Here is a 1,153,433-nt window from a genome sequence, read left to right as displayed (position 1 = left end):
GTATGCATAAGTCAATGACTGAATCGTATAAGTGGGTGCATGAGTCACTGAGCGGGACTTTACATGGGTGCATGACTCTCCAACTGAGTATGTAAGTAGTTGCACAGGTACCTGAATGAGTATGTGAGAGAGTATATCAGCATCTGAATGGGTATGTGACTTGATGTGCAAGTGTGTGAATGGTTATGTGAATAGGTGTGTAAGTGTCTGAGTGAGTTTGTGTGTGAGTGTATACATGAGTGTGTGACAGTGACTGGCGAGTGTGTACAAATATAGATGTGTTTTGCTATGTTTTCACCAATATTGGTGATGTCACTGGTGTTGGGGCATCTTCACAAATTTCGCACACGATGAAAAAAATACATTCAGACACATAACTTGTGTCACTAACACACCCATTTCTTAAACATGGAGTCAGAGTATCTCCATCTTGATCCCATAGGTAGCTTTCACTCAAAATATCAGCCCCAGGAACCATTCTCAGAAGATAAAATGGTGGCCGCAAATTTCTGTTCAGGTTGTGTCCAGTCAATCAGAGCATTCCTGTTGGCATACGGATATGTGATTAATTGTGAAACTACCGCAAAATATCCACGGCCAGAGAAATATCTACAATTTTTGGCTTACATTTCTCGAAAACATCTGGAAGGATTTGCACCAAATAACAAAAACCACAATCTGCGTAACAACATCTACCTTTCTGCCAAATTTGGTGTAATTCCATTTGGCGGTTCGGGCTGTAGGTTCAACAACTCGTTCCTATTGAAATAAACATTACAAACTAACCCTTTTTTGCACCCCTATTTCTCAGTCTCCACTGCACGGATGACCCCCAAACTTTCCATGACAACCAGATGTTACTTCGACAGTTTTTGGGGACAATTTTATGTAGACAGGTCATATGACGCCAAAGTTATAGCCAAGTCAAAAAATACTTTTCCTATGGAAACCAGGTCCTAACAATAACTACCTATTGGCGACCGCAAATAGGTAGTATATAGAATATATATATGCTGACTAGTACAGTGGTGCTTACCACAAATAGGAATCACTACACAAATTGGAGGGATGTAAAAGAATGAATACAAAAATACCACAATTTGAAATAACAATGTCATTGAAATAACATATTTTAAGTCACAAAAAAGAGCAATCATGACAGCTACGTAGGAGCAGTACACTGAACTTGCTGGTAGCAGTCTAATTGTGTTTAATCACAATCGAGAAAGGACTATTTTAAGGTGGTGGTCTACTGATTTCTATGATCCAGTGGAAGGCAGCTTATGCGGGAAAATTTTTCCCACTTTCTAAGTGTGATGAACTACAAGACACAGCATGAAAATAGTAAAGCAGTAAACTGATTTGTGCTATACCGCTCCTTCTTTCCAGTCGGGAGAAAGATTGTGAGATATATATAAATATAGATATATATAGAGCTGCCAGGCCTTATAAAAGGTGGCTTGCTTCTTTAACTTGCTCTTTCGCACACTTTGCTTTATAGTTTGTATTTTACCCCTCTCAAATGGCCATACATCAGGCCTGCATGGCCACACAAGTATCACAATACTAACATTGCTTCACGACACAAGCATGAATTGCAATGCATACCTGTGCAGTGGCTTCTATCTTCTTTCTTTAAAAGCAAGATCTACAGCCATGTGAGTGCATACTTCATGACACATGAGTATGCATGAGGTTGGCAAACAAAAAAGCATTGCAAAATACAGACACTCAGGCTTTTATAGCTGCAACCTATTGACTTTGTCATTGCTTTTTTCCTATGATGATATTGTTGTATTTCTAAATAAATACATATAGAGTCTAATTTCTTAATGGCACTTTCAATTCAACTTGCTCAACAAGTGTTGGCACATTTGGATCCTTCCAGTCAGGGTACATCAGGCAACACAGTAGTCCCATCTGTCGGCATGTGTCTTCCACACCCTCCGAGCACCCTGTGCTTCAGATGCCACTTCCGTAAAATGGGAGGTACTCTAAGGAACAGAAATCAGCAAGATATTTGGTCTCCAAATGAGACTCTTGCCTTATGTAAATGGAGGTAGCTCGCTGGAGTAGTATTAGCTCATTAGGATTTTTTTCTAGTGATCAAGGGCAGTGTGTCCTCATAAGATCAAATAATCAGGTGCTGAAGACCTATAACACTAGCAATGGTGGCTCATTCCTTGGAATTTTGGGCAGAAATCCATCTGACCCCCTCTTATAGTCACATACTTAGTAAACACCAGCAATGTTACCACTGGCCCTTAAAGTCAAGTATTTCCATCTTCTCTAGGTCTTCATTGTCATCTGTTGATATTCCAGAATGTGATACAGCACTTGGGAGTCCCTATGCTGAACATATTTGCTTCCAGATACAATGTTCTACTACCTCTACAATGGACCAGGTACCAATGAGTTATAGCATGGGCAGTGATTGCACTACCATTCCAGAGGCCGTCAGGTCCCCTTGTTGTGTTGTTTTCCAACAATAGGGAGAAAAATTATTAGGGTAGGGCGATTACTACTCAGAAGGAGTAGATGGTCCAGCTACAGCATATGCCCTGAGATGTATGTGATACAAAAATGGTTGAGCTGTTCCTCAGAAGAAAAGGAATGTACTAGTCATGCCGGTGTGTGAGGATGTTGTAGAATCTCAATGGAACCTACAGTTGGGCATCCATAGTGTTGGATGTAATGCCCTCACACACCCTTGCAGGTGTCATGCTTCATCATCTGGGCAGCTCCTCGTTGGGTCGGCGGTGCAATACCCAACGGGTGACACCTCAAAGAGGGGCACTTTGGCGGAGATCTTTTATCCAACTGCCGAATGATGAAGTGGAGGTGTGGGGCCAGAATAACGTAGACTTGGTCTGTGAGTTTAAAATAGGGCTAGGAGTACCAGGATCAGGCTTATTCTGGGGTTCCTCTGCTCCAATTAAAAACTAGTAACTAACCGGTACTTGTTGGAATATTATGTTTCCTGTCTGAAGTCTAGGTTTAGTATGTGCTCTGGTTGGTCGACATGTTTCTCGCCAATGTCTAGTGACTGGCGATTCTGCAGGACCCAGAATATCAAGAAAAATATTTTCTTGGAATTACTGTCTAAGTTAATGAGATCTGTTCTAGGATCTATTGTTCCGTGACTATATAAACAATTAAAGTAAGTGTTGTACAATGTCTATACCTGTGTTGCGCGTCATATTCCTAATGGTTAGAGAATCTAGGCAACAACAGTACCTGGCGATCTTTACATCGGATATAGACTTCCAGTCTCTTGAAGTTAGTCGTCCATGTAACAAGCCTTCAGCACCTACCCCACGCCGCCAGGTCCAGTAGAGGTCCTGAAGAATCGCCAGTCACTAGACATTGGCGAGAAACACGTCGACCAACCAGAGCACATACTAAACCTAGACTCGAGACAGGAAACATAATATTCCAACGAGTACCGGTTAGTTATTCGTTTTTATTTAGAGCAGGGGACCCCCAGAATAAATCTGATCCTGGTACCCCCTTGTTGTGTTCCCTCCCATTCCCCTTCTCCCTTTGATGATCTAGAAGATTTAGAGGGAGATGGCTCAAAGGATACACTTCTGTCCTCAGAGACTCAGATTTCTGATTTTGGGAAGAATGCCTGTGTCCCACATTCCCAGTGTCAGTATGTGGCTCGGGACACAGCCGTCATCATTTTGTAGCCCCAGACATGACCCAGGTTCGGGCTTGGCTTACGAACATCTGCTGGAACTGAAATGCATCAATATTCCAGTATCCAGTATACCAGCTTGTATGATACAATGGTGCATATTTATTAGAAAATGTAGGAGTGTGGATCTGCGTCAAATTCGGCAGCCCTGCGGTCTGCCATTTTGAAAAAGCAGGGATGCATCGTATTTACAAGAATATGGCGCACCCCTATGTTTTCTCTAGTGCTGACGCTAAATTTTGCTGACTGGAGGCAAAGGCTGGCACCCTTACACAATAGTGCACGGTGGCCTGCGTTGCAGGGAAGGATTTTTTTATGTGCCGGAAGGGACACTCTCCCACACATAAACAATCATTGAGGCATTTTGCTCTTTCTATGTGTGTTGCACACATAGAAAAAGCAAAAACAAGGAGAAATAAAACTTCTTGTTTCACCATTCGAACACCTGCTCATGCATGTGATTTTTAGCACTGCCTCAGATTTATACCTCCTTGTAAATCTAGGGAAGCCCAAGGCAATGGGTGTTGTGGTGGAACACCCAGAGCAACACCCATTGCACGCCCCTTTCACTTTAAATGCATCACTTACGCATCACGTAAGCAATGCGTTTAAAGGTGCCTTACTTACAAGGCAACGTTAAGCCACAAAAAGTGGCTTAATGCCGCTTTGTACATATTGAGACAGGTGAAACGCCACCAGAACGCCGCTAAAAGTGACATTCTGGTGGTTCTATCCCCTTGTTAATATACCCCATGGGTCTTACACCAGTAGGTACATGGTCTAGCAGATAATGTAGCAAGATGGTGACTGGTGAGGAGCTCAAGGAGTGAGCTCCGCTGGCTAGTGATTGAAACTCATCAAAATATCCCTGTTAGCCCGTGCTAGCCCAACCGCTTCAATGCACCGTAACCAAATAAGGAACCCAGTAAAAACTGAAATAAAGAAACATTGCTCCAGCAGAAGCAACATCATCGACCATTGGCCAAGCGCTCCCACATCACAAGATGCTGATCGAGGGTCCCCGGGAGAACACCGTGACAGGAGGCAGATCGCAGGAGTGCTTCACCTCAACACCCGGACCATAGGAGGACGACCCCCCCACCTCCAGCCACGATTGCTCCCTGTCACCAGAGACATCGCTGAAGTGACCTGGACTCCATAGGTCACCGCCCTGCCCTCAAGCTCTTCACATCCCCGGAGGTGGGCTGAGGGTCCTGAGGTGAGCACTGCTGCAGCCGCGAGCAGCGGAATTGCAGCACTGGCAGTGATTTGAGCTCCAGGAAGTGATGCACCCAAGCTCAGGATCATTCCCCTTCACCAGAGGCATCACTGCAGAGACCGAGATTCCTGGGGTAAACTGCCGGAGGTGGGCTGAGGGTCCTGAGGAGAGCCCCACTACAACAAGTGAGGCATGGAAATGCATCGATGAAAGGGATCGCAACTCTGAGAACAATGACCCGTCCTCCACCCAGAATCCTCCACAGTGCCGGAGGCAGTTCTTGAGACCCCCGGGAAATCACTACGATATGGACTCTGGCTATGCAGGTATTGACCCTCCCTCCGTCTTCCTGGCCGCGAGCACCCAGGGCAGGAGGTTCACGGCGGGACACTCCTGTGGTTAGATCGGCCCCATGATCCCTTTGCGAAAGGGCTCCATGCTATGTTGTTTTTCCGTAGGGCTGTTTCCTTGTTGGCTCCTGCGCTCTCACAGTGATGGGCACTGAGGATAGCTCGCTGAAGGGCCAATATGAGGGAGTATCCAACTTTTGAAAAACAAACTTTGCACGCGGCTCACATGTAGATAAACATGGGAGCGCTGTTTGTGGTCAGGGGAACCAGACCCTCAAGCTTTTGCCTAGTTCAACTGTGACTTGAATGGCCCCCTCATATTTTATTACACCTCGATGGCCCAATGAGCAGCGCAAGGCCCACCATTTTGTGCTCAAATTGAAAAACTCCAGCAGTTTCCTCCCTTCAAAATTGCAGGCTTAATTTCTTAAATGGAGGAAGGACCACTTACTCCACATCATCACACGGAAGAAGACATAGGACTAAGATACACAACACTTTACCAAACAGAAAGAAAAGACCAACCACTGCTATCTGCCTCCATAGAAATGGGTAGAGGACTATACCCAGGGAGGTTTGATACAAGGAAAGAGCAATAGGACTACTCCCCAAATCTTTACCATCACTGGATAAGCAAGCAGCCATCTTGGAATGACTGCTACATCAGCATACACCACAGCATGCTCCTTGATTCCATCCCAAGACACCCTAAACCACAAATTCACCAGTGTTATTTTTTTACAAATAATAGCAACCGCTATGATCTAAGACTAAAGGTGTCACAGCAACCGAACTCCCTAGGATCAGGGCGCTGCTCAAAGGGGTTCACCTCCTGACTTCCCCACACTCTGATTAATATATGCATAGAGTATAAAGGCGATCAAGCGAGGGATAGGGATAGGGTAGGTGCAGCACTGGAAAAGGGAACCCTGAAACAAGGCAAGCATACAATTAATATGATACATAAGTCTAACTACTCTCTTTAAATTCTCACTAGTGTCATAACCATACCTTAATAGGATTGTCTCTGAGGTGAACCCTTCCTCTCTCCGTCTAGCAAGATACCTCTTACTGTAGGGAAGGCCTAACACCTAGGATTCAAACACATTCCATTAGAATCAAAACAGCATTACCATACATGTATGCAGTTGTACATAATCCACATACATACCTACTGCCACACACCCTTTAGCCAAAATGAAAAGAAAAGAAAAGACCAACTCCAGAACCATGTAAGTATCTTGATGCTAGAGTACAAAAATATAGTTCTGCCAGAAAAATCATGGCAATGTTTGGAAACTCCTTCCATTGAATATATTCCAAGTAATGGCTTCAAAATATTAGGACCCCAAAGGATAACCAGCAGGGCAAGCAATCACTTAGTAATTTTCCCAAAGGTAGAATGGTCTCAGAACAAAGATCAATGAATGTCTCATTACCGGTTCTCCAACTTCATTAGCACAGGAAGAACCACCGCTGACAAGGAGCATCCAGCTGTAACAATAACTCGCCCCACACCAACCTTGCAAAATACCTGATTCTTTACTGCAGCTGCGGGTAAAGAAACTAGATGGGGAGCAAGTCCAGGGTGGTGAAACAGGCACAGGCACAAAAGCTTCCCGCCGCAGCAGCAAGTAGGGAAATGCCAAGCCCGTAGCGTTCACGCTCAGCCGAGCAGAACGAACCTTCGGGCTCCGAGTGAGCTCGAACAAACAACAAGGGAAGCACTCTCAGTGTCTCCACGGAGAGCGCGGAACCCAGGGCACAGCCAGTGAGAAACAGAGCAGCCGCTCTGCATCCAGGAAATTCAACATAAAATCAGAATCACGCACAACACTCCTCGCGTAGTACCTGAATAAATACGTTAAGCCCCTCCCAGAAGGTTGGCCTTCTGGGAGATGTAGTTCCCCTGAAAATGCATCCAGCAAAACACGGTATGCGCATCGGAATCAATTCCTGACAGTATGCCCTCCTCCCAAGCACCTCCTAGCTCCAGGTTTCCCAGGAATCCGAGAGTGGAAGAGGCACACTGCCCGAGGGGCATGGACACCAGAGCTCAGCTCCCAGGAACCCTCCTCAGATTGATAACCCTTCCATGAAACAAGATACCACAGGCGAGCCTTGCAGAATCTGGAATCCAGGATACGCCATACTTCATATTCCAACTGCCCATCTCTCATCACCGGCGGCGCAGCCGTTCATCGAGTGCTTTTAGCAGTTTTCAGTAAACCGCAATGGAATACTGGATGTATCCTCAGTGATGCAGGTAGCTTCAGTTTGTAGGCCACTGGGTTAATTCTGCGAAGAATAGTATACGGCCTAATGAACCGGGGATGAAATATGCTGCGATATTGGAAGCCGATATTCTTTGTCGAGAGCCAGACCCTATTGCCCACCTGATATGTTGGCCCCTCTTGGCGATGGTGATCAGCCCACTTCTTGTAGGTTTTGTACATCCTTCGGAATAGCCAAAGGCAAGGTGTTGGCATGAAATCTGGTGTTAGCCCATAATGGTGTTTCTCTGATGAAACTATGCCAAGCATTATTGTAGGATAGTTTAGCCAACCACAACAAGGCCTCCCAGGATTCTGCTGCATCCTTAGTGTAGCATTGCAAGTATTTCTTTAAGGTCTGATTCAATCGTTCTGTTTGGCCTTCCGTCTGAGGATGGAAGCTGGTGACAGAGCGTCCTCCACGTGAAGAGCCTTACACCACATATGCCAAAACCTAGCAATGAACTGGGGTTCTCTATCTGAAACAATGACCCTGGTAAGTCCGTGCAAATGAACCACGTGTTAACAGCAATTGTGCTGTCTGACTTGCCGTGGGAAGGTTCTTACACGGAATAAAATGACCCATTTTCGTCAGATTGTCGATGACAACCAAGATAGCTTTGTAACCCTGATCCATTGGTAGGCCAAGTATAAAATCCAAACTGATTGTTTGCCACGGTTGTGACGGTGTGGGTACTGGCATTAGCTTCCCTTTGCTCTTGTTCTGTTCCCCTTTAGTGCAGGCACATGTTTCACATTGTATCACCCATTGTTCCACGTCTTATGGCCATACCTTCCCACCAATACTGACGCTGAATCAGTGTAACATTTTCTTCTGACCCGGATGACCTGCTAGTGTTGCGTCATGACACCAGTTGAAATCCTTCAGACGAAGAGCGTGGGTAGGCAAGTACAGTCTGTTATCATGCATAGAATGCCATGTTTGAGAGTTCGATGACTGTTTTGTTCCGCCCATAACTGCCACTGAGCTGGAGACTGATTGGTGGTGACTTGGTTGAGGAATTGATTCACGGCAACTACACACACAATTTACTCAGGATTTACAATTGCTTTGCTGCTTCCTGTCGAGGTGGCATATTCTCACCTTGTCTGGACAAAGAGTCCACATTTTTGTTGTATGATCCTGAACGAAAGGTGATCAAAAAATCATATTCAGCAAAAAACAGCATCCACTGCATCTATTGTTGCGATAGATGCCGGGCTGTCTTCATGAACTGGAGATTCTGTGGTCCGAGTAGACTGTAATAGAATGTTGAGCCCCCCAAAGATAGTGTCTCCACTCCTGTAATGCTTTTTTAATGGCCAAGAGTTCTTTTTCGGCCCCTCTTGAATTGGTCTCTTCTGAGTTCAGTTTTTTGGAAAGAAAAGCCACTGGATGCAATTGTCCTGTGTGTTTATCTCTCTGGGATAACACCGCTCAAATTGCCACATCCGAGGCATCGGCTTCTATTACAAACGGTATGTCTGTTTGGGGATTTCGTAAGATGGGTGTGGTACAGAATGCCTTTTTAAGTTGAACAAAAGCTTCAGTGCCTTCGGAAGTCCAGAGGAAAGGTGCTCCTTTCCTCAACAACCTAGTCACTGGAGAGGCCAACTGAGAAAAGTGTGAGATGAATCGCCAATAGTCGTTGGAGAAACCCAGAAAGCACTGCACATCTCTCACACTCTTGGGAACAGGCCAATCCTGAACCGCCTCCACTTTCCTCTCAGCCATCTTAAACCCTTGTGGACTCAAAATGACACCCAAAAATTCGACCTCAGTAACGCAAAACTCGCATTTACTTAGTTTGCAATACAAACTATTGTCTTGCAGTCTTTTGAGGATTAGGATTACATGGCTCACATGTTGTGCAAGAGATACTGAATAGACCAGGATGTAATTGATGTATACGATTACAAACTGGTCTATATAGTCCTTAAACACATCGTTAAGAAAATACTGGAAAGCTGCCGGGGTGTTACAAAACCCGAACGGCATGACCAAGTATTCAAACAACCCATACTTAGTTTAGAACGCAGTCTTCCTCTCATCCCCATCGCAAATCCTCACCAGATGCTCCGCCCCCTTAGATCAAGCCGGGTGTAGATGTTGGCCTCCCTCACCTGATCCAGCAATACCGGGATGAGTGGAAGTGGGTATCGATTTCTCACTGTATTTTTGTTCAATAGGCCATAATCGATACACATCCTTAACTTGCCATTGGCTTTCACCGTAAAGAAAAGAGGAGAAGCGGCTTGGGAACGAGAAGGATGAATGAAGCCAATGGAACTAAAATGTTCCAGATATTCCCGCAGATGCTTGCTTTTGGGTTCAGATAACGCATAGACTCTGCAGGATGGAATGTCGGCTCCATCCACCAGATCTATACGAGAATCATAGTCACGATGCAGGGGTAAGATCTCAGCCTTGACTTCACTGAAAACCTTCCGATACAACTTGTATTCGGAGGGTAGTTCCGTTTCTTTCTCTGCAGCTGTTGCAACATGTTAAACATGAGCTTGGGCCATTGTGTGTGAGTCATTGCTTTTCATGCAGTTAGAAAGGCATTCGGTTGAGTGGAAGCTAATGGATTTTAGTCCCCAGTCCATGGTAGGGTCATGTTGCCATAAGCAAGGCATGCCCAAGATAACCTCGTATTGGGGTGCCTCGATATTATTCAGGGTAATATCTTCCACATGAACCTGAGGATTTCCCTTCAGAATCAGTTCTACCACCTCGGCCAGATTTCAAAGGTGTGCCATCTACTGCTAACACTTTTTTAGGCTTAATGCTAGGCACCCTCACCAGCCCCAGACGATGTACCAAACCACAATCAATAAAATTTCCTGTAGCCCCTGAATCGATCATGGTCCATACCTGATGTTGTTGTTATCCCGTCCTAAGGTTCATGGACAGCACCATGTGTGATTCAGGGCTCTTTATCTCAGTGACCACTAAAGATGGTAGTTTCCACTCCTTCTCTGATGAGTCCTCCCTAGTGAACTCTGTTGTATTAGAGTCTCCTTTACCGGAAATCTCTACTGACTTGGTGGCTATTTGTTTCACTGATTAGAATGTTTTCCTTTTCTTGGGTTTCAAGGTAAAGTCCTTCACGTAGTGCCCCTTCTTCCCGCAATACATGCAGAGACCCTGAGCGCGGTGACTCTCTCTCTCTTCCTTGGATAAAGGTGGCCTAATAGCTCCCAAGTCCATTTGGCGGCATCCCCTGTTAAATACGATATGGCAAAGGCCACTCTTGATAAATTAGTGGGAAATGAAGCAGGTCTACAGGAAAAATGAAGAGTAATCTGAGTAAGATAGTTTTGGAGTCTGTGAGGATCACCTGAGTGCCTTTCCGGACTAGCCAACGGAATGGGTGGTGAAACAGTCACCTGTATCTGAGGGGTTCCTGCCGAAGCATCAAAAGGGTTCCTGAACTGTCTATCCACCTTCTCTCTCAGTGCCGTTGTTTCCGCACGGGAGGTAGCTAATTCCTGCTGCACTAGAACCAATGCCTGTAATACATCATCTAAAGATGCCATCTCTGAGAATGTCCGGACCAGGAGGAGAAGCTATTCGTCGGTACATGATTCTGTCACGGCAACCGAACTCCTCAGGGTCCACCTCCTGACTTTCCCACACTCTGAATAATATATGCGCAGAGTATAAAGGCGATCAAGCTTGGGATAGGGATTTGGTAGGTGCAGTGTTGGAAAAGGGAAACCTGAAACAAGACAAGCATACAAGTAATATGATACATAAGTGTAACTACTCTCATTAAAGTCTCACAAGTGTCATAACCATACCTTAATAGGATCGTCTCTGATGTGAACCCTTCCTCTTGCAGTCTTGCAAGATACCTCTCTTACTGTAGGGAAGGCCTAACACCTAGGATTCAATCACATTCCATTAGAATCAAAACAGCGTTACCATACATGTATGTAGTTGTACATAATCCACATACATACCCACTGCCACACACCCTTTCATCCAAAAGGAAAAGAAAAGAAAAGACCAACTCCAGAACCATGTAAGTATCTTGATGCTAGAGTACAAAAATATAGCTCTGCCAGAAAAAACACGGCAATGTTTGGAAACTCCTGCCATTGAATATTCCAAGTAATGGCTTCAAAATATTGGGAACTCCAAAGGATAACCAGCAGGATAAGCAATTGCTTAGTATTTTCCCCAAAGTTAGAATAGTCTCAGAACAAAGAAAAATGAATGTCTCATTACCAGTTCTCCAACTTCATTAGCACAGGAAGAACCACCGCTGACAAGGATCATCCAGCGGTAACAATAACTCGCCCCACACCAACCTTGCAAAATACCTGAATCCTTACTGCAGCCGTGGGTAAAGAAACCAGATGGGGAGCAAGTCCGGGCTGTAGAAACAGGCACAGTCATGAAAGCTCCCCGGCGCAGCCGCAAGCAGGGAAATGCCAAGTCAGTAGCGTTCAGGCTCAGCTGAGCGGAAAGAACCTTCCGGCTCCGAGAGAGCTCGAAAAAACAACAAGGGAAGCACTCTCAGCATCTCCACAGAGAGCACGGAACCCAAGGCATAGCCAGCGAGAAACAAAGCAGCCGCTCTGCATCCAGGAAATCTAACACAAAATCAGAATCATGTACAACGCTTCTTGCGTAGTACGTGATTAAATATGTTAAGCCCCTCCCAGAAGGTTGGCCTTCTGGGAGATGTAGTTCTCCTACAAATGTGTCCTGCAAGACACGATAGCCGCATCGGAATCAATTCCTGACAAAAGGTTTCCAGGACACTATCTAGAATGAGACATAGGAAGCCAGCTTAATTTCACTCAAATAAAATAGAAAGGACCTCCCACCAAATGGGAAATAAAAGAGGACTACACCACTAGAGGACCCACCAATGGTAATGGTGAGAGGACTTACTCCAAGGATCTATCATCTGTAACAGACAGGGAGGCCTACTATCTCTCACATTCTCTAACCCTACACCCCCTTTCAAAAAATGTCAATGTCACTAGGCATACTTCCTCTCTCACTTTCGGACAATTTCTTCCCCTCCATAAAAACCGACACCTACACTATGAAGCCCATTGGTCAGCACACCTACTCAGTCTATTAAAATCTCACTCAGAAACCCCAATCTCTGTCCCTTACTTCTCAAACAACAAAGGGCATATAACGAATGATATAATCTTCTATACCAAAAGAAAAGCCTTTCTCGCCATATTCTCAATTGCATCCACTAAGAAAACAGCACATGGTCTTACATTATCCATCATTCCCTCCCATTCTAGAAAGCGGCAGTCACAATTACCATCTATCATAATGGGATCATCCTCATGCAGGCATCAAAACATAACCTAAATCTACTGGATAACATCTTCCCGCTAATCAAAGAGAAGGCTGCAAGACCCTATCCCACCTCCCCAACAAATCACTCTCCCAGCGCTCTGCCCGACTCCCTACCTGTCTCTCCATCTAGACATGTTCCTCTCAGTATTCCATGGTGAATATACACCCACCATAAGCTTAATCGACACCCCATTAAATGGCATACATCTCCTGATCACTGCTTCCCCCAGTACCACCAGAAATTCTACTATGCATATCTCGCCTCACACTCGTATCTCCTCGCCTCCAGCCTTCCCACACACCCCCCTCGCCCACACCATTACTCCCCGTCTTCACTACTACTCCTTCACTCACCCTTTAAATAACACATCCCTACCCACTTCCCTCTCCATCTTCATCAACTCCATTGCAGATTCTGCTCCAATCTCCCCTATACACCAACAACCGATCAGCTCGCTGTCCCACCTCCTCACTCACCCCTCACTATGAATCTCACTGTCCCTCCTCCTACAGCTCACATCAATACCCCCTCACATCCCATCTCCACTCCCCCCTCCAGTGATTACCACTCTGAAATACTGCCATACAATGAACCAGATCCCCCTACAGCACACATCAATACCCCTTCACGTCCTTTCTCTACTTCAACTTCAACCTGCTTGATCAATTCCAATCAGGTTTTCGTTCAGGGCACAGTACCAAATCAGACATGACCCACATTATAGATGACGCATTACAGATACCCGATCAAAACAAAGCCTGTTTTGCTAATTCTGCTTGACTTACCCTCAGCCTTCGACACAGTCAAACACAACAACTTACTAGACCTCATGAAACATAGACTGGGACTATCTGTAATGGTTCTAAACTGGTTCACTTCCTTCCTCCAAAACAGAACACAAAGATTCAAGAGCAATCAAGCTTTATCCAAGCCCACCCCAGTCACTTTGGAAGTACCCCAAGGATCTTCCCTCTCCCTGACACTCTTCAGTTTGTTCATGGAACCACTCACTGAGCTTCTCAACACCTCAAATATCCATTATCACATGTACAGAGATGACACACAACTCTACATTAAGGTCCACTCACTTGAAGACATCAAGTCCCTTAATTCAACGCTCCAAAAAACATAGATCTGGCTCGCAAAAAAACACTTAAAACTAAACACCCTCAAAATAGAATTCCTCTAAATCGCCCCCCCCGAACCCCCCCAGCCAAACAACCACCATCTGTGAGTGGCTGAAGCACCTAACAGCACTCGACGGGCAACCTCTCACTATTGATTCTGCAAAATCGCTAGAACTAACTCTGGATAATCAGCTAAATATACAGAATCACATAAGCGCTGCAACTAAAGGAGCAAATTTTCAAATGAACACCTTGAGAAAACTGAAACACTTCATACCCGCAAACGACTTTAAACAGGCAGTTCAGACTCTAGTCAGTCTTAGAGTAGACTATGGGAGTGCCACTCTCTGCGGCCTTCCCGGATCAACGACCGCCCCTCGCAGAGCCTCCATCACTGCAGCTGCTAGACTCATCACAGGCTCCAAAAGAAAATGTCACATCTCCCCTTCGTGCCCTCAACTGGCTACCTTTTGAAGCCAGAATCCATTTGAAAATTGCTTGTATGACACAAAAGGCATTGCATCATATAACCCAGAGATACCTAGCAGAGAAACTAGTACTATCGGGTGGTAACAGAACTACTAGGAATTCCGATAATCTTCTACTGAAACCACAACGATTTTCCAAGAAGAAAACTTACAACTGTACCTTCCCAGGAATGGCTCCCAGGATTTGGAACGCCTTGCCCCCAGAAACGAGACTGAACCCATCTGCGGCATTTTTAAAAAAAGAAGTGAAATCGATTCTCTTATCCAAATTTTATACAATCTTGTGGATATTTGTCAGTCTGTAATAGCCACTTTATTCACATAAGTCATTGTATTTTTATATATATGTCTATCACCTATATTTGCCCTGTAAAGCGCTCTGAAACCCGCAAGGTGCTATACAAAACCTTCAAATAAAATACTCATAATGCATATGAAGCTGCAAGGGTGGGTGGCAGTGAATTGACAAAAAAAACTTTCATTCCAGTGTACTGCAGAGGGAGGCCTAACCTTCATCACACTAGAGCAGGAAGGACGGCAGACCTCTGCCTACTGATATGGCAATGGATGCCTTTTGTTTCAGTTCATCTTGAAGTAAATGCGGGGACCCAGGAAGAGCCAGGCGCGAGCTGGTCTTTCCCTGGGTGCGTTCGCGTGAGCAATCTAGAAGAGCAGGTGGGGTTGATTAGGGGAATCAATAAAGGGGCTGGTAGGCAGGCGGTTGGGAAGTGCGTAGCGGGAGGCAAGGGAAGGGAGGTTCTTTTTGCTTTGCTCGCTTACTTGTTTGCCTGTTCAGTGGGACATGGAGGAGGCGTCTGAGGTTAGACGGGCTGTCCAGACGCTTTGCGCCGCTGGGCGCGAGGACCTTCTGCGGCCCGGCGTGACCGCGGAGGCATGGGTGGGGTTGGCCTGCCCCCCTCGCAAGGCTGCCGAGGGCGTGTCGCGGGCGGTGACTGCCTGCTTGTCACCCGGCCCGGAAGAGGAGGAGGACGGAGAGGCTGCCATGCCGGCTGTTTTGCCGCGGCCGGCTCAGGTTCCCGCGGCCTTGGGGCCCCCACCGGTTGACCCGGGCGCCCACCAGCAGGTATGTTTGTTACCGATGGGGAATGCTGGCTTGCGTGGGGCGCCCGGGGGGAGGCGGAGGCGCCCTGTGGGTCGGCAGGCCCAGCGCTTGGGCGGGCCCCCTCCTGGCAAGGTAAAGAAGCCTTCGGTGTGTCCTGGGGCTAAGCGGGGGAGGAGCCTCGATACTCAGAGCCTCCTCCGGGCCCATTTTACTGCCCCTGTGCCCGGGGGTCACCCCCCCGAGACTGTGCTGCCTGATGGGGCTTCGCCCTATTTGTGGGTTAATGGGCAGTGTTACCTGCTGACTCCTGCCACCCCTGTGGTGGGACAAGCCCACCCCCCCTTGCCCAGTGTTGTGGTCCAGGGCTGCCCAGAGTTTGGGGCCCCCCCTTCTGAGTTGCCTGTTTTTTTTCCTCACAGGGGCCCCCTCGGCCACTGAATTTGTCCATTTAGGTGATGTGTCCTCCTCTACACCTCCCCTGGCCCCCGGGTCCACGGCTCCTGGTTATGTTGGCCTTCCTTCTGTTTCACAGCAGTCACAGGCTTCTGAGGGGTTGGGCTTGGACCTTAGGGGGGCACCCTCTGCCTCCAGCCAGGTGCTGTTCCCGGCTTCTCGTGAGATGCCCGGTGTTTCTCAGGGTGGTTTGGCGGACGGGTCAGGTGGTGGCTCTGGGTTTGCGCCTGTTGCTGGGTCTTCGGTGGGTGTTTGCCTTGGCTCTGTGGGGGGTGGCATTCTTGCTGGTTCTTCACAGTCTGGCTTGAGCGGCCGCAGTTTTCATGTTGCAACTCCAGCTGGGCGGCTGTTGGCTGGTTCTACGGGCTTGGGAACTGTCCCTACGGCTGTTTCCAGTGGTGGGATCACGGGAGAGTTATCTGGAGCGGATCTCTCTTCTGCAGCTTTGCGCGCGCGGCGCTTTAATGACATTGATTGGCAGTTTTATGATGGGGGAATTGGCGATGGGGCTCTGCCAAGTGGCAGTGCACAAGTTTCATTTTCTGGAGATGTTTTACAGTTGGATATACAAGATGATGATTTGGAAGAAGGGGAATTAAGGGATAAGGATGTTGGGCTTTTGGCAGCACGGGCCCAACGGGGTGGGGTGGGGCAACTCCCTGTTTCTCGTATCTAGCAGGAGTCATGTGCGGACCACGCAGCGGTACGTGAGGCAGCGAGGAGTAGACCGTCTCAAGGGGATCATGTTGCTTTTCATCAGAAGTCGGCCCAGTTGCCAAGAGGTAAGGATGGATGGTTGGCTGTTTGGAAACCAGGGGAGAGTCTCCCGGCTAAGCGTACCAGATCAATTGGTACGGGTGATGGGGTTATTGGTGAGCGAGTCACTCTGGCACCGCGGCTTGAGCAGCTGGCGAGTTTGAATGTTTCAAATGTGCAAACTACAGGGGAAGTTTCTGCCATTGGGGCTGTGGTGGCTGCTACAAAGCCTGTGACGGAGGATAGTATCCTGCCCAAGAGATTGCCTTATTCTGGGGTGGGGATGCCTTTGGGGTCTCATTTGTCTGAGGAAACTAAAACTCGCATCTGGAGTGGTGAATTTATGGATGTGTTTCAGCTTCTCCTTAGAGATGTCCAAACTAAGGAAGGGTCGAAGGAGGAGGAATTGGAGTTGGCTCGGAGGCCTCGGGTCCCGAAGTCTATTGAGAACTGGACATCGGCCTTCTTAATTTATGCTAGTGTTTATTGCCAGCGTCATCCGAGTAAGGCGGTCGACATGTTTAAATATGCTGATGTCATCCGTAAAGCTCATAGTTATTTTGGAGGCTTTGCCTGGCTGTCGTACAACGAGGAGTTCCGGGCCCGTATGAGTGTTTTCCCTGAGCGTTCCTGGGGTGAGGTGGATGCGGAGTTGTGGCTCCAGTGGATGGCGTCTGCTCACCCGCCTGCTACAACCCACACGGCTAGAGGCCAGCCGGTGCATTATCGGCCCTTTCCATTTCGTCCCGCTCTTTCCGGGGCGGGGGTTTGGGGCAGAGGGCAGTCCTCCACATCTGGGGCGTGCTGGCATTTTAACAGGGGTTCGTGTAACCGGCCAGCATGCAGATATAAGCATGAGTGTGCGCAGTGCGGGGGGCGCCATGCTCACACCCAGTGTTTTCCTGGACAGCGTTTTGGAGACCAAGGGAGGGGTACCGGGGGCAGGGGACAACCTTCGCACTTTGTATCTAAGGGCTCCTACTCCTATTAAACTGGACGTACTTGATTTGTGGTTGGTGGACTATCCTGATTTTGAGGCTGCTAAGACTTTGTCCTGGGGTTTCAGAGTTGGTTTCAGGATTGGGTACCAGGGCCCACGGTTGGGTAGGTGGTCTGATAATCTAAAGTCTGCGAAGGAGTGCCCCCAGGTTCTGCAGAAGAAGTTGGATGCTGAGCTTGCGGCAGGCAGGATTGCTGGTCCTTTTCTTAGCTGTCCTATCCCTGATTCGATAGTCTTTCCGCTGGGTGTGGTCCCCAAAAAGGCAGCTGGGGAGTTTCGCCTCATTCATCATCTGTCTTGGCCTGAGGGTGCCTCCATCAACGACTTCATTGACCCGGCTGATTCTACAGTGACATATGCTTCCGTGGATGAAGCCTTGCGGCTCGTTCGCACAGCGGGTACTGGTGCCTTGCTGGCAAAGAGTGACATTCAATCGGCTTTTCGGCTTCTGCCCATTCATCCTTGGGATTTTGGTCTCTTGGGTATGCACTTTGGGGGCTGTTTCTATGTGGATAATGTATTGCCAATGGGCTGCTCGGTGTCCTGTGCCCTGTTCGAAACCTTCAGTACGTTTCTGCAGTGGCGCTTCACTTTCGTCAGCGGCCACGCCCTGGTCTGTCATTACCTTGATGACTTTCTTTTCATTGGTGAGGGTCAGTCTGGGCAGTGTCAGTTGGCTTTGGAAATCTTGCAGGCTATGTCCACGGAGCTGGGTGTCCCTTTGGCGCCGGATAAGACGGAGGGTCCGTGCACATCTCTGACTTTTCTGGGGATTGAAATCGATACCCTGGCTATGATGGCACGCTTGCCTGCTGATAACGTGCGGGAGATGTCTGACTTCATCAGGTTGGTGTTGGGCGAACGCAAATTGGAACTTCGGAAGGTTCAGAAGCTTTTGGGGTATCTGAATTTTGCGTGTCGGGTTGTTCGGGCGGGTAGGACGTTTTGTAAGCGTCTGGGCCTCTCGATGTCCGGCGCCAGCCTTCCTCATCATCGGGTGCGCATTACAACAGCTGTCCGTGCAGATTTGGGTGTCTAGTTGCGTTTCCTGCAAGATTTCAACGGCGTGTCCTTGTTTTTTGCAGATGAGGACATTGTCTGGCAGGTGCAGCTTTTCACGGATGCATCTGGAGCTAATGGCTTCGGCATCTTTTGGGAAGGACGTTGGTGCGCGGCTGGCTGGCCAGTGCATTGGCGGGAACAGGGTCGCAGCATTGCGTTTTTGGAGCTCTTCCCGTTGTTGGTCGCTCTGTACATCTGGGGGGAGGAGTTTCAGAATCGTTCTGTATTGTTCCACGTGGACAATATGGCAGTGGTTGACCTCGTTAACAAGCAGAGGGCCCGAGATTTGCGTGTATTGAAGCTCTTGCGCGCTTTCATGTTGCGGTGTTTACATCTGAATATTGTCTTTAAAGCTAGGCATGTTCCAGGAGCCACTAATTGCATCGCTGATTCTTTATCTCACTTTCAGTGGTCAGAATTCCTCAGATTGGCTCCCGGGGCGGACCTAGAACCGACGGCGATCCCACAGTACGTATGGGCATTGGGGGATTGAGGGTCCAACAGTTGGTAGAGAATTCAGTGGCTGCCTCCACCCGTCGGAGTTATTTGAAGGCCTGGCATGAGTTTTTGCAGTTTGGTGAGGAGATGGCGGGTCCGGTACGGGCTGTGTTATCTGATGAACAATTCTTGTTGCAGTTTGTTTTGCATTTGGCGGACAAAGGCCTCTCTCACACGACCATTTCGGGCAAGTTGGCTGGGGTATCTTTTTACGGTCAGCTTTGGTGGGGGAGGGATGGGGTGCGGGTTTGGAAAGTTTTAAAAGGTTTGGGTAGGCTGCAGGCTGGTGCCCAGAAGCTACGGCAGCCGGTGACCTTTGATTTGCTTCAGCTGCTTTTATCACAATTGGAGGTGTGCTGTTATGATGCATTTGAGTGCCAGAAATTTTGTTTGTGTTTTGTGTGGTTATTCTTTGGGGCGTTTCGGGCCTCTGAACTACTGGGTTTGAGGGATAGGGTGAGTATGACCAGCAGTGAGGTGGTGGTGGAGCGTGACAGGGTGCGTATGTGGTTGCGTATGTCCAAGACTGATCAGATGGGGAGGGGTAAGTGGGTGTTTTTGGGGAGGAGCGGTGTGTCTTCTTGCTGCCCTGTAGAGGAATGGGAGGTTTTTGTGTCATCCCCTCACTTTGCTCCGGGGGAAATTTTTTGTCATGCTGATGGCAGCCCCATCATTGTTTCTCAGTTGTTGGCTGTCCTTCGTAAGGTTTTGTTGGGTCTGGGGCGGGATCCTTCTCAATTCGGTACCCATTCATTCCGGATTGGGGCGGCGAGAGAGGCCGCCAGGTTGGGGTGGGATTGGTCACAAATTCGTCGCATTGGGCGTTGGCGCTCGGGATGTTGTGCGAAGTATGTGCGAAAGTAGATCGCCTTTGCTTTGCCTAACATTTCTTTTTCTCCTAGGTCCTTGGCACTCAGTCGCTGGAGCAAAAAGGAGGGTGTGGATTCTTAGTCACTCTTTTGTTAAAAGGGCTGCTGTAGCCGCTGCACGTCAGCTTTGTGGTAGATCTCTTGGTTTAAGCAGTCTGACACATGAAGTTTCCTGGCATGGTACAGGGGGCATGCATTGGGGCGGCCTCTTTCCCGCCTTGGCTGCTCTGGTTTCAGGGTGTTGGGGGGGCCTACCGGATCTACTGGTGTTGCACCTTGGGGAAAACAACTTAGTTTCTTTATCAGGTTTGACTTTGCTCAAGTTAATGAAACAGGATCTCGACGTCATCAAGACCACCTGGGTGAGCACCATAGTGATCTGGACTGAGTTTGTGCCTCGACTGAAATGGAATGGGGCGAGGAATTATTCAGCCATGGAGAAAGCCAGACGCAAAGTGAATCGAGCTATGAGACTTTTTTGTGAGCATTTATGTATATACAGTTTGGCTCATCATCATCTGAAAATTTCGGAGACGCATGTATTATGTGAGGACGGTGTCCACCTGTTCCAATTGGGCCTTTCATTTGACCTTTTAGAGCTACGGGACTTGATAGCTAAAGTACTTCAGGTGCAGTTGTAGTGTGCTCCTTCCCTTCCTCCTTGTCTTTGAGCTGGGCAGGAAAACGCGAAAGGTTTTCCTGGGTGGCGGTTTTTCTAGTGGGGTGGGCAGCCTGGAGCGGGTTGGCCATCCTGAAGGGTAGCTCATTGGGTAATCCAGGGGGTATTCGTCAAGAGTTAGTTTCGGGTTCAGTTAGGTAGGGATATTTAGGCATGCTGTGAAGATTTGAATTTTATGAAATAAATGATTAATGTGTTCAAGATATGTATTATGCACCTGTCTTAAAATAAAGTGGCCTTTCTTGCTCCTAGAAGAAGTGTGGACAGTGATTTCTTGCGCGATTCTGCTGTGCTCTTCCTTGGTGCTTGACAAGGTGAAGTGAAGGTATTCCTTTGAGTGACATTCAAGAGAAAGAATAATCGGGCGCCTCACTCCTTCTTCTGACTTTGAACTCTGTGGTGCAGTCAGCAGTGACGATTTAGCCTTCAGACAGCTCAGTCATGAATGGGAAATCCCTAGGACGCCAGAGCGTGGGCACTGTCGTGAAAGCATCATTTCCCCTCAACATGCTGCATTTGATTTTCACGTTTTCCTTTGGCCAGGTTTAACTGCCTTTAGAGTTGCCTTAATGAGCGGTTTTATAAGGAGGGCTCGAAAGTGCACACGTAATGCCTTTCTCTATGCAGACTTCGCAAGAGAAAGTAATTACTGCACAGTGGAGGTCGCTGTCAGGGCCGCCTCCGTGCGTGCAGCCTGCAGGCTTGAGAGACGTATCTGCAACCAACAATAGTGCAGGTGTGACAGAAGGCATCTGCCAATAACAATGGCGCAGGTGTGAGAGAAGGCAACTGTAAATAACAATAGTGCAGGTGTGACAGAAGGCAATTGCAAATAACATACATAGTCATAGTCAGTCAACGATCCTAGCCTACCCACCCATGGCAACCAATAAATTCTATATATTCCAGTAGATCAATTGTCTGTGCTGTGACTTATAATAAGCAGCGCACATTTAAGTCTTGATTAGTTCATAAAAGGGATTCTTAGGGCTTGCAAGAGACAGCTTGAGTTAGTGTGCCAGAGCTCATGTTATAGCAATAAAAAGAGATAGTACACAGAGAGCGGGTTTCGAATGTTGACTATCCTCTTTACGGGAACTATGGGCCTGATTATGATGGAAGGCCCGCCACCGACAGGCTGTCGGTGGCGGGCCCTCCGCCATCGTACTGTGGTTTTCCTACTCCATTCTTACCAGTTCCCGTCTCCACCCCCTAATTCTGCATACATGGATAACTCACAGCAATTGTCCTTAATCCAATCCATCCATTCCAATGCCTCTAGAGTTACAAGACACATTCCCAGAGGTATTGTTGAAACCAACCTCAAGAGAGTACCCATCGTATACAACCCCAACACTACTCCTGCTAAGGCCCGGCTAACATGTATCCTTCTAAACTGTAGATCATCAGCACATCATGCCGCTGATATAGCTGAACTCATACCAAACAATGAAACCAACCCTATAATTTTAACGGAAACTTGTCTAAACTATTCATCCACGTCCATCATAGACATACTAGTTCCCCCAAACTATTACATTACAAGACTAGGTAGACTTGATAGGCCAGGTGGTGGTATTGCCTGCATAGACAGGAACAACCTCTCAATGAACCGCTCCAACTCCTCAGAGGGCCCGCCACCGACAGGCTGTCGGTGGCGGGCCCTCCGCCATCGTACTGCATTTTTCCGCCTGCCAGATTACTATGGCGGGTGGAAACGTGGCAGTCGGAAAGACCGATGGCAACAGTTCCGACAGACGGTCACTTTCCGACCGCCTGTCGGAGCAACCATATAGCCCAGCATGGCGGTGGTGCCTGACGGGATTATGATATCCCTTTTCCGCCTGTCATTTCGCGGCGTTCAACCCACCATGAAACGTCAGGCGGAAACAGATTTAGGGGCCCATGACGGCCCTTCTTGATCCCTGGCCAGGGGAAAGAGCACTGGGCATTTCCCTGCACCATGTGGCAGGCACTGCATGGTGCCTGCCATGTAGTGCAGGGAAATGTTAATGGTGCATTTTTAACATTGCGGCTACTGCAGCCTGCGCACCCGCTGCAATGTTAAATATGGCAGATGCGACCCCCATCATGGTGGCGGTCGCATCGTAACTGCATATTTGGGACCGCCGTCTTATAGGCGGGCAGTCCCCATCCCCGGGATGATCCGTCCGCAATCGCAATCAGGCCCTCTGTGATTAATCATTAATTGTATGAGTTCACCTGGGAAGCGAGGCACTTTTTTTAGTTCAACCTTCAGAGGTTGGGCTGGCAACCTACACCCTTGACCTCCCAGTAAATTTGTGGACATGGTGGTGGACTGATCCAAATACACAACTTTGCTGGATTGAGGAGGTAAATGAAGAACGAAGAAAAAAAGGATGAAAAGTATGGACGAGTAAATCAAACGGCATAGAACTGAAGGAAGGGGTGGATGATTAAGTGACTGAAGTAGGGGTGAATGGAGGAAAAGTAAAACAATAGGGGAATGGAAGAAGGAGTGAATTCATCAGGGTAAATGGGAGAAGTAAAGCAAGGAATCAAAGGAAGTAAGGAATAGTTGAAATGGGTAGTAGGGATGTACTGAAGCAAACAGAAATGTTGTATCACTAACTCCGTTTACACTTCACCGAATGTTATTGTATTTTGGGGCTATGCTTGTGCCTGTTCGATATAATTATTATTTCAGGGAAAGAAAGCAGCCGTAGATGCGCTCAGTGAAGGCAACTGAACTGTCTGTTGACCCAACCATTGTAATTCAATCCCACGAGTAATTTATTTTCGCAAACACCTGGGTGGAAAGTGACAAACTGCTTCCGTAATGCAGAATGTGATTATAGTTGCAGTTGTCTGCGAGCACGGGGATTACAAGACGCCTTTGTGACTGCTTTTTAATCTAAATTTAAATGCCGAGCGCTTGAGTGATGTTGATGGTGGCGCACTCTATGATTAAGTGTCACACCTCTCACCGTGCTGCTTAGCTGCTCATACTTATAGAGATGGGAGATAATTGTATGGGATGACACGTCTTCCGCAGGAACACGTTGTAAGAACATGTTCTGCATAAAGGTGATGCTACCTATTGAAATGATAAGCAGCAGTATGATTTATTTGGTTTCTGCTTTAACAACAGTCTGTTTTTGGCAGGTTTCTTCTTACTCAGTAGTAATTTGCTTTTCCCTGTGCAGAGTGGGCAGAATATGTGACATTGTGACATTGGGCTATCCTGGTTGCCAGGGTATTGGCCTCGTTGGTTTTTCTTTTCCAGCCACCCACACTCCTCCAGTTCTCGAATTGCCTTCTGCAGGAACAGGATTTTACAGCTGTAAAAAAATGGCTTTAAAAAACATCAGGTACCAGACACTCAGGTCTCCACTCTGAGGCCTCTCTCCCTAGATTCTCTGATAAATTTAATTCAATTTCTTGCACGGTTTATTTTGGACTGTTTTATTAATAACTAGTCTATTTTGCCGCCCCAGTACCTCCGCTAAGGTGGAAACGTTCTCCCATGTGGCCTCGAGGTCTAAAGTGCTAAAGTTTCTTCAACGTCAGATATTTCCTCTGTGCATAATTATACTGCGTCATAAGGAGCCGGGTTGCAATTGCAGCTTTTCACAGGGCCCTGTGCGCACTTTACTGTTCTTCATTTGTAAGTGTCCTCCAGGGCTGTCTCCTGTGACTGTCTAAGAGCGAGCAGGGAAAGAGTCAGAAGTATTAATCTCTAGTGTGCAATTCAGCACACCTATCTTGTGTCTCTCTATTTCTCCCACCAGTAATGTTACCTATGTAGGGTTGAATTCCAGGACTTCATTCCTTTATGTGGATGATAAGGGCACAGAAAAATTGCAAATACCTGAAGAATTGTGTGTAAGTTTATAAATTTAGATTGCAGACTTGGAAGGAGCAAAGAGTGGAATGGGGCAAGGCATCTCATTTAGATATCCCAATGTTATCCCAGCATTTAAAGCCCTGTGGACCATGTCTTTCTCCCAGCATGGTATTTCTTCATTATGGGGTTCCCCCTTGAGTATACCCTGCCGCCCTAGTCCGTTTAAGACATCGCACCATAATTTCTGCACTGTAGTTGTAGGGTGCGGTGGGGGGGATGTCTGTAGGGACACACCTGCCATATAGAAAATGCATTATATTTTCCATCTCTCAACTGTGAATGTGGGTTTACTCCCACTCATATACAACAATTAGGTGACAAGCGCAGCATTACAATAGAATGTCAGCAGCATCTAGGCCACCAATATATGGCAATTTAAAACATTTGCCCTTTCTAATTCTAGGGATGCCTCATTCCAGAAATTCTCATAGAAAGGAGTTGAAGCAGGCAAAGAAGTCACAGAAGATGTTGTAGAGATAATTCTGACGCCGTTGAAGGAGTTTCGGGGAAAGGTCTGTCTTAACAATAGCAGTCTGATCCATCAACAACAAAAGAAGTAGGGAGCAGAACTACAAATCAGTATCAATACATACAATACAGATATACTTGGCCTTCTGCCTAAGTGGACAACAGAAGGTCTGAGAGGGTAAATAATGCAACATCTGGTTCATCCCGCGGAGCGGCGCAACACATTATTGTTAGTATATGATACTCATTTATGACAGCCCAAATGTTACTACCATAACATGTTATTAGAGAAAACCATAAGGAATCTGCTGTAATTTGAAGTCAGAAATACTTTGGACGTACTGGTTTGTAGCTAACCAATGTTGCCACGGGAGCCTAAAGTAGATCCTAACATTGACACAAGGAAGTCTAATGAGGTCTTCTTTCTCATGCGCCTAGTTAACATGCCCCCTTCTCCATGAGCTTGATCCATTAACTGGTAGATCTGCAAATCAAATGCGTACTCTTCAAACTGATGAACAAGCGTTCTCACAGAGTTTGTATGCTCACTTAGGATCCCCCCTCTTTCTTTAAATACAGGGTGATATGTAGTCTTGACAAAATCTCTGGCAGAAACCCAGACATGCTATGCTCTAGTAAACGTTGGGCTACAACATTTCACTTACCTTATATATCTAAATAGCATGCTCTCCTGTCCTGTGCCATTTTGGCTAGTAAGGAAGTTGCTGTTGTTTCCACATTTGAGCTCAACCTGAGAATGGTACTCTGAAGTCTAGTTAGGCACTGAAAGAAATTGAGAGGATGGCTACTGCCCTACTTAACCAAGTTTTGTAGGACTGGCATTGGTGGTAGACTCATTTTCATTCAAGGGACAGAGGTCTACACAGCTACAAAGATTTTAGCATCTAAAACCCTAGTCCGTAAAACCTTTAATGAGTCCCTCAGCCATCCAGTGCTTAATTTGTAAAAGAAATAAGGGCCAGGGCTCTCATCTAGAGGCCACTTCAGCTTGCAGCACACATTGCCCCTGCCATTGGGCCAGTGATAGTAATAACACAACTACTAACCATTACACTCCTACAAGTGTGACAATCGGGTTTATCTCCCTGATCCTAAAGGTCACCAAAGACATGGGAGAAATGCAACAGCAATCTGATTTCTGGTTTGGAAGAGTTCTAGATTTTTGGTTTGTATCCATTTTAGGTGAAGTATTTAGTTCTGTCTGTATTAAATTGCTGTTGTTTTTACAAAGTAAAGTTCTGACTGCATTAGCATGAATCTATTCAATTGAAACTTACTTGTTATGATGTGGTCTAATGTGTTTTTGTGCCTTAGACTAAACGAGGCCTCAGATGGGTCTCAACACCATCCTTAAAATATTCCTGCCATTTTGTAATGTTCATCGTGTGTTTTTATTTTTCATTGACACCAAACTCAGTAAGATGTGTACTGTTCATTTTGTATAGCCAGTTGTTCTCAAAGAACCCTCTGGAGGAAGCCTATGATCCAGCGCTCAGGGACTAAGACATTTTCTAAAGACAAGGCCCAATTTCCATTACCAAATAAGCCCCTTCATGTTGGGTTAGTTGTATTCCTTGTGATTATACCAACTTACCAATATCCATTATTATATTTCCCTATTTTACCAAATATAGCAATGCAATCTTTATTAAGTTGATCAGGGTGGACAAATGAATACTCATGAATAAAAATATTCTAATAAAGACAGACTCATTTGTAAATTTATAATATTTATCTAAATAATGGGACTGAATGCTCATATAACATCAAATACAGCACCAATCATAGATCGTCACAAAGCAAACAACATCAGAAGAGAAAAATGACAAATTCACAATTAATGACAATACTTTGAGGAGTGGATAGGAGAAGAGACAAATGTAGAGAAAATACATTTGCAAATAATTATGCAAATTAGATATCAGGTTAATACTAACCCAATAAGGAAATACTATGTCAGCATGGGCCCCCAAAGTAGATTTGAAGAGGCAAAGACTAAGTTCAGTATACATGAGAAAAGGACAGCAAACCGACGACAAGCGACAATCTCATCCCAACAGTCAGCGAAAATGTCTGCCTAACTTAACTCCCCCCTCCTGGCACCTCAATTATATCCTAAAACCCAAAAGACCATCCCACAGAAGTATCTAACTCAGGTTTGGCTCTACTTTTGATTGGCTAGGAGAGGGTGTGTATGGTCACTCCACTCTCTCCACACACAGGAGCTTCTAAGAGTTTATTGTTCTTGTAACAGCAATGACATCATATCTGTCTCCCAGGAAATATTCTCCATTCCACTATCACTTGTTTGCTCCACTCCGGCAGCAAAGAATACTTTGTATAACAATCTTCCGCTGAATGCCTCTCTGCAGAGGAAGGAAGTTTCTCTCCTCTTTCATAGTAATTTCCTTTTTGTTCAAAATCTGTCAGCCTTGCAGATTTTTGAAGGACAAATTCAAGCTCCTTCTTCTCTTCTGCTTACACTTCATCACTTTTAAATATTTTTTTCAGTTTTAGTGTTAACTCTTAAGTTTGTCATGCAGAACGAAACCCATACTTGCTTTCTACAGAGAATGAAACACAAACATTTATTACTTTTATGAAAATGTTTTCTCTACGCTCCATACCAAATGTTAGTAATTTATTTTATTTCAGCCAACATTAGTTATGTGTACTTGAAGCAGCATTAGTCCTTTTATTTACTTAGCAAAACAAGCATGCGGCCTACTTCAGCAGTTTAGTTTTGTGCTTGCGCAGAAGCAGTTTCCCTCTTGTTAGGCCTTTTCATTTGATTTTCACTGCACTGTCACCCCTCGATTTTGGGTGTGAGCCGAACGACTTTTGGGTAAGCATGGGCGAATTTTGCGAATCTCGCGTTCGCGAATTTTGCGGATTTGCGAACTCGCAATCCGCAAAATCCGCGAATTCTCGCGAATTTGCGGATTTTTTTTTTGTGTTTGCGCGGGTTTCTGCCAGTTCGCGAGGGTTTTGTACAATGTCGCAAATTGCGAACTTACCTGTCGGGTTGCAAGTTTCGCGAACTTGTTGTTTCTACGTGTCCAGCCTGTTTGGGACACTCTTCTTCATCACTGCCACTCTCTGTCACCACTGCCACTCTCTGACTACTCATGCCACCCTCTGGCCCACCCATGCCACCCTCTGTTTCATCACAGCACCCTCTGGTTGTCCAGTCAGTGTACATTATTGTGGCAACGCAAGCACACCTTCCCTGCCTCAAGTGACCTGAATTAATTTGGGGCTGATTAATGTGTCACAGAATATTTTTTTAGCTGGCACCTGCTTCCTTAGTGCTTTCTGATTAGTGATCTTTTGCACTTGCTAAGTGCTTTCATTGTTGCAAAATTAGTTACAACACCTGCCCTGCCCCAACTGACAATAATGAATTAGGGGCTGATTAATAGATTTGAACTTCCAGCCTGGCTCCTGCTTGTCTCCCTTAGCTGTAATTCAGGACCTTTGTGGCATATGTGTAACTATTCTGAGGTTCAGAGCAGGGTCACATAATAGTTGCAACTGGCAACTGAACTCTGGAGGGGCCCCTCAGGAAGCACTACAGGAAATGGCTACTAATGATGAGCCTGAACTTTTGAACCTGGTAAGTAGTTTCAGTTTTGCTAAGATCGTATTTCTGCAATTTTGCACTTATTCGCGGGGCGCGAAGTTGTACTGGGAAGCCGCGAACTCACGCGAACAGTGCGAGCAAAATCCGCTGCTCACGGATTTGCGGATTTTGCGGGAGATTCGCAAATCTCGCGGATTGCGAATTTACCGAAAATCCACAAAATCCGCGAGCGAAACGGATTTTCCGCCCATGCTTACTTTTGGGTTTCTACTTTAGATTCTGTCTGATTCTCTATTGATTTGCTGCACATTTGAGACCTCATCTGTTTTTTGATTTTGTTTACTAGTCTATTATTCCTGTAATGGATAATCTCCATTGCAATTGATTTCTATGCCATGTGATCTATTCAATAAGCTTGCTGGTGCCTTTGCACTTTTCATCTTTATGTATTGCACCTACATTTTAACAGTGACAGCTCCAACACTAAGGTGGAGGAGTGTCGCCCCACTGCTCAAAAGGAAAAATAAAATGATAATAACGTTAATTAATAGTATCTTAACCCCCCATTCTTACCAAATGGGCACTTGACAGTGTACATATCGTAAATCATGTGAAAAAAGAAATTGGAGTGACAGACCAATGACCAGTTCGTCAGAATAAAGGAAGGGCCAACACATTAAAAGATGGCCGCCAAAGGATAACCATGTTCTGTTCTACATGAAAGTAACCACAGGTGTTGATGATTTCGGGGAGCTTTAAAATTCAGCTCTTGAGTCGCGGCATTAGTATTTGAAACATGACTTGGGACGCACAACGCTGTTTGCCAGGGTATAGACTTTCCAGGTAATAATGGGGACTCCTTTTGGAGTTAAGTTACTATTAATTCCTGATAAGGATTGTTAGTTAGCAGAGGAGAGCATTTGCTAAATAAAAAAATAAAAAGGCACAATGTAAAATGCACTACAAGGGTGCCCTGTCGAATGGAGATACAATTTCAATGATAGCAGCCACATAAAAGTGGTTTCGCATTTCTACTTAATGAAAGGTCTGTATGGACTGCGACAGAGTAGACATATATCCCACAGGCAACAATGCACTATATGCATAGGTGTGGGCTCCAGTAGGATGCTTCCCCCAACTAAGAGTGGCTCAAGCGCTTTAACACTTTATTTTATTGTAAAAAATAGTGTTAATAATAGCAGCCATACAACAGCGGTTTCGCTCTAATTTTCAAAAAAATATCTAAATGGACTGCAATATAATAAATATGCATCTCACAGGCAATAACGAGCTGAGTACATAGATATAGGTTCCATTAAGGCGCTTCCCCCGACAGCGACTAGACGCATGCGTTTTAACACTTTAACTTGTCGTTAAACCGGCTGGAAGACGTTTTCTCATTCCCTTTAGATTGAAATATATTGTGTGTGTAGATGAGGGTCCACTAAAACGTTGTGAATAATACTTATGGGTTTATTGATTTATAGGAATGAATGATTTATGGCTATTTAATATCAAACCAACTTGGCTAGGATAATGCCACCCATATCGTAAAAACTAATTTCAGTTGTGTGACATTGATTGTGTCATTCTGGTATTTGGATTATAATGCAATATCAGTTCACAAGGGGAAGAAAGGAATGTAATTATGATGTTAGTTTCGGTACTTAATAGGTATTTTCCCCTTTTTCGTGACGTTTTTATTAGGCTTGGATGCCAACATGGACACAGATATTGGTTGTCAATGATATGTCTGGAGATGGCACAATGGAATAACAATATACAAGTCATAAGGTATTCATATGCCATTATTACACTTCTTTAACACCTTACTGGCCTTTTTTAAATCATTGGATAAGTGGGTCTCATAATGTAAATAATTTTTCTTCATAGATATTGCCATATCATTGGGATTAGCAACAAACGGTACGCGAAAAGATTATATGCTGAACAAGGTCAAAGAGGGGAAGGGTTTTTCCTCTGGCGGACATGTGGGCCAATTAAATGCAATAAGGTATACATTCCTTGCTTATGTGCACAATGGATAATATAATGATTATGATACATGATACTGTAAAAACCATGTCACAAACCATTGAGAGGAGGTTTTCAGAATTACATGTAGAACAAATGCAGATATGACAATTGAAAGGAGAATTTGTGAAGGACGCGAGTAGAATAAATGTTGAAGTGAATGTAAGTCTCTAATTATTAATTAATGGATATGAGGATGTAAGCCTCAGAATAATCTGACCTATTCCCATTGTCAGTACATTATTTTGACTCTGTGATGAATTGCCATAATAATATTGATATAACGATGTCATGAATTACTGTAACAACATTGGTATAAGGAAGATGTACATGTTTAGACACACTGTGAATGTTCATAGAAGGAAAGAGAAAAGTCAATTGGACTTGAGTGCCTCTTGTGTTGGAAATGATGTGCTCGGGAATATATGATAATCGAAACCAAGGGAAGATGAGAGATTATCCAAATGCAAAAATATCTTATGTGCAGTGAATGTAAATATGTCTTAGGTTACAAGGCACTGTTTAATCAATAAGGGTTATAAGCTTTGGGGGTACACAAATTATGTTTTTTTTTCGTGAATATGCGAGAAATTTGTACAAAGGATTTTAGTTGTGTTTTTATTGTCTGTATTTTGTAGCCCTGAAGAAGTCTCTGTTAAGAGACAAAACACGTTGGCTACTGGGAAGAAAATATATTTATTTTAAAAGCAAGAAGATATGAATAAAAAGGATTTGTGATAAATAATTTGGATGGAGTCTGTGCACTATGTAACTTGTCTATTGTGATACCTACCTAGTCACTTGAATGGTGTGTGCTGATCACCTTGTGTATTTTGTTTAGTGGAACGTTATTCCAGTGTGGAGGATTAGGAAGCTGATCATTCAGATCCATAACCCACCTGAGTGCTAACCAAAAATCAAATCAAACGTGATAAGTGAGATTCAATTACCTCAGCCTCAATTTTTTAAATCAAGTCTTTGTAACCTAGCTCACTCCCTCGCTGTGCCTATAATACAGTATGCAAGACGTGTAAATTCTGGAAGATGTGCCCTAGGCTCTGAGATCATGATCCCTCTTCCTCCTAGACAGAGTCATTCTAATGGAATTGACCTGGGTGAATTGAGGTCAACAGTTTTAGGTGGTTGGGTGTATACAAGGATTACAAGAGGGATTTCTGACAACAGAAATTGATTTGGAATAAATTGTAGAAAATAATTGGTGTCTCCTCTTTGAATAAATTTGCACTGAATGACATTAAAGGGAAACAGCTTACTTACTGTGGTGCACCAATAGAGCTGGCCCAGCTCACTGTCCCCATTCGTGAGTGAGTATGTATCTATGTATGCATTTATTTATGTATGTATGTAAGAGTTCTATCCAAGAGGTAGATGTAAAGTAAAAAAAACTATAGGCTGATATCCCAACTGCCTTTTCTGTCCAAGGTTTTGGAGCAACATGTGCTGAAGTCCCTCTCCTTATTCCTGGAGTCACACCATCTACTCCAGGAGCGTCAGGCGGGGTTTCGTGCACACCACAGCACTGAGTTGGTGATGCTCTCGGTGCTGGATGAGCTTAGAGGTATGGCTGGCAATAAGAAACCGAGCGCCCTGATACTTTTAGATCTGTCGGCGGCGTTCGACACTGTCAGCCATTCCCTGCTATTGGACAGACTGGCCACCTTTGGGATAAGGGGTTTGGCCCACCAATGGCTTCAATCCTTTTTGACGGGCAGGTCGCAGAGGATCCAAATGGGGGATTGTTTCTCCGATGTGGGTATCCTGGAGTGCAGAGTCCCTCAGGGCTCCGCATTATCCCCACTATTATTCAATCTCTATTTGCAACCGTTGATTGCCTCTTTAGCGAACATGGGTTGTAGTGTGTTTAATTACGCCAATGACTCCCAGTTGCTACTGAGTATTGATAATACAGCTCTGGCGCAGACCAATGCCCAGAACATTTTGAGACATACGGTTGGTTGGATGACTGTAAACCTGTTGAAAATAAACCCTGAAAAAAATGAGGTTTTGGTAGGTTCGTCTGTAGCCTCACCCTGGAATGACCTATATTGGCCCCAGGAATTAGGCCCCTCTCCGATACCGTGTGACAAAGTAAAAAGTCTTGGTATCAAGATTGACAATGAGTTGTCAATGGCCAGTCAGATTTCCTCAGTAGTAGGGATGTGCACTGGTCTGATTAGACAGTTGCGTAAGCTAGCCCCCCTTCTTTCTCTTTCTGTGCTCCGTATGGTTGTCTCTGCCACCATCATCTCGAGGCTGGATTATGGGAATGCCCTCTATTTAGGTGTGCCTAAAACCTTGACCAATAGATTGCAGGTGGTCCTGAATGATGCGGCTCGATTAATCTTCAGGTTACCTAGAAGAACCCATGCCTCTCCCCTACTGCTTAAGTTACACTGGTTCCCTGTTGAGAAGAGGGCGGAGTTTAAGAGCTTATGCACGGCCCATAAGGCTATTTATGGGCAGGCCCCTGCCTATATCAAGGAGCGCTTGGAGATCTATAACCCCAAACGTATTCTGAGGTCTTCTGATTCCCAGTTATTGGTCTGCCCTCGAAACAAGTTAGCAACCAAAGGAGGGAGATCCTTTTCTGTTTTGGTTCCACAGATATGGAACAAACTACCAGAACCGCTTCGGAGAGAAGCAAATCTCCTGCGTTTTAGGAAGCTGTTAAAAACGCTTCTATTTAGGGAGGCATTTGGCCCATCTAAATAGCTGTAATGTTGGCCTTTCTCTGCCTTCTTCACTTTCTCAATCATTGCTGTTTGTCATCGGTATAGAGTGCCTAGAGACCTGTAGGTGAGTTGGCGCTATATAAACCGAAGTTAACAATAACAAAGTGAGGATGAAGTATGACTTAATTTCCGCAATAACCATGAGTAGGAGAATGCTGATGTCAGTTCTTCACCACACTGTGTCACAACTCTGTGTTCAGCTTCCAAGTGCATAGAAGCAGCAGCCAACTGCATAATCAAGCTTTCGTACCTATAACAACTGTTCAACTTCGTCCTCAAAGGCTTCAGTGAGCATATCGTCATCTGGGCTTTTGTGGCCAGAGGAACTGCATTCATTGATATTTATGAGAACTTGAGGCCAGCATAGTTTAAATAACATGCTCTTTGCTCCGCTCCTAAACAACAAAAACTGCCAGAGCAAGCGGTATATAGAATAATAAATAAATAAGAGTATCATTGCTAACATTACTGTGACTTCATGGATGTCATTTGGGGGTCACCAGGACTTGCTGCTGTGACCCCTGGCTTGCCTACTCTGACCCTCACCCCTGTCATTGTGACCACCTGGCATCTGATGACATTAGCTAACTTGGAAAAGAATCAAGTGGAGTGGATCATCTCAGTGCCTCCCTGCTGCCTCTGAGCTTGTGGAGAGAGTAAGAAAAAAATACAGCGGAGAGAAGGAGAGAGAAAATGAGAGAGGAGGTAAAGGTAAAAGGTTTGAGATGAAATAAGGATAAAGAACAGAAGAAGACACTACAGAGAGAAGGATCGAGATCAAGAGACAAACACAGAAGGATGTACGTTTGAGAGAGACAAAGAGGGATGAAAGAGACACCAATAATTCTGTGACACAGACAATGAAAATCGACAGATAAGGGAGAAAGGTGAAATAGAGTGGGAAAAGAGACAGAACAGATGAGAAAGGAGATCAGGGAGAGAGGGGAAAATGTATTATAAGGAAATCAGTAAGAAAGACACAGTTAAGATAGGAGGGGTGAACAGGAGTCAACGACAGATGTGAAAGACATGACAGATAATGACTTGTTGCTGTGTGTTCAAGGGCAGGTAGTAGAAAAGATTAACTTTATTTGTCATGGCAGGCATGTCTTCTTCTAATATTGGAGTAATTTTTACACTTTGATGGGGTAATTTGGTGACCTGTCTGCAATGTGCTCGCATGCGGGTACCATGTGCACGCTGCAGGCGTAAATGATATGTGAGACACAAATGATTAGTTCAACAGTGCAGTCTCAACTATCGCCGCTGGGCCCCGCCTCTTTATTTATACATGCAAAAACCACAGTTGATGGACAGAATGCAGAACAATGTCATACATTCACCCCAGTACAGAGATCTGGGCCTAAATCCATCGTTTTCTGCACTCCACACCACCCCAGTTCAGACATGGCCATATGCAAATCAGTTGGACCCTGTGCCTCATGGGAACAGTCCAGCCCGAACTGCCAAGCCATGCCTTCCCTGGACCGGAAACAAGCTTCCGAGGACCGGTTTCTGGCATTCCAGTCGTCTTCAGCCCGGTTTGCTTGAATCCAGTGGCGTGGAGAGCATGGGACTCACGTCTGAGCATACCCATCCCACTAGGGGTGACAAATGCAAAAACCACAGTTGATGGACAGAATTCAGAACAATGTCATACATTCACCCTAGTACAGAGATCTGGGCCTAAATCCATCGTTTTTTTGCACTCCACACCACCCCAGTTCAGACATGGCCATATGCAAATCAATCTGACTCTCTGCCTCATGGGAACAGTCCAGCCCGAACTGCCAAGCCATGTCTTTCCTGGATTTTTGAGCAAACCCATCCCACTCGGGTTGTATTGACAATGTTAGATCCCTCATCATTATAAGCAGGCAAAAATGTCTTAACTGGCTATGATTATATATTTATTTTTAAGATTTCTTTAGCACACATCAGGCGTTCAAGAGATTTAGATTGCTTGGTCAAGGAGCAAAGTGGAAATGTTTTTTTGCAAGATCATGGAGTGTATTTGAGAAAGGAGGAATATATTGGGCCTGAATACGATTTTGGTGGTTGCGGTGCCACATCTGCCCTTCCACCACACCGCCAAACCCGTGGTCAGAGTATTTCTCATGTCTGGCGGGCTTTGGCAGTTCGGGCTGGACTGTTCCCATGAGGCAGAGGGTCAGACTGATTTGCATATGGCCATGTCTGAACTGGGGTGGTGTGGAGTGCAAAAATACGATGGATTTAGGCCCAGATCTCTGTACTGGGGTGAATGTATGACATTGTTCTGCATTCTGTCCATTAACTGTGGTTGATGTGGTGGTGGTGGAGGTGGAGGTGGTTGTAGAGGTAGTGATTGTGGATGTGGTGGTGGTGGATGTGGTGGACATGGTGGTGGATGTGGTGGACATGGTGGTGGATGTGGTGGTGGTGGTGGATGTTGTGATGGCGGTGGTGGGTGTGGCAGTGGTGGACATGCTGGTGGTGGACGTAGTGGTGGTGGATGTGGTGGTGGATGTGGTGGTGGACGTGGCAGTGTTGGTGGTGGGTGTGGTGGGTGCGGACGTGGTGGTGGTGGACATGGTGGGGGTGGTGGTGGTGGAAGTGGTGGTGGACATGGTGGTTGTGGACATTGTGGTTGTGGACATGGTGGTGATGGACGTGGTGGTTATGGACGTGGTGGTGGTGGACGTGGTGCACATGGTGGTGGATGTGGTGGACATGGTGGTGGTGGACGTGATGGTGGTGGTGCCGGGTGTGGTGGTGGTGGTGGACGTGGTGGTGGTGGATGTAGTGGTGGTGGACATGGTGGTGGTGGTGCTTGGTGTGGTGGTGGTGGTGGATGTGGTGGTGGTGGAGGTGGATGTGGTGGTGGTGGTGAACATGTTGGTATGGACATGGTGGTGGTGGATGTGGTGGTGGTGGACGTAGTGGTGGTGGATGTAGTGGTGGTGGATGTGGTGGAGGTGGATGTGGTGGTGGTGGATGTGGTGGTGGTGGACGTGGTGGTGGAGGTGGTGTTGGATGTTGTGGTGGTGGTGGGTGTGGTGGTGGTGGACGTGGTGGTGGTGGACGTAGTGGTAGTGGATGTGGTGGTGGACATGGCATTGTTGGTGGTGGGTGTGGTGGGTGCGGACGTGGTGGTGGTGGACATGGTGGTGGTGGATGTGGTGGTGGATGTAGTGGACATGGTGGTGGACGTGGTTGTCATGGATGTGGTGGTGGTGGATGTGAAGGTGGATGTGGTGGTGGGGGTGGTGGGGGTGGTGGATGTGGTGGTGGATGTGGTGGACATGGTGGTGGTGGACGTGGTGGTTGTGGAGGTGGTGGATGTGGTGGTGGTGGTAGTGGTGGTGGTGGTGGACATGGTGGTAGTGCTAGCCGTGGTGGTGGTGGACATGGTGGATGTAGTGGTGGTGGACATAGTGGTGGTGGACATAGTGGTGGTGGATATTGTGGTGGTGGACATGGTTGTGGTGGATGTAGTGGTGGTGGATGTGGTGGTGGTGGATGTGGTGGTGGACGTGGCAGTGTTGGTGGTTAGTGTGGTGGGTGCGGACGTGGTGGTGGTGGACATGGTGGTAGTGGTGGTGGTGGAAGTGGTGGTGGACATGGTGGTTGTGGACATGGTGGTGATGGACGTGGTGGTTATGGACGTGGTGGTGGTGGACGTGGTTCACATGGTGGTGGATGTGGTGGACATGGCGGTGGTGGACGTGATGGTGGTGGTGCCGGGTGTGGTGGTGGTGGTGGACGTGGTGGTGGTGGATGTAGTGGTGGTGGACATGGTGGTGGTGGTGCTGGGTGTGGTGGTGGTGGTGGTGGATGTGGTGGTGGTGGTGGTGGATGTGGTGGTGGTGGAGGTGGATGTGGTGCTGGTGGTGAACATGTTGGTATGGACATGGTGGTGGTGGATGTGGTGGTGGTGGACGTAGTGGTGGTGGATGTAGTGGTGGTGGATGTGGTGGAGGTGGTGGTGGATGTGGTGGTGGTGGATGTGGTGGTTGTGGACGTGGTGGTGGATGTGGTGTTGGATGTTGTGGTGGTGGGTGTGGTGGACGTGGTGGTGGTGGACGTGGTGGTGGTGGACATGGTGGTGGTGGACGTAGTGGTAGTGGATGTGGTGGTGGTGGATGTGGTGGTGGATGTGGCAGTGTTGGTGGTGGGTGTGGTGGGTGCGGACGTGGTGGTGGTGGACATGGTGGTGGTGGACGTGGTGGTGGATGTAGTGGACATGGTGGTGGAGGTGGTTGTCATGGATGTGGTGGTGGTGGATGTGAAGGTGGATGTGGTGGTGGGGGTGGTGGGGGTGGTGGATGTGGTAGATGTGGTGGTGGATGTGGTGGATGTGGTGGTGGATGTGGTGGACATGGTGGTGGTGGACGTGGTGGTTGTGGATGTGGTGGATGTGGTGGTGGTGGTAGTGGTGGTGTTGGTGGACATGGTGGTAGTGCTGGCCGTGGTGGTGGTGGACATGGTGGATGTAGTGGTGGTGGACATAGTGGTGGTGGACGTAGTGGTGGTGGATATGGTGGTGGTGGACATGGTGGTGGTGTTCTTGGATGTGGTGGTGGTGGATGTGGTGGTGGTGGATGTGGTGGTAGATTTGGTGTTGGTGGATGTGGTGGTGGTGGTGGTTGAGGTGGATGTGGTGGTGGTGGTGGTGGTAGTGGTGGTGGACATGGTGGTGGTGGTAGTGGGTGGTGGATGTAGTGGTGGCAGTGGATGTGGATGTGGTGGTGGTGCTTGCGGTGGTGGTGGACGTGGTGGTGTATGTGGTGGTGGTAGATTTGGTGGTGGTGGATGTGGTGATGGATTTGGGGGTGGAGGTTGGTGTGGTGATGGACGCAGTGGTCGTGGACGTGGTGGTGGTGGACATAGTGGTGGTGAAAGTAGTGGTGGTGGAGGTGGTATTTGAGGTGGTGATTGTGGACATGGTGGTGGTGGATGTGGTGTTGGTGGATGTGGTGGTAGACATGGTGGTGGTGAATGTGGTGGTGGACATGGTGGTGGTGGACGTGGTGGTGGTGGATGTGGTGGTGGTGGACGTGGTGGTGGTGGACGTGGTGATGGATGTGGTGGACATGGTGATGGTGGATGTAGTGGTGGTGGATGTGGTGGTGGTGGTGGTAGTGGTGGTGGTGGTGCTGGGTGTGGTGGTGGTGGTGGACATTGTGGTGGTGGTTGTGGATGTGGTGGATGTGGTAGTTTATGTGGTGGTGTTGGTGGTAATGGTGGTGGACATGGTGGTGGACATGGTGGTGATGTGGATGTGGTGGTGGTAGTTGTGGTGGTGGTGGACATGGTGGTGAATGTGGTGGTGGAGGTGGGTGTGGTGGTGGACGTAGTGGTGGTGGACGTGGTGGTGGACATAGTGATGGTGGATGTGGTGGAGGTGGTGGTTGAGGTGGTGATTGTAGATGTAGTGTTGGTGGACATGGTGGTGGTGGATGTGGTGGTGGTGGTAGTGGCGGTGGACATGGCGGTGGTGGTGATTGTGGACATGGTGGTGGTGGTGTTGGATGTGGTGGTGGTAGTAGTGGTGGTGGAGGTGGTGGTGGATGTGGTGTTGGTGGACATGGTGGTGGTGGACGTGGTGGTGGTGGACGTGGTGATGGTAGATGTGGTGGTGGTGGACGTGGTGATGTATGTGGAGGACATGGTGGTGGTGGATGTGGTGTGGTGGGTGTGCTTGTGGTGGTGGTAATGGACGTGGTGGTGCTGGGTGTGGTGGTGGTGGATGTGGTGGCGGTGGACATGTTGGTGGTGGATGTGGTGGTGGATGTGGTGGTGGTGCTGGCCATGGTGTTGGTGGACGTGATGGTGGTGGACATGGTGGTGGTGGACATAGTAGTGGTGGATGTGGTGGTGGTGGTAGTGGTGGTGGACATGGTGGTGGAGGTGGAGGTGGTGGTGGATGTGGTGGTGGGTGTGGTGGTGGAGGTAGGTGTGGTGGTGGTGGACGTGGTCGTGGATGTGGTGGTGGTGGTAGTGGTGGTGGACATGGTGGTGGTGGAGGTAGTAGTGGTGATTGTGGACGTGGTGGTGGATGTGGTGGTGGTGGTAGTGGTGGTGGACATGATGGTGGTGGAGGTGGTGGTGGATGTGGTGGTGGAGGTGGGTGTGATGGTGGTGGACGTGGTGGTGGTGGATGTGGTGGTAGTGGTGGTGGACATGGTGGTGGTGGGTGGCGGACGTGTTGGGGTGGAGGTGGGTGTGGTGGTAATCCTGCAGAAGTCTGCCAGCGGGCTGTGCAAAATTCAGCAGCTCTTCTAGGCGTGTGTTGCAATGCAGGTCTTCACACAGAATTTGGCATCACGGTATAGTACAAAATAAAACATTTCTTAGCATGGTAGACGTGGTGGTTGTGGATGTGGTGGTGGTGGTAGTGGTGGTGGTGGTAGTGGTGGTGGATGTGGTGGTGGTGCTGGCTGTGGTGGTGGTAGACATGGTGGTGGTGGATGTAGTGGTGGTGGATTTAGTGGTGGTGGACATAGTGGTGGTGAATGTGGTGGTGATGGATGTGGTCGTGGTGGTGGTGGTGATGGTAATGGTGGTGGACATGGTGGTGGTGGTCGTAGTGGTGGCGGATGTGGTGGTTGTGGATGTGGTGGTGGTTGTTGTGGTGGTGGTGGATGTGGTGGTGGATGTGGTGGTGGACATGGTGGTGGACATGGTGGTGAATGTGGTGGTGGAGGTGGGTGTGGTGGTGGACGTAGTGGTGGTGGACGTGGTGGTGGACATAGTGGTGGTGGATGTGGTGGAGGTGGTGGTTGAGGTGGTGATTGTAGATGTAGTGGTGGTGGACATGGTGGTGGTGGATGTGGTGGTGGTGGCAGTGGCAGTGGACATGGTTGTGGTGGTGATTGTGGACATGGTGGTGGTGGTGGATGTGGTGGTGGTAGTGGTGGTGGTGGAGGTGGTGGTGGATGTGGTGGTGGTGTTGGTGGACATGGTGGTGGTGGACATGGTGGTGGTGGACGTGGTGATGGTAGATGTGGTGGTGGTGGACGTGGTGATGGATGTGGTGGACATGGTGGTGGTGGATGTGGTGTGGTGGATGTGCTTGTGGTGGTGGTAATGGACATGGTGGTGCTGGGTGTGGTGGTGGACGTGGTGGTGGTGGACATGTTGGTGGTGGATGTGGTAGTGGTGGATGTGGTGGTGGTGGTAGTGGTGGTGGATGTGGTGGTGGTGCTGGCCATGGTGGTGGTGGACGTGATGGTGGTGGACGTGATGGTGGTGGACATGGTGGTGGTGGACATAGTAGTGGTGGATGCGGTGGTGGATGTGGTGGTGGTGGTCGTGGACCTGGTGGTGGTGGATGTGGTGGTGTTGGATGTGGAGGTGGTGGATGTGGTGGTGGGTGTGGTGGTGGATATGGTGGTGGATGTGGTGGTGGTAGATGTTGTGGTGGTGTATGTGGTGGTGGAAGTGATGGTGGATGTGGTGGTGGTGGTACTGGTAGTGAACATGGTGGTGGGTGGTGGACGTAGTGGTGGTGGATGTGCTGGTGGTGTACTTCGTGATGGTGGTCATGGACGTGGTGGTGTGGATGTGGTGGTGGTTGATGTGGTGGAGGTGAGTGCGGTGGTGGTGGACATGGTGGTGGTGGACATGGTGGTGGTGGACATAGTGGTAGGGTATGTAGTGCTTGTGAATGTGGTGGATGTGGTGGTGGTGGAGGTGGTGGTGGAGGTGGTGATTGTGGACGTGGTGGTGATGGACATAGTAGTGGTGGATGTGGTGTGGTGATTGTGGACATGGTGGTGGTGGATGTGGTGGTGGATGTGGTGGTGTTAGTGGTGGTGGACATGGTGGTGGTGGAGGTGGTGGTGGATATGGTGGTGGAGTTGGGTGTGGTGGTGGAGGTGGGTGTGGTGGTAGTGGATGTGGTGGTGGTGGATGTGGTGGTGGTGGATGTGGTGGTGGTGGTAGTGGACATGGTGGTGGTGGTGGTGGGTGGTGGACGTGGTGGACGTGGTGGGGGTGGAGGTGGGTGTGGTGTTAATCCTGCAGGAGTCTGCCAGAAGGCTGTGCAAAATTCAGCAGCGCCTCTAGGCATGTGTTGCAATGCACGGACTTCACACAGAATTTGGCATCACGGTATAGTACACATTAAAACATTTCTTAGCACAAAATTAAATAGGAAGCTCAAACGAGCTCTTTCGGATTTCTGGCAAGTGTGAATGAACAGCACCATAAACTCTAAGAAACGAGACCGGAACGGGTAGGAATACGTACAGTGTCGTTTCTGCAAGACTTTCTGAAAGTGACCCTAAACAGGACATAACTAAACCTTTCCTGTCTATTTTAGAACATCCTGATAGCAAAAGACTGGGATCCAAAGATGAAAGTGGAGGTGACACCAAAGTAGCAGGAAGCAACAATATAATTTATGGGTGCATTACCTCGAGTATTTAATCAGGTGTGACCTTCAACGAGCAAAGCCAGAAACGGTGGGGGGCGGGGAGTGAATTCCTATAAAGTCTGATGCCGGCTGCAAGCAAACCAGCATGAGTGAGGAGAGAGGCAAATGGTGTGCGATGTGCACGTGCCAGCACACATGCACTGTAGGCAATCCGCCTTTGGGTGTATTTTTGAGAGCCCTTACTTAAGTCTCGCTGAGAACGCAAGAGCTTTTGCTCAGCGAGACCTAAAAATGTATCCTGACTTGAATGAAACAAAGAGTACAATTCAGAACGACACTACCTGATTTAACTATGAATCAAAGTCCAATATATAGGATTCCTATGGGAGCAGAATCAGCAACTGAAACTCCAGAGAGAAGGGTAGTTAGAAAAGATTTGACTAACACTCAGGTAGGACCAACAGCAGAAGAATTAAATGATTGGGTGTAAACTTTACAAAAGATAGATTCAGAACCTAAACTTTTAGATGTGGTTAGATTAAAAATAGACAGGGAGGAACTGATTATCGGAACCATTGAGACAGAAAGGCTAAAAACATATCAAAATTACGAGCTGATGTTCATGTGTAAAAGTATAACTTGGAGAGCTACGAATCTACATGATAAACTAGAAGAAACAGCAAACGAATTAGGGATAGAATTTGCAAAAATAAAATTATTACAGAAACCTTACAGAGTGGATTTCACTGAAAAAGATATAGATAATTTGAACACAGCAGGAAGATTTACCAGGATAAAAGAACTGATTGTTATACTGAGAAAATGGGAAGAAGTAGGCAGCTAGAGAAGTAGGTGGATAAAGAAAAAGGAAGAGGCAAATGATAAAACATCCTTAGCTTTCCCTGTTAAAGAGAAGGAACCAGTAGTAACAGAATATCCCCTGAGCGAAATACCAGGAGGAGGTTATGGACATGTACCATGGACTAGACAAGATATATTATCATTTACAAAAATGATTTTCCAAGATTACGAGAGAAACCTGTAGAATGGTATAGACAAGTAGATAGGTTTGTGAAAGTTTCAAAGGTGCTCTGGGAAGACGTAGATGGATTAATTGACATAGTTGTACCTGCAGATTTATGGACAGAATGTAAAATTACAATTGATTGGCCAAAAGAGGAATACCCAAGAGATGCAAAAACAGGTGTTTCAAGTCCGGAGGTACTTAGGAAATATGACACAGTCATAACATTTTTGAAAAATAAAATTCCTCCAAAGGAAACAGATTGGGTAAACATTGCTAGAACTACTCAAAAACCTAAATAATCTGTACATGCTTAATATGAAAGATTTCTTCTAGTTTTTAAACAATATAGTGGATATGAAAATTTGAGTGAGAAGATATCAGTCATTTTGTATATCGGTTTGTGTTTGGTTTGAGACCTGATACAGGTGACATGATAAAACATCACATGATGTGTTGGCAATCCAATTCAGTTGATGAAATCTTGAGATATGCAAAATATTGTAGTTATGCTATAGAAACTAGGCAGTGTAAGCTTAAGGAAAAGGCTATGTGGGGATAAGTAAAAGTTGCAGAACAATAAGGAGAACAATTGACTAATCAAACTAATGAGGTGGGTCAAGCAAAAATGAAAGGTAATGTTAGTAAAGGAAAAGGGCAAATGAGTATAGATGAGGCTAAAAAGAAATGGCCATGTCATAATTGTGTAAAGATAGGGCATTGGAAGAACGAGTGTAAGTTACCCCCAAAAGTTAATCCTGAAAATAAATAATTGAATCCACAGGTATTGAATGAGGTAAATCTACAATCATCACCATAGCAACAGGTAGTTACCCAACAGAGTCAGGTGCCACTACTACCTCTTCCACAGAGTGTTAATCTTCAGAAATGCAGTGCAGAGACAGGATTCTACAGAGGAGAGCAGGTAAAAAGATTGTCGCGTGCAGCTGCTGTTCCGCAGTATTGGTTGAGTGGTTGAGACCAGATGAAATGAGTCCGATAAGAGTTATTGAAGGTGCCTAGGAGAGGAAGTGGAGTGCGTGCTTGCTGCAAATCTGGAGGTAGATCAGTCTGGTCCTTTTGTGAATGGAAAAGTGAGTGGTGTAAATGTTACTTTCCTAGTGGACACAGGTACTACCCGTTCTACAGTTAGATGAGTAGATGAGTAGAAATTCAAAACCTTCCTCTCTCAGGAGAACATATCCAAGTTGTCGGTGTAACAAACAGGCAAATTAAAACCCCCGTCACACAACCCGTAGAAGTGGAAATTGGCTCTTTTAATGAAATGCATCACTTTGTAGTATGTGATAGCAGTCCTATAAATTTGCCTTGACACGACATACTCTGTAAAAGGAATTGTGCCATTTACTGTTCACCAGATGGCATTGCTTTCCAAACAGCAGATGATGATGTTCTGTATAAAATGACAATGTCGATAATAGATTCAGAAAGGAGTGAAATGTTCCCTGTGTTTGACAAAGAGAAAATTCCAATTGAATTAAAAGAAACAGTTAAAGATGAGGTGCAGGATTTTACAGGAGAAGAGATAGGTCTAATGAAAAGAGTGAGTCCTGTAAAAATTACTGTAAAAGAAGATGCCATATACCCAAATATCCCACAGTATAAACTAACACTAGAAATAATTGGAAGGAGTAGCTCCAGTAATTAACAAAATGATTGAGCAAGGAATCCTGAAAGAAATAATGAGCTGTCCATGTAATTTACCGATAATGGGACTGAAAAAGCCAAACGGAGCTTTTAGGATAGTGCAAGATTTATTGAAGGTAAATAAAATTGTTGTCCCATGTTGTCCAATAGTACCAAATCCGGCTGTGATACTATATCAAATTCCACATGATGCCGAATGGTACACAGTCACTGATTTGTGTAATGCGTTCTTTACAGTTCAATTGCACCCTGATAGCCAGCCAATATTTGCCTTTAGGTTTGGCAAGCGTATTTTGGCATGGTGCCAAATTCCTCAAGGGTATACTGAAAGTCCTTCTATTTTTAATCAGATACTGAAGAAATCACTGAAAGTCTAAAAATGCCTGAAAAAACTGTTTAGGTTCAATATATTGATGACCTATTAGTGGCATCAAGGACCAAAGAAGCTTGCATTTCTGATACTATTGTATTGTTGAACCATTTGGCAGAAGGAGGACATAAAGTGTCTCCATCAAAATTACAGTTTTGTCAACAAGAAGTACAGTATTTAGGTCATAAGATTGGAAAAGGGATGAGAAAAGTGATCTCAGAAAGAATCAAGATTATCAGAGGAATGAGTACACCAAAGACACAGAAACAAGTGAGAATGTTTCTGGGAATAGATGGTTACTGTTGACAGTGGATCAGTGGATTCTCATTATTGCAAAGCCTTTACAGAGATTAACAAATGGAGATGTGAAATACCCTATAGTGCTGAATGAAAAGGAAATTGAAGCATTTGAACAATTGAAAAATAGTTTGTGTGAGGCACCAGCGTTAGGTATGGCTGATTATGAAAAATAATTTGAATTGTATTACAGTGAAAGAGATGGGTGTGCATTATCAGTTCTGATTCAAAGGCATGGAAGAATGAGAAGACCAATTGCATATTTCTCAGCTGTTTTGGATCCTGTAGCCAGAGCATTGCCTAGATGTCCAAAAGCTGTAGCTGCTACGAGTGTGAGTTTGGAACAGAGTGAAGGCATTGTGATGGGGTATCAGGTAAACGTCTATGTGCCACATTCAGTTGAAATACTTCTCACTAGAACCAAGACGTAGTACATGACAAATAGTCGTTTGTTTCGTTTCATTGCCTGATACATTGGATGCGGATGTCAAGAATGACATTGATCATAAATGTTTGGATTTGCTTGAGTATTGTACAAATCCAAGACCTGACATTACGGATGAACCCTTAGAAGAATCAGAATGTGTTGTTCGTGGATGATTCATGCTTGAGAACAGATGAAGGATCTTTGAGTGCTGCATATGCTGTATGTACAGCGGCAGATGTCATTGAAGCATCTTGTTTGAAAGGAATACCTTCCGCCCAAGTGGCTGAGCTGATTGCTTTGATTCGAGCATGCAAATTGGGAAAAGATGTCCGAATCACTGTAGTGACTGACTGTCAATATGGATTCGGAATTGTTCATGACTATGGACAACTGTGGTCCTAAAGAGGATATATGACTTCTGCGGGATCTCGCATCAGAAATGGTGATTTTGTGAGAATGTTGCTTGAGGCGATACAGCTGCCAAAAAGGATTACAGTTGTAAAATGTACTGCTCACAAAAATTGAGAAGTTTATGTCACTGAAGGTAATAGGTTTGCAGTTGCTATAGCCCAATATTGTGCTAGAAACCTATCATCTATAAATCGGGACAGAGAAAAAAAACATGTTTCAAGTCCTTTAATGCTTACTAACATAGTTGAGACTTGGCAGGAAGTGAGGCTATTGCAAGAAGAGGCAAGTGACGAGGTAAAATATAAATGGATAAAAACAGGTTGCAGACCAAGAGAGGAAGATGAAATTTAGGTATACAGAGATGAAAGAACAGTCATGCCTGATAGCATGTTCTCTAACATGGCCAGAATGTACCATTGACAGGCACACATTGGTATGGATGCAATGAATAGACTTTTCAGACAGACTTAGTATAACCCCAAGTTTTGTATGATAGCTGAGAGCTTATGTCAGAGATGTCTAATATGTCAACAATTGAATCCAGTAAGAAACACTGTTGTAAGTCTGGGAACCATAGGACGAGAGGGAGGTCCTTTTACCAGGATGCAGTCAGATTTAATTGAAAAGTCACTTCCAAAATGAGATCATACAATTGATATGTGAAGCATTGGACAGTCAACAGAGATTTTGTTGTGCTTACAGACCAGAGGCTTCTGGGGTAGTCGAACAAGTAAATGGAACAATCAAAAACAGACTGGTAAAAATGTGTTTGGCCACAGGACTTAAATGACCTGATGCTTTTCCACTTGTTCTAATGACCTTAATAAGCATACCAGACAGAAAAACAGGTTTGAGTCCTCATGAAATACTGATGGGACGAGTAATGAGACAAGCATGTGTACCTGTCAACAAACTGCTGACTATAAATGATGATATCATACTGGATTATTGCAAGGGATTTTCTGACATGGTGACTTATGTGTTTCACCAGGTTGGAACTGATGCGAGTACTCAGGAAAAACATCCAACTCATGATCTGAGCCCAGGAGACTGGGTTTGAATAAAGGTACACGGGACAAGAAACTGCCTAGTTCCACGCTGGGACAAACCACGGCAAGTGATCCTGGTCAGCACCACAGCAGTGAATTGCACAGGTGTGAAAAGGTGGGTTCACGCCAGCCACACAAGCCGAGTTCCAGAACCTGAAGATCGACATGTGAGTCGACATCTGGAAGAGGCAAATACTGGTTCAGACTCTGACACAGAAAGTGTATCAGACAGACCTCCAGATCCGGAAACTCAACCTGTGAGGTGACATCTGGATATATCAGATACAAGTTCAGCATCAGAAGCAGAGATTGAAATAGTTAAAAATCCAGATCTTGAAGATCGACCTGTCAGTCGACATCTGGAAGTATCAAATACCATTATGGACATTGAAAAGGAACAAAGTAAAACTGGTGAAAACAAGAACTCTGCTAATCAAACAGAGAATTCTGAGAACAGGATTGTTAATCTTGAAACTGGTGAAAAGGAAATGACTCACAATGAAAATGAAATGAAATGAAAACAGATTTATATAGCGCTACTAAGCCCAGTGGGCGTCAAGGCGCCTAACCAAAAAAGAAGCTAGGTGGAGCAAATATACTCTCTTACTGGTAGGCCTTGATAAAGCACCAAGTTTTGAGCACTTTTTTGAAGAGGGACAAGGATGGTTGGGCCTCGATCTCCAGTGGGAGTGAATTCCACAACCAAGGGGCAACGATGTAAAATGCTCTGCTGCCCCAACGGACCTTCCTAGCGCGGGGAACTACAAGCAGATTCATCTCCGACGATCTAAGGGGCCTACTGGGCACATGGCGAGTTAGAAGGGAACCCAGGGGGTCCAAAGGACCAGCTGCGATAGCTCTACAGGCCAGGCACAAGATCTTAAATGAGATCCTATGTTGTATAGGAAGCCAATGCAGGCTCTTTCTGGCCATTGTAGCAGAGGATGCATTGAGTAGAGCCAGGACACATCTCGCAGCCGCGTTCTGGACGACCTGAAGGCGCTGGAAGAGGCCCTTGTTGGAGTCTGCATAAAGTGCATTACAGTAATCCAACCTGGAACCCACTAATGCAACCACAGTCTGCTTGCGTGCTTGGGGAGAGAGATAGTGCAGGATTCTTTTAAGAATCTTAATGACCCCCCATCAAGTGGCCACTGTTCTATTGACCTGTAGAGTCATGGACAGTGATGTGTCAAATATAACGCCGAGATTTCTGGCCGATTGGGAGGGAGATGGACAAGTTCCCAAAGATGGAGGCCACCACTCGCTAGACCAGATGTCCTGGTCTTTGCCAAAGACCAGGATCTCTGTTTTGTTGCCGTTCAACTTTAGGGAGTTTTGAATCATCCACTCCGAGACTGTCTGCATACAGGTCCTAAAGTTCACGGCGGAAGTGGTAACAGAGTGAGCCAGGGACACCATGATTTGGGTGTCATCGGCGTATGACACAACCTCCATCCCCTGGGATTTTACTAACCTGGCGAGGGGAGCCACATAAATGTTGAATAGGGTCGGTCTCAAGGCCGACCCCTGTGGCACCCCATACTGCAAGGATTTAGCAGGGGAGAGGAACTCTCCGAGCATGACTCTCTGCTCTCTTAGATGTAAGAAAGAGTGCAGAAGGCTCAGGGCCGGACCCGCAATCCCTGCCTCCCTCAAACGCGATGTTAAAGTAGAGGGAGACAGGGTATCAAATGCTGCTGTGAGGTCAAGTAAGACCAACACAGTGGTTTGGCCCAAATCCACCTTCAGGCGGATGTTATTAACAACCATAGTAAGTGCCGATTCAGTACTATGGGCTTTTCTGAATCCATGCTGGGAGCTATCCAAGAACCCAGAGGAATCCAGAAAGGTAGATAGATGTAAATTCAGGTGTGATTTGAGCATTTTTGCAGGGGCAGGTAGCAAGGATATGGGTCTGAAATTCTTAAGCTGTTCGGGGTCCAGGGTGGGTTTCTTCAGAAGGGGCTTCACTATCGCCCTTTTCCAAACCGAAGGGAAGGTACCCTGAACCATGGCACCATTCATCACTTTGAGAAGGGGCGGAAGAAGCGTGTGCCTACATTCCTTCAAAACCTTCAAAGGACATGGGTCCAAAGGTGAGGCCAACTTTGTCCGGTCCAACAGGAGATCAAGCCCGTCAAGGGAGAGCGGCGGGAAATGAGTGAGGGTCTTGGTGGAGTCTCTCGACCAGGACTCTAGATTAGCTAGAGTTTGAGAGGAAAAGTCCCCCAAAGTGTTCCTCTGAGTTTCCAAAGCAAGATATATATCCTCAATTTTTTTATGGAAGAACTTTGAGATATTGTTGCACAGCTCCTGTGAGCCCACAACTGAATCAGGCACTTGGAGGGAACAAAGAGAATCCACGATCTTAAAAAGTTCCCTAGACGAGGTGTGAGGATGAGACTCCAAGCAGCAGTCATGGAAAATAACTGAATTAACAAAAGAAAAACAAGATTCAGTTGTGGAACTCAAAATCATAAAGTTCAAAATAAGAGGAAGTGAAATAAGGTCTGAAACAGAGTCTGATGAAAGTGAAGCAGAAACTGCTCAAATAAAAAGTCCCAGAAAAAGAGCTTGGAAAATTGAACGTGGGATAATAGAGTCTGAAATGAAAAAGCCAAGAAAAGGAGATAATAGGCCTAAAGAAATTAAGGGACTGAAGTTCAAATTGATCAATGTGAATAGAAATCAAGAGGAACAAAGTAAATGAGATAACCAGTCAAAAGGATCAAATAAAAAGAAATAAACAAATTTTGCAAAGGCCAAAAAGAGTGAGGAGACCAAACCTGAAATATAAATACCCTGAATGGACTTATGTTGCACTGCCTATTACAGAGGAAGTTTAAAGCAGTCAAGAGATCCAAGTAACTTTAGTGAGCAAAAAGGGTGATTAGAAATAAACTGTGTTTGTACTGGAAACCAAAGGATGACAAATTAAAGAAAGGTCAACAAAATAGAACGTTTTTGAAACATTACAAAAGAAAAGTATTTCAAAGGACACATATTTTTTCATGTGCAAAGAAGTGAAAGAGACATTATAAAAGAGGAGGATTTAGAGGACACATATTTTGTTGTGGAAAAGACTTTGATTATTGTCTGAAAAAAAATGTCGGAAAATGGTAATAGAAGATGTAAATGTGCTATTTTTCGTAAATGGCATAGAATGTGGTTGATTTGCACAGGTTTATTAATGCTTATATGGCTCATTTTAGCAATATTCATTCCATTTAGACAGAGTTCTAAGCATTCACATGGAGAACAAAATAACAACAAGAGTGAAAAGATACATGACTTAAAGAGTGATGTGAAATTTGTAGATAACACTGAGCTTCAGAAAGACAGATCAATTTATGATTTTTAAAGAATGTTTGTACTAGATTATTGTACGAGTATGTTGAAACCATGGACATTTGTGACTGCTACGTCTGCATACAGTTACCGGCATCTATATCAGAGGTAGTAACATCTCATCACCTTCCTTTGACTTATGGAATAACTTGTAGTGTATTAGCTAGTTTATTTTACAAAACTGGAAAATTAGAATATTATTATTCAGATTTAGATGAGATTTTTGCCACACTTACAATAACACATGGATTGAACAAAATGAAAGCTGGTAACATTTTTGGTGAATATTTTCTGGAAACAAAAGAGATGACTTTAGATTATGCTTTTAACTATAACTTAACATGCAAAATGCATAAAGAAGAAAAGGTATTTTTAGATATGGTTGAGGAAAGGAGAATTAGATATCAAAGAAAAGCAACTGAGAGTAAACCGAAAACACCAATGTGGAATTTTGAAGATGAAAACCTTGAGAAAATTATTATTAATGTAGCAACAGGTTTAGATTCACCAAAACCAGGGAAATTGTGTATTCGTAGAGATAATACTATGTATGATAATTATTTTGTAGGTGCAAGTGAATGTAAAGATACGTACATAATCCAAGGGGGTTGGGGATTTAAAGGTGGAAATGATCCTGTTTTTCCTGGAATTTACTTTATATGTAGAAACAAAGCTTATTATAGGTTTCCTGGTCACTGGTGTGGGACATGGTATGTAGGTCTGGTCTTTCCCAAAATATTCCATGTAGATAGAGGAAGTAAAGGAGTTCATGAGATAGGTAAACCATTAACACATAGAAGAAGGGGAAGTTTTATAGAAATAATAGGTTACATTTTTGGAGCATTGATACCATCAGTGGGTATATCATTTAATGCAAATAAAGGTCAGAAATTATCAACAATAGTAGATCGTTTATCAACAAGTACTGCCGGGGGATTTTTTTATGGTAAATATCGAAATGTTGCCATGAGAGCTCTGGTGATGCAAAATCGACTTGCTCTTGACATTCTGTTAGCAAAAGAAGGAGGAGTTTGTGGAGTATTGAAAGTGCAATATTGTTGTACATATATTCCTGACAAAAGTCAGAACATTCAAAGATATATTAAGAATATTAATGAATTACATAAAGAAATTACTCCACTGGAGGTTGATGGTGTTCTAGAGAAACTTGGTAAGAGTTTTTCTGCTGTAAAGAAATGGCTTGCAGAAATAGATAGTTTATTGGTAGAGAAACTACTAATATCAGTAACAATAGTAATATTGATAGCATTAATATTTAGATTAGGGTGTATATGTATTAGAAAAAGAAAAACTGAAAAACAGATAAGAGTGAATAACAAGAAGAATAAGCAGAGAGAACGTGAAATGGGAGAAATAGAGTTGGAAGAATATAAAAAGAAAATGTATAATAACTCAAAAAGACACTCTAGGAAGGAAGATGGCGGACTAGAGCTGCCGTGTCTCGCAGCCTCGCAGGGTTCCCATCTGATCATGCTGACATGGTGATGTGACGGACTGGCTTACCTACATGAAATTCAGGTAGTAATTCTGCAGCTCTGCAACGATTATTCAGATTCTGCTGCTGACATCGCAGATGCTTGTACCCAGATGTAGTCTTTGGTGGCACTGGCGGACTTGGAGGCAAGTCTGCTTGAGAGTTAGCTGGTCAATTAACTCCCGTTGCTCCTTTGAATCGGGAGTCTACTGGCTACGTCTTACCTCAAGCGAGACAGATGTGAGGGGGGATATGGCGCCGCCGAGGAATGCAGCAAAAACAACTCGTGCTGCCCATTTAGTGGGACTACAACCCCTTCCCCGCAGGTAGCAGAGGCAGGTAAGGTGGCGGAGTTGATATCAGAAGGTGAGCTCCGTGCTGCAACTGTGGATGCCATTGTGCTTGCATCCGTAGTTTGTAGCCCGAACCCCAAAGAAAATGAGGCTGATTCTGCCGAGAGTAAGTCATTGCCGAGCGTCACGGAGAGGTTGGAAGAGGAACCTGAAGCTGGGGGGGAGTTGCCTGTAAATCTGGACCTGGGGGGAGCATGGACTTGCAAGGTTTGGGGGAGTCCTTGACTAGGGAAATAGACAATAGCCGAGAGATATCGACCACGAGGAGCTGTAGCACTGAGGGAGGCCAGCCGAGTAGCAACAGTGAAAGCAATGGAGAAAGCCCTGGTAATATGAGTCAAAACTGTGAAGTTTTTAGCCCTGAAAACGACGGGTCTAATGATGATATGCAAATGAGTCAAAATGGTCAAATTAATCAAAGTAATGTATTTGATCAATCTCAGGTGGCGGTTAACCCAAAGAATATAAGCTTAAAAAAGCCCGGTGGGGCGGAGGCGGCCATAACTTCAAGGAGTCATCAAGAGGATCCACATAAGCCTCACAATACTCCAATACTCCAGCGAAGAGTCAAAGGAAAAAAGACAACAGGGGAAAAGGCCTTAAAATCACTAAACTCCATTGGGAATTCAATGACCCTAAAGGGGGCAACCTGTATAATAGCTCTGATGCACGCAGAGGTTTAGAGAACAGTCCACTTAGGAAATGGGTACAGGCAAAGGGAGAGGTTGAGGCGTTGATCTCTCGCCTGTCTGGCTCTGGCTTAGTTAAGAGCCAAGGCACGGAAAGTACAGCCAGCAACGAAAATAGCGAGGCTGGAGCAGAGCAAGAGATATCCCTGACCTATCCTCTGATTACTTCGGCAGGATGCACAATTCAGAGTAGTCCAGACAGTCTTCCCAGACCCAGTATGGAGTTGGCTAACAAAGCACAGACAGCTTCATTGGCAGCAGAGGGCGAGACGGGAGGAAAGCCGCTCATGGTGAGGAAGCCTTCACTTGCAGCAATATTACAGGCTCTGCAAGAACAACGATGTGAGGCTCAGGGCTATCATGTACAGGTTAGGGCGGACTACCTTAGTATTAAGATGTCACTGGATGAAGTAACGAGTACAGTGGTTAACATCACGAACGATGTGACTGAGCTACAAAGCAGGGTAGCAGAAGCAGAGGAGTCAGTCACTTCAATTGTACAGACCGTCCAGTTACATGATCAACCGCTCCAGGCTTGTCAAGCTATGATTGAGGACCTGGAAAACAGGCATAGATGAAATAATCTAAGATTATTTTGGGTGGCGGAGGGCAAGGAGGATGCAGACCCCTGTGCCTTTGTGGTCCGACTCCTTCAAAAGGCTTTTCCCAACTTATCGGATTTGGACTGGGACTGTCAAATTCAAAGTGCACATAGGCTCCCCTTAACCATACAGAGGTCTAATGCCTGGTATCCGCGTCCCATCTTGATTTTTGGAGGGAATTTTTTGCTGAGACAAGCACTATCTTTTAAGACTCGTTCCAATTCTCCTGTAGTTGTGGACTCTTTATCAATGTTCTTCAGATCTGATTTAAGCCGCGCAACCATGGAATAAAGGTGGAAGATGAGACAACTTATTGACCCACTCAAGGCGACATTGGCTCAAGTGTTTCTGCAATAACCTGCAAGGTTGAAAGTCATTAAAAATGGAAAGCCATTATTCTTTGGCTCTGACATGGAGGCTAAACTGGCACTAACAAAATGGCAGACTGCTTGATAATCTGGCAGGAACACCGGGTAGACCGCCTCGGTTATGCTGATCTTTATCAATTTCGTGTTCCTCCTCTTTTTTTCTTTGTTTTTTTTGTTCCTAGGATGTAGGATGTAGGGGTTGGATAAAAGTCGAGTAGAATTGTATGATAACTAGGTATTGATGGCGTCGGGGACAGCAAGGGGGATAGTAAGGGTGTAAGCCGCCTCATATCCCTTTTTTTTTCTTTCTCAGTTTATGAAGGGCCATCTGGGGTAGGGGGCTTTGTGGGGCGCTGACACGTAAGCTGCCATATTCAGCGGCAGCTGTTGGGGGGGGGGAGGGGGGGTGATTCCTTCTTTAGGAAACGGGGAGGGGGGTAGGATGGCTTCATGGAGGTGGCAGAGTATTCGAGAGAGGGAGTGGGGTATAAAAAGGGAAAAAGTCAAAAAGAAGGTTTACAGTTTTATCTTATGTGGTGGTATCATAGTGGTTACTATTATTTTTGCTTTGAGGTTTGACATTTTTTATTAAACAGGTATTGCATTATCCAGGTGCTTATCTTGGAATGTATCTGGACTAAATAGGGGGCCTAAAAGACAGTTAGTGCAGAAGAGCTTAGGGCATATAAACCTCACTTAATACTTTTAACAGAAACGCACTTAGCATATAAAGCCCGGGGTCTTCTTGAACAGCTGGGTTTTCAGAATGTTGTATGTACCTTTCAGAATGTGTCAATTAGGGGGGCTGCTACCCTAGTGTCTAAAACATTAGACTGCCAAGTCACAAAGTTTTATCTGATCAAAGAGGAAGATGGGCCATTGCTCAAATTGAAATCTATGCTGTGAGATATGTTTTTTGTGTTCTATATGGCCCTAATGTCGATGACCAGTCTATATTTCATGATATTTGTTTATAATTAGTGGGATGGCAGGGGGTGATGTTACTGATGGGAGATTTCAATTGTGTTTTTAATTATGGTATAGACTCCACCAGTAAGCCACTTGCCCCAAGAATGAGGAAGGTGAGAGCTTCTATTTTAGAACTGGGGCGACTATACTCTTTTCAGGATGCATGGCGTGTTCTGTATCCAAATAAGCCGGGCTATACATATTACTCAGTGCCACATCGGCAGTACTCAAGGATTGATATGGCGTGGGCTTCAGATGCCATTTTTACTGGGGCTGACATGGAGATATGCCCTAGGATTACATCCGACCACAACCCCATAGTTTTTTCTTTTTTAGGCTAATCCCATTACTAAAGCTGTTCGCTTATTTACCTTTCCACGGTATCTGGTTACAGATTCCTAGTTTCTGGCTTTTATTTATTTTTTATTTGGATTATCTTACAGATAATATAGGGTCTACCCCTCTCTGGATCATTTGAAATGCTATGAAAGCATTTATTAGGGAGTCACTCAGCAGTTCGTCCGTCAACAGAATAATGAATGGGAGAGACAAACCAAAGATTCTTATCAAAAGCTCATTAGTTGTGAACTTCTGCATGCTGAGGCAATTTATCTCTAAAGAGCCGACCAAGATCTCAGTACATTTCACTCTTGGAGCAGAAGGCTGTGATAAATAGGGCCTTAAAAGAAAAAGTGGTAGTTTGTTTTACCAAACATAAGACACCACAGTACGAAAATGGTGATAGGATAGGGAAACATTTATCCCATCAATTTATGGATAATCATCTTAAAACTAAGATCAAGGCTATAAAAGGGGAGGGTGGAGTTCTTTATAGATGCCCCCAAGATGTAGCTAATCAGTTTTCTATTTTCTATCAGCAATTGTATTCTCCAGATCCAGGACATGATTTAACTGATATGCAGAGCTATTTACAGGGGAGTAATTTGCCGACTCTGACAGAAGAAGATTCTCTGCTATTAGAACAGGAGATTACAGTGGTGGAGGTTCTGGATGCAATAAGGGGGCTATCATCAGGAAAGGCGGCGGGGGATGATGCCCTCCCATCGGAGCTTTATAAGTGCTGCAAAAGCCTTCTCGCCCCGTTGCTGCGGGATGTAATTTCTCAAGTAGGGTTCACAGGACGAGTCCTGACTCATGGAATATGAGCAATATAATCTTCTTTTTAAAGACAGATAAAGCTCCGGAGGAACGGGCCTTGTACCTCCCAATCTCTTTAATTAATGCAAGTAAGATACTGGCCTCCCGGTTAGCTCCAAAGATGGCCAGCCTGGTTTCTCCCCAGAAGCATGGTTTATTCATTGGAGAGATACCACCGCCCATGTTAACATGGCAATAGCAGCGGTTGATGTGGCTGGGAAGCTAAAAACTGAACTGGGCATGGTCTTATTGGATGCGGAAAAGGCATTCCACCGGGTGGCCTGGGATTATCTCTGGGCAACACTCATGGCATTTGGGGTGAAGGCAACTTTTCAGAAACTGGTAGCGGCTATGTATCACAACCCGATGGTTAAGCTACTGTACTCGAATGTTCAAATTTCCCTTTTCCTATCCGGTGCAGTACGAGGCAGGACTGCCCCTTTTCCCTTTTTTTATTTGCTCTTTATATAGAGCCATTTCTTCGGGCACTTTTGGCTAACAATTTGAATTGCCCATTGAATATTGAACAGCGCCCTCTTAAGCTCATGGCATATGCCGATGATATAGCCATCTTTACGGAAAAACCAAAGGAGGCAATAGAAAACATAGATAGAGAGGCAAAACTGTTCAGACGCTTTTCCGGATATAAGCTGAACAGAAATAAAACTCAAGTTCTGCTTAATTTTCAGACGGAAGTCCCGATTGAAGGGGCATGTCCGAGGGTTATATATTTTGGGGTACAAATGTCTTCTAAAATCGAGCTTTAACATTCTCTAAACTATGTCTCTTTATTAACTACAGTTACCAAACAATTGCAGGTGTGGAACAAACTTCCACTTAGCCTCTTGGGCAGATGCAATATGATAAAAATAAAGATACTTCCCAAGTTTCTTTATCTTTTTAGGTCCATCCCGCTGAGGATTACAAATGTTTTTTTTTGGAAACTTGATGGAGTTCTGAGCAGTTTCATTTGGGGATATAAGAAGGCAAGACATGCTATAGGATTGATGAACCTCCCATATAACCAAGGCAGCTTAGTTCTTCCTGATTTTAAACTTTATTTTATGACTGCTTTTGTTGGCCACTTACGGAGCCTTTTGAACCCTGAGCAAACGGATTTCTGGCATTGGTTGGTTCTTGGGGGAGAAAGCCAGATGTTTTTGTAACAAATTAATGATCCCAACTATTTTAAACGTGTATGGTTTAAGACTATCAGGGATTGTGTATATATATGGCAGGGCATTAAAACTAGACTTTCTCTATCTCACTATACATAGTAGACTCCCTCTATGGGGGAACCCAATTGTGCCAGGAATTTTTCAGTATGGTAAGGCCCATCAGTGGGCCAAGTATGGGGTGTACTCCCTGGGACAATTATACCATTGTAATGGTTTTAAGACATTGGAGAATCGTCGTGCGACATTTGATATCCCCCAATGCCTGTTTTGTTTAAATATCTACAGGTTATGGACTATTTAGTTAGAAGTTTAGAAGTCTGGAGGGTTAAAGGATCCGATATATGGGAGTATATGTATACTCAGAACCAGCAGGCCATTATTAGTAAAGCGTATCAAATTCTTTGTCAAAGCAGAGCAGAGGGGAGTGAGAAATTGGCACTCAAGTGGAGTGAGATTCTGGGGGAAAACATTACCATTGAGAACATGAGGATAGCTCTAGACACTATTTTCTGATCTGTACACTCTGTGAATCTACGGCTGCAGCAATTTTGGACACTTTGCCTGCTATATTACACACAAGAAAGGATTGCCAGATGGTCTCACAGTGGGGCTGAAAGGGGGGAGGACTTATGGAGGTACACGGCAGAACTGCCCCAAATGCGGGCTACATGTGGCTGGCATTGTTCATATGTTTGTTATGTGTCCTGCCTTGAAGGTCTTCTAGGACAAGATATTAGCAGCAATTAGAAATAGACTAGGTAGGGAGCTCACGCTCTCAGTAACTGAAAGGATGTTAGGGTATAAGCATGACTGTGAGCAGAATAGGCCTATGCTGACAATTATGCTGGTTGCTCCCCGACTGGCAATAGCTAGAGCCTGGATCTCCTAAAAAAAAACCTACGGAGGTGGAATGGTGGCTAAGCCTTAAAGAAACTGGGGAAAGGGAAAGGGCGCTGGCCAAAGCTAGGGGAATTCAAGCTCTGCAAAAGTATAGGTCCATCTGGGGCAGGTTAGAAGAGCTATAAAACATTTGCTCAAAGTTTGTCGATTAGTTTGAGGGCTATATGGACATATTGATTTGAAATGCCTCAGGAGAAATCCCAAAGTTTTTAGTTTTTTGGCTTATGGTTTCTGTTTTTTTTAGGTTTTTTTTGTTCTTTGCTTGTTTTGCGCTTTTTTATCATACAGTGTTCAACAGACATAGTATGAAAGATACCAAAGTTTAAGCTATAACAAAAAAAAGAACCTGAAACATGTTTTAGAAATTTAGTTGGGATGATTTTTGGTGATAAAATCACCAAAGGGGGAGTTGATGAAGCAGGGGAGAGACAAAAATGGTGTGTACCCCTTGTAAAGTCCTTCTCTCATAACTGTAATAATATTAATTTTGTGAAGCATGGAACCTAATCAACCAAGTGCACATTAAGTAGACACAACACATGGAAAAACTAGTTGCTGTTTTGCTAAATATTAATTTGCTAATAAAAACAATGAGTCATACTAATGCAGAGCTGTGATATTGTAGATATAATTAGATAAACATCTTTATTTTGTGCTTATGCTAGACGTTTTGTGGCAAAAAAGAATGCAGATGGTGAGTAAATGACACTTATTTGTGTGCTTTTGCTAGGCAAAAATTAACAGGGAAAATTTGGAATGGTGGGAGGTAAACAGAAGGGCTAAAATTCTATATCTAATTTCTGTTGTGTTTGTTTTCATATTAGTTCCCATTGAGGCCTGTGCAGCCTAGTCTGAAAGTGGCTGTTTAAACGAGACAATGAAATTCAATTCCGAAAGATGCCCCCCACTCATGCGCAGAGTAAATGAGAAGTATGAGTGACCGGCCTATGCTCGGAGCAAAAGATGTCAAGGCCAGCTTGGTCTATGAACGGAAGATGTGCCAAAGGATGCTTGCATTTAAAAGCCTGGGAAAGGAAGGAGCTGAAACTCTATTATGTGTAAAAGATACAAGAAGTGCGACAAGTACAAATGTGAACATTAAGTCATGAGAAAAAGCCTTGGGAATGACAGGGCAAAATCACGAACTTGTTTGAACAAGTAGGACATGAGGTGATCATCACTACCCCTCTAATGGACCAATGAGAAATGAGTGCAGACCCTAAAAGTTTCATTTTTGGGTTAGATAGTTAGTGAAAAGGGTATAAAAGAGCTTGCGTGATTGAGGAAAAAAAGGTTGGTTCCGTGGACTTTATTGCCCACCACAGCATGCTGTCGGTTTGAATGGTGCAAAAGACTTTGAAATATTTTGGACTTTAAACTTTTGATGGGGCAAAGAAAAGAGATTGGTTGCGGGGACTTTATGTTGGGAGGGAGACATCTGGGAGGCTAGAAAGACAGTAAGCTTGGGAACCTGTTTCATGCAGTTCGGTCATCTTCCTATGACAGATTGGTAATATGCTTTCTAATTTTTCATTTCCTAAATGTATTAAAAAAAGGCTTAAATTGTGCTTGTCTAAATGAATGAATGAACGAATACTCATTTCTATAGCGCGTGGTTACCCGGAGGCATCCCAGCGCTGCAGTGAACCAATTCATCACCCGATAGATTACAGAAATAGGAAAGTTTTTAGCATTTTTCTAAACCTAAAGAATATGCTATTTTCCTTTCCTAATGAATCTAGATAAAATTTTGTAAAATATAAACTTGAGTCTGTTTTTTAGTAGAATAAAAGTCATGACAAATTAAATGCTAGAAAGTTATGGGAATATTGAGATTGAGCTGGACTTCACCATCAACAGATTCCTACTAGTTGGTCCATCGACCAAATAGTGGAGTACCTTGATGTTTTATTCCTCATGACTGTATTTTTTAAATGTACATAATGTTTAAAATATAGACTTTAGGTTAATGAGGTACACCGCTTATCCAGCAGCTCACCTTCTTTTCACTGATTAAGGGGCAGTGTGAATTGGTGTGTGTATGTGTGTCTCGCGGTGCTATGGGCCCCACCGACGAGTAAAATAAGCTGCACCTGGGTTAGTGGGATGAGTTTGAGGGTTGGTTAGAGGACGTGCTGCGTCAGTAGCTACAATTTCCAAAAATCAAGGCACTGCGCGGCTCAGGGACTATGGGATTTATGCATAATGACTATTTGGACTTCTAATGAGATATTTCCGCAAATAATACTTGAATGCAATCGCTGTGTTTAGAGACGCCCAGTGTGATGCGGGAGATCAGAGTGAGGTCCCAATCTGAATATGAAGCTGCTAGTGAAAATTAGTGATTCTGTCTGTATTGGGTAAAAAAGAATGGCTATCACATTCTTTGACCTTTGTCTGTTGATTCTTCACTATCCACTGTGAAATCTTTGGGCCTGATTCACAAAAGTAAAGGTACACGTTTGTGGAAATATACTATTCACAAAGCATATGCGGAGTTTTACGACTCAACACTTCCTATACTAATGTATGCACCCACACCTCAAATTGTAGAGAACTTCGCACACATAAGTATAGGAATTGCAGCGTCATAAAACTCTGCACCTAGTTTGTGAATACCTAAAAGTAGTAAACTTAAAAAAAAAATGTAAGTTCACCTTTGTGAATCAGGCTTTGGGGATCATTGTAAGCATCTTTATCAGCCAGACCATTTTATGCAAATGTTTTCTTGTGCTCAGTTTAATAGGCACTGGGGTAGAGAAGCCTAGAAAACATGAATGCTGTGCAAAATCCAAGGGACTTGCCACTAGATTTTAGGGATTTCATGTAATTTTGTATAATTTGATGTGCTGAGCAGAGCTGTGTTTGCCTCATGACAGCGGGGTATATTCTCAAACTACACTTTGTAGTACGTGATTAAGTGCTACAGTAGTACTATTCGGCTACTGTAAAATGCTATTCACAAAGCTACAAGAGGAGGCCAACTCCGGAAAGTATGTGAGTAGTATTTTAAATCAGGAGAGTAGTGCTACTGAAGTACTGCAGCAACGGTTGTGATATCAAGCATTTTACGAACCAAACGATTACTTTTTTGGCAACAGTTATATCTGCTGCTTTTGCTTTTCCCTCCTCTGTCCTCTTTTCATTCGTCACACATCCCTCCCTTGCTGCGGCTTACCTGATAGCTACATTCAGCCTGATTTACGCACATTAGCTGGTATTGTGAACATTTGGGCATGTTTTGTGAAATGTAATTGCTGGCCTGCTGCTATGTTCCTTTTGGCAATTCTGTAAAGCTGAATGCATTTTGAAATATTCTGGAGAAGAAACTGCCTTTGTGAGGAAAAGTTAACTCTGTGTGTGCGCGAGGACTTTTCCCTCTGCGTGGCACATTGTTTCTAGGCAACGGATAAACTGGAGGATTTTGCTTTGCAAGTGTGTTCTGATGAGTGCCTAAAAAGCTTTGAGTAAATTCCGAGTCACAAATTGGCAATAAGCTGTGATTTCCTTTCCAGTCACAAATGTCCCATCCCACAGTATAATTTATTTCCAGTTATTTTCTAAGATGCTGTTTGCCAGTCTCCTCCAAAGACCGGAAATAAGAAAGGAATACTCAAATTGAAAACCACACCCACCACAGGTGGGTACCATATAGGGCTATAGCATGCACAGCTTCTTCCTGTTTCTTGTCTTTCTGGATAGAGACAATGGCATGCTGAGGTCATTGCCAGGCTTTGACCTCCACCAAAATGTTCCAGACCCTCCTCCGTTGCCTGGCTTGTCAATCAATCAATCAATCAATCAATCAATAAAACAGCATTTGTAGAGCTCAGCACTGTCACCCCTAGGGGTATCCGTGTACTGTGTCTCAGTTGAAGTGCCAGGTCTGAGTCTCTTTCTAAAGGCTGTACGGAGCTAGAGGAGAAGGGTGTTCCAGGTCTTGGCAGGGATGTAGAGAAGGCGCGGCCACCACTAGTACTGTGAAGGATGCGGGGGTGCAAGGGCAAGTGAAGAGTAGCGCAGTTGTGAGGTGGGTGGGTGAAAGTTTAGTAGATGGTTGAGGTAGCAGGTCCTAGGTCACGGAGGACTTTGTAGGCATGTATGGCGAGCTTGAACTGCATCTCTCATGGATTGGGAGCCAGTGGAAGTCTCTCAGATGGGGGCAATGTGGGTTCATTTTGGGAGGTCCAGAATGAGTCTGGCTGCAGTATTTTGTATGAGCTGGAGTCTTCTGAGGAGCAGGGTGGACATGTCAGCATAGTTGGTGTTATAATCCTGTGGGGAGTGCCTGGTTAACGCTCCACTCCCAGACGCACTGCGTCTTGGAGTGGAGCGTTAACCAGGCGCTCCCCACAGGATTGTACTTTGAAATAGTGCATTCAGGGCATGGCACTGCCCAGTTCTGCACGCAAACTGATTAAGATGAATAAAGACTTATGGATTAATTAAAAAATGATTAAACAGAATAAACGCGGTGTGCATACTACCACTTTCATGTTTCAGCATAGTTGGTGTTGCCATAGTCAAGGCTGCTGTGACGGGGGCCTGAGTGACAGTCTTTCTGGTGTTGGTTGAGATCCATCTGAAGAGTCTGCAGAGCATGGGAAGAGTGTGGAAGGAGGAGGAGCCAACTGCATTGATTTGTCATTTCATGGCAATTGGTTGTCGAGGATGATGCAGAGGTTGTGTGTGTGGTCAGTCGGTGTTGGTCTGAGTTCTGCAAGCTACGAACTGTGGTCCCATGCGGAGGTGACCTTCCCGTACTTCAGTTTTGGCAGAGTTGAGTTTGAGGTAGTTGTCTCTCATCCATTTGGCTATGTTGGTCATGATGTCACCGAAGTTGGTTTTGGCATTGGAGGGGTCCTCAGTGAGAGAGAGGATCAGTTGAGTGTCATGTGCGGAGGAGATGATAATGAGTCCTTGCGATCTGACAATGTCAGTGATGGCCGTGGTATCTGACAACATCAGCAATGGGGGTCATGTAGATGTTGAACAAGAAGTCCTGAAGGAGCTGTATAGCCTCGTGTGGGAGAGTTCTGGTATAACACCCTGCAAAGAAAAGTATTCTTTTTTAATAACACTTTTATTAGGTTTTGCATGTGATGACAACATAAAGACAGAACAATGGAAATGCTGCACCACCAATTCCACGCTTTTCCGCTCTCCGCCCACACCACCTCGACTATTCCCTGCGGATCGTTACAACATCTCCTGACTGAAGCTCCAGTCCCATGTATGTCCAAATGTCGTTGTCAAGAAACTTGCTATTGGAATACCTGCTTATAAGCCACCCACTCTTCCAATATTCTTCCAGGTTTCTGAGGGCACCCCCTGTCCTTGTAAACTGGCTGTTCCCTGGCCATGACCAGTTCATGCACCTCTTCCACTCTTCCACCGACGGGGGTCTCTGCTTCTACTGAAGTGCAATATCCCTATTAGCTATCATGAGACCCACCCAAATGAGTGCCGGTTCCTACAGATTCATCTTAATGCTATAAAGTCTTTGTTATCACATATGTCAAGTCAAGTCATAAAATTTGTATAGCGCACTACATACCCAGAGGGTTTCAAGGCGCTTAGGAAGGGGAGGAGGATTATTTGTCAAATATCCACGTTTTAAGCTGCTTTCTGAACGCTAGGTGATTCTGGGTGAGACGAAGGTAAGCGGGGAGTGAGTTCCATGTTTTGGCAGCCAGGTATGAAAAGGATCTGCCTCCCATGGTGGTCTTGTTGATGCGAGGTACAGTGGCGAAGGCTTGGCTGGAAGAGCGAAGTTGGCGGGAGGGGGTGTAGAAGGACAGTCGAGAGTTGAGGCAATCTGGTCCGATGTCGTAGAGTGATTTGTGTGCGTGGGTAAGCAGTCGGAAAGTGATCCTCTTATTGATGGGTAGCCAGTGGAGGTCTTTAAGGTGACCAGAGATGTGTTCGTTGCGTGGGATGTCTAATATGAGCCTGGCTGAGGCGTTTTGGATTCGTTGTAGTTTCTTCTGGAGTTTAGCGGTGGTACCTGAGTAGAGGGTGTTTCCGTAGTCCAGTCGGCTCGTGACTAGAGCGTGGGTGACTGTTTTCCTTGTTTCGGAGGGGATCCAGCGAAATGTTTTTCTGAGCATGCGAAGAATGTTAAAGCAGGAAGAGGATACGGCGCTGACTTGTCTGTTCATTGAGAGTGAAGAATCCAGGATGACGCCAAGGTTCCGTGCGTGGTCTGTCGGGATGGGTGCTTTTCCGAGGGCTTCCGGCCACCAGGAGTCGTCCCATGCAGAGGGGGATTTACCTAAGATGAGGACTTCTGTTTTGTCTGAGTTCAGTTTCAGACGGCTTTGTTTCATCCATTCGGCAACTTCTTTCATTCCTTCGTGTAGGTTAGTTTTGGCGGTGCTGGGGTCCTTGGTGAGAGAAAGGATCAGTTGAGTGTCATCCGCGTAAGAGATGATGTTGAGGTTGTGTTGGCGGGCGATGGCCGCGAGGGGGCTCATGTATACGTTGAAGAGGGTGGGGCTGAGTGAGGATCCTTGTGGTACGCCGCAGATGATTTCAGAGGCCTCGGACTTGAATGGTGGGAGGCGGACTCTCTGGGTTCTTCCGGTGAGGAACGAGGTGATCCATTCCAGTGCTTTTCCTTGGATTCCGATGTTTCTGAGGCGTTGTAAAAGGGTGCTGTGGCAGACTGTGTCGAAGGCTGCAGAGAGGTCGAGGAGGATGAGGGCGACTGTGTCTCCATTGTCCAGTAGAGTTCGAATGTCGTCTGTTGCTGCGATGAGGGCGGTCTCAGTGCTGTGTTTGGCTCGGAAGCCAGATTGTGAGGGGTCGAGTGATTTGTTGGCTTCGAGGAAGGCGGCGAGCTGGTTGTTGACAGCTTTCTCGATGACTTTGGCCGGGAATGGAAGAAGCGAGATGGGGCGGTAGTTTTTGAGTTCGGTGGGGTCTGCTGTTGGTTTTTTCAGAAGGGCGGTAAGTTCAGCGTGTTTCCAGTCTTCTGGGAAGGTAGCGGAGTTGAAGGAGCAGTTGATGACGTCTCGGAGGTGCGGAGCTATGACGGAGTCTGCTTTGTTGAAGATGTGGTGAGGGCATGGGTCTGTGGGGGATCCAGAGTGGATGGAATTCATCAGGCGGATGGTGTCCTCAGTGGAGATTGGGTTCCAGGCGTTAAGGGTGTTTACGGGGGGAAGATGGTCAGCAGATGGTAGGGAGGGTTGGCTTCCGGGTTGGTTGTCAAAGCTGTTGTGGATTCATATAATTGGAGCTCGGGATTTGCGTGGTAGAACTTCTTTTATGTTCGATTTAATAAATTATAATGTTGCTCCATCCATAATAAGAATCTAGGCCACGTTTAGAATTTACATGACTACTGACGTGCCTCATAGTTCACTAATAGCATTGTCATTGGGGGGCGAGCAATGAATGTTTCTAAAAACACTTTAAAAAATGTCTGTTTATGCAGTGATATAATCTGATCTACTAAGGTGAAACTCTTCTGCATGTTAAAGAATATATATATTTGTTACATTTTAAAGAGATTGCATAATGTTTACATTGTGTTTGTTGCACGATATACACATTTTCATTGCTTGGCATGTGTACAGACTCCTAGACCCAAATCCGACCCATGGCTCAACTCAGCTAGCCCTAACAATTTGCCTGCATGCCCTCTTCTAATTGTGACTTGGGCTTAGAACATGGGGCTGTCAGTCAATTGACAAAATGATTTGTAAAAGGCAAGCACTAGAAACATGAAGTCCTGCCCACATGCATGGATTTGACAACTCTATCATCAAGGCTTCTTGTAGCAGAGATGAAGTAGAATACTCAGGGAAAATACATTTAAAGTAAGTGATCTCAGGGCAGCGACTCCAGGCTGTTGTGTTGCACATGACCATAGTCATGAGTTCCCAGGAAGAACTAACAGGACTAAGTGGGATCGGCAGGGGTGTAGCTTCAGTGGCAGTGTTTGGGGTGTGACACTACTCAAATGCATTCTTGGTTTGGTACCTTGCTCTTGATCTGGGGGCCCTGAGTCAGTTGTGCTATATCTGTGTCTGTTTTTCTCATCATCCTCATTTCCCTAAGAGGTTGTAACTTGTTTGGATCAGGATCTCATATATATATATATGGTGACCAGTTTACCATAAAAGTAGTACATCTGTACCCATCAAAGTATACATTGAATGGGTACAAATTCCCAAGTTTTTTTAATTCAAGTTTCCAGGCATACTGCTGGCAATCAAACAACATAAAGATGATGAGATTAATACTTGCAAATAGTCTAACCAGTAGGAATCGCTTGGAGTGACATTCCAACCCATCCCTTTTCACTCAATGTGCAACTCCAGACAGAGGCTCACCTAAAGCAAACCAGTACTGCCTGTTCCTCATGGCAATAGCCCACCCCTAACCCCAGTTATCTCACTCTTCCAACATGCATCCTACGGCTTGTTTCATTTGGAAATTTGAGATTCACCCCCTACAAATCTCATTGACCTCATCTACGCCCCTGTCCTGGAGCCATCGTTGGAGCAGCAAGCTGAGGAAGTAAGGAAATTATTTCAACTCCAAGAGAAAAGGCTGATATGAAACATTGGTATAGGTTCATCTCACTATTAGACAAAGATACAATTTGTATCATGGCTTATTTTGAAAAGCATGATATTTATCCCCTTTTGAGCAGTCTTGTCAGGGGATACATACAAAAAAGGTTTTCAGTTTAGAAATGTAGTACATTATTGGAACACTTACTGGCTCTCGGGCGATGTGATTGTGTTTTAGTCAGCTTTTATTACCATGGCACGTTAGTTTCCCTGCGAGGGAAAGAGCATCATGGCATTTGCTATGTATTATCCATCGCGCTATGGAGGGAAACCATATGTGGTCTTGCGAGATTGAAAATGCAGTTTATCACAAGTTGTGGTTGTGTGACCTTACAGTGTATTAACTCACAAAGTTCTTTGGTCCAGTCAGGCTTGCTTGTATAACCTTAACTCAATCCTGAGTAGCTGTTGCTTCAAGCAGTCAGGCTTTAACAAAGGAACAAGTGCAAAGCGGAAGCAAGATGGCGACCACCTAGAGGTCGGCTGCAACACTGGCGAGCTGGGTCAGGTCGTGAACAGAGGAACCCCCTACAGGACGGCCGAAAGTAGCAAATCAATGATGTATCAAACTATTTAAAAGTATCACAGAAGGAAAATACCCCACACCTCTATGCTGGGGCAGCAGAGGATCCATTTCAGGCTCTGGGCGGCTCTCACAAAGATCGGGCTGCGGCTATTCGACTGCTATGTCTGGAAATATCTGCCTCACCTGGTGATCCGACGGAGTGGGGGAAGAATGGCTCCAACGCTGGATCTAAAGCGACTGCGGCAGCTCCAAAGTTGTGAGGAGAGACTGTCGTGAGCTCGGCCATGACGGAGTCGAGTACAGTGGAGCAGACGCCGGGCGGCACGCAGCGGATGCCAACACCGGACCCGCCGAGCAGAGGGAGAGTCGGAGTCATGGGCAAGAACCGTCCAGCCGGGCCCTCGATAACAGAGATGCTGACGCGCGGTAAGGAGCCGCTGATAGAGGCCGCAGGGGCGGCAGCGGTAGCGATAGTTGTGGAGCCTGGTGTTCTGAAGGATGTAAGAGGGAAGCAAATCAACGAGGTGAGCCCAGGCAAAATCCTGGTCGCCTGTCAAGGCAGTAAGCTTAAATTAGCCACACCGGGCACTGCTTCAGTAACAGACCCCCCAACCCACAATGACATAGATTAAGAGGAGAATGTTCGGGTAGGCAACACTGGGGCGACTGTCATAACCAATACCACAATAGAGGAAACTGCCCCCACAAGACTGAACCATAATGGCGAAAATAGCGGTGAAATCACACATATCGCAGAAAAAGTGTCTGTACCTGGAGAGGCAGAAGACGAAATAGGGCCTCACCATCCTATTCCTGTGGTGGAGGTCGTGAGGTGATGGGGGCATCTGAACCCTTAACAGGCGACAAAGATAGACTGGAACTGGATAAGGATAAGGAACCTAGTGTCTACTTCTTCTCCGTCTCTGAAGGGGCCGAATGGCCCGAAGGTGACCGGAGCTCATCACCAGGGGATAACAATCTTGATTCAGATCCTGAGGACAGCGATCTAGATCACCCCACAACCACTAAGAAACCCAACTCTCAGTCAGAGACACAAGGTTGAGGCAGAAAAGATCTGAAATGGGATTACTCATCTGCTACTCCACTCTCTGGTATACCCACATCGGAATCTGCAGCAACCCACCCCCATGTTGGAGATAATACATCAGGCTTTTCTCTCTTACAGGGAAGAAACGTGCCAGGACAGCTGCAAGTCTCAGGCATCAATGAGAAAGATGCAAGGGGTCGTAAGGAAGCTCTCCAAAGCTTGTATAAATGTAGGAGACAGGGTGAAGAACCTCAAGGAGAGAATAGTAGCGACTGAAGCAGAAGCGGCCAACGCCTCCACGCAAGTAGTGGCTCAAAATGCGCAAACCAAGGATATCCAGTGGAAGCTGGAAGAGTTTGAAAACAGACAGAGGAGAAACAATCTCAGGGTATTGGGGGCTCCAGAGGGGGTGGAAGGGTCAGACACTAGGGCCTATATAATTGATCTGTTTAAGGCTGCCTTTCCGGAGTTGATCGAGTGGAACTGGTCAGCCAAAATTCAAAGGGCACACCGTACTCCGTTTAAGACACAAGCTTCATCAAGAGAGGGGGACAAACCATGGGCGATCTTGGTATTCTTAGGGAACTTCCTCCTGCGGTAGGCAATTTCAGAAAAGGCCTGACCTGAAACAAGGGGATCAAGCGGGGGGGGTTCGTTTTTGTCCGCCCCGACTTCTGCCACACAATAGTAGAATGGCGCTGGAGGCTGAGGCAGTTAATTAAGCCATTTCAAGAGAAAAATATCCAGGTTTATCTTATTAATCAGCACAAATGGTGATTCATGATGGACAGATCCGGTATTTTGCATCTGAAATAAAAGCTAAAGAATATTTGGATGCTGTGGGTAATCATAGAGAATAATTTTTATTGTTGGACTTGGAGAAATGTATGATCTACGGCTTGGTGGGGTGATGAGGCTGATCAACAACTCTCCTGTAGATGCCATCCATATTAAAACGTGAATTGTTGTTGTAAATGGACCCCATCCTATAATCTCTGAGATAAGCAGAAACAGCTTTAATGACATGTTTCCTAGCTTTCTCAATTTGTGGATAAAATTGATTGGACCAGTTCCATTTCTGTCTTTGGCAAATGTTAGAGTAGACAAAGGCAGTTTGGGGGAAAAGTAACATAATTTCTGCAAAGGTGTCCTTCATTAGCATTTCTAGACCTACCCAGGTCAAAGTGCCTAGGTCATTGCCACCACAGTGCACAATTATGAGGTCAGGATGTTGGAGATGCAAAAAGGCTTTAACCAATGGCATCAATTGGTGCCTCTTTAATCCTCTCTGTCTAATCCATTTAATGTCAACATTTTGCAAATCTAGGTCTTTGTCAATACCTCTGCTTTCAGCATACCTTTTGCACCAGAAAATATAGCTGTGTCCCACAATCCACGCTCTAAGCATCTTGAAGGGAAGTCGGATGCATTCAGAAGATGTCTGTAGGGGAAGTAGGCAGTTTGTAAAATAAGATGTTTTTAAAATGGTGGACAAGATGCAGTTTTAAAAAAAGAAGAGAAATGATTGGCTGATTGAAAACATTATACACTGTAAAATAGGGTGCATGTTTCTGTGTTTAAAAAGCATGTTTTTTATTGGTTAGTAAAAACTGTTAAAAAGGTGCATTCAATAAGATAAGCTTGTACTTTGGAAAGTCAAGCACACTTGCTGTTTGAATTTGCAACACTGTGTGCTGAACTTATGACCTGTGTCTTCAGCTGAGTGTTCCATGAACTGTTACTATGATAACAGGCATTAACTAGAATGGGGGTAGAGTTGGAAGTAATATGTGGCATTAAAATGTGTATTTCTTATTAATATTACAGTAATATGTAATTGCAGTGACATTTCCCAAGTCACTGGTATAGTTAAAAGTAGTGTGTTATGAAAAAAAAAACTATTTGTCAGCTACTTTTGAGGTCTCGCCTGGATCCGCGGTTCCGTCACTTACGGTGCACGGACCAGGCGTGACTCCAGAAAATTCCAAAAGTATTTTTCGTTCAGTTAGAGGTCAGTTGGCAAGGGTAACCAATAGAAATGTGTGTTAGAAATTGAATTTATCTGATAAGCAATGTGATTTGATATTAACATGTATATGTGTGCAGAATGAGAGGTAACGTTTGCCATTTTATGGTTTTGCTAGGAGCAGTGCACTACATTCATTGTGTGCATAAGAAAATCTGGCATGTGATCCAGATACTTCATAATTTACAAATCAATTTGAAAGGTGAGTTATTATTTTGTGAGGTGTCTATGTGGTGCCTTTGTTTTTAATCATAAAATAAAATTCTTAAAATTTGGAGTTAGTGATATATTTTCTAATGAAGAAATATTTATTACAGGTTTTTGTAATGTGTTTAAATTTTGTTTAATATATAGTTTTTATATTATTATGTGTCTTTTGCAATAGTTATTGCTGATTATGACTGATTGTTTTAATGTGTACAGATGCACATTGGTATCATAGTGCATAATTTTGATGTTTATTTGAAATTGGGAAATTTATATGTTGAGTTAAGACAATAGTGATGAGAGTGTCTACAGAGGTGTAGTTTAAATATGTGACACAATTTTCCAGGGAATAGTCTTGCCTGTCTGGAATTACACTGTGAGTCTGTGTCCACTGCTACAATCATCCTGACAGAAGCATGTGCTTATTTAATCTCTTTGCTGACACATAAGTGTATATAAACGTATCCAGATGTCAACTACTAGCAGTATGAGAACCCAGTCACTGTTTATTCACTTAGAGAATGAGTTAGGCATTCAGACACGCAGTGGTACAGTCAAATGTGTAGTAAGCAAACTGTCACCTAACCCTTTCTCAACTGCTGAAACTCTTCTGCTAAAGTCCAGGAAAAAGTCTTGCCTGTCTGGTATCACAATGTGAGCCTGTGTCCACTCCTACAATCATCCTGACAGAAGCATGTGCTTATTTAATCTCTCTGCCGACACATAAGTGCTTATAAACTTATCCTGACGTGAACTACTAGCACTATGAGAACCCAGTCACTGTTTATGAACTTGGAGAGTGAGTCAGGTATTCAGACAAGCAGTGGTATAGTAAAATGTGTAGATGGTATGCAGTTCCATAACCCCTTCCAGACTACTGAGTCTATCCTGCTAAAGACCAGGGAATAGGCTAGCCTGTCTGGATTCACACTGGGAGTCTGTGTCCACTCCTACAATCATCCTGACAGAAGCATGGGCCTTTTTAATCTCTCTGATGACACATAAGTGCTTATAAAGTTATCCTGATGTCAATTACTAGCAGTATGAGAACCCAGTCACTGTTTTTGCACTTGGGGAATGAGTTAGGCATTCATACAAGCAGTGGTACAGTCAAATGTGTAGTATGCATGTGGTCACCTAACGCTTTCCAGACTGCTAAGTCTCTCCTTCTAAAGTCCAAGGAATAGTCTAGCCTGTCTGGAATCACACTGTGAGTCTGTGCCCACTCCTATAATCATCCTGACAGAAGTGTTTGCTTATATAATCTCGCTGCTGACACATAAGTGCTTCTAAACTTATCCTGATGTCAACTACTAGCAGTATGAGAACCCATTCACTGTTTTTGCACTTGCAGAATGACTTAGGCATTTATACAAGCAGTGGTACAGTCAAATGTGTAGTATGCATACAGTCACCTAACCCTTTCCAGACAACTGAGTCTCTTCTGCTAAAGTCCAGGAAATAGTCTTGCCTGCCTGGAATCACACTGTGAGTCCGTGTCCACTCCTACAATCATTCCTGACAGAAGCTTGTGCTTATTTAATCTCTCTGATGACACATAGGTGCTTATAAAGTTATCCTGATGTCCATTACTAGCAATATGAGAACCCAGTCACTGTTTATGCTCTTGGAGAATGAGTCAGGCATTCAGAGAAGCAGTGGTACTGTCAAATGTGTAGAATGTATGCAGTCACCTAACCATTTCCAGACTACTGAGTCTCTCCTGCTAAAGTCCAAGAAATAGTTTAGCCTGTCTGGAATCACACTGTGAGTCTGTGTCCAATCCTACAATCATCCTGACAAAAGCATGTGCATATTTAATCTCTCTGGTGACACATAAGTGATTATAAACATATCCCTATGTCAACAACTAGCAGTATGATAACTCAGTCACTGTTTATGTACTTGGAGAATGAGTCAGGCATTCACATGAGCAGTGGTATAGTCAAATGTGTAGAATGTATGTGGTCCATTAACCCCTTTCCTGACTATTGAGTCTCTCCTAATAAAGTTCGGGGAATGGTCTTGGCTGTCTGGAATCACACTGTGAGTCTGTGTCCACTCCTACAATCATCCTGACAGAAGAATGTACTCATTTAATCTCTCTGCAGTCACATAAGTGCTTATAAACATATCCTGCTGTCAACTACTAATAGTATGAGAACTCAGTCACTGTTTATGCACTTGGAGAATGAGTCAGGCATTCAGACAAGCAGTGGTATAGTCAAATGTGTAGAATGTATGCAGTTCCTTAACCCCTTCCAGCCTACTGAGTCTCTTCTGCTAAAGTCCAGGGAATAGTTTAGCCTGTCTGGTATCACACTGTTAGTCTGTGTCCACACCTACAATCATCCTGACAGAAGCGTGTTCTTATTTAATCTCTCTGCTGACACATACATGGTTATAAACTTATCTTTCTGTCAACTACTAGCAGTCTGAAAACCCTTTCATTGTGTAGGTATTAGGTGAATGAGTTAGGCTTTCAGACAAGCAGTGTTATAGTCAAATGTGTAGAATGTATGCAGTTCTCTAACCCCCCCAGACTACTGAGTCTATCCTGCTGAAGTCCAGGGAATAGTCTACCCTGTCTGGAATTACACTGTGAGTCTGTGTCCACTCCTACAATCATCCTGACAGAAGCATGTGCTCATTTAATCTTTCTGCTGACACATAAGTGCTCATGAACTTATCCTGCTGTTAACTACTAGCAGTATGAGAACCCAGTCTCTGTTTGTGCACTTGGAGAATAAGTCAGGCATTCAGGCAAGCAACTTATCCTGATATCAACTGCTTTCTTTTTTTGTGAAGAGTTTTATATATTGCGAACTTGACCTGAATCGGGTATCAACTACTAGCAGCCTGGGAACCCAGTCACTGTCTATGCACTTGGAGAATGAGTCAGGCATTCACACAAGGAATGGCACACCTTGCTGTGAACTACTAGTACTCTAGGTACTCATTTACTGTGTATGCATGTGTAAAAAACGAATTCATTCTAATAATTATTCAATTAGTACCTGTGTACTTCAGTAAATTAATTGTGATCACAAAATTAAGTATTTAAATGGTTTCTATGTACAATGTGTTTGGTTAGTAATAGAATAGTATATTTTATAGATGTATTAATATAATTTTATATATATATTTATTTTTTACCAATATTGTTTATCATCAGTAAAATAAACTTATCACGTCTAAAAAAAACAGAAAAGAGAAAACAACAGAAAAAGGACTGTTACTTGAAGAAAACTCAACAACAAGTATCGAATGACCAACAACATGTGGGGAAAAATAATAAGTCTTGCGGTAAGAGAACAAAAGAATTTATTTGAAAACTTTAAAGCCTAGAAACAGTGTGAAGATTGTGGAAAGTATAAAGAATGCCTGAACCAGAAAAAAAGAATACGAAGAATAAACATTTTAAAAATTGGAAATTACATTCAAAAGACACAATGTATGGTAAAAGAAGCCAGAAGATGTTTTACAATACAGTTGTTTTTAATCTGTTGAAAGATGTGAAGAAATACAAAAGAAGAGCACTATTTTATAAAAAGAAGAAAAAAATTGAAATTATTGTTGAGAAGGCTTTTGAATTAAAAAGGAAATTATTCATTTTAGTTTTAAACAGAATTCGATCACTAGATAAACCAATCCATTTTATGAAGGTCAAAAGTAAGAAGAAAAGAGTAATTAACAGAACTAATTTATGTGTTTTTGTTGGGTGAATGGAAAAAGGTTAAAGATCAGAGTCTTTCTTTAATGAAGAGAGTTATTTTCAGACCAATACTTTATAGCTTGCAGTTGATACCAGTGGTCAAGCTTATGAGGTTAGAAATTGCTGTCCTATTGAGAAAGAGAAAATGGTTTCTAGAAATGTAGAAGAACTAATAGCTGATTAAGTTCTAGGGAGACGTCCTAATGCCCCAGTGTATACTTGGGATTGCAGTAGTATTTGTAGTATACGACAGGAATCTATTGATATTTTACGCAAATTCTTACGACAGTAGAGTAAAAAAAGTGTTAACTAAAGATTAAGATAGTGCAAGGATTAGATCCTTGCAGAGTAAGAAAAAAACTGGCTTGCAAGGTCATTCTCTGGCTTATCTTTCTAGGAAAGTATGTCAAAGTGTTTTTCATCATTTCAGAATGTTAGCAGTACATCATTCTAAAATGCGGAAGTTAGTCAGAAGATTGTATTATGCAAAAAGTCCAGCAATAATGTTAAATGAGTTGAACAGTGCTCTTTAGCGTGGGTTAGTATCGGATGTAAAGAAGGTTTGTGGTGAAATTGAGTTTTGATACTTTGGTACTGAATAACAGAGCACAGAAACTGACACATTAATAGAAGATGTTGCAGAGAATGTGTAACATACTACTACAAAATTTTTTGAAGAACAAATTACAAAGTTTAAGGTGAATTCATGTGAAAGGCCAAATTATTCTTGTATTTGTTGCCGACGAACTCACTCTAAAAATCAGACTAGGACTGTTGATCTATATTTAAAAAGTGAAAGAGAAAATAATGATAAGTGGAAGGAATTTTCAACTTATTTGCTTTGATTTGGGTTCTGATCAGCGTATTTGCAAATATTGTTATAACAAATTAGACGAGAATAAAATGCCTGTTAGAGCTGTGCATAATAATCTATTCTGATTCAATGTGTGCACCCATTTCAGGCTATTGTTCGTATGGAGCCTAAAACTGGTAAATTGCCTCCTACAGATTTACAGAGAGGATTAAAAGGAAGAGTTGTATATATACCTCTAGATTTAAAAAAACTATTGAAACTATTGGTGTGTAGAATGTAGAAATTGAACCAATAGTTATTCTAGTTAATGGTGTTCCTACTAAGAGTAAAAAATCTGGCAAGAATTAGTGGATGTTAGGAAAGTGCAAAAGGCAACGTTATACCTTATAAAAAAAATATTACTACAAAAATGTGTATGTGGAAGAAGAAGAAATACTTTTAGGAGATGATAGTGAAATGTCAAGTGGCCAAATGAAAAAGTGGACATATCCAAAATTGAAGAAATCTATGAACATTATAGTGGACATCCACTTCATTCAATAGAAGTGATGGGGGATACTATTGAATTATTCCAAATGAAGAAAGCAAAGAGGACTCCCATGAGTGAATGGGAAAAAAGTTTGAAAGCTTGTTGTTTTCCGCTGCTGTTCCCAACTGGAAAAGGTGGACGATATGACGAACGATCAGTGCAGATTCTTGCATCAGAATATCGGACAAGATTGTATGCAGAAGATCCAAGATTTCTACAATGCATACCATATATATTTCATCTTTTGTCTGAGAGTGACTTGTCTGGACTTTCTTTAAAAACAGGAGTAAATCTTCAAAATGTTTCTGCAAAGGAATTTATGGATAAAGTACATCAGAGAAACAATCATTTAGAATCTCAGCTGATTAATTTGATGGTATGTCAGCGTGGTACTAATGAGTATTTTATTTTTTATTTTATAAAGTTTTATACATTGCAAACTTGACCCGAATCGGGTATCACAGAGCTTTACATAGCACCAGTTGTATTACATGAGGACACATTCATTTTTGTTAGGCACAGGGAGATTAAGTGATTTGCCTAGAATCACAGGATGGTCAGCGTCATTGCCGAGAGTCGAACCCAGTTCCCCAGATTTAAGGTCGGACGCCCTAGTCATTAGACCAACTCCTCTCCCCATTTAGTATTGGTGCCGTCATCATGGAGAACTTAAATGTATGCTAAGGAACTTAGGAACTCATACATGGTTTGTCATCCTAAGCAGTGCTGAATATGCTTGGGATGATTTACTTGAATTTCGCGTGAAGCAAATTTGAATGTAAAAATTGTTGAATACAAGACACCTAGAGCATTGTGCTCTTTGGATCCTATTAATGCATGCAGATATTTCAATCATAGATTCGAAGCTATGATGTCTTTTATCTGCAATAAAAAGAATCCTCCTCTTGGAGAAGTTGTGGATTTCTTTTGGAGAAAGGAGCATCAAGCTAGAGGTGCTCCTCATATACATATGTTGTTATGGATCAAGGATGTATCCAAATTCGGAACTGATTCGGATGACACTGTTTTGTCTTTTATTGAAGAATATGTCACATGTGCTATACCAAAAAGAACAGAAGATAACACCTTAAGGCAACAAGTCTTACGATTCCAAAGTCATCGATGTGGCAAATACTCTAGACAAAAGTACAAGTCTAAGGAAATGTTTCATACCAAATGTCGCTTTGGATTTCCACGTCCAGTAATATCCAAAGGAAGAGTAAACAGTTTCATGTCTGCTGTGAGACATACCATTACTAGAAAATCGCCTAAAAATACAATTTGAGAAGAAGCGAAGAATCAAAGTACATCAATTATTATAATCCTGTTATTCTCTCAATGTGGAATGCTAATATGGATATACACTATGTTGCGGATAATTCCATAGCTGCTGCCTGGTATGTGACATCTTACATAACAAAATCAGAGAAGACGGGATGAAAGAAATGTGGGAAGAAATTTCTCACAAGAAGGGTCTTAGTAAGAAATTGTACAGTTTCAGTTTGAAGATGTTATCCCATCGAGAAATTGGAGCGTATGAATGCTTAGATCGGTTATCCTCTGCAAGTTTATCCTCAAAATCTAGAAGAATCATTTGGGTGAGTCTAGGTCTTGCTGGAACGCGAAATTGAGTATTAAATATGTACAAGAAATCAAATATTTAGCAGAAAAAGAACCGGAAAGTACAGATATTGTCAAAACAAACATGTTGGACACGTATTATCCAAATAGAAGTCATCATCTTGAGAACATGTGTCTTTATGAAGTGCTGCAATATTACACTTTTAAAAGTAATACTACAGAAAACATAAATGAAGGAAAATATGCAGTGATTGGTTTCGAAGGATGTTTGGTGAAACAAAGGAAAGGACATTTGATTAATCACAGAAAACTGAGTTGTGATACTCCTGATAAAAGGGAATTTTACTATTTAGCACTTTTGCAACTCTTCAAACCGTGGCGTACAGAATTGGAATTACTTGGAGATTTTCAGAGCTCTGAAGATTCCTTCAATGCTTGTAAAGATACCATAGAATGTACAGTTTTTGCAAATTATCTGAAAATGTTGAATGATGAAATTGATCAAGAAGCTACTATTGCAGCTGAGATTGCTAGAGACAGTTCTCAAGACAGCCAAAGTTCTGCTCCACTGAGTCAAGATCCACTAGGACAACCAATTCTTGAAAATGAAGTGGCAATCACCATGAATGAAGTGGAAACAGCAATGCATCAAGCTTAAGAAGATATTATGGACTTAGGAAACTTGGAAGAACAACTAAATGTTGAACAGAAAGAAATATATCAGCAAGTGAGACAACTGATTGACCATGGATTTCTTCATGAAAAGAAAGAATGCACATGCACATCATTTAAACCTATCTGAATGTATGTCAGTGGTCATGCTGGAACAGGAAAAAGTTTCTTAATTAAAGTATTGACCAGTTATCTGCAGAAACAACTAACTCACATTTGTCTTGTGTTGTAACTGCTCCAACTGGGTTGGCAGCACACAACATTAAAGGAATTACATTACATTGTTTACTTATGCTACCTGTAGTGCTTGAAAATAAATCGGAATATAACAAACTATCTGGAGAAGCTTGCTATGAAGTTTCAAGAGTGCTAAAGAAACTGAAACTTCTGATTATTGATGAGGTAAGCATGGTCTCAAACTTAATGCTTGCTTTTGTGCATTTAAGAATGCGCACACTCTTAAAACAGAGTGCAATGTCTTATTTGGAGGAAAACATGTGATAGTTTTTGGAGATCTGTTGCAACTCCTGTCTGGATGTGGCTCAGTTCGGCTTCAGACCAGCCCATGGTACGGAATCTGCGCTAGTGGCCGTTCTGGACGATCTTCGTTCGCGGGTCGACAATGGTCAAGCAGCTTTTTTAGTGCTGCTCGACATGTCGGCCGCGTTCGATACGGTCAGCCATGCCACTCTTATCAGAAGACTGGAAGAGGAAGAGGTTGAGGTAGCTGGGCTGGCGCGGGAGTGGCTAGTCTCCTACCTTCACAACAGACACCAGGTGGTGGCTTTGCCGCCTTTTAGAGCGGGCATCAGAAGAGTAGGGCAAGGTGTGCCTCGGGGTCGGCAATCAGTCCCATCTTATTTAACTTGTACCTCCGTCCTCTGATCAGTCTGATTAAATATTTCGGTATATCAGTTATTAATTATGCCGACGATACGCAGCTTATCTTTTCCTTTGAAGGCAAAGATGCTGTGTCGAAAGAGCTTCTGCGGACTGGTAACAAAACAACTCCCTTCAGTTCAATGGGTCTAAGACGGAGGTGCTGCACTGTTCAATAGACCGTACCCCTCGCCCCTTGCCAACAGACTTCTGGCCTACATCTTCTTTGGCACGGTGGCGTCGGCAGACTCTGCTCATAACCTGGGGGTCATGTTTGGCTCCAATTTACAACTAGATGTTTTTGTCAACAAAACAATAGCCACCTGTATGATGTTGCTTTACAATCTACGCAAGATTCTTCCTATGCTCCCGGCACAGGCCAGACCAGAGGTAGTGCATGGTATTATTCTTAGTAGGCTTGATTACTGCAACGCATTGCTTCTGGGCGCACCCAGCACTCTGATCAGTAAGTTGCAGCGTATACAAAATATGGCAGCCAAGCTTGCCCTTTCTCGGCTGCGTTCAGCCTCCTCCTCCTTGGCGCTAAAAGATCTTCATTGGCTGCCTGTCCAGCAGCGCATCTGTTTTAAAGCATCCTGTTTGGTCTTTAGGGCCCTTCATGATCAGGGGCCGGTCCCGTTGCGAAGGCTCTTCTCCTGGTACTCCACAGTTAGACCGCTACGTTCATCTTCGGCCTGTCTGGTGGTAGTCCCCAGAATTCAGAGGTTTCGGATGGGTGGCCGTTCCTTTGGTTATACGGACGCCAAACTTTGGAATTCTCTCCCTCTGTCTCTGAGGGGCCTGGGGGCTCTCTCACCTTTTAAAAAAGGATTGAAGACTTATCTCTTCCCCATGGCAGTGTAATTTGGTGTTGTGTATCGGCTAGGTAGAGTCAAAGCGCCAGGATACCCTCTGGAGGACAGTTGCGCTATATAAGTATGCGATACATACATACATACATACTTACTCCCGTAAAAGGACAACTAGTATTTAAAACACTTGTACATGAAGACACCAAAAAGTCTTTGGGTAGTGTTAACATTTGATCATATTTTTAATCTAAATAACTCATTACAAATATGCGACAGGCAAATGATGTTGATTATGAAACTATTCTTCAAGATATAAGAACTGGAGTATTGACAGAACATGGCAAATAAGTTTTGCACAGTCGACTACTTACAAACTTGTCTCCAAATGAAAATATAGCTCCTGAAAAAATATATCAAAAAATTGCAGAAAATTCTCCTTAACCTATAAAACCCTCACTAATAATATGCTAGGGGATTTGGCGAAACTCAGAGGTGCATGGGAGGCAGAGGTGGGAGACATGGAAGACCTAGACTGGGAGATAGTGTTGATGCATCCCCGGGAGGTGGCAATAAAATCAAGACTGTGTCTCATCCAATTCAAGGTGCTCCATAGAACCTACTATGATAGAGTACGCCTTTGTAAAATGGGAAAAATAGAAGACACACGGTATCTTAGATGCCACCAATGTGAAGGGGACTTCTATCATACTATATGGGCATGCAATACAATACAAACATACTGGACATAGGTATTCAAGGATCTTGAGGAGGTCTTGGGGGTTCCGATCCAACAGGAGCCCAAGCTGGCATTGCTAGGCATGACCAATGAGGTAGACCTGGCGCGCCCACTCTTACATTCCTAGTTCTCGCATTGGTTGTGGCAAAAAGGGACATCACAAAATACTGGGGGGCGCCGAAACTCCCAGGATTGGAAGAAAGGAGGAGGGGGCTGGATCTCTATATTGCAGCTGAGAGAGTTACTTATAAAGCAAGGGGGTGTCCCAAAATATTCCAGAGAGTTTGGTCCAAATGGCGCCACTATCACGGATTAGATGGGGGGCTGTGAGGGGTATATATGTTAAATATAGGCCAACACACAAAGACTAATTTCCACTGCTAACAAGGATGAGAGGGGACGAGATGGACTCAAGGGGTGTCATGAGGCACCGGACATTTAATGCCTCGAATTGTGAGAGAATCTACTGGCTGTGAGGGGGGTGGGAGGGGGGAAATTGGAAGTGTAACTGCTGCTATGTTCGTGACTGTATTGTTCAAGTTACTTTCTTTCGCGCATTGTTTGGTTGGTCTATTGGGGGAGGGAGGGTGTAAACAAGAAAAGGCAGATACTCGAAACGTTCATTAGATGCTCACACTTGTTTATGCGCTTGAATTTCCAGCGCCCTAACGATATTCGTCGCCAGACCTTTGGGGTGTGGGCTAAGTGGCCGTGTGTTGCTCTACTGACTGTGCGGTGCACTACTACCGGTGACTAGCTGGAATACTGATTGTTCACTGATATCTTTCTGGATGTCTGCAAAAAAAAAAAAAAAAAATTCATATTCTGCTTAATGACAACACTTGTGTTCTATATTCAATGAAGAACTTGTGAAGCTAGAAAATGAACAAATCCATTGATAAAATAGAGCATGAAGGAATCTCTATTATTTTGATGGAGAAATAGAAAACAAAATTGGATTCTCTACAAAAATCAATATCTAAAGCAGGTTTAGAAAAGAATTTATATATATGTGTAAACTGTCGGGTAATTTTACGGCGTAATTTGGATGTGAAAAAAGGTTTAGTAAATGGAGCAATGGGTGAAGTTGTTGATTTTGTTAATTATCAAAATAAAGATGGAATTGAAATTTTGAAAATCAAATTTGATCAGATTGAAGAAGTAAAACAAATTGGTTGTTGTTCAGTTTGTTTTTTGCTTGTTAAAGATTTATATGTTTGTAGAAAATAGTTTCCTCTTTCTCTGGCATATGCAGTGACTATTCATAAATCTCAAGGTTTAAGTGTAGATAATGCTTTGGTAAATATTGAAAATACCAATTTTAAAGAGGGTATGGCATATGTTGCTTGGTCCGGAGTCAGAACTTTATCTGGATTGTATTTGATTGATTTTGATGAGGGCAAGATTAGTGCAGATTGAAAATGTGTACAAGAGTATAATCGGTTAAGAAGAATGTATGCTCCCAATTTAGGTGAACATCCTGTATATGAAAAGCGTGTAGTAGGTCAAAAAAGAAGATATGAAAATATCTGTAGAGAAGCTATAAAGAAGGAAAAAAAGAAGTTGTTGAGATTGAGATTGCAAGCAAAAAGAACAAGCATTGGCATAGCCAATAGGTCTCGCCTTTGGGACCTTATAAGTGTTTAGTTATCCAGCACAATATCCTTGGTGCAACAACATCAAGTGTTGCATGCCTAAACACTTATAAGGTCCCAAAGGCGAGACCTATTGGCTATGCCAATGCTTCTTTTGCTTGCCAAGCACTCTTGGTACCCATGTTAAGACACTGCCTGGCACCTTGTTCCAAGAACATTCTCCCATTTGCCCGCTACCCAGCCCATCCTAAGGAACAGTAACACTTCCACAAATCTGCAAATCCTGCGCAATGAGTAACCTACATATTTTGGGTTAAAGTGACTTAACCGTCAAATGGTGACTGGCTGAGAACTTTCGTCTGGTCTCACACAAGAAAAACGTTCAGAGAAATGAATGACGCTAATCAGCAGTTGGATTCAATCCCTGTAATTAGACACACATCAACATTCCCAAGAATCAGTTTCATGGCTCAAGGCAACATGTGCCTGACATCAAACTGCAGCAACACAAGACTGCCTCACAGGGGAATCTCACTGGTTGTCCATACAAGACAGAATTTGCTTCAAAACTGGGTGAGGACCAGCCTCTCTGGGGTAGTAAATCACACCTACCACCCCAAACTGTGAACTCTTACTTGCACCCCTCGCGTCCATTCATTTAAGTATTTTTGTCAAATAATAAAAAAAGAGCCCAAGACAAAGCATAGTGCACTGCCGACATAAATGGAGGAAGGGGGAGGGCTGGGACAGAATGATGTACGGGTGGCTCTTGAGTTCATCTGCGCATCATGGCTCTGTGTACTGCATACAGGGCTCCCGGTCCCTCTCCAGAGGACTTTCAGCGGGTCTCGAAACCCCTTGTAGATGTGAGTTTCCAGCACGCATGTTTGTCTGTAGCGTGTCACTGCTCCCGATGTGGCTTCCTGCCCCTGCCCCAGCCCTCCAGGCCTCTCCCAGACGAGCCTGATGCTGTCCTAGGTTCACCAACTTAGTTGAGATAACTCTATTAGGCACGAGCTGTACAAAGTTATCAGGTGAGCCCAGTGTCGTTGACTGTACCACAGCCCTACCGGCCTCCCTGAGATGACGTGGCTTGGCATGCTCTGCCTACGTCCCGATGACCCTTCCTCCCAGGGGAGTTGTTGCTTCCTGAATGAAATTCACCAGGACAGCATGATGCAAGGCGGTCGCTTCCACCCCATTTTCTTACAGATATTAATCTACAGGCTGGCCCTTATTTAATAATGCAGGAGGAACCGTTGTCAGGCCGGGGGTGTTGGGCCTAAAGTCTTTGTCTCTTGTGAATGCCCGAGCGGTGCTTTTATCTCTGGAAGTGCCACAGCCATCTGCCCCAATTTAAATGGGATGCGGAGCACTCGCCTGATTCAGATTTCACTCGCACTTTCCCTACAGATTGCCAGGCTGTTCACAGACCTGTGTTTTTTTTCTTTCTTTTTCTCTCAAGGGAAGGCTTTTGTGCTTTCTTCCCTTGCCTGTTCTTTACCCAGCAGCGGCGTTGGTGCATTTCATCTGGTAGTATCGACTCTCTCTTTCCATAGGCAAAGGGGGCGCCATGGGCTTCAGGAAACAACATGGCGGAGCTCTTTTGTGGGGTGTGCTTAGAATAAAGCCACGAACGTGACTAGAAAAGACAGCGCAAGATTAAAGTACGAGTCTTGTACCTCTGGAAAGCAAGCGTGCGCCTCGCGCGGCAGCAGGTAAAGGGGGCCTGCGCGATTCCCTTGCAGAAGCGTGCAGCAAGGTGCGACGATTGCGACCATATGGCGCCACGCGCTCCACCAAGGGAATCGCCAGACGTGCATGCGTTGCCATTGCAAGCAATGCAACGCGTGCAGGTTTTTGCCCCCAAAGCTGTGCCGATGGCTAAAGGTCTCTCTCCTATGCAGCGCATGCGCACTGCGTCAACGAGACCGAAAAAGGACATCATTGAAGAAATTGTCGGGTATCAGTTAGAAAATAGTTCAGGTATCAACTGCTATGCTAATGTAGTGGTCAATGTGTTTTTTTTCCTCGAAAGTTTGCAACAGAAATTATGGAGAACCGTGAAAAAAGATTTTGTTCCATGTTGCATTGCATTTATGAAAAACTGAAAACTGATAAAAGGAAAATACAAAGTGTTTCTGATATTCGTAATCTTTTGGATACATGTTCTGGTTCTACACAATTTACACAGAATATTCAACAAGATACTCAGGAATTTCTAATTTACATGCTTACAGTATTGGCAAATGAAGGAATAGAAATTATAAATCTTTTTGGCCTTCGTTATAAATGAGAACATGAATGTGAAAATTGTATGTTTACATCTAGCACTAACATAGACACTGAAAGATTTATATATTTAACATTACCAGACTGTAAAACAGTGTTTTTCAACAAACTAGCTAGAGCGGTAAATCAAAACATGGAGTGTAGCCAATGCAAATCAGAAATGTTATCAACATTATTTATACAAAGATTTGGACAATATATAATTTTAATGATGAAACGTGGTACAAATGATGGAAGAAAATTGGAAACTTTAATTAACATTTTGTAGCAAGTCAACTATCAATATCAGGAAGAACTTTTGTAGCAGTAGCAATTATTTTTCACGATGGTCCTTCTACAACATCTGGACATTACACTGTCTATTTAAAATGCAATAAAGGATGGACATATTGTAATGATGCACATTTGGTTTTTTAAAGATCGTTTACCTTATGAATTACCACATTCCTGCCTAATATTTTTAAAGCCAAAGTTTTAAGAACATAATTCGGCATATTAGGAATATGTTAAAATGTATTAATACGATTACTATTGGACAATTTCAGTATAAAGGATTTCAGGAATACCATTTGGCCTAGAGAAAAGGTATTAATTACAATTAAGGACTTTTTCTTGGACATTCTCACAGTATATATTTTTAAAGAACATCATTTAGAGTATATGGGAATTATAAAGAATTGTTCATTGAATTATTATTTCTGTTTTTTTCATATTGAAGTAAGAAAATTCTCTTAGAAAGAAACATTTTATATATGTGTGATTTGTATTATATGGTATGTTACACAGATTTGCTTTTTTTTTTAAACAATCCTATTGATGGTTTTTTTTTTGCCCGCTGTATGTGATGAGTAACATTGAAATCACTGTTTGTAGTGAAATTCACTATATTTTGAGAACAGCAAAAAAGTCAAACAAAGTAATTCATATAATGTTCAAATTATGTTGTGTTGTAAAAAATATATTATATATTATAACTGTATTTTTTCTTCTCAATCACAGGTCCTAATTCTAAAGTACAAAATTTTAAGAAATTTAAATTGTAAAAAACTAAAAAAATTGTTAAGCATTTTTTGATATGTACTACTGTCAAGGTAAGATTAAGTAATGCAAACACTGTCAATGCACTACTACATTCAGCTGTGCACTATATATATAAACTTCTAACCAACTACTAAGTAAAGTAGTACCTATGCAATGTAGGAATCCTCCTGTCTGTATCATGCACTTCTATAATTACCCATCTAGCACTATCTACATATTCTATCATTTCACCAAAACCTAAGCATTTATCATTGCAGCATACACTCTCTTTGCAGCACCTAAATTACTCCAGTTACAAGTCATATACTTAAGAAATGGCCTAGCCACTAACAGAAGTGCAGATACAATAGTTTGTACAGTTAAATGTAAAGTCTAAACTGTTACATACTATTGATACACTCTTCTAAATACCCAATAATACTTATGCAATGTAGAAGTCCTTCTATCAGTTCTATGTATTTCTCCAATTGCCCATTCAGCACTTTCTAGGTACAGTATAACTCTGCAATACCTAATAACTTATAGGCTCAACATGTACTTTATTTGCAGCACTGAAATTATTCTTGTTACTAGTTATGTAGGTAAGAAATGGCCTACCAGTAAAACTAGTACAGCTATAATATTTTGAACACTATGCATGCAGATTTTTAAGTAGCTACATATTATTGATACACTCTTCTAAATACTCAGTTAGTACCTGCACAGTGTAGGAATCCTCCTATCAGTCCCATGCATTTCTTTAATCCAGCACTATCTACTTATCCTATCACTCCACCAATATGTAACAACTTATAAATTAAGTGTTCACTCTGTTTGCAGTAGGTACAGTCGTAATGGTCAGAGTCTATAGATTCAATAACACAACCAATGTGATATATACATACAATTATTTAGGAAGCAAAAGATTGCTCAGTCCAAAGTGTGCTTCACTTTTTATTCATTATTTAAGCACATAGTTGCTTAAGTACTCAATTCAAGTCATTGAGTACCCGGATTGTATTGAGTGTCTCTTAATTCAAACATCAAAAATACAGTATTCAATTGCTTCATTGAATCACACAATAGCCTTAAAGCATAATTCACATTCGATGTCGAATTTATCAAAAGAGAGCAGCACAGTGAATTTCAAATCATCATATTTCAACGCGCTCAAAGTGATGGAAAAGGGAAAGTTAGATGGGATAGGTGTGATGGGAAAGAGGTGAGGACTAGCTAAAGGTGGTTGTGACCTTAAAACAATCACAGTGCTATAAAATACATCCTTTACAGTCTAAATTAAGATCTGCAGTTCCAATAAACTCTTAAGCATAGGATCCGTTTTGCTCTGTTAGTTATTCCTATGCGTAGAGAACATGTAAAGTTTGGTCTACGTTTCGACCCCCTGATTGGCGGGAAAGTTAAATCCTCAGGCTGGGGTCTTCTTCAGGACAAGGAGAAACAGGAGCGCTTATTTGTAAGGCCCTTGGGTGGCCATTGTCATTGGACCGTCAAAGGTTCCTTCCTGGTGCTGGGGGTCGCGTAACTAGTTAGCATGGAGGAGTCTCGTTCGTTATCGGAATTAACCAGACAAATCGCTCCACCAACTAAGAACGGCCATGCACCACCACCCACAGAATCGAGAAAGAGCTATCAATCTGTCAATCCTTTCCGTGTCCGGGCCGGGTGAGGTTTCCCGTGTTGGACACGGAAAGGATTGACAGATTGATAGCTCTTTCTCGATTCTGTGGGTGGTGGTGCATGGCCGTTCTTAGTTGGTGGAGCGATTTGTCTGGTTAATTCCGATAACGAACGAGACTCCTCCATGCTAACTAGTTACGCGACCCCCAGCACCAGGAAGGAACCTTTGACGGTCCAATGACAATGGCCACCCAAGGGCCTTACAAATAAGCGCTCCTGTTTCTCCTTGTCCTGAAGAAGACCCCAGCCTGAGGATTTAACTTTCCCGCCAATCAGGGGGTCGAAACGTAGACCAAACTTTACATGTTCTCTACGCATAGGAATAACTAACAGAGCAAAACGGATCCTATGCTTAAGAGTTTATTGGAACTGCAGATCTTAATTTAGACTGTAAAGGATGTATTTTATAGCACTGTGATTGTTTTAAGGTCACAACCACCTTTACCTAGTCCTCACCTCTTTCCCATCACACCTATCCCATCTAACTTTCCCTTTTCCATCACTTTGAGCGCGTTGAAATATGATGATTTGAAATTCACTGTGCTGCTCTCTTTTGATAAATTCGACATCGAATGTGAATTATGCTTTAAGGCTATTGTGTGATTCAATGAAGCAATTGAATACTGTATTTTTGATGTTTGAATTAAGAGACACTCAATACAATCCGGGTACTCAATGACTTGAATTGAGTACTTAAGCAACTATGTGCTTAAATAATGAATAAAAAGTGAAGCACACTTTGGACTGAGCAATCTTTTGCTTCCTAAATAATTGTATGTATATATCACATTGGTTGTGTTATTGAATCTATAGACTCTGACCATTACGACTGTACCTACTTTAACTGACCCAGGTCAGAGAGTTCTTAGGGTATACCCCATTGTAACTCAATACTTCACTCTGTTTGCAGCACTGCCATCATTCCAGTTACTAATGATATTCTTATAAAATGGCCTAGGCACCAACACAAGTACACATACAGTATTCTGTGCATAATCCCTACAAATTTCTACCCAGATACATATTGTTGGTCCACTCCATTAAAAATTGAAGTACTGCCCATGCAGTGTAGGACAACTCCTGTCACTCTCATGCAATCCTTCAATCACCAATCCAGCACTATGTTCTTATTTTATCGGTCTGCCAATACCTAAGCACTTATGGAGCAGATTTACAAGCACTCTGAACCCCCTGTATGTCACTTTTTGTAATGCAGTGATGGCGCCAGACACTCCTTCATATTTACAAGGAGAGGAAAAGCCACCCTGCATAGTTTTTCTTCTCCTTACAAATACGACCCCTTTATACACAGCACTTTGCATTGAAAGGGCATTCCATAGGTGTTGCTGTGGGTGTTCCCACGCAACACTCATAGAACAAGACACATCTCCAGATTTATGAGAAATCGTAAATCTGGAGATGTGTGCGAATGCTGCACCATCCTAGAGTTGGTGTAGCAAGGCACAACGAGGAGAACTGTTTTCATTTCTCCTCATTTTTTCCTCTTTCAATGCATGCTGCATTCCACAGCATACATTAAAAGAGGAAAATGCCTTTACTGATTGTTTTTGTGCAGGAAGGTGTCCCTTACTGTACAAATACAATCTCCCCATGACACAGACATCCTTGCACCATGGTACAAGGGTACCTGTGTCACCGCATGTCTGCAGTTTGTGCAGCAGTGCAGAGGGAAGCATAGAGTTGCAACATGTTTATGTACATATATCACATCTCTGTGCTTCGGAAGTGCCCCCGCGCAATGCAGCTAAAGAGCTTGCACGGTAACGCTGCAGTAAATCTTCACCTATAAATTCACCATACACTACTAATACATTCTTTCAGTCACTCATGCTCTACACATATATTTAACCAAACTTTCACACATTACCATACAATTATAGTTCTTTCTCTAACCAGATAAGGTAGTTCTGATAACACCTTTTTTTCTTTTATATTTTTTTCTCTGAACAATTTTGTATTTTTTTCGGTGTTTTAAAAAAAAAAGAACGAAAAAACAGGAAACTTCAGGAATTATTTTCCATTCCATAAAACAAAGCAAAAAAAAATTAGCAACGATAGTTCCGTTGCACAGCACAAACTGCTTCCACAGACTGCTCTCCAAGACATATCAGTTTTCTGCACTTATCACAGTGCTGTTCTAAGAAGGCAAACTGTAGCCTAATGTCTGGTGCAGGTGTGCCAGATGATGTCCCGGAAGTGCTTGCAACTGTAGTATGAGGGTTCATTGCAGCTTGTCTACATTCCTCCCAAGCCAGATTGAGAGGATGTATTGTCTTTAGATGTTTGAACATCGAGGCAGTTCCACAACAATATTTCTTCTCACTACCTCTTGACAACACTCTTTGACAAATGCGGCAGGTCACCTTTGTAGCATTCACCTTTTTCTGCCCGGGTGGAAAGGTGAAGAACTTCCACACAATGGATTCAGGCCTTTGAGGACGTGGAAACTCCTGCAAAAAATGTTCTTCTGAAGATCCTTCTTCCTCCTGCTGCTGTTGTCCAGAAGCCATGATTTAGATTTTTTCTATAAACACCAAAAAAATTCAAAAAAAGGGTTTTTGAAAGAACAGAGATGTCGACCCAAAGATGCTCCAACAAGAATGATTGGGTGGGGTCCTTCAATAGTTACAATGGGAAATGTTATGAACTAATCAAATCTTTTTTTTTCAGGTCAATGGGATCTGTGCACCCTGCACGCACCCAACGCGACTTTGGGAAAGTACATTTAAAAGTAATATAAGTTTATTTTAAGTACAAATATATTATTTTTATATGTACCTTAGATAATGTCTTGCCCTAATATGTATATTAAAGATACACATATATTATTTTAGACATAAAAATTATTTGCAGGAGTCGGACACCCAGCGCTCACAAGCACGTATATAACGTCACGCGGGACCAGGAGTCGCGGTTTGGTCGCATACCAATCGGGCAGATCATGTAATGTTTAATGTAAATGACGTTACTGAAAAAACACGAAGCCGTTGCTTAACGTACGCGGATACTTCACAATTTTTCTAAAATGTCGGCTAGAATCTGCGCACCCATCGTGATGGGTACGCTTTGGGTGCACGACTCCAAAAATAACTTGAAAAAAACAATTAAAATATATTAAATAAAAAAAAGAAAAGTAAAAAAGTAAACAATATTTCAGTTTGCAGTTAAAAAAAAATGTATGCAATTTTAATAAAAATTATATAGGGTTATTTAATGAATACAATATTTAAAAAGTAAACAATTAAGAAACCGAAGAAAATCAGTACCAATAAATAAATATAACTATTATTACACTTAAAAATGATCATTTAAAAAAAGTTGAAATTCACTGAATTTTTTTTTTCCTTTCAGACACTTTATAGTTAGAATTTAGCATTTAAAAAACCTTTGAAATTCACTGAAAAAAACATAGGTTTCAGAAACGTTATAATTCGGAATTAGCATTTTAAAAACCTCAGAAATTTACTGAAAAAACCATAGGTTTCAGGACTGTTATAGTTAGCTGGACTTGTAAAAACCCATAGAAATTCCTCTGTTATAGTTAGTTCTACTAACTATAACTCGTGTGCCCGCAATGCACTGCTGATGATGTCACATATTACATTATTCATGACATGGTCAGTGACATCACTGATGACATCAATGATGAATCACAAAAGTCATCACTGATGAAATCACTGATGACATTGTCCACGTGTCAATCGGATACACCTCATCACATACAAGTATAACTTTTGATCACTCACTGTAAAATACGGAGTACCATTTTTGAAACCATTGACACACCAATAACAGTTTCTACATACCAACTCACTTATTTCTAGGTCTACACACACATCTACTCACTCATCCATAGAATCACTCATACATGCTGTCACTGGTCAATAGAACACTATCAAATGCACTCAAACATCTATATTGACATTGACACACCCGCACTCATCCTAGTCGGTTATGGAGTCATCCTACTCACTCATGCAAACAATCAATCACACTTACATTTACTCACCTACACACTTATACAAACACCACATCATTTATTCATACAGATAGTAACTCATACTTAGTGTCTTACAAAATCACTATTACAAGTATACACTCATCCATACAGTCACTCACACAATCACTGACTCTTATGTATAGTTATTTATATACAACTGTCACATACACTGCCTTTTATTTTTCTACTTCGTTGTAGCTGTACAACTGAGAGATATATTCGCTCATCAACACACCCATAAACACAGTCACTGACCCAAACAACTGTTTCCACATGCTCTCTTAAACTCATACACCTAGACAATCAACCACTAACACATCTTTGCACAGTCACACACCCCCCACCCAACCACACACACATTCAGTCTGCCATAGGAATACTCAGCCAACTAATCAAAAACTAAAATAGACACTCATATAGCTAGTGACCAACTGCAGGTTACACAAAAACAAACAGACTGATACAGATATTCACACAGTTTAGTCACTAACTCATGTATTTCGTGACACACTTTTAATTACTCACTCAAACAGTCATTCATACAGCTAATAAATCCTCCACCCAGACACTTATATATCCACTCATTCTTCAATGAAAATTGCTATTTATATAATACATATTTAAAAAGCAAACAAAACAACATTCAATAGATTATGTCATTTGAGATGTCATCAGTCATGTCTTCAGTGATGTCACTGACCATGTCATGAATGATGTAATATGTGACATCATCAGCAGTGCATTGTGGGCGCGCGAGTTAGCAGAACTAACTATAACAGAGGAATTTCTATGGTTTTGTACTAGTGAAATGTCCAGCTACCTATAACAGTCCTGAAACCTATGTTTTTTTCAGTGAATATATATATATATATATATATATATATATCCGTCAAACAACATATTTCGCACAACATATTTCGCATTTAAATCCCTTCGTTGACAGCTGCGGGACAGGAGCTTTTTGAAGGAGACTTTAAGGTGTCAGCACAGATTCTTTGGGAGAATCACAGCAACCCACTAGGGTAATAATTTCCTGGATTTTCAAGTACACAACAGCTCACTGGAGAAATACAGACTTCAGATACCATAAGGCTTTGCGAGCGGCCACGCCCATCACAAGGGCAGGTTGTCAACAAAGGGATTTAAATGCGAAATATGTTGTGCACTCGTAATGGAACTTTGCCTATGATAAAAGGGCACTCGCCCGAAATGCGTCGGCATGATGTGATGTGCCGTGATGTGATCCCATCTCCATGCTGCAGCCTACATTAAAAGAATATAAGCAATACCGACCTGATGTGGCTCTTCCGAAGGGGTAACCTTGTTTGACGGATTTATTACGGCTGGCTCGGCCGTGGAAGAAGCCCGCTGCAAGTGCAGACCTGCGGTGACGCCAACCGGCGAACACCAGCTAAGGGACAGGAGGTTTTTGAAGGAGACTTTAAGGTGTCAGCACAGATTCTTTGGGAGAATCACAGCAACCCACTAGGGTAATAATTTCCTGGATTTTCGAGTACACAACAGTTCACTGGAGAAATACAGACTTCAGACACCATAAGGCTGTGCGAGCGGCCACGCCCATCACAAGGGCGGGTTGTCAACGAAGGGATTTAAATGCGAAATATGTTGTGCACTCGTAATGGAACTTTGCCTATGACAAAGGGCAGTGGCCCAAAACGCGTCGGCATGATGTGATGTGCCGTGATGTGATCCCATCTCCATGCTGCAGCCTCCATCAAAAGAATATAAGCAATACCGACCTGATGTGGCTCTTCCGAAGGGGTAACCTTGTTTGATGTATATATATATATATATATATATATATATATATATATATATATATATATATATATATAAAACAAACCAAAAATCAATTCACGTATGCTCTCAGGAAAAAAGGCAGCCAGCAATCTTGATCTTCAGTTTTAATTCACACAACGCGTTTCGACAAAAGTCTTGATCACGTGTAAAAATGCAGGAAACCAAGACACTGATAAAGTTTCACAGAAAAAGTAAACATAAACAGTGGACAAAGTATACAGGCAACGACCCTTGCAATTGGCAGCCATCTTAGAAAGGTAATTCTAAGTATCAGAACATTAGTCAAATGCACATTTGCCGTTGGTTATCGACTAAACATGAATTGACATAGTAGATGATATGCTCATGTAAACACGCTGTAAGAGTATTAGATGCCCATGACCAAGTGGACCTACGAGCAAACAAGAATCAGGTACACTCGAGTAAGCCGACGCCAGCACTCTCAATCAGCCACTTCAGGGCCACAAGTGTAATAGTCCGTACTGCCAGATGCCGAAGTGCCGGCATCACCGTGAGATAATGGGCAAGTGCCCCTATATCTCCAAGGAGCGTTTTCTTCGATTTCCCACTGCGCCCTTTCCTTTGCCGGTATTGCCACCATTGTTTAAGCCTCTTTTTTCGGTTTTGGCGGTTGTTTGGCCTCTGCCCGACCACTAGCCCGTCCTCTTTCTCTTGTTGGTGGATTGTCTCTCGTCGTTTGTCGATCCTTCCACATTACCCGAAACTCGTCTAAAAAATGAATCTGTCTTGTAACCCGTTCTTCACTGGATACATTCCCCTCTGATAGATACATCAGATTCTGTGTCACTGATGGTTGAGATCTCAGTTACTGCATTGCCAGGACTACCCATAGATTGCGGGGTATTTTGAGCTTTATACAGATGGTCGTACTTTTTGTTAAAGGTCAGTGTTAGAACTGGGATTTCTGGTTGGCTAAGGATTTCGCCAAAGCCAGGCAGAAACCACCACTCAAGTCAGGGCAAGGAAGTTACACGCCAAAGATAACCCCTGCTCACTCCCTTGGTAGCTTGGCACGAGCAGACAGGCTTATCCCGGAGGCAATGTGTAAAGCATTTGCGCACGCACACAGCAACAACATCCCAGGCACACTACAAAAGGAACTCCACACAGGGTTATATCAAAATACTGGCACGTTCAATATTCACAAGGGATTATTTACACAGGACAGGGCCACGTGGGCCACTGTCAGTATCAACACTTAGCAGAAATATCACTTCTAGAACATAGAATAAGTGTAGCACAAAATAACAATTGTAGAACACGAGTAACCACTGGTAGAAGGTAGGTACACACTACGCAATACTAATAACCATAGGCATGGATCACGCAGGGACACATAAATTCACTAGTTTAAACTATACTCAGCAAAACAACCTCCTAAGCATGAAAACACATCTAGAGGTATCACAGGCATAATGGCTATACCCATTACGCCTAAATCACATTAGGCCTAACCAGTATAAATAAAGTAGGCAATCTCCTCACTAGTCTAAACACATTAGACCCTACCCCCTAAGCATAACTCACATTTAGGGGCGTAAATCACAGTGAAGCACAATCTCACTAACACAAACCTCTATAGGTAAAACCATCTCTAGAGGTATCAACACAGGGTGCGTAGAACATACTAGATGCATTACATTTCCTAGCACCACATTTAAAGCACATCAGTCACATTTAGGGCCTTGCGCCCTATCCATAAACCAGCCCCCTGGCCAACTGACCATCTCAAGAAGGGGCCTAAACGCTGCAGCTGGCACTACGTGCTGCGCAGCTGTGGAAGGCCTGGCACCTCTGTGCCACTTCTGTCCCTCTCAGGGACTTTCACTCAAATTGGCCTAAACGGTGCAGCTGCCCACTCCTTGCTGGGCAGCTGTAGAAGCAAAACTGCAACATGGGCCCTCATTGGCCCGCTGAACAACTGCGCCAATCTGCTGGAGCCCTCTGGCTCTCAAGACAAATAGTGTACCCATTGGGAGCCCTCCTAGGCTGTAGAACTACTGGGGCCCTCAGGGGCACTTCATGGGCCCCTCTGGACCCCACCGGGGCCCTTTCAATAACTCTGGCCATCGTTGGAGCCCTCAGGCTCGGAACAACTCATGGGGGCGGGGGAGCTACCTCGGCTCCTCGAACAAACATGCCCCCAAACGTAGGAGCGGTCCACTGCCAGCCACATCGGCCTGGGACCTCGACTGGCCTCAGGCAACAGGGAGCCCACACTCACCGGGGCTCCGCAACTAAGGGGACAGCGTTGGGGAAGGCCTCTGCCAAGCGGGGCTGCCCTGAAGAGAGGCACTGGCGTGGTGCTTCCCTGCAACCCCCTCCCAGCCGGCTCCACTTACCGGCTCAGAGGGGAGTCTCTCTCTGTTACACGGCGGGCAGGCACCGGCATTGTGCCTTGAGCCCTGCCGCAACTCTGCTCTCTCTCTCTGTGGCGCCGGTGGGGCTCTCACTCCTCGGGAGAGCCCTGCCTTCGCAGCGCCACTCTTCATCCGGTCCCCCATCATGGGACCGGGACTTGAATCTCAGGCAGTGAGCGGGACTTCCTGGAAGCAAGCGGAATCCCGCCCCGCTCCAGGCGCCCGGCCGCCTGACTTCCGTTCTCAGGGCGAGGGGCACGGCGGAGGATATACCTCGAAAAATGAGGGGTGGGCACCCTCAGTAGACAAACAAAACATAGAAGCGGGGTGGGCACCCGCTAAGGCTCCTAAAAACGGTGTAATAAAAAAATAATTAAATAAGCGGGGTGGGCACCTGCAGTGGGACCATTTCGGGGGGAAATCCCCATGCCCGAGATTCCCCCCAGACCACAGGGCAGCACGGGCTTCCAATAAGAACTTGCTGCAATGAGGGGTAGGCTCCCTCAGTCACAGGGAATTTTAAAATAAAGCGCTCCCCAGGCGCTAGGGCAAGTAAACGGTCCCTAAAGATAAAGAAGTGATCCTGGGGCAAGGCAAAAATCCCCCAGTCATTCCAGACAAGGTAGAGAGGTCCCCAAGAAGTCTTCCAAGCCATCCAGGGGCAGGGCAGGGCTGGGCTGGGCAGGGCCCAGGGAGGCACACCTTCCCCTGGTGCCCAGCAGCAGCATGCCACTGGTAGATTCAAGTCAGGAAACAAGAACCTTTTCATGGGGTCAGAGCCCCCTTTTATACACCAAAATCCTTTGTCTAGCAGGGTGCAGGCAATAGGAGAACCAGCTACAACTGGTTATGGGGAACTCCTGAGCACTTTGTTTTGCTCTGCCCCTCTTCCCCTTTCACTGGCCAGGCTAGGGACATCATACGCACCACAGGGGGTGGAGCCAGCATTGTGGAGGGAAGGCCCAGCCCTATTCAGGTCCTTGGTGCACTGATGGAAATATTAATCAAGTATGCTTGGCAAGATCGGGAGGAGATTCTTAGACTCATAAAAGAGATCATGACCGAACTTGCACAATCTATGGACAGTGAAACATTACAAAAATTACTTGATCCTATGAAAGCACGCCTCGCCAAACATGAGGAAGAGATCAAAGCAAGGAAAAAAATAAAATGAACCAGGACTATACAGACTATGAGAGTGGTAGAATACTGCCCTTTAACAAAAAATACGATCATCTGTATAAAACTCAAAATACCCCGCAATCCATGGGTAGTACTGAAAATGCAGTAACCGAGATCTCAACCATCAGTGACACAGAATCTGATGTATCAGAGGGGAATGTATCCGGTGAAGAACGGGTTACAAGACAGATTAATTTTTTAAACGAGTTTCGGGTAATGCAGAAGGATCGACAAACATCTAGAGACAATCCACCAACAAGAGCAAGAGGACGGGGTCGTGGTTGGGGCAGAGGCCAAACAAACGCCAAAACCGAAAAAAAGAGACTTAACCCCTTCACTGCGGCGGCTATTCCGCCGCAGTGCTAAAGGGGCGGGGCGGAAGAGCGGCGGGCGCATGCTGGTGACGGAACCGCTCCGTCACCAGCGTCGGTTGCGCTGTGCTGATGACGGAGCGGTTCCGTCATGGCCCCGCCCGCTCAATAGAACGCTCAGCACAGGCGCAGAATTCGCGCCGCGCAGGAGCGTCGGGCGGGCCATGACGGGGGGCGTGGGGCCTCGGGAGGGAGGCCTCTCACCACCCTACCATTTGAATAAAACAAAAAAAAAGAAAATGGCTCAGGCCCAGGGGAATGGGGACCCGGGGCCCAATAGGTTTAAGGGAATGGGGCCACACTGTTAAAATCTAGTTTGCGACATCAACATTATCGGCGCCATCTTGTCCCATTTCAGGCTCATATGTGCACCAAAGTAGCAGCCATTTTGAATGTCATGGCCTCTCTGCCCACTGCCGATAGCCAGCGCGTCTTTCTCTCTCTCCCTCAAACCTTGCAAGCATCCCCCACACGCTGGCAGCCCCCCCTCTCACATGCTTGGGCCATAAACCTCCCTCTCAGCGCGACCCTGCCTCGGAGTCACAACCCCGTACCCAGCCAACACCTCCCTCCATCCCTTTCATGATCATACATCCTTTGATGAACCCCCCCTTTCCTCTGTGCTCGATTGTCCTGCTCGTTCCCAGGCCGCCACCTGGCCCTGCGGATACAGTTTATTGCCCCCATACAGTAGGAAGCCTCTCTCTTCAAAGGATCTACAACTGATCAAAGCCCCCACCCCATGAGATCCGATCAACCACACACATTCCGGGAATCGGCGGAATGTCCAGCTGCGCGACAGTCATCAGCTACTGTGACCGGGGTGGTGACTTCTACTGTAAATATGTGTGGGAACATGCTTGAAGCAGGGATTCCGAGGATGTCTTTCCGTACTTCAAAGTATTTATAAGAATGTGCCACACGTAATAAACTGTAATAAAGATCATAAACCTGTGTATAAGAGGCCAGGCCTCAGAGATGCGTTTAGAGCACCTCGAGAAGATACCCTGTTGTCTGATTTGACGTGTTCTGCTCCGTCAGAATAAACTCCTGTTTCCTGCCTTCCAGTCTCCAGCCCCTGCCTCTTTGTTTGATAATCTTGAATGGTATGAGAGGCGGCTAACGCCGGGAAATTCTTAAAGGTTTTTCGGTCGACATCGGCCCTACCTTTCTACAACACAGCCCCCTTCCTAAAATAAAAAAAATTAAAGAAACGGGCAACTTACTGAAGGCCACGCCCCCTCCCTGCAGCACTCTGCAAACAAGCCTCCTGCCATGTTCTGGGTTGGGGAATTAAGTCTCCTTGAATCTTAAGGGTCCGTAGGGGTCAACTGGCCTGCCAGCAACCTCCAGTAAACCCCACACAGTGGAATTGCTGAGAGGTGGTCCGAGGTCATGCCACTTTTTACACCACTCTGCAAATGCACCTCCTTGCCCACTGCTGGTGGGACGATGAGTTCCCTTTGTGTCCTGAGGACTTCAGGACTAAAGTGGACTTCACCCCCAAAGCAGCAGTGCTCCAGGAGGTGGGTGTGCAGAGTGGTATAAAAGGGGGGCGTGGTCTCTGACCACTCTCAGCAATCCAGCTGTGTGGGGCTTACTGGAGGTAACAAGAGGGCTAGTTGGTCACCAGGGACCCTGAGGAGGCAAGGAGACTTCATCCCCCCACCAAGAGTACATCAGGAAGCGTGTTTGCAGAGTGGTGGGGAAAGGGAGCATGGCCTGTGTCCACCTCTCAGCAATCCCACTGTGTGGGGCTTACTGGAGGTAACAGGTAGAATAGTTGGCCCCTAAGGACCCCCAGAAGGGAAGGGGACTTCAATCCCCATCCAAAAGTTTGTCAAGGAGCGTGTTTACAGAGTGGTGGGCAAAAGGGGTGTGGCCTGCTATAAGAACGTAGCAATCCTGCTATGTGGGACTTACTGGAGGAAATAGGAGGGGTAGTTGGCCTCCAAGTATCTCCTTGGGAGGCAACTACCCTTCCTGTTATCTCCAGTAAGTCCCATACAGTGGGATTGCTAAGAGGTCTTCGGAGGCCATGCCCCCACCCTTAGTCCACCACTCTGCAAGCATGCCTCCTGGCACACTACTGATTGGGGGATGAAGTCCACTTTACTCCTGGAGGACTTTGGGGGCCAAGAAGCCCGACTGGTACCTCCTATAAGTGGTAAGCAGAGGAATTCCTGAGCCCTGTTCCGAGGTGTTGCCCCCATTCTCCACCACTCTGCAGATGCGACTACTAGTTAAAGAATCATTTGCAATGTAATAGGTCTTGCATTTGCAAGAGTTAGAGCTATTGGCTATGGAAATGTAGGAATGTTTTACTAATGAGAAGTGGATGTACGTTGTGTGTAGTGGAATTATGTGGTATGTTGTGCAGTGAAATAACATGGATAGAAAGTTTGTGGTATTTACTGTATAGTAATTATGTAGAGCGGCATTATGTGTTATGGAGAATAATTATGTGTTATGGTAGTCAGTGTTGTGGAGTGGTAACCTCAGGTGTCGTCTTCCCCGTTTCCATAGAAGCTATACTATAAACTCAATGAGACAAAAAAAGAAGGAACCACTGAGGAGCACTTCTGGACCTAGTTAGAGGTATGAGCAGGGCCACTGGAATTATGCGACTGTTTGGCTGCACTGATTTTTGCATTATTATACATTATCCCCATCTGCCACATAATTCATCATCTGCTGCATAATCTGCAGATTTCAACAAAAAAACCTTGGGGCAGATTTACAAGCCCCCTGCACTGCCAGGACGTCACTTTTTGTGACGCACTGGCAGCGCATTTCTCTGCCCCATATTTACAAGGAGAGGAAAAGCCACCCTGCATGGCTTTTCCTGTCCTTGTAAAATGGCCCTGTTACACGCAGCGCTTTGCTTGACAGGGGCATTCCATGGGTGTTGCTGCGGGTGTTCCTTCCCAACAACCATGGAATCAGACACATTTCCAGATTTACAAGGAACCGTAAACCTGGAAATGAGTCAGTATGGTACGCCACGTAGCAAGGCGCAACAAGGAGAAATGTTTTAATTTTTCCTCATTTATTCCTCTTTAAATGTCTGCTGCATTCTACAGCACGCATTGAAGAGGAAAATGTCTGCAGTGATTGTTTTCGTGCAGGAAGGTGCCCCTTCCTGCACAAACACAATCTCCCCATGACACAGGCTTTCCCCTGTGCTGGAGCACAAACAGCTGCCATGTGCAAGCTGTTTGTGCTCCAGCACAGGGGAAAGCACAGGAATGTGACATATCATTGTAAATATGCTACATACCTGTGCTCTGAAAGTGCCGCAGCGTGGCCCAGTCAAAAGGCAAAAGGCTTGCAGTGCCGCACTGGCGCACTTTCTTGTAGATCTGCCCCTTGTTTCTAGCTCAAACAGCTCAAACGTTACTAAAAATGCAGCAACAAGTGTTACAGCGTCGTAGAAGGACCTTTGCAAACCTGGAATGGCCACCTGTTACTTATTGCTAAATGTGGGTGTTAAATTGGTAATAATGGTACACAAACCACAGTTGCTTCTTTCTGCACCTCTCTTGCCTCTTTCTGCATTTTTCTTGCTTGTTTCTGCACCTTTCTTCCTTTTTCTGCACTTCTCTTGCCTCTTTCTGCACAGCTCTTCTGCTTTCTGCATCTCCATTCTTTCTGTACCTCTCTTGCTTCTTTCTGCACCTCTCTTGCCTCTTTCTGCACCTCTGTTGCTTTTTTCTGTACTTCTCTCGCCTCTTTCTGTACCCTCTTTCCTCTTTCTGCACCTCTCTTGCCTCTTTCTGCACCTTGATTTCTTCTTTCTGCACTTCCCTTGCTTCTTTCTACAATTCTCTTGCTTCTTTCTGCATCTCTTTTGCTTCTTTCTGCACCCCTCTTTCCTCTTTCTGTACCTCTTTTGCGTCTTTCTGCATTTCTGTTGCTTCTTTCTGCACTTTCCTTGCCTCTTTCTGCATCCCTCTTGCTTCATTTTGCACCTCTGTTGCTTCTTTCTGCAATTCTCTTGCTTCTTTCTGCAGTTCTCGTGCCTCTTTCTTCAGGCTAACTGTTGTTTCTTTCTATACTTCTCTTGCTTTTTCCCCCAGCTCTCTTGCTTGTTTCTGCACCCCTCTTGCCTCTTTCTGTACCCTTCTTTCCTCTTTCTGTATCTATTTTGCCTGTTTCTGTACCTCTCTTGCCTGTTTCTGCAACTCTCTTGCCTCTTTCTGTAGTTCTCTTGCCTCCTTCTGTACCTCTGCTACTTCTTTCTGCACCTCTCTTGCCTCATTCTGTACTCCTATTGCCTGTTGCTGCACCTCACTTGCCTCTTTCTGCATGTATCTTGCCACTTTATGCACCTCTCTTGCGCCTTTCTGCACCTTACTTGACTCTTTCTGTACTTCACTTGCTTCTTTCTACACCTCTGTTGTCTTACTTTCCTCTTTCTTCAACTCACTCTTTTCTTTTAGTACCTCTTCTGCCTCCTTCTTCACTTCTCTTGGCTCTTTGTGTACCTCACTTTCTTCTTTGTGCACCTCTCTTGTTTCTTTCTATACTTCTCTTGCCACTTTCTTCACTTTATTCACTTCTCTTGGTTCTTTCTGTACTTTTCTTGCCTCTTTCTGCACTTCTCTTCCCTCTTTCAGCACTTTTCCTGCTTCTTTCTGAACTTCTCTTGCATCTTTCTTCACTTCCCTTGTTTCTCTCTGTACTTCTCTTGCCTCTTTCTGTGCTTGTCTTGCTTCTTTCTGCGCTTCTTTTGCTTTTTTCTGTACTTCACTTCCTTTTTCTACGCATCTCTTGCGAAGAATCACTTACTTCATACAGTTAAGAGAAAGGATCCTTTTTTGGTGAAGAAGTACCTCTTTGTAGTCTTTTCTTCTCTATAGGAGGATTCATGTTATGACATATTTCTGTATAAGGATACAACAGTAACAATCATCTTGCCAAAACGCACACAAGGTCACTGGTGACATTTCCTTGTGCTCCATTGCGCAGTTGTAGTGTAGAATACTGGACATTTACCTAAGGAGGAAGCACTTAGTAATTAACCCTTAGAAAGAACTCCACTTAGGTAGACATTTTGTGCAAAACCTTGGGTTCTTGTTGGATAAAAGGGCAGTACGGTTCTTTAGCTATTGACACGCCCACACAGATACTTAAATACCCACTCAGAGACTCACACACCCACTGACAGACGCACTCAGAAACTCACACACCCAATCACAGATGCATTCAGATACTCATGCACCCACTCAACGACCTTCTCACTCATGCACTCATTCCCATACCCATATGTCTACTTCCACAGCAACTCACAGACCACCCAGTGACTCACACACCTACTCACACACCCACTCAGAGACTACCACACCCACTCACAGACTCACTCATATACTTACTCACAGACTGACTCACACACACTCATGGAGGCACTATCAAACCTACTCAGACACTCTCAAACCTACTCACAGAACTACTGATACACACACTCAGTCACTCATGCACCCACTCATGCACCCACTCACACACCCACTGAGACACTCATGAACTCCCTCACATACTCATATACCCACTGAGACACTCATGCACTCACTCACTCACACACTTATTCTGAAAGGTTACCAGTTAGGAACTAAAATTTAGAAAACCTTACAAATTCACAAGAAAAAAAGGTTTACCGGAATGTTATAGTTAGGAAACAACATTAAATAAACCTTAGAAATTCACTGAAAAAATTAAAGGTTACAGGGACGTTATAGTTAGGAAATTGAAATAAAAAAATATAGAAATTCACCGAAAAAACAAAGGTTACAGGGACGTTATAGTTAGGCTCAGATTTCACTCGTACAATACCAATGCAATGCAACAGTTATATTTATCTGAGTTAGCTGGTTTTTAAAGCAGCAGTGGTGCAAATCTACATTCTTGCCCACTCGGATTGAAGAATAACCCAGCAGTTGTGGTGAGGCCTGTTCAACCTAATGAGAGCATGGCCTCTCCCTTTATGAACTGAACCTGGGGCAGATGGCATTTGTGGCTCGCCTGGGGCAGGACTGAAGGTCGCCTGCCCGCTTTTGCTGCCTTGTGGTGCCTGCCTGTTAATACCCTGGAGATTACATTAACAGCGGGGGCTGGATGTGGGCCTAAACCCTGGACTGCAGTTACTCCGCAGTGTACTGATGGTGAAGGCGACGCCCATTTGAGGTGCGCTGTGGCCCCAGCTTGAGGCATGGAGGCCTCGCATCATCCTTCCCTCTTCCCTCCCTGGGTAATGGTCTGGCCACGGAAGTGCCCTGGCTGCTCCTGGGGACAGCACTAAGCAAGGGCAGGGGTCGTCTTGCATCCCGTCCGAACCGGTGGCCGTGGTGAAGGGCCCAAATGCAACAGGAACGACCCTTACCTCGCCGGTGGTGATCACACCAGGGGCCTGGTGTGAGGTCGATCCAGAGGAGGGGAGCGGGTCATGCCAATGGGGGAGCACGGCCAATAGTACTGTTGGCGGGATTCCGTGCTCAGACAGAACTGTGCATAAAGGCTTGGAACCTCAGTGAATTAGGATGTCACAAAACTCACCTTAGTACCCAGAAATCCACTACCAGACTAGCAATCAGTGTCTCATTGGTCATCATAAACTCCCAATGCTTAGACAAACCAGAACATGAACTTAGTACACCTCAGGTAAGGTGGAACACATGAACACTCTTTCGTTATACAATCATTTCAATCCAGAACAAGGAGTAAAAGAGGACACGTTCATATTTGAAATGTTTATTCACTAATGCAGTGCTCTCAAGCGCAGTATCTTAGCTAATACAAGCAAACATATTATAAGAAACAAAGTAATCAGTATAGTCACTAGTCCATGGAACACAAACGGTGCAAGCATAGTATTATCCTAAAATGAATAGGGTAGTTAACACAACCTAATTCTCACCCTCCCTAGCTAGTATATTATATTATATCTAAGAAGGTCTCTTTTGGGTTTTAGCAGAGCGGCCCCATACCTCAAGATCCTAGCAGTAAGGGATCACATCATCAGCAACCAGCTCTCTGCATGCGAAGCACCATCAAGTGTTTTAGTATGCTCTTGTGCAAAGCAATATAAAACGCGCCTAAAGCCAGAACTTGGCTGCAGCTGCATGTATGTTGTGTCTATGGATGTGCGAAGATCAGTGCTCATAACAACTACTGTGTTGAGATATCCTTGAAGGTTTCAGCACTCACTGTACAGACACAGCTCGCCAAGCAAGGCTGATATCAGTGTAACAACATATTATTCTTGTATGAACCGAAAACATTTTACTAGGCTCAAAGCTAAAGCAGCAGAAATGTGTTGTGTGCAAAACACAGCAGAAAGGAAGAAATGGCGTTTAAACTCATAAAATGCTCATGCTAACTTAACACAGCAATCAGGCTACATCTATCCATATGTCACCCTCCCTTGAGCCGAGCACGTATCAGATAAGATAAGATAAGATAAGAAAAGGGACTCAATTGTTGAAAGCAGAGTTCAATAAAACGCACAGTTCGAAATCGAGTAGGTGAGGAAAAAAATGTTGTCCGCCTAAAAAGCCAAAATCTCACCAGCATGACATTGTAATGTCCACTGTTAGTAAAGCCAATAGGTCTGCTTGAAAAATGTCCATAAAAATTCGGAAACATTTTGAGAGAAGAAAAAAATCATGACATCAGTGCCCTCAATAGGAGTCAGCCTAAAACTGAATAGGCGAAATAAGCAGCAACCGCTTCCAAAAGCAAGTCTTTGTTATCATCCCAAAACAACTCAGCCATTCAATAGAGAGAAAGGACATACATGATCTTCCATTACCGGAGCCTCTAGTACCATCAGAGGACAACTCGGTGGGTTCTCAATGAAGCTGTGTGCTAGGAAATCTTGCGCCGCTGTGAATATATTCCAACGACCCAGAACTCCATGCATCGCTGCAAAGGCCATAATCCCTCCGTCAGAACAAAGCAATTCATGAGCAACTAAGGGACTTATGAGATGATCATAATCCACTTCAGGAGACACCAAATTGCAGAGACACAAATCCAGGGTCCACATGAAATCACAGCTCAGGCAATGAAATACAGGCTGGACACAGGTGAAATAGGAAAATTGAAATGATAATCCATATGATGCACTCAAAGTGGCAAGTGGCAACACACCATAGTATTCAAGCATCCTGTTGCCAAACAGTGCCAACTGCTCCCGCTCGTTTGCGAAGACAGGACGGGCATCCATTTTGAAATGAACAAAATAGTAACAAAAAACCAGCAGCCAGTGCCAACAAAACAGGAAGTCCACTAAATAGGCTGGAGAATATCGAGTGTATGATAGCTGGAATGACTCCAAATATTTCCTATAAAGAAGTCACTAAACCACCGCTCACTACTTTAAAAAAATGAGCCAGCCCCGAAGTGGAGGACGAGTTAAAGATTGTATGAATCAGCTCACCAAAATGTAAAGGAAGGTCAGTATTTAATAAGGCATGCACTTCTGTGCGGGTGTTAGCTATGTGAAGGACAAATGTTTCGCAAGCAGATGTCAGGGCAACTTCTTTTTGTGACAATAAGGCTCTTATTCTGCTCATCTTATTGAACTCTGACTTCAAGGCCGGAATTCTCGGCCAGATGGAAACATCCGGATTCCCGTGCGGGGGTGGATAAAGCACATTCTTACAGCAAACGACACGCTCACTGACTGTTACAACGTAAGCAATGCCTTTCAATAACCCACAACAATCCTCATTGTTTAAAAGTAAATACCTCCCGTTAACTAATAGGGTAAAAGTCAGAACTATAGCAGGCACCGGTGTACCTTTCAAAACACATGCTAAATTAGGGCGGTCCTGGTTACAGGAACCATGTAATTGGATGTGCCTACACATCAACGAGTGATCTGGTGTTTCTGTACACTCATCTCCCTTCAGATATACCTCTTTCCCGTCCCTCAGGCATCTATAAGTAAAAGGGAGCGACCAGGCTTCATGCAAGTAGGAGGTACCGAGCCGCTCATATCTGCCAATGGCAAAATACTTCATGCAGTTTGTAAACTGGAAAAGCGCGAAAGGTAAAGTTATCAATCCGTGGATTAGCCACGTTGCAGCCGTGGCCTCTGCCACTGAAAAGGGCAAAGACTCCAAGCGTTCAATGTGTAACATTGAAAAAGAAGCATCCCTCATGGAAAGCAAACGTTGTTTTTCAGTCAAATTAAAAGGTGCAAACTGAGACGTGACATTAACATAGGTCCAAGGCGTTTTTCCATTTTTCAGTGTCTGCAAGGTCCACGCAAACTGCATAACAGAACGCAATTGATTTTGACCATGGTACAAAACAGACACCTCATCATGTACAATTTCAACAACAGATGAAACAATATTATCCAATGTGTAAATTCGGGAAGAAAGGGTATTAATGCTGTTGTCCACAACTGCAAGCACTTTTTCTAAATTAGCCTGGTCTATATCTCTAAGGCGTGTAGCCGCTTCAATCTGTGATGTTATCCAGAGTTCATATAAATGGCATAGGTCCATCTTTTAGATCTACCGTTAGCCGGGCCCCTTATGAAATCATTTAAGTCAACCTCGTCCGTCAGTCTAGATAAATGCAATTTAACTGATGCCAATGTAGAGTGCTTGAGCCAATTCTGACATAATTTACCTACAGAATAAGTGGTAACAGAATGGTCACTCTCAAAATGGGGATCTACTCTAACTTGTGTAAAACCCTCAGTTAGGCCCAAAAAACTATGCTGGCACGAGTCAGCACTTCTGTGCCACATTAACCAACCTTTGGGATTCAAACCGGAAATGTTAAAGGTTGAATTTAGCAAATGGGTTTGCAATTCTCTAATTGAAAATGTAGTTGAGTTTTCCCAACCCGAATATTCTTCTAAATCTGGGAAGGAAGGAGAATGTAATTGTTTAGAAGTAGCCAATCCAAAGCATGTTGTCTGTGAGATAGTAGAATTCAAAAACAACATATGATTTGGGATGAGACATGCACGGTACAAAGCCTCAGTGCCTTGTACCTGCAACTTTTAGAACCCCAAACTGATTTAACGTCAATAGTTTCCTTCCACAACTCGTAGCCACCAACAGCTAGTTGGTCTAGAAAGGACTTCGAATACAGTAACTTAGTATCGGTAAGTCTAACTTTGAAATTGGATTTGTCTGTCATTTTAAAATAAAAAGAAGCAGGATTGGACTGATTAAAATCAGTAAAATATGTATACTTTTTCGAAAACGTGTCTGAGCTGCCTATTAAAGGAGCTGGGCAAGGTTCCCACTGGGTACAATTCACAGTACTCCTCCTAGAATTAGTTTTGTGCAAGTAGTGATTGCCAAAATGTTGGTAACAAAACAAATCACCATAATTAGCAGACTCTAAATATAAATCTTCAGCATCAAAGGCAGCATAATATTTAAAATCAACAAACAAAGCCTCTACGGCCCGAACTTCCCAATCATCAGAACGTATATTTTGTTGAACCACATCCCCGATATTAACTCTAAGCACAATAAGAACATTAACAACTTCAGTCGGGCCATGGATCTGAAATTTAACTGCATCCCAGACTATTCCATCCAGGACAGGACACGCAGTGATGTTAACAAAGGCCAAGTCTCTCTTCAATCTGTGTGCCGAATGTGATGAGGAGTTGGGAGCCAAAGTTCCATTCAGATGTCTTATGCATGTTCTCTCCTCTACATAATGTCCATTAACAAATCGGAAAAAATAAAAAACAAAAACCAATTGACATAAACAGATAGAGAGCAAAAAGCCCCAGCCAAATGTAAGTCCAAGGGGGAATTAAAAAATGTTTTTTAAACAAAGTCGCATAGGATCTCATCCTTGTGGGCTTCCGTGATGTACGTGAAACAGTGTCAAAGGAAAATCTGGATTCTGTGGCTATACGAGTTTGCAAATCAGGCATCCATAAGTAAGTTGGGTAGGTATAATCTGTATCATCAAGGTGAGTACCAGGCAAAGCAATCAAGAAAGGACTGGAAACTGCAGGCATCTCGAGGGCCACCTCTGGTACACAATCTGAAGATGTGGCCAAAACAGAATTTCTCACCATCGAAGGACATGAGACTGCCGGTGTCTTGCTAAGAAGAATCGGCCACTCTGTGTATTTTGACATTGTCAATGGAGATATACCTGTTCTCTTTACGACCTGGAAGTGGTGGTACAATGACTGTTCTTGTGCCCTTCACTCCAAGCACGGGAACCGGAGCACGGTATGAGGGACCAAATTCCTTTTTGTTATCGATCTTCTCCCGAACCAGTTCTCCAACTTGGGGTAGCCAGCCAACTACCGGGATCTGCAACGCATCATCCGAGGTGGAGGGCAAATGTTCCTTTGCAAGACTGTCTCAGGTCTCTTGTAGAGTCTGTAAAACTCTGCAAGCATGCCTCCTGGCACACTACTGATTGGGGGATGAAGTCCACTTTACTCCTGGAGGACTTTGGGGGCCAAGAAGCCCGACTGGTACCTCCTGTAAGTGGTAAGCAGAGGAATTCCTGAGCCCTGTTCCGAGGTGTTTCCCCCATTCTCCACCACTCTGCAGATGCGACTACTAGTTAAAGAATCATTTGCAATGTAATAGGTCTTGCATTTGCAAGAGTTAGAGCTATTGGCTATGGAAATGTAGGAATGTTTTACTAATGAGAAGTGGATGTACGTTGTGTGTAGTGGAATTATGTGGTATGTTGTGCTGTGAAATAACATGGATAGAAAGTTTGCGGTATTTACTGTATAGTAATTATGTAGAGCGGCATTATGTGTTATGGAGAATAATTATGTGTTATGGTAGTCAGTGTTGTGGAGTGGTAACCTCAGGTGTAGTCTTCCCCGTTTCCATAGAAGCTATACTATAAACTCAATGAGACAAAAAAAGAAGGAACCACTGAGGAGCACTTCTGGACCTAGTTAGAGGTATGAGCAGGGCCACTGGAATTATGCGACTGTTTGGCTGCACTGATTTTTGCATTATTATACATTATCCCCATCTGCCACATAATTCATCATCTGCTGCATAATCTGCAGATTTCAACAAAAAAACCTTGGGGCAGATTTACAAGCCCCCTGCACTGCCAGGACGTCACTTTTTGTGACGCACTGGCAGCGCATTTCTCTGCCCCATATTTACAAGGAGAGGAAAAGCCACCCTGCATGGCTTTTCCTGTCCTTGTAAAATGGCCCTGTTACACGCAGCGCTTTGCTTGACAGGGGCATTCCATGGGTGTTGCTGCGGGTGTTCCTTCCCAACAACCATGGAATAAGACACATTTCCAGATTTACGAGGAACCGTAAACCTGGAAATGAGTCAGTATGGTACGCCACGTAGCAAGGCGCAACAAGGAGAAATGTTTTAATTTTTCCTCATTTATTCCTCTTTAAATGTGTGCTGCATTCTACAGCACGCATTGAAGAGGAAAATGTCTGTAGTGATTGTTTTCGTGCAGGAAGGTGCCCCTTCCTGCACAAACACAATCTCCCCATGACACAGGCTTTCCCCTGTGCTGGAGCACAAACAGCTGCCATGTGCAAGCTGTGTGTGCTCCAGCACAGGGGAAAGCACAGGAATGTGACATATCATTGTAAATATGCTACATACCTGTGCTCTGAAAGTGCCGCAGCGTGGCCCAGTCAAAAGGCAAAAGGCTTGCAGTGCCGCACTGGCGCACTTTCTTGTAGATCTGCCCCTTGTTTCTAGCTCAAACAGCTCAAACGTTACTAAAAATGCAGCAACAAGTGTTACAGCATCGTAGAAGGACCTTTGCAAACCTGGAATGGCCACCTGTTACTTATTGCTAAATGTGGGTATTAAATTGGTAATAATGGTACACAAACCACAGTTGCTTCTTTCTGCACCTCTCTTGCCTCTTTCTGCATTTTTCTTGCTTGTTTCTGCACCTTTCTTCCTTTTTCTGCACTTCTCTTGCCTCTTTCTGCACAGCTCTTCTGCTTTCTGCATCTCCATTCTTTCTGTACCTCTCTTGCTTCTTTCTGCACCTCTCTTGCCTCTTTCTGCACCTCTGTTGCTTTTTTCTGTACTTCTCTCGCCTCTTTCTGTACCCTCTTTCCTCTTTCTGCACCTCTCTTGCCTCTTTCTGCACCTTGATTTCTTCTTTCTGCACTTCCCTTGCTTCTTTCTACAATTCTCTTGCTTCTTTCTGCATCTCTTTTGCTTCTTTCTGCACCCCTCTTTCCTCTTTCTGTACCTCTTTTGCGTCTTTCTGCATTTCTGTTGCTTCTTTCTGCACTTTCCTTGCCTCTTTCTGCATCCCTCTTGCTTCATTTTGCACCTCTGTTGCTTCTTTCTGCAATTCTCTTGCTTCTTTCTGCAGTTCTCGTGCCTCTTTCTTCAAGCTAACTGTTGTTTCTTTCTATACTTCTCTTGCTTTTTCCCCAGCTCTCTTGCTTGTTTCTGCACCCCTCTTGCCTCTTTCTGTACCCCTCTTTCCTCTTTCTGTATCTATTTTGCCTGTTTCTGTACCTCTCTTGCCTGTTTCTGCAACTCTCTTGCCTCTTTCTGTAGTTCTCTTGCCTCCTTCTGTACCTCTGCTACTTCTTTCTGCACCTCTCTTGCCTCATTCTGTACTCCTATTGCCTGTTGCTGCACCTCACTTGCCTCTTTCTGCATGTATCTTGCCACTTTATGCACCTCTCTTGCGCCTTTCTGCACCTTACTTGACTCTTTCTGCACTTCACTTGCTTCTTTCTACACCTCTGTTCTCTTACTTTCCTCTTTCTTCAACTCACTCTTTTCTTTTAGTACCTCTCCTGCCTCCTTCTTCACTTCTCTTGGCTCTTTGTGTACCTCACTTTCTTCTTTGTGCACCTCTCTTGTTTCTTTCTATACTTCTCTTGCCACTTTCTTCACTTTATTCACTTCTCTTGGTTCTTTCTGTACTTTTCTTGCCTCTGTCTGCACTTCTCTTGCCTCTTTCTGCACTTTGCTTGCTTCTTTCTGTACTTCTGTTGCCTCTTTCTGCACTTCTCTTCCCTCTTTCAGCACTTTTCCTGCTTCTTTCTGAACTTCTCTTGCATCTTTCTTCACTTCCCTTGTTTCTCTCTGTACTTCTCTTGCCTCTTTCTGTGCTTGTCTTGCTTCTTTCTGCGCTTCTTTTGCTTTTTTCTGTACTTCACTTCCTTTTTCTACGCATCTCTTGCGAAGAATCACTTACTTCATACAGTTAAGAGAAAGGATCCTTTTTTGGTGAAGAAGTACCTCTTTGTAGTCTTTTCTTCTCTATAGGAGGATTCATGTTATGACATATTTCTGTATAAGGATACAACAGTAACAATCATCTTGCCAAAACGCACACAAGGTCACTGGTGACATTTCCTTGTGCTCCATTGCGCAGTTGTAGTGTAGAATACTGGACATTTACCTAAGGAGGAAGCACTTAGTAATTAACCCTTAGAAAGAACTCCACTTAGGTAGACATTTTGTGCAAAACCTTGGGTTCTTGTTGGATAAAAGGGCAGTACGGTTCTTTAGCTATTGACACGCCCACACAGATACTTAAATACCCACTCAGAGACTCACACACCCACTGACAGACGCACTCAGAAATTCACACACCCAATCACAGATGCATTCAGATACTCATGCACCCACTCACCGACCTTCTCACTCATGCACTCATTCCCATACCCATATGTCTACTTCCACAGCAACTCACAGACCACCCAGTGACTCACACACCTACTCACACACCCACTCAGAGACTACCACACCCACTCACAGACTCACTCATATACTTACTCACAGACTGACTCACACACACTCATGGAGGCACTATCAAACCTACTCAGACACTCTCAAACCTACTCACAGAACTACTGATACACACACTCAGTCACTCATGCACCCACTCATGCACCCACTCACACACCCACTGAGACACTCATGAACTCCCTCACATACTCATATACCCACTGAGACACTCATGCACTCACTCACTCACACACTTATTCTGAAAGGTTACCGGTTAGTGTTAGGAACTAAAATTTAGAAAACCTTACAAATTCACAAGAAAAAAAGGTTTACCGGAATGTTATAGTTAGGAAACAACATTAAATAAACCTTAGAAATTCACTGAAAAAATTAAAGGTTACCGGGACGTTATAGTTAGGAAATTGAAATAAAAAAATATAGAAATTCACCGAAAAAACAAAGGTTACAGGGACGTTATAGTTAGGCTCAGATTTCACTCGTACAATACCAATGCAATGCAACAGTTATATTTATCTGAGTTAGCTGGTTTTTAAAGCAGCAGTGGTGCAAATCTACATTCTTGCCCACTCGGATTGAAGAATAACCCAGCAGTTGTGGTGAGGCCTGTTCAACCTAATGAGAGCATGGCCTCTCCCTTTATGAACTGAACCTGGGGCAGATGGCATTTGTGGCTCGCCTGGGGCAGGACTGAAGGTCGCCTGCCCGCTTTTGCTGCCTTGTGGTGCCTGCCTGTTAATACCCTGGAGATTACATTAACAGCGGGGGCTGGATGTGGGCCTAAACCCTGGACTGCAGTTACTCCGCAGTGTACTGATGGTGAAGGCGACGCCCATTTGAGGTGCGCTGTGGCCCCAGCTTGAGGCATGGAGGCCTCGCATCATCCTTCCCTCTTCCCTCCCTGGGTAATGGTCTGGCCACGGAAGTGCCCTGGCTGCTCCTGGGGACAGCACTAAGCAAGGGCAGGGGTCATCTTGCATCCCGTCCGAACCGGTGGCCGTGGTGAAGGGCCCAAATGCAACAGGAACGACCCTTACCTCGCCGGTGGTGATCACACCAGGGGCCTGGTGTGAGGTCGATCCAGAGGAGGGGAGCGGGTCATGCCAATGGGGGAGCACGGCCAATAGTACTGTTGGCGGGATTCCGTGCTCAGACAGAACTGTGCATAAAGGCTTGGAACCTCAGTGAATTAGGATGTCACAAAACTCACCTTAGTACCCATAAATCCACTACCAGACTAGCAATCAGTGTCTCATTGGTCATCATAAACTCCCAATGCTTAGACAAACCAGAACATGAACTTAGTACACCTCAGGTAAGGTGGAACACATGAACACTCTTTCGTTATACAATCATTTCAATCCAGAACAAGGAGTAAAAGAGGACACGTTCATATTTGAAATGTTTATTCACTAATGCAGTGCTCTCAAGCGCAGTATCTTAGCTAATACAAGCAAACATATTATAAGAAACAAAGTAATCAGTATAGTCACTAGTCCATGGAACACAAACGGTGCAAGCATAGTATTATCCTAAAATGAATAGGGTAGTTAACACAACCTAATTCTCACCCTCCCTAGCTAGTATATTATATTATATCTAAGAAGGTCTCTTTTGGGTTTTAGCAGAGCGGCCCCATACCTCAAGATCCTAGCAGTAAGGGATCACATCATCAGCAACCAGCTCTCTGCATGCGAAGCACCATCAAGTGTTTTAGTATGCTCTTGTACAAAGCAATATAAAACGCGCCTAAAGCCAGAACTTGGCTGCAGCTGCATGTATGTTGTGTCTAGGGATGTGCGAAGATCAGTGCTCATAACAACTACTGTGTTGAGATATCCTTGAAGGTTTCAGCACTCACTGTACAGACACAGCTCGCCAAGCAAGGCTGATATCAGTGTAACAACATATTATTCTTGTATGAACCGAAAACATTTTACTAGGCTCAAAGCTAAAGCAGCAGAAATGTGTTGTGTGCAAAACACAGCAGAAAGGAAGAAATGGCGTTTAAACTCATAAAATGCTCATGCTAACTTAACACAGCAATCAGGCTACATCTATCCATATATCACCCTCCCTTGAGCCGAGCACGTATCAGATAAGATAAGATAAGATAAGATAAGAAAAGGGACTCAATTGTTGAAAGCAGAGTTCAATAAAACGCTCAGTTCGAAATCGAGTAGGTAAGGAAAAAAGATTTTGTCCGCCTAAAAAGCCAAAATCTCACTAGCATGACATTGTAATGTCCACTGTTAGTAAAGCCAATAGGTCTGCTTGAAAAATGTCCATAAAAATTCGGAAACATTTTGAGAGAAGAAAAAAATCATGACATCAGTGCCCTCAATAGGAGTCAGCCTAAAACTGAATAGGCGAAATAAGCAGCAACCGCTTCCAAAAGCAAGTCTTTGTTATCATCCCAAAACAACTCAGCCATTCAATAGAGAGAAAGGACATACATGATCTTCCATTACCGGAGCCTCTAGTACCATCAGAGGACAACTCGGTGGGTTCTCAATGAAGCTGTGTGCTAGGAAATCTTGCGCCGCTGTGAATATATTCCAACGACCCAGAACTCCATGCATCGCTGCAAAGGCCATAATCCCTCCGTCAGAACAAAGCAATTCATGAGCAACTAAGGGACTCATGAGATGATCATAATCCACTTCAGGAGACACCAAATTGCAGAGACACAAATCCAGGGTCCACATGAAATCACAGCTCAGGCAATGAAATACAGGCTGGACACAGGTGAAATAGGAAAATTGAAATGATAATCCATATGATGCACTCAAAGTGGCAAGTGGCAACACACCATAGTATTCAAGCATCCTGTTGCCAAACAGTGCCAACTGCTCCCGCTCGTTTGCGAAGACAGGACGGGCATCCATTTTGAAATGAACAAAATAGTAACAAAAAACCAGCAGCCAGTGCCAACAAAACAGGAAGTCCACTAAATAGGCTGGAGAATATCGAGTGTAGGATTGCAGGTTTTATATAGCGCTAGGATCGACTCCCGGAGGAGTATCTCCGCGCTTCGACCGCTGCGAAACCCATCCTGGCTTCCCTGAGAGATGGTCCCTTAGTGGGTATCTCCAGGGTGAGACCAGGCATCCCCGGCGGTCTGGTGGGGCCGTTAGTGAAGATGAGGCAAGCTAATGCCGAGAGTTGCCGAGTGTGATCGCTGATCAGAGTGGGCACCGAGGCGAGAGAATTATCGAGTCCGCTGACCCTGGTCCAGAAACCTGCCGCGTCGGGAATCGAACCCTGGTCCCGGGCCGTCCTCTGCTCTCGAGTCTGCCGCCTCTAACCAGTGAGCCACACTACTTCACTTAGCTTAGGATAGCTGGAATGACTCCAAATATTTCCTATAAAGAAGTCACTAAACCACCGCTCACTACTTTAAAAAAATGAGCCAGCCCCGAAGTGGAGGACGAGTTAAAGATTGTATGAATCAGCTCACCAAAATGTAAAGGAAGGTCAGTATTTAATAAGGCATGTACTTCTGTGCGGGTGTTAGCTATGTGAAGGACAAATGTTTCGCAAGCAGATGTCAGGGCAACTTCTTTTTGTGACAATAAGGCTCTTATTCTGCTCATCTTATTGAACTCTGACTTCAAGGCCGGAATTCTCGGCCAGATGGAAACATCCGGATTCCCATGCGGGGGTGGATAAAGCACATTCTTACAGCAAACGACACGCTCACTGACTGTTACAACGTAAGCAATGCCTTTCAATAACCCACAACAATCCTCATTGTTTAAAAGTAAATACCTCCCGTTAACTAATAGGGTAAAAGTCAGAACTATAGCAGGCACCGGTGTACCTTTCAAAACACATGCTAAATTAGGGCGGTCCTGGTTACAGGAACCATGTAATTGGATGTGCCTACACATCAACGAGTGATCTGGTGTTTCTGTACACTCATCTCCCTTCAGATATACCTCTTTCCCGTCCCTCAGGCATCTATAAGTAAAAGGGAGCGACCAGGCTTCATGCAAGTAGGAGGTACCGAGCCGCTCATATCTGCCAATGGCAAAATACTTCATGCAGTTTGTAAACTGGAAAAGCACGAAAGGTAAAGTTATCAATCCGTGGATTAGCCACGTTGCAGCCGTGGCCTCTGCCACTGAAAAGGGCAAAGACTCCAAGCGTTCAATGTGTAACATTGAAAAAGAAGCATCCCTCATGGAAAGCAAACGTTGTTTTTCAGTCAAATTAAAAGGTGCAAACTGAGACGTGACATTAACATAGGTCCAAGGCATTTTTCCATTTTTCAGTGTCTGCAAGGTCCACGCAAACTGCATAACAGAACGCAATTGATTTTGACCATGGTACAAAACAGACACCTCATCATGTACAATTTCAACAACAGATGAAACAATATTATCCAATGTGTAAATTCGGGAAGAAAGGGTATTAATGCTGTTGTCCACAACTGCAAGCACTTTTTCTAAATTAGCCTGGTCTATATCTCTAAGGCGTGTAGCCGCTTCAATCTGTGATGTTATCCAGAGTTCATATAAATGGCATAGGTCCATCTTTTAGATCTACCGTTAGCCGGGCCCCTTATGAAATCATTTAAGTCAACCTCGTCCGTCAGTCTAGATAAATGCAATTTAACTGATGCCAATGTAGAGTGCTTGAGCCAATTCTGACATAATTTACCTACAGAATAAGTGGTAACAGAATGGTCACTCTCAAAATGGGGATCTACTCTAACTTGTGTAAAACCCTCAGTTAGGCCCAAAAAACTATGCTGGCACGAGTCAGCACTTCTGTGCCACATTAACCAACCTTTGGGATTCAAACCGGAAATGTTAAAGGTTGAATTTAGCAAATGGGTTTGCAATTCTCTAATTGAAAATGTAGTTGAGTTTTCCCAACCCGAATATTCTTCTAAATCTGGGAAGGAAGGAGAATGTAATTGTTTAGAAGTAGCCAATCCAAAGCATGTTGTCTGTGAGATAGTAGAATTCAAAAACAACATATGATTTGGGATGAGACATGCACGGTACAAAGCCTCAGTGCCTTGTACCTGCAACTTTTAGAACCCCAAACTGATTTAACGTCAATAGTTTCCTTCCACAACTCGTAGCCACCAACAGCTAGTTGGTCTAGAAAGGACTTCGAATACAGTAACTTAGTATCGGTAAGTCTAACTTTGAAATTGGATTTGTCTGTCATTTTAAAATAAAAAGAAGCAGGATTGGACTGATTAAAATCAGTAAAATATGTATACTTTTTCGAAAACGTGTCTGAGCTGCCTATTAAAGGAGCTGGGCAAGGTTCCCACTGGGTACAATTCACAGTACTCCTCCTAGAATTAGTTTTGTGCAAGTAGTGACTGCCAAAATGTTGGTAACAAAACAAATCACCATAATTAGCAGACTCTAAATATAAATCTTCAGCATCAAAGGCAGCATAATATTTAAAATCAACAAACAAAGCCTCTACGGCCCGAACTTCCCAATCATCAGAACGTATATTTTGTTGAACCACATCCCCGATATTAACTCTAAGCACAATAAGAACATTAACAACTTCAGTCGGGCCATGGATCTGAAATTTAACTGTATCCCAGACTATTCCATCCAGGACAGGACACGCAGTGATGTTAACAAAGGCCAAGTCTCTCTTCAATCTGTGTGCCGAATGTGATGAGGAGTTGGGAGCCAAAGTTCCATTCAGATGTCTTATGCATGTTCTCTCCTCTACATAATGTCCATTAACAAATCGGAAAAAATAAAAAACAAAACCAATTGACATAAACAGATAGAGAGCAAAAAGCCCCAGCCAAATGTAAGTCCAAGGGGGAATTAAAAATTTTTTTTTAAACAAAGTCGCATAGGATCTCATCCTTGTGGGCTTCCCTGATGTACGTGAAACAGTGTCAAAGGAAAATCTGGATTCTGTGGCTATACGAGTTTGCAAATCAGGCATCCATAAGTAAGTTGGGTAGGTATAATCTGTATCATCAAGGTGAGTACCAGGCAAAGCAATCAAGAAAGGACTGGAAACTGCAGGCATCTCGAGGGCCACCTCTGGTACACAATCTGAAGATGTGGCCAAAACAGAATTTCTCACCATCGAAGGACATGAGACTGCCGGTGTCTTGCTAAGAAGAATCGGCCACTCTGTGTATTTTGACATTGTCAATGGAGATATACCTGTTCTCTTTACGACCTGGAAGTGGTGGTAAAATGACTGTTCTTGTGCCCTTCACTCCAAGCACGGGAACCGGAGCACGGTATGAGGGACCAAATTTCTTTTTGTTATCGATCTTCTCCCGAACCAGTTCTCCAACTTGGGGTAGCCAGCCAACTACCGGGATCTGCAACGCATCATCCGAGGTGGAGGGCAAATGTTCCTTTGCAAGACTGTCTCTGGACTCTTGTAGAGTCTGTAAAACTCTGCAAGCATGCCTCCTGGCACACTACTGATTGGGGGATGAAGTCCACTTTACTCCTGGAGGACTTTGGGGGCCAAGAAGCCCGACTGGTACCTCCTGTAAGTGGTAAGCAGAGGAATTCCTGAGCCCTGTTCCGAGGTGTTGCCCCCATTCTCCACCACTCTGCAGATGCGACTACTAGTTAAAGAATCATTTGCAATGTAATAGGTCTTGCATTTGCAAGAGTTAGAGCTATTGGCTATGGAAATGTAGGAATGTTTTACTAATGAGAAGTGGATGTACGTTGTGTGTAGTGGAATTATGTGGTATGTTGTGCAGTGAAATAACATGGATAGAAAGTTTGTGGTATTTACTGTATAGTAATTATGTAGAGCGGCATTATGTGTTATGGAGAATAATTATGTGTTATGGTAGTCAGTGTTGTGGAGTGGTAACCTCAGGTGTAGTCTTCCCCGTTTCCATAGAAGCTATACTATAAACTCAATGAGACAAAAAAAGAAGGAACAACTGAGGAGCACTTCTGGACCTAGTTAGAGGTATGAGCAGGGCCACTGGAATTATTCGACTGTTTGGCTGCACTGATTTTTGCATTATTATACATTATCCCCATCTGCCACATAATTCATCATCTGCTGCATAATCTGCAGATTTCAACAAAAAAACCTTGGGGCAGATTTACAAGCCCCCTGCACTGCCAGGACGTCACTTTTTGTGATGCACTGGCAGCGCATTTCTCTGCCCCATATTTACAAGGAGAGGAAAAGCCACCCTGCATGGCTTTTCCTGTCCTTGTAAAATGGCCCTGTTACACGCAGCGCTTTGCTTGACAGGGGCATTCCATGGGTGTTGCTGCGGGTGTTCCTTCCCAACAACCATGAAATCAGACACATTTCCAGATTTACGAGGAACCGTAAACCTGGAAATGAGTCAGTATGGTACGCCACGTAGCAAGGCGCAACAAGGAGAAATGTTTTAATTTTTCCTCATTTATTCCTCTTTAAATGTGTGCTGCATTCTACAGCACGCATTGAAGAGGAAAATGTCTGTAGTGATTGTATTCGTGCAGGAAGGTGCCCCTTCCTGCACAAACACAATCTCCCCATGACACAGGCTTTCCCCTGTGCTGGAGCACAAACAGCTGCCATGTGCAAGCTGTTTGTGCTCCAGCACAGGGGAAAGCACAGGAATGTGACATATCATTGTAAATATGCTACATACCTGTGCTCTGAAAGTGCCGCAGCGTGGCCCAGCCAAAAGGCAAAAGGCTTGCAGTGCCGCACTGGCGCACTTTCTTGTAGATCTGCCCCTTGTTTCTAGCTCAAACAGCTCAAACATTACTAAAAATGCAGCAACAAGTGTTACAGCGTCGTAGAAGGACATTTGCAAACCTGGAATGGCCACCTGTTACTTATTGCTAAATGTGGGTGTTAAATTGGTAATAATGGTACACAAACCCCAGTTGCTTCTTTCTGCACCTCTCTTGCCTCTTTCTGCATTTTTCTTGCTTGTTTCTGCACCTTTCTTCCTTTTTCTGCACTTCTCTTGCCTCTTTCTGCACAGCTCTTCTGCTTTCTGCATCTCCATTCTTTCGGTACCTCTCTTACTTCTTTCTGCACCTCTCTTGCCTCTTTCTGCACATCTGTTGCTTTTTTCTGTACTTCTCTCGCCTCTTTCTGTACCCTCTTTCGTCTTTCTGCACCTCTCTTGCCTCTTTCTGCACCTTGATTTCTTCTTTCTGCACTTCCCTTGCTTCTTTCTACAATTCTCTTGCTTCTTTCTGCATCTCTTTTGCTTCTTTCTGCACCCCTTTTTCCTCTTTCTGTACCTCTTTTGCGTCTTTCTGCATTTCTGTTGCTTCTTTCTGCACTTTCCTTGCCTCTTTCTGCATCCCTCTTGCTTCATTTTGCACCTCTGTTGCTTCTTTCTGCAATTCTCTTGCTTCTTTCTGCAGTTCTCGTGCCTCTTTCTGCAAGCTAACTGTTGTTTCTTTCTATACTTCTCTTGCTTTTTTCCCCAGCTCTCTTGCTTGTTTCTGCACCCCTCTTGCCTCTTTCTGTACCCCTCTTTCCTCTTTCTGTATCTATTTTGCCTGTTTCTGTACCTCTCTTGCCTGTTTCTGCAACTCTCTTGCCTCTTTCTGTAGTTCTCTTGCCTCCTTCTGTACCTCTGCTACTTCTTTCTGCACCTCTCTTGCCTCATTCTGTTGCTGCACCTCACTTGCCTCTTTCTGCATGTATCTTGCCACTTTATCCACCTCTCTTGCGCCTTTCTGCACCTTACTTGACTCTTTCTGCACTTCACTTGCTTCTTTCTACACTTCTGTTGTCTTACTTTCCTCTTTCTTCAACTCACTCTTTTCTTTTAGTACCTCTTCTGCCTCCTTCTTCACTTCTCTTGGCTCTTTGTGTACCTCACTTTCTTCTTTGTGCACCTCTCTTGTTTCTTTCTATACTTCTCTTGCCACTTTCTTCACTTTATTCACTTCTCTTGGTTCTTTCTGTACTTTTCTTGCCTCTGTCTGCACTTCTCTTGCCTCTTTCTGCACTTTGCTTGCTTCTTTCTGTACTTCTGTTGCCTCTTTCTGCACTTCTCTTCCCTCTTTCAGCACTTTTCCTGCTTCTTTCTGAACTTCTCTTGCATCTTTCTTCACTTCCCTTGTTTCTCTCTGTACTTCTCTTGCCTCTTTCTGTGCTTGTCTTGCTTCTTTCTGCGCTTCTTTTGCTTTTTTCTGTACTTCACTTCCTTTTTCTACGCATCTCTTGCGAAGAATCACTTACTTCATACAGTTAAGAGAAAGGATCCTTTTTTGGTGAAGAAGTACCTCTTTGTAGTCTTTTCTTCTCTATAGGAGGATTCATGTTATGACATATTTCTGTATAAGGATACAACAGTAACAATCATCTTGCCAAAACGCACACAAGGTCACTGGTGACATTTCCTTGTGCTCCATTGCGCAGTTGTAGTGTAGAATACTGGACATTTACCTAAGGAGGAAGCACTTAGTAATTAACCAGTAGAAAGAACTCCACTTAGGTAGACATTTTGTGCAAAACCTTGGGTTCTTGTTGGATAAAAGGTCAGTACGGTTCTTTAGCTATTGACACGCCCACACAGATACTTAAATACCCACTCAGAGAGTCACACACCCACTGACAGACGCACTCAGAAACTCACACACCCAATCACAGATGCATTCAGATACTCATGCACCCACTCACCGACCTTCTCACTCATGCACTCATGCACTCATTCCCATACCCATATGTCTACTTCCACAGCAACTCACAGACCACCCAGTGACTCACACACCTACTCACACACCCACTCAGAGACTACCACACCCACTCACAGACTCACTCATATACTTACTCACAGACTGACTCACACACACTCATGGAGGCACTATCAAACCTACTCAGACACTCTCAAACCTACTCACAGAACTACTGACACACACACTCAGTCACTCATGCACCCACTCATGCACCCACTCACACACCCACTGAGACACTCATGAACTCCCTCACATACTCATATACCCACTGAGACACTCATGCACTCACTCACTCACACACTTATTCTGAAAGGTTACCGGTTAGTGTCAGGAACTAAAATTTCGAAAACCTTACAAATTCACAAGAAAAAAAGGTTTACCGGAATTTTATAGTTAGGAAACAACATTAAATAAACCTTAGAAATTCACTGAAAAAATTAAAGGTTACAGGGACGTTATAGTTAGGAAATTGAAATTGAAATAAAAAAATATAGAAATTCACCGAAAAAACGAAGGTTACAGGGACGTTATAGTTAGGCTCAGATTTCACTCGTACAATACCAATGCAATGCAACAGTTATATTTATCTGAGTTAGCTGGTTTTTAAAGCAGCAGTGGTGCAAATCTACATTCTTGCCCACTCGGATTGAAGAATAACCCAGCAGTTGTGGTGAGGCCTGTTCAACCTAATGAGAGCATGGCCTCTCCCTTTATGAACTGAACCTGGGGCAGATGGCATTTGTGGCTCGCCTGGGGCAGGACTGAAGGTCGCCTGCCCGCTTTTGCTGCCTTGTGGTGCCTGCCTGTTAATACCCTGGAGATTACATTTACAGCGGGGGCTGGATGTGGGCCTAAACCCTGGACTGCAGTTACTCCGCAGTGTACTGATGGTGAAGGCGACGCCCATTTGAGGTGCGCTGTGGCCCCAGCTTGAGGCATGGAGGCCTCGCATCATCCTTCCCTCTTCCCTCCCTGGGTAATGGTCTGGCCACAGAAGTGCCCTGGCTGCTCCTGGGAACAGCACTAAGCAAGGGCAGGGGTCGTCTTGCATCCCGTCCGAACCGGTGGCCGTGGTGAAGGGCCCAAATGCAACAGGAGCGACCCTTACCTCGCCGGTGGTGATCACACCAGGGGCCTGGTGTGAGGTCGATCCAGAGGAGGGGAGCGGGTCATGCCAATGGGGGAGCACGGCCAATAGTACTGTTGGCGGGATTCCGAGCTCAGACAGAACTGTGCATAAAGGCTTGGAACCTCAGTGAATTAGGATGTCACAAAACTCACCTTAGTACCCAAAAATCCACTACCAGACTAGCAATCAGTGTCTCATTGGTCATCATAAACTCCCAATGCTTAGACAAACCAGAACATGAACTTAGTACACCTCAGGTAAGGTGGAACACATGAACACTCTTTCGTTATACAATCATTTCAATCCAGAACAAGGAGTAAAAGAGGACACATTCATATTTGAAATGTTTATTCACTAATGCAGTGCTCTCAAGCGCAGTATCTTAGCTAATACAAGCAAACATATTATAAGAAACAAAGTAATCAGTATAGTCACTAGTCCATGGAACACAAACGGTGCAAGCATAGTATTATCCTAAAATGAATAGGGTAGTTAACACAACCTAATTCTCACCCTCCCTAGCTAGTATATTATATTATATCTAAGAAGGTCTCTTTTGGGTTTTAGCAGAGCGGCCCCATACCTCAAGATCCTAGCAGTAAGGGATCACATCATCAGCAACCAGCTCTCTGCATGCGAAGCACCATTAAGTGTTTTAGTATGCTCTTGTGCAAAGCAATATAAAACGCGCCTAAAGCCAGAACTTGGCTGCAGCTGCATGTATGTTGTGTCTATGGATGTGCGAAGATCAGTGCTCATAACAACTACTGTGTTGAGATATCCTTGAAGGTTTCAGCACTCACTGTACAGACACAGCTCGCCAAGCAAGGCTGATATCAGTGTAACAACATATTATTCTTGTATGAACCGAAAACATTTTACTAGGCTCAAAGCTAAAGCAGCAGAAATGTGTTGTGTGCAAAACACAGCAGAAACGATGACGCTGTTTCAGAGCTTTGTCTTGCGGTAGAGGGAGTTAGAGTCTCACCTAGACCAAATGACTCGCAACAACCACATGACGCAGAATCGGTAGAGTCTGGGGGTCAATTCTTCTCTATGTCTGATCTATCTGTTGCTTCGGAAGGCGATATGGCGGAGGAGGAACTCCTCAGCGAAGAACATTCTCAGTTCAAAGATTGGGCGGAGGAGTGTAATTTAGTCACAGAGGAAGATATCTTAGGCCCTGACTTTCTAACTAACGAAGGAGCTTCAAACACAGTTCGCAAGGTCTTTGAGGGAAAAACTAAGGAGAATACAACAACAGTTATGGACCAACCTCAATGGGACGGGGCCGGTGCTAATAACAACGAAGCTGATGATGAAAACTTTGAGACTCATGAGCTACTAGAAGAGTCTGAGGAGGTTACCTTAAAATCTATATACAAGCTACAGGCCTCGATGTATCGCATGATATTAACTCATAGAGAAGAAACCAAGGCGGAAGGTCTTCGGACTCAGGGAGCAGTTCGAAAACTTCAAAATGTAGTACGGCGTCTGGCCAAGTCTAGCACGGATACCAATGCAAGAGTGCAAGAGACGGAGACGCGTATCTCAGCAGTAGAAGATGAGCTAACGCTACATAAGAATTCAATCAAAGATTTGGACAGCACCAGGCAAGACGTGGATTGGAAGTTAACTGACTTAGAGAATCGCGCTCGACGCAATAACCTGCGTGTCCTGGGAATTGGAGAAAAATCTGAAGGGAAAGACATTCGACGCTTTGTAATAGACTTGTTTGCGGACGCCTTTCAGGATCTCACTGGATGGGACTGGGATAAGGAGATTATAAGAGCTCATCGGTTCCCATTCAACCAAAAGACTGATCAGGAAGGCAGGAACAAATATCCAAGAGCTATCCTCATCTGTGTGCAGAATTATCTTCTCCGTGAGATTCTGTATGACTTGGCAAGACCTTCGAAACCCAGAAAAGGCTTGGGGCATGAATTTTTTGTGAGACCAGATTTTTGTGCTGCAACTGTCCAACAACGTTGGAGATTAAAACAGTTGATGGCGCCAATGCAAGCTAAGGGGGGTCAAACCTTTTTACTTAACCCTGCTAAACTCAAAGTTGTGCATAAAGGAAGAACTATATTTTTTGTATCAGAGATGAAAGCTCAACAATACCTAGAGACTATGTAGTAGTAAAATTCTATAGGAACAAGCTATGTTCAATTGGTTATGATCTAACTACTCCGAATAGGTAGATCCTCTTAGCAGTGTTGGGCTTAGTTGTTTTTTTCTCGTTTTTTTCTCTCCTTATTGCACTTTCTTTGGCTATTTTTTTTTTCTAGGAGGGTCAGATCCGGGGGGGGCTCACAGCTGATACTCACATTCCATCAATGAGGGCACTAGCCCTTACGCTTCTGGTGGGGGGGTGGTGTGGGAAGGGAGGGGTGGGGGGGAACAACGGGGTGGGAGGGTGGGAAGATTTTTTGTTTTTGGGGTGCAAGGTTATACAGTTGGAATGTTTAGGTGACTTTTGTGCATGGCTTAGTTTTGGCAGATATCGAATTTTGGCAGGGGATGCTTATTTGTGTATGTTCAGCTTAGTTTACTCAAATACACTTTATAATGGCTAAATTATCAATATGTTCTATTAACATATGTGGTTTAAATGATAAAAGAAAAAGAGGGATATTCGCCCAGATGCTATCAACTATGCGGGTAGATGTAGCTTGCATTCAAGAGACCCATATCGCGTGGCCCAATAGAGGGACCCTAAAAGATCTTGGGTTGGAAGTGGTAGGATGCACTCGCCAAGGCTCCAATACACGTGGGGTTGCAATACTTAAGAGACGTGAAATAGGCGAAGTTATAAGAGTTAAAGAGGATCCAACTGGACGGTGGGTAATTGCAGAACTTAAAGTTGGAGGTTTGTTAGTTACTATATGCTCCTTGTATGGAGCTATATTGGACGATGCAGGTGCATTGGACTTTTTAAATATAGAGCTGGCACAATGGTCACCCAATATTATTTTTTGTGGAGACTTTAATCTGCATTTGGAAGAAAATTTTGACATTAATAGTAGGGCTTCGTACAAGGGGAGGAAGAAGAAGGTATTTTTAGCACTTAAAGGGATCACCGAAGAGTATAGGCTAATTGATGTAGGGCATGAGAAGCGAGGAAACATATTTGGGTATACTTTTTTTTCTGCACCACATCAAAGATTTTTTAGATTAGACTACTTTTTTGTTTATAAGGGACTATACGACGATCCAGCACAAATTGAATTTGAGGTTCTCCCAAAAGTCATCTCAGACCATAATCCTCTAATAATTAAGCTTGCCCTAAATATGGTTAATACTATACGCGCATGGTCCTTTGACCGCAAATTACTTTATGACCCTGGCTATGTTGAGCGTATGAACGTTTGGATCCCAGAATTTTTTCATAATAATAAAGATACTACATCATCAGAAATAGTTTGGGATACTTTTAAATGTGGGGTTCGGGGTGAAACACTCAGTTACTCTTTGAGTAAACAAAAAGAGACACGAAACCAGGTAACCTCTGAACTTAAAAATCTTAGAGTTTTAGAAATTGAACTTATGCAACTATGTAAGCAAGGGTTACCTACGGAAAATACTACAAAGAAATTAGTAACTCTAAAAAATACGATTTACCAACGACATGCTACGAAACTTGCTCAACAGATCTCTGCATATAGGACAGAACTATATGAAGTGGGTGAAAATTCAGGCAAAATCTTGGCAAAGAGGGCAAGGCAGAAGGCAGCTTATGCTTGTATCAATAAAATAGATAATCATTTAGGAACAACAGTTAGCAGCGCTGAAGACATTCTGGGAGTTTTTAGAGATTTTTATTCTCAGTTGTATACGGATGAAGCTCGTCCTGAGTGCTCAGACCAGATTAATCAATTTGTTAATCCAGTATTGAATACTACTCTTTCTATTGAAGAGAAGGAGAAACTTGATTCGCCATTTACTTGGGAGGAGATAGAACTCTCTTTAATGTCCCTAGCCACAGGAAAAGCTGCAGGACCCGACGCCATTCCCCTAGAATTTTACAAACACTTCAGGAATGTATTAAAAACAGAATTATTAGAGTTATGTTTAAATGCACAGCAAGGTAACTGCCCACAATCGTGGCATGATTCTATTATTACAGTGTTCCTTAAAAAAGGCAAACCTCCTTTATTGCCTTCTTCTTTTCGCCCCATTTCACTTATAAACTCTGACAGTAAAATCTTTTCTAAAATCCTAGCGGGTAGACTTTCCAATATTATTTCCCCTTTAGTCTCTAAATACCAACATGGGTTTATCCCAGCTAGAGACACCGCTGATCATATTCGCCGGGTGATTTCTTTTTTGGATTGGTCCCAAGCAACTCGGTCTAATATTGGATTAGTTTTTTTAGATGCTGAAAAAGCTTTTGACCGGGTTGCTTGGGACTATCTTTGGGATATTTTGTTTAGGAAGGGACTAGGGCAGGGGATTGTTAAAGCCTTGCAAACTTTATATATTACCCCTAAAGCATATATTCGCATTAATGGACAATTATCTTCTCCCTTATTAATTTCTAGAGGTACTCGTCAAGGATGTCCCTGTTCTCCTTTACTTTTTGCTTTTTATATTGATCCTTTAATTAATCGTTTTTTTTCGGAAATGAATATTAAACCCATACATTTAGCCAACACTAATTACCGAGTCCTTGCTTACGCCGATGACATCGTGATTTCTACTACAGATGTTCAAACAGCTATACCCATTATTGATCAAATTGCCAAACAATTTGGATACTTTTCGGGCTACAAACTCAATTTAGATAAGACCCAAGTTTTGTGCGCTGGAGAAAACCTACCTGCTAACATTCCCACTTCTTCTGAAGTCACTTACTTAGGTATTAAAATCTCGCTACCTATAGAAAAAATTCCAGAGCGTAACTTAAACCCTATTATTGCTCAAATTAACACCCTATTACAGCGCCTTGACCATCTGCGATTGTCCCTCTTCGGCCGTTCTAACATTTTAAAAATGCTGGTCCTACCGAAGGTTCTATACTTATTTCGAACAATTCCTTTGGATTTTTCATTACATTCTCTTAAAACTTTAGAAAGAACCACATTTCGTTTCCTTTGGGGCTATAAACGCCATAGAAAAGCAGCTAAAAAAATGATTCTTAGTAAGGAATGTGGCGGTTGGAATGTACCGTATTTTCTGTTTTATTACTTTTCTGCTGTTTTACAATACATTGATCCTCTCATTTTGGGTGATAGAATTGAACTTGCGGATTGCCAGACTCCATCAATTTATCAATTGCTTTTGGGTGAGAAAGTTAAGGGCAGCTTCTTGAGAATAGTAGAACCTAGCTACTATAAAAAAACTAAATATAAGACTTTGAAATCTGCTTTTGGAATCTGGCAGAAAATTCGAAAACATATTAAACTAACGAAATTAAATTTCTATACTCCTCTTATATCAACTGAGTTATTCCCAGAAGTTTTCTTTGATTTAACTATGCACAGGTGGCAGCAGAAAGGAATAAAGTACGTGGGGGACTTATTTTGTAATGGGCAAATGATCTCGTTTCAGGAATTAATAACCAACTTTTCTGTGGGTAGAAATGATTTCTTTAAATACTTACAACTTCGTAGTTTTTTACAGGGCCATCCCCTTATGCCACCGATAAAAAATTCTTTATTAGAACTTTTACAAAAGAAACCTCGAATTGGCCCTATATATTTAAGTTTAATGCAGGAATTTGGTGATGATCTAGGCCAATGCCAGACTAAATGGTCCAAGAGTTTAGGTATAGCAAATGTCGATGTTTTATTGTCAATTAAAATGGCTGCAGAATGTCTCATAACCGGGATGATGAAATCCCAACACTTTATGTGTATCCACAACCTTTATTATACTCCCAAAAAAGTAGTTAAATGGAGTACGATGGCAGGTACGAAATGTAGCCGATGCGGACTGTATGCAGCTGATGAATTACATATGTTTTTCTCTTGTCCTAAGTTATCATTATTGTTTCAAGAAATTGAAATTTTTTTATTTACTATTTTGAAATGTAACATAAAGATAACTAATGAATTAGTACTGCTAGGTATAGATCATACTGTAACTTGGCCTAGACCAATCTCTTATTTTCTTTTTCTGTGTATGGCTGCAATTAGATCTTGTATCACCAAAGAGTGGATTAGCCAGGATCCCCCTACGTTTTTTATGTGGAAGGAAAAATTATTATTTATGTTTAATATGGAATCGGCTATTTACAAGCTCAAGGGGGTTAAAAAAAGAACTATGGGAGAAAAAATATGGGCACCAATTGCTGATTGGATTTAATTTAAATTTATGTATTCTACAGTTGCTATTCTAATTTTGTTTTCTGCCAAAATGTTGCCATATAATTTGCTTTTTTTTTTTTTTTTTTTTACATGTTCTTTTTCTGTCTATGTTGCTTAGTATAACGTCCTGCTGTATTTCCTTGCAATAAAACAATAAAACTTTAAAAAAAAAAAAAAAAAAAAAAAAGAAAGGAAGAAATGGCGTTTAAACTCATAAAATGCTCATGCTAACTTAACACAGCAATCAGGCTACATCTATCCATATATCACCCTCCCTTGAGCCGAGCACGTATCAGATAAGATAAGATAAGATAAGAAAAGGGACTCAATTGTTGAAAGCAGAGTTCAATAAAACGCTCAGTTCGAAATCGAGTAGGTGAGGAAAAAAATGTTGTCCGCCTAAAAAGCCAAAATCTCACCAGCATGACATTGTAATGTCCACTGTTAGTAAAGCCAATAGGTCTACTTGAAAAATGTCCATAAAAATTCGGAAACATTTTGAGAGAAGAAAAAAATCATGACATCAGTGCCCTCAATGGGAGTCAGCCTAAAACTGAATAGGCGAAATAAGCAGCAACCGCTTCCAAAAGCAAGTCTTTGTTATCATCCCAAAACAACTCAGCCATTCAATAGAGAGAAAGGACATACATGATCTTCCATTACCGGAGCCTCTAGTACCATCAGAGGACAACTCGGTGGGTTCTCAATGAAGCTGTGTGCTAGGAAATCTTGCGCCGCTGTGAATATATTCCAACGACCCAGAACTCCATGCATCGCTGCAAAGGCCATAATCCCTCCGTCAGAACAAAGCAATTCATGAGCAACTAAGGGACTCATGAGATGATCATAATCCACTTCAGGAGACACCAAATTCCAGAGACACAAATCCAGGGTCCACATGAAATCACAGCTCAGGCAATGAAATACAGGCTGGACACAGGTGAAATAGGAAAATTGAAATGATAATCCATATGATGCACTCAAAGTGGCAAGTGGCAACACACCATAGTATTCAAGCATCCTGTTGCCAAACAGTGCCAACTGCTCCCGCTCGTTTGCGAAGACAGGACGGGCATCCATTTTGAAATGAACAAAATAGTAACAAAAAACCAGCAGCCAGTGCCAACAAAACAGGAAGTCCACTAAATAGGCTGGAGAATATCGAGTGTAGGATAGCTGGAATGACTCCAAATATTTCCTATAAAGAAGTCACTAAACCACCGCTCACTACTTTAAAAAAATGAGCCAGCCCCGAAGTGGAGGACGAGTTAAAGATTGTATGAATCAGCTCACCAAAATGTAAAGGAAGGTCAGTATTTAATAAGGCATGCACTTCTGTGCGGGTGTTAGCTATGTGAAGGACAAATGTTTCGCAAGCAGATGTCAGGGCAACTTCTTTTTGTGACAATAAGGCTCTTATTCTGCTCATCTTATTGAACTCTGACTTCAAGGCCGGAATTCTCGGCCAGATGGAAACATCCGGATTCCCAGGCGGGGGTGGATAAAGCACATTCTTACAGCAAACGACACGCTCACTGACTGTTACAACGTAAGCAATGCCTTTCAATAACCCACAACAATCCTCATTGTTTAAAAGTAAATACCTCCCGTTAACTAATAGGGTAAAAGTCAGAACTATAGCAGGCACCGGTGTACCTTTCAAAACACATGCTAAATTAGGGCGGTCCTGGTTACAGGAACCATGTAATTGGATGTGCCTACACATCAACGAGTGATCTGGTGTTTCTGTACACTCATCTCCCTTCAGATATACCTCTTTCCCGTCCCTCAGGCATCTATAAGTAAAAGGGAGCGACCAGGCTTCATGCAAGTAGGAGGTACCGAGCCGCTCATATCTGCCAATGGCAAAATACTTCATGCAGTTTGTAAACTGGAAAAGCGCGAAAGGTAAAGTTATCAATCCGTGGATTAGCCACGTTGCAGCCGTGGCCTCTGCCACTGAAAAGGGCAAAGACTCCAAGCGTTCAATGTGTAACATTGAAAAAGAAGCATCCCTCATGGAAAGCAAACGTTGTTTTTCAGTCAAATTAAAAGGTGCAAACTGAGACGTGACATTAACATAGGTCCAAGGCATTTTTCCATTTTTCAGTGTCTGCAAGGTCCACGCAAACTGCATAACAGAACGCAATTGATTTTGACCATGGTACAAAACAGACACCTCATCATGTACAATTTCAACAACAGATGAAACAATATTATCCAATGTGTAAATTCGGGAAGAAAGGGTATTAATGCTGTTGTCCACAACTGCAAGCACTTTTTCTAAATTAGCCTGGTCTATATCTCTAAGGCGTGTAGCCGCTTCAATCTGTGATGTTATCCAGAGTTCATATAAATGGCATAGGTCCATCTTTTAGATCTACTGTTAGCCGGGCCCCTTATGAAATCATTTAAGTCAACCTCGTCCGTCAGTCTAGATAAATGCAATTTAACTGATGCCAATGTAGAGTGCTTGAGCCAATTCTGACATAATTTACCTACAGAATAAGTGGTAACAGAATGGTCACTCTCAAAATGGGGATCTACTCTAACTTGTGTAAAACCCTCAGTTAGGCCCAAAAAACTATGCTGGCACGAGTCAGCACTTCTGTGCCACATTAACCAACCTTTGGGATTCAAACCGGAAATGTTAAAGGTTGAATTTAGCAAATGGGTTTGCAATTCTCTAATTGAAAATGTAGTTGAGTTTTCCCAACCCGAATATTCTTCTAAATCTGGGAAGGAAGGAGAATGTAATTGTTTAGAAGTAGCCAATCCAAAGCATGTTGTCTGTGAGATAGTAGAATTCAAAAACAACATATGATTTGGGATGAGACATGCACGGTGCAAAGCCTCAGTGCCTTGTACCTGCAACTTTTAGAACCCCAAACTGATTTAACGTCAATAGTTTTCTTCCACAACTCGTAGCCACCAACAGCTAGTTGGTCTAGAAAGGACTTCGAATACAGTAACTTAGTATCGGTAAGTCTAACTTTGAAATTGGATTTGTCTGTCATTTTAAAATAAAAAGAGGCAGGATTGGACTGATTAAAATCAGTAAAATATGTATACTTTTTCGAAAACGTGTCTGAGCTGCCTATTAAAGGAGCTGGGCAAGGTTCCCACTGGGTATAATTCACAGTACTCCTCCTAGAATTAGTTTTGTGCAAGTAGTGATTGCCAAAATGTTGGTAACAAAACAAATCACCATAATTAGCAGACTCTAAATATAAATCTTCAGCATCAAAGGCAGCATAATATTTAAAATCAACAAACAAAGCCTCTACGGCCCGAACTTCCCAATCATCAGAACGTATATTTTGTTGAACCACATCCCCGATATTAACTCTAAGCACAATAAGAACATTAACAACTTCAGTCGGGCCATGGATCTCTGAAATGTAACTGCATCCCAGACTATTCCATCCAGGACAGGACACGCAGTGATGTTAACAAAGGCCAAGTCTCTCTTCAATCTGTGTGCCGAATGTGATGAGGAGTTGGGAGCCAAAGTTCCATTCAGATGTCTTATGCATGTTATCTCCTCTACATAATGTCCATTAACAAATCGGAAAAAATAAAAAACAAAACCAATTGACATAAACAGATAGAGAGCAAAAAGCCCCAGCCAAATGTAAGTCCAAGGGGGAATTAAAAAATGTTTTTTAAACAAAGTCGCATAGGATCTCATCCTTGTGGGCTTCCCTGATGTACGTGAAACAGTGTCAAAGGAAAATCTGGATTCTGTGGCTATACGAGTTTGCAAATCAGGCATCCATAAGTAAGTTGGGTAGGTATAATCTGTATCATCAAGGTGAGTACCAGGCAAAGCAATCAAGAAAGGACTGGAAACTGCAGGCATCTCGAGGGCCACCTCTGGTACACAATCTGAAGATGTGGCCAAAACAGAATTTCTCACCATCGAAGGACATGAGACTGCCGGTGTCTTGCTAAGAAGAATCGGCCACTCTGTGTATTTTGACATTGTCAATGGAGATATACCTGTTCTCTTTACGACCTGGAAGTGGCGGTAAAATGACTGTTCTTGTGCCCTTCACTCCAAGCACGGGAACCGGAGCACGGTATGAGGGACCAAATTCCTTTTTGTTATCGATCTTCTCCCGAACCAGTTCTCCAACTTGGGGTAGCCAGCCAACTACCGGGATCTGCAACGCATCATCCGAGGTGGAGGGGAAATGTTCCTTTGCAAGACTGTCTCTGGTCTCTTGTAGAGCCTGTAAAACATTGCAATGTTCATCTACGTCAAAGGAGGCACCCGAACCGACCGCGTCTAGATGGTGAAGGTCCGGGACATACATCTTGATACCAAAGAGCATTTCGTATGGGGTCCGCCCACCCAGAGACCTTCTAGGGAGATTATTAAGAGCACGCTGCATGCCATTGAGATGGGTCAGCCAGTTTCTGCCAGTGCCTATAACTCGAGCTGTCAGTGATTGCTTTAAGTCACGGTTCATTCATTCCACAACACTATTACCCTCAGGTCGGTATGGAGACGAAAACTTGACTTGGACCCCCATCGAACTTATGGCATCCCTATACGCCTTAGAGGCGAAAGCAGGACCCCGATCCGAATGGAATGTACCACAGGCAAAAATCCCTACAAAGACACGCAAATCCCTGATGACAGTCCGTGAATCAGCGCTGCGTTGAGGCCAGACCCAAACAAAGCATGTGCATGAATCAACTGCTACTAAGATGTACTTATACGCAGTATCAGAAGAAAAAGGACCACAGTGATCTAAATAAACACAACCAAACGGTTTATTAGAAATGAACAACTGTGTTTGGGGTGGATGCGTAGCAGTTGAAGGCTTAATCTGCTGGCAAATGTCACATTGAAGGACATAGTCACGCGTCTGTTTATACCGTCCCCGCCACCAAAAACGTTGTTGCAACTGAGACACAGTAGCTGAAACGCCAGCATGCGCAGATGCAATCCCTTCATGGGCCGCTGTGATCAGTGTATGTCTGCGATCTGAGTTGGGAATCAATCTCTACCCAACTTCAGGTATTGTCACATAAGGAACCTTATCGGGACTTAAGTGGTATGTGTACTTCGTAGGATATTTATCTCCCTTCTCAGTGGCAGCAACAGCCGCCAAGATATCATGATCAATCTTACTTTTGGACCGTGTGACTGCAGCAACCAAATATGTCGATACCGCTGATTTCACTGCTTCATCAGCAAGCGAGTTGCAAACAGCGTGAACTCCCACGCGCTGGTGCCAGAGAGTATGAATTACAAACACGAGAGGCAACTGCTCTTTAAGCTCAGCCACTCGGACCCAGATCATTTTATGTTTTTTCGTGCTACCCTTGGAATCACGAAAGTCATTCTGAATCCAAAAGAACAAGTTCTCATTGTAAGACTGGACACAGTGGTAAGAATCACTTACGATAAGTGTTGTCACACTAGGATCAGCGTACTCCAATGCAAGCATCAGAGCACGGAGCTCTGCCAATTGTGCAGTGCAGTCCCCAAGAGTCTGCGTGTGCACGACCCTGGACTTGAACTCATCGTTCACCATGGCACCGATCATAATGGCGCATGCAGAAACGTAGGCATGTTTAGAACAATGCGCAACCTGCGCCGAACCATCAGTGTATATGATGCAATGGAAATCCTCCGAAGGCTGCATAGCCAAAGGTGCAGGATGAACAAATTCATATTGCAAAAACTCCTGTGACCGTAAGGAGGCATCAAAAATGAACGTGACATCCGGAGACGTCAATGAAGCAGCCCATTGCATCCACCGAGGGTGCAAAGCTTTAGAATTCGGTACACTGGCTTTCGTAACTGCTTCCAATGCAGGACACGGGGTAGCAACCAACATTTGTTTTCCCTGTGACAGAGCGCGTTCCTTAAGAATCGCCATCTGCACAGCCGTCAAAACTTTCTCCACAGTGGAAAATCGCATTTCAGCCGAAGTGTACAAGTGTGACTTGTAAGCAATAGGTACTGTATCTCCGTCGTTAAAAGTAAGGTATGTGAAACCCACCGTCCCAGGGATGATTCTTATCACCAGGTTGGTGTGATTATCACGAGTCAATAAGTATTTAGAAGCAAGCAGATCAGCCTGCAAAGATTGCAGTATAGCCGAGTGCTCAGGCAGCCAGTTTGATTTTGTAAAATTTGGTTGTATCAAAGCATACAAAGACTTGATACGCTGGGCATATTCAGGAATGTATGTCCTCCCGAAATTCAAAAATCCCAGCAAAGACTGTAATTTTTTCAGAGTTGTCGGAGCGCGCAATTGTGCGCATTTCTCCAAGAAGTGAGGAGCCAATCCTCGACCTTCATTGTTGAGCTCGTAGCCCAGGAAGAACACTGTGTACTTTGCAATGTGTGATTTTGCAAAGTTGAATTTTTAACCGAAGTCCGCAAAGCTACAAATTAAGCAGTCAAATCGACACAGATGCTCCCACAGTTCATCATCCGTGAGATAAATGTCATCCACATATGAACAAGCATCTGGGTCAATTCTCTCTAAGAGAGAGACTATCCGGGCAGCAAACACTCCAGGACTATTTGTAGCCCATTGGCAAACGTTTGAAATGTTTTTTGACACCGCCGCAAGTAAAGGAGGTCCATTGGGAACTAAGACCATCCAAATGGTGGGCATAAAAACCGTTGGAAATGTCAAGTGTGGTTTTAAACCGCTTACGCACGAGACTATCCACTAAAGCAGAGCCGTGAGTATTCTGTACTTCACAGGTACGGCAATGCGAGTTTAAATGCCGGTAATCCAATACCAAATGATATGAACCGTCAGGCTTGGTTACAGTAAAAAGAGGGTTATTCATTGGCGACACGCAAGTTTCAATAACACCCTGATATTCCAATTGTTCAAGGATTTCCGCAACGGAAGCCTTCGCTTCCCGCTTCAAGGGATATTGAGGTTGAAGCTGAGGCATAGACCGTAAGGGAATCTCGTGGTGAGGGGAAAATTTATCCCATCCACAGTGAGTACGGTACAGAGCTGGCGCAAGGGCCTTAGCCCACTCTTCTGCAAAATTCAGCGCATGCTCCTTCGAGACTGTGTGCGCGAAACTAGGGAGGATTACCTCCTCCCCTCTCGGAGCTGCGAGCACAAAAGGAGGGGGCCAGTCAGCCTCCACTAAGAAAATGTCATTTGTAGTCGTAAGATTCTCGCAAAATACCCCTTCGTGCGTTGAATGTCACCCTCAATGAATAAGACAATTTCATAGATCCTGTCAGGGGGAGCTACTCTAGTGTCAGCTGTCTCAACAACAACATAACGGTCAGTCACTGTCACGTTCAGTAGTGGATGCAGGGCCTCTCGCACTATGGTAATCTCCGCTGCGCTGTCCAGCGAGGTCAGAGCCCATGTCTGATTCCGAAGCTGGGTTCTCACTATCTGTGGCTTATCTGTGTGCTGTTAAAACAGCGACTTTCTTTTTCTGAAACTGGGGTCTCTTCTGTGTAGAATCATCCTGCTTGCCTTTGCGGTCTTATGGGCGGGGCTGGTCACGTCCTTGTTGGCCACCCCGACCCCTGCCGCCTCTTCCACCACCGGTCGAAAGGGCCGATGTATCCTGAAAAGAACGAGGAGAACGTTGGTCAGAACCCTGAAAACGATCAGGTGATTTTATCATCGCGCGATCGCGCAAGTCATAAACACGTTCTGTGGGCACAGGTAATGGAGACACAGGACGAGACTCCTGTTTCTGCTGTTGCTTTCCCTGTTTCTGTTTTTTAGGCCAATTTTGTTTTTTGGACTTGGGCTGTACGTCGCGTTCCGACTTCTGCCCTTGGGGTTGTTTTTTCTCTTTAGTAGAAAAAGGCTTGAGGCCACGGTTTTATAAGCCGCCACAATAATTTTGGCCAACTGTCGGGGTTTATCGGCATCGGGAACCGCCTGCAAAGCATTGGCAACCTGAAAGTTCCCCGCATCCCCCTTGACATTAGCAACTATGAGATTGGAAACCACATCAAAGGAGCCACAGAGGCGCATGCCCAATTCAACCGCAGCCTCCGGTCCGTGGTCATCCTGAACACGTTTAAGGACCGTCGGCAGGACAGTCATAGACGGAGTGCCGTAACACCTTGCGTAGACCACCGCAAATGTTTTACCCCAGGTCTCACAGTCACCGATTTCGGGGGTCAAGTCCTTTGGTAAGCTAATTGTCAGAATCCTGTGTTTTTCACCAGGAGACGTGTTAGAAAATACAGCTTCCAACTGATCAAACTTCTCAGCAAGCCAGAAAGGAAAGTCATCCTGTGCTTGGGGACGCTTGCCCATCACAGCATTGACCATAAGGGGACTGAGCTTCATTCCGCCCTGTCCAGCAGGAAGCGCCGCACCACCCGGGGCCCCGCCCGGGAGATTGCGGGTGATGTATTGCACTAACGACCTAATCACGCTAATTGCGACTACATATAGTCGTCTGATCTCAGCCACGGGACATGCACTGTGACTGTGCTGAGGATGAGGCGTAAATCCAGCCAAGACAGGCCAAGTTGCGCCTGGAATGGACAAAGGACCTAACCTCAGAGCTGATAATAAATGGGGTAGGGCGCCATTAAACCAAACGCGGTGCTGCCAAGTATTAATAGGAATTTCTTGTGCCCTATATGGAGTATACTCATTCGGCACAGCAGTGGGAGTGTATGTATGGAACACACCTGAAGTTCCGTCCACAGCCGGGAAGGTCACCCAAGAATAAAATATTTCGTAAGGGTAAGCCACCTCTGCACTCACCACCATAATTACTGCCATGCCATCCACAGGAACATTATAATTTAGCAAATGATTACGCACCGCAATGCGACTGTGCTGCGGAATGTCCACCGCGGCCATAGTGACACAGAAAGGAAAAAATAAAGGTACAACTTTGTAGCACAACTGGGTAGCAATTCAAGGAAACCGTTTAGAAAGATTCAAGCTTGAAAAGACCTATACTAAAATAGGTAGGTTTGTCCGACAGCACCGTTAACCGGAAACAATAGTGAAGGTGTTAAGGACTGAATGATGTACTACTCACGTATCACACTATAAGACCACTAACGATTGGGCGCCATGTCGCAGGGATTCCATGCTCAGACAGAACTGTGTATAGAGGCTTGGAACCTCAGTGAATTAGGATGTCCCAAAACTCACCTTAGTACCCAAAAATCCCCTACCAGACTAGCAATCAGTGTCTCATTGGTCATCATAAACTCCCAATGCTTAGACAAACCAGAACATGAACTTAGTACACCTCAGGTAACGTGGAACACATGAACACTCTTTCGTTATACAATCATTTCAATCCAGAACAAGGAGTAAAAGAGGATACGTGCATATTTGAAATGTTTATTCACTAATGCAGTGCTCTCAAGCGCAGTATCTTAGCTAATACAAGCAAACATATTATTAACCCTGGGCAAAGCACTACACTACGCTCGCGTAGTTTGCGAAGTTTTCGCAACTTCGTACTATGCGAGCTGCACGTAGCACAGTACGAACACGCGTAGTGTAGTGCAGCGGTCATTTTTTGCTTGTTCGCGGTCCTCAACGTCATGTTCGGGACCGCGTGCAAGCAAAATGACATCCTGGCGAGATTCTCAACGCGGGAAGGTCAGGTTTCTCATTGCGAGTGGTTGCGCATGCTCGCGACCGCTAACAACGAGAAACTACCAGTTCGCGTTGGGAAAGCTGCCGCTTGAGTACAAATCTACTCGAGCAGCAGGAAACTACAGCTCGCACTGTGCAAGATGCCGTTTTCAATGATTGCACAGTGCCGGATGCTTGTCCGCACTGTGCAATCATTGAAAACGCATTTTGCACAGTGCGAACATGCTACTACGCAGCTCGCGTAGTGCTACGTGAAGTTCGCGTAGTGCGAAGTGCACTTCGCGTAGCTTCGCGTAGCGCTACTTCGCGAACTACGCCCACCCTTACATATTATAAGAAACAAAGTAATCAGCATAGTCACTAGTCCATAGAACACAAACGGTGCAAGCATAGTATTATGCTAAAATGAATACGGTTTAACAAAACCTAATTCTCAACCTCCCTAGCTAGTATATTATATTATATCTAAGAAGGTCTCTTTTGGGTTTTGGCAGAGCAGCCCCATACCTCAAGATCCTAGCGGTAAGGGATCACATCATCATCAACCAGCTCTCTGCATGCGAAGCACCATCAAGTGTTTTAGTATGCTCTTGTGCAAAGCAATATAAAACGCGCCTAAAGCCAGAACTTGGCTGCAGCTGCATTTATGTTATGTCTAGGGACGTGCGAAGATCAGTGCTCATAACAACTACTGTGTTGAGATATCCTTGAAGGTTTCAGCACTCAATGTACAGACACAGCTCGCCAAGCAAGGCTGATATCAGTGTAACAACATATTATTCTTGTATGAACCGAAAACATTTTACTAGGCTCAAAGCTAAAGCAGCAGAAATGTGTTGTGTGCAAAAAGCAGCAGAAAGGAAAAAATGGCGTTTAAACTCATAAAATGCTCATGCTAACTTAAAACAGCAATCAGGCTACATCTATCCATATATCATTACGCACCAAATCTTCATCTGCAAGCTTAGATGGCAGGACAGGCCGGACAATTGTCAGGGGCCTGCTGATTCTTCTGGCCATCCTGGTTTCGGACACCTATTGATCCCGCTACATTAGGGAGATCAAGTTTCCTGACGTAGTGCTTGAGATTGCTACTGGTGGCTGCAGGGGACATTGCGCCTGACTGCAGGTGGGTGCCGTGGTGGAAGCGGTGCATACCCCAGGCCAGTGACAGGGAGGCTCTTGCAGTCTTTAGGGCTTCTTCTTGCTTGGGACCTATGTTTTGAGGGTGATGCTCTGAATTGGATTCCCCCCTTTGGTCTTTACAGGGCTGCTCTTGCCCCCTCTTAGTCCAAGTACTCCAGCAGGGAGTGGGGAGACTACCTGCTAATACATAGGAGTGATCCTTTTTTGAAGAGTCCCATTAGCCTGAATAGCCACCAGATGGAGGGAAGGGGCACGCACCTCTTTGTGTCCTGGGCTGGTGCGGAGGATGCCCTATTTTATTAATGGGGTAGAGTGATGTTCCAGGAATAGAATTTTCTATTTTGATTGCAGCTCGGGGGCCTGGCCTCATTAGATTAGATGTTTTCTTGCTTGTCCCTGTGTGATGCAGTGGCAGCTTTTTGTTAGAGGGGGCTGAGCAGCTTGTTTGGGGCTGAGTCTCCTAACAAACCTGGAGGTGACTTTCATTGGAAGGACTACTACAGCACTGCAGGCATTTGATTGAGGTCAGTGCTCTCTTACTTGGCACTGGGGAATTGTGGTGCCCCCAACCTCTGGTCCCTGCGCTGTGGGGTCTCGGCTGTAATATTTGGCTGGACTGTAAGCTCGTTGAAATGGCTGGTGCAATAGTGGTGTAGAACTCTGACTCACAGCCAAGCAGGGAGGCCCTCTTTTGTTCCTGTTAGCTCTGGCAGATATGGGTACACATAAGCCTCACCCAGTGCATGGCTCCAACACTATTACACAATATCCTACTCCGCGGCAGCCTCCTCAACAGATAGCAAGGCAGTCTGGTGTGGCGGAGAGTGAGGGTTCCCTGACTTTGAGCAAGAGCCCAGCAGGACGGAACTGTTGGCGGCTATACAAGGGTGTGGCACCACCCTGGAACACAGGATAGAGACTGTCTCCATTGATGTCAATCTATTATGGTGGAAGTTCACAAGGGAACAGATAAAGTCACTAATGATGAAACGAACATCAAGACCTTGAGGAGAGAGATTGCAACTCTTACACATAAAATGGCTACCATGATGACAACAAAAGCAGAGCTTGGTAGACTGGTGTAGGATGCCAAAGGCTGATCATGGCGCCACAACATCAGAGTCCTGGGGTTCACCAAAAAGGCAGAGGGGTCATCTGTGAAAGTTTACGGGAAGATTTGGTGCACATTGTCCAAAAAACTCAAGGTTTTTCTGCTTTTTTGTGTGGAGAGCGCATAGAGCCTTGGTATCCCCCACTGAGGCTTGAGTCTCCCCCAGGGCCATCATTGCTAAGATCCTCAATTATCAGGACAGGGACTGTATCCTATGAGCAGCCAGGGAGCAGGAGGCTCCCCACTTCGATAATAGCAGGAAAAAGCAAATCCTATACGGCTGTCAAACTGAAGTTGCAATTGCATCAGTTGCGGTACATGCTCTTATGTTTATGTTTATGTTTATTAATTTATATAGCGCTGAATCACCCATGAGGGTATCTCGGCGCTTAGAATAAACATGGTAACCGGCCCCTAATATACTTAAAAGAGATATGTTTTAAGCATTTTCCTAAAATGGGTCAGATTTGTGCAGGCTCTTAAATGTAGCGGTAGGGAGTTCCAAAACATTGGTGCCTGAAACGAAAAAGCCTTAGCTCCACTGCACACTTTTTGGATCCTAGGAGTTGTGATCAACAGATCAGAACTAGATCTGAGTAAGCGCGTGGGACTGTAGGGGGTCAATTTACGGGTCAGGTACATAGGTCCTTGCCCTCTAAGGGCTTTGTGTATAATACACCCAATTTTAAACGTAATCTTTTTAATAATAGGAAGCCAATGTAATTGATTTAAAATAGGAGCAGAGGGTGATCTCGCCAGAACGTCAACCGTAAGACGGGCGGCGATATTCTGGACAACCTGTAATTTCTTAATGGCTGCCGTATTGGCTGAAAACAAAAGGGCATTGCAATAGTCTATCCTGCTAAGTACTAATGCCTGCATCAGTGTTTTCTTAGTTGAAGTAGGCAGGAGGGGAAATATCCTGCGCAGGATGTTGGCGTGTGTCTCCAAAGTCAGTTTATGATCTATTCTGACTCCCAAATTTTTAACCACCTCCTTCGGAGTGGGAGCAACGCCCAATTCCTCCGGCCACCAAGAGGGAGTCCAGCAGATGTCAGCTCCTCCGAACAACATTATCTCTGACTTACCTGCATTAAGTTGCAGTAAGTTGGACTGCATCCAAGCGGCGATCACTTTCATGCCTTCTGAGAATGTCTGTTGGATGTGCAGATTGTTTATGTCAAAGGTCAGGAGGAGCTGAGTATCGTCAGCATACGAGATCGGGGTAAAACCGAGTTCTCTCATCAGTCTGGCTAGGGGAGCAACATAAATATTAAAAAGGGTCGGGCTAAGGCAGGAGCCCTGAGGGACCCCCTTACTAACCTTAGTCGTGATTGACTTATATCTGGCATTCTTGCATGTCATCTTCCAGGATAAATCCCACTTCTTTGACCGACAGGAGGAGTTCTGGCAATGGCTAGAACTCAGCGATGTCTTTGTGGTACCCAAGTCCAGGGGCTGTCGACAAAAGTCTTGGGGACGTTGATCATGTGTTGAGCGTTCTCCCCCTCGGCACGGCCTGGCAATAACTCAAACCTAACTCCTTTAGGGGAGCACAGAGTATGATTGGAAAAGATGGTGCAAGGCATCTGTCCACAACTGAGGCCCCGGTGGCAGAGGATGGAGCACGGTCACAGCAGAGTATGGAGCAATGTCCTCAGATGATGGGGGCAATGACTCACAGACCACAGAAACTGATGTGATACCTGCTACTATTTCCACTTCTGGGGTGGGGGTTGGTGGGGACATATAGAGGGGTCCTTGCTGAATCTCAGCATGGTGATTTGCTTATTCAGTAGACTTGGTTGAGGTCAGCATGGAAATGGGTGTTGATAAGCCTGGGATTGCATGAACTTCTCTTCGGACTCGTAAGTCAAATTCGGGTGGATGGGGTAGATGGCATTTGGAGTGAGGTTATTTGAGTGGAGAGCTTGTAATGAGCATTGTTCACTGATTCTAGGATTTTCACATGATGGGGTTGTTACAGTGTGTGAGTATGCAGCTGGCTGGTTGGGCAGTGTTGTTGTTAGGTCCTCGTTAGACCTTGGTTACCCTTGGAGGGGTGGAGTGTTCATCCTGGCATGCACTATAGGTGGGCTCTAACAGTGGCTATGTTGAGCTGTTTTTGCACGGGGGTTCCTGGGTTTGTTTTCTTTGTTTAGGAAGGAGAATGTGATGTAGGGTGATGTTACAAGTGGAACCGCCCACACACTATATGACACAGAGTGAGTTCAGGAATCTCTCCTGGAATCTGCACCAACTGGGCATGAATGTAGAGAGGAATAGGGTGTACTCTATCTTAAAATCTGAATAAAATAGATATTGCATGTTTGTAAGGGAAACATTTGGACTACTCTGGAAAAGCCTGTGTGGCTAAGAAATGGAGAGGGCAGGTATTCCATTCGTCCTTCTCAACTTTCCCAAGAGGCACATTGGTTTGGGTGGCTCCGGGTGTCCCGCTTGCACATACATACTTGGAGGCCGACATTGGGGGTAGATATGTCTTATTATAGGGCACCTTAGATGGTGAAGATCTGCCCATACTAAATTAATATCCCCTAACACAGATGATCCAAGCTTCTTTACTCAATGCAGGCTCTTCTTGCCCAGGTCCATGACATACCGATACTATGGTTGCAGGATTTTAATTGCGTGTTGGATCGGGGACTGGATAGGGACCCCCCCAAGAGCTGGAACAAAGCCTCATATGATGAGGGATTTACAGACTGTAATGCAGACCCTGGGGTCTTAAGATGTTCCTCAATGCGGCACGACAACTGCAGTCGATTGGACAGAGTGCTGGTCAGTGCACTGATGATGATGGCAGGTGTTTCAGTTTCACATTTGGTCCATTACTTGTCCAATCATATGCCTGTCTCTTGCCAGATACTTTGGGGGAGATCCCATTGGGGAGCTAGATAGTGGAGGTTCCCGGCAGATATATTGGCTGACAAACTAGGGAGAGAGACACTGTCACAGGCTCTGATAGATTATATAGACATTAATTAAGGCACTACGACGCCTAGAGCCATGGAGTGGGAGGCTCTGAAATTGGTACAGGGGTGTGTGTATAGGACTTACATGTGGGGTGAATGGTTAACTCAGAGCAGTGTTTCAGTAATCTGAGGCTGACCTGGCAAGGCTGCAAATCAATTCATCAGCTGGTGCCGATGTTTCTGTTAGGGAACTCACACTCAGATAATGGGTGGCTGAAATCTGGGATCATCTGGACAAATACACTCTGCATCAGTATAGATAGTGCCTGAACAGGGAGGGAGACAAGGTAGTAAAGTTGTTGGCTTGGATATTGCACAGGGAACAAGCACTTCCACTATTAACACACTTAAGGACACCAAAGGGAAGAGCGGTAACATCTAGGGCTGACATTTTGCACACCTTTCAGATTCACCTCCAGAGGATATACACTGTGTACCCTGGCGTAGATCAACAATGTTATACTCCCTATCTGAATGAATTGCATCTCTCTTGTTTAGTTTCAGAAATGTTGGAGGCTTTTGATCCTCCATTGGAGTTGAAAGAGATTAGATCTGAGATGTGTGCTCTTCCTCGAAGGCCCATGGGGCGATAGCTTCCCCCCAGAGCTTTACCAGGCTTTCCCACCATAGTGGCTAATTGGTTTTAGGAGGTTTATTTGGAAGCCTGGGATATTGGTACATTACCACCCACAATGTGGGAAGGGGAGGTTTGTTTAATGCTTAAAATGGGGGTGAGGGATCTGATCCGGCTGCTTACAGGCGCCTGATAATGATAAATACAGATATGAAGATCCTCTGTAAAGTGCTTGCCACACGCTTGGCACCCATTCTGACACATGTACTGCATGAAGACCAGTGTGGATTTATTCCTGGTTGTAGTACTAAGATGAACCTGCTGAGGATGGCTCATGTCCTTCATGAAGTTTGAAATAGAGATGAAGAATTGGCAATGATGGCTATCGATTTAGAAAATGCTTTGACACAGTGGGCTGCAGCACCTCCCGCCGCAATGTAAAAAATGTGGGATGTGCCTGACAGTGTGGCAGATCCATCCTAATTTGAATTGCGGGACCGCCGCACCTCTGGCGGTCTGTCCCGTGCTATGATGCGGTGGTGGGCGGACAAAGTCTATCTGCCATCGTGATAGGCCCCCAAGTAGGAGGGATGAAAAGGCAGAGGAGGATATCAATGAATGGGGTGGCAGTCTATGTGCTACATTTTTAAGATCCCAGTGGTTACAGAGCTTGAGGGTATAGAAATTGTTAGTGACTCAGATGATGGGTGATTAGTTGGGTGTAAAATGTGGACAGTGCATGATCAATGTTTCTTGCTAAGAGGGGATTATCTGGGGATGGTCGGTACGCCTCACAAGAGGCTGTAGAGGAATGTAATGTTTCGATTGATGTTTTACGTTCTTATATTGAGCCACTTGAGAAATAATATGATGGTAAGGTTTTCTCTTCCTCTTCTAAATATGCTGCACTATTGAATGTTTTGAAAACGTAAACAAAATTAGAATATATATATATATATATATATATATATATATATATATATATATATATATATATATATATATATATATATATATATATATATATATATATATATATATATATATATATTCACTGAAAAAACCATAGGTTTTAGGCCATATATAGTTAGGGATTAGCATTTACAAAACCTTAATTTACTCGCACAAAACCATAGAAATTCGCATATATAGTTAGATGCAATAACTATATATCGCGCACCCGCAATCCACTGCTGATGATGTCACATATTACATCATTCATGACATGGTCAGTGACATCACTGATGACATCACTGATGACAACTCAAATGACATCACTGATGACAACTCAAATGACATCACTGACAACATCACTGATGACATCATCCAGTGACTGTATGTTTCTGTAAAGTTAAAATATGTCTTACATATTGAAGAATGAGTGGATGTATAAGTGTCTGGATGAAGGATTTAGTAGGTGCATGACTGACTGTATGAGAGAGTGATTAAATGTGTCTCACTGAGTGCATGGGTTAGTGACTAAACTGTCTTAATTTGTGCATCATTATATCTGTTGTTCTATGAACTGCTGCATGTGTTGAACAGTAGCTATATGAGTAACTATATAGGTTATTGATTGGTTGCCCAAGTATTTGTATGGGAGAGTGAGTGTGTGTGTGGGGGTGGCTGGGAGGTGTGTGACTCTGTGCATACATGTGTGAACAGTTGATTCACTAGATCTATGGGTTCAAAACTGCATGTGGAAACAGCTGTATGGGTGGTTGACTGTGCATAAGTGTATTGGTGAGTGAATGGATATCTCAGTGCTACATGTCAAAGTAAGTACATATGTAAAACACAGTACATGTGAGAGTTCACATATATAAATTACTGTGTATAAGAGCCAGTGAATGTTTGAGTGGCTGAATGGATCATTGAAAACTTGTATCAGGAATTGTATAAGAGAGTAAATATGTGTTAGTATATGTTTGAATAAGTAAGGTGTGTATAACTGTATAGTTGATGAAATGGAGGTGTGATTGATTCAGTGCATGACTGACTAGGTGTGTGAGTAACTCCATGGATGAGTGACAGTCTGTGAGTGTCTGTTTACTCTGAGTGTATCTAAGGTTATATTAGAATCTGAAGAGGTTGATCGTATTATCACATGATTGATATCATCAGTGATGTTGTCAGTGATGTCATTTGAGTTGTCATCAGTGATGTCATTTGAGTTGAGTTGTCATCAGTGATGTCATCAGTGATGTCACTGACCATGTCATGAATGATGTAATATGTGACATCATCAGCAGTGGATTGCGGGTGCGCGATATATAGTTATTGCATCTAACTATATATGCGAATTTCTATGGATTTGTGCGAGTAAATTAAGGTTTTGTAAATGCTAATCCCTAACTATATATGGCCTAAAACCTATGGTTTTTTCAGTGAATTTCAATGGTTTTTTAATAGCAAATATCTATAGCAGTAACATATATTCTTATTCTAATTCACAAATATATTTTATATATTTTTTTTTAAGTAAAGGACCCAGATGCATTTACAGTTTATCACTAACAATGTTCCAGGCTAATGTATTCTCACGGGAAATTAACAACTGTCCTGCAAGTAAAATATTCCTATTTCGTGAAAAAGGGCGTTTATTCGTCCCATGAGGGAGTCGTTGAGCAAAAGAGACTCGGCCTGCTGTCTTAGTCGCTGATAGGCCTGATTGTCGGATTTTTATCGATCACTTTATGTTGCAACAGTGGAAAACAAAACAGCCCTTGCCCATTTATTTTTACAGCATTCCTGCGTATTATACCCTACCCCCAAACAGTATTTTGCCTGTTACCATAGTAGTAGTTTATGGAACACTTACGTCAGCACATAGGTTAAAATTTCACCACAATATGTTACTAATGAGTGAGCTTCAGCATTATAGTAATTATAAATATCATTTCTATTGATGACTGCTACCCCCACAAAAAAACAGACGTATGTACTTTTTTAATTAACTTTTATTAAAACAATAACTGGAACTATAACTAAAAGATAACACTACAATAAATAACTAGAACTATAAGTAACAAAACAATATAATAAACAACATATAATATGGAGTCCAAAATAAGTATTGTAGTTAATCTGCAAAACAAAAAGAAAAATTAGTGGTTAAAATTAGATTGAAGTGACTAAATGAGATCAAACATCACAAGTCAAAGTATGCCATCCTAATATCTAATTATCCATAGTTATACAGAGATCCGCCCTGTATCAGACTCATATGTACAAGTGTATATTGTAGACTATCTGCCACCGAAAGCCTCTCATGTACCTATATCCGTTACTTTTTAACTTCGTTGAGTAGTCATATTGTGAGTATTTACCTTAAAGTTGTAAATTTTTTATTGATTATTGCTATTTGAGATATTCCCTGTCTACAAACAGAGAAGAATAGGAATATTCTGTCTCCCTTTGCAGATAGTGAAGGATAGGTAATGCGGACTTTTGTCCCCAGTTGTAATCCGTCATGCCTGTTTTTTCCCCCACTGATTGATTGATTGGCTGGACATTTATTGTTCAAGAAATAGTTCTAACGAGGTATTCTCTGTTTGCAAATAACGTGGAATAGAAATATAATGTCTAGTCTTTGCAAGTAGTGAAGGGTGGGTAATGCGGACCTTTGTCCCCCGTTGTAATCTGTCATGCCCATCTACTCCCCACTGATTGAGAAACTAGTTCCACCCGGACCATTTATTAGAGGTACATCATCTGGCTCAACCGGAGAGTACCCCTAATAAAGAAGACATATGTAAAATACGAAGTAAAAACTATATCCTGTTAAACAGAAACTTTACAATGAAACACACTTGAAAAAGAAGGGAAAGAAATCAAACAAAATCAGTAGGCCACTGATGAGTTTTTGACTTCGCTAGAAATAAGAAACATGGAAGTGGTGAGAGAAGCCAAGCTTGACGTTACGGCAGCCACGAGGTAGCTAACCTCCGCCACCCCCCCACTGCTCCAAGCATGTCTGTCCCACCGCCCGCCACACCCAATAACGGTAACATGAAATAGATACAAATCAGCAGATACCTACCCCCATTCCGGAAACTCCCGAAGTGCAACAGGTCCACGGTTACGCCCATCCGGAAGATGAGGCCTCGACACGTGCAGGGCGGGGCCTGACTAGCCGCCATCAGCTGGAGAAGTCGTGGGATGGTCGGCCCGGAATGTGCTGGTCTTCCCATTCTCTTCTAGCGCCCTGCAGGCCACGGGGGGATGTCTTGCCTCTGCCTCCGACCTCCCCCCCTCTTATCGCCTGGTCCGGACATCACGAAAATCAACGCCAGGTGTCGGCGTGGGGTGCGCTGGGAGGGAGAGGCGGCGCGAACGAGCCTCTCCCACCCCTCCAGGTGGGGGCCCCTCAGCTGCACCCCCAATGATCCACTCACCCAACAAAAGGGTCGTCACGTAAGGTGCACCAGGAGAGGAGCCGAGGCCGACGGGAACTCTAGCTGCGACAACACTGGAGAGGAATGTCTTGCAAATGCCACCGACCCTCCCCTCGTATCTCCTGGTCTGGCCCCGGCTTGGTATGAGCTCCCCGTTCGGTCCTGAAGCGGCGCCCTGCAGGCCACGGGGGGGGATGTCTTGCCTCTGCCTCCGACCCCCCCCCTCTTATCGCCTAGTCCGGACATCACGGATATCAACGCCAGGTGTCGGCGTGGGGTGCGCTGGGAGGGAGAGGCGGCGCGAACGAGCCTCTCCCACCCCCCCAGGTGGGGGCCCCTCAGCTGCACCCCCAATGCTCCACTCACCCAACAAAAGGGTTCCTCCACTCTTGCGATGCAGCGGCGCTGCACTCACCCGACAGTCTCGGTTACTTTTGCGGTACAACAACGCTTTTCAGTTCAGCCTGAAAATGAGTCCTGCGTCCAGAAAGGTTCTCCTCAACTTTGAAGATTCTATAAGAGCCACGGGGGCCCCCGACCCCCGATGAGAAATGACTGCCATGATCACCCACGGAACGACCACGACGTAGCCGAGGGACGTCGGTGCGCTCATGCCGGCGCCGGCCTCAGTCTTGAAATGATCAAAATCCTGCAAGACTACCAACTTGATCAGTTCCGGTGGGACACCAGTATGACCCGGTAGGAGAGATTGTTTCCTTCCACCCCACATTCACTGATGGTTCATGTCACCAGTCCCCTCTGCTACCCTTCAACAAAAACTTTTGGACTACCGAAAGAGGTCCCGGTCCAACCACAAGTTGGTGGAGACATTTTGACTATACTTGGACCTTCCTGACCTCACCCAAAATGGCGCTGGTACAAATGAAACTCTCAACTCCTTGTTGTGCCCCGATTGCTCAGCCTTGATATCATGAGATATGTATGCAGTTTTTACCACATGAATTGATATGGGATAAGACTGATTACACGTTCGAACAATGAATTGATATTAAGCACTAATGCATCATTGATTACTGTATTTATTATTGAAGGTTGGAATTGTCGACACTAATGGTACTTGCTCACAATGAATTATCGATATGATTTTGTTGCACTTGTCGCACTTTTTACTATGAAATCAACGACCACTGACTCTGTTATGTTTTCCACAAATAAATACCCCCCCCATTTACAGTTCCAGCCTGCTCCGTGGCCGGCCCACGGGGTAGTAGGCCCGTATTTGGGCACCAACATTTTTATTAAAGGTTTTTGAAAAAGCAAACGTAGTTGTAACGCGTACATTGGTAAGTTTCGAAGAAATGGCCACTGTTTCCGATTTTTTTTTATTTTTAAAAAGCAGGTGAAATGAAGCAGCTCAATTAGTTAAGGGTTAAAAAGTATAGTACGCAGAAACATTGAAAATATGAATGGTCCAGGTTTGTTGTATGTGTTTTTCATTTTTGTACAGCATAAAGCAATCGATAAAGATCCTGGTATTTAGCCCTACTTTATATGCTACCTGTATCAGGGAAGTTGTTTTAAATGCCCCTAAGCCACCCCGAAGGAATGTCACCTGGCCCCCCTAGTACGAACGAAAACGACCCCGTACCAATGTAGGTTATCTCTCTTCCTCAAAAATGACAAAAATTACTTTCTAGGACGTTTTGGACATTGATGATTTTCATATGATCTATTTATTAAAGTAATACTCATCTCTCCGCATGAAATTAATTTTCCACATGCTACACAAGTCAAACTCATCTGCCCAAAGTTCTTTTGCAGATTTGGGACCTTTTCCCTTGCCTCTGACTCACTTATTGCTAAGTCATTGATGGATGTTTTTGCCGGTCGGGGGTTATCCACCAAATCTCGAAGTTGTGCTTTAGAATAATTAGATGAAGCAGGTAACGAACCTGGCATTAACTTTCTTTTCATGAGAAGGAAAAGAAAAAAAATTGCCAGATAAAATTCACTTTCACATGGGACGTTCTTGGCATTTCTTTCAGAAACTTTTACATCACTGTGTCATTTCTTTGTCTATCCTGGTTAAAGCAATGTCATATAAATAGTTGTTTAAAAAGTTTTTTTAACGTGTTTACTTTGTTGGAGCGTTGTATATATTTATAAGTTATTAAAGTGTTATAATCCTACAACTTTGTTGGAGTGCTATATATTTTTAATGTGACACATAATTGTGAAGACTTTGATGTACAAAAAGGCATCCCTGGAATCTTCCGCTTCAGGCTCGGTCCCACACACCCTTACAGTGAGAATCCCCTCCCCAATCACAATACAGGATCGTTATCAGATAGTAGGAACGCGTGTGGTGTAACGGATCTCATGAGGTGGTGACCTTGATCTACTGTAACTCCTTTAAACAGGGGTGATTCTTTACAGTTGGGGCCATAAACTACATCCGCAGGGCTAGGTGATAGCCTGGGACCGGCCTGGACAATCAGAAACAGAGGAAGAGGACTGTCAGAGGGTGTGGTAGTGAATAGGGTGAAAGGGAGGTGTCGGGCGGGCACAGGGTGTGATACTCAGGGAAGAGCAGCGCAGATGGGGGGAAGTTTATGGCCCATGCATCAGAGAGAGAGCAGGGGTGACCAGTGCGTGGGGGAGATGCTTGCGAGGGTGGGGAGCCATGCTGAGGATCGGCGGCGTGCAGAGAGTGGGTCTGGTCAAGGCATCTAAAATGGCTGCCGTGCACGACAAAAGTGTGGCATTGGAAAAAAAGCAAGATGGCGCAGACAATGTTTATCAATACGGATTAATTTATAACAATTATTTTTAACAATATATTTACTCGCAGTGTCAAAATGGCGATCAACACTTCCTAATTTCCTTCGAATCGAACGTTAACTGAAGTCAAGCGGCAAAAAAAAAAAAAAAAAAACGCTCACGCGCAACCGCTGGAAGAAAAGTATCAACATATATGAGCCTCCTCAACCACCCTCAGAAAACATAGGGGGTCAGGATACGTCTCCCGTACCCCCTTATACCCAATACTCGCATAGTTTTTCCTCCATCTAGTAATTTAATTAAATCGAAACACAAAATGGCGAATTCCCGTTTCGCTACCAGTTTGCGACCCGGTTCGCGAACCAGGAAGCGCTTCTACCCCGAAAAATTAAATTTTTTTTATTTTCCCCACGGGACCCTTTAATAACACCAACATCATTCCTAGGGGGTCAAGAGGGGTCTACCTTGCCCCCTTTCGTTAAATTCCCCCTTCGTTTTTCTCCTCCTCTTGTCTCTCGATCCTACCGAGAGACAAGATGGCGGCCGCACCAGACTGTTTAGAATGTTGACAGACACCGGAGAGCCAATCAGCTTCGCTTCGCAAAGCTCCATTACGCGAAAAGTACGCGATCTGGAGCGCTATCCGGGACGCTGTCACAGATATATCTGTTTTTTTAAACGTTAATTTGTCAAAATCCACTGGAGCACATATATTGAGACCCAGCAAAGGCACATCGGGCTAACAGTCCCTACAATTTTGCCAAGTTTCGTGCAAATCCATTCAGCCGTTCGAGCTAAAAGTGAGGCCAAAGGCCCTATGGAAAAATGAATGGGAAAAACGCATTTTGGGACCCCCCTTTTTTCTGGGCCCCCCTTGACGAAACCCCCCCAAATTTTCAGGGGCTGCTCAGAAACAAAATGTGCCATTTTCCTGAAAATTTCAGCTGATTCCGTCCACAAACGCCAAAGTTATTAGACATAGAATTTTCAAAAGTTCCATAGAGAAAAAATCCTAACTATATATACCTACTGGCTATCGCCAGTAGGTAATATATATATATATATACCTATATATATATATATATATATATATATATATATATTACCTACTGGCGGTCGCAAGTAGGTAGTTATAGTTAGGACCTATTTTCCATAGGAAATCCGCAACATTCTATTTGGAATAACTTTGGCGCTGGTTGACGAATCTTCGCAACATTTTCAAAACTGGTGGGGCGCTCCGGTCCGCTCCTATCCTAAAAGTCTTGGGGCGATTTGTGTAAAGGGAGCTGAGAAAAAAGGGGGGTCCCAAAACATGTTTTCCCCATGCAGTTTTCCATAGGTACCGTTTATCGCGGCCTCAGCCCGAACGGCTGAACGGAATTACGCCATATTTGGCAAAGTTGTAGTGATTGGCTCAGACTCGTACCTTTTGCTTATATGGTGTAAATCTGTTCAGTAGTTCCTGAGAAAATGACAATTAAATGTACACATATATCTATGGTCTCGGTGGATCCGCGCATCTTGCGCGGATTATAAGCACACCTTCCCATCACGCACAGAATGCTGATTGGCTGTGAAGTGGTTGTCAACATTCGAACCAAGTGTTTGCAGCCATTTTTCACCTCATTAGAAGCGAGGATCTAGAAAATAGTGGAACAAGTGTTTAAAACATATAAAGGGGGTAGGTAAGAAATATTTTGACCCTCTAGACCTGCTTAGGGGGTCCCACAAGGACCCCTAGGGCCCCAAAAAGATTATTTTTTTTTTAAATGGTGAAATGTGCGCTGGATGCATGGACGCGCTGGAAAAAAAATAAAAACAAAGTGCAGGCTCCTGTGCTTGTTTGAAAATAAGCTGCGTGCGAAGGAGAAATCCTGGGGTCTTAAATATTGCATTTAGAGCGGGGCCGAGAAAAAAGGGGGGGCCCAAAACGTGTTTTCCCCATGCAATTTTCCATAGGAACTGTTCATCACGGCTACACTCCGAACGGCTAAACGGAATTACACCAAATTTGGCAAAGTGGTAGTCCTTGGTTCAGACTCATGCATTTTGCTTAAATGGTGTAAATCCATTCAGTAGTTCCTGAGAAAATTACAATCAAAATTACATGTATATCTATGTCCTCAGTGGATCCATGCATCTTGCGCACACTGTAAGCGCACCGTCCCGACCACACGCTGAATGCTAATTGGCTGTCAAGTGTTTGTCAACATTGGAAACCAGGAAGTGTTGGCAGCCATTTTGTGCCTCGGTAGAAGCGAGGATCTAGAAAATAGTGGGACAAGTGTTCAACACGTATAAAGGGGGCATGTAAGAAATATTTTGTTCATCTAGACCTGCTTAGGGGGGTCCCACAAGGACCCCTAGTGTCCCAAATTTGTTGAAAAAATTTTGGGGGGAAAAAACAGAGAAATAAAAACTAAGCGGGGCTCCTGTGCTTGTTTAAAAATTAGCTACCTGGGAGGGCCAAATCCCAGAATCTAAAATATTACATTTGGTGAGGGTTCAGAGGGCCCTGTAGCCCGGGGACCGCCATTCCTCAGTGCTACCAAATAAATGGGTGAGGGAGCTCAAAGGTTTGTCTAAGGCCGGAGGATTACCAACCTCTGGGGCTTTTTATATTTTGAGAGGGGGGCTGCGTGGCCTCCATTCTGGAGAAGTCTAAAGCATTGGGGAACACCAGGCCCCAGGAGCGGCTCCTGCAGTGTCTCGGGGTGTCTACCCCCGGGACTCTGCTGTTTGGTATGACAGGACGGGAGTCGAGGTTCCGGTTGTGTCATAGCAAACTTGAGGGCATATTAATATTTGCCATTTCGCCTCAATTTTTTAAAAAAAAGCCAAAAATGTGGTAAAAATTATATCGCCCTATTTACTAGGTGGCGCTAAGATGCATTAATGCATGTTAGTAGCCATTTTGCTAAGGGCTCGCCTCTTATCTCCAATGAGTTGCAATGTAGGTGTTCTCAGTGGCAAGGTAGGTGTTTCTATGAGAATATAAAAAGGAAGAGGGAGGTATGACAACAGCGTTGTATTCACAAGGCGGCCCTGGATTTGAGGACAGTTAGGAAAACTCTTCCTAATTGCGGTTTATGTTGGATCCTAACATCTGTTCTTAAGTCGACTTAAGCATGTTTAATATGCAAGGTGGATTGATATGTTTAGTCTTATATTAGTAAACTTTTCACTTGCGAACATAAAGTATCGCTGTATTTCTCACGATATTGGGGGCATATTTACAAGGACAGCGTTAAAATTATCGCTGCTTTAGCGTTAGGAAAGTGTTAAAGCGGCCATAATGGCTTAATAATAGGCTTTTGAGAATTTGTGATAATTCCTGTAGAAGCCTAGGTTTACACCAGAACAATATATAACTAGAAACATAACTTTAAGATAACAATATAATAAATAACTAGAAACATAACTTTAAAATAACAATATAATAAACAAAATGTGAAATGGACTCCAATGGAAGGAGCGTAGGAAACCTGCAAACAAAAAGGAAAATAAGTGTTTAAAATTAGATCGATGTGACTGAATGAGGTCAAAGATCACAAATTAAGGTAACACCTGGCAATATTTGGTTATTTGCACATCTGCAGTGTGCCTGATACATTCCACCTCTCTTATAGGCCCACGTTGAAGAGGTGTCTGTACGGAAGTGCTTACTGCGTCAGATTTACAGTATGGACCAACAGGTCTTTAAAATGATTCAGAGATGAGACAGAATTATGTAAGAGATCACGTCATCATGCAGGACAATATTGTTTATTTGCAATGCGTTTAATTGGAGGCATTGTGTATATAGGCCGCTCTGCTTACCTTTTGTAAACACTGTGTTCAACAGAGCTCACAACTTGAGTTCTGCTTTGTTTCTACACTGTAGACTATATTAAATTCAGCCTTGATTTATTTATCTGCAGAGTAGACAGCAGCGTCCATAACTTGAAAAGAGAAAGAGAAACAATGTGAGAGAGAGGGAGAGAGAGAGAGAGAAAGAGAGAAAAAACAACATTGAAGGTGTGAGATAGAGAAAGTAATAGATCAAGCAGGAGAGGTAGTGTTAATACTGGAGAAAATCTTCGTAGCTCACCCTTTTGCCTCGGTTTTGTGTCCAAGCACAGTCCGGTTCATTGTGCACCCTCAAGTTTAGTGATCTGGAAAATAGTACAGAGTTAGTAATAGCAGAGTACATACAACTGCACAAGTATATTTCTGCTTTATGCCTTTGGACACTCAGGATACTGTATTACATCAACTTCCACTGCAAGATGGTGTCTGTGTGCTCTTTTTCTCCCAGAGTACTATACCCCATTCAATCCCACTGCATAGCAGTGAGTTGTCATTTGTGCGTACCCAGACTGTTGCACCCCTTTGACTCCAAGAGTCCGGAGGTGAGTGCCTTTTCTTGCACACCCAGACTGTTCCAACCTATCCAATCTCAGTACCCGGGGGTAATTGTACATTCCTACGCAGTCAAGCTGGTGCACACTAACCACTCTCTCTGCCCACAGGAGACTTGTTGTTGCTTCGGAAACAAGCTTCTTTGCTCACCTTGTGTTATTGGCATGATTCATGGAGGGTGCACCACGTGTCAAAGCAGCCTTCTCAGATGTTGTTACGATGGCCACGTATCATTGCAGAATCCTCGAACGTTGAGCTTTTGGAGGTCTTGGGGGGACGCCAATTTGTGAAACACAACCTGTAAGATAAAAAGGAAGTTAACATTGTGCGTCATTTCTTTATCAAAGGGGAAGTGAAAGAGTGACTAAAAAGAATATTTGCAGCTCACCTTTCTTTCACCGGTGTGTTTTTCACCACGTGCCGGGACATAATGCACCCTGTAGCTCCACATCTAAAAGATAGTAAAAGAAAGATGTTTTGATTGGTAATTGTTGCTATCTTAATGTCGAATAGAATTACATCGCCCTTTCACACACCTTCCCTCCCGTATTTATAAACAACTATTTGTACAGTTCTAACTTGTTTAATAGGATTCTATTTTGGAAAAATTAGTATAGTAGTAATGTTTTCTATCCGGTTGTGAAAGCAAGTGGTGCGCAGTGATACACATGGTTTCGATCATCACAAGCGACGGACATTTGACCGATTATAAAAACTTTCCTGCTATTGGAAAAAAAAATACAAATGCAATAAGATACGGTATATAGGACTGCGTACGCCTATATTGCTGTGTCGCCTTTTTGTATCCTGTCTGTTGCACCCCATCTTCTCCCTCCACTGTGCACCCAGGCCTCACTGCTCACCTTTTCTTGGACAGGGCACCCTCTACATCATGCAGTCCCACTCTGCCACTAAGAAGTCTCACATATGGTGCTGAGTCTTGATATCGCTATGGCTAAGGACATACTCGTGCTCCCATCATCATCGCAGGTTGCTCACCCGCTCAGTCTTTTTGGTACCACTAACTCAGTGACCAAAGAGGCCCCCCTGCTCGGTGTTTCGGGCCTACATAAGACATCCAAACCGCTAGGACGGGCCATCACAGCACTTGCGATGGGAGCAACTCTAAAACGGCATAGAGCACGTGCGCCTGTCTTTTCAATTGGTAGGGTCACATGTGTAGGATGTATGTGCTGGATGGGTGTGGTGTGGGTGTTTTTCAGCCATAAGGGAGTGCGTGTGTGCCGTTCTGACAACTAGACCTGGAAGTCAGAAATCCCTACAATGGAATTCTGGGCCATGTACGTACCGTTGTGTTTTCCTGAAAGCGTAAGCGGAGTGGGCTGGATTGACGTATGCCAGTGCTGCACGAGGCTGTGAACGATGACTCCGGAGCTATGGGCGTGGTTCCGTCGTGAGCTATATGAAACATCAACTGATTCGGGTGTCCGTGTTGTAGTGCTGTGTTCACCCTGGTCTTAAAAGCAAATGTGTCATTATGTCTGTAAAGTCCCACAACATGGCCAACATAGAAGGTACGGGGTATCACTGACCTTATATTCATCCATAGTTGCACACATAAAAGATGGTGGACATGACGCATTTCTGCGAATAAGAATGTTTGTTGTACATTCAGTGGAGTGTTGTAGCTGTAGTAATACAGGGCTATGAAATCTTTAGGTTGCAGTTTTTGGCACATGAAGGGCAGTTAATATATATATACGTATGTGGTCATTCAGGTATACTGTCGAACTTGGTGCTGGAAATCAGTGTTCGAGGCGCGTCCACCTCCTGTTATTTTAGAGAAATGAAGTAATCAACGCATGTCTGACAATGTACTATGCTCATGTAAATTGCTAATATAGTTTTGGGTCGACTTTGCACTATATAAATATGCTTAAAAAAAAAACAAGAAAGAGCACTCACTATTGACTATACACTTTCTTTGCAGTATTGTAATGATCCACTTTGTACATTCGTATTTGTAGAATGAGTGAGAGAAAGTTATTTAATTGAAGTTTTTTTACTGGCAGAGGGAAGATGGTTGCATACGCTGTTTACAGCACAATATAATGTGGTAGGGCGCAGGAGCAGCATTTTACAAACATTAGTAAACAGACACAGATGGATAGTTGAAGTGGGCACGGGCACGTGTGCTCGACTCCATTTTATTACGTTGCTGTTGGTAACAAGTAGAATAGTAATCATGATATCATACACAGATATTCAATCACAAACGGTTTATGACTTCTGCTGTACAAAGGTAGGAGCACTATATGTGCAATAATACACAGAAGATTATATCGTAAAGGGTTCATGAGTTGTGGTGCACTAAGGTAGGCTCGGTTTGTGTGGAGCCTGCGATGATGCGTGGTTCTGGCAGAGCGCACTGGTAAGAATGTCTTTTGGTGATTGAATTTTGCCTTAACAAGGCCACGTGGCGATTATTTATGGTGCACTGAGTTAGTGGAACGTCTGGTGCTCAGAGTGTGCTCACCCTGCGATGATGCGTGGATCGAGCGGTCTGTAGTCAAAGGATTGACTTGCATACTGGACTGCATGAACTTTGAGGGGGAAAAAAAACTACCATTGATGGTTATCAATTGCTCTGCAAACTATGGCTACTGATTGCTCTCCATAAAAAATTAAACAATTGCATTTCAAGCAGTGCTTTCTAACTTTCTCAAAATGGGGACATATGTCTGGTGGCGATGTTAAAGATGATGTCCCAGAGGTACTTGGTATTGCCGGTGGTGGAGGTACATTTTGGCGCAGTGTTCTACTTTGTTTGTGGTCTTCCGAAAAGAGACACGGAGGCAGATGGCGTGAACAAACGAAGTGCTACATTAATTGAGCTACGCAGGCGCTAAACTCCGCACGCCTTCCCTTATCCAAACGTTGGATTATGGAACACGCCATACTACAAAATTCACTCCCCATGAGCTATAGGCTGTTTGAAAGCGACGTATAGCCCAAACTCAAATAAATCGAGCACCTTCGAGCTACGTGGTCCTGACGAGATTTCCCTTAAACTAAGGGTTATCGAAACGCGTAGACCTTTCTCATACAGCATTAGGAGTGTTGTGCATAAACAAAAAATTGCTTAAAAATCGAAAAGTATTTCCTATGCTGGTTTATGTGTAATTAGAGTTGTAAATTATTTTTGTATTAACTGATTTAAAGTTTATTTATGTCCTGTATAGATTGTATGGTTGAGTGTGTGATTGTTTTGAATGTAAGAATTGTTGTTGTAAGTAAATGTGGAGTGAAGTAAGCAATGTTTTTAATTATGTGAATTTTTTCTAAATATGTTCTGATAAAATTTGAGATTAAAATTAATTGATTTGTTCTGGACTGAAAAATGTGTCCCGAGATTTACTGTTTAATTTAGTAGGTCGAGTGGTCATTTCAGACCCTTGTAGAAATTAGGTGGCAATATTGGTGCTCGTTTTGGTTATTTGGTTTTTTCTACATTGTTTGTGAGCATAGTTCACAGGATGCAGGGATTAAAGGTACTTCCCCATACTAGCAGTGGCACAGGAGTATTTTTTGTCTCTGCCTTAAATAAATCTAGGCTGAATTCCCTACAGTCTGTAGTGTAGATGCAAAGCTGAATTCAAGTTGTAAGCCCTGGTGTTCGCAGTGTAGATGCATTATCTGTAATCACGATTGAAATAAAAGATGAAATAAGTATGGAATACATTGTCGAAATGTGTATGTTTTAGGGACAGTATAGTTCAAATTGTGGTCTGTGCTGCTCTGCAGTGTAGACTGCCATTGAGTATGCCTTTGCACTTGCAGCGTGAATTTTGCTTTTCAACTAAACCTAGAACTGATATAAAAGAAGTTTTTGAAGGAAGACTACTAAAGGATATTGTGTAGGTTTGAGGTACGTTATGCTTTGTTTGGTACTGCAGTCTGCAAATAATGAAGGAAGAGTCAGTTGAATTCTGCGTGAATACGGCCTCGTTGTGATGAATTATGGTGCCCTGAGTTAATAGTACCTTTGGGACTGAGCGTGTACGTAATCTGTAATGATGCGTGGTCCGGACAGGCCACATTGGAGTAATGTTTTTTGACTAATACATTTTGCCTTATTAAAGCCATGTTGTGATTATTTATGGTGTACTGAGTTAGTGGTACGTCTGGTGTTTAGCGTGTGCTCACCCTGCGATGATGCGTGGTCTGAACCGGCTATACTCATAGCATTGACTGTTGCATACTGGATTGCATGTACTTTGAGGGGGAGGGGAACTACCATTGATGGTTATCAATTGTTCTGCAAACTAGGTCTACTCATTGTTCCCCTTAACAAATTGAATGATTGCACTTCACGCAGTGCATTTCAACTTTCTCAAAATGGGTACGTATGTCTGGTGACGATGTTGCAGATTGGGAGCATTTGGTTATTTTAACCGATTATAGTCTCTTACACAATTTGCATCGGTACTAATCTTGAATTGTGAGTCCTACTGTCCGCAGTGTAAACCGGAGGCAGTCATCAGGAAGGGCCCACAGCCATATGGCATTGACTTGAGCTGTATAGAGTTAGTGGTAGGTGTGGCTCTCAAGCTGTATAGAGTTAGTGGTAGGTGTGGCTCTTAGCGTCTACGCAGCCAGCGATGATGCAAGGTGTGGGCCAGCCGCACTGGGAGCAATGTTTTTTGCCTAGTGAATTTTGTCTTAATACGGCCACAGGGAGATGACTTGTGGTGCAGTGAGTTAGTGATACCTGTAGAACTAAGCGTGTGCCCACCCTGCGATGATTTGTGGTTTGGGTTCGGGCGGATCGTACTGGTACAATGTCTCTTGCCTACTGGAATGCGTCATGTGCAATCGCCATTCCACCTGAATCGTGAACCCTCATAAGGTACATATTTGGCAGTAGTCAGTAGAGACATTGACAAATGTTTTTTGTCACATCCTTTAACAAAATCTGAGGACATAGAGTACAATTGTCCCTGCCTTAAATAAATCGAGACTGAATTCAATGTTGTCTGTAGTGCTGATGCGCTCCTGGTATCAAGTGGTGAACTCTGTTGATCACAGTGTACATTTGATTGCAGTACTCCGTACAGACATTGAGGAATGTTTTTTGTCACATCCTTTAACAAAATTGTCTCTGCCTTACATAAATCAAGGCTAACTTCAATGCTGTCCATAGTGTAGATGCAAAGCTGAATTCAAGTTGTGAACCCTGCTGTCCTCAGTGTAAATCGAAAGCAGTAGACAGCACAGATATGGACGAATGTTGTTTCTCACTTATTTTATCAAAATCTGAACACATACAGTACAATTGTCTCTGCATTAAATAAATCAAGGCTGAATTTCCTACTGTGCGTAGCGTAGACGGAAATCTGAATTCAAGTTGAGAACCCTGCTGTCCGCAGTGTAGATCAAATGTAGTACTCGACACAAACATTGAGGAATGCTTTGTGTCACATATTTTCACAAAATCTGATGACACAGCACAGTTGTCTCTGCCTTAAGTAAATTGAGACTGAATTCAATGTTGTCTGTAGTACTGATGCGCTCCTGAAATAAAGTGGTGAACTCTGTTGATCGCAGTGTACATTTGAAGGCAGTACTCCATACAGACATTGAAGAATGTTTTTTTGTTGCATCCTTTAACAAAATTGTGTCTGCCCTACATAAATCAAGGCTAATTTTAATGCTGTCCGTAGTGTAGATGCAAAGCTGAATTCAAATTGTGAACCCTGCTGTCCGCAGTGTAGATCGAAGGCAGTAGTCAATACAGACATAACTCTGCGGTGCTGTGGCAATGAGTTCACAAAAGGCCTGTATTGAGGAGGCACGTGGTCATGGCGGTAGCAGCATGGCAGGGTGAGGACCTTCGCTGTGGCAGAGTCTCTTCTCTTTGCAGAAGTGAACCACGCCCAAGATGTAGCCTAATTATTTATAGTCTTATGCTGGAGTTGCGTACGTTGGACCAGCCTACTATGCTTCTGCTTCAAGGGGAGGAAAACACAGCTACATGACCAAGATATTCCCCAGTGTCTGAGGTAATATGGTTGTGTCCACTGTGCTGTACACTACACATATCAATAGTATATCTACACACGGAAAAGTTTTTGGTTTGTATAGTGAGTTGTGTATAGCATATCATCGGTAGTGTTAGCATTGTGTACATTATTGTTGATATGCGAGTTCCTTCTCTTATACATAGTTGATTGCCACATCTCTGAACATTGAGCTAGTGTGCTGCTGAGGAGATATATTACTTTGAGAAGATCCGTTGTCCTGTTTTGCGCTGCCTCTGAGGTAGTAGCGGGGGAGTGGTCAGGAGGGGTGGTTGTAGTGGTGGTGGCGCTAGATGTTGCGATTTTGTTGGCTTTTGGGGGTGCATGATTAGTAGCTCTATTACATATTTGTCTTAATATATGGGTGTGAGATAGATGTCATTCATGTAGTACATAGTCCACGTCCTTACACTAGTTAAATGTTGATATTAATTTGTTAGTGGTATGTGAAACTATCACCTGTTTTTTTAGGTAGCATTGCAGATTTGGCTTGTTGTTGAAAATATGGGGAAGTGGTGTTTTTTTGTTTTTTTTACAAAGGGAACACCTAGTTTGTATATCATTAATGTTAGTTGTGGTTCTGGTTTGTGGCAATTTTCTTGGAGGAAGGAATAAATTGAAGAATGTAATATTTGACATTTTTACGACGTTGAGAACGGGATGATAATTTAAAAAGATAGATAAAAACAGATATGCTTATTGAACATTATAATTAGGAATTAGCATTTGAAAAACCTTTCAAAATTAACAGAAAAAACCATAGGTTTCAAGCAGGTTATAGTTAGGAATTATCATTGAAAAAACCATAGGTTTCAGGCCGGTTATAGTTAGGAAATATCATTTGAGAAACCTTAGAAATTCACTGAAAAAACCATAGGTTTCAGGGGTGTTATAGTTAGCTGGACATTTCACTCATACAAAACCATTGAAATTCCTCCGTTATAGTTAGTTGTACTCACTATAACTTGCGCACCCGCAATCCACTGCTGATGATGTCACATATTACATCATTCATGACATGGTCAGTGACATCACTGATGACATCACTGATAACATATCAAATGACATTACTGATGACATAACTGATGACATCATCCACGTGACAATCTGATACATCTCATCATACACTAGTATAACCTTTCAACACTCATTATAAAATATGGAGTACCATATTTGAAACCATTGTCACTAATACAAGTTTCTAAAAACCCACTCAGTGATTATTACATCTACACACACATCTAAACACGTGCGTATAGATTCACTGATACATGCTAACAAAGATCAATAGAACACTTTTAAATATACTTGTACACCTACATCGACATTACACACCAGCACACATACTATTCACTTATGCAGTAATCGTACTCACGTATGCAAACAATTAATTATGCTTACATTTACTAAGATACACACTCATACAAACACCACTTTATATAGATACTAACTCATACTTAGTGTGTTATAAAATCGATATTACAAGTATACAGTTTTTCATACAGTCACTCAGACAATCACTGAGTCTTATGTATACATATTTATATACAACAACTGTCACATACACTGCCTTTTATATTTCTAGATTGTTGGACAAGTATCATTGAGAAATATATTTACTCATCACCACACCCATAAAGAGATTCACTCACCCAAACAACTGTTTCCATATACAGTCTTAACCTCATAAACCTACTAAATCAACTATTTACACATCTTTGGACTGTCACACACCTCCCACCCAACCACACCCACATTCACTATTCCATAAAAATACTCACTTAACTAATTAATAACTAATACAGACTTTCACAAAGCTAGTAATCAACTTGCGTAGTAGTTTACCCAACAAGAGATAGAGTCATACAGGGATTCACACAGTTTAATCACTATCACATATATTTAGTGAGACACTTTAAAATAGTCACTTAGACAGTCAATCATAGTGCTACTAAATCCTCCATCCATACACTTATAGATCCAACCATTCTTCAATGCAGATTGCTATTTATATAATACTTATTTAAATATCGAACCAAACCACATTTACTGGATGATGTCAACAGTGATGTCATCAGTGATGTCATTTGAGATGTCGTCAGTGATATCATCAGTGATGTCACTGACCATGTCATAAATGATGTAATATGTGACATCATCAGCAGTGGATTGCGGGCGCGCGAGTTATAGTGAGAACAACTAACTATAACGGAGGAATTTCAATGGTTTTGTATGAGTGAAATGTTTAGCTAACTATAACATGTTTTTTTCAGTGAATATATATAGATATATATAGATATAGATGTAGATATCCAACAAACACAGTTGCCTGGAGTGAGGAGCCCACGCAGGTAATTTTCTTTTAGCCAACTTCTTTAATGGCGAATTACAATGCAGGCAGTGAAGAAGAACTTCGCAAAGCATAAAGTCTTGCCCGACGCATTTCGTGCAAATCACTTCATCAAGGGCTGTAGGCTTTTGAAGGAGTTCAGTCACAGTCAATATCGCAGCACCGCTGAAATACTCAGCCCCCGCCCTGATGGGCGTATCCACTCGCATGGCTTACTGTACTATGTAGTGCTGTTGTCTTCCCTAGTGGGTCGGTGCTGACTGGATCCAAATTAATCACGATTTCCACAGTGGGTAGCGTTGCATAATCTCCCCCGCTAGCAATGTTTTTCAAAATCCACCATTGGGCTTTACCTGCTCCCAACGCCGTCACGCCGTGTGGCGCCACAGCAGGACTGTACCTGCGTGGGCTCCTCACTCCAAGCAACTGTGTTTGATAGATGTAGATATATATATCTATACACAGAGAAAATCCAGCGCACAGATCCAGATGCGCTGAAAAGAAGGCTACAGACCCAAAACTTCATGCAAAGTCTTTATTCGATTATAAACCCAGCACTTCCGCCATGACCCATTTTGGCCTCAAAGAGACTTTGATCACATGACGCCATGAGGAGTGATCTTGTTTTTTAAGTGACGGTGACTGGAACATGTGACTATCAAAGCTAAGTGCAATAGCCATAGAGTAAACATGCATACCTTTATCGGTAGCCTTCTAGCAGCAACAATTATGTATTATGTGCAAAAATTGGCGAAAGATACATAAAAAATGTACATTAATTCATCAACACTTTTTAAAACATTGCTTTCAGCTAAAACCAATATCATATGTGAGCACAGGTAGCATTGAACTGAATCTTCCTGTTAACATTGATTGTGTGTCGGAAAAATAATACCCTAGTGGGTATACAAGCCAGCTAATTCCTATGCATCACTGAACAACCAGTTAAAAAATCATTTTTGAAATTTGATAAAATGTACATAAAATACATAAACATTTAAAAAATAATCTAATTAGTTATATGTAGCCCATTGCCAAGCTTCCAAACCGACCCATACCGCATATACTTTACAATATAACTCAAGTGAATACCATTAGTATAGAGCACCATGCCTCGATATTGGGTCAGCCTGGTGTCTGAATGCAATTAAATATTTAAAACATTTATTTTCTCCATAAAGAGTAAAAAATTGTCAATTGTGCAAATAGGCAAATCATGCAAGGGATGCAATGGATTGTTTATCGGCTACAAGATAATGACAGCCATCGGACGTTAGAGGCTACCCTGGGTAGATGTAGCTATCTACCCAAACGAAAGGTTCTGTAAGCATAGGTGCTGAATGTGATACCATCTCTAACTTTAGCTGCCTTCAACAATATATAAAGAAACAATCCCAAATGCGCTAGAGCAGCAACTCCATGTTTAACCCAAAAGAAAAGTGCATGTAAACGTGCTTACAATGAATAAAAAAGAGTGATAAAGTTAATATGTTTAAACACAAGTATTAAAAATATTGTCATGAGGGGATTAGTGCGAGATGTTACAAGGGCATCATAATAGTTGTTACAGTTGATTGGAAGTATTTATAAACAAGTGTATAGGTCATCACTAGAGTTGAGCCCATTGGGCGCTTTAGTATCCAGCGCCAGGATGTACCTGGTTTCCAATCTCCTAAGGAGAGCCTCACGATTGCCACTGCGCGAATCATATCCACCACAAAGTAGCTTAGGTGATCCAGGCAGTTTCCATGGACCTTCTTGAAGTGTCTGGCAACTGGGTATGATGCGTCATTATCATTGATTGCCCTTATGTGCTGGAGTATCCTCTTGTGGACCTGCAACTTGGTGTATATACACAACTTATGGCCCCGCAATGCACTGCTGATGAACTCACATGTTATATGATTCATGACATCGTCAGCGAAATCACTGATGACATTATCCACAGAACCACTCACACACCCTCTCACACCCCTATACAACCTCTCATACACCCACTTACACACCCACACAATCACTCACATACGCATTCACGGACCCATACAAGTACTCACACAACCACTCACTCATCCAGAGCCACTCACACATCAACTCACTCACCCATAAGATAACATTTGCATTTGTAAAGCGCACGTTCACCCAAGGGTGTCTTGTCACTGAATAACAGATATATATTTTTACCCAAGTCAATTGTACTACTCTTATCAACCTTCGAAGGATGAAAGGCTGAGTGGGCACACTGTGGTTTGAACCTGTGACCATGAGGTCGAACACAGATCCCTTCCATGGGCATATTAGTCCACTAAGTGACCTGGCCCAGCTTGATACAGACTCTAAACAGAGCTACTCCCACACCCACACAACCACTTACATACACGTTCACACATCCATACAAGTAGTCACATGAATATTCACTGACCTATGCAGCGTCTAATACAGATACTGACTGAGTAATACAGCTACTCACACCCTCTTACTTACCCACTCACCCTCTCAAACAGCCACTCACTTATACACCCTCTTACACACCCAGTCACTCACCCTTAGAGCCACTCACACAGCCACTCACCCACACAGCTACTCACACACCTACTTATACAATCAATCAATCAATCAAAGACATTTATAGAGCGCGCTACCTACCCGTAGGGTCTCGAGGTGCTTGGGGGGGGGGGGGCCGCTACTGCTCGAACAGCCAGGTCTTGAGCTTCTTCCTGAAGGAGAGGTGGTCTTGGGTCAGGCGCAGGTCGGCCGGGAGGGAGTTCCAGGTCTTGGCGGCCAGGTAGGAGAAGGACCTTCCTCCTGAAGTGGCTCTGCGGATGCGTGGGACGGCGGCGAGGGCGTGGCTGGCGGAACGGAGGTGGCGTTTGGGAGCGTAGAAGTTGATTCGGTTGTTGAGGTAGCTCGGGCCTTGGTCGTGGAGAGCTTTGTGTGCGTGGGTAAGGAGGCGGAAGTTGATTCTCTTGTTGACCGGGAGCCAGTGCAGGTCTCTTAGGTGTCCGGAGATGTGGCTGTGTCGTGGGATGTCGAGGATGAGTCTGGCTGAGGCGTTCTGGATGCGCTGGAGCCTCTTCTGGATCTTGGCGGTGGTTCCGGCGTAGAGTGCGTTGCCGTAGTCCAGTCGGCTGGTGACGAGGGCCTGGGTAACGGTCTTCCTGGTCTCTGTGGGGATCCACCAGAAGATCTTCCGCAGCATGCGCAGGATGTTGAAGCATGACGAGGAGACGGCGTTGACTTGCCTGGTCATGGAGAGGGAGGAGTCCAAGATGAAACCCAGGTTGCGTGCGTGGTCCGTCGGTTTGGGTGCGGTGCCCAGGGTGGGGGGCCACCAGGAGTCGTCCCAGGCGGAGGGCGAGGAGCCCAGGATGAGGACCTCCGTCGTATCTGTGTTCAGCTTCAGGTGGCTCGTCGTCATCCACTCGGCTACCTCTCTCATCCCTTCGTGCAGGTTGGCTCTGGCGGTGGCGGGGTCGTTGGTCAGGGAGAGGATCAGCTGGGTGTCGTCGGCGTAGGAGATTATGTTGAGGTTGTGTTGGCGTGCGATGGCCGCGAGGGGGCTCATGTAGACGTTGAAGAGAGTCGGGCTCAGTGAGGATCCTTGAGGGACACCGCAGATGACTTTGGTGGCCTCTGACTTGTACGGTGGTAGGCGGACTCTTTGTGTTCTTCCATCGAGAAAGGAGACGATCCATTCCAGCGCCTTCTCCTGGATTCCGACGTTGCTGAGGCGCTGCACTAGGGTGCGGTGGCAGACCGTGTCGAAAGCCGCGGAGAGGTCTAGGAGGATGAGGGCCGCTGTTTCCCCGTTGTCCATCAGGGCTCGGATGTCGTCGGTGGCGGCGATGAGGGCGGTCTCGGTGCTGTGGTTGGCGCGGAAACCGGACTGCGATGGGTCGAGGGATCCATTCGTCTCGAGGAAGGCGGCCAGCTGTTTGTTGACGGTCTTCTCGATGACTTTGGCTGGAAACGGGAGGAGCGAGATGGGGCGGTAATTCTTGAGTTCGGTGGGGTCTGCTGTAGGTTTCTTCAGTAGAGCGCTGAGTTCGGCGTGCTTCCAGCTCTCGGGGAAGGTGGCGGTGTCGAATGAGGTGTTGATGATGTCCCGCAGGTGGGGTGCGATGACAACGTCGGCTTTGTTGAAGACGTGGTGAGGGCAGGGGTCGGTTGGAGATCCGGAGTGGACCGAGTTCATCGTGTGGACGGTGTCTTCGGTGTTGACCGGGGTCCAGGCACGGAGGGTGATGGTGGGTGGAGGTCCTGTGGTCGTGGCGTGAGTCGGTTGAGTGCTGAAGCTGTCGTGTATGTCCGCTATCTTGTTGTGGAAGTAGGAAGCGAGGGAGTTGCAGAGGTCTTGCGAAGGGGTGATGTCGTTGTTTCCGGCGTTGGGGTTGGAGAGCTCTTTCACGATGTTGAAGAGTTCCTTGCAGTTGTGTGCGTTGTTGTCTAGTCGGTTTTTGAAAGCCGTTTTCTTGGCGATGCGGATCAGTTGGTGGTGTTTCCGGGTGGCGAGCTTGAGGGTGGTCCTGTTGTCCGGCGTGGGTTCCCTTCTCCAGGCTTTCTCGGGGGTTCGGCAGTTCTTCTTGGAGCTCTTGAGTTCGTCGGTGAACCATGGGGCTCTCTTACTGCCGGGTCTGCTGGGCGGGGTCCTCAGTGGGGCGAGTTCGTCTGCGCAGTTGCTAATCCACTTCGTGAGGTTGTCGGCGGCCTGGCTGGGGTTCGCTGAGCTGGCCGGAGGGTGCTGGCTCAGGGAGGCGGCGAGCTGGTCGGCTGTGATCTTGTTCCAGCTTCTTCGGGCAACCTGTTGCTGTTGGTGGTGGGTCGTCGTTCTTCTGAAGGTGAAGTGGATGCATCTGTGATCTGTCCAGTGGAGTTCTGTGGCGTGGCTGAAGGCGATGTCTCTGCTGGATGTGAAGATGGCGCCGAGTGTGTGTCCGGCGAGGTGGGTGGGGGTGGACACCAGCTGCTTGAGTCCAAGGTTGGCGAGGTTGTCGAGCAGGGTGCTGGTGTTGCAGTCGTTGTTGTTCTCCAGGTGGAAGTTGAAGTCCCCCAGGAGGATGTAGTCAGCGGAGGGGAGGGCGTGCGGGCTGACGAAGTCGGCAATGTCCTCGCTGAATTGAGTGCGTGGTCCCGGAGGTCGGTAGATCAGGGTGCCTCTGAGGGTGGTCTTCGGGTCGGTGTGGATCTGGAAGTGCAGGTGTTCGGCAGAGGGTGGGGTGTTGTCGGTGCTGGTCGTGATGCGGATGGTGTTCTTGTGGATGATGGCGATGCCTCCTCCCACCTGGTTGGTGTTGCGGTCCTTCCGGGTGATCTTGTAGCCTTCTGGGATGGCGATGGCGATGTCGGGCGCTGAGGAGGCGTTCATCCAGGTCTCCGTGATGAAGGCAACGTCAGGGACTGTGGTGTCGAGGAGGTTCCAGAGTTCGATGGCGGGTCTGTGGACGGAGCGGGTGTTGAGCAGGATGCACTTGAGGTGTTTGCTGCTGGTGTTCGGCTTGGCGGGTGCTGGTGTCGGGCAGGTCGTGATGCCGGTGAACTTGCAGGTGTTGCAGCTGAAGGGTCCGTGGATGCGTCGTGGGGTGGCTCGGCAGCATCCCGGGACTCGGCCGGTGTTGAGTGCGGTGAGGGTGGCAGCGGTGTACGTCAGGCGGGTGGGCTGGGGTCCTCGAGGGCCAGGGGTCCTGGCACTGGGCGCGGTCCAGGCGCGGACGGGCGTAGACGGGCTTACCTTTGGCGCGCCTTCGGCGCGCCCGCTGCGCGTTCGCATGGTCGCCATTTAAGGCGAAGTGCGCGGGTGAGCGGAGCAGCTGGGAGGCGGGAGCGGGGAGGGAACAGAAGGAAAAAAGGGGCGGGGTCAGCGGTGGTGGCGGGGAGCGGGGAGGGAAGGTGGAGGGCGTCGAGGTAGGCGGGCAAACAGGAAGGAAAACACTAACACGGGCAAAAAAGATTAAAACCAGGCACAGAAGGAGAACACAACGCTTAACACGGGCAGAAAATATAATAGGAAAAAAACAGGCACAAATGGCGAACAAAACAAGGCAAAAACCAAAACAAACAACAGCCGAGACAACCGGCAGCGAGGCAGGCAGCGAGGCAGAGGGCAAGGCGATGGGGCACACGCAGCAGCTGGTGGCCGTGCGGCGCGGGGGTGTCCCACAAGTGGGTCACACTCACCTGCGTCGCACGGTCGCCATTTAAGGCCAAGTACTTATACACCCATACAGCCATTTAAGGCCAAGTACTTATACACCCATACAGCCATTCACACACCCATACAGACACTTAGACACCCACTCACACACAGATATACAGTTACACAGCCACTCATATATGTTAGAAATAGTATCACTCATTAGCAGTACAAAGTAAATAGTATTTTAACTTTCGTAGTACCTTGGTATATATGTTTAACACTCATAATATTTTAGAAAACACTCACACTCACTAGATGATATCATCAGTGATGCTATCAGTGATGTAATTTGAGATGTCATCAATGATGTCACTGACCATGTCATGAGTGATGTAATATGACATCATAAGCATAGCATTGTGAGGGCGTAAGTTATAGCTAGCTCAGCGAAATGTAACTGCTGAATTTCACTGGGTTTGTATGAGTAAAATCTGAGACTCATTATAACGTTTCTGTAACTTTTGTTTTTGTTTTATAAAATGTTTTTTTTGGCCCTGCTGGGTCCCTGTGGAAACCCCTCCCCCAAGAGGCCTAGGGGGTAAGGGTATTTCCAACCTGCCCCCTTTTCTTTTTCTTTATCTTTTTCCTCTGACTTGGCTCAAGCCAAGTCCCAAGATGGCTGCCAACACTTTCTTGTTTGATATGATGGCAGCCAATCAGAGCTCAGCATAAGATCTGGAGGGGCCACAATCCATCACGTCTCCGATATACAAATTTGGATTTTGGTTCAAAGCTCTAAAATTACTGAATTGATTTACACCAAATAACAAGAAGGCACTTCCCTATACCAACATCTACCTATCTGCCAAATTTGGTGTAATTCTGTTCAGCAGTTCGGCTGTAGCCATGTCTAAAGCTCCTAAGGGAAATAACCTTTCTCCCGCCCCACTTGACGGATCACTCCTAAACTTTCAAGCCAGCAGCTGAAGTGAGTGTTGTGTTAGTTTTGCAAATTTCGTTAGGATTCATCAAATGGTTCCAAAGTTATTGGCAAATAAAAAAACGTTCTTCCAATGGAAACTAGTGTAGTGTGGCTTATGGGCCTTTTCCTGCGTGCATGTTAAGTTAGCATGGCTTATTAGAAGTTAAAACACCATTTTTCTTTTTTTTCTGCTTTTTGCTCTCAACACTGCTTAGCTGTTTTTGCTGAGTTAGCTTTCACGAAGGTCTATACAAGAGAAAAGGGTTGTTTTTCGACATCTGTAGACATTCATCGTGTCCCCAGTCTGTACAGTGAGTGCTGAGCCACCAAGGTTATCATAACGTGTGAGCCTGTTTTTCAGCGTGTCCGTGTAAGACATTCTAGAAACAACAATTTAGCAGCTGCAAGACGAGTAGGGTTCTGGTGCCTTTATCATAGCACACTTGCCAGAATTGAACACACTTGGAAGATTCCAGGCATGCAGAGAGACTAACCGATCCTGATGTAATTTACACTTACTGAGCGGACAGGTAAATGGGGTCCCCCTAAGAAAACTCCAGAGACCTTCTATAGTTTTATAATACATAGTTCCTAGATAGGGAGGGTGCCTTAAATAGGCGCTTTTATCACCTGTTTGCACTACCATTGTAAGATGATTCCTCCTTTTGTATTTTATGGAATTGTAACCATGCTGTCGGTATTATTAATATCCATATGTATGCTGATGTTGATTAAAATACTGCGCTTGAGATCACGTTGTTAACATAAACATTTTAACCTTACCGTGTCTCTATTTTACTCTTGTTGTGAACTGCTGTGAACGTATAACAAAAGAGTGTTCTCACTTCCCACCATTCCTGAGATGGGCCTAAGTCGCATGTTAGAGGTTGTCTAATCATTGGTTTCTTTGCTATAGGATGAAGAGCTAATGTGACACTGATTGCTAGTCTGGTAGGGGATTTCGGGTACTAAGGTGAGTTTGGCACTGTAGTGTAGTTCCTAGTTTCCCACTAGGCCCTGCGCATTGGAATAACATAAACAGTAGTATCGACATGGAACTGCGGATATTCCAGGCCTCCACTGACTATGCTAAACTTAATTGGGTTGTGTTACCAACTAGCTCAGAGGTCACTGGAAACTTTCTTCTCTGCATAGGAAGTGATCAGCTTCCTTGGCACAGACAAGAAGGGATTCAGTTTTCCAACAACCGTGCAACATGACAACTTTGCTCCTCAGATCAAGAGTCGATCTCTAGGGTCGTGTGAAACAATAGACATAGATTTCACTCAGTCAGTCTGGTGCAGTTTACTTTCACAATATGTAGAGAATAGAGAGACGGGCGTGTATCAATAAAGGTTAACATTTATTGAACAGTCTTTCTTCTCATACAAGAGAAATGTATTGCCACAATTGCAATAACTGTTATTATGAAAAGTACGTACAGTAAGATAAGAATTGCGAAATAGAACTGTAAAAGCATTGATATGGTTTCTTAGCCATACAATGGTTTAAAAGTAATAAAACATATATACAGTCATATATACATTAGGCTAACATACTCAACTGGTGCTTCTAACTAAGCCTACCCCGGTGTGCCTGACCTAGGCCTAACACGTGAGAAGGGGGAGTAAGTAAGTAGCTTAAGTTAAGTTGGTTTTGCCAAGGTTTGTTTCAAGAATTCTCTTCTAAGGGTTTAGTCAACACCATACCTCTGAATAGAATGATGGAGGATTGGTATCTCCTTCAGGGGTCTCTCTCGATATCCCAGTCACCCGCGAGGGTAAACCGGAAGCGCCGGGACTGGATTTCTCTGCACGAGAAAGGCAGCGGCTTCTCTCAGCGCGTCGGGAGGAAGGAGGGGTGACAGCGTCCGCGGGCAGCTGGGCTGGATGTCTTCGCAGAGGACGGCTGCACGGCTCCTCAAGCGTACTGAACCACAGTTCGCGCTGTAGCGGCGATAATGGTAATCAGTAGCTTCACCACCACAGGATAGCAGGCTGCAGCGACAGAGTGCTAGATTTACCAACACGGGGTCATGCAGGCAGCTGGCATCAGCAACAGTAGCTCGCTCATTGCTTACAGCTCACATTGCTTAAGGCAACGTTGGTAATATTTATACCTGACAGGTGCCGGGTTTGACGCAAGTTTGCTGGACATAAGACGTCAATAAAAGATGTCACTAGGAAGTGGCAGCTATCAGTTGCTCATTAGAGTTCCATTACTAATCAAAACATAGCAAGCGGGGATTTCCAGGTTTGCTAAGTTTTTATCTTGTTGAAGAACTCGGAGTGTTATCTAGGAATATCAGATAGTGACTGCTGCTCTGTCATTGCACTAATTGGTCGCAAAGGAAGTAGCAGAGAGTCATGCTGGAATGTGGCTCTGTGGCTCTGCTCGTGTGAGGCCAGAGATGACTTTTCAGAAAATCGCACTTGAACGGTTATGCCAATATAGGGAATAAATGGATTTACAGCCGAATAGGGGCATAAGGTCACAGTATCGATCAGGAACCTAGATAAGCACATGACACCCACTCCACGAATTCATGTCCATCAAAATTACTAAACTAAGCAATTAGATGCATGTGTAACATTGTGTAACATAGCCCACCCCAAAATACATAAATGCATTCGAAATAGGCGTACTTGTAATACATGGAATTTAGGTACTGTACGTAGTTTTAAAAGCATAGTAATCATTCAAAAAATTTTTGCATATAAAATCAATGAACGATTATGCAAAAAGAATTACACATGAAGTATCTCTGACAGAAGAAATGCGAGATAAATCATCACATAAAAATGCATTGTAATAACATGTGTGCTAGAGGCTGGTGTAATGTTGTTATGTCTCTAGATGTGTTTAGAAATAGAAGTGTGAAGCTTCTGTTCTCTAAGAATAGTTTTTACGTTAAGCAAAGAATTGTTCGTGCCAAAAAGAAAAAAGGTCAATATTTTAAAAATTGTCCAATTCAAAGAAAAAATCAGTTTACCAAAGCTCCTGGCAGTTTTTTGTTGATCAAAACTGAAGGCCGAATTCAGAGTTCATGGGAACGCTGTGTGTCGGAAAGCTTTTCAAAAGTTATTGTTTCTCTATGGGTGAGAACATCGTATCAGACAGGCTCGCAAAGAATTGGTCTACAAAATCAGGTGATAGTTCAACCAAATTAGATAGCGCTGAAACTTGGCAGGTGTGAGAATGATTGCTGTCATCGAAGACAGTACCAGTCCCGCTCACAGAACGTTGTACCTGGATGATGTTGCCTTTGTCACTCGCTCCACTGTTACCACTTGGCTGTAGTACAGGAGTCTCCACGAATGCCGTCATCAGGATTGGTAGCCGCTGGGGACAACACAATGCGTGAGCCGTTATTGGACTTAGCAAAGTATCGACGTCCATTGGTACTGCTGATGGAAGTGAAAGACAGATGTCCAACACGCATTCCTCGCCGCAAAGCATACACCGTAGCACAGGTAAAATGCAATTTTGCCATATCGGTCTGAATGAAAGGAACCAGGTCATGTTTAGATCTCTCAGCCTGGCCAATCCGAGGACGTTAGTTATCCTGTCCCTGTAGCGCATTGCTAGGATTGTCTCTTCCATTCCCATGGGAGCTATGTCTGAGCCGAGGCTTGCCATAACGAAGCAGGAGGGTCAAAAATAGAATCCCTGCGATGAGTCCAAAAAATAGTGGAATACCACCAAAAATGGAGTGCACAAAATTAGGAAATATTCCCAAAATTGCCTGGAAGGGTGTTAGCAGTCCCGTAAAGACTGTCTTAAATATGCCTGGGATGCTCGTGGCACTAGACATGTTAAGGAGTCGCTCGAGCATTTGTACGAAATGCACGGGGCAATTTGTTGATAAAAGGTCATGGACCTCAGTAGCCGTCCTTGCGACTAGAAGATCATACGTCTCTTTAGATGACGTTATAGGCACTGTTGTCTGTAAAAGCACAGATTTCATTTTGCTTAATGTATCAATTCGTATAGAATAGAGATTCAGACGAGGCCAGATGGGAGTCACTATGTCTGGAGGCCCGCTCGGGAACAATGCTTGCATACAGCATTTGACCATGGACGTTACTTCTACTAGATAACTTAGTCCGGGCGCGAGGCCACAGCACCTGTGATCCGTTCTTAGAATGTAACTCCCGTTTGCGAGTTGCATAAAGAAGGGCTCTATCTGAGTTGCAGGTGTGACTAGCTGGTGGCATGAAAGGTTGTTTGAATTTCCATCACATGCTCCGTGTAAATTAATACCCTGACACAAAAGTATACCGCTTAGTGAATGTTTACAGTTCTCACCACTAAGAAATACATTTTTGTCGCTGTCACTATAGCAAGAATGAGTGTATGGTAACTTCCATTCGGATTTTAAGTATCCTTTACCCAATTGTTCATATTGGCCAGCAGGTATGTACTCAAGGCACTTATGAAATCGGAAAGTTGTTATCGGAATTGTGATAATTCCGTGTATTATCCATTCAATGACAGGACTCTCTGACATTGTCAATGGTAATCTCTCGAGTTTCTCGATGCTCAAAATTGTATAGTCTGCTCCTTTCTGTGCCAAACTGATCTGTTTATCAGTAAGGTTAAAAATGGAAAACAATGACGTTGTGTTAATTAAACGCCAAGGCACATAGCCTGAACGAAGATTTTGCAGCGTCCAGCCTAGTTCTATAATAGAGCGTAATTGAGACTGGCCATGTTGTAACATTAGCAAATCTCTGTCTATCACATCAAAGGCAGATGATACAATATTGTCCAAAGAATATATTCTGGAAGACAGAGTCATTAACCCATTGTCTACCACAGAAAGTGATTTCTCCAAATTAATACGATCAATTTCTCGTATCTTTTCAGCAGTTTCAATTTGCTTTACTTTCCAAGCCTCGTTGTAAGAAGCATAGATGCTGGTCGCTATGAAACGCTTTTGACGCTGTTTGCGTGGTCCAAGAATGAAATCGCGCAAATCAGCACCATCTTTTAATAAAGACAAGTGTTGCTTAATTTCAGCCAGTGTGGATGTAGCTAGCCATTCTAGGCAGAGTTTACCTACACTGTATGTTGTTATAACCCCTGGATGTTGTCTCTGGGAGTATCTTGGGTCTAATCTGGTCATTTTTAAACCCTGTGTTTTATTCAGGAACCTATCTTGACAGTTATTTGTGTCTGTAGGCCAGATTAACCACTTTTTCCAATCAGGATGTGTTCTGTTGAAATGTAAAATGTGTGACACGTCTAACTCATTATCTGCAGTTGCATTTTCAGCTATTGGCTTTGGTATAGACGGTGTTTTCATTTCTTTGTTCTTAGCTAGGCCAAGACAGGATGTTTGGTGTACAGTGTCATTTAAAAATAACATTTGTTCTGGTATCATGCAGGTTCTAAACAGTGCTTCTAAGCCTTGCACCTGCCAATCTTTTGTACCCCAAATTGTTTTCGTTTCAATATTATTTTTCCAATAATCAAAACCAAATGTCATCATTTTGTCATAAAATGCTTCTGAATATATCAATTTAGAATTTGTCAGCATCGTTTTCATTCCTGTTTTATCTAACAGTTTATAATAAAACGTTTCTGCATCACTGGTGTTAAACCCTGAAAAATATTTGAATTTCTCAAAAAATGCTTTAGAACTGCTTTTAGGTGGTGTAGAACAATGTTCCCATTGATTATACATAAAAACATTTCTAGGCTGTGCAGATTTATGCAAGTAATGATCCCCATAGTGGGTGTAACAGAATAACTGCTCATAACTAGATGAACCTTGTAAATAATCATGATCTGTGAATCTAGCTGACATTACTAAATCAGACATCATGTCATTAATACTGTTAAAGTCCCAATCATCAGAGAATGTACTAGGTGTAACAAAGTCACTTAAGGAAACCTTTAGTTGATGAGGATACTTCAGGATTTCGACCGGACCATAGATCTCATAGTCTGTTTTCTCCCATACTACCCCACCAGGTATTGGAATTGCTGTGACATTTACTGTTGACAGTTCTCTTTTCTTCACGTGGGATGATCTGTGTGGTTTCAGGACTAGGTTGATGTTCTGACTTGCTGTGTCCATTCAATTGTAATGAACTTCCCTAAAATTAAAACTAAAATTAGGCATAGTAGGAGTATGAATACCCCTGAGATGATCCAATGCTCAATCAACGGTGAATCCAGATATAGTTCTTTGATTTGTTGAAGGAATCCTGTTGTATTTTCTGTAGAATACTTTTTTGTTTCTGGCATCACTTCGGGGTCGTTTAAATCTTCAGAGAAGTTGTCGAAGTTGATGAAATAACCAGAGGCAGTTCTGTCAATTGAGGGGATTGTTTTTTCAATCTGTCTTTCGGTAGCACTTTCTGATGCCACATTAGTGTAGACTGGTGTTTCTTGACGAACTGTTTCAATTTGTGTTTCAAGAGGCACGAGTTCCATGGCTGTATTGCATAGTCCTTCATTGTGCACTGCAGGCTGATCGAATGTGATTAGTCTTTCAGTTTGAACCTCTTGGATTGTTGCAAGTTTGGGTATTCTGTTGTTTCTTGGGAGTCCACTGGGCCTACTGTTGATTATAGGCCACATGCTTGTGGTTTTACCAGATCGATGGACACGATTCTGTTCTCCTTTTTACCAGCAAGGGGCGGTAGCACAACTGATATTGTTCCGGTGACTGCCAAGACAGGTACTGCTTTTCTGTAAGAAGGCCCAAATTCCTTCTTAACCGCGATCTTTTCTCTGACTAGATCCCCAATCTTTGGAATCCAGACAGGCCTTGCTGGGGCTGTTGCGGGTGGTGCCTCGTCAGTGGTATTTGGCTGTTGCTTTAACTTTATGTTGCTTAATGATTTTCTTGTTTCATTCAGTTCCTGTAAAACAGCCAAACGGTCTTTTACTTCAAACTGCTTTGTTTCTTTTTGTACCACTGACATCTGACTATCGAGGTCCTGAACGTTCATTCTAATTCCGAACAATAGTTCGTATGGGCTGAAACCTTTCAGAGAATTTCTTGGCATGTTGTTAAGACTAGTCTGGACACTTATTAAATGTTTGACCCACCCAGCGCCTGAACCTAATACCTTCGCTGTTATAGATTGCTTTATGCCCCGGTTTTTTCTTTCTATCACACTAATGTATGAATGACAAGAAAACCACAACCCAATTCCCATGCTAGCCATGGCTTCCTTATAGGCTCGAGAGCCAAAAGCAGGACCCTGGTCAGAATGGAACGTGGTAATTGCGTATATGCCGATATGGACTCGCTAATCTTTTATAACAGTTCTAGGCGTCAGCCGAGTGCTGGAGGCCTCATTATTTAAGTGTATTTCGTCTTAAACGTTGTACACTGGGACGCGCTTCTCTTCTTTGATTGCGCAGATAGACCGCCTTATGCTGTCTAGAAGGGATCCTGAAACTACACTGGCCTGTTCATTACTGCGATCTCTGTTGCAGTCTTCACAATTTTGAGCAAAACATTGGATATCTATACTCATTCCTGGCCACCAGTACTCTGATTGCAATTCTTTCAGAGAGGCTTTGATTGTTTGGTGTTTCAGACCCAACCCCATGTGTGCTTCCAGTAGGAGGAAGCCCCTCCTGCTCCTGTTTGGAATTACTCTATCCCCCACTCCAGGGATTCGAGCAAAAGGAACGGAGTTTGCATCGATTATGTATGCATAATTGAGTGGATAGTTTACGGGTAGTGCTGCACAGTCGCCTTTTACGGTCGTTCTTACTGCCAGCATGGTTTCCCCGTCTATATACTTATCTGTACGCTTTTTTGTGGCTACGGAAGCCGGGTTAGTTGCTTCCGCGGTGGCTGTATTAGCCAATGAATTCCCTGCAACGTGAACGCCATCACGCTGAAGACTCTGTGCGTGAATCACGTGAGTCTTTTGTAGTTCTTTGTGTAAAAGAGCTACCTCGTTCCAGAGCTTTTTATGCTTTATTGTGGCACCTGTGTCATCTTTGTAGTCGTTTTCGATCCAACTCTGCAGTTTGTTGTTGAAAGAATTGACGCAAAAATGAGAATCGCACACGATAAGTGTGGGGAATTCGCGTTCTGCATTTTCGAGCGCCATCTTTAAAGATCTGATTTCAGTTCTTTGAGCCGAACAGTACTTAACTGATTCAGTTTTTGTTATTTTCGGTTTGATTTTACCGCACAGCCAACGACATTTAATGATCGCACATGCTGCATCGTAGGATTTTCTCTCTACATTAAAATGCTGTACAAAGCTATCTGTATAGATTATACAGGCGTATTGTGGGAGAGGCAGGATTTCGATTGGCAGAGGATATTCTTCTTCATATTCTAAATCATTCAGTTCTGTGTATTGCGGGGCGAAATAGTATTTCACATCTTCCGCTCCTAGAGAATCTATGCACTGTATCCATTTTGGATTCAGTGACACTGTAGGCAGGTTTACTGGGCTGAATAGCGCTTCGAAGGCGGATTCCGCTGTAAGGATATTAATCCGTTTGCCATGTGCTAGTTCTCTTTCATTTACTAATGCGATTTGCACTGCGTTCACAGTTCTTTCTGTGCGACTGAATGTTTTTTCTGCTTGTGTGTACAAGTGAGATTTAATTGAAATTGGTACCTTTTCTCCTTCATTAGAGGTTAGGTACGTGAATCCGCATCTTCCTGGGATGACTCGGATTACCAGATCGCGTGTGTTGTCACGTGTATCCAATTTTGTTTTTGCTAACATGTCTGTTTGCAGTGATCTCAAAATTTCTGTGTGTTTTTGAGTCCAATTGATTTGTTTTAAATCAGGTTTTATTAGTTCGTAGAGAGGTTTAACCCTCTCCGCGTAATTTAGGATGTAAGTTCTTCCGAAATTCAGAAAACCTAGTATTGATTGTAAATTCTTCAGCGTTTTTGGAGCTTGGAGTACAGCGCACTTCTCTAAGAAGTTGTCCGCTAGGCTTTTCCCTTCACTTGATAATTCGTACCCTAAAAATAGTACTGTCAGATGGGCAATTCGGGACTTTTTAAAGTTGAATTTGTAACCCTCTGCTGCGAACCCAAGTATGATGGTGTTCACTCTTTTCAAGTGAGTATCCAAGTCGTCATCTGTGAGATAAATATCATCTACGTAAGATAATGCTTCATCATCATAGATTTGTAGTAACTCTGTTACCCTAGCTGAGAATAGTCCTGGGCTGTTCTTGAACCCCTGTGGGAGTCGACAGAATTTTTTCTGCGACCCAAATGCGGAGAAAGCGGTCAAGTATCTGCTTTCTGGTGCAATGTTTTGACAAAAGAAACCATTAGAAATGTCTAATGTTGTTTTGTATTTTTTCCTAACTATATTATTCATTAGGGCTGCACTATGCGAGTTTTGTACTGCAAAAGTTCTGCAACATGTATTAAGATGTCTGTAGTCCAAAACTAGACGATATGAATTGTCTGGCTTGGAGACAGGAAACAAAGGATTGTTCATTTGAGAGGTGCATGTTTCAATCACCCCCTGGTACTCAAGTTGATCTAAGATCTCCCTGACCTGTTTTTTAGCTTCTTGCTTTATGGGATACTGCCGTTGGGCAGTTGGTTCACTTTTTAGTTGGATTTTGTGAGGCGGAGAATCCTCATCCCATCCTACATGATTTTTATACAATGCAGGTGCCTGGGCTACTGCCCATTTCCTTGCATATGTGTATTTTTTATGAATCGGAATGTGATTCGAGAAGGCAGGCATAATCACTTCTTCGCCACGAGGGCACTCCCTGACAAACTCCGGGGGCCAATCTTTTTCAGCTAACAGAATATCATAGCCTTTTGAGAGTTTATCCCAAAATAGACCCTTAATTTTCCTAGTCTTATCACCCTCCATACGCAATGTTATTTCGTATATTTTATGGGGCTCGCTAAGTCTGGCGTCGGCAGTTTCAACCTGAATGTATTCATTCGTGTCCACTGTCTCCAGATGACTCATCAAGTTCTTGCGCGCTATACTGATCTCTGCTGCACTGTCCAACATTGTCAATGCCCACTCCCCGTTTTTCAACTGTGTCCTCAGTATTCTCGGCATGGTTGATTACTCTAATACTGGCTACCTTCTTTTTAGGAAATTGAGATTTCTTATTTTGAGCAGGTTCCTTGTCTTTGGACTTGGTGTGCTCTCCTGGGTCTGACCGTCCTCTTCTTTCCGAATTCTGTGGAAAAGATCGAGAGGGACGTGTATCAATACTTTGATATCTATCAGGTTTTTTTATATTATCCCTATTTCTAAGGTTATATCTTTTCTCAGAGGGCTCCCGTTGGGGAGACTGGCGTTCTCGAGTCGGAGTTCTTTCCCTCCGTCGAGGAGACCTTCCTCTGGACTGGAAAACTTTTTCCTTGGGAGTGGATTGTTTATTTCCATCCCAGCTCTTTTTAGGAGTGTTTAAATTATTTTTAATAAATAATTTTTCTGGATTTTCGAGCAGTTGGGGTTTAACTGGTTTTCCACCCAAGCTGTCTCTACCTAATTCTTCATAGCATTTTTCTATGATTTTTGCAAGCTCAACAGGATCTTTTATATCTGTTTCCCTCAACTTCTGGCGAATCGCCACAGATGCTGCTTCTCCCTTTACATTGGCTAATAATATAGCCGTGACCTGCTTGAAGTCTTTCAGTAATTTCATACCTAGATTTAAAGCGGGCTCTGGACCGAATTCATTTTGAATCTGTTTTAGCACGTCTGGTATTACCGCCATAGACGGAACACCGTGTGTTTTTGTGTAAATGGAAGCAAAGACTGTACCCCAAGTGTCGCAGTCCTCCACGTGTGGTGCGATTCCCATAGGAAGGCAGATGGTCAAGATTCTGTGTTTCTCAATAGGGGTAGTATCAGGAAATACTGCCTCTATTTGAGTGATTTTCTGGGCTAACCAGAAAGGAATTTGTTCCCGTTTTACGGGTGTTTTACCAAGACATGACTGTATGTTCTGTGGTGTAATTTTATTTGTGTTCCCCTGATGAGGGGTCAGCTGGTGTGAATTAACAGCTGGCTGGACTGTTGCAGTCCGTATTACATATTGGACTAATTGCCTATGTATTTTTATTAATGTGTTTAGCTGTGCTAACAGCTCTTCTCTAGACATTTTTGCAATGTCAGGATGTGGTGTGTAGCTGGCTAGAACCGGCCACGTGGCTCCTGGTCTACCTAGTGGACCGAGCCTGGTAATGTGATCATTGTGTTTTAGGGCGCCATTAAACCAGAGCAGGTGCTCTTGAAATTTAAGTGGAATTTCAACCTCCTCGAAAGGGGCGTACTCATCCGGAGGTTCCTCTATTTTGTAATAGTGAAACTCTTGTGTTATAGCGTTTACAGCTGGAAAGTTTATCCATGAATAGAATACCTCTGTCTGCCGATACTCGTGAGCCTCTATCACGAAAATTACTGTACCACCTTGAGGTGGCAGTCCGTTTTCTATAAGTTTTAAAGTTATAGATCTTCTTAACTGGACCGGGATGATGATAGCATCCGGGTCTGCTTGTTCCGGACCTTGCTGAGTCGCATCTACTGCGGCCCCAGAGGTTCCGTTGTTCTCTACTGACATTTCAAAAAATGCAGGCTTTTGCAGAGTAGGTCTCCAAGGAGACAAAGATTAGATGCACAATATTTTGGAACACTGTATCCTTCAACGTTGAATAAACCGGAGCTTTACATAGGAATCTCTTCCTACTAAGGTCGGGCGGATTTTAACCTTTCACCCACTCCAGACGTCTATTGGAGTATTTACGGGTGAAAGGGGTGTGAAATATGCACGACTGAGTTACTCTACAAGTCTTACGTTAGTTTATCGCCTTACCAAACGTTAGGGCGCCATGTAGTGTAGTTCCTAGTTTCCCACTAGGCCCTGCGCATTGGAATAACATAAACAGTAGTATCGACATGGAACTGCGGATATTCCAGGCCTCCACTGACTATGCTAAACTTAATTGGGTTGTGTTACCAACTAGCTCAGAGGTCACTGGAAACTTTCTTCTCTGCATAGGAAGTGATCAGCTTCCTTGGCACAGACAAGAAGGGATTCAGTTTTCCAACAACCGTGCAACATGACAACTTTGCTCCTCAGATCAAGAGTCGATCTCTAGGGTCGTGTGAAACAATAGACATAGATTTCACTCAGTCAGTCTGGTGCAGTTTACTTTCACAATATGTAGAGAATAGAGAGACGGGCGTGTATCAATAAAGGTTAACATTTATTGAACAGTCTTTCTTCTCATACAAGAGAAATGTATTGCCACAATTGCAATAACTGTTATTATGAAAAGTACGTACAGTAAGATAAGAATTGCGAAATAGAACTGTAAAAGCATTGATATGGTTTCTTAGCCATACAATGGTTTAAAAGTAATAAAACATATATACAGTCATATATACATTAGGCTAACATACTCAACTGGTGCTTCTAACTAAGCCTACCCCGGTGTGCCTGACCTAGGCCTAACACGTGAGAAGGGGGAGTAAGTAAGTAGCTTAAGTTAAGTTGGTTTTGCCAAGGTTTGTTTCAAGAATTCTCTTCTAAGGGTTTAGTCAACACCATACCTCTGAATAGAATGATGGAGGATTGGTATCTCCTTCAGGGGTCTCTCTCGATATCCCAGTCACCCGCGAGGGTAAACCGGAAGCGCCGGGACTGGATTTCTCTGCACGAGAAAGGCAGCGGCTTCTCTCAGCGCGTCGGGAGGAAGGAGGGGTGACAGCGTCCGCGGGCAGCTGGGCTGGATGTCTTCGCAGAGGACGGCTGCACGGCTCCTCAAGCGTACTGAACCACAGTTCGCGCTGTAGCGGCGATAATGGTAATCAGTAGCTTCACCACCACAGGATAGCAGGCTGCAGCGACAGAGTGCTAGATTTACCAACACGGGGTCATGCAGGCAGCTGGCATCAGCAACAGTAGCTCGCTCATTGCTTACAGCTCACATTGCTTAAGGCAACGTTGGTAATATTTATACCTGACAGGTGCCGGGTTTGACGCAAGTTTGCTGGACATAAGACGTCAATAAAAGATGTCACTAGGAAGTGGCAGCTATCAGTTGCTCATTAGAGTTCTATTACTAATCAAAACATAGCAAGCGGGGATTTCCAGGTTTGCTAAGTTTTTATCTTGTTGAAGAACTCGGAGTGTTATCTAGGAATATCAGATAGTGACTGCTGCTCTGTCATTGCACTAATTGGTCGCAAAGGAAGTAGCAGAGAGTCATGCTGGAATGTGGCTCTGTGGCTCTGCTCGTGTGAGGCCAGAGATGACTTTTCAGAAAATCGCACTTGAACGGTTATGCCAATATAGGGAATAAATGGATTTACAGCCGAATAGGGGCATAAGGTCACAGTATCGATCAGGAACCTAGATAAGCACATGACAGCACACCCTAATTCACTGAGGTCCTAAGTCTCTGTGCACAGTTCTGTGTTTGCGTAGAATCCCTGTTACATGGCGCCGCCAACGAGCGTGGTCTTATTGTGAAACACTTGAGTAGTGCTTATATTAGTCTACAAAACCTTCACTATGGTTTCCCATTAACGGTAGTGACGGATAAAAAACCGACCTATGTTTGCATAGGTTGTTTCAAGCTTGAACATTCTCAAAGGTTTCCTCTTTGAATTACTACCCAGTTGTGCGTTATAGTATTGTACTTCTCTGTTACTGTTTCAATATGGCTGCGGTTGATATCCTGGCACACAGTCGTGTAGCTGTGCATAATCATTTGCAGGAATACCTAATTTCTCCGGAGGGACAGGCGGTGGTTTTTGTGGTCTCTGCTGACGTGGCATACCCATTTGAGTTGTATTACTCATGGGTCACGTTCCCAGCTGTGGATGCTAATTCTGGTGTTTTTCATTCTTATGCCCCCGCTGATGCTCCTGCAGTGTACGCTCCATATCGGACAGTAGAAATTCCGATTTCTGTTTGGCTGCATGCCGTTTGGTTTAATGGCGCCCTCTCACATGTTGTTACAGCGGTCAGACAAGGACTGTTGTCCATTCCAGGCGCTACATTGCCTGTGTTGGCTGCTTATACCCCAAATCCTCAGGCGGGTGCTTTGACCGCCCAGCAACTGAGACCCCTTTATGCCTCTTTGGTTGCAGTTATTAGGGGTCTGGTTCACTACATTACTCGCAACCTCCCGGGTGGGGCCCCGTGCGGTGCAGCACATCCAGTTGGCGGTGGCGGACTCAAACTTGGTCCTGTCATGGTTAATGCGGTCATGGGCAAGCGTCCCCAAGACAAGGAAGAAATGCCTTTTTGGCTTGCCGAGAAATTTGACCAACTGGAGGCAGTGTTCCCTAATACTAATCCTGTTGAGAAACACAGGGTTCTCAGTGTGAGTGTGTCGAAAGACTTAGTGCCTGAAGTAACTGAGTGTACAACTTGGGGGGTGATTTTTGCGGCAGTCTATACTAGGTGCTTTGGCACCCCGTTAATGACTGTTTTGCCCATTGCGATCAAGCGTGTTCAGGATGAGCACGGGCCAGAGGCAGCAGTGGAGTTAGGAATGCGCCTCGTGGGAGCGTTTGATATGGTACATGATCTTGTCCTTGCTAATTTCAAGGGGGATGCTGTAAGTTTCCAGGTAGCTAATGCTCTTCGCAAGGTCACAGACGCCGATAAACCCCGTCAGTTGCCGAAAGTTATTACGGAGGCTTATAAGACCGTAGGCCATAATAGTTTAGGTGTTAAGCATTTTACGAAAAAAGAAAAGCAGCAGCAAACTCTGCAAGGGTCGTCCGATAAAGATGACCGCTCGAAAGTTCAGAAACAAAATTGGAGTAAGAACAAAAAACAGGGGAAGCAGCAGCAGCAGAAACAGGGTTCCCGTCCCGCTTTGCCTACACCTGCCCCTGTTGAACGTAAATATGATTTGCGCGATCGCAGTACTATTAAGTTGCCTGATAGGTTTCAGGTTCCTGAACAACGTTCTCCTCGCTCTTTGCAGGAAACATCGGTAACAACCACCGGTGGAGGAGGCGGCGGCAGAGGTCAAGGTGCCCAACAGAGCCATGAGCAGCCTCGAAAGGCTGACAGAAAAGGCAAGCAGGATCAGTCGCCACGTCAAAGACCCCAGTTTCAAAAGAAGAAAGTTGCTGCTGTAACAGCCAGATATGCCACAGATAGAGAGAACGCAGCTTTGGAATATGACATGGGCCTTGACCCTGCTGGACAGCACTGCAGAGATTACCATCATTCGAGAGGCGCTGCGTCCACTACTGAAGGTGACAGTGACTGACACCTTCTTTGTAGTTGAAACAACAGACACTAGAGTAGCTCTCCCTGAAAGACTATGAAATAGTCCTTGTAATTGAAGGTGACATAGAACGTACTATAGAAGTTTTTTTTGGGAGAATCTTACGACTACTTATGATATTTTGTTGGCGGAGGTCGACTGGCCCCCACCGTTTGTCTTGGCTGCTCCACAAGGGGAGGAGGTGATCCTCCCCGCTTTCGCGCACTCTGTGCCGAAGGAGCAGGCACTGCAATTTGCAGAAGATTGGACTAAGGCGCTTGCGCCGGCATTGTACCGTGCTCACTGTGGATGGGACAAATTTTCCCGGCTGGAATGCCAGAAACCGGTCCTCGGAAGCTTGTTTCCAATCCAGGAAAGGCATGGCTTGGCAGTTCGGGCAGAGGGTCAGACTGATTTGTATATGGCCATGTCTGAACTGGGGTGGTGTGGAGTGCCAAAAAACGATGGATTTAGGCCCAGATCTCTTACTGGGTGAATGTATGACATTGTTCTGCATTCTGTCCATCAACTGTAGTTTTTACAAATTTTGCCCTCGACATGAGATCCCTTTGAGGTCGATGCCACAGCCACAACCCCAATACCCCATACGGCATGAGGGGAAAGCCTCTGTGGCTGAAATCCTTGAACAATTGGAATATTAAGGTGTAATTGAAACGTCTGTGTCTCCGATGAATAACCCACTTTTTACTGTGACCAAGCCAGATGGCACTTACCGTTTGGCATTGGATTACCGCCACTTCAACTCACATTGTCGTATGTGTGCGGTGCAGAATACTGACAGCTCTGCTCTAGTGGATAGTCTTGTGCGTAAAAGGTTCAAAACCACGCTTGACATTTCCAATGGCTTCTTTGCCCATAACTTGTCCCCAATTAGTAGTCAGTGAACAAGTTTTAATTGTGGCGGCAAACAACGCCAATTTCTTTGTTTGGCCATGGGCTACAAGAACAGGCCAGGTGTTTTTGCTGCCCAAATAGTCTCTCTGCTTGGAAAGCTCGATGTAGGTGCATGTTCGAATGTGGATGACATCTATCTCACAGACGACAAATTATTTCCGCATCTGTGCCGTGTTGACCGCATAATTCGCCATTTTGTGGACTTTGGCTATAAATTCAATTTTGCTAAATCACACATTGCAGAATACACAGTGTTGTTCCTGGGCTACGAGCTCAACAATGAAGGTAGAGGCTTGGCTCCTCACTTCTTGGAGAAATGTGCACTTTTGCGCTCTCCCACAATGTTGAAAAAGCTACAAGTCCTACTAGGCTTTCTAAATTTTGGACGTACATACATTCCGGAATATGCCCAGCCGCTTTATGCATTGATAGAACCAACTTTTTTTAAAACGTGCTGGCTGCCAGCCCATTCAGCCATCTTGCAAGCTCTGCAGGATGACCTACTTGAATATAAGTTCTTGTCGACACTTGATAACCACATAAACATGGTGATAAGAATGGTACCAGGAGCGGTTGGTTTCACGTACCTCACTTTTAATGAGGGAGACACAGTTCCTATTGCTTACAAGTCATACCTGTACACTTCGGCCGAGTTGCAGTTTTCCACTGTGGAAAAAGTTTTGACAGCAGTGCAAATGGCGATTCTTAAGGAACGTGCACTGGCGCAGGGAAAACGCATTGAGGTTGTTACTCCGTATCCTGCCTTGGAGGCAGTGACGAAGGCCAGTGTACCAAATTCCAAGGCTTTGCAACCTCGGTGGATACAACGGGCTACATCTTTGACATCCCCGGATGTAATGTTCATTTTCGAATCCTCTTTGCAGACTCGAGAGTTTTTGCAGTATGAGTTTGTTCATCCTGCTCCTCTGACTACGCGCCCACTTGAGGATATTCGTTGTATCATTTACACTGATTGTAGTGCGCAAGCGGCTACGGTTCTAGACACGCGTATTCCGTGGCCTGTGCAATTGTGGTTGGTACGATGGTGGATGGTGAATCCAAGTCCGATGTCATGCATACACAGATATTAGGTGACTGTACCGCCCAATTAGCAGAACTACATGCTCTGATGCCTGCATTGGAGTACGCAGACTCCAGTGTGACTACTCTTATTGTAAGTGATTCTCACTACTGTGTACAGTCTTTCAATGACAATCTACCCTTTTGGACTCAAAAGGATTATCGTGACTCCAAAGGTCGCACAATAAAACATAAAATGATCTCGGTTCGAGTGGCGGAGCTTAAAGAACATCTCCCGCTCATTTTTGTAATTCATACTCTGGGTCATCCGCGCGTGGGAGTTCAGGCTGTTGGCAACTGTCTCGCGTACAAGGCTGCGAAGACAGCAGTAGCAACATTTGCAGTGGCAGCGGTTACACGTTCCAAAACTAAGATTGATGATGACATCTTGGCAGCTATTGCCTTGACTGAGAAGGGAGGTAATTATCCTATGGGTTTCCCTTCGAATTACACTTATCGCTTAAGTCCCGATAAAGTTCCTTATGTGAGAATTAACGACGTTGGTGACAGACTGATTCCCAACGCGGACCGCAGACAGACTTTGATTACAGCAGCCCATGCCGGGATGGCTTTGGCGCATGCCGGCGTGTCAGCTACTGTATCTCTCCTTCGACAACGATACTGGTGGCGGGGTTTGTATAAACAGACACGTGATTTTGTCCTCCAATGTGGCATTTGTAAGATAATTAGTCCTTCTTTTGCTGCATGCCCACCCCAAACTCAGTTGTACATATCTAATAAGCCACCTGCATGTGTTTATTTAGATCACTGCGGTCCTTTCTCCTCTGATACTGGATATAAGTACATCTTAGTAGCAGTTGACTCTTGCACGCGCTTTGTGTAGGTGTGGCCTCAAAGGAGCACTGATGCCAGAACTGTCATAAGAGATTTGCCTGTCTTTGTGGGAATTTTTGCATGTGGCACCTTCCATTCGGACCAGGGTCCAGCGTTCGCCTCTAAGGCGTACAAGGATGCCATGGGTTCATTGGTGGTCCAAGTCAAACTTTCGTCTCCATACAGGCCTGAGGGCCATAGTGTTGTGGAGTGGATGAACTGTGATTTGAAGCAATCATTAACAGCAATGGTGCTAGGTGCTGGCAGAGAATGGCTCACCCACTTGAATAGGGTACAACGTGCACTTAATAATCTCCCTAGAAGGCCTCTGGGTGGGCGGACCCCATACGAAATGCTCTTTGGCATCAAGATGTTTGTTACGGACCTTGACGGTCTAGACATGGCGGCGGGAGCAGCATCCTTTGACGTAGATGAATATTCTAATGTTTTGCAGAACCTACAAAAGACCAGAGACAGTCTTGCAAAGGAACACTTGCCCTCCACGTCTGAAGCAGCATTGCAGATTCCGGTAGTCGGCTGGCTACCCCAGGTTGTGGAACTGGTCCGAGAGGAGATCGACAACAAAAAAGAATTTGGTCCTTCCTATCGAACACCAGTTGCCGTGCTTGGTGTACAGGGTACAAGAACAGTCATTTTACCTCCTCTTCCTTGGCGAAAGGGGAACAGTTACATTTCAATTGACCATGTCAAACCACACAGGGTGGCCGATACTGTATAGTATGACACCAGCGGTTTCGTGTCCAGCAATGGTGCGACACTCTGTTTTGGCCCCAGATCGTGCCATCGGGCCTGATGTTGCTATTGAAATTAGTCCACTTACGAAACCTATATGGAATCTACCTGCTGGTGATCCTCTTAATGACACTGAATATACATACCCAACTGATTGGTCTATGCCTGATTTGGTGACCCGTGAGGCTAAACAGTCTTGTTTTTAATTTGACACTGGCTCATCCACTTCAAAGGCCCCTTCAAAAGTTTCAATTTTTGTTACCTGGTTTAAAAAACATTTTTTGATCCCAACTTGGATTTACATTTGGCTGGTGCTGATTGCAATTTTTTTGTTCATGTCCACAGGATTTGTGGTATATTTTTTTCGTTTTATTACTGGACACTATGCTGAAGAAAGAACGTCGATTCAAGTGATTGATGGAACTTTGGCTCCCCACTCCTCTTCGCACATCATGAAGAGGGACCATACATTTGTTAATAGAACTGCTTGGCCCGTTTCAGATGGGATTGCATGGGATGCTGTAAAGTTCCAGATTCATGGTCCCACAGAGGTTATTAATGTTCCCAATCTACTCCTTGTTTCTATGGGGGACGTGGTTAAACAAAATATTTACTGATTTGAAATATTATGCTGCTTTCGATGCTGAAGATTTATACTTAGAGTCTGCAAATTATGGTGATTTGTACTGTTACCAACAATTTGGCAATCACTTTCTGCATAAGACTAGCTCATTCAGAAGCATGGTTAATTTCACACAGTGGGAACATTGTCTCGCACCAGTGGATGGCAGATCCAAAACATTTCTGAAAACGTTTTCCTATTTTACTGATTTTGATCAGTCCAACCCTAATGCATTTTATTTCAAGTTGACTAGAGAGTCATTTTTCAAGGTTAGACTTACCTACACCAAATTACTTTATTCGAAGTTCTTTATTGACCAGTTGGCTGTTGGGGGCTATGAACTGTGGATAGATACTACTGATCTTAAATGTGTTTGCGGTTCTAAAAGTTGTCAAGTGCAAGGCACTGAGGCTTTGCATCGTTCATGTCTCATCCCAAAGCATATATTGTTTCTGAATGATACTATTTCACAAACCACATGCTTTGGATTGGCTACTTCTAAAAAATTAGATGCTTCTTCATTTCCTGATTTGGGTGAATTCCCCAATTGGAATAATTTTACCAGTACACATCTGAGTGAAATACAGGCACTGTTTAGTAATTCCTCTTTTAATGTTTCAAGCATTAATCCCAAAGGCTGGTTGCTATGGCAAAAAAGTGCAGATTCCTGCCAGCACCGCTTTCTGGGTCTAACCCCTGACTATACGGCGGTTAGAGTTGATCCCCGTTTCAGACTCACCATTCAGTCACCACCTATTCTGTAGGCAAGTTGTGCCTGAGTTGGTTCGTCCTTTACATTGCAAATACTCGTACAGAAGTAAATGCCTATTAAACTGGACCTGCCCTTGCACTTTGGTGCTTTGAGCCACACAATCTTGAATGCTTCGTCGACTATTGGCTTGGCTCATTTTTTTAAAGTTGTATGCTCTGGTTTTGTTACCTCATTTCAGACTATATTCGGTGTGATCCCAACATTTTTTCATTCGATTTTTTCGAGTATCTTTGTAGGTTTCCCATTGCTCCTGGCTTTGGGCATTGGCATTCTGCTTTTATTTTGTTTCTTGCAAATTAGATGCACAATATGTGACCATCGACATACAGTCCCGGCTGCTCCACCTGCGTGACCGGATGCTAGAATATTATGGTGCGCTGCCTTTGGCGACTCTAAGTGTGGCGTATGGTTTATCCTTCCGGTTCTCTTTCTTCACTTGCGTGCAGTCTGTTTTCCATTGCATGGATTGTGGATTCAAATGGGCCCTGGATTTGTATCTCTGCAACACGGTGTCTCCTGATCTGGATTTTGATCTACTAATGAGTCCCTTAGTTGCTCATGAAATAGACTGTTCTAGTTCCGGGATTATGACCTGTGCAGCGGCACATGGGGTTCTAGGCAATTGTAACATTTGGACTGCGGCCAATGACTTTCTGGATCACAGTTATCTTGAAGTAAGCCTGAGTTGTCCTCTGATGATGCTAGAGGCTCCAGCAATTCAGGAACATGTATGTTCTTTCCCTTTGATTAATTGGATGGATGAAATGTTCATGGATGACAACAACGACTTCTTGTTGGAAGCAGTAGCAACATTTGGTGCTCATAACATGTTGCGCTGAAGTATTAATTAATTTTTTTTGCTTCATAGACACGTGCTGGACTTGTGAATATTTTTTAATTTTTGTCCTGCTTTTTCATTACATATCTGAGGTATTTTGACACACCATAGCCATGTGTGTTTGTATTCACTGATTGGAGATCTTTTTGAATTTCAATACTAAATTTCAAGTTTGGCACACTTTCTGAACTTGGTTCTGTCTCCCTCGAACTTGAACTCTGCATTCTATAATGTTTGCCCTGAGTGGTGTGTGTTCCCCGAACATGGGGTGGTGTAGGTGTGTTTTATGGTAGGGGTGGGCGGAAGTCGCAGAAGGGACTATCGCGGAGAGGTACGGAGATTGAACAAATCTCCGTGCCTCTCCGCGATATTTCCGTTTTGCGAACAACCCTCCCGCCTCCCACCCACCTCCCGCTTCCCGCCTGCCTTTCGCCCGCCTCCCGCCCGCCTCCCGCCCGTCTTATTAAAGTAGATTTACAGGCTACAAATAAAGTTAAATAAAACTTACCTTATTGACCTGCAAGCTTCCCCATCGCTGCTTCTTCTTTGAAACTGCGCAAGCGTGGGAGCCTGCACATGCGCATTCCTGGTGAGGAATGCGCGTGCGCAGGCTCCTGCAGGCTCCTTACTGCTCCTGCGCAGTAACCATGCTGTCCATATTATTATTATCCATATGTATGCTGATGTTGATTAAAAGACTGCGCTTGAGATCACGTCGTTAAAATAAACATTACTGTGTCTCTATTTTACTCCTGTTGTGGACTGGTATGAACGTATAACAAAAGAGTGTTGTCACTTCCAACCATTCCTGAGATGGTCCTAAGTCACATGTTCTAGGTTGTCTAATCATTGGTTTCTTTGATATAGGACGAAGAGCTAATGTGAGACTGATTGCTAGTCTGGTATGGGATTTAGGGTACTTTGGCACACCCTAATTCACTGAGGTCCTAAGTCTCTGTGCACTGTTCTGTTCCCTTTTACACTAGGTCGTAAATATTACCTACTGGTAACCTCCTGTAGGTCATATATATATTTCTTTTGCATCAAACAGCGTGTGCATGTAAATTAGCAAAAATGTCGGGATCTTACCATCAGTGAGCAAGGTTGAGTGTCAGCAGAAACGTCTTTTATTTGGTCGGTATACTTGAACTTTTAAAAAGTCTCACCCGCTGTGTGGTCGCCGTCATTGAAGGCAATGTGATTAATACTTACCTATACTATTTTAACCATGCACATTCCTTATGTGACAAACCTGTTATACTTATATAAATATGTATAATAAAAATGGGTTTATACTTACCTGCCAAATACTTAGGACCCAATTCACAAAATTAAAGTCTAACTCTACGGCTTTTGGTATTCGCAAACAGCATTTACTACTTGTAAATTCCCTTTGTGTAAACCAAAAGTTGATCTTTACTGCTTTCGGTATTCACAAAGGGCATTTACGAGTAGTAAATGCCCTTTGTGAATACCGAAAGCAGTAAAGTTAGACTTTCGTCTCATTTTACCTTTGTGAATCGGCCCTTTCTATTTTTGTGGTAAAGGAATATCCATGGTAAAAACTTTCTTTGTAAAGGCAGGCATTGTTAAGACTTTATTGTTGTAAGCCTTTGTTGTAAAAACTTTTGTTGTTTACCCTATAGTAGTTCCAACATACAACCCTTTGGAGCATCAGGATGTTCCTGAGATTTTGCACTCAGAATGAACATTGGCAGTTATAAGTTCCCCACTTCTGACTGAAATCTGTGCCTAGAGCATTCACAAGGGAGGTTGCTCCTCTTGTTGCCTATTTATATCCATTAGGCATCCCAATATTTTAATACCTCAACGATTAGGTGATTCATTCAGTTTTAGAGGGGGGTTTACTTCAGTTGCTGGAGATCACAAATTTGAGCCAAGGTAGGTTTATCTTGAAATCTTCCAAAATGTCAATACCATCATGTAGAAAATTGAGTTACTATTTGGGGGTGTGAAACCATACTCAAGTAGAAACCACAATTCTTGTCAGAGTGAAACACAGACAAACCCCAAATTAACCTTTGCTTAACCCTCTGGTATCTTGGCACAAAAGCAGTCAGGCTTAACTTGTGTGTATAATGTATTTAGGCATATAGAAAAGACAATGTCCCAATAGGTAGCAAATTGATAGGCAATTTAGTTATGTATGCAAGAAACATTACATAGGAAGGAAACAAGGAGTCTCAATGTGTCAGTACTTAGCTTGTAATTCACAAATTAGTTGAAAAGTTGAAATAATTACACATTATATACTTCAAACCCAGTCCCAGTGTGGTCTATGGGTCCTACTCCTGTTTCCTATTGCTAATGTATTTAGGCAGCACTTCAAACAGTGATATAGTAAAAACTCAAAAAAAGAAAAATATCATACCAATTTAGAAAAATAGTGTAAAATGTACTAAATTAAGTGATACCAATCAGTAGATCCGGAAATTTGAGATTAGAAAATGATGGCCAAATAGAGCCTAGAAGCACAAAGCCGCAACTGTGGTTTTCTGGTCACACAAGACCAAGAAAAACTCACACATTAGGCCAACTGGACAAAGTACCTTTAAATCCTGGTTGCGGACTGTTCTAAGATCCTGTGTCAAGGATGCATCATCTCCATTGGTATCATTTTGTTCGCCTTAAGTTGGCAGGGTATGCCCAGACTTGGGTCCCTTGCTCACTTTGCCACTGTATTCAAGATAGCCTGGCTGATTAGGGTTATGAACCCAAAACCTGTCCCAGGATGCTTGTTTCCAGTTCAGGGAAGACATTGCTTGGCAGTTCTGGCTGGACTGTTCCCATGAGGCACAGGGTCAGACTGATTTACATATGGCCATGTCTGAACTGTGGTGGTGGAGTGAGCTAAAGAATGATGATGGATTAAACCCAGATCGGTTGACTGGGGTTAGTGTTTGATTTGCTCAAACGCTCCGTTCATCATCCCCTTTGGTATCGCGATGCATCATGCATCAACAATCCTGAGGAGCTCTGGAGTGCAATGTGGAGTCCCGCATTGAGGATGGATCATGCAGCAGCAGTTCCAAGGAGCTGCACGGCTTCAATGCGAAGTTCTGCATCAAATACACATTGCACAGCAGCGGTTCTGAAGAGCTGTGGGGTTATGGTGCGAGGTCCTGTGTTGAGGATATCTATGTACAACAGTGGTTCAAAGGAGCAGTGAGGAGCTGCACTGGGGATGTGTCATGCAGTTCCAATGTGAGGGTGCGAGGCAATGCATCACACTGCATCAATTCTGCTTGGAACACACCTGGGCAGGCAGAACATCTTCAGGCCCACTTCCAAGAATCCAATCCTGGAGGGGCCACCACATGGGGGGTACCACTCACAGCAGATAGAGTCCAGGTACTGAATTCAAGGTCATCTAAATATTTCTGCCCCTGAGGGGGAAAGTCAACTACTGCTTGGAGTCACTAAGGTGATTCTAAGTTCAAGATACAGGTCCAGCCCTTCTCACTCACTCACTCAGGCAGCAGGTTAGCAGGACAGCAGCACAGCAGTCCTTCTGATTCATCCATATCTCCAGAGGTGTACTGAAGAATTGGGTCTGAGGGTCCACTATTTATCCTTGGTGCCAATGTTGAACTAGGAGAGGTTTCTAGATGGTTCCACCCACAGAGGTGTTTGGAATTTTCTTGCTCTATGCCCTGGAACCAGTGTAGTAGGTGATAGCTCTGCCCCAAATCAAGTCAGAGATGGGTCATCCTGCCAACAGCTATTGCCCCTTTGTCTTACAGTCTGGTAGAAATACACAAAGATGAACTGCTAGCTATATCTAGTCATGTGACCCGGGATACAGGCTGCAGGCACCAAATGGTTACAACAAGAAAATGGCACCTTAATAAAAGTAGCACTTTCCAAATTGCGACTTACTTTTCGACCATTCAAAAGGGGGTTACATTTCAATTCTTTAGACGCCAATCTCGATATTCTTCCTTCTCTCAATTGAAAGTCATCACTTATTAACTACAATAAGGTAACCTACTGCTATTCCGTGGGAGAGGCAGGCCTTACAGTAGTGAAAAACTGATTACAGGTTTTTCACTACAAGGACATGTTAAAGTTAAAAGTATATGTCCAGCTATGGATTGCCAGGGCCTGTCCTGTGGTGAAATATATGTATTAAAAAGGAAGGTTTGGGCCTGACAAAAGGTTTATTTTGCCAGGTCAAAATAACTGTTAAAACTGCACACACAGGCTGCAATGGCACACCTGAGACAAGTGTAGAGGGCTACTTAAGTGGGTGACACAATAAGCCCTGCAGGCCTACTAGCAGCATTTAATTTACAGGCCATGGGTACATATGGAACCCTTTTACCAGGAACTTATAAGTAAATTTAATGTGCCAACTGGATGTAAGCACCATGTTTAAAAGAGAAAGCACTAGCACTTTTGTATTTGTAAGCAGTGGTAAAGTGTGCAGTCCTAAGGGCAACAAAAATAAATTCAGCAAAATCAGGAGGAGTAAGGCAGCATGTTTGGGAGAAGACCACCCTAGGCTGACAGGTCTAACATGTCCCCCACCCAGCTGAAAGTGGATATAACTACCCAGCCACTGGGAGGTCCCTTTCCAAAGGTAGAAGAACATGGAGAGTCCATCAGCATTGGCCTTGGTCTGAGCCCAGGCGGTGTTCCACAATAAAGACCATTCCATTTAGGGCCATGGACCACCTCAACAGCTTGGGACTTTAACACCATGAGCAGTCTGAGAAGCCTTTGTCCCTCTAAAACTGGAAGTGAATTCCAAACAGGTATGGTCTTAGCTTCTTCAGAGCCCAGACCACAACAAATGCCTCCCTCTCTGTAGCACTCCATCTCTATTCTAGGGGAAGTAACCTTTAGAGGTATACTTTTATACTGGCCTCCAAAAGCCAAATTATCACTACAGGATATATTAAGCCCTTTTCTCGAAGCTAGCATACATTTCCCCAATTATACCATATTAGGAGACTTCAATTTACACTTAGAAAATATAGACGACAAAAGTATCAAAGACTTTACCGACATTATGTCAAGCTTCTCTCTCAATCAGCTAATTGATCAAGAAACGCATAAAGGAGGCCACACATTGGACGGAATATTGACCTCCAGTCCAAGGATAGCCATCTCAGAGGTACTGCCCGTTCCGTGGTCAGATCACAAAGCTATACTTTTTAGCCTTCAGGACTATGAACACGCAATAATACAAAATAATATCAAGACTACTAACACCTATCAGGCCTGGTCAAAGGTAGATACAGATGACATCCAGACAATACTTTTAGATACTAAACCAGATTTGCAACCAGACGTCAATGCTATGGTTTCAAAATTAGACAGCTGGATTAGGGACGCAGTCCACATAGCTGGACCAAAAAAAAGAAACTCCCTACCTAAAAGGAGGAGACTCATAAAACCTTGGTACTCAGAACTACTCAGAGAACAAAAGAAAACATGCAGAAGGGCAGAAAGGAAATGGAGATCAAGCTACGATGAATCCATGAAATCCGAATATGCCCACACTCTAGCTATTTATAAAGGGCTGATTCTTCAGGAAAAAAGTAAATATTTTACTAATAAGATTCTCGAGGCAGGAAACTCAAGTAGAGAGCTATTTAAAACAGTAAAACATTTAGCCACCCTTCCCGGAAACCCAAACAAATCGCTAGATCCAGATATTTGTAATATACTCGGAAAATTCTTCATCGACAAAGTCGATTCAGTCTTTCAAACTTTCTTAAACATTCCCAATAATCCCTCGGATCAACACAAGTCAGGGTGAATTTCAGCTTCTCCCCACCGACGGTGGAAGAAATTAAGCAGGAAATTAAGAATACCAAATAAGGAGCCCCTGCCGAACCATGCCCCCCAAAAGTATTCCATCTTATTATAGATCTAATATTGGAACAACTCAGTTTACTGTACTCCGAGATAATAGAATCAGGACTCTTTCCTAAATCTTGGAAGACTGCATCAGTACGGCCTTTGATGAAAAAAACAAATCTGGATCCAACAGAACCTGGCAACTATCGGCCGATCTCCAGATTGCCCTTCCTCTCTGAAGTACTGGACAGAATACTTAACAAACCAATCTCTAAGTATATCCTACAGAACAATTTCCTCGATCATTCGCAGTATGGCTTTATAGAGGGACATGGAACTGAAACTGGACTAATTACAGTCACAGAAGAACTTAGAAAATCCATAGATGCTGGAAAGAAGGCTGCCTTGATATTATTAGATCTATCGGCGGCCTTCGATACCATAAGCCACAAAATCTTAGCAGACCGACTAAAGAATCTAGGATTCCATGACACCTCTATCCGCCTTATGCAGTCATACCTGAGCAATAGGACATTTGTAGTTAAACTGGAAGGATCCACCTCCAAATCTTTTGACCTGCCATGTGGGGTACCTCAGTGCTCCTCCCTGAGTCCCACACTTTTTAACGTCTATGTGACCCCACTGGCAGAGATCATCAGACAAGGAGGTTTCTCGGCCACATCATACGCCGATGTCACACAAATAGTGGTCTCAGTCTCAGATAACATCGATGAAACTGCAAACCGCTTCAATGCCTGCATGATGAACATCAATAGGTGGATGCAAAAAACTGCTTAAAACTGAACGGGCAAAAAACGGAAGGCCAAAGACCCCTCTTTGGTCCCCCAGATAGTGGCCCAGTGAAATGGGAGAGTGTCCTGAACCAGTAAAAAAAGCTAAGAATTTAGGGGTAATTTTTGCTGAGATTAACCTTTGAGCACCAAATTAATAAACTCACATCAACCTTTTGGGGCATCCTTAAAATGATTTTAAAAAAATCAGTGTTTTATTCCACCCGATTCCGTGAAAACAGTTGTCACAGCTTTGGCCCTTTCATGGCTCGATTACGGCAATGCCTTATATGTCGGCATACAATCCCAGCTGCTGACTAAGCTTCAAAGGATGCAGAACACAGCCTTTATATTGATCCTCAATATACCAAAACATCAATCAGTATCACATCGGCTGAAGGAACTCCACTGGCTCTCTGTGGACAAGAGGATAGCGTTCAAGTCCCAGTGTCTAGCACTCAAAGCAGGATAGGTATTGGGTCCCCTCTATTTAAGAACCCAACTAAAAAAATACACCCCTGCCAGAAACTTGAGATCCTCACAGGCACTTTTACTAAGCACTCCCAGACACAGGCAGGTCCTTTGGGTAGGCAGGATTTTCATATTAGGAGCAACGAGAATCTGGAACTCCCTGCCGCTACAACAAAAAAACTGCAAATCACTACTCAAATTTAGGAAACACCTAAAAACATGGCTATTCAATAAATAGAAGAAATCATACATTAACAAAGCAATCGTGGTTTTCTTTTCATCAGCTGGACATTAGCGCCAAGACACCTTCGGGTAATCGAGCGCTTAACAAGTCTCAAATCCAATCCAATCCTACTGATAAAGGCTACAGGTTGGTCGAGGCCCTCCCCTTTTAACTGTGCTAAGACAGCCCCTATGCCATGCTCTGAAGCATCCATCTGCACAATAAATTCCTAGGAAAAATCAGGCGCCCTGAGCATAGGTGCTGTACACAGGGCCTACTTGAGGTAATTGAAGGCTTTCTGGCAGGCCTCTGTCCAGATGACCTTTTTGGACTGCTGGTTGGAAGTCATCTCATTGAAGGGGGCAACTATGGTGCTATATACCTTAACAAACCAACTGTAATATCCAGTGAGATGCAGGAAGGCACTAACCTTAGATTGAGTTTTGGTGCGTTGCCAGGCCAGGATGGTCTCAATCTTGGCCTGGAGTGGCTGCAACTTGTCCTGCCCTCCAATTAGCCCAGGTACACCAATGTACCCTGCCAAATCTGGCACGTACTGGCCTCGATAGTCAGACCAGCCTAATGCAGGGCCTAAAGCACCTACTGCAGGTGATATCGTTTTTCCACCCAGGTGGTATTGGAGACAGCTATGTCATTTAGGTAGGCAGCACAAAATGCCTCCTTCCCCAGTAGGGGAAGGTGGCAATGACATTTTTTAAGCCAAAGGGCATCAACTGAAACTGGTAGTGGCCCTCTGGAATGGAGAATGCTGACCTCTCAATCAGAGCAATCTGCCAGTACCCTGATGTAAGATTAAAGGTACTGAGGAACTTAGTAGCACCCAACCTGTGGATGTGCTCATCAGCTCAGGGAATGGTGACAGAATATATTCCTCACAGAACCTAAGCTCTAGGACTGTGCCAGATGGGGCACCTTCGGCACCAACACAACGGAGCCGAACCAGGGAGTTCTACTAGTGCTACCATCTTGGAGAATGCGTCCTTGATAGTATCCCGCACCTTGTTCGTCAACCTGTAAATTGTGCTTTTAACAGGTGTACTGTCTCCAGTATCTATGTCATGGGTACACAAGTGTGCAAACCCAAGACAGAGAGAGAACAGTGAGGCAAACTGAACCAATCATTGGTGACATTTCAAGTGCAGTCCTTGAGCAACAGTATGGGATAAGTTGATACCCTCTATTGACTCATCATGCTTCTTATAAGACAAGAGTCAGGGAGAGTTTCACTCTTCACTTCCACCACATCATATAAAATAAACGCATTCAAATGCAAGCCACATGTATAAATAAAACAGAACTTCAAGTAAAAAATTCACATTAAGGCAAAGACATGTTAAGTACACATTGCCAAACAACATTCTCATCCAATTTTTTTTTTAAAGTTTGTTTGTACAATTCAGTAGCAGAAGTCCTTTATCCGCAGTAGAATTTTTAAGATAAAAATACGTATCCACTAAAAATCAAAAGATCCCCAAAAATACCAAACTATTAGTAAAAATATAAAAATTCATCAAACCAGACTATATGAAATTCATCAGCACTCTGCAAAAGGGAAAACATTTTGCAAAATAAAATAACCACTCCAGGAGACATGCACAAAATTGTGAAAAACAAAATGAATAGTTGGTAAACAAAAAATCCCAACTCATCATACTTGTTAATCAACATAAAATACAGAGCAAGCTCTATCTAAAAATAATGTTTCCATGATGATACGAAACATCTGAAACAAGACAGCACAAAAACCTACTTTCACAACAAACAAAAATACACAAGTCATAATATAGCACTAATAACTCTTAGAATATAACATAAAAACCTAAACTAGATATACATAACAAACAGTTTGCTCTACCGCAGGTGCAATACAAAACTGCAACAAGTAAATAAAACCATACTAACGTACAATACCTAACTTAAACTACCTTAACTAAAAATTGCCATAAAAGTAAAAAATTCCACATTTGATAAGAGACACCATTTTCAAGGGAATAATCAGTCCTGAGAATTTCAACGTGAACGAAAATTAAGTACGGTATTGGGCCTGCCTGATGATATAGAATCCTACTGCATTCACTGTCGCTTCCTTCCTCACAAACTAGTCCTTTGGCGGCAGCAGGCAGATGGATAACAGGGGGCAAAATCTCTAGACCAGGCAAAAGCAGTCAGATCTTAATGAAAACTCAAGTTGAGTAGTTACCACATTCTTGAATAAAGTACCAATTAGATGCGGAGTGGGTTCTGTGCAGCTGACTACTTCAAGCCCAACCAAACCTGCCACATGATGGACCAACAAACAGGCTTATAGAAAAAAGCCAGCAGCCTGTCCCCATAAGGGATGAGATAACACAGGCTTCGCACTTCCCAGGTCACAGCCTGCAACAGTGGGATGGATGAGGGCTACATCTTTCTTGTGCGTTGGTGACGTATCTATGAAGGGAGGAGCTCTTCTGTGAAGAGATCTGACTTCCTCCAGTTCTGTTGTCAGCTAACAATTAGATGCATGGGTTTGAAACTAGGCAGCAGTGTGGTCCCTTGGAACAGAGCTCGCCACATGGGTTGCAACAATGAATCTTCATATGTGCTCAGTCAGCATGCTTTAGATTGTGGCAGGCTTTGTCAAGTCAAGTCAAGTCAAGTCAAAACCACTTTATTCGATTAGTTAAATTCATAAAAGTGCACATTCAAATCACACAATTCATAAAATACATACAGGGCCCGATGTAGGTAGGCCTTTACCGATCGGTAACGGCCGAAAATACCGATTTTCGGCCCTTACCGATCGGTAACCAGCCATCGAGATGTATGGCGATGAAATTTGTCCGAATCGGTATATATATACCGAATCGGTTTACTTACCGAATCAGAAATAATCCGATTTGGAAATACACCGATTCGTTAAAAGAACGAATCGGTAACATACCGATTCGATAAAAATACCGAATCGGTCCATGTACCAATTCGGTAGTGACACCGAATTGGTAAAAATACCGAATCGGTCCATGTACCGAATCGGTAGAGACACCGAATAGGTAATTATTCCGATTCGGATTATTTACCGAATCGGTAGAGTTACTGAATCGGTAACTTACCGATTCGGACAGGGCAAAACTCTGATTGAGATGTAGGGAAGAACAGGAATACCGATTTTGCCTCAAATTCGGTATTTCAAATTCGGTATTTACCATGGATTACAATCAGGTAGTAACCAACTGCAACCTATAAAAACAGACCCAAAATGCATTGCAATTTGCAGGATGGCGGCATTTTATGTCATTGCAAGGCGGCTACGGCTACAGCAGGAAGGAGAGAGGGAATGGCAAAGAGAGGAACAGGTCTACAGACAGAGGATCACCCTGTTCATGCTCACAGAGGCAGAGATCCTACAGAGGTACAGGCTGGACTCAGACACCATTCTTGAGCTCATCAGGGACCTCAAACCACTGTTAGACCACCCCACCCCAAGGGCACACGCCATCCCAGCGCACGTGCAGGTGCTATGCAGCCTACACCTGCTTGCGTCTGGCAGCTATCAAAGTGGAGTAGCTGCGGCAGGAGGGGTGGATGGACCAATACATATCTTTCCCTGCAACCCATGCGGAACTGGTACAAACAAAAGCAGACTTTTACCAGATGGCACAATTCCCCCAAATCATCGGCTGCATAGATGGCACGCACATTCGGATTTGCCCCCCTGCTGACATAGAATACATACACCGCAATAGGAAGTCTACGCACACCATCAATGTGCAGGTGATCTGCAATGCGAAGTGCACCATCACAGACCTGGTAGCAAAATTCCCAGGGAGTACCCACGACTCCTACATTTTACAACACAGCGGCATCTATGCACGGCTGACGGCTGGGGAATTTGGTGAAGGATACCTGCTAGGTGAGACACATCATCAGACCCCCATAACACAAAGTAGCAATGTAAAATACATGTATGCATGTGAGTAATGTTACCCCTTTTCCTTCTAGGCGACAGTGCATATGCCCTCCGCACATTCATACTCACCCTCTACCTCAACCCCTCTACACCCAGCCAAAGGAGGTATAACCGGGCCCACAAAAGCACAAGGAATGTAGTAGAACGGACCTTTGGCATCTGGAAAAGCAGATTCAGATGCTTGCACAAGAGTGGAGGTGCAAGGCAGTATACCCCTATCACCTGCTGCAAGATCATAGCTGTCTGTGCAATGTTGCACAACCTTGCGGTGAAGAAGGGCACTGAGGTGGAGTTGTCAGACTACGAGGACCATGACGACGACGTTGCTGTGCCACAAACACAACCTGCTGGGGTGTCTACGCCAAGTGATGGCAGATACAGATGTGAGGAGGTTACAGACAACTATTTCTGAGTGAGTACAGATGCACTGACAAGTCAATGGATGTTTGAAAACAAAAAGATTTAATAATGTTGCTACAACGTTACTGCACTGATGTGCAACAAATGAAAAGGTAAACAAACAGTGGGAAATGTTAATTGTCCGGGTTGCCTCACCCGCCCTGGCAGTCTTACTTTTTGCTGCGCTTAGCAGACCCACTAGGATGTGGCTCACCCCCTTCTGTGTGTCCAGCAGCCTCAGCGGAGCGCCTGCTGCTCCGGCGCGGCTCAGACACTGCGCTGGCCGGGCTGCTGTGGCTGCTGCTGTCCCCAGCCTCGCCCAGGTCCAGGGCAGGATTTGACGCTGTGTTCGATATTATCAGTGCCTCCATGGCAGTGGTAATGCGGGCCATGCCCCTAGTCACCTCTGCCGTGTTCTGGATGAGGCAGTCCTCCATGTTCGCCCCATGGCGGCATAGCTGGGCGGTTGCAGCAGCAAGGCGGTTGATAGCCCTATTCTGCACGCGGGCATCCCTGCGCCTACAGTGCTCGTGTTCCTCCATTTTATTGCACAGCTGGGTGATGTCAGTGGTCATTCGCCCAAGACCTGTTGCTATGTCCTTGTTGCTATCAACAAATGTCTTGAATCCCTGTGTCATCTCCCCCATCTGCAGGTTGTGCACCCGCAATTGGCGCTGGCAAGCCAAGATTGATTTTGCCTGCATCCTCTGGATCCTGACCATACTCCCCTCCAGCCCTTGGAACACGCTGCCCTCCCGTGCTGGAAGAGCACTGATGGATGTGCGTGGCCTCCGCGGATTGCTGCTGCCCTGCTGTGTGGGCTTGGGTGCCACAGGTATTACAGGGTTGGTTGCTGGAGCCTGACCCGCTGCTCCCTTCATGATGTTTAATGGAGCAAAAATTATCCTCCTGGCAGGAGATGTGGCAGGTGCAGGGTGGCTCTGTGGTGGTGAGTTCTCCGGGGAGAACTGCAATGGGGGCGTTAGAGACAGTCGGGGGGAGTTGGGAAATGTGAGGGTATGTCCAGTGTCTTCCTCATTGCCCAGGGCACTGCTGTTCTCCTCCTCCTCCTCCTGTGCTGGTACACTGGTGCTTGGCCCTGCCACCGCACTGGCTGATGGTGCTGGAGCTGGAGCTGGTGTAGCTGCTGCTCCCCCGCCTGATGGTGCCCCTAGGTATAAAGAAGCATTTGTGAACTGAGTGCTAATGTATTACAGTCACTACAATTAAAGCATTGCACATCTCATTTCAAATACTTTGATTCAGTTTTACAGTTCCTTTTATTATGCTTCTGCACTGGCAATTTTTACTACTTTTGCTGACTACATTTACCATGATGCATTGCTCATGTCTGTTGCTAGCAGTACTGGGCTCGGGTTTGGCTGTGCATTGGGGCTAAAGGGGAGGTGTCTGGTAGGGTGTGTCAAGATGCGCATGCTTCTTACCTTTAGCTGTAGCTCTGGATGAGCTGTCAAGGTCCCCAACTCCCACCACACTCTCTCTCTCAATGGTGGTCGACACAAGCTCCTCCAGGTCTGTGAGGGGTGGCGCCGGGTTCCTGCCTCCACCAGTAACTCCTGCCTGCTTGTGCAGCTCGGCCAGTTTCCTCTTGGTGAGGCTGCGAATGTCGTAAAACCTCTTCTTGAGGTCGTCCAGGCTCCTGGGGGTGACACCAACTGCGTTCACTCTCTCCCCTATTTCACTCCACAGCTTCCTTTTGGTGCTCCCTGGGACAGTGAGGGACAGCCTCCCAAAAAGCTGCCTGTGTACCCTCACCACCTCCTCCACCAAAACTTGCAGCTCAATGCTGCTGAACTTGGCCTTCCGCTTGTGCTCAGCCTTCTGGCTCTCAGAGCTGCTTGCCATGTTTCACAGAGATCTGGATAGTGCTGCCACTGCTGCTCACTCTGAATGCTCAGCTCAGGCTGCCTCTCCAGAAAGTTCTAATTAGTTGCACCTGCCTGGGTAGCCACTCCCTGCTAGGGTGGGGGAGGGTGGTTCCACCTCATTGGCTGATGTCATTAGTTTCAGTTTTACTTGCTCGCCGAATCGGCATTTACCGATTCGGTATTTACCGATTCAGCTAATACCGATTCGGCTACTACCGATTCGGTAAATACTTACAATGCGTTCCTATGGGCCTTTTGGCCCATGGGGGTGTATTGCTATTACTGATTCGGTATTTGCCGAATCGGTATTCGCCGATTCGGTAATTACCGATTCGGTAAATGCCGATTCGGTACGTATCGAATCACAATACCGATTGCTACCGAATCAGTATTTTTCCGATTTTTTTTTCCTACATATCATTTTCCGATTTCAAAATACCGAATCGGTATACATCGGTATTTTAAAATCGGTAAATGCATTTTACCTACATCTGGCCCACAGAGTGTTAGAAGATATTAAAAATTGCAGAAATAATAGAAATGTATAAGTTTTTTTAAAAATACGGTTTAGAAAAAGCAAAGTTCATCCTTCAGACATATTTGAACATCTTAATTTTTTCAACCGGACAGCTGCTACAAAATAGCTTGCAATATTAAAGATGTTCCAGGGGTTGTCCAACAGTTGTAAATAAAATAAAGCAGGCTTAGCCTGTAAAAGCCCCTTCCCTTTTAATAGCGGAGTTATAAATGACCGCAGAATGTAAAATGCATGGTATTTTGGATTGAGCTGCTGTCGCAATTACAAAGTGCTGTATCCTCAGGCTTACTCCACCCTTGAAAAGATTACAACAAAAAATGAATCTGGTTAAGACGGAATCTAGTTAGCAACCAGCGATGGTATGGCCTTGTTACTAGCTTTCGGTAGGGCTCAATGGATGGTGATGTAACTATTAGAAAATGAGCTCTAACAAGTGTTTTTTTTAGTTCCTCACCCTCCCGTTCCTGGGACCTTAGGGACAGGAATTGCTCTTTAACCCAACTGATGTCCCCTTTAACGATACCCTCCGGTTTTTCAAAAATATCCGGGCGCCCAAGTTTCACAAACATTGTTTTGATATAAAAGAGCCACTGTATTTCATTCCCCTTTTCTAGCCTAACACAGTCTTTTAAAATCCGTCGGTTTAATATTAATTCTGGGTTAAGCCAGGTTTTTAGCCAGCAGATAAGGAGGGCCAAGCTAATCTGGTCACAAAGATACCCCAACCCCAGCTCCTGGTGGGTAGCAAATGTAGGTGTAGATTGGGGAATAGATAAGAGAGAGCGAAAAAAAAATATTTTCCACCTTCTGGACCTCTTCCACTTGTTTATACCCCCATACAGCTGCGCCTTAAAGCGCTATTGCCAAGCATTTTTCTTTATAGATAGAGAGAATCGCCTCACAGGGCTTTCCCACTAACCGTTGTGCAAAACGTAGTACTGCTGATGTTGATCTTCCAAAGGCAGCTTTTTTTGCTAAAAACTGGGGAGCCCAGGAGCAGCAGTCATCAAACATGACCCCCAGGTAGGTAAAAACCCTCACCCTTGTAACCTCCGCCCCCTTGCAAAAAAAAGTCCTTACTTTGTTGTTGCGTAACCCCATGGACATTGTATGGGATTTTGCGATGTTAACTACCAGATCCAGAGAGTCCATGAACTCCCCGAAGGAGTTCAATAGTCTCTGTAGACCTATCGGGGTGCGAGCTAATAGGACGGCATCATCCGCGTATAGTAGAACTGGGATGGTGCGGTCCCCTATACACGGGACGTTCAAAGTAGCAGTGTCCAGGGATTTATCTATGGCGTTATTATACAAAGTAAAAAGTAGAGGAGCCAGGATGCACCCTTGTCTGACCCCTCTACCAGATTTAAAGTGTCTTGTGCAGGTACCCTCATGAGACATCCTAACGGATGCTAGTAGATCCCGATGTAGATCTGCTAGGAAAAAGACCAGGCAGGGATCAATCCCCATGTCTTTTAAGAGCGTCCACAGCTTTGATCTGTTTACCAGATCAAACGCTGCGGATAAATCCATGAAACCTAGATAAATAGACCCCTTGGATGCTACAGTGTATTTATTGATTAATAAATACAAATTAAGGCACTGATCTACAGTACTTCTGCTGGATTTAAATCCATATTGGAGGTCAGACAGGATTCTATTGTCTGTTACCCACTCTGACACCTTGGACAAAATAACTTTACCCAAAATTTTGACGGAGAAATCTATTAGAGAAATGGGCCTGTAACATCTCGGATCCCCTCTCTGCCCTTTTTTAAATACAGGAATAATAATAGAGTGGGACCAAGAAGCAGGGAACTCATAAGAAACAAAAGAATAAAAAACATTTGTTAAAATTTTAGCCCACAATTTGGGGTTACTTTTATAAAGTTCGGCAGGAACGCCATCTGGGCCTGGAGCCTTATTACTTGTAGAATCATTTATTGCTCGCTCCACATCCTCAACATTGAACACTAGTCTAGGAGAAGAGGAGCTGCGGGTAGGAGCTACAAATGGATCAAATATCTCGTTACTCGCATATATACTTTCAAAGTGAGTCAACCACTCTTCTTCTGGGATATTTATTTCCAATAAGCCATTCTCTTCCCCTGAAAGCAGTGGGCTATTAACAATTGACCAACACTTTGAACTGTCCTTTAAAACTTCTTTAGTCATCAAACTTTCCCAAGCCTCTGTTTTAATTTAATTTTTACGGTTTTGTAAAATTTGTTTATATTCTTTTCCTAGGCTGACTATCAGGGCTTTATCCCTGGGTTTAATTTTCAGCGATTTTTGGGATTTTGATGAGCCCTCGAACATTTAGAGTCAAACCATCTTTTTACTTGATTAAGTTTAGGCCTGGAGGGGACGGTTAATTCTAGAGCAACCTGTTTACAGATTGATTCAAAGGCTACAACAGTTTCCCCTTCCATAGTAGAGCAATCGATACATTTTAGAATTTCGTCGTTGACCCTTGAACTCAGGCTATCAAAAAAATGCTTCAGGACAATTTTGGCCCATTTTAGCCTCCTCCCTTGATCTTGGGTTCTGATGTTACTAGGACCTTTATTTGCTGTGGTATCTATGAGGTCAAAACCATTGTCCAGTATTAATATCACCGGGTTGTGATCACTGAACGGGGAGTATATAGCGTTATAATAAAATACATGCCCTAATAAAGCAGGAGATAAGAATATAAAATCAATAATCGTCTCACTTTCTCTACCCTTGAATGTTGCGACCCTCTCCTTAATATCAAAGAAGCTTGGTTCATAGAGGGCAGCATATGTCTAAAGCTCTTCAAGAGCCTCCCCCTTTTGTGTGTGTTCAAAATTTGGTGGCGATGCATGGGTGGGACCATGATTTTCCTTAATTCGGCAATTAAAATTACATAAATGAATATTAAAATCACCCATAAGAATAAAATAAACAAAAGTGGTTTGCTGTGCTTAATATATTTCTAAAAACCATGTCAAATTGCAGAGATGTTCATTAGAATGCTCACTATCCTCAGAATTATAAAAGTTAATTATCAAAGTTTTAAGACTATTCGAGGTAGTGAGCTCCGCTATTAGACAATTTGGGGAGGCAGAATCTAGAATTGTTAATACACCCTTCAATCCCACTGAAATGAGGAGCATCAACCCCCCCTTAGCTCTCTATGACGCAATCCCCTTTAATTACCTTTTGGGTACTCCCTAACCAACCACCCCGACTTGCCATTATGATGTTTGAGGAGATTTCAGTGCCGCCAGAGCAATTTTGATTACACCATTTTTTAGTAGTCGCTAAGAGGGCATCTGTAGATTCAATTTCTCCCTCCACTAACGGAGGAATTCTTATTAGAACTACCACCAATGGGGCTGCTTCAGGGGGTAGATTAGTACTTGGTTGAATAACAATTTTATTCCTGGGCTGTTGATCCGGGTCTAACCCCTGACACCTAGATGGAGCTGGCTTGCTTTGCAGCTCCGATATTCTAGTTTGGTTACTCTGTGGTTCCTCATCCCCATTTTGATCAACATGTCCCCCAGTCAAGCTGTGTCCCTGCCTGGGCTTTTCGACCAACAAGGGACGTCTTACCCTGTGCCCTTCAGCTTGAGCCCCCATTTTCTCTGGGGCTGGGTTGGGAGGACATGAAGGGGGCCCAGATATATGAGCCGACCCTGAAACACAATTATGCAAATTTAAAACTGTGTTAATCCGCTCACATTTTTCTAAAAGAGTAGCAACACAAGTGTTCAGGGTATCAAAAATGTCCTTGGCTATACTGGTTAGAGAAAACTCGAACCGGGAGGTAAAAAATTCCTCCATCATGTCCCGTACAGTGGACTCTATAGTGCTTGCTGTGGCTGGCCCACGAATCTGTGTGGGATGTTTTGGCTCTTTTTCCCGCTTGTTGGATCTTTTCGGAGCTTTCTTTGGGACGGTACTATGTTTCTTAATTTGGCCTTTATGGTTTAATATCTGAGTAAGTGAATTGCTGGGATCATTATTTGCAGGGGATTGTGCTCTAATCAGGGCACCAACAAGATCTGTTTTCTGTACACCAGTTAGATTGTTAATGATTACCTGGGGTTCCAAGGGGACAGGGATTTCCAGGGTAGTATCCAGGGGGAGGGTACCTGTTACTAGAGCGGTGATCGGCTCCAGCCCAAGTTCCCTCTCTGCGGATTCAATTTCTGATGTTAACACTCCTAGGGGCTTTAGCCTTTACTCCCCCCTGGTCCTGAGAAGTATGTAATTTCTGCTTACCCATGCTTGAGTTTCACAATGAAGAGGGGGGACCCGGCCTGGCCTCTTCTGGCCCATGATGGCCACAGATGGCCTGCCCTTTGCCCTGGCTTAACCCGGCGCTGTCCGCGCGTGTACCGTGGCACGGGAGGCGTTCCGTTGTTTAATAGCGCCTCCGGGCGCAGGCGGTGACATCCCGGGTGCGCCGATAGTCTCCGGCGCACCTGGATACGGAGTCTTTGGCAGGCAGTACGAGGAAAGCTGCGGTGTTGTTCCGGCCGTTGTCCTCACGGCGCTGGACAGGTAAGCTGCAGTGTAAAAGCATTGGCCCTCACGGCAGGAGTGTCAAGAACTGCAGGCTAGCGTGATTTGCCCCCTCACAGAGCGCTCAGCGCTCCGCTGTTGAATAGCGCCTCCGGGCGCAGGCGGTGACGTCCCGGGTGCGCCGATGGACCCCGGGGCACCTGTGATATGGAGTCTTTGGCCGGCAGTATGAGGAAAGCTGCAGTGTTGTTCCGGCCGTTGCCCTCACGGTGCTGGACAGGTAAGCTGCAGTGTAAAAGCTGTTGCCCTCACGGCGGGAGTGTCAAGAACTGCAGGCTAGCGTGATTTGCCCCCTCGGGCTGTGGATTAGCTAGCTCTCATTATAATTTTGGCTCTGGTTGCCTTCATTTACCCCTCAATAGTACCCCATATACTGTAATCTCTGTATGTGACCCTCCATTGCCGGTAGGGGCAATTGAGGACAGCAAAGTCTCAACAACAAAGCAGCCCAATGGTGCACAATCTTTGATGACATTTCTTATTGAGGAGGGCAACTGCGTTGTTTTAAATTTCAGAGATCCAGAATTTGTAGGGTTAAATTTGATGTGTGCGAATAATATGGTTTTTAATTCAGGTAAAATAAAGGCATGTTGTCTGGATTGTTTTTTACCCTCCACAACTTGATTTTAGGTCCCAATTCCATTCACAGAAATCCTTTTAGAGCAAAACAGCACCCAAAGGCCCATTTCAACCCAGCTTTTTTGTTGGCCCTTTTACTTATGTAAATAGATTTGAAGTTCTATCAGGCTTAGCAGACCCGGATTGACGACCACAGCCAGACGTTTTCACAGTTCTAGGAAATGAGTTTAGAGGAGTGAAAGCCTTATCAGGGGTTGTACAAATAGGGAAGCAATCAGTGCCTAATGGCAAAGTGCCAATTCTTCCTCAAAGTATCGAAGTGCCCAGTCTGGCTCAAAATGATGACCCCCGCTTTGCAGCTTTATCTTGCAATATTGCAGGGTTAACTTGAAAATGAGTAATGTTGATTGGATGAATTTTGTCTCAGGTTTTGACCACAGGAGACATGGTCAACATTGGATTTTCATATAAATGGGTTTTGTTATTTTTGTAACCCAGCTATTCATACCACCCTTGGTACAGTGAAGGTTGGATTGGGAATGCTTTTGGCTGTGAAACATGCTTTGGTAAAAAACAAAAGTAATTTGTTCTTCCCCATGGTACCATATAGTATTACTATCTAATTTAAATTCGTTATATTTGTTAATTGTAAATTATTATATTAACATTTTTGATAATCGAAATTCTCAGATAGCTGATGATCTGCAAGAAGAAATTAGAAAAATGTCATCTATGAGGTCGCCATTAGGTATATTATGGTTTGGTGATTTTAATTATACTCTTTGTAAACTTATTTGGACTCGTGTTTGTAGGCAGGATGATAAGGATGGTCAACCACTATAGCATTCTAACCATTCTGTTTCTAGCAAAGCTCTAAAAAAAAAATGTGACATCCAATACATTTTTTTAGATGATTGTGTAAAAAATCTGACAGGGATTGCCCGACCTTTGTAGGGTGTGGGCACGCACGGGTAATAGATTTTATTTTAATGTCTAGAAATGTTATTGACATAGTTGAGGATTATGAAGTCATTCCCCATTGTTATAGTGACCATAATCCCGTAACAGCGACTTTTATAGTGCAAACAAGGAAAACCCAATTGCAAAACGTCCAAATAGGTTCTAACGCCAATCAAGGTGTTAGGCTTATAATCATTGAAACATTTGAGCTTGTTAATAGCTGTTTGTGCTATGAGAACCTACCAGCTGCTTCTATTGTCCGGGGGTTAGAAAACCTGTGCGCAGTCATTTCTTCTAAATCTAGGGTGAAACCTCATTGTCATAAAGAGAAGCCTTCAATACTGTGGTTTAATAGAGCTAGTAAGAAAGCCCACAAACATTTAAAAGGTGCTGTCTTGGCCATCCCACGTGATATAGATTTAGTCAGGACCCTGAGAAAGCATTATAAAGTTATGATTAACCAAAGAAAAGAAGAGATAAGGTTAGAGGCCTGGTCAGATTTGGAGGGATTGGGGCCTCAAAGATAAGAAAAGGTTTTGAGACATCGTTAAGCGCACGTTTTTTACAGAGGTCTCCTCTAACAAAATTGACTCATTAATTCTTGAGGAATCATGGGTGGCACATTTTATGAAAATATTTAACCCTGCAAATAAGGTGGGTGCTCTGGTTGATCATGAATTTGAAGAGTCCCTCTACATGGAACAAACAATTCTATTCAGTAACTCTATTACTAGTAGTAGAGGTGGAAAATGCAATTGCTCAATGCATTTGCTTAAAGATATCGGGCCCTTTTTAAAGAAAACCGAACCTTGTGGGCACCAATGTTGACAAACATCTTTAGAGTCGTTATATTGGGACCCATGCCAGCCTCATGGAGAGAGGCTAAAGTAGTCCCTGTGTTTAAAAAGGGCGATACAAATTATTTGGCTGCTAAAGATCAATCTCATTGATTGATTCTACAGTAAATAGGATCCTCTTGGCTCGACTAGAAGACTGAGCTGCTGTAAATAACATACTATCAAAAACACAGTACGGTTTCAGACGAGGAATGGGTACTGTAGAAGAGTGCCTTAATCTATCACTGGTTATCAGTAAATACACCAAGTCCATGAAGAGCCCTTTACATCTTCGCTCCATGGATTTGCGGTGCGCTTTTGATATGGTCAACTGTGATAGATTGTGGGCATTTTTGTGCAAAATAGGGGTCGAGAAACCATTAGTTGCCCTGTTACGTAGCTTGCACCATGGTACCTCAGTTAGAGCCTGGATGGGGAGAAATCGAGATCCATATTGTCACCTGAAGGGGTTCGTCAGGGTTGGATTCTGGCCCCATTTCTATATCTTATATACACTAATGGAGTAGAGGCCCAGCTGTTGGGGGAAAACATTGGTTATCCTAAAATTAGCCCTAATTTATCCCAACGCTCCTATATGCTTGATGACGCAGTCCATATTGCAAGGACACCAAATAGCCTACAGAAATCCCTCGATGCCTTTGTTAGTTTTATTAAATCTCTTGACCTGAAGGTTTATTATAAAAAATCGAATGTCATGATCTGTGGCCCTGAACAAAGTCCAGAACCTTCATGGTTCAGGGGAATAGAATTACTAAGGTAAATAGATTTTCTTATTTAGGACTAGTTTTTAAAAAACAGCTATAATGGGACAACCTACTCAGGGTTAGATCTTACAATAATTGCTGACACACAATAAAGCAAAATGTTTAACGATTGCTTCATATGGAGTGGGTGTTTGGGGCTATAGCAACTTTTCAAAGCTCCAGTTTGTGGAAAATAATTTTATCAGAAGACTTTTAATGGTCCCGAAAGGAACATCAACTATTTTTTGCCATTCTGAACTGGGTTTGGAAATAATGGAGGACAGGACAGACTTGCGCTTGCGCCTTTGTTGTTATGGGCAAAGGTTTGAATACTCCTGAATTAGAGTTCACAGGAGCAATTATCCTAGACTGTCTCTCCATGTCTAATTCTAATAGTATTCCATGGATCAGGTGCTTGAAACTAACCTTTCAAGAGTTAGGATTAATTGATCTTTTTAATAATCCAGCTTCAATGCCGGACAAGTAAAACCAATGATTAAAACCGCTTATGCAGTAAGGGCTAATGCATTTCATACGCAAGTTTTGAGTCAGCAGTGTTTTGTGGATCATGTGGTTTACTAACTAACCAACCTCTACTTTGTGCGAACAGAGAGAATTGGTCCTGTTGTCAGGACTCAACAATTAGAAACAAATTAGAAACAAAGTTCATAAGGATAAAATGAAGATTTATACGTCAATCTGCATCAGTACATATGATAATAGCCAGGCTGGCTATTAACATATGTACTGAACCAGATTGACTTATAAATCTTCTTTACAAGGGAAAACCTGGTGTTTGACCTTCATTTCATCCTTATGAACTTTGTTTCTAAGTGTTGAGTCCTGACAATAGGACCAATTACTGTACAGTATAAGCGTGTGCACAGGACTTGTTTCTCTTCCAACCTCTATTTTACCTGCCTTTTACTAGGACTCAGCAACATAGATTTTGTTTAACTAGATTTCTTCTCTCTTTGGTGCACTTTCTGGTAGCTTTTCCACAGCAATATAGCTGGTCTGATAACCTTGTCACGTGGCCATGTAATAATATGACAAGAAAAAGAGCACTTTGCACTGTTATTTTTTACCCTTTGTATAAGAATGTAAGAGCTACATTTTTGAGACCACTCCGTCCATGTGCTTATATAGATGGTTTTAATTATTTGCTCTCTTTGTAATCTTCGGTTGATTACTCAGTGATTTTAAGCTTTATTAGAGGAGCTATGTCTATTACGAAGCGGTACGGCTTTCAGTGGGTAGGAATTATATGTAGCCACTAGTTGTATTTTCTGATTATCTTTCTGCATATATATGTCATATTTCATGCTCTACAGGATAGTGGTTGTTAAACTGTTTTAGATGCTTTTATTGCTCTGTGAATTGATAGTGTTTTAATGATGTAATTTATTGATTCGCTTTTATGATTTATTTTTATATCGAATAAAGCTTGTTTTGACTGTGAATTAGCTGGTGGGCAGAGCTGCTTGCACTTGAAAACAGAAGCTATTGAGACAGTGAATCAGTACTTTGCAATAATTTAAAGTCACATCTTACTACAGGTACATATGTAACAAGGCTGGCAACACTGGAGGAGTACATGGTGCTAACATAGATATCCACATAATAATTTTGTGAAGGCTCAGCTTAGTCTTTTGATTAGAAATGGCTCTGTTTGCCATAGAGGTTAAGGGTAAGGTGTCAGACCATTCAGCTCACTCTTTTCAGATACCTTCGATATCTTATTTTTCAAAAGTCCAGTTAAACAAGTTCTATCATTCCTGAGGATGTTGCTGGATTCCTAAGGCCTTGCATAGTTCCTAGACCCTTGGCAACATTGTCTCTTTCGGCCTCTGTTGCAGTGTCATCTTGGGCACACAGGAAGGCTTCAATCCACCCTGAGAATATGCAGATCATGAACAAAATGTAGGCATATTAGCAACAATGAGTCATTTGAAAAATACATTCTGTACATGCACAAATGGATTGCAAGGTGCAGGATGGGCAGCACAGGTAGACTTTACACTCTTGCCAATGATGTAGGATTGACACACAGCACAGCACAGCGGTGGCAGTACTACTGCGCAATAGGGCGAAAATAAGTTCCAAACCAATGGTTGTCTGTAGCAGGGGTTATATCATCACTACTGACGTGAGCAGTACCATGATACAATCATGCACGATTGGCCAATTACATTCTAGGAGTGGCAATTTAACCATAAATATCTTGCATAAATCATCTGAATGTTTAAGATACCCATACGTTCTCCAAAGTGCCTTTTCACACTCGAGCTTGGTCCATTATGAAGGTCAGCACCTTGTGCTGGGTATAATGTTACATCAGAGTTGAAAATCAAAGGGGCGTTTTCAGAAGCATTGCCAGCAAATACATTTCAACAGGAAATATATTGTCCTGGGTAGACTGGTCAGAAATGAACTTGAAGAGCACCAAACAAACCTTCCACCCATTCTTTACATGGGTTTTGGCAGATGTGAGAAAACCACTCTGTAACCACAATAGCCTACGGTCTGAAGCAATACCAAATGCATATTTTGAATCATTAGAAACCTTAATATTTTTCTTTGAAGGTAGAATGTAAACTTGGGAATGGGACAAAGTTCAGCAACCTTAGCAGAATGTATTTGGGGTAAACATCACCTTTCTGCTAGTGCATGCAAGGTGAGCATAGCATATCCTGACACTAGTTTCCCTTCATTATTTTGGAGGCATCAACAGAACCATCAACAGAAAACACAATATCACAGTTAGGCAATAGTGTATCACTGGAATCAATGCAAGACTCTGCGAGGTGGGCACTAGAAAAAATACAGTCATGAAGTTTCTCACCACAAGATTTAAATATTTCCATGGCTAGGTTGAACACAGGGCATCTTAGATGGTTTTATGAAAAGCGGAGGGCAAAAATATTTCATATCTTGACAACCTGGCCTTTGAGAGGTGGATCCGGGCTGTCCTTCACCCAAGGCTCCCTAAGAAGGATTCTCTGTATTACCTTAGGTGCAGCTGGTCATTGAGTGGAGGATCTGGCAAGCTCCAGCCATTGCTGAGGAACAAGTGAATCTGGTTCTTGACCAGTCAATAAATCAATAAATCAATTCATCAATCATTTGTAAAGCGCACTACATACCCGCAAGGATGTCAAGGCGCTAGGGGGGGAGGAATGCTACTATTCGAACAGCCAGGTCTTGAGTATCCTCCTGAAGGTCAGCAGGTCTTGGGTCTGTCGTTGGCTCAGTGGGAGGGTGTTCCATGTCTTGGCGGCGAGGTGGGAGAAGGACCTCCCACCGGTGGTTGTTCTTCGGATGCGCGGGCGGTGGCGAGTGAGAGGTCGGTGGAGTGTAGCTGGTGGTTGGGGATGTAGAAGGAGAGCCATCTGTTGAGGTAGGCTGGGCCAGTCTTGTGGAGTGCCTTGTGTGCATGTGTGAGGAGCTTGAAGGATATCCTCTTGCTGATGGGGAGCCAGTGCAGGTTTCTCAGGTGGGGGGTGATGTGGCTGTGGCATGGTACATCGAGGATCAGTCGTGCCAAGGCGTTTTGGATGCGTTGCAGTCGTTTGATGAGCTTGGTCAGGGCTCCCGCGCAGAGTGCGTTTCCGTACTTGAGACTGCTGCTGACGAGGGCCTGGGTGACTATCTGTCTTGTATCTGTCGGGATCCATCTGTAGATCTTGCGGAGCATGTGGAGGGTGTTGAAGCAGGAGGAGACGAGGTTGACTTGCTTGGTCATTGAGAGCGTTGACTCGAGGATGATTCCCAGGTTGCGTGCGTGGTCGGTGGGTATCGGGCTGCCCCCAGTGCCGTTGGCCTCCAGGAGTCCTCCCAGGCTTAATGGTTGGAGCCGAGGATGAGGACCTCCATCTTGTCCGAGCTCAGCTTCAGACGACTGGTCTTCATCCAGTCGGCGACGGCCTTCATTCTTTCGTGGAGGTTGGCTTTGGCGGTGATGGGGTCCTTGGTGAGGGAGAGGATCAGCTGAGTGTCGTCGGCGTAGGAGATTATGGTGAGGGTTGTGCTGTCGGGCTACGTGTGCGAGTGGGGCCATGTAAATGTCGAACAGCGTCGGGCTGAGTGTGGATCCCTGGGGTACGCCGCAGATGATCTCGGAGGCTTTGTAACGAAATGGGGGGAGGCAGACGCTCTGGGTTCTGCCGGAGAGGAAGAAGGTGGTCCAATTGAGAGCCATGCCTCGGATCCCTGCCGGCTGATGTAGACGTACGGGCTTGAGGAGAAGACGGGGTCGAGTGTGTGGCCGGCGGAGTGGGTGGGCGTTGTAACGAGTAGCTTCAGTCCGAAGGTTGACGAGGTTATCAATCAGGGTTGTGGAGTTGTTGTCGGGTTGTTCTCAAGGGGAAAGGTCAGGTCTCCTAGGAGGATGTAGTCGATGGACGTCAGGGCGTGCGTGCTGATCAAGTCGGCGATAGAGTCGCTGAACTGGGGGCGGGGTCCGGGGGGGCGATAGACGAGGGTGCCTCTGAGGGTGGAATTAGGGTCTGGGTGGATCTGAAAATGCATGTGTTCGGCGGTGCTGAGCGCATCGCCGGTGCTACTTGAGACCCTGATGCTGTTCTTGTGGACGTTGGCATTCCGACTCCGTTGGTGCGGTTTCTGCGGTGACCAGTACAGTAAGATTGTTGAAGAAAACTTTTTATTAATCTGAAAAGATAGTCATTGTAAAATAAGATCCTGTGAGGGATGGAGCAAAACAACAAGGGGATCCTCTGACTCATGCAATGGAGCGAAGCTCTGTAGGATACACATGTATATCTATCACAGAAGTTTCTTGTATGTATCACATGACTAAGAGCCTGATTTAGAGTTTGAGCCTGATTTAGAGTTTGGTGGACAGGTTACTCCATCATAAACATAATGGATTTCTTGTCCACTGTATCACAAGTACATTATATTTAATGGCACTGGCGCATTGGTTATCCATCACGTCTGTGACGTAGCAACCCATCTGCCGATGTCTAAACCAGACAGCCTTCAAAAATATTAACATTGTAAAAAGTTTTGGCTGAGCAAAGCGAAATTGAAAATGTTTTGGCACAGGTGCCAAGGTGCTTCAAGTTCAACCTCATTTGTCACCATAATTTAAAATTGCATCCTAAATTATTGCCTGCAAACGGGATAAATGTAACGTAGGTCATCGAGCTGGATTTCTGCCCTCTCTAAGCATTCTCCAAGCGGCAGCTTCTTGCCCCCCAGACTCACAGGAAAAACAGAGTGGATAGTCCAAATGTATATAGCACAGGAGGGGACTGGAAAAAACTTCTGAAAGCAACATAAATTCAACATGGGACCTGAAGAATACCCTACAGAAATCACCTAAAAAAAATCTGGGAGCACCTATTTCTCACACATTCTAAGCACTGTGATCCAAGACCAAAAAAAGCACCAATTTGGTCACTGGTCACTCGCACTGTACACCAAAACCCTTTCTACAGAGGCTCAGTGCAAGTATCATTCTTTCTTACGGGTTATTTGATTACCCATCCCATAATACACTTTGGTGACCTGCAACGCGCCATAAATGCAAGCACAAAATAATACAGTAATATAATGCAATACTTCCTTTAGTAGCCTATATGGATGCAGAAGTGTTGCCAAAACATAGTTCTTTTATTTAATGTATATTTATTTTAGTTTTTCCAGTAATAACAACAACATTTACCAGAGAAGGCATACGTGGGTACCACAAGTCCCTGACTAGTGCATGCCTTTGAATAGCAGATGCGGAAAGCCTGCATCAGTACATCTCATTTTCCGGGTTAATATCTCCAGTATAACGCAATAATATACATAGGCCGTCATCATGCCAGTACCACCTGGCATTTGCCATAACAACAGTAGCCTTAACCCTCCCCTCATGCAGGGCATCATGAAAGAGTATCAGCATTGGTAAAAATAATATTTTAGGGAGCAGGCTCGATTGGAAAGGCAGGCATTTGGACATGGCATGGGCCAATGGGTCTGAGACTGAGGCCTGTTGGAAGTTCCGTTCTGGTGGTTGACTAAGCAGTCCACTCAGCCAGGGCCGTCCCCATCCCCACTGCAACGCACAGGCTTGGTAAGTAACTTTAAGTGCCAAGTCTAAGTGGCAGTAAACTGTGCATGCTGGCCCAGCAGTGGCAGGCCTGAGACAGGTTTGAAAGGCTTCTTCTGTGGGTGGCGCAAGCAGCGCTGCAAGCACAATAGTAGCATTTCATTTACAGGCCCTGGGTATGTGGATACCACTGTACAAGGAACATACAGGTAAATTAAATATGCCAAACAGGTGCAAGCCAATCATACCACATTTAAAGGAGAAAGCACAAGCACTTTAGCACTGAAAAGCAGTAGTGAAGTGCCCAGAGTCCTATACCCAACAAAAACAGATCAGAAAAAATACGGGAGGAAGGCAATAGGTTTGGGGCTAACCCTGCAAAACGGGCCAGGTACAACACTTTAGTAACTACTTTGTAATCACTATGGTTAGCTACACCCATTCCCTTGGTCGAAGTGGCCGGATCTGAGGGGCATGGCGTGCCCATATGTTTCTAATTTTAGAAAATCAGTTCCCCTACTTTTTGTGAACAGACAACCTTCCCAGGATGGCTAATTCCGTGAGATGAACCGCTTCAGCTGAAATGTAAGCAAGTGAGTCTCCTTTGCTGTGAAACAGAGGGAGGAGCAGACAACTGAACAAGCTTTCTTGCTGGGGTGCCTGGCGCATGAAGGAAATGTAAATGTGCACAACTGGTTAATCTGCAAATCTAAAGGTTTCTTGGAGCCCAGTATTGGCTTTAATTGATGGAATCACTTAAAGCTTTCTAAAGACTCCCATTTATTATTTTTAAGAGGTATTGTAGAGTGAGTTACTAGCTAAGCTGTGAAGTGCGTGCTTTTAAAAGACAGTTTTTGTAAAAAAAATGCACCACACACAGTCTGCAAATAATCTATATGTTAGAAACGTTTTTTTATCTTCAACCTTTTTGTGCATTTTGAAGCAGCCTATCTTATACTGCCTGTAATACAATTGCGATTCTCCTATTAACGTGACTAGAGAATCTGGATTTCATTAAAGACACGGAGGCTAACATTATGCATATAACTTTAAATGCAGACCCAAGCAGCCGCATATGTCACAAAGCAATAGTTCCATATAGAACATTCTTAACAAAACAATTCCAGTAAGCACTAGGCAATCAGCCTCTTTTAAATGAGGAGTAAAGGAGAATTGAAATGTCCCAATAAAAACTTCAACGAAGGGTCAACGAATCTTCACAAAATCAAGAGAGACGAAGGATGAACAAAACCACCAAGATCCATAGAGAAAGAATCAGGAACATGAGTTCGCGAGAGGTTATCTGAAAAGAAAAAAGGTGTAAATTAATCCAGAAATATAAACAAAGATCAATCCTGACATATTAAGAATATCATCCAACTTACCTCCTGACCAAAAGGACTTACTGGCCATAGCACCCCTGATAGAGTGCGGTTTTAAGATACTTAGATCAACACCAGCAATGTTCATAAACATTTTGACCCATCTTGCAATAGAGGCAGAGGAAATACCCTTATGAGGTTTAACGAAGGATATAAGTAACTGATCAACACCACAAGGGCGAAGAGCATGCATTCTCAAATCATATTGTTTCATACAATCCACAACACATACTTTTTTTACAAATATCAAAACGTGGATAGAAAATAGAATCAGACATAGTCTTGGTCCTTCTGCGGAGTTCAAATTTGACACCAAACATATCATAAGACATATAGGAAATATCTAGAGCTCTAACATCAGAAACTCTATGATAGGAAATTAAGCAAAGAAGGGTAGCTAATTTGATAGAAAGCTTCTTTCTGTTCAAAAGCGAGTTATCTGGCCAACTACAGAAAAGATCAAGAATTCATTTAACATCCCACAAAGATTAATATCTAGGTTTTGGAGGTCTTCTAAGTCTGATACTTTTAAGGATTCTACAAATAATAGGATTTTTACCTACCATCTTACGATTGACCAAGGAATGACCAGAAGAGATAGCCGATCTACAGCAATTGATAGATCTATAACTTAGACCCCTGTCAAATTGTTCTCCGAGAAAATTGACTATATCAACGATAGGTGCTTCCACGGGATCCAAGTCCCTTTCCAAGCACCAATGTAATCAAACTTTCAAAATGTTGTTATACCGGTAATGTGTTCCTGGGGCCCAAGGTTTTCAAAGTAGAGTTGAAGCTGTTGACGAAAGCCTTGTGAGATCTTTGGATCTCCTGACACTCTCCAGGCAAGAAGGTTCAAATTCCCTGTTTGGACAAGGGTGAATTTGACCGTCTATGTCGGTGAGAAGGTTGCTGAGAGAAGGAATCAGGAAAGGAAGATCGTAAGACATCTCTAGAGTAGTTGGGAACCAGGCTTGGGAAGGCCAAAAGGGAGTTACCAGGACAATGGAGGCATGTTGATGTCTCACTTTCTGAAGGACCCTCTGTATCATGGTAAAGGGAGGGAAAGCATAAGCGTTGACTCCTACCCATGATTGGAGAAAAGCGTTGACCGCTAGAGCACCCGGGTCGGGCATCCAGCTGTAATAATGTTCCAGTTGAAAAGTCAACCTGCTCCCAAAAAGATCTATTTGGAAGGGACCCCAGAAGTTGTTGAGGGATCTGAACACAAAGGTGTTGGGGTTCAATCGGAATGATCCAAAAGGAATCTCGAATTCCAATCCGCAGAAAGGTTCGATTCCCCTGGAAGGTATTCTGCTCTTAGATAGATCTTGTGTTCCAGGCAGAAGATCCAAAGTTTTTTGGCTAAATTTGACAAGTCTTCAGACTTTGTTCCTCCCAGGCGGTTTATGTAGGCAACGGCGGACATGTTGTCCATTTTTAGAATAACTAATCTGCCTTGAAGAGGGTGTTTGAAGCTCATTAGAGCATAAAGGCCTGCAGCCAGTTCTAGGTAGTTTATATGGTGTGAAGACTCATCTTGAGACCAAACTCCCCCAGTGTTTTGATCTAGGAGACAGGCACCCCAGCCATGAAGGCTCGCATCGGATTCCAAAATAAAATCTGGTTTTGAACCAAAAATTGCTCTGCCGTTCCAAGAATCCAAATTGTCTAACCACCAGGTTAGTTCTGAAATGGATTCTTGGTTCAGGGAAACACGGTCTCCGTACCAGAGACCCGATCTCAAAGCTTTTCCTTTTATCCTTTGAAGGGCTTGATAATTTAGAGGGCCTGGAAAGATAGCATGAATGGAGGATGAGAGAAGACCCAGGAGTCTGGCTAGTTCCCTTAAGGAAAGATTTTGATGTTTGAGGACATGTCTTATCTCCTTTCTGATTTTGGAAATCTTCTTCGGAGGAAGAAGGAGAAGGCAATTGGTGGTGTCTACAATGAAACCTAGGAATTCCATGGACTTTGAGGGGGACAGAATTGACTTTTCTTTGTTTACAATAAATCCAAGGTTTTCTAAAAGATCCATTACAGTCTTGAGATCTTGAAGAATTTGAGTAGAATCTTGAGACATGATAAGGATATCGTCTAGATATATATAATCATACGAATACCCTTCTCTTTTAGAGATGAGGTGACTGCTTTCATTATTTTGGTAAAACACCAAGGGGCTGATGACAGGCCGAAGGGGAGAGCTTGGAATTGATAAAGCCGGTTCTTCCAAATAAATTGTAGGAAGGGTTGATCTTCCTTCGCCATAGGGATGGTAAAATAGGCGTCTTTGAGATCTAGTTTGACCAACCAGTCTCCTTCTAACAAGAGATCTCTCAGAAGATGGATACCTTCCATCTTGAAATGTCTGTAAACAAGGTACGTGTTGAGTTCCCTGAGATTTATGACGGGTCTCCAACCTTTGTCCTTTTTTTCTACAAGAAAAATTGTGCTTAGAAACCTCAGAAATTCCATAGAGACTTCTACGATTGCGCCCTTCTGGAGCATTGAAGAGGTCTCCTATTCTATAATCTTCTCTTGATCCGGAGAGAGCGACATTTCTCTTGGGAAAGAAACCTGAATCGGAGTATCTATGAAATCTATTGTAAAACCAGTAACAGTGTTCAGAACCCAAGGATCCTGAGTAATTCGTTTCCAGTTCTGGAGAAAGAATTTTAGTCTGCCTCCTACTTTCGTGGAAGGGGAAAAGGGAATCAAAGCACTTACTTTGTGGGTTTGCGTCGTTAGATCCCCCTCTTGCTCTCGAACCTCTTGAACGGAATCCTCTTTCCCTTGGAGGGTAAACTTGGGGTTGGTAGGAGGATTGGTAGCCACCTCTTGCGTTATAACCTCTGGATCTACCGTAGGGCCATCGATTAAATCGGCCGAAAGATTGGCCCCTTCTTCCGGCCCTGCTAAAAAGGTTATTGCTGTTGATGTTGAAGACCTTTTTCATGTTCTGATGTGCTTTATCCAGGGCTGTAAAGGTGGACACGTATTTGCCTAATGTTTTGATTAGGTCTTCGCCAAAAACTAGGCCTTTAGGATTAAGTGAGGGAACTTTATCGGCTAAGTCGCTCAATTTTGGGCTAATCTTAGTGAGAACGACTCTTCTTCTTTCAGAGTTGAGACTGGCATTTGCGTTTCATAAAAGTACTAGTGCCCTTTGACTCCAACCATGGATAAGATCAGTGTTCAAGGTGGAGCCGTTGATATGACTATTTTCAGCGGCATCAATAATTTTAGTGAGGGGACCTAAAATATCAAGAAGTCGGTCTTGACAAATTTTAAGGGATCTCTCCATACCCTTCCTGGGGTCCCTACCGAGCTTGAAAAGATATTTTATCAGCTCGGGATCAGGATTAGGTGTTTGGCAGACTTTACCTTCGATAGAAGGTCTTGAGCAATCTGCTCGTAAGAGATTACGAGTGTCTCTCTCTAGAGGATTCCTGATCCATTTGGTAATAAATTTACTAACGTGGTCCAGAGAAACCCACTAAGAGCTACTAGGATGTCTGATGTTAAGAGGTGAAAACACCTCCTCGCCTAGAGGGTCTAGAATGCTATCCTTTGAAGAGGAAGGTAAATTATCGTCAAAGGATTCAAAATCCTGGTTATCATCCACGTCAAGGATGTATTCGTCAGGGAATTCTGAGGCAATATCATCATGATCATAGTTATTAAAATCATCATTGCGGATGAATTTATTACTCTGAGCACTTGGATAGGTTGTGCCGCGGAGGACACCTTTATAACTTGTGCCGCGGGGGACACCCTTAAATGTTGTGCTGCTAGGGACACCCAAATCGTCTGAGGTAAGATGACCTCCAGTAAAATTTGAGGTACTAGGACCTGAAATAGTGCTCTTAGGGGTACAATCAATATTTTTAGTTTTTTTACTCTTCTTACCCCTTATTTCAGTGAGGTCATCATCATTTTCAAATTCATACTGAAATTCATCATCCTCTACAGGAGAAAAGGATCTCTTAGATGCCATGCCTTTAGAAAGTGTAGAAAACATACAAGACCTATTTCTTTATGTATTAGAGATTTAAATGCCTCATTTTCAATGTTGGGGAGAGAACCATTATCTTGATCTGAATCTGAGTCAGACATAATAAGGACGGGGAATAGAGAGGTATAAGAATAAATAAATAAGTAAAGACCTCTCTTTTTTTTGTTTGATATAAATATATATATAAAAACCAATTCAAATAAATGTAATTCCCCTTTTTTTTGGGGTGGGATTGTGAATCGTTTTGAGATTGCAATGAAATATAATCTAAATTGGATTTAAATCCTAAGAAAGTGGTAGGAGACGATAAATGTGTCCAAATCAGCTGATCGCGTCGGAAAACTGACAGTTTCCCCGAGCGCGATCAGCCGGTTGCCCAGAGATACACCTTGTGAGCAGGGAGACTGAGGAAAGCAACTAAGCAACGATAGCACGCAGCGCGTGTGTTGCTAACGGTCTTTCCTCAGTTTTGGCAAAACACAGTCACGGGCAGCAGTGAGGGGAGAAATTCGATGAAGGTATCAAACGAGGCAAGGTATGTCGAAGCACAAGGCGCTTCAGTCAAAAACAATAAATATAAATCTATAGCGCGGAGTGAGAGCGATTTATCAAGTAGTGTGAGCAAACAGAGGAAATGAAAGGCGCAATTACCGAGTAAAATAATGAAAACGAGCCGACCTCGATAAATTAGAGGACCGGCGGTCGAGTCAGGGAAGGGTGAGGGAACAAAATGTCCCACGGGAAACAAGAGCAAGAAAATTTGAACAAAAGCATCACACTCATCAGGTAATAGTGGCAGAAATGTAACAGAATAGGTTACTAATAAGTATAAGTTATAGATTGCAGTAAAACAAACAATAATTAAAATGACTAGCAATGTCAAAGGAGAGTAAGAGAAAAACAGGACTTATCTGCTTGGAGCCGCATTTAAAAGAGGCTGATTGCCTGGTGCTTACTGGAATTGTGTTGTTAAGAATGTTCTATATGGAACTATTGCTTTGTGACATATGCGGCTGCTTGGGTCTGCATTAAAAGATATATGCATAATGGTAGCCTCCGGTCTTGTAATGAAATTTTAAAATAATGACTTACATGTGCACAGTGCATTCTGGCACAGACTGGGACCGTGTAGCCCTAAAGGCACACAAGTCACTATTCTCCACTGCACCAACCAGGATTCAGTTCTGTGACTCTCTGGTGCAGTGCATCATAATTTATGATAGTGCATTTTCCACTGATTGACATAACTTGAATCTAATTTTCATGTAAGCTGTGCGTTATTTTATACTTGGTTACCTGGTGAAAGACCGAAAAAAGTGACAGAATTGTTATTTAGCCACACCTATGCTCACGCTTCCATGCTCACAAATTCTGCTCCTTCCCACCCCCCCCCCCCCCCCCCCCAATGCTGTGTTACATCAAACATTCTCCCTCAGTCAAAAGATCTGGGTAAAATCCATCATCACAGTTCCCATGCTTTTTTTAATGCACTCTGACCACTGACCGATTTACTGCATATTATCACCAAAATATTACGGATCCATTGCTTAGCTAGTACTTTAATATTCTACAATCTCTGTTCCCCCCTTACCTGACCACTTTTCTTCCTCAATGTGCTTTTAAAGCCTGCCAATGATGTCAAATTCCTCTCTCCAATCAACAGGCTCCATATTTCAATTAGCTTTTTGTCAAGCAAAGAAATCGTCCTGTTTGTGTCCATCACTACCTTTCCCTCAAAATTTTAATTCTGAAACATAAATGTGGTGTCTTCGAATGCTGAGCGTAATACCATTAATAACAGCAGAAACATGTTGACCGTTTATTTCTATTAAGGACACAGGTTTCCTAACATAGAACCTAGTTTGTGCATACACACTGCTTTTATTCAATACGGGTTGACCCTGATTAAAACATTTTTGGGTATCAACTTTGTATTTTTTAACCAGCACTCACATATAAATACACTTTTTTGTTTGAGCACTGTTACACTCAACACCAACCCGCTGCGCTGTAACTCAGGCGTTGTAGCACGCTGGGGGGGCATTCGGCCACCCCAGCGGGGAGCCGATGATGAAGCATGTCACCAACTAGTGGTGAGTGAGGGTCCTTCTTTATAAGGAAAGAATCCCCCCTTTCCCTTATCGGCTTAACTGGGTTTATTTTGTTCCCAGTAGCTGACATTTCCCCCCAAAACATTTTGGGGGTTTCACTTGTTTGGGTTAATGGGACTTTAGTAATAACCACTTATGTTAGGTGGTTTTTTGCTATTTCATTTCTCTTTTTCACACTTAGTCACTCCTTAGTTGTTTATAAAAAAAATAATTGGGGTACAGGAGTGCCTACTCTAGTCCTCTCTCTCCTGTTGATCTTTTGTCTTCATCACCCACTCAGTGCTCTTGTTACTCCCTTATCACCTAATCACTCTAGGTTTTTTTGATCACTGCTCTCCATTCATCCGAGTGTAACAAAGGGTGTGCTTCCAATGATCAGTTAGGACCTTTTGGGTAATCACTTCTTCCTGTTGCAGAATGACTGTACTGTCGTTAGCAGTGGTCCTCCTACCATCATTTCTTTCATTTCATTAATTTTATGTTGCATCACTGAGTATGTAGAAGAACGGAGGAGGGCGTCCCCTGGGAGCTACAAGGAAAATGTTAATTTGACAGGGAGGGAGTGGGATGCTGGAGAGAGAGTAATTTAACACAAAGAAGGAAGGGTGGTAGCTTATTTGATGGAATTGAAAGAAAGAATAGCACCCGGGGAGGTTTGAAGGCAGAAACTTCCAACGGCATCCACTGACTGCCCACTGAGTGTACTATATAACATCACTCACAGTCCTGTCCATAAGAAGCAAGCCTGAGAGAGATGATAGCAAAAACAGGTGTTGTGATAGGAGACCAGTGGAAACCATGTTTTTATTCATTCAAACATACCCCATCCTGCATGAGAACCCCCCTGAAAGGACCCTCCACTACCCTGGGGACACTCTGAAATTATAGTAGGATGAGGTCTGTGGGTTCCACATCTCCCAGGTGAGTAGAAGCTTCACCGTGGCTCTAACACGTATGAGATTGAGCTTTTCCCATGAGAGTGTGGCTCCTCTGAGAATCATCTGCATGATCCCACCTCTCCGGACCTCCATTGCTCTGTGCGGATGTAAGCGTGATATTGGTACTTTGATCCCAGTGTACTGAACTGCTAAACTGGAATACAGATGAAAGGCCACTGTTGGGAGATATCTGCAAGAGACATAGCATGTCAATAGTCTCTGTAAACATGAGCCACATATTGGAAATTTCAATGCAATCAAGAGAGGTGCTCTGCTTCAGTACCCCCACACAAGGCTCGTTGAAAGCCTGCTCTAAATTAATGAGTTTCTTTTACTGCTTTCAAACATCTACACACTATTTCCCTCACACACAATCAAGGGCTCCATTGATTCCCTTTTTACCATATGGTTTCTCCGCATCTGTTTCTCACTGATTTTTATTTCGACTTCATCTACAAAACCCTGGTCTTTTGTCACCCGGTAAATGTGCTTCTGTTGCCCAGTCCTTGTAACAAGCCACTGATTAGTTATCAATCAATGCTTCCTTTTCATTCATTCAGTCCTCCCTACCACCTAGTTGGGGCCCATTAGGGGTCTAAATTCTGATAATCTGTGGTTTCAATGACTGCTTTCTGATCACTCAGTCGCTTCTTGCCTAATAGTCGTTCAGACTACTTTTCATCCCCCTTATCGCTGCGGAGATATATCTATGTGTTACAAAGTTGTGCACTGACTCTTTGCTATTAAGCGAGTAACGTTCAGTCAGGTCGATCACAAGATGCTTAAAGTGTTACAAATGGCAAACCCACAGCGCCACTGCCTATATGAAATGAAATCCATTAACCAGTGATCATTGTCCTTTTGCTACGCTGATACCACTGTTTTCCAGTTTGTAAAAGTGCGTCCCCTGACAGCCCAACCAAAGCTTCAATATCCAAGACACATACAGGCCTGTGCATGTGGTTAGATGAAAACCTATGTGTGGAATCTCCTGCAGTCTAGCTTTGGAGCTGAAGCGTTCACTCGACTTGTTACAATAGAGCAACCTCATCGATAAATTGCCCAACAACCCCCACCCGGAGACCCTGCCCGGCCCATAATAGCTCGCCTATAAACTTTCAGGACAGCTGGAGAAAAGGGAACCATTCTTCATAAGGGAAACTCCATACAATTCTTCCCTGACTTCTCACTTGCAGTGCAAGAAGCACGGCACAAACTTCTACAAGTGAAAAAACTACTTCAACAAGCCGGAATAGAGTAGGCTATGCTATACTTTGTTATAGTACAAGGTACACTACATGGTGCCCACGCAACTTTAGTCAAGACTTATGGCCCGAACACTGACAATCCGGTTTCCTACACATCACTCTGGAACACACCACTTACAATGACGACCTAAACCATATTATAGGCTTGCGACTTCAATACTTACCTTACCCTTTTCTAGAAAGATCAGCATCCACAGATTGGCATGGTAAGCAGACCGCCTAGGACATCTTAGCTGGCATGGACGAACACGGAATAATAGATATGTGGAGAATAAAACACCCTACCAGACGTAAAGGCACAATCACATCTTATGTACATAGCTCCTGGTCCTGTCTTGACTATTGGTTAGTGACTCTGGATGTAAGCAACTGAATGCATATCACATCACACACTTTCGCAAGAATCTATCGGACCACCTACCAGTACAACTTTAGATAGCAATCCCCACACACATACTAACCCTGTTCATAAGGAGGTTCCGGGCTACAGCTCTGACAAATGCAGTATTTCGAGATGTGTTGAGATCTAGCATAACAGCATACTTTGAGGATAATGTGGGCACTGTGGACAGTGTAAGCACTCTCTGGAGGCTTTTAAGGCTACCGATAGAGGACATTTCATTAGCACGCAAGCAGATATTTTCGAAGCACTAAGTACACAATGACAAAACATTGAGCATCAGATACAAGAACTAGAGCACCAATATGAAACTTGCCCAGATCCCAAAGTTCTAGCTGCCATTAGAGAACAGGTGACACATTACAATGACATAGCTGACCAGGAGATAAAACACATGTACAAGCATAAGCGAAGGCTTATGGAGGGGTGGGAGAACAGGGAGGAACATAGCCAATAGGCTAAAGACACCATGGGCACACACGAATATGATTAAAACTAAATCCCCTAAATGGCACAGAATATTATGACACTAAGACCATATTTGCAACATTTACCAATTTCTATGCTGATCTATACAGCACGCAAGTTACTACTTCCAACAGGGGGATAAGAGATTACCTAGACAAGATCGTGTTAGCCTGGCTGCCGGATAGCCAATGAGAACTCCTAGAACAGTTCATATCAATGAACGAGATCATAGAAACTATAGCCAGCCTCCCGACGGGTAAAGTTCCTGGCTTAGACAGCCTGGTAAGCACATTTTTATAAAGAACTGACACCACACCTGTATGAGCTATATGAGGAAGAATACAACAGACAAATATTGCTTCGCTTGCAGTGTCAGTGTTGGTGAAGACACGTAACCGGCAGCAGGCAGCTTGGGGGAATACGAACGGGGAGAGCCACGCTCCCCTAACAGCCAGTGGAGAGACGCCCTACCACCACGCCCCCAGCTTGTGGGACATAATTATCTCTCGCGTTTCCCGCTCTGCAGGAAACGCTCGCAGTGTCAGTGTTGGTGAAGACACGTAAGCTGCAGCAGCAGCAGGCAGCTTGGTGGAATACGAACGGGGAGAGCCATGCTCCCCTAACAGCCAGTGGAGAGATGCCCTACCACCACGCCCCCAGCTTGTGGGACATAATTACCTCTCGCGTTTCCCGCTCCGCTTACTATGCCATTATCGGTAATACAAACAGTCGCCGATATTGCACCTGCTAGACCGGTGGGAGAGGGCAAAAAGCAGATAGAAGTAGCAGTCATGGTGCATAGCCCTCCAGCTAATATGGACGTAATAGTTTCAGATCCAGCAACGCCCCCTCCAAGCCCAGGAACCACTAGATCTGGTCTGTCAATTCGGTTGGCTTTGGATACTAATTCAGGGGTCATGAGCAAATTCCCGGACCAAGCAGCCAAAAGAAAGCGTGGGGGAGCTGCACTACTAAATAAGAAATCGAAAAAGCAACAACATGCAATTATGGACAATGAATCTCCCGTGGTTGTGCTTGATGGTCAGCAGTTTGGAGTGGACAAGTCGCCGCCTATAGAAACCAATGAAGACATATCGCCGCCAGAGAGAGGAGGGGATTTCTGGGCCAAAATGGAACGGATATTTATAGAGTCCTGTCTCCCGATCCATGAAAGACTGAACTCTTGAGAAAACACTGTCTTGTCTTGAATCACTGTGTCTATCAAAATTGGGAGGGAAGGGCAGAGGGGTCTTGGAACCTGCCCGTAATGGTACAGGAGCGACAGGCTCCAGTCAAACAGGCACGCAGAGTACAACTTTGGTGGATATAAATGCAGCATGGGTTCCACCTGTCCAAATTGGTATGACAGACACCCACCCAATCATCCAGCCAGTGAAAGTTGCACTGAGTGCCCCGGCTAACATAAGGAATGTGGTGGGTAGGGGGGATACGGGAGATAATAGCTCTGGCCAGGGCCCAATACAAGTAACAAACTTGGGTCAAGGGACGAGATCGCTGGGTCCCAGCAGGCCCCTGTTGTCTCGCCTAGCCTTGCCCCCGGAGTTAGTACCCTATGTGGTGGTTCTTGCAGGGGTTCCTTCCCTGAGCCCGGTTAAGGTCGTGGACTACAGAGAACTCAAAAACAAATGCATTCACTGGTTGAATTGTAACAGACCCCTTTCAAATGAGGGAACCAGCGAAATTCTATTTGCTAGACGAGTAGACTGGGTGGGGCCCAGACGGAAAAATATAAAAGGGGATTGTATTGTGATCAACTTTAGGAATAGCTGGACAGCTAAGTATATTTGCAATTTGGAGTCAGGTAGCCCAGATACGCTTATAAAATCCATGCCACTAACTTATTTTTATTCGGGCACTCATAGCAAGGCCCGCTTTGCACACAATTAGGAGGGGATAAACTGGGCGGTGATAAAACCCAGGGAGGCAACCCCATTTATGGAAATGTTAGCTGGAATGGGCCATTAAATAGCCCCATGTCGTTTGACATGTTCCATCACCACAACAGGTATAGCAACTTGGAACCTGTTGCTTGACTCTTGAAAATAAAGAAGCCCACTTCGTCTGCAGTAGAAAGTAAGAACTTGCTGGAAGTAAAAGTTAACTTCTGTGAGATGAAGCACCTCCTTACTGTGGTAGGATACGTGGGAAAGGAAGGTATATTAGGGGACAGAAAAGGTCATAACAGAGGTGACATAAGCAGCTGGATAGGAGGTAATATGGAAAAGGGAGGTGCTGGGGTAGGAGAGTCAGGGAGCGGGGATACAGTTGTGATAGCGAGAGGAAGGAAACTAGGGAGACGGGTGACTCTGTGTTTAGATCAATTAACTGTGGTGAAAGTATAAGTTCAACACACAGTGAGGTAAACGGGAGTATCAACATACTTTCCTGGAATGTGGCAGGACTGAAAAAGAAATTAACATCTGATGACTGGGGTTTGTTCATGGACAAACACGATATCTGCCTTATGCAGGAGACATGGGCCCTGGACAACTACCAGCGGTCTGGGTTTGCCACATTCAATCTTCCTGCAATAAAAGGAGGTAGAGGATGACCATCAGGAGGACTAAGTACTTGGGTAGCTACTCATCTGGGAGCCACGGCTAAGCAGGTGACAGTTAATTCCCCAGATATCCAATGTGTCCAGCTAACCCTCCCGGGGAATAAGCACTTAGCCATAATTAACATCTATTCAAGGCCAACCCAGAGCGGCCAGGAGTCTATGGTTATCGAAAAAACTGAGGGGATTTGTGAAGACTCTGGACCCCGAGGTTGGTATAATTATTGGGGGGGACTTCTAACTGTCAGTTTGAACCCCTCAGCAATTCAAGCTTGGAGGACCCTGACGAAGAAAATCAGTACTGGAACATACCGGAAACCTTAATTCCTCCAGTTAAAGCGTGGACCCCGTTGGTTCTACAAATTACCTCCCTTATTCTGTCTCTATCCGTAAGGCCTTGCAATAGTCGGCTAAAATCAGACAGACCTGGAAACATGAACTTTAATAGAGCAGGTCAATCATCGATCATTGACTATATTCTGATTGATTCTAGATCATGGGACAAGGTACAGGATTTTAAGATCCACCAATGGACGGATAGCGACCACAACGCCCTCGTTATGTCTCTAAAGCCAGGGAGTTGGGAATTGACTAATAATATGATAGAGCCGAATTCTGTCCCACAGCCCCTTCTCCTTCACAATAATAGACGGAGAATAAAATGGCCCCATATAATGGGCTCTCCAAACAGGCAGTCGCAAATATATCTTCAGGTCCTGCCCCATCTCAGTGACATGGCACAGGTAGGGTCTACGGGGCCTGTAGACGGGAGGGACAACAGGCCCGTTGAAATTCATAACCAGCTAGCCTCAATAATGTTAGAGGTTTTTTTCCCACTTCAGATCTATAGGGAAAACTTTGTCAAGACCCACCCCTGGTACACTGCTGATAGCCGCAAATTGAAAGGGGATCTGATTAAAGCAATCAAGGCTAAAGATAAACCCCGGATTAAGTCGATTAGGGTGCTGTATAAGCAAGTTAGAGAGGGAAAGAAAGTCCTGGGAGGCAGATAAGTGGGAAGAGTTGAGGTCGGCGCTACAGTGCAGAGACCCCAAAACATTCTGAGCAATTGTTAGTAACAAGGGTCGGGTGGGAAGAACGCAGTTAGCCCCAACATAGTCCCAGCAGCATGGGAAGAACACTTTGGCAGCCTGTACGCCCGACCGTGCAATGGCGATTCCGAGTTGGTGTCTCTGAACCTCCTCCACGAGTATCGACGGGGGGGTGGTACAGGAGATATCGACCGTGGAAGTGGAATCTGCCATTGCAAAGTTACTACCTAACAAAGCCCCGGGTCTTGATAGAATCCCCGGGGACTTGTTTCGGTCTGAACCCAAAATATGGGCTCCTTATCTCTGCGTTCTGTTTAACGCAATTTTAATGGGGACAGACCCGCCAGAGACGTGGCGGGGGCAGCGATAGTTCCTATTTTTAAAAAAGGCTGCCCTCTGCAACCCTCGAACTACAGGCCCATTAGCCTGATAGATATCCCGCAGAAGGTATTTGGAGCGGATACTTCTGGACAGAATTCAGGTATGGGAAGGGGAAAACGAGATCCTGAGTATTTTACAAGTGGGCTTTAGAACAGGTACATCGACCCTCGATCAGATCTTTCAGCTACAGGTCCTTTTTTGGAAAACAGCGAGTGTCGAGGGTGGCAGCCTCTACTTCATCTTTGTGGACCTGCGGGCCGCGTTTGATCTGGTCCCTAGGGACAAACTGTGGAGAGTCCTCCACGATCTCGGTATGCCACACTACCTTCTGGGAGTACTGATCAGACTACACTCAGGAAATTTTGCGCAGGTTAGATGTGGAAAAGCGGGAGAATTGTCAGCACGTTTTCCAGTGCAAAGGGGGGTACGCCAGGGATGTGTGCTGGCTCCCACTCTCTTCTGCCTCTATATTAACGGGCTTGTTAAACATCTTTTAGGCATAAAGGATGCGGATGCCCCGAGACTAGCCACAGGAAGAGTGCCTGCACTAATGTTTGCAGACGACACTCTACTGTTGTCTCGAACAGCTACTGGTGTCCAACGCATCCTTGATGGTTTTGCAGATTTTTGTCCCCTAAGTGGGCTGGAGATCATCTTGGCAAAAACAAAGTTCATGATTTTTAACCCTCCGAGGCAGACGCGACTTGAACGGTACACCCCTTGAGAGAGTAAAGACCTTTGAATATCTTGGTATTACTCTTGAGGAACATCTGGGGTGGGATGCACAGTTAGCCAAGTCTGCATTGAAACTGACACAGACTGTGGGTGGGTTACCCAAAATGTATAGAACATCTGCCTTTAAGCCGGCTGCCCCTATTGTAGAAATATACAAGGTACAAGCCAGAGCAGCCGCATTATATGGGGCGGAACTTTGGGGACATTACCGGCTAAAAAGTTTTGCAAGGGTCGAACATTCATTCATGAGAGATTTGTTTGCCTTAGCTGTCAGCACCCCCCTGGTCCCATTAAGGTTTGACCTTGGGCTACTCCCCATGGAAGAGAGGCCACTAACTTACTGGAGAAGACTCTGGTCGGTCCCAGAGCTTGCCCCGTACAGTGAAGAGTTTCAGGAGGTATGGGTTGCATCTAGGTCAAAGAAAATTCCATGGTTATCCCATATTAAGGATCTGTGTGTACGGATTGGTGTTCTTGAGCTATGGGAATCTCCAGAGTCAGCCTGCCCGGCCTATGCTAGAGCTGACCTGGTAAAAAGGTATAGGTCCCACAATTTGTTGACTCTCCATGCCAGCACGATAGCTGGGAGATTGACAACTCAATTCCTCAATATAAAAGTTGAGTATAAGAAGGAGGAATTTCTCGACATGATTTACCCTCCCCAAGCGAGAAAGTTGTATTTGCAACTAAGAATGGGCAGTTTGCCATTAAGGTCATTGACCAGTAAATGGGATGCAAACAAAAGTACTGAGTGCCCGGCGTGTGAACACCCACTGGAAAATGAAACTTGTGTATTTTTCTTCTACCCTGCATACGGGTTGTCTGGTAATCAGTGGGTTAAACCTATCTGCAGAAATTTGGGATTTTGCAATTGCGAAAATGCGCTCAGAGTACTAAAGCACGACACCCACCCACCTGTTGTATTTGCCGTTTCCCGTTTTTTACATGGTATGTGGATCAAAGTTAGAACCTTTATAATGATCCGAACTTAGATAAAGGCTTCCACAGATTTCATGAATCGCATTGATAACTACTTAGATGGTTTAATTCTATTTTTAGTCATGAGTGTTTTGTCGTAAATATGTGTATATATATGAATTGTGTTCTTAGCCTAAATTATGTATCATTCATAAATGTACTTTTATGGCCCACTGTGGTCGAAATAAAGTTATCAATGAATGAATATTGCTTCCATTACTTAGAGAGGAACTCATAATCACCCTCCTCAATCTTCACAAAACACTAGATAATTGCGAGTCAGATAGGCCTCTATCTCTTGGAAACAGATGTTAAGATCTTAGCTAAAACAATAACAGACTGATGCCTCTTTAACCTAATCTGTTGCTACTTGACCAGTCTGTATTTGTCCTGGCACGTTCTACATCACATACTCTGTGTACTATATTTGTACTCCTCCACCAACTTAACCCCACCCTGGATGTGACAGCAGTGTTACTAGATGCTGCCAAGGCGTTTGACTCCAACTAATGGGAATACATGTTTGCAGTTTTGTACAGAATAGGTATGCCTGCAGGGTTTATACAATGGATCAGGGTACTGTATACCTGATCGACGCCTGAATAAGAGGTCAATTGACATACATTTGAGCACATCACTATATGCAGGGGAACACAGCAGGGTTGCTCCCTCTCCACATTGCTTTTCTCATTCGCAAAAGAACTGCTGGCCTGCACCATATGTTAGCACCAAGCCATCTCTGATTTGTTCTTTACCCAGAGATAGTTGGCCATGTCTATGGATGCAGATGATATGGTCCTATATGTCAAAATCCCACCAATCACCTTACACAGATAATACAGGAATATATCAAATTTAGGAAGTACTTGAGCCTGAGCATTAATTTGGACAAATCCCTAATCTTCCTGCTGAGAAACGCTATTAAACTTTGCAATCTGGAGTTCCCATTGAAATGGAGTAAAGAAGATACTGTAAACTATCTAGGGATTTAAATACATAAAGAAACAAAATTAACAAATGACTAGGCAGGTTGCTGTGTAAATCAACCATTCACCACAGTCACAGATCTGGGTTTAATCCATGTTTTTTTTGCTCACAATGCCACCCCAGTTTGGACCCAGCCATATGAAAATCAGTCTTGACCCTGTCCATGGGAACAGTCCAGCCCGAACTGCCAGGCTAGGACCTCCGTGGACTGGAAACAAGCATCCTGGGTTCAGTTTTGGGGTATCACTCCTCACCAGCCAGGCTAGCTTGAATCCAATCATTACCAACCACAGGGGCAGTCCAACAGACCTGAACCAGGGACAGTCAGTATATACACCTAACAAATGGTTCAAGAGAAAAATTGCTTCAAGCATACAATTCAGCACACCAATATCCAAATTACAAACAGTAATGAATCAAAAAATAAGGGAGAAAAAACACTCAAGACAAAATGCTGGTATACAAACAACACATATCACGGACCAGACAAGTGGCAAACAAAGAAGTACACGTTACAATAAAGGAACAACATGAACAAAAATACTGTGTCCTTCTATAATTTTGGCCACATAAGCGTCAACGGTGTTTCAACCACTGTATAATTACATGGTCATCATCAGGACTCTGATTTCCCTTGAGCGTCACAAGCAATTCTGTACAGTAAAGGAATACATATGGGGTACAATTACTAATTGCAGACTTCTCCGAAAGAAAAGGCTTTGTCGTGTTCTATCTAGGACCCGATCAATATTGTGACCTTATGCCCCTATACGACTATAATCAATCCATAAACCTATAATGGCCATATTTCAGAAACTCGCCTCTGCAGCTCATTACAGTAGATGACACAGCAGAAGCCACTATCTTAGATTCCTAGATTACACACTGAGTTCTTTCAACAGATAAACCCCCAGCAACCTGGGAAAGCCCCGCTTGCTATGTTTTGATTAGTAATAGAACTTTAATGAGCACTGTAAGAACGACCGGTTCTTAATGACATCTTTATTGACGTCTTATGTCCAAAAACTTACGTCAAACAAGGCACCTTCCAGGTATAAATAATACCAACGTTGCCTTAAGCAAACACAGCGGTGGTGATAGAGATTACAGGAGCAGAACAGCTGTACCTTGCAGAGCCCAGCAGATGCGAGAAGCCCACGGACGCTGCCCCTCCTCCTCCTTGACGCGCTGAGAAAGACGCTGTCTTATCTCCTGCTGAGAAAATCCAGCTCCGGCGTTTCCAGCCTACCCTTGCGGGTAACTGGGATATCGAGTCCTGAGGGGAGATACTAGACCTCCAACATTCTATTCCAGAGGTACAGTGTTGACTAAACCCTTAGAGAGAATCTTGAAGCAAACCCTTGGCAAAACCAACTTAACTTAAACTGCTACTTACTTACTCCCTTCCATGTATTAGGCTTAGGTCAGGTAGACTGGGGAAGGCGTAGTTAGAAGCACCAGTTGAGGACGTTAGCTAAATGTATATATAAATGTATATAATGTATTCCTTTTAACCATTGTATGGCTAAGAAACCATATCAATGCTTTTACAGTATTATTTCGCAATCCTCCTTTTACTGTACGCACTTTTTATAATAACAAGTCTTGCAATTGTGGCAATTCATTTCTCTTGCATGAGAAGAAATACTGTTCAATAAATAATACCTTTTTATTGAAAACGCCCGTCTCTCTATTCTCTGCATCTTGGTGAAAGTAATTCTTGCACAACTGACTGAGTGCAATAGCTGTCTATTGTTTCACACGACTCTAGAGATTGACTCTTATTCTAAAGGAGCAAAGTTGTCATGTTTATGCGGTTGTTGGAAAACTGAATCCCTTCTTGTCTGAGCCAGGGGAGCTGATCACTTCCTATTCAGTCAAGAAAGTTTCCAGTGACCTCTGAGCTAGTTGGTACAAACCCAATTAAGTCTAACATAGTCAGTAGAGACCTGGAAGACCGCACTTCTACGTCTACACTGCTGTTTATGTTATTCCAATGCGCAGGGCCTATAGGGAAAATAGGAACTACACTACATGGCGCCCAATGTTTGGTAAGGCGATAAAACTAACGCAAGACGTTAGAGTAACTCAGTCGTGCTTTTTCACACAGACCCTTTCTACCGTAAATACTCCAATAGACGTCTGGAGTGGGTGAAAGGTTAAAATCCGCCCAAACTTAGTAGGAAGAGAATCCTATGTAAAGCTTCTGGTTTATTCAACGTTGAAGGATACAGTGTTCCAAAATATTGTGCACCTAATCTTTGTCTCCTTGGAGACCTGCTCTGAAAAACTTTCATTTATACAATGTCAGTACTGGACAACGGGACCGCTGAAGCCGCAGTAGATGCGAATCAACGGGACGCCGGTGTTAATGAACCGGGTGCAATAATCATCCCGGTCAACATAAGAAAAACTATAACGTTAAAACTTATAGAAAATGGACTGACCACACAAGGTGGCACAGTCGTCTTCGTGATAGAGGCACACGAATATCGGCAGACAGAGGTATTCTATTCTTGGATAAAATTTCCAGCGGCAAACGCTGCAACACACAAGTTCCACTATTACAAAATAGAGGATCCACCGGATGAATACGCTCCTTTCGAGGAGATTGAAATCCCATTAAAATACCAAGAGCATCTGCTCTGGTTTAAAGTCGCCCTAAAACACAATGATCATATTACCAGGCTCGGTCCACTAGGTAGACCAGGAGCAACGTGGCCGGTTCTAGCCAGCTACACACCACATCCAGACATTGAAAAAATGTCAAAAGAAGAGCTGTTAGGACAGCTAAAAACATTAATTAAAATACATAGACAATTAGTCCAATATGTACTGCGGACTGCAACAGTCCAAACAACTGTTAATGTCCCACAGCTGACCCCTCATCAGGGGAACACAAATAAAATTACACCACAGAACATACAATCATGTCTTGGTAAAACACCCATAAAACGGGAACAAATTCCTTTCAGGTTAGAGCAGAAAATTACTCAAATAGAGGCAGTATTTCCGAATACTACCCCTGTTGAGAAACACAGAATTCTGACCATCGGCCTTCCAATGGGGGTCGCACCACACTTGTAGCACTGTGACACTTGGGGTACAGTCTTTGCTTCCATTTACACAAAAACACATGGTGTTCCGTCAATGGCGGTAATACCAGATGTGCTAAAACAGATTCAGAATGAATACGGTCCAGAACCTGCTTTAACTCTTGGTATGAAATTACTGAAAGACTTCAAGCAGGTTTCGGCTGTATTACTAGCCAACATAAAAGGAGAAGCAGCATCTGTGGCGATCCGCCAGAAATTGAAGGAAACAGATATAACAGATCAACGAATTGAGCTTGCCAGAATTATAGAAAAATGTTATGAAGTATTAGGTAGAGATAGTTTGGGTGGGAAACCAGTAAAACCCCAACTACTCGAAAATCCTGAAAAATTATTTATTAAAAATAATTCAAACACTCCTAAAAAGAACTGGGATGGAAATAAACAATCCACTCCCAAGGAAAAAGTTTTCCAGTCCAGAGGAAGGTCTCCTCGACGGAGGGAAAGAACTCGGACTCGAGAACACCAATCTCTCCAGAGGGAGCCCTCTGAGAAAAGATATAACCTTAGAAATAGGGATAACTTGAAGAAGCCTGATAGATATCAAAGTATTGATACACGTCCCTCTCGATCTTTTTCGCAGAAATCAGAAAGAAGAGGACGGTCAGACCCAGGAGAGCACACCAAGTCCAAAGGCAAGGAACCTGCTCAAAGTAAAAAATCACAATTTCCAAGAAAGAAGGTGGCCAGTATTAGAGTAATCGAACATGCCGAGAATACTGAGGACACAGCTGAAAAACGGGGAGTGGGCACAGACAATGCTAGACAGTGCAGCAGAAATCACCATAGCTCGCAAGATCCTGATGAGTCATCTGGAGACAGTGGACACAAATGAATACATTCAAGTAGAAACTGCCGACACCAGAGTTAGCGAACCTCATAAGATATACGAAATAACACTGCGTATAGAGGGAGATAAGACTAGGAAAATAAGGGGTCTCTTCTGGGATAAACTCTCAAAAGGCTATGACATCCTGTTAGCTGAAAAAGATTGGCCCCCGGAGTTTGTCAGGGAGTGCCCTCGTGGCGAAGAAATGATTATGCCTGCCTTCTCGAATCACATTCCGATTCACACTAAATATATATATGCGAGGAAATGGGCAGTGGCCCAGGCACCAGCATTATATAAAAATCATGTAGGATGGGATGAGGACTCTCCTCCTCACAAAATCCAGTTAAAAAGTCAACCGACTGCACAAAGGCAGAATCCAATTAAGCAAGAAGCTAAAAAACAGGTCAGGGAGATTTTAGATCAACTTGAATACCAGGGGGTGATTGAAACATGCACCTCTCAAATGAACAATCCTTTGTTTCCTGTCTCCAAACCGGACGATTCATATCGTCTAGTTTTGGACTACAGACACCTAAACTTATGTTGCAAAACATTTGCAGTACAAAATTCGCATAGTGCTGCACTAATGAATAATATATTTCGCAAAAAATATAAAATGATATTAGACATATCTAATGGGTTTTTTTGTCAAAATATTGCACCAGAAAGCAGGTACTTGACCGCTTTCTCAGTAATGGGGTCACAGAAAAATTTCTTAGGCTCCCACAGGGATTCAAGAACAGCCCAGGACTATTCTCAGCCAGAGTAACAGAATTACTACAAATATATGATGATGAGGCAGCATCTTACGTCGATGACATCTATCTCACAGACGACGACTTGGAGACTCACTTGAAAAGGGTGAACACCATATTACTTGGGTTCGCTGCAGAGGGTTACAAATTCAACTTTAAAAAGTCTCGAATTGCCCATCTGACAGTCTTATTTTTAGGATACGAATTATCAAGTGAAGGAAAAAGCCTAGCGGACAACTTCTTAGAGAAGTGCGCTGTACTCCAAGCACCAAAAACGCTGAAGAACTTACAATCAATTCTAGGCTTCCTGAATTTCGGAAGAACTTACATTCTAAATTATGTGGAGAGGGTTAAACCTCTCTACAAACTAATTAAACCTGATTTTAAACAAATCAACTGGACTCAAAAACACACAGAAATTTTGAGATCATTGCAAACAGACATGTTAGCAAAAACAAAATTAGACACACGTGACAATACACAAATTCTTGTAATCCGAGTCATCCCAGGAAGAAGCGGATTCATGTACCTGACCTCTAATGAGGGAGAAAAGGTACCAATTGCTTACAAATCTCACTTGTACACGCAAGCAGAAAAAACATTCAGTCACACAGAAAATACTGTGAAAGCAGTACAAACTGCTATAGCAAAAGAACGAGAACTAGCACATGGCAAAAGGATCAATGTCCTCACAGCGGAATCCGTCTTCGAGGCGCTATTCAGCCCAGTAAACCTGCCTACAGTGTCACTGGATCCGAAATGGATACAATAGGTAAATTCTCTTGCTGCGGATGACGTGAAATTCTATTTCGCCCCGCACGTGAGAAAACTGAATGATTTAACTTCTGAAAAAGAATATCCTCTGCCAATTGAAATTCTTCCTCTACAACAATACTCCTGTATAATCTACACAGACACATTTGTACAGCACTACAAGGTAGAAAATAAATCCTACGATGCAGCCTGTGCGATTGTTAAAGGTCTCTGGTTGTGCGGTAAATTCAGACCGAAAATAACAAAAACTGAATCACTGAGAAATTGTTTGGCTCAGCGAGCTGAAATCAGATCCTTAAAGATGGCGCTTGAAAATGCAGAACGTGAATTCCCGACACTAATCGTGTGCGATTCGCATTTTTGCGTCAAGTCTTACAATAATACGTTACAGAGCTGGATTCAAAATGATTACAAAGATGACACAGGTGCCACAATCAAGCATAAAATGCTTTGGAAACAAGTAGTTCTTTTACAGAAAGAACTACAAAAGACTCACGTGATACACACTCTGAGTCATGATGGCGTTCACGTTGCAGGGAATTCATTGTCTATTACAGCCACAGCGGAAGCAACTAAACCGGCTTCCGTAGCCACAAAAAAGCGTTCAGAAAAATACATAGACGGGGAAACCATGCTGGCAGTAAAAACTTCCTTAAAAAGCGACTGTGCAGCACTACCCGTGAACTATCCACTCAATTATGCATACGTAATTAATGCAAACTCCGTTCCTTTTGCTCGAATCCCTGGAGTGGGGGATAGGGTAATTCCAAACATGAACCGGAGAAAGTTATTAATAGCAGACGCACACATGGGTAATGGTCCAAGGCACAAACAGATGAAGGAATCTCTGACTGAACTACAATCAGAGTACTGGTGGCCAGGGATGAGCCTGCACCACTATAAATATGTAAAGAACTGTCCGGACTGCGACAGAGATCACAGCAATGAGTCAAGCGCAGTAATGCCATGGCCTGGTATGTAGGAAGCGTAATGCTGTCTATATGCAATCCAGCGTCCTATTAATTATTTGAGACTACATTCACTTAAAAAATGTGGCCCCAGCGCTCGGCTGACGCCAAAACTGTTATAAAAGATCTGCGAGTCTTTATCGGCACATACGCAATTGCCATGTTCCATTCTGACCAGGGTCCTGCTTTCAGCTCTAGAGCTTATAAGGAGGCCATGGCCAGTATGGGCGTTGGGTTGCGATACTCTTGTCCATCACACCCTGAGGGGAACAGTGTAGTGGAAAGAAAAAACCGAGACATAAAGCAATCTATAACAGCGAAGGTATTAGGTTCGAGTGATGGGTGGGTCAAACATTTAATAAGTGTCCAACTTAGTCTAAATAATTTGCCAAGAAATTCTCTAAAAGGTTTCAGCCCGTACGAACTATTGTTCGGAACTAGAATGCATGTTCAGGACCTCGATAGTCAGGCTTCATTGGTAAAAGATAAGAATAAAGACTTTGACATCGAAGTAAACATGGGCGAATTTTGCGAATCTCGCGTTCGCGAATTTTGCGGATTTGCGAACTCGCAATCCGCAAAATCCGCAAATTCTTGCGAATTTGCGGATTTTTTTTTTTTTGTGTTCGCAAGGATTTCTGCCAGTTCGCGAGGGTTTCGTACCAGTTCGCAATTGCGAACTTACATTTCGTCGCGCAGCGGTCGCGAATTATGCTGTTTCTACGTCTGGTTCATCATCACAGGTTCCCAGCACCCTCTGTTTCACCACTGCAACCCTCTGTTACATCAATGCCACCCTCTGGTTCATCATTACTGTAGATTATGGGGGGGAAAAGCAAGCACACCAGCCCTGCTTCAACTGAGATGAATTAATTTGGGGTTAGTTTATTAATGTGTCACTGTTTTAAAAGTCCAGTCTGGCACCTGCTTCCTTATCTGTAATTTTGCTTTCTGTTGCAGTGCATTTTTTTTCCCCAGGACCTTCTTTGTGGCCTACTTGTAGCTATTGTATGAGCCTGCTGTGAGGGTCAAAGCAGGGTCATACAATTGTTGCAACTAGCAACTGAATTCTGGAGGGGCCCCAGTCAGGAAGCACTACCGGGAATTGTTACTAATGATGAGTTTGAACTCTTGCCCCTGCCGAGTGCTTTCAGTTTTGAAAAACTCGTTTTTCTGCAATTTCGCGGGGTTCGCGGGGTGCGAACACGCGCGAGATCGGATTCGGAAGCCGCAAATTCGTGCAAATATGCAATTTGGTTTTTTTGCGGCGTGTTAGTTGGCAAGGTTTTGTGCGTTTTTGCGAGCCGCTCGTAGCGCAAGACGCGAAGTTACCCTCGCGGTCGTTCAAGGGCGCAGCCATCTTGTTTGCCTGACGTATTTCCGTTTCCGGGCGCGAAGTGTAATCTCGCAAAGTCCGCGGCTTGCCAGTACAGTCTCGCGCGTGTTCGCAAGGAAAATCTCGCGCGAACTTACCCGCGCGGTCGTGAACGGGCGCGGCCATCTTGTTTCTCATTCATTGCTATGGTTCTGGGCATGGTCTTTGTATCCTCTGTCAATCTCTGCCATCCTTTGCTTGTTTGAAGTTTTTTTTTATCTATTTTACTTATTATCTATCCCTCTATTTTTCTAGCCCTATATTTTTGTGTTTACTGCTACTTTTGGTTAATTTTAAACTACTTTTGTAAACTCTTTTCTTTTCTTCTCTTCCCTATTCTATTTTCTTTATTCCTTTCCGCCCAGACCATGGTGAAGGGAGCCGGGAAGCATCCCGAGAAGGGGAAGGGTCCCGCACCCCGTGTCCGGCTCCCGTGCGGGCGTTTGAGGGGGGAGCTAGTGATGCCACGGGAGATCTTTACCCCGGAGGAGGTGGCCCAACTCATTTTTTATGTTCAGCGCCGCCTCCCCAGGACCATCATGGGAGGCGGCAAGATCAGTGCCGGGTACGGGGCCCGGGAGCGCCGGAAGCGGTGGGAGAAGGTGTGCCAGGCCATTTACCACCACTCTCGGGTCTGGCGCACCTACAACCAGGCCACCCACCGCTGGACGGATGTCCTGACCCGTGAGCGAGATCTGCTCGACCTCCTTGGCCTTGAGATCCCCGGGCTTGGTGAGTAGTAGTAGCTATGTCTTTACCACTATGTTTTCTCCTGCTGTGTTATTATATTGCAAATTTTTGTTTTTTACCAAGAGCAATAATGCTGCTCATTACATTGTAGGTAAATTTTATTTCAAAATCTTCTGTGCATTTCAGGTACACTGCTCTCCTTCTTCTCAGTAGTGTTGCTACTATGCTTATTTGTTTTAGATTTTGTGTTCATTTCATTGGCCTGTGAAATTATGTATGAGTGTAGTTGAAAGAACTGCGTAATGCTACACACTAAGGTTCAAATTTTTAATTACCGGCGCATCCCTGCAAAGTTGCAGGGATGCGCCAGTAATTGTGCGTCACGCCACCATCACCCATGGTGCGCCGTATTTACAATGCGGCGCGCCATGGGCCCAAAACGTCACCAAAGCGTTACGCATCTGTGCCGTAAAGGAGGCGCATTGCTGGAGTTGCGTCGCAACGATGGTGCAGCTCCATCAATTCTCTGGGGTGCCCTATCTCCCCAATGCTGCGTCAAGCCGTACGTCTGCTTCAAGCAGGCGCAGGGTTTGAGTCACGCATCATTGTCCCCAAAGTGAATGATTGAAATCTTGTAGATTTCCCTCAGCCACTTTTAGGATGCGTTCCTGCGCAGGAACGCCCTCCCTTGCGCCGGAACACCCCTATTGGCGCAGGGCTTTACAACGTGATGCATCTCCCAGATGCGTCACGTTGTTAATATACGCCGCACCATTGCGCCTCTTTTGTGCTGTCGCTGCGTCACAAAAGTCACGCAACAATGGAGCAAAAGAGCCGCAAGGGCCTTCTAAATCAGCCCCTACAGACTCAAGTCCAGTCCTTCCTTTGTACACATGGCGATAAGAAGAAATAGTGGTGGTGGATTAATAGTTTGAGTATTTTAATGACTGGTGAATGTAGTAGGAAACTTTAGTGTTGTCGCTGATCTTCAATCACGATGGACTTTGGCTGTCACTTTGCGTGCTGCGGACTGCTGCCTGCCAATCCTAGGCAAACCTTTTTAGTACTTTGTTTAGTGAGTTACATAGGGTAGTTTCCAATTCGACGGTCCGCAAATCAAGCAATACTAAAGTAATGACGTAGTCGACCACATGAGATTGGTCAATAATATATCCCGTGGAGTCGTTCCCTATTTGCTATTTCGCAAAAATATTTTGTTACTTTGTTAGTTCTTTTTTAAATGTTTGATTTGGTTGAGAAATATCATCCATGTTTTCTGTTTTTCTTTCTTTCATGTTGTACATCAGCTTCCCCCAGGGGCAAGAGGAGGACACAGGAGGAGGAGGAGGAGGGTGCTGTTGTCGATGCAGGCCAGGACCGGGCAGTCGAGGGCTCCTTTGCTGGCCCCAGTAAGTTTTAATTTTAATATAGAGTACTTATTTTTTCCTAGCGTTCCTCATTCGATTTTTTCTAAATCGTCTTTGATCTTCTTGTAGACAGGATCTAAATTCTTATCCTGCCTCGACTATGACTCCGTGTGGTATTACTAGATTATTCTTATTAGTCTGTCTGTGTAGCTAACTAAGATTGCACATTTGGCATTTCCATTGGACTCCCATTCTAGTCAGCAATAGCTCTATGCACTGAGTGTAGTCCTCTGGGATTGTCCATAATGTCTTTTCAAGTATTCTAAATGTTTATGCTTTGACCATTGCCAACAATAAAAAGGTGAATGACCACCACCAAGAAATAATAAGATACTACTTTACTTTTGGTTTGGATAGGAGGACAATCCATTCTACTACTGTTGCAGGGACAAATCTGCACAAACAGAACTATGGACACTAAATAATGCATCGCTTAGCTTATCAATTATAATAGGTGCTGTAACTGTTAGACTTTCCACATACCTCAGTGATAACAGACTTTGTAGTTGAACCCCCAATCTCCTTACTGACTAGATAGTGTGGCATAGTCATTTAGCTCCCAAAGTCACCGATGGCAGAGGCACGGACTCATGCTTGCAAAAATTCGAAAACCTTTAGCTCATCCACTCTAGTCTGGAGGACCAAAAACCACAGAGTCTATTTAAGTTTAAAAGCTTTATTAAAAGTAAACACATTTATTAAATTCAAGTTTGTCATAAAAGTGAACGTGTAACTGAAAATGGAAAAGTGCTTAGTGCTGACGATTAATTGGACACATTTCTTGTGGTCGAGCCGAGCTCTCACCTGGTTTGAACTTGATCCTGCTCGTGTTCTTAGAAGTCAAGGTTCTGTCTGTTAGGAGAAAAAGTGGTGCGTGTTAAAAAGTAAAAAGCAAAAATTCATCAGTTGTGCCAAAAAGTGCAGCAAGACAACAGCCTTCCCTGGAAAAAGGGACATTTTTACTCTAGAGTACACAGTCAAAAATTATTAAATTGTACACTTTTTTTCACATTTCTTTCTTCCTCCTAGACCAAATATTATATAGTAGTGAGTGGTGTATTCTAACATTATTAAATGTACTTTGTAGGTGGAACATCTGGAGACGGGGCCAGCGCGGAGGTGGTGGTGGCATTGGACGAGGAGGACAACTCTGGGGAGGAGGCGGTGCAAGTGCCGGAAAAGGACATGCCTGTGAGGGTTCACACGGTGGTGGCGGGCAGAGGTAAGCTATACATTCCTTAGTCATTGAGATTGAAGACTGCAGAGTGTGCTTTCTGCACGGGTGTATTATAAAAAAAGCAGGTAGTAGCCTCCTCTAAATGTACTTCGACTTAGCTGTGAAGTTTTTGGCGAGAAGAATCCCAATCAGATCTGAGGTGAACTTGATGGATGGGATGAACGAAAAGCGAAAGAAGGGTGTAAGTAAGTGTGGAAGCACGAGAAATGTAATGATGACTGGCAAAGAAGAATGATATGTGTTTGCTTGGTCCCCGAGGTGGCTGGGAAGGTAAGAAAATGGTATGGTGCATGGCTGGGTGAATGATGAAGCAAGGATGGGTGGAAGGAGAACAGCCTGGGTGGGTGAGACAGAAACTGTATGTGCGCAATATACTTTGAATGGATGGATGCCTGGATCATTCATGGTACTATCTGACTCTTAGATAGCATATGTGAATCTAGAGAGAGTAGACGGTCACTGGATGAACTAAGTGTTACTTTGAAGAGCATGTAACACCGCACCCGCACGTCCGTTCCAGTGTAGGAAAGGCAAGGAAAAGAAGTTGTAACGTTGTCCAAAGACTACCATGAATAGTAGCAGTAGTTTGTATTGCAACTGCAAGCACAGCATATATCCAGTTATTACGGTGGACACTCCCTACCTCCCTTAATAACTTTAGTTTAGTAGTAGTACGTCATTCATGTGTGGGGGTATCACTGTTCACTCAATAATAAGCAAAGCACCTGTCATCAAATACATCCCATGTGAAGTGATAGATAATCAGATAATTTAGCTTCTTCATTTTCCTTTTCTAATACTCATTTGCACTGTAGGGTGAAAGCTAAATTAATTAAGCAGTAGCCCTTTTAACAGAGTATTCTCAGTGCCACCCGTAATAGAAAAGTAAGAGCTTCACCACCTGCATGTACTGGACCGGTACAGTAACGCAAGTCTGTCTCACTCACCATGGTGTGCGTCTGTTTTTCTCGGGTGCAAGTTCACTGCGCTGGCATTATGCCGGCTTGCATAAGATAACGTACCAATTTTCCTAAACAAGAGAGAAGAAGAAGAATAAGAGTGGTGTACTGTCATAGTCGACTGTAATAGAAGTCCATAGTGCTCGTAGAATTTGTTCCTTAAACTCCCACTAATGTTAGAGCAAGGATGAAGAAGTCGGAGGTTACATAGATACTGTCCTCATTAGTTATGCACTGTGCTTTCAATTTGCTACTTGTACTGTGACAACTTTCTGCTCAATCATTTTGTGTTAATCTTAAGGAGCATTGGTTACAGACTATGTCTTTCTTTTTTCATGTAGTTGCTCCTTCCAAATCCAAGACACCATCAAGGAGGAAGGAGCTGGCTCGAATGGCCCGGCAACGGAGGCTGGATGCCACTGTTGCTGAATATCGGCGGCTGGTGGCCCTGGAGGAGGAGGAGACGCAGTCTGGTACAACAACAACGTCCACTGGGACAGCTGCATCCTCCTCCGTGCGGGCTGCCAGCCAGCGCAGTGCTCCAGCGGTACGGAGCCGGGCTACCAAAGCCAAACGCCACCGCCCAGCAGCAAAGAAAGCAGCTGCCCCTCACAGGATTTGCAAGGCACACCGGCGCCGCTTATCCCTCAGACTGTCCTACCTGGAGCAGGAGGTCCATAATTATAAGAACGTGGTGGAGGGTCTCCGCTTCGAACTTGCCACCCTCCGCAAGGAGCATGATGCCCTGGCTGCTAATTCCAACAGCACCCTGCCATAGTGTCCCTTGCCCCTTTTTTAGAGACTTTTGGGGGGTGGGAATTGGGAGTTGTGATTTTTGGGGACTTTTGAAGGACAATCGTTGGGGTTAGAGAGGGTCTTGCGGGAGATTCTTTTGTTAGGGCTATAAAAATATACTTTTTGAAACTTTATCTGACCATACCTGTTTTTTACTGCTTTTGAGTCTGGTGGGTGGGGGTTTAACATAACAGTAAGTTTGTTTTCCTGAATAGTCCTAGGACTTTAGTAGTACTACCGTCAATCAAATCTCTCGTCTCTCCTAATACTCCATTATACTACCTCCAACCAAATGCCTATCTTACCTGTAATTTCTGTTTGCAAGTAGGGCTAGGCCCAGGGCTGGCTCCACGGGAAACAGCAAATAAGGTTTGCAATCCTGGGCGGATAAAATTTCCTCATAGCGGTGGTACTAGTGGTGTGACACAGTGGCAGTTGCTTGCCTATGAAAAAAAAGAAAATGAAATCTGGTTTGTCCTCCTGAGCAATACAAAGGTACAATACAGAATATAGCAGGTGACAGAAGTACACTAGAACAGTGCCACGTTGTAGCCTAACAAATGTTAAAGTATAACTAATTCGGTTGAAGTTCTTTGACATTAGCCATGGGTCTTTGTCAAGCAGAGTAAGAATATATCCTCGGATTTCTTCACCAGCCTGTTGCTATCACCTTATCCTCCCCAGCAAGTGTGTGGATTTATTGCTGTAATTTAGTCACACATCAATCAAAACCACACAGCCCGGGGGAAGAGGGTTAGGGTTTGAAAAATGGATGGGTACGGGGGTTTTTGGGAAAGGTTTTGGGAGACAAGAAAAAGTAGCACAGCATGGACGAACAATTGTGAACATAAACAAATCTTTGGGTACAAACCTATCCATCAATCTTTGAAAGTGCATACACTACTGCATGCATGTCAGTTAAAAGTAAGTAGTACTTTCGACAACTGTGGAAGAAAGAATGCGACAGTACAGGGCGTGGGTGGAAATATTGATAACTATATTCAACATAAGGTCTCTGTAGCCAGATACCTGAGAGCCTTGCTGGTCACTATAAATCCATTCACAACAACACTCAATGGGGTTGGTCTGGAAGGTATAGTAGATAGAAAAGGAGAAATTGCTTTTTTTCTAGGTGTCCCCTCACTCACCAGGGTTGCCCCTTGGTGACATGCTTCATCATTGGGGCCATCCCAGTCCTCTACGGCCTGGGGCGTGCTGCGACTTGCGAATTACGTAGGAGCACTTACAAATGACTATGTGTGGTGCAGATGTGATAGTGGAGTGGACTAAGTGATGTGTTAAGGGATCAATTTAGAAGCAGAGAGAGATCCAAGAAATGCAGTCACAGTCAGAGAAAAAGGCAAGAGATACTGTATCTATGTGGTTGTAGTGGTCCTGTTGGAAGTGGTAAGTCAGTTGCCTGCAGAAAAAAAATCCTCCTATTAGCGGCACTCCTCCATTGCAGCCGACGCTTCGTCCATCGATGTTGGTCACCAGAAGACACCCTGTAAAAAAAAGCACAGCATAGACAAACAATTGAACATAAACAAATCTTTGGGTACAAACCTATCCATCAATCTTTGAAAGTGCATGCACTACTGCATGCATGTCAGTGAAAAGTAAGTAGTACATTCGACAACTGTGGAAGAAAGAATGCGACAGTACAGGGCCTGTGTGGAATTATTGATAACGATATTCAACATAAGGTCTCTGTAGCCAGATACCGGAGAGCCTTGCTGGTCACTATAAATTCATTCACAACAACACTCAGTGGGGTTGGTCTGGAAGGTATAGTAGATAGAAAAGGAGAAATTGCTTTTTTTCTAGGTGTCCCCTCACTCACCAGGGTTGCCCCTTGGTGACATGCTTCATCATTGGGGCCATCCCAGTCCTCTACGGCCTGGGGCGTGCTGCGACTTGCAAATTACGTAGGAGCACTTACAAATGACTATGTGTGGTGCAGATGTGATAGTGGAGTGGACTAAGTGATGTGTTAAGGGATCAATTTAGAAGCAGAGAGAGATCCAAGAAATGCAGTCACAGTCAGAGAAAAAGGCAAGGGATACTGTATCTATGTGTTTGTAGTTGTCCTGTTGGAAGTGGTAAGTAAGTTGCCTGCAGAAAATAAATCCTCTTATTAGCGGCACTCCTCCATTGCAGCCGACGCTTCGTCCATCGATGTTGGTCACCAGAAGACACCCTGTCCACTGCCTGCCTGATGCTGAATTGTGGCTCGCTACTGTGAAGCCTGACTCCATCCTTTTTTCCTCATTACAGAGACTGAAACCCGGCCTGTAATTATTCAACGAAAAACAGGAAGTGATATAATATTACAACACCACTGATAAATAAATATAAGGTATGTAGGCTGTGGAGTGCAAAAAGTCACAATTTGATTTTCCTAGTAGACAGTACAATATTTTTGAAAGTGCGTACTCTGAGTCACCTTTTGAAGGATAAATAAGTATGGGCAAATTAATGTAGCGGATCTTGCCCCTCAAGCTAGGTGTACTGTAAACTGTGTTTTAGAACAAAATTAGATCTTCCTAGCAGTGCTCCCACCCAGACCCTTACTAAAGCCAGTCGCAAAAATGTAGAAGACCCCCAATCAAATCTCAAAAAACGAGGCCTAGCAGAAAACTGGTGACAAAACTTACTTTGAAAGTAAAAGTAGGCCGAAGTACCCCCTTCCTAATTACCCATTACCCACCGTGGATTGCATTGAAACCACTTGCAAGCAACCAAGCAAAAGTAGCCATAGCCAGCATCGCTCCAAGACTCGAAATCCCCCCCACTCAAACACATGCAATAGAAATACTGCTAACCCTAACGAACCCTAAGTTAAGAATAGTGGCAAAGGCTTTCTTTAACTATGCCAAATCCCCCCTTTCCCACCTTGGATTTTCTTCAAATGACTTGCAACCAAAATTACACATTCTCACGAGTGCTCTAAGACCCCAGAACTCAGTTGGAATAATCTAGAACACCCCGAAACACATGCAATCCTGCTGCTAGGGCTAACCCTAACGAACCCTAAGTTACAAAAAGTGCCAAAAGGCTTTTCCGCGAGGATTTTGTCCCAACCACTTCTACCCGGTATTAGACCTTCCCAGGAATGCCCCAAGACCCGCCAACCCACCCGCCAAGAAGCATAACACCCCCAAACAGGCCAAAAGCAAAATCTCATACTTGCAATATTTCTGGGCCTTCGGTCCAAACGCGCTGCGTAGCTAGGCCATAAGTCGGGGTTGGCACAACGGATTTCCTGAAAAGCAAATGCAATCAAGATTAGAGTGTCCCAGCAATGCTACCAGACCACGAAACTCACCCACAAACAGACGTAACCCCCCTAAGAGCACCTCAAAGGCAAGCAAGTCATCAAAAACACACAAAAAATTCCGCCTGGGATTTGGTCCAAAACACTTTTATCCGGTATTAGAGCTTCCCAGCAATGGCCCCAGAGCCGTCAACCCAGGAGAAAACGAGTAGAAGACCCCCAAACAGCCAAAGAGCAAAAGTACAAAAATGGGGACAGTCAATTTTTCACAAATTTCCCAAATCACTCCGCGCGCTCTGCAGCTAGGCCCTAACTCCCCTCTGCCACCATGGATTTGCTTCAAACCTCTTGCAAAGTAAAGTATATATAGCCAGCAGTGCTCCCAGACCAAGAAACTCACCCACAAACACCAGGAAGCCCCCCAAACAGGCCCCCGAAAACGCTACATAGAGCAAAATGTCAGAAATAGCCAAAAAAAAAATCGGCCTGGATTTTGTCCCAACCACTTCTACCCGGTATTAGACCTTCCCAGGAATGCCCCAAGACCCGCCAACCCACCCGCCAAGAAGCATAACACCCCCAAACAGGTCAAAAGCAAAATCTCATACTTGCAATATTTCTGGGCCTTCGGTCCAAACGCACTGCGTAGCTAGGCCATAAGTCGGGGTTGCCATGACGGATTTCCTGAAAAGCAAATGCAATCAAGATTAGAGTGTCCCAGCAGTGCTCCCAGACCACGAAACTCACCCACAAACACCAGGAAGCCCCCCAAACAGGCCCCCGAAAACGCTACATAGAGCAAAATGTCAGAAATAGCCAAAAAAAAAATCGGCCTGGATTTTGTCCCAACCACTTCTACCCGGTATTAGACCTTCCCAGGAATGCCCCAAGACCCGCCAACCCACCCGCCAGGAAGCATAACACCCCCAAACAGGCCAAAAGCAAAATCTCATACTTGCAATCTTTCTGGGCCTTCGGTCCAAACGCGCTGCGTAGCTAGGCCATAAGTCGGGGTTGGCACAACGGATTTCCTGAAAAGCAAATGCAATCAAGATTAGAGTGTCCCAGCAATGCTCCCAGACCACGAAACTCACCCACAAACAGACGGAACCCCCCCCTAAGAGCACCTCAAAGGCAAGCAAGTCATCAAAAACACAAAAAATTTTCCGCCTCGGATTTGGTCCAAACCACTTTTAGTGCTTCCCAGAAATGGCCCCAGAGACCCGTCAACTCACCTGCAAAGAGGTAGAACAACACCCCCACAAGTGCTGAGTCTTTCTTCATTGGGCGTAAACCAGCCCTCTGCTTTGATGGAAATAGGAGTCTGGAGGAGGAGGATAGAGGAGCATGTTCTTCAGAACTTCTGAACCTGAGGAATGCAGACTGCGGCACCTTCAAATCAATTCGCAAACAAGTGAAGACAGTTCTGCTGATGGGCTTGTTTTTGTGATTATCTGATTAAAGTTTGAATTATATTAACTGTGCACAACAAAGAAAGACAGACACACAGGAATAAAAGTGAATAAGGATGAAAAAGAAAGTTATTGATTCGTTGTCTCATTTTCAGGGCTCGGTATCACGGTCCAGGAATAAGAATAAGGCTTCGTCATCATACTCTGCGAATTCAGGCAGGGTGAGCTCAGTGTCACCTGACAGAGTAGAAATTCCCTCATCTATGTTGCTGGCCACCTCCTCTTCATCCGGCACGCTCTCTCGTACTCTGAAATCTGGTGGTATGAGGTGCTGATTCATCTTGATCATTGTTAACCTCTCCACATTTTTGGGCGAGAGGCGGCTCCGTTTGGGAGTTACAATCCCACCAGCCGCACTAAAAACCCGTTCAGAAGACACGCTTGCGAGTGGGCAAGACAAGTAGTTTAAAGCCAGGTTGGTGAGCTGTGGCCACAATTCTTTTTTCCCATGCCAATACGCCAATGGGTCAGAATTAACATAGACCTCTGTTGAGTCATTCAGATAGTCCTTCACCATCGACTCAAGGTCCTCATCCAAGGTTCCTCCACTTTGCTTAGCTCTTGCTGTGCCTCTGACCTTTTGAGAACCAAACCCACGCAGAGCTAGCCAATCCTCTTCAGCCTCCAATGTTTCTGTTGTCTTTCGTGCAGATGATCCGGTTGCCGGTGTCTTTAACGGCTGAGAGGTCACTTGTGCCACAGCCACAGGTGCAGAAGTGGATTGTTTTGACTGGGGATGGCCTGCTGATGTACTGCCATTTCCTTCAATTTCCAGCCGTTCTGTTTCAAACTTCTTGGCTGACAAGGCTAGCCAACGTTTGTACTTTGGAACATGTTCATCATCAAAAGGAAAGAATGCTTGGCCTGCCAGCGCCTTTTTGTAGCGTGGATCCAGAATAGTAGCACAAATGTAATGCTGTTCTGAGTGGATCTTTTTAAGACGTTCATCACCTTGTAGGAGCTCTAATAATTGCTCAGCCAGAAGCAAAGAGTCTTGGTTTTTATCTTTTCCAAACACAGAACACACCTCCTTCAGTTGGTCCTCCAGCATGTACAACAATGGGATAGCTTTTCCCAAATTAGACTCCTCCTTGCTGACTGCACGCGTGAAGAACTCAAAAGGACGAAGCATGCGTGTCAGGCTTTCAACTATGTTCCATTGCGGCCCACCCATCCTCAGCTCCTCTGTACCCTCTTTAAGGAAATATTGATCGAGTTCCGTATACTGCTCATACAGACACTCAAGCATGTAGAAGGTTGAGTTCCAACGTGTTACCACCTCCTGGATGAGTGCTTTCACTGGCATTTGACGTTGATATAGCAGGCTCCTCAGCTGCTTCCGGGCCTTAAAAGAATGCCTGAAATGCTTGCACATTTTTCGGCAGGTCTCCAATACACTGTACGCTGCACTGCCTTTATTACCCAAGAATTTTTGGACAACCAGGTTTATACAGTGCGCCAAACACGGCACTCTGAAATAGTAACCGTCCCTCATGGCCTTAACTATATTGGCGCCATTGTCCGTGGAAACATAACCAACCTTGCGTTTTAGTGGGGACAGCCAGTTAAGGACCTTTATGTTAAAGACATCCAAAATGTTTTCTGCTGTGTGACGTTTCTCCAAACCAAACATGGCTAGTGTTGCATGTTTCCGAGCACCTTTAAAAACAATGTTCGTGTCAACACCTGCGTTTAGCTTTGATTTAGCCCCTGAAAAAGAGACCCAGTGTGCAGTGATGCACATGTAATCAGCGCCTGCGCCACTGGTCCACATGTCTGTTGTCAGATGTATAGTGTGAACAGCACTCTTCTGCAAAGCTGCCCCAATCACCTTCAGAACATCTTCATGTAGTGCTGGAACCGCAACTCGGGCAAAATAGAACCGGCTAGGAACCTTCCATTTAGGGCAGAGCGCTGTCACTAATTCTAGAAAACCAACCCCTTCTACAAAAGAAAAAGGGAGAAGGTCCAGAGCTAGCATTTTAGCCAGCTTAGTGTTATACAGACGGGTCATTGGGTGGTTGCGTTCATATTGCGCTTCTGTAAACAACATCTTTTTAATGTTGCCCTGGACCAAGGATTTACGGGATGATGATGATCTCTTCGACCCAGTTACGCTCGCTGATGAACTTTTCCGCATTGATGTCTCACTCTCTCCCACACTCTTAGTGTGGCTCCCATGGGGTGTGCTGCTGACAGGGGAACTGGGTGTAAGTGAAGTGTTTGAATCGTCTTCTTCCCCCTCGTCATCATCAGATGAAAAAACAACGTTTTCATTGCGTGCAATTCCGGCTTCCTTGATCGCGTGTAGGTGCGCAAACCATTGGACATCGTGCGTTCTCCTAAGATGACCTCTCTGGCCTCCGGTACCATAGTTGGAACCCAACTTACCACGACTAACTCGAAGCTTACAAATGCTACAAATGGCTCCGTTTTCCGTTTTTGGGCAAACACTAAAGAAGTCCCAAACTGGAGACTTGAAATGTCTTCGGGGGCCGGAGGAGGCGGCGATACTGGTGGTGGTGGTGGTCCTGCTGCTAATGTCAGATGAAGTGGAGGATGTGGATTGCCGAACTTCAGTACGTTTTGCACTTTCACCACCACGAATTGAGGTCGAGGACGAGGTGGGTACCTTCTTGCGAGGAAGAAATATGGAAGCGGTAGGTTTTGGTGTACTACTTAACTCCAAATCTAATGATTCCATTTCCATTGCCTCCTCGCCGACATCATCATCACGCTCAGCAGCTTCTCGGGATAGGGTCAAAATGTCTCTTTGCTGCATGCCCGGTGGGGCTGCAGTGACCTTTGTGATGACTGGCTCGTCGTCATCGTGAGAGGCTTCATCACCAGCAGTATCTGTCACTTCTTGTTGAGCCTCATCACACTCCATAGGTTTGAGTTTTTGGACGACCTTCCTTTTACGCTTAGGTACCGGTGTCAGATCATGGTGTGCCTCACTGTCAGACCGCAGTTGTGGTTCCCAAGACAGATCACTTGCAACAGAACGAGGTGGGCTTGAAGAAGATGTAGACACCCCCCTTGATCTTTTCCTTGCTAGGGATGTGGAAGACAATGAATGATCATCAGGAGGAGTGGCTTCCAATGATACCTCGGGTTCATTGTCGATTTCCTGTTGTGCCCCTACTTCGGGAGGAACAACTATTGTGGGCACTTGTGAACCTCCATGCACCTTTGCTTGCGCATCTCCTTTTGCTGCCTCTCCTTCCACATGTACTTGGGCGTGTACTTGCACATGGTGTTGTTGTTGCGGCTGTGGTTGTTCAACACTTGTCAGATGAGTTACAACAACCTGTGTTGATTCAGGGACATTGCTGCTACTTTCTTGCGATGAGCCAACATCACTGGTCGATGGTGATTGGAGAAGTACACTGACTGCCTCTGAAGCACTCAAGGGCTTTGACTTAAGTTGGCGTGGTGGTGGAGGCACTGAACCCAATGGAGCAGGGGTGCTGCTCCCAGCTTGGTCCCCAGCAGATCCTGCTGCTGCAGGCGTACTTTTTTTTTTTCTCCCAAAAAACGTGGCGGGTGGCACACCAGCCTCCTTGGTAACTTGCTTCTTCTGCTCCTTACTAGCAACTTTCTTGCTAGAGGAGCTACGGAGAACTTTCTTTGGGGCCATCTTCTTCAGAGCAGGTCAGACAGCAGGCCGCAGTTGCACGAATTGTAGAGTTGTCTGAGGCCAGACGTGACGTCGCGTGACGTTATGCTGCACACACACACCGCTGCAGGACTTCTTCCTGGCACTGGTGGTTCTCTTGAGTCTTGTGCACCTAAAAAAAATGGAAGACAGAGGAACATCAGTTCAGTTATAGAGCACAAAAAAATCGAAAAACACTGCAAAATCAGCACAATCCCATTCCATCCATGGCCTCCATGATGTTTAAATTCAAGACAACCCACAGAAAGACTAGGCCCATGCAAGACTCACTACCCCTGGGCATAAATAAAGGTTGAAAAGTAGGCAAAATGGTTGGAGGCCTAACAACAAAGCCTGCATTCAAAATGGCCACTTGCCTCCTAGCACATGGCCAGGGCCTGCCTGTACCAGCACTCAAAATGGCCCCCACCCACATGGCCTGTCCCCATGAACACCCCCAAAAATCGAAAAACACTGCAAAATCAGCACAATCCCATTCCATCCATGCCCTCCATGATGTTTAAATTCAAGACACCCCACAGAAAGACTAGGCCCATGCACCACTCACTACCCCTGGTCAAGGCCCCAACAACAGGTCAAAAATCGAAAAACACAGAAAAATCAGCACAATCCCATTCCATCCATGCCCTCCATGATGTTTAAGTTCAAGACAGCCCACAGAAAGACTAGGCCCATGCCAGACTCAAATACCCCTGGTGAAAAGGCCACAAGTACAGGCCCAAAAAACGAAAATCACTGAAAAATCTGCACAATCCCATTCCATCCATGGCCTCCATGATGTTTAAATTCAAGACAACCCACAGAAAGACTAGGCCCATGCAAGACTCACTACCCCTGGGCATAAATAAAGGTTGAAAAGTAGGCAAAATGGTTGGAGGCCTAACAACAAAGCCTGCATTCAAAATGGCCACTTGCCTGCCAGCACATGGCCAGTGCCTGTAGCTGCACTCAAAATGGCCACCAGCCACATGGCATGTCCCTCCCCATGAACACCCCCAAAAATCGAAAAACACTGCAAAATCAGCACAATCCCATTCCATCCATGGCCTCCATGATGTTTAAATTCAAGACAACCCACAGAAAGACTAGGCCCATGCAAGACTCACTACCCCTGGGCATAAATAAAGGTTGAAAAGTAGGCAAAATGGTTGGAGGCCTAACAACAAAGCCTGCATTCAAAATGGCCACTTGCCTCCTAGCACATGGCCAGGGCCTGCCTGTACCAGCACTCAAAATGGCCCCCACCCACATGGCCTGTCCCCATGAACACCCCCAAAAATCGAAAAACACTGCAAAATCAGCACAATCCCATTCCATCCATGCCCTCCATGATGTTTAAATTCAAGACACCCCACAGAAAGACTAGGCCCATGCACCACTCACTACCCCTGGTCAAGGCCCCAACAACAGGTCAAAAATCGAAAAACACAGAAAAATCAGCACAATCCCATTCCATCCATGCCCTCCATGATGTTTAAGTTCAAGACAGCCCACAGAAAGACTAGGCCCATGCCAGACTCAAATACCCCTGGTGAAAAGGCCACAAGTACAGGCCCAAAAAACGAAAATCACTGAAAAATCTGCACAATCCCATTCCATCCATGGCCTCCATTATGTTTAAATTCAAGACAACCCACAGAAAGACTAGGCCCATGCAAGACTCACTACCCCTGGGCATAAATAAAGGTTGAAAAGTAGGCAAAATGGTTGGAGGCCTAACAACAAAGCCTGCATTCAAAATGGCCACTTGCCTGCCAGCACATGGCCAGTGCCTGTAGCTGCACTCAAAATGGCCACCAGCCACATGGCATGTCCCTCCCCATGAACACCCCCAAAAATCGAAAAACACTGCAAAATCAGCACAATCCCATTCCATCCATGGCCTCCATGATGTTTAAATTCAAGACAACCCACAGAACGACTAGGCCCATGCAAGACTCACTACCCCTGGGCATAAATAAAGGTTGAAAAGTAGGCAAAATGGTTGGAGCCCTAACAACAAAGCCTGCATTCAAAATGGCCACTTGCCTGCCAGCACATGGCCAGTGCCTGTAGCTGCACTCAAAATGGCCACCAGCCACATGGCATGTCCCTCCCCATGAACACCCCCAAAAATCGAAAAACACTGCAAAATCAGCACAATCCCATTCCATCCATGGCCTCCATGATGTTTAAATTCAAGACAACCCACAGAAAGACTAGGCCCATGCAAGACTCACTACCCCTGGGCATAAATAAAGGTTGAAAAGTAGGCAAAATGGTTGGAGGCCTAACAACAAAGCCTGCATTCAAAATGGCCACTTGCCTCCTAGCACATGGCCAGGGCCTGCCTGTACCAGCACTCAAAATGGCCCCCACCCACATGGCCTGTCCCCATGAACACCCCCAAAAATCGAAAAACACTGCAAAATCAGCACAATCCCATTCCATCCATGCCCTCCATGATGTTTAAATTCAAGACACCCCACAGAAAGACTAGGCCCATGCACCACTCACTACCCCTGGTCAAGGCCCCAACAACAGGTCAAAAATCGAAAAACACAGAAAAATCAGCACAATCCCATTCCATCCATGCCCTCCATGATGTTTAAGTTCAAGACAGCCCACAGAAAGACTAGGCCCATGCACCACTCACTACCCCTGGTCAAGGCCCCAACAACAGGTCAAAAATCGAAAAACACAGAAAAATCAGCACAATCCCAATTCATCCATGGCCTCCATGATGTTTAAGTTCAAGACAACCCACAGAAAGACTCAGTCCACCCACCACTGAGTACCCCTGGGCAAAAGGCCCCAAAACAGCCCAAAAATCGAAAATTCCAAAATTTTAATTGCAGCAACTGTAATGCCCCAAACAAACTTACTTGTAAAATTTCTAATCCAACAGTGATCCAAAGAAAGTCAAAAAGGCCTCAAATCCAAATATCCAGCAGCATCCACAAAAAGTAATCCTTCCAGCTCCAGATCCAAATGAAAAGTGACCAGGAGATGGACAAAGCACTGGGAGGAGCCTGCTGGACAGGAACAGGAAGTTGAATACTGTGGGGCACTTCCTTCCTCCCACCCCCTCCCCCCTCCCCAAAATGGACTCCTCGCTAAAAAAGTGCAGACAAATGTCAACCTAAGGAGTTATTCAGATAAAAATCATAATTTCAAGAAGGTTTATGCTGCTTGCTGGTGGATTTCTTGTGCAGAATTGCAAATTTTATATTTTTGCTTGTGCGAGATTGTTGCTGCTCGCCGCATCTCAAATCTCGCAATTGCGAAGTACCGCGAGACGTGATCTCGCCGTACTCGCGTTGACAAACTCTCGCTGTGCAAGTTGGCAAGCCGCGATGACGTAATCGCGCTCGCCAAATTCCCGCGGGATCACACAGCAAGATCCAAAATGGCGCAGCACTCGCAAAATATCGAGAAAAACAACTCGGCAAACGATGATAAACGCCGCGCGCCGCAAAAATTGTATCACCAACGCCGCGCGCCGCAAAAAAAATCCGCTGCGTGCGAATTTGCGGATTTTGCGGGAAATTCGCAAATCTCGCGGATTGCGAATTTACCGAAAATCCGCAAAATCCGCGAGCGTAACGGATTTTCCGCCCATACTTACATCGAAGATCGTTTGGCTGTTTTACAGGACTTGAATGAAACAAGAAAATCTTTAAGCAACATAAAGTTAAAGCAACAGCCATCTACCACTGAAGACACACCACCTGTCCCAGCAAGACCTGTCTGGATTCCAAAGATTGGGGATCTAGTCAGAGAGAAAATAGCGGTGAAGAAGGAATTTGGGCCTTCTTACAGAAAAGCAGTACCTGTCTTGGCAATCAATGGAACAAGATCAGTAGTACTACCGCCTCTTGCTGGTAAAAAGGAGAACAGAGTTGCATCAATCGACCTGGTAAAACCACATAATGTGGCCTATAATCAACAGTAGGCCAAGTGGACTCCCAAGAAATAACAGAATACCCAAATTTGCAACAATCCAAGAGGTTCAAACTGAAAAACTAATCACATTTGATAAACCTGCAGTGCACAGAGAGGGACTATGCAATAATGCCATGGAACTCGTGCCTCTTGAAACACAGATTGAAACAGTTCGTCATGAAACACCAGTCTACAATGATGTGGCATCAGAATGTGCTACCGAAAGACAAATTGAGAAAACAATTCCAACAATTGACAGAACTGCCTCTGGCTACTTCATCAACTTCGATACCTTTTCTGAAGATCAAAACGACCCTGAAGTGAGATCAGAAACAAAGACTTTTAAAGAAAAAGCAACAGAACTCTTTCATCAAATCAAAGAAGTATACCTGGATGCACCATTGATTGAGCATTGGATTATATCAGGGGTACTTATACTCCTACTAGGCCTAATATTGGTTTTAATTTTAGGAACATTTATCACAATTCAATGGACACAGCAAGTCAGAACATCAACTTAGTTCTAAAACCACACAAATCATCCCACGTGAAGAAAAGAGGACTATCATCAGTAAATGTCACAGCCATTCCAATACCAGGCGTATGGGACAAGACTGACTATGAAGTATATGGCCCGGTGGAAATCTTGAAATATCCTCACCAGTTCAAAGTTTCATTAAGTGACTTTGTAAAACCGAGTACATTCTCTGATGATTGGGATTTTGAAAGTATAAAAAATATGATGTCAGATTTAGTGTTGTCAGCAAGATTTACAGAACATGATTATTTACAAGGTTCGTCTAATTATGAACAGATGTACTGCTTCTCACACTACGGAGACCATTACTTACATAAATCTGCACAACCTAGAACTGTTTTTAAATATAACCAATGGGAACATTGTGCTACTCCACCTAAAAGCAGTTCGAAAACATTCTATGAGAAATTCCAGTACTTCTCAGGGTTTAACACAAGCGATGCAGAAACGTTTTATTATAAACTGTTGGATAAAACAGGGTTGAAAACAATGCTGACAAATACTAAATTGATATATTGAGAAGCATTTTATGAAAAAATGATGACATTTGGTTTTGATTTTTGGAAAAATAACATTGAAACAAAAACAATCTGGGGAACGAAAGATTGGCAGGTACAAGGCCTAGAAGCATTATTTCGAGCCTGCATGATCCCAGAACAAATAATGTTCTTAAATGACACAATTCACCAAACAACCTGTCTTGGCCTAGCTAAGATTAAAGACCTTAACAAACCGTCTATTCCAAAGCCAATACCTGATAATTCAACAACAGAAGTTGAAATAGACGTATCAAAAATTTTACATCTAAACAGAACACATCCTGATTGGAAAAAGTGGTTAATCTGGCCTACTGACACGAATAACTGTCAAGATAGATTCCTGAACAAAACACAGGGGTTAAAAATGACCAGACCAGACCCTAGATACTCCCAGAGACAACATCTAGGGATAGTAACAACATACAGTGTAGGGAAACTGTGCCTTGAATGGCTAGAATCATCCACACTGGCAGAAATGAACCCTTTCGATGCTCATGACGAGCTCAGCACCATCAGCAGTACCAATGGATATCGATACTTTGCTAAGTCCTGTAACGGCTCACGCATCGTTTTGTCCCCAGCGGCTACCAATCCTGATGACGGCATTCGTTGAGACTCCTGTGCTACGACTAGGTGGCGGCAGTGAAGCAATACATGAAAGCAACATCACCCAGGTACGGCCTTCTGTGAGCATTGCTGATCCAAACATCGATGATAGCAATCATTCTCACACCTGCCAAGTTACAGCATTATCGAACTTGGTCGAACTGTCACCTGAATATGTAGACCTATTCTTTAAGAGTCTGTCTGATATGATGTTCTCCCCTGAACAACAACAATGATTTTTTGGAAAAGCTTTCCGGCGCACAGCGTTCCCATGAACTCTGAATTTGACCTTCAGTTTTGATCAACAAAAACTACTAAAAAGCGTTTGGAACTCTATTCCCCTGTTCACCATGAATTTTTATTTTTTTTTTTAATTGAACACTTTTTCAAAATATTTACCTTTTTTTGGCACAAAAACCTTTGCTTAAAGTAGAACTATTCATAAAGAACGGAACTTCTATTTTTAGTAAATCTAGAGACATAATAGCTTTACCTCAGCCTCTAGCACATGTTACAGCGATTGCATTTATATGTGATGAAATAATCTCGCCCTTCTTTTCTGTATAAAGAGATATTTCATGTGTAATTTTTTCACAAAATTGTTCAACTGATTACATATACTATAATTTTTGAATGATTTCTATGCTTAAAGACGTACAGTACCTATATTTTCATGTATTTCAAATACGCCATTTCAAATGCAATATGTATTTTGGGGTGGGAAGTATTACACATGCATCTTATTGCTTTCGTTTTTAGTAATTTGATGGACATAAATTCGTGGAGTGGGTGTCGTGTTCTATCTAGGACCCCGATCAATATTGTGACCTTATGCCCCTATACGGCTATAATCAATCCATACCCCTATAATGGCATAAACGATCAGAGTCATATTTCAGAAACTTGCCTCTGCAGCTCATTACAGTAGATGACACAGCAGAAGCCACTATCTTAGATTCCTAGATTACACACCGAGTTCTTTCAACAGATAAAACCCCCAACAACCTGGGAAAGCCCCGCTTGCTATGTTTTGATTAGTAATAGAACTCTAATGAGCACTGTAAGAACGACCGGTTCTTAGTGAAATCTTTATTGACGTCTTATGTCCAAAAACTTACGTCAAACAAGGCACCTTCCAGGTATAAATAATACCAACGTTGCCTTAAGCAAACACAGCGGTGGTGATAGAGAATACAGGAGCAGAACAGCTGTCCCTTGCAGAGCCCAGCAGATGCGAGAAGCACACGGACGCTGCCCCTCCTCCTCCTTGACGCGCTGAGAAAGACGCTGTCTTTTCTCCTGCCGAGAAAATCCAGCTCCGGCGTTTCCAGCCTACTCTTGCGGGTAACTGGGATATCGAGTCCTGAGGGGAGATACCAGACCTCCAACATTCTATTTCAGAGGTACAGTGTTGACTAGACCCTTAGAGAGAATCTTGAAGCAAACCCTTGGCAAAACCAACTCAACTTACACTGCTACTTACTTACTCCCTTTCATGTATTAGGCTTAGGTCAGGTAGACTGGGGAAGGCGTAGTTAGAAGCATCAGTTGAGGATGTTAGCTAAATGTATATATGAATGTATATATTTTATTCATTTTAACCATTGTATGGCTAAGAAACCATATCAATGCTTTTACAGTATTATTTCGCAATCCTCCTTTTACTGTACGCACTTTTTATAATAACAAGTCTTGCAATTGTGGCAATTCATTTCTCTTGCATGAGAAGAAAGACTGTTCAATAAATAATACCTTTTTATTGAAAACGCCCGTCTCTCTATTCTCTGCATCTTGGTGAAAGTAATTCTTGCACAACTGACTGAGTGAAATAGCTGTCTATTGTTTCACACAACTCTAGAGATTGACTCTTATTCTAAAGGAGCAAAGTTGTCATGTTTATGCGGTTGTTGGAAAACTGAATCCCTTCTTGTCTGAGCCTGGGGAGCTGATCACTTCCTATTCAGTCAAGAAAGTTTCCAGTGACCTCTGAGCTAGTTGGTACAAACCCAATTAAGTCTAACATAGTCAGTAGAGACCTGGAAGACCGTACTTCTACGTCTACACTGCTGTTTATGTTATTCCAATGTGCAGGGCCTATAGGGAAAATAGGAACTACACTACAGCTTCATCAAACGGAAAAGAAATGAAGAAGGAACACCTTGTGACAGGACAACAACCAAAGAACCCCAAATTAGAGACTCACTCATATACTCATTCTCAGCACCCAGTGAAATTAAAAATAATATACATACCACCACCAAACTGTGGGGGCACACAAGAAAAAACACACATCACCTGTTTAAAAACAATCCAACTGACTTTCATTGAAGGTGATCCACGAGAATTTTAAAGATTACTAAAGCCAATGGCACAGTAAGCAGAGGACACAAGTCTGAGCATACCCTCGCCACTTGGGTTCACAAAAGCAAAAAGAACAAATGAAGGACAGAGTGCTGAACAAATCAAACATTCACCCCAGTCACAGTTCTGGGTTTAATCCATCGTTTTTCTGCTCCCCACCCCACCCCCAGTTTGGACCCAGCGATATGCACATCAGTCTTATCCCTGCTACCCATATGAACTGTCCAGCTCGAACTTCCAGGCCAGGACTACCCTGGTCTGAAAACAAGCATCCTGGGAACGGTTTCAGGGCATGTTGACTTCCAGCTGTAATATGCGTATTATGCACTCTAAATAACTACATCAATTTTACCATCCCCCTGCAAAACTGCATTGATATGGGCTAAAAGAGGATACACGATATGTTCAATGCGGGGGATAGTGGCTAATTTTATATATTTGGCATGTATAGTATGTCAATACTGGAGAATGATAACAGAAACCTTATCTGACATGCTTCTGGAAAAAATTGAACAACCCCCGAGTATATGCCTTTTAGGCTTTCTTAAGGACATGCGACCTGCAAACCACAAGTTAGCGACACTGGCATTACTGCAGGCTAAATGAAGAGTGGTAATCATAAGCAGGGGAAGCCCAATAACCACCTGGAACCAGGGACATATGAATAATAACAGGAACAAGGGTTCCAGAGTAGTACTGTGAAAAAGAATAACAAATATCAAGAGAGAAATGAATGATTAAAAAAAAGGCAACAAAGCCTGGTCACTATATAAAGTTTATATTCAATTGATATAAAGCTACAGCATCCATATATAAGTGTTGAGTGCTTTTGTGCTCAAGCGACCACACTGTGAAAAGCCACAGGCCCGGTTATACTGCCTATAATACTAAGCGACAATGGAACAAAGTACATTTAACAGAGTTAATGAGTTTGCTCAAAGAATAGGTCCCTAACAATCATGCACCACTGTAACTTGCTGAAGTTATTATAGCCTAAAGTGTTGATGCCATTTCGACTGAGGGGTCATCATCAGGACAGAAGTAAAGAAGAAGCGGAAATTGAAAGGCCCCGGGCGAACAATTATACTCTGAAACAAGACGGATACCAAAAAACATAGGCATAAATTGTCCATAATGAAGGGGCCAAACTAATCAGGAATTCAAGATTACAAGTCCATCAGCATCTGACAGCCGCATAGGTCGATGTCCAGACATTTAACAGCGATGGGCTGCATGCCAAAAGAAGGGAGGCAATATGGGCCAAATGTACGTAGCATTTTACCGTTCTAAAACTGCCCATTGCGTCATTTGCGACTGGTAAAATACATTTATCAAAATATTTTGCATGTGCAAACAGTGTGTTGACCGTTTGCTAATGCAAAATAGTCTTTTAATATGTATGAAAGGCTTTGCCAGTGCATTTTAGCGAGTACCTAAAATTGCAACTTCAAATATGGAATTGCAATTTTTTCTAAGCATATGTACCAAGCATTTTCTAAATGCAAACGGTCAATTTAGGAAATGCTATTACCATCAAACCAAGTCGATGGTAAATCATGTGCAATTTTTACAAATGCGCAAAAAATGCATTTTTCAAAGTGTCATGTAGCGCACCCATGCCCCAAGGGCATGTATGCGCTATACATGTGCAACATTTTTGGGGGGCTTCAGGGCGGCTTAGGCCCCCAGGCACCCTGGGTCTTGTGTTAACTAATTTGCGATTACCATTCACACCTTGAGGTCCATAGGAACGAATGGGGTAGTATTACCTAATAGCGATTACCTAATTGCAAAATTCGACCATGTAGGAAGCACTATTAGGTAATCGCTATTTTCTTACATTCCATATTGCATTCCTTAAATAGCGATTACCTAAAATTCGCTATTTAGGGATTGCACAATGGATGTTTGATACATATGGCCCAAAATGCGACTTGGTTACTTGTCACTGAATCGTATTTTGCTTCTGCAATTCAGTATTAGAAATGGAGGTGTTTAGGGTGCCCCTCCTAATACTAAATAGCACTGGTATGCATGAATGTTTTTTGACCACAATACTGTCGCAAAACATTCATAATTTACCAACTCCGTAGAGGAGGAGGTAACCCATTCGCAATCCCTCGGACCACTGGCTATTCTTAAAAAAAGAAAAGAAAACTTTTCATTTGTATTTTTGTAATGCAGCCCAGTTGCACGCCAGCAATGGATTTCAGATCTTGGGCCAGATCTATCATTATTAGGAATAGCAACTGCCTAATTGCTATTTTCTGCAAATCGCAATTAGGAATCTTATTCCTAATGTATGAAACTTATAGAGTTTCATTTAGCGTTTCCTAGTGACTTACCTCATAAATATTGGTAGGTAATTTGCACGCATTAGGAATCGCAATAAAAAATTATTACTTTATTTAGAAGCAATCACAGACATGATGGTCTGCTAGCCCCAGCAGGCCGCCATCCCTGTGATTGCTTCTAAACAAAAGTAATAATTTTTGTTTAATGCAGCCTGTTTTCCTTAAAGGAAAACAGAATGCCTTTAAAAAAAGAAAAAGGAAATGTTTCTTTTTCAGTTTTTAAGAGCAGGCAATGGTCCATGGGACCACTGCCTGCTCACAAAAACTTTTTTGCAACCATTCACAAAGGGGAAGGGGGTCATTGGGTTCCCTCCTCACATTGGGACCGCAAGGTCCCAGGTGTGGGCTACAACTCCCCACCCAAAAAGTGCAGGTGGAGAGGAGCTGAGGTGTTTTAGGTAGGGGATCCAAGTGAGCAAAATGGTGAAAGAGGGCAGAGCAACCAAACCTACAAATAGTGAATGTTTAAAACTATCTCAGGGTACCCTTGGATAGGATTAAAAAACAAGAGGACTTGGGGTTCAAAACAAATCTACCCGCTTCATGGTCAACATGTTTCTGCCTCCATTTAGACTCAAACCGAGTACTGTAGGCATTCATCAGGACCAGATCATCATTCAAGTCACTGCAAAAATCAAGAATCAACAAACAGATGGATATATTGGCTGTGTTCTATTGTTGTCATGGAAAGGATGTCTAATGAATACACCATCTCCACCTGAAAAAGAAAAATTAGACACAATGAAACAGAAAATAAAATATGGTCATAAGATGAAGTTGAGATAGTTTTAAACACTCGCTATTTTGGGATTTGTGTACTCACCCTCTCATTCACGTTTTTGCTCACGTTTTTCCCTACCTAAAACACCTGTGGTATGTTAATGTATCTTCATGAAGTATGGTAATGTATCTTTATGAACATTTACATTTTCTCTTTTTCCCTCTATTCAACCATGTGTGGTATAGAATGTTAATTTTGGTATTGTCCTTATACTATGTTCTGGAATGTTGGGCATTCTATCCAGAGTCAGTTGAAGCTGTATCTCTGGTTAGTCCTGCATTCATATTCTTCAAGAAGAATAAATATATTTGAACAATCCTACCGTGGTGATTATTCGTCTTCACAACACCTCAGCTCCTCTCCACCTGCACTTTTTCGGTGGGGAGTTGTAGGCCACATCTGAGACCTTGCGGTCCCAATGTGCGGAGGGAACCCAATGATGAAGCATGTCACCTTTGGGTGAGTGGGGATTCGGGTTACAAAGGGGACGTACCTTTTGTGAGTTCCACATTTGTATATTGCCTTCTCGCAAAACACTGCTTTGGTGAAATTTGATTTAAAAAAAAGGGGGGGGTTAAAAAAAATGCAGAATGCAGTTTAGTTCTCACTGGTGAAGCACACCTGAAAACAAGTGAGGCCACTTTTGCTCAGACCCCCTGCCCTCGCTCAATATGCATATATTAATGGGCCGGCCCAGCGAGAGAAAGGGAGTGACATCTCTGCCCATCTACCTCCAGAAAGGCCACTCAGGCATCAACTGGGCTGCTGGCGGCATCCAAACAACGCATAAACCACCAAATTCGGCCCCCCACGCTGCTCAAAAAAGCAGCCCACAGCTGGAATTCGGATACCCACCACTCGGGCATTACCCAGTGCCCGCTTTACAAATCTGACCCTGCCCGATGAGTAACAGCACTATACACGAAGAGAGGTAATGCATGATTATACTTGCCTGGGCTACCGAATGGAAAAACACTTGCTTCAGATCTGCCAACCAGTTAGCTTTTATTATAAGTAGGCTTCTCTTGCTGGCTGCCTTTCAATCGCATCAGCCTGAGCTGACCAGCAACGGTAATCACAGCCCAAAAACATTTCCCACACAAAAACGTAACATTAGCTGCGAGGAGATTAAGTAGTTAATGCGCCAGCTGATCTCCGTAGAAAGGAGCCAGCACCTTTGAATGTCCAGGGCAGGTACGCCTCTGCATGCTGAAGTGCTAACAATCAGCACTTCAAAGGAGCATTAGCTGAGCTCTGCATTTGATCCCATGGGAGGAGGACTGCTTCCGCTCTGACGTCCTCTGCGCGCGCTAACAACGTGGCTCTTTACCGCAGCGGCGCCACGACGGTTGAGCCGGTGACACAAAGACAAGGCGGGGGGAGCGCCCTGTACAGTAAGCTCTGCTCCTTGGCATTAGGACTTTGAATGCTTTTATTTAAATTGTTTGTTTATCCTCACGTGTTCCTGGCGGGGGGATACGTCTCTTGCTTCAGAAGCCTTTTGATATAATAAGTGTGATCTCTAAATGCAATTCTTGCCGCGCTCTCCTGTGTGCGGCCTAAGCCTGGCTCCTGTCAGACACTGACGCAGATCAGAAAGAAAGGAGCGCCGTTCTTCTCGGCGAAGGGATTGGTGGATTAGCAGCTCCACGCAATGTACGCTCCATCAGCAGTACCATAGGAATGCGGATATCAATCATCTGCTGATAAAAATGTGGGGAATCCATATTTAAATGCAAAGAATTGCTTCTCTGCATACAGCTTCCTTCAGATTCCTCCAGATTGGCAGTCGGCAGGAGGCTCCACGCTAAATAGACCTTTGTATTGTATTGTAACATTTATATAGCGTTTTATGCCCCTATGTGAGGCCCTGAAACGCTTGCTTATATGTGTAATACACTACACAGTGTAGAGTGAATGGTTAGAAGTACGTTGTATTTGTTTTGATCCTATATACCGCAAGTGTTTCCATGTCATTCGTGTTGACCACCGAGGTGCGGTTATCCTGTTATGAGACACAGAGTTTAGCAATGTGAGGCATACAGTTTATGGTTTCCAGGTATCTGGCAGTTTAGTAAACGAGAAAGAAACATGGAGTGCGGGATTTGAAGGTAAGAGGGAGGACACTGTGAAATCTGACAAATTCGATGTACATAGACAGCATTCATTTCACTTCTTCTCCCACTCCTCTCCCTGTGGGCACCATGGATACTGTAAATTATTGACCGTATCACCCTGCCAGTAAGAACCCGTACCCCTATGCATATGTACAGCCATTCTAGGCACCATGGCCTTTTTACCCATTAGACTCCCCAGCTTCCCTCCTGCGCGTAACTTGCACCCCCTCTCTCATGTATAGGCCATGAAACCCGCTCCCTTTGCGCGACCCTGATGTGAAAGGTAACCCTCCTGCTTGACCCAGGCCTTCTCCATTCCCCTCTCGAAGAAGCATCCTTCGCCTCAGCTGACACGGCCCCCCCCAATTGTATCTGACTGCCCCTGTTCTCTCATGTACAGGTCATAAGATCTCTCTCTCTCTCTCTCTCTGCGCGACTCTAGCCCTGCACGCACCCTGATCCCCCCCCCCTCCTTCACCTCACATGAGCAAGCCATAAACCCTCTTCTTTCGCAAAGCCTTGTCCTTGAGAGTCACGGCCGCGCCTGACCAGCACCTCCTTCCCTTCCATGAATGCCCCTCTATTGACGAGCCCTCCCTCCGCGCTCGATTGTCCACGCAGGCATGAATACCACTCCTTTGATGACCCCTTCCCCCGAGTCCGGCTGACCACGCATGTCCGAGGCCATCGCCTAAGCCAGGAGATACCATTTACTGCCCTTATTGTATGCCTAGCCACCCCACCCCCTGGGCCATGATCAGGCGCACACATCCTACGACACACTCAGCTGCATGATTGCCCTCCCCTCTTATCAGCAGGTCAAGGGTCCCCATTGTGAATGTATGTGGAATAGGATCATCACGAGGATTATAGGAATGTTTCCCTTTTGCGACACATTGACCCGATTGTATCATCAAACGTTCTGCAAATGTATAAAAGCCGGAGTCTCATGCTCACTTGTTAGAGCACCTCCCGAAAGACACTGTGTTTCGTGTCCGAAATGACATGCTCTCCTCATGAGTAATAAACTCTGTTCTTGATTCCTGCTCCCAGCGCCCGTCTCTTTATTTTGGTAACTATTCAGAATGGGAACTGAGAGGCGGTTTGCGCCAGCAGCCTGGGCATCGATAGGATTATGGGCTCACTTTCCACAATTGGCGTCCCAACGCGGGGTCCATCAGTGACATAGGGTTCGGTAAGAGAGATCCAGACGAAAAAGTGAACGTCTAAAATGATCGGGGTATGCCTGCCTTGAGAGGGCCCTAGCCCGGCTGCCGATCGACAGAACTTCACCAATTCTGAACGGACCTCTCTTGAGTGACCTATTGTCCTGACTGGAAACCCACAGGAATGCTACATGGAGTAAGAGAACGATCGGGCGCTGGAGGAAGGAGTCGAAGAACTGTCCGTATGGTCCGGTCCGGGTAAGATTAAGTAGGGTGTTTTTACACCTGATTGGTAGGGTGGCCCTGTCCACCTGATTGATTGATTGTTTGTATTGAAATCGGTATTTGTATACTGATATTGTATTGGTTGGTATTGGTTCATTTAGCTTTGAGGGCTACTTGACATATTGGTTCTCTTGTGAGAACGAGACATTCTCTGTTTACAAACAGCGGCGAATAGGAACGTCGTCCCTCTTTGCAGATAGAGAAGGGTAGGTAATGCAGACTTTTGTCCCCGTTGTAATCCGTCATGCCTACTTTTCTCCCCACTGAATTGTTTGAAGTCGATTAATAATCGATTGTTGCTCTTTGAGATCTTCCCTGTCCACAAACAGAGATGAATAGGAATATTCTGTTCCCTTTATGGATAGCGAAGGGCAGGTAATGCAGACATTTGTCCCCGTTGTAATCCGTCATGCCTGTTTTTCTCCCCACTGATTGGTTGGTTGCCTGGACATTGTTGTTCCAGGAATTGTTTCGTTTGAGGTATTTTCTATTTGCAAACAACGTAAAATAGAAACACTCTGTCTAGTCTTTGCAAGTAGAAAAGGGTAGGTTATGCCCCTTTGTGAATTCGTCAGTCCTACCCACTCCCCACTGGTTGGTTATTGTGGGGTAGCTCGCATGGTCCGCCCAGGAGACTACTCTTATGGAGGACATATGCTCTCTACTCATGGGCCATTTAGTAGAAATAGACCGACTGGTCCGTCCAGGAGGCTACCCTAGTAAGTGGAAGTACATCGCTCGGTCTGTCCAGGATGATACCCTAATGAAGGAATATATGTTCCCCTTTTGATCGATAATCTCGTTCCACCCCGGACCATTTATTGGAGGGGACTCGTCTAGGTCCGTCCAGATGTACCCCCCCTAGTGAAAAGGACACATAAAAATATGAAGTGATCACCGTTCCCTACTAACAGAAAGCTTTAGCTCGAAACACGCTAAGGAAGAGAAAGAAAAATAAAAAGAAATCAGGCTAAGTCAGTAACCCCCTGATGAGCTTTTTGACTTCACCAAAAATAAGAAACATTAGAAGTAGTTCGTGATAAGAAATGTAAAATGGCGAAACGATTCGATATCAGAACATAGCCACGAGGTAGCTAGGCTTCTCTGCCTGTTCCTGTTCCCAACATGTCTGCCTCATTGCCCGCCCCGCCCAAATAACGGTCACATGAAATAGAAACAACTCAATAGGTACCTACCCCCATTCCGGAAGCTCCCGAAGTGCAACAGGCCCGCGGTTACGCCCATCCGGAAGGCGAGGCCTGGAGGCACGAGGGACTCGCCTGCCCACGGTCAGAAGGAGACGATGTTGGGCAGGCGGTCCAAAAAGGATGACAAGGACCTCTCCGTCTTCTCCCTTCTGCCGCCCTGCAGGCCGCGGGGAGAGAGGGGGCTGTCTTGCCTCGGCCGCCGACCACCCCTCTCTCTCACCCGATCCGGCTCCTGTTGAGGGCCGGAGCCAAGGCAAAACGACAGCGAATCAAGTAGTCCCGCCACATTTCAAATTCGCCGCATGCCATCATCTGCTGGTCCAGAGCCGAAGCCAAGGCAAGAACGGCGGCAGATCAGATAGTCCCGCCACATGCCAAATTCGCCGCCGCTTGCATAGGGACAGGCAGTCCCGCCACATTTCGGGCTCCCTGGAGAATCAGGTAGTCCCGCCACATGTCAAAAAGGGAGGGGGGGGGCTGTCTTGCCTCAGCCGCCGACCACCCCCCCCCCATCATCAATGGCTGGCATGGCCGGTGTCGAAAACTATGGAGCCGAGGAACGGCGCAGGGTCGCTGGAAGGGGGAGATGCCGCGAACGGCCCTCCCCCACCTCCCTCCAGGTGGAGGCTTCCAGCGACACCCCAACGCTCTTTGCTTAAGGGTCAACATCAAAAAGAGGTCCTCTGCCCAGGACGGGCACACGCTCCATATCGCCTCTCCTCGACCTTGAAGATTCTATAAGAGCCGGGGGGCCCCCGACCCCCTGCATGGGTGCCCCCGTCCCCTTCGCCGGGAACCACGACAGCGGTGCTGCTCCTGCCGGCACCAGACTTGGATCGGAAATGGCTAAGATACCGCCACGACACAGGCTTGTTCAGTTCCGGAGGAACACCAGAATGACCCGGTAGGAAAATTGTTGCCGCCCTTCCCACTCTTTGACTCATGGTCCATATTGTTAGACTGTTAACCATATTGCACGAGACTTTCTGAACTGCCAATGGAAAGTTCTGGGCCAACCTTGCGAGACTAGAGACACTCTGACTATGCTAGAACTCGCCTGACCCCACCCAAAATGGCGCCGACGCAAAATGTGACGTTTTTTAATGAACTTTGTTGCACCCTGATCGCGCAACCTTTTTGCACCGAGATATATATAACGTTTGGATAATGAAAGTAAAAATGAAGGATATTGAGTATGTGCTTGAACAATGAATTGACTTAGGGGTGGGTACTGTTTATGAGTTGGGAGATGAATTGGTATAAATGAATGATCATTGGACGATGTATTTATGAACGTATTTAAGAATGAATTACTGACATGCATCATGCTTGCTCTGTAGGAAAGTTTAATATGATTTTATTGCACTGCCGCACTTTATACAATGAACTGCCACTAGCTTCGTTCTTCCCATGCACCGTTCCAATCTGCTCCGTGGCTAGCCCACCGGGTTGTAGGCCTGTATTTATGTGTCAACCCTCTTTTATTAAAGGTATTTTGAAAACGAAAGCATCATTGTAGCGGATTGCGTTAATGAGTTTTGAATGAATTACTACTATGAGCAACGAGAAAGTATGATGAAGGTTAAAGGTTAAAAAGGACCCGATATTTAGCAGCCACACTATGTGTGACAGGCAGCCGGAAAGGTGCTTTAGAAGCCCTGAAACGACACCACAGAAATGCCACCTGGCCGCCACCCTTGTACCCGATCAAAAGAGGGTTACGACCGAGTAACTCATGTAGATAGGCAGTTCGCCAATGATTATCTGTCTGACCTCTCTGGTCAAATCTGGGCTTAAAACGCCGAGATGGTAAAAGAAAGGCGGTACGTGAAGATGGGTCGAGTATGTGGTAAGTAAAAACATTTTCGGGCTACTACATGCTGATGTACTTTGAATGCTGCCACCCCCACCCCTTCTTTTCCCTCCCTTCTGCAGGTCACGTCGGAACGTCGGCTGAAGTGTGGAAGAGCGACGGTCAGACCACCGACGAAAAAGGAAAAGAGGGAATATGTGTGAAGTCGTTATAACGATAGGTTCTTAAAAGAAAAGACGTAGACTTAACATGACTGTTCTTCCTTAGGACATAGCGACTGAGAGAATGGACTGACATAGAGACTGGACAGGTACTGAGTGACAAAAATAAAATTGACTAAGAAAAGACGCGTTAGATGAAATGACTGGACGTTTTGACTAGGTAGGGAAAGGACAAAAAGAAAATTGTACGTATAAGGGTTGCCACGGCGCCACCCGTCTAGGAAGTTAGAAATGTCGCCGATGTTCAAAATGCACTACTCCCTTTCTCACACTCTTGCAGATATAGCCAAGCTGTCCGACTGTTTTCCCGATCAATACTTGCCGTTGCCTCAGCCTGGAGAACTTCCCACCACAGGAGGGAACAGAAAAATGGTTTAAGATCCAACCATGGGTAACTAGCATGACCAGGTTAATTTCCGATCAGCCAACGGAGGTGTGAGTATTGGTAATTGGGAACGCTCACAAGCGTGACAAACGAGAAGAAAAAGGGGGGAAAGGCAGAAAGAGCTAAGCACGTAGATAAATAGGATAGTAAAGATATGTAGAATATATATATATAAAAAGCAGATGTTGTGGGCTAACAATTGTTTCCCGTCTTGTTGTGAATGTCTTGTCTATGTGTAATACATGTGCCGTCTTCCCTGTCTGAGTCTGTGTGTATGTAACGTACGAATTTGTGTCTCCCCTCTGTCTGTATCTATAGGTCACCTGACCTTTGCCGTTCTGTGTTGTGAGCGCACTAAATGACCTATTTTCGTACACGTCTCTCTCTCCGCTCCTTTTTGTCTCTTTCTCTATCTCTCTCTGTCTCTCCTTACATGTCATACGTGTACCGAATGGCTCGTTTAGATTGCGGACGACTCTCACTCTCTATGAGAGCCTCCCTATTTTCTGTCCATCTTTTTGGTAAAATTGTGCCCCGCCGGCACCACTCCGATTTGATACGTATTTGAACACGAAGGTGTTCAGCGAAATTGACCAAAACTAAAATGACTGTATCTTGCCATGTTACTGCCTCTCCTTTCTGCAAAAATGAATGAACTTGAATTGGCTAAGAAGGAAAGGACAGGTAAGACGACTAAAGTCCCCCAAATCAGGCCATTTCTAGGGGAACTGTATGTCAATGGCATCCTATGTCTGTTCTTCAGAGACGAACGCCAACGTCTAGATTGACACCCAATACCCAGATTGCCCCACCCCTTTGCACCCAAGCGCAAGCGCCTGAAGCATCCCCGCCCCACTTTTTGATAGAACCGCTTCCGTTGTCCCAGGTGTAAACATAATGACCATGGGTAGCTGCTGACCCTTGAGGAAATGTTGTTTTGCCCGATTCTCGACGATAGCATCCCCGCCCTGTCTGAAAATGTTAGCCAAGTCCTGAAGGGAAATGCTCTGTAATATTGAATACAATGTAACGCACAGTTGATGGAAATATCATTTATCCTCGCATAAGTTATAAATAGGACAATGAATATACCTGCCATAAACCCAGTAGGAATGCTGACACATGCACTGCTTGGTAATAGACCTCTGACTGTGACCAATGACCATAAGAACTCAAATGCGAAAAATTGAGGGAGGAATTCACATGCGTAGATATCTTCTTCTGCCATTTTTCTAAAACACTGTCTTGTACTCATTCAAAGATGCACGATCACCGAAGGAGATGGGTCGGATGTGACGTACAGCCTGGCTACAGATCTTGGGACACGTGTGACCTCGACCGAAGGTGGAGCTGCAGAGCAACAAGATACGGACGAGACAGCACTTTCGACGTGGAAAATGAAAATGACGGGCTGCCCTGAAGCCCTCCGTCTGCTAACCCACGTGTGCCTGGAGTCTCCGTCCCCCTTCTTTGGGCCCGATTGATGGGCCTGCCTGCTTGTTATCCTTTGCTCCCTTGGTCCCTTTTGTGTGTCCCAGGAACTCTGACCCAACTCCGCTTACTCTTTCTCCCATTGACTGTTTGAACGACATCCACCCACCTTCCCACGTGACTTTTTGCCAAAGGAAAGAACTGCAATTTTATGGGAATAGGGTGTTGCCATAGAACTATAGGTGCCGAGCATAAGGCGCCACCAAACGGACTGTTTAGGGAACAGGACTGTGGTCTAACAGCAGAGGACTGACCGCACCCTGCAACGCGTGAGGATGGAACCGAGCTGGACCCGTAGCTCCATCGCCGGTGCTCAACAGCGCCACCGAAAGTACCCGGATTAGAGCCTACCAGTGATGGCTCGCTGATAAAAAGACACTGTGACGAAGAAATACTGTGCATTGGACTGAATTCCGCTCTCAACTGCCTGGTCAAAACTGTTCATTGGTCACATTTTTTAAGTCAGAAAGCCTTGTGCTATGTAATGCGTTTAACTGTTAGGAACACACCGAAAATGTAATTTCATATGTACTGCATTCTTCCCTTCACCTTAACTGTCTATGATTGTACGCCACATGTTAGTATCGACAAAGTGCTAATTCGTCATCGATGCTTGCCTGCCCGTAATGTCATCAGCTGTAAAAATGATTGCTGCTATGTAAAAAGGGGCGACTGTGAAATCTGACAAATTCGATGTACATAGACAGCATTCATTTCACTTCTTCTCCCACTCCTCTCCCTGTGGGCACCATGGATACTGTAAATTATTGACCGTATCACCCTGCCAGTAAGAACCCGTACCCCTATGCATATGTACAGCCATTCTAGGCACCATGGCCTTTTTACCCATTAGACTCCCCAGCTTCCCTCCTGCGCGTAACTTGCACCCCCTCTCTCATGTATAGGCCATGAAACCCGCTCCCTTTGCGCGACCCTGATGTGAAAGGTAACCCTCCTGCTTGACCCAGGCCTTCTCCATTCCCCTCTCGAAGAAGCATCCTTCGCCTCAGCTGACACGGCCCCCCCCAATTGTATCTGACTGCCCCTGTTCTCTCATGTACAGGTCATAAGATCTCTCTCTCTCTCTCTCTCTGCGCGACTCTAGCCCTGCACGCACCCTGATCCCCCCCCCCTCCTTCACCTCACATGAGCAAGCCATAAACCCTCTTCTTTCGCAAAGCCTTGTCCTTGAGAGTCACGGCCGCGCCTGACCAGCACCTCCTTCCCTTCCATGAATGCCCCTCTATTGACGAGCCCTCCCTCCGCGCTCGATTGTCCACGCAGGCATGAATACCACTCCTTTGATGACCCCTTCCCCCGAGTCCGGCTGACCACGCATGTCCGAGGCCATCGCCTAAGCCAGGAGATACCATTTACTGCCCTTATTGTATGCCTAGCCACCCCACCCCCTGGGCCATGATCAGGCGCACACATCCTACGACACACTCAGCTGCATGATTGCCCTCCCCTCTTATCAGCAGGTCAAGGGTCCCCATTGTGAATGTATGTGGAATAGGATCATCACGAGGATTATAGGAATGTTTCCCTTTTGCGACACATTGACCCGATTGTATCATCAAACGTTCTGCAAATGTATAAAAGCCGGAGTCTCATGCTCACTTGTTAGAGCACCTCCCGAAAGACACTGTGTTTCGTGTCCGAAATGACATGCTCTCCTCATGAGTAATAAACTCTGTTCTTGATTCCTGCTCCCAGCGCCCGTCTCTTTATTTTGGTAACTATTCAGAATGGGAACTGAGAGGCGGTTTGCGCCAGCAGCCTGGGCATCGATAGGATTATGGGCTCACTTTCCACAACACAGAAGAGAGAGAGAGCTGGAAAAAACATGCAGTACTCAACAAAAAGGAAAAAAAATCCCAAAAAATGAACAGTGGAAGGATATGTCATTCAATCAGAGAGATGGTAAATAAACTATATTCTACAGGGGCGGGGACAAACACAAGATGGACAAGCTGAGACAAGAATAGCCAATGAATAAGAAGCAAACAAATGAGAGTGACAATAAAGCCAACCAATGGTATGCAGTGAGCAGGCTGGTGCTGGAAACCAGGGTTCAAGCCTCAAGGTCACGTCCACATCCTGTGATTCTGGGCAAATCATTTAATCTCCCCGTGCCTGAATGTGTAATGTAAATACGGTGCTCATGTAAAGCGTTCCAATACTTTCGGGTCGAGTTTGCGCCATATAAAATCTGCAAAAATAAAATAAAAATGGCAAGTCCACAATAGGACTTTTGCAACCAGACAGACCTAAAAATGATAAACAGAAAATGTGGTGTATAGCAAGTTGCCTGGGAAAGTTTGTTACTGGTGTTTGGTAGCATAGCACAGACAATGGGTGAAGTGGCGTTGTGAAACTTGAGGGATCCCCCTGCAAAGTTCTTGGAGGGGGCCCATGTTCCAGACACAGAAAGAGCTCTCAGGCCAGGGACCCGTACACAGGCCTGGTGAAGCTGGTCAGCTGGGTTCTTTGTGGAGATGATGCTCATGGAGCTCTTTTAACCTGTTGCCTTCAGGGAGTCCACTGCTCAAACCTTTAGAGAAAGGCAAAGTCCTTCTTTTGGTGAAGCCCAATGTGTGCAGCAGGGGCAGTACCTAAGAGTGCAGTCCTCTTGGTGAAGACCAAGGGTTCAGCAGATTCCTGTTCTCACTGTCTTTCTTCCGTTGAAGCCTTATGCTCGGCAGCTGCAGATCTCTTACTACCAGATGTCTCGTTGCTTCCTTTCATGCCACTTCACACCTCATCAGAGTAGTTGGGCTCAGCCTGGTAAAGGCTGGCCAATCAGGAGAGGCTGCTCCAGAATTTAATCCAGGCACATCAGAAAAGCAAGTTCTATAACTTATTTTCTGCCATAGTTATGATAAATCCAACCTTGGCAAGTTGTTGGAAATATTTTAACAATTATTTTAACACTTTTAATTATTTTAGCTAACTCCTGTCAAAAGTTAAACTTTTTAATTCCAAAGGAGAATTGGTATTGGCTTTTAAAGTGATAGCAAGCAGCACAGTGGTGCACATTTAAGTGCCACATGCCCTATCATATACTAGAGCCTTACAGAAGGTTGTCAAACCAATTGTAATGACACCCAGTGGCGGCTGGCACTTACGGGTAGAGGGGGGATGGGCGTACGCGCAAATACAATTAAAAAATAAAACACATTTGCCACACATCCTCTGCTCCAGAACTCAGACCACTTCTTTCTCCACTGCAGTGCAGGCTCCAGCTAACTTCCTTTCCCAATTCTGGCGCTGCTCACATTCTCTTAACCAGCATAAAAGCAGCACCCTGATTGGAGGGAGGGCCATTGCAGCATGTGTGTGCAGTTTTAAACTGCCATTTTGACCTGCCTAACCCTTCTGTTTTTTAGAAGTCACCATAAGGGTAGGCCCTAAACAGCCCATAGGGCAGGGTCCAGTGTATTTAAAAAGTTGGATATGTACTTTTAAGTTGTACATGTTATAGTAGTGAAAAACCCTTACATTTATTTTTCACTTCAGCAAGGCCTCCTTCTACCATAAGATAGCATTGGATTACCTTTTTACATTTAAAAGAGATAACTTTAAATTGGGAGCAGGTAGGAATGTCAAGTCTTGTCTCTTAAGAATTGTAATTGAAAACCCTCTTTAAAGGTTAAGTTGGATTTTAAGTCACAATTCTGAAAATGCCACTTTTAGAAAGTGGAATTTCAAGGAGAACATGGCTTCGCAGTTCGGCCTGGACTATTCTCATTGGAGCAGGGTCAAGACTGATTTGCATATAGCTGGGTCCAAACTGAGGTGGCATGGTGTGCAAAATAACAATGGCCTGGGATGTCGCCCTTAGTGGGATGGGTATGCCCAGATGTGGGTCCTGTGCACATTATGTTGATGGAACCAAGCAATACCTGGCTGATAAGCCTATAACTAGGCCTGGGGGAGCTGCGGATTTACACTCGGCAGATTCCGTAGAGTTACTGGAAAACTCTGCAAGATTCTGTGGAGTTCTGCAAGCAGGCGGAGTAATCGTTGAAGATGCAGCATTCCATGTAATGTAGATCCTGTGTGAAATGCTAAACTCTGTTTATAATACCAAACAGCAGAGAAGGTGTATAAACAACTGTGTGAGAAGGACAAGCATGAGAAAGTCAAGTCACTGTCTTCATGGGCTCACATGGAGTGCAAACTGCCGTCCCCCAAATGTCTCATCGTGGGTAGTAGACCTGAACATGCGCTCATATCAAAAGTCAGGAGTACACAGACCCACTCCTCCCCAGTGCACATGGAGCAGTCTGCAGAGAGAGTGGGTACACCACAGAGGGATCCCGTGACCTCATCCAGGACAGATCCAGCTGAACCAGCCGGGAAGAGTCATGCAGAGTCAGACCATGCAACTGAGCCTGCAGACACACAGCCTGTCAGCATATCACTGTTGCAAAGTGGTACACTGTCCCAATGTGTGCGAACAGATGTGAACAACCTTCTGAATGTCACCAAGAGTTTAGCTCAGAAATAAATACACAGTCCCGCATAGCGCATAATATCTAGCCATTCATGTAGGCACACAATGCACATGTTCAGCAAAACCACCAACAGCACTGAATGCATAGCTTGTGCCCATGTTCAAAGTTTAGAATAGGTAAATTATATACAGCTTGTGTGCAGAAACATTAAATGTTTATGTGCAAATATTATACTGCCTTACCTACATTCCCAAGGAACCCATCCAGCTGGAAATGATACGGACCCTGCTCCAGTTGGCAGCCTCCACAACTCCACCCCCACAGACAGAGATGTGCACTGCAGAATGAATGAGCTCCCTGCAGCTGCTCCTACACTGTTAGAGAGTACGACCCACCTTCCTTTCTGCGGTTCAGTGTCGCAGGGTCTGGCACCTCCCCAGAGGCTGAGAGCCCGGAATGTGTGTGGTCAGAGCCGCCAGGATTGCATGGGTTCCTGAAGCTCACTTTTTCTCCTTCAGGCAGATGGGCTGCCTAGAGCTCCTACAGCAGGCCACTCCTTTTCCAACCTGACACAGGTCTGTGGGCGGATGAAAGAGGGAGCCTGTACTGCTCTGAAAAGAGAGTGTGAGAGCTGCACCATTCCCCAGAAGATAGGAGGAACACATGCAGCAATCACACACAAACAGCAAGTAATATATTGGGCTCCATTAAACTCAGGTATGCGGCGGTGGGCAGTTTTTGCAAACTTCGTGCCCCAAGCAGAGCGTAGAGTAGGGAAAACTCTGTGACCTCTTACTGCAAAGCGGAGTTTACCGCCCAGAGTTACCCATAACAAGGGCAAAACTAGTCAGGGGTTGTCTGTGTTCTAGTTCAGGCTTGGCCATTGGGGTAGTATCAAGACAGATTTGTAAATAGCTGGGTCCAAACTGAGGTGGCATGGTGTGCAAAATAACTGTAGACTGGGATGCGGCCCCAAGTAATTACCAGTGGCTGAGATTAAATACATTTTCCATCCATCACCTTTTGTATACTTTAGTATGTTATCCTAAGTGGGATGGTTATACCCAGATGTGTGTCCCGTGCACACTGTGTCACTAGGACCAAGCTGTACCTGGCTGATGAGCCCATAACAAGGGCGAAACCAGTCCTGGGTTGCTTGTGTTCTGGTTTAGAGAGGACCTTCCTTGGCAGTTCGGGCTTAACTGCTCCCATTGGATCAGGGTCAAGACTGATTTCCATGCAGCTGGGTCCAAACTGAGATGGCATGGTGTGCAAAATAACAACGGACTGGGATGTAGCCTCAAATAATTACAAGTAGCTGAGATTAATTGAAGCATTCCTTCCATCACTTTTTGCATACTTTTAGGAAGTTGGCATTTTCTTGTCCCAACCATTTAGTGCCTGCAGCCTGTATCATGGGTCACGTGACTATGTGTAGGTGACGGTTGGTCTTTGTGTATTGCTCCTAGACAGTGAGACAAAGGGGTAATAGATGTTTGTAGGATGAACCATCTCTGAATTAATGAGAGGAGAAGCTGTCACCTACCATACGTGCACATCACAAAGACTCTGCCTCAGCACCAGCGGCATCTGGCGCAGGTAAGCGTGGTGGGGCAGTCGGGGCTCAGCAGGGGGGAAGTCGACAGATGACGGAATGGGTATTATTTATTATTTAATAATACCTATTACATCGTCTGTCAATTTCCCCCCTCCCACCCTGCCATACAACGCTTACCTGTGCCAGACTCCGCTGCTCAGCACACTCATTAAGGGCATATTAGCAAGGGCCTGCGATAAATATGGCTCAGTGTTTTTAGCACGAGGATAATTAGCGCAGGCTAATGCTGGATTCTATGGTGTAGATAGCGTGCTGTCAGCAACGCTTATCTCCCAAGCGATAGAAATCCATGCGATAGCTGGAAAACAGTGTGATTATTGCTGGAAATCCAGCGATAATCACACTGCGACCAGCAATACCTTGCTGATAGGGCAGGGTGGTCTTAGCCATGAAATCCACCTCTCATTGGATTACAAGGCTAAATCAGATTACAAGCAGGCGTAAGGAAAGTAGCGATAACTGTGGTTAGCGTTACTTTTCTTATCGCTCTGCTTGTTTGCGTGCAGCTTGATAATTGGAGAAATGTCAGTGAGCAACATTTCTCCAGTTATTTTGGCACGGAACGCCCACTTTGCATGTCTTTAGAGAGGCCAAGCTGGGGGTTGTTGTAAGGGGGCGCTAAATCAGCAAAACACAGGATAGCGTGTCTATGCTGATAAGGCAATGAAATTATCGCTGCTTTGCGCCCAAAAACGGACGCAAAAGCAGCGATAATTTCAAAGCGCCGCCTTGCTAATATGCCCCTAAGGATTTCACACTAGTCTTTTGCTTCCCCAGATGAGTTGGGACCAGCGACGGGAGGAAGGAAATTCTAGACACCTCTTTTGGTTGAAGACTCTAGAAGCTTCTCGTACTTCATATTGGGCACCAGGTTTAAACAGTGGACCCTCAGACCCAACTCTTCAAATCGTCTCTGGAACAGTGCACTCTGCCAGGAAGAAGGACTGCCCAGCTTGAAGTCTCTACTGACTTACTTGTTGCACAAGGCATGCTGTTGCTGCACCAGGGCTTTCTCTGCTGCTGTAAGCTACCTTGCTGAATCCAGCCTGCCTGTGTGGACACAGAACTCCAAGGAATCTCCAAAGGGTTATTCGGTTGCCCCTCTGTTCAAGCCACTGGGAAATAACCGGCTCTTTTACATCGACGCAACTCCATGTATTTTGATGCAGTGTAGTTTACAACTGATTCAGGCCCAACGAAGTGCAGCTCATCCTTGATGCCGATGCATCTCAGTGCAAGTTCTCGCAAACCCTGACCTCATGTCTCATCTCTTCGTAGACTCATCTCCTCATCGATGGCTGATCGACCCGCCATTGGTTTCAGAGGTAACATTGGGTTAGCCCTGTCAAGAAAACCTTCACATCATTGTTTGAATAATGATGGTTGATGTGTTAACCCTAGAAAGGTCAAAAGGGCTTTTCTAGAGTTAACAGTAGTCACAGTGAGTCCTTCCTGTACCACAGACAGAACAAACAATAACACATCAGATAGTTGGGCTTGAAAAGTTTGGCTGTGCCGAAAAGTACTCCAGGCAACAAACTTTTCCCAGAATTGATAGTTTTGATGAATGGACACATAGCCACCAAAATGACATCTACTACCTTGGGAGGGAGATCAAAAGCACTTAACTGTCACCACTCAGTCTGCATGCATGGAGGTGTAGGTTGCACAGACCTAGATGCAGGAGTCTGGCCTGTTGCTGCGATAGAAGTTCTTCCTGAAGCGGCAGCCAGATTAGAGGATATATGCTCATGACCAGAAGGTCTGGGTACTACACTCTCTTGGCAAAGTCTGAGGCCACTCAGAAGACTTGGGCCTGGTCATTTGTGGTCTACTTCAGAATTGTAGATTTACTTAATCAATTATAATATCCAACGTTTTTAGTATAGAACAACAACAACAGGTCTGCTCTATTATATTCACTTTTCTTAGTACAGAGTGATAAATCTACACCACGGTTAAAGAAATGCTTTTAGTTCATTAGTTCAATTTTGGCAGTTCATTTTTATACGCAGTATATTATTTCAAAATAGATAAAAACAAAGTGGTTGCCCAAGAGGAGCGTGCAAAGAAAAGGGTGATTGGAGTGTGAAATAAGTGAGCAGAAAGGAAAGTCACAATGGTAGACAGAAAAAATTCACATTATTTAACAAGCAATATCGGACATATGATTTGCCGTATTGAGTCCCTGGCCAAACCTTTTTTGAATTATTGTAATCAAAACATTATTACATCCAGACATATATGTCCAAAATGTTTTGCACTATATGAAAAATAGAGTAGTTGGTCCAAGGAAAATGAAGGTAGTGTCGACGTTTCGACTCGTCTTATGCCCAATCAGTGATTTGAACCTGGGGAGTGCGAGTCTTCATCAGGACTGGAGAAACAGATGGGGGCAACCAAGAGATAATAATAACCTCTTCAATGGAGAACAATGGGAAGGAGTCCTTAGTTACAACTTCCAATCAAGTCTCCTTAGTGTAAGATTCTCTCCTCACTTAAATTGGGAGGGCACAATACTTCATATCTGTATCAAGACGAAGTGGTACCTTGGTCTAATTTCCGTTATTCGAATTCTTATTTGGGGAGCTCCTGCTGATAATGCCAGGTAGCTTCTTGACGCCGGCGGCGTACTTGCACATACTGAGGCTTGGCTATGCACACGGGCTGATAATTCGGCAATAAGCTACCTGATTTCACTAGTAGGAGCTTACCCCGAACGTCGTACAAGCAATACACTAAGGCTTGGTTATCTATACGTCTTGGAACTCCTTCAAGAAGCTACCTGACATTATCAGCAGGAGCTCCCCAAATAAGAATTTGAATAACGGAAATTAGACCAAGGTACCACTTCGTCTTGATAGAGATATGAAGTATTGTGCCCTCCCAATTTAAGTGAGGAGAGAATCTTACACTAAGGAGACTTGATTGGAAGTTGTAACTAAGGACTCCTTCCCATTGTTCTCCATTGAAGGGGTTATTATTATCCCTTGGTTGCCCCCATCTGTTTCTCCAGTCCTGATAAAGACTCGCACTCCCCAGGTTCAAATCACCGATTGGGCATAAGACGAGTCGAAACGTCGACGCTACCTTCATTTTCCTTGGACCAACTACTCTATTTTTCATATAGTGCAAAAAGTTTTGGACATATATGTCTGGATGTAATAATGTTTTGATTACAATAATTCAAAAAAGGTTTGGCCAGGGACTCAATACAGCAAATCATATGTCCGATATTGCTTGTTAAATAATGTGAATTTTTTCTGTCTACCATTGTGAATTTCCTTTCTGCTCACTTATTTCACACTCCAATCACCCTTTTCTTTTCACGCTCCTCTTGGGCAACCACTTTGTTTTTATCTATTTTGAAATAATATACTGCGTATAAAAATGAACTGCCAAAATTGAACTAATGAATTAAAAGCATTTCTTTAACCGTGGTGTAGATTTATCACTCTGTACTAACAAAATTGAAAATAATAGAGCAGACCTGTTGTTGTTCTATACTAAAAACGTTGGATATTATAATTGATTAAGTGAATCATTATAATCAATAGGTTCAGGACCATAGTTTTCCTATATCACAATATACCCAGGTCCATACCTTACGGGTTACCCCATTTTTCTTAATGGTTACTTCAGAATTGTAGGCATGAGAGGTAGAGGTGGGAAGGCGCACAGTAGTTCCAAGCACCATTTCAGAACAGTCAGAAACAGAAACCCTGCCTTTGGATTTTGGAAAAGTCCCATAGAGGGATCCTAAAAAGTCAATGGAGCCACATCCACCATTCAGAGCCAAATATCGGAACAGTTCATCATATCATTTTCTTATACAGGTTTATTATTCATTTTAATTATTTCAAAGTTTCATATATTGATACTACAAAAGTGTGAATAAATAGGAGTTCATCTCTGTCAATTTAATAAAAACACATATAATTCAAGATCACATATACAGTCTCACACATCCCACAATAACTCTCATGTTCACACTTCCGCATACTCAAAAAACTTTCATCCAACCATTCTTTCAAATATCAAACAGACACACTCCCATTAATACATGGTCGCCATCATGTGAATTGCTAAAGCTGCAGTATAGTTCATTAAACACAGTGATGTTGGGCAATACGCAGCAAGGGGTGTAGATGTAGAGTTCAACTATCCTGTTGTCCGTAGGAACCATGCAGACGCGCGTTTCGGTGTACCGACCCGTCCAGGTCACACCTTCGTCAGGGCGACGATGAACCACAAGGAGGGGGACTGAATATCTAAAAATATAAAATATACATGTAGGTTTATTCGTGCATCAACATTCATTTTGTTAACAACAACTAGGTTTGGTTTATTATATAAAGTGTTTTTTTTTTAAATATTTTTTTTTATTCTAGTTCCCATTGAGCTCTTGATGGGGTGATGGCTCCATAACACATAAGTACAATAAAGCACTTGACATTCGGAAGAGAAGCTCCTCATAAGTCTGGAAAAACAGTTTTTCTAACACATACCAAGCCTTTCTTACATCCACATCCTTCTAATCATCCTTAGTAAATCTGGTATATTTACTGTACTCAAACACCAATGTCTATGTGGGCTTCTTATATATACAGAGTGGTCATAGACAAAGAGAGCTTTTAGTTTCCTTTCAGAGGGCCAAGGATTGTTTGTTTTGTATGTATGACTGAGGAGTCGGCGTGAGACAAACAACCTGTTATTCTACAAGTCCTAGATCTTTCAGATTACATTTGTAGCTGTCAACAAATTTAGATACAGACCAAGATTAGACATGATTGCGATCCATAAGGGGGTCTCAATTCCTGGTAGTATCCCTGGTAAGACACTTAGGTCAAATGGAACCAGGGGTGTTATCTATACTGTTTGCAGCTCCTAGGACTCTGCGCATCTCAGTTTACTCAGTGGTGTCAGGATCGCAAGCGGTTTTCGCACTTACCTTTCTAGAATAATAAAGGGGCTGTCCTTTCTACAATGGGATTCTGCAGACTCTCTCCCATGGGGGTCTTCTACGTAAAAGCCGCGGGACAATCTCCAAGCACCATTTCAGTCAAAAGGCGCCTCAGCAGGGATAGTCGCCTTGGGAACTCCATGCACATTCTGGGTGTTGGTGAAAGAGAGCCAGGGTTCTCCGCATTGCTGGAAGATGCCCTGTGGTACCTCTGAATGTGATCACAATTTGTGATCCGCTAGACAATGCTAACTGAGTTTGTCCCATCTGGCATTTAAAGATCTTGTCAGGTGGCGTAGGACCAGGGAATGCCCTACCAATGCCGTGGGGCAGTCTGAGCCCTATCAAAGGACTCAGTCATTTCCAGAGGAATAATGTCTTCTGACATAGGGTCCATGACCCTACACCAACCTGCTTGTTGCAGTATTATGTCAGTAGTGTCTGTGAGGACCTGCACCCATTCCCCCTTGATAGACAGGAGGAAGGTTTTTAGTGCCAAGTGAATTGCCTACAACTCCAGCAGACTGATATGGATCTGAATCTCTGCCGGATATCAGAGTCCCCTGATCTCCACCTCTCCCAGGTGACCTCCTTAACCCACCAACAATGCTTCTGTCATGACTATCAACTTTGGGTGGGGTAAAAAGTGGGGTGTGCTACTAGTCCAATTGTGGTCTAGGAACCACCACTGCATATCTGTTGCAGTGTCTAACACCTGGATGGAATCTGAGAGGTTCCTATGATGCTGACCCCACTGAGACTTAAGATCCCACTGAAGACCCTGCATGTACCAAATAGTTTGGTCCGTTACCAGGATGCAGGAGGCAAAAAGCCCAAGATTCTCAGAGCCAATATCACTGATACCCAAGTCAAAGGTTAGAACCTCAGGATTATAGCCAGAATGTTCAGTACTCTGTGACGTGGATGGAAGGCTCAAAACTGCACTGTAAGCAGAATGGCTTTGATGAAGGGGAGCCTCTGTGAAGGAGCCAGGTGTGAGTCTGCACATTGATTGAAAACCCCAAAGATGTCAGTATGTTTGCTATGGTCTAGAGGTGGTCCACAACTGACAGAGGCAAGCCCTCCTTCAACAGCCAGTCACCAGGGTATGTGATGATTTGTATTCCCAACCACTGAAGATATGCATTGATCACTACTATGGGTCACTGATGAGGCCAAAGGGGAGCATGGAAAACTGAAATTGCAATTGCCCCAATTGAAACTACGGGTAATATCTATGGGAAAGCTGGGCGGGATGTGGAAATAGGCATACAAAAATCCAATGCACCTATCCAGTTGCATGGATCCAGGATCAACAGAACGTGGGTCAGGGTGAGCATCTTGAAGTTGTCCTTTTTGAGGAAAGATTTCAGATGGCAAAGATCTAAGATAGCATGAAATTCTCTGTCTTTCTTTGGCACTAGAAAATAACAGGAGTAGCATCCACTCCCTATCTCAGATGCCAAAACCGTCTTAATAATAATAATAATAAATAATAAAGACATGTATAGAGCACATGGAAAAAAAAAGTACGCCATCTCGGCGTGTCCCCGCGCTAAGAGAGAGGAGAAACTCATTTAGGGGAGAGGACAGTGCGAGGCATAGGGCATTAAGTAAGCTATAAGGAGAACAGATGAGTTTTAAGTTGCCGTCGGAAAATAGTTTCTGAAGGCTCCAGGCGGAGATTGATGGGAAGTTTGTTCCATGCTATGGCAGCCGCCACTCTGAAGGACCGACCTCCCATTTTTTCTGTCCTGTAGCGGTGGGTCACAAGCGTGCCCATGCCGCCCGATCTAAGCGATCTGCGTGGTTCATACCTGGTAACCAGACCTGTCAGATAGCCTGGAGCTTTATGCCAGAGGATCCGATGACATATTAGGAGGGCTTTGTACTTTATTCTTTTTTTCACTGGGAGCCAGTGGAGGGCCTCCAGGGTGGTTTTAGAGTTGGCTCTTCGTGGGAGTCTAAGCACTAGGCGGGCTGCAGCATTTTGCAATATCTGGAGTCGTTCTATGCTTTTACTAGAAGCTCCCAGGAAAAGGACATTCCCATAGTCGTGGCGTGACGTAATCAGAGCCTGGGTCATAGTAAGCCGAGCCTCCAAAGGAAGGAGATCTAGGGTTTTGTTGAGAGTCTTTAGGACTCCAAAGCACTTGCCTACTAAACGGTTGATGTGTGTCTCATAAGAGAGTGTGGGATCCATCCATATCCCTAAGTTTTTAGCTTCAGTACATGGTGTAGGCATATCGCCTAAACAGCTTGGCCACCAGTCACATGTCCAAAGCCGTTGATCACCACCAACCACCAAGACTTCTGTCTTGGATCCGTTCATTTTGAGGCAGTGCGTATCCATCCAAGTGGCCAGTGCTTGCATACAGGCTCTGAAGTTATTGGCTTCAGCAGCCGGCGTTTGGGTGAGGGTGAGTAGGAGCTGTGTATCGGCTCCTTTATCCAACAGACCCTGAACCTTCCTCTGCAGAATGGACAAGTGGATCACTGGAAGCCGGTGTGTTGTAGGTGTCATATGAGTAGGTGTGGACACAAGACTCTGTGGAGTAGGGTGCTCGAGGAGGAAAGATAAGCCCCCCGGGGCAGGTCTGTGCCTTCAGTCAATTTGCCTATTTACAAGCAGGCAAGATCCAGGTTTGGCCCAGGGGCCCAATCAGGTTTCCATTAGTAGGGGTGGATGAATAATTGCACTACGCCTCAGATTTCACAGAGTTTCGCCCACTTTGCGTTCTGATTGGAATGCGGAGTTCCTGCAAACTCTGTCAACCGCTGTGTGGTGGAGTTTTAACTTGTGAGCGGCTACCAGCGTTAAGTTGGCAAGCGAGAATTTGCCTATCCTAGCATGATTTTCACACACTAGAATGACTCCTGGTAAGATTTCTCAACGCAGGTGGTTGCGGCAGGTCACAATGAGAAAGCTGCCCCTACAGTAAGAAATCTACTCAAGTGGCAGAAAGAAGCAGCACCCTCTGGAAAGCTGCTTGGTAATGTTCGGATTTGATAGTGCAGAACAAGCTCTCTCCTCTAAAAATCAGCATGAGCAACGTGAGCAAAGTCACATGCCGAACTCCACCCACTCACGGAACTCACAGGATCTCGCAGAGTTTTTATGTAAATCCACTGATTTCTGCAGAGTAATGCGCCATGAGTTCCGCCCACTCCTGTCCATGAGGGCCTCGTTAAATGAAAAGAGTGTCTGAAGAAGCCTGCCACTGCTGCACAACTTTCATGAGAATGCTAGTTGTCACCTCTTCTTATGGCAGTTGGAGGACGTATGCAGCTCTCCTGATGATCATAGCAAAGGAGATTGGTTCCTCAGTGGAAGGGCCAGGAGGGGGAATCAGGGCAATGTTCTCTGGCCTGTTAGAGATCCAAAGATAAATTCTCTTCCTCTTAAAATTGGGAATCAACATCCCTGTCATTACCATTTTGAAGTTCTGAATATGAAAAATGTGTCGGTAGTGGCAATGTATCATCTAAGTCCAAATGGGGCTGCATAAGCGGTGTGTGTGTTGTCAAAGTGGATCTGACTTTGGTTGCTGTGGTTTTGCTTCCAAGTCTGAAAGGACAATGGTTCTTCAACCAGCGTTGGTGCCAACTCATGAGAAACCGGCAAGGATCTTGGTGCTGGTTGATATGTTAGATCAGGCATCAGCCCTGAAGTTGTGGCTGGCCCACCAGTGGGTTCAAGAGGCACAGTCAGCATCAGGGATGTATCGGTCAGTGGCAGCAGAATCGTACACCTCCTCGGATCCTTGTGGCTAATAGGCACACCAGAGGGAGCTGGTAGGGTGCGAAGAGAGAAGACATGTCCTTTTGCAGAATAGGGCCTTTGTCAATAATTACATTGAAAGTGAGAATGTGTCCCTTTCCTTGACTTTGAGGGAGATCGGCCCTTATGCACTCTCCAATGGTGTTGAGTGAAGTAGAGCTAAGTTGCAGTCTAAGATGGACTTCAATGTTAACCTATACAACGATACATGAATATTCAAAAATGATATCAAGTCACTGTTGTTGAAATCTCCAGAGATGACCTCTCCATCAACCCTGAGTAAGAAATACATAGTCAGACAGGCCCTGCGTCCTAGGCTTGAGGCTATTGATTGACAGATCACAGGTGGGGTGGCACGTAACCATCCGGACAAACACGCGAACAGTAAAAACACAGATTAGTCCCACAGATAGGTAGCAACACCAAAATGGTCCCAGGAGATTGGACCCAAAAATGCACATATGGCCGCAGGGATGCCGCCATCCCAAAACACCATAAATTTAGATACCATATGCAATTAGGAACCCTCAGCCAACCAAAGCACAACACACACATTACATTCAGCGACCACAAGCTCCCCATACTGGACATCTGGACACTTCACCTCCCGGTCCTCATTCTGTTCATGCAAGGTCAAGACCTACCTGCATTCACTCTTAGGTGACCTGATTTACAACCCCATGACTAGGCCTGCATTCCTTTCCCTAAAATAAGATCTAAACTGTTTTACAATGATCCAAAGACTGTGTATAAATGCCCTCAGAATGAATGTATGTTGAGACAGTCCTCAGGCCTGTTTCAAGGAACGTTTCCTAGTCAAAGTGTTAAATTAAAGCAACTGTTCTTGTTTTGCAAATGCCTCTTTGCATTTGTTTTCTCAAGGTAAATATATATTCCAACAACATTTTGGCGAGCCAGTTAGGAGAGATTGATTCTTTGAGCCCAACTGCAGCTAAAGGAAAAGGACCCCACCAGAACGGATGCAAATCTGCGCAACAAGGAAGGTGAGCAGATGCCGCAATTGATTGAAAGTTTTGAATCTGCAGGGTGGAGGTACTTCCTGAGCCGCCATCATTGGTTAGGACACTATGTCTGATCCTTAGTCCCAGCAATTGCCATATGGCAAACTAGGAAAAAGTGCAAATATTTAACCTGACCGCCCGCCACTAACAGAAATCTGACACATTGCACACTTTGTGTGTGTGAACTGAGTAGTCGCAAGGAGGCCTTAGAGACGATCCCTCAGAGGCCACCTTTCTATGATAGCCAACAAGCTAGGAAAGGTGAAGGTTGTTTGTCACTTAGACCGCTGGATGTGACACAGTTGCTATGCTTGTCCCCTGGGTGTGATACAGGGGTGAGGCCTCACCGCTTGGATCTCTGGGCGTAACACAGAAAGTACACATAGGTCTTAGATGTGATATAGGGCCAACATCTCCGTCTTATTTTTTAGTCTAAAGGGTTTTCTCAATGCTGTTGGTTTCTTAACCCTTATAGTATCTGTAAGAAGTGAGAGGTGTTATTTGCTTGGACCGCTGGGCGTGACACAGTAGGCATGCATGGCCCCTGATTGTGACATAGGGTGTAATCCGGACATTAGGGAAAGTTTGCATCTTGGAGATGAGGCATAGAGTCTTTTTACCAAGGAGGGCCTGTGGTTGTTGAGTTGTTCCTTCTCTGCGTAAATTGTTGCTATCTTTGACCCAGAGCCAATATTGACAGACTATCGGGCTCACTCAGTCCTGTGTACCTCGTAAAGTATCCCCTCATCATCGGGCAGCATGCACTAGTAGCAGGCTTTGGTTTCTATTTTTGACAAAGTCACAATTTTTTTCTGGCTGTTTTTTATTGCTGTCTCTCTCTATCTCTCTTTTTCGTCATTTCAGTATTCACATGTTACATTCATGATGTTTTGGATATTCTTGATGTGGTGTTGCTGGTAAATTATTGCAACTGTGTGGAATGTTGAACGTTGTGTCTTATTAGTGACTTAATGTATGTATGAAAAAGTTGCCATTCCCACAAACTGTTGTTCCATATCTGCTATTCTGCTGCTTAAAAATCATAGTGTTTTGAATTTAACCATTTCACTTTCTTTCAGGTTGTGACCCTTCATATGCAGTGCGGTTTTGTTTTTGTTAAAAGTCTGTTTCCAATGCATCTTTGTCTAAAGCTGAGCTCATAGTAAGTAGCTATTGCCAGCATAATCTTGTGTACATATTTCCCTATGATCCGAGTAGAAATGTAGGATTATTAGGACCCGACAAGTTAAAGTATACCATTCCCTTAAAAAGTTCCCCCAACTAAATCATGGAGTCGCCTCTAATCCACATGCAAACTAGGTTCCTCACGCAGGCTAAAAAACTAGATACGTTTTGCCGTGAATGGCACGCACACACTAAGGCATACGTGTTCCCCTAACTAGAGGGGAGAGATCATTTGAAACCAACATAATAGAACGCAAAGGACACATTTGGACTAAATATGCAGGACAAAAGAACACTAGAGGAGATGCACTGCTAGAACTGTGGGCCATCTTTAAGGTGGCCCAGACTGACAGTCTTGTCTCAGAACACATAAGTAAGGCATCCACACCTCCCCCACCGTATACAGGAGCGGAGGTGCTTTCTCTAATGCTTCCCATCCCAACCACTCCTGCAATAGAATAGGCCGACCTGCTGGCTGTGGGAGCCAGAGTGCCCTTCAATGGGCAGCAAACCACTAGATCTACTACTGGGAGGCTTTCAGACTGGCAAGCCCAGGCGATTCAAGCCTCACCCCAGCTTGGTGCTTTGTTTCCAGAAGTTCGACCCTCCATCCATCGCATTCAACACATCAAAACCCAGCAGCATGGGGACTCTGCACTCAACCCATACAAAAGAACGCTGTCAGGTGACCAGGAGGTTTTCAGCAATTCTGGACAGTGACACCACTAGTGGGGGTGAGGAAGTCGGTCCCAGTCCTCCGGTATATTATATTGAGGGGGGAGCCACAGGGTATACTTCCCAGGGTATGGCCAGTGAGCGGGAGAGATGGCAGAAAGTGAGTATGATGGGAAATTCATAACAAGAAGAACCTCGCACAGCACCAAACGAAGGAGGGAGCCCAAGCAGGAGTTAGAGGAGAGGGGCCAGTTAAGGATGGGAAGAGAGAGAGCTTTCGCTGTGGGTGTGCCATGAGAGAACAGAGCAGCACTCCCTCCACCGAGGGAGAGTGGGGCCAGGCCCAGGGTTCCACATGGAGAGGAGTCCGAAGTAAGACCAGAGGGGTAGTGCCCATTGAGAACCCAAGCCGTACCAGATTGTCAGCGTAGGAGAGGGGCCGACCAGGAAATAAGTGATCAAGGTAGCCTAGTTTAAATCCACCTGAGGTTTAGGAGAGGTAACATGACCCCTTTAAGCACAGTTGAGGATAGCAGCAACAAATACGTCCACCGCTCCCCCTGCATGCCCTGGTCAGACAAACTGACCCTCAGAGAGACAGTGCCTAGAGAGGAAAGTGAGGTATTTGCATCACCATTTTGCCACCTGTTAGCCTGTTGAACCAAAAGGAAGGTTCAATATGATAGACCCTGGCCGGAGGAGGAATCCTTCAAGGCAGAGGACATTGCTGTTGCAGAAGATTGCATCCAGCACGGAGGGGGAGATCCTAAATGGAACTTGAACTATCTGCAGGATTTCCTGAGAAGATGGGAGTACTACATTAGGGAGAAACCAGCTGAGCCGCTCCAAGCCAAAATATGCCCATTATTGCAGAAGGGAACGACAGGGACCATCTATGTGCCATGGGATCAGATGGATAAAGAAAGGTTCAGCGCTGAACTGCCCCTGATGGACAGGGCAGGGAAATGGATCTTGTGTTTTGAGAAAAACACAGCAAGAGGCCTTAGACGATATCAAAAGTCTGCTCAGCAGCCTCATCAGGGAACAGACCAACACATGGTTCATCTGAGCCCACATCCCAGGAGGCACCAGATATGGACGGCGCTGAGGGAAATGTTCCCTCACTGCCCAGATCTTAGAGGATTGATGGCAGAAAGCATGAAACCTGGAAAGACTATAACTGACTTTTTGGACAGAATGAGGGAAAAGTGGGGACAGGGGACAGGACAGCCATGGACCTTCACAGGCCCCCAGGTCGCATTCTTCTATAACATCCTCATTGGCTCCCCCTCCCAAATTCAGAGTAGACTAGACAGGGTAGTAGGATTAGACACCAAACCCTGTTGAAAAATACAGGCACACATATTGCACTACTGCAGAAAAAACAGGGAAAAACAGAAGCAAGCCCAACTTGACACTGCTAAGCTGGTCCAACATAAATTGACAAAGACTGCCATCGATGGGCTGAGTTGGCTGCAAGAATGCAAATGGCACCAGTCTCGAAGGGACATCTGCCCCAGAACCCCAGAGGATTTCTACCCAGTCCTAACAGCAGAGGTCAGGGAAGCTGGCAGCAGCCAGACTCCAGAAAGTGTTTCTTTTGCCACCGAATGAGCCACATGGCCAACCGATGCCAGTTAAAGGTGCATCATGAGCAATGATCAATAAGCCTAGGCCAGTCCCCACAAAATCCCCATTCACAAAAACAAGCCCAGACCAACCCTACTACACCTTACATTCAGCCACAGCAACATCAGTTAGCAACCACATTGACGCAACATAGACCAGGTGGTTGACTAAATATGTTTTCATAGCAGCAGATACGGAACCTAGCCCAACAGGGACAGGGTCCACAGCCACAGCAGGGAGAGGTAACTTTTCTGGGTAGGCAATCCCTTCGCACCAACACAAACTTCAAATATGCAGTAGATTCCAACCCTCAGTGCAGAACATACACTTCATGTACACCTCAATACACATTTCAGAATACAGACTAGTAAGACTACATTAGGAATTTTAAGTCTTTACTTGCATACAGGAAACTGGCCTGCCATATGTAGCGCTGATCAGGAATCCGCATTATAGTCTGCTATAAGGCCCCAATCTGCTGCCGATCTCTTGGGTGGGGTTTGCTGGCCACGCCCTGGGGGAGGACAGTCTGAAGTGGGGGCAGGATGGCTCCAACGACCAGAGCATAAAAACAGGTCTCCAGGTCCCATCACCCAAGTCACTAGATGGCCACAGGTAGAAAGGACATCATCCTTCAACTGCCTCCAGCCCAATGGAGGCCCCCTTTTGATACCAAAACAAGGCGATGTTCAAGTGTCGGAGCCAGGTTTCCCACACACATGGGATAATGTTGTAAGGCACATAGTCCTACAGATTGCAAGGCACCGCATGGTGCCGAGTCAGTAGATGGGGGTTCACCAAAAGCAGCAGCCCTCTCAGTTCATTACCCATATGATGACTTTCGCCAAAGTTCTGGACTTGCACTGGACCCTCACCTCCATGAAATGTTGCCTCTTCCTCTCCTCAAAGTTTTCCAAACGACCAAAGACTGCCTGCCGGATTCTGTGCTTTCAGATAACAGGGTAGAAGTCCCCGGCAAAAAATTGTACGAAAACGTACACTGTATTCCTCGTGTTTCAGAGGCAAAGGAACAATTCAACTTGGCACAAATGAGAACTGCGTAGCAATGCTGCACATACTGGACATGCAATTGGGCACCTCCTTGTTGATGGATCTGTACTGGCAGTGAGAAAAAATTGCATACACTCAGCTTGTCCCCAGATGACCTGGCCTTTTCTCCCTTGTCACCATACACACCCCTACCCTAGTCTTCCCTGGAGAAGATCTGTGAGAGTTGTACAACACCCGCCACAGAAAAAACAACTGTATTGCATCAGGCTCAAGCAAAAAGAACTGCTGCTTATTTTTGTTGTGCTCAGTACAAGGGCAATCTAGAAGAATCCAGACTGTTCACTGACACACAAGTAAGTGCGGACGAAATAAACACCCCCTTTTTACAAATAACCAGGTGGGAGCTACTGAAAATAATGAACAGTATGAGGTTCGGCCTTAACACATTCAAGGAAGAAATAAGAGCCATCCACTCCAGGGTGATGCAACACCGATATGTATTGGACTTGGTGATCGCAGTGGAGGGAGGGGTGGGCCAAGATTGATGCATCCTGCTGTACTCACATCCCAGACACTCTTGCTATCCAGATACTGCATCGATTGCATATGGACATGCATACGGAGGGATGTGCCTCAAAATAGGAATGGTATGAAGGCTGGCTTGCCTGGCTTCTCCGGTGGTTTGCGGGACTGTGTTCATCATTCCTGCCAGTTCTCAAACTTGTACTGTTTTTGTGTCGTTTCCTACAATTTGGGGTTTCCTGCTTTAAAAACACAGTCCTCAAATTGGGTAGAATGCAAATAAATAGAGAAGTAGTAGTAATCCAAACTGAAAACACAACAAACCCCCAACAATGTGACTTTCATGATAAATTTAGGGAAATGATGTGGTTGAAGATTCAACTGGAGGGAGGAATGTTAATATTGATGCCAATCTATGCAGCAATACATGCATATTAAGAAAACAAGATCATGTCACTGTTGTCGAAATCTCCTGAGATTACCTCTCCATCGACCCTGAGTAAGAAATACCTGGTCAGGTTACCCCACAACCTAGGCCTGAGGCTACTGATTGACAGATCACAAGTGAATGGCACATAACCAGTCGGACAAACACCTGAAAAGGAAAAACCCAGATCAGTCCCACAGATAGACAGCAACACCCCAATGGTCCCAAGCGATTGGCTCCAATAAAGTACTTATGGCCAGAGGGGTGCTGTGTTCCCAAAACACCATAAAGTTAGATGCCACATGAAGCTAGGAACACTCAGCCGACCAGAGCAGAGCACACACAAAGATCATGCCATACTGAACATTCAGACACTTCACCCACTGGCCCTCTTTGTGTCCATGCAAGGTTCAGACCCATCTGCATTCACTCTCAGGTGGCCTGATTTACATCCCATGACTAGGCCTGCGTTCTTTTTTCTAAAATAAGATCTAAATCATTGTACGATGCTCTTAAGACTCTATATAGATGCACTCAAACTAATGTATGTTGAGACAGTCCTCAAACCCGTTTCTGTGGATGTTTCCTGGCCGCAGTGTTTAATTAAGCCATCTGCCCTGTTTTGCCAAACGTCTCTTCTCTTTTGTTTTTTCAAGGTAAATTCATATTCCAGCAACGGAGTAAAGTGAGGAGCTGTTAGAAATGGTGTCTCTAGTTGGCAGATGTTTGCACCCTGTCCAAGTAGTGACCACTACTCTAGTTAGGGTAAGTCAGATACACACCCTAAATTAACCTGTGCTCGCCCTCTGGTAGCTTGGCACAGAGCACTCAAGCTTAACTTAAGAGGCAATGGCTAAAGTATTTATGCTACACTTATACCACAAAAGTCTCTAGACAGAAAAATTGTGAATATTTTTCTAAGTAAAACACGATCAAAATTACAAAAATCCCTATAAGTAGACATTGAGATAGGAATATTTAAAGATTACATTTGAAAATAGTGCTTAGAAGTCCCTAGCGGCCAAAAGTTACCCAAGGTCGCAAGAGACCAGTGCAAATTCAAAGTTCAGGCCAACCACAATGGAGGAACGGCCCGCTATAGGACCCAGGCAGGTCCAGCTGAAGAATTATATTGGATGGAGCTTTTGTTGAAGTCAAGAGTCTACTGTGTCATCATCGAGGTGCGCAAAGGGGTTCCCGTGTCGCCATTGAGCTCCACTGAAGTGAATGTAATGCTGTGTCGAGCAGCACAGGCGGTGGTTCCCTCATTGTCGAGCAGCCTCTGCATCTGCATTGAAGGGTGAGCCAGGGGAAATTCTCACGCAGTCGAAGCAATACATCAGTTGTTGCAGAAATCAACTGCAGAACCCACTTCTGAGGCCCAGGCCTGGAGGGGGCACCTCAGGTAAGGGTAGGATTCACAGATGGCAAGAGTCCTACAGCACCATCAGGACTGATGGACATTTTTTGTGTTCCAGAGACTTCAGAAAACAGGAAGCAAGCCCTTGGAGTCACTCGCGGTTCAAGTGAGATGGGTCCAGTCCTTGTCCTTAGCACGGCACAGATCAGCAGGCAGGCAAATTGGTAATCCTTACAGCACAGCAGCCTTTACTCCAGAAGAGTTCTCCCCAGGTCCAGTAGTGTACTGATTTGGTAGGGTTAGAGCCCTGGAACTTTTAACCAAAAATGCCTTTGATGTAGGAAGGAATTCTTAGAAGTACACAAGGATCTCTTTCAAACCAGTCCTGTCTGCCAGGCTATCTTTGGGGGGTAAGCAGCCCTTTGTGTGGGGACAGGTCATAGCCTATTCAGATGTAAGTGTGAACCACATCTCCTTCATTCCAAGGAAGGCTACCAGACTGCAAATGAATCTTCGGTCACAATTATCACATGGAGTGAGAGGATTCAGGATTCAATTGGGTATGCTTCCCTTAAATCCCCTTAAGGTAAAATGGTATGGAACTTCTGCTGAATATAACCTTTGTCAGAACTTGTTCCAAGATTTTAATCACATTCCCTTTCTCTGTTCAGCACTCCAACTACATCAGCAAGATTGACTGAGGCCGATTTGCCAACAGTTGTCCATACAAACCACCCTGGAAATGCAGCTAGCAATTTGTATTCCTCCCAATGAAATATTTTGTACAGAATGTTGAATTTTGTAGGTGCTTTTTAAATCTGTATTGATTTCAAATATTTTAAGACTAAGTAATTATTGTTATACATTGCATTTTTAGGTATTTGAATGTATTTAAAAATGTGTTCTGAGTCTGTTTAAATATAAGATTAATTGTATGTTTTATGTTTTATGTGGACCTCTTCGGAGTTCTGTAACCTAAATAAACATACATAAATAAACTTGAAACTCTGTCATGCCCAGCCCTATCTGTGTTTGTGGCTGTCTAGAGTAAATGCAGCAAAGTGTTGCTGTTGCCTAGATGTGTATTGAAGACAGACTGCAAGCACACAGAGCACACTTATGAGCAGAGAAAGGTCCACTTTCGCAAAGTGGCATTTCTACAATGGTAATGTCAAATCCAAATGAACCACTAAATTGGATTTATCACCACCGTCCCAACAATATGAAACATGATGTAGCTACACCATTTGGATCAGGAATTACAGCTTAAAAAGTGTTTTAAGGAATCTTCAATGCTAGCCTATGAGAGGAGTAGACCTCACAGCAGTGAAAAATTAATTTAGCTGTTTGTCACTATCAGAACATGTACAACTTAAAAGCACATGTCCTGGTTTTTAGTTATTCAGCTCTGTGCCCTTAGGATCACTTAGGGCCTACCTTAGGGGTGACCTATTTGTAATAAAAGGAGAGTTTAAGGTTTGGTATGTAGTTTTACATGTCAAGTAGAGGCAGCAGTAAACATCACATACCTGCAATGACAGACTGAGACAGGTTTGAAATGCTACTTCTGTGGGTGGCACAGTCAGTGCTGCAAGCCCACTAGTTGCATTTAGATCTCAGCCCCTGGATGTATGGTATACGACTTTACAAGGGCCTTACAGGTAAACATAATATGACAATCAGGTGTACACCAATGTTACCATATTTAGGGGAGAAGTACATGCACTTTAGCACTAGTCAGCAGTGGTAAAGTGCTCAGAGTCCTAAGGCCAACCAAAAGATACAGCAAAAAGAGGGAAGCAGGCACAAAGTCTAACAGCAACACAGAAGCCAAAGCCTTACATGGTGTAGGTCCATCACTGACATATGCTTATGGCAGTCCTTGCAGGGTTTGAAGTCTGTAGTTTTTCGAGGGAGACATGTTCCTTGCACACTGTGAATATTTTCGCAAAAGAAATTCTGTCAAAGCATATAAAAATGAGAGAGTGAGCTCCTGCTCCATGTTGGAAGGATGATAAACCAAGAGCGGTACCAATATTGCCACGTTATTTGTATACTGGATCTCGGGTGATCACTCGAATGACTGAATTAAGCAGTAATTCTCAATGAACCATGTTTCAGACTAAATCAGTTTTGTTTTATTTTTTGACTTAAGTGCATGTATCTATTCAATATGCAATTTTTTGTTTTTTAGAATCAGGGAACATTTCTTTAGTTCCACAACATAAATTACACTGAACACAGATTTGAAACAGATAACAATAAGCAAAAACAATAATTTAACAGACAAATCACAACTTGCACTCGTCATTCATACCACACAAGACAATCAAGATATATTACAATTATTTACAATCTATATAATATCACAATTGAAAGATAGACAAAGCATTGGAAAACAACAAATAAACAATGTTATTATTTTCTGAAATGATCAAGGGTTCCTAATGCTGAATAGAAGAGGTCTACGCGTTTCGATAACCCCTGGTTGTGGGGAAATCTCATCAGGACCGTGTGCCTGTGAATGGAGAACGAGATTGGGTCAGAAGGGGGGACAAAACCAACTACCTCACAACGCTACAGTGGGGAAAGAGAAAACTAATCATACCTCTCAGTGGCGGGCTTTGCTTTTGTGGTTGTCACTGTTGGCAAAAAATGAGGTGGATTTAAGCCTCTAAAGTGAAAGCGCCAAAGGGGCAATTATTCAAACTTAACAAGAACATTCACTCGTGTCTACTTACATCGTGTTACGCCTACTGCGGCTGTTTGTGGAACTGAAAAGCAGGTCGGGTTGAAGCGGGTAGCTGGGGGGTAGAGGAAATGGTTTTAAAATTTTGGGGGGAGCATCTTGATTCCTTTGTTATCGTTTAGAACAAGGCAACTTACTGTTATTTACTTAGCGCAGGGAGTTCACGTGTATCTCAGTCTGAGTTGAGCGAATCAATAACGTGCTCCGGTATCCTGTAAGTGAAATGGAGCAGGTATCAGGTATCCGGGTTAATTGAAAAGATCGCCTTGCTTGCGGTGGTTCCCTAGCTTATGTCAGCGTTTTACCTGAAAGCGTCGTGTCCGCTGTCTGACTCGGGGGGTCCGCGCTCTTCGATCTCTGTTCAATTAGTCCAGTGACCGGCACCATGTTGGAAGGGGCAGAAAGAAAGGAACTGATGTCAGAATGCTGGGGTGGCAGATACATGTGGCTCCATCCTGGGACAGGATGGATGGAGTCGACCAGGAGCTGCACAATGCCACCAGCGAGCAAGGTTTCTAGTTCCTGGTGATATTCGTAAGGTGAGCAATCTACTGTTAGAAGTATCAATTAGACAAATATATATATATATATATATATATATATATATATATATATATATATATATATATATATATATATATATATATATATATATATATATATATATATATATATATATATATATATATGTATTCCCAACTCGTTTCTTCACCAGCCGTTGCTCCTCTTTGCAACGGGTTCTTTCTCGGCGCGTGGTGCAACGCGCAATCGTATACACAACTCCGGTCTTGTATTTCCACAAAACACTATTCAAGAGCACGCAAAAAAGCAATCCAGAGGGGTTAAGTTATATTTTATTTAATAAACGCTTCAGCAAGCAAGTTGACAAACGCGTTTCAGCGATCCCGCCTTCATCAGTGTCAACAAAAACTTTACGCATTCGTGTTTAAATCATAAACGGAGCAGTCCAATTGTAATAACTTTGGCACAGTTTGACTAATCTCTTTTTGACTAGTTTGCACATGGAAAGTTTCAGGGTGAATCATCAAGCTGGGGCCAAGGAAAAAGGTAGGTCCCAAAAGGCATTTTCCCCATTAATTTTTCCATAGGAACTTTAAACATAGTTACAGCCTGAACTGCTGAACTCAATTACACCAAATTTCCCAGAAACCTAGTGTTAGGGGTGGTCGGATTTGACCCCATTCATAAGTGTTCAATATAGATTCCACAGGGCGTAGAATGCTCAGTTCTATAAACCTTCTTGTGTCCCTGTGAGACTTTTGTACCTTTCCCTAAAACCTCTTACTGAGTAAGTCATGGTATTTTGAGACGCTTCCTAGGTAGTTGAAAAGGGAAGCTCACCCACAAATCATTGCTTGGCTTACTGTTTGGTTAGTGACCACGCCACCTCTACTCAGCGTTCTGCTCCGTGAGGTTCCCGTAGTGTTCTGAGATTCTGCTTTGCCCTATTGATCCCGTTTGTGCTCTTTTCCAGCTCCTGAGATTTCCACCTTTGGGTCACGGTATTTTCTGTTCCTGGTCTGTGTCCTGCCTGTTGTTTTTCCTCCCGCCCTGCTCCGTTACCTTTCCACTTCTCGGCACGCCCTTCCCCGGTGCCTAGCGTCCCCTTCCGCCTGGATTCCCCGCCTGCCCTTCTCTCCTCTTTGGTGTCAGTTCCTTGCTGGCAATTCATCTCAGTGTTTTGGCTCCGCGGTCACTCTTGTGATCGGAGGGGTTTTGTGTATGTTTGTTGTTTGCGCTCCACTCCGTCTTATGTTTACGAGTGGAGCATGTCTGGTCTATCGCGTCTTGTTGTAGTTACGCCCACTCCGTTCTGCTCTTCAGTTACTAGTCAGACGGGGTGTGTCTATTGTCCGTGTTTCATGTTGTTTGTTCCCTTCCTCCGCTTTGTCTTAAGCTTATGAGCCGGAAGAGGGGATTGTCTGTGTTATATGTTTGTTACTCGCTCCACGCTGTCTTAAGTTTATGCGCTGGAAGTGGGAATTTCAGTATCACTTTGTCTTTAGCTTTATAAGTGATACTAGTGTCATCAGCTGCACTTGTGGCCCCCAGTCCTGCTCTGTCTTCAGTTTATGAGTAGGACTGGAATTGGGTGCATTCTACTTTGGAGATATCCTTGCTAGTTGTCCCCCAGGTTCTCTGCTGTATCTCCTGGTTCTTGCCTGGACTTCTAGCTTAAAGCCCTGACACTCACCTGTGAGGTAAGTGGAATGTTATGTTGAACACTTGTGTATCAGCCCTGTAAAGTACTGGTGAGGTTAGTATTGTTGTACATTTATTTTCCAGTCTCCTGCCATCAAGACTGCAGCTATGTCACCTTGCTGTGGGAGAGTGGTATACTCCCTGGGAAAATTCCCCCCACACTTTTTGGTAGCAGCTGCCTTGTAGCGAAGTTATACCTTCTCGCTTTGGTAGTTGTTGTCTGGAAGTGTGTGGGACATTCATCTTTGCTCCTGTGGACGAACAGCATCCTCTCCCGAGGGGGATCCTTGACAGAAAGCCAAGCCCACGTATATCTAGTTCACCCGAGCAAAGATGAATGTAGACCCGAGTGTGGGTTCTACAGAACATACTCCTTCAATGGAAGACATTAATGCCGTAGTTACCAGTTTACAACAGGAAGTGGCAATGTTAAGAACAGAGAACCTGAAGTTACAGGCAGAGGTAGCCCATTTACAAGCTCAAGATACAGGGGCTGTGGGTGGGACTAATGCAGGAGCGGTACCCAAGAGAAATTATATTCAACCCGCCAGGTTTTCTGTACAATCACCCACTGTTAGTCCACCTGTTGAAGCGGCAAACGTAGGCCCTCCTGTACAAGTTACAGTACACACACCTAGCCCTGTTCCTTTAGCCATGCCAGAGAGATTCACAGGAGATAGTGCCAAGTTTAACAGTTTTATGACTCAGTGTCATCTTCAATTTAAGTGTAAGCCGGCAGCCTTTCCAGATGATGCATCAAAAGTGGCGTTTATTCTTTCCTACTTGGGAGGAAATGCTTCAGAATGGGCTGTCCCTTTAGTAGAAACAGATGATCCCTTGTTGTATAATTACAACGACTTTCAGCTCAAGTTTAGAAGTCTGTTTGCAAAGCACGCTTATATGCAAGCCAGTGACAATGCCCTGCTTAATCTTAAACAGGGGTCCAAAGATCTTCTCACATATATAACTCAGTTTAACCGGCTACTGGCCGAAACATATTGGCCTGAAGACAAGAGAACATCTTTATTCTATAGAGGGTTGTCAGATGAGTTAAAGGACATACTATCTCAAATAGTTAACCCGCCTGAAGATTGTCCCTCATTCATTGAACTCACTGTCAAACTCAATCATAGACTACAAGAGAGACGAGGAGAAAAGAATCGTATTGGATTCCCCAGGTTGGTCCTACAGAAAAATGATAAAAAGGAAATAAAGGATATCCCTGAACCTATGCAAATCGGGGGAGTGAGGGGACCTATATCAGACGAGGAAAAAGCTAGAAGAAGGAAGAATAATTTATGTCTATACTGTGGCAAGAGTGGCCATTATGCCTAAGACTGTCCCAACCGTCCTTCTACTAATTCCAAGAAAATTGCTGGTGTTCAGGAAAACTAACGAGCTTGATGAATGAGGAGATCGATTCTTCAAGTACTAGCCTTTGTCAGATCTCTCAAAATCAAAAGACATTGATGAGACCGGTGAAACATTTTCTATTAAATATCACATTAGTGGTCAGCAATCAAGATAGACATCATATGACTCTTCTTTTAGATTCTGGAGCAACTGGTAATTTCCTTGACATACAGCTAGCCCATAAGATGAATATACCTTTTGTGGCAAAAGAGAAACCTGAACCTGTCAAGTCGGTAGATGGCTCTGACCTTTCATCAGGATTGATCAGTCATCAAACACCTCCCCTGCTCCTGGTCTGTGGTAATGGGCATTCTGAACATATCATCTTTGATTTGATAGATACACCTAATTTTGGTGCAATATTAGGAGTTCCCTGGCTCCAAACCCATAATCCAAAGATTGATTGGGTAGACAGAACTGTGACGCTTAAGTCACCCTATTGCATGATTCATTGTTACCAAGAAGCAAGTGACAGTTTGCACCCATTATGTTGCTCAGTCCAGTCAGCAGTCGTGGCTTCCGAGATACCAGACATCTATGCTAAATTCCAGTCAGTATTTAATGAGCAAGAAGCCACTAAATTGCCCCCACATCGATCCTACGACTGCCGCATTGATTTATTACCTGGGGCTGAACTCCCTAACAGTAGGATATATGCACTGACTGCAGCTGAAACCGAATATTTAAAGAACTATCTAGATGACATGTTACAAAAAGGGTTCATCAGACATTCAACATCCCCAGTATCCTCGCCCCTTTTTTTTATACCAAAAAGGGAAGGGGGCTTGAGAGCATGCCTGGACTATAGGGCATTAAATAAGATTACGATAAAGAACAAATATCCATTGCCGCTCATCCCTGTGTTGTTGGATCAAGTAAGAGGTGCAAAGATTTTTACAAAGATTGACTTAAGAGGAGCCTATCATCTAATCCGGATTAAAGACGGCGACGAATGGAAGACGGCGTTTCACACAAAATTCGGGTTATATGAATACTGCGTGATGCCCTTCGGGTTATGCAACGCGCTTGCAGCCTTTCAATACTTTATCAATGAAGTGCTTCGAGAATACCTTGATGTTTTTGTCATCGTATACATAGATGACATTTTAATATTTTCTCAAACAGAAGAAGAACATGTGGTACATGTTAAAAGAGTGTTGCAGAAATTACAAGAAAATGACTTGTTTGCCAAACTGGATAAAACCACCTTTCACACGGATACCATTGATTTTTTGGGATATGTGATTTCTCCTAAAGGGATACTTATGGATCCTAAGAAGACAAAGGCATTGATGTATTGGCCTAGCCCGACCACTGTCAAGGAAGTACAGTCCTTTCTGGGATTTTCTAACTTCTATAGGAGATTCATAGACCATTTTTCAGAAACCATTCTTCCTATAACCAAGTTACTCAAGAAAGGAATCAAGTTCGTTTGGAACGAAGAAGCAGAACAGGCATTTTGCAATCTCAAAAAGAAATTTATGTCTGCCCCCATTATTCGGCATGCGGATAACACCTTGCCATTTTTTTTGGAAGCCGACGCTTCACAAGCAGCTGTTGGTGCGGTTTTGTCGCAGAGAGATTCAGGAACAGGACAACTTCATCCAGTGGCCTACTTTTCTAAGAAGTTACTCCCTGCCGAACAAAATTACACCATAGGAGAAAGAGAACTCCTTGCCATTAAACTATCCTTTCAGGAATGGAGACATTATTTATTGGGCTCTCCACATGTTATCACAATATTTTCGGACCATTGGAATTTACAGTTCTTTAAATCTGCAAAAGCTCTGACCCCAAGACAAATGCGTTGGGTATCCTTCTTTAGTGAATATGATTTTATCATCACATATAGACCTGCTGCCCAACATGGCAAAGCTGATGCTCTCTCTAGAATTAACAACTCTAGCATGGAACACACGAACAGCACACCTCCTATCATCCCAGAACATAAAATCATTGGTGCTGAAGAACATCATGCTCAATCCTTTTTGGATATTTTAAGAGAACAATATGCTCTAATCGACAAACAAGAGTGGATAAAGAATCCATTGCATACAGTCAAAGAAGGTTTATTGTTTCATGACAACCGCTTGTACATACCTTGTCCCCCTTTACATACTCAGGTATTAGACTGGTGTCACAATAGTGTACTTGCCGGACATCCAGGAGTAGCCAAGACAGTTAGTCTATGTCAGAGATGGTTTTGGTGGGATGCTATCATCAAAGACACAACGACTTTTGTGAAAGCTTGTTCAGTATGTGCTAGGCAAAAGTCTTCGCATTGCGCCCCCACAGGGTTATTGAAGATCATACCAGCTCCTCCCAAACCATGGCATACCATTAGTATGGATTTTATCACCGAACTGCCAAGTAGTAAAGGGTACAATACCATATTGGTAGTGGTGGACATGCTGTCCAAAATGGCTCATTTTGTTCCACTTAAAAAGATACCAACATCACAAGAATTAGTACACATTTTCCTAGAGCAGGTAATACGTCTACATTGTACTCCAGCAGTAATATTTTCAGATACAGGTCCTCAATTTGTTTCCAAATTCTGAAGAGGAGTCTGTTCAGTGTTACAAATGGATCATAGATTGTCCACTGCCTACCATCCTCAAACAGATGGTCAAACGGAAAGGACTAATCAAACACTAGAACAGTATTTACGTTGTCTATTGACCAATTTATCATCCACTTGGTTGGAAGCATTACCTTTGGCAGAATTTGCTAATAACAATTCAACACATTCAGCCATAGGAGTATCCCCTTTTTATTTCAATCATGGTCAACATCCTGGGTTCCTTCCTATTCCCTTCCCTACCGAGCTTGACAAAATACCTGCATTGAAGGAGCATCATCAACACATAAAGGTTGTATGGGAAAAGGCCATTCAAGAACTGAACAAAGCCAAAGAAAATATGAAGTATCAAGCAGGTACACATCGCAGAGAGGAACCTCAGTATAATGTAGGGGGAAAAGTATGGTTATCCACCAAGAATCTCAGACTCCCCGGGTCCAAGAAATTACAGCCTCGCTTCATAGGTCCCTATCCCATTCTTAAAGTCATAACCCCAGTGACTCTCAAATTGCAGTTACCACCACACATCAAAATTCACCCTGTGTTTCATTGTTCCCTTCTTAAGAAATACATTCCCCCTTTGACCCCTGAACCACCACCTCCTCCTGTAGTGATCGAAGGCGAAGAAGAGTTTGAGGTACAACAGATCCTAGACTCTAGAAGGTATAGAGGCAAACTCCAATACCTTATAGATTGGGTGGGATATCCCCCAGAAGACAGAACCTGGGAACCTGCTGAGGATGTACATGCTCCTAGACTGATCAGGAGGTTCCATAGATTACATCAGAGGAAACCTGGCCCCGGCCCCGGGAGGGGGGTTTTGAGGGGGAGAACTGTTAGGGGTGGTCGGATTTGACCCCATTCATAAGTGTTCAATATAGATTCCACAGGGCGTAGAATGCTCAGTTCTATAAACCTTCTTGTGTCCCTGTGAGACTTTTGTACCTTTCCCTAAAACCTCTTACTGGGTAAGTCATGGTATTTTGAGACGCTCCCTAGGTAGCTGAAAAGGGAAGCTTACCCGTGAATCATTGCTTGGCTTACTGTTTGGTTAGTGACCACGCCCCCTCTACTCAGCGTTCTGCTCCGTGAGGTTCCCGTAGTGTTCTGAGATCCTGCTTTGCCCTATTGATCCCGTTTGTGCTCTTTTCCAGCTCCTGAGATTTCCGCCTTTGGGTCACGGTATTTTCTGTTCCTGGTCTGTGTCCTGCCTGTTGTTTTTCCTCCCGCCCTGCTCCGTTACCTTTCCTCTTCTTGGCACGCCCTTCCCCGGTGCCAAGCGTCCCCTTCCGCCTGGATTCCCCGCCTGCCCTTCTCTCCTCTTTGGTGTCAGTTCCTTGCTGGCAATTCATCTCAGTGTTTTGGCTCCGCGGTCACTCTTGTGATCGGAGGGTATTTTGTGTATGTTTGTTGTTTGCGCTCCACTCCGTCTTAAGTTTACGAGTGGAGCGTGTCTGGTCTATCGAGTCTTGTTGTAGTTACGCCCACTCCGTTCTGCTCTTCAGTTACTAGTCAGACGGGGTGTGTCTATTGTCCGTGTTTCATGTTGTTTGTTCCCTTCCTCCGCTTTGTCTTAAGCTTATGAGCCGGAAGAGGGGATTGTCTGTGTTATATGTTTGTTACTCGCTCCACGCTGTCTTAAGTTTATGCGCTGGAAGTGGGAATTTCAGTATCACTTTGTCTTTAGCTTTATAAGTGATACTAGTGTCATCAGCTGCACTTGTGGCCCCCAGTCCTGCTCTGTCTTCAGTTTATGAGTAGGACTGGAATTGGGTGCATTCTACTTTGGAGATATCCTTGCTAGTTGTCCCCCAGGTTCTCTGCTGAATCTCCTGGTTCTTGCCTGGACTTCTAGCTTAAAGCCCTGACACTCACCTGTGAGGTAAGTGGAATGTTATGTTGAACACTTGTGTATCAGCCCTGTAAAGTACTGGTGAGGTTAGTATTGTTGTACATTTATTTTCCAGTCTCCTGCCATCAAGACTGCAGCTACGTCACCTTGCTAGGGGAGAGTGGTATACTCCCTGGGAAAATTCCCCCCACACTTTTTGGTAGCAGCTGCCTTGTAGCGAAGTTATACCTTCTCGCTTTGGTAGTTGTTGTCTGGAAGTGTGTGGGACATTCATCTTTGCTCCTGTGGACAAACAGCCTCCTCTCCCGAGGGGGATCCTTGACACCGAGTTCTTGGTCTAGGTGTAAATCCTTTCAGTAGGTTTTGAGCAAATAATGCTCAAATACTTTGTACATCTAGGGACGTGGAGCCTACGCAAATCCGACAGATCTCCAGCTGGGATCGTACTGCCTGCTATCACCTCAACCAGCAACTGGTAGCAGCCAACTAAAGGCGTGGACTCAGTCCCAAGTGCTAACAAAGTTAAAAAGAAACACATAAGGGGCAGGGCAACGATACCTGACCCCCTTCGCCTAGTAGTGGGGTCCCAGAGGGACACCATCTGAGGCCAAAAACTTTTTTTGTTTAAATGTTGCCATGAATTGGCCCCAGATCCAGGAATATGTGGCACAATTCCAAAAGAGAAACAAGCGTGGGCTCCTGGGCTTGTTTTTTTAATTCCCCGGTGTTGGCCAAGGCCAGGCAGGATGAGGTGTTTATTTTAGGGGGAAGGGGGCACATGGGCCCCCTTCCCAAGCCAATTTTGGCACCAGGGACTCCATCCCCAAGGCCTGACATATTTCTCAGGGGGAAGGGAGGCACACAATTCCCCCTCCCCAAGTTATTTTCTGGACCAGGGCTCCATCACCCAGGGCCAACAAAATTTTTAAGAGGAAGAGGGCCTTGGGCCCCTAAAGGCCCTGGGGACCGCATCCCCTGCAACCTCTAAACTCTTGAATCAGGAAGGGGACCGCATGGCCCCTCTCACTGAGCCATTAATGGCTCCGGGGATCACATTCCCTGGGGCCGACTCACTACCTATGCCCCGGGGACCCCACCCCAGGACATAGCGGTGTGCAAGACCACACTGGTGCAAGCAGTGTGTTTGCTCCTACTTGGTGGGTGCATTTTCAAAACTTCTGCCAAGCGGGAGCAAACAGGGGCCTAAAAAATGGCTTGGCAAGGGAGACCGCACAGCCCCTTCCCTTATATTTTAAGTGGTAGCCTTGGAGGATGGGCTTCAAAGGGCCTAATAAGGCTCAGTGAGTGGGGCCACATGGCCCAACTGCACTTTAATTAAAAAAAACAGCTCTTGGGGATGGTGTCCCCAGGGGAGCACGACCCCCTCCCCATTATTTTAAGTAGTAACCCTGAGGATGGGTTTCCCAGGACCTAATATGGCTCAGGGAGGGGGTAATGTGCCCCCCTCTCCACTTTAATTAAAAAAAATAGCCCTGGGGAATGGGGTCCTTCGTGCCTAAAAAAATGTTTTGGGGAGCCCTGGGGGATGGGGGTCCCCAGGGCCTAAAAACTGCTTGGGAGGGGGGCCAAGCAGCCTATCTCCCCTATATATTAAGTAGCGGCCCTTGGGGATGTAGTCACTGGGGTCTAATAAGGCTTTGGGAACTGGGAGCTACATGCCCACCCTCCTCTTTAGTTAAAATAAAATGAACCTGGGGATGGAATCCCCGAGTTCTAATATGGCTCGGGCGGTGGACCGCAGGACCCTTTAAAATAGCATGACCCTTAAAAATAGATAAGGCCCTGGGGGGTAGGGACCCCAGGGTCTAATGAGGCTCAGGGAGGTGAGCCTCGTAGCCCCCTCCCTTTTAAAATGTATATGGCCCTGGGGATAGGGTCTTCAGGGCAATAATAGGTATGGTGAAGGGCCCCTCCCCTTAAAAAAAAAAAGGACCTGGGAGAAGGGCTCCCCAGGGCCAGGTGCTGTGGCCATCCCCTTAATGCACACAGCCAAAGGCTGTGTACAGCGTGAGGGTTGCCTGCATGCAGGGGTTTGGATTTACATATGGTAAATAAATATTACTTTGTGAAAAAAAGAACGCTACAAATTCACAATAAAAAGCAAAGTTTAAAGTAACATTATAGTTAGGTGAAATGTTCAGTAACAATGCAACCTTTTAAACTCTATAAACCACTGAAATTCGACAGTTATAGTTATCTCAAGTAACTTTAACTCATGCCCTTGTCATGCACTGTTACTTACCCCACATATTACATGAATCATGACATTTGTAGGACATCATAGATAATATCTGTGCAACATTTGCAGTGATATTTTTGATAAGAAAACTGTGCATGGCAGAGGAATGAGTGTTAGTTACCTTAGGGCACGAGCTATAATTACTTGAGTTAACTATAACTGGTGAATTTCAGTCGTTTTTAGAGTTTAAAATGTTACCTGATTACTGAACATTTCACTAGGGGTGGGCGGTGAACTTTGCTCCGTTGGTGGAATTCCTGAAGTTTTGCCCACTCCACTCTCTGCCTGGATCGTGGAGTTTTCGTTCTCACGTGTCTATGCCTTGTCACTCAAGACACCCCCAATATGCAAATATATTACCCTCAAACAGAAACTGGGAGTCCTCCTGTTCAGAATCAATGACACGGCCACAGGAGGTGCAAATAAACTTGAACAGCTACAACACGGAGCTATGTCGGCCCTACAAGGAGAGCCCGGCCTGCAAGACTTGTAAGTGTAGCGACAAGTGCCAGTTCGTGCACAGCATGACGGTCCACCCCAAGTACAAAACGGAGCTGTGCTGCACCTTCCACCCTGTGGGGTTCTGCCCCTAAAAGCCTCGCTGCCACTTCATCCACAGTGCTGAGGATTCACATCAGGCCATACCCGCCTCTCCCTCCTACAGGGACCTCAACAGCACAGCACCCAGCAGAGGGGCCAAGCAAGCAGCTGCACCTACGGCACAGCCTCACCTTCTCCGGCTTCCCAGTGCTGTGCAGGCTGGGTCCAAGCCGGTCGATCCCCACACGCCACCGCCCCAGCTATTATAGCTCTAAGCAAGGGAGCTATAGCTGCTCTCTGCCAATAATGCTGTTGGCTTCTCTGTGGACCACCACGAGCTGTCCAACCTGCTCTCCCTGCTGGCCATCCATTCAAGACACAAAACCTGCACGAGCATCAACGCCAATAACAGCAGCTCCCTGGGGGCAGCCTTCTGCCCCAGGATAAACAGTAAGTGCACCACAGATAAAATCACAAGCTTAGTGCTCGAGTATTCATTTATTTGCTGGTAACTCCTGGACGCGGGGATACCCCAGAAAGAAAGTGCTCCCGTTGAAAGACAGCTTAATTACAGGGTGGCCTTCCATGTTTAGGACTGTGGCAAATCGGCCATAAGAATAATAATTAGAGGCGACGGAACTATACAGAATCTTGCTGAGTTTTTATGTAGCTACACCCAATTCTGCAGAATAAAACTCCCTGAGTTCTGCCCACCTCTACATTCCACCTATCTATAAAATTACTTTAACCATTGTTTTTTTAGTGAATAGATAGATAGATAGATATTTTCAATGAAAAACAAAGGTTAAAGGTAAGTTATAGTTATTTATTTCCATACAAACCATATTTAAATTACACAAACATTAGAAATTCAAAGGTTTTTCAGCTGGAATTATGTGGTGCCTGTATCTGGCCCGCGTTCCATCGCAGTTGGCCTGAACATGTGACTTTCACCCGGTCTTGCATGCCCAGAAAACCGTGAGTAGCGCTTTAACTTTGTAAGCTCTATACTTACCTCAGATCTTTGTAATTGCATTCCTCTGGTTCTACAGATTGGATTTTTGACATTTTATGTAAAATAATGTATTACATTTACTCTGTTTTTCTAAATTGGTATGGGATTTTTTGTGTTGTATTTTCACTTTATTTCTATTAGTGTGTTGCATAAGTACTTTGCACATTTCCTCTAAGTAAAGCTTATATTTGTTTGTGCCAAGCTAACAGTGAGTTAAGCACAGGTTATTTTAGGGACTTATTGTGGTTCACCCTGACAAGGATTGTGGCTGTTGCTTATAACTTAAATTTAGAATTTACACACCACCTTCTAATTATTATAAGTTGCTTCTCTCCGTACACAGTGTTCTCTTCTCACTCACCATACTACATTAAGGGGCAGATTTACAAGCCCTTTACGCCGCTTTTGCGTCACTTTTAACATGGGAAAAGTGATGCAAAAGTGGCGCAAGGGGCTTGTAGATCTGCCCCTAAGTATCTTAGCTAATCCTATACTTAAAGACCTTTCTGTATAAATGGCAAAAACCGTCCCTTTCTAGCTCGGCATGGAAGGCACTTTGCTACTTCTATATTTAAACCTTTGCTAGTAAAGCAAACATTAGAGTTGAGCAAATTTAGAATGTTGCTGGTGTTGTGGGTAAGCTCTGTATTGGAGCTGCTCTCCACCTAAACTTGGGAATCCAGAGTTCTCTGCTTCTTTTTTGTATATTGTCACTCTAAGCCTGAAAGGGTATTGGTTTGACTTATACCGGGTGCTCCCTTGAGTCTGGACAAAGTTAAACCTCTCCGAAGAGCTGTAATGACAATGAAATCCGTGTCAGGGATGGCTTTTATTAATTCCAGGTTAGCTTGGATGGTATTTTACCAATATAACGTTGTAATACTGTACCTGGAGTGGTAAAAGGCTTTTGTCATTGTACAACTCGGCATGAATGGTACTGTCCTAATCCTATCCTTAAAAACTTTGCTAGAAAAACAGATATTTGAAGGGAGCAAATTTAGAGTGTTGCTGGTGTTGTAGGGTGCTCTATATAGGTGCTGTGAGTCACTTTAAGACTGAAAGGGTATTGTTTCGAAATATATATAGATATAAATGTAAATATACATATATGTAGATATAGATATAAATGTATATATTACCTACTGGCAGTCGCCAGTAGGTATTTATAGTTAGGACCTATTATCCATAGGAAAACCGCAACATTCTGTTGGCAATAACTTTGGCTTCGATTGATGAATCTTCTTGAATTTTTCCAAACTTTTGGCCAGCTCAGTTCCGCTCCTGCCCTGAAAGTTTGGGGGTGATTGATCAAGCGGGGGCCGAGAAAAAAGGGGAGTCCCAAAACATGTTTTTCCCATGCAATTTCCCAGAGGACCTTTAGCCACGGCTACAGCTGGAACGGCTGAACAGAATTACACCAAATTTGGCAGAGAGGTAGTCCTCAGTTCCGACTTGTGCCTTTTGCTTATATGGTTTCAATCTGTTCAGTCGTTCCTGAGAAAATTATGGTTAAAATCATTTATATATCTATGGGAACGGTGGATCCGTGGATTGTGCCAGGATTGGCATCGTAGCATAAGCGCACCGTCCTGATCACGCGCTCAATGTTAATTGGCTGCCAAGCGGTTGTAAACATTCGAAACTAGGAACTGTTGGCAGCCATTTTATTCCTCGGTCAGTAGCGGCTGGTGACATATGAAAGCAGTGAGGTGTACATTTTTGTGCCGTACTGCACTATGGCAAGGGAAGGTTTTTAGATACTAAGCCAGAGCTGAAAGTGTACATGCCAGTAGCATCATTTTACCATGGGCTTTAGGATAGTGAGTTCTGACCTATTTTTATCAAAATATTATATCCAGTGTTGGGCAGACCACACTTCTGTTTTTTCAAGCAGTGTCAATAAGAGGCGTTAGGGTCTCTCCGTGAAAGCCGCCCAATCCATGAACCTCAGAAGAGCCGAAGCCCTAGCCATACCTTGATGGGATGTGAAAGAGTGCCTCGGTGATCACAACAGCGGTCTGTGGCTTCCATTTAACCTCTTAAATCTCTAGCCAGATTTAAAGGCGAGCATCCACATATTGTTTGAGCATGAGTAAGATGGAGTATGTGTGAGTACGGCTAACATGCAGAACACAAAGCATGAGTACAATAAGCACATGGAGGGTCAAAGAGTGAAAAACGTGGGCATGCTCAGGGAAAGGTCAAAGAAGCGGACAAGAAAATACATGGCAGATACAGTTCTCATCCACAAAGGAACTACCTGTGTTTGCCCTGTAAGAATGAGTCCAGTTTTCACAGGATATGTGCGTTTGATTGATTTAACTATATGCAGGGGTGGGGAAATCATATCGCCCGACGCCCGAACCATGTTGATTTTTAACAAGGGCAAGAAGATGCAATGTTTATTTTGCCCGTCGGACATGCAGACTATAAATCGCGTACATTATACAGGCTGTGGACACTTTGGGGCTCACAGCCAATCAGAAAGGCTGGCGGGGAGCTGCAGACGCTTTTGAGGCCTCTGATTGGCTAGCAGCCCATGACGGGGCTCTAGCCAGTGATTGGCTGGGGAACTGAAACTTCAGTCTCAATTAGCGGAAGTCGTAGCTATCGGGTGTCGTGCTTCCTCAAGATCAATGGGGTGGACGTGCAGAACCTGTCTCCATTTTAACCGAAGAGGATTGCACAAATATCTCGCTGATGGTGGTGTGACCTGGAACTGGGGTGAGGAGGCAGGGGGGCATTAATGTTGCCAGGCTAATGCCAAGTGAGCTTGCGGCATCAGGGGTTTAGGAATACAGTTAACTTTATCCTTGTTGCTCGCGAAGGGAAGAGGCAATGCAAACATCCTGCTGAGAGCTCGGTGCATTGCAGTCAAAATAACAGCATGACGGGAGTGCCCAGTTAAGATTCCACAAGCGAAAACAGAGCGCTAACTTGGGGTTTGGAGCGGACTGATTTTTAAGTGGAGCTCACCAATGCAGCAACGCATATTATACTACATGTGGCGTTAAAGAATTGTACTGGGGCGTAATTACATTTAAAATTCCCGCGCTCAGTATAACCAAAGGATAGCATTAGAGCAAACGAGCAAAATGTTTGTTTTACGCTGCATTGCCTTTGAAAGCTGGTGGATTTTAAAAGTGTTGGGCGGATATATGATTTGTTTTAATTTTCTTTATAAGAGTGCGACAGAAGCTGCTATCCGTTACCTGCAAAGTGCCTGATCCAAGTCGTCTACTTTTTGCCGGTGAACCGTGAGCTGCTGTGTGCTGTTACATAATATGTAAAGACAAAGAGATGTTGAAATTTCAGTGTCCCGAATCCATCATTACTGCAGACACTCATTCATTGGTGGTCTAGAGTTTGCGCCTCACATTGCACACAATGTGACATGAGTTAACAGTATAAGTCTGTCTCATTCTCTCTCCTTAGCCTTATTTTTCTTTCATGCGCCCATGTTTCACGCTCTCTTTCCTGCTATTTTTCAGGAGCGTGTGCCCGTGTAACAACATTGTTAAATAACTGCTTGGTTTGTGAGTGCTTCATGCAGCCACATGCTGCAAGCGCCTCGGCCCGGTCTCTTTCTCCCCAAAGCCCCTCCTAAGATGTTTCTCGCACCTCATTACTTGCACTTTAACTGTATGGGTCAAACCACAACAGTTCAATCAGAGGACGCCTGGCACCCTCCCTCTTTGGCACATGACATGTTGCGAGTTGTCTGCTTTCTTCCAGGAGGCCACCAAGAAAAGCATTTCCCGCTAGTGCTCTAACGTTAGATGTAACTATTGTGTGTATTTACAAGCTACGACGTAACTGGTGGAATTTATAGAATTGAAAATCGGCCAATTACCCCTAAAACTCACCTGGCACAGAATTTCCTGCATGTTGGCTGCACAGGAGGCATGCAGAGTTTTGAAGAGACACCCCAGCACTCTGTAGTAGCGTGTCCATGAGCTCCTAGTCACGAATCTTATCGCAGCAGCCGAATTCCGGTACTTTATCATGTTGAAATTTACTCCTTTCACTCTTGTAACCTGCGCACCTTAGTTCTATTCTGCTCTAAAACGACCCCTCTCTCACTCCCTACTGCTCAGACTGTTTGTCATAAACTAACTGAAAAATATCAACACGAACTGCACATCCAGTAATGCCCGACTAACTACTAGTCCTTGCAACCTCTTCACAGACTCCACGCACACAATTCGGTTTTTGCTAAAGTACCTCAAGTTAGGGTGTTCCTGCTGTTATAAAAATGTTCTCTGTAATCCTTCCTGTTGCTCCAGGGAGTTAAGTTAGACTATATCAACTACTGAACATGCAATAAAGATACCAACAACTCCACACTTCCTTGCACTAATACACGCTCACGTGTAGTAAGTCTCTCTGTGTCTCACTCTCTTTCTCTCTCTATCTGTGTCTCTCCACATCAAACCTTCAAACTAGCATACTGGCTGTGGAGCCTGAGGCAGGCATTTTGCAAACAGATCACTGAAGAAAAACTCAGCCTGCTGATCTAACCCACTGGGATCGAAGCAGAGGTGATGCAGGTGTCTCTTTACCTTGTATGTGGTAGCAGGTTCAAAAGCCAACCAAACTACCATACTCGTATCTATCTATGGCACGTAGGTTACAAACATATCACTGCAGCAGACTTTTGACCTCCTTAACAGTTCTTCTATCGGTAATGGAGGCTGTATTCAGAAATTGTCACAGTTTGTCTGTGATATGATCAGATTTTCTCAAGCTCTATTTAGGCTAAGAGCCCTCAAGTCTTGGTTCCGTTAGAGGTACATGAAGAATGTGTAGACTGTTCTACCCCCTATTAACGTCTCTGACCACATGCACGGGCCAAAATCCCTCTCGATGTCTGAACTTGTTCTCCACATTCTTTTTTATTCGGACTACAGAAATTTTGGGGGTTTCTCAGGGTCAAAACCCAGATTGATACTGGTTCAGTGTCACTACTAGGTGGCATTAAAATCCTACAAGACAGGCCCCACGGATACAGAGCTGTTTCATTGAATGTGAGCAGAACCTGCCCCTTCCACCTCCGGTGACCAGAACCTCTTTCAGCAGAGACCCAGTGTGCAGGCATCTCACAGCCTCCACCTCTACCCCAGGTAGTCAAGGGCTGACCCAGCTCTTTGACAGTTTGAGTTCAGTGGCCTACAAGACGGCTGCCTGTGGCTAGCATCAGAAGTCTGCAGCAAAACTTGCACTGCCACCAGTGCATAGGGATGCATGTGTAGTCTGCACATGTGGGTGCCTGTGTCTAGGATGGTCTGTCAGATTCTTGCATGCTGTACTAAATGTTTATGGTCAGGTCGGTGCATGAACTAATTGAGGTTTCGTAATGTCCCATACTGCATTTCTCACTGATCAACATAGTTTTCATTTCAATTAAAGCTATCCAGTATTATACACGTAGTTACCTGGAGGTGAAAGACCACAAAAGGTTAGAAAATATTTAGTTTTTTTAGCCACTGCTTTGACCCTGCCCCCAGACCCACTCCAGCCTTGCACACTGTGCCTGCTACCACCACTGCACTCACACTGCCCTCAGAATACAGTATTCAGGACTTGCTGCATGGGTGTGACCTGAAATGTTGAGTGATTGCAGTTGCTCACTAGTCCCTGTCACAGTGATGCTCAGCTCTCCACTTCTAGATTTACTGTCTTTTCTTAACACCCCTTCCCTGTGAAACTAATGCTTGCTTTTCAGCTGCGTGACTGCTACATGTCCTATACATCTGAAGGAGACAAACTCGAACATCCATTGCTGACCTGCAGCTCTTCAGGTTAGGGAAGCTTACTCTAATGAAGCCATTACTAATTGCAATAGACAACCCTGTACAGCTACTGCCAGTGCTGCATATGGTCTTTGTGTGGGAGAAGAATGTGGAGATGTAGCAGTGAGTGCACAATAATATAATCACATCACACCTGCCTCTTGTGTATTGGATACTGCCTCAGTGAACCAGAGCGCATCTGCTACGTGATTTTGCTGCCCCATGAACTATTCGTAGCCTCTGCCAAGAAGTGCAGTTTTTCCCATCCACATTGTTTATCAGCTCATCACATCTGAGGATTTTTGAAGTTGGACAGCTATGAGATAGCTCTATAATGGAGAAAACCTTTCTGTCCTACAGGTTCAAATTTCGACAGTCTGGACTGTACCAAAAACACTTCAAGAAATGCAGTCTGCCCTTTGCCTTTAGGTACTATTTCTCTACATATGAAAATGTGTTACATGCAAAATAGTTGATAATTGGGTGCAGCGCACACGGACATATCTGTACACATGCTGTACAGTCAGCCAGAACAACAGTTGCATTTAAGAGTGCATGACCATGCACTGCATAATTGGACTTTCCCTTGAAATATATATTGCACAGTATGTTGCACGGGTTGCAGTGCGGGGTCTCTCTGTGCAGACCTACCATAGTGATTTATGGAGTAGGTGGGACAAGCAGCTACCTTCCCAGGACAAGTAGATCTTTGTAACATTTTGTCCCCTAGCCAAGTAGATTTTTGAAAAATTTCCACACCCCTGATATGAAATGATGCATTCAAACACTTAACTTCACAATTGTCCTAAACTTTAATATGCTTTAAGGGCATATTTAGCACATGCCACACGACACGTCATCGATACATTTAAATACACCAATCAAGGCACACTTGTGCTTATTAACTAAAAGGGAAGGCTTGTGAAAAACGAATCCGTAGTAAATTACACACGTGTAAGTGTAACACATACAAAGCTATTGCCTCAGCTAATCTGCTGCGTGTCAGCTTTCCCCACCTGCCCTTCATGCACCGATTGAGCATTTGAGGTCGTCTTTTTCAGGGCACTCAGTCAAGACTACTTTCTGAGACGCCAGTAGGATACAAAATACCATTGAATATATTTTCTATAACGTTGCAATGATGTGCACACTTAACTTACCTTCCTTCCCGCCTTCAAGTTCAACTTCCGACTCCCCGATTCCCGCCGTCTTGTTCTTGAATTGATTCCCATGGTGCTCGTCCTCGTCACTCTCACGCAGGAAGGCTGCAGGCAGCCTCCCTCCCTTCCCACAGCAAAGTGCTGTGATTGGTTCGGCCGGCTGACCCAACACCACGTCATTTCTCTGTATGCTGCAGCATACAGAGAACAGGGAGAGTGGGAGGGGTTACTCAAGGGCAGGGGGGAGCGGCTTGCCCGCTGTCATTAATACAGTTAATACTGTCTGTTTGGACAGCCTCTCAGGCTGCCCAAACAGACAGTATTAACAACAGTGGGAAAGCCACTCCCCCCTGCCCTCGAGTAACGCCGCCCACTCTCTTAACCAGGAACTTCTGCTTTCTCGCCGTGCGAGAAGGCAGAAACAAATGGTAGGTATTCTACTATTTGCTTCTGCCTTCTCGCACGGCGAGAAAGCAGTGGGCGGCGCCCAAACCCCCCATGGAGGATCTGCCACTGTCCACGGTATAAGCGAGACTGAAGAAGTCTGTGAAATATATGTGCAAAACGTGAAAAGGGGACAGGGTAGACACACCCTGACCCCCTAGGCCTGCTCAAGGGGTCCCACAAGGACCTCTAGGGCAAAAAGAGAGATTTTTTTTTTTTTAAATCGTGGGATGCGCGTAGGATCCGCGCAATTCACCGCCGAAAAAAAAAAACCAAAGCGTAGGCTCCTGCTGTTTAAAGGTTATTTGCCCCGGGGGGGCCAAATCCCGGGGGCTTTTTCAAAAAATAGTGCGGGGGAGGTTTTCAATCCCCCCACACTGCCCCGGGGACCGCCACCACAGGGCTCTAAGTTAATATATGTGGGGGGGCTCACGGGGCCCCCCTCGAAGCCCCAGGATCGCCACTCTCCAGAGCTTGGGGATCGCCACTCCCCAGGGCTTGTTAAAAAGGATGGCCCTAGTCCCGGGATCGTCACACCCTGGGGCTTCAAAACATTAATTATGGGGGGCTCTGAGGCCCCCAGCCCCGGGGACCACTACCCCCAGGGCTTTTTACTGTGTGGGAGGGGGGGCTGCATGGCCCACCTCCTGGAACCCAAGATGGCCCTGGGGACCGCCACCCCCCAGGTTCGGCTCCTGCAGTGTCCCGTGGTGCCCACCTCCATGACACTGACGTTTGCAATGGCAGGGCGGGAGCCTCGTGGCTATTTGGAAGAGAGAATGAAGAAGGGTGGGGTAACACATGTCACCCCTAAACCAGTCGCACAGCTTAACCATCTCGCCATCTGGCCATATTCCTTGTTTTTCCATTTTCTGATATTTAATTCTTTCAACCATTTTATTCCACGTTTTTCCGCATTTTCTGTAATTTTCTGTCATTAAACTTCACATCCGGGTTGTAATCTGCCATTTCCCAAGTTTCTAATGTTTGAACCGTGCCCTCCGGACCTCAATTTCAAACACGAACAAAGCAGTGGTTCGTCCAAAGCAGTATTTATTTTAAAAGTCCAATGCATTTCGGGCACCTCACTGCCCTTCGTCAGGGAACACTACAAACAACAATTAATAGCAAAAGATTATCATCATATATTCTCATGAATCAATAATTACATATTCATCTAACACATCATCAAGTTTTGAATAAATAAACGCTTACTCGTGAAAACTAATTATGCAACTTTTCGTGTGTAACCTGTCGCCTCAATATACACAAAACACTACCTTTATACACGATGCCTTAACAACAGCGTTTTTATCATTCGTGCCCAATGGTTCTCTACATAGAGACTGCTGACTCTTATTCTTCTTCCCCTTAGAATGGCATTTTCTCATCACCCCGTTTCCAATGTTGACCAAAGCATCCATACTATAATGTTCGAGTCTTCTACCCATAAATCACATGCTATCTCCCTACTACATTTTCGCTCCGTACACATACCTGCTGTGAACGCTAAAACCCATTCTGTCATGTTTTCATTTCGGTAAGAATCACCCTCCTGTTGTATCCCCTTCGTTTAAATCTCATTCTCTATACTACCTTCCCCCTGATTGGCCCGTACCTCACGCTGTCTCTCACTTTTGTGTCCACGTGGTGGTGCACGCTATTTGTTCATGAGACTACGTTACCCATACTGCTAAGCTCACCTTCCCACAGTGCTAAAGCATTATTAAATGATTACACTCGGTTTCACGATTGCGTTTGTCAATGACATCTATAAATAAATATATAAATCCATCTTTGCGTGAACCACATATGCTACAATTAATGTCATAAATTCAACCTGAAAAAATATCGCTTTTTTTCAAAAAGAACGAACCAGATCTTGCTCCGTGAATGTAAAGTCTATTGTGAAAATGAGACTGCCTTTAAAGTTCGCTTCTCTTGTGGGTGCAATCCCAGCATTGTGGGGAAATTTATAAACATTCAAACTGGGGGTGGGATGCACACCAATTACTCATTTTTTAAGTCAATATTTAATCATTTTCTGTTTGTCCAAAGTTCATCATTTGTAGCGTGCTTACTGGTTGTCGTGCCTCCCCCAGTGACACCTTTAGAAACAATGAAGAAGGGTGGGGTAACACATGTCACCCCTAAACCAGTCGCACAGCTTAACCATCTCGCCATCTGGCCATATTCCTTGTTTTTCCATTTTCTGATATTTAATTCTTTCAACCATTTTATTCCACGTTTTTCCGCATTTTCTGTAATTTTCTGTCATTAAACTTCACATCCGGGTTGTAATCTGCCATTTCCCAAGTTTCTAATGTTTGAACCGTGCCCTCCGGACCTCAATTTCAAACACGAACAAAGCAGTGGTTCGTCCAAAGCAGTATTTATTTTAAAAGTCCAATGCATTTCGGGCACCTCACTGCCCTTCGTCAGGGAACACTACAAACAACAATTAATAGCAAAAGATTATCATCATATATTCTCATGAATCAATAATTACATATTCATCTAACACATCATCAAGTTTTGAATAAATAAACGCTTACTCGTGAAAACTAATTATGCAACTTTTCGTGTGTAACCTGTCGCCTCAATATACACAAAACACTACCTTTATACACGATGCCTTAACAACAGCGTTTTTATCATTCGTGCCCAATGGTTCTCTACATAGAGACTGCTGACTCTTATTCTTCTTCCCCTTAGAATGGCATTTTCTCATCACCCCGTTTCCAATGTTGACCAAAGCATCCATACTATAATGTTCGAGTCTTCTACCCATAAATCACATGCTATCTCCCTACTACATTTTCGCTCCGTACACATACCTGCTGTGAACGCTAAAACCCATTCTGTCATGTTTTCATTTCGGTAAGAATCACCCTCCTGTTGTATCCCCTTCGTTTAAATCTCATTCTCTATACTACCTTCCCCCTGATTGGCCCGTACCTCACGCTGTCTCTCACTTTTGTGTCCACGTGGTGGTGCACGCTATTTGTTCATGAGACTACGTTACCCATACTGCTAAGCTCACCTTCCCACAGTGCTAAAGCATTATTAAATGATTACACTCGGTTTCACGATTGCGTTTGTCAATGACATCTATAAATAAATATATAAATCCATCTTTGCGTGAACCACATATGCTACAATTAATGTCATAAATTCAACCTGAAAAAATATCGCTTTTTTTCAAAAAGAACGAACCAGATCTTGCTCCGTGAATGTAAAGTCTATTGTGAAAATGAGACTGCCTTTAAAGTTCGCTTCTCTTGACAAACGCAATCGTGAAACCGAGTGTAATCATTTAATAATGCTTTAGCACTGTGGGAAGGTGAGCTTAGCAGTATGGGTAACGTAGTCTCATGAACAAATAGCGTGCACCACCACGTGGACACAAAAGTGAGAGACAGCGTGAGGTACGGGCCAATCAGGGGGAAGGTAGTATAGAGAATGAGATTTAAACGAAGGGGATACAACAGGAGGGTGATTCTTACCGAAATGAAAACATGACAGAATGGGTTTTAGCGTTCACAGCAGGTATGTGTACGGAGCGAAAATGTAGTAGGGAGATAGCATGTGATTTATGGGTAGAAGACTCGAACATTATAGTATGGATGCTTTGGTCAACATTGGAAACGGGGTGATGAGAAAATGCCATTCTAAGGGGAAGAAGAATAAGAGTCAGCAGTCTCTATGTAGAGAACCATTGGGCACGAATGATAAAAACGCTGTTGTTAAGGCATCGTGTATAAAGGTAGTGTTTTGTGTATATTGAGGCGACAGGTTACACACGAAAAGTTGCATAATTAGTTTTCACGAGTAAGCGTTTATTTATTCAAAACTTGATGATGTGTTAGATGAATATGTAATTATTGATTCATGAGAATATATGATGATAATCTTTTGCTATTAATTGTTGTTTGTAGTGTTCCCTGACGAAGGGCAGTGAGGTGCCCGAAATGCATTGGACTTTTAAAATAAATACTGCTTTGGACGAACCACTGCTTTGTTCGTGTTTGAAATTGAGGTCCGGAGGGCACGGTTCAAACATTAGAAACTTGGGAAATGGCAGATTACAACCCGGATGTGAAGTTTAATGACAGAAAATTACAGAAAATGCGGAAAAACGTGGAATAAAATGGTTGAAAGAATTAAATATCAGAAAATGGAAAAACAAGGAATATGGCCAGATGGCGAGATGGTTAAGCTGTGCGACTGGTTTAGGGGTGACATGTGTTACCCCACCCTTCTTCATTGTTTCTAAAGGTGTCACTGGGGGAGGCACGACAACCAGTAAGCACGCTACAAATGATGAACTTTGGACAAACAGAAAATGATTAAATATTGACTTAAAAAATGAGTAATTGGTGTGCATCCCACCCCCAGTTTGAATGTTTATAAATTTCCCCACAATGCTGGGATTGCACCCACAAGAGAAGCGAACTTTAAAGGCAGTCTCATTTTCACAATAGACTTTACATTCACGGAGCAAGATCTGGTTCGTTCTTTTTGAAAAAAAGCGATATTTTTTCAGGTTGAATTTATGACATTAATTGTAGCATATGTGGTTCACGCAAAGATGGATTTATATATTTATTTATAGATGTCATTGACAAACGCAATCGTGAAACCGAGTGTAATCATTTAATAATGCTTTAGCACTGTGGGAAGGTGAGCTTAGCAGTATGGGTAACGTAGTCTCATGAACAAATAGCGTGCACCACCACGTGGACACAAAAGTGAGAGACAGCGTGAGGTACGGGCCAATCAGGGGGAAGGTAGTATAGAGAATGAGATTTAAACGAAGGGGATACAACAGGAGGGTGATTCTTACCGAAATGAAAACATAACAGAATGGGTTTTAGCGTTCACAGCAGGTATGTGTACGGAGCGAAAATGTAGTAGGGAGATAGCATGTGATTTATGGGTAGAAGACTCGAACATTATAGTATGGATGCTTTGGTCAACATTGGAAACGGGGTGATGAGAAAATGCCATTCTAAGGGGAAGAAGAATAAGAGTCAGCAGTCTCTATGTAGAGAACCATTGGGCACGAATGATAAAAACGCTGTTGTTAAGGCATCGTGTATAAAGGTAGTGTTTTGTGTATATTGAGGCGACAGGTTACACACGAAAAGTTGCATAATTAGTTTTCACGAGTAAGCGTTTATTTATTCAAAACTTGATGATGTGTTAGATGAATATGTAATTATTGATTCATGAGAATATATGATGATAATCTTTTGCTATTAATTGTTGTTTGTAGTGTTCCCTGACGAAGGGCAGTGAGGTGCCCGAAATGCATTGGACTTTTAAAATAAATACTGCTTTGGACGAACCACTGCTTTGTTCGTGTTTGAAATTGAGGTCCGGAGGGCACGGTTCAAACATTAGAAACTTGGGAAATGGCAGATTACAACCCGGATGTGAAGTTTAATGACAGAAAATTACAGAAAATGCGGAAAAACGTGGAATAAAATGGTTGAAAGAATTAAATATCAGAAAATGGAAAAACAAGGAATATGGCCAGATGGCGAGATGGTTAAGCTGTGCGACTGGTTTAGGGGTGACATGTGTTACCCCACCCTTCTTCATTGTTTCTAAAGGTGTCACTGGGGGAGGCACGACAACCAGTAAGCACGCTACAAATGATGAACTTTGGACAAACAGAAAATGATTAAATATTGACTTAAAAAATGAGTAATTGGTGTGCATCCCACCCCCAGTTTGAATATTTGGAAGAGAGAGCATGAAACCTACTCTCTCTTCCAAATAGGAAAGCAGATTGCTTTTCCTCAGGGGGAGCGTCATGTTAGCTGCTCTCCATGAGGAAAAGCAATGCCGGCTTCTGAAGGACTCCGGGATCCGGCTGGGACCGTGGGGGCATTGGGGCTTCCCCACGGTCTCCAACGTATTATATAAGCCCCGGGGGATGGGTTCACAGGGGATAATAAAAATTACTGATAGGGCTAATTTTTTTATATCGTAAAATTAGAAGTCGCACACCCAGCGCGGTGCTCAGTGCGGCCTCTGGTGTGCATGCGTTGGGTGCAGGACTCTAAGCCAAAAACAAATAATATTTTTCAGGTATACTTCAAGCTTATGCGTTTAGTTGTTATAACAAGCAGGAATGAACACTGGTACTGCGAGGCAAGTGAACATAAGCCACACGGGAATGCAACAGTGTGTGGGAGGGACAGGACAAGTACATAAAATGTCTTCCAGGTGACAGAGCATGACGTTCCTCAAGATGAGACCTAAAAAGGGTCGGAGAGTCGTACAGATAAATCTGCACTAAAATCCAAGAGCAAAAACAGAATTCAAAGAGGGTGGTCATAGTACCATCATGGCAACTGTTCCCCCCTCCCCTTATCATGCACCCCTCAAATAATTACACACCACACAAGTTTTAGACTTGGGAAAAACTGCTGCAGGTTTATTACATACAACGTTATGTAATCTGGTGGGTTAGCTTATGGACGATCCAAGGGCAGGCAGCCTTCTCGCCACATGCAGCACCGTGGCGAACCACCTTTGTACTGCACCTTCTGGTGTTTCCCTCCCAGGATCACCTGACCATTGGTCCCTTATACTCACGCCCCTGTCAGGGCGGAGCGTAGCTGGGCAAGCCCCCGGTTGCTCAGGCCCACAACCGCCCGAAGGACTAATGGGGTGCCGACACAGATTCCCGGAACCTCGCATGAGGCTCCTGGGGTTAGGCTCTGGCACCCCTATGTGCCACGCAGAGGTACCCTTCTGTACCCATTTGCTTCCAGATCGCCCTGTAACTCCGCCTGCAACGAAAAAATTGAAAATTACAAAGTTCTTGCCATTTCTCCCTATGCCAATACACTGGGTAAGCGGTAGGGTGACAGACAGCGTGTCCAGATCCTGAGGCATCCGCGGCGTGTCCGGAGCAGCAAAGAGGCTGAAAAAATGGAGAGGGGCTCATATGTACCCCTCACCCTGCCTGGCGCCCCGGACATGACGTGGACGCCCGCGGCCTCGGTGGGGACTCCCCCCCCAGATCCTGCCCCCTTAGGGGAGAAGCCCGATGACACTACAGGGCCGCCCTCCTGAGTGGCCCCCTGCGGTAGCCTCGGGCAGCCGCATAGTACCATCATGGCAACTGTACCCCTTATCATGCATCCCGCAAATAATTACACACCACACAAGTTTTAGACTTGAGAAAAACTGCTGCAGATTTATCACATACAACATTATGTAATCTGGTGGGTTAGCTTATGGACGATCCAAGGACAGGCAGCCTTCTCACCACCTGCCCACCTGACGAGCCAAGCAGCACCGTGGCAAACCACCTTTGTACTGCACCTTCTGGTGATCCCCTCCCAGGATCACCTGACCATTGGTCCCTTATACTCACGCCCCTTTCAGGGTGGAGCGTAGCTAGGCAAGCCCCCGGTTGCTCAGGCCCAAAACCGCCCGAAGGACTAACGGGGCGCCGACACAGATTCCCGGAACCTCGCATGAGGCTCCTGGGGTTAGGCTCTGGCCCCCCTATGTGCCGCACAGAGGTACCCTACTGTACCCATTTGCTTCCAGATCACCCTGTAACTCCGCCACAGCTCTGGAGGTGGCCACCGTTGCCGCCAGAGCCCCCCACCAAAACAGCTATAGTCATACCCGCACCTCTCCTGTCTAGAGCCTCCTGCAATTCTAGATGACAGTGAACAATCCCTACTGGTTATTGAAGACCCATTCTATATGGCAATAGCCCTTGATGTTAGCCTGGTTCAGCTAGTGCCTGATGCAACAAAAGGCCCTTTAGGTCTGTGAAGTTGTGCTGAGAACTAATCACCCTCTTCGGGAAAGTCACTTGCGTCAGATGACTCAGCCCAGCGCCCCTCTGAGCAGGATGGTTTCAGACACCCTGGCTCCCACTGCCTCATCTATTTGCTGCTCTTACCCAGCTGCTGTCCTTCTAGCACTGAGTGTGCCTGAACACCTGTATCGAACACCCCTGGAGTACTGCAGCCCACAGCTGGGTGACCACTCCCATATCCTGCCTGCCTACCATGACTATTAGGGCGGGAAGGGTTGTCCTTAACATGTGAACAGTCCCGAAGCTTAGAAATCATGACGCACAGGATGTTCAAAACTAGCAGTATGTGCAATGAGCAAGGCTGCCCTCCAGCTCTTACCCTGCAACCCTTGTTCCTTATGGAATTTCGCCTGCTCGGCTCCCCTTGCGGTGAAACCCCCTAGGAATCACCGCTTGGAGAATCTGTCTGATTTGAACAACGCGCGTTTTCTGCAATAGTAGCACATTTTGCTTGACATCCTATTACCCCATTTGTTAAGACGGCAGCACACTATGTTGGCTGACAGCATCCCCACCAAGCATGGCTAATCTAGGTGCTATGCGGGGTTTGTGAGCTAACCGCTGCTAGGTCATCTCCCCTTGGTTCTATGGTGCACTTACTTCCCCCCGTTTGACCAGATAATTGCACAGACCCCATTGGGTGCTACCCTGGTGAACACCTTAATGTTGTGAAATCAAGTTTGACCCTGTATGTACTATGCCCGCTATTGGCCACACCTCACCCTTTCATGCAGTGAAAACTTCTGCAGAGCACCTCGCTTAACTGCCGTTGGATCACAGATGCCAATACACGCTAACCATCTCTGACCCTGGACGCTTAAACTCGTAAAAGTGCGGAATCACAGATTTTCAGTCTCATATCAGCTACTGGACACTTCAGTGGATCAGCTGGGTGACACTTTGAAATGGTTGATATACCCTAGTACGATCAACCTCACTCTGCACCTTTTTAATAATACCAGCCGAGGACATAATAAATAATTTTTTTCCTACGCGCCAGGTATTTTTTAACTCACTTTTTCACCTCACCTCACTCACACTCTTCCCTAAAACACACACCCTCACATAGCTCACTACTAAGTGCTCCTACGCAGCCGTTAGTCGTAGCATGCCGCATCCCATAGAGGGATGCGAAGGCCCCAATGATGAAGCATGACACCAAGGGGCCTGTTGGTGTGTGAGGGGCATTTAAACAACACTGTGTGCTCCCCATCACTTTAACTTGTAAACTTGGGGATTTGTAGAGCGCAATTGTTGCCCGTGGGCGTCCAAGCGCTAGGGAAATCGTAAACCTACAGTGCACAGGGAAGGGAGAAAAAGATAACGGATTTAGCAAACAGATGTGAAGAGATGGGTCTTCAATTGCTTGCGGAATATATTAAGGTTCTGGGTGGCTCTAAGATGAAGTGGTAGTGAATATGATTTTATCATCACATATAGACCTGCTGCCCAACATGGCAAAGCTGATGCTCTCTCTAGAATTAACAACTCTAGCATGGAACACACGAACAGCACACCTCCTATCATCCCAGAACATAAAATCATTGGTGCTGAAGAACATCATGCTCAATCCTTTTTGGATATTTTAAGAGAACAATATGCTCTAATCGACAAACAAGAGTGGATAAAGAATCCATTGCATACAGTCAAAGAAGGTTTATTGTTTCATGACAACCGCTTGTACATACCTTGTCCCCCTTTACATACTCAGGTATTAGACTGGTGTCACAATAGTGTACTTGCCGGACATCCAGGAGTAGCCAAGACAGTTAGTCTATGTCAGAGATGGTTTTGGTGGGATGCTATCATCAAAGACACAACGACTTTTGTGAAAGCTTGTTCAGTATGTGCTAGGCAAAAGTCTTCGCATTGCGCCCCCACAGGGTTATTGAAGATCATACCAGCTCCTCCCAAACCATGGCATACCATTAGTATGGATTTTATCACCGAACTGCCAAGTAGTAAAGGGTACAATACCATATTGGTAGTGGTGGACATGCTGTCCAAAATGGCTCATTTTGTTCCACTTAAAAAGATACCAACATCACAAGAATTAGTACACATTTTCCTAGAGCAGGTAATACGTCTACATTGTACTCCAGCAGTAATATTTTCAGATACAGGTCCTCAATTTGTTTCCAAATTCTGAAGAGGAGTCTGTTCAGTGTTACAAATGGATCATAGATTGTCCACTGCCTACCATCCTCAAACAGATGGTCAAACGGAAAGGACTAATCAAACACTAGAACAGTATTTACGTTGTCTATTGACCAATTTATCATCCACTTGGTTGGAAGCATTACCTTTGGCAGAATTTGCTAATAACAATTCAACACATTCAGCCATAGGAGTGTCCCCTTTTTATTTCAATCATGGTCAACATCCTGGGTTCCTTCCTATTCCCTTCCCTACCGAGCTTGACAAAATACCTGCATTGAAGGAGCATCATCAACACATAAAGGTTGTATGGGAAAAGGCCATTCAAGAACTGAACAAAGCCAAAGAAAATATGAAGTATCAAGCAGGTACACATCGCAGAGAGGAACCTCAGTATAATGTAGGGGGAAAAGTATGGTTATCCACCAAGAATCTCAGACTCCCCGGGTCCAAGAAATTACAGCCTCGCTTCATAGGTCCCTATCCCATTCTTAAAGTCATAACCCCAGTGACTCTCAAATTGCAGTTACCACCACACATCAAAATTCACCCTGTGTTTCATTGTTCCCTTCTTAAGAAATACATTCCCCCTTTGACCCCTGAACCACCACCTCCTCCTGTAGTGATCGAAGGCGAAGAAGAGTTTGAGGTACAACAGATCCTAGACTCTAGAAGGTATAGAGGCAAACTCCAATACCTTATAGATTGGGTGGGATATCCCCCAGAAGACAGAACCTGGGAACCTGCTGAGGATGTACATGCTCCTAGACTGATCAGGAGGTTCCATAGATTACATCAGAGGAAACCTGGCCCCGGCCCCGGGAGGGGGGTTTTGAGGGGGAGAACTGTTAGGGGTGGTCGGATTTGACCCCATTCATAAGTGTTCAATATAGATTCCACAGGGCGTAGAATGCTCAGTTCTATAAACCTTCTTGTGTCCCTGTGAGACTTTTGTACCTTTCCCTAAAACCTCTTACTGGGTAAGTCATGGTATTTTGAGACGCTCCCTAGGTAGCTGAAAAGGGAAGCTTACCCGTGAATCATTGCTTGGCTTACTGTTTGGTTAGTGACCACGCCCCCTCTACTCAGCGTTCTGCTCCGTGAGGTTCCCGTAGTGTTCTGAGATCCTGCTTTGCCCTATTGATCCCGTTTGTGCTCTTTTCCAGCTCCTGAGATTTCCGCCTTTGGGTCACGGTATTTTCTGTTCCTGGTCTGTGTCCTGCCTGTTGTTTTTCCTCCCGCCCTGCTCCGTTACCTTTCCTCTTCTTGGCACGCCCTTCCCCGGTGCCAAGCGTCCCCTTCCGCCTGGATTCCCCGCCTGCCCTTCTCTCCTCTTTGGTGTCAGTTCCTTGCTGGCAATTCATCTCAGTGTTTTGGCTCCGCGGTCACTCTTGTGATCGGAGGGTATTTTGTGTATGTTTGTTGTTTGCGCTCCACTCCGTCTTAAGTTTACGAGTGGAGCGTGTCTGGTCTATCGAGTCTTGTTGTAGTTACGCCCACTCCGTTCTGCTCTTCAGTTACTAGTCAGACGGGGTGTGTCTATTGTCCGTGTTTCATGTTGTATGTTCCCTTCCTCCGCTTTGTCTTAAGCTTATGAGCCGGAAGAGGGGATTGTCTGTGTTATATGTTTGTTACTCGCTCCACGCTGTCTTAAGTTTATGCGCTGGAAGTGGGAATTTCAGTATCACTTTGTCTTTAGCTTTATAAGTGATACTAGTGTCATCAGCTGCACTTGTGGCCCCCAGTCCTGCTCTGTCTTCAGTTTATGAGTAGGACTGGAATTGGGTGCATTCTACTTTGGAGATATCCTTGCTAGTTGTCCCCCAGGTTCTCTGCTGAATCTCCTGGTTCTTGCCTGGACTTCTAGCTTAAAGCCCTGACACTCACCTGTGAGGTAAGTGGAATGTTATGTTGAACACTTGTGTATCAGCCCTGTAAAGTACTGGTGAGGTTAGTATTGTTGTACATTTATTTTCCAGTCTCCTGCCATCAAGACTGCAGCTACGTCACCTTGCTAGGGGAGAGTGGTATACTCCCTGGGAAAATTCCCCCCACACTTTTTGGTAGCAGCTGCCTTGTAGCGAAGTTATACCTTCTCGCTTTGGTAGTTGTTGTCTGGAAGTGTGTGGGACATTCATCTTTGCTCCTGTGGACAAACAGCCTCCTCTCCCGAGGGGGATCCTTGACACCGAGTTCTTGGTCTAGGTGTAAATCCTTTCAGTAGGTTTTGAGCAAATAATGCTCAAATACTTTGTACATCTAGGGACGTGGAGCCTACGCAAATCCGACAGATCTCCAGCTGGGATCGTACTGCCTGCTATCACCTCAACCAGCAACTGGTAGCAGCCAACTAAAGGCGTGGACTCAGTCCCAAGTGCTAACAAAGTTAAAAAGAAACACATAAGGGGCAGGGCAACGATACCTGACCCCCTTCGCCTAGTAGTGGGGTCCCAGAGGGACACCATCTGAGGCCAAAAACTTTTTTTGTTTAAATGTTGCCATGAATTGGCCCCAGATCCAGGAATATGTGGCACAATTCCAAAAGAGAAACAAGCGTGGGCTCCTGGGCTTGTTTTTTTAATTCCCCGGTGTTGGCCAAGGCCAGGCAGGATGAGGTGTTTATTTTAGGGGGAAGGGGGCACATGGGCCCCCTTCCCAAGCCAATTTTGGCACCAGGGACTCCATCCCCAAGGCCTGACATATTTCTCAGGGGGAAGGGAGGCACACAATTCCCCCTCCCCAAGTTATTTTCTGGACCAGGGCTCCATCACCCAGGGCCAACAAAATTTTTAAGAGGAAGAGGGCCTTGGGCCCCTAAAGGCCCTGGGGACCGCATCCCCTGCAACCACTAAACTCTTGAATCAGGAAGGGGACCGCATGGCCCCTCTCACTGAGCCATTAATGGCTCCGGGGATCACATTCCCTGGGGCCGACTCACTACCTATGCCCCGGGGACCCCACCCCAGGACATAGCGGTGTGCAAGACCACACTGGTGCAAGCAGTGTGTTTGCTCCTACTTGGTGGGTGCATTTTCAAAACTTCTGCCAAGCGGGAGCAAACAGGGGCCTAAAAAATGGCTTGGCAAGGGAGACCGCACAGCCCCTTCCCTTATATTTTAAGTGGTAGCCTTGGAGGATGGGCTTCAAAGGGCCTAATAAGGCTCAGTGAGGGGGGCCACATGGCCCAACTGCACTTTAATTAAAAAAAACAACTCTTGGGGATGGTGTCCCCAGGGGCGCACGACCCCCTCCCCATTATTTTAAGTAGTAACCCTGAGGATGGGTTTCCCAGGACCTAATATGGCTCAGGGAGGGGGTAATGTGCCCCCCTCTCCACTTTAATTAAAAAAAATAGCCCTGGGGAATGGGGTCCTTCGTGCCTAAAAAAATGTTTTGGGGAGCCCTGGGGGATGGGGGTCCCCAGGGCCTAAAAACTGCTTGGGAGGGGGGCCAAGCAGCCTATCTCCCCTATATATTAAGTAGCGGCCCTTGGGGATGTAGTCACTGAGGTCTAATAAGGCTTTGGGAACTGGGAGCTACATGCCCACCCTCCTCTTTAGTTAAAATAAAATGAACCTGGGGATGGAATCCCCGAGTTCTAATATGGCTCGGGCGGTGGACCGCAGGACCCTTTAAAATAGCATGACCCTTAAAAATAGATAAGGCCCTGGGGGGTAGGGACCCCAGGGTCTAATGAGGCTCAGGGAGGTGAGCCTCGTAGCCCCCTCCCTTTTAAAATGTATATGGCCCTGGGGATAGGGTCTTCAGGGCAATAATAGGTATGGTGAAGGGCCCCTCCCCTTAAAAAAAAAAAGGACCTGGGAGAAGGGCTCCCCAGGGCCAGGTGCTGTGGCCATCCCCTTAATGCACACAGCCAAAGGCTGTGTACAGCGTGAGGGTTGCCTGCATGCAGGGGTTTGGATTTACATATGGTAAATAAATATTACTTTGTGAAAAAAAGAACGCTACAAATTCACAATAAAAAGCAAAGTTTAAAGTAACATTATAGTTAGGTGAAATGTTCAGTAACAATGCAACCTTTTAAACTCTATAAACCACTGAAATTCGACAGTTATAGTTATCTCAAGTAACTTTAACTCATGCCCTTGTCATGCACTGTTACTTACCCCACATATTACATGAATCATGACATTTGTAGGACATCATAGATAATATCTGTGCAACATTTGCAGTGATATTTTTGATAAGAAAACTGTGCATGGCAGAGGAATGAGTGTTAGTTACCTTAGGGCACGAGCTATAATTACTTGAGTTAACTATAACTGGTGAATTTCAGTCGTTTTTAGAGTTTAAAATGTTACCTGATTACTGAACATTTCACTAGGGGTGGGCGGTGAACTTTGCTCCGTTGGTGGAATTCCTGAAGTTTTGCCCACTCCACTCTCTGCCTGGATCGTGGAGTTTTCGTTCTCACGTGTCTATGCCTTGTCACTCAAGACACCCCCAATATGCAAATATATTACCCTCAAACAGAAACTGGGAGTCCTCCTGTTCAGAATCGATGACACGGCCACAGGAGGTGCAAATAAACTTGAACAGCTACAACACGGAGCTATGTCGGCCCTACAAGGAGAGCCCGGCCTGCAAGACTTGTAAGTGTAGCGACAAGTGCCAGTTCGTGCACAGCATGACGGTCCACCCCAAGTACAAAACGGAGCTGTGCTGCACCTTCCACCCTGTGGGGTTCTGCCCCTAAAAGCCTCGCTGCCACTTCATCCACAGTGCTGAGGATTCACATCAGGCCATACCCGCCTCTCCCTCCTACAGGGACCTCAACAGCACAGCACCCAGCAGAGGGGCCAAGCAAGCAGCTGCACCTACGGCACAGCCTCACCTTCTCCGGCTTCCCAGTGCTGTGCAGGCTGGGTCCAAGCCGGTCGATCCCCACACGCCACCTCCCCAGCTATTATAGCTCTAAGCAAGGGAGCTATAGCTGCTCTCTGCCAATAATGCTGTTGGCTTCTCTGTGGACCACCACGAGCTGTCCAACCTGCTCTCCCTGCTGGCCGTCCATTCAAGACACAAAACCTGCACGAGCATCAACGCCAATAACAGCAGCTCCCTGGGGGCAGCCTTCTGCCCCAGGATAAACAGTAAGTGCACCACAGATAAAATCACAAGCTTAGTGCTCGAGTATTCATTTATTTGCTGGTAACTCCTGGACGCGGGGATACCCCAGAAAGAAAGTGCTCCCGTTGAAAGACAGCTTAATTACAGGGTGGCCTTCCATGTTTAGGACTGTGGCAAATCGGCCATAAGAATAATAATTAGAGGCGACGGAACTATACAGAATCTTGCTGAGTTTTTATGTAGCTACACCCAATTCTGCAGAATAAAACTCCCTGAGTTCTGCCCACCTCTACATTCCACCTATCTATAAAATTACTTTAACCATTGTTTTTTTAGTGAATAGATAGATAGATAGATAGATATTTTCAATGAAAAACAAAGGTTAAAGGTAAGTTATAGTTATTTATTTCCATACAAACCATATTTAAATTACACAAACATTAGAAATTCAAAGGTTTTTCAGCTGGAATTATGTGGTGCCTGTATCTGGCCCGCGTTCCATCGCAGTTGGCCTGAACATGTGACTTTCACCCGGTCTTGCATGCCCAGAAAACCGTGAGTAGCGCTTTAACTTTGTAAGCTCTATACTTACCTCAGATCTTTGTAATTGCATTCCTCTGGTTCTACAGATTGGATTTTTGACATTTTATGTAAAATAATGTATTACATTTACTCTGTTTTTCTAAATTGGTATGGGATTTTTTGTGTTGTATTTTCACTTTATTTCTATTAGTGTGTTGCATAAGTACTTTGCACATTTCCTCTAAGTAAAGCTTATATTTGTTTGTGCCAAGCTAACAGTGAGTTAAGCACAGGTTATTTTAGGGACTTATTGTGGTTCACCCTGACAAGGATTGTGGCTGTTGCTTATAACTTAAATTTAGAATTTACACACCACCTTCTAATTATTATAAGTTGCTTCTCTCCGTACACAGTGTTCTCTTCTCACTCACCATACTACATTAAGGGGCAGATTTACAAGCCCTTTACGCCGCTTTTGCGTCACTTTTAACATGGGAAAAGTGATGCAAAAGTGGAGCAAAGGGGCTTGTAGATCTGCCCCTAAGTATCTTAGCTAATCCTATACTTAAAGACCTTTCTGTATAAATGGCAAAAACCGTCCCTTTCTAGCTCGGCATGGAAGGCACTTTGCTACTTCTATATTTAAACCTTTGCTAGTAAAGCAAACATTAGAGTTGAGCAAATTTAGAATGTTGCTGGTGTTGTGGGTAAGCTCTGTATTGGAGCTGCTCTCCACCTAAACTTGGGAATCCAGAGTTCTCTGCTTCTTTTTTGTATAATGTCACTCTAAGCCTGAAAGGGTGTTGGTTTGACTTATACCGGGTGCTCCCTTGAGTCTGGACAAAGTTAAACCTCTCCGAAGAGCTGTTATGACAATGAAATCCGTGTCAGGGATGGCTTTTATTAATTCCAGGTTAGCTTGGATGGTATTTTACCAATATAACGTTGTAATACTGTACCTGGAGTGGTAAAAGGCTTTTGTCATTGTACAACTCTGCATGAATGGTACTGTCCTAATCCTATCCTTAAAAACTTTGCTAGAAAAACAGATATTTGAAGGGAGCAAATTTAGAGTGTTGCTGGTGTTGTAGGGTGCTCTATATAGGTGCTGTGAGTCACTTTAAGACTGAAAGGGTATTGTTTCGAAATATATATAGATATAAATGTAAATATACATATATGTAGATATAGATATAAATGTATATATTACCTACTGGCAGTCGCCAGTAGGTATTTATAGTTAGGACCTATTATCCATAGGAAAACCGCAACATTCTGTTGGCAATAACTTTGGCTTCGATTGATGAATCTTCTTGAATTTTTCCAAACTTTTGGCCAGCTCAGTTCCGCTCCTGCCCTGAAAGTTTGGGGGTGATTGATCAAGCGGGGGCCGAGAAAAAAGGGGAGTCCCAAAACATGTTTTTCCCATGCAATTTCCCAGAGGACCTTTAGCCACGGCTACAGCTGGAACGGCTGAACAGAATTACACCAAATTTGGCAGAGAGGTAGTCCTCAGTTCCGACTTGTGCCTTTTGCTTATATGGTTTCAATCTGTTCAGTCGTTCCTGAGAAAATTATGGTTAAAATCATTTATATATCTATGGGAACGGTGGATCCGTGGATTGTGCCAGGATTGGCATCGTAGCATAAGCGCACCGTCCTGATCACGCGCTCAATGTTAATTGGCTGCCAAGCGGTTGTAAACATTCGAAACTAGGAACTGTTGGCAGCCATTTTATTCCTCGGTCAGTAGCGGCTGGTGACATATGAAAGCAGTGAGGTGTACATTTTTGTGCCGTACTGCACTATGGCAAGGGAAGGTTTTTAGATACTAAGCCAGAGCTGAAAGTGTACATGCCAGTAGCATCATTTTACCATGGGCTTTAGGATAGTGAGTTCTGACCTATTTTTATCAAAATATTATATCCAGTGTTGGGCAGACCACACTTCTGTTTTTTCAAGCAGTGTCAATAAGAGGCGTTAGGGTCTCTCCGTTGAAAGCCGCCCAATCCATGAACCTCAGAAGAGCCGAAGCCCTAGCCATACCTTGATGGGATGTGAAAGAGTGCCTCGGTGATCACAACAGCGGTCTGTGGCTTCCATTTAACCTCTTAAATCTCTAGCCAGATTTAAAGGCGAGCATCCACATATTGTTTGAGCATGAGTAAGATGGAGTATGTGTGAGTACGGCTAACATGCAGAACACAAAGCATGAGTACAATAAGCACATGGAGGGTCAAAGAGTGAAAAACGTGGGCATGCTCAGGGAAAGGTCAAAGAAGCGGACAAGAAAATACATGGCAGATACAGTTCTCATCCACAAAGGAACTACCTGTGTTTGCCCTGTAAGAATGAGTCCAGTTTTCACAGGATATGTGCGTTTGATTGATTTAACTATATGAAATGATGCATTCAAACACTTAACTTCACAATTGTCCTAAACTTTAATATGCTTTAAGGGCATATTTAGCACATGCCACACGACACGTCATCGATACATTTAAATACACCAATCAAGGCACACTTGTGCTTATTAACTAAAAGGGAAGGCTTGTGAAAAACGAATCCGTAGTAAATTACACACGTGTAAGTGTAACACATACAAAGCTATTGCCTCAGCTAATCTGCTGCGTGTCAGCTTTCCCCACCTGCCCTTCATGCACCGATTGAGCATTTGAGGTCGTCTTTTTCAGGGCACTCAGTCAAGACTACTTTCTGAGACGCCAGTAGGATACAAAATACCATTGAATATATTTTCTATAACGTTGCAATGATGTGCACACTTAACTTACCTTCCTTCCCGCCTTCAAGTTCAACTTCCGACTCCCCGATTCCCGCCGTCTTGTTCTTGAATTGATTCCCATGGTGCTCGTCCTCGTCACTCTCACGCAGGAAGGCTGCAGGCAGCCTCCCTCCCCTCCCACAGCACAGTGCTGTGATTGGTTCGGCCGGCTGACCCAACACCACGTCATTTCTCTGTATGCTGCAGCATACAGAGAACAGGGAGAGTGGGAGGGGTTACTCAAGGGCAGGGGGGAGCGGCTTGCCCGCTGTCATTAATACAGTTAATACTGTCTGTTTGGACAGCCTCTCAGGCTGCCCAAACAGACAGTATTAACAACAGTGGGAAAGCCACTCCCCCCTGCCCTCGAGTAACGCCGCCCACTCTCTTAACCAGGAACTTCTGCTTTCTCGCCGTGCGAGAAGGCAGAAACAAATGGTAGGTATTCTACTATTTGCTTCTGCCTTCTCGCACGGCGAGAAAGCAGTGGGCGGCGCCCAAACCCCCCATGGAGGATCTGCCACTGTCCACGGTATAAGCAAGACTGAAGAAGTCTGTGAAATATATGTGCAAAACGTGAAAAGGGGACAGGGTAGACACACCCTGACCCCCTAGGCCTGCTCAAGGGGTCCCACAAGGACCTCTAGTGCAAAAAGAGAGATTTTTTTTTTTTAAATCGTGGGATGCGCGTAGGATCCGCGCATTTCACCGCCGAAAAAAAAAAAACCAAAGCGTAGGCTCCTGCTGTTTAAAGGTTATTTGCCCCGGGGGGGCCAAATCCCGGGGGCTTTTTCAAAAAATAGTGCGGGGGAGGTTTTCAATCCCCCCACACTGCCCCGGGGACCGCCACCACAGGGCTCTAAGTTAATATATGTGGGGGGGCTCACGGGGCCCCCCCTCGAAGCCCCAGGATCGCCACTCTCCAGAGCTTGGGGATCGCCACTCCCCAGGGCTTGTTAAAAAGGATGGCCCTAGTCCCGGGATCGTCACACCCTGGGGCTTCAAAACATTAATTATGGGGGGCTCTGAGGCCCCCAGCCCCGGGGACCACTACCCCAGGGCTTCTTTACTGTGTGGGAGGGGGGGCTGCATGGCCCACCTCCTGGAACCCAAGATGGCCCTGGGGACCGCCACCCCCCAGGTTCGGCTCCTGCAGTGTCCCGTGGTGCCCACCTCCACGACACTGACGTTTGCAATGGCAGGGCGGGAGCCTCGTGGCTATTTGGAAGAGAGAGCATGAAACCTACTCTCTCTTCCAAATAGGAAAGCAGATTGCTTTTCCTCAGGGGGAGCGTCATGTTAGCTGCTCTCCATGAGGAAAAGCAATGCCGGCTTCTGAAGGACTCCGGGATCCGGCTGGGACCGTGGGGGCATTGGGGCTTCCCCACGGTCTCCAATGTATTATATAAGCCCCGGGGGATGGGTTCACAGGGGATAATAAAAATTACTGATAGGGCTAATTTTTTTATATCGTAAAATTAGAAGTCGCACACCCAGCGCGGTGCTCAGTGCGGCCTCTGGTGTGCATGCGTTGGGTGCAGGACTCTAAGCCAAAAACAAATAATATTTTTCAGGTATACTTCAAGCTTATGCGTTTAGTTGTTATAACAAGCAGGAATGAACACTGGTACTGCGAGGCAAGTGAACATAAGCCACACGGGAATGCAACAGTGTGTGGGAGGGACAGGACAAGTACATAAAATGTCTTCCAGGTGACAGAGCATGACGTTCCTCAAGATGAGACCTAAAAAGGGTCGGAGAGTCGTACAGATAAATCTGCACTAAAATCCAAGAGCAAAAACAGAATTCAAAGAGGGTGGTCATAGTACCATCATGGCAACTGTTCCCCCCCTCCCCTTATCATGCACCCCTCAAATAATTACACACCACACAAGTTTTAGACTTGGGAAAAACTGCTGCAGGTTTATTACATACAACGTTATGTAATCTGGTGGGTTAGCTTATGGACGATCCAAGGGCAGGCAGCCTTCTCGCCACATGCAGCACCGTGGCGAACCACCTTTGTACTGCACCTTCTGGTGTTTCCCTCCCAGGATCACCTGACCATTGGTCCCTTATACTCACGCCCCTGTCGGGGCGGAGCGTAGCTGGGCAAGCCCCCGGTTGCTCAGGCCCACAACCGCCCGAAGGACTAATGGGGTGCCGACACAGATTCCCGGAACCTCACATGAGGCTCCTGGGGTTAGGCTCTGGCACCCCTATGTGCCACGCAGAGGTACCCTTCTGTACCCATTTGCTTCCAGATCGCCCTGTAACTCCGCCTGCAACGAAAAAATTGAAAATTACAAAGTTCTTGCCATTTCTCCCTATGCCAATACACTGGGTAAGCGGTAGGGTGACAGACAGCGTGTCCAGATCCTGAGGCATCCGCGGCGTGTCCGGAGCAGCAAAGAGGCTGAAAAAATGGAGAGGGGCTCATATGTACCCCTCACCCTGCCTGGCGCCCCGGACATGACGTGGACGCCCGCGGCCTCGGTGGGGACTCCCCCCCAGATCCTGCCCCCTTAGGGGAGAAGCCCGATGACACTACAGGGCCGCCCTCCTGAGTGGCCCCCTGCGGTAGCCTCGGGCAGCCGCATAGTACCATCATGACAACTGTACCCCTTATCATGCATCCCGCAAATAATTACACACCACACAAGTTTTAGACTTGAGAAAAACTGCTGCAGATTTATCACATACAACATTATGTAATCTGGTGGGTTAGCTTATGGACGATCCAAGGACAGGCAGCCTTCTCACCACCTGCCCACCTGACGAGCCAAGCAGCACCGTGGCAAACCTACTTTATACTGCACCTTCTGGTGATCCCCTCCCAGGATCACCTGACCATTGGTCCCTTATACTCACGCCCCTTTCAGGGTGGAGCGTAGCTAGGCAAGCCCCCGGTTGCTCAGGCCCAAAACCGCCCGAAGGACTAACGGGGCGCCGACACAGATTCCCGGAACCTCGCATGAGGCTCCTGGGGTTAGGCTCTGGCCCCCCTATGTGCCGCACAGAGGTACCCTACTGTACCCATTTGCTTCCAGATCACCCTGTAACTCCGCCACAGCTCTGGAGGTGGCCACCGTTGCCGCCAGAGCCCCCCACCAAAACAGCTATAGTCATACCCGCACCTCTCCTGTCTAGAGCCTCCTGCAATTCTAGATGACAGTGAACAATCCCTACTGGTTATTGAAGACCCATTCTATATGGCAATAGCCCTTGATGTTAGCCTGGTTCAGCTAGTGCCTGATGCAACAAAAGGCCCTTTAGGTCTGTGAAGTTGTGCTGAGAACTAATCACCCTCTTCGGGAAAGTCACTTGCGTCAGATGACTCAGCCCAGCGCCCCTCTGAGCAGGATGGTTTCAGACACCCTGGCTCCCACTGCCTCATCTATTTGCTGCTCTTACCCAGCTGCTGTCCTTCTAGCACTGAGTGTGCCTGAACACCTGTATCGAACACCCCTGGAGTACTGCAGCCCACAGCTGGGTGACCACTCCCATATCCTGCCTGCCTACCATGACTATTAGGGCGGGAAGGGTTGTCCTTAACATGTGAACAGTCCCGAAGCTTAGAAATCATGACGCACAGGATGTTCAAAACTAGCAGTATGTGCAATGAGCAAGGCTGCCCTCCAGCTCTTACCCTGCAACCCTTGTTCCTTATGGAATTTCGCCTGCTCGGCTCCCCTTGCGGTGAAACCCCCTAGGAATCACCGCTTGGAGAATCTGTCTGATTTGAACAACGCGCGTTTTCTGCAATAGTAGCACATTTTGCTCGACATCCTATTACCCCATTTGTTAAGACGGCAGCACACTATGTTGGCTGACAGCATCCCCACCAAGCATGGCTAATCTAGGTGCTATGCGGGGTTTGTGAGCTAACCGCTGCTAGGTCATCTCCCCTTGGTTCTATGGTGCACTTACTTCCCCCCGTTTGACCAGATAATTGCACAGACCCCATTGGGTGCTACCCTGGTGAACACCTTAATGTTGTGAAATCAAGTTTGACCCTGTATGTACTATGCCCGCTATTGGCCACACCTCACCCTTTCATGCAGTGAAAACTTCTGCAGAGCACCTCGCTTAACTGCCGTTGGATCACAGATGCCAATACACGCTAACCATCTCTGACCCTGGACGCTTAAACTCGTAAAAGTGCGGAATCCCAGATTTTCAGTCTCATATCAGCTACTGGACACTTCAGTGGATCAGCTGGGTGACACTTTGAAATGGTTGATATACCCTAGTACGATCAACCTCACTCTGCACCTTTTTAATAATACCAGCCGAGGACATAATAAATAATTTTTTTCCTACGCGCCAGGTATTTTTTAACTCACTTTTTCACCTCACCTCACTCACACTCTTCCCTAAAACACACACCCTCACATAGCTCACTACTAAGTGCTCCTACGCAGCCGTTAGTCGTAGCATGCCGCATCCCATAGAGGGATGCGAAGGCCCCAATGATGAAGCATGACACCAAGGGGCCTGTTGGTGTGTGAGGGGCATTTAAACAACACTGTGTGCTCCCCATCACTTTAACTTGTAAACTTGGGGATTTGTAGAGCGCAATTGTTGCCCGTGGGCGTCCAAGCGCTAGGGAAATCGTAAACCTACAGTGCACAGGGAAGGGAGAAAAAGATAACGGATTTAGCAAACAGATGTGAAGAGATGGGTCTTCAATTGCTTGCGGAATATATTAAGGTTCTGGGTGGCTCTAAGATGAAGTGGTAGAGCATTCCAGGCCTTCGCTGCGTTGTACATGAACGTTCTTCCGCCGGTTCTGGATCTCTTTATTCTTGGGACAACTGCCAAGAGGGTCTGGCTAGAACGGAGATTCCGCTTCGGGATGTACTGACTGATCAGGTTACGGGTGAAGATAGGACCCATGTTCCAGAAGGCTTGGTGGGCTATACATAGTGCCTTGAACAGAACCCTCTGCCGGACCGGTAACCAGTGGAGGCTTATTAGGCCGGTCCTGACTGAGTGTCTGTGAGGGATTTTAAGTAAAAGGCGAGCAGCGCTGTTCTGAACAGTTTGCAGCCTACGAAGGGTATATTCAGGTGCACTAGAGTGCGTTGTTAAAATCGAGCCGGGAGTGGATGAGTCCTTGGATGGCTGCTTGTTTGGCTTCCAGGGGGAGGATGGGGAAGATTTTGTTTAGTACCCTCAGAATGGAAAAACATGTAGCTGAAAGTTTAGTGGTTTGGGTATTGAAGGAGAGTGAGCTGTCCAGCCAAATACCAAGGCTTTTGATTGCGTTTTTTGGGGTTGGCGGCGGCCCTAGGCTGGGGGGCCAAAGGGAGGGGGGAAGTGCTGGTTCTGAGGGTCCTAGGAGCATTAGCTCAGGTTTGTCTCCGTTCAGTTTCAGGGCTGATGACGTCATCCAGCTCCTCACTTCCTCTAGGCATTCTCTGAGCCCACCTGGCGCTGTTCGGGATGACTCCTGCGCCAGTGAGACCACCAGCTGTGTGTCGTCCGCATATGAGATGATTTTAACTCCAAAAGGGCGGACGACACTGGCCAGTGGCCTCATGTATAGATTGAACAAGGCAGGGCTCAGAGAGGAGCCCTGAGGAACTCCACAATTTAGAGGTCTACTGGAGGAAGCTGAGTCGCCGTCAAAAACCCTGAAAGACCTGTTCCTTAGAAAGGATTCAAACCAGGCCCAGGCTCCATCCCTAATCCCCACACTAGACAGGCGGCTTAGTAAGGTGTCATGACACACTGTGTCGAAAGCCGCGCTTAGATCAAGGAGGATCACTGCCACTGATCCTCCTTGATCCAAGATTTTTCTCGCTTCCTCTACGACCATGAGGAGGGCGGTCTCTGTCCCGTGCTTGGGTCTGAAGCCCGTCCGAGTGGAATCCAGTATATGGTGGTCCTCTAGATAGGACACCAGCTGTTGGTTCACATATTTCTCCAAAACCTTGCTCAGCCAAGGGAGAAGAGAAATAGGGCGATAGTTCGCCAGATCAAACGGGTCCAGATTGGGTTTTTTGATCAGAGACCTGACCATGGCCTGTTTCCACTCGGGTGGGACAGTGCCAGAGGAGATGGAAGAGTTTAAAACCTCTCTGATGACGGGCAAGGTAGTGTGGGATGCTGCTATTAGGATGTCAGGAGGGGCAGGGTCGGACGGGGAACCTGATTTAACACTGAGGGCCAGTGATTCTAAAGTGGAGAGGTCTAGTGGGGGGAAGTGAGTTAACTTGTAAGGGGTAGGGGGAGGCGGCAGGCTGGAGGGGTTGTTAGGTTGAGTGGGCGGGTCGGTGTTTGGAGGAGAAAAAGCTGAATAGATTTTGTTTATTTTCTGGTAGAAAAACTCGGCGATGTCATCACACTGGGTGACCGATTTCTCGGCATGCACTGCTGGGGATGGGTTGGTTAGCTTTTTAATGATTTGAAAGTGCGGAATCCCAGATTTTCAGTCTCATATCAGCTACTGGACACTTCAGTGGATCAGCTGGGCGATACCGACTGTTCAGTGACATTGTACCCCGGGAAAAGGGGGTGGTGATGAACAGAGTGTCCGAATTAAGCAGACCACTCTTACCCAGTCCAAAGATCAGGGCTTGATCCATCACCGTTATTTATCTCACTGCACCATCCCAGCTCAGAACCTGGCTATATGCAAATCAGTCTGTCCCTGGCCCAGTGCATCATGGGAACAGGGCAGACTAAACTACCAAGCCAATTCTTCACCAGATAGGAGACAAGCTACCGGGGACCGGTTCTGGCATTTCAGCCGTCTTCGGCCCGGCTTGCTTGAATCCTGATGGTGCAGTGAGAAAGGGACTCATGTCTGAGTATACCCTGCCACACCTAGAGTGGCCAAAAACGATTCAGAAAAGGGGGTGGTAATGAACAGAGTGTCTGAATTAAGCAGACCACTCTTACCCAGTCCAAAGATCAGGGCTTGATCCATCACCGTTATTTATCTCACTGCACCATCCCAGCTCAGAACCTGGCTATATGCAAATCAGTCTGTCCCTGGCCCAGTGCATCATGGGAACAGGGCAGACTAAACTACCAAGCCAATTCTTCACCAGAAAGGAGACAAGCTACCGGGGACCGGTTTCTGGCATTTCAGCCGTCTTCGGCCCGGCTTGCTTGAATCCTGATGGTGCAGTGAGAAAGGGACTCATGTCTGAGTATACCCTGCCATAACTCTATAGTGGCCAAAAACGATTCAGAAAAGGGGGTGGTGATGAACAGAGTGTCTGAATTAAGCAGACCACTCTTACCCAGTCCAAAGATCAGGGCTTGATCCATCACCGTTATTTATCTCACTGCACCATCCCAGCTCAGAACCTGGCTATATGCAAATCAGTCTGTCCCTGGCCCAGTGCATCATGGGAACAGGGCAGACTAAACTACCAAGCCAATTCTTCACCAGAGAGGAGACAAGCTACCGGGGACCGGTTTCTGGCATTTCAGTCGTCTTCGGCCCGGCTTGCTTGAATCCTGATGGTGCAGTGAGAAAGGGACTCATGTCTGAGTATACCCTGCCACACCTATAGTGGCCAAAAACGATTCAGAAAAGGGGGTGGTGATGAACAGATGATGGATCAAGCCCTGATCTCTGGACTGGGTAAGAGTGGTCTGCTTAATTCAGACACTCTGTTCATCACCACCCCCTTTTCTGAATCATTGTAACCCGGGGGCACGCGCGCTTCACAATCATAGAGCTGCAACCAGCAGGGTGCCAAGTGGCAAAACCACTAAACTGGTTTAATATGTGTCTCTGGCCTTACAGTTGTGTGAAGCCAGTATGATTTAGAAGATGCCCAGGTGAAAATTGGGTGCTACTTAATGTTCTCGTGACCAACTGTTTGCGCTGTTATGCTAGGGGAGGCTGGCGCATTACCGGGCCCTTGCTGCCCATATCTTGAGTGATGACCCAAAGTCCCAGGGCTAAATAGCACCCCCTGGACCAGGAAAGAGTGGTCAAATTTTGAGCTTCCGTACACCCAAGTATGCAGCCGCTAAATCAAAACAGCCTCGCAACATTCACTTCCATATAAAGGTCGATGCCCAACTTGACTTGCGAAGAAAACCCCGGATAACTTGGTATGATTCTTGCACTCATATTAAGCAGATGGAAGTATTAAAACATTGAACCTACTTGACCTCGTCATAATACCATGTAGCGGCTGGTGCCTACAGCGGTGTAAACTGACCGCCCCGCCCAAAACAGCAGTCCGCGGTCCAAAACACGCGCACAAAAAACGCTAGCTACAACACCAAATAGGCTTAATACATTCTTGACCATAAAACGCTGTTAATTAGCTTCCGTTTGCGACGCCCAATGCAAGTGGTAGTAAACTCAGCCCCTTGCTGGCCTACGTGTTTATTCCAAACAAAACTTATCAGGCCTGCGTATAACAGACATTCTCAAGCATACACTTCAAAATTCGTCTATCCTCACGCTCAGCCACTTCTAAATGATCTAGTCTCCGAGGTCCAAAGTGTTAACTGCTTCTGGCGTAGACACCTAAACCTATCATCGTTGGGACACCCTTTGTCTAAGACACATCTTTTAACTCCTACTGACATGAACTTCCAGCCGGAGGCAGGTGTAATAGCCTTAAACTACTACTGCCCATGGTAGGGATAATTAGCCAAGACCCATTGTGCCATTGTGGGTAGGCGTCAAGGTAAATGGGTCTGTGTCACAGTACAACATTCAAACCATACCAAATATTTCCCTGGCTTTTGATAGACAAAACATTCGCGCAACCGCTTCAACGTCTCTATCATGTGAGACGACTTAAGGGATCCGAACTAGCAATGCATGACTCTTTCATTGTCAGATCACAGAATCACTGGCATATTTTATATTATACCCTCGATTATACATATATAATTGCCTGTTTAATAGCTCAGCCCTCTCCAGTTCAGCAAACACCAACAACCACCCTTGCACAGGCCTCTACGTGGTTTTCATAGAATAGCACTTTAAGCGCCTCTACCACATTGTGTTTTAGCCCACACTCAAACATCTTCATGCCCTTGTGCACAATGTGCTAATCTACAAATGTAAAGTATTGTCGGAAGGCAGCATTGGTTTTTTGAGAGGTGTTGCAAGAGAGTTACGAGCTCAGTGGTGAAGTGTGTGCTTATAAAGGACAGTCATAAAATGTAATAATAATTTCCACGACATTGTGTCTGGGTGTTAATAAAATCTATCGTTTAGAAGCTCTTTTTTATCTTAAAGATTTTCCACTTCTTTTAGCAACCTATCTTATGCTGTGGGTAATGCAAGTTTAAAATAATGTCTAACATGCTCACTGTGCTTTCTGTCACAGACTGGGTGCCTCATAGCACTAAACATACAGAAGTCACCATTTTCCAGGGCACCAGCCCGAATTCAACTCTGGCTCTCTGATTACAGACACAGACCTCTGCAGTGCGTTAAATTATAGGCGTTTCATAATGTAAGGTGGTTAATTTCCCACTGATTAACTCAACTTGCCTTTCTTTTTTCATTTAAGCTGTGTTATTTTATATGTAGTTAAAGAAAATGTTTTTTAATCATGCCTAGACCCCAACCCCATGCTCACTCACTCCACCTCCATTATGCGCAGAATCACAGTTCTCATACTTTTTTCTGCACTTTGACCGCTGGTTGCATGCCGTGTTGCACTTTACAATGAAAGATCTCCCCCATGGTGTTATAGAGACTGAGTGTGAACTTTCAAGTTCCCATTAATGCTTGCTGGCAGCTACAATTTCCTACAATGCTGAGTGGGATTATGTTACTGAATACCACATGCCATGTTTTGCGGAGAGTCCCGGTTGTCACATCTGGCCTACTAACATTACCCCCTCATGGGTCCTCCCCGTCCCAGTCCTTACCACGTGAGGCAGTCCTGCCTCCATTCAGCCAATCAAAACGCCAGAAATCCAAAGGTCGAAGGTGACATAAGCCCCTCCCACCCACCGCCATGCCTGTTTTTTTTCTGCTCCGACGGCTGTCGGAACGCTGGTGCTCCCGGTTACTGCCTCTGTTCCTGTTTGCTTCTGGGTGGTTTGGCGATGCCGTGAGTGTTTCTTTTGCATTTTTAAATGCTTCTGTTTATGCTCTTTTCATGTTTTTACCGGTGCGGCCGCTCCGGTCCTCCGGCCGGCCACGCTCCTGTTCTGGGGTCAGGATGCTCCCCGTTCATGTGCTGGGCTGGGGCGGGGAGCCCTCCTGGTGTTCTGGCCCCAAGTCGTTCCGGCGCTGGTGCTTTAGTGCAGTGGCCGGCCCCTGCGGCCATGTTCTTCATATGTGGCTGTGGGTGGAGACTGCAGGGCTGCCCTTTTTTGTTTATTTTCTGTTCTCACATATGTGATTACTGTTTGGGGCAGTGTTTCCTGGAGGTTGCTGGGCACTTCCTTTATTGGTGTGTTGAGTGTTTTCCTGGTGCTCGCTTCGGCAGCACATATACTAAGCTTGGAACGATACTGAGTAGATTAGCATGGCCCCTGCACAAGGATGACATGCATATTCGTGAAGCGTTCCGTATATGGGGTTTACTCCTTTACTCGCCATGTTTGAGGGGACTTACTCTCCGGTGCATCCACGGAGCTGTTGCTCATTGGTATGTCATATGCCTCTGGTGTCACAGGCTATCATGTGCTGAGGGTTCAAGTCCTGCCTATGCTGTCATTGTGACTTGGGATGTTCATTTTCATGCTGTGCTTTGGAAATTTGCATTCTCTTTGTCCACATAGCATCTTTTGCAGTTTTTCTTGGATGCATGCGGCTATGCCATCATCTCTTGTTGGTGGGATCGTGGACGTTTTTTCCCTGTTGGGGTATACATTCGGGGATGGTCCATGAGATTTCTGGCGTTTTGTTGCTGGGTCTTTCTCCCTGATTCATTTGCTCCGGCTGGGTTTATTCCCATTTTTTACCGGCCATTTCGTGCTGTCCTGTTGGCTGTACTGGCTGCGGTGTGGCTTGGCATTGCCATGCGGGGTGTTCCTCTCTTTCTGGGGACACGATTTCGCCTGGCGGTCTTTGTCACCTGGTATCCTCCATTTTTCTTCTTTTTTGCACCTTCTCCCTCCGTCTTCGGAGGCTTCTTCCCTGGAGGTCCGGGTTGGGCGGTTGGTGGATTCCGCTCTCAAGAGTTCGTATGCTGCTTCTCCTTTTTGGGGTGTGTGCTTGCTCTTTTTCGGTCTGTGCTTTCTTAGGGGTCCCTCCTTCCGGTCCCAGATGGTTGGGCCTTGTCCTCGGCTACCGGGGCGGCGGGGGCTTGTGAGATTTCTCTCTGGCCTGCGTTTTGGTGCTTTGCCATTCCCCTGGTGCCTTGGTCCTATGCCTGCATTTTTTGCACTACGTTTGGTTCCCTGCCTCTGCGGCGCCTGCTGCTGCCCCTGAATGTCAGTCGGATATGTTGTGCCCGGGAAGAGTGTCTGTGGCCTGGTGGTTGCATCTCTTCCTCTTCTGGTTATGTGTTCCACTCCTGGTGTTGACCTGCTTGTGGGTCTCCTATCTCCTTTGGTGTAGTTGGTCCGGTCTGCTTTGAGAATGGTGATTCCTGTTGGTCGTCATTCTTGGTTGCCGGTTTCCATTCCGGGCCGTCCCCCTTTTTAGGCCATTCTTCTTTGGCGTCGGCCAATTTTTTGTCGCTACGCTCTGTGGTGCTGGTTTCGGTGATGGAGTGGGGCCGGGGGTCCTCTTTCTCTCTGTTCCAGGTCCTGGCTCCCGTTGGTCTTTCTGTTCGGTTCTGCCTCCCGGGGCTTTGGTCGGGTTGGTGCGGCTGTGTCCCTTTCGGTTGTGCCCCTTGCAGCCCGGTTTTCCCCTCTTCTTGGTGGGTAATTTTGGCTTCCCTAGGTGTGGGAGTCGCCTGTTTTTCTCGTTCCCCTCCATCCGGCTGCTCAGAGGTTTGCGGTGGTTGAGTTCCGTTTCCTGTTTTCAGGTGTTTCCTTTCGGTCTCTCTCATGCTCCTCTGGTTTTTTTTCCACGGTGCTGGCTCCTGCTGTGGGGGTTTGCTGGCCTGGTTCCGGTTTCTGGGGTCGTTTTGGGTCTGGCCGTTCCTCGTCTGGTTCCTGTTCGGGGGCTTCAGTTCCTCAGGACCGGTTTGACGCTTTGCTGGGGGCTGTTTCTCAGTGCTCGCTTCTGCGGCTCGTATGCTTTCTGTTGAGCGTTGCTGGAGGGGGTTGACATGGTCCCTGCGCTAGGATGACACGCATTTCATGAGGCGTTCCATATATCCGGATCTGTTCTCTGTCCTGTTGGATCTTCTGTGGGTCCTACTGGGTCTCCCTCCTGCCCCGGCTCGGGGTTGGTTTTGTGTCCGGCAGATGGTGGTTGCCTCCTCGGCTGTGGTTCCTTGGGCTCTTGTGCACCTCGTGTCCTTGGTGTTTCTTCTGATGCCTTGTTGGGTCCTTTGTCTTGCTGGTTACGAGGCTCTGGTTCCTCTCTCCCCTGGTCTGGTGGCTTTGCCCTCCTGACCTGGTGTGGGGGGTGCATTTCTGCTTTCCTCTCTCCTCTTGTTGTCCATGGATGCCTATCCTTGGGTTGGGGGCCCCGTTGGGGTCCTTGGTGGCCGGCTTGTCTGTTGTTCGGGCTGGCGCTCTGGGGGCTCGTTGTTGTTTGGGCCTTCTTGGGGGGTCCCGGTACGTGTCTCTGTTCCTGCGGGCTTACCTGTCTTGTGTCTGGGCAGCGACTTCTCTGTTGTCTTTCAGAGGGTCTTGAGAGGCATCCCTGTTACGGCGGTTGGTTTCTTTACTGGAATGGTACTCTGGTTGTGCCTTCTTTTGGTGGCTTAGGCCGCTTCCTGCCGTCCTCTGTTTGGTGCTGTCTGGTGCTTGTTTCGACGGGACATGTCCTTTTGTTGGGACATTGCGTGGGTGCTTGGGACTGTGCGCTGGTGCTTGGAATGGCCCTGCGCTGGGTTGTCTTGCTGCTTCGTGTAGCATTCCCTCTGTCTGTTCCTCTGTTCCAGGTCCTTTTGTCTTTGGTTTGGGACTCTTGGTTGGTCATTTTTGCTTCCCCTCCTGTTGCTCTTCTCCCCCGGTTTTTGTTCCGGGGTGGTCTGTCCTCGGGGGTTGCTCTCTCGTTTCCTTGGCCTTCGGGTTTTCTGTATACCTTCCCTCCCGTTTTTCTCCTCCCGGGCGCTCTGCTGAGGTTTGGGGGGTGTCGGTGTTGTTGGGTTGGCCTTGCTGTTTTTGGTTTCCGCTCCTGCTGTTGGGAGTCGGATTTGGCCAGCCTCCCTTGCCTCCGGCTCTGCTTCTGGGTCCGCAGCTGTCTTTGCCCTGTCTTTGGCGCTTGCTTCTGACTGCCTGTCTCTTGGGCGGCTGTCTTTAGTGTCTTTGGGCTGTTCTTCTGTGGTGGCCTGTGGCATGTGGCGCGTTGGCCTTCCGCTCTTTGGAGCTGTGATGCACTTTGGGGCTCTTTTGTTTCCTGGTGCTCTTCTCTTGGTCGGAATCCATGGTGGGGTTCCTGTTTCTGTGCTGGTTTCTCCAGCTTGGGTTTGTTGTTGGGATTTTTCCCCTTCCGCTTTGTCTGCTCGTTGACGGCGGTTTGTGCTTGTCGGGGCCTTGGGACTTCCTCGGTGGTTGTTGCCCTTTGGTGGGTCGGCTTCTTCGGAGCTTTTGCTTCGTTGTCCGGGCTCCCCTGTTCTCATTTCTTCTTTGGGCCTTGCCTGCTGTTTTGCATGGTCTGCGGTTGCCCCTTTCATGTCCTTGTTAGTGGTGGACGTGTTGTGGCTGTCCACTGCGGTGTTATTTTTTGCTGGCCTTCTCTTCCGCTTGTCGGTTGGGTGCCTTGCTCGTTTTGTTTCCTTCTTTGCAGTTTTTGCAGGTTTGAGTTGTTTTGCGGCTTAGATCGGGCTTTTCTCCCTGTTTCTTCGTGTTTCCTTTTGCAGCTGGAGGTGTTGCTTCCTGTTTTGCCTGCTGTGGGGGTTTCTCCTGTTCCCCTTCTTTGGGTGTTCGCGGGGCTCTTCTGTTTTGCCTCCGATGTTCACTGCAGTCTCGGGTTTATCCTACCCTGTTTGTCTCCTGTGGGTTCTGTGTCTGCTTCCTGTGCTGATGGGGCGGGGTCTCTATCCTGGTGCTTTGTGGGGCGGCCTTTTGGCGGTCCCGTCACACTTTTGTGCAACATTCTCGGCTTGATGTTTTTCTTGCCTCTTCTGACGATTTCTGTTGGCGTCTTGTACGCTGCTGTTCGTCGATGCTTTATTGTTTAAAGTTTTGTACTTTTGCGTGGATCCCTGGTGTCCTGCATTTTTTCTTCTTGGTTCTCTGCTTGTGAGTTCCTCACGTGGTAAGGACTGGGACGGGGAGGACCCATGAGGGGGTAATGTCTTATTACTTACCGGTAATCTTCATTACCCCGATTAGGGTCCTCCCCGTCCCAGTCCTCTTCCCTCCCTCCCTCCCGCTGTGTTTGTGTCTGAGTCTTGTTGATAACAGGCATGGCGGTGGGTGGGAGGGGCTTATGTCACCTTCGACCTTTGGATTTCTGGCGTTTTGATTGGCTGGGTGGAGGCAGGACTGCCTCACGTGGTAAGGACTGGGACGGGGAGGACCCTAATCGGGGTAATGAAGATTACCGGTAAGTAATAAGACATTACGCCAGGCTTTTAAATTTAATAAGCAAACGAGAGGAGACCGCGTATGAAATTTGTTATATACACAATATGCACATAAGGACTTCTGCGCCTGTCTGAGTTGCCTTGCGGCAACACTGTAATAATAATTAAACTGTGCACTAGAGTTTCTACCATACGTCTCCCATATACAAGTTTGCATTTTGTATTTCAGGTGATTTTACAGATCACACCAAGTCTGATGGCCTGCCAGGGGCTCAAATAGGGGGTCAACCGGCGCGTGCCATCACGCGCTCGTATGCTCACTTGATTATTGTGCAAGATTAAACATCCAGGCTTTGCATGCCCTGCTAAGTGCCATTGGCCTTCCATGCGCGGGGAGACGGCGGCCGCTCAGCAGACTGGAGCGTTTGAGATCTATTGCTTCCAGCGTGATCCCGAGTTACCTCGGAATAGCGTATGACATCAGCATGGAAGTAAAGTGCTGAAAAAGGGCACTTAAAGGGGGTGAGAAAGTACGCAAGAAGGTTACTGTACACACGATTGAATAATGAGCAGTTTAGCAAACTGCTGCGAGGTGAACATGTAACTGACAAGCAGGGCGACTCAAATAATGCGATTCTGCGCCAACTGAGTTTTCCGCATTATTATGGATTTGCTACAATCTTAATGAGATGGAACCTTTGTCCAGACAGTGTTAACGTGTAAGAAAGTACAACATAATGCGGTAATACTGTCGCAAACTGTACCAAATTATGGTACATCATTTGTCTTTCTTGCCACATAATTTAATTAACCCTGCTATGTAATTTAATCCTCCCCTGCTACACGTTTCAAGGGGCCTTGCTGATAAGGTCTTCCTCGACAGGTACGCCACCAGACAGGTCTGCTAATCGGTCCAAACCACAAGCCTGCAGGCGACTCCAGGGCGGGAATGCCCGTGATAGTGTGCCCCGGTCCGCTCTGAGCCAACCTGGCGAGCATGAAGCCCGCCGGGCCTCTAGCCCCCCCCCCCCGCTCGCCGAAATCACGGGGAAGGGTCACCACTCGGGTACCCAAGACCAGAAAAGTGCACGGAACGGATGGCATTGTGAGGCCGTCCCTGGGAGGGTGTGGTGGGGCCCGCTACGCTGCCGCGCTCCTCCTGAGCCTACCAAACAGCGTGCTGAGGACGCCCGGGACATCGACGGGATGCAAGGCCTCTCAGACCCCGTGCGCAAGGCCACCCAGACCCCCAGGCAAATTACACTGCCGCTTTGCCAAAAACTCCCAAAGGCTGCGGTGTCCCTGATGCCGTGCCCTAAGCTGCTACGGTCAGAACGAACCAAGCCAGCTTTCTCGCTCAACCCGCCTTGATAGGGGGGGGGGAGGGGGAACGGTGCAAGGGGGAAATACTATGCCGCTCGGGGCAGTACCCCGCTAACAAGCCGCGACCTCCATCTTTGCCGGACATCCCCTCCCGCCCTGCCCCCAACTCAGCCCCTGGTACCAGGCACCCCCAGTCGACTAGTGACTTCGCGAGGTTTGACCCGGGTCTCGCGGGGGCACAGGGTCCCTCCGGGGCATGGCCCAACCTTGATTCCATTAATCAATTGGCACGTCCAATGGCTTCGCGGTAGTGAGCAAGACAGCGTGTCCAGCTCCTGAGGCGTCCGCGGCATGTCCGGCGCAGCAAAGAGGCTGAAAACATGGCGAGGGGCACATATGTACCCCTCACCCTGCCTGGCGCCCCGGACATGACACGGATGCCCGCGACCTCGGAGGGGACTCCTCCCCAGATCCTGCCCCCTTTGGGGGGAGGGAGCTGACGTAGGGGGGAGAAGCCCGATGACATTACAGGGCCGCCCTCCTGAGTGGCCCCCTGCGGTAGCCTCGGGGAGCCACAGGATAATCAGGCAAAAACTAAACCGACACAGAGAAGGAAAGCTGAAGTCAAACGGTATCCAAAGAGCGAGGTCAGAATAAACAGGCAAGGAGATCAAGGGAATCGAAGAACCATAAAGGGAGAAAATAACAAAGGTTCAGGATGATAAAGGTGGATTCACTAGCAACAGTGAAAAGCCAAAACAGTGCGAAGTTGGCAGGCAGCGTCCTAGTACTACTTTTCTGAAGGTTAAATACTGCTGCTGCCTGTTGTGACCCAGATGCCCTAACCTTGACTAGCTATCTATTCACTGAAGTATACAACAAATTGATGGATGGAATGCTTGAATTAATCTCAGCTACTGGTTATTACTCAAGGCTGCATCACAGTCCATCATTATTTTGCACATCATGCCACCTCAGTTTTGACCCAGCGACGTGCAAATCCGTCTTGACCCTATTCCAAGAGGAACAATCTAGCCCAAATGGCCAGACTAGTTTTGGGAAGGACGAGGCTTGGTGGATCAGTTTGGACCCTGTTTCGACTGTACAGGGACATGACTGATTTGTATGGAACTATGTTCAAAAGGCTAGATGCACCAAAAGCTGCATTCACCGCATTTTACCAAATATCGACCCAAGGACTTTAACCAGGCATGTCTACAAAGGACCAGAAAGGATCTCACAGATCTGACCTGTCACTACAGAATCCATTATTTCAAAACGATCAGCGAAGGAGGATCTCCAGTGATCACGTAAAAGAAGAACTATCAACCTTGCCATCTACGAGATTTTTGGAGTAACGCATCAGCAGCATGGTGGTTCTACAAGAAAGATGAACCCTTCTTGGGTTAAGTCATTTCTTTTCAATCCAAAAAAGTTCCCTGTCTGCTGAGGAAGAAAGGAAATAATCTGTGACAACACCTGCAAAATTAAGAGCCTGTTGTTACCAGACTCTCTGTAGACAGGTGGGACACGGGAAAAATTGGGTCACCAGGGGCCAGTCAATTACGATGAACAGCCTCAATAGAGGTGGCATAAGCACAAGCTGGTCTACTATGGACGGCCCTGACCAAGTCCAACAATATTTTATTAGAAGGTAATAGGGGTTCTGACAATAGCGTGCACAATCTGCAGAACTTCGGCTAAAATGTCGGCTTTAATGTGAAACAAAGTTAGAGGCAAATTAGGACCTCAGACACCTTGCTCAATTTATCCTTGAAAGGTATATAATACTTGGAAGGAAATTTCAGGAGGCAATCAGGAGTATTTTCACCAAAATCATGTAGGTGTTGGGACCAGAAGAACGAAACCTCCTCTGCGTCTGTACAAGATCAGAGTGAACCCACCTGAGTGTCCACCTTTGTAATAACAGAACATGCTCAACTGAATCTTGAGGGAGAGCCGAGGAGTCTCAAATGAAGAGCCCCCCAAAAATCCCGAAAACGAAGGTGGAGACTGCACAACAGACAAGTGGGTTTTGAAGCCGAAGCAAGCAGTAAGGCATTCAGGAGCAAAAGGCCAGCTTTCAATGCTGACGCGGCCTAAGGCCCATAACATGAATTGACTAGTGTGATGGAAGGTGCACTACCAGATGCATGACGGTCGAAGAAACTAAATTCATCTTGGGGCCCAAAAGCGTAAGAGATGGAGTAGGACATGGCAATGTCAACAGAGCCTGTAGGACAGCCGCCACTTCAGCAGGGTCAACACTAGAAGTTGGAAAAGCCAAAGGTGAATCCGGCAGCACCAAACCTAGGCTCATGTTCATCAGTGTAGGATGCTGCTCCTAAGCCTTCAAGGCCACAGAATAAACCTGTTGACCTATCCCATGAATTGGATCAACATCCTTCCGAAGATGAGTCTTTGCAGACTAAGTCGTATACTTGGAACAAGACGTTTTCGTTAAGAGCTGGTAATACCTGCAAGTTTCAGTTTTGTGTACTTTGGAGACTACACTCATGTCTTCCTCAGTAAGTTATTGTAAATGTCTTTGAGGCAGCATTCCCTTGGGTGTTCCCCCGTACAATGCGGCTAAGCACCAGGTTCCAAATTGCGCTGGTGCCTGCGCTCTTCAAGAATGAAAAAAATTACCATTTGGCTTCAACCATGTGATCAATGTATTTATTATTAATTCTAAACCTAAATGAGTTATGCTTGAAATTAACAGGACAGCTTTAAGGCTATGTTTTCACTCTAAGTGCCAGTACAGGTCGAGGCCAATAATGTGAAAATCAGTCTTGGTCACGATCTTGGAGGGACACTGTAGCCCACAGCTTTCCAAACTTTTTATGGGGGGGACTTTTTGGGGATGCATCATTTTGGGACACAGTAAGGCAGTGTAGTGAGTGAACGTAGCGTAGCGAGCCCAAACTACCTAAGGATGGTTCTGGGGGGGGGGTTCTCACTCTGTCTGTCTCCCTCTCTCTTTTCCTCTCACTCTCTGTAACTGTCTCCCTCCTTCTCTCTCCCTCTGTCTCCCTCCGTCTCTCTCTCCCTATGCCTCCCTCCCTCTCTCTTCCTCTGTCTCCCTCCCCCTCTCACTCCGTCTCTCTCTGCCTGTCTGTCTCTACCTCTGTCTGTCTGTCTGTCTGTCTCCCTCTGTCTGTCTCGCTTTCTCTGTCTCCATCCCTCTGTCTCCCTCCCTCTGTCTCCTTTCCTGTCTCCCACTCTCTGTCTCCCTCCATCTCCCTCTGTCTCCCTCCCTATGTCTCCCTCCCTCCCCCTCCCTCCCTCTGTCTCCCTCCCTCTGTCTGTCTCCCTCTGTCTGTCTACCCCCCTCCCTCTGTCTGTCTTGCTTCCTCTGTCTCCCTCCCTCTGTCTGTATGTCGCTCTCTGTCTCCCTCCGTCTCCCACCCTCTGTCTCCCCCTGTCTGTGTCCCACCCTCTATCTCTCACCCTCTGTCTCCCCCTGTCTGTCTCCCACCCTCTGTCTGTCTCCCTCTCCTTCCCTCTACCTCCCCCTGCCTCCCCCTGTATGTCTCCCTCTCCTTCCCTCTGCCCCCCCTGACTGTCTCCCTCTCCTTCCCTCTGCCTCTCCCTGACTGTCTCCTTCCCTCTGCCTCCCTCTCCTTCCCTCTGCCTTCCCCTGACTGTCTCCCTCTCCTTCCCTCTGCTTCCCTCTCCTTCCCTCTGCCTCCCCCTGACGGTCTCCCTCTGCCTCCCCCTGACTGCCTCCCTCTCCTTCCCTCTGCCTCCCCCTGACTGCCTCCCTCTCCTTCCCTCTGCCTCCCCCTGACTGTCTCCCTCTCTTTCCCTCTGCCCCCTCCCTCTGTCTGTCTCCCTCTCCTTCCCTCTGTCTTTTATTTTTTATTTAAGAAGTTTTATATAGCGCTAGCCAGACCGGAAGGTATCGAAGCGCTTTACAACAAGTATAGAGCAGTGCAAAAGACAGCAAATAAAGTACAATTAGCGAGGCGTTCAGGATATGAGTCAGAGTAGAGATGGCCATCCGCATCGAGAAGAGAGTAAAGTCACTTTGAACACTCCTAGCGGTTCCTATCTGTTCGATAGGGAGCGGTCGTGGAAAAGGGTTTTGAGTTGGCTTTTGAATTTCGGGAAGTAAGGAATAGTTCTGATGTGAGGGGGATAGAGTTCCATATTTTGGGAGCATTTCCGGCAAAGGATCTGGCCAATGTTTTTTGTTTTCGTGCTTTGAGCGGGATAAGAAGTAGGGTGTTAGAGCTTCTGAGAGTCCTGTTCTGACCTGCTTTTCTGAGTTTGGCTGCCAGATATTCTGGTTTGCCTCTGTGAAGGGCTTTATGGGTGAGGCAGGCTGTTCTAAAGTTCGCCCGCATTTCTATAGGTAGCCACTTAAGGTCTTTTAGTGCCGGGGAAATGTGATCAAATTTCTTTATTCCAGTGACCATTCTGGCAGCCGCGTTTAGGGTTGTTTTCAGAGGAGCAAGGTGAGTTTTGGGTATTCCCGAGAGGATTGCATTTCCATAGTCCAGTCGTGACAAAACCAATGCTTGGGTGGCTTGTTTGAGATCTTTGGATGGAATGAAAGGTTTGATTTTGTTTAGAGGTTTCAGGTTGAGGAAGGCACTCTTGGCCGAAATCTTGATGTGTTTGGTCAAATCAAGTTTAGAGTCTAGCGTGATGCCTAATGATTTAACGGAGTCAGCCAAGGAGATGTTTCCATTGAGCGCATCAATTTCTTTTAGCCATTCGTTCATTTGTGGGTTCTCTTCTTTGTTCGAGATAAGAAGTAGCTCAGTTTTGTCTGGGTTGAGTTTTAAGTGGTTACTTGACAGCCACCGTTGGACCTCCTTTAGTGTTTCATTAAGTCTATGGATATCTTTAGAAGAGGAAATTTCTAGATAGAGTTGTGTATCGTCAGCGTAGAGGTGGAAGGGCATGTTGGCTTTCCAGAGTAGGGAGGCGAGGGGTTCCATGTAGATGCTAACAGCTTGGCTGCTAAGGGGTTTTCCCGTCCTGCGCTGGATTTGCAGGATCCCCATTGTAAATGACAAGGTCAACTCGTCATAAGCACAGGGCAGGTAAAACCCATGACAAGTTGACCTTGTCATGAGCACTGAAGAGGTTAAAGAGTTGGGGGGAGAGCACTGAGCCTTGGGGTACTCCCCTTATGACTGGGTGGAGGTCAGATTCGGAGCTTCTGATTTTGATTCTTTGTGAGTGATTCTTTAGGAATGAGGAGAACCAGTTAAGGACCGCGTTGTCGAGTCCAGCCCTTTATTCTAGAGCTTTGAGGAGAAGAATGTGATCGACCGTGTCAAACGCCGCCGATAGGTCTAGGAGAATGAGGAGGGAACAGTGGTCTGAGTTCAGAGAATTGAGTAGGTCAATTACTTTGAGGATTGCAGTTTCTGTGCTGCACCCTTTCCTGAATCCCAATTGATGAGAATCTAGGAGACTGGTATTGTCCAAGTGCCGAGTTAGTTGGCTGAGAACGCATTTTTCTAGGATTTTGGAGAGGAGAGGAAGGTTAGAGACAGGTCTAAAGTTGTTTAAGTCATTTTTGTCCATGCCTGTTTTTTTTTGTTTTGGGGTGACTTGTCCCACTTTCAAACAGTCTGGGACTACTCCACTTTTTAGGGAGCTGTTTATAATCCTGCACCACAGTGGGGCAAGGGAGAGTTTCTTTTTTTTAGTGAGTTGAGCAGGGAGGGGGTCAAGGGTGTGAGAAGATGGTTTGGAGGTGGCGATAAGTTTGACTATCTCTTCTTCAAGAATGGGCTGAAAGAGTGACTAGGGTTTAGTAGAGGGAGGGGGGGCGTTGTTATGCACCCCATCTTGTTTGCTGTGGGGAAGGAGGGAGTGGTTGGTGGCCAGGGAGTGATCGATCTTGGAGATCTTATCATCAAAGAAGTTGGCAAAGTTGTTGCATCGCTCTTTGGAGGCCAGCTCCAGGGAAGTATCTGGTTTGGATGTTTGCTGTCGAATGAGATTGAAAAGTTCCTTAGTCTGTTTGTTGCGGTCTCGAGAGCGGAGCAGAAGAACATAGATTTTTTTGTTCTTGATGTGGTTATTATATTTCTTCCGGATGGTTCTCAGTTTGTCACGGTGGTACGTGGAGGGCAGGTTCTTCCAGCGTCTTTCTGCGGCTCTAAGTTGTCTCCTTTCTTCATTGGTGTCTGAGTCGAACCAGGATCTGGATGGGATGGTTCCTTTTTTTTAAGTTTCAGGGGTGCTAGTTGGTCAAGAAGGGTTTCTAAATTTGCGTTATAGAGCGAGGTGAGGTCGTTAGTGCAGAGACCTTTGTCATTGGGTAGGAGAAACTTCAGTCTCTCTTCCATAACGTCCAAGGGGATCTGGTTTAGATTTCTTGCCCATTTGGGGGGGATCTTGAGCAGGGGGCAGGGATAGGAGTCTTAAGTTGATGTGGAATAGAATCATGTGATGGTCCGACCAGTCCACTGGGAGGATGTTGTCGACCGTGATTACATCTTGGTGGGCAATGATGGCATCCAGGGTCGCTCCTTTGTTGTGGGTTTCTTCAGAGCAGTGTTGGGAAAGGTTATTATCACAAAGGAGATTGTTGAGAGATTGAATTAATGTGTTGTTGGGTTCGTTCCAGCGTAAATTGAGATCACCCAAGATTATGAAGTTACAGTCTTTGAGAGCGCAATGGGCAATCAGGTCAGATAGGTGTTCGCCAAAAGTGGGGGAATTGCCAGGAGGGTGATAGAGAAGGTGAACAATCAACGGGCGATTTTCCTTAGTCTTCCCTCTGCCTCCCTCTCCCTGACTGTCTCTCCCCCTCTTTCCCTCTGCCTCGCCCTGTCTGTCTCCCTCTCCTTCCCTCTGCCTCCCCCTGACTGTCTCCCTCTGCCTCCCTCCCTCTGTCTGTCTCCCTCTCCTTCCCTCTGCCTTCCCCTGACTGTCTCCCTCTGCCTCCCTCCCTCTGTCTGTCTCCTTCTCCTTCCCTCTGCCTCCCCCTGACTGTCTCCCTCTGCCTCCCTCCCTCTGTCTCCCACTCTCAGTCTCCTCTTTCTGTCTCCCTCCCTCTGTCACCCTCTGTATCGCTGTCTCCCTATCTCTCACTCCCTCTGCCTCCCTCTCCCTCTTTGTCTCAGTCTCTGCCACTGTCTGTCCCTGTCTCTGCCTCTATCTGTCTTTCTGTCCCTGTCTCCCTCCCTCTGTCTCGCTCTCCATCTCTGTCTGTCTCTGCCTCTGTCTGACTGCCCCTGTCTCTGCCCCAATTTGTCTCTGTCTGTCCCTGTCTGCATCTCGGTCTGTCTGTGTCTCCCTCCCTCTCTCTTTCTCCCTCCGTCTCTCGCAGTCTCCCTCCCTCTCGATCTCTCTCCCTTTCTCTACCTCTCTCTCCCTCCCTCTGTCTCACTCACTCGGTCTGTCTCCCTCCCTCTCTCTCCTTCTGTCTCCCTACCTCCGAATGTCTCTTGTCTATCTCCCTCCCTCTGTCTGTCTCCCTCCCTCTGTCTATCTCCCTGTCTCCCTCCCTTTGTCTGTCTTCTTCTCTGTATCCTTCTCCCTGTATCCTTCCCTCTGTCTCAATCCCTCTGTATCCGTCCCTCTGTCTCCCTCCCTGTCTCTGTCTCCCTCTCTCTGTTACTCTCTCTCACACCCTGTCTCCCTCCCTCCCTCCCTCTGCCTGTCACCCTCTGGCACCTCACCCCAGCTTCCAGGGCACACACAGCTGCACCCAGAGTACTACGCAAGTCTTTAAAGGACCATTTACTTGTTCCCAGAGCAGTGTGTCTCGGAATCTGGGCTGCTGTGGCCGACTCCGAGACACTCTTTCAAAGGAATGCCTCCTAATTAGCAGTTATGTGCTAAGTGCCTCATCCTGCGACACACCCACCACTTGCAGGCAACACAGTACTGTGTCGGGACACACAGTTTGGAAAGCTCTGCCTAGCCTGTACTGCTCGGCCACATCCCTAATGCAAGAGAACACAAGAAACCAAAGAAATGTTTCAGTGTTTTTGGGCTGGGATCCCGTCAGTAAGCTGCTTTATGAGTCAACATTTAGCTTTTGTTAGTGAGGAAAACAATAAATGGATGGATTCAACAATACCCATCACACTTAGCTTGTGTTAATGAGGAAAACAAAAAATGGATCGATTAAATACTTGAATTAATTTAAGACGCTGGCCATTATTATGGGCCACAATTCAGTGTATCACTTTTTGCTCACCTTACCACTACACAGAAATCAATTAAATGCAAACTGGTCTTAGCCAAGAAGTTCAGTATTGCCCAGATTTGCATTTGTCTCTGCCTGAAATTAAACAGCCAAGGTAAAATTGAATAGCATAGAATGCAGACAAGAATAATTGAAAATGGCTGAAAAAAAAGTCACGCATTCCATCCATCACCTTTTCTGTTTTTAGGTCTCGCCTATGCAGTGCGCATGCGCTGCAAAGAAGATCTTTAGTGATCAATTCTGTTTTGGCCCCAAAAACGTGCCCACGTTGCATTGCTTTCAATGCCAACGCGTGCACGTTTGGCGATTCCTTTGCGGGAGAGGGCCTTGAAACCTTATGGCCCCTGCTCGCTCCCGCAAGGGAAACTGGTGCAGGCCCCCTCCTTTCTCCCCTAACCCTGCTGCGAGCACAAGGCGCGCACGCTTGTCTTTTTTGGATCCATTTCACAGGGAAGAAACTAAAAAAAAGAAGGAAAGTCACGGTTTTCAGTAAGTGAGGAGCAAGACAGAAATAGAGGGAATGATTGGAAGAGAGAGGGGGTGGGTGCAGCTGCCAGCACAGAAAAGAAGAGGACGTTGTCCGTGTCTGCGCTGGGCAGTAAGGAAGAGACAGAGTCTTTTTCCTTCTCTGCCCGTCCCAAACGTCCACGAAATCAAGCAGAGCCTTTTCAGAATGCCTTTGCTATTTCTGCCCTCTTGGGACACAGTTTTGAAAAGAAAAAGTAGGCGCAGGACCCCATCTCTCCCCTGCTGCCAGCGCGAGGCATGCGCGCTTGTTTTTCCTGCTGGTGACGATGTTGGTAATGGTTGACATTTGAACACCATATGTTCTATGCTTTTCCACAAGAGGCTTCAGGGTCCGAGGGTACCAAAAAGGCAAAAGCGACGAACGAGGCAAAACAATTTGCATTATTTCTGAAGAAAGCAACATTGCAGTCCTCTTCTGCTGCTCTTAATTCTGCCCTCAAGCTTTCTAAGGATTCCTCTGGGGTTATATCCCCTTCAGCTTCAAATTCGTCGGCACTAATACTGTCCCTCTCTAGTCTGGAAAATCTGAAGTCCGGTTTTATTGTGACTGCCGAGACATCCCTGGGTCTGACATCTAACCTAATCAGGACGTGACAACATCCTTAATATTGCTAACCACCCAGAAAGTAAGACAAGGGGAACATTCAGCAACCTCGGGATCCCCAGAAATTCCGGAGGTCTTGGGACAGGTTGTCATCACTCCTGGTACTCCCACCGCAATTTTAATTTCTCAAAATAAGCTATCAGTTCAGCCTCAGCCTCCGGTTCGGTCTCAGGTGCAGGTGTTAATGTTTAATAGTGCTTATAAAGCGCAACATTCATCCCAAAAGTATATCACGGTGCTGAGATTGAAAGGTGTACAGTGAGGTAGCACAAATGACTGGGAAATGTAGTCTGCTTTGGGGAATAGTAAAGTTTTGAGTTTTTCCCTAAAAGTAAGGTAGCAGTCTGTGAGTCGTATATCTGTTGGCAGATCATTCTACATATTTGCAGCACGATGTGAAAAGGCACAACCACCCATCCTAACTCTGCGTAGTGGCGGCTATTGCAATAGATTGGGAGCAAAGGTTTCGGTTCGGTACGTAGAAATTGATCCTGTTTTTTAGGGTGCTCGGGCCAGTATTATGCAGCACTCTGTGGGTGATGCATAGCATTTTGAAGGAAGCTCTTTGCCTCATTGGGAGCCAATGCAAGGCTCTCAGACAGCTTTTAGCAGAGTCATACTTTTTTTTGTTGCAGACAGCTTTTGCTGCTGCATTCTGAACAAGCTGTACCTTTGAGAATAAATAGTCCGCCATGCCAACAAATAGGGAATTCCCATAGTCGAGTCTACTCATTAGTAGTGACTGGACTAATATCTTTCTACATTCCACGGGAATCCATGGGAAGACCCGTCTTAACATTTTTAATAACGCAAAGCTTTTAGGGCAAATTGTTGTTACATGATTTGTCATCGACAGTTCGTTGTCAATTTGGACTCCCAGGTTTCTAGCAATCTGGGTCGGTTTAGGAGATTATTGGGCCACCAGGTGTTATTCCAGATCTTTTGGGATCCACCAAACAGGAGGATCTCCGATTTATCGGCATTTAATTTCAGGCAGTGGCTGTACATCCAATTAGATAGCTCAGTAAGGCAACTGAGCAGTCTGTTTTTGGAGGCCTCTTCACCGTTGAGGGCAATCATTAGTTGCGTATCATCTGCGTATGAGCAGATGCTAATTCCCCACTTTTTCCTGATGTTTGCTAAGGATGATACATAGACATTAAATATTGTCAGACTTAATGACGTCCCTTGTGGTACTCCATATTTGATCTTTCAAGGGGTGGAAGTAAAATTGCCCAGTTGGACCGATTGTAATCTTTCAGACAGGAAGGATTCCAGCCAAGACAGGGCTTTTCCCTGTATGCCTTTTGCGGCTAGCATTCTTAGTAGAAGGTTGTGGGATACGGTATCAAATGCCGCTGATACGTCTAAAAGTATCAGGGCAACGGTTTTACCCTCATCAACCTGTGTTCTTATGTCATCCAGCACTGCCAGGAGTGTTGTTTCGGTGCTGTTGTTGGCCCTAAAACCCGTTTGTGAAGCATCCAGCAGGTTATTAGTTTCCAAAAAGTCAGATAGCTGTTTATTTACCAGTTTCTCCAGCACTTTTGAAAGATATGGTAGCTGTGAGCTGGGTAGATAGTTGGTGGGATTATTTATATCGGCACCAGCTTTTTTTAGTAGGGGAGTGACTACTGTCACTATTGGACTAATTAAAGGTGTTAGTTGCGAAAAAACATGATGTGGACATGGGTCCAATGAGGATCCTGATTTAGTTTCCAACGTAATTTTTCTTACTTCCTCCTCTGCAAAAGGGCCAAAAATTGAACAGCTGACTGATGCAGTGGATTTCAAGTCTAAGTGATGCTCAGCCTTAATTATTATTGGAAAAAGACATGTAGATGTTATCTATTTTTTCGCAGAAGAAATTTCTTAATTTATTACACCCCTCTTGTGTGGGAGTTAGGCTAGATGTAAGACTGGGGGGTTACAGAGTTCTCTAACGATTTTAAAGAGCTCTTTGGAAGAATGTCTGTTTGCAGATATCTGCTGGGAAAAATAGTCTTTTTTTGCCTTTCTTATGGCTGCATTATAATTTTTTAGCTCTCTTTTGTAGACTAGTCTAGCGTCCATGGTTTTGCTTAGCCTACATTTGTGTTCCAGTGTGGTACATTTTCTTTTTAGAGTCTAAGTCTGGGCCATACCATTTCTCTGACAGTGTTCGTCTGGAGTTGTGGCTGGTACCATTTGTTGAGCAATGTTCAAGTGCATTCCCGATGCATTCCCGATGCTTTTTTGCAGGTGGAGTATTTCCTGCTCAGTGGAGGATCCCGGATCAATATTGTAGTGGAAATACTGCTGGAATTTCTCTACCGAGAATCATTTCCAATTTCTAGCTGTGGCTAAGGTCTGTATAGTTGGTCTCGTATTTTTAATGGGTAGAGTAATAGTGAAGTCAATCCTGTAATGGTCAGTCCATGTCAAGGGCATTATATTATTGATGGTGGTTTTTTCTATGTTCGTGAAAATCAGATCCAACCTGTGTCCCGCACTGTGTGTGGATTTATGAACTTTTTGTGTTAATTGCAGAATTTCCATATTGTCTGCTAGATGTTTAGCAAGTGTATTGGTACATGATTCATAGTGGATATTAAAATCACCTAATACTAAAACGTTTTTGTGTTTTAGACAGGCTGGAAGAATTTGGGCGAGGAGCTGAGTGCTAAAATCTACTGTGCTCCCCGGAGGGTTATAGCGCCAAGACGCCCTCTGGCATATGTTCGCTCTCTACAAATTTTATAAAATAAATAAATTATTGCACCTCCCAACAGTATGTGGGTATCTAAGGAGACTGAAAAAATCATAACTTCGTGTTTGCTTTCTTGTGTCTGTATTTCTTGAATACAGGTGAAAGTTTCTTTAAATAGTAAAGCCACCCCACCTCCCTTCTTGTTTAATCAGTTAAGATTTAAGATTTTATACCCAATGGGAAGTGCTGCTGCAATATCCGGGGTACTATGGGTGTCAAGCCAGGTCTCTGTGAGGAATAGTAAATCAGGTTTGATTTGATATAGAGTGTCCCAGAGTTCAATAGAATGCTTGGGAAGAGATCTTGCATTGAGGTATATGCAGGAAATATCAAGGTTAGGGGAGTGTCTGTGTGCTGAGCGATCTATGGGATTGCTATCCCACCTGCAAATCTGACAGGCGAAGGGGCCCATGGTGTTAGCGGGTTTCGCTTTGGCACATCGCATGTGACCGTGTGGGACTTTAGTGTTAAGGGTCATAAGGTTACCTCTAGAGTAAGTCAGTCTGGGTATACCTGACTGGTCGCTGGTTAATGAGGCAGGGGTTGTGGCCCCTGGTCCCGGCCGGGCGCAGATGGGCTCGCCTTTGGCGCGCCCGCTGCGCTTGTCCGCTGCGCTTCCTAGATCGGGGTCCATTTTATGCTATCGAGGGCGGGAGGGGCCGAGCACTAGTCTGCTCGCCCTAATCCTCACCCAAGATGGCGGATCGTATTCCGGACCCCAGGCAGTACCTAGCCGTCTGCGGAGGGGCAGTCCGGTGAAACAAAGGGTGGAGAAAATGATGCGCTATTGCGGGTCAGCGCCCAAAAAAGCCAAGGTATTGTGCAATTAAAATTTCAGGTCTGACTACTTATTTAAAAAATTATGTGAGTGACACCATAAATCGGCGATAAGTGCAGGTTAAAAGTAGCAGAGATGACTTGCCACACGCACACACCAGGTCCCGGCTTCCTCCTCAAGACCACACTCATACACAATGTCAATCGAGTGCTACAGGCGCATTCTGGGCTTTTATGCTATCGAGGGCGGGATGGGCCGAGCACAGGTGCAGGCCCCTGTTAATAATTGTGCTCCACTAACTGGCTTGATGTCTCCTGCGGGGACTCTGGAAATGAACTCTACTTCGGCGGCGGATCCTCCCTATGTCATCGCCAGCCCAATATAGAACCAGCGGGCGAATTTCAGATGAGTGTTAAAGATATGCTAAATCTAATTTTGGACAAAGTCCGGGAGCTAAAAAGAATGCAGAAAGCTGAACTTACGTTTCTTCATCAACGCTTAATGAAAATTGAAGTCGCAATGTCAACCCTTCCCGTTAAATTGCAGGAGGCTGAAGCCAGGATTTCAGCCTTAGAGGATCAGATGACGATCATAATGGGTGAGGCTAAAGCAGCAGCTTTGAGCAAACACGCCCTGGAGAACAAACTGGAGAAGTTGGAAAATCACTCTCAGAGGGCCAACCTCCAGATAGTGGAAGTTCCGGAAGGAATCGAGGGATCCCAAACCCTGCAGTGGGTCGACTCATTTATTAAACAAAAGGTTATTCCTGACTTTGAAGGCGATATCACCATTACCAGGGCCCATCGGGTTCCTGCCCGCCCGTTTACAAATTCCACCATACCACGGACAATACTGCTAAATTTTGCCGACTATCGCATAAAAGAGAGGGTACTGTGTAAGACCTTATAGCAGAGACAATTTGCAGTAAATGAGACTGTTAAATGTCACATTTTTTCCAACATGACAGCTGTGGCGGCGCGCAGGAGGAAAGAATTTGTGAAGATCCTCCATTTATTCAAAGCGAATGGAGCACAAGCATCGATTGTTCAGCAATCTAAACTGAGGGTCTTGGTTAAAGGCAAATTTTTTATTTTTTATGATCTTGAGGAAGCTCAGGAATTATTAAAAGAGATCTCACAGGGGTCGGGGCTTAGAGGGAGGTGCTCCTCACTGGTATCATCCCTTTAAGAAGGAAATTGTGGGGCTAGGTTGACTAAGCAATGATTTTTAGCTGCTTCCTTCATTTGAAGTCCCAGTTAAGCTCAGGCTGTATGCTTAGTAGTTTTATTGGGGGGCTCAATTACAGCAGGCGATGAGTTTGTAGCACATATATTCATTTGCCTGTTCTGATTATAGTAGATGCTGTATTTTTTATGCCGGCATTTCTCTATATTCAGTTGGTTGTTTTCCTCCCTGTTTTTTCTTTTTCTTTCTTGTTCTTCTTTTTTTTACACTTTTTCTGGGGGGTGGGGGGGTCGGGAGGGGGGTAGGGATAAGATCATTGGGTGTAATTACATGACACCCATGCTAGAAGGGGAGGTGAAATGTGGTTAGTGTGGTTGGGGTGGTGGGGGGGAGGAGTTCCACATTTCTGGGGGGTGGGTCACCAGGGGTGAGCGGGGTATATAAGAAGCGAAAAAATGAAGTCATATTCTTGTTTTTTGAGTCCATTTAGGTCCTATACTCTAGTCTTGTAAGCTTGACTCTTGCTGGTTCACTTAAGGGGCTTAAGACTGGTTTAGATTTCAACCATGGCTAATAAAGAACTGCTGAAAGTGGTATCTTTTAATGTTAACGTCTTAGCAACAAAAAGAAAATGCGAGCAATCGAATTGTGGATTTTCTTAGTCCTCAGCCTCCCATAGAGGGAAAGCAATTTTTGTAAGCAAAAAACTTCAAGCAGAGGTTGTTAACTTTGATAAAGATTCACAGGGGCGCTAGTGTTGGGTCACTTGTTCCTTTAGACAAAGTAAAATACTGTTAACGTTTGTCAGTATTTATGCCCCGGTTGAGGATAATCATAAGCCCTATGAGGATGTTTTTCAATTCTTAATTCAGGTTTCTGGGGAACTGGTTGTGGGGGGCGATTTTAAAATCTTAATGAACCCCAAAATAGATTCATCACTGAAGGGTAAAAAGCAGCTGAAACCTAAATCTTTGAGAACCCTGCAACATTATGGGGCAACCTTGGATCTTCATGATCTTTGGCTTTTCCTACTAAAACTGCATATACTTGCTGGTCAGGCAGAGTTCTCATATTGATTTTTTCTTGGCTTCACGTATCTTGAGTTTTAGTCAGCAAAGATTTCTATATAACAGATTCTCTGATCACGCCTTGCTGGTTCTTGAGTTATCTTTGGGTAATTGTCTAGGTCTCCTAAACGGTGGTTGTTGAATAGACAATATTGAAAGGATGAGGATTGGGTCAACTTTACGGGGATTGAGATAAAAGAGTTTGTATCACAAAATATTGCGTCTGCACCACTCCTTGTGGTATGGGACACACTTAAAGCCTTCGTTCGGGGGTTAATTATTGGCAAAGATGCTGAAACGATAAAAAAAGTTAAGGATGGTAAGAGAATCTTGGAGCAAAAGATTCAGATGTCATACTCTGCTTTTTTGAGTAACCCCTTAGCACTTTGTATGAAGAACAGGATCAAGGAGGCTTAGCCCTTCCGAACCTCAGGGATTATTATTATGCTTATTTTGCTCAGTACTTGTCTAGGTTCAAATCTCAACCTTAGTCACTTCTGTTTATTAGTTACTTTATGGACTTAATGTGTAAGGAAAGCCAAATTCATTCACCACTGTTTATTTTTCGATCTCCGAAGCAGGTTCGCTGTAAGTGCCTTCATTGGTTTTTCAAAAAACATTAGGCACTATATAAAAGATATTCTATTCCGGTAATCAATTCAACCACTTTATTAGTTGATATTTTACCATTAGCAGGGATTACACAATCCTTAGAATTTACTTTAAAATGGGCATGAGTAGGATTTTGTAAGGTTTTAGATTTTCTGAGGAATGGAAAATGGCTGACTACGCCCAAAATGACACAGCTAATAGCCAATGACTTTATTCTTTTAGGGTCATATAATATTCTCGTTAAATTCTTCACTGAGTTAGATGTTTCTCAGATTAGCAAACAACATCAGCTAATTAAAGAACTTTTAGAAGATCCATTCATGAGAAAACCAGGGGCATGAAAAAAGCGTTTAGCCTCAGTTAGGGCCCTAGATCCTGGGCAGAAGGCTATTAAAAATGGAAGGTTTATGAAGACTTAAAAATCTCAGCGAATTTGTGGTTATTCATCAACACTCGTAATTTTAACACGCTTAGAGGCGCCAACTGGCGTAGGATGCTTTTTCTTTAGTAAAGGGCAACTGTATCGAACCCCTGTATCTTTGTCAAAAATGTATCATAATCATTCATCACATTGCTTTCGTTGTGTTCATTTTCCTTAAGCTAACTGGTCACATATAATGTTACAATGTCCTATGATCAAGACGTTCTGGAAGGATATCTTCTGTTATTTGAAATTCGAATGTGGCACTCAAATAGCAGTGAGCGATTTGTTAATTGTAATTGGTTACGATCCTGACCTTTGTCTGTCCCATTATATGGTCAAATTTGTATACATTGCAATGGCAGTTGACAGATCACTTATACTGCAAAGGTGGCTTACCGCTGTCATCCCTTCTGTCCTGGAATGGAGTAACAAAATGAAAGCAGTCAGGAAAAGTGAATGTTCCTATGCCCTACGTGTGGGGGGGACTTAAAAAAATTGTGAAAATATGGGCTTCCTACTGCTATTCCGCCCGAGTATAATATCTTCCGGCAGGATAGGCCAAAGGGGCGTGGAGGTGGGGTTGCACTAATAGTGAACAAAATGGCCACCTATACCATCATCCCCTCGGACGCCATTAAGGATTGCGAATCCCTTGCCTTTGCCATTATCCTTTCTCCACACCAGTCGCTGAAGGGTCTTCTAGTTTATCGGCCGCCAGGGCCCACGGGCTCTTTCTTTGAAGAGTTTCAGTCGGTGACCTCTTCCTTGCTACTTACGTCAGAGCATTGTATTGTTGCCGGGGACTTTAATGTCCATATGGACGTGGAAACGGATGCTGACGCGATTAAAATGCTGGATGTCACAGCCCCTCTGGGCCTGGTTCCCTATCATGTTGGACCGACCCATGAGAAGGGACATACCCTAGATTTGACCTTTTCTACGACTCCCATAGAGATGCTGGCTCCTATTCAGGTGCTTTGGTCTGATCATAGGCTGGTGAAATTTTATTTCCCGGAAGTTAGGAAGCCTTCCGCTGCCCCCCGGCAGACTCCCGTGGGATTCAGGGCACTTCACCGGGTTACTCCGGAACTGCTGGCTCAGTCTTGCGTGGACCATCCCTGTGCGCTAACGGGGGTCTTAGAGGAGGATGTGGAGCGAGTGCAGGCCTGGCTTTCAGAGAGACTTAATGACCTTGCGCCTCTGAGACCCCTCCGCAAACCTGAAAAAGGTGCATCTGCCCCTTGGTTTACGGCAGCATTGGCGGCCTCACGTCGGCAATGCAAGGTAGCGGAGAGAGCATGGCGCGTGAAATACGACGCAGCGGCGAAACTCGCCTACAGGTCTTTGGCGAAAGCCTATCATCGGAACATCCTCTCGGAGAAGAAGGCTTATTTCGCGAGAAAAATTGAAGCTGCCTCCAATTCCTGTAAGGAGCTTTTCGCCATTGTGCGGGAGTTTACAACCTCACGCGAGGCACCAACTCAGGCCCCCCCTCCTGCACCGTGGGTCAGGGCGATTGCGGACTTTTTCACATCTAAGATCCAACGGATCCAGGACTCCTTCCCTGTGCTGGAGCCTGAGATGCCCGATCGGGTGAGCAATACCGCTGTTACCCTGCCTAACGCAGGTGTGGCCCTGGCAGCCTTTCCGCCTCTCTCGATGGCCGCGTCATTTGACCTGATGGCTGGGCTTAAATCCGGTTCCCCTCGGGATGCCTGCCCCGCTAAATTTCTGGCTAAAATGGCAGCTGTCATTAATCCACTTGTGAACCCCCTGCTGAACTGTTCTCTGGCACAGGGCGTGGTTCCCCAGGCCTGGAAGCAGGCAATGATTATTCCCCTGCTTAAAAAGCCTGGTCTGGATGCGGAGGTGTTGGCGTATTATAGACCTATCTCGCTCCTGCCGGCCTTCGCGAAGGTCATTGAAAAGCATGTGCATAAAGTGCTTGCCGATTACTTGGAGTCCCACGACCTACTGCACCCCTCCCAGTCAGGTTTCCGTGCCAATCTTAGCACCAAAACAGCTCTCCTGGAAGTCTCGGAGGCGATAAAGGAGGTGCTGGATTCGGGGGGGAGAGCGATGCTGGTGATGTTAGATCTGTCGGCGGCCTTTGACACCGTCCCCCATGAGGGTCTTCTTGAAAGACTCTCAGAGATCGGTCTCCGGGGGACAGCGCTCCAGTGGTTTCGATCTTTTCTGGCTGGCCGTCGACAAACGGTCTGGGCTTCTGCTTGCTCCGCCGAGATGTCGCCATTGGGTGTCGGAGTTCCTCAGGGCTCAGTACTGAGTCCAACTCTTTTTAACATCTTCATGACCCCTCTGGCGGCACTGGCGGGTCTTTCGGGGCTCAGATCGTTTCCTATGCCGATGACACCCAGCTCCTCTTCACCTGTGAGAAGGGTGCGGACTTCGATGGAGGTAGGATCCAGGGTTGCCTTGAGGCTGTGTTTCAGTGGTTCCAACATAACAGCCTCAAGTGCAACTCGGATAAATCAGAGGTCCTCTTTTTTGGGTGCAGTTCGGACCCGGACTGGAAAGTGTGGTGGCCTGAGAACATGTTTCCACCAGCAAGTTCGTCCCAGGTGGCAAAAAACCTTGGGATCAAGATCGACAATGGCCTCACACTACGCTCACAGGTAATCGGTCTCACTGGCACCTGCTTTGGACTGCTCCGGATGCTACGCAAGTTTCTTCCCCTGTTATCGGAGGAACACAGGAAGATCACGGTTCAGGCGCTTATAGGTTCGAGAATTGACTATTCCAACGTCCTCTATCTCGGCCTGCCAGAATACCTGCTCCAACGGTTACAGGTTGTCCAGAACTCGGCAGCACGTGCCATTTATGGACTTTCTCGCCGTGCTAGAGCCTCGGGTCTCCTGGAGGCTCTTCACTGGCTTCCTGTCCGGAAGCGGATAATTTTTAAGACTCTTACTCTGGTATACAAAGCCTTGCATTCCTCCGGAGCAAAATACCTTCAGAAAAGGCTAACATTTTACCACCCTGCTAGGCTGCTCAGGTCAGGAGCCTTGTTTCTTGCTACGGTTCCTCGTGTCAAGAGAGCCCGCATCGGAGGTCGCTCTTTTAAATTACTAGCGCCTCAGTTGTGGAATAAACTGCCTGTGTCCCTGCGCAGCTCCCCCAACCTGTTGGCATTTAGGAAGGGGCTTAAAACTTGGCTTTTCACCTCTTAGTTCCTGGCCCTATTAGGTTTCCTTCTCTCTGTTTCATTTTCTCTCCTTGTTGTGTTATGAGATTGTGTGCTATTCAAAGCGTCGGGACACTCTTCTGAGTAGCCGTACGCTATATAAAACCCCGGGATAACATAACATAACATAACATAACTGAGATTGTGACGGGGATTACCTTATTCTATTCATTTTTCTTGTTAAAGAAAAGGGAGGGGAGGGAGAGAAAAGAGAAAAAAAGTGTTTATTTTTTTTCTTCTTCCTGGTTTTCTGTGCATTAATTCCTGACTTCATATTGCTTTCTGCATTATTTATGAGATTGCGGAAATGTTATGTTTGCCTAAAGGTATTCTTTTTGGTTTATGGTATTGGCTGTAATTGATTAATTGTATTATTTTTTTCTGTCTGGACTGCAATGCAATAAAAAAAATAAAAAATAAAAAATCTACGTATGTATCAATTTTTCCGTCTGGTCTAGGGACAGCATTGCATTTTTTTGCTCAACTCACGAAATAAAATCACAAATAAATATACATACATATGCAATAGGTATAGGTGCTTTAGTTCATCCCTTTTCATTGGCCTGTTTAGTTGTCATTCACAATTTGCTTCTTTCCACCACAGCACGGGCGGTTCACAACCATTATATCTCTGGCACATCCGCAGAAAAGAATGTGCATATCGCATAAAAGTGCTCTTCAGTCCTTGTAGGCCAATACTTTATTTTTCCAGTGCTTTTTTTCTTTTCATTCTTCATCCATGTTATTTTTTGGAGGCTGGTGGGCCAGTTTTTTGCCATTGTGTATTTAGACTGTCTTCAGATTGCAGTAATTCAAACGAAATGTATATTTTATTTGCAACAATAACAATCATGTTTTCCTGTGATGTACATTATAATTTAAATTGTTTTAAGTTTGCCTGCCTGCTAGGAAGCACACATACTGTTTAATTAGAACTATTTGGGATAGCACATTTTTTAGGTCTCGCCTAGACGAAAGCAAAAGCGAAGCTTTTGCTGTCTATGCGAGACAACTTATGTTGCCACTTTTCTGGGAATATTGTGGACATCAGACTGTTACGAGCTTTTTCTGCTGTAGTCAGGCTGTCACGAGCTTCTCCTTTGGAGATTTGACCTCGTGAGCGCGCCTTGACTGCATCTAATGGGCCGTGCGCTTCCTTTAGTCAGTTTCACTTTGTTTCATTTCAAAGTGCAGGCGTCAATGTGTCTGGTAGTTGTTCATGTGGAGTGCCTTCTGAGTTCGTGAGCGCGCCTTGACTGCATCTAATGTGTGTTGCTTTTTTTTTCAACGTGGCCCGGGCGCTTGCTTCAGTCAGTTTCGCTTTTAAGGTGCAGGCGTCAATGGGTCTGGTACTTGTTTTATTTCCATTTAATGCTCTTTGGAACAACAATTTTATATTACTTGTGTGTATTACCACTGGCCAGAATTTCAAAGACTTATATTCACGCAGGTGAAATAATACTATTGTGATTAGGGACGATTTTTGGAGTCTGACCGTTCAGAGTGCAGAGTGGAGCTTCAGAGTGGAGCTTCAGAGTGGAGCTTCAGAGTGGAGCTTCAGAGTGGAGCTTCAGAGTGGAGCTTCAGAGTGCAGATTCAGAGTGCAGATTCAGAGTGCAGAGTGGAGCTTCAGAGTGGAGCTTCAGAGTGCAGAGTGGAGCTTCAGAGTGGAGCTTCAGAGTGCAGAGTGGAGCTTCAGAGTGGAGCTTCAGAGTGCAGAGTGGAGCTTCAGAGTGGAGCTTCAGAGTGGAGCTTCAGAGTGGAGCTTCAGAGTGGAGCTTCAGAGTGCAGAGTGGAGCTTCAGAGTGGAGCTTCAGAGTGGAGCTGCAGAGTGCAGAGTGGAGCTTCAGAGTGCAGAGTGCAGAGTGGAGCTTCAGAGTGCAGAGTGCAGAGTGGAGCTTCAGAGTGCAGAGTGGAGCTTCAGAGTGGAGCTTCAGAGTGCAGAGTGGAGCTTCAGAGTGGAGCTTCAGAGTGCAGAGTGGAGCTTCAGAGTGCAGAGTGGAGCTTCAGAGTGCAGAGTGGAGCTTCAGAGTGCAGAGTGGAGCTTCAGAGTGCAGAGTGGAGCTTCAGAGTGGAGCTTCAGAGTGGAGCTTCAGAGTGGAGCTTCAGAGCGGAGCTTCAGAGCGGAGCTTCAGAGTGGAGCTTCAGAGTGGAGCTTCAGAGCGGAGCTTCAGAGCGGAGCTTCAGAGCGGAGCTTCAGAGCGGAGCTTCAGAGCGGAGCTTCAGAGCGCAGATTCAGAGTGGAGCTGCAGAGTTCAGATTCAGAGTGGAGCTTCAGAGTGCAGATTCAGAGTGGAGCTTCAGAGTGCAGATTCAGAGTGGAGCTTCAGAGTGGAGCTTCAGAGTGGAGCTTCAGAGTGGAGCTTCAGAGTGGAGCTTCAGAGTGCAGAGTGGAGCTTCAGAGTGTCAAGAGCAATGCCAATAGCTCTAACTTTAACAAAGGCAAAACAATTGCATTGTAAATGCTTGTTATTTTACCGAATCACATGCTCATGCTGCTGCCTGGTTTGTCTACATGCACACAGGCAGAATCACTCGGTACAAAATGGCTCCTGTTCACTCGTCAGTACGGTCTTGCGCCGCCCCACCTTCCCCCTGCCAAATACATTCATTCCAAATACTGCTTATTTTCATATCAGACTGACTTCTCACATCTGGGATAGCAGGGGCACCTTCCACAGTGATTAGTGCTTCACAAAAAATAATTCTCGGCTACCGCTCAGAAGCCTTGAAGCTTTGATTGAATGACACTGCAGTTTGATGCCCCGCTCGTTTTTTGATGCTATGCGTTCCAGACACTGATTTTATTAAGACTCACTTGGAGCTCTAAACTGTCACTTGATCTTTCTTTGGGTCATTTCGTTTGCCCGGAAGGACTAACATATCTGTGAAACCCTCTTCTTTTATAGTTTGAGCATCGTCTTCGTTTAGCAGGATAACATTATACATTTGAAAATACAAATATCCGGGAAGAGCAGAGAGCAAATCTCCGCGATGTTGGGCATTCTCCTATCATAAAGGAAGCGTGTTGGTGGGACCTGTGGCATCTAACGCATCATTTAACCCTATATGCGTGGGCACCTACCACAATAATGTATAGGATGAGTTTGTTCCGTTCCCGTTTTTAATTTGATGTAAAACTCAAATCACTGCACACTCTCTACTACACACTCTCTACTACACACTCTCTACTACAGTCACTACTCTCTACTACACACTCCCTACTACAGTCACTACTCTCTACTACACATTCTGCTACACACTCTCTACTACAGTCACTACTCTCTGCTACGCACTCTACTCTCTACTACACTCTACTACACACTCTCTACTACACACTCTACTACACACTCTCTACTACAGTCACTACTCTCTGCTACGCACTCTACTCTCTACTACACACTCTACTACACACTCTCTACTACACACTCTCTACTACAGTCGCTACTCTCTACTACACACTGTACTACACACTCTACTACAGTCACTACTCTCTACTACACACTACTACACACTGTCTACTACAGTCACTACTCTCTACTACACACTCACTACTACAGCCACTACTCTCTTCGACACACTCTATACTAGACACTCTCTACTACACACTATCTACTACAGTCACTACTCTCTACTACACACTGTACTACACACTCTACTACAGTCACTACTCTCTACTACACACTACTACACACTCTCTACTACAGTCACTACTCTCTACTACACACTCTACTACACACTCACTACACACTCACTACTACAGCCACTACTCTCTTCGACACACTCTATACTAGACACTCTCTACTACACACTATCTACTACAGTCACTACTTACTACACTCTCTACTACACACTCTACTACACACTCTACTACACACTCTACTACACACTCTACTACACACTCTACATTACACACTCTACACTACACACTCTACATTACACACTCTACACTACACACTCTACACTACACACTCTACACTACACACTCTACTACACTCTACTACACACTCTGCTACACACACGCTCTACTACACACTCTCTACTACACACTCTCTACTACACACTCTCTACTACACACTCACTACTCTCTACTACACACTCACTACTCTCTACTACACACTCACTACTCTCTACTACACACTCTACTACTCACTTACTACTCTCTACTCACTCTCTACTCACTCTCTACTACTCACTACTACTTTCTCTACTACTCTCTCTACTACTCACTCTCTACTACTCACTCTCTACTACTCACTCTCTACTGCTCATGACAATGCCATTTATTTATCTGTTTCCAAAACCAACACATAAATAAAACATTTGTCATTTACTATGCCAAAAGCGCTAACTTTTGCAAAGGCGAGACCGTTGCATTGTAAATGCTTGTTGTTACTTTGAAACTTTTATTGCGCTCACGTGGCTGCAACGTTTAGACATGGACTTTTCTTTATGGGGCATACATTTGCAATAAAAGATACGAAAAATACTGTTGGTCCAGTTTGCTAAACAGACTAGTTGGTTTTGCATGTGACTGTAATTTCTTTTTATAATCTTGTGAGTATTTACCCATATTTAATTTCTTTTGTTGAATAAATATGTTGTATATATTTAACTACGCCTGCCCACATATTGATCGTTGCTGGGTAGCGCTATATAATACAAAACACTCAAAACTTTAAGATTTACAGTATAAACGTGCACACTGCAGTTATTTATCGAAACCTCAACCCTTTTCAGCAGTGCTCCTCCGATATTACCCTGACAAAAATAACAGACCACATCGTACATTAGTCAAATGAAAACCTATTTTTCTGTTTAGAAATGTGTGCACGTGAAGAAAAATGTTGGTTTCACTTGTGTGTGTAAAACCAGCGTAAAAGGAAAAGGAGTGAGCCGTATTTATAATTGAGTGGCACACAATTCAGTTGGGATAGTAATATTAAATGCCACATTTATAGGCGATTGGTAAAACGTTACAGTTATCCATAGAATAAGCATTAGCTAAGCCAAAAGATTGTGACGTTGACTCGAGCAATGCCAAAAGCAATCAAATATGCCATGTGCAGCGCCAAGCAAAAAAAGAAAAAAAGAAAAGGATTACTTTTGTATGTGCAATGCTTGAACGGCTACAGAATCAGAAGGGTCGTGGTAATGTACTTTTCAGATATAAAACAGTCCTCCATGCTTTCCAGTAGAGGTAGAAGGATACACCCTAACAACACGTAGAAGGAAGGAAAACTGATCTAAGATGTGGTTGACAATGTCTTCAGTCAATAGCTGAAGGTTCCTGCGCTAAATTTAACAATGGTGAAGTCTGAAACAGAGTCTCTTAGATTATGCCTATAATGAGGTATGTTTGTCATGTATGGCCCAAGTGCTGATCCAAGTCAAACCTAAAAATTGTATCATTTCTTTACAAGGATAAAGGATTTATAATCGGATGATATTATACAACTTGAGGTTCGTAGACTGTATCGGCACCCATGTTATCCGAAGATGAGTAATGTTTTCTTTTCGACTACGACTGTGGCCTTGGGACCACTTATTTCTCCATGAGTAAATGAAGCAAGTGCTCTAATGTTACCAGAACTTGACCTTGTTGCGTTTTGGGGTTTAGCCTACTAGACAGCTGTCTTAATAATGGACATTGAGCCCGCCCATTCATTACCATTGGTTGGCTTCATTGTCCCTCTCGTTTACTTTTTTGTTATTCACTAGTGCATGTAGACTTTCCCTCCTCTTCTTGCGTTTGTCCCTCGGATGCATTTCTGTGTATGTACACTGCATCAGACATAACTTTTTTCTTTTGGTTATCTTCCTAGTGTGCTTCCATCCCTGCACATTGCTTTCTTAAACATATGCTTCTCACCCCTCCCTGCTTTCCCTCTCTCTCCTCTTTGCTTTTTCCTCCACCTCTGTGCTCCATATTGCTTTCCCTTTCATCCGTTTGCTCACAATTGCCCTCAGCTTTGCACAGCACCCTCCATGTTGTTTCAGGCCCCCCGTATTGCTTTGGCCTACGTTTTCATTCCGCAATCCCCTGCCCTAGTTGCTCCCCACTTTTCCTCTCCCCCAACACCCTCCGCCCCAAACAACTTTTGTGTAGTTTTTTTTTTTGCCTTTTTATTTGCTACTTCGAATTGGATCTGCAAATGAAAAGAAAAAAAAGTGGCTGTCATTTTGTAGGCGTGACCTTGTGTTGTGCATGTGCCTGCAATTGTATTTTTCTTTTAGGCATACCACATTGCATCGGGGATGTGGCACAGTATTGGCAAAGCCAGTAGGTCTCATAGGGGAGACTGATTAACTTTGCCAATGCTTGTCACCTTTCGTGAGTACGTGCAGCACATCTAAACTTGACACCACATATGAGCTATATAGAACTGTGTATATATTGGCACCCAGCAGGATACAGAGTGACATCGATGCCTGTAAGATACGTTTTTTCCCCTGTACTTTTAGGTTCCAACCAGCTGAAAAAGGGAAACCATTTTACCACAAAACCCGCGCGCAGGAGCATAGATTTCCCAGGTGAGATCACATCTGTAGAAGGAATGCCCCTCTTGATGTGGAACATTTTTGTGGCCTATGTACAGGCTGCTACATAAGGTCAATAATCCTATGCCTGTGGTGGATGGAAAGGGAACTTTTAGGGGATGATGGAGCCTCTAAGTCCCCAAAGCCAGTGAACATTCCAAATTAAGTAAGCCCTATGTTAGTCTGAAAGTATTTCCTATCTGGAGGTTATTGCATGGCATTTCAGGACTGTGTATGTCTCTGGAGAAGCATGGAAACTTGAATTTATAAAAATATGAATTCATGTGTCCACCTCTAACAATATATGGGGCATGAGGGACACAGGGAACTAGTGTATTGGGGCACACTTGTGGACCATAACTAATGTCAAATTTTAGAGTTTTAGTTAACTTTTGCAACCCTATTATCCATTACATTCACTGCACAGCGTTTTGTCATAAAACGTGTCCCTTTTAATAAACATAGGTGATCACGCCAAGTCTTTAAGGTTTTTGAAGGACGGTAAAACTCTGCAGCACACATTGATACGCTTCAGCCATTGGCCCTGTTGCCTCCCATTGTCCAGTGCTTTTTGTGGATTACAGAATCGCAGCAACTTTTAACATAGCATGCTCATCTACAGTATAGATTTCAAAACATTAAATTGTTTTGACCCGACTACTGCATTTTTAGGTCTGGCCCAGATGTAGCTTAATGTTTTTTTTACCAGACTCATGTAATCAAAACAAACAGAGGTAAAACTATATATGTACGAAATAGAATGGCTTTGGTCAACCTTCTTCATCCATTGATTTGTTCACCTGTCATTTTACATTTTTCTTCATCCATCACTGTACACAGCATGGGCCAACAGAAGTGCCCCCTTAACCTATTTTATTTTTTGCACTATGAAGGATTAATTTTGCCTGATCTCATGTGCACATTTGTCTAAAAAGAAGTGCTTTTCATTCCCAGGGATGTTGGGCCATTACATTACAAGGTTTTTTATCTTCTTTCCGCTTTTTAGCCTTTATTGTTTGGCCATCTTTGTGTGTTTAAACTTTGTTTAAAGTGATTTAAAGCCAATGGTACTTTTTTGTGCACCAGTAAGAATCTCTATTTTCCAGTGATGGTCATTAAAACTAAAGACTGTCTATATCTGTTATACGTACATATGCCTTTTTAAACGTTCATAGTTTTCTGCTAAAATTGTATGTTTTTTTTCTTGAAAATGTTTACATTTTAAACACAGAAGCTTATGGCCACCACATTTATGAGACCTGTTTTTCTTTTATTATTGTTCTTTTTCTTTTTGTGACTTCTGCTTGCAGTAAGTAAAACACAGCTTTATCACAAAGGGATAGTTAGATGTCCCATATCATCAAAAGCCCTCAAACACTATAACATAAGACCACAGAAAGATGTAATGGCGCTACACATTATCCTGTTGTCATGCAGCTCCTGTTCAGCTAAAAAATACAGTATAGACTGGACGAGGAAGCCTCTTCCACACTTTTGTGACATGTTTTATCATAGGCAATCTAATCCCACCCTGATAAGAGGATGCTATCAGGGTGGACTCTTCCTTAGCTTCCCTTCCCAAAACTGGATAACCTTACTACCCCTGGATGCAACTCATCTCTGAACCTTAAAAACATCTTACTAACCCTTAAGGCTACCATTCTCTGAATGCTATAATCTCCTTTCTACTTTGGTTCTCTCACTTCCTGGCTAGGGAGGTGAATATTTCAGGGGACTCTCACCCACTACTGTGTTCGTTTGGAGCTTCAGTCCCCCTACATGTCTACTATTTCTTCATTCCCCTCCTTTACTCTGTTAAAAACAGATTATATGCCGTGCTCTCCTATGGCTTTCTAATGCAATTGGCTTGCTGTCTTGATAAATTGTGTGGTATTATGAGGATACCCCTGGAAAAGTAGAATAAAAACATTATGAAAAAAAAGGTGAAGCCTCTTCAGTTCAATCACAACCTCTCCTGCCCACCAATAAATGTTGCTAACTAGCTCCTCTCTGCCATGGGTCTCCTGGGACATCTCTTCCACACCCTCTCTCCTACCTCTACCCCCATGCTGCGTGCTGCACCAGAATTATCTGTAATGTTGTCTGGCACAATTTATACAGGGTTACTCTTTTTAATGTTTAATATATTATGCATATTCATATTTGTTGATAATTCTAGTTTTTTTATCCACACCACTATGCATTTCATGTCACTCGTTTACTGTAGAGCACTTTTCTTTAAGCATCGTGTAACTCATCACTTGTGCAGCCAATGAGCATTGCTTATGTAGGCTCAAACTGACATATGCTGACTTCTCCAGCCCATGCTGATTGTTATTTCTTTAATATTTGTTTCTGTGCTGAGTGGATTGAGGTGGGGGGGGGGGGATAGTTGGATGCACTGATTGACAATCACATCCTAAGGTGGCAATAGATTGTACCCCTGGTAGGGCAAAATATAAACTATACCCTATCGCTTCCCAAACCAGCCTTTTAAAAGTTCAAATGGAATGACTGCAGTAGAGAACAAGCATTGGCATAGCCAAAAGGTCTCACCTTTGGGACCTTATAAGTATTTATTTATGCAGCACAATATCCTTGATGCAACAACATCAACTGTTGCATTGCTAAACACTTCTGATTGAGATCAGATAATGTCCTACATGGGGTAAAGGCCACTGGTTAACACCAAATTTAATTTGTGAATCTTAAGACCATATCACTTGACTCCTTTTCAGGATTCATTTAACCATGGTACACAGCATCATAATTTGTTTTGGTTACTTTGGACTCACAGTTATGTCAAATGACATCAGATAGTGAAATTCTCTTTCATGACACTATACGAAAGATCTCACAGCCTGTGAGTGACTAAACGTACCCTGTGATAAGACTTCTTTGATACACTGGGCATCCTCCATCACTGTGTGATACATGTGTCTATCAGTTAGAGGAAAATTGATAAACCATATCAAACAATCATGATGACATGACAAAGCTTCAATAAACAAGTTCATATCAGTGGTGTTCCTTGGGCAGGACCTTGAGAATAAAATCTTTTAAAACTTCCCACTACACACTGCCCTTTAACCCCCCTCCCAGGCAGAACCATGGAGAAGTCAGTTGAATCATTGGTGTGTAAAGGTTAAAAGTAGAAACCACATTAGAAATGAGAATATGGCAAGGAGTAATAGAGGGAAGGGAGGGGCAACAGAACATCCAATGCAAGATTGGAAAGGGGGCAACACAGGTTCCAGAAGGTCTTTTCAGTCTCTGATTCTGCGATAAAACTTATTTGGGTTAACAGTTCTTGCTTTGTCCATCTGCTGAAAAGTAATTTCCTTACGCAGTACAAGATAAGTTAATCATGTTGTATTGCCAATGGGCTGATGCTGTCTCCACCTCCCTTGTATTGTCAGCTCCTTTCCAAACAATATTTTGGCGACTTAAAATAATCACAGTATTTTAGACAACCACTTTCTCAATGTCATTATCCATGACTTGCAGTTCTTCTGCCTGTACTGTGACCATTGATGACTGCCCACAGATCTGCTGATGATCCTTCCAGTCCTGCAGAAAGAAGACAAAGAGTAGTAGAGTAACATTAAAAAAGAAAAGACAACCATGTAAAAAGTGTACTATGGACCTCATTTACAATAGTACATTTACACATGTTGTTTTACTCATGTAAATTTACTACTACCCCTAGGAGTAACTTTACTAATTTAGGTATTCACCCTTTCTGAATGTAAACTTACATGCTTCTGCTCCCTAGTGAAGCCTCCTACACCAGAATTTATGAGTGTACAGTTACTACCTGAAAATTTTCACACATTGGCAGAGGTCTCTGCCACTGGGGTAGAGATCCCCCCCATGGTAAATTTTGGAAATGGCCCTTTCTTTCCCTCAACTTTCTGCCTTTCCCCTTCCCGGTTTTCTGCTGATATAGGTGCTAGCCTTAGGACTTTGAGAGCATTTGACACTGCCAAAGTGATGTGCTTATCATATACATACTGGTGATTGGAAAATACATGATTGGCTGATTCAAGTTCACTCCAAGTCCCATATCTAAGGGTAAGACATATACCAAGGGCATGTACCTCGAATGCTCCTCCATGGGCCTGAAGCACTGGTTGTGCCCTCAACAGAGGTAGCTCATCGATTGACCCACAAGTTTGCCCTGGTGGGGCCTCTATGCACAGGTTACTGTTACTCGACTTTGCATTTAAAAAGCTATGTGCCAAGGTTCTGCATGTCTCTTGCTACTTTGGAGTTGTCCCTGGGGACAGGATGTGGTGTTGAGAAGAACTAGGGCATGTGCTTGTGTGTGTTACATGCAAGGGTTGTGAATGGCACCGGATAGTGTGTTTGGTACAAAGAAGCATGCTTCTCACATTGAATTAGCTTGTGGAATGGTAAGGAAGGGCTATTGAGCAGTATTTCCAACGTGCAGAATTGTAGCAGTATAGAGTTTGGTATTGATCCGTCCGTAATGGTTAATCCTTTCCGATAGTGCAAGTGGATTTGACATCACTAAGGTGGAAATGTCACTTTGGGAAAGTGGGCATTTCGATGCTTGTGGCTCTGTGTGCTGGTTGGCCTGTCTCCAGTTCACATCTTGGTGCTGGGGCGGACAGCTACATCTCTGCATTCCTGAGAGAAGGCCATATACTAGGGGCTCAAGGGAACTGCAGCCTTTCTGGGATGGTTACATGGGGGTGGGGGTGGGATTGAGACCAGCAGTCCAGAAAGCAGGGTCTTATCCCCACTAAAGATAGTGATTAAACCTCCTGGGCAGACAGAACAAAATTTAGAGCAGGCCGGTGCATTTCAAAGGTGGCCTTTTAAACTGATCGCCTCTTCAAAGGCTATTGTGGGTATAACTACTGAGGCTCCGGCCTCGGACGTTCGAGAAGCTTTTAAAAAAAATATTTTAAATAGAGCAGGATTCCTGGCAGATGAGAATTGCGGATATCAAATAGCTAGCAACAAAAATATGTTACATGACATTGTATAGAAAAATCAGGGTTAACATCGACATACCTGATAAAAATTTGAGAAGATTAAAAAAATGGCAAGGTGAATACAGAATGTATTCCACAGTAGCATATATTTATTAGTAACTGTTACTACATAGTTGTCAAACTAAAATCTAAACAATGGCTACATAAGGCTAGCGAAACAAAATCAAGAACTATTTAAAACAGTTACTTTAGTAAAAATGCAGGCATTTACTAAAATCCATACAAATGGCTGCATCAGTACAAATATAAAAAACTCTTTAAAGTGCTTTCGCAGCCAGCAGCGGATATTTTATTAAAGTGCAGAGATTAAATCCCAACAACAGAGGGCTCTTGAAATCTACTTTACTCAGATATACGAGTAGAAACTTTTTGCCAGATAGCTCTAATTCTTACAGTAGCTCCTACACCTTTTGCAAAGGCCTCCTCGAATCTCTAAGTCCTGCACATTTTATTAACCCAATGGTCAATTCTAAGTTTTTTATTAGTCTTCCAATTTTGCAGGACAAGTGACTTAGCAACCGCTATAGAAATTATTATAAAATACTGTTGATATTTCGTTAAACATTGTACTTCCCCCGATAAACCAAATAAAACGAGCATACATGATGGGGCAATAGTTAAAGCTATAAATTGAGAAATCATGATAAAAACATCCTTCTTTAAATTGCTGTAAGTTGCTACACTAATAAAATAAGTGTACCCAGCCCTCATCATCCTGTTCATTGCATCTGAAACATTGGTTTGGATTTGTTGGAAACATCTTACGCAATCTCAGAGGGATGTAGTATGCTAGCCATCTGGATAAAAAAATCATTCTCTTAAAAATTGCGCCTCGCAATGCTTTATTCGATAACTTACTAGGCTGCTGCCACTCTTTCACATTAAACTTGCAGCCTGTCTGAATGAATTTTCTGGAGCTCTTTCATAATAATCTCTTCACTATGAGCCTGCTGACGTAATAGCTGATACCAAAATCCCACATCCACAATTTTATTCAACATCTGCCTAGTAATTTGACGTGCGGCCTCATTCAGCATGGTATTATTGTTTTTAAGAAAGTTCACAAGCTGAAGAAAACGCATTAAGAAAGCGGTATTTAAATTGCAAGATTGCAATCGTACCGTTTCCCAAGTAATTAACGTCTCATGGTTAGAAAAATCCCCAAGCTGACCAAAACCTAATTTTTGCTACACTTGGTAAAGCCCTCTAGGCAACGTTAGACCTCCTACTGCACAATCTTGAATAGGGGTTTAAGCATGGTATGCTGGATTATTTTGTGATCTATACTACTATAATAAAGGAAGAACTTTGCACCTTTGAGGCGGTTAAACTCAGGAACCACAGTGCCAATCCACACACCCGATACATCATTGTAATCGTCAGGGTGTGCAGATGGACATAGGCTATATAAATAAAAAAAATATACGTTATTTAAAAAATTGACGATAAAAAAAAGCAGTCCCTTGCAAGTAGCGCCGGCCACGACCTGCGTGGTGACATCAGGAGCACGGGGAGGAGCGGCGTGCAAGAGCGGAAGAGGAGCGGCGGACATGCTGCGGGGGAGGGGAGGATCAGTGACGAAGGGCGGAATGGCGGTGAGGACCGGCGGACAGGCGGGAGGAGCAGTAAGCGGCAAGGAGCGGCGGAACGGTGAAATGAGGAGCGTGGGGGAGGAGCACGGCTGAGGTAAGGCTCCAGGCAGGTGGGGGTCGGGGCAGGCGGGGGACGGGGCGGGCAGGGGCCTGAGCTGCTTGACAATGTCAGGGCGGGCGGGGGGCCGGGCTGCTGCACAATGTCGGGTGGGCGGGGGTCTGGGAAGCCTGATTGCTCGCGGGGGACGGGCGGGCAGGGGCCCGAGCTGCTTGACAATGTCAGGGCGGGCGGGGGGCCGGGCTGCTGCACAATGTCGGGGCGGGCGGGGGTCTAGGAAGCCTGATTGCTCCCGGACAAGGTCGGGACGGGCTGCTAGTTAGTAATAAAGCTGAAACCTTGCTACTAATGCCAGTATGAATTTGTATCTGATCTTTTTAGGAAGTTTCGCTAATCGTAAAAAAGTGGGGAGTTTTAATGCACTTTTCTTCCATATATGTATTAGAAAAACTTAATTTTGCTCTCCTAGTTGTGTTAACAGATTGAGCAAAGAGGCCTGGTAGTAGGTTGGAAGATGTGGGAGCGCTAATCCCCCAATTCTACAAACAGTTGTAGTGTGGCTAGCTTAACCCAGCGGTGCTTCTTATTTCACACAAACTTTCGGATTATTTCGTCCAATTCTTTAAAATAGGAGCCTGGGATTTTCAAGGGAAGATTACTAAAAGAAACAAAAACAACTAAAGCACCGACATTTTGACCATAGAAATCCGACCTATCAATAATTTTTTCTTTTTCGCAAGCGTACTGGTATAATTCAAAGGAAATAATTGGCGATAATAGTTTGTGACAAAAACACGTATGTATCTGACTGGATGTGGCAATCGTAGTTGTAGGGAAGCAGGGATATCAGAAGGCACCAAATTAAATGTAAGATTTCTGTTTTAGCTTGGCTCACTTTATATCCCCCTACCTGCGTGAATTTCTGAATTTCCTCCAATGCATTCTGTATATTAGATCCCCATCTTTGAGATATAAGATTATATCATCTGCATATAACTTAATTTTTGCCATCCCTTCCATTGGGGGCAAAATCAGGAGACTATTACGAGCTTTGACAGCAAGGGGTTCAATAAACAGAGAAAACAAAAGAGGGGGTAACGGACAGTCCTGTTGAGTGCCACGTTTAATATTCACCCTCCCGGTCTCTATTCCATTGATGATCATTTTGGCTTCCGCCTGACTATATAATTCTTTTAACATATGTATCAACTGTAATGGGAAACCAAACTTTTCCAAAATAAAAAAGAAGGCACGCCAATCTACCAAATCAAAAGCTTTTTCGGCATCCATCATCAGAATGGGCGCTTTTATCTTGTTAGCCGAAAAAAAATTAATTGCTTGTATTAAGAAATATGTGTTGGTGGCCATTAGACATCCTGGAAGGAAGCCATTTTGATCTGTATGAACCACCTGTTGGGCGCATGGAGCAATCTTTCTATCCCAAACCTTCATGAACAGTTTGTAGTCTGTATGTAACAAACTGATGGGACGATAGGAATTAGGATTGCGAGGATCTTTGTAGTTTTTAAGGAAGACTACCAGTACCGACTCCTTGAAGCTTTTGGGGGTATCTATTCTGTCCTTTATTTGAATAAACAGATTTTTTAAGAAAGGAAGTAGTTCTTGGAATATTTTATATACTTCCACCGGGATCCCCTCTGCCCCACTCCCCTTGCGTTGGACATACTTTTTAGTACTGACAACATTTCTGAGGTTCCTATCGGGCCATTGAGCATCTCAATACGTTGCTGAGATATCTGCGGTAGCTCCAGTAATTCGAAATAGGACCGCCTGTGTTTCTGTATAAATTTGTTTAAAATGAGAGAGAAAAACCTCCAATTTTACCAGTTTATCTTCTTCTAGCAGGCTATTGGAAGGATTTCTAAAAGGACTAATTATTTGAATCTGCTTTCTGACTTTTCGTAGTCAAGGCCAGGAATCTGCTAATATGCTGGCTTTCCTCAGACCTTTTGTTGATCCCCCTTGCTTCCTGAGATCTCTAACAAAAAGAAATCCTTCAATTGGTCTTTAGCTTTTAATAATACCTGCTGTTGTGCTTTAATAATATGCTCTGCTGTTGCTCTTAAATCTTATCTAGCTTTCTCCACAGGGGTCTGTAACTCCAGAATCGTTTGCTTGCGTTGTTTACTCATCCTATGCTTATAGGATATTGTTTGTCCTCTAAAAGTAGCTTTAAATTAGAGAAGCTATTGGAAATGGAACTACACTGGTTTGACGCTGGGACATCGATACAAGGAATCATTGGGGCAGGACGGACTGCAACTGGATTATCCGCAGACTTGTGGCAGCCTGGAGCTTGTCATGCTCCAAGAAGGGGACTATCACTTGGTTTATTTTGCCTGGACATTGCTGGCCTGCAAAAAAAATGCCATCTGTCATGCCTTTGGTCCCTAAGTACTCTCCAAAGGCCTATTAGTTGGCCTCCTGTCAACAAGATCCCAATGACACAAAGGATCTCTCAGTTTCCACAAGATCATAAGAACGGCTTAGGGTGCGGTGGAAAAGGGTGGAAGTAATTGTCGTTTGGGACACGGACCGTCCTGGCGTACACAGTAGTCATACTGTGCAGAGGAATGTACTCGTAAAGATCAGCAGCGCACCTGAGGTACTGGGACGTGAGGAGTTCGAGGAGTGTGGGAGAAACTGTTCTTCCAACCATTGGACATGTGATAGCTTGCGCTCTGGAGCGTGTGGTGTTTGAGGGCGGGGGGGATCGTTGACCTGAGCTGGGAGCTGAGATTGTTGTTGACCTCCAAATCAGAAGGACGACAGTGCATGACATCGTGGCCTTCGTCCAGGGCGCTGGCTTCCTCTCCCTGGACCCACGCCACAAGGTACTTTGTTGTGGAAAACATTGTGATGGGGCCCGAAGGGTTTCGTTTTGCCTTGTGGGCACCTACGGCTGGCTGTCAGGAGCTATGGCAGCTTGCACCTCCATTTGAGGGGAAACATTTCTCCAAACTGGGAAGCGCTCCAGCTTCCTGGCGTACAACCTTTTGTCTATATGTATCTGGTAGCCTGAGAATAACACCTGATCTAAGTTATCATATAGACCATGTCTGGGGGTGAACCTCCTCTGACACGGTCTCAGGACCATGTGTGAAGCTTTTTAAATAGTTTTTCCGTTATGAAATGGGAGACAAGGAGACTTACAATGTTTAGATATTAGGCGATCTTGCCACTTTAAGGTGATTTTGGAAAATATCAGCTTATAGCACAGATAGCTGCAGGTTTCCATAAATGGCTGTCTGCACTCTCCACCCAAGGGTGGAATTTCTCTTTCTATTCTCAGAAAAAGTAAATAATGAATTTGGCCATTTTAACCATAAGGTACTGATTATAGTTGCCATACACTGGCAGAGCAACAGGCACGTGCCCTTTACGATTTCTTGCCAGAGCAGTCCAAGTCCTTCACTCTGTTTGGATGAACTTTGGACAAAGAATCAGAAACAATTACGAAAAGAGTGCAGACAAAAGCCATATACTGAGCTGTTATGTTCCCAGTTTAAGCCCATGTAGCGAAGCTGCTCATTTCCTACATTTTCCTCTGTTTCACAATAACATTTCTGCAGTGAATTTTTGAACATATTTGCATGCACGACAATGTTGGAATAGTTTCTCTGAAACTACTTTGTTTACACATCTAGCTTCGCATAACATTATCATGATGCCTCAAATATCAGGTTAAAGGCTTCTTTATGCACTATGTACAAATGTCGTTCTGTCTTCATCCACAGGTGACAGAGCTATCTACAAATCCATAACATTGCAAATCGACAATGTGCAAGGCTGCTTTCTATTATAAATAATGAGCCTCCCAATAGATTAGCAGAGGAGGCACTTCAGCTGACACAAAGGATACCTGCATGCTGGGACTTCACCACGCAGCAGTTTGACATCTTTGGAGGGGCGTCCAGTTCATGATCAAGACGGGGCCCTTTATTCTCTCTCCCTTTATGCCTGATTACACACACCAAAAGCGTATAAACAAGGCAGTAATCACTTTCATCTGCTTCTTTCTACTGATTATGCAGCACATGTATTCTATACAAGAATAAACGTTGGTTCAACAAAAAATCTAAAATGTCCCACTGTGTATTCTGTATATTTCTTGGAGTACAAATAAGCACAAGTGACTGATGGAAAGGTTCTGATCTGTTTCCACGATCAGTGAGGAGTCTGGTTTGTCATGAACACAAAGGTGTGATAGAAAATGGCACCTCTTCCATGAATAACCCCTTGTTGCCTGTAATGACAATGTATACTGCCTAGTCTTAGACTACAGACATTTGAACACTTCCACACCCACATTTGCAGTACAAAATGCACATAGTGCCACACTGATGAATAACATTGTACCGAAGAAATACAAAATTAGATCTCAATTAGATTTTTCTACCAGAATATAGCGCCTGGGAGCAGATATTTGACCACATTAACAGCACTAGGTTCACAGCGTCAATTTTGTAGTTAACTTCAAGCGTATAAGAACAGCCTGGGGCTGTTCTCAGCCAGGGTAACAGAGTTACTTCAAAATTCTGATGAGGAGGCATTATTCTATGTAGATCACATCTAACGGACAAGGAATTAATGGAACACTTGGCCAGAGTAAAGCACATAATTCTGGGATTTACCCCCCTGGGTTACAAATTTAATTTTTAAAAAAAATCAAAAATTGCCCAACTCAATGTCCTGTTTCTAGGATATAAGTTGTCAAGTGAAGGCAAAAGCCTTGCAGCACACTATTTTAGAAAAATGTACACTGCTCCAACCTCCAACGTCTCTAAAAAGACTACAATCCATTCTAGGATTTTTTAATTTTGGCAGCACATACATTTTGGATAATGCAGAACGAGTAAAACCGTTCTACGATTTTATTGGACTTGACTTTTCAATCAACCATTGGACACAGGAACACACAAACCTTTTACGTTCCCTACAAGCTGATATGATAGCTTCTAATCATTTGCACACACAAGTAAACACCACTAACCAGGTGATCCGCATAGTCGCTGGACCAACCGAATACACCTATTTCACTTTTAATGAAGGTGATACTGTACATATTGCATAGAAATCACATTTGTACACAAACGCTGAAATGTGTTTTGCACCCACTGTGAAAATTCGCTTAGCGGTACAGATTGCTATACTGAGAGAGCAGTAGCTCTGGGTAAGAGCATAATTGTCATTACCCCAGTACCGATCTTACAGGCTGTTAGTAAAACAAGAGATCCAAATGCCAAAGCCTTACATCCACGTTGGATCCTATGGGCTAACTCTTTCACTGCAACAGATGTAGATTACAGATTCAATTCTACATTACAAACGCAAGCATTCCTGCAGTATGAACAGGGATATCCTCTGCTGAATAAAATAATGCCTCTAGATCGACATGAATACATAATTTATATTGATGAATCTGATCAACCTGTTGTATGGACACAACACCAATATTCTGCGGCATGCACAATCGTAAAGGGGCACATGCATGATGTAAAATTCTGTCCTGAAAAAACACACACACACAGGCCTTAGGAGACTGTACAGCACAGCTGCAGAGCTTAAAGCCCAGATAATGGCACTACCAAGTATGGATGAAACATTCCCCACACTAATAGTGTGTGATTCATACTACTGTGTCCAGGCCTATAATGAATATCTTCACTATTGGAGCCAAAATGCATTTCGAGATTCCAACGGTTGCACGATCTTGTACAAGATGCTTTGGGAACAGGTGGTGAAGATGAAAGAATGCTTGCCACAGGCTCATGTCATCCACACATTGAGTCATCAGCGTGTTGGCATTCACGTTGAAGAGAATTCCATGGCAGATGAGGCCACTAAGGCAACAGTCTGCACTGCTGCCGTTGCTGCAAACACTCGTTCAAGTACGAGAATAAACGATCCAGAGAGAAATTCGGTAGTTGAGAGAAAAAAACTTGACAAAGCAGTCTTTAACAGCAAGGTTATTAGGCTTGGGTGTCAGCTGGGTCAATCACCTATGTGGGGTGCAAAGAGCACTCAATAACATGCTGAGAAAATCCATGGGGGGGTCGTACTACTTACTGTTTAGTGTGAGAATGTGGGGACCAGACCTCACCAGTGTCAGCACAATGGTGGCAGAAACACCATTTAACATCAATGAATGTTTGGCTGTTTTACAGGAACTCAAGGGATTCCGGTGTGCATAAAGCAATGTCTAAGTAAAACACACCGTTAACTCCAGTGTATTCTATTGCTGATGAATGCATTCTTCGAGCCACCCTGGGATGCTTTGGCTTCTAGTGAAAAGGACACCAGCTCAACCATACACTTACAGGATGCAGTCCCTCCCTCAGTGGCTGCTCTCGGAACTGGATGGAATCACTTTTGCTCCATAAAACCTGCTTCGAGGCGCGCCTCTTGGACCATCGTCTGCAGTTGTGGGCAACACAATTGTTGCCTCTACCACTCATAACACAAACAATTGGATTTTTCCATGTGGGAAAATGTGGCCTGTTTTTTCAACAACATGAATCAGACAACTTTTTGCTTTTTCTAGGCACCATGTCTTTTTGAGTGCTTGGAATTTCAAATAGTATAATGACTTTGAGGATTTTATGTGAATATTTAAAAGGGAAGCTTGCTGTTAGATGCTTTTAAGAGTTGTTTTTTTTAATTTTGGTTTCATTATAGCCTGTTGGCTTTTTAAATAGCTTTTATATATAGACCCTTAGTATGAGGAGTGGGTGTTATATTCCCTGGTTAGGCCCAAGTAGCGAAGCTGCTCATTATTTACATTGTCCTCTTTTTCACAATAACATTTCTGCTGTGAACTTATGCACACATTTGCCTGCATGACAATGTTTGATTCATTTCTCTGAAACTACTTTGTTTACACATCTAGCTTCGCACAAGATAATCACAATGCCTCTAACATCAAGTACAAGGCCTCTTTACACACAATGTACAAATGTTGTTCTATTGTCATCCACTGGGCGACAGTGTTATCTACATATCACAACATTACTTATCTACAACTTACATTGCAAGTTGGCTTTCTATTGTAATTAATAAGAATCCTAATAGATTAGAAGAGGAGGCACTTCAGTTGACATAGAGGTTAATTGCATGCTGAGACTTCACCACTCAGCGGTCTGACATCTCCATGAGGGGTGTCCAGTTTGTGACCAAGACGGGGTCCTTCATTCTCTCCAAGTTGGATCGTCCCTTGGGGAGGTTCTTGGCTCTACACCTACACACACTCTAGGTATACTTAGAGTAGGTTTCTCATAATAGGCGTAGGCCCGATTACTGCCTTGTTTATATGCCTGCATATATACACTGTTTTAGCACTATGGTAGAACTATATCTACTATTTACGCTTTTGATGCTTGTAATCAGTTTAATCTGTTTCTATCTACTGATTATTGCAGCACATGTATTCTAGTTAAGAATAAAGTTGAATCAATAAATATATTGAAAACGTACCACTGTGTATTGTGTATACTTCTACGAGTACAAAAAAGCATGAGTGACTGAGCCAAAGGTTCTGATCTATTTCTACGATCCCTGAGGTGTCAGGATTCTCATGTTAGTGGTTGTCAGAAACCATTTGCTCCCGTGTAATGTTAGGGGGGCTTGTGGTGTCACTGTGAATTAGCAGGTCCATAGGCCAACGTATCCTGCGGGGGTGTCCGAAATCAGTCTAGGCACCTCACCCAAGGTTTATGTTGTCCAACAAACGAGCAGGTCCTATGGATTAGTGAGAACTAGACGACAGTGCAGTGGATTTGGATGTTGTGTTCTCATTTTTGGGCAAGTGGGGTGAAATTATTTTTTTCCGGCCCTTTTGCATCAATTCAAGAAAGCTAGTGTGTTCCACTTGGCCAGCAAAAGAGTCAATGTGATTATTAGCTGGTCAAAGATTCGGGCACATTAGACTAAGGACTAACTGCTTTAACAAACAAAGGCTAGAAGACTGTTTTATGCCACACATGCTGCTGCACAACCTGAGAAGGATCGGAGAAAAAGGTGGAGATTGAAGATCAGGCACAGGTATGACTAAGAAAACCTTGAAGATGCTAATATTGGTAAAGGTTGTAAAGCAAATAAGAATGAAAGGGCAAAGCAGTTGTCAGGCCAAGTCTGTAGATTAACACAAACACAAATTTCTTCATAGATCGGTTGAAAAAAATCAAAAAACATGCATAGCTAAGCCGTTCAGCTCAAATACTGAGTAACACCAAACTCTCAATAGGTTGGTTAAACCAGTAAAAAATCAAAAAAACACGCAAAGCTAAACTGACCAGCTCAAATGTAGAGTATTTCCAGATCTTGGAGTGACAGGAAGAAAGAGAAATTAAAAACCTTGTAGATTTCCACCACCTTCCACCCATACAATTACGCCACAGAAATTGAAGAAAGTGATGCAGGCACTTCTGCCAGGACGGGATCACCATCAGGAGGAAATTATATGCACCAATGTTAAATAATTTGTGGTGCAGATGGAGTAACCTGCTGGACCAGCGGACACTAATGCCTACAGATACAATGCTCATATCACAAAAACACTGGCAAAAAAGGAACATGCTTCTCGATCAAGGGTGTAGAACAGGGCCTGCAGGTAGCTAGTGAGTCTATGTAGAACAGATTCTTACATACACCCTTTAAAGATGCTTCAGTCGTTGAGAAATGGGGCTTAAATAACAACGTTGATAATGGTCTGCACAACAGTTGAGATCTTTCGGAACTACAGGTAGGTGACTTAAGCGGCAGCAGGGTACAATCGTCTTCATTATGGGAGTGAATACAACCACATCCTTATGATATGCCAAATACTAGCACTAAATCTCATTTGTGTGTTAGATTCTGGTGAGAAAATGTACAGCTATTTTTCCACTACCATTTCGTACAATATTGTATGAGCGAACATTCAGCTAAAGCATGGTTCATTAATTGCCAAGACACGTAGCAATGAAAAAACGTCTGGTCAATATGGACCTCTGATTGTATAAACATGTAAGACTGCCAATCAAAGAGTGAAACTCAAGGAAAATGTATTGGGAACGAAAACAGAAATCACTGTATGGTTTTAATAAAGGGCCCTTTCCCGTACCTTCCGCTGGCAGAACGTGGAGCAGTAGTTGACCTTGTGGCATCCTGTACACTCGTTCATTGCTTCTCGACCACAATTTACACAGGACTGCTGCAGAAATGTAGAAAAAAAAGGCAAAGGTATCATGTGGAGAATGCCTTTTGTATGGGCAAATTCAAGGAAGAAAAATACAAACCGAAAAGTGCTATACACATACAATACTGAAACCACAAAGTATGACTGCAAAAACAAAAGAGATTGTGTAACTAAAACTTATAAAAACACAAAAAAAATTCAGTCAGACGCATGCCTCGAAAATACATTTTAGTGGTGAGCGTAGTTTATACTTCGCCCACGTAGCAGACACACGTAGCAGTTTAAATCCCAACAACCTCCGGTGATGATTTCATGATCCCGGGGCATCTTGATACAGGAAGTCATGGCTGCACGGAGCTCTACCCAGAATCACCAGGAAAGGGCCTCTCACAGGGTGGCGGGAAAAGGTGTGGGAGCAGGGGGCGGGATCGGACTGCTGAGCGATGTGGAGGGGTGCTACGGGGTGGAAACGGACCTACACACGGCAGGACTCAAGACTTGGAGGAGTGGGGTCGGGTTGGGAGGATTTTGCATAGTGAGGCCTTACAGCGGGGCGATTACCAAGCATTGCTAGTCAACCCATTGAATGGCACCTGCCCCTTTAGGCTTTACCTAGAAAGCGCTGTCTTCTACCTCTGCCCAGAAGAGAAACATTTTTATTTCAAACTGATTTGCCCAATGCTGCTTATTCACTTTATTTTAAAGGTTTTATATAGCGCTGGCTAGACCCGGAGGTATGCAAACACACTAAGCGTATATGTTCCTAAAAAGCAGGGCGTAAATAAATGAAATACATTTTAAGTTGTTCATTAAGGATAAAAGCATATTTAGGAATTCATTTGTAAGGGTGCCAGTATATCTGACGCAGTAACATGGAATTTTTTACTTTGACTATAAAGCATCATAGTTTCCACCTTTTACAGTGGCAGTGAGTTGCACGTCAAGCAGTGTTTGCCATTTCACCAACACTGCTCCATCCCTTCAAGTCTTTCCAACATACAGTCCCACTCCACATAATTCCAGTACACTCAAAACAACATAATTACTATCATCATAATTCCACTGCACACCAGGACACATAATTCCACTACACACAGCCACTCCACATCACACATTTCCGTGTTACGCAAATCCACAACCAACAATTCCAATCCAACCCACATAATTCCACTCCACTCTACACCATATACATTCACTCCACTCCATAACACATGGGGGAAATACATTGTCATTTACAACGCCAATAGCTCTAACTCTCGCAAATATGAGACTTACTAGCATTGCACAAAATAAACTCAACTTTGCAATATGGCAAATAATCCCACACCATATAATACTACCTACACTATGCCACATAATTCCTCTCCAAACCATCCCAACTTAATTCCACACACCACAGAATTCAATGCCACACAATTCTACAACACAAAATATAATTACACTCCACATAGTACCACTCATCATCACATTACATTCCACATAATTACTCTACTCAATACAACATAAATACAACCCTAAAAAATGCACTCTATGCCACACACCAGCAATTCACACCATAACACGTAATTCCAATACGCATAATTTCAGTCAACGCTGCACAGTTTTAGGCCACACAATTCAACTCCACACGTTTCCAATACACACCACATAATTTCACACCAAACATATTTTAAATACACAGCACAATTCCACAACATGCCACATACCGCCAATCCACACCACATATTTCCACATCATGCCACAAAATTTAACATAACACATAATTCAAATCCACAACATGTCACTCCACAACACACAATATCACTCCACATAATAAACTCCACAACACACGTCACTCTACATACTTCCAATACACTTAGTACCATTTAATTATCAACATTTAATTACTATCACAGAATTCCACGGCACACCATGCTATATATTTCCACCACACAATACCACGACTATTACAATACAACCCACACAATACCACTACCTAACACATACATACACTCCATAACACATAGGGGAAACAAACTGCCATTTACAATGCCAAATAGCTCTAACTCAAAATGCGAACTGTTGCATTTCCAATGCTTGTTTAACAACGTTTTAAAAAATGTGGCATGTTAACCACACTCCCCTCCACCTCTTGCCGCACGCATCAGTGGATTGAATGCTGTATTTCTATCATTGTTGACCTCTGTGTTTTGATTTAGTAGTGAGCTTTTTAATAACTCGACAAATAATGCTGTTAAAAATAACTTTCAATCTAATTCCATGCTTTTCAGCATGCAGTGTTGAGATGCCGGTACTGCTTACGTGTGTTGGAGAGGCGGTGGTACCTCAGGAGATAGGTACAAATAACTGACCTATATCGTCACTCTGCCAGCATTAACACGTCTCGTGTGACTATGAGCAGCGAATGCTTTGTCAAAATTCAGGACACCCACACACGCCAGAGATGAGGCCAGCTCTGCGGGTAAAGTGAAGGGGCTTTGCTTACACGGATTTATTTTAGCCGAGCATCATCTCAAACTCTTGACCACACACTCATGCCCCATCGTCCAGGGGAGCCTGTCAGCGGATGATGAATGCAAAGCTCTACATCAGGTAGCTTGCTCTACCTCGAGACGAGGTCCTCGGGTGAGTGACCCCTGCGAGCTGATGGATGAGCTCTGGTTCTGCATCTACTTCGCTATCTGCTGGATCACCAGGCGGGAGAGAAGTGATGCTCTGTTTGCGCCCAGAAGTACATCAGACCTCTAGGAGATGAGCCCAAGACAAGACCATCTCATGCGGAACTCGGTCTCCTGCAGGTGAGATTCAGCACTGTGCAGTTAAAGCTAAAGATAGCGGCCGGCGGTGCATGAAAGGTCACACCGCGTCGCTTCTTTCTCCAGTGCAGTCTGGAAGGGAGGGCTGAGCTGTTTCAATCGCATAAACCACTGGAACTCTAGAGGTCGAGATGATCTTTAGTTATCCCGGCCTGTAAGGGAACAGCTATCGGACTCCATGTGTGTTTCTATCAAAGGTTTTACATCAGCACAACAGGTAGAGGAGAAGAGGTCATTCAATCAAGATTTATGGGAGTAAATGGGTACAACATACAATTTTCTGCACTCTGTTTCAGAGCGACGACCAACATTTCGATTTTATTTTTGTGTTGGGGCTCGTCTTTACCGTTTATCCCCCAGTACCTGAATGAGGTTATGCTTGATCATGGGCAGGGCATATCCTTTCGCCACTGTCCTTTGGCAGTACTGATGGAAACCTTAGTGTAGGCCGTCCACTAGGTTAGATATTTGATCAATCCCGGTCACATGTTTTAAAAATTTGGCCATGTCATTGAAACAAAGAGTTTAGAATAAAAATCTAACTCGCTCAATTACCAAGTTCCTAACTCTGAGGAAGTGAACATGTGGGATTTCAATAGGATGCCTTAATGCAAAAGACGGTGGCAACTGAAGGTAACAAGTTAAATTATGTGCGGACATGTATCAGTCACAGAGCCGATGTGTCATCAGAGTTCAGGAACACACAAAACGTATCTAGAGGCAACCGGTACCGCTAGATATAGATGGCCTGGCAATAAAACGGTATTGATAGTTGTAACTGTATTAGGGTATAGGCAAACATTGAGGTACTTTGTATACGTAGGCATGGTAGAGGTATTAGAGTGTAGGCAGGGTTAGCGGTGCTAAGGTATAGGTAGATACATAAGGAATAAGAAGGGGTAGAGGTAGTTTTAACAGGTGTAGGAGTACTATGATATTGTGGGGTAGAGAAATAGGGGCATGGGTAGGGCAAAGGCTCCAGGGTACAGAAAGTAGTAAAGGTACTAGGTGATGAGTAAAAGTACCAGGGAAAAGATAGTTGTACGGGTATCTGGGTGCAAGCAGAAGTAGGGAACAGGGATAAAGAAAACAAACATAGTTAAGGTGAAAGGAGCAATTGGAATACAGTAACAGTGAGGAAGAGGGTAAGGAAGATATAGAGCAGATCTGGAGAGCAAGAAAAAAAGCTAGGCAGAGAGGGGGGGGGGGGGAGGGGGGTAAGTGACCACAAGGGATTTCCACATACAAAAGAAGAGAAGAATGTATGTGGTCTTGGAAAAGAATGGTTATAATGGACGTTCACCAGGATATAGTCATTTCGAAGGGGATAAACATGAGACAATAGGTTTCAGCAGAACAGCTTTCATTAAGCGTTTTTTCCCTCCGGCAGCCGCCGCCTGTAGTGGGAGTACCGGCCGGGCGGTGACGTAGCGAGGGGGAGGGGCTGGGTAGTAATGTATGGATTACGGAGTTTAACAGGTAAGTAAACATAAAAATAAATAAAACAAATTTTGTTGCATGCACTGCATCACCAAATGCGATGCAGTGCGGGCAATGAAATTAGTTTTATTTATTTATATGTTTACTTACCTGTTAAACTCCTTAATCCATACATGACTACCCCCCACCCTGCCCCTCCCTCTCCCCACGTCACTGCCCAGCCGGTACTCCCACTACCGGCCGCGGCTGCCCTTCTGAATGACATGCAGTCATTCTCATCTCATAAAAAAATCAAGCACTTACACGGCGAACAGTTTAAATATCGAGTTTTTCATTTCAACCTACAATAATATCGAGTTGGATATATCGTAGGGACACTATATCGAAATCAAGAATATCGACAACTAGAATATTGACCTGAAGGTAAGAAATATCGTTTTTGTTAATATCAAAGTTAGTAATATCGACAGCAAAAATATTGATGTTACTAATATCGATATTTTTTATTAGTGTTATGTATTTTATTATGTATTTTATATATTTGTGTTTATATTTTTTGGTAATTATTGTACTAGTTTTAGAATATATGTATAACATTTTTAGAACTAAGTAATTTTGTTGTTGTTGTAAATTATGCATTTTAGTACCGTAGCGGGTCGTGGGTTTATAGGGGAATAGGGTGGGAAGTAATTTAATTATAGGAAATGAATTTAAAAATGTTAAAATTAGTAATTATTTTTAAGTACATTTTGCGTTTTAGTTCTATAGCGGGTTTGTGGGTTTATAGGGGAATAGGGTGGGAAGTAATTTAATTTTAATTAAGTAATTATTAATTTTTATTTATTGGTATTGATAATACATTTTACGTTAAATTATTATTTAGTAATTAATTTTTATTAGTTGGTAATTAATTTTTAATTGATTCATTGGTAAATATATTAAGTGTATTTATTTATTATTGAAGTGTGTTGTGAGTTTATAGGGCAACAGGGTGGGAAATAATTTAATTGTAATTAATTATTTATTTTTATTGTTGAGTATTGATAGTTAATTTATTGTTAAATAATTATTAATTGGTAATAACATTGTAATAATTAATCTTTTTTGGTTTGGAAATAAATGTATTGTTCATTAAATAATAATTGGTAATTAATTTTGATTAGTTATTATTTATTGGTATGTATCAATGTATTGTTAATTGCTAAATATTTTTTCATAATTATAGTTTTTTGGTTTTGGAAATTAATGATTTGTTATGCAAATATTATTTGGTAATTACTTTTTAATAATTACTATTTAATTGTTTGTATCATAAATTTAATTGTTAATTATTCTTTGGTAATTATTTTCAAGTAATTATTTATTGGTATTGTTATTTAATTTGTTATTTAATAATTAAAAAAAAATTTTTTTGAATGTTTTAATTATTAGGAAGTTATTTTTTCCCCTACACTATCCAACACTTTCCCTGCTGTTGCACTCTCTGGAGTGGGAATAGTAATTTTTACCCCTACGCTATCCAACACTCCCTACTGTTGCACTCTCTGGAGTTGGAATAGTAATGTTAACCTCTACGCTATCGAACACTTTCCCTACTGTTGCACTCTGGAGTTGGAATAGTAATTTGTACCCCTACGCTATCCAACACTTTCCCTAATGTTGCACTCTCTGGAGTTGGAATAGTAATTTTTACCCCTACGCTATCCAACACTTTCCCTACTGTTGCACTCTCTAGAGTGGGAATAGTAATTTGTACCCCTACGCTGTCCCAACACTTTAACCACTGTTGCACTCTCTGGAGTTGGAATGGTAATTTTTACCCCATACGCTATGCAACACTTTCCCTACTGTTGCAATCTCTGGAGTTGGAATAGTATTTTTTACCCCTACGCTATCCAACACTTTCCCTAATGTTGCACTCTCTGGAGTTGGAATAGTAATTTTTACCCCTATGCTATCCAACACTTTCCCTACTGTTGCACTCTCTAGAGTGGGAATAGTAATTTTTACCCCTACGCCAGTGGTTCCCAATCTGTGGGCCGTGGCACCCCAGTGCACCGTGAAAAGTAGCCAGGGGCTCCGTGCACCAAGCACACAGATTGGCAACAGGAATCCTTCAGTGTACAGCAGTGCATTCTTGACCTGTATTTTTGTGAGCTGAGAATTCTATGAAGTTTCGGCAATTAAATAACACGAGCATAAACCATTAAAAACGCCTATGCTTTTTGCTTTTTCCTGCTTTTGTATTCGGATGTCACACACTCCTATGTATGCGCTTGCATGCATTCCTCAGTAGATAAACAGATGTTTAGTTGGGCCCATGCTTCCACACAGCATGCTGAATGTTCCAGAAACCTATTTTATGGACACCAACCTTTCCATAGTGAGGCACAGCTGCAAAGACCAGTGTTTGCCCCATGTGAAAATGTAATCTGTTCAAATATCTTTTGCAGTCTTCTAAATAAATTCGGCCAAAATCTGGGCCGTACCTTAACGGGCTTCTCTGAAAAATCAACATGCATTTGAGGTGCAAGGATTCATTTTTGTGGGAGATGTTAACATAAGATGGAGATTTTGGAAGTCTGTTTTGTATTGTTAAATGCTAAATATTTTTTCATAATTATTGTTTTTTGGTTTTGGAAATTAATGATTTGTTATGCAAATATTATTTGGTAATTACTTTTTAATAATTACTATTTAATTGTTTGTATCATCAATTTAATTGTTAATTATTCTTTGGTAATTATTTTCAAGTAATTATTTATTGGTATTGTTATTTAATTTGTTATTTAATAATTAAATTATTATTTATTTTTTTTGAATGTTTTAATTATTAGGAAGTTATTTTTTCCCCTACGCTATCCAACACTTTCCCTGCTGTTGCACTCTCTGGAGTGGGAATAGTAATTTTTACCCCTACGCTATCCAACACTCCCTACTGTTGCACTCTCTGGAGTTGGAATAGTAATGTTAACCTCTACGCTATCGAACACTTTCCCTACTGTTGCACTCTGGAGTTGGAATAGTAATTTGTACCCCTACGCTATCCAACACTTTCCCTAATGTTGCACTCTCTGGAGTTGGAATAGTAATTTTTACCCCTACGCTATCCAACACTTTCCCTACTGTTGCACTCTCTAGAGTGGGAATAGTAATTTGTACCCCTACGCTGTCCCAACACTTTAACCACTGTTGCACTCTCTGGAGTTGGAATGGTAATTTTTACCCCATACGCTATGCAACACTTTCCCTACTGTTGCAATCTCTGGAGTTGGAATAGTATTTTTTACCCCTACGCTATCCAACACTTTCCCTAATGTTGCACTCTCTGGAGTTGGAATAATAATTTTTACCCCTATGCTATCCAACACTTTCCCTACTGTTGCACTCTCTAGAGTGGGAATAGTAATTTTTACCCCTACGCGTGTGGTTCCCAATCTGTGGGCCGTGGCACCCCAGTGCACCGTGAAAAGTAGCCAGGGGCTCCGTGCACCAAGCACACAGATTGGCAACAGGAACCCTTCAGTGTACAGCAGTGCACTCTTGACCTGTATTTTTGTGAGCTGAGAATTCTATGAAGTTTCGGCAATTAAATAACACGAGCATAAACCATTAAAAACGCCTATGCTTTTTGCTTTTTCCTGCTTTTGTATTCGGATGTCACATACTCCTATGTATGCGCTTGCATGCATTCCTCAGTAGATAAACAGATGTTTAGTTGGGCCCATGCTTCCACACAACATGCTGAATGTTCCAGAAACCTATTTTATGGACACCAACCTTTCCATAGTGAGGCACAGCTGCAAAGACCAGTGTTTGCCCCATGTGAAAATGTAATCTGTTCAAATATCTTTTGCAGTCTTCTAAATAAATTTGGCCAAAATCTGGGCCGTACCTTAACTGGCTTCTCTGAAAAATCAACATGCATTTGAGGTGCAAGGATTCATTTTTGTGGGAGATGTTAACATAAGATGGAGATTTTGGAAGTCTGTTTTGTATTCTGCTTTTGTAAAGTTTGTTTCTGTGGTCTGTTTCCATGTGCTACTCCTACAGTCTGTTTTCACATGCTACTCTGGAAAGCAGCAGAAGTGACTTCTTTAATTGTGGCTAGCTTATCTAATGGCCTCAAAGTGTGAGAAGAGGGTTGTGGATAGTTTTTAGACAATATTGTCGTTCCTAGCTGTGGTTCTAGTATCAGTGCTCATGCTGGCAGTATTTCTAGTACCCAAGAAGCCACACTAGTAAGGTCTGGACTTTCATATTTATCTGTAGGATTTGAATGGCACCTCCAATTGGATCCCTTTTGTGATTACCACCACTACATTCCATTCTTCCAGAATTTCACATGCCTCATCATACAACCTGCACCAGTACACTATTCAGCTGGGATGCTACATTGTCCCCATATTTGCAAACAATGCAGTTTGTTGCATTATTCAACATATGTTAGTGGCAGGCACCAAACACGCATGCACACATACATGCAAAGTCTGGTGTGAAAACAATAGTTCTTCAACTTCAAAACTAATTGTGAGTCAAATGACTACATGCAAGTACTACCTAAAAGGTCTTACCGCGACCTGTCACGCATATCATAGCCTACCACTGACACACTCTCACAGACTCCATGGTTTTAATACCTTCATCCAAATTATTTTCAGGGAGAAAAATGAAAGTACCCCTGAGGCTGTGCTTACATCCCCCGACTTGCCTCCCAAAAAAGTAACATAATAGGGAGCCATGGCCAACGGCCAATAGCTCAAGGGAGCCAGGAGTTGAAAAAGTTTGGGAACCACTGCCCTATGCTATCGAACACTTTCCCTACTGTTGCACTCTCTGGAGTTGGAATAGTAATTTTTACCCCTACGCTATCCAACACTTTCCCTACTGTTGCTCTCTCTGGAGTTGGAATAGTAATTTTTACCCCTATGCTATCCAACACTTTCCCTACTGTTGCTCTCTCTGGAGTTGGAATAGTTATTTTTACCCCTACGCTGTCCAACACTTTCCCTGCTGTTGTACTTTCTGGAGTTGGAATAGTAATTTTTATCCCTACGCTATTCAACACTTTCTCTACTGTTGCACTCTCTGGAGTTGGAATAGTGATTTTTACCCCTACGCTATCCAACACTTTCCCTACTTTTGTAGTCTCTGGAGTGGGAATAGTAATTTTTACCCCTACGCTATCCAATATTTACTGTTTTAGTTAATGTAGTGTCTAATTTATTTAAACTTTTCTTTTAATCTGTTATATATATATTTATATTTTTATTTATATTGTTGTATGTGTGTGTATGTATGTATTTATAATTCATAAAATGTTTAATTTATAAGTTATACCAATAATTGCAAATATTATTAAAAATATATATATTATATGTATATGTTTAATTTCTTTTTACATTATATGTATTACTTATAACTTTAAACATATTTTTAACTGTTTATTTTAAATGTGTATTTACTTTATTATACATTATTTTTAAACATTTAAAAAACCAATATTTTTACAGCTACATTTTTGACAACAATATTTTTTTCCGATATTTTTGTACTTACCATAATGTAGATAGGACCTTCGATGTTCTTGATCTCGAGATTTCGGCTCCGATATTTTTGACTTCGATATTCAGTCAGTAATTTCACTTACACACCCTTCACTGTGCAGCTATCTTTAGACTGTTGGCTATTCTTGTTAGGTGTTTCCTACTTAAGACTGATACAATGAGCTCTAATTCTACAGGGGTTTTACTTCATTATGAACCTTGGCCTAGTCAATCAATCATGAATTGTAAAGTGTGGCTAATCACCTGTGAGAGTATTACAGTATTCAGTCACTGAGCATCTTGCTGTGGAGGCTCAATCGAACAGTCAGGTCTTGAGTACCTTCCTGAATTCAAGTAGTGAGGGTGAGGTCCAGAGGAGTAGAGGGATGTCGTTCCAGGACTTGGCTGCAAGGCAGGAGAACGAACGACCTCTGCTGCCACTTCGAAGGGTGCACGGGGTGTCAGCAAGGTGGAGGGAGGTAGAGCTAAGTCGTCTGGAGGGTTGGTGGAAGTTCAAGCAATGGTTAATGAATGCTGGTCTTTAGTTGTGATAGGCTCTGCATGTGTGAATCAGTATCTTGAAGTGGCATCTCTTCGAATGGGGAGCCAGTGGATCTTCCTGAGGTGGGGTGTGGGTGATGTGAGTCAGCTTGGGGAGGTCAAGGATGATTCTAGCCACATAATTCTGTTTAGTCTGTAATTTCTTAAGGAAGAGAGAGTTGATTCCTGCATAGAGTGCATTGCCATAGTCCAGTCGGCTGGTTACTAGGGATTGGGTGACGATTCGTCTGGAGTTGACCAGGAGCCATTTGAAGATCTTGTGGAGCATACGAAGAGTGCGGAAGCAGGCGGAGGAGACTGCGTTGATCTGGTTTTTCAGGACGAGTTTGCTGTACACAATGATGTCGAGGTTGGGGCATGGTCTGTTGGCGTGGGTGAGGGACCCAGTTCGGAAGGCCACCAGGAGCCGTTCCACGGCGAGGGGTTTTCCCAAAGATCAGTACTTCTGTTTTCTCTATGTTGACTTTCAGGCAGTTATCTTTCATCCAATCTGCAATGTTCGTCATGCACCTGAGGAAGCTGGCCCTTGTGGTAGAGGGCTTTTCTGACAGCGTGAGGATGAGCTGGGTGTCGTTGGTGTAGGATTTGCTTAGTCCACGAGTTCTAACGATGTCGGCTTAGGGGGTCCTGTAGGTTTTGAACAGGGTGGGGCAGAGGGATGAGCCTTGAGGGACACCACATATTATGCTTTTGTGTTAAGAGTTGTAGGGAGGCAGGTGGATTTTCTGTGGCTTTTGATGAGGAGACAATCCATCTGAGGTGGCTCCTTGGATTCCGATGTGTTGGAGTCTATTGATATGGGTGTGGTTGGATACAGTGTTGAATGCTGCTGAGAGGTCGAGGAGGATCAGGGCTCCTGTTTCTCCTCGGTCATGGAGGGCTCTGATGTCGTCAGTGGCAGTGATGGGGTTGGTACTGGGAGAAGTCTAGAAGCTTGTTGTTCTCTAGGTGTTCTGTGAGTCGGTAGTTGATCGCTTTCTCTGGGAGCTTGGAGGGGAAAGGGAGATGAGAGATTGGACAGAAGTTCTTGAGTTTACTGGGGTTGGCGGATCGTTTCTTTAGGGGAGGTTTGACTCCAGTGTGTTTCCATTCATCGTAGCAGGTGGCTGTGGCGATGGAGGAGTTGAGGATGGTGGGGAGTTTGTTGCTGATCATCTTGCTCCCGAGGTTGAATATGTGGTGGTGGCAGGGGTCCGCTCGTGCTCCTAAGTGGATAGAGTTCAGGGTGGCAGTGGTGTTTTGAGTGGTGAGCTGGTCCCAGGTGGTTAGCAAGTAGTCGGGGTTTGCCTCTGTGGGAGCAATGAAGCTGAGGATGTTGGTGGTGGTAGGTTGGGTCTTCATGTCTTTGTAGATGACAGAGATTTTGTCGAATAGTTAGTCTGCTAGAGAGTCACAGAGTTCCTGGGAGGGGATTATGATATATTTGGAGGCGATCGGGAGTGCCTAGACTTGGGGCCTAGAGGTTCTCCCAAGTCGCTACTTTCTGTTTTGTCACCTGATATGTTTGGTTCCATAACTTTCCTCCCTCCTTCTAGTCACAAAAAGGTGACAGACGCAATAACCTCCTCCTGAACAGTGCGTTAGTGCCTGGCCTTTCTAAACATCTGCTCTGCTGTCTCCAGGTTATGCAGCATGTGTCTGTTTGCCTCATATTTGGCCTCAACCACTATACACAAGTTTCTGACTCGTCAACATACGATTTAAGTGGTCAAATGTATTACCTTTAAATCTTTATGCATGACATTTTGAGCCATACATGGCAAAAGGTTTAGTTTGCTTCAGTGCTCAATCCACTTGACCCTTCTGGTTTTCTTCAGTCATTGTTCATGGCACTCTTTTTTCTCGCCATAAATCTGGTGAGCACAGCTTGGTGCAAGGTCAGCTTCATTGCTTGTTGCTAAATTGGGAAGTGCCACCTTTAAATCTTCGGATTGACAATCACTTCCAGTTCCATGAACAATATAAAATGTAGTTGTTTACTCTGATTAATTTGTTACCCCCTTTTCTGCTGTTGATTTCAAGAGTCTCATCTCAACTAGTTTCCTCAACAGCGGAAAGAGGGGGGCTGGGTGCTAGATTTGAAGGTCCAGAGACAGTTATCCAATGGATAGATAAGAGTCTCAACAATGGGGCTTCTGTTGCTGTGTAAGGAAGAAAAAGGTCTCTAAACAGGTTGTGTGTGATAGACCGAGGTCTTGGGAACCGTCAACAAGACTGTCTCATGTTGCACTCACACATCCCCAAGGGGATGTCATGCTTCATCATAGGGCGGTGCTCCTCGTAGGGCCGGTTCCCCGAAGGGTCACTTTGGCGGAGATATTTTTAGAGAGAATTCTGTATAATGAATGCAAGTGAGGTGATCAGTGCAGTGGAGTAGTGATACTTGATTTAGGGATAGGTCCCGTATTTGATGAGGTGAGCGCCCTAATTGCTCAACCTTGCCCCATCGACTACCATCTCAAACTTCAGGCACTCCACGCTGCCCTAGTGAGCACCTCGGCTGAAGTGTTGAACCCCCTGGCACCTAGACGGACCAAGAGGCCTTAGCCGTACTCCTGGTACAACGCATCTTGTAGAAAGTCCAAATCCAAGCTATACAGGCATTTAAACAATAACAAACCCCAAATAAAAGAAAGGAGAGCAGAATATAGACAACTGCCTGAGCACGCCAAGACTGAGTGGGACCATGATAAATGGACAAATTTGACAGCTGTCCTTGCGATCAGAAACTACCGGGAATTTTGGTCCATTGTCAACACTGGTTCTGGGGAGCCGGTGTCAGCAATTGAAGCTAAGATAGCAGCGGAGGTCTGGGTGGAGCACTTTCGCATTCTGTATAGCTCAGTTGAGGGCTCTAAAATTGGGGGGAATGACTGGACCTCGTCTACATCTACCACGTCCGTGGAGGTCCTAGAATTCTCGCTTGAAGAGGTCTATGAAGCAATTGGCAAAGTTAAACCAGGCAAAGCCCCGGGATTGGATAAACTCCCGGGAGACCTCTATAGACACAAACATAGGATATTGGCCCCATATTTATCCATCCTGTATAATGCCGTCCTGAGAGGCATGGAGGTGCCCTGTACTTGGCTGGGCACAGAGATAGTCCCTATATTTAAGAAGGGCTCTCCTCTGCTCCAAGCCAACTACAGGCCCATCAGCCTCATAGATGTCCCGCAAAAGATCTTTACGAGGTTAATCCTAAATCATCTGCAGTACTGGATTGATGACCACTCGGTGATGAGTCCCTATCAGGAGGGGTTTAGGAAAAACACGTCCACCATGGATCAAATCTTCAGTTTATCTCTTCTGTTCTGGAAGACGGTCACCTTAGAGGGTGGCAACCTCTACATGGTGTTCGTGGACCTACGCGCCGCCTTCGATCTGGTCCCACGTCAGAAATTGTGGTCTGTGCTCTATGAGCTGGGTATACCGCATCATCTTTTAAAACATCTTGATGAGGCTCCATGAAGCAAATTTTGCCCGGGTCAGGTGCAGGAAGAATGGAGCTCTAACAACACGATTTCCCGTTGACAGGGGGGTAAGACAGGGGTGCGTTTTGGCACCGACCCTGTTCTGCCTCTACGTCAACGGAGTGATCACTCATCTGAATGCGGTTCGAAACACTGATGCCCCAAAGTGGCGGGAAACCGGGTGCCTGCAATTATGTTTGCAGACGACACCTTCCTGCTCTCAAAATCCCCCATGGGGATTCAACGTATATTGGATGGATTCAAGTCCTTCTGTATTGAGCGGGGACTGGAGATAAATGCACTAAAAACAAAATTTATGATTTTCAATCCACCGGCCACTACACGCCCCAACCCAAATATAGGCACTACCAGACTGGAGAGGGTCCAGACATTTGACTATCTAGGGGTAACTATTAACGAGAGCATGACGTGGCCCCCTCAGCAAACCAAGTCCCAATTGAAATTGGCACAATTGGCAGGGGGCATCCTAAAGCTTGCCAACAAGTCAACCATAAAGCCAATAGGACCTCCACTAGAGATTTATAAAACACAAGCCAGGGGCGCGGTGATGCATGGGGGTGAATTATGGGGCCATGCTTGCAAGTCTGACATTAGTATGACCGAAAACAAATTTCTTAGACAACTATTGGCCCTACCACCCAGTACTCCACTCCTCCCATTGAGGTTAGACTTGGGCGTAAGACCGATTGCCCACGAGCTTGGCGTCAAACCTTTAAGGTTTTGGCGTAGGCTCTGGGCAACACCTGGGTTATCAAATTACAGGTTGGAATTGGCAGAAATATTAAGCATGCCCAAGATAAGGAAAATACTCTGGCCTATGTATGTCAAGAATGAATGTGGTAGGTTGGGTATACCAGCTTTATGGGATGACCCTTTGAATAGCTGTAATGTGATCTCTCGCAAACACCTTTCGAGGTTGTATTATGACAGTAAGACGGACTCCGTCCTCCAAAACCAAGAGGTGGGCACCCTAACATGAACTTCACGTTTTATTTTTTTGTCCGGCTTACTGTAAGCCTAGGAGGTATTGGCTCGTACCTTTGTGTAAAAATCTGGGGTTCGTTCATTGCATGTATGCATTTCGAATACTCAAATCAGACGTGACAAGATCTACTGTATTCGCCGTATTAAAATTCCTGGCTGCCATGTGGCTTAAGCGACGAACATTATTGAAAACTGTATGAATTGCCAAGTAGGATGTACAGTTTTTTTTAAAACTTAGCTTTTGAATTGCATAAATAGTCTTTGCTATACTTTTAACTGTTTTTAACATTTTAACTAGTTTCGTGGTTTACTTTTTTAATTGCACTGTGTAACGCCACTAAAACTATGGCTGTAAAAAAATGAATTTATGTCATCTAGGTTTGTTTTAAATATGCATGCTCCTCTTTTATGGCTACTACGACTAAATAAAGATTTACAACCTGAAACTGATACTTGAGAGTGGATTAAAATAGTGGATTAAAACTGGGCCGCTCTGTCAGACATAAGAAACATATAACAGGCAAATGCTACTATATAGGTTAAAAAGGAACCCTGGTTGTCAGTGTGCTACGTTTGGGAAGGAGAGTATCCTATAGTTGTGAGTAAGAGGCCTCACTCAGGTCACTCTCTCAGTGGTTGGTCAACATGTTTCGTGCCTTTTTTTTTTTTTTATTAAATTTTTGAAAACCTTTATTGCGCATGATGCAGAAAGACAAATACGGGCCTACAACCATCCGGCCGGCCACAAAACGTTTGAGCGCAGGTGCCAACAATACAGTCCCCCCTTGGTGTCAGGCGATATAGCAACAATTACTAACGTACATAACGAGGAATCACATCGCCGGGAGGAAGGAGAAGTACAGGTTAATTTTCCAATTTTTACGAAAGAACAGAAAGCAATGAAGGATAGGTGCAAAGGAGATCCGAGTCCGTACATTAACCTCCACATGAGTAGGCAGCAATAATAATGTCAACAATTGCGCGAAGCACCCCTTCAGAGTAGCAATATAATATAACAACAAAGCAAACGACGGGAATCAAGCACAAGCCACTCCCAGCGCCACCCACTCCCAACCATCCTCTACCACAGACCCAGAAAGGAAAACAGTTTAAGAAAGCGCAGAAAAGTGAGAAAAAGGCCCATAGAAACTAAATAAGAGAAATAAAATCTACCCCCCCACCCTACACCAATGCGGAGGCTACGGCCTACCCCCCCCGACAATGTGCCTGTCGCCCCATAAAGAACCCGAAATGTAGTAAAAGGAAAGCAAGAGAAGAAGAGAAGAAGAAAGGAAAATAATAAAAATATTACTCTGAGATATAGAGAGTGAGACTAGACCTTTCCAATCTACGACTCCCAAAAACTATCAGGGAAGCGGGAGGAGGAGCCCATCCAAAACAGTCCCAGCCCCTCGGTCAAGAACACTATCCCCACTCAATTCGCGACATTAAGAATCAAACATTAATACAAAAGCAGTCAGGGGAAAGTCAGTATAGCGTGTGCGACTTAAACAGATATGTACCAGTCCCAATCCCGGTCCAACCAGCCCAGCAACCGACCGTATATACAGAATCTAGCCCTGACCCGATCTAATGCAGATCCCAGATCGAAGCACACAAAGAAGGCCCGCCCCCACCCAGACAAAGGACCAACATGGCCGCATACTGAAGGAGAATAAAGCAATCCCACAAAATGGCCATCGAGCATCACCAGTACTTCCTTCGTCCTGAGCCATCAAGTTCCATAGTCCATCAGGAGAATATGGGGTCTTCGAAGCGCAGGCTGTAGGCAACAGAAGAGAAACCACCGAAGGGGCCAGCTGGTGCGAGTCCCGGGCATGAGGCAGCAACATTGTTTCAGCCGGCTGAGTATCGAGCCCCGGAGACAAAGGAAACAAAGTATCACAGTCACACACTCTGGTCGGCCGGTGGCAGACATCCACAATGACAGGGAAAGTCACAGCTTCTCCTTCTGTAGAAAGCGACACTGTACCCCTCATAGGTTCAAGTGGAGGCAGTCCCAGGGTCGATCGGTCCACCGCAATATGTTCTCCCCGTAGATCAGCCGCCATGATGTCCAGGCAGTCACCCAATGCTCTAAAACTCGCCCTCATTTCCAGCCTAAAGTCGGTCAGGGCGGTCAGGATAGATTTGTATGAGAGCGGTGGTTGGGGCTTCCCGCCGTCACGTTCCGGGAGAGGAACAAGCAAACCGGCCCCCAGGCTTCTGCGAGCAGCATCGCCAGCATACAGGGACGGGCGTCCACCCCCATTCTCCGGGGCGGCGGACCCCATCCGGGTGGTCGAGGAACAGCGCCAATTGCGGCGTGGGTGTAGCGCGGTCCAGCAGTATCGCAGGGCTCCAAACACGGAAGATCAGGGGAAATCGAGCCGGCAGCGAGGGGGAATGCGGAGTTACCGGCCGCTCTCCAGATCGAGGGGGCAGGCAGCAAGCAGCATCCCAAAATGGCCGTGTGCTCCTTCTCTCTCCACACCAGCCTCAGGAAAAGACGCCCCGTTCAAGTTGCATCCTGAGGGGTAACAGAGCGCCGAGCACAGCGTTCCGCAGTAGGCTGCACAGCAAGGGGTCCGAGCCGAGAGGAAAGTGTCGCCCTCCCAGCAGCAGCGGATCCCAGGCAGATCGACCGCCGCGCAGCCTCTCAGACTCGGGGACGTGCGGCGGCGTAGTCCCGGGGCCAGGGCTCAGTATCGTCACTCAGATTTCTCCGGTTGCCGGGCGAGCTGGGAGGCCCGGAAAAGTCGAAACAAGTCGGCACAACGTGGTGCACAGTCCGCCACCAAAAGTGAAGGATAAGATGCAGGATAATCAGCGCGGAAGAAAGGTGATCGCCGGAGCCGGGAGCCTACACGTCTTCACTAGTCGCCATCTTGGCTCCTCCTCCTGTTTCGTGCCTTTTAAGTGGTCTTAAGGATCCATGGCGCTTCGTCAGGACAAAAACATATGATGATTAACTACCCCACACAAATGGGGTGCCCCTAAAGTGCTATCTACTGTGTGTATGGTTCAGGGTCTAACCTGGATACTAGAGTGCTACTAGCTGCAACAGGTGTTGTGGAGGTGCCGCTCTCAAGCATGCTTAAAGTTTCTTGAGTGCGGACCATTGTGTCTGTGCAAAGATGTTTAGGAAAGTAAAGCACATTTTTAGGGGCCATCTGTATTATCCACAGAGCAATGCGAAGAAACAATTTCGAAAAAAAGGTGCATTTTAAGATATATCAATGACTGAGACCATTTAGCTAGTGGAGGCCCTTGTGACCGTGTGTGTGCATGTGACTGTCACACTGATGAACCCTGCTTGCATACACACAGACTTCGCGGACATGGGAGGGTCACATCAGTGTACCCTGCTTGCCTACACACAGATTCTGCTAGCATGTGGGCGTCATATCAGTGAGCCATGCTTGCTTTCACACAGACTTTGCTGGCATGTGAACATCACACCAGTGTACCTTGCTGTCATACACACAGACTTTGCTGGCATGGGAGAGTCACTACATTGTGTCCCTTGCTTGCCTACGCACAGACTTCGCTGGCACAGGAGTGTCACACCAGCATACCCTACTTGCATACATACAGACTTCACTGACATGGGAAGGTCACATCATTCTGTCTCCTGCTTGCCTACAAACTGACTTCGCTGGCATAAGAGTGTCACACCAGTATATCCTACTTGCACACACATAGACTTCACTGGCATGTGAGTGTCACACCAGTGTACCCAAACTACTTGTATACACAGACTTCGCTGGCATGTGAGTGTCATGCCAGTCAACCCTCCTTGCATACACATAAACTTTGGTGCCATTTGAGTGTCATGCCAGTGAACCCAGCTTGCATACACAGAGACATCGCTGGCATGAGAGTGTCACCTCAGTGCATTTTGCTTGAATATACAAAGACTTATTTGGCAAACAGACTTTGCTGGCATGTGAGTGTCAAGCCACTGTACCATGCTTGCCTACACACAGGCTTCGCTGGCTTGTGTCACACAAGTGTACCCTACATTCATACACACAGACTTCACTGACATGTGTGTGTTATGCCAGCGTACCCATCCTACTTGCTTATACACAGACTTAGATGGCATGTGAGTCTCATGCTAGGGAATCCTGATTGCATACAAACAGACTTTGTTGTGAGTATCACGCCACTGTTACCTGCCTGCCTACACACAGACTTCGCTGGCTTGTGTTACACCAGTGTACCCTAATTTCATACACACAGACTTTGCCGGCATGTGTGTGTTATGCCAGTGTACCCACCCTACTTGCATACACACAGACTTTGCTGGCATGCAAGTCTTATGCTAGGGAATCCTGATTGCATTAAAATAGACTTTGATGTGAGTATCACGTCACTGTACCCTACTTGCATACACACAGACTTTGGTGCCATGTCAGTGTCATGCCACTGAACCCTACTTGCAAACACAGACATCGCTGGCATGTGAGTGTCAGACCAGTGTGTACCCTGCTTGCATACAGACGGGCCTCTCTGGCACGTGGGTGTCAAGCCACTGTCCCCTGCTTTCCTACAAATAGACTTTGATGGCATGTTTCACGCCAGTATACCCTGCTTGCGTACACACAGACTTCACTGGCATGAATGCAAGCATGCACACAGACTTTGTAGGCATGTGAGTGTCACGCCAGTGTACCCTAATTGCGTACACTAAGACTTTGCTATGAGTGTTACGCCAGTGTACTCTGATTACATACACATCAACTTTACTGGGATGTATCACACCAGTGTGCCCTGCTTGCATACACAGCCTTTGCTGTTAATAACACACCAGTGTATCCTGCTTGCATTCAAAGTGTTTGCTGTTAATATCACGCCAGTTACCCTGCTTTCATTCAAAGTGTTTGCGGTGTTTGCGGTTAATAACACACCAGTGTATCCTGCTTGCATTCAAAGTGTTAGCGGTTAATAACACACCAGTGTATCCTGCTTGCAAACACACAGACTTTGCCGTCATTGTAACCTCAACTCATCTGCTTCAACTTTTAGAGTTGTATGCATTCAACACTAAACAATTGGCACGAAAAACCAGCCCACAGTGGCTCTTTGTGCAGCACAACTGCCATTGCCTTAGTGCCAAAACGCATATCGAACCTGTCTCAGGACACACACAGGCTGGAGTGGAAAGGGACAGGACAAAGCATAAAAACGCAAAGGAGGAGAGAAAATGAAAAGGAAAGACGCGACTTCCATATCTTAAAGGAAGAGAGGGCTTGGCATTTCTAGGAAGGCTGTTGTTCTGAAAGTCGCATACAAAGTACTACCAATTTCGAGGACAACGCAGATATCTTTTCCATACCACCCTGCTGTCTCGCGCCTATAAATAGCGGATTTGACACTAATTAGTGAATTTGTAGAACTCGCTAACAAAGCTGGAAGGGAAGCTATGCTTGACTGTGAATAATCTGCACACTGCGGCATCAACACTGACTTCTCCTTGTAAAGCTAGCAGCGCCGGTTCATTTACACCTGCGCGCAGCTCGCGCCACGGAGCCGCGCGCGTTCACACTCCAGTAACAGCATGCCATTCACATGCCTCGCGGGTTAATGAGCAGCGTGTTCAGCCCTTCGTTTTTCGCAGCGGTGGAGGGGAAGCGCACAGAAGGACACTCGGACTCCGTAGTTTCAACTCTCCCCTGTGTCTAGCTAGACAGCCACTAGCTTCAATAACTATGAAAGACGGCGACTGAAATTCATTTAAGGAGGCAGGCATTTTTTTTTTTCAAGCATATAGGTATATTTTATTCGGACTGTAAATGATAGTTGTGTATACAAATGATGGAGCATCGCGTTTGGTGCACTCTTACAGGTACGCAGCGTACGCGGAGTTCAGGGAAGCCTCATAAGCACAAAGAGGAACAAGGTTCACCGCCTCACGATGTTACAGCGTCTTTGTATCTCGGAATTTAGAAGTCCCAAATTATTATGTGTCCTCTGTCCTGAGAATTCCGAGCCAGTGGACCCTAAGATACTGTGGGCTCTGTGGCAGCAGAGGGCGTGGCATATTTTGCCATTTCAGGCGAATTTGTGACAATGTGACATGAAGCAAATGAGTCACCAGTGAATAACTAGTTGGTGTAGGCAGGGTCGGATTGGGACAAAAATAGGGCCGCACAACACAAAAAATGTGGTCCATATTCCACGACCTCTTACAAACAAGCATTTGCAATGCAATAGGTCTCGCATTAGGAAAGTTTGAGCTATTGGTCTTGTAAATTACATTTTTTTTATTTTTATTTCTGTGTTGTTTTTGAAAATAGCTAAATTAATAGCTTTGTCATTTACAATGCCAATAGTTATAACTTTCGCAAATGTGACACCTATAGCATTTGTAATGCAACATGTTTTGTATTCACGTGACTTAGATGTATTGATATTACAAATAACAATGACTTTAAATTTTTTTAAAAATAATTAATACTTAAATAAAAGTGATTGTAATTTATAATGGCAATAGCTTAAACTTTTGTAAAGAACTTTTGTGAAGATTATGTTCAGTGTATTTTATTGTGACGAAATCCAAGAACAGAAGTGAAATATTAACATCTTTTTGTGACATTTGTAATAAAGCTTGAAACATTGAGAGAACATATTTGAACCAGTGATGCTGTGGTGGTGCTGAGTGATGCTGTGGTTGCGCTGAGTGATGCTGTGGTTGTGCTGAGTGATGCTGTGGTTGCGCTGAGTGGTGCTGTGGTTGCACTTAGTGGTGCTGCTGAGTGGTGCTGTGGTGGTGCTAAGTGATGCTGTGGTGTTGCTGAGTGATGCTGTGGTGGTGCTGAGTGGTGCTGTGGTGGTGCTGAGTGATAATGTGGTGGCGCTGAGTGATAATGTGGTGGTGCTGAGTGGTGCTGTGGTGGTGCTGAGTGATGCTGTGGTTGTGCTGAGTGATGCTGTGGTTGCGCTGAGTGGTGATGTGGTGCTGAGTGGTGCTGGGTTGTGCTGTGGTGGTGCTGTGGTGGTGCTGTGGTGGTGCTGAGTGATGCTGAGTGGTGCTGTGGTAGTGCTTCACAGTTTGGATGGGTGAGGGAGGTGGGGGGTAGCATGGCTCGGGAGGAGGCAGAAAGGGGATGGGTACAGGAGGGGCACTGGCGTCCTTGGATGCGGGGTTTCAATGGAGGTGGAGGAATGGGGGGGGCAGTCGGCGGTGCGCGGGAGGAGGGGGATGCTTGCAGGAGAGACATTACATTAAGGCGGTGGTCGCAGCAGGGGCCTTTGATCCTTCTTAGGCTGTTTGGGTTGGGGTGCAGTTCGGCGGGTGATGGGAGGACAGGGCGGGGGTCGGGCACGGTCTGTTCCAGAGTGGGACCACCAAAAAAAAAAAGTCAGGAGGTATTTTGGAATGTTTACCCTGGAAGCAAATAATACACGTAAACATCGATTTGAAATAGTGTGGAGCAGTGGAGTAGAAAGTGATTTATTTGGTCTGTTTTTTGATTGTGGAGTTCTGAGTCTTTGCCTACACACAACCACCTCTCTAAAAGGTCTGTGACTTGTGGCACATGTCATCCTGAGAGTCGTTTGCGGACCGAGTGATCTTGGCTCAGTTTATAGGTCCATTCTAGGATGGACCCCTAGACACCAGAGGAAGACAACACCAACCACCAAGGTTGTGGCCCAGCAGCTCCTGCATATGCTGTGTCCCACCCAAACGGGGTCTGCCAAATAGTAAGGAAGCAAAGGTAAAGAGGCCAAATGTGCTGGAACAACAAGCAAACACAAAACCAGGAGAATAGAAAGGAAGCAAACATAAGCTTGCGCCACTAGAGCAAGAACATTGTCAAGATTAAGATGCATAGTCAGCCTACATCAAGCATTTACAAAACGAACAGGGCTCATGTATGGGGGCACAGAATGAAAATAATATGCATTGTCTCTGGTGTTTCCACATAACCAAACCGATTATCCGAGTACAAAGAGGTCCCAACTGCAGCTGATAGTGAACCAGCTCAGACCCAGAGCTTCGAGTGAGGGACGTCTATTCCTAGGCAGAGCAGGACATCATGTATTGGCAAAGTCAATAGGACTCACCTTTGATACCTATTGCCTCTGCAAATGCCTTTAGTTCATTCTGTACAGCATACCTGAATAATAACTTTAAAAAAGACGTAATTTGCGCACATGCATTTGTATGAAGAGTGTGGCCTTTTATTATTCACGTTCCGAAATGGACTGGTAACATAGCGCAAAAGCATTTTTTTTGGTTTAGTAGTAAATAAAAACAAGCTTTCACTTTGAACATTTTTTTTTAAAGTGCTTACCCAGTAATTTAAGAAGACCGTCTATTGCCGCAAGTAAACAAACGAGTCCAGATGGGCCGTCGGAGGAGGAGACAGGGTGAAGCACGGCCTCGCGTCCGCAAAAAGTTATTATTTACGATGGGGAATTACATAAGCAAATTATTAATATGGGCGGAGAGTGTGTAGAGCTTAAAGATTAACTGTTGTATAGTATAGTTTGTTGAGTGAGGAGCGCATGCGTGTTGCCTGTAGCCAGTCCTTAAAATACTGTTTTGTGGAAGAACAGCTATTTTTCTGCTTAATTTGTGTAAATGTGTTTGTGCTGTGATTGTGTTAAAAAAGTGTATGTCGAATACCGGACTGGCCTGAAGCTTGAGTGCACTCAAGCATGCACGCGCGCCGCCATCTGTCTGTCTTTGATCGCGCCACCATCTGTCTTTGTCTTAGATCACAATCACTTTCATGGCCGTGCGGCGTTACTTTTACTGCTGGGTGGCCAATGCTTGTTTTCCAAGGGTGTCTGTTTTCCATGTTGATGGGCCATTCGGTCTTTCCCTCTACATCCTTTGGTCTTGCTGAAGAAAATGCTAAAGGCAGCTGCCGAGTTCTATTTAGGAAGCCATCTGCTTCCTCTGTAATTGAGACATTCGTGTATTGCCTTGGCACAAGTTTTTGTTGAGGTGAAACCAAGCAAGCTTTCTCTTCCAAGCAGAATCTGGACTTATGCCGCATGAGCACCTAATATTACTAAATCTAGCCTCTTGCCAATCGTAGCTATTTTTTGGCGCTCAGTGTGTGCTGTTTTTAGTGGCTCATGTTCCAACACCAACTTTCACTGTGCAGTTTAAAAGTGTATGGAGCATGTCTGCAATCTAGGGGGAACGGAACATATGTACAGTTAGGCATTTAAATTGTATCATGCACCGTGGCAAGTGATCTGGGTGGAGGGTGATAGAATAACAAAGATTGTTGTTAAATGCGGGGGCGGGCGCAGAGCAACAAAATACTAAGAGGGATGCAGCTAACCAGGGGGAAAGGAAACACAAGAGGAGCAGAAATAGCTAAGAAAAGAAGCAGCATGGGAAATGGCCACGGTGAATCCAATCTTTGTAGATTTTAGAAGCAAGGAAGAAAACGGGAATGACCACGTGTTATGGACGCTAATAAAAATTCAAGTGATCAGAAATAAAATGTTTAATGCAAAGAGATGTGGGATACACAGCGGTACCGCCCTAGGTAGGTCGATCAACGTCACCCAGTGGAGTACAACCATTTGCAAGAGAAATTACTGACACCAGAAAGCCGGCTTCAGAGAAAATAAAAAGGGTGAATCAGCAGATATTGAAATGTAAGTGCAATGCGCATAATGTTACCTACGGACAGCATGGCTTGTAAAGAGGTCGGCCGGAGTGTGAACAATGTGAAATATACAGTAAATTGGAAAAAAGGTGAAAGTGCGTGGGGTAATTCGGAGGTGGCTGGATAGCACACAGGCATTAAGGCATAGTTGATGAAAATAAGGGGGACCTGAGAGAAGGGGAATCACTAAAGTGATAAATAGTTCTGAGACCTAAAAACAAGTATTGGGCAGGCTGGTGGCCCGAAAAGCGTCCGTGAAGCAGGGGGCGGGGAGCCGAACCCTTTGATGTAGCTCACGGCCTGGCGGCCGTGAAAAAAAGCAATTAGCGCACGCTGGGGAAGCCGGTGGGAGGGAGGCTGATGGCTTTCATTTGGACGCAAGGCAGGGGAATAGAAGCGCGTTCACGAGCATGTGCACTTCTACAAATCCGCATCGTGAACTCGGCAAAATCCGCCTGGTTTAGCTTTCTGGTTTGACCCCAAAAGGTCTCTCTGCGAGACCTAAAAACAGCAGTGCTGGGGCTGGTTTTGTTAGGCAGCAGTACTTCATGTTAATCCCCCAGCCCGGTTGTGGGGGCAAGCCGACAAAATTGCCATGGTTGCTTTGGGTTCCCAGTCTGGCCCTGCTTGTGCTGTATAGTGACCTGCAGTCGGCCTATGAAAAGTGGACCGAGGAAAGGTGGGTACAGTTTTGGAATACAAGGGGTTAATCATGGGTTTCACAAAGTGACTCATTCATCCCACCAAGATCAGTTTATGATGAGAGATCTGAAAATTAACCACTTAAATTAGAGGCCATGATCAGAAATCAGCAACAATTGTGATCAGCACTCCTCGTATTTAGGACTGGGGTATGCCATCTGTATGGGTGTATAGGTGTGACATCTTCAACTTTGACTATCTAGGCATACATACGTCAAATAACATTAGTTTATTTATCCAGGTCCGCAAGTGAGAAATGCCTCTTAGGAGGTGGTGCAGATCAATCCACACTATAATAAAATATTTGGGTAAACATGGTGGTTGGTACCCTTGAGATCCATAGAACCCGGCATGCCCATGTGCCGTTTAAAGAGCGGGACAGGAGTTATAGAATTTCTCAACAATCAAGCCCTGGCAACGGTATAAAATAACTTCAACAACATAATGTTCACTTTCCACCCATTTAGACCGGGCAGAAATGAAATAACCCACACCTTCGACTGAAATCCTCTGCGGTCTGGGGAAGAGCCTCAACAGGAGCCTCAGCCCAAATCTAGTAGAGATGATGTGAGTTTATCTGCTTGTGTTCCCATCCCATGCCTTTACCATGTAAGACATACACTTCAAATGAATGGCCTTTTTTCCAATGAACAATATGCAGACCTGCTACCATCAGACAAACTCCAGGAAGCCCGGTGAAACCAGGTCTTGAAATGCAAAGTGAAGGACTCAGAAGAGCAAATCTTGATGGCCCAGAAATCTAAAGTTTGTCAAGTTCATGAGTGAGCAGCCCATCTAGTCCAGATGTTTTCTTTTGTATTGTGGGCTATCGAGTCTTGTTGCCAGCACTATGAAATCAAGGCTACTAGGGCCCAGAATGCAAATAAAAACCTTGAACTGGGAAAGCTACTCAGACATGGACTTTGGGAAATTGAGAGTTCTGAGTACATGGTTGAAAAATCAAAGGATGGGGCAGTCGAAGACTAGTCGGATATCATTGGACCTTTGTGCTAAAAGACCCTGCACAACAAGTTGAGGTTAGGTACTTTTCTGGGAGCTAGGAGGAGCTAGATCAGAAAGTTTCCCTACTTGTACTCTGTGCAATGAGGCAATGGTCCTTCTTTCCATTGGACCTTCATATGAGGATGGGTTCTTACTGGATGAAACAACAGCAACGTAACAATAAGATTTTAGCTGTTGCGAGCATCCTGCGAATTTGCAAACTGGCAACTGAACTAAGTGTTTTGATTGCTGTATCAATTTTTTTAGAAGCTGAATGGGGAAGAGAATTAGGTTTATGAAACTGGCAGAATGCTGCGTTAAAATCGGTGTTAGAGTGTCACTTTTTTAAATATTATTTTTTAGTAGTCAGTGTTTTTCAGGGAAAAACATATTAATATGCTTCCGAAAATGGGACAGTGTGATCACATGTGTGATTTTGTGTGTTTTTATGGATCGTACATCCGAAAAAAATATAATGTAAAGCCTTCCGAGGCAACATTATGTAAGGTCTGTTTTACACGTGCTTGCTTAGTTATAGAGCAGAAACATTATATAAGGTATTTTCAAGCTGTGCCTGAGACGCAGGGACAACATTATATAAGACTCGTACAATCTGCTTACGAAGGTCAGGCTCTATTCTGTAGGGCACTGCCTATCTCTGCGTGAAGCAAGGTCCTTCCTATCAGCGCTCACGACACAGCTGCAGGATTGTGAAAAGGTGCTTTGTGTCTTTGCCTACAATGGTTGTTGTTCGTTCTCAGACATCGAGGTGTCTGTGCCCCACCTCACCAAACACACGTGAGAAAAGCTTCAGGGTTTGGATGGACGGCTTTGATAATTACTTTTGGTCCTGAATGCCTACATCTTCCTTTATGTGTTTATTTATTATTTTTGGGTTTAGCAATGGAATAAAGCACATGCAAAAATCTAAAACTGTCAAAACACAGAGATCTGGTGTTGGCTACTGGCCTTTTGCCTTTGCCAGTGGTTTTGTTGTCCGTGAATAGTTTTTCCGTGAAAATACAAATTGTACTTAAACAAACGTTTTCTAAAAGTCTATAAATACATGTCTTTTATTCCTTTGCTATCCCAGGTCCCGAATTTTATGAGGACATTGAAGAAACTGAAAGCAAGCAGGGGTGTAATAATCTGGTTTACTTTCTGTAGTTTCTACTCTTAGCCCCTCGGACAGACCTTCATAAACAAACAGAAGGCGAGAGAGAGGCTAATGCAACAAGCAATGTCCTTAGCAAATGGTGGGGGCCTGAAGCAGTGGAGTGGGAGAGGTGAGGGGGAAGTCACGGGGAGATTAAGGGACAGAAGGGGCACGGCCTGGCGGCCGTGAAGTGCAGGCGGGGGGCTGGGAGCAGAGCCTTTGAAGAGCCAGAGTGACGGCCTGCGGCCGTGAATAAGTGAAGGGAATAATTAGGGGAGGAGAACTGGCAGGCTGATAGGCAGAAGGCTCAGGCAAGCTCGTGCCTGAGGCGTGCACTTCCCAAAATCCGCTTTTGGGGAGAGCCCTTGGCCTTAAGTAGTGGTTTAGCTGCATTAGGGCTCTTTTTCCTATTCCTTCGGAATAGGAAAGGGGCGAGCCCTAAAAATTGCTTGGTTAGTATCAAGTGTCTAATTTTGGGAGAAATGTGGGGTACATTAAGCATTCTAAAGCTTGTATGGTCAGGAGGATTGGTCAAGACTGGAAATGCTGCGGATGTAAAAACCGAACACTTATATCAGTGTTCATACCTTGTACAACATAGTGCGATGCCCTCTTCCAATCAACTGTGTCTTTGACCCAGATGATAAAAAAAAATTACAAATGAAACCCAAAGCCAAGGGGGCAAGTGTCTAGGTCAGAATTTCTGGGAAAAGAACCTACAATTACAAAAAAAAAAAAAAAACCCAGCTCTGAAATTCCTCCTTTTGATGATTTACTTCAGAGGAGTTTCAAAGAATAAGAACTATTTCAGTGGCAGCTCTGCCTAGTTTCTTCCCACCTTTTAGATCTTACCTCTGAGATAATTTCCTAACTTTCAGTGGGCTTAGAGCCCATCAATTACTTACCATTGGTTGGCTTCACTGTCATTCTCATCTCATTTGCTTGCTTCTCTTTGGTCAACACTTACTCTTTGTGTTTGTCCCTTCCCTGAAGCATGACCAAGTACTTGTGCACTTCCACTGCTCACGCTTTCAGGGCTACTTTTTGATTATTGTTAAAGAATTTCATAAGATTGCATGTCTTTAACGGCCTTCACCTCCTCGGCTGCTCTCTGTCCCAGTGTAGATCTCTTTTACCTGTTTGCTTTTGTTCCCCTTGCTGTTGTTGCATGCAACCTTTTGCTGCCCATGTTGTTGCTAGCCCCCATTCGCGGTTTGTCTTTGTTTGCCTATCCCCCTGTCTGTGTTGTTACTTTCCGCATTTCTCCCCCTTATGTTGTTGCTTGCACCCATGTTGTTGCTTGCTCACTGCTGCCCTCCAGATTATTGCTTGCTTTCCCTCCTGCCCTCCACATAGTTACTTGCCCCCTCCCCACTGGTGGTGTTGCTTGCCACCACCTGCTATCCCTCTTGTTGCCTACCCCTACTGTCCTCCTTCCATTGTCCATGTTGCCTTCACACCCACCCGCCATACCATGCAAGCATTTCCAATGCAATAGATCTCACGTTTAAGCGAGTTTGAGCTATTGGCATTGTAATTGACAATTATATTTTTCTATGTTTTGGTTTTTAAAACATAAATAAAAGGCATTGTCGTTCACAATGCCAATAGCTTAAACTCTGGCAAATGTGAGAACTATTGCATTAAAAATGCTTGTTTGAAAAAGCGCACCATGCCGCGCTTTCACTTTAATGACGGCCATGCCCCTTTCTTTAGACGACCAGCGTCTAAACACAGGTGCGAGGCTGCCAATAAAGTGAAAGCGCTGTATGGGCCACTATTACCCCCCAAAAAAAACATTTGTTGATAAATGTTTTTTCCGTAAAAGTGCTCAATGCTGCGCTTTTACTTTAATGTCGGCCACGCCCCTTTCTTTAACATGCGACTTGTGTAAAGAAAGGTGTGTCCCCATTAAAGTAAAAGTGCAGAATGGGGCGCTTTAAAAATGAAAAGCATTTGATAAGCAGCATAGCACGTGCAGCAGTGCCACGCTGAGCAGGAAGCATTTTTGAAAGATAAAGCGCAGCATCCATGATCGGGCAACGCGCTTTCATGAAAACAGGGTGGGTTAGGGAGAGCCGCTTGCAAAAGCAGCTAGATTAAAGATATTCAAAAAATAGAGCTCACTAACTGTAGTTAAAACAGACAGTGTGACAACACAAATAAAATGTCCAGTCCTCAAGGGAGGTTACAAATGCAGACAAGGAGTAGCAGGAGGCAACTGAAAAGCTGATGGAGTATCACGTCCATACCTGAATACAGCATGTCTCACAGAGCAGCGCATGTGCTGCCCAGGCTCGACCTAAAAAAGGGCTGGGACACAGCCAGCATAGAGCTTTGTTTTAAAAAATGTCATCAATCCTCCTTCCAACCAGCCTGTTGTCCTTGCCTTCCACCAAACCCGCTGTCACTGCTTACCCCCGCTGTCACTGCTTGACCCCACTCGCCTGCCACAACAAAAAAACAACATGATGAGGGCACTGCCAGCTTGTCATAGTGCTTTTTTATCACTTTGAGCTATGCAGCATAACAGCCGCTTTGCTGTGCAAAATGACTAAAACATTGAAAAAGCCCACAGCTCATAGAGAAGAGACCTATTGGCTTTGCCAATGCTTCTTTTTAATACTACCAGTAGTGTAACAGATTGGTCGCTGCTACTAAGACCCTATATGAAATCAGCCTAGGCAGGTAGACGTGGAGGGTGTTGGGATGCCACTCCAAGAAACCGGCCTACACCTAGCCAATCCAGCCCTCGATGGAGGCAAAAAAAATGCCCCCTGATGCCCCCAGACCAAAAGGAACCACTGTATTAGCAGGAGCAACCTAGAGAGCGAGGGGCTTGATGCTGAATCAGACTGGAAGAAGTCTAGAATATTAAGAATGTTGTTAAACACAAAACAATTCTTTACAAAGCCAATAGGCCTGGCCTTGGCATGCTGTTACAATAGTTAGGTTAAAAAAAAAGTTCCTATTGCAAGTTTGTGTCACAAAAAATGAAAATATGCTGCCACCTATATGTGGTCACCTTATATTTGCTTGCAATACAAATGTTACATTTAGAAACATTCAGTAATGTGTATTTTTTAATACAGATTTATTTAAATAAAAAGTAAAGCGTTTCAAATGTGCAGTGCATTTTCCTATTATTTTTGTGCAGATGAAAAGAAGAAATCAGCATCTAACCAAACATTTCAGTTGCAGGCAGCAATTGTAATAAAAGTCACTTAAACACTTCATAACAGCAACTTTAAAAAGGATACATGAAATAAATCATAACCTAGATAGGCACCCACAGTTTAGGAAAAATATATAGCAATTTTCAAAGATAATCTATATAAATACAATTTAAAAAGCAAAGAAAGCACCACACATAGAAAGAGGAAAAAACAAAGAGAAATAAAGATATTTTTCCTCGTTAAGCCTCACCTGGGAAGGCAAAGCATTTTGGCGCATTACCAGGTCTACCACTAATTATAAATCTGGGAATGCGCCAAAATCCATGGGTGGATGTGTGGGAACACCCACGCTCCACCTACCGAACACGTACCTGGGGGTAGAGTAACACAAGACAGCGATTTGCGCTGCCTCACTTTACTCCAGATTTATCAAGCCATACGGGGCCAAGCAAGGTGGCCTTGAGCGGCCTGATAAGTCTTAATTGGGTTTTGCATGACTGAAGAGCGACGCAAAACCTTGGTAAATCTGGGCCTATGTCTTTAGTAGAGAGCAGTCACCACAGTATTCATGTCTAGTGTAAAATAAATCACAGTTTAATCTTCATTTACAATGTAACAGCAAAGCAGTAAGAGGCAGGTAGTTACCTTGGTCGAATAAGAGGAGCGCACGGCTCATTGGCTATTGAATGAGCAGCTGCACTGCTGAGTAAATGAACACATGGGCGGCCATTAGGATGGCGAGCGATTTCCGTCTGCCCTCCACTCTAGCGGTGCTGGGACCGACCGCCAGTGGTGCACACAGCACCCCCCGCCACAATGCTGGGAATGCACTGCATGCATTGTCGTGCACAAGGTGACAGGCACCGCAAGGTGCTTGCCACCATGTCTATGACAATGCATTGGGGTACCATAGGTACCCCCATCTGCACCCCTCACCCCACCAATACCCTGGGGGCCCGCAATGGACTCCCGAAAGCAGAATCTGCATGCCTTTTGCCACCGCCATGCGGGCGGTGGCGATCCGCCCTACATCCTAATGACCCCCATGGTGTCTAAGAAACATGCTGATGCTTAACACATGGACTCGATAACACCTTGCTTTTATAGTGCACTGCTTACTGCAGTTTTGCTGTTTCTAGCCACTTTCAAGTCAGTGTTGGCATCACACAATTTGAAAGGTAAAAAAGGAATTGACCTAGAACGCAGACAGATTGAGTTGCATCTGTCAATATTTGAGCTTGCGATCTACTACTGATCACACCCGATGTAACAGCTGGCACTTAGGTCACTGAGCCAATGGCTGGCTTGTGAAGGAAATAGCACAAATTTGAAGGTATGAAGTGAAAAATGTTGCATCTCCCTGGAGAGAACATTTGCTGCAGCTTTGCACAAGTTTTTGTGTAACCCATGCTTGATTTATTTTATCCCCATGTCTAACGCTTTAAGTTTAGCTGAGAGTCCGCCAGTATGACACCTGTGGTACTGAGCAGGAATGGCTTACATACCCTTAGCAGTATCTATTCTGAGTTATTTATTTGGCACACACTACCAAATAAGATCTTTCTAGGCGCCTAGCTTTGCTTAAAACAATCATATTTACACATTACCTAAGTGTCAAAAGGAGGTAGAGGCTTATTATCGGTCTGTTTATTCTGCCATAACACAAAGTCTCTTCATCCTCACTGAGGGATCGTAAAGATCCGCACAAGAACCAGCAAAGGTATGTTGTAGTTCTCTCTTCCCCATCAGCCAGTTAAATTGTCATTCATACCAAATTATTCATAATTGGTGTGGTGGGGGGGAAGCAGAAAGAGTTGCCCAATTCACCAATTGCCCAGTTGTGTTCCAGACCGACCCTTCATCCTCATGGCCCAGGGGTTTCTGTACTAAAAGTGATACCAGTAAGAGACGCGCTGTAGAACTTCCCCGTATGGAGGCTGAAGGTGAAACTTCTTTGTCATTGGACTTGATGTTCAGCTTTGTACCACAGGGAAGCTCCTGCAATGGACACACTGGTTCTTTGTTGAGTATTTGTATTAAGATGCATCCTTTGAGACCTCACCTGAGGAGAAAGTCATTTTGTGTCTGATTTGGGTAATACCCTGTCAATCTGAAGAGCAAAAGGAACCAAACTGGCTATTGGGAGTAAACTAAAAGGATTGTTTGAAAGAACAATCAGTCTTCCAGCCCTTCATTACAGGAGTTCTTTAAAAAAATGTTATGTTTGCCTGAAGCATGCGGGGCTTTGGTGGCCAATGTATCATAAACCCTCACGCCCTGAACCATTGTTATGTCTTGGTACTAGAAGCCTCAGAAAAATAACTGGATTTTTGAAAGTCAATGGGCTGGCATAGGTTCTCACACCACCTTGGGTCTCAGTTTCACCACATAATCACAAGGTCTAAGAGTGATGCAGAATATAGCCATGGACATGATGGAATTGACACCATTTCCATCATTTTCCTCTGCAAGAGACACCTTCCTAGGGATGAGGCACTGATAAAGATACTGAAAGAAACAATGCTCCAGTGGATGCCTTTATTAGATGTCAAGTTCCCCAATTGAGGCAGGAGTGGACTGTGCCTGCAATGAGGTCTATGCAGCCTGAGTTTGGCCTGCAAGGAAGATATCAGGTGGCACACCCACATTCCTGCAGATAGAGATTGATAAGTAGCGACCCAGCAATCACCAGAGGAGAAAAGAGGCCTGTGAGCAGCGGCCGTTTACTGCAAGTTTGATCCTGCGTGGTACTGGTGCTGCACCCTGTGGCAGTAACTGAGGATGGTGCCAGTGGAATAGGGAGGCAGCAATGTCTGATAGGAGCAGAGGGAGAGGTGCAGAGGAGCCCATTAATTGGGGCGGAGGATGGAGATGCGTAACCAGCATTGGCGGCACAGCTGGGTAACATCACAGGACTGAGAACACTGAGGGAGAGGGATTAGTGAGGCCAGCGATGCAGGTGGGTAGTGGGACACAAAAACCTTTATCTCTGTTGTCTGACTTGGTGAGGATAGGCGGAGATGGTACAGCTAGATTTGGCAGTAAGAGCGTGGAGCTGTTGGTTGGGTCACGAATCAGCCCAATGAAGTCTGTGCTTCCTATGATTGAATATATATGCTTGATCAGGGCCTGAAAGTATGAATGAAACTTGTGAGTGTGGCTGCTTTCTAGGAACTAGACTCGCTTTTCTGATACTGGAGTGGGCCTACTTGCAGGGGTAAACATCCTTGAATCACCTGCAGACATAATTACCAAACACACAGAAGGTGGCAGATTCTGCACTAGACCCTACAACCTAGCCTGAGACTGGGCTGGACGTGTGAGGCCTAATAGTGGTACTGCTTCTTGCTGCCAGTGATGGGGAAAGGAGATCCAAAAACACCTAAACTTACCTTCGATCCCAGAAAAACAACAAGATTGATTGACCGAGACATGAAGCAGCAAACGTCTGCTCCGCTTAAGGATGACTCAGCGGATGGTGACAATGACGTTAAGCTTTTGCTTCTGGATATGCGGAAGAGCCCATGAACCATCAACTGTAAAATAGAGACACTAACCATACATATAGACCAATTCAAGGAGAGGTTGCACAAACAAGTGAGCAACATTGACATGGTCGAGAGGCACATCTTTGAAATCGAGGATGGAGCCAATAGTAGGGGGGAGAAACTTCTTAATGTGGAGTGAGTCCTTGAACTTATCCAGGCCAAAAACAAAGGCCTGGAGGTCAGATTGTGCAGTAAGGATCTGTGCATTACAGAAATACTGGTATCTTCCAACACGGTGAAAAATTAGACATTCATTGAGGACTTGCTCACAAAGTTGTTTAAAAAGGATTGTTCGCAGTGGAAAGGGTTCACTGATCACTGAGCACACTGACTGCTATTCACATTTAGGGATAGCAGATGATCTGAGCAGGGAGATTCCATCATCTCTGAACTTCAACTTACCACTAGCGATGTACAATTTTCTAGTCCTCCAAAATGGTCAACCACTGGTACATCTATTTGCTTCCACCAAAATGTCAAAGGGCCAACATTTTGCTCAAGGGGGACGCATTAACATGCTTGGGAAATAGATACTCTACCCTGCTACTGGCTGAAGCGCCTCTTATATGCACCCCCTTCTTTTCCATTAATAAGGTCCTCTGCTGTTGAAGGTAAGGATACTTCCATCTTGGCCCAGGCAAACGGGTTTCCCCTCTTGACATCCATGAAGATCTCAAAAGTATGGCATCTCCCAGTGATTCCGTCTCCTCTTGACTTTCTAATTCTGAGATGGGAGTCACTAGCAAAGCTAAAGGTGACGGCTGGGTGGTGAAAAGGGGGGGGTTGAGGTACCAAGTGATTCTGGAAAATCTGGCTGTAACTCTGCAGGCTTCCAGAATGGTTTGGTAGACACTGGCAATGTTTTTCTTACTGATGTGAGGATAGTGATTTAGATCCCATCACTGTGAGCTTGGTTCTAGTTTTAGAATTGTTGCAAGATGCCTATATGTGACAACCTTAAGGGTCCAATGGGCAGAGATTAGAGACTTTCGCAGTTCATGGAAGAATTTTAGAGATTAAGATGGTTTATGCTTAATTAAGGGCTGAGAAAACAGTTCTCCTAGAATACTGAAAACTTGTCCAACCTGGCCTCTCCCTCTAAATTTAGATGCATTAGCAAGATCTCCATTTGAACCCACTGAGAAAGTGAATATTAAACTTCTTACCCATAAAACCTATTTTTTGGTTGTAATAACCTCAGAACGGAGTTTGGGGAACTGGGAATTCTGTCAAGGAAACATCTCTTTGATAAGTTTTCAGGATAGAGTGGTATTGACTCTTGCTTCTCCTTCATAACTAAAGTGAATTATTCCTTCCACTGGCATCAGAAGATCATTCTTCCTGGGATCTTTCTATCCCCTATCTTGACAGAGGAAATAAGATTGCATACCTTGGATGTAAGAAGAGCTCTCTTGAACTTTTTAGACAGGGTACAACCCTTTAGAAAGGCTGAGTCACCGTTTGTTAATTTAGGTCTAGCCAACAACTACATCTTTAAGTATTTGAAGTAGGTATCCGATTTGAATGGCCTATGGGCTGATGGGTCATGTTGCAACTCTGGGAATTAAGGGAAAATCCACTCATAGCATGGCTTCTATGACAGTGGAATGACAGGGAGACATGAATGTGGAAATAAGTACAGTGGCTACGTGGTCATTCTCTTTAACCTTCATTAGGCATTACAAAGTTTCGGAAGTGAATTACCTCGACGATGTATTGGGTTGCAAAGTCCTCTTCTCTATGATGTAATAGAGAAGGAGGAGAATTATGTCAATATAGCCTGATTGTGCAAACACACAACTCCAGTTGTTCAGTGTTTATTGCTTTCTAGCGCTCATTTATAATGAATTCAAAGGAGGGAGGAATGTAGGGGTACAGTCATAAGTGCATTACTCTAAATTGTACTCCCTCGCTTTAATTCATAGTCCCTCCTGCCCTCCCTGTACGGAAGAAGTGAGTTGTTGAATACTGAGCTTTTGCATTAACAGAACAAGTAGCTGGGGAGGGGTTTTATTGATTGTAATCACGTGTTAAGGTGTCCAACTAGGCAAGGTAGCCTCAATTGTAATTAATTAAAGCAAAGGAGGAAACTTGGAGGAATGCATTTACCTGTAAATAATTATGGCATTTCTTCAAGAGATGCATCTGGCTCTGGGGTTGAAGTGGGGTTGGAGGAGTACATAGGATCCACTCGATGTACAACATATTTTGAAGAGGGTATGTTAACCGATTTAAAAAGGTCAATTGTTTTATCATTTGCACACTATTGTGGACATAGAAAGGGCAATATTTTATTGTGTGAACTATGCTACGTAACAAGCCCAGCACTTTTATTAGCAGTTATGGCTTGAATGTGTAGACTGCTCTTAAATCTATGGAAATGTGAAATCTATATGTATGAATACAGAACAGCACTCCATAAAATGAAGACGCAATTCTAACAATAACCTACAGCCCCACGCTGGACGGACAAATCCAGTGATACATTCAGTTCCCTGCGGGCCGCTTTGTGGGCCATACCATGCATTAACAGACATCACAGCCGAATAGCCATCTCCATCATGGTAAATGAAGCAGAGACCAAAGGCTGGATTACACCTAAGGAGGCCGACTACTTGTTGACGAAAGAGCCCGTCACTCCCTACTTTTACTCCCTGCCGAAAACGCATAAGAACAGAACACCACCACCTGGCCGTCCGATAGTTTCGGGCATCGGATCGATACTTGAACCTCTCTCAAAGTTTGCGGATGAATATCTCAAACCACTTGTTCAACAAACACCGGCATACTTAAAGGACACGCGTGACCTTCTAGTACAAATTGAAAAAATGCCCTTCAACCCAAACACGATGCTCCTTGTGGGCCTAGATGTGGAAGCTCTATTCACAAGAGTCCCCCAAGATGACACCATTCAAGTCCTGGAGGATGTACTATTTATGAGAGAGTGGCAATATAAAACACCGAGACATTTCATCCTCGAGTGCTGTAAACTAGCATTAAAAGAGAACTTTTTTGCTTATGAAGACGACCTGTACCTCCAAATACATGGAACCTCCATGGGGAGCGCCTTCGCTCCTTCGGTGGCAGGGCTCTATGTTAGCCACTTCGAGGAACAACACATAACTAGTGAAACCAACATGTTCTCTTCCAGTATATTGTACTGGAAGAGATACATTGATGACATCATAATGATTTGGGATACAAAGCTGGACCTACAGACTTTTATGAACTGGCTCAACAATCTTGATCCCTGGTTAAAATTCACACATACGGCCACAAGTAACAACCTTGACTTTTTGGACATCACAATATTTGCAAAAGACAATGTGCTCCATACAAAGACCTTCAGAAAACCTACGGCTAAAAACAGTATTCTATCATACAAAAGCTTCCACCCAAAACCATTGAGGGATAACCTTCCCTACAGCCAGTTTCTGCGCCTAAAGAGAAATTGCAGTAACAACGCAGACTACCGAATACAAGCTAATGAATTAAGCGACAGACTCAGGCAGAGAGACTACACGGAGAAAACAATTAGAACCTGCAAAAAAAGAGCAAGTAACCAACCGAGAGAGTGTCTCTTAAAAACATTCCCAAAAGCACCAACACCGGATTTGACTACTTGCGTAACAACATTCTGTCAGGCGTCCTATGAAGTAAAGAAACTGATCAATAAAAACTGGCATATTCTTCACACAGGATCTTTCAAATGGCCTAGACCAAGGTTTGCAAATCGAAGATCAAAGAATATCAAGGATGTCTTAGTACATACTCGTCCTACAAGAAAAGCAAAAGTGGCCATAACCAGAGACATAACCATGGCACCTGTAACTGGGCATTATCCCTGTGGCTCATGCGTAGCATGTAAAACAACAACAGCATCTAAAACACTACAACTTTCTGACACACTCCTTTGGCAACAGTGTCAACATACCAATTGTAACTCGACACATGTCATTTACATGGTGAGCTGCCCTTGCGATAAACATTATATCGGAATGACATGTCGCAAAGTGAAAACTAGAATTGGTGAACATCGGAGCAATATCAGATTAAAAAAAGAGTACCACCAAATTATGTTCCCACTTCGTGGAAGCAGGACATTCCTGCGATGACATCCGTTGGACAGTTATAGAAATGCTGAATGACAAAGCCCAAAGATGTGAGAGAATATTATTTGAGAAGGAACAGAGGTGGGTGGAACGTCTTAAAACCCACGAACACGGACTTAATGATACAATTCCGTGGCACCAGTTTGCCAAATGATGCTGTTTCTAATACCCACAAGTTCATAAAATTCCATATGAAACATTATCGATACATCGACGATTGGACACAAGAGGACATAAGCATTAATGTCCATGACTCCACGAACAAATAAAGCTTGCCCAAAAACTCCACTCGATACACACAAAAAAACGCCGCTCTGAACGCCTGCCCCTTTAAAATGACTGCTCTGCACGAGTCTTTCATTTCCGGGGGCAGAGTCAGCACCAGACGAGATTGCAAACACACGCGGGTAATGGCGGAGTGAGGCTGACAATACTACAGAACCCCGGTAAGATGCCTGCGTGACATACAAACTAATGCGATATATTTTAAATACAGCTCTGGGTCCAGTACCTTCCCCGATGTAAGCGAGTGCCTTCTCGGTATAAGGTAGGACTACGCGCAGCGTTTTATGATCTCTTTCACTGCCAGCCCTCCTCGCTCGTGAACTAGGGAACTTAATTCCTTAAGTTAGAGAGTCTCTTGCGCTAATTCGAACCAGCGCGAACCCTCCACACGCCAGCGCGTAAAGTAAGTGAATTGAATTTCCAGTCTGAAAATGATTGCCAATACGATTCTTCAACTCGCGCGTCTACTCATATGCCAGTGCGTAAAATAAACTGAATCTCCAGTTTGACAAATAAGCCACCTTTGTGAAAAACTCAACCCCGATACCCCTCCCCATTGAGTAAAGTCTCTAGATTTAATGAATAAAAATTTTATTCAACTGAATACGCAAACCTGAATTAGGATGTTTATAAAAGTGTGTATTTCTCTATGTATTATCCCCATTCTATTTCAGAAAACAGGTTACTACTTAAAACAACACAAATGGTGTGAGTAAAAATCCATTGTCTGTTTATGTGTGAGTCCTGACGAAAGCTCTATAGACCCCTAGGGCCGAGAGAGCTGAAACATGTCGACGTTGTGTATATTTATAACTACTTTGATCCAGTAACCCGATCAATTCAGTAGTACCGAAATCATTTTAATTCAACCTGGAAATCACACCATTAATAAAAATCTCTCAGGGTGACTTTCCAGATTTTTAAATCTTTTTTCCTTTTTTCGAGAATTTATTTTGACACACTTTTTTTCACTTCTCTGGACACTGCACAAAAGACCAGAGGTGCCTCGGGTTGAGGCAGGCAATATCACCACTTTAGAGTAACCAATGATAACTGCCAATAACCCATATGCGGGGCGGATGAACCAGATATACCGCACAACGACATCAGCATAGGGTTTTTTGAGGTTACTCTAACAACTTTCCATACCAATGGTCTGAAGTGTAACAAGTGTCTGTTTCTCTATTCTGATTAACTCTCTACTTACCCTGGGGAATGAAACAGATATTCCAATCCCTAATCCCTCCTTTTGATTAATTATCACAGGCGAATAGGCATATGGCGATGTTGCTTGACTGGGACTTCCTTAGAAAACAGAAGATAAAAGGTGTTTTGCAAAACAGGGGCAGTTTGTAACTCCTTCCATGCTCATGACGAGCTCAGCTCGTCATGAGGTAGCCTGGAGCTGTGCTCATGACGAGCTGAGCTCGTCATGACACCAGCAAAATGGCGATTCCCAGCACAGGAGGGGAATTGCCTTAGCAGCCATAGTGTTAAGTAAACAGTTCAGCCGGGAAATTAGTTACAGGCATTAGGTCTAAGGACCGTCTCAATTTATATCGAGTTTGAAGCTTCTTTAAATACATTATTACAACAGCCATAAAAGATTTCTGGCGTACCATATATGGTGAGGAATGTTGGTTGCTGGCTTTAGAGTATTTGTATTTGTATTTATTTATTTGTAAAGCGCTAACATTCATCCTAAAAGGACATCACGGCGCTGAGGAGAGGTGGCAATTGATTCGATGGCAGCTCTGGTTGAGAATTATTGATCTGACCTGGGGAAGAGGACTGTCTTTAGTTGTTTCCTAAATGAGAGGTAGCAGTCAGTTGTTCTAAGGTTAGGAGGTAACTCATTCCATTTTGTTGCGGCAATGTGAGAGAAGGCCCGTTCTCCCATCCTGACAGTCCGTGCTCGGGTGATGGATGCTCTTCCTGACGTTATGGAGCGTAGGTTTCTTGAGGGTTTATGGAATCTAATCTTGTCATGTAGGATGTTGGGGCCTGTATCGTGAAGTACTTTATGTGAAATACATAGTAGTTTAAAAGTGGCTTGTTGTCGCATTGGGAGCCAGTGAAGCTCACGCATGCAGTTTTTAGCTGAGTCGTATTTTCTTTTATTACAGATGGCTTTGGCCGCGGCATTCTGAACCATCTGTAATTTGGAGAAGAGGTAATCTGCCATTCCCACAAACAGGGAGTTACCATAGTCCAGCCTACTCATCAATAGTGACTGGACTAGTGTTTTCCTGCACTCTGTCGGAACCCAGGGGAAGACTCGTCTAAGCATCTTCAATAGGCCGAAGCCTCTGCCGCAAACTATGGAGACATAGGATTTCATGGATAAGTCCCTAACCAGTGTTATGCCTAGATTTTTGGCTTTTGCAGTAGGGTTGGGAGGCAAGCCCAGGTCACTCGGCCACCAGCTGTTATCCCAAGCCTGTGTGCCTCTGCCGAACAGTAGGATTTCTGATTTGTCGGCATTTAGTCTAAGACAATGGTCCTGCATCCAAATTGCCAGCTCAGTCAGGCAGTTTGTCAGTCTAGATTTTGAATCATCTTTTTCATCAATGGTGACCATCAACTGGGTGTCATCCGCATAGGAACACATTTCGACACCCCACTTTTTGCCAATGGTTGCCAATGAGGAGACGAACACATTGAACAGGGTTGGGCTCAACGAAGCCCCCTGGGGAACCCCGTATTTTATAGGTCGCGGAGGGGATGTGTAGTCACCCAAGCGAACTGATTGGGTTCGATCCGCTAGGAACGATTGTAGCCATCCTAATGCTTTATCTTGAATTCCTTTCTCTGCCAGGGTGTTCAATAATTGATCGTGAGGTACGGTATCAAAAGCCGCTGATAAATCGAGGAGTATCAGAGCGACTGTTTAGAGTCATAAATGAATGGTCAATGGTTACTAAAGGTGGGTCTTGACCAGTGTGGACACAGTGTGGGCAGTTGTGAATATATCTAGATGGCCAGTATGGGGAGCACATGTTCACTATATGTGCTAAGTCCTGTTTGGCTAAGGGGCTTATTACGAGTCTTGCGGTCTCCCGGGGAAGCAGCGGTAGTGGTCTTCTGACCGACCTTATCAGTTGACATACTACACCAGCTATATGACATTTCCATTTTACCCCCGGCTGTTTAATGCTCTCATCGGAAATACACACTGTACACCTAATTAATTACCTCAGAAAAGTGATTTTGGACAATTGAGGACTTAATTAAATAAAAGATGGTCTTCCTAAACTTGTAAAAATATTGTGTATGTAAGATAGGTGGAGACATGAATAGGAGTTCTCTGTTTATGAGTAGCACTGCAGATTTGAGTTAAGGATTTCCAAAAAGCTACAAATTCTTATCTCTAGTACACTGTTTGTGCTAAGGTTAAAATAAATATGTATGGTACTGACTGCAAAGCACTTGCATTTCTACTAGTATTTTGCCTTGCTAATCCGATCTTAGTTTATAATTTCTATACTTGTCATCATACTTAATTAACAAAAACTGTGTAATGTAGCAGACGAGTAAGAAAAAACCTAAGATGACATTAGTTTCGGATCTAAACAGAACTTGCTTAAATAAAGACCCTTTAATGTGAGAAAAAAAGTATGATAACGAATCAATGACTTGAAAACTCAAGGATCTCCAAATTGACTGAATGTGAGTATTGAAAAGATGTATAAACCGCACTGATTCATAAGGCATGGGGGTAAAGACATAAGAGGCATGTGGTCACAAATAAGAGACAAACTGTGTTTCTGCTGTGGGATATCATTTAAGTGTTTGAAAATTCAGACACCTAGGAAGAGTCTAATCTGCATATATTGGCCCTGATTACAAGTAGAATAGGTAGGGTTGCTGAAATTACCACGTCTAGAATCACTGATTACATGCTGTAATTGCATCTTTGCATTGTGCAATTACAAGTTTCTGCGCCCAGAATGAGTTATAGTTATTCAGATCAGGAATTATTGGGTTCAAATTCATGTGCTAAATATGATACTTGGGGCAATTCTGTTCCCATTCACCACCTGCTTTATTCAGGTAGTAAATGAGGGAAAAGGGGCGGTGGGGGGAAGGTGTCTAGAGGCAGGACACATTGTAGACCAGGAGTCTCCAACCGGTCGATCGCGAGCTACCGGTAGCTCGCCGACCTCCTGGGAGTAGCTCGCACCAGTATGTAATAAGGCTTCATTCTGCATTCATTTATTATCACGTTGGTGTGTTTTGCCCGCCCTCACCCAAACCGGCTGCTCAGAATGGCTGAACTGAGCTTAGATGGGGCGGGGCGGGGCGGGCCGAGCCGAGCCGAAGAACGTGACGTTCTTCTTGCACTCTGCACGTCAGGCGCCTTTTCCAGGCCGGCACAGGGCTTGATATCTGCCGCTGATCCTCACCGAGTAGCTGCACAGGTAGGCAAGCCATTGTTCTACTACCCGCATATTCAGTATAAGAGGCTCAGTGCAGGCAAAGCCCTTAATCATAGCGTCGGCTGCCACGCGCTTTAAATCTACCTTCAATAACAAAACGCGGTGACAGTCAACGTTTAAAATCCAAGGTCCTTTCCTTCACTGGGCCACTACAGCCTTTTACTTTGCCTTCCACAATTAAGTGCGGTGGCAGACCACGTTGAAATTCAAGGTCCTTGCCTGCGCTGAGCCGCTTTCAGTGACTACACCGTGCTTTCGATTTGCATGCACGTAGTAATCAGTAAAAGCGGCCCAGTGCATGCAAGGCCCTTTGTTTTCAACGTCGGCTGCCATCGTGCTTTACATCTATGTTCAAAAGTAAATCGCGGAGGTCAAAAACAAAGGGCCTTGCATGCTCTGAACTTCTACCGTGCTGTACAACGCCTTCATTAATAAAGCAGGGGGCAGCAATGTTAAAATCCAAGCCAGGTCCTTGCATGCACGGGGCCTCTTTTACTGACCACTACACCATGCTTTTTATTTCCATTCGCATAATAATCACTAAAAGCGGCTCAGTCCATACAAGGCCTTTTTATTTTAACATCGGCTGCACTGCGCTTTTCATCTACCTTCAGTAGTAAACCGAGGCGGCAGCCGATATTAAAATAAAAGGTCCTTGCCACTTCATTTGTCGCGCTTCAACTTTCTTCATGGACGACGCACTCTCTTGTTTCATTTTGACCGAGCCTAAGGAGGCAAAGGAGTCTCCCTTTCAGTGAGATTCCTTTATGTAATTTGTTATTTTGCGCCGTTGTTTTCATAGTGGCCATTTCGGTTTAGAATGTTTCTCCCTGCTTGCCAAAACCCACATGGTGAAACCGATCCGGAGGAGGACATGACCCTAATGGAGGCTCGGGGTATAAAGATCAACTAATCAGACTATCAGAAATACCCTTCTCTCGCAGTTTAAATAACCTCTGGTCTCTGTTGAGCAGCGCTGCAAGAATAATCCAAAAGAATGCATCATTATAACCATGGGTCCCAATTCTTCCCTTTACACAGGACTGTACTCTGCGCAGAAGGCTCTGCTTGTGATGTCAGCATTAATGATATAATGTTGCATCTCCTTTCTGCCTACTCACATCACTCATCATCCTGAGCTGCAAGTTTACCCACTCCAGCATGGCAGGCACCCAGAACAGCTTTGTAGTCCTTCTCTGTCGCTGTGTTGGTGTCTGTCTCCCTCTGTGCGGTCAGGATGAACCTCCGGTCTGCAGGGAGTTTGTGCTGGTACTTAGTCTCCACCAGTGGTTCTGACTGTTTGATTTTAATGTCGGCTGCCATCGTGCTTTACTACTGCCTCCCATAGTAAATAGTGGTGGCACCCGAGGTTAAAATCAAAGGGCCTTGAATACACTGAGTTACTTTCCCTGATTGCCAAACGAAGGCAGATATAAAGCACGATGTTGGTGAACAGACAATAACGGTGTATTTTCTGAGAATGGCCTTTACCAAGTCGAGCCATGTGTTCTAGCACTTAGTGAAGTGCTTTTTCAGAGAGAATTGAGCATTGGCGTGGTGGAAAAGGGACAGTTTTTTTATAAAGGTTTGCAAAAAAAACGCAACTGGGTGGGCATGTGCAGAGAGTTGATGACCTTTCTCGGAGCTTTGAAGGGTGGGTAGGAGCTACATTACTCCTAATGCAAAGGAGATATTTACCATGAAAGAAAATTATTCCTATGTGGATGCCTTATCCAGAATAGTCGAGGACCCGAGGGAAACACCTGGCCAATTAGGTAAAAAACGTAACAGCATTTGCATCTTCTAACAAGTCCTAAGAGTCAATACGTTTTATAGTCATACTGTAGAAAACTACACAAAACCACTGATACTGTCAACATTTAAAAGTAATGCTTTAGAGCGCCCTGTGTTTAAATGTGGTTTTATAATAATATTTAAGAAGTAATGGAAGATCCAGACTCACAGGCAAAACTGGTACAATGAAACAATACAAGTATTGGGGGCTAGGCTGCACAGAGTGGTGCCTCTGCTTACTATCTAACAACAGTATGGGCTCCAAAGAAATTCGGCTTAAAATAACTGAAGCTGGGTGTGAGGCGCTCTCGCTTGGAAAAATGTGCGCGTTGCGTGGCCTTTAGTAGCTCACAACCATTTTCACTGATCAGAAATAGCTCTCACTGCAGACAAGGTTGGAGACCCCTGTTGTAGACCATAGGACAATGTTGAGTAGGCTGGTCTGTCCTTACGCCTGTAGCCTTAACCGCAGCTTTATTTTATCAGTTGACTGGTAGATCCGGCATTTGGCCTGCAAGTAACAAGATAGCGATTTATGAGAGATAATGAATGAAATACAGAACAAGCGATAGAGCGTTAATATGAAGTTTGCTTGATTTCATGAACTCTATAATGAAATTATTTTGAGAATACAAAAACAGAGAATACTCAGGCACAATAATTAGAGCACAAAAAAATCCACCTCAGAGAGGTTCAAGTATGTCTAAATATATAAGGCATACACAGTATTTGTTAAAATACCCCTCACACACCAAAAGGACCTTTGGTGTCATGCTTCATCATCGGGGTCTTCCCGCCCGCTGCGGGACGGGCGTGCTACGACTGGCGACTACGCTGGAGCACTTAGGTTGTGTAAGTGCTATGTGAGGTGTATTGAAGTGAGTGAAGTAGGGTCAGGGGTGAATGAGAAAGTGATGTTAAAAAATACCTGGCCTTATGGAAAAACAGATTTATTTGGTCATAGGCTGGTACCGTTAAAAAATTGGGTCGGAGAAACCACACAGTCAATGTGCTGATTTTCCTAGTGGTGTCAACATGTTTCGAAGCTATGAAAGCTTCTTCGTCAGGACGGAGTAAGATCCCTCTGTCACTCACTATGTTGCTATCAATATGTGATGAAAATAAATATATACAAGTTATTTAAAATACAATAGCTATGTTAGCTATGTTTATCTAACAGCAGTGCTATAGCCACAAACTTCCTATGAGACGCCTTAATCTTGGCTACTGCGCCCAATAGGCAGATCTGCAGGGTACATGCTATGGGCACCTCTGCCATCAGGTGCAGAGTATGTGTGACTGATCTCCAATATGTGTGCACCTTTGGGAACTCCCAAGCTAAGTGATAATAATTGGCACCAGGGGCACCGCCACGTATACAATTGTCAGCATCTCGCAACCCATACCTATAGAGCTGAGCTGGAGTGTAGTACAGTTGATGCAAATATTTAAAGTGCATCAATCGTAGATTACTATTCGCTGTCAACTGTTCCGTCAAGCAGCAACATTCAAACCACTCACCCTCAGAAAGTGATTCGGGGAACACATCATTCCATTTAGCCAATGCAGTCATACCAATTGCAACCACAATCCTCTGTGATGCGTGATATAGTCTCGTAACCAGCCGGGCTCTAGAAGTGGTGGTGTATATTAGTTGCAATGCTTCAAGTGCCGGTGGTTCCACAGGAAATTGTGAATAAAGCACTCGCATGGCAGAACGCAGCCTAGTATAGACAACAGCTGCATGGCAGTAGCATTTCCCTCTGTAACTATGTTTGCTGACGTTATAAATTGACCCCCAGAAAATGCATCCTCCATCGTTATCAGCACCATGTCATGAAGGGTCCTTAGTGTACCAGTTTCTCCTGTAACAGCTAGTTCAGAGTGGTGTAATAATGGCATACTGGATGCACACAAGGGTAATTTCTGAGCCCGTTTCCCCAACTCTTGCCAGGCCCTGGACGTAGCCTGCACAGTGTTGAATTCTCCTTTCTCAAATACCGTATGCTTGTTGACTATCATGGCTTTAAGTGGTATAGGGTGTACATGGGGAATATAAGCTGGGTCCTGCTGCCAGTAATAGGCGTAATGGGCCTGCGCACAGAGGTAATAGAGCTGAAAGTCTGGTGCAGTGAACCCCCCTGCTCATAAGGAAGTGTAAGTGTTTTCTATTTGAGTCTAGGTTTTTTACCTCCCCACGCCAACGTGATCAAGAGGGAACGGAGCCTGTCGAAAAAATGTTGTCTTAAATGTACCGGGATATTTAAAAATAAATACAGAAAGCGTGGAAGGATTACCATCTTCATTAGTGCTACATACAGTCTGCGAAGGACAAGGGCAACTTGATCCAACGTCTGACCTGTCCCTCAAGACGCGTGATAGCTGTGCCATAGTTAGATTGTACGACAGTCTGCGGATCCCTGTGGAGCCGTATTCCTAAGTATTTCACAGTGTCAGTGCACCATGTTAAAGGATAATCCGGGTCGAATTGGTGTGTGTTGTACGTGAGGGGCAGAATGACCGACTTAGACCAATTGATTCCCAGTCCAGGGAACCATTCGAACTGGATATATTTCCAAAGGAGTTGAGCAAGGTGCAGAGCAGGGTCCCGAATATACAACACCATGTCGTCCGAATACATGGAGACGGCCAAAGGGCATTGCAAAAAACGCAATGCCGCCTGTGCATAGCGTTGCCTCAGAATACAAGCCAGTGGTTCGAGTACGAGTGCAAAGAGCAAGGGAGATAATGGAAACCCTTGCTGTTTGCTGCGTTATACACAAAAAGTTGACCATTAACTCTTACGCGAGAAACTGGGTTGGTATAAAGCAGCTTGATCCAGTTGGTGAAAATAAATGGCACACCCATGCGGTGCAGAATGGCAAACATATATGACCAGGAAATAGAATCAAACGCTTTTGCAGCATCTAAATAAATAAAATAAATAAATATAAAAGCACTGCAATGGCCGGCAGGGTGGGTTCAAGCATGTGCATTACAGCAAAGAGCGTTTGTAAATTATAAGATGTAGAGCTGGTTGGAACGAACCCGGATTGATCAGGGAGAGCCATAACGGGGAGGAGTAACTTGAATCTATTCGCCAATACCTTCGCAAAAATTTTTACATCCGTGTTTATTAAGGATAAAGGCTGATAAGAATCACACCTATCGGGCGGTTTCTCAGGTTTTAATAATGTGATCACAAGCGTCTCACACATGGTGGGCGGCAAGCCCAGAGTCTCGTATGCTTCCTCATATAACTGGAGGAGGCAAGGGGCTAGCAGATCTAGGTACTCTTTATAAAATTCTGCTGGCAACCCATCGGTATCAGCTGATTTCCTATTAGGTAGCGTGACAACAGCGTCCCGTATTTCGTCTAGGGTAATAGAATGCATTAAGAACTCTTGCTGTCTGCACGAGAGCCACACCAGCGCGACATCGTCAAGATATTGCGCGAGTTCTGCTTCGGCTGCAGCTTGACGATGTGTATACATCCCCGTGTAGTACGTTGCAAAGGTTTGGAGTATATGGGTTGTATCATAATGTGTGGTGTTGTCTGCAATGACTGCTTTGATTAGACAGGTGGGGTTCAATTATGCAGCTGGCCAGTGCCCTGCCCAGCCTGCCACCTTCACCATAGAATCGAGCTTTGCTCCGGCGCGACATTTGTCTGATTTCCTTATCAGTCACATAATTATATTCTGTGATTTTTGCTTTGATAAGCGCCAATGTAACAGGATCTGCTGTTGCATCTTATCTGAGCTGAAGGTTGCTCAAGTCTCGCTCAAGTGCAGTCATAGTGCTGCGCAATGATTTCAGTATTCCAGCCTGAAGAACTATACAGACCCCCCCCAAATGGTCACTTTAAAAGCTTCCCAGAGTGTCTCCATAGTTTGAACAGACCCAGTGTTGTGTGAGAAATAGTCGAAGATGGCTTCACGAATGCCTTCACAAAAGACCTGCTCTAGGAGAGAGGACGACTGTAGTCGCCATTGAAATTGGGAGGAGATGTAAGATGGCAGTGCCATACTGAGAAATACTGTGGAATGGTCTGATAACGTTCGAGGTAGTTGTTTAATCCGTCTAGTCCGTGTACAAATGTCTTGCGTACACAGCCAGTAGTGTATGCAGGATCAAGCTTGATGCGCGTAAGAGTGGCATGTACCTTACCCGGAGCTTGGGCGTCGCAGTCGCCAAATAGCTATAAGCCCCAGAGTCACCAGACCGTCGTCCACGGATACAGCGGCCTTCTTGGTGGGAGGGTCGACCGTAGATACTCTATCCAATACAGGGTCTAAAACTACATTAAAATCATCCCCACAAATAAGGGCTGAAGAGGGTACTTTGTAGAGCTTGTCCCAAAGCGTATCATAAAATGCAGGGTCATCAACATTAGGACCATACAAGTTGACGATAATCAACTTTGTACCATATAGTGTTCCCTGCACTATTATGTATCAGCCCCACTTGTCTTCCTCTACGTGTATGGTTACAAAAGGAATGCCCTTATTTATGAGAATGAGAACTCCCCGAGCATGGAAGGAGTAGGATGCTGCCAGCCGCATGCCCACCCACCTGGTAGCTATGGTTGAAACTGCCCGCTTAGTGAGACGGGTCTCCTGCAAAAGGGCGATCTGGATACGGTGACGATCCAGGTACGAGAGCACCCGCTGCACTTTTTTAGGATTATTAAGCCCAACTCAACCACAATATCGTATTAATTTTGGGCACAGCCATGTCTATTGTGGTTGGTGATTATACCTGTGTTGTTTCCTAGAAGTGAATGTAGTGCAGGGCAAATCGTGCCAATATGATGTAGCCAATGCTAATTCAATGAAGTAGAGTTCCCCAACAAGCTCCCCCATTCACTTCAGCATTGGAACCATGCTGCGAATCCCCCCCGCCCCTCCTCTCGGAACAAGACAGCAAGTAAACATTTGCATCCTGACGTCTTTGAACGTAAAATAAGAAAATACATAAATCAATATTACAAAGGCACCCAAGGGCACCCGAACAGTAAAAAACATTGCAGGGAATTCCCATACTGTGGGTCGCTAGTAGCCATCAGCCTCCAGATGGACAGGGTGGATCGAGACAAAAAGAAGGAGGCTAACCAACCATTAGTACAATAACATTTGACAATTCCTGGCGCATAGCGCCAACAGCAAACCAGCATTTTAGAGTGGGTAACATACAATATCAGGAGTCTAAGCATCTTACATCTTACATAGAACAATCAGAGCGTATTAGGCAGTGCAATGACGATCAGACATAAACCAATACCCACATAATATATCAAATATAGCCAGATCAAACCCATGAGAAATCACAGTAAATCATTAGCAACAAGTCAACGGAGTACAGCAAACAGGATAATCCTCACGTGTTCAGCCATCAGAGTCTGAGACCGCAACCCTCTCTCTCATTGACTCATGCCGCTCGATCCGCTGGATATATTGAAGTGTGTCTTTGGGTGTTTTGAAAATGCGTGCCTTCCCTGCAGGCTGGATTCGCAGGCGGGCAGGGTATAGCATCGCATATTGGATATGTAGAGCTCGCAATTTCTATTAAACAGCTTGAAATTCTCTGAGCGCCTGCTGCACAGCTACGGTAATATCAGGAAATAGTTCCACTTTAATTCCCTGATAATTCAGACTGCCCTTCTTTATAGCCAAATGGAGCGCCGTATCCCGGTCACGATAATTCAACAGTATGGCTATAATGGGACAAGGTGGCGCCCCCGGCACAGGGCGAGCAGCCAAGGAACGGTGAGCCCTTTCCACTATAAGCACTTTGGAGAAATGGTCTGCTCCCAGAAGAGTCACTAGCAACGTTTCAACATAGGATTCCATGGGCCCGGTGTTGGGTGATTCCGAAATGCCTGTTATGCGAAGATTGTTCCTGCAGTAATGGGCCTCGATGTCTTCATTCTTCACTCGGATCACCTCCAGTAGCTTCTCCATACTGGTACAGGATGTTCTGACAACATCCATGCGATCCTCTGTAGTCGAGATGCACTGCTCAGCCCCCGCAATCTGTGTGCGATGTTTATCTATCTTTGCCACCATAGTATTCATGCGCAAATTAAGGTGATCAATCTTCGCGTCGATGGACTGCAAGCTCTGTTGCATGCTCAACATCAGTCGCTCAAGTTTTGTATTCGATCCCGCTTCAAGATCAGGGTCAGTATCTGAAGCGCTTTGAGTTTGGGCTTTTGTGTGCTTTTTGGCCTCGAATTGTAATTTACTCTGTTGCTTGTCTGTTCTCCCCATTTTTGCTGTGGTCTTAAGCAGTTATTCACAGTTGGATGGAGAGATTCCTGTACAGAAACCGAAGACCAGGAGACCAGGGCCCCGCGGAGGATATAGCACTAGATGGCAACCCACCTCCTGCAGTGCACCACAGAGAGAGTTTATGAGGACATATGTAGGCCTTCGTCAAAGGTATTCCCACAGGCAAAGATTCGGTCTCAAGCCGCCAGGTCCGGCAAAATCCTTAGAGTCGTGCAGCCAAATGTTCATCCATGTGTAGCACTGTATAAGAGACGCAGCAGGCGCACACAGAAACGTGATCACTTTTCAACTCGGCAGGTTGAGGAAAGTGGTAGCCTTGCAGCAACCCCAGAAAGCACAGATGCAATAATCACTCCAATGAGGTGGGCAGCGCGTAGTAAAGCAGATCCAGTAGTTATATAGTGGACACAGCGAATAGTCTCCGCACATCAACACCCAAGTGGTCACAATGGTGTGGTTCCCAAGCCGCGACAGGCACAGTACAAGGTGGAGCCCTGAGGTGTGATGGCACAGTAGGATCCAGTAGATGAGGCAGACCGCTAGGCAATCCCAGGGCTAACAGAGTTGTTGGCCGAAAAACAGGAGGAGGTATTACTGGCAAGCGACCAAACTAGCAGCTGATCCCCCAGTCTAAAACCTAGGCCACAGTAATGAAGCGTGTAAAGTCTGAGAGGCCGCAATGCAGATATAGGGGATGGTTGCGCACAGCTTGCTAGCTGAATGTAGAGATCATAAAGCGGCACCTACATGAGTTGTTCTCCCTCCATTCCAGTCAGCGCTGCATGCATTCCCCCCCCCCCCCCAGATCCCCCCCCCCCTCCGACGCCGATCCGGAGGCTCCTTGGTGGGGTATCAAGCAACAATGTCCTTCAGGCCAGGCAGGCAGCGCCGAGAACCACAAATGCGGCGTGTCACACGATCAAAGGCCGCGATGCAAGATAGGCTCCAAATGCAGGGGAGTTCCAGGCTGCACAGGGGCAGCAAAATAGCAGCAAGGAGCAAGCGGCGGGCGCGATGTCTATCAGGCCGCTTTACACAGGCCTCCCAGCGAGTCCCACTTCCCCCACGGTCGCCGGAGAAGGCAGGGGCACAGCGTAGTCACCTCACCTCGGCCCAGCGGCTCCTGAAATGGCGGCTGACCGTCCCGCCGAGGGTACGAGCGGGCTCCAGATCCTGTCACTCCACAGCGCTCTTCTGATCAATCAGCTGGCATATACGCCTAGAGCTCCAGATAGACGTCTAGGGTTCAAGCCGCAGCACCAGGGCAGGAGAGAGTCACGGCATGACATTTCAGTGGCCCGTACCCTCCGGGGCAACCTTTTTACACCAGGCAAGGTCTTGTTTCAAAACTGCATTTAAGGGCACAGAATAGCGATGCCAGAAGCCTCAAGGTGATTGTCTGCCACTCGAGAGTCAGGAAACTAAGTACAGATGTGGATGGCACCAGTAACGCAGGATATTAGGCGGATTATGGTCACGATTAGCAGAGCAGCACTAAAGTGCGGTCATCTTGCTCTGGGCTCCCTAGCGTGATAACTTCAGCTGATATGGCTTTTTATCTAACTGCACTTTACGGCTGGGGATTTTGAGCCCATGCTTATAATGTTAACAACAAAATTTTAAGTCCCAGAATAAAATGCGATGTCTGTTAAAAGGTAATGACTGACATAGCAGTTGATATTTGCCATGGGTACACTTGGCAGCTTTGTATGGCCACACAACAGTAGCCCCACCGGTGTGAGTGACAGTTCAATGCACAGATTTTCTAAGCTTAAAACAGTCTAATAAGTTCATAGGACACACTGCCAATGGGAAGACACTATATGCCCTGCATTACTTCTGCTTTAAATTGAAAAAGTGCTTCATAACAATCAATGAAAAAACATGTTATGTAAACACTGGAAAAGTCAGTTTTTGTCTATTTTCAGGGTAGACAGCTGAATAAACACAGATAAGCACTGGTTTCAAAAGGTTTAGAAAGCAGTGATAAAATACAACTGAAATACACAAGAAAAAGCTGACATCCTCAACCAAGTCCTTACATTGTGAGGCTTTCCCTTTTACACTGACAGGATATTTAGGACTGCAGTGAAGAAGAAAGACAGAGTAATAAGGATTACTAATAAGTAATCACGGCATAAATAAACAGGAAAAATCCGAAAAACTAAAATAAAAATAAAATATTACCTCCCGTGTTGAAATGTTAAGTATCAGTAAGGAAATAACTAGCAAAAATCAGCATCATCCACTACATGGAGGTTTATTCTTTTGTAGATATAGATCAAGTTTATCCAAAAGAGGTCAATCATCGCTATGTAAATGGTTAGGTTTGAATGGTGCATTTCTGGCAAGAAGCAGAGCCAAGTTCACTATAAGCATCCTGTGGTGCCTGTAGGGGTTATACGGTGTCCTATGTATGCCATTTCATAGACAACAGTCTAGTATTGTTCTAATCTAAAAACGACCCTGACTCCCGAGCCCAGTCCTCCCCATCACTTCCCAAAGCTCCTAAATTGCCATTTGTTTTATTTAACATAGGGGGTTTCTTCAGCTCAGAAAATGATATACAGAGGATCCAGATTTTGGTACATGGCTGTAGTAGGCAGGATCTCTGGAATTATGTGATTGTACAGCTGTGGCACTTTCCGCATAGTTATGAATGTACCACATTTGCCACATAATTATTATCTGCTGCAAGATCTGCAGATTTTTAAAACAAAAGAATTGTTTCTAGCTCAAATAGATCAAAAGTTACTGAAATCATGTATTGCTGTGCAGTGGAAGGTCCGGTTCAAAGGTTGCCTGTTCAGCTTTCATTTGCTTAATAATGTATTTGGTGGTTTGTTAAACTGGTACTAATAATGTGCAACGAATGCCTAGACAGTGTTAACATGTGAAACAAATTACACAATTATGAATTAATGCTATCACAGAATGTGCTGCATTAGGTCGCAAAATTTGCCTATTCTTATTGCATAAATTAGTCAACCCTGCCACACAAATTCGTTCTCCTATACTGATAATTCCAATGACCTCAGTAGTAGGGGTATATATAGGTGTGCAGAAACAGATCAGGGAGGTGCCATCACTTACCTTGATGATGATTTCAGTTTTTCCGTCAAGGTCTTCTGTGTGCTGGAACAGCTGATTCTGAAACTGAAATAGAGATTGAGGCTTATCAGCTCAAAAATGATGCAGTACAACATTGTTCCAAATGTAGAAACACTAGAAATACATTGTTTAAGAAATACCTGGGCAGTTACTGCGAGAAATTGGATAGGTTACTTATATATATACCATCACTACTGGTAATTATATAGGGACTCTTACGCACCAATGATTTTTTATATGGAGAAACTGTACATTGTTTAATAACAATGACTAAAGAGTTGTTACTTATTTACAAAGATTATAAAAATATACTTATGATTTGAGAATTCACTTAACTCCAGAGTTTGGTAGGTGTGTATTATTTCAAAACTCTATACAATAAGTATAAGCGGATGAACAAGGTACTTACCTTTGGTAACGATGTATCTGGTAGAGACATAGTCTAGCTGCAGATTTCTTAACCTAGAATATCCCCAGGCGCCAGACTGGATCCGGAAAACTTTGCGCAGCAGCACCTCTACAGGGCGGGGGACGACACAATACGGCTCCGCCCTGACGTCGTCCACGGACGTGACATCAGCAGAGCCATATATGCCCTGCCCTGCCCTGGCACGCCGACATCAGTTTTCGTCAGAAGACTTTTCCGCGTCAGAACGCAAAGCCACCACCAAAAACTGTGAAAATATGGGAACAGTGGGCAGAAAAATAAAAAACAAGGTATGGTGAAAAACACCGCCATAGAAAGACAGTGCCAGGCACCGTATATTGTATACTGAGGGAGGGGAAAAAAACAGAGCAGCACTCTGGGAGGGACCCCCGCAATTGTTAAGTCCAAAACCTCCCCCGGAGGCAGAAGAAGATGCAGAGCATAGGCAGGATTCGAACCCTGGCCTGTGTGAGCCTGTGCCACCAGAGGTACAAGACTTACCATTGAGACATAGCTCCTTGGTGAACAATCACAGCAGCCAGCAGAAAGGCTGCAACCACAATATATGACAGTGAAGGACAACCAGTCCAGAACCCAGGAGGAAGGACAAACTACCATAGGGCGTCCCCCAAAGGGAGACGTCAGATCCGAATAAAGGACCTACTGAACGCAGCATTGTCAGAGACTGCAAACGCTAGAGTGCAGAGGAGGCAAGAGACTTCAAGCGGTAGAAGAAGATAGAAGGGAAGGATGGGGAGGTGGGAGGTGGGTGGGGGTTAGAAGAATTAGACTCACATAGGACAACCCAGGGTAAGGGTTGTAAAGGACACATGGCATATGAGCATACCATCCAATCACAAGAATGGGTAGAGCAGAGCCACGAAATACAATGTAGCCTCGTGAGTCAGAGGAAAGAAAAGACGTCACGCCGCAGAGGAATAAAGCCACCCAAAGGGGGGGGGGGAAGGGGGGGCCAAGGCAAGAATTCCAACCTGAAAAGGTTGTCGCAGGACGGGCGGGCGTTAAGAAATCTGCGGCTAGACTATGTCTCTACCAGATACATCGTTACCGAAGGTAAGTAACTTGTTCATCTGACAGAGACGTCTAGCCACAGATTCCTTAACTTAGAATAGATACCAAAGCCATATCCCTCGAGGAGGCGGACTGCGACTGAACCCCACTAAGGTCCAGAGAGAACCTAGCCGTCAATAACATGACCAAAAGAGTGTTGTCAACCAAAGGGCGAAACACAGGGGGGACAGAAATGACAACGCAGCAAACCACCAGACCCTTATGCTCTGAAGAGAGCGGGAATCAAGAGGAGGCTAGGGCACCACTGCCAATCCAGAATAACACGAAAACCCCTATATGTAGAGGGGATGAGAGAAGGAAAACACCAAGCCAGAACGCTTGTGCCTGAGCCAAAAATGCAAAACTTTGAAAGAAGACGAGCAAAGGGGCATGATGAACAAGGTACTTACCTTCGGTAACGATGTATCTGGTAGAGACATAGTCTAGCTGCAGATTTCTAGCCCAACTAAACAACTCTAACAGCGTAAAACACTGTTGAACCTGCTCCTGTAAAGATACAAAGGCAGCAGGATACTGACCCCTGCCCAGTAAAGGCTGACATGGAACAAAAACCCACCTAGTAAAGAAACTGGCATGAAAAGGGCGTTCAGCACAGTGCATGAAGTAGAACTGAACCTAAGGACCCAAAAGACTGGTAAGTGGTATGGTGGAGAGAACGCATACCGTCCCGGCATGTACCACAGAGGACGAGTACTGCTGAGACCCTCACCAGACATGTGTTAGAGCATTGAAAGGATGCCCATACACAACCAGAAGGACGCTCTTACGCGGGCGAGAGGGTGTCTGTAGTACCATAACAGAAAAGAACCAGGAAGAAAGATAGCAGGCACGTCTGAGATGCGCACAATAGCAAGAAGACAACGGGCCACAAACACCAGAGAAGATCTGGTGAGGTAAGAACACAGGGCCAATACCAAGGCAGGAAAGCCCGCACAAGCCATTAGGAAGAGCATGCCGCAGAAACAGCCTAAGGAGGATGCTGAAACCAGGCCAAACCCAGGGACAAGGGTATGCTCAAAAATACCCGCAGTTATACAGAAAGTGGAACTAGTCCAGGCTATGAGCAGCGTCTGCCTCCGGTCCGGAAGAGAGAACAGCCCCCTCGAAGGACAATTAGAAGAAAAGACGAGCCTAACAATGGAGAATTCAGGACCAACCCACTGGTCCTAGATGCCAGGAAGAGTGGAGTCCAAGGAGAACCAGCTCCACGAGTTCGCCACATTAAGAATACCAGCAAAACATAGAAATCCCAGCACGGAAGAAGCAGGGATGTGGAGAAAACTGCTGGGGAATAAGCCGAAAGGCCATTACAACGCACAACAGAGGCCCACGGCAACTCCTTACTGGCGAGAACAACCCAGAAGGGGATGGTGCCAAAAGACGGACCATGTGACAAAAAGCAGGATGCCAGGCCATGCGAGGTAGAAACTACACAGCATAGACCTAGACCAGGAATCGAAGCACTACAGACAATAGAGCGATGGGACCCTGAGGGATGCAGTAAAGGGGTACATGAGTCCCAGAGGGAAACTCACAAGGAAAAACTCCACAGGAGGGTACAAAGGCAAAGGCAGACACCTGCCACCAGCCAATAACCCACATAGGGCAAGGGTCAACCCGTGGCAAGAGGGGGGTCCTCTTGGCAAAATAGACAGTCAGAGGACTGAAAACAAAAACAACCCAGCCATACGGCTATACAGACAATACGGAGACACTAACCTGCCTCTGACACAAATTGGGACGTAAAGAACGACCCGCAAGAAAGAAAAGTCAGTCAGTGGCACAGCAGGATTATGGTAGCCCTGACAGAAGCCTGGAGATCCTGGAGTCCGCGTGAGACCCAAAAAGGTCTATTCCGTTAAATGGAATGTCTTGGAGGCTCTCCCGGATATTATCAGGGAAGCGACTGTCGCGCATCCAGGCGTGGCGGCGCAAAGCCACCGACCGTGCGAGAGCACAGCCCACAGAGTCTGTGGAGCACATTGAAAAATGTGCCATCTCCTTGCCCTGAAGGAGAAGACGGAGTAACTCCGGGCGCAATTTCTTCGGAAGACAAGGAAGAAGGTTAGCCACAGAGTCCCAGAGTGCGGAGGACGCACGTGCTAACAGGCATGTAGTGTTTAAAGCGCGGATGGCCGCGCCAGAAGAAGAAGAAGGATTCCAGGGTGGAAGGAAACAAGGGCAACGTGGAGGAGACTTGTAACCCAAAAGCTGCCTGAATTACCAGGCCCTGAACTGTAGGGTGGAGGGACAGGCAAAGTGGAACCCCCTGGGCAGGACGGTGTCTACTAGCAATGGCCCTATCAACCGGGGCTCCGGAAAAGGGCCATACAAGGACTTCTAATAAAGCACGCCCAAGGGGTAGCAAGGGCTCCACTGTAATGGGCTCGAGATGAAGTAGATCCATTAAGGGATCGGGAATGAGAGGTACCACAGGAGGCTGAAAGCCGACGATAGCAGCTGCCCTGTTGATAGTCCGCGCATAGGCGGCCCCTAGCTCAGTAGTCACCCTTGGAGGGGACAAGAGGCCGTCTGTAGGAGGCGGTTGGAGGCTAATCCCCCAGTTGCCATAAAGAGCGGGGAAGGGGAACGACCCGAAGGCCATGCCACAGTAGGGACCTGCACCAGGGGCCCCTGACCTGGGGAAGCAGCAGCTTCTGCAAGGGCAGCAGCGGACAACGGTGTCACCTGACACCGCTGAGGATTCAGAAGCGAGGAATCCGGAGGGAGGTTAACCTCAGGCATGGACGCAGTTGTTGATGAACTCAATGCACACCGGCGGCAATCGATGCGTCGACAGCGGCATTGGTGGGTGCCGTGTCGGAGTTGACTGGAGATCGAAGGCCTCCACTGGGGGCGCTACCTCTGCGTCGACCGGCGTCGGACTATGCGTTGCCCCAGACGTGGGATCAGGCTTAGAACCAGGTGTGGGTTTGGACGTCGAGCCTGGCTTCAGGTCCGACGTGGAGCCCGGCTGCGAGTCCAGTATCGCCGACGCCGCTTCTGCCGTCCGCGCAGGAAGCCGCACAGGGCTACGTGTTGACTGGCGGAGTGAGCCTGGCGTCGAGCCCTTCTGCTGTCCGCGCAGGAAGCCGCACAGGGCTATGCGATGACTGGCGGTGTGTGCTAGAGCGATCAGGTCTGGGCCACGGCCCAACGCGGTTGCCAAGGCTCTGGAATCGGTGCACACAGCCCTGGTCGGGGACAGATCCGCCGCCGAGGACCCGGCTTCAGTACCCTCCACCTCTGTGGGGCCCGAAGGCGCACCAGGGAGAGAGGAGGACTCTAAGAAGGCCTGAAGAGCCCGGGTGTAGGCCTCCATGTGGGCGCGCGTCGCTCCAACTTAGCTGACCCTTCACGAGAGGAGTGGGTGCCAGCAGCACGCCTACGGGAGGTGGACCTCAGTGGGCGCTTGTGGCTCTGCTTACCTTTTTTAAGGTGCCCGGTCGTGGGAGCGGCCTCGGGAACGGGCCCCCTCTGGAGGGAGAGTGGCGACGAGAAGAGGCTGGGCTGGACAGCCATGCGGGCAACAACATCATACGACGTTCCCATAGGGACTTTGGCTTCATCTGTTGACAGTCGCCGCATTCTCTGGAGTCGTGGTGCCCACCAAGGCACCACATGCAAATAAGGTGCGGGCCAGTGCCAGACATCTGACGTGCACAGGTCTCACAGGCTTTGAACCAGGAGGGCATTGCACACTGTTCCGGTACGACACCTGCGGTGCCGAGAAGGGCCAAAACTAGGCCAGGAACTGCTGGTTTCCAGGATCCGTGTTGTGACGCGGAAAAGAAGAAAACTGATGACGGCGCGCCGGGGAGGAGCATATATGGCTCCGCTGACGTCACACCCATGGAAGACGAAAGGGCGGAGCCGTACGGCGACGGCCCCCGGCGCACAGAGTTGCTGCTGCGCAAAATTTTCCGGACCCAGTCTCGCGCCTGGGAATATTCTAAGTGAAGAAATCTGCGGCTAGACGTCTCTATCAGATATATGTTTTAGATCAGCACGGACAAGAGACGACAAAGAGACTAAAACCAGTATTAGAATAGTTGAACTAATGTATACGAAAGAGAGATTAGTCGAATGCTTAAATTAATCTCAGTCACTGGTAATTACTCAGGGCTGCATTCCAGTCCTTTGTTATTTTGCACACCATGCGACCTTAGTTTGGACCCAGCCATATGCAATTAGTAAAAAACTGAGATGGCATGATGTGCAAAATAACGATGAGCTGGGATGCGGGCCCGAGGAATTACCAGTGGCTAAAATTAATTCAAGCTTTTTTAATCCATCACACATGTACCTTAGATTATTTGAAAGCAGGCATGAATCAATTAGGCAATATGTTTGCACATATCAAACACTGTGTCCAACTATATCTTACAACCATTAAGGGGCGTTTTAAGCCCTCGGCTACTAGACCTTTTCCTATAGAATGCTAAACCATTTTTTGGCTACGTGGGCTAGTTTGCACTTACTCTTACTTTTTTCCACATAAAGTATTCACGCCAAAATTGTGTCTTTGTTTCCAAAATTCTGGGGAGCTGAAAGGTAAATAGGGTTTGTGGATTGCCTAGAGTGGGCCAAGAAAATAGGCAAAATGTAATTACATTTTGGGTTTTTGGTAAAAATGAGAAAAAAAGTGCTCTGCAAAAATGTGTCCGGTGTGTTAATCCAAAACACGATTCTTTTTTTTAGTTTCAATCGTTTTATTACGGTTTTATGCCTATACAACAGAAGGTGGGCATACCAGCCTGGAAGAACCATAAGTATAACGTAACATGTTACTATACAAATTCTCATCCCCCTACCAACAATCTACCCCCGCCCCACCCAAACCCACCAAGCCACATGAGAACACGTCATGTCCCATAAAGTCAAATGAGGTTGGGAGTTCCAACCGAGAGTCACTGAAAGGTCGCCGCCTAAAACGGCTCTGCTTGGTATAAGGGGCCTATGGTCCGTAGCCTATTAGAGCATGTCAGGTCTTTATTGTCATTGTTTAGCAATGTCAGGATAGGGTACCACATTGATGTGAATCTGTCAGATTCATTCTGTAACTTGTATGCTATTTTCTTGTATGCTAGAAGTATCCAGATCCTTTGCAGCCACATATTAGTGTTCGGAGTGATCTCATTACCCCGCAGGCTCAATATGGTCTGTTTTGCTGCCACGGTGAGGTGTGTTTTTTTTACCCCTTGAGGGAATGTAAGGGATAGGCGTCCTCCTGGGATATCCACAGTACAATCAATACTAGATCATGTGCCAGACTGTACCTATTTCACCACAGCATCTCCCATCTCCAACAATCTTTTTTTTTCTATGAAGTGGTCTTGCTGGTGTCTAATGCCGTCTGTACAAAATCTTGTAAGGTGTTTCCCTCCCTTGTGGGTGTCTTGCGAAGTTGGTCATGAGGGGGACACTTCTGCCCCATTGCTTATCACCAAATGATACTCCCAAGCACTGTTTCCATTCTCTGTGGTATAAGGGGGCTGTTATGTAGTATTAAGATTGAAAGTAGAGTGGATCTTAGGGCTCAAGGGCCTAATTACGAAGTCGGGCAGGCCGACACTGTCTCGGTTCTAGGAATGACTGACCTCAGGTCAGCAGTCCCTAATTAGGATGCGACCGTACACTGTTCGATCACATTCCTACATTTCCCTATGGGAGAATGCATTACAGCTGTAACACAGCTGTAATACATGCTCCCATAGGGAAATGGGAGGTGCTGTTCATCCCTGCACCCCGTGCAGGTGCCCCCTCACCCTCAACCGGATGCCGCACATACAAGAGGGCCCTGCTATGGGCTCCCAAAAACACTTTATGACATGGTTTCCATGTCGGACAGGCCGGCATGGAAACCATGCTGGACACCGTGCATTGTAATCCCAAGGGCCGAAAGGCCCGCTCTTTGGGATTACGAGCATGTTCTAACTGGCTGACGGGCTCCTTGAGTCTGTCGAAAGCCAGCAGGAATGACGGCCTGGTTTAAATTTTGACCGGCTGATACATAATCGGCCGGTCGGTATTGAAACTGATGATGGGGGTCAGAGGCTTTTCGACCTCCATCGTCATCGGGTCCTAAGTGTTTAAACGTAGTAGGGCCTTGGAGGAATTGCTCAAAAAACGCAAGGGGACTTGTGGCTAATGCTTTCATTTGCGAGTGGATGACCTAATGTCTGATCTGTATATGGTGGAATCTCTCCCTCTTGGTGATATGGTATGTAATCTTAATGTCCTCGAAGGAGTGGATTGCCACATTGAGATAGAAATCTTTAAGGCGATACCACATGTTTGTAATCAATACCTGAAATCTGGATCTCTACAGGCTGGGGGAGCAGTCTATATTGCCATGTGTCAGGGTCAAAGAAGAGGGGTAAAAGGTTATCCTCTTATAGAGGGAAAGGTAGTCATAAGCCTCAAGGGTACCCTTGTGACTGGCAACAGAGAGATTACAGCATCTTTGTTTGTAGGGAGCCACAAGACCTCTGCCAAAGGGCTGGCAGGACAGATTTTGGTCAATGAAACAACAGAGTTTGCCAGTTTCCTCTTGGAGCCACTCTGCCACATATCGTATGTGGGATGCAAGGTACTAAAAGTGTATATTGGAGATGACTGGTCTGCCAGAGCAAATAAGGAGAGCAGGATATCATCAGCAAAGGCGGATACCATGAAGGTATCTTGATGAAAGGGCACAACCAAATCCCTGCATGGTCTTGTATCATCTGGAGTAAGGGTTCCAGAAACAGAGCTAGGGATATGGGGTATCCCTGCCTTGTGCCTCGTTGGGTCAATATCCTTGGTGACGTACCTCCATTCAGGTTAATTCAGGCCCATGGTGAAGCATAGATCACATTGATCCATTCTTGAAAGTGGATTCTAAAGCCTGCCCTGACGAGGGTTGCCTTGATCATAACCTGGTCAAAGATCTTCTCAATTTGCAGGTACAGCAGAACCGCTTCTTTGTGGCATTTTCATGCTAAATCGATGACATGAAGAGCTCTTTTAGTGATGTCCCTTGTGGATCTGGACAGAACAAAACGAGTCTGATCATCATGTATTAAACGTTGGAGAGAAGATTACAACCTATTAACATGGATTTTGGCCATTAATTTTGCCTGAACCATTGCATATGTAAATCTGCACGACTGGTTCATGTTATTGTACACTTCGGCCAATAGAGGTGCCAGTAATGAAGTGATGAACCTATAAAAGGCAGCATTGAAGCGATTTGTGCCAGGGGCTTTGCCTAGTTTCAAGCGTTTGATGGCTGTGAGAACTTTCGCTACAGACGTGGGCTCATCTAGTTCCTCCCCATTAAACCTGTAGATGGCACGAGAGTAGATCGGCCACCTGCGCTACATCAGGAGTAGTCACTCTATATGGCAGGCTATAGCAGTCCTGGAAAGCCTGTGTCTTCCTTTCCTCAGAAGTATGCAAGACTCCAGCAGCGCCTTTGACCTCCGTAATGAATCCTAAGATGGGCCGGGTCCGCAATTTATTGATGAAGTGGGACCCCTTAAAAGAAGCAAGCATTCATTCTGGCTAGGATATAATTAGCTTTGTTTTACCCCAGGGATCCCGTTTAGCTACAAATTGCAGTAAATCGTCTCCAGAGTTTTGTGGAGGGGTGCAACTTATAGTTTTGTTCCACCTGGATGAGTTGGTCCTGGAGTCGGAGCAGTTTGAACTCTCTCTTATACGCTGAAGCCGGCTGGCCTGTTCGATAAGGACCCCTCTTATGACCGCTTTCAGTGCGTCACAGACCACTTTGGGTCCCAACTCCCCAGAATGTTTGAATTTGAGGGATTCCTGTATTGCTAACATTGCCTTATGCTGGACACTGTGCCTGCTAACAGGGAGTTCTTCAATCTCTAGGTGTTCCGTTTATCAGCAGGGAATTGCCCAGGCCATTGTAGCGCAAGGAGAACCGGGCCAAGGCCTGATAGTCCAGAGGCCCTGTGTAACAACCAGGATTAGTGGCAGCAGTCTCTGTTCTAATAGGAGATAGTCTACCTTGACATAGATCAGTGGTGGGTGTCAGAATCGATTAGTCCTATATCGTCCAGTACTGCTTTGCGAGCCGCAAAGAGGCTTCCTATCCTCTGATAGAATGTATCTAATGTGAGATGCATGACACTGTTAAAGTGTCCCAATAATTAGAGGGTTGTCCGTGGAGCTAGCCAACATTTGTATAGTGGGGATTAACAACAATTCCTGTCCTACGTTCGGGAAGCATATGTTCCCAATGGCTATGGGTGTGCCTTTCCAATCTCCCACCAATAAGGGTCATATAACGTGTTTTTTTTACCAAATCGTCCCTCTCACTGAATTTTGCATTGTCCATAATCAGGACTGTGATCCCCCACATCGTCTTTGGGGGAGCCAATGCATGCTACTAAACAGGGAAAAACAGAGTAAAACCTTGAGTAAATATGTCTCCAGTACAAGACAGATATCGGCCTTTGATCTCCTCAACCCACAATGCTAAGGTGCTTTGTCGGGTTATTAAGGCCTCGAACCTTATATGTAAGTATCTGTAGTGCTGTCAATTTAGTCAGTATGTGCATCCAGTAGGGCATATCTAAGTGCCTAATACGGATCCTCCTGGGTAGTCCAACACCCCACGAGTACCAATACTAAGTGGTATTAATTCCCCCTCTGCCTCACAAAGAACCCGTCAACAAAAGGAACAAAACAACATAGCCATCCAATCTGTAACAAACAGGTGAGACGCACCCTAAATGTATAGAGAAGGTCAGTGTGGTCCCACTTCAGTGGTCCATTCCTGGACAACACAACAATTAGCTACACATGGGTGTATTGGCTCTAGTAGTCTGCTCAGAGGATCCACCTCAGGCCCTCTGCTGAAGGAAATACAGAAAGGAGGTTGGGTATTATGAATCAAGCAATGTATAACAATGGGGCCCAAAGTCATTCAGAGGTTTACTGTCTAGGTCCTGGGTCCGCTGCAGGAATCCAGGTATCTGGATCATCTCCGGTTACCTGTTGTAGGTGTGAGATGATTCATTCCTTGCTGGCTACTATTTCTTTACTGTGTGGTTTCTGGGAGCAGCAATTAGGATTGACAGCCGTCCACTGCACTCTCCACATTCATTCCCCTGATGGTGTCAGGAAAAATGGTAGCTCCCAGGGTAAGGTGAGACCCAGCAGCTTGTAGGTGGCCTCCAATGAGGTAAGCTATTGGGTTTTGACTTCCCAATACAAAAGCATCCAGAATGGATGACCACACATATATTTGCCCCCTTTGGACCTTAGAAAATCTGTTATCAGTTTAAAGGATCTGCGCTTGAATAGGGTAATGGGCAAAAGGTCCTGGAACAATAGTAGAAAGGCTTCTTCTGCCCCCACCCCTTCACAGGATTTTCAGATAATCGCCTCTTTGCCCTTGTACAAATGTACCCTTGTAATGTAAGGACCCCCTGAATGAGCGCCTTTGAGCCAATCTGTGGGTTCTATCTAGCCTGACGCGTGAGGACTCAAGGTCTTCCAAGATAGCATAAAAAATCCTGGACTTACTTAGAGAGGTTCGCTGTTGGGGATCTGAAGGTATCCCTTTAATTTGAACGTTATTCCCACGCGATCTATTTTCAAGATCTTCACACTTGTCTTGGAGCTGCATATATTGTTGTTCTAGGGTTAGCCCCCGTTTTTAAGTTTACCACAGTGGTCCAATTGCTCATAGAGCCCTTTCTCTACCTTCTCCAATCTGATGCCCAGCTTGGAGCATAGGTCCGATTTAAGGGTTGAGATCTCATCTTCAAGGTCTTGGAAGGCTGCAAAGAGAAAGTCTTTAAATAATCCTGAGGCGGTTTGATTGGGCATCTTCCATTAGAGACCCAGGTTGTTTTCCTGTGTCCACAGTGAACCGCTTGATGAGAATTATTGCAGTAAATTCTTTAACGTTTGGTCTTTTTTGGCCTTGAACCCTGCCATGGTCGTTCAAGGGTGGGGAATATTTAGCCACTGCGTGATATCTTGGGTTCGGTGTACCTGGGTAAACTGTATGGGGAAATAGGCTTGGTCCACCAGGTTCCTGGGTACACTCAAGCACCAGGGGACGTCAGTTCAAGGGGTCCTTTGGTGCTCCGGAGGGGGGGGGGGCAATCATCTAGTGTGGGACCAGCATGGGGCTTGATCCTCAGCGTGGTGCCCTTATGCGAGGCTCCAGACCCTAAGCAACAGCTAAGGGGGTGCAGGGTAGGCCAGTGGCATCAGAGTGGAATCTCCTCTAGCATCTCAAGTTCTAGCAGTCCATTTAGTAGAGAGGGATGTGGGAGATCCTCCCTTTAGAGTCGCACAACCACGCCCAGCAGTAGGGGCTATATGACGACTTTCTGGACGCCAAGATAGCTGTGTCGTGATGGCAGGTAAGACAGTGAAAGCCCGAAGCTTTTCTGTTTGAGCATAACAGTTTTTTTGACTACCTGGGGCAGTCTGTGGGTAAACCAGACCTTGAAAAATAATTAAAATGTTACTAGACTGAAGGTCTAGTGATTGAATAATCTATTTGACCTAACTCTAATGCTCTTGACCCACAAACAGGTCTCAAACTGTGTCATCCTGGGCAAATATGTTAGTTCACTAAGCTTTTTTCTTTATTAGCACATATGAGAGCACCTTCAAATAAGCAAGTTCAGCCTGTCTGCTTTACAAAAAACTATTTTGTTTACTTTAACAGACTAAACTTGTGTTCCATGTATAATACAAATTCAGCCCACGCGTATGGTATGCATGATCCCGGACTTTCCCCCTAATTTGCTAACAGCATTTTCATCAGGGCAGGGGCAGGAATATTTCTCAGTTCATGGTTAAAAACCCTATTTTTAAATAATATATCACTAAAGCATTATGTTGTAGCACACTGCCATTTAGTCAGCACATTTTCAATTGAAATGGCCACAATTTCCCACTGGCATGCAGTTTTACTGATGAAACTAAATAGTGTATAATGTTTGGTAATTGAATTTCTGCAAATAATTCTCATTTGCTCATCATCAAGAAAATTGTTCTGTCTTGATCCTATTAAATCTGTGTTTCCATCATTTCTGAATTACAAAAAAATGGGCTTTCCTAATTGCTGATATATTTTGGAATTTTACACTGTTCATTTACAAGCCAATTAAATGTTGTGTGTTAGGAAACAAAAAAAATGGCACCCTAAAGCCTTTCATTTTACAACGATTGTGGCATAGATCAATTTACAAAATCCTCTAACTTTGCAGTCAGAGAAAGAAAGGTAAACACCAATCTCGGCCCAATTACTGGGTAGGTCGCCCCGCCCCAAAACCCATTAAAAAAAAAATATCCCAGGTGTCTAGTGGGTTGTCTGTCCCACCACCAGGGGCATATTGGAGGTATAGATTTCCTATCTGTTCCGGGGGGTTGAGGACTTTGGAGTGCCACTTCTTCCAGAGAATATTTGGCAAGTGGGATCTACAGGGCAGAGGAACGGTGACGGTGCCTGGTGGTATCTATGTGGGAAGGTGGCAAGACAGATCCCCCGGAGGAGCCTGCGAGATAGGGGTCTTGTGGTGGGCTCACTTCCTAGGAGGGGTGTTTTGGAGTTTCTGAACAATAATGTGGAAATGGAATAGGGTCTGAGGCAGCTGGAGGAGGTAGATGTGGCTGTAAGTGATTACAGGGACCTGGAAAGGCTACCTGGTCAGTGGTGGTAAGGATCCCGGAGCTGTCAATGCCTAACGAGGGGTGATCTAAAATTGGACCACAAGATGCTTTAGCAACTGATGGGTACGTGTCTGGTGTGGACGACAGTGACAACCGGGGGATAGATCCTCCTCTTCAGTGGCAAAAGGGTCTGACACTGGCCTAGGACAGCTCAGGAGAGCACTGGCCAGAGTCCACAAGAGGAACAGGCGGAGGTGAGTCTTCTGACAGTGGGGAGGGTAGCCCGGGCATGAGTGTTGAACATCAGGGCAAGAGACACATGGGAATGGTGTGGCCCGGATAGGCATCAGGATGGTGGCAAGTGGGAAGACAGCTGGCACCCCCCATGAAGAGGTGCCAGAAAGGGGGATATTAATAACTGGGTGGACTCATGGGGGAAGCTCGCCCATTAGAAGGAAAGGTTCAGTCAGGTGTAATGACTGGGCCAGGTGTTTCGGTGGCAGAAAGTATGGTGGGAATCATGGGATGGTTTCTGGCAGCACAGTGGAAAGATGAAGTTGGAAACCAAGGCTCAGGTGTGGGGAGCATCAGTGATGCTTTGAAGGGTCAGGTCTCAACAGCGGGGTTGAATTGGTTTAACAGGGAGGAAGGCTGTGCCACAAAACAGGTGGAGTAGAAGGGGAATAACACGGCAGAGGAAATCTCAGTGGGCGGACTGTGTGGGGGCTGCCACAACACCGAAGGAGATTGATGTGGCATTGCTGTATATGGGCATAGGTGACAACCTGAGGGATCTTCTGATGCAGGTGCCCAAGGATAAGATTTGGGTAAGTAAGTATATCAATTTGTTTAAATTGCTGCATAGGAAGATGGTGAGCAAAGAGGGCTATCGGGCCGCCCAAAACAGCATGCAGGTTGGTGTGATCATTTACTCCCAACGTACATCAACATAACAACGAAATAAAATGGCAAAAACAATCAAACATGCTTTTGGTAAACTAAAAGAGCACGTGATCTTCACACACCACATGTGGAAATGAAAACTTAGATGCCTTTTAGTTTAGTGTTCCTTTTCATTTATGAAATGGAATAATATAAACGTGGGTCTCAATTTAGAGCCCCACCAGCAACGTTTGAGCTGTCAGAGTCCATAATGGCGGCTTCTCCCGCTTGTGCTTTTCATTTACTCTGCTCTCTGAGGTGCTACATTGGCTACAGATCAACATCTGTGCACCTGGCCAGCAGCCTCACCAGAGCTTCTAAAACACCGCTTTGCCAGCAGTTTCGACAGTGAGTGCTTGACCGAAAAGGGTCTGTTTTACAGTATCACATACGTTCATATGGCAGCACTCAATGAGCAGTCTCACCCGACAGCATGTGAGCGACTCTGGCCAGCAGTTTCACCAGAGCTCAGGTGACAGCACTTGATCACCGGTCTCACCAGAGCGTGTTTGTGCGCCATTGGTTCGCAGTGCCACCAGAGGTGATATGGCAGCACTCAGCCAGCAGTCACGTGAGAGCTCCTATTGCACTCATCCAGGAGTCTCACAAGAGCTCCTATGCAAGCAACCAGCAGTCTCAAACAGATCTCCTGTGGCAGCTCGCGGCCAGCAGCCCAAAAAGAGGTCATGTGGAAGCCAAAGGTCAGCAGTCTCGGTAGAGCCTCTTTGCAGCAGATATAAAGGGCCATATGTATGAACACATTTTCCCATAGACACAGAATGGGTAAAACCCTTTGATACATCTGGCCGAAAGTGACTAGGATGAAGGGATGGCCCAAGTCATAGGTGTGATACAAGTTCAAGGCGATGGGCCTAAATACTGAGGAGCTGGCATTTTTGGAACAGTACCTCTTCTTTCAAGTGCACTATGAATATTTCACGTGTTGCAAGGATGAATAGTTCAAATAGTTTCTCCTTTACCTCATATTAAATTAAATGTAATTGCATTGTGGGGAAAAACATTATTTTTAATGGCAATGAATCTTAAGATGCTAAGAGCAGAGTTGTTTACCCAGGTCCGATGCGCAAAAACCACAAACCTGATCTAGCTGCCCTTCCTTTCAGAGACCCAGTCAGTGTGGCTCACTGCTCTAGACAGCATTCTGTGTTATAAAGTGGATGGAAGCCTGGAAAGAGCAGGCTGAGATCTATCTCTGTGTGCTCCACGTTACAAACGCTAGATTATGAAGAGAAGTTAAAGATAAAGCAGCCTTTGATACTGGACTGGAAACAAACAGCAGTCCCACCAAACACACCCATCCCCACCTGACCAGGAAATCAGACAGGGAGCACATAGGCCCTGATGATTCAGAAAAAACAATGTACACTTGTGAGTAATTTACATGTTCGGTTACTACTTTTTGCTCATTCGCCACATCTGAGTGTAAGTGACTGCTAAAAATAAAAGCATTAGCAAAGCCAATAGCTCTCGCAAAGCTTTCACGATCTCTTTTAGCCATGTTGTACAGCAGCGTGGCTGTGCAGCATAACTAAAAATTTGCAAAAAAGCTAGTAAAAAAAGTTTAAAAAAAATATTTTTTAGCCTTGCTGCATAGCTACACCACTGTCCAACATGGCTAAAAGACATTGCCAAAGGCAATAGTTTTTGACTGTACAAGATCTTAAGACGTTACCAACGCTTGATGTCTAGTTGTACTGTTAACGGACCCTGCGGTGGAAAGGGAGAAAATACACATGTTTTATTAAACCATCGCGGCCGGCATGCAGGGCAGGGAGCACGGCTCTTTTCAGAAGCGTTCTCCCTGTTTGTGGACTAGAGCAGTTATTGCACCAGTTGTGGATGTGACTGGCCTTCTATCATTAAAAGGGTAGTACTGGCTGGGGCGGTGTCAGCTATCTGTCCGCCAGTCTGCCGAGCTGGAATTTTCAACTTGGATCATCTGTTTCTGGCTTCTCACCACCACTGTAATTTCCAGATGATTAGTCATACCAGGTTTCCGGAGGACCCATTAACGGTTATATTTATATTAAAGCGATACTTGACTTTGCAATTGACCTCGCAAGGCAGGCAGATTGAGGTGGCCCCACTGGAATTCGTACGTGTAGACGTCAGAATAACCACATGCAGGATGTAGGCACATGAACCCACTTTTGCACAGTTTTAAGAAAATGCCTGCTGAGGTAGTTGAGGGAGGGATTTTGTATACCCTGCTTTGTGAAATTATAGGCGGATTTGGCTCGGACTTGTCTTTGTGAAGTAGGCGCAGATGTGATCAAGAACAACTAGTGTGTAAAATAGCCACGTTGTTTAAGCGCCTGCAGCAGCGCTCTTTGTATAATCTGCTCCAGCTCTCAGCCTCAAATATTAGTCGAGCAGATGCGCATCCTTGAGAGGTAGATAAGCCACTTTCAGTTGTGTAAATAACACTATATCCTAAGTGACAACCTCTCGGTTCTTGGTTTGTACTGTACACATGGACAGCTTTCTGCTGCAGTTGAACCCTTGTGTTATGTTCCTGAAGGTCTGCCCCCGAGGTCCGGAGGGACGGACAAGTTGGTCATGTGACCGCCCTATAATAAAAAGAGGTCGAGCACGTGCGAGGGCGTTCAGATAGAGACGCGCCGACCGAGCAAGCAACTTTATTCCCAGTGTCTGGCTGAGTTTATTCTAGGGCCACGTGTTAGGCCTAGTCAGGATTAGATGCCCCTTGAGTGTAGGTCCCAGAGACATCTCCCTAGGGCCATCCTGGTCCCCCATCACCCGACACAACAATTGGCGACGAGGGTGGTTTGTCGATCCCCCGCTCGGAGTGCGTGTGTGTGTCCCTCTTGGGGTGAGGCGGCTGCGGGCACTCCCACGTGTCCGCGGTGCTCGTGCCTTGCCACCACACACCCCCCACTCTCTCTTCAGGTGAGCGGCGCTGGCTTGCATCTTCCTGCGGCGCACAGGAGTCTGATTGGTCGCGCGAGGTGCTCCCTCCGTGGACCCTCCACGCCTAGTGCCACACCGCGCTGGGCTGCACGGGTGTGAACCACACAGAGGTACGCCTGGCCAGGCGCTCCGGTTGCTGCCGGATCGTCTCCCGGCTGCCCAAGGACATCCTCCCAAGCGTCTAAGGCGATGGCTAACATTCCGCCCATTGAGCCGTTCGTGGTGGAGGGTGCGCCCTCCACTCTCGCACCGAAGTGGAAAGAATGGGTGGACAGGCTCTTCATATTCTTCGAGGCCACCAAGGTCCATAAGGAGCAGAAGCGTGCCATGATTCTCCATCTTGGTGGCAAGGACATTCATTCCATTGCCCGCACCCTTACGGAAGCAACTCCCAAAACCCACCACACACTAATAAACGCACTCAATGCGCATTTCGAACCAATGGCCAACCAAGACTATGAACGATTCATTTTCAGACAAGCGCGGCAACTGCCAGATGAATCGCTGGACGCTTACCACTCCCGACTAAAGAAACTGGCATTAACGTGTGGATTTCGGGATGTCACGGAGGAAATCAGAGGCCAGATAATTCAGGGTTGCGCCTCTGCTAAACTACGCGAGAGAATACTGGAGGAGTCAGGGAAACCCCTCCCAGACATTCTCACGCTGGGCCGCACAAAGGAGCTGTCCAAGGCCAGGGCAGCCCACATGGAAGCAGCTCTACAGGCCAATGTGAAAGTGGAACCGGTTAACAAACTACAAGTCCGCCCACAGCCCAAATGGGTGAAGCGAACAACAACTCCGCAGGGCGGAGCTTCGGCGCAGTCATGTGGGTACTGTGGAGGCCCGAGACACACGGCGCCAGAATGCCCAGCACGGGGCAAGATATGCTCCGGGTGCGGAAAAATGAACCACTTTGAAAAGGTGTGCCGGTCCAAAAGGTTCAGCAAGCCCCGACAGACAGTACATACGGTGGCGGAGCCCGAAGGCGCGGAAGGATGGCCCAGCAACAGTGATATGGACGACGAGGAGGAGCGGTCCGTACATAAGGTGCATATGATCGGCACGGCCACCCGACGCACCAGGACACTACCACAGTGTGCGATACAAGTGGCTGATCAGGACATCATGGCAACTGTGGACACGGGCGCCTCGATAAATCTCATGAGTGCGTCCCTCTACGGAGACATGGCTACCCCTCCCAGCCTCCGCTCCACTCCGATCACCGTTTTTGCCTACGGTCAGGACGTTCCCCTCCGCATTCGGGGAAAGTTTAAAGCAGCAGTCCGGCACGGAGACAAGATCACGCGTGCCAACATCTTCGTGTCGGAAGAAGGTCAAGGCATGCTCCTGAGCTGTCGGACGGCAGAAGACTTGGGAGTGGTCTCTTTTGCGTTTGGGGTGCATGAGGAATCGGTGCAACAACTGATTGCAGACTTTTCTGACCTGTTTGAAGGGATTGGCTGTTTCAAGGGTCGGGAAATACACCTGCATGTGGACCCCACCGTTCAACCGGTGGCCCTGCGGCACCGGCGGGTCGCGTTTCATTTGAGGCCACTGGTCGAGGAAGAACTACAGAAGCTGGAAGCAGCGGGCATCATTGAGAAGGTGTCCGGACCCACCCCCTGGGTATCGCCCATTGTGGTCACAAGGAAACCAAAACAGCCTGGAGCGGTCCGGATATGCGTGGACATGCGCCTCCCCAATGCGGCCATCAAAAGGGAACGACACATCACCCCTACGATCGACGACCTGATCGGAGAGATGGCCGGGGCCCGGTGGTTCTCCAAGTTGGATCTCCGGGCGGGGTACCATCAGCTCGTGCTGGATAAAGAATCCCGGAACATTACGACGTTCTCCACCCACATCGGACTGCGCAGGTACACCAGGTTGAGCTTTGGGATATCTAGCGCTGCCGAGGTGTTCCAGAATGTTATCCAGGAGCTCATCACTGGCATACCGGGGGTGATCAATGTCAGTGATGACATCATGGTGCATGCAAGAACAATCCCCGAACACAACCAACGATTGGCGCAGGTGTTCCGCAGGCTCCGCAGCGCTGGACTCACTCTGCACCGAGACAAATGCGAATTTCTTCAGACCAAACTAGGGTTCTTTGGATACGCGTTCTCCGCCGATGGCGTCAACCCTGATCCCGACAAGGTCAAGGATATCAAGGATGCACCTCCGCCCACCACTGTCACGGAAGTCCGAAGTTTCCTCGGGATGGTAAATTACTGTGGTCGCTTCATAAGAGACTTAGCCAACCTGACCCTCCCTCTGCGTGAACTAACCAAAGACTCCACTCCATGGAACTGGGGACCTGAGCAGGAAAGAGCATTTCAAAACATTAAGAGTGCGCTGTCCAGCAACACCACATTGGCATTCTTTGACCCAAGACATTCCACTCTCATTGCGGTAGATGCCGGACCGGCAGGCTTGGGGGCCGTTCTAATGCAGAGAGCCCGTGATGAGATAGACTGGGCCCCTGTTGCTTTTGCCAGCCGGTCCCTCACGGACACAGAACAAAGGTATTCCCAAATCGAAAAGGAGGCCATTGCGATACATTGGGGGTGCCGGCACTTCCACTTGTATGTATATGGCAAGCCCTTCACAGTAGTAACGGACCACAAGCCGCTGTTGTCGCTGTTTTCAGGTACCTCCTCCAAGCCACCTCCTAGAATTGAAAAGTGGATATTGCAGTTGCAAGAATATAACTGTACAATCGAGTACCAGCCAGGGGCCAAGAATCCTGCGGACTACCTGTCACGACACCCCCGACACAACACCTTGCAGTACCAACTGTTATTCATAATAAATCGGATCACATTATTGGAGTCAGTCAGAATAACATTCAGCCAACTCTTGGTCTCTTACCTGAGACTACCAAAACACACATACCCGTTTCTGGTAGTTGTGATTATTTGGAGGAAGCATAAACCAGGAATTAAATAATGGTGCAAGTAAACATTGTGCAGCATGGGGGGAGCAGAAAACCTGGACAATGGGTGAGAGGGTGGGAAGGAAGAAGCAGCACGGGCAAGGGATGAGTGAGAGGGGAAGCAACAGAGGTAAGGGAAGGGTAAAAAAAGAGCTACAAAGCGGGATGCACTGGCTGTGTGACAAGGCTTTTTTATGTATTTTTTTTCTTATGGTGTTGGGGGCAACACAAGCAACAGGGGAGGGGAGGAGGTGGGAGTGAAGAAGCAACACAGACAACAGGAGGGTGGGAGGGAAGAAACAACATGGGAAGAAGAAAGAATCAAAACAGGAGAAAGGAAAGAAAAAAATCATAGCTCAAGCACGAGCAGCAAAAGGACATTAATCCAAATGAATCAATCTGCGCTTGGTCCATGCTCCAAATGAAAAAAGAGTAAGTGAAATCTGCACGGGCTGGTCAATAACAAGTCTTTAAATAAGAGTGGCAATAATCCCAATGAATGGTAAGCAATTGGGTGGGCCCCAAGCCCCTTTTAGTTAAAAAAAAGTCTTGAAATCGAGAGCATGTGCAAGCGCATGTGCTTTCTCAGGCCAGACCAAAAAACAATGGTACATCCAGCACCCCACATGGCGACCCACTGGTACTGCAACATCCATAAAACAAGCATTTGTATTACAATGCAATAGATCTCACATTCACGCGAGTTTGAGCTATTGGCATTGTAAATGACAATGCCTTCTATTTCTTGCCCTCTCTGTGATTTGAATGTGTAGTGTGGCATTGCGTAATGTCATTGCTATCTTTGGCCTATTAAAAAAACACTCCAGCTGTAGTAGGGCCCTGGCTTTACCTCCTGGTGCAGGGCGGGCTGTGCTTTCTGGCAGGCATGGAGGGAGAAAGGGATGGTCTAGGGTGCAGCTCCGGCCTTGTACAGTGACCATGCTACTACTAGTGAGGGAGAGGCGCTGAGGTGGTGGTATTGGTGGCGGTGGTGGTATTAGCGGTGGTATTGGTGGTGGTAGTGGTGTAGGTGGTGGTATTAGTGGTGGTATTGGAGGTGGTATTGGATATGGTGGTGGTATTGGTGGTGGTGCTAATGGTGGTGTTGACAGGCTTTTTAAAACAACCCGTCAGGTGGCTTTAGTACAGATGACATGTAACACAGATGTGCTGTTGTCAGCTTTAGCCCAATAGCAAAGGATTATGTGCTACCTGGAATTCACATGACTTAATTCGCTAATCATTTCTAAATCCATTTTACTTGGTGGGGGAGGGGGATTGAAACAGACATGTGATAATGCTGGGTTAAAGTGACTGAAAGTGGGAGCTCGTGTGATGAGGTGGCTGAGCTGCTTAAAAAAAACACAAGCTGTTTCACCTGCAGCAGCACATGTCTGGCCTGCAGTAAGAGAAATTCAGTAAAGTAAATAGTGCTTACAGCCTAAATAACAGGTACCGAGTAACAATCGACGTATAGGAGGCAGTCGCCATGGGCGGGTACAAATTAAGACAAGGCTTTGCTCAGGAGGGACTAACAAGCCTATTTATGAATCCGAAGGCAGCATTCACGAAAGACAGTGACAATCTTTTATTTTTTTATTTCTTTAACGGTCTTTGCCTGTGGTTGTTACAGTTTAAAATTGTAGTTTTAACCTGCCCGTGACTGCATCATTTATCACCTGTTTTGTGTTTAAAAGTGTGGTTTTTCCTGCCCGTGAGTACTTCCATTTAACCTGTTGAATTGTGGGATTTTCAGTCCAAAGTCTGTAGTTTTTCCCTCTCATTCCCTGTGACTACCAGTTTTTCCCTCCAAATTTCTCCTTTGCTCCGTGCGAACACCTGTATGTTAAGTAGTGCACCCCCAGCCACCTTTTTGTGTTAACAAGTCAGTAAAACCAGCCTCCCTTCCCCTCGCCCTAGCAACAGGGATATTCTACATTAGAGGGTGCTCTGAGACATCAGTAATATGCTGTGTGCTTTTAAGCTGTATTTAATAGGGACTGTGCACTTTGTTTTTTGGCCAGGGGAGGGAGTAAAGGTTTATTCAAACAGTATTGTTAGAGGACTAGTTTGTTAGGCCCTTACCTGCAGAAGTTCAAAGTGTGGATTGAGCCGGTCTGTCTCCTAGGAGATTTCTGAATAGAGCAGCAGCTTCCAACTCCCTGCTCAGAAAACCTTGTCTGAGGTAGCTGGGATATTATATAGTCTGCTTTTGTATGTGCATGTGTACACAGATTAGTGGTTGTATCTGGTGTTTCTATTGCATTAGTGTTAGTGTCCTTATTGCTTGGGTATTTGAGGGTTCTGATTGGTTTCTGGGTCTGGAATTCAATCAATGTAGGGTTTGGACTAGGACTAGGGTTAGGATTTCTATTGTAAGTAGGGACTAAGGCTTCCTGTGCCACTGGTTGCCTGGACTTGGGTTGGGACTACTGGTAGGGCTAGGGCCTCTATTGGACGTAGAGATCAGGGTTTTAAATCTGATTGGTAGCTTGGACTAGGGCTGAGATTTGCTGTAAGGTCCTGGCCTCCTACTGGTTCCAGATTTTAGGGGTAGTGTTGTGATTGGATCGTGTTAGGGCTAGGGTTCCCATTGGCTGAAGGGGTCACCTAGTTACTAGGGCTCCAAAGGGCCAGGGTTAGGGCGTCTCAGCCCGGGCATCGAGGCTAAAGGTGACAGGACAAGGGCAGTTGCCTGTTTGAGCCTGTTTGAGACTAGGGTCAGAAATGCTGCCAATGTTCCTATTCAGTAATACCCACCCCACACCATCCACATCCACAAACATAGTAACACACTCACCCCAAATGTACACCACACACAACCCTATATATAAACCAATGTACCAGCATATACTACAAAACCAACCAAACCACATCTATACACCCTTCTATCCCAACCACACATACCCACCATCACCTACACACAGTACACAACTCTATCCTATACCACTAACCAATCCACTCATCACGAACACAACGCAATTCAACACCATACATAACTACATTCCATCCAGACACACACTCCCTGCCCTAATTACTCCTAACAGACCACACTTTATCACTATCAAACATATAATCAGCGTTCCATCATTTGTCCAACCAACACCCTCCTCTTCCTTCTACCATAATGACACTAACACACAACACATACACAGCACACCACCACACTTTTTAACTCTTGCAACAAACCAGTCTAAGCCAACTTTCTTATCTCTATTTCATTGCCTCCTACACACAACATACACTCTACTCAAACACATCACCACCCCCTCTCCCTTTCAACCTCCTCTCACAAACAATACTATATAACCAAATCCAATGCATGAAACAAAGACACCAGAACCCCTTTTCACTACTCCTCAAAAAAGAAACATATCACGCACATTAGCACAAAAAGATTCTCAAAGCGCAACACCTCATAATACTTACAATCACAAAATACAAACAAACACACCTTTCAAACCACACAAAGGAAAAAAACTCCATTGCCAAGCTTTCTCTCTTCCACCACACCTAACAGAGATACAGCAACAAAGCAACTCTCTTCTAACCGCCTCTCATCCATTGGAAAATTTAGAACCTTACTACATGACCCACATGCTGCACCACCACTCTTGACTCATACACCTTCTGCCCTTAACACACACCAGCAATATAAGCAACATGCCACACCTCACAACTTAGCTTTCCTATGTCTACTGCATAACAATGTTACACCACGAAAACAACACAGCACACCAACTCACTCTCTAACACCATTGCCACCACATACACACACACAGACCCATCAAAATGCCTTCTTAGCATGCTGGAGGAGGAACTTGATACAGACAGCTAAACAATTGCTATCCTAATACAGCTAATGCCAGCACTAAAAACACACCTGCTACAAACCCACACAATACTTATCACTCTTCTACAAAACAAAGTCTCACTATCACCATAGGCCATTCTATAACCCGTCTACTAATAAACGTTCGATCCCTCTCTAAAAACAAAAATCACTTCTACAACCTTCTCACAGATGCAAAACCAGACATATTATTCATAACTGAATCATGGTTGGGAGATGATATGGCTCCAGTCCTGCATGAAACCATTCCTCTAGGTTATCAAACAATCACCCAAAATCGTATAGGCAAAATGGAGGTGGTCTAGCTGTTGTGTTTAGGCAAACATTACATATCACTAAAGTTGACAACATCTCCATAAAGAATGGTGTTGCTCCTCTAACAAGATGCAATCCTTCACCGTCTTCCTCCTTTAACTTTCTGCTCCTTTACAGACCTCCACCTTGCAAGGCAACATTCCCAGTCGCACTTCTAGACACAGTTTTAAACTTGATAACAATACACTCCAACCTATGCGTTCTGGGTGACCTCAACATTTGGTTTGACTAACCCAATATGACCCATCCAAAAACAGTAATCACTGGCCTAGACGCACTGAACCTGTATCAGATTGTCCACAAACCCACACATATCTCTGGAAATATCCTAGATGTAATTTGTGCTAATACTGAACTAGTTACCTTTCAAACTATAACTCCAGTCACATGGTCAGACTACCACTTACTTGCTTTCCAACATAAAACACTAAGTGACTCACCTAAATCTACCCTGCATCCATCCACCTCTCGGCCATGGAACAAACTCAATTTGGAACACTTAGAAACACAACTAACACCCAGTACAAATCTGGAAACAATAAATTATGTTCAAATTCTATATAAGTGGCTACATGAAGCTTTTGATATCCTGATAACTCTCAAAACCACACAAGAGAACAAAAGCAAAAAAGCGCCTTGAAGAAACATAGAAATAAAAGACATAAAACAAATTAGAAAGATGCAAAATACCTGGCTCAAAACAAACGCCAAACAAGACAGACTTCACCTATTGAAAATTAACAGATTATACAAGTAAGCTATCAAAAAGCTAAGAAAGGTACTATTCAGACAGAATTAAGAATGCTAAACGTGCAAATAAAGAATTCTATAAAATACTCAATGAATTTCACAAACCGAATTGCCTAGAAGGAACTCATCCTGTTACTCATGATTTCACAGACAAACTGGCAAATCATTACACGGACAAAGCAGACACATTTGACTCGTACTTAAAACAGAAACAAAGCACTAGCATTAAACCTTGTACAAAACAACAATCCAAGAATACTCTAACCCAGCCTCTCCGTTCCTTCCAACACATCTCACACATTGAATATAAGAATTTATGGACCTGGTCAAAGCAAGCAGGCCTGCCGACAGCCTTTCTGACCCCTGTCCACCGCAAACGTTCAAGACAATTCGTTTAACAACCTCTGCTGCCACTCCAGTAAGAAGAACCATCAACAATTCCTTAACTACCGGAATATTTCCAGCAGAACTCAAAAAGTCACACATATGCCCTTTACTGAAGGAAACCAACTTGGACCCGCTGAACCCTGACAACTACAGACCCATTACAAATGGACCTTTCCTGGGCAAACTGATACAAAGAGCAGCGTTCGCCCAGATGTCACAATTCAATGAAGAGAATGACATACTTTCAGACTTCCAAACAGGATTTCATCCGGGAGAGGCACTGAATCTGCCCATCCTTGCAATCTGGGATGACTTGAAGAATACAGTAGACCACAATGGGGTTGCTGTGCTACTCCTCTTGGACCTCTCGGCTGCCTTTGACAGGGTTGACCAGGACACTCTGATACAAAGACTCTTTAAAGCCGGCATAGAGGGAACTGCTCTAGACTGGATTATGTCCTACCTTCGAAACAGAACTAATGTCATCCATTCCCCACCTTTCTCGTCCAAACCATACTCCAGAAAAGCAGGGGTCCCTCAAGGCTCTATCATCTCGCCCATGCATTTCAACATCTACATGAAGTGATTACCGGAACTGATCAATCAATTTCACCTTACGTGCTATAACTATGCAGATGACACGCAAATACTCCTTCAACTGGAATGCCCCAAAGACATTCGAAAATCCCCAATTTTCAGTTGTCTCAGAGCCGTGGATCGGTGATGACTTGGTGCCATCTCAAATTGCATGCTTCCAAAACGGAAATACTCATGTGTGGCGATTGGAATCATTATGACCCGCTTGCCGCCTGGCCTGATGAACTGGGATCACCGCCTAAAATATCGGAGAAAGTAAGAAACCTCGGAATGACCATGGACTCCAAGCTGTCAATGAATGCCCAAGTGGACAAACTAGCAAGATCAAGGTTTGTCACTATAAAAACGCTGCAACAAATTTTCCCTCATTTGGGATTTCCACACAAAGTCCAAGCTACCATCGCCCTTGTTCTGTTCAAACTCGATTACGCCAATAGCCTCTACCACAGATCACCTTTAATGACCATGAAAAGACTACAACGGATTCAGAACTCTGCTGCCAGACTACTCTTGAATATTAAACCGCGAGACCACATCTCACCTGCCTCGAAAGCCCTGGAATTGGTTATTAATTACCAGAAGATCCACGTTCAAGCTACTTTGTATCACCCACAAAGCAATACATGGAATTGGACCGCTCTTCATCAGGAATAAAATCACCAAACACATTCAACAAAGGAACCTCCGCTCTAAAGGGGCCTCTCCCCTCAAAATCCCAAGATACAAGAAAAAAAACATGGGTGGCACATCCTTCTCTGTTCAAGCAGCCAAACTGTGGAACTCTTAATCCCCCCAACATAAGATCCACCAACAACCACCTTATCTTCAGAAAACTACTCAAGAATTGGCTCTTCCCCACATAAGCACCATACGCAAACAGAAACTTACAGCATATCCCTCTGTATATAAGTATTTATTATAGATATATACCTATCTTTGTGTATTGCTTTGAATAAATATGTAGAACAATTATGTTGTTAAATTTTTTTTAATAAAAATCCTCTTTGGTCTACATGTACTTGCTTCCATTGTGCATCTATGTACCTCCATGTACTTGGATCTGTTTGTCTTTTACTTTTCTCCTGAAAAAACATATCCAATGCACTACCCTATTTCTCGTCCTGTACCTCTATCAATATCTTTAATCTACATATACTTACCTCCTTTATGCATCTATATACTTTCAATGTACTTATGGATCTATATATTTATCCCTTTCTTCTAATTTGGCATTTCTAATGCACTACCCTATTTCTCAGCCTATACTTCTCTCAATATATCTTCTAGTCCAGCTTTTTGACTCATCTCAAACTACTTTCTACTACTATTTCCAATGCGCAACCCTATCTCTCACCCTATACATCTATAAATATATCCTCTACATCCACTCTCTCATTGATCCCAACCCCCACCCCACTACTATGATCCCCAAAATAACTCTTTCTAGACTCTCTTCTACTTTACCCCTCCTTGCATCATCTGACACCTCTTTTACTATTCCGATCCCCTAAAACAAACCTCTCAAAATCCTCCCCTGTGACTCTTCCTCTCCAAAAACCCTTTTTACTCATCCAAAAGCCTCCTCCTCCAGCTATGGCCTAAAAATATTTTTAAATGTTTCACTCTATCCCTCCACTATCCTTTTCAATCAAAATAACAGACTAACATGTTCACTTCTCAAATTCCATATTCCACTATACTGACCGACCACTAATCCTTTATGCGTTCCAGAGTAGTGTGCTACTCGCCAATAAAGCATTTCAATACCCCATCAGAGTTACAAGCGCTATATAAATGCAAACCTTTTTTTCCCTGGTCTACCCCTCCCCAACCCTTCTCAATCAAAATAACTGACTAACATAGCCAAAACTCAAATTAATTTCAGGTTTCACCATACTAATTCAACACTATTCCACTATGGGTCCCGGAGTAGTGTGCTACTCACCGAAAAAAAGTGCTTTGACGCCTCGTCAGGGGTAGTAAGTACTATACAAATGCAATTACAATGCAATACAATACAAGCCAATGAAAAATATGGGAGGAAAGTGGGCGCAGCTTCTCTCCCATACTCTTCTACAGCAGTCTCGCAGAGCGAGCAGCTGGACCCCAAAAATGGAAGTGGAGAATAAAATAGGAACTAATGTTAAATTAAAATTATTGAAAATAGTTAGAAATATAAATAAATACACCTTAATATTAAAACATATATAAAATAGCCAATATTGATTATTTAACTACTAAACATTTTATACTGTTTTGAATCTAAAAATTAATGTAAGAATATGTTTATACTAAAATACAATGCAATGTAAATGTAATGTATTTATATAGTGATTAGGGCTCCAGAAAAGACATTGAAGCACTTTTCAGTGAGTAGCATGCTACTCCAGAACCCATGATTAGTAGTTAGCAGGATAGTACAATTTGTTTTTCTTGTGCATTATTTGTGTTAGGTTTGTCCTCTTGATTTCATGTGTGTTTAGTAGAGTTTGGAGAAGAGATAACATTTTAGGAATGTATTTCAAAAAGGGGAGTTTGGAGAAGGGATAGAATGATACAAATGGATTAAAAAAGAGGAAGGTTTGTGCTCTTGATTTCATGTGTTATTTTGATTGCATGGCTAAAAGGAGGATGTTTGGGAGTTCATAGTAGTCATAAAGGTTTGTGATAAGACAGAGGGAGGAAGGATGGGAATGACAAAAGGTATATTCTTTTATAGCAAAATGTAAATAATCTATACATACATATGATGCCTGGTGAAATTATGTTTGCCTGTTTGAACCTTTCTATATAAATACACTTTATGCACATTGAAGCAGCAATATTTACATGGTCTGCATTTATCTTGTGATAATTTGTTATAGGTTCAAATAACTGTAAAAAAAAAATATGTATATATATATATATATATTTGAAATGGCTGCTATACACGTGTATCTTGCAGTGTAATAGTTATTCTCCCCTCATACAAATGAATCTGCTTATAATAGGAGGCATAGTACAAAGAACAATGGCTCATACTTGTATAACAGCAACTATTTTCAATACTTTGAGAAATAAATAACTCAATTAATTTTAATTAATTACATAACTCCCTTCTAATAATTATTACAGCTTTTATGTAGGTGTAGATTGGTTTTTATTTAAATGCATAAAATAATTTAAATGTAATATATTTCCATTAGAGATGTTTAAAAAATGTTTGTTAATAGTGCTGTAGCTTTGAAATAATTGTAATCAGTATTTAAATTAAATATAAAAAATGAATATACATTAATATTTAACATAAGCATATATTTAATATTTATGTTCTACTTAAATAAAGTTTTGTTTCTCGTCCCTATACTTTACCGTGTGGAGATCACGTCCCCGACTGTGATTTTACATTAATTGTTTAATGCAAAATTATGTATTAAAATATTTGATAATTAAATAAGAAGTATGTACTATTTTTATCTTTATCATAAAATTATATTTCTTCATTTTTTAACTACTTTAAATAATTTAATTTCACCTTATTTTCTATGGAGTTTTATTTTAATTCCCTACCTCCATAGTTTTCCATGAGTGTTGCGGTAATCGTGGTTGGACATGTATGGTGCTCGACTTAATACTGTTTTCATTATTTTTTAGTTGTAACTTACACTCCACTCGGATTTTGTGAATGACCAAAATGTAGGAAACTTACTGTGAAGTGTAAGTTACCTGTGTGAATCATGCCGATAGTGCTTAAATGCTCCAGAAGAAAGGTGAGACTCCAAAGGAGAAAAATGGTGCAAAAAATAAATAAATCAGACTGCGCTTCTTACTTTTCTAAAATTCGAAGTGTGCCCTTCCTTTATTGGGCCCCAGAGCCACTGCACCTGCTGCACTAATGATTCGTGCAGTAGCTCATTAAATCAAAATTAAATGTCAATGATTCTCGCTCACAGCTGAAAATGCATGCAGAACTATTAGCATTGCCCAAGCTCGTTTTAATAGTCAATCGGTGTGGAAGAAGAGATCCAGACATAAGTGTTTTAAATAGTCTTTCCCCATAACATGTATGTCTCATGCCAGAAGTCACTAGAATGCTATCATTTTCAGACTGGTTTGGGTCCACCCCCCTCAAAGTACTTTTTTAACACTACAGGGAAGTAGGACAGTTTTCCTTCAAGTCGGATCCTCAGGAAGGGGCAGAAGTTTTGGGGTACCTCGGTCATATGTCCAATGAGATTTCACTGGACTCATTCTCTCCAGCCCACTTGCCTTTTAGAGGTACACACTTGGCACAGCTTATGATTTGCTCTGAGAGGCGCTGGTCTGCCAGAAAACTCCCTATTTAATGATAAATCACTTGCTTTAGATTCCAAAGGTTTCACCAGTAAAGCGTGCTAGCGGTCGAAGTGTATTAAAAAGGATGGAAACTGTGATGCAGCATGTAAATTGGGGCGGGGTACAAGGGGTGGCAAAAAAACAAAACCATTATTACACTTTTTTTAGTCTTTCCTAGTCCGGTTACTACCGGGAATTCTGTGGTGTGTCGTGGATTTTTGCAGTTGAATTATGTGGCGTGTTGAGCAATGGAATTATGTGGATATTAATTATATGGTATTGAGTCCGCTGGAATTATTGGATTGTGTGCTATGGGGTGTAATTATGTGGAATGGTATTTTGTCTTGTGGAGTGGTATATAGAGGAGTTTAATTATGTGGTGTACTGTTGAATTATGTGGCATTGTAAATGAAAATGTATTTTACCCATGTGTTATGAAGTGTATGTATGTGGTGTGTAGTTGAATTAGGTGTGTTGTGCTTGAATTGGTAGTTGTGGAATTTGGTGGCGTGGAAGTGGGTGGTGTTGAGTGGATCTGTGATGCGGCATTGTGTGCAGTGGAATTATTTGGATAGTAATTATGTGGTATCGAGTGCACTGGAATTAAGTGGAGTGGGATTGGAGCTATGGAGTGTAACCTTGTGGAATGGTATTTTGTGTTGTGGTGTGGTATGCAGTGGAGTTTGATTTTGTGGTGTGCTGTTGAATTTTGTGCCATGGTGTGTAATGTTGGATGTATCTGGCGTCTTGTGTAGTTGTGCTGTTGAGTTGAATTATGTGGTTTGGTGTTCAATTTTATGCTGTTGGTTGAAAATGTGTGGAGTTGAATTGTGTGGCATGAAACTGTGGATAATCAACACTAACTTGTTAAAAACAGCATACCATAGTAGCAACCACGTTCAACAATCTCACAAGATGACCTTCGCCAAACAGCAAGTGTCGAAGAACACACACACATGAAAGCATACATATAACAAATACAACTCCACTGCCATAATAAACCTAGCACAGTGATCCTCACTTTATTGGTGTGTGCATACTAGAACCATGCAACAACCCTTTGTCCAGGCAGCACAGAGCACTGCTGCAAAACATATTACAGGCAGTTGAGAGCCATGCCACATACACAGCTGAAAAACAAAAAGCACAAAAGGACCAGTAACATAACATAATCCAATGCACTTCATTCTCACTATTCCCAGTACTAGAATTGGAAATATATAAGTGTAGGAACTCACTATTTAGGGAACCTATATGCTCCTGAGAAGTGCTAGTACTCTTCCATTAAATGTATAGCAGCAGTACTAATAATGGCCAGTACTATTCCTTTCAGTGCAGGTACCAGACAGTACAGGCACAGTTAAAACACCATTTATTTTATTTTATTTATTTATACATTTTTATATAGAAGGATATCAGAACGCTTTACAATAGGATGGAAGGGAGGACATAAATGCAATAACGAACATCGAGTGGGAAAAGGAAAGTAATACAATAAACAGGTGTAAGCGGGCAACGAAGGAGGGGTATTATAATAAGCAGTAAAGAGGAGCCATATCAAATGGAGGTCCCATGGTAGCAGCAACAATGACACAGAGCAAAGTGGGCCTAGCCCTCTTAAGGTAAGGATTTGCCCCTTAGGAATCTTTTAGCTTCCAATTTGAACGCCGACATCGAGGAATGCCTGCATACTTCCGGCAGAAGAGAGTTCCATATCCTTCGGGCAGCACCGGAGAAGGCTCGGTGATAAGTTCTCTTTTTGCTAAGGATGAGTGGTTTCAAGAGGAAAGTAGTGGCGCTTCTTGATGCTCTCTCCCCATAAGATAGTTCAAGTTTTTGCGCCAGGTACCTGGGAGTATTGAAGTGAAGGGCTTTGTGCGCCAGAACGGCAATCTTTGGTTGAATTTGTGCATCGTAGGATAGCTATTTGAGATATTTTAGGACTGGGGATATGTGCTCATTTCGTTTGGTTCCTGTAACCAGTCTAGCCACAGTGTTCAGTGAAGCCCTTAGTGGAGCCAGGGTGTATTTGGGAAGGCCACAGAGGGTAGCACTGCCATAGTCTAGCCTCGGCAAGACAAGCACTTGGGCCACCTGCTTGAAATCACTTTGTGGCAGGAAATGTTTGATATTTCAAAGAGTTCTCATCAAGTGGTTTGCTCCCTTAAATACATTGCTGATATGATTATTCAAATTCAGGTGCTCGTCCATGGTGACTCTGAGAGATTTGGCTGAGTCTATGATGATCGGATTGCAATTGAAAGTAGTGAGGTGAGTCAGCCAGAGGTCTAACTTGGGGATGTGGTTCGGAGGGGAGATGAGCAGGAATTCAGTTTCGGAGCTGTTGAGCAGGAGATGGTTCTCCGTTAACCAATTTTGAGTATACGTTAGGATAGTGTTGAGTGAGATGATGTTTTCCGGGGATGAGATTTTCAAACAGAGTTGTGTGACGTCAGCATACATGTGGAAGAGAATGTTTGTGGAGTTTAGTGAGTTAGCAAGAGTTAGCAACGGGGTCAAATGCTGAGGAAAGGTCAAGGAGGATCAGGAGGCAGGATTCGTTTTGGTCAAGCATTTTTAAAATATCATCCATAATGTGAATGAGGGCAGATTCGGTGCTGTGCCCCTTCTGAAAACCGGATTGATGCTGGTCTAGGAGTTGGTAATTCTCTATGTGAGCACAAAGTTGGGATTGAACACATTTTTCTAGGAGTTTCGCTAGGGTGGGGATGTTGGTGATGGGGCGGTAGTTATTGAGATCAGATTAGTCAGCATTGTTTTTTTTTTTTGTATATGTGATACCTGAGCTGCTTTTAGGCAGTCTGGGATCATTTGAGAGGGCTTTCAGGTCATGTAGCTCTGAAGTGAGAAGGTACAACTTCAGAGATATATCAACTAGGCACGCCGTCAAGTCTGAGTGTTGGGCGAGGGGTGGAGGGTGTGAAGGAGAAGCTAGCAGCGATGGGGACTCGGTGTAAGCCTGTGGGATCCGTGGTTTTTGGTGGGTAATTCCTGGGTAGGGAGTTGGTCATTTGGAACTAGAGGACTTTTTAATGGTGCGGTTTGAGCCTTAACCAGGGGGGTGAGTTAGTTGAGCTGATGGTTGGGTACATTCAAAACTGTACTACGTGTGATTGATCGTTCACGCTCGGAGGAGGCCAGTTTTTCATTTGGTACTAGCGAACCATTCGATAATGAGGTTAGAGCATTAGCAAGTGGGGTGAGGTCCTTGAGCTGAAGGTTGGGTGCATTCAAGTCCAGAGCGATGGTTGGGTGGGTGTGGGTGTCCTTAGGTGTCGAGGAAACCACGTTTTTGTGTAGAGGGAAGATGGTGGATATCAGATCAGGGGCCAAGGAGGATCATTGCCCAGAGTCTAGCCTAGCAGGGGTAACGTTATTGGGATGGGGGAAGGGGCATTGTTGGTTAATTGACAAGACTGTAGGGCCTGAATGGCACGAGAGTCAACCTGTATTGGACTGACACTCGGTGAGGGAACTGAGCCCAAATATCCATCAACCAGCTGAGTGGGTGTTCTAGAGGGTTGACCTAGACCGACCAGGGACAAGGCAGCCCTGAGATCACCTGTGGGAGTGGGGTTTATGGAGAGTGGGGAGCTCAACTTTTAAGGGTGGAGTACTGGTTAAATCCAGCAAAGATGTGGAGGTTGAGTAGGGTTCAATGGAGTTGCCGTATACCGCTTTTCTGAGAGTGGGGTAAATATTGGCCATCTTAGCTAGGTTTTTATTAGAGGCTTGTATTGGGATAATGCCATTATTGTAGAGGGTGATAGTGGTGGAGGTTTTAAGGGAGGGAGAGAGAGAAGTTGTTAGTTTAGGACCATGTGGGGTTTTCTTAAATCACGCTATCGGCAGCAAGGAGTAGAGTACAGGTCGCCACCAAGCCAGTTTTCTGGTATAGAAGATGAGGTCATTAACCAGAGTACTTTTGTTTGTGCAGAAGGAGGGGTCTGAGATTAGAGTTTCTGGTCCAGCCTTGAGTATGCGATGTTTATGTTTTTGTGCCGCATTTTTGGAGAGGTTAGTTGTGTAATTGATGATGCAGGATAAACACTACCTGATTCTGACCCACAAAGATCCTCTTTGCAGTTTTAAATGTTAGGATGGGTGTTTATGTATAGGAGAGGAAAGAGTGAGAGAAAAGTAGTCACAGAGCACGACAAAAAGTATATCAAGGAGTGAGAGAGTAAGAGTTAGATAAACTTGTTACAGGAAGTTAAAGAGAGAGTAAAAGAGACATACCAGATGGAGGAAGGAAGAAGATGCAGGAGGCTGGGGACCTCGAACAGTGTTAGAGCTGGGTCTGCAAGGCATAGTTGGAGGAATTAGCACAGGTAGGTGGGACAGGCAGGCCCAGGTGGTGTCTGCTCAATGGCTGGTTAGCGCTGCAGCTCTGCGAGCTGAAATCATGTAGGAGGGGGAAGGAGTTCTGAGGGCAGTAGGCAGGGCTGGAGTGGGCAGTAGGAAAAGCAGCAGGTGGTAGTGCAGCGCTAGTAAAAAATTGGGAATGTTGCAGAACAGGGAGCAGAGAGCAGAAAAAGCAAAAAAGTCTGAAGCAGAGGTTAATGTTTTGCTCATGACATGGAAGATATTTTTTTAATCCAAAACAAATGTTACGAACGATTTGAGTCATAAAGTCATAAAACCAAGGAACACCACCTACCTTCATGTGCCCTTATGTGACGAGTCAACATTTCTGACTTTGTTGGTGATTTGAAAAATGTAATATTAAATTATAGCATAGCTTAATATAATCCTTTACATCACCGGGACCAGCTCCAGGATATGGGATCTGGGAGGGCCATGAACAAAGCTTGGGTGGGGCTGGGCATGCTGGATGGCCTTGTACGGATGTGAGCTGCATACCATACCTACTGCCAGGTTTGGTCTAATAGATTAACACAGTATTTCCAGAGGTTTGAACATATCTGCTTGATATCTTCTCCTCGCTCCACCTCACCCTCTTTTCTCTCCTTATTTCACCCTGCTGTCCCACCTACCTCACTCACTACATCCTACTAACACACTCTCTTCATCTCATGCTAGCCTCTTTCTAACTTATCCACTGGTTTCCCTACTGTGCCCTACTCTTCCTCCAATTCACCTCATGTTTTTCTCATCGCAATCACCTCTTTTTCCACCTTACCCTAGTATCACTTGCTCCTGACCTCACTCTCCTCTCACTATGCGTCAACTTACTCTCACTCCACTTCTCCCTTCCATTTCCACCTCAAAAGTCTCTCATTTTCACCCTTCTCTCTCCACATCAACCTTTTCTCACTTATCCTCGTAGTTTTCTCTTCCTAGCCCTTTTCTCTCTTCTTTACCCTTCTCTCTCCTTCACCCTCCTCTCACACTTGCCAAACTTCTCTGTCTTTGACTCACCTTTTTCTCTCTCACACATCCTCTTTTTTTCTCCCTATCCCCCTCTGCCTCAGCCTCCACCCTATTACCCTCCTCTCTCTGCTTCACCCTCCCCTCTCGTTACCTCACCCTTCTCTCTGTCTTCACCTCACCCTGTACTCTCTGCCGCATCCGCTTCGGTCAACCTCATCTTCACTGCTGCTGCCTATGGGATAATGATTGTGTGTACATGAAGGATGGGGAGAGAGTATGTGTTTGTGTGGGTGCATGAGTGGGCATAATCAAGTATGGCAGTTCTCTGTCTCTGGATCTGTTCTACACTTTGTACTCTTCAAATTCTAAACTAAGGCCTGGATTATAAAGTGCATACATGAGATCAAAAAAACCTGGGGTTATGCATATTTTAACTAAATAAGCGAGGTAAGAATTGGAAGAGTAATCAAAGGTGGCAATGTGAGCAACAGAACCAAACCAGACATCAAATGTAGGCCTGTTTTTACCACTGTCTGCCAACTGTGCCAGGAGTACATCTTCCGAGGTTGACGACTGGACTTTCTCTCCAAATGATAACTGGAATGCTTCCTCTTCTTTTCCATTCTCCTGTATCTCACAAGTCTCTCCTGTTCCCATCACCATTTATTTGCCCAGCCGCCTCCCTGACCATCAATCTCATCTCTTCCGTGTTCTACCACTATCCTTCAGTCTCTTCGCACTTCTTCCCTGTTCCCAGTTCTTATCATTTCTTTTCATTTGTTCATGACCCTCCGATGTGACCACCTTCCTTTCTCATCATCCCGATCCTTCATAAAGCATCATCCTCTGCCTTCACCCTTCGCTATTTCTTTCCTTCTGCTGACCTCTTATTGGCCTGATTCAGTACATGCATACCCACCCCCCTACTCACATCACTCGTTTTGCTCATGAATACACTGCTCCATCTATCCTACGTCCTCAGACGCCTTTTTCATCCTCCTCATCCACCACTCAGACCACCTTCTCAAATGTATAAGCCACCTACTCCTCACTAATCAATCGTCTCTCTCATATTTCTTCTCCTCCCCTTAAAAATAACTTCTTAATCGTTTCATCTACCTATGTCCTTACCATTCTTTTGTCTTATCTTTTTTTACTCATCTTTTATATCCTCATGCTCTCCTCTATTCAGCCTCCACCTCTTGGAAGAAAAAGGCTCTCCATGCAGGTGACGCTCAGAAAAGTTTCAGCAAAAAATCTTCAAAAGCTTCAAAGTCCCACCTCAGAGTGGGAGTTTTTGTTTTTTCGGGGGTGGAGAGATCTCTGCAGGGGATAATGCTGAAATTCTATCTGAATCCGTGAAAGTTGGGGTCCCGCTGATGCTCTGGAGTACTCGAAGAAAAGTTTCCAAACTGTTCTGGTGCCCAAACAACCACAAGGGTACACTTCTGAGGCCACATGGATCGCACCTAGAGACTATCAGGGTGTCAGACAGACGTACGAGTTACTTACCTTCGGTAATGATGTATCTGGTAGAGACAATTCTAGCCGCAGATTACTTAACATAGAATTATCCCCTAGGCGAGGGACTGGAACCGGAAAACTTTTTGCCACAGCATCCCTGAGCGCCAGGGGGATGGCACCAAGTGACTCCGCCCTGACATCGTCCGTGTCCGAGACGTCAGCGAGGATACATAAGTCCCACTTCGGAGCGCCTACGTCGGTTTTCTTCGGAGAACTTTTCCGCCACAACGCGGAGCCATCACTAACAAAACTGAGAATACTTGAACAGTGTGCGAAAAAACCCGCTAAACAGAAGGGAAAGAAACGAATGGTGAGGAACAGCACCATCCAGAATAGAGCCAGGTACTGAGACACCAAGGTCTGGAATGAAAGAACAGGGCACCGCTACTGGAAGGCAATCCTGCAAACAAATACAACAGCCTCCCCAGGACAGAAGCATGTGAAAAATACACAGCAGACCAAGAAGTCTGCAGCCACCACGCGGAACAGAAAGGGACACCAAGGTCAGAACGGAGAGTAAAGACCATTCAACCTCAGACAATACCAGCAGGGAGAAAGTCTCCCGAAAGCCAAGGTCGAGACCAGCCAAGGCACCTCAACCCCAAGGACTGCCAAAGGCAGGAGCGCAAACAACAAGGGGAAGAAGAGCATGAGCGAATCCCACACTGGAGACCAGGCTGCAGGGGCGCAGAAGTGCCTATAAAAGTCAAGAATGGAGCAACAACAAGGCGAGCATCCCCCGAAGGAGGAAGTAAGAAAAGGCACTCGGAAAAGACAACCAGGATAGGAGAGTCTGCGAGAGGATCTCCCCAGCTCAGGCGAACTCAAGACCCCGACAGGGGACAAATTGCCGGGACAGGGAAATAACCCAGTTCTCCCCAACAGGGGATGAGCCACAGGGGCAGAGGAAAGAGCCCAGCCCCCCCACCCCCTCCTCCCCAAGCAGACTAGAACCTCAGTGTCATGGAGAACACCGCCCCTCAGGGGATGTGTCACAACGATAAGTGGCAGCCTCACCCTCACCAAGCAGGGGAAGGAAGGGCATTAGGAAAAGAGGCCATCAGCCAATGTACCAGGGGCCTCCACCTGAAGCCCCAGGTACAGGCAATATGAAATGAGACTGGCAGCCAATGTACCAGGGACCTTCAATGGAAGCCCCAGGTGCAGGCAATAGGAAAGGAGGTCAGAAGCCAATGTACCAGGACCTCTACTGGAAGCCCCACGTATAGGCATTGGGAAAGGAGGCCAGCAGCCAATGCACCAGGGACCTTCACCGAAAGCCCCAGGTACAGGCAACGCAGGGGAGTACCGAGGAAGAAGAGCAACCCAGAGACTCCAAGGAGAAGAGCAGAAACAAGGGCAAGAGCCCTCCACCAGGAACACACACCGTGAAGTGGGCGGCCGAACTCATCACAGCTGGACGTCAACAGGCCAGACAGAACAGCGTCTCAGTAATGAGGGAGGTGGAAGAGAAAAACATAGTCCTAAGGCTACCGAAAAATCAGAAGCAGGGGCACCAGGCCTCACTCCAAGGGCCCCCGGCCGTGGACCAGAAGAACCGGCGGGCGCAGCTGGACGCCGACAAGCGCCACCTACCTAAACGTCCAGACCACAACGTCCAAGTGGACACAGCTGGGTACCAACAAGCAATCAAGCGGGAAAAAGGCGGAGAAACAAGTAGGACGAACCAAGTCGTCAACACTGGAAAATAACCCTTCTGAACACCAGACAGAGGACCAGGCCAACGACAGACAAAAGGCAAAAACAACGCCGCAGCGGCCCAAGACACCAGCAACACCAGGAAGGGCAAGGGACCCGCAAGGGGGAGTACACAACTTCCCAGTGTAAGACATGGCTATCCAATAGATACAATACCCCACGTAGGGTAGGACACGGCCCAAGAAGTATGGACCCACTCTTAGGGAAGAAAATCCTGCATCAGAGACAAATTAGAAAACCTGCAGCAGAAACCACTAAGCATCCAAAAAGAACACTCTTTGCTAAAAGGGGCTGAACCAGCAGCCAACTGAAGAGGTAGGTCAACCCAGGACCCCGAGGGCACAGTATCCCTCACAGAAAGTGTAATGTTCACCCCAACACCAGATTCCAGGAGCAGTGGGATAACACCTCAACCTAAGACCCGGAGGATCAACAAAACCACCTGAGGAGGAAGATGAGGAGGAGGAGGAGGAGGAGGAGGAGGACGGAGCCCCGCAAGAAGAACCTGAATGGCGGTGTCCGCATGAGTGTTAAATAGAAGGACCCCGTCAAAGTGTAGATCAACCAAACATTCCCTGATATTTTCAGGAAAAACAGCATCACGTAGCCAGGCTTGGCAAAGGAGAGCCACAGAAGTAGCCATAGCACGGCCTAGAGCATCGGCAACATCCAAGGCCGCACGAAGAATAAATGCGGCCAACTCCCTACCATCCAATACATGGCTCCGTAGAGAGAGACATGAGAAAGAAGGGACTTCACAGAGTCCCACAGACTGGAAGTAGCCTTGGTCAATACACACAGTGTTAAGCGCCCGTAAGGCAGCGTTAGAAGAAGCGAAGACATAACGTCCCCTTGAATCCAACCACCGGGCCTCCCGAGACGGAGGAAACAACACCATAGGCAAACACAGAAAGGCATTCCGCAGAAGAGAGCCTTGAGTAGAAGGATGGAAAGAAAGACAAACAGGGTCTTGCCGAGCAGGGTGGTGATGAAGCAGAAGTTCCTGAGGCACCGGATCACCGGTGGCAGGGCGCCCCCAAGCCCCCATAAGAGAATCGCGGAGTGGCGCTTAAAAGGGAAGGAACAACTCCCGTCCACCAGAGCCCTGGTGGAGAACCTCCAAAAGGTTGTCCGTAGGAAACGGAGTGACAAGTTCACCCATCTGCAAAATACCAACGGCTGTGGAAATGGCCCAAACTAAGGCAACACTAGCCTCCATAGGGCGCCGCGGAGGAGAAAGTAGTTCCTCCGTGAGCGACGGCTGCAGGCTGAGCCGCCCTTCCCCATGTCCAGGAGGAAGTGGCCAGCCCCGGAATAGTGGGGGGTCCACAGATAAATGGGGAACCTTAGGAGCCCCAGGAGGTGGAGAGGCCGGGGGAAAAACCACCTGCGAGCCACGGAAAGAAGGGTTAGAGGATTTAGGCCGTGGGGACGGCGAGGAGCCCTCCCTGGAAGATGCAGGTGAAAAGACAACAATTCAGCGCCCGTCTCCGGGGAGGAACACACCAACAGAAGGCTGACCTCTGGAGAAGAAGGGACCTCAGGGGACAAATCCAGAACCAGACGCCGGCGCAGCTCAGTGGAGTCCGCCACCGGTGACTAATCGACGTCAATCGGCACTGAAGTGGGCACTCGTGGCACCAGGCCGACTCCTGCCACCACGTGCTCTCCATGACGGTGGGGCGGGGTAGACCCCAGCACGGCAAGGGAGCGGCGCCGGCTCGGCCTCAGACAGAGCAGCCGCCCGTGCCTTGGACCGAGTGGGACTCAGGAAAGCACCCCCGGTCCCTGCCTCCACCCTTGACTCCACCGGAGCCGGGGAGGAAGGCTCCTAGCCCCGAAATGGCACCGGCTCGACATTTGGTGAGGAAGCTGCCTGCTCAGAGGACCGAGGGGGACTCGCAGCGAGGCAGGGATGCCAGGTGCCAGAGTGGAGCCCCGAAGTACCGCACCTCGACGACACCACCCTCCCACGACCTGGAGCCAAAAATTCTGACGCCGGAGCAACCCACGACTCCACGGAATGCAAGGGATCCGTGGACGTCTCAGGAGGTGGAGGAAGGGCCAAAGAAGCCTGCAGCGCTGCTGTGTAGGATGCCATTTGGGTCCTAGTTGCCTCTGCGCCGAGAAAAGGCTGGTAGGAAAGGGGAGCAGGCGCCCACCACGAAAGGAGAACAAGGCCTCGGAGATAAACTGAAGGACCTACCAGCTGTCGAGCCACGCCCTTGGGGCTGCGGTGAAAAATGTCGCAGACAAAACCCGCGGTTCTCTGCTTCCGAGGTAGGGGATGGATGCTGGGATGACACCGACCTGGACAAGCGCGCTGACAGCAACTTCATCTGGCGCTTCTGCTGTGACTTAGGCTTAAGGTGCTCGCAGGTTTTGCAGCTCTCCGAGTCATGGTGCTCACCCAGGTACCACATGCAAATTGGCTGAGGGTCCGTCGCTGACATGGGACGCGCACAGGAGGTACACGTCTTGAAGCCCGAAGGCATTCGCACACTGTTCCCCTTAACGCCAAAGCGTGTAAAAGAATAGAAGGCCAGGACATAATCCGGATCCACGTTGCACGCAGAAGAGAGCAAAAACTGACGTGGCGCGCCGGGGTGGGACTTATGTATCCTCGCTGACGTTACGGACACGGACGACGTTGAGGCGGAGTCACCTGGTGCCGTGCCCCCGGCGCGCAGGGATGCTGTGGCAAAAAGTTTTCCGGATCCAGTCTCACGCCTGGGGGATAATTCTACGTTAAGGAATCTGCGGCTAGTGGTCTCTATCAGATACCAACTGCCAAGTTCAGTCCAAGTCCAGTAGCCACTGGTCAGCTGGGTATTTCGATAGAAACGCCTCTTGCACCTTGTTGTGTCCCTGAAGCTATATAGTAGGTCAGCCAACAGACCCTTGGAGTGCACTTCTTTGTCCTGGATACAAGAGGGATCTGCCCTGATCATACATGGCTCCTCTAATGTCACAGACAGCAGGTCAAGTCCTCCTCTGATCTTCTACCAGTCTAGACAGTGTTCTGAGGAAGGTACCTTGGGGTGCCAAATTTCTGACTGGCTTTAGCTAGTGGGTGGGGGCTACTCCTGGGTGAGGTAAATGTTGCCAGGTGCTGGCCTATTTACTTTTTTAAGTCTTTCCTGTTTTCTCTACTGCAAACACACCCAGAATTTTGCCAGGGCAATTTGAAGATGGTCAAAGTCTACAGTACATTAAGCTTGGGCACGGATAGCTAAAGGTGTGTTGTGGAGTGTGTTATGGAAACGACTACTGTCCTCCCACATATAACACTAAAATCCAGTTTGAAACAGTCCCTGGACGCACAACAAAAAATTGAACAAAAGCCTGGTAAGACAAAGAATGATCCTTCAGCAATCATTCGGCCACACCAGATATATGATCTGATCCGGTTTGATCCCTTACTAGGGCGCAACATGTTTACATGTGCTTCGGATAGGCCTTCTTTTAAGACAGGATCTATCTCTGTATGCCAACAGTAGGAGCAGTAGCCATCACACTGAATGTCCAGCTGAGCTCAGGGGAGTCATAACTGCTCATTCAAGTGGACCAGTCTATCAAAGTGGTCTAATGTGAGGCTCGGTGAAGGAATTTCAGACCTCATTAAAAGAGGAGTACTGTGTAGGCAGCTGCTGAAGAGCGAATGCAAATGAGCTTCCAGGAGCTTCAGACAGGTATATGTAGCTTCTAAAAGTTACCGTTCCTTAATACTTAATAAAAATCTAGCTTTACAGTTAAATTGGATTTTTAATCATTATTAAAATAGTGGTTTAATTAATTTCCTTGCTGATCCCAAAATAGCAGTGTTAATGTTTTAATCTGGTCTGTGTTTATCTATATAGGACAGCAGGGCTTGCCACAATGAAAATAGCTTTTGGGGCCTTGTCACTGTAGGAACATGGCAACAATAATTTTCTATGTGTCCCACTTTCAAAATATGATACACTCTACCTTATGGACTACAAGGCCTACATAGAGGAGACTTTTTCACATTTAAAAGGAGACCTTTGCCTGTCAAAAATTGGTATTTTAACAGGTTGCATTTCAGGTGTTACACTGCAGCAGTCAGGCTGCAATGGTAACCCAAAGCCATGTTTTGCAAGGCCACTCTGTGGATTGCACAAAAGGTGCTGCAGTCCACAAGTGAAATGTAACTGATACTTAAATTCCAGGGCCAAAGTGGATTTTCTAGACCATATTCTAGGGACTTATATGCAATTTAAATGGGTAAGTTAGGAATAAGACAATTTAGCAATGTTTAAAAGGAGATCAGAGGCACTTTACTCCTGCTTAGCGGGGATAAGGTGCACAGAGTTTAAAAACCAGCAAAATAGTTTCCTGAAAAGGCGCAAAAATTTGAAGTGACTATGCAGAAAAGGCAAATTTTCAACACTGTCCCATTCTTTTTTTTATCCAGAAATGGAAGGCTGGGTAGCAAGGTTTGACCTTGTGAAGCCATAGATTGTAGGAAGATCCCCACAGCAAGTGCATTAGCCCAGTATATTATCTGTTTAGGACCTGAGAGGTAACAGCTGCCCTATAATCAAGGCCAATGGAATTATGCAAAGGGGTAGGACAAAATTATGCATCAGCGTTGACCAAATTATGCAGCGCAATGTGCGGTAGTATTTCTTTTATTATTTTGTCATTTTCTACACGTTAACACTGTCCGAAGCAAAGTTTAATCTCATTAAGGCCCAGTTTAAAACACAACTTCAGCAATAGGAAACTGAAAGATTACAAGTAAGTAAACCTTTGTGAAGTGGCTTCCACTTTGCAGCAACTTGTCATTGTGTTTTAGTAGCTTTTGATCTTCTTATGATGGCGTTTTATTAAAATTTAAAAATTATGCAGCAGATGACGGATTGTGTGGCAAATGTGATAAATCCATAGTTAGGCATAAAATGCTGTATCTGCAGAATCTATAATTATATCATCCATTTTGGTCTATTCATGTGGAAAAATGAGAGAATTTGTCGTGAGAGAACAAATGCACAGTCACCAGTGCATCAAACTGTGGTGTTTCTTCTTTAAGTTTCTTCTAACTATATTAGCAAGCTCCGCCTTCTGCAAGCACCTCAGGAGATTGAGTTTCCAGGACTGGGGCTGCCCATGTTGTCAGTGCTGCAATGGAATTGTTGCCATGGTTTTTCTTTGTGTTATAGGCACTTGCTCTGCTTCTTTCCATTCTGTAGCTGTGGGACATTGGTGAAGCATGACAAATCTTTTCACTTAAGAAGAGTCAAAACGTTGTCACTGTCAGTGTTTTTTGCTTAACAGTGCCATAAGCAGGGCCACTGGAATTATGTGATTCTGCAGCTGCTGTTTATTTCACATAATTATAGATTTACCACATTTGTCACATGATCCCTCATACGCTGCATAATTTGCAGATTTCAACAAAACAAAATGTTGCTTCTGAAAAGTTACAAAAAATGCAGCAACATGTGCGTTGCGGAAGGCCCTTTATAAAGGTTCATGATTACCTTTCTGTTGCCTATTGCTGTACTTTGATATTAAAGTGGTAATAGGGAGGTGTAAACTCTTCCAAGGCAGTGTTAACACGAAAAAATAAATGAAGTAATACTATCACAAAGTGTGCTATATTACGCCAAGTCATTTGGTTTTCTTCGCCACATAATTTAGTCAGCCCTGCCACAGAGTTTGGTTCCCCCAAGTGGCATCATTCCAGTGACCCTGGCCATATGTTAGAATAACGTCACAGCAGAAAGAAAATATAACAAACCACTACCAAGAAATATATCCTGATGATATACTCAATTTCACTTACTTCCCTTCCAATGACAATATTCTTCATACTGTTTCTGCCATAAAACTGCTTCCATCTTTTAATTACTGGGAGCTTGTGGTCTCGAAATAGTGGGGGTGTCTCAGGTACCCCTTTCGTTTATACGTGCACATTAATAGCAGCCGCCCTCCTGTTAACTCACCCCTCTCTCAAGGCAGTTACAGCAGCCCTAGACATTAGCATTATAGATGAAAGCTGCTCAAATACACTTTGATTGCAAGTCTGCAGGTCCGTGTGATATATTTAATTACCAAGAGAACAGATGTTTTTTCTGTTGGTGCATCGGCCTTGGGTGGGCCATAGTGCTATTTTGGGTGAGCCACCCTCTAGAACCGGGCCTGTACATCACCCCAGTGTGCAGCGTAACATGGAGGTCTGCCTCTTACCTCGTAACCTCAGGAGAAGATTAACTGATGTGGGAGTGAAGGTTGTAAGAAGGGAGGCAAGCTCAAACCTTTGACTCGTGATATACTTCTAAGGCACGTAGAGTTAAGGTGCTGTTTCAGAACCGCTTGTGGCAGCCTTTTCCTCTGAAGAGGTGATGTCGGCAACCTCCAAAGAAGAAGAGGCCTAAACTAGAAACTTGTTAAAAACCCTTGGCATTGTATGTTAAATGTTTATTTAATTTAGGATCTCTGCAGGGACCCACTCTGCTTTGGCAAGCCCCCACTTGCAGCAGTCAAAGGGTCAAACCCTCAAAGCACTGGATCTCTGCTATTGTTCAACACAGCACATAATCTCTGTGAAATTGATCTCATTCGAATGACAACAGACGTGTTCATGAATTAAATATGGGAAACCCATCAGTCTGAGCAAACAAATATATATTCTGTGTATACCTTTTTAAATGATTTCTCTGGTTATGATGTTAAGGGCCGCACGAACGTTCTCACAGCTGTAAAACACAGGCCCGCATACAGCACAGCGCATACTGTAATGGCGGCCCCTCTCAAAATGTCTGCCCAGCGCCATGTTAGAGGATGTCAAACAACTGTGGAACCAAATGTGCAGAGTGCAGGTGCCTGCACTCAGAAGCCACCCACCACGCTGTAGTGGATGAATTGCATTTTGTGAGAAAACCTGTGATCAACTTGTGTGATTCTAGGCAAATATTTTACAGAGCCTGCTTTCTCTTCATAAGCACACATTAGAGCACCTTCAAATAAGTAAGTTCAGGGTGTGCATAAATAATCTGATGCTTTAAGGTGAAACGCTTCAGCAAGTTTAAGAAAAACTTTACTTATTTTAAAGAGATTATATTTTTACATGACGTTTGAGGCATGATGTAGATGAAAACTATTTTCAGCGCTCAGTGTTAGGTTGTGATGGGTCGTCCCATTATGTATACTCCCAGAGGGGGTTTTGGGAAACGGACCCGCCATTGTTGGGCTTAACGGTTACTGCAGTGACGTCACCAGCAGGTAAATAAAGAAAGCTGAGGTAGTATGCCTTGTGGAGAGTGAAGTAACCACCATTCAGTGTCTGTCTTGTGTTTTGGTAATTACTGCGGGGCTTATTGCTGATGAGACATGGCAGACCCAACACACTCAGCTCATGCATGGGCAGCCAGACCCTTAGCTCGGCTCTCTGTGTTAATTAGTTGGCTTACACACCTCTATTGAATCCACAGCAAATGTGACAGATACATTTTTTGGGCTTATTTGCTGGTCATTCATCTTCTGAACTCCTCCTGCAGAGGCATAGTTAGAGATCTGAAAAACGAATAATCTCCCATTCTTGAAAAGATGCCTTGTTTTCGAATGTGTTTAAAATGTAACAGCGACAGATTTTAAATGTTTTCCAATAAGCATCCCATCGGGGGTAATAAACTGTACTTAATCATAATTATTTAAAACACAATACCTCTGAACTAAGTAAACCGACATGCAGGCGGCAGACCATGGCCTCGTCCATGCCCCCTTCATAAGCTGAGGCATGCAGCCATGACATCACTGTAGGGCGCGGGCGCCAGTTGTCCCTGGCTCCGCTGGAATGACGGGGGTGGTGGTGGGGGGAGTACGAGACATAATATGGCAGTGGCATTGACGGTTCTCAGGGTAGCTGGGAGTGCCCTTCGGGGATCAGTGAGAAGGGGAATAAGAGGGAGGGAACGGAGAAAGAAGGAAGTAACCTATAGAACTCAACAGTTGCTGAGGAGTTTGTAATCCATCTCAATGTGGTACACTGCCACCCACGGAGTGTGCATGTCAAGGACAATCAAGTAATTGAGACTGCTTTATTTAGAGGGTGACACTTTTCCAATCAGATTGAGTTAGGCCTCTGTCATTTGCTTCAATATTAGCTGGTATGTGCCTCACCACTTAGTCTGCTACCAAGCAAGATATCATACCCGTGGCTAAGGCAATTTATTCTCTTTGCGCACACCTGCCTTTTAGCTACGAGGTAGCTGTCTTCAAATATCAAAATGTCCGTCCAACGCCATATTGGAGGACGTGAAACGATGGCAATGAATTTGTGCAGGATTGGGTGGGAGCATTTCAAACAAACAAGTGGCACGGATTACCCCCTCCCATGCCTGCTGTCGGCTGCCTAGGCAGCCGCAACCGTATCAAATGAAATGTGTTGGAAAAATATAGCGTGGCCATGTTAAAGCTGTGTTCACCGGACCAATTCACTGAAAAAAATGAGTGTGCCAACCCTAGTCAAAAAGGAAGATCATCCTGGAGTGATTCTGAAGTCATTGGATGACGTCAGCCAGCCATTCCTGGGGACGTCATCCCAGGCCACCCTGAAGTCTGCCCACAGGGCTGATTATTTAAATGGGATGACTCTTACTGTAATCACAAAAACTACGCTAGGATGGTGTTCTGATGACTATTACTGTAATCACAAAAACTATGCTAGGATGGTGTTCTGATGACTCTTACTGTAATCACAAAAACTACGCTAGGATGGTGTTCTGATGACTCTTACTGTAATCACAAAAACTACGCTAGGATGGTGTTCTGATGACTTCCACTGACAGGGAGTGATTACCTTTTACAACTCCACGAATACTAACTGACAACATCAGGATGAGTGAGAATGACTCCTGGATGGGCTCTAGACAATTTAAGGATGACTGATGATTATCCCTGGATGATTCTATAACCGCTTCAGGATGGAAGTCAATTACTCTGGGATGATCCCATGACATTTTCAGTATGAGTGTAGATTACTCTCGGATGATTTAATGACAACTTATACTCAGGATTATTTATGGACAACTAAAGAATGTGTGGATTACTAAATGATGACTACATAAGGATAATGTAATTAATATAGTATGCCTGTGGATCACTAATAAATCATTACAGGTTGGATTACACCTTGACAATTCCATGAAAAACTGAAAAAAACACACCCAAAGGCGGGACAAAGACCAATTTTCTCCAATAAAAATAAAGGATTACAGAAAAGCACACAAAGGAATAAATGGAAAGTGGTGGGCATGATCTAAACAGCCCGAGTAGAAACAGCATGCCTCGCAGCGCATGCGCACTGCTGTAGGCTCATATTAAAATGGATGCTCTTTTTGCAGTGCCTTGCATTGCATGCTCAGTTCTCTTTTTGAGAGCCATGTAAATCTATATCATTAAAAAAATTTCATCAGTTAACAAAAAATTAACACAACCAAACTGAAAGGACTACATACCATTAATAACGTAATACAATAAAGAATAAAGAAACTAAGGTCAAATTAAACAAGATAACCCTAACATTAAGGCAGACTACCATTTTTAAAAGCGAAGAGGGCATTTCTGAAATATCAGGCATGAAAGTGGCAGAAAAAACAAAGGAAGTGCAGGAGACAGAGATTAACTCCTGTTTAGATCAAAGGTCAGTGGCAGGAAAGATGACTTAACAAAAGCTGCATCGTTTCTGAGGGCCCATCTTGACTTGATCAAGTCCTCGTGGGTGGTATCATCTCCAAATGCACTTAACCTTTACTCCCCTTCATTTCTGTCAGTGTGTGCTCTCTTCACAGATTACAACATTTGTGCTCAACTGGAATAATAAATCGGTCTACTGTGGGAACAAAACCAGAGGTGGTAGCTTCTACTAAGATTCATGTAATCTTCTGTGTGCTGATAGTTGTGAGCCGTGAATGGGCCTCCCTAGTCAGTTCCCAAAAACTTTTCTGTGCTTTCTATGCACTTGAAATCCCAATTAAGTTGAAGACTTGGCTCTTCAAAATGCATTTCTTCCCATTACTGGCTACTTTTGTTTCTTTAACCTTTGCATGCTTCAGACAATTTAATTCTTCGTGCTATCTTCTCTGGTGTTTCAGTGTTCTGAAGCTGCCAGATCCGCTCGCACATCAGCGCAACACAAACCAATGCATAGACAACTACCTCTTTCCTCTCAGCGTCAGCCTGGATCTTGGCCTGTGTGACAGCGGCCTCCCGGTGAGTGCTGCTAGCCTGCTTGGCTTGGTCAATCAGTGTCTTCAGCTGCTGGGCCGTGGTGATCAAGGAGTTCACCATCTCCTCCAGGTAGAGCCAGCTGCGCTGCTCCGCCACCTCCAGGCCGCTCATCGTTGTCGGGGAGACAGCTTTTGTAGGAGTGATGGGAGTCAAAGCCAGGGCAGGAAGCGATGCCAGCACTGTAACCGAGACAAACAAACATGAAGTCTTGTAAGTAAAGATTCTCTTGCAATCACTCTATACATGGTAGATAGCTTGGTACTTAATAATTCATAGTGAGTGTATGTGTTCTTAGGGATGATGCATATGAAGCCTTATTTCTCTTGTATGAGAAAAGAGACCTGGCTGTGAAATTTACTGTGACTACCAGACCCTAATTGCAGGATTCAAAGGCACATTTTCAAGACTGCATACAAATTCTTTCCATTGTGACTTTGTAACCTTTTGTCCACTGCAGTCCCATGTCTTATTCCCTTACACCAGTCGTGGCTCATCCGTTAAGGCAGAGGAGCGTCGCCCCACTGAAAAAAATAAATAAATGATAACTATTGTTATCATTTTTTTTTCCTGTATATGTCAGTGGCTCTCGAGAGGGGCAGGGCGAGGCTGGCAGAGTAGGGAGAGGAGTGGTTTTCACTCCTGAAGTGTGAAGGGCTGCTTGGCCGGGCCTCTCTGGCCGCCCCAAACAGTCCTGCGCACTTTGCATGTCCCCACCAGGCTGCATTACACAACCTGGTGAGGAACATGCAACCCTCCCAGTACCCATCTGAGCGCCAATCCATGGCGCTCAGACCAATCACAATGCTGAATTGCGGTTGTGATTGGCTAGGGGGAGGCTGGGACCCGGGTGCTTCCTGCTACCTGCCCTGGAAGCTTGCAGAAGAGGACAGAGGAGGCGGCAGTGGCAGAGGCAGACAGGTAAGGGTAATTTTATTTTTATTTTCACTTCCCTTCCCTCCGCGACCCAACCCCCCACCGTCTTTAAATACCAGCCGCCGCTGCCTGTGGTTCACCCCTAAACATCCATTTTACAATTGTAGCTTGTGCTGCGGACCTTTTCCACCCACCACACAAGCTACAATTGTAAAATGTTTTTTTCCGACCTCCCAGAGGGTGGTCGTATCCAAATTCTGCAGTCGGAACAGCCGACCTATGTTCGGGCGGTTCCGGTCCGCAGCGGTTTCAGTCAGACCCAAGTCCAACCGATATCGCAAAAAGGCTCTAGGTCTGATCATCACCCTCAGGGTCAGTTAGCGATGGCTAACTGCTTTTTAATGTAAAGCCGAATTGACCATAAAAACGAGGCTATAGAATTAAAACGAGTTCATCAACTGTCCTAAAACACAACGGTAGTACAGACCTATTTGATCTAATTGCAAACAATTTGAACAAGGGTAGAAGCCATCTTTTGCGTGCATGTACATATTTTGTGCAAAAAAGCAGTACATATAATATATTAACCTCCCCCCAAGACAGACAGTCACAAAGTTCACTTCCTTTGTCAAGCCTTGCACGCATGACAAGCTATTCTCTAGTGGGCAGGATTCCGAGTCTGAACTTGATGTACAACATGTGTTTTTGTTGAGAATGGAGCAAATCCAAATATGACTTGCTACCTGAACACAGTCTACCATCAAACTCATCTCCCAGTAACCTGCCTGGTTTTATTTGGGAGAGTTTTGTCTCCCCGTTAGGGCATAATAGCTCTCCTTTACGAGCTCAATCGCATCCCGTCCAACTGCACGTGGTTCAGCCCATAGGTTCCCCATTTGCATCCCTTCTAATGTACTTTTCACATTGGATAACCAATTCTCCGATGACTCCGACTGGCACGGTGCGTCCATTGGGGCATGGGGGCGTAGCCCCAACAGCCGCCCGCAGCTCCCTCGGCGTTTCTGAACTTAAGTAAACTGAATAAGTTCAGTTTACTTAAGTTCAAAGACGCCAAAGTGGGAGAACTGACATTCCAATCATGTCAGTCAGCATGACATCACATCGCCCACCCCCTTCAGAGTCTGTTGACTGACATGATGATGTCACCAGGGCAAGCAACACAAGTGCGCATGAGTGGGGACGGAGGGTGAATTTTTTACCCGTGCCCACTCATAGGGCACTTACGTTTGCCCTTTTTTGCGCATGCCCATTAGGCATGCTGCGGGCGAAGAGAAACCTGTGCCCCAAGCCAATCCTGGTGCTGCAGCAGCTTGGGGCAACACGCACTTCTTAATAGAGGCCTTAGATTTTTTTGAAGCACGAGGGGTACCTGCCTTAGTTCTGCTGTTTGATGCTGAAAAAGCTTTTGATTTGGTGGTTTGGGAGACACTTTTTATTATTTTAGAGCACTTTGGGATCCCTGTGGCAATTATAAACTTAATCCAGAACCTTTATTCAGGAGCCCAAGCTAATATTATTATTAATGCAAAGTCTGTGGGCTCAGTCCTCGTTAAACGTGGTACCAGGCAAGGGTGTCCGCTTTCTCCCGTTTTATTCGCTTTCTTTATTGAACCCCTAGCGACTGCAATTAGGAAGTCATCCAACATTCTCCCCCCTATTATTTCGATGCCTAAAATAAAACTTTATGCAGACGATATTATGTTGCTAATTAAGCCTGAAATACAATGTCAAATTCACGTTTTGCAAACATTTGAAGAATTCGAGGCTCTCGGCGGCTATTGGATCAACAAAAAGAAAACCGAAATATTGGTTTGTGGCGGTATTGATCCTGTGTTGCACTCTGATTTAAGCTCCTGTATTAACAATAGACCAACAAGATATCTGGGGGCTCTCTTCTCTTCTTCTGTTGCAGAGCTTTATAGTTTAAATTTTCTACCACTTCTTCAGAAAATACGTCTAATGCTGGAAAGATGGAACCCTTTGCCTTTATCTATTCTAGGCCGGGTTGCATTAATTAAAATGCCGGTTCTCCCTCTCTTTATTTTTTTGTTTTCTACTCTTTCTTGTTTTATACCTGGATCTTTCTTTGCCAAAGCCGAGTCCTTGTTTTCATCTTTTATTTGGGCCAGAAAGACACCTCGCATAGCTTTAAATATTTTATACGAGGATAAGGAGCAAGGAGGCCTTGCTCTATACAAATCTCAAAGACTACTACAATGCTTATTTAGTTCAATTCCTAAATAGATTTAAAGACTCTAATCAGAAACTATTTATACATTATTTCTTCGAATTAATCAGTCACGAGACCCAGACTCCCTCTCCGCTTCAAATATTGAAATCGCCCAAATTGGTTCGTTATAAGGTCTTAAATTGTTTTTTTAAGAGGGGTTCTGCGATGCTCAAAAGATATTCCCTCCCCTTTCTTAATCTTGCTTCCTCCTTATTCAGCGTATTTTTTTTTTTAGGAGTTTCCATTAGTTTTGAGCTATTAGAAAACTGTTATAGGTTAGGGTTCACTAGGCTACAAGATTATATTAAAGACGGGGTTTGGATTACTTTGTCAGATTTGGCTCTTCATGTTCGAGGAAACTTCCTACTGCTTGGTTCATATAATCTGATTTATGGCGTTCTGCGTGAATTAGATCCTATATTCCTTTTGCCCGCCACTCAGCTATTTAAGGAAGTTTTTGTTGCACCCACAGGAGAAGAAACCCGGGGAGTGGAAACGTTGTCTTACGTTAAACAGGGCCCCAGACTTAAGCTTTAAAGTAATTAATAAATGGCAAGGGCAGGAAAAAGTAGCACTATCTCCCACTATTTGGCTGAATATCAATAGGTTGAACTTTTCTGTACTAAGAGGTGCTAATTGGCGCAGAATGCTTTTCCTAAGTAAATGGCTTTTGTATTTCACTCCGGCAATGGTAGCTAAAATGTATCCTAATGGCTCATCTTCTTGTTTTAGGTGCTTGCATTATAATCCAGCTAACTGGTCCCACATTATTGCTCATTGCTCTAAAATAACCTCTTATTGGGAGGATATCTTTGCGTTTTTACAGAACCGATATAAAATTATGATTTCTGTAAATGTTAAGTTAAATCCGCTTGGTTTTGACTCAGAGCTTATGTTACCCGAGCAGCTAGTTAAATTGTTGTACATAGTAATGGCGTTGCTAGATCGTTGTTGCTTCAGAATTGGCGCTCACAATACTGCCCCAATGTACAAGAATGGTTTCATAAAATGGAAAGAGCCGAAAATGCGAACAAATTTATGCTCAACGAATCGGGGCGGTTAGGAAATTCGAAAAAATATGGGGTTCGTACTTTGATTAAATGCATTGCAGGTGTCTTTAGAATGTATTATTATTATGCTGTATTGTTTTCCTTTTCACCGTATCTCTTTTTGTATTTGCTATTACATTTACTTTCCATGCATTGGTCCACCCAAGACTTCAATAAAAAAAAGTTAACAAAAAAAAAAACACGGGTTTTAAGGCTGCCTGGTCAGTAGTTGGTGTCAACCCTAGTTCTGAATGACATGCTTGTAGGGGGGCACCAGGCTCGAAGCTTAGCAAAGCCCCCTTTTTTCTTTTTAAATACCTTTATTGACATTTTTGGTACATGTGAATGATTCAAAATCAAAGGAGTCTTAAGGTAAGCCATCATGAGCCAACTGTCACCATAAAGAAGAAACACATATGTAATAAAGAGAACAATCAACCCTGAATCTTAGCAAAGCCCTTATGAAGTTATTTTTCACTACTTGCAAAGGACATAAGCTCCAATTCCCCTAGAGCTCTGCTCCAAAAATTACAGCCCCTAATGACTTCTGTTAATACATTTGAAGGATACTGTTGATGCTTTGTGGACTTGCCTTGAGCCTAAATCCTAAAACCGCCTCTGATTGTCTGCGTTGAAAACAAACAAGCCTTCAGTATCTGATCCCTCCGCCTTAGTTGTTTTGTGACTGTACCCCAAGTAATCGTATCAATTTACTCATTGTTTATCATAAGCCGTCTCTTTAGGCTGGAAGACTTTTTACCACCATACACTTCACCTTGCTAGAATTGATCATTGGGACCTTTCTAGAACAATAGTCAGAAAATCTTTCTAACAGCCTATGTAGTGCATTTTCTGTTTGAGCCAGTAAAACTCGGATGTCGGCGGAGGCGGCTTGTTTTGGGGACTAGAATCTTTGGACTATATAAAATGCATTCATATTATTGAAGCACATCGTTCCAGGAGGATCAGGTGTCATTTAAAGGAGGAAAAAAAGCATTTTAAAATGTGGCGTCCCCTCCACAACCCTTCTGAAGAATAAATCAAGCTTAGAGATACTGATAAGCCGCCTCCTGTTGTATTCGGCTCCTTTGTACTTGCTACAGCATTCAGCTGTTCTATTCAACACCATAAAAGACATACAAATCTGGCCTCGTGGACCTTTACAAATCTTAAGATCTACACCCCAGGTTCAGAGATCCTATGTCGTATTGTCTCTGTGCGGTCCTGATGAAGGTGGTCCCAAATGCGATATTTCCACCGAAACGCGTCGACCTTTCTTCTTCCTTTAAAATCTAAATGACTTTGGTCATTAATTGGACTACAGTTTCAACACTATAGGAAATCCTTTTCTTTTGTTATTTTTGTGATGGAATGGATGTTTAGGAGTATGTATGTGTTGTATGTGTGGCTCTTTACCTGGTGTACATATTTAATTGATCTTGTGTTTGATATGAATTTGAAGGATTAAGGACATATATTTGCAAACTTTAAATGTACTGTAAATTTTTGTAAACACTGTGTAAAATGTGCATATTTTTATAATTGATGAATCTGACAAACATGATATAAAAAAATAAAAAAAGATTTTTTAACTGCAAAAATGAAATAAAATTAGAAAAACTTTACATTTTGTGTAGATATTGTTGGTTTATGCCCTATGTTTAAGAGGTAATCCCTATGGTATAAGTAATTATAGGTCAAGAGGGAGTTCTCTCTTTGTTGTTCTAGATTCTGTTTTCCCCTCTACTCCCTGACCTGAAAGTATCTCCAGAGGGGGTCCCCTTTCTTCACTATTTGTGCCAGTAAAACTGCCTCATCAGCAAAAAGCAAAATCTGGACCTTACGTTCAGCAATGATTGGGGAATCACTTGGTTCAAGCAAATAAGCTACAACATCATTTAAAAAGAGGCTAAAATGTAGAGGGGCCAACATACAGACCTGTCAAACTCCTATTTCAACAGGCAATGTGTTGCTACATTTACTGCTCAGGCCATACCGGACTCTGGCTGTGTAATTAGTGTGGAGTGCCGTTAGTGCTCAAAAAGTACCAATCTCCACTCCTTGATCTACTCGTGACCTCCAAAAACAGAGTTCGGTCCATCCGATGAAATGCTGATTTTAAATCAACAAAAACTAGATATGACATACCATGCATTTCCCCTACATGCTGCATTGTGTAGCGTCACCCCAATGCTTTCGAGTAGTGCAACGTAAAGGAAACATAAAACGATAATAAATGTAAGTTATTATAATTTCATGTTTCTGTGCTGCTTAGTCTGCGAGCAGGCGGGTGGGCAGAGCTGCTCTGCTCTTGAAGCAGGGCAGGGGAGGAGTGGTTTGCCCCTCCTAAGTGCGCAATGACTGTTTAGTTGGCCCTCTCAGGTTGCCAAAACCAGTCGCGCACTTTCCCCGTTCTCCATGCAGGCTGCATTACAACCTGCAAGGAGAACATGCCCAGGCCCCCATTCCCTGGTTGAGCACCGAACCAGGTCGCTGCACTGCAGCATTGTGATTGGTTAGGGGAGCCTGGGTGCTGGCCAATCACAATGTTGCGTTGCAGCATTGTGATTGGTCAGGGAGCCTGGCTGTGCTTCCTGTGCCTCAGTACGATGAGGAAAAAGGAGCAGAGCAGTGGGACCTGATGCGTAGGTGTTTATTTATTTATTTATTTTCACATGTGCCACTATTTCCCCCTTGTTGCACGCCCGCACCCACCCCGCCACCCGTGAACCATCCCGACCACCACTGGCATTGTGAATAGAAATCTTCAATAAGTCCAGAGCCCACTCAATGGCTCCTTTGGAAAATAAAACACTCACCTTTAGCAGCAGAATGGACAGGTTGGCATCTAAGACTTGCTTTGAAATGGGGAAAAGGGTTGGTGAAATAGAAAGAAAGAGATGGGCATAGCCATGTTGAATGATTTGAGGGATCCGTTTGTCAGACGTGATGGATCACCACCAATGGAGAAAATACTGGATTCTGCCTCCTATAGAGTGGCTATGCGCAGCTAAAGGCAATCTAAAGCAACTTGGTGGCTGTTGTCACAAGGGAAGGCAACAGGGAGGACTGGTGTCCTTGGAGGTCTTTAAGATGCCTGACCGATCTACACCCCGGCCTCTAAAGGATTGGGGTGATTGTAGCAGTTGAGGAGAGACTGATACAGTCGATATGCCAGCATCAGAGTACCCATGGAATATCCTAAACTGGTGAGGAAAAAATGTGGCAGATGTCAAATAACCCAGGAAGTGTGGTGTGGCTCTAGTTGCTTTGAAACATTCCAAAGTAGAATCTCCTTTTTGCAGAACAGGTGTGAGCCATTCAAAGGTATATACAGGAGATAGGCCTGTAAGTTTCCAGGAAATCCTGTGAAGCACATCCACGCATGGCAGTGGAGCACCACACTCATGCCAACCACCTTTCCCAGACAATCAGTATCAAAGTCAGCACAAATCATGTATTTAGCAATATGTTGACAATCCTGAATGGTTTGAGCCAGTGAGGCCCTAAGGTCTTCTGGGACTGCAGGCAAGATCTCACTGACCATGTCCCAAATGGAATGCGTATATCGGGCCAACAAGACTGCAGTGACCAATCTCAATGATAGGCTGGCTGAAGAGAACATTTACTTTCCCAACTGCTTAATCCTTTTAAAGCTTCATATGGAGGAGTTGTGGGGGAATAAACTGGGATGCACCTGCTGGTTGAAGCCTAAATAAAAACAGCCTCTCTGAAGAAGGATATTTAGTGAGAAAATCAGGGTCACTAGGCACAGGTTTGAGAAATCTGGCCACCTGCTTATTCGCCACTGGGTAAAAACAGGGCTTGTGCCAGGTCCCCACTGAGGAGTCCTTGAAGACATTATTGAAAGCGAGCAAAGGCTCAGATGTGTCTGGTGCAGGCTGCAGGATTTCCATAGGGACGTAGAGGGTAGTTGTAGCTCCAAGACCTCAGCTGCTTGTCGAATTACCACTGCACATGATGCACTCTCTTCTGTTGGTGGTCCAAATTGAAAGTTCAACCTGCATCAGGGAAAGTATCAGACACTGGTCTCTTGTTAGTTCATGTAAACAAAAATTAATTATAATGATGGCTACATCCTCCCCACCATCATCATCTCTTTGTGCTAGCAAGAGTTGATGAGAATCAAAGGCAAAGAGATAATGGAGCCTCTGACGGCGTGTTAGCCCTAGCAGAGGCAAAGAATCAGTCAGGATGTATGGTGACTGGGGGGTTAGCTTTAGTAATTTCATAGCAGGACATAGGTCGAGATTGAGGCAAATTTGGTTCGGGCAAGCATCAGAGCCTCCTCTACCAACGTTAATGAGGGAGAGATTGATTTAGCTCATGAGGCCAAGGGGGGAGCCTGCATTGGCTATTAAAGGGTGCAAGAGGGCCAGAAGGTACTGAGAAAGGATCTGCTGTTGGGAATGACTGAAGGACCCTGCAGATTTTTGAGGCCCAAAGGCATGCGGATAAAAGTAAAATATCTACAGTATAACTTTCTTAATGGTGTCATTTTGCAGCAGTTTCGCCTATGGGCTGGGAAATCTGAGACACATTGGGAACCAAATGTGGAATCGACTCTGGAACCGAAGATCTTGTGGGGGACAGATTCATATTGCAATACCCTTGTGCCTTCTTTTTGGGTAGAGAGTGGCGGGATGGGGTCTTTTACATTTTAACTACGATTTTGACTTATTGGAGGACTTCGATCACACAGGTGACCTCTTGCTGTTTTGACCTCAGGAGTGGGAGTGAGCCAACAGCCTCAGCTAGCAGTGGAAGAGGAATGTGCAACAAGTCTGCAACTTCTACTTGTGTTCATTATTACACAGCTTTGCTTCTAATCCTTCAGGTGCACTAGGGCACACTTGTTACAAGACTTCAAGTTGTGTCCCAGGCTCAAACACAAAAGACAATGTCTTGTGGATCCATGGCTGACATCCAAGGTTTGACACCTGTGACCTTAGGAGGAGACATTGTTCTTCAGTACACTGGATTTCTATTGTACAAGTCCTCGGAAGACTGACAAAATTGGGACTGGAGCATCTGGATCCAAGTCAGAAGGCACAGCAAGAAATTAACTGACGCCATTGTGAAGGGTTGGGGATTATATGCAGCTTTGCTTCATCACTTCTGGGGAAGTGTTGAGTCAATTGGAACAGCACAGCTCTACCAAGAGACGATTTAATGCAAAAGGGTTCTCCAGGTAAAGAAGGAACCTCCTGAGGCTTGAGCAGGGAGTAGAGCGGAAACGCTACTTTTAATTTGTAAATTGTTGTGGTTTTTAAAGCATCTCGCTGCACTCACCGCTCTGAGCACCCAGCACTGCACAAACCCCCGGAGGTCAGCTGAACAATACGCTGCCACCGGAGAGTGTTTGTTTACCTCGCCGCCATTACGAAGACATAGGCCACGCCCACCGGATAGGCCACGCCCCCCTCACTCGCTACCTGATACAAAAGCGCGCTGAATCCTAGCGCTGCCCATTTGTAAAGAAGGAACCTCCTGAGGCTTGAGCCGGGAGTAGAGCGGAAACGCTACTTTTAATTTGTAAATTGTTGTGGTTTTTAAAGCATCTCGCTGCACTCACCGCTCTGAGCACCCAGCACTGCACAAACCCCCGGAGGTCAGCTGAACAATACGCGGCCACCGGAGAGTGTTTGTTTACCTCGCCGCCATTACGAGGACATAGGCCACGCGCACCGGATAGGCCACGCCCCCTCACTCGCTACCTGATACAAAAGCGCGCTGAATCCTAGCGCTGCCCATTTGTAAAGAAGGAACCTCCTGAGGCTTGAGCCGGGAGTAGAGCGGAAACGCTACTTTTAATTTGTAAATTGTTGTGGTTTTTAAAGCATCTCGCTGCACTCACCGCTCTGAGCACCCAGCATTGCACAAACTCCCGGAGGTCAGCTGAACAATACGCTGCCACCGAAGAGTGTTTGTTCACCTCGCCGCCATTACGAGGACATAGGCCACGCCCACCGGATAGGCCACGCCCCCCCCCTCATTCAATCTGCCTCCTATAAATATGTGTTCATTTAGGAAGCGCAGCGGACGAGCGCAGCGGGCGCGACGAATGCGCGCCGAAGGCGCGCATAAGGCAAGCTCGTCTGCGCTCGTCCGCGCCGAGTCCGGGCCAGGGGCCACACCCCTTACAACCCAGGCTAAACAGACCATAGCCTACAGCCCAGACGCTCTCCACGGCTTGAGGCCTGTGGGACATGATTGTTTGAGGTACGGTCTTGATACTACGTCCCTTCCAGCCACTTGTCCAAAATGTAACGCCCCCCTCTCCATATGGCAGAGCAAACCCTCGAAGCATGAATACTGCATGCTCCTTTTAAACTGTAGATCCCTTCCCAAACATAAGGTGGAAATATCCCTCCTACTGGAGGAACGCAAGCCGGACGCATTGTTTCTTACGGAAACATGGTTAACGTCTGACTCTGACCCTGATGTGGTAGCATCCCTCCCCTCTGGTTATCAAATCACTCGTCAAGACCGCCCAGACGGCAGAGGGGGAGGACTAGCAATCATATTCAAAGATCAATATTGCTGCAGACTCACCGCGGAAAACATTCCAGACTGTGAAAGTTTACCCTTCTCGCTGTAGCTTTCCCCCAACCACTGCTTCTCGGGCACTTTGATATACCGCCCACCCGGCCCCCCTAAACAATTTCATAACTGTTTACCAGCAATAGTGGCGCCACGCATCTGCACTGCCGCCAACTTCACTGTGTTAGGCGACCTTAATTTACACTTTGATTCACCATCAGACTCAACGGCTACTACTCTGGCCGACGACCTGGCCGCACTACAACTCACTCAACGAGTAAACACCTCAACCCATGTGAAAGGACACCTCTTAGATCCAGTCTTTAGCAACTGTGCGGAGTTTTTAACTGAGGCCCCACTCCCCCTCAACTGGACTGACCATTTTTTGGTGCCCTTCACCTGGTCCACCCAGAAATCCATTCCGCCAACACCCTCGACTAGATATGCTAGATCGTGGGCACGGATACAAGTGGAAGAATGGACAAACAAACTATTGGGAAAACCTCCCTCCAATAACGAAGATCCTTGTCTGGCAAACCAGGAGTACGAAAATTGGATGTTGCACTCCCTCGAAACCATCCTCCCTCTTAAGAAATCCACGGTAAAACGCTCCCACAAAACAGCACCATGGTATTCGGAAGCCCTCAGGAACAAAAAGCGCCAATGCCGAAAAGCAGAAAGGAAATGGCGCTCAAACTATTCTACGGAGGAAAAAACCCGATATCGGGAAGAAATAAAAGCATATAAAGAGGAGATAAAAACTGCCCAAACAGCATACTTCTCTAACAAGATCCTAGCCTCAAAATCTAAATCCAGGGAAATCTTCCAAACCTTGCAAAAACTGACTAAACCACCCCCCACTAATGTGTATGAGGAGAAATCGGTCTCCCAATGCAACGACTTGGCGGAATTCTTCTCGGCCAAAGTAAATAAAATATACACTTCCTTCCCTCTCTGCACTACCTCTCCGACAGTTCAGGATAACAACAGGGGGTCAGACCTTGGGCTAGCCTCCTCACCCGCACTTGACCACTTTCCCTGCATGGATCTGGAAGTGGTAGAATCTATGGCTCGGAAAGTGAAATCTGGCTCTCCAACCGACCCGGCTCCTCCAGAGGCCATGTTACTCGCATCTCAGACGGTCCTACCCATCATCAAGAATCTCTTGAATGCCTCCATTGACTCTGGCATTGTCCCTCCTGCCTGGAAACGGGCAATGGTCCGAGCACTGATAAAAAGCCAAACCTAGATCCATCGGACTTCGCCAACTATCGTCCGATCTCACTACTCCCCTGGGTGAGCAAAATCGCGGAGAAGTATATCAATCTCCAACTGGTTAGCTTTCTGGAAAACAACCAGCTGTTGGACCCTACCCAGACAGGGTTCAGGCCTAAGCACGGAACAGAGTCCGCCCTCCTTATGGTCATCGAGGAGTCCAGGAAAATCCTTGATCAAGGAGGATCAGTGGCAGTGGTCCTCCTTGATCTCAGTGCGGCGTTTGACACGGTCAGTCATAACACCTTACTGAACCGCATATCAAACGTCGGCATCGTGGATAAGGCCTGGATTTGGTTAAAATCTTTCCTAAGCAACAGGTCGTTCCAGGTGTTTGACGGACAGACAGTCTCCTCCAGCATACCCCTGAAGTGTGGAGTCCCCCAGGGCTCCTCTCTAAGCCCTGCGCTTTTTAATATCTACATGAGGCCACTGGCTGAGGTAGTTCGTCCGTATGGAGTCAAGATCATATCCTATGCAGACGACACACAGCTGGTGGTCTCCCTAGCGCAGGAAGCTCAACACCCACTTTCAGGAGGACTAACAAAATGCTTGGAGGAGGTGAAGTCCTGGATGACCCTGTCATCACTAAAGCTCAACGGTGACAAAACGGAGCTTATGCTCCTGGGCCCGGCTGACCCGACCTTCTTCAAGTCATTATGGCCCACCTGTCTAGGCCCCCCCCCGGCTCCGAAAGAAAACATCAAAAGCCTAGGGGTATGGCTGGACAGGAATCTCTCTCTTAACACTCAGGCCACAAAGCTTTCCGCCACCTGCTTTGGACTTCTCAGGACATTGATGCTTATTTGTTTTTGTTTTGAATGTGCAGCACTTTGTTGCCTGTTTGTCCCCCGTATGGCATCAGCTCGTCACATTAATATATTGTGTTGTGCTTTTGATTGTTTTTTAATATTTTGCAACTTATCATAGAATTATTTAATGCAAATATACAGGCCAACGTGTTCCTGGGCGGAAGAGCAAAGATAATTCCATTACGTAGACACCGAATGTGAAAATTGTGTTTGCGGGCTTCCGTCTTGGTATTTGGGCTTCGTAGTGCTCATTTCATTTTCTATTCCTGCATCTGTTTGACTTTCGCTGAAAGGCTTAAAAGGGGAAGGGGTTTCAAAGACATAGTGACCTGTGTTGGCCTGTTTGTGGGAACCTCTTTCCAGCTAACAAAGCAGCTGGAGTTACAGCTTCAGTTCCCTAAACAGAACAGATCAAGTATGGCTGTCAGGCCGTGATTTTATTTTCCTTTTCGTCAATCAACCCATTCTTCGAGCAAGATAGAGAAAAGATGAGTTTCATTGTGTTATTTTTAATACACAATAATTTCTCAGCTCTCCCGCTGTACCGACAGAGTTTGCTGGCAGTGCTGAGCACTTGAAAAGGGTCATTTTTTTAATGCTGGATTCCGATGGCATAATTACAGATGCCTTAACCGGGAGCAGTCAGTGAATTCTTTTTGCCTCACGTAATCTCATTCAATTGACTTTGGCGGGAACCGAAGACTGACCAGGCCATAGGACTTGGCTGAGAAACACACTGTCACACTGTAAATCAGACATTTCACACCGCCACCAGAGCTGGCATCGGAGTAATTAAAACACAAGAAATCCCCTTCTCCTAGCCTCGACTTTATTCATCGTTTTCTATAAAGGACTGAAAATTAGATGGCAGCTGAAAGGAACCTCAGGAATCAAAAACGTAATCTAAACAGAAATTCACATTGATGTGTTCATTACATGATAATTATGGGAAACATCACTTACAACGCATTTATTACAACGCACTACCATTACAACGCAACCATTACAACGCAAACCATTACAACGCATTGCGCTGGGGGGCGCCCTAGGATAGGGAATATATTTAATTTACTATCCAACACCTTCCCTACTATCCACGGGGACTGGAGTTGGAATAGTAAATTAAATAAATCACTATCCAGCGCTTAAAAGCACTATGCGTTGTAGTGGTATGCGATGTAAAAACCGCGTTGTAACAGCAGGCGTTGTAATAGCCTGCGTTGTAACGACACCAATCCGATAATTATGAATGTAAAAACGGTAGTGTGGCGAAAAGATTTGCGAACTGGGCAGCATAGCCCGAGCAGTATATGTATTCAAATCTCAGCATCATTGCTGGAACGGGTGTGATTATTTAATTTTTTTTTCTTTAACCACAGTAAGTCTTTCTTTGAACAACCAAAATTGGAGATTATAAAAAGTTATCATAGAGAGGTCTTGCTATGAAATGAACTGGGAGTAGTAGACCCTAGAAAAAGACCAGTGTGACGATATTGCAAAACTGCTTCAGTAGGAGACGTTGTTGGCAGTGGATGCTGGTGACATTTGAAACTTTCACACATCCACCTGGCCACAGGCATCCGACTCCCACATAGACACTCAGCTCCACCCCGGCTTGTGCCACCTACCACACACCCACTCGGCCCCAGCCAGACTTTATCCAACTCCCACACAGACACTCAGCTACACCTCGGCTTGTCCTGCCCACCACACACCCACACAGCTTACACTAACATTTATCCAACAACACCCACACAGGTACTCCGCTACACCATAAACTATCCCACCCACCACACCCTACCTACCACGGCCCACCTTCGTCCAATTCGCACACAGATACACGGCTCCACCCCAACCTGTCCCACCCACCACACCCACATCAAGCCGCAGGAAGTCCTTATTCCAGCCCTCACCCATATTTCAGGCAGTCTGCAGGCCCCTATCCAACCTACAACACGACCCGGTTCTCATGCCCACCCACGCAGCCTCCCTGCTGAGGTGTGTGGTTTTTATTCACCTTCTGGGAACTCCTCGGGTGAAAGCTGGAGACGCTGCCCGGCGCAGGCACAGAGAGGGGAGTGTGCACTGTCCCTACTGTGGCAAATTTGTGGCGCATACTTTCCACATGCCAATGAGACTCGGACATTCATCTGTATTAAAGATACCTGCGCTCTCGGGTTCAGTCATTCAATAGTGCATTCGTCCACCCACTCCCATCTATCCATCCGACCACTATTACCGTGTTCATTTGCCTAATTCTTTATTCATGCAGTCACCAGCACTTTCATTCATTCATTCATGCATTCTGTTCATTTGTGTATTTGTCAGTGATTGAATGAATTCATTCATCCAATCATTCATTCACCCATTCCTTCGCTGCCACCAATATCCACGTGGGCTGGCACAGGAGCATCAATTTGGTCTGAATGTAGCCACACAAGCTCTGCAGTGTTTTGTCGATACTGTCCAAACGTTTAACATAAAGGTATCCAGACAGAGTGAGATAGAGTGACTTGCCCAGGAAAACACAAGTTGGCAAAGGGGTAAAGCTGTGGTCCGGGTTCAGATTTCTTCTATCCAAACCCCAAACTTTGCCAATCGACCAGCTCTCCCTTTGTTTGTCTGCACCCCTGTATATGACGTGGACCCTGTCTCTCCTGCCCTTTCTTATGTGAGCACCCCCTGGGGCTCACCAAAATCACCCTTAGACCGGCATGACGTGCAAGAAGTTCCACATCTCTCACTTCTAGTGCTTCATTTCAAGTGTCTTCTTTAACCACTTGGGCGCAGCCACGATCCTGCGCCTGTGCAGCACATTCCGATCGCGGATGCGGTCATGACGGCCGTGAGCTGTCATCAGTACACGAGCACTGTGTGCCATGACGGCTCTGGGCCGTCATCAGCATAAAAGGGGTTAAGCTTCGATGCGCCCCGCCCCAAGCTTTGCAAAGCGGCGCTTAGAAGCACAGCCACAAAGCAGGCAGGCGCATGAGTGCGGGGAAGAGCAGTCACGTGACATGCTGGGCTGCTAATAATGCACCCGTAGTGAAGCTCAAAGGACACTTCGCACTCTGCACTATGCATATGGGCCTGCTAAATCCACAGCTTTCCTCCTTTTCCTGCATTAGTTCCTCCTTCCCTATTGTTCTCCTCGAGGTCCCACCTTCTTTCTTCCCCACCTCAATTTCTTCTGCAGTACTGCTTGTTCGTGCTGTTTTTTCCCAATGTTTTCTTCTCTTCCTGTTGCCCCCTTCTCTGTACCCTCTTTTATTCTGCTCCTTCCCACCCTCCTTCTCATCTCCTCTGCACATTGTCTTCTCTTCTTTCCGCTCCTCCTCGGCCTCCTATTCATTCTCTGAAGTATTCTTCTTCGCCTTCTCATTCCCCCCCCCTCTTCCCTTTCCATCTTTTATATATTTTCCTCCTCTGTTTTCAACAGCCAATCCCCAAACATCCCTAATCTCTTTCTCCTTTTTGTTCTTCTTGTTCCTTTACTTCTATTCATTATATTACCTTCTCGTCTCCTCTTCTTTTATTTTTTGTTCCCCTCTTCCCTGCTGTTGATTGCTCCATCCACAGATTTCCCACCCCCTTCCCTGAACCCCCCAATGCTCTGCTTTTCCCATTTGGTGCATGCTCCCCATAACTAACCCCCATCTGTTTCTTCTCCCTACTACCCACCCACTCCTATCCGTTTCTTCTCCAACGGAACCCCCCAGCCCCCACCACCCACACCCATTCTCAGAGTCATGCAATTGTGAGTGTAGCGGGCGTACTGTGTGCTCTTGTACAATCTGGCATCTTAAAGTTAAACAAGCACTGGCATAGCCAATTGGTCTCACCTTTGGGACTTTATAAGTATTTAATTATGCAGCACAATATCATTGGTGCAACTTCAACTGTTGCATGGCTAAACACTTATAAAATCCCAAAGGCAAGACCTATTGGCTATGCCAATGCTTGTTTGGGTCTTGGCATGATGCATAATTCAGGTGTACAGGGTATTGTAACGGCCACATTTACTTAAACAACACTGACCAAGCCTAACAAGCAGTTGCACAAATTCTTACTCTCTGCGGGTCACTTCATTTTATGTTCACCGCTATTCCGTCAAAGAGCACGGGCTGCACCTTACTATTTCCATTTAGGCAACGCTCCCACAAACACTCTCTAAATCATGCATCCAGAAACAAAGTGCCAATCGAAACTCTCTCTATGACGAGGTCAGGGCTATGAGGCGCTATACAAATGAAACTCTGGAAGAAGCGACGTCTTCGATTATCCAGAGAAGAGCTTTGAACCTCGCCACCAGCTGAAGGCTACGCACTCTCTAAGTGGAAATACAATTCAATAATGGTAGCATTCCTCTCTTTTGGGGGCCTTTCAAAAGGGTCTCATTTCAAGAGTGAATATTCTTTCCTCTCCACACGAACGCCGCACATTAAACAAAGCACATTTCCCAACTCCTGTGCCACCCCCTTCCAAGGCCGCTTTCAACTTGCAAAAGTGTTACTCAGTGAGAGAGGAGAAACAAAGCGCCAAGAGGTCAGTGAATTTAGATGAAGTGGCTGTGGCACATCTAAAAAAACAAAACGCACTGAACCTTAACAGTGCACGTTTCCGCTCTGTTCATGCAGAGGTGCTAATTGCTAATCTGAATGCAATCAACACCTCATCTGCAAAGTCTGGCAAGTGTTTCTAGCGGGGGGGCACGGGGGCACTTCCAGCAGGAGTCCCCTGCAGGCGCCTGAAGGACCTCTATGTTGCGAGTCTGGTCAGGACCGCGATCGCCGCTGATGTCCACGTGACACGGTGAATCGTTCTTTGACCAGTTCACCATTCTTTCTTACACCAGATTCTAGGACTCTGTGTTCCAAATCATCAACGTAGCGATGTTGGCGTTAGTTTAATATTTACCTCAAGTGGTTTGCAAGGGCCGAGCAAACTATATAGTATCACAAGAACAACAAACATTTGCAATGCAATAGGTCTCGCATTGGCCAGCGTTTGAGCTATTGGCAATGTAAATACCAGTGCCTTTTGTACTTAAAAGTCGTTGCTTACGAGAAGTAATGGCAGTAACTTCCCCTCCTTTTTACTGCCAGCTTGCTTCTCGTAAGCAAGGACCATAAGTACAAAGTGTGTGTTTACACACCACTTGCAGCTTTTCTAACTAAACACATACATAAAAGGCATTGTCATTTAAAATGCCAATAGCTCAAACGCTCGCAAATACGTGACCTATCGCATTGCAAACGCTTGTTTCTAATATCGTTAGTGGCTGTTGTTATATTATGCTTGGTTATTGATGGCCTTGAAAGTAAGACAATCTCTTATTGGCCTGCTGAAAGGCTACTCTGCTTTCATATTTAATCCCCTGTGGAGCACCCATCATCTACCAAGTAAACAAACACTGTCATTAGCTGAGGGACTTTGTTCAGAAGCGTACAATGGAGCAACCAGCCGGCCTGTGCAGGGACCTGGCTGCCCTGCCTCTTTACTTTACTAGTTAGATTTAGAATTATCTAACTGCACTCGGAGCAGGGTTCTTGTTTCAGCCCCACAAAGAGAATGGAAAAAAGCAGTATTTTTGTTCCCAGTCCCACGTGAAAACTAGGAAAACAGTGATTGTTTTTTTTTACCTGCAGTATTTGTGAGGGTTCAATATTTTGTTTTTGTGCACAACGTTGCCTTGACCTTTAATAACCCCACTGGCCAACTCATAGGTGAAGAAAACGAAGTCTATAAATAATATATCATCTTTGGGACTAAACGGCATGTGTCCTATTATCATCAGATTTACTCGGGGGAAGGCCGAGGGCTGCAGACAAAGGGTAAGGTTTGAAAGGAACCTGCATGCACGTGTTAGGTACACAAGTGCTCCTAGCCCAGGTCCGGTGTACCCTATGTTATTTATTTATTTTTTTATTTATTTATTTATTTATAGTGTTTTGTATAGCGCGGACAAGACCCGTGGGTATCAGAGCGCTTAACAAGGAAGGAATTACATATAAAGATAATAAAAGCAATACTAACAACAAGAGAATAGTGAGGTAGAAGGCAATATACTGTATGGACGAGATTAAATATATATATTCATAATGGCTGTGCAATTAGCATTATATGGCGAGCAAGGCTTGGCTTGTGTCATGGTAACAAACCATGCTCGTTGAGGTAGGGTTAAAAGGCGATCCAGTGCATATCAAGGATAATAAGTATAAATAAATCAAGTGCGGTAGAAGTTATATATAATGAATGTGACATATAGTTAAGGTTCCACATATAGGGATAAATAAATCAGGTGAGATAGAAGTTATAAAGTATGACTGTGCGATATAGTTAAAGTTCACACATATATGAGGTAGCAGTGATGTGTCAAGCCTCGGCTTGCGCACGGCATCAGTTCATTGTTCGATGATGATCTTCCAATTTTCCATGAAGAGGGCGGCCCTCAGTTAGCGTAATTGATCATCCCAGTGATCCTTGGGTTTCTCTAAGTAGGGTATTTACTCATCAAATGGCTCTTCAGTTCTCGTTTGAATGTTACTGTATTTTGAATCTTCCTGATGTTCGGAGGGAGTGAGTTCCAGATTCTGGGGGCAGCTCCAGAGAATGCTCGGTTGTAGGTCTTTTTCTTGTGGAAAAAGGCTGGTCGTAATAGCAAATCTTTTGCGCTTCTAGTTGTTCTGTTACTTCCTGAGATCTTAAGTTTCTTGGCTAGGTATCTAGGTGTGTTGTAGTGAACCGCTTTGTGCGTAATACAGGCCATCTTCATTTGAATTCTGGCCTCGTATGGTAGCCAGTTTAGTGCTTTCAGGTGAGGAGATATGTGATCGAATTTCTTCGTTCCCGTAATGAGTCTCGCCGCTGCGTTGAGGCAGGCTTTTAGTGGTGCTGTGGAAGTTTTTGGCAGGCCCGCTAATGTGGTGCAGCCGTATTCGATCCTCGATATGACTAGTGATTGGATAGCCAGTTTTAGATCTGTCTCAGTGATAAAGGGTTTCAGTTTTCTTAAATAGTTCAGGTGGAAGCGGGCGCTCTTGGCCATTGAGTTAATATGGTTTTTCATGTCGAGATTCTTGTCTAGTGTAATTCCTAGTGATTTGGCTGAGTTAACTAGGGCCGGGGTGCAGTTTAGCGCTGTCACCAATTTAGTCCACTCTATAACTTCAGATTGGCTCCTTGTCGTTGAGATTAGCAGGAATTCAGTTTTCTGGGCGTTTAGTTTCAGATGGTTCATTGTTAACCATCGCAAAGCACTCTTTAGTGTCTTGTTCATTAGGTCAATGTCCTCAAGGGAGGCGATCTTTATGTATAATTGCGTGTCGTCCGCATACATATGATAGGATACCTGTGATTTTTGAAGGATCTCCGTGAGAGGTTCTACATATAAGTTGAATAGATCTGGGGATAGCGTAGAGCCTTGTGGGACCCCTATTGCGTTGGGGCTCGGGGAAGAGATTGCTTGGTTAACCAGGAATCGCTGAGTCCTGTTCTGTAGGAAAGAATTGAACCATTTCAGCACGTTTCGAGACAAACCCATCCTGTCTTGTAGTCTGGTCATAAGCACTTCGTGCTTTACCGTATCAAATGCTGATGATAGGTCTAGGAGGATCAGTAGGCAAGATTGATTTCGGTCTAGTGCTTGTAGGGCGTCATCGACAATGTGCAGGATCGCAGTTTCGGTACTGTGCCCTGTTCTGAAACCTGATTGGCAATCATCCAGTAGCGAAAATTTAGCGATGTGTTGACTTAGTTGGCCCTGCACGCATTTCTCAATGAGTTTAGCCAGTAGAGGGATGTTGGTCACTGATGTTGGTCAGGATGTTACAGCCTGGCTTTCTCTACACCGCATTTGACTACTCAGTGGCGGATGTTCATCAATCAATCAATCAATCAAAGTACTTGTAAAGCGGGCTACTCACCCGTGAGGGTCTCAAGGCGCTGAGGGGGCGGGGGGGTGCCGCTACTGCTTGAAGAGCCAGGACTTGAGGAGTCTTCTGAAGGCGAGAAGGTCCTGGGTGTGCCTTAGGTGGGTAGGGAGGGTGTTCCAGGTCTTGGCGGCGAGGTAGGAGAAGGATCTGCCACCGGAGGTTGTTCGTTGGATGCGGGGGACAGCGGCGAGGCTGGCGGAGCAGAGCTGGCGAGTGGGGGTGCAGAATTTGAGTCTGCTGTTAAAATAGGCTGGTCCGGCGTTGTGGAGTGCTTTGTGTGCGTGGGTGAGGAGCTTGAAGATGATCCTCTTGTCAACGGGGAGCCAGTGTAGGTCTCTCAGGTGGGGGGTGATGTGGCTGCGGCGGGGGACGTTGACGATCAGTCAGGTGGACGAGTTTTGGATGCGTTGTAGTCGTCATAGGTGTTTGGCTGGGATTCCTGCGTAGAGTGCGTTGCCGTAGTCCAGTCTGCTGCTGACGAGGGCCTGTGTCACCGTTATTCTTGTTTCGGTCGGGATCCACTTGTAGATCTTGCGGAGCATGCAGAGGGTGTTGTAGCAGGAGGAGGAGACGGCACTGACGTGCTTAGACATGGAGAGGGAGGAATCGAGGATGAATCCCAGGTTGCGTGCATGGTCGGTGGGTGTCGGTGCTGTTCCCAGTGTGGTCAACCACCAGGAGTCGTCACAGGCTGAGGGGGTGGGTTCGAGGATGAGTACCTACGTCTTGTCCGAGTTCCGCTTCAGATGGCTGTTCCTCATCCAGTCGGCGACGGCCTTCATTCCCTCGTGGAGGTTGGTTTTGGCGGTGTGCGGGTCCTTGGTGAGGGAGAGGATGTGCTGGGTATCGTCGGCGTAGGAGATGATGTCGAGGTCGTGCTGGCAGGCCACTTGTGCGAGGGGGGCCATGTAGACGTTGAACAGCTTTGGGCTGAGGGATGAGCCCTGGAGGACACCGCAGATGATGTCGATGGCCTCGGATCAGAAGGGCCGGAGGCGGGCGCTATGGGTTCTGCCGGAGAGGAATGACGTGGTTCAGTCAAGGGCCTTCTCTTGGATTCCGGCTTCTAGGAGGCGTGTCTTTAGAGTGCGATGGCAGACCGTGTCGAAGGCGGCTGACAGGTCCAGAAGGATGAGGGCTGATGTTTTGCCGTTGTCTAGTTGGCGCCTGATGTCGTCTGTGGCGGTGATGAGGGCTGTCTCGGTGCTGTGGTTGCGTCTGATTCCGGACTGGGACGGGTCTAAGATATAGTTGTCTTCCAGGTGGCGGGCCAGTTGCATGTTGACTATTTTCTCGATGACCTTCCCTGGGAACGGGAGCAGGGAGATGGGCCGGAATTTCTTGAGGTCCTTGGGGTCTGCCTTGGGCTTCTTCAGGAGGGCGTTGATTTCGGCGTGTTTACAGATTTCCGGGAATGTCGCAGTTTCAAAGGAGATGTTGATGACCTTCTGTAGTTGGGGTCTGATGGCAGCGTCTGCTTTGTTGAATACGTGGTGTGGGCACGGGTCTGACGGAGATCCTGAGTGGATGGAGTTCATGACCTTGCCTGTCTCGTCGTTGTTGACGTTGGACCAGGAGGTCAGGCAGTTGGTGCTGGTGGTGTTCACAGGAGAGGTGGGGTCATGGTGTTGAAGATGCCATGGATGTCAGCGATCTTGCGGTGGAAGAAGATTGCTAGTGAGTCGCACAGTTCTTGTGAGGGCGGTATGGTGTTGGCGCTGGGGTTGGAGAGTTCCTTTATGATGCTTAAGAGCTCTTTGCTGTCGTGTGCGTTGTTGTCCAGGCGGTCTTTGAAGGAGGATCTCTTGGCTAATCTGATGAGGTGGTGATGTCTGCGAGTGGCGTCCTTGTGGGCTACGTGGTTGTCCGGAGTGCGTTTGTGGAGCCATATCTTCTCCAGTTTCCGGCATGCGTGTTTGGAGGCCTGCAGCTCGTCAGTGAACCAGGTGGCTTTCTTGCTGGCGTGGTTGTTGGAGGGTTTCTTGAGTGGGGCGAGGGTGTTGGCGCAGTCGCCGATCCACTGTCTGAGGTTGCGGGCTGTGATGTCTGGGTTGGTAGGGTCGGTAGGTGGGTTTTGTGCGAGGGTGGTGATCAACTGGTCTTCGATGACTTTGCTCCAGCAGCGGCGAGGTAAATTTTGGGTGCAGTGGTGCGTGGTTGGTTTGTTAAAGGTCAAATAGATGCAGTTGTGGTCGGTCCAGTGAAGTTCAGTGGTATGGTTGAAGGCGACGTGGGTGCCTGTGGAGAAGATGGGGTACAGCATGTGGCCGGCGGCGTGGGTGGGTGCAGTGACGAGTTGTCTGAGGCCAAGGTTGGCGAGGTTGTTGATTAGGGTGGTGGAGTAGGCGTTGTCGTTGTTCTCGAGGTGGAAATTCAGGTCTCCGAGGAGGATGTAGTCCGTGGATGCGATTGTGTGGGTGCTGGCGAGGTCGGCGATGGAGTCGCTGAATTGGGCTGGGGTTCCAGGTGGTCTGTAGATGAGTGTTCCTCTGAGGGTGGTGTTGGGGTAGGTGTGGATCCGGAAGTGCACGTGTTTGGCATTGTTGAGGGTGTCATCTGCGTGGGTGGCGACCTTGAGGGTGGACTTGTGGACAATGGCTATTCCTCCTCCGATTCCGTTGGCGCGATCCCTGCGGGTGATCTTGTAGCAGTATGGCTATGGCGATGTCGGGCGACGAAGAGTCGTTCCACCAGGTCTTGGTCAGGAAGGACACGTCTGGGGCAGAGGTGTCGAGCAGATCCCAGAGCTCGACGGCGTGTTTGCGTGCGGAGCGGGTGTTGACGAGTATGCAGCAGAGGTGGTTGGGTCCAGTCCATGGGGGTTTGGTGGTTCTGTCACAGGTGAAGCTGCAGGTGTGGCAGGAGAAAGGTCAGTGAGTCAGTTTCGGGGCGGCTTGGAAGCAGGTGTGGTTTGGGCCGGCTTTGAGTGCGTGGTGGGGGCTGGCGTCGTAGCAGAGTCTGGTGTTGCGGGGTTCGTGGGGTCCAGGGGTTCTGGCGCTGGGCGCGGTCCAGGCGCGGACGGGCGCAGACGGGCTTGCCTTTGGCGCGCAGCCGTTGCACACCACCTCCATAAGAGGGGGATAGGGAGGGAGGAGCAGCTGGGAGCGGGGTGGCCATTGGGGAGCAGGGGGGCAGGGCCGCAGGGATGCAGCGGCGGGAAAGTATGGGAAACGGCAGGAACCAGCGGGCGGCAGGATGCAGGACACGAGGCAGCAGGCGGCCGTGTGGTGGTGTGGGGAGTGACCTGCTAGGGCTACACACCATAGCAAAAAGACAGCCCCTACTACCACTTACATGAAAAAGTTTATGTGCACGATACCGATGCATACACTTTGCACTGAGATGCCCCAAAACTAAAGTTAGCTTAAAACAATCTAATGTACATGTTTTATGCAACAGAGTAGTCACCATAGCACCCTGGATTGGCAATTTTTTCTGTTCCATTAACGCCAGTCTTCACTGCAGTGCCAAATTGTGACATTCTGAAGTTTACCGATGCATGCATACTCTACCGGTACACGTGAAAAAGCAGTTAGAACTTTACCATAATAACATATTTTACCGAGGACGGTTATTGCGTGTGTTAATTAAGTTTACGCTGATAATGGAGCGACGATAGTTAGAGGGACTCTTTGGCAGGCATGAACAGGTTGCTGCAATGCTAGTTTCTGGGGCTAAACATCTAACCGTTACTGTTCACTGGTTTAGATAACGTGCGAGGTGTTGTGTTTAATTGAATGATTCTTTTTAACCAGCAGAGCTCTTTATTTTAACGACTTTTGCCTAACTCAATTTAGTAAATAAGTTTGCATTCGAAGCTTGAAAGAAAGTTTTCACGTTGGGGTTACAGACACGAGCAAGCCAAGGTGCACTGTCGTTTGGGCGGATTTCCCAGCCCATCTCAAACTCTGTGGTTGTCACCAACGATGCGGCAGGTGCAGTGGCACTGGAGCCCACGGAGTTCTCACAGAGTATTGCTGTATACGTAGCAAAATGATGTAATCAAGGGTGCATTTTCGATTGCTCTAAGGATCGATACACGCTCACTGTGCCACTAATTGTCGCAGGCAATTCCACGGGAGAGAAAGGAGGCCAAATAGGTCTGTGGGAGTCCCCGTAGCAGCTGCGGACAAAAGATGGCACAGAGCCTTGCAGAACAATAATACAAGGTCTGGCAGCTTACAGTAGTTACCTGAGAACACAGTTTAGCTCGTGAAGAAAGTTACAAAACAAAAATAAGCTAAAGGGTTAATTTACAGCGGCAACCAGGAGGGCCATCCCAAGGTTGTTGAATGCAGGTGTGCGTGAGAGTAATAAGATTCATAAAGCGCAGCTCCAATGCCGGACTCTGGCCATTACAGTTTTCGGGTATCCTGCTTCCCTTCTCCCAGCATCCAACAGATGGTTTGGAAGGGCTGAGCTCTGTGCAGTAAGCCCATCTGCTGTTAGAGTGAGCACTTTGTAAGAAAGAAAAAAAACGAGTATTAAATAAAAAGAAAATTATAATGTACTGAGCGCGGTGTCCCTGAAGCGGACGCCACACTCCGTATTAAAGTTTGAAATAAAAATTTTTAAAAAACAGAAAGCGAAATGCAATTTAGGTTAGTTAGGAAGCAGCCGTCATTACAGAAGCTGGCACCCTGTGCGTGCTGTGTCCCTTAATCAAGTAAATAGTTCTCGGAACTGGTAATGAAAGCTCCAGAGTTAGGACACAGTAAAAGATCGAGTCCTCTTGGGCGGTACCAAATGGAGACAGGGCGGTAACAAGGAGGGAATAACAAGCCTCATAATGAATCGGAAGCCAGCATTCACCAAGGACAATGACAACAGCCAATGAAAAGTACGGGCAGAGCGTGGGCAAGGCTTACAAAGCATACTCAAATACAGCATGCCTCGCAGAGCTAGCAGTGCATGCGCGCTGCCGCTAGGCTTGACCTAAAATGAAACCGACAAGTATTACAGACAAGACAGTTACAGTCAAGACGGTTATACACAGTTTTTTGTGTGTGTTTTTTAAAAAGCACAAGTCTGTCCAAAAAGCATTAGCGAGATATAAAATACAACATGACCACATTACACAGTTCTAGATCCCATTGCACACATCTAATGGGATATATATTGCATCTTCCGGCAGTGGCATAGGAAGGGGGTGCGGGCCGCCCTGGGTGTTATCATGGAGGTGGGTGACACAATAGCAAAAATATGTGTTTTAAACACATTTTTGCCATTTTGTCAAGCTGGGGATTGACAAGAAATTTTCCGCACCGGGTACCACCTTACCTTGCTACGCCACTGCTTTCTGGCGCCAACGCATTGACAAAGTCAGAGCACACACAATGGTAAGATAGCCTCTCTACAGCACTTCCAAGCACTTTTAAACAGTGCTCAAGCACTGTGTGCTCTCACAACCATGCCCAGACTTGGGAATATTGTCCCTTAAATGCCTGGAAGGAGGAAGCCCTTTGAGCTGTTGTTGTAAACTCTTCCTCAGTACATCCTGCAATAAATCACTTTGTGTGCACACGTTTAATAAATATACACAAGAGAGGAAGGGTGGGAGTAAAAAAGCAACGGGACAATAAAAAGTGGTATGACATGACCAATGCTGGCCACCTCATAGCTCTGTTTTCATATGAGGGTGGGTAATATGGACAATAGGAGGGGCAAGAAGCAGCATGGCGGGAGGAGTGGTGGGAGAAGAAAAACAGACAATGTGTGTTGGGTCGGAGGGGAAGAGGAAAAATTAAAATGAAGTTAAATCTTAGTGAATGCATCTACAACAGAGATGCTCCTCATTTCATCAACATAGGATTGGTAAAACTCTGAGTCTTATGGTAAGGCCCTTGGGCATATGGGCTTGTAAAAATATGCATATTGTGGAGTTGGTACACGTACTCCGACAGCTTGGGGACACAGACTGCAGGGCTTGTTTTGGGCAAACTGATTATGTGAAGAGCTTTGGTCACGTATCCCGCAAGAAGCATCACTGGCAATGACACAAAGAGAGAAAACAATAGTACCTGCAGGAGCCTGCAGTGGAAGGATACTGGCAACCAGAAGCAGTTCTTGGTCCAGGCTCCACTGCATGCCGAGGGAGGAGAGGAAAAGGCGCTGACCAGCAAGGAAACAAGAGTGGCGTGGGAGCCACGTGGCAGCCAGCCAGTGGTGAGTAAAATGATATGTGAGCCGGCCAATGGTAAGTAACGTGACGTGGTAGTCCTGTTGGAGCTAGCTAATGGTAAGTACAGGTAAGTAATGAGCGGGCTCTAAGTCCCTTTTAAAAATGTTTTTTCCAGTACAAAATATTTCCGAAGCACAGCACAAGCACTGTGCAGGCAAAACCGAACAATGCGAAGAAAATAAGTTGCCACAATCTGCATACGCAGCCACTCTTTATGTACTTATTAACCATACCACACTTTGGGCCCAATTATGTAAGTGGGACCGCCACCGATAGGCCGTCATAACAGTCTTAACAACATCCAGCATAGCGGTCTGACTGCCGAATTAGGATGTGATCCATCGGACGACAGCAGCGGTGGGACAGTCCGATGCCTCCAACAGGCTCTAAGAGCCTGTTGAAGTGTCGGTCCGACCAGAATCCCTACAATGGGGACAGTGACTGCAGAGGCACCACCATTGGGATTGCAATGGCTTTTTCTGACTGCCTTTTCATGGTGGTCCATCTGCCATGGAAAGGCAGCCGGAAAGGACTTTGTGGGCTTCTAGCAGGGCCCCCGTCCCCTGTGGGCCTCCGTTATTGACCCAGGGGAGTACAAGTGGTGCCCCCCAAACATTCATGCACCGTATGCCAGACACCCCATGGTGCCTGGCACACAGTGCATGGATGCTTGCAAAATGCTTTTTACCACTGTGGCTTGTACTGCTGCAGCAGAATATGTCCCAATAGTAAAAGGCATTTTTAGGACCACCTACACGGGGGTCGCATTGTAATCGAGCCAGTGGTACCACAGATATAAGGTTAGTCGGACGCCTTCCCGAAATAATGGCTGTCGGACGAGAGTCCAACCGCTATTGTAATCAGGCCCTATTTGTTGTTTTAGATAGCAATCAACCTACGATGTCCCTATTTCACAAACACCTGATTGGCATTTCTAATGTCCTTTGTTTTCTCTAAGTGGTACTGTAGTGAATTAATCTGCAGCCACAGTGTCAAAGCAGAGATATTTATTAAAGAATACAATCCAGTGGTGGTACACTGCAGGCCAGCCAACTTCCCAATTGACACCACAGAACCTCTACAAGGAGAATAAAGAAAGAGGGGCCCATTAAAATCATAACACATCGGATAATCAATTGTACACCTCACAGGACACTGTTCAATTCTCAATGAATACTGTATAACAAAAGTGCGGTATATTTGGATGGTGAAGTGGTGATGGATATTGGATTGCTAAGTATCCAAATGCTTGAATAATCTTTTCCAGAACAAATGTGAATAAACAGCATATCCCAAGTTAAATACTAAATGTCCCTTTGGATCAGCAAGCTTCACAATCCATTTTTTGAAAAACTGATCAAAGGTTCTTTCTCCATGTGTTTCTTTTGATTTATAAAGTTTATTCTACTGGTAAATGTCCATACAAAAAAACCTTAAAAATACTTTTTGGCAACATTTCTTTCATTCCCGTAACGGCTTTCCTTAGAACTTAATCAGTTCCTTAACATAGTGAATTTAACAGAGTTGACAATTCGGCAAACTTGCCCTAATTCTTTTTGTCTATATTCCATCAGCTGTGCAATCAAAGTATCTCGTGCTATAATCAGATAATTCCACCACTTTAAAAATTAAAATGGGTGGCTTATTTCTGTATCCAGCCAAAACCCATTTTGAATGGATGAATTTGATTATGGAACAAGATACTTTACGATCACACAATAATCATAGAAGATGGAATATAGACAAAAAGGAATACTCCAAGTTTAAACTTGGTGAAGCTCTAGATTACAACAATAAGGCCATGATGACGTTCTGTACAACCTAAGGAACCTGGTGTTGTACGTCAGACCGCCTTTGCCCTGACTGGCTGGCTGGCTGGGACATCAAGCTAAACCTTTAGTTATGGTATGCTTTGTTAAAAAGATTTATTCAGGGCAAACATTTACCCGGATGTGTCAAGGTGCTATGATGCACAGGGAGAGCTCAGGGAGTGATGGAAACTATGGGAACAGCCATGTTGTAAGGTTCTTCCTAAACTGAAGAAGATCTGGGATAATTCTAATGAAATGGGGGAGTGCATTCCATTCCTTGACTGTGGATATGAAAAAACTCCGTCCTCCCCGGTGTCTTTTCCTGAATCTGTTTATTACATGTTTTTCAGATCCAGAAGAGCGTAGTCATCTATCCAGAACATACCACTTCAAGGAGTGCTTAAGGAAATCCGGGCCAACTCCATGCAAGGCTTTGTGGGCAAGGCAGAGAGCCTTAAACTTTACTCGCTGCCTGACAGGTAACCAATGCAAGTATTTGATGGCCGGAACTGCCGAGTTTGTCAAAGTGTTAGGATTTACAGTCTCCCTGACAGCGAGAACATATTCCTTCCAGGGCTTGGCCTACATCTATGTTCCCCATGTTCTCAGAGCATGGGAGTACCAGACAGGGGGGTGCTCACAGACAAACTGAGGGTAGCGTATTTAGGAAATTTGGAAAGCATGTGAAATGACAGCTTAGGGTATCAGTCATCTGGCCGTAGGTATCCAGCATAAGCTGTTAGAAACATACCACACCACATATTTTCAATATTTGCACATCCCAATGTTGTCCTGACCTGCTTATCCTGGGCAGAAGAACACGCTGAACATGAAGTTTGTCTGATTGTTAGCATTTGTTTACAAAACATGCTTATACCATCCAGTCTCCCTCATGCATGAACGTATCACAGTCAAAGATTGGCCCACATATGTGTTCCCCTCGGTTTCCTGACTAGTAAATGGTCTGCTAACAGGTGAAGTTGACAGCACTAAGAATAATGACAAATCTTCTAAGCTATTTTGGATATCTAAATGTAGTGTGTACCACCCTACTACAGTACATTAAAGTGTAGTCAGGCTGTCTGCTCAAACCAGTATGGTTTCTACCAGGAGCTGTCCCAAAAATGTTTTGAGGGCTAGAAATACTTCTGTAATTTCTAACAAATTGATGTGGCATTTGAGTACGTGGGAATCCACCTCTCCCAAACCACCAGGCCTGACAAATGTCCCCCCAGTCTGTCATAGTGGCAAACATCATGAGTTTTCGCTGCAGATGAGTCTCTCCAAACTGTGCCCACACAAAGAGATTTTTCCTGTTCCACCATAACTATGTATGAGTTACCTTGTGCAAAAATAACACTACTTTCCGCCAATAGCTTGAGTCTAGGGGCTCACTAATACCCCAATAAAGGATACAGCTGGAGTTGTACATTGGGTACAAAGCAATGCACGATGACAGCATTATGAAAAGTTTCATTAAATTCCTGTCAGTCAGAGTCTGAGGCTTAGGGTGAATATGAATCACTTTCTGATATGCCTTCACTCTCTCTTTTGTGGGATAGGCGTTCACTGCAATGAAATTAAGAATTGAGTCCAAAAAAGTCGGTATCATCTGGAGATCTGACTATCACATTACCAACTACTCTTCTAGGTAAAGGTATACATGAACTTTTGATGACACAGATGAGCAGTTACAATTACTAGGCATTAGGCAAAAACCATTGTCATACTGTCGTTATCCTAAAAAGTGGCTGTTGGATAATGGCCCTCTCGAAAGGGTCACCCCATATTTGTTCCCTTACTCCTCCTCTTTTTTTGATCTAGTTTTTGTTGGCTTAAGGACTCTGAGCACTTTACCACCGCTAACCAATGCTAAGGTGCTTGTGCTCTCTCCTTTAAACATGGAAAAATGGGCTCATACCCAATTGGTCTATTTAATTTATCAGTTAGTCCTTAGTAGAGTGCACTACCTGTGCCCAGGGTCTGCAAATTAAATGCTACTGTGTCTGCAGCACTGATTGTGCCATCCACACAAGTAACCTCATGTCTCAAGCCTGCCACTGTAGAGCCTGTGTGTGCAGGTTTTGCAGCCATGTCAATTTGTCATTTAAAATCCTTTCCAAGTGTGAAACTGACATTTTATTGCATAAAAGTCACCCTAAGATATGCCCTATGTAGCCCATAGGGCAGTGTGCTGTAGACATGTAGAACATGCACTTTTATGTTTTGCAAGTCCTGTTAGTGAAAAACACTTAAACTCGTTTTTCACTACTGTGAGACCTACCCCTCTCATAGGTTAACATTGGGAATTCCTTATTACAGTTTTAAGCTGTAATTCTTGATTGAGAAGGAGAAGCTCTGTAGTGTTAATATCATTGTAATGGTAATGATAAATCCTCTTTGCTGGCAAAGTTGGATTTAACATTACTATTTTAGAAATGCCACTTTTAGAACGATGGCATTTTTTCCTCGTACAGCTCTGTGTGCCTGCAGTCTGTCTTAAATACATGTCTAGGGTGGGTGACAGCTGGCCTTTAGGCATTCACTCTAGACCGCCACACACAAAGGAAGGTAGGTGTGAGTGCCCATCTGCATCCTGATGGCTCATCCTGGGCACGATAAGAGGGAGGAGCTGACACGTACAGCCAAATGGTCAGTGTCCTGTCCCCGCACAAAGGGTTGTTTACCCCCTTGTAGTGAGTCTGGAGCCAGGGCTGGAAAGGGGCACCTCTGTGCACTTTAAAGGCACAACTGGATATAAGTACTGGGCCCCCGACCCCACCAAATCAGACACTTCTGGACCTGTAAAGAAAATCTGCAAGGAAGGAGGACTGCACCAAGAACTGATACTTTACTGGATGGCTGCTTTGGAAGAACTGGGCTTCTGTTGTGCTGCCCTGCTCTCTGCTAAACTCTGCCTCTGCTGAAGAAGAACAATTGTTACTTACCTGTAAACAGGTGGTTTTCCAGTATTGGTGTCTTTCATAGATTCACATACTTGAATATTCCCCGTCGTCGAAGTGGGAGTCCCACGGCAAATAAAATAGCAATAATGCTAAATATACATATAGAAATATATATATACACATAATACCAGAAAAGAAAGGAAATACACTGAAATCCTCTAAAAACGAATCCTACATAGGAATGCAAGGCAAACAGAAAAAAACATTTGTAACACCTTAGTGTCATTATGTTAGTCCAAACTGCAGCCAATCAGGCGCCAGCACCCTCTAGAACCTTCTCCTCAGAAGCTCAAGCCCTCAGATTTTCGTAGCACCAAGTAAACAAGAGTGTATGAGGAGAAGAAAGCCTCTAAGGGGAGGAGGGTGGGTCGCATGTGAATCTATGAAAGACACCAATACTGGAGAACGACCTGTTTACAGGTAAGTAACAATTGTTCTTCTCCAGTATTAGGGGTGTCTTTCATAGATTCACATGCTTGAATAGAATAGAAAGCAGTAACCTCCTAGAACTGAGATTGCTAGGCATATGAACAAGAAATCAAGACAGTACTAGAATAATAATACAGTCATAACACATCATAGCAATCACAGGAAACACTAAGGAGGAGGGAAACAGAGGCTCACCTTACTGAAAAAGATGGCGAAGCACTGCCTGTCCCACTGCGGTATCCGCTTCATTGATGGCCTCCAAACAGTAATGTTTGGTGAAGGTGTGCCTGCTGGACCATGTCGCTGCACGGCAGATCTGATGAAGTGGCACACCAGCAAACAAGGCGGTGGATAAAGACATCGCCCTCTTAGAATGAGCCCTCACTGAAGACTGCAATGGTTTGCCCGCTTGTTGGTGGCAGAAAGCAATGGCTGAGGAAAGCCACCGGGCAATAGTCGGTTTAGAAACTAGATGTCCCTTGCGCAGTCGTCCGTAGGCAATGAATAGTTGGTCGGACTTGCGGAAGGGGGCAGTTCTGGCAATGTAAAATTTAAGACATCGTTTGATGTCCAAAGAATGTAAGCGCTGCTCTGCCGGAGATTTTGGATCCGGAAAGAAAGTTTTGAGGAATACAGGCTCATTCAAATGAAAATCCGTAGGTACTTTAGGCAGGAAAGAGGGGTTGGTACGAAGTGCCACCCCGTCAGGTTTGAACTGTAGATAAGGCGGCTTGACAGTAAAAGCGTGAAGGTCGCTCACGCGACGAGAGGAGGTCAAAGCCAGCAGAAGTGCAACTTTCCAAGTGATGAACTTGATATCCGCCCTGTGGATAGGCTCAAATGGTGATTTCATAAGTTGAGATAGTACAACATTGAGGTGCCAAGCTGGAGGAGGGCGACGCACAGGTGGGAACTTGCGGAAAAGCCCTTCGAAGAATTGACGTATAATTCGTGATGAACAGAGGGATGAAGAGCCATCATGTCGGAAACGAGATATTGCAGCTAAGAAAACTCTCAGTGTAGCATGAGAGAGTCCTGACTGAGCGAGGCTCAAAAAGAATGGAAGGAGCTGCTCAGGAATGGAATGGATGGGATGGATATTGGCCGTAGTGCACCAATGACAGAATCGCTTCCATTTAAGTTTGTAAGTCTTGATGGTAGACGGAGCTCTGGCATGAGCTAGGATGTCTCTGCACTCCTGGGATATGTTCAAACCAGCCAACTCAAGGTGCTCAGGTTCCATGCCCACAATTGTAGCGTTGAGGGATCTGGATGACACACTAAGCCCCTGCCCATAGTTAGAAGGTCCGGACGAGGACGTAGAGGAATGGGCTCGCACAGGGACAATAGGAGTAGTTCCGAAAACCATACCTGCCTGGGCCAACGAGGTGCAATCAGCAGGATGTGGCAGGGCTGCCTCCGCATCTTCCACAGTACCCGCGGTATCAATGGGAGCAGCGGAAAAGCGTAAGCGAATAGATCGCACCAGTTGATCAAAAGGGCATTCCCGCAGGACTTTGGGTGGGGATGCCAACTTGCATAAGACGGGCATTTCCGATTCTCCGGTGTCGCAAAGAGATCGAGATCTGGGTGACCCCATTTGCGGAACACACGATCCAGAGTCGGTTGGTGCAGTTCCCATTCGTGTGTTGAGGAAGTGGACCTGCTTAGAGAGTCGGCCAGGAGGTTGGAGACGCCCGGAAGGTGGACAGCCGTCAAGGTGATGTGATGGCGAAGAGCCCAATCCCAGATTGACTGGGCCAAGCGGGACAGAAGTGGAGACCTGGTCCCTCCCTGCTTGTTCACGTAGTGCATACTGGTGTTATTGTCTGTTTGGATTAGCACTGACTCCCCGTGAACAACTGGGAGGAAGGACTTGAGCGCCAGAAAAATCGCCATCAATTATAGCCTGTTGATATGCCACGTGCGCTGCGTCGGCGACCACTTGCCCTTGATGGAGAGGCCCTGGAGATGAGCGCCCCACCCCTCTAAGGAGGCATCCGTTGTCAAAGTAAGGTCTGGAGCATGATCGAGGAAGGACACACCCATTCCCAGATTTGCGGGCTGCGCCCACCAAACTAAGCTCTTTTTCATGCGAGCTGTGACGGCAACAAGGTCGTTGAAGGACCCGGAGACCTGACGCCACTGTAAGTCCAGTTCTTCCTGAATGGGACGGGCGCGCAACCTGCAATTTGGGATCAGTGCGATACAAGATGAAGCCATTCCCAAGAATAATTTTAACGTCCGAACAGAAACGGACTGTTTTCGTCGAATGAGGGAGACCAGACGAAGGATCTTTAGACATCGTTCGTCCGAGACAAACGCTTTTGAGAGCTGCGTGTCTAGGATTGCTCCCAGGAATGATCTGATCTGCATAGGTGCAAACTGTGACTTTTCGTTGTTGATGGTCAACCCCAGAGACTGAAACACCTGCTGGCAAAGGTGCGTGTCCCGATCCAGCTGATGGTGGCATTGAGACTTGAGAAGGCAATCGTCTAAATAGGGAAAGATCTGAACTCCTTGTAGACGCAAGTGAGCCACCACCGGGGCCAGTACCTTCGTGAACACACGAGGAGCTGAACGCAGTCCGAAGGGTAGAACTTTGAACTGAAAGTGCATTGGCCCCACTTTGAAACGCAGGTACTGGCGATGTTGTTGGATTATCGGAACATGAAAGTATGCGTCTTGAAGATCTATGGTGGTCATAAAATCCTCGCTGGATAGAAGACGCAGGACTTCCAGTAGTGTCAGCATACGGAATGATTGAGACTTCAGGAACTGGTTGAGAGCCCTCAAATCCAGAATGGGTCGCCAATCTCCGTTCTTCTTGAGTATGAGGAAGAATCGAGAGTAAAAACCCCTCCCTCTTTGATGTATTGGGACCACTTCGACTGCACCCTTTAACACAAGAAGACGGACCTGATGGAAGAGCTCCTCGAGATGTGGAGGAGGTGGGCCACGAGGTGGAGTGCAAGGAGGAATCTCTGTAAACTCCAGGGTGTGACCCCGTTTGACAATATCCAATACCCAGTGGTCCGAGGTGATCGAGGACCACTGGGAATAAAACAGAGAGATTCGCCCTCCAACACTTTGAGAATGGCAAAAGTCATTGGCGTTTCTGAGTGGTGCCACAATAGGACGACTTTCCTCTGTAAGGTCTGGAGGGTTGCTAACGAGACTGCTGATTGGACGTGTATAGTTGGCCGCTCTGAGTGTAGGAGCGGTATTGTTGCCCACCTCGAAAGTTCGAAGAAGTGCCACGTCCGCGCGCACCTCGAAAGGACTGTTTCCGAAATTGTAGCGTGCCCAAAGACTTTGCCGTATCGGTGTACTTCTTGATGGACTCAAAGGCATCATCGATATGGGATCCGAATAGTGATTCCCCATCATAAGGCATATCCAATATTTTGGCTTGGACTTCCTGCCGGAAGGAGGTGGACTTCAGCCAACCTTGTCTTCGGAGTGCAGCCGCACTTGCCAGGAGGCAGAAACCTGTATTAGCAATATCGACTGCACAGTCGATGATTTCTTCCGCTGCCCTTAACCATCGCGGAGAATCTGTTGTGCATCAGCCTTGGATGCATCAGGTATGAGTGCCATGAAATCTGCAATGTCTGACCACATCTGCCGGTCATAACGTCCCAAGATGGCTAAGGCATTGGCTGCCCGGACAGATGTTGAAGCCATTGTTGAGAACTTGCGGCCAATAGCATCCAGGCGTCGACCCTCTCTATCCGGAGGGGCTGTGATTTGGGACGCTGGATTCCGAGCTCTACGCTGTGCAGCCTGAGTCACGACAGAATCCGGCTTGGGATGAGAAATCAGGCAAGCTGGAGAACCAGTGGGGGCCTTGTACTTCTTCTCAAGGCGTGGAATCTGAGCAGGTAAGGAGTTTGGAGCTTTCATCAGTTTAATGCCCTCTTTCCACACGAAATCAATAATAGGAATTGTGTGTACCTGCTTATATGGTTTATCTTTAAAGTCATAAAGAAAGCAATCATCCTCGCGTTGTGATCGTGGAAGTTTAAAACGCTCAGCCGCTTTATCCATTAGAAGATGGAAACTGGCGATATCTACTGGTGGTGATTCACTTGAAGTACCAGGTTGAGGAGAAGGCATTTGCTCCCTATAATCATCCCATTCGGCCATATCCTGGTCGCCTGCCTCATCATCCGTGTCGTCTGGAACTTCACCATCCTCCCGTTCTGCGTTCGCTTCATCATCCGCATCCTGCGGGTATACAGTGGTATGGATGCTAATAGATCTAAATCCGAGACGACATTGTAGTTGGTACGACAGGCGGCAATGAAGGTGGAGGTAGCACCACAGGAGCGGGAGATTGTGTAGGTGTAGTCTGCGGACTAGCCGGGAAACGGCGGTTGTAATCGTCCAGCATATGCTGGAGATTAGATATTAAAGTCAAAGGAATGGTGGTCACAGGAGCTTGAATGAACTGCTCCTCTTGTTGAAATTCTGGGTCACCGCCATCATCAGAGTCTGTGTCCTGACATTTAATTATTAAATCAGAGGGACTATGTGCTGCCCCAAACGTGTCCTCTTCATGCTCCGAGTCTGATGTAGTTGCGAATATCGGAGAAGGTGGTTGAGGCTCTAGTTCTGAGATCTGTTGGCAGGGTACTGTAGTGCGAGAATGTGAAGATTTAGAGGTCTTCAATGGCACTAACGGTACAGATGCAAATGAAATCGGTGCCGTCGTCGGCAGAGCCGTTACCGACGACGAGGCTGATTTAGCTGTTGCCAGCGGTAATTTTGAAGAAATCTGCGTCGACGGAGTGGTCGTCGTCGACGGGTTCACCGTCGATGCTGGTACTGGCTCCGTAGACGGAGCCCTCGTCGACGGGCCTGTCTTTGTTGACGAGATCTTCTTCGTCAACGAGATCTTGGTCGACGGTGTCTTCGTCGATGAGGCTTCCGTCGACGGCGTCGTCGACGACGACGTCTTCAGGTCTTTCGTCGACGAGGATTCTCTCTTCTTCGTCGACGAGATGAGAATCGTCGACGGGACAGGCGTAGACGGCAACGAAACCCTCGTCGACGTGGAGGCCGTCGACGAAATCATCGTCGATGATGAGAAAGCCGAAGTGGTAGTCAGCGTCGTCATCGAAGATGCAGGAAAAGCCGTTCTCGTCGTCGGAGCGCTCGTAGACGCTCTCGTCGACGGCGGGACTGTAAGAGGTGTGAAAACACCTCGAGAGGTAGCCAAAGACGCCCGAGAGCCAGGTCTCGTGGGCGTAGAGGTGGTAGGAGTGGCAGCAGACACCACAGGAGCCACAGACCAGGCTAATTTTGGCTTCTTGAGGAAAGGAGAAGGAACCTCCTGAACACTACCCCGCTTTGAGACTGCTGAGGAGAAACCAGACTGTAAACTCTCTGCGTCGGAAACTAAAGAGTCCTTGTCCTTAAGACGCTGCAGCCAAAGAAGAAGACGGCCTTCCTTGTCCTTAAGAGTTTTGGTAGAAAAGGTTCTACAAAACTTGCAGCTGCCAGCCTCATGATCCGGGTATAAACAATAAAAACACTTCTGGTGGGGGTCCTTCTCAAAAAGGCGTAGCTTCCCACAAGAAGAGCAGGGTCTGAATAAAGACTTCTTACTTGACATTGTAGATATATCTGGAAACTAGAAGATAGAGCTGAAAAAACTGAGCAGAGCTCAGGGAGACTCCCTTCACACGACGTGCGGTAGAACATCTGAGGGCTTGAGCTTCTGAGGAGAAGGTTCTAGAGGGTGCTGGCGCCTGATTGGCTGCAGTTTGGACTAACATAATGACACTAAGGTGTTACAAATGGTTTTTTCTCTTTGCCTTGCATTCCTATGTAGGATTCGTTTTTAGAGGATTTCAGTGTATTTCCTTTCTTTTTTGGTATTATGTATATATATATTTCTATATGTATATTTAGCATTATTGCTATTTTATTTACCGTGGACTCCCACTTCGACGACGGGGAATATTCAAGCATGTGAATCTATGAAAGACACCCCTAATACTGGAGAAGAACTAGGCTCTTGCTTGAACCCAGAGTGATCTCCAAGGGAATGCTCGCTTGCCTTCTGTTTTGAGACTTTGGGATTTCAAAGTCTCACCTCCTGCTCCTGTGCCTGGTCCTTTGGCAGCAGATCCAGGTGCTTGCTTCAGTGGAACCAACACATACTCTTCTGTATGAAGCAGAATTGACACATCACCCCTTTTGCAGAACCAGAACAGCGCATTGCACTCAGAACCAGCGCTTCGCCTTAAGAACCGACGCATCGGAACTGCCACTGCAGTGTCAGAAGATCAACAAATTATTTCGTCTGCATGGAGAAACCAGGCGCTTCGGCTACGGAACCAATTTATCTCGGCTTCGGCATTTCATCTTCGAAACTGGTGCACAATCATCATTGCATGGAGAGAATCAACGCATCACCTTGACTGCAGGGATCGACACAGACACATCACTCGGCTGATCCCTGCTCTGCTGCAGTTGTGACCAGTATCAAGGTACTTTGTTCGGCAGGCTTTGCATGGCTCCTGTATCCGGCGTGCGATCTATCGCTGTTGACCTGAATTCTAGACTTTGCCCCGGTCCAGCGCGACCAGATCAGCCCCATAGGGGCTTATTGCTTTTAAGTGCTACTTTTACATTTAATCTTTAAAAAATCATATCTCTATTTCTACTTATTGGATTTTTGTCATTTTAGTCTTGTTGTATTGAAGAAATCAATCTATTTTTTAAAATGGTGTGGGGTCTTATTTGTGGTATTTTCACTGTTTTAATTTTTGAAGTGTTACACAAATACTTTACGTATTGCCTTTTAAGATAAGCTTGCCTGCTTTGTGCCAAGCTACCAGAGGGTGAGTACAGGTTAATTTACGGTGTGTATCTAACTTACCCTGACTAGGATTGTGGTTCCTGCTGGGCCAGGGAGCATACCTCTGCCAACCAGAAGCCCAGTTTCTAACAGTGGCACTTAAAATCGTTAATGTTTTCCACCTACAAGAAATCTGAGGCACTGGCAATGATTTGAGTGAACAGAGATGTGAAAATAATTTGGATCAAATATTGCTATAAAACTCCCTTACTGTAGAAGCGGGGTGAGCTCCTGAATTAATTAATTAATTGTGGGTTTATAACGCGCTAGAATCGACTCCCGAAGGAGTATCTCTGCGCAGTAGACCGCTGGGGAACAAGTCCTGGCTTTCCCTGTGAGATGATCCCTACTGGGTATCTCCAAGGTGAAACCAGGCATCCCCGGCGTATGTGGGGGGCCGTTGGGGAGATGAGGCAAGCTAATGCCCAGAGTTGCCGAGTGTGATCCCTGGTTAGAGTAGGCACCGAGGTGAGAATTATCGAGTCCGCTGACCCCGGTCCACGACCCTGCCGCGTCAGGAATTGAACCCTGGTCCCGGGCCGTCCTCTGCTCCTGGGTCTGCCGCCTCTAACCAGTGAGCCACACCACTCCACTCCATAGTTGTCATAATAAAGCGAATTCCCTTGAAATATGTGTTCAGAACATGTACGTCAAACATGGATCTCAACAACCTGTCTTTCTTGGGAACCAAGAAGGAGATAGAATATACTCATATGCCTTTTTAGATTACAGGAATTGTTTTAAAGCGCCTTTCAAGAAAATGGGCCAAACAATTGCATATCATCAATTAGCATATTTAGGAATCACTGTGGCAATTCTGGTCTGAACTCCATCCCATCTAGCTAAGTACATTGTCACAGGAGAATGCTCGTGTTTACGCGTCTGCATGCAGTGCCTGCAGAATGGCGTACATAATGAATGTTAACATTAGAAATAGGTTTAGATTCTGCAACTATTTCCTGTGCCCTATTGTTTTGGGCCTCTGGTTAATGATGTAATTGCGCTTCCATTTCCTTCCATCGAAATCTGCCATAATGACTACATGATTCTAGCAAGTCAGCAATCAACCAGGTCAAGGCAAGTACCAAAGCAACCTTTTTCCTAGTTGCATCAGTTCTTTTACTTTCCTTGTCAGGTGTTGGGCCACCCTTTGGAACCTGGCTGTAGCTCTCTTACATGTTGTGTGCATGGCCAGAGTAGGGAAGCACCTTCATTTAGACAGAATCTTGCGGACCTAACCAGCTATATCTTCCCAATTATGTCAGTGACAGATCTTGATTCAACTAGGGTTTGGCATTTCGGCATCACATTTGAAATCCTTATATGCCTTTGGACTATCCTGCTTGAACCTCTCCTTTCCAAAGTGGCGCAGAATATTTTATGTCTTAAATTGTTCATACAGTGAGCAAAGGAGGAAGGCACAAATTACATACCCAAAAGGGATTCAAATTTGCGAACTTCATATTGCAGGAAGGGCAAAAACGAGTAGTAGTGTTTTGCATAAACCACCTCGTCTCTGAGCCGCCTGGAATCCTTCTCCTACGAGGAGGATATCTATTGTGGCGTTGAAAACACCCCTTCTTTCCAAGTCAGTGCTCCAACTCTTCATAAAGGGGGTTAACTCTATTTGTAACTTCCGGTTTATGATGCAGCTCTGCTCAAGGAGCACAAAACCTCAGCTCCTACATTTATGGGGGGAAAAAACAAAATCATCGGTGGCGTCTGTGTCCTGAGGACCAGTGAATTTTGGGGAGAATCATCACGAGTCGTTCTATGCACACTCAGAAGCTAAACATTGACTGCGAAGAAAAACCCAATCCCAAAATTAGGCAGCAGGAGACTGCACCGCATGTGCTCTACAACAAAAGCTGCAAAAACAATGTTACAGATATTGAACCAAACTGCAACAGAGGTGGAAGGGCATACACAGGGACGTGCATTTTGGACAAAAGCTGTTAAAAGCTGTAATTAATACAAATGAACACACTGTGTCACAGACAAATGGCAAACGTGTAATCTCCTTTCTAGCTTGGTTTCCTTTGGCCTGCTGACGCCAAGTCAGAAGAGGAAGCATTGTATAGCTATACTTTTTGCTGTAAACATACCGGTGGCTCCGCTGAAGACATCTCCCTGAGCGCTGCTGTCTGACATGATGGCTGCTGCGTCGGGAGTGGTAGCATGGTCAAACGTCAGGGCTTCTGTGGCAGTAATCTCTCCCGATGGGGTCACCGTGACTGAAAAGAGAGGCATTTGTCCACAATTAGACGAAGTCCAGTACATCCAGTGCATTATTCATGAATCTGGTCCAAACCTCACAACACTTGCACTTATGTACACTTAAAACCTATAGATCCATCTTATTTGTGTATTGTGCAAATGAGGATGGGAAGGAGGTACAATTCAAACATCCTTTTTCGTAATAATAATAATAAATATTTAAGTAATAACAATTGATTCAGTCTTGCCGCTTCAATGCACTATACATATCAGTTTCTTATTACAATTCCAATCCAATAATCCTGCCTGGATATCTGGACCAACTATATTTAATCACCTGGAGCTTCTGCTTCGTTCGTCCTCATTCAATCACCTCCTTTCCGTAACCCTGAATCCTTCCAAACGCTGTTGCTATGAAAACAAAAATGTGGGCACTCCTCGCAAATGACATAAACGGAAATACAATGGGCAGCTAGAAAACTAGAAATAAGCACGGTATGAGTTCCAGGCCCGGACTGGCGCTTCCGGGCACCGGGCAATCCCCTGGTCGGCTGGAGGGTTTTGGGGGCCGGTTTTTCCGAAAAGGGGGCCGGTTTTGTGTCTGGGGGCCGGTTTTGCCCCCGCGGCGGCACAGCGTGTGGTCACTCAGTCTCACACAGGCTTTGTTGAAATCAGGGCAGGGCCGGCCGGCAGCCCGTCACGCACTCGCTTATAATTTGCATGCAGGCAGCAGGCCTGCACGAACGGACCCCGTCCGTAACCGTTTTACTGTTAGCCGCCTAGTAACATAAACAAATAGAGAATAGAGGAGGAGGGGGTAGGTGCCTGTGCGCAGCGCGCAGAATTATGCCTGCCCCCTCCCTCCTTTGCCGCGTCTGCGCGCCTCACTAGGGTGCGGCTGGTGTCATTTCTCCTCCTCCCGCATGCGCATTGGCAATTTAGTGCGCGTGACTGACGAGAGGAGCGAGCAGCCTGCAGCCAGTCGGTGCGCACGTCCCGCCAGGCCCATAAATGAATTTTATTCTAGTGGACTGCCTGGCTACTAGCCCGGCGCCGCCTAGGCCTAGCCCGACCCCCCTGTGTCGCCCACCGTCCGACCGTGACTGACACTGACCGTCCGACCCCAGCAGCAGTGGCACAGCAGACACTGGACAGCAGGGCCGCCGGCGCCGCCTGAGTGAGGTGAGTGACGATGATCATGACGCAGTTTTAATTTCTGCCCGCCCAGCCCCCCGAGAAAGTAAAGAAGCAAGCAGGTAGCATTTTTCTGCTGCGTCCAGATGAAAAATCAAAGCCAATGCATAAAGGAAGGATTATAAATATACTCCACCCAAACCCCCCCCCCCCCCCCCCCTCAAGAAGTTCCATTGTTGTAGTGAGGAGGCAACTTCTTTTTGTTGGCGAATTGCTTTACGCTGCCAGTGGGGATAAGGTCCGCCAAGCAAGGTGTGTTTTTTGTTGTTGTTTAAAACAGATTCGGCTACACTATTTGTCAAAATCTGTCACTTCCAGCACGGGACTTCAAATAAGAGATATATAGCAGAGCTGCAGGGTAATTACCACCACAGAACGAAAATACAATACTTGGGCATTTTTATTAAAAGTTGGAACAGCAGCGTCAGGCCTCATAGTGGCGGCTTTGGGGACATATGGTGGTGGCAGAGGTCCCCCGCCCGCAGCAGCACAGGGGCCGGGCCTGAACCGTGTGACAGGTGACGGTGACAGGTGACGGTGACAGGTGAAGGGGTCGAGATGCCAGCTGCCGGCCCATATAAGGTCAGGAGAATGTGTTGATTGTAATCAGGGTGATATTGTAAAAAGAAACAACATCCATCGGTTTAATTTAAAAAGGGTAAAACAGAAACTGAGTGTTCTCTGAATATCATCAAAGCGCCACGCTGCCTTTACCTACTGTAATCAGAAGCACTCCAGTAACAAAGTTTTATATGATTTACCTGGAAATGTACTTATGCATGTCTGTGCCATATAGATATACAAACAACAGAGTAGCAAAAAATGTTACCGATTCAGTGAGAGACAGGAATCACGCAATTTTGTGCTCAGTCTTAAACTGATTTTTAAAAATGGGAGGTGAAGTGTGTCGATTAAGGGAATAAACCCAGAGACAGCAGCAGAAGTTAAAATCCCTATCTGTCCTTTACAAACTGTGTGAGCTTGGGAAAGTTACTCCCCTCTCTCTTTTTCACTGTTATCTTAACTGCGAAATGGCATCTGTTAGGAGAGGGATTTCCTTGAGAAGGGCCATGTAATCAATATTGTAAACCGAGGTCTGTTTCAGACTTGACACCCCATCCTGGGCTAAGAGACAGGGTACGTTGGAATTCGTCCAATCAATGTTCAGTTGTTACAATTTGAACTTGGAGACACTCACTACAGCAACAGGAAGATTTACCTCTGCTGCTGGCTAGGCAAGAGTCTGCACACCATCACCAGCCATGACACTAGGCATCTTTTTAGACAGGTTAGCAAAGGAGAGGTCAGTTTTGCCCACGTGTGGATCTTGTACACTCCCATGTTGATATCAATCTATTCATCTTTAGTCTGTAAATTGGAGCAAGAGACTTTTTCCACCAGCATTGGTTAAATTCTCACACAGTCCGCTGGCTGTCCCAGAAACTCTTCTTTCAGAAAACCATATCATATCTGAGATGCACTTGACCCAGACAGGACAACCCTGGCCCCATCCATGGGTCTTTGGACAGTTCTGACTATGGTGGTGATAAGTAAATGAATCCTTGTGTAAGCAGATCTTTCTAAACTCCCAGATCTCTGCTGCCTCCATGCCCTGTGTCTACCATCTGAGGCAATAGTGATCTAGCCGCCCAACTGGTTTATTCCTCAGGTTATGTTTATTAGCTGTGTTTTATCTTCATGACCGAACTACAGACACTCTCCAGTACTCAACCCAATGTCTGTAGTCCATGCATATCACAGCAGCCATGGCCATTTTGGGCCTTCCAATGTCACAGCACCACAAATGAAGGGCACTGTGGGACCCAACTGTACCAAACAGGATGTGAGAGACCATACTGCCTGCTAATGAGCCTCACAGCCCCCCAAAACAGGATGGGGCTCTCATGGGTGGACTTAACTTAAACAGAATCAAGCGCCTCATCCTCCCTCCGTATGAACTGAACAAACTGTGCTGAGAAGACCCAGAACGAACTAGCAGCGACAGCTTATCCCCCTCCTGTACCTTGTGACCCTCAAAGCCACCTTCTGACACAACTGTCACCTCATAGCTTAAGGCTTTAAAAAGAATGCCTATGGATACATATGACTGGGTGGGTAACCTGATGTTCTTTAAGGTCATCATCTACTGTTTACTGTGCTTTGAAAGTTGATACAATTTGAATATGTAATGAAAAATGTGCCGTAAAATTCACCATTTTGGTCTGTCGTTTTTGAAAAATTCCGTGTGGGGAGAACCCCCCTAGTGGGCGTCGGGCTGGCTCGCTGCGCTGGACGGGGGCTGGCTCGCTACGCACCGGACAGGGGCTGGTCTGGCAAAATTTGCCAGGGCTGCTTTCAGTTCCCAGTCCGGCCCTGATGAGTGCAATACTGCTCAGAAAATTGCATTATCTTACTTCTTTCAAGATCTGAAAATCTCTTTATGCTATAACCCTAACAACGTTTTTCGCCCAATCGACAAACTTCTCACACTTCACTCCCCCATTGCCCCTCTCAGCTCCTGGCTGGCTCTTAGTTTTCTTCTAAGTTACCTATTATTGCAATCATCCTTGACGCACTCTTATCTACAGCAACTTCCTCCTCATACTGCACTTATTTGACGCCCTCCAGTCCCATAAAATAATGCATCCGCACACCAACACCCCCGGCAGAGGTCATCCTCATACTCAAAACAAGCATTAGAAATGCAATCGGGCTCGGATTTATTTGAGTTTGAGCTGATGGCATTGTAAATGCCAATGCCTTTTCTCCATGTGTTATGGAGTGTGTGCATGTGGTGTGTAGTGGAATTATGTGGGTTGGATTGTAATTTTACCAATGGTGGCATGCTGTGTTTTATATGAATATGTTTAAAAGTAAAGTGTACCATACTGCGATTGCTTGGTGGAAAAGTGCACTGCCGGCTGGAGGTGTGTGTGCCTGGTGGAAGGGTGCACTGACGGCTGGTGGGTGTGTGCGTGTGCCTTATGTGTGTGTGGTGTGTGGTGTGTGTGTGGTGTATGGGTCTATGGTGTGTGTGTGTGTGTGCTATGTGTGTGTGTGTGCTATGTGTGTGTGGTGTATGTGTGTGTGGTGTTTTCTGCACAATCACACACTGCCCCTACACATTCACACACTGCTCACCCGCACACTCCCAATGTCACCCTGCATAGTCACACACTGTTTATTCTGCACCTGCACTCGCCGCCACTCTGCACTCGCCGCCACTCTGCACTCACCGCCACTCATCGCTACTCTGCACTCATCCCCACTCTGCACTCATCCCCACTCTGCACTCACCTCCACTCTGCACTCATCCCCACTCTGCACTCATCCCCACTCTGCACTCATCCCCACTCTGCACTCATCCCCACTCTGCACTCACCCCCACTCTGCACTCACCCCCACTCTGCACTCACCCCCACTCTGCACTCACCCCCACTCTGCACTCATCCCCACTCTGCACTCATCCCCACTCTGCACTCATCCCCACTCTGCACTCATCCCCACTCTGCACTCATCCCCACTCTGCACTCACCGCCACTCTGCACTCACCGCCACTCTGCACTCACCGCCACTCTGAACTCACCGCCACTCTGCACTCATCCACACTCTGCACTCATCCACACTCTGCACTCATCCACACTCTGCACTCATCCACACTCTGCACTCATCCACACTCTGCACTCATCCACACTCTGCACTCATCCACACTCTGCACTCATCCACACTCTGCACTCATCCACACTCTGCACTCATCCACACTCTGCACTCATCCACACTCTGCACTCACCGCCACTCTGCACTCACCGCCACTCTGCACTTACCGCCACTCTGCACTCATCCACACTCTGCACTCATCCACACTCTGCACTCATCCACACTCTGCACTCATCCACACTCTGCACTCATCCACACTCTGCACTCATCCACACTCTGCACTCATCCACACTCTGCACTCATCCACACTCTGCACTCACCGCCACTCTGCACTCACCGCCACTCTGCACTCACCGCCACTCTGCACTCACCGCCACTCTGCAGTCACCGCCACTCTGCAGTCACCGCCACTCTGCACTCACCGCCACTCTGCACTCACCGCCACTCTGCACTCACCTCCACTCTGCACTCACCGCCACTCTGCACTCACCTCCACTCTGCACTCACCTCCACTCTGCACTCACCGCTACTCTGCACTCACCGCCAATCTGCACGCCTCATGTCCCACGAGCAACAAAGACAGACGTAAACACACTCACAGCAGACGACTTCCGCATTCTTAATGAGGTAACAAGCAATGGAAAGGATGTATGAATGCAGCCTTGTGCTGATGAGCCTGGAGGCATAGCCTGGAAAAACCAAAAAGTTTACTAATATTCTATATTGATTTTACAGGTGACAAAACGTAATTAATAGTACAATTTTTAAAGCAGACACATGCAAACACACAAATTGTATTGCCGTTTTCCAATTCAAACTCAAAAGAAGAATGGAAAGTTAAGTGATAGACCTCTGCTACCAGCGCCTAACCCACTGAGCTAGCCTCACAGATGTCAGCTTCACGGTGATGAACTGAGCTAAAAGTTCATGCTTTGCAGATTGCATCACTGTGAGTTTTTAATGTAATGTACTTTGTTTTTATGAAGTGCTGTATCCAAGGCTGTGGCTTTACAGCACGTAGGCAGATGACGCGATGTGCAGTGAGGCAAGAAGGGCCGAATAACTCGGACTAGTTCTGGAAGAGTCGAGTCAGTCTTTACCAGTTTTCGTGAGCTGCCGCAGTGGAAGTGCTGATGTAAGATGAGGGCTGGTCAGACGAGCTGAACTAAAAACAACTGCCAATGTTGAGATAAAGTGACTCTAGTCTCTTCCGTGCGCTTGCGGCTTGCACAATAAATAAAAGCAGCACTGAGTGTCTGGCAGCAGAGCAGAGGTGAGGCTGAGGCTGCAATGCATGGCGAGCCAGCGCGCGGAGCGCTGCTGAATGGTGAACGCGCCCCGGCCATCTGCATTCACTTAACAAGGCACCCTGACAGCTCCCAATTGATATTTATGGACGGCCGTGCACGAAACCGCAGAGAAAATGCCCACAATGGCGGACGCAAATCACATATAGCCTATCGCGTCAAGGCTACTACAAAGACAGCACAGCGAAGACGAATCACTATGCAGATGCCATAAAACAACCACGCGCACTAAGGAATCTTTGGAATGTTTCTGGCCCGAGCCCTAAAGAAACCTTTTTTTTTTTTTTTTATAACAATAGAGCTCGAAGCTCCGCTCCACTTCGTGGTGACGTAGGCCGAGCCCTAAAAACAATTCCCTCCTGCGCACCCTCAGGCTCATTCAGTCCTCAAATCATCAAACCACTTCATCTCTCATGAAGAGCTCTATATTTCCTGAATTCACTCAGCTGGACCTCAAGTCTTTTACCACACTACTACCTCAGCCACGCCCTCCTCTCTCCCCTCCTTCACTCTTGCTCTCTAGAATCCCCTCCTGAAACTAAGGAGTTTCTGTAACCAATATCCCATCTTGAGGCTTTCAACTGTTTCTTTTCCCTAACCGCCTTGATGTTCATGTGTACATTTCCTAAATTACTTGTAAGTCTGTATTTTGGCCCTCAACCATCACACAACTGTATTACACTTACCATTTTCATCATGTTTACCACAACATTGTAAATTATGTACAGGTTTTTTGTAATAAGTCTTGCTGAAGCAGTGTTTGTTGCTCAAAGTAAATAAATACATTGTACTCACTTTATAGAACTGTGTAGGATGAAGATCAGGAATTGCAGTTGCAATATATCTCAGCAGAAGGTGGTAACTCACCAAGCTATGTTAAAATTCACCGATTATCCGATTAAGCAGAAGTACTGTTTATATGCTTATTTACTGCATCTGTTAGGTGTATCTTGTGTAAGTGATCAAACACTACCCTCTATTCAAGCACTAGTCAACCAACAACAGCTTTACATAGTGATGTCACTGTTGGCTGATGTCTAGCAAGATGCAGAATGCTGCGAGAGGGCCTTCTAGCTGGAGACAGACACAAAATCACTTCTGTCCTTCACAGCGCACTCTGACTGTTCTGGCCGAGTCCCGTCTCACGGACTCGTGAGACGGGACTCGGACAGATCACGCCACAAATGGAAGGCGCGCTGCGAACTGTGAACAGTACCGAACAGATCCCCATGAACAGCGTCCGAGAACAAAAAACCGAATAAAAAAGAAAAAGGCAACATCTTTGAGTGGTCCCACTCCGCGGACGGTGGTGAATTTAGGAAGCACATCCCATCTGACATTTAGAGAGTCTATGGTCCTGACGAGAACTCTACACTCAAAGAGTTCGAAACGCGTAGACCTTCTCATATAACGTTGTTACGTTGAAACCATAAGAAAACTGAACAATAATTTGACTACAGGGATTCATAACTTCAAATGAGATTCTATGGTTTCTTATTCAAAAATTGTATATAAATTGTACAAAAAAACAATTGTGTGTTGTTTTAGACTGTTAGTTGAATGAATGTTTTGAGTATGTATGAAAAGTTTTCTAGTATGAATGAGGTTTAAAGAGAGAAGTATTATCATGTTTGTTTTTGTAATGTGCTTCAAAAAAGCTTGTTGAAATACAGAAATGTTCAAAAAATAAATGAAATAAGAAAAGTGTAAATAAAATGCAAATTTGAAAAGATTGATTCTATGATTAGAATTCCTCTTGCATAGTGTTTTGCTCATATGTAAAGAATGAAATAAGATTCTAAAACTAATTGGCAGTATTGGCATTTGTTTTGTGATACAATTTAAGGCAGGGTTTGGCCTTACTGCTTGGGAGCCCATACCCAGTGGTGATCAGTCAAAGGTAGGAGGCAGCAAATAAACAAACTAAAGAAAAAAAAAAGTTATTTGCATTCAGTAAGAATTTTCTGGTGCATACTTAATGTTCTCACAGATTCTTCACCTTAAAAATATCCCCCAGGCACCACACTAAAACCAGAAGCACTCTCTCCAGCAATAGCTCTCCAGGAAGGCCAGGTGGCGCCAAACAGCTTCAGCTGCAACTCCTTCCTCACTGGATGAATTGAAATCAGAGTATATAAATCACTAAATGGCTTCAGTTCCTGGTACTTTTCCATGCCCCATCGAGGTGTGCTGAGACAACCCGGAAAGAGAATGAATGATAACACAGGATCTATGTTTGCATGCAGTTGAATCTAATGAAAGACATCACTAATTCACCACAGAGGAGGGAGGGTAGTGAGAAATCTATGAAAAGATTATGAATCAAACAGAACTACTCTTACCATCGGTAAGTAACCTTTTCTTCTGATGCACACATCTTCCTGCAGATTACTCACTTTATGAATAAGTCCCAAAGCAATTCCTTTCATAAAGCAGGATTGAGTTAACCAAGGAAATCATGCAGGACAGTTCTGAGCAGAGTACCCATCACTGCATGCGTGGATTTGAGGCTGTAATGTTTAACAAAAGTTTGACCACATGGCTGTTAGGCAGGTGTCAACTACCAGCAAGAGCCATGAAAGAAGTCATGACTCTACCCTATGATTACTCGTTGAAGAGTCTTTCTTGACCAAAATGTAGCAGATCTTGACACAGAAGAGAGCACAAGGCAAAATGGTGTATTTGGTCGTCACTTTGCCATTCTATGCTGTGGTGAAGACCACAAAGAACTGATCATCCACTCTTTTTTTTGTCAAGTGGTGCACACATGGCGGTTCATCTATACAGCCACTCCTCCTCTTCCTCTGTGGGATGAGGCGGAGGTGTGAAAGATGGAATATTGTTTGACTGGCCGATGTGCAAGGAAGATTCCATTTTTGGCAGAAAGAGCAGACCAGTGCAAATCACCACACTGTCCACTTGGAATACCACAAACAATGTGCAATGTGGGTAGGCCCGAGGTTCTCTGACAATAAGGCCTGCATTTATTCCAACCAACAAGCAGTCTTCAGATTAAGTCGTCGAACTGGGCAACTGTGCAATGGCTGGAATGAAGACGTCTTAAGGGAAGTCAACATAAAACTCAAATCACAGTGAGGAAAAATGAGAGGAAAGAAATACAGGAAACATTTAGAAAATGAGCTATGTGTGATTACTTACACAGAGAATGCTGGCCAAAGAGAGGCATGAAGGTAGATAGGGCTGCCATATAGCTTAACAGTAGCCACTGCTAAGCCTTGGTAGGCAAGACATGGTGCAAATCGGAGCACATCAGAAAGGCATTACTGAAATTAGGTCAAGCATTTTGGCTCGCACCACTGAATGAACTTGTTCAAGCCACGCATTTTAAGGTATTTTGAGGCAGATTTCCTGGCAGCCAATATGATATCGATATTTTCCAACAGTAAGCAAGCAATGCTCATCTCCAAGCCAGCAGCCGCAGTGTTTGGGGACTGTAATGAATGTGACTTCTCAACAATAAGCCACACCCAACCCCTGCATTACCACTCTGGAGGCAAATAACACCCCTGCACTTCTAAATAATACATGTTTGCAAAGCACTCCCACTCTGGAGGCAAAAGGACCTATTCAGGCGCATTTTAATATATACAAGAGAAAAAGGTATTAGGAATACCTCACCGATTGAATCTGCATCATCCTTGCCCGCTCAAGCTGTAGGAAGTCCGTCAAACAGCCCAGGTAGGAGTTTCAATCAGGATCCAAGTTCCGTCATCTCCACAGCAATACATTTATTCTGTGGTGAACTTCCCACCTGGCCCCCGTCGGCTCACAGCCTAAATATCATTACTAAACGTAGGACAAAGCTTCTAGAAAACCCTGCCCCTTTCTCATTGGAAGAAAACTGAGCTGGCTGGTACCAGTCTGCGTCAAGGCAAAGACAGTGGCTGGCCAAGCCTCTACATTTTGACTTCGAAGCAGATTTGCACATTCTACAAATAATATCCAGTTCACTCTGGTCAGCGAGGTGCGAAAAACAAGTGAGGAGCAGAAAGACCTTGAATATAAATAGAAAGCACTGCTGTGTAGGCAGGAGCAAGGCAAAGTCAATAGTAAGCATTTATAATATAAATGTACTGTTCCACTCTGTTTGGCTCTCACTAAAAGACAACAAGATTGCAAGACAGAAGAGAAGCAGGCATATGCAGGACCGTCTCATATATCCATTCTAAGGTAAAATAACACACTAAAGTCAGTTAAAATGGTGGTGGTTGAGGGTCATCCTAGGGTGCCAAATCACAAGAGCGCCTCTTAGGGACTGAAGTTGAAGACCTGATTATTTGCCTTGCAAGTGCAAGAGCACCCTGGGTTGGGAACATGACCATTTGTCCTGAAAGAGCGGATGCACCTTGCTTGGGATATGTAGAAGGGGCTGAATGCTGAGTTCAAACAAATCAGTGTAACACATCCTCCTCAGCCAGACTAAGGAGATCAGAGCCCGCTGTGATTGATCTTACTTTATTTCTGCAGTGAGACTGAAACAACTGACAGACGTTTCATGAAAACGCATGATGCATTTGGTAAACCAAACATTAGGAGAGTGAAGTGATAGCGTTGGGACCCCACAGTGCATCTCCCATAACATCTTGGGCAGATTGGAAGATAAAAGTAGGCATCCTGGAGGTCTAGAGTTGCCAACCAATCTGCATAAATGAGGGCCAGCAGAATGTGTCTGAAGCAGGACATCTTCAACCAGTACTAACAAATGAACACATTAAAGAAATGAAGGTCAAGGATGGGTTACAGCCAACTATCTTTCTTTGAATCAAAGAAGTAAAGGGAGTAGAATTCTATGCCCCTTTCCCCCAGAGGCACAGCCTCTATGGTTTCTTTGTTCAGCAGAGCAAGAACATCCATCTTCAAAATCAAGGCGTGTGCTGGAGAGTACATTCAAGTGGAAGAAAGGCAGACCAGAGGTAAGAACAGGAAGGGTAGGATGCAGCCATTACAGATTTGCTGGATGACCAATCGATCCATCAAGAAGGTCTACCAATTTGAGGAAAAACTGGACACCCTCCCCATCTGGAGGCTCAAGGGTGAGGAGTTGGAGAAGGTTTGAGGCAGTAAAGCCAGCAGAAGATAGGAAAGACTGGATCTGCTTCTGTTGGTGGTGATGGCGTCCCCTAGATCCATCCCTGCTCAGAAAAGAGCAGTACAATTGAAGGGGGCATCTGGAATGATTGCGAAGGTTGATTTTGCTGGAGCAGTGGCGGAATGGAGTAGCTTCAAGATTTCCATTACTGTTGGTGTTACTGCCTCGTTGGTCAGGTTAGGACAAGCAAGCGTGTTGCAACTCTGTAATTTTTTAAGTGTTCCAAAAAGGAGTTGGGCTTTTCCACAACTTGCTGTTTACTGCTGAAAAGCATGTCTAAGAATGTGGCTTGGAAATCTATTGAGAAGCCTGTGTAATTAATTCAGCCATGGTGACATAAGGTCACAGCCTTATTCATGTATTGAGACATGGAGTCTGGAGACTCTAACCTACACTTCAGGTTTTGTTGTGAAGCATTCAATTATGTGGAAGGCTTCACCATTTGGTCAGAGAGGCTGATGGTGGTCAGTTTTGTCACTTTTCAATTGGCATGGACATAAGGATTTAGAAGGCTTGTATTTTTTGGAGGGAGTTTTATACAGTGCTGGCTAGACCCGGAGGATCAGAGTGCTTTACATAGATGGAAGTGAGGAAGTTTCACAAAAAACAGATACAATGTCAATAAATAAGGAGCAGCAACAGAGCAATGGGCATACACTAAATAAAAAGATACATAGAGTAGTGGTGGTAGGAGATTGGGCAGACAGTTGGTTAGATAAAAATACAATTCCCGCAAACCGGCACCAACTAGTGTAAAACCAGGGCCAGTCCATCACCCCCGGGCCAGAACAAAGGCAAGGTCCGATTCCAGAAAAGGAGTTAAGTCCACAGCCGGATTAATATCACTGCACCGCAGCGTAACAGGATTGTCTTCACTCAAAGAGCGGAGATTAGTAAACAGCCGAGAGAACTGAGTATGCGTGAAAAGATGGCCGACACAATACTGCCATCATCATCGAACAGGCTGTCGACAGGAGGAGATGGGGAATGGGAGAGAAACTCAGCAGTCCACCGAAAATGCACCAAACCAGCTTGCTAATACCATGATCCAGACAGGACAAGTTGCAGACGATGATCCCGCCAAGAACCACCCACAGCATGGGATCGAGGACTCCATTCGTATGAACCTCAGCCAATTCGGATTGTGAAGTGGAGACCCCGAGCACCTCTGTGGAAGAGGGATGTGCACCGCCTTGTATTAAATCTGTTTTTACTGTGCAGACATGGGAATCACTCCCCTCCTGGAGTGTATGTAGTAGAACAAACTGGTTGCGCACCTATGAACCCATAGGTGTGTCTCCCATGGCACCAGTATTAATGCTGTGTAATCCAGCTGGAGTTTTATTCACAAATGAAATTCCAAACAAAGGTAGTTTTGTTCAACATAAATTGTATTTCCAATTGGTTCAAAATGTCATCACATTGATGGTTAATGGCAAGTAGCAACAATGTTGTTTAGTTCCTATGCATTTCGGTGAAATGAGTCACCTTCTTCAGGGAACATCTATAAACAAACGAAATATGTACATTGTAACCTTATGTGATTGAACCAAATTTAAGTCACTAATAAACACTACTTGTGCTCTCTCAAAAGTACGTGATAAACATGCTTAACTTAGTATACTCAAGCGCCTGTCCTTAAAACATTGCTATCCTGCTGTTTAGAGGCTTCGGTTATAACATAGCTGGTTACGTGTGTTCATGCGCGCGTCTTTAAACTTTAACGCTGATTAGGGGCATATGCAATGAAGTTAACTGGCGGTTAACAAAGGGGTCGCGCTGCCGCTTACGCTTTGGCTCTGTGGGTCTAGTTTTAGCTCACCGTTAGTTGCTAGCGATCTCTCTCGGGTACTCTCCGGTTCAATGGAGAGTCTGCATATCGGGGTTAGGAAACGCCGCGGAGTTAGCGCATGCGTTCTATGTCGCTATATGGGAGTGGTTTCATTAAAGGTGCAGGCTGTCCTTGCTGGGTCGTTTTTTTTAGACTAGCGTGAAATTGACAAAATAAAGCTTTAGTGACAATAAAAGTGCAGGTTTTTCTGCCGATGCGTGTTAGCAAAGTGAAACTATTAGTAAACAAACACATATTCGGTGTTACAAGGTGTGTTTTAAACATGTGGAGAAAATCAATCGGCCCCCTATATGAATTACTGGACGATATGTTTAACAGGTCGTATGTTATAATAGGTACTTGTCTCTAAGTTACAAGTAACACAAAAGTTCTGTCCGATCATTGAGTCCATGTGGCTTAAGGCAGTTCAGGTAATATATCCAGTGGTTTTCTCTTTTGAGCAGGTTTTTTTTGTTCAATGTTCCTTCTTTTTTTGGTACCACCTCTAGGATGCAAGCTCTCAGTTGATTTAGATTATGGCGTTTTTCTGTGAAGTGGGTAGCTACCGTTGATTTGGTCGAGTGTGTGCGGATGTTACTCTTATGTTCGGTTAACCTCACTTTTAGTTTTCTTTCCGTGTGACCCACGTATACACTTCCACATGGGCATTTTAAAAGGTATACCACATTGGTGGTGTCGCAACTGGCGTTTACTTTAAGTGGTATTTTGTGTCCTTTCATGGGGTGATTTATCGTTGACCCCTTCATGATGTTGTGACAGTTTGCACAGTTCAAACATGGTACTGTTCCTCTGAAAATTTGATGCGGAAAGGTCTGTTTAGGTTGTTTCAATAGCTCTCCTAAGTTTTTGCCACGGGTATGAGCAAAGAGGGGTTGTTGATCAAATATGCCGTTGAAATCACTTTCCATTTGCACAATTTGCCAATTCTTGTAAATGATTTTCTTGAACTGGGAGCTGACATTTGAGTATTTACTTACACATGTTATTCTCTGTGGCTTAATGGTGGTTTTATATGTCAATAGTTCTTGTCTTGTTTTGGTAAGCGCTCTTTTTTGAGATTCCTGGATAGTTTCTTTTGGATATCCTCGAGAGGAAAATCTTTCTGCCATGATTTCAAGTTGTTCTAGGCACTTCTGGTCCTCAGATACCACTTTCTTCACCCTAAGAAATTGAGTGAACGGTAGGTGTTTTTTCAGCGTTGTGGGATGGTGGCTGGTGTAATGTAATAAGTTATTTCTGTCTGTGGGTTTCCGGTATAGGTTTGTGGTGATGTTGCCGTTATTCAATGTTATTTCCACATCCAAGTATTGAATGGTGGTTTTGTCGATCTTCCATGTGAATTTTATTCTCTCGTTTTTCTCATCTAGAATCATCAGTTGTTGTGTCAGTGCTTCCTGTGTTCCTTTCCATATAATGAACATGTCGTCTATGAATCTCATGTACGCTAATAGGTGTGTTGCCCATTCTTGGTTGTTATAGATATGTTCTTCTTCGTAAGCTCCCATGAACAGATTAGCGTACGCCGGTGCGGCGCAATTGCCCATGGCTGTGCCATTTAGTTGGATGTACCAGTGTTTGTCATAAATAAAGTAGCTGTTCATCAAGGTAAATTCCATCAATTGTAACAAAAAGATTTGTAGATCTTGTGGGTAGGTGCTGCGTAGTAAGGCTTTCTCGATGGCCTCCAGGCCTTCTCTGTGTGGTATGGACGTATATAATGTTTTTACGTCTACGGTGGCCATAATGCAGTCAGGTTCCATTTTTACTGCTTGTAATTTTACCAAAAAGTCTGTGGTATCCTTTATATAGGAGATGTTTTTTGTGACAAGAGGTTGTAGGTACCTATCGATGAATTTGCCCACTGGTTCATGTATGCTCAATTTGGTGGATACGATAGGCCGGCATGGTGGTTTGTTGGGGTCTTTATGCACCTTTGGTACGAGATATATGGTGGGACTTTTCGGGTTCTCTTGTGTTAGATACTGCTTGGTTTTTTCATTGATAATTCCCTTATCTGTGGCTTGTTTCAACAAGATCTGTAGGGTTCTACGTATGTCCGTGGTTGGATCATGGTTTATTTCCATGTAAGTATCTGTGTCGCTTAAGTGTGCTTGCATGGATTCTTCATAAAAACTCTTATTCATTACCACCGTAGCTCCTCCTTTATCTGCTTTTTGACAGATTAATTTTTTGTTGTTTGCTATACTTTCTATGGCTCCAAATTCTTTTTTGGACATGTTCAATGTTTTAGACCTTTTGTTGGTGTTGATTTTGTTGATTTCTTGTTTGCACAAGTTCTCAAAGAGGTCAATCATTTTGTGTGATGTTGGTGGCATGTAGTTGCTGGAGGTTTTTAAACCTTTAAGCTCATCATCTTTCGTGGGTAGTTTTTCCGTTATGACGTTCTCAAAAAAATGTCTCAACCTCATCTTTCGTGTGAGTTTAAAAAGACTTACTTCGAGTTCTAGTTTGTTGGTATGGGTTGTGGGCACGAACGATAGTCCTCGTTGTAAGGTGTTTATTTGCAAGGCACTGAGGTTTTGGTCTGAGATGTTCAATACCAAGTTATCTGGGCTCGTCAGTGTTTCTTCCTGTCTTTCCTGGTCGTGGTGGTCTTCGTTTGTGGTGGATTTATTTCTTTTGTTTTTGTTGCGTCCCCTCCTGGGTCTTCTATTTCTGTTGGGCCTACTTCTAAAAAAGGCTCCGAGGTGGTTGGTTTATCGGGTGTTGTACTTCTGATCGTTGGTTTTTTTTGCTGGGTTCTATCACTGTCCGTGGATGATGTGTCTGTTTGGGATGTATATTGTCTCGTCTGTCTCCTCTTAGCATATATTTCAGCCCATGTATAGACTTCTTGTAACTTGTAGTCTAATGTGTCCCTTCTGTATTTCCTCAGTTTTCGTTCATTCACCTCCTGTGTATGGTTGGCTAATTGTGTGTTTATATCATCAAGGATCTTTTGTAACTCTTCTCCAGTAACGCCCTTTTTTAATTCTTCGGTGACTGTCTCTATTTCTGCTTTCAATTCCTCCAATATTTTTGCCAATTCTTCAGTGATTAATAAAATCAAGTCTAAGCTGCATTTGTTTAGTATAGCGAACCACCGTTCTGTGAACGGTTTGGAGTTTTTGCAGAGAGATGGTCTTAGGGATATTCTGAGGCCTCTGGGGATTCGTTGTGCCTTGTGGTATTTTATCATGGTGTTTGCGTGGAGTCGTTGATTGATTTCTCTACGTGTTAAATACATTAATTGTTTGATTTGTTGTTCCTTGTTTCGCGTTACTCTTGGTTCTGAGGTCTCCGCTTGTATCAGAGAATAAATTTTTTCACTGGCATCAGTTCCGTAGGCAAAAGTCTCTGCTCTTTGATCTGTCGAATGGGTTATTTCGTCGTATTGCATTTTAACTTTCTGGTGGGCGTGCTGACTTCCCTGGTGGGGGGAATTGCTGCAAGCTTTGTGGAAGAGGGATGTGCACCGCCTTGTATTAAATCTGTTTTTACTGTGCAGACATGGGAATCACTCCCCTCCTGGAGTGTATGTAGTAGAACAAACTGGTTGCGCACCTATGAACCCATAGGTGTGTCTCCCATGGCACCAGTATTAATGCTGTGTAATCCAGCTGGAGTTTTATTCACAAATGAAATTCCAAACAAAGGTAGTTTTGTTCAACATAAATTGTATTTCCAATTGGTTCAAAATGTCATCACATTGATGGTTAATGGCAAGTAGCAACAATGTTGTTTAGTTCCTATGCATTTCGGTGAAATGAGTCACCTTCTTCAGGGAACATCTATAAACAAACGAAATATGTACATTGTAACCTTATGTGATTGAACCAAATTTAAGTCACTAATAAACACTACTTGTGCTCTCTCAAAAGTACGTGATAAACATGCTTAACTTAGTATACTCAAGCGCCTGTCCTTAAAACATTGCTATCCTGCTGTTTAGAGGCTTCGGTTATAACATAGCTGGTTACGTGTGTTCATGCGCGCGTCTTTAAACTTTAACGCTGATTAGGGGCATATGCAATGAAGTTAACTGGCGGTTAACAAAGGGGTCGCGCTGCCGCTTACGCTTTGGCTCTGTGGGTCTAGTTTTAGCTCACCGTTAGTTGCTAGCGATCTCTCTCGGGTACTCTCCGGTTCAATGGAGAGTCTGCATATCGGGGTTAGGAAACGCCGCGGAGTTAGCGCATGCGTTCTATGTCGCTATATGGGAGTGGTTTCATTAAAGGTGCAGGCTGTCCTTGCTGGGTCGTTTTTTTTAGACTAGCGTGAAATTGACAAAATAAAGCTTTAGTGACAATAAAAGTGCAGGTTTTTCTGCCGATGCGTGTTAGCAAAGTGAAACTATTAGTAAACAAACACATATTCGGTGTTACAAGGTGTGTTTTAAACATGTGGAGAAAATCAATCGGCCCCCTATATGAATTACTGGACGATATGTTTAACTGGTCGTATGTTATAATAGGTACTTGTCTCTAAGTTACAAGTAACACAAAAGTTCTGTCCGATCATTGAGTCCATGTGGCTTAAGGCAGTTCAGGTAATATATCCAGTGGTTTTCTCTTTTGAGCAGGTTTTTTTTGTTCAATGTTCCTTCTTTTTTTGGTACCACCTCTAGGATGCAAGCTCTCAGTTGATTTAGATTATGGCGTTTTTCTGTGAAGTGGGTAGCTACCGTTGATTTGGTCGAGTGTGTGCGGATGTTACTCTTATGTTCGGTTAACCTCACTTTTAGTTTTCTTTCCGTGTGACCCACGTATACACTTCCACATGGGCATTTTAAAAGGTATACCACATTGGTGGTGTCGCAACTGGCGTTTACTTTAAGTGGTATTTTGTGTCCTTTCATGGGGTGATTTATCGTTGACCCCTTCATGATGTTGTGACAGTTTGCACAGTTCAAACATGGTACTGTTCCTCTGAAAATTTGATGCGGAAAGGTCTGTTTAGGTTGTTTCAATAGCTCTCCTAAGTTTTTGCCACGGGTATGAGCAAAGAGGGGTTGTTGATCAAATATGCCGTTGAAATCACTTTCCATTTGCACAATTTGCCAATTCTTGTAAATGATTTTCTTGAACTGGGAGCTGACATTTGAGTATTTACTTACACATGTTATTCTCTGTGGCTTAATGGTGGTTTTATATGTCAATAGTTCTTGTCTTGTTTTGGTAAGCGCTCTTTTTTGAGATTCCTGGATAGTTTCTTTTGGATATCCTCGAGAGGAAAATCTTTCTGCCATGATTTCAAGTTGTTCTAGGCACTTCTGGTCCTCAGATACCACTTTCTTCACCCTAAGAAATTGAGTGAACGGTAGGTGTTTTTTCAGCGTTGTGGGATGGTGGCTGGTGTAATGTAATAAGTTATTTCTGTCTGTGGGTTTCCGGTATAGGTTTGTGGTGATGTTGCCGTTATTCAATGTTATTTCCACATCCAAGTATTGAATGGTGGTTTTGTCGATCTTCCATGTGAATTTTATTCTCTCGTTTTTCTCATCTAGAATCATCAGTTGTTGTGTCAGTGCTTCCTGTGTTCCTTTCCATATAATGAACATGTCGTCTATGAATCTCATGTACGCTAATAGGTGTGTTGCCCATTCTTGGTTGTTATAGATATGTTCTTCTTCGTAAGCTCCCATGAACAGATTAGCGTACGCCGGTGCGGCGCAATTGCCCATGGCTGTGCCATTTAGTTGGATGTACCAGTGTTTGTCATAAATAAAGTAGCTGTTCATCAAGGTAAATTCCATCAATTGTAACAAAAAGATTTGTAGATCTTGTGGGTAGGTGCTGCGTAGTAAGGCTTTCTCGATGGCCTCCAGGCCTTCTCTGTGTGGTATGGACGTATATAATGTTTTTACGTCTACGGTGGCCATAATGCAGTCAGGTTCCATTTTTACTGCTTGTAATTTTACCAAAAAGTCTGTGGTATCCTTTATATAGGAGATGTTTTTTGTGACAAGAGGTTGTAGGTACCTATCGATGAATTTGCCCACTGGTTCATGTATGCTCAATTTGGTGGATACGATAGGCCGGCATGGTGGTTTGTTGGGGTCTTTATGCACCTTTGGTACGAGATATATGGTGGGACTTTTCGGGTTCTCTTGTGTTAGATACTGCTTGGTTTTTTCATTGATAATTCCCTTATCTGTGGCTTGTTTCAACAAGATCTGTAGGGTTCTACGTATGTCCGTGGTTGGATCATGGTTTATTTCCATGTAAGTATCTGTGTCGCTTAAGTGTGCTTGCATGGATTCTTCATAAAAACTCTTATTCATTACCACCGTAGCTCCTCCTTTATCTGCTTTTTGACAGATTAATTTTTTGTTGTTTGCTATACTTTCTATGGCTCCAAATTCTTTTTTGGACATGTTCAATGTTTTAGACCTTTTGTTGGTGTTGATTTTGTTGATTTCTTGTTTGCACAAGTTCTCAAAGAGGTCAATCATTTTGTGTGATGTTGGTGGCATGTAGTTGCTGGAGGTTTTTAAACCTTTAAGCTCATCATCTTTCGTGGGTAGTTTTTCCGTTATGACGTTCTCAAAAAAATGTCTCAACCTCATCTTTCGTGTGAGTTTAAAAAGACTTACTTCGAGTTCTAGTTTGTTGGTATGGGTTGTGGGCACGAACGATAGTCCTCGTTGTAAGGTGTTTATTTGCAAGGCACTGAGGTTTTGGTCTGAGATGTTCAATACCAAGTTATCTGGGCTCGTCAGTGTTTCTTCCTGTCTTTCCTGGTCGTGGTGGTCTTCGTTTGTGGTGGATTTATTTCTTTTGTTTTTGTTGCGTCCCCTCCTGGGTCTTCTATTTCTGTTGGGCCTACTTCTAAAAAAGGCTCCGAGGTGGTTGGTTTATCGGGTGTTGTACTTCTGATCGTTGGTTTTTTTTGCTGGGTTCTATCACTGTCCGTGGATGATGTGTCTGTTTGGGATGTATATTGTCTCGTCTGTCTCCTCTTAGCATATATTTCAGCCCATGTATAGACTTCTTGTAACTTGTAGTCTAATGTGTCCCTTCTGTATTTCCTCAGTTTTCGTTCATTCACCTCCTGTGTATGGTTGGCTAATTGTGTGTTTATATCATCAAGGATCTTTTGTAACTCTTCTCCAGTAACGCCCTTTTTTAATTCTTCGGTGACTGTCTCTATTTCTGCTTTCAATTCCTCCAATATTTTTGCCAATTCTTCAATGATTAATAAAATCAAGTCTAAGCTGCATTTGTTTAGTATAGCGAACCACCGTTCTGTGAACGGTTTGGAGTTTTTGCAGAGAGATGGTCTTAGGGATATTCTGAGGCCTCTGGGGATTCGTTGTGCCTTGTGGTATTTTATCATGGTGTTTGCGTGGAGTCGTTGATTGATTTCTCTACGTGTTAAATACATTAATTGTTTGATTTGTTGTTCCTTGTTTCGCGTTACTCTTGGTTCTGAGGTCTCCGCTTGTATCAGAGAATAAATTTTTTCACTGGCATCAGTTCCGTAGGCAAAAGTCTCTGCTCTTTGATCTGTCGAATGGGTTATTTCGTCGTATTGCATTTTAACTTTCTGGTGGGCGTGCTGACTTCCCTGGTGGGGGGAATTGCTGCAAGCTTTGTGGAAAAACAGATTTAATACAAGGCGGTGCACATCCCTCTTCCACAAAGCTTGCAGCAATTCCCCCCACCAGGGAAGTCAGCACGCCCACCAGAAAGTTAAAATGCAATACGACGAAATAACCCATTCGACAGATCAAAGAGCAGAGACTTTTGCCTACGGAACTGATGCCAGTGAAAAAATTTATTCTCTGATACAAGCGGAGACCTCAGAACCAAGAGTAACGCGAAACAAGGAACAACAAATCAAACAATTAATGTATTTAACACGTAGAGAAATCAATCAACGACTCCACGCAAACACCATGATAAAATACCACAAGGCACAACGAATCCCCAGAGGCCTCAGAATATCCCTAAGACCATCTCTCTGCAAAAACTCCAAACCGTTCACAGAACGGTGGTTCGCTATACTAAACAAATGCAGCTTAGACTTGATTTTATTAATCATTGAAGAATTGGCAAAAATATTGGAGGAATTGAAAGCAGAAATAGAGACAGTCACCGAAGAATTAAAAAAGGGCGTTACTGGAGAAGAGTTACAAAAGATCCTTGATGATATAAACACACAATTAGCCAACCATACACAGGAGGTGAATGAACGAAAACTGAGGAAATACAGAAGGGACACATTAGACTACAAGTTACAAGAAGTCTATACATGGGCTGAAATATATGCTAAGAGGAGACAGACGAGACAATATACATCCCAAACAGACACATCATCCACGGACAGTGATAGAACCCAGCAAAAAAAACCAACGATCAGAAGTACAACACCCGATAAACCAACCACCTCGGAGCCTTTTTTAGAAGTAGGCCCAACAGAAATAGAAGACCCAGGAGGGGACGCAACAAAAACAAAAGAAATAAATCCACCACAAACGAAGACCACCACGACCAGGAAAGACAGGAAGAAACACTGACGAGCCCAGATAACTTGGTATTGAACATCTCAGACCAAAACCTCAGTGCCTTGCAAATAAACACCTTACAACGAGGACTATCGTTCGTGCCCACAACCCATACCAACAAACTAGAACTCGAAGTAAGTCTTTTTAAACTCACACGAAAGATGAGGTTGAGACATTTTTTTGAGAACGTCATAACGGAAAAACTACCCACGAAAGATGATGAGCTTAAAGGTTTAAAAACCTCCAGCAACTACATGCCACCAACATCACACAAAATGATTGACCTCTTTGAGAACTTGTGCAAACAAGAAATCAACAAAATCAACACCAACAAAAGGTCTAAAACATTGAACATGTCCAAAAAAGAATTTGGAGCCATAGAAAGTATAGCAAACAACAAAAAATTAATCTGTCAAAAAGCAGATAAAGGAGGAGCTACGGTGGTAATGAATAAGAGTTTTTATGAAGAATCCATGCAAGCACACTTAAGCGACACAGATACTTACATGGAAATAAACCATGATCCAACCACGGACATACGTAGAACCCTACAGATCTTGTTGAAACAAGCCACAGATAAGGGAATTATCAATGAAAAAACCAAGCAGTATCTAACACAAGAGAACCCGAAAAGTCCCACCATATATCTCGTACCAAAGGTGCATAAAGACCCCAACAAACCACCATGCCGGCCTATCGTATCCACCAAATTGAGCATACATGAACCAGTGGGCAAATTCATCGATAGGTACCTACAACCTCTTGTCACAAAAAACATCTCCTATATAAAGGATACCACAGACTTTTTGGTAAAATTACAAGCAGTAAAAATGGAACCTGACTGCATTATGGCCACCGTAGACGTAAAAACATTATATACGTCCATACCACACAGAGAAGGCCTGGAGGCCATCGAGAAAGCCTTACTACGCAGCACCTACCCACAAGATCTACAAATCTTTTTGTTACAATTGATGGAATTTACCTTGATGAACAGCTACTTTATTTATGACAAACACTGGTACATCCAACTAAATGGCACAGCCATGGGCAATTGCGCCGCACCGGCGTACGCTAATCTGTTCATGGGAGCTTACGAAGAAGAACATATCTATAACAACCAAGAATGGGCAACACACCTATTAGCGTACATGAGATTCATAGACGACATGTTCATTATATGGAAAGGAACACAGGAAGCACTGACACAACAACTGATGATTCTAGATGAGAAAAACGAGAGAATAAAATTCACATGGAAGATCGACAAAACCACCATTCAATACTTGGATGTGGAAATAACATTGAATAACGGCAACATCACCACAAACCTATACCGGAAACCCACAGACAGAAATAACTTATTACATTACACCAGCCACCATCCCACAACGCTGAAAAAACACCTACCGTTCACTCAATTTCTTAGGGTGAAGAAAGTGGTATCTGAGGACCAGAAGTGCCTAGAACAACTTGAAATCATGGCAGAAAGATTTTCCTCTCGAGGATATCCAAAAGAAACTATCCAGGAATCTCAAAAAAGAGCGCTTACCAAAACAAGACAAGAACTATTGACATATAAAACCACCATTAAGCCACAGAGAATAACATGTGTAAGTAAATACTCAAATGTCAGCTCCCAGTTCAAGAAAATCATTTACAAGAATTGGCAAATTGTGCAAATGGAAAGTGATTTCAACGGCATATTTGATCAACAACCCCTCTTTGCTCATACCCGTGGCAAAAACTTAGGAGAGCTATTGAAACAACCTAAACAGACCTTTCCGCATCAAATTTTCAGAGGAACAGTACCATGTTTGAACTGTGCAAACTGTCACAACATCATGAAGGGGTCAACGATAAATCACCCCATGAAAGGACACAAAATACCACTTAAAGTAAACGCCAGTTGCGACACCACCAATGTGGTATACCTTTTAAAATGCCCATGTGGAAGTGTATACGTGGGTCACACGGAAAGAAAACTAAAAGTGAGGTTAACCGAACATAAGAGTAACATCCGCACACACTCGACCAAATCAACGGTAGCTACCCACTTCACAGAAAAACGCCATAATCTAAATCAACTGAGAGCTTGCATCCTAGAGGTGGTACCAAAAAAAGAAGGAACATTGAACAAAAAAAACCTGCTCAAAAGAGAAAACCACTGGATATATTACCTGAACTGCCTTAAGCCACATGGACTCAATGATCGGACAGAACTTTTGTGTTACTTGTAACTTAGAGACAAGTACCTATTATAACATACGACCTGTTAAACATATCGTCCAGTAATTCATATAGGGGGCCGATTGATTTTCTCCACATGTTTAAAACACACCTTGTAACACCGAATATGTGTTTGTTTACTAATAGTTTCACTTTGCTAACACGCATCGGCAGAAAAACCTGCACTTTTATTGTCACTAAAGCTTTATTTTGTCAATTTCACGCTAGTCTAAAAAAAACGACCCAGCAAGGACAGCCTGCACCTTTAATGAAACCACTCCCATATAGCGACATAGAACGCATGCGCTAACTCCGCGGCGTTTCCTAACCCCGATATGCAGACTCTCCATTGAACCGGAGAGTACCCGAGAGAGATCGCTAGCAACTAACGGTGAGCTAAAACTAGACCCACAGAGCCAAAGCGTAAGCGGCAGCGCGACCCCTTTGTTAACCGCCAGTTAACTTCATTGCATATGCCCCTAATCAGCGTTAAAGTTTAAAGACGCGCGCATGAACACACGTAACCAGCTATGTTATAACCGAAGCCTCTAAACAGCAGGATAGCAATGTTTTAAGGACAGGCGCTTGAGTATACTAAGTTAAGCATGTTTATCACGTACTTTTGAGAGAGCACAAGTAGTGTTTATTAGTGACTTAAATTTGGTTCAATCACATAAGGTTACAATGTACATATTTCGTTTGTTTATAGATGTTCCCTGAAGAAGGTGACTCATTTCACCGAAATGCATAGGAACTAAACAACATTGTTGCTACTTGCCATTAACCATCAATGTGATGACATTTTGAACCAATTGGAAATACAATTTATGTTGAACAAAACTACCTTTGTTTGGAATTTCATTTGTGAATAAAACTCCAGCTGGATTACACAGCATTAATACTGGTGCCATGGGAGACACACCTATGGGTTCATAGGTGCGCAACCAGTTTGTTCTACTACATACACTCCAGGAGGGGAGTGATTCCCATGTCTGCACAGTAAAAACAGATTTAATACAAGGCGGTGCACATCCCTCTTCCACAAAGCTTGCAGCAATTCCCCCCACCAGGGAAGTCAGCACGCCCACCAGAAAGTTAAAATGCAATACGACGAAATAACCCATTCGACAGATCAAAGAGCAGAGACTTTTGCCTACGGAACTGATGCCAGTGAAAAAATTTATTCTCTGATACAAGCGGAGACCTCAGAACCAAGAGTAACGCGAAACAAGGAACAACAAATCAAACAATTAATGTATTTAACACGTAGAGAAATCAATCAACGACTCCACGCAAACACCATGATAAAATACCACAAGGCACAACGAATCCCCAGAGGCCTCAGAATATCCCTAAGACCATCTCTCTGCAAAAACTCCAAACCGTTCACAGAACGGTGGTTCGCTATACTAAACAAATGCAGCTTAGACTTGATTTTATTAATCATTGAAGAATTGGCAAAAATATTGGAGGAATTGAAAGCAGAAATAGAGACAGTCACCGAAGAATTAAAAAAGGGCGTTACTGGAGAAGAGTTACAAAAGATCCTTGATGATATAAACACACAATTAGCCAACCATACACAGGAGGTGAATGAACGAAAACTGAGGAAATACAGAAGGGACACATTAGACTACAAGTTACAAGAAGTCTATACATGGGCTGAAATATATGCTAAGAGGAGACAGACGAGACAATATACATCCCAAACAGACACATCATCCACGGACAGTGATAGAACCCAGCAAAAAAAACCAACGATCAGAAGTACAACACCCGATAAACCAACCACCTCGGAGCCTTTTTTAGAAGTAGGCCCAACAGAAATAGAAGACCCAGGAGGGGACGCAACAAAAACAAAAGAAATAAATCCACCACAAACGAAGACCACCACGACCAGGAAAGACAGGAAGAAACACTGACGAGCCCAGATAACTTGGTATTGAACATCTCAGACCAAAACCTCAGTGCCTTGCAAATAAACACCTTACAACGAGGACTATCGTTCGTGCCCACAACCCATACCAACAAACTAGAACTCGAAGTAAGTCTTTTTAAACTCACACGAAAGATGAGGTTGAGACATTTTTTTGAGAACGTCATAACGGAAAAACTACCCACGAAAGATGATGAGCTTAAAGGTTTAAAAACCTCCAGCAACTACATGCCACCAACATCACACAAAATGATTGACCTCTTTGAGAACTTGTGCAAACAAGAAATCAACAAAATCAACACCAACAAAAGGTCTAAAACATTGAACATGTCCAAAAAAGAATTTGGAGCCATAGAAAGTATAGCAAACAACAAAAAATTAATCTGTCAAAAAGCAGATAAAGGAGGAGCTACGGTGGTAATGAATAAGAGTTTTTATGAAGAATCCATGCAAGCACACTTAAGCGACACAGATACTTACATGGAAATAAACCATGATCCAACCACGGACATACGTAGAACCCTACAGATCTTGTTGAAACAAGCCACAGATAAGGGAATTATCAATGAAAAAACCAAGCAGTATCTAACACAAGAGAACCCGAAAAGTCCCACCATATATCTCGTACCAAAGGTGCATAAAGACCCCAACAAACCACCATGCCGGCCTATCGTATCCACCAAATTGAGCATACATGAACCAGTGGGCAAATTCATCGATAGGTACCTACAACCTCTTGTCACAAAAAACATCTCCTATATAAAGGATACCACAGACTTTTTGGTAAAATTACAAGCAGTAAAAATGGAACCTGACTGCATTATGGCCACCGTAGACGTAAAAACATTATATACGTCCATACCACACAGAGAAGGCCTGGAGGCCATCGAGAAAGCCTTACTACGCAGCACCTACCCACAAGATCTACAAATCTTTTTGTTACAATTGATGGAATTTACCTTGATGAACAGCTACTTTATTTATGACAAACACTGGTACATCCAACTAAATGGCACAGCCATGGGCAATTGCGCCGCACCGGCGTACGCTAATCTGTTCATGGGAGCTTACGAAGAAGAACATATCTATAACAACCAAGAATGGGCAACACACCTATTAGCGTACATGAGATTCATAGACGACATGTTCATTATATGGAAAGGAACACAGGAAGCACTGACACAACAACTGATGATTCTAGATGAGAAAAACGAGAGAATAAAATTCACATGGAAGATCGACAAAACCACCATTCAATACTTGGATGTGGAAATAACATTGAATAACGGCAACATCACCACAAACCTATACCGGAAACCCACAGACAGAAATAACTTATTACATTACACCAGCCACCATCCCACAACGCTGAAAAAACACCTACCGTTCACTCAATTTCTTAGGGTGAAGAAAGTGGTATCTGAGGACCAGAAGTGCCTAGAACAACTTGAAATCATGGCAGAAAGATTTTCCTCTCGAGGATATCCAAAAGAAACTATCCAGGAATCTCAAAAAAGAGCGCTTACCAAAACAAGACAAGAACTATTGACATATAAAACCACCATTAAGCCACAGAGAATAACATGTGTAAGTAAATACTCAAATGTCAGCTCCCAGTTCAAGAAAATCATTTACAAGAATTGGCAAATTGTGCAAATGGAAAGTGATTTCAACGGCATATTTGATCAACAACCCCTCTTTGCTCATACCCGTGGCAAAAACTTAGGAGAGCTATTGAAACAACCTAAACAGACCTTTCCGCATCAAATTTTCAGAGGAACAGTACCATGTTTGAACTGTGCAAACTGTCACAACATCATGAAGGGGTCAACGATAAATCACCCCATGAAAGGACACAAAATACCACTTAAAGTAAACGCCAGTTGCGACACCACCAATGTGGTATACCTTTTAAAATGCCCATGTGGAAGTGTATACGTGGGTCACACGGAAAGAAAACTAAAAGTGAGGTTAACCGAACATAAGAGTAACATCCGCACACACTCGACCAAATCAACGGTAGCTACCCACTTCACAGAAAAACGCCATAATCTAAATCAACTGAGAGCTTGCATCCTAGAGGTGGTACCAAAAAAAGAAGGAACATTGAACAAAAAAAACCTGCTCAAAAGAGAAAACCACTGGATATATTACCTGAACTGCCTTAAGCCACATGGACTCAATGATCGGACAGAACTTTTGTGTTACTTGTAACTTAGAGACAAGTACCTATTATAACATACGACCTGTTAAACATATCGTCCAGTAATTCATATAGGGGGCCGATTGATTTTCTCCACATGTTTAAAACACACCTTGTAACACCGAATATGTGTTTGTTTACTAATAGTTTCACTTTGCTAACACGCATCGGCAGAAAAACCTGCACTTTTATTGTCACTAAAGCTTTATTTTGTCAATTTCACGCTAGTCTAAAAAAAACGACCCAGCAAGGACAGCCTGCACCTTTAATGAAACCACTCCCATATAGCGACATAGAACGCATGCGCTAACTCCGCGGCGTTTCCTAACCCCGATATGCAGACTCTCCATTGAACCGGAGAGTACCCGAGAGAGATCGCTAGCAACTAACGGTGAGCTAAAACTAGACCCACAGAGCCAAAGCGTAAGCGGCAGCGCGACCCCTTTGTTAACCGCCAGTTAACTTCATTGCATATGCCCCTAATCAGCGTTAAAGTTTAAAGACGCGCGCATGAACACACGTAACCAGCTATGTTATAACCGAAGCCTCTAAACAGCAGGATAGCAATGTTTTAAGGACAGGCGCTTGAGTATACTAAGTTAAGCATGTTTATCACGTACTTTTGAGAGAGCACAAGTAGTGTTTATTAGTGACTTAAATTTGGTTCAATCACATAAGGTTACAATGTACATATTTCGTTTGTTTATAGATGTTCCCTGAAGAAGGTGACTCATTTCACCGAAATGCATAGGAACTAAACAACATTGTTGCTACTTGCCATTAACCATCAATGTGATGACATTTTGAACCAATTGGAAATACAATTTATGTTGAACAAAACTACCTTTGTTTGGAATTTCATTTGTGAATAAAACTCCAGCTGGATTACACAGCATTAATACTGGTGCCATGGGAGACACACCTATGGGTTCATAGGTGCGCAACCAGTTTGGACCCCGAGCACCTCCCCAGTGGAATAAGGCAGTCTCTACTCCTGGATTGCAAGAGAGGCAGTCCCTGAGAGAGAGGGGGCCGCAGACCGAGAGTCCGTGCTCTCCTTCCGCTCCGACCGGGAAAAACATCTCATGTATCATTAGCTGCGCAGAGGGCAAGTTCATCAGAGGCCAAGAATTTACAGCCCATGAAGTCCAGCTTCTTAGAATTTCAGTTTGTATGGGAAATGGGAAAGACATTTCGATTTAACTTTGCAGAGGAGGCTTGAACCACTAGTCTTCTGGTGTAACAACAAGAACTTCAGCTCACACATGACTGGTCTCTGTTGTCTATAGTTGTCTGCGGACTACCCGGCCTGAGAAGTATTTTTCTTTAGCAGCCCAGGACAGAGTGATCAATGCCCATAATGTCATGTCTGTGTTACCATTCATGAGGTCATTATGTTCTGTGTTGGATTGCTAAGAGTCACTTGACTGAGCAATGGCAGTTGCCTGTAAGCAGTTGCCAGTACAAGATTCCCCTCCAGAGCGGTCTCTACCTTACTGATTAAATCTTCATTATTGTATCCTGACTTGAGCAATTACTACAATTTGTTTGGCGACGAGGATGGGATTAAATATCACACCTCACACATCTCTAGGTGTTCTACAAGGTTGTTGCAATATGATATTGGTGTCTGAAATTGTAGAGGAAGAGGCTAATGTAGTGATCAATGCCCATGATGTTCTGGGTTACCATTCATCTGGTCATTTTGTTCCATATTGGAATGTTAGGAGTCACTTGATTGAGCAACAGCAGTTGCCAGTACAACAAACTCCTCCTTAGCATACTCTAAATTCTTCATTATAGGTAACCTGACTCGAGTAATTACTACATACAGGTTACAAAAGTGCCTCATTATAAGGTAGCAAAGGATCTCAAATTAAAGAGGAGGACTTCAAGATAGATTTTTCTTATGCAGAGGGAAAATTCAACTCCAATGCTTTATATACCACCAACGTGAACAAAGACTTCCTCTGAAGAAAAGCTAGAGGTGTGAGAGAAGATGGGTACCAGCCTTCGAGTCATCATCTTCTGTACAGACATTACCTTTATACCTAATCAGTGCGAAGCCCTAGGTGTCCAAATGGGAGTGCAGTGATCACTGTGCTACTGGAACTAAGCTGCACTCGACAGAGGAATACCAATCAGGGATAAAACCGGTCTTGGGTTGCTTGTGTTGCAGTTAAGGGTGGAGATGGCTTAGCAGTTCGGGTTGGATTGTTCTTATTTGAGCAGGGTCACGGCTGATTTTCATATGGCTGGGTCCAAACTAATGTATCAGGGAGTGCAAAAGAACAATGGACTGGGATGCAGCCCTCACTAATTATCAGTGACTGACATTAATTCAAGCAGCATTCCACCCCCTCTTTCTTTGTATACTAGAATACTTATCAGGCATGACCAGAGCATCGGTGATGGAAGCAAACATTCTTTCATTGAGACACATTTCTGCACCACGGAAAAGAGCTGTTCCAAGACATCAAAACAGGACTTAACTTTCTCTTTTGTCAAATTAGATTAATTAAGACAAATTGGAGGGCTTATAAAGGAGCGCCAAAAGTGGCTCACAGGGGTTACAGAGGGGTGGAGCATGGCTATGACGAGGACTCACGAAGTCATGTCCTCACGGAGATTCTGAGGCAGGTGATCTCCCTGAACAGTTACATTAATGATTTCCAGCAAAAATAGCCTAGGTTGGGAACTATTTTAAGTAATTATCTGGCTTAACTGGTTGGTTTTACTCCTTGGTTTATCTGTCGTTTAAAGTTGATTCAGTTTGCAAAGACCCTGAGTGGTGCTGTTATGACTTCTGTTATGCTTCATATCTGGTACATTGTCAATGTGCAATGTCAAGTCATTGCCTTCTGAAGTTTGCCACTCTGTTTACATCAAATGCAATACGTTCACCAGTGTATGCTGTTTGAAAATTAACTAGTTTTCTGCTTCACTTTGTATATTTCTAGATCAATGATAAAAACAAAGGTTAAACCTTTGCCACAGTTAGTAAATCTTTTTTTATTCTTTCTATACAAACCAAACTTAAAATACACAAACATTAGAAATTCTTCAGTTATAGTTATACATTAAATTGATGATTTACATACAACCTTTAAAAATTTAAATTTATAAACTTATACCTTCAATTTATAATTTAGGTAACACCTTCAAATTATTATAACTCGCACACCTCCATACACAGTGTATACCACTTGATAGGTACACTACATTAACTATAATTTGTGTCTTCTTCATGTATTGCTTATACCCTTTTATATTATCTAACGTATACCACGTAAAATAATAGTATTGACAAGAATAGTTGTGACACTGCAAATTAAATCTTTTGTAACATCACAGCGTATGGCGAGTTATAGTAAATGTAGTGTGGCTACTGGGGTGAAAACACTGGGCCTGATTCACAAAGGTATACTTACACTTTTGTGTAAGTTTACGATTGTTTGCTATTCACAAAGGGATTTACGAGTAGTATCTTTACGAGTGTGGAGTCTCCACACATAAAAAGAGCTATCTTTTTACGTGCGGAGACTTCGCACTCAAAGATCCTACTGGAAAATCCCTTTGTGAATAGCAAACAATCGTAAACTTAAACAAAAGTACATGTTTACCTTTGTTAATCAGGCCCCCGTGTAAGGAAGTGCACTAGTTATAATATTTTGAACGTGTTGCTTAAATTATTAATTAAAGATATACATTTTTATTTTTGTGTACTTTAACTTTTGTTTGTACCTAAAGAATAAAGTTATATAAACTTAAAGGCGGTGCATGAATTACAAATGTAATGTATAACTATACTGAAGAAATTCTATGTTTGTTTATTTTAAGTTTGGTATGTATAGCAAGAATGAATAACGTTTTATCTTACTATAACAAAGGTTTAACCTTTGTTTTTGTCACTGAAAGTCAATGTTTTTTAAAATGTATTTGTAATAAACACCTTTTTGAAATCGTAGAACGTACTGTCATTAAGTAGAGTGTTATTAAGTGAGCGTGGTACAGTACGATGGAGGAGTGTCGTAAAGTGTACTGTTGAAGGGTATATTGTTTTGGAGTGGAGTAAAGTGGAATGTGGTACAGTGGAGTGTGTGCATTGGAATAGCATAGAGAGGAGTGGTCTATAGTGGAGTGACATAGAGTGGACTGCTGTACAGTGCAGTACAGAGGAAAGGTATGGCGTAGACAGGAATAGCACAGAGTGTAAGTATTGTAGAGTGGAGAGGCATAAAGTGGGGTGGTCTACAGTAGGATACCGTGCAGTGGAGTGGCATGTAGTGGTGTAGGGTGTAACAGCATATAGTGGAGTAGCGTAGAGTGCAGTGGCATAGAGTGGATGGTGTGCAGTGGAGTGAAATACAGTACAATAGCGTAGAGTGGAGATTCGTAGAGTGGAATAATGTTTAGTTGATTGTCGTACAGTGGAGTGGCATAGAGTGGAATAGCGTATAGTGGAGTGGCGTAGAGTAGAGAGTTGAAGAGTGAAATACCATAGAGGATAGTGTTGTAGAGTGGAGCGTGGTTTAGAGTGTGGTAGGGTAGACTGCAGAGGTGTACAGTGTAATAGCATACTGTGGAGTGGCGTAGAGCAGAGTGTTCTAGAGTGGAGTAGTTTACAGTGGAATAGCATAGAGTGTAGTGGTGTAGGGTAAAGTGGCGTAGAGTGGAGTGGCATAATGGAGAGTAGTGTGCAGTTGAGTAGTGCAGAGTGGAATAACATTGAGTGTTACTGGCGTACAGCGTAGTGACGTAGAGTCGAGTGGCATATAGCGGAATAATGTCCAGTACAGCAGAGTAGAATGGAGTGTCATACGGTGGAATAGGGTAGAGTGTTTTAGGGTACAATGGATTGGCATACAGTGGAGTAGTGTACAGTGGAGTGGCATAGAATGGAATGTTATACAGTGTAATAGCATACAGTGGAGTGGGGTAGAGTGCAGTGGCACAGAGTGGAGTGGCATAGAATGGAGTGAGGTAGAGTACAGTGGTGTGGAGTGGTGCACAGTGGAGTGGCATTCAGTGAAGTGGCATTGTGGAATAGCATTGAGTGGAGTGTCATACAGTGGAGTTGAGTACGGTGGAATTGTGTAGAGTGCATTAGTGTGCAGTGGAGTGGCATAGACTGGAGTGTCGTACAGTTGAGCAGCTTACTGTGGAACAGGGAACAACAGAGTGGTGTACATTGGAGTGGCATACACTGGAATGTGTTAGAGTTGACTGGTGTATAGCGGACCAGTGGAAAGTAGAGTGGCATACAGTAGGGTGGTATAGAGTGGAGTGGCATACAGAGTAGTGTTGCAGAGTGCAGTGGTGTAGAGTGGCATACAGTGGAACAGCGTAAACTGAAGTGGTAATAGAGTGAAGTGGATTACACCGTAATAGCTTATAGAGTGGAGGAACATATATTTGGTGTAGCGTTGAGTAGAGTGGCATAGAGTGGAGTGAGGTACAGTGAAATGGAGTGTAGTAGAACAGCATAAATGGAGTGGCATACATTGTAGTGGTGTAGAGTGGAGTGCTGTAGATTGGAGCAAGGTACGGTGTAGTGGGGTAGATTGTAGTTTCATACAGTGAAGTTCCGTACAGTGGAGTGGTGTAGAGTGGAATATGTTGATTGTTACTAGCATACGGTGCAGAGACGTATAGTGGAGTGGCATATAGTGGAATAGTGTACAGTAGAGTAGATTAGAATGGAGTGTCATGCAGTGGAATAGGGTAGAGTGTAGTAGGGTAGAGTGGATTGGCATAGAGTGGAACGGTGTACAGTGGAGTGGCATATAATGGAACTGAAGTACAGGGTAATAGTGTACAGTGCATTCTCATTGAGTGGGGTGACGTAAAGTGCAGTGGCACAGACTGGAGTGGCACAGAGTGGAGTAGATTGGAGTGGGATAAAGTGGAGTGGGATAGAGTGGGGGGTAGAGTGGAGTGGCGAGAGTGGAATAGCATATATTAGAGTGACGCAGAGTGGAGTGGAACTGCACAGAGTAGAGATTTGTACAGTGGAATAGTGTAAAGTGTATTGGCATATAGGGTAGTAGCGTGCAGTGGAGTGGCATGGACTAGAGTGCCGTACAGTTGAACAGCATACACTGGAATTCCGTACAGTGGAGTGGTGCAAATTGCAGTGGCATAAAAAGGATTGTTAGAGTGGAGTGCAGCATAGTGGAGTAGCATAGAGTAGAGTGGCGTACAGTGGAGTGGAGTACAAGAGTGTTGTAGACTGGAGTGAGGTGCAGTGTAGTGGCGTATATGGGAATAGCATACAGTGGAGTAGCGTAGCATGGAATGGCATACACTAGAGTGGCATACAGTGGAAATGCGTACACTGGAGGGGGGGACAGTGGTGTAGAGTGGAGAAGTGTAATGTCGTACAGTGGAGTACAGTGGCGTAGAGTGTAGTGAAGTAGAGTTAGTGGCATACAGTGGAATAGAATACAGTGGAGTGGCGTACAGTCTGGTGGTGTAGAGTGGAGTGTTGTAGAGTGGAATATTGTAGGGTGGAGTGTTGTAGAGTGGAGCTGAGTACAGTGTAGTAGGGTAGAGTGAAGTGGCGTACAGTGTGATAGCGTACTGTGGAGAGGGGTAGAGAGGAGTTTTGTAGAGTGGAATAGGATAAAGTGGAGTGGTGTAGAGTGGAGTAGCGTACAGTATTGTGGTGCAGAGTTACTGGCGAACAGTGTAGTGACATATCATGGAATGGTGTGGAGAGCACAGTGTAGTACAGTAAAGTGGACTGGCGTAGAGATTAGTGGAGATTAATGTAGTGATGTACAACGTAATAGAGTACAATGGATTGCCATGAAGCGGAGTGGTGTATATTGGAGTTGTGCAAAATGCAGTGGCGTACTGAAGAATAGCGTACAGTGCAGGGGTGTACACTGAAATGGCATTCAGTGAAGTGGCATGAAGTGGAACAGAGTAGAGTGTAGTTGTGTACAGTGCAATAGCATTGAGTGGAAGGATGTAGTGTATTTGCGTACACTGGAGTGTCAAAAAATGTTGTGCCACAAAGTGTAATAGAATACAGTGGAGTGGAGTAGCGGGGAGTGGAGTGGCGTAGAGTGGAGTGGCATACAGTGGATTATAATTGAGTGGTGTAAGTAGGAATGGTGTAGAGTGGAGTGGCGCAGAGTAGAGTCGTATGGAGCATAAATTGTAGTGGAGTACAGTGGTATGTGGTAATTGAAACAGACCTAGTTTTAAAGTGTATTAATGGATTTAGATGTAATGTGGCAGGAAAATATATTATTTGATGTAACTGGTAATTTTTGGTAGTAGGTCTGATTTGTGCAAGTAGTTTAAAGTTATAGTTTTTAAAATACCTAGTTATATATTGTGCCGCGGGATACCGCAGAAATGTCACAGTATACAGCGGTTAATTTTAAAGTATACCGTGATACACCGCAGTAAGTTTGCAGTATACCGCGATACATGTGCATGTAATTGGGTAATGTCTGCGTTTACCAGAGGTAAAAGGCAGCAATGTCGTTTTCAGCACATTTTGTCCGCGTTCTACTGCATTCTGGTTAGGGTCTTAGATATAGGTAAGTAGTATGTTTTAATATTGTCCTCTACCTATTACAAATTTATGAAAGTGTTAATAGGAAGAGAATGTATTTATATAATTGTCTATATATTTTTACAGCAGTATAGGAGAACTGTGCATATTTAAAAAATAGATTTTTAAGTAGCACAGTAATTTGTAGGTATTATCACAGAACTTCGTAGACTTTTTATTAAAGATTTCAATATATTAAAAATGCAAAAAGCACTGTAAAACCCTCTATTTATAAAATATAGGGTACTACAGTGTATTCTGAATTTTCTAAGATATTTTTTTTTTGGGTATAGGGGTACTCCTAAGGCAGTGCTGCAGTACAATGTACATGTTTTGTAAATGTATAGAAACTTATTCATATTTTCCCCTACCTATTACCGCTTTAATAAAGTGGCAATAGTTAGGGGAAAAATATCATACCTAATACTTACCTACATCTAAGTGGAAAGACAGAACACAGGCAAAGTGGACCTAAAAACAAAATAGCTGCCTTTAACTTTTGTAAAGGCAGTCGTTAGCCAATGACATAATGACTTGTCATCGCTATGTATCGCAGAAATACAGGGACATTTTGTAAAGATACAGTGGCCACAGACATCATTAAGTTAAAATGCCTTATAACTAGAAAAATACTTACCTGTAGTACCCAAAAGTATTATCTGTGCACCATAATGGCTAATCCTTCCAAATTTCATATACATCTGTTCAATCGTTTTCATGCTACGAGAGATACAAATGTCTGTGCAAAATGCATTTGTGATAAAAAGTTTTATGGGACCCTCCTTTTATCTTTTCACCTCTTTGAAAAATCAACGCAAAACTTTGAAACATCTGCCAAAGCACAAGGAAAAACAAATCTGAAAGTTTTGTGGAGATTTTTCAAACGGGTGCAAAGTTATTAGCAACCAAAATTAAAAAGGCCTGGGAATCCTAACTATGTCTCAGAGTGGCTACTGCCACTCTGTAATATCAGTTATGCTACATAGCAATTACTTCAGCAGTGTGAGGGGGTAGGGATAAAGGAACCACTGTCCACAGTTTGTAAATCAAGCATGGTGACTGGTTGCAGACTTGTGAGGTTGTTTGCTGTGATACAGTCCTTTTACTTATAACAAGTAAATTCAGGAATTTAAAGCTAACTCTTTCCGATTAAGGGAATATAAGGATAAATATAATGAGTAGCAATGTATCGATTATCTAGCATTTGACACCACATGACTCAAATAATCACCCTATTCAGTACACCTGGTCTCGTTGGCCTATCACGAAGATATTTAAGGCTTATTGGAACAACCTGAACATAGCTTACCATCTTCTCATTGTGACCATCTGTCAATGAGTCATATTTTCACATGATGATAAACATTGGTAGCTTCAATCACTGTACGAAGCTACACGTCCATGAATAACAAAGAGACAAAGACCAGAATGTATGTGGCTGCTGTAAACATACATGTAGTTGCTGCAGTACCAGGCAGTAGGGTGATGCTCTTTGGGGAATCCTTCTTTGCTGGAGTTGATGAGACCTCATTCTCCTTTCTTCGCCTCTTGTAAGGAACAAAGAGTCGTACTGGCCCACTCTAGCAAAAATAGAAAACACAATGTCATCACGCAAGCAGGTGCCATAACAGTACCTACACAATCTTTACATTTATGCCTCTAGCATATCTGGTTGGCTCACTGAGTTGAAGTTTTTTAATTGTTCAGCGTAATTACTATATTAATTGTTTCTAATTTTCGACGCAAACTAGGAGGCACCAAACCCCTAGTTAAAATGAGACAGAAGGTTTATTTAATCTCAGTGTCCTAACTGCTTAACTGACAAAAACCCTGTTTGAGAAAAATACAGGTGACATGTTGGATAGCCAATTGGCCAGACAGGAAAAATGTTCTCCAAATTACTAAAATGCTAATTTAACAGGTGGTACAAAAACACACCTCCCAAGAGGAAAATATTAGATTTTCTCCTTAAAGAGACCCAGTAGGAAGTGACGGGGGCACATGTATTTTTCAAGGTGGATTATGAAATTCCTGGAAAATCCATGAAAACCACACAATATCACAGGAAAATAAACTATTCTTAGTTTAATCCCATCCGAACCTAAAATAGAGATTTGAGACGGGAATTGCTTAGTTCTATTAGACTTTGTTATAAGATTTCAAAATTGCTCCTTTAGTGCAGCTTGGAGTAAATCAAAGCAATTTTAGTCTGCTGTTTTTCTTTCAAAGTCAGAACAAATAGGTCTCCTTTTCCCATAAAATTAGGATTTCTTTTCCCCTAGGATTCAATGAATAAATGTTGCAATCATTTGTTAATCTTGAGGGAAAGTTCTCCATCCCTGGGATCTTTTTGTGTTTCAGCCTTCTTCTTTAGTCGTTTACTAAGTCTCTGAATCGTATGAACAGCTGCATACATTCTATCCTCAAAGCCATGGATGAGATTTGCTGTACCTGCTATGCTGCTCCCGAAGAAAGGTGGTGATAATGTTCTTGCTAGAGATAATGCTAGAGTTCTAGAAAATTCTATCTTGGTTTTAATCAACTGTTGCAGTGTAATTACCGGAATTTAGTGACCAGTTTGGATTTTGCTGAATCTGTAAATCAAGCATTGAGTGAATGATTGCATGCATGGTCACTGCCTTGATTAGTTATTGAGAAACCAGAAACACTTCTTGTAAAAGATGTCAGGGTGTTCCTTTCAATTCTCCCATTTAGGATCACCCCATTGATGCTCGAAAGTAAGTCGAGATGGAATCTTCCATGTTTAGCTGCCTTGTTTTTAGAAGGGAAGATCAGGAATGTTTAGAGTATAGATATGTGATATCTATGATTGGTAAGCAAGAAGAAGTAATACTAAGCGGAGAATCTACCTTCAGTGGCTTACAGCTGAAGTTAGTATCAGAAGCAGCACGAATAGTAGAAGTTCCCTCGAGCATTATGTGTGCACTGCTGAATTCGGGTGCATGTGGAATTTGCTCAACATGCGTCTCTTTTTGGATAGTGGAATGGGGTTCATTGACACCTCAGCTCCCTGTTCTAGTTTTAGTTGAAGGGAGTCTTTGCATACTTTATTAACATTGTTTTCTGGTGTGTCATGTCTTTCAAATTGTGGATCAAGTTATGCGATGGGATCTTTTTGTAGTAATTTTGCATGTGTTACTTTTTTGCTCGTCATGAACAATGGGAATAAATCAGGGCCAGCACAGGAGGGGAATACCATCAGCATTGATGGTGTTAATGCATTGCTGGCATTCTATGCTCAAACTTCCAAATAGTATCTTTTTTCCTCCCTCCCTCCCTCTTGAGTTGCTTCTGCGTGTTGCCCTCTTTTCTCAGGAGATTAACGACTTGTCTGTCCCTACAGTGGGATCTTTTGATTGCATACGTCATGTGTCCCTATGTCGATGGGGAGGGGGGGGGGGTAGGTGGGGGCTTCCCCGGGAGGACCTGTCTCCTCTCTTTCTGTCCTGCTCTGCCTCTGCCGCCCGGTTTCGCGGAGCAGAGCCATCAGGAGTTGGCTGCTCCTGTTCCTGCTCAGATGCCGTCATTTCCTCTACTAATTGTCCCCATGCTCTAGCTCTATCAGTGGTCCCTATGCCCAGTTCTGCCTCTGCCAACAGAATCCTCCCTTCTGCACTTGCCCATTTTCCGAGCTTATGCTTCCAAGTTCTAGCCTTTGACGCCCCTACCAATTTCCAATTCCTAAATAACCGAGCCTGAAAACCCAGATCAACAAAACTGCTGGATGCTGTTTTGCTCTCATCAGGGTGCTCCGAAAGAATCTCCCGATGCGACCATCACAGGCCAGAGCACTGGTAATCAGAAGCGTTAACTTGAGTAGACTAGACTACTGTAACTCGCTGCTGCTAGAGTCTCCAAAGTACCTAATTGAGAGACTGCAGAGGGTCCAGTCAATGGCGGCCAAGCTGGCTTTATCAAGACCAAGATACTCATCCGCCTCGCACGCGCTGGCAGAGCTACACTTGCTCTCAGTGTCAGAAAGGATAACGTTTAAATCCCTCTGCCTTGCGTTCAAAGCTCTGCATGGTGCTGGACCTAAACACATGCAGTATAAATTTGAATGATATGTCCCCACCCGGAGTCTACGCTCATCCTCGGCCAATCTGGTTAAGGTGCCCAAATTCACAAAGATTAAATCAGGCGGGAGAGCTTTCAGCATTGCGGCTGCAAAGCTTTGGAAGAAACTCCCTACCAATATTAGACAGTCAGAAGAGCTGATGCAGTTTATGAAAGGAGTCAAAACCTGGTTCTTTTCCGGGGAATGAACCATCTCCTAATCAGTCTGCCTCGATCAATCTGCTCACGGCCGTTTATCCATCCACGGCTAATTTGAGCACATGTTTGATAGCGCCAGGATACCCTTTGGGCGACAGTGCGCTTTACAAGTGCTTAATACATACATACATACATACATACATACATCTCCCGCTTGGCTAATACCCATGCCAGATCCTGGAATTTCGCTGTCGTTTTGGTCTTGGCTTCATGTGGGAACCAGCCCAGTATGAGGTGCTCCGGGGTGCGCAGGATTTCTTTATCTACAAATGCTCCTAAGATGTGAAGGCTCTTCCGAGAACGGAATCAATTTGGGGCAGTTCCAGAACATGCGTAGTATGTGTGCCTCCCTAAACCCACACCTAGGGCATGCCACCGCCTCAACATGGAAGTGCTTTCTGATGCGTGCAGGAGTGAGGTAGGCCCTTTGTAAGATGTAATAGTTAATAAGTTTAAACCTCGCATTTCTGGTTGCTTTTAATGTTCTCTCGACTATACTCTCACAGGCCTCCTCCAGGAGCAGAATCCCTAGATCTTCCTCCCACTGCAATCGCTCCATCGGTTTCTGAATGTCTGGGCTCATGGCTCTATATAGGAAAGAGACTGTTTTTATTCTACCCGCCGACGTGGCGATATATCGGCAGCCGTTTAGTGCCTGGGGCTTCACGGTTCCTGTCCATAATCTTTTCTCATACTCATGGTGATTGCCCTATATAGTAGGAAGTGACCCTGAGGTAGATCATATTCAGCCCGAAAGTCCTCGAAGGGGAGCATTCTGAGTCATGGTGTAAGTCCCCCGTTCTCTGTACTCCAGCCTCCTCCCAGTCACCTATACCCGCCCAGCTGCCCCTATGCGGGAGGCCACAAAGTAGCTGCAGTGGCAGCTCAGGCGAGTATGGGATTCTATGATTCGCACATTGGAGGTACCTGGGCCAGCACTTAATGATCATCTTAGTTTCCATAGTGTCTTGTGTCGTCTGCCTTCGTACTCGCAGTACCAGTTTAGCCTGCTCTGCGTCTGTTGGCGCGAATGGATACTGGGTCCGTTCCGGGTTCCGCCATGCTGCCAGCCACTGGATCAGCCAGTTGAGCTGCGCCGCCGGGTAATATAGCTCTAGATCTGACACCACCAGTACACCTGTTGCCGGAAATCGTTTCAGCGTGGTTAGGCCACTCGCCTGCCGCCTGTTCCCCAAGGGAACAATGTGACCATGGAATCCAGGTCCTTAAACAATGCCCTTGGGATCCATACTGGGAAGGCCCCAAAAAAGTACAACAGTCTGTGCATGGCCACCATCTTCAGTAGGGCGACCCTGCCAGCCATAGACAATGGCAGGGTTCCGCAGAAGCCCATAAACGTACTCAGAGAGCTTACTGCTCTGCCCACGTTGCCCTCTAGCAGGTCCGCTGTTTCATGGTAGATTCTTACTCCCAGATATGACACGCTTGGGTGCTCCCATTGGAGGTTGTCCAATACCAGGGGCGGTGGTGTGTTTGGCACCAGGGGGAATAGTTTTTACTTCTGGCAATTACCTTTGAGTCCCAACAGGTTGCCAAACTCCTCCAGCATGATCTGCACACACTGCAGGTCCCTCCCCAGGTCTCAAAGGAAGATCAGTAGATAGTCCGCATATAGTGCTATGTGGTGTTACACGGCTCTCATCAGAAGGCCTCTGAAGGCCTGTCCCGGTCTCGCTCGGGAGGCCAACGGCTCCATAGCTAGGGTGAACTGCAGTGGGGAGAGGGGGCAGCCCTAACGCGTTCCCTGCTGCACCACCTGCGTTCCAGATATCACTTTACCAGTGCGCACCCTTGCCATAGGGTTGGTGTACAACAATCTCACCCATGCACAAAACCACCTCCCAAACCCAATGGCATCCAGCACCACATATAGGAAGGACCACTCAGGGCTATCAAAGGCCTCCTCAATGTCCACTGCGAACACTGCTTCCTCAGGTATGTTGTGATCCCATGAGTCCATGATGGCTAGTATGTTTATCGCTGTGTTTCGCCCCGGGATAAACCCGGCCTGATCCAGGTGCACTAACTTTGTCATATGAGGTAATAGTCGGTTTGCTAGGATTTTACTTAGTATTTTGTAGTCCATGTTTAACATGGACAGGGGTCGATATGCTGTACGGTCGTGTGTCGGCTTCCCTGGCTTTAATATTGGTACAATGAGTACTTCACTGAAGCTCTCTAGCAGTACTCTGGCCTCACGGGCTGCACTGTACAGTGCAGTTAGTCTAGGAGCCAATTCTTCAGTATATGTCCCATAAAACTCCCCTGGCAACCCATCGGTGCTGGGGGTTTTGTTACGTGCCATGTGTTTTATGGCTTCACGTACCTCCTGTTTTGCGATGTCCTCCCCTAGTTCATCCGTCTCTTCTAGTTCTAGTCTAGGTAATTGTGCCCCCTCTAGATATTCCTGTGCTGTGGATCTGTCTCGCCCTGCGGGACTGCAAAATAGTCCTGCATAATATTGCGCAAAGATGGTATTGATTGCCTCTTGGGTAAAGCATCTAGTGCCTGCTTGGTCCTCTAATTCCACTATCGGGGAGTTTCTGTTATTGAGGTTAGCTAGCCATGATAACAGAGATCCAGAATTGTCTCTCTCCACGTGCGCCCTGCTCAGGTATTGTTTATAATCGAAACTTCTCAGGCGCTTTGTTTTCTTTGCTACCTCTTCCCTAGCATCCTTCACTTGTGTCTTCATCTCTGGTTTCCCTGGGCGCTCCTTCTCTAGGTCTCTGAAGGTCTGCTCCGCCCCTTCTATCTCCAAGAGGACCGTTCGTCTGATCCCCTTGCATTCTTCTATGCAGTGACCTCACACAACTGCCTTAAAGGCGCCCCACTCCGTCATTGGGGAGGAAGCTGTCCCTGCGTTGTCCTCGAAGTATTGTGTGATTTTCGTTCAGATCCTTTCCCTGAAAACCTGGTCATCTAGCGCCTCCGGGCGGAACTGCCATGTTGGGATTACAGGTCGGGTCTGAGTCCTAGCAAGACTGGGTTATGGTCTGAGATCATTCGGGCCAGATACTCAGTCATGGACACCGTACTCTGCACATCCACTGTGCACAAAAAGATATTGAGTCGGACATGGAGTTCGTCCATGGGCGAGAAGTAAGAATAGTCCCTATCGTGAGGGTGCAGTCTCCGTCCCCGTTACCTTCCCCCTGATCTGCAATTGCATCCTGCCTCTCAGCGTACTTCATTTCCTGCCCTTCTCGATATGTTCTTAGATTATATCATCTGCCGATGGTGGGGTTATGTGTGGGAGTTCAAAACTCGGAACTTCCAATACTGTGGATGATCTTTCAGAGTCCAGTTCTTGCAGCTGGCCTCAGCTCCTCTGGGACAGTAGTTCCCCTCCTCGGCCACTGATCAGCACCACCTCCTTCACCACATTCTGAAACTCAATTTGTACTTCTTCTCGCCTGGGCATGGGCAGGTGTCCATTGTTCTGTCTGCGCTGGGATCTGCCACTGCGTGTCCGTTGCCCTCTTGGTTCTGGAGGGAGTATTTCTCCTCGGTTGCACTCAGGCCAGTCCTAAGACTCTCGCGAGGTCTGAAAGAATTCCACTGAGTTTTTTTACTCCGGCGGACAGAGCTTTTGCTTCACGCTGGGCTACACTCCTCTTTGCTTCTGGACGTCTGTAGAAAAATGCGCACTACTGTGTTGTCATCTGAAAATCTCCATGGCGTCTGGCTCTTGTCAGGATATGGTCCCTGTCGCGATAGTGAAAGAGCCTTGACATCACCGCTCTTGAAGGTGCTCTTTCAAATGCATAGAACGCAGATAGTCCCTCAGGCGTAACATCCTTACTTATCCATTGTTCAATAGCCCACCATGTTGGCCTCTTCCACTTTCTCAGGGAGGCCCACTATTCTTATATTATTCCTCCATGATTTGTTTTCTTGGTCTTCAGCCCTGAGTTCTAATGTTCACACCTTGCTTTCCAATGCAGCCATCTGCTTTTCCAAGGCTAAGATGCCCAAGGACACCTCTAACAGCTGCCGCTCGTTCGCTGTTACTCGCTTTGCTAGGCGTTTATGGTCGTCTATTAAAATGCTCAGGTTCACTCCTTTCGAGTCTTATTTTGCCTCTAGGCGCTCACTGGAGCTTGTTATTGCTTGAAGAATTTCTTACAGAGTTGCAGCCGAAGTGCAGTTCATCTGGGTTTGAGGGTTCTCTCCTCCCTCCATCGCTATCTCCAGCGGGGTGCCTTCAGTGCCCTTCTTCTTCGTGATTTTCCCCATTTCTCACTCACCGTCTGCGTCAGGCCTGTGAGTGTGCTTTTCTTAGGGCCTATGCTGCTGTAGCCCGTTCCCCCGGGGGGAGGGGGGGTGGGAGGGAGCACTTCCCTTGTCCCAACTGGGGAACTTCTAGTGTCTGCTTGCCTGTGAACCTTTACTGTGCACGAGTATGGTCTTCCCCCACTATTTGGCGCCCCTGGGGGTTGTTCTCCCCCGGGTGTTACTGCTCTCCGCTGTGTGCCCCTCTTCAGGGAGGGCTGGTTCCTCGGTTTGTTGCGAGGACTCTCACCGCGTTGCACCATTGTCTTGACCCCCGTTCCATGCTTCTGGGGGGGCTCAGCAGTGCGTGTCAATTATCTCTGAGCTCCGGGGGCTTTTTGTTACTCTCCCTGATTCTCAGCCGGCCAGGCCTGGGTCCGTGTTCTCGCCCCTGGCTTCATCTTCCACCCGTCGTCTCCTGCCTGCGCACTTTGGGAGGGGGGACACAGATGCCCTTTTCTGCTGCTCACGAACTCCGGCCCTCTCCTCCTCTTATTTTCTGGGGGGGCGCAGGTGCTCCCTATCAGCTCCCTCCGCCTTCGGGTCCCTACGTTCTGCTCGCTGCTGAGAAAAGGGAGGGGGTAGTGGTGATCCTTACTGGCGTGCCCCCAGGTCTCTCTCATCGTCTCTCGATCTACTCCAGCCCTCACCTCAGTCCTTGGCGCCCGCTCCGCCGCATCTCACTGGGGTTCCGCCATCTTGGGTGAGGCAGCCGCCTCCTCCGTTCTCTTGGCGTCATTGGTGTTCTCCCTCCTGGGTCCCCCTGCAGCCACTGCTTACAGCACCAAAGAGGGGACTCACACTGCTGGGCCCTCTTCTTCACTCGCTACTCTCCACTCCTCTCACTCCGCAGGGTGTCTTCCTCCGCAGCCGATTCAGCCGCGGTCTACCTTACCTTCACAGCTCGCTGATTCTCTGCGCGCCTGCTACTCGCTGCTGCTCACCGGGGTCAAGAGCAGCCTGCCGCAGTAGTATGTGGCAGGCTCCCTACCTTTCCAGCGCCGCCTGCTTCCGGGGGCAGTCTCCGGTGTTGGGGGTTCTCTTCTTCAATTGCCGTTGGACGCTGCTATTTTGAGGAGACGCGTTGCCTCTCTCAGTCGAGCTCTCTCAGGCGCGCAGTCTTGGGCGCTCATTTCGTTGCCACACTGCCACTTCTTGTCGCCACAGTGTGCTCCCTCACTTCAGAGGTGGTCCGGATTGTTTCCTGGGTCAGGTTTGGCCCTAGTTGGGGGTCATGATGGATCGTGATGGCGGTTGTTTGGACAGAGCTTCGCTGCTTACTCCATCTATGCAAGGCCACGCCCCCTCAATTTGATAGTTCTTGTCACTTTTGATGGAATAATTGAAATTCCTGCAATACAGGTCTGTACTTTCAGATACCAAGAATGAGACAGTAGACTAATGCACCAGGTGGGGAGGGGCATATGCCCGGAATCCCCCCAAGCTCTACAAATGCAACAACAAACAGCCGCAGCAAGATCAGCCGGTGCAGCGGACCAAAAAAAAGAGGGCAGCGGAGTGGAGAAGCTGAGGAGGAAAATAACGATACTGACTTCATACGGGAGCTCGAGATACACTTGATGGTCTCTAGATACACAGACCTACTCTGCCTATCGTTTTCTCAGCAAGGTTGATAGATTCTTGAAGACACTAGTGAGGAATAAAAATATTACGATTCCACCCTATGGTGGTTTGCGCTATAGAATTTCCTGTTACTCAGCCGTTCTCACATCAGCAAGTGATATCATTCTTTTGCCCTGAGGAAGTCATTGGGTGATGCCCCTTGACGAAACACGTGTTGGCGTTTGGCTGTTGCAATTGATATCAGGACTGTACTGCTGTACCCACAAGTCTTCGTGAGCAGTTGGAAGAGAAATAAAATAAGGACTTTTTTTCAAAACTTGGATACATGGATATGGACTATTATTGTTCAAATTGATATCATCTGTTAATCTAACAGATACACTCATATACTTTTGTGCTCAGGGAACTCTGTAAAATTTCCAAGATAATGAACTGTAACAGGCATGATCAGGTTTCCTCTCTAGCTGAGACCCACAAAGTTTCTGAGTACTCGCTGGGCACTTCTCTGCAGTAGCCTGACTCTCAGTCAGCATACTGCCCACCACTTGGTGATGTCTGATACAGGATGAGTTTGTCTGAAAGTTCAGGAGCTGAGCGGCTTATGGAGGTAGGCATGTTGGTTGGCGTTCGCCTATGTACTCCATTTTTCCCCCGGTAAACTTTATCAAGGAAGAGATTGTTATTGCTAAGTAATACTTGTCCATTTCCTTCTCCATTTACACTTTTGGAAAGTCAAGCTAGAAGCATGCATTTTGATAGTGTTTACTTTTATTGGTCTTGGACTAGGCATATTTCATCTTAAGAGCAACTATAACAAAAGAGTACAGCAACCTTCAGGATAGAGCAGACATAAAATCTATTGAACCAAGGCTAAACCAGTAACAGAGTACAGTATGATGGCTCAAAGACCACTAAAACTTTAGATACTGATGGGTGGAATGGGAGAACAAGGCAACTCAATTTCACATTAGAAAATAATGGTGAAGAAACTTTCAAGAACTGTAGGGAAGCTTGAGGACAGATGCCAGAGAATGAGTCAGTAATTTGGGAAGGGTGTACCATTACCAACTTAATAAGCACACCCGGGTTAGGTCTCAACATAGTTCTAAGAGAAACTCTGCTAAATCCCTGATAACTGAGGCACAAGCAACAGGCAAATTCCCTGTTTTGTAGACACAACAATATTAAATACAAGAAAACAACAAAATACATTTCCTCAAAAGCACATTAGAAAATAAAGAAAAATGTAATGAGCAAAAAGAAACCAAAACAATTAAAATCGGATAAGCGGAACTAAAGTTGTGCATTTTTAAAGTACTGAGGCAAAACAAGCTTTGAAAATAGATAAAGAGGCAATCAAAAGTATCAGTTTAAGTTTGACCAGAACCTAAGTGAGATTTCAGGTCGTCTGTAATACAGCAGGGGTCAGCTACACCAAGTGGGTTCCACCGATTTAAGTTTTGACCTTTAGACTTATTATTCTTTTTAGAGTGCAAAGTGTCACATCCCCCTTTTGCACCCCCTGTGTGGTGAGTCTGGCATGCAGGGCTCGTATGCTACCCCTGGGACGACTTATGGCATGCTATGATTCATAGCCTGAGTTTCCCCAATCACCCCGATTCCAGTATATCTGAGCTTGCAAGCATTCCCTGAACAGGTGAACCAATGGCTTGTCCAGCTGTTACTAGGGTCTTGGAGTGTTTTACCTTGTTCATATTTAGATAACACAATATATTTGTTTCCTGTTAACTGCTTTCATTCGCCAATAAGCACCTGGTCCTCCTTTTTGGTAAAAGCCAGTGCACTAACAAGTTTCCTTCAAGAGTCTTGGAGAACCTTCCAGATTGTCACATGCACCACATATCAGGGGATTCCGTTGTATCCATTGGACCCTAAACATATTACATTAACCATGCCCAAACCCGAGCCCATTGCTTGGCCTTTGCTCCTTGAGGAACAAGCTTCCTGCCTAACCACTCACCTGAAGAATTGATCAGACCTGGTTAGCGCACTTCTCAGCTGCAGTTCAAGCTCTTCAGTTGATTTCCTTGGCTCCAGCTCCCTCGACGTCTCCGCCTCCTGCTCAGCTACTCCAGCTCCTCTGCAACTTCCCGAGTCAAGACATTCTTTCTACTTCGGACATGTTAAAATACTAGGCTAAGTACTTGATATCATGATAGTGTACACTATCCTTTAATATAAGAAAGCAGGCTTGAGTATCGGTGTCTTCATGGCTATAGAATTGTCTTCAAGATTCCTTCCCCTGACTTTCCTCTAGTTCACCTTGATTGTTCTTGTTCCAGATCCTTCCTATACCCTTGGCTTTTGAACTGTGTTTATACAAGGACTAGAGATTTTGCTCTGTGTTTCTCTGATGAACAGTAGTGCCTGGAGAACTCTCCTCATAGCGCTTGATTTATGTATGAACCCTGTACCGAGATCTATATTTTGAACTTATCCTTGAAAGTGTCATTAATCAAATCTATGTTTTGAGTGTTACACTTGGAGTGCCAGTAACCCCAATCTGTATTTCAAGTTATTCCTTGGGAAAGTATAGCTCCAATCTGTGGTTTTGGCTATTCTGTTTCCTTGCTGTATTTCTGATAGGGACTGTAAGTGTATGTTACTGAATGAAGTTCATTGTAAATCCATTGTTTGAGAGGCCTGTAGTGTGTTGATGGTAATTGTCTATTGTTGTTATTTCCAGTGCATTGCGTCTTCGCAGGATCATGGTCCTGTGCACATCTACCTAGCAGACTCAGAGGGTCTCCAGTTAATGCTATGCTACACAGTTGCTGACCAGAACCTCATGTCTCTCTTTTCTTATTGTGTCCCATCCCTGATTCACCCCCAAGTGCCTTCCCCTTGTTTAGGGAGAAGCTATTCCTTCAATGGGCAAGGCCCTGCAGAAATAGGAAGTCCAGCATCAGTTCCAGTATAGTCTCCACAGTTGGAAAATGAGTGCATGACACAAAGGCCACCACCAGCAGGGCAAATTGATGTCAGCAAGGAGTTGGGTATGTCATTGTTCAGCTCCTGCTGAAGCCATAGGTGTTTGCGACAGAAGGTCCAAGCATGACAAAGCTGGATTCTATGGCCACAGAGTTGCTTTGCTGCTGGGATACATTTGCTGCCTCACCCTGTCCAAAGTTTTATCTTTGGCTGCCAGAATCCACCAGTAGGTCAAGGATTGAAACTTTAGTCAGATGGCGCTTCATGAGATCAGATACCTATATGGTGAGAGAGTTTTCAGCACAGCATAAAGAACTAAGCAAGATTAATTCTAGTTTTTTTTGCACACGAAGAGTGTGTTGCTCTGGGGAACGCTCAGCACCTTGTCCTGGTCATTTAGAGGAGAAAATAAATAAATGTTATTCAAAGTTCTGGAAAAGTTCCTCTTATTCAGTCTTGAAGCTCTAGATCCTCAGGTTAGACTTCTGGGCAAACACTCCCTCTCCATCCAGGGCTCCCATAGAGTCTAGTCCTCAGTGGTCAGTGGGGACTTCTTCAAATCAGGAGGTCTTCTGCTTATTGTGCCCTTGTAATAGGTAAGAGAAGGTCATCCACTTGCTCCTTGAAGAACAGTTCCAGTTCCTTGTCCCTTGAATGACTGTCTTCTTTCTTCCAGATCTCAGACAGAGTCTTTTTCATTTTAAGAGATTCCCTTCCTATGCCCAGGAGTATTCTGTGGAATCAGTAGTGGGGTGCTAGCCTTTTCAACTGCACTAGCCAGGGATAGGAGAATTCCTTACACTCAGTCCTGAATATTTTCTCGCAGAATCCCCACCTTCCTTATCAGCACCTCCTCTCTTGGCTTTATGCAAATTCACCAAGAGTCCCACAACCAAGATGGTTCCTCCATCTGCAGCAGCTCTGGCTAGTATGAAATGCGTTACTTACCTGTAACAGCAGTTATCCAGTATTGGTATCTTTCATAGATTCTCATGCCTGAGCCAATCAGCTACTATCACCCTCCTCACCTTCCTGGAAGGAGCCCTAGTCCCTCAGATTTTCGTAAGCACAGTGCTAAGTAGTGCCTACTGAGAGGGTAAAGGTGAGCCCTTCCAGGGGAGGCGGGTGGGTTGCATGTGAATCTATGAAAGATACCAATACTGGATAACTGCTGTTACAGGTAAGTAACGCATTTCTTATCCAGTATTATGGGTATCTTTCATAGATTCACATGCCTGAATCAGAATAGCAAGCAATAATGAGCACATTTCGCAAAATACATCCGTAAAGACATAATAATCTTATCATAAGTTGTTACACAGTTTACATGACAATCACAACCTGATAAGAAATGTGCGATAAATTACCTGGAAGGTGGGATGTTAGGAAGAAGGCTCACCACTAATGAAATAGATGACGTAGGACCGCTTGTCCCACTGCTGCATCCTTCATAAGTTCAGAGTCCAAGCAGTAGTGCTTGGTGAACGTATGTGGTGTCTTCCATGTTGCCGCTCTGCAGATGTCGACAATGGGTACCCCAGCAAAGAGCGCCATGGAGGTGGATACCGCTCTAGTGGAGTGTGCTCGAACCTTTGAAGGCAGAGGATGGCCCGCCTGTTGGTGACAGAAGGCGATGGCCCCTGAAATCCATCTGGAAATGCTCTGTTTTGTCAATGCTAGGCCTTTTCTGGGCCTGCTAAATGCAACAAACAATTGGTTGGACTTCCTAAATTGCTCCGTCCTGTGTATGTAGAATTTGAGACGTCGTTTGAGGTCCAATGAGTGTAGAGATCTTTCAGCCGCAGATGATGGATTCGGGAAGAAAGATCTTAGGACAATAGGTTCGTTGAGATGGAAAGAGGACGGAACCTTCGGTATAAACTTAGGGTTAGTCCATAGAATGACCCTGTCGTTCTTGAACTGGATGAAGGGGTCTTGCACAGAAAAAGCCTGCAGTTCGCTCACTCTCCTTGCTGATGTGAGCGCCAGTAATAGAGCTGTTTTCCATGACAAATATTTTAGATCTGTTCTGTGGATTGGCTCAAACGGGTGTTTCATTAGTTGAGCTAGTACCACATTTAGTTGCCATGTAGGTGGAGACGCTCTAACTGGAGGGAAAGTTCTGAATAATCCCTTCAGAAACTGTTTGATTAGTCTGTTGGTCCATAGTGAAGCTCCACACGAAGATCGTCTGAACCTGGATATGGCCGCTAGGTGGACTTTTATTGAAGCGTGTGCCAGCCCTGAATTGGCTAGGTGGAGCAAATAGGGCAGAATTTGTGCTGGAGTAGAAGTGAACGGATGTAATTTCTGAGCTCTACACCACAAACAGAACCTCTTCCACTTGAGGGAATAAGTCTTATTAGTACTTTCAGCCCGGGCCCGGGCTAAGACGACCCTGCATTCCTGTGGAATATCTAAATCCTGGAACTCTCTGAACTCAGGAGCCAAGCCGATAATTTGAGAGATGTTGGATCCGGATGCTGGACTTGTCCCTGGTTCATTGTGAGATGTGGGCATGTCCTGAATAGAATTGGAGGTTCCAGCGATAGAAGGTGTAGTTCTGTATACCAGTGCTGGCGCGGCCACGCTGGGGCTATCAGGATCATGGTACAAGTCTCTGCTTTCAGTTTCCGGAGAACCCTGGGGATCAGGGGAAACGGTGGAAAAGCGTAAGCAAAGACGTTGCACCATGTCATCGAAAAGGCATTCCCTAGGGACCTTTTCTGGGGACGCCAGCTTGCGTAATGTTGGCATTTCGTGTTCACTTCTGTCGCAAAGAGATCCAGGTGAGGCTTGCCCCAACGGGAGAACACTGAGAAGAGCGTCTTCTGGTCGAGCTCCCACTCGTGGCAAATGGAGCGCTGCCTGCTTAGCGAGTCTGCCAGGGTGTTGTCTACTCCTGGGACATACTCTGCCCGCAGAGAAATGTTGTGTTGTAGCAGCCAGATCCAAATTTGCTGAGATTCTCGAGACAACGTCCTGGATCGAGTACCCCCCTGTTTGTTCAGGTAGTGCATTGTGGTGGTGTTGTCCGTCCTCACAAGCACTGGGGAGTTCCTGATTCGGGGTAGAAATGCTCGAAGTGCCAAGCACACTGCTCGTAACTCTAGCAGATTGATGTGGAGTTGTTTTTCTGCCACTGACCACTGACCGTGCACTTGCAGTTCTTGAAGGAACGCCCCCCATCCTTCCAGTGAAGCGTCTGTGGTTATCATATGAGGAGAGACTGGGAGTAGAAAAGGGAGACCCTTGTTTAAGTTGTCGCCCAGAAGCCACCATCTCAGAGCTTTCTTCATGACCTGAGTGATCTTGATCCAGTCGTCGAAAGATCCTGTACTTTGTATCCACTGATTTGTTAAGGCTTCCTGTAGAGGCCGCACGTGGAGGCGACAGTGAGGAATGAGAAAGATGTTGGAAGACATCATTCCTAGCAACAACTTGAATAGTCGAACCTTGACTCTCTTTTTGGTCTGAATGTGGACGGCCAGGGTCTTCAGCTTGACCTGCCGTTCTCTGGAAGGGAAGGCTTTCTCCTGTTGTGTATCCAACGTTGCTCCCAGGAAATTGAGACGCTGTGACGGTTGGAGAGTTGACTTTTCCAGTTTGAGTGTTAGGCCCAGATTCTCGAAGAGATGAAGGCAGGCCGAAGAGGACCTGGCTACGCCTGTCCGAGTAGGAGCTTTGACGAGCCAGTCGTCTAGGTAGGGAAAGACTTGGTGATGATGCTGGCGAAGGAGACAGACACTTTGTGAAGATGCGTGGAGCTGACTTCAGGCCTAATGGTAAAACTCTGAACTGGTAGTGTCTGCCTGCCACTGCAAACCTCAGGAATTGCCGATGACTCTTGTGAATGAGGATATGAAAATAGGCATCCTGGAGGTCTAAGGATACCATAAAGTCTTTTGAATTGAGTAGGTGTAATACCTCCTGGAGGGTAACCATACGGAAGGACTGCTTCTTGAGGTATTTGTTTAGGTTTCTCAGATCCAGTATTGGTCTCCACTGCTTCTTCTCCTTTTTTCTGATCAGGAAGAATCGGGAATAGAATCCTCTCCCCTTCTGACCTCGAGGAACTCTTTCCACTGCTCTTTTCTGGAGCATTAGAGAGAGCTCCTGTTGAAATAGGTTTAGATTCTTGTGCTGCATAGGACATGGTGGGTTCGGAGGAGGATGCTCCACAAACTCCAAAGTGTGTCCGAAGCGAACTAACTGCAACACCCAACGATCTGTTGTAATTTGCTTCCAATTGTGAAGGAAGTTGGTAATTTATCCTCCAACTACGAATTGTGGAAAAGAGGTGGAGGCCTGCTGGAGAAAGCAGTCATTGGCGTCTGTAATTATCTTTCTTTCCTCCTTTCCCTCGAAAGGACGACTTGTTGTATGAGGATCGTCCTTGTTGCTGCCTCTGCTGATATTGAGGCTTGTACTACTGGGAAGAGTTATAAGTGGACTTGTAACCTTGATAGTTGCCACGATTCTGTTGCCCTCTACCTCTGGATCCTCGAAAGGAATTAGTTTTGTATTGCAGGGTGCCTAGGGCTTTCGCCGTGTCGGTATCCTTCTTAATACCTTGCAGCATGTCATCGATATGTTCACCGGAGAGCAGTTCTCCATCAAATGGCATGTCTAGAACTTTGGCTTGCACTTCAGGCCGGAATGCTGTGGCTTTAAGCCAGCCCTGGCGTCTCAAAACCGCTGCTCCTGCCAATTGACGAAAACCTGTGGAAGCGATATCCAAGGCCACATCGATCATCTCTGAGGCAGAGCGTTCGCCCTCCAGCAAAATCTTCTTAACCTCTTCTTTCTGGTCTTCTGGGATCGCTCCTAGATATGGGGCTATATCTGCCCATATCTGTCGATTGTAGCGACCTAGTAATGCCAGAGAATTTGCAGCCCTGACTGATAGGGCGGACATGGAGGAAAATCTTTTGCCAATGGCATCAAGTTTTCTCCCCTCTTTATCAGGAGGCGCTGTTATTGCCGCTGACGGGTTGCTGGACTTCTGTTGAGCGGCCTGTGATATAACCGAGTCAGGTTTAGTTTGGCCAGTTAAACATGCGGGTGCAGTGTCTGGGGCTTTGTACTTCCTTTCAAGTCTAGCCGGCACTGGAATAAGAGAGGAAGGATTTTTCATTATTTTAAGTCCTTGCTCCCATATATAATCGATTACTGGAATGGAGCGAGCAGATCTCTTGAAGGGTTCCTTAAAATCATGAAGGAAACAGTCCTGTGTTTCCGATGCTATTTGGATGTTGAACCTTGCAGCCGCTCTCCCTATGATATTATGGAATCCCCCTAAATCTTCAGGGGGTGAATCATCCTGTACTTGGTCTAGTGATGCTGAATCTGCGTTGGCGTTATCCTCAGAATCATCGTCATCATCATGTATTTCACCTTCCTCCTCTTGGGCTTCGACACCTCATTTCTTCTTCATATTCATCCTCGTCCGAAGAAATTTGAGGAGGTAATTTCTCTTGTTCCTGACGCACAACCAGCGGAGGTGGCCGCTGTCGATGTTGAGGAGTTGGCGCTTCCTGTTGCGCCTGTACTCCTGATGCAGGAGAAGGTGATGGGAATCTTTGTTTATAGTCCGCAATTAGAAACTGGAGGTCAGAGACAATTGACGCTGGAAGGCACACCATAGGCTGGACAGTGGTATGCTGTTGAACTTCCTCTTGAATTGTAACCTCCTCTAAATCTTCACAGTCCGAACTCTCATGAACTTTTATGTTAAGATGAGATGGACTGGACGCTATGGGAAACATGGTCTCCATCTCAGGATCTTCTGTTTCTAGAAACTGCGTTGGCAGCAGCTGTTGGACCTTGCTAGGTGAGGTCATCTCTGGTGTCACCCGGCATGATGACATTTTAAAATGTGTATATGTATACTTTAATGAAGGAGAGCCCTTAGATTGTAGATCCATTGACGCTGTGTCCGTCGACGGTCTCGTCGTCGACGGGCCCGTCGACGATGGTGTCGACGGTGTCCTCGTCGACGTTGTCCTCGTCGACGATGTAGTCTTCGTCGACGAGGTACACTCGCTCTCACCTGAGGAGACTAGCTGCTCTTTGTCCTTCAGTCTCTGGAGCCACAGAAGCAGTCGCCCTTCCCTGTCCTTCAATGTCTTGACCGGGAGAGTGCGACAAATTTTACATTCCTTGGCAGAATGCTGAGGATAGAGGCAAAACAGGCAGTCTTTATGCTTGTCCTCTATATGTAACCTCATTTTGCTACAAGAGGCACAGGGTCTAAAAAGCCCTTTTTTAGGAGTTGTAGACATAATAAATACCAATACTCCTTTCAAAGTTGAAATTTGACGGTGGAGCGTCTACTAATTTGTAAGATTTATCAGGCATTTTCATCGTCGACTGTATCGTCGTCATTGATGTTCTCGTCCCAGCTACTGTCCACCAGAAGTGCAATTGATAACAGGGTTCTAAATCTATTTATTTTCGAGCAGCCCAAAGTACACTTTCTTAAAGTTACATTTCTATTAAAGTTATCAAAAAACTACGTTCGCCATTTAATTAAATTTAAGAAACGAAGTAAAAAAATATTTTTTTCAATCAGTTTTTTGGACGATTCCCAAACGCAGATACGAAATGGGAATTTTCTTCATAACTTGACCTGTTCCTGGAAATTGGAGCTTTACCTGCAAGGTGAAAATATCATTTGAGTAATTGATCACAGTGAGGGCATGTTATTGCCATTGGTAGTATGCCCAATTCAATGTATTAAGTATCTAACCTTGATGTCGCTCATGGCCCACTTTAAGAGGGATGCAGCAAATATATAAAATGGGTCTTTCTCTAAGGCAAAGGCACTTTTCCCTGCCATATATCACTGCAGCCTGAGCGCCATGGTACTCTCTGAATCCACATAGTTCTCTAACATATACGGGTGGTGTAAATACACACAATGACATTTAACTTTCAAGCGACTACCCTTATTGTGCCATTCACCATTTCGTACAGGAAAGTTAGGTGACACCAGTGTACAGCACATGTTTTCGGGGGGAAAAACACAAAAGTTGCCACTGTTTGGATGTGGTATACGACAAGACAAGAAAAAGTGGGAATGCAATGACGAAAACAACAGGTGAGAGAGGGACAGCTGAAAGTCGGGGTTGAAGTGCTAAAGGAGTATAACAAAAATCTGCATTGTTTCCTAAAAAAATGTTTGAAGGAAAGTGTGCGTTTGCTTGTTCTTAATTGAACTCAGAAGTGGCTCTCGAGCAACAGTGCAGATGGCCATCTGGGAATGATAAGCAGAGATGTAATGTGAGGTGTGGTGGTAATCAAAGCATGGCACAGACTCACAAGAACTGCTGGATTAAATGCCAAACCGCGTCCTTTGGACTTGGCAACCCTGCCTCTGTCAAAGTAATATGCACTAGTCATTTTCATTTCATGAAGCTTTATTCACTACATTAAAACAATGACCATAAAAGCACACAGGCAAAATGCATTACAGTAAGAAGATACAGGTTAAAAAAGCGAATGGTTTAAATTATCATGCTTTTCCTAGACTGGATAGATTTACATATAAAAGTAGCAGTATAAAAACATTTGTCCACAGAGTTCATATTATAAATCAGCTTCATTGCATCTGCCACATTAAAAATGCCGTACTTAACAAACAAAGGTTTTAAGTAAACAACACTAAAGTTCAAAAATAACGTGCAAATCAGCATAAAGTGCAGGGTGCTTTGTTTTGAATGCCCGTCGCAAGGGCAAGGGCCAACAGGATGCTTCTTTAGATGGGGGAAGGCCACCAGGACATGGGCCGTTCCAAATCTAAGTCTCGTTAGGACAAATCTATGGGCTGGTCTAGTTACCAGGCTCAGGTACTGTTGGAAGCCTTCACTTTCAATGTATTTATTATAAAGTTGAACTGTAGTAAGGCAACCATTGGCTACTAGGCGTTTTTGAACTCTGAACAGCATAAAGATATTTTTCATTTCCTGTTTAGGGATATTTCCAGCGGAACATGGGTCTGTCAATATGTTAAGTCCATAGATGATCTGAAAACTGTCAACAACATACTTAAGCCAAGGTATCTTGGTCCAATTATCCAGATCTAGGCAGTCCTTAATGGCAAGTTGATTAAAAACTTTCTCTTCCTTGCACCATATAGCTCGCCATAGCATCAGGGGCCTTAATGAAATGAGGTCACCTAAATACGCAACCCAAACTTCCTTGTGAATCAGGTCGGTTGGGGCTGAGGTGGGTAAACAAAGACGTTTTTTAAGGAAGAAATTTGTTTCCCTTTGCAGAGAATCTACGGTGGAGTAGCCCCACAGTCCTGCCCCATATTATGCAATAGAGACACTCCTTGCCTTATAGATCAGCATCATATCCCTGATGCGCCTATCACCAATCTTGGAGGCGAACTTTAATATGCCATATGCGCTTTTTACCATCTTAGACCTAACAGTTACTAAATCCTGGTGCCAACTACCATCATGTGAAAAAATAACACCCAAATAACAAAATGTTTCCACCTGCTGGACTTTCACTCCTTTTATAAAAAAGGCATGATTTTTACTAGTTCTAGCCCCACAGATCATAATATGGGTTTTACTCTTATTGTCAGTAGCTTCCTCTCCCTAATGAAATCAGAGAACCGGTCCATCAGGTGCTGTAAACCTAAGGGGGTTTGTGAGAGGAGCACAGCGTCATCTGCATAAAGCAGAACTGGCACACTGGACCCGTCAACCTGGGGGGCGTCGGCCTTAACTGTCTTCAGGCCGGAATCTACGCCGTTAATAAAAAGGGAGAACAACAACGGGGCAAGCACGCAGCCCTAGTCAATCATACCATGCAATAAGCCAAAATGAAGACAACATGGATCATCCCTGTTACCTGCCTGCTCGCTTTATATAATCAGATAGCATAGTGTCCTAGCCAACAGAGTTTACAGGCAAAAAGGGTAACCATGGAACCATGTTCCTTTCATACACAAGACCATTCTGACCCCAAATGTAAGCTTGGTATGGTAACTCCAGAAAGACAGTACAGGAAGTGGAGAACATGATTTATTAATCTATTAGGAGGTTGTATGAAGTGTTGTGTGTCATCTTTCAGCTATGTCCTAACATTCATATATACCATAATGTGCTTTGATAGTAGAAAAACTGGGTAACAAATAAACTACAGGAGAATGGTTCCGACCATAGCTGGTGACTAAAAAGAGACAACTTACCACAGAGAGGTCATCACAGCAGGCGGCACAGGTGCAGGAAGCTGCATGAGGGTTCAGGAGCTCATCCTACAGCAAGAAAGACAAGATAAAGTAATGTATACAGAACTTGAGCAGGCCTGTCTTGTATAGCAGTTGCCAACACTTACACCTGAAATGGCGCTCAAACTCTGTTCTCACCACTCTCCTGCTGATCAGATTTGAAATCAATGATAGATTTTCATTTGAAATTTGATCAGGCTGCATTTACCACATGGATCAGGCTACAATTATCACATGGACTAAGATACATTCTTTGATTGACATTACTGTGTTTAAGGTGACACTTCATCTACATTGGCACATGATTCTGAGATTGGCTTAAACTCATTGAGGTTAAAAAGTGCATCTCTCCTTTAAGAAATGACTTGCACACAACTTGCATCAAGAATGAGGCTTGCAAAAAATCCTCTGCAAAGGGCCATCCAGGGCATATATTCATTTGTGGTTAACCCCTTCGGTTTCATTTCTTTATAATCAAGACTGTAGATAGCTGACAATGTTATTATTTAAAATTATACCTCAACAATCTTATAAAGTTATGAGATTTTATTTGGAACAATTGAATATAAAAAGAGGGCCACCTTTGACAGCTGGCGTGTACGAGGAACAGGAGGCACCACACGCTTCTTTGGGCACAGAAATGTGCAGGAAGGCCAATGGGATTGAGGCCTGATGGAAGAGGACTTCCTTAATGAAAGATACCTTTTCTGAAATTGCCTGAGTAGGGGAAGAACAGGAAACGCAAATGAAATTGGTTGCGCTGTTGGCAGGCTTAACAGACATTGAACTAACGGAGGAGTTACATGAGGTTGTAACAGCTGACAAAGAGTATCAAATAGAAGGCAACGGGTGAAAGATAGAACCACTCATAATAGGGAGTGTCGCCCTGAAGAAGTCCCACATGAATAGTCCCACTCGACATCACGCGCTCCCCCCAAATACATGCGGACCCTGGCTCTGTTCATCATGCAGATCCTCTGCTTAGTTTGCACCAGCTTTCATCCGGATTATAGAAAATTGTGGGGATCCTCTGAATTTGTACATCAATGACTCATCCCCCTCTGCCTGACCTCAAGATGGTCGCCTCAGTCACTGACTCTGAACTCTCCATCGACAGCTGAGGCCCAGCCATTTTGACTGATGCCCGGTGGTGCTACCACGCGAGCTAAAGGGGAGATGGGCTATGGATTCCCTCCTTGGCCATCACCTACTCAGCCAGTCCTTGGGCAAACTCTCCTGTGTCTCTCCTGACCTTATCTCCCTACTCCCCCTTCACCCTACCCCCTACCGCTCTACTCTTCTCGTCTTTCCAGCTATTGACCTCTGCCCTCACCCGTCCTTGCTCCTAGTTTATCCACTGGACTTTCTTATGTGGACTTTCCCTCGTCAGTTGAGACCTATTTGACTGCTGCCTGATGTAGCTACCCTGTTTAGCTAAAGGGGAGATGAGCTGTGGATTCCCTCCTCGGTCGTCTCCTACCCAGTCGGTCTTTGGGCAGACTTCCATTCGTATCTCCTGCCGTCTTTTCCCTCATCCTCCCCCTTCACACTTCCCCCTTCCCCCCTCCTCCCTACTTATCTCACCTTTATTTCCTCTTTTAATGTGTTGTTTATTTTTGACATAATGTGTAATTATTATTATTTTCTGTAACATTGTGTAACCGAATGTAAAGCGCTCTGATACCTACGGGTCTAGCCAGAGCTATATAAAACTCATTAAATAAATAAAAAAAATCTCCACATTTTCTACCACTGCCCTGATTCTGGGGTGTAAATGATTAGAAAACATGGTGGCTATGTTAAATATAGGTAATCAGTAACAGTGTCCTTTTCTATTGCTCATTACAGTTTTTTCTCATTTTTAGGCTTAGCTGTCTGTTGTTGAAAACATATTGCTCAAAATGCCAATTCGTAGACTTCTTATTCGATGACTTTCCTTGCTCTTCTTGTGTTTGGCTCACACTTCCGAAGCATATGTTCCTTGCAATCCTTTTGTTTGGATAACTTGTATTTTTTCCATGGTCCCCCATCAGGGACCTACCTTTTTTTGTTTCTGAACTCTATAGGTGTGCATGGATTTTCTTGCTTTCTGTGTGTGGCTTCCTACTCAAATCCGAGCTCCTGGTCAACTTTTCTTTTTGTAGGTTTTTTTTCCTCAACCCCCCTCACACCGCCCAACATCTTTGTTTTTCTCCTACCACTCTGGTCTCCTTGGCTCCCGCTGCTCAGTGGAGTTTACTTGTTCACACGCTCCTTAATTGCTGCCATGCCCTCACCCCTTGAGTTTTTAAAAAGTGTTTTTCTTTTTCTTTTCCTGATCACTCCTTTTAAATATTGCACTTGCGAGCACCTTTTATAGTTTTGTAATTTACCTGATAGGCTAACGCGATCTTGGAACGTTAAATAAATTAAAAAGTAAAAAACATGGCCTCCTCAGGGGCTTGACATATGTACATGCAGAGTGATGCATGCACATGAATATATCATCATCCTCAGGTTGCCATGGCATCATCACACATAGGCTTACATTGCGCAATAACACATGCAAGCGTCATTGCTTTGTTTTTTTTTTTTTGCTGATGCTGTTCAGCATCTGTAATATGCACCTTTTTCCCAACAGTGCATAACATTGGTAAAAAACATAGGTAAAGTCAAAAGAATAGAGCTATTGACAGTGTCAATGCTTGTTGAACTTACTATATCATTCTGGTAGTTCGTTATTAACTAAAATAAATGGTGTTCAACAGAGGAATCCAGCATACATCCGGACCTATGGCAGATATTTAGGGTACTCATCTATGACAACATTTTATAAGACAAAACTACATGGAGCTCTTTTATACCCTCAGTTGTTATCCTGAAATTATGAAATAGATTCTGCCGTTCTGGACTTACATTTAACACCATGGTGAAACATTATTATTACTTTGATTCCCCAATAGAAAGGTGAAGCATTTTGAAGGTGGCAGAAAAGTAACCTTTGAAAACATAAATGAGTTTGATGAAAGGTTCCCGCTTAAGGAATCTGATGCCCGTTTCCTGTCATAGGTTAAGACTCCAGAGTTTTTATTAAATCCCTAAAAACCCTTACTCATTTGGTGGAAGCGACTAAAGCCACTTCATCCTTGAAGGCCGAACAGGCACTTACAGCCTTATTTACCTCACACGTTTACCAATAATAGCCAAGTCAATCCCACCGACAGGCTGGGTCGTTAAAACACTTTCTGCACAAGGAGAGCAGGCATTACAGCAGAGTCAGAATGGCCGTGTTAAAAAGGAACACAGAAGTGCAAATCCTGGCGCATTCCAGAATCTAAAAACAAGAAGAAATGGCCGCTATTTTTCTCTCAGAAAGGTTGCGACCCTACTCATACTACTTCATCTGAGTCTGGAAAACAAATTCTACAGATGTCTATAGATGCGTCATATTGGAAATTGGCCCTCTCTGGAGGGTTACCCCAAACTTTGTGGCTTCCTCCTCCTCTTTTTTGACCTTCTTTTTGTTGGATTTAGGAGTCTGAGCACTATACCACCGTTGACCAGTGCTAAAGTGCATGTGCTTCTTGCCAAATATGGTGACATTGGTGTATACCAAATTGGCGTATTTAGTTTACTTATAAGTCCCTTGCAAAGTGGTATACAATGTACCTAGGGCCTGTAATCTAAATGCTACTAGTGGATCTACAGCACTGGTTGTGCCACCAACAGAAGTAGCCTTTCAAACCTGACTCAGGCCTGCTATTGCAAAACTTGAGTTGGCAGTTTACTGCCACTCAGACATGACATTTTAAACAGCTTGAAAAGCCTTAAACTCACTTTATTGTTACACATAAGTCACCCCTTAGTTAAGCCCTAAGGGCAGGGTGCTGTGTAAATTAAAGGAAGGACACATACTTTTAGTGGCAAACAGCTAAATTCGTATTTTCACTACTGTGAGGCCTACTCCTCTCATAGGCAATCATCAGGAATTCCTTAAAACATTTTTAAGCTGTTCTTCATATTCAGAAAGGAGTAGCTGTATCATGTGTTATATCTTTGGAATGGCAATGATAAATCTCCTTTAATGCAAAAGTTGGATTTAACATTACGGTTTTAAAAATGGCACTTTTAGAAAGTTGACATTTCTCTGTACTTACTGCTCTGTGTGCGTGCAGCCTGTCTCCAATATACATCTGGGGGGTGACAGCTACAACCTGTGCATTCCCCTGTATTCTGATAGCTCTTCCTGGGCAGGAAGAGAGAGGGAATCTGACATACCTGAATAGGCAGTGTCGTGTTTCCCACATTAAGGGCTGATTACCTCCTACTGATAGTCTGGAGCCCGGTCTTGGAAGAAAGGGGGACCTGTGCACTTTAAGGGCCTGCTTTGAAGCCACCCCCAATTCAAAGGCACAACTGGGTATAAGTATTGGGCCTCTGACCCTGCCAAGACAATACATTATTGGATCTGTGAAGAACTCTGACAGAGTAAAGACTTCTGCCATGGCTCGATGACGATGCAGTGCCTGCATAATAAAAGGGTTAATCGACAAAGCCTTCATCGCCTGCTTGGAGCGGAACTGACGCATAAAATCTTCGACGTCTGCTCCATCCTAGGTACTTTTTCAGCTAGACCAGCGTGAGTCCTGAATTTTTTATTCACACCAGTCTAGAGTGCAATGAAGTGAACACCCCCCCCCCCCCCCCCAAAGCGCTATTTAACTCTAAGCACTAGATTTTGATTTGATCTTTCAAAATTCATAACTTTGGTTCTACTCAGTGGAATTTTGTCATCTTGGTCATGATTTACTCATAAAATTATTATCGACTGAAGAGGAGGAAGAGGAACAGAAAGAAGAATAAGAGTAGGAAGAGTATGTGTTTTTTTTCACAAATACTTCACACATTGCCCCTTTAGATAAGCCTTACTGCTCTGTGCCAAGCTACTGGAGGGTGAGCACAGGTTATCTTTCAATGTTCATGTAGCTTACCCTGACTAGAGTGGTGGTTCCTGTTTGTACTGAGTACATACTCTGACAACCAGAAACCCAATTTCTAACACCTGCACACTAAAGCCTCAACCTTTCAAACTGACTCTTTAATTCTACATGCTGCCATATGTCGTTGGCAGCAGTTTTCCTCTGAAGAATCGCACAGGCCGCAAATTACTGACTTCAAGAAAAGAATTTAAATAAAATAATATGTGACCGACATGCAATGGTTGCTCCGCTCAACACTATCTGTCTCCCCGGTGATGGGCATACTGCTGGAATTAAAACTGTAATATCATGTAAAATGCCAATGCACAAGAAAAGATCAGACAAACTCTGGTGGATTGCAGAGAAATACATTTTGATCGACACATGGCGATGGGTATAAATATTAGATCAAATATAATGTAAAAAAAATAGTCTTGTTATACAGATGGACAGGAGCAGACAAGAGGTCAAGGCTTACGCATCTCAGTACTTTGGCAGCTCTTTCCAGGACGGCCTGTGATGTTGTATCAACCTCTTCCCGAGGGCTGAAATCAATGATGCCACAGTCTGCCCTTCGACCAATCTTTTCAAGATTACTATTAACATTTTAGACCAGTAGGTATCACGTTGGCAAGCTGGTGCGACTGTTAATTTTATTTGAGACTTTATTGCAAGTATATTGCTTTTTTTTAGGCGGATGTAAAAGAGAAAAATGTTTCATGACTCAGAGTGCAAGAGAGCCAGTGGCTAAATTAGGGTGGAAGCTGAATGTGAAAGGCACAATGACAGACCAATGAAAGAAGACAGCTGGCTTAAAGTCCCTCTGTGTTATCTATCTATATATATTTCTTCACAATGACCGCTCCTTTTCAATGGTCCAGCCACACTCACTCCATGAAGCAGTCATGGATACCGCCAGATCCGCGTACTTAATTCGTCAAATTCTTTTATTGCATGACTAATATGTCGCAACACAGGACGCCTACGCGTTTCGACTTACATCTTGAACCGAGATATAAATAAATATATTAATGGTTTTTGGTTTTTTTACAGTACAAGAGGTTGGAAAGGCATCCAAAACTGTCTCTATGCCAAACCTAATCAGACCTAATGAGACCTACTGAATTAGAAAACTGGCTATTGCCCTGACTGATTTGCAGGAGCGAGATGATAAGTGTGTGCCATCCAAAATGGGGGGAAAAATACTGTACTCACAAGGTGTGATTGTATAGGTGTGAATGCGCGGCACACTTAGTTGGGAAGCAAGGGTACACTATACATCAACTGGAAGTAGGAAGATAATTTGAACACACTGGATTTATTATATATTTAAAATTCGAGACATGGGGCCATTCAGTAATTTCCCTGAAATTGATTTTTTGATCTAGTGTTGGAGTTAGAATTGTAACTCGGGGTTGCAAAGTCAAAAAATAACCAAAAGGCCCCATCTCATCATTTAACCTCTTCTGAGGGGGATATCATTGATTCCTTGTCTGAAAAGCACCTATTAGATGTTCAGCACTCGGATGTCATGTGTAATTAAAAAAAGAATCCAAGTACATCATTGACTGGTAATGTCTCATTGGTGACCTCGTTCTTCCACAACACCTTTGACACTGAATGTTATCTTACAAACAGTCATCCTCTTTTTCTTTTAAAATAGCAGGGAAGTGCAAAATTCTGAAATCTCTCAATTTTGTTTTTGGGGCTGCTGAGATCATTGGCACATCTGCAGCAGTGATCTGGTCTACAGGGGATATTAAAAGGTTTAAAGTGAACTGGTGTGGCTGGATGACTTGTAGGACAAGCTTGAATGACTGAATACCAGCCCTTCTAGCTTTTTTGAAATATAAACTTTTTATTGATTTTACCATAGAAACGAAGTGAACAATTGTAATGTATCAGTACAGTAACCCTATTCCAACCCTGTGGGGTACAATGTGCAACTTATCAGTATTACCAACCAGAGAATGCCAACACAGGTAGACAACATCTAGCCAAAGCGACAGACATGAACACTATTACATACCATTTCTTCAAGCATAGTCCCACCATTTGTCCCACACCTTTACTTGTTTTTGGGGGCATCCACACAGGCCTACTCAATCATTTCTTTCCTGACTGCACAGACGTCCAATCCCTCAAAAATACCTAATATTAGCATTTTTAGATCCATGGGGACTGCCAAACCCGCTATATTGTCAAAGGCCTGGGCACTTGCCTATAGTAGGTGACAACCTTAAGACATCCCCAAATGATATGGTAAAAGGAAGCCTTTTTGCTTTGTTGCAATAGTACAGTGAGGGTGTGCAAGTTTACCCATCTTCCAGAGACATTCAGAATTGTAGTAAAACCTGTGAAAGTATTTAAATTGCACCAAGCATAGGCGGGAGGAAATTACCAACGTATGATCCACCATCTTTGCTTCCACCCAGTCCTAATCTTCCAACTTACCTACATCCCTCTCCCATTTGTAGGTCGAAGTCTATCAGACAGCTGAGCTATCTGGTTTGCTAAAGACATCTTGGGGACATTTGGAATGCTTCCCTGGGAATGCATTATGTCCTTTGCTTACCATTGGCTTTGTAGTTGGTAACTCACATTTGCTTGCTTTCTATTTGCTGGTTTTATTTGTTTTAGGATGTCTAGCTGCAGCTTGTCACTTCCCTTGCCCAAACCCTATTTACTGTATTCTTCCACTAGCACTGAATTTCTGTAAACAGGCCTTTATATCTTGTTCTTATCTTGTCACATTTGCAGTGCATTCAAAGACTGAGGTCAGAAGAAAGGCGGTGTCTTCCAGGACGCCTTGTATTTACTTTTCTTTCTCTGACTTCAAAGTGAGAGGATTTATGTGACAATCCTGCTAGGTACGCATGCGAGACATAAAGGATGCAGGATGTTATTTTTTTTTAGCTGTCTACTCAGGGTGTGCTGTGTGATGCTATTTTTCTTTCTAGCACAAAACAACATTTAAATATCTGTTAATGAACTATGCAAATATTTCAGAATATAGAAAGCACAAATGAAAGCAATTTTTGGGGTAATTCTGTAGTGTAATGGAAACAAATAATTTAATACGACCAAAAAAAATCAACATGTTATGTTATGTTATGTTATGTTAACCTCCATTTAAAACGTGCACGGCTACTCGGAAGTGTCCCGGCGCGGAAGCCAAAGGATGGAGATAAAAAGGGAGCTGACCCGGCTGAAAGATTACTTGAATAACAGAGTTTTTAAATGTTTTTTAAACAGCCTGAGGTCACCGATGCTGCGAAATTCAAAGAGCAATGCATTCCAGGCCATGGCCACCTCTAACAGAAAGGGTGCTGCTGCCCATTCTAGCCAAATGGTACCTAGGTACGACAGCAAGGCATTGGCCTGAGGAGCGCAAATGTCTGGGTGGCACATAAAAAGTAAAGCGTCTCCTAAGATACCGCGGCCCTGCCTTGTAGAGGGCACCATGGGCCAGTGTAAGAGCCTTAAACAGAATCCGTTGGTCAACCGGAAGCCAGTGCAGATCCCATAGCGACTGTTTTACACTACACCCCAGAGATCCCCAGTAAAGATCTCGCTGTCGCGTTCTGGACAATCTGCAGCTTTTTTAGCTGATATGCCGGGAGACCAATGTTCAAAGCATTGGTATAGTCCAGCCGTGACAGGATGAGCGCGCGGGTCACCATTTCCTTGGCCTCTTTGGGCAATATGAGCAGGAACTTCTTTAATCGTTTAAGTGTGACGGCGCACAACGGCTAATTTATTAATCTGAGGCAGAAATCTTAATACCTCACTGAACCAGACCCCCAGATTTTTCGCTGGGCTCCCCATAGAATTAGGCAAGGGGTAACCCACAGGCCAGATGTCCTCTCTGAAATGCGGAGAGAAGGATCCATAAAGGAGCATCTCCGATTTCTCCTTGTTGCACATAAGTTGGGACTGCGCTAACCATTTAAAGACTTCTGCAAGACAGTTTTTAGCAATTGTCGGAGAAAAATCCGTTTTCTTCCACGAGAAGAGGAGCTAGGTATCATCAGCATAAGCTATGATCTTAGAACCCAGCTCCTCTGCCAGGTAGATAAGGGGCGTCTATAAACATTAAACAGAAGTGGGCTCAATGTAGAACCATGAGGAACCCTTGTGGTCAGACTCCGCGGAGTTGAGGAGCAAGGAGGCAGCCATACTTGCTGTGTTCTATTGGCAAGAAAAGATTAAATCCAATCCCACACCTGACTGGTGATGCTGATGTGAGAGAACTGCGCCAACAGTTGGCGGTGCGGCACGGTGTCAAATGCAGCAGAGAGATCTAATAAAACTAGAGCTGCTCTGCTGTCGGCATCCAGGCACTCCCTAATCGCCTCCGCCACCTCGACCAGAGCTCTCTCAGTGCTATGAGAGGCCCTGAAACCCGACTGGGCGGGGTGGAGGGCGCCAGAAGTCTCCACAAACTATGAGAGCTGCTTGTGAGCGGCCTTCTCACACACCTTAGCCACAGCCTGGAGGAGGGAAATAGAGCGGTAACTAGCCAGGGTAGCAGGATTTAATGTAGGTTTTTTCAACAAAGGGAAGAGTTTTGCTTGTTTCCACTCAGGCGGGACCATTGCGGGACCATTGCCGTCAAGAGGGACAGATTGACTATTTTGTTGACTTCCGGATTAAGCGATTTAAGTATTGCCAAAGTGTCTGCCAGGTGGATAGTGGTAAATGTAGTCAAACATGGGTGGACTGGATCAGAGTTAACGGCTGTCTGATGTGAATGAATCACCTGCAGTTGAATGGCAGTCCCGAAACTATCCTGTATGGCTTGAATGTTATCAATAAAAAATCCCGAGAGCTGCTCACACCAATCGTTCTGCGCATGGATTCAGGAAGCTTTGAACTTTTGCAAATATTTCTTTTGAATTATTTTTAGATTGGACAATGCGCTCTGCAAAGAAGTGGCCTTTGGCCAACTTAACCATGGAATAATAATTGTTCTGAGCCTTCCTGAGCGCTATTTTAGCTAGGACACAATATGCCTGTCTCCAACAGCGCTCAAGCTTTTTACAGGATGTTTTTAGTTCTTTTAATTTCTTTAAAAACCAGGGTTGGGACTGAGATTTTCTCGCTCTTTTGTGACCCAGAGGAGCAGAGAATTGCTTCACTGCTCTGGCCACCCAAGTATTAAATCTGTCCACCGCTTCCAACAGGGTCCCAAAGGTACCCAGGCTGGTATCTGCCAAAATTCTGCCAAAGGCATCAGGCTCAATACGGGGAGGGGATCTAGCCTCGAAAGTCTTAGTGGAAGAATGGGATAGCTCAATGGTCCAAGAAAATGTAATTAAGAAATGATCAGACCAAGAGACAGGGAGGGGATCTTGAACTACTAAAGGGAAGTTGGAACAGACCCCATCAATGGTTTGTCCCCCAATATGAGAAGGAGAATTGACCCATTGAGTCAAATGGGCCAGATCCAGGGACTCATAAAGAGCGCGTGTGTCGGAAGCCTCTCTACAATCAAAGTGAAGATTAAAATCGCTGCGCAATAGATAGTTAGAATAGTGTAGGGCTCTAGGCACGATTGCTTCTTCAAACGTTTTTAGAAAAGATTTCGGTAGTCCCAGGGGACAATATAACAACGTGGCTCCCAATAAGAAATGCGGAGAAATAGTAAGGGAGAAATCCAACCCTTCCCCCTCCCTAAAATCCTGTGCATGTCCCAGAGTAAGGGTCAAATTTTCCCTATAGTTTACCGCAACCCCTCCTTCTATGCCTGTTTTGCGGTCGACCCTGGCAATTTTATACCCAGCCAGGACAGCCAAGGCGATGACTGGAGCTAAACACCCATTAAGCCAGGTCTCTGTTATAAATAACAGATCTTACTGGCTATCTACCAACAACTCGAAGATGTCATGAGCATGTTTGGTCATGGACCGCGCATTAATCAGAGCCGCTTGAATACCTTGAACAGACAAAAGGGCAGGAGGTGTGTAACTGGGTATGGGCATCGGGCTCACAGTATGGTTAAAGTGGTAATTACAAGTCGGACAGATGCTATCCATATTATCCAGCACCACCCAAACATGACCACACTTACTCCTAGATGCACCAATCAACCCCAATTTCTCTCTGCTCCAGAACCTGCGTGCAGAAGGCACGTTCGGTGGAAAACAGGCAGCATGGCTGGCGCTGGCTGCTTCCGGGATGCTGACGGGCGCAGCCGAGTTTGCCTTAGGCGCGCCAGCGGCGCATCCGAGCAGTGCCCAAGATGGCGGCCTAGGTTGTGCTTCCAGGATTCCAGTGTTTGAGTAGTGCCAAATGCAGGTAAGTGGTCAATTAAAAAAAACAAGTGATGTCAACTTCATAAAAGCAATAGCAGCAGTAAATTAAAATAGACTAACAACATGATCACATCAATTTAAAACTAGCAGCACAGAGACAGCAAGAGCGGGTGGCGGCAAAGTCGCTATTCACCCAACACCAACACTCCAGCCCTGGGGAAACAAGAGCTGACTCCCCTCTCACCTAAGGCCTATACACTATATGATGAAATTTCCACACATTACCGTTTGTGTGCTGTACGCTTTTATCAGTAAAACTGTATGTGTTTGCAAATGTAATGCCTTTTCAATCGAAGATGCGTTGTCTGTAATGACAGTGAACTACCACACCATGCATATTCCACTTTACCCCTCTAAACTCAACACTACTCTGCAACACTTCAAGACACTGCGCTTTACTCTGCACCACTCCACACTATGCCACTCCATACTGCGTCACTGCACTCTAATTTACTTTCATTCGATGAGACTCCACTCTACCCTATGCCAATGCACTCTACCCCACATTACTCTGCTATGCACCTCTGCTCTATACCCCACACTACCGTACTATGTACAGCTGCACTCTTCGCCACTGCACTCTACGCTAATCCAATATTAGCCCTGCTAATCATATACCCTGCACTGCTGCACTCTGATACTTAAATCTATGCCACTTAACTCTACTCTGAAACAATCTACTCGCCAGTCTATTCCAATCAGTGCCATTTCACTCTATGCCACTCCACTCTACTCCATTGCACTCTACCCCCTGCACCAATCCACTCTAGCCCGCTGCACTCTGTGCCACCCCACTCCGCTGCACTCCACGCCAATGCACCCTACACCACTTTACACAAAACCAATATACTTTATGCCACTGCACTCTACACCACCTATTCGGCACAACTACCCAGTACGCCAATACACCCTACAACACTCCACTCTAGACCACTGGACTCTATCACTTTACTCTGCACCACTCTATGTCTCTTTACTCTGCACCACTCTACGCCACTGCACTCTACACAATGCATTCTACACCATTGCACTCTGGGACACTCTACTCTGCAACACTGCACTCTCTGACACTGAACTCTACGCCACTGAACTCTACACCATTCTACTCTAAGCCACGCTAATATACTGTGCACCACTCCACTGTGGCACTGCAATCTATGCCTCTCTACTCTACTCTACTCGCTACCACTCTACCCCACTCTACGTACCACTGCACTCTTTGCCACTGCACCACTGAACTCTGCACCACTCTACTCCAATGTACTCTACGTCACTGCACTCTGAGACACTCTCCTCTGCAAGACTGCATACTACGCCACTCTACTCTATGCCACTGTACTCTACCCTGCACCAATCAATTATATGTCATTCTACTGTATGCTATGCCAATTCACTCTACGCTACTATACTCTAAACCAATCTACTGGGCATCACTCATGGTCCTCTATTCTGCAACACGGCACTCTACGCCACTGCACTCTACACCACTTTACTCTATGCAACTCTACTCCACACCTCTGCATTCTACCCTGCACCACTCCACTCTAAGCACCCTCTGTCTACTCTAAAACAATCTACTTCTCACCACTGCACTCTACACCACTGCACTCCACTCTGCACCACTGTACTCAATTTCACTGCACTCTACGCCAATGGACTCTACACCACTTTACTCAGAGCCAATGCACTCTACTCCAATCTACTCTGCAACACTGTACCTTACGTCACCTCATTATAGTCCACTCTATGACACTCCACTACACCTCATGATACTCCATTCTATGATGCTGCACTCCATTAAACTGTATTCCACACTACTCCACTCTACGCCACTCCACTCTATGCCACTCACTCTGACACTCTATGCAATGCCGCTCTATGCTACTTGACTGTACAACACTATACTCCATTCTAACTCCACTCTACAACAATCTACTCTGCTCTACGCCACTCCACTCTACTTAACACCCTCTACGCCACTCCCTTCTACACCACTCCATGAGACTCTATGCCACTCCACTATACAACATTCTACTCCACTCGGACACCAATCCACTCTTCCCCTTTACTCCCTCTACACTCCATAACACTCTACAACATTCTACTCTATGCTACTCAATGACACTCCACTTCACGCCACTCAACTTTGCACTACACCCCTCTACACACTCCATGACTCTCTATGCCACTTCACAACACTCCACTCTACTCAACTTTACAACTCCACTCTCTTTTACCCCACTAACGTTTAGTCATGTCAATGTAAAACATGGCTAAACATATTTGCAAAGGCAATAGCTCTTGCATAAGCGAGACGTATTGGCTTTGCTAATGGTGTTGTCTCCCGATTGTTAGTGGATCTGGGGAATTAACCAAAGGTGAACACTACCTGTGACACTCCCTTAGGGTCCAATTCTTATACAACCAATTTTCTCTGCAGTTGGCTGTATTCCGGTGAATCCTGTACCTGTCCTCCGTAGTGTTCCAGAGCATGCCGTACCTGCAAGTAGCTAAAAACTTGCGATTTATGCAGTTGGAACGTTTCCAACAATTCTGGATAGGGCTTCATATGTCGATGGGAAAACACAACTCCCAAGGTCGTCATGCCAATTAAGTCCCACCCACGAAACCCTCCTGATTTTGTTATGTGCTCCAACAATATACCTCTCCATAAGAGGGTATATTTTGTCAGCCTGACATGCCATTTTATGTGTTTTAAGGCTTTGTGCCAGCTCAAACGCGGTGGTTTTGTGATGGCTGGTAGTCTATAGGGGAATCCTGCATAGCCATTAAATCGTAGTTAGTTTCCTATATTATCTAGTTTTAGCATGTAAGTGGGGTTTTGCGGAGACCCATAGAGCCAATTCTTAATAACAATAAGTTGAGAGGCACATTAATTTAATGCATGTCAGCCTAGCTTAAAACTGCATTTTACATCCCTTAGCTGCATTTAGCAATTGCAACTCTGTGGACCTTCTTATCCCAGAGGAACTCACTTATCCGAGACTGGAGTTTTCTTAAAAATGTAGGCGGGAGTATACATAGGTAATTCTGAAGGACGTATAAAAATCAGGTAAGTGCGATCATTTTAAATAGAGCTCCTCTCCCTATGATGGCCACGAGGTCCATCTTTAATGTTCATCGTCAGATTCTTAAGTACAGGAAGTATGTTTAGTTCCCATCTCTATCCGAGACTGTGCGATTTCCATTCCCATATATTGGAAGTGGTCTCCTGCCCGTTTCATACTCGCCAACTCTTGGCTTCTAGGGTGTTCCCTAGCTACGTGTAGATTAATGTTTTTCCTAGTTAACCCTAATACCCGATGTCTCTCCATATAGCACCCTGATATTCATGATACAAGGGTTGGACTGAAAGAAGCATACCGTCCGCGTATAAGGATACTCTGTTCTTGGCCCTTTTAGCTTTATATAAGCTATAGTTTGTCGGAAACCCTCCCCCATTTGTCAGCAGACAAGTCTGCATCGGTACATCTGAATGCTATGTGCAATAGCAGTATCTGTACATTCCATAGTTACTAGAAGTTGCATCTGCATACTCATTTTGTAACAGGTTGGAAAATTCTGAAATATAAACTGCAAAGTTTCAAGAATATTCTAAGTCATTAAGAAAATGGAGAGTTTGTTAAAAGGATTTAAGAAATCTGTAAGACTGCCTTTTTAAAACATATAGATCTATTCGTATTAAAGTGCTTTTGAATATTTATTCAAATGATAGAGAAATGCTGCACAAGTTTTGAAATGATAATTTAGTGAATCCCTACAGGAAAGACTATTTCCTGATTGCAAGCACTTTAGCAGTCGCACTGAGAGCTTAAGTAAACTCATAACCTCTCGGAAATAACATTTACATACAAATGCCGTTTTCATCTCAAGAATCAAACATTGCACGTATGTAGCTGGCTAGCTGGGCGGGTTTGTCGGGAGGGTGGTAGTCTATCTGATTACCTGAGACAGAGGACTGTTGATCTGAAGCTGACATAGTTACATTAGCCTTGCTATGTCACATAAAAGTTTTAGACTAAGTAAATTATTATTATTATTATTATTATTATATGAAACTTATAGCGCGCTCAGCTTACCCAGGGGCATCCCGGCGCGAAACAGACCAAAAGGAGAGGCTCAATCTAATCACTACTGTGGGAACAAATAGGTCTTGAGAAGTTTCCTAAACAGTAGGATCTTGGGCTCTGAGCGAATCTTAAGGGGCAACGAGTAAATAGAGTGTCTTATGTCACATACAAGTTCTAGTGTTGTGTATGATGTATGATGTTGTGTATGATGTAACTCTGTTCTCGGCACGGACCTTTGATTCTGACCATATTCTAGAGTCCTGGGTCCGCTCGTGCCTCGTTTGAACAGTTAGAAGTTTGTTCCTGAAGGTGTTGGATGCTTTCCAGTGGTGCTGCATTTTGTACCAATAAACTACATTTTCGTTCAGTTCCTGACTACTGGATTCACTTAACAATCTTGGCGACGATCTGGGACACAGCACCACCACCATACGAATCTACATGTGCATTTAAAAGATGCCACAAGCGAAAATTATTTTAAAAATAAAAAATTAAGAGTATCAGATAATCATACAGGTTTTTTGCGTAAACGTTTTGCATCAGAAAAATGAGGGACAGGAAGTTTACTTTGTACGCGGACATTGTTAGAATCATCAAGAAGAATGTTATCAGGTAAATGAACCACTTCTGTTCAACTAGTACTCTGTAAACTATTATCTTTGTTGCTAACATCAATGACACTATCATTGACCATATCTTCAAAGTCAAAATCATACTTGGGTGCAGACCGTTCCTTTTTATATAATTTTTCTTCACCTTTGAGCACAGCAATTCTACTTATGTTCCACACTTTACTATTAGAAAGTCTCACAGAATTTTTTTAAGACATCTTTAACAACAAAAGGCCCCATAAACTGACTCTCTCCTTTACGTACCTTTCAAGGTTTTTTCACCTTCGTAAGCATTCCAACTTGAATAAAGGGATCGGGACCCATTCCTTAACTCGTTCGACGCTCATGACGAGCTCAGCTTATTATGAGGCACAGTGGAGCTATGCTCATGACGAGCTCAGCTCGTCATAAACGCCGCGGAACGGCCATACAGGGATAATCCTCCTCTTGTGGGGGCGTTCCATTGAGTGGGCAGAGTCGTGACGAGCTGATCTCGTCAGGAGCACAGTTCCACCGTGCAGCGTGACGAGCTGAGATCGTCACGAGCACTGCGGTGCCGCGCGCGGCCCCTTTCCCCCCGCACCGCACCGGTTAAATCCAATTTACGCTTATTAACAATGTGGGATCTTGCCATTCTTTTTTTGACCATGTTTAAATCAACATGGCTCTTGGAAGACGTTAGCAACCAAGACGGATTACTTTAACCTCAGTAAATAGAGTGTTGTGATATCCTTGACGCACAAGAGGGGCAGCGACATGTACCTGGATGAGGCACTGCAATGGCCTTCCCGCGTAGCGTATGCTTCTTTTCCAGTCCTTGCTGCTGGCTCTTCCTGCCATGGCTTCAAACTCTGAGGGGGTGTACCAGTTTTCACCATGTCTCACACAGCGGCCCCGGCCCCCTAAAGACAAACACAAGGAACCCCATCCATTAGGAACATTTCAATCAGGCATATACAGCACATAGGCTTACCACAAACTTATAAACCCCCCCAACCTCGCAAAGTTTCTTGACATGCGCCATTTCTTCCTGTGGGCTAGCCAGAACATAGATAGATCACAGCTCTCTTGTGCAAGTCTATGAACAGGGTGGTAGGGCAGCTGTGAACTGACACAACCTTACTTCACCCCAGAAAAGCTATAGTGAAGGTGGGCCGGGGTCGCTGAGTGGACAGCAGTCTGGCCCCCTGCTGGCAAATTGGAAACATGGGAGTGGGACAGCCGTGAGCAGACCCAGCCCTCATCCATTCTCAATTCTACGGCGGTGCCAGAGGCCATGACAGCCCACAGCCCTCCGGCTGCCTCTGCAGAAAATGCGCACATCTCCACAGAGCAGCCTGGATTCAGACACCTCACTTAAATTCAGGCAGGAAATATTCGGGGACTCTCATGGCGCTGCATGGTATTGAGGAAGGCGCTACTACCAATAAATGTGTAATTTTGATTAAAACTGAGGTTTCTGCACAGGTCTTTCTCAAAGTGGGAGTTTGGTGGTCAGAAGGGCAAGTAGTATAACATTTTGCTATTTTCTTCAATCCTCAATTATCACAATTATACGGGAAATTATGAAATAATGGAGAGGGCCCTCTCCCACTCCATAACCGCTGTCAGTGGGGACATTGGCACCCTTAAGTCTCACGCCATGCCTATATCATGGGCATGCAATAGTAAAGAAGACTCCCCACCTTTCCCAAGGGTGATAGGTGTAGCATTGAACTCCCACCCCCCAACCTCTAGCTTGCCCAAGTGGGAGGCAGACTAAATTCAGAGCCCCTGAGCGGGGCAACTAACAGCTTCTCCACTGCCTTGTGTGCATGTGCAAAATAGGGCAGCGGGACAGATACAACCTGTTGTGGTACTACTTTGCCATTATAAAAATAAGAGGAAATAAGGGGCGGTCACTAGTGATGTTGTTTCTGATGTAATGCGTGACAAGAGGTCATGAGCAGTTCACTGGGGGCGAGTAATGGTGGAGCAGCCACCCATAACTTGCGAATCTAATCACTTTTCCATCAAAACCGTAACTTAATTTTAACTGTGTTTTTTTTCCCGGGGCATTCTTAAGACTTTCTAAAACCACACTCCCTGCCACAAAATGCATGCGTCCATGATGCTGGATTTCTGTATGGACAGTGTTGGACTTGGCCCTTTCTGCAGGGTCATCCCCAAACTTTTTGCCTTCACCCTCCTATTTTCTGAAACCATTTTTGTGGCTTTGACCACTTTGCGCTTTTTACCACTCTGCGCTCTTTGCCACTGTTAACCACTGCTGTGCTCTCTCCTTATAACACAGTAAAATTGGCTTACACCCAATTGGCACATTTAGTTTACTTATAGGTCCATAGGAAAATGGTACTACCTGTACCGAGGCTTGTAAATTAAATGCTACTAGTATGTCTACAGCAATCATTGTGCCACCCACTGAAGTATCCCTTTAAACGTGTCTCAGGACTGCTATTGTAGCCAGTATCTGCAGTTAAAATGCTATTTAGTCCTGGCAAAATAAGCCTTTTGCCAGGCCTTAACCTTCCTTTTAAATACATATAAGTCACCCCTAGGGTATTTTATCTTTTATTTATGAAGTTTTATACAGCACAAATATGAGCAAAATTTTAGTGTCAGAGAGCTGTACACCTCCAGTGCCGGAACAGAAGGTGACTGATTACCACACGTGTATTGAAGGAGATAGAGCGGGGAACGAGGTAGAAGCCCCAGAGTGGGTATTAAGAAAGGAATTTGCGTCCCAGCAACTTCTGAATCGAAAGCAAGTAGTGAAGCGATATACCTTGGATATTGACATATGATTTAAACTAGGTTCTGCCCGCAAGGCATCTGGACTTTATTCATCAAGTTTGTTTCCTCACCCTTGTCCTGAGGAGGCCAAGATATATATATGAAGGCTGAAACGCGTCAACGTCGACAGGTTTTGACAAGAGGAGTCCGACTATAATTGATCCATCTCTTGACCATTGAATGCACATTTTTAATGGAGAGGAAAAAACTTCTTTTACTCCTTTTAACTGTTTTTAATTTTTTTATTAGGAAATTATGGTTTTGAATCGAGATACTTTATGCACAATCCTCTCCAGGCTTATTTATTGTACTGACTCTAGCAAATCTGCTGTGCACTGGTTGATCTTCTTAATTAAGTGATTTGCTTGCTTGCATCTTTTGTTTGTGCGCCTTTTTTGTGTCACTATTGCACTTGCACTTTTTCCGAATCAAATGGCGCACTGGCCTGTGTAGTCAAATTTTCCCTGTTACCACAGATGTTGTATGTTAACTTCTATATCCTTGTTTGGCGTGTTTTAACTTTACAATGTTATGGTTTTGATTGTAATGTATACATACTTTTATAGTCTTACTGATCGAAATAAAGGTCTTTGAACTGTAATTAACCCTTTCGATGCTGATGACGAGCTCAGCTCGTCATCACCCACGGGTGTCGTGTGCTGATGACGGGCTGAGCTCGTCATGACAGCAGCAAAATGGCAATTTGCAGCACAGCGCAAAAATCCCCGCAGCAGCCATGTGGTTAAGGTCTTTAGAGGGGTAACAACCTTGTGTGGATGTAAGACGACCTCTAAGTGTATTTCCTTTATTTAATAGGCAAACACTGTTTTTTCAATCAAGTGGGTAGAAGGAACCTATTTTTCGTGTTGTTTTGTGATCTGTATATATTTGTTGTTTATATATATGTTTGTATGTTCGAAAAGATAATTTCAAAATAACGATGATCAAAAAACAAATACAACAATAACTAAAATTACGTAAAAAATTTGTCTGTGGTATGTGATATGTTGTTTAGAATAAGGAACATGAACTAACGCTAGGACTATGTACCGGTAATAAGGTAATATGAAGTTCCCTATGTAAGTAGATATAAATATATCTTTCACTCCTTGTCATTTTTCTTCTTGTACTACCTTTGTGTAGTACTTTTGCCCAGGTATAGGAGGGTAATTTGGGTAAACCCCTTATATTTTTTCAACATATCTACACCTAATAAATAGCATCAAATTTACAAAGAACAAAATATAGAATATACAGCATGAAAAGATAATACCAAGAGACATAGTGAAAAAAACAGCATAGAAATCAAATTGGCATGGATAGTCGCCTCAGATAGGAAGGAGATTATTCAGTAGTCTCATTTTTTCTTCGGTTTTGAAAAGAGTGAATGAAGGGATGGTCCTGATCTCTGGGGGAAGAAGTTCCAAATTCTTGTGGCAATTCCAGAGAAATATCTCTTATATGGTTTCTTTTTGTGAATTTTTTGGGGTTTCAGTAGTAGGGAGCATGTACTACAACGAGAAGCTCTATTCCTTCTTGATAGAACCAGTTTTTGAGCCAGGTAGCGAGGAGTGTTGTGGTGGATGGCTTTGTACGTCATGCATGCTATTTTTAGGTGGATCCTAGATTCATAAGGTAGCCAGTACAGTGTGTGGAGGGCTGGAGTAATGTGATAAATTTCTTTACGCCTGTGATGAGCCATGCAGCCGCATTGAGGGTAGACCTCAGGGGTGCTAGTTTTATTTTTGGTGTGCCAACGAGGACAGCGTTCCCATAGTCAAGTTTGGAGATCACGAGAGCCTGAACCGCTATCTTAAGATCTGCATTGGGCACGAAAGGCTTTAGTTTTCTTAATGGAGATGGAAATTGGCCCCTCTGGTTGTGGAGCTGATGTGGTTCAGCATGGAGACATTGTGTTCTAATGTTATTCCTAGGGATTTGGGTGAATCAACGATATGTGGGGTACAGTTCAAGGCGGTGAGTAGTGGGAGCCAGTCTTTGATTTTAGAGGTGGGGTTGGGAGGTGAGATTAATAGGAATTCTGTTTTGCGGGAGTTAAGTTTGAGGTGGTTAAGTGTTAACCAGTGTTGAGTTTTGTTCAAGATGTTATTGAGAATGCTGGTGTTGTTAGGGGAGGTAATCCTCATGCACAATTGTGTATCATCAGCATACATATGATAGGAGATGACCCTATATAAGCCACAGGCCAGGGTGCAGTGGATTAAAAAAGTTGGGCATGTACTTTTAAGTTTTACATGCCCTGGTAGAGAAAAATACTTACATTCATTTTACACTACTGCAAGGGCTGCTCCTCCAGAAGGATAACATTGGAGTTGCCTTATTATATTCAATAAGTAATAACTTTTCAATGGCAAGCAGGTAGAAATGTCAAGTTGTAATTTAATACCCTCTTTAATAGTAAAGTTTTTAAGTCACAATTCTGATAATCCCACTTTTAGAAACCTGGCATTTTCTTGTCCCAAACATTTGGTGCCTGCAGCCTGTACCCTGAGTCACATGACCAGGTGTAACTGGCAGTTGGGCTTTTTGTACTGCTCCCAGACATAGAGACAAAGGGGGAATAGGTGTTAGCAGGATGGGCCATTGTTGACTTGATGCGGGGAAGACCTGTCATCTATGAGACTTTCACATCACAAAGGCTCTGCCTGAGCACACTGACAAAGGGTTTGACACCAGTCTTTTGGCAGGAAGGCGGGAAATTCCAGACACCCTTAGGGGTGGAAACCTCCAGAACCTTCTCCTACTTCAAAAGTGGGCACCAGATATAAACAAAGGACCCTTAGGCCCAACTCTTCAGTACCCTTCTGTACCTGTGAAAGACTCAGAAAGACTGCTGTGCTACCCTGCAAGATTAACTTCTGATCTGCTGCCCTTCTTCCTGAGTAGGAAGAACTGAACCTGCATCTTAAATCCAGGACCACCAGTGCGACTCCAAAGGCTAGTTGGATGCCTGCTGATCAAAGCCTCAAGGGCAGAAAAGACTAGAACCACCTTGAACCTACATCTGGATTCTCCCTACTGCGAGTCCTGCCCCCCAAGTGGTGCCACACCAGTCCTTGATCCTTGGAAGTGGGCTTAATAGTGCTCTGCCAGCCCAACTGTGGTCTCTTCAGCAGAACCGACCAAGTACGACTCATCGCAGCACAACCTCGATACAGAACCACCACTGGACGACGCATCCTCAACGCAGGACCTCTCACTGCAACCCCACAGGTCCTCAGAAACGTCACTGTGTGAGGCATCCCCGACACAGGACCTCGCAGCTGCTACTGCATGGCACATCCGTGGCTCAATGGTTAGAGCGGCAGACCCTGATTCAGAGGTCTGGCCCGAACCAGGGTTCAATTCCCGCCTCGTCGGGTCTTGGGCTCAATTTCCCCGGACCTGATAACTCTCGCCTCGGTGCCTATTCTGATCATGGGTCCCACTCTGCAACTCTGGGCAATAGCTTGCTTAATCTCCACAATGGCCCCAACAGCGCTAGGATGCCTGGCTTCACCTTGGGGGTGCCCAGGAGTGGGCACTTCAAAGGGAAAGGCCAGGAAGGGTTCCACAGAGGTATGTGCACAGCGCCTTGAGACCCTTTTGGGGGTGATTCGTGCGCTATATAAAAAATATAAAAAAAGCACTACCAAGGTTCTCTCAATGCTCCACAGTCCAGATTTAAGGTACTTTGTTCAGCGGCCTGTAACTAGCCTGTGCTTCATCGCGGTCAACCGGAACTTTTGGCTTTGTACTCGTTTGGCGCAACCAGATAACCACAGTTGGAGCTTGATGCGTCTAAGCACTGGCTTCACTTAAATCTTAAATCTTTTAAAATTACATATCACTGGCCAAAATCCATGGTTACGGGCAACAGTCTGAGCTTATAGCTAATATCCCCACCCTACATAGTGACCTCTTCACAAATCTCAAATCAATATTTGTTAAGAGTATTACACCTAGTACTAGAAGTAAAAAGCTGAGAACCCACTCTTGGTTTGACAGTACATGTAGACAGGCCCAAAAAGTGTTGCATACAGCCATAAAATCCAGAGTGCAGGAAACAATACGTAGCTGTAGGGCCACATATAAAGCTGCCCAGATCTCGGCTAAGAGGAATTGGGATGAGGCACGTTGGAGGGAACTGCTGGAGGCATGTCAGGGCAATAACATGATCAAATTCTGGCACCATCTTAAATGGGGCAATCGCCCTCAAGATGTTGTCCCCTCTAATTTTGTGGAGCCAAAGGAATGGGTCATGTATTATGGCAATCAATTTGAAGTGAACTGTAACATCACTGTCACTGTGCCACCTATTATCTGTGAGGATGCCCTGTTTTTTACCCCAATAGAAGTAAGGACAGTCTTAAAGGCTATCCCGGGTGGCAAGGCATCGGGTCCCGACAGCATTCCGGCAGACCTGTTCAAACAGGATCAAGACCTCTGGGTCCCCTACATTACTTTGTTAGCCAACGCTTTGGCGAAAGGAGCAAGTGTACCGGAATCGTGGTTGGGGGCAGAGATCCTTCCTATCTATGAGAAGGGCGATCGCTCTGTTCCGGCTAATTATCGACCCATCAGTCTTATCGATGCGGTTCAAAAGATTGTGGCTCGTCTTCTTCTAGGTAGAATCCAGTGCTGGATATCAGACTATGATATTTTAACGCCCTCACAGGCAGGTTTTCGTCCACACATAATTACCCTAGAACAGGTATTTAGATTTATGTTATTATATTGGAAGGTGGTACTTTTAGGGGGGGGGTCTCTTGTTTGCGGCCTTTGTTGATCTTAGGTCCGATTTGGATTTAGTGCCGAGGACCAAGCTGTGGGAAGTCCTATTGGGGCTGGGTATGCCAAAAGAGCAGGTGGCTTTACTTATTAACATGCACGCGAATACATACGCTAAAGTCAGATGGGGTAAGCCAGGTGAGGTTACTGATAGATTTGAGGTCACCAAGGGGGTTAGACAGGGGTGCGTCTTGGCTCCCACCCTGTTTTCACTGTTTATTAATGGGGTGACCAATTATTTCTCTAACTTTCCGACGGACGCGCCCTCTCTTGCTGGGAGGAAAATTCCCCTCCTCATGTTCGCTGACGATACACTCATTATTTCCAAAACGAGGCAGGGCTTACAGTCAGCACTGTCTCGTTTTGAGCTTTTCTGCAGCGAGCATGAGTTGGAGGTGAATGCTAGAAAGACCAAATGTATGGTTCTACGGGGCTCTAGAGCTGTTAAGGCAAAGGTAACAATGAGTGGTGTTATTTTGGACCAAACAGAGGTCTTTACATACTTGGGCGTTACGTTGAGTGAGAACCTAAGTTGGAAGCCTCAGATGGACCTCTTGTCCCTTAAACACGCCCAGCTTGGGGGTGCTATATTGAAGGAGCACTCCAATTCTCTAACTAAATCCCTGGCACCCCTGGCCAAAATCTATGGTTCAAAACTAATTCCTTCTATTCTATATGGTGCAGAACTGTGGGGTTACAGTGATCTATCAATATTGGAGGTAGCTCAGAACAAGTTTCTCAGAATAGTCACTGGCCTCCCTCAATCCACGCCTTGCCTCCCCCTACAGTATGACTGGGAATTAATCCTATAGAGGATGTAGGTCGGTATAGACCACTGGCGTTTTGGCGGCGCCTGTGGACTACACCTGAACTATCCATGTATGCTGAGGCTATTCTTGAGGTAAGGGGCATGGAGGGGGCCTATAGGGTTCCATGGTTCTCATTCCTTAGAGTGCTACTGAAGGATCTAGGATTGGAGGACCTTTGGGTAGACCCAGCTAGTGCCACCTTCCCATCCAAAAAATCCTTAAAGAAATGTACTGGCGCAGGATCATGGAGAAGAGACCATCTTTAGTGTTGGGTTCTACAATGACTTCGGTTTTTCTAGTTATTAAGGATGTCCCGAGATATGAAGATTACTGGGACATAATAACCAAGTCAAACGACCGGAAACTGAATCATCAACTGAGAGTGGGCTCGCTATCTGTGAGTGGGCTAACACACTCTTGGAATCCAGAAAGTAGTGACAAATGTCCTTTTTGTGTAACGGAAGTAGAAAATATTGAACATCTACTATTCTGCTGTCCAAAGTATTCACTACCCAGAAGAGTCTGGTTAAGACCAGTATGTTGTTGGTTGGGCACTAGATCTGCTATTGCTGCCAGTAGGATTTTGAAAACGGACTCTACTGCCTTTATTGTCATCGGTGTGGCAAAGTTCATTAGCTGATTCAGAAAAGGGGGTGGTGATGAACAGAGTGTCTGAATTAAGCAGACCACTCTTACCCAGTCCAAAGATCAGGGCTTGATCCATCACCGTTTTTTAGCTCACTGCACCATCCCAGCTCAGAACTTGGCTATATGCAAATTAGTCTGACCCTGGCCCAGTGCATCATGGGAACAGGGCAGACCAAACTACCAAGGGCCAGGGACGGACTGATTTGCATATAGCCAGGTTCTGAGCTGGGATGGTGCAGTGAGCTAAATAACGGTGATGGATCAAGCCCTGATCCTTGGACTGGGTAAGAGTGGTCTGCTTAATTCAGACACTCTGTTCATCACCACCCCCTTTTCTGAATCGTTTTTGGCCACTATAGGTGTGGCAGGGTATACTCAGACATGAGTCCCTTGCTCACTGCACCATCAGGATTCAAGCAAGCCGGGCCGACGACGGCTGAAATGCCAGAAACCGGTCCCCGGAAGCTTGTCTCCTTTCTGGTGAAGAATTGGCTTGGTAGTTTAGTCTGCCCTGTTCCCATGATGCACTGGGCCAGGGACGGACTGATTTGCATATAGCCAGGTTCTGAGCTGGGATGGTGCAGTGAGCTAAATAACGGTGGTGGATCAAGCCCTGATCCTTGGACTGGGTAAGAGTGGTCTGCTTAATTCAGACACTCTGTTCATCACCACCCCCTTTTCTGAATCGTTTTTGGCCACTATAGGTGTGGCAGGGTATACTCAGACATGAGTCCCTTGCTCACTGCACCATCAGGATTCAAGCAAGCCGGGCCGACGACGGCTGAAATGCCAGAAACCGGTCCCCGGAAGCTTGTCTCCTTTCTGGTGAAGAATTGGCTTGGCAGTTTAGTCTGCCCTGTTCCCATGATGCACTGGGCCAGGGACGGACTGATTTGCATATAGCCAGGTTCTGAGCTGGGATGGTGCAGTGAGCTAAATAACGGTGATGGATCAAGCCCTGATCCTTGGACTGGGTAAGAGTGGTATGCTTAATTCAGACACTCTGTTCATCACCACCCCCTTTTCTGAATCGTTTTTGGCCACTATAGGTGTGGCAGGGTATACTCAGCCATGAGTCCCTTGCTCACTGCACCATCAGGATTCAAGCAAGCCGGGCCGACGACGGCTGAAATGCCAGAAACCGGTCCCCGGAAGCTTGTCTCCTTTCTGGTGAAGAATTGGCATGGTAGTTTAGTCTGCCCTGTTCCCATGATGCACTGGGCCAGGGACGGACTGATTTGCATATAGCCAGGTTCTGAGCTGGGATGGTGCAGTGAGCTAAATAACGGTGATGGATCAAGCCCTGATCCTTGGACTGGGTAAGAGTGGTCTGCTTAATTCAGACACTCTGTTCATCACCACCCCCTTTTCTGAAAAGTTCATTAGCTGGGCCTGGTCTATACGTTCCCGCAACCTTAGTCACTGAGTCTTAGCTTTTACGTAATCTGTTTTGTAATTGTGTATTGTCGTATAGTCATGGTCTTTTTCTGTCCAATTTAATGCTGTTTTACCCAGGTTTTAACGTGTATTGTATTTATTGTCTTAACCTTTTTATGAAATGTATTTTATGCTGGTTGTATATTGTCTTTTATGATATATATATCGAAATAAAGACCTTTTTGACTGACTGACATATCTCCGGCTCTAGTGATTGGATTTTTGTTGTGTTGTTATCAAAAATTTATTTGATTTTGCACTATTTTGGTGTGGGTGTTTTCTTGTGTTGTATTTTCACTTTATCACTTTTTGAAGTGCTGCATAAATACTTTACACATTGCATTTAAGTCAAGTCTGACTACTTTGTGCCATGCTACCAGAGGGTTGAGCACAGGTTAATTTGGGGTTTGCTTGTGTTCTACACTGACAAGAATTGAGTTGCTACTTGAGTAGGATTTCACCCTCCTCAGCCAGTAACCAAATTTCCTACAGACAGGAGTGCTACATATACAAACCAGGCCCCATGCTATAGTGCTGAACCTCAGCAGTCCAGAACTCCATCTTGGAATGCGCCTTCTGCCTTCAGCAAAGATGTGTCACTCAAAAAGAGCTCAATACTTTGGAAAGTAGAGATTACCAGGTGCATTCAAAGTCATTAGATTCTTGTAACATTAGTCACAGGTTACTTTATCGGGTAAGAATGGCCCATGGGGGATAGGGGCATGAGTGAAAATAATGATAGGTTTGATTGAGAGAGAGCACCATTTTGAGCACTTCATGCCCTCAAATATATGCATGAATAATGAATCTAAAAGGGGGCATATCTGAGGCTGTGTGGCTGGAGAGGACAAAAATCGAATAAGGTGGATACCTTACATAGTTAAATAAATTGGTGACAAACGCAGCCTAATAAACACTTATAAAGGCATGTAATTAGGAAGATTCCCTTCGTAATCTAAGATCTATTGCAAGTCGGCGTGTCAATGAAATGATCAACATCCCAAAGTCTTTGTAATCTTCCAGGAAGATTGAACAAACATTAGCAAAGCCAATAGGACTGGTATGGCACGCTGGTGCTCTAGTTACGAATATGCTACTTACCAGTATGCATCTGTTCTTGGCATGTAGGGCTGCTGACATTCATATCTGTGCATAGATCGCCGCCTAGTGTTGGGTCCGGATGATCGCACATTGTTGTCCTGGAAGAGTCTTCGAAGTATCACGAGATAGGTGGCTCCTCCCCTGGACTACAGTGCGCATGGGCATCGACTCCATCCTCAGATTGTTTTAGCCATTGTGGCAAAGATGGAGTGAAACTCTGTGAATGATGACCATGCTAGAAGTATGTGTGAATGCTGCAGCCGCTACAGGTGCCGGGGAGGAGGGCGGGCGATATGAATGTCAGCAGCCCTACATGCCAAGAACAGATGCATACTGGTAAGTAGCATATTCGGTTCGAGGCATGTGGGCTGCTGAATTCATATCTGTGTATAGAATACATAGCAGTCCCTCCATTAACGGCGGCCGCCTGTGCCAGCTGCAGCAGTTTGGAAAAGTGTTTTTAGAACAGCCTGCCCTACAGCTGCCTGCTGTTTGGAGTGCACATCAACACAGTAGTGTTTTGTAAATGTGTGTGTGGTAGACCATGTGGCTGCTCTACATATGTCTTCCAAAGGAATATTTCCAAGGAAAGCCATGGAGGCCCCCAACTTCTGGGTGGAGTGGGCCCGCGGTGGAATGGTGAGAGTGCGCTTGGCTTTCTGATAGCAGATCTGAATACACTTAACGATCCACCTGGCTATACCAGTCTTGGAAATGGGGTTGCCTTTGTGTTGTGGCGAAAAGGCAACAAACAGTTGTTTAGTTTTCCTAAAATCTTTTCTCCTATCAATGTAGTACATTAAGGCCCTCTTGACGTCAAGTGTGTGGAGCATCCTCTCCGCAACCGACTCTGGATTTTGGAAGAACACAGGGAGTTCTATAGTCTGGTTGATATGGAACTGAGAAACTACCTTAGGAAGGAGCTTAGGGTTGGTGCGAAGCACCACCCTGTTGGAATGAATTTGAATAAATGGCTCTTGGATAGTTAGTGCCTGGAGTTCACTAACTCGTCGTAGCGACGTAATCGCTATCAGGAAAGCCACTTTCCATCTCAAGAACTGAATCTCGCATGAATGCAGTGGTTCGAAAGGGGGACCCATCAGCCTGGTGAGGACCACATTCAGGTTCCACTCGGGAGCTGGTGGTGTCCGCGGATGAATGACTCGTTTGAGTCCTTCCAAAAAGGCTTTAATGACAGGCACTCTGAAAAGGGAGAGGTGCTGTCTGTTTTGGAGATAAGCAGCCATTGCGGACAGATGTATACGAATGGAAGCATAGGCCAGATTACATCTGTACAGATGTAAGAGATAACAAATGATGTTCTGAATAGAGGCATCCAGCGGGTTAATGTTGTGGTCTGCACAATAAATGACAAACCGCTTCCATTTCGCCGCATAGCATGCTCTGGTGTTGGGCTTCCTTGCCTCCCTGATTATGTCCATACAGTCAGGAGGTAAGTTGAGGTAGCCAAACTCTAAGACCTCAGGAGCCAGATCGCCAGGTTGAGCGGTTGCGGATCTGGATGCTGAATGTCGCCATGGCTCTGCGTCAAAAGCTTGGGTGTGAGGCGCAGCCTTTGATGCGGTACCACGGACAGTTCCAGAAACGTGGTGTACCATGGTTGGCGAGCCCACGTTGGAGCAACCAGGATGAGAGTCATCGAGTGCTGCTTCAGCTTGCGTGCCACCAGCAGTATTAGAGGTGCTGGGGGAAAAGCGTACGCAAATTTGCCTGACCAGTTCATCCATATCGCATTGCCCTGCGACTGTGGTTGTGGAAACCTGGCAGCAAAGCTTCAGCATTTGGCGTTTTCCTTTGTGGCAAACAGGTCTATCTCTGGATGACCCCACCTTAGGAAGTACGGGTGGAGTACTGATGGATGCATCTCCCACTCGTGCATTTGGTGGCTGTACCTGCTGAGCAGGTCCGCCATCTGATTGTCCTTGCCAGATGAGACAACTGTGGAGAGTGTGTACCTCCCTGCTTCTGGATGTAGTACATGGCCGTCATGTTGTCCGTCCGGATCAACACGACTTTGTTGCATAGATGTACCTTGAATGCTTTCATTGCCATAAAGATAGCCGTCAGTTCTAGAACATTGATGTGCATCTTCCTTTGCTGTGGTGTCCATAGTCCCTGCACAGTGTAGTGGGGTACATGAGCTCCCCAACCCTGGAGAGAAGCGTCCGTCGTCAGAATGATCTGTGGCACAGGCTCCTGGAACGGTCGTCCCTTGCAAAGGTTTTGTGGATTCCACCAATGCAGAGAGTTGTATGCACGGCCAGTCACCAACACTAGGTCTTTCAACTGTCCGTGAGCCTGAGTCCACTGACGTGCTAAGCACTCCTGAAGCGGACGCATATGTAGTCTGCATGAACACTCGTGCAGGAAGCGAGTGTTGAGGTCTGAATTTCTGTATCAGCGATTGAATGCTGCTGACCCTCACTGAATTTGGCTGTGCTGTGGCTGCCAGAGTGTTTATCGTCGCACCCAGATACTGCCGTATGTGGGCGGGTTGCAGGTGGGACTTTGGGTAATTCAGTGAGAATCCCAGATCGTGAAGAAGGTGAATGGTGTGGGACATGTGGGCGGCACACTGCTGGGCTGACTTTGCCTGGATGAGCCAGTCGTCCAGATAAGGGTAGACGTGAATGTTTTGTCTCCGTAGGTGTGCCCCCACCGTCGCCAGGCACTTTGTAAACACCCTGGGTGCCGTGGTGACTCCGAAAGGTAGAACCTTGAACTGGTAATGTTGGTTTTGGATGGTGAACCGGAGGTATTTTTTGTGTGACCGGTGCAGCGGAATATGCAAATACGCATCTTTTAGATCTAAAGTTGCGAGAAAATCCCCCTGACTGAGCAACGGTAGGACTTGCTGCAGTGTTAGCATGTGAAAGTGCTCCGACAGAATGTACTGATTGAGGGGTCTGAGGTCCAGTATGGGTCTGAGGGACTCGTCCTTTTTTGGTATCAAGAAGTACAGTGAGCCTTCTTGGATGAGCATCTCAGCTGCCTCTTTGTATTCATCTGGCAGGTGCTTTAACAGGGTCTCAAGTGTGTCATAGTGTGCCCTGTCATACCTGGCTAGAAGTGCCTGAGTGTTTGAAATGCGCCAGATATTGGCCGCTTGAGCTGCCACCCTTTTCCCTGATGCCTCAAACACCTTAGATTCTTTATCTGGGGGAGGAGCATCACCCGTTGTTTGTGAATTAGCCCTCTTCCGGGCATTAGAAACAACAAGAGAGTCCAATGGCAACTGTCCCTTAATGTAAGTAGGGTCTCCAGGCGCCGGTTTGTACTTCTTTTCAATTCTGGGGTTTATCACCCTGGCTCTTGTAGGCTCCTTAAAGATTTCCCCAGCATGCTTCAAGACACCCTTTAACATAGGCAGAATCTTGACAGTCCTCTCTGAGACGGAAAAGGTGTCAAAAAGAAAGTCTACTTCAATGGGGTCAGCATGGAGCTGGACGTCATGATTCTTAGCTGCCCTTTCAATGAGGGCATTAAATGCTGCCGAATCCTCAGTAGGCGAGGTTTTCACAGCATACCCTTGAGTGTCTGGGGTAGAGTGAGGATCACCTGGGTCAGCAGCAGCTGCCCAGGGTTCATTGGTATCATCTGGATCAGTGTATACAGGATAACTGTATTCATCATTATCACCTACCCCAGTGTCCACATCTGAATAAGTGGGTGAGACATCATGGCCACGTCGCGATACCGGTTCTACAAGAGCAGGTGTCGAAGTAGAATCCTTTTTCTTCATCAGTGGAATTTTATAGGACTCCATTGGCTGTTCCGGGGCGATTTTCCGCTTATAAAGAGAAAGTCTGCCTGTCTCTGCATCGATAAACTGTTCCTGTTGCTCTTCCAACGAGGATTGTCGATGCTTTATGGCCGGGACCACAGTTGTTGACTTCGGCACCGAGGACACCTTCTCGGGCACGTCGGTGGCCATTTTAGGGGCGAAAGCCTTCGGCACCACTTTCGGCGGCAGCGTGAAGTGGATGGGCGTTGACTTCTTCTGAGGTTTATCAGCAGGCTTCGAAGGTGGAGGATCTTTAGGCCCGACACTTGAGGCCTTGTCCTTGATGCGCTTTAGGGAGTCTGCCACCTGCTTCGAGAATGAGGCGGACGGCTGCGTCGACTCAACGGAATCCTTCGAGGCACCACCAGGCGTGGACTCGTGGGTCGTTCCGCTCTTGGCCTTGTCTTGTCGACGCGGAGGCTCAAGAACCTTCGGATCAGCGAGTCCTTTGTCGGTGTCGACTGTCTTCGGCGCCGATTTGTTCGGGTCGACTGCCCTGACCTTTGCCTTCAGCGCGCTAGACTTCGTCTCGACGCCTTTGAGCTGTTTTTTCAGGTCGATAACGCTCTTCTGCTTCGTCGGTGCCGACAGGTCCGAGGACTTCGAGTCGACCAAAGCAATACGCACTTTCGGTTTCGATGTAGGCAGCAGTGCTTTCACTTGCGTTGAGACCGGAGCTTTTACTTTCGATTTTGATTTCGCAGGTTGCGTCTCCTTAGTAATGTCCGAAGCCGAGCCCGAAGGCGGGGCCGTAGAACTTATTGGAAGATCTTGGGTAAGGCCTAGTGGCGATCCCTCGACCTCAGCCTTATGAAGCGTTTCGGCCCCAATGTCAGTTTGCGTGCTTAGCTCCTCGCTCGAGCTATCTTCCATGGCCCCAAAGGCCCCGTCGTCGTCTCCTACCTCGTCGATGACTTCTTCCGCTTCGAGTATTTCAACATCCGCGTGGTAGTTGGAGTCGACCTCCGACGCGGGATTCAACAGGTTCTCACGAACCTCCAGGTCTGCTCCTTCATCATCCCCGGCATCGAAGATGTCCACAGGCTCCGGCGCAGTCTGCTGGGATTCCTTGCGCGCATCGCGTCGATGCAGAAGTGTCTTCTTGGATCGAAAACGGGAACAAGCCATGCAGGTGGCTTCATCATGATCCGGCGACAGACACTTGTTGCACACCGGGTGGACGTCGATGTGGGGATACTTGGAGTTGCACACGGGACATCTCTTGAACGGGCTCCGTTCCATGATGGTTCGTCGATAAGGCCTCTGGCGTCGACCGGGCCTTCAGCGTCGAAAAGCACGTGGCTCTCCTGGAAATCCGGCTCAGAACTGAGCTGGAAAGAACAGGGCACCGAACGCAAGACTATACCGACGAAAAACTAAAGGCCTTTTGGCCTTAAGAAAAATTTTATATCGATTCCGACTAGAGTGAACCAATATACATCCGAACACAATGGAGGAAAAAAACAATCTGAGGATGGAGTCAATGCCCATGCGCACTGTAGTCCAGGGGAGGAGCCACCTATCTCGTGATACTTCGAAGACTCTTCCAGGACAACAATGTGCGATCGTCCGGACCCAACACTAGGCGGCGATCTATGCACAGGTATGAATTCAGCAGCCCACATGCCTCGAACATTTTTATATCGCAAGCATGTGCCACAAAAGTTTTCAAAAAAGCAGTGCCACCTACTGGTAGCTATATGCGTGTTTTAAACATGTTAAATAAATAAAAATATCCATCACATAATATTTTAAAGAAACAGTGCAGATGCTTCCCTGCAGGCAGGTGTACTTAGAACAAGTAAACATTCTTTTTGGTTTAAAGAAAAGGCGCTACTGCATAACTGTAACATGACATAGTTTAAGGATTTCTAAAACAAATAAAAAAGGAAGGATAAAAGAAAAAATGGAAGATTAAAATATTATTTTACCATCCTTTACACTTCTATTTAGGCCAATGTGCCTGTGTGATTAGGGAAAATGCTGTCAACTCACCGAACAAGACAGCCAATGACTGATGGAGCTCACCTATTGCCCCATAACGTGCTGGACAGAAGCAAAACGTAAAAGATAGCTGGAGAGACCAATGGGTGAAGATGTCTAATCCAAAGCCCATTTATGTACTTAATATCTGTGCATATATACACACTTTATGTGTGTGTGTATATATATATATATATATATATATATATATATATATATATATATATATATATATATATATATATTAAAAATCGGTAAGGTTATAAATTAAAACCTCAAAACTACTCAATACACTAGCTATGGATAACTTAGCATGGTATAACTCTCAAAGCTGGCATGCAAACCATGACATCAAAACAAATGCTCTTGGCTTCACCCTCGAAGTAACAGATGCAATTACAGCAGTCATAAGTAACGCCACCAGTCATATTATAGCTCACATTACCATTAACAATACTAATGAGATGATTATGAATATTGTTAGACCGGTCAGCCTTAGGGTGGTCTTCCCACAAATGTTTTGCTTACTCCCCTCCTGCGTTGCTGAATTTATTTTTGTTGGCTTTAAGACTGTGCATTTTACCACTGCTAACCAGCGCTAAAGTGCTTGTTCTCACTTCCTAAAAACCATGCTAAAATTGGCTTACACCTTATTGGCACAATTAATGTACTTATAAGTCCCTAGTAAAGTGGTTTACCATATACCCAGATTCAGTAAATTAAATTCTACCAGTGGGCCTGCAGCGCTTATTAAGCCACCCACATAAGTAGCCCCTAAAATGTTCCATGTTCCATTGCAGCCTGTATGCAGCGTCAGTCTGCTAATTAGACTTGGCAAAATAAACCCCTCGCCAGGCTTAAAACTACATTTTTTTATTACATGGAAGTCACCCGTAATGTAAGCTCTAAACAGCCCAAAGGGCAGGGTGCACTGTATTAAAAAAATTTGGCATGTAAGTTTTACATTTCCTGGTAGTCAAAAATACACAAATTATTTTCTACTACTGTGAGGCATACCTCTCCCATAGGTGAACATTGGGTGCCCTTCTTAGTTATTACGGGTTAACGTTTGTATAGAAGCATGAAGACATGTAATGTTTGGTCGTATGAATTGTAATTTAAAACTCTCTTTAATGGTAAAGTTGGATTTTAAGTCACAGTTCTGAAAATGGCATTTGATGCCTGCAGCCTGTTCCTGGGTCACGTGTCTGGGCATAGCTGGCAGTGGGTCTTGTGTATTAGACAGTATGACAAAGGGAAGATAGCTGTTGGCAGAATAGGCCACTTTGAGTTAACAAGGGGAGGAGCTGTCCCCTACCACACTTGCATATCAGAAAGGCTTTGACTAAGCACTCTCACAAAGGGTCTTTTGTGACCCGAGACAAGTCGGGCCAGGACAGGGAGTAAGGGGATGCTCAATACCTAAAGGGAGGGGGTACCTCTAGAAGTTTCCTCTACTTCACAGTGGACACCAAGTATAAATATGGACCCTTAGACCCAACCCTTCAGTACAATTCTGGACCTGTGGAGTCTGCCCCACTTGCACTTCGAAGACTCTACCCCACCTCAGGCACAAGGAAATTTACACTAGCCCATTGTGACTGCAGGCAGACTGGGAGCAGGGCAGGGAGGCAGGGAATTCCAGACACTTCTGTGGAGGGGGAAACTCCAGAAGTTTCTTCTAGTTCAAAGATGGTAACAGGTGAAAAAGACACAACCCTCAGACCCACTCTTCAGTTCATTAGTGTACTCGCAGAAGGACTCTCAGGGGACTTCCCTGCTGCCTGCTTTCCTGCTTGAACCCAAGACTTCCAGATTGACTCCAAGGGCTAGTTGGCTGGCATACTGATCAGAGCCTCAGGATAGAAAAGGCTCCAAGCACCTTGAACCCTCACCTGGACCCAGCCTGAGTGAGTCCTTACCCTCCGCCTCTCCACTCCTGGATGCTTGGAAGTGGTGCTAAGGGTGACAAGATAGCCCCGATCCAAATCTTGGGACTTAGAACAATTTCTGTCAAAATGTGAACCAAGGCGATCGGGACCTACCCACTCGGCGATCCACCCAAGAAGCATCGCAGGTCAGCTAAACTTCCTGGCAGTCATGATTATTATTTTATTTGCAACAAAACTCTGTGTACTTACCTCGATTTGTAAGAAGCCCTAACATTCAGAAGGAATGATGACTGATGAGACTTCATCTTGCAATTTATGTTCAGATGATTGTGATTTTGCTAGATGCAGAATCCAAACTGATGTATGATTCAGCCAAACCATCATAACCAGTTAATTCCAAACAAAGGTAATGCTCTAAGCATAATATTATTTAATCCACATTTTTGGTACCCTGAATCTTTTTACATAGGACACAATTGAGCATACTAAAATAATATTCTGAATTGGAATTGGTTGATGTTCAAGGTATGGGCTCTACTGGTACAAATACTTTGCCAGGAGTTGGTTTTAAATAAAGTTTGCGTGGTGCCTGTCTAGGCTGTGTGTCTAGTTGTGCTTCTCCATCCTTCTATACAAGCCCAGCTGAACACCAATGTTCGACAGAAATTCAGTATTTTCTACACGGTCACAGTCTGAAAGTTATGGGAGTTATGTGAAGAGACCTATCTATGAGCCAAAGTATGCTAACATATTCTTCTGCATCACCCATCTCTAAAAATGTACCCAGTGGGCACTTTGTAGCTCTTCTAAATTGTCTCTCAATTGGAAATTATATGCCTAAAAGTGCTTTTGTTCTGTTCGCATACTATGGCAGAAATTACATTTTTATTCCTGATTCTGTGTGGTTTGGGATGTTTGGGATATTTGTGATTGTTTAAAATCATTATCATTCTTTGTCACAATGCCCTGTTTAATGCTTAAGATAGCTTCTTTCTTTAAATCCCTGTGGTTTAACATTTAAGAACACCGCATGTAGGAGTGCCACCGTTCCATTCAGCTCGGTAAGCACATGGAAAATCGAAAGCCTCTCACAGTTGGTGTTGCGTACTTGATTGGCTCCAATGCTGTGTCCATCTGGAGAAGACATTATTCAAGCAGATCCTGCAGAGTTCCATCCCATAGCACCCAGCTGCTGCACAGTTATTGCTATATAGTTTTACAGTGCAAAAACAAATCATCTCTGTGCTTCACATTTTCTGTCGCTTGAGTCCAGAGGCAAACTTCAGCAAATGGGTTTTTGTCTGTATGTGAAATACAAAGCTCCATTTGTTTGTGTGATTGGGTTTGTAAGTGGCTTTTAAGGTGACCATGCTCAGTATGAATGAGATGACCTGTCGAATGCAGCAAAAAAGAAGATACTGTGCTAACTAGTCTAACTAGTCATTCTCCCTTCCTAGGCTGTACCTAAGAGCTCCCATAGACATTTCACACTTGTCCAGTTTTGGGCACTAATATAATGTTGCCCAGAGTCCTGATGGACTGACCTCAACTGATCTAATTGTCTAGGTGGGTCTGCCAAGATACCTTATTCCAGCTTGTAACATCTGACTTATGTGGTGCCCACCCTCCATGCTGATGCCACCTGTGGCTTCTCACTTTTGTGCTCTTGGAGACCCACTCAGAGAGTGTGCTCCGTCCCATTAGAATACACATTCCCATGACGAGTTGGGATATGCCCATACCATTTTTAGGTCTCGCTGAGCCAGCGCATGCGCTGCTCAGCGAGAAATTTAGTAAACAGGCTTTTAAAAGTGCCACTATAGGCTTTTCCTGGCCTCAAGCTTGCATGCACATGCGCATGCACGGGCACAATCGCCATCTGGCTTTCCTCTCTGCCTTTAGCCGTCGCTCTCCCTCAGAGCCTCCTCTCCGTCCCAATCCCTGCTGCTCTTTCACACCAGTCACTTCACGCCCGCACCATCTTTTCTTTATTTTTTTCTTGGCTCGTAAATTCTCAGTGAGTGGGGGGGGGCAGTGATTGAAGGACCGCACTGCTGCCGACCTTGTGCCCTGCAGCAGTGGGAGTGCAACTGATCTTTTTGCCAGTCACAGAGCTGGACAGTGATGTATCCTGACACGATAACCTGATCAAGGCGTGCACATGAAAAGTGAAGAACGCGCTTTGTTTTTCACAAGAAGGAAAAAGCTTCTTATTTTGACATTTTCAAAGATCGGTGAAATACTTCTTTTAGGGTACGGTATTTGCGCTAGTGGCGTCAAGCAAACAACTTTGTACAGTTTCAAACCAGGGGTCTTTAACCTTCCTAAAATGCTACAGTTGTTCAGATACTAAACCTGAAGGAAGTAAGCACGAGCAAAATAAGACATTTGAAGTATTATCTATTTAATCAGCACGTAACAAATCGTTTTATACCTCCATTGGATTTATCACCCTGATTGCAGTTTTTCAGTCCTTGCTTTGTACATCTAGTAAGCAATTGGAGGAAGTAATTTTTTATTTTACCCTAAGTAATCATGATCATCCAAACTTAAAATAACAAAATGATCTAATCAGTGGTTTTGACTCTTCATTTGTGGCCTCACCCAAACGTGTAGAATACTTTGATGTTGTTATCATGGAGTCTTTCATGCTGAACGAGCAGTCAGTCACCAGCCACTGTTTTACTCCGCTGATGTTACTTAATAGTTAACCAAGAGGAGCAGAGTTTGTTTTTTGCTGTATTTTTGTTGCTTGTTTTCGAGGTACATACTTTATTATAATCTTGGTAATCTTTTCCACTGTCTGGAGGTTCCCAGTGGCCACTGCGGGTAAGGAATCATGGCAAAGCCGTCAACCATTCAAGTGAGAAAATGGGTATCTGTTGACATTTGTGAATTCCACCATCTTAGGTTTTGAACTGGGCGCTAATTGTCTTGTCTGTTTCACTCTTGTTTAGATGTGTAACACCTGTCCAGTGAATGCTAATGTTGTTCCCTTTGTTCACTGCCACTGTTTGGAATGGCATAGGAGCCTACCTCAAGCTACATAAGAAGCAAGCATTGGCATAGCCAATAGGTCTCGCCTTAGGGACCTTATAAGTGTTTAGCCCTGCAACATTTGATGTTGTTGCACCAAGGATATTGTGCTGCATAACTAAATACTTAGAAGGTCCCAAAAAGCGAGACCTATTGGCTATGCCAATGCTTGTTTTTATAAGAGCCTGGAAAGAACGAGAAGGAAGATGTTCTCTACTTGGATTGGCTTGAGTTGTAATTTTTCAACCCGGCAGGAGAATGTCTTGCTCCAGGCCTCCTACAAACACTCCTACATTTCAGTAATTAATGCCCCCTCAACCAAATGGTTATATTGGGCAGCAGATCTTAAGAAGCTTGCCTCACCAGCACAGAGCTATGTCTCACCAGGCATAGGACTATGAAAATGTTGGGATTCCTCATGGCTCTAAGCAAGCCTATGACTCTGGAGCAAATCCTGATGGTCAAAACCTGCCCTAGAAAAAGAGGAAGCAGTCCTGTCATGGATGGCGGGTAGCTGGCCTCCAAACATGAAGACAAGAAACAGGGACTAAAAGACTGAAGACTGCTTGGAGGTTTATCAAAGTAGGCTCGGTAGAGACAAAAGTTTAGCTCTGGCCGGCATCTTCCTTGTAACATATTTATCACAAGGGGAGTCAAGAACGTGAATGAAAAATTCCAGGATTGTGATGAGTCTCCACTGCTTTGACCAGCTCCATAATATTTCGTACTTTGTGGGTGCCCACAACAATCCTTTTCCTGATGGAGAGGGATTTTCTCCTTGTACACTATCCTTTACGATAGAATCCCTCTGGATGGGACTGAACTATCTCTTCATCTCATCAGGTTCCCAATTACAGTTTTTAAAGGTGGAACTTGACCATAAATCCCATTTCTCTAGTTGCAACTGGAAACCAGTTGGTGCCCCTGGTTCAGTAGGTGCCCCTACCACTTAAACATTTCTACTCCTTCATGTGATTTAGGCCCTCAAGTTTGATTCCCCAAGGAACCTCGTATGGCTGCAAGCCCATTCTCAGAACAAGTAGTCACACTGGTTTGCTTCAAACTTAGGACACCAGTTGAAGGGGTAGCCAGTCTACCCTGGCACTGTATCTGGTGTCCAGAGTCTGTAATAGAAAAACATTGTCTAGAAGTGGCCATGTTATTTAAAATGTTGTGACTTACTAAATGATATACATAACTGTTGGGGCGCTATATTATGCATGTAAAGTGTGATAACCTTCTGGTTTATTTATTATTTCAACTGTCCTACTCCTCCTGTGGGCAAATAACCTATTTTAATATATATGTCTCCAACTAGACATATCATTTCTTGTTGCGGATTATTTTGTCACACTTCATCCAGGCTCCATCCCGCTACGGCATCCGGGAGTAAGCTTTGAATCCTCGACCACACTACATTTAGCATCAGATGTACAAAGGACTTATCCTTTTATCCAACTGGGGTGCAACAGAACAAGAGGTCTTCGTATTATCACAGATACCACCCGAGGCCCAATGAAAAGCTTCCACGTAGGTATGCCAACTAATGTGGGATTGCTGCAACTGTAGACACCTGTTTGTTCGGTTGTTGGGGTTATTACAGCAATATATTCTGGTGGATGCCATTCGCTATGGATAACTAGAGCTGGTGTTGGGGCATCTGAAAGAGAAGTACAAAGTAGTGTTTGTGTTGAATTAATGAGATACAAGGGAGTGGTGTTTGGTAAGATTTGGTATGACTGACCTAGTTTAACACATCCCATAGTGGATTACTAGAAGGGAGGACAAGGGCACAGTGGACCTAGGGGCTGATTAAGAGTTTGGCAGAGAAGGTACTCTGTACCAACGGTGACAGAGCAACCTCTATAGAAAAGAATGAAGGCCCACACACCTGATTTAAAGGCAGGGTGACCTCAAGCATTTCAGCGATGGAGGCTACTCTGTTTCAGTGCTTCATTTGTAAAATATAAAGTGCAGGTGCTCAAATGTTTGTCGGAGGCCACACCTACTTTTCTCCGGCTCCACCCACTTGGTCCATTGGCTCCACCCACATCCTCAACTGGCACTGCTAAAACTCAGATGCAATACCCGATCTGAATTTCAGGATAGGAGGTTCCCCTGCCCTGTGAACATTTTTTAAAAGATTAAATCAAAAGTGCATTTAAAGCACAATTTTGGAATAAATTAGCTAAAATCACTAACGCATTGAAAAGGAACAAATCCAGTGCTCTATGTGCCAATCTGGGAAAAGGACAATATTAGGTACCATAAGTAGGACAAATACCTCATCAGGCAGGTGCAGTAACAACAGGCCTTGTTGCCAATGCATTATAAAAAGTGGAAGAGCTACTTTAGTCAGCTGGTCCATTTTTTTCTCTCACTAAAGTACTGCCTCCATACCAGGTGTGAAGTCATGGCTGCCCAGGGAGAGGCTCAGTGCTTTATCTGTGCACTGACCAAGTCTGCATCTGGCACACCCACTTAAAGAGGGCAGGCTTGTTCACTGGAATATTGGGCTGCAGTTTAAGTCCCATCTGTGTCTAAGTTCATCAGATGCTGATACTCTTATATCACTCCTTTCTGGTCTGATGCTCTTGCCAAGTAGAAAACCTGCTCTCAGTCTCACTGGCTATGCTGAAGCCCCACATTCCCTCTTTGAGACACAATTGTGCATTTTCTGGTTCAACAGATGCTAAATGACTGCTTGCAGAGGTAACCCCTGTAGTGCTAGTGCTCTTACCCTTTAGTCTAACTATAGTTTGTGTTTGGCTACCGTTTTCTCACACAGATGACAGGAATGAAACAATGTAATATACATGGAGCTTTATCTTCGCCTGAAATGTTAGCACAGGTCCCGTTTTTACCAGCTCAAAACAAGCTCCCAACAACTGAGAAACAGTATAATGAGCAACAAGTGTTTGAATTATAAAAAGTGCAAGCAGAGATCATGAATTTGGAATTAAATGTGTGATCAGCAATTTAAACACACGGTGTGTGAAACTATCATGTATACTGCTTTTTCAAAACGGAATTCTGTTCCTATTCAATTTATGAATTTGAAGGTAATTCAAAGACTTTTATCTGGAATATTACAGCAATACATGGTTTAAGTTTGCTCGAGTTAGGAAAACTTGTCGGTAATGTAGAAAGCCACTGGACCTTTCCTTAATATACTTTCAGAGCCGCAGTGGGAAAAGGTTTCCTTGCAGATCACTCATCACAGCAGACCTTTGATGGATCCCCCAGAAATGTGCTCTTCACTGTGCAAACACTGCTTGACTGAAAAAGTATTTTTGGGGGATTCGTCAAGGATCCCAGCCAGCATTCCTTCCCCATGATAGCTAAATCACGTGACAAAACTAAATGAAAGGCAAACTGCGCAGCACCTTTTGCGCCCGGTCTCATAGTTTAACGAGGCAATGCAATTCCCATACTTTTAGGTCATGGTGATGCCCCAAGTACCGCAGAGGCTGTAGAGGTCTCCATCGTGCCCCTGTAGCACAGATCACACTGCAATAAAGCAGCACACTGTAGAACAAAAAAAACAGAAGACTGACATCACCAGCACAACAAATGTGTGACACATCCAGGTCCACGTCCAGAATCTTGTTTCCATAAGAAGGTGGTCATTTGATAAAAGATAGGTGCACCAAATGCAGCCTCAGTAATCATCCAGTAAAAGAACTAGTGCCAGCAAATAATGTTTGTGCACCAGGCCGGCGCAAGAAAATCTTAATTTAAACCTTCTCTGTTGCAGTGCCCCAACAAGAAGCTCGTTTGGGGGCCCAAGCTACGCCACAGGCTGGGGGCAGATGTATGACTGCCTCGCTTCCTTTCTGTTAGCAAAAAAAATGTCTTGCTGTTCCATCTACCAGAATACAGGACTGTCCTTTGTACTTTGTATTGAGTAATACGAGTGTTATCACTGTCCTTTCTGCCAGATACCAAGGCTGTCTAGTGTTCCCTCAGACAGTAAGGGCCTCTCTGTGTGTCACATTTCAACATGTGCCTGACTCTTCTGTCACAGAGTAAATCCTGTAGCGTGGACAATACGTCACAGACCCTAGCGCAAGCAAGGAAAGAAGCCTCTTGGCTGCTGATTGAATTATAAAACAGGGCAATGATGAAGATTCAGTGGTCCCCTTCGGCCCGGTGCCACTGCACCATGGTGCTCAAATGAAAACTATGCCCCTGGGCAGACTTATTTTCCTGTCCTATCCACAATCCTCTGTCAAACTCCAGGGTGCTCACACTATCCGCCCTTCCTGCTGAACAGTGGGACTCGCACACTGTCCTACCAGGCAGAGAGATGAACTGAACTATCCCACTTCCCTCTATTCTCACAGTACAGCTCTGTCCGATCTCTTAATCTTACAATGGCAATGTCTCAAGTCATTTCTCTCAAGCACCAGGGCTGCCTTAGAGTGTTTTCTGTCACAGAGTTGAATTATCTCAGAGTTTTCCCTCTCTTGCAAAAAGTATAATTGTGCTTAATTCGCAGCAGGGGTTTCTAATTTGACATCGGTTATACCATAGGGCCTCATTGTCCTCTCTTTCGGATCTCCAGGACTGTGACAGCCGTTGTAGCACCGAGGCCCCCTCCCCTCTCTCTCGACAGGAGTTGTCTGCTGAGTTGTGTGTTTGGCGAGGAGGAAAGGAGGGCAGAGGTGGGTTGCAGGAGGAGGTCAGCCGATACAGGACACATCCCCACAAGAAGGCAGACTAGATGCCAAGGGGGCTGGTAATGAGTGAAGTGATGCAGGAGTCCCGGCTCTACTTCTGCTCTCTATCGCCTTTCACAACATTTGTGAAGAGACGGGGTCACGAGTGGGGGAGACTCGACTCCTGCCCTGCCGTGTAACATAACTGGGTTGGGAGGGGTGAAGGAGAGTATCACAACCGTTCAGCAGAAGCCAACCCTGAAGCCAGCAGCATCTAGTGTGTGAACCTCAAGCGAAGAGGGGGCCGAGCCGAAGGTGGGCATATGAAGAAGGGATGCTGAGGTAATGGCAAGGGTGTACCTTGGGCGTGGGGACATTTCTCTGTATGTCATGCATGTTTGTTTGCTTCAGCATTACAAACGTGTGAGGCTTAGTGTGTGGCTTTGTGTGTATACTTTGTGTCTGTGTTGCAGAGAATCTTTATATCTAACGTGATTTAGTTTGTCCCCTTGTGTGCCCTAGAGTAAATGCTATGGTGTCGGCGAACTATAACAACGCGTTTGTTTGTTACTCCTTAGCACACGTTTTGGTATTAAATGATATTGTTAAATACACGTGTTTCCACAATACAGTTCATCCATCAGAAAATAAAATGTCTTAATCCTTTTGTTCAGGGTTTGTCGCTGTTTATTGAAGGAGACGTCACAGCCAACACGTGTTTCGTCGTACTGGGGAATGTAACCCCCGACTTTTTCAAGGCTGTTTATAGAAAATGGTAATGTTGTAGCACATTACTATAGATCATAACACTTGATCAGTTTTTATACATAGCATTTAGGTGGTTTTTAAAATTAGGTGGTAGTGCAATATTCCATTTGCATTCATAATAAGCATGCTCGTATTGTGACATTATCCGTTCCCACTTTTGGTACAATCTTACTGGTATTAATAAAGATTCATTTACAGTGATTGTTCTTAACATCCTAGAAATTATGAGCCCATTGTAAGGTATGGAGAGACCGGTGATGGTGTCATTATCATTATCCTGGGGGTGACATGCAAGGTTCTTCTAATTGTGATTATTTTTGTGAGGTATAACGTGGGTTCATGCTTAACTAGGAACCATGCATTTTTGTACCTATTCTCCGTTGCTGTTTCACGTTCTGTGTGAGGAAATATGGAAGCATGATGTAAATCCTGTTTGGAACATCTAGTACCACACAAGTGCTATTTATTAAAGGATTTTGAACTTTTACTCACGTTAGTTGAGGTGATACTTCCAACCCTCAAGGGGTTCTGGTGTGGATATCGTGGGTGCTATTCAAGCTTTGGTAATATGATGACCAAAATAATGGTTCTCTATCTGTAAGTTATAATTCATATATCAGATTTTATGCCATTCTGACTTCAAATAACTTATTTTTAAACTCGCGCTGTCTTTTAGCAACATTACCATCTCGCCCTCTATGCATTAAGTTGGCCAACTGGTTAACAAAGGTGTTCCCAGGTTGTTTTTAAGTCTACCGCGTATATAAGCTATATATGCCGCGTGATGCTCCCCGTTAAGAGGTATTTTGTTGAAAGTGCCATGCTATTTTAAGAGTGCGAGGTGCTTTGCCAATCCTGGAGGTGCTCCCCGTCTCGTACCCCGATCTGTTTATCGCTGCATACCTTTCGTATTATCCATTTTCCCATGGTGCTCCCCACGTATCCTTCCCCGTGTCCCTAACTTAATCCCAATGTTTGTATAATAGTGTCTGCTTCCTTTTAGTATTATTGTAGTTCTGACATGCCCCCGTGTTTCACCCGGGTCTCACACACTAGCGTGTGGACCCGCTCCTCGGGTGGTTAGTTCAAACCTCCGCGCTCTCCACTCTTACCTTTTCGTTGTCTTCTACAGGGAGTAAATCCGTCCCGCCTGCCTCGCGTAAGATGCAGCGTCTGTTTTGAAAGACTGGCGCCGCATATTTAGCACGGAAGCGCTGCCCCATTACTGGCAGGCGTCACTTCCTGGTTGCTTCACTCGGAAGCCTGTTACCGGTATTGCCATTCTTGGCTGCAACTGCGGCAGCCATTTTAGAATGCCTTTTGCGTTATTGGAGTCAGTCCATGTCGTGGTTTTCCCACGGTCTCCCTCTATTGAGGTACTTAAAATATATATTAGATATAGTCACGTTTTTTTCCCAAGACATGGGATATATTAATTAAATAATTCCCGCTCTGTATATATGTCGCAATCTTTTAGTCAATTTTATTCTTTAACGCTGCCCTTATTTTAATTATACTAGAGAGATATCTCCCTTCAAACAGATAATAGTTTACATGCTTTAAATGTTACCGGTAATAATTTCACTTTCCATTGAGCCCCCTTCCACTAAATCCTGTGTTTCACACGTGAGGGCATCAAATCGGTGGTGACTAAAGCCCACCCTCCCGTGATTCCAATTGTGCTTTAGTGTTGTGTCATTTTTACTGTTCTCTATAGGTTTTGTATTGGGCCAGTCTCTAATAATATCGAATTCTCCATCCAAAATGGGCTCAGAACAGTTATATGTGCCATTAAGTGGCCTTATTCTCGTTGAGTGGTACAGGCATAACATACATTTATTTTCTTTACATAAAATAAATTATAGCACAGAGTTACATTACATAATATACAGTGTTGCATTGCAGACATTCGTCACTCTATGCATGTTGTTTCCTAGGTTCTTCCTATCTTTACTGTAGTCTATCTTATGTATGGTTGTGTTGCGCTTATGTGCCTAGAAAGTAATGTAGCTCCTGGTCAATGTTGAGGCCCAGTTCTACACTTTTCAGAGTCATAATCCAGATAGCCTCTCTCTTTCGTAGGGCTAGTTCCCTGTTACCCCCTCTGGGGTGGGTAGGTACATGTTCCATCCCAAAGTACTGGAATGAGTGGTTTGATGTTTGTGCAGGGCAGACTGACATGTGAGCTGACACTGGGTAGCGCATGTCACCTTGTTTGACTGCTCTGATATGTTCGTTGATTCTGTCCCTTAGCATTCTTTTAGTGCTCCCTACATATCGTTTACCGCATTTGCAGTCTAGGGCATAGACGACAAATTTACTACAACAATTGATAGTCGTCTGAATTCGGTATTCCTCGTTATGTGGTCCTTTGAAACCTTTCATCTTTTTGTAGGCCCACTTACATGCTGCGCACATCCCACAGCCGTAAAAGCCTGGGTCTGTTAGCCAACAGCTTTTAGTTGTTCTTTGCGGGTAACTCGGGCTCAATATATTTCTCAATGTTGTCCCTTTTCTGTATGTTAGTGTTGGCTTTTCTGTTAAGTGTTTCTTCAGTATGGTGTCTTTGCTGAGTAGGTGCCAGTGTTTGTTTAGACTCCTACGTAAAACAGGGGCCCAATTATTGTAACATGTCACCATTCTGATGGTTTCTTTATTGTTTACATGTTTGGGCTTTTCTGTTAGTGTGTCTATTCTGGCTAGTTTGTTCACTCTACTTTCGGCTTTCTGTAATACCTTCTGTTTGTAGCCTCTGTTCTTGAATCTTTTAATTGTACCTTGTTTTTGTGTTTCAAATTCCGAGTCCAAGCTGCAATTGCGGCGTGTTCTGACTAATTCCCCATAAGGGATTGCATTCTTTTGATGTTCTGGGTGAGAGCTAGTCACATGTAGCAGGGAATTGCAAGCTGTGCTTTTCCTATATAGTCTGCTTTGTATCGTCTTATTCTCAATGAAGAATTCTACATCTAAGAAAGGTAATTTTACATTGCTGTATTCCATAGTGAATCTGATATTTTGATCATTGTCATTTAGGTATGTGTGGAATCCTAGTAATTTCTCTGGTGTACCTGTCCAAATCATAAAACAATCATCAATATATCTTCCCCAATACAATATATCTTGGTTCCATTCTGAAGCTGATGTGCCCCAGATTCTCGTTTCCTCAAACCTCCCCATTACTAGGTTGGCATATGAGGGCGAAAATCTGGAGCCCATCGCCACTCCTTGCTTTTGTCTGTACCACTGATCCTTAAAGAGAAATATGTTGTTATCCAAAATTGTTTCAATCATTTCTAAAATCATCTCAGTATGTGACCAAGCACTGGCTGGTCTTTTGTTAAGCATGTGTTTTACAGCTGTCAGTCCCGTGTCTCTTTTGATGCACGTATATAAAGAGACAACGTCTAATGTGACCATTGTCATGTTTTCATCCCACGGCAGGTCTGCCATGGTCCCCAGGATGTGTTTCGTGTCCCTTATGTACGATGGGAGGTTTTGTACTAGTGGTTTCAGGAATACGTCCACATACTCTGAGAGTCTCTCAGTAGGCCCCCCGATACCTGATATAATTGGTCTGCCCGGAGGGAACGTGTGAGGTTTGTGTACCTTTGGTACTGTGTAAATGCAAGGATATCTTGGTCTATCTATCCTCAAATATGTATATTCATTTTCATCAATAAGACTTTTCCCATGCCATTGTTTTAATAGCGTGTTAATGTATTCTGTCAGTCTCCACATTGGGTTGGTTCCTAATTGTTCATAGCATTCAGCATTATTTAGCTGGGTAAGTATTTCATGGTCATAATCCCTACTTTGCATTATTACCATGTTTCCCCCTTTGTCCGCTTCTCTGATTGTTATTTCTTTATTTGTGCTTAGTTCTTTGAGTGCTTTCCTCTCTTCCTTTGTTAGATTGTCTGTGTGTGTGTGTGTTCAACTGTTTTTTTCATGTTGTGTTTGTCTAAATCTGCTATTACTGCTTTGTTGAACTGATCAATATTGTTGCCTGCAGTTAGTGAAGGTGTCCATTTCGATTTGTCTTTCAACCCACTTGTTATGTTGTAATCAAGGTTTATGTCAAAATCCCTCATGACCCTTTCTGTGAGTATAGCCTCATCTTCACATTCCGTGATTGACAATAGTAGTCTGGTGTCTAAAATGTCCTGAATACAATAATTGCCATTAGCCATCATACCCAAATTTTGTTGCACTTCTTTATTTGTCGGGTTGGTCATTTCAAAGTGTTTTTTCAATTTCAAGCGTCTAGTAAACTTAAACAAATCAATTTTTGTATTACATACATCACCAACATTGTTCGGGCAAAAACTCATACCTTTTTCAAGAACAGATATCATGTTATTCGTGAGTTCCAATTCACTCAGGTTCATAACAGTAACATTGTTTATTTCCTCGGATTCACATTCTGGTTCCAGGACCTGGTTCTCATTCCTGCTCTGCCCTGCCCTGGCGCCTGCTCTTTTGCCTCTCCTTGTTTTCCTTGTGGGCCTGGTTTCTTGCTTTCTCTCTATAACAACGCGTTTATGGTTACTACTGTTTACTATACAGATATTTAGTACTTACTTATGGTTACGTGGTGGGCTGGGCCCGGGCACACTCCCTTAGTGCTTTTATTAACAGACTAGCAGCCCATCCCGACCTTGTCCGGGAGCATTAAGGCTTCCCCTACCCCTGCCTCCCCCGACATTGCCCAACAGCACGTGCCCCCGCCCGCCCCGTCCCCCGCCCGCCCCGTCCCCCGCCTGCCCCGTTCCCCCAGCCTGGCCCGACACCCGCCTGCCCCGACATTGTCCCCGGAGCCTTACCTCAGCCGCCGCTCCTCAGTTCACCGCTCCTCGCCGCTCTGCTCCTCACCGCCTGTCCGCTGCCGCACCTCCCCCGCGCCATGTCCGCTTTGCCGCTGCTCGCACCGCCGCTGGCCTGTCCGCTGCTCCTCATGTCACCGCTCCTCCCCGCGCCATGTCCGCCGCTCCTCGGACGACGCTCCTCCCCGTGCTCCTGATGTGAGCACGCATGTCGCAGCGGCGCTACTTTGGAGGGACTACTTTTTTTTTTAATATAAAGTTTGTAAATAACGTTTATTTTTTATATTTATATAGCCTATAACTATCTACACACCCTGACGATTTCAACGGTGTCTCGGGTGTGTAGATTGGCGCCGTGGTTCTCGAGTTTACCCGCCTCAAAGCCTGAAAGTTCTTACTTTATTATAGTAGTATAGATGTAAATGGGGCCTGGTGCTGCTACCGGCCCTCAACGTCGTTGCGTCAGGCTTCCTTGAATACTGACTCGTGGGGTGCGGGTGTGTCGGGGCGTGGCAATCTGAATAAAATCTGCGCATGCTGCCGCACAGCCCCTACCCCGAAAAACGAAATCCAGCCCAATCAATGTCCCGCCCACCGCCAGGAACCCGGAACTAAGGGCCGCCAATGCAATCATATCGGAGTCTTCTTGGCTAAATGGCAGGCTCTCACAGCGGCAGCACTCTTCTTCACCGGGACTCTGGAGACGTAGAGAACAACTCTCTGCACCGAGTCATTGAGGGAATCAATTATATCAATATCAAGGGAATAATGTGACGTTCAGCAGACGACGCATAGACCCAGCCCTGATAGGTAAGTGCCGGTGCTAAGAACCGGAAAGCACCGGCAAAAATTAAGCACTGCTCTGTTTTAGTCGATGACAAATTCCTTTGACGGCCCGACAGAGCAAGTGTCGTCAGAGGTTTGGCCATTTCACTGCCTGTCCAATTTAGAGTGGGTAGTTTTTATTCTCTGTTACCAGCACAAAAAAGGTGGTGGCAAGAGGCCATAAAAATGTTTGAATAAACCCCACACCATAGGAGATGATGGGTGATGGGATTCCTAAAGTCACTGAGGTTTTATGATGTAATTCCATTGTCACTTTGGCATGAGTTGTTGTTCTTTCACTCTATCTTGACATGAGATCCGGGCCTTATAGGCTTCAAGTTATTCTTTTCCAAGACAACTATCACCTTCACTACATTTGTACTGCATGGTAAGTATCTAGCTAAGCAAACATCCAGCTAATCAAAATAACCACGTCTATCTAAAAAAATAAACAGGTCTCCCAGAAAATCATTGCAAATAAAGGTGTGCTGCAGAAAATGTCTGCAGCAATCCTTCCTGCTCCAATATGTTCTTCATCAAACACATTTACAGGGACTGGCATACCTATCTTTAGCCAATCATGGTTGGTGCCTTCCCATAATTCCTACAAGTCCCCACTTCATTCCCATCCATATAAATTATACCAGTGTGTTGGCTATTGAGTGAAATTCTGCCTTTCCTACCTTTCTTGAAGTATTCCTCCAGCGAAATATATTGGAGTACTGTAGCATCTTCCATATCTAGTACTTCATCTCCCTGTTAATGTTCTCCCATTTATTCTTTTCAACCGACTATACAACTTTGTTTCATAGCTTAGCGAATTACTTCTATTCTGAGCTTCTTTCCTTTCTTGCAGGGGGTTTGAATAGCTCTCAACATTGCGTTGCACTACAGACTGGGCAAGTGTTTTCCACTAGATAAGACATATCACTATTTCCTTAACCGTCCTCTTGACTTGTATGATCAGCCAACAAAATAATCCTTCTCTTAGGTCTGCATGTGTAAATATATCCAAACCATTTGGAAAAATTCCATGGCAGGTGCTAAATTTGTAGAGTAGTTTGAGCCTTGTGATGTGGTGGGTGTGCTGTAATATAAGCATACGTTGGGAGATGTGATTTTGAGGTGTAGTGGGCAGCGTCTGCTCCTCCGTAAGGCGGAGGAGCATCACCACACTGTTCAGCGACAGCAAATGAAAGATAAAATGATAATAAAACAATGTTATTATCATTTAATTTTTCATTCCCTGACTGAGTGAGCCGATGCCGCAAGTGTAGGGTGGGGCAGGTTGGGCCATCCACCATGGACAGCAGGGAGTAGGAGTGGTGGGCACTGTAAGTGCGCATGTCGGTTTGGCCAATCTCCTTAGGACGGCCAAACCGGTATAAACACCTAGATTTTTCCAACCCAGCTTTGTTGTACAGCCAGGTGGAGAAACTGCACAGACTCCCTGTGCCTGAGCGAGCATTAAACCAGTTCCCTCAGGCCAATCCAGGAGCTGCACTCATGCTTGAAAACAGCATGAGAGCAGTGTCTGGATAAGGTGTAGAGTCTGGGAGACTGTGCTGTGTGGCTGCCAGGAACAGAGTAGTACTGAGGATGCCGGCAGTGGGAGCAGCAGATAAGTGTTTAATAGGTCGAGCTTGTGTAGCAGCGCAGCTGCATCCAGCGAAGCATCTTTTGTTTTTCACTTCCGGGGAATGTGAGACAGGGGATGGGCACACGCAGGGGATTCTCCCATGTGAGCGAGCACGTTCACCCGCACGCCATGCACATCTCCTGTTCTACATTGCCAGGAAGTGGATAACACATACACACAGACAAACATGCGTGCACACACACAGACACACGCACACACACACACACACACACACACACACACACACACACACACACACACACACACACACACACAGACAGACACGCACACACACAGACACACAGACACACAGACAGACACGCACACAACCCACCCCACCCCACCCCAGCATACTCAATGGGCTCTTTCCGCGTGTCTCTCTCTCCCTCGGCAGTCAGCGGGTTAGTCTCGGCATGGGAGCCCCTGCTATCCACTGCTCTTCCTCTGGGCCCCCTCCTGGGACCCCGGACTTTAGCTGCCGCACTCCCCTTTGGCGCCGGGCTCGCTGCTCATGTCAAAAGTTAGGAATGGCGCGCATGCACGGGCAGCCCCCGCCCTCTCAGTCACAGCCCGGACTTAGTCACGTGTTTGTGCAGGACATAAGGACTTTTGTTTGAAGGGATCTCCAACTTCCCCTTTAAAAGTCAAAAAGTTAGTTTTCTTTCTTTTCACCGGTTCTACTGTCACGTGTCCTTTACAGCGCACCGTTTGATCTTGTATAATAAAAAAAGGAGAGGGAGCGAGGCAGCCGGACCTGCCAGTGACACCGAGATTTGCTTCGTAGATATGTGGTCATTTTAGTCAGTCGTCACTCTGGAAGTTCACCCCGTGATCTTTTTTTTTTGTTTTCAAAAGTTTTTATTCGGAGCATATAAGATATACAGCTGAACAAAATATATTAACCCGTTCCGTGCTTCGAACGTCCAACGGTCGTCGCGTGCACTACCTCCCTAGTGCTGCGCACGACCGTTGGACGTCCGAATCCCGTTAGCGCAATCGAACGTCCGCACTGGGGCGGAATGTTTGCGCGCGCTTAACGGGTTAACAGAATAAAGGATACACACATATAGGGTAAACAAAACAATAATAAAAGCTGGTATATGGAAAATACACGAGTCGTGTCCGTATTTTTACAGTAAATTAAGTAAATCATAACTTATACATTACATTGAACATACAGGTATGCATAGGGAGAGTTGCATCTATTGTTACATGACGGTAGGCATACATAGTCATAGAGTGATAAGATTACCACTTCAGCATGTTAATTAGGAAGGTGGAAGTACAGGATGGTCTCGAGACGGACATGTATCAAGGAGGCTTGTGTAGATCAAAGTATTCATCTAGCGAGGCCCAAAGTTTTCTGAGTGGCGGGTGCCATGGGGTTGAGGCGAGGGCTATGTTGTCAGCCCCTCTTAAGTGGGAGACCCAGTTAAGCCAATGGGGGAAAGAAGCTTTGTTTGTGCTTTTCCAATTATTGAGTATGATTTTAACCGCAGCCGTCAGCAGTAGGTCGAGTAGGGCTTTGTCATTATCATTGAGTGTGGCGGCTTTGGCGAATCCGAAGACGAGCGTTGAGAATTCCCTTGGGAGGGTGATATTAGGGCTTTTGATATGAGATCAAAGATTCTGTCCCAATAGGAGGTGACGCATGGGCACCTGAAAATTAAGTGTTCAAGGTCCCCGCCCTCACCATTGCAGTTCCAGCATGTGTCCTCGTCCCTGATTTTGTGCAGAAAGAGCCTCCTAGGTGTCCAGAAGGCCTTATGAAGTAGCCAGAACTTGGTTTGTGAGAGTGTAGGGCTTATTTTGTGGCGAGTGGTGGACTCCCAGGTTCTGGCCCATTCTGCCTCTGAGGTAGATGTGGTTGAGAACGAGTCCCAATAAAGCTGGAGTGGTTTGGTTAGGGTGGACGTTCGTGGGCGAATAAGTTTATATATTCTAGAGACTTGGTGGCCAAGTTTGTTAAGGGAAGTGAGGAATCCAGGGAGGGAGGGGGTGACGTCCTTCAGGTCCGCTTTCGCTAGCGCTACTTTGATATGTAAAAAGTTATAGAATTCTATATGGTGTAGGAGGAATCTGTTCTGCAGGTCACTGAAGGTGAGTGGTAGTGAGTTTTCGGCGAGTTGGTGGGGGAAGATTATACCTCTTTCTATCCAGGAAGAGTAGTTTAGGGGTTTCCCTTTGTATGTTAAGGCGGCATTGTGCCAGAGCGACTCCCAATTTGAATGCCGGAATTGATGTGGTAAGTGTTTGCTAACTTGGAGAAGTGCCATTTTGGTGTTTTTGAAGATAGGGCCCGAGCCTAAGTTGGGACGGATTTTAATGGTGAGCAAGGCGCAGGGGTTGAGACCTTGTAATATGGACCTTTCTACAGAGAGCCACATTGGGGTATACTCCGTCTGTGAGGTTAGCCAGTACGATCCTTGTTTTGCCAGAAAGGCAATTTGATATAGTTTGAAGTCCGCCAGGTTGACTCCCCCCAAACTTTTATCTAATCGTAATTTCTTTAAGCTAATTCTGGCTTTCTTGCCCTGCCATAGAAAGGAAGAACCATTATAGAAATGGGGTGACCCAAAAGGTACTGGACCTGGGTAACGTATTAATATAAACAAACAGCGGTCCGAGACCTATATATTTCCAAATATGCAAGAAATCAAAATTTAATCAATTAGAAGGCGTATGTTATTTAGACAGCCCTGATCAATCAATGATGAACATGTAGAAAATAGGCAACAGCAACAAACTCAAAATATATATGCAATATTTTAATCTATTGTCAAATTGTAGTAACGAAAGCACAATTCACAGTATTATGTACTTTTCTTTATATACATTGCCCCGTATTTAGAATGTGCAGTAAAGCAAAAGAGGTGTCAAAAGAGCGTGAACGTGGTAAGGTGAAAGGAAAAGAAATCACACAGATTTGAAAAAAATATTCCAAATAATTCAAAAGAACACCAGCCAATGAAGGCCGGAACAATATATATCCTGGCCACTTCAATTAGTCAGCACAATTTCCCTAGTTTTATTCCTAGGCATAAGATGTAAAAAATGTCTGCACTATATCATGGAGGGCGATATAGTTAGTGGTCCAGGTTTATTAATAAATGTCGACGTTTCGACTCGTCTTGCGGCCTTGCGGTTGATTATACCTGGGCCATGCGAGTCTTCTTCAGGACAGGTGGGACGGGACAATATAGGGATTTCATTGATGACCCCTTCTAGGGATATAATGGTCGTGATTCCCACTCCAAATTGACTCAGTCCTTATGTTTCCAGGAAACGGCGGCGAGAATTTTTAAGGACCTCTGGCCTTAATTCTCGCCGCCTGAGTTTGCCTGCAACGATAAAGTGACCAACTTTAAGCAAGATAATTAATCTACTCAGGCTGCTTAATTCGCGAGGAGTTGCCTGAATTAAATTATATTGAAATTGTCCAATACCTACGATTGGTACCAGTTTTCTAAGACATGTAGTGGCACAAGTACATCCACCGTGGATAGGAAACCAAACAATATTGCAGAGAATACTTGGATAACTTTCCTGGAAACATAAGGACTGAGTCAATTTGGAGTGGGAATCACGACCATTATATCCCTAGAAGGGGTCATCAATGAGATCCCTATATTGTCCCGTCCCACCTGTCCTGAAGAAGACTCGCATGGCCCAGGTATAATCAACCGCAAGGCCGCAAGACGAGTCGAAACGTCAACATTTATTAATAAACCTGGACCACTAACTATATCGCCCTCCATGATATAGTGCAGACATTTTTTACATCTTATGCCTAGGAATAAAATTAGGGAAATTGTGCTGACTAATTGAAGTGGCCAGGATATATATTGTTCCGGCCTTCATTGGCTGGTGTTCTTTTGAATTATTTGGAATATTTTTTTCAAATCTGTGTGATTTCTTTTCCTTTCACCTTACCACGTTCACGCTCACGCTCTTTTGACACCTCTTTTGCTTTACTGCACGTTCTAAATACGGGGCAATGTATATAAAGAAAAGTACATAATACTGTGAATTGTGCTTTCGTTACTACAATTTGACAATAGATTAAAATATTGCATATATATTTTGAGTTTGTTGCTGTTGCCTATTTTCATCAGGGCTGTCTAAATAACATACGCCTTCTAATTGATTACATTTTGATTTCTTGCATATTTGGAAATATATAGAAAGGAAGAAATCAGTTTGTCTAATTTACTGTGGAATTCTTTGGAAAGCATAAGTGGAAGCATTGTGATAAGGTAGTTGACCAAGGGGGATATCATAATTTTTATGGTTTCTATACGACCCCACCAAGTGATGAACCGGGGGGACCAACCGTCAAGCAGTCGTTTGATTTTGGCCAGGGTCGTGGTCTCATTATGTTTAAGGGTACTGAGAAGGTCATCGGTAAATTCTATCCCCAAGTGTTTAATCACGCTAGTTTGCCAAGTCAGTCCAGAGTCGCCTAACACTTCCCTAGAGGTGTGGACATTTAGAGGTTTTACCTCGGATTTATCTCTATTTAATTTGTAGCCGGATAGGGAGGAGTATTTATCAATCGAGGACATAAGCCCATCGTTGGAGTTAGTAGGGTCTTCCGTTGTAATTAGGATGTCATCTGCATACGCTGCTAACTTAACTTGTGTGTCCCCGAAGGAAACACCCTCAATGACTTTATTATTTTTGATATCTGTAAGGAGGTGTTCAAGGGCTAGGAGGAAAAGAGCTGGGGAGAGAGGGCAGCCTTGTCTGGTTCCCTGGTGGAGTCGGAACGGGTCGGATAGGGTGCCGTTTATAGCTATCCTGGCAGATGGGGCAGAGTATAGGGCCATCACCATTTTGGCAAAGGAGTCGCCGAGGTTGAATGAGTGCATGCAATGCCGGAGGAAGGACCATGAGACCTTGTAAAAGGCCTTTTCCGCGTCCAAGATTATCGCTACAGTTGGGGCGGAAGAGGCCTTTGCTTTCTCCAGAAGGTGGCACAGCAGTCTAGTGTTGTCGTTTGACATCCGGTTTTTTAGGAAGCCAACCTGCGAGGGGCTAATTAGTTTGTGGAGGACGGAATTTAATCTGGTCGCTAATATTTTTGCATATAATTTACAATCAAGGTTTATCAGAGAGATGGGACGGTAATTTTTAGTGAGGAGGGGGTCTTTCCCTTCTTTGGGTATTACTATGATCGTCGCTTCACTCATTGATGGGGAAACACTGCCGCTGGATGCTGTGGAGTTAAAAAGGTTAAGGAGCGGAGGGCTAAGTTGATCTGTGAAGGCCTTATAGAATGACGCCGTGAAGCCGTCCGGTCCGGGGCCTTATTATTCTTTAGTGTGGTAATTGCTGCCCTGATCTCTGCGCTAGTGACTGGGGAACCTAGGTGAGACCTATCTGTTTCTGAGAGTTTGGGGAGGTGAAGCGATTCAAGGTAGTCAGTGCAGGCTGATTCATCTAGTGGTTTGTCATTTTTGTATAAGTCTTCGTAAAATGATTTGAACGTGTCGAGGATACTAGATTGTTTGGTATGAGTGTTGTTTCTAGTGTCTTTAATGGACGTTATGGTGGACAATTTCTGTTTATGTTTGAGATAGGAGGCTAGCAGTTTCCCTGCTTTGTTGCCCTCGCAGAGTTTTAGGGCCTTGAAGCGGTTGAACCATACCCCCGCTCGTTTGCTGGTGATAGTGTTGTATTCGTACTTTTTTTTGGTTAGTGTTTCTAGTGTTTTAGTGTCCAAAGGGTTGGACTTATGTTGGGATTCTAGTGCTCCAATCTGTTGTTCTAAGGATTCTAGCTCTTTATTTAGCGTCTTGTTCGTCTTGGCTCTGATGTTGATGATGACCCCTCGGATTGTGGCTTTCAGAGCATCCCACAAGGTGTTAGGTGTAGTGTCGTGGGTGTCATTTAAGGTTAGGTATTCATCAATGGCATTAGCTATAATTAATTTGTTTGCGGAATCTGATAGGGTTTCATCATTGAAGCGCCATCTCTTGGGTGGAAGAATCGATTTAGAGCCAGCCAGCTTGGTGCGAATACAGGCGTGGTCAGAGACCAATTTAGGGGCTATTTCAGTTTCCTCTATCAGGTGTGTGAAGGGGCTTGAGATCAGAATTAAGTCGATGCATGAATATGATTTGTGTGGGGCGGAGTAAAAAGTATAGTCCCTACCGTCTGGATTTTGGAGGCGCCAGGAATCTTTCAGACAATATCTATCAAAGAGGCGAAGGAGGGCGTCGTGCGAGCGGGATGGGTGGAAGGAACATTTGGAGTGTCTGTCTAGAATCGGGTCAAAGGGGAGATTGAAGTCGCCTCCCACTATCATCAAGTCGTCTGGAGGTATGGGTTCTAATGAGCGGGAAACCGAGTCCCAGAATTCCGGGTCGTCAGCATTTGGGCCGTAGATATTTATTACATGAATGGGTTCATCCTCCCTTAGTAAGTGTGTAACGGAAAGTCTACCATCTTCGTCATGAGAGTGCAAGACTAGTGTTAGATTCGCTTTTTTCGCTAGTAGGGTGATTACCCCTCCTTTTTTATGAGTCGCTGGTGAGTTCAATATGTGTGACGCCCAATGGATGTTCAGGAACCGAAGGTCATCTTCAGATAAGTTGGTTTCCTGGAGTAATATAATGTCCCCCTTCGATTTGGAGAGATATTCAAAGACTTTCCTCCTCTTTACCGGATGGTTGAGGCCCTTAACATTAAGAGAGATTATCGTGAGATCATCGACTAATGATTTAGTATTAGACATTGGAGTGAGGTATCATTGCTGAGAGGCTGCGTGGTAGACGAAAGATACCTGTGTGTAGTGCCGTGTGCTGGACACAGTGTGGGTCAGTGTGTGGAGATACAACTCTAAGGACAGGGCATAAGATACAGCAATGAAATAGGGTTAGGGAATGCAGTGAGAGACGTGTGTCATACCTGTAACAATTTCACATAAGCAAGAGACAGTACAATACAGAAAGAAAAACTGAAATTCTTTGAACTCTTTTAGCTCCATTTTCTCCCCCCCTGTCAGAATTCCCCTCCAACCCCCCCACCCCTCCCTCCCTCCCCTCCCCCCAAATACGTACATAGGGAGTAAGACGGCAGTACCGTGCTAGGTGGAAGCAGGAGTACTAAGCTGGCAGCTTGTAAATTCCCTAAACATCGAAAATAGCATATTATCAATCAACCTGAAACTTGTCTTACCCGTCAAGCTGATTTTGCGGCTGAAAAAAGTACCATTAAATATAGCAGTAAACATTGGTAGTGGCGTGAGAGCATAAACAGTTCACGCTAAGGCAATACTGAGTTAACGGATAGCATTAGTGACTAAAGGTATTGAATAACATTGGTGAATAACAATAGTGTGACATTGTGTTGAAGCACAAGGCCTACATGTAGAAAAGTGGTATAGACCTGCAATCGCAGAGTTGCAAACTGTATAGGAAACAAAAGACACAACTATAAGAACAGTAACTCACAATACAGGAGAGTGAACATGTGAGATGAAGGACTGCAGTGTTGAGACGGATGTTATCCGTATACAGAGCATGGGGCTAGCACCATAACAAACCTATTAAGGACCAGGCAGGGCTTGTTGGCATAGAGTAACAGCAAACAATTTGGTGACTTATGAGGTGGATGAGTTCATGTTTCCCTTTTGTTTGAGAGGCCGGACGATAGATCCATTTCTTGTTCGCGGCGACCTTCTAGTAGGTCTGCAAGGGCTCTGGGGTCCGTGAAGAATCTTGGGTGTCCATTCACTACAATTCTGAATTTCGCCGGGCCGGCAAAGGAGAATGCAATGTTTTTGGATCTAAGTTTGTCTCTGAGTTCCAGGAAACCTTTACGGGTCGCCACCGTATCTTTTGAGAAGTCCTGCGTAAAGATGATTCTATGACCTTCCCATGTGACGGAATGATTTTTCCTTGCGAATTGGAGGATCATCTCTACATGTTGAAATCCGAGTGGTTTGCATATCAACGGTCTGGGGCCTTTGGAGTTCCTGGTAGCGAAGGTAGGGATCCTGTGTGCCCTATCTAGTTCAAGGCCGTGTGGGAATTCTATGTTGGTGATCATAGGAATCCACGATTCGAGGAAGGCCACGCAGGAATCCGCGTCTTTTTCGGAGTTCTCCGAAACGCCAAAAATTCTGATGTTACCTCTCCTGTTCCTATCTTCCAACTCCACGTTGTGGCGTTTGAGTTCGTCCGTGGTATTTTCGAGGTGTTGGATTTTGGAAGCTGATTGTCGAGCCAGGTCCTCCATGTCGCTTATACGTTGTTCGGCTGCCCCCAAACCTGTGTTTATTGTATTCATATCGACTCTGATCGCTGTGAGTTCTAGCTGCATAGAGTCGGTATTAGATTTGGTGGATTTAGAAAGTTCGTGGAGGTCAGCCAGTTTCCTGAGGATCATTTCCATTGTGGCAGCCATGTCTGATTTGCTCTTAATGTGGGAATCCGAGATAAGTGGGTCTGGCTTCACCTTTTTGATGGTGTTCTGTCCTCTCTGTTAGCCATTGCAGTTTATAGTAGTTTAACTGCTGTAGGAAGCAGGGTGTGCTCCTGTAAAGTCGGTAAGAAGACCCTGTGTAGTGCTGATGCTGGTCACCTACGCCAGTAGGGCAGGGTTGCTGACCGTCTGCTGAGTTTGGCTTCGAGAGTGGTCCGTACAGCCTGCGAAAGTTACATCGAAGGGCAGACTCCATGATACATTAGACTGTGGTCTGTGTGTCATCGACCATGTGGAGACACTCAGTGGTGAGGTGGAAACAAGGAAGGCCACGTGGTAGGCAACACTGGACAAGAGCAGTTGTTTCCTTGCATGCCAGGGCAAGGTGGAGTCGTCGTTCACCCCGTGATCTTAACAGCCCTTCAGTAGAGGCTCCAGCGCACATCAACCCCTCTTTCACACCGTCACCATAGGATATAATACATATAATTATCTCAAAAAGAGATCGTTTACATGGTGGAAAAGGCAGTGTTCAGTGCCCTCGGGTTCTCTTTAGTAGACATTCATCTTCTTTGTCGTGGTCGGACTTATTTTGGGGGTTTCCAGAGTTCAGATTCTTCTAACATGATTTTCCGACCCGCCCTTCCCTGCTTGGCAGGATAAAGGGCTGGTAACAGAATCTGCGCCTCTGCCTTCCGCTCTCGCAGCATCCACCGGGGGGCTCTGTCCAACCCCCCCACACCGACCCTCATAGGAGCTCTGCAAACTGCTCCCTCACAGCACCCCTCATAGCAGCTCTGCAGACTCTCCCCCCGCCCCCCTCCCTGCAGCCCGGAGAGGGGCTCCGCCGGGTGACAGAGCTCGTCCTCCATCCCCCAGTGAGGACCCGCAGGGGGGAGCGGCGCCTCATCAGCTCCAGATACCCAGAGGCTGAGCATAGGCTGCAGGACGGAGAACTACAGGCACGTGCTGCAGCTCGGAGGGTTCAGGTGCCTGCTGCAGGGGCGGTGCAGAGGTCGAGATACCTGCTGCAATGGAGGAGGGGCTGGGCAAAACTACAGGGCAGAAAGGACTGGCGGAGTAGGCATCTACCGCTAGACGCCTGTTTCAGGACAGTAGGGCTGAGCAGAGGTATAGACCCCTGCTGCAGCGGGGGAGGGGCTGGGGAGAACTACAGGGCAGAAAGTACTGGGTGAGTATGCACGTACCGCTAGGCAAGTGTTCTGGCTGCAGGGTGCAGGGGTTGGCACCTGCTTCAGGACAGTCGGGCTGGGCAGAGGTAAAGGGCATCTGCTTCAGGACAGTAGGGTCGGGCACAGGTATAATCAAGCACCTGCTTATGGGCAGGAGGGGCTGGGAACATATGCCAGATTCAGGACAGGAAGGCTGGACAGAGGCACCCTCGGTGGTGTCAGGACAGGAGGGGCTTAGTACAGATACAGGCTCCTGCTACAGGACAGGATCGGCTGGGCAGAGGTATAGGCACCTGCTGCAACACGGGGGGGCTGGGTGCAGGTACAGGCCAGGAGTTGTGTCAGGACAGGGTGGGCTGGTCAATGGTATATAGGGTAAAATCTCCTTTATGGAAGGGGAGTTCAGTGACTCCCATCTTCCACGCTGCTCCTTCTGGCTGTCTTCTTAACTGCACTGTTTTTCCTTGTTTCTTATCTTTCTCGCCTGCCTTGTTTTTTGTTTGCATTGGCAGCGTTCTGCGCTACAAACATGGAGTTATACTGCTCCCACTTCACTTAATCTCCCCGTGCGGAGCCGTCCCCACAGCACCACCTCCTACCCGTCGCTTTTGTTTGCTTGTTTACGTAGCTCTTATTCAGGACTGGATCGCTATTACTCAACGAGTTTGAATCATCGAACATGCCCGTCTTGCATCTTGACATCTTTCTATTATTTGCGTCACTCTCCGTAGCAATGATTAGGACTTACTTTTATTAAGTTTAATTATTGTGAACATAATTTTAGAATATTTCAATGACTTCAAACATAGCGAGGATGATGGTTGGTTTGCATATGTACTTAGCACATAAAAGAGAGTGGTTTTTACTCTTTCAAAATGGCTGGCACTTTTGACCTAATAGGGAACGTGCAGTTTGATATAATGTTGGTTTGCTTTCCGTTCCACTTCTGTGAAACTTGAGGTTGTGTGATGTGAATTCCTCATCATAGGTGGCACAATGCAATGTTATGAGGTGAAACAAGAGGCGGCCCAGAATAGCAGGGTTTTTGTGCTGAAAATGGGTTGGTAAAAATTTGCGAACTTGATTTCTGTTTAAAGGTTTGTATACACTTGAACGTTTGGTTTTTCACTTGTGTACCTCAACACATTTTAACTCGTGAGCCACAGCTGCCAAGTTCTGAGCTTGCTTATATGAAACATTTCCATGTTTTATGGGGCTTAGGTGTGATGTTTACATTCCTGTTCAGTACTCTAGTGTACATAAGCGTTTCTTGAAGCAAGCATGGACTCCTGGATCCAACTGCATGACCAGACCTTCACAGCAGCCACTTTATTTTTATTTGCATCAGCAGCTTGTTCATTATTGTGGTGTAAAGAAGAGTTAGTTTGTATCCGTTCGTAGAAGAGGCATCCGCATCTTATTTTTTACTGGACTTACTGTGTGCTTTCACCGGATTGATATTCTCAACCCCCACCACCACTACCACCACGTCCTCCACCACGTCCATCACCACCATGTCCATCACCACCACGTCCACCACCACCACGTCCTCCACCACCATGTCCACCACCACCATGTCCACCACCACCACGTCCACCACCACCACGGCCACCACCACCACCACGGCCACCACTGCCACCACCACCACGTCCACAACTACCACCACGTCCACAACCACGTCCACAACTACCACCACGTCCACAACCACGTCCACAACTACCACGTCCACAACTACCACGTCCACCACCACCACGTCCACCACCATGTCCACCTCCACCACCACCACATCCACCACCACGTCCACCACCACGTCTACCACGTCCACCACCACCACGTCCACCACCACCACCACGTCCACCACCACCACCACGTCCACCACCACCACGCCCACCACCACGTCCACCACCACCACGTCCACCACCACCACGTCCACCACCACCACGTCCACCACCACCACGTCCACCACCACCACGTCCACCACCACCACGTCCACCACCACCACATCCACCACCACCACCACCACCACGTCCACCACCACCACGTCCACCACCACCACGTCCACCACCACCACGTCCACCACCACCACGTCCACCACCACCACCACCACCACCACGTCCACCACCACCACGTCCACCACCACCACGTCCACCACCACCACGTCCACCACCACCACGTCCATCACCACCACGTCCATCACCACCACGTCCATCCCCACCACGTCCATCACCACCTCGTCCACCACCACCATGTCCACCACTACCTCGACCACCACCACCACGTCCACCACCACCACGTCCACCACCACCATGTCCACCACCACCACGTCCACCACCACCACGTCCACCACCACCACGTCCACCACCACCACCACCATGTCCACCACCACCACGTCCACCACCACCACCACGTCCAACACCACCACGTCCACCACCACCACGTCCAACACCACCACAGCCACCACCACCACCATGTCCACAACCACGTCCACAACTACCACCACGTCCACAACCACGTCCACAACTACCACGTCCACAACCACCACATCCACCACCATGTCCACCTCCACCACTACCACATCCACCACCACGTCCACCACATCCACCACCACCACGTCCACCACCACCACGGTCACTACCACCACGTCACCACCACCACCACGTCCACCACCACCTTGTCCATCACCACCTCGTCCACCACCACCATGTCCACCACCACCTCGTCCACCACCACCATCTCGTCCACCACCACCATGCCCACCACCACGCCCACCACCACCACGTCCACCACCACCACCACGTCCACCACCACCACGTCCACCACGTCCTCCATCACTACATTCACCACCACTACGTCCACCACCCCCATGTCCACCACCACCACATCCACCACCACGTCCACCACCACGACCACCACCACCACCACGTCCGCCACCACCACGTCCATCACCACCTCGTCCACCACCACCATGTCCACCACCACCTCGTCCACCACCACCATCTCGTCCACCACCACCATGCCCACCACCACGCCCACCACCACCACCACCACGTCCACCACCACCACCACCACGTCCTCCATCACTACATTCACCACCACTACGTCCACCACCACCATGTCCACCACCTAGTCCACCACCACCACATCCACCACCACGTCCACCACCACCATCACCACCACGTCCACCACCACGTCCGCCGCCACCACGTCCACAACCACCACCACAACCACCACCACCACCACATCCACCACCACCACCACAACCACCACCACCACATCCACCACCACCACATCCACCACCACCACATCCACCACCACCACGTCCACCACCACCACGTCCACCACCACCACGTCCACCACCACCACGTCCACCACCACCACGTCCATCACCACCACGTCCATCACCACCATGTCCATCACCACCATGTCCTCCATCACTACGTTCACCACCACTACGTCCACCATGTTCACCAACTAGTCCACCACCACCACCACATCCACCACCACGTCCACCACCACCACCACCACGTCCACCACCACGTCCGCCACCACCACGTCCACAACCACCACCACCACAACCACCACCACCATATCCACCACCACCATATCCACCACCACCACATCCACCACCATATCCACCACCACGTCCACCACCACGTCCTCCACCACCACGTCCTCCACCACCACGTCCTCCACCACCACGTCCACCACCACCACGTCCACCGCCACCACGTCCACCGCCACCACGTCCACCACCACCACCACCACCACGTCCACCACCACCACGTCCACCACCACCACGTCCACCACCACCACGTCCACCACCACCACGTCCACCACCACCACGTCCACCACCACCACCACCACGTCCACCACCACCACCACCACCACCACGTCCACCACCACCACCACCACGTCCACCACCACCACGTCCACCACCACCACGTCCACCACCACCACGTCCACCACCACCACGTCCACATCCACAACCACCACTGCCACCACAACCACCACCACATCCACCACCACCACATCCACCACCACCATGTCCACCACTACCATGTCCACCACCACCACGTCCACCACCACCACGTCCACCACCACCATGAACACCACATCCATCACCACATCCACCACCACCATGTCTACCTCCACCACCACCATGTCCACTACCACCACCACCACGTCCACTACCACCACCACCCCACCACCTCCACCAAGTCCACCACCAAGTCCACCACCACATCCACCAATACATCCACCACCACCGCGTCCACCACCACCGCGTCCACCACCACCGCCACCGCATCCACCACCACCGCGTCCACCACCACCATGTCCACCATCACCGCGTCCACCACCACCGTGTCCACCACCACCGCGTCCACCACCACCGCGTCCACCAACACCGCGTCCACCAACACCGCGTCCACCACCACCGCGTCCACCACCACCACCACATCCACCACGTCCACCACCACCACCACGTCCATCACCACCACCACCACGTCCATCACCACCACCACGTCCATCACCACCATCACCACCACGTCCATCACCACCATCACCACCACATCCACCACCACCGCGTCCACCACCACATCCACCACGTCCACCAGCACCACATTGAACACCAGTACGTCAACCACCAGTGTGTCCACCACCACTACGCCCACCAACACCATGTCCACCACCATCACACCCACCTCCACCATCACACCCACCTCCACCACCACGCCCCCCTTCACCACCACCACAATGTCCACCACATCCACCACCATGAATGCTATAGGTGTCACATTTGCGAAAGTTATAACTATTGGCATTGTAAATGACAAAGCTATTACTTTCGCTATTTTCAAAACCAACACATAAATAAAAAAAATGTCATTTACAATACCAATAGCTCAAACTTTCCTAATGCGAGACCTATTGCATTGCAAATGCTTGTTTTATATTATTATTTCCCCATGTGCTGCCTCACAACTTTCTGTTGTCAGCAGCCGCCATTGATAGTGGGTGGTGTGGTACGTAAGGGGTAGTGATTTAGGTATGTTTTCAGATGTGTTGTATGGAGCTGTATGAGATGGTTTAGGGAGGTGTGCCGTGATATGATGGTGTGTTGAAGGAGTGCTACAGAGACTTGTATGTCACGCAGTTCTGTGCAGTGCTTTTAATCTTGTGATGTGGTGGTTGGAGTCTTAAGTTTGAGTGGACACAGTGAGATGTGATGTAGTTGGTGGTGTGGTGCTCAAAATGGCGTTGTGGTCATAGGAATGTTTTGGTTGGAGTTGTTTAGAGCAGTGTAAGAAGGTGTAAAGAAATCTCTGGTGTCATGCTCTGCTAGCGTTTTGTGAATTAGAGGGGTGTTGGAAGTATTTTCGAGGATTGTGGAGAAGAACGGAATGAGTGAAAAATAGGTTTGATGCAGTATGATGTGATAACAGTGTCTATAGGGTAGAGTTTGCCCGTCGCCAGTAGAGCCTTTGAAATGTTCCTTCTTTCTACTATTGTTTCAAGATGGGAGCAGTCATACCTTAAAAGATAAAAGCTACCTTATAAGGAGCACAGAGGAATACTGCATTGGCCAGCAAAGTTTACATGAGCTCCACTTAGATTCAAGTTATAATCAGCTTATAAAAATTGCTTTGTGGGGTCTCTCCAGAAGTAATTAACTAGGAAAATGTAGGATCCTTCAGCTCCTATGAAAGTATTTGTGAATTCCATCAAAAAGTGAGATATTAGCAAAATGGGAAATTGCATGGTACCATATAAAGTCTTCTTAGGACCCACCCACAAATGATTATCAGAAATTTGGAAAGCTATATGATACATAGTAAAGGTGTTTATGGGGCTCAATAGTGCCTATTTTGATGTATAGAAAGAGGAGATTCAAACCATAAGAAATTAGAGTATTAATTAAGGTTAGCGATAATCAACCTCAAATAACAATCACAATTCTTGTTAGTGTAAACCACAAAAGTCACTCAGATATCGAAGTGCATTAAGAAAAGTATGGGAACTGTGGTCCTGAGCCCAATGTGGGCACGGTCAGCGAGTGTGGGGGAGTGGTCAGAGAGAGGAAGCTAAAAATAAAACATTTTTCTAGCTATTTTGTTGGCCTTTCACCTACCGGTGATTGCTTATAAAATATAATGCACACACCTTAAATGAAAAATAAACGCGACTTAAATTTATTTATACAAAATGCATTTTACTGGTAGGACAGTTCAGTTGGGAAATGAGATCACTTCAGATGTCGGTGGCTGTAACCGGAGTTTCACTGATTTGAATCCCAGTCTGGGCCATTGGAAAATAGTGAGATTTATTTATAGTTCTAAGAAGTCCAAGCCTGTAACAGAAGGTGCTGTAAATAAGTAAATCATTAGTTAAAAAATGCATCACACACAGGATAAAGTTGCACACAATGCAAATATGTTGTGGCAAATTTTGCAAAACGATTTTTTATAGGTTTACAGTGCGTTTAAAAGTTATGTTTTTAGTAACACTGATTGTACCTAGTGCATAACTTTTCACAGGTTTGAATTTAGAAAGGGCAAATTTCAGATTCTGTCAATTAAAGCCTGTATCGACTAACCAGCAGCCTTTACATTTGCTGATTAACCAATCGGACACATTTAATTTTCTTTCATGTTGCAGGCACCCTGTAGTTGTTTTCCTGCCTCTTGCTTCTCACACTTCACGGTAGAGGACTCCTTTCTTTCCACCTGGTCCCATTTACAAAATCTATTTTGCGAGTCGCTAATCAATTAGCGACTCGCAAAATAGGGCTTACGACTCGCTATTAGGAAGGGGCGTTCCTTTCCTAATAGCGACTCATGAGGCATGTATGAATGTTTTGCAAACACAATTGCGGTCGAAAAACACTCGCTAATTACCATCCCCATCAAGTACGTGGTAATCCAATCGCAAATGAACCCCTTACCCTTTGCAAATGCATGCAAAAATATTTTTGAAGGGCAGGCAGTGGTTCAGGGGACCACTGCCTGCCCTTAGAAAATTAAACAAAAACGTTTAATGTTTCTTTTTTAAATGCATCTCGTTTTCCTTTAAGGAAAACAGGTTGCATTTAAAAAAAAAAACTGCTTTATTTAAAAGTAGTCCCAGACATTGTGTTCTGCTGAGCCAAGCAGGCCACCATCCCTGGGAGAGCCAGCCATTCCTTATGGGGTTTCAAAATGAGAGTGCCTCATCTCTGACACTGTAGTACATAGTAAATTGCGACTCGCAATCAAGCGTAAATTGCGACTCGCAAACTAATATGGTTGCACATCTGGCTCCATGCCTATTATTTATATGTTTTGAAAACCAACACATAAATAAAAGGCATTGTTATTTACAATGCCAATAGCTCCGTTTTTCGCAAATGCGAGACCTATCGCATTACATTGCGGCCATGATTTAATGTTAAAAAACAAAACCGAGTTGGGCAAGCTGCACACGACAAGACTAGTAGCAGCCATGATTTAATGTAAAAAACAAAAAAACAACGAGTTGGGCGAGCTAGGCGGCCCTGTGCGCACAGTGTGCTACACATACAAAAACAAAGTGCCTACCAGTGCTGTTGAGATTAATTAAGCAAACAGTTCTCCTGAAGGTCTAATGCAAGCTATACAGTAAGACTACACGTAAAAGAGCCTGATAGGAGCGTACAACAGAAGACAGGGAGGTACTAAGGAGGGACTAATAGGCTTATTAACAAATCAAACCACAACAAATGCAAAGGACAGTCACAGCAGCCAATTGAACAGATGGACAGAGAGTGGGCGGAGGTTCAAGTCCTTACCTGAATACAGCATGCCTCACAGAGCAGCGCATGTGCTGCCCAGGCTCGACCTAATAAAAAGTATGTGAAAAGTTTTGAACAAATTACTAAAGCTAGGGAATGTTGTTCACCCGTTATGCTGCCTTCTTCGACATTTGGTCCTGTGTCTCCAAAAGTGTCAGTGATTCTGGGGACAGAAAGGGCAAGGCAGGGAAATCAGGGGAAATATCTCTGAAAATCACTGCAGTACTGCATTAGGGAGTGCGCACAAAAAACTGATGTAGGAAATGTACTCCTTCCTACCGACCTTTATCCACCCTCGGGCACAGCTGGAAAGCATTCAGAATTTTTTTGTGAGACATTTTAGTGTGTTTATGTGTGACACTTGATGGCCTTATGCGTGGCACAGGAGCTGCAGTGCATTGGTTGAAATTCACAAGGCTACTTTAGAATCAAGTTTATCCATAGACATGTGCAATACACCTTTTCCACTTCAAGGAGTTGAAATGGTTAGCTGCTTCCCGTGCACAAACATTATGTCGTGAGATGTGATGTATGTGGCGAACTCCTGTCCTAAAGAGCTACCAGTAGCTCCTCTATGTTATCATATGTTAGATATCCATTCAATACTTGTGTTCTTGCCAACCAAACACTTGAATTCTGGGACATGTTTCACTATTTATATAACGTGCTGGCTAAAAAAGCATAATAATTTGAAAGTGTGTCAAGAGCTTTTGAAATGTTCCTTCTTTCTACTATTGTTTCAAGATGGGAGCAGTCATACCTTAAAAGATAAAAGCTACCTTATAAGGAGCACAGAGGAATACTGCATTGGCCAGCAAAGTTTACATGAGCTCCACTTAGATTCAAGTTATAATCAGCTTATAAAAATTGCTTTGTGGGGCCTCTCCAGAAGTAATTAACTAGGAAAATGTGGGATCCTTCAGCTCCTATGAAAGTATTTGTGAATTCCATCAAAAAGTGAGATATTAGCAAAATGGGAAATTGCATGGTACCATATAAAGTCTTCTTAGGACCCACCCACAAATGATTATCAGAAATTTGGAAAGCTATATGATACATAGTAAAGGTGTTTATGGGGCTCAATAGTGCCTATTTTGATGTATAGAAAAAAGGAGATTCGAACCATGTTATGTTATGTTATGTTAAAAAATTTGTACCGCGCACGTACACCGAGACGGTTTCTTGGCGCTCACCATAGAAATTAGAGTATTAATTAAGGTTAGCGATAATCAACCTCAAATAACAATAACAATTCTTGTTAGTGTAGACCACAAAAGTCACTCAGATATCGAAGTTGTTAGAACTGGGGGTCTCTAGTTGGCAGGGGTAGGTACCACTGTCCAAATAGGGACCCTTACTTCTAGTCAGGGCAAGGAGATAACCCTCTTAGATAACCCCTGCTCGCCCTCTAGGTAGCTTGGCCTGAGCAGTCTAGGCTAACCAGAGGCAATGCGTAAAGTATTTGTACCAGCACTCACAGTAACACAGTGCAAACACCACAAACTGATTCCACAACAGTTTAGGAAAATAAAGATATTTATTCTAAACTACACAAGACCAAAACGACAAAAATCCAACATACACAGTTCAAGAATATGGTTTCAAGAGAGTTCTTAAGGTTGTAATCAAAGTTCTTTAAGTTGCGTTAAAATAATCCACAGATGCGTGAAAAGTTCACAGTTGCGTCACGTTTACTCACAGTACCTTTTAGATGCAACAAAGTTCCACAAGCAGGAAGCTGGTGCGGTGGAAAACAAGCGATGCGTTACTCCTGAGACTCTGGGGAGGCGATGCGACAGCCCCGCTGCAGCAGCGGGCGTGTTGCGACGAATCCGGTCTGTATGGGGAGGAAGGCCGCTTGCGTGGATTCCGGTGCGTAGGTTCCGTAGGACGTCTGTTCTCGCAAAGGCACGATGCGATGATCTCGTAGGGGCTGCGACGATCTCCGGGGCGACGATGCGCGGTCCAGCGGTGATCCTCTCTCTCGCAGCTCCTCGATGCGATGGTTCTGCGACGATGCTCGCAGCGACGTGATGCGGTCCGCAAGCAAGCGGTGCGGTGATCTCACCCAGCGACGACAGGCTCTGCGACGACACTCGCAGCGATGTTCGATTCTCCCGCACCGGTCTGGTGCGTCCCGCAAACGAAGGATGCGACGGCTCTGGCAGCGGCGTCAGGCGCTGCGCCGATCTCGATCTTCGTAGCGGCGGGAAACTTCTCGCACTGTCGGGGATGCGCTCCGCAAGCGAGCGATGCAACACTTTTCAGTTTCAAAAGTCTCTCAAGCTTAGTTTCAAGCTTCCCAGCTCAGGTTCAACTTCCAGAGGCCCCACAACTGGATCAAGCACTCTAGGAAGGACAGAATTCTCTCAGCAGAGTTCAGGGAAACTGGGGGTGAAGTCCTTTTGTTCCTGGGACTTCAAAAACAGGGAGCCAGCTCTTCTCAGGCCCTTGGAGATTCCTTCAAGACAGGGGACACAGCTCACAGCAAAGTCCTTCCCCTCTCCTTGGTAGCAAAGCAACAGCAGGTCAGTCCAGCAGAGCAACAGCAGGACAGTCTTCCTTCTTCAGAGTCAGCTTTCTCCTTGGCAAAGGTTCTTTCTTGATTCCAGGATGATCTAATTTTCTGTTGTCAGGGGTCCTGTACTTATACCCCTAAAGTCTTTGTTCTCTCTGTGCATGTGGGCCCTGAGCCCGGTCTGAACCAGTTCTGGGTGGATCCTGAGCACTTTGTTTTGCGGGCTGCATCTTTCCTTTCAGAGTGAGGGGCAGGGTCCTCAGCCGCCCAGCAGGAGGTAGAGCCAGCATTGTGGCAGGCAGGCACAGCCCTATTCAGCCCAGGTGCTAACTCCTCCCACCACTCAGGTTGCAATTGCATTCATTCAGCCTAGTGCTGACTCATCCAGCCTCTGGGGGAATTCCCCAGCCCCTGTCACTCAAACACCAGACAGTCAATACACAAACAGGCCCAGGCACACAGAAGGGTCAGACAAGAGAAAAGCAACTTTCTAAAAGTGCTGTTCTCAAACACAGGATTTAAAAACCACCTTTCCTAAAAGATGTGTTATTAAATTCTGAGTTCAGGGATACTAGATACTTATGTCCTATCTTGTTCCTATGGGAAGAAATGCTGTTAACCACTGTAGCCAGCATCCCCCATGTTAACCTATGGAGCAAGATAGCCTTACAATAGTGAAAAACGAAAATGGCTGTAATTCACTACCAGAGCATGTCACCTGCACTAGTACATGCTCTACCTTTCACATACACTGCACCCTGCCCAGGGGGGTACCTTGGGCCTTCCATAGGGGTGACTGATGTGCACGAAAAGGGAAGGGTTAGGCCTGGTCAGTGGGGACACTGACCAGGAGAACATGGCAGTTCTAAACTGCCCATAGGCGCTGCAGTGGCAGGCCTGAGAGACCATTTTTAGGGCTACTCCTGTGGGTGGCACAATCAGCGCTGCAGGCCCACTAGTAGCATTTGTCATCACCAGCCCTGGCACACCCAGTGCACTTTACTAGGGACTTCATGGTGATACAAATATGCCAAACATGTATATCCAATCAGAATAACAATTTACATAGGGAGCACTTACACTCTGGCACTGATCAGCAGTGGCCGAGTGCCCAAAGCATCTAAACCAGCAAAAGCGAATCCAGCACAGCATCAGAAAATACAGGAGGCAGAGGCAAAAAGATAGGGGTAATCACGCCAAAGATGCCAGGTCTAAAACGTGTCCCCTCCAGCTGAAAGTGGGGAGAACTACCCACCCTCTTGGGAGTTCTCTTCACTAAGGCGGAAAAACCTGGACAGACCATCAGCGTTGGCGTGTTCTGTACCAGGGCGGTGTTCCACCGTAAAGTCCATTCCCTGTAGGGAGATGGACCACCTCAACAGTTTTCGATTCTTGCCCCTCATGTGCATTAACCATCTGAGGGGCCTGTGGTCGGTCTGAACACGGAAGTGAGTCGAAACAAGTAGGGCCTCAACTTTTTCAGAGCCCAGACCACAGCAAAAGCCTCCCTTTCAATCGCACTCCACTTCTGTTCCCTGGGGAGTAGCCTCCTACTGATGAAAGCTACTGGCTGGTCTCCATTCTTCTCAGTGGCTTGTGAGAGTACTGCTCCCACACCATGCTCTGAAGCGTCCGTCTGAACTATGAACTCACTGGAAAAGTCAGGTGCCTTGAGCACCGGTGCTGTGCACATCGCAGTTTTCAGGGCATCAAAAGCAGTTTGGCAGGCGTCAGTCCAGTCAACTCTTTTGGGCAACTTTTTGGAAGTGAGTTCTGTCAAGGGGGCAACAATGGTGCCATATCCCTTGACAAACCGTCTGTAATACCCGGTGAGTCCTAAAAAGGCTCTCACCTCTGTCTGGGTCTTGGGGGGCTCCCAAGCCAGAATGGTATCCATCTTTGCCTGTAGGGGCGCCACCTGGCCGCTCCCCACCTGGTGTCCCAAATACACCACCGATCCCTGCCCTGTCTGGCACTTGCTGGCCTTGATAGTGAGGCCTGCCTTTTGCAGAGCCTTCAACAATTCGCAGAGGTGTTGCAAGTGTTCCTCCCACGTGGAGCTGAACACAGCAATGTCATCCAGGTATGCGGCGCTGAATTCCTCCAGCCCGGACAGTACCTGGTTAACCAGTCTCTGGAATGTGGCAGGGGCATTCTTCAACCCAAAGGGCATGACACGGAACTAGAAGTGCCCCTCTGGCGTTGAAAATGCTGACCTCTCTTTGGCCCCATCAGTTAAGGCAATCTGCCAGGACCCCGAAGTCAAATCAAATGTACTGAGGTACTGGGCAGCTCCCAGCCGATCCACAAGCTCATCAGCTCTGGGGATAGGGTGTGCGTCAGTCTTCGTGACTGCATTGAGCCCACGGTAGTCCACGCAAAACCGGAGTTCTGGAGGGCTACCGGGGGTAGCAGCTTTCTTGGGAACCAAGACCACTGGGCTAGCCCAGGGGCTGCTGGAGGGCTCAATCACCCCTAGCGCCAACATCTTGGAAACCTCTTCCTTGATGCTGGCCCTGACCTTGTCAGCTACCCTGTAAAATGTTTGCTTCACAGGCAGACTGTCTCCAGTGTCCACATCATGGATGCACCAGTTGGTGACTCCTGGGGTCAGGGAGAACAGAGAGGAGAACTGACCCAACACTTGGCGACAGTCATTCTGCTGTTCTGGGGTCAGGGTGGGCGAGAGGACCACACCATCCACTGACCCATCTTGCTCTTTGACTGCCAGGAGGTCAGGGAGAGGATCACTATCCTCTTCCATTCCTGCATCTGTAGCCATGAGCATCGTTACTTCAGACCTCTCAAAGTGTGGTTTGAGGCGGTTCACATGCAAGACTCTCAGGGGCTGCCTGGGAGTCTTCAGGTTAACCAGGTAGGTTACCTCGCTCTTCCTTTCCACCACCTCATATGGCCCAGACCACTTGTCTTGGAGCGCGCAAGGCTCCACTGGCGCCATCACCTACACTTTCTGCCCAGGTTGAAATTCGACCAGAGCGGTATTCTGGTCGTACCATCTTTTCATTTCTTCCTGGCTTGCTTCCAGGTTCGCCTGAGCGAGTTTCCTGAAGCGTTGTGTCTGGTTTCGGATGGCCAGCACATAGCTGAACACATCCTGGGGGGTTTTCCCACGGGACTTTTCCCAACCCTCCTTCACCAGTGAGAGAGGTCCTCTAACACGGTGGCCATACAGGAGTTCAAAGGGACTGAACCCTAAGGACTTCTGAGGCACCTCCCTGTAGGCAAACAACAGGCATGGTAACAAGACATCCCACTTCCGTCTCATGGGCTCCGCTAGGCCCATAATCATACCTTTCAGGGTCCGGTTGAACCTTTCAACCAGCCCATGTCCTTGAGGGTGGTAAGGAGTGGTGAACTTATAAGTTACCCCACACTCCTCCCACAGAGACTTCATGTACTTAGAGATGAAGTTGGTACCCCGGTCGGAGACCACCTCTCTGGGGAACCCCACACGGGAAAAGATCCCCATCAATGCATTGCCCACCACGGGTGCTGTGATTGTCCTGAGAGGGACTGCTTCCGGGTACCGGGTGGCATGGTCCACCAAGACCAGGATGAACCTGTTGCCTAAGGCCGTCTTGGGGTCCAGGGGCCCTACGATATCTATGCCCACCCGCTCGAAAGGGGTGCTCACCACTGGGAAGGGTTGAAGGGGTGCCTTCAACTTCATTCCAGTCTTGCCACTAGCTTGACAGGTTTGGCAAGATCTGCAAAAGGAACCAACGTGCTTTCTCATCTGGGGCCAGTGGAAGTGGGTGACAAGCCTGTTTAGGGTCTTGTCTTGCCCCAGATGTCCTGCAAGAGGCACGTCATAAGCCAGACCCATTAGGAAGTTTCTGAAGCGCTCGGGTACCACCAGCACACGGGCTGCACCGGGCTCAGCAAACTTAGGCTCGCTATAAAGTAGGTCACCTTCCCAGTAGACATAGTGATCTCTGACTGCTCCACCTGCTGCCTGATCTACAGCCTGTTGCCGCAGACCAATGAGAGAAGGGCATTCCTTCTGCGCTTGGCAGAACTCCTCCCTGGAGTGACCACCTTCTTGCTGCCAATGGGTCAGCTCAGGTAGGTCTCCCAGTTCGGCCACCTGTTCCCCTGTAGGTTCCAGGGCATCCCCCTCAGGTTCTGCTTCCTCCTGGACCGTGGGAACGGCTGGGGCTGGTTTCCCGCACCCTCTGCCTCTTCCTCTCCTGGCAGGTCTCTGGGCCACGGTTGCAGGCTCCAGTTCTGCTGATTCACCCTTACTGGCTGCCATAGCACGCGTGGTCACGCAGATCCACGCAGGCAGACCCAACATCTCCAAGTGAGTTCTGTGTTCTATGACTTTCCATGGAGAACTCTCCAGGTCGTTGCCTAATAGACAGTCCACAGGCAAGGCATCACTGACAACTACTTCCAAAAGACCAGAGACTCCTCCCAGTTCAAAGGAAACCTTCGCCAGCTTGCAGAGGCGCACTGAGCTGTCAGCTGCCACTACAGGGCGGAGTACACCAGGGATGATTTGCTCTTCAGACACCCACTGACACCTCACTGATGTCACGCTGGCTCCGGTGTCTCTCAGAGCCTCAACCTCCCTCCCACTGATGGTCACCTTCTGCCCATATTTCTTAGTGTTAGAGGGCAGTAAGGTTTCCTGGACCATCACTTGGTCTCCTAGAGAGACAAGGGTCATGACTGCTAGCTCCCCCCAGTCACTAGAAATCAAATCCCCACCCAAAGCTACACTAGCTAACGCTGGGGCGGGAGCACCAGTGGGTGCAGGCTTCTTCTTGGGACATTTTGGAGCAATGTGGCCCACCTCATTGCAGTGATAGCAGGTAGGGGGACCCTGGTTATTTCTCCTGTCTCTATTGTCCCGCCTGCCCTTAGAGGGCCATGGCTGTTTAGATTTGGGGAGTTGGGAATCCTTTTCCTGGGAACTATTTTGGGGCCCTTGTGAGAACTCCTTTTGGTTACCCTTGTCCCCCCCACTCTTCTGCTGGGGACCCTGCCCACCTTTGGCTGTGGTACCCACAATTCCTCTGTGGACCCTGGTACTGGTCCAGCGGTCCGCCTCCTTAGCAAGCTCAATGGGGTCTGTCAGCTTGCTATCTAAAAGATGCTGGCGCAGCTCTGGAACACAAAGACTACTCAAGTGCTCCCAACTGATTAAATGCAACAACCCCTTAAAATCAGTTACTTTACTGCCCTTCATCCAACCTTCCAGTGCACGCGAGTACCCATTCACACACTCCATCCAAGTCTCAGACTCTTTCTTCTTGGAGTTTCTAAACTGCAGTCTGTACTGCTCTGGAGTAAGGCCATACCTGAGACATAAGGCCTCCTTCATATTGGGGTAGGTCATGGCGCCTGCCATCTCTAAGGGCTCTAGAGCACTCCTCCCAGAAGCCTCAAAATGTTTCCACATGCACGCCCCCCAATGCTCATCAGGCACACCATTCATCTTCAATGCAATCTCATACGAAGTGAACCAGGCATAAATATCTTCACTCCTATGGTAATTCTGTACCAGGTCTTTGGGAATGTATACTTTACCCCCATGCACTGGCTGCGCGCTGCCACCATTTGAACTGGCATCCACCTCCTTGGCTTTAAGATCCAGTTCTTTCATGCTCAACTCATGAGCCAAAAGCAATTTATTTTCCTCTAGGGCACGGGCCTCTCTCTTGTCTTCCGCTGCCCTTTCTTTCTCCATTTCCAATTGCCTCAGTTTTATTTTCATGACTTCCAAGTCATATTCTCTCATTCTCTGATTTTCTTGAAACTCTTCTGGGGTGAGGCCCCTTCTGGAGTGATTGCTGCCAGCTCCTGAGCCTACTCTGCCCACTGGCAGATCTTTGCCTTGAAAAGCACTTTCTACATCCACAACATTATTTCCCTCTTGTGCCTCCCAATGGACCTTCAAGATTCTCTGCAGCTCCTCCTTTCTGTAGGCGCTCTTTATGGGGCACTCAAACTTCTGGCAGAAGTACCTAAGATGCTTTACCGGGTAGGAGTACAAATCTCCAATCGAGAATTCCAAATCTATATCTGCCTCCTCACTGGGTGCCTTCCCATTCAGAGACATGATGCTTTAGAAGAGTTACTCAAAAATAGAATTAAAAAAACTCAAAAACCAATAGTATGCGGTGGCGTAGTGGTCTGCACTCACTAGTGATGTACACCAATTACTGTGGGTCAAGTACAAGTACAAGTTCAAATCCCACCGCCTGACCACCAATGTTAGAACTGGGGGTCTCTAGTTGGCAGGGGTAGGTACCACTGTCCAAATAGGGACCCTTGCTTCTAGTCAGGGCAAGGAGATAACCCTCTTAGATAACCCCTGCTCGCCCTCTAGGTAGCTTGGCCTGAGCAGTCTAGGCTAACCAGAGGCAATGCGTAAAGTATTTGTACCAACACTCACAGTAACACAGTGAAAACACCACAAACTGATTCCACAACAGTTTAGGAAAATAAAGATATTTATTCTAAACTACACAAGACCAAAACGACAAAAATCCAACATACACAGTTCAAGAATATGGTTTCAAGAGAGTTCTTAAGGTTGTAATCAAAGTTCTTTAAGTTGCGTTAAAATAATCCACAGATGCGTGAAAAGTTCACAGTTGCGTCACGTTTACTCACAGTACCTTTTAGATGCAACAAAGTTCCACAAGCAGGAAGCTGGTGCGGTGGAAAACAAGCAATGCGTTACTCCTGAGACCCTGGGGAGGCGATTCGACAGCCCCGCTGCAGCAGCGGGCGTGTTGCGACGAATCCGGTCTGTATGGGGAGGAAGGCCGCTTGCGTGGATTCCGGTGCGTAGGTTCCGTAGGACGTCTGTTCTCGCAAAGGCACGATGCGATGATCTCGTAGGGGCTGCGACGATCTCCGGGGCGACGATGCGCTGTCCAGCGGTGATCCTCTCTCTCGCAGCTCCTCGATGCGATGGTTCTGCGACGATGCTCGCAGCGACGTGATGCGGTCCGCAAGCAAGCGGTGCGGTGATCTCACCCAGCGACGACAGGCTCTGCGACGACACTCGCAGCGATGTTCGATTCTCCCGCACCGGTCTGGTGCGTCCCGCAAACGAAGGATGCGACGGCTCTGGCAGCGGCGTCAGGCGCTGCGCCGATCTCGATCTTCGTAGCGGCGGGAAACTTCTCGCACTGTCGGGGATGCGCTCCGCAAGCGAGCGATGCGACACTTTTCAGTTTCAAAAGTCTCTCAAGCTTAGTTTCAAGCTTCCCAGCTCAGGTTCAACTTCCAGAGGCCCCACAACTGGATCAAGCACTCTAGGAAGGACAGAACTCTCTCAGCAGAGTTCTGGGAAACTGGGGGTGAAGTCCTTTTGTTCCTGGGACTTCAAAAACAGGGAGCCAGCTCTTCTCAGGCCCTTGGAGATTCCTTCAAGACAGGGGACACAGCTCACAGCAAAGTCCTTCCCCTCTCCTTGGTAGCAAAGCAACAGCAGGTCAGTCCAGCAGAGCAACAGCAGGACAGTCTTCCTTCTTCAGAGTCAGCTTTTTCCTTGGCAGAGGTTCTTTCTTGATTCCAGGATGATCTAATTTTCTGTTGTCAGGGGTCCTGTACTTATACCCCTAAAGTCTTTGTTCTCTCTGTGCATGTGGGCCCTGAGCCCGGTCTGAACCAGTTCTGGGTAGATCCTGAGCACTTTGTTTTGCTGGCTGCATCTTTCCTTTCAGAGTGAGGGGCAGGGTCCTCAGCCGCCCAGCAGGAGGTGGAGCCAGCATTGTGGCAGGCAGGCACAGCCCTATTCAGCCCAGGTGCTAACTCCTCCCACCACTCAGGTTGCAATTGCATTCATTCAGCCTAGTGCGGACTCATCCAGCCTCTGGGGAAATTTCCCAGCCCCTGTCACTCAAAAACCAGACAGTCAATACACAAACAGGCCCAGGCACACAGAAGGGTCAGACAAGAGAACAGCAACTTTCTAAAAGTGCTGTTCTCAAACACAGGATTTAAAAACCACCTTTCCTAAAAGATGTGTTATTAAATTCTGAGTTCAGGGATACTAGATACTTATGTCCTATCTTGTTCCTATGGGAAGAAATGCTGTTAACCACTGTAGCCAGCATCCCCCATGTTAACCTATGGAGCAAGATAGCCTTACAATAGTGAAAAACGAAAATGGCTGTAATTCACTACCAGAGCATGTCACCTGCACTAGTACATGCTCTACCTTTCACATACACTGCAACCTGCCCAGGGGGGGACCTTGGGCCTTCCATAGGGGTGACTGATGTGCACGAAAAGGGAAGGGTTAGGCCTGGTCAGTGGGGACACTGACCAGGAGGACATGGCAGTTCTAAACTGCCCATAGGCGCTGCAGTGGGAGGCCTGAGACGCCATTTTTAGGGCTAGTCCTGTGGGTGGCACAATCAGTGCTGCAGGCCCACTAGTAGCATTTGTCATCACCAGCCCTGGCACACCCAGTGCACTTTACTAGGGACTTCATGGTGATACAAATATGCCAAACATGTATATCCAATCAGAATAACAATTTACATAGGGAGCACTTACACTCTGGCACTGATCTGCAGTGGCAGAGTGCCCAAAGCATCTAAACCAGCAAAAACGAATCCAGCACAGCATCAGAAAATACAGGAGGCAGAGGCAAAAAGATAGGGGTTATCACGCCAAAGATGCCAGGTCTAACAGAAGTGCATAAAGAAAAGTATGGGACTGTGGTCCTGAGCCCAATGTGGGTACGGTCAGCGAGTATGGGGGAGTGGTCAGAGAGAGGAAGCTAAAAATAACAAAACATTTTTCTAACTATTTTGTTGGCCTTTCACCTACAGGTGATTGCTTATAAAACATAATGCATACACCTTAAATGAAAAATAAACGCGACTTAAATCTATCTATACAAAATGCATTTTACTGATACGACAGTTCAGTTGGGTAATGAGATCACTTCAGATGTCGGTGGCTGTAACCGGAGTTTCACTGATTTGAATCCCAGTCTGGGCCATTGGAAAATAGTGACATTTATTTATAGTTCTAAGAAGTCCAAGCCTGTAACAGAGGGTGCAGTAAATAAGTAAATCATTAGTTAAACAATGCATCACACACAGGATAAAGTTGCACACAATGCAAATATGCTGTTGCAAAATCTGCAAAACGATTTTTTATAGGTTTACAGTGCGTTTAAAAGTTATGTTTTTAGTAACACTGATTGTACCTAGTGCATACCTTTTCACACGTTTGTATTTAAAAAGTGAAAATTTCAGATTCTGTCAATTAATGCCTGTATCGACTAACAAGCATCCTTTACATTTGCTGATTAACCAATCGCACACATTTCATTTTCTTTCATGTAGCAGGCACCCTGTAGTTGTTTCCCTGCCTCTTGCTTCTCACACTTCAAGGTAGAGGACTCCTTTCTTTCCACCTGGCAACTCAATATTCAGGACTGGTTGTTTTTCTAAACAAGCATTTGCAATGCAATAGGTCTCACATTTGCGAGAGTTTAAGCTATTGTCTTTGTAAATGACAAAGGGCTAGATGTATAACGGTTTTTAGCGTGTGAAAACGGTTTTAGACCCGTTTGCGCATGCTAAAAACCCTGGGCCCATGTACAAAATCTATTTTGCGAGTCGCTAATCAATTAGCGACTCGCAAAATAGGGCTTGCGACTCGCTATTAGGAAGGGGCGTTCCTTTCCTAATAGGGACTCATGAGGCATGTATAAATGATTTGCAACCGCAATTGCGGTCGAAAAACACTCGCTAATTACCACCTCCTTCAAGTAGGTGGTAATGCAATCGCAAATGGACCCCTTACCCTTTGCAAATGCATGCAAAAATATTTTTGAAGGGCAGGCAGTGGTTCAGGGGACCACTGCCTGCCCATAGAAAATTAAACAAAAACGTTTAATTTTTCTTTTTTAAATGCATCCTGTTTTCCTTTAAGGAAAACGGGCTGCATTTAAAAAAAAAACTGCTTTATTCAAAAGTAGTCCCAGACATGGTGTTCTGCTGAGCCCAGCAGGCCATCATCCCTGGGAGAGCCAGCCATTCTTTATGGGGTTTCAAAATGCGAGTGCCTCATCTCTGGCACTGTAGTATATAGTAAATTGCTACTCGCAATCAAGCGTAAATTGCGACTCGCAATCTAATATGGTTGCACATCTGGCCCCATGCCTATTATTTATATGTTTTGAAAACCAACACATACATAAAAGGCATTGTTATTTACATTGCCAATAGCTCCGTTTTTCGCAAATGCGAGACCTATCGCATTACATTGCGGCCATGATTTAATGTTAAAAAACAAAACCGAGTTGGGCAAGCTGCGCACGACAAGACAAGTGGCAGCCATGATTTAATGTAAAAAACTAAAAAACAACGAGTTGGGCGAGCTAGGCGGCCCTTTGCGCAAGTGGTGCGTGTTGCTCCACTGTGAAAGTGTGCACAGTGTGCTACACATACAAAAACAAAGTGCCTACCAGTGCTGTTGAGATTAATTAAGCAAACAGTTCTCCTGAAGGTCTAATGCAAGCTGTACAGTAAGAATACACGTAAAAGAGCCTGATAGGAGGTTACAACAGAAGACAGGGAGGTACTAAGGAGGGCCTAATAGGCTTATTAACAAATCAAACCACAACAAATACAAAGGACAGTCACAGCAGCCAATTGAAAAGATGGACAGAGAGTGGGCGGAGGTTCAAGTGCTTACCTGAATACAGCGTGCCTCACAGAGCAGCGCATGCGCTGCCCAGGCTCGACCTAATAAAAAGTATGTGAAAAGTTTTGAACAAATTACTAAAGCTAGGGAATGTTGTTCACCCGTTATGCTGCCTTCTCCGACATTTGGTCCTGTGTCTCCAAAAGTGTCAGTGATTCTGGGGACAGAAGGGGCAAGGCAGGGAAATCAGGGGAAATATCTCTGAAAATCACTGCAGTACTGCATTAGGGAGTGCGCACGAAAAACTGATGAAGGAAATGTACTCCTTCCTACCGACTTTATCCACCCTCGGGCACAGCTGGAAAGCTTTCAGATTTCTTTTGTGAGACATTTTAGTGTGTTTATGTGTGACACTTGATGGCCTTATGCGTGGCACAGGAGCTGCAGTGCATTAGTTGAAATTCACAAGGCTACTTTAGAATCAAGTTTATCTTTAGACATGTGCAATACACCTTTTCCACTTCAAGGAGTTGAAATGGTTAGCTGCTTCCCGTGCAGAAACATTATGTCGTGAGATGTGATGTATGTAGCGAACTCCTGTCCTGAAGAGCTACCAGTAGCTCCTCTATGTTATCATATGTGAGATATCCATTCAATACTTGTGTTCTTGACAACCAAACACTTGAATTCTGGGACATGTCTCACTATTTATATAAAGTGCTGGCTAAAAAAGCATAATAATTTGAAAGTGTGTCACAATTGTTTCTCTTATGCAGCGCTGGACTTATTAAGTCTTTCAAGTACTTTTTGGCAACAATGTACACATACAGTTACATTTTTACTTACCCGAATTTTAATCCGGAAAACCGAAGCAAATAGGCATGGATACCAGTCATCACATGCAATATCTCAGGGGCTATATTCACAGGGGACACCAGTTCTGGTGGCAACCAACAGAATCATTAAGTCACATTGTCTGCCACCCTCACACAACAAAGGGTCATTATTAAGGGTGGGCGTAGTTCGCGAAGTAGCGTTACGCGAAGCTACGCGAAGTGCACTTCGCACTACGCGAACTTCAAGTAGCACTACGCGAGCTGCGAAGTAGCATGTTCGCACTGTGCAAGATGCGTTTTCAATGATTGCACAGTGCGGACAAGCATCCGGCACTGTGCAATCATTGAAAATGGCATCTTGCACAGTGCGAGCTGTAGTTTTCTGCTGCTCGAGTAGATTTTTACTCGAGCGGCAGCTTTCTCAACGCGAACTGGTAGTTTCTCATTGCGAGCGGTCGCGAGCATGCGCAACCACTCGCAATGATAAACCTGACCTCCCCGCATTGAGAATCTCGCCGAGATGTAATTTTGCTTGCTCGCGGTCGCAAACATGACGTTGAGGACCTCGAACAAGCAAAAATGACCACTGCACTACACTACGCTGCACTATGCGTGTTCGCACTGTGCTACGTGCAGCTCACGTAGTGCTAAGTTGCGAAAACTTCGCAAACTACGCGAGCGCAGCGTAGTGCTTAGCCCAGGGTTAGTCATTATGCCGCACCATCTACTTGGGACCCAGTAGTGAATACTTTTACCAGTAGTTGCAATATAGTTGAGGAACACACAAACGGGTGGTCTGGCAAGAGAACTGCTTTCCAGCTTCTTATCTTTTGGCTGTTTTGACCAAAGGAGCCTGAAAGCTTTTTGCTGCATTCACAGTTCAGCTTTGTCATCAGGCATTGAAATGACTCAAGCAGGTGTAGTTCTTCAAAAATAGACGTCAGCCTGACCAATCAGTCTGTGCTCAGACACTGTGTTAAAAAGAAAACTCCTCATCTCTGCGCACACAATGAGCCAGGCTGCACTAAAGCCCTTGGAGTTTGGCGGAAAAACGCAACACATGCGTGCCTACTTTGGAACCAATCAGTATCCAGCACAGGCATTGGGCCACGTACTACCATAGTCCAATCACAGGGCCCTCTATGGCTTGCCACTGCGAGCAATGTGTCATGTATTGGCAGCTAGGGTAAACAGGTAAGCAAGCTGCCACAATGCAAGAAAAATTAGATAACATTCTCAGCCTTGTCTTCAGCTGATTTGTGTGACAATTACCAATCATGCAGTGATGTGGGAACTTTTTGTTAAATCCGTAAGCCTAACACGAGATGCGTGGTTTAAATGAAAAGCGGTTCTGTTGGGTCGGACCAATCACTTTTGGAAACATTCATTAATGAGAACAAAAAACTCTCTGATACAAGTTCAACAATTTGAGAATTAAATGCTCAAAAGCTTTAAGTCATGTATTCAATCATTTGTTTTAAAGGTTTTCAAACATTTGGTATCTGAATTGTAATCATTCTTAGATAACATTCAATGCTTGTAGTGACTGTCTAATAAAAAAGTGACTTTCAGTGAAAGGTGCTCAGTGAATGGCGAAATATACAGTGCAATCTATGTACAAGTATGTACAGATTTCTTCATTGGCCAGATAATGCTTTTGAACCAAGGATTCCTAAAGTTCCTATCCGGATCCTGGTCTTTCTGGGCCTATGATGTTCGTTGACGTTTTGACCCTAGTGCGGCCCGATTGGTGGTCGCGGCGGGTCTTTATCAAGACAGAAGGACAGTTTAGGGGCCAGACCGGATAACTTCAGCCTGAAACCGATGTGGCAATAATGCCAGTCAACTCTTGTAGAGAAATTTCTTGCAAGACAAGAGGAGGTGCTTTGTTCCTCTCGTGTAGGCGCTGAGTCACGAACACGAGATGCGTGGCACTTGTCAAGGTTGGCCAGGCCTGTGTGGCCTTTCTGTAGCTGTGAAGTGGGCACATAGATTTTTTTCTTCCCCAAAGCAGCATGTACCCAACCATGACCAATAACAGGCTTTGTTGACTTAGGCCAGGAGACGCCTGGTCAGGAGAAGTGATAGGCCGCCTGGAGGCAGGAACCAACAATCCCTGTCCCTGACCTACATCCACAAACTCAATACTGATTCGAAATTAATAAATCAGCAAAGGAAACCCCATTGATTCACTTCTCAGCTAAGTTTATTGAGAGTTGACCGTGGCTTTTTAATTCTCTTGTGAGCATGCAGCTGCGTCACAGTTACAGGTAAAACAGGCGTAGGTGGCGCAGAGTAGCAGGGTAAGGATCGTCACTAGAGGTCCTGGTGGGAATTGTTACTGTTTTGTAGAAATTAAGAAGTAGGAGACCTTACAATTGGCTACTTTGTTTCTACCCCTTAAGTGGGAGCAAGTCCTTCATGAAGGAACTATATGAAGGAAATAAATCACTGTCAAAGCAAGCACTGGCTCTGCCAATACGCTTTGTTTTTACTGCACAGCATCAGCTGTACAGCATTAACAAAAGTAAGAAAAAAGGAGCAATGATGCTGCTGTGTCATTGTGTAGGTGCTTTCACAGGCACATTGGCATTTGTGCTCAAGCAGAGCGCTATTTTTGTATCTGCTGATTCAAAGAGGGTCAAAAAGAAAACAATTATTTAAAAAAAGAAAGTAGTACAAAAGCTCTTTAATTTACAAATCTCAAGTGCCGGCAGAAATTTGAAAAAAGCAAAGAAAAAATAAATAGCCTTGAGCTTGGTTTGAAGGCAGTGGAGGGGCGGGAAGGAGAAAGGAGAACACGAGAAGTGCAACACAGGGGATGGGAAGAAAAGAGCAACAGGGGGCAGAGAGGGAAGCACACAGAGGAAGGGGGACAATACGGAGCATGGAAGAGCTTCCCCAGCTCCCGAGGCCCCTCCCCCCTTTCTGTGAAATGACAATCAGCGCGCACGTCACGCTGACGTCATTTCAGAGACCGAAACCTTTAGGCTCATTTCAGTTTCACATCCTACGTGCTCAGGGCGCTATCTCAGCCTCCTGAGCACGTAGAAAGACGGGAGAGGTATCATCGGAAAGGGGAGAATCTCCCCTTCCCAGTGGATCCCTGCTTGGGGATCGCCCTCCACTGGGATCCACCCGTGAGACACCAGGGAGGGGAGACCGGGCCCTTGGGAAAGGACCTTTGCTCCCCCCAAACCAATTTGGCCAAATTAAACCTCTAAACGCTAGGGATTTTTTGGGGGTCATTTGTTTTTAGGGTGGGGGCTGCCCAAAACAGGCATTCCGATGCCCCCACCCCCGCCATAACAGCCTTTCTGTCCCACCCCCCTCATCCCCCGAAGGGGCAGAAAGCCCACTAGATTCCAGGGATTTTTTTGGGGAAATTTTAATTAGGGTGGGGGCAGCCCAAAACGGTCATGCCAATGCCCCAAGCCCTGCCAAAATTACAGCCTTTCTGCCCCCCCCCCCCGAGCAGATGGGGGCAGTAGCCCCCAATCTGCCCCACCGGGGGGCAAAAAGCCCACTAGATGCCAGGGATTTTTTTTTGCCATTTTGATTCAGAGGTGGGTCCCGCCCAAAACTGGCATACCAATGCCCCCACCCCTGCCCGCAATAATTCTAAGTCTTTCTGCCCCCCTGGGGGGCATATGGGGGTAGTAGCCCACTATAAACCAGGGATTTTTTTTTATTCGTGCAGGGGTGGGGGAAGCCCAAAATGGGCATGACAATACCCCCACACCCCACCACCCCAGAGAGACCTTTCAGAAAGCCCACCTGGCACCAACTTTTTTTTAGCAATGTGCCTATCTGTCGATTTTGGCCCCTAGCGCAGCTGGCACACAGGGAAGCCTAGCAAACCTGTACAGTTTTAGAAAACTAGACACCAAGGGGAATCCAGGAAGGGGTGGCTTGTCTGGCTCTCACCAGGTTCTGTTACCCAGAATCCATTGCAAAACTTTAAACTTTGTAAAAAAAAAAAACATATTTTCCTCACATTTATGTGGTGGAATGTTATAGAATATACATGGATCCACAAAATTCCACACCTCCATGATCCATAAAGTCTTCAGAGAAAAATGGTATCCCACTTGTGTGGGTAGGCTTTTTGCCCGCAACAGGAAACAGCCCAAAACGCAAAGTGGACACACCACATTTTCACAGTGAAAACAGACCCTTTTTTGCAAAGTGCCTAGCTGTAGATTTTGAACCCTAGCTCTACTGGCACCTACAGAAACCCAGCAAACCTATACATTTTTGAAAACTAGACACCCAGGGGAATTCAGGATGGTGTGACTTGTCTGGCTCGCCCCAGGTACTGTTACCCAGAATCCCTTGCAAACCTCAAAACGTGTCCCAAAAAACTAATTTTCCTCACATTTCTTTTTGGAATGTTCTGGAATCTGCGTGAATCTACAAAATTCCACGCACCCTGTGTTCCCAAAAATCTTCCGAGAAAAACTGTACCTCACTTGTGTGGGTAGTCCTAGTGCATGTGACAGGAACCGCCCAAAACACAACGTGGACACGCCACATTTTCACAGTGAAAACTGACCCTGTTTTGCAAAGTGCCTAGCTGTAGCTTTTGAACCCTAGCTCTCCCGGCACCCAGGGAAACCGAGTAAACCTATACATTTTTGAAAACTAGACACCCAGGGGAATCCAGGATGTGGTGACTTTCCAAGAGCAGGGACATTGAATGCATTTCGTCCAGCACCAAGCTGATCAACTAGAAGAAAAACATGAAACTGTCCGATTTGCTACTGTGGGTGGACGGATGGGGCATTTTTTTTATAACTCTTTATTGATGACAGGTATCAACTTTACACATATCAGAATTGTTTACCAGGAATACATTGTTATTTACAATTGCAATGGATGGGTTTTTCTAGTTGCACATACGGTAAGTTGGTTTTTCATTACGGTTTACTCCGGTCTATCTGGGAGGGGGCGAGGGGGGGGGGGGGGGAGAGGCATGGCACAGATATCTCCTCTGTATGCATTCTACTTTTCCCCGATTTTTCAGGCATCCCCTAGAAACATACACAGTTTTTTCTCTAAACATACACCAGTCCATGTCCTTTTTCTATGCACTCGCAGTTGGAACCTCTTGTGCCCCCCCAAAGCCTGGCTATGTTTTGTTTAGCAACCATTTGTCCCAATGTTGCCCATTTTCTCTCTTTGCTGTTTAAATCAGATGACTCCCAAATATTCAACAGACATCTTTCAGATTATAGGGCCAGGCTCAGTCGCAAGGTTTCTTCCATACAATGTAATACTTCTTCCCAACACTTGTTAATGTGGGTGCATGCCCAAAGTATGTTTAGGAATGTGCCTTCTTGTCTGCATTGTCGTCTACATTTGGTGTCCACCCCTACCCCATTTTCACCAATATTGGTCCCGATAAATATATTCTGTGTAGTATTTTTAATTGCATTAATTTTAATCTGGACGAGACTGCGACTTCTTTAGGTGAAGCCAATTCCTCTAACCAGTCCTCCTCTTCAAATTCTGTCAAATCGTTTGGTCATTTCCTGCAAAGTTGCGTGAGTGGGTCAGGGGTATGATTAACCAGCTTACGGTTTGTTAGTGGTACTTTTTTGGGCATGTATTCATCAAGGAGTCGATCCGCCAATGGCGATGCCTTGGGAGTGTTTCTCCCACAGGAATATTTGCTTGGAGATATCTAAATCGTTCTTTATTTGCCAGTTTATATTCTCGCTGTAGTTGTGAAAAAGCCATCACCTCCCCTACCTTCCATAGCTCCCCTAACCGAGACAAACCTATGATGTCCCATTTGTCAAATCCCTTAGTCTTCCTCAGGGTGCCCAATTGTTCTGAATCCCATACAGGGGTGGCTAGTGTGATTTTCTAGGCCCATCTCAAGCTCTTGTGGACAGTGTACCATATCTGGACCGAGTGTGCTGTGGGTCCAGTTAGTTGCAATTTTGTAGGTTTAGAAAAGAGTGTCCTAGCGTAGGATCCTCCCAGCAGTAGCCACCTGACATTGATTGATGGCTACGAGCTGAGCTGCCCAGTAATATTTCTTGATATCTGGGAGTCCTATTCTGCCGTCGTACCACCCCCTCCAGAACTTTGCAAATGATATTCTGGGTTGTCTTGTTACCCATAACAGTGCCCGATGTTCTGCCACCACTGCCACAAACTATTTTGATGGGACTGGGTTTGGTGAATTATGCAGGACATATAGGAAGTGGGGCAGGGACATCGTTTTAATAGTGCTGCTATTCCTAATAGGGATAGCGGAAGAGCCTTCCAATGTTCTACATCATTCTTTAGTCGCTGCAGCGAAGCAAGGAGATTATGAGAGTAGAATAATTTAGGATCCTTGGTGATGTAAATTCCAAGGTATCTAACGCCATCCGTTGCTTCTGTCAGTGTGCACCCTCTAGGTAGGGGCGGAAACCTCCCCCTTAGCATGAAGACTAGCGATTTGGTCCAATTGATTGTGTGCCCCGAGTATTTACCAAAATTGGTGAATATGTTAAGGACCCCGTGTATTGAGGTCCAGGGCAACGCCAAGAATATTAATAAATCATCAGCATAGAGGGAGAGGCGATCTTCCCACTCCGCGACAGATGGGACATAGATGATCGAAGCAGGCTAGAGATTTACAAACATGCAGTGAGACTGAGCGCTGTGCTGGGCCGACAGCACAAACGAAGACATATTCATAATCTTAAAGGTAACCTTATAAAAACAGTAAAGTTACCAGAAAAATGGGACTGTAAAAAAAAAAATGTTTTGTTGCAGCTTGTGCTTTCTTCTCTTACGGCGGGTATATGGGGGCAACATAAACAACAAGTGGGTGGTGGCAGGGGAATAAACAACGCGGATGGGAAGACTAAAGAAAACAGTACCTGGACCACAGAGGGAAAAAACATCATTTGTTTCTGTTTTTAGACAAGCATTAACAAAGTCAATAGGTCTGGCTGCAGTATAAATATTTACACTAAATCGACTTTTTTCTGTACACAATGCATGTATGCGATAATAAAAATGTAATATACGACTTTGGGGATGTACAATAGTCTCAAATGCATTGTAAAGCAAGAACTTCGTAGAGATACAAGGAACAGCCAATAGCAGGAGATGAAACCAGAGGTCACTATGTTTATTTGAAAGATTGGGGAACAAATAGGAGCAGACAGCAGCGCTGTCAAGCCAGACCTAAAATGTTATTGGCTGTGCCTTGGTTCACAACAACCCGGAAACGGTCTGTACAACAACAACCTGTACTTGTAAGAATAATGAAATCATACTGTTGCTTGTCATGAATGTGATAAAAAGAAATAAGAATGGCTTAACAAAATAGCCATGTTTCACAAATTACACACTACTCAAACATTTAGCGATCCATAAAGGTTGTCTTTCGGTGCCCTCTAGTGTTCATCACAGTGTATTTCTGTTAGACCCAATAACGAAGAATTATTCAATTGCAGATAAATAAATCCTCACAGCATGCTTCTCCGGATTAGGCTTCCTTAGTGAAACGGTTAAGGGCTGAACACAAAAGTTGCTACTTTGAAGAAGCTTAAAAGAAGCGCATTTTTGCACCAATGCCTTGGTCACGATTTACACCATGAAGAGATTAGGAGGGGGCAGTATCCAAAGCGATGCAAACTAATAAATAATACAATAAAATAATAAATAATAATACAAATTAATAATAATAAAGGCAAAATAATGGGCCCTCCAGAAAACTGATGAGGGGCAGCTGAGTCTCCCATATCTCACAGATATTTATTGGCTCTGGATTGAATGCCCCTCATTTTTCTGTAGCTCATAATCCACACTAAATGTGGGACTTATAAAATTGCAAATATATCAAACAAAAACAGAAATTGACCAAAAAAGACCATGCCCCAAAATTGGGGTGCTGTGAACCCGGGTCCCAATGCACCTGCTGCACTAATGGTAGCAGCGGCACTGAGAAGCAAGCCGTCTCCTCAGCCTCTTTCACCCTTCCCTCACGCCTATCCATCACTCCAATGTTAAAATGTTTAAACAGACAATGTCTCTGAAAAAGAATGTCCTCCCAGGTATTGCCCCCTCTGTGCAGCAAAGGTGCCCTCTGCCGTAACACCCTTGAGGAATATAACCCTTCACGTTTGTAACAGCATACAGTCATAATTGCGAAGCAGTGGGCCCCTCAGAGTTCTGGGCCCCAGTGCCACTGCTCCTGCTTCCCTAATGATAACTATTGCCTTGAGAAACAGTCAATTTCCTATGCCCTTTGCTAAAAACATGGGCCCCCTTACCTTCATGCCCCGCCCTCTTCCCTTCATGCCCCAGCCCCTTTCTGTCATCTCTCCGACACCCAACAAAGATATCCCCTCTGCTTCAATTTTCCCCTCTGTTGGGCCGTTGGTCCAAGGCCCAAAGCAACCGTGGCATGGCAAATGTGTAATGGGCCCTAATGCAAGCCATCATGGTACAACAGCCATAACTGGATTTGGTGCCACTACACCTGCAGCACAGATACCTCCAGCCCTGTAAAGAAGGTAGTGTCCTCTGCCGGCTACACTGGGCCATCACTCCTAGGCATGAGGCCTGATGCAGGCTGGCTGCCCCTTTCTATAAACAATGAGGAGAAAAGGCCCATCTTTTGTGGCGTGTTGCTTTGGCCCTTTTCCATTTGCATAAGGGAGGTTAAGGGTGACCTTACACCTAATGTTAGCAAGGAAAATGGCTCCCAACCCCTTATTGCTACTATGACAGCCAAAATTAGGGTGTAGTGGCCTCTCACAACCAAAGACATTAAGGCATCAGCAAAGTGGGCTCTTGCTCAGGGCCACAGCCTTTCACCCCCCCTTCCCCCCCCCCCACCCCCTCACCCCTGATAGGGCCAGCTCTGTTCTGCAGCATCTTGCCCTGATGTCCTTGAATAATCCTTAAACAGGTTGTTCTGAATATAATTTTCATTTAATCTGTTTTAATGTGGGTGATGTGTGAGTCTATTACAAACAGTTTGCAGAAAAAACTTTGTGTTTATGTTTCCTGCAACATCTATAAAAAAAGTTAATTTTAGATCAAAACAGGACCTCACATATGATCTCACATTTATCAAAGAGATTATTTGCAGTAATATTAGTGAGCTGCTGCTGTATTACAATATTGAAAACATGTCACTATCCCTGAATATTATACATAAATACATTTATGTAAGTGACCTGGCCAAAGAGTTCATTAAAGAGCGGACATTGGTTCATAAATTCCAAGCTATTTCGAATAGGGCCCCCCAAAATACGTTTGGGCCAGGGCCCCCTAAATCCTTAAGATGTCACTGCTCACAACCCTGACCCAGTGCCACTGAACCTGCAGAACTAATGGCCCTTAAAATAAACTAAAGAGCTCCTAATAATCCCCTGCTTCCTCAAGGCCTCTCTCTGAGGAATCTGTCTAGGTCATTTATAGACTAAAAAAATACCTCTCTTATAGCGTCCTTTCCTCTGAAACATCTCTTTGACGTTATACAGGGATCTCACTATTTACCTCGTTCTCCTGGGCCATTACTCTGAGAGGCAAGGGTTCTGGACGATCAAAGCTTTGCGTCTGAACGTGGCCCTGCTGACCTACTCCCTGTCACCCCTTTGACCTACCTTGAAGGACATCAGCATGTAGACAGAGGCTGGCGTGGACTGGATCTATAGAGACTGCCCAGACCAGGTTATTCTAATTTTACAAAAACAGTTCCCATACTTTTCGTTAAAAAACAACCTTCGCTGAACAGTTAATGTTGCCTCTGAGTGGAAGTGAAGGGAGGACAGGTTGGGGGGGGGGGGGGGGGGGGCTTTCATGTGCTGATTATCCTGGGGGAACTAAGGAATAAACATGCCTCTAACAAAAGTGTTTGCTACCTGGAAGAAATGTAAATGTGTGCAATCAGTTAATCACCAAATGTAAAGGCTGCTTGAATACTAGAATAGGCTTTAATTGATGGAGTCACTTGAAGCTTCATGGGGACAACAAGATATTATTTTTGATCCATAATGTCAGTGTGGTATAAGGTGAGTACTATAAGTGTTCTTTTAATAGACACTGATACAATGGTCGCCCACCAGGCAATAAGGACAGGTATGGGTAGGGCGAAAGGGGGGTTAGTGATTTTTACATAAGTTAAACTCCCAGTATGTTTGATTTCCTACCTCCCTGTGGGACACCACTCCCAAATTCTAATACTTGAACATACTATTCTCTCGTGTTGAGCCTGGATCTTATGATCCACTCCCCGGCCCTAGATGCGGATGGCAAGTCCGTTCCAACTTTTGTAGGACCCAACTCGTCTTCTGCCATTGATCATCTATTGGTTTCTACGCATCTTACTCCACATTGTACGGTTCCCGTTGTCACTGATCTTGGAGGTAGCGATCACCATGCGATCACTATGCTTATTTCTGCATGGGGGTCTTTTGCCAAGAATGATTATCTGGTAATAGAAGATGTTACCCCGTGTAGACAGAATGGATTCCGTATAAAGTGGAATTTGGATAACTCCGAAAAGTTGCAAGCCAAAATTATAAAAGAGGGGATTGCTGAAATTTATAGTTGTCTACATCCCGAGGCCCTCAATGGATGCATCATAACTAACTTTGTGGCACTCGGTGTTGCTGTAAAAAGGTGCCTTACCATTACTAAAGCCCGAATTAGGAACCAAAACGTGGGTTGGTTTGATAGCCTATGTACCCAATCCCTGCGGGAACTTAAGCTGGCTTTAACAAAACTCCAGAGAGACAGGGAGGCCGTCAAACTACTCAGGCTTACCTACAAAAACAATCTTGTACGTAGGAAGCAGGAACTTAGGGAACTTGCCTGGGATGCCCTGAACCAAGCATCGGTGTTACGGGATAGCAGACTTTTTTGGTCCACGGTTAACAGCCCCTTCCGCGTCAATGAAGAGTTTCCTAAACTGTCAGCGCAGGTCAGCGAAGCCAATTGGGTTTCCCATTTCTCGGGTATTTTTAATCCACCCGGGGGAGATTCTGTCGGTCCTACTATCCCGACGTCTGAAACAAGGCTACCTTTGGATATTACCCTATCAGAGGTGACTGTTTCCCTAAGCAAGAGCAAAGGAGGAAAGGCACCGGGACCCGATGGGGTCCCGGTTGATCTGTATAAATCTAACCCCACTCTCTGGTGCCCACTCCTGACCCAGGTGTTTAATGCTTCAGTCCTGGAGAATACCCCCCCCTACTTGGAGTGAATCCCTAATCCTACCCATTTATAAAAAGAGAGATAGAGGCGAGGCAAAGAACTACCGCCCTATCTCCCTTCTTGATTCCTCCCTGAAGATTATGAGTAGGGTTCTCCTGATAAGGTTGGAGGAGTGGGTAGAGGAAAACAATATTATGGCTGAATCCCAATTTGGTTTTCGCAAAGGTCTGGGGACCACGGAGCAGTGCCTCAATCTTGACCTCCTTATAGGGAAATACACGAGAGCGAAACAAGGTTCCCTATTTCTCTGTTTCGCCGACCTCTCGAGCGCCTTTGACCTTGTGGACCATAAACTTTTATGGCGCACTCTACTGGCCATGGGCGCCCCCCCCGGCAATCATTCACTTTCTGGCTCGTCTTTATAATAAGTTGTCGGCCCAGATACGCTTTGGCCCGTCTGGTGAATGTACTGAGAAAATCAAGGTTAAGTCAGGCATAAGGCAGGGCTGTGTATTGGCCCCCCTGCTATTTTCCCTCTTTATCAATTATATTGAATCGGAACTTAAGAAGGTCCAGGCTGACTCCCCACAGGTTGGTGGACTCCCCGTACCAGTTCTGCTTTATGCCGATGATACGGTGCTTCTCTCGCGTACTCCTAATGGGCTACAGAAACTTATGAACACTTTTTATAATTTTATTAATGAGAGGAAACTGAAAATAAATAACACCAAGACTTTTATTATGGCCTGTGGAAAACGGAAGAAGTCTGTTATGCCGTTCCATTTTAACAATCATAATATTGAAGTAGTGGATAGGTTCTGCTACGTCGGAGTTACCTTTAACAATAAGGGGACTTGGTCCCAGGAGATCTCAAATGTTAATGGTAGAATGGCCAAAAGCTCATCTGGTATTTTTCGTTTTGCTGCAAAGCTAGGGAGCCGCCGTATACCTGATATGGTAGACATTTACAGGCATAGATGTGCGTCTATTGCTCTGTACGGCTCTGGTATTTGGGGTTATAGTCAGCACAGGGTACTGCAAAATACTGAGAATGTGTTTCTTAGAAGATTGCTTTGCTTACCTCCTTCAGCACCTACTGTATTGTGCCATAGTGAGGTCTGTTTGAATTATTTGGCAGATCTGACGGGATTAAGACCCCTCACGGTATGGAGGTCAATTTGGGCAAAAGAAGAGACTACTTTTTCTAGGAAGATTATTACCGATTGTTTGAAGCTGGACAAAGCCCTTAAGATTCCCTGGCTAAGTTATGTCTCTTCCTCCTATGACGATGTATTTAATTTTGGCATCATCAAGGATCCTTATTGTGCCGTTACTTTATCGAAAAAGGAACTTAAAGATATTTATATACAAACTAAGTCTGGTATGCGTAGGTTGAAGAGTATTACCATGTCTACCTATGTATTCTATCATACTACTAATCTGGAAGAAAAGGGCATGCCTATGTACCTAAAATCTATAACCAAGCAGTCCCATCAGTTTGTTCTGACACGATTTAGACTTGGTATTGTACATAACTTAGTTGCCTTCCCAGAGATGAAACATCATAGCCATTCTCCCTGTCCCTGTGATGGTCAGACTAGGCAAAGTACTCTGCATTTCATGCATATTTGCCCACTTTATATGCATCTTCGCCGTCTCTACCTCAGACCTATGTTTTTAAGATTCTCAGTGTATACTATTACCCAAGCCATGGAATTGTTATTTGCACTTGACTCTGCAGACATCTGTTTTTTTACTGCTACTTTTTTACTCAAAGCCATTTCTCACAGGAAAAGTCTGGTGTTTTAGCTTTCTGAAATTCTTCATGCTTTTGTTTTTATTGTAATGTTTGTATTGTGATTTATTGTACGCTTTTGTGATTGTTTTTAATAGTCGAATAAAGCTTGAAAAATGAAATGAAAATGGTCGCCCTAGGTACAATTCACAAAACTACTTTGCAATCATTTGCTTTGTCTTAAAACAGTAAAACATTTTGCAACAGCCTACATTATACTATGTATAGTACAATTTTAAAATAATTACTTGCATATTCACATTGTTTAATGTCCCGGCTGAGACCTCATAGCAATATGAATGCACAATTTACTATTCCGCTGATCTGCAGTGATTATCTTAACCAAATGTAATGTAATGTAATGCATTTCCAACCCATTAGCTTAACTTGCGTTCATTAGTTTATATGCGGTTACCTGAAAGTTAAAAACAAGACACTTGAAGAATATTATGTTTTTAGCCACATCTTTGACCCTGCCCCCACCTGAGTGTGGTAGTAGCAGGGTCAGAACGTGACTAAAAACAAAAAAAATATGCTGTGTCTTGTTTTTCACTTTCAATTAACTGCGTATAAAATAATGCAGAAACCTTAAACCACATAAATCCAAGTCAATTGGTTGGACACTCCTTTATGTTATTACATTTCCCGTTTAGATTTTCTCAACTGTTTAAGGGCTGCATGTAAATGAAGACAGACTAGAAATGCCAAGTCGCACTTCTAGACCATCTTCATTTACAAGCACTAGTCGGCTTTTGCACCCCCTGGAAATGCAGCCATGGATCCCAAGGGGGTGCGCCCCACCGTTTGAAGACTTCTGGTGTAAAGAAATGATACGGGGCCCATTACAAGAGACAACACATAAAACAAAATAACAAATAAACACAAGTTACAGTACGAGACGTGTAGCACAAAAAAATCAAACAAATGGCAACTTCAGCAGACTACCGGGATCGAGGCGAGAGAGTTTGCCAAAGGTATACCAAATATTAGCATAGGTCATTGTGTTGCAGAAAGTATAGTTTCAGTTTATTTTGTAATGTTTTGAAGGTTGAATTGTGGCTCCACCCTGAGGCTTTCTGGATACTGTTCAGCATTTTGTCCCTGCAGTCTTCAAAGATAGCCCACGAAATCTAGTTAGTCACAATTTTGGAATTGGTTAGTCTGTTCTTGGTTAGAGCAGATAATATAGGTTTCTGGATTAGGGAGCAAGGCATATACTGCCCCAGAAGTGCACTAAGGAGTGGTCTACGTACAGCAACCTTCTTTAGAATGATTGATGGGGGACGAAAGAGTCAGTCATCGTGGAAAATAATAAAGTATTTGGAACAGTTGCATTTCACAATGACAAGTTCATGACAGACTAGTGTAGTCAAGTTGTTTGACACTAGTTGGAAAAAGACTGTGGTAGAATGATGGTTGAGATCTACCTAAACTTCAGAGACACCTTCAGCACCATTTCACACAGAAGTCTTGCAAACAATTCAAGCAGAGAAGAACTCACTAATCAAGTACTCCCCAAGAGTGCCAATACAAAGAGCTCACTTACTGGAAATAAAAGTGACAATCGGCTTGACCTTGCAGCAATATTTCAATACGGGCATGGGGTTAATCTTACTAAATGCCAAAAAGGCATTCAACAGGGCAATATCTTTGGTCTATTTGGACCTGACTGCCTTAACCACCTTAAAATACATGAATAAAATGTAACATCACACGTGATATGTATAGGGGAATGCTTTCAACCCATTAATATAACATGTAGTACAAGGCAAGGTTTCACCACTTTTATTTTTTCTTTATTTGGAGTCTTATTTTCGGCATCTTGAAAGAGGCAAGGGCTTCCCGCAGTAATAATGCAAAGGGCAAACAGAGTATTGAAGCCAATGTTGCTGTCTTCACTTCTAGCCTGACTGTTGCTGTACCGGAAACTGAAAGAGAGACTAACATTTTTGGACAAATATCTGGCTATTTACTAAACAAAGACAAAACACAAATTCTGTGTCAGGACCGGAGGCTCAGATTTTGCATGCAAATCTTTCTTCTCTTAATTTTCTCAGCAGACAAATTCTTTTTAACAAAATAACGGCTACATTTCCCATGAGTCCTGAGTAAACACTATAGCACAGTCCACCAATCAGGACACTATCCTTCCCCATGAAATAGTCTCCAAGGTAAGGTCCTTCCAGATAAGAACCTTTCCTTGTAGACTGTTTATGAGTGTGGATACTTAGCGTGTCAGACGTTAACTTTTCGCAACAACTGCAGTGCAAATGAGGGGCGCTGTTCACTAGGTTACAGCCTTGTATTTCTGTGATCCATAATATCGTTATTATGTGGTAGTAGTGCACCTTACAGTTTTACCGGGATCAGTGTCATCTCAATCCTCTGCCGCAGGTGCAGCCTGGTTGAATTATGTGGTAGAAGCTCTAATTACTTCCTCCGCGGCCTGCGAGCTGCGTCCCTCGCAGACACGCTCCACTGTGGTGAGACACAGAGGTCACTAGTTGGCGTATGCAACACAGACAGCTTTCTCCATATGTATTGCTGGTCTTCTGCTGTTGGATCAATCCAGTCCAAGCGCACGGTTGTTGGCAAAGCAGCCAGGCGCCTGGTTTAAAGTGCACCAAATCCATTTTGAGCTAGCTTAGTGTGACCATATGCAGGAGGCCTTTAGTGAGAGGGTAAGCAGGTTTATGTGACTGAGTAGCCTGTCCTTCATATCAATGGGTGTGGGTTGCAGTTCAGATTTCACAGAAAGAGTTTCGGCATGACAGTGTATGTAAATCTTCAAGGATTGCTGAAGGATAACCCCTGCGCCAGGTGCCTTGATTTTTCTTTGTTTTCATAAGACCTGATCACCAAGACAGGGCAAGAGGGGAGGTCTTTGAGGAGCAGCTGCAGGGGGAACAACCCCTGCTTCCTCTGGATGAGGAGTTTGTGGACGGATTGATGCGTCACAACAGAGGGCAGTTTTGATTGCCCTGGATACCTTGGGCAGGCAAATTCTGTGTATAGCCACAAGACACGGATTGAATCCCTGTCGGTGAAGGAGTTGGGTCTTCTAGACCCTTTGACCACTTAGACATTTCAAAATATAGTGAAACACTCCCCACCCCCAGACGCCTTTGAGAGTTTGAGGCAAACTTTTTAAAAAGGAAGGCCTCAATCCCAGGAGTTTTTCCAGAAGAAAGTGAGGTTTCTCCACATGGGTATAATGTTGATGACGGGGATGCATCAGGGGACCCCGATAAGGATGATGAAATAGGTGATGAATCCAGCCCAAGTAGACTCTGGTTGGGATGGGAATATTGGTCTTAACATCCAAAGTTAACTGCTGGCCATAATGGGGTTGAGGGAACCCCCAAGTCCATGACTGGTATGTTGCACCCAGATGACATCTATCATTTGCGTTTAGCAGATTAGGCCCCAGCACCAAAGGTGGCAGAATATGTGAGTAGCAGTATCAGGAAGCCTGTAGATAAAGAGGTCACGGGCAGACAAAGTGGAATGCCTACAACCTCTCAGAGGAGAAGATGTCACTCATCCCTGAATTAGATGGAAATATAGCTACCTTTGTGGTGAAGTTTATCAAGGACCCAAAGAAGGGCATTGATCTCTCATGACGAGCATGTCAGAACAAACTCCTTGATGTTCCGGGGCTGTTACCAAATGTCCTCGATATGGTGGAACAAGCAAGGGAAAGTGGCAACTTCATTGCTCCTGGTGTATTGTCAGGCTGGGCACAATGTGCAATATGTTCCCTAGGCAACACCAATTGTGCCCTATCACCGGAGTTACCCCACTCTTTCCTCATTAAGATAGACCCCAAATTAGAGGAGCCAGATAACACAGAGGAAGGGGCAGTTGCAGATGTTTTTTTTAGGAGACCCATTTATTAAAGAACTCAGAAGATTTGTGACCACATCACCACTAGACAAGGCGCAACTATCAATAAAAATATATTTGGGAAAAAAGATTTTTGTGGGGGCCAATAGAGGCAGGGGCACTCGGGCCAGCCATTACTATTCCACAGGCTCCTAAAGGTTAGAAGGTCGCATGCAATACAAATGCCAAGATGGCAAAAAGTTCTAAAACATCGTTCTCACCAGAGGAACCGGAAGAGGCCATGGAGGAAGGGGAGGATTCCGTGGTGTATTCGATACCCTGGACGAGCCTCGGGTCAGGAGTTCGCCTTCGTTCTTACCAAAGGCAGGAACAGGTAGGTACACTTCCTACCCAAATAGAGGGAGGTGACTGGGGATGTATGGGTGGTCCAGACAATACAGGGGTTACAATTCGGCATTAACTGGAACCCAGTCCAGGGGTAAAAGACAACTTAACTCTCCATCTCGACGCCTTCCTTAAAGATCAGGAGGTACAAGCAAAGGTAGACAAAAGAATGATTACTGCAACTTTCTTACACCCCAGAGGATTTCTCAGCAATCTCGTTCTGGCCCAGAAGAAAGTCAAAGATTTAGGCAAGTAGTAAATCTACAGGAGTTAAACAAATAGTTTGTTTATCATCATATCAAGATGGAGAGAATGAACCTTCTATGCAACATTCTTCTGCCAAATGACTGAACGGCACAACTAGATTTAAAAGACGTGTACTTCACCATTCCAAAATACACCCCTCACAGAAGATTCTTGCAATTTCAGTGGCAGCAACAGGTATATGAGTTCGTAGCTCTGCTATTCAAACTCTCTTCCTCTCCCTGGTGCTTCATTATGATGCTTTGACCGGTAGTGGAACTACTCTGCTCCAGAGGGGTCAGGTTGAACATCTATATCAAACTTCTCCAATGAGGAGCTCGTGAGCTACTGGTAGCTCACCAGCTACTTATAAGTAGCTCTCACTTGTGCAGCCTGACCTACTAAATTAGATGATTCTGCTTGGTTGAATTAATATATGTATATCAAAATTTAAAGTGTGTATTTTCAGAATTCGCAAGCTGATCTTTGGAGAAAAATAATTGAATTTCCCAAAAATATTTCAAGCTGATATTTGAGCAATAAATCATGAAGTATTTTGCGACACTTATTACCAATATTATTACCTTGGTGGCATGGGCATTGGAGCCATCCATAGCTGTTAGTTACTTCCCATATAGAGACCGTTTTTATATTACTGCTGACCACCCGGCACCAAGGTGATAACTGCTGGCAATCTTACATGTCGTAGCCACTAAAATAATCATGTCTCATGCGGTAGCTATTAAGTTATTAATAATATTAGTAGCTCAGGATGGTTTTCATTTAACATGAGTAGCTCTTATTGCAGAAAAGGTTGGCTACTCCGGGTCTATCTCGAAGACATTCTTCTTATGGCAAAGGATGTGGACCGACTATGCACAATCTGCCCTTGGCTCAGTTGCTTTTGCAGGAGTTGGGGTTTATGATCAATGTGCAGAAGTCAGTGAGTAACCCCACATAAACTATTGTTTTTATGGGATTTATCATAGATTCCATGCGTAAGACACTACGTGTCCCACAGAAAAATTATGGTTCTCGTTCACAAGGAATGTAAAACTTGTTGAACCAAGACTAGATCTCCTTGAGATACCTGGCAAAGATAGTGGGTCTCTTGGCAGCTTTGAATCAGGCAATATTTCCGACCCTCTCCACTATAAAGCCTTGCAATGGTTCTAAGCAGCTCACACAGAGGGCTGAACTTTGCTGCAGAGATCATTGTATCTCGGGGTGGGGGAGGAACATGGCGGCGTTAGGCTGACAGCTGCCGCGGAGCTCCTGTACTCCGAAGCACCTAAGGCAGTATTCAGACGGTCTTTTCCCGAAAATTAGAGAGGACTGATTTTAATTTTGCGGTGAGAATGGGCGAGCACCTCTTACTTGTTAGTACTTAACAAAATGTAAGAGAATTTTCCCTTTGTTGTTTTCTTCGGAGGTCCGGTGGTTGGCGGAAACGAACGAGCGTATAGGGCGCTAGGACCCAGCGGAATGCTAGTGAGATACTACGCTACCGACGAACAGACCGGCCAGCTGCATCGGATTCAGGGTCGGAGACTGAGGGAGGCTGCGGCAAAACGGACCGCCGAGTGCAACAGCTACGAACGGGAGCTCTGTGCAAGCCTCAGGAGCCTCTGGCTTTGCTCCAGGGAGGTGCTCTGTCGAGGAAAAGGTCTGGTAGGCAGAGAAGTCTATGTCATCTTAAACAGCGGTAAGGTGGATATTGGTGGGGAAGATTGCATGGAGGCAACTATTATTAAACCAAGCTGCCAAAACGAGAGGGATAAATCAGTAAAGTTCACCAAAACTGATAGTATAGAGGAGGGTGCAGAGGGGGTGTCTGTTTTCAACTATCCTAAACCTGAGTGTGTAATTAAAGGAAGGGTGGGGGAAGTAAGAAACCAATACCAGTTAAGATCAAAACAGGAGTTAAAGAAACAGGGAGTTTGGGACTGGAACTCTGTTGAAACTACTGAAAGAGGGGGGCCAACACCTATTACCCCTCGCAAACAAAAAGAGGGGGTGAGAAAAGGCGGAACAGTAAAGGTTACGAAGCAATTACAGCTACAGACACCAAAAAATACCCCCTCACTCAAAAGCTACTTCAAAATAATGGAACAAGCAGTAAACTATAAGGAGAGCTTAAAAAATAACGAAGGAACTAATTTAAGTTCTAATGTAGTAGACAAAGTCCCACAGAAAGAGCTACTTTCTCTTCCATTGACTCAGACACTACCCCTCTGCAATAAATACGCTGTATTGGAGTCAGCTACCGGTGATGGAGATGGAGAACTGGGGGCGGCATCACAGACCACTCTTACTCCCGAGCATGAGGGTGGGCCAGGCTTAAGATTAGATGTAGGTTCCGTTGGGGATATAGACCATCTAGTCACCGCGACAAGTGAAGCTCCTGCCATACATACTGACCCAACAGTGAAATTATTTAGTCCTGTTGTGATCCCCCCTCCCCCCTCCTGCCCTTATTGTCCATGCTGAGTCTTCCCTTCAGCCACAGCCACAGTCACAACCAACATTTGACACATGCAGTAGGACCTTTCAACCTGACGGAGCTAATGGATTAGATGGAACTGGATTTGGAACTGAGACCGAGACTCAGATTGATAGGCTTGGTTCTTTGTTTAAACCGCTTAGAGAGGACCTGTGGAGTAAATTTGAGATCTCCGAGAGAAATCAAAAGGGACTACATGACAGATTTGACATTCTAGAGACTAAGCTAGAGGAGATCGTAGCTAGGACTACTACATTGGAGGGCAAAGTTACTACACTCTCATAGGCCACAAGAGGTAACTCTAAAGATATAGATGCCATCAAAGCTCAAAACCGAACACTCGCGATGGATCTGGACACGACGCAATAACCTTAGAATTCTTAAAATTCCAGAAGGAGCAGAGGTGGAAGATATTAAGGGGTTTGTTTGCAGGTTACTCCGGGAGGACATATTGAAGGATCGGCCAGATATCGACCTTGAAGCCGAAATTCAGCGAGTACATAGAGACCCTTATAGACTTCACCCTGATCGTAAGGCACCGAGGAAGAGTTTGGTCTACTTTCAAACTTACAGTGTAAAAGAACTAATTCTTGGGAGGTGTTTGGCACGTACCTCTCTTTACTATCATGCAAATCCTTATCGAGTTAGGTCTGATATTGGGGGTAAGACTGCTCAGAGACAATGGGAGTTGGGCTCAAGGATGCCAGAATTACGCTCACTAGGGGCCCAGGTTCAAATGAAATTTCCCGCATTATTGAAAATAATGTGGAATAATAAGATTTTCACCTGCCATTTCCCAGAAGAAGTTGATGACATACTAGTAAAAATGAGAAGTAGTTAATTCTTCCTTAGTAGAGGAGGAGCCCACCGAATCTCCTTTAATCATTTTTTCTGTTGTCCTGAAAAATCATTATTTCAATTTTTATTTTAATAATAACTGAAAATAATAACTGAAAATTAAAAAAATATATATTTTGGCTTAAAAAAAAAAAGGGAAAAAAAACCATTTTGCGTGTTTAAAATAGTTTTGGGAAAAGCACTGTTGTTTAAATTACACATAGAAGGTGTCTAGGGGTATGGAGGCTCCCAATGGCGTGACTACGCCAAACAGAAGGGTTGGGTTCCTCGGGGGGCAGGTAGGGAGGGGTACCAGGTGGGAAGGGGGAAAACAAGTAAAAATGTCCTCAACTGCCATAAGTTCATATATTTCCACATTTGAACTCGACCACAGGCCACTACTGCTATTAGGTGTAGAACTACAGTTACATAATTTTAAATATGGCACTAAATAGTAAAATTCTTTCCTGGAACCTGAATGGTATCGGGAGCCGAAAGAAACAGCAAAGAGTCTGTGATTTTTTTTTAAAATTCTGAAGCATGTATATATCTTCTACAAGAAACACATCTGGAAGCGGAAGAGTGTAAGAAAGTATTCATGAAACTTAATTGGGTACAGGAAATCCTTTGCTCTAAGCAAACTGGTTCCACTAGAGGGGTAGCCTTAATACTACAAGCTAACAAAGGGATCAGGATCCATGACTGGGGAACAGATCAGACTGGTCGATGGTTAGCAGCAGTTCTTTCAATTGGTAGTCTAAATTTTTTGTGTGCAGTTTATTACGGTCCCAATGAGGACAATGCATGTTTTCTCCAAAAACTGGAGCAATACCTGACACAACACACGGTACCGGTTATACTGGGAGGTGATTTTAACCTTATATTGGGCCTGCAATTAGACCGCACCTCCAAAGCTAAATATAACACTCCAAACAAATCCCTCTCAGCTTTAAAGAATATTATGAAAGACTTTTCATTACAAGATGCCTGGAGAGTTAAGTATGGTAATTTCAGAGAGTATTCTTTTTATAGTAAAAAGTATAGTCAATTTTCTAGAATAGATTTTTTTTTGTTAGATCAATCTCTTTTCTCTAATATAGACTCAATTTCACATATTCCAGTTGTACTGTCAGACCATTCAGTGATCGAACTAAAATTAACTCTTAAAACTAATCATTTAGAATATAGGTGGACTTTGGATAGGACTATCCTATTAGATAATGAGACTAAAAATAATATCAAGGCTAGTGTGTTGGAATTTCTCTTGTTTAACGAGGGAACGACCTCAGATCAAATACTATGGGACACACTTAAGTCATATTTAAGGGGGATCTTTAGTTCCCAAATGGCTTTAAATAGGAAACTTAGGAAAGAAAGAGATACTCAGGAGTTAAACTTAATAAAAACAAAGGAACTCCTATTGCTGCAGGCTGTGTTAAACTATAGGAATAGCATACAGGGTCTTGAGAAGGAAATATTAGATCTACAGGCAAGATACAAAGCTCGAGCGGATAAGATAATCAGAGACAGATGGGAAGTGAGTAAGCTCCGCAATTTTGAGTACGGAGAGAAGTGCGGTTCAATGCTAGCTTGGAGGGCAAGGTCAGAACGTAGCAGAAATAACATACGTTTTTTAACACAGCGGAACACGGGCTGCCTTTAACAGAAGATACAGAGATAAAGGAAGAGGCGAGAGCCTTTATGGAGGAACTTTATCAGGAAAAGAACATACAAGGGCTGGAAGAGTTCGAAACCTGGTGGGCTTTGAGAGACCTTTCTCAGTTGAGTCATTCGGATAGAAATTTTTTAGCCACTCAGATCACTGAGGGAGAAGTAAGATCTCAGTTGAAAAAAATGGCCAGAAATAAGGCCCCCAGCCCTGATGGACTGCCATCAGAAGTTTATAAAGACAACCTAGAAGAAATGGTTGCTACACTACTGAGACTCTTCAATAAAATATTCTTACAGGGGGAATGTATTCCAGCCTCATGGTCTGAGGCCACAATTTCCCTTATAGCTAAACCAAACAAAGACCCAAAAAAATAGAATCTTACCGACCCATCTCCCTTTTAAATTCTGACTCAAAAATTTATTCCGGCATACTAGCATCCAGGCTGGCCAAAATCATCAAGTCCATTATCCACCCAGGCCAAAGGGGGTTTATTCCTGGCCGTCAGTTGAATGAACTGACATTCCAAGTAATTGGCGCAATTGATATAGCAATTGAAAAGAAGATGCCCCTTACTATAGTGGCCATCGACGCTGCAAAGGCATTTTACCAAGTTAACTGGCAATTCTTATGGAAGACTATGACAACATTCGGATTCCCAGACATATTTATTAAAGGGATTGAAACCTTATATAGGAGCCCCCGGACTAAAGTTTTAGTTAATGGCCACCTGTCTGAATGGCTTAACATCTCTAGGGGAACAAGACAGGGTTGTCCCCTGTCCCCTCTTCTTTTTGATATCTATATCGAGCCCTTTGTCTGCTCCCTGAGGCAGGATCCAATGATTAAACCATTTGTAATGGGAGATATGACTCTTAAGACTGCCCTCTATGCAGATGACCTCCTCCTGTATACATCCAATCCCATTGAGGCTATCCCCAGGCTATTTGAATTAGCAATACATTTCGGGTCAGTATCGGGATATAGCATAAATAAAGATAAAACAGATATAATGAGTTGGAACAATCCAGTCCATAACCCAGAAGCAAAATTAAAAATTAGATATTTAGGGATTTATCTTACAAACAAGTTGGAAGAAATCCCAAAAACTAGTTGGTCAATGGTTATTAAGGAAATAAGGATGCTTTTGACTAGATGGAACACTTTGCCTCTTAACATCTATGGTAGAGTTAACCTAATCAAAATGATTATATTGCCAAAGGTCTCCTTCCTTTTTAACTCTATACCCTTAAAATTTGACAAAAAAGACATTTCTAACCTGCAAGGGAGGATTGGCTCGTTTATATGGGCCACAAAATCGCCAAGAATTACTTGGAAAAAATTGAGGAGGGGTTGAAACTGGGGGGGTTGGCTCTTCCAGGTCTACTTTTTTATTGTTATGCTTTTCAGTTTAAAAATTTCAGACTCTTAGCTAATAAATTGGACTCTTCATCGCACGGTAAACTCTTTCGGGCAATTGAGGTTCCGTGACAATTGTAAGTGGTGTTTTCGACTCGCCCGAATATGGTCGAGTCTGGTATCTATGAACCGCAAATGACGAGTTTAGTGTGTGTACGCGTTTTCACTGTGCTAGCCTAAACCGTTCGTTTGTTTCGTGGGTTTCTTCATCTGAACCCACAGGTTCCATTTTAGATACAGCATCCATTTTGTTTCTTGCCCTCAAGTAGCCAGCGAACGGACGCTGTCCGCTTCGTGACCCTGGGATTCCCAAACTCTTGCGGAAGACACGTGTTCCTTTGAGGGTGTCTTTATGATGAGGGGGATGACACTGTAAGGCAGATGGCCCCGCTCGAGGCTCATCTTGCCGTGCCGGTCTATTGTCTCAGTTGTGCATTCATTAGGCATGTCTCCTTTGATCCCTGCAAATCGTGTTTCCTTATACCACCCCTTTTACACCCTCTTTGATCTGTTCGCTATCCTCGTCTTCCTCTGCACCTGTTTCTGTCTCTTCCCTGATTCGTTTACAGCCGAACGGAATGTACTAATGGTGGGAAGATGTACTTTTACAGTTGGGAACTGCCAAATGCTACTGTAATTATGTTCCGGGCCCTGAATACATGAAAGCGACCCCCTATGACATTTACTGTGGGAACCGGGTTGTAATCTTTTGTCCATCATGTTATCCTATGACTAAAAACTGCATAAAAAGAGCGATCCACAGATACAATTCGAAACAGTCTCCTCGAACCTACACGTGTTGTACTTCTTGTGACTTCTGTGTTCCCTGCAGTAATAAACCTCGAATCTTTGACGCCGAAGGAAGTGTCCCGTGTCTCTGTCATTTGTACGCCGGAACAGGTTACCCACGAAGGTTTTAGGTGTTATCCCTGGCACCGCTGGGTCTTAGAAAAACCCAGTCCTTCAGTTGGCGCCCAACGTAGGGCTGCATCAGCGGTACCGGTCCAAAGCCCGACGATCGTGAGGAACTTCGTGTGAAATCTCTGAGGGAAGGTGCACCCCGCTTCATCGATCCTGTTGTCGACACAAGTGGCCCGACGACTTTTCCCGCGAAGATCCCCGCCTCCTGACGGCTGCGACGGACTGCTGCCCTGACTGTAGACCTGTTTTGGCGCCTGGCGTAGACCTTGGTACAGCGAGACGATTGACGGGCCTTCCTGGTGACGCCACTGATCTTTGAGTTAAGTATTTGTGGGTCGCTCCCAGAGTCCTTTGTTGTTGTGGGTGCTTAGTCGTTGCATGGTTCCATTGCATTTGTGGTTCTTGGTATTTTGTTCTTTGTTGTGCTATTTGACATCTGAAGTCGCCAAAAACCGAGGGTTTTTGCTCTTTTGCAGGGACATTGTAATCCTATAACCCTTGACGATTGTGAAACTCGGTTAGTGTGCACGATGCCTGGCCGTAGTACTTTGTTCAGTTGCTTTAGAGGTTGTGGTGCGGATTCCCAGCTGGAGGACTCATGTCCGATACCTCCGGTTGGAACTCCAACTTACGAATTACATAGTCGACATGGTTTGGGTCCAATCGCATTCAATGAGTGTTGGGTTCGCTACACCAAAAAAGACGGTGTCCTTAGTTGGCCTCCTCGTGGTAGTTTTGAGGCCCCGATTTTAGATAATCTTGAAGCTAAATTGTTCCAAAGAAAAGCAAGGCCGGCCATGTTTGATTCCTTTCGGTTGTGGCGTAAAGAAGCCAAGCAGAAAGAAATCAAGCAGCTTAAACGTAATAAGAGAGAAGGTATCTTTACAACGATGAAAAATGCAGAGCAATTTCAGCAAGACAAGGAGGAGAAGGAAAAGGAAGTTTTTGATAGATTGCAGCGCATGACAGTCGATAAGTGTTACCCCGCTTTACCGACGGGTACGGATAAGAAGGGAGAGGAAGTAGTAGAGGACCCTTTGTTGTCCTATCTATTGAAGTCACCACCTCCGTATGCACAGGATACCGCAGTTCCTGTGGTTCCTCCTGTTCCTCAGCCTGTTCCTGTTCCTCAACCTGCTCCTTTTCCTCAACCTGCTCCTGTTCCTCTACCTGCTCCTGTTCCTACTGCTCCTCCGTCTATATCTTCTTATACTCCTGTTCCCGCTACTTCTACTGTTGTGGTTACTCCTGCTGTCCCTTCTGTTACTGACACTTCTCTTGTTACCCCGTTGCTTTACTCTTCTACCCCGTCTCCTCGACGTCGTGTCCCTTCTGTTGCTGCTAACTTCTTCACTTCTCTTGGACCGATTCTTGGGTCCGCTGGTTCTGATGCTCCCCAAAGACGGAGTCAGCTTCCTGGTGGTAGGGAACGTGACACGCTATATAATATGGCGACAAATTGGATTAGATATCCCCTTAGGAATCCTCCACGTGTGGTTGTCGATACGTTTTCTCAATTCAATGAGCCGACACAAAGATTCGTGTTTGAAGACATGTGCAAGCTCTTACGTGATCAGATATCAGTTGATGCGGCTGATGATGTATTGGCTGCTCTAACTGACCTTCAGCTTCAGTTTGCGAGCGGAATAATGGTGGGTAGCAATGTTCGACGTGCTGTCGAGCAGTTGCTATCTTTTCGTCCTGCTATAATGCCTCGAGCATTGTTTAAAGATGAAACTGAGGAACTGACAGCAGCGCCTGGTCAGTATCCCATGCGCGAGGTTCCACCAGTGTGGATGCCAGGTAATCCTGGTGGTAATCCTGCGGTCCTGCCACACTTCCAGAGAGTGTGGATACATCTTCCGTGGAAACGATCGGAAGTCTTGCAGGTGAAGCAATCTTTACCTGACCCTCGCAAAAATCCTGCAGGGTACTATAAAGAATTGTCACAGCTAGTGGATGCTACGATAATGAATCTTGCCGACATCGATATGCTGTTCGGCAATGTCGTACCGCAACCGGTATGGGAAAAGATTCGTCAGCAGGATCATGCAGCAGAATTAGGTGGTGACTGGGCTGCACTTAGAGCCGCAGATGACTTGCAAGTCGGTGGGGCTAAGCCTGACCAGCTCATTACCGACCTTCCTCAGAGAATAATCACTCTTATGAAAACGCTTATGCCAGCTATGAAGGTTAATTGGGACAAATTGTCCGCTTGTAAGCAAAAGAAGGATGAGAGTGTCTCTGATTTCTTTACAAGATTTGAGGAGGCATTCATTGATCATAGTGGTCAAGATATGGGTACTGAGGGAGGTCAGAGATTGTTTGTGGACAAATTTGTGTCGAATTTGTTGCCGGACCTAAGCAACAAATTAAAGAATTCAGAGAGTGCGTGGGCTGTTTCCACCTCTGCTCAGATATTGGCTACGGCCCAATATTATGAGAATAGAGAGAAAGAGGAAAGTGATCGTGCGGACAAAAAGACGAAAGAGCTTAAAACGAAATTGTTGTTGCAACAAGCGTATCCTCCGCGTTCGAATCAGAATGATTCGCAGCAGCGGAATCGATCGCAGTCTCAGTCAAATAGGTCACAATCACGGAATGACTCCTCTTCGCAGAGATCTATGCTGGGGTACAATCAGTGTGCCTATTGTAGGGGTGAGGGTCATTTGAAATTCGATTGTCCAGTTTTGCGTGATCGTAATAGTGGTAATTCATCTAGAGGAGGCCGTAGTGGTCCTCAACAGGCCTCGCGAGGTAGAGGTTGCGGTGTTCAAAATGATCGTTCTAACAATTCTTCTGATTCTAATAATTGTTTCGATCAGCGTGGATCATCGCAAGGCAGATCCGCACAGTACAATGTGGACGATTATTACGTCGATCAGGGTACTGACGACGGTAATTACTAGGACAGCCATAGACAAGGAGAGGGAGTAGTATCAGTTCCGGTTGATCAGAGAGGGCCTTACGTCGCAGTTGCCACCTCGGGCGTAGTGGAGCCTTTTCTGTTGGACACTGGTGCAGCGAAAAGTTCCATCATGCATTCGAAACTCCCTGGCGCACCTTTGTCTGGCTTAACAAATGTTTCCGTTGGATTCTCTGGCGCCCCTGTTAGCAATCCGGTTTCACGCCCTTTGCCCCTTACAATTGGGCCTCGTGAGCTGCAAGCTCCTTTGATTTTGACTACTGGTTGTGGTGAAAATCTTTTGGGTCTGGATTTGCTGAAACGTCTGTATGCGACTCTGTATTGTTCTCCAGCGGGAGTAAAACTTACATTGGGTAAGAAAGTTATCTCTCCCATGTATTTGTCCATCGATAAGCTTCCACCGGAATTGAGTTCTCTTCCTGCATCTTTGTGGGCAACAGGTCCCAATGACGTGGGCCTGCTTGACATCTCCCCTTATGTTGTTCACTTGAAATCTAATGTGCGTTTACCACGTATTCCCCAGTATCGTATCTCCCTTGATGGTGAGCGAGCGCTGTTAGCGATCATCTACGATTTGATCGAAAAAGATGTTATCGAGGAGACTCTGGGAAACGTGTGTAATAGCCCTGTGCTGCCCATTCTGAAACGCACTGATCCATCTAAGCCTCCTGTTTATCGTTTTGTCATCGACTTACGGGAGGTGAATAAAATTGTGATTCCTCAGTTCCCTGTGGTGCGCGACATTACGGCTTTACTGACTCTGATTCCAGCATCTGCGTCCTGGTTCTCGTGATCGATCTGAAGAATGCTTTATTTAGCATTCCGATTGCTGAGGGAGTAGGGACCTTTTCGGTTTCTCTCTAGGTGGCCGCAGCTTTAGGTTTAAACGCGCTCCTCAAGGCTACTGTGAGAGTCCATCTATATACAGCCAAGCCTTGAAGAGCCAACTTGACGCATTTGTGTTGCCGGCCGGTGCGGCCTTGATCCAATATGTCGACGACTTATTGGTGGCTGCGGACACTCAGGACATTTGTAAAATTGCTACGGTGTCGTTGTTGCAGCATCTCTGTGACTTACATCACAAGGTGTCACCTTCTAAACTGCAATATTGTTGTCAAGAAGTAACCTATCTAGGTCACTTATTGTCAAAGGAGGGAAGAAGGTTGACCCCAGAGAGAATTGCAGCGATTGCTCGAATGACTGTGCCAACAACTCAGAGAGATGTGCGTGCCTTTTTAGGTATCACGTCATACTGCAGGCAATGGATTCCAAATTTTTCATTGCTAGCGAAACCATTGGTGGCTCTTACGTGCAAGGATGTTCCAACTCCTTTACCATGGACGGAAGAATGTCAGAAAAGTTTTTCTGAACTGCGTGATGCGTTGTGTTTGGCCCCTGTGTTAGGTACTCCTGACTACAGTAAGCCGTTTACACTATACGTTCACGAGAGGGAAGGTTGTGCGTTGAGTGTCTTGACGCAACAATTCGGTGGTAAGCAGCGTCCATGTGCATATTTTTCCTCGACCTTGGACCCGGTAGCTAGAGCATTGCCAAGTTGTTTGAGAGCAACAGCGGCAGCTGCGGTGTCCATCCGACAATCTGCAGGATTGGTCATGGATAATATGCTTACGGTGATGGTTCCGCATGCAGTTGACACTCTCTTGAATCGTATGAAAACTCAACACTTGACGAGTGCAAGGTTGTCTGGTTATGAGTTGACGCTTCTGGCAAGTCACATTCAAATAAAACGCTGTAATGTCCTAAACCCGATGACTTTGTTGCCAATCAATATGGAATCAGATGAGGTAGCACCCCATGACTGTTACCTACGAACTGAGGAGGAAACAAAAGGTTGTGTTGACCTGAAAAACACTCCATTGGAAGACCCCGATGGTACCTTGTATGTGGATGGTTCGTGTTTTAAGTTGCCGAATGGTGATGTGACGACTGCGTATGCTGTGGTGACGTAGAGTACGGTTGTGGAGACTGCGAGATTAAATCAGAATTCTGCACAGGCGGCAGAGTTGATTGCCTTGACTAGAGCGTGTGTTTTGTCGAAAGGGAAACGGGTGAATGTGTTTACAGACAGCCAGTATGCGTTTGGTGTTGCGCACAGTTTTGGACGTTTGTGGAGAGAGAGAGGTTTTATGACATCGCATGGTACAAAGATTCAGCATGGACAGCTTGTGAATGATCTTTTGGATGCACTTACATTGCCCAAGCAGGTGGCGATTATTAAATGTAGTGCACACCGTAAGGTGACGGATGATGTTGGTCGTGGCAATGAGTTCGCTGATGAGATTGCTAAGGAGACTGGCAGGAATCTTACAACCAGAATGTATGTGACGAGTTCGGTAAGGTGGCCTGCAGAAACTGGTATGTGTGACACTATCGAGAGTGTGAAAGCGATTCAGAATGAGGCCACCGAGACTGAAAAGACCAAGTGGAAAGAGAGTACGGGAAAGTTGGATGCGAATGGCTGTTGGATTGATTTGTCGGAGAATAAGAGGTGGATGTTGCCGGATGCGTATGTGCTAGCTTTTGTGACGATGGCACACGGCTTGTCGCATATTAGTGCGAAAGATATTTGTAAGTTGTTGTCCCCTGTATGGAAGAATGATGGTATCGCTAAATGTGCTGAGAGATTGGTCAAGAATTGTATGATATGTATGATGTACAACCCTGGTAAGGGAACTCCTACACCCCCTGGCCATTTTGCTCCTCCTTCATGTCCCTTTGAGGTGATCCAGTTAGACTTCATCCATATGGAGCGATGCAATAACCTAAAATACGTTTTAGTTGTGGTTTGCGCATTCTCCCGATGGATTGAAGCCTACCCTCTTAAAGACAATACTGCTCTGTCCACTGCAAAAGTCCTACTGAAGGAATACTTTCCTCGGTATGGAATGCCACGGATTGTATGGTCTGATAACGGAAGTGAGTTTGTGGGGAGTGTGATGAAGAGTGTGTGTAAGGGCCTTGGAATTACACAAAAATTCCACAGCGCCAATCATCCCCAGTCAGCAGGTTTGGTTGAGGAGTACAATGGCACTCTCAAATTAAAACTCATGAAGATTCAGGCTACGACTGGTCTCTCGTGGCCTGACGCTTTGCCCTTAGCTCTTCTGTCAACCAGGGCGACTGTACACTCTCGAGTAGGGCTCAGCCCATATGAGATTGTGTTCGGCCGTCCTGCCAATGTTTGGGGGGTCCCTAGACCCAGTGTGTTTTCTGATCTTGAGTATCCAATGTTGATCGATTATCTTCATGATCTGACTGCTAAACTGAGGTTAATTCACCAACAGGTCTTTGAAGCACTACAGACGCAGACGGAGGGTCCAGGCCACCAGCTCCAGCCCGGAGACTGGGTGGTGACGAGGAATTTTGGCCGAAAACGAAATCTTGAGCCAAGATTCACCGGACCCTATCAGGTGCTCCTTGCCACGAGGACTGCTGTTCGTTTGGAGGGGCGCAAGCACTGGGTGCATGCCACCCACACCAAGAAGGTACCTATACTTTTGCCAGCGGACTCGTGGGTGAGGAAGGGCATCGCCTCGTCTGAAGCTGAGGTTGTACCGAACTTTGTCCCATTCAGCGACGCTCAGCCTGTCGGAGATACCTCAGTGCAGGCGGACGATATTGTTGAACATTTGTCATCAAGGAACTCAAGATCTGAACAATTGTCTGGTCGACAGGATTCTGTTTTATCATCGGACCAACTGTTTGAAGATCAGACACGTCCTGGGAGAAGCAGATATTTTCTTCGTTCCAACACCAGAGACAAATAAAAAATATTTTGGCTTTCTCCCCTGACATTCACGTTACCCCATTACCACTTCGAACATTTTTGAATAACTGTGATTTTGTAAATTTTGAGTCTTTTTCTGCATATGTGTATTTGTTTCCACAGCTAGGAGATTTTGTATATATGGTCTGATTAAAGTACCTTACATCCGGGTAGACCGTAGGGCCGCGCGGGTACTTCCTTCTGGTTAGTAGGTCCTGACACTAGGTCGGAGACCGTCGATTCCTAGGAACTCCTGGGGATTGACTATTGCTACACAGAACGAAGTGCGTCAAGAACGTTGCGGACGGTTTTAGAGGATGGCTTTCTCGAAGCTGTCGGAATTGGAAAAGGCTCAAGCTCAAAGATTCGAACTGCGTAGAATTGCACGTACTAAATGCTTCATGTTTCAGGTGTTCCTTCTATTCCTAACTGTTTCTTCGTTATTGGTGGGTGGGGTGTATTACATGATACAGTCATTGTTGCCTTCTGCCTCACCTACCCCTTCTTCTGAACCTAAACCTACCTCCACTGTCTCTCCTCATTCCTTCCACATCCTACCCCAACACAAGCAGGTTAGACGTGCGGAATTCATGAACAATTCCTTCGTTCAGCTCCTTCATCAGCATCAGTTGGTGATGAACACTACCAATTGTTGGGTGTGTGGGTTAATGCCACATACCACCGATAAGGGAATTCCGTACTTGGTCCTTCCTTACAGTTCCCAGGGTTCAGCTCGAGCATTCCAAACAATGTTTTGAAGCGCACTAGATTCTTACCCCAATCGAGAGCCACGTTCTCCACACTTTGGTCCCGGTCCATACCATAAGTCTTTGGAAATAGCGATTGCTGATTTAGATAGGGATATCTATGACTCATCGCTCATCCCAGAGGAAGAGGTGCGAGCCTATAGGGATCTGAGTGAGGCTGAGTATAGTGTGCTCGTGGGCGATAGACAGCTCAAAAGTTCATCTCCAATATGGATCGTACCCCACCTTAGTAATTTCTGTTTGAAAGGCCGTGGCCGAAGCCCGAGAGCTCACCTTGGGGAGAGTGCTTGCACTGAAACGTATGTTTTACCAATGCTCTCTTCCCCTGTTCTCCTGACTGCCAAGGGTACGTACTTTGTCTGTTACGACCGTGCATATACATGATTGCCCCTTGACTTCTCGGGCACCTGTTATATTGCAAATTTGTTGCCACCGACTTTTACGGTTGCCTCAGATTATCACAAGACCAGAGTTGTGAGAGGCGTGATTAGCAAAGAGGACACTGCCGGTCAAGAAGCAGGAGACTTTTTCAGGGGTTTCTTGCCGTTTTGGGGACCTATGATCAATAGTAGGAACCTGAGACAGTTGACTCGAGTCGTGGAATCGACCGCTAATATCACTGCAAGTGCCCTTGGCAACATCACAGCAGAGCTTCAGGCGGACAGGCTTATGACGTTACAAAATCGTATGGTTTTAGACGTCGTCTTAGCAGATCGAGGTGGAGTATGTAAGGTGATCCATTCGAGCTGTTGTATTTTCATTCCTGACAACGCTCCGACTGTCTATCAAGCCATCTCGAAGTTGCATAAGATCTCAGAGTCCATACACGTGGACGTAGGGGATTGGACGCTACTAGGGTGGTTTTGGGGCCTAATGTCGACTTGGGGTTGGAAGATTCTGATGATCATTGGGGTTGTTGTAGCATTCCTGTTCACGTGTTGTCTTTGTGTGCAGTGTGGTCCTGCCTTATGTGGCCTCTGTGCTACGACGTGTATAAGGGGGCCGCCTGTTACCAAAGGAACGCTGATGGATAGAATTATGTTGCAACAGCATCTGGATGGTCTGATGAATATCGAGATCGATTCTGATTCCGACTAGTGCTTGCCTACATGAGGGCAAAAGGAGCGTCTGAGGTTCCGTGACATTTGTAAGTGGTGTTTTCGACTCGCCCGAATATGGTCGAGTCTGGTATCTATGAACCGCAAATGACGAGTTTAGTGGGTGTACTCGCTTTCACTGTGCTAGCCTAAACCGTTCGTTTGTTTCGTGGGTTTCTTCATCTGAACCCACGGGTTCCATTTTAGATACAGCATCCATTTTGTTTCTTGCCCTCAAGTAGCCAGCGAACGGACGCTGTCCGCTTCGTGACCCTGGGATTCCCAAACTCTTGCGGAAGACACGTGTTCCTTTGAGGGTGTCTTTATGATGAGGGGGATGACACTGTAAGGCAGATGGCCCCGCTCGAGGCTCATCTTGCCGTGCCGGTCTATTGTCTCAGTTGTGCATTCATTAGGCACGTCTCCTTTGATCCCTGCAAATCGTGTTTCCTGATACCACCCCTTTTACACCCTCTTCGATCTTTTCGCTATCCTCGTCTTCCTCTGCACCTGTTTCTGTCTCTTCCCTGATTCGTTTACAGCCGAACGGAATGTACTAATGGTGGGAAGATGTACTTTTACAGTTGGGAACTGCCAAATGCTACTGTAATTATGTTCCGGGCCCTGAATACATGAAAGCGACCCCCTATGACATTTACTGTGGGAACCGGGTTGTAATCTTTTGTCCATCATGTTATCCTATGACTAAAAACTGCATAAAAAGAGCGATCCACAGATACAATTCGAAACAGTCTCCTCGAACCTACACGTGTTGTACTTCTTGTGACTTCTGTGTTCCCTGCAGTAATAAACCTCGAATCTTTGACGCCGAAGGAAGTGTCCCGTGTCTCTGTCATTTGTACGCCGGAACAGGTTACCCACGAAGGTTTTAGGTGTTATCCCTGGCACCGCTGGGTCTTAGAAAAACCCAGTCCTTCACAATGACATCAGACCTAATATGCAGCCCAGACTTCTTTCTCTGTAAATTTGGAGATCAGAAGTTTTTAAAGAAAGTTCGTTTGAAGCTTTTACGGGCAGCCTTAGACAACTGGCAATCGATACGCAGAATTTAGGTATCCCATATTATCATTCTCACGCCCCAATAGGGGATTCTCCTGGCACCCCGGAATGCTTACAGGATCAACTTGCCCTTCCGTTGAAAACAGCTGGTTTTACTAATTGGGGAGAATTGAGTATCAATTCCTCTTTACTGAGTTGGGAATCCCTATCAAATCTAACAGGAGGAACTATGACCAGATTTAAATTCTATCAGTTATCTGCCTGGTGGGGAAATCAGAACTGGTCTAGTGAGGAGGAGAGCTCTATTTTCGGACCAATTAGTAGAGAGAAGGGATGGAAAGGCGAGGTTGCACTATGGTATAGGACTCTAGTGGGAACCAGGGATAACCAAGAAGCCGAAATCATTAAGCTATGGGACAATTCCACTGTACAGATCGAAGGAGATTTGTTAAAAGTCTGGACAGATTCCTTTACCCGGTCTCAAAAAATCATAAAACCTTCAAATTTGCGAAGAAACCATCTTTTTACGTCATATAGGGCGTACTGGACACCTGCGAAACTTTCTAAAATTGCAACGGAAGAATATTTATGCCCAAGATGCAAATCGCCAGCAGCGGATGATGGTCATATGTTTGTGGAATTTTCAGAAATAGCTACGTATTGGAGGCAGGTGTGTGGGTTTCTTGAAGAAGTGTTATCAATACCAATAATTTATAGCCCTAGATTAGTTTTATTTGGTCTCTCACATGACTATAACACAAAAAGCTGTATTACACAGTTTATGTCGTGTTGCCCCTTTAAGCTATGTTTAGAATTGTTTTGCTGTGACATTCCTTTATGTCACAGGATTCTCTTCTAGCCTCTGTGTGGACAGTTGCCGGGGAAGAAGTCCTGTGTAGGTTGTACCCTACCTTGCTCCTGTGCTTTCCTTCCAATAAACTCATTTTTTCTACTAAAGATTGAGTGGACTCAATACTACAATTTTGACGACGAGGTCCAGGAAGCACTAGGAACCCATGAACCCTGATGATTTAAATTTTAAGAATTTTTCATATTTTTACCTATTTACAAGGAAGAAATATTTTTCTGAAAAATTAATTCTACACTTATTTCTTCGATGTTTTAAAGACTCTTCGATGTTTTAAAGACTCTTCACTCCAAGAAACATCTTTATCCTGCTTCTACTCTGACTGCCTCTACTTCGTTTGACTGCTTCGTTTAACTGCCTTCTCCACAGTACCCATGTGAGAAAGGATCTTGGTTATTATTGACCCTGAACTTCCGCTGTATGCGCATTCATTTTAGAGATCTTTAACAATCTCCATTGTGTTGGCGCAGGGTCTGTACTTAACTTAAAAACCTTGTGGGTGAAGTGTGCATCTTTTGAAATCGCAGTAAAGCAGTTAGAGAAGCTGTTACCCTAACTTGTATTGAACGCTTTCATTCTGCCTCGCTCTTCGATTCTCCGACTTGCAGCAACGTTCGCTCTGATGCTCATCATACCATTACGCTTTACGCACGTTGCGTGATGACGTAGGACGCCGGCGGCCATTTTGTGGTTTCCATAACAACGTTACCAGCGTTTCACCGTTCTTCGTACTCTTTAAGCATCTTTCAGCAGCGTTTCTTCATTTCAAGGCAGTTTTCAACAGCGTTTCTTTTCATCTGCTAATCCATTATACTTCCACATTGTTATTTCTATTTTAACACGAATTTTCGTATTTCCAGTTTTCCACCAGTTTCATCAAGTAAGAATTTTTTTTCTTTATATTGTGACTTCTTGTTTTCCTCATGGCTACTCAAAACTTTACCATATAATCACCTCAAGCCTTTTGGCCGTCTGGATCAGAACCTTGCATGAAGTGGCTTTAATGGAAGGCATATTTTCTAAATTTTATTGATACCATCGACGAAGAGGGAAAAATGAAACCGGAAAGGAAAAAGAAGTTGTTTTTACATTCTCTTGGTGCTGGAGGTTTGAAAGTGTATGAGGAAATGTCAAAATGTACTGGTGGTGGAGAATCTAATGTTTTTAATGATATCATTTTTCTCCCAAAGTATGTATAGGTATTACCAGGTATACATTTTTTCGCAGGAAACAACAACCTGGAGAAACTATAGATGTTTATGTATCTGAATTGAAAAAGATAGCAGATGATTGTAAGTTTGATCACCTTCAAGAACAGTTTATAAGGGATCAAGTTGTAATGCATGCATCTGATCCATCAATCCAAGATAGACTTTGGATTAATGGTGATTCTGACCTTAAGGATGTTTTAGCTGCTGTCATGAAAGCTGAACTTTCTGGCCGCAGCGCTAAAGCCATTAAGGTTAATGATATTGTTTCTTCTGATTCTAGTGCTGTTTCAGAACATACTGTTTCTAAAGTTCAAAGTAAGTCTAATTATAAACAGAAGTTTCAAAATAAACCTAAGTCTGGTGAGGTTAAAAATCCTGATAAGCTCAAATGCTTCAGGTGTGGTAGTAGTTCACATTTGGCCAATTTTAAATTGTGTCCAGCCATTAAGGAAACATGTTCCAATTGTGGGTTAATTGGCCATTATTCTAGAGCTTGTCACAGATCTAAGAGTAAGAAAGTGAAGGTGATTTGTGATTCCTCTTCTAGTGATGAGGAAGATATTATTAAAAAAGTGTTACATTGTTCTGTTGAAGATGAATGCATTAAAAAATTTACACATTGCTCTATGGAAGATGAGTGTGTTCAGAAACCACTTGAGAGGTTTATATTTTCAACATTAATGACTCCTTCAAGGGGAACGTTCTTAAAAAAACAATTTGTAACATGTTAATTGGTGGGGTTCCCATTAATATTTATGCGGATTCCGGCTCTCCCTACACAATAGTTAATGAGAGAGTGTGGAATTCTGATTTTGCACAATATTTGGGAAATGATTTTTATGCTTCAGATATTTCTCCAGAAGGGTTTTTGGGGGAAAAGATTGACATTATTGGTTTCAAGCCTTTAAAGTTCAGATTTAAAGACAGGGATTCCCTGGGGAAACTTTATGTGGCTAAACATGGTCCTTCTGTCCTTGGATGGAGAGATCAGAGAGATTTAGATATTATCTTGAATCCCTATAGTCCTGAACCAGTTTTAGTAATTAATGATGGTGAAAAAAATGGTGAGTCCATGTTTAAAAGATTTCCCAAAGTTTTTAGTGGCAAAATTTGTAATCTTCATGGATTTTCTCATCGTATTGTCCTGAAGAGTGATGCAAAACCTAAAATTTTCAAAGCTAGGAATATTCCTATTTTGGTTCGTAGTGCTGTTGAAAAGGAGTTGGAGAAGTTGGTGGGAGAGGATATAATTGAAGCAATAGAATCCTCCGAATGGATTTCTCCAGTTGTATTCGCCAGACGTTCAAATGGCAAAATTCGGCTATGTGTAGATCTTCGCCATTTGAACGAGAACATTGTAATTGATAAGTTTCCATTACCCAAAATTTCTGAAATGTTGTCTTCCGTTAAAGGTGCCTCTATTTTATCTACTCTGGACCTTTCTGCCGCTTACCATAAGATCTCTTTAGATTATGACAGCAGGCATCTTACAGCATTTATTACTCCTATGGGGTGTTTTCAATTTAAGAGGATGCCATTTGGATTGGCCTCCGCTGCTGCCATTTTCCAACGTATTATGTACCAGTTGTATGGCAAACATCCTAAAATTAGATTTTTCCTAGACGATATTTTAATTTATGGAAAAGATGAGGTTGAGCACAATTCCATCCTTGAGGAGGTTCTTAGTATTCTGGAGAAAAAAGGTTTAACCATTGAGTTTTCCAAATGTCATTTTGGGGTTAAGTCTGTGACTTATCTAGGTCATGTATTGTGTTCAGATGGTGTTTCAACTAAACCCAAGCTAGTTGATGCCATTAAGGAAGCACCCTCCCCAACTAGTAAGGATGATGTTCGGTCATTCCTTGGAATGGTAGAATTTTATTCTAAATTTGTTAAAGGTTTCTCTAGTAAAGTTTTTAATATTAGACAACTTTTGAAAAGTAAAGTCCAATTCGAGTGGTCTGCTCTTTGTGAAAATGAATTCAATGGTATTAAATCCGACATCATCAATGCCCCAGTGTTATCCCCTTTTGACTTAGACCTTGACTCTGTTATTATGGTTGATGCCAGTAACAAGGGTTTGGGAAGCGCTCTTTCGCAAATTGACAGTTCTGGTAAAGAACACATTGTCGCTTTTGCGTCCAGGGCTCTTTCAGTTCCTGAAGGTAAATTTTCTGTTATTGAAAAGGAAACTCTTGCTGTTGTTTGGTCTTTAGAACATTCCCGGAGTTTTGTATGGGGCAAAAGATGTGTAGTTAGAACTGATCATAAACCCCTTACCAAACTGCTTTCCACTGATGACCTTTACAATGCCACTGCTAGAATTGCTAGGATGACTATGCGTTTACAAGACTTTATAATCAAAATTATATATTTTCCAGGCAAAAGCAACGTAATTGCTGATTTCCTTTCCATGCCCTCAGACTTGCAAGAGTGTGCAGTTAATGAGTGGGATTCTTTTCAAGTTGCTCTTATTCATGATGAGAACCCTTTTTGCATTGAGAAGAAAATTTGGGCTGAGGAGTATGTAAAGGACAATGTTTTGACCTCTGTTGTTTCTTCTATTCGCGAAGGATGGCTGGAGAAAAGTAAATTGTCACCTGATCTTAAACCGTTTTGGGAGGTCAGGAATGAGCTCACTGTTTTGGATAATACGATTTTTCGAGGTGATAAAGCTGTTCCTCCTGTAACTTTGAGGTACTCCATTTTAGGGTTATGCCACAAGGATCATTGTGGAATTGTCAAGACCAAGCAGAATATTAAACAGTGGTACTGGTGGCCTCGTATTGATGTCATGTCTGAAAGAATGGTATGTGAGTGTGTGGTTTGTTCAAACTCAGATAAAGTACTCAATACTTTGAGACCTGATATGTGTGTACCTGTAGTTCCTGATGGTCCTTGGCATACTGTTGCTATGGATATTATGGGACCTATTGGGGACAGTCAAAAATTCGTGATTTCTATCATTGACATTTTTTCTAGATGGCCCTGCATTACCATTGTAGATAGAGTTGATTCAGCTACTGTTTTGGAATTTATTGATAACGTTTTTATGGAGGAAGGTCTTCCTACTCAAATTATTAGTGACAATGGTGTCCAGTTCTTATCAAAACTGGCTAAATCTTATTTTGACAGAACAGGTATAACTCATAAAACTACTTCATTATACAATCCGAATGGTAATGGATTATGCAAGAGATTTAATAGAGTCTTGAAGAGTGCCATTCAACTTGCTAAATTGAAAGGAGAAGATTGGGAAGTTGGTGTTTACAAAGCTGTTTGGTCCTACAGAACCAATATTCATGATGCATTAAAGCTGTCACCATTCGAAATTATGAGAGGTCGTGTCGCTAGGACTAAGTACAATCCTAATTGGTTGCATAAGAAAGATTGTTTGGATATCTGTATGAACGAAATTAAAGGCAATATTGTTGAAAAACATCTCCAATATAAGAAGAATTTTGACAATAAATTTGCTTCTGGTTCTGCGAAGGTTGAAACTGGGATGCTGGTTAAAGTTAAAAAACCCTGGAAGGTTCGCAAAGGTGAATCTCAGTTTTTAAAACCTTTAATGATTAAGAAAGTATTACGTAATGCTGTCCTTTTGAGTGATGGTAAGGTTTGGAATTTAAAGAGAATTGCTATTTACAAAGGGAAGAAGGATTTTTGTGCTGATAATTCTGCAAATTTTTCTAATATTTCTCCGGATCCTCAAATTGTTCAAAAAGAGGATCATGGTGGTTTGCTCTTTTCTGAAAATATTTCTGCTCCTTCTGAAAATACTTCTGTTCTGTTAGTACCTCTAATGATGTTATTCCTGGAGGTATTAACAATGAAGCTGTTCCAGAAGTTATTAATAAGGAAGGGTTGGTTTCCACTGGAAATGTTAATGATATTCTCATTGCAGATGAATGTTGTTCTTCTAATCAAAACATCAACAACACCACTGTTAAAGATTTCAATTGTACTAAGGATACTGTTATTGGTAAGAAACGTGTTTGTTCCAAACCCATATGGTTACAAGATTTTGTTTGTTAATTATTTGGTTTTTTTTCTGTTTGTTTCATAGGGAAGAAGATGCGTCATGTTGCCCCGTTAAGCTATGTTTAGAATTGTGTTGCTTTGACATTCCTTTATGTCACAGGATTCTCTTCTAGCCTCTGTGTGGACAGTTGCTGGGGAAGAAGTCCTGTGTAGGTTGTACCCTACCTTGCTCCTGTGCTTTTCTTCCAATAAACTCATTTTTTCTACTAAATATTGAGTGGACTCAATACTACAGTTTATTTTTTACGTAGTTGTTATTGCTAGGAGGGAGATCTGTAGGGAGTTGAAATCTGAAAGTCCTCCAAAATTTGCACACTGTTTAAGACATATTATGGCAATAAGCCACTTGGATTTGTTGTGTGGTGGGGCAAATTCAACAAAATTGTGGTCAGTATTAAATACATGGTGTGAGAAATGATATCCATAAGTCCAATGATTATGCCAGAGGTTAATTGGTCCAATCCTCCCAAAGTGGCAAGTAACATCGGAATTGGGAGTTGGATTGGAATTGACCTACCTCTGGGCAATCTCGAACGGCTCTCCACAACACAAGGGCGGAAAAGGGCGGTAGTGTTGGTGGCCTAGAGTAAGCTCATCTAGAGTTAACATCTATTGGTGGCATGTATGAGGACAAAAAAAAAAAAAAGAGATCATTGTATCTCATGGTTGCTAACGTAGAGTTTTTTTGATGGCTAGACAATATAAAAATATGAAACAGCAGGGCCATTTCTGGTTTGGTGGCGGATGTGACAATTGAGCTGGATGCGAGCAAATTGTGTTAGGGAGCCCGGTGCGGAGACATCACCACGGGGGGCCTGTGGTCGCTGTTGAAAAGTCAGTTACACATCACCTGTCTGGAGCTTCTTGCATGCTCCTTGCGTCTCAGGGTGTTATGTGCCATTCTGCTAAAGATAGACAATATATCAGTGGTCCAGTAGAGAAATCGCCTAGGGGGTGCACGAGGTTCAGAGCTCTGGAGTACCTAACCAGGCTTTTTTACGATTTTGCCTGGACAACAACATCTTAATCCTAGTGGAATATCTTCTAGGAAGGATGAATTGCATAGTGTATTTAAATTCCAGATACCTGAGGAACTCTAATGCCTGAAAATTGGACCCATTGGTGTTCGACAAACTAATGTTATGGTGGGGCTCATTCAAATTGGATCTATTTGCACCACATCTGGATGCTCAACTTCTGCGGTTCTTCTGTTGGAGGAAGGATCCGATGGCAGAAGCGACCATTGCTTTTCTTTACCATTGCGGTGAGATTGCAGGCTATGTGTTTACCCCATCCTCCATAATAACCAGACTGACGGCTCAGATAGAAAGACAGAACGTGACGGTGGCCCTAGTGACACGGTTTTGGAGGTCTCAAGCATAGTTTCCACCTTTTCTTGAACTTTCTTGGGTAATGTCAATCCTACTTCCCCAGAATAAGTACATTCTGCAAGATGAACATGGCAGGTTGCACCCTCTGGGTCTTGAGGGGATGGTACACTAAATGGTATGGTGAATTACAGGAGTCACTGGGAAGTCAGAGAACTTTAGGAACACGCTTCCTAATTTAGTTTCATCCCGGCGCAGCTGAGCCCGTTGATGCGTGGGATGGAGTCTGGATCTCATATTAACAGACGTTCATGTCCTCAATTTCCTATAAGAATTGGCAGCAGAGGGCATGGCATTCCACACAATCAAAACTTTCCTGTTTGCAATCTGAGCTGATCACATACCAAATAATTAAGCTCGGATAGGAGAGTACCGCTTAGTATGTAGATTGTTAAGAGGAGTATGCTGATCAGTTCCTCCTGAACGGAGATACTCATGTCCATGGGATGGTAACGTTGTCTTGAATTTTTTTAAGGAAGTGGCCAGATAACATATTTGCATCTACGAAAAAGTTATCAGTTAAGTTTGCCATGCTTTTATATCGGATTTTATGTAAGAGGGTTTCAGATGTTAAGGGCCTTAGATGTGCCGGCAATAATGTTTTTCCATAAAGGAGTCATCTTACCATAACTAGGAATACCAAATTGCATACCATGTTGGTCCCTCACCTGGCATTCTCGGATAACCCAAAATTGTGCATTGTATGGTGTATCGGAAGATGTGAATCGGTGACGGATGAGTTAAGGCCTCCTGGTAATAAATAGCTACTGGTAACAATCAAAAAAAACTTTAAGTCAGTTTCCTTTCTGACGATTGCAAGATAGGTGAAGTGGATTATGTATGAAGTTGGCATAGGTACTTCAATGCTTGGAGCACACCCTGCAAGAGTGGGGGGGAAGGTCTCTAAACCTTTTGCTTTTGGAAGTGGTTTGGAGGACATCCTGAATGCGACCCATTGGTTGTCTGATTCTACTACTAAGACATTTTATTTCAAACCGGTGACAAGTGTTACATCATTGGACATGAGTAAGTTTAAACTTGCATAATCTGAGGCTCCAGTCCTGACATAGAAAACAAAATGTCCTCACTATGAGAAGGAAAGTTTCAATTCTATTAAGTCAAAGTGAGTGTGGCCAATGGATCATTGGAAACATCCCTGAGGCACTCAATATGATATCGTTCAAAGCAATTAACTAGGCAGTCTTGATTCTTTATCCATATAGTTCATTTTATTCCATCATTGGTATTAATTTCATATCCATATGACGTGATATTTCCCAAATGAGTCTTTCACTTTCACAAATGAAACATTTTATAATCCGCTCCAATGCATTTCGGGCCACCATCCGCACTCACAATCTCAAATCATCAGTTGCAGCTCATTTCTTGGATATGAACCATAATATTTCTCAACTGAGATTTATGGCATTGGAAATCATCCAGAAAAAAGAAGGCAGAGACAACAACAGAATGTTGCTACAACGAGAAAATTACTGGATTTACAAATTGAATGCGACCAAGCCTGCGGGCTTAAATGAACGCGTGGAATTTGCATGTTACTTATAAACTATAACTAAGGCAATCCCATGCCTCTTGTCCTGTTCTGAACCCAGCTCGTGTATGCTCTTTTCACCTTATTCTGAATTGTACACATTTCATTGTATCTTTTTTAACCCGGTTTACTTTACATGATGTTTTATTTTAATTCCATATTTCTCATACTTTTAAATAACCACCACCGCATTGCATGCATTACCAAACAGCGTAGTCTGTCACCTAGGTCTATGAGGGACGCATAGTCCTTCCTTCATGTTTACCGCTAGCGATCACATGATGCTTACAAAACACTGGCGCATTTACCCACACACTGATAACAGCCGTCCCCGGCGCCCGGAAGATTTTGAATCACAACTCATTGTAAGTAACCAGGGTCAGCCTCCGTTTGGGATCGTTTAATCAGTAACCTTGATATCTCTTTGGATAGATACACCGCGTTTAAACTATTTTACCGCTGCCTGACTAGCATGCCTTTACCACCTTCTTAACGTACCTACGTTTTTTTCGTTTTAAACAACACACTTTTCTCCACAAACCAGAGACAGAGTTATTCCCATCACACAAAGCACATGTCGGTGAAAGTTAAACATGGGTACTTTATTTAACCGGTTCACCAGTACGTATTGTTATGCTTTTCAATGCTTTTTTATTGTTTGTTGGAATAAGGATTACACCTATACACCGTTTTGTTGTAGATGCTCCCCGATGAAGGGCGGTGGCCCGAAATGCATTGGAGCGGATTATAAAATGTTTCATTTGTGAAAGTGAAAGACTCATTTGGGAAATATCACGTCATATGGATATGAAATTAATACCAATGATGGAATAAAATGAACTATATGGATAAAGAATCAAGACTGCCTAGTTAATTGCTTTGAACGATATCATATTGAGTGCCTCAGGGATGTTTCCAATGATCCATTGGCCACACTCACTTTGATTTATTCACACTCGCCCTGAGTGATGGGCGACACCTGAGAGCACCTACAAATCTTCTACCTTTCCACAGAAATTTACAAACAGCAGTGCCTGGCTCTCTCCACTTTCAGATTATATCAATTCTATTAAGGACAGGAGAGGACTGTCCCACCCAATATGGTATGCAACAATTTTGGTGGTGACCCGCCCCTATTTGGAATCAGAGGTCTAAGTATGATACACGTATACACTTTGAGATGATAAAGTGTAATCGTATTCTGTATTGCTGGTATCATGCAGTAGTGCTGGATAGTTGTTGACAAGATTTCTTTTTTCTAGGAACGGACCAAAAACAGGAATATTGATGGAATTCTTGTCTTCGGAGTGAAGAAAGAGGATGGATCTTTCCTTGGAGACTGTTTTATGAGTTTTTATGGCCCCTTGGGTGGTGGACAGTTCTACGGTGTTTACTGTTTACCCAGGACTCATGAGAAATGTCATGGTATTTAGTTATAATGTACATGTCTGCTGATAAAATTAAAGGAAGAAAGACTTGCATGCATAATCCTATCCTCCATGTCTTTAGTAGAATTGAAACTTTCCTTCATGATAGCTAGGTAAAGTTATATTCCAGTCAATCCATATATTATATACAGGAATAAAGATGGGTGTTTTCATCTCTCAGGAGAAAGATCAGGTTTTCAAACTGAACTACCAGACTCTGTACTTGTGTTCTTTGACTCAAATGCAGAAGTGCATCTGACTACTTATAGGCTTAATGGGTAGATTTAATTTCATCTAAATTATCTGTCTCTCAAAGGTCTTGCACTTGTTTCTTTCTGTACTTTTAGTTTTCGCTGCAGAGATCTTTCAGAAGTAGAATCCACTTGGTCTAGCTTGATATGGGGATGTAAAAAAAGAGGCCCTGTAGTGCACTATGTTATTTTTTGACAGTGTGTAATAGAACTTTATTGCATGATTAAAAGAAAACCGTTGCAAATACAAACTTTAAAATATCAAGAATGCGTGCACTATGTTATTTAAAATGGCCATTAGTTCGGGAGTATGGGTTCTGGCCGAACTCAGGGCTTACTACTGGGCTGTTGGGTACCTATAAAGAAGAAGGTCCCCTCAGAGATCTTTACCTAGGTAGTGTAGAAGTCAGACCCGCATTTTAAAGTTTTGAACCCTCATACTTTAAACATGTTTAATTTAGGACACTTTGGTTATATTGGTTATATTAGTCTCACTATCAACAATGCCTAAAGCTTTTTAAGATTGCCAAGTATACTCAATACATGAGAATCTTAAGTGACAGAACTCTCACTGCGATCTCCATGGATTCATAAACGAACGTCTGGCTTCAAACTGGCCCATGTAAACTGGGCTCGTTATTCTGTAACAATTCACCACACTCTTTCAGCACTTCTGAATAGTTTTTTCTAGATCTCGCTTAGGCTTTTACCAATTCTCCAAATATGGCATTTTCTAAACCAAATAAGCTCAAGCAATGTAGATTTCAAACCTATACCTCAACTCAATTTTTTAATTAATACAAGCAAGAAAGACTCAATTAAAAGCTATTTATGATATTCACAAAGTGATAAGAAAGCAACATGAGATACCTATCTGGATTACAAATGGCCCTACAGGCGATGGTAAGCGCAGATGATGTGGGCAATGGCATGTTTTGTGGACAGATCTGTGTCACACCTCAATCTCAAAATGTAACTTTTCATGTTGAAACAGTTTAAGAATGTATTACACACCCAAAAAGCTCGCTGTGGCCACAAAGGAGCTGCCCTCATCTATTTGTTCATCACTTGTCATACTGATTTTTTAAGCAAAATGCCAGTGTGATAGGCTTCTAGTTTACAAAGACAGCTGGTTTAATTATGCTTGGGACTATGACGGAAATCCAGAGAACATTTGAAGGAGTCGTTTTTATTGCAAGATTTGTTTCTTGACCATGCATAGCAAAATGATGGTTGGAATCTGAACCTTCTAGCTTTCGATTTTGGAGAGATTTTTTATGGATTATTGTAGGCTTGAGAGGTCTATTTTGGCAGCCAGAGCAATTCGGAATTAGTTGAACCAAATATGGGGTTCTGTTAAAAAAATTGATTGTTTCAAGGATTGAATAGTATCTTGTCACCTTGCAACGCTAACATGTCTTGGCACGTTAAAATCTGCATGGTTAGAATAAGAGAGTTCCACATTGGTTAATTGGCATCTGGTTGCTGCCCGAGATGGTGGTGCTGCATATGTGAGAATAAAGAGCTTTGTTTTACCGCAATACATGTCACTGCGGTCAATTTAACAAATAGCATGATCAGTTAGGCAAGGTGAACTGAATGAATTCTATTATTTTCAAAGGACATATTAATGATTTCTTCTTGATTTAGGAATATATAATGATTACTATCTAGATATATACATAATACCAGGTTATAGTAATTTACCTATTTTTATTGTACCATGTTTTCTAATAAAAAAAAATACAAAAAGAGTCGAACCTTAAGACAGGATAAAAGAAATTTTACCGAATCACAGAACATTTGACAACAGACAAAAGGCCTTTCCTGAAATGTTCGCCCTTATTTCACAGATGGATTGGAAAGGAAATGGGAAAGAAATCCAGGAAAAGTCACACAAACGACGGAAACATGGAAATAGAGTCAGAGGATCGGAGAGACTAAAAATTCTATACAAGCCAAACACTGCAGGGATGAAAGAATAAATACGATATGATAGTGAAGAGAACAAACTCGGGGATGGTCTTATTTCAGTTGATGTGTGGCTAGCTGTCAACGAGAGTTTGTTCGGGTCAAGATTAGGAGAGGTATTGCAGGTCCCTCTCAGCCCCGTCAGGTACGAGTGCCGCCGGCTCTTTTAGGGAATGCAGGCAGCATATCCAGGCCCTGTGGGTCTTTTGCTGCAAATACTTTCTGAAGCCCAACTACGATTACAACTATCAATGGTGGAGCAATATTTGTTTTAAAATTACACTACTTTCACTTATACTTCCTGTGGAGATGTTGTGCTGAAGAACGGAGTTTAACTGCATAAGGAGAAATAGTGCCATAAATTGCAAATCTGTTGGTAAAGTTTGGTGGAAAAAAGGAAGGGACAACTACTTTCTAAAGAGAAGACAAATGGCTGCCCCAGGTCTGTTAACCTCGCAGTCTAAGAACTATACCCATGAGGGTGTTATTTCTGGATATTGAACATGTCGGCTGATAGAATGTGCATAAGTAAATCTACAGATCTCCGTGAGATGAACCCCTCCAAGACTCTTATAGCAGGCACGTGTCAGAACAGTAGACCAGGATGTCAGACTCTTCTGCTTTGATCAGAGGCCAGGAAAGCATACTTTGCTTCTTTGTACCTGCTATGCCATCACTGGGATGACACTGGAACGTGTAAAAGATACATGGCGTTACTCACCAAGCTCTTGCTCCTTACCTGAGCCCAGCCTGTTCTTGTAGAGAAGGGCGCTCACGTTCCGGCAGCGCACGGGCAGCTCGTTGTCATACACAGACGGATCCCAGTTGTACTTTGAGCCATCTTTCTCTTCTCCAGATGTCAGTGGAGTTGTAGGGGACTGTGGGTCTTTGGGGAACATAAAGTAGAGGAAAGGAACGAGAGACAAAGCAGAGAATTCAGAATAAAAACCAACCTGTCACGTCACTTCCATCAATGAAATTTATGGTATTATGGGATACAGGTGCTTAAAGTATTGCCTTTATTGCAATGAGAATCTAAATTTTATTCTAATCCCCTCTATGCAATATCTTAATTGAGAGGGAGGTCGGGAAAATAGCCTGGAGGGGTTCCTGACATGGGAGTAGGTGAACACTGCTGGTACCCACTGCCACTTGGGAGCACACATTTCAGTCTCAAATATAATATCCTCTTTCCGTAACCTAGCTTCCTCCTAGGAAAGAGCTATAAACTTAAAATATCCTCCTAAAACACGCATTCACCATAAACCATCCTTTCCATCACAAAACAGCAAAAATCAAACACATGACTAAAAATGACCGTAGACTGAGTGGACTTATTAGTATTACCATCACCAGCACCTAATGGTAGCTACAGTGGCATCGGTGTCGGCTCAGGACTTTATGCAGACGAGCCTCCAAAGCTGGCCGGCGAATGAGCAGCACAACCGGTTATCTACTGGGAATCTACCCTTTGCTACAATAAAACTTGGGGATTGAAGGCTTTAAACTTCCCTCCTAAAATCTCGATGAGGAAATGAAAAGTGAATTTCAAGTTTGCTTTCTTTAGATAATAAAAAGAACATGTCTAATTGTGAAATCCTCAGTAAGAACAGTCCAAAAGGTGTCAAGAGATTTCCATTTTATGCAAACAGTGAAGACAAGGCAGTGGAAATTAAAGTTATCAAAAATATTGCATTACAGGTGTCAAATCAATGCTTACTTTTTATCTACAATAAAGTCCATATCTAAGGATGCTAAGTACCAGCATGTGTGATTATGTCTGTTTTTACACGCTTACACATGAGCGCAGCAACATATTGCCACACCATGTGTGTTTCTCATCTTCAGCACTGATGCACCACACCCAAAATGTCCCATGTAGGCCTAACCACAAACACCCATTCAAGCATGCACTCGAAATGGAGCACTGTGAATGCAAATCACAGCACTACACAGCCTAGCAGGGGAACGAAGCGCTATAGAATTGATACAATGAATTGCTCCTCACTGTACCACTCAGTAAGCACTTTGGCCGTCGCAGGGATTAAAAAGCTCTTTTGTAACGTCAAAAAAATGCAATACAGTTCCATAATAAACCCTGCTGATGGGCCTCTTCTTTTAGCCTGAACAAAGTTACGAAAGTTGAAAGTCTTCAAAGTGTACAATGAAGATAATAAGACAGAGAAACTGAAGCACTCAGGCACAATATCGATTCCCATCAGCACATGTAGGCAAGACCCACTAACCTTGTGACCTTAAAACCCTAAATTAACCATTCACCCAATTGAACTAGAGGGCCAGGTTCAGTTTATAGTGGTAGTTGGAGGATTCCTTTTCTACGTAGGACAGATTAAAACCTTTCAGTTGTCTCTGGTCTTCAGACTGGTATGCGTAAGAAGAATACTGGCTCTCAAAAGAATTTTCCTCTGGGTAAGCTACACACAGCATTCGGCATTCATGAGGGTGACACTATTGAGGCGAAGTTCACTAAATGGAATCAACTTGCTGTAAAGCCTTGCATCTTCTGAGCAGAACTATAAGGATCTCGAGATTGTACCTGGGGTTAGAGAAGCCGCTGGCACCTTGATCCCTCTGGTTTCCACAATACTTCCATCGGTATGAACCACAATCAAGGTGGTTTTCTCCGAGCTCAGGCCATCTCCGATATGTAAGGCCGCTCTATCAGTCTGGAAATAAAAGAGAACATCCGTCAAGATGCTTCCATCTTCTTCATCCCTTCTTGACATGTTCAATCAACATTAAGGACCCAATAGACTTCAGTTACAATGAATGATTCAGGCATTGAGAAAATGTATCCTACCTACTTAGTATGTGTACAAAGATACAAATGATTATTGTGGTGGACTCATCTAATGCCAATGTTTTCAGCATATTTGATCCATCCCTGCGCATCAGAATTACTTTTCAATGTATTTCCGTATTATACGGTACTGCTTGTCCTGACATAGATTGGGATGGACCCTGAAAACCAGCCTCAGACTCAGATTTCAAGCTTAGGTTTGGAGCTAATGAGAACTGCTGATGCATGTGAATATGAGTTTCATACAGTGCTACAATTGATCGGGACTCTTACTCGAGAGTGGTTACCACTTACAAGCGTTATGTTTTAGTTAAGAATAAATATAATGCAAGGTGTCCAACATGCAAGGGAACTCAACCAATTGTGCATTGAAAAATGGGGAAAGAACTTCTAAGGACAAACTGTTGAAAACAGCCATGCGAAACTCCCAAAGACTAGTTTAGAGCACAATGCAGATGTGTGGATGCAGGATTGGTACATTTTGCAGCATATGGTGCAAAAGTGCCTGTACTGTCCGTGGGTCTACCCGTGGCAGCAGGCTCTGTGTGATCCAACAGAAGGCAGATATCATATACACATGGAGACAGATTTGGCTCAGGCAGTTGGTTGGTGGTTTGTTGGGCTGTGACCCAGCTTCTCTCCATGGCAGCTGCAGAGTAGGATCTGCCTCTATCTGTGGTACTAGATCCAGTGACTGTTTTTAGTCCTGCACATGAGGCACAAAGGCCAGGAGCTGAAGAGGTTGTTTCAAATCGATGCAGGAATTCGGGCCTGAAGGGCGGGTTATCAAGAGGTGGACACATATTTAGCGGATAGAAGCTTTACTGATCTAACGAGGATATTATTGAACTGAGGGGCAGCATTCAGGGGCTGCGTTGAGAACTCAAACAAATACTGTCATTTTACTTGACAAAAAACACTTTTTGAAGTCAATTCTTCTAATGTAGAAATTTTAATTCGAAAGATGACAGACGCCATGGTCCACTCTTTCTGCCATATCTGTACTCTGCCCCTATTTTCACTGGGCCCTAAAAATGTAGCGTTGAATTGGGGCCTATGTGATGGCGATAGAAAAGCTAATTCATCCCTTACTCTGAAGATGCATTGAGAACTTGAGCATAAAATATTTTCCAACAAGCACTGGCATTGGCAATAGGTTTGGCTTATAACTTGAAAAAGACCTGCTCCTTAAACAATGTGAAAAAGCTTAACAAAAGCTGCAGACCTGAGTTTGTTGTGGTGATGAGCCAATTATAAAAAGTTATAGGAAATTTATGTCACGTGCAATAAGACCAACTTGTGTAATAAAAAAAATTACAGCAGAAAAAATCATGTCATGTTAAAACTAATAGCCCTTTAAATGTGAATTGATATTAAACTGCATTAATGCTTGTAGACGGGCATTTTGTTACTTACTTTGATGAAGTCTAGCGCTAGCGCTAGAAGATTTGCACTGTGATAATCCTTGCTAGACCATGTAATGAGGGCCTGCTGGTGTAATGGTCTGCCAGGCTCTTGTAATAAAATAAAAAAAATTAAAAAACTCTACATACAAAGACAATCAAAGGAGTTATTGGGGTTAGCTCTCATTTTTCGAGTTGAGTGTTATTCACATTGTGCTTTTCCTCTTGACAACATACTGCATGGGGCAGTGGGGGTTTGTTGTTTTGCTATTGGCTGATTTCCTGTAAGTAAATCCATTTTGCCTGATGGCATGTGCAAACCCACCTGAAAATATGTGTATTTTAATATTTGGGTTGATGGCCAGTCCAGTAGGTTTTCACTTTTCCTTCTAAAGACTTCCCTTCATCCTTCTATTTTTCTTTCAGAGCATTCTGTAGCTATCTTGACATTTCTATTGGGCCACTTGCTTGCCCTTCATTTCACCTGCAATGTGCTGCATCCTATTTGTGAAGTATTTCTAAATTGGGCAGCCTTATTGGATGGGTATTGTCCATAGTGTATCTTTGGTTTAGACTCGTTTCAAGATGGCTATTATGTTTAGAAGAATTGTTTTTCCCACTTTAGATCAGTACAACATTGATTCACTAAACACTATCATTTAAAGACACTGCCAATTGTGATGTTTATTAAGCGGCCATCTTGAAATGTTATTATGCATGGTCATATAATTATTTATACTACTATAAGATGCCCAGCAAGTTGCTTCTTAACCTGACAGTTATGTTGTAACTTTAAGACAACAATACCCAATCTACAATACCATTAAAAAACAGCCAGCTACTGCTATGCATAATGTTATTTTTGCATTGAAGGTATATGCTTGTACCATGTTTTTTTTGTTTTGTTTTTATTCTGTTAATTTATCTTTCATGTGCCTGTTGAGTTTAGTTTGTGTGTTTGTTTCATTGTGGATGTGTAAGTGTGTGAATGCAAGTGTCAGTGTGCATGTATAAATTACTTGAATGCCTAAACCCACCACTGACTGAAAAGATCCGCCAACAACTAGCCACCCAGGATCTATACATGGGGACTGTTTCAAAGGCCAATTTGAGATCCTTATGCACCTTGGAGCACTTACTGTCCAACCTACTCGGATTATCCGAGGAGGTAGTAGCTCCTGGAGCGGTTAACGGTCTTGCAACTGACTAAGCGATAACAATAAATGGTCTAACGATTTCTTCTGCTGAAGATGCCATATCCAGACACTTCGTTATCTCCCGTTGCCGCAACTTAAAAAGGGAGAGATTGAAAACATTGATATCCACCAATGACCATTGTAGGCGCCTCCCCTGAACTGTGGCTGCTAGTGTACTCATGTTCCTGCCATCTGGCATTACCAGAATACCCTGCGTCATAATTCAGATTCAAGGGGTTATGATCCCTAAAAGGTCCACATACAATTTTTGAAAAAGATATGTAGTCTGGGATTCCCTCACACAGTGATATTTTGAGCAACGGTCTCTAGTTGGGAAAAGGGACAAACGCCACCAACCACTGATAAAATGTGTTCATCGACTGGCTTATCTACCACCATTCAAGATGGAGGTTATCCATCTACTCAGGAAGATTCTCAGATCTGGCAACTGGATGGTTTGACTCAAATTGAAAGACGCTTATGTGACGATGCCCATATTCGCACCTCACTGGATATTTCTGCAGTGCACCTAACGGGAGCAAATATTTCAATGCACAGTTCTGTCTTTCTGACTATCATCAGTACCATAGTGATTCAGGAAGCCCAGGTCACTAGTGGTAAAACCGACAGTCTCCTTAGACAATATCTTACTGTGGGACAACAACCTGGCTGGTTAAATTTGCACATGGTAATAATGTTGGACCTGCTCAAGGAGTTGGAGTTCATCATGAAAGCAATAGATCACCGTAAGTTCCTCAACAAAAGATGGCATTTTCAGGCTTTGCCGTCGAATCGGTGGAATCCATGCTAAGTTTGCCACAGAGGAAAGTGCAGAATATCTGTAATGAGTTGAGGAACACCTTCACCAGGAACAAGGTGTCACTGCAAGAATTGTGGGTCTACTTTGTTTATTAGTACAAGCGATTTTTCCCCAACTACTTCAAATTATTGCCTTTTGGGGACTCAAAACATTTACTTGGAGGAGAGATCTTACGTACGCAGAGAGTAAAATGCTCTCAGTGGATTCAGGGCCATAGATTCAATGGTAGTTGGACCGCATTGTTGCATGAAAAGGGAGAGTGATCTTCAGGATAGTGCTGGACTGGGTAAGAGTCAGATGCCAGCCACAAAGGCTAGGGGGCTTGTTGTGGAGACATCTCTGCAGGACGAAGAGATTAGGAGAGGAACTCAATCTCCAAATCAGCTATCTGAAGCCCCTTGTCAGCTCCTATGCAGTCAGATTCTGGACCAAGAACAATTTTGTGTGCGGTGTAGTGTTGAAGATTAACAAAGTGTCTGTGGTATGCTACATCAATCCTCTGGGAGAAACACGAGTGAAGGCTTAAGTGGAGTTGGCCACAGATCATAATTTGTGTCTGGTCAACCGAATTTCTGTGAGTGCAGAGCATCTTTTGCCACCCAGAACTTGTTGACTGATTGGCCATCCCGGCATCTGTAACATGTAAGCGATTGGAAGCTGGATGCAGAACTGTTTCAGGCTGTGCTGTAAGGACCTGTTAGCATCTCAACTGATATTTCAGATTTTGAGGTATTTCAGTTAGATGCAGACCCAGAAATAGGACAGCCAATGCTTTCCTCCAAGACTAAGTGCATGAGAACGACTGCACCTTTTCTCCATTTGTCATCATCACTATAGTGAAGGCCCACACAAGCAGTTAGACTGTGAATCTGGTCTTTCTCTGTTGGTGAGAGCAGAAATAGGAGTGAAGAGTTAACCAAAGGAAATCTATGTGGAACCTCCTTCATGTGAAGAAAGAGGAAGAGGAAAACAGGAAAGGAGCCTGGTTCCTTAGCGGCTGCGGCTTACGTCTGGGCTCTGAATGGTTGTTGGTGTTGATGATGTACACCATCCTTTCTTGGATATGGCAACGTTTTTTCTATAAATTTTGATGTTGACCTTTAGGAGGACAGCTGAGCCAAATACGTAAGAAAATGCATAATCTTTGCTTCTGTGTACTGAACAGAAGTGAAACTACTTCCTCCATCTTGTTCAATAGCAAAAATGGCAGACCATATCAGGAAGCAGTACAACAGCACATATAAATATGGCAATGGCAGTTTTCGATATGGTAGCCCAAAAGGGGGGTTATGGCTAAGATCATCCTGTTGGACTCCGAGAAGGCATCCAATAATATCTCCTGACAATTATTGTTTAGTTAATATTCACTGTTTGCAGCCTCTGTACAAACTTCATAACCAGAGTGTAAGCCCTTTAGCAGGGACTTTCTACCCAGATTGTGTACATAGGGGATATGTCTGATAAAGTTAGATCACAAGGGGGACAAGTAAGGACTGTCGATTCCCCAACTATTTGCTCTGTATCAGGAGTCCTTTTTAGGTCGAGCCTAGGCAGCCCACATGCACTGTCTCTTGACATGCTGTATCTCTTTCTGGGCGCTTTCACCAAACCCATCACACGCCCATAACTTTAATTCGTTACTTGGTCTGCCTTTCAAAATACCTTTGGTTTGTTTCATAAATTCTTTACTTTGTCAAGCCTTTTGGCTGTTTTGTTCCCACCCTGCAGACTGACCCTGTTACATGGATTATATCACGATCAGCCATATATAGTGCCGGCGCACTACTTTTTCTTTTGCCTGAGCTTCTTTTCTCGGTTTCCTGATTGTGTTCCGAGCTCTGCTCCCTGTGTTGACAGGGTTTTTGGCCCTAGTGGGCAGTAGTATAGACTTTAATCTTGCTCACATCTAGGATATGTATTCCTAGCTTATGTTGGCCCTTTTAAGCCTTTTTTCCAGACCTAGAAGAGGATAGCTGCTTAATATGATGATAGATCCCTTATTTTTGACTCTAATCTGTCTATTGCCTATTGGCTTTGACATTCTTGCTTATAGTAGAGGTTGGATCCTGTGGTCCTGACTTTATATTACACATTGGTATGGTTTATGTAGGTACTCTGACAGAGCTAAAGGTTATTTCATCCTTCTTAGGCCTATAGGCCCAGAACTAGACAGACTCCATGTTGATGAAGCTGAGAGGCTTTCAGGGTAAAGGTAAAGTTTATAGTTAAAGCTGTTGTTCACTTGGAGAGAACCGGTCTGGGCCAGCCCTTATCGGTAGGCTGTATTATTCTCTGTGTGGAAGACACAACAAAAGGCCGGCCGGCTGGGTGTGTGTCCTTGGCGCGGAGTGGTGCAGGGATCTGATGGGCGGCAGGCTGATGGCTGGAACTTTCCATGAGGAAACAGCATTCTATATCAGTGAAGTGCAGAGGCGGAGTCAGGGAATCGAGCTGGAGTGGTAGAAGAGTGAGGAGCTGTTGGAGTAGGAGAGAGAGAGTTCAAGCTAGAGAGAGCTGAGTTGAATTGGAGAAGCAGAGAGTGTTGGTAGAGTTGGAGGAGTGGAACTGCAGGAGGAGAAGAGACAGAAAATGCTTGGAACAGAGAGAAGACAAACAGACAGTCAGTGAGCTGGAACTGAAGGAAGCAGTCAGAAGCAGTTACTTATCAGGAGGAGTTGTGAATAGCTGGAGTCTGAAGTAATGCCTTTTAGAAGAGACTGAAGTAGAGGTTGGATTAACCTGTGGGAGCAGCTGGAGTTAATTGGACATTGGCACAGAAACCTTGAAACAGAGTGAACAAGCTAGTGGAATGAACAGTATCAGAACGGCCGAAACTATTAGATTGAAGTTGGAATGTGGAGAGAGAGTCCGTGGGGGAGAGAAATCCAGTGCAAAGTGATCAGCGCAGAGGTGTATCCAAGAGTGCAGGAGAGAGAGAGAGCCTGAGATGAGCCAAGACACAGACGAGAGAGGAGCCCAGATGACAGCTAGAACAAGACTCCACACTAATCAGGTGATATCAACTCTGTCATATTAGTTTACTTTACACTTACATCTTAATCTTGTCTTTATTCCCTAGGCTTTTGTATTGCTAATCCTTTTCCTTGCAGCGGTGTGTTCTATCTATAGTCTTTGTCAGTTACATGTGGATGTGTCCATTATAATATAGATTTGTGTATGTGCATTTTATCATTGTTAAAATAAACACAGAGAGCCCTATTCTTAGTGAACTGACATGTGCCTTGTATTCTTGTTCGATAATAGTAATCTAGTTCTCCTAGTCAGGCGTTGTTTGCATGAACGGATGTGAATCCCGGTCAGGTAAGGAGTGACTGAATAAGTAGGGAGGCAGGGAACAGTTGATGTCAAGAACAGAAGGCACATATTATAATTCGAACACTATACTAATTTCCATTGCCGTAGTTTTACCCTGAATAGATAACTACAGATTTCATCCCTGAGGATTCATAGGAAAGTGATCGTCGTTGGTACACGGCGTTAATGATAGCACCTAAGGATAGGTGTGTAGGTCTGCCGGATTGTAGACCGTGTGTAAATGAGAGCACCGGAGGGATACGGTGCGGAGGCCTGCCAGATTGTAGGCCGTGTGTAAGTGAGAGCACCCAAGATTGAGGGGTGTGTAGGTCTGCTGGATTGCAGACCGGGTATAAATGAGAGCACTGGGACTGCAGACCCATGTGTGTAATGAGAACACCAGGTAGGATACTGGTGTGTAATGGTAGATAATCAGAACTGCCCCAGGGTAGATTAGTCTGGACCCATGTGGTCGCGAGACTATAAGGTATGAGTGTGGTGTAGGGCATGGATGTCCTTAGTAATCAGTAAGTATTCTTAGTATCCCTATAGATTTAGTGGTGTTTCTGATAATATGAGCTTGTATATTGCGAGTTCCCCATCCTCAGGTAGGTACCCAGGTGCCTGGATAGATGGTCCTGAGGAGGGATGTGGTTAAGTTTTGGCTGGGTTAGAGGGGCCCCTAGGGGCGGATCCCATCTAAGCAGAAAATCTGGCCATTACACTCCTCTCTCAAATCGCCGCCCTTGTTGCCTTTGCTCCCGCCCCCTTCCGTTGTCTGTGTTGACCACCTCCCTCGTCCCTCCTCCTCTCCCTCTACTGGGCGTGTTTTTTTTTTACCAAATGTAACTTTTTTTAATTTGAGAAAAAGGGGCCTCTCGCCGCCCCACCTTCCCCCTATCAAACACATGTACAGTCTGCTGCCAGTGCTTCCTGAGCTCATGGGAAGGGTTAACCTTCCCAGCCCTCTACACCCTTTTCTTCAATGCCTCCTTGGCGGTAGTGTAGCTTTCCAGGAAACCCCTGTGTGGCGGACATACTTTATTCACCATGTCCGGGAGACCAGGCTGACGTCAGCAACATGGAGAAGGCGGAACACTCTTGAAGCCCAGAGATTAAGTTCAGTGACTTTGTCAAGCTGCATGCACCAGGTGCTGCGTGCCATGGTGATCCCCTCACTCTTCTGGGAGGGCCAGCACCACAAGCGAGTGAACGACGTGGGTCGGAGTCACTTGTTTTAAGGTGGCAATACCTTTTGCACTCTAGCATCCACCCCTTCCCATCAGACTAACCCTCGAACACTGATTTTTCATCTCCTTTGTTCACAGATTTTCTCCCCTGCCCCCTTCACACACTCTAGTTACTTTGATCTACTTTCAACTTCCTTTCACTCCAACATCACTTATGTTCTGTATACTATCGCTCTGAAGTCTCCCTTTTCATTCTCCCCCTATTTACCTTCACCCCCTCACTCCTGATCTTTCACCAGCTTCACCTCTTTTACTCCACCTATCCCCTTATCCGTTCTTTCCCACCATGTCCCTGCCAGCACCAACTCGCTGAAATCCCTCCGCCTTTTACGTCCTTCCTTTTCTCACCACCACTACATTTTTTTTTGCCTTCACAGCTCTCAACTTTCCGGCCTTGTCCATCTTGCTAAAAACACCTACTCCCCTCTTCCTCTCTCACTGCAGTCTCCGGCTCACTCAGGCTTCACCCCCGTACCTTCCCTGTCCGCTCACCCCACCCGCACCCCTCTGCATTCCACTTGCCTCCCCACCTGTCCTCATCGCAGGGCTCTGTATAGCATAATTTCTTCATCTTCTCCCTCTGCCCACACTAAATACTGTGCAGCTGTAAATACTTTTCCATGTCATCCACCCTCTGTGGTAATGCTGTCCCTTCCGGCAGGTGTGGCATGCGTGGGTTATTCTTCACTCGTGGCCAGGGATCATACTGTACAGATAGACGCTTTTCAGGGTCGGGCGTTGATTAAATGGCCCCAGAGCTCTGCAATGTCAGTCATCCTTGATTTGTTGTGTGTACACAATTGTGCACGGGGCATACATCCACAACTCTCGCATAACAAGAGTTTAAAACACTGCATCTGCTGTCAGTGGCACAATTGGACACACATTTTAGTGGGGGACTAACAATTTGAACGTGGGCGTGTGTTCAGAACCCATGGACAGTTACCTGCGGGGTCCTTTCACTCTTGTGGCACACTGCGTAATAAGGGACGTTCTTTCTGAGCTAATATTTAGTCAATAATGTACCACAGGCCACTAATATTGGTGTCAGCTACATATTGTTAACAGGAGCTTAGGGTTTTCCAAAAGGAGTTGTAACCGAATGGATGAAAAACACTTCATTTTAAACACACTGGGCCGGCGGACAAAGCAACATTTCGAAATTCATGTTCTTTTGTCAGGGACAATCAATGGCGCATTCTTACGGTCTAAAAGACTCTAGGGGTTGTACAGCAATATTTTTACCTCTATGTGATCGTAGGTGCTCAGACGTTATTTGTGTAAAACAGCCATATTACTGGTATTTGTTGCTGAAATAAACCGCAACTACGTGCTGGCCACAGGTATTGCATTTCAACATTTTATCCCTTTGGTATCTCAATATATACTCCAGGCAGACAGTTCAAGGGCCAGAGTGTCAGGCTTTGGGCAAGAGGCACATAAAGCCCATGTTAACAGTCTTTGAATTGCCTCTGTGATGTTAGTTCTCCCCTGCATGTGTGATTCCTCAGCCAGCATTTATTCATTTATAGAATTTTATATAGCGCGGACTCGACCAGATGAGGGTATCACAGGGCTTTACACAAGTTACATCATAAGAAAAGTTGCACGCTAGTCACATATAAATGAGTATCTAAGAAGAGATTGTATATATTGTTAGTCCTTGTTGAAGGTCATGATTGTGTTAGTCATTCTCTATTAGAGATCAACACGGCTCTTGGTTGATGAGTAGCTTCTGGTTGATATGAACTTGCATCAGGGCTCGGATCAGGAGAGAGTTTTATTCATCAGAAGTAGTTTGACTTCATTTTTGAATGAGGTGGTGGAGGGGTTCATTCTGATTGCTTGGGGCAGGGCGTTCCACATCCTGGGTACTAGGCCCGAGAAGTTGCTTGTGTAGGTGTTCTTTTTCCGAACTTTTTGTGGTTTCAATAGCAGGAAGTTGGTACTTCTAGGAGTTCTGCTATTACATGCTAATTCTAGTTTATTGGTGTAGAAAGCACAACCTTTTCGTTCCACGGATTGTGATCAGGCGAACAAGGATTTTAATCTACTTGTAACTGCCACCTTGGATGAGCTAGCTCCCATGTGCAAGGGTAAAGCCAGAGAGGGCAGACAACGTACTGCACCTTGGTTTACTACCGAACTCCAGCAAATAAAATCTAACTGCAAAAAGCTTGAAAGGAGCTGGAGAAGGAACCCGAGTGAACAAGCAAAAAACAGTTATAGCTCAGCACACCGGAGCTATCAGTATGCGGTGCGTAAAGCAAAAACCAAATACTTTCAGAATCGTATTGAGGATGCCGAGTGCTCCTCGCGAGAATTGTTTAAAATTTAGAAAGAAATATCTCTAGTCTCTAGCTCCAATACCCCTACTAAGACCTCCTTGGAGGGATGCAATAAAGTCGCTGACTTTTTCTCCAGTAAAGTCAAAAAGATTTACGCTTCCTTCTCTCAACATCCAGATAAGGGTACAGATTTTATAGCAGATAGCTCACTGACAGCCCCTGATGCCTCATTAATAACTTTCGATGTCCCCGCAGCTGACAAGCTAATAAAGATCTGTCGAAGTGTGAAGTCTGGATCCCCTAATGATCCGGCTCTTGCCTGGGTCATCTCAGAGGGCCTGACAGCCCTGGAACCTCACATCAGACACGTCCTACAAACCTCCTTTTCCTCTCAACAGGTCCCGATGGAGTGGAAGAAGGCCATAGTACTGCCAATAAGGAAAAAACCGAATGTAAGCTTGGAGGTGCTAGAAAACCTTAGACCTATTTCCTTATTGCCGTACGTGGCGAAGGTGGCTGAGAAGGTGGTTAACGCTCAGCTCACAGAGCACCTGGAAAAATGGAATTTACTCCATCCCTCACAATCAGGATTTAGGGCGGGCTACTCCACGGAGACGGCCCTCCTACGAGCCACTGAGACTTTAAGAGCAGGGGCAGATGCAGGGCATACTATGGCCTTGATTATGCTCGACCTAAGTGCGGCTTTTGACACCGTAGCACATTCCATCCTGCTACGGTGTCTGAACGAAGCCGGGGTCGTTGGTCCTGCGCTATGCTGGTTGCAATCGTTTCTGACGGAAAGATGTTTCCAGGTACAGCAAGGGACATGCCGCTCAGTGGAGATGTCACTAGACCAGGGAGTGCCTCAGGGCTCAGCTCTGAGCCCCACTCTTTTTAACCTATACATGGCCTCCCTGGCGAAAGTTGTACATTCCTTTGGGGTGGAATCGGTGTCGTACGCTGACGACACCCAGCTGCTAATCTCCCTATCGCAGAACACCTCCAACACCCCTAACAACTTTAAATCCTGTATGCAGGCACTAGCAGAATGGATGGATGCCCATTGTTTAAAACTCAATGGCTCTAAAACAGAGGTACTGGTGGTAGGGGGTAAAAGCGAAAACTGGTCGGCTGAGTGGTGGCCTTCATGTCTGGGCCCCACCCCCATACCATGTCAGGAGGCTAAGAATTTAGGAATCTGGATGAATCCCGCTCTCTCATATGATGGCCACATATGGCGTCTTGTGGGCAAATGTTTTGGAGTACTAAAGACCCTAAACAAAACTTTAGACCTCCTCCCTCTATCGGCCAGAAGGACACTAACGCAGGCACTGGTGACCTCGCGGTTAGATTATGGCAACATCCTGTTCCTTGGGGCAACCGAGGGCAGCATAGGTCGCCTACAAGTCATACAGAACTCCGCCGCCAGACTGGTGTTAAGAAGACCCAGGAGAGCCAGCTCGAAAATGGCGCTGGATGCGCTTCATTGGCTGCCTGTGAAGAAGCGTGTGCTGTTTAAGTGCCTCCTCTTCTGTCACCGTATCGTCTGGGACAGGTCACCGACTTACCTAAAGGATCTAGTCAGCCGATATGAACCAACTAGGACCCTCCGTTCGGAGGGTACCGGACTGCTGACAGTCCCCAGGACTAGGAAGGCTAGAATGGGCGGACGCTCCTTTGCGCTCCAAGCAGCTCAACAATGGAACAAACTTCCCCCTGCTCTGAGACTGGAGAGCAGTGAAACGCGGTTTAGGGCCTTGCTTAAAACACACTTATACACTGCATAGATCCTGGGTTTTTTGCCTGCTGTTTCCTATGACAGCTTCAGCGCGGGGACACGCCGTGATGGCGTTACTGAGCGCTCTATAAGCTCTATATTATTATTATTATTATTATTATTGAGGTGCAGGGCTTTGTGCGTCATGGATGCAATCTTGCAGTTGTATTTTCTTTTTCTGGACCAGTTATTGCTGCAAGTTCACATAGTGCATGAAAGCACTTCAACATATGTGCATTCAGACTACCAGTTATACAAAAATAAAACTTTATACAAGTACTTCTTAATGCAGTTCTATGATATGCCTAGTAGTATCAAAGCTTCCACATTAAAGAGCAGTAGATGTTGTATCACCAAGGATAATGTGCTACATGGATAAACATGTACAAGGTTCCAAAGGCGAGACCTATTGGCTATACCAATGTTTGTTAAGGCGTAACACTGCTTTTCTCAATTCCAGCCCTCCCCCAATCATGTACACAGAGGAATGACAACAGCTTCTTCAGATGATATTTATGGTAGCACCTGATATTTAAATGGAAGCCATCAAGTTTGAGAAAGGATCGGGTATCCTCTAAATCAGCAGAAAACACAAATTCTATCCAATGGCAATAATATAGACATTGTCCCAAGCTATGTGTCAGAGGCTAGTTATTTATAAATAAAAAATTACAAAATAATAATAAGATACGTTCTTTCTCAATAAGTATATTTTACATTCCCACTGATTTAGCATGGGTTGGTGTCAGTAGTTCATGTTTTACTGCATAGCTGGCATTATTTATGAGATTGTTGTTACTTCATGGTGTATCCACACTGTATGACCACAAACCCTCTTAAACTCAATACATGAATGAAACAGACAAACCTCAAAGAGGAAACCGACCACCTCCTTGGTGGGGCTGACCATCCCTCTCTGGTCTGTGGAACTAAGGAGACACTCTCCTCAAAAGGCACAGTAAATTTACAAAAAAACAGGAATCCTCTTTTTTTGCAGAGCTGATTTTGGAACCCCAACAGACATGGTAGCAACATTTTACATCAACATATATTAGAATTCTAAAACCTACTTTGCCTTACAGGACTTTTCACAGCCAACTCAATCCCTGCTCCCTTTAAATTCGCTCACCCTACACGACATGACCCGGTTTTAATGATTAGCACCTGAATTCCTCCATTAAAGTAATAGGAGGTCCAGATTTGAGAGGACAGACTTCTTCTGCATTCTGAACGCTGTGATTATATAATGTCAATGCTCATGACACTCCACTGGCTACCAGTATCACATTGGATTATCTTTAAGACACTATGCTCTGCATTATGCACAGAACACTCAAAGGAGCACTCCAACAAGAAATACAGTATCACCTACTTTGAAGCATCCTCTGCTCTTATATTTTGCTACAAACGTGCTATGTTTCAACTGTTGTTCTTTCCACATACAGAAAATGCAAAGCTAGCTTGCTTTCCAGACACCATAACAACTTGGCCCTTCAAGGATTAGTCCTCTGAGTGAGCCTCAATTCTCCAAAGAGAAACGTCAATTAGTTCCTCACACACCAATACCCCCCTATCCCATGTTAGGCACACCAAACAACCATATCCTAATAGTAATCATGATGATTGTTAGGCTACTTAACCCCTAAGACTCATAAGTTGTCCGACTCTCCACAACCAAAAACTTGATTGAAACAACTGGTAGCATCTTCAATCAAGGCACACTGAGCAGGTGTTTTATTGAGCATGTTTTACCATATGTCACAGGTCTGTAACACATACTGGCATTGGCACAACTAGACTAAGGGGACGATTTCGATTTGGGTCGGAAGGGCTCCGAACCATGTTCGGAGCCCTACCGACCGAATCGGTCAGTGCCGGCCGGATTCCATTCCAACCGAGCCATTCCGATGGGCTCGGTCGGAATGGAATCAGACTCGGATTTCCGGATGGCCTACGACGGGATCGGAGAGCCCGTACGCCATCCGGAAATCCTTCAGTACTCCCCCGGTCGCCTCTTTATGACCGAGGGAGTACGATGGCAGTTTTTCACTGCCTTTTCGTGCCGATCTGTCCGGCACGAAAAGGTAATCAGAAACTGTCTTTGGGGGCCCCCAGCATGGCCCCCATGGGTGCAAGGCTGCTGAATGGCAACCTGGGGGCACCTTTGGTGCCCCTCTGTGGATCGCTGCACCCGGTGGCAGGCACCTTGGAGTGCCAGGCACAGGGTGCAGGGATAAACTGCTCCCCAGCTTTTCTCAATGCAGGCATGCATTCCGCTCGGAATGGATGCCTGCACTGTGAAGTATACGAATGCGACCGAACCCTGTTCAGTCGCATCGTATTAGCAGGGCCATAACCCACAACAGCAGGTCGGTGGGTTGCTGCTCCTGACTGATGTCGGACGGACCTGAGTCTCAGGGATCACGAGCAACTCTTCTAATATAGGACATTTTACCACCATGCACAAGTCCACCTGTAAACGATTCAGACAATAGTTTTCTGGAAGCTTAGATGGCTACAGCAATGGAAATTAAGGATATATATTTATGCCGTTCATAGGTCTCAGGCTATTCTGCTTTTTGGTAGATTGTAGAAATAAATGGCCCGTTGCTTCCTTTTGCAGTAGACAGCTTGGACATTTTGCTACTGCAATGTTTTTTTTAAAGGGATGGGGAGAACTAACATACATAATAGACCTCTAAATATCGGATGAAATCGATTCCGACACACTGACATATATATAATAGTGTGTGTTATGCAGCACTACAGACAAATTGCAATAGCCTGAGGAGAATGGGAAAATGCACATGAACTATGACAAAACTGGATGCACAGGGAATTCCAAAAGAACGGGAACAGAGCTAATTGAGAAAATGTGGACAGAGGCAAGAAACAGATATGAATTTTCAGTGCAAGAAAGTTATGAGAATGCCGTGCAACTGGAAGGTTTCAATTAACACAGATTCTAGAGGCTTTGACATTTGTAAACGGTTCATAAATAAGTATGAAAGTATGGACATCCACTTTAAGAACTATTTGATGTATAAATATTTACATTAAATTTTTTGCATAAATTAGGCTTGTGAACAATGGAAGTATCATATGATTTTTTAGGTAAATTGGTGATTTTGATATGTCAGAGTGGAGCTAGTGCTCTAGTAAACACTGTGGGCTGTTTAAGTGTTGATAAAAACGACCTGCATGTAGTTGGTATTACAAGTGTGCATTGAAGTTACATCAACAGAGGCATTTGGATCAGTCTTGATCTTTTAATCCAGTAGAGTTGCAGTAATAATAACGAACTGGAAGTATACATACGATATGGGAAAGTTTTACCCCAAGACAAGAATGAGCAATATAAAATAGGTATGTCTAACTGCCAGAGGGCTTCTAGAGAAAGATGCTACTGTACAGTAGTATCCACATGCTAGCCATTCAAACCTACCAGAACATGTCCAGCCAGAGAGGCAGCGTTTGCTACTGATGTGGTGAAGACGTTGTCCGCTGAGGTTCCCACACTGGCCACAGTCACTGTTGTCACTTCTGTAACACAATCAAATTTTGCTCATAATATTATTAGGTAAAACAAGCATTTGCAAAATGCAATAAGTCTCACATTTGTTAAAGGTGGAGCTGTAGGTGTTGAAAATAAAAAAAGATTTTTGCTTTTGTTTTTTTCTTTGCAGTGGAGTTTTTGCATAGGACTATTGCCAAGGATATAAAAAATCTAAAGTAAAAAACTTGTCATTTTCAACGCCAACAGCTCTAACTTTAACGATTGCAAGACCTATTGCATTGGAAATGCAATCGGTCCTGCATTTGTTGGAGCTGGAGATATTGGCGTTATAAATGCCAATGTTTTTTACCTAGCCATGTTGCAGAGTGCAGTACTACACATGGCCAAACAGGTCCCATGGGACCTCTTTTGGCCACATAGGGTACTGCACCCTGCAAAGTTGGAGTTATTGGCATTAAAAACATTAATGGCAATGTTTTTTACCTGGCTATGTTGCAGGGTGCAGTACTATACGTGGTCAAAAGAGGGACCGCAGGACCTCTTTTGATCACATATGGTACTGCAACCTGCAGAAAATATGGTGAATCCACCTTACCCATAATGCATTGCATGCAAGACAGTACCAGAAGTACATTCAAATAGCTATGTCCAATTAGTAGCTTTGAAATGTGACAAAAGAATTATTATATTAATTTCGGATTAGGTTGTACTCTGTGTGGAGCTGATGAAGGGAAATTTATAGAAGGACTCATAGAAATATGATATGTGCTGGTGATTAAAGTACCCGAGGCTGTAACTGAAACCTAGAGTACAACACATATAACAGGGAGTGTCCTCATGGGAGGTTACAAGAAGAGACAAGGCGGTACTAAGGAGGGACTACTAAGCATATTGGGCAACGAAAAGACACCATTTACAAGGGACAGGAGCCAATTAAAAAGATGGGCGGAAATTGGGCCAAGCTTTATGCCCATATCCTGAATACAGCATGTCTCGAAGAGACAGCGCAAGTGTTGACTAGGCGAGATCTGCACGATTTCCTACTGATTTGCTGCAGAGTTGAAACTTAGTCTATTTAGCTGATTTTCCTTATTACTGCATTAATCCTGTTATTGAGAGCCTTCACGGCAAATGACCCCTAAATACTTTAATGAAATTACTCCTGCATTTGTATTTTTTTTCAAATTTCTGTATTGCACTTTAAAATTGTAATAAACATTTGTGGTTTTCTCTAAATTTGTAATTTCGAACTCCCTCTTTGAGTCAGTCCTTCCTTAATTACTGTACTTTTGAAATGCTGTTTGAATCTTATCTTCCTCAATGGCTTTGAGGTTAACCAGGCCTCGACCCCCGCAAACCAGGTCATGCAGATTATCTAGTAAAGAGAAAAAGTGCCCACACATTCCACTCACTGAAACACACAGTATCCAAGAACACTGCAAAAATGCAGTGCCTCATGCCCATGTACATTAGATCTAAACAAACATGGCTGACAGCTTCACTACACACAGCCATTTTTATTGCACACTCCTAAAACCTCTTCAAAACACATCTCTACTATATTCCCTCTAGCACCTGATTGGTATGCACAATACTGGTTGTGGCTCGGTCTTATTAACAAAAACAGGCCATACACCAGAATGAAAGCACCACAATAATAGTATGGTGCCTTCACCAAGTAGATTAGAAGTATCCCTTTTGCTCCACCAATCCCTAGTGGTACACTCAGGCAAGAAACATATTGACTGTATTTTTAACCTAAATAACATTATTTCCAGCTTGTTCAATAATTTGAATTTAATCTTAACAAGGACATCTAGAGACATTAAAATTAGTTTTCAGATCCTTAGGTAATTTTAATTAGCTATCACTTATTCCTCCAATTTACACTCAATCATGCCTAAAGAACTTCAGAGAGCACGTGTTTATTGTCTGATGGTTTCCAGATTCTCAAACAGCATGACAAAGTTTTCCAGCAAAGAGCGCCCTTTTAGAGGCCCTTTGGACATTGCAGCACCTGCTCCCTATCAAGTAGCATGGCCCAATGATGAACCAAGCCACATTAATGGCTGAAGGCTTGTGCATCCTGAAAGAGGTGCTCTGTTACCAGTGAAAAGCACCTTGAGCCTCAGCATGGCGGGAGAAAGGTCCCATGTTTATTGGAACTGTACAGACACTTGACTCACATTATATTACCAGGGAAGAATGTGTGCTGGACTAGGAATTCTTCTCATTACCCCCTGTATTTCAGAGAAACAGCCTTTCAATCAACACTCTACACGGTGTAGCATGCAAATCATTTGGGCAAGTACATCACTGCCGCATGTATGGGTAGTAAGCGCTATATATATATGCTACAATAAAAAACAACACAATACAATAAACAACATTAATCCTCCAAGACCAGTGCCCAGAAATAACAGGCACAGCATCTTCCAGTGGGAAGAATGTGGGATCATCTTTCATGGGCTTTGCAAGGGTGGTGGGGAAGAGACGCAATTATACAAGCCAGAGGGCAGAATAACACAATTGACCACCATAGCCTAATAAACTTGAGGGCAGTGTTTCTACACCTCTATTACTTCACTTTCTGCCAATTTGTTATAACTTTTTACCTTGTGTTCAATTATTTAGATTTTGTAAACTCTTCAAAAACAGTTCATTCCTGCGCCTAAACTGATGCAGCTCCATGGAAACGGAGTGCACATGGACCCTTACAGATGCAGTTCCATAGAAATGTAGTGCACGTGGACCCTTAGAGATAGGGTTCCAACCTAACAAGTATTTTACTGGAGTTGCAAGAATTTTCATGCCAACGCAGGTAGTAATGAAGAAAATGTTTTCCCCTTTGAAATATAAACTTAATGGAACACACAAGAAAACACATCACAAGAATGTTAATGCTGCCTATAATATTCCTAAATGATATAAAACCAACCACAGGCAGTTTTTTTACAAACTAGTTTTTGAGTATCAGCTACTAAACCATCCAAAACCCTAAAACACACAAATGGTTGGTATTTTTCACTAAGCTAGTAACCCTACTTCCGAACCAAATGTCTATGCTACAAATACTGTTGAATTATATTTAATGCCTTCGCTGACGGCATCTCAAAACAATTTATGTTGCAATCAAAAGCCAACCAAATAAAAAGGAATGCAAATTACCTATACTTTAATCTAAATGAAAATAATAGCAAATGGACCTACACTGATCAGGCTCGCTCTGAATGGAATTGCTAGGCTGACATAAGAGCTTTTCTGAGAAGAAACAGACCGAGTGTCCGAGAAGCTTGGCCACGAAGAGCTTATAAAATGATTAAATATCACTTCATACTTAGGGACACCACTGGCTGCTCCACCACGAACACCACCGCTAGCTACATGGAACACCTCACGTTCAAGCTAAACATCACTGCCAGGTTCATCCTACGAGCAACCCTAATCTACAGACCTCCGGGATCCCGCATCAACTTCATCACCAACATCACAGACTTCATCGCACCCTTCATCATCAAGGCCAGCTCGATCATCCTCCTTGGAGATCTCAATTTCCCCTAGAAGACAGCACTGACCCACACTCCACAGCCCTACTAGAAAACCTCAGAAGCCTAGGTCTCACCCAGCATGTTGAGCAATCCACCCACGCTGCCAGGCACCTAATGGACCCGATCTTTACCTCACTTAGCAACATCAATGTGAGAAGTTGGCCTGGTATATGATGTTCACTATTCTAGTGAGCACCTTGCTCCAGTCCAATCAACCCTTATGGTGATGGTTGTAAAGTCAACCTTATAGACCAGCTATCCTGGAGGTAGCATGGACAAAGCAGTCTTAGGCTAAACTCAAGAGGGCATGTGAAGCCAGCTGTTTTACCATATGCAATCCCTTTAATACCAAATGAAAGGACACCACACAGGATATATATTCAAAATATATATGTATTTATTTCTAAAGAAATCCCCTGAACTCTTTATGAGCACAGAAGCACAAGCGCATAACAAGTAACTTAATGTAATATACAAAAGCTGCACAAATATGGATAGGCCCGGGTGGCCCGCTAAACCATATACTAAAAAAGTGGTATAAGTACCACGTCACGAACAATGGTAAGGCCTAGGGCCTTGGGAATCGCTGGGGCTACACTGGGCTAACAATGGTTAGGGAGCAGGAGGCCCACGCGATGCGTGTGCAGTGTCTAAAGGCACACGTGTGCAAACATAGAAGTCAATGGGTGCGTAAAAATAGAAAGTTAAAAGTTTGGGAGTCTTCTGACTGGACTAGAACTTAACCACTTGAAACTAGGACACTAGGAGAGTTACTCTTTACAGGAGCACCGCAGTACTCGCATTACCTAACCCACAGGAAGCGGGTGCATAGGTCCCAAAGTGTGTCGGGTTTCTTCGTGGAGTTCTATGGAGCCTTGGAGAAAAGATGCTGCAGGGGGCCAGGAGAGAAGAGTCCGGTGGATCCAAGGGTGAATCGAAGATGTAGAGGGCCTGAAAGCAGAGGGGACAGAGTCTGGGTCACTAGCCAGTGACCAGGATGGAACCAGGAAGGAACCAGGCGATGTCGCGAAGCAATCAGGTGCTGATGGGAAGCTTGTCTCTGCAGCCACGCGGACCAGGAGGCGTCGACAATGTCCAGGAGGCAGGCACGGACTGTCCCACGAAGGCTCTCGCTGTCAGCGGTGCCGGCTTCAGGATTGGAGTCAACAAGCCTTGGCAAAGGCAACCCACGCAGGATACCATGTAGGCTTCTTACTCGGACCAGCAAGGTTTGAGGGGCTGCTTCTTTTGAGGGAAGCAAGGGCCAGTCTGGAGAAACCAGACCAGCGGTGTAGTTTCAAAAGATCGTCGCCAAGATGGCCACTAGCCAACGGGCAAGTGACCGGCCAGACGCGTCGAGCAGGAAAATGCAAAAGGGCCTGTTAGAAACGGGATCCTGGCTGGCCAAGACTCGCGTCGAGGTCAGTCAGGGATCACCATTCCTAAGGTCAGGGCAAGGGAGTTACACGCCAAGATAACCCCTACTCGCCCTCTAGGTAACGTGGCGCGAGCAGCAAGGCTAAACTTGGAGGCGATATGAGTTAAGTATTTGCGCACGCACCCCAGCAACAACACCCAAGGCCCACCACAAAGGAAACTCCACACAAGGTTATATATAAAAATAGCCTTTGTATTCCAATAAACATACATTAGGTAAAACACACACTTTACATTGTGCCAGAGGCACGGGCAGAATTTACAAGGGATATGTACAAGACAGGGCCACCTTGACCACTGTCAGGAATCAGCACTTTTAGAACTTAGAATACAATACTTGTAGGCCTAGAACTTAAACATAGAGCCTAACGGACAGTACCTCCCGACCTGGTTGCAAGGATAATGCGAGTGACCTTCTTAGTAAACTTGAGCGGGCGGCCCAGCGAAGCGGCACGACTCAGGGGAGAGTGGTGCGGCTCGAGGCTTGAGCGGGCCACCGGCAAGGTACAAGCGTTTCTCTGGGGCGACCAATGTGTGCGGCTCAGAAGAGGAGGGGAAGGCAGGATGCAGGCGACCCAGCGAAGCGGCGCGGCTCAGTGTAGAGCGGCGCGGCTCGAGGCTTGGACGGGCTGCCGTGCACGAGCTGCCAAGGGGAATGAGCGAGGCACATTTTAGCGAGGCCCCAGGGGCCCAAGAGAGATCAGACAAGTCCCAGCAATTTGTCAGGGCAGGCACAATAGAGTCCACTGGTCCTGGGACTCTGGTCAGGGGGCGAGCTCAGTACCACGCCCTTGGAATAGCACTTAGAATATAACAGAAAATCACTGTAGCTCAATACAAGTAACTACTGGTAATCAGGTAAGTACCACCTACGCAATCCTAACCACCCTAGGAACAGGTCACGCAGGGAACCAGGACCTTACTAGCACCACCTGCACTAGCAAGAACAACCAACTAAATATCAACATACATTTAGGGGTATAGACCTGGGGACAAAACACATGATGCATAAATATACATTCAGCGGTGCAGGGAAGGAAAACACATGATGTATCAACAACACATTCAGCGGTGTAAGGAACACATGACGCATCAACATACGTTCAGCGGTGTAAGGAACAAGGCACATGATGCATCAACAACACATTCAGAGGTGCAGAACACAGGGTGCGCAAAACATACTACACATTGTACATTTCCTAGCACCCAAAAGCAATAGGACATAGATCATAACAGCATCTAAACCTCAGCGCATAAATCACCTTTAGCGCAGAACTCACAAAGTCCAGGTTGCGCCACTTGCGCCAGAACCTAAACGTAGCAATAGCAAAATCCACATTAGTCACCAACTGTGACTTTCCCTAGGCCAACTGGCCTTGTTGGGGCTAGGACGCCCTGTGTCTCAGAGTCAGGGCAGGCTGTAATAAGCCAAATGTACACCAGCCTAAACGTGGCAGTTGCCCACAAAGTGCTGGGCAACTGGTGAGAATGGTGGGGACACGATGTGGTAGCCTCACTGGGCTCTGAGTAAATAAATGGCCCCTGAGCCTCTCTGGGCTCCCAAACACAATGTGGGCACTCACGAAATCAAAATGCCCCCTTGAGCCTCTCTGGGCTCGTGAAACACAGGTGCAGCCTCACTGGGCTGTAGGGGTCCCTCACGGGGGACCCGGAACACTGGGAGTGCCTCAAGCCTCTCTTAGGCTGGGGCACAAATGCGGGCATGTTGGAGTCCCCCTCCTGGGGACTCAAGAGAAGCCACTGTCCGGTGCGTTGGAGTCCCTCCTCGGGGGACTCTGGAACCAAGAAATGCCCGGAGCCTCTCTCGGGAGGCTAGAAACAACAATTGCCCTAAACGTGGGAGTCCCGCTCGAGGGACTCAGAAGCAGGTGAGGCCCCCCCCGGGCCTCTCAGCATCACCAGAGCTTCCCCCAGCCCGCGTTACTCACCGGGCGTGTACTTCGGGGACTTTGCTCTGCTCTCCCGGCTCCTCTGCAAGGCGGAGGCGGGGCTGCCTCTTCTGCGGGGCTCGTTGCTCGGTGCGGGGCTCTCCCTCGTCCACCGGGGCTCCCTCCTGGTCCTGGGAGCCCCTCGACATCCGGCGGCTGCTTCCAGGAGGGCCCGGGGCTCTCCCCGGCTCACGGGAGTCCCGGGCGGCCATCACTCGACTTCCTTCTTCTGCCGGTGGCGGCAGGCGGGACTTCCGGCCGGCCGCGCTGCCATTGGCTGGCCGGCCAAAGCACTTCCGGGTCGTCAAAGGCAGAGCGGCGGCCCGGCGGTAGACCGTAGCAAATGCCGGGTGGGCACCGGCTTTACCTTTAAACCACTGGCACGAGGTGGTACTCCAGCAGGGCAACGCCGGGTGGGCACCGGCTTCCAAGAATAAAGCGCTCGGAGCGCTATCAGTAACATAAAGCGCCATGGAGCGCTACGGGCCAAAAGCACAGCGCTCTCCGGCGCCAAGGGTCCAAACAAAGCGCTCTCAGCGCTTAGCGGGAAAGATAAAGCGCTAGACAGCAAACACAGCGCCTCCAGGCACCATAAGCCCTATTAAAGTCCAGCAACAGTTCTTCCAGGGGTCCAGGGGCTGGGCAGAGCCCAGGGGAGGCAAGCCTTCCCCTGGGCCCAAGCAGCAGCACGCCCCTGGCAGATTCAAGCAGCAAACAAGAACATCTTCATGGGGTCACAGCCCCTCTTTTATACACCTTTTCCCTTTGTCTTTAGGTGCAGGGTGGGGGGAGAACCAGTCGCAGCTGGTTTTGGAGTACCCTTGATGGCCCAACCACCCCTTTCATTCAGCAGGCAGGCTAGGGTCATCAGTCGCACCACAGGGGGCGGAGCCAGCATTGTGTGGGGGAAACCCAGCCTCATTCAGGACACAGACGCAGCCCCTCCCTCACATCAGCATGCTAATCTCTCCATTCACCACTGGGGCAGACCCACACAGACTTCCTGGAGCCTGGCATCCCAGCCAGCTCCAGCCAATCACACGCCAGCACCTTCACAGCACATACACAGTCATGTCTAGAAGTGGCGCTTCCGCACAAGACACAACCATGTCACATACATCGTTGCGAAGCATTCACTCTCCCGAGTTCGCACATACCAAGCTTGACCATGCACGCCTCACGCATCAGGAACTACCAGGGACACAGACATTCCCCATGCATTCCTATGGGAGAGCAGGCCAATCTCACACACACACTCAGGGAGAGGACGCACTTTACACTGCGCCACAGTGTCAAAGTGCGCAAAGACCAGAAATCACTAGGCAAAAAGTTCAGGGGTGAACCTGCCAGAAGGGCCAAGTCCAACACAACCCCCTTCCAGCCAAAACGCAGGGGAGAACAATCACCACCGTGATGGACTTCCCTGCTTGGGGCGATAGAACACGGACGCGGGCCCGCACTGCAGGGACACCCTCCGGTTCTACGCCACGTTGATCCATGAGACAAGCACATACTAAAAAAAAACAGGCCCAACTAGGCTACCCCACTGGTACTCCTTAGTTGTCCACGGCTAGGACCAGGCCCTAGGCCACCCAGATACCACTGGTCCTTGCCAATCCACAGAGTGGGGGGTAGTAACCCCTGGCCTACATAGCCATTCTCCACTCCCTTTCTCAGTGTAGTTCCAAACTACCACTGATCTTCAACCTAGGGTCCACACCCTCAGGCTGACCAGAGGTCACGGGCAAGAATGCCCCACCCTACCTCTACTTCTGAAGCACCCTCCAGAACAACTCTCCCACCAGTTCGGGACCTTTACTCCCTCAGCAGCAGTGACCACGGTCAGACCAGCACAAGATCGGTGTGGTGAGGCGTTGCACTTTGCGGGTTGCCAGATGCGGCACAGGCGGCGGCTCGCGGACCGCGTCGAGACGGGGACGGCGAGCGGCATAGGCTGCGCGGCCAAAGGCAGACGCGGCTCAGTGCGGTGCCTACAGGACACCAGGCTGGTCATGACAGAGTCACAGCTCCCCTAACTGGTCTACCACCTGGGATTCGAATTCACTCCTCCTTCAGCAGCAAGGCAACCACTGCAGGTCAATCCCCCATAGAGCTTACCCGGTTCCTTCTCTTCAGGCAGGAGTTCCTTCAGGACACTACATACAGTTGCCCTTACGTCCAGATCCGGACACACCGGCTACTGGCTTCCCAACCGAGGGACGTACCATTTTGGTCAGATGCCTGGCGCACCAGGACTTCCTTGAGGGTGACACCTAACTAATGTGTCGTGTACAAGTCTTCCTGACACTCAGGACAGAAGTGGCAGCACCATGGTCACTCCCTGGTTACTCCACTGGGGAACCTATCCCCCTCGCACCCCTACATCTGGACTTCTGCACCCTCCCAACTGGAGCGGTACTGCCAGATAACAGAACTACTAGAGCCCTGCTTACAGGCGCTCCACGTTCTCTCCACGCTGGGAGATCTCCCTACAAGGACGCTCCATACGGACATGCTAGGCTCCCTCACCTGGTGTTCCTAAGCAAAAAAACACCCAGACTACGAAGACCAGGCTTGTGCTCCTCTGAGCCACTTCCACCACACTGGGCTGGAAGACCAGAACCTTTCCTTAGGGTCACTCCCCCACAATTAAAACAATGGCACAGGGCACTGGAAACTCCCATGAGCTTCAGGCCCACCCATGAAATCCTCTTCACTGATGTTCTACATTCTTCAAACACTCTGGGAGATCTTCCTCAAATGACCTATTGGTACAGCCTAGGCCCCCGACCTGACGTTCCCTGCAGAAACATTCCAGGTCCTGACACTGGGTTTCGGGCACCTGGAGACATGCAGTCCCACCCACTCCTTCTCCTCTGAGACAGGACGTGAGCCCCTACACCGAGACCTAGCTGGGCTACACTTAACCTCTTCCACCACACTGGGCTGGAAGACACCTCAGCCCTCCTTTTGGAATCACTCCATCCCTTATGCCTCTCTCCTCCCAGAACATTACCAACTCCAAACATCTGTCTCTAAATAGACCACAGAAATCAAAAGCAGGCTCCACTGTCTGCAGACGTTCTTGGGAAAAGTTTAACACGTGGAACTTTGGTATCTGAGCAAAACAAGAGTACACAAGCATTCAGCAAGCTCCCCATCCAGAGAACTCACACACTTGCTCAGTGCAACACACCATTCATCCACACACACCCCTCCCCAGACTGGTAAGGCAGTTTCTACCACCCCTGATTTCTCAACCTGACCACACGTGACACAGGTACCATAACTCCAGGGCAGGGACGGGGGACACATGCACTGAACACACTTATGCTGCCACCACTGGATCCCACCCTCATGGTGAATCCAGAAAACACACTGCACTTAAGGGGATGATCTACCCTCCCGAGCTAGGGACACCTAACTCAAAGTGCACAAGAAACACATTTCCACTGAAATGACATTTTTAGCAAAAGCACCATACAATAATCCCCAAAATGTGATTTATCTAAAATGCAGAGCTTTGTAGTGGCCAGTTGCCACTGTGGTACAACGCAAACACAAATTCTCATCCTCACCGCTGCGTCCAATGTTAGAAACGGGATCCTGGCTGGCCAAGACTCGCGTCGAGGTCAGTCAGGGATCACCATTCCTAAGGTCAGGGCAAGGGAGTTACACGCCAAGATAACCCCTACTCGCCCTCTAGGTAACGTGGCGCGAGCAGCAAGGCTAAACTTGGAGGCGATATGAGTTAAGTATTTGCGCACGCACCCCAGCAACAACACCCAAGGCCCACCACAAAGGAAACTCCACACAAGGTTATATATAAAAATAGCCTTTGTATTCCAATAAACATACATTAGGTAAAACACACACTTTACATTGTGCCAGAGGCACGGGCAGAATTTACAAGGGATATGTACAAGACAGGGCCACCTTGACCACTGTCAGGAATCAGCACTTTTAGAACTTAGAATACAATACTTGTAGGCCTAGAACTTAAACATAGAGCCTAACGGACAGTACCTCCCGACCTGGTTGCAAGGATAATGCGAGTGACCTTCTTAGTAAACTTGAGCGGGCGGCCCAGCGAAGCGGCACGACTCAGGGGAGAGTGGTGCGGCTCGAGGCTTGAGCGGGCCACCGGCAAGGTACAAGCGTTTCTCTGGGGCGACCAATGTGTGCGGCTCAGAAGAGGAGGGGAAGGCAGGATGCAGGCGACCCAGCGAAGCGGCGCGGCTCAGTGTAGAGCGGCGCGGCTCGAGGCTTGGACGGGCTGCCGTGCACGAGCTGCCAAGGGGAATGAGCGAGGCACATTTTAGCGAGGCCCCAGGGGCCCAAGAGAGATCAGACAAGTCCCAGCAATTTGTCAGGGCAGGCACAATAGAGTCCACTGGTCCTGGGACTCTGGTCAGGGGGCGAGCTCAGTACCACGCCCTTGGAATAGCACTTAGAATATAACAGAAAATCACTGTAGCTCAATACAAGTAACTACTGGTAATCAGGTAAGTACCACCTACGCAATCCTAACCACCCTAGGAACAGGTCACGCAGGGAACCAGGACCTTACTAGCACCACCTGCACTAGCAAGAACAACCAACTAAATATCAACATACATTTAGGGGTATAGACCTGGGGACAAAACACATGATGCATAAATATACATTCAGCGGTGCAGGGAAGGAAAACACATGATGTATCAACAACACATTCAGCGGTGTAAGGAACACATGACGCATCAACATACGTTCAGCGGTGTAAGGAACAAGGCACATGATGCATCAACAACACATTCAGAGGTGCAGAACACAGGGTGCGCAAAACATACTACACATTGTACATTTCCTAGCACCCAAAAGCAATAGGACATAGATCATAACAGCATCTAAACCTCAGCGCATAAATCACCTTTAGCGCAGAACTCACAAAGTCCAGGTTGCGCCACTTGCGCCAGAACCTAAACGTAGCAATAGCAAAATCCACATTAGTCACCAACTGTGACTTTCCCTAGGCCAACTGGCCTTGTTGGGGCTAGGACGCCCTGTGTCTCAGAGTCAGGGCAGGCTGTAATAAGCCAAATGTACACCAGCCTAAACGTGGCAGTTGCCCACAAAGTGCTGGGCAACTGGTGAGAATGGTGGGGACACGATGTGGTAGCCTCACTGGGCTCTGAGTAAATAAATGGCCCCTGAGCCTCTCTGGGCTCCCAAACACAATGTGGGCACTCACGAAATCAAAATGCCCCCTTGAGCCTCTCTGGGCTCGTGAAACACAGGTGCAGCCTCACTGGGCTGTAGGGGTCCCTCACGGGGGACCCGGAACACTGGGAGTGCCTCAAGCCTCTCTTAGGCTGGGGCACAAATGCGGGCATGTTGGAGTCCCCCTCCTGGGGACTCAAGAGAAGCCACTGTCCGGTGCGTTGGAGTCCCTCCTCGGGGGACTCTGGAACCAAGAAATGCCCGGAGCCTCTCTCGGGAGGCTAGAAACAACAATTGCCCTAAACGTGGGAGTCCCGCTCGAGGGACTCAGAAGCAGGTGAGGCTCCCCCCGGGCCTCTCAGCATCACCAGAGCTTCCCCCAGCCCGCGTTACTCACCGGGCGTGTACTTCGGGGACTTTGCTCTGCTCTCCCGGCTCCTCTGCAAGGCGGAGGCGGGGCTGCCTCTTCTGCGGGGCTCGTTGCTCGGTGCGGGGCTCTCCCTCGTCCACCGGGGCTCCCTCCTGGTCCTGGGAGCCCCTCGACATCCGGCGGCTGCTTCCAGGCGGGACCGGGGCTCTCCCCGGCTCACGGGAGTCCCGGGCGGCCATCACTCGACTTCCTTCTTCTGCCGGTGGCGGCAGGCGGGACTTCCGGCCGGCCGCGCTGCCATTGGCTGGCCGGCCAAAGCACTTCCGGGTCGTCAAAGGCAGAGCGGCGGCCCGGCGGTAGACCGTAGCAAATGCCGGGTGGGCACCGGCTTTACCTTTAAACCACTGGCACGAGGTGGTACTCCAGCAGGGCAACGCCGGGTGGGCACCGGCTTCCAAGAATAAAGCGCTCGGAGCGCTATCAGTAACATAAAGCGCCATGGAGCGCTACGGGCCAAAAGCACAGCGCTCTCCGGCGCCAAGGGTCCAAACAAAGCGCTCTCAGCGCTTAGCGGGAAAGATAAAGCGCTAGACAGCAAACACAGCGCCTCCAGGCACCATAAGCCCTATTAAAGTCCAGCAACAGTTCTTCCAGGGGTCCAGGGGCTGGGCAGAGCCCAGGGGAGGCAAGCCTTCCCCTGGGCCCAAGCAGCAGCACGCCCCTGGCAGATTCAAGCAGCAAACAAGAACATCTTCATGGGGTCACAGCCCCTCTTTTATACACCTTTTCCCTTTGTCTTTAGGTGCAGGGTGGGGGGAGAACCAGTCGCAGCTGGTTTTGGAGTACCCTTGATGGCCCAACCACCCCTTTCATTCATCAGGCAGGCTAGGGTCATCAGTCGCACCACAGGGGGCGGAGCCAGCATTGTGTGGGGGAAACCCAGCCTCATTCAGGACACAGACGCAGCCCCTCCCTCACATCAGCATGCTAATCTCTCCATTCACCACTGGGGCAGACCCACACAGACTTCCTGGAGCCTGGCATCCCAGCCAGCTCCAGCCAATCACACGCCAGCACCTTCACAGCACATACACAGTCATGTCTAGAAGTGGCGCTTCCGCACAAGACACAACCATGTCACATACATCGTTGCGAAGCATTCACTCTCCCGAGTTCGCACATACCAAGCTTGACCATGCACGCCTCACGCATCAGGAACTACCAGGGACACAGACATTCCCCATGCATTCCTATGGGAGAGCAGGCCAATCTCACACACACACTCAGGGAGAGGACGCACTTTACACTGCGCCACAGTGTCAAAGTGCGCAAAGACCAGAAATCACTAGGCAAAAAGTTCAGGGGTGAACCTGCCAGAAGGGCCAAGTCCAACAGGGCCCCACGCAGAACTCGTGGAGGGTGCAGGGCTGATCTTTGGTGCAGATGCTGCTCGGGGCTGGGGCTTCTCAATCCCTAATGCACAGCTTCGAGGAGGCCTCGGGGGCTGCACAGTTAGTAGGTCGCTGACTTTTCAAGATGACCGGTCCCACGTCTCTCGTCGCCTCCACGGGTCTCAGCTTTGCAGGGACTGTGGATCTGGCTGTTGGATATCTGGGAATCCGGTTCTTGTCAGGCTCTGGGCTCGGGCGGGAGGCGGCGGTAAAAGCAAGTCGTCGATCGCTGGATGGTGCCCGCTTGTGCAGGGTGGTCACTCCTTGGCCACAAGGGAGATTCTTCAGTCGTCTTCTTCCAAAGTAGATGATGAAGGTCCAGAGTTTTGTTATAAAGTTTCAGTCAAGATAATCTAAAGTCCTGTGACTCAGCTCCTACCTATATACCAATCTTAGGGGCTGGATTACCTGCTAGGTCCCTCCTATGGCTGGGACCAGGGAAGGGGTGGTTACACCCCTTTCCCTTTGTCCAGTTTCACACCAGATCTGGGGCTGGAGTGCCCAAGCACCGGTTTGAACTGGCCTATGCATGGGACACCTTGTGTGTCCCAGGCAGTGTCTCAATCCTTTCAGCCCTCCCTGTCCCAATACACAAAGTCCTGTCTGGTGTGGTGCTAGCACCTCCCAAGGCAGGAAACCTATTGTCCAAGCCTCCCTCGCTGGAAGGGCTCCCATCAGCAGGAGGTCAGACTTGTGTCTGTGGCAGCAGCATCCATTTTGTGATGCTAAGGCTCTGGTTAACTTTAACCGAGAATAGTAGGAACAACATGTCTTCTCCCTCTAGAAGGGTGGAATGCTACCCCCGTCGCCAGGACTGGCGAGGGGGTAGTATTCCAAATCGTATGACACCTTGTAAATGTTAAACAGGCACAGCGCTAAAACGCAACCTTGTTTTAACCCATTTTATGTTGGAATCTTACTGGTTTCGCTGGACTCGTCTCCTTTCTTGATTTGAACCCACGTGTGGGAATACAGATTGATAATGGCGTCCAGGACCCTGGAAGGGACCCTCCCAGGCTTGCATTTTTGCCCATAGAGAAGCTCTTGGAACTTTATCGAAAGCCACTTTCAGGTCTACAAAGCAGGCATACAAAGGCCTTGATTTTGCAAAGGCTTGATTGGCTAAAAGAGTAACCGCAAGGGTGCCCATTCGAGCCCGAAATCCAGTTTGCATGGGAGGTATTAGGTTTGTTTGACTGGCCCAAGCGTCTAGCTCTACAAGAAGATTAGATGCGTACATTTGTGCCTCCACATCTATCAGCGCAATCAGCCTGTAGTGGGAGGGGTCTGAACGGGAACCTGATTTATAGATTGTTTTAGGGATGCTTCCTCTCCAGGACTCAGGGATCAGACTATTAGCTGTGACTTTGGAGGAAAGAGGATCCAGGAGTTGAGACCAGAATGGATAGTCATGCCGAAACAGAGCGTTTGGTAGTCCGTTCGGACCTGGAGCTCCCTCGTTTTTTAGATTTTTTAAAAGATCAACGATTTAAAAAAAAATCACTATTTCAAAGTTGGCATCACAGGTAAAACGTCTAGCTATTTAAAACCACAACAGTCCAAGAGAACAGTGTATTCTGTACACTGCCAATCCGAATGAAGCCCAATAGAATTTGTCTCTGCAATAAGGGCATTTCAAACAGCCAATGGATTTGCAGATACAGGGAGGCATTTATCTGTAATTTTAAGTCAGCTTTCTTTTATGGGCTGCCTGCACAATACCAACCAAAGGCACCTGATAAGCGACTTTTAAGATAGAAAATAATTGATAATGCTTTTTGACCAAGCACATCACAGTATTAACTGCGGAGCCAGAAGAACACAAGCTTAGAAGACAACATCCAGTCCAAAAACAATAAAAACACAGCAGCTATGAAAGTGGCAAAAGCAGAGATAACTCCTGAACTCCGATTGTAGTCAAGGGAGCCTAAACGTTATACACAGTTATTGCAGCCTAGCAGAAGCCTCAATGAGCGAAAACCTGACAAACCAAAGCATGACCCAATATGAAGGACCATTCCATAGCACACACCTTTCTGGGAGCAATTATATTCCTCCCTAATAAAAGCATAAGTATTGATTCCCAGAGTACAGATAGGCTCGCCCAAAACAAAGACAGACCAGTTGTGCAAAAGTCAAGTAGTGCTCCTCTTTCTTCTGTATCGGTTTACCCTAAATGTATTCCCGCTCCCCCCCTCTCACTTTCCCTACCCAGAAACGGGGGTAAATATAAGGGATATCAAAATCAGAAATTGGGACAGCGCAGAAATATGCCAACAAACCAATATCCATTTAAAATGCACCAAAGAGCGGGTACCACCGGACAAGGGGTGGTGGGTGGCAGTGGGGGTTGGGGGGAAGAGGGGGAGGAGAAGGGGTGGTATTCTAGGGAATGAAAAAAATGGACTTACCTGGAAGGGCCGGCCGCCACCTCACCTCCATCTTCCTTATTCCTCTCTCTGCGGCAGCAAGAAGCACCCAGGCACATAAGTTCCCCGTAGCCAATCACAACGTTGCGATTGGTCTGAGCGCTTAGACCCATACAAAGAGCCTGTGCACGCTACTCACCAGGCTGTGTAATGCAGCCTGGTGGGGTACATGCAAAGTGTGCATCACTGCTTGGCTGGGCCAAGTGGGCAGGCCAAACAGTCGGGGGTGGGATGTGCGTACACCCGGGCTCTGCCTCTCACGAGCAGAAGGCACCTGCCCGCAATCTCGCAGCACATCTACAAAAATGCCAGAGATGCCCAACAAGGCCGAGGTGAGGCCTCCCGTCCTGGCTCCTTGAACCACGGCAGCCCACAAACATGCGGTGCACCTGCTCAGCTGTGAAAATGTCGAAAGCGGACAACAGGGCAAGGAGCGAAGCCTCCGTTGGCCCACCCACAACCAGGCTTTCTCGGCCTGACTTCCGCTCACATCCAGAGGCACCGCCCACAACCAGGCTTCCTCTGCCTGTCTTCCGGAGAACTCTCCTGGCCATGGATTAAGAAGCAAAGTCTCTGTCGCATTCCCAATCTTCGGTCCTCCCAGCCGGCGCGCACACCCTCTGCGCCCACCGTATGTGGAGGGTTGGGCCTGCTGCTGGGGCTAAGGAATGCAAAGTTGGAAGCACCCACCATGCGCTTCTCAGTGGGGCTCTTCAGCGCTGGCACTGGCAATCAGTCCTCACCACGCTGGATGAGGAATCAAAAGCAATCAACAAGCGCAGGAGTGAAAAGTCCCACAGGGCAGAGCTGGACATAGGCAGATCAGCACACAGGGTCTTTCAGAAGAGAGGGAGTCCTTCCAGCCCCCTCAGAAGGCAGTAGGTCAGTCCCCAGTGGTGGTTCCTCCTGGCACACTGCAGTCCATGCAGTGTCTTAGTCCCAACAAGCTCAATTCAACTGGGGTCACAGCCCCAGTACTTATAGAGCATATGTCTTTATTCTCCTATTGCCCAGGGCCCTGAGTCCAGTCCAAACTAGTTCTGGAGGCAATTGGCAAGTGCCCAACACTCCCCATTGTAAGTGTAGCCCTGGCCCCAGACACACCACAGGGGGGCAAAGCCATCATTGTGAAAGGCAGGTACAGCCCTATTCAGGCGCAACTCCTCACAGCACCCCAAATGCAGGCCAGGTCTATTCAGTCTAGCACAGACTCTCCAGACTCTCTGGAGCCACTGCATCTCCCCAGCCCCTGTCACTCCAAGGCCTGACAGTCAATACACAACAGGCAGGTACAAAGACACACAGCATCCAGAAATGCCGATTTCTAAAATAGTGATAATAAATCTGCAAACTCCAGTACGCAGCATTTATCACCACTATTCCAAACATACCAAACTTGACCTTGATCACGCTACCCACCTCTCATGTCAGGAATTACCACTGTAACACAGGGAATCCCCAATGCATCTCTATGAGAGGGCAGTCTCACAGCAGTGAGAAACCAAATAGGCTGTTTGTCACTACCAGGACATGCCACATAGTTAAGGCTGTTGTCCTACCTTTTACCTACACCGCACACTGCCCATAAGGCTAGCTAGGGCCTACCTTATGGGGGACTGATATGTAGTAAAAGGGGAGTCACAAACGTGGCAACCACTTTATTATGTGCACCGTCACAGCAGCATTAAACTGCGCATGCAGGCTCTGAAGTGGCAGAGGCCAGAGACAGGTTTGAAAGGCTACTTTGGTGGGTAGCGCAAGTAGCGCTGTAAGCCCACCAGTAGCATTTAATTTACTGGCCCTGGATACCTGAGATACCACTGTACAAGGGACTGATAGGCAAATTAAATATGCCAAACAGGTATAGACCAATCTTACCAAGTTTACAATAGAGAGCACATGCACTTTAGACTGATCAGCAGTGATAAAGTGCCCAGAGTCCTAAAACCTCCAACAACAGGTCAGACAAAATACAGGAGGAAGGCAAAAAGTTCTGGGTTGACCCAGCAAAAAGGGCCAAGTCCAACAAGCTTGTCAAACGTTATCTCACCGATAACTTCAGCAAACACTAGGTTCTCAATGCCCCGTAATTTGGTTTTTATATGGAAACGGCACTCATCACTGCCACAGATGACAACCGCATGATCCTGGACAGAGTGGTATCAGAAGCCCTCATCCTCCTGGACCTTTCTGCAGCTTTCAGCCCTATCACTAACCCCATCCTCATCAGGGGCCTGCATGAGATCGGCATTCAAGGACCTACCCTCCACTGGATCTGATCCTTCCTAACTGATAGAACACAAGCTATCAGCACCTTACAACTCAGAAGCCCACAAACTGATCTGTGGAGTGCTTCAAGGTTCTTCCCCGAGACCCACTCTTTTCAACACATATATGATATCTCTGGCCAACATTGTCACGCACACAACATCAACATCCTCTCTTACACCAATGACATGCAACTGATACTCTCAGAAAAGACCACTGTAGTGACTTAATTCTCCCTAGTGCATCCTCTTCTTAGTTGCTAAGCCAGAATGAATGTGTTGTCTGTGAGGAATGTTGGAATGCCTGATGACAGTGTGGTTAGAATGTGAGTGTGCTTGTTGGTATGTGAGGAATGACAGTTGAAGAGTGTAGGCTGAGTTACTTATAACAACCACCAACACAAGCAACAAGCTCACAGCCTAGATGACGGAAATCGGCGAATAGATGAAGCCTATCTATCTTAAGATCAACACCGTCAAGACAGAAGTGGCGACCTTCAGCAAATGTACCTCACCACGGAATTCAAACTGGTGACCATCCGAACTAGGGCCAATACCCTCACCCAGCTCCCATGCCAGCAACCTTGGGATGATCCAACTTGACAGCAAACTGAACATGAACACTCAAGTCAACACCATCACAACATCCTGAAGATGTTCATAAATAGTTTCAAGTGGCTCCCAGATCACACCAGAAAAACCACCAACCATGCCCTCGTCACCAGCAAACCAGGCTACGGGAATACCCTCTATGCCAGAATCTCAAAACAACTAGGCAGGAGACAGCAAACCGTCCATAATTCAGCAGCAAGACTGAGAAGCTAGAGAAGAGTAGCTAGACTTCTGAACTCTCTCCATCATCCCTGCACACTGACATTGTCATTTATTCATGGGGGTGATTTAACCATTGCTCCAGACATTTCTATGATCTACCAGACCAAAGGTACCCATCACCCAAAGAAAGTCCTTCAAGGCCTTATTGCAAACTTGTGTCAAACACTCACCTGTAGGTCATAACAAGTTTCACAGATGAATATTTTCTTTCTACTCTTTACATTATTTGCCACAAACGTTTTCCTATAATGAGTAAGTAGCTTTACCATTCTATTAGAATTACACACCGCAGTTGAATGCTGTAAACACTGCCCTTGCACCTGCATTAATGACGAGATTGGTTGCGTTATTGGTCTATCTATCCGCCCTCTCTCGCGACCTGGCGATCTGTTGGGCGTAAAACCGGAGGGGACGGAGAAACTAAGTTTCCTAGGATTTGGGAGAAAATCTTCTGGGTGCCCTGCATCGACTTCCAGGAGGACACACTCCCATTGGCGGAAATTTGGAGCATGGCAATATCCTGCCGAACTGCGCGCAAGGCCACACATGTTATTCTGAGGAGTACAGCATTCAGTCTGTCGTGAGCATGTCTGTAGTGGTGCGGTAAGTGGTAATGCTTTCTATTCGGGCATCGTGTGAGAAATCATGCGATGAAGTGTTGCGGCTAATCATCAAGAAAGTCGGTTCTTGAAAAATCGTGGGGTTCCTTTCGAGGAAGACTGATATTTTCCTGATGATACAGGACATTTGGGTGCGGAGAGTGTTACAATATATTTGGAGGTTGATACTAGGCTGTGTTTCCTGCTCTGTGAGTTGAGCTTAATTTCACAGACTGTCTAGTAATTCACGAGCAGTTTGGGATTCATGGATACTTGTTGCAAACTGCTTCGAGGCAGGATGGGTTCCAATTGCCTCTTCAAAGGAGTTCGGTATCTAGTGACATTGTCTCCATTTTGTTGGAACATTTCCTTGACAAGCTATATGGATATAGCTTTTTTAGTTGATACATACATATATTTTCAGTTGCTGTAAGAGGTCATAGGTGGTCTCTTCTGTATGACAATCTCAACCAGATAAGCCTTCAAGGAGTATCCTATGAGTGGTAGCACACGTTTTTATTATGTTCTTTTCTTCTCTTATCTACATAGCAATTAACAGAGGAACTCGCAATTTTTGGGAGATGTGATGTATTGACTCGTGAATGGTATGTGTTGGAAGTAAGCAGTGGAACAGAATTCATGTTCTTCCTTACCAGGAATCCTAATGGATAGAAACATTCCTTTTTTTAGGTCTCGTAGCGAAAACAGCGCATAAGCGCTGTGTCTCGCGAGAGATCTTTTGTTACTGACTGTGCTTCCCAGGAGACAGTACCCGGCCGCGTGCATTTCCCTGTTGAAGGAGGCGATTTCAGATGGCCAAGCGCACAAGACCGCGCACTTCAGCAAGCATTCCAGATTTGATACATTCAACTGTGTGCGTCGTAAAGTGGTTTTTTTCACTTCCAGTTCTTTCTGCGAGGCTTTCACGTGTGCCTCATTAATCATAGAACAAGAGACATTAAACTGTGAGCGTTAAACAGTTTATTCTTTTTTTACTTTCAGTTTAAATGCTGTACGTTTACGTGCTTTGAATAATATCTTTTTATTTATTTTCTGCCTTGCTTTTTGTCTTTTGTTTATGTAGTGAATAATAAAGATTTTTTTGGTGCTGGTTGGGATGGCTGGTCTTTATAATGTCAGGCAGCCAAAGGCCAAAAGTAGAGGTCGCCAATAGCTGTAAATTAAGTACTAGTCTCAGGAAACTGTGAAGTGTTAACTGCCGACTGCCGGCTGTGAGAAGTGAAGCTTCGTTACTATGGCGCCGCGTGTCTACATTTTTTGTTTGTGGTTGAGCCAGCGTGTTAGGCGATTGCAAAGAAATGCAAATCTGAAGTAGGAGTGAGCAGCGTGGATAAATAATAATTATAATGGCATGTACATGCTTTTGTTTTTATAACTCGATCTTTAATTTGTTGTTTTCGTTCCTTCATAGTGAAAGCGCACATATTATTTGTAAAAAGGAAACTGTTTAAAATGAACTCTCTACTTTTTGGGGAGAACAAAACTTGTGACATTTACGGCTTAGCTCTATACTGTTGCTTTTTTGGGGATACCGTGGCCGACAACTTAAAAATACACAGACAGACGTAGTTGTGGGCACCGTGCCAGTAGTAGCGGGCACCGTGCCAAAACGCACACAAATAACTAAAATAGTCAATTGAATCAGCATTTAAATGCTGTATGTTTATGTTCTTTACGTTTTTCGTAATAACATTGTAATTTTAGCTCTCGCTTTTTCGCATCGTTTTTATTTTCTTTTTAGTCTTGCTCTTTTGGGTGCAAAAACTTGTGATATTTACGGCTTAGCTCTTTACTGTAGCGTTTTATGGGATACAGTGTCTGACAAATTTAAAGTACACAGACAGAGGTAGTTGTGGGCAACGTACCAGTAGTACTGGGCACCTACCCAAGACGCATAAATAACTTAAATAGTCAATTCAATCATTAAACGCTGTATGCGTACGTTCTTTTAAAAACATTGTGATTCTCGCCTTCGCTCTTTTGCATTGTTTTTATTTCCTTTTTAGCGTAGCTTTTTTTGGTGTAGCGTGTTAAGCTATTGCAAATAGAGGTAGAATACTGAACTAGGAGTGGCTAGCGTCGCGAAAGCATAATTGTTGTGAATGGCATGTACATGCGTTTAATATTACATGCTTTATTTTTACAATGTCGCTTTTATTTTGTTTGACATGGCAAGCTGAAAGTTGTACGTCTCTAAATGTATAAACGTAGTAGCCTTTACTATGTACAACGTTGCCTACTTTAGCACTGCACAGTGTCAACGAAGATGTTTTTTTTCATGGGGATGCGCGTTTATACGTTTTGTTTAATGGTTGGTGTTTATGTTAGGCATCTAAAGGCACAAGTGGAGGATGCTTACGTTATTTTTTGATGGCTGGTGTCAATGCGAGGCAGCCAGAAGCACAAGTAGAGGACGCTAGTAAATGTTAATGTAGTCCAAGTCTCAGGAAGCTGTGAACTAAGAACCCACTGTTGGAAGTGAAGCTTTTGATCGCATGGCGCCCTAAGTCTACATTTTTTTTTAGTTGGTTGTTGGACCACCGTGTTAGGTGATAGCATAATACAAGAAATTTACGCAAGTGCAGGTATAGACGTTTAAAAATCTTCAGCTATATGCACAGATAGTTGGTAGTAGAGATGTTCACTTCCTCTAGCTAATTCGACGGGAAGTGTATGAAAATGCGCAACTTTCGTGCACTCTACTTTTATACAGTAGTAACTTCGGCAAAAAAGCCTTTTATTATTAATGCACAGAGAGTTTTTAGTAAAGACGTTCACTTTCTAGATAATTCGACGTGAAATTTGTCAAAATACGCGACTTTTGTGCAGCCTTTTTGCATGACTTTTGTGCAAACTTTTTGCACAGTATTAGCTTGGAGAAAATGTCTAATTATTAAACGCAATGTAAGCCTATTTTCCTAACATCTTCTCTATTAGTAGCTTCGCATTTTTTGGGCAGCGTGTTAGGCCACTGAAAATAAAGGCAACATAATTAAATATAACGAGTTAAATATCTGCCGAACTTCCAATGACTGGGAAAAAGAGATAAACATAGATAGGGGAAGACCGACAGATCAAAACAAAGATTCATGCGAGCGCTTCTTATTAAGACGATTTAGATGTGTATTTGGGGCATCACGGTTTTAACTGCAAAAAAATGTTAGTCTCCGCACAAGTTGTCCTCTGTCCATGATATCAAACGTAGTAGGCCTTTACTATGTAGAACGTTGCCTACTTTATAAGTACACAGTCTCAACAAAGATGTTTTTTTTCATGGCGCCGCGTGTTTATACGTTTTGTTTGATGGTTGTTGTTTATGTTTGGCAGCTAAAGGCACAAGTGGAGGATGCTTACGTTAATTTTTCATGGCTGGTGTCAATGCGAGGCAGCCAGAGGCACAAGTTGAGAACCCTAGTAAACGTTAATTAAGTCTAAGTCTCAGGAAGCTGTGAACTAACAACGCACTGTGAGAAGTGAAGCTTTTGATCGCATGGCGCCCTAAGTCTACATTTTTTTTTCCGTTTGTTGTTGGATTACCGTGCTAGGTGATAGCAAAATACAAGCAATTTACTTAAGTGCAAGTATAGACGTTTTCTTTCTTCAGCTAAATGCACGGAAAATTGGTTGTAGAGATGTTCACTTTCTCCAGCTAATTCGACGGGAAGTGTATCAAAATGCGCAACTTAAGTGCACTCTATTTTTATACAGTATTAACTTCGGCACACAGCCTTTCACTATTAAAGCACAGAGAGTTTTTAGTAAAAACGTTCACTTTGTAGATAATTTGACTTGAATTGTGTCAAAATGCGCTACTTTCGTGTAGCCTTTTTGCACAACTTTTGTGTAGACTTTTTGCACAGTATTAGCTTGGGGAGAAAGTCTTTAATTATTAAACGCAATCTAAGCCTATTTTTTTAACATCTTCTCTATTATTAGCTTTGCATTTTTGGTGCAGCGTGTTAGGCCACTGCAAATAGAGACGAAATAATTAAATAAAACTAGTTAAATACCTGCCGAACTTCCAATGATTGGAAAGAGAGATAAACATAGATAAGGGGAGACCAACAGATCAAAACAAAGATTCATCCGAGCGCTTCTCATTGCCACGATTTAAATGTCTATTTGTGTCATTACGGTTATAACTGTATAATGGTAGTCTCCGCACAAGTTGTCCTCTGTCCATGATATCACCTTTCTGCTGTAACCAGCTAAAATAATGAGAATCTGAGATGCTTTGTGAGGAGAGGAACTGTTCCTGGCTGCTTGGAAGGCCTGCTCACGGAGGACACTGGACTACCCAAGAGTACATGGCAGGGATCCGGGGATCACTGTGACTCACATGGATTAGGAAGCAAATCAAAAAAAAAAAATCACTAAAGACAAATGGCGGTGACGTTTCCCCAACTGGCTACCACGGTGAAACTGCATCGTCCTCAACCTCCCCATACAATTACAGTGACATATCTCACTCTTCCAATCCCAGACATAGAGATCAGCTTCACACTCCTGGTCTAAAGCTTGGCTTTGTTAACTGGAGATAGACGTCCTTCATACATTGTAGTACCTCACCTCAAAAAAATGGGACCATGAATAGATATGTATTTTCAGATACTTAAATTTGGTACCCAGGGTAGAAGTCACAGTGGGTGTTAGGCCACGACTGCATGTGCTACAATATGATAGGAGCAGCCAAACTCTTAACGACAGATAGCATTAATATTTTAAGTTTAGCTCCTGCAGAACATAACGTACCACGAGGTTTATATGAAGATAAAGATTCAGAATACTTAGCATTCCCGACAATATTTGCCGGACAACGTAGACCAGCAAATGAAGATAGACATGTACCAGTACATTACAGTACAATTTGTAAATGTGAACTAAGAAATTGTGACAAGAGAGTAGCTCAATCAGTAACAAATATGTTTTTTAAACTTAAAAAATTGCAAGTTAAACAAATACAAGACAACATTTTTATATCACTAAAAAAGCATTTTAACAATGGGCAAGTTATAACAGTAAAACACATAAAAGAAAATTTAAAAGCAATACTACAATATAATGAAGGCTACAAAATTTTAAAAACAATACGCAGTTCACCTCCATATTGGGAAAATTGTAAAAAGGAAATATTTGCAATGCTGAGACAATTAGGAGTACCAACTTTTTTTCTAACATTATCAGCAGCAGAAACAAAATGGTTTCAATTAATTAACATATTATTACGAATAAATTGTAACAAAGAATGCACTCATGAAGAATTTGCAAATATGTCTTGGGAAAGCAAATGTACACTAATACAACAAAACCTCATTATATGTGCTCGCCATTTCGACTACCAAGTAAGAAAATTATTCAATAGCATATTATTACATAAAAGTAATCCTATTGGTAAAATTGTAGATTACTTTTACAGAGTAGAATTCCAACAACGCGGGTCACCATATATACATGCATTACTTTGGATACATAATGCACCTAAGTATAATGAATCTAAAAATGAAGTAGTAACACAATTCATTGACCAACATATAACATGTAGTAAAACTGAAAACTCAAATATACAACATTTAATACCCTTGCAAAAACATGGACATACTAAAAACTGTCGCATAAAACATCAAAAGACATGTAAGTACCAATATCCTAGATACCCTATGCGGCATAATATTATATTAGAACCATTGCAATTAGAAACAACCAATGATCTCATAAACGAACACATACAATTAATTCATACAACAATGCATACACAAGAATTTGCTACTTATACATTTGATGATTTTTTGCAACAAATAAAATTAACCGAAGAACAATATATAACATGCATACAATATCTAATACAAAAAACAACTATAGCTCTCAAAAGAACTCCAGCTGAGTGTTTTATAAATAACTATAACAACATAATATTACAAGCATGGCAAGCTAACATAGATTTACAATACGTTTTAGATGCATATGCATGTGCTGTATATATTGTTTCCTATATTAGGAAATCTCAAAGAGGATTACGTAAAATAATTGCACAAGCTACAAAAGAAGTACAACACAATCCAAATATTAAAGAACAATTAAAATACATAGGAAATACATTCTTAAACTGTACTGAAATTAATGCACAAGAGGCAGCTTATCTAATACTACAAATACCATTACGAAAAGCTTCACGATCATTTGTATTTATAAATACAAATAGACCAAATAAACACACATATTTAATGAAAGATATAAATACAATAAACTCATTACCAGACACATCAACTGATATACAATTTGACAATATACTTGTAAAATACAGCACACGTCCAATAACATTGGAAAAAACCACGCTAGCCGACTATGCATCTAATTACAATACAAAAAAACAAACAGCAAAAAAATATTACAAACACACATGATAACTTGCTTTTAGAACTCAACTTTTATAGCTCAGATGATGAAGAAATAGAAATTAATAACAGTTAATAAACAAGGCAATACTATATTTACTGAACGCACAAAACAAAAAATTATACGATACTGCAGATTCAGCAAATTGAATGATTCAGAAAATTATTACAGAGAGTTATTATTGCTATTTTATCCCTGGCGAATAGAGAATAATATAATTGTTACAAAAGACACATACTATGAAAGATATCTAGAACTACAAACAATAATTGATGCAAACCATTATATATATAATAAACAACATGAAATACTTCACAGAAGTAATATATCAACAGAAAATGATGCAATACTTACACCACCATTATCACCTGTAATAAATATACCCGATGATTTAAATAATGACAATGAACTATATGATCAAGAATTACAATATGACATATCTTTAGATTTAGGAATTAGAAGTACTACAGAAGAAGAAGCCTTAATAAATAATATGTTACCACAAGACAAATACAATGACCTAATGCAAAATTTAACATTAGAACAAATAAACTTTATTTATCACCATCTAAATGCAATTAAAACACAAAAACTACCTTCTTATACTTTTTGTACTGGAGGTGCAGGCGTAGGAAAAAGCTTCCTTATAACAGCACTCCATCAAACATTATTACGCTACTACAATACTAAAGCCGGAGAGAATCCAGAAAATGTTCATATATTACTAAGAGCACCAACAGGTAAAGCAGCACATAATATACAAGGACAAACACTAAACAGTACTTTCAAAATACCAGTATCACAAACATTAACATATAAACAACTAACTCATGAAAACAGGAGCATACTTCAAAGTAAGCTTATGCATTTAAAAGTATTGATAATAGATGAAATATCAATGGTAGGTGCAAATATGTTTAATTTCATACACAATAGATTACAAGAAATAAAAGCTTCTAACCAACCATTTGGAGGGATATCAATATTAGCAATTGGAGATTTCTATCAATTAAAACCTGTATTTGACACATACATATTTGACAATTCAAAACATTTGTATGGCCCATTAAGTACTAACTTGTGGCAAACACATTTTTAATTATATGAACTTACAAAAATAATGAGGCAACTAAATGACATGCCATTTGCAGAAATGCTCAACAGGTTAAGAATAGGCAAACCCACAAAAACGATATCACAAACATCAAATTACGACAAATAGAACCTCCACAAAGTATTAAAAATGGTATACCATATATAATGGGTACTAACAAAGAAGTAAATGAAATAAATAAAGTATTATTACAGCATATGCAATATCATGCAGTTTATACCACATTAGCAATAGACACAGTTGCTTCAGACCTAAGTCAAGAAGTGAAAGAAAAAATATTAAAGCAATTACCAGCAGACTCTACAAAAACAATGGGATTAGCCAGCATACTACATATTGCAATTAAACTTCCATATGATTTAACTGCTAATCTTGCTGTCAATGATGGATTAACAAATGGAGCAACAGGAATAGTAGAATATGTTGATTGTACAAATAACATACCTATTATAGTATGGATACATTTTGATAATTGTAATATTGGTAAAAGTACTAGACAACAAAACAAACATTTATACCAAGCTAATATATCACATGAATGGACACCAATATTGCCTATAGCAAGAAACTTTCAATACACTAAAAAATGTTTAACTATAATTCGAAAGCAATTTCCATTACGGCAATCATCAGCACGAACAATTCATAGAACACAAGGTGAAACAATTGAACCACTTTATATACACTTTAATAATACCAAAACACATCACCTACACTATGTAGCTATTAGTAGAGCAAAATCATTACAAAATATATATATATATATATATATATATATATATATATAAAAACTTTGATGAAACAAAAATTGCAATACACCCAAAGGTCCATGAAGAAATGTTCCGCTTAAAAACATATATGTCACTACAAATATCTATAACTCAAATATCACAATTTACAAACTACTTTACTGTTATTGTACAAAATATACGCTCACTACAAAAAAAATGTAATTCATATTGGCTGACAGTAACTTATTAAATGCTGATATTTTATGTTTTAAAGAAATAAATACAACACATAAAGCAAATACAGATGCATTTATAATTCCAAATTACAGTATGCTAATATTTGATAAATACCATAAAAAACAAACAAACCATGGTATTATAATATATTATAAAACAAACCACTATATTACAACCAGTATTCACAACAGAACAACAATTTGACATCTTGCAATTTACAAAACAAATACAAAACAATGACTACCTATTTGTAATAATATACAAGCCACCAAAAGTAAGCATTCAAATACTATTACAAATATTAACAACAATATTAAACAAATATCCAAATTCATAAATATATTATAATGGGTGATTTCAATATTGATTTGCAAACAACAACACACAATAAAACTGTATTATTAAATTACATGTTGACAAACTTTAACTGTGTTCAAAAAATAAACACGCTTACAACAGACTACAATTCTACATTAGATCATATATTTACAAATGCAAACATAGAACATTATGGAACATTAGAGTCATATTACAGTGATCATAAACCAATATGGACAGCTATTTAATTTATATGCATTATAATGTACAGTTATAATATGTAACAAGTTTACAATTGTGATTACATATTAAAATATTTGCATTTTTTTTACAGATGATTTCTATTCAAAATTTGAAGGACAGCAAACAAGATGAAAGTAAGCCATACCAAAAGGCAATTCGTGTAAATATCATTCACTGTACAGGAAAAACGTACTATCGCAATGCTAAGCAAGAGAATAAAGTAATGTACCATATGGCATTAGCAGATCAAACCTCATCTTTAAAAGCTACTTGCTATAATGAAGACTACCATGCTCAAACCAAAGAAGGATATGGCATGCTAATTCGCAATTACCTTATGAAAAATGATACTATGATTATGACAAAACAAACTAAAATTTCAAGAATGCCAACAATTGAAATACCTGCAGAAATAATTCAAGAAGCTATTAATATTTTGCAACCACCACCTCCACCAGTGTCTCCGACAGTCTCCGACAGTGAGAGAAGTGAGTGTAAAAACCCTCCTAAGCGTCTCCGGAACAATAACTGAGGTAAGCTATTTTTTTATACTTTGCATTTCTACTACTGCATTATCTGACGTACCAAAAAAGGTACAAAAGTTAAAAAATGTTAAAAATTGCATGTTACTAAAATGCATCTATATGCAAATAAAAAAAAAGTATTACAATACTAGAATGTTTTACAGCACAAAAATTCAGTAATTGCCTTAAAAAAAATTCAACATATGCTGTTTCTTATGATTAATGTCTGTGTTAAAATTATGTCACATTAATATTGCTACATCCCGAAAAATAATAACAAGTAATTTACAACTTATAATTATACACAAACTGCACAACATGTGCAAACACATATAAATTGAATTTATCTATAGGTACTAAAGAAAAAGCAATGCAACTATTGTGAATTGAAACTATCATACAACAAATGTATGCACCATTTAATAACAGGTAAGTAATGTAAATACTATACTACACTTACTTCCAAAGTATACGCATTAAGTCATCATAAATACAAAGAACAAAATGATACTATGCATATTATATGAATACAAGCATACAGCTTACAGCTATACAAGGTAAGGTGAACGCGCAGCGGGAGCGCGCAGCGGAGCCGAAGAGTAGCCAAAGAGTGGCCCGTCTGTGCCCGTCCGTGCCAGGACGGGGCCTGGGGCCTGTTACTCTGCCCTTTCGTCATGGAATCTTTGCGAGACATACGACTCAGGTACACCTCTCAAGCTTTATTAAATCTGCAGCCTCAGGGGGTGGAGAGATGTATTAATGCCTGCTGGCCAAGTCCTGAAGGACCTTTCTCATGTGCTATATGTAGGTTTCAGGCTACACATACATCAATTATCAGGGGCCATGTTAGGGAGAATGCGTCCATGCTGACAGGCTGGAAAAGCTTCCTACTAAATGTTCGGTCCCTACCACAACATCACTTACAAATATGGGATCTTATCCACACCCTTAAACCTGAAATCAGCTTCCTCACTGAAACGTGGCTAAAACCGCATACTACTCCTGTCATCACATTGAGGATTCCCACTGGATATAAAATTTTAAGACAGGATCGCCTTGAGAAAATTGGTGGTGGCATTGCCATCATACATAAAGAACATCTCAAAGTCATTGTCATAGAACAGATTAGTCAGCCTGCGATGGAAGTTATGATTTTTAAAATTGTGATAGGACCTAAGGAGCACTGGAAAGGTGCCTTAGTTTATCGTCCCCCTGGACCCAATGCTGGCAAAGACCTTAATATCTGACCTGGCTTTATTGGGTCTTGAGTTGCAGAATAGTGGGCCCACTCATAGAGGCGGCCACACACTGGACCTAATATTTACCAATTGTACATCAATATACTGTCATCATCCAAAAACAGTTAATTGGTCAGACCACAGTATGCTTGAATTCACCTTTAAAAATCTGAATAAACCAAACAAACCCCCTACTGTACCGACCATCAAACGAAGGCCCTGGCAGAAGATCACTTTAGAAACAGTGAAACAGTGAAAGAAACATGGAGTGAGCCTGTAATATCGGATTCTGATGACATTGGGTCAGCTTTGTCTAAATTTGATGCCACTCTACTTGACATTCTGAATCACTTGGCCCCACAAAAAACAATTAAACAACCTTCTGCGGCCAAGAGAGAGGTATGGTACACAGAATCTTTAAAATTAGAAAAGCAAGGGTGTAGGAAGCTGGAAAAACTCTGGAGGAAAACTCATACCAGTGAAAATAAGATCAACTACCAAAAAGCCATGTCTGCCTATTATAAAAACATTAAGCAGGCAAGAAAGAACAGCATTATTGCACAGTTAGCTGAAGCTGGCAATTCCTCCAGAGAGCTCTATAAAATCCTGGATACCTTCACTAAACCAACTGCATGTGAAAGTCCAGACGAATTTACACAAACTTTGTGTAATAACATCTCTCAATTTTTTGAGGATAAAATTGAGATTCTTTATTAAAAAAATCATCACTGCTCAATGCCCCGGGGATCTGGAGCATTCCAGCATGACTCACCCCGATACATCTAGAGGCACCCTACTTACCTTCCCTGACATTAGCTATAGTGATACCCAGACACTAATAAATAATATGAAAACAGGATCCCCTCTTGATTTGATACCGGCTAAGCTAATTGTCACTTTGAATAATATACTTTGTACTACAATCCAAAAGATTCTAAACCGCTCCTTTAAAGAAGGTCAGCTCCCTCAGCAGTGGAAGGAGGCAGTTGTGAACCCAATGCGGAAGAACACGGCCTTACCATGGACAGAACTCTCCAACCTCCGCCCCATCTCTCTCTTGCCCTTCTTAAGTAAATTAGCCAAGAAGCATGTAAACATCCATGTTTCCAGGTTCATAAAGGCGACAGGGGGCCTGGACCCATCACAATCTGTGTTCAGGCCCAACTACAGCACAGAGTCGGCACTCCTCTCCGTGACCGATAACATCAAAATGTCACAGGATAGAGGAGGATCGATGATTCTGGTGCTGTTAGACCTGTTGGCCGCTTTTGATACTGTGTCTCATGAGATTCTTCTCGGCCGATTACAGAGAGTGGGTATTGGAGGATTGGCACTGTCCTGGTTGGAGAGCTTTCTCTCCGGCCGCTCACAATCTGTCAGTGTGGGACCCTATCGTTCCATCTCGAGGGTACTCACTAAGGGGGTGCCAGAGGGCTCATGCCTAAGCCCCACATTATTTAATGTGTATGTGGCCCCCCTTGCAGAGATTGTGAGAAGGTTTGGGTTCACTCCAGTGTCATACGCTGATGACACCCAGCTGCTTTTTCCTTTCAACTCACTTACGCCTGAAGTGAAGAACAATTTTGCCGAGGGCATGAGAGCAGTATCCAACTGGATGTCTACTAATTGCCTCCAGTGTAATGTCGGGAAGACCGAAGTAATGCTTTTTGGGAAAGCCAGCATGCTCTGGTCCCCCGACTGGTGGCCTTTAGAACTAGGCCCTGTCCCATGCCCAAAGCTAGAACTTGGGGGTGAAACTTGATCAGAATTTGAGTTTAAAGGAGCATGCTAACTTCGTCACAGGAGCTTGTTTTAGAACAATTGGCCAGTTAAGGCAAGTCTTCCCTCTGCTGCCTGACATCCACAGGAAGACTCTTGTGCAAACCCTGGTGATGAGTCGCTTGGACTACTGCAACGGCCTCCTCATATCAGCAAATGAGGAGGCGCTTAATCGTTTGCAGGTAGTCCAAAATACGGCAGCCAGATTGATTCTAAATGCTCCTGCAAGAACCCTGTCCAAGCCCCTGCTAAGACATCTCCATTGGTTGCCAATACGACAACGTGTTAAATTTAAAATCTGCTGCTTAGTGCACAAATGCCTTTATGGGCAAGGCCCCAGATATCTGGCACAAAAACTTCACATATACAAACCTGAACGCCTTTTACGTTCCAGCAACCAATGTCTACTGGAAATCCCCACCATAAAAAAAGTCAGACAAGGTGGACGTGCTCTATCCTTTATAGGCCCTACCATCTGGAACAAGCTTCCATCCAACCTGAGACACAATGATAATCATCTGTGTTTCAGGAAAACATTAAAAATCCTTCTGTTTCAGGAAGCATAACCCACCGTGTGGTACCACACGGAGTCAACATTTCCTCAGTACTGATGCGAGCAAAGCGCGGAGATACCTCATGGGTCGATTCTAGCGCGATATAAGCAACTAAATAAATAAATAAATAAAAATTACATTATTAGTACAGTTCTTTTTTCCAAAAAACTAGTATTAACTTTTCAAAGTTTAATGATTAAACACATGACCATGGTGTCCTATACTAAAAACATGCAGCTGGCACGCAAAAAGTACAACCATTATGAAATAGAAACTGTCACAACAAAAGTGTGCAACATGTAATGACAGGTAAGTAATGTGAAACTATACTACACTATCTACCAAAGTATATATACTAAGGCATCATAAATACAAGGAACAAAATCATAATATAAGTAATATATAAATATAAGCATACAACTTTACAAGGTAAGTAAACTAATAATTACATTATTAGCACAATATCCCCTTCATGGCCATGGCATTCTATGGTGACAACATGCAGCTAGCAAATGCAATGACTATAGCTTGTAACTTTGAACAACTCAGGTTACAAGAAGAAACCAACTCAATAGCAAGGTAAATAACAAATAATTACCAACAATTGAATGCCCCAAAAATAATTAGATTGTTTGCAGGCACTGTCCTCTCTACACTAATCATTATTAACTATTTAAGCTCAGACCAGCACTATCCCTGTTACTAAGTTAAAAAATATAAGGGTCTCTTTGGATTATAAACTTGGTTGTGTCTCTCACACTAAGAAAACTGCTCCCATTTATGTTGGAACTCTTCATGTTACTTACAGTAACAGATTTGGCTAACACAATTTTCTGCAAAATATTAATTTTGTATATCAACTACAAAGTGCATATTATACTACTACATATAACAAACACATGTTATTTTACAGGAAGAACAATCCAAAAATATATTCGTTGGAGGACAGGAAACAAAATTGAAAAGTATCACCGTTAAAGATACTGAGGTAAATGAAATTTTATATGGCCTATGTGTCCCCTATCGTCCCCTATCATGTACCACAACGTTTAATGTATGTGCATGACATCCATGCATTTTCCCTCTATGGCCGAAATGATGACGCCTCTGTGTTTACATTTGCGTCCAACGTTAACATGTCAGTTACCAGGCCCTCCATGAAAGAAAGGATAATTCTGCTTTTAAGTCTATGTTGCCAATGTCTTTACATGGTGCATGTTTAAAATATCGAGAAGCACCCATTTTGAGGCTCTACAGGGCCAGGACACAAATCCAGGCCTCAAGCCTCCTGAAACACTCTGAAAGCTGCAGCCCCGCCTGCATCCCTGACCTTTCCCTTATTTCCTGCTCAGCCGAGAGGTGCCCGGCGCAGCCTGGCCTGGCCTGCGAAGACAGTGTTATGCCTACAGTTATCTGTTCTGCTCCACAGAAACACATTCCTGCCTAATGAAAAGGATAAACATATCCTGCCTGCAGAAGATAGAGTCCAGTCTTTCTGTCTCCATGCAAGTGATTTACTGAACCAGTTTCCATAGAAGATCCATAGCCCCACGCAATACATAAAGAAATATATGCATACACCAGCCTTTAGTGATGAGCTGCCTTTGCCCTGATGGCCTTTAAATCAAGCAACATGTACTCCAAACATAAGATACCAGATAATGCCAAAGGTACAGGTCGCTCTGACATCCCAGACTCTCCTCCTAGTGCTAGAAGTCAGCGCCCCCCAGCTCTCCCCAGTCACACGTCATGACCAGTTTTGCACGCACAAGTAGGTTAAAGGTTCCAGCTGCCCATGCAACCCCCTCCATGTATCCACCCACTTATGACACCTCCACGACATCTCAAGTGTACGCCCTCATGCACGCCCACATGCTCTTATCTCTTTCTCTTTCTCTGCCTGGAGCGCTCCTCCTTCTCTATGTACGAGATTCAATGTATAAATATTGTATCTGTGAATAAAGTTCAGAAGACCCTTCCTGAACCTTAGTGGTGATGGAACAGATTCTCCGCTAACCCGGGTTATTGTAAATAAAGCCCCTTTGAATCAGGACACCACGGACTCTGCCTCTCATTTAATGCATGAACTTTCCTTTAAGTATAGAAATTATGAAAGGGTAATATTTATTTACCACAATACAACTGACTCTGTGAAAATTACTCTATGCAGAGAGGCAGCTGACTTTCCAATACAAATTGGACAATATGTACAATTATCGCACCTAACAGTGCATGAATTTAATAAAGAAAAGAAATACAAGTAAGTAAAATGTTATATTAAAATTAATAGTTAGGTAATATTACTAATTAAATAAATACTAAAACAGTATCTTTGCAGGTAGTAAAACCACCACAAGAAAACCTTGGCATAACAATTTATGGATTAGACAACATACTACAAGAAACAAGCATTGTAACGGTACAAGTAAATGGAACAGAACATTTCCAATCCATGGAAATTCATAATCTCTCATTAATGGACTTTTTACATATAAGAGACGATGTAGAAGACTTAGCTGATGCATTGATGAAATATCTACCATTATCTGTAAAGATAACGTTTTGTAATGGATATATAACAAGCATCATTGACAATATATAATGTCATACAATTATACAAACTTTGACAAAAATTTTGCCTACTGAAAATACAATTAATGTTTACAATGTTACTTTGCACAAGTTTGAATAAGATAACATATATATATATATATATATTTTTTTTTTTTTTTTTGTTTGGTAATGTTTGATAACAAAAATTATATTACAAAATTGCTTTCAATTGCTAATCACTGTTTGAGATGCTTTTATTAGAATTACTGTGTGGAGTTACTGTACAAATCTTAAGTATTCTTTGTATACACTTTATAGTATTTGATTTGCTTCCATTTACTAAGTGTAACATATACAACTGTAAAGTTCACTACTAAGTTTCAAGGAACTTGCATGTTTTTAGTAAATTTACATGTTCTCCATTTACAATTAATAAAAAAACTTAACAAAAAAATAAAGTTTATATCAAATATGTTCATATCAATATTTACAATTATAAATGTATTTTCTAAACAAGTAGTGATTCAGACTACAATTGACTACTTACACTACTATATAGCTTATCACTAACAAGCTGCATAGTGACTCAATTCAAACAGTAAACATGTTAACACAGGTCAGATCTAACCACTTTCATAAGTGTGCACCTTATATGACTAGATACTGCATACAATGCTCCTTTCTGCATTTGTTATTGTACCCCACAATCTTCTGTAACATACACTAGATCTATTACTGCAGTATAGAACATTATTTTTAGACGATCCCTAACTAGCAGAAAGGGAGTTTCACCCACAACACCTAGCTTGCTTACCGATTTAGTTAGTAACCATGCCCCCTCTACTCAGCATCCTAATGCATAATGTTTATAGCATTCTAAAATACTATTTTGCCTTCGCATTCCCATTGTGCTCCTTTCCTAATCCTGTGCTATTTGCAATTTGAGTCCCAGTATTTCTTTTACTAGCCCCTGTCATGGCCATTGTTATACTTCCAGCTCTTTTCGGTAATCTTGCTCCATTCCCAGCACCTCCTTCCCCAGTGCCTTTCTGTGCCTCACGCCTTCTTGCCCTGGCAATACTTCACTCCCAATTGCTGTTAATGTATCAACATTGTATTTCTCAAATAGTACAGATTCTGTATGTATTTGTTTATATGCTACCTCCATCTTAAGTTTACAAGTAGAATGCTACTACATATCTCTCTTGTATTGTACTATTATATAAACACCTGCTAGACTCCCTCAAAAATTTACAAGTTAATCGAAGTATGTGTATTGAAGGTATTGTTTTAGTTGGTTGTTATTTGCTTCTCACTACACTCTGTCTTCACTTTATGAGCTGGAAATAGAAGTTACCATGTAACTTTGTGTTTAGCTCTATAATTGATACTAACTTGTCAATAGCTGCTCTTGTACCTCACTCTTGCTCTGTCAACAGTTTAATAGCAGGACTGCAATTGTGTACCTGCTGCCTCGGAGATATCCTTAATAATTTGACCCAAGTTCCCTTCTCTACATAATAGTTCTCAATTTGACTGCTAGCTTAAAGTTGTAACTCACACCTGGTGAGGTAAGTGGAATGCTATGTTGAAAACTTATGTATCAGTCCTGTAAATTACTAAAAGGTTAGTATTGTTGTACATTTATTCCCATGCACCTCCTGCCATCAAAGAGCAACTACATCATCCTTTGCTGGGGGAGAGTGGTATACTCCCTGGAAAAATTCCCCCCACACTTTTTAATAACAGCTAACTTTCAGCAAGTTATCTCTTCTTGCTTGGGTTATTGTTGTATGGAAGTGTGTGGGGCCTTCATCTTTACTACTGTGGATAAACATCCTCCTCTACAAAAGGAATCATTGACAAAATACTAGATCTCTTACTGCAGTATACAACATTAAGTTTAGACGATCCCTAACTAGCAGAAAAGGGACTTTCACCCACAACACCTAGCTTGCTTAACTGTTTAGTTAGTAACCATGCCCCGTCTACTCAGCATCCTAATGCACAATGTTTATAGCATTCTAGAATACTATTTTGCCTTCGCATTCCATTTTGCTCCTTACCTAATCCTGTGCTATTTCCAATTTCAGTCCCAGTATTTCTTTTCCTAGCCCCTGTCATGGCCATCGTTATAAATCCAGCTCTTTTCAGTAATCTTGCTCCATTCCCAGCACCTCCTTCCCCAGTGCCTTTCTGTGCCTCACCCCTTCTTGCCCTGGCAATACATCACTCCCAATTGCTGTTAATGTATCAACATTGTATTTCTCAAATAGTACAGATTCTATATGTATTTGTTAATATGCTACCTCCATCTAAAGTTTACAAGTAGAATGCTACTACATATCTCTCTTGTATTGTACTATTATACAAACACCTGCTAGACTCCATCCAAAGTTTACAAGTTAAACAAAGTATGTGTATTGAAGGTATTGTTTTAGTTGTGTGTTATTTGTTTCTCGCTACACTCTTTCTTCACTTTATCAGCTGGAAATGGAAGTTACCATGTCACTTTGTGTTTAGCTCTATAACTGATAGTAGCTTGTCATTACCTGCTCTTGTACCTCAGTCTTGCTCTGTCAACAGTTTAATACAAGAACTGAAATTGTGTACCTGCTGCCTCGGAGATATCCTTAATAGTTTGACCCAAGTTCCCTTCTCTACCCAATAATTCTCAACTTGACTGCTAGCTTAAAGCCGTAACTCACACCTAGTGAGGTAGGTGGAATGCCGTGTTGAAAACGTATGTATCAGTCCTGTAAATTACTAAAAGTTAGTAGTTGTACATTTATTCCCAACCACCTCCTGCCATCAAAATGCAACTACATCATCCTTGCTGGGGGAGAGTGGTATACTCCCTGGAAAAATTCCCCCCACACTTTTTAATAACAGTTAACTTTGAGCAAGTTCTCTTCTTGCTTGGGTTATTGTTGTATGGAAGTGTGTGGAACATTCATCTTTACTACTGTGGATGAACATCCTCCTCTACAAAAGGAATCATTGACAAAATATAGTATACTAAAACAATGCCAGGCAATACCAAAAACTCTAACTTAGATACTACGAGACCTATTGCATTGCAAATGCTTGTTGTTACAGGTATTGTGTTCATAAAAGTTTCTCAGTAATCAAAGCCTTGGTAATAAGTAAGAGAATAAGGGATTGTGTATTCATGGTGTTATGTCTTGTCCTTAGGTCTACCTCTCCGCTGTTCCCTTCCTTTCCTTCCCTCCCTTGATCTGATCAATATTCTGTGCTTTATTAGCAATTCTGAATTGAGACGACCAAGAGGTGGACTTGTTTAGCATCGCTTCAATCCAGAGGTACATCTGTTACAATTAGCTTCTATGATCAAGCAATCAATGTCTATAAAATGTAGATCACTAATCCACAGGTCTTAAAAACACACAGTGGCACCAGAACTCTGGCTGGTTACAAACCCTGAATTGGAGTTGTACAAAGCTATAGATGGTTTCTTCATCTAAGTGATTCGGACACTACCTCAAAAATCAGTTGCTGGGATTCCCTTAAGAGAGATATCAAAGAGATGATTAATAAACAATAAAAAAGTGAATTTTGAGCATAAAATGTTTAAAGTATTTGAAGAAATAAGTATTAACTTTGGAACCAATTCACATAGCTTCAAAGGCTGCTTCTGGCTGTCAAACTTCAGGAATCAAAATATAAATGTAGCAAAACTCTACATGTTTGAGCTACATGTACCACAGAAGAGAAACAATTGAATTTTTGTTACAAATAAAGGAGAGTGAAGTGTTGCCAACTACTTCATTAAACAGAGCAATATTCGGTCTCTAGTTTTTAAATTATTCAATGGGACAACTGAAGGAATTACAATAGTATGTTCATTGAGTAGGAGGTTTTCCAAAGATCTCTCAGATGTGCCCACATTTATCATTAAAGATTATCTGTTAAAGTGGCAACTGAAATGGTTACTAAAAACCGACTCTCTGAACGAGCCATTAAGAGAAGAAGAAACCAACATAGCTATCACTCATTCAAGAAAACGAAAAACAGATGGGAAGAAGGCCTCCTTTTAAATTATATATGAAATCTGCTGCCGAACTCATTTCAGAAACAGAAATTCTGGATCAGCCTAGGATCCTTCCCAGTTTCTTTTATGAGTACAGCAGGGGTGGGGAATTCATATCGCCCGACGCCCAGGACATATTGTTTGCTGACAGGGACAACAAGTAATTATGTTTTTATTGTCCGTCGGACAAGTAGGCTCCACTTCCTGCAGCAGAAACCTTTCCCAGAAAAGAACTTGCGAAATCCTTCTAACCTGCTTCCAAATGCGTGCTGCGTTTATTGGTATACCTTTCTACGATTTAATAATCCTTTGATTCAGATTCACTGACAATACCCAGAAGTGCTTCCCTCCTTTCTGCGCACAGCGCAAGACACGCACTGACATCTCTTTGAACGTTGCGGGGTAGGCCTGCCATACGCTTTTGGAAAAGGAAAAAAAAAACCTCTCTGCTTACACGGTTTCATTCAGAGTGCAGGCTGTAACTCACAACTGCACGCTGAAAGCATTTAGGCCAGTCACCGTTGCTTGTAAGCAGAATGCACAAGTACTTAATTTCCCAATAATCCTGTGTTTCCAAGTCTGTGCACTCCCCAAAACCTGCCTCGTGGCCCCATCATTCAGAGGTCATTGCCCTTGTGCCTTTGGTGTAAAGCACACGGCCTATCACCACCAGCTGCCGAGATCACGGCTGCTCCCCAACACTGTGGCTATTAATGTGATCGGAGCTATTATCAGATCATTCTCAGCCCACAAGGTAAGAGGCCGCAAAAGCGTAGTAACATATAAATGATAAAGTTGCATTTGTAAAAGTTGAATTTTCTGTAAACTATGACGGGCAACAAAATATTGTGCCCAGCCCCACATCAAAACAGTGTTGTCAAAATCCACTTTTTGATGTAGGGCCTTGCACAATATTCTAACATTAAGTTTATGGAAAATTCATCTTTACAAATGCAACTTAAGCATTTATATTTTTAACACGCTGTTGCTGCCTCTCTTACCTAGTGGACTGAACTCTGATAAAATACCACTCTAACCCTATTTGTGCGTGTGTTTGTGACCAAGGGTGCATTATTTTATAGGATTTTGACAACACTTTTTAATGTTTTATTGAAGTGAAAGCTCGTGCGGTTCTAAAGCTAGAATCTACTGATTAAGGCCCACCCCTCCGATAAAACCTGGGGCATAGTGAACCCCTCCCTATAGCAGCTACAGCAGAGGTGAGTTTTTTATGGGCCTCTCATCTACAACTTGGCAGATAAGAGATGATTAACTAAAAGAAAATAGAAGATGGGTTGCTAGAAAAGGGAGAGAAGGTTGGAAGAGGGGCAAAGGATAGATGAGTGGGTGAATGTATGGGTGGATGAAAGGATGGATGGACGAGTGGATAAAAGGATGAATGGATGGTTGGGTGAAAGGATGAATGAGTGGGTGAAAGGGTGGATGGGTGTGTGAAACGATGGATGGATGGATCGATCAGTGGATAAAATGATGGCAGAGTAAATAAAAATTGGAATGGATAAAAGGATTTCTAGTAATATAAAATCTGAAAGGATGGGTGTATAGAAAAGTAAATGAAAATCTGAGAGGATGAATGTATGGCAAAGTAAATTAAAATCTGAGAGGATGGATGAATAAATGAATGGCAAAAGGAACAATTGATGGTGAAAGGCGTTATTGTTTGAAGGGTAAGTCAAATGATGGATGCATGGGTGGATGGATGCGTGCATAGATAGTGGCTGGGTGCGTGCATAGATAGTGGATGGGTGAACAGATGGGTAGATGTATGGAATGGCTGATGGATTGAATGGGAAGAAAGAATGAATGATAGAATGAATGACTGAATGTAAAGGTGAAATGGTGGACATGAGCAGACAGATGCTTGGATGGAAGTGACAAAGGAGTTTTAAGGAGGTATGATCTCACTTACATCGCTTACTTGGTGCTGTCAGATCATTGGTCAAAGTGGGGGGTATTTTAACTTTCTGGCTACTCCCTTGAATAAAACCATCAAAGGGCTGTTCCTTTTACTTAGTAGCAGAGTATGACTAAATCACACACCATAATCTCCTTTTTTTAATAAGAACCCCATCTTCGCATCTCTCAGCACGTAGAGGATACTACCTGTCAAAATGGAATAAGCTGTGCAAGCATGGGCTGTGCATACCTTGATTTGTGCACTATACTGAAGATGCTAGGAACAATGGTAATGCAAGGCTCAATTATGTCTTACATGTGATCCACATGGTACCTGAGCTACACTGCATATTATCTTTACAGTGACCTGTGCAGGACATGAGCTGTAAAATAGGTATGAACAGTGCTGTGCATCATTCATGTAAGGGTAAGGGATAGTGCATGAGGGAATTGTTAAATAGAAGGTGTAAAGTGTATGAGCTGCACTACAGAGGATACAAGTTGTTCTAGAGATGAGTTGTGTCATGCCCGTGGGTTGTGCAGGAGCTCTGCAGAACATTAGCTGTGTGGAGTTTGAGCTTTACTTTGCATGAAGTCTGCATGGTATGACTTGGAGAGGCAACTAAGTAAATTGCTGTGGAAGGCATGACCTTTCTTCTTAACATCTTCAATGACAAGTCAGTGCCTGCTGTAACCATGGTACCTTAATATTTTTTCAATGGCCTGTCTTCGGGGTTTTCTAACGGATGCATTTTTCTTGCTGGCTTCCTCAAATCCCCCCATCGACTCTGAAACAAATTGGTAGTTTCTCAGGGAAATAATATAGTGACTAATTTGCATTTGCTTGCTAGATGTATGGTCGCCCACAGTTTATTCGGCTTGTCGGGATGCTAATGTTTAAAACAAAGTTGTGTAACATGTTCATGGGTCAATTGCATTAAAGTTAGGTCGAGCAGAGAATTCAAGTCAGATATATTCAAACACAGTCAGCAGGAATCTCAGCTTGCATTACTGACAGGGGATCCAATAAAAGCAAGTGTGCATTGTCTGCAACATTTACAAGTTGTGGCTATGTGTATAGCTTCCAGAAGACTCCTTTATAATGTGCAAGTGTATAAAGAAGAATGGAAGCAATATTGGAGATTTTATTTTGAAAACGGACAATGTACCCCAAACAATGTGCTCCTTGAAAAAGGGATTAAGAGAGCAAAATATTTGCAACTTAAAAATGGTTGTAGTGTGCAGAAAGCTACAATGTAGAGTTTGAAAACATTAACTACCATTGCACTAAGGAATCATTTAATACATCAGCTTTGGTGCATGTCAATATTTTAAAAACAAAATAAAGGCAAATCAACGTAAAACTACTTTAAAAAAAAATGAGGGGGCTACTTCCAAGGTACTACTTTGTCAAACAACATACTTTGCCCTTCTAAAGTATAAGTTTTGCTGGTATATACCCTATGTCCATCTGCCTACCCTGACATTTCCAATGCTGTATTGGGTGTTTTGATTGGCACTGTGGTTCCTGAGATTACCCGCCTCAAAGGTTTGGGTTCTCTCTCTTCATTATATTAGTATGGAAGTAAATACATGAAAAAAAGTTCCATTGGGACAATAGAACACCAAACGCTGATTGCAGTTTTGTGGATATGTTCTTATATTTCCCATGTTAGGGATCGTTGTCTCTAATAATATAGTAAAATGAGCCCTGGCATAATCAGAAAGGCTGCTATCCAAGCTCTTACACGAGAATGCGGTTATACATTGAAACTTCATTGTTTGGTACCAAATGGGACAAGTTGATTTTTTTACAGGACAAGAAGATTTCTTAAACATTTTGTCCTTTGGACAAGAAGATATTTTATAAAATTCCACACCCCTGAGTACAGGGATACCAAATAAGGTAAAGATGACAGAGAGCTGGAAACTACCATCTAGTTTCCCCAATTCATTTGGATGCATGCTAAATGCATAGATGAAACACCCATAAATCTACAGCACTAAACATGTGGTAAAATGATCGCTTATTTGTTTTCTGCCGCAAGTAGATTTTTTCTGAAATGTTACCCCCATTTTATATATATCTTCTATACTACTATTATAAAGAGAAGAGCTGAAACCTTTGAGGCAGGTAAACTCAAGAAGTACAGCACCAATCACAACACCCAATACAGCATTGTAAAGGGGAGTTGCAGCAGATGGACATAGGCTATCCAGGTGGCCACCATTTACATTAGAAACGTCAAAGAACCTTAGGGGTAAAGTAGTCCCTTGTGGGCGTGGGCGTGTCGGGGGCATGGTCGTGGGCGTGTCAAACTACACACATTACTTTGTGGTCGTAACCGTTGTCAGAGGGGCGTGGGCGTATCAAACTACACATTCAGAGGGCCGTGGGTGTGACTGGGGAGTGGTCATGGGCGTGTCAAAGTACACACATTATACTTTATGGGCGTAAACGTTCTCAGAGGGGCGTGGGCATGTCAAAGTACACACTCAGAGGGGCGTACCACAACAGCGTTCTCAGAGGGGCGTGCCACAAATTTAATAACAAAAAAATGGCTGCGTCATTCAGTAGCGCGCATTTCCATTCACGAGTTGTAATCACTTCTCACACGTCCGTATAGAAGCCACAAGGTGCGCCGCATTCACCCACATTGCCATTCAGGCGGCGTTAATAATATATGTTGAGAACCAACCTTTGTGGGCATAAGCCTTATCGATGTCAACCGGGGATAAAACACAATTACAATAAAAAGGGGTGTGGCTGACGCAAGCAATGTGCGCGCACATTCACGATCCACCTTGCCTTCTCATGATGACACATTACTCATATATAGTGCGCCAATAACTTTGTGCGCCGTTAACTTTGTGGGCGTCAGCTTACTCACAGGGGGATGCGCTACAATTACGAGAAAAAAAAGGCGCGTCTTTCACCGATGCGGTTCGGATCACTTCTCACATGTACCTCTACAAAGAAGCTGCGCCGCATTGACCGATCCTTCACATACAAACGCCAATTTTTGAATAACTAAATTCACATTCACTCATTTACTTACGTTACATTTCTGACAAGTGGCTGCATGAAGAAAAAAAAATAAAGGGGCGCAGAAGCGCGACATTCACTGACCGCGAGTTTCACACTACAAACGGCTCTAGCGAGAACTAAAGGCAGCCTGACATACAGACCATCAAACACACTTCACAATTTACTTTTACACCGGGGCTCACACGGGGCCTCAAAACAGCCCTCGCAAACACAGGATAACGCTGTGCACTCTCAAATTACACACCTTAACGTAAAAGACAACGCGCGCGCTGGGACTCAAAACAGCCCTCACAAGCACAGAATCACGCCGGAAAACACTTAAACCTGCGAACGCACACACAATCAAAGAGATGCAAATACGGCCCAGCTAACAAGCCACATATGTCAAACACAACGCGTGCGCTGGGACTCAAAGCAGCGCTCACAAGCACACAATCACGCCGGCCAATACTTAAACCTGAGGACGCACACACAGCCAAAGAGCTGCAAATACGGCCCAGATACCAAGCCGCATATCAAAAATGATGATAAAAACACTGCATGCTCAACATGGCAAAAATAAACGTAACAAAAGTTCAAACATACAAAGTCATAGGCGTAGACTTAAGAGAAAACTGCTTCACTCATGGACAGTTATATGTAGCACTCTCCAGGTCCGGCAATGTGCAAAATCAATTTATTCTAAGCCCACATTCAAATGAGACAAAAAATGCTGTATCCCGTGAAATTTTACAATAATTTAGAATTTACCATTACAAACATTACACACATAACATTTCATCCCCGGACAACGTCGGGACGGGCTACTAGTACAACATATAATGAAATGTTCTAATATATATTTTTGCAATCAGACTGCCTTGATGAACAATGAGATATAGGAATTGTGAGCGACAGAACAGTCTACGGTGAACTATTAGTGCTTCTAATATGTGATTTACTTAAGAGTCCCTCAGACCTTAAAACGGGTAATATTTAGCTAAATTATTAGGAGCTACGAATGAGTAGAAAGAACTGGTAGGGCCTCTGTGTCACGCTTTTATTTTGTTATGTTATGTTATGTTAGGCTCTTTTATATAGCGCTCGAATCACCCACAATGATTGATGTGGACTGAACTATTATCCCATGCAGTTCACTGACATGGATGGAAGCAGAGTGTAAATGACACTCAGACAGACAAATGGCCGAACAGAGTGGACCCCTAGGCCCTCTCTGTACATATAAATGATATCTTTTTTTATCAGAAGCATCTAACTAAATTAGCGGGGAACATGGTGGCCGTGAGCTAGGCGATCACGGCTGCGGACCCCGTCAGGGAAAAGTAAGGAGAGCTGTCAAGGGAGCTACGCGAGGTAACGTACCCTACTGTACTGCATGAAGATGGCAGAGACACGGGCCCCCTCAGGTGGGTCTTCTGGGGGCCAAGAAGTCGATTGCAGATCCCCGGGGACGCAATCGAAGCAGCGGCAGAGCTCCGGCGTTCCTGGGATCCGGCGTTAGGACTGGGGCAGAGGCAGAACAAGTTGTGCCTACTAGCAGCTCCCTGTGGAAACTGAGGTGACGGCTCGAGGTCGAAACAACGCACTAGGAGCATGGAGGAGGGGAGAGTTCAGTAAGAGAGTGAGGCATCTCTCGCATATGGAGACAGCTACTGCCGCGGAAGGTGAGTCTGGAGACAAACCCTCCAGGTATACTTTAAGTACCAGGAATACTGGAGGAGGTAAGACAAATTGTATTTATATCTCATCAGAACCGCCTCTAGCGCCAGCACAAGGAGCCAAAATTACTGTAAAGGGAAGGCGGGGTCAGCAAGGTGGAGTGAGTCTTTAGAGAAGGGGAGCTGTTAAACCACCAGGAGAAGATAGTGGGAATAAAAATAAAAAGATAACAAATTAGTACACTAAAATTATAATCACTCCCTCATTAAAATCATTTTTTTCGCATACTACCAAGTATGCAGAAAGACAGAGGTACAGGCACAAACTTGGGAGCATATAACCTTAGCAGTTGTGAGAATGGTAAGGGAATTCAAACAACTATAAATAAAGGCACCAATTATGGTGGCGGATCCCCGAAACTGAACCAGAATCTGTTTTGCTGTACTTTCATGCACCTCAAGAAGAAGCTCTTGTAACTCCTGTCAACAATAGGTTTGCTGTGTTGGCACTAATAGATGATCCAGGAGCCTCCGAACAAGCTGAGCAAATTGAACTAACTGGGACTGGATATAGTCAGAGCAGTATGGCTATGGTAAATTCTGACATGCCCCAGGCATTTTACTGGGCTTAAAAAGCGAAATCAAGCAAAGCTTCGAAGTTTCAGAAGCAAACCAAATAGGCATTAAAGCCTCTTGCTTGGAGTTAACGTAAAAACTAGACGAAGTTACCCTTCATACAAAGAAGTTAGAGGAAGAGGTGGTTATGGTTAAGCATGGTGTGACAAAGAACACATCTGATCTCTGTAAGTTAACTAGACAAAGATCAATCCTTAAAAGAAGATCTTGAGAGATTGGAAAACAACTCTCGAAGGAATAATCTGAGAATTTTAACATTCCAGAGGCTGAGGAGGGGTCGGATATGAAGGCTTTCATCATCAAGCTGCTACAGAACACGGTCTTAAAAGACAAGAAAGGGATAAATCTTGACTATGAAATCCAAAGAGCTCATAGACAGCCCTTTAGTCGCAACCCGCAAAGGGTCAAACCCAGGAAGATTGTTGTAAATTTCCTCCCCTATACCATCAAAGAGGAGATTCTCAGTAGTGCCCTGAAAAACTGGCCATACTTAGTGGATGACTACTCATTGCTAGTCAGGTCTGATCTATGTACATCTACAGAACAGAGGCAATGGGAGCTAGGAAATAAGATGCAGGAGTTAAGGGAGTTGGGAGCCAAGGTTTAATTAAAATTCCCTGCAATGCTGCGCATCATGTGGGACAACTGAAGGTATAATTATTGTGCTGTTAAAGATGTTGAGCCATTAATCGATACGATAAAAAAGAAGAGAGATATTGCTAAGTGACCGACATGGAGATATATGACAGTTAGAGCTCTTGGCTCTCCTATATATCTTGAATCAGTTTATATTTCCTAATGGTGCATCCAATAGGCATTGTCATGCCTAAAAAGATAGGGAGGGTTCCCCGGGGTTGGCCATGGGGGTAGGGGGAGATGGTGGTTGGGGAGAATGGGCACGGGTGGGGAGCAGTGGGTTAAGAAAACAAAAAAAGTTCTCAGAACTGCGAGAGAGTGTGTATAAGTTAGGAATGAAAGAGGGTGAATTAGAGAGGAAGCAATATGGCTAGAATCCCTAGGTGGTTCCCTCTCACGGTTCAAATACTTGCAGGTGCTATCTTGGGTGAAAGCAAACAGAAGGGAGATCGGCAGAGTCTGGGATTTTGAAAAGAAACTGCAGAATGAGACACCTAGGAGTAAGGAAGTCCGTGACTGGTAGTGGACGTTGGTATCCGTGGAAGATAAGAAGCTAAAAGCATCATATGAGATCTGGAATGGTATAATTCAGATGACGGAGCCGCAGAAAATGTGGCAACTTTCACTCAAACTACTCTATAAGGTGGTCAAACCAGCAAACCTGAAGCTGAAGAGAAACCACTACTTCACAATTAATCGGCTCTATTGGACCCCCCTCCCCCAGAAATTGGCAACATTTGTAATTACTGCAGCCCCAAGATGCCATAGATGGGGTATGTTAAGAGCGGATGATAGGCATATATTTTTCGAATACCCCCAACTACAGGAGTATTGGCATATGGTCGGAAAAGTAATGAATGAAATTCTGCAGACCAATATTAGAATGAGCCTAACATTGATTCTGATAGGGCAGGAAGATCAGCCGACTTTTCCTTCATCGGCAAACAGGAGGGCACAACTTTTCTATCTGATTCTCCTTGCTAGAGGAGAGATTTGCAAGAGATGGATAGATCCTGCACCACAAAATGGTTTTCAATGGCATCAAGCGGTTAAAACTATTTGCAAAATGGACATGGGAATTGAGGGTGGAATAAGTACTTAGATATGGGAAGATTATTTGAATGGGAACAAAATATCAAGAAGACTGGATCGCAGGTCTATATGTTTAATTGTAAAAAGCCTGGGGTGGTACAGATCAGATATAGGGCTTGATTTTGCAAACAATGGTAGTATAAGGACAAACATTTTATTTTAATTTTTTTTATCAGAAGATTCTGGCGGACCTCGAAGAAGAGATTCTAGCAAAAATGATTACTGTGCAAATAAATCTGCTCCCCTGGCTTTTGTCTGAGGAAGTAACCCACACCATAATAATTCTCTACAGAGGTAATCTATTTCATATAACAAAAACACAGAGAAATAACAATCCACCCTTACATGCTTATTGATTTGAGCACACGCTTTTCACAACCAATATGGAAAGCCTAATATGTTTATCATAACATTTCATAATAAACAGATCAGGCCTATAGCAACAGAAATATTTGTTCTAAGTGAACCAACCAGGCTTGCAGCTGTTATCAAAGACATATCACCATAACCATCTGAGGCCTCCTGTACTGAGCATAGGCTTTAACACAAGCCAACCATCAAGCATACACTCAGAAAAGTATGAACAATACAAAATTACAGTTGGCAAAGCAAAATAATATCCATCCTAAAAGAACCTAACAAGGATTCTGACAGGACAAATCTTCTATACTCATGGTTTGTCAGAAAGGGTATCCAGCACCAAAATGCCTGCCTATTATGGTAATCTGTGAGACTCCAACAACAAACTACCTATCTGTAGATTTCAATACAGAGTAATAGCAATCACCCTTAAATGCCTTTTAACTTTAAGATATGCTTTTCACAATCAAAATATCAGGCCTACTGCCTTTATTGTAATTTTTCAATAAGATCAATCAAGCCTTTAACCTTTATTATTGGAATTTTCACCATAAACAACTCAAACTTACTGTGACAAGGGAACCATTAGATATATTGTGATATATATATATATATATATATATATATATATATATATATATATACACACACACACAATTGTCAAATAATGTAAAATACCATCAAATAGAGCATAATAATTACTATAGTGCGAATTGTCTATCACTGTTTGTTCAGGTGGGTCACCAGCACCAAACTATTTTGATTACTAACTTAATCTGTAAAATTTGAAGTAATTAAATGCTTGACTACAGGCTTTAACAAAGTGTAATAACAATTCACCTTTAAAAGCTGTTTGCTATTAAGACATACATTTACAATAGGAAAGGCCTACTTGCTTTTCATTATAAACAGATCACATCCAAGGAATCTGACATAACTTTTCCCAGTGAACTGATAAGGCTCTACCATATACCACTGGATTGACACTATACATAAACCAGACCTACAAAATTGTCCAAAAGCTGGAAAGCATCAGGCATGTATTTGTAAACATTATCTTAGTGAAATTCTACTCTCAGGGCTTTTCAGATGTGGTGATCCCCATCATATCCCTTGCCAACGATGACAATCTGCAAGATTACATGGAACCAAAGAAGTTTCTAAGGCCTCTAACATAATGAGACAACTCAAGATGTTGCTGTACTTTGCCTATTTTCTCGGTCCCCTCCAAGGGAATCCATATATTCTGGGTAGCTTTAGAATTTCCTGGGTGTTGGGTAAAAAAGGATGCAAATTTGGCATGGACACCTTAAAAAATGTTTATACCTCCCTAATTTAAAATTACCCAAAATAGCACACACAAAAAAAGATGTTAGCAAGGGGGGGGAGGGGGCACCAGCTAAGGGGTTAGTGGCCTATTGGTTTTACCATATGCTTTTCACAATAAACAAGCCAGGTCTACTGCCTCTGAATAACATGTCATAATAAGCAGCCTGGGCCTATGGCATTAGCATAACATTTTCCTGACCACCAATAAGGTCTACAGCTCTTTATCATGGTCTTGTCAACATAATCAACTCAGGCTTGGTGTATTGAACATAAGCTTTCCCACAAGGCAACCATCAGGCACACAGTCATAAATTTGCAAATCTATACAATATTACAGTTGGCAAAGCAAGATAGTATCTCTCCTAACTAGAGGATTCTCAAACCTTCTAAACTCACTGATTCTCAGAGGTGGTGACCAACACCAAAACCCTCACTTATTAAGGTAATCATTGATAATCCATGTGAGGATAAAACGATCTGTAGGCTTTATTTCAGAGTAATAACAACCCACCCTTAAATGAAACTGTAACATATGCTTTTCACAATCAATATATCAGGCCTACAATCTTTATCATAACTTTTCATAGTAAACAATCAGGCATATAGCCTTCATCATTGGCTCGTCACCTTAACCAATTTAAACCCATAACCATCCAACATACAGTCATAATAGTGCGATTATATACAAAATTAAAGTTGGAAAAGCAAAATACTATCTCTAATTAGAAAGTCTAATAAGGAATATTGTGGTGCAAATGTTCTACCGCACGATTTGTTCGGGTGGATCACCAATGCCAAAATACTTGCCTATAACAGTAATCTGTGAAATTCCATGTAAGAAAGTAGTAACCTACTGGCTTTAGCATGATGTAATAATGATCCATCCTAAGGAGCCTATTGTCTTTAACTCATGCTATTTACAATATGTAGGGCAGTCACACTGGCTGTGTCATAACGTTTCATTATAAACATACCAAATCTATGAAATATGGCATGGTTTTCACAATAAACTGATCAAGCCTTTAACATTGGCTTTGCCCAACACCAGCCTATTCAAGTGCACATAAACTGGAAACTATCAAGCATACAGTTATAAAATTACTAATATGTAGAAATATACAGCTTCAAAAATAATATACAACCCTTATCAACAGATCCAAACAAGAATCATCACAGTGAAGCCCCCATCCCTAGATTTGTCAGAATTGGTGGCTAACATCAAAACCCTTGCCAACTTGTTAATATGTGGGATTCTATACAACAAAACGCCTATCTGTACGCTTTAATATAGTGTAATAAATTGCATGTAATTGCCTATTGACGTCACCAAATGCTTTTCACAATAAAGAAGTCAGACCTAGTGCCTTACTTATAACATTTCATAAAAACAGATCAGGCCTATATCCATGATCACTGGCTTGCCACAATAACCAACTCAGTCCTGCTGCATTGATTGAAAACTTTGAAACAAGCCAAAAAGTGCAATAGATGCAGCGTTTTTAGTGGAAGCCTGCAAATTCGGCCGAATCAAATCCTGAACTCAGGAGGATCAACATGTAAGTGGAGCCTACGCCCATCTCTTGTTGATCACAAAGTAAATGACAGTTGCACTCTCAAGCCAGACCTAAAAATACATGTAGGTTAATGATTGTCCTCCTCCTAACTGTACTGGTGCGGGGGGGGGGGGGGGGGGGGGGAATTCTATAAATAATCTAGGGCCAGATGTGAAAAACAGGAATAGCGATTAACCAATTGATATTTATTGTGAATTGCAATTAGGAAATCGCTATTCCTAATGTGTTAAACTCTTTTGAGTTTCATTAGTGATTCATAGTTGGTTGCAAATAGACCTGCCTCATGAATAATAAAAAGGTAGGTCACAATTTGTGACCCAATGGGATTCTCTGCCATCACAGGCATGGTGGTTTGCTGGGGTAAGTCATCGTTTGTGATTGCTTATAAAAAAATAGCTATTATTTTGTTTTTAACAGAGTCCATTTCCCTTGAAGGAAAAGGGGATATGTTTAAAAAGAAAAAAAGAAACTTTGAAGTTCAATTTTTTACGAGTAGACCGTGGTCCCTAGGGTCACTGCCAGCTCTTAAAAAATATTTTTCCAACTACTCTCAAAGTGGAGGGATCCCCAAGGGACCCCTTTCCTGTTTGCAAATGGGATATCACCAACTTTGAGATATCAGTACATTGCAAATGTTTTGCAAACATATTTTGGTCGCAAAACATTTGTACTTAACACTGCAATTCGGTATTATGAAACAACGCCCTAAACACGCCCCTTCCAAATGCTGAATCACAAAACCCAAATTGCGATTCGGTAACAAGTTACCGAATTGCAATTTGGGATTTGTTCATCAGAAAAACCATTATAGCTGTCACAAACGGCCCGATTCTGTGAATCAGACCTTTTGCAAAAGCAAAAATACTTCTTAGATCTAGCCCCTGGTTAAATAAGATACTTTTATAGCATTACAATGTCATGTGTGTGCCCATGAAAGTTCAAGCTCTGGCAGCTGGATAAACAAAATGATCACAGCTGCATGGAGGATACGCACTTTTTTGTGTCAATGAAATGACACTCAAGAGTCACACATTTGCAGACTAAAACATGGAAATGTCATACAAAGGCAATCTGAAAACCGTGCAGCTATAAAATAGAATTCTCTAAATTGGTTACTGTTTATAATTGCTAACATGATAACTACTGATGTCCTAACATCCATCAAGAATTCCTGCACGAATTTCCAGTGAGCTAACATGACTAAGACTGAATCAGAATGGATGCATATTGCGGATTCGAAGAGAACCGACTGGGCAAGATTTCTTCGAGTCCAGGGAGTTTTATGCAGAAGGGGTGACGTGCCAAAAGACTCAAGAAGTTTGAGGTCATATTCTACATAGAGGACCACTATATCAGCATTCCACCCCAGTTGGGTACTATTAGATGTTAGTTCATACTTTCTAAATATTTAACAGATATGACCCCATTTTGCAACTTGAAGATTTTTTTTGTTGCAGTGGATGCTATAGCTTCACCGCACAAAAACAACATTGCACTACTGTTTCTACTCCACAGTTTTACAACTGGAATCCTCATTAGATTTGTTTTATGATGTTAGCCTTCCGTCTTGCTTTTATGGCTGATAAGAATCATTATTTGTCGCCCCTTTTGGTTGTTTACGATCATTGATCTTTGGCACTACCGTTGCACGAACTATGCCTAACAGTGCATGTGCTATCTATTGCGAGACATGGCTGGCGTACAGGTAACTTACAGCTTGCCCATTGATTACAGACGGTGGGCATTATTGTCACTGACTAGTGCTTGCTTCTAATTCATAAGCTTCCGTTGGCCTTACTTCCTCCGTGTGCCTTATTTCCACTTCTGCTGTGAGTCCCTCCATGCTGTGTCCTTCCTCGTATGGTTTTAGGGTGGTGCAGCAGCACCTGGCGCTGAGTTGGGTGGGTGCTGTGTAAGAAAATACCTTATGGGTTTAGAAGTATCTGCTGCAGAGTTCCTTGTATGTCAAGCAGGTTTCAGTCAACATTAGAAATGTCAAGATAACGCCAGTGATTAATATTCCTGTTGGATAGAGAGTTTTGTCCTGTGGCAGCTTCCATTCATGATAAGGTAGCACAAAGGGTTAATATGCTTTCTGCAAAGACAATTTACCATGCAGATCACAGAACTATATTTATCTGGATAGCTCAGCAGGTTACTGTTTTTGTCAGAGGCATCCTTTTGTCACATGCAGTTCATAAGTTCCAATCCTAATACACCATCTAGGAACTGTCACCAAAGAGCTGCATGCAAACTGCATGGGATAGGTTAGAAGTTACAGTCAGTCAGTCAAAAAGAACTATATTTGGTTTTCACAAACCATAAAGCATATAAAACACATTTCATTTAAAACTTTTTCAGTTCTTAAAATTCCACATACTTCCTTTGTGGCACCAAGCCTTCAGTCTTTGCCCATATTTATAAGTAAGCTTTCTACCGCTATCATAAATTTTACCCCCCTGCATATTAAAATGTTTGATGCGGCGCCCAGCCAACTTGTCCTGCCTGTCTGCAGGTGCGGATATTTAAATCATTAAAAACTGTTCTCAGCAGCTTCCTTCTTTCTGATTTCACAGTTTCACAGACACACAGCAAGTGGCTCAGAGTTTCAGTATGATAGCCACATAAACGGCATGTCTTTGTTTGATGCTTGTTTTTCCAGGAGGGTGCCAAGTCTAATGAACAAAGATCTCCAAATCTGTATGCCATGAATCTCCTTTTTAAAGACAATCGGAAATGAGCTGCTAGATAGGGTTGTGGTCTTAGCCGTGTGTAAGAATTTATTATGACCCATGCGTGGCGGCGTCTTAGTAATCCCCTTTTATCCTCCACGAAGGATAATGCTTTTGCTTTGTTATTGCAAGCTTTTTTAAAAGTGGACTTTTCCATCTTGCTGTTCCAAAGCCCATTGATCTCTAATTCATCCAGTGCTATCCGCAGTTAGAAGTTACGTTTTCCCTTGGTTTTTCATTATCCTAATGTTGCTTAAACAAAATCACTTGGTTTGGACAGAAATACATTCTTATTGTTAAAGCCAAGCACTGTAGTATGGAATCCAGTGTGTGCTTCTTCAGACCAAACATTCTTAAAAAATTATAGCCTACCAGTGTGGATGACGTGATCCCCATACCTTGAAATCCTCCTTGTTTTATGTAACATTTCCTATAGACTGATTTACACACTTACGATTCATTGTCTCTGTATAGTTTATATATGCTGTAAGGAGCTCCGACACCCTACACAGGTATAAATAGTGGTATAACTCAAATGAAATGTATTTGGAAGAGGGGCCATGGAGAGCGGAGGGGCACTGTTGGATATTTGTTGGAATCTGTGGAGGAGGTCATGGGGGTTCACAGAGAATGATTGTCACACCTGGTGCCACCAGCGCTGTGCCCTTCCACTTCTTACTTTTTAAGGCACTACATTTTTTTTTATTGCTTCCCCATCCCACTGTTGTGCGTGTGCTTCCTCATCCCTACTTGCCTAGCTTATGTTATCCTTTTGCTTTCCCATTCCCGCCCTATCACCCTCGGTTGTCCCTTTGCTTTCCATCAATGCCCGTCCACTCTCAGTTACCTGTGTGCTTCCCTATCCCTGCCCTCCCTCCACTGTCCGTGTACTGCCTCATCCCAGCTCACCCCATTTATATTTGTCGCTTGTCCTTCTCTCCGCACATTCGTCCTTCTCTGCTGCCCTTCCTCCCTGTTGCCTCTTCCCCCACCCGCTCCCCAACCTAATCTTTTATTCACAAAGAAAAAGATTAGCACTGTATTAAAAAAGTGCAATGGAGCATCCTCAAAAAAGTGCATTTCGCACAACTTTTAATTTCTAATTCATTTCGGACTGGTAAATTAAAAATGCTTACCTCATTTTATAGGCGCATGCATTTGTGTTGATGCGCAAGTAGAATATGACGCTACAGCCACGTCACAGTTTTTTTAAAAAACTTTTTTACATTTTTTTTAGCCATGCTACAAAGCAGCTGCGTTGTTGTACAGCATTTATAAAAATCACTGCCAAAAACAAAAGGTCTCATTAGCTAGACCTACTGGCTTTGCCAGTGCTTAGTGGTTGTGTGGTACTGCTGGTATATGACTTCCCTTTTAGGTTTAGTAACGTCATTGCTTTATACCTACTTAGGTGCAATAGTGTTCAATCTATATCACTCGCCTGCATAGGCTTCTTCAGAACAGTCAGTGTGGGGTTCGGCGCCCAGGTCCAGGTGCGCAGTACCCCCCATGACCTCGGACTCCAGGTCTGGACAATGCTCCTCCTCTTGCCCTGCCCTTGCAGTTACCGCCTCCGCCGCTCTCACGGCAGCTGCTTCCGCCAGACCCAGCTCCTTCGCAGCCGAGTCGGACTCCTCCATGCCCGAGTTTGGCCGAGGAGGCCCGAGCGTCCCTCACCGAAATTAACCGAACTACACAGAGGCTACTACCGGAAACTACCGAACTCAAACGAAGACCTTCTTGCGACTCCCACCGGAAACTGCCGAAGTTCACAACTCGCCGGAAATTCACGAATTTACCCGAACCGGTTGTTTCCCGAGCGCAAAAGACCAAAGGCTACGGGTTTTCCCGAGATTAGCCGGACCGGTTTGCGTAATGACGCACCATATTACGTGCCTTTGAGGGAGCCCTCGTTGCATTTTAAAAACGTCGCCGCCATCTTCAATTAGTACTATTGTCGATACTGACTAAGATTTCAAAGGACTATCGAAGTATTAAGTACAGGGAAGAGTAAAGAGCTTTTAAACGTTTTAAAAATGAACTTAAAGAGCTCATATATTTATTCGACACTAAGTTGTATATTGCATTTTAAGCTTAATTCAAGGATGTCAATTCGAGAATATCTGTAGACAATAGGCACAGCTCTTTTTGTTTGGGATATACAAGATGCTGTTTTTGTATAGCTTGTGTTAACTGATACACGTGTTCAGTTTTAAAACATGGCCGTGTTTATAATCTTAGAAATTCGGATGTAGCTCATCCTTGAATGTGCCAAATCTCTTGATCGGTTATTGCGCTTTTCAGTCACAGTTTTAGACTTTACTGCGTCATGGGCGTATAGGCTAGAGCGCCGTAATACTTTGTTGTCTCGGCGGCGACCATGTTGAAGGTAAAATCGTCGGTCTCCTATGAGAGATGAGTGGGGCGTGTACTAATCATTCTCTTTAGACTACACACGGCAAAGCCAAGATGGCGACCGTTGGAAGAGGTGAGGGGAGAGATGCGTTGCCATCGTTACAATGTTGCAAGACTAGAATCTTTTGGGTGGGCGAGCGCGTGAATATTCTTACTAGTTAATAGTATACTCACTGAGGGTGGCTATGACTTACGGTAGGTTGATACTTGCGATCACTCTTTGGGATAATTTGAATTTCAAAGTTTGAAACCCAATTAATTTAATCAAACTCATCTATTTATCTGTTAAAAAACCAATTGTTGATTTTAGTGTTTATCATGCACTTTTGATTATCTTGGTATACTTTTGTTTTATCTTATATTGATTGATTTTTGAAAAATTAGTACACAAAAGTATACAGAGTCGAAAAACTAAAGAATGAAAAACTTCCAGAAGCACAGTTTTAAAACTGAGACAAAATCAATCTATAGACCATAGATGGGTAGATGTTGGGTTTATAAGTGGAGGAAAAACATGTGACTTATCAGGAAACCTGCAGTATCTCTCTAAACGGCAGTGGTGGTGCAATGACATATACATACATACCAACATTTTAGGGCAGGAACATGGGAGATTTCAAATAAAAAATCGGGAGAATGAAAATTCCTAATTGACTTCTATACACGGCAAGTCCAAAATGGGTAGAACATGCCCTCCTACCCACCGACCCAAGTATGAGAGTGTACAGCACGGACCAGTTTGATGCAGGCTCACCCCAATATGTGTCATGCATTTTGTTATGGAGGTCATTCGTCTAGTGAAGTAGCTGTCTTGGGTTCAGGTCTGTCTAGCCGGGCCACGTATCTCCTGTGTGCCCCACTTTCTTAATCTCCACACATAATTCAGTGTCCTGGACATTCTTCTACTTTTCAGGTTGAGGACCTGCTGCTCTTCTCATCAGTCAGTACACGTTATCTTTTTCCAGTGCCCTGTCGCAGCAGCCCAATCCTCCTACTCCACACCAAGTCCTAAGCTTCTTCCTCACCTTGGAAAAACAATAAGTCCTAGAGTCTTGTTCCTCTGTCAAAACTCTGGGGAAACAGAAGTACAGATGCATTTGACGTATTGGTCCAGAAATGCACGTTTCTATGCCTTCTCTGCTCAGCAAGTGTAAGGGCAAGCACCACTGACTGGTCAAAGGAATTTGTATCTCAATGGAGATTTGGGGTCGCAGCTAATATGGATTTTGCAGAGTTTACCAGAATGTGTACTGGCAGGTTGACTGATTAGAAAGGACGAGTAAATAATAGCTTTTCTCCAGGCAGAGCTATCAAGCAGCACAATCAGTGTTGATTAGTACTTTGCTCTCCAGTAGAGTATCATTTTGGCATGATATAAATGTAAAATTACTGAACCCTCAGATTTGGGCTGCTGGGTTCTTCTGAGGAAAGTTACATGAGAAATACACTACCCCAAAGGCAACTTGGCCGTCCTTAGAGGTTACTATTGAACCAACCAGCTTTTTAACACACAATCCATGCACGTTACGTACAGGCCATACTCCACCACTATACATGCATGGCAGCAGGATGGGCGTCAGTCATGGGAAACTGAACATATTGAATAAGGAGAGAGAGGGGATAGACTCCTCTCCAGGGGTACATGTAGAATGGCTCATATCGACCCAGTCCTACAGTTCATAGTGATTTGTTGCTGAAGTAACACAAGCACGTATGATGTTCTAAAGTGGGCTAGCAGATGGTGAGTTTTCTGGTGGAAAACAGAGAGTCAGCAAGAAGTGTGCTCAAAAGAGCAGGATTGCACAAATATCAACACAGTGCAAGGATGTTCATGTGTTTGTAGTAAGTATCCTGTTCTTTATAGAAATCTAAATAAAATGTGCTGAAGATAGCCCAGGCAGAAGAAATGGTAGGTGTTGGTATTATATATTAATAAAATATAGGCAGCATACATTCAGGAGTGTAATAGTTTATCCAGGCACCAAGGTCATTCCAGAAAATGAACACTGGGTTGCTTTGTTGTACTCAATACTGAGTCATCCACCTCAAAGCTCTGCTGGTCAAATAGGTGGCCTAATTGAGTTCTAAACGACTTAGAAAGGTGTTCTAATGCTTTTAATAGACGTGAAATTGCGTTATGCTGACATTACCATTCCAAAGACCATTTGAAATAGAGACACACTGTTTTTATTGCTAGTAAGAGAGCCCACACACACCCTTGTTATTTAGGTTGTTTTTTTATAACTGACTCTTTTATTCCCCTGAAACTTACTGTCGGAAGGTCCACATGTTTCTGACATGTCCAGTAATTAATGATATCTGGCAGCGGATCTTTGAGAAAGTTTTAGATATATACAAATTGAATATAATCTCTTTTTCATAGACATTTTCAGTTTTAATTTTAAAATGCTTACATGATGTAGCTATAGGACATCCTAGTGCTTCACCTGAGTTCCTCAGGGTGTCACTGAACCATGTTTTACTTGCTAGCTGAATCCGACCCCTTCACCTAACCAGTTTAGCAGCCTATTTTTGTCAATGGTATTGAAAGCTATGAGCAGGTGAAGAGCATCAACATGGCTAATTCCATACAACAGTTGTTCTTCAGCATGTAGCATTGCTGAATCAGTGCCTGTGAAAGCCTAATTTGGTGTCTCACAGCAAGCTATATTGTTCTAGTTAGTTAAATAGTTGGACTGTGACCACTTTCTCCAAAACGTTATCTAGTAGTGTGGCACCTGTAATGCGCAGATAGCTGGCTTGATCATGGCTGTCCACTATTGCTTTTTAGGAGGTGGATGAGCCATTCATTTTTAAAGCAATCTTAAATTATGTTTTTCTCAAATAATCTGTTGATGGTGCATGCTACAACAGGTGCCAAGAGTACTGCATTAACTTTGGTCAGTTTTGATGTAATGGATCTGCCTGGTCTGTTTCTTGTTTAAGTTCATCATTTTAGTATATCGTTTGATCACAAACCCGTTACCTTGCAATCACTTGGGTCATCACTGGGGCACCCAGACAGCGGCAGCCATGTGGCCCATCGGATTGTATGTCCCATGATGCCTTTACGACTGCAGAGAGAGAACTCTGTTCCACCAGTTCTTGACACTAGCTACTGCGATATGGTTGAAACTGACTCTAACAGTTTTTTTTGCTTTTGTTTGTAGGACATTCCACCATTTCTGAATAGCAGCTCTTTAGTACGTTCATAACTGATCTGGCTCATTTACATTTAGTTTTCTGTAAGTGGAAAAGATTTCCACTAGGTGGCAGTTGGAGCTTATAGGTCGAGTTATAAAGAGAAAAATCATATGAATTCAGATTTTGCCAATGTTTTCCGACACTTATCCTGATATAACTTTCATGGACCAATGAAAGTTCAAGTTCAGAGATTTGTGCAGCGCACTACTCACCCAGAGGGTCTCTCAAGGCGCATGAGGGAGGGTGGGTGCGTTACTTATCGAATAGCCAGGTTTTTAGCTGCTTTCTGAAGGAGAGGTGGTTCTGTGTAAGGCGGAGGTGAGTGGGGAGAGAGTTGCTGGTTTTGGCCGCTAAGTAGGCGAAGGATCTTCCTCCCATGGTGGATCTATGGATGTGCGGAATTGCGGCGAGGGCTTGATTGGATGATCGCAGTTTGCGGGTGGGTGTTTAGAAGGACAGTCGTGTGTTGAGGCATTCGGGTCCTAGGTCGTAGAGGTCCTTGTGTGCGTGGGTGAGGAGACGGAACGATATTCTTTTGTTGACGGGGAGCCAGTGGGGGTCTTTCAGGTGGCCGGAAATGTGAGCTTGACGGGGGATGTCCAGTATGAGTCTGGCTGAGGCGTTTTGGATACGTTGGAGTTTTTTCTGTAGTTTGGCTGTGGTTCCGGCGTAAAGGATATTTCCGTAATCCAGTCGGCTAGTGACCAGTGCGTGGGTGACTGTCTTTCTTGTTTTAGTGGGGATCCAACTGAAGATTTTTTTGAGCATGCGTAGGATGTTGAAGCATGAAGATGAGACGGCGTTGACTTGTCTGGTCATCGAGAGGGAGGAGTCTAGGACGAAACCCAGGTTACGTGCGTGATCTGTAGGTATGGGTGCTGTACCCAGGGCCAGTGGCCACCATGAGTCGTCCCAGGCAGAGGGGGATGATCCTAAGATGAGGACTTCCGTTTTGTCCGAGTTTAGTTTTAAACGGCTGTTCTTCATCCATTCGGCTACTTCTTTCATTCCTTCGTGTAGATTGGTTTTGGCGGTGTTTGTGTCTTTGGTGAGGGAGAGGATCAGCTGGGTGTCGTCTGCGTAGGAGATGATGTTGAGGTTGTGTTGTCGCGCGATGGATACGAGGGGACTCATGTAAACGTTGACGGGACTGAGTGATGATCCTTGTGGTACGCCGCAGATGACTTTGGTGGCCTCTGATCTAAAAGGGGGGAGGCGGACTCTCTGGGTCCTTCCGGCGAGGAACGAGATGATCCAGTTCAAAGCTTTTCCTTGTATTCCGACGTTGCTGAGGCGTTGTATGAGGGTGCTATGGCAGACTGTGTCGAAGGTTGCGGAGAGGTCGAGTAGGATGAGGGCAACTGTTTCTCCGTTGTCCAGTAGTGTTCGGATGTCGTCTGTTGCTGCGATGAGGGCGGTTTCGGTGCTGTGTTTGGCTCGGAAGCCGGATTGTGAAGGGTCGAGGGATTTGTTGGATTCAAAGAAGGCAGCGAGCTGACTATTGACGGCTTTCTCAATGACTTTGGCCGGGAATGAGAGGAGTGAGATGGGGCGGTAGTTCTTAAGTTCAGTGGGGTCTGCTGTGGGTTTCTTCAGGAGGGCGCTGAGTTCGGCATGTTTCCAGCTTTCCGGGAAGGTAGCGGAGTTGAAGGAGAAGTTGATGACATCGCGGAGATGGGGTGCGATGATGGAGTCTGCTTTGTTGAAAATGTGGTGGGGACATGGGTCGGTAGGTGAACCTGAGTGGATGGAGTTCATCAGGCCGATGGTGTCTTCAGTAGTGAATGGGTTCCAGGCGCAAAGGTTGTTAGAGTGCTGTTTTGGTTCGGAGGTGGGTGGAGTGGACTGTTGTTCGGACTGGTTTTCAAAGCTGTTATGTATGTCGGCGATTTTGTTGTGGAAGAAAGAGGATGAAGAGTCGCAGAGGTCTTGGGAGGGAGTGATGTCGTTGGTGCCGGCGGTGGGGTTGGTAAATTCTTTGACGATGTTGAATAGTTCCTTGCTGTTGTGGGCGTTGTTGTCGAGTCGATCCTTGAATGCTGATTTCTTGGTGGATCGGTTCAATTGGTGGTGTTTGCGGGTGGCGTCCTTGAAGGTGATCAGGTTGTCAGTGGTTGGGTTTTTTCTCCAGGTTTTCTCGAGAGTACGACATAGCTTCTTGGATTTCTTAAGGTCATCGTTGAACCAGGGGGCCTTTTTGCTACCTTGTTTGATTTGATGGTTTTTCAAGGGTGCTAATTCGTCAGCGCTGTGGGTGATCCATTGTGTGAGTTTGGTGGCAGCTTGGTTTGGGTCCGATGATATGGCAGGAGGGTTTTGGTTAAGCGATGTGAAGAGTTGGTCGGTGGTGATTTTGTTCCAATTTCTTCGAGGAATCGGATGTGGGGGAATGTGGCTTGTGGTCTTTTTGTAGCTGAAGTGAACGCAGCTGTGGTCCGTCCAATGGAGAGCTGTGGTGTGATCGAAGGAGATGTGTTTGCTGGAGGTGAAGATAGGGTCGAGCGTGTGTCCGGCAAGGCGGGTGGGGGTGTCAACAAGTTGTTTGAGTCCGAGATTGTTCAGGTTGTCCAGAAGGGTGGAGGTGTTGCTGTTGTTTTTCTTTTCCAGGTGGAAGTTGAGGTCTCCCAGTAGAATGTAGTTCTCGGAGGGGAGGGCATGTGGGCTGATGAAGTCAGTGATGTCTTCGCTGAATTGTGTGCGGGGTCCTGGTGGTCTGTAGATGAGGGTGCCTCTAGTGTGGTCCTGGGGTCGGTGTGGATCTGGAAGTAAGGTGTTCGGCGGTAGCGAGGTTATCGTCGGAGCTGGTCGTGATTCGGATGGTGTTCTTATGGACGATGGCGATGCCTCCTCCTGTTTGGTTGGTGCGGTCTTTTCGGATGATCTTGTAAGCGTCCGGGATGGCTAAGGCGATGTCGGGCGCTGATGAGGCGTTCATCCAGGTTTCTGTAAGGAAGGCGACGTCCGGCGATGCAGTGTCGAGTAGGTCCCAGAGTTCAGTGGCGTGTCTGTGAACCGAGCGGGTGTTCAGCAGGATGCACTTCAGGTGGTTAGAGTCTGAGCTGTGTTTGGAGTTAGTGGATTTGGTGTGGGTCCTGATGGAGGCGAACTTGCAGGAGTGGCAGGCGAAGGGTCCATGGGTGTGTCCTGGGGCAGCTTCGCAGCATTATGGTGTGCGGCCGGGGTTAAGGGCAAGGAGGGTGGCGACTTCGTAAGTTATGCGGGCGAAAGGGGTAATGCGGGGCCCAGGGGGTTGGGCGCTGGGCGCGGTCCAGGGGCGGACGGGCGTAGACGGGCTTACCTTTGGCGCTCCTTCGGCGCGCATGGGGCGCGATCGCTGCGCGTGAACGCTGCACGCAAAAGCATCTGTCATATGTGGATAGTGGAGGGGCGAGGGAGGAGCAGCTGGGAGGCGGGGGCGGGGTGGAGAGGACGGGCTCCGAGGCACAACAACAACAAAATGGCAGCAGAATCGAAACCGGAACCGCTTGGGGCAACAACAGTTACAACGTTGTGGGCAGAGGCACTATCACGAATATGCACAATTAAGTTTAATTTTAATCTAGCTGGTAGTGCGAGCGCTACGCGAGGCGAAGCGTGTAATATATGCAAAGGCAGCAATACTCAATGAGGCAATGCGACCAATGCAGGCAACAGAATTTAACAATTAATGCAGAGCGAGCAGCACAGCGATATCGATGTAGGCAACAGAAATAAACAATTAATGCAGAGCGAGCAGCACAGCGATATCGATGTAGGCAACAGAAATAAACAATTGATGAACTATACATGGTATCAAGTTAGGAATTATAACTTCCTATCAGACTCTATTCGATCGTTGGATGAAGGCATGAGAGAATCATCAATATAAGGTTTAGGCCTGTTATGTTATGTTATGTTATGTTTGCCATTGGCAGACACCTATGTGGGTCTTGTTTGCTTGCTTCCTGATGGTCAGCGCCTCCTCCTTGCTATCGTCTTCCTCCTGGACATCTGAATATTCGTCTGTGCCATGGAGCTTGACCAAGTACTACTTCCTGTGGCCAGTGCCCTTCCATTGGCCACAGGTTCCTGCAGGTACTTCTTTTTTTAGATCTTAGCTAAGCGCGCGGAAGCGCGTTCTCGCCGAGAACCTATTGTTGCCGTGTCTGCTCTTCAGGAGACAATCCTGGCCGCGCGCATCGCCTTGGAGGCGATTTGAAACGCGCACGCGAACGCGCTCGCTGTGGGCAGCTGCTGTCGCGCATTCACACAGACACACACGAGCGCCCATGCACGCACGCATATACAGACACCCCCCCACACATACACATGCGCACACACACACACGAGTGCTCCCCCCCGTCGCACCCAGACACACACACAAGTTCACCAAGACACCCCAGCCCTTTTTAACTTACCGGGCCAATCTCGGGGGACTCCGCCGCTGCGGCTCTTGCCAGCTCCATTCACGGGGCTCCCTCTTGGTCAAGGGAGCCCCGCAACACTTGCGTAACCTCCTGCTGGCGGCCCCGGGGCTCTCCACCTCTCACATGAGCCCCGGGCCTCGATACGCATTTAGTCCGCCTGCCTCCTCTTCCGGTCCGGATGTGGCCCCACCCCCGTCACAGGCGACATTGCCTGACTTCCGGTGCGTGCGCCAATGGAGATACAACACTGCAGAAAGGTGTGTTTTGAAGGAAGTTCATGTATGTTTTTTACTTCTTACTTTTATTAATATGCTAACATTTTTTTCTACCATCCACTATTTTATGTTGTCATTCGTAATAATCTGTGCATTCCTTATCTTGTATTACCTCCACTCTCTGTGTTCATTCACTTCCCAGGCCTTGTCTTCATGCAGTTTCTAATCCCATATTCTCGCCCTATCTCAAACCGCTTCTCAACTCTCTTTCCCTCCTCATTTAGCTTCTTTGCCATTTTCTGGCTTTTGTTGTCTTTCACTGTCTGACTGACGTAACTATCTATTTGCCCTTCTGTCTTACTTTCACTTTCAAACTCTACTTTTCTACGTCCCTTTCTTTTCTTTCACCCCACTGGTTTTGTCATGTCTTCCGCTCCTTCGCCTTGCCTTCCTTAACTCAACCGCCTGGCTCTCTATCCCTCCATTTTCTCTAAATCTGCCTTGCGTTGTTTTTCTCTTTTACTCACTTTCTCTTGCTCGCTGCACCTTTACTGCATTTCCTACGCTCTCACAACCATCGCTCTCCCATGGTCCCTACAGGTGATGTACCTCGGTGTATGCATTTGATAACAGGCTGTTTAGATGCACAGTCAGCCCCCTAATGCACAGGTGCCAGTAAGGGAGGAGTGAGCCTGGGGGCTGCGGCCTGCCATGTCCGGCCACGCACGGTGGTTAAGGGGGGGGGTTGGGGAGGGGGGGCTGCTGACAGAGTGGAAAGTGCTTTTGAAAGCAGGGTGGAATTGGGAGGTCGTGAGTCGGCGGCGTGAGGGCAGACCATCCCAAAGCAAGAGGTGGACGTGTTTCTACAGATTCCTCCCTCCCTGCCCATGCATGCACACCTTGAAAAGGCCTGCAAGCTTGTCCCTCGAGAGACAAGACGGTGGTATGGCGCCGGACAGCTCGCCACCAAATGTCGGTCCATGCCACCAGTCACTCGGGAGATTATGGATACCTTCACTTCTGGAGGAAGGGACTTGGCAGTCATGGAAACAGAACTTCATTTTTCTTTCGTAAAAACCTATAGAACATTGTTCTCTCCTGATGCACTTCGAAGTAAAATGTGGGCAGCGGAGTAGTCGCAGTTTACAGCTGAACTATTTGAGACTGTCTGCAGAAGTGCTCTCCGTGGCTACCATTTCTACTATTTCTCTCTTATCTCTGTTCGACCCCTTTCTCTCTTTTTCTTCCTGTCTATCCCGCCTTTTTCTCCTCGCCGCTCTTCTGACGGTCTCGTCCACCCTCTCTCATTCATTCTCTCCTTTTCTGCTCCCCTATCTTGTTTTGTGTGGTCTCTTGATCTATACCTGAACATTTACCCATATATTTGGACGGAGCTCAATAATAGTCCCTAGAAGATGCGAGAAGGGGGCCATAAGGCTTGCACTTTTGTAACAGGTAGCACATATTTATACTGTTGAATGACGGCGTGAAGTAAATAAAATGTGTATAAGGATGCCTGTTGCCTAAAGACAATGCAATTTATTTAACGATTAAGCTATTGGCAATGTAAATGACAATGCCATTTATTTATGATTTAATTAAAAAGAAAAAAAGTCACGAGCAATGCCAATAGCTCTACCTTTAATAATGCCGAGACCATTGCATTGTAAATGCTTGTTTTAATTTACTTTTGGGAGTGCTTTTGTCAGCAGTCCCTCTTATTCACCCCCGCCCTCCGTTGGGTTATCACACCACACTCCTCCTGCTCTCCTTTGTGTTTTTACCTCCACCGACCCTCTGCTCTCTGTTGCGTTTTCAAACCAACCCCACCCTCTCCCCATTGCATTTTCAAACTACACCCCCACCCCCTCCATTTCAATTTTAGATTTCCCACTGTCGCAGTGCTTAGAAGCATAAAATAGATGTTTCATGAAGTAGCATAAAAGCACTCACTCTTCCATTGTTGGCTGAGTGAGGTCTTGCAGGAAGGGGGTACTTCATTTTTCTACACTACTCCAGCTCCCGAGCTACTGCTGTACGCAAAGCTTAGCCTAAAGCCTACTAGAGGAGGTGTCCAAATTAGCCCATGAGAGCGAGACCCATTCCAGGATTTCAGGGTTCCCACACAAAATAAATGGACATACAAGTAACATTATGGACATTTATTTCCTGAATAGGTGTTTATCCTGAAAATCTGGCATGGGCCTGCCTCACTTGAACCTACATTGGACACCCTTGTTTGACTGAGTCCTTCACTCTGCATTGATAGATGTGGTTGTGCGGTTAATGCTGTCTTAATGCTGCCACACAGAAGATGATTTGGGGTTTGGTCTCTAATACTATATTCAACTTACATGAAGAAGGAGAAAAAAGCAGAGTTTCATTCAGCTTCCATGAGGTTAATATGATCAATCAGAGGGAATGAATCGTGTGTCTTTGTTCCAAGGACTTAAAGGTTTCCTTCAAAAAGACCATCATTCACACTAGTTCCTCTTATGGTATATGTTGATTCTCCGCCCTGTTTTTTAGGCGGATCGCATGAACATCGGGTCTTGATCGCATGAGTATCTAGTTCTCCAGGCGACGAGCGGTCCTCCACTTGGAGGGAGACCATCTGGTTTTCGACAGTCGTGAGTGACAAGATGTGTTTGTAATAGGAAAGTGAATTTAAAATTATCTCAGTTCCTGTGTTTAGTGTTTTTATTATGCAGGAATGAGGTAACGTTAAAAGTAAGGTTGCTGCTTGTGTGGATGTGCTAGTGGTCCACAGCACCTAGTGTAAGGTCGTGGTTGGTTGACATGTTTCAGCCTGCTAGTGCCCTAACGGGTCAGGGGGCCTACTTTAGGACCGGTGTAGGATTGACATTTTAGGTCACTCTGTGTGAGTAAATTGAGCCACTTACCCCTCTTTGTCACAAAGATCATTGGCTCAGTGTGTGACGTGGTTGTTATAGGTCCAGACTTTGCCTATAGCTGAGAAAAACAGAGCGACAACAGCAAAATACAATACATAGTTGAATAAATAAAAACGAAGTGCATACAGTCTCACCCAATGTTGTGCTTACTAGTTTTAAAAAATAACATGACTGCGCTTTCGAATCCATATATATAACCTGTCAATCTCTGAACTGGGGTGTTATGTGGTCCAGGCGAAGTATTATCGGTATGTGCGTCGGTTGGAGACCTTGGAGGAGTCTGTACCTCTGATCATGCACTCCTAGAGTAACTCGTCTAGGAAGATGCTCAATTGGAAACGGCATCGTTATTGTGCTATCGTTTTTGTGTCTTTATAGAGCTACCTCGTGCTCTAATAGGGTGGTTGTTATCTGTCTAGAAAATGATTAAAACCAAAGTAGCCATCTGCGTTGCACGGAGACTTGGATAGTTTGAAGGTACATGGAGTTCTGTGTAATGTCTTAAATGCCAGGGCCATATTGTCAAAACACCAAAGTGTTGGAGCTTTTCAGTTAAGATAGTTAGTACATAGGTTATTATTGGCGTTGTGGGGTAACGAGAATGGCTGTGCCTGAACATGGAGTTGTGTGTTTATTAATCGCCTATCGGTGGCATCGTTATGAGTGTTGTTAACCCCTTTACTGCTAAGGCATTATTCTTCTTCTCATACAATTTCCATTGAAATCAATGGAAAGTCCATGACGAGTTACCCTTGTCATTAGCGGCGAAGAGGTTAAAAATGCCAAGGTGATGTTATGCGATTTGGGATTATGTATTGTATTATGTAATCTATATCGATCTGAATGTCAAGAATTTACCTTAATTAGGAGACTTTTGTGGCTCCTTCGGGACTTTTAATTTTAACAACGAACTGTCTGAATCATGCGATCCAATCTGTGTCTATTATCAATTCCCCACCGCCTGCAACAAATAGTGCTCGATCTAAACGCTCTAATCACACAGTTGTACTTGTCAAAATTACCCATTCCCCTACGGAGCCTCCCATTAAAAAAGGGGGGGGGCGGGGAGATCGAATAAACCTACACATGTACACGTTCCACCATGGCTGCTTCACCCAATTATGAGACAATATTTTCTAGAGTCGAACAGACGATTGCCCAACTGTTGCATCCTCTCGGTGAGTGACTGACTAAAATAAAAGCCAATTTAGCCTCAGTTATCACTCCAGGGGGGAGATTACCACGGTAAGAACCAATTGCTCAGGATCCCCTCCCACTCCCGTCCAACGAGTTATCATCCCAGTGTCCTGTTCTAATTAAGCCACATGAGCCACAAACACAAAAGAAATATAGCGACGGGGTTCTGACAAGGAACAATGGCCCTCATTATTTAAATTTGCAGTCCCTGTTGAGGAATTCTTCAAGGCCAACTCAAACGAAACACCTATACACACACTGTCCTCCACTGCCCCTCGCCACTACCTCTCTCCAATCTCATGTCGCACAGGGAACTGTACCGGTTGAAGGCCTAAGGGCTCCTGATTTATCAAATTCAGCTCAGAGGCCAGAGGGTAGGTGAACATCCCAAAGAAAAAACGGGAAGAAACATTAGGGCCTAATCCCTATACGAGACTAGATCTCCCACCAGATCGATGACCTTACGTGATAATACTCCTGAGCTAAAGTTTATGCAGACTTAGTCAAATGAACTATTAATGTGTAAAACTCGCCATTGGTTAAATAAGCACACGGATGGGTGGTCGGAATCTTTCACCAGTATTATGGGTAGAAGGGTAGGCTGAATAGGCAAATCTAAGAAAACATTTAGCGGGGACTGTATGGTGATCAGTTTTAAGTTTCATTTTATGGTCTGTAAACTTTTAAATTTATTACCCAATTGTTCAAAGCCTGATACACAAATTTTTGTATTTCCATTTGGCTTTTTTTATAGACCACTAACCCAACATGTAAGGAGACAGGGATTTAGGAATATTACTAATTTCCCCTTCTCTTTGATACACCAGCCTTACTAGAGGCAAGCAACCTCCTCCCTTCTATCTAGTAACCATTTTGTAGCTCTAGAGGACCTCAAAACTTGCGATTGACAGAGAACCAATGGGACAACTCCCAAATTACCACCTAGTCCCATTATAGCTGGTCCAGGGGACTCTCCGCAAACAAGAGTCGACATCGACCAGTTAAAAATCATTACCTGGAATATTGCAGGGCTAGGCCTGAAACTGAGCGACCAAGAATGGGTCAAGCATATAACTTATTATGATTTAACATGTCTGCAAGAGCCTGGGAAATAGGTACAATTCATCTAGATGTTTTTTGTTTGTTTTATACTCCTGCCCTTCCCTCGAGAGCAGGCCAAGCGAGAGAGGGGTATCTTGACACTGGTAAAAAACGCTCTAAGACTCAAAGTCCTATAATGATTCTCCTTATTATAATTGACTGTTGTTTAAAGGTTCAGTGGGCGACACCGTGCTTTTAATGAATTATTATAACAACTTTATTGGTGAAAAGTCAAATGTCGTTGATTTAATCGAGGTAGAAATTGAAGCTCTCATTGGCGATCTTAACAAAACTCCTAGTATTTTATTGCTGGGTGACTTCAATGCGCATCGCTGCAGCTTTTTGTCTAAACGGATATGTGGCTTAACCAATGTGGAAGGAGAACCAATTCCTCACTTCACCGATTAACGCATATGACAATGTGCTTAACAGACTTCTTATCATAAAGGATTTCGAAATCATTAACCTGACTGACACAAGCACAGGCATGCTAGACAAAACCTTTGGTAACAACCTTCAGGGTTCAACCATTGATTACCTGGTTATCTCAGTACCTCTGAAATCCTTCTTTTATGACATTAAAATGACATATTCCAATTTTAGCGACTATGTAGCCATATCCTATCAAATGGCCTGGAAAGGCATACAATCTCAGCAGACGGGGCTTCCTAAACTCCACAGAACAAGAAGAAATGGTATTGTACTTACATGGGGTAAGATTGACAAGGAAAAAATTGTCCCTTTGTTTGCCGCAAAAAAGACAAAATTATATTATGACTTTCCTTGATATGAATACTGATCCGGTTTTGGCGATGGCTGCCTTTGAGTCCCTTTTGGTTGAAGTGAAGAATAATTTAGTAGAACAAGAACCGGCCAGAAATCCCTTAGCTTTCTGGTGGTTTGACCAATCTTGCATCAAATTGTTATCCAATTTACATAAGGCCCTTAGAACGTACCCAAGAGATGTAGAACTCTCTCATCAGCTATATAAAGACGCCAGGAAAGATAGATTAAAAACTATGAAGGAGGAGTCTTGTGAACAACTTTACCAGGTGACTAATACACATAATTCCAGGGATTTCTGAGTGGTAATTAACGCCCCCTTTCTTAAATGCTCCTCAGACCCCAATCTAGATACATATGTGGACAAAGCCACTTGGGTTGAATATTTTCCAAAATATTTGGTCTTACAATTGAGGGTAGATATTCTTCTTTGGAATGTACAACACTAATCACTAAGGCCACTCTCACTTTTAACCACCTTGAAGTCAGAGAAACTCTGCTACAGTGCACCAGTAATAAGGCCCCCGGCCTGGATGGTGTCCCAATAGACTTTTTTTCTGAGCATCCGGACCTTTGGGGACCAGTTGTAACTAATGTTTAAAATGCTATCGCTAGTGTGGGCCTGCCGGATTCATGGTCAAAGTCTATTATAATTCAGCATGGGCGGAAAATCCGTTCCACTCGCGGATTTTGCGGATTTTCAGTAAATTCGCAATCCGCAAACTCTCGCGAATTTACCGAAAATTCGCACGCAGCGGATTTTTTTTCTTGGTGATACAATATTGCGGCGTGCGGCGTTCACTTACCGTCATTCAGCGTTTGCCAAGTTGTTTTTCTCGATATTTTGTGAGTGCTGCGCCATTTTGGATCTTGCTGCGGGATCCCGCGGGAGTTTGGCGACGCATCGCGAGAGTTCGCAATTGCGAACATGTAGGTGCGGCGGGCAGCAACAATCTTGCACTCGTGAAATTACAAAATTTGCAATTCTGCACAAGAAATCCACTAGCAAGCAGCATAGACCTTCTGAAAATGATGATTTTCATCAGAATAACTCCTCAGGTTGACATTTGCCTGCACTTTTTTGGATTTGAGGCCTTTTGACTCTCTTTGGATCACTTTTGGATTAGAAATCAACTTTCACAAGTAAGTTTGTTTGGGACATTACAGTTGCTGTTCTGCAGAAAAACGAGTTTTGCAAAACTGAAAGCACTCAGCAGGTGCAAAAGTTCACTCATCATTAGTAACCATTCCCTGTAGTACTTCCTGAGGGGCCCCTCCAGAGTTCAGTTGCCTATGTTTGTTTGGGGCATTACAGTTGCTGTTCTGCAGAAAAACGAGTTTTGCAAAACTGAAAGCACTCAGCAGGTGCAAAAGTTCAAACTCATCATTAGTAACCATTCCCTGTAGTGCTTCCTGACTGGGGCCCCTCCAGAGTTCAGTTGCTAGTTGCAACAATTCTATGACCCTGCTCTGACCCTCACAGCAGGCTCATAGAATAGCTACAAGTAGGCCACAAAGGTCCTGGAAAAAAATTGCACTGCAACAGAAAGCAAATTACAGATAAGGAAGCAGGTGCCAGACTGGAATTTTAAAACCGTGACACATTAATAAATCAACCCCAAATTAATTCATGTCAGTTGAAGCAGGGCAGGTGTGCTTGCTTCCCCCCCCCCCATAATCTACAGTGATGAACCAGAGGTTGGCATTGATGTACCAGAGGGTGGCATGGGTGAAACAGAGGGTGGCAGTGGTGAAACAGAGGGTGCTGGGAACCTGTGATGATGAACCAGACGTAGAAACAACATAGTCGCGACCGTTGCGAGCCGACAAGTAAGTTCGCAATTGCGAACGGGTACAAAACCCTCGCGAACTGGCAGAAACCCTTGCGAAAACAAAAAAAAATCCTCAAATTCGCGAGAATTTGTGGATTTTGCAGATTGCGAGTTCACAAATACGCAAATTCGCGAACGCCAGATTCACAAAATTCGCCCATGCTCAATTATAATCCCTATTTACAAAAAAGGTGATAAATCAGAGCCAAAACAATATAGGCAAGTTTCCTTACTGGATAGCACAGAAAAACTTAGGGTAGAGTCTTACCAAACAGACTAGAGCAGAGGTCTTCAATCTGTGGGACGCGACCCCCAGGGGGGTCGTGGAGTCCTTGGAAGGGGGTCGCAGATTCTGTCGGAGTGCAGTTCCTGACTTGGGCTGATTGAGGGTGCTCACGTGTAGGCCTAATTCACACAGAGGTGTGAAAAACATCAAAGCCTCATTAACAAGTAAAAGGTCTTTTAAAGACCTGTCAAGTACTCGGGTGTGGCTGTGTGTGTGTGTCCCTGAAGCTGTTTTGAGCTGGGGTAGGAGGGAAAGTGGGGGGAGGCGGAGGGGGGCTGGGGGAGCAGGCTGTAGTGTAGCCCTGGAGCTGTGGGTCCAGAGACACATCCCCCGCCCCCAGCAGGGAGGCACAGAGATGCCCTCCCATGATGGGGAAAGAAGGAAAAAGACGCAGAGAGATACTGACCCCCCCCCCCTCCACACCCCTGCCCCCCCCCAATGAGAGAGGCACAGAAAAGGTGGGTGGATGAATGATGGGTGAATGGATGGATGTAAGGATGAAGGATAGATGGATGTGTGAAAAGGTGGGTGGATGAATGGATAAAAGGGTGGGTGGATGGATGTATGGATGAAAGGGTGGATGGATGTATGGATGGGAGGATGAAAGGGTGGATGGATGTGTGGATGGATGTATGGATGGATGGATGGATAAAAGGTTGCATGGATGAATGATAGATGGATGTGTGAAAAGGTGGGTGGATGAATGATGGGTGGATGGATGGAAGGGTGGATGGGTAAAGGATGGATGTATGGATGGAAAGATGAAAGGGTGATGGATGAAGGATGGATGGATGGATGGAAGGATGAAAGGATGGATGGATGTGTGAAAGTGTGGGTGGAGGAATGATGGATGGATGTGATGAGGTCTAACAGTCACATTTATGGTTGTGAAAAGATGATGATGAGGAGTACCAGTTTCTAGAAACTTTTGTCGGAAGGGGGTCCTCACCCCGAAAAAGGTTTTACAAGGGGGTCTCGGCATCAAAAAGTTTGAAGACCTCTGGACTAGAGGAATGGGCCTCTCAAATAATATTTTGATTTCGGTCCAATATGGCTTCAAAAAGGGTAAAGGAACACTGGATCAGTCTCTTAAGCTGAGTCTATGTTTTGCCAAATACACCCAAGCCAAACAAGACCAGATTTATTTGGCTTTTATGGACCTCTCCACAGCTTTTGATTGCATTGCCCACCAATACCTATGGAGAATCATGGAGCAGATGGGTATCAATGAGTCATTCATTTTTTTCATTGGACAGTTATAGTCAAAGACTTCGGCATGTGTCCGCTATGTGAAACAGGGAGAGTTCACTAAGTTGTTTCATATTAATAGGAGGGTAAGACAGGGTTGCGTTCTCGCTCCATTTCCTTATTCTATCTATACTAGGGCGAGGAGGCACCCCTGCTAAACCTTGCCCTGGACGCCCCAATGATGAACCAGGTCCTCATTCCCATACTCCTCTATGCAGATGATGCAGTGCTAAATGCTTGTACCGGCATGGCGCTCCAGAAACTCATAGAGGAGTATGTGAAGTTTATGAGAAATATAAGTTTACAAGTCAATGAGGCAAAGTCCTTTATTTTTGTATTTTGGCCATAGGACAAAGAAAGAACCATCCTTTTATATAGCAGACCGAAAAGTGGCACAGACAGATACATTTTATTACTTAAGTGTTACATTTGACAGATTGGCAACATGGACCCATATGGTGACCAACAGGACTTTACTGTTGGCAAAAAGCTTCATGCCCTGTATTCTTTTATTAGGAAACTAGGCTCAAAACCATTGGATGTTATTAAATAAGTGTATACGGCCGAATCTACTTCTTTAGCTACCTATGGGGCTGGTGTATGGATTATAGAAGATATTTTGGGGAAAAATCTACTAGCCCTCCCCAGATGCTGTTCTTACTTTATCTGTCATCTCGAACTGGACGTCCCTTATATATCTGATCAGACACTCTCAACTCCAGTACTCCTATGGCATTCTATATGGAGAAGAGAATTTCCCAATCTTACTCAACAGTTCATCAAAGATTGCCTCACTTTGGAACATGTACACATGATGCCCTGAATCTCTTATGTCAAGAGCACCCTAACTTTTTTAGGTTTACTATCCGTTTTTGAAAACCCAGCAAAATGTTCGAAGATCTCAAAAAATTCAATCAAAAGTCGATTCTTAATTAAAATGGCCAAAGAGAGATATAAAACCAACAGCATTAAATATATGCTGCTATCTTTTATAGAGGGGATGGTCTTTCCAGAGGGGTCAGTCTCTTGCTTGTCGTCTGTAACAAATCATTGCTACAGATTTGTATTATTAAGGTTTCCCTTAAACCTTATCCCCTGCATGTTGGGCTACCCTACGGGAACTTTTTCTCCTCCAACTTTGCAGCCATGTCTGTGCGATGGTTTGTCCTCACTATCAAATCTTCATATTTTTTTCTTTTGTAAATTGTATCTGGAGCACCGTAAACGGTTTATTTCCCTATCATGTGCAAATACAAATTCAGACAGTGTCGTCCGGGCCTGTTTTTCTTCCAAATGTTGCCCGATCATTTTGAAGTCATTGAGTAGCATCTTTTTATGCCTCTCTCTAAAGTCTAGGAGACTGCATCAATAGCTACGAATGAACAATACATTTTATCCTGTTTTAATTAATTGCTTTTTAACTGATAAATTTGACTTATTACATTTTGTAGGCTGATGGTTTTATATACATTTGTACTTTTATGATCAATTTGCATTTGATCACATACAGTGATTTGACTTGGGTATGCTATTTTGCATGTGTTGCACCTTTTACCCATTGTTTGATACTCAAGGTTGCAACATGGTCTAGCGAGGATTTTAGTCCTGTATCTTTCACTTTTGACCGCGTAGGAAAGTGCCCCTTTTTGATACGGTCCCTTTCACTTTTTGCGTGGAATTTGATGCAATTTTGTCAGAAGTGCACTGGGTTCCTGCTATCCAGGTCCCCAGTGCCGGATCTTTCCCTAAAACCTGTATAATTTTTCCACCGATTGGCAATACCTTTAGCATCCCCTTTAAGTCCCTAGTAGTCCCTGGTACCTGGGGCAGGGAGGCTAAGCGTGTATTGTGCCACCCTAAGGGACCCCTCAGCACACTCATGCGGACTGCCATTGCAGGTAGTGTGACGTGAAAAAGTGAAGACACGACATGGCACACCTCCTGTGTGCTATACCCCCAAGCACTGCATGCAGACAAGTCACCCCTACAGCATGCATTATAGCCCTAAACAGGGTGCACTATACTACATGTGTGGGCATATCTACATGAGCAGATATGCCCCTGTGATGTCTAAGTCGATTCTTAGATATTACAAGTGAACAGGGAAGCCATTTTAAGTACATGTGGTGGACACTGGTAATTATGAGGTCCCCAGCTACACAATGGCTTTACAGGAACTAGAGATGTTTGGTATTAAACATCTCGTATTAATAAGATAATACTGATTACAGTGATTTATTTAATAATAGATGCACCCAGGGGCACCCCAGAGGTGCCCTCTCAAAACATACCAACTACTAGTGTACTGGCTTACTGGTGCAAACCAGCCTGCCACCACAGACAGATTTCTGATCCCCTGGAGGTGAGAGCCCACACTCTCTGCAGGCAGAAACAGTGCCTGCTTCGGCTGAAGGTGTTGTCACCTCCTACAAGCAGGATGGTTAAGTAATCAGCATATCAAGGCAGGAACCTTCAAAGACCTCTGCTGTCTGTGATATGCGATCCAGGCTTCTCCCAGCCAGGGGAAATTCCCCCCCCTGCTCTGGGCCCATTTGGCACCAGGGCAGGCAAAAACAGTATGTTAATCAGGAGGCGCGTTCCCTGTCAGCCTAGCTCCACCACTAAGGTGAGCTACCTGAGGTGAAAAAAGAAAACCACCATCTTGGTTTTTGGTGGAATTAGGCTTACTGGGTCAGGGTTGTGTCCACTTCACACACAAAGTGGTCATATAGGGGGTGTAGTCACCCTAAAGGCAAGTAGCCCGTTGGCTACTACCTATCACTGCCCTTAACACCCCTAAATTGAGTATTTAGGAGGTACCCCTGATGACAGGAACTTAGATTTGATGGATCCAGAAGAATAGGACAAAGAAGAGCTGCGAGACAATGTGAACTTTTAGCGCCAAACCCTGCCTGCCTGCACCACACTTGACCATCATGACTGAGTGACTCACCATGCAGCTAAACAACTACCAAGAACCAGGTAGACTGCCAGCCCTTCGCACATTGCCAGCAATCCCCCTTGAAGTAGAGGGGCTACTCCCCTGCAATCCGCAGGCACAGAAGAAGCAGAGTCCAGTTTACTATGTTGCAGCTCCCCAGCCAGCCGGATGCAGAAGTCCCCAAGGAAGAGGTACCTGTGCTCCTGAAGGTCCAATCTGTGCCACCACCGATTGAGAAGACACCAAGACTGACCCAAACCGCACAGCACCAATACCTGAAGTACTGGACCTCTTGCAGCAACCTCAACCTATTTAGGTCCAGTCGCAACTATAACAGCACTGAGACTGAGCCGCGTTCGAGGGATGTCAGTACCACAGATACCCTCTGTTAGAACTGGGGTCTCTAGTTGGCAATGGTATACACATTTGACCAAATAGAACCTTGCTTCTAAGTCAGGACAAGGGGATTACACTCCTAGATAACCCCTGCTCACCCCCTTGGTAGCTTGGCTTGAGCAGACAGACTTATCTCAGAGGCAGTGTGTTAAGCATTTGTGAATATACACAGTAATACAGTGAAAAGACTACAGATGGATACCTCACAGGTTTTATAAAAATAAGTATTCCTTATATAGACTTAACACAAGACCACAAACGACAAAAGTCTACAATACTGTACTTAAAGTTGACTTAAAGATGGTAAAGTTGTTTAGTTCAAGTTGGTGATGAATGCGACACTGTTCTCACAAAAGTACCCGGATGCGTAACGCAAAACAAACAAACGGCTCACAGAGTGGGAGATGCGTTGGTTCCATGCTTCGGGGGAGATGATGCGTCGCGCCTCAACGCTTGCACAGAGTAGGGGATGCGTCTTGATCCTTTCCGGAGCAGAGGTGATGCATAGATTCTCGTCCTGCAGCTAGGCTGCGATCCGCAAGATGGCACCGCGGTGCAACACCTCGGGTGCGATTCGAGATGATGGCGCCCTTGATGCGACGATGTGAAGACGATGCGTGCACGCCCGACGGCTGTGCGGCGAACTCTGTAGCTTTGGAGCCATGACAGGCACTGCGACACGCTTCTCCGGTGATGCGTCAGGTAACAGCTTTGGTGAAGTCACGCTTCTTTGGCGATGCGGCGCCAACCTCAGTGTCTTGTTCCCAGAAGTGATCTAAAGTTCTTGGGTCTGGATCCCAATATTTATACCCCAAAATCCTTTGTTCTCTGAAGGCAGAGAGGCCTCTGCCTAGTCCAAACCAGTTCTGGAGCACTCCTTTTACATGACTGCTTCTTTCCTTTCACAGTGCAGGGCAGAAACATCAGACGCCCCACAGAAGGTGGAGCCAGCATTGTGGAGAGAAGGCACAGCCCTGAAGCACTTTGTTGACGCGATTCCTTCTCTCCTTTCACAGTCCAGGGCAGAGACATCAGACACACCACAGGAGGTGGAGCCAGCATTGTGGAGGGAAGGCCCTATTCAGGTCCCAGGTGCAACTCCTCCCTACCATCTAGATGCAGATCTCTCTATTCACCACTGGGCTGACTCAGCCTGTCTCCTGGAATCCCCCAGCCTGCCACTCATTCTCCAGACAAGGAATACACAATCTAGCAGAGGTAGGCTAGGATAGTTAGAAAATACCTGCTTTGTAAAAGTGGTATTTTCAAACACAGAATGTTAAAACCAACTTTACTAAAAGATGTATTTTATCATTCTCAGTTCAGGTATACTAAATTCGAATTTCCACCATATTCCCTGAATCAGTTAGGATTATAAAATGTAATAATCTAACTGCCCATTCTGGCCTATGGAGAACAGATAGCCTTGCAATAGCGAAGAACGAAAATGGCTGTAATTCACTATTAGGACATGCTACACACACCAGGGCATGTCCTACCTTATCCTTACAATGTACCCTGTCCTTGGGCCTACCATAGGGGTATCTGATATGAAGAAAAGGGAAGGTTTAGGGCAGTGCTTAGTTTGAGCGGGTGCTTTCAGGTGCTTGGCTCCGGCACTTCTTTCACAGGGCCTGGGCTACAATTTCTGACCCTGTAGGTGGTGGTCTCAATGTTAATTGTTCAAATTCAAAATAAAAAGAATAACAGACATTGCATGGTGACTGGCTGGTAAATGTTCATAGACAGGCCTGCATACGCCTGTCCAGACAGGCATGATTGTGTATCACCACATTAGTGATGATATCATCACGCCGATCACAAATCCAGGAAGTCATCGACAAACAATGGCTTGCATTCTATTCCCCGAAGTCTGCTGCACCCTGTCACTGCCTGAACCTAAGCCTTCCATTGGATAAATCTGTAGTCATAATCATTTTGGTAAAGAAAGCCTTGTAACCAGGTTGAGGAGGGGATTGGCTGAATTGTCACCTATTTGCACGTTATAATTAGAGGTCCCAGTTTTTCATTTTTTACTGACTTTTACAGACAAAAACACATGGAAAACAACCTATTTTCCTGTCTGCATTTATTTTTAAAATAAAAATGGAAATTTGGTTGTTTTTTTGATTGACTCTAATTTTAAAAAGCAACGTTTCCTAATGAACCTGAAACAGCTGTAGAGGTGCACATGGTTAATAGTAAAATGAGCATGTGTTCGTTGGAATGCATTGATTTGTCATCCAAGAGTATTCCTATAATTCAAACCTGTTAGATTATTATGAACGTATATTTATCTGTTAAACAAATGTGGAAATATATTCGTTTCAGATTATTTTTTCACAAAACCAAAATAACGACATAAAATTAGAAAATAAATAATATAAGAAGGTACTGTATGGCTGATATGAGCTGACTGGGTGCAATCTCAGCTTCCTAGTGGTTCACAGAGTCTGAACAGAAGGGTTTCTCTACTTTGATGTGCAGTTCCAGCCATCGTGTGGTGCAACGGCTTACTACCAACCACTAAAGATTGACAATTAGCAGCCAGCCACCTAACTTTAGCCTTGATATTAATATGGTGTGTATCAAATATGATGCAATAGAGAAGCCCCACTTAGTTTTTATCATTACTTTATTTGTTAAATCATCACATTTAGAAAACAGATTATTACCTGTGTTATATCTCAGAACTGCTCGTGCTTAGCACAAGAAGTGCTGTGGTGGAATTGAAAGATTAGAGGTAGCATTCAGAAGGACAGGGAAAAGTTGAAGAATTTAACTAGCCATTCTGTGTAGTGTTCACAATGGAAACCTTTTCTGTGCGTTCACTCTTTGAAGGGCGTGCATGCAACAGGAAACATGAAGGTCCGTGGCAGAAACAACAACATAGTCCTTTTTGAAGGGGAATATGTACTTGAAGGAAGGCGGTGAGATCAGGCAGGGTATGTTGTAGAATACTATGGGATTTCAGAAGGTTTTGACAGGATATCTATAACCTTCCTGGAAACAAGCACAGTGTCGGACCGAGGTATAATACTGCTTCACAAAAGTGCTAAGAGTGAAGAAACTGATAACTACGGATTTGTGTCAGCTGGACCAAAGAGAGTGGTGCAGATTAATGAATCCTCAACATTAATTTACTAGTAAGAGATAAGCCAGCCCAATCTGCTAAATGAACTTGGATAAAAGTAGTGCACCGGATATCACGAGGTTTGACATGCAATTTTGCACCACACCATCATGGGCATGCTAAGTGGACTTATTTACAGTGTATTCAACAAGGTACAGAACTGTCTAAGTAGAGTAGACAGGAGGCAAATTCTTGTAAAGAATGTTAGGTATGTCATCTTGTTTTTTTCATGATTTAATGTTGGAATGTGGGGTGGATTAACGCTGTCGAGCTCGAGCTGATGGTGTAAGGACGCGCTCCACTATTCTGCAACTGTCGGTTATTTACTTCGACACTAGAATAAAACCTTTATTCTTTCATCACTTCCTGCATCATCTCGTCTTTACATTATTGTATTGCTCAAAGGAGTGCATTCTATGCCGAGAGATTGGTGGAATGTGGAGCAGCACAAGGATGATTATTGGGATACATATTTTTTATGTCTTTATTAGTTATATTGCAGTAGGGCTGAGAGAGTGCTTCTTTGCAGTTACCACAGATAGATGCAAATGAGCTGCTATCCGCCCAGCATAAGTGTCATAAGGGAAGAGGGTTTAAAGAAAACACAATAGAGAGCCAGTGAAGTGACAAATATGTTTAATCATAGCAAAATGCAGCATTCAGATCTTGGGGCAGGCGCATTGTTGGGGGTAGCATAACATTGGGGTAGGCCGCTCACATTTGAGGCTTCCAAACATGAGCTGGGCCTTGGTGTTATATCCGTTGGTGACCCTTCAAGAAGTCTGTCTGGGTCTGTGGGACAATATTGGTACATAGCCAGTAAATTAATCCTCTACAGGGTTTTGGAAAATATGCATTTTTGACAATCTCTTCCCTCATACATTTGGTATATGCAGTTCAGGTAATCAGAGCACCCCACACCGTAACTCAGTCAAGTAGTGAGCATGAATCGCATCCCTTGGAAAGTACTGTAAGAATGAGAGCGTGTTCCTTAGTGACATAGCCTCAAGTGAGTGCAAATAAAAAATATCACACAGGTACCTGCGGGGAACATGCTTTACAACGCGGATGTTACACCGCAGTTCCCTTACGACGCAACTTTTACAACGCAAGTTGTAACAACGAATTGCGCTGGGGGCGCTCCAGGATAGTAAATAGTTTAATTTACTATCCAACTCCTTCCCTACTATCCACGGGGACTGGAGTTGGAATAGTAAATTAAACTATTCACTATCCAGCCCCCAACAACGCAAGTCGTGGTAACGACTTGCGTTGTAAAACATGCGTCGTAAAGTACTGCGATGTAAAACATCGCGTTGTAACGACATACATCCGTACCTGCAATTAGTATTCTTTAGCATGAAAACTCCCACACATGTGGGCAGGGCATAGGGCTTAATACAGTTTGGAGACTCAGTAATGCAGGAACATGTTTTAATAATACTTTTAAGAAGCATATTCCCTCTTATGTGAAGTATTTTCACAAGTCCTTATCAAATAAACACGAACAATGCATTTGTGCCCATAGGTACCCTTTCACAAATGGGAGCTTTCACTGGAAAAATACTTCACTCTTACCTGTATATACCTATGTGATAAGGAGGAATCTGAAGAATAGACTCCCATGGAAGATTTCTTTGGCATTCTCAAGTCCATTTTGCCATAGGCAATGGTGCCTAAAGTAAAGTAGTGTCTTTCCTGTGCCTGCCTTAAAGACACTAGCTCCTTCTGCCATTGCCAGCATCCTTCCTAGGACTCTCTAAAAAGAAATATGTGATTTCAGTAAGATTAATGCATCTTACTATCAGCCCCCACAGCTTACTGATATCCCACAATAGAACAAGGAATCACAAGGGGACAGACACTGGTGTGAAAAACAATGGGGGTTGAAATCATTTTGTATCCCCATGGACTCAAGATACTCAAATTTGATGGCAAAGCCCGAGCCTCAATTAGATGTATCCCAACTTCTTCTTTATATTCAAAACACTTTTTAGACTGTTGGAAAACTAAGGCTGTGATTCATTCGTGTGATAATGCAGAAACCTCTGATTTCTTGAGAGAGTGCTAATTTTGGATTTCTACGCACTTGTAGAATATCCTCCACCATATTATCCTTATGTGGAGGAAATCCAATGTGTTGAGTCTTTACCAGAAGATTTTGTTTTAACCACCCAACCCTAAATCAAACTCCAAGAATGTAATGGCAAACTACATATATATCACCTTCCATTATCATGCTCTTCACGCAAATGCAACCAAATAAAGATTTGTGGAAAATTATATATATTTTGGAAAGTCCAAAGTATCTTGAGATGAACTGGGTTATGGTTGACCTGAGATAATAATGTGTTCATTCTGTGTTTTGCCCTCTGTATATCCTATGATAACTAGGTTTTCAAACAGTACGAGGAGGCTGGCTGCGCTGGATAGTGTTGGGAGTTTTATGGTGCCTAGGATGAAGTGAGAGGCAGAACAATCGTTTTATTAGCAACGTATACATTTCAAGTGCGACCTCGCCTTCAGTAGTGTGTGTGTAGATGTGTAGTTGGTGCAAGGTTTGTGAAAAAAAATCTCAACTCAAAATACAAGTATCTACATTTTGGGAAAAGAGGACAAACCTAGGATGCTTGGGGATGTAACAAAAAAAGGAGCAGAGCTGAGATGAGCGTATTCCAATGCATGTATGACTATAAATCATAGAGCCGTGATAGACTTTCAGTTTTTCAAATAAAGACTATCAGACACTGGACAATCTAGAAGCTGTTAGGATTGTGGAAACATTCCCAATAGTAAAAAAAAAGTCTGGGGTAGGCAAAGGGGAGTAATCATAATGTACAAGGAAACTTATCTGCAAGCTAATCAAAGTCATTTTGTTGCACCTGGATATGATATATATGTATCAAAACAATACCCTTTCAGATTTTGAGTGCTGCATAAATTATTCAAAAAAGAAGCAGAGGACTCTGGGTGGTTCCAAAATTTAGATGAAGAACAGCTCCTATATAGAACACCCTACAGCACTAGCGACACTCTGAAGTTGCTCACCTTAAATGTCTGTTTTTCTAGCTAAGTTCCTAGCACGACTGAAGGCTCTGCGCAGTGTAGAGTTGGCTGCCTTTAGGGAGGTTGGACACAGGGCCTGGCCGCAAGCAGGCTCTGTGACCAACCCTCCGCTGTACACGGGCAAAGGCTGGTGGACGCATGGAGGAAGTTAACTGCAGGGTCTGGCCGAGGCCAAGCCCTGCAGCCAACCCCCCACCGCGCATGTCCGAAGGTGGTGCGCTGTGAGGGGTTGGATTTAAGTTTGGTAATTAAATATTACTTTAATTTACACAAACCCTATAACTTCTGGGATATGTAGTTCTTACTTACATCACGAATCCACTTTCTTGGGATACATTTTATCGCAATGTATTTAAAAAAATGTGCATTTGATCAGATATGCTGCATGTTTATCAAAATTCAGTATTTCAATGCTATTAATGAAATTTATATTGAGTGTAACAGTGTTGCATTTATACATTTTCAAACATTTTTATGCATATAAGGCAAACTCATTGCACCTTACATTTGTATATATGGAAGATTAATTGAAATTCAGAAAAAGATCACATGTTCGACGCAATTTGTGGTATATGCCATCCAATGCAACTGCGGAATGCTCTACATAGGCAGTACAATCTGCAATTTGAAAAAACGAATCCTGGAGCACATCAGGCCGGTTAAAAATAAAGATATGGCATATGCCACAGCGAAACATCTTTCAATTTGCCAAGGGGGAGACTGGAGAAAAATGACTTATTTTGCAATTGACTCTGTGGAAGAACATGAGAGGATGGGAGATTGAAAAAAGAAACTCCTACAGCTGGAATCAAGGTACATTATAAGACTAAGACCAAAATTCCGAGAGGCATGAACGTCGACGAGGAGCTTTATGTGCACTTGGAGTAACAAGCAGAGACATGAGGCCCTAATGATAACTGCCCTCATAAGAGATATGAATATGCAGCATGGAACTATTATGTAAAACCAATTGACATGGGTACTATACCATAACGTAGGACATATATACAAATGTAAGGTGCAATGAGTTTGCCTTATATACATAAAAATGTTTGAAAATGTATAAATGCAACACTGTTACACTCAATATAAATTTCATTAATAGCATTGAAATACTGAATTTTGATAAACATGCAGCATATCTGCTCAAATGCACATTTTTTTAAATACATTGCGATAAAATGTATCCCAAGAAACAATTGAGAACACTGTCTAACAGAAAGTGGATTCGTGTATGTAAGTAAGAACTACATATTCCAGAAGTCTATAGGAATAGTAGAAATCAAAGAAAGTATAAACAGTTGCAAGAGAGTAATTGCACTTACCGTGAGCAAGGCCGTCAGGCTGAAACTCGTTGGTGTTAGACTGGGCACTGAAATAAACCTGTAAAAAGAAGTTGCTGTGTGCGGCGTCCTTTGTACAAAAAATTGTCTTTTTGGCCATTGGTCTGGCCCAACGCCAGCACCCGCTGTGGAGCGACCCTGTGAGCAGACCACATTGAACGAAATATATATATATATATATATATATATATATATATATATATATATATATATATATATGGATCAATTTCTGTTTCCCAGGTTGAAACCACAGAAAATACGGACCACCACACGGCTTGTATATACTATTATTATCAGCTAATCTGTGTTTTTAAGAACCTATACAGGTAATTTCAGCTTTTTAACCATTATCGAAATTTAAACGCAAGATCTGCATTTGCTTTTTTGACACAAGGATGAATTGAGGTCATAGTCTGTCTTTCATGATTATGTAGAGTGGCGGTCATAAGCTGATAATAATAGCAATGCTTGTATCCACCAGCTGAGTTATTCTCATCCTTTTTTTTTCATCTGCCATAAAACACTATGTGAGTTGTTCTACTCAATATCAGCACAAATGCTGCTTGATTTATATATATATATATATATATATATATATATATATATATATATATATATATATATATATATATATATATATATATAATTCAATGAAAGAAAACAAAGATTAAAGGGACGTTATAGTTAGGCTGGCATTTGACTCGTACAAAACCAGAGAAATTCAGCAGTTATAGTTAGCTGAGCGAGCTAACTATAACCTACGGCCACGCAATGCACTGCTTATGACCTCACATATTACATCATTCATGACATGGTCAGTGGCATCACTCATGACATCACTGATGACATCTCAAATGACATCACTCATGACATACCCACTCACTCATTTATACATCACTTACACACCCACTCAGTCACCCATATAGACACTCCAACATCCACTTACCTTAGTATATATGTTAAACATTCAGTAACTTTTAGAAAACACTCACGATCAATGGATGATGTCATCAGTGATGTCATGATTGAGGTCACTGACCCTGTCATGAGTAATATGTGAGGTCATAAGCAGTGCATTGTGGGGGTGTAAATTATAGTTAGCTCAGTTAACTATAACTGCAGAATTTCTCTGGTTTTGTAAAAGTCAAATGTCAGCCTAACTATAATGTCCCTGTAACCTTCGGATTATTCAGTGAATTTCTACGTTTTAAAAAAATTCTATTTCCTAACTATGATGTCCTTTTAATTTTTGGTTTTTTTCAGTGAATTTCTATGATTTTTAACTAGTAGTCACATTTGTAGAGTGGTGGTAAAAGGGGGAGCGGGTCCTCTGACCAGCTCTCACGAATCCCACTGTGTCATACTTACTAGAGGTAACAGGAGGGCTTCTTGGCCCCTAAGGGGAGTTTGCTTCCTAGAGCACTTCATCCCCAAACTAGTAGTGCACCAGTAGGCATGTTTGCATTGTGGCAGAGAAAGGGCGTGTGGCCTCTGGAGACCTTTCAGCAATCCCCCTTTGTGGGATTTACTGGAGGTAACAGGAGGGCTTGTTGTACCCCTCAGCATTCAAGGGGACTTCATTCCCCAACTAGAAGTGCACCCGAAGGCATGTTTGCATTGTGGCAGAGAAAGGGCGTGTGGCCTCTGGAGACCTTTCAGCAATCCCCCTGTGTGGGATTTACTGGAGGTAACAGGAGGGCTTGTTGTACCCCTCAGCATTCAAGGGCACTTCATTCCCCAACTTTGCAGAGCGGTGAAAAAAGGGGGCAGGGCCTCCAACCACCTCTCAGCAGTCCACCTGTGTGGAACTTACTGGAGGTAATAGAAGGGGTTTCTGCCCGCAAGGACTCTCAGGAGGCAAGGAGACTTCATCCCCCAACCAGTAGTGCAATAAGAAGTGCATTTGCAGAGTGGTGGAGAAAGGGGCGTGGCCTCTAAATACCTCTTAGCAACCCCGCAGTCAGGGACTTGCTGGAAGTAACAGAAGGGGTTCCTGGCCCCCAAGAACACTCCGCATCCAAGGGGCTTCCTGGCGCACTGCTCATTGTGCCCCAGGAAGCACGCTTGTAGAGTTTTGGAGAAAGGGGGCAGGGCCTCCGGCGACTTGCTGGTCCCACATTTTTGTTGTATTTTTTACGGTTGGGGGGGCCAATTTGGTCCCCGGACCCCATCCCAGGCCTTTTTTTAATGCAGAAGGGAATCCAGCGTGGCCAACATCCTCAGGCTTATTTTAGCCCTAGGGTCTAGGTATTTTTCCCAATTTTGATTTCAAATTAAGATAGGGGGGCTGAGCGGCCAGTGGCGTAGCAAGGTCAGGTGGTACCCAGTGTAGAAAATGTTACAACTTCGTCTGACAATTAATTCACCTCAACAAGTCTTGTTGAGGTGAATTAATTGTCGGACGAAGTTATTAAACTCGTTTTAAATAATATTATTTTGCCATTTTGTCAAACCCGCTCCCACCGCTTTGAGCAAGCAAGAGCAAAATGCCTTGGCTTCCGCAGTAATGCTCCTGCCAAGCCATAGCAGGGGCCGGCCTTGGGGTGGCGACCCCCAGGGCCATCTATGGCTCCAGGAGGGGGGCCACATGGCCCCCTTCCTTTTGGTTTAACAAGCCACCTCGTATATGGCCTGGTAGGGGTGCCACACGGCCCTCTCCCCCTTTTTAAAGCTATGCTTTGGGCAGGTGGTAGTGTACCATGGAGTCTACGGGCCCCCCCATGTATTTTCGTTTAGCCCTATGAGGTGGCGGTCCCCAGGGCATGGGGGTCGGAGATCCCCCTCCATTTCTCTATAAGTTGCTCTGGGGAGGTGGCGGTCCCTGGGTCAGGGGGCTCCGTGTGGGCCCCCACACATAAATTATTATCAATACCCTTGGGAGGTGGTGGTCCTCGGGACTTTAATAAATCCTAGAAGGGGTCCCCATGCACCTCCCTCCTTTATTTTGTACATGCCCCTTCGATTAGGCTCACCAGGGGGCATCCTGAAAAAGATGCTTGGTAGCCTGTGCGTGTTTTTTTCTTCCCAATTTTGCCACGGTTCCACCTGTGAATTTGCAGTAAAATTGAATTACAAAATGCCTTTAAGCGCCCATGGGGTCCCTGTGGGCCCTGCTGTCCATATTCGGCCCCCTTTTCATTATTTTTTACATTTTTGGGGGAACTCGGCTTCAAGCTGAGTCCCAAGATGGCTGCCAACACTCTCTTGTTGAAGTGTTGGTAGCCATTTAAATTTCAGTAGGATCCACAAGTCCACTGCAAGAATCCGCCTTCCCAGATATCCATATTTTTTAACCTTAAATAACTCTTGAACTACTGAATGGGTTTACACCAAATTACAACAAACACGCTTTCTGGACCAACATCTAGGTTTCTGCCAAATTTGCAATTCCGTTCAGCGGTTCCGGCTGTTGTCGTGTTCAGAATCCGGATGGGAAAATTCATGGGGAAAACATGTTTTGGGACAACCCCTTTTGTCTGCACCAAAGCGTAAAATATCAGTGCCTCTAAAATATTTGGATTACATGATACATTTTAAGGTGTGATTTACCTTGTATGTAAACTTTGCTTGCTTAAATATTCATGTGCAGTGTTGTACACTGTACCAACATGAGTTCCATAAGCCACTCTCACCACTGACCATAGGAGGGCCCACATTTGTTGATTACATCCAAGATATCTGCAGTTCTTTCCAATATTTACACGTTTACTATATGGCATTCTGTTTTGTAATGTGTGTGTTACTGTGTTATACATTTTTAACTTTTTGCTTTTTCCCTTTCCTTCTGACAGGAAGAGCTTCTATGGTTGTATCCTTTTGGTTGGTTCATTTTTGCAGATGGGCTAGCAGCGACTTTCCCAATGTTCAGTCAAATGTCTTATTGCGAACACATTGGTTTATTCTTAGTAATCTGGTTTAGGTAGTCTCTTTGACCTTATTTTGCGAAATGTCTTTTACTCATAAACCTAATTGCATCAAAAGGTAAACGGTGGGGTGATTTGGTGGGGTCGCTGTATCACAATGATCTGTAGCTATCAAGGTAGATTGCTACTAGAGTATACACCACTGCTTTTACTTGGTCAAGGTACCTTCACCCCATAAAAACATTCTTTTGGGTACCTTAGTCTATTTTATACACACCCCATCCTTTTTGCACAGTTCCCTCTCATGCATTCGCCTGACTGTGATTACATATGAAAAGATCTCCGATAAGGAGCTCCCAGTCATTGCAAATCTTTTACAGCCACAGCCTGTGCTGCAATTGAGTCATTTAGTGGGGTTGGTGAGGTATAGTTAGAAATTCAGTGCATCATGAGAGGTTGCTCCATAGCAGCCAAGGAGCTACTGATCAAATAATTGTTAAACAGTCATACATGTGCGTCACTCATCTGCCTTACACCTTTTAAGCCGATGTTATCAAACATCAAAGTCTAACCTGAATTTAAACCTTCTTATCTATATTTACCGAAGTTCTTATGCAACTGTGTTGCTTAGCTAAGCAGGTCCAAGGACCCAAGCGCTGAAGTTGTGGACAAAATCATGTGCTTTCAAAATGAAACTTGCTTCATCCATAAGAGCGTAAACTTATTCTTACCCAGCTAAGACTTAAAATAAATTATTGAATTTCTTAACATTAGCATTTCTTGTGAAAGGTTCTGCTGCTCTTGCCTTCATACGTATATTGAACCCACATGTTCATCTGCTGCAAAACAAGTTCTTATTATTCATTCTACATGCTGGAAAATTCTGTCTTAACAATGTTATAATTAGGGTTCCCGGTTTTATAGTATTTGTTTTTTTATTTTTCCATCTGTATTTTATCCATATTTATTTTTTGCTATTGTTACCTGTATTTATCCATATTTATTTTGAGTTTTGTGAGTAAATGAAGTTGATACTATTGTAATTCCACATTTATGTAACCTATAAGAGTGCATTCATGCTTAAACGCATGATAATTTCCATTGATAGGAACACCCACTGATGATAAATCAATGCACTTAAATGAAAACATGAACATTTTAGTATCAAGGTTGTGCATATCTAATGCAGTTTAAGCCTCTTTCCTAAAATTCTTTTTTATTTTTTTACGCCTTTGCCGCTTCCCCGCACAGGTATTAGCCTGGCAGTCATTAGTGACAGCATTTAGAATCTAAAAAAAAAATCCAATTTCGATTTTTATCCACATTTAAAAATAAATACAGACAGGAAAATAACTGGTTTTCTGTTGTTATTTATCTGTAAAAATATGCAAAAATAAAAAACAGGTTATAATTGAGATGGAATTTTGATCTGTGTGAAAATAAAAAAAATCATGTTCCAATGTTAATGTTTTGACTGCATTTTGGTCATGTTTACCTAAATTGAAATGTCTTACACCAGTTTCAATTTTCACAAAGAAATGCCTCATGGGCATGAGCCAGTAAATCTAATACTTAGTGAATTCCGTAGCCTTAGAGATTTGTTTGTGTGAAAGGTTCTGCTACAGTAACCATCAGGACTACTTGTTATTTAAACCCAGAGACTGTCCTGTGTGAAGGACCAGAGCTGCAGTTAAGGTCCGGACATACTACTTGTTTCTTACACCTAGAAGCCTGTCCTTTATGAAAGACCCTGCTGCGGTCACCATCAGAATATATCATTAGGTCTCGCCTAAGACAGTGCATAAGCTGGCGCTTGCAAAAGATTTTATTTACTTACAGGGGGGCTTGGAATTTGCCCATTGTATCCATTGATTGGCTTAATCAGCACTCTCATTTCCTTGCTTCTCTTTGCTCAGCACCTGTCAACTTCACTGTATATTCATTGTGTTTGTCCCTCCCCTTGAGCATGGCCCAAGTACTGCTTCCTTGCCCTGTGTCCTGCCACTCCTCATGCTTTTGGAGCTACTTTTCTCCTTTACTTGCAGCACTCCATAAGTCTGCTTGTGTTTGCAGACCTTCTCCCCTAGCCTGTTCCATTCTATGTTGTTCTTTGCCACCTCCTGCATTGTTGCTTGCTTGCCTGTCCCACACACTCCCTCCCACTTTGTTGTTTGCTTGCCCTGTTCCACCCCCCCTGCATAGTTGCTTGTTATGCCTTGCTTACTCCGTCCCTCATAGTTTCTTGTTTGCCCCGACCCATCCGCCATCTCCCACGTGATTGATTGCTTGCCCTATCCAACCCACCCCTCTCCCACGTTGTTTTTTTGTGGAATATTTGTATTGGATTTTTGAGACTCACAAATGAACGGATATGAACAGATATCCATTAAATAACAGAAGACAATGTGGAAGGGAATTGGTTCATCACATATCTGCACAGCATACACTAATAACGATCTGGAGGCATGTAGGGACGCAATATCAACTTGAGTAGCACACTCCATTAGATAACTAAGGGTATTATCTCTAAATGGAGCAACACTGCAGTTGCTTCATCTTGGAGATCAAGCCCGTAGTATTTGTTCCAGCTACTCCATATCCTATGAAATTTACGTGGACATCCTCTGTTTTTGTATGTAGCCCATTCCTCTGCTATGTATAAGTCCATCCCGTCTTCCAATTTGTTATAGTCTGTATCTCAGGGGCTCACCAGTATTTGACCTGGTCTCTTTTGGCAATCACTAAGCCTAGATTACAAAATAATAATTTCGCTCGGGGAGATCCACATCTGTGGGGATACCTAAAGGATGTATTTAGGGTGCTCTGGTAGCACTGTCTCTATTATCTTACCCAATTCTAATAATAAACTTTCCCAGAAGGAGCGTATGACAGAGCTGGTCCAAATTGTATTATAAAAATCTCTGCAATCCGATGACGCCACTGTCCCCATTTTATGCAAGCGTGCCCTATCACAATAGATCTGGTAGAGGATCTTGAGTTGAATGAGCATCAGTCAGTATTAAATTGTTAATTCCCTGGGAAACAATAGGGCGGCCTCCGAGCCTAGATCTTCCAGCTCTTCTATTTCAGCCTCCCATGTAAGCCTAAGTTTCTTTAGGGTGTCGGGTATTTTGTTATTTATGGTGGGGTACATGAACGATACCGCCTTTTCCATTGTCTTCCTCCATCAGGAGCCCGCCTTTAATGGGCGCATACTCTGGGAGGTCTGTGGGATAGATTCCACTTCCCAAGCGTGCTTAACTTGGAGGTACTTAAAGTGTCGCCTATCATGGAGTTAGTACTCGCGCAGGAGGGAGGAAAACGACATGAAGGCACCCCTCTCTGATAGGTCACCCATCTTACAAATGTCAATACGGTCCTAATCACTAAACTCTCTCAACTTTCCAAGTCCTTTAAAACGGTTCACGACCTATAGGCGAGTTTACCGGGTGATAATCTTTAGTCCATCCCAGACACCTGATTGTCCCATGCCCCGCCTCAAATGTCACATGGGTTGCAGGTAGAAGGTGCCCTATCCCTTTCCGCGATAGAGATAATGGAGATACGTTTGATTTGAAAACTGTGTACTCTTTAACACATAAGTGGAGTGATCTCCCTCCACATGGCCTCAGTCATTTATTGATATCAGGTGGGAGGTCCAATATTAGGCCCAAATATCTGGGAAGGTTATGCCTTCATTGTAAGAATTCCATTGCAGTGCCTCTCATTCCATAACAGTTTCCCGAGTTCACTCTTAAGTTTAACAAAGACCTCACCTATAGAAGGAGTTTTGTAGGGCATAGAAAGTTTGGAAGGGTGACCATCTTAAACATAGCTGCCTTACCCAATATCATAAGCGGCAGAGCTCTCCAATGAGTGTAATCTATATGAAATTCTGTCAATATTTTCCCTACATTAAATTCTATACATCTCTTAGGGTCTAGCATTGCAGATACCCTAATACCGGAAGCCCTCTCTAGTCTCTCTCAGTCTCCCAGAAAGGCCTATTAAGTCAGTGTGATCAGTCGCCAAGTATAGGACTGAATTATCCCAGGGTATCCTGAGTGAACACCATAGTTTTCAAATGTCTGAAACATTGAGGGAATCAAATTATTTGGGTAAGGAACAAGAGGATGTCATCTATGTATAGTGAATTTTTATCTTCAGTTATTGGGGATCCTGCTGTGCTAAAACCCATAATGCTCGGATTGTCATGTACCATCCAGGCTAGGGATGCTAATGTGAGGGCAAACAGGAATGGAGAGAGCAGGCAACCATGTTGAGTTCCCATCCTAATAAGCAATTCTGATGACTTTACACTGTTAACCCGTACCGCTGCCCTGAGTTCACGATATAGTAGCTCTATCTAGGCCAAAAAGTCTATCCAAAGTGCATCCTTCTTAGAGTTTGCATCATAAAAGGCCAATGCACAACGTCAAAGGCCTTTTCTGGGTCCAAGGAGATGAATACATGAGGGTATTGTCAGGACCCAACCTCTGCCATCCAATTATGGAGTCTGTGCAGATTACCCCTGGTAGAGCGCTTTTGCGTAAAACCGGACAAGTCTTTGTAAACGAGGGGGGAAATGATTCCCGTAAGTCTAGTGGCGAGAACTGTGGCCAGAAAATTAGTTTTGATGTTAAGTAATGAAATCAGATGATAAGATCCGCACTCGGTGGGTGGTTTTCCAGCTTTGTCTATCACCACTGTTGTCGCTCTACTTAGATCAGGTGGGATGATGCCCTCTTGCAGGGCTGTCACATATAATTTATGCAAATAGGATGCCAATAAATCTCTCTGCTTTTTTAAAAATTCTGCCGGGAGGCCATTTGACCCTGGAGTATTGTCTGGATTCAGTTTAGCCACTGCTGTCTGCTTTTCAGCAAGAGAAATCCCTCCAGGGCCACACGATCCTCAGTTGAGAAGACTGGCATATTCACTGCTCTCAGGTATTTTTTGAAGTGGTGATGACCTGCTAGGTGGCAATCTTTGTAAAGGACCGCATAAAACTGCAAATTCCTCCTCTATCGCTTTGTCTATTGCATTACTCCTACTGTCTGGCACTGCTATTCGACTCGCTAATCGCGCCTGGGCTTCACGTCGGCCCAACCATTCTAACAGCTTTCCTGCCTTTTCTCCAGTGTTGTAAAGGCAGTGCTGCATGGCCAAAAGATGAATGTGGGCCTCATTAGTTGCCAGAGTTCTATAATCGGCGCCTATGGTCTCAATCCGTCGTAGTGTCAGGGGTTCGGTCGAGACCCATTTGCAACTTCTGCTCTTATCAGGCGCCATTCAAGTCACTCCATTTCCTCTGTTGCTTATTTCTTTTTGAAAGCAATAATATATTTTTCCCTGTCCCGAATCATTGCTTTATGGGCCTCCCATAATACCACCACCGAAGTAACAAAGTTTTTGTTTCTTTCAAAATAGAGTTCAGTTTTTACTCTGAGCTCTCACAGGACCATCTCAACCCTGAGCTCCCACGCACTTAACCTCCGTCCTCTGCAATGCCTATGGGACCTCTTTCATGTGGAAATCCAAAGCAGAAGTGATCAGTCAGGTCTCATGCTAGGTATTCTGCTCTTTAGACCGTCCCTTCCTGCCTGGCCAGTGTAAAGATATATTATAATCTGGAAAATACTTTATGCATCCCAGGATAGTAAGTGTAGCCTCTTTCTGTTGGGTGATGGTGACGCCAGGGGTCAGTGCGGCCTAGGGTATCAACAAGGGATGCTAGAGGTGTGGTTCTAGATAGGGTGTGTGATGTTCCTGATCTATTCAGTTCAGATGACATCACATTGTTAAAGCCCCATTAACAATATGTAGGGAGGACTCTGTTGCCAACAGGATTTCAGCAACTGTGTTTAAAGTAGATTGTTGGGGGGCGTGGCCAAGATGGCGGAGTAGGGAGACGCTTCCATCCGGAGCTCCCGACCCCGTCCTGCTCCTGGGCCCTTAAATTCGCCTGTTCTCCCCCCTCACGGCTCTTGATAGCGCGAGGGAAGTGGTGGAAATAACGGAGCTGTGTCCAGGATCGTGACCGGTCCGGAATTGAACCAGCCGGCAGCGGATGTGATGCGGAGCGGCACGGCTCCGGGATCGGAGGCGGCGGCTGCCTGGAACGGAGACGCGGCCTGGGCGAGGCAGACCCGGGTCGCAGTGAGGGCCGGCAGCTACATCCCGTAGCACGGCAGGAGGCAGCCTGAGGTCCGCGGCAGAGGCCGGGAGTGGTGTGCAGGTCGCCGAATGAAAGGCCGAGTGACCGCGCCCCCCGGAGCGGGTAAAGTTCTACTCGAGGCCGAGGCTGCGGCCTACACTGCGGAGGCCCCAACGGAGCGTCGGCGAGGAGACCCCGGGGACTATCGGCGGGACCGGGGGCAGCTACGGCCGGTCCCGAGGCCTGTGTTGCTCGAGAGACTGCAGCGGCTGTGCATCCCCGGGTGTGGCGCTTGATTGACCCGGCCTGCAGGGTCAGAGGAAAGGCCTGGAATTGGGCGGAGGCCGGAGGCAGCGAAGGAGCTCGGAGCGGCGCAGAGCCCGGTCCTGACACTAGGGCAGGTGAGGAGGATGCCGGCGAGACCCGAGAGTGCTCTGGGGGCCCCTGCACAATCTGGCAAGCCTGTAGGGAAGTTGGGAGGCCACTAACGGTGAGTCTGTGGTGGCGGTCTTCAGCGGCCAGGACCAGGGGGTGAAGATCTGCCAGAGGGAGGTCCGATCACGGGACCCATGAACAGCGGCTGGCTCTCCCTTGTCCAGATCTGAGGTGCTGGAGTGGGGTGAGGAGAGGGCCTGCACAGCGGAGGACACTACTCGAGGACATAACGCCCCGCAAGTGAGACACCCAGTTGGGGAAATAGCGGAGGACACTGTGTTGCGGTTGGCGCCTAAAACCCTCCTGGGGACACTGTCTGTGGGTTCGTGTGTGGCTCCCCCCCGGAGTGTTGATGGGGGGGCGTGTTGCCGGAGACGGTGCAGCGTGCAGGCAACGAGCTGGGGCATAAGCCTTTGTCGATAGCCTCGAGGTGAAGCTTTGGTGCACCCCCCCGCCGGCTGGACCAAGTGGTTGCGGATGTGGCGGCCCTGGGGACGCCGCATCAGGAAGAGGGACTCCTCGGCTGCTACATAGTGTGCCTCTGGAATTTGCGGTCTTGGGGATCCTAGGCGGCCAGCCACGTGGCTGGTGACTGTGGGCGCCTCGGGGAAGAGGACGGACTGCGGTGCAGGGGTCCCTGACACTATCTGAAAGGTGGACGCTGGCGTGGGCCTTCTCGGGTGGCACACCCGGAAAAAGAACGAGCGAACCTCTGCGACCCCATCAAGCGGAGCTACGGGTGGTCACGGATTGAAGGCCTGGTTAGCGTCGGAGGCGGTGGGTGACGGTGCTGCCTGACAGAGGACATGGCGAACCAGAAAGGTAGCAAGAGAAATGAGCGCACGCTCCCGGAACTGCTTGGTAGGTCCCAGAACAGAGGGGACAGAAATCAGCCGTCACCGAACGCAGCGAGTGGCTCGCAATCGGCAGGAGGTGGTGAACCACCGGTCACCAGGTCCTTTCTGGAATCGCTCTTCGGCACATTGCGCGATGACTTTCAAACGTTAAAGCAGGAAGTTGCCGGGGAAGTCCGTGAAATCCGGAGAGAGGTGGATGGCCTGGGAGAGAGAGTGGCCACGACAGAATGCTCCACGCAAAGGCAGGATGAAGAAATCGCACAGCTACAGCAAGAGGTGCTGCATTTGAGGGACCAACAGATGGACCTCCAGTCCCATAATGAGGATTTGGAAAACTGCTCCAGGTGGAATAACATAAGGGTCCGGGGAATTCCATCAGCGGAAGAAGGTTCGGATGTAGTGGGATACCTGCGGGAACTCTTTAGAGACATACTGGGCGAGACAGCCGAGTTCCCGATAAGGATTGATAGGGCTCATAGAGTGGGACCCCGGAGACGCGCTAATGCCCCTCACCCCACCCGGACATTTTGGCCTTTCTTCCTGACTTTCCACTGAAAGAACGAATCATGGCGGAGGCCCGGAAAACGCCCTCGCTGGCCTTCCGAGGGCACCCGGTGGCCTCATACCAGGATCGGTCTGTGATCACACTACAAAAACGGAAAGCATTTAAGATAGCGACAGACTTCCTAAAGCAGCACGAAACGCCTTATTCGTGGGGTCACCCTTTCCGCCTCATTTTCAAGTGGAACGGTGAGGTACATCAGCTGCGGTCCCTGCAGGACACATGTGAGGTGTTGGGGATCACCGCGGAGGAGGAGGAGTCCACTACGCCGCGTAGACGGCGCACCTCAGAAGACGGATGGTGCAGGGTTTCGAGACGTAGAACATCAGCGGCGCCTCAGCGGCCCAGTTCGCCTACCATCAGGGCCGAAATGGCGAGCGCCATCCAAGCGGCCGCTGGCGACACTACATTGGCTGATGGTGTTGCGCTGACAGCGTGAGATTGCTCCAGGGGGAGAACGACATAGCATTGCAATGATTGCAGGCCAGGTTTCCGTAGGGCGGGGAGGGAGTGGAGGGTAGAGGGGTGTGGCTGATGGTGTTGCGCTGACAGCGTGAGATTGCTCCAGGGGGAGAACGACATAGCATTGCAATGACCATGGCTGGACGTCCACTTCAATACTTTACCACGGACTTGTCCGCAGGGACATGGCTGGGACAATTTTTCAGAAGGTGTTGGGGGACCTTGTTGGGGGGGGGAGTTTGGGGCAGTTGGGGGTACGGGTGGGGGTGCGGGAGGAGGGAGAGTTGGGGAGTTGGGGGACGGGGGGGCTGGGTGTTGGATGAGGGGAGGGGTGGGTTTAGTCCGTTCAGTGCTCTTGCTATTTCCACGAAGACCTGGCGAGGGTCATGTCGCTGCGTAGACTCACACTCCGGCCCTCCCCAATGTGGATTTGCAGTGCATGTTACCTGGTTATGACTTCTTATGGCGTCCCTTAAAATCGTGACCCTCAATGTCAAGGGGCTCAACAACCCGGTTAAGAGGAGGGCAGTCCTGTCTTTGTTAGAGAACACCCAGGCTGACATTTGTCTCCTCCAGGAGACTCATTTACTCACACGGGATTGCCATAGATTACGCTCACGCAAATTCCCCACACAGTTTTTCTCCTCGAACACCACCAAAACAGCTGGGGTAGCGATTTTAGTGTCTGCTTCGTTTAGGGGGGAGGTATTACACAAATTCACAGAGCAGAAAGGGAGACTCTTAGCGCACAGATTTAAACTGGGGACCCTGACCTTTACCATCGGGACGATATACTGTCCGAATGAACAACAGGATAGCTTCATGCGCTCTGCACGGGTAGACATAACAGCATCTCCAGATAGACACATTATTTTGGGTGGTGATTTAAATATGGTGTTTGACTCAGCGATAGACAGGTCGGCCCAACGGTCCCCACAGTCGGGGGAACTCTCACAGCTGACGAAGTCCTAGATGGCAGACCTGGATTTCCACGACCTTTGGCGCAGCTTGCACCCCGCGGACCGGGACTATTCTTTCTACTCTCACGCGCACAAGACATACGCCAGATTGGACCACCTACTGGTCACTGGCCCGGTCCGCGCTGTGGCTATGACATCGGAGATGGGGGTCATTTCCTTATCCGATCATGCGCCGGTCGCGGGATCCTTCTCTCTGCCAGCTGATCGAGCTACTCGCGGGATCTGGTGCCTCAGAGACGCTCTCTTGCATAGGAAAACAGTTGTGCAGCGCGTTACGGAGGTGATCAGGGACTTTCAAACACACAATGACAACACGGACAAATCAGTGGCCACTCAGTGGGCGGCTCTTGAGGCGGTGGTTAGAGGGGACTTTATTGCAATCTCCTCGGCGGAGAATAGAGATCGGGGGCAGAAGCGAGACAAACTCACGCAAAATGTCAAAGAACTCGAAGAAGTGCATCGCCGCACGGGGGCCCCTAGGGTCTGGAAGCAACTAAAGGCGGCGAGGAAACTCCTGTCTTCTTTAGATATGGATAGGGAGGAATATGCGGCGCTGCGGCTGAAGCATGCTTATTATACGGGAGGGGACAAGTGTGGTCGCCTCCTGGCGAGCAAACTCAGGGTGATCCACGAGCGCCAACGGGTAAAGGAGATTGCAGTGGGGGATGGAAGGATGGTTTCAGACGACGCACAGATAGCAGAAGTCTTCCGCCGTTTCTATGACGACTTGTACACAGGGGAGGACCTGCTGGCGCAGGAGACGGAAGACTACCTGGACTTGATTGCCCTCCCGTCCCTGGCGCCGCCCCAAACGGAATATCTGGAAAGGGAGATCCGGACGGAGGAGGTTATCGCCGCCATCTCCAGGCTTAAGCATGGAAATGCCCCTGGCCCAGATGGTTATACCGCGCTCTTTTACAAGAATCGGATCAGGCCGGCTTTGTGCCCGGGAGGCAGACGGTGGATAACACCTAGAGAGTGGCACATATATTGGAAAAGGCGTCGCGGTTCCCCGGAGAAAGAATGCTCCTGTCGGTTGACGCTGAAAAAGCATTCGACCGGGTGCATTGGCCTTATCTGGAGCGGGTGCTGGAGAAGATGGGCATCGGCGGGAAATTTCGCTCTTGGGTATTTAATTGTTACCGGTTCCCGTCGGCGGTAGTGCGGGTGAATGGTTGTAATTCTCGGAGGTTTAATATTGAGCGAGGCACCAGACAGGGATGCCCGCTGTCCCCACTCCTCTTCGCTCTGTATATGGAGCCCTTTGCCCAGAGAATACGGCAGTACACAGACGCGATCGGTGTGAAAATGGGAGGATTTATACAAACGGTCAGCCTTTACGCCGACGATGTGATATTGACCTTGGAGGAACCGAGGCGTGCTTTACCGGCGTGCGTTGACGAACTAGAGGCCTTTTCCCGAGTGGCAGGGTTCAAGATGAACATGGGGAAGTCGGCGTCCCTGGATCTCTCTCTTACGCCTGAGACGCGACGGGGATTGCAAACCCTCTTCCCCATGCAGTGGCCGACCAGTCAGGTCCAGTATTTGGGTATTCTGTTGGCACCCACGCTGCAGGCAACGGTGGCAGCTAACTACTCAACTCTGGGTACGAAGATTAAAGAGGAACTGGGGAGATGGAGTAAAGGCATGATATCCTGGCTGGGAAGAGTGGCGGCGGTAAAGATGATGGTTCTCCCCCAGATCTTATACCTGTTCCGGGCGCTGCCGCTGCAACCGCCCAAAGGCTGGATTCAGCAGACGCAGTCGGCCTTATCCCACTTTGTATGGCAGGGCCGCAGACCCTGGATGAAGAGGGCTCTCTCTTTGTTGGCGCCGGAGTCAGGGGGACTGGGTATCCCAGACTTGCGCAAATACTTTCAGGCGGCGCAGTTGAGGTACCTGGTGGAATGGAGCGGGTGGGAGTAGGACAAGCACTGGCTCTTCCAGGACCAGGCGGTGGCGGGCCGTCCCCTACAGGAGGTGCCCTTCCTGCGCAGAGCGCATCGTCCCCTTAACCTCTATGCATCCTATGTAACGCGGGTCCCACTGAGAGTGTGAGACGCTACCAATCAGACATATGACCTCACCACGTTTCCCTCCCCGTTTACGCCTATTGCGGCCAACCCTGACTTCACACCGGGGACTGCCCCGGGCGCCTTTACACACTGGCGGGCGGCTGGATGCAGGGCTCTCTTTCACCTGTACGGGCCGGATGGAGTCCTCCCTTTTCAGAGTCTCAAGGAGGAATTTTGATTATTAGAGTCTGACAGGATGCGCTACTGGCAGGTGAGACACTGGGCTTTACAACCACAGGTGCAAGACTTGGCTGACAGGAAGCTATTGCCGTACGAGAAGTGGTTCGCGACCCGCACCTCGGATGCGAAACTAATTACGGATCTTTATAAGATGTTGCAACACCCCCCCACCCACTATCATAATCCTGGTAGGGAACGCTGGAACAGGGAGCTGGGTAGGACATTGAGCCACAAGGAGTGGGACCAGGTCTCATATCATGCACGACCTCCGCTTATCATGTAGGACTGACTGAAACTTTCACCAAGGTGTCTACTTTTTGGTACCACACTCCGGAACGGCTACACGAGATGAATAGGCATATTGATAACACCTGTTGGCGGGAGTGTGGACAACTTGGCACTTTGACACATGTTCTGTGGGACTGCCCGCTACTGCTTCCTTATTGGAAGGAGGTACTTGATGAGATTGATGTCCATTTTGAGATAGAGCTGCCCCGCTTCCCGGCATATGTCCTTTTGGGATTACCTAATGGGTTGATGTATCCGCTGAAATCACGCAGGGGTAGACAAATTGCCATAGCATTAGGCTCGGCGATTCAAAACATCCTAATGCACTGGCGCACTACCACTGTCCCGTCCATTACAGGTTGGCTGCACAGATTATGGCACGTCTTGGGCATGGAGAAACTGTCCCTTATGATGGCCGGGGATGTTGAACAATTTGAGGAACTCTGGCAGCCCTTCTATGCACTGTTAGCCACTGAGTTCAGGGAATTGACCTGCTCAAGATACTTGAGATTATTGAGAATCACACCACCGATCAAATACACTGCCTAGCAGCCTTGGAACCTGGGGGAGTGAGAGGGGAGGGTCGAGGGAGGATATGAGTATATTTGACTGAGCAGGGCAATGGACGGAGGGCGAGGGGGTTGGGGAGGGTGGGGGGGAGCAGTGTGAAAGGGAGTTGGGGGGAACAGTTACTAAAAACGGGGTGTGTACAGAGAGCCCTTTTGCTACCTCAGGGTGTTGGTTGATGTTATGCATATGGGTGTGGAGCTCACACAGTTTTCAAAGCAATTGCGGGGGGTTTGACACTACTATAAGAGGGGCTCCCAAGTCTATAGCACGGATGTCATTGCTTGAATGTTTTTTCTATCTGTGTACTCCATCAATAAAGTACTTTAAACATAAAGTAGATTGTTGTAGTCAGGGCGCATATACACTAACAAAGTTATATCTTCTCTCCCCACAGGCCCTGTACAGCTACATAATTCCCACTGGGATCTATCCATGATATTTTTATCTGAAAAGGGGGTGTCTTTCGAAACAGGATTGCCATGCCCCTTGCTTCCGAGGTGAACCCTGCATGTGGGCAGCGTGTTATATGCCCCCATGCAGGGAAGCGGCAGTAGGTCACCATTCAATGGGTTTCTTGTAGGAGAACAACATCTGGCTTCTGACATCTAATGAAGGCAGTTACTAATTCTGTCTTGATTGTATTGCCTAATCCGTTGAAATTCCATGTGAGGACAGATCGAATCCCCAGGTCAGGAGTAGTGTTGTGTGTCATGTCTACATGCCTGCATGTCTCTGTCTCTCAATTCATTCAGATACTTGTCTCTTGTAGGGAATGAACCCTCCCACTTGTCAAACAAAGAGAAAACTTGAAATGGCACAACAAATTTAACAAAAGAACTTTGATACCTTCCCTATTCCCTAACACCCAGCCCCTGCACAATTTCAGCCACTCAAAACATACACCATTCACTTACTCAAAACTAAGATAAAAAAGAAAAGCAAATTAGATTGGAGGTGGGGGAGAAAAATAAGCCTAATAAAGATCTCTCTCACACTTCCCAAGCAACGGGGGGCGTGGCTTGGACGCCGATCGGGATGGCGGCGTGAGCTCGCGGCTCCGCGCGGAATCCCGCTAATTCTCCTGTTTTCGGAACCCTAGGCGACCCGAAGAAGATGCTCCTGCCCTCTGAAGTGTAAGGGGACAGCTGGGCACAATCGGAGAGTCGCTGGGGGACTGCTGGCCCCGAGACGACCGAGCTGAAGAGGCGGCCGAGGTGTTGCCGAGGGCGTGAAGAAAATGGCGGCGAGGAGGTCGGACGGCCCCGAACTTCAGCCCTGAGCCAAGTTGTCGCCGACTGGCAAGAGATCCTGCAATCGGCTGATCGGGGCACTAGGATCGGCGGTGCTGTGTCCTGAGACCAGGGGACGCTGACCGGATTCACCCAGGAGCTTGGGGACCTTCGTTGGCCACCGCCATAAGACTCATCCTTCCCCCCTCAGGCTTCCGAGGGGGGCGACGGAACGGAGCTAGTCTAACTGGTCATTGCTCCTGAGAGCGTCGGTGGGGACATTGCACCGCCCGGTGCCCGGAGACTGGCACAGAACTACGGGCACCAACGCAAAACGGGCTCCTGGACCTGTGACGCAGCACCCTGTAATGGCGGCGATCGGAGGGCCGATGGCCGAGAGACGCGTTGAGGGGGACTCGGCGACATCAACTCGGCTGAGCGAGAGTCCTTCCCCGGAGCTTGATCAAGAACAGCGGCTGAACCGGCGTTTGGATGCCATACTTGATGCGATTACCTCAACTAAGGAAGCATTGCACCAAGACATTGCCCAAGTGGCCACGGGCCTGGGGCTGCTGCGCGCGGATCACGCGAAGCTGGCGGACAGGGTCAAGGACCATGACCAACTGTTGCTGGACCTGAAGCCATCGGTGGTGACCGCGGAGCACAGGATCACGGACATATTGGCCCGACTGGACTCGCTGGAGCGGAGGGCGGAGGATGCCGAAGGCCGCAATAGACGGAACAACGTGCGGGTCGTAGGCCTGCCGGAACGGATTGAGGGGGAGGATGCGGTGGCCTATATGGAGAACTGGTTCCGCACTGTGGTAGCGCCGGAGGGGCTTACTCCTTTTTTCACTCTGGAGCGAGCTCACCGGGTACCTGCACGCCCGCCGGGGCTTGGCCGCCCCCCCCGACCGATGGTGGTGCGGCTCCTCCACTACAAGGACCGGGATCTCCTCATCCAGCGGGCCAGGATGTCGGGCCCGTATGAGGTGGAGAACAGTAAGGTTACGATCTTCCCGGACTACACTCAAGCGGTCCAGAAGAACAGGGCATCGTTCCTCGCGGTGAAGAAGGAGCTCAGGGAGGAAGGCATCCAGTACTCCTTGCTCTACCCGGCTAAGCTGCGGATCATTATGGATGGCTCCACGCACTTTTTTCAGACTCCGGATGAAGTTTGGCAATGGCTGGAGTCGTATAGAGCGGGGACGGACAGATCGCATAAAAGTAGGCGAGACCAACCCAAGCAGCCCCGGGTGAGGCAATCACAACGCATCAGATCCCGCAACAGGCGCCAGCGGGAGAAACGGGAGGCTCAAATGGCGGCGGAGAAGAGGGATGCGCTCGCAGCGACGGCGGCCATTACAGGGTCGCAACAGAACAGTGAACGGGCAGAGACGGACTCGGGAGGGGAAGGCAGCAGGACGGGAGAGGAACTCTCAGAGGCGGAAAGCTCGAAGGGACCGATAGTGACCCCACAGACATCGGATGGTATCTTCTGCGGCTGAGACTGAATTGGGACTAGACCTAGACTTCATGGTAGGGTGGTATCCTGTTGATGGAGGACGGGATGCCGGGAGGGGGAGCTGTGTGCTTCGGAGGGGATGAAGGTGCGGGGCGCGGGCTCCGCTTGCTGGGGTCGGCGGGGACTCACCCCCCTTGGGCCCTTAAGGCCGACTGTGGTGGAGACCACAGGGTAAGAGTGCGAGAAGTTGGTTCAAGGTTTGGATGGGGGCGGCCATTGGGTTCGTGTGCTCTGTCCTGGGGAGTGGGGTTTGGGAAGTTTTTCTGTTTTGGGTATGTTCGGGGGGGGGGGCAACTGCATTGGGGGGGCTTTCTCCGCTGTTGGCCCTGCCCTCTGGAACAATCTTCCCATTAACCTAAGAACCACCATAAACCACATGTCCTTCAGAAAGGCACTAAAAACCCTTCTTTTCCTAGAAGCATTTCCATCCACATAAACCTTAGGCTGATCTTTCCTACACCTTCTTAGTTGGCCAAGCGCGGAGATACCCTTACGGGATTGATTCCTGCGCTATAGAAGAAATTAAAATAAAATAAAATAAATGAACCTTCGTTATTTGAATCGGACTGTACGAAGCTGGAATGGGGACATTACCTAATTTGAAATGCCTGGCGTGGAATGTCCGGGGGCTACGAACTATGGTGAAACGTCACAAAGTCCATGCATATCTAGTACGCAGGGGGGTTCAGATTGCTATGCTCCAGGAGACTCATCTCACCAAAAAAGAGTGCGCTGCCTTGCAGAAAAGATGGCGGGGCCAGGTGTTTGGCACCACTTACTCAGCGTATGCCAGGGGGGTGCTGATCTGGGTGAGGGCGGGGATACCCTTTCAAGTGCTGAATCAAGTAGTGGATCCGGATGGCCGGTTTGTGGCGGTGGAGGGGAGGTTATATGGAAGGGATGTGGTTTTCTGCTGTGTATATGCACCGAACACAGAACAAGCTCGATACTTTGATAGCCTCTCGGGGTCCTTGGCCTCTTTCCTGGCGGGCCCGATAGTGTTAGGGGGGGACTTCAATTCGATCACGGATGTGGCTCTGGATAGGTCCCATCCCCCCCTGGTGGACTCCCCGGTGCGCAGGCTGGCCGCGCACAGGAAGGATTGGCAGGATAGATGGGGGTTGCTGGATGTCTGGAGGGAGCGGCACAGGGGAGCCAGGGATTATTCCTTTTACTCTGCTCTCCATGATCTGCATGTCAGGATTGATTCGGTGCTCTGCGGTGGATCCCTAGCCCCATTGATTTCCCATGCGGAGTACCTGGCTAGGACTATCTCCGATCATAACCCCCTATTGGTACACATTCAGTGGCAGAGAGAGCGCTCAGTGATACCAACATGGCGGCTTCGGCCGGAGACGCTTGAGGATTCTGTGTTCAGCGACGCGGTTCGGCAAGGCATTGATAGCTATTTTGGAGTGAATGAGGGCACGGCCACGAGCAGGTCCACTGAATGGGATGCAATGAAAGTGGTGGTGAGAGGGGTGTGTTTGGGTAGGTTCTCGAATGCTCGCACGACTGTGTTGAACGACCTCATGAAAGCGGAAGAAACTTTGAGGGACTTGGAGCGCCGCAGGCCGGCTAGGCCAGATTTACAGGCCCAGTTATTGGAAACGAAGGAAGTGGTTGCCACCGAGGCGGAACGTTTAAGGTGTTATGACTACAGGCAGTATATCATCAGGGCACATGCAGAAAGGGACAAGGTGGGTACCCTCTTGGCCAGACTAGCTAACCCGGAACTTAGGGGCTGCCCGATCCTCAGCATTAATAATGCGCAGGGAGAAATGGTGTACTCCCAGGCAGCGGTATTGGAACGTTTTAGGGGGTATTATGAGGAATTGTACCAGAGTCAGCTGGGAGTGGGGGTTCAGGACATTGCGGAATACCTGGGGGAGAGGCAGCTTCCGGTCCTGGACGAGGAGGACGCGAAGGAGCTGGGTAGCCCGATCACGCTCACAGAAATACGGGTGGCCATCAAACATATGGCCCGCAACAAGACGCCCGGGGTGGACGGACTGCCGATTGAATTTTACCAACAGTATGTGGACAGCTTGGCTCCCAGGCTGCTGGTGGTGTATACGGAAGCCTTCAAGGCTGGGGCGTTGCCTGGGTCCATGCGGGAGGCCTTGATTGTACCGCTCCTAAAGCCTGGCCGGGATGCCGCGGATGTGAGGTCTTATCGCCCGCTATCCATGCTGACGGTAGATTATAAGATTTTGAGCCGAATCCTAGCCACCAGGTTGGCCCCACATATGACGGGCCTGGTACACAGGGACCAGGCCGGGTTTATACCCACGAGGAGCACGGCGCTGAATATCCGCCGCCTGGTGGGAATAATGGACGCCATCTTGGACGGGGAGGGAGCTCCGGCGGTCCTGTCCGTGGACATCGAGAAGGCCTTTGATAGTTTGGAATGGTCTTTCCTGGATGGAGTATTAGAGAGGTTTGGCATGGGCGAAGGGTTCCGCAGGTGGACGAGGGTCTTATATACCTCGGCAACGGCGAGATTGCGTTTGGGCGGTCTGGTATCTGCGGCGTACCCGGTGGGCAGGGGCACACAACAGGGATGTTCTCTCTCCCCCCTATTGTTTGCTCTGGCGATGGAACCCTTGGCGGTCCATGCGAGGTCAGGTGACAGGTACGTGGGGGTAGCCAGCGGCGGGCATTGGCATTATATATCGCTATATGCGGATGACTTGCTCCTGTACCTAGCTGACACCTCGGGGGCATTGGTCGGAGCGATGGATCTGTTGTCTGAGTTCGGCCGGCTGTCGGGCCTTAAGGTCAATTGGGCGAAGACTTGTGTGTTCCCGCTGCGAGCGGGATCACCAGTCCCTGGCAGCGAATTGGGCGTGGTATGGGAGCCCTCTTGCTTCACCTATCTGGGTGTTCGCATCTACCACGCGACAGCGGACTTATTGGAGGGCAACATTGGTCGCTGTGTCTGGGCACTGAGGGGCAGCTTGTCTTTCTGGTCGACCCTCCCGCTGACGGTTCTGGGTAGGATTGCACTTTTGAAAATGGTGGCGCTCCCCCGCTTCCTCTATTATTTCCGAACGCTGCCTGTCTGGATTCCCCAAGGGGTCTTTAGAGACCTGCGGTCAATGATCATTGGCTTCCTATGGGGGCATGGCTGCCGTAGAGTGGCCCTGAGCACGCTACTTCGCCCCAAGCTAGAAGGGGGCATGGCTGTGCCCGACTTCGAGCTGTATTATCTTGCGGCGCAGTTGCAGGTCCTTACTCAGAACGTAGCTAGGGTGTTTCGGGGTCCAGAGGAGGACCGAGATCGGGGGATACAACGCCACGTGCTGTCCTACATCATCATGCAACAGAGGCTCGAGTTGCGGGCCCTCACCATGGAGGAGCGGACGCTCCGGCTGTGCTGGCAGAGGAGTCTTCGGAGAGCGAAGGCATCGCGGCCTTATGCACCGGAGATCCCGATCGGAATGCTGACGGCTTTGCCGCACGGGGGAGATTGGTCCCCGTTGTTGGATTGGGAAGAGGCGGGACTGCAGGTGGTAGGCGACTTATACATAGACGGGGCTTTGGCGCCGTTCGAAGCGCTCCGGGACCAGTTTGGGCTGCCAGATGGGGGGTTCCTCCTACACGCGGCGGTGGTGGCTGCCATACAGAAGCACGAGAAAGGGGGGCTCATGGAACCAACAACGACTATGGCGTGCCAATATGTGGTGATGGCGGCAGGTACGTTCAAAGCTGTGACGTGCCTCCATAATAGGATGCTGAATGAGGGACTGGAACCACTCCAAGGGCTCAAGGCTAAATGGGAGGAGAGCGTGGGCCGGCCCATACCGGATACGGCATGGGGCCATATCCTGCGGCGCACGTGGAAGGGCACGAGAAATGCGCGCTTTCAGCAAGTACATTTCTATGTGCTTCATAGGGCTTATTTAACTCCTGAGAAACTACAGCGGTACTTTCAGGTGCCGGATGCCCGATGCCCGCGGTGTTCGTCTCTGGGCGCGGACATGGACCATTTGTTTTGGGGGTGCTCACACCTGGGGACCTATTGGGCGGAGGTAGGGGAACTCCTGAACGAAGTCACTGACAGGGAGGTGGAATTTGATATGGCGGCGTGCCTGCTGCTCTGGTTCCCGCATACTAAGCACACCAAGGTGACAAGCAAATTCATTGACCTGGGTCTGATATTGGCGCAGAGGGAAATATCGTGGCATTGGAAGTCCAGGGGGGGACCCTCACTGCGTAGATGGAAGAATGAATTGCTGCGGTGGTCTGACTGCGAGAGTGTGCTCCGGATGAAGCAGGCTGTCAAGATGGGGAATGAGAAGGCACTGGATGCGGCGCGTGCGTGGGAGTTAGTGGTACAAGCGTTGCGTGATTCTTTGGTAGAGGATGAGGATGGTGAAAACTAGGCCGGTGGACACCGCGGGGCGAACACAAAAGTATTGTACCACGCACTGTAGTGGATCCATCCAATTCGACAGGACGAGGCATACACCTTAGCAGTTGCCAGGGGAGGGGGGCTTTGGGGGGGTTGGTTAATGGGAGTTTGGGGTGGGCCGGAAGCCGTTAGATGGTAGCCCATTAGGGCACCTTGGACCTACTAGGATGGTGGGTACTGTGTGGAGCGTGGAATGGCTGGGGAGAGCGGCCAGGTGTGACAACTCATAGCGCCTAGGGCAGGTCCCGACAAGGGCGATACCACTGATTCTCACTGGGATGGCTGACGGGAGTGATGTTGTGGGTGGGGGGGGTAAAAGCAGATACGCAAAACGACATTTCAACCATGGTCCCTGTGGGACGTGCACCGTGATGTTTTCCTATTGAACGAAGTAATATGCCGCCCGGCCTTCGGGATGCGGGCTGAACGGCTGTGTACGATTTGGATCTCTTATTGGACGGGGGGATATCACGAGTGAACTGGCTGATTAATTGTATCCTGTGGTTTATAACTCTGCAATAAAAATATATTTAAAAAAAAAACCACTTCCCAAGCAACCAGAAACCCCCAAAAGAGGAAAGGTCCCCCCTCAAACATTGGAGTGCTGTGTCTCCATCAGAGCCTTTGTTCAGATCAATAGAATCGTTTCAGACTTTTCATTCAACCATGTCTTGGCAATTGGACTATTCTCTCTCAGGCGGTGTCCTCACTCTCCTCCAGGTGTTGGTTGAGTTATTCCACCAGCATCCCCATGAAAAGGATTAGATTTCCTCAGTTGTGATTAAGCATGGGCGGTAAATCCGTTTCGCTCGCGGATTTTGCGGATTTTCGGTAAATTCGCAATCCGCGAGATTTGTGAATCTCCCGCCAAATCCGCGAGCAGCGGATTTTATGGCTTGCTCGCACTGTTCGCGTGAGTTCGCGGCTTCCCAGTACAACTTCGCGCCCCGCGAATAAGCGCTAAATTGCAGAAATACGATCTTAGCAAAACTGAAACTACTTACCAGGTTCAAAAGTTCAGGCTCATCATTAGTAGCCATTTCCTGTAGTGCTTCCTGAGGGGCCCCTCCAGAGTTCAGTTGCCTACTTGCAACTATTATGTGACCCTGCTCTGAACCTCAGAATAGTTACACATATGCCACGAAGGTCCGGAATTACAGCTAAGGGAGACAAGCAGGAGCCAGGCTGGAAGTTCAAATCCATTAATCAGCCCCTAATTCATTATTGTCAGTTGGGGCAGGGCAGGTGTTGTAACTAATTTTGCAACAATGAAAGCACTTAGCAAGTGCAAAAGATCACTAATCAGGAAGCACTAAGGAAGCAGGTGCCAGCTAAAAAAATATTCTGTGACACATTAATCAGCCCCAAATTAATTCAGGTCGCTTGAGGCAGGGAAGGTGTGCTTTGCTTTGCCGAAAATAATGTACACTGGACAACCAGAGGGTGCGGTGATGAAACAGAGGGTGGCATGGGTGGGCCAGAGGGTGGCATGAGTAGTCAGAGAGTGGCAGTGGTGACAGAGAGTGGCAGTGATGAAGAAGAGTGTCCCAAACAGGCTGGACACGTAGAAACAACAAGTTCGCAAAACTTGCGACCCGACAGGTAAGTTCGCGTTTGCGAAATTGTACAAAACCCTCGCGAACTGGCAAAAACCCGCGCGAACACAAAAAAAAATCCGCAAATTCGCGAGAATTCGCGGATTTTGCGGATTTTGCGGATTGCGAGTTCGCAAATCCGCAAAATTCGCGAACGCGAGATTCGCAAAATTCGCCCATGCTTAGTTGTGATCTTCCAACGTCGGATTCGGAGGACCAAGCTCCCAATGAGTTCTTCCTAGAAAGTTTCTCCAGTGACTTATCTCAACCTCCCCACCCCTTGTACGGGCCCAATGTTTACGTTTGGGGGTAAAGGTTTTAGGTCTGGCCCCTGCTCCTATCCCCCTGATATCTTTGGTGAGGGGACTACGTTACGTCTTGGAGGAGGTCTTTTTCCTTGCCATCGCCATGCCTCCTCAGAAGTTTCAAAGAAATAGGGTTAATCCTGGAAAATCTCCTTAAATTTGGCAGGAAGGAGGAGCATATACTGGAGATGCATTGCTTGGAGTTTCACCTGGACACCATCAAAAGAGCAGCACTGCTCCTGGACCTATCGGGAGTAGTCAAGAAACAGCATAACAGATGCGGAGTCATATTTAAGCATACCGAGCTGACATACCTCTTTAAGAATCACTTTGTGATCATGAAAATTCATGCCCTGTGATCCTGCTCTATCACAAAACAGGAGAAAAATTTAGTGGACATGAAGTGGGTGCAGAGCCAATTCTCCAGGGATTCTGGTGTATTAGAATCCTCCACTCCCTCAGTGAAACCTACGAAGCGGAGGTTGTTACGCCTTGCACGATTTTCAGCATCATCAACCCTCCAAAGTAAGTCTTTAGTAATTGCTTTAATAGTTGTCAAGTCTTTCCCTTGCGATTGGGTAGTAATTTTCAGTTCTGAGATTCTATCCTCTGTTGCCTTGTCTGGGACATTCCGGATATCTTGTCTTAATAACAAGACTTCTAGGGCTACCAACCTTAGTTTCTAGGGCCACCCTGGATGTGCAGAATAGCCGCCATTAAATCCGTGTTGTCAGGTAATTAATTCCTTGCGCTCTCTGTGTTGGGGGGGGGGCTCTATTGCCCTGGTGTGTCTGTCTATCTTCCCCTGTCTATGAGGTCTGGGGTCCTTATCCTTAGCCATATTGCATGTGGCAGGCAAGGCATTTGTGCCTGCTCACCAGATACACCACCACTCCCTCTCAAAGACAATGAAGTCCTGGGGACCACTTTAGGATCATAGTAGTGGGTTTCGGTATTCTTGTAGTAGTGCAGCGGAGGGGGCTCCAGAGCGAACTGTCTGTCTTAATCTAGCACTCCAGGTCAAATACCCCCCTGGCCAAAGAAGTCGTGAAAAGAGATGTCTCTCATATAATTAAACGTGTCCACCGCCTCCAGACAGCTCCTACTCAACTTAACGTAGGGTGCACCCCTTACTAGGAAGGGTCATCGCTGTCAATTCACAGCTCGGCATGGGTCCGCCGTGCTGTTGGATCCGGCAGTTTAGCTTAAATTACAAGGAGGGAGAGGGGGGAAGGGGTGGGAGTAGGTTGAGCCAGGCTCCCTAAGGCAGTCAGAGCAGCTGCACAATGGCCCTCCCTGCTCCAACATAGCGTCTTTTGGGGCCCACTCGGTCATGGTGTAGCCCCTGTTCACTTGGGCCTCAAAGAAGGATCCAAATGTCCACGCAGGTCCCACCACCACAGCCACTATCCACCAGGGGCACCTCTCACAAGGTCCTCTGCCGGTTGGGCCCCCCAGGTCGCCACCGCCCGGGTCCTCCAGATGTCCACAGACTCCGTCACACCAGCCGCTAGAGGCCCGTACTGCCCAGACAATCCCCAGAGGGTCCGTCACTCACTGCACCGCCCAGAGGCCCCTCACCGGCAGTTGGATCTCACAATCGCACAGACACAGTCTCGCTGCAGCAGCATAGCTCTATTTCGCTCTGCAGATCGCGGTTTGGTCGTTCGAAATCATCGGGTCTGCACTCGTGAGTCTCTCCCTCTCTCCTCACCACTGAGCTGGAGCCCCATTAGGGCCTTCACTGATATGCGCCCCAATGCAGCGTCAGCTACAGGTTCTTGTTGCTTGATCTCGCTTGTTGTTTTTTTACCCCCTCCCTGCTGCCCCTGCTTCGCTGTTGCTTGGCCACTCCCTTCCACATCCATCATGTTTTGTTGCTTGCCTCCTCCCCTGTCCCACCAGAAAAAAATACGGTCATCACGTTATTTTTTCCTAAAATACTGTCATTGTGGTTTTTTTCCCTATCAGCCATGCTGCTATACAATATGACTACTAGTTCTCGCTTAAGAGAAACCTATTGGCTTTGCCCATGATTAATTTTAACTTGCTTCAATGAGTGCATTGTGAAGGGTACTGCAGTGGTTACTGTCAGGCTATATGTTCTTTAATGTGAACACAAAGCTGGTTATTGTGTGAATGGCCCCGCTGCACATACCATTATTATTTATATAGAACCCACGGGCTATTCCTTTGTGTGGGGTTCTGCTGCTCTTATTAAAGTGTTTTTAATATTCATGATACCTGCTGTAAGGTCCGATCTTGCTGATGCTATAAAAAGATTGTATTCTGTAGGTGCCCCTTTGTAAAAACTCACCAGCATAATAACTTGAAATCGGAATCTGTTTCTTTGTGAAAGGACTTGCTTCTTTTACTTCCAGGAGGTGCACTTTCTCAATAGTTAGTAAAGTTTATTTTAGTTATAAGTAAAACAAACTTACTAGAATCGGGGAGATCAAGGCACTGAATACATTTTTAGATCGTTAATAAGGTATTATTAGATTTGTGTGTACTCTATAAAAGTAATAGAGCAACATAATAAAAAATGTGTCCCTAAGAGCCTTTCTTTAAAGTTAACCACATCCGGGTTTGGTGGCTCACTTTATGGATCTGTCTTTGGCCTCATGGTTGGATGTTAATATACTACTTTGCTCTTCATCCCTCTGATGTCGATAAAATGAGTACCATTGTGTGGGGAAACAATAACCATTTGATGTTTAGCACCTGGATTCCTTAAGGGGGTGGAAGTATGCTTTGCAAACACATTTATGGGTACTCTCCCTATATTTAATTGTGTGACCACAACAAAGGCATTCACAAATAATAAACACATGCGCAGCAATAGAAATAGATTTTAATTTTTAAGTTTTAAAATATTGACTTGCATGTAAGTCCTAGCCACCCTCCTCACTGACAACCACCTCCTCAACATCACTCAATACTATTCTGGCCCAACAACAGTACAGAGACCCCCTTATTTGGAAAAAGGGGGACCCCTATATATTAATAATATACTTGCTATACATAGGGAAACTTAATCAGTTTGAGAACGGTCTATAGCCAAGTAGAAAGTACAGAGATTACCAAACAACCATGATATATATGTGAGAAACCACAGATCGATATTAAGATAATGGTATCTGACAGTATGTAGACTCACCACCCAAGTAATTAGTAAATTATTCAATTTATTATTCACAGAATGGTATAAATATTTTTGTCATTTTATAACATTTTTTGCTCCTTTTTTGATTTATTTACTTATATTTAATAAGGCTGATTTACAATTCTTAAAGATAAAGGTTTAAAAACACTTAACAGACAAACAATTGGCATTAGACATGGCAAATGATGGAGGCAATGCGGCAGGGTAGTTCACAACGTGCGTTTCGGCCAAATAGCCTTCCTCAGGTGGCCGTCTATTGCACTAAAATGTTAAAAAACAGTGTGGGTGAGAGTCAGACAAATATTAACAGTGAGCACATACAAAGCTTGTGATTATGTACAAAAAGCATAAACAGAATAGCGATGTATATACAACATACAAATTACAAAAAATTAGTTATGGGCAATAGATACATACAATGCATTTAATTCCAGTGAGCACACATGGGACAGCATATAGTATAAAGCATACATAGAAGACACTTCATTGATGTTCGTCGTAATGGTTGTTTCAAAAAGTAGGCAAGATTTATTGTTCTATATGTTATTTAAGAATAAGATAACATGGGTTTTTGTCACATGTTATACATATGGCAGTTGATGAACATTAAGATAGTAAAAAACGGTAAAAAAACACACACCGACTTTATCCAGTTAGATTTTCATGTAAGAAGCAGATAGAGATCACATGTAAATCCATTCCATAATGTTGGACAAAAGAAATACTAAATCCTAAATTAATGGGTACTTTATTCAACCGCTTTCTGTCACATTTTTAAAAAGAGTTGAGTTATTATGATTAGATAAAGATTTATACACGATATCCTATATTGTAAAGCTAGTTAGGTGTACACAATGCTGATTAGAGAACCGACTCCAAAACACTACAGTGCATACAGGGTATAAATAGTATGAATAATGTGTACTTACAAAAAACAAAGTATACAAACCATACACCAAAAAGGAAAGGAACGTTTGAAGGGCTGCCAGGTATCAACGCGCTATTGATCTCGATGAAACTGATGAGAAGAGAATTAAATGTAACAATTCGCAAACTAAAATTCTCATACTGAGTGATGGTAAGAAAAACCAATATCCAATAATGGTTATAGGTAGTGGCTTTACCACTCTCTGTAGTCCTTCCTTTATGTTTACATCTTTAACATCTACCTATATAAAGATGGTCCGATGTGTGCTCACTAGAATTAAATGCATTGTATGTATCTATTGCCCATAACGAATTTTTTGTAATTTGTATGTTGTATATACATCGCTATTCTGTTTATGCTTTTTGTACATAATCACATGCTTTGTATGTGCTCACTGTTAATATTTGTCTGACTCTCACCCACACTGTTTTTTAACATTTTAGTGCTATAGACGGTCACCTGAGGAAGGCTATTTGGCCGAAACGCACGTTGTGAACTACCCTGCCGCATTGCCTCTATCATTTGCCATGTCTAATGCCAATTGTTTGTCTATTATGTGTTTTTAAACCTTTATCTTTATGAATTGTAAATCAGCCTTATTAAATATAAGTACATAAATCAAAAAAGGAGCAAAAAATGTTATAAAATTACAAAAATATTTATACCATTCTGTGAATAATAAATTGAATAATTTACTAATTACCTGGGTGGCGAGTCTACATACTGTCAGATACCATTATCTTAATATCGATCTGTGGTTTCTCACATATATATCATGGTTGTTTGGTAATCTCTGTACTTTCTACTTGGCTATAGACCGTTCTCAAACTGACAGAGACCCCCTTATCGCCACTACAGAAAACATCCTGATGATCTTGGACAGAGGTTACACCACAGACATCATCCTACTGGATCTTTCCGCAGCCATCGACAGAGTCTCCCATCCTTATCCTAAGACTGTACGAAGCCAGCATCCAAGGTCCCACACTTCGCTAGATTTACTCCTTCCTTACAGGCTGCACCTAGTCGGTAAGCATGGCTCCCTTAATCTTGAATGCTATCAACCTCACCTGCGAAGTTCCACAAGGATCCTCACTCAGCCCCAATCTGTTCAACGCCTATGGGACCCACTCGCTAGCATCATGCACCCCTAGTGAATCAAAATCATATCCTTTGTTGATGACACCCAGCTCATACTCTCCTTCTCTGATTAGATGCCAAGCACCCTGACCAAATTCTCCACCTGCCGAAGTCACCAGAGGGATGCCACCCTACTTCTCAAGCTCAACACCGACAAGGCGGAAGTAGTAATCTTCTGCAAAGACACCTCACTCTGGCATCTGATGGCCTGCCAAACTCGGACCACAACCCATCCAGCAACCCACGCAAAGAACCTTAGAATAGTAATTGACAATCAACTCATCATGACCAGCCAAGTGAATGCTGTCTCGGATTCCTGTTTCCACTCACTCAAGCTACTCAATAAGATCTTCAAATGGCTTCCCAACAAAACTCGTTTAATTGCGACCCAAGCCCTCATTACCAGCAGGCTGGGCTATGGCAACACACTCTATGCTAGAATCAATGCTCAACTAACCAGAAGACTCCAGAGCATAACAAAACTCAGTGTCCACTCTCACCCTCAATCTCCCACCTCACACTCATATCATACTACACCACAATGAGGTCTACTGGTTCTTAATCCACAAACAAGCTCTCTTCAAACTCTTCATGCAGACACAAAATACCGTACACAACATTGGCCCCTCATACCACAGCTATCGCATACTTTTCCACAAACCTACTAGGCACATTTGATCACCCGGACACCTACTCCCACACACACCCTGCATATGCAGAACCAGACAGTGTTTTGTCATACCTTACTCCTAAAGCCTGGAATTACCTGCCCTGGACACCAGAGCCTTCTCTTCAGTTCTTGAAACTGAATCTCTGGCTCTTTCCCTAGCCCCAATCCTGGCTCTGCTCTTCCAGCTCCTGCTTCAGTGCCAAGATACCCCCGAGTGAGTCACATGTAAATGATGGAATCCTGAAATGTCTCAGCCTACAGATGCAATTACGTTTTGTGCAGTTATGCGAATATCACTTAGTACTGTGCGCACAAAGTATTTTTTTAATCACTGATTCTGCAGCTGGACATATTGAATATTACAACAGTGCTGCAACCTGAACATAATTGCAATTGCAGCCAGCTATACCTATTTTTTCATAATTGTGTTTTAACTGCAGCACGCTATATTAATATTTCCTAGTTCTTACAGTGACCTATTTGCCAAGCTGACAATAAAAGAGATGCATCTTTTAAGACCAGTGTTTTTACCTGACGCTCTCTTAGCGTAAATGTGCAGACGTTTATGGCGAGACATTTCACACCGTCGCATGGCTTCAATTGCTTTGTCTGTTATACAGTTATGAGAGCACCTTGAAAAAAGCGCATTGTAATGCCCTTTTCACTTAAGGATTGTAAAATAGTCATGGGCAAAAAAATGTGAGGAGACTCTAAAGAATTATCTCTCCTGTAACAAGCATTTATGGCACCTTATGTGGCCCAGGTTAGTCACCAATGCATTCCGTTTTCTATGTATATTGAAGAAAATGTTTCAGGGGAGTGGTGTGGGTAAGCAGATGAATAATATTCATAATATGCCCAACACAGATTGGTTGCACATGATTCTCATCACACTAGGTTGATTGCTATTGCTCTACATAGTATCTGGACAAGTGCATAGGATAATGACATACATATAGCAGCAAAAGCATGTGAACCAATATTATTCATGTGTACAATAATAAGTGTGCTAAATATGCAATTCAGTTATACTATGAGCAGGAGGGTGTGCTGAAGACTCCAACCGTGATTGTGGACGTGTGAGGAGCCTATCCTTTGTAAAGGGCCCTGCTGCTGTTGCTGTTGCTAACAGGACATATAACGTGTTACTTACACCCAGAAGCCTGTCCTTTGTGAAGGGCCACAATGATGTTACTGTCAAGTCATATCACTTGTACATTACACTCAGAATCCATAATGACATATATAGAGCCCAACGGACCATTCTTTGTGATGGGTTCTGCTCCTGAAAATACTTTAATTTTTTTGCTTACTTTCATGCTTCCTGATATAAGGTCCGATCTTACTGCGTATTGCTTAGCGCTTCGGGCGTCAAGAGAAGCCCCACACAGTAAAAATTGTGCCCGACTTCTGTTGATTTTCTTCAGACCATTTATTCTACTTCAGTCCAGATGCACTCCCTGCGGGAAGTGCTGCTCATGCACAGGATGTGCTGCTCGTGCGCATAGAGCACAATTGAGGTGATATCAGAGCTGAGAGAAAGAGACCGTGTCAGCCATGTGAGTGGAACCAGAAGGCAAGATTCCCTGATGGCTGTAAAGGGCCATGGGAAAGCTGCCTCAGAGTCTCTGTGCTGATCGGAGTGGGATTCTTGAAGGGGTGGTTTGTGTCTGATGTGTTGAAGGTTCCCATGTTTGGAACAGTGAAAGGTATAGATCTTGACAAGGAGGAGTGTGAGAATGAGTGTGGAGGGTGGAAGGATTTATTTTCGAAATGCAATTAGTCTATTTATACAGACGTCAAGCAATACCACGCTGTACACACCGTAGATTACAAGCATGCAAGTTTACAGATTGGTTACATACTGTTCGCTAGCAGAGGTGGTGTGAAGATTTTATTTATTTATTTATTTGGCGGTTTTTGTAGAGCGCATCAATCATCCCGAGGGATATCACGGCGCTAAGAGCCAGGGAAGCTGCCGAGGTGAATGCTGAAACTTACGGCTTGGGGAAGAGATACGTTTTAAGATTCCTTCTGAACTGAAGATAGTTGGTGGTGTGTCTTAGGTCAGGGGGGAGCTCGTTCTATCTTTTGGCTGCTAGGTGGGAAAAGGAACGTCCACCTGTTCTGACCTTATAAATGCGTTTAGGCTTCGCTAAGGCAGATTGGCATGATCGCAGGTTTCTGTTGGGTCTATAGAATTCGATCCTTCCTTGAAGTATCGAAGGGCCTGTTCCATGTAGAGTCTTGTGAGCATGGCTGAGTAATTTAAAGGCAGCCCTCTAACGCATCGGGAGCCAGTGAAGTTTACTCGGCACTCTGATGCTGAGTTGCGTTTACTTTTATTGAGGATGAGTTTGGCTGCCTGGTTTTGCACAATCTGTAGACGTGAGAATAGCTGGTCGTTCATCCCATTGAAAAGTGCATTGCCATAATCCAAGCGGCTGACCAGTAGGGCTTGGGTGACGGACCGTCTGCAGTCCAGGGGTAGCCAGGGGAATATTTTGGCAAGAAGTTTAAGTATGGCGAAACTTTTTCCGCAGAGTAATCTGACATGGTCTTTCATGGAAAGTGCATCGTCCATGATGATTCCCAGGTTCCTGGCATGTTGGCTGGGAGAGGGGGCCGTTCCTAGTGAGGGAGGCCACCATGTGGCATCCCACACGTGTTTTGCTCCCCCAAACAGTAGGATCTCTGATTTCCCGGCATTCAGTTTCAAGGAATGCTTGTGCATCCATTGGGCCATTTCTCCCAAACAATTGTGTAGTTTGGTTTTAATGACCACAGGGCCTTCATCCATAGTCACCACCAGCTGTGTGTCGTCTGCATATGAGCAGACTCCAATGCCCCACTTCCTCCCAATGTCGGCTAAAGATGAAACATAGACATTGAAGAGGGTGGGGCTCAAGGAGGCGCCTTGCGGCACCCCGCAGCTGATGGTGTTTGGTCTGGAGTGAAACTGTCCCATATGTACAGACTGGGTACGGTTGGACAAGAAGGAATGGAGCCAACCCAAAGCCTTAGATTGGATTCCCTTACTTCGAAGTGTGTGAAGCAGGCGTTCGTGGGAGACCGTATCGAACGTTGCCGACAGGTCGAGCAATATCAGTGCCACCGCCCCACCTTGATCGGTGGTGGATCTGATACTGTCCGACACTGCCAACAACGTTGCTTCGGTGCTGTTATTGGCTCTAAACCCGGTTTGAGACGGGTCTAGGAGGGAGTTAGTCTCCAGGTATCTGGCCAACTGTATGTTGACCAGTTTCTCCAGGGCTTTAGAAAGAAAAGGAAGCTGTGATATTGGTCTATAATTCTCGGGGTTTAGGATGTCGGTTCCTGCTTTTTTTAATAAGGGGGTGACAGAGGCGTGCTTCCAGGCGTGGGGGAAAGTGGCTGTGGTTAGTGATTTATTGAACAGTTGGGTAATTAGGGGACAAAGCGTGGATGCAATTTTTGAAAACACAAAGTGGGGACAGGGGTCTGAGGGGGATCCAGATTTAATTGTGTTCAACACTGCAAGGACCTCCTCGGTTGAGAATGGTTCAAAGCTGGTAAGATGAGGCCCAGTATCTAGGTCTGAGGAGTCTGTGCATGATTCTAGCGGGGGGACAGTTATGGAGGAAGTGTCGGGCGGATTGATATTTTGGGGGATGAAAGAGGAGTAGATTTTTTTGATTTTATCCGAGAAGAATGTACTAATGCGTTCACAGGCCTCTGTTGAGGGGGTGAGTGTTTGTGACGTACTGGGGGGTTTGCCTAGTTCTTTAACTATTTTGAATAACTCTTTTGTTGAGTTACAGTTGTCTTGGATGCGTTGTGTGAAGTAATCCTTTTTTGCTTGTTTTATGGCAAGGATGTACTGTTTCCGTGTATTGACGTAATTTAGTCTGGCTTCACTATCTTTGGACTTTCTCCATAGATGTTCCTTTATTTGGCAGTTTTTTTTTTAGAATTTTTAGGTTAGGAGTATACCATTTCTCAGATATGGTTTTAGTTCTGGCTTTTCTTAGCGGGGCAAATGTATTTAGTGTTTGCAGTATGCCCTCCTCAAGTAGGGCGGCATTCAGGCAGATAGAAGAATCCTCCGGGAATATGACCTTGTCTTTAGGGAAGTTAGAGTCAAAGTTCGTTTCGTTAATCAGCCTCCAAGCCCGTTTGGATATCTGTTGAGCGGTCTTGGTTTTAGGGGGTCGCCCAGGAAGAGTAAGAGAGAAATCTATAAGAAAGTGGTCTGACCAGGGCATTGGATTGATCTCTTTAATGCTGGTGGAATTAGTATTGGTGAATAGTAGGTCTAGTGTGTGGCCCGCAGAATGCGTGGGCCCCACAATCCACTGTTTGAGTTGAAGAATTTGTTATGTTATGTTATGTTATGCGTTTTTATTTGGCGCACAGATGCTCCAGCTAAGGAGCGTCCTGGCGCCCGACAAGGCAGCTGCACAACACAACTAAACAATAGAAACAACATATGTAACAACTAAGGAAATAAAAAAGTTTTCACCGCGCGGCGAAAGGATAGCAAATCGCCGGGGGTAAGGAGTTCCACAGAGCAGCTGCACGCACACGAAATGAGCGTCCACCGGCCCTACTCCGCTTGAAGCGCGGCACAACGGCCAGTTCAAGGTCTGCAGATCTTAAGGGTCGCGCTGGGATGTAATTGGCCAGGAGGGCCGTAAGGATCGTTGCTGGGGACCCCTTCAGAATTTTATAGGCGACGCAGAGGACCTTAAACTGGATCCGCTGGGCCACCGGAAGCCAATGCAGTGACCGCAGGGTACTGGAAGTAGGACAGAATCTTGGGAGGCCTACCACCGCTCTAGCTGCGGCGTTCTGAATCCTCTGTAAGCGCCCGATCTCTGCCACATTCAGACCGGCCAGCAAGGAACTCGCATAATCCAGCCTGGAGATGACAGTAGCTTGGATCATGAGTTGCCTGGTAGGGGCATCGAAGAACTTGAGCACAGGACGGAGCCCGCGCAGGATGCCAAAGCAGCATGCAGCCGTGCGTTTGGTGTGACACACAAACGTGAGGGAAGGGTCCAACCAGACCCCGAGGTTCTTAAGCTCGGCGACTGGGATGGGAGCAGGACCCAAATCCCCCGGCCACCATCTCTCTCCCCACAGTTCCGGCTGTCTGCCAAAAACCATGACTTCGGTCTTGCTAGCGTTCAGCTGGAGACAGTTGGACGTCATCCAGCTGGCGACCGCCCGCAGTCCTTGTTGAAACCTGGGGGCATCGACTTCGGCATCCCCGCTGATCGTGACCGCTAGCTGGGTGTCATCGGCATATGACACCATGGTCATACCCCATAATTTGACAACCTCAGCTAGCGGCCTTACGTACAGATTAAACAACGTAGGGCTCAGCGAGGAGCCTTGGGGGACCCCCAGGTTTAACGGATGGAATTTGGACTGATAAGGTGGGACGGTCACGCTAAAGGCCCGGTTGGTTAAGAACGACCGGAACCACTCAAGAGTGGTGCCGGTGACACCAGCCTCCTCTAGACGCAGCAGAAGGATAGGGTGCGAGACGGTGTCAAAGGCAGCGCTTAGATCTAATAACACAAGCGCTGCCGTTTGTCCCGCGTCAAGCACGGAGCGAAGATGCTCCACCATGTAAAGCAGAGCCGTCTCCGTGCTATGACCGGCCCTAAACCCATTCTGCGTAGCGTCGAGGATATCTGCACGGCAGAGATGTTCCGAGAGGACGGCATTTACGTGCGCCTCCATAACCTTAGCCGGCCACGGCAGGAGTGAGATCGGCCGATAGCTCTCCGGCTTGCTCCCGTCCAGGCTGGGTTTCTTAAGAATAGGCCGAACCATGGCTCGCTTCCACTTCAGTGGAACTTTGCCAGATGTTAGTGACAAATTGATCAAGGAACAAAGCGGTGAGATGTCGTGTACCGCTAGGTCCTTGAACACATCAGGGCAAAGTGGATCCTCTGGGGACCCAGACTTCACTCTGCGGGCCAATGTGTCTAGGCTATCAGATGTTAGCAAAGGTAAGGAGTGTAGTCCCTCAGATGGTAACGGCTTAGAAGATGCATTAGCCGAGGGAGTGACCAAAGGAAAGGCCCGATAGATGGCATTCACCTTTTCCAAAAAAAACTCTGCCAATTTTTCACAATGCTCAACCGAGCTCTGATGTGACGTTGTGACTTTTTTGGCAGTGAGGTCTTTCAGTACCTTGAAAATAGCCTTAGACGGGTTCGAGCTATTCCTGAATTGTGCAGCATAAAATGCGGCACGAGTTCTACATACCGCCCGATGGTACACTTTCACAGTCGACAGATATAGAACTTTCTTCGTGCTGTTATAGGCTTTACGCCACGCCCGCTCTGCGCGCCTGCAAGAGACCTTCAGAGCCCGCAGAGAGTCGTCGTACCAGGGGCTGGCCCCTTTGAGAATGGCTAGCACTCATAGGGATGGTGGTCCTGCTGGGGTCAGCAGACCATCATGTCTGTGACTGCATTTTAGGTCTCGCCTGACTTTGCAGTGCGCATGCGCTGCTCTCTCTGCAAGGGCTTCTTGGAATCAATATACTTTTATAAGCTGAGTTTCGACTCCGTCCGTAATTTCTATTGGTGTGCGCCATTTTGCGTCACTGATTATGCTAAATGGTGGCTTTTGATTGTAATGGAGGCTTTTTAGTCCCTCCTGGTTACCACCCTTTCCACTTTTGGCCAGGCCCACCTGGACTGGATCTTTTACTCCGTGGCATGTCACAGTGTCTTCTAATTACTGGGTGAGCACTTTCTTTTTTCATTCGCACAATGGCGTGTATTTGTTCAAAGCAGCCGTGTTTTTATTTTTGCATGGCGCTTTCACTTAAAGTGAAAGCGTGATGCAAATATAAAGAAGCAGCTGCTGTCCCGCAATGGCGATTGCTTGTGTTTATTAGAGAGCAATTGCATGTGTGTTGTTTAAGACCTTTCCGTTTGACCAGCGTGCAAGCCTCATTTAACTTCTCTAGTGGATATCTGCATGTGTGTTGTTTAAGAACTTTCCGTTTGACTGGCGTGCGAGAGAGTGTATTTCAATACGAATACCTTTTTTTTGGTGCCTTTGAGAGACCTTAAGCGTCATTGCCCCTATATTCCTAGGGACATTATATTTTACGCTATTTTTTTTTTGTTTATTAGAGAGTGATTATATAGTGCCCCATCTACGGGCAAACCCGGTCCATCCAGCTGTTTTAAGAAGCGTAAATGCAAAAATGGATATCCCCGTGACGTATCTAGCCGGATGTGGTGACCCACACATCCAGTCGGTCGTTTGAATCACAGCGCCGAAACTCAGACCGCGGACGTTCTATCCCAGACCCAGCATCGACCTAAGGAGACATTCTGTATGGGTAAGCCTAAATTCCAGGGACTGTTCTGTTTTGACAGGGTCTTGTCACCTTAATTCCTCAGTTGTCAATGTAGTGCTGCCGCCAACAAACCTGGTGACACGATAATTATGTGCACGTGCATGCCTGGAGACGTGTCTCTCTGAGTGTGCATGTGTGTAGGTATGTAGGAGTGTGGATGTGTGTGCTTGTATATGTGCATGCATGTGTGTGTAGATGTATTTCCCCTTGTTGATGCTGTATATGTATGTGCATACTTGGTTAAGTGCAGGTCTGTGTGCACATGTGTGTCTTTGATGTATGTGCTGGTGCCCTCATGGGTGTGTGAATGAGTGTGTGTGTGAATGTTTGCATGTATCTGTGTATGAGGCTTCAGCTGGCTGTGTTCCTGAATGTGGGCATGTCTGTGTATGCGTTTTTCTGTCTATGCGTGTTTCTGTGCCAACAAGTTTGTGTGAGTCTCTTTGTGCACAACAATACAAACAAAATGGGGCCGTTACACACCTGAACGTGTTGTTATACTCTGTTGTCCTCCTTTGTTTTACCTTTGTCTACTTTGTATTAATTGCTACTTGTTCTATGTACGTGCTTTGAAGCTGATGTCTGGGAATATCGGCACTATTATTGTGTTTTTATCTAGGAACCTAAATATTCCTATTTTATGCCTTTGTACGGTTATAATCAATAATGTCCTTATAATGGAATTATATCTATATCTAGCTGTAGCCCATGCAGTCACATTAAGCAAGGCTACTTCCCCGGACTCCTAGAAAGCACAACGAGTTCTCTAAACACACCAAACCTCCAGCAACCTGGGAAATCCCCATTTGTTTTTTTTTGATGTGTCATAGAACTCCTGCGAGCACTGTAAGAGCGGCCAGTTCTTAGTGACATCTTTATTGACGTCTTATGTCCAACCTTACGTCAAACCTGGCACCTTTCAGGTATAAATATACCAATGTTGCCTTAAGCAAACACACGGTGGTGGTTTTGGAGCAGAGCAGCTATCTACTTGCCCGAGAGCCCAGCTGATGCGAGAGCCCACGGACGCTGCCCCTCCTCTTTGACGCACTGAGAAAGACGCTGTCTTTTTCTCCAGCCGAGAAAATCTAGCTCCGGCATTTCCAGCCTACCCTTGCGGGTTGCTGGAATATCGAGTCCTGAGGAAAGAGATACCAGACCTCCCACATTCTATTACCAAGCTACGGAGCTGACTAAACCCTTAAAGAGAATTCTTGAGTCAGATTCTTGGCAAAACAAACTTAACTTAAACTGCTACTTACTTACTCCTTCCCACGAATTAGGCTTAGGTCAGGTACACCGGGGTAGGCGTATTTTAGAAGCACCAGTTGAGTACGTTAGTCAATGTATATATGTATGTATAGATTTTATCCATTCTAAGTATCTTATGGCTAAGAAACCATATCAATGCTTTTACAGTATTATTTCATAATACTCCTTTTACTGTACACACTTTACTTTACATTAAGTTTTGCAATTGTGGCAATTCATTTCTCTTGCATGAGAAGGAAGACTGCTCAATAAATTATACCTTTTATTGAAAACGCCCGTCTCTCTCTTCTCTGCACTCTGGTGAAAATAAGTACGCACAATTGACTGAGTGAAATAGCTGTCTAATATTTTCACACGACTCTAGAGATACACTCTTATTCTGAGGGAGCAAAGTTGTCATGTTATATGGTTGTCAGAAGCTAATCCCTTCTTGTCTATCCAGGGAGGTTAAACTCCTCCTCGTTTATTCGAGAAAGTTTCTAGTGACCTCTGAGCTAGCTGGCAAAACTTAAGTCTAATATAGTCAGTAGAGACATAGTCGACCTCAGTCCTACGTCTACACTGCTGAATATATTATTCCAATGCGCAGAGCCTATTGGGAATATAGGAACTACACTACATGGCACCCAACGTTTGGTAAGGCGATAAAACTAACGCAAGACGTTAGAGTAAATCAGTCGTGCTTTTTCACACAAACCCTTTTTTCCCCGTAAATACTCCAATAGACGTCTGGAGTGGGTGAAAGGTTAAAATTCGCCGGAACTTAGTAGGAAGAGATTCTTATGTATAGTTTTTGGTTTATTCAACCTTGAAGGATACAGTGTTCCAAAATATTGTGCACCTAATCTTTGTTTCCTTGAAACATGATCTGCAACAAAAAAACTTTCTGTCAGTAAAATGGTGGAAAGTGACGGTGAAGCGGAGAGAGCTAGAATAGCTGCTCAACTCACAGCAGATGACACAACTCTCCAACAAAATGACCCGGATGCAATACTCATTCCGGTTAATGTAAGAAGAAATATAACAATAAAACTTATAGAAAATGGACTGACATCACGAGGTGGTACAGTCATATTCGTGGTAGAGGCCCATGAATATCGGCAGACAGAGGTGTTCTACTCATGGATAAACTTTCCAGCATCAAACGCTGTAACACACGAGTTCCACTATTACAAAATAGAGGAACCTCCGGAGGAATACACTCCTTTCGAGGATATTGAAATCCCATTAAATTACCAAGAGCACCTGCTCTGGTTTAAAGGCGCCCTAAAACATAACAATCACATCACCAGGCTCGGTCCACTAGGTAGACTGGGAGCAACGTGGCAGGTTCTAGCCAGCTACACACCACACCCTGACATTAATAAAATGTCAAAAGAAGAAGTCTTAGTTAAAATGAAAGATTTAACAAAAGCATATAGAGAGTTCGTTCAATTGGCAATGAGGAATATTACTAATCTCCAGAAATTGAAAGAAACAGATATAGCAGACCAACCAATTGAACTTGCCAGAATCATAGAAAAATCCTATGAAGAACTAGGTAGAGATAGTTTGGGTGGGAAACCGGTAAAACCCCAACTAATTGAAAATCCTGAAAAGACATTTATTAAAAATAATCTAAACACTCCAAAGAAGAGCTGGGATGGAAATAAACAATTCACTCCCAAAGAAAAAAGATTCCAGTCCAGAGGAAGGTCTCCTCGGCTGAGAGAAAGATCTCCAGATCAAGGACACAAGTCTCCCCAGAGGGAGCCCTCTGAGAAAAGATACAACCTTAGAAATAGGGATCATTTGAAAAAACCTGACAGATATCAAGATATTGATACACGTCCTTCTCGATATTTTCAGACTTCCTCCCAGAAATCAGAAAGAAGAGGACGGTCAGAACACAGAGAAGAGCACGTCAAGTCCAAAGACAAGGAACCTGCTCAAAGTAAAAAATTACAATTTCCAAAAAAGAAGGTAGCCAGTATTAAAATAATCAAACATGCAGAGGATACTGAGGACACAGCTGAAAAACGGAGAGTGGGCTCAGACAATGCTAGACAGCGCAGCAGAAGTGACAATAGCTCGCAAGATCCTGATGAATCATCTGGAGACAGTGGACACAAATGAATACATTCAGGTTGAAACTGCAGATACCAGAGTTAGCAAACCTCATAAAATATACGAAATAACATTGCGTATAGAGGGAGATAAGACTAGGAAAGTAAGGGGTCTGTTTTGGGATAACCTTTCAAAAGGCTATGACATCCTTCTAGCTGAGAAAGACTGGCCACCAGAGTTTGTCAGGGAGTGCCCACATGGCGAAGAAATGATTATGCCTGCCTTCTCAAATCATATTCCAATTCATAGAAAATACACATATGCAAGAAAATGGGCAGTAGCCCAAGCTCCTGCGTTATATAAAAATCATGTAGGATGGGATGAAGACTCCCCTCCTCACAAAATCCAGTTAAAGTGTCAACCCACTGCACAAAGGCAGTACCCAATTAAGCAAGAAGCTAAAAATCAAGTCAGTGAGATCTTAGATCAACTTGAATACCAAGGGGTGATTGAAACTTGCACCCCTCAAATGAACAATCCTTTGTTTCCTGTCTCCAAATCAGACGATTCATATCGTCTAGTCTTGGACTACAGACACCTTAACTCATGTTGCTAGACATTTGCAGTACAAAACTCACACAGTGCGGCACTAATGAATAACATCGTTCGCAAAAAATACAAAACAACATTAGACATCTCTAATGGATTCTTTTGTCAAAACATTGCACCCCGAAAGCAGGTATCTAACCGCTTTCTCAATAATGGGGTCACAGAAAATTTCTGTCGACTCCACAGGGATTCAAGAATAGCCCAGGATTATTCTCAGCAAGGGTAACAGAGTTACTACAAATATATGATGATGAGGCATTATCTTATGTCGATGACATCTATCTCACAGATGATGACCTGGATACTCACTTGAAAAGAGTGAACACCATAATACTTGGGTTTGCAGCAGAGGGTTACAAATTCAACTTTAAAAAGTCACGAATTGCCCATCTAACTGTCATGTTTTTAGGATATGAATTATCAAGTGAAGGCAAAAGCCTAGCAGACAACTTCTTAGAGAAGTGCGCTGTACTCCAAGCACCAAAAACGCTGAAGAACTTACAATCAATACTAGGTTTCCTGAATTTCGGAAGAACTTACATTCTAAATTATACAGAGAGGGTTAAACCTCTCTATGAGTTAATAAAACCTGATTTTAAACCAATCAGTTGGACTCAGAAACACACATACATTTTGAGATGATTGCAAACAGACATGTTATCTAAAACAAAATTAGAAACTTGCGACAACACACGCAACCTTGTAATCCGAGTCATCACAGGAAGATGCAGATTCACGTACCTGACCTCTAATGAGGGAGAAACGTACCAATAGCTTACAAATCACATTTGTACACACAAGCTGAAAAAACATTCAGTCTTACAGAAAATACTGTAAATGCGGTTCAGACTGCTGTAGCAAAAGAAAGAGCCCAAGCCCAAGGCAAAAGAATAACTGTTTATACAGCAGAATCAGCCTTTGAGGCGTTATTCAGCCCAGTTAATCTAAAAACGGTGGCACTAGATCCAAAATGGATACAGTGGGAAAATTCTCTTGCTGCAGAAGACGCGAAATACTATTTGACCCGAACATGAACAAACTAAAAGATTTGAAATATGAAGAAGAATATCCTCTGCCAATCGAAATTCTGCCTCTCCAACAGTACTCTTGTATAATCCATACGGACAGATTTGTACAACATTACGATGTGGATAATAAAACCTACAATGCAGTGTGCGCGATTGTTAAAGGTCGCTGGCTCTGTGGTAAATACAGACCAAAAATAACAAAAACTGAATCAATAAGAAACTGTTCGGATCAGCGAGCTGAAATCAGATCTTTAAAGATGGCGCTTGAAAATGCAGATCGTGAATTCCCAACACTAATAGTGTGCGATTCGCATTTTTGCGTAAAATCTTACAATAATGACTTGCAGAACTGGGTTCAAAACGATTACAAAGATGACACAGGTGCCACAATCAAGCAAAAACGCTTTGGGAACAGGTAGTTCTTTTGCAGAAAGAACTACAAAAGACTCACGTGATACATACACTGAGTCATCAACGTGATGGTGTTCACGTTGCAGGGAATTCATTGGCTAATACAGCCACAGCGGAAGCAGCTCAACCGGCTTCCGTAGCCACAAAAAAGCATTCAGAAAAATACATAGACGGGGAATCCATGCTGGCGGTAAAAATGTCTTCAAAAGGCGACTGTGCAGCACTACCCGTGAACTATCCACCCAATTATACATACGTAATTGACGCAAACTCCGTTCCTTTTGCTCGAATCCCTGGAGTGGGGGATAGAGTAATTCCAAACACGAACAGGAGAGCCTTATTAATAGCAGACGCACACATGGGATTGGGTCTGAGGCACCAAGAGATCAAGGAATCTCTGAAAGAATTACAATCAGAATACTGGTGGCCGGGGATGTGCGTGCAACATTATAAATTTGCAAAGTACTGTGAAAACCTCAACAGAGATCGCAGTAGCGAACCGACCGGAGTATTGCCATGGCCCTTCTTGTAGTTAGCATAAGGCTAACTATACGTAAAATCCAGCATCGCATTAACTTCCTTTTAAGACCAGATTCACTTAAAAATACAGACTCTAGCACTCGGCTGACGCCAGAACTGTTATAAAAGATTTGCAAGTCTTTATCGGCACATACGCAATTGGCATGCTACATTCTGACCAGGGTCCTGCTTTTAGCTCTCGAACTTATAAGGAGGCCATGGCCAGCATGGACATTGCATTGCTTTACTCTTGTCCCCTCCATCCTGAGGGAAATGGGATTGTGGAAAGAAAAAAACGGGACATAAAGCAATCTATAACGGCAAGGGTATTAGGTTCGGGTGATGGGTGGGTCCAACATTTAACACGTGTCCAACGTAGTCTTAATAACCTGCCAAGAAATTCTCTAAAAGGTTTCAGCCCGTACGAGCTATTGTTCGGTACTAGAATGCATATTCAGGACTTAGATAGTCAGACTTCAGTGGTAGAAAAGAAATGCTTTGATATCAAAGATCGTTTGGCTGTTTTACAGGACTTAAATGAAACAAGAAAAGCCCTGAGCAACATAAAGTTAAAACAGCAGCCAACAGCCACTGAAGACAAACCACCTGTCCCAGCAAGGCCTGTCTGGATTCCAAAGAAATTTGGGCCTTCTTACAGAAAAGCAGTACCTGTCTTAGCTATCAGCGGAACAAGATCAGTTGTACTACCGCCCCTTGCTGGTAAAAAGGAGAACCGAGTTGTATCCATCGGCCTGGTAAAACCACAATCATGTGGCCAATAATAAGTAGTAGGCCCAGTGGACTCCCGAAAAATAGCAGAATACCAAAATGTGCTACAATCCAAGAGGTTCAAACTGAGAGACTAATCACATTTGATAAATCTGCAGTGAATCAAAAAGGACTATGCAACAGTGCCATGGAACTTGTGCCTCTTGAATCCCAAATCACAACAGTTCGTTTAGAAACACCTGTCTACAACGATGTAGCCTCAGACTATGTTAATGAAAGAAAAGATGAAAAGACAAATGAAAATTCGGAAGCAATTCCAACAATTGACAGAACTGCGTCTGGCTACTTCATCAATTTTGATAACTTTTCTGAAGATCCAAGCGAACCTGAAGAAACGCCAGCAACAAAAACTTTTAAAGACAAACTAACTGAACTCTTTCATCAACTCAAAGATACCTATCTGATTTCTCCATGGGTTGAATTTTGGGTTGTGTTAGGTGTACTTTTCCTCCTGCTTTGGCTCATCATGGTTCTCTGTTTGGGAAAATTCATTGAGGGAAAATACAGTACAATGGACACAGCAAGCCAGAACATCAACTTGGTCCTAAAGCCACACAAGTCATCTCACATAGAGAAAAGAGAACTATCATCAGTGAATGTCACAGCCATTCCAATACCCGGTGGGGTAGCTTGGGACAAAACGGATTACGGAATATATGGCCCGGTTGAACTCTTGAAATATCCACATCAGTTCAAGGTTTCTTTAAGTGACTTTGTAAAACCAAGCACATTCTCTGATGATTGGGACTTTGAAAGTATAAATAATATGATGTCAGATTTAGTAATGTCAGCAAAATTTACAGAACATGATTACTTACAAGGTTCGTCGAATTATGAAAAAATGTATTGTTACAATCACTAGGCACATCAATATTTGCATAAATCTGCTCAACCTAGAAATGTTTTTAGTTATAATCAATGGGAACATTGTGCAACTCCACCTAAAAGCAGCTCGAAGACATTCTATGAGAAATTCCATACTTCTCAGGGTTTGACACAAGTGATGCAGAAACGTTTTATTTTAAACTGTCAGAAAGGACAGGGATAAAAACAATGTTGACAAATACTAAATTGATTTATTCAGAAACATTTTATGAAAAAATGATTACATTTGGTTTTGAATTCTGGAAAAACAACATTGAAACGAAAACCATCTGGGGTTCAAAAGATTGGCAGGTACAAGGTTTAGAAGCATTATTTAGAGCCTGCATGATCCCAGAACAAATTATATTCTTGAATGACACCATTCAACAGACAACCTGTCTTGGCCTAGCCAAAATTAAGGACTTAAACAAACTGTCTATTCCAAAGCCAATACCTGACAGTAATAGCACTACAGATGTTGAGATAGACGTACACCATATTATACACCAAAACAGAACACATCCAGATTGGAAAAAATGGTTGATCTGGCCAATTGACACAAATAACTGTCAAGATAGATTCCTGTACAAAATACAGGGGTTCAAAATGATCAGACCAGACCCTAGATACTCCCAGAGACAACATCCAGGGATAGTTACTACATACAGTGTAGGGAAACTATGCCCTGAGTGGCTAGAGAAATCCACACTGGCTGAAATTCAGCAACACTTGACTTTACTTAAAGATGGTGCTGATTTGCATGATTTCCTAATGGGACCACGCAAACAGCATCAAAAACGTTTCATAGCGGCCGGTATATACGCTGCGTACAATGAAGCTTGGAAAGTAATGCAAATTGAAACGGCAGAAAAAATGCGAGAAATTGATCGTATTAATTTGGAAAAATCACTTTCTGTTGTGGATAATGGGTTAATGACTCTGTCCTCCAGAATATATTCACTGGACAGTATTGTATCATCTGCTATCGATATAATAGATCAGGACTTACTAATGTTACAACACGGTCAGTCCCAATTACGTTCTATTGTACAGCTTGGGTGGACGTTGCAAAATCTGCGTTCAGACTACGTGCCATGGCGTTTAATCAATACAACCTCATTATTCTCTAACTTTCACCTTACTGATAAACAAATCAGTTTGGCACAAAAAGGAGCAGACTATACGATTCTGATCGTTGAAAAACTTGAGAGATTACCGTTGACAATGTCAGAAAGACCTGTCATTGAATGGATAATACACGGAATAATCACAATTCCGATAACAACTTTCCAATTTAAAAATTGCCAAGAGTATATACCAGCAGGCCAGTATAAAAGGTTGGGTAAAGGGTACATTAAGTCATCATGGAAATTACCTTACACACACACATGTTATAGTGACAAAAAACAGAATGTATTTCTTAGTGGTAACATTTGTAAACGATCCCTGAACAGTATACTTCTGCGCCAAGGTATTAATTTGCATGGGGCCTGTGAGGGGACTTCAAATAACCTTTCATGCCACCAGCACGGCACACCTGCAACACAGATAGAGCCATTCTTTAGACAACTTTCTAACGAGAGTTACGTTCTAATAACGGACCACAGCTGTTGTGGCATGGTGCCAGGGAAAGCCTATCTCGTAAGCGTTAGTTCCATGGTCACTTGCTGTATGCAAGTATTGTATCCAAACGGCTCTCCAGATATGGAGGCGACGATTTGGCCTTCTTTGAATATCTGTTCTATACTAATTGATACTTTAAGCAGAATGAAGTCTGTTCTTTTACAGACAACCGTGCCTTTTACGTCATCAAAAGAAACATATGATCTGCAAGTTGCAAGGACAACAGCAGAGATAGATACACTTTTATCAACTAATTGCCTCGTGCATTTCGTAGAAATGCTAAGCCAAATTCTAAATATGTCATATACCAGTGGGATCGCACATATATTTAAGACAATTTTTTCGGGACTGTTAACACCATTCGAAGCAGTTCTGGGGCCTGGGCATCTTTCCCAATTTTGTCCATTCTGTCTTTGGCGGCCTACCACTACTTTTGGTACTCGTAGCAGGAATTTTATTTTTGATCCTTCTGCTCCGATATGGCAAGCCAAGTCCCAGACAAGACTCCAGCAACAATGGAAGAAACGATCCTAGCTATACGCTATTGGGACCGCATAACTAAAGTCCTTGGATTAGCCCGGCTAAGAGATCTGAATATGACCTGGTTTCTTTCATTCAGACCAATCTGGCAAAATTGCATCTTACCTGTGCTTTGATGTATGCTATGCGGAAAAGAATGCATGTTGGACACCTGTATTACACTACAATCAGCAGTACCAATGGATATCGATACTTTGCTAAGTCCTGTAACGGCTCATGCATCGTGTTGTCCCCAGCGATTACCAATCCTGATGACGGCATTCGTTGAGACTTCACCACTACGATTAGGTGGCAGTGAAGTACGAGATGAGAGCAACATCACCCAGGTACGACCTTCTGTGAGCATTGCTGATCCTGACATCGATGATAGCAATCATTCTCACGACTGCACTGTTGCGTCATTTTCAAACTTAGTCGAACTTTCACCTGAAGCTGTAGACTGCTTTTTTGCACATCTGTCTGAAATAATGTTCTCCCCTGAACAGAGAGAATAACTTTTAAGCGACGAGCACACAGCGTTCCTCTGAACTCTGAATTCGGCCTTCAACTTTGATAAACAAAAGCTACTGAAGCGAAATTATTTTTTTTTCAACTTCCAAAATATTTACCTTTTTTCTGGCACATGTACTCTGCTTAAAGTAGAACTATTCTTAAGGAACAGAGCTTCTATTTTTAGTAACTCTAAAGACAATATATTACCTCAGCCTCTAGCACATTTACAGCAACTGTATTTATATGTGATGGAATGGTCTCGACCTTCTTTTCTGTATTAAGAGCCATTTCATGTGTAATTTTCGCAAATCGTTCAGCTAATATATATTTGCATCCTTTTTAACTGAATGATTACACTGCTTAATAAGCGTACAGTACCAATAGTCTTTCATGTATTACGCATACACCATTTCAAATGCAAAATATGTATTTTGGGGTGGGTTGGAATACACATGCACTTTTAAATATTTACTATTGCTTAGTTGTAGTAATGATGGACATTAGATCGTGGAGTGGGTATTGTGTTTTTATCTAGGAACCTAAATCGATATTCCTATTTTAAGCCTTTGTACGGTTATAATCTATAATGTCCCTATAATGGCAAAAGAATTACATCCATATCTAGCTGTAGCCCATGCAGTCACATTAAGCAAGGCTACTTCCCCGGACTCCTAGAAAGCACGACGAGTTCTCTAAACACACCAAACCTACAGCAACCTGGGAAATCCCCATTTGCTTTTGTTTTGATTTGTCATAGAACTCCTGCGAGCACTGTGACATCTTTATTGGTGTCTTATGTCCAACCTTACGTCAAACCCAGCACCTTTCAGGTATAAATATACCAACGTTGCCTTAAGCAAACACATGGTGGCGGTTTTGGAGCAGAGCAGCTATCTACTTGCCCGAGAACCCAGCGGATGCGAGAGCCCACGGACGCTGCCCCTCCTCTTTGACGCGCTGAGAAAGACGCTGTCTTTTTCTCCAGCCGAGAAAATCCAGCTCCAGCGTTTCCAGCCTACCCTTGCGGGTTGATGGAATATCGATTCCTGAGGAAAGAGATACCAGACCTCCCACATTCTATTACCAAGGTACGGAGCTGACTAAACCCTTAAAGAGAATTCTTGAGTCAGATTCTTGGCAAAACAAACTTAACTTAAACTGCTACTTACTTACTCCTTCCCACTTATTAGGCTTAGGTCAGGTACACCGGGGTAGGCGTATTTTAGAAGCACCAGTTGAGTACGTTAGTCAATGTATATATGTATGTATAGATTTTATCCATTCTAAGTATCTTATGGCTAAGAAACCATATCAATGCTTTTACAGTATTATTTCATAATACTCCTTTTACTGTACGCACTTTACTTTACATTAAGTATTGGAATTGTGGCAATTCATTTCTCTTGCATGAGAAGGAAGACTGCTCAATAAATTATACCTTTTATTGAAAACGCCCGTCTCTCTCTTCTCTGCACTCTGGTGAAACTAAGTACGCACAATTGACTGAGTGAAATAGCTGTCTACTGTTTTCACACGACTCTAGAGATACACTCTTATTCTGAGGGAGCAAAGTTGTCATGTTATATGGGTGTCAGAAGTTTATCCCTTCTTGTCTATCCAGGGAGGTTAAACTCCTCCTCGTTTATTCGAGAAAGTTTCTAGTGACCTATGAGCTAGCTGGCAAAACTTAAGTCTAATATAGTCAGTAGAGACCTAGTCGACCTCAGTCCTACGTCTACACTGCTGAATATATTATTCCAATGCGCAGAGCCTATTGGGAATATAGGAACTACACTACACTATATACATTGGATACAAGTAATCTAGTATTAAAAACAATGAAAAAATATTCAATAAGTGAAGCAAAACAACATTTGTTTTAAAATGTTAAATTTTTTATAAGTTGTGTTTTATGCCAGGAAATAATTTTAATTACTTAAAACTGTGGCAATCAGGATAGTGTTTTGATACGAAAAGGACATTTCTCTTTTTATTTATTTTTAATATAACTATGTTAATACTATATAAAAACAAACACAGCAGAGTTTTTTATTTTATTAAGGTGGCGAGGGCGTATCCTTTGCATAAGTTATTTAGCATTCACAATACCAATATCTCCAAAACAGACAAATGCGAGACCTATTGCATTTCCGGTGCTTGTTCAATAAAGCCTTTTATTTATTTTTTATTGCACCCCATTTTCCTGAAAGGGCTACTACCTGCTCTTAAAAAAAAAGTTCACACACATTCACGAAGGGGAAAGGGTCCCTTGGGAACCCCTTCCTGTTTGAAAAGGGTGGTAAACTGTGATTGTTTTGCAACCGTAAATGTGGTCGCAAAACAATCATAGATTATAGTCAGACTCGCTATTAGGAAGGGACACCCTTGGCACGCACCTTCCTAATAGTGAGTCGCAAACCATATTTTGCACGTCGCTAATAGGTTAGCAACTCGCAAAATATGGTTTGTACATGGGTCTGACCAATTTTCCGGTCGCAAACGGGCTGAATTCCATCTGCCCCTGTGAGTGTAGACTATATGTAGTTTGTGTTTCACAATTACCACCCACTACTTTTTATAACATGTAGGGCAGGAGGCAACAGATACAAGTAACTTTGGGCAATGCTGGATCAGGTAGTTCGCCACTTAGGGGTGCGCCTAAATATCAACCTCAAGCTGTCTGTTAATTCAATGATTAGCCAGATACTTTTATTACATTATAATTAGCATTAAATGGTTTAATATATAGAAAAATGGAAAAGGGTTCTGGGTACAACATTAGATGAAAAGCAGATAATAAATTTCACCAGTAGGGTGTCCCTGAAGCCAATTTTTTACATGGTATTTTATTATCAAACCTGATTCATGAAGTAGGAAATCTGAGCGCTTGGCTGTTTCATCCTTCCTGAGCAATCTGGGATAGACAAAGGAAAGGCCTGACCTTGCAGTTTCATCGCCTTGAAAAACAGAAACTGCTTGGTAGTGCTTAGGAAGAATAGTCTGCATCGCTGTGTTGGACAAAAGGCCTCATGGAATTTCTAAAGGTAGCCCAGTCTCTCCTGCCTCGCTTCAGTGTCTGGGTCTCCCCCCTCCCGCTACAGGAATGCATATTATACACCTGCTATGTCATGTGAAGATATCTTCACCCACATTCTATACCATGCTAAACCAGTGGCATTCAAATGCATCCCACTTTACTTTGGTAGTTAATACTCTGAGACAAACGTTTAAGACATTCGCTTGAGCAGTTACAGATTCTTCTTTTCTATTTTTTCTTTATTTACCCCATATATTCTCTAATGTTGCTTTGATCATGAGTTACTACTTCATTAAAGAGCAGAGGAAGGCTCTTGATATTCCCTATATATGCGCCCAGCCATTACTTTACACTTCTACCACCTGAGCTGATCAGCTGTCCACAGTGAAGCGGTGGTCTTTCAATAGCCTAGATGTAGACAAATAGTTTGCCAGATCCTAGGGCCTTTCCAAAGTCCCTTATATAGCAATGTCTCACTTATAAATATTGATGTTTCTTTCTACAAGTTCGAATCCTTCGAGAATATGTATCTCAAAAGTCTAGTCTAAGTTCTTACAAACATGCTTGAAAATTTTGACCATGGGTTTAAACGACTGATTGTCGCCTCTCCCTTTTTCTTTTAACAGCCCTCTCCATACCTTCCATCTTCTGCATACCTCCTCTCCCTGAGTACAACCTATTCTAAGTCATGTGCATGATTACTTTAATCTTTTCTTACCTATTTCCGCATACTGCCCACTCATTATCTCTCAGATCACAACCTGTCCTTTGAAAGCCAAACTCGGCACCCTTGCAATACCTAATCTCATCTAGTTCATCTAATCCCACCCACCATCTGCATGAATTCACATACCCTACCACTGATGATCACATCTAGGTATTACCAATTTAATCCACAACAGAGGCACAGGGTAAATGCAGTGAATGGTATCCTTGAGAGCCCTAGACCAATCCCAACGACCAACAATAACCACTGACTTAATTAATTAAATTAATTAATTGTGGGTTTGTAATACTCTAGAATTGACTCCCGAAGGAGTATCTCTGCGTAGTAGACCGCTGGGGAACCCGTCCTGGCTTTCCCTGTGAGATGGTCCCTACTGGGTATCTCCAAGGTGAAACCAGGCATCCCCGGCGTATGTGGGGGGCCGTTGTGGAGATGTGGCAAGCTAATGCCCAGAGTTGCCGAGTGTGATCCCTAGTTAGAGTAGGCAACGAGATGAGAATTATCGAGTCCGCTGACCCTGGTCCACGACCATGCCGCGTCGGGAATTGAACCCTGGTCCCGGGCCGTCCTGTTCTCTCGGGTCTGCCGCCTCTAACCAGTGAGCCACACCACTCCACTAACCTTGAGTTTCAGTAGCGTGCTGCCGGGCATAAAGTGCTCCAAAGCCTCTTTTGGGGTAGTAAGGGCTCTATGAATGCAAGTAATGATTACAATCCATTCAAATGTAACATCTCATGTTGCCCCAGAGTAAGAAATATTACCCTTATAACCTACCATTATTCAAATACCTACTTATTTATCTTTGAATACCAGTTAACAAAGACCAAGTTCTAATAACTCAAAGTATGTTCCATAATGCCATCTTTACCTCTCGTGTTTCACTGTTATTTTCCTGTGCTTTGCTACTGTTATTACCTCTGTAAATATTACAAAAAAATCAAAATGCTACTTCCTACCCAAATGAATAGCAAATTAATATTTAATATCTATTTGCTATCCGAAGTTACATCAAGGTTACAGTTATATCTTCCAATTGGTGTATTTCATTTAGCATTTAAATAACTACATTCAGAAAATATAAACACAAAATCAAGGGTATGATATGAACTTATTGTCAAGCAGTGCTCTGGTCTCTTATGAAATGTTAACGCTTGTTGTGCAGGTTGTTACTCATTTAATCTACATTGGAAGACTTAATCAAAAGTGCTGAGTTCCATGCTGGGACTAACAGATTACTGCACCACTTACTAGTTGAGCCATTAGACCACAATGCTTTTCTCATTTGGTCCCTGTTGTCTTGCCTTCACATGGATGTGTCAATTGAAACCAGTTATCTTCCCGTAAAAATGTATCTGTAACGAAGAAAACCCTACAGTTTAAAATGCCATTATGTACTTTCAACATGTCTCTGATCCTTAACGTTGGTCATGCCAGCTGTCCTCTGTGCCTTTGCAGATGCTTTTGTACTCAAATGGGGTTTATTACGTGTTTTATTTCTTAGCAACACTTTTCATGATCATATACAAAAGTAAGTTATTTTGTAGTACCTTCGAATATGGTTAAGCATTTTTTGCTGTTTTGTTCAAATGTCTTCTGATCTGTAAATGCCCCAGCCTCTCTCTCGAACACAGATCAAGTGACCCCAAAGGCCTCTTTAGGTGCCCTGGCCCCCAAAAGGCTCTTTCTCATAGTTTGAAGTGCTCAGTGGCACTTGTAAGTGGTAACCACGAAGAAACTCCATCATTTCACTGTGAAAGATGGGCATGGGCCTACAAGAGAATGTAACCTCTATAACGGTAATCACCTGCAGACCACCATGGTTCAACGACCTTCAACTATGCCCTTCAGTCATTTGTATTGACAGTCGATAATTTTTAGAATGGGATATCTGCTCCTATTATTATTATTATTATTATAGTAAACCATTGTATTGGTATGTGGTGAGAAAGACGTGACGTTCTGACTAACGTTAATTAAATGAAGAATGGGGTGCATACTAGGAAATAGTTGATGCCATCTGGTTAGTAAAGCAGGGTTCTCTGGTAAAAAGATTAGAAGGAACCCCACATAATGAGCCCATTTTTCAATGAAGTCTCTGGTGTGGACATTGATATTTCTCAAATGACTTTTTTGACTTTCCAGGCGAGACACTCTCTTATCCAAGTGACAACCTGGCCCTTGACCTTGCATTGCTCTTCATTATGGCAATTCTGGAGGCTGTGCGATTATACCTGTGTAAGTACAGATCATTTGGATTGCAAATCTGTTTTGTCAAATCATGATTGTATAAGATCACAACTGCAGAATATTTGGTGGCACCATGGACTGAACATGTACTAAAGATTCAAGAGAATTTTGCTGCAAAATACTCCCCAGCCCCCTACTATATCCACTATGTGAGTAGAGCAAAGCTTGGTGTCACCAAGAGGGATGAGTCCTGATGGTGACCTTAAATACATACACATTTGAGACATTTCCGTAAATTAAGTGAAATCATGCACAAGTATAGTTTTGTCGACCTGAAGCTCTGTGACATCTTACGTCAAGCCAGATCAGACCTTCTAATGTATGTGTGTGTTGGCAGTAGTGTCAAGGTTACTTTTTAACAAATTCCAGTTTTATTTATGTTCTATATTAACTGTCCCAGCTTTAGATTCTCATCGTCTGCACCTGGAAACATGAACGAGTCGCCCCTTCATATAACACTCCTTCCTTGATGCATATGAGTATTCAACTCTCTAACAACCCATCTAAAACAGTTCTGCTAAATTCAAACAACCTTAAATTACTCAGAAGTAACATTCACAAGTTTGTCCTGATTCAGCTGTGAAGGACTGCGAGTTCTCCACTACTGAGTATTGCTTTTGTTTATGCCAGAGTTACACCCTTGATTGTCCCAAGCTGAAAAATAATTGGCAAAGCCAATTGGTCTCCCTGTAACAGGCAGATTTATTTCAGTTATCACTATTTTTGCATTGGCATTAACTAATGCCAAAATGTCTGCAGGTGCATCAGAAGAATCCTTACCCAGTGCTCCCATACATGGACACATGGCCAGCTATCTTGAAAAGGATTTTCTATTAATAAAAAGCCTTTCAAAGATGGCGACCAAAACGTATGTATACAAAACTCTTAAGTCATTACGTCTGCGCATGACACCATTCCGAAGGTGGCTACTGATACATATGCATGTGTTCACTTGCATCATGACACACTAGCAACCATTTTGACTTTTTTTTATTTACTGTTCCAACATGGTCAATGGCCATTTTAAAATGATAAATTAAAAAGAAAGTAAAAACCGAAGAGAGCTCCAATACTAAGAGAGGATGCTAGCAGCCGGTAGCGCTTTCCAGCTCATTCCCCTTCTTTAACTACAAACCTGTCGCCCACTATATGGTTTAGCAATTGTTCTTAATTTAAAAAGAACACATGAGAAGCTATCCTTGGGTGCACAGGGGAGGAAACATGGTGCGTATCCCTGTACATTATTCCCTCTCCAAGCCTTGTAATTTTCAGACATTCATAGTATTGTTAAAAAAACTCGGGGTCTGTCTCTCTGCTTCCTTTTGATGCCATCTGGAATTGGGAGGCAGAGTTTGATAGGGTGTTATGAGTTTCTGCCTACTTCTGGTATACCACAGGGTCCCAACCCTTATAGGCCTCATGTTCGTAGACTGTGCCTTACAGCACAAAGTCCCTAATGTAGACTGACTTGAGACAGTCGCTGTACCTACTTGGGGCTCTTGGAATAAACTATGACAAACTCAAGGTGTTCAGGGTTCAGAGCACAAAGGTGCGGTTAGTATGCAATAGTTACTTTGGTGCTAAATTTTGACAAAAATCTATAACATTGTTTTTTTTTTGTTTGCTAACTGAGTGAACTGATGGGGCTCACGCACAGCAAAGGTCAAGAATAGTCATAAAGATGGTTTATCTTGTTGCAGACAATCAACCCACATACGCTAATTTGATGGCAGTTTGTTTAAAGGGGATGAAAAGCATTATTAAATGTAGACAATTGCAGTTATTAGGCCCTTTGAAAAAAGATTTAAAAATAACATAGAGCTGGGGGACCAATGGAGAAGCCGGGAGTGCTGGGGAGGACAGGGGGGGGGGGTTGAAATCAGCAATGCTAACCACCTGGAGCAACGAGGAGCAGGGAATGGCCTAGATTAAGAAGAAAGAGACACTATGGGTGAATTGTGGGGGGGAAGCAACAAGGGGAGCAAATGGGGAGGGGAAGCAGCACAAGGAAAATACGCAAGAAAGCACATGCACTCTAACAGAATGCTGAAAATATAACAATAAGTTTTTCGCTAGTATGCGCTGTTGTAGGGAAGTGCCCTTTTGGATTGTTCACACACCTCTTTTTGACTGATACATGATGTGATATTGACTGAAAGCGCACTGGGTTCCTGCTAACCAGGTCCCCAGTGCCAGAGCACTATCCGAAAACTGTCCAATTGTTCCCCGAATTGGCAAAACCTTTAGCACCCTCTGTAAGTCCCTAGTAAACAGTACCCTGATATCTAGGGCCTCATGTGCTAAAGAGGGTCCATAAGGGCTGCAGCACAAATTGTACCACCCTAGGGGAACCGTCACCAAGCACATGCATGACTCGCATTGCAGGCTGCGTGTCTTGGTGCAGACAAAAGTGAAAACACAACATGTCACATATTCCTGTGTGCCATTTCCCTACCACTGCATATGATATTTGTAAGTCACCCCTACAGCAGGCCTAACAGCCTTAAGGCAGGGTGCTTGATATTATACGATAGGCACTTGCATGAGCAAATAGGCCCCTGTGCTGGTCACTTTGATTACTGCCAGTGCAAGTGAATAGGGAAGCCATTTTAAAATATGTGTTGGGCACTGGTGAAAACGAGTTCCCCAGCTTCATGATGTAGGTTCACTGAAAATAGGGATGTTTGATATCAATAATTTCATATTGCTGAACCAATACTGATTCTTGTGTTGGCTTTATCAATACATGCTCCCAGAGGGCACCTCAGAGTTCCCCTCTGAAACTGTGCCAGCTGCTGGTGGGTTGACTGACTGGTTTTAGCCAGCCTAACACCTGAGACAAATTCCTGACTCCCAATTGTGTATGCCTTCGCTCTCGGGAGGCCAGAAACCAGGCCAGGTTTGGCAAGTGGTATTTTCACCCACCCCCACGAGATGACCTGGAGATTAGCATGCCAAGACAAGGGAGCTTGAAAGCAGCCCCATGGCCTTTGGTATGCGACTCTGGTTTCTCTCATAGGAGAGGATGCCTTCACCTCTGTCCTGATCCACTTTTGGAAGGAGGACAGGTGAGAAAATTAGTTAAATTAGGAAGGGTGCCCACATTCGGCCAGCACCACACCTAGGGTGAAGCAGGTAATGCGGACCCCTCTCTTCAGATTCCATCATCTTGTCTTGGAGAGAATTAACCAACCAGGGTCAGGGTTATGCCCACTTCCTAATGGACGTAGTCATATGAGTGTGTAGTCACCCTAGAGATAAGAAGCCCATTGGCTACTACCTGGCACTCTCTCTAAAGCCCATAAATGTAGTATTTAGGGGAGCCCGTAGCACCAGAGAAGCAGATCCTGATGACCTAAGAAGAGAGAGAACACTGAAGAGCTGCAAAAACAGTGAAGGCTGAAGAGTGCACCTGACTTGACCCTAGCCCCACCGGCCTTTCTACAGCCCTCATCAAAAACTGCACCAAAGTTGTCTTGTCCTGCAGCTGTTGACTCCAGAATCTTGGGTGGAATGCTTGCCTTCAAAAAAGGCCCAATAGCGCCCCTGAACAACCGACCTGTTCTGAAGAAACTCGAAAGAAAAGACTCTGAGGCCTCCAAAACTACCAAAACCCGACATCTGAAGCAACCACTGCATCCGTCGCCTCCAACCCGTGTTGAAGTGGGCCAATGTTGCTACCAAGGTTCCCCAGCCCTCCAGAGCTTGAGTCCATCATGGCTCTACCCCTCCTGAACTCCCTGACATCGCTTGCAGTTTCTGCACGCAGCCCCTCTCTACCATGACTGCTCTGGTAAGGAAAAACCCAATGCCTAAAGACACCTCTGCACTTGTCGCACCTGGGCCTTGGAGAAGAGGACCATGGGTGTCATCCCAGCCCGCCATCCCTGAGCATCGCACGGCCTGAGCCCACTTGCTGATCCAGCTCGGCTAGCTTCCTAGCATGAGCCTCCTGCCTCTTTTTACATGGACCGAACCCTATTGAAATGCATTGGGCGCCCAACACTGATTTGCACCCTCCACTCGACTGCCCTCGTGCTCCTGGTGGTGTACTGTTGGTGCTGCATTGGACCTTGCCCACCACTCACCTTAACTCCGGGTCTTTCCATAGGATAACATTGCAAACCTCAGATATAGCACTGTGTCTACTTTTTAAAGTGAAAATAATTTATATTTTAAAGGGTACTTACCTGAACAATTTTTCTTTGATGCCTAAACATAGATAAAGATGCTTGTTTTTTTTCTAAATTGGGGTGGATCTCCTTCCAAGTGGCTGTCTTACAGTGTCAGACCATTTGCAAATTATATATAGTACCTTTATGTTGCTGATTGATGTATCCAGGTGATAAACTGGTACTGATGAGGTAAAACCTTTTTGCAGACAAAAGTGTGTGTTAAATGTCCATAAAGAAGAAATATAGCACATTATGCTTCAAAATATGCCCTTTCTTGTCACATAATTAAATTAATCCTGCCAGGCATTTTGATTTTTCGTTTACACATAATTCCAGTGGCCCTACTAGTAGCTATCTATCCTATGTCAAACGAGCATTAGCAAAGCCATTCGGCCCTTTGGGACCGATTGGCTGTGGCAATTGTTTTTGGCTGGACTGTGCAGCATCAGGACACACACAGTGCAGCATCTTTCAAATAGGAAAGACACTGACAAAGCCAGTAGCTCAGGTATAGGTAGGACCTATTGGCTTTGCCAATGCTTGATGTAAATAGTGAGCCTGGTCCTCACAGTATTGACCTAGAAGGGTGAAAATACTTCCTGGACCTGCCATATTCAGAGCAATGTCTTGCAGGTTTTGTGCGACCTCAAAAACCAACATTGTTTTACATGGATTCTCAGCTATCGATCCAGAAAGTAAATGAGTGTACCTAATAAAATTGTTAGGAGTAGGTGTGTTGAATTGGTGACAGCCCAGAAGGTAGGATGGCAATAAGTGAGTCAAATAAAAGTGGCAGTATTTTCCACTGGCCGGTGGTTAATTTGTGTTTTTACTTCATATCCTTATAAATGTTAGCATTAAAAATATGCGATTTTACAACTCCAATGTGTTCCTCAGCAACTGTATATTTACCAATACACAAAAAATGTAAATGTTATCTGCCAGGAGCAGAGCTGGCGCCACCATGAAGTAAGGCAGTAAGTAGCCTTAAGGCTCCACTAAATCATGCACCAAATTACCGAACAGTGGCTGCATTTATTTAATATTATTTGTTTTTTTGCTATATGGTGGAGGGGTGTTCTAAAGGAGCCAAAATACTATTTTGCCTGGAACACTGAAAAACCTTTTCCAAGACGTTATCCATTCCTAAAATAGCTCAATGTACGTTATGGCTGCGGCAGAAATCTGCGAGCAACCTGCAGATTACAGGTTAATACCTGGCAGCGCGGATTATGAGTTCCATCTTCGAGGGGTCTATAAAATGGATGTTAATAATCAATTAATGTTGGTTTCTTTATTCAAGCCCACTAGACACATCAATCTGTAGTGTTACATTAATTGCCTCATCAACTGCAGGCTGATAAAATGAGAAAAATAAACAAGCTTCTTGAAAAAAACATATTAATTGTACCATTATCTTTTGCACGCATCAACTAAAGCTATTTGTAGTCGAGAACTAAAAATACAATTCAATAGCTTTCAGTGACTGTCAAACCAATTTTGGTGCAAGATGACGGCATGTAGACTTAAGGGGTGGATGTTATTTCTTAATTCAATGCACATGTTAAAGATTTCTTCTAATAATTGCAAATGTACAGATGTTTATACTGTAATTATAATACTTTTCTGTGTTTTGCTGTATTTTATTTAGCTGCTTATAATTTATTTTATTTATTTAGTTCATTTGTATAGCGCAACAGCTACCCAACAAAGGGTTTCCCGGCGCTAGTGATCCAGTGATTTGATTGATTCAGGTATTTAGATGTTAAACAGCCAGGTTTTTAAGGCCTTCCTGAATTTCATATAATTGATTTCCTTCTGAAGTGTCAACCGAAGAGTGTTCCAAAGTGAGGGTCCAAGATATGAAAAGGATTTTCCGCCCATTCGTGCCAGCCTGATTTTTGGAATCACAATGTGGTTAGCCGTGGCTGATCGAAGGGTTCGAGATGGGCGGTAGGGATGTACTAGATTTTGTAGGTACTTGGGTGCACTGTTGGTGGAGATCTTATGCATAAAGCATATAGATTTAAACTTCACTCGATTCTCGATTTTCAGCCAGTGCAGTTCGCAGATGTACTTGGTGGTTGGTGTGGAGATGGGAATTTTCCACAGTAATCTCGCGGGTGCATTTTGCACTGTCTGTAATCGGCGGGTTGTAGCCTTATTGGCCCCCAAGTATAGCACATTACCATAATCTAGTCTGGAGGTTATTAAAGCATTGATGACTGTTTTTTGAGTATTTTTGGGCAGCATCCAACACATTTTTTTCAACCACTTTAGTATCGCAAAGCAGGTAGCTGACGTCTTCGCAGCTTGTTGATTAAGATTAAGCGATTCATCAATGATGACCCCGAGGTTGCGGGCTGATTTGACTGGGACCGGCGGGGTGCCCATCTCGTCTGGCCAGTGTTGGGGTCCCCAGAGCTCTTTGTTCTTACCTAGGACAAGTAGCTCAGTCTTCTCACCGTTGAGTTTGAGAACAATTTTTCTCATCCACTCAGCGATCTTAGTTAAGCCGATTTTTAGTGAAGCGGGGTTATCAGACTCTGAAGATGATAGAGAGAAGATGAGCTGAGAATCGTCAGCGTAGGAGAACATAAGTAATCCAGTCTCTTCTACCATTTTGGCCAGCGGGCTCATATAAATGTTAAAAAGTAGCGGGCTCAAAATGGAGCCCTGAGGTACTCCATGTTTAAGAGTCATAGTGTCAGAGCAGGCGGACTGAGAGAAGACTTGGAAAGTGCGCTGTTCCAGCAGGGATTTAATCCAGTTACAAGCTGCGCCCCTGATGCCTATGGAATGGAGTGTTTGTTCAAGGACAGAATGTGACATTGTACGTGCAAAGCTTCGTTTACTAATAGAAATCTACTCTATCCCGCTTTACATTGTTACGAAAACCCAATATATATGAATAGGTCCTGTCAAGATGGCTGAGTATAAATGATGAATGAATACAGACAACAAGATAAATAAAACAGGAACAGCAGAATTTGTTAAAACCTAACCTAGTAAGTGAAAATGAAAACGTTAAAAACAGTTTTGAACCTTACATTATACAAACATGTCCATGTGCCTACTGTAAAGAAGAAAACGGATTTGATCAATCCAGCATATAAACAAACTGGCTATGTCATTAAGACTCACCTGCAGAGCAAACCAAAGCAATATTGATAGTTTGCTCATAATAATGATAAGGGGCAAAGTCTGCCAAAGTGCTAGCAGCAGAGCTGATTAAGCAGGTCAGCGTAAAAGGAAACAAACTTCCCAAGGCAGCCAGTTTGAAAGCAAATATTTTGCATAAAAGATTGACAAAGCACAGCTTTGGTGACTTGATGAATTTAAAGCATTCTACGTATGAACTGAAAGCAATGATTCTGTGCCTAAAATATTGATAATGAAGATAAGTTATGGATGGAAAGCTTGAATTATTTGCAGCCACTGGTAATTACTCGGGCCACATGCCAGTCCATCACTTTTTTGCACACCATGCCGTCTCAGATTAGATAAATCCATATGCAAATCATCCATGGCCCTCCTCCAGTAGGAATAGTCTAGCCCGAACTGCCAAGGCAGGCCCTCTCTGAGCTGGAATACAAGCAAACCAAGACCGGTTTTAACTTAATTTGGCCTCTTAAGTTGAGTGCTGATTAGTTCCAATGTCACAGTGAGCTCAAGACCCATAACTGTTGAATTTAAGAAATCACAGTTAAGAATACAAAAAGGTGATGGATGGAATTCTTGAATTAATCTCAGCCACTGGTAATTATTCAGGCTGTATTCCAAGCCATTATCTTTTTTGCTCATCATGCCACCTCAGATTAGATCCAGCTATAGGCAAATGAGCCTTAGGGCTGCCCCATTACGAACAGTCAATTCAAAACTGCCAAGCCAGGTCCTCTCCGACTAGCACACCTACAATCAAAGTCCGGTTTCAGCCTTTTTGGGCCTATTCAGTCAGATGCATCAGGATGAAAATTACAAAAAGGGATTATGGAATGCCTGACTAAATCATGGCCACTGGTATTCACTCCGGCCACATCCCAGTCCATTGTTCTTTCACCACTACGCCACCTCTTATTAGACCCAGCCATATGCAAATCAGCATTTGCCCTGCTCCAATAGGGATAGGCCAGCACAAACTGCCAAGCTAGGTCCTCTCCAAATATGAACACAAGTATCCCAAAACCATTCACCCTATTTGGGCCTCGTAAGTCTGATGCAGCTTGGTTCCAGTGACACAATAAGCACGGGGCCTACTTCTGGCTATACCCTTCGCACTTAAGATGTCACAATGAAGAATTCAAAAAAGTGATGAATGGAATTAATCTCAGCTATTGGTAATTACTTGGAATGCACCCCAGCCCTTTTTTTGTTGCTCACCATGCCATCTCATATTAGACCCAGCCATATAAAAATCAACCTTTATAATGGTAAAAATGTGAGTGAAAAGTTTATTAACTAAGTATGGAAATCCACAATACCCCTCATCTATTGTTACAGAAACCCATCCATAAATATGAATAGGGTTTGTACAAACAGCAAAATAAATAAAACATGAACAACATCATCTGTTAAAACCTGCTCTGCCTAGTAGATGAAAATGAACATTTCAACCACAGGTTTTAAATGTACCACGAAGTGTGGGAAACCCTGAACATTTTACAACCCAAAAGTTTACCTCAACAAAACACCCATGGGTGGCTGAACTGGAGACTGTGTTAAACCTAAATTTCATGAGGTAATGTGTTCTCGAGATAAGGCATTTCTCAACACATTGAAAATACAGTTCAGTAAGGACCCGCTCAATAATTGAGCTGTAGATCAGCTGTGTAAATATAAGAGCGTATTACAAAATTCAACATGATTGCGATACAAAGTCAGTATAAAGTTTTTGCTATGAAGACTCTCAGCAAGTAGGGCAACAGAATAAGTGCAAAATCAAAATAATTAGATCCCAGACGAGCAGCAAATTCAATAGAGAAGCAGACTGCATCCCTGGTAGAATCAAAGAGGCTTCTGGCTCATTCCCAAAATCCAGGGTTTATATATAACAATTTCTCATAGAACAGAATTGAAAGTGCAGGTTCATCATGGTGTGAGCAAATGTATCATGTTATTAGCAAATCAGAACACAGTTTTATTAAAGGTCATATTGCCTTAGCACCTAAGCACTATCACACTACATGAATATTGATTCTGCTTTCTCTATGTAATGTCATCCGGAGATGGTAGGACAAACTAGTTACATGAACAACAGCAAACTATTAGGAATGAATAGGAAGGGTACAGTGAGCTAGCAGAAGTCCCTTGAATAAAGATATAGTATTAGAGCCACGCTAGAAACATTTCATCAAGAACAGTATGAAAAGTACGTCAATGGAAATACATAATCATGACTCTGCTTGACCGTGCGTTGCAAAAATAATTAACAGTGAAATGTGAAGGAGATAGCATCCATTATGAAAAAAAAATGGCAGTTGGGTATAAATTGAGGCTTAGCAAAAATGAGTCAGGAAAACATGCTTCTGCATGTCATAGGAAAATTGTTACTAATAAATGTAGACATAGGGAGCAATGGTTACACAAAAATGATTATATCAACGTCATGACAGGTTTCATATATTACATAATTTATTGATAGAATACATGGAAATCATTCTTTTGTTGGCATATATCAGCAATAAGGATTATAATAGTCACAAGCAAGTTATATTCAGTAACACAGTCCAATGAAACATCAGTGATCCTGATAGGTGGTAGCAAAAGAACTGCACTCCATGAGAGAATAAATATAATGCTGAGATCCACTAAACATTACGCTCAATATGTGTTTCGCGGTTGTGGGCTTCCTCTTCAGGGCTAAGAGGTAAACTTCCCTATTCCACCAGTGTTTATGTGCTTCCAATGGTTCACTTCTCTATTATGTATAGCAAACGATCTAACCAGTAATGTTTAACAACTGTATTTCATACACCGTATTACATTGCGCTTTGGGATCAAACTTAAATCTACATATATCTCGGCTGATATTTCAAGAAAAACATACAAGTCCACAGGTTGAACCAGGTTTCCCAGCAGGTACCTTCTTATATCGCTTGTTCAGACGCAGCTCCTATGTGAGGAATCAACCAGTTTGCAACTCGTCTGTTTCCATACTAATTGCATTTCGACTATCAGTGGTTTTAGTTTGGTACTTACCGTCGATCTGCAAATGTTGGTATTTGAAATTATAAGTCAGTAGGGTTACTGACTTAATCGGTAGGAGAATGCCCTGGGCCATTGATCATCAGATATCCATATGAAATATGTATAGGAGTATTGTTTCTAAGACATTAGCACAATATCAGTGTACATATATAAACTCGAGTCAAACTACATTTTGCACGTTGTGAATAATGCACAAAAATATAAAGGCGCAAAAACCTTTAGCAACAGCCGGTCCATTTGCCTACTGTAAAGAAGAAAACACATTTTATCAGACAAGCATATCAACAAGTTGGTTGTGCCATTAAGACGCACCCACAGAGTACACTGAAAACTAGAGTGATGGTTGGCTTAAAAGAAAGACAAGCAGAAAAGTCCACCAAAGTGATAGCAGGTCAGCTTTGTTGCAGGTCAGGAAACATGACATTCCCAAGCCAGTCAATTTTAAAGCAATGATTATGTCCTCAAAATATTGATATAGCACTACTTTGCCGACCTCACAAATTCAAACCCCCCTCTGTGTATGAACTCAAAACCTCAGGCACGCTGATGCTACCTTTCCGCAGAACCTGAAACATGATGCAGTCAATTAAATGAGTCTGCGCGTTTAACCAGGCCATAGGATAGATATTTGGAAACGATGCTCTGGCCTATTGTGTGGCCACACCATCTAAAATAAACTTTTCCTTGTTTCATTGTATCTCATAAATAAACATGCCTCTATCAAACAACACCTAATTGTCTAAATGGAAAGAAAGTTGCAGTATGCTGTTTTTCACTGTCATTATCGTGTATATGGTGTATTCCGTGTTATAGTACAATGTGGCAACGTTTCATGACTCTTGCAGCAGCAGTTGTTGGCCCATATATGAGGAGATTAAAAATGCCTGAAACGCTTAGTGTCCTGTCACTATAAGCGTGGTTGGTTACTAGTACGTAATCGATTCACTGATGCAACACTTCCTGTCCTTGCCCAGCTCGTTTGTCCTTCCTCCCCAGTCTGGACACTTTGAGTGAAGTTTATACACCTTCGTGACTTAATTGTATGTGGTCAGCAAGTACCCTCATCGGCCAGGTGAGGGGGCCAAAGGGCTGGTGTTCCATAAAAACCCTCCTACCGCAGTTATTCAATTAGCACACCGATTTCGCATCGGATACGTTTTTTTTCCGTCTTTTATTCTTGACGTTGCCACACTTGTGTAACAGTAGCACCCGGGGGCGAGCTGCAGCGGGCCCCCTCAGGCGCTATGCAGGGGCGTGCCTGCCTGAGTACTCCTGACGGGGTGTAGATCTGTGGGGGTGGCCTCAATGCAATTTCGTTACTCCCCCGCTTTGTCATGAATTTTGCCAATGCTGTTTGAACAGCCACGCCATCACATTACTGTTATTTTTACCTCACGTTTAGTGAAAATGCTTTACCTTGTTCATGTATCCAGCCTGAAGTCTGTATGACTGGCATGGTGAATGCTGTAGCGACGCCCAACACATTTCTCGATCTTCATGCGAAAGGTCATTAGAAACGTTTGTGTCACAAAGACCCTATATAGGCACATTTGTATCCAGCAAACAAAACCTTGACAAATCTGCCAAGGACAGAAAGCCTTTACGCAGTTCTGAAGTGCAACATATGGAAATCAACATGATTGGAAAAAAAAATTAATTCTGCAAAGCGTATGCTATCAGAAATAGTAAAGGGAAAGAAGGAGCACGAGCAAAGCTGCTCGGTACAGGCGTTGATGGCTTCAAGCAACTCATGCAAGACCTTGGGTAAAGTCGTGTGCCAGGCCCTCCCTGGTCTGGAAAGAAGCATCCTAGTACCGATTTCGGGATATCACCCCTCATCAGCCAGGCTAGCTTGAATCCAGTGGCACGGAGAGCACGGGATCCACGCCTGGGCATACCCTGCCAACTCAGGTCAGCAAATGCAAAAACAACAAGGTGATGAATAGAATGCTTGCATTATCTCCCATCCAGACATTAAAACGATGTCTGGTAAAATCCACACATGAATCACAGTAATCGTAGTTTAAGAGGAAAGCCTGACATTGTGACTAAATAGTGCTTCAGCACATTTAAACTGGAAGGGAAATAGTCATTACAGGAAGTCTTAGAGCTCCATTTTTCACCTAGCTTGCGTGTTTGTGGTGATGGATGTCCCAGGCTTCCCACCACTGGATTCTTTCAGATTCACTTTTTGTAAAGTATATATTGGAAATAACTATACTGTCGTAAATATTTAATTTACCATCTTAATTTCTATGCAGGTAAGTACTTAATCAATAATAACTCAATCGGAAAGAAAGAAAACAGAGTCCGTGGTGTTAGAGTTCTTAGGGGTTTTATTCCTTAAAAAGGAATCGTTCCGGAACTGGGTATCGGGTTCCTGCAACCACACAGGGTTCAGGAAGGGATAGAGCCATATTTTATTGACAGTACATAGCTTATATACTTAATTTACATCATAGAAAGCAATATAGTAGGCGTAACAGCTGAGAGAAGACAAGATAACAGCATCCACGTGTTACTAGTGCGTAATCAGAAGGCATGGACTAGGCGTAAACTGGAGGTGTGCTCTAGAAACGTCACAAGTAGGTGGCACTAAACAGAAATGTTGCAATGTCAGCAGAAATCGGAGGCTTGGATGCGCGCGCAGCTGCATGACGTGTGATTGGCGTGAAACTGGAGGGTGCAGGGGGCTTGACATTTACACTGGCGGAAAGAGACAGAAGTCTGGCATGTCAGATCAACTTGTGCTTCTATCATATCTGATATCTGATGTTTAGGAACTGAGCTATCTGGGCGGAAAGGTCTCTGGGGCAGAAGCTATTCTATACTGACTGTGAGTGCATGTATAAGCGCCTGAGTGTCTGCATGAGAAGCGTGGGGGCATGGTAACAGAGGCTATGAATTACTTGCACGGAGACAGGCCGGCCCTTTGGCTCTGCAGCTGGGGAATGTTTACTGAAACTAGTAGGCAGGAATGTATTTTCGAGGAGCGGAACAGATAACTCGAAGGTTGTAGTCAGTCTTGGCAGGCAGCAGGCCGAGCTGAGCGCGGTGGGCCGCGCTGGAAGTAAGGCAGAGTTCACAGGTACGGGGGCAGCCTGGGCTGAGGCTTTCAGAGTCAGAAGGCAGTAAAAGGCTCGACGGCAGAAATTCAGGGCCTACTTTGCCAGAGCTGAAAAACATGTAAAGTACACTACAAAAAGACGTTGGCATGGCATACTTAGGAACGGACTATTCAACCCATTCAGGGTGGGTCTGAAAGAGGACATGTTAACGTTGGACGCAAATGTATTTGCGTCTTCATAGCTGGCACAGGAGGGAAGTTACATGCACTTTAACTCGTACATGGAGATGGTGGGGTACACGATAGGGAACATAACTTGACCAAAAATTTATATTTCCTCATTCCCTCCTTGTTCCCTACGGACCCTTCATGATATCTCGATCATCATGAATTGATCAGTCTGTTCTTGTAACATAATTTGCTCGTCTCTCTTCCGTTGTCGGTTTGAGAGAAAACTGGAATGTTCAATGCACGATGTGGCGCACAGTCCACATATCGCCGGCCCACACTGTAGGCACAGGCAGCAACTGAATACTATGACAAGGCCAATGCCTAGGAAGGATAGGATCTTCCATCCCCAAGCGGACAACGTTGTCCAGAACCAACCGGACCAAGTCCAGGTGCCGGGATTCTGATGTATTAAACTTGCAATTTTGTGAAGACGTGTAATAGCTTTGTATACAGATGGCGCGTTTTCTGGAATGAAAACACAGCAACTTGACCCGATGACCTTACAGGCTCCACCTCTATCTGCCAAGATGACGTCAATAACAAGACGATTCTGAAGGACAACAACCCGCATGGCGGACTGCTCCTCGGTTAAGTTACCTAAGGCGGAGGCAGCTTCATGTACTACGGCTTCAAGTGTTCTAGTTAATCTACGTATTAATTTACTGTTTTGGACGGGGCCTAAAAAGAAAAAGAATCCTTTATTAAAATCGGTGTATTGTTCCCATGCCGTTTCTGTATAGTCAACAAGCGGGAGATCTCTTCGGAGTCTATTCTTTACTAGATTTGTGTTTCTGTGATAATCAGGAGGGGCTAGAAAAACAGGTGGCAGAAGGAATGCAATATAACAGGTACCATCCCAATCTGGAGGTAAACGTATGTATGCGGTATGACCACAAACAAAATAAGAATGACGTGTAGCTTTAAAGGACGATTTACCATGATCACTGAATTCGACCACAGTAGTACATTTACTATGACCTAAGTGTACTGAACCTTTCTTCCTGACACATAATTCACCAGTGACTGGTAATACTGACATAGCGGGCAGAACTGGTGCAGCTTCGGATTCAACAGTAAGAATCATAAGGTTAATTGTGTAATTACTTAATCCATATACTTCATTTTCTAGATCAGTTCCTATTCTAATGGGGAGTCCCTCCTTATCAGGGTAACAGACGTCGAGCAGGACTAAGTTCAGGTTTCCCCAAACCCAGCTCCCGTCGAAAACAGCAATATCAGGATCTAAGGAATTAATTATTTTAAACCATGCACCACAGGAGCCGTTGTGAGTGAACGGGTACGGAAAGAGGGGCAGAGCTCCCTTGTAATTCTGGTAGGGAGGGAGTCGGCCACATATCCAGCAGTTTGTAGCGTTATTAGTCTGATGGGAATGATGTAGCATACTAATGAATGTGTTGTTGCGCAGCGCAAGTCTGTAAGAAAGTTCATGTGGAGGTAACTCACTAAAAGAATGTTCAGCAGAAACATTGTAAGCAGATTGTTCGCGCTTGAAAATAGGGCAATAGATAGGAAGAAGTATACTTGCAACAATAATCAGAAGACTTAGAAAAAACATTATTAACAATGTCACTATACAGTGACTACGCAGTGATTTGCAGTATGTACGTTTCTTGAATTGTCTCTCTCTCTCTCTATCTCGATCTAGGGGATACATGTCAGAAACTATTTAACCGATTCACCTAGGGGAGGACTTAAACAATTAAACTGTCTGACTTGCTAGATCGAAGCTTCAATCGATACTCCTCTTGGGGAGTTTTCTCTCGTTCGGGTATCTTAAAGTCACTAGGTTTAATACAGTCTTTGGTGGGGGTGGACGAGTCAGGGTCTGGTTTCAGTTCGTTGCATAGTTTAATATGACTCGTATGGACCCACCCCTTTCTGCCCTCCAACTTCACTGCGGTCCTCGTAGTAAGAAGGACGGTCTTCGGCGCTTTCCAGCGGGGCTCCAGCGGGCTTTTCTTGTCGAAGTTCCTAACTAGGACCAGGTCGCCAGGACGGACATCGTGCGGCTTTACATCAGTGTTGTCAGGAAAGGCTGCGGCAACCTGTGAACGACATGATTGGAGTGCAGACATCAAGGAGGCAAGGTAATCTGTCAACATGTTACAATCAACATCGGTAATTTTCTTAGGAATGGGCGTCCCCCACATATTCGGTGGTCTGCCAAAGACCACTTCGTACGGGGATAGTCCTGATCTCGAATGGGCAACCATTCTCATATAGAACAGTGCAACTGGCAGGGCGACTATCCAGTCGACCCCTTTCTCCTGGCATATTTTGGCAAGGCGGGTCTTAAGTGTCTGGTTATGCCTCTCTACAAGGCCTGCGGCTTCGGGATGTCGGACACAATGGAATCTCCACTGATATCCTAGCAAAAGGGAGACATGCTTCATGAGTTCGGATGAGAACGGCTGTCCGTTATCTGAGTACACGACACGAGGCAGGCCGTATCGTGGAAAGAATTCTCGAACCAGCTGCTTAGCAGTGGTCGGGACAGTGTAATCTGAGACTGGGTATGCTTCGGTCCAACGAGAAAGTGCACAAACGACTACGAGGACATATTTGAATCCTCGACAACGGTCCATCTGGATATAATCCATCTGGAGGACTTCAAAAGGGTGATCGGGAGGATGAAATCCACCTTGCTCTACAGGGACGCTTTTACCTGTATTGAACTGACAACAGATCATGCAAGTACGCACTTTCTGTTTTGCTGCTGCTCGTAAGTGTTTGTTGTACCAGAGATTCTGTAAACTGTCTAACATAGCTTTCTCTCCTAGATGTGCAGGACTATGTGCTGTATTTATTATGATTTGGACCATTGAGTCGGGGAGGAACCATGTAGATTTTCCCTTTGTGACCCATCCTTGATCTGTCTGGATCCCTCCTAGTTCAGTCCATTTCTTTATTTCATCTGGAGTGGCATGTGTCTGAATATCGATTACGTCTAGGGTGGGATCCCTGACTGACATACACTGAGTTGGTACTATTGTCTTTGTCACATCAGTAGTCTGGGTGTGAGTCAATGCTGTATGTTTTGCTGTCTGGTCTGCCAGGTCGTTACCCTGGGAAACAGAATCTGTAACCTTAGTATGTGCTTTACACTTCATGACTGATATGCCCGAGGGCAAATGTATTGCTTCTAATAGTGCTTGAATGAGGGGACCGTGTTGGATCTTGGCACCATGAGAGGTCAAGAAACCTCTTTCTTGCCATAACATGCCGAAGTCGTGTACGACTCCGAACGCATAGCGGGAGTCAGTGTATATGTTAACATTTCTGTTCTTGGCTAGAATACAAGCTCGGGTCAGAGCGATGAGCTCCGCCGCTTGAGCAGACAGTGTGTCAATACGGTGTGTTTCTTTAACTTCAGTTTCAGTGGTCACTGCATACGCGGCCACTAATTCTCCTGTGCTTGTTCTCATGCATGAACCGTCCACATAAAGTGTCAGGTCTGGATTTGTCAGTGGAACATCTGTTAGGTCTCGTCGAGGTTTTGTTACTGTATTAATGATCTCTATACAATCATGTGGTGTTGGATCTGTCATAATTGAAGGTAAGTGTTGCGGGGTTCAGAATGCTACAGCGTCTGATTTCTATGTGTGGCTGGAATAGTGTCAATTCATAACCTGTCAGTCGTGCTATAGTCAAGTGTTGAGTCTGGGTTCTGTTTAAAAGAACCTCTACAGCATGTGGAACTTGAACTGTTAATGGATGTCCTAAAACAATTGAGTCGCTCTGTCTGATTGCTAGTGCTGTTGCTGCTACTGACTTCAAGCACGCAGGGAGTGCCTGAGCTACTGAATCCAATGTACTTGAAAAATAAGCGCAAGGCTTGTGTGAACCTGCTTGGTCTTGAGTGAGGACAGACAATGCTGTACCCTCACGTTCTGTAACAAAAAGTGTAAAAGGTTTGCTGTAACATGGTGTCGCTAGAACTGGTGCTTGGCATAAAGCTTTCTTTAATTCCTCAAAGGCTTGTGTGTGTTCCTGAGTCCAGGGAAGGACAGTCGAAGTCGCTGCCTCCTGTGTTGTTAACTGAATGAGTGGTTTGGCTAGAAATGCATACTGGGGAATCCATTGTCTGCAGTACGAGGTGAGGCCTATGAAGGCCCGCACTTCCTTTTGTGTCTGGGGTTGTGGCATATTTACAATTAACTGAATGCGATCGGGAGTGAGCTGTCTCCCCACTTTGGACAGCAAGTGACCCAAGTACACAACTTGCTGAACACAGAATTGTAGCTTCGAAGGAGACACCTTGTGTCCCTTGTCGGCCAGAAAATGTAAAACTGTCAGTGATGCTTGTTCACATTCGGGCTCACTTCGTGCGGTGATCAGCAGATCATCGACGTATTGCAGTAAAGCGGTGTTAACTGGCATTGTGATACAATCAAGTTGTCTTTTCAGTGCTTGGCTATAGATGCTGGGGCTTTCTGTAAATCCTTGAGGTGCGCGTGAAAATTTGAAACTTCGTCCATTTAAACTGAATCCGAAGAGATATTGGCTCTCTGGATCAATAGGTACACTGAAGAAGGCGTTCTTGAGGTCAATTACAGTAAAGAACGCCGCTTCTGAATCAATAGCAGTCAATAAGGATGAGATGTCGGGAACCACAGGGTACTGTGGAATAATGCATTTATTCAGTTCTCTTAAGTCAATCACCAGCCGATATACTGGCGGTGCATTGGGGTCAGTACGTTTAAGAATTGGAATGATGGGTGAGTTACAGATATTGGAGTCGGTCTCTACGACCACTCCCTGGGCAATGAGCTCTTCAATGATTTCCAGTAAAGCCACTACAGCATCAGGTGGTAACTTGTATTGTCTGATTCTGGGTAAAACTACACCTGGTTTGAGTGTAACACGGTATGGTGTAATGTGCATACAACCTACATCAGTTGGGCCTTTTGCCCACAAGTGATCTGGTACATTTTTCAATCTGACATCAAACTCACGTAACATATAATGACCCTTGAAATCCCGCAGAAAGAGTCTGACTCCCTCCGGGGAACAGCATATTATAGCTCCTAGAGCCTTCAATGTCTTTATTCCTAACAGATTTTCTGGACATGATTTCGTGAGTAACAGGTCTGTAACACGTGATAATGGACCCACAGCCAGGGGAACTGGTTCTGATACCTCATTTACAATGGGCTGTCCTGAAAAACCAAGGGAAACATTCTGTGAGCCTGAGAGGGATGCCCCTGGAACTTCATCATGACTGATTGTGGTGCGACTTGCCCCTGTGTCAATTAAAAACTTTCTGTCTTTTCCCAATACTTGACTATGTACATAAGGACCCTCTTGATCTACAGGAATCTCAATAAGAGGCAAGCCACCCTCCCTCTCTAGGCTGTTTCATGTATATCGTGGATAATCGGGGTAAGCGGACTGGGCATACTGGTACATCTGTTGTGAAACTTGCTGAGTTGCGGCAATGGGCTGCGGCTGTGATACCGCTACTGTCTGTGCTGTGTGTGATGAAGCATGCGTAGGCTGTGTATTCTGCATGGGCTGTATATTCTGTGAAGACTGATGCTGGTTATGGTCTTGTCTAGGCGGATGCGGTCTTTCTTTAGTTTTACCTGTCGCTATGTTATGTTTCAGAACTGGGCATTCGTGTACGTAGTGACCTGGCTGCTTGCAATAGTTGCATGTCCCTTTAACGGGAGCTGCGGCGTGACCTGTCTGGGTCGTACCCTTTCTGTGGCCGTCGGTTGGGACCGACTGGGCTACTAGCATTTTCATTTTCGTGTCTTTCATACGTTTCTGTTCCTGATCCTGCTCTTCTCTAATTCTGTTCTGATGGTATTGTAACATTTGTAACATCTGTGATGGCGTATTGGCTTGCCATGTACTCTCGACCTTGTATACACGGTTTTTAACTGCTAACAGGGAATTCTCGACTAGCTTTGATACAAAAAGATGCGGGTACGACTCGCTACTTGGTTTAAGACCACTATTAATAATGAAACATTTCTCGAATCTTGAATAGAAGTCACTAGTATCTTCGTCGGGTTTCTGTTTACATGCTGATATTGCATCCCAGTCTTCCTTTCTAGTTGTCAATAATCTTGGCAGAACCTGTACTATCAGACCTGGTAATGCTTTAGTTTTCTCCCCAAGGCCTACCCCTGGGACACGTTTGTTCTCTTCGTCTTCTATTTCTGCCCATACAATCTTTTTCTCTCCCACCTCCCATTCCTTTTCCTTTAGTTTCTCGTAGATGCCCGTGGGCAGCAGTACCTTTAACATTTTCGTGATATCTTCGTACGTATAATCCCCCATCAGTAACATGTCTTTAAGCTCTCTGTGAAAACCTGCAGGGTCTTTATCATGGCACGGGACTAGTTTCTTCATTTCTAACAGTTCTAACTTAGTCAGAGGCGTGTGTACATACACACGTTTCAAGTTATGATCATCACCCATGACTGGATGCACTTCTCGTAAGGGGTTCTGACTTTCGATGCCATGCAGACGTTCTATATGATACATTTTTCTTTCTGGGGGCGGGGCAGGAACATATTCGGGGCTTATGAAAGTGTTATATCTGTGGCGTTGTTCTAGAATTATTTGAATTAATTTGGTGCTGAAACCTGTCCATCTATCCATGAGTAGTTCTTCTAATGTATTGTGTAAGGGACCTGGATCAGAATGTTTATTTCTGTATTTCGTGAGGAGGTGCTGAATCATGTATACACCTGCTAATTTCTGCTCGTCTGGGGAAAGGTTCAGGAATGTCTGTGCTACGGTGTCATCATTGTATATATCCGGATTGTCAGTCCATAATATGGCTGACCGGGCTAGTTCTTGTTCATCCATAGAATTGAGTACATGGTACCCCATTCGGTCTCGAAGCCTTTTATCAGTCTCCTGGAACTGATGTTCAGCAGAATTCGGGTTTGTTAAGGCAGAGAGAAAAACTCTCTTGCTTTCTGGACGGATGCCTTTCCTAAGGTAAGTTCCCTTACCTACATACGCTATAGTGTCTGTAGTCTTTTCTGGTTCTTCAGGTTCTTCTTCCCCCTCGGAGGAAGCCTTCTCTTTCTCTTCTTTGTGTAAGTCTATCACTGCTTTTCTTATTTTCCTGTACATACTGGCTATGCAAGTCCCCTTGTCGTGTTTTCCTTCAGATATATTTTGACCCCACCTGCTGAGGGCATCTAATTCACCCTGATCTGTCTCGGGCCTGTCTCGTTCTCTTATTAGGCAATTTATGAAAAAACGTAGTATCTGTCCTTGAACGTCAACTTTCTGATGCTCCATGGCATCCTTAATACTGTCAGGGTCTTTCCCAGTCTGAACAAACTGATATATTCTATCTAGGTACTCTTTCATTCCTGCAAACATCAGCAGGAAATCAGTAGCAGATCGTAACCGTAGTGATGCCATCATCATTCTATCGTCTTTGCCGGGTACTGGATCATATCTGCAAACTGTAAGTTGTCCCTTGAGTATGTCGAGACGGGGTGATTTGAACGTGAAGGGACTCTGCAAGTCCCTGAGCTGTAACCTGCGCGTCAATGGCGGGGCCCGGAGACCCCCTATCGCACTTCCTGAGGCAGAAGCTTGGACATTATCTCTCTGTGGAGTCTGTATCTGTACTTGAATTTGTCTTTTAGTAGGGTCAGGTAGACGTGGTTTCGGTAGATTAACTTTAGGTGTGGGAAGTGGTGGAGGGGTGGAACAGGGGGAATCTGTTGTGGTACTGGCGGAATATGATCTTGGGGCGGGTTACCACCCCCGTCCCTGTCGTTAGGCAGGGCGCGGACAGGCAGATTGGTGTAAGCGGGTGCTACATCCTCTAGATAGGAATTCAGGAATATGTCTTTAGTGGTCCTGTGAGTTACTTTAGTTGGAACCAATGGTGACGGCAGATTTTTCGGTATTTCTGAAATGGCCTCCGGTGAACCCTCGGCCGCGAGATACATACCGTTTACGAGGTTATTTCGTGCACGGTCTACTTGCTCTGATTTTACTCGGATCCCTTCAGTAATTAATTCGTTTTCTTGGGCTTTATCTGATTCTTTAAGTCTGTCCTCTCTACGTAGTTCTTTTTCAGCACGCTTATGTGATTCCTTACGCCAAAACTCTATGGCGTCTTTCTGAGATTGTCTGGCTTTCTTTTTCTATAATGCTTCTTCTACCTTCATGATGCACTCGGCATCCCATGTTCCAGTAACTGGCCATCTGTGTCTCTCGTCTAGATGCTTAGTATAATCGGCCCATAATTCTAGATACAATATGGCATCTATGCCATGCTTATGGTACATAAAATTTCCAGGAGTGTCCCTAGGGGGGATAGGAATTTCTTCCTCTAGTATCCCTTTCCTAGTTCCTATCTGTTTTAACTTGTTGAAAAACGGCATCTTGTTTACTTAGTACTGAACGCTCAATCCTTGCTACTTAGTACTGGATACAGCTAGTTAGACAAGAACACAATAATGCACATTAAAAACAGTCACACTCATACCACGACATTAATCACATAAAAAGACATTTGCGACATATATGACTACCCCCTATATCGGATGTACTGCTAAACAGCACAGATACACTGCTGAGACAATGCAAAAACTTGAATAACTGATGTACTGCTAAACAGTACAGATACACTGTCTAAAACAGTGCAGACCGGACTTGTGTACCCAAACCCGTCTAGATACGTCCCAGCAATGGTACTCACCGGGAAGCACGGAAAGCAGAAGGCCTCGGAAAACTGGACTGGACTGGACTGGACCGGACTCGACTCGTGGATACTTCGGAAAACTGGTGGGCCTCTTGACACCTCGGACTTTGCTTCTTTCGGCTAGGCTCTGGTCGGGATCCTCCGCACTCCTCACCGCCTCGTCTGGGTACTGATCGCAATCTTCGTCACCTCCGTGGGCCAGAGGGAGATACAGGAAATCCTGCCGGTACGCGTAGTTTCCTTCTAACTGATGGCAGGGGACAGAGCTTGCAACGCACCAACCGGCGCGTGAGGTGGGGGAGGGGTCCCTGTTCGGGCGCCAAAATGTCGTAAATATTTAAATTACCATCTTAATTTCTATGCAGGTAAGTACTTAATCAATAATAACTCAATCGGAAAGAAAGAAAACAGAGTCCGTGGTGTTAGAGTTCTTAGGGGTTTTATTCCTTAAAAAGGAATCGTTCCGGAACTGGGTATCGGGTTCCTGCAACCACACAGGGTTCAGGAAGGGATAGAGCCATATTTTATTGACAGTACATAGCTTATATACTTAATTTACATCATAGAAAGCAATATAGTAGGCGTAACAGCTGAGAGAAGACAAGATAACAGCATCCACGTGTTACTAGTGCGTAATCAGAAGGCGTGGACTAGGCGTAAACTGGAGGTGTGCTCTAGAAACGTCACAAGTAGGTGGCACTAAACAGAAATGTTGCAATGTCAGCAGAAATCGGAGGCTTGGATGCGCGCGCAGCTGCATGACGTGTGATTGGCGTGAAACTGGAGGGTGCAGGGGGCTTGACATTTACACTGGCGGAGAGAGACAGAAGTCTGGCATGTCAGATCAACTTGTGCTTCTATCATATCTGATATCTGATGTTTAGGAACTGAGCTATCTGGGCGGAAAGGTCTCTGGGGCAGAAGCTATTCTATACTGACTGTGAGTGCGTGTATAAGCGCCTGAGTGTCTGCATGAGAAGCGTGGGGGCATGGTAACAGAGGCTATGAATTACTTGCACGGAGACAGGCCGGCCCTTTGGCTCTGCAGCTGGGGAATGTTTACTGAAACTAGTAGGCAGGAATGTATTTTCGAGGAGCGGAACAGATAACTCGAAGGTTGTAGTCAGTCTTGGCAGGCAGCAGGCCGAGCTGAGCGCGGTGGGCCGCGCTGGAAGTAAGGCAGAGTTCACAGGTACGGGGGCAGCCTGGGCTGAGGCTTTCAGAGTCAGAAGGCAGTAAAAGGCTCGACGGCAGAAATTCAGGGCCTACTTTGCCAGAGCTGAAAAACATGTAAAGTACACTACAAAAAGACGTTGGCATGGCATACTTAGGAACGGACTATTCAACCCATTCAGGGTGGGTCTGAAAGAGGACATGTTAACGTTGGACGCAAATGTATTTGCGTCTTCATAGCTGGCACAGGAGGGAAGTTACATGCACTTTAACTCGTACATGGAGACGGTGGGGTACACGATAGGGAACATAACTTGACCAAAAATTTATATTTCCTCAATACAGTAAAACTTCTAAATAAGAGGGGCAAGGAGAAGAGAATTTCTGTTCAAAAGTATCTCATTTGTTTTTTATTCATCAAAATAATGGAGATCCTTAGTGGAATAGAAGAAACGTTTTAACTCCACAGCAGAGTGGCAGATGTGGTGTATGTATAAATGGGGGAAAGGGAATAAGCTCAGAAGCAGTCACAGTGCACAACAAGAGAAACAAGTGGGAAGAGCAAAGGGCTGGAGTTGAGGGGAGTCCCAGTTAAACAAAATCAATAAAAACAACATCGACCTAATTAATTAGAATTTTTTAAACATAGATTCCTGTGAATCTAAGCAGAATATCAATGCAGGAGAACCATTGCCAACAGTTATGTGAAGGTTACAACTATCCTTCGCCCAGACATCCCATTATGATCTACTCTGAAGTTTCATTTTGTAAGGAGTCATTTGTAAAACAAGCACTGGCGTTGCCAATAGGTTTCGCATTTGGAAAGTTGGAGCTATTGGTTTTGTAAAGGACATTTTATATTTATATATTGTTATTGACAATGCCAATAACGATATAGAAATATAAAATGTCATTTACAAAACCAATAGCTCCAACTTTGCACGACTCCTTTTTGTGGTCGGTCGTAGAAGACATATTTTGGCATACACTTTGTACTGTATTCCTGTCAGAGGCTCTGATCAAACAGAGAACCAGCACATGACAGCGAAGCATGAATGTTGGCAAAATAATGGAGCCTGCCTCGAACCAGACCCCATGTGTTTATTTGGAAAACAAGGTATGCACAAAACAGTGAAACTGAAACAAACACGATGGAACACTATCTGAACAGGACGTTTCCATCTTAACAGTCCTTGCCAAGTCAGGCTAAGGCCACCTTGCTGGTCAAGATGAATGAATTGTCCTTCCACTGCCTCCCGCTGAAGATGTGAGTGCCTTGTTGAAGAGAGGGTCTGGGTGCATGGGTTGCTGAGTTTCAGTTTGGGGCGCTGGTAACCACCGATACAAGGGGGAGGGGGTGCAGGGTTCTGTGCATCCCGTGCAATGGAAGCTAGTTGTTCTGCTACTGCATTGACGTCACGCTGTATATCAGACAGCTGTGTCTAGGGCTGAAACGTGAGCATTATAATTATAAGAAAGTGTGCGTTACATCACCCCCTAGAGTACATCGGAGCAGGATATGGGGCGGTGAGATCCAGGGGAATAATTGCTGACTTTTTTATTACAGAACTATGTCTCACAGCAATGTTTTCTGTTAATCGTGTCAGCGATGGTGATATCAAATATTTTGCAAACCTGTAATTAGTTAGAAGAAAGCGTTGTTTAAAAACGTGACTTCGGTGTGACTAAAGGCACAGCAGATGTTTTATGTGCGCGGAGGGAAGCCGGATGGGGGCGGGAGAGCCTGGTGGGGGGGGGTGGGAATGCGAGCGAGGGGAGAAGTGTGGCAGGCGGACTTCGGTGTGACTAAAGGCACAGCAGATGTTTTATGAGCGCGGAGGGAAGCCGGATGGGGGCGGGAGAGCCTGGTGGGGGGGGGGGGGGGGGGCGGGAATGCGAGCGAGCTGCTCCTGTTCAGATAAGTACCTTTGTTACTGTCTTGCTATTTTGGCTAAAGTATGAGTGTGTCTAAATATAAATTAGACCACTTCAGATTTTTAGAAGTAGTCTGAGTGGTGTTAGTATGAATATTATACTTAAGCTTTAGTATGGTTACTTTTGCTTGTTGGTGAACCGGGGATGAAACAGACTCAATAAGGCTTTTATTTTTCATATCGGTAACTATTCAGTATTGGTAAAAACATTTTTATTGAAGACTGTGTTAAAACAATTGTTTAAACTGGCTTAATCAGATTTGCGCATTCAAATGGCCGTTTGAATGCGCTTGCGATCCTGCTGATAGATTCTGCCCACACCATGAGGATGCGAGGTGTGCTTGAGGAGATTTAGAGGCTTTCTGTAAATGTGTCCCCACCTTAGGAGCATGACTTTGCGCCAGCAGTAGGAAGGGTGATCGAGGCAGTTTGGTCATTGTAATTAAAGAAGGGAAACATCTGATGGCATTGGTGCACCATGCGCCAATGACTGATTGTATGTATAGCAGCATGTGGACACATCCCTTACTGCTGCTTTCTATTGCTGAGCGCATGCTCTGGAATAAGCTGATGACGTAACAGCGTGCGTTAAGGCATGCAAATATTGCGTGATTTGGCAGCCATATTTGTTTTTTCGGCTGATTATGAAGGATAATTTTGTAGGACGGAATAGCTTCAGATGTCAGTGTTATAAGGCAGGATGAGGGACAATTATATTAAGAATTAATTCTGAAGGAGGTTAGAGTTTCTGTTAAGAAGTTAGTAGATATTGTGACGGAAAAAAGAAAGAAGGATTCAATTTCCTGAGAGGAGCAGACGAGGAGGCTGGGAAGAGTGAAACAAGGGAAAAGACTGAGGAAAACAAAACCTATAGAGAAAAGACCATTGAATAAAAAGATAAAGGATGGATTAAACTCCATGACAAAGGGTGCTGTCCATAGTGGCATGCATACCGAAGGTGTCCTTAGCGCAGAGGGAAGCCTGATGGGGGCGGGAGAGCCTGGTGGGGGGGCGGGAATGCGAGCGAGGGGAGAAGTGTGGCAGACGGACTTTGGTGTGACTAAAGGCACAGCAGATGTTTTATGTGCGCTGAGGGAAGCCGGATGGGGGCGGGAGAGCCTGGTGGGGGGGCGGGAATGCGAGCGAGGGGAGGAGAAGTGTGGCAGGCGGATTAGGGAGATGCGCGTGCTTGTGTGGTCACGTGACCCGCTTTTGTGGTCACGTGACTCACATGCACTGTGAAGAAATCGCAGTGGTTTCACGAGTCGATCGAGCACTTGAATTTTCGCCTATTACATTCGCAAGCAAATGATAATAGGCGAAACCTAAAAAATGAGGTAATGGGTTAAAACCTGGATCACAAAATATCGATGAAAAAAACTACATTATAGTATCAAATTACAAATACAATAAATGTAACACAATTGATATCACCGAATTTTGTTTTTGGTTCAATGTTTGTTTGGAGTTTCCGGATCCCTCATCAATGTAGTTTCAAAATGTTGTTTTGGAAATCACTAAAGAGAACAAGGACGCGTTCCCAGTGGCAAAAAATGAACAGTTCAGGCAGAAGGCGAGCAGGGTGGCCACATGAAAGAAAGCACAGAGCAGACTGAGAACATGGGTAGGTGGATCGAATAGAAAAGGGGAGGATACATGGCCGCACTGGGGCTCTAACAACCTCCTTTCTCCATTCTTCTGAAATTGTATTGCAAGGAACAACATCGTTTTATTGGTAATCTGCTTCATTATTTTAACCTATAAATAATCCTTTCAAGTGGCATTCATTCCCAGCACCTTTAAAAATATAACTGTCAGTTTGACCGTAAGGTTATCTGCATGAGCAACGTCTCATTCCCATTGTCAGAGGCTCTCCTAGGTAAATGAAACTTGGCACCTTTAAGACTGACAGACTGAAACCCTCATAGAGTGCTCAGCAGCAGCAGAGACTTCAGTTCATTCGAAGTGATTGATTACCACAATTGGAAATATTTCCATGATGGACAACTATGATCACAGGTAAGTACATGTTTTTCTCCATCGTGAGATTATCATTACTCACAACATCTTAAAAGGATTCAGAGTAGTGGTAAGCCAGTGTATTACACAGCACAGTCAATATCTGCTCCTCAACAGAATCTTGAGGACAGCCTGCACAACCACTGCTTTTGCCTACTCTTCTCATTCAGTGTAGTAATAAGAACAAAAGGTGTGTGTTGATTTTCGAGGCCATTCCAACAAATCTCGGGTGCTGGAATGTTAACAGGTAGAATACCTGCTGTTGAAGCTCTACCTCTTCCTGGAAATTGTCTTCTGCTAGGAAGTGATGGTATGGTTATTCCTAACAGATATTATGTGGTATACAAAACATGTCACAACTCAGTAGATCAAAAGTTGGTCAGTTGGTTAGACAAGGAGATTAGTAATACATTGAAGATGTTCAAAATGAAATACCATGATTACAGGTAAGTTACAGCTTGACACTGCCTCTCTTAATAATCTAGGATGTAGCCCTCCAAACCACATTCTATTATCCAACTAGGAGGTTTCAAGGTCCATTATGGATGTTACATTCTTTTATGGCTGTTTGTTAACCACTACTTCCCCTCAGTTCATCCTGCAGCTCTCTGGCCCAAAACAATTTTGTAATGGATCTTATTTTCTTAGGTATCATTCAGTGGCTTGCCTTGTCCATCATTTGTTGGTCCCTCCAAAGAAGAATGTCCTCCTTACTTGTGTCCTTCCACTGCTCACATACTTTGTTATGTTTGCTTAAAAATCCAACGAGAGTGCATGTGTTTTTCAGTTGTCTTGCTCGTTCACCTCTCTCCTCCATAGGAACCACTTTCCCCCTCACTGGTGTGCTTCTCTCCCTTTCTCTGCATCCTGTATTTCTCTCTCCCTCGCCTGTGTGCTACTCTACCTTCCCCTCATGCTCCGGTCTGTTCTTGCTCACTTGCGTGCGTCTCTCATTGTCCCCTGTGTAGCTCTTTCTCGTGTGCTGCTTTTCGCCTCCACCACCAACTTCCCATTGCTTTGCACCCCCAACCTCTCCTCCGTTACCCCCCACCTCACAGTCCTATTTTTCCAATGATTTTTAAAACATTTGTATACTTTAAAAAAAAAGGTCTTTCCTGCTTCTTAGTTTTTAAAATGTATCAATCTGTTTTAGATTAAAAGATCTGAGAAGTTTAAGGCTAAAAGCGTAAGGGAGGCTGTCTCTTCCCAATTCCAGGATCTGCTACTCCTCCCCTGTGCATCTGTTGTCCACTCTGGACTTTTATGTATACTAAAGCAGATTATTGTAGCCTGAAACAAATCTTAGAGATTTGACTTGTTAACTTCGGCTTACTTGCGTCTCAACTACGCCTTGATTATTAAATGTGGGTTGAGAAACTACAGTTTTCAATGACCGTTTATGTAAGTCATCCCCTCACTGTTGGAGCTTTCCTCAGTGACCGCTCTAGAAGGCTCCCAATCTTCAATTGACACACTGAGTGCCGGGGTCTGGTGCCTTATCATTGTTTTAAATTTCATACAACATAACCACCAATTCTGTATTGAGATGTTAATGAGCTCATTCACATATCTTCAAAGATAGACACGTCAATATCCGGTCTCCAAAGATGCTGTTATTGCCAGTGAACCTATACAACGTCCCTCTGAGAGACCATCAATGGATCTGCAGCAGAAATCATTCTGGAGAACTCTCCAAACTCCACTTTGGAAGACCCCAATATGTTCAAGGCCATTGCAGTTCTGTCCAAAATGAGGTCACTTTTCTCTGATCTGGCCAGTGTCGTAGTGTCTGCCATCCTCAAAACTGCTGCAGTGACCTCATAAGGACCACTGATATCTATAAAACCACTTCCGGCATCCTATAGCTTGCTAAACTGCTCAGTAAGGGGCTGAGTAAATATGGCCACATCTTTATTGAATTCAACAACATTCTTAAGCCAGGACATTAAGATTTTCTTCTCAGCATGAATTGGTCCTCTTGAGCATCATTGTTAATGTCACACTGGAGTGTGGTAAGGGCAATTTTGGGAAGTTATTAAAAACAGTCCAATTACTGATTTCTAAGTAGTTCTTCATTTATTTTAGTAGGACCTCAGGATCCTACTACTAAGTGGCTGGATTTTCCCCCATCCTTGGAGTTACTGGCATCCCTAGTATCAATAACTCGAGGGTGGGGAAATGCTGACCCATTTCTTAGGCAACTCGTACTGAGGGATTTTTTCTCATATCATCTCTGTGGCATCATGCAACTATTGGCTAATAGGGAGGTTGACATGGTTTATATTATGCTGCGTTCTCCTTCATACTTTTTCACCCTTTTGAAAATGAAAAGGATCATGATGAGCATCCTATACTTGGTCCTCAATGCAATTGACCCCAATAATCTTCCCAGTAATTTTGGCCTGCTGGAGTTACCAATATCTAGGCTACAGATAACTCCAGATGGCCACAGTTATTGAGTAATTACAATTGAGACTCTGAGCGTTCCTTTAGAAATTAGTGTTACTGGTGGCATCAGTAATTCTGGGTCATATTCTTCCAATAGTTGCACATTTCTCCTTGGAATATCACAGGAAGATTACTGCTGTTTTCAGCAGCCATAATCTCAGTGTGAACAAGAACAGGCCTTCAGTGTTCCTGTGGGTCTCAAAGTTCTGAAGTTACCAGCCCAGTGGAATTAAAAGGTTACTAATAATGCGGACCTTCTTCGTCTTTTATATGACCTGTAGAGGTCCTTTTACCAGGCTGAAAATAAACATGCCAAAGGTAAGAGTTCTTGTTATTCACATAAAAAATGCTATGCCATTATTCGTTTTTCTTTAACATAAAAATCTGAAGTCTTCTCCTCTGTCATACAGACAGAAACTATCAAGCAGATACTGAAAAATATAATTTTAAAACAGGCGCATAAGCCGAAAACACAGCTGAAATCTCCTCCCGAACAGCAGCTTACTAGGACAAAAATTCATTGCTTGCTCGCAGATAAATTGCAAAGGTGCCAAGGGCCCCAATGCAAGAAGGGAAAATGGACTCCATGTTTCCTGGTTTTGTAATAAAAGTCATGATTGTGGTACAGCCCTTCCTACCCAATTGCCATCGCCCTGCTTGAGCTTGTGTGGCTAAGTGATCACCAGATCCAGTTCTACAGGTTCATCTTGCTGCAGCATCAGTTCCTCTACAGTTTATGTGAGAAGCTTGGATTGTGTCTCTTCCTCATTCCTCAATCAAGACCTCCTTTAAGCAAAGAAATCTGTCACTTCATAATGATGCCTCGTGGCAAACAGTTGACTCATAAATCTTATTACTCTGGACATATTACTTTGTTTCACTGTGCTTCAAAAGGTAAATATGTTTAATGTAATATGGCAAGCCAATTATATTCTATATTATCATTATCCGTATGAGATTTTCCAATTGAAATATTTTTATATCAGTTTCCATTAATGTTACTGGAACGCCAAATAATCCCTGCCCTCTGATATACACCGGTGAAATAAATTGTTGTCCAAAGGTTTTCATTTTTGATTTGTGTTTTTGGATCATTAGAGAAGTAATTTAGCTTGGGTAGACATTTCTGATCCAGGCTGAATTTTTCTGGAAAACATTTTTAAAAATGGCAAATGTGTTGCAGTGATGATGTAATATTTCAAGAACCATGAAACCTATATACTTCATTTTGGTACCAAAACATAGGTTTTGGGGGTCAAGTTGTCTTATGGAGACACAAAATATCTCCTGAAAGCAACCCATCTGCCATCTTCAATAAATCGCGACTATCAGAGAGGAGGAAGAGACATATATTGAAATGAAACAAATAATAATGGTTTTAAATCCTTTTATGTATACACCAAAAAATGTTTATGATCTGAAATATGAAAAACGTAATGTTTATCACTCCTGTTTTAGACACATTTTCATAGTTCAATTTAGTTTTTTCGGCAATCGCCCGTGGTACATTTGCAGAATGTTGAACATCTCATACCAGTATATTGACAGGGACATCTTTTTGAAGCACAGGTATTGCAAGTACATGTTTGTGTAAGTTCTGTGGGTAGAGGCTTTAGAAATCTTGCAGGTTTTAGCACCCCATCAATATCTTCCCACCCAAATTCACACAGATCTTTCACTACATATGCATGTTCCAAAACATTTACACATCTTCTGATTAAGTAGAATGCTCTTTATATGTGTAATGTAATGTAAAAAGAATTTGTAGAGCGCAACTAACACCAAGCGGTTTCTTGGCGCTAAAGCATAAGGAAACAGACAGTCCGTGGGGCAAGAAGCGTTAATTATAGGCATTACAAAACAGGTGGGTTTTAAGAAGGGACCTAAAATGGGTGTAGGGAGAGGTTAGTCTTAGGCCTAAAGGGAGGGCGTTCCGGACTAACGGGGCAAGAAATGAGAACCTCAGTCCTCCCTCTTTTTTGCGTTTAAAGGTCGGGACCTGAAGTAAGGCCAGATGGGAGGAACGGAGATTGCGGAAGGGGACGTATGAGTGCAGTAGTGAAGAAATAAACAAAGGACATATACCAGCTAGGGACTTAAAAATAATGCAACCCAATTTGAACTTGCAGCGCTCAGAGACAGGGAGCCAGTGGAGGAATTTTAACAAAGGGCGGACGTGTTGGTGTTTTGGCTGATGGTAAATGAGCCGTGCGGCCTGGTTCTGGACAAGTTGTAACGTCTTTAGTTGGTATGCCGTTATATACCAACATAAAGGGAGTTGGCATAGTCTATCCTAGAGATGACTAAGGCCAACAGGACCAGGGTAAGGGCCTCGGTGGTCAGGAAGCGGGCAATCTTTCGGATTTTCCTTAACTGAAAAAAACTAGAGGAAACTACCGCGTTGATCTGGGGTTTCATCTGGAGGTCATTAGTGATGATGACCCCAAGGCTTTTTACTGAGCTGACAGGATTGGGGGGAGGACCCAGCCTCGTAGGCCAAAAGATGGATTTCCAAGGATTGGCAGCCCCCCCGACAAGCACCAGCTCTGTCTTGTCGGGGTTGAGTTTCAGGTGATTCACCCCCATCCAGTCGCTGATGTGACAGAGAGTGGATTGAAAGTTATCGATGGACTGGTCCACAGAGTTAATATCGAAGACCAGCTGGATGTCATCCGCGTAATTGAACGTGGTGACACAGCTACCTCGTAAGGACCGAATAAGGGGGGTCAGGTATAAATTAAAAAGAAGAGGGGATAGGGAGGAGCCCTGCGGGACGCCGCAGGTTAGCTCGACCTCGTCAGCAGAAAACTGAGAGAGCCGAACCGCCTGGCGACGGTTGCTCAAAAAGGAGCGGACCCAGTCAAGGGCGGTGCCCCGGATGCCAGCCTCCCTGACATGGCCGACCAGGATATCATGGTCAACCGTGTCGAAGGCGGCCGACAGATCCAGGAGCACCAGAACCTGACTGATGTTAGAGTCCGCCCCTCTCCGCAGTTCCTCCATAACTGAGAGTATAACAGATTCCGTGGAATGATTGGGTCTGAAGCCGGCCTGTTGGGAGTCGAGAAAATGAGTCTTCAATAAAAGTACTCAGGATGTTAGTAACGTGAGACTCAAGAACTTTACTGAGGTAGAGGAGAAGGGAAATGGGGTGGAAGTTACACATGACCGTAGGGTCTGCCGTAGGTTTTTTAAGGATGGGCACAACCTCGGCGCTTTTAAATGACCCGGGGACTATGCCAGAGGAAAGAGAATTGTTCAGCAGTGCCAGAGGGGGGGAAGGGCAGGCTGTGTAGGCCTCACGGAGAATTAAGGGAGGACAACAGTCAGTAGGGGATCCAGAGGCAACCTTCTTTAAGAAGGCAGGAAGCTCCGTCTCCAAGATTGGAGGGATCTGGGTCAGCTGCATGGAGTTGGGAGAGGGCAAGGAAAAGTCGGACCTAAGGGGATGAAGCGGTGCTGAGGATAGAATGCTGTTTTTAATGTTGGCAATTTTCTCCACGAAGAAGAGATTTAGGGAGTCGCAAAGTGCACGGGAAGGGAGAGGTTTAGCGGTAACCCTGTCTGGGTATGACAGCTCCTCCACGATAGAAAAGATATCTTTGGTTTTGGTGGCGGAGTCAACAATCTTTTTTGAAAAATAAGTGGTCTTAGCTTGTAAGACCGCTATTTTGTATTCTTTAAGCAGGGTTGTAAACCGCAGTTTCATGTCGGGAGCGTAACCGCATCGCCACCGGCGCTCGGCCTGCCTAAGACCCAGCTTCAGGACTTTGAGGTCCTCGGGGAACCACCTTTGAGCGTCATGCAGGCGCTTAAGCTTAATCTGTCTGAGCGGAGCCACGAAGTCACTGGCTGACTCCAGCCAGTGTGTGAGGGCATAAGCTTGGGTATCAATGGAGCCAAGATTAGAGGGGGTGGAGGTTCTAAGTAAGGTGACAAATTTACTGAGATCGGCCCTATTCCAATTCCGGGCCGAGAGGTTACCTTCCAAAGCTCTGCTAAGGCAGGGAGTAGCCAGAAGAGAAAAGGAGATTATAAAATGGTCTGACCATAAGCAGGGTGAGATGAGAGTGGCAGATATGTCCAGGTTTGAGGTCCAAACCTGTCCCAAGATGTGACCCTTAATGTGTGTTGCTGATTTTATGTGTGACAGACAATTCATACTAGATAGAAGATCAGTAAATGTAACAGAGCAAGCACTCTCTTTTACATCAGAGGGCCAATAATTAAAGTCGCCTAAGACTAAGATTTTAGAATTATTAATGACAAGTTGGGAAAGCATGTCCCCAAACATCGTAGGAAAATTGGGCATGGACTGGGGGGGACAGTAGACTAGGACACAGATAAAAGGGGTCACTGAGGATTCCAGTCTCAGCACAAGATAGTCGACCAAGGGGATGCCGACTGAAGTCAGGGCGGAGAATCGGGTGGAATTTTTAACAATCGCTGCTACCCCATCTCCCGACCTACCAGAAGCTCTGTTCGCCTGGAGGATGTAGTAGCCAGCGGGGATTGCAGCAAGTATGCCAGGGGCAGATTCCTCATTAAGCCATGTCTCCGTTAGCAGCAATATATCCGGTTTCTCAGAGTCTAACAAAGCAAAGATTTCCAGCTGGTGTTTTACCAGTGAGCGTGTATTAAGATAGGTCACTGTGAGATTCGGGTATGGAGTCCTTTTGTTAGACGGAGGGTTGATGGCTGATAGAGGGGCTGAGGGCGGAGGGGTTACTATCTCAGGAAAGGTATCTCTAGCACAGAGAAACCCCAGTGACTCAAAGGTCGACAAAGTCGCGGGGGGTAGGCCAGTGGGAATGCAGTCAGATCAGATCTGTAGAAGTGTATTGAATAAAACCAGCAGTGAGGTTCCGTGACAATTGTAAGTGGTGCTTTCGACTCGCACGAATATGGTCGAGTCTGGTATCTATGAACCGCAAATGACGAGTTTAGTAAGTGTGCGCAGTTTCGCTGTGCTAACTTAAACCGTTCGTTTGTTACGTGGGTTTTTCATCTGTACCCACGGGTTCCATCTTAGATACGGCATCCATTTTGTCTCTTGCCCTCAAGTAGCCAGCGAACGGACGCTGTCCGCTTCGCGACCCTGGGACTCCCAAGATATTTGCGGAAGACACATGTTCTTTATAAGTGTCTTTATGACGAGGGGGATGCTACTGTAAGGCAGATGGCGCCGCTCGAGGCTCATCTTGCCGCACGGACTTATTGTCTCAGCCGTGCATCTCATTAGGCACGTCCCTTTGATGCCTGTATCTCGTGTTTTCCGTTACCTCCCTTTTTACACCCTTTCCAATCTCCCCACTGTCTCCGTCTTCCTCTGCACCTGTCTTCATTCCTATTTCGATCTACTTTACTGCCGATTGGAATTTGCTAATGGTGGGAATATGGTTTTTACAGTTGGGAACCGCCAAATGTTTCCGCACTCATGTTCCGGACCTCATGTGTTTTAAAGTGACCAAAGCGACCCCTCTGGGGGTTAATTGTGGGAACTGGGTTATAAACTTTTGTGTTCAATGTTACCCTATGGGTAAAAACTGTATAAAAGGAGCGATCCACAGAACCAATTTGAAGCAGTCTCCCCAAGTTGCACGCTGTGTACTTGTCGTGATCTCTGTGTTCCCTGCAGCAAATAAACCTTGAATCTTTGACGTCAGAGGAAGTGTCCCGTGTCTCTGTGACTTGTACGCCGGAGCAGGTTACCCACGAAGGTTTCAGGTGTTGTGCCCTGGCACCGCTGGGTCCTACAGAACCCAGTCCTTCAGTTGGCGCCCAACGTGGGGCTGCATCAGTGGTACCGGTCCAAGCCCGACGATCGTGAGGAACTTCGTGTGAAATCTCCGAGGGAAGGTGCACTCCGCTTCATCGATCCTGTTGTCGAAATAAGTGGCCCGAAGACTTTTCCCGCGAAGATTCCCGCCTCCGGACGGCTGCGACGGACTGCTGCCCTGACTGTAGACCTGTTTTGGCGCCTGGCGTAGACCTTGGTAGAGCGAGACGATAGACGGGCCTTCCTGGTGACGCCATCGATCTTTGAGTTAAGTATTTGTGGGTCGCTCCCATAGTCTTTGGTTGTTGACACTTTAGCAAGTGTCTTTGTTGTTCACGCTGTGTGAGTGTTTTTGTCGGTGACACTTTGCTAGCGTACTTTGTTGTTGTATTATTTGACGACTGCAGCCGCCAAAAACCGAGGGTTTTGTTCTTTGCTGGGACCTGGTAAATCCCGTAACCCTTGAAGTTTGTGAAACTCGGCTAGTGTGCAAGATGCCTGGTCGTAGTACTTTGTTTAGTTGTTTCAGACCTTGTGGTGCGGATTCCCTGCTGGAGGACTCGTGTCCGATACCTCCGGTTGGAACTCCTACTTATGATCTATATAGCAAACATGGGCTAGGCCCGATTACCTTTAACGATTATTGGATTAAATATACAAAGAAAGACGGCGACCTTCGTTGGCCACCTCACGGTAGCTTCGAGGCGTCGATCTTAGATAATCTAGAAATAAAGTTGTTCGAACGTAAATCAAGGCCGGCCATGTTTGATGCCTTTCGGTTATGGCGTAAAGAAGCCCGACAGAAAGAAATCAGACAGAATAAACGTAGTCAGCGAGATAATGTTGCTACCATAGTGAAGAAAGCTGAGCAGTTCCAGCGTGATAAGGAGGATAAGGATAAGGAAGTGTTTGAGAGATTACAGCGTATGACCATAGATAAATGTTATCCTGCTTTACCTACGGAGTCGGATAAGAAGGAAGAGGCAGTTGAGGATCCCTTAATGTCCTATCTAATGAAGTCGCCACCTCCGTACGTTCAGGGTACCGCAGCTCCTGTGGTCCCTGCCGTACCTGTTCTTCCACCTATTGTTCCTCCGCCTGTTCCTCAACCTGCACCCGTTCTTCCGACTGTTCCTGCTCCTTTGTCTGTTTCTATTCCTACTGCTCCTCCGCTTCCACATACTCCTGCTCCCGCTACTGCTCCTGTTTTGTTAACCCCTGTTGCTGCTACTGTTTCTACTCCTTCTCTTGTTAGTCCTGTGTCTTATCTTTCTCCCTCTACTCGTAGTCGTAATTCTCCTATTGCAGCTAGTTTCTTTCAGTCGCTCGGACCTGTTCATGGGTCTGCTAGCTCCGATGGTCCTCAGAGACGTAGCCAGCTTCCTGGAAACAGAGAACGTGTTGCACTATATAATATGGCGATGGGTTGGATGGTAAACCCCCTTAGAAATCCACCCCGTGTTGTTCTCGAAACGTTTAATCAATTCAACATACCGACCCAAAGGTATGTGTTTGATGAGATGTGCAAGTTCCTACATGATCGGATAGCGGCCGATGCGCCTGACGAGGTGCTGACCGCCCTGTCTGACCTTCGGCTTCAGTTCGCAACTGGGCTGATAGTGGATACTAATGTCCGACGTGCTATTGAGCGGTTACTATCTCTTCGTCCCGCTCCTATTCCTCATGCACTGTTTGTTGAGGATATTGAAAAACAAGACGAGTCTGGCCAATATCCTATGCGTGAAGTTCCGCCGGTTTGGATACCAGCTGATGCTAATGCTAATCCTCCGGTATTGGCGCACTTTGAGCGAGTGTGGATACACCTCCCATGGAAACGATCGGAAGTGCTTCAGGTGAAACAATCTTTGCCCGATCCTCGTAAAAATCCTACAGGGTATTATAAAGAATTATCGCAGCTCGTAGATGCTACGGTGATGAATCTTGCCGATATCGACATGTTGTTTGGCAACGTCGTACCGCAGCCGGTATGGGCTAAGATTCGTCACCAAGATCACGCAAATGAATTAGGTGGTGATTGGGCTGCCATTACAGCGGCAGATGCTGGACAAGTGGCTGCTACTAAACCCGATCAATTGATTACTGCTCTCCCTCAAAGAATTATTACGTTAATGAAAACGCTTATGCCAGCTATGAGAGTAAATTGGGACAAACTGTCCGCTTGCAAACAAAAGAAAGATGAGAGTGTTTCCGACTTCTTTACGAGGTTTGAGGAAGCATTCATTGACCATAGTGGACAGGATATGGGTACCGAGGGTGGACAGAGGTTGTTTGTGGATAAATTTGTTTCAAATTTATTGCCCGACTTGAGCAATAAATTGAGAAATTCGGAAAGTGCATGGGCCGTTTCTACCTCAGCTCAGATATTGGCTACGGCACAATATTACGAAAATAGGGAGAAAGAAGAGAATGACCGTGCTGACAAAAAGACAAAAGAGCTGAAAACTAAAGTGTTGCTGCAACAAGCGTATCCGCCGCGTTCCAATCAGAATGCGCCTCAACAGAATAGGTCGCAGTCGCAATCGAATAGATCACAGTCGCGTAATGATTCCTCCTTCCAAAGATCCTCGTTAGGGTATAATCAATGTGCTTATTGTAGACAAGAGGGACACATCAAATTCAATTGTCCTGCTCTAAATGAACGTAATAGTGGTAATTCGTCTAAAGGAGGCCGTGGTGGTGCACAGCAGGCATCACGTGGTAGAGGTCGTGGTGCTCAAAATGATCGCTCAGACAATTCATCTAATTCTAATAATTGTTTCGATCAACGTGGATCGTCGCAAGGACGATCTGCGCAGTACAATGTAGACGATTATTACGTCGATCAGGGAACTGACGACAGTAATTACTAGGACAGCCAAAGACAAGGAGAGGGAGTGGTATCAGTTCCGGTTGATCAGAGAGGGCCTTACGTCGCAGTTGCTACATCGGGCGTCGTTGAGCCTTTTCTGTTGGACACTGGTGCAGCGAAAAGTTCTATCATGCATTCGAAACTCCCTGGCGCACCTTTGTCTGGCTTAACAAATGTTTCCGTTGGATTCTCTGGCGCCCCCGTTAGCAATCCAGTTTCTCGCCCTTTGCCCCTTCAAATTGGGCCACGTGAGCTCCAAGCTCCGTTGATTTTAACCACGGGTTGTGGTGAAAATCTATTGGGTCTGGATTTGCTTAAACGTTTGTATGCAACATTGTATTGTTCTCCTGCGGGTGTAAAGCTTACGTTAGGAGAGAGGGTTGTCTCTCCTATGTATTTGTCTCTCGATAGGCTTCCACCGGAATTGAGTTCTCTTCCTGCGTCTTTGTGGGCGACGGGTCCAAATGATGTGGGCCTACTTGATATCTCTCCCTATGTTGTTCAGTTGAAATCGAATGTGCGATTGCCACGTATTCCCCAATATCGTATCTCCCTTGATGGTGAACGAGCACTGTTAGCGATCATTTATGACTTGATCGAGAAAGATGTTATTGAAGAGACGCGGGGAAACGTGTGCAATAGCCCTGTACTGCCCATTCTTAAACGTACTGATCCTACCAAACCGCCTGTTTATCGTTTTGTTATCGATTTACGGGAGGTAAATAAAATTGTGGTTCCTCAATTCCCTGTTGTGCCCGACATCACGGCGCTACTGACTCTGATTCCAGCTACTGCATCATGGTTTTCGGTGATTGATTTGAAAAATGCGTTTTTCAGCATCCCGATTGCCGAAGAGAGCAGGGACCTTTTCGGTTTCTCTCTCGGTGGGCGTAGCTTCCGGTTCAAACGCGCTCCTCAGGGCTACTGTGAAAGTCCATCTATTTACAGCCAAGCCTTGAAGGGTCAACTGGATGCGTTTCGGTTGCCGGTTGGTGCGGCCTTAATCCAATACGTCGATGACTTATTGGTGGCTGCTGATACTAAGGACATTTGCAAGCTTGCTACAGTGTCGTTGCTGCAACATCTCTGTGAGCTAAATCACAAGGTGTCACCTTCTAAACTCCAATATTGTTGTCAAGAAGTAACCTATCTAGGTCACTTATTGTCAAAGGAGGGAAGGAGATTGACCCCAGAAAGAATTGCAGCGATTGCGCGAATGGCTGTGCCACAAACCCAAAGAGATGTGCGTGCCTTTCTAGGTATCACGTCGTACTGCAGGCAGTGGATTCCTAATTTTTCATTGCTAGCGAAACCATTGGTGGCTCTTACGTGCAAGGATGTTCCAACTCCTTTACCATGGACGGAAGAATGTCAGAAAAGTTTTTCTGAATTACGTGATTCATTGTGTTCGGCTCCTGTGCTAGGTACCCCTGACTACAGTAAGCCGTTTACACTATATGTTCACGAGAGGGAAGGTTGTGCTTTGAGTGTCTTAACGCAACCTTTCGGTGGTAAGCAACGTCCATGTGCATATTTTTCCTTGACCTTGGACCCAGTAGCTAGAGCATTGCCGAGTTGTTTGAGAGCAACTGCGGCAGCTGCGGTCTCCATCCGACAATCAGCAGGATTGGTCATGGATAATATGCTTACGGTGATGGTTCCGCATGCAGTCGATACTTTGTTGAATCGTACGAAAACTCAGCACTTGACGAGTGCGAGGTTGTCTGGGTACGAATTGACGCTCTTGGCAAGCCATATTCAGATAAAACGTTGTAATGTCCTAAATCCGGCAACTTTGTTACCAATTAGCTCAGGTGCAGATGAAGTAGCAGAACATGACTGTTACTTGCGGACGGAAGAGGAAACGAAAGGTCGAGTGGACCTTAAAAACACCCCATTGGAAGATCCGGATGGCACTCTGTATGTGGATGGGTCATGTTTCAAGTTACCGAATGGTGATGTGACTACTGCTTATGCTGTTGTAACATTGAATACTGTCGTTGAGACCGCAAGATTGAATCAGAATTCTGCCCAAGCTGCGGAGCTGATTGCTCTTACTAGAGCATGCGTGTTAGCGAAAGGGAAACGTGTGAATGTGTACACTGATAGTCAATATGCGTTCGGTGTAGCGCATAGCTTTGGACGATTGTGGCGAGAGCGTGGTTTCTTGACGTCGCACGGTACGAAGATACAGCATGGCCAGCTTGTGAACGATCTTTTGGATGCATTGACTTTGCCTAAACAAGTTGCGATTGTTAAATGTAGTGCACATCGTAAAGTGACGGATGATGTTGGTCGTGGTAACGCGTTTGCAGATGAGATTGCTAAGGAGACTGCCCGGAACCTTAGCACTCGAATGTATGTGACGAGTTCGGTCAGGTGGCCTACAGAATCAAGTATGTGTGAAAATACTGTTGAGAGCGTGAAAGCAATTCAGAAGGAGGCCACCGACACTGAAAAGACGAAGTGGAAAGAAAGTACGGGAAAGTTGGATGCAAATGGTTGTTGGATTGATTTGTCGGATCAGAAAAGATGGATGTTGCCTGACGCGTATGTACTGGCCGTTGTGACAATGGCACATGGGTTGGCACATATTAGCGCGAAAGGTATTTGTAAGTTGTTGTCGCCTGTGTGGAAGAATGATGGAATTACGAAATGTGCTGAACGGTTGGTGAAGAATTGTATGGTGTGCATAATGTACAATCCTGGCAAAGGAACCCCAACTCCCCCTGGCAGTTTTGCTCCTCCTTCGTATCCCTTTGAGGTGATTCAATTGGACTTCATCCATATGGAGCGATGCAATAACCTGAAATACGTTTTAGTTGTGGTTTGCGCATTCTCCCGATGGATCGAGGCCTATCCTCTCAGAGACAATACTGCTTTGTCAACTGCGAAAATCCTACTGAAGGAATACTTTCCTCGGTATGGAATGCCTAGAGTCGTGTGGTCAGATAATGGAAGTGAGTTTGTGGGAAGTGTGATGAAGAGTGTGTGTAAGGGCCTTGGAATTAATAAAAAATTCCACAGCGCCAATCATCCCCAGTCAGCTGGATTGGTAGAAGGGTACAACGGCACCCTTAAACTAAAGCTAGCGAAGATTCAGGCTACGACTGGTCTTTCGTGGCCTGACGCTTTGCCTCTAGCATTACTGTCAACTAGGGCGACTGTACACTCCCGAATAGGGCTTAGTCCCTACGAAATAGTGTTCGGCCGTCCTGCGAATGTGTGGGGGGTTCCTAGGCCAGGGATATTTTCTGATCTTGAGTATCCAATGTTGATTGACTACTTACATGACTTGACTGCTAAACTGAGGTTAATTCACCAACAGGTTTACGACGCATTGCCGACGCAGACGGAGGGTCCAGGCCACCAGCTCCAGCCCGGAGACTGGGTGGTTACACGCAACTTTTCACGAAAGAACAATCTGGACCCCCGGTTTACCGGACCTTACCAGGTGCTCCTGGCCACGAGGACTGCCGTTCGTCTTGAGGGGCGGAAAAATTGGGTACATGCTACCCATTGTAAGCGAGTCCCTATTCCTTTGCCGGCAGACCCGTGGGTAAGGAAAGGCATTGCATCATCAGAGACAGAAACATTGCCGGCGTTTGTGCCTTTCAGCGACGCACAGCCTGTTGGAGAATCCTCAGCGCAGCAGACAGCCATTGTTGAACACTTGTCAGCAAAAGACTCGAGACCAGATCAATCAACTGATCAGCAGGACGCCGTCTCTTCAACAGATCCTTTGTTCAACGAACAGACACGTCCCGGGAAACATCGATATTCTTTGCGATCTCACACTAAGGACAAATAAAATTTTCTTGCTTTGCTGAAATCGAAAACTGCATTATCCCCGTTTCCCGTGATCAGTTTTGAACATTTGTATCACTGTAATTTTTGTACATATATTGAGCTTCCTCCTTGTACCCTTTTTCATTTTACAGCAGAGAGACTTTCGTGCTTGAATATACGTATTGTGTATTGAAGGCCGTAGGGCCGCGCGCGTACTTCCTTCTGGACAGCAGGTCTTGACGCTAGGTTAAAGGCCGTCGGTTCCTAGGAACTCCTAGGGATTGACCATTGCTGCACAGAACGGAGTGCGTCAAGAAACGTTGCGGACGGTCGTAGGGAATGGCATTCTCGAAGCTGAATGATTTGGAAGGAGCTCAGGACTATAGATTCAAGCTGCAGCAACTCAGTCGTACTAAATGCTTCATATTTCAATTGTTTATGTTATTTCTGACTGCTTCTGCATTATTGGCGGGTGGGGTGTATTACACTATGTCCTACTTCTTACCAGCTACACCTACTCCTACTCCTTACCCTAATCTTACCACTACTGCTTCTCCCCATTCTTTTCACATGTTACCGGAACACGAGCAGGCTAGACGTGTAGAATTCCGCAATAATTCCTTTATTCAGCTCCTTCATCAGCATCAGTTAGTGGTTAACACTACTAATTGTTGGGTGTGTGGGTTGATGCCACATACTACAGATAAGGGAATTCCATATCTGGTGTTACCGTATAGTTCCCAAGGGTCAGCTCGAGCATTGCAAACAATGTTTCGAAGCGCACTGGGTTTCCACCCCATTCGAGAACCACATTCCCCCTACTCTGGCCCTACCTCGTATCAGAAGCCTTTATCGATAGCAATAGAGGATATGGAGAGTGAGATCCATGACTATTCGCTTATCCCTGAGGAAGAGGTACAAGCCTATAAGGTCCTAAGTAGAGGTGAATATAGTGTGTTCACTAGTGAAAAGCAGCTTAAAAGCTCGCCTCCAATATGGGTCGTACCCCACACTGGTAATTTTTGCATCATGGGTCGTGGCCGAAGATCGCAAGCCCGACTTGGAGCAAGTGGTTGCATCGAAAATTACATTTTACCGATGTTCTCATCCCCTGTGTTTCTGGCTGCCAAGGGTACCTACTTTATCTGTTATGATCGTGCATACACATGGTTGCCCGCAGACTTCATGGGCACATGTTTTATTGCAAATCTGTTGCCTCCGACGTTCACTGTAGATGCCGATTATCATAAGACTAGAGTTGTGCGAGGCGTAATTAGCGAAGAGGACACTGCCGGTCAAGAGGCAGGAGACTTTTTCAAGGGTTTCCTCCCGTTTTGGGGACCTATGGTTAATAGTAGGAACCTGAGACAGTTGACTCGAGTGGTAGAATCGACAGCTAATATTACTGCCAGTGCCCTTGGTAATATCACCACAGAACTTCAGGCGGAGAGGCTTATGACGTTACAAAACCGAATGGTTTTAGATGTCATCCTAGCAGATCGCGGTGGGGTATGTAAGGTGATCCATTCGAGCTGCTGCATTTTCATTCCAGATAATGCTCCTACTGTCTATCAAGCCATCTCGAGGTTGCATAAGATCTCCGAATCCATACACGTGGATGTAGGGGATTGGACGCTACTTGGATGGTTTTGGGGCCTGATGTCGACTTGGGGTTGGAAAATTCTGATGATCATTGGAGTTGTGGTAGTGTTCCTGTTCACGTGTTGCCTTTGTGTACAGTGTGGTCCTGCCTTATGTGGCCTCTGTGCTACAACGTGTATGAGACAACCATCTGTTACCAAGGGGACTCGATTGGACAGAGCTATGCTACAACAACATCTCGAGGGTCTGATGAATATCGAATATGATTCCGACTAGTGCTTGCCTACATGAGGGCAAAAGGAGCGTCTGAGGTTCCGTGACAATTGTAAGTGGTGCTTTCGACTCGCACGAATATGGTCGAGTCTGGTATCTATGAACCGCAAATGACGAGTTTAGTAAGTGTGCGCAGTTTCGCTGTGCTAACTTAAACCGTTCGTTTGTTACGTGGGTTTTTCATCTGTACCCACGGGTTCCATCTTAGATACGGCATCCATTTTGTCTCTTGCCCTCAAGTAGCCAGCGAACGGACGCTGTCCGCTTCGCGACCCTGGGACTCCCAAGATATTTGCGGAAGACACATGTTCTTTATAAGTGTCTTTATGACGAGGGGGATGCTACTGTAAGGCAGATGGCGCCGCTCGAGGCTCATCTTGCCGCACGGACTTATTGTCTCAGCCGTGCATCTCATTAGGCACGTCCCTTTGATGCCTGTATCTCGTGTTTTCCGTTACCTCCCTTTTTACACCCTTTCCAATCTCCCCACTGTCTCCGTCTTCCTCTGCACCTGTCTTCATTCCTATTTCGATCTACTTTACTGCCGATTGGAATTTGCTAATGGTGGGAATATGGTTTTTACAGTTGGGAACCGCCAAATGTTTCCGCACTCATGTTCCGGACCTCATGTGTTTTAAAGTGACCAAAGCGACCCCTCTGGGGGTTAATTGTGGGAACTGGGTTATAAACTTTTGTGTTCAATGTTACCCTATGGGTAAAAACTGTATAAAAGGAGCGATCCACAGAACCAATTTGAAGCAGTCTCCCCAAGTTGCACGCTGTGTACTTGTCGTGATCTCTGTGTTCCCTGCAGCAAATAAACCTTGAATCTTTGACGTCAGAGGAAGTGTCCCGTGTCTCTGTGACTTGTACGCCGGAGCAGGTTACCCACGAAGGTTTCAGGTGTTGTGCCCTGGCACCGCTGGGTCCTACAGAACCCAGTCCTTCAGCAGAAAGGCATGCCCCATGCCCCGGCCGGCCGCGGACGGGCGCAGACGGGCTTGCCTTAGGCGCGCCCGCTGCGCTCGTCCGCTGCGCGTCCGATATATACACATTTTTTTAGAGTGATGAGGGGGCGTGGCCTCGTGTTAGTGGGCGTGGCCTGCGAGTGTGGCCTGTGGGCTGATCGAGTAATGGCGCCGAAGACTGAATATCCTCACCTGCGGCAGCGCTAGCATCTGCTGCGCGGGTTGACCAGATGAGATTGAAAGTGCAAGTGCCCGGAGAGCTTCGAGCGTACAAATCAAGGTAAAAACAGTATATAAATTTACAGTTTTAAAATCACAAGAGTGTCTCCCGGCTTCCGCCTCAGGAGTGTCGAAATCCTAAGCGCAGGCTTGTACTCAGTGCGGCTTAAGTAAGTAAAAAGGGGCGTGGCCTCGTGTTAGTGGGCGTGGCCTGTGGGCTGATCGAGTAATGGCGCCGAAGAGTCAATATCCCCACCCGCGGCAGCGCTAGCATCCGCTGCGCGGGGTTGACCAGATGGGATTGAAAGTGCAAGTGCCCAGAGAGCTTCGAGCGTACAAATCAAGGTAAAAACAGTATATAAATTTACAGTTTTAAAATCACAAGAGTGTATCCCGGCTTCCGCCTCAGGAGTGTCGAAATCCTAAGCGCAGGCTTGTACTCAGTGCGGCTTAAGTAAGTAAAAAGGGGCGTGGCCTCGTGTTAGTGGGCGTGGCCTGTGGGCTGATCGAGTAATGGCGCCGAAGAGTCAATATCCCCACCCGCGGCAGCGCTAGCATCCGCTGCGCGGGGTTGACCAGATGGGATTGAAAGTGCAAGTGCCCAGAGAGCTTCGAGCGTACAAATCAAGGTAAAAACAGTATATAAATTTACAGTTTTAAAATCACAAGAGTGTCTCCCGGCTTCCGCCTCAGGAGTGTCGAAATCTTATATGTGCCCACACACAGAATATGACGTCTGTGGAAGGTCACTTAGCGGGACTGATCTCTTCAATTCACTGTATCAAAGATCGTCAAATGTGTGAAAGTCAGAACTTATTTTCCACACACGCACATGGTATTAAAGTCACATTTTTCTTCTGTCTCAACAAATCACTTTAGAAACTTCACAGGTTCAGCAGTTAACACTCCAAGCTTTGTTTCAATTTTGCTCATAGTGTTATCATCCGTAAGAATATGTGCTTTGATAAGAATATTGGGCATCTCTGGGTCAAGGTTCTTGTACAAAATATGAAGCAGACTAAAGTGTCTTTTCTCGCCTGTGCCATAACTTATCCATTACTCTGATGGTCCTTGACTTAGTAACATTGCAGCAAATCTTAGTAGCACATTATCAACATCTGTGCCATTTGGCAATACAATGACTCAATTGGATCCATTCCAAACAGCTCACTCAACATGTGGCACAACACGAAGGTCAGCTTCCTCGAATTTGCTGTTAAGTTCTTAAACAATATGGCCTGTACCTTTTGAATATATCTCTGCAGGTACCAACTCCTCATTGACCATCATTCCACGTGCAATAGTTGGAAATTAATGATGGTCCATTCATTTTGAATTTCTCATCTCTCTGTAAACATTCCAAATAGCAAGGACTTCATGTTTAAACTAGCTGCGATTGAGCAAAATATTCACTTTTTGTGTCTGACCAACAATTCCCTTGGAGGTTTTCTGTGATTTCTGGATTGTCAGTTCCAGTTTCATATCTGGAGCCACAGTTTTGAACCTTCCCTCTCTGTCTTTCACCACAAAGTATCTTTGAATTAATTTTCTGTAGAGGTATGTCTTTTCCACCTCTAGCTTCTTCACTCTTTCCAAATACCAGGACCCATATCTCAGGAAGTTTATGCAATTGAATTAGAGAAACACAGTAATCAGTGGCTCCACAGTCTTCACATGCAGCTCCCAATCACCTTCCTGATCTGCATGTACCAAGATTTTCACTGGAGCTATCATGTAAAACATTTCTCCAGTACTTGTAAAGTTCTAACTTTTCTTCATTTTTTTGACAAACTCTACAGACTTAGTTTTCTGATTTTTGAAGTGAGTGCATTGAACATTGCTTGACTTTGCATGATGTCTTTTGAATGAAGTGCACCCTGAGCCTTGTTAATTTCTGAGATAAGATAGGCTAACCTAATTTGCCATTCTTGTTCCAGAAAGCATTCCAGCGCAGTAATTCTATAGACTCAGATACAATGAGCATACCTTGTAATGAACTAACATGAGTTCCACTCAAAACTGACTGTACAGTTTTGCTTTCAAAGATTTCAGCCTCAATAAGTGCATCCTCTATGCCACATCCACTAAGATAACTTCCTGCATGCCGCAACACACCTTTTGTCATGTAGAAAATTCCCACCATTGAATAAAATCCATTAAATTCTACTTGAATTGCTCCTACAAATTTCAGCTACAATATGGAAAACACCTTAAATCGCAGAAAATTTGCATGATAGGCTGGTCTTCAAGCTGAGCATGCACATTGTGAATTTGTTTTTTGAGCTGTGTATACTGTTGCACAGTTTGTGACTGGAGATGGTGTACTGGTAAAAACCCAACCCTCTTCAGTGGCACAGAATTGTGGGAGACCAGAGCATGAATTCCAGCCCACAGAGGAACTGGCTTTTCTTTATCCTTCCGTCTGCACTGCAAAAGTAATATGATAAATTCAGCTAAATCAGATTTGTGGACTACAGCATTAGGTACAAGAAGGTCCATTTCCTCAGCCACTTTGAAACTTTCTGGTAGACTGGGAGTGTTGCTGGCTTGTAGTGAGCTTGCACATGTTGGCAAGGCAGTTGGGTTATAAGTTTTCAGCTTCATTTGCTTATGCCTACAGCAGACCCAGCTACTTCATTGGTACAGCAACACTCTGTCAGGAGGTAAAGATCCTCTGTTACCAACTGCTTCGGTCATGTTTACAAATTTGGATCAACAGAAAATCTGAAACAAAAGCAATATTAAAATTAATTTCCAATATGATGACTAAACACATCATTATAGAGCCACCATTTAGCAACATGGCAGAAGGGTTGCTCCGAGGAGTTATTTTCTGTTTCTATAAGACTACTTAACCCCCAAAACCTATGTTTTGACACCAAAACGAAGTATATAGGTCTCATGGTTCCTAAAATATTATATCATCACTGCTACACAGATTTTTGATAGTACGTAGCACACCATTTCAACGCGTGCTTTTACCACGCGCTTCCCACATCGCAAAGACTGTTACATCGCAAGTTTTCCCAACGCACGGTGTTTCGACGCCAATGCCGTTTACCCTATTGCGAAATCCATTAGATCACACATTTAAAAATCGTACTGCATTACAACGCCTATTTTTTCTTTATGGTGCTCTTAAACTCCCTGTAATGCTGCTACAGCGAAAGTCCAGTGCACATTTGATATTGTGTGGAATGCTGTTCTCAGTGACAGTGCATTGGATATCATTAATTACCTGTGGGGTATAAAAGAGCCCCTGGTATCAAACATTATTCCCAGGTACCTGTACTTTGATACGTTTTCTAATTTTTTACAGATAAAGCTTCAATCACCCGCAATATTAGATTTCCTCGCTTAGTTTTTGCCAAAATTAACCACTAGTTGGTATTTGATGATAAAGGCATGCAGTGTATCGAGAAGCCTCTGGAGACCTAGCTATGTTGTAGTAAGTAGTAAAAGAACGTCTGCATAGAGTAGATGTGTACCTAGGTGCTGAATTGTCAAACGCAGGGGATGCCTGGTTTCACCTTGGAGATGCCCAGGAGGGAACATCTCACAGGGAAAGCCAGGACGGGTTCCCCAGCGGTCTATAGCGCCAGGACGCCTCCGAGTAGCAGTGCGCTTTACAAGACACACACATTTACATTTTTGTGGTGTATAGATTAGTCAGCACTGCAGCCCAGAGCTGAGGATTGGCTTTGAAATGTGCCTGCAGCAAGCTGTTCGGGACTGGAGGGTGGGCTTTCTTTATTACTTTCAGTATTGGTTGTTCACAGTAGGCTCTAGGGGGCGCCACTGCATGACCAGCTGGGTCTTTCTCATCCGACATTTTGCGTCTCGTTCCTGTGGCCAGAAACCCTCACTGATCTAGTAGGTAACAACTGACCCAGGCATCCTCATTTATGTTCGCATTGAAACGTCACAGGTTATCCGGACATCAATTATTTGGGGAAAAATTACCTTACTCTGGCTGATAGTCTGCACTGTAGCTAGCAATATATTTGAATAAAGTGAGGTTCGATATTGTATAATTAGTGATTTTATTGCAAACAGCTGTGAACATACGTGACGCCAGCGATATTATTTTTATTAATAATATATTAACTTTTGGTAATTGTCCAGACATGCGCAACTGTAAGGCGAAAACCGTCGTAATAGCATGTGATGTGAACAACAGTGCGATGCAAGGGCTTGCGTTGCTGTGCCTTACAATGTAAAAGTTCCTGCGAAGTAAAAATTGCGTTGTGATGTCCCCGCGAAGTTGGCACATCATTGTGATGGGTGTTCGCCCTGCCACACATCCGCCATGCTTAAAAATATCATCGGGGAAAAGTCGGCCTGTATTAGCAAGGTACCAAGCTAAATTACTTCTCTATGATACAAAAACACAAACCAAAATTACATTGGGACTTAAAAACGATGCTTGTTTAATTATTTGTCAATGCAAGAAAAAACAGCATGAAACGCCCATATCACATTCTTGATGCTTAATAACCTATTACATCTTTTTTCTCTTAAGCTTCGAAGGGCAACCTGGCTGAGGAAGAGAAGCCACTCGCAATCAGTCTTGTGCTTACAATTGGCAGCATCTTCTTGTCCATATACTTCTTGACGTGGGAGACGTACACCCTGCGTGCGGACGTCATCCTTAACGCCCTTTTGCTGACTCTTTATGGGCTGGAGCTGATCCTGGGACTTTTTGCCATTGCTGCCTTTGTCCGTTAGAGCTTTAAAACATTCAGCGGTTCAGAAGAGAGTAGTGCTGGCTTCTGTCAGTAGCCGAGAGATGCTACAAGTCCACGGCCTCGGTTTTCATGATCAACCACCTTCTGAGGGAGCAGAAAAGGGATAACGTCGTCAATACTCGGGAAAACAAATCTAAAGTGTTTTATGTGAGAATATTTACATGCCATCAGGATAATAGTGAGTGAGTGTGTGTTACCATTTAAAAATAGGTGTACAAAACGGGAGCAAGCCAACATTGAATGCCAAATGAATAATAATTGCATATTGATCAGTTTTCATATTGAAACCAATGTTACATCAACAAGATATTTATTCTCCATGTTATTTATTCCCTTTTTGTGTGATGAAAGTTCTTAGTTTAAGAACGAAAATAATGTGATTTCCTAAAAAGTCAAAAACATTGTTAAATTGTTGCAGATAATAAGCTCTTAATGAAGAATACTTTTAGTCTTGTGGCAGGGTCTAGTAAGTTAAGAATTCCCCATCAGCCATTGGAATATTTTTAGCAACAAATTCAGTCCTGTGCATTGGGGGGCCAGGGGGATGCACAGAAATTCTAGCCATGATTCTTGGTGCATGACATATTATTGCATAGTGCTGTCGCTCAAACATTGTGTGATATAAAATCTACAATACTCAAGGTGACATGCAATGGGGAGTTATAATATAAATGAGCACAATATGAGTTATGAGCAGTAATATAAAGACGTGAAGTTGGAACAAATTATTTTCAAGAAGGCTGAACTTATAACAGACGTTTCTGAAAAACACACACAACCACCATTCACCGAGTTTCAGAAAGCTGGTGCATCATTAAAAAGAGAGTACTGTTCTTCGAGTATTTCCTAAGGAGCTCCAGTGTTGTTTCTTACCAAAAACAAGAAGTCCTTGTCTCCACTACTCCACTGGGGAATCTCATGCTTTGATTGTAGAGACTACTACTAAAATATAGGTGGATGCCCAATAAGCACTGCCCCTCTTGGGCTAATAGACCATACAAAAAAGAAAGAAGTGAGTGGAGGAATAACTTCTATACATAGTTTCCTATCACAAACACACTCAATGTGTCTGGAAAGCCCTTCAAATTAATTATAGCGCGATAGATCTAAGAAAACTCATTGAACCACATATATTTCCAAATGTAGTTGTTGGTGCATTTTTATTTTCATTTGTGTTGTTTTTTGTAATACACTTTTTTAACAAACATTTATCAACATCATCAGTAAACATAAACCCATATATTCCACAAAAACAAAACAAACAAAACAAAATACTGGTCACTCTTGGCTTCTCCCAAAGATACTTTTTACATCAAAATTCACATCTACAATGTTGATTCCACTCGTCCTCTATACTGGTTTGAAATCCAATCAAATACATATAATGAGTGGGGACAACAGTCTTTTCCTTTAGACCTTCTGATGATTTGGTTCCCTATCTCAGGATCATTGATTCATCTTTTCCATCTGTGGAGTTTATTCTCCCAGAAAGGTAATGTTCAACGTGTTACGGTCTTCACGATATTTAAGGCCTCATCAGGACCTGAGATAAAGGGTTGACCAATTAATTCTCTCGCTCTTGAAATTATTTTCATATGCCGTATAGCTGTTCTAAAAAATAATTGATACCCAAGGTCCTTAGTTACCTACTGGGTTCCCTTGTCTGTCTAAAACAAGTATAGCAGGGTAGCGTCACCGATATATGAATTAATCGTGTACATCAGGATTGGTCCTGTAATTGTACTATTCCGATGAGCCACTGCATACAACTATGTTGGTTCTGTGTTAGTGGGAGCAATGAAATCAGTGGTACGAAATCCACCAGAGAACAAAGAGGAATGCCTTCCTAAACGCCAACGCTCTTGTTGCCTACTATGGTTGAAAGATGAAAAAGATAATTAATTTGAATTGCTTTCCAGACACATTGAGTGTGTTTGTGATGGGAAACAGTGTATAGAGGCTATTTCTGTGCACACTTCTTTCTTTTATGTTTGGTTGTAGAGATAGCGGGTGATGTCTGGATTATAAGAGACAGAAAAACAGCAAGATTTAAGGATTGTTATCAGAGCTGGCTTTGCTAAGATAGCACCCTAGGCATGGGCGGAGAGAAATCTGGCACCCTTTCTAATGGCAGTGAGTTAAATTTGGCAGCAGGTGGCCCATTTTGTGTTTACTGATCAGTACCTGGCGGAGCAGGGACTGGACCCTGAACATAGCCTCAGACTTCCCCAGCTCAACTAAATCACAGATAGCTTAGCTACCTCACGCAGACGATGGTTTTGTTGATGTGTGTCAGCAGGGGTCAGAGTGTGAAGGGAGGGCAAGGAAGGTGGCTAAACATCAACCACCATATGATAATGAAGGACTAAAGCAACTTTAAACTAGCAAATCCGACAGAAATGAACATACAGGGACATGGACAAGACTGGAATAATATGGGAAGGGTGCTGTTGTTGGCCGATTCTTTACCAAATCAATAACAAACAGACCACTAATCCAATTTTCTAACCTTTAAGATAACTATTTTCGCTTAGTGGAAACCCAAGATTGACCGTGGTAAAAAAAAAAGGGTCTAGTAGCCTCGTTTCTGAGAAGTAGAGGTCACTCGGCAGCCATATCATGTTACTGTCACTTTAATGCTCTGGCCACATCCTAGTCCCCAGAATGGAGCACGGTATTCAGGAACAGGCTGACAGGTTTGGAGACAATACTCCGTTCCGTACTTAAATTATGAGTTTGGAAGCTAACACATTGCTCACCCATTCTTCCACTAAATTTCCGTAAGTGAAACATCCCAAGATTTATTAGGGGAAATGCCTGATAACTTCTGGGACATAAAGATTTTAGTGCGGTAATCATTTTCTGATATCGAAAACAAAAACAAAAACATAATTGGGTGCTGTTTGTCATGTCTGATGAATTCCGATCCAATATTGTTGGATTTCATTGGGTGCAATAAATATCGAGTCAAGCACTGGGCCACTCGTAATGATAGATAACAAAGGTATCCCCTATAAAAGTAGTTTAAGGTATGGGATGAGGGGGTGAAAAGACCACTATTCAAGAAAGTATATCCACTTGACATGTGTTTCTTCTCCTGCTCCTAACAAACGTTATGGGTTTTGATCCCTATATGAAATGATGCTATTTATACAGTATCTTATTACAAACCATATTTATTCTGTTTCCTGAAATGTTCTCATATTCATTCATCTCAAAGGACACATCTCATAAAAAAAAGTCTACAATGACATTTTAACATTTCTTTTCCTTGTACTGCAACAAAACGTATTTATTACAATAAAGAAAATATTATTATTTCCATAAAATACCAACATGCCCCCCACATAGCAATCCACTCACTCCTACACACATTCAGAATCACTATCTACCATACATTCCATTCATACCACATCCCAGCATACTACACATACTCAGATAGCAACGGAAAAACTGTTTTGATTTGTATCTGTTGATATGTTGTGGGCTGGGATAACTTTTCCAAAAACGGTCAACGCACATTTCAGTGTGGATATGAAAATCGTCTAGCCACCTTCTTCAGGACCACACAACAATACAATTGCGTTCCAGGGTGGTCATATGGGGGAATTACTTGTTTCAGAGCTCTGCTACTTGATGGCACCAGACAGCCACACTTATATCTGGCTAGTGTGGAATCTGATCACTACTTCTCAGGAAATGTTTTAATAGATGCCATGTTCTGTCAAGTTTGTTCAGACCTAATTCCTCAGATTAGTTCTTCTGCGCTGGAAACACAAATAGTGATAACACCACTCACAGTTTCGAGATCACTTCTAGAGACTCCTTATTGTAGTCCTGGATGTCCTCGAATATATTTTCCTTTTCTGTGCTCGCATCACATGTAAGGTTCCTGTATGTCCACTGGAGACCACTCGTAATGAGAGCCTGAAACGTTGTCTCCCATGATTCCTATGATTAGTGTGCTGCATGCATGTTATATTGCTCTCTTCACTCTGAGTCCACCGTTCATGTCTTTGTGATGATGCCACGAAATCCTACAGTTTCAATTTGTATATGTATAGAATTCACCACAAAAATACTGTCCTTTAAAATGTGCGCTTTTTAATAGATGTTAAGAATTAAAAGTCAAAGGATTTTTCTCTTGGGTGTGTGTATTACTGTACATGGTTTTACCTAGTTTCATTGGCGACTTGATTGATGTGTACAGTTGAGTTTGTAATTTAATTTGAATATGTTTTGTATCTTGATTTAAATATAATACGTTTTACACAGTGGATTTGGGTCATTCCTGTAAATGAAGCCATTTTTCTGTTGACATAAATTGTGAAGGATTATCATTGGAGCTTACACTGTTATTAATTTTTCTGTGACAACTCTTTTATTTCGGCTGGATGGTAATTACCCATTTTGAGAATATGTTTTGATAAGGAAAATTCCATAATAATAATCTCAAACTTAGTTAATCATGATTAAAAACAAGCAAAATAGGAGACATGCAATGAGAAGCTGAATGATTCTAGAACAGATGTCTCCATCCAGTGGACCAGTAGCTCACAGAGACCTTTCAGAGTAACTCACACCCTTGAGTTCATTTTTAGGTTGAGCCTGGGCAGCGCATGCGCTGCTCTGCGATGCATGCTGTATTGAGTTAGGTACTTGAAGCCCTGCCCACACTCCGTCCATATTTTTAATTGGCTTGTGTCATTGTCTGCTGTAAACTGGGGGTGTTCATTGCTCAAAAGGCTTAGTAGTCCCTCCTTAGTGTTGCCTTTTCTCACTTTGTAACATCCCATGGCGACACCTCCTGTTACGTGTGTTGTTGCTCGGTAGGCTTTAATTACAGCCTACGAGCACTATTTTCTCACATAACTTTGTCCTGCCTCTGCAGGCAGGAGACACTCTCTCCTAACGTTTTTTTTGTGCTATTAGAATCGTTGTTAAAACATGATTTTTTTTGGTGCTGTGTTAAATGCTTTAAACTGTAAAACGTCCAAGAATAGGGACGGTACACTTCAGCTGTTTGTAAAATCGCTTTTATGTGAACAGAAAAACAAAGGAATTGAGAGAAGAGCATAAAGATCTCTGGTGAGTTGACTGATAAACAAAAGTAAAATGTTGCTCTGCCGCCCTCTCAGAGAAGCAGCACAGCCCCTCTTTCACCCAAGGAGGGATCTCTTTGCTGTGTGCCAGTCCTCATTTTTTTTTTACAGAATGCTTCGACTTAAAAAATTAAGTGATTTTCTTTGTCCATCCATTAAATGTATGCCAGCGCACTATGTGTTAATATCATTTCACATGTCTTTAGGAACACTGACATTAAAGGGTGTTTTTGTTTTATTTTGGGTTTAGGCGACCAGGTACCAACAGAAGTAGCGAGAATTGCGTATGTCGCAGAATTAGCTGAATTACCAAATACTAGCCGAAACAAAAACATAATTTTTTATTCTCAGCATCAATTTAGGTATTAAATACAGCCCATAAAGCTATCACCACTACTCTCCACTTCCTCTATGATATATCAGCAGAAGAATAACTGTAACAATTTTTTGCAGTCTATCTGAATCCCTTGCGGTCTGGTAGTGAAGAAACGCTCTTCATCCATTCACAAGATCCTTTTTTAAAAATACCATCTTGTTAAATTTATATGTAAGTATCATAACCTTAAGAAAAGCAACCGTTACGAATGCAAATCCCTTAACCCCATGAAATGTCACTACTTTTAAGTCTCCGTCATATCCGTCTTTATGAGACATGCTGAGAGTACGCTCCTATATCACTTATTATTGGAGTTCATCATTAGCTCTTAGATAACATACCTGCCTTTTTTGAACTCCTTGTTAATAGTTCTATTAGTTCTTCCATAATAAAATAAAGCATATGTCTGTTTGCAGAAACTAATAATATGTTATTTAAATAATCCAGGTTGAACAAATATTACCTCCCTATAAATTTAGTGTTTATTTTTGTAACTACCTGGGCTGAGGTTCTTCGGAGTGAACAAGGAAATGAAAAGCCTGCATCATGGGTTTATATTAATTATGTAAACTTGTTCAAAAATGAGAGGTGATAAAGTTGTCCTAGAAACTCTTAATTGTTTAGATTTTATATTACCAATTGTGTTTATTCTTATTTTGGATTTTTTGTGATATTTCCTTTATTTTTCTTAGAATACACGTGGCTTTTCTCCCGAAGAAGGCGCTGGCCGCCGAAACGCGCGTCGAGATTTTTTTCCCTTTGCCACTTTTTACTGTCTTTTTCAATTATTAATTGTGTTTAAGAACTATTTTCTTTTATTGTATTTCCAATTATTGTGTCTTTGGTATTTGGAATATGAATTGTAATTTTCTTTTTAAATGAATTTTGATATGTGATTTTAATAATAGTGTTAATAAATATTGAATATGGACCTTATGGATGGCAGTGCCAAACTGGCGGTAAAATGTAGCAATGTTTTGGGGCTAGACATCACCCCTACAGCAGTCAATATTGTATTAGAAACATTGGATAGATCAGTACATTCTATCAATCTAAAGCTGCAACAATTTCGGAGGATTTGCATGCTATATTACACTCTGGAGAGGATAGCTAGCTAAGCTCAGAAAGAGGGATGGTATGGTGGCAATAGGAGCAAATGCCTAAAATGTGGTTTGACAGCTGCGAATATACTGCATATGTTCGCTCCCTGCCCGGATGGATGTGGTGGATGTGGTGGTGGACTTGGTGGCGGACTTGGTGGTGGACGTAGAAGATGTGGTAGTGAAGGTAGACATGGTGGTGGTGGACGTGGTGGTGGTGGTGGACGTGGTGGTGGTGGATGTAGTGGTGGACTTGGTGGTGGACGTGGTGGTCATAGTGGATGTAGTGGTGGACGTGTTAGTGGCCTCGTAGTAGACGTGGTGTTGGCCATGGTGATGGTGGTGGACATGGTGGTGGTGGACGTGGCGGTGGATGTGGTGGTAGTGGATGTGGTGGTGGTGGTGGAGGTAGACGTGGAGGTGGACGTGGTGGTGGTGGACATGGTGGAGGTGTGTGTGATGGTGGAGGTGTGTGTGGTGGTGTTGGTGGCGTGTGGTGGTGGATGTGGTGGGTGTGGTGGTGGTGTATGGGGTGGTGGTGGTGGACGTGGTGGTGGTGGATGTGGTGGTGGTGGAGGATGTGGTGGTGGCGGATGTGGTGGTGGTGGATGTGGTGGTGTTGGTGGTGGGCGTGGTGTTGGTGGTGGACATGGTGGTGGTGGTGGTATATCTCAGAAATCACTAATAAGTACTATGTATCATAATTTCAGCTTAGAATGGATGGCAGTGCAAAACTGGCGGTAAAATGTAGCAATGTTTTGGGGCTAGACATCACCCCTACAGCAGTCAATATTGTGTTAGAAACATTGGATAGATCAGTACATTCTATCAATCTAAAGCTGCAACAATTTCGGAGGATTTGCATGCTATATTACACTCTGGAGAGGATAGCTAGCTAAGCTCAGAAAGAGGGAAGGTATGGTGGCAATAGGAGCAAATGCCTAAAATGTGGTCTGACAGCTGCGAATATACTGCATATGTTCGCTCCCTACCCGGAGCTGGGGACATTTTGGAATCAAACCATGCGCATAATGAAGTTTTGCCTGGGTTTAGATTATTCTCTGACAGTGAAATAGATTACATTGGGCTATAAGGCAGAAGCTGACTCTGGCCTAAGGTCTCTCTTTTCTATTATTCTCACTTCTGCTTGACTTTCCATATAAAGGGTATGGCTTTCCCCAAAGCCCCCTGTGCAGCGGGATGTTGGGCAATCATGATGGAAACTTATGAAAGGGAGATGGCTTTGGCCAGAGTTAGAGTAATGCGCTCTATGAAGAAATTTGATTCTATATGAGGCAGAATTGCACAAGATTATTAACCTCTTAAGTGCTTCGAACGTTCGGCGGCCGACGGCACCACTACCTCAGGAGTGCTGCCGTCGGCCATTGAACGTTCGAACCTCATAGCTGCAATGGAACGTCCAGCACTGGAGCTGGACGTTCCATAGCCGTTATGAGGTTAAGGTAGGACGGAAAATTGATGACTTATTTCTTGTTGGTTTTTTTTTGCACACTGTAGCAATATGCATTACCCTTTGTTAGGTGGCATTATTATTAATTATTTGATCTATATGTAAACTCAATGTACTGCTGAAATGCTATACTATAAATGCCAAATGTTTAAGGACTGTCCCTTTTGGCAACAATAAAAAAAAAAAAATTGCCCAGCTGTTGCTGATGGTGGCTTGATAGAGTTGGTCTCATGAATATACTTGGCAAAATAAAGCAATTTGACCCTTAAATCAGATGCGGGGCTTTTTTTCAATGGCAACGAGGATGGGATGTACCACTACCGGACCAACCGAATCTGAATTTGAGGTGGTGAGAAATTTTGGTCTACAGTTAACCCATGACAAAGTGCCCTGGGCATGTGAGGATCAGACAAAGAAAATGTAGCAGCGTGCTTGTTAGGCGTCTCATGAGGACTGTGCCTGTATTTTAAAGAGAAGATTTTGAGAAGTACTGCCCTGAATTTTAGACAGTGAGAGTGTGAGTGGTGAGGTGCAAGAGCGAGGGATGCACATGTTCTAGCGTGTCTCTGCTCCAATCGTCCCATGAATAATTTCACGTGTGTGAGTGACCTCCTAATACGTTGAAGGAAGGAGCATGTGTCATCGTGAGTTTCCATCGGTGTGTTCATCGATAATATGGAAGTAGGTACTATACCTCATTGAGACATATTAACTGGATATAGAGCGGTCAAAACGCACTAAACGCAAGTAATAGTGACAGGCTTAAATACATCTGTAAGAGATAATTAGCATGCAAAATTATGGAAACCGCAGAAAACGTAAATATTTGACACAATGCACATTTGTCTTTCTTGTAAATATGTATAATGTTTTGGATATTATGTTGAATGTAACTATACGCTACAACTCCCATAATGCAACTTTAAGGCAGAGATGGGCAGTATAAAAGTGCAAGTGAAGAAAGACTCGCTGCCTGTGAAAAAAGCAGAGTCAGGCTGAAACACGTTGTTGGAGTGAACATCGGGTAATAAATTGAGTAAAATCCTGCTAAAGAGTGCTGCATCCTTTGTTTGAATAATTAATTAGGGCCAGGATCAGGCCCCTATGCAGAGCACCCGCTGGCGAGCGGTTTCGTAACTCAAGGATCACATTGGGGACATTTGATTGTGATTGAGTGTGCCCGAATCTCTGCGCTCGGAATTCACCAGGAAACATGAGGAATCACCCTCCGATGAAAGGTCGTACGACGGTGTCGGAGGACGCCATCCATAAACGGGAGCCTTTTATGACGAGGTGAGTGATATTTTGTTCCGACAAAATTTAGCAGGGATTCGAAGCAACTGACTGGGTTGGTGAATCGAAACCGGATACGTATACGATAAGGACGGTGACAAAACCCAGCCAGCTCAAGCAGAAGGGCTTAATGCAAAGGAATATTGCAACAAAGTATCGAGTGCACTCCAAAAAGTGAAGCGCTCTCAGAATAACAACAGACTTAACATAATTTTTAACAAGCTCTCAGAATTGCGTGGTGGGGGCAGGGGAGCGGGATTCAAAGCAACTGACTGGGTTGGTGAAGTGAAACCGGATACGTATACGATAAGGACGGTGACAAAAAAACAGCCGGCTCAAGCAGAAAGGCTTAATGCGAAGGAATATTGCAACAAAGTATCGAGTGCACTCCAAAAAGTGAAGCGCTGTCAGAATAACAACAGACTTAACATAATTGTTAACAAGCTCTCTGCATTGCGTGGTGGGCAGTGGGGGTGCGGGATTCGAAGCAACTGACTTGGTTGGTGAAGTGAAACCGGATACGTATACGATAAGGATGGTGACAAAAAAACAGCCGGCTCAAGCAGAAAGGCTTAATGCAAAGGAATATTACAACAAAGTATCGAGTACACTCCAAAAAGTGAAGCGCTGTCAGAATAACAACAGACTTAACATAATTGTTAACAAGCTCTCGGCATTGCTGTAGTGGGGGAGCGCATTCCTTTGAAGTCTGATGGGGGGGCGGGAGAGCGGATTCCTTTGAAGTCTGATGCCGAGGCTGGCTGGTGATGTGCACGCGCCCAGCTCACATGAACTGTACCTAATCCGCAGTTTGGGTAGACTTTTCGAAACGACTTACTATAATCTCGCCCACCATCCCTACGGGATGGCTTAGGCTCGACCTAAAAATCATACAGCATAAAAAAAGGCAAAATGTGTGAAAGCCTATAATTGTAACTATTAGTGGAATCTATAGTGAGTCAACTGCCAGAAATAAGGATGTCTGTAGCTAACAGAAATAATCAAGTGGGGCTGTTATGTGTGCAGAGTTTTCATACGCATTACACGCTGCTACAGGTGGGCTGACTGTGACCCCATTAACCACGGACTAAGACCCCCAATGAAAGTTCCCGCTATCAGTGATGGTCAGTAGAAAGCATTCCAGAATGTTGCTCCAAGCACAGACCAACCCTGGGCCCAAAAACCTAGAGTCTAGCAGGAACCTGTATGGATAGTGTCAACAGTAGGAACACCAAGGAGTAGGAATCTGCTAAGAGGGTTTGGGTAGAAAATCACCACTGAAGGGGTAGGTACCTATACAAACCACTTCAGTGACAATGTGTCCTTGAGAGTACTGAGGTACTTGTTCAGTGAGTGGAAATTATTTACAGAAGTGAGATGACCAGGAAAAGAACAGACACCAGGCAGGTTATTTTGAGAGCAAACAAGTCTTTAACTCCTTTCACAGCTTCATACTGGCCTCTTCACTTCAGTGGAAGTGCATGAAGCAGGTTCTCTGGTTGTACAACTGTTGGTGCAGTCACAGGGCTAGATGTACTGGAAAGGCAGAATATACTAAGATGGCCTTAATGGAGAGGACAAACATTGAGCAGGCTTGCGCCCTGATGTCCTGAAAATAAAAATACCATACATGTGGCTAGGTGTGGAATCTGTTCTACCCATTACCTGTCTACTGCCTGCACATTGGCCTTGCATAGACTGTAGCTTTCCTATCTATCGCCAGCACAGTGGCCTTGCATAGGCTTTAGCTTATCTGTCTACGGCCAGCACACTGACCCTGCGTAGAGTGTAGCTTACCTGTCTACTGCCATCACGGTGGCCTTGCATAGACTGTTGCTTACCTGTCTACGGCCAGCACACTGACCCTGCGTAGAGTGTAGCTTACCTGTCTACTGCCATCACGGTGGCCTTGCATATACTGTAGCTTACCTGTCTACGGCCAGCACACTGAGCCTGCGTAGATTGTAGCTCACCTGTCTACTGCCATCACACGGGCCCTGCATAGACTGTAGCTTACCTGTCTGCTCCCAGCACACTGGTCTTGCAGAGACTGTAGCTTACCTGTTTATCGCCAGCGTGGTGGCCTTGCATAGACTATGGGTTACCTGTCTAATGCCAGCACACTATCCTTGCATAGTCTGTAGCTTACCTGTCGACTGCCAGCACAACGGCCTTGCACAGACTGTAGCTTACATGTCTACTGCCAGCACACTGGCCTTGCATAGACTGTAGCTTACCTGTCTACGGCCAGCACACTGGGCCTGCGTAGACTGTAGATTATCTGTCTATCTCCAGCACACTGGCCTTGCATAGACTGTAGCTTACCTTTTTATACCAGCACTGTGACCTTGCATAGTCTCTTGCTTACCTCTACTGCCAGCACACTGGACTTGTACAGACTGTAGCTTACCTGTCTACGGCCAGCACAGTGGCCTTGCATAGACTGTAGCTTACATGCCTACTGCCAGCATACTGGCCTTACATAGAATGTAGCTTACCTGTGTACGGCTAGCACACTGAGCCTGTGTAGATTGTAGATTATCGGTCTACCTCCAGCACACTGGCCTAGCATAGACTGCAGCTTACCTGTTTATACCAGCACAGTGGCCTTGCATAGACTGTGTCGTATCTGTCTACTGCCAGCACACTGGCCTTGCATAGTCTGTAGCGTTGCTGTCTACCCCCAGCACACAGGCCTTGCACAGACTGTAGCATACTGGTCTACCAGCCAGCACACTGCCTTGAATATTCTTTAGCTTGCCTAACTATTCCCAAAACACTGGCCTTGCATAGTCTGTAGCTTGGCTGTCTACCACCAGCACACTGGCCTTGCATAGACTGTAGGTTACCTATCTACTGCCAGCTCCTGGCCTTGCATAGTCTGTAGCTTAGCTGTCTACCACCAGCATTCTTACCTTGCATAGACTGTAGCTTACCTGTCTACCGCCAGCATGGTGGCCTTGCGAAGGCTGCGGTTAGCTGCCTACCACCAGCACACTGGCCTTGCATAGACTGTAGCTTAACTGTCTATTGCCAGCACAGTGGCCTTGCATAGTCTGTAGCTTACCTGTCTACCGCCAGCACACTGATCTCGCATGGACTGTAGCTTACCTGTCTACCGCCAGCACACTGGCCTTGCATAGGCTGTAGCTTACCTGCCTACCGTCAACACAGTGGCTTTGCATAGACTGTAGCATAGCTGTCTCCCACCAGTATACTGGCCGTGCATAGTCTGTAGCTCACCTGTCTATCGTCAACACAGTGGCCTTGCATAGACTGTAGTTTACCTGTCTACTCCCAGCACACTGGCCTTGCATAGACTGTAGCTTATCTGCCTATCGTCAATACAGTGGCCTTGCATAGACTGTAGCTCACCTGTCTACTGCCAGCACACTGGCCTTGCATAGGCTGTAGCTAAGCTGTCTACCACCAGCATACTGGCCTTGCATAGTCTGTGGCTCAGCTGTCTATCGCCAGTACGGTGGCCTTGCATAGACTGTGGGTTACCTGTCTAATGCCAGCTCCTGGCCTTGCATAGTCTGTAGCTTAGCTGTCTACCGCCAGCACACTGATCTCGCATGGACTGTAGCTTGCCTGTCTACCGCCAGCACACTGGCCTTGCATAGGCTGTAGCTCACCTGTCTATCGTCAACACAGTGGCCTTGCATAGATTGTAGCTTATCTGCCTATCGTCAATACAGTGGCCTTGCATAGACTGTAGCTCACCTGTCTACTGCCAGCACACTGGCCTTGCATAGTCTGTAGCTTAGCTGCCTACCACCAGCACACTGGCCTTGCATAGACTGTAGCTTAACTGTCTATTGCCAGCACAGTGTCCTTGCATAGTCTGTAGCTTACCTGTCTACCGCCAGCACACTGATCTCGCATGGACTGTAGCTTGCCTGTCTACCGCCAGCACACTGGCCTTGCATAGGCTGTAGCTCACCTGTCTATCGTCAACACAGTGGCCTTGCATAGACTGTAGCTTATCTGCCTATCGTCAATACAGTGGCCTTGCATAGACTGTAGCTCACCTGTCTACTGCCAGCACACTGGCCTTGCATAGAGTGTAGCTGAGCTTGCTGTCTACCGCCAGCACACTGGCCTTGCATAGACTGTAGCTTAACTGTCTATTGCCAGCACAGTGTCCTTGCATAGTCTGTAGCTTACCTGTCTACCGCCAGCACACTGATCTCGCATGGACTGTAGCTTGCCTGTCTACCGCCAGCACACTGGCCTTGCATAGGCTGTAGATCACCTGTCTATCGTCAACACAGTGGCCTTGCATAGACTGTAGCTTATCTGCCTATCGTCAATACAGTGGCCTTGCATAGACTGTAGCTCACCTGTCTACTGCCAGCACACTGGCCTTGCATAGAGTGTAGCTGAGCTTGCTGTCTACCGCCAGCACACTGGACAGCTCCCCACATAGTCATCCATTAATAAGCCCCAGGTTGCACAATAAAGACAAATTCTACTTTCAGATGATTGCCATTCTGGGAAGAAGGTCCCTTCTGGTTTCAGCCAAAAGAGCATAGGAAACCATCACACCACCAAAAGAGTCACCAGTGCCTGGGGCACATGATTAATATGTTAATTCAACCAATGCAGCACACACTCACTGGGCCTGACACTTCTGTGCAGAGATATCCAGAAATACAGATCGGAAAAGAATCCCTTAAACTGACCAATGCTAAGCTATAGAGCTATATACTCAGGTTAGTTGACAAAGACACTAGGTCTATTCAAGTCAAGTCAAAAGTTCTTTATTCGCTGGTTAAAAAACACCATAAAAGCACAGGTATATACACATTTAAAAAACAATTAAATCATTATAGAACCCAGCTCGAAATATAATTCGTTAAAATAATTTACATCTTCCTGTGCAATACATAGAAAAACAATAATCCCAGCAATTTATACTCCTCACCTCGAGACATCCTTAATCTCACAGCAATTCTAATAGGTCTATTAATTTAAACTGTATTCCTTAGTAGTGGTGACTACTGCATTCCGATATTTGAATAATTATACATTTAATTGCAAGGATTGACAATGGAGTTCCAAAAAAGAAGACAAACACAATTTACTATCTACGCAATGAATGTTTAGTTCCTATTGCTATTTGTAGCACACAAGCAGTTACCACCAGTGTCAGCCATTCAGGACCTCCTGCAACTTGGCTTCCAAAAGCAAACAACCAGGATTAGTAAAAACACATTAAAATGCTTGCGTTGTCATGTACACTCCATGGAACACGCCCAACTCTATCCCGTTAGCATGTTGAAGGTCAAACACCACCCACCAAACAGACACCTTCCAATTGTCTTACTAATTCATTATTCCTGAAATATGTGCTTTCTTCTGGCTAAGGTTACTTTATCGAAGCCCTGTTTCCACCTGTTACGGCATACCAGAGAAGCTGACCTGCCATGGTCCATTGAGGAATAGTGATGTCATGGAATGATGTGATGTTTGATGTGCCACTGATGGATCAATTAAAATACTACAAGTCCTTGTCAAGAGCCGTTACCAAGCACTTATGCACTACTATCACATTCTAAAATTCACCAACAAAGATTTCCTAGATCTCCCTATAGTGTGTGGCAAGAAACATCAAGCATTGGTGTTAGGAATTCCAGTTGCGTGAGGCGCTTTGAAGAGGAAGATGTGAGCCAGAGTATGTTTTTATTTTTAGAGTGTGTGAATGCAAGTAAGCCTCATAACGCTGTCAAGATATGCATGTCCCCTCTATTCCCTCTGTCACGAATCCCTACTAATGGCAGCAATTACTAGCAAAACAGCCAGTCATTGAGCAGCTTTCTGAATTTGACTACTGAAATCTCACTCCTCGCGTGAAGGGATAGAACCATATGTCTATGGCTACGGGTAAAGCCTTATACAACACTACCAAGGACACTTTAGGGATGCTCAGCAGAAATTGGTGAGTATAAGTCTTTCAATGTTGTCTACTTGCTGATTTTTGTGGCTGTGAAGTCAGGAACAACACTCAAGGGCTTGAAGGTAATCCTGCTACAATGGGCAGCCATTGCATGCATGTCTAGGTCCCTTCTAAATCGACCAGTGATCAGGAGGGCGGCAGCGCTCTGCAGTAACAGGGGAGACGGTTTTGTAGACAGGCTAGATCTACTGAATTGCTATCATGCATCTAGATTTGACTAGTCATTGATGGAAGGCATGTGCTGCTGCCTATCAACAAAGGGTAGAACTCTTTTTAAATCTTGTGCTGGGCACTTTGACCTCTTGGGTATGTAAAGACGGTTGAACTTGACATAAATGACTGAGTTGCGTTCCAGGTGGCCGGAATAGGTGGAGGCCTTAGCGGCCAGAAGGAGGCGCATCAATTGATGATGTCTTGAGTACGAAGAAGCCGCTCCGTTATAGCTGGATTTTGTTTCAAAAGATTAGTAGATCTCCATCAAAGGATGAATGGTAGTCAGAAAGTGAGGTGGATATTTGTGCCTTCTGTTCAGAACCATGGAAAGCCCAAACGTCAGCTGGATGCATCCCAGCTGGATGACGTCACCCACATACATCTAAATCATGCCCGGTTAGATGCAGCTGGGATTGAAAGGAATCAGCGCAGAAGATCCCATATAGACATACCGGCTCATGCCTCTATCAGGTTGGCCTTGAGTGACCGAGTGAGCATTAGATACGGAGCGCACTAACCCCCCATTGGGGATACTGAAATAAAAATAGCACTTGACCTTCGGTTCTGAAAGCACATTGATCGCAGTCGCAGCGTCAATTGCCACTCATTAAAACCCAGGAAACAAGGTCTTGGAAATGTTTTCTTGAGGCCAACTCAGCAGAAACTGCACTCCAAAGTACGACGAAGGATTACACAGCCCGGGAAACGCAAACACTTGATGTCTTCAGCATTAAGTAATTACAGGAACTTCACAGGCACGGAGGGTTCCTACTGCCTGATTTGGGACTATCCCTATTTCTACCGGGATTGTGATAAACACTTTATTGCTGTTTAATCTGACATCATGTGGTTTATTTAGCAATTCATTAACTTAAATTGCGTGGCATATCCTGTAGTTCATATTCCACTGCAATCCCGGGATGTTTTCTTCCTATTTATAGATTTGCTGCCCTCATACTATCATGCACTGTAGGCATAATTTTCACTTTTACATTTTTTTTTTATCTCAACTGAATCGTGTTAAAAAAGACGCTGAAAGTGGAATATATTGCATTGACAATTCTCCACGCCGTAACAGGCCGCTTTTCACCTGCGGATTGCGGTATTCAGGCATTATCAACCTGAGGATTATTCGCAAATGGGTTTAACAGCTAAAAAGTAGAGCTGATTGTGGAGAGTGTTTACCAAAAGCAGAAGACAAAATGTAATTCAAACAGGGTGGATGGAGAGGATGAGAATGATTCCCTCTGTCATAAAAATATTTTGTTCTGCTCGTCATGTTTGCATTGCAGCGCCCTCATAACAACAGTTACTTCAAAAGAGAAATTTGAGTTTACAAAAAAAACATGCATTTTAATCTCTCTTGAATGAAACATTTTGCATTTTTTTCAGTCTGATACTTTGAATTTTAAAGTGCCTCTCTTAAGATGTTGCAAGAATAATTTTGGCACGCACAAAACTGTGTGCATGGCTTGTAATTGTTGGTAAGAGGAGGTTCCAAAAGACATTTAGAGTGAACACAGAATAAATATTAGAGACATTGTTTTGAACAAAGCTGGAACGCACAGAAGCAGAAGGGGCACATTATGTATTGCAAATGGGGGCGCATAGGCTTGTTTTCTACTCAGGGTTATGCTTCGAGGGACAAACCATTCCAGAGATTGACAAAAGCTACTCTTCTACAACACTCGTTTATTTGTATTTTAACACGTTAGAAAATAAGAACATGAGGGTCTTCTAGGTTGCTAGCAAAGTATTGTTTCCTCCAAGCAGGAGGGGTTCCCACTTCAGCATTTGACGTGAATCATAGAAGTATAAGGGGTGACTTTAGATTGGGGGTGTCCAATCATGGCCCACAAGGGCCATATCTTCGCTGGATGTTGAAGATATCTTCATGAGATAACCTTACACAGAATGAGCAAAATGCTAACTTTTTGCATAGTGGTTGGTTATTCAAAAACCATGAGGCATCCCGCTTTTTACACTGAATGGAGCACAGCATAAGGTTGAAATAAACTGAAAACAAACAGAGTTATTATCTGACGGGAGGAGGGTACGGAAGCCAGGCACAGCTCAACACTGCTGCCCCGAGGAGCATCTTTTTCAATGAGCAGTTACTAGATCTATATCAAATATCCCCATTGGCGAATACTGCCAGGGATTTGAAGGAGCCACTAAGAAGCCATATTGCCATAGCAGGTGACTGCAGTAGAGAACCCGTAACCCTAGTTGGGGCGGCATGCCACTGATTTACCAAGGAACAGCATCAGTCATTTACAAAGAATGGAGAAAAAAACAACTTCTCTAAGATGCTTATATGATATGTTATTAATTATGTCAATGCTGCTGTTATGCACAATAAAAAAAATCCTTATATCTTCCGTGGACCCCCAAGGACCACAGAGTGCACCCAATGGCCACGTGCCACAGCAGCGGGTTCCTCCTGCTTGTCTTCCCCAAGCACTCTTGCTTTCATCCTTCCCGAGGCACCCTGGTCTAGTTTTCAGCCCTTGTCATTTCATTTGACCTGAAACCTGCACTGGTCTCGAAAGTGAAATTAGAATTGATTTGCTTTAGGAGAGATGGGGCTTCTTTCAGACAGTGGGTGGGGCTACCCTTGAAACGGATAAGTGAAGACATTGTTTTGGGCCTCGAATTGGTGTGCAACAAGACTTCTGACTCAGTTGAAAGTTAACATTTGACCAGTGAGGGTCATGAATGAAGGATAAGAGGTCTGAAGCGTGCCGTCCCTCACCAAACGAAATCAGAGGTATGCAAAGCAGCCCATACGGGTTCTAATTCTTGCACTTTCGCCCTTCCTTATCTCAGATCACCGTGACATAGTGCTCAGGATCACCACTCAGAACCTGCACCAGAGCTGTGACTGAATCGTCCCAGGATTTATTAAGAGCACTGCAGCACTAGACAACTACACACTGCTAAGGCAGTCAGAAGAAAAGGAACCAAACGTGACACTTTTCCTACACTGTTTCTAGAGCTTTCATGGTACCGTGCCTAATCTGAGTTTTAAAGTTGCATTCTGGTACTTGTAGTCCTGAATTTAGATTGGGTTATTCAAAACTACAAGCAACAGAATGCAAAGATAAAACGTGGACTGCGTGAGCTGCTTTTGTCTGACATTCAACATCTTGCAGTCGGTGGGTTTCTTGATAATATCTATCAAACCTTTATCTGCCATATGTGTCCCAGCACAGGGTGAAATATATTTCATTAAAAAAATTGCAATATCTAATTTGTGAACTTTTACATGTGTAAGCACTTAAACCTGAAAGGGTTAGCTTATTAGCTACTTATGAAACCACAGCACTGACAGCCAACAAGCGCATACATCTCTGTCTTCACTTGTGCCATGCATCACTCTCCGAGTAGTAAGACTAGCACGGAGCTCGCACTGCATCTCTATCTTCACTCCTACCATGCACTACTATGCCCCTACTGACACATCCTTGGAGCACTCGCGAGGCATATTTATGCTGACCTGCACCATGCACTGCTGAGAGTTCAATACTAAGTATAGCCCAGAGCTCTCACACTGCATCTCTTTCCTCACTTGTACCTTGCACGACTGCTACCCCAGCACTAAGAGTAGCACAGAGCTCGCACACTGCATCTCTTTCCTCACTCGTGCCATACACTGCTATGCCCAGGCTGACACTTACTCAGAGCACTTTATGCTGACCGTAACCATGCACTGCTGATATTGCAATAGTGAGTCTAGCCCAGAGTTCTCACATGGCATCTCTTTCCTCACCTGTACCTTGCATGACTGCTACCCGAGCACGAAGAGTAGCAGGAGCTCTCACAATGCATAACTATCCTCACTTGTGCCATTTACTGCTATGCCCATACTGACACCTCCTCGTAGCACTCGTGATGCATCTTTATGCTCACCTGCACCATGCACTGCAATACGGCTTAATTTTCGGCAGGGGCCAGGGTTGGCTCCTGGCACCCCACTGGGGCCTCTTTACAGGGAGAACGACGGCACACCACTCCTTTAGCAGGAGTTGGGATCCCGGGCCCCTTTATCATGTTCTTCACGGCGAGTGCGACGGCACTCGCCGTCTTAGCTTCTGTAGGGGGTAGCCCCCAGGACCTGACACACCCCCGGGGCACATTCAAGACCGGCGGCAGAGCCCCACACACTTTGTCGTCGGTCTTCTTGGAGGTCAAGGGTAGCCTACCTTCTGAGGGGCATATCTCTGCCCCAGGGTACCGATCTGCACCATTTGTACCTCCTCTTGCTCCTGGTGGCACTGCCCAGACACTGGGAGCACTCTCCTTCGCCCTCTGGGTCTCACAGAGGGGGGATTCAGTAGGGAGCTGCCTTCACTGACTCCCTGCGCCAGCCTTTCGCCTGGCTCTCCTCCTGGGCCTCTCTTCTCCCAGCGCAGAGGCCCCTGCTTCTGCGCACTGGTCCTGGTCTCTTCTCCTGGCACTGTTAATGATCCTGGGACAGTCAGGGGTTCCTCCTTCCAACTGCCCATTGCGCCAGCACACTCTGCCTCAGCAGACCACACCCCAGATAGAGCGTCTCTTCCTGTGCAAACACTTTTTAAAGTTTGGGGAGGGGGCAGGCAAGAAGTCTCTGTTTGTCCTATCAAACAGCGACACATCACTTCACTGCCTCTGCTCCCTCCTTCCTGCCCAGGCCTCTGGGTTGGTTCAAGATGGCGTCATCCAGGGGTCTCCTGCCACATGGTCTCTGAAAGCCCCTTCCCCGTGCTGCCTTCTCCCTTATGCAGCCTGGTACCTGGCACACAGTGACAGCTGCTGATGGATGAGTCTGTGGCTACACCCATCTTCTCTTCTTTGGAGAGGAGGCCTTTGCTCTTGGAAGGAAGGTGATTAATCCAGCCTGCTGGGGCCAGCGAAATATGACATTTCTGGATGACCCAAAAGCAGTACAAAATAGGACTTTGGACTCTGCAGAATACTTCTTCTTACACAAGTTACAGTGGACTTTAGTGCGTGTCTGGAATTGGTAGGCCTTAGGAAAGTGAAACTAGCACATGGGCTCCACATTCCCATAGGAGAATATTGAAGTGAAAACAGTAAAACACACTGACTTTCCCTGGCATGTTTCTTTCCAGTGTATAAAGCCTATTCCATGTCACCACCCAATTCTGCATAAGTCCTGCCACACCATTCACTTTGTATCTGTTCGTAGGGCTGCGCATGCAAGGAATCTCCGCTGCACAGCCCGTACTTGTGTGCACACGCATGTACACATGTGTCTGCATGTAATCAGCACGGTGCCCCTTACTCCAGCTGCAGCGCAGTGGCCTAGTCAAGCTAGGTAGACACCAGTAAAATCCACATACAATCTCTTTCACCATGAGTTCACTGTGGGTGAGTCCCAACTTATGAGGCTCTCCCACAGTAAAAGCCCAACAAATAGGTGCTCAAAAAGCGACAAATCCGGGTGGCTCAGAGTGTCAGAACCACCTTCTAACACCTATAATAAAAAATACTGATAAAGGAGTGACCATATATTTCTGTGAAGCTGAGTGAAAATTACTAGGAGTAATAAGAGTCCTCCTTTGGATTTATTTGAAATTAAAAAAAAAATGTATTTAAACCTATCTCACCAAGTTCAGCTGGACAATAGCAAATTAATCAATCGTGAATTTGCTATTACTTAATAGTAAACTATTTGGTTGAGAACAAAAAAAAACAACTGTGCCTACATCGATTAGCAGCAAGTGATTAATCAACAGGATGGAAAGAACGTTGAGTATTATAATTTAATTATTACTACGTTATAATCTAATAATCGCAATTTCCTTAAAAGGATGAGTTTATGGACAATATATGTACTAGTGACTGAGACAAGAACAGAGACTGCAGCACTGAATGCTAACCCAGTGGGCTTTTATCAAACATTCACTAAAGCTTCCAATATATAAACACATCTTGCCACTTCACAGAACAGAATGTTCTGCTCAAAATGTGTATACAGACAAGTACACTGCCAGAAACTTAAAAAAGCAGACCCACTCCGATTAGAGCTGAGGGGTGATAAAGGGCTGTGAAGACATCACTTCTGCTGAGTTTCCGGCACGTGCTAAATAGTCCCACACCTCACTTTAGGACTTCCACCCTGCTTGTCACACTGTATTTGTTTGCCACTTGAAAGAAATTGCTACTAAGTATTACCTTTTCCGGCAAAACTAGAAACAGGACGAGATAAACATTCTTGCGCCCAGTAATGTAGTATCTTGGGGTCGTGAGATGTCAAGACCGGACGCTGAGTACATTTCATTAAGGTCAAGCGCTAAAAGGCATGTCAAATTACAGTGCGCCAATTTGTGAGACTCCACTGAATTCAGGGAGACCAGTGCAACCTACCCGAAAAGAGCTGTCCAGCACCTCTGAAAAAAGCGCACACTTCTGTCTGGATTTAGTGCGCGGGCAACAATTGAAATAAAACAACCTAGGCACTTAAATGCAACACTTGTCAAAAACAACATGGTGGAGGTGTGTGTGGTGGTGTTGGTGGACACCACCACATCCACCACCACCACCACATCCACCACCACCACATCCTCCACCACCACCACCACCACATACACCACCACCACACCTACCACATCCACCACCACACGTCCACCAACACCACCACACACACCTCCACCATGTCCACCACCACCACGTCCACCTCCACCACCACCACGTCCACCTCCACGTCTACCTCCACCACCACCACCACATCCACTACCATCACATCCACCACCACGTCCATCACCACCATGTCCACCACCATCACCATGGCCAACACCACGTCCACTACGAGGCTACTAACACGTCCACCCCCACATCCACTAAAACCACCACGTCCACCACCAAGTCAATCACTACATCCACCACCACCACCACGTCCACCACCACCACCACGTCCACCACCACCATGTCTACCTCCACCACCACCATGTCTACCTCCACCACCACCACATCTTCTACGTCCACCACCAAGCCCACCACCACATACACCACTACATCCACCAGCACCACATCCACCACCACCACCACATCCACCACCACCATGTCCACCACCACCACGTCCACCAACACCACATTCACCACCTTTCGTGCCCACTCTCGCTCTGCCCCTGCTTACATCACTTCCCTCATTTCTTCCTATGTTCCCAGTCGCACCCTTCGGTCTTCCTCTCTCTCCCTTCTTCACATTCCCCGCTTCCGCAAATCCAGATCCGGGGGCACTCGTCTTTCCGTCTTGGCTCCCCAGTTCTGGAACAGTCTCCCACTTCATCTTCGCTCTATTCCTATTCTTAGCCATTTCCGTAAAGCCTTAAAAACTTTTCTTTTTTCTTTGGCTTTCCCTTCTTAGGTTCCCTTGTGTCCCCCTCTGTGAGTTCTGACCCAGGTCCCCCAGCGCCAGGAAGCCGCTTGGCAGCAGTGCGCTTTATTAAATATTGTTTTCATTTCATTTCACCACCACCACGTCCACCACCACCACTTTCACCACCACGACATCCACGAGCATCACGTCCACCACCACCATCCAATGTTTCTAACACAATATTGACTGCTGTAGGGGTGATGTCTAGCCCCAAAACATTGCTACATTTTACCGCCAGTTTTGCACTGCCATCCATTCTAAGCTGATAGAAATTATGATACATAGTACTTATTAGTGATTTCTGAGATATACCACCACCACCACCATGTCCACCACCAACACCACGTCCACCACCAACACCACCACATCCACCACCACCACCACATCCACCACCACCACATCCTCCACCACCACCACATCCACTACCACCACGTCCACCACCACCACCACATACACCTCCACCACACCTACCACATCCACCACCACACGTCCACCAACACCACCACACACACCTCCACCATGTCCACCACCACCACGTCCACCTCCACCACCACCACGTCCACCTCCACGTCTACCTCCACCACCACCACCACATCCACTACCATCACATCCACCACCACGTCCATCACCACCATGTCCACCACCATCACCATGGCCAACACCACGTCCACTACGAGGCCACTAACACGTCCACCCCCACATCCACTACGACCACCATGTCCACCACCAAGTCAACGACTACATCCACCACCACCACCACGTCCACCACCACCACCACGTCCACCAACACCATGTCTACCTCCACCACCACATCTTCTACGTCCACCACCAAGTCCACCACCACATACACCACTACATCCACCAGCACCACATCCACCACCACCACCACATCCACCACCACCATGTCCACCACCACCACGTCCACCAACACCACATTCACCACCACCACCACGTCCACCACTTTCACCACCACGACATCCACGAGCACCACGTCCACCACCACCACCACATCCACCACCACCACATCCACCACCACCACGTCCACCACCACCACGTCCACCACCACCATGTCCACCTTCATGTCCACCACCACCACCAGGTCCACCACGTCCACCACCACTACGTCCACCACCACCACTATGTCCACCACCACCACCACGTCCACCACCACTACGTCCACCACCACTACGTCCACCACTACGACGTCGCCCACTACCATGTCCACCACCACCGCATCACTCAGCGCCACCACAGCATCAATCTGTGCAACCATTCAACAACAACTGGTTCAAATATGTTCTCTCAATGTTTCAAGCTTTATTAAAAATGTCACAAAAAGATGTTAATATTTCACTTCTGTTCTTGGATTTTCGTCACAATAAAATACACTGAACATAATCTTCACAAAAGTTATTTACAAAAGCTTAAGCTATTGCCATTATAAATTACAATAGCTTTTATTTAAGTATTAATTATAAAAAAAATAAAAGCCATTGTTATTTGTAATATCAATACATCTAAGTCACGTAAATACAATACATATTGCATTACAAATGCTATAGGTGTCACATTTGCAAAAGTTAAAACTATTGCCATTGGAAATGACAAAGCTATTAATTTTGCTATTTTCAAAACCAACACATAAATAAAAAATGTGTCATTTACAATACCAATAGCTCAAACTTTCATAATGCGAGACCTATTGCATTGCAAATGCTTGTTTGTATAGGTTTCCCACAAGACTCTGGTTGAACTAGAACATGTGGTGCAGGAGTTGTGAACAAATCTCTTGTTGGTATCTTGCGTTACTTTTCTACACAGCACATGCACTCTCATTGAATGCTCACACCAGGTAGTAGCCAGAGTTAAAAATTTGCTAACATTTGTGCCAAGAATTTTCAATTCTATTAAGGACAGGAGGCGAGGATCATGCTTTCTCAATTTCTTTACTGAAAAAGACAGCAGTCAATCAGCACACAGTAAAGAAAAAAACGAAACTAAGTTACCCATAAACCCTGGGTAACCATAGAGTACATAACAGTATATATAGTCATAGAGGTCACCACTTCCTCTTTCTTTGCCAATAACCGTCAAGGAAAAGTTCAAAACGACAAACTCCAACAATCCACTAAGGACCTCCCGTGGAGAGGGCATCATTAGGCTGAAGAGAGGAGGGAACCTCCCAGATCCACAGGAACAACAAAAGACCAACCAACAGGAGAAATTCGAAGCACACTTCATTTAAAGTCGGAGCCTGGAAGAAATAAAACAGAGCCGTAAAATCCATCCCAAAAAAGAATAAACACAGAATCCATGACAGGGCGGGAAACATTTCATAGAACAATCAACATTATGACACAGCAGAAATGCGTAAAATAATACAATCCATTATAAAGAATGAAATAAGGGTGGGATAATCCTCGCCTCCTGTCCTTAATAGAATTGAAAATTCTTGGCACAAATGTTAGCAAATTTTTTATTCTATGCCAGGACGGAGGCTCCGATTATGCTTGTTCAAAGCTCATCCACCACTACTGAAGCAACACTTACAATAGGTTTAAAATAGAACTTTTTAAATACAGAGTCAGAAGACCAATCCGCGGCCTTTATGTTGTCATGAAGACTGACACCCATGGAAAAAGCTTTGGAAGCCATAGCTCCCCGTGCCAAATGGGCACCAAAGAGGGAAACATCGATGCCTGCTTCCAGCATGAACCATCTCAACCAATTTGCTAATGTAGCAGGAGTAACGGGCCTAAAAGGTTTCTGCAAAGCAATCAGTAATTGACCTTGTAAATCAGAACGAAAAGGTGCAGTGCTTACCTCGTAATCTTTGATACATTGGACCACACACAGTTGAGGGTTGTGAGGAAAAGAAGGATACGTAACTGAAGACGTATTACATTTAGTCCGCCTCGATAGAGTAAAAGTAACACCCTCCGGGGAGAAAGTGCGACCTGCCAGCTCCAAAGCCCGAACATCAGAAACCCGCTTGCAGGAAATCAAACACAACAATATAGTCAACTTAGCTGAGAGTTGCTTACGGGTCAATAAAGAATTAGAAGGCCAAGACTCTAAGAAACATAGAACAACAGACACATCCCATAAGGCAACATATTTAGAGCAAGGAGGTTTTACCATCCGAATGCCTCTAAGTAATTTAGATATCAAGGGATGTTCCTCAGCGGGTCTGCCATCAATAGAAACATGACCCGCAGAAATCGCAGAACGAAAATTGTTAACCGTTCTATAAGCCAACCCAGAAGAAGCCATGGTGGCCAAAAAATTATTAATCAAAGCAAGATCCACTGTAGCGGGATCCACCGACCGTTGTGGGCACCAATCACACCAGCGTTTCCAACTTGAAGCATAACGCTTGCGTGTGTTGGGGGCCCAAGCCTCACTGATAAATCGGGTAGCGTCTCCAGATAAACCTGGGATTTTCCAGCATCTCCCGAAATCCTCCATGCCACCAGATGGAGTTGACCCGACAAAACCAGAGGATGCGGTTCGTGAAGAGGGTCCAGCAATAGGTTTCATTTGTGAGGAAGAAGGAGCAGCGTTGAGTAGCTCATTTCCAGAAGAACTGGAAACCAAGCTTGAGCCCTCCAAAGAGGAGTGATGAGAATGAGCTCCGATTTGAACTGTCTCGCACAGGCCAAAACTCGTGGAATCATCACGAACGGTGGAAAAGCATAGCACAGGAGAGGAGGCCAAGACTGGAGAAACGCATCCGTGGCCAAGGCCTCCAGATCCGGACGCCAACTGTAGAACCGGGGAACCTGAGCGTTGAGGCAAGAAGCAAACAGGTCAAGGTGACAATGTCCCCAAATCCTGGACAACATGCGAAAGATGCGAGGATGAAGCCTCCAATCGCTGTAATCCCTCAGATAACAAGAGTTCCAGTCCGCAATCCGATTGTCGCGGCTCGGCAAATACTCTGCAATAACGTTGCAGACAAAGATGCCAGAAGTCTTTCGCAATCTCCGCCAGAAGTCTGGACTTGGTACCCTCCAGTTTGTTGACATAACGCACTGCCGAGATATTGTCCATTCTGAGAAGAATGCAACAATTCGTCTTGTGAGGTGACAGACACCGAATCGCGAAAGAGCCTGCCAGAAGCTTCAGGCAATTGATGTGAAGTGATAACTCCTCCTGGGACCATCAACCTCCCGTCGCAACCGGACCGCATCAGGCTCCCCAACCCCAAAGGCTGGCATTGGATTCGATCACCACATCCGGGGTCCTCCCGAATAACGCCCGGCTGTTCCAAGATTCCATGTGGTCCAACCACCACAACATCACTGCTCGGGCATCCTCCGAAAGAGGAACATGATCCAAATACCGAAGACCCCTCTGCAGATGCCTGATCTTGAGACGCTGCAGAGCTCGATAATGCAATGGACCCGGAAAGATCGCTTGAATCGACGAGGACAGAAGGCCTACTATTCGAGCCACCGATCTCAAGGAAACAGTCTGTTGAGCCAGGAACAATCTCAAGCCCCTCTTGATGGACCTGATCTTCTGACCAGGAAGGAGGAGCTAAAAGGAGACTGAATCTATCCGAAAACCCATGAAATCCATCGATTGAGATGGAACAAAGTCAGACTTCAGAGGATTCACGAGGAAACCCAGAGATTGTAATAGATTGATGGACCACTGTAAATGAGACTGAAGCAGAATAGGGCACTGCACCAAGAGAAGGACATCGTCCAGGTAGACAATCAAGCGAACTCCGCGCGATCGCAAAGACTCCATCACTGGACGAAGAAGCTTCGTGAAGCACCACGGAGCTGAAGAGAGGCCGAATGGAAGGACCGTGTACTTGTACCAGGTCCCGAGCCACTGAAACTGTAGGTAACGACGATGAGGGGCACAAATTGGAACCGATAGATACGCATCCTTTAGATCCAGGCGAACCATCCAGTCGCCCTCCTGAAGTAGGTCCTGTAGAAGATGGATGCCTTCCATCTTGAAATAACGGTACACTACCCCGCCGTTGAACTCCTTTAAGTTGAGTACCAAACGAGACCCTCTCCCTTTTTTCTCGACGAGAAAAACATTGCTGACGAATCCTTGGGGATGAGGAATAGTGGAAACAATGGCCCCTTTGGCCAAAAGAGAAGCAATCTCCGCGGAGATGACTTCCTGATTGTGTTAGGAAAAAACAAGAGGCTGAGGCCGATGATGTTGGTGAGGGTTAGCGTAAAACTCTATTTTGTACCCCTGCACCGTCTCCAACACCCAGGCATCGTTCGAGAGCAATCGCCAATTGTGGAGAAAATACTGCACTCTGCCCCCCAAAACCACATCGGAAGTAAGCATGGGCGGAAAATCCGTTTCGCTCGCGGATTTTGCGGATTTTCGGTAAATTCGCAATCCGCGAGATTCGCGAATCTCCCGCAAAATCCGCAAATCCGCGAGCAGCGGATTTTGCTCGCACTGTTCGCGTGAGTTCGCGCCCCGCGAATAAGTGCAAAATTGCAGAAATACGATCTTAGCAAAACTGAAAGTAACTACTTACCAGGTTCAAAAGTTCAGGCTCATCATTAGTAGCCATTTCCTGTAGTGCTTCCTGAGGGGCCCCTCCAGAGTTCAGTTGCCAGTTGAAACTATTATGTGACCCTGCTCTGAACCTCAGAATAGTTACACATATGCCACAAAGGTCCTGAATTACAGCTAAGGGAGACAAGCAGGAGCCAGGCTGGAAGTTCAAATCCATTAATCAGCCCCTAATGCATTATTGTCAGTTGGGGCAGGGCAGGTGTTGTAACTAATTTTGCAACAATGAAAGCACTTAGCAAGTGCAAAAGATCACTAATCAGGAAGCACTAAGGAAGCAGGTGCCAGCTAAAAAAATATTCTGTGACACATTAATCAGCCCCAAATTAATTCAGGTCACTTGAGGCAGGGAAGGTGTGCTTGCGTTGCCACAATAATGTACACTGACTGGACAACCAGAGGGTGCTGTGATGAAACAGAGGGTGGCATGGGTGGGCCAGAGGGTGGCATGAGTAGTCAGAGAGTGGCAGTGGTGACAGAGAGTGGCAGTGATGATGAAGAGTGTCCCAAACAGGCTGGACACGAAGAAACAACAAGTTCGCGAAACTTGCGACCCGACAGGTAAGTTCGCAATTTGCGACATTGTAAAAAACCCTCGCGAACTGGCAGAAACCCGCGCAAACACAAAAAAAATAAATCCGCAAATTCGCGAGAATTCGCGGATTTTGCGGATTGCAAGTTCGCAAATCCGCAAAATTCGCGAACGCGAGATTCGCAAAATTCGCCCATGCTTAATCGGAAGCAAGAATCAAGCTCACCTGAGATGGATGAATCCTGACGTCCTCCTTGGTTACCGTCGTAACCTCCTTTACCATACTGTCCTCTGCCTTTTTTGGAAGGATAGAAATTGGATTTAACGGAGGAGTAAACTTGACCACCTCTTTGGGACTTGCTTCCACGAGGAGAGTTGGAATCTGATCCACGGCTGGACGAATGTCCCCTTCGCTCGGCCCTGCCAAAAACTGGGCGAAATGCCCGGCGTAGATTAGTTTGGGCTTTATCCAAGCCGCTGAATGTGAACACAAATGTTGTAAGCTCTTTAAGGAAAGGGGAGCCAAACAGTAAACCCTGGGCTTGGGGCCCGACTCGGAAGAAGCCAAGTCCGTGAGTTTAGGATCCAGCTTCATCAAGATAGAGTGACGACGCTCCGCAGACAGGGCACAGTTGGCATTGCCCAAAATACAAACAGCTCGCTGGGACCACCCCACCAATTCATCTGGATCAATAAGCGCTCCAGTCTCCTTGGCCCGATAACCCAAATCAAGAATTTTAGTCAAAGGACCAAGTAAATCCAATAATTTGTCTTGGCAGGACCGCAAATCCCTTCTTTGGATCCTTCGAATATTTTTTCATATAAGTGACCATAGTGGGGTCCCCTTCAGGGGTGTCGGCAAGTTTGTCAGCGAGGTCTGGGCGAGGACACTCCGAGCGCAAACGCGCCCGCACATCTTTCGCAAAAGGATGGCGTATGTGGGACTGGACATACTCCGCCACCTCAGGGGAGGGCAACCAGGATGAGGAATTTGGGTGAATGATGTCTGACGGGTCAAAAGTAAGCAACTGGGGCATAGATGAGGCATCCACAAAGTGTTCCTTGCGTGCCTTCTTAGAAGGAGGAGGCTTAGCAGGTTCCGATGATGAAGTAGAAGAAGAAGAGCCATCATCAGATTCGGAAGGAGGAGAAGAGCGGCCAGACGCAGAACGTTTTTTGGCTGAAGGGGCAGAAGACAAAGTCTTCGCCAATTTAACAAAGTCAGAATGGTGGGGAGTCTTGGGAGACTTTTTGCTGCGACCAGAAGAGGGAGGCAACCATCCCTGTTGCGCTGCGTATTCAGAAAGATGTCTCTTCAAAGGAGCAATGGCCTGAAACATGAAAACATCAACAGAGCCAGAAGGCTCCTCTTCATCATAGTAGTACCCTTCCTCTTCATAAAAATCTCCCATGGCGACAAAATCCGCCAATTAATGCCCACAGGAAGGAGAATTAAATTATACAGCCAAGGCCAATTCAGGGGGAGGGAAACCCCAAGTGCAAGCCAAGTATGCAGGCAAAAACCTGTCAAAATGGAAATAAGTAGTGGAGGGAGGGCTTGCACAGCAACAAAAACACAATATTCCACCCTAGGCAGAGCCTATGCAAATTTTACAACCCTCCAATTATAGTGTTAGAGGGCGTGAACGGAGACAATCGACAGGCAAAGGGGCCTGCTTCTTGAAGTACAGTAAGAGCACAAAGTGGCAGAATACAATGCAAACAGCGCACAAAGGGGCAGCAATACCAATACAATTAGCGTACAAAGCGGCAGGAAAGCCAATACAGATAGTGCAAAACACTAAAGTGAAAAAATGAAAATATGCACTTAACTGGCTGCGAAGCAGCAAAGAAAGAGGAAGTGGTGACCTCTATGACTCTATATATAATGTTATGTACTCTATGATTCCCCAGGGTTTATGGGTTAACGTAGTTTCGTTTTTTTCTTTACTGTGTGCTGATTGGCTGCTGTCTTTTTCAGTAAAGAAATTGAGAAAGCATAATCAGAGCCTCCGTCCTAACAAAGAATTTCGTCAAAGCACATAATTTGGTGTCGTTTTGTGAGGGAACAATCTTGCACACCCTGCTTGCTGAAGTAGGAAAACTAATGCCTCTCCATCCATGCTATTTGAGGTTGCGCAATCTCCAGAGAATCGCCTCTCCGTCCACGCCCATCCCTCAGAAAATAAGGCAGAGACCAGGGTGCCTCTGGCTACTGTGAGCAGACCCAGGCCCCTCCAAGCTTCTGTTCAGAGGCCAAAGAAGAGAAAGGCAGGAAACAGAGCAATGCTCTCTGTTCTCTGTCTTACAACTGCTTACCTACGACAATGGGCCTTCCTCTGTCCGAACAATGCTCTACTTGGCACAGCTTCCAGCAGGGCATGCATCACGTCGCAGCAAACATGCACGATTGTTTCCCCTGTTTTATTAGTCATCTCTTTAAATTTTTAATCGCCGGCTGCTCTGCCAGATTGGGGATGTACCTTTTGTTTGCTTTGGCTTCGCCAGAGGACTTCACCACGCACCTGTGCACTTAAAAAAAAGAGGAGAGTCGCTGAATGGTGTTATTTATAGAGGCAGAAACTAATCCTTGCTTTTCTGCCAGCCCCGCCCCCACCCCGGCGGACAGAAGTACGTGGACCGGTTCCAGTCGGTTCTGGACGATCACTTCCGGGACAATAGGAGCGGAAGAGCAGAGGGAATGTTGACCTGCCTGGCATTCAGAATATTGGCTTTTGAATGACACAATGAGACGACTGCGCGTGAAAACCACTGCAGGCCATGAATTTGGGTTGCCTTGATGCCCAATCAGTCACACAATTAAAATGCGTAATGATTTCAGTATTTATTTAAGACCACCGGTGCATAACTTGGTTTCCTAGGTACAGAGGTAAACAAAGGAAATAAAGGTATAGAAGCTAGGTACCGAGTAGCAAATACAAAACCGTGTTGTACGAGCTGCTAGCAGTACTGCTGCAAAGCAGAAGAAAGCAAAGTGAACAACAACAAGGCGCACCCAAATAAGTATTGAACGATTAAAAAGTCCCATGCAGATAGAAATGTTTCTTCTTTATTAGATTCCAGAAATGCCCTTCTTGTTGCATGAATTCAAAAACAGCCAGAGCCAAGGTGTTTTGCTCTATTGAACTTCCTCAGGCATATAAACTGTAAAGAAACCTACACCCTCAAGATTCCTTCAGGATCCGCAAACACTGAGGTCTGTTGCTCAACACCACCACCACCACCACGCTTTTTTTTTAAATAGAGAATCAATATTTCTCATCCTTCAACCATATAATGATGTAGCAATACATGCTTATTTTCCACCTCATGACCCCATGTATAGGGGTAAAAGGGCCAATGGTGACACTAGAATCAGTGTTCTGTTTCAAAGTCAACACATAGCGTTCTGAGCGAGGAATAACATGTATTTTTAACCCATATACGTGCCCAGTGTGTACATGTTTACTATGACAATGCTAACAAGTCTGTATGCCTTAACATGCATTGTTGCAGTTCATTAGTCATTTACTATGCAATTTTTATATCGACTTGAAGGCCACTAAAATCTTAAGGGTATATAAACAAGCCCGCAGCTTTGCTTTATTTGATGCTTAGGTGGCGCAGCTCCATTTCCCATATTTACATGGTGGCGCTAAAGCATTTTGTGTGGCTTAACGCCACCTTGTAAATATGCTCCTTTCCGCCGCAGTCCTCTGGGGCAAAGGGGTGTGTAATGGGTATTGCTGTGGGCGTTCCACCACAACACCCATTGCTTTTTGACACTGCCCGATATTTATAAGGCTGAGACAGTGCCAAAGTTAACACCATGGAATACCAGGCATTAGAATGGCAATGTGAGGATAAATGATTAATTTCTCCTTGTTTTCTGCTCTTTTCATGTGTGCTGCTGCATTCTGCAGCACCCTTGAAAGGTGCACATCGCCATTATTGGTTGTTTATGTTCAGGAAGGTGTTCCTTTCTGCACATAAACAATCGTCCCTGCAGCATTGGCACCCTTGCAACATGGCAGCAGAGAGCCTGCGCTGGCGCTAAGAAGATTTTTTTGTGTCAGCGCTAGGAGAAACACAGGGGTGACATCCCTGCGTTTTGAAATTGTTGGAGCGTTTCGCTGCCAAATTTGGCTCAGCGACGCTCTCTAGCATTTTATTGTAAATATGCCCCTTAGTATTGTTGCAACATTTTAAATGTCCTGTGGCCATGTAACTACATGTTGTGCAATGCACATCTACTGAACTGTGTTTACATTTTGAGGTTGGCACAGTGAAGGAAAGCATTTGAAAAGTAGTGGAGTTAGATGTTGTTATTATTACATTTATCACACGGTTAAGGGTGTCTCACTTTCCTTCCCACAATAAGCTCTTAGCACCTGCTCACTACTTGTTGTCTTTAAGTCTCTATTTTATCACATGTCCTCATTCCTATTCTGCATTGAGAGAAAATGTATATAAATGTGAAAAAATGGTATGCTTTTGTCATTACATGCTCCAGCTGAGCAAGGACAAATCTCTGGACATTTGAAATGGCAATTGTCTTGCATTATTTTTTTATTACCCACATGCTAGTTTGTATTAAATTTCTGTTACACTTCTTAAGCTATTCCAAGAGTTATTTTTTCTTTTATACGGTTCATAATGTTAACCCAACAGTAACATCACTTATCCTCTTGATGCATTTCTTATATACTATATTTGTTGGGGATTAAACCAATGAAACAGTGTAAAAGTGGTGTAGCAGTGAATTGCAAGGGTCTGTACATCAACAAAGATGGACTTTGCTGCAGACTGGTTGCTAAGCAACTCCCGTTCTTCCACCATATATATGCACCAAGTGCAAAACTGTTAGGGTATTTTTCTGTCAACACATCAAGTGTACTGGCCATTGGAGAAGGGGGAGATGGATTTCCAATAGATACTGATAATAATCCATCCGTGACTCACTGGTACACACATGAGATGATGCCATGCTAAGTGTATGAGCAGGAGTTACAATTATACACTGTTTATTAGTCAATTTTAAAAATCTTTAGATATTTATGAATGAATCAAATACTGAATTCTTTCTGCTGTGAAAACACAGCTTCTTGTGTAAACAAATTCTATGGAACTGGTGTTAGTGATGGTTGCCTGTAAAAAACAGTTTAGGACAATGGATCATCTGATGCCTCTATTTTCATTGAACTTGAAATGTTGACATTTCAAGTCCTGCATTTTCAGCCTATGCACGTATTCTATTGTGTTGTATTGTAATTGCATTTGTATAGCACTTACTACCACTGACGAGGCATCAAAGCGCTTTTTCGGTGAGTAGCGCGCTACTACGGGACCCATAGAGGATAAGGTTGAATTAGTATATTATGATTTAATAAAGGCTTCAGTCAGGTTCAATTGAATGGTGGTTTCAGCTCAAAGCTTTATATCACTTGGGATCACTTGGGATATCCCAGTAAACTAAAATTGATACAGGCTTCTTAATACCACTTCCCAAGAGACTATTTCAGTGCACTTCTTTTGTTATTGTTTTGTTTTGTTATTGTTATGTTGGCAATAGGTGGCAGCAATTGTTTCTGTAATTACTGTAACACATTACAGATTGTAGCTGTCCATCAGGAATATCATTTGAAATGACTGCACTTTAACTATTAAAAGGTATGTCCTTTATATGGGTATTTCTGCCAGTTTTATCAATTTGAAGGATAACTGGCAGACACCATCAAGGAAGTTGTTAGCTTATTTCACATAATACTGTAATTACTAAAATAATGTGTGTGTCAGAGAAAGGAGGATTAATAATAGCAATGACGAATATTCCAATCTAACACTAGTAATATTGACAGCTGATTTGGTCTCGAAACATTTCGTTGCAGAAACTGAGATTGGGAATATTAGTGAAAAATGTACAACAATATGGTATGAAACTGGTAAAGATCATTGCGGTCCCAGTGATCATGTGAACAAGTTGGAGAACTTGGGTGTTGATCAAAAGGAAGGCCAGCCCATCCTTCACATTGAATAGTAAGAGATGCAAAAACAATTTCAGATCAGCAGGAGTGCTATGGAAAACAGAAAGATATGTCAACCTTTGCATGAGGGGCAGAGATAGGCAAATTGTTTAAACACAAACACTCAGGTCCTTGGCAGGAGTCCTCTGTGCACACAGTCTCATTCTTAGTTTTTAATATGAGTCATGCACTTACTTGTTCAGCATGTTTGTCCTCATTTGACGTGATGCCTGCCACTGGGCATGGGCTGTTTCTAAAGGAATTGAAGGCAAGGCCTTGAAGAGATCTGTCACAGAGGCACAGATGTTTTATTGAGGAAACTTTATTGGTAAGAACTCCACGGTGGAACACGCATGGTTTCACAGATGGCCAGGCATCAACTGATGCTTCCGTGTGTACAAAATATTTTATTGGATATTTCCTCAAGAAGCAGAGACAATACAAAAACAGCACTGAACATGGTACTCGCATAATTATCTTTAGCATGGACATTAGATATTAGAAATACTTATTTATAAATGTAGAGCTATATAATTATCAATCGGTTTTCAAAATAATTGATAAGTTGAGTTTTTATGTACAACACCTAAGAAAGACAAATTAGCACCTTTCCTAATAAATATTATGCATGACCACCATGTATGAAGTGATAAGAATGTAGCATCTTTCCAATTTACAGTAATAGATTTTAAAGCAGCCGAAATAAAAAAACTTGAACTTTATAGTTCAAATCAGACAAGTTTGAGGATAAAGCTGCTGATTTTCAAATTAGCATATTGTATGAAAGATTATCCGAAAAATGTAATATTTTTTAAATTACATCCTATACCTCACTCCGAAACTTAGAGACTAAATTCCATTCATAAAGCATATGCTTTAACGTACCTTGCAACAATTAGAAGAAGATCAACATTTTTCATTAAATAGTAGATAGGCTGGAATGAAATAGGAGGAGTAAAAGGAAAGACAAGGACAGACATAAATAGACAGCATACAAACATAAATAATACTGCTGAATCACACACATGTATATTTAAGAATGACCTGCCGTAACAAAAAGACCTCACAGCCAGTCTTAGAAGAAAGGTGAATAATAAGGAATATTCATGGCAGACAAATCTAGTAAGTTTCAGGCTCATTTGTTTCCATGGAAAATGGAGAATGTTGCTACAAGAAAGCACTAAGGTCTTCCGGGCGTTGAAATGACCTGGAGAAACTATCTTTCCATATTTGCATAGTAGATGGGTCAAAAAGACCGTATTGAAAACCGGAACTTTGTAAGCGTTGTCTAAGCTCAGTGAATTATTTGCATATTTGTATAGTTTCTTTAGCAAGGTCCTGTTGGGTATAGATTTTATAACCCTTTACCAATAGAGAATGAACATCACTTTTGTCGCGGTTTGTCATGATGAGGATTACAATGAGAAGGAATTCTGTGAGCCTTGTCAATTTTGAAATACATTTCTTGGAGAATTTTACATGTAAAAGGCCAGGCAATACATTCTCTAAATACTTTCTGCAGTCATTGCCTTCTACCTCTTCCGATAAATTAAAGATGAACAGATTATATTGCCAATTACGATTTTCTAAATCCAAAAGTAGCTTACACATTGATAGAATTTGAGCTGCAAGAGGTGTCTGAGTGTCAATTTTTGATTTGTTATCTTGAATTTTAATTGCATTATCATAAAATAATTTCCATAGAAAGACTAGCCATGTCTTTGCAAATATATTTAGTTTCTGATGCAATGGTGTTTGTATTTAAATGAACAGCCTCTAGCTCTTCCAACAATGTAGTTAAAGAAGGTCCTTTGGAGTCAACAATTTTTGATTTTACTGGTGAGGAAGATCTTGTTTGCTTTCGGGTATTATTTCCAAAATCCTCATTTTTTCCTTCCAGTTTAGCAAATTAATTATAGTGCAATCAAGCCCAGCTGACATTAGAAATTGAAACAGAAGTAGCTGATATTCACCATAAATGAAGAAACGGACAGCAGCTAAAACTAGCTGTAGGAGTGGTTCAGCCCTCAACCGCGCCCCTTTCCGGAGCTAGCTCTGCCTTCCTGACAGAAACTTCAGCCTAGCGCAAGACCGGTGACAACTCCCAGCAAGAAGTGGCTCCAAAACCTCACCAAACACCTGGAAATGGGCACCAAAACAAAGTCCCTGAGCTGCCAGATAGCAAAATAAACAGGTATGAGCAGCCAAAGTCATGAAAGCACTCATGGAGGGCTAATGCGGAGTGGCCATCTTGGTTCGCACACTCGCGCAACTCTCCCATCAACTGGTACTTCCAAGTCAACATTCCACACGGTTCCAATACATGATGTTATCACATTCCACGTGATGTTATCACATTCCACACTTAAACTTTTTAATCACATGACACGCATGATGACATGGTCTTTGCATACTCTTTTCAGAAGTATAATTCAAACCTTTGAAAATAGGATGTTGGCTCCTTCATAATAGCAGATAACTCCAGATATGAAGAGGCATTTTTTATTTGATATTCCTACATAGTTTTAGTTCAAGATATTTTACCTATCACTTTCAGTGCAAAGGTTAAACCCATAATTCCAGAAAATACAAGTAGCAGTGTAAATTATGCACACGAATAGCTACCCCAGACCATTCACTGTAGCATCTGCCACCGAGAACAAATGTATCTCCCTGCAATGACAGAGTCAGAAATGAAGGTATTAAACTGGCTAGGAAATCTAACGACCAAGATTCCACTATTTCCATAATTTAGCTTGTCATTACTGTGAGAAGTTGGCCCGATATGCAACGTTCGCTATTCTAGCGACCGCTATGTATCGTTCCAACGACCCTTATGGTGTTTGGTTGTAAGTCAACCTATAGACCAGCTATCCTAGTAGCGTGGATACGAGCAGTCTAAGGCTAAAGACTCGAGAGGGCGTGTTAAGCCAGCTGTTTACCACACATGTACCCCTTGAACACCCCATGAAAGGACACCACACAAGTGTTATGAAAATAAACAGGATATTTATTAAGAATCACAACAGCCCTGTACTCTTTATGAGGACAGGGTACTAAGCACAAACCAAATCTCTTTAGCAAATACTTCAAGTGCACAATTAAAACAAGTGTCCGAGGACACGGAAAGGTTAAGGTCTCGGGCGGACCCGATAAGGCAAGTCGGAAGCGAGGGACTCGGGACCCTAGAGTAAGGAGGCTATGCAGGCACCGAAATGCCGAGTTACCTAGCCACGAGGGCTGCGGCTGCACAAGTCTTACAGGCGTCGGGGTCTTCGCTGACGAGCCAGGAGCCGGAAGAAAGGAGTTGCTGGCCAGCGACCAGTGCTGAATAGTTCGTAGAGATCCAAGCCTGGATCGGAGATTGATGAAACCTGAAAGCAGAGGGGACCAAGTTCGTACTACTAGCCAGTAGTCAGAGGGTACCAGGAAGGCACCGGTTGGCCGTCACCTCGACTAGGTGAGTGGGCGACGCTAGGCTCTGCAGTCTCACGGACCAGGAGGCGTTGTCGGCGACCACGGTGGAGGTGCGAGCTGTCCCACGAAGGTTGATGCTGTCGGCGTCGCTGGGTCCAGGATGGGGCAACAAGCCTTGGCAGATCTCAGGGCCACAGGGTGGGCCTAAGATGGCGTCTTGAGTGGACCAGGAGGGTCCGGGGTGCTTCTCGCAAAGATGGAAGCAAGGGCCAGTCTGGAGCAACCAGACCAGCAGTGATGATTCTCGGATGTCGTCACAGAAGGGCACAAGCCAGCGGCGAGTGACCAGACAACGGGCTGAGCAGCGAGCAGAAGGGCCCCACGCAGATCGTGGAGATGCTGGGAGACTGCACTTCGGTGCTAGAGCGGCTCAGGGTCGGGGCTTCTCGGACCCCAGAGCACTCACCAGAGAGTTACCTCGATGGTCGTGCTGGTTTTTAAGAGCGTGCAGGTTCTGATGATGGCCGGTCCCTCGAGGTCTCGTCGCACCCACAGATCACAGCTGAGCTGATGACGTGGGTAGAGGTCAGAGGTGCCAGGGAAGCCGGTTCTCGTCGAGCTGGGCCGTCGGATCCTTGAGGAAGGACTTGCAGCAAACCGCAGAGTTCTTAGTTGGTGCCCGCTGATGCAGGGTGACTACTCCTTAGCCACAAGGGAGAAATCTTGAGAAGAGTCTTGAAGTCCTTTCGTAGAAAGTATTCTTGATTCAAAGATGATCTAATTTGGAAGGGTCCCCGCTCCGGTCTTTATCCTAAAGAAAGGGGTGGGTACATGACTAGGTCCTGCCCTAAGGGTGGGACCAGGAAGGGGGGTAGTTACGCCCCTCTCCCCTGCCGGGCTTTCCCCAGGCCAGGGCTGTCGCCCCTGGAACTGGTTCTAACCGGCGGATGCGTAGTGAGCACCGGGGTGCCACTCCGCAGTCACCTTCTCGCCAAAGCCCTACCTACCCAGAATACACAAACCCTGTCTGGGACGGTGCGAACAGCGCCCTCGACAGGAAACCCTTTGTCCAAGTGCTCCTCGCTGGAAGGACTCCCAGCAGCAGGAGGTCAGACTTGTGTCTGTGGTGGCAGCATCCATCTTGTGGAGCTGAGGCTTTCGTTAACTTTAACCGGGGTTCACAGTTACGTACATGTCGTGTCCCTCTAGAAGGGTGGAATGCTAACCTCGTCGCCAGGGTTGGTGAGAGGGCAGCATCCCGATTCGTATGACACCTTACTCGACATGCCTTGATGACGCGACACCGAAGTTACCGATGTGGCACGCGTTATCATGGAACAGCCATTGGGTCCTTTGTCCGCAAGCTGCAACCGGGCTCGGCTCGGGCCAGAGCACAGTTCACACGAGCCCACGCACTCTGCCTTCAGGATTGATAAGGCCTGCCATAGGAGTGACTGATAGGGACTCGGGTGTCCATTGTATGGTTAGATATAGGGCTACTATACCTAAAGCGAAGGGTGGTTACACGTCTTCGCCCCAGCTGTCGTGCAGCCAGTTGTGTCAGATTTAAGAGGCCAGCCAGTGGTGGCATAATACATGCTGCAGCCCCTGGCGGCCCTGGGTACACCTATGCCCTGCGTTACGGGGTCTGATAAGGTGGTCCAGTACCAATTGGTAAATGCACCTAGGGTACATATCGTAATTTAGAAAGAGAACAGCCAGGCTGTGGGTCTGATTAGCAGGCCCACAGCCAGAGAAAGTCGTAAACCAGTGAAACAAAAGCAAAAAATCTGGGTGATCATAGGATTGCAGACCCTACTCTCCTACATGACCCCCCCCCAAACGTCGGAACAATAAGCTAACCTTGACCAGGTGAGTCTTCTTGTTCTAAGTGGAAATATCTGGAGAGCCCATCGGCATTGCCATGATCAGTACCAGGTCTATGTTCCACTGTAAAGTCCATCCCCTGTAGGGAAATGGACCACCTTAGCAGTTTGGGGTTTTCACCCTTCATCTGATTTAGCCACAAGAGGGGCTTATGGTCGGTCTGAATCTTGAAGTGAGTGCCAAACAAGTATGGCCTCAGCTTCTTCAGGGCCCAAACCACAGCAAAGGCCTCCCTCTCAATAGCTGACCAATTCTTCTCTCTAGGGGTCAGCCTTCTACTTATAAAAGCAATGGGCTGGTCTTGACCATTAAAATTCAGTTGAGAAAGAACAGCTCCCACACCCAACTCAGAAGCATCTGTTTGGACAATGAATGGTTTGGAGTAGTCCGGACTCTTGAGGATAGGCGCCGTGCACATGGCCTGCTTTAGGTCATCGAATGCTTTTTGACAGCTCGCTGTCCACTGAACCTTTTTTGGCATTTTCTTGCTTGTCAGTTCGTTTAATGGTGTCACGATGGAACCATAGTTCCTGACAAACTTCCGGTAGTATCCAGTCAGGCCCAAGAAAGCTCGAACCTGAGTCTGGGTGGTTGGAGGAGCCCAGTCCCTGATTGACTGTATCTTGCTCTCCAGTGGCTGAACCTGGCCTCCACCTACAAGGTGGCCCAGGTATACAACCTGTGTCTGCCCTATCTGGCACTTGGTGGCCTTGATAGTGAGACCTGCTGCTTGCAGTGCCTCTAACGTCTTCCGCAGGTGGACCAGGTGATCCTCCCAGGTGGAGCTAAAGACAGCGATATCGTCAAGATACGCCGCACAGAAGTCATCCAGCCCAGTAAGGACTTGATTCACCAACCGTTGGAAGGTGGCAGGTGCATTTTTCAGACCAAAGGGCATCACCACGAACTGATAATGCCCACCAGGGGTTGAAAATGTGGTTTTAGGTTTGGCGTCCTCAGCTAACCTGATTTGCCAATACCCAGCTGTCAGGTCAAACGTACTTAGGTAGTTGGCCGAAGCCAATCTATCGATAAGCTCGTCTGCCCTTGGTATTGGGTGGGCGTCAGTCTTAGTGACTGCATTGAGACCCCGGTAGTCTACGCAAAACCTCATCTCTCTCTTACCACCCTGGGTGTGAGGTTTCGGCACTAGAACTACGGGACTAGCCCAAGGGCTATCCGAGGGTTCAATGACTCCCAGCTCCAACATTTTCTGCACTTCACTCTTGATGCAGTCTCTAACGTGATCAGGCTGCCGGTAGATTTTACTCTTTACGGGCAAGCTGTCACCAGTGTCAACCTCATGGGTGCACCAATCGGTCTGGCTGGGTGTTAGAGAAAACATATGTCTGAACGACTGAAGAACCTGTTTACAGTCGCTCTGTTGATGTTCGGAGAGGCTGCCACAAAAGACAACACCATCTACCGATCCATCGTCAGGGTTCTGAGTGAGCAGGTCGGGGAGAGGGTCACTCTCCTCCTCCTGTCCCTCATCTAGGGCCATGAGCAAACTCATGTCCTTCCTGTCGACATATGCTTTTAGCCTGTTGACATGAAGCACCCTGTGGGGGCTCCGGGGAGTTCCCAGGTCGACCAGGTAGGTGACCTCTCCCTTTTTCTCCAGGATGGTGTAGGGCCCGGACCATTTGTCCTTGAGTGCTGCTGGGGCCACTGGCTCCAACACCCACACCTTCTGTCCGGGCTGGTAAACAGTCAAGACAGCCTTTTGGTCATGCCAAGCTTTTTGGAGTTCTTGGCTGGCCTTAAGGTTTTCAGATGCCTTTTCCATGTATTCAGCCATCCGCGAGCGGAGGCCAAGCACATAGTCCACTATGTTGGTTGCAGGCTTTTTGAGAGGTCTCTCCCATCCTTCCTTCACCAAACACAGGGGTCCCCTTACAGGATGCCCGTACAAAAGTTCAAAAGGGCTGTAGCCAACCCCCTTCTGTGGGACTTCTCTGTAGGCGAACAAGAGGCAGGGGATCAGGACGTCCCATCTACGCCGAAGCTTTTCCGGTAGTCCATGAATCATCCCTTTTAGGGTCCTGTTGAATCTCTCAACAAGCCCATTGCATTGTGGGTGATAGGGTGTAGTGAACTTGTAGTTAACACCACATTCCTTCCACATAGCAGTTAAGTAGCTCGACATAAAGTTTGCACCTCTGTCGGAGACGACCTCCTTAGGGAAGCCCACTCTGGAGAACACTCCAACTAGGGCTCTTGCCACAACAGGGGCTGTAGTGGTCCTAAGGGGAATAGCTTCAGGATACCTGGTGGCATGATCCACTACCACCAGTATAAACTTGTGCCCTGATGCTGTAGGTGGTTCCATGGGACCGACGATGTCGATCCCCACCCGTTCAAAGGGTACCCCCACCACAGGCAGTGGTATAAGGGGGGCCTTTGTCGTGCCACCTGACTTACCACTGGCTTGGCAAGTGACACAGGAGCGGCAAAACTCCTTGGTATCTTCGTTCATGTGAGGCCAGTGAAAGTGTGAGACGAGCCTGTCCCACGTTTTCGTCTGGCCCAAGTGACCTGCTAAGGGAATCTCGTGGGCCAAGGTAAGTAGGAAACCACGCTGAGACAAGGGTACAACCAGCCTCCTGGTCATGCCAGGCTTGGGGTCTCTTGACTCAGTGTACAGGAGTCCATCTTCCCAGTATACCTTGTGGGTACCTGTGGCGTTCCCAGCAGCCTCAGCAGCAGCCTGCTGTCTGAGGGGTTCAAGAGAAGGGCAGTCTAACTGGTCCTTCCCCAGGTCTTCCCTTGAGGGTCCCCCTGAACCCAAGAATTCAACTTGATCAAGTTCGAATTCCCTAGGCTCAGTTTCCCGCAATTCCTGTAGGTCAGCCTCCTCTGAGACTTGATCCTCGACCTGGGGCAAGGGGGAAGGCGCAGCCTTAACCCTACTGCTCTTTTTCTTGGGAGGTGTCTGGTCCGTTGTTCCAGGATCCAGCACCTGTCCAGTGGGGCATTTCCTGATCTGTGACCTAGTCACAGCGAACACATGTGCTGGCAAACCTAACATTTCCATGTGAGTCCGGTGCTCCACTTCTGACCATTGTGACGACTCCAAATCATTGCCCAACAAACAATCCACTGGGAGGTCTGGACTAACTACAACCTTCTTTTGGCCAGTTACCCCTCCCCAGGAGAAAGCTACAATTGCCATACTGTGATTGGTAGTGACATTGCTTGCATTGGTCACCAGGAATTCTGTACCTGGCATGATCTGTCCAGGGTCCACAAAGTTAGGCGTCACCATGGTGACGCTGGCACAAGTGTCCCTATAGGCCTGAGCCATCTTTCCATTTATGAAAGGCGTCTGTCGGTATTTGCCCAAAGAATTGGGGCTTACGTCAGGGGACATGTCCACGTCCCCTGTACTGACAAGGACAGCCTGAGTGAGTGTGCCAACTAAGTTGTCACGCCCCTCAGAACCCAGGGTTAACCCTACTAAACCCTTGGGAGGCGCACTACCACTGCTGACTGTACTAGGGGGCACAGGTGCCTTAGGGGCTGCAGTGGCAGGAGTCTGCCCTCCTCCTTTCTTGGTGCACTCACTAAACCAGTGAGATTTACTTTTACAGTACTGGCACCACCTTTTGGATTGGCCTTCTTTCTTCTTTTGGGGAGCCTGACCCCCACCCTCTTTGGGTTGTTGGGGACCTGTCGAAGACTTCTGGTCATTTTGTTCCCCCTTAGAATCTTTACCCTTCTGGTCTGCTTTCTTCTGACCACCTTGATTCTGGCCCTGGTTCTGTTTGACTCTCGTACGAACCCATCTGTCTGCCTTCTTTCCCAATTCTTGGGGAGAGGTCAGATCAGAGTCGACAAGATGCTGATGCAACAACTGGTTCTGACAATTGTTTAAAATTTGTTCTCTCATCATCAAATTATACAATCCTTCGTAATCAGTAACCTTACTGCCCAGCAACCAGCCCTCAAAAGCCTTAGTGGCACAATCGACAAAATCAGACCAATCTTGAGACTGCGTTTTCTGGGTATCCCTGAACAGCACCCTGTACTGCTCAGTGGTTAGGCCGAACCCTTCAATGAGCGTATTTTTCAAGATTTGGTAATTGTTAGCATCCTCTACCCTTGTGGTGAGGAGCTTGTCTCTTCCTTTTCCTTCAAAGGAGAGCCACAAGATAGCTGCCCACTGACTCTGGGGAACGCCCTGCACCGTGCAGGCCCTCTCCAAAGCAGTAATCCATTTGTGGATGTCGTCCCCTTGTTTAAAGGGGGGCACTATCTTACCAAGGTGTTTCGTATCGAAACTCTTTTCCCTATTACTAGGTACATTGCTGCCACCAGTGGGGACTACCCCACTTAACTGTTGCTCTCTTGCAAAGGCAAGCCTCTCTTTGGCCAGGGCAAGTTCTTCCCTTTCGATCCTTAGATTGGCTGCCCTTTCCTTAGCTTCGTACACTCTCCTCTGAGGGGACGTCATCCCTCTCTGAGACGAGTTGTGAGAGCCATTGGTTTGAAGGGATCTGCCAGAGCCTCTCGACAGAGATCTGGCTCGTCCATTCCCAATGTTAAGCTGACCTGATAGTGGCCCCAGGGGTCCCCCAGTACCGCTATCATGTTTGCTTAAGTTGGACCTGCTTAGTCTGACGACTTCTACCTGTCCCTTATCTGCCTCATCCCCAGAGAGATCCTCATCCTCATCCTCCTCCACATCCTCGTTCTCGGTTGCGAGGTGAATGAGGTCAGGATCGTCTCGGGTTCCCTCGAGGGGAGGCATGTCTCCTTCTGGATTAGAAGAGCTACGAAGTTTCTCAGCTCTTCTGGCATCATAAGTCTCCAAGAGACCAATCAGAAAGGATGTTGTGGGGTTAGACCCCTGCTGAATCTTCCTGGAGTGACACAACCGTCTCAACTCCTTGAAGCTCAGCACAGTATATCCTGAAGGGATGACCTGTGGAGGGTCAACTGACACAAGGGGAGACCCAGAGTTTCCTCCTTTGTCCGACATACTGTTTCTAGTGTGGTGTAAGTGATGCACCTACCTACACTACGTGTTTACCTACTGTACCCTTGCTAAGAGTTGTAGCCAAGGTGTGCTAAGCCTTGAGGAGCTACAACAGCTGGTTCAGTAGAACTCAGAGTATTCTAAGCTTTGGTTATATGTACTAACAGTACTTGTGCGATCTTTCAACAAGATATTCTTAGGATACGTGTGGTAAAACAACAGCAAGCTCAAATCCCAACCGCTGCTCACCAATATGAGAAGTTGGCCCGATATGCAACGTTCGCTATTCTAGCGACCGCTATGTATCGTTCCAACGACCCTTATGGTGTTTGGTTGTAAGTCAACCTATAGACCAGCTATCCTAGTAGCGTGGATACGAGCAGTCTAAGGCTAAAGACTCGAGAGGGCGTGTTAAGCCAGCTGTTTACCACACATGTACCCCTTGAACACCCCGTGAAAGGACACCACACAAGTGTAATGAAAATAAACAGGATATTTATTAAGAATCACAACAGCCCTGTACTCTTTATGAGGACAGGGTACTAAGCACAAACCAAATCTCTTTAGCAAATACTTCAAGTGCACAATTAAAACAAGTGTCCGAGGACACGGAAAGGTTAAGGTCTCGGGCGGACCCAATAAGGCAAGTCGGAAGCGAGGGACTCGGGACCCTAGAGTAAGGAGGCTATGCAGGCACCGAAATGCCGAGTTACCTAGCCACGAGGGCTGCGGCTGCACAAGTCTTACAGGCGTCGGGGTCTTCGCTGACGAGCCAGGAGCCGGAAGAAAGGAGTTGCTGGCCGGCGACCAGTGCTGAATAGTTCGTAGAGATCCAAGCCTGGATCGGAGATTGATGAAACCTGAAAGCAGAGGGGACCAAGTTCGTACTACTAGCCAGTAGTCAGAGGGTACCAGGAAGGCACCGGTTGGCCGTCACCTCGACTAGGTGAGTGGGCGACGCTAGGCTCTGCAGTCTCACGGACCAGGAGGCGTTGTCGGCGACCACGGTGGAGGTGCGAGCTGTCCCACGAAGGATGATGCTGTCGGCGTCGCTGGGCCCAGGATGGGGCAACAAGCCTTGGCAGATCTCAGGGCCACAGGGTGGGCCTAAGATGGCGTCTTGAGTGGACCAGGAGGGTCCGGGGTGCTTCTCGCAAAGATGGAAGCAAGGGCCAGTCTGGAGCAACCAGACCAGCAGTGATGATTCTCGGATGTCGTCACAGAAGGGCACAAGCCAGCGGCGAGTGACCAGACAACGGGCTGAGCAGCGAGCAGAAGGGCCCCACGCAGATCGTGGAGATGCTGGGAGACTGCACTTCGGTGCTAGAGCGGCTCAGGGTCGGGGCTTCTCGGACCCCAGAGCACTCACCAGAGAGTTACCTCGATGGTCGTGCTGGTTTTTAAGAGCGTGCAGGTTCTGATGATGGCCGGTCCCTCGAGGTCTCGTCGCACCCACAGATCACAGCTGAGCTGATGACGTGGGTAGAGGTCAGAGGTGCCAGGGAAGCCGGTTCTCGTCGAGCTGGGCCGTCGGATCCTTGAGGAAGGACTTGCAGCAAACCGCAGAGTTCTTAGTTGGTGCCCGCTGATGCAGGGTGACTACTCCTTAGCCACAAGGGAGAAATCTTGAGAAGAGTCTTGAAGTCCTTTCGTAGAAAGTATTCTTGATTCAAAGATGATCTAATTTGGAAGGGTCCCCACTCCGGTCTTTATCCTAAAGAAAGGGGTGGGTACATGACTAGGTCCTGCCCTAAGGGTGGGACCAGGAAGGGGGGTAGTTACGCCCCTCTCCCCTGCCGGGCTTTCCCCAGGCCAGGGCTGTCGCCCCTGGAACTGGTTCTAACCGGCGGATGCGTAGTGAGCACCGGGGTGCCACTCCGCAGTCACCTTCTCGCCAAAGCCCTACCTACCCAGAATACACAAACCCTGTCTGGGACGGTGCGAACAGCGCCCTCGACAGGAAACCCTTTGTCCAAGTGCTCCTCGCTGGAAGGACTCCCAGCAGCAGGAGGTCAGACTTGTGTCTGTGGTGGCAGCATCCATCTTGTGGAGCTGAGGCTTTCGTTAACTTTAACCGGGGTTCACAGTTACGTACATGTCGTGTCCCTCTAGAAGGGTGGAATGCTAACCTCGTCGCCAGGGTTGGTGAGAGGGCAGCATCCCGATTCGTATGACACCTTACTCGACATGCCTTGATGACGCGACACCGAAGTTACCGATGTGGCACGCGTTATCATGGAACAGCCATTGGGTCCTTTGTCCGCAAGCTGCAACCGGGCTCGGCTCGGGCCAGAGCACAGTTCACACGAGCCCACGCACTCTGCCTTCAGGATTGATAAGGCCTGCCATAGGAGTGACTGATAGGGACTCGGGTGTCCATTGTATGGTTAGATATAGGGCTACTATACCTAAAGCGAAGGGTGGTTACACGTCTTCGCCCCAGCTGTCGTGCAGCCAGTTGTGTCAGATTTAAGAGGCCAGCCAGTGGTGGCATAATACATGCTGCAGCCCCTGGCGGCCCTGGGTACACCTATGCCCTGCGTTACGGGGTCTGATAAGGTGGTCCAGTACCAATTGGTAAATGCACCTAGGGTACATATCGTAATTTAGAAAGAGAACAGCCAGGCTGTGGGTCTGATTAGCAGGCCCACAGCCAGAGAAAGTCGTAAACCAGTGAAACAAAAGCAAAAAATCTGGGTGATCATAGGATTGCAGACCCTACTCTCCTACAATTACCATCTGACATTGAGCATCTGTGTTCTTTTAGTATTAAGATGTTAGAAATTAGAACACTGTAAGAAATGGGGTTACTGGTTTAGGGGGGTGAAAGACTACTCAAACATGAACCACAATCCTTGTCAGGGTAAAGTTGCAAGCAAACCCTACATTCATCTGTGCTCAACCCTCTGGTTGCTTGGGACAGAGCAGTCAGGCTTAAATCGGAGGCAAAGTGTAAAGTATTTGTGCAACGCTTCAAACAGAACACAGTGAAAATACATCACAAAAGGATCCAACACTGGTTTTAGAAAAATAGAGTAATTTTTAATATGTAAAACAGAACAGAATGACAAAATGCTGCAGAGCTGTGATGTGAGGTCCTGCATTGTCTTCGAGGATCCCATTGATGAGGGCTTGCGATGTGAAGTCCAGTGTCAAGGATGCGTCATGCTGTCAAGGCAATGCATCGGTTCTGAGGGGCTGTGAGGCTGCGATGAGAGAAACTGTGTTGTCGTCAAGGCTTCCATCAACGAGAGATTTGCAATGCGAGGGTCAGCATCTGGAAAGCTTTGCACCAGTTGCAGATCTGATGCAGGCTGTGAGGTGGATGCGGAGTCCTTGCATCGGGAGACCCCTCATGGCAGAGGTGATGTGTCGATTCTGCTCGGGGTTGCACTGTGGAGCAGAGAAGATGTGTCAATTCTGCGGGATCCACACATGGACTGGCAGAGCACCTTTAGGTCACTTCCAAGGGTCCAAGACAGGGGTGACACAACTTGGCAGGGTAGGACTCACAGATGGCAGAGTCTACCAGCTGGGTTCAAGGTTGTTGGAGCATTTTGTTCCAGAGGCTCTATTCAGGAGGCCAGACAACAAGTCCTTGGAGTCACTTTAAAATCCTGGGTTCAACAGATACAGGTCACCGCCCTTCTCACTGGGGCGAGAGCAAAGAGGCAGCAGGTCAGTGCAGCAAGGCAGTAGTCCAGTAGAGTGGCAGTTCTTTCAGCAGCACAGCAGTCCTTCTTTATGTCAGAGTATCCACCGGTCCAGAAGTGCACTGGCGAGTTGGTGTCTGAGGTTCAATATTTATAACAGTTCTGGCTTTGGAGCGTCTAGAGCTCTCTCTCTAAAGTCCCCAGGCTTCCTACCTTCTATGTCCTGGCTCCAGACTAACTAAAGGGGGTATAAAGCCCTTTGTGTTAAGGCAGGACACAGCCTATCCAAGCGTAAGTAGGGCTTTGCCCAGCTCCGCACTCCCATCCTGCCAGTGATGGCTCATCCAGGCACACCTAAGCTCTCTACTGTGTGTGGCTCTCTAGGAGGAATACACAAAGCCCAACTGTCAGCTACACCCAGTCATGTGACCCAGAGGCACGCTACAGGCACTGAATGGCTAAGCCAAGAAAATGACAACTTTCTAAAAGTATTTACAAAAAGGGGTGGTGAGGGACAGAGTCTCTGAATTAAGCAGAAAGCTCTCACCCAGTCAAAAGATCAGGGCTAGATCCAACACCGTTTTTTAGCTCACTGCACCATCCCAGTTTCAGAACCTGGCTGTATGCAAATTAGTCTGTTCCTGTCCCAGTGCATGATGGGAACAGGACAAACCAAACTACAGAAGCCAATTCTTACACTGGGAAGGAAACAAGCTCCCGGGGACCGGTTTCTGGCATTACAGCCGTCTTCGGCCCGGTTTGCTTGAATCCTGATGGTGCAATGAGCAAGGGTCTCACATCTGAGAATACCCTTCCACGCTTAGGGTGGACAAAAATATTTACAAAAAGGGGTGGTGAGGGACAGAGTCTCTGAATTAAGCAGAAAGCTCTCACCCAGTCAAAAGATCAGGGCTAGATCCAACACCGTTTTTTAGCTCACTGCACCATCCCAGTTTCAGAACCTGGCTGTATGCAAATTAGTCTGTTCCTGTCCCAGTGCATGATGGGAACAGGACAAACCAAACTACAGAAGCCAATTCTTACACTGGGAAGGAAACAAGCTCCCGGGGACCGGTTTCTGGCATTACAGCCGTCTTCGGCCCGGTTTGCTTGAATCCTGATGGTGCAATGAGCAAGGGTCTCACATCTGAGAATACCCTTCCACGCTTAGGGTGGACAAAAATATTTACAAAAAGGGGTGGTGAGGGACAGAGTCTCTGAATTAAGCAGAAAGCTCTCACCCAGTCAAAAGATCAGGGCTAGATCCAACACCGTTTTTTAGCTCACTGCACCATCCCAGTTTCAGAACCTGGCTGTATGCAAATTAGTCTGTTCCTGTCCCAGTGCATGATGGGAACAGGACAAACCAAACTACAGAAGCCAATTCTTACACTGGGAAGGAAACAAGCTCCCGGGGACCGGTTTCTGGCATTACAGCCGTCTTCGGCCCGGTTTGCTTGAATCCTGATGGTGCAATGAGCAAGGGTCTCACATCTGAGAATACCCTTCCACGCTTAGGGTGGACAAAAATATTTACAAAAAGGGGTGGTGAGGGACAGAGTCTCTGAATTAAGCAGAAAGCTCTCACCCAGTCAAAAGATCAGGGCTAGATCCAACACCGTTTTTTAGCTCACTGCACCATCCCAGTTTCAGAACCTGGCTGTATGCAAATTAGTCTGTTCCTGTCCCAGTGCATGATGGGAACAGGACAAACCAAACTACAGAAGCCAATTCTTACACTGGGAAGGAAACAAGCTCCCGGGGACCGGTTTCTGGCATTACAGCCGTCTTCGGCCCGGTTTGCTTGAATCCTGATGGTGCACTGGGCCAGGGACAGACTGATTTGCATATAGCCAGGTTCTGAGCTGGGATGGGGCAGTGAGATAAATAACGGTGATGGATCAAGCCCTGATCTTTGGACTGGGTAAGAGTGGTCTGCTCAATTCAGACACTCTGTTCATCACCACCCCCTTTTGTAAATCGATTTTGGCCACTATAGGTGTGGCAGGGTATACTCAGACATGAGTCCCTTTCTCACTGCTCCATCAGGATTCAAGCAAGCCGGGCCGAAGAGGCTGAAATGCCAGAAACCGGTCCCCGGTAGCTTGTCTCCTTTCTGGTAAAGAATTGGCTTGGTAGTTTAGTCTGCCCTGTTCCCATGATGCACTGGGCCAGGGACAGACTGATTTGCATATAGCCAGGTTCTGAGCTGGGATGGGGCAGTGAGATAAATAACGGTGATGGATCAAGCCCTGATCTTTGGACTGGGTAAGAGTGGTCTGCTCAATTCAGACACTCTGTTCATCACCACCCCCTTTTGTAAATCGATTTTGGCCACTATAGGTGTGGCAGGGTATACTCAGACATGAGTCCCTTTCTCACTGCTCCATCAGGATTCAAGCAAGCCGGGCCGAAGAGGCTGAAATGCCAGAAACCGGTCCCCGGTAGCTTGTCTCCTTTCTGGTAAAGAATTGGCTTGGTAGTTTAGTCTGCCCTGTTCCCATGATGCACTGGGCCAGGGACAGACTGATTTGCATATAGCCAGGTTCTGAGCTGGGATGGGGCAGTGAGATAAATAACGGTGATGGATCAAGCCCTGATCTTTGGACTGGGTAAGAGTGGTCTGCTCAATTCAGACACTCTGTTCATCACCACCCCCTTTTGTAAATCGATTTTGGCCACTATAGGTGTGGCAGGGTATACTCAGACATGAGTCCCTTTCTCACTGCTCCATCAGGATTCAAGCAAGCCGGGCCGAAGAGGCTGAAATGCCAGAAACCGGTCCCCGGTAGCTTGTCTCCTTTCTGGTAAAGAATTGGCTTGGTAGTTTAGTCTGCCCTGTTCCCATGATGCACTGGGCCAGGGACAGACTGATTTGCATATAGCCTCAGAGATAAATAACGGTGATGGATCAAGCCCTGATCTTTGGACTGGGTAAGAGTGGTCTGCTCAATTCAGACACTCTGTTCATCACCACCCCCTTTTGTAAATCAACTTTCTAAAAGTGACATTTTTAAATTTGTAATTTAAAATCAGACTCCACCATGAGAGAGGATTTTCATTACAATTCCAGAGACACCAAACATGTACTGGTTACCTGCTCCTATTTGTAAATTACAGCTTATTAAATGTAATAAGGTAACTCCAATGTTATCCTATGGGAGACGTAAGCCTTGCAGAAGTGAAAAAAGAATGTAAGAGTTTTTCACTGCCAGGACACGTAAAGCATGTACATTTCCAACTTTTTAAGTACACTGTAGCCTGCCTTCTGAGCTGTCCAGGGCCAGCCTAAGGCTGACATATGTATTTATTACAAAGGAAGGTTTGGGCCTGGCAAAATGTTTATTTTGCCAGGTCAAAACGCCAGTATAAAACTGATACTAGATGCAAATGTTGAGTACTATAGTAAGGTGTAACAAGGTAGGCAAAGTAACAAGTGACAAAACAGAGGCAATATTGCAGTGCAGACTGTACTCACACACACTTTTACCCTCCTATTCCCCCTGAATGTGCCAGCAGACAGTGCAAGCATGCAATTCAGGAAAAAAGACTCCACATGTTTTGGGATGGACTTGGATAGTTCAGAACCAAGCTCAGGGATTCTGCTAACTTTGCATAGGTTGGGAACACATGACTTGAGGGATGAACGAGTCACCACTAAATCACACCATCACCCCCACGAGCAGGTGTTCCATGAAAATGAAACACCTAAATTTGAGATTGTGGTATGGACCGAACAAGTACGCAGAAATGTAAAGCTTGCCCTAAAAATATGAAAAATTACTATAGAATGTTTAAGGCATGCGGTACATAACAAAGAGGCACAAGATCTATTCATACATCTAAAGGGGTAAAGTTGACATTGTAGCCACTTTACAGGACTGCAGGTAATGCATCTACCAAAAACAGAAGGTATAATTTTGCGAGAGGAGCTAGTATATGAATCAAACCATATACTCCCATTGCCCCAACAATAACCAGAACAGACCCTAAGGGCAGACATGAAATCTTCAGCAGGGCGTAGATGGCAAGCACCTGCTGTTAGTGAGCTTATATGGCCCCACTAGTGCACAACTAGAATATATAGACACATTAATGTAACTATTAGCAGAATTTGCACACGCACCAGGACTATGGGGAGGGGTACTATAATTTTGCCCATGATTTGACCGAGGACAGATGATGCCCACTGATGCCAGGCACACCTGCAACAAAAAACAACAGAGGGCTTTACATCCTGGCTAAATAATTGGGGGTTAACAGATGTATAGAGATAATTACACCGGGCATACAGGTAATACCTGTACTATTTTTCTGTCCACGATCTGCATACCTGATTAGATGTGATATTATGATCAGAGCAATTGCAGGGTGTAGTTCAGCACTCTGATCATTTGGGTTGAACAACATTTGCAACAACCCAGTTTTAGTACACATACACTGAGGGAGACACCCAGAAAACATCCCATCTTGCAGACTACAGAGAATGGCCCTCCTTGACCCACTGTTCAAGTAAATAATCAAGACCCATATATATTAGTTTTTGAAGGACAACACCAGGACACCTGGGAATGCTGGGGTGGAAGGAAACAAAATGTAATCATTTCTGAGAGGCTTGTACATACAGATACCCTATGAAGTGTGTTCTGCCCTTAGAAGTGTTGTGCTAAGGTAGGAAAATGAAACAAAATCAGATAGCTGCAACTTGCAGTAGTTAACAAAGGAACACAAGGATACATTTACAATGCACTAGAGTGACTTTCAAAGATATGACAGATAAACTAGGCTTCCAAAGCTTTTGGGAATGTAGCTCACTGCTATAAATAGTTATACTTTATTAAAGTATTCACATGTTACCTTATGGATGTATTACAATGGGTAAAACAAAATTGGCAGTGTTTCCCTCACCAGGGCATATAAAACATCTTTTATAATCTCCCTGTTTATAGTTACAAGGCCCCCTACTCCTAGGCCACCCAGGGAAGACATTAGGGGTGACATATGTAAAAAAGAAGGTAGGTCAAGACTTTGGAAGTACCTTTTTTTACAGAGCATTATATAACGCAAACTTGACCCGAATCGGGTATCAGAGCGCTTTACATAGCACCAGTTGCATTACAAGAGGACACATTGATTTTTGGTAGGCACGGGGAGATTAAGTGATTTTTCCAGAATCACAGGGTGTTCAGCGTCATTGCGGCGACTGGAACCCTGTTCTCCAGATTCGAGGACGACCGCCCTAGCTGGTAGGCCAACTCATCTCCCCTTTCAATCCAAAGCCGAATTTGCATATAATTAAATTTTAAAAGCAGCCTGCAAGCGGGCTGCCTTCAAAATGACAGCAGGCAAAATAGCAGTACACGCTTAAGTGCACTAAATATAAACCTACATGCCCTACCATATACTACGGGCTTACAGGCTGGTCGTAAAACCTAATTACCATATACCTTTTACACATAGTGCTAAAACTGGATCTAGTTTGCAGAGACCAGGGCATAATCAGAGTCTGTAACCACCAGTATCAGTCAAATAAATGGGGCTGGTCAGTGGAAGAAGGATCACAATAGCCAGGCAGTACAATGAAGCAGATAAAACAGGCAAACTGTAAGCCTGGCTTATTAAAAATGAATTACCTAACCAGCATTATGAACACAGAGGGAAAGATAGCTGATATATAATCAGAAATAAACAAGGTGGTACACATGTATTATAAAACACTGTGCTCAGTCCCATAAGCAAGTGAAGAGGGCTCCCGATAAGGTACCTGAGACAACTACATATATGGAAATTAATGCCAGCTCAAATGACGAAGCTATACCAACACCTTAAAATAAAAGAAATAAAGATAGTAATAAAGGAACTAATGTGCTTACAACACCTGGCAGTGACATCAAAATTCTATAAATCCTACTGTGGAATTTTCATCCCAATCCTACTTCACTTATACCAAAAAGCAAATAAATCCGGATCATTGCTATAGGCGAGCAGAGGAGAAATATTGATCCTAATGCCAAAACCACAATCACAATGCCAATGGAGTTAATAGAGGTAGCATCATACCGTCCCCTCACCATGCTAAACCCAGGTTGTAAGAAATACTGCACTAAACATAGGAATCCCCTCCCATGTCATTGAGCAGACATAAGGAACTAAGGAAAGGGGCATGCCAGCAGTAGCAGGAATAGACATGAGGAAGCTTTTGGCATTGGACTGGAGATATTTGTTCCAGGTATTGAAGGCATTAAACTCCTGGAGAGAATTAATCTCTGAACCAATTCAAATACTAAGAGGTATTCCACAGAGACATTCATTGTCCCCACTCCTCTTCGCCCTATTGATGAGCCTTTAGTCAGGAAATATTGAAGCCCAAGAGGGGAGCAGGATATCTGCATGCGAAGAATGGCACGCACCTTCTCCTTTTACATGGATGACATCATACTATACTTTCAGGATGTGGAGAATGAACCGGAAAACGCAATGAAGAAACTGGAATAATTCAGTGGAATAGCAGGACAAAGTATGAATAAAGCATTGTCTGAGGGCCTTTTCTCATAAAGGTGTTGAGTCCTCCCGTCTTCCTGACTTTCATGGAGTAATGGCATCCTGGCAGTGCTGCATGACGTTGGTGTCTGTGGAAACTCTGTCCCCAGGTGACAGGGATGGTTGTGGTATTCTTCTGACTGATGTATGCTGTAGATCCACATTCCTTGTGGTGGGATACCAATGGAGAATACCCTCATTCTAACTCTTTTTCTAGTCAGGGTAGCCTCCTATATTCCTACAAGGAGGCACACTACCAACTGTGGAGGCTGAGTTCACATAGCGGCGCTCCGCGAAGTTGCAAAAAAACTCTGCGACGCTAGGCAGAGCTCAGCGAGCCGACAGAGTTTCTTACCTCGCTCGTTCGTGTGACGTTTTCTTCCGTACGTCAACATGCATTGCGTTTTTGGGTGGAAATATCGCACAAACTGCACCACGAGGTCGCACATGGGCACGGCCAACTTGTTTCTTACTCTGTTTATAGTGATGGGGCCTACTTTTTCATCCTTCCTTAATCTCTGTCATCCTGTAATTTTTTTCCCATCTTTTTTATTTATTATCTTACTCTTTGTCTTTCTAAGTGAGTATTTGTTTTTTTTCTACTTTACTGTGTTTTTTTGGTGAGTTTTGTACTTTATTTTTTAGCTTTCCTACTTCCTTATTATTACCCAGTCCGTCCTTCTTTTTCCCCAGTTTCTTTTTTTTCTCTTTTTCCCCCAGCCCCATGGCAGATAAGGGTGCACCAAGCGCGTACGCCTTTTTATCAGAAGGCGGCGCCAGGCAGGGCTGCAGCGCCATGCCCTTTTTACCGAAGTGGAGGTGGCAGCACTAGTTTTTTATATCCAGCACCACCTCCCATCCACCCCTGCAGCAGGCGGCAGGGCTGCGTCCAGGTTCAGGATGCAGCGCGCGCAATGAAATTTGTTTTATTTATTTAATTGTTTACTTACCTCTGTTCATCCATTTTTCAGTGTTTACTACTCCCCACCCTGCCCCTCCCCTGCCCCGCCTGACTGCCCCACAGAACTCCCTCCACGGGCCGCTACTGGATGCAGCAGCACAAGGGGGTGAGCCAGCTGCAGTGGCGGGCGGTGGTAAGTCATATTGCTCGCTTATTATTGACAATTAATTATAATTATAAGCTCACTGTAAAGGTGTAGTATCGTTGACTTGTGAACAACAGGTGAACACAGAAGGAGTTGAATTAAGATGAGTAACTAATGGCCGCTCCTATCTTCAACTCAGCAGAAAACGTTTCATGAACAAGACCTTTAACTATGAGTTGTTGGAAAAGGGAAGGATGGAAGGGGAAAGGTTGGATGAAATGCATTATGTATGACTGAAAGTGAAGGGTGCCTGGGTGAAAGCACCGTATAAATATGATAGCTAGTATGCATGGGTGGGTGAAGGATGGATGAAAGGCTGGTATGCGGGTAGGAATCATGCCTGGGTGGGTGAAACTGTATGTGTGAAAGGATGCCTGCCTGGGTGGGTGATTTGAATCCTGTTGTGGTTTCTTTTGATTGAAACTAGAAGACACATGGGTGGGTAAATGTCAAATGACAAATGTATGTTGCTGAAAGGTGTGTAGATCATGAGACTAGAGTGAGGCAGAGAGCCTTGTTTGGAACTTTGGATGGATGGCTATATGGATGGATGGGTAGTTTCAAGGGTGAAGAGCGGATTGAGAGAATGTAAAAAACTTAAGTGGTGGTGAGTAACAAAGCCAAGGGTGAAGAATAAAAAATAAAATACTCGAAGAACAATGCAATGATGAATGTAAAAATCATGGGGAATGAGAATAAGGAACTATGGTTATTCTCTGTAGTGGTATTAGTATCACCTTTACTTGCCTGGAATTCTTTATTTGAGTTTTTTTTAATCAAAGGGTTGAAGAGGTGGTATTTCAGACTCCTCCCTGGACTCACAGTTTTCAAGAGCAACATTATGTATCCTTCCTACCCACCCATCATCAATCACCTCCCTCCATACCCATGGCATAATTGTCTATGTGTTTCGCTAAGAGCATTGTTTACAATTTGACTTTTTTCTTTCTTGATATGTCGCTACTCCTGCTGCTCCAAAAACACTGACCAGACTGGAGATTACAGCCCGGACCCGGCAGACCAGCGGCGGAAAAGGGAGGCCATCAGGACTGCGTACCAGCGGCTGGTGGCCAAGGAGGGTGAGGCAGAAGCTGCTGCAGATGCCCCAGGCCCCAGCCAGGCCCCAACAAACACCTCATCACCGTTGCCACGGTCCAATGGGCACCCGCCCGCGCCACCACCATTCCACCAGCATTGCTGCTCCACCTTATTTCCTCCACTTTGAAGCCAGGCAGGAACTGGTGGAGAAGCACCTCCAGAAGCTTCTAACCCACCGTAAGTGTGCTCTTCATCCCCTTTTATAATCTGTTTTGGGGTGGGTGGGTGGGAGTTGGGGGATTGGTGGGTTTTTCTTTATTTATGGACATTTCCTAGATACTACTTGGACATGAGGTTTGGGTTAGGGAGAGGGGTGGGCCAGTTGTGGGTTTGGTATTTTGTTCAGGGAATATTAAACATTTCATACTTTTACATTTTATGATTCTGAAAGATTTTAAAAAAATGTGGTGGGGTTATTGATTGTCTGTTTTACTTCTCAGTGCTGCCTTTACCACAGCCAGTTTTAAAAATCTGCTGATAGTGTAAACAAAATAGTGATGCGGTAACCTCCCTTGTCCTACTACTCTCTCATCCTAGTCTCTGCAGTCTACTCTGCAATTACAATATATTATTATTAACCCCTAAGGACTCAGAGAGGGTGGGGGTGAATTACCATTGTATAGAATGATTGTCGTTCAACAATGATCAATCAACCACAGTTCACTTCTCTTACCTGATTAGATGAAGCGAGAGCTCCATGGTTTCCCAATGTGCCATCATGGTGGAGGTAGTAGTAGCAGCATGCATTGCTAGCATTTCTTTTGATATTGAAGGCAAACTCATCAGAACTGAAGCGAGGTTCCACTATTTCCTAGGTGAACTTGAACTGTAGTATAAGGACTCGGAGAGTGGGGACTATTCATCGAAAGAGAAGTTAACAAATTGAAATAAAAAAAACTAGGTTAATGCCGTTATTATATGCAAGCTTGATGACAGTCACCAGAGACTAGACTACTAGAACAGACTCAGTCTTAGACACAAGAATAGAGTATGATAAGCAATGAAACATTGAATTAATCAGAACAATGTTGAGCTACTATGAACTGTACGAAGTGGATAAGCTAAACCGGCTTAGACACAAATTAATACTGTGTCTGAATGATGATGCTGGCAATGAGATGCTCCTCTGGAAAAAAAAAAGCATACACTGTGCTGGGGTGAATATTGTATAATATATATACTTCCAGTGTGGGTTATATGAGCTTAGTCAAGAATACAATCCTCCTCACCCTGCACTGAGTTGTTGTATTTCTTTTACCACATCCGCCCTACCAAGTGTGTGATCAATTAATGGTGTAAAAACTGTTAAGTCACAGCACAATAAATCACACAGCCTGGGGGAAGAGTGTTAGGGGTTTGATGAATGGTTGGGAAGAGGGATTTGAGGGAAAGGTTTGACAAAGACAAACACTACACATGGACAACACTCATCTTGGCAGCCGACCATCATAAATCTGTTATGGGAGGAAAAGGAAATGAATGCATGATGATGAGTGGTACTAGACAAGTACAGGTCAGTATATTAATTATGTAATTGTCTGTCTGCTCCCAGAGAGACCCAAATTACATTCATTATATTTATGTTCAATTGTACTGGGCTTAGAAAGATAGCAAATACAATTGAATTATCTGTAGGAGTAAGATAAGCAAACATAAACAACACACACAGTCATAATGATGAAGAGAAAGAAAAATATGCTGTATAAATTGGGAGTTGCATCTCTGCATGCCTATTGCAGTGTCCGCCTGTGAATCTTGGGTGCCTGGCAGATGAGGTTTGGTATGGTAAGTGTGAGTTGTTTTTCCAGTATGGCACAGGGTAAAGGGCCAGTAGATGGAAAAACAAAAAGGATATTGAAAAATCAAGGAGAAATCAAAAAGTTAAACTGCATAAGAAGTGCAACAAGAATACTATCAGAGGCAGCATGGCTAAATCAAACTCTGTTTCAGGCAGTTACCGCCAACAACAGGCCACCCCCACCTAAACTCCACTTAGCTTTGGATTTGAGCAGGACAGCACTGAGCACACTTACATATACACACAGCAACATAGCATTTTTCAAATGAAGTAAAAAATCAATGCACTGGTCAGTCACACCACACTTGCCACCCACCACCACTACGCAGACATGTAGGTCACGTCTATGTTGTTGTTTACCTTTAGGCCACTTCAAAGTCATCATCAATCACCCAAATCGGTTGGTTTCAGTGAATTTGAAAAATGTCATCTTCTTCTGGTCGCACTTCACTAAGTAGTCATGCTCATGCCCTGAGTTATTTCATCAATCATCTCTGTTTAGCCTGACATGACTCTGACATGGTGTCCAAGTCGGAGTCTGTTCCAACTGTGTCCGACTCCAGAGTGAGTCCTCCAGACTTCTCCACTTCCGACTCAAAATGCAGTGGATCAGCCTGTAGTCATACAATTTTGTTTTTGAACAATAAGAAGGGAAAGATTGACTTGAGTCACTTTGTAAAATAGACATTCACAACAAACAACAATCACTCATTGTGCAATGCATACCATCATTTACCGGTTCTTCTGGGGCAGTGCTTCTAGCTTAGGAAAGGATAGATAGATACTCAGGACCCAGGGTTGTAGGCAGGAACAAATTTGTTTGAATTCTCCATCCAATTTCTGCCTTGAGGAAAATGGCCTTTGGGCGAGTCAGGAGTGGACTTTACTTCTTCATTGACTGCACATAGTTTCAACTCTGATCCGGCAATAAAAAGAGTAAGACGGTGGGATGGATTTGGGAGCCAGAAAGATAGTGACACACACAAATATTAAAGTAAATAATGCTCTTTAGGTATATATATATATATATATATATATATATATATATATATATATATATATATATATATATATATATATATATATATATATATATATATATATATATATATATATATATATATATTCACTGAAAAAACCATAGGTTTCACACCAGTTATAGTTAGGAAGTAGCATTTAAAAAACCTATTAAATTCACTGAAAAAACCATAGGTTTCACACCAGTTATAGTTAGGAATTAGCATTTAAAAAACCCTATTAAATTCACTGAAAAAAACATAGGTTTCACACCAGTTATAGTTACCTGGAAATTTTACTGACATAAAACCATTGAAATTCCCATGTTATAGTTAGTTGGACTCACTATAACTTGCGCGCCTGCAATGTACTGCTGATGATGTCACATATTACATCACTCATGACATGGTCAGTGACATCACTCACCGTGAACAAGCCGTAACTGGCGAAACGCGTCGGTAGGCAGTTGCCACTTTTTACCTAAATAAACAACTTGATTAAGCATCCAGAGGTATCCTGCGTTATTTCCTTTTGGAGAGGGAAATTGTGAATGATTCATATATATATATATATATATATTCAAAGCTCCGCAACTCTGCGACCGGCAACCGGCAGCAGAAAGCAACAAGACGGCACTCTCAGCAGATTTAAACCACCTCGGTTTATTTAGCGCAAAGAAATTGTAAACAGACGCGTTTCAGCACTTGCCTTCGTCAGTGTCAGCTGGCGTCGGCAAGGCAGCAGTTGATAAGGCTAAATTCATTGAAACTAAAGAAAGTTCATAATGCAAATGAAAGCGCCATCTTTGAACGATGAAATAACGCTATTTACAATTCAAATTCTACATTTTCGAGCAATGAGTGTGAGCTGTACATTTGTTAACCACAATCACTATGTTTTTAAGCGTATTGAGCCCTGGATGGGCAAACAATTAAAACACAAAATCATAAATCAGCTTAAAGGTCATTGCTCAACTGATCTTATACTCATGTTGGTATACAGTTAAAGTAACCCAATCCCCTGATTACTTTCACTAGGTAACGATTGAGGCCTGGATGGCCGTAAATACAAATACCATTATTTTCAGTACCACACTAAATAAACCCTACCTAAAGGAAAGGGGTGTGGAGGAAAGGGGGGGGTTTGTGTTCTTCTGTACACCAAATAATATCAACGGCATTTACAGTATAAAGAAAAGTTCACTACAGACAGTTACGTGGTTCAGGAATAGGGGAAAGTGATTATAGGTGTGATAGTAGCTCCTCCCCTGCATTAAGTCCTCCTGGTGACTTCGTTTGGAGGTCGATAATATATCGAGACTCCAAGCGTCTAAGTCGCCTCTTTAGATCTCCACCCCTGATGTCTTGAGGGATGCAGTCTAAGCTGAAGAAGCTGAGTTGTGTCCTATCGCTATTGTGGTGACTTGCAAAGTGCCGGGCCATCGGATAGTTTTCATCTTTATTAGCAATGGCTCGCTGGTGCTCCAAGATCCTCAACTTAACTGCTTTTGTAGTGCTTCCTACGTACATCCGTCCGCAGGGGCACTTCAGACAGTATACCACAAATGTGGTAGAACAAGTAATAAACTTGTTAATCTTGATTTTAGAGTCCCTGTGTGGCACCTGATAGCTCAGTACCCTCTGACTATTACTGCAGGCCTTGCATTTCCCGCATGGATACGAGCCATGCATTGACTGCAGTTCTCCTTTGGATTTGCTCTTCAGTAGGTGGCTAGTGACCAGTCTATCTTTTAAAGATCTTAGTCTTCTAAAAGTTATCATGGGATGTTGTTGCAGATCCTTACCGATTACATTGTCGGATTTGAGGATCCCCCAATTCTTGACCATGATGGCTCTCACTTTGTTAGCTGCCACTGAGTAGTTGGTGATAAGTCTAATGATACCACTTCCTCCTTTGGGGCTGTTCACCTTTTTATCCTGTAAGAGGGTATGTCTGTTAACTTTCTCTGCCTTCTTCTCAGCTTGTTGGAGGGTAGTTACAGAGTAGCCTCGAGATTTAAAGCGTTTCACGCTCTGTTGAGCGGCCTCTGTGTAATCTCTCTCTAGAGAACTGTTGCACTTAATCCTCAACAGTTCCCCGTAGGGGATGCTTTTAACCAGGGAGGTCGGGTGGCTGCTGCGTCCGTGGAGGACAGAGTTACCCGCCGTCTCTTTTCTAAAGAGGGCGGTCTGGATTCTGCCTGAGTCAACGAAAACCCTGAGATCTAGATAGTTGACCTCGCTCTTGCTTAATGTGCAGGTGAAATGCAGGTTAAGATCATTCTGGTTTAGAATCCTAATATATTCTAGTGCTGACTGCTCCGACCCCCTCCAAATAAGGAAGAGGTCGTCGATATACCTTCTCCAGCATATCACATTCTCCACCCAAGGGGTTTTATCGTCTGCCCAGGCCACCTGCTTCTCCCACCAGCCCACGAAAAGGTTCGCGTAGCTGGGAGCGAAGCAGGTGCCCATCGCAGTCCCCCTTACTTGCCTGTATCGTTGTTTTTGGAAAACAAAAATGTTGTTATTCAAACAAAACGATATAAAGTCCAAAATCATTTGACTATGCTGCAGGTAACGGGCGGGTCGCAGATTCAAAAATGTCTTAACTGCTGCAATTCCGTCATGGTGTCTGATGCTCGTATAGAGGCTCGAGATGTCCATAGTAATCATCAATAAATCCTCCTCCCACTCCACGTCTTGTATTTGCCTCAGAAAATCCTTAGAGTCCTTGGTATAGGAGCTCAATTCGGTGACCCATGGTGCCAAAAATGAGTCGATGAACTTCGACATATTCTCAGTTAGCCCACCGATGGATGACACGATGGGCCTCCCTGGTGGTTGCGTGGGGTGTTTGTGAATCTTCGGGAGGTGATAAAAACTCGGTAGTCTCGGTTGTTTATTCTGTAGGAATGAGTACTCCTCCCTGTTAAGTATGCCCTTTCCATACCATTGATCAACAAGGGAATGGTAATTCCGAATACTCTCCTGATACTCTCGTTCCGTTGTAGGCACGTAATTGTTACAGTCTTGTAGTTGACAAAGAGCTTCCTTGCAATATTGTTCACGACTCTGAATAACAACGTTCCCGCCCTTATCTGAGGGCTTTATTACTATAGAGTCATCTTGTTGTAGACTAGTAATTGCTTTACATTGTTTGAATGAAAGGTTCCAGTGGATGTTCTTCTTTCGTGATTCTTCAAGTTTCGAAAGCTTTTGTAAGTCTTGGTTAACCGCATCTGAAAAAATATCCAAAGCATCCATGGGTGTCTGTGGGAGAAAGCGGGAGGTTGGCTTGAAGCTGCTTGGTTCTCCAATCTGGATTATACCTATGGACGTGCCTCTCCCAACAATATCAGTTGGAGGTGCAGGTTGACTCAGTCCTTCTTCCAATAGGTCTTCAAGTACCGCTAAGCCCTCCAAGTCACTGATGCTCATCTCAGTAGGATCAATGTGAGTTGTGGCAGTCCCTTTTGGTGGACCTTGTGCCTTCTCCTTGAGCGCTTTCTGTTTGAAATATTTCCAAAGTTTGAGTTTACGGATGAACAGGAACAGGTCTATTCGTGTCTGTACGTATTCGTATCGGCCAGTTGGGCAAAAAGAGAGTCCTAACTTAAGGACATTTTCTTCACATTTAGTGAGCACTCTATCTGAGAGGTTAATGATATTGAGATCTTCCATTAATTCCTCTTGGGCCTGTTCTGCCGAGTCCTCTGTTTCCGGATATCTCCTTCTCCGCTTCCTCCCGCCGCGTCTCGTGATGCGTCTCCGCTTCTGTCTTCGGTGGTTTCCGGGGGGCGCTTCTTCCCTCCCCTTAGCCAGTTGCTGCGGATTAGATCGCATTCCTCGTGAAAAGAAGCAGATTCACTTGCTTGTGCGCTTTGTTGCGCTCTATTCTGCGCTTCGTCTTCAGATTGCTCTGCACTGGTCACCTCAGACTCTGAAGTTTCTTGTTGTACTGATGGTTTCTGCTGTCTAGCCTTTAGATCTCGGCGAGGCGCATCGTACTTGCGTGCAAAGGTCAGTATTCTTCCTTGCTCATAATCACGAGCATCGCGTTCAAATTTTTGTTGTTTCCTTAGTTGGATCTTTTTTTCATAGCTGGTTAGCCTTTTTTTCATAGACTCCTTTTCTGTATCCAATTGTCCCTGGTCCGCCAGATCTACAATCTCTTTTTCCAGCACCTCGATGTCTTGAAGAGCCTTCTCCCTATCTTTCCAGGCAAACTTAATTAGAAGGCATAGCATCCCTTCCGAAGAGTGCGCTGTAAGGGTAGCCCATTCACTCAGTAATTCTGGGTCCGGATTCTCGTAGGCTGGAATCGTGTAAATCCGAAGACCACGTGGGACCCTCTTTACATCCACGTAGTGCTGCAGCGAGGTGGCCTCCCACCACTTCCTCGTTTCCCTCTCGTATAACCTCTCTAGTTGTTGATATTTATTCTTGAGAGTTGGTTGAACCACATTTCCTGCCTGTGTAGCGTTCCGTGCCCTAGGCTCCGGTCGCTCCTTAAAGATGCCTGTTGCCGCCTCCCGGCGCGCTGTGTCGCTGAACATTAGTTAATCAGTTCTTTATTTATTTCCTAATGTTGTGCGCGTTCTGCTTCACTCGTGCCCCTTTAGAATGGGATAAGTCGGTGTCTCCTACCTCGATTTCTCCGTCTCCGTCACTCGGATCGCGTTCCTGGACCCAAGCAAAACGGGACTGGTCTCGAGGCTGCCGACTTCCTTGGCAGTGCGTTCTCCTTGTACTCCGTAAACTGCTCCCAGGAAACGCCAATGGAGACCGCACTTAGCCGAGTGGGTGCCGAAAAAAACGGCGGCGTGCCGTTTGTAGTATTCAAAGCTCCGCAACTCTGCGACCGGCAACCGGCAGCAGAAAGCAACAAGACGGCACTCTCAGCAGATTTAAACCACCTCGGTTTATTTAGCGCAAAGAAATTGTAAACAGACGCGTTTCAGCACTTGCCTTCGTCAGTGTCAGCTGGCGTCGGCAAGGCAGCAGTTGATAAGGCTAAATTCATTGAAACTAAAGAAAGTTCATAATGCAAATGAAAGCGCCATCTTTGAACGATGAAATAACGCTATTTACAATTCAAATTCTACATTTTCGAGCAATGAGTGTGAGCTGTACATTTGTTAACCACAATCACTATGTTTTTAAGCGTATATATATATATATATATATATTCACTGAAAAAAAACATAGGTTTCACATATGTTATAGTTAGGAATTAGCATTTAAAAAACCATCGAAATTTACTGAAAACACCATAGGTTTCAGGGATGTTATAGTTAGAAGGATATTTCACTCGTACAAAACCCATTGAAATTCCTCCCTTATAGTTAGTTGTAACTTGCGCACTGCAATCCACTGCTGATGGTGTCACATATTAGATCATTCATGACATGGTCAGTGACATCACTGATGACATCTTAAATGACATCACTGATGACATCATCCAGTGAATGTGGTTTGGTTCGTTATTTAAATATGTCTTATAAATATAGCAATCTGCATTGAAGAATGAGTGGATATATAAATATCTGGATGGAGGATTTAGTAGCAGTGTGATTAACTGTTTACTTGACTAATTTATAGTGTCTCACTAAAAATGTTGGATAGTGACTAAACTGTGTGAATATGTGTATTACTTTGTCAGTTGTGTAAACTGCTGCACCTGTTGGTTACAAGCTACGTGAAAGTCTATATTAGTTATTGATTAGTTAACTGAATATTTGTATGGGAGAGTGACTGTGTGTGTGGTTCAGTGGGGGGGGTGTGACTGCTCAAAGATGTGTGAATAGTTGATTCAGTAAGTATATGAGGTTAACACTACATGTTATAACAGTTGTTTGGGTGAGTGAATATCGTTATGGTTGTGCTGATGAGCAAATATATCTCTCAATGGTATATGTCCAAGAAACTAGAAAAATAAAAGGCAGTGTATATGACATTTGTTGTATATAAATAAGTATACATATGACTCAGTGATTGTATGAGTGACTGTATGGATAACTATATACTTGTAATAGTGATTTTATAACACACTAAGTATGAGTTACTATCTATATGAATAAATGAAGTGGTGTTTCTATAAGTGTATAGCTGAGTAAATGTAAGTATGATCCATTGTTTGCATAAGTGAGTAGGATGACTGCATAAGTGAATAGGATGTGTGCTGGTGTGTAATGTTGATATAGGTGTATAAGTATATTTGATAGTGTTCTATTGATCATTCACAGCATGTATGATTGAATCTATAGGTAAGTGATTAGATGTGTGTGTAGATCTAGGAATCACTGAGTGGGTTTTTAGAAACTTGTAGTACTGTGTCAATGGATTCAAATATGGTACTCTGTATTTTACAGTGAGTGATGAAAGGTTATACTAGTGTATGATGAGGTGTATCTGATTGTCACATGGATAATGTCATCAGTGATGTCATTTGAGATGTCATCAGTGGTGTCATCAGTGATGCCACTGACCATGTCATGAATGATGTAATATGTGACATCATCAGCAGTGGATTGCGGGCGCGTGAGTTAAAGTTAGTACAACTAACTATAACAAAGGAATTTCAATGGTTTTGTACGAGTGAAATGTCCAGCTAACTATAACACCCCTAAAACCTATGCTTTTTTCAGTGAATTTCTAAGATTTTTTAAATGCGAATTCCTAACTATAACACCCATGAAACCTATGTTTTTTTCAGTGAATTTCAAAGGTTTTTTAAATGCTAATTCCTAACTATAACATATGTGAAACCTATGGTTTTTTCAGTAAATTTCAAAGGTTTTTTTCAATGACAATTTTTACATGTATTAATTGTTATATTTATTCCGTTGATACTGATTCACTACATTTTTTATCTATTTATTTTTAGATATCTGATTTTTTTTAGATTACATTACATATTTTTAATATACTTTATAAAAAAATTGTAAACAATATTTATTTATTTATTTATTTTTCTTATATTTTTTACAATATTCTTATAATGTTTTCTTTTTTTCATTTTTTTTGAGGAGTCGCGCAACCAAAGCGCACCTCTCTCGATTACTGCGCTGAATGTAGCCTCCATTTTAGAATTGCTCTGTAGGATCCGCGGATGGTGTGCGATGGGAGTGTATTTTCATGCGCGATCGCTATGCGACCCGTACGCGACTTCAAGCGCATACGCGATATATACGTATCATGCCACGCTCGCGCATTTCTGCATAACGTCATCTGCGCCTTCAACGCGGTGGGCGCGCGACTTCCACAAAAATTTTCAATATACAAAAAGATATATATATGTGTTTAATATAAATATTAAGGTAAAGAAATATTATTCTTTTAGTTTTAATAAACACATTATTTTTAAATGCAATTTTGCGAAGTCGCACTAGGTGTGTGCTGCGTGTACGCACCCAACGCGGATCCCATGTGACCAAAAAAAAAAGAGATTTAATTGGTTTATAACACTTACTGTTCTAACTATTGAAGAACCCCACCCATTTCAAATACTCTTCTTAGGCCTTCCTTAGGAGAAGACCTGTCCTGAGAAGAACCTCACTTTTTCTTCATTGGAAACCTGAATTTCTTTTTTGGAGACAAAAATGGCTACACCACTGGAAGAATCATCTGATTCTGATGATTTTGTTGCTGAACAATTTCTACCAGAACCCCCCCCTCCCGAAAGATACACGTCCATCGTATGGAAATTTTTTACTTTTCCGGAGGGGCAAAAGAAATGTAATGCCACCAAGGTGGTATGCAAGATTTGCCAGGCAGTGCCGTCCAGAGGAGATCCAAACAAGAAATACTCCTGTGGCACTGCTAGTATGCGCAAGCACCTCCAATCCCTGCATCCTGTGAACTTTTCTCACAAAGAATTTAGAAGATTGAGCCAAAATGCACCTCCACCACCGGCAATACCAAGTACCTCTGTGGCATCACCTTCAACACCACCACCAGACATATGTCCCCAATTTGTGAAAGTTAGAATGCACTGCATGAAGTGCAATCGTTTAATTTGTTATGGGGAGCAGTAAGTAAACCTAGTTTTCAGAGCAATTGATAACCATCGATGCTAGGTTTTTTTTTATTCCCTCAAACTTCATGGTTTTGTTCGTCCTGTTGACTTTTTCTTTTTATAAAAACGAAAAAAATTAAAAAAAACTTTCAAAAAATCAGAAAAAATACATAAAAGTACAAAAAAAAAGTTATTTTCAGAACTAACTACTCTGGTTAAAGAAAGAGCTAAATTTGTATGCTAGTGTGTGAAAGTTTGGATGAATGTATACGTACTGCATAATTGAGTGAAAGAATGCATTTGTGGTGTATGGTGAATGTATAACTGCAGAACTATAAGGAAGTATTGCAGCATGACACTGTAAGCTCTTTACCTAAAGCATGCTAAGGCACTTCCAAACCACAGGGATTCAACATATATTTACATAAATATGCTTCAACTCTGTGCTTCTCTCTGCACTGCTTCTTAAACTACTTCCACGTGGTGACATAGGCACACTTGCACCATGGTGCAAGAATATCTGTGTCATGTGTAGTATATTTTTGTACAAAAAGGCTCACCTTCCTGCACAAAAACAATCAATGAACACATTTGTCTCCTTCAATGTATAGTGTGCCTTTTAGCATATGTTGAAAGAGAAAAAATGAGGAGAAATAAAAATAATTCTCCTTGTTGTGCATCGCTACATCAATTGCAGGGTGGTACAGTATTCACAAACATGTCCAGACTTATCATTTCTGATAAATCTGGTGATGTGTCTTGCTCTGTGAGTTTTCCGTGCAAACACGCACAGCAACACCTAGAGAACGTTCTTTCAACATAAAGTGGTTTGTATGATGAAGGTGTACTTACATGGAAAAGAAAAGGTACACAGACTGCCTTTTCCTCTCCTTGTAAATATGAAAGATTTTTTTACGCTATCACTATGTTACAAAAAGTGGCATATTGTTGGCATAGGATGCTTTCTATACATATCTGCTGGGTTAGTTGGACCCCAGTGACACTGTGGGCAGATTTACAAGCTCTGTGCGCCACCAGTACATCACTTTTCGTGACGTACTGGTGGTGCAGGGAGATCCTCCATATTTACAAGGAGATGAAAAGTCACCCGGCATGACTTTTTCTTTCCTTGTAAATATGGCCCCTTCACACGCAGCACTTTGCGGTGAAGGGGCGTTTTATGGGTGTTACTGTGGGTGTTCCCACGCAACACCCATGGAAGTAGACACATCTCCAGATTTACGAGAAATTGTCAATCTGGAGATGTGTCTCAATGCTACGCCACCCTAGAGTTGGTGTAGGGAGGCGGAATGAGGAGAAATGTTTTCATTTCTCCTCGTTTTTTCCTCTTTCAATGCATGCTGTATTCTATAGCATGCATTGAAAGAGGAAAACACTTTTAGTGATTGTTTTTGTGAAGGAAGGTGACCCTTCCTGCACAAAAACAATCTAACCATGGCAGAGGCATCCTTGCACCATAGTGCAAGGGTGCCTGCGCCGGTGCTTGGCAGTTGTTTGTGCGCCAGCGCAGGAGAGAGCACAGGAATGCGACATATCATTGCAGATATGTTGCATTCCTGTGCTCCAAAAGTACTGCACCGTGGTGCAGCCAAAGGACTTGCGGTGCCACGCTGTGGCCCTTTCTTCTATATCTGCCCCTCAGTATTCATGTTAATTTTATCCTGTTATTTAAACCACCCACAGAGCATCTTTCCACATATATCTACTCCGTCCTTCTCCATTTTCTTCACCTGTTTGCAAACACAGGCTATTGTGAATTTTAATACTTAGTTTAACTTACCTTCACAATAATAGAAATAAAAATGCTAGACATTTTTTTCAGTTTTTTTTAATAAAATTAATTTGTGTAAATTTGATACTTTAGAATTAGAATCTGTAAAAGTGAAGAAAAAATACCGTTATAATACATAGTACTATACTTTTTACAAAATAGTATAATTTTTACATTTCACAAATTATTTTCTTTGCATTTTTTGCTGTTCTCAGAATATATTGAATTTCACTAGAAACATTGATTTCAATCGCACTCATCACATAACAGCTGGCAAAAAAACAATCAATAAGATTGTTTTAAAAGAAAAATCTATCTTCAATAAAATACCATAAAATACAAATCACACATATATAAAATGCTTACTGGTAAAAAAAATTATAACTTGCATTTATAAATACTGTAAATGTTGTCACTTAAAACTATACGCCGAGACAATGTGCAAGAAAAAGTTCGTAATTCAAACAAACACCTTTCCTCAAGGCCAAATGGTATTCTTGAAATCCGTTATATTGAAATTTTGCAACAGTAGTCATATTAATACATATTAATAAATTCCTCAGATGCCGAATTTTGCTCCTAAAACTTTGGCTTTAAAAATATTAGGTAGGAATTAGGTAATTCGCTTGGCAAACGTTGTTTAAAAACCAACTGAGCATCATTACAAAGTGCCCAGCCTTTTTCACATTTTAGATAGGCAGTGTAATGTCCAGGTGTTGTGGAAGGACCATCAGGGAAAATTATTGATACTGCTACAAAAGTCCTTCCTGATATTGATAGTTGACTTGCTACAAAATGTTTTATTAAAGTTTCTAATTTTCTTCCATCAGCTGTACAACTGTACAAATCAATAAAATTATATATTGTCCATATCTTTGTATAAATAATGTTGATAACATTTCTGATTTGCATTGGCTGCACTCCTTGTTCTGATTAGCTGCTTTAACTAGTTTATTGAAAGACACTGATTTACTGGCAATGTCAAATATATAAATCTTTCAGTGTCTATGTTAGTGCTACATGTATACATGCAATTTTCACAATGATGTTTCCATTTATAACAGAGCCCAAAAAGGTTTTCAAATTGTATACTTTCATTTTCCAATATGGTAAGCATATACATCAGAAATTCCTGAGCATCTTGTTGGATACTCTGCGTAAATTGTGTAGAAATTTAAATTGATACTTGTATATCGCACTACTCACTTGCAAGGGTCTCAAGGCGCTTGTACAAGTACCGCTGTGGAACTCATCCTGGCTTTCCCTGTGAGGCGTCCACTCCTGGGCACTCCCAAGGTGGAGGCCAGGCATCCTTAGTGTTGTGGGGGCCGTTGTGGAGATTAAGCAAGCTATTGCCCAGAGTTGCAGTGGGACTCCATGATAGGAATAGGCACCGAGGCGAGAATTATCAGGTCCGTGGAATTTTGAGCCCAAGACCCGCAGAGGCGGGGAATTGAACCCTGGTCCCGGGCTAGACCTCTGCATCAGGGTCTGTCGCTCTAATCATTGAGCTACACTTCTCCACTTTTCAGCCACACTTCTCCACTTTTCAGACATCCCTTTCCGTGGCGGCAATGCCGCCTTGGAAAGGCATGCGGAGACTCCCTGCGGGGGCCCGTTGCGGGCCCCCTGGGACTCTGGGGGGTTGGGGGTGCACAGTGCAACATGACAGGCACCGCGTGGTGGATGTCATATTGTGCTTTGAAATGCACAACGTGCATTTTTACCATTGTGGCAGGCGGCGCATTCAGCACCGACCGCCGCAATGGTAAAAATACAGGATGCGCCCGCCAGTGTGGCGGGCGCATCCTAATTGCCAAGGCGGGACTGCCGCTCCTATGGCGGGCGGTCCCATTTGGTACGGGGATGGCGGGCGGGCAAAGTCTGCACGCCATCCTAATGGGGGCCTTTGTATTTTACTTTAATCAGTTCTCAATTTCTCATAAACGCAATGCAATAATGAACAAAATCTTTCTTCCCGATTCTCTATAATTAGCTGTTGCAAACCTTCATGAAAAAAACTAAATTGACCACTACATTAGGATAGCAGTTGACACCTGAACTATTTTCAAACTGATAACCAACAATCTCTTCAACAGTGTCTTTTTTCTTTTTGCTTGCAATCACATTATCTTGTTTTTTCCCTTCTCTATACCTTCACTACAGATGTTCTCATATCTTCTTTTTTTTCCTACTACACGCTTTTCAAATACAGGATATTGACCTAAATTAGGAGCATAAACTCTTCCTAACCGATTATACTCTTTTACACAGTTTGCATCTGCAGTAACCTTTGTGTCATCAAAATCAATCGAAAACAAACCAGATAATGTTGTGACTCATGACAAAGCAACATATGCCATGCCCTCTTTAAACACAGTATTTCCAAAGTTCACCAAAGCACTTTCTACACTTAAACCTTGAGATTTATGAATAGTCACTGCATATGCCAGAGAAACTGGAAACTGTTTTCTATGGGCATATAAATCTTTAACAAGCAAAAAACGAACTGAACAACAACCAATTTGTTTTACTTCTTCAATCTGATCAAATGTAATTTTTAAAAATTCAATACCATCTTTATTCGGATAATTAACAAAATCCACAACTTTGCCCATTGCTCCATTAACTAAACCTTTTTCTACATCCAAATCACGCCTAAAATTACAGTTTCTACATACATATAAATTCTTTTCTAAACCAGCAGTTTTCAATATCGATTTTTCTGAAGAATCCAATTTTGATTTCAACTTTTCTGTCAAAATAATAGTGATTCCTTCATGCTCAATTTTATCAATTGCTTACATTTTTATTATTTCTTCATGTTCCAGCTTCAAAAGTTGTTAATTGAATATAGAACATGCATGCAGTGTTGGCATTAAGCAGATTTTTTTCTGCAATTTTCATGTATATTTTCTCAGGAACTACATTTTCATTTGGAAACAAATTTGAAGGTAATCGACACTGCAAAGCTTCTCTGCCATGTTCTGTCGGTACACCAATTCTTATATCTTGAAGAATAGTACCATAATCAACATCATTTGCCAGTTGCATATTTGTAATGAGTTCCTTGTATTCAAAATATGACCAAATGTTTACATTTCTAACACTACCCAGAGACTTTCTGGTGTCTTTATGCACAAGTGTTTTAAATACTGGTTGTCCTTTTACGGGAGTAAGTTGCAGTAGATCTCCAAAAACTATGATATGTTTACCTCCAAATAACACATCATACTCTGTTTTAAGAATTTACTGCATTCTTAAATGCACAAAAGCAAGCATTAAGTTTGAGACCATGCTTACCTCATCAATAATGCATTGTATGGTATCTTTACAAGCATTGAAGGAATCTTCATAACTCTGAAATTCTCCAAGTAATTCCAATTCTGAATGCCATGGTTTGAACAGTTACAAAAGGGCTAAATAGTAAAATTCCCTTTTATCAGCAGTGTCACAAATCAGCTTCCTGTGATTAATCCAATCTCTTTTTGTTTGTTTCACCAAACATCCCTCAGAACCAATAACTACATATTTTCCATCATTGATGTTCTCTGTAGTGTTCCGTTTAAAAGTTTAGTTTTGCAGCACTTCATAGAGACACATGTTCTCAAGATGATGACTTCTGTTTGCGTACTATGTGTCCAACATATTCATTTTCAAAATATCTGTACTTTCTGGATTTTTTTCTGCTAAATATTCAATTCCTTGAACAGATTTCAGTACCCCATTTCGCATTGCAGCAAGACCTAGACTCACCCAAATGATTCTTCTAGATTTTGAGTATAGCCTTGCAGATGATAACCGATCTCTGCATTCATATGCTCCAATTTTTCGATGGGATAACATCTTCAAACTGACACTGTATAATTTCTTACTTAGACATTTCTCGTGAGAAATCTCTTCCCACATTTCTTTCAATTCCATCTTTTCTGATGTTGTAATGTAGGACGTTACATATCGAGCAACAGCAATGGAATTGTCAGTAAGGTACTGAATACCCATGTTAGCATTCCACATGGACAGAATAACCGGACTGTAGTCATTTATGTATTTTTACTCTTCACTTCTTCTTAAATTGTAGGTATTTCTTGAAGACTTTCTTGTAATGGCATGTCGCATAGCTAACATAAAATTGTTCACTCTTCCTTTGGACATTACAGGATGTGGAAATGCAAAACGACATTTGGTATAGAACTTATCCTTAGACGTGTAGTTTCGTCTGCAATATTTTCCACATCGATGGCTTGGGAATCGTAAGACTTGTTGTCTTACTTTTTTTCTTCTGTGCTTTTGGGTACAGCACATGTGGCATATTCTTCAATAAAAGACAAAACAGTATCATCTGAATCTGTTCCAAATTTTGGGGGATCCTTGAGCCATAATAGGATATGTATATGAGGAGCACCTCTTGCTTGATAGTCCTTTCTCCAAAAGAAATCCACAACTTCTCCAAGAGGAGGATTATTTTTATTGCAGATAAAAGACATCATAGCTTCAAATATATGATTAAAATACCTGCATACATTAACAGGATCCAAAGAGCACAATTCTCCAGGTGTCTTATATTCAATATTTTTATATTGGAATTTGCCTCTCGAAGAAATTCAAGTAATTTACCCCAAGCGTATTCAGCACAGCTTAGGGTAAGGAACCATGTAGGAGTTCCTAAGTTCTGTAGCATACATTTCAGTTCTCCATGACAACGGTACCAATATTTGTTAGTGCCACGCTGACATGCCATCAGATTAATCAGCTGAGATTCTAAATGATCAAACCTCTGGTGCACCTTATCAATAAAATCCTTTGCAGAAACATTTTGCAGATGTACTCCTGTTTTCAATATGTGATTGACTGCATATGAAAGTCCAGACAAGTCACTTTCAAACAAAAGAAGAAATATATAAGGAATACATTGTCTAAATCTTGGATCTTCTGCATATAATCTTGTTGTCCGATATTCAGATGCAGGAATTTGCACAGGTTGTATCATATCGTCCTCCTTTTCCTGTTGGAAACAACTACGAAAAACAACGAGCTTCCAAGCTCTCTTCCCAAACACTCATGGGACTTCCCTGTTTTTTCATTAGAAACAACTCAATAGTATGCCCCTTCACTTGTTTTGATTGAAGTGGATGTACACTGTAATGTTCATAGATTTCTTCACTTCTTGACATATCCACTTTTTCAATTTGTCCACTTGACGTTTCAGTATCTTCTGCTAAAAGTATTTCTTCTTCTCCGATATACACATTTTTATAGTACTCATTGTTTTTTATTAAATACATAGTCGCCTTCTGCACTTTCCTAACATCTACTAACTCCTGACAGATTTTCTTACTCTTAGTAGGAACACCATTAACTAGAATGACTAGTGGTTCATTTTCTACACACTCTACACTAATAGTTTCAACATTTTTCTTTGAATCTAATGGTATATATACAACTCTTCCTTCTAATCCTCTCTGTAAATCTGAAGGAAGCAATTTACCTGTTTTAGGCTCCATATGAACAATAGCCTGAAACAGGTGCACACATTGAATGAGAATAGACTCATAGCTATTTAAATCTATCAGTTCTGGAGAAATAGCAATCAACTCTAGATTATTATGCACAGCTCTAGCGGGCATTTTATTCTCTTCTAATTTGTTATAACAATATTTACGAATACGCTGATCAGAACCCAAATCAAAACAATTCTCAACCAACAAATAAGTTGCAAATTCCTTCCACATATAATTATTTTCTCTTTCACTTTTTAAATACAGAATTATTCTCCTAGTCTGATTTTTATAGTGAGTTTGCCGACAACAAATACAATAGTAATTTGGCCTTTCACCTGAAATCACCTTAAACTTTGTAATTTCACCTTCAAAATATTTTGTACAACTTTGTTCAATGTTCTCTTCAACATTTTCTTCTATTAATGTCTGAGTTTTCTGCACTCTCTTGTTCAGGACCAAAGTAACAAAACTCAATATCATCACAAATCTTCTTCACATCTGAAACTGACCCACGCAAAAGAGTACAGTTCAACTCATTTAATTTTAGTGCTGGACTTTTTGCATAATACAATCTTCTGACTAACTTCGCATTTGAGTATGATGTAGTGAAAAAAACATCCTGAAATGATGAAAAACACTTTGACATACTTTTCTAGAAAGACAAGCCAGAGAATGACCTTGCAAACCAGTATTTTGTCTCACTCTACAAAGGTCTAGTCCTTGCAACATCTTAATCTTTTGTTTAACACTTTTTTTTTACTATAATCTCGTAAGAAATTACGTAAAAGATCAATAGATTCTTGTCGTACACTGCAAATACTACTGCAATCCCAAGTGTACACTGGGGCTTTAGCACGTCTGCCTAGAACTTCATCAGCTATCACTTCTTGTACATTTTTGGGAAACAATTTTTCTTTGTCAATTGAACAACCATTTCTAACTCGACCACTGGTGTCAACTACATACAACAAATCATTGGTCTGAAAATAACTCTCTTCATTAAAGAAAGGCTCTGAACTTGAACTGTGTCTCCGTTCACTCAAAAGAAATCACAAAAATTAGTTCTATCAATTACTCTTTTCCTCTTACTTTTGGCCTTCATTGAATGTATTGGTTTATCTAGTGATCGAATTCTGTTTATAACTAAAATAAACAGTTTTCTTTTTACTTCAAAAGCCTTTTCAACAATGGATTGAATATGCTTTTTTTTTTATAAAATAGTGATCTCTTTTTATATTTCTTCAAATCTTTCAGCAAATTTTGTACTACTCAATTATAAAATATTTTCTTTCGAATCTCTTTATACTGATTTTCTCTTCTTTTACCATAAGTCAAATTTTTTGATTCTACATTTTCTTTTTTTCCTTTCCTATTATTTCGATTTTGTTTTGTCATTGAAGCATTATCACTGGTTTCAACACTTTGTACCTTCTTTTTCGTTCTAGAAACATTTTTAATAAACTTCTTTTTGGCCACATTATGTTCCTCATCCAATACTTGTTGTAGAGTTTTCTTCAAGTAAATGTCCTTTATCTCTCTTTTTCTTTTTCGACCTTTTCCAGGCATGATAACTTTATTTTAATGATGAAAAACAATATTTGTAAAAAATAAACATAAATAAAAGTATATTACTAATCTAATATATAATATATTTTTCTATTACTATGCAAACACATTCTATATAGATACTGACAGAGGAATTGAATACCTTAAATACAAATGTGAACGTGGTTACACTACACCACATTCATACTGCATAGGAGTTTGAAGCACTCCGTTCCCTAAAGCCTGGCTCACTATATGAGTACATGCATACTAACTGAATAATTAGAATAGTACAAGAAAAGACACTGAGTGAATTTATAACTAGTTGAGGTTTACTTTACTGAAGGGATTAAAATATAGTACTGAAAGATTCACTATGGCATTGCAAGAGCATTGACAGGGTGTTTGCTGTAGTGTAGGTACACTGACAACTGTTAAGGTGATTAGACCAGTACATGCAGTACATGCATTATAGGAGTTTAAAATAGTCCATGTCCTAAAGCATGTTTTTTTTTTAAACAGAGAAATGTGCGCAGGGTGTATGGATCCGCCATAAAAAAAATAAAAACAAAGTACAAGCTCCGGTGCTTATTAAAAACTAGCTACCGGGGGAGGGCCAAATCCCGGGGAATAAAATATTACATTTCATTGGGATTCAGAGGGGCCCTGTAGCCCAGGGACTGCCATTCTTTGGTGCTACAAAATAAATGTGTGGGGGGACTCAAAGGTACTCCCCAGTAAAATACTTGGGTAGGACAGCCTTAAAGGCCCCGCCCAGTTCCAGGAACCGCTACTCTTTAAAGCTTTGAAAAACAATGGGTTTGAGGGCTCAACAGTCTCTCTAAGCGGGCCGGACTGGCCATAGCGGGCACCGGGCAGTCCCCCGGAGTGCTGCACGGGTTGGGGATGGTTTTGGGCCCCTGGGGGCCATTTTTGTTAATGGGCCGTTTTTGCAGCATAGCTGCAAAATCGGCCCTGTACCAAAAGTGTCCGAAAACTGGCCCCGGCAAAGAGCTTGGCGGCACCTCCAACCCCCCCGAGTGGGGGGGTGGCCGAACACTTTGCCAGGGCCGGTTGTGGTTCCAAGTCCAGCCCTACCTTTAAGCCCCGGTGATCACCACCCTCTGGGGCTTTTTATATTGTATGAGAGAGGCTGCATGGCCCCCATTCTGGAGCAGTCGAAAGCCTTGGGGAACCCGACCCCCCAGAGCGTCTCATGCTGTGTCTCGGGGTGTCTACCCCTGGGACACTGCTCTTTGCAATGGCAGGGCGGGAGTCGAGGTTCCAGGTCTGTCATAGCAAACTTGAGAGCATATTAAAAAGTACCATTTCGCTGCATTTCTTTTAAAAAAAGCCAAAAATGCAGTGAAAATTATATCATCCTATTTACTAGGTGACGCTAAGATGCATTAACGCATGTTAGCACCCGGTTTGGTAACGGCTCGCCTCGTATCTCCATGTGTTGCAATGTAAGCGTTCTTAGAGGCAAGGTACGTTTTCCTATTACAATAGAACATAGAAGAGGGGAGTATGACAATAGCGTTGTATTTACAAGGTAACCCTGCACTTGAGAAGCGATACCAAAACTCTCGCTAATTGCGGTTTATGGAAGATCCTAACATGGGCGCTGATGTAGACTTAAGCATGTTAAATATAGGAGGTGGATTGATACTTGATAACAACAATAAAAACGTTTAAGCACTTATGTATTTGCAAACACATCAAGCAACCAAATGCTTCTCTCACAATTTTCCCAAATACACACTAACTCAAAGTGTGATTCTAGACAAATAACAGCGTCCTTTCACTTTACCAAAAAACATTTACTAGTCTGCAACAAGTGAAATGACTGCATACATCCCACAGAGCAGATCTACAAGAAAGTGTTGCAGCGCGGCACTGCAAACCCTTTATCTGTGCACTTTCAGAGCACAGGAATGCAATACATGTACAATGATATTTAGCATTCGTGTGGTCTCCCCTGCGCTAGCGCAGAAACAGCTGCCATGCGTCGACGCAGGCACACTTGTAATTCTAGACAAGTAACACTACTACCTGGATTTTACTAGGAAAAACACATTAATTATATTAAAAACAAAAACCCCACATGAAACTCTTCCCAAATGACTAATTTACCTTTCAAATTGATTTGTAGATTAAGGAGAATGTCAGTAACACACCAGATGTCTAATACAGAATCTCTGTACTGCACTACTCAGCAAAACCAAATAATGGCAAAGTTTCCCTCTCATTCTGCACACACATACATATAAATATCAAATCATATTGCTTCCCGAAACAATTCAAAATCTAACACACATTTCTATTGGTTACACATTTCAGCTCTTTCCAATTGACATAAGTTTGAACCCTACCCCCAAACTGCTTACTGCATGTTACCCTGGTAACAGTACATGGAACACTGAACTAAGCACACAGGTCGCAAGTTCAGCACACAATGTTGCCAATGCAAACAGCAAGTGTGCTTGACTTTTCAAAATATCAACTTATCTAATGTAATGTTCCATTCTGTTTTTCTTAACCAATAAGAAATATGCTTTTTAAAAAAAGAAACATGAACCCTACTTTTCAGACAAGAATGTTTTTAAGAGGGAGAACATGGCGGCCGTGAGTTGAGCGGCTGCTTGCCTGCGCTGACCACTCGGCTGCTCCTTCGTACTAAGGGAAGATGAAGGCTCCAAAATGTTATAACTCTCTTTAAACTCTCTTTAAACAACTCAGAAAATCTTGGTATTCTAAATTCTGCGATCTTCTTGTATTTTTTACCTTATTTTCTTATAAACCAGCATGTGCGGGGAGTCGGGCTTGGACCTCCCGCGATGCTTTATTGCAGCGTTCGAGCTGAGGCGGGCCGGGAGCTTACTGCCCGTGGTTTGCTGCGAGGTGGGCCCTTCCAGATCGGTTCCGGGAAGACGGAGGGCAGAGCAAGCACAGGACGGGCGGCGGGTGCCGAAACAGCCGCGCTGAAGGGGAAGGAGGTGACGCCGGCTGCAACGGAGGAAGAGACGGCAGCGGAAGTGACGGTAGCAATACCAACCATTGAGGCAGCATCTCGAGACTCCGCAGCAGCAGAGGCGAAACCTAGTGGCGTGGTACCCAAGCTTCGGGGGGCCTACAGGCTCGGTAAGCCTCCATTACCTTATCTGCTGCGCAATTTAAATCGGAAGGGGGATGGTATTTTTGACTCAGCTGCCTCAGGCTTTTCAGGTGCTGAGCACCCTTCTCAGAGTGTTCCCCCTCCTCAAAGCCCCCAGGCAACTGTCAAAAAGCGAGATAGTGAGGAGGGCGAGAGAGGGGTGGTATTGGTTAAAACACAGGGCAGTAAGGGGGTAAGGGGAGGGAGGAAAGCTGGAAAAAAGGGGGCAGGTAAAAACTCTAACCTGCATATACAGCCATCTCAGGAGAATAGCGAGGACGATGGAATCCTCGAGAAAACTGTGGTAAATAAAGTTCACCCTCCCTCAAAATCTGAAGAAGTTAAAGAAGATTGTCTCCCAGCCCGAGAGTATAAAAAGAAGGGCACAAATAAAAGGAGAAAACAGGCAACTTAGCTGACTCAAAAATGTGATTAACCCCTCATTGAGATCCTATTTTAATGTTCTCCCACAGGTGCTGGAAGTGGGAAGGCAGGGAGAGAAGCAGAGGGTGCTGAGGGCACATTTGGAGTCCTCTGGCTTAACAAATTTGTCTGCATCTTCAATTATGGAGTCAAGTCTCCCCCTATCCCCATTAGTATCTACTTCTGGAGCCACACCCGCACCCGCTCAGCCGAACACTATACTAGAAACCCCTCTGGTGGTGGATTCTTCATTGGGGATGTCTCTGGACCCCTCTGGACCTGAGTTACAGATGAGCGAGGTGCAAGCCAACCGTGTTTTAAAAAAAAATCTTACCATTGTGTCAGTTGATACTGCAACTAATCAGCCAGCCTTGGTGAATGGGGAGACGGCAGGAAAGGAGAGCGGTGTTCTGGGTATAGAGGAAGAAAAAGGTCTTGAGGTCTGCAAGGACACACGGGAGTTAGTGGTACCTTCGGATGTTGGTCCGTTTGGGGCCTCTTGGGAAACCCTCTTTACTTTAATGGCCTTGGATATTAAAAAGGGCTTTGCGGTCTCAGAGGTATATCAGGGGGAAATCCGAGTATTTTGTGAATCTCTGGAAAAGAAACTTGACAATCTAAGTTCAAGAACAACCGCGTTGATGAGCGAGGTCGGTGCCATTAAAGACGGTTTGGGTGAAGTCAGGTCAGACATCTCGGTGCTCAAAAGAGGAGAGGCCGCACTTCATGATAGAATGGAAATATTGGAAAATAATTCTAGGCGCTAATAATTTACATCTCTTAAATATACCAGAAGGAAGAGAGGGGGTGACCTTAAATCTTATGTTATCTCCCTCATTAAGGATACAATTCAGATTGACGCCATGGAAGAGGATCTTAAAAGAGATATTCAGAGAATCCACCGGGATCCGTTTAGAAGACAGCCTAACAGGACAAAGCCAGATCCTAGTTAATTTTCTGACATATTCCATTAAGGAGGAAATCCTAACCACAGAGCACAAGGGACTCTTCTTTTTCATTCGAAATTAGATCCGACCTCTCTCGCATGACTTTAGACAGACAGTGGGAGCTGGGGAAAAGAATAGATGATTTTAGGAAGTTGGGGGCAACAGTGCAGTTAAAGTTCCCTGCACAATTGAAAATCATGTTAAATTATAAAATGAATGTTATTAAAACACTGCAATAAGCGGATGAGCTGTTAGGGATCTTAAAACCCTAATTTCCCTTTTCTTCCCCTAGCTCTCTTTGCACCCTATAGAGTATGTTTCTCTAAGTAGTTAGTTAGTATTGTCCTCAGATTCACAGTTATAGGTAGCAGTTTAAAGGGGAGTGAACAGAAAGATATATTGTAGAGATTGCAATTTGATTATGGAGCAGTTTAAGTAGGTCAGCAGTCAGGCATAACCTGGTTTATTCCAGGAAAATAAGGGGGGGGGGGTTCTCCAGGGATGGGGGTGGGCAGGGCTGTGAGGGGGGGAACACAGGGGTCTTGGAGCAGAAGGGTACAAAAAAATCAAAAAAGCATTCACCTCACAATTTAGACAAAGTTCATATTGGATCGTTCTTGGTTTGGTGTCGGAACGGCGTAGGTTTGAGCATGACTCAGGTTTTTATGTCCATTATACAACTGCCATGAATTTTCTACGGTATCTATATTGGAATGTTAACGGCTTACGAGTCAAAAGTAGGAGGGAAAGAATCCTACAATATTTAAAAGACTCACCAGCTCAGATAATTATCCTTCAAGAAACCCACCTGGTAAAAAAGGAAATGGATGATATTTGTGGGAAGCTTAGGTGGGTGGAACATTATGCCTGCTCAGATCAGACCGCTAACATCAGGGGTGTGGCTATCATATTAAAAAGACAAGCAAATGCGTCCCTACAAGAGGCTAGAACTGACTCAAGTGGCAGGTGGGTGATAGTGAAGATTCGGGTAGAAAATGTTCCCCTGACAATTGTTGGATATTACGGTCCCAATCAGGACGATCCATCAACGCTAAAAAACATCTTTTTGAATCTCTTGGAATTTCCGGATTCCACTGTTTTAGCAGGGAATTTTAATATCGTCTTAAATCCAAAATTGGATAGATCATCTAATAACAGAGCTACAATCCCTCAAAATCAAGAGCATTCTTAAAAATAAATGATGAAGCAATATGATCTTAGTGACATATGGAGAGAGAGATCAGGAATTAGATTATATCCTGATTAGTAACAATTTAAGGGACCGTACACAAAATATCGGCTATTTAACCCCCCACTTGTCTGACCATGCGGCTGTTTGGATTAATTTAAATCTAGCCGGTAGCCAACAACCAAGGGTATGGACGTTTGACCGCACACTCCTTTTAGATACTGCGGTTACGGGTTTTCTGATCCAAGAGGTGAAAGCATTTCTGGATATTAATATAGGCTCATCAGACATAATGGTTGTATGGGACGCCTTAAAATCCTTTTTGAGAGGCCTGATTACAAATAAAACTGTCTATAAAAACAGACAATACAGGCAAGAGATTACCTCTGTGGAGTCCCAAATGAAGTTATTGGAGGAAAAAATCATTGTGGTTTCTGAGCAGGAGCAAGATCTCCAAGAGGCATATAGGGCAGAACTCGAGGCCTTAAAGGCTCGGGTGGAAAATACAATTCAAACAAGAATTTCTAATAGATGGGAGGTGAGCAAGCTCGCCCACTTCGAATATGGAGAGGGGGCAGGTAGACTGTTAGCCTGGAAAGCTAGAACTGACAGAGTCAAGAATCAAATCAAAGAAATAGAAGATGAAGGATCCAAATTATTAACAAGTAAAGGAGGAGATGGGAGCGATATTTCACGCTTATTTTGAAGAGTTATATAAAGATGAAAGTGACTCTGATTTAAAATCTATCGAAGGCTGGCTAAATGCTATCGAGCTACCTGCTTTGAGTGTAATCCATCAGGAAAGTATGGAGGCAGGAATATCACATCAAGAGGTAAGGAAGGCTCTTCTGGACAGCAGGAAGGGTAAGACTGTAGAATGGCCTTCCGGTGGAGCCATGTAAGGATTTGATTGAGGTAGTTACCCAAGTTTTGGCTGAGGTTTTTAATAAAATTCTGTTAGAAGGAGCCCAACCACCCGCTACCTGGAGGGAAGCAAATATCATCCTAATCCTTAAACCAGGTAAACCTTTTATAAACTGCAGCTCATATAGGCCGATTTCCCTATTAAATTCCGATTATAAAATTTTCTCAAAAATCTTGGCGGATAGACTAGGGAATATAGCAGGGGAAGTGATCTACACTGACCAAAAGGGATTCATCAAGGGGCGAAATCTCTTTGATCTTACACATGATTTCATCGAGCAATTGATTTTGCATCCACCTTTTCTCTACCCCTAGCTGCAATGACTTTGGATGCAACTAAAGCTTTTGATAGGGTGGATTGGAAGTTTTTGGGGGCAGTTTTTCAAAAGTTAAAATTTGGTCCAAAATTTTGCCGCACTATCCGCCTTATCTCTAGCGAACCATCTGCTAGATTGGTCCTAAATGGTAAAACCATCAGACCATTTAAAATTGAAAGGGGTACAAGACAGGGCTGCCCCCTCTCCCCTCTTCTCTTTAATCTCTATATAGAGCCGTTTGCCCAGTGTCTTAGAGAGGACTCAGATATAACATCTTTTAAGAGCGGCTCATGGGAGAGGAAGGTAGCCCTGTATGCCGATGACATCCTTACTTCTGGATTCTTCTTTCCCTCGAGTGATTGAACTCGCTTGAGATTTCGTCCGGGTCTCTAGGTATGAGATCAACGAAGACAAAACTGAGATAATGACTTGGAACTTGCCAGTGTCCCGATACCAAACCAAGAAGGAGCTTCGCTATTTAGGAATAAGGACTACTCCAGAGATAGACCAAATACCTACAATTAACTGTAATAAAATTTTGAAGGAATCTCAAGCCCTTATGAAATCTTGGCAACATTTACCTCTGTCTATTTTGGGCAGAGTAAGTCTTATAAAGATGTCTATAGTAGGGTCACCTAACACACTACTTCCATGACCTGAGTCACTGTCATCATCTTCCTGCTGTGCTACTTCAGGTATGGTGTAATCCGCTGGTATAAATGCTGATTCATTTTGATCATGGTTAACCTCTCCACTTTTTGGGACGAGAGACTGGTCCTCCTGACTGTCTGGCACCAGCAGCATTGAGAAAATGCTCAGCAGAGACACTTGTGACAGGGCAAGCCTGATAGTTTATTGCCAGCCATTGGCTCGTTTTCGACATACCAATATAGCAATGGGTTTTGATCAAACCTCTGTTGTTTCATCCAGATTCATCCAGATAGGCCTGGCCCACCTGCTCAATGCTCATGGGTGCTCCACTTTGCTCAGCCTCTTTTGCCTTTGCTTCAGCACTTTACTTAAGCCCTGCTTGTAGAAACCATGCCTGTGCCAATTTTGGGGCTGATGATCCTGTTCTTGTGATGTTGTTTTTGGTGTTGTTGGTGGTTTTGCCTGCTGTGAGCCAACAGCACTGCCCTCAGGCTCTGAATTTGAACTTTAAGGCTGACCTGCAGTACTTATTGTGCCCTGGAGGAGCGGGCCTCCAATTTCCGGCTGTTCTTTTTCTAGCAGACTGGCTTGCACAACTATCCAAGTTTTGTAGCTGGCAACATCCCTGTATGAAAAAGGAATGAAAGTGTGTAGTAATAGTTTGTACAGTGGATCAAGAATTGTGGCACAAATGTAATGGTTGGATGACACAATGGTTCTTTGCACCTTTGTATTTTCAGATAAGTGAAGGGTTAAGCTCTCCATCAATTCATATGCTTCTTTTTTTCCCTCCACACCTGCATACATTGCAGACACCCCCTTCCGCTGTTTCTGTAGCATGTACAACAATGGGATAGCTTGACCCATAGCACAGTCCTACTTGCTGACTTCATGTGTGAATACCTCGAAAGTAAGTAGCATCTCTGTCAGGCATTTAACTAGGCCCCGTTGGTCCAGCTCAATGATTATGCTTTTCACAGTAGCATCCCCTCTTTGCATGACATATTCATTGATTGGTCTGTACTGCTTAAACAGACGTTCAAGCATGTAATTAGTTGAGTTAAATCATGTTGGCACCTCCTGGATGAGTGCTTTAACTGGCATTCTATTATCACGTTAAATGATCCTCAGCTGCTTCCGGGCTTTAAAAGAATGGCTGAAATGTGTGCAGATTCTTCTGTAGGTGGTCAGTAAATTGCTGACTATGTCTTCTTTTTTCAGAAAGTCTTGAACAATGATGTTAATGCAGTACGCCATACAGAGGACCCTGAAATAGCCACCATCGGTCATGGCCTTAATTATATTGCTGCCATTGTTTGTGGCAACAAAACCAATGTTAAGCCCTCTTGGTTGCAGCCATTCAAAGACCTTGCTATCAAAGTCTTCCAAAATGTTTGCAGCAGTATGAGATTTCTCCATGGAGGACATGGCTACAGTTGCATGTTTCTGAGCGGCATTAAAAATCACAGCAGTGCCAACACCTGCAGATATCTTTTTTCTAACCCCCACACAAAATAGATCCAATGTGCAGTGATCAGTGATGCACATGTAATCAGTGACTTGGCAACTGGTCCACATGTCTGTTGTCAGATGGATAGGGTGAACAACACTCTGCTGCGAAGCTTGTCCAAGCAATTACAGCACGTTGCTGGAACAGCAACTCTGGCCAAATAGGACCACCTGGGAACCTTCCACAAATTCAAGAAAACCCACCCCTTCTAGAAAAGAAAAAGGGGGGTCAGCGCTAACATTTTAGCCAGCTTCGCTTTGTACAAGCGTGTCATTGGGTGGTTGCGTTCGTACTCCCCTCCGACCTAAACATGCAGAGAATAGTAGCCTGTAATTTTTTTCTTTTCTGGTGCCACTGATGCATGTGACTTCTTGACGCCAGGTGTTATGCTCAATGCACGTTTTTTCATTGCAGTACTCTCTTGCCTTGGACCCCTTGGTGTCATAGCCGGACTCTTGTTTGTTCCATTGCGATATTGCTGATGTGGGCGGCACCATGTTCTGCTGGGCACAGGGCTGCTTGGTGTAGCAGAGAAAATGTCTCCCTTTTGTTCACCTTCCACTGTGATCGGATCTTCTTCATCTTCATCCCTTCCACCAACAACATGTGCAGGTTTTTGGCCACTAAGGTGCGCCTCCCACTGGATCAAGTGGTGTTTTCTCAGATGGTTTATTTGGCCTCCAGTACCATAGTATGTTCACCTCCTTCTTGCTAACCCAAAAAAAGTCCCAAACTGGGAAGGTCAATTTTCTGGCACTACTGGTGCCATTTGCAATGTCAGATGAACTGGTAGGTGGGCATGACATTTGACTATCTGCAGTACCTACTTCTACTGAGGTGGTTGTGGTGGATGTAGGTCGTTACCAGCGAAATATGGAAGCTGGAGGAGGTGTTGGTGGTATCATCTGTGTTGGTGGTATCCGTGACACATCCCTCACAGCAATTTGGGATGGGCTAATGTTGGTCTCCACTGGGGCGGGACTAATGTCCATGATAACTGGCTAATCACCATCCTTCTCTTCTACCTCTACCTCCATAACTCTAAGGCTTTCTGGAACCTTCCTTTTCCCTAGCCTGGTCTCGTGGCATGGCGTGTCTCACTCTCAGACTGAGATGATTTCCACGTGGTGTCTAGATCAACAGAAAGGGGGCTTGCAGAGGAAGTTGATAGACTAACCCTCCTTTTCCTTGCTGGGGATCTGGAGGATAATGGATCTTCTGAAAGAGTGGCTTGCTCTTCTTCTTCCCCTGCAGGAAGCCTGATCTCCTGATTTGCCCCTTCCTATGGATGAACAACTATTATTGTGGTTGCGGCTGTTGTCGCCCACGTATCTGCGTTTCCTGCATTGATTGAGTTCTACATTGTGATACTGATAAGTCAATTTCAACATCAGTGCTCGTTGGACTCGTTGTGATTAGACTGGCTGCCTCTGCGACAGACATGGGCTTGGGCCACTGATGCAGGAGTGCTGCTCCCAACTTGCTCCCCGAACATAGCTGCTGCAGGCACAATGTTTGGTTTCCCAGTGAAGGTGTTGGGCGGCATAGCGGGCTTGGTAAGTGGCAGTGCCTTCTTCTCACTGGCAACTTTCTTGTTACTGGACCTGGTGCCTTTCTTTGGGGCCATCTTGAAGATGTCAGTAGCACACAGTGGCAAAAGTTGAAGAGATGTCTGTGATCAGACATCATGTGACGTCGTGCGCAGCAGGAGTTCTGTCTGGCAATACAATGGGTGATGTTGTCTCCTCCTCTTTTGTGCACCTAAAAGCAAAGAAGCAAGAAGAACATATGTGAAACGTGGCATTCATTGTTGTGGTTCAATTACTACTAGCACAAACAAACATATAATAAAAAATTATTGTGTGATCACAATTGTAAGTGTTATTAATATTATTACATTTATTACCTCAGTTATTAAAAAAAATAACAATACAGTGTGACAACAACAAGGGCATTTATGGTGTACTGTACAGTACACTCAGGATGGATAGGAAAGAAGAAGAACAACAAAAATACAAATGCAACGGACCCAGTTTGGCATTGTGCATCAATGGGATGCAGCATTCAGATAGCTGCAGCTGACAATGGATGGAAGCAATAAGCCAAGAGGAACAAAGGAAAGACATGCAGCCCTACGGCAAAAGGAGTAAAGCGCACTAAATGCCACCACAAAATGGCTGCCAGCCACATGGTCACCCACAAGTCACAACTCACAACAACAACAAGCAGGAGGCCTGGAAAACAATGAACTCAAGCAGGCCTATATATGGAGTTGGACACAGACATTGCAAAATAAATTACCCCTGGCCACATGGGGAGGCTCAGCCATGGCAACTGCTGGCCCAATATTACAAACACACTCACACACTGGCCAGACAAAGGAGGCATGCTAAACAACACAGCTTTAATGTAAAAATACTAAAATTGAAAATCCACAGGGCTAAAAAAGATTTGCAAGTTACAACAACCACACACATCCAACAAAGGCATTTATTTAAAACACTTGAAAAAAGTTAAATGTAAAAAACAAACACATTTTGCATTTTAATTCAATGCCGTCCATGCCCTAAATGATGTTTAAATTCAACAGACACCACAGAAATAGTTGTTTTATGCACCCATGATTAGCTCTGGGCCAACTGCCTGAAAGGCCTATTGGCAGACTACTGGTCTAGTGAATTAAATAAATATTGCAAAATGATTTCAAACGTTGGAGAAAATGTAGTAACTGTGCAAAATGTTTCCTCTATAAAAGAAGAAAAATACTTACAAAGAAACAACTATGCCTGTACTGAAACTACAGGCCACCAACCACAATACATTTTAAAAAAATGATGAAAAGTACAAAAACAATCTAGGTGCATGGCCCCAATCAAACAAACAACACCAATTTTCCAACTTACTTGTGAAACCTCAAATTCAAAAGTCCTCTAATCCAAAGATATATGACGCAGCAGACACAAAGAGAGATCCTTCCAGCTCCAAATCCAAATGAAAAGTGAACAGAAGATGGACAAAGCACTGGGAGGATCCTGCTGGACAAGAACATGAAGGTGGATACTCTGGGGTACTTCCTTCCTCTTCAAAAAAAAGGAAAAGGACTCATTGCACAAAAAAGTACAGCCAAATGTTGATCTGAGGAGTTTTTAAAATCCAAATCATCATTTCGAGAAGGTTTTGATGCAGCTTGGGAGAGAACCTTCTCCAGATTGCAGATTCTGCGTGTTATTCACAAAAATTCTGCCAGAAGTCTGATGGCGCGCCCGAATGACTTGTCCGTGATCACAAACTCTTGCAGACTGTATAGTCAGCTAGAAAATCTCATGGCGCTCGTGAACAAATGGGAAATCTCGTCTGCGATCACAGACATCTGGTAAGTCGCTCTTGCGTGCTCGACAACACATATTGGGTCCGCAAACCAACAAAAATTGCTGCTCTCTTGTGTAGTGCGGAATTTTCTGGCAAATCCACGTTCTCTGGAATAGAAGGTTGGGCCGAGTGTATAGGAGGCAGGTTTTACGCCCAGGGTTAATATTGGTACTCTCAAGTGGCATACTCTGGTCAGGTATTCTGGTCCTGCCTCCCTCCAGTGCCTGGGTTATCATGTCTCATACCATTTCTGTACAATGGAGTTGTTTGGAAAGGCCAAGTATGAAATCGACCTGGTTGTTTTCTTTGTTCCCTAAGCCACAGTGAAAGTTGCTCCCTCAGATGTGAAAGTCTCTCTTCTATATTTGAGACTTTCACACCTGAGACTCTGACATGATAGCAGGCAGAGGAGCACATCCATATTCACCTAAATCTGTGTGTGAGAAATATCTTATTGACATCTCACAAGGATGAATATTTACAGGAGAAACACCATTTAACCCCCTTTCTTTAATTTCCAAATAAAGGATGATCTCCTATTTAAGGACCTGAAAACTGGCACATGATTGGCAGAAACCACAGTTTGATACATGTTTATTGTACAATAGGGTAATCCTGAGCTAGCTAACTCCACCACAATATTGGAGATGTGCACTATATCCAACACTAAGGGGATCAAAACTCCATTCATAACAACTTAATGCTGACCTATCATTTTTTTGGGTACCAGATTTCCGGGCATGTAATAGGAAATATGAAGGCACTCTGAAAGTCAGGAAGGCATAATGGCATTCCTTGGACCAATCCTGGAGAGAGCTCTCTGCAGCCAGCACCTGTCGATCTGCTCCCCATATGAAGAACATGAAAGTTGCTGTGTCAAGCTGAACTCATACAGGTCAGTGTGGCAAGGAACCCACAGATTCATTAAGGGCTGGAAAATCAGATGGGTGAACCTTCCACTTGCTGGTGTCCCTCAGAAGCCTAGAATTCCATATGTGTCCGGCAAATACTCGACTGTGATCGAAATGTGGTGATTTAGGCATTATTGATAGAAGTCCTTGGCAAGATTCCCTAGCATTTGATGTGTAATGGCCCCTAACTTGTTGATATATCTCACAGTGGCTGTTCTTGTCCCTGGTGAGGACCTTGATCGCCTAGGTATTGCCTAGCCCCAAGCTTCCCACTCCACTTACCCAGGGCTGTTCCTCTGACTAGTCTTGGGCCTCTCGGACCTGGCATTGTGCTTCAAGGACCCATCTTGCTCTCCAGCAGCCTCTTCTCTCCACTCTCTCACCCGCACCGTTCACTTCTCACTTGTGTCTCACTTCTGCCATTTCCTTTTCTATCCTTTTACACCCTTGTGCAGTTTTCTGCACTTGCCTACGATCCTGAGTTTTTCTGCACCTTGCAGGCTTGTGTCTTTTTCTGCACTCCCACTCTTGTGCTTTTCCTGCACTTTTCCACCCTTTGCCTCAGCCGCGGTCCATGCAGGTAACAGCGGTAAGGTGGTGGGGCAATGGACGGGGGGGATTTCGAGGGACGATGCCAAGGGAAAATTAATTATTTATTACATTTTCCCTCTGCATCGTCCCTTGAACCCCTCCCCCCCTCCACCCCCCACACGGCCCCACCCCTGTTACCTGCACGGACCACAGCTGCTTTGCCCTCTAAACCCTTTTGCATGTTTTCACTTTTGTGCTCTTTTTCAATTTTTTCGACTATTTCAATTTTTGCTCCTAGCCCCTCCCCACTTGCCCCTTCAGGCCCCCATAGTAGTGTGTTTTTTCCACCTCCTGCCTCCTCCTACTCCTTACCTGCTCTCCTGCCTCTCCATGCTTCTTCATGTCCTTCCAAGCCCTACCCAAAGCCTCAGGGTGCTCCTCCCTGCTCCCAAAACCTACTTAATAGTGGCAGCTGCGCGACCCCATTGATTCAGAAAAGGGGGTGGTGATGAACAGAGTGTCTGAATTAAGCAGACCACTCTTACCCAGTCCAAAGATCAGGGCTTGATCCATCACCGTTTTTTAGCTCACTGCACCATCCCAGCTCAGAACCTGGCTACATGCAAATTAGTCTGTTCCTGTCCCAGTGCATGATGGGAACAGGGCAAACCAAACTACCAAGCCAATTCTTATACTGGGAAGGAAACAAGCTACCGGGGACCGGTTTCTGGCATTTCAGCCGTCGTCGGCCCGGCTTGCTTGAATCCTGATGGTGCAATGAGCAAGGGACTCACATCTGAGTATACCCTTCCACGCTTATGGTGGACAAAATGATTCAGAAAAGGGGGTGGTGATGAACAGAGTGTCTGAATTAAGCAGACCACTCTTACCCAGTCCAAAGATCAGGGCTTGATCGCTCACCGTTTTTTAGCTCACTGCACCATCCCAGCTCAGAACCTGGCTACATGCAAATTAGTCTGTTCCTGTCCCAGTGCATGATGGGAACAGGGCAAAACAAACTACCAAGCCAATTCTTATACTGGGAAGGAAACAAGCTACCGGGGACCGGTTTCTGGCATTTCAGCCGTCGTCGGCCCGGCTTGCTTGAATCCTTATGGTGCAATGAGCAAGGGACTCACATCTGAGTATACCCTTCCACGCTTATGGTGGACAAAATGATTCAGAAAAGGGGGTGGTGATGAACAGAGTGTCTGAATTAAGCGGACCACTCTTACCCAGTCCAAAGATCAGGGCTTGATCCATCACCGTTTTTTAGCTCACAGCACCATCCCAGCTCAGAACCTGGCTACATGCAAATGAGTCTCTTCCTGTCCCAGTGCATGATGGGAACAGGGCAAACCAAACTACCAAGCCAATTCTTATACTGGGAAGGAAACAAGCTACCGGGGACCGGTTTCTGGCATTTCAGCCGTCGTCGGCCCGGCTTGCTTGAATCCTGATGGTGCAATGAGCAAGGGACTCACATCTGAGTATACCCTTCCATGCTTATGGTGGACAAAATGATTCAGAAAAGGGGGTGGTGATAAACAGAGTGTCCGAATTAAGCAGACCACTCTTACCCAGTCCAAAGATCAGGGCTTGATCCATCACCGTTTTTTAGCTCACTGCACCATCCCAGCTCAGAACCTGGCTACATGCATATTAGTCTGTTCCTGTCCCAGTGCATGATGGGAACAGGGCAAACCAAACTACCAAGCCAATTCTTATACTGGGAAGGAAACAAGCTACCGGGGACCGGTTTCTGGCATTTCAGCCGTCGTCGGCCTGGCTTGCTTGAATCCTGATGGTGCAATGAGCAAGGGACTCACATCTGAGTATACCCTTCCACGCTTATGGTGGACAAAATGATTCAGAAAAGGGGGTGGTGATGAACAGAGTGTCTGAATTAAGCAGACCACTCTTACCCAGTCCAAAGATCAGGACTTGATCCATCACCGTTTTTTAGCTCACTGCACCATCTCAGCTCAGAACCTGGCTACATGCAAATTAGTCTGTTCCTGTCCCAGTGCATGATGGGAACAGGGCAAACCAAACTACCAAGCCAATTCTTATACTGGGAAGGAAACAAGCTACCGGGGACCCGTTTCTGGCATTTCAGCCGTCGTCGGCTTGCTTGAATCCTGATGGTGCAATGAGCAAGGGACTCACATCTGAGTATACCCTTCCACGCTTATGGTGGACAAAATGATTCAGAAAAGGGGGTGGTGATGAACAGAGTGTCTGAATTAAGCAGACCACTCTTACCCAGTCCAAAGATCAGGGCTTGATCCATCACCGTTTTTTACCTCACTGCACCATCCCAGCTCAGAACCTGGCTACATGCAAATGAGTCTCTTCCTGTCCCAGTGCATGATGGGAACAGGGCAAACCAAACTACCAAGCCAATTCTTATACTGGGAAGGAAACAAGCTACCGGGGACCGGTTTCTGGCATTTCAGCCGTCGTCGGCCCGGCTTGCTTGAATCCTGATGGTGCAATGAGCAAGGGACTCACATCTGAGTATACCCTTCCATGCTTATGGTGGACAAAATGATTCAGAAAAGGGGGTGGTGATAAACAGAGTGTCCGAATTAAGCAGACCACTCTTACCCAGTCCAAAGATCAGGGCTTGATCCATCACCGTTTTTTAGCTCACTGCACCATCCCAGCTCAGAACCTGGCTACATGCATATTAGTCTGTTCCTGTCCCAGTGCATGATGGGAACAGGGCAAACCAAACTACCAAGCCAATTCTTATACTGGGAAGGAAACAAGCTACCGGGGACCGGTTTCTGGCATTTCAGCCGTCGTCGGCCTGGCTTGCTTGAATCCTGATGGTGCAATGAGCAAGGGACTCACATCTGAGTATACCCTTCCACGCTTATGGTGGACAAAATGATTCAGAAAAGGGGGTGGTGATGAACAGAGTGTCTGAATTAAGCAGACCACTCTTACCCAGTCCAAAGATCAGGACTTGATCCATCACCGTTTTTTAGCTCACTGCACCATCTCAGCTCAGAACCTGGCTACATGCAAATTAGTCTGTTCCTGTCCCAGTGCATGATGGGAACAGGGCAAACCAAACTACCAAGCCAATTCTTATACTGGGAAGGAAACAAGCTACCGGGGACCCGTTTCTGGCATTTCAGCCGTCGTCGGCTTGCTTGAATCCTGATGGTGCAATGAGCAAGGGACTCACATCTGAGTATACCCTTCCACGCTTATGGTGGACAAAATGATTCAGAAAAGGGGGTGGTGATGAACAGAGTGTCTGAATTAAGCAGACCACTCTTACCCAGTCCAAAGATCAGGGCTTGATCCATCACCGTTTTTTACCTCACTGCACCATCCCAGCTCAGAACCTGGCTACATGCAAATTAGTCTGTTCCTGTCCCAGTGCATGATGGGAACAGGGCAAACCAAACTACCAAGCCAATTCTTATACTGGGAAGGAAACAAGCTACCGGGGACCGGTTTCTGGCATTTCAGCCATCGTCGGCCCGGCTTGCTTGAATCCTGATGGTGCAATGAGCAAGGGACTCACATCTGAGTATACCCTTCCACGCTTATGGTGGACAAAATGACCCCATTGAGCAGGTGCCTAGACCCAAGCTCTCCCCTCCACTTACCTAGGACGGGTCCTGGGAACAGTCTACGCCCTCTCAGACTTGGCCTTGTGACTCAAGGCCCCACCTTGCTCCTCCTACAGCCGCCTCTCCGCTCTCTCTGCAGGTACACTGGATCTCTGATAATTGTGCTGAATGGAATTCCAGGCAGGCATTCCACTCCGCACGTTCCCTAATCAGGGCCCATATCTTTTATGGTCACCTTGCAAGTAGACTGATTAGGCAGAGAGAACGGACATATGAGGCACAGAACCAATGAAAAAAACAAACAAAGATTTCTTTACCTGTAAATGTTTTTTGGATACAGTAGCCTATCTTATATTGTGTACAATATAGAGGGCGCGCCAACAAAGTAGCACAGAGAGCCGGGCCATAGCCAACTCAAACCAAGCAATGGGTCTGGCGTAGCTCTAAAAGCCAGCGCACAAGCTGAGACCTGAAAATGTTTGGCATGTAAATCGTGCAACACCTTCATGAAAATATGATGATAAAGAGACATATGTATCATTGAAATTCGCATTTTAATTTCGGCCTTTGCGAATGGGAATTCACAAAATGATATGTATGAAGGAAATCCAATGCAAAATAAGGAATCGCAAATTTTGCGATTCCTTATTTTGCGATTGCATTTAAGGAATAGCACATTTTGCGATTCCTTAAATGCAATGTAAAAAGGCAAAAAAATTAGCTAAATGGCCTTAAGGAATCGCAAATTACCACCAACTTCTAGTTGGTGGTAAGTTACGAATTCCTTGAAAAATGCACATTTTTGCATTTTTCAAAGTGCCATGTGACGCACATACATGCCCTTAGGGCATGTATGTGCACCACATGTGCACCTATGCTTATTTCAGGGGTGCAACAGGGTGTCCTTTAGACACCCCTGCACCCTTGAAATTATTCTCAATTTGCGATTAGCAAATTGCAAATTCGCAAATTGAGAAAAAATTCCCATTCCTTTCTATGGGCCTCCTGGCCAATAGAAATGAATGGGAAAGTATTTCTTAATTGCGAATTCGCAATTTGAGAATTCACAATTAAGGAATATCAAGAAATCGCTAAAAAAAGTGTTTTTCTTGATACGTACCATTTTACGATTCTGAAATAGCGATTTCTTAAAAATCGCTATTACAGAATCGCAAATTGGTTCCTTGATACATATGGCCCAAAGTCTCTTGGAAATTTTAAAAAAAAAGGAATTTGCTAACATGCTAAAGCTTTTCACCTTAGTACATAAGAATGAATAAATTAATAAAACACTTACACTTTGGTAGCGCATGGCTACCAAAGGCCCCCCAGCGCTAAAGACAAAATCTAAACCGCATGTGTAGAGGAGATCAAGAAAACAACAGAGTATATCACTTCATTGAGGCACATTTATTAAAAGTGATAGTTGTTAAACAGTAATCTAGAAACGTATTTTCATCCCCATGCCCCCAGCCTGATGACTTTGCCATTGGTGAACTAAGAGGCAAGGCAGTTGACATACACCCTAAATGTGACCTACATTTTTATTACATATAGAGCAACATTATAGAGTATTAAATCAAAGTCAAGAGGTTTTTGTATAGCACACATCTTGAGCTCATGTGTTTCAAAGTACTCTCATATGCAATTAAAAAGGTACGCATGTAAACTCGGCTAGTCTAGGGCTTAAGGGGCCTAGAGGATTTCAAGCTGAGCGCCTGAGGGGTTCGTAGTGGGGGGATGGGGGGTGGTCAGGGGAGGCGTTAGCCCTTTTAGCCCAATGGGCATTGGTGCTTTGAAGACTTTCTTATAGGCAAGACACGTTTGGGTGGGTTTTGGGATGGGGGGGAGGTATCAGGGTAGCATTGAATCTTATCCTAACAGAGCCAATCAGTTATTGCATATTATTGTGATCAGTATAATAGTATGTCTGCTCCTCCTTTATTCCCCTTTACTGCTCAGTAGCTGCAGATGGAAGGTGGCATGGACAAAAGTATCAAAACACATCTGTTCCTTTTATAAAGCTTCTGCTTGGGAGCATTCTTACCAGGGTCAGATTGAGAACAAAATTAGACCCCGGGCACCGAAAGAGAAAGTGGCCCACATTTGTGGTTGATGACTTTTCATGAAATGCTGCTTAGTATCGGGAGTAATTTTGGGAGAAATCACTGATAAATTAGGTTTTCTAAATTCGCGGGGTCTTCAGGCCTATACATTTCTCTACATTGGGTGTCTGAATGTTTTATTCACCTATTGGTCACTACGTCTGTGCCCCCCGGAAAAGATCCACGAATATCCTCTATTATATCAGGCCATTAGTCAGAGAACCATGCACATCCTTCGTGTCTGGAGGTTTCTCTTCACCTTCAAGGAACCAGGGGCCTTCCTCTTTTAGTTGTCACTCAGGAGCCTCTCTCTGCAAGCGACGTCTTTGTACTTGATATGTTTTGTATTGAGGTTAGAGACTTGATTTGAAACTGTAAAAAATGGAGAAATACACTCCAAATGCCTTTCTTTCTCTGTGTCTCTACACCCTTTTCTTACTTTCTGTGTGCACCTCTCTCATTCTCCCTTTAACTTTTTGCCCCTCCCTCTAGCTCTTTCTTTTTCTCTCATACTCTACTACTTTTCCTCTCCTTAGTGTCTCTCATTCTACCTACGTGCTTTACTCAGTCTCTCACATTTCCTCTCCCTCTTTTCATAGCTTTTTCTCTGCGTACAAATCCCCCTCTCCCCCATTACTTTGTCCCCAGTGGGCTCTCTCTTCAGTAATTTGTATATCTCTCATGCCCTTATTCCTTCTGTCATTTTGTATCTGTCCTTGAAGTTTTATTTCATTCCCCTGTCTTTCAAACCGTCCCCTTTTCTCCTGTCTTGCTCTTTCCTGTCAGCTTCTTTTACGCCCCTCTGTCGCTTGCATTTCTTTGCACTATACCTAATGTAATATTCTTATTATGTGTCCCTTTATTGCCTCGCTGCAAACATCAGAAAGTCCTCCTTTGCCTGGAGGCAGCATTTAAACCAAAGGAGAATCCACAAGCGGAATTTCCTTCAGCATTTCACACCTTTGATGAAGGAATTCCACTGGTGGATTCTAATCTACTTTTAGCACTACCTCCTGGAATGACCGTGGCCTCTAAACTAAGCCCTAGACTGAGAGAGAGAATTAGGACAGTGCATGTGAGGTAGTAAATGTCCTTTCTTTTTTCTCATACACCAGGAAATGCTTGACACTTTCTTCCTCTCCTTTCCAACATTTCCTTCGTCATTTTTTTTTTTTTGTTATTTTATATTGCGCAAAATCTCCATGAACACATTTATTATTATTTTTTTAGGCATGGAGTGATTTGGTCATTTTCCTAGAATCACAAAGTGTTGAGCCAATGCTGACACTCAACCCTGGTTCTCAAGGTCCAAAGTCTGCAGCGCTGGCCGTTATGCTACATTCTCTACCGTTTTTCTCTTCTACACTTTCTCTATCCACCTTTTTCTTTATCTTTAACAATGTCTGTCCTTCTCTCCGCTCTCTTCAATCACTTCTTCTCTCTAATCTCATCCCCCTTACTCCCTTCATCTCTCTGCATCTCTAGTACTCTTATCCTCTCTCCTCTACCTTTCCTTTCTTCCTCACTTGATTTCCTTTTCCTCTTCACCATATTTGTGTCATTCTTCTTCGCTCTGCTGTCTCACTTCTCCTTTGGTCTCTCTCCACATTGCTCTCCTCGATCAATCCATTTTGTTACTGTCCTGCCATGTCTACTCTCCCTTTCCTATGTAATTTTGGCCCCAAATTAACGTTTTTCACAGTAGAGATTTCTAAAAAAATGTTTTGTTTGTCAAAAACATGGTTATTTTAGTTGCTTGTGTTACTTTTTATATTCGTTCAATGGTGACCCAGAGTCCTCTCCCAGCCAAAGTGTAGTTTGTGATCTAGTTTTTGTTGTCTGAGCCAAGATGAAAGACAAAACAGTGACCAATGATAAAAATGGGACTGAGAGACAGAAATACCCATCTAGTGGCTGAACTTCAAAATGTGAAACCAGATAACCTGGAAATCATATTGGCTTCCCTGCTTCTCCAAATTGTGTGATTTTAGATAAAAATTGTATTAGATAGAGCCTCCTTTTTCTTTATCATCACTTATTAGTACACTTTTTTAGGTTGAGCTGGTAAGCATCCGTAGGATGCAGTCCAGATCGACAACTATAGTTATCGACTTCGGGGGAATGAGGGACAAGAGCGGGTGCCACGTGCTTTTCCGTTGGATTTGACCTCGTGCACGCGCACGTCGGCTCCGTCTACGTTTGCAGCAATTCAGCCGTGCATGCACACAGACTGAAACACACGCGCGCTGGTTACTTTAACTTTCCATCCTCCCACCAGTCATCGGCTCTTTTTACATATGCACGCATGCATGCATGCATACATACACACACACAGACACACGCGCACACACAGGCACACACGCACACAAACACACAGACACAGACACACTCGCGCACACACACACGTGCGCGCGCACCCCCTCCCCCTCACACCCCACTCACCGAGTTCTTTTCGTGTGTCCCTCTCTCCCTTGGCAGGCAGCGGGTCATCCTCAGCAGCAGGCGGGGCTCTCCACGAGCACGGGAGCCCCGCTAGCTGACACGCAAATCTTTCGGCTGAGGGGCACAGGAGCGCTTCAGCACAGGAGCGCGGGGTAGGCTCCCGTCTGCTTCCTGTCTTTTTGCGGCCCGCCCCCGTCCCAACACAGGTTGCCTGGCTTCCTGTTCAAGCTGGGCTGCGGCGGTGAATTTTTATTGGTCTCGGCAGCCATTTTGGAGGGGAGGGAGGGAGTGTGAGACGCTGCAGGGAAGCGGAGCGGAGATTGATCAATGGAATCTTCATAGTCTTCGTCTCCTCCCCCCAGCCACCACATCCCCCGAAAACGTATGTTCCCAATGGTGGTGTTGCACGGTTTTGGCGTAACATGCATTTAATTATACACCCTCCTCCAAAAACGCATAGTTAGAATACTAAGTTTAATACACTTTTGAGACGGTCACGAGCCGCAGTTCCTTTGTGTTCCTTGATGTTTGGATGCTCATTCTGTTGAAGGCTTGGTGGATGAATGGAGGCGGCTGTAAAGATCATAAATGCATTTCCTCTTTCGGGTGCTGTGTGCGCAAAAACTATCGAGGAAGGTGTTTGAGGTCCCGGGATCGCATCGAAAGTGGTTGTGACACTTGTAAGATAGAAGGTCCGTAGAAGATACTTTGGTTTCTGAACACGCACAGAGCTGGTAAGAAATGGCAAAACCCTTACGTGTCTTATTAACATTCTACAGTGAAAAGTAAAGCATTTTTTCTCACCTTATGGGTCTAATAGCGGTTTGATTATCTCGCAAAGATTAATTATTTGTGAATACGGAATTGCAATATATTTTTCACACAAGAAGTTTGTTGATAACTGTTTGGTTCATTGTTTATGTGGTATTTGAATAGTAGTTGTAAATATGTATAAATGTTTTTTGTATTGTGTATAGGTGTATATAAAGTGTTCTTGCCTATGAAATAGATAAATCTTACCAAAAATAACGAGTAAAAGGGTTAAATAAAATGACCCATACAAACAAAGTGACTTTGGTTTTTGTTTGTTGTCTCATAAGCTGAGAGCGAGACTAAATAAGTAGGAGGGCTAGCAATCTTTTCTTTTCACTGTTAAATTGGGTCCAGCTGCCCCCCGTCCCAGGACCAAACTCCGTTGTTTCACTTATTAACATTCTAGGCATGATTTTTTTTTCAATGAGGGGGTTGAATTTTCAATGTTTATTAAAATGAGTGTGAAATTAGCTTTGGAAAAGTGCCTCGGGAGGGCTTGAAATTTATTTGACCTTTCAATCAAGTTAGATACCTGGATCGTTAGTCCAAGGATAGTAGGCAAACCTGCTTTTACATTTTGAAAATTACTCATCTGCTTGGAGGAGAAAGGCTTTTCTACAATTTTTTGGTTTGTAGAACTGAAGCCAATTGAAAGGCTTGCCAGTATAGGACGGCTGCCAAAGTTGGACCTGGGGACTTTGCCTCTGCGTCCTTAAATGTAAATAACATGGTTCTATCTCCAACATTTTATTTGGTCTTTGAAATGGAGCATTGGAAACATTTTCAAAAATTGTACGTGCAGCCAGGTGTTTGCTTGCAGAAACAGGGAAGTGTCACTTATAGTCGTTGAATGTTATGTATAATTACACTGAAATTATAAAAATGTCACACATAGCAATCTGAAACTTTGGGAGCTACGTTGCATACACATGGTAGCAGGTGCAACGCTACCCCTCCAGAGCTTTGTTTAAATCTAAACAAGTATTATGGGTGCATGTGTATTTACATGGTGGGTATTGTACTGTAACTGCTCTCCAGTGACACTCAGTATTAATTTAAAAATAAATGTTTTGTTGGAAAACAGTGACCAGCACTTTCTGGTTTGCATCTGCCACCCCATGCTTCCTTTGTGCATCCTGTATAATCTTGTCTTCGCATTCACTGCCCTGCTCTGGGCTGTCGGACCCCCGCTGCCAACTGTGTTCAGGGCTGGTGATTGCTGCCTTTGTGAGCTGGCGAGTGAGGCTGTAGGGCCATGCTTGCTGAAGCGTTGGTATCTGTTTTGCATTGTGGGAGGCGCTGTGTCACATTTGCGAAAGTTATAACTATTGGCATTGTAAATGACAAAGCTATTAATTTCGCTATTTTCAAAACCAACACAGAAATAAAAACTTTGCCATTTACAATACCAATAGCTCAAACTTTCCTAATGTGAGACCTATTGCTTTGCAAATGCTTGTTACATTATGCTTGTTGCACGATATGCACGCCAAACGTTTTCATGGACTTTTAGAGCCAAGCCAGACCCATTGCTTGCTCCACCGCACACAACGGACCCCCCACTGCAGCTGGGGCAAAGTCACTGAAGACCAGCTAATCACCACCCTCGCCGAAACCAAGCAAAGGACACTACCGACACCGACTCCGCCGTGCTCAACCTCAGGCAAAGGATCGACGACTGCGCACACATTCTCACCCGATCAAGAAACCCTCGAACAAACACACCAACAGAAAAGCCATCTGGTTTGACGCCGACCTCTAGGCATCCAAGCAGGCCGGCCATAGGCTCGAGAAGAAGTAGCACCATGAACAGACACCAGACAGCAACACAGCCTACAAGAGCACCATCCACAGACACCACCAACTCATCCGTACCGCCAAAATGACCTCCTTCAAAGAGCGCATTGGCAACAACGCACACAACAGCAAAGAGCTCTTCAACATTGTGAAGGAACTCTCCAACCCCAGCTCCAACTCCAACGACAACCCACCATCACAAGACCTCTGCGACTAACCAGCCACCTTCTTCGACCGCAAGATTGCAGACATCCATGACAGCTTCAGAAACCAGGTCCTCCCCAACAGACACAGACACCTCAGACTCACCGCCCCCCAGCCACATCGACATCGATCCTCTGCTTTCCTGGACCCATGTCAATGATGAAGACACCATCAAAATCATTAACACCATCCACTCCAGTTCACCATCCGACCCCTGCCCCCATCACATCTTCAACAAAGCAAGCTCCGCCATCGTACCCCATCTCCGCAAGATCATCAACAGCTCCTTCGAGACCGCCACCTTCCCGGAGAGCTGGAAGCATGCATAGATCAAAGCCCTACTCAAGAAACCAAAAGCTGACCCCAAGGACCTCAAGAACTTTTGGCCCATCTCCCTCCTCCGGTTCCTGGCAAAAGTCATTGAGAAGATCATTAACAGCCAACTGACCTCCTTCCTCGAAAAGAACAACATCCTGGAACCGTCCCAATCTGGTTTCCGTGGCAACCACAGCACCAAAACAGCCCTCATCGCCACAACTGACGACATCAGGGCCATGATGGACAACGAAGAAACCGCTGGCCTCATCCTCCTGGACCTCTCGGACGCCTTCGACACCGTCTGTCACTACACCCTCCGCACACGCCTCCACAACACAGGGATCCACGACAAGCACTGGACTGGACCACCTCCTTCCTCACTGGTAGAACCCAGAGTGTCCGCCTCCCCCCATTCCGCTCTAAAGACACCAAGATCATCTGCGGCGTACCCCAAGGATCGTCCCTCAGCCCGACACTCTACAACATCTACATGGCACCGCTCGCCAACATCGCCAGATCGCATGACCTCAACATCGTCTCGTACGCCGACGACACCCAGCTAATCCTCTCCCTCACCAAGGCCCCCACCACCCCCAAATCAAACCTACACGAAGGAATGAAGGCTATCGCCAAATGGATGACGATCAGCCACCTGAAACTGAACTCGGACAAGACAGAGGTCCTCATCATTGGATCCACCCCCTCCACCTGGGACGACTCATGGTGGCCGGTCGCACTGAGAGCTGCACCGACACCCACTAACCACGCATTCAACCTAGGAGTCATCCTGGACTCTACATTGTCAATGACCGAGCAAGTGAATGCCATCTCCTCCTCCTGTTTCAACACCCTCCGCATGCTCCGCAAGATCTACAGATGGATCCCCACGGGTACCAGAAGGACAGTCACCCAGGCCCTCGTCAGTAGCAGACGGGACTACGGCAACGCTCTCTACGCAGGAACATCAGCCAAACTCTAGAGACGACTACAACGCATACAGAATGCCTCTGCACGCCTCATCCTCGACATCCCCCACTTCAGCCACATCACAGCCCACCTGAAAGACTTACACTGGCTCCCTGTCAACAAGAGGATCACCTTCAAGCTCCTCACCCACGCTCACAAAGCTCCCCACAACACCGGACCAGTGTACCTCAACGAACGACTCACCTTCTACACCCCGAACCGCCGCTTCACTCCGCTCACCTCACCCTCGCCACCATCCCCCGTATCCGTTGAGAGGCTGCCGGCTGCAGATTGTTCTCCCACCTCGCCGAAGAAACCTGGAACACCCTCCCCATCCGCCTATGACAGACCGAGGACCTGCTGGCCTTTAGGAGACTCCTCAAGACTCGGCAGTTTGAGCTTTAGCAGCACCCCCACCCCCAGTGCCTTGAAATTCTCACGGGCGAGTTGTGCACTCTACAAATCCTCTGATTGATTGATTGCTCGTCTGTGGCTCAGCTCACCATATTAATTTGCCTGTGTACCCTCTATTGCGACTCAGGCTTAGTACAGTGCGCCATCAGTCTCTTGATAAAATGATTTGTAAAAAAGCAAGTACTAGAAACATGGAGCCCTGCCCACATGCACTAATTTAACACATCTATCATCAAGGCTTTTTGTAGAAAAGACAAAGAAAAGTGCATGTAGGGAAAATGGATTAAAATACTGCATGTGACCGTAGTCTAAAGTTCCCTGGAAGAACTACCAGTTACAGGTTGGAAGGACAGAGGTGTATCCTCAACAGAAGTGTTTGGGGTTTGACACCCCTCAAAAGCCTTCTTGCTTTGGCAGTTGGGTCTCAGGTCACTGAATAGGGTCTGCAATATCTGTGCTGGGTTTTCTTTTCATTCTCATTTCACTAAGAAGTTTTTACTTTTTTGGTCTGGATCCTAAAATGTATGTAGGGACCGATTTGCCAAATAGTAGTAAATCTGCACCCACAGAAGTGCTCCTTGCATGGGTGAACATGTACTACTTTTTGGAATTCACAACCATTGGCAGTAGTAGGCCTGGACAGCTGGCCAGTATCAAGTTTTGAGTCATACTTCTGCAAACCAACACCTAAATGGTGAAGGGATGAATGTTTGCACATAGTCTAACCAGTGGTAATTGCTCACTGAGCTACTCTAGACAGAAGCTCAACTAATGCTAATGAGTACTGACCATGTTCCTCATGGAAACAGTCCAACCCAAACTGTTGCCATCTCTCACTTGCACCTTACAGCCCACTGCTTTTTAGTAGGGAAATTTGAGGTTCACTACCCTGAATCTCACTGACCAAGTTATGCCCCTGATGGTATGAGGGATATAATAGACAAGTCTGAATTCTTGAAGACTGCACTAGTGCAGAGCACTAAGAACGCTTTTTCTCCTTAAAGGAAATGTGATCAATCACGGAAGAAAACCTGTTTCCAAATCTACATTGGCAATGTACCTTCTATATATGGGAATTTATATCAGATATTGTACAAACATACTTCCAGTATTCCAAAAAACAACCTACAAATGGGCAGTATTTTGTTTGATAAAAAATGAAATTTCGTTTTAAGTAATGACCGAAAGGTAGTTTAACCCTAAGGTAGGTTCCTCTACATTACAAGCAAGGTCAAAAATTAGCAGTAACTTTGCTAAGCAGTAGTGGTTCAGAGTATTACAACTCCGTGTATGTTTAGCATTCCAATATTCAATATCAAACCTCAAACCGTAGGCACTGACTGCCAGCCGCTAAGGAATTTCACTAAAGTAAATCTGCGTTCACCAAAAGCTCACTTGAAAACTCTATAGGTCTGTTGCAAGGTGAAAGTATTATATGGTATGGCAGGGGTGCCTTACCATGTAATACTAGCACAATACACAAAAAGCTTTGTCTCCTCCAGGGAGATTTGGTCAAGCTTGTCCTTAAAGTCTCCTACCACCCTAGATACAGGCCTACTACTAGAATGGCCTCTGCTACTATCTGCAGGTTAGGGGAGTCTAGGGAAGTGCACAAGATCTCAGTTCTCATATTCTTCAACCACTCGTTGAGCCAAGATATCATCCTCTGTCTCAGGCTCGCCTTCTCTGCTGTATCCTGCTCATTATGCGGATCCACAAGACCACTTCTGGAGGAAGATCCTACCTCGCTGTGAAGACCTGGAACTGCCTGCATCTGCACCTCAGGCAACCACCATCAATGCCGCAATTCAGGAAGGACCTTAAGACCTGGCTCTTCGACTAAACGGCAGATCCACCCCCACCCCCTACTCTGCGCCTTGAGACCCTCATGAGTGAATAGCTGTGCTTTAGAAGAAACCTGATTGACTGTTTGATTGATTTATCCTCATACTCTTGGCGGACCTGTACCAGATACTTCTTTCTGGCAGTAGCATTTGTAGCGGATGTCCCTACGTTCGCAAAAAGCTCTAAGATCCTGGATCCTGAGAGCTGAGAGAGTGATCACCTTGAGTTCTGGCACCCTGCATTATGCGTACTTTATCTAGAAAGTGGGTAACTTATTGAAAATGATAAACTTTTAAAATACTTTGACCTACTTCCTAAACACATTTAAACTTTTTACACTTTTATTTACTATTTCAATAGGGATGTAACACAGGGCCCTGGCAATTTAAATTAAAACTTGATTTAAAAAAAATCTGGAAAAATACATTTTCTTGTCTAAAGTCAATTGAGGATTTCTCATGCACATCAAACATACTTATGTCTAAGGGGTGAAGTGAAGCAGAAGTTCAGGAATCCCACTGCTGAAACACCAATGTTGCAAAGTGAAAGTATTATGTTGTATGTCAGGGGTACCTTACCATGTAATACTAGCACAGTCCATAAAGATGGACCCGGGTACTCTCTCGTACACCTTCTCTCAGTCCGGGTAGAGTGGTAAAGAGCAGACAGGCTACTACGAGGTACATATGTTAAGCATTTCACATCACCAACATGGACGATAAGTAATTGACACAATTCGGGAGAAATCCAAAACCAATTTATAAAAATATCTCTAGGTTTTTATATATTTTTAGACACCAAAGTGAAATCGATACATACAGGATAACTGGAGTTATCAATTTTAAAGCATTGAATAAATCAGTACTTTGCACTGTCAAAAAATATTAACGTTGCGGTCAATGGGAAAAACACATATATGCAATTGGTTACTTAGAGTGAGAGTTCAACTGATCCCACTTGGGATTAAGGACTCGTGAGTCCCTAGACCAGTTCACAACAGCTAGCAAAATTTTACCTGGTTCAGGGAGTGAGGTGCAAAGGTGCACTTTAGCTGTTAAATGGAGCTGTTAATCAGGCTTTCGGTCTTTAAACGGTTACCTTAGCAAAAAGTAGTGTTGAACAAAACCTTTTGGAACTTAAGCAATGAGCTGGCCCTGGACCAGGAGTCTCCAGGCAGATCGACTCTAACTGGCTCGGCAGACTTGGGTGTAGAGGTGCACTTGGCTATCCATGGGGCTGATTGGATTCCCGACCAGTGGTGCTGACAGGCGTTCAAAGAGAGGATAAACAAAAATGCAGGATCGCTATGATGAAGCCACAGGGGTGCTTGGTCATTCATGCAGTTCAATTTCTTCTATTGAAGCATCGAGTAAAGCAGGTAGTACTCTGATAGACCACCAGTAAGCCTTGGTACCTACAAGCACTGAAGTTGAGGAAATCTTCTTCCAGAGGACCAGGGGAACTGTGTAGAAAGCTGAGCTTTACTGAGGGTTGGGACTACAATTCCCAGAAGTGACCTGCCCAAAGACTTTGAGCTGCCATGCCGGCCAGCTGGATGGACAATATTTCAAGGTCGTGGACTTAGCAGTTTGCGGCTGCCGACTGCAGGGGAATAGTTCCTCTAACTCAAGGGAGTTCTCTTGAAGTCTGGAGTTTGCAGAGGTGTTCACCTTCCTTTTAGAACATGTCTCTTGCCTTGGTCGAGTCACAATCCAGTGAGCGCAGGGTGGCTGCCACAGATGCAGAGCTTAGCCACTCTCTTCGTGGAGTCCTGCCTTCTCGTGGAAACGGGTCTCTTCTTTTATCACGTTGAATCTAAGGTTCTGGGGTCTGGGGTCCTCCTTAAATAGGGGTTGTTAGTGGGTGTGAGGCATTAATCCTGCGGCTTATCTTCCCCAGTAGTGACCATATCCGGTGGGAGTATGTCACTAAAACTGGTCAGAACCTGCTTTTGGTACAAAATAAAGATGTCCGAAACAAAGTGGACAAACCCACTGAGGAAAGAATTGTGACTCACTGTTATAGTGAACAGTGCCAGGGAACCATTAGGTTTTGTAAAAAGACCCCTCACACACCAACCTGGTTGGTGTCATGCTTCATCATAGGGGTCAAAACCAGGTGGCCAAATGCCCCCCGGTTGTGCTACAACACCTGATTACAGTGGAGCTGGTGTGCTGAATTAGTGTGGCTGCTGCCAGGATCACGGGAGACCACAGCAGGTTCTTAGCGGGCTACACGTCTTGATGAATGTGTGACAATAGACGGTTCCCCTTCCGGAACCCTGAATTTCTGCCTTACACTTAAATAGAGTGTTTTCACAGTGGGTCTGTTAGTATATTAACACCACTGAGCACCACAACACACTTTAGCGCGTGTGTTGAAAATTCACTTGTCAAGTGGCACTATTTTTTGCCACTCACGCACTTTTCACCTGGTCCTGACGAAAGCCCTCATATATTTATTCTAGGGCTGAAACATTTAGACCACAACACAGACAACTAAGAGAGCAATTTCACTCCAGTAGTTGCGCTATCTGTTTTTAGCTGTATCCTGGACCGCCATCATTAAAACACATAAGGCAAGGATTTCCAGAGAATCTTTTACATTTTCACTACACCACTTCACACTAATTCAACACACCAGCTCTGCTGTAATCAGGCGTCGTAGCACAACCGGGGGATATTCGGCCAGCCGGTTGGGACCCCAATGACGAATCATGACACCACCAGGTTGGTGTGTGAGGGGTCTTTTAACAAAACTTAATGGTTCCCTGTCACTGTTCACTATAAAAGTGAGTCACAATTCTTTCCTCAGTAGGTTCGTCCTCTTTGTTTCAGATGTATTTGAACTAGGGATAGGGAGGTTCCCCATAACTTCCTTGCTCTCCCATTGATTTACAATAAATTAAAGATGGCCAAACCATTCTCGACTGTACACATCAGCTGTGACACCCTAGAAGTGTGGTCAGCCTTGTAGAGGTGTTCGCCTCCTGGATAGTTATTTCCCAGCCTGACCTAAATAAACTGTGCCTACGGTAGGGGGAGGCTGTGCCCTCGAGTGGGGGGCAAGTTCCTTTGTCCCACGGCACTAGTAAAGCCTTTTGGGCTCACACCGTGATGGTCCATTCACTAGCCATCCTGTGTGGGCGAAGGTGTCACCTCCTGCACACACAGGTATTTGTCTCTGGCCTCTGGGAGTGGCACACATTACCCAGCATGAATTCAGACTTCTGTCTTGGTGGCACACCCTTGGAACAGCCCACCAAGGCACGGGAGTACGGAGTTAACTTGGTAGGCACAATCTAAAGTGCCATCTAGGTACATGCGGGTTAAACCTCAACATCCCCATCGAATCAGGGGTTGAAAAGCATGGTGTTTGAAATGAAACAGGAAGTAAAGCTACCGTTCCATAATGGAGCTGGACATCTTATGTAAATCCAGTGTCCAGCCCATGTTGTCCTACGGAGGGTCAGTCACTTGAGCTAGAATTCCGTTTAGAATTCTACCACAGGGCAGTCCCTAACAGGTACATAGGGACTTGTATCTCACTAGTTACGAGGATAAATTTTCATAGGTAAGATAAAACGGTTCAATCTGGTTTGTCCTGGTGTTCACCTGGCGAGAGATGCTCGTGGGGAAAAATGCAAAAGTCTCTAGGCAAATCTTTACATGATTGTTAGGTAATGGTTAAGGTAGGAATTTGCTCATTAGAAAGATGCTACCTTCTTTCTTGAAACTTGAAGAGTTCATTATTCTTCTGATGCTTGGAGGCAGCGAATTCTAGATTCTCGGTGCAGCTCCTGAAAATGCTCTGTCATAGTATCTTTTCTTCTGGAAGATCTATGGCTTCAGCACTAGTTTCCTGGCGCTCCTAGAATATCTGCTTCCACCGGAAATCTCCATTTTCTGAGCTAGATATGTTGGTGTTTTGAAATGTGCCGCTTTGTGTGTGATACAAGCCATTTTGAGTTGAATTCTGGCTTCGTATGGTAGCCAATTTAGCACCTTCAAGTGAGGACAGATGTGGTCGAATTTTTTAGAGCCTATTATAAGTCTACCTGCTGGTTTGAGGCAGGCTTTTAGAGGAGCTGTTGAGAATTTGGGTAGACCTGATAGTATACGCCCAAATACCTGGGCTAGCCATGTTCCTTCCTGTAGAGAAATTAGAAACGCATCTTTTGATGTATCAATGTATGGGAAGAGCCACGGTATGGAGTCACCCATGCCCTCATCCCCGTCACACCGATATCTCTTGACTGGTTTGAATTTGTTCTGCATTCCATCCATCATTTGTGTGTCTTTTGCTTTCTCGCCCAAATTGTGTGGGCATATCCAGACGTGGGTCCCATGCTCACTGTGCCACTGGATTCAAGCTAGCCTGGCTGATGAGAGGTGATACCCCAAAACCAGTCCCAGGATACTTGTTTCTGGTTCAGGGAGGACCAGACTTGGCTGTTCAGGCTGGACAATTCCCATGGGGAGCAGGGTCATGACTTATTTGCAAAATGCTGGGTCTAAACTGGGGTGGGATGGTGAGCAGAAGAACAATGGATTTAACCCAGATCTCTTACCTCAGGGTGAATGCATGATTTGTTCTGCATTCTGTCCATCATTTGTGTCTCGTTTTCTTTCAAGCCCTAAATGAGCCAAGCATGCCCAGACGTGGGTCTCAGGCTTACTGTGCCACTGGATTCAAGCTAGATTGGCTGATGATGGGTGATACCCTGAAACCTGTCCCAGGATGCTTGCTCTGGTCCAAGGAGGACCTGGCTTGGCAGGTCGAACTGGACTGTTCCCATGAGGCGCAGAGTCAAGACTGATTTGCATATGGCTGGGTCTAAATTGGGGTGGTATGGTGAGCAAAAGAACGAATGATTTAACCAAGATCTCTCGACTGGGAGTGAATGTTTAATTTCTTCTGCATTCTGTCCATCATATGAGTGTCTTTTACTTACTTGGGTGGCCCATTGGTAGCACCTAATTTACAGGCCCTTGGTATATGCTATACCACCCTACAAGGGACTTATGAGTAAATTAAATATGTCAATTGGGTTTATGCCAATCAAACCATGTTTAGGGAAGTGAGCACGCACGATAGCACTGATTAGAAGTGGTAAAGTGCAGAGAGTCTAAAGGCCAACAAAAACAAATTCAGCAAAAATTGTAGGGCAAAAGGCAAAAGAAATTTTGGGGTGACCCTGCAGAGAGGGCCAGTTCAAACAGTCCTCCCGGCTATGAAGGGTTAAGTTCCTGCAGTCTCTTCATAACACGTTTCTCATGCAGACTTTGCACCATCTTACAAGTCTCTGTACACTATTTTGACTCTGGCAATAACATTCGTGTTTGGCACTTTGTGCCATCTAAAGACTACAGTACCCAGCTTCTTCGTGAACGTAGTGAGCACACTTAATAACGCTCGATTTCTCATGTTCCTTTCCAGTATATTCACAAGTCTAGACAGCCATTTAAAACTCTCGTTACTAATAGCGCCACCCTCTCCGATCTGTTCATCTCTCTCTTTAACCATGCATAACATTAGTGCTATCTGTATAGTGTGTGCATGTTGTATAACTTTGTTTAACATTATTTCTTGTTTTTTCTCCTAATTTCCTATTACTAGTGTTTAATAAACACCGGCCAACGTTTCAAAATTTGCTCCTGTTGATTATTTTCAAATTCCATCAACAGCTCATAGACGGCTTTTGCGGCCCAGTCAGCGCTAGAGAAAACCGCACATTTCAATAAATACCTTCTTGCACACTTCAGAGCTGTTTGATTATTTAACTGCTCTGCTCCAAAAAAACGAACAGTTTTCTTCTATTAGCTATTGGCTTTCCTCTGTGCCCTGATGTCTGCAGATAACGCTGAGGTTGCCACATCATTCTTATCTTCGTCTTCGAGCGCAAGTACTGCCATCTGCATACATGATGGCAGAGCAGCCATCTCGCCTGGGGCAAAGGTGCTCTGTGCCCAGCCCACATCTGGCACGCGACAGTGAGTCACGATGCTTTATGTTTCGATTTGTTGCTCCTGTTTGGAGTGTTTGCCTCTTGCCCATAGTCACGGGCTCCCCTTGGCATGGACTTGGGTCCATGCCAATAAAATGCACATAAAATGGAGGTGTTTCTGCTCCACAGTGGTAGCCAAGCCCTTTTCTCACTTTTTGCAACTAGTTCCATTTCCGGGTGTGTTCTGGAAACGGTGTAGGCTTCTCCTGTCCTAAGGTGTGTCGTTTCTTTCCTTTTCTCACCTGAAAAACGGCATCTGTACCGACTCCTTAGTCCTTCCCCTTGTGTTCTTTGAGCTCCTTCTTCCTGAGTGGGTGGATGTCAGAAAGCGAGGGATTCATTTGGGAGATGGTTTCCGTTACCAACTTAATAAACAAACCCCAAATATGCTCAACCCAAGGTAACTGTGGCAAAAGGAACAGGCAAATCCCCAGAGAAATATGAGTTAATTTCAAGCAGTAGCAACAATTTAATTCACTAAAAATCAATAACATTATGGGCTGATTGCGGAAGCCCTTGTATGTATGTCAAAAGTGTTACATTATGCACATTTCAGGTACTTGTACCAGGAATGAAGATTACTATGCATATTAGAAAATCTGAATAATATTACTCTGTATAATTAAATACATCACCAGTGACTAATTTATATTTTCACAGTGGAAAGTACATTTGTAATTATTCATTCCCATATAATATCATTGAAGCAATCGGTTTTGGCATCAAAAGCTCCATGCAATACAAAACTGTTTTTAATAGCTGCTTCACCATCGAACGAGATTTGCTACCTTACCCTGTTTCCAGGTTTTACCTTCAGAAACAGTCACTTTTTGGTTCTGAAAATACACCAGTGGGAAATGCTGGAATCTGTAGCCACGCAGTGCTAAACAAAGTCAGATACCTCTGTACGGCACAAATCTTAGAATTGGACGAACCTGGGGCCATGTTATCACGAAAGGGCGATACATTATTGCCGCTTTTATCGGCAGAAAACTGCTGCTAAAGCGGCGATAATGGGCTTGATAATATGCCCTTGTGAATTCCCATAGAATCCCAGATTAACACCAGAACCTGGGCTTCTATGGGAATTCACAAGGGCATATTATCAAGCCCATTATCGCCGCTTTAGCAGCAGTTTCCTGCCGATAGAAGCGGCGATAATGTAGCGCCCTTTCTTGATAATATGGTCTCTGGTTTTTATGACCACCAAGGGTACACCTTTCCTAGGGTAGCCTTAGCACCTTGTCCCGGTCCTCTAGTGGTGAAAAACATGACTAGGTCACACTTTTCTCCAGCTTCTGGAAAAGTTCTTCCTGGCTGCTCTTTTAGCCCTTAGGTACTATGGAGAGTTTTTTTATACACCAGGCCTCTCTCCAGCCAGAGCTTCTACTGGGGCCATTCCTCAATGGTCAGCTGGGGACTCTTACAGAAGCTTATTTGCTTTTTGTGTATCCAGAGCAGGCAAACTGTAGAAAGGCACATGACCTTGGAGAGTAATTCTGTCCGCTGGTGCCAGCCGGAATCAGGAGTCTTTCTGTCTTGTTTTTTCAGAACGAAGGAAATTATTTTTTCCCCAGAGTTTTATATAGCACAAACTTGACCCGAAGGTAACATGTATCAAACCACCTTACATGAGCTCCAGTTGCGTTACATTAGGACACATTCATTTTTGGTGGGCACAGGGAGATTAAGTGATTGCTCAGAATCACAGGATGTTGAGCATCATTGCTGAGCCTCGAACCCAGTACCCCAGATTTGAGGTCTACCGCCCTAGCCGTTAGGCCACATCCTCTTCAACATATTTTTCCCTGATCCAGGAATATTCTAAGGAGGTGGTGGTACCAGTATTATCCTGCGTCCTACCAAGTGGTTGGAGAATTCCGTACACCTACTCCAGACTACTATCTCACTGTGTGCCTGCATCCCTTTTTAGGATGTCCTCTATTGTTTTAGTATAAATCTTCCCACAAGAGGATAAACTAAGATTGCTCCCACCAGCTTCTACTTGAGCATACTTAGGGCATGTGCCACGGCTACCCTCTTCCCAGTCCAATTGGGCACACTTCGATCAAGTGATATGGGCTTAGCAGCAATCGAGTTTAGCAGTGCAATCCGTTCAGGTACACTGTGGGCAAGTGCTGCTGGCTAACTACTTCAGAGCCTTCCAGGCACACTTCAGAGAAATCCCGCCGTCTTGGCAACAGTCTGTTTGGGTACACTCCAGGCAAGTATCACATACATAACAAAAGCTGGTTGAGTGGTACCTTCCACTCAGGCGTATTTTAGGTGAGACCTGCATATCCTCTGCTTCAGCGAGTGTAACACACTCTGATCAGGGAACATGCTGGTTCGGGTCTCGAGAGTCTCTAGTGGTTGGACCCTCATCAACGGGTCAACCACTTCTTGTCCATGTTGACTATCAGCTCCTCTCTTAGGGTTGACAAATGCAAAAACAACAGGTGATGGACATAATGCAGAACAATGTCATACATTCACCCCAGTACAGAGATCTGGGCATAAATCCATCGTTTTTTTGCTCACCATGCCATTCCAGTTTGAACCCAGCCATATGCAAATCAGTCTTGGCCCTGTGCTCATTGGTAACAGTCCAGCCCGAACTCCCAAGCCTGGTCCTCCCTGGACTGGAAACAAGCATCCAAGGACCGGTTTCAGGCTTTCAGCCCTCATCAGCCTGGATGGCTTGATTCCAGTGGCATGGAGAGCAGGGGACTCACGTCTGAGCATGCCCGTCCAACTCGGGGTGACAAATGCAAAAACAACAGGTAATGGACAGAATGCAGAACAATGTCATACATTCACCCCAGTACATAGATCTGGGCATAAATCCATTGTTTTCTTGCTCACCATGCCATTCCAGTTTGAACCCAGCCATATGCAAATCAGTCTTGGCCCTGTGCCCCATTGGAACAGTCCAGCCCGAACGAAAGAACTAGGAGTGAGCTAAAGAACGGTGATGGATTAAACCCAGATCAGTTGACTGGGGGGTGAGTGTTTGTATTGTCAACGCTCCGTCCATCACCACCTTTTGTTTTTCTTTGTTCGCCCTAAGCTGGCAGGGTATGCTCAGACGTGAGTCCCTTGCTCACTTTGCCACTGGAGTCAAGCAAGCCCGGCTGAAGACTGCTGTAATGCCAGAAACCGGTCCTGGGAAGCTTGATTCCGGTCCAGGGAAGACATGGCGTGGCAGTTCGGGCTGGAGTGTTCCCATGAGGCACAGGGTCAGACTGATTTGCATATGGCCATGTCTGCACTGGGGTGGAGGAGTGAGCTGAAGAACGGTGATGGATTAAACCCAAATCAGTTGACTGGGGGTGAGTGTTTGTATTGTCAGCGCTCCGTCCATCACCACCTTTGGTTTTTCTTTGTTCGCCCTAAGTTGGCAGGGTATGCTCAGACGTGAGTCCCTTGCTCACTTTGGCACTGGAGTCAAGCAAGCCCGGCTGAAGACGGCTGTAATGCCAGAAACCGGTCCAGGGAAGCTTGATTCCGGTCCAGGGAAGACATGGCTTGGCAGTTCGGGCTGGACTGTTCCCATGAGGCCCAGGGTCAGACTGATTTGCATATGGCCATGTCTGAACTGGGGTGGTGGAGTGAGCTAAAGAACGGTGATGGATTAAACCCAGATCAGTTGACTGGGGGTGAGTGTTTGTATTGTCAACGCTCCGTCCATCACCACCTTTGGTTTATCTTTGTTCGCCCTAAGTTGGCAGGGTATGCTCAGACGTGAGTCCTTTGCTCACTTTGCCACAGGAGTAAAGCAAGCCCGGCTGAAGACGGCTGTAATGCCAGAAACCGGTCCTGGGAAGCTTGATTCCAGTCCAGGGAAGACATGGCTTGGCAGTTCGGGCTGGACTGGTCCCATGAGGCACAGGGTCAGACTGATTTGCATATGGCCATGTCTGAACTGGGGTGGCGAAGTGAGCTAAAGAACGGTGATGGATTAAACCCAGATCAGTTGACTGGGGGTGAGTGTTTGTATTGTCAACGCTCCGTCCATCACCACCTTTGGTTTTTCTTTGTTCGCCCTAAGTTGGCAGGGTATGCTCAGACGTGAGTCCCTTGCTCACTTTGCCACTGGAGTAAAGCAAGCCCGGCTGAAGACGGCTGTAATGCCAGAAACCGGTCCTGGGAAGCTTGATTCTGGTCCAGGGAAGACATGGCTTGGCAGTTCGGGCTGGACTGTTCCCATGAGGCACAGGGTCAGACTGATTTGCATATGGCCATGTCTGAACTGGGGTGGCGGAGTGAGCCAAAGAACGGTGATGGATTAAACCCAGATCAGTTGACTGGGGGTGAGTGTTTGTATTGTCAATGCTCCGTCCATCACCACCTTTGATTTTTCTTTGTTCGCCCTAAGTTGGCAGGGTATGCTCAGACGTCAGTCCCTTGCTCACTTTGGCACTGGAGTCAAGCAAGCCCGGCTGAAGACGGCTGTAATGCCAGAAACCGGTCCTGGGAAGCTTGATTCCGGTCCAGGGTAGACATGGCTTGGCAGTTCGGGCTGGACTGTTCCCATGAGGCACAGGGTCAGACTGATTTGCATATGGCCATGTCTGAACTGGGGTGGCTGAGTGAGCTAAAGAACAGCAATGGATTAAACCCAGATCAGTTGACTGGGGGTGAGTGTGTCAACGCTCTGTCCATCACCACCTTTGGTTTTTCTTTGTTCGCCCTAAGTTGGCAGGGTATGCTCAGACGTGAGTCCCTTGCTCACTTTAGCACTGGAGTCAAGCAAGCCCGGCTGAAGACGGCTGGAATGCCAGAAACCTGTCCTGGGAAGCTTGATTTCGGTCCAGGGAAGACATGGCTTGGCAGATTGGGCTGGACTGTTCCCATGAGGCACAGGGTCAGACTGATTTGCATATGGCCATGTCTGAACTGGGGTAGCGGAGTGAGCTAAAGAAGGGTGATGGATTAAACCGAGATCAGTTGACTGGGGGTGAGTGTTTGTATTGTCAACGCTCCGTCCATCACCACCTTTTGTTTTTCTTTGTTCGCCCTAAGTTGGCAGGGTATGCTCAGACGTGAGTCCCTTGCTCACTTTGCCACTGGAGTCAAGCAAGCCCGGCTGAAGACGGCTGTAATGCCAGAAACCGGTCCTGGGAAGCTTGATTCCGGTCCAGGGAAGACATGGTTTGGCAGTTCAGGCTGGACTGTTCCCATGAGGCACAGGGTCAGACTGATTTGCATATTGCCATGTCTGAACTGGGGTGGCGGAGTGAGCTAAAGAAGGGCGATGGATTAAACCCAGATCAGTTGACTGGGGGTGAGTGTTTGTATTGTCAACGCTCCGTCCATCACCACCTTTGGTTTTTCTTTGTTCGCCCTAAGTTGGCAGGGTATGCTCAGACGTGAGTCCCTTGCTCACTTTGGCACTGGAGTCAAGCAAGCCCGGCTGAAGACGGCTGTAATGCCAGAAACCGGTCCTGGGAAGCTTGATTCCGGTCCAGGGTAGACATGGCTTGGCAGTTCGGGCTGGACTGTTCCCATGAGGCACAGGGTCAGACTGATTTGCATATGGCCATGTCTGAACTGGGGTGGCGGAGTGAGCTAAAGAACGGCAATGGATTAAACCCAGATCAGTTGACTGGGGGTGAGTGTGTCAACGCTCCGTCCATCACCACCTTTGGTTTTTCTTTGTTCGCCCTAAGTGTGCAGGGTATGCTCAGACGTGAGTCCCTTGCTCACTTTAGCACTGGAGTCAAGCAAGCCCGGCTGAAGACGGCTGTAATGCCAGAAACCTGTCCTGGGAATCTTGATTTCGGTCCAGGGAAGACATGGCTTGGCAGATTGGGCTGGACTGTTCCCATGAGGCACAGGGTCAGACTGATTTGCATATGGCCATGTCTGAACTGGGGTGGCGGAGTGAGCCAGAGAACGGCAATGGATTAAACCCAGATCAGTTGACTGGGGGTGAGTGTGTCAACGCTCCGTCCATCACCACCTTTGGTTTTTCTTTGTTCGCCCTAAGTTGGCAGGGTATGCTCAGACGTGAGTCCCTTGCTCACTTTAGCACTGGAGTCAAGCAAGCCCGGATGAAGACGGCTGTAATGCCAGAAACCTGTCCTGGGAAGCTTGATTTCGGTCCAGGGAAGACATGGCTTGGCAGATTGGGCTGGACTGTTCCCATGAGGCACAGGGTCAGACTGATTTGCATATGGCCATGTCTGAACTGGGGTAGCGGAGTGAGCTAAAGAAGGGTGATGGATTAAACCGAGATCAGTTGACTGGGGGTGAGTGTTTGTATTGTCAACGCTCCGTCCATCACCACCTTTTGTTTTTCTTTGTTCGCCCTAAGTTGGCAGGGTATGCTCAGACGTGAGTCCCTTGCTCACTTTGGCACTGGAGTCAAGCAAGCCCGGCTGAAGACGGCTGTAATGCCAGAAACCGGTCCTGGGAAGCTTGATTCCGGTCCAGGGAAGACATGGCTTGGCAGTTCGGGCTGGACTGTTCCCATGAGGCCCAGGGTCAGACTGATTTGCATATGGCCATGTCTGAACTGGGGTGGCGGAGTGAGCTAAAGAACGGTGATGGATTAAACCCAGATCAGTTGACTGGGGGTGAGTGTTTGTATTGTCAACGCTCCGTCCATTACCACCTTTGGTTTTTCTTTGTTCGCCCTAAGTTGGCAGGGTATGCTCAGACGTGAGTCCCTTGCTCACTTTAGCACTGGAGTCAAGCAAGCCCGGCTGAAGACGGCTGGAATGCCAGAAACCTGTCCTGGGAAGCTTGATTTCGGTCCAGGGAAGACATGGCTTGGCAGATTGGGCTGGACTGTTCCCATGAGGCACAGGGTCAGACTGATTTGCATATGGCCATGTCTGAACTGGGGTAGCGGAGTGAGCTAAAGAAGGGTGATGGATTAAACCGAGATCAGTTGACTGGGGGTGAGTGTTTGTATTGTCAACGCTCCGTCCATCACCACCTTTTGTTTTTCTTTGTTCACCCTAAGTTGGCAGGGTATGCTCAGACGTGAGTCCCTTGCTCACTTTGCCACTGGAGTCAAGCAAGCCCGGCTGAAGACGGCTGTAATGCCAGAAACCGGTCCAGAGAAGCTTGATTCCGGTCCAGGGAAAACATGGTTTGGCAGTTCAGGCTGGACTGTTCCCATGAGGCCCAGGGTCAGACTGATTTGCATATGGCCATGTCTGAACTGGGGTGGCGGAGTGAGCTAAAGAAGGGCGATGGATTAAACCCAGATCAGTTGACTGGGGGTGAGTGTTTGTATTGTCAACGCTCCGTCCATCACCACCTTTGGTTTTTCTTTGTTCGCCCTAAGTTGGCAGGGTATGCACAGACGTGAGTCCCTTGCTCACCTTGGCACTGGAGTCAAGCAAGCCTGGCTGAAGACAGCTGTAATGCCAGAAACCGGTCCTGGGAAGCTTGATTCCGGTCCAGGGTAGACATGGCTTGGCTGTTCGGGCTGGACTGTTCCCATGAGGCACAGGGTCAGACTGATTTGCATATGGCCATGTCTGAACTGGGGTGGCGGAGTGAGCTAAAGAACGGCAATGGATTAAACCCAGATCAGTTGACTGGGGGTGAGTGTGTCAACGCTCCGTCCATCACCACCTTTGGTTTTTCTCTGTTCGCCCTAAGTTGGCAGGGTATGCTCAGACGTGAGTCCCTTGCTCACTTTAGCACTGGAGTCAAGCAAGCCCGGCTGAAGACGGCTGTAATGCCAGAAACCTGTCCTGGGAAGCTTGATTTCGGTCCAGGGAAGACATGGCTTGGCAGATTGGGCTGGACTGTTCCCATGAGGCACAGGGTCAGACTGATTTGCATATGGCCATGTCTGAACTGGGGTAGCGGAGTGAGCTAAAGAAGGGTGATGGATTAAACCGAGATCAGTTGACTGGGGGTGAGTGTTTGTATTGTCAAAGCTCCGTCCATCACCACCTTTTGTTTTTCTTTGTTCGCCCTAAGTTGGCAGGGTATGCTCAGACGTGAGTCCCTTGCTCACTTTGGCACTGGAGTCATGCAAGCCCGGCTGAAGACGGCTGTAATGCCAGAAACCGGTCCTGGGAAGCTTGATTCCGGTCCAGGGAAGACATGGCTTGGCAGTTCGGGCTGGACTGTTCCCATGAGGCCCAGGGTCAGACTGATTTGCATATGGCCATGTCGGAACTGGGGTGGCGGAGTGAGCTAAAGAACGGTGATGGATTAAACCCAGATCAGTTGACTGGGGGTGAGTGTTTGTATTGTCAATGCTCCGTCCATCACCACCTTTGGTTTTTCTTTGTTCGCCCTAAGTTGGCAGGGTATGCTCAGACGTGAGTCCCTTGCTCACTTTGCTACTGGAGTAAAGCAAGCCCGGCTGAAGACGGCTGTAATGCCAGAAACCGGTCCTGGGAAGCTTGATTCCGGTCCAGGGAAGACATGGTTTGGTAGTTCAGGCTGGACTGTTCCCATGAGGCACAGGGTCAGACTGATTTGCATATGGCCATGTCGGAACTGGGGTGGCGGAGTGAGCTAAAGAACGGTGATGGATTAAACCCAGATCAGTTGACTGGGGGTGAGTGTTTGTATTGTCAATGCTCCGTCCATCACCACCTTTGGTTTTTCTTTGTTCGCCCTAAGTTGGCAGGGTATGCTCAGACGTGAGTCCCTTGCTCACTTTGCTACTGGAGTAAAGCAAGCCCGGCTGAAGACGGCTGTAATGCCAGATACCGGTCCTGGGAAGCTTGATTCCAGTCCAGGGAAGACATGGTTTCGCAGTTCAGGCTGGACTGTTCCCATGAGGCACAGGGTCAGACTGATTTGCATATGGCCATGTCTGAACTGGGGTAGCGGAGTGAGCTAAAGAAGGGTGATGGATTAAACCGAAATCAGTTGACTGGGGGTGAGTGTGTCAACGCTCCGTCCATCACCACCTTTGGTTTTTCTTTGTTCGCCCTAAGTTGGCAGGGTATGCTCAGACGTGAGTCCCTTGCTCACTTTAGCACTGGAGTCAAGCAAGCCCGGCTGAAGACGGCTGTAATGCCAGAAACCTGTCCTGGGAAGCTTGATTCCGGTCCAGGGAAGACATGGCTTGGCAGTTCGGGCTGGACTGGTCCCATGAGGCACAGGGTCAGACTGATTTGCACATGGCCATGTCTGAACTGGGTTGGCGGAGTGAGCTAAAGAACGGTGATGGATTAAACCCAGATCAGTTGACTGGGGGTGAGTGTTTGTATTGTCAATGCTCCGTCCATCACCACCTTTGGTTTTTCTTTGTTCGCCCTAAGTTGGCAGGGTATGCTCAGACGTGAGTCCCTTGCTCACTTTGCTACTGGAGTAAAGCAAGCCCGGCTGAAGACGGCTGTAATGCCAGAAACCGGTCCTGGGAAGCTTGATTCCAGTCCAGGGAAGACATGGTTTGGCAGTTCAGGCTGGACTGTTCCCATGAGGCACAGGGTCAGACTGATTTGCATATGGCCATGTCTGAACTGGGGTGGCGGAGTGAGCTAAAGAACGGTGATGGATTAAACCCAGATAAGTTGACTGGGGGTGAGTGTTTGTATTGTCAACGCTCCGTCCATCACCACCTTTGGTTTTTCTTTGTTCGCCCTAAGTTGGCAGGGTATGCTAAGACGTGAGTCCCTTGCTCACTTTGCCACTGGAGTCAAGCAAGCCCGGCTGAAGACGGCTGTAATGCCAGAAACCGGTCCTGGGAAGCTTGATTCCGGTCCAGGGAAGACATGGTTTCGCAGTTCAGGCTGGACTGTTCCCATGAGGCACAGGGTCAGACTGATTTGCATATGGCCATGTCTGAACTGGGGTAGCGGAGTGAGCTAAAGAAGGGTGATGGATTAAACCGAAATCAGTTGACTGGGGGTGAGTGTTTGTATTGTCAACGCTCCGTCCATCACCACCTTTTGTTTTTCTTTGTTCGCCCTAAGTTGGCAGGGTATGCTCAGACGTGAGTCCCTTGCTCACTTTGGCACTGGAGTCAAGCAAGCCCGGCTGAAGACGGCTGTAATGCCAGAAACCGGTCCTGGGAAGCTTGATTCCGGTCCAGGGAAGACATGGCTTGGCAGTGCGGGCTGGACTGTTCCCATGAGGCCCAGGGTCAGACTGATTTGCATATGGCCATGTCTGAACTGGGGTGGCGGAGTGAGCTAAAGAACGGTGATGGATTAAACCCAGATCAGTTGACTGGGGGTGAGTGTTTGTATTGTCAACGCTCCGTCCATTACCACCTTTGGTTTTTCTTTGTTCGCCCTAAGTTGGCAGGGTATGCTCAGACGTGAGTCCCTTGCTCACTTTAGCACTGGAGTCAAGCAAGCCCGGCTGAAGACGGCTGTAATGCCAGAAACCTGTCCTGGGAAGCTTGATTTCGGTCCAGGGAAGACATGGCTTGGCAGATTGGGCTGGACTGTTCCCATGAGGCACAGGGTCAGACTGATTTGCATATGGCCATGTCTGAACTGGGGTAGCGGAGTGAGCTAAAGAAGGGTGATGGATTAAACCGAGATCAGTTGACTGGGGGTGAGTGTTTGTATTGTCAACGCTCCGTCCATCACCACCTTTTGTTTTTCTTTGTTCGCCCTAAGTTGGCAGGGTATGCTCAGACGTGAGTCCCTTGCTCACTTTGGCACTGGAGTCAAGCAAGCCCGGCTGAAGACGGCTGTAATGCCAGAAACCGGTCCTGGGAAGCTTGATTCCGGTCCAGGGAAGACATGGCTTGGCAGTTCGGGCTGGACTGTTCCCATGAGGCCCAGGGTCAGACTGATTTGCATATGGCCATGTCTGAACTGGGGTGGCGGAGTGAGCTAAAGAACGGTGATGGATTAAACCCAGATCAGTTGACTGGGGGTGAGTGTTTGTATTGTCAACGCTCCGTCCATTACCACCTTTGGTTTTTCTTTGTTCGCCCTAAGTTGGCAGGGTATGCTCAGACGTGAGTCCCTTGCTCACTTTGCCACTGGAGTCAAGCAAGCCCGGCTGAAGACGGCTGTAATGCCAGAAACCGGTCCTGGGAAGCTTGATTCCGGTCCAGGGAAGACATGGTTTGGCAGTTCAGGCTGGACTGTTCCCATGAGGCACAGGGTCAGACTGATTTGCATATGGCCATTTCTGAACTGGGGTGGCGGAGTGAGCTAAAGAAGGGCGATGGATTAAACCCTGATCAGTTGACCTTGGGTGAGTGTTTGTATTGTCAACGCTCCGTCCATCACCACCTTTGGTTTTTCTTTGTTCGCCCTAAGTTGGCAGGGTATGCACAGACGTGAGTCCCTTGCTCACCTTGGCACTGGAGTCAAGCAAGCCTGGCTGAAGACGGCTGTAATGCCAGAAACCGGTCCTGGGAAGCTTGATTCCGGTCCAGGGTAGACATGGCTTGGCAGTTCGGGCTGGACTGTTCCCATGAGGCACAGGGTCAGACTGATTTGCATATGGCCATGTCTGAACTGGGGTGGCGGAGTGAGCTGAAGAACGGCAATGGATTAAACCCAGATCAGTTGACTGGGGGTGAGTGTGTCAACGCTCCGTCCATCACCACCTTTGGTTTTTCTTTGTTCGCCCTAAGTGTGCAGGGTATGCTCAGACGTGAGTCCCTTGCTCACTTTAGCACTGGAGTCAAGCAAGCCCGGCTGAAGACGGCTGTAATGCCAGAAACCTGTCCTGGGAAGCTTGATTTCGGTCCAGGGAAGACATGGCTTGGCAGATTGGGCTGGACTGTTCCCACGAGGCACAGGGTCAGACTGATTTGCATATGGCCATGTCTGAACTGGGGTAGCGGAGTGAGCTAAAGAAGGGTGATGGATTAAACCTAGATCAGTTGACTGGGGTGAGTGTTTGTATTGTCAACGCTCCGTCCATCACCACCTTTTGTTTTTCTTTGTTCGCCCTAAGTTGGCAGGGTATGCTCAGACGTGAGTCCCTTGCTCACTTTGGCACTGGAGTCAAGCAAGCCCGGCTGAAGACGGCTGTAATGCCAGAAACCGGTCCTGGGAAGCTTGATTCCAGTCCAGGGAAGACATGGCTTGGCAGTTCGGGCTGGACTGTTCCCATGAGGCCCAGGGTCAGACTGATTTGCATATGGCCATGTCGGAACTGGGGTGGCGGAGTGAGCTAAAGAACGGTGATGGATTAAACCCAGATCAGTTGACTGGGGGTGAGTGTTTGTATTGTCAACGCTCCGTCCATCACCACCTTTGATTTTTCTTTGTTCGCCCTAAGTTGGCAGGGTATGCTCAGACGTGAGTCCCTTGCTCACTTTGGCACTGGAGTCAAGCAAGCCCGGCTGAAGACGGCTGTAATGCCAGAAACCGGTCCTGGGAAGCTTGATTCCGGTCCAGGGTAGACATGGCTTGGCAGTTCGGGCTGGACTGTTCCCATGAGGTACAGGGTCAGAATGATTTGCATATGGCCATGTATGAACTGGGGTGGCCGAGTGAGCTAAAGAACGGCAATGGATTAAACCCAGATCAGTTGACTGGGGGTGAGTGTGTCAACGCTCCGTCCATCACCACCTTTGGTTTTTCTTTGTTCGCCCTAAGTTGGCAGTGTATGCTCAGACGTGAGTCCCTTGCTCACTTTAGCACTGGAGTCAAGCAAGCCCGGCTGAAGACGGCTGTAATGCCAGAAACCTGTCCTGGGAAGCTTGATTTCGGTCCAGGGAAGACATGGCTTGGCAGATTGGGCTGGACTGTTCCCATGAGGCGCAGGGTCAGACTGATTTGCATATGGCCATGTCTGAACTGGGGTAGCGGAGTGAGCTAAAGAAGGGTGATGGATTAAACCGAGATCAGTTGACTGGGGGTGAGTGTTTGTATTGTCAACGCTCCGTCCATCACCACCTTTTGTTTTTCTTTGTTCGCCCTAAGTTGGCAGGGTATGCTCAGACGTGAGTCCCTTGCTCACTTTGCCACTGGAGTCAAGCAAGCCCGGCTGAAGACGGCTGTAATGCCAGAAACCGGTCCAGAGAAGCTTGATTCCGGTCCAGGGAAAACATGGTTTGGCAGTTCAGGCTGGACTGTTCCCATGAGGCCCAGGGTCAGACTGATTTGCATATGGCCATGTCTGAACTGGGGTGGCGGAGTGAGCTAAAGAAGGGCGATGGATTAAACGCAGATCAGTTGACTGGGGGTGAGTGTTTGTATTGTCAACGCTCCGTCCATCACCACCTTTGGTTTTTCTTTGTTCGCCCTAAGTTGGCAGGGTATGCACAGACGTGAGTCCCTTGCTCACCTCTGCACTGGAGTCAAGCAAGCCTGGCTGAAGACGGCTGTAATGCCAGAAACCGGTCCTGGGAAGCTTGATTCCGGTCCAGGGTAGACATGGCTTGGCAGTTCGGGCTGGACTGTTCCCATGAGGCACAGGGTCAGACTGATTTGCATATGGCCATGTCTGAACTGGGGTGGCGAAGTGAGCTAAAGAACGGCAATGGATTAAACCCAGATCAGTTGACTGGGGGTGAGTGTTTGTATTGTCAACGCTCCGTCCATCACCACCTTTGGTTTTTCTTTGTTCGCCCTAAGTTGGCAGGGTATGCTAAGACGTAAGTCCCTTGCTCACTTTGCCACTGGAGTCAAGCAAGCCCGGCTGAAGACGGCTGTAATGCCAGAAACCGGTCCTGGGAAGCTTGATTCCGGTCCAGGGAAGACATGGTTTCGCAGTTCAGGCTGGACTGTTCCCATGAGGCACAGGGTCAGACTGATTTGCATATGGCCATGTCTGAACTGGGGTAGCGGAGTGAGCTAAAGAAGGGTGATGGATTAAACCGAAATCAGTTGACTGGGGGTGAGTGTGTCAACGCTCCGTCCATCACCACCTTTGGTTTTTCTTTGTTCGCCCTAAGTTGGCAGGGTATGCTCAGACGTGAGTCCCTTGCTCACTTTAGCACTGGAGTCAAGCAAGCCCGGCTGAAGACGGCTGTAATGCCAGAAACCTGTCCTGGGAAGCTTTATTCCGGTCCAGGGAAGACATGGCTTGGCAGTTCGGGCTGGACTGGTCCCATGAGGCACAGGGTCAGACTGATTTGCACATGGCCATGTCTGAACTGGGTTGGCGGAGTGAGCTAAAGAACGGTGATGGATTAAACCCAGATCAGTTGACTGGGGGTGAGTGTTTGTATTGTCAATGCTCCGTCCATCACCACCTTTGGTTTTTCTTTGTTCGCCCTAAGTTGGCAGGGTATGCTCAGACGTGAGTCCCTTGCTCACTTTGCTACTGGAGTAAAGCAAGCCCGGCTGAAGACGGCTGTAATGCCAGAAACCGGTCCTGGGAAGCTTGATTCCGGTCCAGGGAAGACATGGTTTGGCAGTTCAGGCTGGACTGTTCCCATGAGGCACAGGGTCAGACTGATTTGCATATGGCCATGTCTGAACTGGGGTGGCGGAGTGAGCTAAAGAACGGTGATGGATTAAACCCAGATAAGTTGACTGGGGGTGAGTGTTTGTATTGTCAACGCTCCGTCCATCACCACCTTTGGTTTTTCTTTGTACGCCCTACGTTGGCAGGGTATGCTAAGACGTGAGTCCCTTGCTCACTTTGCCACTGGAGTCAAGCAAGCCCGGCTGAAGACGGCTGTAATGCCAGAAACCGGTCCTGGGAAGCTTGATTCCGGTCCAGGGAAGACATGGTTTCGCAGTTCAGGCTGGACTGTTCCCATGAGGCACAGGGTCAGACTGATTTGCATATGGCCATGTCTGAACTGGGGTAGCGGAGTGAGCTAAAGAAGGGTGATGGATTAAACCGAAATCAGTTGACTGGGGGTGAGTGTTTGTATTGTCAACGCTCCGTCCATCACCACCTTTTGTTTTTCTTTGTTCGCCCTAAGTTGGCAGGGTATGCTCAGACGTGAGTCCCTTGCTCACTTTGGCACTGGAATCAAGCAAGCCCGGCTGAAGACGGCTGTAATGCCAGAAACCAGTCCTGGGAAGCTTGATTCCGGTCCAGGGAAGACATGGCTTGGCAGTGCGGGCTGGACTGTTCCCATGAGGCCCAGGGTCAGACTGATTTGCATATGGCCATGTCAGAACTGGGGTGGCGGAGTGAGCTAAAGAACGGTGATGGATTAAACCCAGATCAGTTGACTGGGGGTGAGTGTTTGTATTGTCAACGCTCCGTCCATTACCACCTTTGGTTTTTCTTTGTTCGCCCTAAGTTGGCAGGGTATGCTCAGACGTGAGTCCCTTGCTCACTTTAGCACTGGAGTCAAGCAAGCCCGGCTGAAGACGGCTGTAATGCCAGAAACCTGTCCGGGGAAGCTTGATTTCGGTCCAGGGAAGACATGGCTTGGCAGATTGGGCTGGACTGTTCCCATGAGGCACAGGGTCAGACTGATTTGCATATGGCCATGTCTGAACTGGGGTAGCGGAGTGAGCTAAAGAAGGGTGATGGATTAAACCGAGATCAGTTGACTGGGGGTGAGTGTTTGTATTGTCAACGCTCCGTCCATCACCACCTTTTGTTTTTCTTTGTTCGCCCTAAGTTGGCAGGGTATGCTCAGACGTGAGTCCCTTGCTCACTTTGGCACTGGAGTCAAGCAAGCCCGGCTGAAGACGGCTGTAATGCCAGAAACCGGTCCTGGGAAGCTTGATTCCGGTCCAGGGAAGACATGGCTTGGCAGTTCGGGCTGGACTGTTCCCATGAGGCCCAGGGTCAGACTGATTTGCATATGGCCATGTCTGAACTGGGGTGGCGGAGTGAGCTAAAGAACGGTGATGGATTAAACCCAGATCAGTTGACTGGGGGTGAGTGTTTGTATTGTCAACGCTCCGTCCATTACCACCTTTGGTTTTTCTTTGTTCGCCCTAAGTTGGCAGGGTATGCTCAGACGTGAGTCCCTTGCTCACTTTGCCACTGGAGTCAAGCAAGCCCGGCTGAAGACGGCTGTAATGCCAGAAACCGGTGCTGGGAAGCTTGATTCCGGTCCAGGGAAGACATGGTTTGGCAGTTCAGGCTGGACTGTTCCCATGAGGCACAGGGTCAGACTGATTTGCATATGGCCATTTCTGAACCGGGGTGGCGGAGTGAGCTAAAGAAGGGCAATGGATTAAACTCAGATCAGTTGACCTTGGGTGAGTGTTTGTATTGTCAACGCTCCATCCATCACCACCTTTGGTTTTTCTTTGTTCGCCCTAAGTTGGCAGGGTATGCACAGACGTGAGTCCCTTGCTCACCTTGGCACTGGAGTCAAGCAAGCCTGGCTGAAGACGGCTGTAATGCCAGAAACCGGTCCTGGGAAGCTTGATTCCGGTCCAGGGTAGACATGGCTTGGCAGATTGGGCTGGACTGTTCCCATGAGGCGCAGGGTCAGACTGATTTGCATATGGCCATGTCTGAACTGGGGTAGCGGAGTGAGCTAAAGAAGGGTGATGGATTAAACCGAGATCAGTTGACTGGGGGTGAGTGTTTGTATTGTCAACGCTCCGTCCATCACCACCTTTTGTTTTTCATTGTTCGCCCTAAGTTGGCAGGGTATGCTCAGACGTGAGTCCCTTGCTCACTTTGGCACTGGAGTCAAGCAAGCCCAGCTGAAGACGGCTGTAATGCCAGAAACCGGTCCTGGGAAGCTTGATTCCGGTCCAGGGAAGACATGGCTTGGCAGTTCGGCCTGGACTGTTCCCATGAGGCCCAGGGTCAGACTGATTTGCATATGGCCATGTCTGAACTGGGGTGGCGGAGTGAGCTAAAGAACGGTGATGGATTAAACCCAGATCAGTTGACTGGGGGTGAGTGTTTGTATTGTCAACGCTCCGTCCATTACCACCTTTGGTTTTTCTTTGTTCGCCCTAAGTTGGCAGGGTATGCTCAGACGTGAGTCCCTTGCTCACTTTGCCACTGGAGTCAAGCAAGCCCGGCTGAAGATGGCTGTAATGCCAGAAACCGGTCCTGGGAAGCTTGATTCCGGTCCAGGGAAGACATGGCTTGGCAATTCGGGCTGGACTGTTCCCATGAGTCCCAGGGTCAGACTGATTTGCATATGGCCATGTCGGAACTGGGGTGGCGGAGTGAGCTAAAGAACGGTGATGGATTAAACCCAGATCAGTTGACTGGGGGTGAGTGTTTGTATTGTCAACGCTCCGTCCATTACCACCTTTGGTTTTTCTTTGTTCGCCCTAAGTTGGCAGGGTATGCTCAGACGTGAGTCCCTTGCTCACTTTGCCACTGGAGTCAAGCAAGCCCGGTTGAAGACGGCTGTAATGCCAGAAACCGGTCCTGGGAAGCTTGATTCCGGTCCAGGGAAGACATGGATTGGCAGTTCAGGCTGGACTGTTCCCATGAGGCACAGGGTCAGACTGATTTGCATATGGCCATGTCTGAACTGGGGTGGCGGAGTGAGCTAAAGAAGGGCAATGGATTAAACCCAGATCAGTTGACTGGGGGTGAGTGTTTGTATTGTCAACGCTCCGTCCATCACCACCTTTGGTTTTTCTTTGTTCGCCCTAAGTTGGCAGGGTATGCACAGACGTGAGTCCCTTGCTCACCTTGGCACTGGAGTCAAGCAAGCCTGGCTGAAGACGGCTGTAATGCCAGAAACCGGTCTTGGGAAGCTTGATTCCGGTCCAGGGTAGACATGGCTTGGCAGTTCGGGCTGGACTGTTCCCATGAGGCACAGGGTCAGACTGATTTGCATATGGCCATGTCTGAACTGGGGTGGCGGAGTGAGCTAACGAACGGCAATGGATTAAACCCAGATCAGTTGACTGGGGGTGAGTGTGTCAACGCTCCGTCCATCACCACTTTTGGTTTTTCTTTGTTCGCCCTAAGTGTGCAGGGTATGCTCAGACGTGAGTCCCTTGCTCACTTTAGCACTGGAGTCAAGCAAGCCCGGCTGAAGACGGCTGTAATGCCAGAAACCTGTCCTGGGAAGCTTGATTTCGGTCCAGGGAAGACATGGCTTGGCAGATTGGGCTGGACTGTTCCCATGAGGCACAGGGTCAGACTGATTTGCATATGGCCATGTCTGAACTGGGGTAGCGGAGTGAGCTAAAGAAGGGTGATGGATTAAACCGAGATCAGTTGACTGGGGGTGAGTGTTTGTATTGTCAACGCTCCGTCCATCACCACCTTTTGTTTTTCTTTGTTCGCCCTAAGTTGGCAGGGTATGCTCAGACGTGAGTCCCTTGCTCACTTTGGCACTGGAGTCAAGCAAGCCCAGCTGAAGACGGCTGTAATGCCAGAAACCGGTCCTGGGAAGCTTGATTCCGGTCCAGGGAAGACATGGCTTGGCAATTCGGGCTGGACTGTTCCCATGAGGCCCAGGGTCAGACTGATTTGCATATGGCCATGTCGGAACTGGGGTGGCGGAGTGAGCTAAAGAACGGTGATGGATTAAACCCAGATCAGTTGACTGGGGGTGAGTGTTTGTATTGTCAATTCTCCGTCCATCACCACCTTTGGTTTTTCTTTGTTCGCCCTAAGTTGGCAGGGTATGCTCAGACGTGAGTCCCTTGCTCACTTTGGCACTGGAGTCAAGCAAGCCCGGCTGAAGACGGCTGTAATGCCAGAAACCGGTCCTGGGAAGCTTGATTCCGGTCCAGGGTAGACATGGCTTGGCAGTTCGGGCTGGACTGTTCCCATGAGGTACAGGGTCAGACTGATTTGCATATGGCCATGTATGAACTGGGGTGGCCGAGTGAGCTAAAGAACGGCAATGGATTAAACCCAGATCAGTTGACTGGGGGTGAGTGTGTCAACGCTCCGTCCATCACCACCTTTGGTTTTTCTTTGTTCGCCCTAAGTTGGCAGTGTATGCTCAGACGTGAGTCCCTTGCTCACTTTAGCACTGGAGTCAAGCAAGCCCGGCTGAAGACGGCTGTAATGCCAGAAACCTGTCCTGGGAAGCTTGATTTCGGTCCAGGGAAGACATGGCTTGGCAGATTGGGCTGGACTGTTCCCATGAGGCGCAGGGTCAGACTGATTTGCATATGGCCATGTCTGAACTGGGGTAGCGGAGTGAGCTAAAGAAGGGTGATGGATTAAACCGAGATCAGTTGACTGGGGGTGAGTGTTTGTATTGTCAACGCTCCGTCCATCACCACCTTTTGTTTTTCTTTGTTCGGCCTAAGTTGGCAGGGTATGCTCAGACGTGAGTCCCTTGCTCACTTTGGCACTGGAGTCAAGCAAGCCCAGCTGAAGACGGCTGTAATGCCAGAAACCGGTCCTGGGAAGCTTGATTCCGGTCCAGGGAAGACATGGCTTGGCAGTTCGGCCTGGACTGTTCCCATGAGGCCCAGGGTCAGACTGATTTGCATATGGCCATGTCTGAACTGGGGTGGCGGAGTGAGCTAAAGAACGGTGATGGATTAAACCCAGATCAGTTGACTGGGGGTGAGTGTTTGTATTGTCAACGCTCCGTCCATTACCACCTTTGGTTTTTCTTTGTTCGCCCTAAGTTGGCAGGGTATGCTCAGATGTGAGTCCCTTGCTCACTTTAGCACTGGAGTCAAGCAAGCCCGGCTGAAGACGGCTGTAATGCCAGAAACCTGTCCTGGGAAGCTTGATTTCGGTCCAGGGAAGTCATGGCTTGGCAGATTGGGCTGGACTGTTCCCATGAGGCACAGGGTCAGACTGATTTGCATATGGCCATGTCTGAACTGGGGTAGCGGAGTGAGCTAAAGAAGGGTGATGGATTAAACCGAGATCAGTTGACTGGGGGTGAGTGTTTGTATTGTCAACGCTCCGTCCATCACCACCTTTTGTTTTTCTTTGTTCGCCCTAAGTTGGCAGGGTATGCTCAGACGTGAGTCCCTTGCTCACTTTGGCACTGGAGTCAAGCAAGCCCGGCTGAAGACGGCTGTAATGCCAGAAACCGGTCCTGGGAAGCTTGATTCCGGTCCAGGGAAGACATGGCTTGGCAGTTCGGGCTGGACTGTTCCCATGAGGCCCAGGGTCAGACTGATTTGCATATGGCCATGTCTGAACTGGGGTGGCGGAGTGAGCTAAAGAACGGTGATGGATTAAACCCAGATCAGTTGACTGGGGGTGAGTGTTTGTATTGTCAACGCTCCGTCCATTACCACCTTTGGTTTTTCTTTGTTCGCCCTAAGTTGGCAGGGTATGCTCAGACGTGAGTCCCTTGCTCACTTTGCCACTGGAGTCAAGCAAGCCCGGCTGAAGACGGCTGTAATGCCAGAAACCGGTCCTGGGAAGCTTGATTCCGGTCCAGGGAAGACATGGATTGGCAGTTCAGGCTGGACTGTTCCCATGAGGCACAGGGTCAGACTGATTTGCATATGGCCATGTCTGAACTGGGGTGGCGGAGTGAGCTAAAGAAGGGCGATGGATTAAACCCAGATCAGTTGACTGGGGGTGAGTGTTTGTATTGTCAACGCTCCGTCCATCACCACCTTTGGTTTTTCTTTGTTCGCCCTAAGTTGGCAGGGTATGCACAGACGTGAGTCCCTTGCTCACCTTGGCACTGGAGTCAAGCAAGCCTGGCTGAAGACGGCTGTAATGCCAGAAACCGGTCTTGGGAAGCTTGATTCCGGTCCAGGGTAGACATGGCTTGGCAGTTCGGGCTGGACTGTTCCCATGAGGCACAGGGTCAGACTGATTTGCATATGGCCATGTCTGAACTGGGGTGGCGGAGTGAGCTAACGAACGGCAATGGATTGAACCCAGATCAGTTGACTGGGGGTGAGTGTGTCAACGCTCCGTCCATCACCACCTTTGGTTTTTCTTTGTTCGCCCTAAGTGTGCAGGGTATGCTCAGACGTGAGTCCCTTGCTCACTTTAGCACTGGAGTCAAGCAAGCCCGGCTGAAGACGGCTGTAATGCCAGAAACCTGTCCTGGGAAGCTTGATTTCGGTCCAGGGAAGACATGGCTTGGCAGATTGGGCTGGACTGTTCCCATGAGGCACAGGGTCAGACTGATTTGCATATGGCCATGTCTGAACTGGGGTAGCGGAGTGAGCTAAAGAAGGGTGATGGATTAAACCGAGATCAGTTGACTGGGGGTGAGTGTTTGTATTGTCAACGCTCCGTCCATCACCACCTTTTGTTTTTCTTTGTTCGCCCTAAGTTGGCAGGGTATGCTCAGACGTGAGTCCCTTGCTCACTTTGGCACTGGAGTCAAGCAAGCCCGGCTGAAGACGGCTGTAATGCCATAAACCGGTCCTGGGAAGCCAGATTCCGGTCCAGGGAAGACATGGCTTGGCAATTCGGGCTGGACTGTTCCCATGAGGCCCAGGGTCAGACTGATTTGCATATGGCCATGTCGGAACTGGGGTGGCGGAGTGAGCTAAAGAACGGTGATGGATTAAACCCAGATCAGTTGACTGGGGGTGAGTGTTTGTATTGTCAATGCTCCGTCCATCACCACCTTTGGTTTTTCTTTGTTCGCCCTAAGTTGGCAGGGTATGCTCAGACGTGAGTCCCTTGCTCACTTTGCCACAGGAGTAAAGCAAGCCCGGCTGAAGACGGCTGTAATGCCAGAAACCGGTCCTGGGAAGCTTGATTCCGGTCCAGGGAAGACATGGCTTTGCAGTTCGGGCTGGATTGGTCCCATGAGGCACAGGGTCAGACTGATTTGCATATGGCCATGTCTGAACTGGGTTGGCGGAGTGAGCTAAAGAACGGTGATGGATTAAACCCAGATCAGTTGACTGGGGGTGAGTGTTTGTATTGTCAACGCTCCGTCCATCACCACCTTTGGTTTTTCTTTGTTCGCCCTAAGTTGGCAGGGTATGCTCAGATGTGAGTCCCTTGCTCACTTTGCTACTGGAGTAAAGCAAGCCCGGCTGAAGACGGCTGTAATGCCAGAAACCGGTCCCGGGAAGCTTGATTCCGGTCCAGGGAAGACATGGTTTGGCAGTTCAGGCTGGACTGTTCCCATGAGGCACAGGGTCAGACTGATTTGCATATGGCCATGTCTGAACTGGGGTGGCAGAGTGAGCTAAAGAACGGTGATGGATTAAACCCAGATCAGTTGACTGGGGGTGAGTGTTTGTATTGTCAACGCTCCGTCCATTACCACCTTTGGTTTTTCTTTGTTCGCCCTAAGTTGGCAGGGTATGCTCAGACGTGGGACCCTTGCTCACTTTGCCACTGGAGTCAAGCAAGCCCGGCTGAAGACGGCTGTAATGCCAGAAACCGGTCCTGGGAAGCTTGATTCCGGTCCAGGGAAGACATGGTTTGGCAGTTCAGGCTGGACTGTTCCCATGAGGCACAGGGTCAGACTGATTTGCATATGGCCATGTCTGAACTGGGGTGGCGGAGTGAGCTAAAGAAGGGCGATGGATTAAACCCAGATCAGTTGACTGGGGGTGAGTGTTTGTATTGTCAACGCTCCGTCCATCACCACCTTTGGTTTTTCTTTGTTCGCCCTAAGTTGGCAGGGTATGCACAGACGTGAGTCCCTTGCTCACCTTGGCACTGGAGTCAAGCAAGCCTGGCTGAAGACGGCTGTAATGCCAGAAACCGGTCCTGGGAAGCTTGATTCCGGTCCAGGGTAGACATGGCTTGGCAGTTCGGGCTGGACTGTTCCCATGAGGCACAGGGTCAGACTGATTTGCATATGGCCATGTCTGAACTGGGGTGGCGGAGTGAGCTAAAGAACGGTGATGGATTAAACCCAGATCAGTTGACTGGGGGTGAGTGTTTGTATTGTCAACGCTCCGTCCATTACCACCTTTGGTTTTTCTTTGTTCGCCCTAAGTTGGCAGGGTATGCTCAGACGTGAGTCCCTTGCTCACTTTAGCACTGGAGTCAAGCAAGCCCGGCTGAAGACGGCTGTAATGCCAGAAACCTGTCCTGGGAAGCTTGATTTCGGTCCAGGGAAGACATGGCTTGGCAGATTGGGCTGGACTGTTCCCATGAGGCACAGGGTCAGACTGATTTGCATATGGCCATGTCTGAACTGGGGTAGCGGAGTGAGCTAAAGAAGGGTGATGGATTAAACCGAGATCAGTTGACTGGGGGTGAGTGTTTGTATTGTCAACGCTCCGTCCATCACCACCTTTTGTTTTTCTTTGTTCGCCCTAAGTTGGCAGGGTATGCTCAGACGTGAGTCCCTTGCTCACTTTGGCACTGGAGTCAAGCAAGCCCGGCTGAAGACGGCTGTAATGCCAGAAACCGGTCCTGGGAAGCTTGATTCCGGTCCAGGGAAGACATGGCTTGGCAGTTCGGGCTGGACTGTTCCCATGAGGCCCAGGGTCAGACTGATTTGCATATGGCCATGTCTGAACTGGGGTGGCGGAGGGAGCTAAAGAACGGTGATGGATTAAACCCAGATCAGTTGACTGGGGGTGAGTGTTTGTATTGTCAACGCTCCGTCCATTACCACCTTTGGTTTTTCTTTGTTCGCCCTAAGTTGGCAGGGTATGCTCAGACGTGAGTCCCTTGCTCACTTTGCCACTGGAGTCAAGCAAGCCCGGCTGAAGACGGCTGTAATGCCAGAAACCGGTCCTGGGAAGCTTGATTCCGGTCCAGGGAAGACATGGTTTGGCAGTTCAGGCTGGACTGTTCCCATGAGGCACAGGGTCAGACTGATTTGCATATGGCCATTTCTGAACTGGGGTGGCGGAGTGAGCTAAAGAAGGGCGATGGATTAAACCCAGATCAGTTGACTGGGGGTGAGTGTTTGTATTGTCAACGCTCCGTCCATCACCACCTTTGGTTTTTCTTTGTTCGCCCTATGTTGGCAGGGTATGCACAGACGTGAGTCCCTTGCTCACCTTGGCACTGGAGTCAAGCAAGCCTGGCTGAAGACGGCTGTAATGCCAGAAACCGGTCCTGGGAAGCTTGATTCCGGTCCATGGTAGACATGGCTTGGCAGTTCGGGCTGGACTGTTCCCATGAGGCACAGGGTCAGACTGATTTGCATATGGCCATGTCTGAACTGGGGTGGCGGAGTGAGCTGAAGAACGGCAATGGATTAAACCCAGATCAGTTGACTGGGGGTGAGTGTGTCAACGCTCCGTCCATCACCACCTTTGGTTTTTCTTTGTTCGCCCTAAGTTGGCAGTGTATGCTCAGACGTGAGTCCCTTGCTCACTTTAGCACTGGAGTCAAGCAAGCCCGGCTGAAGACGGCTGTAATGCCAGAAACCTGTCCTGGGAAGCTTGATTTCGGTCCAGGGAAGACATGGCTTGGCAGATTGGGCTGGACTGTTCCCATGAGGCACAGGGTCAGACTGATTTGCATATGGCCATGTCTGAACTGGGGTAGCGGAGTGAGCTAAAGAAGGGTGATGGATTAAACCGAGATCAGTTGACTGGGGGTGAGTGTTTGTATTGTCAACGCTCCGTCCATCACCACCTTTTGTTTTTCTTTGTTCGCCCTAAGTTGGCAGGGTATGCTCAGACGTGAGTCCCTTGCTCACTTTGGCACTGGAGTCAAGCAAGCCCGGCTGAAGACGGCTGTAATGCCAGAAACCGGTCCTGGGAAGCTTGATTCCGGTCCAGGGAAGACATGGCTTGGCAGTTCGGCCTGGACTGTTCCCATGAGGCCCAGGGTCAGACTGATTTGCATATGGCCATGTCTGAACTGGGGTGGCGGAGTGAGCTAAAGAACGGTGATGGATTAAACCCAGATCAGTTGACTGGGGGTGAGTGTTTGTATTGTCAACGCTCCGTCCATTACCACCTTTGGTTTTTCTTTGTTCGCCCTAAGTTGGCAGGGTATGCTCAGACGTGAGTCCCTTGCTCACTTTAGCACTGGAGTCAAGCAAGCCCGGCTGAAGACGGCTGTAATGCCAGAAACCTGTCCTGGGAAGCTTGATTTCGGTCCAGGGAAGACATGGCTTGGCAGATTGGGCTGGACTGTTCCCATGAGGCACAGGGTCAGACTGATTTGCATATGGCCATGTCTGAACTGGGGTAGCGGAGTGAGCTAAAGAAGGGTGATGGATTAAACCGAGATCAGTTGACTGGGGGTGAGTGTTTGTATTGTCAACGCTCCGTCCATCACCACCTTTTGTTTTTCTTTGTTCGCCCTAAGTTGGCAGGGTATGCTCAGACGTGAGTCCCTTGCTCACTTTGGCACTGGAGTCAAGCAAGCCCGGCTGAAGACGGCTGTAATGCCAGAAACCGGTCCTGGGAAGCTTGATTCCGGTCCAGGGAAGACATGGCTTGGCAGTTCGGGCTGGACTGTTCCCATGAGGCCCAGGGTCAGACTGATTTGCATATGGCCATGTCTGAACTGGGGTGGCGGAGTGAGCTAAAGAACGGTGATGGATTAAACCCAGATCAGTTGACTGGGGGTGAGTGTTTGTATTGTCAACGCTCCGTCCATTACCACCTTTGGTTTTTCTTTGTTCGGCCTAAGTTTGCAGGGTATGCTCAGACGTGAGTCCCTTGCTCACTTTGCTACTGGAGTAAAGCAAGCCCGGCTGAAGACGGCTGTAATGCCAGAAACCGGTCCCGGGAAGCTTGATTCCGGTCCAGGGAAGACATGGTTTGGCAGTTCAGGCTGGACTGTTCCCATGAGGCACAGGGTCAGACTGATTTGCATATGGCCATGTCTGAACTGGGGTGGCGGAGTGAGCTAAAGAAGGGTGATGGATTAAACCCAGATCAGTTGACTGGGGGTGAGTGTTTGTATTGTCAACGCTCCGTCCATTACCACCTTTGGTTTTTCTTTTTTCGCCCTAAGTTGGCAGGGTATGCTCAGACGTGAGACCCTTGCTCACTTTGCCACTGGAGTCAAGCAAGCCCGGCTGAAGACGGCTGTAATGCCAGAAACCGGTCCTGGGAAGCTTGATTCCGGTCCAGGGAAGACATGGTTTGGCAGTTCAGGCTGGACTGTTCCCATGAGGCACAGGGTCAGACTGATTTGCATATGGCCATGTCTGAACTGGGGTGGCGGAGTGAGCTAAAGAACGGTGATGGATTAAACCCAGATCAGTTGACTGGGGGTGAGTGTTTGTATTGTCAACGCTCCGTCCATTACCACCTTTGGTTTTTCTTTGTTCGCCATAAGTTGGCAGGGTATGCTCAGACGTGAGTCCCTTGCTCACTTTAGCACTGGAGTCAAGCAAGCCCAGCTGAAGACGGCTGTAATGCCAGAAACCTGTCCTGGGAAGCTTGATTTCGGTCCAGGGAAGACATGGCTTGGCAGATTGGGCTGGACTGTTCCCATGAGGCACAGGGTCAGACTGATTTGCATATGGCCATGTCTGAACTGGGGTAGCGGAGTGAGCTAAAGAAGGGTGATGGATTAAACCGAGATCAGTTGACTGGGGGTGAGTGTTTGTATTGTCAACGCTCCGTCCATCACCACCTTTTGTTTTTCTTTGTTCGCCCTAAGTTGGCAGGGTATGCTCAGACGTGAGTCCCTTGCTCACTTTGGCACTGGAGTCAAGCAAGCCCGGCTGAAGACGGCTGTAATGCCAGAAACCGGTCCTGGGAAGCTTGATTCCGGTCCAGGGAAGACATGGCTTGGCAGTTCGGGCTGGACTGGTCCCATGAGGCACAGGGTCAGACTGATTTGCATATGGCCATGTCTGAACTGGGTTGGCGGAGTGAGCTAAAGAACGGTGATGGATTAAACCCAGATCAGTTGACTGGGGGTGAGTGTTTGTATTGTCAACGCTCCGTCCATCACCACCTTTGGTTTTTCTTTGTTCGCCCTAAGTTGGCAGGGTATGCTCAGACGTGAGTCCCTTGCTCACTTTGCCACTGGAGTCAAGCAAGCCCGGCAGAAGACGGCTGTAATGCCAGAAACCGGTCCCGGGAAGCTTGATTCCGGTCCAGGGAAGACATGGTTTGGCAGTTCAGGCTGGACTGTTCCCATGAGGCACAGGGTCAGACTGATTTGCATATGGCCATGTCTGAACTGGGGTGGCAGAGTGAGCTAAAGAACGGTGATGGATTAAACCCAGATCAGTTGACTGGGGGTGAGTGTTTGTATTGTCAACGCTCCGTCCATTACCACCTTTGGTTTTTCTTTGTTCGCCCTAAGTTGGCAGGGTATGCTCAGACGTGAGTCCCTTGCTCACCTTGGCACTGGAGTCAAGCAAGCCTGGCTGAAGACGGCTGTAATGCCAGAAACCGGTCCTGGGAAGCTTGATTCCGGTCCAGGGTAGACATGGCTTGGCAGTTCGGGCTGGACTGTTCCCATGAGGCACAGGGTCAGACTGATTTGCATATGGCCATGTCTGAACTGGGGTGGCGGAGTGAGCTGAAGAACGGCAATGGATTAAACCCAGATCAGTTGACTGGGGGTGAGTGTGTCAACGCTCCGTCCATCACCACCTTTGGTTTTTCTTTGTTCGCCCTAAGTTGGCAGTGTATGCTCAGACGTGAGTCCCTTGCTCACTTTAGCACTGGAGTCAAGCAAGCCCGGCTGAAGACGGCTGTAATGCCAGAAACCTGTCCTGGGAAGCTTGATTTCGGTCCAGGGAAGACATGGCTTGGCAGATTGGGCTGGACTGTTCCCATGAGGCACAGGGTCAGACTGATTTGCATATGGCCATGTCTGAACTGGGGTAGCGGAGTGAGCTAAAGAAGGGTGATGGATTAAACCGAGATCAGTTGACTGGGGGTGAGTGTTTGTATTGTCAACGCTCCGTCCATCACCACCTTTTGTTTTTCTTTGTTCGCCCTAAGTTGGCAGGGTATGCTCAGACGTGAGTCCCTTGCTCACTTTGGCACTGGAGTCAAGCAAGCCCGGCTGAAGACGGCTGTAATGCCAGAAACCGGTCCTGGGAAGCTTGATTACGGTCCAGGAAAGACATGGCTTGGCAGTTCGGCCTGGACTGTTCCCATGAGGCCCAGGGTCAGACTGATTTGCATATGGCCATGTCTGAACTGGGGTGGCGGAGTGAGCTAAAGAACGGTGATGGATTAAACCCAGATCAGTTGACTGGGGGTGAGTGTTTGTATTGTCAACGCTCCGTCCCTTACCACCTTTGGTTTTTCTTTGTTCGCCCTAAGTTGGCAGGGTATGCTCAGACGTGAGTCCCTTGCTCACTTTAGCACTGGAGTCAAGCAAGCCCGGCTGAAGACGGCTGTAATGCCAGAAACCTGTCCTGGGAAGCTTGATTTCGGTCCAGGGAAGACATGGCTTGGCAGATTGGGCTGGACTGTTCCCATGAGGCACAGGGTCAGACTGATTTGCATATGGCCATGTCTGAACTGGGGTGGCTGAGTGAGCTAAAGAAGGGCGATGGATTAAACCCAGATCAGTTGACTGGGGGTGAGTGTTTGTATTGTCAACGCTCCGTCCATCACCACCTTTGGTTTTTCTTTGTTCGCCCTAAGTTGGCAGGGTATGCACAGACGTGAGTCCCTTGCTCACCTTGGCACTGGAGTCAAGCAAGCCTGGCTGAAGACGGCTGTAATGCCAGAAACCGGTCTTGGGAAGCTTGATTCCGGTCCAGGGTAGACATGGCTTGGCAGTTCGGGCTGGACTGTTCCCATGAGGCACAGGGTCAGACTGATTTGCATATGGCCATGTCTGAACTGGGGTGGCGGAGTGAGCTAAAGAAGGGCGATGGATTAAACCCAGATCAGTTGACTGGGGGTGAGTGTTTGTATTGTCAACGCTCCGTCCATCACCACCTTTGGTTTTTCTTTGTTCGCCCTAAGTTGGCAGGGTATGCTCAGACGTGAGTCCCTTGCTCACTTTAGCACTGGAGTCAAGCAAGCCCGGCTGAAGACGGCTGTAATGCCAGAAACCTGTCCTGGGAAGCTTGATTTCAGTCCAGGGAAGACATGGCTTGGCAGATTGGGCTGGACTGTTCCCATGAGGCACAGGGTCAGACTGATTTGCATATGGCCATGTCTGAACTGGGGTAGCGGAGTGAGCTAAAGAAGGGTGATGGATTAAACCGAGATCAGTTGACTGGGGGTGAGTGTTTGTATTGTCAACGCTCCGTCCATCACCACCTTTTGTTTTTCTTTGTTCGCCCTAAGTTGGCAGGGTATGCTCAGACGTGAGTCCCTTGCTCACTTTGGCACTGGAGTCAAGCAAGCCCGGCTGAAGACGGCTGTAATGCCAGAAACCGGTCCTGGGAAGCTTGATTCCGGTCCAGGGAAGACATGGCTTGGCAATTCGGGCTGGACTGTTCCCATGAGGCCCAGGGTCAGACTGATTTGCATATGGCCATGTCGGAACTGGGGTGGCGGAGTGAGCTAAAGAACGGTGATGGATTAAACCCAGATCAGTTGACTGGGGGTGAGTGTTTGTATTGTCAACGCTCCGTCCATCACCACCTTTGGTTTTTCTTTGTTCGCCCTAAGTTGGCAGGGTATGCTCAGACGTGAGTCCCTTGCTCACTTTGCCACAGGAGTAAAGCAAGCCCGGCTGAAGACGGCTGTAATGCCAGAAACCGGTCCTGGGAAGCTTGATTCCGGTCCAGGGAAGACATGGCTTGGCAGTTCGGGCTGGACTGGTCCCATGAGGCACAGGGTCAGACTGATTTGCATATGGCCATGTCTGAACTGGGTTGGCGGAGTGAGCTAAAGAACGGTGATGGATTAAACCCAGATCAGTTGACTGGGGGTGAGTGTTTGTATTGTCAACGCTCCGTCCATCACCACCTTTGGTTTTTCTTTGTTCGCCCTAAGTTGGCAGGGTATGCTCAGACGTGAGTCCCTTGCTCACTTTGCTACTGGAGTAAAGCAAGCCCGGCAGAAGACGGCTGTAATGCCAGAAACCGGTCCCGGGAAGCTTGATTCCGGTCCAGGGAAGACATGGTTTGGCAGTTCAGGCTGGACTGTTCCCATGAGGCACAGGGTCAGACTGATTTGCATATGGCCATGTCTGAACTGGGGTGGCAGAGTGAGCTAAAGAACGGTGATGGATTAAACCCAGATCAGTTGACTGGGGGTGAGTGTTTGTATTGTCAACGCTCCGTCCATTACCACCTTTGGTTTTTCTTTGTTCGCCCTAAGTTGGCAGGGTATGCTCAGACGTGAGACCCTTGCTCACTTTGCCACTGGAGTCAAGCAAGCCCGGCTGAAGACGGCTGTAATGCCAGAAACCGGTCCTGGGAAGCTTGATTCCGGTCCAGGGAAGACATGGTTTGGCAGTTCAGGCTGGACTGTTCCCATGAGGCACAGGGTCAGACTGATTTGCATATGGCCATGTCTGAACTGGGGTGGCGGAGTGAGCTAAAGAAGGGCGATGGATTAAACCCAGATCAGTTGACTGGGGGTGAGTGTTTGTATTGTCAACGCTCCGTCCATCACCACCTTTGGTTTTTCTTTGTTCGCCCTAAGTTGGCAGGGTATGCACAGACGTGAGTCCCTTGCTCACCTTGGCACTGGAGTCAAGCAAGCCTGGCTGAAGACGGCTGTAATGCCAGAAACCGGTCCTGGGAAGCTTGATTCCGGTCCAGGGTAGACATGGCTTGGCAGTTCGGGCTGGACTGTTCCCATGAGGCACAGGGTCAGACTGATTTGCATATGGCCATGTCTGAACTGGGGTGGCGGAGTGAGCTAAAGAACGGCAATGGATTAAACCCAGATCAGTTGACTGGGGGTGAGTGTGTCAACGCTCTGTCCATCACCACCTTTGGTTTTTCTTTGTTCGCCCTAAGTTGGCAGGGTATGCTCAGACGTGAGTCCCTTGCTCACTTTAGCACTGGAGTCAAGCAAGCCCGGCTGAAGACGGCTGTAATGCCAGAAACCTGTCCTGGGAAGCTTGATTTTGGTCCAGGGAAGACATGGCTTGGCAGATTGGGCTGGACTGTTCCCATGAGGCACAGGGTCAGACTGATTTGCATATGGCCATGTCTGAACTGGGGTAGCGGAGTGAGCTAAAGAAGGGTGATGGATTAAACCGAGATCAGTTGACTGGGGGTGAGTGTTTGTATTGTCAACGCTCCGTCCATCACCACCTTTTGTTTTTCTTTGTTCGCCCTAAGTTGGCAGGGTATGCTCAGACGTGAGTCCCTTGCTCACTTTGGCACTGGAGTCAAGCAAGCCCGGCTGAAGACGGCTGTAATGCCAGAAACCGGTCCTGGGAAGCTTGATTCCGGTCCAGGGAAGACATGGCTTGGCAGTTCGGGCTGGACTGTTCCCATGAGGCCCAGGGTCAGACTGATTTGCATATGGCCATGTCGGAACTGGGGTGGCGGAGTGAGCTAAAGAACGGTGATGGATTAAACCCAGATCAGTTGACTGGGGGTGAGTGTTTGTATTGTCAACGCTCCGTCCATCACCACCTTTGGTTTTTCTTTGTTCGCCCTAAGTTGGCAGGGTATGCTCAGACGTGAGTCCCTTGCTCACTTTGCTACTGGAGTGAAGCAAGCCCGGCTGAAGACGGCTGTAATGCCAGAAACCGGTCCTGGGAAGCTTGATTCCGGTCCAGGGAAGACATGGTTTGGCAGTTCAGGCTGGACTGTTCCCATGAGGCACAGGGTCAGACTGATTTGCATATGGCCATGTCTGAACTGGGGTGGCGGAGTGAGCTAAAGACTGTGATGGATTAAACCCAGATAAGTTGACTGGGGGTGAGTGTTTGTATTGTCAACGCTCCGTCCATCACCACCTTTGGTTTTTCTTTGTTCGCCCTAAGTTGGCAGGGTATGCTAAGACGTGAGTCCCTTGCTCACTTTGCCACTGGAGTCAAGCAAGCCCGGCTGAAGACGGCTGTAATGCCAGAAACCGGTCCTGGGAAGCTTGATTCCGGTCCAGGGAAGACATGGTTTGGCAGTTCAGGCTGGACTGTTCCCATGAGGCACAGGGTCAGACTGATTTGCATATGGCCATGTCTGAACTGGGGTGGCGGAGTGAGCTAAAGAACGGCGATGGATTAAACCCAGATCAATTGACTGGGGGTGAGTGTTTGTATTGTCAACGCTCCGTCCATCACCACCTTTGGTTTTTCTTTGTTTGCCCTAAGTTGGCAGGGTATGCTCAGACGTGAGTCCCTTGCTCACTTTGGCACTGGAGTCAAGCAAGCCCAGCTGAAGACGGCTGTAATGCCAGAAACCTGTCCTGGGGAGCTTGATTCCGGTCCAGGGAAGACATGGCTTGGCATATTGGGCTGGACTGTTCCCATGAGGCACAGGGTCAGACTGATTTGCATATGGCCATGTCTGAACTGGGGTGGCGGAGTGAGCTAAAGAACGGCGATGGATTAAACCCAGATCAGTTGACTGGGGGTGAGTGTTTGTATTATCAACGCTCCGTCCATCACCACCTTTAGTTTTTCTTTGTTCACCGTAAGTTGGCAGGGTATGCTCAGACGTGAGTCCCTTGCTCACTTTGGCACTGGAGTCAAGCAAGCCCGGCTGAAGACGGCTGTAATGCCAGAAACCGGTCCAGGGAAGCTTGATTCCGGTCCAGGGAAGACATGGCTTGGGAGTTCGGGCTGGACTGTTCCCATGAGGCACAGGGTCAGACTGATTTGCATATGGCCATGTCTGAACTGGGGTGGCGGAGTGAGCTAAAAAACGGTGATGGATTAAACCCAGATCAGTTGACTGGGGGTGAGTGTTTGTATTGTCAACGCTCCGTCCATCACCACCTTTGATTTTTCTCCCTCCCTTAGGGTTGGCACACTTCTTCCTTCTTCTCTCAGGCAGAGTACCTCCAGGTTATTCAGGTAAGAGAGACAGCTCTTTCTTCAAATCAGGCACATGTGATGTCCCCTCACCACTGGGTTGCTGACTGTCAGGCAGACACCAGCTCTAATTACACAGCAGTCCTTTGGGTTCTCTGCTGAGCGTCTCCTCCTTGGTCAGAGAGAACTTGGAACTGAAATAGTAACTGGGTCAAAAGCTTCCTCTTGTATACGAGTGCTGCAGACAGGAGAAGTGTAATCTTTACCTGCACTTTAAGAACCAGTTTCTATTGGTTCTACTTTTATTTGTCCTTCTCATTCTGTCTTCCACACTCAGCCTTTGTCTAGCACAATTCTGCTCACAGAATGGTCATTCTCAGCAGGGCAGGACACCCACAATAGAGGCACAAAGAGGTGCATGCATTCTGCACCTGGCTATTATAAGCCGCACTCACAGTGATCCTAAACAGAGACAAAAGGTTGGCCTCAGTTAAAGGGCCCTTCTCACTCTAAACTACAGAGATAGCACTCTCACCCTTCACCCTCCCTGCCTCGCCCCATCTACCAAATTACAGTACTAAAGAAAACTAATCAACAGCTCCCTGTAGTAAAAGGATTTACCTTCATATCTAAAGGCAGCAGTGTCTCCTCTTCTCCCACTTAAGTGTCTAGGTCCCCTCCCTCAAGGCTCTGGAATGACAGCAACACAATTTCACTATCTGATAAAGCAACCTCACATCCATCTTAGGGACATAAACAAGCCAGGGGTTCCAAACTGGAATCTGCAGGCCTCCTTCAGTCTCACATACCCTCCATGTGTGTGTTACAGTCAGTCAGTAAATAAACTTTATTTTGGCCATAGGCAATAAAAGCAGTACACAGATAAAACGCGAAAAAATTGTCTGACATAGAAAACTAAAACTGAAACTAGGAATAAACATTAAAAAAGAAGTGATGAGGTATGACTGAATTATTACGATAAAATCCTGTAAAATAGTTGTTTGGAATATTAATAAAAAAGTTGATCACAAACAGTTTGAATTCGAGGGTGGTGACAATAGATACAAACATGAAAGCTAGATTTAAATATCTGATCACTTGTCAGCCCCTGCCTTATTTTCTAACATAAACCACCTAGGCGTTGAGCACGGGATCTAGCGCCTTGAGCTTGACCCTTCTTTGACACCAGATATAGAATAGAAATCTTGAAGTCACAAATACCATCAGGGGGGAGGGGTCGTATCTTAAAATATGATACACTTCCTGATAATTTCTGATGCCTAGGTTTTTACATAATTGGAAGATCCATTTGGCTCTTGCGGTAGCGTAGGAAGGGCAGAAGAGTAAGACGTTTAAATCGGAAATCGGATTCTACGCTAGCTGAACAGCCAGGGCAGCCCTTAAGTGTAGAATTTGCTCCAGACCACTTGTTTGTAAACTCCCTTACCTAAAGCGTTCCATGTCTGAATTGCACATAACGTTTTTTGCAAGGGGGGATAGATGGTATCCAAAAATTGTTCAAATCGATATGTGCATTTGACCTCCAAAAATCTAGAGCTTGGCGCCCCAATGTCACCATTCCGATGTAGAGTGGCCAGATTATGTTCCTTGAGCGCTAATGCAAGAGATTTATTGGAGATACGGGGACATGTCTGTTCTGGGGTAAGCCATAGATCGGCCCTTCCCATGGACTGACAAAGATGTTTCATGTGCATAAGCCAATGGATCTTCCCTGCCCCCTGCAAAAGTAGGAAGTCCTTCAGTTCCTCCCTGTAATGACTAAGCTCTGGGGTACTCCAGAGACGTCTCCAATAGAGTAAGGGGCGATCAATTATTGTGTCCCTGATTGGGGTCAGGTCAACGTCTAGACGTAGTGGGAATAGGGGAGTTCACTGGGGGAGATGTAGTAGGCGTCTCAAGAAGCTGTTCTTGGTCGCTTCCAGAGTGATTACGTTAGTATGGCCCCAGAGTTCTACTCCGTACAACGCTCCTCCCCTTGCTTGGGCCTAGTATATTTCTATGGGGGAGCCAACATTTTTTGGGGGCATTCATTATGTACCTTTAGGATACCCCCTGATACCTGAGCTAGTTTAACGTTGGCTTTGGCCACATGAAACGGCCAGTCCATGAGATCATTCAGGGTAATCCCCAAATAATCAAATGCGCAATGTTCTACCCAGGGCCATACCCTTCAGTTGGGGATGGGGACAATTTGTCATTCTAGCATTGTAAACCTTGTATTTTGTTTTGTCAAGGTTCATCTCCATATTCCTAAGTGAGCAAAAGTTACAAAATGCTTCCAATATATACCCATAAATGACTTGGATATAAGTAACGTGTCATCAGCGTACATTAAAGCTGGGACAAGACGATCTGCCAGGCGTGGAGAATGTAGATCTTTTAATCCTAAAAGATGGTCGACCAGGCCGTTAAGAAAGAGAGAGAAGAGTGTGGGGGCCAGCACGCACCCCTGCCTGACCCCCTTTTCGACTCCAAAAGGAGCAGAAAGCTCTCCCATTTTTCCATAACGGACCCTAGCATAATTGCCTTGATGCAAATGTTGTATCATTTGGCATAGAAAGTGGGGGATAGCCATTTCTAGCAGGATGACCCAGAGCTTGTCTCTTTGCACGAGATCGAACACAGATCGGAGATCTACGAAGATCAGGTACAAACTGCCTCCCCTCTTTATAACCACTTTCCAGTGGATTAGCTGTAGTCTAAAAAGTTGGTCCGTGGTAGAGACCTTAGCCCTAAACCCCGCTTGAAGGGGGGTAAGAATATTGTGATCTTCAATCCATAGCTGTAGCCTGCAGAGTAGTATTCGGGCGAACAGTTTTTGCAAGATATCTATAAGGCTGATCGGTCGGTAGTTCACCGGGTCAAGGGGGGAGCCCTTTTTGAGGATAGGAATAATTTCGGCTCCGAGCCAGGTAAACGGAACTTCCATGCCCTGAAAGATGGCGTTGAACAATACCCAGATATATGGTGCCCAGACCTTCTGCTCGCTAAGTAACAGGTCGCCCGGGATCCTGTCAGGGCCCGGCGCTTTTCCTGACGGTAAAGACCTCAGGGCAGTTTGGACTTCTATCATGGTGCATCTAGGAACCCCCTGGTCTAGATTTTTAACGTCTTTACTCTCTAAAGGCTCAACTGGGGGGCGAGTGGTGGCCTCAGTAGAAGCACCATTGGTTAAGGAGTACAAGGTTTTGCAGTGCATGATCCATGCCTCTTTGCTTACATTCGGGGCTATAGCTGAAGAACCGTCGGCCTTGCCAGATTTGACCAAATTCCAAAAGGCCCTGTAATTGCGGTTATCCAATGCTGACTTAATGTCAGCCCATCTGTCTTCCTCCCAGTCTAGTTTGGCCTTTGCAGTAATGTTCTGGTAGTGGGATCTGGCTTGTCTAATTGATTCAGTAGAGCCTCTTTTAACCTCCCTTAATAACAGAGATTTCGCCTGTCTACATATTGGGCTGTACCATTTGTTTGAACAATGAGGCCGATCCTTCTTAATGGCGGTGGAATAAAAGAAGGAGGCCAATTTGTCAGTAAGCTCTATGTGGATGTTATTTATTGCGTGTAGGTGGGCAGTGTTTAATTTGTCCACCGAAAAAGGGAGTACACTCTCTAGAGTGTTTGCGACTTGGTGGTACAATTCCGCTACCTTTACATGTAATTGCGCAAAATTACCCCATCTGATTCTTCTACCCCCAGCAGTTAAAAATAAGTTTTGATTGTTACTACCCTCGTCTCTTCGGGAGCTGGACAACGAACCAAGTGGGTGCTTTAGCTCTAATGAGAGTAGATTATTGTCGCTGTCCGCTCTAGAAACGACAGTAAAAGCCCTGATATGAGACCAGAATTCTAAATTAACCATTATTTAATCAATTGTTGTACTTTTTCCTGGTCTATGAATGTTACTTTGCCGGGGGAATCTGTGGGGAATCTTTCATTACAGGCTCTAAGGAAATGTGAAATGGGTAGACTATTTAATTTTAAAACAAGCAAAGTCCAGCTCTTTGTTGGGTACATAAAACACTCGGGATGGTCCACACTGTATCCTCCTCCCGAGTGACAGATGTAATGCCACCTAGTGGTTCGAAGTGGCAGTTGAAATCGCCCCCTATTATTTTATGAGACGAAGCTGGGAGTAATAATAAAAGTTCTTCTAGTTGATTTAGGACAGATAGGGCCTCTGTTGTTTGTGAGGGGCGTAAATAAATGTTGACTATTGCCACCTGTTGGCCATCTGGAAAATTGAGAAGGATGGAAAGAATGTCTGGAGAGTGGGTATCTAGGACCTTCACAGAACAGCCCAGGTGGGAAGCCACCCAGATACAAAGTCCCATATGGTCTACCCCTTAACCCCCGAAGAGCCTTTGTATAAAAGGTTGCAAACCCCGGTCTGTGTTGAACGTCCAGAGCCCAGGTCTCTTGGAATATACACTGATCAGACTGATCTATTAGATTCCCCCACGCTGGGTGATCCAGTTTGAAGGTTCCATAAGGAGAGTCTAAAAGTGGGTGGCTCCTCTAGTGATGCTGTAAGAGCTAAAGAAGAGCTTTTCCCACTATTTGGGGGCGCTGAATTAATAGGGTTGTTGTCACTATAGATAGGGGGACTGAATGTGGGATGAAATTGTGTTGTTTCTAACCTCTCAACGTTAACGATGGAGCTGGTATGAGGGTCCCGCAGGTGGGTTTCGACCGACACCCGGTTGGGACCTTGGCCTGATGTAGTTGAATTGCTCTTGTGAGTAGGTGATGGAATTAGTCAATCTACAGTATTCAGGGAGCTGAATCTATTTTGTAATGGAAGAACAAAAGCTTTTCCCTGGGGTCCAAGAGAATAATGAGTTCTGGAACTGGAGCTATTTCTCGAATTTACTGCGGGGGAAAAAAAGTATGCTAGAGGGAGGGTATGTATTGGGCCGTGTGTGTCGGCATCAAAGTAGTCCCATTTAAGTATATGTTTGACCACTCCTCTGTCTCTGAAATTGATTACCACACAGTCCCCGACTATGTCTTTGTTTTTTGATCCTAGCCACCTAATTCTATGGGCGAATATAATTTCTCCTTGCCCTTGTCCTGATAGTGGTCTGTTCCTGCCTAGCCAGTGTATGATCTTATTTTTAAGCTCTGGGTAGGTTTCGCCCCAATCTGAGGAGAGTTACCCCTGCAAGAACAACTACGTATGGTGAGGCGGCGGGTGGAAGGTCTAGACACGGTAATATGCCCCGAGAGGCAATAGAATTCGTATTTGGATTGCTGGCTTGGGTTGGCACTGGCAATTCATTTTGCCTAGGATGGCTATTCTGAAAGTGCCTTCCCTGGTGTATGTTCTTTGTAAGTGTGGCCACGTTGGTAGGAGTGGGAGCTATTTGTTTCTTACTAGTGATGATAGAATGCGCATTCCCCTCGGTCGTGTCAGATACAGAATTAGCTGTGAGGCGACAGTTGTTGTTATGAGGACTGGTGGGTGAGGAGACAATGCGGTCCAGGTCAATGTTGTCTACACTGGTCCTATTGGCAAGGGACGTGGTGTTATTACCCTCAAACCTGTTATTCAATAAAGAAACAACCCTGTCAATTCTGCTAGTAACGGACTTGTACTGGGTCACAATGAATTTCTCTAAGTGGTTTTGCATGTCAAGAAGGAGATGGGTAGCCCAGAGAGGGGGTTGTGGGATGTGGAATACGGATATGGGGCAGCAAGTATACCCTCTGTTTGACCGGTTACCTCTGTGTGGACTGACTTAGTGACTTTCACTTTCCTAGAGTTAGTATGGCGCTTGTGTTGCTTTTCAGAGGGTCACAAGACCGGGGGGGGCGATGAGGTGGGGTCAGGGCACTAGTAGATGCATTAGAAAGCGGGTCTAGCAGAGCAACTGATATGTTCAGTGTCTGCACCAGGGGAAACCATTGTGATGATGGAGCTTCGGCGAGTCTGGGAGTAATGGAGAGGCATTGCTCAGTGTTCTCTATCGCCGAGGACACTGCACCGATTGCCTTCTGCAGCATTTTATCGATGGCAGTTACACTAGATTTGGCAGTTAGTAGGGTCTTTTTTCGGGTCTGCGGTCTGCTGGTCAGTGGGTTGGGTTTCCCCATAGTCAACCAATATGAGAATACTAACTGATTGAAGTTTCCTTTTAAAGGAAAAAAGTTTGAACGGATGCTGGTAACTGTACTGATTACTCACGCGCTTCCTAGCCTGATAGATATAATGTTAACCAACATCCCAGAATTAATAGCAATTTAACACAAGTCTCGTTTACAATACCGGATGTAAAAGGGGAGTGGCCCAGTCCAGTCACTCCAGTTCACGAACAGGTACAAACAGGCCCGCCCTTTGTCCCGGGCTTCGTCCCGGCTATGGCCCGCGCCGCGGGACTGTGGGAGTGGCTTATGTGCGCAATGTCCACGCCTCCCCCTGAGCCAGAACAGGTGTGCGGTCACCTGCACCCTGGGGAGTGTGGTCCTGTCCCCGGGTGTGAGCGCTGTGGAGTCAGGTCCAGAGCAGCAGGCAACCCCCTCTGTCCCTCGAAATCCACGCTCCTCTCAGCCTCGAGAATGAAGGTTGGCGAGAAGGAGCCCACGCTCAGGGGTCGAGGCAGCGCTTATGTGCGCGATATCCACGCCTCCCCCTGAGCCAGAGCAGGTGTGCGGTCACAGGTGCACCCTGGGGAGTGTGGTCCTGTCCCTGGGTGTGAGCGATGTGGAGTCAGGTCCAGAGCAGCAGGCAACCCCCTCTGTCCCTCGAAATCCGCGCTCTTCTCAGCCTCGAGAATGAAGGATGGCGAGAAGGAGTAAGTAAACAGAGACAAAATAGCGTTCGGCAGCACTAGTCACCCAGATCACACACAAACACACAAGCAAACATGTGCAGTGATGTTAGTCCCAGGATTCGGATTAGCCTGTAGAATCCATACTTTATATGAGCGGGCAGTAAGGCTCTGCCTCCTGTGACACAGGTAAAAAGGTCTGGCCATGACTACTGATTCACAAAAACACTGTATGCTGCCACCAACACTATATATATATAGATATATATGCAAGTTCCTGACACTGATAGCAGTCCACTGTTGCATGCTTAGTGTGCCCCTCTGTGTCCAGGAGCTCACTCACGTTAAGGGACAGGCTTAGGCCTCCAGACACATGCTAGATTAGCATGGGGTTGCACCACAAATGAATAAAAACAGAATACCAGACGCTCACAGTTGGGAACTCAAGGCAGAAGACACAACTGCCCACCATGAAGGGACATTACCTTTCCAACAACCTACATAGTGAAAAACGTTTGGGACTATTCTTTACTGTGAAGGCATACTTGCCCCAGTGTGTAGTATGCCACGTGTTTAATAATTAAGCATTCAGCTCTGTGGCCCACAAAGACAGACTTCAGGGGTGATTTAGTTAACCTATAAAATGCTACTTGACAAAAGGACTTTTTTTTGACATGTGTTATTGCAGTGCTTTTAAACTACATCCCAGCCAGAACACAATGGTGCTTCCAGAAGAAGTACATATTGTCATGTATAAGGGTAGAGTAAATACTGCAGCCCACATAAGACAGTTAACGTCACTGCCCCTGGTGTATTTTTTGTGCCAACATGGTCTTACCGGAAACTTAAATATTTCAGTTGGGTGAAACCAATTTTAGAGTTTGGGACAGGATACCGCACTGTGGGACAGCATGGCAGTGTCACAGTGCACATAGTCCTGGAAAAAGTAGCTTCCAGCAAAAGTTGAAAAAAACATAGTGATCATGCAGAAATGAGGGGATTTCCTGAAGGGGGAGTTTCCTGTGTAACTTCTACAGTCTACCTGGCTTGCAGCATCCCTGTTTTCACTCTATGATCTTGTGTATTTTTGGGCGTGTTTGCATGGTGTGCTAAGGACAATCAAAATAGTGGAATTATACTAAAGGAACTACAACTCCACAGACAAGTGATTCCACAGTATCAGTATGTCACAGTTCCAGTATGACGTTGTTTTCCCAGATTCTAGCTTTTGCTAGGGTCCTGGTCCTGTTGGGAAGGGCATTACACATATAAAGACTGGCAAATGCAAGTTGCTAATGCTAATTTGCTTACTCTCCTTCTGGTGCCCTTTTTGTTACCCAGTGAAGGTCTGTCTTCATCTCCACCTTGTTCTTGGCTTGGATCCTTCATGGCCTGAGGCTGCATCTTTTCCTGGTGGTGAACGTGAAAGATGTTGATGGTTTTGGAATAACTAATCTGTTGTGAGTTCTCACAGGTTTCTGTAGCCTGGCTACCCCCTTGCTTGGACTTCATGTCCTCTCATCTTTATTTAAGAGAAGGAGACACTCTCTTCTATGGTGATTAAATGCTGACTTAAAGGATCACACTGGTTGTCGGACACTAGCTTGCACAGCCCTTGTCAACCATGACAACACTTCTGTAGCTCCACATCACTCTGAGAAAGGAGAATGTGTTCTGCTTGTGAATAGCACTGATGCTCCTACTTACATATTGGAACTCCAGAACAACCTCACAACCAGTGGCAATTTTAGCTTACAAAGTGCAATTTCCTTGTTCTCCAACACTGCATTCTGGGGGCTTAGGTTAATGGATTGGACTCCCTAAGTGTTACCTTTGGTGGAAGCTACCTATAGCTATTTTTCTTCTTGAAAAAAGGTTACTCTGGGGCATATTTATAAGAGTATTACGCCAGCGGAACATCACTTTTGTTGATGTTCTGATGGTGCAATGCCCTGCACCATATTTACAAAGTGGTGTTAAGTCACTTTTGTAGCTTAACGCTGCTTTGTAAATATGGTAACCTTTCACGCAGGTATCTGCATGACAGGGGTGTGCAATGTGTTTTGTTGTGAACGTTCTACCGCAACACCCATTGCTTTCATACATCCTGATGGCAGTTCAAGGAAAGCAATGGTTAGCAGTTTGTTAACTATAATACTTCAGCAACTGGAAAAGAACACGCAACCAGAGGTCCTCATTATGGGTGACTTTAATATGAACATGTTATGGTCTTACGTGAGAGATGAAGAAATACAAGAACAGAACTACTTACGGGCAATTCCAAGACCCTGCCTTACATCGGATATCAGGGAAGAGAGGAAAGAAAAAATTGGGAAGAATTTTATAAAAGATCTAGAATCTTTTGGTTTAAGGGAGGTAAACTGACGTTTTCTGCAAGATAGACCACCTGCCTGGACTTATCAAGCCTTGGGTAACAAGTCGCGAATAGAGTACACAATAGCGTCATTAGACTTATTTCAAAAGATTTCAACCTACCAGATCGGTGAAGCAAACGGAAGTGACCATAATCAACAAATAACAGAGTTAAAGTTAAACTGTGTAAGGCATGGAGAATATGTGACTCTTCTGGGAGATATAAATACGGTAAATTACAAGAAACTTTATTGGACTGAAAGCACCAAAGAATCGATCACAGCAACATCGAAAGTAATTTGTTGAAATTTGTTTTGATGGTGATGGTATGAATGCTATTGAAAAATGGTCCCTCTTTACAAATAAATTAGTCTTATGTCAGAAACAAAAAGTTAGTAATAAAGAGTGGAAAGGCATAAAATCAATGGTGCTGGTCAAACTGTCTTCGGAAAGTCACCTATTAAAAAAAGAGCGTAATAAAATCTTGAGATTTTATGAAGAAACACCCTGGCAATCAAATCTATGGAGATAAATAAAATAAAAAAATGCAGAAGTAAGACAGAGAATTTGGAATGAGAAAATGAAAGAAAAACAAGCACTTTGGACTAAGGCATCATATGCCAGTAAAAAGAATAATGCAAAGGGGTTTTGGTCTTTAATCAACAACTTAAATAGATTTAGTTAGTAGAGCAACTACATCCTCTGTCATCCCTGAGTCAGAGTGGGTCAACTTCCTTCATTTACTAAACTCCAACATAAGCACAAGCATTGACTGGAGTCCCGGCATAAATAATTTGTGAAAGTCAGAGGATAAAAAGAATACTGACATTTCTATTACGGAAAGTCAAGTATCCAAATGTATAAAGAAACAGAGATCTGACGGTGCTCCTGGTCCAAATGGGATTCCAGCAGCCTTTTTATAAAGATAATGCTTTACTATGGGCTAAATAATTAACATTAGTATTTAATCAAGCGTGGATACATCAACCATCCCTTCCTCTTGGAGGGGTTCCATAATCTCACCTATTTATATGAGAGCGGTGAGTGGTCAAATCCTACTAATTATAAACTAATAACACTGCAAGATATCGAAGCTAAGGTCTTCGCATCAGTTCTTCTGAAAGAACTAACAGAATGGGCAGTGGGAAAACACTTAATTCCTCTGAACCAATCAGGTTTTATACAAGGAGAAGGCACGACAATGAATACATTAATACTTGGAATGTTAACAGAAAAATATAAAGTGAAAAAACAACTGCTATATCTATGTTTCATTGATTTTAAATCAGCTTTGGACTGCGTAGATAGACACATTTTATGGAGGAAATTGGAAAATTTCGGTATTAACGCTGGCCTTTTAAAAACAATTCCATTATTATATACCGAGACTTGGACAAGGGTTCAATTAGGTAATGGCTCATGGTTATCAAGAAGAATAGAAACATCTCAAGGTCTAAAGCAGGATGCTTGTTAGCACTGTACTTTTTTAATCTATTCTTATCTGACCTTACGGAAGAACTGGACAATGAGTTGGCTCACTCCCCGAAATTGGCAAACAAACAATTTTCAAATTTATTGTATGCTGATGACATTATCTTACTCAGCCAAACATAGATAGGGCTGCAGCGACTTGTAAATAAAATATCAATGCATTCTATTAAGAATAAGATGGTAATAAATTGCGATTCTCCTATTAACATGCCTAGAGAATCTAGATTTCATTAAAGACACTGAGGCTCACATTATGCAATGACTTTTAATTGCAGATCCAAGCAGCCGCATCACAATACAAAGGTTCCAATAAGAACACTGAGATAAACTAAGACATAAAACATAGCAACCATCTGCCTCTTTTAAATCAGGCGAAAAGAAGATCCAGTAGAAAGTAGAGAATTCGAAATGAAATCCAAACGAAAGTTGAAGAAGGCAAACAGCCAGTGAGGAAACATCCAACGTAGCTCAAGTAGAAGGTTTACCTGAAAAGAAAGGAGACAATGAAAATTGTGTCCAAAGGGACAAAGTAGTCACAAAATGTGTCAAGAGAAATGAATTGAATAACTTTAAATAACATGTCAATGCAAATATATTAGAAATAACATCTCAATGAAAACATGAGCAATCAGGTTATTAGTGAAACACCCAAAACCAAACAGGGAATGGAATGGGTGGGATAATGTGAGCCTCCGTGTCTTTAATGAAATCTAGATTCTCTAGGCATGTTAATAGGAGAATCGCAATTTCATTACAAGAACGGAGGCTACATTATGCATGTTGGTAGCCATGTAAAACTACATTAGACATGTGTTCAATTGGTTTACAATAGTGTCTTGCGAAGGTACTAGCATTAGACCAGTCGGCAGCTTTAAGGATATCATACAGCTTACCTCCGGACCAAAGTGACTTACTCGCCATAGCACCTCTGAGAGAATGAGCTTGAAATTTGGTTATATCGACACCTGCTAGAGACATAGCGGACTTGACCCATCTAGCAATTTAAGTGGAAGAAATGGCCTTATGAGGTTTAACAAAGGAAATGAGAAGCTGATTCTCAGCAAGAGGTCGCTGGTTAGACATAGCCAGATCATAAGCTTTCATACATTCAACAACACAAAGTTTCGGACAAGGGTCAAAACGAGGATAAAAGATTGAGTCAGACATTGTCTTGTAGACCTCAAATTTGACTCCAAACAAATTATAGGACCTGTTAGAGATCTCTAGAGCTTTAATGTCAGAAACTCTACGACAAGAGATAAGGCAAAGAAGAGTGGCAAGTTTAATAGACAGAAATTTTCTACTTAAAAGAACATTTTCGGGCCAGGAAGTAAAAAGATCCAGAATCAAAATTACATCCCAGAGTGTATCATATTTCAGCTTCGGGGGTCTTTTGAGACGAATACTCTTCATAACTCTACAAACAATGACGTTTTTACCGACCGTTTTTCCATTAACAAGAACATGACCCGCAGAGATCGCAGATCTGTAACAATTGATCGATCTATAACTCAGCCCTTTGTCAAAAAGATCAGCCAGAAAGTTCACTACATCAACAATAGGTGCTTGTATGGGATCCAAATCCCTCTCCAGGCAGCAACGAAACCAAGATTTCCAGATATTATTGTATCTGTAGTGAGTTCCCGGCGCCCATGACTCTCTGAGGAGAGTATAAGCTGATGTCGAAAGTCGTGAGACTTCGCTGGATCCCCTGACACACTCCAAGCAAGAAGGTTCAAACTCCCGGAAAGGGTCAGGAGGTGAGGATCTCCGTTTACGTCTGTAAGGAGATCTTCCAGGGAAGGTATCAGAAAGGGAAGTTCGTAAGTTAGCTCCAGCACTGTGGGGAACCAAGCTTGTGAAGGCCAGAAGGGAGTTATCAGGACTAGAGAGCATTGGTCTTGCCTCACTTTCTGCAAGACTCTCTGGATCATTGCAAATGGGGGAAAGGCATATGCACTGATCCCTGACCAAGTTTGGAGAAATGTGTTCACTGCTAGAGCATCGAGATCCGGCATCCAGCTGAAGTAATGTTTTAGTTGAGAGGTGAGACGGCTCGCAAAGAGGTCTATGTCGAATGGACCCCAGCAAGAATTCAGTGAGTCGAAGACAGCGACGTTGAGTTTGCAATCGCTGAAGTCCGAAAGGAATCTGGAATTCCAATCGGCATAAACGTTTGGTTTCCCTGGGTAGTATTCCGCTTTGAGGCCAATTTTGTGTTGTAGGCATAACATCCAGAGTCTCTTGGCCAAGTTGGAAAGGTCGGCAAATTTGGTACCTCCCAACCGATTGGTGTAGGCCACTGCGAAAACATTGTCCATTTTCAAGACAACCGACCTCCCCTGTATTGAGTGCTTGAAACTCATTAGCGATTCAGAAAAGGGGGTGGTGATGAACAGAGTGTCTGAATTAAGCAGACCACTCTTACCCAGTCCAAAGATCAGGGCTTGATCCATCACCGTTATTTATCTCACTGCACCATCCCAGTTCAGAACCTGGCTATATGCAAATCAGTCTGTCCCTGGCCCAGTGCATCATCGGAACAGGGCAGACTAAACTACCAAGCCAATTCTTCACCAGAAAGGAGACAAGCTACCGGGGACCGGTTTCTGGCATTTCAGCCGTCGTCGTCCCCGCTTGCTTGAATCCTGATGGTGCAGTGAGAAAGGGACTCATGTCTGAGTATACCCTGCCACACCTATAGTGGCCAAAAACGATTCAGAAAAGGGGGTGGTGATGAATCGAGTGTCTGAATTAAGCAGACCACTCTTACCCAGTCCAAAGATCAGGGCTTGATCCATCACCGTTATTTATCTCACTGCACCATCCCAGTTCACAACCTGGCTATATGCAAATCAGTCTGTCCCTGGCCCAGTGCATCATGGGAAAAGGGCAGACTAAACTACCAAGCCAATTCTTTACCAGAAAGGAGACAAGCAACCGGGGACTGGTTTCTGGCATTTCAGCCGTCGTCGGCCCCGCTTGCTTGAATCCTGATGGTGCAGTGAGAAAGGGACTCATGTCTGAGTATACCCTGCCACACCTATAGTGGCCAAAAACGATTCAGAAAAGGGGGTGGTGATGAACAGAGTGTCTGAATTAAGCAGACCACTCTCACCCAGTTCAAAGATCAGGGCTTGATCCATCACCGTTATTTATCTCACTGCACCATCCCAGTTCAGAACCTGGCTATATGCAAATCAGTCTGTCCCTGGCTCAGTGCATCATGGGAACAGGGCAGACTAAACTACCAAGCCAATTCTTCACCAGAAATGAGACAAGCTACCGGGGACCGGTTTCTGGCATTTCAGCCGTCGTCGGCCCGGCTTGCTTGAATCCTGATGGTGCAGTGAGAAAGGGACTCATGTCTGAGTATACCCTGCCACACCTATAGTGGCCAAAAACGATTCAGAAAAGGGGGTGGTGATGAACAGAGTGTCTGAATTAAGCAGACCACTCTTACCCAGTCCAAAGATCAGGGCTTGATCCATCACCGTTATTTATCTCACTGCACCATCCCAGTTCAGAACCTGGCTATATGCACATCAGTCTGTCCCTGGCCCAGTGCATCATGGGAACAGGGCAGACTAAACTACCAAGCCAATTCTTCACCAGAAAGGAGACAAGCTACCGGGGACCGGTTTCTGGCATTTCAGCCGTCGTCGGCCCCGCTTGCTTGAATCCTGATGGTGCAGTGAGAAAGGGACTCATGTCTGAGTATACCCTGCCACACCTATAGTGGCCAAAAACGATTCAGAAAAGGGGGTGGTGATGAACAGAGTGTCTGAATTAAGCAGACCACTCTTACCCAGTCCAAAGATCAGGGCTTGATCCATCACCGTTATTTATTTCACTGCACCATCCCAGTTCAGAACCTGGCTATATGCAAATCAGTCTGTCCCTGGGCCAGTGCATCATGGGAACAGGGCAGACTAAACTACGAAGCCAATTCTTCACCAGAAAGGAGACAAGCTACTGGGGACCGGTTTCTGGCATTTCAGCCGTCGTCGTCCCCGCTTGCTTGAATCCTGATGGTGCAGTGAGAAAGGGACTCATGTCTGAGTATACCCTGCCACACCTATAGTGGCCAAAAACGATTCAGAAAAGGGGGTGGTGATGAACCGTGTGTCATAATTAAGCAGACCACTCTTACCCAGTCCAAAGATCAGGGCTTGATCCATCACCGTTATTTATCTCACTGCACCATCCCAGTTCAGAACCTGGCTATATGCAAATCAGTCTGTCCCTGGCCCAGTGCATCATGGGAACAGGGCAGACTAAACTACCAAGCCAATTCTTCACCAGAAAGGAGACAAGCTACCGGGGACCGTTTCTGGCATTTCAGCCGTCGTCGGCCCGCTTGCTTGAATCCTGATGGTGCAGTGAGAAAGGGACTCATGTCTGAGTATACCCTGCCACACCTATGGTGGCCACAAACGATTCAGAAAAGGGGGTGGTGATGAACCGAGTGTCTGAATTAAGCAGACCACTCTTACCCAGTCCAAAGATCAGGGCTTGATCCATCACCGTTATTTATCTCACTGCACCATCCCAGTTCAGAACCTGGCTATATGCAAATCAGTCTGTCCCTGGCCCAGTGCATCATGGGAACCGGGAAGACTAAACTACCAAGCCAATTCTTCACCAGAAAGGAGACAAGCTACCGGGGACCGGTTTCTGGCATTTCAGCCGCCGTCGGCCCGGCTTGCTTGAATCCTGATGGTGCAGTGAGAAAGGGACTCATGTCTGAGTATACCCTGCACCTATAGTGGCCAAAAACGATTCAGAAAAGGGGGTGGTGATGAACAAAGTGTCTGAATTAGGCAGACCACTCTTACCCAGTCCAAAGATCAGGGCTTGATCCATCACCGTTATTTATCTCACTGCACCATCCCAGTTCAGAACCTGGCTATATGCAAATCAGTCTGTCCCTGGCCCAGTGCATCATGGGAACAGGGCAGACTAAACTACCAAGCCAATTCCTCACCAGAAAGGAGACAAGCTACCGGGGACCGGTTTTGGCAGGTTTCTGCATCACCGCGCCTACCTAACTGTTAGGTACTACAACTCCCATGAACCTTTGCTGGGGGAAGTATATGGGTGGTGGTGACAGGAAGGAAGTTGCACGTAATTCTGAGTCCGTTTTTGGTTTTGCTTCGTGTTGTGGAAGACCGGGCTGTTAGAGTCATGCTGCTGCTGCTCGCTGTTGGGAACTTTCCAAGACTGCACGCCCGCTGTTTATGAGGTACTGTAAAATAGAAAGCCGCTGGGAGTATCTTACTCGCGCGCTTTCTCGCTTTGTATTTTGAGTCTTTGGTTCGGAGGAAACGCATCGGCTGATGCGTGCCGTTATCGAGACCAGCTGAGCTGGGTTTCGGTTTACACGGAACTACGCGGTGGCTGCTGCTAGTTGCCGTTCAGGTCTTCGTTAGATCTAGAAACACTCTACTGCAGAGAACGGGGAGAAACAGAGTATAGCGGGGATAAGGAAATACCCCCGTGTGTTCTTTCTGTTACTGCAACAACCGGAGTAGTGTGGTGGTCACATCTACCTATTACCGGCGAAAGGGATTGCTTAATACATATTTAGGTAGCGGAACGTGGTGGTGGTCGCAACCACATGTTACCGTTACATTATTAGCAAGGATAAAGTAAACGTGTACACCAACGTTGTTTCTTCTCGGTTCTGAGCAGACGAATTACTATTAATAACTGTGAAAGGAACATTACCTGATTGAGTGCCAACCGAGCATTTACTCTACAAACTCTTTTAAGGTTTTTTTGAGCTCATGACAAGTGAAATTACTCAAATAATAATTTAGAGGAACTTGTCATTAGTTAGGGGTCCATTTACAACGTCCACCTCCACATTATATGGTGTGTATCCTAAAAGGGTTTTCTTTCTGAGTCTATAAGACTGTTTGGTGTTTTTGTGATAACCTGTGTGTTTCATTGCAGGAAATTGGACTGGTATTCTTTTATGCAAGTTGGAGGAATGTGTACAGCCTCTTAAGGTATTCAGTGTTCTAGCGAGAATTATTGAGAGTTGCAGCAAGTCTGATTGGTGTTATAAATCTTATGCTCTGTCATTTCAGATCCCTTGTCCCTGCTGACCCCTACCCGTCCCCGGTCTCTTTTCATTATTTATCCCTCACCTGATGGTTCGAACCCCCTGTGTATCATTTCAGGGCGTTGGTAACATCAGGAGGTGGACCCCTTTATTCATCAATCGGATCCTGTGGAGCAGGCCCTGACAGAATTACCTGCCCACGTTAAATGCTCCACCTGATACGATTGTTGGATAAACATGGCTACCCTAGAAGAAGTGTTACAGGCTCTTGTGTTAGTTCAACAGGAGTTGGTGGCCTCTAGAGCAGAAGCTACTGCTTTAAGCGAAAGAGTAGATAGGTTGATTGGCAATCCCTTTGATGCTGCTACGCTTAATCCCAGAATACAAGTTACGGTACCCCCACCTATACCTTTGGCAAGCCCTGAGAGATATTCGGGGGATTCATCTAAGACACAGATTTTTCTTACGCAGATAATGATGCATTTTTCTTGCAAACCAGCATCTTTTCCCAACCACCATTCAAGAGTAGCGTTCGCCATCTCTTACATGATAGGCGATGCCGCAAGTTGGGCTGTCCCGTTGGTAAGGAGAGATGATGCTATACTTTCAGATTGGGGGGCTTTTAGAGCCGAGTTTGAGAGGGTGTTTGATAGGCGGGCCACTACATTCAGTGCTGGCAAAGAATTGCTAGAGTTAAGACAGGGACGTAATGAACTGATTACTTATTTGACGTCCTTTAACAGGTTGGTGGCAGAGTCATCATGGCCAGAAGAAAAACAGATGTCCATTTACTACCAGGGGCTGCGGGATGGGATGAAAGATGTCATAGCCCAAATAGATCCCCAACCCACTACATGTGCTGGGATGATCAGCCTTTCCTTACGGCTCGATGGCAGGATGTCAGAGAGATCAGGGGATAGGAGAAGATGGGACAGAGGACCTCCTAGGCCAGAGTATATCAGTAAGAAGGGGCCATCGGGAGTAGGTGAAAGCCATGAATCTATGGAGATAGGAGCAGTGAGGGCACCCTTAACCAGAGAAGAGAGAGAAACCCGTAGAACCCAGGGGCTGTGTATGTATTGCGGGAGAAAAGGTCATTATGTAAGGGAATGTCCTTCCAAGCCCAAAACTGCAGGGAGTTGGGTTAAGAAAAGATTAGCGGTCTCTAGTACCGAATTTGACAGAGAAGTGAAAGAAGACAGGGGTGACCAAACTCCGTTGAAACTCCCTTCCTTGGTTTGTGAGGTTATTCAGGATTCCGTATCTCACATCGTTTTGTCCATGTGTCTGGAGAGTCAGCGGGTGGTCCATCAAGTGTTGGTGATGACGGACTCAGGGGCCACGGGCAATTTTATTGATAGTGGGTTAGTGACCTTACTAAACCTGAAACGCATACCCAGACAACACCCTGAAGAAGTGTGGGCTGTAGATGGGAAACCCTTGAAATCTGGGTTGATTACAGAACAGACAGAAGAGATTTTGCTGGTTGCAGAACTGCCAGAAGGGGAACATCGGGACAGTTAGATCCTAAATATAATCGAGGCCCCACAATATGAGGTTATTGTGGGCATGCCCTGGCTTTCATATCATAACCCCGATATTGATTGGAAGGAGAAAAGGCTAAGGTTTCCATCACCAGAATGTCAAGCACACATGTCAGTACATCAAGTCACTCAGGCGGGAGAGCTGTCTACTCCTTTTCAGGTGGCTACTGCTGCGGAAAAGGAGGTAACATTACCATGTGAATACCAGTCGTTTGCAGACGTCTTTAGTGAACAACTAGCTAACAAAATACCTCCTCATCGCACATATGACTGTTGCATCGATTTGGTTGAAGGAGCTCTGATGCCCACCTGTCGTGTATATGCATTGTCAGTGCCTGAAACTAAGCCCCTCAAGGAGTATTTGACTCATTACCAGTCTATAGGCTTTATCCGTCCTTCCAAGTCCCCGGCACCCTCTCCTTTATTTTTCATAGCTAAAGCAAAAGGAGAATTGAGGGCTTGTGTTGATTATAGAATGCTGAACAAAAACACTGTTCGTAACAGGTATCCTCTCCCCCTCATTCCTGTGCTGCTAGACCAAGTACGGAAGGCCTGCATTTATACTAAGTTGGATCTACGGGGGGCATATCACCTAGTGAGAATGAGGGAAGGTGATGAATGGAAGAAGGCTTTTAAGACATGTTACGGATTGTTCGAATATACCGTCATGCCTTTTGGATTATGTAACGCCCCGGCAGCAATCCAATACTTTCTAAATGATGTGTTGAGGGACCTGGTCGATATCAGTGTGGTTGTATACATTGTTGATATCCTGATCTATTCTGGTGATGTAGTTATCCATCAAGAACATGTAACACAGGTTCTACAAAGGCTGAGAGAGAACAAATTGTATTGTAAGCTCAGTAAATGCCAGTTTGGTGTGAATACTGTGGAGTTTTTAGGAGTCATGCTCTGTCCTGATGGTTTACAAATGGCTGAACGAAAGGCGCAAGCAGTACAGTCCTGGCCCACAACTAAAACAGTGAAAGACATCCAATGTTTTCTGGGTTTTGCGAACTATTACAGGAGATTTATAGATGGATTCTCGCATATAGCTGCGCCTCTTTCTCGTCTTCTTCGAAAAGGGGTGGGGTTTTGCTGGTCGCAGGAAGCTGAAGCTGCTTTTGTTCATCTCAAGAGCGCGTTTGTTACCGCGCCCATATTGGCACACCCGCAACCTGAGTTACCGTATATTGTAGAGGCAGATGCCTCGGATGAGGCAGTAGGGGCTATTTTGTCCCAGAGACATACACAAACAGGACAACTCCACCCGGTGGCGTACCTATCAAAAAAGATGAGTCAGGCCGAAAGAAATTATACGATAGCGGAAAAAGAACTACTTGCTATTAAAAATGCCTTCCAGGAATGGAGACAGTACCTGTGGGGGGCCTTGTATCCTGTGACCGTGTTTTCAGACCATCGTAATCTGCAATATATGCGAACAGCTAGACATTTGTCTCAGAGGCAAATGAGGTGGATGCTATTTTTTGCGGAATACAATTTCCTCATTACCTTCCGCCCAGGCGCAGAAAACAGAAAGGCGGATACTTTGTCCCGCTTGGGTGATGCAATGGCGGAAAAGACGGATCCGCCGATGAATGCCATTATCGAACCCAACAAGGTGATATGTGTGCTCAATGCAGATGTATTCCTGGAGACAATCAAGGGACAAAAGACCGAGGCGGCTTGGAGGCTGTGGAGTAGTAAAGACACAGGACGATCCTTTGTCCGTGGTCTGCCTTTTGTAATGAACAAACTATTCTTGCCTACCATTGAAAGCAGAAAAAAGGCTTTCGAGTGGTGTCACTCTTCGCCAATGTCTGGTCATCAAGGTATAAAGAAAACAGTGCTTTTGGTTCAGAGACCGTTCTGGTGGGATACTCTGTCCAGAGACGTGTCTCTATGGGTGGGTCAATGTGAGGTGTGTGCACGTGCAAAGTCCTTACAGTGTCAGAGCAAGGGGAAACTTATGCCTTTACCCACACCGAAGAAGCCATGGCAAAGCATCAGCATGGATTTTATCACAGGATTGCCTTCTGATCATGGCCATACAGCTGTGCTAGTTGTGGTGGATAGCCTCACGAAAATGGGTCATTTTATACCATGCAGAAATCTCCCCACGGCTGGCCAAACAGCACAGCTGCTCTTGTCTAATGTTTTCCGTTTCCATGGAATCCCTGAAGTCATCATATCGGACAGGGGTCCTCAGTTCATTGCAAGCTTTTGGAAGTCATGGTGTTTGGCATTAAACATAAAAGCCTCTTTGTCAACCTGCTGAGGCTCATGACTCCTGGGTGTCCCTGTTATGGCTGGCTGAATTTGCCTACAATAACGCGTGGCATAGTTCATTGGGGGTGTCTCCCTTTTACGCCAACTATGGATTTGATGCCCGAACACTGCCTATAACCATTCCTGGGGATGTGGGTAATCAGCCTTCTGTGTTGAGTCTGGTCCGCCGTTTACATACGATCCAAAAGAAGGTGTCTAAGCATTTGGTCCAAGCCAAACAAGACTACAAAAAATGGGCTGACAAGCATCGAGGTGTGGGACCTGTTTAACGGGTGGGGGACAGAGTGTGGTTGTCCACCAAGAACATCAGGTTTAAACTCCGTTCGGTGTTCCATCCTAGATACATTGGTCCGTATGTTGTTTTGAAACAGGTCAACCCTGTGGCCTATAAACTGAAACTTCCAGCTTCTCTTCGTATCCATCCTGTGTTTCACTGCAGTTTGTTAAAACCGGCTTTGGCTGCACGAAGGAAGGCACCTCCTCCGGTGCAGTGCGATGATGGTCTGGAGTATGTGGTACGCTGCATAAAAGATTCTAAACGTCGCAGAGGCGCACTGTGGTACTTAGTGGCCTGGAAGGGTTACTCTGCAGAGGACGACTCCTGGGAACCATCCACGAATGTGCATGCTCCTGTTGCTGTCAGATCGTTTCATCGTAGGTTCCCTGCCAAGCCTGGGCCTAGAAGGCGCTAGGAGAGGGGGCATACTGTCAGGTTTCTGCATCACCGCGCCTACCTAACTGTTAGGTACTACAACTCCCATGAACCTTTGCTGGGGGAAGTATATGGGTGGTGGTGACAGGAAGGAAGTTGCACGTAATTCTGAGTCCGTTTTTGGTTTTGCTTCGTGTTGTGGAAGACCGGGCTGTTAGCGTCGTGCTGCTGCTGCTCGCTGTTGGGAACTTTCCAAGACTGCACGCCCGCTGTTTATGAGGTACTGTAAAATAGAAAGCCGCTGGGAATATCTTACTCGCGCGCTTTCTCGCTTTGTATTTTGAGTCTTTGGTTCTGAGGAAACGCATCGGTGATGCGTGCCGTTATCGAGACCAGCTGAGCTGGGTTTCAGTTTACACGGAACTACGCAGCGGCTGCTGCTAGTTGCCGTTCAGGTCTTCGTTAGATCTAGAAACACTCTACTGCAGAGAACGGGGAGAAACAGAGTATAGCGGGGATAAGGAAATACCCCGTGTGTTCATTCTGTTACTGCAACGACCGGAGTAGTGTGGTGGTCACATCTAACTATTACCGGCAAAAGGGATTGCTTAATACATATTTAGGTAGCGGAACGTGGTGGTGGTCGCAACCACATGTTACCGTTACATCATTAGCAAGGATAAAGTAAACGTGTACACCAACGTTGTTTCTTCTCGGTTCTGAGCAGACTAATTACTATTAATAACTGTGAAAGGAGCATTACCTGATTGAGTGCCAACAGAGCATTTACTCTACAAACTCTTTTAAGGTTTTTTTGAGCTCATGACAAGTGAAATTACTCAAAGAATAATTTAGAGGAACTTGTCATTAGTTAGGGGTCCATTTACAACGTCCACCTCCACATTATATGGTGTGTATCCTAAAAGGGTTTTCTTTCTGAGTCTATAAGACTGTTTGGTGTTTTTGTGATAACCTGTGTGTTTCATTGCAGGAAATTGGACTGGTATTCTTTTATGCAAGTTGGAGGAATGTGTACAGCCTCTTAAGGTATTCAGTGTTCTAGCAAGAATTATTGAGAGTTGCAGCAAGTCTGATTGGTGTTATAAATCTTATGCTCTGTCATTTCAGATCCCTTGTCCCTGCTGACCCCTACCCGTCCCCGGTCTCTTTTCATTATTTATCCCTCACCTGATGGTTCGAACCCCCTGTGTATCATTTCAGGGCGTTGGTAACATCAGGAGGTGGGCCCCTTTATTCATCAATCGGATCCTGTGGAGCGGGCCCTGACAGGTTTCTGGCATTTCAGCCATCGTCGGCCCGGCTTGCTTGAATCCTGATGGTGCAGTGGGAAAGGACTCATGTCTGAGTATACCCTGCCACACCTATAGTGGCCTAAAACGATTCAGAAAAGGGGGTGGTGATGAACAGAGTGTCTGAATTAAGCAGACCACTCTTACCCAGTCCAAAGATCAGGGCTTGATCCATCACCGTTATTTATCTCACTGCACCATCCCAGTTCAGAACCTGGCTATATGCAAATCAGTCTGTCCCTGGCCCAGTGCATCATGGGAACAGGGCAGACTAAACTACGAAGCCAATTCTTCACCAGAAAGGAGACAAGCTACCGGGGACCGGTTTCTGGCATTTCAGCCGTAGTCGGCCCGGCTTGCTTGAATCCTGATGGTGCAGTGAGAAAGGGACTCATGTCTGAGTATACCCAGCCACACCTATAATGGCCAAAAACGATTCAGAAAAGGGGGTGGTGATGAACAGAGTGTCTGAATTAAGCAGACCACTCTTACCCAGTCCCAGCCCCTTGTTGTTAAATATTTTGTCCCCCCTAAGCGTGGAAGGGTATACTCAGATGTGAGTCCCTTGCTCATTGCACCATCAGGATTCAAGGAAGCCGGGCCGACGACGGCTGAAATGCCAGAAACCGGTCCCCGGAAGCTTGTTTCCTTCCCAGTGTAAGAATTTGCTTGGTAGTTTGGTTTGCCCTGTTCCCATCATGCACTGGGACAGGAACAGACTAATTTGCATATAGCCCATCTGAGCTGGGATGGTGCAGTGAGCTAAAAAACGGTGTTGGATCTAGCCCTGATCTCTTGACTGGGTGAGAGTATTCTGCTTAATTCAGAGACTCTGTCCATCACCACCCCTTGTTGAAACTCATTAGGGCGTACAGGCCAGCAGTAAGTTCGAGGAAATTTATGTGGTGGGATGACTCCTCCCGGGACCATACCCCTCCCGTATTCTGGTCTAGGAAGCATGTACCCCAACCATGAAGAGAAGCGTCCGATTCCAACATAAAATCTGGTTCTGAGCCAAAAATTGCTTTCCCATTCCAAGCCTCCAGGTTTTCCAACCACCAGTTTAGTTCTGCTTTGGCCTCCAAATCTAGGGTGATTCGGTCCTCGTACCAGAGGCCGGACCTCAAGGCCCTTCCTTTTATCCTTTGCAGGGCCCGGTAATACAGAGGCCCTGGAAAGATCGCTTGGATGGAGGAAGACAAGAGACCCAGTAATCTTGCCAGCTCCCTTAAAGAGATATCCTCCTGTCTCAAGACATGTTGAATCTCTTTTATGATCTTTGATATCTTTGAAGGAGGTAAGAGAAGAAGACACTTTGAAGTGTCCAGAGTGAAACCCAGAAACTCCAGGGATTTTGAGGGGGTTAGAATGGATTTCTCTTTGTTGATGATGAATCCTAGACTTTCTAGTAGATTCATAACCGTTTCCAGATCTATGAGAATTTGATCGAGGTCCTGAGACATTATCAAAATGTCGCCGAGGTAAATGATAAGGCTGATGCCTCGTTCCCTCAGGAAGGAGGCTACTGCTCTCATAACCTTGGTAAAGCACCAAGGGGCAGAAAAAGACCGAAGGGGAGAGCCTGGAACTGGTAAAGAGGATTTTTCCATAGGAATTGTAGGAACAGCTGATGTAAAAGCGCCATCGGAATCGTGAAGTAGGCATCCTTTAAATCTAGTTTGACCAATCTTTTTGGAGAAGATCTCTCAGGAGATGTATTCCTTCCATTTTGAAATGCCTGTAGACAAGAAATTTGTTGAGGCCTTTCAGATTTATGACCGGTCTCCAGCCTTTTCCTTTTTTCTCCACGAGGAACAGTGTTCTTACGAAAGTTAAATAATCTAAAGGAACTTCTATTATCACTCCTTTCTTAAGCATAGAGGAGATCTCCTCCTCTACTATTTTCTCTTCTTCTAGTGAAACAGGGATGTCCCTTGGCAAGGAAGCTTGAAACGGAGTTTGAACAAAATCTATCATAAAGCCTTTCACTGTGGACAGAACCCAAGGATCTCATGTTATTTCCCCCCATCTTTTCGAAAAAAGCTTGAGTCCGCCTCCCACCTTTAGGGGGATAGAAGGAGAAAGTAAAGGAGCAGGACTTACTTGGAGGATTCGAGGTGAATGAAGCTTGCGATCTTGCCCCTCTGGCTCGGTTTCCTCTACCACGATTGAAGGTGTTGTTGTAATTATATTGTTGATAGCCTCCTCCGAAGGAGCGTGATCTCTGGTAGGGCCTTGGGTTAAATCGGCCGGAAGAAAGGCCCCTTCTTCCCTTAATATATTTCTTGTCTCCTTTTCAAGAGGGAACCGTATCCATTTCTTAAGGAATTTAGAGACATGCTGTTGCGGAGACCATTGTGATGAATAGGGGTGTTTTAGATTCTGGGGGAGAACATTTCTTCCCCTAATGGATCTAAAATACTGTCTTTCGATGAAGAAGGGGGTTCATCCTCCGTGTCAAATAGACCAATATCCTCATCATCAAGGTCCAGAATATACTCGTCTGGATCATTAGAATTGTCATCATTAGAGTCCCCTGTATATTTCTGAGCACCATGAGAGATATAGCCGCAGATGGCATCCGAGATGATTGGGGCGCGAAGGGCACCCAAAGGTAATGTGTCGCGAGGGACTGCCTTCTTAGTTGAGGTGCGAAGACCTTCAGGTTATTTTGAGGTGCTAAGACCACCAATATCGTTAGAGGTGCTAGGACCCCCTGTGCTCTCTGGGACGTGAATGAGGAAAGTCCCTTGGCGAGACACGCACGAAGCGTGCCTCTTCCCAGCGGTCTTTCCTCTAATGCGCGTCTTGTTTGCTGAAGGTGTCCGACGCGGTGAACAATGTCTGCAAACCAAAGTTATTGTCGAGGATCGCATTTCCTACCCAGAGCGCTCATCTCATGAAGACGGGTAAGTACAGCGCACACCCGAATCAAGCTCCTTAATCGTACAGCTTCGAGCGCTAGCAGCTCAAAGAGACACTCGCTGAGACCCTCACTGAAGAAAAACGCTCCTCGCACCTAGCCATATAAGCGCTTGATTTGAAATGTGTCCACGAGCGAGGGAGAGGCCAGAACGCTCTGACTATGCTCGTGGAGGGGGGGGGGGCGGGGATTACGAGTGCATAAGCATTAACAAACATAGCATTAACAAAACGCTGTGAAAAAGCAGTAACAAAGCGCTGTGGAAAAAAACAACCTGAAAAGAAAGGCCAGATTAAACAGCTCGAAGGAAAGAATGGGGGGAGGGGATGATCTCCATAAATTGCAGACCATAGGAGGGGAGGGGGGATGGAGGAGGTGGGGGATAAAGCCACCCATTAGCGTAAAACCCCCCAATACCAATCTTATATTGATTACAGGTCAAAAATAGTGGAAGATAGTAAGCTACTTATCTGCTTGGAGCCGTATTTAAAAGAGGCAGATGGTTGCTATGTTTTATGTCTTAGTTTATCTCAGTGTTCTTATTGGAATCTTTGTATTGTGATGCGGCTGCTTGGATCTGTAATTAAAAGTCATTGCATAATGTAGCCTCCGTTCTTGTAATGCAATTAAACAAAAACAAAAGTAATGGCAGTCTGCAATAGGGCATCGAGCCACAGTAAACATAAATGGTACTTACATACTCGGCAGCTTAAACAAGTGAAACATTATAAATATTAGGGCTTATGGTTTGGCGAGAAGGGCTCATTTTCTAAACACAAAACCGAACTGAAAAAAAGAAGTAACTGCCTGACTATGGCCTTTTGCTCACTACATAGCTCTCTGGGTGGTCCTACTTATCTTCCATTATTAAAGGTTATAAAAGCGAAGGAAAAAATTAAAAATAATATTCATAATCCAATGAGCTGTCTACTCTGGCAAGAAATGCAACAGAACCAAACTTCTCGTTTTTATATATACCTTCAAAAATGAATTAACAGATTAACAAAACACCTATCACTTCTAAAGGATAAAGAGTTATTCATTAAAAGATCACATGCCTGGAAGATAGTGAATGAATACACTACCCTCAAAGTGCAACCATATCTAGAAATACTGTGGATAATGCAAACAAAGAACTTATTTTTGACTGCAAGATTTGGCAACCTGCCAGGGCTAATGCATGCTAAGCCTTGGCTGAGACCAACTCAGCCAACCCCCTGTAGATTATGTAACCGATGGGAAGAAAATATTATACATTTGGCTTGAAAATGTACATCATTGAAGGTTGAAAGAAAGAGGTATTTAAAAGCCTGTTTAATGAAAGAGGGGTACGATCATGCAGACTAGCTCAGTTATCTCGTTTTAAGCCAATGGATGTAGTCATGATTCCAAACTTTACTAAATGTATGACTCTTGTAAAAAAGAAGTTGGAACTTAATGATTCGAGCACATTAGGAATGGAAGTTGCTGACAGAGCAATCTTTGCAACATGAGATATTGCACAAAAGTAAAGAACTTATAACTGTAAATAATTCTTATTTTAAAATTTGTAATAATAAATCGTAATAATGATTAATTGAATTTGCATATTTAATGTAATTTATTACCTTTCTTGTGTGGATACGTTTTACTGATTGAGTATTGGTGATTTTCGAATTGTAAGATTTTAATTAATCATGCAATAAATAAATTATTATCACCCATTGCTTTTTGACCCTGCTACAGATTTACAAGGAGGTGTAATAGCAAACGTTGGAATGACACAGTGAGGGGAAATACTTTTATTTCTCCTTGTTATTGCTTTTTTTCTATGTGTGCAGCACACATAGAAATAGCAAAATAGCAAAAATACCAAAATGCCATTACTTATTGTTTATGTGCAGGAAGGTGCACATAACTATCATTAAATAATGGTGATTTGCAACATCTATGTGTGCTGCAAAATGCAGCACACATAGAAGTAGCAAATCGCCAGGGGTGCACCGTATTGTTGTAAATACAGAGCATCCCTGCGTTTTCAAAATGGCAGATCATGGCACTGCAAAATTTGCCTCAGCTCCACGCTCCGTCATTTCCTGGTAAAAATGCCCATAGGGTTGTTCAGTTCAGTTACATTTTTAACCTGTCAGAGGCCTCTAATGACTGAACCAGTTTTGGTACATCTTTCACTGCTGTCATCACTATCTTTGCCAATTATGTATCTTTGTTTCCAGGAAGTAGCCTGCTCTACTGTGCCGTTTTACTTCAGTGGCAGCTAACTAAATGGCTGCTGAATAAATAGTAAATGTTCTCAGCTATTTGCTCGGATTCAGGATAAATAGTAGAAATTATTTAATTATTTGGCCAGGGTCATTGCAAATAGCAAAGAAACTTCACCATTTGGCACAGCTTCTGGCTATGTAGTAGAGATTATGCACTCTTTAGCCGGCAGCAGTGTAATTACCAAGGAAAATTAACTTGTTACCTATGTGCTGGCCCAATAGAAGACATTAAGTATTGTTTGGCCAGCAGCCATGCAAATAGGAAAGTCATTTCACTATTTAACCAATTGCTGCCTAAATAGTAGAGATCCTCCTTGGCCGGTGGCTATGTAAAGAGCAAATAAACTTCACTACCTACCTATCTGCTAGCTAAATAACAGACATTATTTACTGTTTAGCCAATGGCATTATAAACAGCAAAAGAAGTAATCATTTACCAGGCTATTCGCTAAATAGCAAACATTATGCACTGTTTGTCCAACAGCTTTGCAAAGTGGCAAGAAACCTTACTCTACATCCAGCTTCTGACTAAATAATAGACAATATGTACAATTTGGCAGATGAATGTGCAAACAGCAAAGAAACTACATTGTTTACCTGGCTGCTGGCTAAATAGAAGATATTATGTATTATTTTTCCAGCAGTCGTCAAGATAGCAAACATTTTCACTAGTACCGAGCTGCTTGTTAAGTAGTAGGTATGTTGCATAATTTTGCAGGAGGCGGTGGGAACATCAAACCTCTTATTTCCCTGGCCTATGACCAAATATCAAACCATATGCACATTTTGGCCAGTGGTTATGCAAACAGCATAATTACTTCAGACTTTACATGACTACTGTCTAAACATCAGAACTTACGAAGTTATGCCTACTGCAGATTTCAAAAGATACTTACCCCAAGGAGGAACTGCAGACAATGAGTGAACAAAATTGTCACCCATATTCCTATGTAACTTAGTGCAAAAAGTGGCTTGAACGCTTTGCACCTCATCAACACTAGCCTAAATTTCCCAACAGCCATAAAAGAAAATGTTTCCTTTTCATTTGTCAGACATGATACATATAACCCCTTCATTACACCAAGAGACAAACACAGTGGTTTTGAAGTCCTATTATGGTGTTAGCTCTTGCAACTCTTCCTACAGGAATGCGTCTGCTCCTTTACGTGTATTTGAAGAGGTGACTAACGATACCAATTATCAGATCCTTTGCAAAACTAGGTGAAGCTGTTTACTGTCATGTGTTATTGAAATTGACCACCACCAGATATAGGGATACCAAATGACTCCATGTTTATTTATTTGTTTATTTGTGTAGCACCCGAACGGGGTGTCCCGGCGTTGATGAGAAGATAGTTGCGGGAACAAAAGAGGGAATCCTAGCAGAACATAAAAGTTTTAAGGGATCTGTGAAATTCAAGTTCTGACTGAATCAGACGGAGGGAAAGAGGAAGTTCATTCCAATGATTGGTGGCGCATACTTGGTAGGTTTTGCCTCCAGATCGGGCTTTTTTGAATCTGGGAGTGACTAATAGCTGTTTGTTATTGGAGCGAAGGGCTCTAGAGTGACTATGTGGACAAAGACTGGAAGTAAGGTAGGCTGGTCCTAGGCCTTTAGTAGTCCGAAAAACAAGGGTCATGGCTTTGAACTCAATCCTTTTGGGGATGGGCAGCCAATGTAGTTTCCGCAGATATGGAGAGATGTGGTGTCTAAGTGGAATGCCGCAAACCAATCAGGCCGTGGCATTCTGAACTATCTGGAGTCTGTGGCACAGACCTGTGGTCAGGCCCAGATATAGTCCATTGGCGTAGTCCAGATGCGATGTTATGAGCGCTTGGACTATAGTTTTTCGGGTGTTGCTGGGCAGATAGTTGATACATTTTTTTATCATTTTGATTTTGCCGAAGCAAGCAGCAGAGACTTTGTGGACTTGATTGGCGAAGGACAGGCGATTATCCCATCTAACCCCTAGGATTCGGACCGAGTCCTTAGGGGAATGGGCAAGACTCAGGTCTTCCGGCCACCAAAGATTAGAGGCAAGAGGGGAAGGTTGGTTGAAAAAAAGAACCTCGGTCTTACCAGCGTTGAGTCTCAAAAAATTGAGATCCATCCACTTTGCAATGTTCCTAAGACATGTTTTTAGGGGGTCAAAAGTTGTGGGAGATGACTCTTTATAGGAAAAAAGAATATGGATGTCATCAGTATATGATCTCATTTTGGTTCCCGACTGAGATAGCATTTCGGCTAGAGGAGTAAAGTAAACATTAAAAAGGAGTGGACTCAATGAGGAGCCCAGCGGGACACCCCACTTGAGTGGCCTAATTGAGGAGGTGTGAGGGGGAGTGTGCACTTGTTGTTTACGGCCAGAAAGAAATGATGCAATCCAGTTAAGGACCGTGCCCTGGATTCCAATGGATCTCAGTCGTTTCAGGAGGATCGGGCGAGAGACGGTGTTAAATGCTGCCGAGAGGTCCAGCAGCACCAACACCGCCCTCGATCCCCGATCAAGGGTCCACCGCACAGAATCGGCCATTTCAATCAGGGCCGACTCTGTGCTATAGCCCGAACGAAATCCATGCTGAGAATCGTGAAGAAGGCCCTTGGATTCAAGGAAGCTGGCCAGTTGTTGATGGGCCAGCTTTTCCAAGATCTTAGCCGGGGCAGGGAGTAGGGAAATAGGCCTATAGTTTCCTAGGATCTCTGCATCCTCGTTGGCTTTTTTCAGTATTGGGACTAGGAATGCATGTTTCCACGACTCAGGGTAGATGCCCGAACTCAGGGAGGCGTTCCATATGGAATTAAGATGGGGGTTAGGGAACGCTGCTAGGGCTTTATATTGCTTTGCTGGCCACGGATCACTAGGAGATCCGGATTTACATTTGAGAAGTTCCTGAAGGGAGAGATCCTCCGATATTTCAGAAAATTCCGCAAAGACTGGAGCCGTGGCGGAATTGGCTATCTGTTCTCCCCCGATATCCAAACAATCAATTTTAGGGAAGGAGGCATAGATAAGGGCAATTTTCTCTTCAAAGAACTCAGAGATTCGAGTACAAAGAGACTGAGAGACAGGTGGGCGACAGTTCAAGGCCTGTGGATCAGTGAAAGATTTGACAATATTAAAAATCTCTCTAGAGGAATTACTAGCTTTATTAATTCTGTCCGACAAAAAGTTTATTTTGTGTGTTGTAATCATTTTATGATATTCTTTGAGAGCCGTCCGGTACTTGGATTTACTTTCTGATGAAAAATTCAATCTCCAGCAGCGTTCCAGGGATTTTCAAGGGGACTATTTTTGTCTCAGTTCCTCAGAGTACCAAGGGGCCGCTGGAGCGGATCTAAAGGTTTTAATTGGTCTAAGAGGGGCCAATGAGTCGATAACTTTGGTCACCCACTCATTAAGGTTAGAGATGCGTTAGTCAAGGTCAGAGGTCAAGGAGGGATTGGATTCTTTAGTATGCTCAAGAAGGAGTTCTGGGGAGATTTTACTCCAGTTTCTACTGAGTTCCCTGGGAGTGAGAAAAGGTCTATAATGATGGGTTATCAAAACTCTTTTGTTTGTACCCCAGATTTCCATGCGACAAACCTGTGTTTTCTGTAAGTTGTAATTCAGGTTCTGTTAAATTAAAGAAATCAGGCTAAATAACTGAAGGCAATGAGTTGTAAAAGGAAAGGCCACAAATGGAAAAGTGCTTCATCCCCATGAAGTTGATAATCATGCAAGTCTTCTGGAAGTCCCCTGTCCTCCAGCTTTTCAGTTCAACAGGGCTCTGATGAATGGGGGATACACAAATTATACTCATATGCGGTGACAGATCCTAGTAGCAGCAAATTAATATTTCAGTGGCACGAGACCTTTTAGGAAAACTGCTGTGGGAATATTGTCTTTTGGCTGTCCGGTTCTTAAACTGGATGGAAGCTCGGTTTGTATGTGGTTTACTTATACTGGGTGAATGGTGGGGTACATTTGAGCTCAGGTGTGTGCTGTAAAAGTTAGTGGCCCTTCTTCAGCAGGCTGTCTTAGTCCATGGTGGAAATGCTAGCCTGCACATAGTGCTTTTTAACTCTCTCTCCCTGAAACCAGCTGTAACTGGTGTACGGGGAGAAAGTTGCCAGCCCATTTACTTTTTCAGAATAAAATGTCCCCTGCTCTAGTGCAACCACTGTATCCATGCTTCCTATGTTGCTACTAGTCACTCTCAGAGACACTTGGATCAGATAGAGAGGGCTGTCTGGCCTGAAATCAACAAAATAACATTGAACGGTCCATAATGGTCTGACCAGTAACTCTTAGCTTTAGAATCTAGGAAAAGTTGGACAACAAAAAGAAGAATCACTTCTCCAGGATTCTACTATTTTTGGGGCGAAGGATTTGTATTGTGTTTCACACCTGTGATAAGGCTCGAAAGCACTTCTGGGTCATCAGCTGGAAAGCAACCCTGTTTGTTTTGCATCGTTTATATAGTGTGGCCTATGCAAGAAACACTGGAAATCATGCATGAGTGTTGAAAATGTGCTCCAGTTATTTATTAGCAAACGTGTGGTTGTGCATAACCATAAAGTGAAGCAGAGAGTTTAAAGAGAGATAAAGTTGCATGAAAGGAAGAGGGAACTATGGTCAGGATAGATGTTGCCTTCCAGCCAGTTTCTATCCCCAATGCAAACGATCTGGCTTTCATAGGAGCTGCCTTTCCCCCATTTCTTTCTTAGCTCCTCCCCATGACCCATCAGTAGTGAAAGGTATTGGCTCCTAACTCCTCTCCTATTGGTCTTGTTACTGTGGCCCGCCTCCTCCTAAACTCTAGGCCCAGCCCGAATGGCGTCCTTGGCATTATGCTGACAACATTCCACCAATTTTTCTTCCTTTGGTAAGTGGGATTACTTTTTCTTCTCTGACAGAAATTTGCTATTCCTGTATCTAAAAAACAAGTGTACGAGTTTGTTCTTCGCACTAAGTATCTCAGTGTAAGTTCCTTTCGCTGCTGTGTCCTTCTGCCCCTTCGTCCAGAACCACCCTGGTCCCTTGTGCTGATCTTTACATTCAGACCACCCTTCAGCTGCCTGTCATCCTTCACATTTACCACCTGGCTCTCAAGTACTCACTTTTGCCTGCTTTCACCCACCACTATCCCCCATATACCCAGCCTTTTTGCGCCTCAAAAGTCTGTGCACTTATTTACCAGCCTTGAAGCTCTCTATTACCCCTCAGAGTGGCTTTCAGAGACTCACTTCGGTCTTCAGAATACCTTGTTTGGCTTTCTGATTTTTTCTATTGTGCTTAAGAGCCCAACTGCTGGCCCGACCACTTCTTTGTGATCTCTGCTGGCCTCACAGCCCTTCCAAACCTTTCTCCAGTCTTAAAATATCTGAATCCATCTTCAGATCCCTCAGCCACTTAGCTAGACACTAAGAGCCTCCCAAAAAATGTCTGCCCCATGTGCACATCCACCACTCTTCAACTTGTCTGCGGAGTTTCTTCTGGTGCCCAGGCCACTATTGCTGGACTTGGTTTCCAGTACTAAAATATCAGGCAATCAGAGCTCTTTGTTACTCAAAGTCTCTCTATTGGCCATCTGAACCCATCTATATGTGGGTTCCCTGGCCCTCTTCTGCTCCTCAGAGACGTTTTATAATCCTGAGCTCCCCTTTGCTGATTTCCGCAGCCCTTTGATGCCTTTTGTTAGTCATTGACCTAATTTGCTGACTTCCGTTTCTCAAATATGTTCTGCTCTCCTTCACACCTTCATCATTTTCACCTATCCACCTTTAGATGCCCCACCATGTTTCATTCCTCCTACCCCTGATCCATCCTCAGAGCAGTGTGTCAGCCTCAGACCCATCTATTGTCCCATTGTCCCTCAATGTTCCTTTGCCTTCCCTCAGAACTCTCTCCTATGTTGGCCATCAGGCCTCCTCTGCTGGGTGCGAAGTTGCACATGTCGTGTGTGACAGTCCTGGCTTTTTATTGATTTTTCATGCTGTGATGTTTGAGTCTATACTAACCATCAGTGCTTTTTTATTTTTTTTTATTTTTATTGTTTGTGTCAGCAAGCAGTCTTTATTACAACAGAGCCCAAATTTGGTTTATACAAAACAAAAAGCCATTATGTAAATAATTCATTGTACATCATCATTACAAACTCAAAGATTATGTTGTTAATCAACAAATTCTAATCCATTTTGATAGAGGAGCCCATACCTTCAACCCAAACAGCTTTTTCTTTACCCCCTTCGATTTATATGCAGCAATCTCCAAATCATATATAGATAATAATCTAGATTGCCAATTATTAAAGAGTGGTGGATCCGAGTCTAACCATTGAGAGCTTATACAGGATCGATAAACCGACATACAAATAAATAAAAAACCTTCCTCAGCTTCCGTTCTAATTCCAGCTTGATTAGCCTGCACACCCAAAATTACCATTTCTGCAGACAATTGCAAACAAATCCCCAAACTGACATTTAAAAAAACTGAATTTCCATAATAAATTGAGACAGTTTGGAACACTTAAAAAACATATGAACAGAATCAGCAGCCATACACCCACACCGATTGCATTTAACACCACTTGTGGATTTCCATTTTGCCAATTTAGCAGGGGTGTACTATAAATCGAAAATAGACATGAAGTGTTGATTTTTCAATGACCCAACCATCAGTGCTTTAAGTGGGCAGGAAAGTTTGAGAGCTCCTTGGGGGAAGAGTAATAAGCATGACTAGGAACCATGTGCTCGAGCTAACTCCTTATAAATGCAGTCTAGAAAAACACAGGCCTCCTCCTCCTGATCCTCTATCGTCTTTTCCTGGCCCTTCTGTGTCTTCTTGTCTTGGTTCAACTCGTGGCGCTGTTCCACAACCTGCTTTTCTGGGTTGTTCTGGTCCTGCTGGTCCCTCTCTCTCTGTCAATGGTCCTTCTAGGCCTGGTCATCCTGGCACTGATGCTCTTGGTTCTAATTCCTCTGGCTCTGCTCTTTTCTGGCACTTCTGGTCCTGTCCCTCCCTTGTCTTTTCCTCGTGGCAGAGCGCCCTTTGTTGTGACCCTATTGATCCTCCTCACACTGATCCTGCTGCTCTGCTGGGTTCTTGCCTGTCCTCCTGGGTCTAGGGCTCAGTCCTCCTGGTATGGGCCATCCTTATTCTCCTGGCCTTTGTCCCTATCCTCTTGGTCCTCTGGTACTTGGTCCACTCATCCTCCTTATTTTGGCTCCCTTGAGTCTGGTCAACTTCATCCTAGAACACTCTTGTTGGTATTCATGGTTCTGGTGGTTCTGATCCCGTTGATCTCAGTCACCTAGATCTTGCTACCCCTGTTCTTTTTTTATATAAATCTTTTTATTTGCAAAAAAGAATTAGGTAAGGTGATCACCACATACAAGGAAACATTTGTTGCGAAACATCTGCAGGAAGATCAAAGGTTAGCCATATCATTACTATTACAGTGCATAACGGGATTACATCAATTACATCGGAGGTTACAGTTCAGTTAGCTCGTCAATGGAGGCAACACTGGGGGGTACACATATATTACCACGGTATTTGTTCCAGTTTGACCACACCGCAACCCACTTTCGATGGCATCCCCGGGCCATATATACTGTCTTTTCCTGGATCATACACCAGTCCATGTCCATTTTCCAGGAGCTGAGTGTTGGTGGCGTGGCTGCCCCCCACAATCTTGCTATGTTTCTCTTTGCAATCGCGAGCCCTAGCGTTACCCATATTTTGCCTTTCGATGGTAGGTCAGAGGGCTCCCAGATGTTAAGAAGGCATCTCTTTGCCTCTGGGCGCAATTCTACACCTCAGACCTCACACATGCATCTGAGTACCCGTGTCCAATAGCTTTGTATCGCTTGACACTCCCATATTATGTGTAAGAAGGTATCCACCTCCCCGCGCCCCCTGCAACAGAGTCCGTCGTCACTGCGGCCCATCTGGACCAGTCTTGTGCCTGAGATATAAACTCGGTGCAGTATCTTCAACTGGATCAGTCTTTGTTTCGCCGAGATTGCTATTTCCCTGGGGGATGCACGCGCCTCTAGCCATTCATCCTCAACGATTTCGAGACCATCTGCCTCCCATTTCCCTTTGAGAACTAGTAACGGGTCCGGTGTGTGATTAATAAATTTTTTATATGTGAGCGAGATGGCCTTCTCTGGGAGGTGGCCATCGAGCAGTCTGTCTTCGAAAGGGGAGGACTCTGGTAGTTGGGTCCCAGGGGTGAAATTGGCTTGAAGTGCGTGCCTGACCTGCATGTAGCGGAAGTGTTCTGTCTGGGCTAGGTCATAAGTTTGTTGGAGAGTGTCAAATGGTATTATCCGATCCGGGCCCCACATGTCTTTGATCTGGGATATTCCTATCAGGTCCCAGTTGCGGAATCCTTTAGTGCGACTAAGTGAGCCCAGTTTTTCGGAGGCCCAGAGTGGCATTGCTAGTGCAAGTTTGCCAGCCCAACCCAGCTTCTTTTGAACTATGTGCTACAGCTGTATAGAATGCTTAGTAAGTCCTGTGAGATAGTACCTACCCGGTCTGGAGTAAAGGGCGGCCTCATAGTTCCCGCCCGGGAGGAGCAATTTATCCATCCCATACCCCGGGTCATTCCCAGCACAGTAGGTGCCCTGGTTAATGGCTGAGAGATGTGCCGCCCAGTAGTATTTCCAGATGTCTGGGAGCGCTATCCCCCCGTCAAACTACCGGAGCGTGTGTTTTGGCAAGGAGGACCGGGGCATTCCAGTCCAGAGAAGGTCTCTCTGTGTGGCCTCGATTGCAGCAAAGTACATTTGCGGGACTAAATCTGGGTAGTTTCGGAGGGTGTAGAGAAATCGTGGCAGCGCCATCATTTTAAATAACGCTGCCCGGCCCAGCAGGAACAACGGAAGCTTCTTCCAGGTGGCAGTATCTCGCTTCAGCCTCTGTAGGGGCGGCAAGAGATCTCGCTCGTACCTGGTGGCCCTGTCCTTGGAGATGAAGACTCCCAAGTATGTGAGGCCATCTGTGGCTATCTGAATTTGCCAGCCGTTCGGGATCAGAGGGGGGGGCGCCATGGAGAACATAAAGGAGTGATTTTCCCCAGTTGATGCTATATCCAGAGTATTCTCCGAAACTATTAAAAATACCTAATGCCGTTGCAATGGACTTGTGGGGTTTTGTGAGGTATAGGAGGATGTCGTCCGCATAAAGCGAGATCCTGTCCTCCCATCCGTCCGCCCATCGGAGCCCTTTTAGGGAGGGAGTCTGTCTAATCCAGGGGGCCAGCGGTTCTAGGGAGAGGACGAACAGTAAAGGTGAGAGAGGTCACCCCTGTTGTGTCCCTCTTTCTAGTGTGAAAACCTCTGAGGCTTTGTTGTTAACCACCACCTGGGCTAGAGGTGCGTGGTAAAGGAGGCGCACCCATCCAATAAAGTTTGGACCAAATCCCAGCTTTCTGAGAACAGCCGTCATGTAGGGCCACTCTAGCTTGTCAAACGCCATTGCAGCGTCCAAAGACACAACCACGGCATCCTCATGTAACAAATGTCAGCGCCCCAATACTGAGCGGCGCAAGTTCAATGCCATGCTACGGTGGGGCATGTAGCCCGATCAGTCCGGGTGCACCAATGTACTTAAAACCGGCTTAAGCCTGTTGGCAAGAACTTTAGCCAGGATTTTCGGCTCGGCATTTAAAAGCGATATAGGCCTATAGGATGCAATCACCTCTCTAGGTTTCCCCTCCTTGGGGATAGCCACGATTGTGGCTATTCGCTGGTCCCTCGGCAGAACTCCCTGCTCTCTACTGTCCTCGAGCATATGTTTCAGGTGTATGGCAATACTGTCAGGCTTGAGCTTGTAAAGCTCAATCGGAAGACCGTTGGGTCCAAGAGCCAGCTACCCCTGTTCTTGATCTTCCTGCTCTATTTGGTATTCTAAATCCTGGTCACCTTGGTTCTGGTTCTCATCACCTTCCGATCCCGGGTCTTGATCTCCATTGAACTGATCCTTCTAGTCCATTTAATTCTTCTTAATCTCTTCCCTGGTTCTAATGCCCTTTGATCTGATTTCCTTGGCTCATTTGTTCCTCTTCCAATTGGTTATGGTAATGCTGGCACTGATCATCTAAGTCTTCCTACTCCTTTTTGTCCTGGTGCTGCACTAACTCATCCTTTTCATTAATCTGGTCATTCTGTTCCTCCCCTTGGCCATCCTGGCCCTAGCCACCAGGCTTTGTCCTCCTGACTTCCCTTTGCCTTCGTTCTTTGTTTCTCTCTTACCCTAGCTCTCCTTTTCCAGGTATGCTAGACGTTGATCGCCCTCATCCTCTGTGCTGTGATCATCCTGCCCCCTTGGTTGTGGGCCCACTGGTCCTTCCTTGCCCTGGTGCTCTTAGTTCTTGTCCTTTGAGCTCTAATTGCCTGGGCTGCTCTAGATTGGCCAGTCTGACCTTTTAGTCCTTTTCACCCTTGTTTTGGTCTGCCAAGCCCTTGTCTTATATCTGGTTCTCCCTGTCCTTTCACCCATCCTCTGCACTTCATCAACTTGCTCCTGCTAGTTTGGGTCTTTGTATGCCTAGTCTTTCTGGTAATGATCCTGGTCCTCCAGCCATCTCGGTCTTTGGCCCTTTTTGGTTTCTTGTCCTTCTTAATCTTTTTTACCCTGATCCTGGTGCTCCTAATCCTTCTCAGCCTGTTCATCTGATTCTTGGTACTGCAGGTTCTGGTCCCCCTGGTCCACCTGGCCTCTCATTTCCTGGTCCTCCTAGGCATGACCCTCTTAGTCCATGTCCACCTAGTTTGGGTTCTTATTGTCCTCTTGGTCCTTCTGGGACTGCAGCCACTGGTTGTAGCCTGAGTCCTTGTTCTCCTTTCGGTGTTCCTGGTTCTGGTCCTTCTGGTCATGCAGTTCCAGTCCCTTGGCCTTCCTGGTTCTGACTTATCTGCTCTTTCTGATCCTCCACATTCTGGTCCTGCTAACTCAGATACTGATCTTTCTGTTCCACTGATATTCCCAGTGCTCCTTAATCTTGTTCCAATCTTCTTAGTTATGGTCCTACTGCCCCTTGCCCTTGTGTTTCTATTCTGTTCTTCCGGGCCTGTCCATCTTGTTCAGCATGCTCCCTGCCATACTATTCCTAACCATCTAACCCAGGTTTCCTAGTTGTGAACATCATGGTCCTGATCTCCGTTGCTTTGCTCCTTCTATTCCTCCTCATCCTGATTCTCCTGGCCCTGTACTGCAGGCCTCTGTCCTCTTTGCTTTGATGTTTCTGATTCGATTGGTTCTGCCCCAGCACCTCATATCCCCTTTGTCCTGGTCCTTTTCCCTATCATCCTTCTGGCTGTAACTACCTTCGTCCATGATATAATCTCTCCTTGTCCTCTATGCTCTGGTTCTCCTACTACCGATCCTCTTGTTCCTGCTCATCCTGGTACTCTTGGCCTTGATTCTCCTTGTAATTTAGGTTCCTTATCGTTAAGGTTCTCCTGGGCCATGTCCTCCTGTAACTGGTCCTCCTAGCCTTTTTGGGCTCCTTGGTCTTCTTGATCCTTCATGTGCTTGATCTCTTATGCTGGTCATCCTAAATATTGTCTTCTGTTTCTATTCATTATTGGCCTCCTTGACCTTTGGCACCTTGCCCTGGCTCTCCTCATCCTGTTCCCCCTAGTCCTGTACTGCAGGTTCTGGTCATGATGGTCCCTATGGTCTATCTGGCTTCTCGTGTCCTGGACCTCCTAATCATGGGGTGCCCTAGTCTGTGTACTCCTGGTTTGGGTCATCCTGAGCCTTCTAGCCCTGTTCTTTGTCCTCTTCTGGCTCCTCATATTGCACCCACTGGTCCTGTCCCTCTTGTTCTGATTCTTCTTGTTCAGGGCCTTCTGAGCCTGGTGATTTGGTCCTGGTCTTCCTGGCCACCCTTATCCTATCCCATCGATCTACCTGGCTATGGTTAGCCATTTTCATCTAATAACCCCCAACCTGGTTCTGCTACCCCAGGTTCTGGTTGATCTACTCCACTTGGTACTTCGGGCACTGATGCCCTAGGTTCTGGTCTATGTGCCACTCTTAGATATGTTCTCTGATCCTCCTGGTCCAGATTCTGTCCGTCCTCCTAGTACTCTGTGCACTGATCTTAGTACTCCCAACCCTTAGTCCACCTACAGCCCACTGTCTCATCCCCTAGTCTTTCTAGTCCTTAAGCATCCTTATCTGGGGATTTTGGTTGTTCTGGCGATAGCCCTACTAGTCTGGATCTTCCCAGTCCTCTACAATCTGGTATTGATCCTTCTGTCTCCATCTTTCCTAGTCTTCCTGCGCCTTTTTCTTATGGTACTGAAATAAGTGGTCACCACTGATCCTGCTGGCCCATTCTAGATTTTGATGATACAGGATTTCCTTATTGTGCTTGATTTATTCCTTCCTGTCCCTGGCAGCCCCGGTCCTGGTCCTTCTGGTCATTACCAGCTACGTCTGTCCCTGATTCATGGGATCCTGGGGCTCCAGTTTCACAGGTTCCTAGTTCTTTTCGTCTCACTCAATGTAATTTTGGTCCCCACATCCTCCTGGTCCTTCTACCCTGGTTCACCTAATCACCCTGGCTTGCTTTTCTCTAATCCTTCTTCTCTAGCCCCCCTGGTTCAATTAGTCTTGGTCTCCAAAATTCTTGTACTCCTGTGCCTAGTACTTCTAGATCTGGTATTCTGGTGCTGGTCTCACTGGCTTTAGTTTTCCTATCCTCTTGCTCCTTCCTGGTCCTCCTTCTGCCCCTGGTTTCCCTGATCTACCTTTTCTTGTCCTCTCTGACACTAGTCCTCTCTGATGCTACTGATAGTGATCCTCCTGAGTTGGTTTTCCTGATATGTATCCCCTGGTGCTGGCCCTCCTACTACTCAGCGGTGCCAATCTCCCTGATCCATGTAGTCCCCTTCATCTTGGTTTATTGTCCCCCTGTGTCTGACACTGCAGAACCTTCTGATCATAGTCCCATTGGGCCTTATCCTCTTGGTCCTTCCTATTTTTACTAATTCTTCTAGTTCTCTTGATCCTGGTTGATACTCTCAGACCCTCCTGGCCCTCCACAGCCTGGTGGCCTAGGTCCTCCTACCTGTGGTCCTCCAATTTCTTCTGGTTCCAGTCCTCTGAGTCCTTATCCCCCTGCTCCACCTTCTTGTGATCCTTCTCGTCCTTGCCCTCATACTCCTGATCCTGTTTCTCCTGGTTCTGTCCCTCCTTGTTCCTGGTCCCGTCTGCACTTGGTCATGCTGGTTCATGTGTTTTAGTTCTACCTAGTCCTTCTTGTTCTAGTCCTCCTGACCCTTCTGGTGGTCTATGCCAGCATCCTCCTCCTGCTACCGGGCCTTCTTACTTTTACGGGTCCCCTCTACCCTGACTTTAGTTGGGTACTGCTTGAGACAAAACTGTCAAGGACAGAATTGAGGGTCCAGTAGAGACAGGACCAGGCACACTTCAGATACGGTTTAGTATGTTAAAAACAAGACTACAGTTACCAAGATGAATTGGGAATGTGACTATAATGCTACTGTGGCTGACGGGGTCAATAATGACATTAGACCACTGTCTATGACTGAAACCCACAATGCTGGGTGAGTAGTGTGAGAAACTGTTTATTCAGCTGGAAGATGAGTCAATAGACACTTCACGCATAAGTTACCCAAATGCTTTGCTCATCTGTCTGAATATCTAATTACTAGGCCTGGGAAGTGAACTCCACTCAGTTCGTGGAGTTTGCAGAGTTGTACGCACTCGCGGAGCACGCAGAGTTCTGAAAAACGCCGCTCAGCGTAACAGAGTTTTCTCCTTGCTTGCGCTTGCCAGCATTAATTTGGCGACCAAGGAAATTCCAAAACTAGCCACCTCCCAGCTAAATTTCGCATTGAGAACCCTTCCATTCGTGTTGTAGAACTTCTACTCGAACAGCAGAAAGAAGCAGCGCCCTCTTGCCCTGTGCATCGGGCCATTCGCACTGATTTTATAGCACGGGACAAACATCTGGTGCTAGAATTCAGCGTGAACGGCATGAAGTAACACATTCCGCCGCTTGAGGAACTCCGCGAAGCATGGCAGAGGTTTTTTTTGTCACATCGTGGACCTCTGTGAACTCCGCCCAGGCCTAATCACTACCCGTGTTTCACAGAAGCCCACTTAGTGTTTAAGCCCAATTTACCTCCTGCAAGTGGACCCTGCTCTATGACACAAATAGTCCATATTTCCACATGCTTTTTGGCTGCTGCTTTGTTATTAGGTCTGAAATACTAAGCAAGCGCAATCCCTGTTGAAAAGAAGCATGGAATGAGCACAATACCTTTAATGAGAAGCCAATCCTGAAAAAATCATCACAAGGAGAATCATGACTGTTAAAAACGATGTATTCATATGAGTAAATACAACATAAACATGTGTAAAAAATATACTCATTATTCTTTGCTGACTTGAATATGAGAGCTAAAAACTCCCGGGCCGCAGCACTAAATATCTGTGTGACATAACCTTAGGCTCCTGAAATAAAGGTTGATTTCTGCATTTTTATTTTATATCTACATATTGTATTTATTTTAAACTTTTTACAATTTTTTAATCTATAAGCAATTTAGCTTAAGCCATGAACTTATTTTTGTACATATCCTGCAATTGCTGAGAGTCCTTTTTTGGTTCAGGCCCAGTAAAATAAAGACCTCCTTCACACTATCTGGTCACCAATCAACTAGTACAACATTCTGCTATTTAGCCTGTGGAGGATAACTAGTGATGTTTCGGATAGTCAGCAGGCCACTTTGCAAATATTTGAGATTATGTACTATTTGGCAGGTGGCCAGATAATTAGCAACTAACCATAATTTCGCCGACTTTCTTTCAACAGGATTTTCAAGCAACTATACTTCTGAAACATGCACAGCCCTAAGAACTGGTCATTTCGCTTTCACTACCAGACAGGCGGTTGCAGTCTCCCTGAACCTCTAACAAAGTGACTTTCTTCCACCCAGAGTCTCCCCCGTCATTGGTACCTGCCCAATTGTCAGAAAATTGGGGGGAACTTAGTGGCTGCACCTCTGCCAATAAAAATGGTGGCTTTGCAAGTCCCTAAAAACACATGTTTTGGCTATGTGGAGAGTGGCAATGAGTATTATGAAGGCATGGCCTGCAAGGCGATAAACTGGCAGGCCATTTTGGGTAAGGAAGCATGTGAGCTTCTGCCATCCAGAATATCATATTTTATACCCTAATATCTCTTCCATGTAGAGGGGACTACTATCAGAACCATAGCTGCTGCAAGGCTTCACCAAAAGCGTCCGTTAGTGGTTGTCAAACCACACTTGGAAGGCTCTTTTGGTACTTTGGTACTATGCAGTACTGCTAGTACCCAAAATGAAAGTGAGTCAGACTACCTCCTTTCCTCCAAGAACCAACAGAGATCAGCTGCGGAGTGCTCCAGGGCTCCTCCATGAGCCCCACTCTATTCATTGTCTACATGGCCCCCCTCGCCGCCATCGTAAGGAACCACGGACTCAACATTGTCTCCTAGGCAGACGACACCCAGATGATCCTCTCCCTCACCAACGAACCCACAGCCACCAGAATCAACTTTCACAGAAGGTATTAAGCCCGTCGCCACCTGGATTAAAGATAGTTATCTCAAACTCAACTCGGACAAGACCGAAATACTCATCCAGAGACCCACACCCTTAGCTTGGGACGACTCCTGGTGGCCCTCCCCATTGGGAACCCCTCCACCTCTATGGACCACGCACGTAACCTTGGCATTATACAATCACAATGACCCGCCACATCAACGCCATATCTTCATCATGCTGCCACACGCTCCGCCTGCTTCAAAAATCATGCAGATGGATCCCCACAGAATCCAGAAAGATAGTCACTCAAACACTCATCACCAGCAGACTCGACTGGTGCCACACACTGTATGCTTTTTTTTTTTTTTTTAAACGGGTGCTGGCCATACAGAAAGCAATCTCCTTCTTTGGAGTGACAAATAAAGAATATTTCAGAATTTGTCTGGTATTAATTATTTTTTACCCTTTTACTTTTTGTTTTTTAGATTTAGAAATTCATTTGTACGAAAAAGACATACCATATACATTTGACATACACTTATTCAAAAAACATATACAAAAGACATTGCATGTAAACAACAGAACATCAATCTGAACATTTCATATATACATTTGCACAAATGTTTGTGCATCAACATAAATATTCATTATTTGCACTATCTTTCTTTAGAAAGAAGTATATTAACAATCAGATAAAGAAAAAATCAGATGGAGAAAACAGTGAATGTCCAAAATACTACAAGTAAGACTGAAGGACTTAATCTCAATATCAGTCATACAAGGAGCAACTCATTTCTAGCTGTTGTCAAATACTTGTCTCCATTCCACCACTGGCTAAGCAATAAAAATCAGGACATCAAGTTTTCCATTGAACAGAGCAACTCAAAAATGACAAAAAGTGAAAAAAATTATGTTCCTAGATCTGGAACTAGAAATTAATAACAACAGAATCACTAGCAAATTGCATAGGAAAAAACTGCCGGCAATAGTCTATTGCTGGCACAAAGCTGTCACCCCAGAAATTTGGTAAGTAGTGTACCTTTTGGAGAATTGCTGCGTGCAAAACGTAATTGCCGCTCAGAGATAGACTACATTAATGAAGAGAAAACTATGATCACCGGATTCTCAAATAGAGGGTATAGCAATAAAAGTATACAAACAGCAGTTGGCAAAGTGAGGAATCTTAAAAGGGAAGAGTTGTTTGACAGAAAGGAATCAAGAGATCAGGACAATAAAGTGAGATTCATTACCACGTACCATAACCAGGCTTGGGAGGTACGGAGGAGCCTAGAGAAATTCTGGGAAGTTCTGAGAACTGACGATGATCTGAAAGATGAAGTAGGTATTTACCCATCAATAACATTTAGACGCAACAAATCCCTGAAAGACACGCTAATGTCAAGCAACATCAAAGAAATCAAAAAATTAAATCCGATACAGGGATTCTTCACCTGTGCAAAATGCAAAGCCTGTAAGTATAGTCAAAATTGTAAGACAGTTAAACTAAGCAAAGAGAAACCAGCCTTCAGAATTATGAGACACTTTTCATGTGAAACCGAATTCGCAGTTTATGCCCTAAAATTCCCCTGTAATTTATTCTATATAGCGAGTACCACCAAAAAGGCTAAACTGTGGGTCCTTGAGCATTTGAGAGCCATAGCTAAAAATGACAGACAGTACCCTGTGGCACGCCACTTCAGTGAGAAACACAGCTAGAACCAAAATCTTCTTAAATTCATTGTGTTGGACTCTGTACCCCTTGGAGAAAGAGGTAGAAACCGCACAATTGAATTAAGAAAACTGGAATCTAGAATGATTATCTGATTTAATACACTGATACCTTACGGTTTGAATTTTGACGAAGAATTGGCAATACATCTTAGATAAATGAACCATTCCACTCTGTAATATCTCCTTTTTCGTGTACTGTATCTTTTAGAATTTTTTAAAACAAGTTTTTATGTTTTGAATAAGAGACAGTTCATGATTTCGGAAATAGTGAATACATGTGTTTCTTTGTTGCAGTGATACATTATGAAGAGTATGGATCTTGGAGAAAGGATTGAATATGGGCTCAGTAATGCTGAATTGATGAAATTTAATTACTGAACATTGGACATTGACTGTATTTGCAAGCCCACTTGGGCTTAATCTGAAACTGACTACGCTTGGTGCTTTAATTATGTTTAAACTAGAGTGGTTTAATCATTGCCCACTGGAGCGTCACTAAATAATCGGACTAAGAGTTCTAAAATTGAACATAATTGCACAAGGACACTTGAATTTAATTTACTTGGTTCAATGTTGAATTGTAAATCATTTGTTTATCATGAATTTTCCAAAAACCACGATGTCGATGACATGCAACGTAGTATTTTCACTGTGTCTATGATGACGAGACGGAACTGTTCTCTGCACCTTTAAATATGCACTTTGTTTGTAAAAATGTTACCCGTGAACAAGCTGTGAGGTTAACAGCGATACGCTTTGGGAACCCGTTGAGAAAATAAACACCCTTTGAATTGTGGCCGCGGCTCCAGTGAGTTATTGAAAATCATATTGCTGGATTTGTTGGCATATTTGGGAGTGGCGTCCCGGCCGCGCTGCCCGCCGTGAAAGTGGCTCGGACTTCGCCGTGTTTTATGTTTGGATATATATATATATATATATATAAATATATATATATATATATATATATATATATATTCACTGAAAAAAACATAGGTTTCACACCAGTTATAGTTAGCTGGAAATTTTACTGACATAAAACCATAGAAATTCCAACGTTATAGTTAGTTGGACTCACTATAACTTGCGTGCCTGCAATGCACTGCTGATGACGACACATATTACATCACTCATGACATCGTCAGTGACATCACTCATGACATCACTTATGACACCATCCTAGTGACAGACCTCCTTTTAGTGTAATGTAACCCTTGAAACACATTTAAAAATAGAAGTGCATTGCAGGCGCGCAAGTTATAGTGAGTCCAACTAACTATAACGTTGGAATTTCTATGGTTTTATGTCAGTAAAATTTCCAGCTAACTATAACTGGTGTGAAACCTATGTTTTTTTCAGTGAATTTAATAGGTTTTTTAAAAGCTAATTCCTAACTATAACTGGTGTGAAACCTATGGTTTTTTCTGTGAATTTCATAGGTTTTTTTAAATGCTAATTCCTAACTATATATAGGGCCTTAAACCTATGAAATGTAATATTTTTTATAATGAATCCTATATTGTATATTTATAAAATACTATTTTTTGCCCTGGGGCGCTCCCGGTGCGCGCCCCGGTGTGCGCACCGGAAAGCGCAGTTTTCCGGAGCGCCCCAGGTCACGCACCGGTGAGCGCCCTGTTAGCGCTATTGCCGCGAACGAAAACCTCATCGTTACGTATCGTGTAGCCGCGTCCGCGTGATACGCACGGTGTAAGCGCACCCGGAAGCACTCGAACGAATACGATCGCGCAACGTAAGCATCTGACGTGCTTACGCGACGCGCCCCGTGGCACGCCCCGAGCGCGCCCGGGGGAACGACGCGTAAGCGTGTTGGGTCATGTGCCCTGAAAATAACACTTTATATTGGTGCAGAACAGTTTTGGTTTCCAAATGATGAAAGCCCGGGTCATGTGACCGGAAAATAACACTTTTCATTGGTTCAGGACAGTTTTTTTTCCAAATGATGAAAGCCCCCACCTTTTTTCCTTATTCTGACTTTGTCCTTTGAATGAGAAAGACCTGTTTGGAGACCTAAGAGTAATATTTTGTACTTTGAAATGGCTACAGTAGCAGCAGCAGCTGGAGCATCTGCATCACCACCACCACCACCAAGAGGACCACCACAACATCGCATTGGTGGTCAAGAAGAAGAGGAGGAGGAGGTGGCTGCCAGAAGACAATACCCCATACAGGCCAAGGCAGCACATTGTATGGGAGTTTTTTTCCATCCCAGAGGGCAAGAAGAAAGTCAATGCGCCAAAGGTGACTTGCAAAATCTGTGGCATTGAACTTTCAAGGGGGAACCCTAATAAAAAATATTCATTTGGTAATAACACCATGATTCGACACATGCAGCGCAAGCATCCCAACAACTATGCTGCCGCAGAGGTGAGAGAACTGGCCAGCAACCCTCCCCAATCTACACCCAGCACCTCCAAACAAAAGCAACCCACTCCATCGGGACCAGAAACAAGGGAGATGGTCCCAAACATTCAATCAAAGTTTGGGCAATACAAAATCTCTTGTATTTTTTGTGGTAAGACCATCACCTATGGTGAACAAAGCATAATGCTCATCAACCGTGCTGGTGACAACCACAAATGCCCCAAAAATCCTTAATTTTTTCCTGATTTTTTTTGCTCCATTTGAGCCGTTTTCAATACCCTGTTTTTTGTTTCTTCCCATAAAAATAACAAAAAAATATAAAATAGTTCATAAAAGCCAAAAAAAGTACAAAATGTTCAAAAAAACATTTAAAAAAATATAAAACAACAAAAAGAAGAAAAAAACAGTTCTTTTTAGAACTACCTCCAAATTATAAAAAAGGCAACATTTTTTAAAAACTCTATCATTCTTTTTTCCCCATGGAACGCTTCCCGGTACGCTCCGCGATGCGCGTACCGGGCGCTCCCCCCGCGCAAATCAAATAAAAAAAATATATATTTTGCCCCGCGGGACTCTTTTATAGCCCCCACATCAAACCTAGGGGGTCAAGGGGGGTCTACTCTGCCCCCTTTTGGTCATTTCCCCCTATGTTTTTTCCACCTCTTGTGTCTCGATCCTACCGAGACACAAGATGGCGGCAGCTCCGGACTGTTTGGAATGTTGACAGAAACCCGAGAGCCAATCAGCTTTCCGCGCGCGAACTCGCGTAGCTCAACACAAGATACGATACAAGTCCAGGTCGATGTATATCAATTACCAATGTTTAAGTTGTCTGACGATATTATTTTGTGAATTTTTGCACATGTATATTAATTTGGCTATACATACTAGGTAATTGATTTATGTTATGATTACAGAGGATAATCTGTACAATTGTCGTGATTACCATTCTGTCAGACCCATTCTAAGATGGCGCCTTTAATATTGTGTTTAGGCGTGTTAGTCCATCATTGATGTTTAGCATGAACACACGGTAAATACAGCAAATGTTATGAGCACTATTGTGTGAACAAGCACTCACGGAGTGCGAAACGCGTCACGTAGGGCTTATGGCGTGAATAAACCCTACTTGTTTGACAGACCTGCAATTCTGATGTGGATTATTGCTGTATCTGAGTGCGCGCTTGGAACGCCATTTTGCATTTCATATTGAATACCGGATACCTCACCGGCAGTGGACGAAGGATGCCCCACTGAGGTGATCTTTGGACTAATATATATATATATATATATATATATATATATATATATATATATATATATATATATATATATATATATATATATATATATATATATGTTTTCTACACTCTGATATCTGTATATACTGCATTCTATTTCAATTATTCATTTAATTGTTCACTTAATAATTGGGAGTCTGCAATTACTGATCTATTCAGCCTGCCTTTTTAAAATATTGCATTAATAAACTTGTGTGTGTTATTTTAAATGCATCTGGATTTGTTTTCTTGCCTTGCCTAAAAGGAGTGTTGTGTCCTTTCCTTGTCTTTAGGAAGTGCTGTTCACAGTGAATTTAAAGGTGCAGTGGTAAATGTGCCTCCCAGGTGGGAGTGCAGGGTTTGGGTGTGGTTTATTGGTGAGAAGTCACATTCATTACAGATCCTTACGGGTGAGTAGCCGCGCTATATAAACCCCTGATTGATTGATTGGCTTTGAAACTAGATTCTACCACTGGTTTTGTCCTCGAGTGCTCAGTTCAAACTGACCTTCAGGGTCTGAGAGAGATTCTTCAGACTGAGCTTTAGCTCCTGCGTGTGCACCCATCAACGTAGGTACTGAAATGGAGCTAGTGAGGGACATACAGAATGACAGTGTTGAAGAGGATCCCTTCATAACAGGCAAGGTTCATTCCCAAGCGGATTGCATGTTATGATTGGTTAAGTCAGCAGGGATTTCTTAAATAAAGAAAAAGTTTGATAACGGCTCTCAATGTGAGATCTAATCAAAGATCAGCTGCCCCCATGCAAGCTGATGTCTCAAATATAGAGATACAGGTTGGACAAAGCTAAACCCCTCCTCATTTTTCACAAAGAAGGTCCTTCTCTTGCTTCTGAACCTTAAGGCGCGCCCATCCTATTTGCTTTTAAATATGTTTTTTCAGTTTGACTAATAACCCCTTTGAGCCCGTGGCATCTGGTGACCTTAAATCGATGTGTTCTAAGCCTGAATTTCTCTTGGCAGTTATGTAAAAAGAGGACAAGCAAGCTGCATGTGTTCTCTTGATGAAACCTGCGTTTTATGTCACAGTGAGGGAGAAAATGTATTGTTAGACCTCATCCCTTATTCTTGCTGAAAGTGTTAACGGATTTTCATAAGATCCAGGAAATATTCCTACTAATCTTTTTTCCTAATCCATTTTATGATAACCACGATTTACCAATTCTTTGCCTGAAGTCAGGAGGGCTCTTGGGGTTTACATTTACCTTAGGCACAAAAATCTGTCAGACCTCCAACAGGCGTTTTAATACTGTTTGTTGGCCCTAGCCTGTGCAAACAGACCTTCAAGTTTGTCTGAACTGGCTTCTCTAGTCTTGGCTTTACATAGTTGAGAGAATTCCTCCCCTGAATATATTCATGCATATTCAAATAGGTTCAGGGTAATATGACTGCCATTACAGGTGGAAGTGTCACTGGGTGAAATCAACAAAGCAGTGACTTGGGTTTCACTTTACACTTTTTGTAAACGCGACGCAAACGCCTATTAACTTGGAAGGCAGCGCCCAAGTCCCGAGGCAGTACTCAGCACATCTATTGTTAAACTCTTTGGCTCACTCACGAAAACTGACTTTCCCTTTTGGTATTGTTGGTGCTCTGCATCTTTCTGTTAAGCAAGTGAAAGTAGATATCGGATGCAAGAGTAAGTAAGGGAATCACCTACTCTCCCTGTGCCTGAAAAAACATAACATTAAATGAATATGATCTTGTGTAATGTAACTGGTGCTCAAGTAAAGTGCTTCGATACCTACTGGACGAGTCTGTACCTCTAAATAATCTGGCTATCATCTGATTTTTTGGGGAGAATATGAATTTGAAATAATTGGCATATTTTACTACTAAAATTGTTAATAATCTTATATGGGCGTGGCCGAGCGCTTTTGCTGATCAGTTTAACACTGAAAAGCAGTGACTTCCTCTTGATAACCACTTTTGGCAGTGGCATCGAAAATGAATCTCTGTAGCTGGAAAAAGCCGGCAAGTTGCCATTCTTTTCACACAAAAGTGGCAATTACTCTTTCTGATGCATTGACCTACAAGGTTAGCTCTGCACAAAGCTGAGAGAGTTTATCTGTGTTAGCACTGCAGCGTCACTGCACTGCACTGGATGAGCAGGTCTGGTAGCAGCATCTTGTAGACAGAAACGAATGACCAAACATGTTACTGCGGCCGTGAACAAACACTACTCGAACAAAGGTTCTTTCCGATTGGCAGGCAGTTAATAACTAGTTGCACATACCTATTCTGGATGTAGCAGTTGAGACAGTCGCTGTGGCCTAGCAAGGGCATCATGGGTTCTAGTGAACCACTTAATGAGGTATTGTGGACCCCTCACACCCATGGTCGTGGTTGCTACTGCACCTGCTGCACTATTGATAGATACTTCCCGGGGTAGTCGAGCAGCTAGCTGATCATTCATCGGAAAGCAAAGTTCGTAGCAGTTTTAGAGGAAGGTTTCCAGCAGACTGAACATGTTCTGTGACCAACATGAGAAAAGTGCTCCCCTCAAAATATATTTTGTCCACCATAAGCGTGGAAGGGTATACTCAGATGTGAGTCCCTTGCTCATTGCACCATCAGGATTCAAGCAAGCTGGGCCGACGACAGCTGAAATGCCAGAAACCGGTCCCCGGAAGCTTGTTTCCTTCCCAGTGTAAGAATTGGCTTGGTAGTTTGGTTTGCCCTGTTCCCATCATGCACTGGGACAGGAACAGACTAATTTGCATATAGCCAGGTTCTGAGCTGGGATGGTGCAGTGAGCTAAAAAACGGTGTTGGATCTAGCCCTGATCTCTTGACTGGGTGAGAGTATTCTGCTTAATTCAGAAACTCTGTTCATCACCACCCCTTGTTGTTAAATACCCACAAAATATATGGCTTAAGATGACACAGTAAAGCAGAAAAGTCACCTAGAAGCATCAGTGGCGGCACATATAGGTGGACCAGCCTGTTGAGCCGTCTGAAGATTTCACGACAGAATGCACCTGTGAGAGGGAGATAGCGTTGGTATAGGCCGTCAGGAGTCCTATGCACCCGACACGAGGCTGACACTGTCCCATCCTTAATGACTGAGCAGAGGAACAAGCCTGTCTGCAACTTTTGACATTGTCCTCTGTCTCAGTCTACATTCGTCAGCACACATAAGAAGCAGGAGAAACACCACCACCCACATGAACGTTTTTCCTCAGAGGTTGCCGCCGCGCACTCACCGACCAGTGGTGTCACCCACTCACACTGACACCACTAGCTGCCTGCATGTACAGCACCCAAAATAATGCAGGGAGGCAAGGAAGGAAGCGAGCACTCTTCCTTCAGGGAAGGGAGTTCTCCCCCAATTATATTTTTAATGAATTCAAATAGTGTATTTACAGTCCAATTTTCACTTAAAGTTGATAAAACGTCACGGGCTCTATAAGGGCGCTCTGAAAGTTCACACATGAAATATGTCAGTACTTCATAGTCGCATATCCAGACTTCCCATTCATTTCACTATAAAAAGTGCTAACATCTCTGTTGAAACCTTATGAGTGCCGCATTTCAGCATTATGCCCTGTGCCTCGTGTTGTTTTAAAGCCTCGTGCTGTCTTAAATAGCTATAAGCCCTCCCACCCACATCTAGCACCGAGAACCTGAAGCTTCCATAATGTATGACATTTGTGAACCAAGTGTTGAGAAATTGATGTTGCTTTAGTTGGGGACGGCTGGAAACTCACACCCGAGGAAATACTTGTTTATAATGCAGCAGTAAAAACTTTACAATGAGCCTGTCTTGCGAATGTAGAACGCAAACATCACAAGGGCCTCATGTACTGAAGTTCAGGCACATCCTCTGTTTTTGCTACGGGATCAAGCAGTCTTTCAGACAGAAGCAATCATATAATTAGATTACTGTCCTTTAATCTGCTTTAGGACGGGACCAAATAAGCACTGTATGTGCCCTCACCCCACCTCTACGACCCGTCTGTAGCATTGCCACTGTCCTCCACAGCCCACACTGGAGCGCGAACAGTCTGATCCCCTTTAGCTCGGATGCCGGGAAGTCGGGAACTAAAGAGGAGTCGTGACACCCCCTGCCTGCCTTGTCTGCCCGGTGAAACAACAGCTACGCAGTGTTGGGTCCTGCTGTGTATCAGAGTGGATGGGTTTCCTGACCACGAGGTATCTGCCTCAGGCCCCTTTATTCGCTCCCTGTCCCCCGTCATGGCCTGTACCATGGGGAATGAGGCTAGGGGGTTGACCATGGGAACACCCCTCCCGTTTGTCACATAGTGGGTTCGCCCACAAACTAAACACAATAAACAGCAGTGGATAGCCTTGTCCCGCACACATTTAACTCCACCATGATGTGGCGGTATCACTGACTGCCACTTGCGCATCACGTAAAAAATGGATTGTGTGGGATTGATTGTAAAGACAGACAGCTGGCCCGGGGCATGTTTAAGTAGCCTCTCTGGGCTTAGGTGTGGGGGCAGTGGGACTGCTGCCCTAGAGCCAGACTGGGGCCAAAGCGAGTGAGACCAGTGCTCTGCATGGGCGTGTTGAGGAGGTCTTCTCCTAGGCGGCACACTCACTTTTCAACGCAACCTTCTCAGGTTCTACGTTACTTCCTGTTATCTATTCACCTGACTCCTTCCAAGAAGAGTCCCAGTCATGAGTTAGGACTGGAAATCTCCATGAAGTGTCAGGGTGGAAAAAAAAAAAAAAAAACTCAAATATCATTCTCTCAAGCCGTAGGCAGAAGGGCTACAGATTTTAAAGAATCATTCATCAATATATTCATTCAGATTATGAAGATATACAGGCTCGTAAGAAGCACATACAAACAGGGGAAAGAGGTTACTCGGTCATACATCCTCTCAAATCCTAAAGTATAGAAATAAAGTATGACATTCCAAAGTAGAAGGTGTTCAATAGTTCCTTGGTGGAACAAAAATCGTTTAGGCTACACAGGGATGGTCCTAGATGTGGGGGCATCCCTTATTAGATTACAAGGACTTTCTCCCAATGAGGTGCATGCTTCATCACTGGGTTCTGTGCATCATTGGGTGGAGGGGGTGCAATACCTAATGGGTAGCCTTTCCAAGCTCTTTTTGGAGATCTTCATCCTAAGTTCACAAAGATCAGAGGCTTGTTGAACCACCCCCTTTAAGGTATTCCCTATACAGAGAGTTAACATTTTTAGATAAGGCAAAGGTAAAAAAGGAAAAGTTAAAATTATCAATGAAAATTCGCAATCAATGGATTTATTGGGAGCCAGATTTCATGATAAGTTTGAGTGCGCATGGGGACTGTCTAGGGATAGTTAACCTTAATTTCAGGATCAGTCTTTAGAGGCTCTGTAGAGTCTATGGTATTCATCAAGACCGGTTCAAAAAGCCCTAATCTGTGTCCAAAAATGGACCGATATTATATTGTTATTACTAAATGAATTCACATGATTTTCTGTAGTTAGCGTAGCCTGATCAATGATAAACTTGGGTCTCTGAAGTTAGTGGGCTCTATGCGCAGTCTGTGCACAGAGCACAGACTGGGCATAGCAAGAGCTCGCCCAACCAATGGTCTTCAGTCTTTGCAGGGACTGGGCTCAATTTGAAATCTGCCTGCTGAGGACTGACTGTGCATAGCAACAGCTCGTCCACTTAATGGGGCTTGCATGCTTGGTGGGGGTGGGCTGTCTGCAAAGTGTGCGCACTGAGTACAGACTGTGTGTAATAGGGACTTACCCACCTAAAAGAGTTTGTGTCTCTGCAAGGGGTGGGTTGTACGCTCAGGCTGCTCGCTGAGCACAGACTGTGCATAGTTGGGGCTTGCCCACGTAATGGGTATTCATAGTGTGTTCTCTGTAAGGAGCTTTGTAAAGCCTGAAGGCTGTGCTTGAATTTTTTTTGTGTGGCTCCTTATCCACGGGATCACAAGGGTGCCAGGCTGAGTCTCACAGGAGTCCCACAGGACCGTGACTACATTTTAAATTTCGGCCCTAAGGGATGCCTGAGATCAACAAGGGCTAGGGGTCAATCTATCCCTACTCGGCTCCCTTAAATTCCCTCTCCCTCATTGGTCAGGACTCTGGGCTTGAGTCTCAGAGTCCTGTAATGGCAGCCGCAAGTTTTTTCTTCATGTTGAATCTTCCACCCAGCTCCTTCATGTCTGTGGGGATCCCGTGGACTAGCCAATTCGATTTCCTTTTTTGCCAAGTTTTCCTGCGGGACTCATACAAGACTCCTGTGGCAACAGATATCTACAAATCTTTTAACCTTAATTTCTCTAAATCAGTTTAAGAGATTTCCACCAAATCATGAAAAATACGCTTTCCGGGTAAAGGTCTAGCTTTCAGGAAAATTTTGTGTAATTCTGTGCAGGTGTTTTTTCTGTATTGTTGTATAATTTTCCCAGTGGAAACTGCATGGGGAAAAAGTGTTTTGCCCCCCCCCCCTCTCATTTTCTTGGGCGTCTCTTGACAAATCACCCCAAAACTTTTCAGGAAGCAGCTATGGTGGATGAACTTTTTGGGAGAAAGTTTCATGAAGTGAAGATTCGTCAAATGGCACCAAAGATGCATGTGTTTATATATCTATAACATCCAGTACAACGCAGGCATTACAATGCAGCCAATACAATGCAAGTTCCATTAAATGCATGCTATTACAATGCATGCTATTACAACATATATGCCTCACTGACCAGCACCTTCTCTGAGGTTAGCCCCCGGCGGTGTTAGAATAGTGATTTATGTTGTAATGGTATATGCGCTGTAATGGCTTGCGTTGCAAAAACCACGTTGTAAAAGTATGCATTGTAATAGTTTGCATTGAAACGTCATACATCCTACCCTTTCAGGCATAGAGTGATGCATACATTATGCAAAAAAAGAAGCAGAGAACTCTGGGTAGTTCTAGGTGGAAAGCAGCTCCTGTACAGAGCACCCTCAACACCAGCGACACTCTAAATCTTCTCACCTCAAATGTCTACTTTTCTATCAAAGTCTTTAGGAGTAGGATTAGCACAGTGCCATCCATGCTGACATAGAAAGAGACAACGTCTTTTGCTATTTCTACAGCTATAGAAAAATGTATGGAGGACCCGTTGCCTCCTGACGGCATCAGGACTAAAGTGGACTTCTTCCCCCAACCAGTAGTGTGCCAGGAGGCGCATTTTCAGAGTGGTGGAGAAAGAGGGCACGGCCTCTGACCACCTCTTAGCAATCTACCTGTGTGGGTCTTACTGGAGGTAACAGGAGGACTGGTTGGCCCCCAAGGAACCTCAAGAGCCGTGGGGACAATAGTAGTACACCAGGTGGCTCGTTTGCAGATTAGTGGAGAAAGGGGGAGTGGCCACCGACAGCTTCTTAGCAAACCCACTGTGTGGGACTTGCTGGAAGTAACAGGAGGACTAGTTGGCCCCAAAGACTCTCAAGAGCCAAATGGACTTCATCCCCCTACTAGTAGTGCACCAGGAGGCGCATTTGCAGAGTGGTGGAAAAAGGGTGTGTGGCCTCCTACCAGGTCTCAGCAATCCTACTGAGTGGGACTTACAGGAGGTAATAGGAGGGGTAGTTGGCTCCCAAGGATGTCATTGGGGGCCAACTACCCCTTCTGTTTTTTGCAGAGGATTTCCAAGGTTTTCTGATTCCCTTTCGTAACTATAACGTTCCTGTAACCTTCGTTTTTTTCTGTGAAATATGTGTGTGTATATATATATATATATATATATATTTCAGAGAACATAAGGTTGAAGGAACAGCTAAAGCTGTCTCTAGGACCGAAGAGAGTACAAAAGGGTCCTGTTCACTACAATTTCATATAAACTCTTTTGTGCAGTGCCTAATTAAATACTATCCGCTGCACTTGCACCCATCCTGTGAAGATAAAAAGGTGTCATCTGCGGGCCATGTCCCTGTGTAACAGGAAGAGCAGGTTTGGCAGCCACTATATTAAATATTAACATGAGGCACACACTTTAAGAGGCTTATGTCCAGGCACCGGTGTTACTTTACACTACAGGTAAGCAGCTTGTGTTCCCAAGGTGTCCTTAGGACAGCTGCTTGTCAGCATCAGTGGCTTCAGGGCTCACATAAGCTAGGAAGCAGCCTTAGCTGCATCCATTAATGTTTCTTAACCTCCTTGGTGTCCTGCCCTGCCCTTCTCCCACGAGAGTAATAAAAAAACGATAAAATGGAAATTGTAAAGAAAAACAATATTGTCTATGGCCTAAATTGGTAGATTAAATTTACCAGTGTATCGTTACAGTTACAATTTTACATTTAGAAATACATAGCTGTTGAGTAGACCATACAGTGTATGAACCCCTCTGGCCGTCCTTCCTTTGCATATAAAGCACTTGCATATTGAAATTTGTAGGTTGGAATTATTAATAAAAAATACAGTAATGCTTGTTATATTACACAGAGAAGCTAAAGTGATAAACAGAAAATGGCCAGAGTTGGACTGGGACTGAAAATACCCATGAGCACTAAAATAAATGAGGCCACCATCAGCCAATCAGAAAGCTAAAAAGTGGCCTACATTTTCAACTTGGGATAGTTTTCAACTTGTAAATCATGCTGTATAGGTGTTTTGCAGGTTTGGGAATCTTCATGTATGTGTTCTTGCTGCAGGCAATATTTGTGGTAATATTAGGGAAATCAACAGTAGAAACCAGCTGAACAAACCATAAAACAGGCCCACAGGCAGCCGAAAAGGACCCACACACTGACCTGTTTGACCAACCCTTCTGGCACTCACAAGCCAATCCAGCCCTGGTTCTGGTCCATTGTCTACTAAGTAAATATTACATTTTTTGCCTCTACCCTAAACCCTAAAACACTACCCCCTGCACAACCCTCCCTCAAACCCCAGTCCTGTCCCTACAAGTGTTTGAGGGTCGGGCGGAAGGATTTGCTGCGACCGGGTGTGTTGGGGAAGCATGGGTAGGTCTGGAGCGGACCCCGCGGGCGGCCTCCGTGGGGGTGTCTGCAGCGGTGCTTGCCTGCCTGGAGGAGCCGGCTCCGGCAGGCCGCGGCGCGTCTGGAAGGGGGCGGGGTGCCAGAAGCAGAGGAGCACCGCGAGGAGGCCGGGGCAAGTGCCTGCCTCCGCGTCTGGAGTTGGCTGCATCGAGGCAGAGTGAGGCGGGCGCTCAGAGGGGGGTGCAGCATGCCTCCCCGAGCAAGGGGTGCAGCATGCCCCCCCGAGCAGGAATGAGGCAATTATAGCGGATTTGCCCGGTGGGCTGGGAGTGAGTGGCAGGCCAGGGGCTGTTGGTGGTTGGGGGGGTCTGTTTCTGTTGGAGGGTTGGCCATGAGGGGGCAGAGTGGGAGGTGGGTAGCGATGGCGAGGTAGTGGCTGTGTGGAGGGTGGAGCCTTGGGGAAGGGAGTGGGACCCCTGTATCTCTCAGTGCGGTTCTGGTCTTGCACTCCGGTCAGTCAGGCGGCAGGGGGGAGGTCCCCCAGTGCGGGCTTGGAGGAGGTCAGGTCTGGGGGTGGAGGGATACCTGCGGTGGCCACTCCTAGGAGGAGCATGCAGGGTGTAGGGCCCAGGGGATACTGCCCACCATTGCTGAGTAGATGGGAGGCCATGGACCTGGAATCTAAGATCAGGGACCAGAGGCGTCTTGTTCAGGGTCACACTTATCTGAGAAGATCAAGAGTAGGATTTGGAAGCATGAATACGTAGATGTGTTCACGCTGCTGCACAGGGAGGTGCAGGCGAAGGAGGGCTCTAAAGAGGAAGAATGGGAACTGACTAGGCGTCCCAGGGTGCCAGTGAATAGGGAGAATTGGACGTCGGCCTTCCTAATATACGCAAATATCTACTGTGAGAAGCACCTGGATAGGGCTATCCCTCTGTTGAAGTACATGGACATTATCAGAAAGGCTCAGTTACAGTTTGGGGGTTTTGCATGGCTGAGTTACGATGAGGAGTGTAGGGCCTGGGTTAGTGTGAACCCTGAAAACCCTTGGGGGGAAATTGATCAGGAGCTGTGGATGCAGTGGATGGCATCCACACACTCGTCTGCATCCACGCACATGGCTAGCGGGCTACTGGTTCCCTATCGGTCCTTTCCATCGCGGCCCGCCCAGTCTGGGGTGGGAGGAGGGGTTACACCTGCAGGACACACAGCTCCAACAGCCAAGCCAGGCACCATCACGACCGGTGCCTGCTGGAGTTACAACAAGGGATATTGCTTGCGATACCCTTGTAAGTTTAAGCACAAGTGCTCCAAATGCGGGTGGCGGCATGCTGTCACCCAGTGTTTCACATTGGCCACACCCTTGGAGCAGTGGCGAACCACAAATGCGAAGGGTAGGGGACAGCCTGGTCAGAAGGGCACCTACTCCGGTTAAGGTGCAGGCGATGGCCCCGTGGCTCGCGTGTTACCCGGACAGGGAGGCGGCTTTGAAATTGCAGTGGGGTTTCACGGAAGGCTTTGGCTACTAAGGACCGGAGCTGGGCAGACAACCATAAATCAGCGAAAGAATTGCCTAGGGTGGTGGCGGCCAAGTTGCAGAAGGAGGTGTTGGAAGGTAGGGTGGCGGGGCCATTCGTGAAGTGGCCTCTGAGCATCTGATCATTTCCCCGTTGGGAGTAGTGCCAAAAAAGGAAGTAGGTGAATTTCGTATGATACATCACCTTTCCTGGCCGGAGGGCCAGTCCGTCAATGATTTCATTGTGGAGGTAGACTCCCGTGTGCTTTATGCGTCAGTGGATGACGCCATTCGCCTAGTGCGGGTGAGCGGGCGGGGGGCGAAAATGTCAAAATGCGATAACAAACTGCTGGACCTAGCTCTTGCTTGACTTTCTTAGGGATTGAGCCTGATTCCATTCCGTGGAGGGCTCGCCTTCCCCAGGCAAAGCTGGAGGTAATCCGGGCATGTCTGTTGTGGTCAATTGGAGAAAAGAGGATTGCGCTACAGACTGTGCAGCAACTGCTGGGTTTTTTGAACTTTGCATGCCGGGTAGTGCGCGCAGGGCGGACGTTCTGCAGGCGGCTTGGCATGGCCATGTCGGGGGCACTCTTACCACACCACTCCATGGGGGTGCGGGCTGACCTACGGACATGGCTGATGTTCCTCTCTGAGTTCAATGGGGTGTCTCTAGATTTTGTTGAGGAGCGGACTGTCTGGCAGATTCAGATCTACTCAGATGCAGCAGGGGCGGCAGGTTTTGGCATCTTTTGGGACGGCAGATTGTGCGCGGAGGAGTGGCCAGCCGAGTGGTTGAAGCAAGGGAGGAGCATTGCGTTTTTGGAATTTTTTCCCCTGTTGGTGGCACTGGAGGAATTCCAAAGCAGATCAGTATTGTTTCATGTGGACAATATGACGGTGGTCGAGTTGGTCAACCGACAGAGGGCAAGAGATCTCAGAGTGCTGCGTCTGTTGAGGAATTTCATGCTGCGATGTTTGAGGTTGAAGGTGATATTTCGAGCCAAGCAGGTCCCTGGAGCGAATAATTACATTGCGGATGCTTTGTCTCGTTCATAGTGGCAGCGGTTCCGGAGGTTGGCGCCTGGAGCGGACCAGTGCAAGACCAGACTGCTGGCTGGCGTCTGGGCCTTGGTGGAGTGAGGGTGTTAGGACTGGTGGAGAACTCTGAGGCGGACTCAACGAGGCGAACATACAGGCTGGCATGGGAGGAGTTTGGCTCATTTACGGGATGGCCGCAGGATGCGGCATGCGGAGTTCATTCTCTCATTGAGCAAGGGGTGTTAAATTCTACACTGTATTGACAAGGGGCTGTCGGCTGCGACCATTGCAGGAAAATTGTCAGGGTTGTCTTTCTATAGTAGTTTGTTTTTGGGTTTCGACACCACAAAGAATGTGGTCATTGGTAGGATGCTCAGGGGTTGGGGTAGGGAGAGCAGGGGGAAGAGGTGTTGAGGGAAGCAGTGACTTTTGATCTGTTGGTCCTTTAGGTGAAGTGTTGCCGCTGTGTTGTTATGATAGTTTCGAAGTTCGCCTGTTTAGGCTGTGTATGGTGTGGATGTTTGTTGGGGCCTTTAGGGTCTCGCTGTGAAAGGAGCCTGAATTCACCCCCTGGTTCTTCTCAGGCTCTGCAAAACTTCTTATCTTTGTTGATACGAGAGAGACCCCGAGTACAGATGCTTTATTCCCAATCCCCTAAAATCTGCAAAGCTCTTGTGTTCTCACTGGCAGTCCAGGTGTGTGAGCAAACTCGATTGGAAAGCAAACCTCTGTGCCTCTCCTCTGAAATCGCCTTGGCTTAACTAACTGTAACTAGGAATCCTTTTTAAAAGAAGTGTAGCCAGCGTGAGTAATGGTGTGCTTGACTCAGCATGCTACCAGACCAGTTTTTGGGTGCCTGTGTGCCTGTGTGCGTTTTTAATAGTGCATCTATGCATACTATATCAACACATCCACCTAAAACAAGCCAGACTGAATGGCTTTGCCAATGCTTCATAGTGCTGATGTTTATGCCATATCAGATAAATGAGTAACAGCAATTACCTTGCTGTGAATAATTAGAATTGAAAATGTTTTCAATTAGGAAATATGAAAATCCGAATAATTCTGAACGAAATGAAATTATGAATAATACATTTCAAAGTCATGTAAAAGGAGGAGTGTACTGAGTGTCTTCATCACGCCCGTTCTCCCCTTCACATCACTTTTTTTTCTGCAATCCTTGACTCTGCTTTAGTCCCTTTCTTTCCTCACACTCTTCTTTCCATATGTCTCACTCCTCATCTCCTTCCTCTCCCTCACTGATTTTTCCCTTTCGGGATGCTCTACTTCGCCACACACACCAGTAGGAGCAAAATGATACCCCAAAATATATACACCCCCAAAAAGTACCTAAATTAAAGCTCAATTTACTGGATTAGAGACAGTGTTAAACCTCAGCTTCATGAAGCAATGTGTCCCCATATCCAGGCACCTCCCTAAACAGCAAATCAGCAAAGTAAAACAACTCATCTATTGATTGGGTTAAACAAATTGAATGGACTCTACTCAATAACTGAGCTCTACATCAATGAAAAGGTAAAGGGTTTTATTTCAAAATTTCAAAATAAGTGGTACAGACTCAATATGCCAAAAAGGCTCTGAGATTCAAAGTTACACAGAGTTATACAGAAATCAGAAAATATTCGAAGTCCCAAAGAGCAGCAAAATCAGAAAGGAATCGGGCAGCATCCTTAGTAGACTAGGTAAGTCTTCTAAAATATGGCTAACACCCAAAATTAAGGGGTTTATATACACACCTCTTGCATATTAAATCAACAGTTCTGCAGTTTCCTTGTTGTGTAAGCAAATGTATAATTTATTCAGCTAATCAGAGCACAAAGAAAATAAATGTACGAAACATTAACAATAAGATTTCTTCAAGTGAATAGGTCCATTAAAGAAACATAGATTTAGATGCAAGTAGCAATTTTACATCCACACCATGGTAAGTTCATCTTAAGCAACACAATTTAGCAATGAAAATTAACTACTATGACCTCTGCCTGACTATGTGCTGAGAAGCCTGTGGGGAGAGGAGGTGTGCGTTAGGAAGGGGGAGGGGGAGAATCAGAAGTGAGTGACAGAAATGGCATGCATCTTGCCCAAGATGGCGTTTTACACAGAAGTGTGGCATAATTAAGACACATTATTAAACACACTTCTACACATCATAGGACATTTGTTTTAAAGGCAATTCTACTACATGAATCTGTAGAGGTAAAATAGTGTGTAAAATAAATTTTAAACATAGTTAATGATACGCAAAAATATACATTTTTAAAATGCTTTCTCAAATTATAACCTGTTACTGCAAATATCAATCCTCTCCACCTTTAGACACCGACTTTATTTTTCCTTTGGCACTATCAATATTTAAACAGCTGTGTATCTCTTTCACACACTTCCCCCCTAGAATCATTACCATATTTGGCACATTAGTGACCAGTGATCTGATCGCTCTGCAGAGAGACCGAGGATTGGATGAGCATGAAATCTGAACACCTTTATGACCCAGTGACAGGAACTTTGAGAAATTCTCACTGACTTCAGCTACAACATTGGCACCCTCAAGTGTGTCCCTTTAAGAGTAACGCCTCCTAGAGGTGGCACAGTTTGCAATTTGAACCACACAAGATGGATTTGTTGCATGAAAAACAAAACTACAGAAACACAGCATCTGAGAAAAGGAAATACTTTTAGGGAATACGGACACCTATATTATGCAACACAAAGTAAAATGTGTGAAATGTTAATAGAGACTTCATTGCTGACTTAGATTAGCTTTGTTTTAATTTAATTTTTTATGATACTTATACAGTGCAGACCTCACTGCACAAGTAGCAGAACACTTTAGATAAAATAACAGACTGCATGGAACTAGCTGACTAGTTGAGAGGGTTAAGCTATGTGTGAAGAAGCATTTAAATAGAAAAAGACAAGGAGACTGGAACAAGCAATAGATGCAACAGATGAGTGTATTAATGAACTGCTTTCCGGTGGAAGTTGAGTATGTGTGTTTTCTAGGGACTTATAAAAGGCCAAGAAGGTTGAGTTTCATCTAAGTTCTTCAGGAAGCCATGTTTTAAGTTTGGTTGAGAGTTTTTGACTTTGTTATTCCGGGGATTTAAAGAAGTACCGTTGATTCGCCTATGATGGTTTTTTCGACCTCTGTGGTGTGGAGTTTTTAGGTCGAGCCTAGCGGCAGGGCTCATAGGCTGCTCGCTCTGTTAGGCATGCTGTATTAGGGTATGCACTAAAGCCCCGCCCACTCTCCGCCCATATTTGTCATTGGCTTGTGTCATTGTTCTTTGTAAATGGGGGCTTCTGATTCGGTAATAGGCTTGTTAGTCCCTCCTTAGTACTGCCTTGTCTTCCTTTGTAACCTCCCATGAAGACTGGACCTTTTACTGAATGTGTTACTGGGTCTGTTTTATCTCCATATGCGGGCAGTATTTTCTTTCATAATTTTCACCTATTCAACCAACGACGTGATTTCCTGAAACAATATGCATCGCCAAACTTTATGGACATTTGTACTCAGTTTTTTCAATATTTTAGGCGTTTAACATGCAGCATGGCAGAGGCGACATGCTGCCCTGTTACTAAACGCATAAAATCTATACTTACTATCTATACTACCATTATAAAGAGAGAACACAACCCTTTGAGCCAGGTAAACTCGGGAACCACAGCGCCAATCCACACACCCAATACATCATTGAAATTGTCAGGGTGTGTAGATGGACATAGGCTACATAAAATTTTTAAAAAAACGTACATTTTAAAAATTAACTTTAAAAACAAAGTAGTCCCCTGAAAGAAGCGCCGGCCGCGACGTCTGCATCATGACATCGGGAGCGCGGGGAGGAGCGGCGTTCAAGAGCAACAGGAAGAGCGGAGGACATGATCGCGGGGTGGAGCTGCGGACAGGCGAGGAGGAGCGGCGAGCGGAGGACAAGCGATAATGACCAGCGAGAAGCGGAGGAGCAGTGGAGCGGTAAAATCAGCAGTGCGAGGAGGAGCGGCGAGTAAGGTAAGTGAGGGTGCGCAACGAGGGACGGGCGGGAGCCATGGATGCACGCAAGCCTGAAATGCTGCCCCCAGCCCCCTTCTGCCCCGGGCAATGCTGTCACAAGCCTGAAATGCTGCCCCCAGCCCCCTTCTGCCCCGGGCAACGCCAGGGCGGGCTGCTAGTCTATCTATACTACTATTATAAAGAGAGAACAGAAACCTTTTGGCAAGGTAAACTCAGGAACCACAGCGCCAATCCACACACCCAATACATTGTTGGAAACCTCAGGGTGTGTAGATGGACATAGGCTGCATAAAATTAAAAAAAAACATACATTAAAAAATTAAAGTTTAAAAACAAAGTAGTCCCCTAAAACAAGCGCCGGCCGTGACATAGCGCTGACCGCGACCTACACCTGCGTGATGACGACAGGCGGGGAGGAGCGGTGACGAGCGGCGAGGAGTGGCACGGCGGCTCAGGTAAGGCGAGGCGGGAGGCGGTCCGGGCAATGTCAGGGCGGGCAGGGGCCCGGGAGTGGCGGTGAAGTCCGGAGCGCGGCTGAGGTAAGGCAGAGGCGGGAGGCAGGCGGGCGGGAGGCAGGCGGGCGGGGGGCGGTATAGGCAATGTCGGGGCAGACGGGAGGGCGGGCGGGGGCCGGTATAGGCAATGTCGGGGCAGGCGGGCGGGCGATGGCCCGGCCGGGACTAAACAAAAGCACAAAATGCTGCCCCCAGCCCCCTTCTACCCCCGGGCAACGCCGGGGCGGGCTGCTAGTACTATTATAAAGAGAGAAGTCTATCCTTTGAGCCAGGTAAACTCGAAAAGTACACCAGCAATCTAAACACCCAAGACATCCATGAAAACCTCAGGGCAAGCAGAAGGACATAGGTGATATAAAAATAAAAAATATACGTTATTTAAAACATTTACGAATAAAAATAAAGTAGTACCTAGAAAGTAGCGCCGGCCGCGACGTCTGCGTGATGACATCGGGAGCGCGGGGAGGAGCGGCGTTAAGGAGCAACAGGAAGAGCGGAGGACATGAGCGCGGGGAGGAGCTGCGGAGGACAAGCGGAAAGGAGCGGCGAGAAGCGGAGGAGCAGTGGCAGCGCGGGGAGGAGCGGCGGATGAGGTAGCGGACAAGCGGTCAGGAGCGGCGAGAAGCAGGGGAGCAGTAGAGCAGTAAACACAGCAGCGCGGGGAGGAGCGGCGGATGAGGTAAGTCAAGCAGACGGGCGGGGGCCATGAACAGAGAGTGAAAGTCGGGACGTCGGGGGAAACACAGCGTGGGCAGAAGCGGCCCCTCTGCTGCGCCTTTCCTGCTGCAATGCTGCCCCCAGCACCCTTTCTGCCACGGGCAAGGCCGGGGCGGGCTGCTAGTATTGAATAAAGAGAGTTTGGCGAGCCACACCTTTTTTTTCTGTCTGCGTTTTTAGTAATTTTCTTCGCTCTTGCCCTGTGTTTCCAGTGATTATCTTTCATTTTCCATGTACAGTGCGACCAAAGGGTTTCTGCTGTTTAACAAAACCTGAACATTACTAGGGAGCTCGGCTGAATGTTTTTCATCACCCGGAGGGAGTTTTCATTTCAAAATATACTAAGGAAGGAACTTAGGTTGAGTACTATGATAAGAAGTGATGTTTTACAGTATGACCGGGGCTCGAGGGATGCGCTCACTTCAGAGGCCATTACCTACTTTCTCCCTTCAGTTCTGAACACGGTGACATTGTCTGGGCCCTGGGGCTGAGAGGGAGAAGGGCACATGTGTTCCTAGTGAGACTGCTAAGCAATTGTTCTGATTCTACAGGGAGCCTGCGTGTTTTTTCTGCCTTTGGTATATAATTTCATGGGATCAGGATCCCAATACTTATACCCCCAAATCCTTTGCTCTCTGAGGGGAGAGGGGCCTGGGCCCAGTCAAAACCAGTTCTGAAGCACTCTGTTGTTTGCCAGACTTCTCCTTTCCTTTCACAGCACAGGGCAGGCACATCATACGCCCCACAGGAGGTGGAGCCAGCATTGTGGAAGGCAAGTACAGTCCTGGAGCACTTTGTTGACAGTCTTCCTTCTCTTCTTCCAATGTGCAGGGCAGAGACATCAGACGCACCACAGGGGGTGGAGCCAGCACTGTGGGGGGCGGGCACAGTCATATTCTGGTCCCAGGTGCAACACCTCCCTCCCATTTAGATGCAGAGCTCTCTATTCACAACTGGGCTGACTCATTATGTCCCCTGGAATCCCCCAGCCCTGTCACTCAAACTCCAGACAAGGAATACACAACCTCGCAGAGGCAGGCTTAAATGATTAGGCAAGCAAATACCTACTTTCTAAAAGTGGTATCTGCAAACACAGAATATTAAAATAAACTTCACTAAAAGATGTATTTTATTATTCCAAGTCCAGGCATACTAAACTCGAATTTCTACCATGTTCTCTGAGTGTGCTAAGATTATAAACATGTAATAATCTAGCAGCCCATTCTGGCCAATGGAGAAAATGTAGCCTTGCAATAGTGAAAAACGAAAATAGCTGTAATTCACTATTAGGACATGCCACAGACATCTGGGCTTGTCCTACCTTATAATTACAATGCACCCTGCACGTGGCCCTACCATATGGGTGACTAATATGAAGGGAAGGTTTAGGGACTGGCAAGTGGGTACACTTGCCCAGTCAGCATGACAGTACCAGACTGCACCAAGGCTCTGCAATGACATACCTTAGACACGTTTTACAAGGCCGCTTCTGTTGGTGGCACAACCAGTGCTGCAAGCCCACTAGCAGCATTTGGAATTACATGCCCTAGGCACACTCAGTGCACTGTACCAGGTCTGACAAGTAAACCAAACAGTCACTCATGGAATCACCAATTAACACATTCATTTATAGTAGGGTGAGCATATGCACTTTAGCACTGATCAGCAGTGGTAACATGCCCAGAGTCAGAAAATAGCCAACAACAGCCAAGAAAAATATAGGAGGAAGGCAAAAAGCTCAGGGATGACCCTGCAAAAAGGGCCAAGTCCAACAACGCCCCTCTAAAATTGCAGACCAGGACACTACACGGGGTGACAGACATATTGCTGGAGACACCGGGCTCAACACATATAATTAGGGGTGACTTTAACAACGTTAGGTATGTTCCTGCAGATCGTTCGGGAGAGCATGTGCATTCACCTTCGGGTAAGCAATTGACACTCTGGGTTTTGTGGATGTGTGGAGACACGTGCACCCGGGAGACTGACATTACTCCTACTACTCTGGGGCTCACAGGGTCTACTCGAGACTAGACTATGTATTCCTCACCCGCGGTGCAATACTTGACATCTACGAGACGCAATACATGGCCAGGGGGTTGTCTGACCACTCGCCTCTGTATGTTCGGGTGGGCGAGAGGGCCAAGGCGGAACGAGGGTCTGGAGATTGACGGTATGGGACCTACAGACTAAGGAGGTGCTCCATGGCATCCGAGCTGACACAAAAGTATTTCTTGCTGAAAATTTTGGCTCGGTGCAGTCCGGAGTGGTACTATGGGAAGCGTATAAAACAGGGATAGGGTGCAGAACCGAATAGCCTGGGACAAGAGAAAGGCCCAGGAAGAACTCACCACACTGGAGGCCCAAATCCTTACCTTGGAAAGAAAGAACCTTACACAGAGAGACCCTCAAGTTCAGTGACAACTAGCGGACGCACAGCATCAATACAGGGCTCTTGCCACGATGGAGTCTAAGGTACAAGCCCAAGCGACCCTACATAGGCTGTATGATGTGGGATATAAGTCTGGCAAGCTCCTGGCGTGGATTAGTTGTAGGGAGATGGAGGCCCGGTGGGTGGAAAGTGTTGTGGAGGACCTCCAGGGAATTTCGCAGGTGCATGATAAGCAGATAGTGCAGACGTTCGCGTCTTACTATCGAAACTTCTATGAAGCCCGGAAACTGAGGGCACTCCCGGACATAACAGACTACCTATCGGACATACATACCCGGCTACTATGTGAGGGTGATAGAGACATTCTCGATGCGAATATAACGGTGGATGAAATTAAACTGCCCATAACCCGACTATGCACCGTGAAGACCCCGGGCCCCAACGGACTGCCTGCAGAACTTTATAAGAAATGCACGGATCTCTTTAGCCCCCACCTGTGAGGTGAAAATATTGGCCACAATCCCTGCCATAAGGCTCCGCCAAGTAATCACTACTCTAGTACATCATACGGGTTTCCTGCCCGGTCGGGGGACCTGACTGAATTTGCAAAGGACCCACAATTGGCTAATGGCGGTTCAGGACTGCGATACCCCACATCTGCTCCTGTCCAAGAACAGGTGGAAAAGGCATTCAGCGCTGTACACTGGCCCTTCTTGGAGGCCACCCTGGTCAAATTTGGCATAGGTCCTACATTTCGGCAATGGGTAGGACTCCTCTATAGGGATCCCCAGACAAGGGTTAAGGTTAATGGCCAGATGAATGAATGAATGAATGAAAGTGGATTTATAACAGCGCGAATTGCTGCCCTGAGGCGTCCAAGCGCTAGAGGAACCTGTTGGTTAGGATGGGTGAGGTTGCAGACCAAAAAAAAGAGGGAAGGAGAACTGAGTTTTACTGAAGAGAATTGAACAGGTGTGTTTTTAGTTGTTTGCGGAAAGAGGAGAGGTTAGGGTTGGATCTCAGGTGAGGAGGGAGGGAGTTCCAGATCTTGGCGGCATTGAAGGCAAACATCCTTCCACCCGATCTTGTCCTTTTGATTCTTGGGGCTGTTGCCATAAAAGCCTGGCTAGATCGCAGATCTCTACCTGGACGATACTGACTTACTAGACTACGAGTAATTAGAGGTCCAGAGTCCCAGAAGGCCTGGTGAGCAATACACATTGCCTTAAAAGTGACTCTCTTACGCACTGGGAGCCAATGCAGGCTGGTCAGTGCCGCTTTGACTGACAGTCTGCGTGGGATCTGCAGCAGAGTGCGGGCAGCGCAGTTTTGTTCCAGCTGTAGTCTCTTTAGGGTGTACTCTGGTGCACCCAGATAGAGGGCGTTATTGGAGTCTAAACGTGACTGTATCAGGCCCTGTATGGCTACCTGCTTTGCCTCCATGGGGAGCAAAGGAAGAACTTTCTTCAGTGTCCTGAGCAGTCCAAAGCAGGTAGCTGAGAGCT

General features: G+C 44.9%; 3 protein-coding genes and 1 non-coding gene across 6 annotated transcripts; 2 read left to right on the top strand and 2 right to left on the bottom strand.

Moving 5' to 3' along the window:
* Positions 1 to 204,023: 204,023 nt before the first annotated feature.
* On the bottom strand, positions 204,024 to 205,719 carry LOC147733231 (uncharacterized). The gene is made up of 2 exons (XM_086958938.1): positions 205,299 to 205,719; positions 204,024 to 205,024 (listed from the first exon to the last, which is right to left on the bottom strand). Exons 1-2 carry the CDS (start codon positions 205,717 to 205,719, stop codon positions 204,024 to 204,026), a joined length of 1,422 nt encoding a protein of 473 aa, XP_086815064.1.
* Positions 205,720 to 351,981: 146,262 nt separating this feature from the next.
* On the top strand, positions 351,982 to 352,088 carry LOC147733230 (U6 spliceosomal RNA). Its single transcript, XR_015308799.1, has one exon. It is a non-coding gene; the product is annotated as a U6 spliceosomal RNA (small nuclear RNA).
* A 33,760-nt stretch (positions 352,089 to 385,848) lies between these two features.
* Positions 385,849 to 806,127, bottom strand: DEAF1 (DEAF1 transcription factor). The gene is made up of 12 exons (XM_086957772.1): positions 805,697 to 806,127; positions 749,362 to 749,459; positions 733,604 to 733,733; positions 731,786 to 731,932; positions 618,263 to 618,402; positions 601,485 to 601,550; positions 580,602 to 580,728; positions 543,470 to 543,598; positions 502,277 to 502,527; positions 453,257 to 453,319; positions 399,103 to 399,192; positions 385,849 to 386,877 (listed from the first exon to the last, which is right to left on the bottom strand). The coding sequence occupies exons 1-12, from the start codon at positions 805,893 to 805,895 to the stop codon at positions 386,773 to 386,775; spliced, it is 1,545 nt and encodes a 514-aa protein (XP_086813898.1). The 5' UTR covers positions 805,896 to 806,127; the 3' UTR covers positions 385,849 to 386,772.
* A 565-nt stretch (positions 806,128 to 806,692) lies between these two features.
* On the top strand, positions 806,693 to 944,204 carry TMEM80 (transmembrane protein 80). 3 transcript variants are annotated; one of them, XM_086957767.1, is made up of 5 exons: positions 806,710 to 806,743; positions 838,528 to 838,544; positions 888,904 to 888,997; positions 889,612 to 889,704; positions 939,702 to 944,204. In XM_086957767.1, the coding sequence occupies exons 1-5, from the start codon at positions 806,725 to 806,727 to the stop codon at positions 939,905 to 939,907; spliced, it is 429 nt and encodes a 142-aa protein (XP_086813893.1). In that variant the 5' UTR covers positions 806,710 to 806,724; the 3' UTR covers positions 939,908 to 944,204. The 3 variants fall into 3 exon arrangements, with proteins under 3 accessions (XP_086813895.1, XP_086813893.1, XP_086813894.1); XM_086957768.1 differs by lacking the exon at positions 806,710 to 806,743 and adding an exon at positions 806,783 to 806,865; XM_086957769.1 differs by lacking the exon at positions 838,528 to 838,544 and having other exon boundaries at positions 806,693 to 806,762.
* The last annotated feature ends 209,229 nt before the right edge of the window (positions 944,205 to 1,153,433 follow it).

Source organism: Lissotriton vulgaris, chromosome 2_1 (assembly GCF_964263255.1).
Source record: "Lissotriton vulgaris chromosome 2_1, aLisVul1.2, whole genome shotgun sequence".
NCBI classification, from domain to species: Eukaryota; Metazoa; Chordata; class Amphibia; order Caudata; family Salamandridae; genus Lissotriton; species Lissotriton vulgaris.
Note: the sequence above shows the minus strand (reverse complement) of the source record. Positions and strands in the feature narration are given on the sequence as shown.

What these genes read in the sequence shown, in the direction of transcription:
- LOC147733231 (XM_086958938.1), bottom strand. Translation starts at nt 205,719, where the DNA reads ATGGCAAGCAGCTCTGAGAGCCAGAAGGCTGAGCACAAGCGGAAGGCC. An exon ending in ATCCAGAGCTACAGCTAAAG is followed by an intron (nt 205,025 to 205,298) that starts GTAAGAAGCATG and finishes CTTTATACCTAG; the next exon opens with GGGCACCATCAGGCGGGGGA.
- DEAF1 (XM_086957772.1), bottom strand. Translation starts at nt 805,895, where the DNA reads ATGGAGGAGTCCGACTCGGCTGCGAAGGAGCTGGGTCTGGCGGAAGCA. An exon ending in AGCGGCTTCTCTAACCCCAG is followed by an intron (nt 731,933 to 733,603) that starts GTACAATCTCGA and finishes TGTTCCCCAAAG; the next exon opens with ACCCACAGTCCCCTACAACT. An exon ending in TGGTACTGCAGCAACTACAT is followed by an intron (nt 543,599 to 580,601) that starts GTATGTTTACAG and finishes CTCTCTTTTCAG; the next exon opens with TCACGGTGACCCCATCGGGA.
- TMEM80 (XM_086957767.1), top strand. An exon ending in TTTCATGATCATATACAAAA is followed by an intron (nt 888,998 to 889,611) that starts GTAAGTTATTTT and finishes TTGACTTTCCAG; the next exon opens with GCGAGACACTCTCTTATCCA. An exon ending in GGCTGTGCGATTATACCTGT is followed by an intron (nt 889,705 to 939,701) that starts GTAAGTACAGAT and finishes TTTTCTCTTAAG; the next exon opens with CTTCGAAGGGCAACCTGGCT.